Source organism: Schistocerca cancellata, chromosome 7, assembly GCF_023864275.1.
Source record: "Schistocerca cancellata isolate TAMUIC-IGC-003103 chromosome 7, iqSchCanc2.1, whole genome shotgun sequence".
In the NCBI taxonomy this organism is placed as follows: Eukaryota; Metazoa; Arthropoda; class Insecta; order Orthoptera; family Acrididae; genus Schistocerca; species Schistocerca cancellata.
Window position 1 is genome coordinate 404,790,148 of NC_064632.1, and position 1,153,433 is coordinate 405,943,580.

A 1,153,433-nucleotide genomic window follows, 5' to 3' on the forward strand; every position below is an offset into this window, starting at 1 on the left:
TTAGCAAATTTTTATTTTCTGTTGTTCCTGTAATTGAATTATTCCTTCAGCCAATTATTCACAATAGATTCTCAGTAGCGTCCTGCTACTGTGTCACTTAATTTGGAACGCTTTCTGCCATTTAGGTCGACATTTAGAAAAATCTTCTTCCATTTTTTTCCTAAGTTTTCTCACATCAAAAATGAAATCGTTGTTCTTAGTAGAGGGATCGAAGGTATATCACAGCGAAAAAGCCCATAGATCATTTTCGATGACATGTTGAAAGTGTGAGGTAAATAATTCGAAATACACAGTACAGTAAACTGCATACAAGGGACATACATTGGAGGTGAGACCAACTTCCAACTTCCCATCACGCAATAAAATACTTTTCCCGTTAAAGAGCGCGATACTACAGCGTCCTGTTAAAATAACTAGCGGTTATTCCAGAGAGCTCTCGATACGACATCGCTTAAAGTCAATTGACTACCGCACGATGCCAACGGCGTCTTTAATGCGGAGCGCTCTAGCCTTCCAACTCTTGATCGGTAATTGACGTCCCCGTTAAGCCTCGCCAAGTTACGCGCACTGTGCATCCGCTGCCAGCGCCACTGGCGGCAACTCGCAGTAGCTCTGCTGTGTAGCCTCGCGCGGCGGAATCCTAGGCGGCAGTTGTTTCTTGAACGCACGCCGTTTACGTTGTTGCCGCACGGCTACCAGCACGGAGCCAGTTTCTGGGACACCATGCGCCCCACTGAAAGTGGACGTAAGTAGATTGTATCAAATAATTTTCACAGTGCTTATTTATCGTGTCTGCTTATATTGTGTTTCGAAGTGCATTGCTGGAGGCACGGGTCTTCCGTTCCAGAAATTTCTTAGCGCCGGCCGGAAGTCTCTTGTCGTAGCTTCCTGCAACAAACTCGTGCTAAATGCATTAAACTCTCACGTGTTGTTGGGTAGCTTACCCTAACTGTTGTCAGTTAGTCGATATATCGCCTGTCGTGCAATAATTGTCCAGAACTGCAGCTGTATACTACGGATTTTCGGAAAAGTAATTCGTGCGTTATGTGATATGAAGTGGTCATGCATTTACGATCTCGTTAACAGATTGGCAGATGAAAAGCCAGGCTTATGTGAATCAATCATGAATTTGATGCATTGCTATTTTGGCACTAATGAGCTATAAACACTTACTTCCTGCATACGCCGGATCCGCGCCACTTTGCAACCGGTTGCAGCTGGAAATTGCTTCTCTTCGAAAGTACAATTACGCGTGACCTGCTCCAAAATGTGATAACAGGTGCCTTTGCCGGCACCATATTTTTCTTGCACTACATATTGATATATTTTTCAAACCACATGGACGTGTTTAACATTTACGTTTTTATTAATACCGCAAAGTACTTTTGTATATAAATAAAAGGAGCGTTCAGCTTCATGTGGAAGATGCACATCGTTTATATTCATACATATTGTAGTAAGTTTTAGTACGAGTTTTTAATGTGAAAGGCTGATGGAAACTCGTAATAAGTCAGCTTTCACCCATGACAGCAGATGCTGTAAATAAACATCGCACAGGCTGAACAACATACCTGTTTTACGAAATAAACGAAACTGGAAACATAAGTATACATGCTACAAATACTATCTGTGGAATTTTGTTAATCGCTGAAGCAATATTTCTTCAGAGAATTGGCTCCGTTATACTGACACTGAAAAGATTCCAGAGCATCTGGGTGGGGGAGCCCTGCGTACAAGCGTAACATGTACTGCTTTTCTTTTGTTTTTAAAATTTTTATTGCTGCTGCTACTACTACTACTTGTCCGTGTTGGAAGTAGAAGAAAGAAATTAAACAAAATGTCGTACACAGCAATACATTTTGAATTTTTTAGACTTAATGTAGTGAAATGGCACACCGCCTTTCTTTCCCTTTTTAGGGGAAACAGTGTTTACGGAACAGAGAATGTCGACGCTCTACACAAGATATAGGTAAGCCGTTAGAAAAATAATGGCGAACCGTGGAGAAAATGTATATTAGCGACTGTGTTTTGTCGGCTGAGTTACCACACGACGAATTAGTAACTTCTACAAGTTTTTACAAACGCAAAAAGGTTTACGTAACTGCTTAAGTCGTAATATACTACTCGCTTATAACTCGGTGCATTGCCTAACGTCGTATCGATAACCTCGAAACCTGTTCTATTACCTTGTCTAGAGCGAACGTGAACGATGTGGCGCTTTTGAGACAAGACTTCGTATTCGGTATTTGTGCGTCTGCTCACTTATACTATTCCATGGTTTTGCTAAAATCTATCATTAATACATCAAATTCAGGGATGGACAGATTGCTTCGTCTTATGTTCTACTTCATGCTGTATTTCAGGTGGCCTCTTATGCCAATACGGCTTTACATTTCGCCCTGCCGTTTTTAAATAATTGTGTGCTTGCCTTAAGTTCAGATAGGCTTCCGCCCACTATGATCCCACAGTTTGATGGATACAAGAATGTGCCCTTGCACCTTGTCGGTTCATGATTTCATGTATGTTCTGCGTCCTTCAGTCGACGAATTCTATGATTCGCAGCTCCATCCACATGCTTTTCAATTATATATAACCGCTCTGACCACAACGCCCCTGTCAGTGGAGCGTGAAACGGAGGAAGACCAACTTTTCTCTATAGAAACATGTCTCCGATGCTGGATAAACAGTGATCTGTGATAGTTTTATTTGAGAAAGTCTTCACTGTGTGGGATACACTTAACGGGAAATAGCTTTAGATCAATTTACGTATCGCGCTTATGGTAAGGCGCAGTCGCTCCCATTGAAGGAGCCAAGAACCTCTATAGTTGCCTAAAGTTTTGAGTGGGACGAGAGTTAAAGAGCAGTGTGTTTCTTCAGTTAAATATAGAACTCATTAGACCACGAGACTGTCATTAAAAACTTAACCCAAAAGGATTTATCCTATTCTAGTGATACTATTCCTAAGGTGTAAAGCACCATTTCGTATGGCCTGGACACTGGGAAGAAAATGCGTAACTCTAGTAATGTGAAGACCTTGGAACTGACCATGTAAAACCAGAGGTCACATGCGTACATAGTACATATGTCAGGCCGGACTTGACTAAACGCGGTAACGGCTATATGACACCAGCGGCCGACCTAGACTGCACGTGGTCTCCACGCTCACGCCGCAATGCGGATCTCTCTGTAGTTACCACGCTGCAGGAATTACCACTCACGGGACATGGCTGGGTGCCAGATAGTTCCTGTGGTAAAAGGTGCCAGGCTGCCACCAGATAGAAGACGAGTCTCCGAAAGTGCAGTTTGTCGGCTGCTACATAGCGTGTTTATATTGGCGCGCAAGCGAAGCACGGCAGTTTTATATTCGTACATGTTGTTGCTGAACTAGAAACTGGCTGTAGTGTACATTTCTGAACGTTTTACGAAGGAACCCCCGAATAATGTCTCTTACAATCATACATAAGTTGTTGTCATCTTAATTGTAACGTTGTCGTCACAGCTAAAGTCAAGTTGTCTGACCGCGGAAGCTATTGATACTAGTTTCTCAGCGACAGATCTGAAAGCGTTAGGCATGCCTGCATTAAAAACCAGTTTCTTCATACTCGTATAGTTAACAACTTTAAACCCGTTGTATTCACTATAGTGGACAGGTGTTCAATTCTCGAAACTGTAGTATAACTGAAGAAGTAACTTTTCTCCAGAAAAAATACTGTTAGCAAAGTATAATGGAATCCAAGAAGACATGTGGTTATACCGTGCGTCCCCTTTCCGAAATAAATATATTATTGGCATCATGAGACGAAAAGCAACGATACAGTTTGACTAAATCATTGGATACAAGTCACTGGAATGAACTCCATTTTTAGCTTTGTTTCCCTTAATGTAAAAGAATTATATTACCTGTTTTCGTTTTTATATTCTGTTACTACTTCAATATCAGCGCTATGCTATAAACAGCTTTATGAATTTATTACAATGGAATTTGAAGATACTGTTCCAGTGTTTGGAATTTTTCTTCCTATATTTGAGGATAGTTTTATATTTCTAAAGAAAATATTCATTGCAATCAGACACCGGAAAGGAGAGCAATATGTGAGCCCTACATTTTCGATAATTATGACAGGGCATCACAGATTTTTATTGGCAAGCACACTTTGTGGTCAAGTCATTAAAGCCACGCTAGGCTTATAACTAATAGCGTGTATGACCACCTTTTTGCTTCTGTTGCAATGTTAGTTCATCGATGGAGACGGTCCACGAGACTGTGAAGCCCTGAATTTTTAATTATCCCTGAAGAAAGATGAATGTTTGTTGCTGGGTATTGCTTTTTGTTTTTTTTTTTTTTTTTTACTTAGAAAACAATCTACTTTTATCGCATTTCTCCTTGCGAAATTCAGTCATCACAATACGCTCAGCTAAGTACCAGTGGTTAGATCCACACTCACCCATAAATATCGCTTAATGTACTGAGGCGAACGACAGCATTGTTTGAACTAATCTAGGCGAAGTGCTTTCATTCTTATAACCACCGGTTTCTTGGCGACAGCACCATCCTCATAAACAAATGATGAGTCTCACGAAGTCTGAACATGAGTTGTGTTGTAAATAAGAATGTTTTGAATATTGTCATTACCATACAATTGAAGAACTTGGCAATCCTTAGCAATTAATTTCTTATGCTTATCCCGACGATGATTGGGTTTATGGTTGGTGCCGTCGGACGTCCCCATTTTATAGTAACGTGACTGACAAGGCATCTAGACACATCTCCCAAAACCGAAACTCACCCTCCACCCTCCCTTCCGAAATATTTCTGTCCAGACTTGTACTCCCAACTAGTATGCCCCGTTCTCTCCCAGGGATTCGTACAAAAGACAATCTAGTGACGCACGGTGTGTGAACTAGGTCCCATTATTTTCTCAGGGCGGCACTTTCGCTGTGGAGCCTCTGGAGCTCTAGAATTTCCTCTCGCTACAGTATAAAAGGTCTCTCAAGATCAGCATATCGAAAGTGTCAACAGGTGATCACGCGATGTAAATACCTTCGGGGCGCCCAAGGAGATTAAACATACTAATCATGAAATTCATCTGCTCATAACCTCTCTAGGAATTGCAAGCATCCATTAACGTGCCCAGTGGTGAACCCTGTCCATTACACCAAGGGGGTGAACCCTGTCCATGACCTCAGGAGACTGAACAACTTTGCCTAAATTGTATACTGAAGGTGATACTTTGGAGTGATATCAAAGCGGGTGGGAATTCGGGGCAACGAACTGAAGAATTCTGACGCCAACAAGACGTGTGTAATATAGACAGTAGCACACTTTTAAGGTCGTGTCACGTTCAGTGACCTGACTGTTACGGCAAGAAATGGGTCTGGCTGTATGAGGTAACAAGCTTTGGTCAGTGGCTCATCCCAGCTATTCAGATTGTTGCCATAGTAACACACCCTCAGATGGGGCACGTTTTCCGAGAGGATACACACCAATGAAAGGTGTTCGAGATGCACGAATGTCAGTACTTCATATATTTAAAGACTGCATCCACTTTGCTGATCATGAGACAGTACTCATGTTTTGTGTGGCTTTTTGTCACGCATTTTGGATGATAACGCTCAGTGTCTCTGAATCGTCTGCTAAACTTTCACTTCTTCTCAATTTCTCCCAAAAGAGATGGCAATGAACAACTTGTAAATATTTAAAGATTGCTGTAGCAACTACGTATTACTCATTTTTAGTATTCTAGTGTATTAGTACGTCTGTGTTTCTTTGAGTCGTTTTTTATCGTGCGAGGTGGCGTAATGGTATAGAAACGCATTCCAGAGGAATGCCATCTAAGTTTCCTGTGGCTTTCAGAAATCGCTTAAGGCAAATGTTGAGATGGTTGCTTTGAAGAAGACACAGTTTCCTTAGCCATCCGTTTTCCAATGCAAGCATGTGCTCCATCCGTTACCGTCGTCGACGAGATGTTTGAGCTTACTCTTAAATTTTTGAAAATTTTCTTAGTGTACGACCGCTAACGACCTCGTTGTGTGCCCTAGAAACGGATAAAAACAAGCAATTCTTCCTGTTGACCCGTTCTGACAGAACTGTTGCTGAACATTTGTGCCTGCCTTTACATCAACCCTGGGTTGTGTAACAGTTAGTCCGTCAACTCACTCAGTGGAGACTTCACTCTATAGTGTATAGACATAGGATGATGCAGGTAAGGTTGCTTTTGTCCCCATCCAGTGCTGACAGGCTGATATTTTTTAAGTAACTACTTCTGGGAAAACCTGCTTTCTGCAATGTGGTCGTGTAACAACGAACTGGAGTTGTAACTGCCTTCCTCGCGTCACGGGGCGTTAATGGGCAGGCCACGGAGTCAATAGCTTTCTTTAAACCGCGCTGCTGGACCACCGCCAGATCTGCGCACGCTACTGGAGCGGAAAGTTCCGACAAAAGCCTTTTGTCCACTACTGCGTCATTTCGTTTTGAGGTGGAACTTTTACATTTTCAGTTTTTGTCTTGTTCATACGCTCCTGACCGAGCGGTTCTAGGCGCTTCAGTCCGGAACTGCACTGCTGCTCCGGTCGCAGGTTCGAATCCTGCCTCGGGCATGGATGTGTATGATGTCCTTAGGTTAGTTAGGTTTAAGTAGTTCTAAGTATAGGGGACTGATGACCTCAGATGTTATGTCCCATAGTGCTTAGAGCCATTTGAGCCATTTCAGCCATTTCATACAGTCCAATGCAAGGTGAATGATGATGGTCAAGACTAACGATTTTTACAGTAAGCGTTTAGTTGGAAGACAGAAAATTCACCAGTGAATTAAACGTATTACGATTATCGGAGCCGATCTCGGGGAAGATCAGTATGGTTTCCGTAGAAATGTAGGAAAACGACTTACCGTAGAGGATAGGTTAAGGAAAGGCATACCTGCGTTTATAGCATTCGTAGACGTCGAGAAAGCTTATGACAATCTTTATTGGAATACTGTTTCAAATTCTGAAGGCGGCAGGGGTAAAATACAGGGAGCGATAGGCTGGTTACTATTTGCCTAGAAACCAGACGATAGTTGTAAGAGTCGAGGGGCATGAAATGGAAGCAGTGGTTGAGAAGGGAGTGAGACAGGGTTGTAGCCTGTCACCGATGTTATTCAATCTGTATATTGAGCAATGAGTAGAGGAAACAAAAGAAAATTTAGAGTAGGAATTAAAATCCAAGGAGAAGAAATAAAATCCTTGAGGTTTTCCGATGACATTGTAATTCCGTTAGACGGCAAAGGACATAGAACAACAGATGAACGAAATAGACAGTACCTTGAAATGATATAAGGTGAACATCAACAAAAACAAAACAGGGATAATGGAATTTAGTCGAATTAAATCAGGCGATGCTGAGGAAATTAAATTAGGAAATAAGAGATTTGAAATAGACGAGTTTTGCTATTTGGGTAGCAAAATGACTGATGGTCGAAGCAGAGAGGATACAAGCAGTAGACTGGCGATGGCAAGAAAAGCGTTTCTTAAAGAGAAATTTAACATGTTTTATAGATTTAAGTGTCAGTCTTTTCTGAATCTATTTCTATGGAGTGTGACCATGTATGGAAGTGGAACATGGACGATAAACAGATTAGTCAAGAAGAGAAATGTGGTGCTACAGAAGAATGCTGAAGATTAGATGGGCAGATCACGTAACTAATGAGGAGGTACTAAATAGAACTGGAGAGAAGAGAAATTTGTACAACCTGACCAAAAGAAGGGATCGGTTGGTAGGACACGTTCTGAGGCATCCAGGGGATCACCAATCTGAAGGGAAAGGGGTGGGGGGTAAAAATCAGAAGTAGACCTAGAGATGAATACAATAAGCAGATTCAGTAAGATGTAGGTTGCAGTAGTTGCTCATAGATAAAGAGGCTTTCACAGGGTAGAGTAGCACGGAGAACTGCATCAGACCAGACTTTGCACTGAAGACCACAAAAGCATGAGTATCAAAGAGGTATCTTCTTTTATGAGAACATAATCTTCCTTCCAGGAGTTAGCAGTACCCTGCACTTAGCTCACTTCAAGCTAGGCGCAGGCTATTGAAAACTCTACCGAGAAAGACAGTGTTGTAATTTTTATGTTTTATTCACCAAATACACTAGGCGTCAAACACGAATGTGACAGGAAGAGAACACCTCCACCAAAGAAAGTAGTTGCTGTTATTGAGGTGGCTTGCTCGTTGGCAGCAACTGAACAGGTTCATCGCAGGGCCAAAGAGGTTTATGCACACTACGGCGGAGTTGAATGCAACAATTTACAGTAATTTATCAGTATAAAGCATAGATTGCGTTACTTGTGTGAAGAGGATGTCTGACAACTTTGTTCTGGCCGCAGCTCGTGGTTAGTGCTGCTGCCTCTAGATTTGAGGCGGTGGGCGAGGGAACGTCTCGAATTCGATTTCTGGCCGGGTGGGAGATTTTATCCGCTCGGGGACTGGACGATGTTTCCGTTGACATCGTTTCATCGTCATCGACTCACAAGTCGCCGAAGTGGCATCAAATAGACTTACACAAGACTGCAGCTTCCCCAGATGCCGTCTCTCCCGGCCAACAGTGCAATACGATTATTTCATTTTAATGTTGTGCAGAGTTAACTTGTGCTGATCTGTATTCGAACGCTGATTTAGTTCTGAATGCCGTTAACGATGACTAGTATAACTAATAGAATATTCAGTTGCGCTCTTCTGAGCGGTGACTAATATAGTTTTGATGCTGTCGTGGAGCACAGTTGCTACCATCGAACTGCTGACACTCTCAAGTCGAGTCGTGAGTGTGCTTATATCCACGTTTGGTGGATGGATGCCTACCTGAAGATCGTTTGTATGATATATGGCGGAAATATAACATTCCTTTATAGTATGTGACCATAACTACATGGCCCAATCACATTAACGTGAGCACCGCCTATGCTAGACGTCAACGTGCAATAACTACTGACAGCAGTGGCATTACTAGCAGTGAAGGTATGTATAGCGCGGAAAACAATGCAGTCCTGGTCGTAATGCAGAAACGGAAAGATTTATCTGACGTCCAATAGGGCATTATCATTGGCTTTCGGAACATTGATGGAAGCTTTTCCGAAATGGCTATGTTTAGACTGTTCGCGTGCTGCTGTGATGGAAGTTTACCGTACATGGCGAACTCATAGTATCCGAAACCGACGCCGAGACAGCTGTGGTAAATAAGTAAATAAATATCGTGTGACTAGGGCCTCCCGTTGGGTAAATCGTTCGCAGGTTGCAGGTCTTTCGATTTGACGCCACTTCGATGACTTGCGCGTCGATAGGGATGAAATGATGATGATTAGGACAACACAACACCCAGTCTCTGAGTGGAGAAAATCTCCGACCCAGCCGGGAATCGAACCCGGGCCCTTAGGATTGACTTGCTGTCACGCTGTTCACTAAATTTAACTCAGTTTATTACAGAGAGCAGCTAACCCTCTGCCCGAACACGCTGAGTTACCGTGCCGGCGTCCACTCAGCTACTGGGAGCGGACACAGCTGTGGTGTGCCACGGGCTGTAGTTGCAGGGAGAATGGCTGCGGTGTTGGGTACGTTCGAATAGAGATGCAACTGTTAAGCAACTTACCGGTCGAGTTAACCAAGGGGCTACCAACATTTTCCCCTCAACGACCGTTCATTGTACGTTGCTACATATGGGCCACTGCAGAAGGCTCATGGTTCATGCACTCAAGCTCACTGCTGTTCATTGACGACGAAGGCTGAAATCTGCCGCAACTGGACGTCCACAGAGTGGCGACAAATGATTTTTTTTCTGATTCGCGTTTTATGCTCCAGCGTGAAAAGTCTGAAAGCAAACACCTTGAAGCAATCGTCGGATGGGCCCAGGGTGGAGTGCATACTCTGGGTGATATAGTCATTCTAGAAGGCACAGTGGATGAACATAAGTATGCGTCTATCCTTGAGGACCGCGTCTAGCCCTAAATGCAATTTTTTTTCCTCAGTACGAAGGCATCTACCAGAAGGACATTGCAACGTGTCACACAGCTTACAATGTGCGTGTGCAGATTGAAGAGCACCAGGAAGAGTTTACCGTACCCAGACTCCCTGTATCTAAACCCAATCGAGAATCTGTGGGACCACGTCGATCGGACTGTTGCTGCCACGGATCCTCAACCTTGAAACCTAGCGCAGTTGGACACATCACTGGTATGGGTATCGCTCCCTCGTCCATGTCATTTCCTTCCAGAAAATCATTGACTCGCTTCCGGCATGCAGCGTTCGCACTGCAGAAGGTATTTATTCAGGGTTTCGATAGGTTGTCACATCAGTGTGACTGGACGGTGTATGTTGCGCCTCTCTGGAGGCTGGACTTGACATGTGGCGCCATCTTTGTATGGCTGTCTCGTATCTCTGGAAGGACACAGCATTCACGAAAGAAGTTGGCTCACTTATCATGAAAAAACAGCTCGAAGATGCTTGTTCTCTTATGGTACTTCAACGTATGCATCCAAGTCTTCCCCGTCGTCAATTTATTATTCACATAAAGAAGTAAAGTTGTCTTCATTCCGAAGGTTGCCTTGACCATCACATTGCTCTATCAGGTATGGTCCTATCGGCGGTGGTATGCCCTGCCTTCCTCGGGTGTGTGAGCTGACTTAGCCAGCAGTCGTAGGGGGACTCACTGTTAAATGATCATTATGCAGCTGGGACTATCCTCATCAACAAATATTGTTATCCGTGAATGAAATTGTGACATAAAAATCTAAGACTGAACGGGGCATCGAACTACAGACCTATGTGTCTGTAGTGTGGCACTTAAAAACTGAGCCACACATGTGAAATTAGAAGATCCATTGCCACGATTCATAGCTGTAGCGATTCATAGGTGCTAAACATACGATGAAGCCACAAAATGTTACCTCGTGATCCAATATAAAGCCATTCTTTTCATATATCAACACCAATGCGACCATTTGGGCTCTCTTCTTTTTATGATATTTTTTACTTGTTCGTTATTTATCCTCATATTTGACTTTATTCTTCATGATTATCTGAAGGTAGGAGCAGAGGAATTAAGTAGATTTCATTTGACTTTGGCCGACAGATTGCTTCTGCAGTTAGTGTTCACTGCTTTTGTTCTACATCTCCATCGTGGGACAAGGTTAACTTTTTATAAAATGTTCAAATGTGTGTGAATTCGTAAGGGACCAAACTGTTGAGGTCATCAGTCCCTATACTTACTCTACTTAAACTAACTTAAGCTAAGAAAACACACACACACACACACACACACACACACACACACACACACACGCACACGCACACACGCACGCCTGAGGGAGGACTCGAACCTCCCGGCGGGAGGGGCCGCGCAGTTCGTGACATGGCGCCTCAAACCGCGCAGCTAACTTTTTTTATAGCGTTTACCTTGAATGTCGTGAAAAGTGCCTTACCATAGAAACAAACAGTGGTAGAATTTGTAAGCTGCCTCTAATCTAATTCAAGTTACGATCCGTAGAAGTAACGCTCTCAGAAAATAATTATCCAGACATGATTTCTTAGTTTCCAGCTTTAAAGTCAGTTTCAGGATTTCTACTTACTACAGAGCCAACCGACTTCTTCCAATTAATCATCCGTTAGAGATGAATTACTTAAGTAGATAGGGTTACAAATTTTATTGGTGTCTGTCATTTTATACAATAATAAATGCATAACTCAGTGTTTTGTTAGCGCCAGCCGTTAAGGGCATCTCGATCACACACTCCCTGAACTAGTTAATTTCTGCTCCTGTTATTTCAATAGGTATAAACGTGCAAAAACACATCGGTTACACGTTATTTATACTCAGAAGAGGTTTCATGCACTCAAAGTAGTAGCCTCAGTACCAAATAAATGTCAATTTAGACCCAGTAGTATACCCCCTTTTGTTTGGTTGCGGTTCACCATTGAACACCCAAACGATCGACTACTGCTTAGTTGCCCGCTCGTATGAATATCTCAAGAGCTTTGGCGCTTGTTATGATATTGTGTACGTGCTTTGCATTTCACTGCGCGAATTTTTTAATTCATTTCCATAAGCCAATTGACAAGATCCTATTTTTTTGTAAAATTATTTGGAATCCAAGTCTTAGTTAAACGTTCAGGCGATACCGAATATACTGTAGTCTCAGATATGCTTAAAGCTGTCTGTCTTACCCATATGACGCATGATGATTCTCCACAATCGTCGCAGTTATTTGGGGGAAAAAACTGAGTTTGGCCGACCTTCACGGAACTCATTGCTGATGAAAGCACGACGACGAAATTCCATGAACTAGCCCTGCCCCCCCCCCCCCCCCACCCCTCATGCAACATCGACCTTGCTGTGGTGGTGTCGTTTGCGAGGCTCAGTGATAGATAAGCCGTACCGTAGGTGCAACTACAACGGAGGGGTATCTGTTGAGAGGTGTGGTTCCTGAAGAGGGGCAGTAACCTATTCAGTAGTGCGGGGGCAACAGTCTGGATGATTGACTGATCTGGCTTCGTAACGCCATCCAACAATGGCTTTGGTGTGCTCTTACTGTAAACAGCTGATACAAACAACCGTTTTCTCACGAGGGCACGCAGCTCTACTGCATGATTAAATGAACGCATCATCTTGGGTAAATTATTCCAGAGGTAAAATAGCGCCCTATTCGAATCTCCGGACGAGGGCTACTCAGAACGCGGTCGTCCTCAGGAAAAGACAAAACTGGCAATCCATTCCGAAATGAAGAGGCTGGCACTGAATCAGACCAGTCTTCGGAGTGAAGACCACAGCAACAACTGTAAACAATCTTTCCTGAGAATTACTGAATACCTGTAACTGAACGAAGCGATTCGAAGCACTGTTTTTGAGTTAGGGCGGTACGAAAATTATACAAAATCGTCCAACAAAAGTATTCACGAGATTTTTTTTGTACGGCACTGTTTCACATAAGTACTAACGTCCCATCTCAGTAGTACAGTACAATGGTCGTGTGCGAAAACCTGAAAAGCCGTCCCCGTATACTTCGTGTGTTGGACATCTTTGCTGTCGGTGAAAGCTTATGGCCCAGGGCTGCCATGCCTGTGTGTGTGTGTGTGTGTGTGTGTGTGTGTGTGTGAGAGAGAGAGAGAGAGAGAGAGAGAGAGAGAGAGAGAGAGAGAGAGAATCAGCGTCTTAGCTTGGGCAGATTTCGCTTCTACGAAGAAAGTAGAAGCTTGGTGCGAGGTTTACACACTGAAAAGTCGTTATCAGATTGCTAAGTGTTGTACGGTATGGTTAGTCTCGGGTCGCCGTCGCTAGACCTTTACTAAAGATAAAGCATAATTTGTTAGAAATGAATACGGTCTGCTGTAATGAGCTGGCCTTAAAACGCGTAATGCAGCAGCTTTTTCACTCCTGCAAACTACTGTGCTACTGCGCAAAAGAGCTAGTAAGGAGCACTAATTAGAGTTCGTACATCGTGGTGGAGGCACTTAACACGGTGCCTGTCACCGACGGCTGAGCAGGTTAGCGCTTTGCCCACCTTTTTAGCCAGTTTTGATTGGCGGTGCACTTCTCCGGTGCGGATCAGCCAATGAGGAGTGAAGCTCTTACCGCTGCAAGGTCATTTTCAGGGGCGTCCTACCGTGGATAGCGTTGGTCTTGCAAGCCTACCAATCAGTGACCAGTTATCTGCATCGTGAATAGCAAGCGTATCAATTCTAGCCATGTAATATTTCGAATGTCATATTCACCAGTTGGTGAATTTTACCAGCGCCATGTCATTGTTACACAAGAAGCTAGGCAAGACACTGGAAGACAATTAGCGGTCTTTCGATATTGCTATATCGCGAATACTTAAGGTTGGGTTCTAATTTGTAACAGACTAGTTCTCTTCGTGCTCCACTTCACTCTTTGACTGAGTGTGCAGGGTAGGCTGTTACAGAACTCTGGCTTCTTTCCAGCCGGTCCCTTGCAAGCTGCAAATGGGTATTTCGAGTGGGGTTATTTGGAACGGTTCTTCTGGTTGTGTTATGGTGGCGTAACACTGGAATTTATGGATAGTGTAGAGGAACACATGATCCCGGAACTCTGGAAGGAGACACTAGTCGCAGCTCTTCCATAACAGGGCAGAGATGGAATTATTCCAGGAAGTTAGGCTCTTGGCCTTCCGTACGTATATTCAGTGTGCAGACTCCAATACAAGGAAGCGCACCTTATATAACAAGATGTGTATTTCCGGCAAAGGAAAAACGCTCGTTGAAGAATGAAGTGGTCGCATGGTGTTATTGGTAGGGTGACCACTCTGGGATGGTTCGATAGTCTAGTGCAAGTCTTTTCATTTGACTCCACTTCAGCGACTCTGGTGACGACGACGACGACGACGACGACGACGACGCTGTGTCGCTCTCAACACCCGGCCGCCCAGCGCATGAAATGTTCCACCCTGACAAGAATCGAACCCGGGAGCCGCTCTCCTTAGCATAGTCAACGAAGGCTTTTAGCCGATCAAATTTTGCATTTGTTCAACAATTAGGCTTAAAAAATCTCGTTATGCGAATTTTTTAATTTTTGTGACTGCAGGAAGTATTTAAGTTTTTTTGCGGAATGCCATTCAACACATCGAAGAAGGATGCTAGAAGTCCCATAATTCAACGGAACATTGCTGCTGCTTTAGTCGTATGTCTAGTCACGATTTGGAATTGATTCATACTGTCATAATCAGTTCGTTTCCTCTGTCACAATATTGAGCTATATCAGTGTGTCCATAAACAATTGTTTACGCTGCAGTCAAATCGGTAATTAGCATCTTGTCGCTCTGTACAAAGGTATTTGAGTCTTCTGCAGCAGTTTTTCTCTCATCATCCCCTTGCGTCTCCGCTGTTGCCAGACGTTTGGGTCTCGGATCACCTTTCCTGTTTTTAACTAACGAATTCATTATACAGAGGCACCCAACACGTGACGACATAGTAGTCTTCTTATACTGTAATCACTCTGAAATGATCGAAGATGGTCCCTAACGAACCAGACTCAACTGCACAACATAGCAACTCCGACCGTAATAGATCATTAGTTACACTGTCGAAGCATGGCCGAGAAATTGCTTTACTCTTTATTTCCATTTTGGATGGCACAGTAACCTAATTTATTAGTTTGTTACACACACACACACACACACACACACACACACACACACACACACACACACACAATACAGTAGCCGTGTAAATAAGTGATGAGTGGAATACATTGAAATTTTGAAGTTACCGAGGATAAAATGCAGGGAGCGAAAGGTTTCCTGCATCTTGTTCAGAAATATGTGGTCGACGGACATGAAAAGGAGGCAGCAGCTAAAAAGGGAGTGAAAAAGTTTGTTGCTTTATCCTCAGTGTTAGTCATTCAGTATACTGAGTAGGCAGTAAGGAAACTAAGGAGAAATATGGAAAGGGGAGTGAAATTCAAGGAGAAGACACAGAAACATGAGGTTTGGTAATGACATAGTGTTTGTCAGAAACTGCAAAGTAATTGGAAGATCAGTTCAGGGGAATTCATAGGGTCGTAAGAGAGCTAATAAGATGAATAGAAATAAAAATAAAACAATGGATTGTAGTCAGATCTACTGATGCTTAGGAAATAAGATTTGAAATGATCCTAAACCTAAGAGTTCAGCTATTCTGTTGGAGGGGGGCGGGGGGGGGGGGAGAGGAGGAGGAGAACAAAGTAATTGACGATGTCACAAATAAGAGGATATAAAATGCAGACTAGCAGTCGCAGGAAGTGCTTTTTGTTATCGAATATAAATTTATGTAATCTTTTCCGAAACCATCAATTTGTAAATTAGCCTTAATTTGTACGGAAGTGGATCACGGAGAATGAACAGTACAGACAAGAAGAAAATAAAGTTTTGAAAACGTGGTGTAACAGAGGTATACTGAAGATTAGATCGGTCGATGTAGAGCTGGTAATATGTATTGAGCAAAAAATAAATTTATGCCACGACTTGAGTAAGAGAAGGGGTAGGCTGATGATAGATTTCCTGAGTTAAAATAGTAAAGAGTGTGTTTGGTACGGGGGCGGGGGTGGGGGGGGGGGTCTAGAGAGAGAGAGAGAGAGAGAGAGAGAGAGAGAGAGGGGGGGGGGGTAGAGAAATCTGAAGGCGAGGTAGACGAGTAAGCAGATTCAAGTGGATGTAGGTTGCAGTACTTATAGAGATTAAGACACGTACAGAATAGACGAGCGTAGAGAGCTGCTTGGGACCAGTTTTCCGCTCGTAGAAGACCATATATTTTGTATCGGCGACAGTAGGAGATGCGTTCGTTGGTTTTTATTTTAGGCGGCAGTCAGCGGTACCGACACCGGGACATTCCAATGATCGACATCGGCCGACGACGGTCGACTTTTCTATATCAGTACGCTAATACAAAATACGTGCGCTGTCTCATTGCAGACAAACTCATCTCCCGAACATACAGACTCCAGACGACAATCGGTGAAATTCAAATCCGGTTTTTTTTTTTTTTCTTCGATCGAATCTGGCGAGGTTCCCACAAGCAAAATATAGGTTGTGAAAAATTCTTTATATGGGTACACGAAAGATGTTTGTGGCATCCTGAGGATGAGGAATATGCTAAATATATGACGGATATGTCTCAGAATCTGCGGTCGTCTGAAATCGCTGTTTTATTGGAAACCATAAATTTCGAACAACTTAAATATATGATAATAATAAACTGAACGTTACCTTCTGTTAAATTATTAATGTTCTGTGGCTGTGTAGGCGTTTAAGCTTCATGTCTATACCTAAAATTCAGCATGTCAAGCAGGCACAAACTGTATCGGACATTTTGTGTTAATATGAGAAAGATGGCTTGTCAATTTTGATGCTTGAAGTTACTTTAGTGATTCTTTTTTGGGCTGTGGAAGGTGGGAATTAGCTCTGCACAAATTGCTGTTACTGCTTACTGATGTTTTTATGCAATTAGGTGGTTTTGCAAATGTGGTTTGCGTGTTTCCACGTTTCAGTGTTATAGGTGATCAGCGTGTGTTATTCGAAAATGTATCTTTCACACATACACTTAATGACGGTCAGCGAAGGTTAGCCGGCCGCTGTGGCCGAGCGGTTCTAGGTGCTTCAGTCTGGAACCGCGCTGCTGCTACGGTCGCAGGTTCGAATCCTGCCTTGGGCATGGATGTGTGTGATGTCATTAGGTTAGTTAGGTGTAAGTAGTTCTAAGTCTAGGGGACTGATGATAACTTCAGATGTTAAGTCCCGTAGTGCTCAGAGCCATTTGAACCATTTTTGACCGAAGGTTAATTAACGTGTGTCTTTGTTGCTGAATTTATCTGATGTTGTGCAGTGTGTTCGTAATCTTGCTTTTCAATGTTACCTTGAATCATCTAGCGGTTGTAATAAAACGTTTCTTTCATTCTCTCATACTGAGAGGGCTGTTCGGGAAGCAAAGACCGATCGGTCGCGAAATGGAAACCACAATGAAAATCGGATGGAGATTTGTACAGATGGGTTGGACAGTGCCTCTTTTATGACCGTAAATAGCGTCACGTCTCATTCTGACATGGGGTGAGCGCACATTGAGCTCGTAGAGAGGCCTAGAAAAAGTCTTCCGTCAAGTATGGCTGCGTGCCGAGAGATTTCGCTTGATATGAAACCCCCACATAATGGAACTGTCATGCAGTACCTTCATCATTATAGTTCTCAGCTACACACTGCAGGGGCAGTATAGACGCTTCTGACGAGTTTTCGAAGTGAAGTGTTCGATCACCCACTATACAGTCCGGACTTGGCTCCCTCTGTTTCGCCTCCGCTCCGATGAACTGCTGGCTATGAAAGCAACATTTCGGCACAGACAACAAGCTGCAGTCCAGCGTAGAAAATTGTCGGAAAGCACGGGAGGCTGCCTTCCACGACGAGAGTATTGGAAGTTGGTGCACAGCTACGACGGGCATCTTGCGTCGGAGCGGCGACTGTATAGAGGAGAAAGCTGGAAGGTACAGCTAACTTTTGCAATTAAAATAGTTTTTATTTTCACTGTGGCTTCCATTTCGCGACCGATCGTTCCCTATTTTCCGAATAGCCCTCGTAATATAAGTAAAACTTGTCTGATTATTCTAACAACTGAGGAAAGTCTGTAGAGCGTGCGCCACGTTAGAATGGATTGTAACCTCATTATACCGCCAAAAACTGACGGAGATACTGTGACAGCTGTCGGTAGATGTTATCGGGCGACCTCTGGCGACAGCGTCTGCCGACCGTTGTCAGTGTCACTCAGAACATGACGTGTAACAAAAATGCCACAGTATTGAAACATTGCTGTAGAACCTCGTTTAGTTATGGTTTTGCAGAATACCGAATCTAATTCAAAGGTGTTAAGGAAACACAAAATTTCGTCTTTTCAGGGCTCATACTCTGGCGGCTGTGGAACATGGGTTTTCTTTGTTGCTGCAAAGGGTGTAGGGTAGCGCTGGAACCGGTCGGTACGGCCGAGGTTGTTTTGTTGTTGCCCTGGCTGGCGGGGAGACACAAGAAATGCAGCGGTGGGGAAGCGCTCTGCGTTAAAACCGGCATCGCTGTCGTCATGCCTGCCAGGCGTGTTGCGGTGGGTCCCCTGCGCCTTGCCTACGATGAGAACACCCTTAGCTCGATAGATGGCGAGGTTGAAAGGAGTGTATTCTCGCCAGGTTCATAGGCTGATGCTGATGGGGTAGCAATGTAGATGGCAATAAGCATAGACTCCCTCGCACAGTGCTGGTAAAATTTCTTTTGTTTTGTGTTTTTTTTTTTTAAGCAGAAGTGTTGCAGACCACATTATCCTTTGGCTGGCATCTCTTGTAGTAGACCCTGGCTAATTATTCCTTTTTAAACCTTATCAGGATTAAAACAGGAGACAGCTTAGTAAATGGGAACGTGATAAACTCACAGTAGCTACTGCATTTCGACCGTTTTGTGTACTCGCTGGATTGAATGTTTAAATAAACCTCAGCGAATCGGGATGACATCAAAGACTTCTTTCCCCGCCATTGCAGTATAATTTTAATTAATATTGTGTTTATACTGGTTGCTGGTGAGGAGGAAAGTTAGTTATTAGTATTTTATTAATGATCTCATTCATAAGCAGCCATATCACAGTCATCCCAGTCGCTGTACTTGTTTAATCATAATCGGACGATGACTCTCCTTATGCGCAGTCTCGATGATTCGAAGCAATCTGCAATCCTGTGTAAATAAAAGTCTTGGTTTTCTTGCGTTGCGTAGTCAGTAGGGAAACCTCAGATCAAGCGGAAAGTTTGCTTTGACAGAGTTTAATTATCAGATGAAATAATGGAGCTCTTGGATCTAATAATTGCAGCTTCGTTTCCAATTCATCGGAAGTTACCTTCTGATTACCAACGAAACGACACCTCGGTGCAAATTTCCAATTAGAGAATACATATATAATGAAATTCCATACACACCTTTGATGTAAATGCTCAGTATATATTTTCTTGAGTAGCATACAATATATTTTCAATCTCTTTCTTCCAGTAATCTCGATAGCAAAATTACTATTATTCAATGCGGCTGTTCTGCACGGAGAAGATCCTAGAAGTCCCTCAACACACCAGAGAGAATATTACAAAGAGTAATTATGTTCTAATGGAATAGTACTGTACTACTTTGCGCATCGATTCTGCGAGTATATAGATGGCCAAGTAGGAAACGTAATTCACTCATAGAATTGTGCAGGGATAATTAGTAGAATATAGAGAGATATTACAGCAGCACCAATGCCAAGTATCATCTTGTCATGAAACAAGCTATACATACAAAATAGAGCGTGTGGCTTCATAAGGCGCTTCGTAATTGGTCTCTGTAGGGCAGCGTCATCAAAGTTACAAAGCAAATACCGAGGGAGTAGCCACGGGTCAGAGGAAAACAGTGTGGACCAACCATCCACATTAGGGTTCAACGTATATAAGGACCTAGTAGTGGCCAGTGAGATTTAATGTTATCACAATAAGAAACTACAGACTAGTTGCAGTGATACCTGAGGAGATGGGAAGGGGGAGGGGGGTGTTCCGAACGGCGGCTTAGTAGTACAGAACACAGAGGGTCTATCGTAAACAACCCTTAATCAATTTTCAGGATGTGTATAGATGTCGTGCTCGTGTGCTTCAGTTTAGAGTTCAAATTCTCTTTGCTTCATGTCATGAAATTTGTCGTTTAAGCAAATTGTATTTTTTTTTTGGGGGGGGGGGGGAATAGGACGGTAAACTGAACTCCTTTCTAAGCCTCTGGCAGCCGTCGTAATATGTAATAGGAATTTTCTTCTAGTGTTGGAGGTGTGGGAATATAATTATTACGATTTATGGGAAATTACATTCGTGAAATATCGAACGCCTTTGAAGAGGTTCCGACAAGATGGACGTAGCGTAACATCACAGTTCTAACCTTTGTTCTTTCAGTACTTTCTTTCTAAGTGGTGGAAAAACTCGGAATTACCTGATTTAATTATAATACACTAGTCACGAGTATTGCAATGTATCTTTTTAAATAAGTGCGGTCCTTTTTTTGTGTCATGGCCGCATCAACTCCATGTCAAGTTGCAGTTTTATTACCTGTATCTCGGTAATGCTGGCGAGGTACAGTATGTGAAAGAAGCCGTCAAGCAATTAGCGTTTGTGCGTCTCACTTCGTTCAGAATATTCGTACATTGTGACCACAGGTAATTGTGCCCTCTAGCGGTAGCAACCTCGAAAGGGTGGAAATGGGGACGGCGAGGTTGCCATATCGCCCACGAAAGTGTAGGCTCCCCACGTACAGGAAACAGAGCGAAGCGAAGCTCTTAAAGAAGTCGCATTCCTGATCTAGAGTGACTACCTGAGGCGCCCTCCAACATTGAAGCTACAGTTATTTGTTATCAGCTGTGGTACATCGCTGCCACAAGCAAATAAAAAAAGGTAACGCAGCGACGAATCGCATATTTCGATAAATGTTGAGTAAATTACACATAAATTGGAATTGGGACCTTTAAAACAAGAACTTTTTTCTGCGGTGGAATCTTCAAAACAATTTTTAGAGTTAAAACGCACACACAGTGCGCATACCTGAAGAAAAAAAATCAAATGCGGACGAATACCCTAGCTTCGAATTCCGTTCATGGGTTCTGGAAGAAGATTTGACCTAATTCTCGAACTGCACAGTAGGTATACTAAGAGTAGTCGCGAAATAAGAGCGGCACCTTTTGTTTGACTTAGCTGAGTTGCTAACACAAAGGGAAAGAACACTAACAGTCAAGTGTAGTGTTACGCTGAACTCAAAGTAGACATCGCCATAGACAATCAAGAGTGTTGTGTAAGTACTTTATGGGAGAGATTATTGTAGACCAGAAGAACGTACGAAAATAAAAGGTATTATCTGTTACACACGTAAATCAATCTCGTGTATGGTTCTGTAAGGAAGTGGAACAACTTCACAGGAGTAATTTTGAAAATAATTACACGCTAGCAAATGTAAACAGACCTCTTTCTTTGTGCTACGATAGATCTGCTGTTCAAATTTGTCAACGAGCTATGTTGCTTGATCCGTCTTACCGAGGAATTGCTATAACCTTCAAACCGATGTACTACAATTTCAGTATCGATGACATGCGGTTACTAATGGCTTGTACGGCACTATATTACTCTCGTTAGAGGCCATTTTCTAGGTAACCATACCTTTGAAGTCATTAGAGGAAAATATTCGTAAGCCAAACGTTTTGGTGGATGGGATTTGTACTTGAAGCAGCGATTTCCGTGATTTTTTCCTCACCTAGGACACTGCTACGGGCAAAACATGTTTCGTTTCTTACTGATTTTTAACGGCTTACAGTTCTTCAGATGATTTCATTGTTTCGTATGATAAAGTGTATGTGTTCATTTCCCCCACTCTTTATGTGCACGCGGTGTGTGTGTGTGTGTGTGTGTGTGTGTGTGTGTGTGTGTGTGCGTGTGCGCGCGCGCGCGCGCCCTCGTACCCGTAAAACAGTTTGTCGAACTTTACTATGTTTGCTAAGTACAGTGGTGTCTTTGCCAAGCGTAGATCGTGTTTGACGTATTCTCGAGAAGTATTGATTGACGGGAAGTCTGACAAAATGGCGGACGTTGTTTGTGTCGATGTTTCGCCACAGGTTTAGTGAAAAATAATTTTATTACAGTTTATCTCACTGTATTGTGAGTTTCCACAACTATGGAAACTACAGTCAAGAATAAAAACAAAAAACACTGGCAATTACCGAAATGGTAGCGGTGTTGCATCTTTCCCAGCCATATACGAGGGTTGGAACTATAAATAGTTGACACTATTTTTCACAACCGATACAAAAGAGTTAAATGTTTGCACCTATTACTGTCCTTCAAAGTAGTCACCAGCGTTGTGCAGAACCCGTTGCCAGCGATGTGGAAGGCGTAGAATACCGTTAGAAGAGCCTGTTCAGTTGATGGTGCGAATGGAGCGGTCTACTGCCTGTCGAAACTCTGGAACAGTTCTGAAGTGAATGCCGCAAATGGTTCCTTCATCTTCGAAATCAAATCAAAGCCCTCCTATTGGAACTGTAGCAAAATAATTTTGTATACGTCGTTTTCTGTAATTTTCTATCAGCATATATAGAATAATAGAAAAAATATTAAGTTCTATCAAAATGGAGACGTGTTGAAGCAAATGTCATTTTCCACCTCCAAGCTGTCTTTCCACCGTTCCACTCTCGAGCGGCGCACGGGGAAAACGAGCACATATTTTTTCTGTGTGAGCCCTGGTTTCTCTTATTTTATCGTGATGATCGTTTCTCCTTATGCAGGTGGGTGCCAACAGAACGTTTTCGCAATCGGAGGAGAAAACTGGTGATCGAAATTTCGTGAGAAGTTCCCGTCGCAATGAAAGACGCCTCTGGTTTAATGATTGCCACTCCAATTCACGTATCACGTCTGTGGCACTATCTCCCCTACTTCGCAATAATACAAAACGAACTGCCCTTCTTTGTATTTTTTCGATGTCATCCGTCAGTCCCATCTGATGCCGACCCACACCGCACAGCAGAATAGGGCGGGCAAGCGTGGTGAAAGCAGCCTCTTTAGCAGACCTGTTGCACCTTCTAAGTGTTCTGCCAATGCATCGCAGTCTTTGGTTGGCTCTACCCATAACATTATCTATGTGATCGTTCCAATTTCGGATATTTGTAATTGTAATCTCTAAGTATTTAGTTGAATTTATAGCCTTCAGATTTGTGTGACTTATCGAAAATGGTTCAAATGGCTCTGAGCACTATGGGACTTCACTTCTGAGGTCATCAGCCCCTTAGAACTTAGAACTACTTAAATCTAACTAACCTAAGGGCATCATACACATCCATGCCCGAGGCTGGATTCGAACCTGCGACCGTAGCAGTCGCGTGGTTCCGGACTGAAGCGCCTAGAACCGCTCGGCCACCGCTGCTGGCCGTGACTTATCGCGTAATCAAAATTTAGCGGATTTATTTTAGTACTCGTGTGAATAACACTTTTCTTTATTCAGGGTCAACTGCCACTTTTCACACCATACAGATATTTTATCTAAATCATTTTACAATTCGTTTTGGTCATCTGATGATTTTACGAGACGGTAAATGATAGCATCATCTGCAAACAATCTAAGACGGCCACTGAGACAGTCTCCTATGTCGTTAATATAGACCAGGAACAGTAGAAGGTGTATAACACTTCTTTGGGGAATGCCGGATATTATTTCTGTTTTACTCGATGCCTTTTTTTTGTGAGGAACGGTGTCGAAAGCCTTCTGGAAATCTAAAAGTATGGCATCAATTTGTCATCCCTTGTCGACAGCACTCATTACTTCATGAGTATAAAGAGCTAGTTGTGTTTCGCAAGAACGATATTTTCTGAATCCGTGCTGACTACGTGTCAATAAATAGTTTTCTTCGAGCTACTTCATAATGTTCAAATACAGTATATGTTCCAAAACCCTACTACAAATCGACGTTAGTGATATGGGCCTGTAATTCAACGGATTACTCCTACTTCCCTTTTTTTTGGGTATTGGTGTGACTTGAGCAATTTTCCCGTCTTTAGGTACGGATCTTTCTGTAAGCGAGCGGTTTTATACTTACAATTGTTAAATATGGAGCTCTTGTATCAGCATACTCTGAGAAGATCCTGAGTGGTATACAATCTGGACCGGAAGTCTGGCTTTTATTAAGTGATTTAAGCTGATTTACGACACACAGGATATCTGTTTGTGTGTTTCTCGTCTTTGCAGTTGTTCTTTATTGGAATTCAGGAATATTTACTCGGTCTTCTTTGGTGAATGAGTTTCGGAAAATCTTGTTGAATAACTCTGATTTAGTGGCACTATTCATAGTATTACACTGTAACAGGAAAATCGGCAAATACAGGCTTAAAGTGCAAGCGGTGTAATTCAGTATGGCGTCTCGGAAGTTCTATTTGAGGCAGATAGCTCGTCCCCACGAAGCAAAAATTGGAAGCATCTGTTGCTGCCCTGTTTGAGAACGCTCTGTACGTGAAATTCCGCGTTGTAGCGTCACAAAACCCGACCAGATCCACTTCCACATCCCGAATAAGGGAATGCGAGAAATTTCCTATTTATTGTCGTTATGTGTAATTTGTATCGTCAACTGGATTAACATGTGTATTGATAACAGAGAGCTCAGTCATTGACAGTTGATATTTTTATTCGGTTACTTCTCCGAAGTAGATCATAAGCAGGAAGGTAACAGCTGTAAAAGATAACGCCCAGAAAGGACTGTAAGTGATGACACCGGCTATACCTCGTAATGTGAACTTCCTTTGGCTTGGTAAAGCTTGTCTGGCTGCGTCCTATCAACGGAGCTCAAAATTATCTTAGTATCCGAACAACGGTTGGTTTCCTACTGTTTTGCCCTTGAAAGCTTCCAGAATGAATAGTTGCTGTAAGCGAGGTGGAACAATGAAAGGCAAATAAACAGTATATTGCTTCGTTATTACCCGTACCACCCAGAATGTGGAAATTAACGTTCCCACATGTATGTATGATTATTAAAAAATAACTAACCTTTTTATAACTTCCTATTGTTTCCCCTTCCATAATTTCACAACAGTAATGGTGACGCCTGTTTTTCTCTTCGGTAGCGAATGAAGCAGCCATAAAACATTGTGGACATTCTGTTCAAAGCATGGTTACAATGCCTCCGACAATGAGTTTCAAAGAAACATCTGATATGGCGGAGGCGAATAGCGTATTCATATTCTGAGCACGAAAACGATATTCAGCAAAATGACCATAAAATGAACGCTAATCAGTCTGCGCACGATCTTTTGAGTCGAATGTAAGTACTGGAAAATTTTTCTCGGAATCTGGTGTCAGGGCTCGTTGTAAAGTATGATGTAATGTGTCTGCTCCTTTCACGACGTGATTACCGGCTTTTGTCAGCGAACTGACGTAGTTCGTCTCATTGGCGAGTGATCTTACCCTAAATTTGCTAAGATGAATCTCTTCCTGTTTTCGCAAGCGTCAGAGGAGCCAAATTTTCAATACCATTAGACCGAGGCTTGTGTAGTGGTTACTAAAAAAAGAAAAGAGAATAAAAGAAAAAGAAAAAAAGGTTGAAAATGTGGGAAGAAATAGTGAATAAAAAGGGGGTTTTAAAATCGTAAATGACCGTGAAAAAAGGAAAGAATGAAATGCAAATCGGACTTCGTATTACAGAAAAGCTATAGTTGGGGTGGTCCTTGTGGCGTTTTTGAGTAAAAGTTAAACCAATTTCTACTACAAAACTTACTGAAAAGAAACAGAGAATGACAGAATGTAACTGACAGGGGGAAGTGGCGTAGATGAGAGATCATCCTTTACCGGGTTAACTTCTTTCGGGCGGCGTCCAGGTCTTCAAAAATCTCCTTCATTTCTGCGTGAAAAGTCTGCTCCGAAATCTTGCAGTAGTCCAGGAATCACTAATTTATACCAATTAAAATCATCTTGATACTGTATGCAATTTAATTTACTTTGCTACTTCCATCCTCCGAATTTCTTAACAACTTCCACAACGTGTCTACACATTAAAATTAGATCAAGACTAGCTAATAAGTTTTTTTAACGTCTTCATCAGATCACGTCTGCCTTAAGCTTCGGCTATCAAGAGACAATTAAGAAACGAATAGAAAACAAAAAAAGTTACAATTTTAGTAGTTTCTCTGCCGTCGAGCGCTCATACCGCTGCGACGGGATATTTTTTATCTGAGGGAACGAGTATAGCGCGGCGAAATTCAAAGTCCCGCTACACTTGTCACTGCTAAGCATATGTCTGAACAGTTGAATCCCAAATTTTTCAAAAAAGCAAACAAACCATCGTCTAGGTGACAGCTGGATACAACACATCGCATATTATCGGAGAAAGAGTGTTCCAGCGCTTCTTCCCTTGTACAAAAATCCACAGCGATCTTACAGAAGTTCGCTTGTCGTATAATTCTCCCTGTAGAGAAAATCCTGCCCCTCACCAATATCCTTCACCGATGAGCCACGGAGTAGTTACGCAACATATGGCTTTGGGATTTCCTGCTCTTGAGAGTTGCTAGCAGGCAAACTGCAGGCATGGAAGACTAAAGATTCCGTTAGCTCTTTCCTGGCCGTCTTACTCTTCCTTACTGTATGTGTGAGGAAGTTTTACCTCTTTCGCTGGCTCTTAGCGTAATACTTTTTTTCAGTTTTTGTTAATGGTGCCAGTCACCTGTTTCGCTTTTTATGGATTTGCAAGGGAAGTACTATATCTCGAAACGCAAAAGTCGAGTAAAACTGAACCTTAAACACAGTTAAGAATCTATTCAAACACCGTCAAGGCTGTTCATTTATAAAACTCTGCATTTGTGTACAATCGATGTTGGAAGGCTGCAGCACGAGTCGCTGAAGTAACATAGCCGCGTAACAATAGTAGTAAGCGAACCATTAGTTGGGTAAAAACTTAACATTTACTAGAAGCAGTGTATTAACACGTGCAGTACTATCACATTTCCCAAACCAGAAGTTCCAGTGTTGTACAATCTTCCTTTATTCGCCATAGAGGTGCAAATGTGTAGCCTCAGTGAAGTGATTAAAAGACAACGGAATGGAACAGCGCATTGTAAAGATCTGGAAAATTTAACACTCTGGCTTTTCATATTAAATTATTGCAGGGTGAATACACCGAAAAAAGCATGTGCCTGATATTCAAATTCGCTGCGTTTTAATCACTTCATTGGAACTCCATATTTACACTTACATGACGAAAAAGAAATTAAAACATCGTAACTATTATTCAGGAGAAAAAACTTAAAAGTGCTGTTTGCGTTGACGTATGCTGTTTCAAGTGAGTGTTTAACGTTTTGGCAAGCTAATATATAGTTTAATATGCTGTTAAGATTTTCTCTTCAATGGTATAGTTCCTCCAGCGCCTTTTTTTCTGTATATAGTATCTTCAAAAATCGATTGTACACGAATTTGTAGGTTTATAGATAATTGACCTTGATGACTGATGAAACAGGCATATTTCCGTAGTTTAAAATTAATGTGGTTCGATTTTTAACCATTAGAGACGGAGGTACTTAGCTCGTTAGAGCTTGTTAGGTCAAACAAAACACGAAAATACAGCTCAAAAAAATACGTTTCGTCAATGACCACCAGCCAAGTGCAACTGAAGTTGTCCCATTTACTTTGACACCGTAAATAACTTCTTGTCCATAAGCAAACAATGTTTAGTGGGCAGCAACCTGCATGACTGCCTTTCATGTAACTGTCCGTTACGAAGACAGCGTTCTATTGGGCAAGAGTCACTAGCGGTGTGGGGATAAGTTGAGAATTTGCGCTTGACGGGAGGCGTGCAGTTACGACGACCACTACGTTTGGATAGCTCAGTGATCAGAGCATTTGACCACTTAACAGGAGATCCGGGGTCGAATCCCGGCCTGGCACAAGTTTTCAACTTTCGCCATTAATGTAAACCAATGCCAAACTCGCAGCCAATGTCTGTAATTCCTTTGTGACTTAAATTATATGCGATATTGACAAAAGTTTCTTTCAGAAACCCTTTCTTTGCTATTGTCAGTGTGCATTTTACGAGTGGCGTTTAATAAGTAATGCAACACGTTTTTCTCTCGGCTAATTTCGGTTTAAAATGCGGAATTTTTTGTGGAACATCCTGAAATATTCGAGCCTCAGCCCCTATAGTCTCACGAAATTCAGATAGGTGGCAGCGCTGTACGTAGCCTTCAAAATGGCGTCTGTATTGGAGGCCGTTCCAAGGAGAGAGCTGTCATTGAGTATCTTTTGAAAGAACCAGAGCCGATATTCATAGGCGCTTGCAGAATATCTATTGAGACAAGGCGGTGAACAAAAGAACGGTGAGTCGTTGGGCGAGGCGCAAACCTGTCGGATCTCCCGGGTGGCAGCCGGCTGCACACAGCTGTGATGCTCGCAATGTTGGAACGTGTCAACACACTTTCGAGGTGATCGACGCCTGTCTCACTCACTCACTCTCACTCACTCACTCACCCTCGCCACACAACTGGGCTTCTCTGTTGGTAGTACCGACACACCCGTCCACCAGTTGGTGTACAAAAAGGTGTGTCTCCACTGGGTTCTTCACCGCCTAACAGAAGATCATAAAGAGCAATAGAGGACCATTTTTGCGAAATTGACTGCGTGACAATGATGGGGGCGGCTTTTGATTCAGCAAGACGTTGGCTCCGACGTCGACCAATAAAGTGATGCCGTGCAGACACACTGGCCCTCGTAGCAAGGTGGCGAAAGGCCGTCGCATTGAACGGTAGCCAAAAGACTGGGGAATAATAGGGTGTATTGGAATCCTGAATAAAATCAAGGTGCCTTAAAGTGTTGCATTACTTATTGGGGGCCTCTCGTGTATCCTCTATAGTTCGGCCCATCGTCAGCTATTTTGCTGCTGAAGTAGCAAAATTCATCTTCTACCTGCAGTGTCCCACTTCTTACTGTAATTAGATAACTTTATTTAATTAGACTAAGTGTCATTTTCCTTGTTTCACTTTTGTTAATGTACATCTTATTGCCTCTGTTCAAGATACTATTCATTCTATGGTCGTAGGTTCGAATCCTGTCTCGGGCATGGATGTGTGTGATGTCCTTAGGTTAGTTAGGTTTAAGTAGTTCTCAGTTCTAGGGGACTGATGACCTCAGATGTTAAGTCCCATAGTGCTCAGCCATTTGAACCATCATCTGGTCTTCCAAGTATTTTGCCGTTCCTGATACAACTAAGATGTCATCGGCCGACCTCAAACTTTTCATTTATCCTCCATGAACTTCCATTTCCTTTACAAAATTACCTCCTCGGTTTCCTTTACTGGGTACTCAGCGTCGGACAGTATAATATTGGGGAAAGACTGCAAGCCTGTCGCACACTCACTACTGGTTGCCTTTCGTGCTCTCTCAGACTTAGAACTGGAGTCTGGCTTCTGTAGAAGTTGTGGATAACATTTCGCCCCCTGTATTTTACCCCTATTACCTTCCGAATCTCAGAGTGTATTACAGTCAGCATTGTCAATTTTATTTGTGCTACAATTACAAATGCTATTATGGGAACGGGATGTGGTCTAGTCTTCAAATGACAGCCTGCCACTTCCCATAATATGGATGTATCGGCTGGATATACCCAATACCGACTACCTAACCACGGTATTACTGCACTTGGCCTTCCGTAGCCTTTATCGGAAACAAGCGGTGACGGTACAGTAAAAAAATACAGTAGTTACTAAGGAAAACGCGTCGCACTGTCAATGCTTTTCAGTTGTGCGTATACGGTGAAGTAGTTCTGCGTGTCCTCGTGAAATATCATCGGTAATAGAGTGCGGTGCTACCTATAATCATGAAAATTCCACAGAGTAGAAGTCGGGGGAAGATGTCCCGAAAGTACACATTTTCGGTTGAAAAAGAGCTTGTATTCAAAGAAGTAAAATCTTGCCAGGAAGACAAAAAAGCAGAATCAGGTAATGAGACGTATGTAGAAAGCAATCTTGCGGCCTGCAAGAAATGGTAGAAAGTCAGAACAGTGAAATGAAAGCAGGGAAAAAGTTAACCCTTAAAAAAAGAAAGGCTGTGTAGAAAAGATGTTTCTCTAGAGGAATTAGATAAAGCACTTACTGGAAAAAAATTTTTGGAGTACCATGAACAGGAGAGGGAATTCCAACGTTGGAAAAGCTGCTTATGTTTTCAAAAACTGAGATAAATTATCAGGGGGAAGGGAAACATTTCGGAGAATTTTGAAAGAAATGGGATTTAGTTTTTAAAAAAGGTAAAAATAAGAAAAAGATCCTAACAGAATGTTCAAACACTGTTGCAGAGCATGTGAAATAGTTGGCAGTCAGGTATTCACCGACTAAACGTGGGTGAATACACGTTATAGCATCAAAAAGTGCTGGCAGTATGAAGTTCTGGGTGTAATGAATGATAACAGTGCAGCGAAAGAGCCATTGTTCTCACTCGAGGAGCAGCGAGTTTCATAGGGAAAGCAAAGTTCTTTATGAATCGGAATCTAAGGTTATCAGCATGGTATTAATAATTCCTAGGATCCCAACTGTTGTTGATAACTCGCCGTATTATACCGTTCAGACGAATGAATCCCCTACTACTGCAACCCGCAAGAAGAAAACAATTTAATGCCTCATTCAGAACAAAAGCGGTTGCGAATCTAACTTAGCCAGAAGTAAACTTTAAAAATTGTGTGTTTTAATATGCCAAAACCTGAACTAGCTGTTCTCACCCTTCAGATGATGTCTGTGTTGGCGCACGTAGGAACATTGTCGCTCTGGTATTAACACTGGTGTTCTCTATATGGGAACAAACTCCGGGAAATTAAAACACCTTCCAACGGCTTGGACGACTTCCTCTCGTGTCTCTTGTTGCAAAGAGATAGTTTTAGCTAGGCCGCATATTGGATACTGTCGTTTCATACACCATCATTTAAGTGGAGATACCGCACCATTGTGCTTACTGCAGCCAACCATTGACAGTGCGGCATTTTCTGACCGAATGCCGATTTTACAACCACTTACTGAATTAACAGAGCTGTAGATGGCATTTTACTTTTTATTCGTCATAGTAATATGGCAAAGTAAATCTTTCAACCGTTTGAGCAACCTCCTCAAAGAGGAAGTGATCGTTTTTCAGCTATCCCTCTACTCCAGTCGATTAGACTCTTAGTAGCATCGACTTCAAAATCATTTGGTAATTGACCATTTTAAGTTGACACGAGCGCGTATGACTTCAGCTGTTTTGCGCGCTAAAACAACAAAGAAAAGATTCTGAAGCTCCCAATGCGAATTGAACCCTATAGGGCTAAACTGGAATAAAATGGATCAAAAAAATTCACAGAAAAGTTACTTGTATTAATTTAACTACCGTAAAACATGTAGCCATAGAATCTTTAAGATTACCCAACATTATTAGTTAAAAACTTCGGACATGTAAAAAAAGTTGAAAATGAATGTTGGTCCAGAGGTGATTTAATGGGAGAAGCAGCAAAAAATGGCTCTGAGCACTATGGAACTCAACATCTGAGGTCATCAGTCCCCTAGAACTTAGAACTACTTAAACCTAACTAACCTAAGGACATCACACACATCTATGCCCGAGGCAGGATTCGAACCGGCGACCGTAGCGGTCACGCGGTTCCAAACTGAAGCGCATAATACCGCACGGCCACACCGGCCGGCAGAAGCAGCAGAGAATAAGAATGAAAATCAGTAATCAGCTCATGACGACGATGATAAAGGAACTGACATAGCCGGCTCCAGTGAAACAGATAAGACTGCTACGGTCGCAGGTTCGAATCCTGCCTCGGGCATGGGTGTGTGTGATGTCCTTAGGTTAGTTAGGTTTAAGTAGTTCTAAGTTCTAGGGGACTTATGACCTAAGATGTTGAGTCCCATAGTGCTCAGAGCCATTTGAACCATTTTTTGAAACAGATACATCATATGAATGTGGCGTCTACCCCTTTTGTGATGGACCATTCACTTCATAACTTTAATGACCAGTTGATGAAATTTGTTCGTAGTTGCGGAATATTTCTGACATTAGCTGCGTTAGGCATGTTACCTTCTGTAAACCCTCGTCTCCAGTTCTGTAAAGGCCTTGTCGCTACGGTTGGGGAGGACGAGTTGCCACTGTTGTTAGGTAGGCCGAGTTTGAGAGTTCGTGAAACGGGTTCTGTTGCAGTTCACCACTAAGACAATTTCAGCCTGCCACTATTACATAGCTACGCCCAAGGGTCAGGTAACAGGATAGGAGAACTAAGGTTCTACAACACTCCAACAAATGTCATACAAATCAGTTAAATGTTAATGCCGTGTGACTAGGGCCTCCCGTCGGGTAGACCATTCGCCGGGTGCAAAGTCTTACGATTTGACGCCACTTCGGCGACTTGCGCGTCGATGGGGATGAAATGATGATGATTAGGACAACACAACACCCAGTCCCTGAGCGGAGAAAATCTCCGACCCAGCCGGGAATCGAAACCGGGCCTTTAGCATTGACGTTCTGTCGCGCGGACATACAAATCATTTTAAATGGCTTACTTCGTGACTTGTCGAATAATTAAGTCTGCAACACTGCTTGTAATATAACAAAAAGGCCCTCAATGGCTAAGGGAAAAGAATCGTACGTAAACTTCACAGTACATAACAAAGGCAATTTACAACTGTCTGTTCACTTCTAAGAGGTCATTGAACGACGTGCCCTGCCTAAGTCAGCCTGAACAATGATCTATAACCAAGTGGGCGAGATCTGCTCTCTGTCTTACGAGTAGGCTTCTGTCCATTGTCGTCGGTGGTCATTGGCGGATTGGCCGAGGCGAAGTCGATACCTTCATCCTCAGAGCCGCCCGTGGCGCTGGTGGAACTCGGCAAGTGGGCAAGTCTCTGTGGCATTGGCACCAGCTCGCATCTTTGCGCCTGTGGTGCTTTTGCCCTGGGTTTTTCTTGTTCCATAACTGTGTCATTGTCAGGCATATTCCGCAATTATGAATAAATTTATGAAATTTAGTACAGCTGCAAGAGCGTCACAGATGTCTGTTTCTTCAGACATTGTTAAAAATATCTAAACACCAAACTAAGTGCAGTTTGCATTGCATCCCTTCCTTCCTTCCTTCACCAGCCCCGATTAGGCCCTGACTCACAAGCCAGCCGAAGCGCCCTCACTGGCGATGCAATAATATTGTGACGTACTAAAAGAAAATGTTATGGCTAAGCCTAACCAAAGACTGCGTTTTATTGGCAGGACACTTAGAAAATGTAACAGACCTACTAAGGAGACTGCCCACACTACGCTTGTCCGTCCTCATTTAGAATACTGCTGAGCGGTGTGGGATCCATACCTGATAGGACTAACGGAGTACATCGAAAAGTTCAAAGAAAGGCAGCACGTTAGCTATTATCGCGAAATATGGGAGAGAGTGTGTCACAGAAATGATATAGGATTTGGGTTGGAAATCATTAAAAGAAAGGCGTTTTTCGTTGCGACGGAATCTTCTCACGAAATTCCCATCACAAACTTTCTCCTCCGAATGCGAAAATACTCTACTGGCCATCAAAATTGCTAACCACAAAGATGACGTGCTACAGACGCGAAATTTAACCGACAGGAAGAAGATGCTGTGATAAGCAAATGATTAGATTTTCAGAGCATTCACACGAGGTTGGCGCCGGTGGCGGCACCTACAACGTGCTGACACGAGGAAAGTTTCCAACCGATTTCTCATACACAAACAGCAGTTGACCGGCGTTGCCTGGTGAAACGTTGTTATGATGGCTCGTGTATGGAGGAGAAATGCGTACAGTCACGTTTCCGACTTTGATAAAGGTCGGATTGTAGCCTATCGCGATTGCGGTTTATCTAACCGCGGCATTGTTGTTCGCGTTGGTCGAGATCCAATGACTGTTAGCAGAATATGGAATCGGTGGGTTCAGGAGAGCAATACGGAACGCCTTGCTGGATCCCAACGGCCTCGTATCACTAGCAGTCGAGATGAAAGGCATCTTATCCGCATGGCTGTAACGGATCGTGCAGCCACGTCTCGATCCCTGAGTCAACAGATGTGGACGTTTTCAAGACAACAACCATCTGGACGAACAGTTCGATGACGTTTGCAGCAGCATGGACTATCAGCTCGGAGACCATGGCTACGGTTACCCTTGACGCTGCATCACAGGCAGGAGCGCCTGCGATGATGTACTCAACCACGAACCTGGGTGCACGAATGGCAAAACGTCATTTTTTCGGATGAATCCAGGTTCTGTTTACAGCATCATGATGGTCGCATCCTTGTTTGGCGACATCGCGGTGGACGCACATTGGAAGCATATATTCGTCATTGCCATACTGGCCTATCACCCGGTGTGATGGTATGGGGTGCCATTGGTTACACGTCTCGGTCACCTCTTGTTCGCATTGTCGGTGTACGTTAAATTTCAGATGTGTTACGACGCTTGGCTCTACCCTTCATTCGATCCCTGCGAAACCCTACATTTCAGCAGGATAATGCACGACCGCATGTTGCAGGTCCTGTACGGGCCTTTCGGGATACAGAAAATGTTAGACTGCTGCCGTAGTTAGCACATTCTCCAGATCTCTTACCAATTGAAAACGTCTGGTCAATGGTGGCCGAGCAACTGGCTCGTCACAATACGCCAGTCACTATTCTTGATGAACTGTGGTATCGTGTTGAAGCTGCATGGGCAGCTGTACCTGTACACGCCATCCAAGCTCTGTTTGACTCAATGCGCAGGCGTATCAAGGCCATTATTACGGTCAGAGGTGGTTGTTCGTATTGATTTCTCAGGAGCTATGCACCCAAATTGCGTTTTAATGTAATCACATGTCAGTTGTAGTATAATATATTTGTCCAATGAATGCCCGTTTATGATCTGCATTTCTTCTTGGTGTAGCAATTTTAATGGCCAGTAGTGTATTTCGTTGCCACCGACCTGCATAAGGAGGAGCGATCACCACGGCGAAGTGAGGGAAATCAGGGCTCGTACGGAAAGATATAGGTGTTCATTCTTTCCCGCGCTATACGAGACTGGAATAATAGAGAATTGTGAAGGTGGTTCGATGAACCCTTTGCCAGGCACTTGAATGTGATTTGCAGAGTATCCATGTAGATGTAACAGTAACAACCGACACGAAGACAACAAAAACAACGTTGGTTATAACGTAGTCACCAGATCTATGGCAACATCGTGGCGTACGTTAGCAGGAGAAACACGCGATGTGTGTAGGCGGGGCAAGCACCTGCGGTTTATGCGGCTATCAGTGACGCAAGCGTTGGTCACACGGCGGGCGTCTCGAGCGGCGGTCGTCCTTGCCGGCCGCCCTTGGCTGCGGGCGCGCCGGTCTAGGCTTCCCCTGCTCTCCGCCACTCCAGTACGAAGGTGGCGCGCTGATCGAGAAGACCGTGGCGCACGGGGCTTCCGCCGCGACTCGCCGGCGGATTAAAGTTGTTTCGTAACCGCTGTTACGCCGCTGTCGCATCTCGTAGGTGAGCCACTGAACCTGCTGCGTCTCTGCAGTTACGGCTTACTTTTGGATTAGCTAAACGTACTCCGTGGCATATTTTTCTCCCCTATTTTCGTACTCTTTCTCGATTCTGTCACTGGTGTGCTATTCTGGGACTGTCAATGCCAATTAGCCTGTGCCTATTTAATTTAATTTAATTTAATTTCATTCCTTTCGTCAGCGTTGAACATTTGTGAACTTCCTGTTATGTCAGTATAGTTTTCAGTGTGGTCAGATCTGTTCAGAAACATTACGATAATGCTGATGTGATACAGCATCAGTACTAATATGTCGATAGATATGGCATTTCAGCAATCCGTACGAGTAATTTTCCCTTCTCACTGCCTCGAAAAAGTGATGGCAGGTCGATTTTATACTAGAGTTGGCGCCTGAAAACATGGCATAAAGGGCCAGAGTGGCCGAGCGGTTCTAGGCGCTGCGGTCTGGAGCCGCGCGACCGCTGCGGTCGCGAGTTCGAGTCCTGCCTCGGGCGTGGATGTGTGTGATGTCTTTGGGTTGGTTGGGTTTATTTAGTTCGGAGTTCTGGGTGACTGATGACCTCAGCAGTTAAGTAAGTCCCATAGTGCTCAGAGCCATGGCATAAAGTCCTTACTTCAACCTGTATTCCGAATAAATCCCTTTGCATGCTAGAAAAACTTAAAAACTCGTAATCTATCAATACTTTTAGGCAGTCAGTATTAGATAAATTTGTTCAGATACTGTCGAGACACTGACACAGGTTAAGGCATTGTTACCGATATCAAATATCGCAACTGCTACTGCTGTGGCACAAGAACTTGTTTAGTAGCTTTCGTTATTTGCCCTTTGCAAAACAGAACAGTTCTCATTTTGGTACCAGGATAGCCGACGAAACGAAGGTGGCGTCATCCTATGCGCCACTTTGTTTTTAAGAGTACGATAAACTTACCATGTAAAGGTGAGCCCAAAGGAGATACAGCTTAGATGACGAAACATGTCTAAGAAACCAAAATAGAGAAATATTTTATACTCTTCAAATTCGGAATTGTAAAAACCAAATGAACAAGATTTGCTAGTAAGACCTGAAAATGATTCACTATGTGCGTCAGTAATCATTCTTGCGCTTTTGGTACATACACAGAAAAAGTTTAATATTCATCCCTAATTCGCAGTTAATTTAGTCGTGAAAAAGCTCTGTGAATATTAATAGGACTTATCAGACTGACATTGGCCTTCGCTACATTTCTGCGCCCAAAAATCAAAACATTGGTGAATATTTCTTTTGCGCTCGTCGTCTGCCTGCCTATTTGTCTTAACTATTTGATTACTATTTTTCGGGTAAGGTAGCTTTTTCGATTACATAGAAATTTTATACATATTTGAAAGTTTTCTTTGGTGCTGCTAATCAGAGTACAGTGATATATCGAAAAACTTGTTCAGTTCAATCTGCTGCTATCCATTCGTCCCGTGTCTATTGGGGATTGCTTGTCGTTTTCTGTTTTACCGTGGACCACTTTGCCCTGTCCTTAATTATGATGATCACTCTCGTAGTTAAACGCTAAAATTCCGCATTTTTGCGTTATTTTTTCTGCATTTCCTCGAAAAGTTCTTTTGGCATTCTGGAGTAGGATTTCGACTGTATAAAAAGTGATGGTTTACAAAGTGTTGTTTAGAACGTTCTTTCATAAGCGAAAGTAGGTAGATGTGTGATAGACTATTTAAGTTTTTTGTTTTGGTTCACGTAATACTGAGCAAGATTTCGGAGTTATTCTGCAGTTTCGCGTGAACAAATTAGGAGAGAGACAGGCTCAGTCGTCGCATACGCACCGGCTCGTTCTGGGATTCAGTCAGGTGGCGTATAGAGGAACTAAACTTGTCAATAACGATTTTGGAAGGAAGATCTAGAAAATCGGTAAGCCGTCTTGCAAAATAACGGTAGTGGATGGACTGGCCAGTAGTTACTGTTCATCCTGAAACGCACTTATTATTTATTGGCTGCATTTCATGGGGTTGGTGAACTTGCAGAACATACGCTTTGCACTTCTGTAAAAGATCATTTGTATCTGAGAGCGTCAATCATGTGACAAATGTGGTGTGTGTCCCAGATTAATAGTAATTATTGAACAGCTCTTTTTGCATCGAACCGTAGCTTTTGATAGCTATGTGAAGTTCTGCTACATTACTTCAGAGAATTAACGAAAAGACTTTCTGTTATTCCATCCAGGACAGTGAAAGAGCTCACATCATATTACCAAAGATAAGTCTTATCATGAGGAACACCAATCTGAAGTGCGAACTGGAGCGACAATTTTATCGCTTATTGCCCAAAACAACTCCTTGTTCGTCCAATTGGGCTAAAACCGATTCGCCCACTTGCGAATGGACGGGAAACGCACGGGAGTGTATGTGACGATCGGAGCCTGGTTGCACCGTATAGGTTAGCGCGCAGTGCCTGACACTGCACTTTCGCAGTACATAAAACACTCTGTATATCTGTCTACATACCCCGCAAGCAACTGTATGGTGGCGTACAGAGGTTACCTTGCGCCACTACCAGTAATTCCCTTTCCCACTCCATTGATTAATAGAGGAAGGTATAAACGACTGTGTGCTTTTGTACTAGCCATAATTTCTCTTTCGTGGCCCTGACTCGAAATCTACGTTAGTGACAGTAGAATCTCTCTGCAGTCAGCTTAAAATGAGTTTCTCAAAATTTTCTCAAGTGTTTCGAGAAAAGAACGTATTCAGCCCTAGGGATTCCGATTTGTTCATAGATCATATTTGTAATGCTCGCTTGTTGATCGGACCCATCCATACCAAATCAGCAGCCCACGTTTGGATTGCTTCGATGCCTTCCTTTAATCAGACCTGTTGGGGTGCTGAAAACTCAAGTAGTACTCAGGAATGGTTCGTACGGCTGTACTACGCGCGATCTTCTTTATGGATGAGCTACACTTGCCTAAAACTTTCCTGATACACTGAAGTCGACCATTCGCCTCCTAGTACCGATCTTATGTGCTCTTTCCATTTCATACTGCTTTACAACGTTATGAGTAGATATTTAATCGATGTGATTGTGTCAAGTAGGACACAACTAATGTTGTATTCGAACGTTACGGGATTGTTCAACCTACTCATCCGTGTTAACTTAAGTTTTCCCACGTTGAAAGCTAGCTGCCATTCATCACACCAACTAGAAATTTTGTCTAAGTCATCTTGTATCTTCCTACAGTCATTCAACGACGCACAGCGTTATCAGCAAACAACCACAGGTTGCTGCTCAGCCTGTCAGATCATTTGTGTATATAGAGAATAAGGGTGGTCCTGTCACTCTTTCCTGGGTCAACCCTGACGATGCCCTAGTCTCTGAACATTCGCCGTCGCATACAACATACATCTTACTAAAGAAGTCATCGAGCCATTCACACATCTGGGAACCTAATCCATATGCTCATACATTAACAGCCTGCAACAGGACACCGTGTCCAACGCTTTCAGGAAATGCACAAATATGGAAGCAGCCTGTTGCTCTTCATCCATGGTTCGCAGGATATCATGTGAGAAAAGGCCAAGCTGAGTATTGCCGAGCGAATGAGCCCCAGAGCCAAAGATTTGCAATTTGTGTGATTGTGTATCTGGTGCGTAAGTGTGTATAACGAGAGCAATATTCTAGCTAGGACTACTTGCAAGCTTTTAACAGCCCTTGACATGAGATCCAGTTAACAAAGGCTGCACGTGTGTTTTTGATCTAATGTAAATATAAAGAGAACAGGTGATATAATTTGGGTGATTATTTTCGACCTATAATTCCATAAACATGAGTTGTAGAATCATTGTTTAAACGCCGTACACTAATATCAATAAACTTTTAAAATTGTTTTGTCGCCTTGTTTTTAGTCGTATCTTCTGAATGTACAACTAAGTCAGATGTCTTCTGCGAAACAAAACGTGGCTCAAGCCTTTATAAAATTTATAAATATATTTTGTTAAAATTTATAAACCTATGTAGTTACGCTGATAATTGTGTGTGTGTGTGTGTGTGTGTGTGTGTGTGTGTGTGTGTGTGTGTGTGTGTGTGTGTGTGTTTTCCCACTTGACAACATTGGCTGGTATGCTGTGGAATGTTGAGACGTTAGGCATGCAGGGCGTAACTTTAAACGGTCATGTTAATGACTTTGTGGGCAGAAATTGTGAGCTTAAGGTGAATTGCTAATTTAAAATGCCGAATTGCGGTGTAACTTGTTCTTCCAAGGACTGATGTGAACTGATTTGCATGAGAACATATCGTTCGACACAGGTGGTTATAAATTATTAACCTAGTCAGATGTAACTTAAGTACAAGACCGATTTTCCAATTCATTGTAGAATTGAAGACTGAATTTTTCGTAGCGTCGATGAAAATAACTACTGGGACGTGTAACGCTTATAGTGTAAGACTCCTATCGCAAGGAATTGCGCCTTGAGATATTTTTTCTGCCAGTCAGAAGTGGGAGTTTATTCAAGTAATGGTTCATGTCTCTTTCTCTGGAGCGCCCTGTTTGTACTGATACGGAGGAGGAGGAGGAGGAGGAGATTAGTGTTTAACGTCCCGTCGACAACGAGGTCATTAGAGACGGAGCGCAAGCTCGGGTGAGGGATGGATGGGGAAGGAAATCGGCCGTGCCCTTTCAAAGGAACCATCCCGGCATTTGCCTGAAGCGATTTAGGGAAATCGCGGAAAACCTAAATCAGGATGGCCGGAGACGGGATTGAACCGTCGTCCTCCCGAATGCGAGTCCAGTGTGCTAACCACTGCGCCACCTCGCTCGGTGTGTACTGATACAGTACACGCAAGAGCGCTCATACGATAGCTTGCGGGGGGGGGGGGGGGTCAAACTGGGGGTAAAATATACTTTCTCCCTTTCACTGAGAGCTGGCCCTCTGGAGTCCACATGAAGTTTATAGGTACATTGGTTCAAATGATGTCACCGGATCTTCCACATACTACAGACGTCTGAGAAGTCAGTGACATGTTAGATCTCGTTCGGATATTGTGCCTTCATATCTATCAGGTCGAGTTTCGTTTGTGAATGTAGTCGCTCATTACAGCTTTGAGTTTTACGGAAAGTAGAGAAAGTTTCCCTTTGCTGAAATTTCTTGTGTTGAAGATTTAGAATTTCCGGAACTAGCTTTGCCTGCAAAATAATCTGTCGCCCTCTTCCACAAAACATCCAACGAAAAGTTCACAATAGACAAAATGTTTAAAACTACCAGCAGGTCATACGTGGTGGTACATCCTTCCTCAGTTCTGTTGACTTTTTTTGTTATGGTTTTAGGGCGCAAAACTGCTACGGTCATCAGCGCCCGGTCTGTGACTTAGGAAAAGGTAAAAAAACGAAACTGGGAACGAAACTCAAAAAATTGGAGAAACTAAAAACAGAAGGAAAGCTTAAAAAACCAATATAGAAGGTGGTTGGTTGTCCCCAAAAAGAGCTTCAAATGACTGACGTCATCTCACTGGCACTAATAAACTCGAGAACGCGATCGGCTGAGCGCGTGTCATCTGCTAAAATGGAAGATATCAGGCGACAGCTGTAGACGGGCGCGTAACGGAGTAAAATAGGGGCACTGAAGTGAAAGGTGTCTTACCGTCCACAGCTGAGAGCAGTGGGGACAGAGTGGGGGAGGATCGCCACTTGAAAGATGTCGATGGCTAAAAACACAGTGCCCTATCCGGAGTCTAGTTAAAATTACCTCCTCCCGACGACGCGTTCGGGAGGAAGAGGTCCAAGCACAGGGAAGTTCTGTTGATGTACGGAAGCCTTATCCGACAATAGATTTCGTCAACATAGCCTGGAACGCCATGCGCTCATTCCTCCCCCCCCCCCCCCCCTCCTCCTCCTCCTCCGTCAGTGTTCATATCCAGCTTCCCTCTTCTACACGCATCCTCTGTCAGCTGATTACATTAACTTTTTCCCTTAATTTTACCAAACTTCTTTGAAGCTCCATTTTCTTAGCCCAGTCAGTTACCCATCCTGTCAGCTAAAGTCTTAGACTCCATATTTTCTTAAATCAAGGTTCCAATGCACTGCCCATTTACAGCTCATGCTTATCGACCACACTTTTTCATATCCCAAACCCTGAAGACAGAGCCTTCTGTATTGCCCCTCAGCGCTCTGCCCTCAAAGCATCTCTCGTTTCAGCTGTGACTGAGCCTAAGAGCACTAATATGGTTGGAACCAGCCCAACCTCCCACCTCGATGAACGAAGTGAATAACAAAAATAAAATTCAGTAAAATGGCAACACTTCATTCAAACAGTGTGTTCCGCTAGGTCCGAGTGTTTTTGTTGTTCAGACAATATTGCTCAGATCCTACATACTCACAAGAGATCAAGAGAACGGGGGCAAAGCAAAAAAAAAGTATATGCCGGATGATAAACGTGCTGTGTTTGAGGGTGGCGACTGTAGGCTGCGATTGCGCAGGGAGAGCAGAGAGATGCACGTGCGGCCGCTGCGAGAAATGCTCTGGAGAGCCGAGACGCCTTATCTGCAGAAGGTCTCAGATAACGGCTTCCGCACACGTGGGAAGAGCTGGCGTCGTTGCTGTTGTTGAGGGGCCCTGTGGGTGGCCCCATCTTCACAACGAAGATCACCCGTAATCCTGAAATGTTCATCCACACCGGATAAGGTGCATATCAGCCTGGATCATAATTCGGCATGACACACATCGACGAAGCAGACCTCTGTTGCAACGTATATTGTACGTATTGTTAATATTTGCAGTCATTCTTCATTTGCTACTGCAATAAGACGAGAATAAATACCCGTTTAACGAATGTTAATTTTGTGTTCAACCAAAAATTTTTCACCTATTCGCATTAGGCGTTCTCAGTGGCCTGTAAAACAAGACTTTATATATCATGCATATGAGCTGTGATCAAAAAGTAACGAATTGTTTTCTTAAAGAATCTTTTTGCTCACAAACAGAAACTTTGCCCCCTTCAAAGTAATCCCTCTCACATACACTGAATAGCCAACGAAACTGGTACACCGGCCAAGTATCTTGTAGGGTCCCCGCGAGTACGCAACTCAAGTAATGTCTGAAGTAGTGCTGGAGGGAATTGGTACTATCAGTCCTGCACGGCTGTCTATAAAGCCGTTAGTTCAAGGGGTTAGAGTTCTCTTCGGAACAGTATTATGTTGCAAGATATCCCAGATATGCTCAATAATATTCATTTCTGGGGAGTTTCGTGGCCATCGGAAGTGTTTAAACTCAGATCAGTGCTCCTGGAGCCACTCTGTACCAATTCTGGACGTGTGGGGTGTCGCAGTTACTGCAGGAATTGCCCAAGTCCGTCGGAATGCACAAGGGACATGAATGAATGCACGTGATCACAGTATGCTTACGTACGTGTCACCTGTCAGAGTCGCATCTGGACGTATCAAGGGCGCCACATCACTCTAACTGCAGACACTCCACATCATTACAGAGCCTTACCAGCTTGAACACTCACTGCTGACATGCAGGGTCCATGGATTCATGAGGTTGTCTCCATACACGTACTCGTCCATCCGCTCGATAAAACTTGAAACGAAACTCGTTCGACTAGGCAACATGTTTCCAGTCATAAACAGTCCAGTGTTGGTGTTGACGGGCCAAGGCGAGGCGTAAAGCTTTGTGTCGTGTAGTCATGAAGGGTACACGACCGGCCCTTTGGCTCCGAAAGCCCGTGTCGACGATGTTTCGTTGAATGGTTTGTACACTGATACTTGTTGATGGCTCAGCATTGAAATCTGCTGCAATTTGCAGAATGGTTGCACTTCTGTAACATTGAAAGATTCTCTTCAGTCATCGTTGGGCCCGTTCTCGCAGGATCTTTCGCCTGCCACAGCGATGTCGGAGATTTGATATTTTACCGGATTCCTGATATTCACGGGACACTCGTGAAATGGTCGTACGGGAAAATCCCTACTTCATCGCTACCTCGCAGATGCTGTGTCCCACCGCTTGTGCGCCGACTGTAACACCACGTTCAAACTTACTTAAATCTTGATAACCTGCCATTGTAGCAGCAGTAGCCAGACGCTTGTAAGGCGATGCCGAGCGCAGCGCCGTATTCTGCCTGTTTACATGACTCTGTATTTGAATACGCATGCCTGTATCAGTTTCTTTGGCGCTTCCATGTATAATACACTTGGGTAACGCCTTTACCAATCTTGGAAGCACTTCTGGAACTCACTCTTAGATATGGTGTTAAGCTCCTTCAGCGATACTATTTTAATCTCGTCAGTGGTGGCAGAGCGACGTCCTTTAATGGTTCTCTTCAGCCCCAGGAATAAAAAGTTGCAGGGGACCATGTCCGACCAGTACGGTGCTGAGGCGACGTAACTGTTTAGTTTCTTGTCAAAATCACGATCAAGCGTTGAGATTGTAAACGGGAGCATTATAGTAATGCAATTTCCACCACTGGTTTTGCCACAATTCTGGCCATTTTCATGGGATTACTTCAAGCAAACGGCGAATAACTTGCAGCTAGTATTTCTTATTGATTCTACGACTATAAGGCAGGAACTCGTGATGCACTATCCCGTTGTAATCGAAGAAAATGGTGAGAAAACCTTCATGTGTGATCGAACTTGTCGAATCTCTCTTGGTTTTGGCTCTTCAGGCAGTTTGCATTGGGACGGATGGGCCTTGGTTTAGACTTGCTAACCGTACACCCATGTCTCCTCATCTGTTATAACCTTCTTTAGAAGCCCTGGATCGCTGTCATCATTGAGCAACTCCGGAGCGATTTCCACGCGACGTCGTTTTTTTTAGTCCAAGTCTAATTATTTCGGAACAGACTTTGCTGCTACATATTTCATGCCAAAAGCACCTGGAAAAAATTGCTTGGCATGACCCAAAGGATACCTCGATATCATCAGCAACTTCTCTGACGGTGATACGGCGATTTTCGGAACCATTTTCGTTACTTCTCCCAGACTGTCAGTAATTGGTGTGCTATTCGTAAACTCTTATACATAGTAGATTCGCCAAAAGCCATAGTCAACATTTCGAATGCGGTGCTGTACTTCCTTCCACTTTCCAAGCAAAATGTAACATAACAAAAATCTCGTTTAAATAGTTAGAGGATAGCGTCGATATTTAATCTATAAATACCTCTCTTTCAACAAAACGAGAAATCTTATTCATTGGTTCCACCATCCAGCGCTAAACAAAACTTCGATGCGACGTTGCTAGGAACAGGTCGTAGCACTATCAAAGAAAAGCCAGCACACGTGTGCAGTTACAGGGCAGGGGAGTATTATATAAATCCTTCCTGATCGCACAGACCGGTTATCTCGCCTGATGTGCTTTCAATTCTCCCCCCCCCCCCCCCCCCCCTCCAAGAGTGAATCCATTGGGGACTCGACGACCTTGAACACTTGTAAGAGAAACTTTGAGTTGCTCTTTTATTAGATGTATTATTTCTAATTGTAGCTTGAATGTAATAAATGCTATAAAGCCTTAAAACGTTGATTCATTTTTAAACTCCCAGTATTCTTCGTTGCTTTTTCGGCCACAAATATTTTCTTTATTAGTTGCCTAATTACTACTATGCGCAAAAACTTAGAACTGTCGATGATATGTGTATCACTAACTCATCAGCATGCTGTAGTGAGTTTCAGTTCTTGTAATAGCAAACCTGCCGGAGCATTCAGCAGATACGTATACTTTGAAAATGCGACCACTTTTTTACGTGGTCGAAAGAAAGCATTAATCTATAATTCTAAACTCATTGTGTTTGGATGTAAACAGTTTTCTACGTTTTGGTTTCAAACTTGTCAGCATTCGTTACTGTCAAGCTGCTTGCAACGTTTTGGTTAATCTATTTTTAGTATACTTATTTGCGTAGTTTGTGCATGTGAAACGCCATTTTGCCGCTGCCTGATTTGAACAACGAACACGTTTTCAGTTTCCGCGCGAAGTTATGGCCCTTGTGTTTATGTGCGTGAGCAGAGCGGGGGACTACGCATCTCTCTGCCTTGAAGGGGGTGCGGGGCATACTATGGGAGAAATTCGGTCGAAAGAAAGGCCTCTCACACACTCAATATTATTGTTAATACGTCAATATATTGACTGTCTGAGGGTGAAAGTTGTTGTATTTTCAATACATGGGAAATATCAACGAACATCGATGCCGACCAAAATATTCTCATTATTAACCGTATGTATTGTGTGTGTGAGCGCGACTATTATTGGTTTGACAAGTCACCTTCCTGTTGTTCGCATCTTTCCAGTTTTTTATAGTACAGCCGATATATGCTAGTTTGCAGTGATGAAGACTTTTATACTTTTTCAAATGGACAAAGAAATTAATTTAGTGTCACGGAGACAACCCATGCGCATGCCTATGCCGCTCTTCAGAAGTATTTTTGGACAAGCATTTAAAAATGCTCCTTTGAAATTTAGTGTGTTATTATCAACAAAAACTCAAGTGGCCTTCCTGTGGCCGATAATGACAAAGTTACTTAAAATTGCTTGTCGGCTGGTCCTGCCTATCCCATTGTCTTTTTTCTATTCTCTCTACTGTTAATATAAGTAAATAATCTTGTCCGTTGTGGGCATGTTACATCATTGCAATTGTTAGAATTAAAGCTAATTTATATTGAATTAACAACAATCAGTTGCTTTTATAGTCAGTTTTCCGCGAAGACATTTCAAGATGCCTAGATCCCGTCTTCAGATATTTACATTTACCGACGTGTCGCCAACGTTATTTCTTTACTAACGGCGTTACAAAACTTTGCAACGGAAGTTTTATTTAAGGCAGCCTTTGTATAAGGTCGTAAGTAAGGAATCTCTGTTCACGACTCCTAAACATCTGAAGTTAGGATGAACGCAAAATGAATGTTTTCTGAAAAATTGAGGGGTAATTTATTCGCGTGGCGTGTCCGGAAAGGGCGCCACTCGTATCGGCGGGATACCCTACAAATGTTAACGTCACGAACGCTATAGTTTTGACTTCGTGATCTAGGAGCGCTGCTGTCGCGTCGCACGACGGGGCCGCCCTCGCGTGTGAGTAATGTGAATCAGGTCCGCGGGTCATCGCAGGTTGCCCACGCCTGCACTAGGTGCTTGGCGCACTCACCGGACCGGTCGTAGAGTGGTAAAAGGACTTGGGACTGCATGCAGCTGTGTTCGCTGGCAGAGTTCCAACGGTGTACGAGACTGGGTGCCGCCAGTGTGGTTCAGCTTCCCGCAGACCTCGCGTCACTGACCGCACAGCTTAAGCCATCTGTAATATAAGGCATGTTGTGAAAGCAAACCTTTCGAGGTTAGGCTTCCCGTGAATGAAAAATAAAAAACCGACACATAAAGGAGTTAATTTATCAATGTTAGAGTCGTCTTTGATCTCGGATCTTCGACGAGATCAGGGACAGTATTGGTGTGGACGATAATACACTCCTGGAAATGGAAAAAAGAACACATTGACACCGGTGTGTCAGACCCACCATACTTGCTCCGGACACTGCGAGAGGGCTGTACAAGCAATGATCACACGCACGGCACAGCGGACACACCAGGAACCGCGGTGTTGGCCGTCGAATGGCGCTAGCTGCGCAGCATTTGTGCACCGCCGCCGTCAGTGTCAGCCAGTTTGCCGTGGCATACGGAGCTCCATCGCAGTCTTTAACACTGGTAGCATGCCGCGACAGCGTGGACGTGAACCGTATGTGCAGTTGACGGACTTTGAGCGAGGGCGTATAGTGGGCATGCGGGAGGCCGGGTGGACGTACCGCCGAATTGCTCAACACGTGGGGCGTGAGGTCTCCACAGTACATCGATGTTGTCGCCAGTGGTCGGCGGAAGGTGCACGTGCCCGTCGACCTGGGACCGGACCGCAGCGACGCACGGATGCACGCCAAGACCGTAGGATCCTACGCAGTGCCGTAGGGGACCGCACCGCCACTTCCCAGCAAATTAGGGACACGGTTACTCCTGGGGTATCGGCGAGGACCATTCGCAACAGTCTCCATGAAGCTGGGCTACGGTCCCGCACACCGTTAGGCCGTCTTCCGCTCACGCCCCAACATCGTGCAGCCCGCCTCCAGTGGTGTCGCGACAGGCGTGGATGGAGGGACGAATGGAGACGTGTCGTCTTCAGCGATGAGAGCCGCTTCTGCCTTGGTGCCAATGATGGTCGTATGCGTATTTGGCGCCGTGCAGGTGAGCGCCACAATCAGGACTGCATACGACCGAGGCACACAGGGCCAACACCCGGCATCATGGTGTGGGGAGCGATCTCCTACACTGGCCGTACACCACTGGTGATCGTCGAGGGGACACTGAATAGTGCACGGTACATCCAAACCGTCATCGAACCCATCGTTCTACCATTCCTAGACCGGCAAGGGAACTTGCTGTTCCAACAGGACAATGCACGTCCGCATGTATCCCGTGCCACCCAACGTGCTCTAGAAGGTGTAAGTCAACTACCCTGGCCAGCAAGATATCCGGATCTGTCCCCCATTGAGCATGTTTGGGACTGGATGAAGCGTCGTCTCACTCGGTCTGCACGTCCAGCACGAACGCTGGTCCAACTGAGGCGCCAGGTGGAAATGGCGTGGCAAGCCGTTCCACAGGACTACGTCCAGCATCTCTACGATCGTCTCCATGGGAGAATAGCAGCCTGCATTGCTGCGAAAGGTGGATATACACTGTACTAGTGCCGACATTGTGCATGCTCTGTTGCCTGTGTCTATGTGCCTGTGGTTCTGTCAGTGTGATCATGTGATGCATCTGACCCCAGGAATGTGTCAATAAAGTTTCCCCTTCCTGGGACAATGAATTCACGGTGTTCTTATTTCAATTTCCAGGAGTGTATTACGGTGTTTTGACGTGAGGCACTAAAACTTTCTAGCTTAGAGAATCACCATGGACACACTGACACTTTAGTCGAGATGTAATGTAAATAACGAAGAATTCGCCTCAGTTCGTGTGTTTGTCAGCTGGCGTCGACACTGCGACTTGAGCTAAAAATACTGGGTGATTATAAGAAAAGTGTAGCTTCTCACAGAGGTCCAGTGTGGGCTGTAATTATCGCATGGCAACGAAACTTGGTAGATATGCTATGTTTTAGTGCAGAACAGATTTGCATGGGAAAAAATTAGTTCCAATTTTGGCCACTGGGTGCAAATCTGGCGCTGTACCGTAGCTCGTCAACGTCTCCGGTGCACATGTTAAACTAATTGTATAAGCTGCGGTTAATAATATAATCGCCCTCACTCGTTTGATCTTTCCTGTCCACGTCCAGTTTCTAATCCATTACATGTGGAAACATTTCTATACGTCTTTGTTGCATTCACAGCGCCAGGTTTGCGCGTGGTGGTCAAAATTGGAACTAATTGTTTTTCCAGCATAAATCCGTATCCGCATTTACACGTTAGAATATCTATAAAAGTACCGCCGCCATACGATAATTACAAATCGCACTTGACCACTGTGGGTAACTGCACTTTTAATTCCAACCACCCAGTATTCAATTCGCTTACAGCAGTGGCAGTGAGAGGGCTGACATTTGCCGCTAGGACTTCCACTATCCGTTTTGCGGTTGCGCACAGGCACTTCTCCGGTTCGGGTCTCTCTCAGCCCACTGATAAAAGGTAACTCAAGGCACAGCCATAATGAATGGAAACAAGAAATACCATGAAACTTCCTGGCAGATTAAAACTGTGTGCCGGACCGAGACTCGAACTCGGGACCTTTGCCTTTCGCGGACAAGTGCTCTACTGACTGAGCGACCCAAGCACGACTCATGCCCCCTCCTCGCAGCTTTACTTCTGCCAGTACCTCGTCTCCTACCTTCCAAACTTTACAGAAGCTCTCCTGCGAACCTTGCAGAACTAGCTCTCCTGAAAGAAAGGATATTGCGGAGACATGGCTTAGCCACAGCCTGGGGGATGTTTCCAGAATGAGATTTTCACTCTGCAGCGGAGTGTGCGCTGATAATGAAACTTCCTGGCAGATTAAAACTGCGAAAGGCAAAGGTCCCGAGTTTGAGTCTCGGTCCGGCACACAGTTTTAATCTGCCAGGAAGTTTCATATCAGCGCACACTCTGCTGCAGAGTGAAAATCTCTTCAAGAAATACCATGTTCACGCTTCTGATTAAAGGCTTAATGAATTTTAAACATAATCAAGAAATTTAACTACATATGGTTTGATTCTGAGGTTTTACACAGATACAGTGTCCCAGGATGAATGATGAATATGTTCAGGGATATGACGGGAGCGATCCTTCGAAGCAAAAAAGTCCATATAGTAAGCGTGGGACTCAAAGATGGAACACATTTTGAGCTGTGAATACTTCTTCGTTAGAAGAAAAGTTTCACAGTAGCTAAGATGAAAAATTGCTCATCGCTCTTAAGGTATACATTATCGAGTCCATTTTTACTAGACTCTGTTGATTCGAATTATCGTTTCTGTTGTATCCCAGAATAAACGATGTACGCTGTGTGTGTGTGTGTGTGTGTGTGTGTGTGTGTGTGTGTGTGTGTGTGTGTGTGTGTGTGTGTGTGCGTGCGCTAGATGGTGGTGGTGAAGTAAAGTTTCGTTCCCGTTCTTTTAAGAGGCTTTGTGTAAAAGTATTTAGAAACTAACAAAAATGCATATTTTTAGTAGTCTCTGCCCATGAGAAAGGGCCCCCTGCTTACCACTGTCTGGTGCGTTTTGATCTAGACATAGGTACTAGGTGGATAAAGGTTCTGCGGCTATTTTACGAACAATCATAACGAAAATGAGAAAAACTTAGACTAGAGAGACGGAAAAATCAAAGTGGGAACGTAGATTATTAAGTTCTCAAATTCCCAAGGCGAAAATCGTGGAAAGCAACAAACGTAGCGGTAACGGTACATCATACAGTATTAGCCTATAACCACTGAAGTCGGTATTTTAGGAATTGGGGGGGGGGGGGGAGGGAGAGAGAGAGAGAGAGAGAGAGAGAGAGATCGGCTGCATCAACCAACCTTGTCCCTAGGGGGTGAACGGCGAACATAAACAAGCATCAGATGCGTAATTCTGTACGTAGTTTCTGCTGGCAGACACGATCTTGCAACCGGAAGCTGTAGTCCGCAAAATTCCCAGTGTTTTTTTTCTCCTTAGTCAGGAGCTGCTGATGTCAAAGTTTTCGCACTCGCAAGTTATGCGATACTCGTAGCATATTACGCACGTCCACAATGTCTGCTGTAGTGCGCGTCACGATGTAAGGCGGCTCAGTTTTGAATCCTAACAGCTAATGAGATTTAGCATGCTTCCGGATGCTTCACCGTCTGACTGCTAGAAACGAATTCCACTAGTATACGATGTGGCCAGAGGCGATGCAATTTTACTCAGTTTTCTGCAGCAACATTTTGAAGGTTTGCCAACATGGAAGACATCTGTCTCCCCTCCCCTCCTGACACCCCGTGTGAGCAAACCACTTACCCTCCTCTCCAATCACCCTTAAGGCTCCCTCTCCTTACGCAGGGGCGCCTTGCCAATGTTCCACTGTAAACAGTCGATTGTGTTCATTCAGAAATCCTATCGTACCTGTAAGACATGGTCTCTAGGTGAATAATGCCATACGATTTTATTTCATTAGAAACGCCGCTTCTGTCACACTTCTCCTGAAAAATGGTTCAAGTGGCTCCGAGCACTATGGGACTTAACATCTGGGGTCTTTAGTCCCATAGAACTTAGAACTACTTAAACCTAACTAACCTAAGGACATTACACACAACCACGCCAGAGGCGGTTCGACTGCGACCGTAGTGGTTGCGCGGTTCCAGACAAGCACCTAGAACCGCTCGGCCTCATCGGCCGGCTGTACTGAAAACAAATGTCAAAAAACCACATTTCTTGTATGTAAATCTGACAGCACAACTTCTCGTAGGCCTAATTCACACAGAAATGGTTGGCGCAGACTGCTGGTGGCGGCGAGTCTGGGCCATAGCGCGGACGCGACGTGAAAAATTCACACTTAAGTGTGAGAGACGCGGGATGGTCGTGCTACGAATGGATCAGACTGTCGTCTTCATCAGACGAAGAAATTGATGAACTTTATCTTTCTTATCTCGTAAATGTTGAGCAGTTAAGATGATGGTGTGTGCGTCCGTTATGGTTGATAAAAAGGGGAGAAATAGGGCACATTCGACGTAATGAAAGAACTGAACATTTATCCCCGTTATAGACCACCATATTGTCATCTGTAGCTGACTAGCAACCACCAGCTGAGATAGCACAGACACATGAAAACTGAGCACATAACAGGTGTGACCAAACTCGAGCTGTGATTCGTTGTTGCTGTGGTAACAATCCAGTCAACAACTAGCTCTCCATAACTTTCCTTGTTCTAAACCAGGTATAATTCAGGCTGTAAATGTTCCGCCGGTGTTTTTCTTAAAGGATGTGCAGTTTTTCACTAGAATTGCTACGGAGTACATAATCGTAAGTTGCTTGTATGACTCTTTATCCGTCGTCTGTATCATTTTATAATTTTGACGTCTATTGCTGGATAGAGATTCCCCCTCCCTCTCTCCCAAATTTTACAGTCTTCACTGATAGGCATCAATATTTTCTGTTATCTACCCTCCTCCAGGAGGTCGTCGTCCGCAACTTTTCATCTCTCTCTCAATCTGGGGAAAAAACGTCCTTTACCTCCTCGTGTCTGGCTATATGTCCCGACCACTTCTATTTCACTTACATTAAGTAATAATTAATCCTTCCGTTCCAATCTGTCCTGTGGGCTATTGTTTGTTTTCTGTCCTTCGTTAAAACCCTCCAACTGTTTGTCTCCGTGATAAATCAAAACTGGTCATGATTGTAAATTTCCCGTTTCAGACAAATCGGAAGCTGTTTCGAATAATTAATTTGGATTTTTCGATTAACGTAACAGTCCACGGCATTTTTACTCTTCTGTCCCGTTTGCATTTTATCTACTCATTGGTCATGGCGGTTCAGTAACGTTAGCTTGTAAAGTAAATGATTGGTTGACTTTGGGTACAAGACTACTGGATGCTGCGAGAAGAGGAAAGTAATCACGTTAAACACTTCGGTCGAACACAATACAAGAAATGCATTCGTATTTGCGAATGTGGAATAACCATCAGCTGTTTAATCAAATGACAATGAAGATTTGTGCTGGACCGGGAATCAAAAAACCTGGATTTCCCGCATATCGCGAGCGGTCGCCTTACCGTTGGGCCATCCGGGCACAACTTACCGCCAGACCCAAACTTCCCTATGTCTTCAACCATGTGTCTACAACTTGTACGCGTACATCAATTACGTATATTCCCACACACGGGAGACATTTTACATGAGTCACCCGCTCGGTTTCGGCGGATAAATAAGATATTGCATGACACTGGCACTGTAATATCGTATAGTATCTGTCCAACATGGTTGCCGATATCTTTAGCACCCACGATACGAAAATATTTCGTCCATTCAGTGAAGTGAGGCTCATCCCTTCTTCCCTCGTGTGCCAAGATTAAACTTCATAATTCTTTGTTGTTCTCGTGGATATGGATTTTAGTTAATTATTCTCTAAACTCTCATAAATAGGAATTGGCTTAGCAGTTAAGAGAAATTGCCTGTACTTAATTCCAAAGCAATTACCGGACGACAGGCAGGCTTATTCTCTCTAACATGGACTGCCTCTCTATTTGCTTCCTACCGTGCAAACCGACTCAAAGGAAGGCCTCGGCGCTTGTTCGTGACGTCACGTCAGATAGGCACGGCGAACGCCAGGTCTGTTGCAAGCAGAAACGCCTAGGCGTGCTTATCACTATAAATCTCTTATTTTTGGACAAAATGTTTGGTATTGTTTTGGATTCTGCAGTTTTATTTAGATGAAAGATTTTCTTACTGTCGTAAAGCTACAAATGAAGATCATAGTTCTGTATATAACTGAATCCTGTCGAAACAAACGTAGATCAATATGAGAAGATGCTTTGCCCCATTGCAAGCTTCGGAAATTTTACATTCAAGTAACTATATTTAATTGATCCATTTTGTTATCGGAACTTAACCCAACCCCCTTACAATGAACTCTGTTCTTTTATTTATTTATTTATTTATTTATTTTCGTTTGACATCGTTACTGGAAATGTGAACTAATTTGCATGTGAAATGTCCAACTGTTACCAGTCATTAGATTACAGTCGTTTTCAACGAAAGAAATTCTAAACAGGAAACAAAATAGCTTCATACATCGAAAATACTGCTGAGCTTAAACTTTTTTAAACATGCACATTAGAAAAGATAAATATTCCCCTCTTGCAACTGAAAGGAGAAACTTTATAAGAGAAAAAAAATCATTTGATAAAACAAGTATCTCCCTTTTGCCTCTTCTTCTGTCCCCCCACCCCTTCCCCCAACGTGTACAATCGCAAGATATTTCATTAACATTCAGTGCTCCTCACCCCATAGTCAACCAAGATACCTAAAGAAGAGCACCAATATGTTCAGTTTCTTGTAAAAGCAACCCAGTACAAACGTAACTTCCTCAGATTTACAAATAAGGTAAGAAGCACGAATTCTGTTGCTGCTGGACCATGAAGTTTTTTTTATGTCAATCCTTAAAACAGGTGGAAATTTAAGTACAGGAGTACACCATCTGTTAAGAAGTGTAATGAATTGCACATTTAATTGATTGCAGAAATCTCTCAGAACAATGCGTGTTGGTAAACGCCAATAGTTTCACATTTTCCTATGTCAGGGAGGGAGATACCACCATTATGAGTATGACTGCAACAAACCTGGCGTTCGCCGTGCCTAGCTGATGTGACGTCACGAACAAGCGCCGAGGCCTTCCTTTGAGTCGGTGTTGGCAATGGCTGTGGCATCTGTCTAAAAGGCATCACATGATCGCGGAATCATTTGACTACAGATGGCTGCCATTGAGGCTAGTTCCACATATCCGTCTTCTCAAGTCAAACAGGCCATTTTACGAGGACGGTGTGCGCTGTTGACAAGAGCAATAGAGAAGGCACACCCGTGTATATGTAGAAATATAACAAAGTAACTACACGTAGACGCATCTACGAACCCAACTCCTGAGAGCTTACAGAATTAATGACGTAAAATTTTTGTAATATTTATCCATCATTAAAGTTCTTTTTATTCAGTTCCTGACGTGTAAAGTATAAAAATACCGAGGTTCTGTCTTTCCAGTAATTTGTTTTATGAAAGGCAATAAAACAAAACTACCTACTAAAGGCAGCGCACAAAATAAGCGAAGCGTTTTGCGTAACGGGGAATTTACAAGCCGAATTAAATTCATAAACTCGCAAAATAGACACCGGAGGATGGAGGAGGAATTTGATCCTACTGTATTACGAAACAGTGGAGCAGGTGCGACCGAGAGTACATAGATGAAAGCTTCACGGGTGAGTCAACGACATATTAACAATGGGGAAACGGAATGGACTCGGCGCGGTCACGTGACAGGACACATGCCCTCTAACACGCACGCGACGTCTTATCGGGAAGATTAACTACGCTGGCTAATGCGTTGGCTTGTGTCGTCGTAGCAACACATTTGTGTTCGCAACGCGAATACGATTAAGAGTGAAATGGTTCCTGTTACCGTCTATCGGGCGCCAACGACGGACAGAAAGTGATCCGGACTCGAGTAAAATCATGGCATAATAGTTAAGAGACAGGTTCAGAAAAAGATAAATTTAAATAACAAAGAAATTAAAAGCGGTAACAAGTGGCCCGGTTTTTGTCCTTAACGCCTATGTTAATATTCACAAACGATATTGGAATATCGATCTTAAAGTTCGCAACATCGATATTGTATGGTTATCGATTATCGACTATCACAATTACACATACAATTAAACCATCCCAACTTGGTTCGGGGACTAACTTTCAATTAATTCTGCCCTTACGCCTGTCATTGTCGACTCTCCTCACAATATCTTGCGAATCAATTATGCATCTTATTAAATCAAACAGCGTCTCATTGGGCTTCACAAGGTTGAGTGGATTGTCACCACCATCAGTCACTAAAGACTCTTTAAAAACAACACTGCGGCGACAGTCTAATAAAAAAAGAAATACAAAACCATATCGCATAAATCAGTTATTTACGCTGTCCATAGGAGGCTTAAAAAAAAATTTAACACGTCCGCAGTGTGCCACTTTGGTGTGTTTGCGAAATTTGTCTCGGGGAATATTCTCATAAACAATCGAGGCCAGAACTCGGCGAAGGATATGCAGTTGCAAGATGAAAATTTTGCCCGTAAACACTGTTAAAATAACTACGAAAATGCAGCCGCGTCACGTCAACAACCGCCGATACCGCCCTGAAAATGACGATGTTCGTTCGCCTGTAGAAATATCGGCGGTTGTCGAGAACTTTAGCAGACTGCATCACGTTAAGTTTGAACTTTCAGAACGACGGGAGAAGTTAATTCACATCCGTTAATACTTGTATCTCGTGGATCCACTCATTTATAAGTCTTAACGGTCATAGCTGTTAAAGATTTATTCACTGCTACTCCGAAACAGTTTTGATGTGTTGTAGAGACGACCAGTATGTGGCCCGGAAGAGTTATTGATTTGTTTTTTGAAGTCCAGACGTTTTATGTCGGGAGCAGTAAGGTTCAAGTTTTATTCAGCCGTCTTTTCTTAACTGATGAATTAAAGAAACTGGTTCCTAAAACTTCAACCAATTCTTGATAAATTTACTTTAGTGATCAATCGAAAACGCACAGTATTGCAGTTCATCCATTGAACGAAATAAAAACACAAACGATACCATTCCGCTGATATTGATATCTATGTTAATGCGTAACGTACCAATATTACAAAAAAATTGTTAATATCAACTCAAAATGTGGCAGTTACAAGTTGCCCTCGTAAAAGCGCAAATTTCTTCTGGATTTTGTTGTGAGCATTTCTATCTTGCAAATACTGCAGATAACACACATTGTTCTCCTGGGAACTTGCATCGTTGTTGCAACTTGTGGGACAAGAGCATTGACCGCCATTTGTAATCGTCAGTAAAACGAGTTTTCGGCAGCAGTGTTGCGTGCTATTGATCCGTGTATTGTAAGGCATTGTACGGCGGGTTTCTCGTGCGCACGCGCTTCCCAACTGTCACAAGGGGCGGCCATGACACGCTTTTCCCATAAGTGCGTCGAAATGCTCTGTTCCATTACGAAGAAAATGACTGAAGGCGGATCGGGAAATTATGACAACAGTAAAATTGGAATTCTATAAAAATAAGTCACTTGTTTCTCAATATCTTTTGTCGTTTTCATTTTTTTTTTTCATTCAATTTGTACATAGCTTGTGGTTCGTGATTGTAGGGCGAAGTTAATGACTAGGAAGATTGTGGGATAATTGCTGTTGGATTAGAAAGTGATGGTTATCGACAGATACGAAACTTTTAATAGCGTTATTTTCGGTTAATCTGTGTTAAGTGTTTCCAAAATATTTAAAGATAGACTGTGAAGTAAACATTGTTACAGTTGTCTTTAAGGAGGCTCGTAGTAACTGTGGGGACACAAGCAACATCTGCGGGGATATTGGAATCATTGTCGAGATTAGACGACAGTAAACTGTGAATAACATTTGGTACTATTTATGGGGAGCCCGAAGTTTTTAACTGCGTACCAGTAATTCACGTTAACAATCGGGAGGGATATCAGAAATTAAGAAGGCCTACACATGGAGGGAAAAAGCAGAGGTATGTGATAATGTGCCATTGAAGTGACCACCGATAACTGTTCTGTATGAACTGGTAGCAATTTTATGTTGCTTTTAACATGTATATTCCTTTCATGCCAAAAATGAAGTTTGTATAGGCTGCATTCACACCTTCCTTTCAGTTTGCTTCTACGGGCACATTTTTGTCATTGCAGAGTTTGTGCTTGGTGAGGGTGAAGACACGATGGTTGAGAATGGAGGGCATCTTACCCAAGTTGTGGACGGACTTACCTTCCAAGATGACAAACACAGCCAGCGCACCCTCCAGGCTTTGCACATGATGCGAAAGAATCGACACTTCTGTGATGTTGTCCTGCATGTAAGTATGATGTCGTGATAGGATTGCATAGATCATCTTTTTCTTTTGTTGGATTAACCACAAACTGTGTAGATCTCACAGATTTACATTGTAACATGAACATGTTGCAGGGAATGTAATGTAATTTGTAAAGGCTTATTCATAAATAGCAATGGCTATAGAAAATTAGTTCTTAAACAGTGACTGTTTAATGTACATAATGAAATTAGTTCTCAGTATAAGATTTATGACTGAAACAAAATTTTTGCTTGAAATTGAACTTGGACTTCTCTGACTTCAGTTTTTCAGTACCAAACTTTTTCTTCCATGAGGTAGTGATGCAGTACAAGTGGCACAAAATTGTAGGAATGTGTATAATTGTTTGTTTCTACATCACTTGTATTGTGTATTGTAATTTGTTTGCTTCTTATACAATGTACACAGCAACCCCCCCCCCCCCCACCCACACACACACACACCATAAGATTCATTTCTATTCCCAGGAACTGTGGTTAATAGAAAACTTTAAATCTGTCAGATGCAGAAGGCTATTTACATTTTTAATTTTTTTCAGATGTGTGTTGAACAGCCCCTTCGTAGCTGGGTTATTATGCTTCTAACATACCCTCTCCCATCAGAGATACCAACCACTTCCTTTACCGACACTGTGCTGTCCCCACCCCTTCAGATCTTGGCACCCTGCTTGTCACTGTTGATACCACCTCCCTATACACAAACATCCCTCAAATGCCCTCGGCCTTGCTACTGTTCAACACTACCTCTCCCAATGTCTTTCAGACTCCAAACCCATTACTCCATTCCTTATAAACCTTACCATCTAAAAAACACTACATTTTTAAGGGAAAGTATGTAAACAAATCTGCTGCACAGCCATGGGGTACTTTCGTGTTCCACTCTTGTGCCAACCTCTTTGTGGTTCATCTAGAGGAAATCTTCCTAGCCTCCCTAAAACCCAAATCTGATGTCTCATTTGGGATCATTAATGACATTGTCAGGATGTGGACTCGGAGCAGAGTCACCCTGTCCTCATTCCTCCACACCTATCAACCTCATCTGCTCCTGCTGAGTCCAGTGTGCAATGTTCCTGGACATTGACCTCAACCTCTGTTGGCTCCATCCACATCTCTGACAATATTAAACCCACTACCTACAAACAGTACCTGCATTGAGATAGCAGTCATCCCTTCCACACACAAAAAAACTGTTCACATACAGTTTTCACCACCTGGAGACAGTGAAGACCTCCCTTGCCCAATATACTGAAGGTGTTAGGAGGGCCTTCACAGAGAAGCACTGTACTCCTACTCCTACCTAGTTCGCAAACTTTCCTGTGCCATATTGTCAAACACCCCTGATCATTCAACCACCTCAAAGAATCAGCTACAAAGGAGTGCCCCCACCCCACCCTGTCACCCTATATGGCTGGACTGGAATAACTGAACCATACCCTTTGCTAGGGCATTGGTTATGTATTATGATGCCCAGAAACGAGGGACATGCTACTAAGATCCTTCACTGTGCTCTTAAAGTGGTCTTCTGTTGGCCACCCAACCTACATGTCATCTTGGCTCATCCTTACGCCAAACTCACTCCTGATCTCTTGCCACAGAGATCATATGCCTGTAGACGACCCAGGTGCGAGATCTTTCCTGTCCACACACTTCTTACCCCAGTCCTGTTACAAGCTAATCCTGCCCTGTCAAAGACAGGCCCACTTTCAAAAGCAGCCATGCCATAGACAAATATATGCCACAACCACAGCACAGGTTTTTATGTCAGTATATTAATCAATCAGCCGTCCACCAAAATCAGTGATCACCACCAAACTAGCCAAGAACAAAGTTGACCTCCCAGTGCCTCAACACACAGCTGAGGACAGTAGCTGATACACAACTCGGATCCTTCACTCCACCACCAGCTTTTCTGAACGATGCGGACGAGAGTTATCCTTACAACACATCCTTGGGTACCATAACCGTCATGGCCTCAATCTCTGCTAACTCTCCGTCCCCACACCCTCCATCCAACAGTTCTCCTGTCACACCATTCCAATCCGCATCACCTTTCGAGCTGCGCACCACTTGCTCCGGCATGTGTGTGTGTCACATGTCTACCCCGTGAAACTGCCACTCACTCCTCCCGCATTCTTGGGCAGCAGACCTGCTGCCTCCCTCAGAGCTGCTAGTTACCCGTTCCCAATTCATCTTCCTCTCCTCCCTCCATCCACCCCACCCCACTCTACAGAACCTCCAGCTGGCCGAAGTGGCCGTGCAGTTCTAGGTGCTGCAGTCTGGAACCGCAAGACCGCTACGGTCGCAGGTTCGAGTCTTGCCTCGGGCATGGATGTGTGTGATGTCCTTAGGTTAGTTAGGTTTAAGTAGTTCTAAGTTCTAGGGGACTAATGACCTCAGAAGTTGAGTCCCATAGTGCTCAGAGCCATTTGAACCATTTTGAACAGAACCTCCACCCTGGCTTATTCCTAAATTAGAAACATAGTTGTACTAAGTGATAAGAGGGCACACAACAATATTTATTGATAAGGATATTAAAGAAAGAGAACTGGGAATATCACCACAGAAAACTGAAACATGACCAGAAATTGCATTCACTGATTTCACTGCCACACATACACTGCACGCCACAGATTCCGTGTCCCAGGGGTGCTCCATCTTGTTGCAAAAGTATCCATGGTTGATACTCTTCTAACTGTGGGGCAATGAACTGTTGCAAAACGTCTAAGTAAATGTTAGCGGTAATGGACTTTTCCGGGAAGAAAAACTGTCCGAAAACCTTGTTATGCATGAGGCCGCACCAAATATTCACTTTTTTGTTGTCTCGCTGTAACTGTACAGTAGCATGCGGAGACTCTGAACCCCATACACGGACATTATGCCTTTTTACCATTCCACTGACATGAAAGGTGGATTCATCAGTAAAGCATATGTGATTTAAGTAATCATTAACTCCATCAATCCTGTTGAGAATCCCAGTTGCAGATTCAGTATGTGTCAGCAAATTGTTAGGTTGCAAGGCCTGCACAATTTGCAGTTCGTAAGCATGCAACCTAAGCCTTTCATAAAGAATCTTCAACACACTTGCATGCAGTATTTGGAGTTCATGTAATGCTTGACGAGTCGATTTAGACGGACTTTGTTGAAATGATTGCCAAACACAATCAACAGTTGCATCTCTCACATGAGGCCTGCCACTTCGAGGACGATCTTCAACACTGCCTGTTTCGTTAAACTTTGCATACCATCGCTTTATTGATCTAATGTCTGGAGGGCTGCATCCATAAGAAGCTTGAAATATGCGCTGAACACTGATGGGCAATTTCATTTCGTGAAAGCAAAGCACACATTGCGCTTTCTCCTGCTTTGATGCTATTTCACCAGCAGCCAATGTGATCTAAGAGACTGTGTCAGTGTCGTGGAGCACTAGTGCCATCTATTGATCACAACTACTAGGTACACTAAACTATGTAATGTCATAAAATGTAACTTATTATGTCAAATGGTTACTCTGTTATAAATTTTTATAATCAGGGTAAGACTTTGTGCTCGCCCTGTATATTCTGCAGTGGCCGCCACTCTGAAGATTCCCATAGAGAAATGGGCACAGTGCATGGGATGCTATCCATGATCTCAAAAAAATCTTTTGTATACCCTGACTGTACTTATTTTGCATAGTAAATTAATGCAGAAAATGTTGGAAATGTGGTAGGAAAGAGAATATTATTATTTTAGAGTTCACCTGTTCTATAGTGGTTGATATGAAGTGTTTTTTTCTGACTGTCTCATATTTGGACATCATTTCTATTTTGATTAATATTAACTCGTTTGTGAGTTTTCAATTTTAGATGCATTAAGTGAAACATGAATTTAATAAATAAAATACAAGGATCGCTTAATTTCGAATTAACAAACATAAAGTTGTGTGAAATGTTGTAATATAAAGTTGATTAATGAGACAACAAAATTTCACATCAGGGATTGATGCTAGTATTAGGTCCACACACCATTAGCATCAATTATCTGCCACATCCAACAAGGCCTGGAGGTGGCAGTCAGCTTCTAGAAGTATGTCACATTGTCCGCGAGACTCTCCCATGTATCTGGTGCTATGTCCCACAGTTGGTTGGGTGTGCACAAGATCAGTGTCGGCGATTGTAAGTGCATATGATGCTTCAGTTTGGTCCATAATTTTCTATGGGATTGAAGTATGGCACTTGATCTGGTTGATGTCAGCCCTTTGTGGAAACCATTGCTGAACGATTTGACTCATGTGAGCTGGTGAGAGTGATCCTGCTGAATCTGGATCACTCCACTGACATCTCATATCTTTACACTCGACATCATAAGAAGTTTCATCATGACTACATACTAATCCATGTCAGGATTATCATTAATTTGATGATATGTCCCTGCCCTATCTGATGACATCCACTCCTAGCATGAGTCTGTGATGGGGCCAACATGCAATGTGGTTTGGCACATCCTCCACATGGCCTGGAGAAAATCACCGGACTCTCATATTGACTCATCTGAAGAGCTGTGGTGCCAGTTATAGGCTACATTAACTTCACCAAAGTCAAGAATGTAAAGTTTCATTCCATACAGGTGTCTACTAAAGTGGTGTTTTGCTGAGGCATCAACATCTTTCCTAAGCCCGACCCTCAAAGCTGGCCAATTACCCCTGACCTGTGACAACACTTTATCCAGTTCGAGCCACGGCGAGGTTGAACACCGCACCTGGCTACGCACTGAAACCATCATACTGGGAGAGTACCAGGGCGCAGTCTGTTGTGGCCTGCGTGCCATGATTTCATGAGTCACACTGGGGTGGTTCCTTTGAAAGGGCATGGCTGATTTTCTTCCCCATCCTTCCCTCAACCGAAGGGTCCGATTACCTCGCTGTTTGGTCCCATTCCCTCTACCTACCTACCTACCTACCTATCTACCTACCTGCATATGCTGAGAGATGCTTGCAGTAAATGTCTTTCCTACTTCATGTAAGCAGAGTGTTATGTTCAGTGTACCTCAGCTGTATTCGTTTTACGCTTGCAACATGTGAACAAACAGTACAATGTAACTATACAGATATGCTCTATTTATTTATTCAAGACAAAAGCATTTCAAACAGATAAAAATAGGTGTTACGAAGAATTTGTGTATGATATAATGTTGTTGTTGCTGTTGTTGGTGTGGTCTTCAGTCCAGACAGGTTTGATTCAGCTCTTCATACTACTATATCCTGTGCAAGCCTCTTCATCTCGGAGTAACTACTGCAACCTACATAGCTCTGAATTTGCTTACTGTGTTCATCTCTTGGTCTCCTCTAAGACTTTTACCCCCCCCCCCCCCCCCCCCATGCTTCTCTCCACTACATTGGTGATCCCTTCTTATGGGCAGGTTGTACCATAAACTTTTTTTCTGCCCAGTTCTATTCAGTACAGCCTCAGTAGTTATGTGATCCACCCATCTAATTTTCAGCATTCTTCTGTAGCACCACATTTCAAAAACTTGTATACTCTTCGTGTCTAAAACTGTTTATCGTCAGTGTCTCACCTCATACATGGCTACACTCCATACAAATACTATCAGAAAGGACTTGATGATAACAAATTTCTCTTCTTTAGAAATGCTTTTCTTGCCATTGCCAGTCTACATTTTATATCCTCCCCATTTCAACCATCATTAGTTATTTTGCTTCCCAATAGCATAACTCATATACTATTTAAAGTGTCTCATTTCCTAATGTAATTCCCTCGCCATCACCTGACTTAATTCAACTACATTCCATTATTCATGTTTTGCTTTTGATGATGATCATTTTATATCCTCCTCTCAAGGTACCATCCATTCCACTCAATTGCTCTTCAAAATCCTTTGCTGCTTCTGACGGAATTACAGTGTCATCGGCAAACCTCAGAGTTTTTATTTTTTCTCCCATGACTTTAATTCCTAGGATTCGTGTCAGTATTTTGTGTCCCTCCAGAGGCCTTCCGCCGCCGCTTTTATTCCATCCTGGCCACGTATCAGGGCTCTGGAATTGTTTACACCGACGGTTCGATGGTTGCTGGTCGTGTCGGGTATGCGCTAACTCTAGGGGACCATTCCGAACAACGGTCCTTGGCGGCTGGCTGCAGCGTTTACACTGCTGAGCTAGTCGCCATCTTTCGTGCCCTAGAGTATATCCGCTCCTGCTCAGGTGAGTCCTTCGTTATCTGTAGCGATTCCCTGAGCGGTTTACGAGCTCTCGACCAGTGTTTTCCTCGTTCTCGTCTGGTGATGGCTATCCATGAGTCCCTGCATACTCTTGCGCGTTGCGGCCGCTCTGTGGTCTTTGTGTGGACCCCCGGTCATGTCGGTATCCCGGGCAATGAACATGTTGACCGCCTGGCGAAAGAGGCCACAAGTAAACAGTCTCTGGACGTTGGCCTCCCAGAGAATGATTTGCGGGCAGTCCTCCGCCGAAAAGTTTTTGCGCTTTGGGACGCTGAATGGCGCAATCGGATCATGCCCAATAAACTCCGTGCCATCAAGGAGACGACGACTGTGTGGCGGTCATCCCTGCGAGCCAACCGCAGGGACTCTGTCGTCCTTTGTCGGCTCCGCATTGGCCACTCCCACCTGACACACAGTTATTTACTGCGCCGGGAGGACCCTCCTGTATGTCGCTGCGGGGCGGCTTTGACAATGGCCCACATTTTGTTGGCCTGCCCCCTTTTAGCTGTGGTCAGGCAGACATTTGCGCTGCCTGATACGCTCCCTGCCCTCTTATGTGATGACCCTGGTATGGCTGACTTAGTTTTCCGTTTTATTCGGGCAGGGGTTTTTTATTATTTACTCTGAGTGTTTGTTCTGTTCTTTTGTGTTGATTCTGGCCATTGGCCTACGATTTTACGCTGAGTTTTTAATGTGTTCTCGGTGGTTGGCTTTTCCTTTTTATCTCTATGGTCGGCCAACCACTGTCACACTCTGTGTGATTTTAATTTGTTTCGTCTGATCTCTGTAGGAGTATTTCTTGTCCTGTGTCGTCTGACGTCTTTCCTGTTGTTCGTTTTTTTTTTTATTCTCTTTGGGTGGTTTTACTTTTTTTGGAAAAAGGGACCGATGACCGTCGCAGTCTGGTCCCTTTAATCCCCCCCAAACCAACCAACCATAGTATTTTGTGGCTGTGACTTACTAAACTCACAGTTCGGAAATTTTCACACCTGTCAGCACCTGCGTTCTTTGGAATTCGGATTATTATACCCTTCTTGAAGGCTGAGGGTATTCTACCTGTCTCGTACATCTTGCTCACCAGACGGAAGAGTTTTGTCTGGCTGGCTCTCCAAAGCTATCTGTAGCTCTAATGGAATGTTGTCTACTCCCGGGGCCTTGTTCCGACTTAAGTCTTTCAGTGCTTCATCACATTCTTCACACAGTATCATATCTCCCTTCTTATTTTCCTATACATCCTCCAATTCCATAACATTTCCCTCAAGTACATCTCCCTTGTACAGACCCTCTATATACTCCTTCCACCTTTCTGCTTCTCCAAATTCATATTCTTGAGGCAAATAAACCTTGTTGCACAAAGTGCCTAGCATCCAGCACGCACATTGGTCTATTGATTATTCATATGATTTTGAAACGCATCCCTGTTGGTTTTTGAACACATTCTAAACTTATTTCTGAATGAATCATTAGTTGATTTTTGAATGCATGCATAGTGTACATGATGTCTCTGTCAGGGGAATCCCCGTCGCATCTAGAAATAAACTTCCCTGTGAAAAAAAAGCGGTTGGGGCTATACAAGCTGGGTGGAGTAAAGCCCAACGGGTGAATGCCAATTGCTGTCTGATTATGTGGTTGATTCAGGTTGATTCAGTTTGCGAATGATCAGCATTGTTATAATTACTAGCGAAATCCATAGATTCAGACTACCAGAGTGGAAACAAATGACTAACAGGAAGAAAGGGTAAGAAAGATTAGAATTATCTTCTCGGTGTATCCAAGAAAATTTTGTCAGAAAATGTTTGGCCAGTTCGCTACACTAGTAAGGGTCAGTTGTACAGTTCCCGGCTTGCAGCCGCTTATGTTCTATTCTGGAAGTAGCGCGGAAAATGCTTTGTACAAACATGCAGCAGCGCCTAACCGGAGAATAATCGCAACATAACTTAACCGGTGATTGTATTAGGGTTACTGAAGTTAACCGGGGAATGAGGGTTGAGGTTTGACAGTGGCAGGATCAGTTACAGAGTTAGTGATGACAGGATTGTTAGAATGAGGAAGGAGAAGAAATGGGGAAAGCGCACAAATTAGGGAAGAGTATGAAGATTCCAAATTTTTAACAAAATTTCATACTACTACTTTCTGACCTCTTGCTTAAGAAACTGAAGCTTATGAGTGAAATCTGAAACTATTTCCTAACATAAAGCTTTTTGCTTATAGTAGGCTTAATAGGCATTCATTATTGGTACTTTGTGAATTATATTCTGTTGGGTTATACAAATGACGATTTGTGCCAAAACAGTCTCGTTTATTTGGTGTGTGTTCAAATTGCTGCAATAATAGGAAGCCCTTTTTTCTTTTATGTAGCAGACAGAGGCAAAATAGACTTAATCAGATCGAGAAACCACACCAATATTGGATACTATTTGTACTTGTATTAAGAGCTTTTTCAGTATTAGATGACGACAATTCGATTTTCCATGTTGCAAAACGTTTGACGACCTTTGATTTGATATACAGGGTTATTACAAATGATTGAAGCGATTTCACAGCTCTACAATAACTTTATTATTTGAGATATTTTCACAATGCTTTGCACACACATACAAAAACTCAGTTTTTTTAGGCATTCACAAATGTTCGATACGTACCCCTTTAGTGATTCGGCAGACATCAAGCCGATAATCAAGTTCCTCCCACACTCGGCGCAGCATGTCCCCATCAATGCACGAATGCGTGAGGATTCTCTACCGCCCAGATTCTCACATTGTGTCTGTTCACTTCACCATTAAGAAAGAATGTTGCTTCATCACTGAAAACAAGTTTCGCACTGAACGCATCCTCTTCCATGAGCTGTTGCAACCGCGCCGAAAATTCAAAGCGTTTGACTTTGTCATAGAGTGTCAGGGCTTGTAGCAATTGTAAACGGTAAGGCTTTTGCTTTAGCCTTTTCCGTAAGATTTTCCAAACCGTCGGCTGTGGTATGTTTAGCTCCCTGCTTGCTTTATTCGTCGACTTCTGCGGGCTACGCGTGAAACTTGCCCGCACGCGTTAAACCGTTTCTTCGCTCACTGTAGGCCGACCCGTCGATTTCCCCTTACAGAGGCATCCAGAAGCTTTAAACTGCGCATACCATCGCCGAATGGAGTTAGCAGTTGGTGGATCTTTGTTGAACTTCGTCCTGAAGTGTCGTTGCACTGTTATGACTGACTGATGTGAGTGCATTTCAAGCACGACATACGCTTTCTCAGCTCCTGTCGCCATTTTGTCTCACTGCGCTCTCGAACGCTCTGGCGGCAGAAACGTGAAGTGCGGCTTCAGCCGAACAAAACTTTATGAGTTTTTCTACGTATCTGTAGTGTGTCGTGACCATATGTCAATGAATGGAACTACAGTGAATTTATGAAATCGCTTCACTCATTTGTAATAGCCCTGTACTTTAGCAAGATTAGAGAGAGAAAAATGCTAGGAGCTAAGGACTGAATAAATGTGTGCGGTTTTGCTTGTTTCTTGTCTATGCTGGTTTTATGTAACCTCTATTTCATTTTATGTCCCACAAAACAGTACATTATTGGCTAACAGGCAGTAGAGAGTGCAAATTTTGTGAAGATTGCTTGTTCTTCTGATTACAAATAATCCTATCCAGTATTAATTGCGAGGTTTCTTAATAATAATAATAATAATAATAATAATAATAATAATAATAATAATAATAATAATAATAATAATAATAATAATAATAATAATTCATGGTTACTACAGATATTGGAAATATACAAAGTAGATCCTAAATTGATACAGTTTCTAAACATAGTAATGAAAAACTGGAAAACCACACTTAATATCCAAACAAATTCAGATAACATCACAATACAGATTAAGCGTGGAATATACCAAGGAGACTCATTAAGTCCTTTCTGGTTCTGTCTTGCTCTGAACCCACTATCCAACATGCTAAATAATACAAATTATGGATACAATATTACTGGAACATAACCACACAAAATCACACATTTGCTATACATGGATGATCTAAAATTACTGGCAGCAACCAGTCAACAACTCAACCAATTACTAAAGATAACAGAAGTATTCAGCAATGATACAAATATGGCTTTTGGAACAGACAAATGTAAGAAAAATAGCATAGTCAAGGGAAAACACACGAAACAAGAAGATTACATATTGAGTAACCACAGTGACTCCATAGAAGCGATGGAAAAAACAGATGCCTATAAATATCTAGGATACAGACAAAAAATAGGAATAGATAATACAATTATTAAAGAAGAACTAAAAGAAAAATATAGACAAAGACTAACAAAAATACTGAAAACAGAATTGACAGCAAGAAACAAGACAAAAGCTATAAATACTTATGCTATACCAATATTGACCTACTCATTTGGAGTAGTGAAATGGAGTAACACAGACCTAGAAGCACTCAATACACTTACACATTCACAATGCCACAAATATAGAATACATCACATACATTCAGCAACAGAAAGATTCACATTAAGCAGAAAGGAAGGAGGAAGGGGATTCATAGACATAAAAAACCTAAATTATGGACAGGTAGACAATTTAAGAAAATTCTTTCTAGAACGAGCAGAAACTAGCAAAATACACAAAGCAATCATTCATATAAATACATCGGCTACACCACTGCAGTTTCATAACCACTTCTACAACCCTTTAGATCACATAACATCAACAGATACAAAGAAAGTAAATTGGAAAAAGAAAACACTACATGGCAAGCACCCATATCATCTAACACAGCCACACATCGATCAAGACGCATCCAACACATGGCTAAGAAAAAGGCAATATATACAGTGAGACAGAAGGATTCATGATTGCAATACAAGATCAAACAATAAACACCAGATATTACAGCAAGCATATTATTAAAGATCCCAATACCACAACAGATAAATGCAGACTTTGCAAACAACAAATAGAAACGGTAGATCACATCACAAGTGGATGTACAATACTAGCAAATACAGAATACCCCAGAAGACATGACAATGTAGCAAAAATAATATATCAACAGCTTGCCTTACAACATAAACATAAAACAACACATTCCCACATACAAGTATGCACCACAAAATGTACTGGAGAATGATGAATACAAATTATACTGGAACAGAACGATTATAACAGATAAAACAACACCACATAACAAACCTGACATCATACTCACCAATAACTACAGAAATCCGTAATTATTGATACATGTTCAATCACCCGAAAGTTCCTAAATGCAATATAACATATACCGTAAAGTTAAAAGGAAGTCACGCTTGATCAAGGTCCGCGTCACTTTCCGTTTTTGACCAGACATAACGTCTGAGAGAAGAAAGAAAGAAAGAATAATAATAATAATAATAGTAATAGTAATAGTAATAGTGGGGGGGGGGGGGGGGCAGGATGTCGAACCGGCCGACTGAGAGCAGGAAGGCCCACAGGACTTTTAATTTCCACTTAGTTTGATGGAATCCATTACAAAATATACACGTTTCAATTCCACAGAGCGAAATACATTGAGTTATGATAGAAGAATGCTGTGTGGAGAAGCATAGCACTCCACTTTGGCACACTTGAGACCAAATAACATGTCTTACATTTCCTTGAACACAAGGTTTATGTATCAGACATCTGCAGAAAGATGTGCACTACAAAATGAACATAAATTTTAAAAATCAAATTTTCAAAACTTTGACATCCTGTCTCGAACACTTGAGGGAGGGGGAGGGTGCCATGCCATTATCTAGTGATGCCCAGGTTCAGAAATGTCATAGATCCGGGGCTGATGTGCAGAGCAGAAAATATACAGCGTACATGTTGCTGCACATCAAAGATCTATCCAAAACGTGTTTTCTTCTCTGAGTTTAGTCTTCTAAAGTGTGGGGAAATTCTACACGTGTGAATAAAACTGTAACCATTAAAGGATTGATCAGTTTTACAATTCCAAGGGAAAATAGACTGTCACTTAACACAGAAAATTTGTTTTCACCCCGGAGAAAGTGTGTATGTAACTGGGAAATCTGGGAATTTTTTTTCTTTGTCTGCGTATACACCGTGGTTATGGATATAGCTCTAGATGCAGGTGTTTGAAACAGTGTTTATATCCAACAATTGTTAAACTCCAACTATTGTGTATTCAAGCAAAGTTTGCTTAGTGAAGTTACAAGAAAATTCTTCCTCTGAACAAAGCTACTGCTCCTTCAGGTTTAATACCTTCTGCTTACCCTGTTACTAGCTTAATAGCTACATAGCAACTATGATGATTATTGTAGCTGATATATACTGTAGCAGAGCAGTTATTTGTGTGCTGTAAGAACAGTGGGTTGTTTAGTGGCATCGCTGCTTATCTTAAGGGTAAAGGGAAAATTCAGTCCTCGAATCTAGGTATCAGAAAATAGATGGGAGGGGTTTTCAAATGTTATGATGTCAGATCGAAGCTGTGAGCAAATGTGCCTGGGATTGTTTGGTCAACTTGCTTCTGTTTCCGATCCAAAATAAGAAATTATTCTCCTGCTTCCGACCCAAAATCTGAAATGGTGTTCACTCCATGACATCATCAACAGTATGCTCAACTCTAATCTTCCTTCCCTTACAACACTCTATACAAGAAACCAATATCTAAATGGAAATTATTCTTATATTGTGGTTGTGCAAGTAACATTAAAACTAAAAGTGATTGTTATATTACTAGTAAATGTCATTAAGAGCAAATGTTTTAGGCAGTAAACATAAGGATTCAAACACCCTTTGGAAGAAGCATGCTAAGGTATGTGCCAGCTGCAAACTACCCCCAAAACACACACACACACACACACACACACACACACACACACACAAAGGCAAGAATGGTTGTTAGAAAATTACAGCATTTACTCATGTGTGAGATGCTATGGTGCAATAAAGTGCTGCTTTGTTTTTACAGGTTGGGAGTGCAGAGTTCCATGCTCACAGGGCAGTGTTGGGTACAGTTAGCCCCCATTTATTTGAGATGTTCACTGCTGATGATGAGACGAAGGGCAGTCAACGTGAGAATGTAGTCACATACAAGCTTAATGGAGGATTTGAGAAGAATGCTATTGAGAAATTGATAGATTATGCTTATACTTCAAGGTATGTGTTAATAAATGAACAAATAGATATTTATATAAATGAATGTGATTTTGTAAGGAACATTCTTACACTAAAATTTATTATCATCCAGTAGCCATCAATTAGTTGCTCACTTTACTACACCTATATTGAATTTATTGTGATAGCAAAAATTACAAAATTCATTCACCTACACATGTAACAGATGAGAGACTTGCTTTAGTTTTGGTAGCGAAGCAGCTTAAATCACTTACTAAATGCAAGTCTTCTGGTCCAAATTACATACAACTTAAGTTCCTTTCAGAGTTCCATACTTAAGTAAACACATACAGCCACTTACTCAGTGAAAGATCAAAGCCTAAAAACTGTAAGGTTGCACAGGTCACACCGATTCTCAAGAAAGGAAATATAATTAATCTGCTGAATAACAGGTACTTACTGCTGTTGTCGATTTGTTGTAGAATTTTGGAGCATGTACTGTGTTTGGACATTATGAAAAACCTTGAAGAAAATGACCTGTGGACACTCCGTCAGCATTGATTCAGAAATTATCTTTCTTGTGAAGCACAATTAGCTCTTTATTCACACAAAGTAATGAGTGCTATTGGAAACATGTTTCAAAACATGTCGTATTTACATGGGAGCGAAAATCGATTGCATAATTTGAAAGCTGTCAGTTAAGGTGCAGATTTCCAGAATCGATTTTGAAGTGTTTGCATGGCCACCCAGAAGCAGTGTTGTGAAATCGGTTTATGAAATTGGTTTTGGGAGCTCCATGTAAACAGGTTGATAGAAACTTGACAATGCATTGTATTCTTTTCAAAACTATTAGAGTTAACATTTTAGATAAATTACAATGAAAGATGATTAATACAAATTTTCACATGTGACCTCAAGGCCAAGAAGAAATATAAACATGTTTTGAAATAATAGTTTTGTAAGTAACAAAGCTTTTCTATGTTAAGTTTTGTAAAATGAATTCCTTTAACAATTTAATATTACAGTAAGCAATTTCTCTTTACAAATAAATTAGTACTTCAACTCTGCACAGTACCTAGTGCTAACTCTTTTAACACTAACATCTTTATCATTGTATACTAAGAACACTGTTCCAGTACATATTGAAGACCAGTAAATTGAAAATTATTTTATGAACATTTAATTATATCATTGTACAGGATTTTGTTAAGTTACTTTCTTTCGTGGACTGCTTATTTCTCCTGGTGCTGGTGCTCTTATATAATGATTAGTGTAAGATGAAAATTAAAATATGACCATACATATATGCTTAGGTAACAAAATTACGGTGTTGTATCACCATCTTTAATATGTATGAGTGCATGGTGGTTGTTCTTTTAGTCATGTTGGAAAGAACATTCACTAAGAGGAACCTACAGCTGTGATGCATAATATGTAAATTAATTAGTTTTGATACAGCTGATATCAATAGTTCGTCCCTTTCTTTCCTTTCTCCCCCCTCCACCCTTAATTTACATAACAACTCTCTTTAGTAATCATACTTACTGTTTAATAAAGTTGGTTAATCTTGATCTGTTACAGTACAGTAGTCAGATCTCTTTTGTGGGTGTCACTGCCATTTTAAGTGCTTCAGTTATGATCGTGATGTTTAGATTCTGGAATCCATCACTAAATTCTGAATGTGTGATGAACTGATCTTTGTCTTTCAGACTGGAAGTGAGCAACCACCAGGTGAAAGCTGTTTATCTTGCTGCATCGTACCTGAAAATGGATCGTGTGGTGCGTGAATGTGCACGACACCTCATCAAGAACTTGTCTGTTGACAACTGCATTGAAACAAGATCACTTCCTGGCATAGCCAAGAATAAGAGTCTCCTTGAGCAAGTGGACAACTTCATAAACAGAGAAGTAAGGAACTTAAAAATTAATTTTTCAATTTTCCTTCCTGATTATTGACTGTTCTTTCATTGCTTGGTAAATGTGGTTTTTAGCGGATTCTCCAAGTCGTGTAGCGAAATTGGAATTAATAAGATAGTAATTTAGTACAGTGACAAATAATTTAGTATACTGTATCTACTAAACAAGAAAACAGGAAATGGGCAAGTGCGTGCTCAATTTTTCATTAAAAATTATAGGTAAAGTGTACACTCTTTTGAAGTGTGCAGTGCAACAAACTAGAAAGCAAGAACAAATTAATTGACAAAAGATATATTGCTCAGAGAACTTACAGTTTTAGACCTCAAAATGTTACTGTTATTCCCTATTGGGACTGTTAGAAACTTGAAACTCTACCTGTGGGATGGGTGGGTGGCTGAATGAATCTAGCTTGCTGGAGACAAATGTCACTTTCTCACTACTGGGTTCAGCTCCAGAATACTGACAATGCTTTTCATACTGTGGAAGTCCTTAATGACAAGTGTTACCAGTCTAGTGGGGGTGGGGAAATGTTAGAGAAAAATGACAAACTATTCAATGGCTCTATTGAATCAGTGGTGTTCAGATATTTCTGTCATGCACCACTGGATATTGTTTTGGGTTGAGGGAAGTTCCTTGATTGTTTGCTATCCATCTTATCAGACTGAGCAAATTAATTTGATTTGTAAACTAGTCAGAGAAGTAATTTTGTTCGAATGAACTTTTATTACTAGGTCACATGCCTCTCCACTAAATTAGACCTTGGAGACCAACTGCTCATGATTTGACGACATGGGCAGAGAAATTTTCCATCGTTATTTTAATGGAACTACAGTGGCATTCGTCTTAAGGGCTTGCTCACGTTAGTATGACAAATTTAGTGAAGAGATGATAGTCTTCTTGATAACTATTAAACCATTGAACATTTGCATTGTTTTTTGTGCTACTTAGAAAAACAAAGAAACACAATAGTCAAGACATTTAATAGTCCTAACATATTGTATTTTGATTGCGTAGTAGTAGTAGTAGTAGTAGTAGTAGTAGTTGTTCCATTCTCAAATAATTTGATCTAAAAACCTGTTTCATTATGAAGTGTGTTTCCAGTGTTTCTAACAACTTTTAAAAATTGTTTCCTTGCAGTTCACTCAAGTTTCACAGTCAAACATTTTGCTGTCATTGCCATGTGTGAGAGTAGAAGTTCTGAACCAGACAAGACAAGAAATGTCTCTTGTTGCTTGTGAGTCAGCTTGCAAATTAGCATTGGAGTGGGTCCGACGACAGATTGAAGGCGATGCTATTCTAATTGAGCAACTTACAGAGAAAGTAAGTCCTTAAGAACTTAGTCAGACTTACGACAAATTCAAATTTTTAGCATTCTCATTGTATAAAAACTAGTTACCCACATTGAAATTGAAAATGGCAGGGTATTTTAACTACTGTAAACATAGTTCATAGTTGGAGACTTCCTGATGACAACAACAGATTTCCTTGAAAAGTGATGCACAAAATAAGATGGAATAATAGATTACAGTATTTACTCGAATCTAAGCCGCACCTGGAAAATGAGGCACGAAATAAAGGAAAAACAAATTCCCGAATCTAAGCCGCACCTGTAATTTTAGACTCTAAATTCAAGGGGAGAGAAAAGTTTTAGGCCGCACCTCCAAATCGAGACAAAGTTGGTCCATTGTAATATGAGACACAATTTAGGTCGAATGAATGACAATACAGCTGCAATAGTTTGGTTAGAGTCGTAAGCATAGCAGTTAAGCTTTACCAGGTAGCCATTGCTATGCGGCAGGCACTCCGTCCGTATTAATTCGGGTACCCTTCCTTTTTCACGTGCTTCGTCTGGTTTGAATCGATTGCTTAGTTTGCTTTGATCTGATAATTGCCGTTTTCTTTGTTATGCGTGTTTACGTCACTCTTAAGCTGAAAATGCATTACTGTACTGTGTCATGCATTGTTTGTCGCATTCTGATAGTGCGTGTTTACGGCCTGTCGCGGCTTGCGGCATGGCTTGCTTTTGTGCGCGCTACCGCCGATTACAAAAAAAAAGAGAGAGGAATCGTCTCATTCGCGAAACTGCTAGCGAGACTGCTATTTGTTTTTACTTACACTGCTGCTTTCTTTGATAATGATAAACAAGAACCAAATAATAGACTGCGTATGATAGAACATGTTCTGAACGAGAGTGAGGTGAAAATTTTTCTCCGTTTGAAAATCTTTGCGGCCGCTTCTTTAGTAAATCAAATTCTGCACAGAAATTAGTCATCTTAGGTTTAGAAATCTAGTCAGTTGCCGTGCTTCATTTCTGACTGTATCACTATTAGGCATAAGAATAATACGAATATAAACATGACATGATGTGTATATTCTTCCGCGTTTGCTGTTGTCTCACTCTAGTTTCGTAGTTTATTAGGCAAACAGGATTTAAATGAGATAGCAGCAAATATGAAAAATACGTGGCAAAATGTTAATATTCTTACGGTGAAGAGAATACTGCATGTGATTCACATTTCATCAGGTTCCTATTAGCAACCATCTCTTCTCACAGGTAGGAAAAAATTGAGAACACAGAGTTGGCCATATTGACAAACATCCCAAACAGTCTTGCCAGTCGGATTTTCGTAGTACATTGAAATTCTTCTACATTCGAAGATGAACAATACGGAATTTGTATTTACTTCGTTGGATAATGTATGAAAATGCAGTGGTCGAAACTCGGGGCGGAGAAAAAAAGCTCGTGTTTACTGGCGCAGAGGTTTTGGCGCCAGTGTTTATCTTTGTGCCTACAAAGCTTGCCTGTGTAGCGCTACATATATTCGACGGCAGAAGTTAGTTGTGCCGGCAGCTACCAACATTTTTCAGAACTTCCGCTTGCTTTGCACTCGATTCTAAGCCGCAGCCGGTTGTTTGGATTACAAAAACCGAAAAAAAGTGCGGCTTAGATTCGAGTAAATACGGTAATACTAATTGTTGTGATGGATGCCACAGTTTGTTGTCTTTCTTTCTTCCTTCACATTGTCTGATGCCTTCATGGGAATCAAATTTTCTTTGGTCTTCTGTCTCAGGAAAGATATGCCACTAATCAGTAATTTACGGGAGTTGTCCAAACTATAGTAATTCATAGGTTTTAAACTTCTTGATTATGTACCTGTTGGATGTATATGTTACTGTATGTATAGAAAGTTGCCCCATATATTTAAACTTAGTAATAATATGGTGGACATGCCTTGTGGTCCTGCTTGGCTTAGTATTTTACTTTCTTAATTCTGATGTAAGCTGTGTTGTTAGATTAGGTTTTCCACAGTTTTCCTAAACTGCTTGATGTGGTTGCTGGTCACTGTGATGGTGCCTTAGGAAAGAATGAACTCAGAAAGTTTTGCTTACTGTTGTTTCTTCAATCTGAACTTATGCTCAATCTAATGATCTTGTCATTGACAAGATATTAAATACTAATCTGTCTTCCTCCCTCCGGTGTTAATTTTAATAAAACTTCGTTTATAGCCCTCTGCGCGATTACATTGTTAGTCATGTCTGCAATTTGTAGTTTTCTTGGCTTATATAAAATGTTGGTGGTATATGACAAACTTACTTTCTAAAAATGCTTCTTTTGCATGCATTATCCAGTTTCATAATGTATGCCTCAAACTTTCTCTTCTGTTGACATTGTCTTAGTATTCCGTATTTTGCAATAGTTGTGATAATCAACTTTCCTTAAATAGTTGCTTCGCTTTCATAAAAGCACTGAACTGTCAAGGGTTGTCCAGAAAATAATAAGATTATTAACAGCAGGAAGCTTTCTTTTGGAGTAAACACCACTCCCTTACCTTTCATCAGCATGACGTGTCCCAAGTCATCAAATATAAACTATTCATGTTACTCTGTTATGTTGTGGTATGTTTTGTTTATGAAGTAGTCTTAGTCTTCAATAAAATGCTGAGGGATACAAAACCACACCTCCTCCCATCTTCTCTCACCAACGTAAAATCTGTGGTCTGTCATAAAAACATGGTGCTGAGCTTTGGTTTGGGGCAGTAGCTTTCATTTTGAACCTGGAATGTTGAGATTCCTTAGTTCAAAACAGGTGTATATAGGGCGGGGTGTCCGCCATAGCAATCTAATTAGTTCGTGAATATTGAAGACAAAATTTCCTTTCTCTTTGATAATGTATTCATTAAGGAATATTTTAGATATGTTGGTTTGTACAGTTAAGAGTTAATTTGTTAGTCAATTGTTTTGATAAACTCTTCATAGTAGTTTTTGTAGTTGTGGCTTGCATAATGAGATTCAGACAGAATATTTTAATTTCACATACATTTCTTCTTATTTTTTTCTTTTTAATCACCACCTGCTCCCTCCAGCACGCTTTTTTATTTTGTAAATTGTATTATTATTGGTAAACTCAAACAGTGGAAAGTCCAGGATAGAATAACAGCAATATGGAAAGCGTAGATTGCTACGCAGCACATTGCGTGAGGTGACATTGGGTAACAGGCAGGCACAATGAATAAACACTGAATATTTTCAGCTTTCGGATAAAGTGCTTCAGAAATAAAAACTTCCATGCATTCACAAAACTCGTGCAGAGATTATTGGTAAGAAAGTGTTGTTGCAATGTGGCCAAAATTTATTGGAAACAATAATAATTCTTATTTTAAAAAAAAGTTCTTTTGCAGTTACCATTAACTAAAGTGTTCCCTGAACAGAATTGGAGTAAACTACGTATGTGTATATGTGAATGTTTCTGTCTTACCCTGTTGCATAACTAATTGATGTGTTTTGTTTTAGACACATCTCCTGTACCTGGCATTGGACAATTCCTTACAGGATTGCTCTGAGTTGCCGACTGGTGATGTGGGTGACACTGAAATAGTACAAGACTATAAGAAAATGTCTAAGAAGAGTCAGGCAAATCCCAAGGTAATAATGTAATCAGTATTAACTTCCTGAGACATGTGAAGTAATAATGAAAACTCTCATGACTGCTTGATTGCACCATCATTGTTTAGGTGTATTGTTTCAAACTCCTCATTTTCATTCATTCTTGATTGCAGTTCGTTTTAATATATTTGGAAAATTAACCCTTGAGTGGGCACACTGTTGTAAAAAGTAAAAGTACAACAGCAGCAGTTTTTATGCCTAATCGATGCCTTAACCTTCAGCTATTGCACCATTGCTGCCATGTATTCCGTTGTTGATGTTTTCTCGACAATGTTAAAGTGGCTCAGTTCATTTGGTTAGCTTCCTCAGATTATCTGAATTGTAAGCAGCAACGCGTTGAATGTTGTAAAAAGTAAAATGCGCGCCTGCTGTGACAGTTGCAAGCTTTTTTGCAGCAGTAAAAAAAAAAAAAGAGAGAGAGAAGAAAGAAACATTCCACATGGGAAATGTTACTTTGGTTACACTGACATCTGAATGTACTTATTCATTCCATTTATTTGATGTTTCGTTCCAATTCAAAGGGTGTATTAGACAAATTAATTCACAAACTGCTTAAAGAAGGTGGTGATAAAGTCTATCCAGACTTTTCAGATGTGGAGGAAAGCGAAGTAGATTTGAGTGATGAAAACGCTGAGTAGGACCTTGGCAATGAATCTGAACTTGATGGTGAGGATGGCGATGATCCTGAAGAGACAGCAGATGTACAAGAGTTCTTTGTTGAAATGACAAGTTTTCACATCGGTATAAAGGGGAGTGTGCTAAAACATCAAAAACCAACAGAAAAAAAAAAACATTGTGCAAATTCCACCAGATCCGAAGTGAGAGGTGATGAGTGGAACTGATGAAGTTAGTGCTTTTTGAAAGTAATTGACCTTGACTTTATTGATGAAATTGTAAACTATAGAAATACCTATATAAATAAACAGTGAGATGCACATCAGTTCTTGCAGGGACAACATAATGGCTGTGTTAGAGATTTTTGAAGAATAAGAATAAGAAGAAGAAGAAGAAAAAAATACCATAATACTAATGTACTGGAACTCTGGGCAGCAGATGGAACACAAATGCTACTGTTAGGACTGCAATGAGCTACAATAGGTTTCTATTTTTTTTTCTAAGCTATTTGAGGTTTGTTGATGTGTACATGAGGAATGACAGGAGGAAAAACTGATAAGTTGGTTGGAATTCGTACAGTATTGGATCCTTTTGCTGCTAACTGTCAATGTTCTTACAGCCTGGTGAATTCACCGTGACAGATGAAATGCTTCACCCCTACGGAGACCGCTGTAGACGGATGCAGTACATACCCAGCAAACCAGCTAAATATGGGACAAAAATGTTTTCTCTGTGTGATGCAAAAACATTTTATTGCAGTGCAGTGCATGCGACCAAAGGACAGTTTTGGGTATCTAATGCTCCTGAGGATATACCGTATTTACTCAAATCTAAGCCGCACTCGAATCTAAGCCGCACCTGAAAAATGAGACTCGAAATCAAGGAAAAAAAAATTTCCCGGATCTAAACCGCACCTGAAATTTGAGACTCGAAATTCAAGGAGAGAGAAAAGTTTTAGGCCACACCTCCAAATCGAAACAAAGTTGGTCCATTGTAATATGAGACACAATTTAGGTCGAATGAATGACAATACAGCTACAGTAGTTTGGTTCGAGTCGTAAGCTTAGCAGTTAAGCTTTACCACGTAGCCATTGCTATGCGTCAGGCGCTCCGTCCGTATTGATACGGGTACCCTTCCTTTTTCACGTGCTTCGTCTGGTTTGAATCGATTGCCTATTTTGCTTTGATCTGATAAGTGCCGTTTTCTTTGTTATAGGTGTTTGCGTCACTCTTAAGCTGAAAATGCATTACTGCACTGTGTCATGCATTGTTTGTCGCATTCTGATAGTGCGTGTTTACAGCCTGTCGCGGCTCGCGGCATGGCTTGCTTTTGTGCGTGCTACCGCCGCGTACAATTCAAACAAAAAAGAGAGGAATCGTCTCACTAGCGAAACAATGGCAAGAGACTGCTATTTGTTGTTACTTACACTGCTGCTTTCTTTGATAATTATCAACAAGAATGAAATAATAGACTGCGTATGATAGAACATGTTCTGAACGAGAGTTAGGCGAAAATTTTTCTCAGTTTGAAAATCTTTGCGGCCGCTTCTTTATTACATCAAATTCTGCACAGAATTTAGAGTCATCTTAGATTTAAAAATCTAGTCAGTTGCCGTGCTTCATTTCAGACTGTATCATTATTAGGCATAAGAATAATACGAATATAAACATGACACGATACGTATATCCTTCCGCGTTTGCTGTTGTCTCACTCTAGTTTCGTACTTTATTAGGCAGACAGGATTTAAATGAGATAGCAGCAAACACGAAAGAATACATGGCAAAATGTTTATATTCGTATTATTCTTATGGTGAAGAGAATACTGTATGTGATTCAAATTTCATCAGGTTCCTATTAGCAACCATCTCTTCTCACAGATAGGAAAAAATTCAGAACGTGGAGTTGGCCATATTGACAAACATCCCAAACAGTCTTGCCAGTCGGATTTTCGTAGTACATTGAAATTCTTCTACATTCGAAGATGAACAATACGGAATTTGTATTTACTTCGTTGGATAATGTATGAAAATGCAGTGGCCGAAACTCGCGGCGGAGAAAAAAAACTCGTCTTCCACCCTTCTCCTTTTTTTTTTTTTTTTTTTTTACTGACGCAGAGGTTTTGGCGCCAGTATTTATCTTTGTGCCTACAAAGCATGCCCGTGTCCCGCTACATATATTTGGCGGCAGAAGTTAGTTGTGGCGGCACGTACCAACATTTTTCATAACTTCCGCTTGCTTTGCACTCGATTCTAAGCCGCAGGCGGTTTTTTGGATTACGAAAACCGGAAAAAAAGTGCGGCTTAGATTCGAGTAAATACGGTAGTGAAAAGATATGTGGTGCCTATAGAAAATTCTAACAGGAACCTTACAACTGACAATTGGTACATAAGCTACCTTCTTTCTGAATATTTGCTGCAGAAGACTATCATTTGCATTGGTACAATGACAAAGAGCAGGTGTGAAATTCTTCCAGAATTTCTCCCAAACAAAACAAAAGAAATTGAAAGTGCAATGTTTGGATTTCAGTAGGATAAGACCTTAGTTTCGTGTGTTCCTTGTAAAAGATGTACTATCATACTTTTGTCTGCTGTGCATGACATGCCAACTGCGGATGAAAAACACGAACTCATAATTTAATACAACATGACAAAAGGTGGAGTTGATGCAGCTAAAATGTGTGCCTGATACACCAAAAATTACAAGAAGATGGCAACTGGCTACTTTTACATTTTTCTGGACATAGCTGGAAAATTAATTTGCATACAAATTGTCTGTGGAGTGTTATGAAAGTAAACATGTCAGAAAAACTGGATAAATTGTTATTTAAATAACTAAAAGAGCAAAACCTTTTGTTATAAATGATGAAGATAGTGAATATGAACTTGTTTCTTCAATAAATATAACAGTTTGTTTAAGACAAGTTCGTTTTTACTGACAAATGACCATGTTGTAAATTTTACAATGCGCGCCTGCTCGTGTGACAACAGTAAGCGAGCCTGCCAGAGGGGTTACAGTTATTGCAGGGAATGAAAAATATAAATAGTGAACTAGAAGGTTGGTTTGGAACTGAAGCTGTGTGTTCCAGGTATGATCATGTTGTATGTTTAAAAACTGCTTCCAAATTGAGAACAAACTAGCATATGCAAAAGAATTGCACTATAAACTCAGTTAAGTTTTAATGGTAAACATTGGCAAAAATATTAAAACAGGTGAATTCCAGATTAAAAGATAGACTGGGGAAAAATGGGATCTGTGCTTTATACTTTTTACACTTAAACTCTGTTAACTTATCGTACACATCTGTTGTGCAAAATGAGAGAAAAGACATTTTCCATTGCAGACAAATTATTTTGCAGTTGCTTTAAAAGTAAAACTTTCTGCCCCCAATCTTCTAAGTAACATGTATTCATACTAAATGCTACAGTGCAGATGCACTGCTTTGAAAGATCATGAAGTTTTTGTAAAGCAGGTGATTGCACTTCCCCAGTATTCTACCAATAAACTGAAGGCTATCAGTCTGGAAAGTAGATTGCCTACAAATCACTTGTGTGACTGGTTCTGGAATATTGCTCAAGAGTGTGGGACACATACCAGATGGGAATAACAGGGGCTATTGGACATATACAGAGAAGGCAGCACTAATGTCACAGGTTTTTTACTTGGTCGTGTGTCACAGAGATACTGGAGGAACTGACCTGGAAGACTCTTGAAGATGGATGTAAACTATCCCAAGAAAGTCTATTAAAGTTTTAAGAACTAGTGTCAGTGGTGATTGTAGGAATATACTACAATCCTATATGTGTCGCTCATGTAGGGATCGTGAGGATAAGATTTGAATAATCACTGCATGCAGATAAGTGTTCAGTAATTCTTCCTGCACTCCATACACGAATGGAGCAGGAAGTAACCGTAATAACTGCTACAATGGTACATACACTCTGCCATGCATCTCATGGTTGTTTGCAGAGTATATATGTAGATGTAGATGCACGTGTAGAATTGATGTAAAAGGGAAATGATGTATTACAATAACTTTTAAATGTAATCTGAAAGAAACAGCTCTTAAAACTTACTGTCTTGAATATGTTTTTTTATGTTCATCATTTGGGCTAACATTTCATTGAGCTTTCATTATAATGTTTATTTTTGTGATAAGTTCATGTAATGATAAAGGAAATTGGAAGGAGATACAATGGGATATTCTCAATCTAAAAAAATAGGTGCAAATAACAAAATGTTTTCAATGATAGCTGAAAACTGTTTGTATGGATGAGTTTCTTCATGAGCTTTAGTAAAACAGTAAGGAATGATTCAATATGGTAAATATTAACTGTAGACAATGCAGTTGTTAATAAGAGGTGTGGATGTGTATCATTAGATGTCAGAAGATATAGACATTATTAACCTTTATATCACTCAGATTTGGAAAAAAATGATGAAAATTATAGTAACTTGTTTCAGAGTTAATAACATGTTACATCTTAGACAATTAATATTTTCAGACCTTTATGCTTCCTCGTGAGTTTCAGAAATGAGGGCAAGCTGGCAATCTAGACACTAACAGTTCAAAATTTCTTCTCTGTTACTGAAGGAAAAAAAAGTGACCAACTTGTACTGTGTTTAGTGGTTTTGTCTAGTATTAGAAAATTGTCTATGATGCAGTAAGATACTACCGTATGATGAACAAAAATTGCATTATTGCACTTCCAGAAAACATTTTGTTTCATAATTCAGTGCAGCTACCATTGTCAGTTGGAAGTTGAGTACCCTTTCACAGTTGAATGGCAATGATTGTTTACCATTGTTGATTTGTTATTGTTAATTCTTAGGGTCGACGAAAGGCTCAGCTGCAGCCAGCCAAACCACGTGTTCTCCTGTATTCTCGTGACATAGGTGAGAGAATTGAACAACAAACTGAAGAAGACTGGAGCCTTATTGCTTCTACCAAAGTTGCAGGTATGTAAGATAGAGAAGGGACAAAGAGCACTTAATGTTTGCTCCAATATATAATTTTGAAAATGTTATCGCTGTGTGTTGCAGTAACATATTTTGTTAAATTTTGGGGATATTAAATAGTTGCTCACATGCTACTGTAATCTTCGCAGCTTGCTAAACACAATCCTAGTAATGTAGGAGCTTCCTGAGGGTAAGAGCTTCCTTGTGCCACTTGCCATATGTCTTTGGATAAGTATGTTGGAAAAGAGAGCTTCTCTAACCTGCTAGATTTCATTGAGGAAGAAAACTGCCTCAAATAGTGATGATGATTTTCTGCTGTAAAATGAGATCCATTGAACTTGCTTACTAGGTACTCTCTCACAGATATTTCTCTTTTGACAGCCTCCAAGGGCCAGTTTCTTATCGTTTCTACATGTTTCAGCTTGATTTCATCTCACACAATTCTACACCCGGTCCTGCCTAGTTTCATGCCATTTTTATATAATGAGGCAGTAGAATATACTGCCACTTAGTGTCATTCATTTGGATAGAATACCGACATCCAAGAAATACGTGAATCTAGGCATGCAACAGTCATCTCTAAACAGTTTTTCCATTATATTGCACAATTTTTGAAACGGCCTTGAATGAAGGAGACATAGTTCTCACATTTAAAAAGTTTGGTTATGTTCTTATGTAAATATGGCTGTATAAAACTGAAATCTGAAGTTTAAAAGAGTGGGCCAAATTTTATATACGAGGGATTAAAATGTGAGAACAATGACAGCTGTTGCTGTCATTCCTGCTGTGTAGTGATGCCATCCATGCTGCACTAATAAGTACATGATTAATGGAGTTCTCTTTACCAACTGCTATTTTAAGTGTTTGCAGTGATAGTCTTTTCAGAAAACTCTAAAAACATTCATTATCAGGGTGTATACGACCCGGGACAACTGGGAGATCCGGGAAAAACCCGGGAATTTTTCCATCCGGGAGAAAATCGGGGAAAACCCCGGGAATTGTTTAGAATTCCGGGAATTTTACATTTTTTTAGTTGTCAGTTAAATTTTCGTGATTTTGACTGGTAAGAACCAATACTCTAACAAAGGATATTATTATATCCCGCTACTGCAGAATGATACTGCAGCAACAAAACGTGAACGGGAGAAAGAAAGAAAATAAAACTTAAGTTGCAAAGGAAATGCGCCGTATACAACAACAAAACAGTGCTCATACAAGCGTCTGCCAACAGTAAAGTGTGTCAAAGACTTTAGGAACACTATGCAATGCTTTATAACAACAAATTGCATCTGATGAGTGTGACGACAACTCTTTAAATTAGATTCGTTTGAGCAGTTGCGGGCGCGCTCTTGCGCATGCGCAGTTGAGTCGCGTATGAGTAGTACCTTCTCCCGCTTCTGGTTACGGAAGTGTGGCTGGGCACCACTACTGAATATTGCCCCGGTTCGGAAATATCGTAGATCCGGGGCTGATACACACAGCAGTCAAGAGTTGAGGTGGGTAGTCTCCACGTGGCCTGTGTTTACATTCAGTGATTTTGTTGTTTCTTCTTTGTTTATTGCTCTCACATTAAATGATAACAAAACGGATTTTTGTGGCCGGGAACTATCAAATTAATTAAAATACGTTCGCATAATTACGGCAGGCTAAAATATGTTAATAGTTTCAGATTTTATTTCCACCGTTGATAGTCAAGCATTAATCGCCTTACAGAACAATGAAGTTATTTTTGCTGGTTTGCTAAAGAGATTTGGCTTTTATTAATCCTTTCTATTGAGGCAGTCAATTTATTTGAAACGAAGTGTTTAATTTCACACTATTGGCTAGTTTCAACTGTTCGCTGCATTTCAAGTGCACGTATGGCATTATGCTATAATAAAGAACCAAACATGAGTACTGGTACATACGGATGTGCATTTTAAGCCAAATTATGCACTTCAGTACGGTTCGCGAAATCCCGACTCTCTTAAAGTATCCTTTAATGTCTTGTTTTTTTTTTATGACATAATGTAAGATCTTTTAATGTTTTACACGTACGAACATATGGACTTCCTGCGTCATCGTAGCTGCGCAAGCACTGTGACGCCAGTTATCTGGCGCTTTCTTGCAACTGCTGAAACAAACCTATTTCTACCAGGTCGTGGGAAATAATGCGAACGGTGGTTTGAAAAGCGTTACATTCAAAGCAGATTTCCTTTTATGCAAGATGAATAATGTAAGAGAATGTACAATGAATTTCTTAAATCTCAAAGTGTTGAAAAATCAACTCTTTGAGGATGACCATTTAGAAATGTTTAGAGCCCAGAAGATGAGACATTTGCGTCATTATTGTCCGCAGCTCGTGGTCGTGCGGTAGCATTCTCGCTTCCCACGCCCGGGTTCCCAGGTTCGATTCCCGGCGGGGTCAGGGATTTTCTCTGCCTTGTGATGACTGGGTGTTGTGTACTGTCCTTAGGTTGGTTAGGTTTAAGTAGTTCTAAGTTCTAGGGGACTGATGACCATAGCTGTTGAGTCCCATAGTGCTCAGAGCCATTTGAGACATTTGCGTCATTATTAAAAATTTTACTGGCACATTTGTGTGTGTGTATCTTAAAGTGCAACATGCGCAAAATAAACAATACACATTATATGTGGAAGCTTAGCTTCTCTTACAAATTGTTAATCTTCGCGACCAATATTATATGTAAATGCTATGTATATTAGGCAGTGGGTACACTGGTTCCCGTGAGATCAGCGAAGTTAAGCGCTGTCTGGTGTGGCCGGCACTTGGATGGGTGACCATCCAGCCGCCATGCAGTGTTGCCATTTTTCGGGGTGCACTCAGCCTCGTGATGCCAATTGAAGAGCTACTCGACCGAATGGTAGCAGCTCCGGTCAAAGAAAACCATTGTAATGACCGGGAGAGTGGTGTGCTGACCACACGCCCCTCCTATCCGCATCCTCAACTAAGGATGACACGGCGGTCGGATGGTCCCGATGGGCCACTTGTGGCCTGTAGACGGAGTGCTTTATGTATATTAATTTAAGCCATTAACTTTTCTTATTTGTGTATTCGCGCTACTTAAGAGTGATCTTGCTATTGGCTGATTACTTCACGTGTCCTATTGCTGTCATCAGTTGGGGAGATCACGTGAATGAGCTATGACGCTTACAAAAGCGCATCACAATCTCAATTTCAATGCTTCGGAGAGTGACGTGTGTTATTTGGTGGAACATCCAAAGGATTGATGTATTTTACAGTGCCGAGGAAGAGTATACTTTCACTTAACACTGAAAAAGTGTATTTTCTTCCGGGAGAAAGTGTATTTTTAATCGAGAAGTCTGGGAATTTTTTTTTCCTTGTCCACGTATACACCCTGATTATGCTACTATTCTATAAATCGGAAATTCCTAATATCCAAATCCACAAGTACTTCTGCTATGAAGACGAAACTTTTACAGCCCAGTAAAAGTGAGCTTTCACTTCGTAGCCTACTTGTTTTATGAGCACAGTTACCTTGGTAGCAGTGCCTTAGTCAGAACTCGCTGAAAAGTTAGTGGTGTGAATAATCTACTGCCAATAGTGTAGTCCACACCAAAATTACATTTCACATGCTGTAATTGCATTTTGATACTTTCGATAGTGTATAACTACTGTTTATGACCAGATTGTCTCATATACTTTAATTATGCATAGATATAGAAATAACTACAGATTGCACTTCGTTGTGATCCTGCAATATTGTTAATGTAGTAACCTGACCTTGATCTAATTAAGCACAATTACTTTTGTGTAGCAAGTAAACATAATAGCCACTAAATGAAAACAAATAAGACACTGTCCTTCAGATCCAACAGTGACATCAGTACAAACTTGATGAGGACAGTATTGTCCTTTGGAAAATGCACTGATCATGATGTAGCTCCATTGTTAAAGTTGGTGATAATCATTATTGAAGTTTAACACAGTCCATGAGAATAATTACACATTCAGCACCCAATTAATCATTTAAAACTGCCATTTAAATTACTGAATCGACTCTTGGATTTGGAATTTAGATAAATCAGTTCTTTCCCAATTTGTAATCTGTGCTGAATTGACTGTGGTACACTATTCTGTATTAACGGACATAGATCTTAATCATTTCATAACTCTGCCTAGAACGACCCAAAACTAACCTAACATGGCTTCCATCTTACTCCTTACATAAGTTTACAGTAATTTAAACTGAATTCATCTATTGTTTGCCAAATTTTTCACAAATTACAATTAACCCTATCAGATCTTATGTTTTTATGGAAGAAGGAAGCTTTTCCTTTGTCATAACGCTTTGGTGATTTTGTGATGATTTTAGATGAAAGATTTATACAAAAATATACACCCATTTTAAAACATACATTGTAAACTGGGCTTAATTTTATGGACTAAAATTATTACAAAATATTACTTAGTGTTATAAAAAGAGAAGCGATCATTCAGTAATTATCATGCACAATAACAAGAATATTAAGTCATAAAGTGAAATATAGCGAACCAACCACATCGGTGTATTTTGGTGGTCATGAGCTGCTGTGGACTGCCGCACTGACTTGCTGATATTTCCATAGTGATGCCCAACAGTTGGCAGCATTTGCACATGATGAACAGGTTGAACATTCACAAATGTGTACCTCAAGTTTCCATTAGGAAAAAATACTTTTGTTGCAGCCAAGGTACAGTAAAAGTTAATGTACACAATTGTAGCCTGAGGGTTTGAAATAATTAAAGATTTACATTTCTGAATAATTAAAGAAACCATGGAGATTTGTTTGAACATGATTTTGCAGAAACAGTAATAATTTATATTGAATTGTGCTGGTTAGTTTGCTTAAATGTGCAATTCTATTTCAGTAACAATGTTTAATCTAAGGAAATGAATGTAGATCTTGCTAAAATATTTTTGTTGTTAGTTGCATGAGTAATTTATATATTTTTACAGCTTTTTTTGGAAGTATGTAATCGTGTGTGTGTGTGTGTGTGTGTGTGTGTGTGTGTGTGCGTGCTCGCGCGGATACAAAACTTTAGATCACTGGTGTTTTGTAATTAGCGCTGTTTTTAGTCATAATAACTATTCTAATGGTTTTAGAATAATCAAAAGAATGTAGCATATAGAAAGATAAGCTGAACTTGCCCTGGGTCAATATTATTATTTTTTAGGTACTGTGTGCATTTTATACAAACGGCAATATGACAAATGATATAATTAAAAATATGCTAGTGATGATTATAGTTATTTGTCGGAAGCAAAGCATGTGAGATGGAAATAATTTACCTGCTTTGTCATAGCTGCTGACCTAGATGATAAAACAATTTTGTGTGCTGTAGCAGTCCAATAATAATGTTTTGTGCTATCTGCTTCTTTTTACTAATGTTATCTGTAAGACAAAATAGGTAGGGGACCAAGTTTTATTACTCCATTTTAACATGCACTATTAGCAGCTGAGAAAAAATGAAAGTGTAGTAGTACATAAATTACTCGGGGAGGTTTGAGGGTGTAGATCATCATTGCTGGTCTAACCAAAGATGTGACGAGCTGTACCCCATTCTAAGTATGAACGTTACAAATGTCACAGGTGATACAGAGCATCAAAGAAATATATCATAATGTAACATGATTGTAATCTTTTTTAAATATACATAAATAAGGGAAAGGGAACCATTTGCTTTCAGTGGACTGATATGTGAAGCATATAAACACTAGTTTTAAAGCTCTTTCTCTAGTAAAAGTATACACACACACACACACACACACACACACACACACACACACACACACACACACGGGCACATTCCTAGGCTACTTTGAAACTTATTATTGAAAGCATTTACCTGGGCTGAAGGTTGTAGGGAGGTGACACGGGAGAATGCAAGGAGTAAGCAGCGGGAAAGAGTCGTGTTCTTAAACAGATGACTCGGCATCCGATAAAAAGGATGAAATGAATGCACTGCCTTAGGGCCCACCCAACTGCTTTCAATGATCCATAATATGTAATAAATCTCACCATGGGCACAGGAATGTGCATTTGTGTGCATTTGTGTGCATTTGTGTGTGTGTGTGTGTGTGTGTGTGTGTGTGTGTGTGTGTGTGTGTGAAAGTATATGTAATTTCACTAGAAAAAAGAAAGTAAGAGCTCGAAAGCTAGTCTGATCATGTTTCTTGTGACGTGTTTCTATATGCCAGACATCAGTCCACTTTCTTAGATTAATTGGAGTCCTTTGAAAGGAAATGGGGGAGGGATGTAAGAAGCCATTCTAGGTAGTAACTCCAATTGCGACCGCCCCTCTCTTCCCACCCCTCTGGTACCTGGAATTCTCAGTTCGCGGTCTCGGGTTGTGTAGCAATTTTTAATATTAATAGGAATATCTTCATTTCCATCCCATGTCAGGTGATTAAATAACTGCGCATTATGTATTAAAATATGTGTATGGTGGGAAGTACACCAATAATCTGGATGAACAAGTGAAGTTTGAAGGTTAACAACACACATTATTTTGCAGATGGCCTCATATTTATAGTGTTCATGGCTTCTGTGTAATTGTATTTTCAGAACACTCATTCCTGGCACTTGTGACACTGAATGGACAGCTGGCGACAATGTCTATTGCACTACGTCTTAATCAACCCTCCAGCCCATCTCCCGTGAACACTCCAGTGCCAAGTAGACCCTCCAGTGAGGAGAAACCTGATTTGTATTGTGTAATGGCCAATATGAGTTCAGTGAAGTGTGCTGTTGGCTGTGCAAATCTTGACAACAAGCTACTTGTTTGTGGTAAGTAACATGTGTACAGCACACTTATATGAAAGCTGCATTTTAAGTTTTTGCAAACGAATACTTAATGGTGCTATTAAAAAGTGACATAATTACCATTTAAAAATTTGTTACTTTAATTCTTAAAACAATGGAGTAACCAACCAGTTATTTGCTGGAATAACTGCATGTATGTTTCATGATACTTCTTGTGTTCCTTGTTCATAAATCTAAATTTTTTATTATTTTGTAGGTGGATATGATCGTGCAGAGTGTTTGAAATGTGTTGAGTCCTATGATCCAAGCACCAATCTGTGGATTACCTTGGCTCCTATGAAGGAAGCAAGAGGTCGCTTTGGTATTGCTGTTGTTAATGGCAAAGCCTTTGCTGTTGGTGGAAGCAATGGTTCAACTGAACTTGCAACAGTTGAGGTGTACAATGCAGAACACCACAAGTGGTCCCAAGTTACTTCACTCCCACTAGCACGCTGCAATACAGGCATGTGTCCGTTTGTATATTTTTATTTATATTAACAGTGCTTAGATATCTGTCTCTTGTTCTGTCAGTGATATAATTTTCTGGCTGTTTCTGTGTGTTTTAGTATGTAATAATGACTTTCTGTTCTATTATGTAGCAAATTTGGTAGACCATATGATCATACTGTGCTCACACAGTTCAAGGAAATTTTCCTTGTCAGAGTAAAAATTTATTTCCTCTGCTTTGAAAACTTCCCATAAGTGTAAACTGTGTCTCGGAGAGTGAGGATATTTTTCTGTTGATGCAAAACCATACTTTCAGAGTGGGTATTAATGCCATATAGGGAAACATCTTTTTAGTCAAAAGATAACAAAGGAATACTTGCATGGCTGTTACTTGTTGTGTAAGCCGTGGTTGAATTTTACAGCCACTCATTACGAGATTCGAGCTGTCATCTGGCTTCAGGCATCAGGCAGAAAACAGGTAGCCAAAAGTACATTCATTCATGTCACAGTAGTAAATTTGAAGCTGTTGATGTTGAAAAGACCAGGAAACTAACTGCCAGGAATACAGTTTGGCAGTTAGTGATACCTGAGTTTGTGAGAGAATATTTCGTGTGAATGTTTCAGTATGATTCAGTAGTTCTGTATCAAATAGTCTGTTATCTGCTTAAAATGTTTTGTTACGTGACAGTGTGCATAGAGCGCCTCTCCAGAATTTTCTCTTAATCCATAAACAATATGTGACTAAATGTCTTCTCTTACAAATTATTATTGACAAATGTGACAACTGTAGCACTGATACCAATACAGATTTACGAAGTCCATTTAAAAGTTTAAACTGCAAACAAGTGCAATAAGAGCCATGTTATATACTGAAGGCTGGGGATTTTATGAAAATAATTGCATCAAACACTAGGAAAGGTCAGAGGGTGAAAGGGTAAAGTTCTACAGACCCAATACAAACATAAGCAATCTGAATACTGGAAAAGGTTATATTTGTCTTCATGCTAGGTTGATGCTTACATATTTCAGGAACAAGAACCTTACCAAAAGATAATTTGATCCTTCTTTCAGATGTTCAGGAAAAAAGCAATTTTGCCTTTTATTCTGTTTTTCACTCTTTGTTAAAAATCCTCAGAAAAAATCCTATGTATTCCAGCAGATATCTCATGTTAAATTAGTTTTGACCCTTTATTGGAAAGATAACACTTAATGAAAAGTGAAGATGGTTTCAGTTGGGTAATGTCTTCCTTTGTTGTTGCCAGACATTGCTCTATTGTTCTGCCTCAACCACATAATGCTGAAAATAACACCTTTTCATTAAATACTACTGCCACCTGTAATAAGACCAATGCTGCTATCAGAGACTAAAAAGGTTTGTTCTGAATTTTACCACATGGTTTTGAGCTTTTTGTACAATGCTCCTCTCTCTCTCTCTCTCTCTCTCTCTCTCTCTCTCTCTCTCTTTTTTCCATCAGTCTACTGACTGGTTTGATGTGGCCCGCCACGAATTCCTTTCCTGTGCTAACCTCTTCATCTCAGAGTAGCACTTGCAACCTACGTCCTCAATTATTTGCTTGACATATTCCAATCTCTGTCTTCCTCTACAGTTTTTGCCCTCTACAGCTCCCTCTAGTACCATGGAAGTCATTCCCTCATGTCTTAGCAGATGTCCTATCATCCTGTCCCTTCTCCTTATCACTGTTTTCCACATATTCCTTTCCTCTCCGATTCTGCGTAGAACCTCCTCATTCCTTACCTTATCAGTCCACCTAATTTTCAACATTCGTCTATAGCACCACATCTCAAATGCTTCGATTCTCTTCTGTTCCAGTTTTCCACACAGTCCGTTTCACTACCATACAATGCTGTACTCCAGACGTACATCCTCAGAAATTTCTTCCTCAAATTAAGGCCGGTATTTGATATTAGTAGACTTCTCTTGGCCAGAAATCCTTTTTTTGCCATAGCGAGTCTGCTTTTGATGTCCTCCTTGCTCCGTCCATCATTGGTTATTTTACTGCCTAGGTAGCAGAATTCCTTAACTTCACTGACTTCGTGACCATCAATCCTGATGTTAAGTTTCTCGCTGTTCTCATTTCTACTACAATGCTCCTATGCTTTGAATTGTCTGTTCAGTGCAGTCATTCCACTGATTTGTTCAGACGTACTCTAGTTTCTAGCTTTCTCAGTAGCTTGTTTTGAAAAAAATAATTTTGTTAAACTACTTTATTATAGGTAGTACAGTGATGGACTGTCCCTTTATCTGCTTATGAAGTTGCCATTTTTAGATAATACTCTTACTTGATTAGTCAAATGCAAAGATTTAATTGTTCCAGTTTTTATAAAGAAAAATTAATAAATGATCATGACTCTCACATTATTCAGTAAATTCTCGTCCAGTCCCCTGTCTTCATTTTATTTATACATTTTTTGTTTTCTCTCTTCTGTCAGGTTTGTTTAGGGTTTCAAAACATCAAAGGTGTTCACTCAGCATTGGAATGAATACCATGTGGTAATGGCAAGCAATGTTAGCTAGTTTAGACACAAATGAATATATATATATATATATATATATATATATATATATATATATATATATATATATATATATATATATGTGGGTGGTGGTGGGGGTGACAGGAGGAAACACAATGGCTTTGGGAGTTTCAGTTGGGATTTACTAAGAATGCTACAACAGTATTGCAAAATGCAACTGTATGTACAGAATTTTGCTGGAGTAGCATGTGGGAAATTATATTTCCCTGTACAACAAGAAATTACAAATTGAAACATGAAAGGGACTAAATAACACTGCATATTCTGGACATTTCAAATAAGGGTGAGTATTTTCAGCATACTTAGAACAGCATTTGCTGCTGAAAATTTGAACAAGATTTTTGAGATTCCAAAAAAGAAGATGGGTTACATAGACATAGACTAAGGAAAAACGACCCCCCACCCGTGTCCCAGAGCTTTTATTGCAGTTATTTGCTCATTGCTGTTAGTAATTACATATGAAGAATGATTGTAAACCAGTGGTTGTGAAAAGAGAGACTGTGTGAGTTGTAAATTACTATACCTCTTTGTATGCTGAAAAATGTGTGTTTGCACATGCTGTTGTGGCGGTATGAACTTGAGGGGTGAATATTATTTTAGATTAGACTTTTCTTTGAAGCATTGTTTTAAAATCTGTTAACAATGCTATCAGGAGCATTTTCCAAAGACTTGCATATGAGGTATGAGAACTCTGTTTTCAGATGAGTTAAGAGAGTGCAGCCGTGATTCTGTATTGTAACCCCATTAGGAAGGTAAGAAGTGGCACAGACGCTCAGAAGTGCTGCCAGAGCTCTTCATTGTTTGAAAGGTTAAACACCTATTATGAATCATTCAAAAATGTGTATATTACATATATTCTTTAGGTGGCCATTGGCAGACCAAATTACTGCAGGTAACTACCAGATTATCCGTTAATACTGTAATGGCACATTTAGTGTCTTCGTGGTTTGTGAATGTAAACTTTAGTTTCTAGGCCTGCCTCTTGGTTTGTCAGCGGTCCCTGTTGTCGCTTCAGCGGGCTTGCGAAGGTAGTATAACTTTGTACCTTTGAGCTGTGTGATGGACTCGCTGCTATTAAAACACGTGTTTTCCTATTTACTTTACAGCTTATGTAATGCACCGGCCAGCAGTGCAGTGGGCCGGAGCTTGACGGAGGAATCGTGCAGCACTTAAAAAACCCTGATAAAAGGGATTAAACTTGAAAGAATTAGTGGCATCATAGTCGCACTACACGAGGAGGCTAACATTTTAGAAACTGCCAGGAGAATAGTGACATGGTGTCGGTTGACTTTAATATGTTCACAGTGTCAACTGTAATAGGTTAACTTACTAGTTTCGTTCATGTACATACTGACTCTTCAGCACACCATGTTGCACAGTTTTTGGCTCGGGCATTTCTTTTTTAGTGTTGCTCTCTCGTTGCAGTGCTTCTGTAGCCACGTAAAGAAAAAAAACATGCAAAACTTTTGACAGCAGTACCTCGGTAAGTGGAAAATTTATATGAAACATAACTAGTGTATCTCATTGAGAATGGTTAGTAACTTTCCAGAAATATTTTTTTACATCTTAGAGGGAAATGCTCCTGAATTAAAATCCGTTTGAAGTTATGTTTTTATTTTCAGTTTTTATTTTATTTTGGTTTGAAGACTGGACTATACACATGTATAGTGCGCCATCTGTTTCTGGCTATATAAAGTGCATGGAACTATTGTTGACATCATTCAGCTATCATTTGATTTTCTTCTTTCAGCTGTTAACATGAGTATTATTTGGAAAATAAGAAATATTTGACCCACTAGTCCTCTGCAAGCATCATTTTACTTGAAAAACAAGATATGCTGTAAAACTTTTTATCATGCTAACTTGAATTTTTAACTTTGGAACTGATAATTCTGTTATCTATTCCTTGTGGAGCATATATCTTCCATGTAGATACTGAAAAGTAAAATATGGTTGTTTAAGGACACAAGTAGGTGTTTGCTGCAGTCAGTTGATGGATGGGGTGTAAACTGACAAATCTTTTCAGCTGTCTGCTTGTGGTATGGCAGTGACCAGAGTGCATTGAATTGCTTCAACATTTCATTGTCATTCGCAGTACCACATTAAATTTCTAACTGTTGTTTTTTTTTCCCCTTCTTCAGGCGTTTGCAGCTTAGGTAACAAGATTTATTGCGTGGGTGGTTGGAGTGGACAAGTGGGGATTCGACAGTGTGACGTCTATGACCCAGAGAACAATACTTGGACAAGTATTGCACCTATGCAGACAGGTGTGTAAAAAAAAGAATAGTTGTAAGAACGGTGTAAAATTTTTGCTGAAAGGAAAGTGTCTTAGCAGAGCTTCAATCCAACTAAAATGAAATGACATGAAGTAACTTAGAGTTCCTTTAACACATTTATGTAGGTGATGCACAAAATGATATTGTGTTGAGAGACTAACAGTTGTTCCTTAAATTCATAACAAAGGAATATTAAAATCAACAGTTGAATGGGGATTCAGTATGGAGACAATTATGTAGTAAAAAGAGATATGAATGAATGGAAAGCTTATGATTAGCAATCATAGTGTCATCGTCAGCTGATCGGGAGACAAAAGTACTGGTGAACTGAGACACTGTAACAGAAGATCTGCCAGAAAATTCATGCCAACATCGGTGTCATTGCCGTGGAGCTAGTTACAGATCTGGACACAATATCATTCGTGATGATGCAGGCTATGGAGAAGTGTCACAAATTGGAACCAGCCCAGGTATCCTTTGGTCAGAAGTGTGCACAGCAACCAAATTATATATATATCTAAAAACAAAGATTTTGAGACTTACCAAACAAAAGCGCTGGCAGGTCGATAGGCACACAAACAAACACAAGCATACACACAAAATTCAAGCTTTTGCAACAAACGGTTGCTTCGTCAGGAAAGAGGGAAGGAGAGGGAAAGACGAAAGGATGTGGGTTTAAGGGAGAGGGTAAGGAGTCATTCCAATCCCGGGAGCGGAAATCAATGCTTAAGGAATGACGCTCTCATGAACAAGTAAAAGTTTAAGTAACAAAAATCTACCAATCCATCAAGATGTCAGTCATGGAACCTTAAACGACTCCACTGTAGATGAACATCAATAACAACAGCCAGAGTCACTGTATAAGAATTCAACCGTACTAATGCATGGACTTGAAGATGGGCTGGACAGCAAAATAATAATAATGTGCAGTGTATCACCCCAAAAGCTTCGGGGCTTTTGCTTCACAGGCCAAACGTGGTCAGTGCTGAACGTAATTAGAACCCAGCATGTCAGATATGCATATATCTTTACATAATTAGAGTAAGCAGCTGCCCCACATTTTGAATGTGAATAACCACAGACCTTGACGTCGCGGAAGAATGCCCCATAAGATCATACACTGGTAGACCAGATTTCCCACTGTTGACTCAGTGGAGATGAATTATGTAAATGCTCTGTATTTTTGTTTCTAAGATTTTGGATTGCATATATTATGCTGTACACTTGCTGGGTTCATTCAGAAAGCCATACAATAAATGAATACTGACAGTATTCTTAATGTTTACAGGTCGGAATCAGGCTGGTGTCTGCTCGATGAATGGGCTGGTGTTTGCAGCTGGAGGTTGCGATTCCTGGAATTGCCTCAATACAGTAGAAGTTTATGATCCACAAACAAACAGTTGGCAGTTCACTACAAACATGATTACTGCTCGGCGTGGATGTGGGCTCACTGTTTTCAAAGGTGATTATCCCATAACTTGTTTTACGCAAGAAGACTATTTTCATAACTGTGCAAATAAATGTATGTGTAAAAAGAAACCTAGCAGAATTAATTGGTGGATTTTTACCAGGCAAACTGTATGCTGTCGGTGGGTCAGATGGAACTCATTCACTATCTTCAACAGAAATTTATGACCCTGTAGAAAAGACATGGACCCCAGGACCTAGCATGACAACTCCACGTGCAAATGTTGGAGTTGCTGTCATTGGTGACAGATTGTATGCTGTTGGTGGATTTTCTGGTAAGTGTCACTTGAAAGAAGCAGTTAGAAAATATTTCAATGAACTGGAAAATAAGTGTTTGATCTTTGGTTGGTAATATTAGGTTTATTGCTGATGATGAATAATTGGCATCTTTGTGAACTATGAATTTGCAAAGAAATTGCTTACTGGGAGCAATGCATATGGGTCATCGGCTGAGCATGGTTATCAAACTGTTGTAATGCACAGTAAGTGTCTGTTCCACTGGCAAATGGTGGAAACTCAGTTCTGGAGTGAGAACAATCATCTTTCTTGACAACCAAGCTTTTTGTTTCTTAAATGGATAGACAACAGTTTACAGCATATTTAATATTTGTACAAAATTTATAGTGAATTTCATATCAGTTGTCTTTAATTTAGCTGTGCTCATTAGTAATTACGCAATAGTTGTAGAATGCATTGCAGTTAAAACTGAATAGAATAATAAAATAAACATGCTCAATTAATTCTGGTACTGTATAGGCAACTGGTACAGGACATTATATGAAGATATGCGCGGAAAAATGGGCTAACCCTCAAATGTAAAAACTTGGAGGCCATCTGTTGTTGGGTACAGGAATTATCAAAATTGACATTGGTCTCGCACCCAAGTATCATATTAGGATGTAATCCAACACAGAGAATTTCTTGTGTTTTGCTAGATATGATTTCTGTAATGTCAAAAAAGGGGTAACCTTCTGTTACACTCCGGCTTCTGTCCAGCAGAAAGAAGCTGAATGGCTAAGTAGCAGGGTAGCCGATACTGTCATATGATACACAGACAACAGGTAATTAACTGTAATTTGAAAAGGTTTAGCTGCTGAGGTACATTATATTGGATTTAATAAAAGCGCAAACATGAAATATAATCCTTGTGTAATTTGTCCTATTGATCACTTTATGAACCAAGTTTTGAGTGGTTGAAGTGTTCATTTGGCATATTCATTACAGAATACAAATAGTGAACATGGAGGTTGTAGAAATAGGAACCTGTGAAAAATCAGTGCAATTTATTGAAAGAGGAATCCACAGAATTGGCACAAAGAAGGGGGGGGGGGGGGGGAGGAGGAGGAGGAGCAGCACTAATGTGAATTTGGGGAAGATCTCATGATGGTGTTTCTTGATGCAAGAAACTCATTTGATAGTGCCTGTACAAGAAAAGTCTGGGAAACACTAGGAAAGAAGGAAGTGGAAAGAGAAACAAGTAGAGTGGATGAGATTTACTGTGGAAGCCTGAGTTGGGTGAAGATGGGGAAAGAATGGACAGATTGGTTCCAGAAAAAAAAGTGGTGTGAAACAGGGCTGTGCACTATCGCCTTTCCTTTTGGTTGTGGTTTTGGATGAGATAATGACGAAGGTGGTGGAAAAAGCTGAAGAAGACAAGCAACGGTGTTCGAAAATGAATTGGTGATCTAGGTAAACAGGAAGGAGGGGGTCCGCCGCTCGTGGTCTCGCGGTAGCGTTCTCGCTTCCCGAGCACGGGGTCCCGGGTTCGATTCCCGGCGGGGTCAGGGATTTTCACCTGCCTCGAGATGACTGGGTGTTTGTGTTGTCCTCATCATTTCATCATCATCCAGGAAAGTGGCGAAATTGGACTGAGAAAAGATTGGGAAATTGTACGGGCGCTGATAACCACGCAGTTGAGCGCCCCACAAACCAAACATCATCAGGAAGGAGGGGGTCAGGAACGGCTGGATGTTTGGGGAAAGAACTGACAGTCAGAATATAATGAAATTTAGTATGAACAAACATGAGATCCTCGCTACAACTAGAAAGAAAGATAGACTAACTAGTGGAACAAGGATTAGAGATGAAAGACTGAAGAAGGTGCAAATTGTTAAGTTCATGGGAAGTGTGATAAAAGAAAATGGAAGAGATGAGACGAGATCAGTGAATATGGCACACAGGCAGAAGCATTCCTGTGAAGTGCTGCGAGCCTGGTTTGGAACAGAGACTTCACACAAAAAAGGAAAACATGATCTATTGAAGTTACTACATCACAGTACTGACTTGTGCATATGGAACATTGGTAATGAAGCAAAGGGTTGTAAGCAGATTACAGACATGTGAGATGAACTTCCTCAGAAGTAGGATAGGAGCAACAAGTAGAGATAGGATGAGGAATGGAAGGATAAGGGAAATAGTGAAAGAGGATCCCTTGCAGACCAAGATCGAAACTTCAAGGCTAAGATGGTATGGGCACTTACAGAATGGAAGAAACGAGGATTCCCAAGAAGGTGCACAAAATGTAGATGTGAAGGAAACGACAAAGAGGAAGATCAGGGAATAGGATGGCTTAAAGGTGTGGAGGAATGTGCTGAAAAAGAGGCTAGGATTGAACCCGAGTGAACACCGAAAGATAGTGAGAAAACGAGACTAAGTGGCGGGGCTTATGTTCCAAACAGACCCAGCCTGGGGCTAGAAATGTCCAGGAGGATGAGGATGAAGATGACAGGGTTAATAAGCAAAAAAGGCAGTGAACATAAAAATTGATGTACACCTTTCCTTTCTGTTCATTTTATTTCTCTTTGTATGGTTTTACCAAAATGTAAACATTCAATAAATGGCATAAGTTTAGAATATTGTAATAACTTTTTAGAGTTGCTTTGAAATGGCTAGTAATTTTGATTAGTTAGAATAGTTAAAATTAATTTAATTTTTTCCAAAGGAGCCTCTTAAAAGAAGCCAGCTGAATTGAAAAGTCCTCAATTCATCCTTCTGATAGTTTTCTGTAGGAAATAAATACTAAATCTTTGAACTGCCTCTAATATTTTTGATTGCAATCTAAATGATACAGTAGGCTCCAATAAACTATATTAGAATAGTAATCAGTTGTCATGAATATATATCCACTTGACATGCCAAGCTTTCAGTGTCTTGTTTGTGACTAATTTAGGGAAGATACACATTTGTCACTAGTTTACAACAAAATGCAAACACATTGAGTTTCGGAGTTTATTGTTGAGACATACATTCAAATGTGAATCAGTTCATTCAACGAGCAATGGAAATAAGGTCAATTTTGTTACGAATATGAGAAAAAGAAAACTTTGAGCTCTTATTCTATCTCATAGTTATTTACAGAATGTTTTGTTATGTTTCAGGGAAGACATTCCTAAACAGCATTGAATACCTGGATGCTACAACTGATGAATGGACAACATTTGTGCCGAAGGTACTTCCTGTGGAAGAGACGATCCTCCAGGATCATGAGGAGCATCTGACACAGAATGGAGTAAACTGTGATAAAAGCAATCAGCAGTCTTTGGACAATGACAGTGAAAATGAGAAAGTACAAGACGATTTAAAGAATAAAACTGAAATCATCCAAAATGGTGTTAAAGAAAGCTTGAGCCAAGGGTCAGTTACAGCAGTAGGAAGTTAAGGAAGTTGACTTTCTGAAGCAGCTCTGTACTGAAATGAGTCATAAGTATTAGTCTTATTTAATGACAGTAAATTGTTTTGATTCTTTGAGTGGCAAGTTTTGGCCATGGAATTCAATGTTACAGAGCATGTGCTTCAGAAGTGAAGTTACCTTAAGCTGTGACTGAAATGTGAAGAACAATGGAAAATTTTTGAAGACACTGGCATTTCTTTCTTATGTATGCCTGGTGATATGATCTCTGAGGTTTTATTCCCCTTGCCATTACAAATTAGTTCAGACTGTGATGTGAAATTGCATTTAAAAAGGAAGTTAATTTTTTGATTTGGGACTTTCTGAAATTAATCTGTTGTGTGGTGCCACCTACATTTTCAGACCCAAAATTCTACCTCTGGCACCAGAAATGCAGGAAGTTTCCTACAACTAAAAAGACTACAGTAAAAATCTGTTATTTTATGTTACTTCATATCCTTTGAGATGAAATAGGCTTGAGACAGAACTGATAGACATAAAAAGAGTGTGTGTGTGTGTGTGTGTGTGTGTGTGTGTGTGTGTGTGAGAGAGAGAGAGAGAGAGAGAGAGAGAGAGGGGGGGGGGATTGATTATGTGATGATATAAATCATATGTGGTAGGCAGTATGAGTGGAACTCTGAGGGGGGGGGGGGGGAATAAGATTTGTGACATATTCATATGTTACACAACTGTTGCATTTCATATTACTTACCTTAATTTTAATAGACAACTCTCGTAACAAAAATTCTATTGTGATAGACATGTAGATTCATAAATGTTAATATTGTATCTCATGTTCTTGCCTGCTAGTGCTGTTTTTATATAAAAAGGAAAAAGTGTTTAATCATTACCTAATTTTGAAACAATGTTCAAAAATGCAAAGCCCTGTCCTTAACATACAGAAACATAGTATTACTCAGTTATTTGAAAAGGTCATGTGAAAGATCTTAGTAGTTTAAAATGAGCCTTCAACTTTATTTGTATCTTACGTATGCATATGGATTGCAACTCCAAAAATTTTAATTGTTTCATAATATATTCGTAGGAAATAATGAAAAGCTGTTTCTCACTAATGACACGTAGTACAAACAAAAAATCTGCAAGAAGTGTGAAGCAGAGTAATAACTGAGTGTTGATCAATCATTATTTTTACCTATGAATGTAATTTCTTTTATTTTTAAATATTCTTGTTCCATGGTGGGGTGTGGAATAGACCAGACTAAAACTGTTCAGTTATTCGCATCTGTTACAATTACTTTTGTCAATTGTATGTACGAGATGGAATAACACAAAATCTTGTGCTTTGAGCATCACTGTTACAAACCATAGTGAGAAAAATAAGAATGGTTTTCTAATTGTGTAAAAGATGGGGTTAATTCTTAATGATCTATTTTGTATAAATTTCCGTAAACTGTTCAGATGGAAATTGACCAAGCATCCTGTGTTTTTTGTTGAATGGGTTCTTATGGGGGCAAAAAGTGACTGAAAGAAACTTAATTTTATCATTAAATGATCATGCCAATTTCATAATGAATGAACTTTTATAACAAAAATCTATAATGGTTGAAAGATGTGAAAACCTTTGATATCTGAAAACAATTTATTTTTGTAATTGTTTACATGTTCATTATCACACCTCAATCAGGAATCTCATGCATATGTAACTACATATACACCACAAATTTGGAAGACAATCTTCCTACCAGATATTTATGTATCATGAATACTGAAATAAATCTCCACAGAATCAACTGAAGAGTGTTGGAATTCTTGTTAATTTTTATTTTGCTTTGTGTTTGCTGGACTTTCAGGTGTTTCGCATAAATTCAGAGGACAGCTATGTGCGTAAAAAAAATGTCGATGATGAACCATGTGCCAACAGTGGTGAGTCGGTGTGTGTGGCATGGCAGTGGGATGGAAAAACTTTTCAGATGGGTCTTGAACTGATCAGGGAATTCCAAAGAGAAGCAGTCAGGTTTGAAAATAACAACCTGCCATGGACGAATGACAACTTGAGTCCGTTTGTCGGAACCTGTGCATGAACACTGTAGTCAAGAGCTTGAGCTGCTGTTCAGTTGTGGATTTGCTGCTCATTATTGAGCATAAACGTTGCAATAAAAGAAACGATCGGTGTGCAGATAAACTAAAAATCTGTGTATGTCTGTTATTTTATGGGGGAGGCAACTTCTTTAGAGTGTTGGCTTATTATGTGTAGTTTTAATCCTTGTTATTTTATGAAATTAACTTCAGGAGCAATACAAAATAAAACATTTATGTACATTTTGTAGAGGAATTGAAACATAACCTCTTCCATCTTGGAATAACATGTAAAATACCTTCTGCCACTGACCAGGTCTAAAATAGAATTTGGGCTGGCAACTTAACTGTTCTTGTCTTGGCAACTTACTGTTCTTGTCTTGGCAACTTACTGTTCTTGTCTTGGCAACTTACTGTTCTTGTCTTGGCAACTTACTGTTCTTGTCTTGGCAACAATTGACCCACAAAAAGTGGTGAAATATTTCCCCCAGCCGAAGAACCTTGTGGTGCTGCTGTCATTTGTTACAAACAACATTCTCTGTACATTAAGGGGACAAAAGTCATGGGATACCTCCTAATATTTTGTTGGACCTCCTTTCACTCCGCATAGTGCAGCAAATCGACATGGCATCATCTCAGCAATTTGTTTGGAGTCCTGTGCAGAAGTATTGAGTCGTGCTGCCACTGTAGCTGTCCATAATTGCTGAAGCGTTGCTGGTAGACGATGTTCTGCATGAACTGACTTTTCGATTACTTCCCATAAATGTTCAATACAATTAATGTCAGCTGATCTGGGTGACCAAACCATTCATGTAAATTGTCCAGAATATTCTTAAAGCCAATCGTGAACAACTTCGGACTGGTGACATGACATGACAGCATTGTGTGGGAACATGAAGCCCATGAATAGCTGCAAATGATCTCAAAGTAGCTGAACATAATGATGTCCAGTCAATGGTTGGTTCAGAGAGCCCAGTCCATTCCGGATGTAAACACAGTCCACAGCATTATGGAGACACCACCAGCTTGCTCATTACCTTGTTGACAACTTTGGTCCATGGATCCATGGGGCCTGCACTACACTCGAACTCTACCATCAGCTCTTACCAACTGAAATTGGGACTCTGCTGACCAGCCCAAGTTTTCCAGTTGTCTGGGGTCCAACCGATATGGTCCTGAGCCTAGGAGTGGTGGTGCAGGCAATGTAATACTGTTAGCAAAGGCACTTGCATCAGTAGTCTGCTGCCATAGCCCAATAATGCCAAATTTTGCCACATTGTTCTAATGAATACATTTGTCTTGCATCCCTTTTTCTGTGTTTATTTCATGCAGTCTGTTGGTACTGACAACTCCATGTAAATGCCCTCGGCTTTCAGTTGTCTAGTGAAGGCTGTCAGCCATTGTGTTGTCTATAGTAAGAGGTAATGACTGAAATTTGGTATTCTCGGCACACTCTTGACACTGTGGATCTCTGAATATTGAATTCCTTAACAGTTTATGAAATTGAATGTCCCATGTATCTACCTCCAGCTATCACGTCTGCCTACAGAGAAAGGTCCCCAATTTGTCCGAAAGTCTAGAGCAAGGAGAGCCAATAGTTCGGCTTGTGAACTGTGCTGTGGCCCAAGTGCTGTAGTGCTCAGCCTTGCTGCATGTTTCCCCCACAACTATGGCACACTGTACGAGTGCAAAGAGGGAGAAACTACTGACGTGCCACATTTACCGTATTTACTCGAATCTAAGCCGCACTTTTTTTCTGGTTTTTGTAATCCAAAAAACCGCCTGCGGCTTAGAATCGAGTGTAAAGCAAGCGGAAATTCTGAAAAAAGTTGGTGGGTGCCGCCACAACTTACTTCTGCCGTCGAATATATGTAGTGCTACACGGGCATGCTTTGTTGGCACAAAGATAAATACTGGCGCCAAAACCTCTGCGTCAGTAAATAAATTAAAAAAAAAAAAGGTGGAAGACGAGCTATTTTCTCCGCTCCCGAGTTTCGGCCACTACATTTTCATACATTATCCAACGAAGTAAATATAAATTCCGTATTGTTCATCTTCGAATGTAGCAGCATTTCAGTGTACTACGAAAATCCGACTGGCAAGAATGTTTGTTATGTTTGTCAATATGGCCAACTCTAAGGCCTTGAATTGTTTCCTATCTGTGAGAAGAGATGGTTGCTAAAAGGAATTTTCATAAATTGTAAATCACATACAGTATTCTCGTCACCATAAGAATAATACGCATATAAACATTTTTCTATGTATTGTTTCATGTTTGCTGCTATTTCATTTAAATCCTGTCTGCCTAATAAACTACGAAACTAGAACAGCAAACGCGGATGAATATACGTATCATGTCATGTTTATATTCGTATTATTCTTATGCCTAATAGTGATACAGTCAGAAATGAAGCACGGCAATTGACAAGATTTTTAAATCTAAGATGACTCTAATTTCTGTGTAGAATGTAATGTACTAAAGAGGCGCCTGCAAACGGAGAAAAATTTTCGCTAAACTCTCGTTCAGAATATCTTCTATCTATTATTTGGTTCTTGTTGATCATTATCAAAGAAAGCAGCAGTGTAAGTAACAACAAAAAGCAGTTTCTTGCCATTGTTTCGCTAATGAGACGATTCCTCTCTCTCTTTCTCTCATATATATATATATTATATTTTATTTTTTTTTTTTTAAAGCGGCGGAAGCGCGCACAAAAGCAAGCCATGCCGCAAGCGGAGACAGGCCGTAAACACGCACTATCAGAATGCGACAAACAATACATGACGCAGTACAGTAATGCATTTTCAGCTTAGAGTGACGTAAACACCTATAACAAAGAAAACTGCGCAATCAATTCAAATCAGACGAAGCACGTGGAAAAGGAAGGGTGCCAGTATAAATACGGACGGAACGCCTGACGCATAACAATGGCTACCTGGTAAAGCTTAACTGCAAAGCTTAAGACTCGAACCAAACTACTGTAGCTGTATCGTCATTCATTCGACCCAAATTGTGTCTCATATTACAATGGACCAACTTTGTTTCGATTTGGAGATGCGGCCTATAATTTTTCTCTCCCCTTGAATTTCGGGTCTCAAATTTCAGGTGCGGCTTAGATTCGGGAAATTTTTTTTTTCCTTTATTTTGAGTCTCATTTTTAAGGTGCGGCTTAGATTCGAGTAAATACGGTAAGTGGCTGTGCAGCTGCCCTGCTTACTACTTGGTGGTGTGTTTTTCCCCGTTTCGCAACAACATAGATCACAAGCAAAAGAAATTTTCAGTATTATTTAATTATTTTTGGTATGTTGTTGACACTTTTTATCAGGTATAAACTGCACATGTACAGGGGTGCTTTCAGCCGAAATGGTAAACAGTTTCAAAAACAGACATAACACTGACAGTGTCCTCAATTCGTTTAGGAACATATCTATGTAGTTCTTTTAAGACAACAAGGAATTTTTCAAACAAAGTTTTCTTTAACTCTGCTGTTTTGTTTGGGTCTATATGACCTGAAATGGTTATAAATTTTATTTCTTCTTGGGAAATTTGGTGACTGACTGAAAATGCAAGGGTAGAATGTGATTTAAAAAGTTTTAAAATATTTAGTCATGTGGTCTAAATCTTAGGAGTTACATATGTAATCTTCGGGACAATCTGACCTGACATTAATATGATTACTCTGAAATCAAATACTTACTGGTTGTCTCCATAGTAGAATAATGACTCTCATTGTTCACACTTACTCTCAACATTAAACAACTCAACAAAGATGCTGCACACAACAATAGACTTGTCATTACAACTTGTCAGCTGTTAAAATTATCCAATGTTTTTGCTCAGTTTGTGTTGTCTATCATCTGTGATTAGTCTGAATTGTGACGTCATGGTGATATCATTGACTGACAGAGTTCGAACAATTAGTAAATAGCTCTATAGACAAAGGATTACTTTCAGAGTTCGAAGGTCATGTCAGTAATGCACCTGACAGAGATTATTCTGATGACAGTCCACAGCCTGTTAACAAGTAGTGTGTGGACTTCTATTCATAAAAACGGGAACTTAGAATGGCAGTTGCAATCACCAGCCCAACATGGTCACCTACTTGCTTTGAACATTATCAGGAGTACCCCAAGAGTTACCAGGTATGCAAGCAGCAGAATAAGTTACATAACAAGTATTTTCTACAGCATTTCAGAATGAAATAATAGAGCTGTCAAACATTAATGATTTCTCTTTTTCATGCATGCTTAGGACTCCTATTCCTTGCATGTGTGTATCACTCACGTGGGGAATCTACAAAAAGTTTGTGGGACAAGGATACCGGGTGAAACATATTTTGAGCAACCATCTCCCTAGAAACATTCTGAAAAAATCACACGTCTTGCGATTTGATAAGAAATCCACATGAGAGGAAAGATGACGTACTGATAAACTTGACGCAATTCGCAGTATCTGGGAGAAGTGGTTAAAGTCCTTCCAAAACCGAATAATCCAGGAGAAAATTTGACTGTTGATGAGCAGCTGATAACATTTAGACTTGACTATTCATTCAAGCAGTACATCCCAAGCAAACCGGCAAAACATGGGAACAAGATATGGACTCAGTGTGACAGAAAATCTTCGTTTGTACTGAAAGCCCAAATATATACAGGAAAGGAGAATGGAGCGGCACCAGAAAAAAATCGGGGAATGAGAATACCTTTGATTTGCGAGTTCAGAATGTAATGAGACAATTTTTTGTCAAACAATTTGGGACAGGTGCTCCTGAAAAGGAAACTGACCATGTTTGGAACCATGTGCAGAAATAAGCCTGAGGTTCCACAAAATATGACAAACAAGAATGTTTATACCTCTTCATTTTACTTCACAAATAACACTACGGTGGTCAATTATATTCCTAAGAGAAATAAGAACGTTGCACTAATGAGCACTCTCCACAATGGTGGGGAAATAAGTAACAAGGCCGATAAGAAACCAAAAATGATTTTAGATTATCATTCAACCACAGGGACTTGGGCCACACTTGATCAGCTAACAGATACTTATACGTGCAATCAAAAAACCGGTAGGTGGCCCATGATATTTTTCTACAATACTCATGATGTTGTTGCTTGTAATGCGTATGTCGTGTGGACTTTGATTGACCTAACTGGAATGCAAGAAAATTGATTAGGAGAATAGTTTTGGAGGAACTTCAAAAGTCACTGGTTGCGAAGCACATTGCATCAAGGAAGCATTTTCCAAGAATAGAAGATTCTTTGAGAATGGTCAGGAGTATCAAAGATCCTGAAGTGGCAAGTGTGGTTAAAACAGTAACAAGAAAATATACTAACTGCACAATCTGTGAGTTCTGTCCTTCAACCAATGACAATAAAACGAACACGTCGTGGAAAGTGTAACAAACGTATGCAAAACGCACACCATCCACTTGTGTTGGAAATGGAAATGTCGTGTGGCTAGGGCCTCCTGCGGGTAGACCGTTCGCCTGGTGCAGGTCTTTCGATTTGACGCCACTTCGGCGACCTGCGCGTCGATGGGGATGAAATGATGATGATTAGGACAACACAACACCCAGTCCCTGAGCGGAGAAAATCTCCGACCCAGCCGGGAATCGAACCCGGGCACTTGGGATTGACAGTCTGTCACGCTGACCACTCAGCTACCGGGGCGGACATCCACTTGTTGAAACTGGAACACTCGCCACCCCCCTTGTGTTGAAACTGCAGTGATTAAGAAGGAAAGGAAGTGATGAGCGCAGATGGACAGATGGTTGTTGAGAAAGACTTTTTGGTGGAAATATCTTTGTTACTAATACACCGTGCATGAATATTAAAATAAAGCATTTTCTTTAGTGAAGTTCTGAGTGGTATTATTGTATGGTAAAAGTGAACAGAACAGCAGGGTTAAAGCCAGTTAGTTTAAACAACTGGACTGTATTTGTCAGAATGTGTCCCTTCTATAACACAATTTCAATTTTGAATGCATTCTTGTCAAACAGAGAAGTTGTTTCTCACCTTGCAGTCTTACTGTGGGAAGTGTGCAGTTAAGTACACTTAAAATGCAAGATCTGCACTACTCCTGTAATAAATTCAACAACACAGGTTTAAATCGAAAATTGTTCCAGGGATGCTTGTTCACTTAGCCAACGTACTCTGCTGTAATACGTGATGTTACCATGCTCCTTGTTCAGTTTTCTGGAACACTCATTACTGGCAGTGGAGTAATGCATGCAGCTTCAGAAGTTTTACTTTGTGCGCTGCATGCCTTCAAATTTAGCACAAAGTGCTTCTTGATGTACAGAACAATCAGTCCTGATTGTTAAGTGTTGTAATTTTTTGCTCTTTCATTGTCAACAAAATCTTTAAATTCTTTCTGCATGGTATTGTAATATCGTTTCATAGCAGATTTGGAGTATGTGTCGTTTCTGCAACTGCATGATATATATTGAGAATTCTTACATCTCTTCTGCCTCCCCATTCATTTTTAAGGCTTGTGATAATAGATTGCTAGACTGCCTCTTTTTGTGCAAATGGCCAATGGAATTTTGAACATTTTTATTACCATGAACAAATATCGAAGGGTAAACAGCGCTTACCCCATCATTCTGATGGACTAAAGGGAGTCGTACCAAATGAAAAATGCCACTGTGCAGTATTAAATGAAATGTATTGTGCCGAGTATTTCCGAGAAGCACTGAGCAAAGCGAAGACGGATGTATCATTGGCCCACATGTGGCCTGCACACCCAGCCCATGCTAAAGTGTGGCATGTCATGGCTGGCCTTAATGTAGAGCCTTATAATTTACAAGTTTATTGAGAAGAGTGGCGTGACATAGTGTACAAGAATGGTACACTGAAAGTGCTGGGTTTGAATCCTCCCAGGTGAATTTTAGATTTGTAGTTTTTTTTATCAGGATGACTTTCATCATTATTTTTATACAATCCGAGCAACTCGTACTGGCGGAATGTTGGAAAAACCACTAAACAAGCATTTGCTAAGATACCACTACAAGGACTCAGGTCTAATTTCAAGTAGTTGCTGAAAAAGTCTCAGCACTTTTATATAACTGGGAGATAACCCACAGGTTTTTGGCTACTAGCACCTCTTATTGAAGTCTGTATGTTTTTCAAGTGCAATTTTCCTCTATATACCTCTTACTATCAGAAACCGAAAAAGCATTGCCGTAAGGCTTAAAGCAATTCATTAAGGTTAGAGTATTTAAATCTTAAAAAATTAAATGAATCGTGAATTTGAAAAACAACTTAAAGTCCCTAGAGGTACATTTTCAGAGACAACAAAAAAGCTGTCTTATCTTACTGAAGCAAATATTGCATTGAAACTACGTAAGACTGTCATTACAAAAGCACGCTCTTGTACTTCCTTCATGTTCAAATTTTGGTTTAAGAAAGGACTGAAGATTTTTTTTCAAATTAACTTCAGTTTTGCTTCTTACGTAATACAATTCTCTCATATAAACACACAATAATGTATTTCCTTTATTGAAAAACATATTCAGAATACATAGAACAGTAAATCATCAAGAGAAATAAACATACAGGACAAAATTTCCAAAATGAAATTGCAATATTACTCATTTGTTTTTGTTTCCCAAACTGCAATTTTCTCATAAAATGCTTTGGATTCATTACAGTTGGAAATGTACTTGAGCATTTTGTGTATATCTTTAATTTTATTTTCATTGATTGGACACACACAATTTGGATAAGCATGTCTGTGTGTTAGTTTGGTATGTGCGGATATGTTGGCCCAAGGATGAAAGACTGTTGAATTATTCCTCCTAGGAATGGTTTTACCACAACTATTCCTATCTATTCTGCAGTTAGTAGAATTCCATAAAAGTTGAAACAGTGAAAGATAGCTTTTTATCTCTAGGAACGTGGAACGTACTTAACAGACGTCTCTTATGGAATTGGCATTCTTTTGTAATAATGTGGCCACCAGTTGTAATCATAAACATCCTCACTTTCAACAATTGTAACTGTAGTCCCTATCACTTGGCAGAAAGGAGTGTCCTCTGATAGGGAAAAGACGCCTGATGTTCAAAAAATACCTCTGAGCACTTATAGCCATTAAAAACCAGAAGAGTGTGTTAAACAACCCACGAGATGAGACACAGGTATTGAAATAATGGAGGAGAAAACTGCATACCTCATTTGGACTTTCCTTAGCTTGCCCCTCATGGTAGATGTAGAAGGATACTGAATTAATTTTCATGTTATGCACAGAGTAAACTGGAATTGTCAGTTGATAATCATACGTGTCCTGAACTGGTATCTTAGGCAAGCATACGTTTTGCATGTAGACAAATGTTAAAGCAAGAAAATCCTCTCTCTCAGTGCATAACTTGGTTGCATCTTCTAGTGTTTTGTAGAACTTTTTGCTGTGATGTTTGTGAACTAGGCGTTCTGCTGCAGCACAATCACTAAGTGCACCGCTTTTCTTGTTAACATTCAGTTCTTCACACTGGGCCTACCAAATCTCAAACGGAAATGGTTATTGAAATATCTGTGAAGATAGTGATAAGACACATTACTATCAGGATATTTGACAAGAAACATTTCATGCATAATTTTCACAGTTAGTTCACTGTTTAAGTAGAAAACATCTGTGTTTCCACAGTGGGTTTGTTTAGTTGGAAATGACGCAATATAGGCATGAATAGAAGCAAGTATAAATGAGCCTCTTTTGTGTTCCCTGGTTTGCGTTTTCCACATTGGTCTTTAGGAGACTTCTTATGCAATCTCTTCATTCTGGATTTGGTAACCCAATAAACACTGAGGAAGGCTTTCTTACATACCTCTATCTGCTTGACTGAATCTTTAACATATTACTTGAACATAGCTGCCCTAATACCAGGCTCGTCTTTCCTTTCTCTTTATCTTTCCATGGCAGTACTTTGTTTGTCTTTGTAAGAACACATCTTGTTTGTTCTTAGTGTCACAGTCTTTCATGTAATTAACTGCTTCTAACAATGCATTTTTGGAAATCAAGTTGAGACATTGTTTCCGGCATCTGGAATATATGACAGTGTAGTTTCAGCTCTCTGAGACTGCAGACGTGTGTGCAAGTTGCATTTGCGTGAATGTGTGTGTGTGTGTGTGTGTGTGTGTGTGTGTGTGTGTGTGTGTGTACTGCTGACAAAAGGGCCTTAATGGCCAAAAGCTATAATTGTGTGAACCTTTTTGTTGTGCCTCTAGCGAATATATGACAATTTGTTATAAACAAGAGGCTGCATTACTAGTAATTACCAGTCTCAGTAAGCTACAATGATGCATATAAGAACATCGTGTACAACAATATTGTGAAACAAAATTAAATCCAGATTACTTACCCGCAAGCAGGTCCTGTTTGTCTAACAAACTAATTTCCCTGCGTGATTTACATGCTCCAAACCTTTAACCTTAGCACGCTTCATTGTAATTCTCTTGTATTCTGCAGCCCTTTTCATTCCTTTCCTCCTCTTTTGGTCGTTATTTTCTTCATTTTCTATACCAGTACATGAAGAACTGCTGTTAGGTGCCATTTTCGTTTCCAGTTAACATATCACAGGTCTTCCACACAAACAAAAGTAATACGGACGTTTTACCAACTTAAAGCTATACATGAATCTGTTAACAATTATCATTACCTGACAAGCGAAACAACTTAGGTCCTGCACTAAGGCTGTTTTGCCAGCAAAACACGAATGTTCTGTTAGTGGAAATAATGTACGGAAGTCAGGGACTAAAGTCTCTTGGCTATTAAGTGATGCGTGTTGGGTATTGGAACATTGCTGTGCCCATTACTCAAAACCATGAAAATGTTGACTTAAGCTGTTTTGAAAATTCATGATTCAAATGTTTTTGAAACTATCTTTCATTTCTTTCCTGGAAAGATCAGCTGGTTCAAGCAATAGTAACAGTCCTATTCATATTGTAGTGAAAATACAGACGCTTTCCTCTACAACAAAACTTGCTTCTACAACATTGTTCAGTGCTTTTTATTCATTAGCCATATGTGTATTATTTATTACATTAGGGTACTGGATCATGAGAGCTTTCACTATTGAAGTAAACTATGACTGAGAAGCAAGGATGTGCATGCAAGTCATTGGTAGTAAATTCTGTTTAAATGGGTAGATGAACTGTAAGAAATAGTTGAGTTTGAGCTGCTTTATATCGCACTTTACTTGATTTTTTCAAGTTGAATGTAAAATAAGCAATCTCCGCAGTGAAGTAATTTATAACTCACTACATTTGTTGCCAACACTGGTAAATATGCTTTTGTGCTTCCAAGTGTCTTAATTAATTATGCATTTGATTTTATTAACTACTTGCAGTTTTGTTTGGGGTTGACCCTCCAGTCTTTTCACTTTCCTTTTTGAAAGCATAGGTTCTGTTTGTGTATCAAAGTAAGTGTGTCCTCTTGTGGGGAAACAAACAGAACTTCACACGGATTGAGTCAGAAACAAAAGTATTTGCAGTAACAAATGGCAGGCATAAAATGGTATGTAACAGATGAGACATTACCTGAACTAAGTTGCTTAGTTTTTAAACAATGGTATTTGTAGTGTGTGTTCATATTTTACATTCTGTTTATTTAGACATTTCCCTGGTACCATCATACGCTCAGTGATGGGAAACCATTGAAAAAGACTATCAAAATAATGAAATTTCCCTAACTGTGTCGGTGCTTTTGATGGCAAGGACATAGCTGTATTTTGCCCACTGAAGAGCGGAAGTAAATACTTCAGTTATAAACAGTATTCAGCATTGTACTACTTGCAGTAGTAAATGAAAAAAACTATTGATTACCTTCTCTTTATGTGTGATGTCAAGGGACAACACCAGATAGTGATGTGTCAAGACACACATCGTGTTCTGTAGCTCCCACACAGGACCACCTTCAGGGTTGTGGAACAAGTCAAGGTATAAATTAACTTACAACAGTAGTATCACACTGTGTGTTGTATTAACAATAAACTCATTATATTGCTTAATGCTATTCACATTAACATTAAATCAAGTAATTTATTAAGAAAGCTGCTACTTACCAAAAAATGAAAATAAAAAAACAGTTGCTGGCTGCCTCTCCCATTGTGTTACAAAGCTACTGTTGATCTGCTATTAGCAACTTAATATTTACTCAATTACAGTGATATTTTTTGAAGAAAATATTTTTACATCTTAAATACAGAGTTCCGTTTATAGTAAATTTCTACTAGTACAGTTTTATAACAAACACTGCTACTTTGCATGTAGCTAAGAGAACTTTTCATTCCTGAATCTAGATGGTCAGATAATTTGTAGGAAGATTGGCTGATGGGATATGTTTATAATTTTCTTTTGAAATCGTAGGGGTTCCTACTATCTCACACTGTTAGACCAGAGTACAAAACTTTCTTCTGTACTGTGGACAAGGCGGCAAAGTCTGTGAAAATTGTTTTTGTGTCTCGTATAGTGACTCTGTCACAGAACAACTGTAATGGACCACACAGTAGGCTCATTTGGAGCTGTTGCTCTTCCTAGTGATCAGGATACATACCATATGTATTTCTTGCAATTTATTTCCACTCGCAGAAAATATTGGTAAACCATACTCAGCTGATTATGTATCAAACAATGGGATAACATAACAGTATAAATTAGGATAGATTGCTAAGTGGCAGAAAGGCACATTTAAAAGAAGACTGTTGGATATTACTTAGCTTTTGGACAACATCCTTCTCTCTCTCTCTCTCTCTCTCTCTCTCTCTCTCTCTCTCTGTGTGTGTGTGTCTCCCCCTCCGCCCCCCTCCTTCCCTCCCTGTCTCTCTCCAAACACACACACAGCCAGTGACAACTCCAGGTGCTGTGTTGACAATAGTCATTTCTTCACCTGCTGTAGGACTTTCTCGAAAAATTGAACAAAGTCCAAAAGTCTTCCTTCAAATGTGCCTGTCTGCCACTCAACGGCTCCTCCATGTGGTGAGTAGGAATCTGTCGTAATTTATACTGTTATTGGAGCCCAGAATTTCCTGCATTATCAAATCATAACACATGCATGATTCGTGCAATATCATGGCACTAAACTTGTGCAATGAGGCAGCAAAACAATAAAAATATGCATTATCAAAATTCAGCTCCGTATTTTTCTATTTTCCTGCTAAACAGTTAAAAAGGACAACAAATTTAATTCACGCTTTTGTCTGGCAGGACGTTTTTGTGGACAGTTTATAACAATTCTGTGGCACCAGATGTTATATGCAAATACTTTAGTGAGGAAATTTTATCCAAAGGCAGTCAAATTGAAAGTATTTGTCAACTTTGTGATGAAGCAAGCTGGGATAGTTTTACTTCACCTCTTGTTTTGCCATCTGCCTCCTTAAAATTAATTTTTTTCACTTTTAACTAATTACGATTGACATACATGAATATAATCTGTATTTTCATAACAGAGAAAGGCTGACCCTCAGTTTTAAAGAATATAATACCAGATCTAATTTTGGGCTTAGTTTTATGTATGTAATTGATTTTCTAATTTATTTTTACTATTCATAGTTAGTATCCTTTGATATAGGGTGAAATCAGTAATTGTTTCGTAACTTAAATTCTATTGTTGACATATAAACAAATATAAATTCTGTACTAATTATAAACATTTGGAGGAAATTCTTAAAGGATTTATTTGTCTCTATTTGAAAAAATGTTAGCAAAGCCAGCACTTAATTAATTCCAAAGTAATTAACAGTTTTGTCAAAAGAATTGTTTATGTAACTATATATGTTGATTTCATCATTTAAACAAATAATTGTGCTTAACGCTTGCATTGGAAGAAACTGTTAAAAAGACAGAATTTTTTGATGTATTCAATTAATTTAACAAGTTAAGTTTTAATTGTAATTTCCGTAAATTTAACTTTGAACAATGTGTAGTTTCAGTACCTACTATGGTGAGGATACATAAGGGCCCAGTTTTTTGTCATGAGTCAGTCAGTCCACAGCACAGTTTCAAACGAGGAACCTGTGTTTGTTAGAACGACAACAATACATCAACTTAACATTGAAATATGTGCTACACTAATAGGCCGTGTGTTAAAGCAATGACAGCGTCTGTTCCATACGTACCGGATTATTCTGAAAGAATTGTGAATTATGTGGTTATGTTTTTACTGCTCGTTGATGTTCAACAGTATATGGATGTTCGCCTGCTCGTTGATGTTCAACAGTATATGGATGTTCGCCTGCTAACTATTAATGAGGCTTATGGAAAGTTAAACAATAGTGCACTGGACATATTAAATGTGTATATGGGTGGTTGTGAAAAGTGAAAATGAAAGACAGTGAAACACAACTGAGCATTTGTCGGCTACATCATTTAAATTAGTCTGTGTTTGCCTTCTAAGCCCATTTTTCAGCCAGTACTTCAACACCGAGAACACCAAACGAAGTAAATAAAGCAGGCAGAACTGCTACAATGTCATAAACTCAAAATCAAGATTTGATCCAGTAAATTTATTCAGTTCATCTTTTATTGCAATACTCACTTCTCCATAGAATGACGGCAAAGATTTTTCGTCTTAAATAATTACCAAAGATACCATGAAAGGTAGATTTGATGTGTCTAACTTTATTATTGCTGCAGGCAAATGCCCAAAATTTGTTATGATATAAATCAGGTGTTGGTTCATATTTGTTTTCTTGAATTTCCTTTGCACATCATTAATGCAAGGTACCTTACTGGCTTCAAAAGCGCCTGACATAAGAGAAAGGAAGAAAAATCAAGTAGGGCCAGTAATTTGTGGTGTTTCAATAGAATGAAGCAAATATATGTTAATTTAAATTTGTGAGATTTTACCATCTCTTACTGACTTGACTTCATCAAAATTGTCACAGTACAAGATGGCAGCATTTATCCAGGTACCCCATCCGGTTAAAAGAAGCTGATGTGGAAAAGCTAAATCCCGCAGTATCTCTCCAAATGTGGTGACATGGCAAGTGCTTTCAGTATTATCTTTAATAACAAAAAAGCTAGAGTATGACTCTATTAATGCTATCAGAATCACGAAACCTTTGTGTTTTGTGTGTTTCTTCTTTGTGGAAGACATCAGCATATGCACATTGTCACATTTTAGACATACCGTGTCAGTTACATGACACAGTGCATGGGCTAAACATGTAACATGCTTTAGGCTAGGATAAAATATGTTGATTGCCTTCCTGGGCTTCATTGTAACTTAACAAAAATGGGGCCGTTTTTATGTACATTTATTGGCCACAACCTTACTAGAAAACTTCAGATTTGTGCTACATTTTAAAACATAACACAGTCTGTAAATATTTTAGCAAACCGAGCTTCCTTGGTTTGTGGACAGACGGGAAGAGCACATAGGATTTTAAAAAGCTGAGGAGAATCAGTTTGTCACGTCATGTAGTGCTGACAGCATACACTTTGTGCCAGGTATCAGCAGTTGTAGAAATGTCACACCCAACTCTGAAGTTACAAAGTAATATAAAAGCGCATAATAAAGGAGTTTGTGCTCAGAATTGTACTTTTTTGAAGTAGTGAATATAAAATTAAATTAAACCTTTGGGATCACTTACAAATACAGTTAGATAACAAAGTAGCCATATTCTACCAATCAAAACTGTGGCACGTGGGCTTATGATAATGTTTTTCTGTTTACAGTTACTCATGCAATCCTTCATCAAAGAAATTTGCTGTTGTAGAGTGATTGCTTTTTGCAAAGCTTTGCAGTTCACTAGATGAGGTTGTCCCAGTACATCTTCATTTAATTTTCCAGCTGTCAACTTTGCAATATATAGATCCATACAGTCAGTGGTTTAGAGGCGCTTATGTTACACGTTCCCAAGTTGTTTCAAAGTTCACCTAAAACTGAACTGACAAAATCACAATTTATGTGAAGACTGAGATGAGTTCAAGTCTACTAAATTAATTTTTACTTTTCTGGAAGATTGTTCAAATCACAGATATTCTTCCAAGAATTTTAAAAGATAAAATCATTGCAACTCTGTGGCACAATATCAAAAATAAATAATTTTTACATTTTTTAAATGGGTGCATGTGGAAACAGATAATAATATTAAATATTTTTGTATATCTGTGCATCTGACACCAAAAGGTTATTTTCGTGTAAGGTGGTCAGATACAGGATATCGTGTTTTAAAAATGATTTTAATGTGTTAATAGAATTAAAAATGATTTGAATATACCGGGTGATCAAAAAGTCAGTATAAATTTGAGAACTGAATAAATCACGGAATAATGTAAATAGAGAGGTACAAATTGACACACGTGCTTGGAATGACATGGGGTTTTATTAGAACCAAAAAAATACAAAAGTTCAAAAAATGTCTGACAGATGGTGCTTCATCTGATCAGAATAGCAATAATTAGCATAACAAAGTAAGACAAAGCAAAGATGATGTTCTTTACAGGAAATGCTCAATATGTCCACCATCATTCCTCAACAATTGCTGTAGTCGAGGAATAATGTTGTGGACAGCACTGTAAAGCATGTCCAGAGTTATGGTGAGGCATTGGCGTTGGATGTTATCTTTCAGCATCCCTAGAGATGGTCGATCACGATACACTTGCAACTTCAGGTAACACCAAAGCCAATAATCACACGGACTGAAGTCTGGGGACCTGGGAGGTCAAGCATGACGAAACTGGTGGATGAGCACACGATCGTCACCAAACGACACTCACAGAGATCTTTCACGCATCTAGCAATATGGGGTGGAGCACCATCCTGCATAAACATCGTACATTCCAGCAGGTGTTTATCAGCCAGGCTGGGGATGATGCGATTCTGCAACGTATCGGCGTACCTCTCACCCGTCACGGTAGCAGTTACAAAACCAGAATCACGCATTTCCTCAAAGAAAAAAGGCCTGATGACGGTAGATGTGGTAAATCCAGCCCATACCATGACTTTCTCGTCGTGAAATGGAGTTTCCACGACAGTTCTAGGATCTCCGGTAACCCAAATTCTGCAGTTGTGGGCGTTGACAGACCCTCGGAGTGTGAAATGAGCTTCGTCGGTCCACAACACGTTACTCAACCAATCGTCATCTTCCACCATCTTTTGAAACGCCCTCACCAGATGTGCCCTCCGCTTCACTAAATCGCCAGGTAACAGTTCGTGATGCCGATGGATTTTGTACGGATAGCATCGGAGGGTACACCTAAGTGCCAACCAAACAGTAGTGTATGGAATGCCGGTGTGACATGCGACTGCACCAGCACTGACTTCCCCATGCATAGACAAACCCGCTACAGTCTCCATTTCTTCCTGAACTGTCTCAGCAGCATTACGCCTTGTGCTCGGTCGGCCACTACGGGGGTCTATCGTCTGAACAACCCGTGGCTTCGAACTTCGAAATCATTTTTGCCGCAGCCCCATTTGTCAAGGACCTTTACCCATTCGAATCCCCTTCCTATGGCAATAGGATCGTAATGCTGAACTAGCACATTCCCCATTCTGATAATACAGCTTCACTAAAAGCACCTTTTCAGGTAACGTCTACATGCTGCGACTGCTGGCACATCTGATTCTCTCTCTCATTACAGCTCCATTTATACATGATTGTCATTCGCACTCACTGATGTTTTGCTGTCCAGCGCCATCTGTCGGACATTTTGTGAACTTTGGTTTTTTTTTTTTTTTGGTTCTAATAAAACCTCATGTCATTTCAAGCATGTGTGTGAATGTTTACCTCTCTATCTACTTTATTCCATGGTTTATTAAGTTTTCAAATTTATACTGGTTTTTTGATCACCCGGTATTTAATGACAGTGTGAATGACAGTATTCACTAAGAACTGATAATCGTGGTGGTGGTGGTGGTGGTGGTGATGCAGCTGCGGCTGCTGACAATGATGATAACAGATCAAAATGTATTTATCAAAATGTTCAAAAGCGATATCTTCAGAGAGAGCGAATTATGGGGGAGAGAAATTCTGGTACACTGCACCAACTGAGAGATTTGAGAAGTCAGGATGATCTAGCTGAAAAGGAGGGTACATAATTGTAATGGCATGATGAGTGCATATGGGAACAAAATTAGACATTATTGTTGCTTTAATGGATATATCATTAACTAACTTGAAGCTGAAACTGTTATTTAGTTATCTTATACAAAGAGGGACGTCATTCCAGAGCTGGCTTTGTGCTACCGAAGTGGTCTTTGAAACAGCGGATGAGTGATGGGTTCGAGTGGAAAGAATTTTGCTCTGATGGCAAGGAGCTTGTCTGCTGTTTTGTCCACAAAAAGAGTGTAACATTAGGAGAGAGATGAGGTATTGTCTACATTGATAAGTTGGTAGAGGAAACAGTGTGTGTGGAAATCTCTGAGCTTGTCTGCATGCTGCCAGTACAGCTGTGTGTAAAGTGGTGAAATGTGAAAGTCAAACATAAAATATATATAATCTATATCCACATCTACATGCATACTCTGCAAGCCACCACATTGTGTGTGACTGAGGGCACCTTGTACAATCAGTAGTCATTTTATCTTATTCTACTTGTAAATAGAGTGAGAAAAAAAAAAAAAAAAAACCAACTGCCTACATGCATCTGTAAGAGCCATAATTTCTCATATTTTCAAGGTCCTTATGTGAAATGTACATTGGCAACAGCAGTATCATTTTACATTCAGCTTCAGATCCTAGTTCTCTAAATTTTCTCAATAACTGGTGAATGATGCAACCAGCAAAATTTGTGGCTATTTGAATCATTCACCAACTATCATTAATGGCCGCATTCACAAGATCCAACAAGGGTAAAACAACATTTTCTCAATAGTGTTTCATGGAAAGAATGTCATCTTCCCACCAGGGAGTCTCCATAATACTTGCATGTTGATCGAACCTAGTGGTAATAAATCTAGCAACCCATTTCTGAACTGTTTCAGTGTCTGCCTTTATCCAGCCTGGTGGGGATCCCAAACACTCAAAATACTCAAGAACAGGTTGCACTAGTGTTCTATATGCAGTATCCTTCATAGACGAACTACAATTTCCTAAAATTCTCCCAGTGAGTCAAAGTTGACCATTAGCCTTCCACATTACCATCTTTACATGCTTGTTCCATTTCATATCACTTTGCAGTGTTATGGCGAGATATTTAATCAGTGTAATTGTGTCAAGCAGCACGCTACTAATACTGTATTTGAACATTATGGGATTGTTTTTCCTACTCACCTGCATTAACTTATACTTTTTTACATTTATAGCAAACTGCCACTCTTCACGCCAACTAAAAATTTTGTCTAAGTCATCTTGTATCCTCCTACAGTCACTCAATGATGAAACCACAGCATCACCAGCAGACAGCTGCAGACTGCTGCTTATCCTGTCTGTCACATCATTTATGTATATAAAGAATAAAGTGGTCTTATCACACTGCCCTGGGCCATACCTGATGATACTCTTATCTCTAATGAACACTCACCATTGAGGACAACTTACTGTGTTCTATTACTTAAAAAGTCTTTGAGCCACTCCATATCTGAGAACCTATTATGTATGTTTGTACTTTCATTAACAGTATACGTTGGAGCACCTTGTTAAATGCTTTCCAGAGATCAAGACATATGAATCCTATATGTTGTCCTTCATCAATGATTTGCAGGATATCATGTGAGAAAAGGACAAGCTGAGTTCCACATAAACAATGCTTTCTAAATCCATGCTGATTTGTGGACAGGACCTTCTCTGTCTCTAGGAGATATATTATAATTGAACTCAGTATATTTGTCTGTAATTTTGCAGACTGTTCTTTTACCCTTCTTATACACAGGCATCACCTGTGTTTTTCTCTGTTTACTTGGAACTTTGCTCTAGGCAAGAGATTCACTATAATTGCAAGCTAAGTAAGAGTATAGTGGTAGAGTACCCTCCAGAAAAGCAAATTAGGATTCCATCTCCACCAGGTGACTTATTTATTTTCAGTTCTTTCAGTTGTTTCTCTTTTTGAACCAAGAGTACAACAGTCTCTCATTCCTAAGCATTTTCCAGATTGTTATTAAACTATGGCAGGTCTTTTCCATTCTTAATCCACTTACTCAGTACATACTTCTCCAGAGCATAATTTACAGTTGGTTTAAACTTTGCCCATAATTCCTCTATGTAACTCATACGAAAACTAAATGATATCCACTCATTGTTTAACAGAGATACTAACAACTGCTGATCTGCTCTTTCTAGCAGAAGCTCTCTCCTAGTATTCTTGTTTCACTTATTAACTGTAGTAACCATTAATGCTATGATGACATGATCACTAAACCCTTTCTATGTACTGACACTGTCAATAAGGTCAGGTCTCTTTGTGTATAGGTCTAAAACATTTTCATTGCATAGGCTGTCAAATTAGCTGTGTAAGATAGTTTTCACAAATTGTGTTCAAAACTACTTCATAAGACTGCCTGTTCATATGACCTACAATGAATCCATACATACCCAAGTCTATAATCAGTAGACTGAAGTTACTTCCAACTAATATTGCATGCTCTGGGTATCTCCATGCTACTTTCTATGAATAATCCTAAAACTGTCATGCTGGAATTGTATGGCTAGTAAAAACATCTAACAATTAAAAGTAAGTTCACCTAGACCTGTTACTTGCACCCAGATAGCTTCACAGCTACACTCAGTTTTGAGCCCAATAGACACAATACTTTTGTCAACTGCAATGAACACTTCCCTGCCAGTGATGTTCAGTCTTGTCTTTTCGATATATGTCCCATACCTTGCTAAATATTTTGGAGCTCTCTGTTTTGGGTTTCAGCCTGCTATCAGTTCTGAGTATAATTTGATAGTGACATATCTCCTGATGAGGAGTAAATTGAAGAACTTTGTTACGAATACTTCAACAGTTTATTGTTAAAATTTTGACCATTGAAATGTCTATTTTGTACGCTGTCTGACTTCACTTTCTGTGTACTGACTGGCAAACATTCATCAGAAGACCTGAAACTACCACACAGCCAAACAATTTTCAAGTGGGCTCCACAAGTACTGTGCTACCTGAGTAACTGCTTCCTTTGTGTAATGAACCCCTGACCTATCAAGGGGAGTCCTACAATTCTCCACCCCACAATGCAGTTCCAGAAATGTGAAGCCAAGACCATTACAGAATCAATGATGCCTTTGGTTGAGACCTTCCACTCAGTTCCAAACCAAAGAACCCCAATCACCTTTTTTTTTTTTTTTCTTTTTCTTTTTTGAGTCATCAGTCTTCCGACTGGTTTGATGCGGCACACTGTGAATTCCTCTTCTGTGCCAATCTCTTCATCTCAGAGTAACACTTACAACCTACATCCTCCAGCTGTATTCCAATCTCAGTCTTTCTCTACAGTTTTTGCCCTCTACAGCTCCCTCTAGCACAATGGAAGTCATTATCTGATATCTTAATAGATGTCCTATCATCCTATCCCTCCTCCTTGTCAGTGTTTTCAACATATTCCTTTCCTCTCTGATTCTGCACAGAACCTCCTCATTCCTTACCTTATTAGTCCACCTAATTTTCAACATCTGTCTGCAGCGCCACATCTCAAATAATTTGATTCTTTTCTGTTCCGGTTTGGACGAGCCCCCCCCCCCCCCCGCCCCCCCCCCCCCCCCCAGCAGACAAACCAAGTGCCCAACAGAGTTCTTTCCAGCCCCAAACACCATTTCCCTAGGTCACTCCATAAAACGTCTAATGTTGAAGCTCCAATTAACTAGCAGTCCCCTGTCCATGTGCCTGCTCAGACTCTGGCTGAAGCAGCAGCCACCTGTCCATTCAGTCTGGTACAGACCAATGTGCCTCAGCAGCAGAGCCTATGGGTGACACAAGTGACACCTGAGGTGTCCCACCTGACACACCAGTTTCTCCTCCACTGCTACACCTCAAGGCAGTGGCCTGAAAACAGCTGACCACAGCCAAAAGTATCTTCAGCTGTTTGTGTACTGTGGTCAGAATCTCCTGCTTCTGCACACAGCATGTACACATCCTATTCACCCTAGTGCAACTGATTTAAGAATTAACTATTATTTTCTCATTATACTTCATTTTATTGTGTTGTCCAAGTGTCACAATGCGAAATTTTTTTAATGAGATTTTTTACTTTTAATATAATTTAGAAGCAAGGGTAGGTAGACAAGTTGCATTTGTACCTCATTAGGATATGGGATAGAAAAAACTTGAGCATTTTCCTCATGGCCAGTTTAAGGCCCAAGTGGCACAAGCAGTTGCTTGGCACCTGAAGGCAGAACTGCCCAAATGAAAATATTTGTTCTAAGAACCAAAGGAAATGCAGGTGACTTCTTACCTTTGATAAATCTCTTAGATTGAGAACACATACTACTCCACAGCTGTAAACATGGGTGGGGAGAGGGAGAGAGAGAGAGAGAGAGAGAGAGAGAGATAGAGAGACTATGTGTTTGTGTGTTTTCACTCAAATTCCCAGAGTTTTGCAGACTTTTTTCAGACTGAAATTTAAAATGTCCTTGGATATGTTTGCAAATAAAATTTTTTGGGGTGCTATATCACTTATTAGCTTTTGTCTAATACTAAAATGAAAACAAGATATAAATAAAGTTGAAGATTTATTAAAGAACAAAATGCCCTACTGTTTGAGATGAAAAATACTACAGGCTATTTCCAAAATTAAATCTTTGTTATGGTACAAATGATATACCAACATTTTGAACTTGTCTTTGGAAGCATGCAACAAGAAGCACAAATAATAATGTGAGAGAAATATGTCCCACTTTCTTTTCTTGTGACTGCTAAAGTTATATACATTAAAGAGAAAAAACAAAAAAATCAACAGCTAATGTTTTCTGATTACAGTTGTGGAGAATTTTCTGATTATGTATCATTAGCTAGACACAAACCAGTGAACACAAACACTAATCTATTTACATTTTCATCATTTTTATATGTTATAAGTCCTTGTCTCTCCCACCACCTTTGGAAGCACATCACTTGTTGACTATTACTGCTCAGAACTATGCAGTGCCACTGTGCAAAATATGTAACCTAGACTGCCAACAGGCACAGGGTCAGGAGGTTGTAGGGAAAACAGATGGATAAGGGAAAAGAGTAGGAAAAGAGGGGAGCGTATGTTGGCAGTTGATGGCAAACAGAGAGAGTGAGAGATGAGAATGGGGATGAACTGATAGGACAGGACAGAGGGGTTGGAATGGTTAGGTGGAGGGTTTGGAGACAGCATGTTACCGTAGATTGAGGCCGGCATAATTACGGGAGGGAGAATGCGTTGTAAGGAAAACTCTCATCTATGCAGTTCTGTGAAGCTGGTGGTGGAGTGGAGAATCCAGATGGCAAAGGTAGTGAAGCAGCCATTGAAATCAAGCCTCTTATGTTCAGCAACATATTGTACCACAGGGTGGTCTATTTTGCTCTTGGCCACAGTCTGTCGATGACCGTCCATCCTGGTGGACAGCTTATCCCATTCCACCAGGCACCAGGCCACTTGTGAAAGCAGCAATTTCATATACCAGCTCTGCTGCAATCACTGCACAGCTCTTTGTATTGGTATGACTATCAACCAGCTGTCCACCAGGATGAACGGCCAAGAGCAAAGTAGACCACCCTGTGGCACAACATGTTGCTGAACATAAGAGCCTTGATTTCAATGGTTGCTTCACTACCCAAGCCATTTGGATCCTTCCCTCCACCAATAGCTTTTCTGAATGGCCTCAACCTATGGTAATGTACTGTTCCCACATCCTCCACCCAACAGTTTTCTACCCTCTGTTTCCCGTCACCTTCTCCCCATACTCATCTTCCACTCTCTTTGTGTGCTGCCCTCTCCCAACACACTCACCCATCTTTTCCCTGCCCTCTCTTCTTTTTCGCTTTTTTCCCCCTCACATCCATGGCCCACAACTTCCCAGCAGTGCTCCTGTTGGCAGTCTGGTCCCTGTATACTCTGCCAGACAATGCTCCTCTCTCCCCCCACCCATACACTGCTACCCCTTCCCCGCCCCCTCTGGATTCCTGCTTCTATTCCACTTGAAAGTTGACCGAGCTGCCGGTTTTTGTTGTTGTTGTTGTTGTTGGTGTGTGTGTGTGTGTGTGTGTGTGTGTGTGTGTGTAAGTAGCACTGCTTTCCCTACATTGCTGATATTCCAACCTGGAGTTTCCATTATTTGATTTTACTCTAGCTTTCGTTTGTAATAAAATCGAAACCTGACAACCCTGGAATCCATGGGCAATAACAAAGCCACTGCAGGAGGCTGTGACCAGGTAACAAACATTCTGATATTTTCATGTATTTCTCACATTTATTAAGCAGTAATTCACATGAAGTTGTGAGGCACAGACTAACTCCTGACAATTCCAGGTTTTCCAGACAAATTACTACAGTTCCTCTTTCTTTCCTACGTTGAATAAGGAGTTTTCTATTCGTTAGAATATAAAGAGGCATTTTCTAGCTCCAAAAATGCATGTTCTCTTGAATCCTGCTGAAGTAACCAATTCTGTCAGGACACACACCATTGCATGTTACATTAAACTGGTAAATCACATTGTGATATATGGTACACAACTGAGATAACTTACAAATAACTTGTGCCACTCATTCTGTGTGTGGAACCCGTAACAAGTAGGTCTAATATGGGATAATGAATGTAAACAAAGAAGGGCAGCATGAATAGTCATGGGTTTGTTTGACCTGTGGTTGAGCGTAACAGAGATGTTGAAGAAACTCAACTGGCAGACTCTTGAAGATAGAAATAAACTATCCAAAGAAAGCCCATGTACAATGTTTTAAAAGCTGGCTTTAATTGCTGACTTTAGGAATACACAACAACCCCCTCTGTATCACTTGCATAGGGATTGTGAGGACAAGATTAGGGTAACTGCGGCACACATAGAGGCATTTAAACAATCTTTCTGCCCGCACTTCATACACAAATGGAATGGGGAGAAACTCAAATAATTGGTGCTATGGGATGTACCCTCTGCCATGCACTTCACAGTGGTTTGCAGAGTATGGATGAATATGTAGAGCTGCATGTTTCAGGGAGAATGGGGAGAGGGTAGGTGGAAGTAGTAGTAGTTGTTTTTGGAACATTTTAGTGAGGTTGTTACATTTGCATATTTCGCTGGTCAGGGAGGAAGGGGGGGGGGGGGCAACCAAACAGCAAGGTCATTGGGCCCATCGGATTAGGGAAGGATGGGGAAGGATGTCGTTAGGGAAAACCTAAATCAGGATGGCCGGATGTGGGATTGAATCTGCATCCTCCCAAACGCGAGTCCAGTTGCTAACCACTGTGCCACCTCACTCAGTTTTCCATATTTAATTAGATATTAAAATTGAAACCTTCTGTTTATCCTTTACAGAACAATAACATACCTGTAAGTAATGATATATTATAAGTTCGATCCCACAAAAATTACAATACAAAGTGAATTATTCATTACCGAGTTACGTGATTTAAATGTTGTTAAATGTTCAAATGTAGTTTATGTACAAAACATGGGACATCATTCTTTGAATGCTTTTTCTCTGTGATAAAAAATAACTATACGAAATTAAATCAAAACAAATGAGAGCTCTGCATTGGGGTGAATGCCCTTTAATAATTGGAACCATTTATTGTGTTTTTATGGGTTTTAACAGTTATTTTGAACTATTGTCTTGGTGTGAATCATGACTTAGCAGACAAAATGGAGTAGCATAGTTGATTTATTTGTTGCTTTGTATGATGACCAACAAGATAAAATAAAATAACTGCTCTCTTCTCATACTCCCTTTTAAAACTGACAGCATTCTTGTTATGTACACTCATAAGTGGGAACTGTGAGTTAAAGGTTCTTTGCAATTTTTTTCTCAATAGTTTCCAGATTTGTTGACCACATCATAATTTTCATTTTGGATAATATTTGTCACTTGTATTTAGGAAATTGTAATTAAGGTGCCACACCTAGGTGAACGAAAGACGTGCAGTGTTTAATGTCTTATTAAATACAACATAGTGTGCAACAGTTTTGTACAATAAAACACAGCAGTGTGGAAATAAAAATTTTATTCGAGGTAAGACTGAAGTGTATAATTATAGTATAACTATATTGGCAGTGAACAGTAAATAGAACTTAAATAATGAAATGTTAAACAATATTTACAGTTATGTTATAAAAAAGTACATTCACTCACATTGTGCACCTACTGTACATAAACGGTATCACATTACATTTGCATCAAGAATACGAAATATTCACACTACTCTGCAAATTTCTGGAATTCATGAATTATTTCTGATATCCACTACTACACTACCCATATTCAGACAGAACAATGTAGATACAATTTTCTCTCACTTAATAACACTTCTTTCAATCACATTTCACATATTTAGACCACAACATGGTTATCATTTCTTCCACTTACATATCTAGCAGATTGTCCACCTCATGACTGCGTCATTCAATTACACACATGCACAAAAGTATAGTGGGAGTTAATTTCAAGCAGAAATATCATCTTTCTGTCATGAAATCATTGTGTGAATTGTTTTGGCAGTATCTTATGGGTTAAATCCCTCGAACACTAAATGTATAAGTGTTAGGCACAATGCAAAATTCAATTATAATAAAGCCTGACATTATTTAAAATATTACACTCTTTATCTTACACTAGCATCAATAAATTAATTAATACAATATGGCCTTAGTCAAAAGAACAATTCATTTGTATCTTACAAGTGAAATTTATATTTCACAGAAATATTTTAATTCTTTCAGTAACCAACATTATATTCATTTATTTTTCTATTTGACTTCTCAGAACTTTGGTTTCCATGTAAAAAGCTTCTGCTGCACCTTTCATAAGGAATGCAAAGATTATAGTTTTGTTTAATGCAACAAAGAAGATTCATGGTACATCAACCAACATCTTCCCTGTCACTTGTTGCCATTATTATGTTACTGAATGCCTTTGGACTATTTATATTCAAAAACTTTCATGATTTTTAATATCACGACAGTTTATGATCAAAATTAAACCTAATGATTTTTATAAAGCAGTCCACTTAAAGCAAAGTCAATACTGTAGTGAGTACAGTATCTCTAAGTCACACATGAAACACCACACAATTACTTGACTGATTGCTAATTGCATTATTATTAGAAAGTGCAGTTTGTTGTTTTGGATTTGTTGAACTCTTTACTTAAATATCTGTGTTTTATTAATGCCTAATACAAAGGATAAAACACTTTTTATAGTAGAAACCATACAGTAATTCCTTTAAGCAGGAACAACTGTTAATTTTTTGGAATAATAACAAATTGATGAACAGTGAAAGGATAAGTATTTAGCAGTCCATCCAACATTAACAAACCTCTTCTTCTTTAGTACCATGTACATGAACAAGGCACCATTTCTGTCAAGAAATGTTCAGCAGTATTCTGAATTTCAGCACGGTCATTACTCCAGCATGGTGAAACAATCAAGTTAAAGTGCAAAGAACTGGTGTCACATGTTTCAGGATTTTGTGTACTGAAAAAAGGACAGAAATCCAACAAGAAAGACAATTATATGCAGCTATTGTTTTTTGAATGCCGGATTAAGAATCTACATGTCTCACCACTGAAAAAGAGCCCCACTAACATGAGAAAACAACCTTTGACTGACTGAGTTGCTGAGTTTCTTTCTAGTGGTTGCATTCCTTAGCCTCAGTACACAACATTGCTGAGGCGATTGTCGTGGTTGCTCATCATATTATCCATGACAGGGGTTTGTGTGTCTGCCCACGCTGCTACAACAAAGTTTTCAATTTCACACTCATTTGTTCCTCTGCGAATCCGGAAATATCCATTTTCACCCCATTGGTCACCCCAGGAATTAGCCACAATCTGGAAATGATAAACATTTTCCAAGTTAAAATATTTCACAGTTAATCTTTGTGGAATGTATATAGTATGGCAGATGAATTTACATGTATCTGTAGTTTATTGAAAAGCTTTCAAATACAGTTGTAACTTAACTCTTTATATGAAAAGCCAAATTAATATCAGCTTTTCCATTCAGCACATTAGGATGATAGCTGCAATGTTTGTCATTTCTGTACTTGTTCTTATATTTTAAACTAAACAAGGCTTGTTCAGAAAGTAAGCATACTATGACCATAATAGAGTGTGTTTTTTTTTTTATTTTTGAGGTTTGGCAACACTGAGTGGTAGAGGGGGGGATCCTCTGACCAGAGTGAAAATCACAGGCCCCTGGTAGTATGAAGACTCATGTTTCAGTGTCCAGTTGTGTGAAAGATGCCAGTAAGAAATTCCGTGAAGTACAAGCCACACAATATGGTTATTTTCCTACTTGCAGAAGAATAACACTTTTTTTTGTGAATCAAAATGTTTAATGGCAAAGGTGTTATGAACAGAACAAGTGCGTTTTAAGTGGTGAAAAGAGTTTAGTGGAGGCAGAAAAAATGTTAATGAGGAACAGATGAGAGGGAGACCTTTTATTTTCAGTGATAAGTTTGTGCAAAAAATCAAGGAAACTGTTCATGAAGACCAACAATTGACAGTGGATAAAATTTCTGTGATGTTTCCATAAGTCTCCAGAGTACTCCTGTGTGAGACACTCAGAAATTATGGGATACCAGAATCCCCGTGTAGGATGGGTCCCCAAAACAGCTGACAGATGAGCAGAGGGAAATCAGCTGAGTAGTGTCCATGAGTTTTTTGAGCAACTTGAATTGGAAGGTGAGGATTTTCTGAGCTCTATTGTGACTGGAGATGAAATGTGGATGGCTTATTAAACATCTGAGACAAAAAAGACAGTCATCACATTGGTGTAATTCCAATTCCCCATCTGCCAAAAAATTCAAAACCACAATTTTGGGTAAACATCATCAAGTGGGGGAAGGAGCTGGTGGGAGAGTTATTTGAGGAGAGCACAAAATGTTTGTGCCATGGCTCACCATGTGCACTGAACAGCATAGTGATTATGTTGAACAAGTATGTCAATGATATCCTGTAGTTATATTCTAGCAAATATAAGAATCTAGAACACTTATTTTCTGAACATGTCTTGTAGATGCAATTATACTAATTCAGGAAAATAAACAAAAAATACAAAAAGGCTGTTCCCATCTTCAATTTCAGTATTCAGATTCAGATGCAATATGAAACTTAGCATTTTCACTCCATTGTCATACTAATTTATTTAAAACTCCGAAAAATTTTATTTTAAGATTTTTTTATCAGATTGGACTCTTCCACAGCATGGCCTTAGTCAGATATCCCCAATTTCATAAATTAATTGAACCCTGGTAGCTGCTATAAAAAAGCTGGTTACACATACACCTAAAACATTCTTTAGAGGGTAGCAGTAATTAATCAATGAAGAGAAAAGTGATAATGATTAACAGTGTATTATATCTTGGAAAAAAAAAAAAAAAAAAAAAAAAAGAGGAAGTTCTTGAGCTTGCATCCAGGTGGCAGTGTTAAAACACCATGACATTTCAAAGAGTGCCATATTTGTCATAAACTCAAGCACTTCTTTCACTATGTTGACAATATTTTTGTAGTGTATGCGCATGGCAGGCAGCCACTGGACTGAGTTGCTCAACCACCTTAACAACATTCATCAAAACATCATTTTCACTACAGAAATAGAGGAGAGTGGTTATCCCTTTTCTGAGACATACTGATAAAGAAGAAGGCAGATGGCACACTGGGCTAAGTGGCATATGGGTAGAATACCCAGAGAGACTTGTGCCTGTGAGCAATGAGCTGCCACCATTCAGCACAGTGGCAGTAGTGCTAACCACTCTGGTACATAGGACATACATCATCTACGATGAAGAATATCTCCCAGGTGAAATAAGAAATACAACACCTGAAGGAGGCATTCCACACAAATGGATACATTGATACACAGATTAGCAGGGCATTCAAGAAGAGAAAAGATGTAGCAAACCAGGAAGTGGAGGAAGAAGACAAGAGATTCACTTTCCTTCTGTATGTGGAACTGCTTTCAGCCAAAATTGTGAAGCTACATGAAAAATCTTCTGACCATGTCCAGGAACAAAAGAGTACCTTGACACTGTGAAAGACCCATTAAAACTCAATGTACCTGGGATATACAGCATTGCCTGTAAATGTGGCCAACAACACATGCGGCAAACATGTTGTGGTGTTTTGAAATGCTGCAAGAAGCATATCAGAGATGTAAGACTGGGACACACAGAGAGATCAGCATAGTATCAAGGAAGACCCATACCTTTGGCTTTCAGAACACCTAGATGCTATGCCAAGGAACTGGCTATTGGGACAGCATTACAAAGTAATGCATAGGGAGTATTAATGAGAACTTGGTCAGTAGAGACAAGAGATTCCAACTGAGTGCAGCACAGAACCCAGTGTTAGGGGCAATATGAATAGTGTGCGCTCAGCACCATCCAGTACAAAACACACATCTGGAATGCATAGACAAATATGCGAGCACCGCCTCCATGCACACCAGCTATCCCCACTACCACAGCTTCACCACCTCCCCGCCTGTTGCTCAGACAGACCCAGCCACACACAGCCCAGTAGAAGAGGGCATTAGAATAAGTATTACAGCATCCACAATATCTTGACACTTTGTGGGGAGATGGTGAGTGTGACACTCTTCAAAACTTCACTGTATTTTAATACTACTAGCCAGTGGAAACCCGAGAACTTTTGGTCAGTAGTACACGTCCGGAAAATCTGTATTCACAGTATGGTAATTCCTTTACAATATACAAGCTTAAGATTATTCTAAACTGGAATGATCACTGACATGCATAAAACAGAGCAAATTAGTGATATAATGATGGTGTACAGTGATAACCTGTGCAAAAGAAAGAGAACACTGAAATAACAATTGATGTAGTTTTTATTTTACAAATGGAGAACAAAATATGAAAGGATTAATTAATATACTTTAATCTGAAAATGAAAAATATATGTGTGAAATTATGCTGTCCTGTGTCTACGGAAAATTCAACTGAAAAAACTAATAAATTATCAGACAAAAATTGCTGGCTATTGCTTTTCTTTGGGAAGTAAAATCTGTAGTACTGCCAAGAGACACATATAAAAGGAAAAGTAACAGACTTTGTAGCTTTCAGATGTAATACTTCCTTCTTCGGGAGGGGAGGGGGAGGGGGAGGGGGAAGATGGGTTGGGGAGGCTTAGGAAGGAAGGGCAGGTTACTTGGATGCCAAAATGAGAGAGCCCCACTTGTATTGAGGATTAGGTTAACAGAGATCAGTACTTAATTCTGTTAACAGAATCTATCAATATGAAAAGGAAGAGCTATCTTTACTGTAGGAACTAGTCTTTATGTGGCCAAAAATACAGAACCCACACCTAATGAGCTTGTAAAGGCAACAGTGATGAAATCTAAATGGAATTTTTATATTTTATGAAATTGCCAAGACCGTTAATAGTTATAGTTCATTACTGATAACATGATGTAAATCTTTAAAATTTTATTTTTTTGTTTATTCTTTGGTAGCAAAGATGTGATGATTCTGGGATAGCAGCTAAGAAAAGTCAATAAAGAAGTGTTAAGCAGGCCAAGTGGTGTGTGTTCTTGGTGATTTAAAATTAGACTAAATATCATCAAGCAACATCTTTTGGGAACTGCCGCAAATATTACATTACAGCAGTTATATTTGGTGTCCATCAGGGAAAACATTGTGGTGTGACACATCCACTGCAAATATCAAACCTTATATTCCTCAACCTTTTCGTTATCAAATATTTCTTCATTTTCATGGTTTAGCTCATCCTGGCATAAAGACAACAGTGAAACTGTTGAGTAGCAGAGCCATTTGATCAAACATCAAAAGTGATGTGTGACAGTGGACTAAATCCTGTGTCAGTTGAGTAGCAGAGCCATTTGGTCAAACATCAAAAGTGATGTGTGACAGTGGACTAAATCCTGTGTCAGTTGTCAGAAAACCAAGGTCACCAAAATACCTAACCGCTGTAACATAACATTTACGGCAGTTCCCAAAAGATGTTGCTTGATGATATTTAGTCTAATTTTAAATCACAAAGAACACATGCCACTTGGCCTGCTTAAGACTTCTTTATTGACTTTTCTTAGCAGCTATCCCAGAATAATCACATCTTTGCTACCAAAGAATAAACAAATAAAAAATTTAAAGATATTACATCATGTTATCAGTAATGAACTATAACTATTAACGGTCTTGGCAACTTCATAAAATATAAAAATTCCATTTAGATTTCATCATTGGTGCCTTTACAAGCTCTATGTGGCACAAAACTACACATTCAAGGGATATTAAGGAAGTACCGAGTGTTTCCTATCAGAATAAGACAACAGAAAGATTGAGATCAAAAATAACATTTAAAGAGTCCACAGGTTCAGCCGTCCAATCACTTCTTTTGCAGCAGTTATTTGTGTCCAGGTGCACTGATAATGATGTTACTGAGAACTGCAAACACAGCAAATTCTCTCAGTCTATGCAATGGTCTTATAGCCATAATTAACTAATTGATCACATTTGGTCAACTCTCTAATATACTACACAAAGAAGTTGTCAGATATCCTTGATGACTATTGTATAAAATTGATTAAGGGATACTAGGTCTCAATGTTACTGTCCAGAAGTTGCTCATCATCACAAACAAAGTGCAGTTTTCTTAGAGGTGTACACCATTGCTGTTATCAGTAGTCTGTGGGGGTAGTATAAGAAAGTTTTATGAACTGATGAATTATGGAACATGATATGGCACACTGACAGATTGGTGGTCCCGATAGGGGCCTGGCAAATGGTGTTTACTGGTGGTGCTGTGATAACAGCGAAATGAGATAAAAGGTGGTGTAATGGTCTGAGACAGTTTTTCCTGGTATGAGTTTAGACTTTTCGTTTTGGCCATTGGCAGAAATTTCAATACAGCAGTTTGGAAGTAGTGCTTTCCCATACCAGCTTTATAATTATTCTGTTTGCAAAACAAAGACTGTATCATAGTGGTTTAAGGATGAACACGTTGGTTTACTTCAGTGGTCTGCTCAAAGCCATGACTTGAACCTGAGTTGATAAATCTCATTTGGATGACCCACAATGTTGGCCACATTATATAGAGGGAAGGAAAGAGAAATAGATGGATATGATGGTCACCTCTTAAGTTTTTACAAGTGATCTGTATACATTTGTGCTGAGGTGTGATATCACTACTGTATTAAAATTTATCAATTATTTTTGTTAGAAAAATGACAGCTCCGAGACTGGCCTTGTAGTTTTTTTTTATTGTGAGCATTTAAAGCAACAATATTTTTTAAAAATGGAACCTTCATGTAAAGGTTTTTCTTATGTTTTTGGTAAAGATGTAACTCAACAACAATGCCTTGAATCACTCCAATCAATTTTTGGTAATGAATCATCTTCAGAAAAGAATTTTACAATTGGTTTGTGGAATTTTGTCATGACTTCCACCAGCAATGAATTTTTTGAAATTCATTCAAAATCAGTTGTTTTGAAATAAACATTGATGCTGTGTGAAACATGATTGAAGATTGTATGTGTCTCAATGTGAGACAGACATTCTTAGAAAACTGGAGATTTTACAAGAACATTTAGCTGTTGAAGATATCTTTTTTGCAGTGGATTTCACATAGTTTGACTGAAACTCTGAAGCAAATTCACCTCACTTTATAAGGAAATACTTGAACAAATTGACCAAAGAAATGGAAAATAACAAGAGACAAAACATGGATATGTTGATACGAGCTTGAAACTAAACAGTAATCAACCATTTGAATGTCCAAGACAAACCAAAATAAAAAAAAAGGTATGTTCGACTAACAGTTCCAAGTAAAGCATGGCTTGTTTAATTGGTTGCACTGGGAAGGTCATAATGATTGCTTTAGAGAATTAAAGAACAGTTAATGATGAACGGCACACAACAATTTTTCAGTAGTAAGATGAGGAAAAGAACTGAAAACATCACATCATTCTTCGTCATGACAATGCCACCTACCAAAGCACATGAAACAATTGCTTATTTGATGCTGGAGAAAAATGTCTAATTAATGTTCCATTGCCCAGCAAAAGACTTCTTTTTATTCTCCTATGTCAAACAAAATACGGTTGAACAGCAAATTTAGTCATTTCAGGAAGCAACTGAATCATTACAGATGCATATTTTTGAGGCACAAACATCATGATGGGGAAAAAAATATTTCTAGGGAGAAAATCAAGAGCTGAAGTTTTGGAGCATACTTACCCAGTACTTGGTTCCTTGAGCTTCTCCCCAGCCAACAATACGCACAGAGTGATAACCAGTTCTCTGAGTTGTGTCAAGCATTGAGTGTCGGTAGATTCCACCACGGTACATGAAGAAGTCATGGTACACCTTCATAGTGGCTATTGAAAGAAAGAAAAATTATTGTTCTTATGCTCATTGTTCATATGGTGGTGTGAGTCATCAAAAATGTAGCACATCTGTTTCGTTACAGGTGCTTTTATAGTGTAGAACATTAGTTAAAGAAATAATACCACCTTCATTTATTATTGTTTAAGATTGTTTCTTGCTGGTCACTGTTATTTCTATAGTTCATGGGAATCAACACAATATTATCGTGAATTCAGGAAGCTACAAAAATTAGGAAGCAAGAAATATTCTTTTTATTGAGTGACAGCCTTTGATTATTGAATTTGTTTTTTACATTTTATCTCAAATAGATATTCAATTAAAAATTTCACTTGGCAGAAATGTTAGTTTTTTTAACATACTACAGTTATTTATTTTGTTGTCTGCAGTTCTGTCAGAAAAATTAGTGCTGTCTACATTTAATGATGTAGTTTTACTGTTAAGTAATACCAAGTAGGATGATTCACACCCACCACCACCACCACCACCACCACCACCACCCACCCACCCACCCACCCACCCGTCAATTTTCTTCCCTATCTTTCCCCAAACCTATCTGGCACTTCATGTTTAATGATCTCAAGACCCTAATGTTTCCTCTTCACTAGTTTGTAATAAGATATGAGCATCACATAATTGCTTGAAGGAATGAATAAAGGTGTAATAAAGTGTTTTAGGTAAGTGGCATTTCCTAAACCGGTACTGATTTTTAGGTAAAAACACCTTTATGAGGAATCCTACATCTCAAAATCCACTTCATGGATAGCCTAAAATAACAGCAGTGAAAGCTCACCCTGTACAGGTCCAGACTCCATAATCTCGTGCATGATGTCCTCCTCAGAGCCAAGCCGGTAGGCTGGTCCGGTGCGGTACAGCTCAGTCCTGGGTGGTCCGTACAGAGTCCTTGGTGGTGTGCAGCGAGCAGTCAGCAAGTTTGCACGGCGACCCAGACGGCACTTACCAGGGGTGCCACTCTGTGCTGTGTATGGGTAACATGGCTCGTCCACCACACTGTAAAATACAGTCCATGCTTTTCATTTATTCTCTACTTATTCTTCTGACTCCACATGTTCGGGGTTTCTATTAGCAGCTGAGCAGAATAATTCCTCTTCAGCAATTTTCTTCAACAAAAGAACTCTACAAAAATATTGATATGTGAATTCTAAAAATGGAAAGCCTGGAATGAAATAATATGAATTAGAATAGTTTCTCACCACACAGAAGAGACACTGAGCAGCAGATATGCACATTTAAAAGTAGACTGTTGGAAAATATCAGTGCCACAGAGCCTGAAGATGACAGAGACCATGTGTGTTTGAGTTGTGTGTGAATATGTGTTTGCTTATCTCTCATCTGATGAGGGACTTTGTCCAAAAGCTGGTATTTTCCAACAGTCTACTTTTAAATGTGCCTTCCTCCTGATCAACACATTCTCTGTGTGGTGAGTAGCAACATGGAACTTAAAAAAAATTTCTGAACACATGGAGAACTGGAGAAGGCAAAATGGAAGTATTTGGAATGTAACAGTAGAGAAGGGTGTAACCCTGAAAACATGACCTCACTCTAGGTAGGCAAGGCCCCCCCCCCCCCAACCAAAAAAAAAAAAAAAAAAAAAAAAACTTAGGTCCATACATGTATATTTTCTGTAGTTTTTATTCTCGTACTTATTCTGCTAGATTTACTAAACATCTTCTAAAGCCATCCCATTGATTTTATACACCAGTAACCCATAGAAGGATCATTATTTCTTTTGTCACATATTGTGCCAAGGCAATATGAGTTTTAGCCTTCAACTTGTGTAGATTACAATGTTTCAGCTGCTTTCTCTTTGAATGCTTCAAAGTCAACTGGCATTTCATTAGCACTCAGTTATGATCAGCATCAGTTTTGGCAGCTTAATAACTCTTACACTGCTTAACTTGATTCCTGAATTTTTATTTATCCAAAAAATTACCAATATGATCTCCTCTTTGATCCTCTGAAGTCTTCCATGAGTTCTTACTTCTCAAGTAAGCCCTAGTTTTTGAAACAAAGCCCTAGTTTTTGAAACAATGTTATGAAAAGGATAGTTGTTACTTACCTTATAGCAGAGATGCTGAGTCAGAGATAGGCACAACAAAAAGACTGTCAGAAAGTGAGCTTTCAGCCAACAAGCCCTTCATCAAAAACAGGTAACATACACACACACAGTCACGCAAATGCAACTCTCACACACATGACAACAGTCTCTATCTGTTGAAGCCAGACTGCAAACAGCAGTGCATTATGGGTGAAGCAACTGGGTGATGGTGGTAAGGAGGAGGCTGAGGTGGGGAACAATAGCCACATAAGGATGGGGGATGGTAAAGTGCTGCTTGTGGGAGCATACAGGGATGAGGTGGAGAGAGGGTAGAGCAGCATGTGGAGAGAGGGTAGAGCAGCTAGGTGCAGTCGGGAGGTTAGACCGGAGGGGGGGGGGGGGGGGCAGGAAGTTTCATATCAGCGCACACTCCACTGCAGAGTGAAAAATCTCATTCAGGAAGGAGGATGTAGTGCTGCAGTGGGAACAGGGAAGGGGCTAGATGGTTTAGGATAATGTTCTCAGCAATGGTCTGGTCCAGCTGTTTCTCGGCCACAATTTATTGGTGGCCATTGATGCAGACAGACGACTTGTTGATAGTCGTGCCCACAAACAAGGCAGCACAGTTGTTGCAGCTTAGCTTGTAGATTACAGGACTGGTTTCACAGGTAGCCCTGCCTTTGATGTGACCAAAGTGGAGTAGGTGGTGGTAGGAGGGTGTATGGGAAGGTCTTGCATCTAGGTCTATTACAGCCAGAGACCGTGGTCATGTATATGTGAGCTGTATTTGTGTGTCTGTGTATGTGTATGTTGTCTATTTTCAATGAAGGCCTTGTTGGCTGAAAGCTCACTTTACAATGGTCTTTTCGTTGTGCCTATCTGTGATTCGGCATCTCAGCTATTTGATGAGTAACAACTATCCTTTTTGTAATATTGTTATATTCCATCCTAGTTCTTGAAAGGCACATTCATGATGACTAAATTTTTTTCCAGCATGGAGCTCTCTTTCTCTCCGGATTTCCAAGTTTGCAACTGAATGGCTGCCACCATGATCCGGGCCCCCTGCCCTCGTTATTTTTATAGTTTCCCAAGCTGTCTTCATTAGAGCTATCAAGTCTAAACAAATCAACAATACAGTGCCTAAAAAGTGGACTTGCAACTGAATACTATTGTCATGAATGGAGACAACAGATATGTAAAGGTAATGTTCAACACATGGGAAGAATGTGTTATTTTACACTCTGTCAAAGAAAGCAATTAAATGATAACAGGAAGGCTGAAGAATATGGTGAATAGGTTATTACAGATATAACACATATAGTAAGACAACAACCAGAAACAGATTTTGAGCTAGTTAGCCCACTAATCAATGTACTCAATCATAGGATGGCTGGGTAAAAGTAAAATCCCACAGCTTGACAACACCAAAACCTTGCAATTACAATTCCTACTCCTAGCTGCCATTTCTCTCACCAGTCCAGTCTCTCATGCATATTTTATGCTATGCCACTTTCCTTCTCCCTGAAGGCACTACTTAGTTTTCTGGACTTGTTATAACCACTCAGTTATGCAGTCTTTTGAGGAACAGAAACTAAACCACATAAATGTCAAAGCATAATGTTCAGTTCCAGGAGATCAGACAATAACAGGGCCATTCCCTCCCACCATTTGCTTACACAAAAACACAGTAAATCCCTCAAAACATGTGAAACAGTCACTTCTGGCCTACAGATTGAAAACCAGAAGATAGAGATAAATCACCTCTGGGCCCTTAAAAATGCTCTAGAATATTAGTCCAACCACTATGAGCTAATCTCATACACCAACCAATACAAGCAACAGTAAAAAACCTAACTAAACAAAACTTAATGGCCCAGTGGATGACCAGTCACAGTTTATACATATTTTGTAGCTAAGCTAGCTTCGCTTTTAACTACGATGAATCATGGATATTGTGAACACAAAACTATGCCCAGCAGGTGAAAATAAGCACAGGTCATAGGAAGGGTAGCAACAGTGATCCTTGGAACTATGGCCTGATGTCTTTGACATGTATCTGCTGCCAATTTTTAGAACATATTCTGAGCTCAAACATAATGAGACATCTTGAACAGCATGGATTCCAAAAACATCATGCATATTCAGCCCAGCTCACACTTTTTACACATGGCATCCTGAAAATTATGGATCAAAGCAGTCCGGAGATGTGGTGTGTATTGACTTCTGCAAAACATTTAACTTGGCACCACTTCAATGATTTTTAATGCAAATACAGACATATGGAGTGTCAAACAAAATTTGTGAAGTGATAGAGGATTTCTTGATGAGGTGGATGTAGCATGTTGTCTCGGTTAGGATGTCACCAGCAGACTTTCCCAGGGAAGTGTTTTGGAACAATTGTTGTTATGTTGTATATTAATTACTTGGCAGACAATGTTATGCTAACTTCAGACTTGTAACAGACAGTGCAGTTATCTACAATGAAGTATAATCTAAGAAAGTGGCACAACCATTTATTAAGATCTTGATAAGATTTCAGGGTCAGGTAAAGATTAGTAACTTACTTTATACATTCAAGAATGTGAAACTGTGCACTTCACAAAACATAAGTATGTAGTATCTGATGAGTACAATACCAATAAGTTGCAGTTGGAATTAGTCAACTCATAAAAATACTGCTCGTAGGGATACGAAATGAAGCGATTACATAGGCTCGGTCAGAGACGAAACAGGTGGTGGGCTTTGGTACATTGGTAGGATACTTGGAAAATTTAATCACTCTACAAAAGAGACTGCCCATCAGACACTTGAGGGACACACTAAATATTGCTCAAGTACACAGGACCCATACCAAATAAGACTAAAGGGGGATGCTGAATATAAACAAAGAAGAGCAGCACAAATGGTCTTAGATTTGTTTGAACCATGAGAGAAAAGCAAGAAGATGCTGAAAAAACTGAACTCACAGATACATGAAGATAGACTCAAACTATATGGCTAAAGCCTACTGTCAAAATTTCAAGAATCAGTATTAAATGAGGAAACTAGGAATATTCTACAGTCTTCTATGTATCGCTCCTGTTAGGATAATGTAAAAAAAGATTGGACTAATAAAACTGCATAAATATATACTTAAACTATCATTATTACTGTGCTGAATAGTGAAATGGGAAATAATCTCTATCAAGAGTTTCAAGGTGACTTGCAGTGTATAAATCTACATGGTGTCTGAGAAGTCCTCATACTGCTCTGAACTTTGTGCAAGTGGAGAAATAAACCATCATTTTATCAGTATCCCTGTTTTGAAGCTGACTGCATTGTTCTGCTTTTGTTTCAGACAGTGTCAAAGATTGGGCACATATTAATATAGGAAAACAGGACAGGAAACATGTGCTGCCATAGCTCAATCAGATTGGAAGTCTCAAATCTTCTTGGATAAAATCTGCTGAGCTTGAAGTAACAGGTCATCAATGTATTATCATATTAAAAAAGATTTGAACATGAAAGGACTTAATTGATTTTCATGAATGAATTATCTGATGATGAGATGTAACAGAAAGTTACAGCCTGTTGTGGTTTGTCGGCACAATTTTCAAATTGGGAACAAATTAAAGCACCATTGACAATTTTATTTTCTAACTGCACACAACTGTTTTCAGGTACTAAGGCCATTCTCAAGTGATTACGAGTCTAATGTAGTGTACCGGAGGCATGCAGATGCTAGTCTGCATCCATGCTGCAATTTGTTTCCAAGTAATTATTACAGTTGTGAATACCCTGAACCATCATGTTCAACATGATGTAAAAAATTGAAATACTGTGTCTATATCAAAATTTTATCTTTTGATGAATGTGTTATATATCGCAGTTCACACAGCAGGAATGTAGTTATCAGCTCTAACGAAAATCTCCACTATGTGCAACAATTGAAAAGGAACCCAATGTTACAATTTGGGCTGGAATGTCATCACAAAAGCTGAGTGGGCCACATTCTTTTAGACAGGTATATGAATGGAAATTTTTATTTGGATGTCACAAATGTGATTAATAGCTCAAAGAGATGGGATCATGGATCATTGTTACAGGAGAACAGACTCCCTGTACACTTTGCTATTTAGGTGTGGCCACTGGATTGGGTGTGGTTCAGAAACATCTCCAGCCCAATTGAAATGACCATCACGAATCCTGTAACTTACTACTCCAGACAACTCACTGGAGAATAACGTGGGTCAATGTTGATGCAGCACTAATAAGGAATTGTGCCGAAGTCTCAAAAGCACAACTCATGAGATGCTCTGCAACATGTCAAGGAGATGATGTAAATACTCTTTGTATGATGTATGGTAGTGCACATTCTGGTGCACTGGATGGATAGTTTTATATTTAAGTGCTTAATACACAATATAGGGTGTTTAAGAAGAAATAGCAAATATTTTAGGAGGTGGTAGTATAAGCTAATTCAAATGAAACTTTCCATATAGTATGTGTATAGAGTTAAGTTTTCATTTCACATTGCTGTATCCCAGTTGTTATGGGTTTACTGACTGCAGTTTTTATTTTGAGGTTCGAGTTGGGAGTTTCAGTTTACATAAAAGTGATTTGTAAACAATGTCTTTTACGAATCCCTACAAGAAAAATTGAGAGGCATCAAGTCTGGTGAACGAGCTGGCCACGACACATCTCTTCTGCGTCCAGTCCAATGATATGGGAATTGTCTCTGCAACTCATTTCTAGCCATCAGTGAAAAATGTGCCAGATACCCATCGTGTTGATACCACATTCTGTTTCTTGTTCCTAAAGGTATTTCTTCCAATAATAGACCTAATGTTTCTTGCAGGAAGGTGCTGTACTTCCTACAATTAAGATTTCCTTCGATGAAAAATTGGGGCCTATAATTCTGTCCCACACCATACATTCAAAGACCAAGGTTTTTGGTGTGCAACTTCCGGCAGGCAACATGTATTTTCAGTTGCCCAGTATTGGATGTTATGCAAATTAACATTCCCATGGTTTGTGAATGTAGCCTCATCAGTAAATAAAATCAAATTAATAAATGTGTCATCCCTCTGAGTCTGAAGTTGAGCCCATTGGCAGAATTCAATGTCACGCATACAATCCATACCAGTTAATTCTTGGTGGGGACTGATATGGTAAGGATGATATTTATGTTGATGCAGAACACGAACAACACTACTCTGGCTCTTGCCAGATTCCCTTACGACTTGACCCGAACTAACACAAGGATCTTGAACCGCAATGGCAAGAGTACCAATTTCAGTTCCCTCCTTAATAACTTTCCTTTGTCAGATATGTTTCCGATGCATTAAAGATCCAGTTGTTCTCAATTTATCATACACATATTTAAATGTTCGACGTGTAGAGTGAGTATGTTGAGGATATCTTTCAGGTGATAAGTCTCTAGCTCTCTCTGAATTTCGTTGGCATTCTCCATAAATGAGAAGCATATCGACTTGTTCTTCGAAGGAATATATCATTCCCATTCGCTTTATTTGGTGATACTAGTCTTACCATTCCTATTAGTGTTGTATTACAAAACCATCGAATGGTGTTTACATGTCAATAGCACGTTAGATGGATACTCCGTATTCGGCGAATATTTACTATTTGCATGATATACAAGAGAGAATTGTCAGAGCACATGCTTCAATAAGTGCCGAAGTGATAACCAATACCACTCAATCCGTGATAAGAAGATTGCAGCACTGCATTCATACCAATGGTCTTCACTTCAAACACCTTCTGTGAATGGTCGTTCATACCACCCTTGTGGCCTTTGTTGACCTTCAAGAACCTTACTGTTGCATGTCATTGGATTCGTCTCGAGAGCCGCTATCAGAAAATAAGTATCAAAATACAGCACCCCATTTAAAAAAAAAACAAAGGTGACCTTCATATCCCTGATGCGACCCCACCTAGCAACAAAAAGCCAACGTCATATTATGGACCCCGATTTCCATCCGGATGATTACTTGGGCGTTGTGTAAAAGTGGATGATTACTTGGGCATTGTGTAAAAGTTTGAAGTAAATCGGTCAAGACCTTTCCGAGGGTTTTGGTGACAACGTTAAACAACGTCTTGTCTTTATGTAGTTGTATAGACTTCGTGTGGCTCAGTGGCCGGGTGCTGGACTTTCAATTGGATGCCACTTGGACTGCTAGCATATCCCTAATCTACTCCAGTTATCCAACCGGAGAAGGGGACCTTCAGTCTAGCGAGGAATCTGAATCAAATGTTGTTTCTGGCGACTCCTCACATCGTTGAAAGGTGAACTCCAGGTTACAGGCGCACTTAAGATTTCTGCGATCCTACCGGGTTTACAGGCACAAAGTTCACCACAAAACCTAGGTCCGACAACAGTGCATCGAAACGGAGGTCGAATTTGTTACTTTGAATTCAATCATTTGCCTTTCCTTAAAACATTCTGTGAGTATTTGTTTAGGTTATATTCTAACACCTGTAGCTCTGTGTCCAATAAAAACTGGACGCATTTTATAAGGAATGTTTTATTTGGATTTCTTAATTTTATCACCCCCTCGCTGAGTAACTGGCACTGACCAGATATGTATTTATTCCAGTCCTCTGTTAGTCCATGTCCTCCTTACCCCTCTGTCCATCTCCCCCTCCCCCTCACTGTGTATCACCTCCTACCCCCTGCCATCTGCTTCTCCCCTCTCTCTATCACCTCCTTTCTGCCTGTAAGTCCATCTCCCCTTCCCTCCACTAAGTTCACCTCCTCACACTTTCTAAGTCAATGCACAGCTCTTCCCTCTGTCTGTCCATGTCATCCTCCCACTGTCTGTAACACCCCCCCCCCCCCCCCTCTGTCCATCTCCTCATCCCTACTCACTGTGACCATCTCCTCCTCTGCACTGTCTGTGTCCCTCCTCCCCCACTCTTCATCCATCTCAACCTCTTCCCTTTTCAATCTATGTTGGTCCGTCATGGTCAGGGTACATGAGCTGGTAAGTACCTTTCAATGTCCATAACGTCACCAACAGTCCTATACTTTAAGGTATTTTATTTTATTCTGAAAGTAACCAGTTTTGGCAACTCATTTTGCCATCTTCAGGCCACATACGCTTTTATCCAAATAAACGAACTTATTGTATAGTGCCATAAAACAACTCTGTCGCTGTCACTGCTTCGTATGAAGCATTTGTATAACAATTGGAATTCACGGTATCCAGTATTTTATGGCGCTATACATAAGTTTGCCAACGGCCTTGCCGCAGTGGTAAACCGGTTCCTGTCAGATCACCCAAGTTAAGCGCTGTCGGGCTCGGCTAGCACTCGGATGGGTGACATCCGGTCTGCCGAGCGCTGTTGGCAAGTGGCGTGCACTCAGCCCTTATGAGGCAAACTGAGGAGCTACTTGATTGAGAAGTCTCGGAAACTGACATACGGCTGGGAGAGCAGTATGCTGACCACATGCCCCTCCATATCTGCATCCAGTGACGCCTGTGGGCTGAGGATGACACGACGGCCGGTCGGTGCCGTTGGGCCTTCATGGCCTGTTCGGGAGGAGTTTAGTTTAGTTTTAGTTTTTTATACGATAAGTTCGTTTATTTGGATGAAAGTGTTTGGGGCAGAAGATGGCAAAATGAATTGCCACAATTGGTTGGTTTCAGAATAAAATAAAATATCTTTAAGTATACGGCTGTTGGTGAAGTTTATTGACACTGAAAAGTCTTCCCTTTTCTGTCCATTTCCTCCTTCCCTTCTCTGTCTATATCCGCAGCCACCTTCCCTCTCCATGTCATCAACCCCCCCCCCCCCTCACCCCCTGTCTATCCTCCACCCTGATACCAATCTGGTGGTTCTTAACCCCACACTGTTTGTTTCCAGGTAGCAAGTAATATGTGTACCAACTGTGGCTGAAATCGATCCATGGCTTTAGGAGGAGATTTTTACCTTCGGAATTGCAAGACTGCGCACTTGTCACATATATGTAACATATTTGAGACATATTTGTGTAGATATTTCACCCGTACCTGTAGCAAATTTCGCCCTGCAGTTTTGTTTCCACGCACCTCAATATTTGTAACGTCGTATCCCCCGAACAATATCTCCTACAATGATATAATTTTCATGTTTCTTATGTATAATTCTGTACATATATTCAGCAGCGTATGTGGATGCTGTCTCCGAAATCTGTGGCGTATCGAGTTAGTAGCAAAGAAATAATAAATTTACACATCATGCATGATGCGGCAGTTTCTCACGCATCTCAGTGTTTATGATGTCACATCTCCTGAACTACGTCTCGTACAATGATGTAGTTTTGGAGGTACATTCAGTGATATATATGAATATTTCGTCTTCTTCTTCTTTCGCTTTACGCCATAGCCCCACAGCGATCACAGGGTCGGCGTGGTTACAACGGATTTGGCAATGGTTTAGGGACGGCCGGATGCCCCTTCCTGCCGCCACCCCGTACCCCCCCCCCCCCCAACCCCCAGGACGGGATCAGTGTACCCCAACTGTGTCTAGTGTAAACCATGAAATAGTGTGGACGTGTTCCAAATGTCTGTGACGCGTGTAACTGAGGAGGAATATGGGGACCAGCCCATTATTCACCTAGTGGGATGTGGAAAAAAGCCTAAAAACCACATCCAGGCTGTCCGGCACACTCGTCGTTAATCCGCCGGGCGATTTCGATCTGGGGCCGGCGCGCCTACCCGAGTCCAGGAAGCTCGGCTACCCTGGCGGATAGCGATATATATGAATACTGTCTGCAAAATGTGTCGCGAGCACAGTAGCCTAGTAAAGAAGTAATAAGTTAAAAGATCTGGACTGATGCGGCAGCTTTACTGCACGGATAGCGAAAATGTAAGCGATAAACTTTTTCCCTTTCATCACTTTACGGGGTGTCGTCAGCGAGAAAAAAAGGTTTCTTAATGGTTTGAAATCGTACAGTACGTAAAGTTTGTCGCAAGTCGCTAAGTTCTCTCATTCTCAAATACTGGATAAATTGGTTCTTGAGCGTATCTTTGATCTGTCGTTGCAACTACAAAAATGCGTGATTTTTTTCACCAGACGCGTTTCGCTTTATTGAGGTAAAGTATCTGTGTTATGCACAGAAAAACAACGATGAGCTAGGAGACGGCATTTCCCGATGTAAGCGAGAAATCAACCGAAAAATCACCGTAAGTACAAATCAACCTATTCTTAACGAACTGTTTTTCAATCTAAAAAGCAAATCAAAATGCAAATAACTTAATTACAGACCACTGATAATGCTTTACCTCAATAAAGCGAAACGCGTCTGGTGGAAAAATCACGCATTTTTGTAGTTGCAACGACGGATCAAAACTACCCTCATGAATTATAAAGCAACTACGGACACTATGGCCGCACAAATGAAGAATTTGATTGGATAAATTAAGTCTGGATATTCATAAGTCGTGGGCTACACTTATTCTTCACCCCAACGCCTTTGATAGATAGTTGGTTCTTACACCTACAGTGGCTCTTTCCAGACAGTGGTATGTGTGCCAGGTTTGGTCGAAAGGAGTCGAGTAGGTCAGGAGGACATGTGGATCATACGTGCATACATGTGTGCTTCAGTTTTTGTATTATGTATGACGTCCTCGGGAAAAATGCGGGCCGCGCGGTTTGAGGCGCCATGTCACGGATTGCGCGCCCCTCCCGCCGGAGGTCCGAGTCCTCCGTTGGGCATGGGTGTGTGTGTGTTGTTCTTAGCATAAGTTAGTTTAAGTTAGTTTGAGTAGTGTGTAAGTCTAGGGACCGATGATGGCTCTGAGCACTATGGGACTTAACATCTGAGGTCATCAGTGCCCTAGAACTTAGAACTACTTAAACCTAACTAACCTAACGACATCACACACATCCATGCCCGAGGCAGGATTCGAACATGCGACCGTAGCGGTCGCGCAGTTCCAGACTGTAGCGCCTAGCGACCGATGAAAAATGGCTCTAAGCACTATGGGACTTACCATCTGAGGTAATCAGTCCCGCCGCCTGGTGTGGACGAGCGGTTATAGCCAAAGCCCACAACCGCCTCCGACTCCTCAAACTCCTCTCTGGCCGGACATGGGGGTTGCACCCCTCTACCATCCTCCACACCTACAAATCCTTAATCCGTCCCATCCTATGTTATGGCAGTCCTGCCTGGATATCTGCCCCCCCCAAATTCTATAAGTCCCTCCAGATCCTTGAGCGTCATGCACTCTGCCTCGCCTTCCATATACGCCTCCCGTCCCCCACGCGGATTCTCTATGATCTCATTCCTTTCCCCCATCTGCTCCTATTCCTCGAACATATCTGCATCCTCTACACCTCCCGCCGTCTTGAACCCCCTCACCACCTGGTTGCTCCTCTCCTCTCCGATCCCCGCCCCCTGCCACGTCTTCACCATTGTGTCCTCCCTAACCTCCATCTCTACACCCTACATCTCCTTTCCCAAGGTGGCTTCCATCAACTCCCCCTCCCAGATGATGCCCTCTCTCCCTCCATTTATCCCTCCTATCAACTCTGATCCTCACTCCCCCTCCTTTCCTCTGTCCTTTTCCCGGGCTCCCTCTCCCCCCCTTCCATCTCCTTTCTTCCCCACCTCCCCTCTCTTTGCCCCCTTCTCTCCCCCGAGTCCTTTTACATTTCCCTCCTCTGCCTCCTCTCATTCCCTCTCGCGTCTGCCCTTCTCCCCCTTTATTAATCCTCTCCCTCCTTGGTTCCCCCCCTTTTCGTTTTTTCCTCTCCTCCCTCCTTGTTTTTCCCCCTCCTCCATTCCCCCCCCCCCATCTGCCTTTGGATCGGGAGTGCCATATTTGTGCCGCCATTTTCGTGCAGTGTTTTACGGTGTGTTTTTCCAGTGAGTGTTCCGTGTTGTGTCTTTTGGGAAGTGTAGCGAACAGCCATCATACTGTCGCTGGGTGTGATTTTTTTTATCTCTTGCGAACAGAACCCAGACTGTCGCCATGTTTTTTAATTGTGTGTCTACTATGCTACTTGTCTGATTCCTGTATATTTTATCAAAATTGCCAACCCCTTTTGCTTTCTGTTTTAACTTTCCGCATTTTTACTCCATCTTACACATTAAATCACCATTTTAGCGCCTGGTTTTCCTTGTTTCTTTCTTCTTCCTTTTTTTTTTAAAAAAAGTCTGTAGGCTGTAGAGCAGCGTAGTAAGCTGCTGCCAGCCCGCCCCCTTCGGGGGGAATTGAAAATCAATAAAGAAAAAAAAAAAGCGGTTATAGGCGCTTCAGTCTGGAACCGCGCGACCGATACGGTCGCAGGTTGGGATCCTACCTCGGGCATGGATGTGTGTGATGGTCTTAAGTTAGTTAGTTTTAAGTAGTTCTAAGTTCTAGGGCACTGATGACCTCAGATGTTAAGTCCCATAGTGCTCAGAGCCATTTGAGCCATCATCAGTCCCCTAGACTTAGAACCACTTAAACCTAACTAACCTGAGGACACACACATCCATGCCCGAGGCAGGATTCGAACGTGCGACCGTAGCAGCAGCGCGGTTCCGGACTGAAGCGCCTAGAACCGCTCGGTCACAGCGGCCGGCTAGGGACCAATGACCTCAGCAGTTTAGTCCTTCAGGAATTGACACTTTTTTTTTTACCTAGGGATCCTAGATACTGCGTAGACGGTGGTGCGTGCGCGCGCTCGTGTGTGTGTGTGTGTGTGTGCGTGCGTGTCGGTACTGACCCGAACTTGCGCATGAAGAGCCAGGCGCGGTCGAGGTTGCCGCCTTGGCAGCCGCGCTGGCCGCGGCTGTTGCACTCGAGCAGGTGGCCGGCGGACAGCGTGACGGGCTCGGTGCCCTTGGACATGATGTGGAAGCGGTCCGAGGCGACGTCCGCCGTCGAGATGGCCCAGGACGCGCCGCACCAGCCCTGGTCTCGCACGCTGCTCAGCATGCCCGGCCACTTGGAGCGCGCGTCGAAGCTGCGAGGCAGCCGCGACGGGTCCAGCACGCGCTTCACCGGCCGCATGCGCATCACCTGCAACACGCCCAGCCGCTCGCCACACTGGTTCCACTGTCTGCGAAAAGCTCGCAACGTAACATAGTAAAACACACAGCTCTCGTCCAGCGACTAAATACACAGAAGAGCCAATGAAAGTGGTACACCTGTATCTTCTGATGAATGTGTTATACAGGCTTATTACAAATGATTGAAGCGATTTCACAGCTCTACAATAACTTTATTATTTGAGATATTTTCACAATGCTTTGCACACACATACAAAAACTCAAAAAGTTTTTTTAGGCATTCACAAATGTTCGATATGTGCCCCTTTAGTGATTCGGCAGACATCAAGCCGATAATCAAGTTCCTCCCACACTCGGCGCAGCATGTCCCCATCAATGAGTTCGAAAGCATCGTTGATTCGAGCTCGCAGTTCTGGCACGTTTCCTGGTAGAGGAGGTTTAAACACGGAATCTTTCACATAACCCCACAGAAAGAAATCGCATGGGGTTAAGTCGGGAGAGCGTGGAGGCCATGACATGAAGTGTTGATCATGATCTCCACCACGACCGATCCATCGGTTTTCCAATCTCCTGTTTAAGAAATGCTTCTGCTTTAGCCTTTTCCGTAAGATTTTCCAAACCGTCGGCTGTGGTACGTTTAGCTCCCTGCTTGCTTTATTCGTCGACTTCCGCGGGCTACGCGTGAAACTTGCCCTCATGCGTTCAACCGTTTCTTCGCTCACTGCAGGCCGACCCGTTGATTTCCCCTTACAGAGGCATCCAGAAGCTTTAAACTGCGCATACCATCGCCGAATGGAGTTAGCAGTTGGTGGATCTCTGTTGAACTTCGTCCTGAAGTGCCGTTGCACTGTTATGATTGACTGATGTGAGTGCATTTCAAGCACGACATACGCTTTCTCGGCTCCTGTCGCCATTTTGTCTCACTGCGCTCTCGAGCGCTCTGGCTGCAGAAGCCTGAAGTGCGGCTTCAGCCGAACGAAACTTTATGAGTTTTTCTACGTATCTGTAGTGTGTCGTGACCATATGTCAATGAATGGAGCTACAGTGAATTTATGAAATCGCTTCAATCATTAGTAATAGCCCTGTATATCACAGTACACACTGCAGGAATGTAGTTATCTCGTCTAAGGAAAATCCGCACTATATGCAGCAATTGGAAAGGAAGCCAATGTTACGATTTGGGCTGGAAAGTTATCACAAAAGCTGAGCAGGCCATATTTTTTTAGACAGGTATGTGAATGGAAATTTTTATTTGGATGTGTCACAAATGTGATTAATAGCTCAAAGAGAAGGGATCATGATCATGTGTTACAGGAGAACAGATTCCTGCACACTTTGCTATTTAGGTGTGGCCACTGAATTGGGTGTGGTTCAGAAACATCTCCAGCCCAATTGAAATGACCACCACGAATGCTGTATCTTACTACTCCAGACAACTCACTGGAGAATAACCAAGTCCTTGGTGCAGCAATAATAAGGAATTGTCCCGGGCTCCTGTGTAGGGCTCCTGCGAGTACTCACAAGTGCTGCAACACGTTGACCGGACTCGACTAATGTCTGAAATAGTGCTGGAGGGAACTGACAACAGCCGGCACGGTAGCTCAGCATGTTCGGTCAGAGAGCTGGTTCGCCTCTGTAATAAAAAAAAAAAAACTGAGTGAAAGGATCAACAACGAACTTGAACGGATGTTACGTGACGTTCGCAACGACCACACACAACGATCAACAATGAACAAAATGGAAAAAAAAGCACCATGGATCCTGCAAGGCTGTCCATAAATCCGTAAGAGTTCGAAGGGGTGGAGATCATTGCCGAAGTCCAGCGGAATGCACAGTGGAGATGAATGGATGCAGGTGATCAGACAGGATGCTTAAATACGTGTCACCTGCCAGAGCCGTATCTAGATGTATCAGCGGTCTCATATTATACTAACTGCACACGCCCGACACCATTACAGATCCTCTACCAGCTCGAACAGTCCCCTGCAGACATACAGATTCCATGGATTCATGTGGTTGGCTCCATACCCGTACACGTTCATCTACTCGATACAATTTGAGACGTGACTCGTCCAACCAGGCAACATGTTTCCAGCCATCAACAGTCCAATGTCGGAGTTGACAGCCCCAGGCGGGCGTGTCATGCAGTCATGAAGGGTACACTACCGAGTCTTCGCCTCCGAAAGCACATATCGATGAGTTTTGTTGAAATGGTTTGCGCGCTGACACTTGTTGATGACCGAGCATTGAAATCTGTAGCAACTTCTGGAAAGGTTGCACTTCTGTCATGTTGAAGGATTCTCTTCAGTCGTCGTGGGTCCCATTCTTACAGGATCTTTTTCCAACCGCAGCGATGTCGTACATTTGATGTTTTACCGGATTCCTGATACTCACGGTTCAGTCGTGAAATGGTCGTACGGGAAAATTCCCACTTCAGCTCTACCTCGGAGATACTCTGTCCCATCGCTCGTGCACCGACTAAAACACCACTTTTTTTTTCTTTATTGAGTTTCGATTCCCCCCAAAGGGGTCACGCTGGCAGCAGCTTAGTACGCCACTCTTCAGCCAACAGAATTTGTTTTAAAAAGATGAAGATAATAAATAATAAAACCAGGCGACAAAAACCGGTGACTTAAATGGTAAAATGGCGGAAAATCGTGGAACTTAAAACATAGAACAAAGGGTTGATGATGCTAATAAAATACATATGAAGCAGACAGGTAAAAGAATAGACAAACAATTAAAAAAACGCGGCGACAGTCTGGTTTCTGTTCGCAAGAGATATAAAATTTACACCCGGCGACAGCATGGTTTCTGTTCGCTACACTTTGGAAAGGTGAACAACACTGAACATTCACTTGAACACTGCAGTAAAAAATTGGCAAAATATGGTATACCACAGCCGAGGGCAGATGGGGGGAACTGGACAGATGACGGGGAAGGAAAAGGGGGAAGGAGAGGAAAAAACGAAGTGGAGGGAGGGGGGAAAGGAGGCGATGGAGGACGAGGACCCATAAGATGGGGGTGGGTGTTGGGCAGACACGACAGGGAGTGGGGAAAGGCAGAGAAGGGGTATACAAAAGAAAGGACTCGGGGGGGAGGGGGGAGAGGGGATGCAGAGACAAGGTAGGTGGGGAGAAAACAGGATGGAAGGGGGGGGGAATATAACACCACTTTTTTTTTTCTTTATTGTGATTTTAAACACCTTATACAAAGGCGGGCTGTCAGCAGCACAATACGTCGCTCTTCAGCTGTGAGTTTGACAACAAGTAGTACATAAAGGTGGCATGGAGAAGACAGTCAAAACGGTGGGCAAAAAATGTAGACACTAAAAATCGAAAAAAACATGGAGCCGTTCACGCTGGACGAGAAACATCACTAACACTAGGTGACACGGTGCACATAACATGGATGATGGCGACGGCACGTGAACGGTAGTGGCGTGACGGCGAACAACACTACACACAAACGAAGGCACACACACGAAACACTAATGGCGATGATCTCCGGCGCGCGAATGTTCACTGAGCGTGCGCGAGTCCGGGGACCTGCCAAGAGAGGAGGAGGAGGAAGGGGAATGGGAGAGGGAGAGGGGAGAGCAGAGATGCCATGGGCAGAGGAGAGAGGGGGAGGGAGGAAGGGGGAGAGGAAGCCCAGAGGAAGAGGGGAGGAGGGAGGGGACGGGGGGGAAAGGAAAGAGAAGGGAAGGGAAGAGAAGGGAGGGAGGGTGCCTAAAGGAAAGGACACAGGAAGTGGGGGGAGGATCAAAGTTGATAGGAGGGGTAGATGGAGGGGAGGAGGACATCATCAGGGAGGGGGAGCTGGCGGAAGCCACCTTGGGAGAGGGTAAGGAGGGTGGAGAGTTGGAGAGTTGGAGACCGGGTGGGACGTGGGAATACAGGCACGGCAGCGGGCGGGGGTGGGAGAGGATTGGTGAGACAAGCGGCTGAGGAGGATTGAGTTTGCGGGAGGTGTACAGGATCCGTATCCTTTCAAGGAAGAGGAGGAGGTGGGGGAAGGGGATGAGATCATACAGGATCCGCGTGGGAGAGGGGAGACGGATGGGATAGGCGAGGCGTTGCACTCTTAATGTTACCACCATTGCTTTTAATGTCACCAAAGGTTGTTTTGACTTTCCTGTATGCTGAGTCTGTCCTTCCGACAATCATATCTTGTTCGATGTCTTCACATTTTTCCTGCAGCCATTTCATCTTAGCTTCCCTGCACTTCCTATTTATTTCATTCCTCAGCGACTTGTATTTCTGTATTCCTGATTTTCCTAGAACATGTTTGTACTTCCTCCTTTCTTCAATCAACTGAAGTATTTCTTCTGTTACCCATGGTTTCTTCGCAGCTACCTTCTTTGTACCTATGTTTTCCTTCGCAACTTCTGTGATGTATGGCTATTGAGATCAAAATGCCCAACGGGCCAACTGCTCGGTATCCTGGACGACATCATCCAAGTGTCCTGACCGTTCGCCGGATAGTTACGCTATTTAAGGAAACAGGAGGTCTTCAGCCATATGTGAAACGTCAACAACAACCTGCTACAAATGATGATGCCCAAATAGGTGTTTTAGCTGCTGTTGCGGCTAATCCGCACATCAGTAGCAGACAAATTGCGCGAGAATCGGGAATCTAAAAAACGTCGGTGTTGAGAATGCTACATCAACATCGATTTCACCCGTACAATATTTCTATGCACCAGGAATTGCATGGCGACGACTTTGGACGTCATGTACAGTTCTGCCACTGGTCACAAGAGAAATTACGGGACAATGACCTTTGGGCAACGGAAAATCCACGATGGCTGCGACAAGTGGAACATCAGCGACCTTGGCGGGTTAATGTATGGTGCGGCATTATGGGAGGAAGGATAATTGGCTCCCGTTTTATCGATGGCAATCTAAATCGTGCAATGTATACTGATTTCCTACGTAATGTTCTACCCATGTTACTACAAGATGTTTCACTGCATGACAGATTGGCGAAGTACTTCCAACATGATGGATGTCCGGCACATAGCTCGCATGCGGTTGAAGCGGTATTGAGTAGCATATTTCATGAGAGGTGGCTTGGTCGTCGAAGCACCATATCATGGCCTGCATGTTCACCGGATCTGACGTCCCCGGATTTCTTTCTGTGGGGAAAGTTGAAGTATATTTGCCGTGTCCGAACATTACGGAAGGCGAACTACTCGCTGTTGAGAGGATTGTCGTTACATGTATCGCCAAATGCATTGAGGTTGACGGACATCATTTTGAGCATTTATTGCATTAATGTGGTATTTACAGGTGATCACACTGTAAAAGCATGCTTTCTCAGAAATGATAAGTTCACAAAGGTACATGTATCATATTGGAACAACCGAATTAAAATATTCAAACGTACCTAAGTTCTGTATTTTAATTTAAAAAACCTACCTGTTACCAACTGTTCGTCTAAAATTGTGAGCCATATGTTTGTGACTATTACAGCGCCATCTATCACATAGCGAAAAAAGTGGTCCAAGTAAATCATTCATATTTCTTTACGTACTACACGAATATTTAATAAAAAATGGGGGTTCCTATTTAAAAAAACGCAGTTGATATCCGTTTGACCTATTGCAGCGTCATATAGCAAGCCACCCATAGCGCCATCTGGTTTCCCCCTTCAAGCTAGACAAGTTTCGTTCTTTCTAGTTTTTTTTTGGTTTGACGCTAATTTCGTGAGATATTTGGCCCGGTCACGATCAATGGACCATCCTGTATATTTCGCATCTGGCAGTCACAAACCACAGCTTCACAATGAGCTGGTTTTCTTTTCGTTATTGCTCGTAGTTATTGTGATACTTCAAAGTAAAGTACCACTCACATTTTGAAAAGTTTGCAGTGAAAAATGTAGTTGCTGGCCCGTTTACGATGTGATGCAGTTTACGGCATACGAGGTGTGTGGGAAAAGTATTGAGACTGAGAGCACAGTGAGTGATCTGGCAGCGCTGAGTTGTTGCACTTTTGTAGACCGGTGGGTTCATCACTTCCAGGTGCTCAGTCCGAGTTTCAGTTTCGTAAAACCGTCGCGTGATTGTTTGAGAGCGCCATCATTGAAGTTGTGTTTTTGTTGTGTGTTACGGAAATGGTAGAGCGGAATTTAAAGCAACGTTATTCTATCAACTTGGGGGATCGCGAGTGTGACCTTTGAAAAATTGAAATGGGCCTACGCGGAACATTCTTTATCAAGAACATAAGTTTTTCGCCGTCACAGATCATTTTTGGAAGCTTGAGCACACGTTGAAGATGAAACTCGCTCAGGAGATCTTCAACTTCCAAAACTGACGAAAACGTCGAATGTGTCCATGCTCTTGTGAAATTATTCCTCCCCAAGAAACTCTCAACCAAGTGTTTTACAAAGATTTCCTTGAAAGGCTTTGCAAAAGGGTGACTCTAGTGAGACTGGACGTATGCAGACAAGAGGAGGCTGTGTCACAACAATACCCCGTATCACGCGACCACTTCCATCACGGAATTTTTGACCTAAGAAAGGCATTTCTGTTGTTCCATAGCCCCACTATTCAACTGAACTGAGTCCTTGTGACATTTTCTTATCGCGAGATTGAAAAAAATGTCTTACAAGGACATCATTTTGGAACTCTGGAAACATTAAAAAGATTGTGACCACCATGTTGAGGGCCCTACAAATTGAAGTCTTTCAGCGCTGCTGCCAGGACTGTGCACAACGACTCCTCTGGTGTATAGCTGCCGAAGGGAACCACATTCAAGCGGACAATATTGTTATTGAAAAAAAAAAAAGCTTTGGGAGATAAAAAATATCACTCTCGTTGCTTTTCTCACATATATCGTACGAGGGGCGTTTGAAAAGTCCGCGCAAAAACAAAAACTACTGATGTTTTTGAGGTAAACATTTTTTATTTTTCGACACAGTCTCCTTTTAGACTTATACACTTCGTCCAACGCTGTTCTAATTTTTTGATCCCTTCGGAATAATAGGAATTGTTCAAGTCTGCAGAATAGCTATTAGTTGCTGCAATCATCTCCTCGTTTGAACAAAATCTTTGTCCCACCAGCCATTAACTTAGGGAACAAATAGTAGTCCCAGGGAGCCCAGCCTGGAGAATAGGGGGGATGTGAAACGAGTTGGAATCGTGTTTCCATTAATTTTGCGACCTCAACTTCTGAGGTGTGTGCTGGTGCATTGTCATAATGGAAAATGACTTTTTTGCGGTCTAATCGTCGGCGTTTTTCTTGCAGCTCGGTTTTCAAACGGTCCAATAACGATGAATAATACGCACTTGTAATAGATTTACCCTTTTCCAGATACTCGATGAGGATTATCCCTTGCGAATCCCAAAAGTCAGTCGCCATAACCTTTCTGACCAAAGTAATGGTCTTCGCCCTTTTTGGTGCAGATTCTCCCTTGGTAACCCATTGTTTGGATTGCTGTTTGGTCTCAGGAGTATAGTAATGTATCCATGTTTCATACACAGTGACGAAACGACGCTTAAATTCCTGCAGATTCTTCCTGAACAGCTGCAAACCATCCTTGCAACACTTCACACGATTCCGTTTTTTTAGTCAAGCGTGAGCAATCGCGGGACCCATCTTGCGGATAGCTTTCTCATGTCCAAATGTTTATGCAATATATTATGTACCCTTTCATTCGAGATGCCCACAGCACTAGCGATGTCATGCACCTTAACTCTTCTTTCATGCATCACCATACCACGGATTTTATCAATGATTTCTGGAGTGGTAACCTACACAGGGCGTCCATAACGTTGTGCATCACTTCTGCCAGTATGGCCACTCCGAAACTTTTCAAACCACTTACAAACTATTCTAATCGAAGGTGCCGAGTCACCGTAATGTTTATCAAGCTTCTCTTTAGTCTCCTGAGGCGTTTTGCCTTTCATAAGGTAATGTTTAATCACCAAGCGAAGTTCTTTTTCGTCCATTTTTTTGACAATCACTCGACTTCCTTGATTCACACGAATGCCAGACTCAAAGAAATAGACCAATATGACTGAAACTTGGTGTGCGTTCTTTCCAAAGATGCTACTAACTAAACATGACCTCGATACGCGCCGGTGGGGCCATCTCTCGGACTTTGCGCGGACTTTTCAATCGCCCCTCGTATATTGTTGCGTAAGCAATGTTGCTAACATGCCTAAATCGTTTTTAACGCTGGACCTCTTTCCAGTCTCCAGCAAATACGTGATACATTTTGACGTTCGAGCTACGACGCGCCACATAAGCGTTTCAGCAGGTGTACTCACCGCCCTCTGCGGCTGCAGCGTGCCGAGTCGCAGCGAGATGCCCTCTGTGAGGCGGTGTCCCCAGAAGGGCGTGTGGTTGCTGGCGCGCCAGCCCAGCCGGTAGGTGTCGGCGTTGACGCCCTGGATGATCTCGGGGTCCACGAGACACTGCGACTGCTCGCACAGCAGCTCCAGACGGCCGCCCATCGACTGGCACTTACTGCAAGCAGGACACATCCTCTCTCACTGGTCGCCACATCACGGCACCGACACAACAAGCTACGCTTCTCTACAGGCTGTCCCTACAGGAGAGCCTCAGTGGTCGCGGAGATAACGAAACCGATCATTCGAAGCGAAGACTGGAATTATTATATGTGTGATGTCTGTTCTTTCCGAGATGTGCTAAAGAAGGCACACCACACAAATACAAGCATCTGACGACCAGTAACGATGTACATGAAACGTATTCGCCGTTGCGAATACGAACAACCATCAGCTGTGTAGGGGGATGAAGAGAGTGAAAATTTGTGCCAGACTGTGACTCGAACCCATATTTCCCGTTTTCTGCGAGCGGTCGATTTAACCGCTTTGGCTATCCGTACAGGACTCACGGCCAGGCCCGAACTTCCATACGTCACGATCTGTACTCGTACACACATTATGTAATTCTCCTACAGGGGAGGACATCCGAAAACAAAGGAAGTAGGTTACAGTACGCTTGTTCGCCCACTGCTTGAATACTGCTCAGCAGTGTGGGATCCGTACCAGATAGGGTTGATAGAAGATATAGAGAAGATCCAACGGAGAGCAGCGCGCTTCGTTACAGGATCATTTAGTAATCGCGAAAGCGTTACGGAGATGATAGATAAACTCCAGTGGAAGACTTTGCAGGAGAGACGCTCAGTAGCTCGGTACGGGCTTTTGTTAAAGTTTCGAGAACATACCTTCACCGAAGAGTCAAGCAGTATATTGCTCCCGCCTACGTATATCTCGCGAAGAGACCATGAGGATAAAATCAGAGAGATTAGAGCCCACACAGACGCATACCGACAATCCTTCTTTCCACGAACAATACGAGACTGGAATAGAAGGGAGAACCGATAGAGTTGCTCAACGTACCCTCCGCCACACACTGTCAGGTGGCTTACGGAGTATGGATGTAGATGTAGATGTAGAAATGTTTTAATTGAAAGTCACTGCCTGGTATCAGCGGAAAAATACAGTACTACAGTGCTTGTATTGTTAAGAAGAACGATACAATGTTCCTTCGGGCATGCGTGTATATCCGAAGGAGTAGGCTGAGCTGTGGCTGGCTCGAGTCAGACTTGTCTTGGGTTAAACCTTGATTACAGTCCTGTGGTTTTATTTCTCCTGCGGCTATCGCGATAATGTTTCTGCCCTCTCCATGAGTGGCAGCAGCAACGTGTATCGATACTAGTACTGCCGTACTATCTTTGGTGTGGCGGCTATAGTTTCCAGTCGGTCGGGGGGCGTGGAGCAGCAAGGAAGTCTCTGTCGCGCATACTCTGACCGAGGTCACTGGAGGCGTGCTCGCGCGGTTGGAGTGTGAGGTGCTGCGTGTGCTACGAAGTTCGTCGCCCACCGATCTTCGACATGAAAGTTGAGTCCTCACTTTACCTACTATCGAGCCTCAACAGTTTACATTTCTTCGTTTGATCCTAGTTGTCGCTTTTGGGACATTCCCACGAGCAACAACGTGTGTGTATTCAAGTCGGCCAAGATTCCAAACGTCTTCCTGTGGAGTTTAATTTCATTTATTCCCTGTTATTGAAGTTGACCAGTGGTATCCTCTGCCTTGTGGCCATTGATGTTCCGGTTACCTGCCCTGGTCGTTGACGTAATTTTCGGCAGCGTATTTTCCTCGTCGTGTTGTTGCTGACCAGCGCGGCGTGTAGTTCGACAGCTGAGGTGTTGTTGGTCGTTCTGGGCGCCAATATTCTGTGTGTCGTTGTATTGAAATCTTGTGGTCGTTTTGCTGGTTGCGTGGAGCGGAACTGATTTTGTTGATTGGTCAGTCGGCTGTCTGTCGGTTGGGTTGCCTTCAGATTAAGAAGTCGTTGAACAGACTGCCTGTCTCACCTAAACGGGCGTTAGTGTTACAATCCCAGTCCGACCCGTGCAAACTTCTGAGCGCCGTTCCTTGTGTGTTACAGTAATTTCCCTGTTTGGGTTTTAGTTATTTGGCTACAGCCGAGTATCAATATCTCTTAAATTAATATTCATGTCTTGCCCTTAAGACATGATATTGTTATTCTTTATAGGGACCTTCAGCCGAATTTTATAAAATATGTTTTAAGATACGGCCTTCTGCCTTTTAAAATTGAAACTCTTCTTTCTAGGGCTTAAGCCGTTAAATTATTTATTGATGTACGGCCTTCAGCCGAGTCTTAATATCTCTTAAATTAATGTTCTTGTTTCGCCCTTAAGGCATAAGATTGTTATGCTTTTGTATGGGGCCTTCAGCGCAATTTTGCATGAAATGTTTTAAAATAAGGCCTTCTACCTTTTGACTGAAACTCTTCTTATTGCTTAATATGCGGCCCCCAGCCAAGTTCTATTAAGTGTAAATTGCTAAGGCCTTCAGCCTGTTTAGATTGAAGAGTTAGAAAATATTCTTGGGTGAAACCTCCAGAAGAACCTTGTATTTGAATTTCTTGCTTAGGCCTTGTGTCTTGGGGATTTGAGTGTGGCCTTCACCCGATATAAAGTTAATCAAAGGAGGTCGGTTAAAGTTTTGAGTGTTTTTCATCCTTGTTGTAATACCGTGTGTTGATGAATAAAGTTTGAATGTTGAGTGCAACTGACAGCAACTTATTTTGGCCCCTATCCACAACCCAATCCACTCTGTCCTGCTAGCCCAGGCATTTCACAGGCACTGCGGAGACTTCAGCCGTTATGAAATACATGAAATGTATTTGCAGTTGCGAATACGAACAACCTTGAGCTGTGTAAGGGAACGACGAGAAATACACTCCTGGAAATTGAAATAAGAACACCGTGAATTCATTGTCCCAGGAAGGGGAAACTTTATTGACACATTCCTGGGGTCAGATACATCACATGATCACACTGACAGAACCACAGGCACATAGACACAGGCAACAGAGCATGCACAATGTCGGCACTAGTACAGTGTATATCCACCTTTCGCAGCAATGCAGGCTGTTATTCTCCCATGGAGACGATCGTAGAGATGCTGGATGTAGTCCTGTGGAAAGGCTTGCCATGCCATTTCCACCTGGCGCCTCAGTTGGACCAGCGTTCGTGCTGGACGTGCAGATCGCGTGAGACGACGCTTCATCCAGTCCCAAACATGCTCAATGGGGGACAGATCCGGAGATCTTGCTGGCCAGGGTAGTTGACTTACACCTTCTAGAGCACGTTGGGTGGCACGGGATACGTGCGAACGTGCATTGTCCTGTTGGAACAGCAAGTTCCCTTGCCGGTCTAGGAATGGTAGAACGATGGGTTCGATGACGGTTTGGATGTACCGTGCACTATTCAGTGTCCCCTCGACGATCACTAGTGGTGTACGGCCAGTGTAGGAGATCGCTCCCCACACCATGAGGCCGGGTGTTGGCCCTGTGTGCCTCGGTCGTATGCAGTCCTGATTGTGGCCCTCACCTGCACGGCGCCAAACACGCATACGACCGTCATTGGCACCAAGGCAGAAGCGACTCTCATCGCTGAAGACGACACGTCTCCATTCGTCCCTCCATTCACGCCTGTCGCGACACCACTGGAGGCGGGCTGCACGATGTTGGGGCGTGAGCGGAAGACGGCCTAACGGTGTGCGGGACCGTAGCCCAGCTTCATGGAGACGGTTGCGAATGGTCCTCGCCGATACCCCAGGAGCAACAGTGTCCCTAATTTGCTGGGAAGTGGCGATGCGGTCCCCTACGGCACTGCGTAGGATCCTACGGTCTTGGCGTGCATCCGTGCGTCGCTGCGGTCCGGTCCCAGGTCGACGGGCACGTGCACCTTCCGCCGACCACTGGCGACAACATCGATGTACTGTGGAGACCTCACGCCCCACGTGTTGAGCAATTCGGCGGTACGTCGACCCGGCCTCCCGTATGCCCACTATACGCCCTCGCTCAAAGTCCGTCAACTGCACATACGGTTCACGTCCACGCTGTCGCGGCATGCTACCAGTGTTAAAGACTGCGATGGAGCTCCGTATGCCACGGCAAACTGGCTGACACAGACGGCGGCGGTGCACAACTGCCGCGCAGCTAGCGCCATTCGACGGCCAACACCGCGGTTCCTGGTGTGTCCGCTGTGCCGTGCGTGTGATCATTGCTTGTACAGCCCTCTCGCAGTGTCCGGAGCAAGTATGGTGGGTCTGACACACCGGTGTCAATGTGTTCTTTTTTCCATTTCCAGGAGTGTATTAGTGACAAAAGCGAAAAAGAGAATGGGTTCAATTTCGGCACTGGAAATTCATTGCCTCTTTTCTCACACCTGATTGGTTACCTTAAAGTCTCATCCTACTGGCTACATGAAACTGACGCGTTGTTAACCTACACTGAGCTGAAAAGTCATGGGATACCTCCTAATATCGAAACGGACCTCCTTTTGCCCGTCGTACTGCAGCAACTCGGCGCGGCATGGGCTCAACAAGTCGTTGGAACCTCCTGCAGAAATATTGAGCCATGCTGTCTCTATAGCCACCTACTACTGCGAAAATGTTGGCGGCGCACGATTTGTGCACGAGCTGACCTATTGACTACGTCCAATAAAAGTTTGATGGGATTCATGTCGGGCGATTTGGGTGGCCAGATCATTCGCTCGATTGTCCAGGACGTTCTTCAACCGAATCACAAACAGTTATGGCCTGGTAACATCACATCGTTGTTTGGGAGCGTCAAGTCCATGAGTGGCTGCGAATGGTCTCCAAGTAGCGGAACATAGCCATTTCCTGTCATGATCGGTTCAGTTGGACCAGCGGACCCAGTCTGTCCCATGTAAACACAGCCGACACAGTTATGGAGCCACCACCAGGTTGCACAGTGGCTTGTTGACAACTTGGGTCCATGATTTCGTGTGGTCTGCACCACTCTCGAACCCTGCCATCAGCTCTTACCAACTGAAATCTGAACTCATCTGACCAGCACACGGTTTTCCAGTTGTCTAAGGTCAAACCGAAATGGTCATGAGCCCAGGAGCGGCGGTGCAGGCAATGTTGTGCTGCTAGCAAAGGTACTTGGGTCAGTAGTCTGCTGTCATAGCCCACTAAAGCTTCATTTCGCCGGACTGTCCTAACAGATATATTTGTCGTACGGCCAACATTGATTTCTGCAGTTACTTCACGGATTGTTGCTGACAGCTCAACGCAAACGCCGCTGCTCTTGGTTGTTAAGTGAGTGCCGTTGGCCACAGCGTTGTTCATTATGAGAGATAAAGCCTGAAATTTGACTTTCTCGGCTAACTCTTCATACTGTGGTTCTCGGAATACTGAATTCCCTTACGATTTCCGAAACGGAATGTCCCATGCGTCTAGCTTCAACTACCAGTCCGCGTTTGGAGCCTGTTAATTCCCGTCGTGCGGCCACAATCGCGTCGGAAACTTTTTCACATGAATCACCTGAGTACAAATGACAGCTCTGCTAATGCACTGCCCTTTTATACCTCGGGTACACGACACTACTGCCATCTGTATGTGTGCATATCTTCATCACATGACTTCCGTCACCACAGCGTATGGACAGTAAGAAACACCACTGTGACTAGCGCTGGCCTTGATCTAAACTTTAGCCCTAAGTGTGTTTCTCAATCACTGAAAGTGTGCATTGGAATATATTAGGAACTCTTGCAATTTTATTCCTGATAAATAAACAATAATTTACATAAAATGCTTAACAAAATAAAACAGCTTAATGACGACGATAACTACAAAGAAGGGAACCTCCCCATTGCACCCCCCTCAGATTTAGTTATAAGTTGGCACAGTGGATAGGCCTTGAAAAACTGAACACAGATCAATCGAGAAAACAGGAAGAAGTTGTGTGGAACTATGAAAAAAGTAAGGGAAATATACAAAATGAGTAGTCCATGAGCAACATAGGCAACGTAAGGAGAATCTGAGCTCAGGAGCGCCGTGGTCCCGTGGTTAGCGTGAGTAGCTACAGAACGAGAGGTCCTTGGTTGAAGTCTTCCCTCGACTGAAAATTTTACTTTCTTTATTTTCGCAAAGTTATGATCTGTCCGTTCGTTCATTGACGTCTCTGTTCACTGCAATAAGTTTAATGTCTGTGTTTTGCGACCGCACCGCAAAACCGTGCGTTTAGTAGACGAAATGACGTGCCTCACCAATGGGAACCGAAAACATTTGATCGCAAGGTCATAGGTCAACCGATTCCTCCACGGGAAAACACGTCTGATGTATTCTATACGACACTGGTGACGGCATGTGCGTCACATGACAGGAATATGTTGTCGACCCACCTAACTTCTGCACTTGACGAATGGGTGAAAAGATTCTTCTACTTTGCCCGATTTAGGTTTTCTTGTGGATGTGATAATCACTCCCAAAAAAGTGAAGAAAACATAAGAGTTTGTCACATAAACTGAAAATAAAAAATTAAATTTTTCACTCGAGGGAGACTTGAACCTAGGACTTCTCGTTCCGTAGCTGCTCTTGCTAACCACGGGACCACGGCGCTCCTTGCCTGACAGTGTCCTTGATGTTGCATGTCTTCGCATGGACTACTCAGTTTGTATATTTTACTAATTTTTTACATAGTTCCACACAACTTCTTCCTGTTTTCTCGATTGATCTGTGTTCAGTTTTTCAAGGGCTATCCACTGTGCCAACTTATAATTAAATCTGAGAGGGGTGCGATTGGGAGGTTCCCTTGTTAGAAGTGTTTCTCTTGGGACCCGATTGAAATGGAGCATACGTATGCGAGAACGTTTTTGCTTCAAATGATCGTTTACGTATAGCTACAGAATAACAGAAATGAAAGTTAATGCCATCGAAACGAGTTATTCAAACCAGACCAATGTGAACTGCTCTGAAACTCTGAGCTTCCTTCTACAGCTGTTCTTGTTCTGACGTCAAGCAACTATTTCGCCATTAGTTAGTACTTTTGTTTATTGTAACTGAAATCGTAGATGGCAGACATATATTCAACGAAATACCATTTATAAGATACAAACGTACTTGACAACTTGGACTTACCATTCATTGCAGTTTATCTTCACTGTTTCCCCGTACACATAATACCGGCCGTTATGGTAACATTCTGAAAAAGAAAGGAAAGAAAATGTCGATAATCATTGTTACAACCATGGCGTGAAACATTAGCTTCTTCCTATGTATGAAATATTCAAAAACTTAAAGGGATTTAGCTGGGTATTTATTTCGATAACTGCCGAAGGCTGCTTGTCGCTATGTAATAACTCGTATTATGCTATCCCTCGTAGTTTATATGGCCTTCAGAAGTGATAAATAATTCCTCTTACGACTATTGTCAGTAATAAAGACGATGCGATACACCTTATAGCAAAATACCTTGCTATTCTGTTGAGCTACCGAGTAGGAATTCGACAGATTTCATATGTCTTTTGCGTTTGACTGACTCTGATATTTGATCTCTCTCGTCACTGTCGTTCCTGTGTCGGTTTAGTTTTGATAGACTGGGATTAGGTTTGGTGCTGAAATAATTAACCTGTTACGACAGTATTAATTTCCATTTCCGTTTTATTCAGTGGCCTGTTCTATGAGCAGGCAGACGGAGTTACTTTGGAGTGCCCTGCGTCACCTATTGTCAATATTTTCATGGAAAATTTCGCGGAATTTGTCCTGGAATAGGTAGCATTGAAACCTGCATGCTTTTTTTTAGACATGTAGACGATACTTTTCAGATTTGGTTTCACAATAGTGACAATTTGCAGCTACTTAGATCTCACTTAAACCCATGGGAATATTCGCTATCGAGCTGGGAAAGGATGGCTCCTTGGTCAAGAGGAATTTTTATAGGAAGCCAGCCCACATGTTTGTATCTTCAGAGTGACAGTTGTCACCATCGAGCTCAGCCTGAAGGGGCACTTCGTAACTTGGTTCATAAGACCCATATCATCTCAGACCATGAAAGTTTGTCAGATGAGTTAACGCATTTCGGCAGAATGGCTATAATAAAAACGGATCAGACGCCCGTTGCTCTATCGACCAACCGTGCATCGGCTGACTGATGAGAATAGTATTGTGTCGCATAAGTCTACGGCATTTCTGTGTTACGCAGGTACTGTTTTCAACAGGATAGATCATGTTCTGATGAAATGAAATGATCGTATGGCATTATTGACCAAGAGACCACATCTGGCGTCGTTCAGCCACCTGCTGCAAGTCTCTTTACTTGACGCGACTTGCGCGCCGTTGATGATGAAACGATGATGAAAACAACACAATACTCAGTTCCCGAACTGATAATATCTCCGAAGCCAAGATATTTCAAGTTTTCTTAAGATGGTTTTCTGTTTTACTGTGTAAATGCTTGTCTTTAAAGGTTGCCTTTTATTATGTTGATAAATTATTGGGCTTTTAGGCGAGGAATTAATGAAAATTTTCCTTAATATGGATTTTAGCCGAGATTTGTAAATGCTTGCCTTTTAAAGAATTTCCTTTGCTGATCTGAAATATTATTTGGGCTTTTTAGTCGAGAAGATATTTTAATTTTACTTAAGTAAGGCCTTCAGCTGTTTGTCTAAATTCTGGTGCCTTAAAGGGAATTATTTAAGGATATTTTGTTTTTGCTTAAGTAAGGCCTTCAGCCGTTTCTCTAAATCCTTGCGTTTTAAAGGAAATTATTTAAACTTTATTATTGAGAAGTTACTTGGGCCCTCAGCCGTGAATTGATCCTTGTTGTTTTAAAGAGAAAACTTAGCAGTGGTTTTCGAGGAAAAACGTTGTGTGTTCTTGTGTAAGTAACAGTAACTGATCTTGGCCCCTTTCCACAACCCTTCTGTCACGTCAGCAGACAAGTACTCCCCATCACAGAGGCCGTCAATTACTCTGGTTTAGTGGTTCATAGCCGATTCACGGACATTAAACTTTGAAAGGACCCACTATAAGCAGTTCAGAACTTCCAAGAGATTTCCTTCTGGTGTGTGTATAAAATATGATACGGAAATAGGAGAAGCTGAGAGTGTAAAATTCTTGGGATTACAACTTGATAATAAATTCAGTTGGGAGCAACATACTAACGAACTGCTAAAGCGCCTAAACAAGTCTGTCTTTGCAATGCGAATGATGTCAGACATAGGAGATATAAATGTAAAAAAACTGGCATATTTTACTTATTTTCACTCCAGTATGTCATATGGTATATTTTGGGGTAACTCCACAAACAGAGAAAAATATTTTTAGAGTACAGAAGCGTATAATAAGAGTAATGAGTAGTGTAAATCCAAGAACATCATGTCGAAACCTGTTCAAAGAATTTGGCATATTAACCACAGCTTCTCTGTATATTTATTCCTTAATGAAGTTTGTTGTAAATAATACCTCTCTTTTTCCAACTAACTGTATCAATACTAGGTCAATACTAGGAATAAGAACAATATACATGAAGATTTAAAATCACTTACTCTTGCCCAGAAAGGAGTCCAGTATTCAGCAACGCATATTTTCAATAAGCTACCAGCAACCATTAAGAGTTTAGTTTCAGACAAGGCACAATTTAAACATAATGTAAAAGAATTTTTGGTCGCCAACTCCTTCTATTCCATCCACGAGTTTCTCAACAAGTGCAGTAGACCATTTTAATGACAATTTATTGTTGTTGTGGTCTTCAGTCCTGAGACTGGTTTGATGCAGCTCTCCATGCTACTCTATCCTGTGCAAGCTTCTTCATCTCCCAGTACCTACTGCAACATACATTCTTCTGAATCTGCTTAGTGTATTCATCTCTTGGTCTCCCTCTACGATTTTTACCCTCCACGCTGCCATCCAATACTAAATTGGTGATCCCTTGATGCCTCAGAACAGGTCCTACCAACGGATCCCTTCTTCTAGTCAAGTTGTGCCACAAACTCCTCTTCTCCCCAATTCTGTTCAATACCTCCTCATTAGTTATGTGATCTACCCATCTAATCTTCAGCATACTTCTGTAGCACCACATTTCGAAAGCTTGTATTCTCTTCTTGTGCAAACTATTTATCGTCCATGTTTCACTTCCATACGTGGCTTCCATACATGGCTACACTCCATACTTCATACTTTCAGAAACGACTTGCTGACACTTAAATCTATACTCGATGTTAACAAATTTTTCTTCTTCAGAAACGCTTTTCTTGCCATTGCCAGTCTACATTTTATATCCTCTCTACTTCGACCATCATCAGTAATTTTGCTTCCCAAATAGCAAAACTCCTTTACTACTTTAAGTGTCTCATTTCCTAATCTAATTCCCTCAGCATCACCCGAGTTAACTCGACTACATTCCATTATCCTCGTTTTGCTTTTGTTGATGTTCATCTTATATCCTCCTTTCAAGACACTGTCCAATTTATTATACTTTAATTTTTGACAATACTTGCTTATAACAGCCAAGTAACTACCTACTGTGTGAATGATGGATGTATGGGAAGCAGATGTAAGTCTTAAGTCTGTAAATAGTGGAAGTTTAATTTTAAATCCTGTACATAATCTGACTGTTCTTAACTGAGGATCACTGAAATGAATAATTTACTTTAATTTTTGACAATACTTGGTTGTAATAGCCAAGAAACTAGCAAATGTCTGAACGATGGATTTAATGAAAGCAGATGTAAATATTAAACCTGTAAATATTAGAAGTTTAAATTTAATTCATGTACGTAATTTTACTGTTAATTGACTGAGGATCATTAAAATTAATGCAGCTCAAGTTTTTGTAATTACATTTTTGTAATGTGTTTATCTGACATGTTCCATACCCAGGAGAATTCCCTCTTTTATGGGTCTATGGAATGAATAATTAATCTAATCTAATCTCTAGTCTAATTCACCTATCCGCTCTCTCCTCTGCATTTAACAATGACATTCCCATTGCGCTCTCAATGTTACCACCTTCGCATTTAATTTCACCGAAGGTTTTTTGACTTTCCTGTATGCTGAGTCCGTCCTTCCCTTGTCAGAACAGCAGGGGCCCTGCAGCAGACTCACTTGTTACGAGTAGTGGGTCGAGACGAAGAGGTGTTTACTCACCGCGGACGGGCTCCGGCGGCGGGATGATGCCCTTGCAGAAGGACCAGTAGTCGGGGCAGCAGTCCTCCGAGTTGGTGCGGTTGCAGAAGTCGTCGCAGTAGCAGAGCGTGCCCAGGATGGGCACGGAGCAGTCGTCCTGGCGGTTGGGGCAGCACGTGCCCCGCGTGCCGCGCGTCGCGCAGTAGGGCCCGCGCAGGTCCGAGTAGTCGGCGCCGCCCACCGCCACCAGCAGGCTCGCCCCCAGCGCCGCCAGCGACAGCCACAGCAAGCTCCTGCAAAAAGTGGTTCACATGGCTCTGAGCACGACGGGACTTAACTTCTGAGGTCATCAGTCCCCTAGAACTAAACCTAACTAACCTAAGGACATCACACACATCCATGCCCGAGGCAGGATTCGAACCTGCGACCGTAGCGGTCGCTCGGCTCCAGACTGTAGCGCCTAGAACCGCACGGCCACTCCGGCCGGCCAGAAACTCACATGCTAGGCTGATTTAAATTAGTACTTGCAGCACTACAGCCCAGTCAGCAACCGTGGTAATCTAATATATAAGAAACATTCAGCTTGGATTGCGGTAATGAAGCCAACCTTTAGCGAGCTCTCAGCCCAAGTAATTGAGCCTTCTCCAGAAGATATATCTGATTCTATAATATGTCTACGAGGGCATGGTCTAGAAATAAAACTAAAACTGCCTGAATAGGCGTAGTCACATTTTAAAAATGCGGTACATAGATGCTAAGTCACCACCAAGACTTGACTTAAGTTCCGGCGAGTGCCTCGTCTTTTTTAATTCTTCCCTGTGAAGAACATGCCGTTTCCCATGTCAAGGATACATAAAAATTTTCCTATGTGTCTTTTTGGGTCAAGCATGTTTTATCATCTCTTATCTAATTAACAATAGCCTTTAATACACTACTGGCCATTAAAATTGCTACACCACGAAGATGAAGTGCTACAGACGCGAAATTTAACCGACAGGAAGAAGATGCTGTGATATGCAAATGATTAGCTTTTCAGAGCATTCACACAAGGTTGGCGCCGGTGGCGACACCTACAACGTGCTGACATGACGAAAGTTTCCAATCAATTTCTCAAACACAAACAGACGATGCAAGCATTCGATCACAAAAGGCAGGCTTTCACTATCGGTATTAACAATTTCAGAGATTTTGCATTTAATTGGTATTAGACCGTGCTCTGAGACACATCTTTCTGCTCTTAACTTTTCGTTTTCTCCATTGGGCAGACATTCTCAGAGTATATAAAGATGTAACTCGTCAGGCTAATTTTCAAAGTTTGTAATGCTGAAGTCCAAGCATAAAATACAGGGAGGTAATCGTTATTCGCAACTTCTTCAAAAACCAGGTCGCCATTACGAGAGGCGAAGGACATAAAAGAGAATGGGATGAGATAAGATGGTAGCCTACGATCTGTACACTGAAGAAGCAGCAAAGGAAACGTAAGAGAAATTTGGAAAAGGAACTAAATTTCAGATAGAAGAAAAGAAAGCTTTAAGGTTTAGAATGACCCTGTATTTCTGTCAGAAACGGCAAGGGATGGGCAAGGTAAGTCGCCTAGAATTGCTACCGTCATGAAATCCATACATACTAGTACTATAAAAATCGATGTATGGGTGTACACGACATATCTGCTCCTAAACCATAGTACCAGCTTCAACCAAACTTGATGCACGTATCACTTACCGTCAGAGAAGAATTTCCGTGGGGAAAGAATCACATACCTATAAAGGTACGGAGGTGATGAGAAAGAAGTGTAGACCACGACGTGCGTGTGTCCAGAAGCTAAGAATGAGAGGACTTTGCGACTTGCAACAAACTCTACACATAATTTCAAACCTTTATGAAATTTTTCTCGCTGACATTATCCATAAAATGAAGAAAGAAAATAAAGTTTGTCGTCTACTACATTTTCACTGTTCATGGTGTGAAACTGACGCACTAGCCATGACATTTTGATTTATCACTTCTTTACTACCAACTCTATTCGCAACACATTTCAGAAACGGTATTCACATAAGGCCTGATTGTACCTACAAAATGATATCATTGTACAATGCAGAGTTCAGGAGATATGATGTCATAATAATTGAAACTTTAGGGCGAAATTCACTGGACATAAAAGAGAAATATGTGTACAAATATCTTTGAAGCTCTTAAATATATCTAAAATATATGTGACATCTGCGTATGCGGGCAAAGCTGCCTATAAAAAAAAATCCTCGTAAACCTCTGAATCGATTTCAACCAGACTAGGTACACATATTACTTATTATCTCCAAAGTATTACTGTGGAGTAAGAACCAGCAACCTCCTATAGTTGTGGGGGTAACTGACATACAGTCTTGAGGCGCCCTAGTAGGCACGATGTATGATCATAAGGATGCAGTGCCAACACATCATTTGTGTCATATGTTTGCATCTGGAGATTTAATGCAAAGATTTTGTGTGCATCTGGCACAAGATTTTTATAATAACCTAAACGAAGATCTGATGATATTAATATAGTTTATTAAACCAGTTATCCACAATATAGTGTTTTATTACGATCTTGGTTAAGAAGTTTTTCTTCTCCTAAGAAAGTAAAAACAGATCGCCCCTTCATACTCAGTATGGGTAAACTAAGGGGTAAAAATTGTACAGGTTCGCCAAAGGTTTGCCAAACCAGTCTTCTAACTGATGACAACAACGACAACGTAAACTATAAAAAACAGCTAGAGAAGCAGGGCGTAATGTTAGTTGTTGCACCGTGTAGAATTAGGTAGCTTACATATGATAGCATTTTAAGTGATATGATTTTGATTCATCTTTTAGCAATGACATAAGCTGCTGCTTTGCCAGTAGGTGGATTTTATTCCGTATGTTGTTCAGCTGTCGAAGCCTCGTGGCAGCCAAGCGAACTACTGATAGTTATTACATAATCATACAGGCTCTCCGCTACACGTTTTCTACATAGGTATCCTATGCAGAACATATCTTGGCACTTTTATGGCTGCGAAGGTATCGGTGAAGGCCGGATCACTTCAGGTCGGATGGATTTTTTCTGGCCGATGCAACCTGAGGTAGGGAACAATACAGCACATTGTAGCAATATTCGTGGCGGGCCGTATCAAACCAGTCAGGAGACTGATGACTAAAAAAAAAAGTAGCAATATAGCATTGTAGTAGGAATTGTGAACGCAATGTTGATTCCAGTGTCCTGCCTGCCTTGCAAGGAGGCAAGGAGGAGGAGGGGCATTACCTCCCACATATCTGTCCTCATGCAGCAGCAGCTCATGTGTTTGGCGAAGATATAGTGTTTACGCTCCCAGCATGCCCTAGAAAAAGCGCCAAGTTATATTGTGCGTATAGTAATGGTCTGTCTACCCTAGAGTGAATGGCGGCGCATCAAAACACAAGTTTTTAAAGAATTCACGATATGAAAGCTCCAGTCAATTCATAAAGTATTCTGGAAAGATTGAGTTTCTCCTAAAAATAATTACAAATAAGTAAAACTAGTCACCGAACGTTATATTTTTCTTGTTATTTTCCTGGTTCGGTGCTATTCTTGTTCATTCGAACATACTGACAGTATTTGTATGATCTAATTGACTCGATGTGAGAACACCTACGGCATCCACTCTTTCAATTCACTTGTCATTCAAAAAATACGTTATGTAGATCAGAAGTAAATCAAGCTTTATGTAGCTCACAATGCAAAAGAAAACTGTAAGAGTCGTTCAGTCTTTAATTTACTATTCAATCCATTAACAGTTTGATTATTATCTTTATTGTCAAACATTACTCTATGGAAGTGGTCGCGTAGCTCAGTCCACTGCCGTATAGGCAGCCCGCACAACTGATGGACAGTGTGTGTTGCATAACGGTCAGGTAGAAGTCGTAGTGCTAACGGACACTCCTGAGCTGAGAGGTATGTCAGTGATAAATTCATGGCTTACAGCTGTGAAAGTACATTCGAAGCAACAGAGGAAATTGTCTTTGCTGAAGCCCGAGCAGCTGTATATTGGGCACGAGTAAGTGATGCACATAAATAGGTGTAGAACGAAGTGGATGGTCTCCGTTTGTCTATGTACCAAGAGCAGCAGTACCTGCGTAAGCCTGGTTCTGAACCTATAAATGAGTATTTTTCACTCGAGACAGACACTCCCAGATACCAAAGACGTATTTTTTTCTATAATTGTAGTCCACGCCTATATGAAGTTCTCTTTTCACACCCTCACAACATTTTATATTGTTTATAGGACACAATAAGATGAATACGATGGAATAAACGTCTGATTCCAGGAGCTTAATTTCAAATTTGTTGGGTATACACTGACGTTTTCTTTCTGTCCACGGTATACAATGCCTGCGTATATATACAGCGGCAGTAGTCTTTCTCTTTAGTTTCGCAGGAGATTATGTTATTTCATGGTAATATTTTTCGTACGGGATGCTACGTTGAGTAGTTGTGTCGCTCCTGTCTTTCGCTTTTTGGATGCTATAATGAAGAACGCATTATATATATTTTGAAGCGCTACTAAGCCCTATTCGGAGCTGTAATTTTACCTCTGCATAAATAGATGCCGCATTTCATAATGTTTATTTGTAGTAATGAAATAACTAATATTTCTTTATTGTAGGAAAACCTTACAGATGAATTTCTAGCATCTTCTTCATGACACTCTGAGCACTCAGCTACGGAGGGAGATATGTATCGGTAAAAGCAGAAACATGTGAAATTTAAAGCTTTCCCGGCGTATAGAATGTCCATGACATTTCGGCTGAAGCTCCGAACGTTTGTAACTTTCTGCCACGATATTTCGACACAGAATTCTTTAGTCGTCTTGCGTTCGGTATTCACATTAAGATAGCCACAGTACTCTGGTTCGAAATATTGTGGCAGCATATTACAAATATCTGGTAGTTCGCCCGGAGTTTGTGCAACAATCGGAGACATTATAATAAGGATTTTTGACTGATTTTGTTTCGCTGATACACGACCGTTCTATGCAAATCGGTGGCTGTTTATAATAAAAGATAAATTAAGACAGTCATTAGCCTCATTCAAATTTTTATTAACACCCACGAAGCGTTTCGAGTGGTTTTGACTCTAAACGTGACGCATATATAGTGGTCTAGAGGCTCGGCGTAGCCACCGACTGATTATCCGTCGATTGCTGTGGACAAGCTTACCAACGTACAGGCGTCTGGTGCCATTTTTCGCTGTTTTGTCATACATTTACGGTTTTTCTTTGACTTACCCTCGTATAAATGCCTATTCGTTTTCGTAATACTAGGTAGCTAGACGTTTTAAACCTGTAGAACCAAGAAAATGCACATATGCTTTAAAAATGACATGTAAATCCTTAAGCTGCTATTAAAAGTATTCTTTAATAAGTGGCCGGTGCCGATCAAAGACTACTTTGAAGTACGGCTTGGGTTAACAACAAGAGCTATTGGAATGCAATGATTTAAAAAAAGGAGAACAATGGCAAAAAATCAACAGGAAGCTGTGTAAGAGTAAACATGCTCATGTGACATAGAATACGTAAACGTTAATCGAGCTTGCTCACCACCTCTCAGGCTCCATCACCGGACTGGTTTGGTCTACCAATTTGCATGTTAGATGACAGAAGCTCACAGTTCTGAAATTGTAGGGCAACACACCCACTTGTTGTTTCTCATGCCACTTTCCTTTTGCCTTTGCCCAATGGTGAGAAATCCGTTCTAAGTGAATGTGGACTGTTACTAACGCTTCGCAGATATTTCTCATGGGAATTTCAGAACCTATTTTGGTAGAGTTAATGAAACAATTGTAATGTGCGTGAATTAAGAACTAGAATGCGTTCCTTTGTTAGTTATCTGCATTTGAATAGCAGTAAGTCTTCTAAAACCTACAGTCTCTGACACAACGTTTGAGTCCAACCCAGACAGAGAACTAGTTCCACAGACAAACGTACTGAAGCTGTCTTTGATTTTTCAGGGATTATTGTGAGAATGGCAGTTTTACAGAAATCAAAATGGTATGAAAAGACAACGTAAAAAGCTGTATATGGCGTATTATCAGAAAAATGCAGCGTCAGGGGAATAGAAGGACACATTTCGGTCTCTAAGAGCTGATTAGGAAGAAGTATTGCTCCCATTAAAAAGAGGAGAATGTGCAACAGTGCTACCTTCTTGGCGAAGTCACTTTCACTGGTGAACTGGAAAATAAGCTACTCAAACATCTTAAGCATTTAGACAACTGTTTCTTACCTTTAAACTAAACAAAAATCAGTTTATGGCTAACCGGAACGTTTCAATTCAACAGGAACAAGAAAACTGCAGACAATTATATTTTCTAGGTTTCGTCAAGCGGAATTCCGAATTTCCCTTACCGTGTGCCAACTGTACTAGCCTTCCAGGAGGAGAACGTTTCAAAAATGAACAATGAACTGTTATTTTGAAGGCTTATAACAACCTTAATATTACTGTTACATTTTAATTTTTTTGTGTTAACGTTTGCAATGTTTCGGTTCTCGTACCGTGCGTCCAGCGTCGGAATCAGTGTTGAAGACTATCTTTATAAACATTTTAAAAAATACATAATTAATAGTATTAAAATGACTTATTTTTGTGAGTTTTTGGTATTAATGTCGTACATTTCACCACGAAACAGTTTTATTGTAATCTGCTCATAGGGATCTTGTAAAAGTCTCTGCCACTTGGGCAGCTTCCCCTAACGTATTCTACATCATGGGCATGTTTGCTCCATATATAATTTGCTGCTGACGTTTTGATTTTGTGCTGATTTTTGAGGTCACTGTATTGCATTGTAACCGAAGCCGTGCTGGAAAATGGTCTTTGATCAAAATCGGTCGCTTATTAAAGAATTAACGCCAGCTAAACCTGTCACATGACGTCATTTTGAAAGTTAATCAAAGCTCTGAAGCAGAACCTGCAGAAAATGTACACACGTCTATTGGCACACTACTATAGGATTTCCAGGTGGGCGGTGTAACATTTCACTTGCCAGCAGTAAGCAGGTCACAAAGGCTGCCCTGAGGCATTAATACGATCCGACATCTCGCGCAGCGCCCTATACTCCCTCGCGAGCGACCTTTTCTGCAGCGCGAGGAATAAATGTCACGGGGATTTATCTCGCAACCTGGAGCCCGCCAGAAAGCATTGCTCGTATTGGAGTTCACCTCTGAGCGAAGCGAGGGAACTGTTAGGGCACAATAGAGTATTCTGAGGGCGGAGAGGGGGTGGGGGTGGACAGCATGGCAGTTCCTCATTCTGCCCTTCCTGCTTGTTACGTTTTAATGGCGACAGTTTCGCCTGTAGTGATGAAGCCATATATATCGATCAGAGAATAGGAATGGCTGGAATTGGTCTCGGGATTATTGAAGGATCGGCTCTAAATTTGTTGGGAATGATTTATGGGAATGTCTCATATTTCGAATGAAGCAAAACTTCCCGAGAGAAATGCCGGATCATTGTGTAACGCCTATGGTCGATATTGATCGTATTTGCTCCATGTTTTCCTGTGTATAATGCAATATCTATATTACTATGTTCTTTGATTGATGACATATGTAAGTAACTGTTCTTATTTTCTGTAAAGTTATTTAACAATAATGTTCTTTTATAATGTGAATATGTTAAAACGTTGTGTAAGAAATTTGTTCATGCTTAGGTTACGTTGGTTATGTAGATGTAAAACTCGGAGGGAAGTGCCTCCGTAACGACCTATGAAGGCGGGAAAGGGGAAGGTGGCTTGGCGCGAAGTACTGAAAGTAGTCCAGAATGAGAATTCACTCTGCACCGGAGTGTGCGCTGATATGAAACTTCCTGGCAGATTAAAACTGTGTGCCGGACCGAGACTCGAACTCGGGACCTTTGCCTTTCGCGGGCAAGTGCTCTACCAAATGGGCTACCCAAGCACGACTCTCATTCTGGAAACATCCCCTAGGCTGTGGCTCAGCCATGTCTCCGCAATATCCTTTCTTTCAGGAGTGCTAGTTCTGGAAGGTTCGCAGGAGAGCTTCTGTACAGTTTGCAAGGTAGGAGACGAGGTACTGGCAGAAGTAAAGCTGTGAGGAGGGGCGTGAGTCGTGCTTGGGTTGCTCAGCTGGTAGAGCACTTGCCCGCGAAAGGCAAAGGTCCCGAGTTCGAGTCTCGGTCCGGCACACAGTTTTAATCTGCCAGGAAGTTTCATACTGTAAGTAGTCTTTGTGAGAGAGATAGTCGGTGCTTGGCTAGCAAACGGTGAACATCTTCAGTGCTAAAGGAGGCAAGGGTAGCGGCAAGATTGAGGTAATTATGCCTGATGTGGATGTATATTGGCTATTAGGTCAGTGGTTTGCTCTGAATCATAAAATTCCGGCGCCAAGACGACAATTTGTAGAGCAATTTCACATCATCAAGAGCCAGGATAACGTATGATGACGTCATACTTGTGTTACCACCACCACCTTCACTAGAAGTAAAGTTTATTATTGTATTTATGTGCCTGGACTAATAAGTTGCTTAAATTGCAAATAATAAGTAACTCAATTTCAATTTTGTGTCAAGAACACTGATTTATTCCTAGGTTTTTCACTTGGACAAGTTCCTATTCCTAGTGTTATAACTATTTCGAGTATCCGATTTCTAATGAACTAAAAAAAGTAAACTCCGTCTGAACCAACCTCGAAAGGCCCAACGGTACCGACCGACCGCCGTGTCATCCCCTTCCGATAGGCATCACGGGAAGCGGATGTGGAGGGGCACGTGGTCAGCACACCGCTCTCACGGCCATTGTCAGTTTCCGTGACCGGAACCGCTACTTCTCAAGCAAGTAGCTCCTCTGTTGGCCTCAAAAGGGTTGAGCGCACCCCCGCTTGACAGCAGCGCTCGGCGGCCACGGATGGTCACCTTTACAAGTGCTAGTCAGGACCGAAAGCGCTTAACTTCGGCAACCCGACGGGAACCGGTGTTACCATTGCTGCAAGGCCGTTGGGCCGTTTCTATGGAACTACAGAATCGTTACAGTTTAGTGGAGCAATAATTTTCTCAAGTAATTAATCTTTATATGAAAAGCTCCACATGTTCAGTGTAAGTACTGCAAAAGAATAATTGCTAAGAAAAAGGCCTAATTACGTCATTCAACCTTCATCCTAATCAAAAGCTTTGTTCAGTACTGTTGTAATAGAATGGAGTTATGATTATTAGAAATATTTATATGTTATTACAGTTTAAACGCTAACACAAATATTCTGTACTTTGCACGTTTGCAATACCGCGTTTATACTAATATTTCCATTTGTGTATGCATCTTCACTATGCCTGGTCAGAAGTGTTTGTACTATGTCTAGTTAACATACAGTGCAGTCTCTGAGCCCCTACTTAATGTTCAACAAGTATTTCAGCAATTGTTACAGGATAGTTTTTATGAAGTGATGTAATCACTCTAGAGACATCTGTGTTATGATAAACATAACTGGCTATAAACTAGTGGGATCGTGACAAACTCAGGCTCCCTATGCTTCACTTATATTCTAAATAGTTCAAACGCTTGTGTGTTCTCCTCGAAAACAAATAGTAATGATATTAGTGAGAATAACAATTTGATAAATATTTATATTTTACTGTCTTTCCACAGCAAAGTTTTAAAGCCTCCTCATGTCGAAATTAACTGTGCTCCTCCCTTATTAAGTGGTACTGTGTAATGAAAATTATCTTTCTTGCTCTGAAACAGAAAATATGCGTTAGTGAGCCATAGTCTGTTTCCAGAATATTTTAAGCTTTTATCTGTGTTGCTCGCGAATAGTTACTTTACAAATACTAGCTAGACTGGGCTGTTGTCATGTATCAGAATTACGAAACAGGCTGCAATTTAAAGTTGTCATATACAGTAGTCGGTTTTCTTGATTAAGAGTACACTTACCTGGAAACATTTTGCCTAGTTAGGCTGATGATCCTTTGATTTACAAAACTGCAGTTTCACTTTGCAACTCGAATAACACTGGTTCGATCCCCGTTGACTTAAATACTGTCTCCTGTCAAAACATAATCTTTCAGATAATGAAACATAGTACGATTCCTTCGAAAGCGTGAGCTCACGGTCAAACTTTTAATTCCTTTCGGAGGACTAACATTGTCGGGATTTACTGTAATAACCTGTATTATTGCAGCAAACATGCACAGTATTTCGACTACAGATGTCGTTGTTATCATCAGGTGAACTGATAAATGATGCCAAGAGCTTGGAGCGGTCAACCTTAATACCTTTGCCACAAGTCATGTAAGAGCATTGCTCGCGGTTGGCGGGGTCGGTTAATTAATTCATCGTACCCCATCAAGAAAGGAACTATACAAAACATGAAATAGCCGAGCATTAACAAAAAGCAAGCAAAGTACAGCAGCGTAATTTATACACTGCCACGCCAATAACTTATTATCATACTGCTTGCTAACATTTGTGCCGACAGGGGTTGCACGAAAATATGGGACCACTGCGAGAATTGCATGCATCAACATAAATGCAGGTGCTAGCCAAGCGTGCAGGTTTCGCTGTTGTATTTAATAACAAACGGCAGCTGTACAATGACCGTAATACGTTTCAAGTGTCAGTCCTGATCAGAACAATGGTCCGTGTAGTTGTGAGTGCATTATAGCGAAGGTACAAAATTTCGAACAGTGTCAAACTGTTGGTTCTCATATAGTGGCTGCTTACATAACCAAGGTAGTCAAACTGTTCGGCGTTCCAAAAGGTACCGTATCGAAGATTTATACCGCATATAGGAAAATCAGAAAAAAAATCAACCGTTAAGTCGTAACGAGGACGAAAGGGTGTGTTGAGTGATCGTGAGAGACAATCATTGAAGAGGACTGAGACGAAAAATAAGAGGAAAATAGCTGCAAAAGTCACTGCAAAACTCGGCAACCCTGTCAGCACCAAACAACATCAACGGAGCTCCATGAACTGTGAATTGCAAGGCGAAGAATTCCAAAACCACTTATCAGTGGTACAAATGCTCGCAACAGGAAAACGTGGTGCCGAAGCCATAAAACCCGGACTATGGAGCAATGCGACAATGCTATTAGGTCACACTATATCCAACGTCTGTCCGAGTTTACGTCCCAAGAGTGAAACATGGCAAGGGTTCGGTGATTATTTGGGAAGCCAGATCGCGGACTTCCATGGGCTCCCTGGTTACTCTGCAAGGCTGCACTACTGCAAGGGGCTATTTGGCAATTTTGTTGTTGAGCCGTGGTAAAAATTGCTGTTTTGAAGAGCGCGCCGCAGCGCGTAGTGTGAAGCAGTCGCCCTCCGTTTCTAGCGGTGGCGCCGCTATGGCAATCGCAGCTTTGGTGCCTCCCTCTGGTGGGAAAGGGGAAAGGTTGCCTGTTCATGTGCATTTAAGGGGCGCTATGAGCTCGCCAGAGAGTCAGTCTGGGTCTGTCTCTCGTCCGCATTTGTTAGGCGGTTAGTGTCTGTCTGTCGTTCGGATCAGCCTTTAAAGCCGGCAAATGAATCTGTTTCCACTCGGCCAGTAAGAGAACTCAGCGAGTGGTCGCCCGGTCGGGGCTTAGTTCCTGCATCTGAGTCTGCGCGTTAGGCCGCCAGTCTGCTCGAGCTTGCTCAGGCAATGGTCTTTGGCGGTTGGATCGATCGGTTGGTCGGTAGCGCACTGAGACACAAGATGACTTGTCCGTCTTGAGCGTCGGCGCATGTGAGGTCGGCACGTGTGTCCAGTGGGCCACGGCGTATAGCGAGGGGTAGTGGCTTCGCGGTCGACACGAGAGCAACAGGAGTCAACCCATGACATCAGTCTGGCCGGTATGAGCTGCGAGGCCGTGAGACGGGAGATCGGCACGCCTTCCTGCGGCTGGCAGCGGACGGTTCGGGAGAGCGATTTGGGGGTGCTGCACCAGGTCTTCTCGAGAAAGCGCAATTTATTAAAAGTTAAGTGATTGGTGACATGTTGTTTGATTTACTCTTGTTAAATCTACTTGTTTTCTTGGCGAGGTCACCAGCCGTTTTGCTTTAGGGTCGTCCCACCATTCTTCTCCGTTTGCCCACCCGGGGGAAGGTGGTTGTTTATAAATTGGGTGGTCCGTTTTTCTCTTGTGGAATAGGGGCGGGTTAGAGCAACCTGCGGTTCGGGTTGTTCGGTAATCTCCCTATCAACCTACCGTACGTTAGTAGCTGCCTCTGTCATGTTTGTCGGATTTGATGTGTTAATGAATTTATCGCTTGGAGTGTAACGGCCTAATACCTGAAATATGTTTTGATCTTTGGAAACTTTGATATTATTGCCTATGATCTTGAGAGGCGGTATCTGTGTACTGTAGAGCATCTTAACTATTGTTTGACCAACCTTGTAGAATTTTATAGAAGATTGCATTTCATGGACTTTTATTTAAATGATCATTTTAGTATATAAAGTTGCCACCCTTTCAACGTAAGACTTTTCTTAGAAGTTAAAATTAAGTTGCACCTTTGGTGGCAAGGTTAAAATTTTAATTGTTAGTGTTTTGTACCATTTCCATCCCACCTACGGGGGGTGCGTAGTTTGTGTGCTTGTGTAAATTGTCAAAACTCTTAGTTTAAAGTAATCTGGTGTGTTGCAGATTTGCACCAGTGTAGTCTTTCAGAGGCTGTTGTGAGCGGTCGTAATTACGGCCGTGTCAAAAGGGAGTGACAAGGTTCTCTGCCCGAAAGCTCATATAGTCAAAACTTGTTTCTTTCTGCCTCTGAATAAATTGTAACTTTGATATTTAGAAGGTGCTTTCTGATTATAATTTTAAATCTGTTTCTTTTAAAAAATGCTTTTAGGCACTATTAAAGTGAATAAAATTCCCATTTGTTAAAAGGAATTTGGTTATGATTTCATCAGTTACTCACTGGCAACTACTTCCATGCTTACATAGTGTGATTAAATGTGTTAATGTTCTTGGTGAATCGCCAGTAAATAAAATAAATTCTTAAGAACATTCTTTGAAAATGAATCACGGTTCACACACTATATCCAACGTGTGGCCGAGTTTACGTCCCACGAGTGAAACATGGCAAGGGTTCGGTAATTATTTGGGCAGCCAGATCGTGGACTTCCTTGGGCTCCATGATTACTTTGCAAGGCTGCACTACAGCAAGGGGGCTATATGGCATTTTTGGTTGATCAGGTCCATCCCATGGTACAATGTTTGTTCCACTATGTGATGCTGTGTTCCAAGACGACAACGCACCTGTTGACAGAATTCACACCGTCCAGGATGAGGTTTTGTAAGCACTAGGGTGAACTGTCGCGTCTCTCTCGTCCGCCGCCGTCACCGGATCTCAATGGTATTGAGACCTTGTGGTCTATTTTCGAGGGAAGGGTGTGTGATCGCTATCCACCATCTCCCTGAACTGCACTTGCCACTATTTTGCAGGAAGAATGACACAGTATTCACCTGTAAACCACACAGGACCTGAATTTATCCATTCTGAGTCGACTGAAAACTGTTCTGAATTCCAGGCATAGTAATGTTTTTCATGTTTTCATACTTTTGTCCACCCCTGCACGCTGATGAGCGAAAACTTCAAAACCACTGGCTACTGCGAGACAATACATCTACATTTATACTCTAAGCCAACCAACGGTGTGTGGCGGAGGGCACTTTACGTGCGACTGTCATTACCTCCCTTTCCTGTTCCACTCGTGTATGGTTCGCGGGAAGAACGACTACCGGAAAGTCTCCGTGCGCGCTCGAATCTCTCTAATTTTACATTCGTGATCTCCTCGGGAGGTATAAGTAGGGGGAAGCAATATATTCGATACCTCATCTAGAAACTCACCCTCTCGATACCTGGACAGCAAGCTACACCGCCATGCAGAGCGCTTCTCTTGAAGAGTCTGCCACTTGAGTTTGCTATACATCTCCGTAATGCAATCACGGTTACCAAATAACCCCGTGATGAAACGCGCCGCTCTTCTTTGGATCTTCTCTATCTCCTCTGTCAATCCGACCTGGTACGGATCCCACACTGATGAGCAATACTCAAGTATAGGTCGAACGAGTGTTTTGTAAGCCACCTCCTTTGTTGATGGACTACATTTTCTAAGGACTCTCCCAATGAATCTCAACCTGGCACCCGCCTTACCAACAATTAATTTTATATGATCATTCCACTTCAAATCGTTCCGCACGCATACTCCCAGATATTTTACAGAAGTAACTGCTACCAGTGTTTGTTCTGCTAGTATATAATCATACAATAAAGGATCCTTCTTTCTATGTATTCGCAATACATTACATTTGTCTATGTTAAGGGTCAGTTGCCACTCCCTGCACCAAGTGCCTATCCCCTGCAGATCTTCCTGCATTTCGCTGCAATTTTCTAATGCTGCAACTTCTCTGTATACTACAGCATCATCCGCGAAAAGCCGCATGGAACTTCCGACACTACCTACTAGGTCATTTATATATATTGTGAAAAACAATGGTCCCAAACACTCCCCTGTGGTACGCCAGAGGTTACTTTAACGTCTGTAGACGTCTCTCCATTGAGAACAACATGCTGTGTTCTGTTTGCTAAAAACTCTTCAATCCAGCCACGCAGCTGGTCTGATATTCCGTAGGCTCTTACTTTGTTTATCAGGCGACAGTGTGGAACTGTATCGAACGCCTTCCGGAAGTCAAGGAAAATGGCATCTACCTGGGAGCCTGTATCTAATATTTTCTGGGTCTCATGAACAAATAAAGCGAGTTGGGTCTCACACGATCGCTGTTTCCGGAATCCATGTTGATTCTTTCAGAGTAGACTCTGGGTTTTTCAGAAATGACATGATACGCGAGCAAAAAACATGTTCTAAAATTCTACAACAGATCGAAGTCAGAGATATAGGCCTATGGTTTTGCTTTGTTTTGCGAGGACATGACGCGGGAATGAAAGTATATAAGCAAAGCAGAGATGAAAGATGATAAACGGGCCTCAAATTGTGAAATGTGCTGACATAATATGCGAATTTAACAATGGGCATATTTATTCCCAAAAGTGGCACACTACATACCTAGTGTCCCCTGTCCGTTGTCCTCACTACTGGCTACCTCATCTGGTTCCCACAAGAGGTCGAATGAAGAGTGCAGGAGAAGTACAGTCACCCCACACTCAAATGTATGCTCCTTGTCTGCAAATAATGATACCTTCAGTGCGGATGTATTCTTCGTTTGACCTCTTCAGGAAATCAGGTGAGGTTGTGAGCAAATAAGGGTAATGGATAGGGTACACCGTGTAGTGTGCCATATACCGGAATTTGGGTGACACAGGAAGCGTGCTCGGATAGCCGAAGTTGTTAAGGTTACCTCTCATCATAAGCGAAAAATCCGTGTTTGAGTCCTGGTCCGCCACAAATTTTCACTTTGCGCAAATGATGGTAATGGACAGGAGACGCTATGTAGTGTGTCACATACCGAAATTTGGGAGGGACGGGAAGGGTGCTCGGATAGCCGTAGTTGTTAAGGTTACCTATCGCCATGAGCGAAAAATCCGTGTTCGAGTCCTGGTCGGGCACAAATTTTCACTTGGCGTCATTGGATTTATTTTAGTGCCGGAATGCAGCTGATGTCGAAATTTCTCTTTCTTCAAGGGGCAGGTTGTTATAGCTTGGCTCCTACGATCGAAAGTCTCCGAAACGGTGAGGCTGATAGGCTGTAGGTGTTCTGCTGTCGTGTGCATCTATGGAAAGAGGTTGAAGGACGGTGGGACCACGAGTTGGCGACAAGGTGTTGGGCGTTCACTTCTCGTAATAGAACGTGAAGGTCGGAGGTTTGGCCACTCCGTAAAGCAGGACAGGCTGGAATCTGTAGCTGATCTGGCGACAGAGTTTAATGCTGGTGGAAGCTAAAGTGTTGCGGCGTGTGCAGTTCAGCGCAAATTGTTGAGCATGGTTCTGCGCAGCAGACGAGTCCTACTTGTCCTCATGCTCGCCCAAAGAAATCATTAACTACGACTGAAGTGTGCACGTAATTACCAAGAATGGAGGATGTATAAATGGAAACGTGTTGTCTCTCTGAGTGAATCATGTTTCTTGTTACAGAAAGTCGATGACAGTGTGTGGATACTCTGTCATCTCACAGAACGGCCGCTCGAAACACTAACCGTGTCACGGACGCTATGGGTGACATTGCCACGGGCTTCTGAGGGCCAATGCTGGTAACCGAAGGCACAGTGACTGCTATGGAATACGTGAACACCATGGCGGGTTACCTCCATCCCTTCATGCATGGTGTCTTGCCCAACATCGACGGCATCTTCGAGCAGGATAACTATCTGTGTCACATGACCAGAATTGCACTAAAGTGATTTGAGAAGCATGGTTATGAACTCACCTTAATGTCTTGGCAACCTAATTCGCCTGATCTGAAGCTGATGGAAAACATCCGGGACGCTGTCAAGCGACAACTCTGCACTGTGGCTTAGGTAACTTTTGTAGGTCTATTTGAGGTTGTTTCCTGGCATGACAGACCGCAGGACTACTGTATCAGATATTCCATTTCGGCACCAGTGTGGTACGTTGTAAAAATTTATCGTATATACGCTGTATAAACGGTTTCTCTAAGTCGTGTTACAAATGACATGTAGAGGACGCTAGATAGACATGGCCGAAAGCGATCAGTCACCTGGTCAAAGTATTGCGTAACAGAAGTTTTGTAACTGCGAATGGCCAGAAATTTACATCAGTTTCTGTTTCGAGTTCCAAGACTAACGCGCCTTGACCCAGTTACAGCCGGATGACACAGCATAGCATCGTTCAGCCTCGTTAGGTTTCCACAGTGTTACGGCAGGGAGCGTAAACAAACTACGTCTCACGCCTGTTGATCGACGCCAGCTGGTGGGTATTCGCACAGCTGCTAACAGTACAAGAGTTTCTGTAGAGCTTGCGTACATAGCTGCTTCCTAGGAGTGCGGTCTTCCAAAAGTACGGTTCGATAGTTTTGGTACAGTACATAAATGACGTGTTAAATGGTAGGATTACCTACAGAATGGTAGCATTGACAGGGAAAGAAACATAAATAAACAAACATGAATGAATCTGTGAGAGACAAACTCGGAGTCAACGACTCCTCTTTGTTTTTAGTTTGTTTGTTTTTCACATAACTAGAACAGCACGTACTTCAGTGTTAGCCTATTGTGTACTTTATATCCTCACAAAACATAAACAATTACTTGATCGCGTAACTTCTGCACCTTTATGTAACCAAAGTAGTTACTTCTGATGCAAGTACACTTCACATGCACAAACATAAGATCTACGTCATTATTGCTGTATTTTGTACTCAGTAGAACGTTCTTAATCATGATCAAAGAGTTTGCCTGTTATTATTTACAAGTATGAAGTAGTTATGACTAACGGAAACATGTTTTATATAAATCGGCAAAGTATTGATGCGATATTTGCTCTGCTTTTGTTTTGCGCTTTTTAAAAATTTTGATTTTTTTAAGGAAATTATGTTTCCTAGAGCTGTAATATAAATGTCTTTTGCTTTTTATTTTTACTACAACATCCCTGTTTCACATTACAAATCAACAATTTTCGAATAAAACCTTAATTAAAATTGATAATTTCAATTTTGCTATAAATACTGTTTATTTGTAAGTAACAAACAGGAGGATAACTATGTAGAACAAAAAAGTTCCTTAGGTTACACAGTCCTTTATATATTCTCACTTATTTTCTAGACAGTTCACTGTTTCCTGTTTATAGAGGAATCTACTAAGACACTGATTGCATCCTAAAACAAAGACATTGAAATGAGATAATGCCTGATAGGTATGCAACACACGTAACATACAGGTAACTCAGTTATGATCGTAAGTGTCCAGGGCTACTAGGAAAACTACAGTCTTTCACGCTTATTTGTGATAGTATACAGTAGCCTGCGGTAGTTTTACAACTCTACTGATAATATAGTTACCCGAATAAGGAAAGGAAGATTGAATGTAATTTCCCGTCGACACTGATGTCATTAGAGACGGAGCACAAGCTCGGATTGTGTCAAGCATGGGGAAGGAGAAAGGCCGTGCCCTTTCAAAGGAGCATCCCGGCATTTTCCCGGAGCGGTTTAGGGAAATAACGGAAAACCTTAATCTGGATGGCCGAATGTCCTCCCGAATGCGAGTCCAGTGTGCTAACCATTGCGCCACCCTGCTCGATATCACCCGGATAGTGACGCAGGAAAACTCTAGAGGCTGCCTGATGCCTTTGCATTACATATGACAGAGGACCCTAAATTGATTTCTATGATATAGTAAACTAATAACCTGAAATTAATATTTAGTTTTCTATTGGTATAACAATAACTTCAGACCAACTGACGACTGTCAGTTTCAGAGGCTCATTGCAACAAAATCAATTGACAGACTGGGTTCAAAAACATTTACCCTATTGCTTGCGTACATTTTTTTTCTGTGACAGAAATGTCATTGATTCTGGATTCATTGGTGTGCATTTTACGAGCAAGTTTATGTGCTCCAGCACTATCTCATCAACATCTATTCTGCGATCATTGTTTTTGACGGTGTGATAGTGTGTTATTCCTAGGCATGCTAGCTGTATCGGGGCGGAATGCCGGGTGGGCTAATTTATAATTATTACACTAACTAAATTTTCGTCGGTTTTTGTCTCCATGTTAGGATGTGTTTCCTACTTAATAATATTCACAACACATCACTGGCTAGATTTCTGTTGGTTTGTTGGGAAAATAAACTATACTGGGTGTACATAAAGTCCGGGAACCCTTTCAATTATTTATTGCACAAGAACTAAACACTGTGCAGATGTCGTACATATTAAATTTTGAAGGGAAACTCTGAAAGTTTTTTTTTTTTTTTTTTACAAACATTCGGTATGCGAACCATGAGCGACCCGGCAGACATCAATACGGTAATGGAATTCTTGCCATACCCATCCTAGCATGGCATCATCGACTATGGCAGTCGCTTCCCGTATTCTCTCCCGGAGCTCTGCTACATCACGTGGTAGAGGCGGTACATACACCAGATCTTTAAGGTGTTCCCACAGAAAAAAGCCACACGGAATGAGATCTGGTGATCGGGGAGGCCATGTCATGAACTCCAACACACAGAAAGCACGCTCCGCACCTGACATTATGTTACAGAAACTACAATTCTATGGCATAAATGAAATAGCATATGAGTGGTTTAAGTCATACTACAGAACAGGAAGCAAAAAGTTTCCTTATATGCGTCAAGTGATTTATATAAGTTTGCCACTTAATCTAACTGGGGTGAAATTACATTAGGTGTTCCAGAGGGTTCAATCATGGGTCCCCTTCTGTTCTTGATGTATGTGAACGACCTCCCTTCCTATCTGAAACAGGAAGCTGAACTGACACTATTCACTGATGATACAAGCATCACAATTAATCCAGTAGAAGAAAGTCAAATTGAAAATGATACAAATAAGTTCTTTGGAAAAGTCGTTAATTGGTTTTCTGCAAATTGGCTTGCTCTAAAGTTTGAAAAAACACAGTACATCATATTTTCTGCTGCAAAAAGTACAATTCCTTCAATAAATATAACACATCAACAGAAGTCAGTAGACAAGGTAGAGCATACTAAGGTTTTGGGTGTACATATAGATGGGAATCTTAATCGGAAATTCATATTTTGGATCTCCTAAAGGGACTAGGTTCAGCAACTTTTGCTATCGGAATAATTGCCAATTTTGAGGATATAGAAATTAGTAAACTAACATACTTCGCATACTTTCACTCTCTGATATCATACGGAATAATGTTTTGGGGTAACTCAACATTTAGACAAAAAAGTATTCATTGCTCAAAAGAAAGTGGTTAGAATAATGTGTGGGGTTCATAGCCGCACATCTTGTAGGCAGCTTTTTAAAAGATTGAGATTTATTAGAACAGCCTCACAGTACACTTACTCACTAATGAAATTTGTTCTCAACAACATGGACCAGTTTTAAAACAACAGAGACATTCATGATTATAATACCAGAAAAAAGAAAGACTTACACTATCCTTTTGCTCAACCTATCTTTGGCACAGTAAAGGGTAAAATATGCTGCTATAAAAATTTTCCAAAAATTACTAGATGAAATAAGGTGTCTGACAGACAGCAGTGATAGCTTCAAAAACAAATTGAAATCATATGTCCTTGACAACTCCTTCTATACCATAGATGAATTCTTGAATGGGAATAAATAAATCTATAAATATAGAATATGCATTTTGTGCCATTTAAGAGAATGGGGTAAATAATAGAAATATTAATCTTTAACTCTGTATTATAATATATATATATATATATATATATATATATATATATATATATATATATATATATTAAAAAAATTTGTTTCATATGTGCATTTCTTGTGCACTTGACACGTTCCACATCATAACGGCTACTGTACCATGCGATTGATCAATGGAACACGCAACCAACTAACTAACTCGCCATGTTTGCGACTAGCGCTGACTATCGGCAAATTACCAAACTACGTTGTGGCGGTATACATTGGTGGCTTTCAAAAGAAATAAAAGATGTGATGGTGGTGACCCTCAACTACGTACCCTCTGACTCAGAGTCGAAATATTAAAAGTTTTTGGTGGTTTCGTTGTCTAGCGGCGGGGATACCTAGTTGCCGCATTACAAGCCAAATACTGCTGAGTCTACAGTATACAATATGAATAGACACATCGAATGGTCGAGTTGTTTACAAAATATGACAGTATTCATGTGATGTGTTACGACTGTGAAAGGAACCTGTGACCACTGGAGGTACTTTATTTTACTTATTTTATGTTTACCGTTAGATACACGTTAAACTTTTTGTCAAAAGAAACCCAAAACGATGTTCTGAATTAGTGTTGTGTTTCTCCACTAGACAGTGCCACAAGTTTCTCCAAAAAATCGTAAGACAACACACACACAAATGTCACTTTAACAACTGTAAATCCAACTGAGGATGGGGGTTTAAACCTTTGAAACGCGTCGTGGAGATAAATAAACGGTGACTGGTAACAGTAAACTTCTTGTTTCATTTGATGACGGCACTGCTGGGATAAAAACGCCCTAACCCTTCTGGTGTACTAATGTCAAAAGATCGACCTTTCACGGCCGATTTCGGTACTGTTGACGGTGCCACTGTGACCACAGCCTAGCGCCTTGCCAATCTCGGCAGGTGTGTCAGCCGCAGTGTGTGCCGTTGCGCCCTAGCGGCGGCGGTGCAGTTGCCGCCGGCGCTAGAGAGGCGGCCGCTATTGCGGTCTCAGCGAGAGCCCGCGGGGCTCCGTCGAGTGGAGTGGCGCGGCGTGGGCGGAAGTCGTAAACTGGAGCTGCGAGAGGCGGGAGGCCGGCGCCGCGGTTGGGTTGTTGACCGCGGCTGCGGAGGCGCGAGTTCACATCTCGACGCGGCGCTCTCCATAAAGCTCTGCCTGCCTCGTTCTCAGACTCCACGCCTCGAGATACGACTGAATAATACGCGACAGTACGCTTTTTGATTAAAAGTATCCGGACACCTAATAGTGCGAATTAAAATAGGATCTGCTCATTCTCCAACTTAATGCCGGGTTGGTATCTGCTGGGGACGCATTAGTGAGGCGTCTGAATGTCTGTGGCGGAATGGCAGCACACCCTTTCTCAAGAGCCTAAAATGGAGAAGGTAATGATGTTAGACGCTGGAATTTGGAGCAAACGTTCTAACTTGTCCCGAGGTGCTCTATTGGGTTCAGGTCGTGACTCTGGACAGGCCAGTTCATTTCAGTAATGTTACTGTCCACAGTCCATTCCCTCACAGATGCTGCTTTATGAGAAGGTTCAGCGTCATGCTGAAACGAACTATCATCGCTGGCCGCGGTGGCGGAGCGGTTCTGGGCCCTTCAGTCCGGAACCGCGCTGCTGCTATGGTCGCAGGTTCGAATCCTGCCTCGGACATGGATCTGTGTAGAATTGGAAGGAAAATCAGCATTGGCCGTAACTTTTTTTTACGGCCAATTGCCAATGCTGATTTTCCTTCCAATTCTATCCACTAATTGGTCGTGGTGCACACAACACGCCATAGAGTCGTCAATCAATGGATGTGTGTGATGTTCAAAAATGGTTCAAATGGCTCAGAGCTCTATGGGACTTAACATGTGAGGTCATCAGACCATTAAAACTTAAAACTACTTAAACCTAACTAACCTAAGGACATCACACACATCCATGCCCGAGGCAGGATTCGGACCTGCGACCGTAGCGACTGAAGCGCCTAGAACCGCTCGGCCACACCGGCTGGCTGTGTGGTATGTCCTTAGGTTAGTTACGTTTAAGTAGTTCTAAGTCTAGGTGACTGATAACCTCAGATGTTAAGTGCCTTAGTGCTCAGAGCCATTTGAACCAAACTGTCATCGTCTCCGAACTGTTCCACTTCTCTATGCAGAACACAGTGCAGTAAATGTGACCATATCCTTCCACACAGTTTTCTTAAGCGCAATAAGGGAACCACACCCAAACCACGAAAACCACACGCATACCGTAACAACACCTCCTCCGCAGTTTGCTGTCGGCGCTGCACTTGACGACAGGTAACATTTTCCGGGCATTCGCCAAACCCAATCGCACAGGTAACAGCGTGATTCCTACTCCAGACCACTTGTTTCCTCACATCCGCTGTCCAATGGCATCGCCCTTTACGCCACCTCAAGCATCTCTGAGCACTAACTACAGAAATGTGTATGTTATGAGGATGTGCACGACCATTCCACCCTATATTTTTTAAATCCCTACTATAGCAAATGATTGTATTCGTAATGTCAGCGATTCGGTCATTCTGAGTTTATGTGTTAGCAAATGTATCTATGATTAATTTACGCTCATCTTAAGTTTTGAAACAACATAAGGAGTTAAATCTCCTTCTTATAACCCTTTTTTCTCGCGACTGTCTTCGTGTAAGGATTTATTTCCTTGTTCTCTGACATTTTTGCTATAATAATAATGTTATATAAGTTAATTTATGTTTTTATTTGCAAGCAGGTGGTCCACATTCCTTTAACCCTTTCACTACGGTTAACTTCTGCAGAAGTCGGGAGCGAATGTGCCGCTCAGCCGGTGGACTGCAGCAGTAGTCGACTGCGGTCTGTGTAGCCCAGCCGGTGGAGTTGTGTGGAAGTTTGACCTATGCACCATTATTCGTACACCAATATTTTCTAAACTGCTACCTACAGACCGATTTCAACATATCTTGCGGTTTTTACATTTCGCTAATAATGGACAGCCTCACGACAATGACTATTTGTACAAGCTATCAAAAACATGTGTGATTTGCATAAATATTTTCCCGTAGAAATACGAGGATGAATGAAATGAAAACCATAAATTTAAAAAAAATATAATTTATTGTGCAGAAGTGGTACAAATCTGTATCACTTTTCAACATAATCTCCCCCACGCTCAATGCAAGTCATCCAGCGTTTACAAAGTGCATAAATTCCTTTAGAAAAAAATCCTTTTGGCACTGCGTGGCGTACCTCTCCATTAGAACGGAACTTATTTCCTCCCATTGCGCCTTCGAGTGGTCCAAACATATGGAAATCACTTCGAGCGATGTCTGGTGAGTATAGTGGATGAGAAAGACACAGCCGGCCGCGGTGGTCTAGCGGTTCTAGGCGCGCAGTCCGGAACCGCGCGACTGCTACGGTTGCAGGTTCGACTCCTGCCTCGGGCATAGATGTGTGTGATGTCCTTAGGTTAGTTAGGTTTAAGTAGTTTTAAGTTCTAGGGGACTGATGATCACAGATATTAAGTCCCATAGTGCTCAGAGCCATCTGAAAGACACTCAAAATGCAGGTCTGTGATTGTTGCAACTTTTGTACGGGCAGTATAGGGCCTTGCATTGTCATGTTGCAAAAGGACACCTGCTGATAGCGATCACATCGCTTTGATTTGATTGCAGGCCGCAGATGATTTTTTAGGAGATCTGTGTATGATGCACTGGTGGCAGTGGTCCCTCTAGGCATGTATTGCTCCAAAATGACGCCTTTTTCGTCCCAAAAGAGAGTCAGCATAACCTTCCCTGCTGATGGTTCTGTTCGAAACTTCTTTGGGTTTGGTGATTAGGAATGGCGCCATTCCTTGCTCGCTCTCTTCGTTTCCGGTTGGTGGAAGTGAACCCAGGATTCGTCCCCAGTAACAATTCTTGCGAGGAAGCCATCATCTTCTCGTTCAAAGCGCCAAAGACGTTCTTCACAAGCATCAACACGTCGTTCTCTCGTTTCAGGAGTCAGCTGCCGTGGCACCCATCTTGCAGGCACTTTGCGAAACCGGAGCACATCATGCACAATGTGGTGTGTTGACCCATGACTAATCTGTAAACATGCTGCAATGTCATCCAGTGTCACTCTGCGGTTTTCCTTCACTTTGGCTTCAACTGCTGCAATGTTCTGTGGAGACACAACCCGTTGTGCCTGACCTGGACGAGGAGCATCTTCCACTGAAGTCACACCATTTGCAAACCTCCTACTCCATTCGTAGACTTGCTGCTGTGACAAACATGTATCACCGTACTGAACCTTCATTCGTCGATGAAATTCAATAGGTTTCACACCTTCACTACGCAAAAATCGAATAACAGAACGCTGTTCTTCCCTGGTGCAAGTCGCAAGTGGGGCGGCCATCTTTATACTGATACTGCGACGGTATGTGTGCATCTGCAGTATGCTGTCACCTACAGGCCATTCTGCACGCTGTTTGTAGCACGCTTACCAACTTACAGGATAACGGCGCGAAATTTCGATTTGTTATTACAAAATTAAGGTTTTCAATTGACTCACCCTCGTACAGGGCTATTACAAATGATTGAAGCGATTTCATAAATTCACTGTAGCTTCATTCATTGACATATGGTCACGACACACTACAGATACGTAGAAAAACTCATAAAGTTTTGTTCGGCTGAAGCCGCACTTCAGGTTTCTGCCGCCAGAGCGCTCGAGAGCGCAGTGAGACAAAATGGCGACAGGAGCCGAGAAAGCATATGTCGTGCTTGAAATGCACTCACATCAGTCAGTCATAACAGTGCAACGACACTTCAGGACGAAGTTCAACAAAGATCCACCAACTGCTAACTCCATTAGGCGATGGTATGCGCAGTTTAAAGCTTCTGCATGCCTCTGTAAGGGGAAATCAACGGGTCGGCCTGCAGTGAGCGAAGAAACGGTTGAACGCATGCGGGCAAGTTTCACGCGTAGCCCGTAGAAGTCGACGAATAAAGCAAGCAGGGAGCTAAACGTACCACAGCCGACGGTTTGGAAAACCTTACGGAAAAGGCTAAAGCAGAAGCCTTACCGTTTCGAACTCATTGATGGGGACATGCTGCGCCGAGTGTGGGAGGAACTTGATTATCGGCTTGATGTCTGCCGAATCACTAAAGGGGCACATATCGAACATTTGTGAATGCCTAAAAAAACTTTTTGAGTTTTTGTATGTGTGTGCAAAGCATTGTGAAAATATCTCAAATAATTAAGTTATTGTAGAGCTGTGAAATCGCTTCAATCATTTGTAATAACCCTGTATATAGTATAAAGTCCAATAATCGCGATAACACTACGAGTGTGAAAGCAAGACAGAGCAGCGCCGCGGTCAGCCCGAAAAATTCGTCGTACAGATGGCACCGCCGGGCGGGACTGGCGCTCAGCCACAGCGCACGACGCAACAATCACAGCGCCGGCGTGTAAGGGTTAATAATGACGCACGCAGAGTTTTTTTGTCTTTAAGCTATTTAACTACGTTGGAAGGCGATTGGTTTCGAGATCGCGCGCCTTCAGCACGATATCACATTCGCACTGCCATTACAATACAAGCCTTGCAATCTAAATTTCTTATTAAGAAGTCTGATTACTGTTTCTGTGTAGCGCAAATCATTTGTTGCACTGTACCTCATATTATCGCAGTCCACCGACACCAACTTTTTCGGCTACCCAGTGACGTCTCTGCATCTGACTTTTTTTAAAAGGAGAAAGAAAAAATCTCAAAGAAATCCAAATACAACAGGTAATGGGGCCGTCTTTGGTGAAATAGGAGTTTCAATATTATTTAACATTAGAATTCTAATTTATATTTATTTATGTGCTGCTGCTGTGTTCACTGTGATGTGCCCCACCTCCAAAAAATTAGTTTTCAGAGGATTAAAGTTCAATTTCAATCTTTTTACACAACTGGCCATTAAAATTGCTACACCACGAAGATGACGTGCTACAGACGCGAAATTTAACCGACAGGAAGAAGATGCTGCGATATGCAAATGATTAGCTTTTCAGACCATTCACACAAGGTTGGCGACGGTGAAGACACATACAACGTGCTGACATGAGGAAAGTTTCCAACCAATTTCTCATACACAAACAGCAGTTGACCGGCGTTGCCTGGTGAAACGTTGTCGTGATGCCTCGTGTAAGGAGGAGAAATGCGTACCATCACGTTTCCGACTTTGATAAAGGTCGGATTGTAGCCTATCGCGATTGCGGTTTATCGTACCGCGACATTGCTGCTCGCGTTAGTCGAGATCCAATGACTGTTAGCAGAATATGGAATCGGTGGGTTCAGGAGGGTAATAAGGAACGCCGTGCTGGATCCCAACGGCCACGTATCACTAGCAGTCGAGATGACAAGCATCTTATCCGCATGGCTGTAACGGATCGTGCAGCCACGTCTCGATCCCTGAGTCAACAGCTGGGGACGTTTGCAAGACAACAACCATCTGCACGAACAGTTAGACGACGTTTGCAGCAGCATGGACTATCAGCCCGGAGACCATGGCTGCGGCTACGCTTGACGCAGCATCACAGAAAGGAGCGCCTGCGATGGTGTACTCAACGACGAACCTGGGTGCACGAATGGCAAAACGTCATTTTTTCGGATGCATCCAGGTTCTGTTTACAGCATCATGATGGTCGCATCAGTGTTTGGCGACATCGCGGTGAACGCACTTTGCAATCGTGTACTCGTCATCGCCATACTGGCGTATCACCCGGCGTGATGGTATGGGGTGCCATTGGTTACTCGTCTCGGTCACCTCTTGTTCGCATTGACGCACTTTGAACAGTGGGCGTTACATTTCAGATGTGTTACCACCCGTGGCTCTACCCTTCATTCGATCCCTGCAAAAAACCCTACATTTCAGCAGGATAATGCACGACCGCATGTTGCAGGTCCTGTACGGACCATTCTGGATACAGAATATGTTCGACTGGTGCCCTGGCCAGCACTTTCTCCAGATATCTCACCAATTGAAAACTCCATCCGGTCAATGGTGGCCTTGGAACCGGCTCGTCACAATACGCCAGTCACTACTGTTGATGAACTGTGGTATCGTGTTGAAGCTGCATGGGCAGCTGTACATGTACACGCAATCCTAGCTCTGTTTGACTCAATGCCCTGGCGTATCCAGGCCGTTATTACGGCCAGAGGTGGTTGCTCTGGGTACTGATTTCTCAGGACCTGTGCACCCAAATTGCGTGAAAATGTAATCACATGTCAGTTCTGGTATAATATATTTGTTCAATGAATACCCGTTTATCGTCTGCATTTCTTCTTGGTGTAGCAGTTTTAATGGCCAGTAGTGTATTACACAATCATCTTTTGGGAGATACATTACACTATGCGCAGTTACTGTGCTAGCTGGACTGCTGGTAGCATTTTGGAGCTCACGAGTGATTCCTTCCTCTGATTTCATGTGATTTTTTACAATCACTCTCAGCAACGCTCGACGGTTGCTGTCCGCCACTAGATGTGGTCTGCCTGGTCTTGTTTTAGTTCGTTGTTCCTTAGCATTTCCGTTCTAGAGTCGACTTGGACCGTTTGTGAGAGTCGAAATATCCCTGATTTTTCTTTCTTTCTTTTTTTTTTTTTACTCAGGAGGCGTCCAGTGACTGGTCAAAGCTCGAAATCACTGAGTTATCCTGATCGATCCAGTCTGCTGATACTGCTTCTCGCTAGTGACATACATTTCCCCCGCCTGCTTTGATATTGGCGAGTCCACCTCCCGTATTACTTAGGGGCGTCTGGATACTTTTAAGCCGGCCTCTGTGACCTAGCGGTTCGAGGCGTTTCAGACCGGAACCGCGCTGCTGCTACGGTCCGGGGTTCGAATCCTGCCTCGGACATAGATGTGTTTGATGTCCTTAGGTTAGTTAGGTTTAGGTGCTTCTAAGTCTATGGGACTGATGACCTCAGATGTTATGTCCCATAGTGCTTAGAGCCATTTGAACCATTTTATACTTTTAATCAGATAGTGTAATACAGCGGGGCAACTTCGTTTCACCATAAGATTACCTTGAGCTTTCCAGATTTTCTCCAAGGTGAAATTCCTGAATTACATGAACTAAATTTTGTAGCATGTGAGTGCATGTGTAACATTACTGGTTCTCACGGCGATAAATGAAAAGTTTTGACATTCCACGTTACTTACTAGTGATGACACCAAAATCAGTTGTGATTTACAGTTTTATCTACAATTCTGTAAGATACAAGGTCAAGCTGCTCCTAGAAACTCCTACATTACCGTGATGCGTCACAGTTCTGAGCCGTAGTATGTTATTGTTCGATAACCAGAGGCATGTGATGCAAAACAGTCTATACCTCAACTTGCACGCAACATGTTTCATGTAGATCACATAAATAACAATGTGCTAATGAATGCGAGAGGAGCAACAGCTGCTGTGTTAAAACGCGCCTATGGCTAGGATCAGTGGAATAGTTCATAATATCACATCATTCCGTTGAAAGCTGAAATGACGCCAGTATTTTGAATCGGACGCCACTTAGTTTATTGCGAAACCCATTCAGTGTTCCAGTTTCACGGGAGTACACGACGAATTGTAGTTCGTATTATGTTTTCAAATGAACAGCTATTACTTCTTTTTAGACACACTTAAATACGTGACGATATACATGAACCGAGTGACAACTTTGGCTGCTCTCTTCTTTCCCTCAGAGCCTTCTCATCAGCTATTCGCCGCAAAGTTCGCACAGTTTACTCATTTGTTGCAAAGGTGGACGGGCACTTCAAGTCATCCACTGTATGAACCCAGGAGACACGTCCAGGTCAAACTCGGCCCGCTTATCCACCAGCAACGGATGAGGAAAGAAGAATTTTGTAGGGTATCAGAGCCTACGGGAAGAAAAGAAGGAAGATTAGTGTGTGACGTGCCGTCGACGACGAAGTCACGAGAGCCGGGACACAAGCTCGAGTTGAGGAAAGAAGTCGCTCATGTCTCTTCAAAGGAACCATCCCGTAATCGGCTTAAGCGAGCTATGAACATCTTGGAAAACCCAATTAAATACGGATGGTCTGACGGGGATTTGATCCGTCATCCTCCCCAAAAGGACTTCGGTGTCTTCCCATCGCGGCAACTCGCTCGGTAAGGCACATGGGAACTAGAGGGAACGAATCTGTGAATGTCTCAAGAACTGAGGAAATCGAATCTGCAGGTGCAACAGCCAAGGAAGCATAAACGTACTCTAGCGTTATTTGCTTCTCTCCCTCAAGCATCCACCTTGTAATCGAAGGTTGGCTCTGAGCACTATGAGACTTAACTTCTGAGGTCATCAGTCGCCTAGAACTTAGAACTAATTAAACCTAACTAACCTAAGGACATCATACACATCCAAGCCCGAGGCAGGATTCGAACTTGCGACCGAAGCGGTCACTCGGCTCCAGACTGTAGCGCCTAGAACCGCACGGCCACTCCGGCTGGCTTGTAATCGAAGGTATTACGAAATATGTCAACGGGAGGATGAGGATGGAAATTATGGATGGCAAGCTGCTGTCGCGGTGAAGTTAATGACTTCACGTGATAGCAGACATAAACCTCGTCAAGGATAAAATATAACTATCGATCATAGTACGTCAAAGATAAAAACTTCTCATCGATTCTGTATCGCCACTGTCCCCCACCGTCTGCAAGAGGTGTATACAAGATTCCGTGTACATGTGGTAGTGTCTACATTGAAACTATAAAGAGAAGTGTGAATACACAGTTGAAGGAACATAAAAGCCATTGGCGACTAGGGAAAACAGACAAGTCAGCTGTGGCGGAACAAGCTCTTCAATCGGGTGATCACGTAGTGAAATTTTCGGATACTGAAGTTTTATGTACTACGGCGAACTATTATCCACGGCTGTATAGAGAAGCCATCGAAATATATAAACATGTAGATAATTTTAAGAGAAAAGAAGAAGCTATGAAACTCAGCGGTATATGGACAGTGGCGCCACAGAATCGATGAGAAGTTTTTATCTTTGACGTATTATGATCGATAGTTATATTTTATCCTTGACAAGGTTTATCTCTGCTATCACGTGAAATTCAGACCATGCCCACTTTCCACGGTATTTAGGCCGTTCTTCGACGTCCGACTCGTCAGTGGGCAAGACTCAGCACAACCAGGAGCACCTCCGAAGATGTCCAACGTAGCTTAGGACGAATCGTCAGGGATAGAAGAGTTCCTTGTACCACCGCCATACAACCCAGAAGAATTCTCGGCAGCTGAATCATTTGTTTGTCTGTACAAGTACATCGCATCTATAGATTTCCGTCCCATTCGGATATTTCCTTCGTGGTGCGCCGTGTATTTGCCTTAGAGTATATAACGTACTGTCATGTTTATAAGTTGGCAGTCGGCAACTGAATACGTGCGCCAGAGTGTCAGATCGGCTCCACCCTGCATCTCGAGAAAGCGACGGAAAAAAAGATTCAAGACATTATTTCGGCTCAATTATGTAAAGATTCGTACCCATCTTGACCGCAGATCCGTACGGAAACCGCAGATGCACCAAGGATTTGGCAGAATTTCTCGTGGTCGGAGTGGCAACTAAGAAGACTCAATGTACTGATTGCTAAAGCTGCAGTATTTATTGTCGAGGTGGACAATGTTAAATCTCCAGTTCAGCGAGTCGCTGACAATGACTGCTTGAAAATCGAGAAAATTCTTTAATGAGTGTAGAAGCTGTACGTGGATTTTAGGAGGGGGCAAGCGCCCCTTCTTGTTTCCTCCCCCCCCCCCCCCCGATATATGGACCGGGTTTTATTACGTAGAATGTTAGGTTATAGTTTAAGAAGCAGTTTTTATCTGAAGCAGTCTATGTGCAATTCATTGAGTGGTCTACATATAGCTCGGATTTACGAAAATAGCGGCGAGTTTGTAAAACTATGCCACAGAGTGGTTAGCGTCTGTACTAAACTGAAGCCTGAAAACCATTTTCATCAAGATTTTGCATTATACACAACGATAAGAAGATCACAAGTATGTTCGTAGCGCGTTATTTATAGTCGGGTAGCGTCACGGACCAGAGAAACGAAGGTTTCGTCATCTCCACCTAGTAAGTGTCTCGTTAGAGCGCGTTCGCGAGTCGCGAACTTAGACCAGGGCTCAAGTAGCTGTCGGGCAAGATGATCAGCAGCCAGCTGTGTGAGCTCAAAATTCTGCACGGGATTCGCGTTTCACAAGAACAGCGCAGGCTGCAGTGAGTGACGGGCAGGGAAACACGCACTTGTGCAAAATGATAGATGGATGGCCCGGGTGCCAAGCTAAATTCCTTGGCCGACAGCCATCGAATGAGACGCCAGTCTATTTAGTTCACGTCTGCTGTTTCATAGCCCCTCTAGAAAGGACATGGACACTCGTTACTTTCACACTGTGCTTTCTGATAGAGACAGCGCAACGTACGGGGCGTGTACGATGAGGCCTTTCACCATAAACAAATACATTCGTTACAAAAAGGTTTTATTGGTGGTTTCAGTATAATACGAACCTACTGTAAATGCGGTGTAACGTTACCGTTTACCTGGTGAATGTTAGTTCCTTGCAGACTTGTGGTCAGCGTCTCTGAGTCTCTATCACAGGGCCGCGGATTCCATTCCCCGCTGGATCGGGAATTTTTCTCCACTGGGGACTGCGTGTGTGTGTGTGTGTGTGTGTGTGTGTGTTTTGTTCTCATCATCATTTCCTGATCATCGACACACAAGTCGCCGAAGTGAAGTCAAAGACTTGCACCTGGCGGTCCAACTCTGCATAAGGGGACTCATCGCCAACTATGCCACATGCACATTTGACTTTTTTATGCCGGGAACGCTGCGAGCCGTGGAACAGGAAGAATCTGTTAATATGTGATACTACATCAGTTAGGGAATCCATATGTATTAAAAAAATCAACGTATGTATACTGATGAGCCAGAACATTATGACGAATGACCTAGTATCGATATAAACCCGTCCAGGTGATAGCAGCATCGCCTGGCGAGGAACGACTGCTAGTCAGGACACACACACTGTGCATGTAGTGTCAGTGAGCTGCTATCCGTGCGTAGATGGTTCAAATGGCTCTAAGCACTATGGGACTTAACATCTGAGGTCATCAGTCCCCTCGACTTAGAACTATTTAAACCTAACTAAACTAAGGACATCACACGCATCCATGCTCGAGGCAGGATTCGAACCTGCGACCGTAGCAGCCGCGTGGTTCCGGACTGAAGCGCCGAGAACCGCTCGGCCACAGCGGCCGGCCCGTGCGTGAGTGGGAAGACGCGCGATCTATCTGACCGAGGGCAGATTGTGACGACCCTGGTGCTCAGCGCGAGCATTCCGAAACCTGCACTTGTCGGATGTTCGAAGAGTGTTATGGTGCGTGTCTTCAGCACGTGGCGAAACCCAGGTGAAACCACGTTCAGCCGTCGTGAGGTTGGGCGGCCACCCCTCATTACAGATGTCTAACGTCCTAGGCTGGGAAAATTGGTAAGACAGGACATGCGGCGAACTGTGGGGCCAGACTGACATCAGAATTTGTTGATGGTCAGACTACAAGTGTATCTGAATACAGAGTGCACCGAACACTCCTAAAAATGGGTCTCCTCAGTCGACGACCCATTCGCGTGCCAGTGTTTAACACCACGACATCAGCAACTACGACTGACCACCGGCACTGGACGTTGGCGCAGTGGCACTGCTTTTCATGGTATAATGAATTCCAACACCTTCTTCACTATGCCGATGGGAGGATGCAAAGCCGGCCGGTGTGGCCGAGCGGTTCTAGGCGCTTCAGTCTGGAACCGCGCGACCGCTACGGTCGCAGGTTCGAATCCTGCCTCGGGCATGGATGTGTGTGATGTCCTTAGGTTAGTTACGTTTAAGTAGTTCTAAGTTCTAGGGGACTGATGACCTCAGATGTTAAGTCCCATAGTGCTCAGAGCCATTTGAACCATTTTTTGAGGGCGAAAATCTGTCGTCTACCAGCGGAACAGCTTCTTGACACCTGTATTGTTCGACAGAGGCACCTGGGAGCGGCTCCGCTATGCCCCGAGGAACATTCATGTGGGAATCCACGGGTCCAGCGAAGCTAATAGAAGGTACCACAAGGAGCCCGCGTACCCCTTTCGTGATGATCATGTTTCCCTACGGCAGTGGCATTTTCCATCAAGATAATGCGCCATGCCACACGGCCAGGAGAGTGGTGGAGTGATTCGAGGAACGAAGTGGTGAATGCCAATTGACGTTCTGGCCAGCCAACTCGCCAGATCTGAGCTCAATCGAACACTTCTGGGATGTGATCGAATCTGGCATCAGAGCTCATCGCCCCCCTCCTCGGAAATTATGGGAATTCGGTGATTTCTGTGTGCAGCGACGCACCGAGGTCTCACTGCTTCCATGCCACGACGCGTCGCCGCTGTTATCCGTGCCAAAGGTGGACAAACAAACGATGATGATGATGAAATGATGAGGGCAACACAAACACCCAATCCCCGGGCAGAGAAAATCCCCAACCCGGCAGGAAACCGAACCCAGGACCCCGTCATCCAGAGGCAGCAACGGTCGCCACTAGTCCACGAGCTGCGGACCCGTCTTGTGTTGTTTTGCTTCTAAGGTAGCAGAATTCCTTCTTCATAATTTGGTCAGTACGGTCTGAAATTAATCGCCTGTGAAAGTTTTGTAATCAATAACCGGAATAAACAATCAGTATTATTGATTCCTTGCCCACTGTGCCCCATCTGCTAAGAGGACGCAAGTGGTCTGTTTTAATTGTACGACGCTGATGATAGACACTGCTTAGATCGGAGAGTACCGGACATTAGTTCAAAATAGCTCTGAGCACTATGGGACCTAACTGCTGAGATCATCAGTCCCCTAGTACTTAGAACAACTTAAACCTAACTAACCTAAGGCCATCATACACATCCATACCCGAGGCAGGATTCGAACCTGCGACCGTAGCGGTCGCTCGGCTCCAGACTGTAGCGCCTAGAACCGCTCGGCCACTCCGGCCGGCCCGAACATTAGTGCTCCCAAGAGTTTAAAAGTATAAATATTGAGATTATTACGAGCAGTTGTAAGCTGTGTTTAAAGGGAAGTAATTGTCGCTAGCCAGGCCTTCTCGAAGGCATCGGGAAAAGAACACGAGCTACAAAAACTCTGCCCTTGGCGGTGCAGCTGCAGTGGTTTCGTAGTGTTTCAAGTACGACGGTAAGTTACGAAGTAAATTTTGCCGGTTTATTGCTCAGAAGGGAAGGAAGGAATTACACTGCAAGTTGTATTCCTGCTGAGTTCTATGCGCGCTGGTAGACACCAAACAGATGCATAGAAACGAGGAAACTTGGCAAAGCGACAGCGATATAAAGACACGGAACTAGTGGTGGCAGGAGACGTACGTATATTGCCATAGCTGATGAGACGGGAGGCTGTCCCTTTACATGCAGAGCCAAGAATAGGAAACAACGTAACTTGACGGCTCTTGACGTCACTAAGGGGCTGAAGCGGATGCAAACACACGGAAGAGAGTAGCAGTTATCTTTCACGAAGCTCGTGGAGGTTCTCTTGTTAAGTTTGGAGAGCGTCCTAATTTGTAAACGCAGCAGCAAATGGAAGACAAATCGTCTTAAGGAAATCACTAAAGGCTGACGTCATGTTTGTCCCGTGGTTTAATGAGTAGAGAATCTGTTACTGTCACGATAGAGCGTGAAAATTCACAACGAAATGATGCGTGTCAGACGGTACCGGTATGCAAGCAGTCAGTGGATGCTAGTGCTGAATGAAATGTTTATAAATGTACAGTGCGTAAACAGTTTCCGGATTAACTCGAGGTTATGTTGTAAATCTCTTTTTTAACGAGCACATTTATTAATTCGCTTGTTTACCCTGAACAGATTAGCAGTCCACAGACCTTCTCTTAGATCGGCCACTTCACAGTTCACGTTGTAGATATACTTGTTTATGTGTGATTAGCGAACCCAGCAATGGTTCGCAATTGTTAAATATATGTGGGTATTAGATACACCTCCTAATCTGGGATATATCTAGGAATTGTGGCAGAGCGCAAATTTCGTCTCCTCGTTCCAACTTCGCCGACTTCGAAGATATGGATTTGTAATTTATAATAAATCATAAGGAACCTAAATGAAAGACTCCTAAGAATCCTTTGTTTTGGTTTATATTGTTTATAAGTTTTTTATATTTTTGTACACAATAAAATAGTATGAACTGGAGACAGGTCTGTGTAACACACATCAAAGTGTAACCATGATACTCATGGATCTTGTACTGGGATACATGAAGGAAAGGTGAAGTTAATGTCCCTTGTGCCAGCCAGACGCACAGAGCTATGGTTCAAATGACCCTGAGCACTATGGGACTTAACATCTGAGGTCATCAGTCCCCTAGGACTAAGAACTACTTAAAGCTAACTAACCTAAGGACATCGTACACATCCATGCCCGAGGCAGGATTCGAACCTGCGACCGTAGCAGTCGTGCGGTTCAGGACTGTAGCGCCTAGAACCGGTCGGTCATAGCGGCCGGCACAGAGCTATGAATCCTGCAATGTTAGATCATGCGGACACTTTCATTCGAGGTGATCGACGGATCACAATGAAACATCTCGCTGTTCAACCAAATGTGTCTGCTGGTAGACCTGACGCACGCGTCCACCAATTGGCGTACTCGAAGGTGGGTGTCTTCTGAGTTCCTCACTGCCTAACAGAAGACTATAAAGAGCAACGAAGGACCATTTGTGCCGAATTGCTTCAGTTTTACGACGCTAACCGTTACAATTTTTTTGTCGAACATCATTACAGGTGATGAAACATAGGTTCATCAATTCGAGCCAGAAAACAAAACAGCAATCCTTAGAGTGTCGCCAAACCATCTCTATTCCGAAGAAAACGTTCTAAGCGGCACCACAGCCGATAAACTTATGGCGACGGTCTTCTGGGACTCTGAAGAGGTTATTGTGTTTGATGTCCTCCATCATGGAGCAACGATCAAATGTGACGTGTATTGTGCTACCCTCAGGAAATTGAAGAAACGACTACAACGTGTTCATTGCTACAAAAACGAAAACGAACTACTTCTTCTCCATGACAAAGAAAGGCATGAAACAAGTCTGCGCACCCAAGAGCGCCTCAGGAAACTTCATTGGACTGTTCTTCCTCATCCACCCTACAGTCCCGATCTCGCAACTTCCAATTTCCGCCTGTCTGGCCCAATGAGGGATGCACTCCGTGGGAAGCAGTACGTGCATGATGGGGAGGTTATCGATGCACCAAGACTTGGCTCAGAGGTCGACTAGCGAAGTGAATCATGTGGGCGTACAGTCACTCGCAGTAATGTGGCTAAGGCCGTCACATTGAGCGGAGATTATGGTGATAAATAGGGTCTTGTACCCAAAAGAGTGGGGAATAAAATGGTGTATTGGAATCCTGAATAAACTAAACTAAACTCCTCCCTCTCAGGCCATGAAGGCCCAAAGGCACCGACTGGCCGCCGTGTCACCCTCAGCCCAGAGGCGTCACTGGATGCGGATAAGGAGGGGCATGTGGTCAGCACACCGCTTTCCCGGCCGTATGTCATTTTCCGAGACCGGAGCCGCCACTTCTCAATCAAGTAGCTCCTCAGTTTGCCTCACAAGGGCTAAGTGCACCCCGATTGCCAACAGCGCTAGGCAGACCGGATGGTCACCCATCCAAGTGCTAGCCCATCCCGACAGCGCTTAACTTGGTTGATCAAGGCCGTTGGCGAATCCTGAATAAAACCAACCTGTTTTGATAAAAAAAAAGTTGCATTCGTTGTTGAACGCCTCTTCCATTAAGTACAGATTTCCTTTACGTGCTTAAAGACACTATTGAGATCTGTAGCATATGTGAGTTTGGAACTTTACACTATTTTTGTAGAAGACTGAGAAGGTAAATTTTATATGTGTTAAAAAGTTAAATGTCGGTAAAAAACACGTCTTTTTGGGAAGCTTAAACAATGTGGTTCGAAAATTTGGAAATCTCCATATGCCGAGCAACGTGTTTTGGTAATCAACGAAACACGTGCTTCGGTGAATTCAATACGCGTGATAAATTTGAAGTTGTTTCCCCCAGGGAGAAAATTTCATCTGTTTAATAACTACAGCCGTAATTAAAACTAAGAACATATTTTTCTCGTGCTTGGGGAAACTATGCGGTTTACGCCGTAGGTGAGTTTAAGATTTTATTAGCGATTTTTGTAGGAAATAGAGATTTTAAGACGATTTTCAATCTTCGCAGAGAGCGGAACGCAACCATGGCTGCTCTTACACACTTCTTGTCGCGACAACATAGCTACGTCGAAGCCGAGACGTCGGACGCCAGCTACTTTAAATTAGAGTATAACGTTTGTGGTTTTACAAAAAATGGGTGCTATTAGATCGAAGTTTCTAGCGACTGCATCCTTGTATGAACACTCTCGGTGTACTCGTTGTGTCAAATTTGGGTAAAAGCTCGTGCTTTCGACGGAGTTCTCCATTAAATCCGTTAGAACAGCTGACTGTCGTAGCTGCTGTTGTGGTAACAATTTATAGCCCCCAGATGGCTTGTGAGTGATAGGCATGCATTATTGCTTCCTGCACAGTGTCCATTCGCCAAGAACAGCTGACTGTCGTGGCTGCTATTGTGGTAATAATTTATAGTCTAGAGGTGGCTTGTGACCGGGTTGCATCATTGTTCCATGTTATTAGGCATAGTATACATGTCTCTACTGGCGTTGCCCGCACGGTCGTGGGAGCGAGGACAATTCAGTGTATTTCTCCGGGTGTTCTTGGCGTCGAGAACTCGTTTTCACACACTACAGCCAAGTTATCCTAAATGACATTATGACTTTGTACCAGCATTAAAACTGAAATTTTACTGTAATGGGGCATAGTTGGTACACATTTTCACTTTTGTAAGCACTCAGTAACTATACATATAAAATGTTACAATATCTGTCGTGATGTGTAATTTATTTCGTGTCCAGTATTTTCAAAAAACGGTAAATAGTGGTATAAAGCTACCCCGATTGACTTTACTACGATTATAACTGCTTTCCAAGTTGAAGTTCTCGCAAATTCCAGTTTCTACTGATTATGTAATACTGGTAACCAGTGGACATCTGCGATCACGTGATAATATGCTACAGTACACTGTAAATATCGCACTAAAATTATACTATTTCTGTTCGAACAGAAAGCCGAAAATCACACTAAAATTACACCATTTCTCTTCGAACGCGAGCCGGAAATCGCGCTGAAATTACTTCATTTCTCTCAGAATGCATGCTGCCACGCAAAAAAAAAAAACAAAAGTATGTTTTGTAGCGCTCTTTCCGAGACAACTAGAAACCAGTGTTGAGTGCTGAAATGATGGTCGGCAGTGCTACGATCAACTCAGAAAATGGGCGCAGTATGCCGGTCGTAGTGGCCGAGCGGTTCTAGGCGCTACAGTCTGGAACCGCGCGACCGCTACGGTCGCAGGTTCGAATCCTGCCTCGGGCATGGATGTGTGTGGTGTCTTTAGGTTAGTTAGGTTTAAGTAGTTCTAAGTTCTAGGGGTCTGTTTTCGACTGCGTGTGCTCTGATGCGATGACACCTCTTCTCTCAATACGAGAACTACGCTGGTCACTGCACCAGGTCGGTATTTTCCTTTGAAACTGCGCGTAAATTTTTACACAGCCGTAGCGTATCAAGGCTGTTTGAGGAACGGCTACTGTAAAGGTCCCGTGGGCGAGCGACGAGCGGTGAGCCCAATGAGTGGCTATTCGTAAACTCTGGTTCCATACCTGCTGCTACCAATATTTTTTAAATTTCATTTTATTCTTCAAAAAGTTAAACAATTAATAATAAATTTAAATATATTTAAACAGTTCAGTTTATACACTCCTGGAAATGGAAAAAAGAACACATTGACACCGGTGTGTCAGACCCACCATACTTGCTCCGGACACTGCGAGAGGGCTGTACAAGCAATGATCACACGCACGGCACAGCGGACACACCAGGAACCGCGGTGTTGGCCGTCGAATGGCGCTAGCTGCGCAGCATTTGTGCACCGCCGCCGTCAGTGTCAGCCAGTTTGCCGTGGCATACGGAGCTCCATCGCAGTCTTTAACACTGGTAGCATGCCGCGACAGCGTGGACGTGAACCGTATGTGCAGTTGACGGACTTTGAGCGAGGGCGTATAGTGGGCATGCGGGAGGCCGGGTGGACGTACCGCCGAATTGCTCAACACGTGGGGCGTGAGGTCTCCACAGTACATCGATGTTGTCGCCAGTGGTCGGCGGAAGGTGCACGTTCCCGTCGACCTGGGACCGGACCGCAGCGACGCACGGATGCACGCCAAGACCGTAGGATCCTACGCAGTGCCGTAGGGGACCGCACCGCCACTTCCCAGCAAATTAGGGACACTGTTGCTCCTGGGGTATCGGCGAGGACCATTCGCAACCGTCTCCATGAAGCTGGGCTACGGTCCCGCACACCGTTAGGCCGTCTTCCGCTCACGCCCCAACATCGTGCAGCCCGCCTCCAGTGGTGTCGCGACAGGCGTGAATGGAGGGACGAATGGAGACGTGTCGTCTTCAGCGATGAGAGTCGCTTCTGCCTTGGTGCCAATGATGGTCGTATGCGTGTTTGGCGCCGTGCAGGTGAGCGCCACAATCAGGACTGCATACGACCGAGGCACACAGGGCCAACACCCGGCATCATGGTGTGGGGAGCGATCTCCTACACTGGCCGTACACCACTGGTGATCGTCGAGGGGACACTGAATAGTGCACGGTACATCCAAACCGTCATCGAACCCATCGTTCTACCATTCCTAGACCGGCAAGGGAACTTGCTGTTCCAACAGGACAATGCACGTCCACATGTATCCCGTGCCACCCAACGTGCTCTAGAAGGTGTAAGTCAACTACCCTGGCCAGCAAGATCTCTGGATCTGTCCCCCATTGAGCATGTTTGGGACTGGATGAAGCGTCGTCTCACGCGGTCTGCACGTCCAGCACGAACGCTGGTCCATCTGAGGCGCCTGGTGGAAATGGCATGGCAAGCCGTTCCACAGGACTACGTCCAGCATCTCTACGATCGTCTCCATGGGAGAATAGCAGCCTGCATTGCTGCGAAAGGTGGATATAAACTGTACTAGTGCCGACATTGTGCATGCTCTTTTGCCTGTGTCTATGTGCCTGTGGTTCTGTCAGTGTGATCATGTGATGTATCTGACGCCAGGAATGTGTCAATAAAGTTTCCCCTTCCTGGGACAATGAATTCACGGTGTTCTTATTTCAATTTCCAGGAGTGTATAAGTAAAATTAATATATTCAGTTTAATTACGATTACTATCCTTGTAATTCAAGACGCTATAGGCCACCACGTTGTAGTAGATTGGTAAAATTTTGCACGAGCTGTCATTGCAGGTAACACAGTCCCAGCATGTAGAAGTTTGAGTCAGGGTTTTAGTATCGTCAAACATTATTCCGTGTTTATTTGTGAGATTGTGCTCAGAAACTGCTGATTTCTCAAGTTATTAGCTTTCAATGTGCCTCTGGTATTCCGCGTAGCAATGGGTAACCGAACAGATGGAAATAACCAACATCGTTGCTTCCGCACTCGCAAGGACTTTTACAAATTTCAGAGACCTTGAGACCGAGGCTACCCTTAACGAGACACACCATCTCCTCTGTCGGTCGGAAAATAGGTCTTACATCTCTTCTTCACAGCAGCCTATTTATTTTATTAGATGTAGTATCACAGAAAGAAAGAAGCGCAGTAGATACATCGTTACATGATGGTTCAACATTTTCGCAGTTATTTCTTTGAGATCCCTAAGTTAATATCTCTGTCCCTACCGTTACAGACCGCTGTGCGGAACACACTAAAAATGGAGAAACTGAGAAATCAGCAGTGGCTGAATACATTTTGACAAATAAACACAGAATAATGTCTGATGCGGTTAAATCTCGTCCCACGCTTCTGCAATTGGGATTCAGTTATTAAATAAGAAGTGTAGAAATTGGAATGTGCGAGAATAACTTCATCTGGAGCAACTGTTATAATCGTAATAGTGCATGACAAGCGAGCTTTCGTCGCTGACAACTAAACCGTGTGAATTTCCGCTCACTGATTTGTTTCACATCGATAGGGTTTGGAGGCCTTCAACATATGTAAACAGGAAGAAACAGCCCTTAACCGTTTTCGAGAAAATCGAATTTGAAAATTTTAGGCGTGATTATGAAATTTCTAGGCGCGGTAACCTCAAGGAAGCGCTTAGTTTAGCGCGATGTCTCTGGGTAGAATATTGATGCCGGTACACTTCTTCCCTGAGCTATATTCGGTGATACGGTTTTATATGCGTAGTACGTCGCGAAAACGTTTGACGACCGAGGACCGTTTACGAAAGAAACCCAAATTTGTTTCCCAATATACACACTGAAGAAACCATGCAGTGGAGAAAATTCGGCGTTCTGTAGGTGTGCGGTGTGTCTTAATAATGATTGTTTTCCATGTTTTTATGATTACCATCATTCTTATTCGTGCAGTGCTTGATAGGTCACATATTATACTTGTCACAAATCTGGATACAATAATATGAAGAAAATTACTATAATGGTTCAATTGAAATTTCTCGTGTACGCTTTTCTATTTCCAGCCTCCTCAACTATAAACATTTTTCTCCTCTTTTCGGGATAAAGATTAGGAAAAGAATAAATGAATTATTAAATATTAATATTTGCACAGTCATAATAAATCTGTTGCTGGAATTACGATCCAAGTATTTATGCTTATAAAATTCGGTGGCTACTTGCTTGGTTGCGGACTTCTTCAAAATTAAATAGGCTAGAAAATTTGTACAAACGCCTAAAATTTTCAAACTCGAATTTCTCGAAAACGGTTGAGAGTTCTGTCTTCTTATTTATGTCGCCGGCCGGAGTGGCCTTGCAGTTCTAGGCGCTACAGTCTGGAACTGAGTGACCGATACGGTCGCAGGTTCGAATCCTGCCTCGGGCATGGTTGTGTGTGATGTCCTTAGGTTAGTTAGGTTTAATTAGTTCTAAGTTCTAGGCGACTGATGACATCAGAAGTTAAGTCGCATAGTGCTCAGAGCCATTTGACCAGTTTTTTGTTTATGTATGTTGAAGTCCTAGCCGTGTCCTATATACCCTGTCAATAAGAATCAAGTCGTTGAGGGTAAGTTCGTACGGTCTCCTTGGGAGAAGCGCCATAGAAAATGTTTACGCTCCTACGAGAATGTTCGTAACACCAGTGGGGACATGGACACAGTCTCAGGTGCCATGACGTAATGATGACGTACGCTGATCAATCACGTCTATGGGCTATAAATGATTACAACAGCAGACTTGACAGTCCGTTGTTCTCGAGGATGTTGATGAAGGATTCCGTGGAAAGCTCTAGATTTCACCCAGATTTGACGCGACATGTAACCCAAGAATGTTTTATACGAAAACAGGTACTGTTATCGCACCGTCAGATAAAGCGCAGTCTCCCGTGGGAAATTTTCGTGCGCGGCAAGACAGTCACTCGGTGAACACGTGCAGGCCGGGAGTCACTAGACGCGTGTTGTGAAGTTGTCAACACGACGTGGGTGTCAAACGTGACGTAACGGAACGGCTAACCGAAACCTGCCTCCCATTGCTGGAGAAACGCGAGCGTTATGCTAATGCGTCATTACGGGGCCAATTTGGGGCTGTAACTTAACAATTTGGTGCCCGCCCCGCCGGCTGACAAATAAGTCCGCTCGTAAAATATGACGTTGCTGAAAATGGCCCTGCAGTGTGCCCGCATCGGACTCAGCCCGTTAGCGGCTACTCACAGCGTGGGCGGGTTGTATCGTACAAAGAGGCGCGCGTAACTGCCTTTCGGCGAGCAAATGATGGAGTCCTACCTCCGGCGACGAGCGTCTGCCCATTTGCGTCAAAAATACGTCCGAGTCCGTGCATAACTGCACTCACGAGCGCGTCCGCTCCCACGCAGATAGGGCAAGAAGTCGGCCACGGATCCAGTCTCTGAATGTAGGTTTATGCCAAGTGGCCACACATGTACTGTGTTATTTTCTCTTCCTCTTAGCTCTCGCGTTTTCCCACTTACTGCACTTCTTTTTGTACGAGAAGCCCCGAGCGCGTGGCGAATGTAGGCCGTTTGTGTTACAAAACCGCTGTTTAATCTGGTGAATCGGCACGAATGCGACAGCATGTTCTACCTAATACGTTCCAGCAGGCAGCGAATAAAAACAGGATTTTTCCAGGGCTCATACTTCGCGTTCTATTGGTGGTAGAAAGATGAGGTCAGGTGTCTTGAATAGCCCTTGGGCTAGGAAACAGAAGGATCGTTTTAGTGTAAGTATCCTACAGTACAAGATGAAAGTTGGAATGTTAAACACTTCCTCTAGCTTTGGCATATGGAGCCAATCGGTCGGATCTTTTTCTATTCGATGTGGGCAGGTTGCGCCTTAAGGAGCTCATAGAGGCACCATTTACTTCACGAACGGTTCCTGAGAATATCCGAAAAACGTGGTTTTTGGGTACCAAACCGAGTCGCCGATTCGGTTGCAGCAAATGGCTGAACTTTTTACAACATGTTCCTAAGAACCCGATCTCGAACAACCTTGAAAATTCTCTTGATGCCTTTATCCGTTTACGAGACACAGAGGTAGAAAGTTACCGTGTATGTGCATTTAAAAACGCGTACGTAAAATCAGATGTGATGCGAAAAAGTAGCTTATAAAGTGATATAGAACGAAGAAACGTGTTGTAAAGTGTCTCCGTTATCGTCAGCAGGGTTCTGGGAACCTCATGTCGTTGTAATACTGAAGAACATGCGAAACTTTTGTGCACCTAAAATCCGATCTGAGGTGTAAAGTTATATAGTTTTGCGTTATTTTAATTTCACGCGAGTAAACTATCTGAAGTTTACTGGGCGATAAAGTTCTTTTTACACGAGTGACACTCCATGGCTTAGCAAGGAAAGGAAAGGAAACAGCGGAAGGATGCTCCTATTGAAGCTCAGGCGAATACGCTCCCGTTTATTAAAAGACTGGCCGAAAAGTGGCTTCCTCAATCTACTTTCCTCAGCACCTGCAAAAATTTTCCCAAAATAATTGGCATGAGAACATGTTGGTCCCCTTGTGTACTGAAAGCGCAGGAGACAAGGCATTAATTACTCTCAATATTCAACGGTAACGCTATCTGACTGCTACCAAATTAACTCGAAAGAATGGCCCTGGCTAAAAAGAAATCCTGACAATAACCTATACATTTCATTAAGCACTTAGCTCACAAAAATCTTCATTATGCGAACTACTGTAATACAGCGAGCGTCAATACTGCCAGCTAAATAAAAGATTCTAACTACTAAAGCCACTAACTGCTAATAGACATGTGGTTAGCAAAGGAAAGATTTTGTTGCAAACCAAATTGTATTTTTTTTTACCTTAATAATGTGACATCCAGTTCAGACAAGAATAAAAATCGTCATTGACATCAAGTACAAAGGTTTATAATCATGAATAACATTCATTCTCCAAGTCTAATATGTACAGATCGTTAGCCTACGCTAACACCTTCAGACCTCTACCCTCCATCAATGCTCAACTTCTCACATCTAACATCCATCACTGCTGGCGACTAACTTCCAACTACCCAACAGTACTTCCATCACTGCTGGCAACAAACTTCAAACTGCCTAACACTACTGGCGATTAACTTCCAACAACGAGTCCAACCAGCCACAGAGTCTCTTACAAAGAAAGCGCAGTCAGAGATCCAATGCAAAACGCTACACAGCGCTGCCAACACAGAAACAACCCACTTACAAAATATCCAAAATATCTTAGTCACGTTATGTAAGTGACGATCAAAAAAATTTCCTATCGAAGGCCGTACAGTCCAGAATAGGTTTGACAATCAAGCAAAATCACCGTGAGCACTGAGGCAATCATCCGATCGAATCACCAGGTTGAAGCACCACTTCGGTGGAACACGGTTTCCCGCTGCGTGAAGAAATCCGTAATTGCCTGCCTCGTCCCACAGGAATTGTCGACCCTTCAAGACATTTTTTAAGGGACCGAAGGCGTGACAGTAGCACGCGGTGAGATCATGAGTATAGGTCGGTTGTCCGAGTATCTCCCACTTTAGTTGGTTTAACTTCTGCGTTGCGACATTTGCGATGTGGGGACGTGCGTTATCACGAAGCACTATCCCCCATCGCCGCATTTTCCCCCTACGTTCCGCCTTAATTGCATACACATTATACACTGTTCCATGGATGTCTACCGCAGGTGTTTGTTCTTCGGTAGGCACGAAAAGAAAAACAAGACGTTGGTCCTGTTTGGATACATTTTGTAATAACGTCGCATTTACCGCTCGCACGTATGAAATACACGAATGCAGCACTTATAAAAAATGGTTCAAATGGCGTTAAGCACTATGGGACCTAACATCTGAGGTCATCAGTCCCCTAGACTTAGATCTACTTAAACCTAACTAACCTAAAGCATCACACACAGCCATGCCCGAGGCAGGATTCTAACCTGCGACCGTAGCAGCAGCGCGGTTCCGGTCTGGAGCGCCTAGAACCGCTCGGTCACAGGAATCGGACCCGCACTTATCACTTGCCTACATGTCGGTGCTTGAACATCCACCTCGGAGTCGCGTTATGTTGCCTATATGAAGGTGCTTAGATACCCACCTCGGAGTCGCGGTACGTTGCATATACGCCCACAAACGAAAAGTTCTTGATCGCCACTTATAGCAACAGGTCGTGATATCAGCGTATTGACTATACACTAGGAGACACATGTTGCTCTAAGTTCCTGATCCAAAAATTACCTTCACGAGCTAATCAGGAAGTCCGCCTACTTAGCTAACTGGTCAGCGCGTCTGATTGCTATATGGAGGACACGGGTTCGACTCCCGGTACTGCCAAGGATATGATCTTGGTGGCAGGACTGGAATGGTGTGCACTTAGCCTTATGGTGGCAGCTGATGAGTTACCTGAGCAAAGGAACCGACTCTTCTGGTCACCAACAGGTCCAAACTTTTCGAATTACTCAGCGTAGAAGAGGTAATCACTCATCATCAGGCCGTTACAACACCACTGAATGGGGCTATAAATAGAAAAGTAAAGAAAGATATGAAAATTTGTCTGCTTGGCAAGAGCGACAAAAAGCAGATCTCAGACTGCTTGAGCGGTCAACATGAAGAACTCATCGTGAGGACTGAAAATATTGAGCATCAATGGACAAAGTTCACGAGTATTATACAGTGCGCTTTAGCCAGATATATTCCGAGCAAAATTAAGGGGAACGGGAAAGACCCGCTGTTGTTCGACAGCCATTTTAGAAAGTTTCTACGAAAGCAAAGAGAGCTTCAATGGAAATTTAAACGTAGCCAAAACCTCACATACAAACTAAAACTGAACGAACCCAAAATTAGTCGAGGGAGAGCAACGCGTAAAGCGTTCAGCGAATTCGAAAGTAAAATTCTGTTACAGAACTGAAGGTTTGATGTTAAGTTAAATCAGCAAAAGTACCGAAGCCGTCTGTTCAGACACAATGCGACCATAACGGCTAGCGTGGTAGCCCTGCACTATGCTCTCTCGCTCGAAACAAGGCCGTGAGAGGTGCACACGAAACTTCAGTAAGGATTTTCCCGGAAAACGAGCGGCGGTCGCATGAAAAGCAGCTAGCCAAATACTCATTACGGCTCCCTCTACTACATGCCGAAAGCTCATCAAAATCCAAAAAATCAGTGTTCTGTGCGCTATGTACAAAGTACACTACTGGCCGTTAAAATTGCTACACCACGAAGATGACGTGCTACAGACGCGAAATTTAACCGGCAGGAAGAAGATATACAAATGATGAGCTTTCAAGAGCATTCACACAAGGCTGGCGCCGGTGGTGACACCTACAACGTGCTGACATGAGGAAAGTTTCCAACCGATTTCTCATACTCACACAGCAGTTGACCGGCGTTGCCTGGTGAAACGTTGTTCTGATGCCTCGTGTAAGGAAGAGAAATGCGTACCATCACGTTTCCGACCTTGATAAAGGTCGGATTGTAGCCTATCGCCATTGCGGTTTATCGTATCGCGACACTGCTGCTCGCGTTGGTCGAGAGCCAATGACTGTTACCAGAATATCGAATCGGTGGGTTCAGGAGGGTAATACGGAACTCCGTGCTGGATCCCAACGGCCTCGTATCACTAGCAGTCGAGATGGCAGGCATCTTATCCGCATGGCTGTAACGGATCGTGCAGCCATGTCTCAATCCCAGAGTCAACAGATGGGGACGTTTGCAAGACAACAACCATCTGCACGAACAGTTCGACGACATTTGCAGCAGCATGTACTATCAGCTCGGAGAACATGGCTGCGGTTACCCTTGACGCTGCATCACAGACAGGAGCGCCTGCGATGGTGTACTCAACGACGAACCTGGGTGCACGAATGGCAAAACGTCATTTTTTCGGATGAATCGAGGTTCTGTTTACAGCATCGTGACGGTCGCATCCGTGTTTGGCGACATCGCGGTGAACGCACATTGGAAGCGTGTATTCGTCATCGCCATACTGGGGCATCACCCGGCGTGATGATATGGGGTGCCATTGGTTACACGTCTCAGTCACCTCTTGTTCGCATTGACGGCACTTTGAACAGTGGACGCTACATTTCAGATGTGTTACGACCCGTGGCTCTACCCTTCATTCGATCCCTGCGAAACCCTACATTTCAGCACGACCGCATGTTGCAGGTCCTGTACGGGCCTTTCTGGATACAGAAAACTTTCGACTGCTGCCCTGGCCAGCACATTCCCCAGATCTCTCACCAATTGAAAACGTGTGGTCAATGGTGGCCGAGCAACTGGCTCGTCACAATACGGCAGTCACTACTCTTGATGAACTGTGGTATCGTGTTGAAGCTGCGTGGGCACCTGTATCTGTACACGCTATCCAAGCTCTGTTTGAGTCAATGCCCAGGCGTGTGAAGGCCGGTATTACTGCCAGAGGTGGTAGTTGTGGGTACTGATTTCTCAGGATCTACGCACCCAAATTGCGTGAAAATGTTATCACGTGTTAGTTCTAGTATAATATATTTGTCCAATGAATACTCTTTTATCATCTGCATTTCTTCTTGGTGTAGCAATTTTAATGGTCAGTAGTGTGACTCCAACTGAATCTTGTCGCGTGTTCTCTTTATTTTGTATTTATTTGTGCGAGCTATTGCCTAAAGCCATAAAAAAACAGTTTTACTGGTGGTGTCTGAAGAGCTGGTAAAAAAACAAGCAGACTTTGTGGGACCTAGCGGCGTCGGCGTGGTGGCAAACCTCAAAGGCGGCGGGACCTCTCGTTGGCGCCTGCGAAATAAGTCAACTGGCTCCCTCAGCGCCTGTCTCTATAAACAGGCGGTGACAACACGGCGACCCAGAAAATACTCGCGCAGTTTCCACTTGAATCCCTGAATTAGCTAGCGCGTATCTACTTTGAGCTCCGCTGACGAATTGCCTCGGCGAGTCGCTACTCGCTTGCGAAGAAGACGCATCACTATTTCGTCACTAAAGAGGTCGCCTTATATTCGTTATGTTGACAGTGGAACATAATTAGTGTCAGATGAATGCTGTAAATATTTCGGGAGTATGGGAGACTGCGAATAGAAAGTTTGTCGACCGGCACGACCATTAGCAAGTGTGGTTCTTCTAGCGAATTTGTACCAGCTTTCAAAGGGATACAAGTTTCCTACGTTCCACGTTCAGTGATTTGGCTGGAAGTGTAACGAACAAAACTGCACGTTATTGGGTAGATATATGACAAAACACTGTACCATTTACTAGCCACCTCTTAAAGGAAAACGACGTTCTTCTGTAAATACCTGTACGTGACTAGAGAACTGTGAATAAATTATCCTGTAATGTCCAGTTTCATATCTTCCAGGATCCTTAGAAAGATAAATAAATTCAAATATGGCGAAATTTTTTAGTTATTGCCGAATTTTACTTCACTCTGGGCTGTTTTAAGGCCCAAGTAACACAAATCGCTGCTTGGGGCGCAAAGATGAGAGGGAGGCGTAAGTGCAAGATTTGTATTCAGTGAGTGTCACAATCAGTAGCCAAAACCGACACGGGTGAAGAGCCCGAGGGAAAAGACAGGAGGGGGAGGGGCACCAAACGATAAGTCGCTTGTGTGAAAAAATGTTCTCGAACCGGCCTTGATTGCTCTACAACGCTTTTGTATGAACTGCGATACAAACCAATATAAATGGTACTATTCACACTCATCCGATGTAGCTTACTGTTCGTTTGGAGCATTGCTGCCGCATTGCATAGCAATAATGGCAGGAGTATCGTTTCTGTATTTGTTAGACTGTTATGAGATATAATTTACATACTCATAATCGAAGTTAAGTCGATTTCGACATCTAGCAACAGACTCTCGACCCTAATTGATATCCCGTAAATTCTATTTTTGTTTATAAGACATGTTTGTAACTACAGCACAATATTGCTTGCTTATTCCGTGGGTACTGTACAATCCTTTTGAAATTGTATTTTAGAATTCCTGTAACAAATCCTTATTTCGAATGGTGAAACCAGTTGAATTCATCATTCCTTCTTTTGTGGTCATGAACTGAGGATCTGTAACAATTAAAGATCGTAACAGGATAATGGGTCTTATGGGGGAACTGCACTTTAGGCTAATTCCGAAATTGTATCATGTAATGATAAAGGGATCTTTGATGAAATACTGAAATTCAACTAAACTACCGTTTTTACAAGTAACATTCATTCGTCAAATGTCACAGGCAAATGATCACGTTTTACACGCAAAACACTAAGTCAAACGCATCAGGTGAATTAATATTAATAAAATATTAATCGTAATATTAAAATCTCCGTCAGTTCAGAAGTACTGCAGACTCAACGTCTAAGACCGGTTTCGAAATCCTGCATAAAAATCCCTTTATGATGAAACATTTTACACATAATTTCACAGCTGTTTTAGATTTCGTCAATATGACACACTTTCAATTTTGCTAAGTTGGCAGAACGAGTTGCGGAACGAATAGTAGAAGCAAGTATGGTTGCTGCCACATTAATATACATTCCAACTGATTTAATATACAGAGGAAAGGGAAGAGGTAAAAGCAATAAAATTCGCCAGCCATCATAAAACAACATTTTACTGTGAAGTACATATTTACACTTCGTTTTAGTGATCTCGCATCGTTCAGACTGGTGGGGAGAGCCACGTATATAAACTTTTTGGCGACGACCAAAGGCAGTTTGAACTGAGCAGCTGTAGAGATATGTCGTTAGACATCCAATGTTTAAGTTTTGTGCTGGAGACCGTGCGAAAACATGGCCGATGCTTGTTGATTGTCAACTCTGCAGACTGAGTTTACTAATAAACACCGCACTATGAATAAATGTTTCATCTTATTACATGGTACCTCAAAATACTATGTCTTTAGCACAAGTAAACCTTGAGACCAAACTCCCGTAATGGGCTGCAACCAGTTTAATTAATTCACCATGTTATTGTACAAATCTGACAGTTCGGTTTGAGGCGTTGTTTATTGACCTCGAGTTTAGAAAACGCCACAAGCGCAACTTTCCAACGTCCCTGTGAAACTACGGTCGTATGACATGCAAGTGTCCCATAAGACAGTTAAGGAGTATTACTTTGTAATTCTGTAACAGGCAGCTTATTTACGTCATCTGCATGCGCTATCGTCGTTTTATTTATTACGCCTGCTGGGTTCTTCAGCTGTGTACGTATTCTGTTGCACTGTGCTTCACTGGTGGTTGCATCGACTGCGTGAAGAGAGAAACCGCACAACACTGTGGCAGCGCTACGTAGCATACACTTTGCAGAGTTTTATTGCCGCACAGCTGGCAATGCCGCAACAGCCAATAAAGCAATTGCGGCCATCGATTTGATCGTTAAACAGCCCTTTATCGCGTAACCGCTACCGCAAACCTCTGGCGTGTCTTGTTGCCCCATTCCAGCAGTGCTACCAAGTGAATTCTGAAACAGCTCATGTCTGACACGAGCGCGAATCACGGTTCGCCAGCATCGTATGGAATGCCAAGTAACATACTTACACTGTCCTTCATCACCTCTTATCTTGCTGATCTTGTCACAGGCTTATCCTTAGAACATAATGTTCTCAGTTCCATTTCCCTACCTCTGTCTGAACCTGCAATTTTTCCACTCATTCCTACTAAGTTAAACACCCGTGAACGGAGTAGCACACCTTACAACAACCTTCCTCTTGTTCTGGAAAAAGTATTACTGTGATCCCAGAATGAGATTTTCACTCTGCAGCGGAGTGTGCGCTGCTATGAAACATCCTGGCAGATTAAAACTGTGTGCCGGACCGAGGTTCGAACTTGGGGCCTTTGCCTTTCGCGGGCAAGTGCTCTACCAACTGAGCTACCCAAGCACGACTCACGCCCCGTCCTCACAACTTTACTTCTGCCAGTACCTCGTCTCCTACCTTCCAAACCTTACAGAAGCTCTCCTGCGTACCCTGCAGAACTAGCACTCATGAAAGAAAGGATATTGCGGAGACATGGCTTAGCCATAGCCTGGGAGATGTTTCCAGAATGAGATTTTCACTCTGCAGTGGAGTGTGCGCTGATATGAAACTTCCTCGCAGATTAAAACTGTGTGCCGGACCGAGACTTGCCCGCGAAAGGCAAAGGTCCCGAGTTCGAGTCTCGGTCCGGCACACACTTTTAATCTGCCAGGAAGTTTCATATCAGCGCACACTCCGCTGCAGAGTGAAAATCGCATTCTGGAAACATCCTCCAGGCTGTGGCCTTTCTTTCAGGAGTGATTATTCTGCAAGGTACGCAGGAGAGCTTCTGTAAAGTGTGGAAGGTAGGAGACGAGGTACTGGCAGAAGTAAAGCTGTGAGGACGGGGCGTGAGTATTGCTTGGGTAGCTCAGTTGGTGTATTCGAACTGCCTTTCGAGGTGAATGAAGATGAAGTCATCGCGGCGCTCAGCCCGTTCGGGAAAGTCCAGAGCCACGTAGCCGAGACATGGGCACAGTTTACGACGCATCCGGTGCTTAATGGTGTGAGACAAGTCCGAATCGATCTCAAACGGCACGTTCCATCGTACATTTCTATCGGCGGCTGCCGTGCGTTGGTCATTTACGACGGACAACCTCGAACATGTTCCGGTTGTGGCAAAGAAGGCCACGTTCGTAATGAATGCCTGCAACGCCGCATCACACAACTAAGGCACGACGACACGAACACCGACAGAACCACAACCACCCTTCCAGTCACCTATGCGGCGACACTGCACGTCCAGCCCTCTCTGGTCCGATACACCCGGAGACGTCCCAGCACGTTGACAACGGCGATGCAGCCCGTGAACATGTCCAACAGCCGGACACGCCCACGCTAGAAGATCACAAGGATACCAACGAGACTGTCCTGGAGAATGACGACCGCTCCATAACACCCGCGGCTTTTGTACCGGAACGACGTGAATCTCTTCCTTCCTCAGACACCGAAACTCATTGTCGAAAGCAGAAGTCGCCCACACGACGAAAAAAACGCCGCAAGACATCAGAATCGACCATTGAGCCCCCTCCGCAGGACGAAGAGATGGCACATCACTCTGACGGAGAACTCGATAACACTTTCTCCTCTGCCACGGAGACGCGTCATTCACAAGACGGTGAACCGTCCAACAGAGATCGTGCGCAAGTCCCGCGCCCAGAAGCCATGGAACACAGCACGCCTGTTGTCACCGACGCAATTGAGCCGACTCGGCCAGCGCTGCCACCTCTCGCCGATGTCAAACCTGTCGGACATTTTTCATGGGCGGATGACACGGATTTCCCACCTCCATCTGATGCGGAAATGAGATCTTTTCCTCCGTTAGACCAACACTAAAATGGGGGAAGTTTCTACGGCGACTCCTGCGACTTCTATGGACTTCACGCATCCACGACGACAATCTTCACCAGCTACGAACCTATCGGCAGCACGAATCTCCCATCAGGCGTACCGAATAGCTACTATCAATACTAATAATATCGGCTCCCACGTTAAACTTCAACTGCTCCGTGACACGCTAAGAGCAGCGGACATCGACATCGCCCTGTTACAAGAACTGAGGACAGCAACTTGGACTGAGTGTTATGGATATGAGACGTACGTCGCCCCTGCAGCTATGGAACACACAGGAGCAGCCATCCTCCTACGAGAAGGGATTGCAGTTTCCGATGTCGCATATCTCCCAACGGTACGAGGGGTGGCCATAACAGTTGAAGGACTCAAAATCATAAATCTCTACGCCCCATCGGGCACTGATAAACGGAAGGATCGCTCCAAGTTCTACGCAGAAGATATCACGCCTTTATTCCTCGGCCGATTCGATCATCTCATCGTAGGCGGAGATTTCAACTGTGTTCTCGAGCGCACAGACCAATACCCCCATTTCACCACATGTCCGGAACTTCGCTTCCTCGTCCGCCGCCTTCGTCTCCTCGATACTTGGCGAGTGGTACACGGCGACCGCCCGGGGTATACACACATCACGAGCCACTCCGCCAGCCGACTTATAGCATATATACATCTCTGACGCTCTGAAATCAGTTCTCCTCGACGCGGAACGTTGGCCGTCTGCCTTTTCGGATCATGACATCTACATCTGTACCATGAACCTACGTCGACAATCTACATATGGCGCATTGCAGGACCTTGGAAACTCAATGTCGCGCTACTGCGGGACCCTGAATGTCGACAACAGGTCACCGACACGTGGCACACCTGTGTTCAACGCATTATGCGTTACGAGAACACACTGCAGTGGTGGTTGCTGTGCGCCAAACCGGCCATCCGACGCACATTGACACAATATGGCAGAGCCAAAGCCAGGTGGAATCACTACACAACTGATTTCTACTATAGCGCTCTTCGTGAACTCATGGATCATCCTCCATCCCCGGATCGTCTAAAAGAAGCTCAACGCATCAAGGCAAAGATTTTAACCTTGAGCAGATGCCGTCTAGAGGGAGCCATTGTACGAGCACGCAGCCAAGATAGGATTAACGGTGAAGAACCCTCTATGCACCATATTGTTCAAAATGTTCGTCGACGCAGACAGGCTTTAATGTCAACTTTAGAACTACCTGATGGACGACGGATGACATCGCAAGCTACCATTGTGGATGCATTCACAAAGCACTATAGACTTTTCTATCAAGAAGTACCTGCCGGTGCAGAGGCCATTGCTGAGGTTGCCCAGAAGACACTTGGTACTCTAAACGCAGCGGCTGCAGTCCTCCTGACTTCTGAAGTGACCACCGACGACGTCCAAGGCGCTGTGGCCAAAGGATCTCTGAATCGATCTCCCGGCCCGGATGGTTTACCTCTCGAATTTTACACAACCTTCCAAGATTTGATGTTGCCACGATGGAGGGTCATGTACTGGGAACTGTTGTCCGGCGCGGCGAACCCGCCACCAATGTTCATGGAAGGCTTACTTGTACCAGTCCCGAAACCCGCAGGAGGAACACGACTCGACAGTTATCGGCCAATCACGTTACTCAATTCCGATTTCAAGATTTTCACACGCCTTATAGCAGTGCGACTCAAACATGTCTTACGAGACATTGTTTCCCACGAACAAACATCCTTAGGCGGCGATCGTAATATACAGACAGCCCTCAGTGAATATCGAGATGTGATCGCTGTGGCAACACACTCGCGGCTGCCAGGCGCTTTAATCTCCATCGACTTCAAACAAGCGTTTGACCGCGTCAATCATGCATTCCTCAATGCAGTGATGAACCGAATGGCAATTCCCCCGACGTTCACGCAAGTGATTATGCGGCTCCTTCGTGGAGCAACGTCCAGACTTCTCGTCAACGGCAGACTTACAGAACCTATACGGATTGAACGCTCAGTACGGCAGGTTTGCCCTTTGTCGACGGTGCTTTATGCCATTGCGCTGGAACCACTCATTTGCGGATTACGGCGACGTTTGACAGGTATTCCACTCCGGGGTCATATGTTCCGCTGCCGACCTTCTGCGGACGACTTGGCCCTCGTCGTACGTTCAGCGGCCGACGTACAAGCTGCGATGCAGTGGATTACCCGTTACAGTGCAGGGGCAGGGAGCGCTATGAACGTGGCAAAATCATGGATCATGAAGATCGGCCGCGGCCTTCCCGCAGACAGCGTAGTCCCATTTCAACTGGTGGACACTCTTCGTTGTCTCGGATTGGTGTACACTCGAGACATTCGCCGCACCTCGGCGATCAATTTTCGGGCGCTACTGCAACGCATCCGGGCCAACATACAAAATCACATACTACGCTCGCTGAATATGTGCCAGAGAGTCACCTTCGTCAGTACCCATCTGGCAGCCCGGATACCCCATATAGCGGAGATTCTGCCCATCACTGCGACAATGGCGGCCAGATTACAGGCGGCTTTCGGCTATTTCATTTGTTCTGGACACATCTTCAAAGTCCAGTATGAAGCTCTCACCTTACCGAAGCGGGACGGTGGCCTCGATTTGGTTAATGTGAGAGCCAGGACTACGGCACTTTACACCAATACTATGCTCCGGTTATGGAAAAGCCAAAATGCTACTTTTACTGGAATTTGACCACTGAGCTCGCACCTATTTCGAGACGCCCACCGACGTCTCTGGCACACATCCCACCTCCTATGTCACATATCGGCCGTTTCTTTTTGGAGTATAGCTACATATGCACCGAGCTCCCCAGGACCAGGCAGACGACCACCCGCGACATCTATTGCCTTCTCCGAAAGTCTCCACCCCGCAACCCCGTCGAAACACGTCAACCCCAGGTTTCATGGCCTACAGTTTGGAAAGCGATCCACCAACAATATCACACCACTGACACCACCTCTATGTGGTACTTTCTCGTTAACGGCAAGTATATTACAAGACAGAAACTGCATCGCATCGCACTGGTGGACTCACCCCTGTGCCTCAAGTCCAATGTCGAAGATACAGATTTCCATCGTTTTGAGTGTGGGCCAGCAGCAGCTGTCTGGACCCTCGCACAGAAGATTGTGGCTTTCTACCTGCGAGTACCACCACATCACGTTTCTCCTACCATGATGATATATCCCGACTCGACCTACTTTCCATCGGCTAAGTGGCACGCCATCACATGGATCACTGGCATGGCTGTCAACTACCTCTTCCGGGACGACATCGTCGATCCGGCGGACTTTTGGACACGCCTCCAAGTACATCACCACACCCTTCGCCGACATCGACACTATCGGGCCACTTTCGCGAACTATTTACAGAGTATTTTCACCAACCCGCCTCAAAGCTGGAATCTCAACGAACTGTGCCAGCCAAGACTGGACGATCCCACGTTCCCCTTTAATGGTCAATGATAGAATGCATTTTGTTCTGATGGCGCGCCAAAGTGGGGCATTGCGCGGAAAGTATTCCTATTTTATTTCACATCTCTTTTCTCCTCCTCTTCTAAGTTTTTTTCCCTTACACATGTAACAAAAAAATGAATAAATAAATAAAAAAATTAAAAAAAGAAGGACGTTGCGGAAATATAGCTATCTTTTATGTTTTACGTTTTCAAGGATATTGTGTTATTTTATGCAGAATGTCGTCTTTATTTTCATACACAAGAGGTTTTTATTTGTTTTCTCCTTACCTGCAACTTAAATAAAAAAATAAAAAAGCGGTCTAGAAAAAAAGCGTCAAGAAATAAAAAAAAGAAAAAAGTTGGTAAAGCACTTGCCCGCGAAAGGCAAACGTCCCGAGTTCGAGTCTCGATCCGACCCACAGTTTTAATCTGCCAGGAAGTTTCTTATTACTGTGATGTTTGTTACCTCTTCATTCACCCCTGTGCCTCAAGTGCAATGTCGAAGATACAGATTTCCATCGTTTTGAGTGTGGGCCAGCAGCAGCTGTCTGGACCCTCGCACAGAAGATTGTGGCTTTCTACCTGCGAGTACCACCACATCACGTTTCTCCTACCTCCTGGCCACTTGATTTTAACGTAATTCTATAATATCACATTTAAATTTCCTATTTTCTGTACTTCAGTTTCCAAGGCCCACATTTCAGTGCCATACAATGATGTGCTAAATAAGTGCAGTTTCATAAGTTTCGTTGGCAATTCGATATCTTTATTGCGCCATTGAAGTTGTTCCACTGAAGAATGTTTTCTTCGTTTGCTTCCGCTGTCTCAATAGCATAGGCCATCTTAAGTGAATTCGTTTCATCAAATTTTTCCGCCCTTACAAGGCGCTTGTTTCTTTAATTCCAGTCTGTAATGCCAAAATCTGTCCTCAGCCTATCGACTTCAATCAGTGGTGACTATCTTCAGATCTGTAGAAAGAGAGGGAAACGCATTCAACTAATGGGCAGACTGCATCTCGTAAACAATAAATTGTGACATAATGAAAAGTATTACTTTAATACATATGCGAGGGCGTGATAAAAGGTAATGCTTTCGATTTTGTTACGTGAAAACTCTTAAAACTTTTTAAATAAAACGAACATTTTTACCGTTCCATATCTTTATTCTTCTTGACTAGTAGTTTTCTAGTCATAAACTGATAAGCTATATATACACTACTGGCCATTACGATTGCTACACCACGAAGATGTGCTACAGACGCGAAGTTTAACCGACAGGAAGAAGATGCTGCGATATGCAAATCATTAGCTTTTCAGACCATTCACACAAGGTTGGCGCCGGTGGCGACATCTACAACGTGCTGACATGAGGAACGTTTCCAACCGATTTCTCATACACAAACAGCAGTTGACCGGCGTTGCCTGGTGAAACGTTGTTGTGATACCTCGTTTAAGGAGAAGAAATGCGTACCGTCACGTTTCCTACTTTCACAAAGGTAGGATTGTAGCCTTTGGCGATTGCGGTTTATCGTATCGCGACACTGCTGCTCGCGTTGGTCGAGATCCAATGACTGTTAGCAGAATATGGAATCGGTGGGTTCAGGTGGGTAATACGGAACGCCGTGCTGGATCCCAACGGCCTCGTATCACTAACAATATGGGGACGTTTGCAAGACAACAACCATCTGCACGAACAGTTCGACGACGTTTGCAGCAGCATGGACTATCAGCTCGGAGACCATGGCTGCGGTTACCCTTGACGCTGCATCACAGACAGGAGCGCCTGCGATGGTGTACTCAACGACGAACCTGGGTGCACGAATGGCAAAACGTCATTTTTTTCGGATGAATCGAGGTTCTGTTTACATCATCATGATGGTCGCATCCGTGTTTGGCGACGTCGCGGTGAACGCACATTGGAAGCGTATATTCGTCATCGCCATACTGGCGTATCACCCGGCGTGATGGTATGGGTTGCCATTGGTTACACGTCTCGGTCATCTCTTGTTCGCACCGACGGCACTTTGAACAGTGGACGTTACATTTCAGATGTGTTACCACCCGTGGCTCTACCCTTCACTCGATCCCTGCGAAACCCTACATTTCATGGTGGATGGCAGAAACTGGCATTAATGGTAAGACCTGTAAAATTAAGTCTTCTAAAAATCGTAAATTAATGTCTGTTATTAAATATCAAATTCTAGGTAATGGATTTTTCCTTCTTCTAACTCTATAGGAAAATTTAGTTTCGGGTTCCTGTTGTTTAAGCAAATGTGTTAACCGCAATAAGTGTCACCTATCAGTAAGGAAATATGGTCAACATAACCGCCACCACCACGTATACTGATTGTGGAAACTGGGAAAAAATTTAAATTCTAAATCGTTAACAAAAATGTCTGCTAAGGTATCAGACTATCACCCATCGCAAGACCATCTTTTTGATAATATGTATTGTCACTGAAGAAAAAAAAGTGTGGGCTAAAACAAACTTTAAAAATTCAATTGGGTTGGTAGATTCTACGGTACTATTGTTTTTATGGCTTAGCATGTTAAATCTAATAACTTCAATCGATCTTTTATTGGGACGTTATTGTCGATATTTTTTAGATTGAGGGATGCTAAAGTAACGTTATTTGTGTAGGCATATCCTTGACTGCATGTGAAAGCTCAGAACTCTTTTGAACTCCAAAACAGGTGCTGAACGTGTAAACGGATTTAAATTTGCTGTTAAAAAACTTACTTAGCCTATAGCTTAGAGATGACAAGTTGTTCATCATCAGTCAAAAAGGATTAACCATTTTGTGTATTTTAATTTGAGATCTAAGTTGGAGAGGTTTAGCATTCATAACTTTAAGCGACTACTTATCAGATTCGTGAAGAAGAAATTGGTAGCTGTCTATCTTTTTATGCAGGTCAGTTTGACTCTTCAGAGTTGGGTCTTTTGAACTTCTTTGCAGAAAACGAAATGACAGAACTTTTTATGCCTTCCTTGTATAGAATTAGATGTAAGCAGTACACCAGTGATGGGCAACTGCTGTTGCGTCTGATTTCTGCTACCTCTGTTGGACATTTGAAGAGGTCAGAATGATTTAAGCCTAAGCCTCACTGCCTCGAGAAATGATATTTCATTATATATCGACTGAGTATAGCTAGGCACATCTACTGGTGAAGTAGTTCGTCGACTTTTCAACAGATGGCACAGTAGTGGAATCATATTTTAAATTAAACTTATTAACGTGATTTATAGATTTTTCTAAATCTTTATTTTGGTCTCCAGTAAAATTTAAATAAGTTATACAGAACTGCAACCAGTCACTTTTTTGAATAATTATGTTTTATTCCATGAACTGGTTTTCAAACCTTTTCAGGTTCATCTACTGATGGTTTCAGGAAGTTACATCGTTACTGGTAGCATAATGTTGGGTGCTGGCTTGCGACAGTATAGGCGGCTTTTTTCGGTTAGTGTACATCTGTCTGCCTCCATTTGATGTCCAGTAGCTATATAAGTACACACACTTGCACAAAACTATATTAATTTACACTTTGACAGCGAGACTTTTCAAGCATCCAGCATGCGCTTTACAACTGTATCCGTAATGGATAAGCATAATCCAGTAAAATTATCTTGCGGCTTACGTCTGAGTCATTCTGACTTCTTCATTTACTAAAGAGCACATGCCAGCTGCAAATGGACCACTTGCTGATGTGATGTGGCCACTTTCCATAGAAATGAGACAAAAAAAGACTAGGCAAATAAGAATGCGGCTATTGCAATTTTTGTCTGGTTGGCTGTTTTGTGGGAAAAGGAATGATTCCTTTGGGACCGCTAGTCACTTTTCCAATTTAATGTATTTTTCCACACACTCAGTGGCACTGATAGTTATCAGCAGCCATTCGCTGAAATTGGGAAGACGGCAAGTGGCCACGTTCTGAAATATTACGTCCTGCACTGACAAAAACCAGAAGAGACTGTTAAGCAAATACCGAGCGAGGTGGCGCAGTGGTTAGACACTGGGCTCGCATTCGGGAGGACGACGGTACAATCCCGCGTCCGGCCATCCCGATTTAGGTTTCCCGTGATTTCCCTGAATCGCTCCAGGCAAATGCCGGGTTGGTTTCTTTGAAAGGATACGGCCGACTTCCATCCCCATCCTTCCCTAATCCGATGAGACCGATGACCTCGCTGTCTAGTCTCGTTTCCCGAACAGCTCAGCCCAACTGTTAAGCAAATACTGATGACACAAATACAGTAGGGCAGTGAATCAGCGAAGATGATGGCAGTGAAATCGCTGCAGGTTAATAATAAGAAGAAAAAAATTAGCACGATCAAACTGCAATCGCATACACAATAAATGATGCTCTGTACTGTCGTTGGAAGATGTTTCTGGACACAGCTTCCTATTCTCAATTTGTTCCTCACGAAACCCTCTACAATCACTCAAAATTTGTTGGTGTCATTTTGTAACACCCGTGTGTATGTGCGTGTGTGTGTGTGTGTGTGTGTGTGTGTGTGTGTGAGGGAGAGAGTGAGAGAGAGAGAGAGAGAGAGAGAGAGAGAGAGAAAATGTTCAAATGTGTGTGAAATCCTATGGGACTTAACTGCTAAGGTCATCAGTCCCTAAGCTTACACACTACGTAACCTAAATTATCCTAAGGACAAAGACACACACCCACGCCCGAGGGGGGACTCGAACCTCCGCAGAGAGAGAGAGAGAGAGGAGAGAGAGAGAGAGAGAGAGAGAGAGACTAGGTAATGAGATGTGATTTAGAACATAAAATTTTCATTATTTGTGTAGAACATGAAGACAAGAATCCAGTTTATAAAGTGACAAAAGAAGGAATAAGGATTGTTACTTAAAACAGTGAATGGTGACACCTGAGTCGAGTTAGAATACCGATTGGGGGGGGGGGGGGTTCCTGGTTCTACTTACCAAGGTAGTCAGGTTTAGGTACTGGTCCAACAAGAAGGAATTTTTTAATACCTTGCTACGAGTGTCAAAAGCAGCAAACACTTCTCCATAAATAAAAAAAAAAAAAGATTTAGCCCGACATTAACTGCGCTGAAAAAGAATCAAGTGCCATGAAACTGGCAACGACAGCCGACGTTTGTTTTTCTTGGACAGACGGCAGGTCAGGAAATGCGAGCCAGCGAGAGATTTAAAGCCTTGAGCGCGAGTCCGCCGAGAGAGCGAGAGCGCTGGCTTCTCCCGTTACAGCAGGCTGGTCCTAATTGCTGAGCGTTCATGCACGCCGCGGCTCACCAATTAGCGCTCTGGTCGCATGGCGCTGTGGTTTTTTGGTTCCCTTTTGAGACTTCGGTTTTGCGTGCGTGCGCGCGCACGTGTGTGTATATGTTTCCTATATTATTTGTAGCGCAGGAAAGAGGACTTTCCTTTGCATGACCTACACTGATGAGACAAATACATTACCAGCAGAAAAATGCTGCTATCGGACTACAAAACAGGCGAATTTGCTCCTGTTGAAAAGACTGACTGAAAAGTGTGTACCAGCTCAGTGCTTTTGAAAATGTTCTCAAAAATTTTGACATGAGAACGTAATCGCTCTCTTTTTAACATGCAACTCGCCTCACATTCCCAAAAGTTGCACTAACTGTAACTCGCTCATAGCAACTAGTCCACTCCCACCTCCTCATTCTCACACACTGATTCATCTCAATTCATTGTCATTACCTCTTTGTGTCTCCTGTCTCACAGCCACCGTCTCATACGTTCCGTCCTGCTATCACTCTCTCCTCTGTTTGTAACTGTCTTCCTCTTGCCGTCTGTTACTGGTGCTGTCTCTTTCATTCCTTCCCACTGCTGTTGTCTCTTCTCACTGTAACTATCTCTCTCTTCCTCGTTGTCTTTGTCCCTCATTATCACTGGCTCCCTCTCGCTTCCATTTTCTCCTTCTCTTCATTCCTCTTCCAAAGGCACTGTCTCCTTCACTCTTTTCCTAGCACTGGTCTGACACTGTCAGCCATGTTTCACTGCCACTGTGTCCCTCTCTTTCTCTCATACTGCCATTCTCTCCTTCTTCGCCTTTTCTATACCGCAACCACTGTCTGCTATCTTCTACTGTTTATTAATTTTCTGTTTCTTTCCCACTGCTACTGTCTGCTTCTCTCTTAGCACAAAAAGGTGATGAGGAAGACGAAATGAGACAGGAGGTACCACACTTTCCAGTCAGTGTTTAAATAAAGAGCAGCGTACTAGTCTTTTTTGTGTTCCGATAGGAGCATTTTTCCGCTGGTTCTTTTCCCTGCCACAGCAGATCATGTCACTCATTTGAAAAGAACTTTAAGGGTCAATAAAAATTTGATAGTTTACTTATGTGAATATAAAGTAACGCAGAAGTAATTTTATGCCTCAGATCGGATTTTACGTAGGAAGAAATCTTGTATGTCCGTTAGTACCACAACATGAAAATCCCAGAACCCTTCTGAAGATAACGGAGACACTTTACAGCTTATTTCTCCGTGCAACTTCACTTTGTAAACTAGGTTTTCGCCTACATCGGATTTCACGTGCCGGATTTTATGTGCCTACTTCAAAAGAAGGTTGTTTGAATTACTGTATATCAGAAACGGATGAAGCCCATTAACGTGTTGCCGGTGTAGGATTTTGTGCACGAACAGACCTCAGGATTACGTTCCATAAATTATCCTAACGGGTAAGTTCGTCGTACGTCCCACATACATTTCTGCGGTTATTTCACGCAGTGTTGTTTGTCGGTTAGTACAAAAAAAATGGTTCAAATGGCTCTGAGCACTATGGGACTTAACTTCTAAGGTCATCAGTCCCCTAGAACTTAGAACTACTTAAACCTAACTAACCTAAGGACATCACACACATCCATGCCCGAGGCAGGATTCGAACCTGCGACAGTAGCGGTCGCGTTGTCGGTTAACAGTGAAAACTATACGCAAATTGCACTCTCAGTCTTAAGTGGAGGCCGTCGGACGCTGCATTGCCCTTGATGAGAGGTAATGCCTGAAATGTTGTGTTGTCGGCACTCTCTTGACACTGTGTATTGCGGAATATGGAATTCTCTAACCATTTCCGAAATGGAATGTCCCATGCCTTAGCGGTAACTATCATTTCGCGTTCAGAGTCTGTTAATTCCCGTCTTGCGGCCATAACCACGCAGATAACCTTTCCACATGAATAGCATGTGTGCAAAGAGAGCTGCGCTAATGGACCGCAGTTTTCAGTACAACATTCCTCTCAATGGAACACCTGGAAGTACACACCACCACGAGCCACTTGGTGGAGAGGCTCGTGGGAACGTATGATTAGCTCCTTCAGACATTGCTTAAGGAACGTGCTTGGTCGCTGTCAGGTGAGTGAACAGAGCCTGATTTCCACTTTGAAGCCGCAGTAAACTCCACACCCGTCACCCAAGGATAGAGCGATAAGGGATTGACACTAGCTCATTTTCTGAATGGAGGCACACTAGTAACCATACCACGTTGCCCATTACCAGCAACTAGGTGGCATTTTACCAAGGAGTTTAGACTAAGACAAAAGGTCAATGAGGTGATTTGGCGTAGTTGGAGAAATTAAATACCTCCTGCTGGTAAGAAGCTCCCACGAGGTGAAGGGATATCTCTCAAGAAGAAAACCATGGGTTGAACAGGTCGTTCTGGTGGACATCACACCACATCACAACACGGCACTTGTGGGAGGAAGCAGACGTGGAAGGTGCAACAGCACGGCCGAGATGATAAAATAAGATGCGGCATTCTCCGGTAGACCCTTAGTACGAAGATATCTCGACCGGTGCAGCTGGTCATCCTACTCGAGATAGGCCAGTTTGGGGAGAACGTTGGGGAGTAAGAGAATCGTACGCCATTTGTTGGTGTTAAGCACATAATTGCAGAATTGTAGACGGCGCTACCCTCTGCACCATATGTATAGAATGATCACTGAAATCGTAATGGACGCTGTGAATAAATGTGTGAGCTGAAGTTACAGTGTTGAATTTCTTTAAATACTTGTGAGAGGCAACACTGTAGAATTGAAAACCTTACTGCAGTTAGCTACTGTTCTGAAAATGTAAACAAAATTTTATGGCGATTGATATACAGTAAACGATTTTTTTAATTTGCGAGTTAGCGTGTGACTGATAAGATTCGCAAAGGCTACATGCACGCATCTACCCTGTAGCTAGCGATCGTGGAGAGGCCAGAAATGGCAGGTTCCCAGTGTGAGGAAGCGTTCTATAAGATATCGGGCCACTGATAGCAAGAAGAAGAGTCTGTAATATTTCCTGACCGACACTAAGTGTGTGCGGATAATCAGTAAACCGGATAGTCAGTAGATTGCTGTATATGTAGCAGCTACACCTGATAACGAGGCTAGAAGCCTCGAATTCGGTCACGATATCGTAAAATCAAGACCATTTAACTATAGATTAATGCTACTTCGTTTTTCGGTACGCATGCGACAGCATGCATTATCTAATACGCTCCAAAATGTAGCGCATAAAAACGGGATTTTCCCGGTGCACATACCTCGCTTTCTGTTGGTTACAGAAAGGTAGAGTCAAGTATTTTGGATAGGCCTTGGGCTAAGGGCCGTTTGTATAGCCAAGGATCGTCTTAGTGCATCTGTTCTACAGTACAGAGTCAAAGTTTCAATATTACGCACTTCCTCCATCTTGGGAAGATAGAACAAGTAGCTTGGTTCTTTTTTCATTAGATGTGGCCTTATGAGTCGTTACGGAGGTTATGGAGGCGCCATTTAGTTCGTGGGCAGTTCATGAGAAAATCCGAAAATCATGGCTTCTGGACACCACAGGTTCGAATCCTGCCTCTGGCATGGATGTGTGTGGTGTCCTTAGGTTAGTTTCCTAGAACTTAGAACTACTTAAACCTAAATAACCTAAGGACATCACACACAACCATGCCCGAGGTAGGATTCGAACCTGCGACCATAGCGGTCGCTCGGCTCCAGACTGAAGCGCCTAGAACCGCTATATTATTTCAATTTAACATAAGTAAACTATAAATATTTCACTGATCCATAAAGTCCTTTCTACATGAGTAACATGCCCTGCCGTAGCAGGAAGAAGAAAAAAAAATGTGTGTGTGAAATCTTATGGGACTTAATGCTAAGGTCATCAGTCCCTAAGCTTACACAGTACGTAACCTAAATTATCCTGAGGACAAACACACACACACACACACACCCATGCCCGAGGGAGGACTCGAACCTCCGCCGGGGCCAGCTGCACAGGGAAAAAGAAAGAAACCAGCGAGAAATTGCTCCCTTCGGAACACAGGAAAGGGTATTACGCTTTTGTTTATCAAAAGACTGAAAAGTGGGGTACAAGCTGCCTCATTCGACCTTCCTTAGCACGTTTAAAAATTTTCCCAAAAATGTTAGTATGCGAACATATTGTCGTCTTTTTATCCTGGGAGAGAAAGTGTCAGTCGGAAATAGATGGCAGAGTAATAAATGCTGGTAGACAGTTCCGAGTGGTTGTAATACAGAAAGGGCGAAGGAGGCAATAGCTTTGTAAGAGAGAGAGAGGGACAGGGTTTGCCATACGAACATATTCGTACTTTTTTTCTAGAGAGAGAAGGAGACAATGGCAGTGGGAAAGAGACTGAACAGTAATAGATAGTGGAAGATAGTAGACGGTGGTTGTGGCATAGAAAGAGTGAAGGAGAGAATGGCAGTGTGAGAAGAAAAAACAAAATATCGTGTGACAAGGGCCTCCCGTTGGGTAGACCGTTCGCCTGGTGCAAGTCTTTTGATTTGACGCCACTTCGTCGACTTGCGCGTCGATGGGGATGAAATGATGATGCTTAGGACAAAACAACACCCAGTCCCTGAGCGGAGAAAATCTCCGAGACAGCCGGGAATCGAACCCGGGCCCTTAGGATTGACAGCCTGTCGCGCTGACCACTTCTTATTTTTTTTCTTTTTAATCTCATTTTGTTCACTTTCGTTCGTTGCATCTGCTCGGGGCGGACGTCGTAAGACATCCGTTCAAGTTCGTTGTTGATCGATTAACTCAGTTTTTTTTTATTACAGAGGGCAGCTAATCCTCTGACCGAACACGCTTAGCTACCGTGCCGGCATAACAAACGCTTTTTCACAGGTCAGCACGTTACAACAGAGCTAATGAAGAGGGATGACCACTCAGCTACCGGGGGCGGACAGTGTGAGAAGAGAAAGAGAGGGGACACAGTGGCGATGGAACGTAGTTGCTAGTGACAGAATAGTGCTAAGAAGAGAGTTAAGGAGCCAGTGCCAGTGGGAGAGAAATAAAGAGAAGGAGAATGTGTAAGTGGGTGAGATCTAGTGATAAGGAGAGAGGGTCTATGAGAATGACAACGAGGACGAGAGAGATAGTAAGAAAGGACGACAGCAGTGGGAAGAAATGAATGAGACAGTAGCGGTAAGAGGGAGCGAGAGGGAGCCAGTGACACAGAGAGGAGACGGTATTAGTAAAACAGAACGAAGGAGACTGTTTCTGTCAAACAGGAGACGGTGACGGACACAAAGAGATAATGACAGTGAGTAAGCTGAATAAATGAGTGAGAATGTGCAAGTGGAGGTGGATGGGTATGAGCGACTCACAGTGATGGAGTTGTGGGTGAGTTACAATTAGGGGAGTTGGTGGGGGTGGGAGGTGATTGCATGTGAAAAAGAATACGAATGTGTTCGCATGCCGAAAGTTTTGGAAAATTTTTGAAGTTATTGAGAAAGCTACATTGAGGCATCTAGCATCCTACTTTTCAGTCGGTCTTTTAATGAACAGGTGCGTATTCGCTTTTTGCGTTCCAGTGGGAGTTTCTTCAGCTGTTATCGAAATACACATATTCACCTGTATCTGCTATTTGCAAAATATTATCTCGGCACCACAACCGACTGCCCCGGTGTGTATGCCAAGATGTAGACACCTCTCCGATTGCGGAGCGTGCTGTTTGCAGATGGCGGGCGGCGGTCGCTGGCGCCAGCGCGCTGGCGCGCTTATCTGGGCGCCGGACTACGCACGTACGCATTATGCGTGCCTGCGCCGGCGCGTGAGAGCGGGCCGTGCGGAGCCGTGAGGGCAGATGTAATCGCCGGCAGTAACTCTGCGCGGAATTGGGTCGGCGCCACGCAGACACTTGTTGAGGCCAGCTGCAGCCCTCGCACAGTGGACGCAGCCCCGGGGCGCGTGGCAATAAACCCATTCGTTCTGCCGCCGGCCCCCGGCTGCACTGCTATGGCCACTTCCTCTTCTATATATAACCGACAGCCCCGCTCGTAAATATGAACAGGTTCGCGGCTCAAGCCGTTTCTTTTGCCGGGTCGCGTCACCCGGCGAGGACAACGAATCGCGCAAGCAGAAGAACACTGTTTACTGCTGCCTAGGCTGCAGCCGGCTAGCTCGAGGTGTGTTAGGGTCGATTTTTCCCATGCTTGGAGCGTCTCTTAAGCTATTATACCTGCTCTGTGCTAGAGTAGGGCTTTGCGAAAACTAAAACCTTCCCAATTCCAAACTGATCTCAAAGTTCCCGACAGCTGATCTCGAGTAAACGGTAACAACATGTAATATTCATGGCTCTTGGAGCTATAAACTTTACAAACGCGGTTCACAAGAAACATCGGAATCAGTTGCCTTTAATGGTACGTTTCTTTATACGAGGGGCGTTGAATAAGTAACGAAAATCATTTTTTTCAGACAGTTTCGGTTGAAAAAATGCGGAATTTGTTGTGGGACACCGTGGAATATTCCCACGTCTACTCCTACGATTTCAAGAAGTTTCGACAGCTGGCGGCGGTATATGTAGTCTCCAAACTGGCGTTTATAACGGAGATGCGTACCAAGCAGAGAGCTGTCACTGAGTTTTTTCTGGTGAAAAACCAGAGAATCGCTGATACTCGTAGGCGCTCTCAAAATACACTAATGGCCATTACAATTGCTACACCACGAAGATGACGTGCTACAGACGCGAAATTTAACCGACAGGAAGAAGATGCTGTGATATGCAAATGATTAGCTTTTCAGAGCATTCAAACAAGGTTACCGCCGGTGGCGACACCTACAACGTGCTGACAAGAGGAAACTTTCCAAACTATTTCTCATACACAAACAGCAGTTGACCGGCATCGCCTGGTGAAACGTTGTTGTGATGCCTCGTGTAAGGAGGAGAAATGCGTAGCATCACGTGTCCGACTTTGATAAAGGTCGGATTGTAGCCTGTCGCGATTGCGGCTTATCGTATCGCGATATTGCTGCTCGCGTTGGTCGAGATCCAATGAGTGTTAGCAGAATATGGAATCTGTGGGTTCAGGAGGGTAATACGGAACGCCGTGCTGGATCCCAACGGCCTCGAATCACTAGCAGTCGAGATGACAGGCATCTTATCTGCATGGCTGTAACGGATCGTGCAGCCACGTCTAGATCCCTGAGTCAACAGATGGAGACGTTTGTAAGACAAGAACCATCTGCACGAATAGTTTGACGACGGTCGCAGCAGCATGGACTATCAGCTCGGAGACCATGGCTGCGGTTACCCTTGACGCTGCATCACAGACAGGAGCGCCTGCGGTGGTGTAATCAAGGACGAACTTGGGTGCACGAATGGCAAAACGTCATTTTTTCAGATGAATCCAGATTCTGTTTACAACATCATAATGGTCGCATTCGTGTTTGGCGACATCGCGGTGAACGCACATTGGAAGCGTGTATTCGTCATCGCCATACTGGCGTATCACCCAGCGTGATGGTATCGGGTGCTATTGGTTACACGTCTCGGTCATCTCTTGTTCGCACTGACGGCACTTTGAACAGTGGACGTTGCATTTCAGATGTGTTACGTCCCGTGGCTCTACCCTTCATTCGATCCCTGCGAAACCCTACATTTCAGCAGGATAATGCACGACCGCATGTTACAGGTCATGTAAGGGCCTTTCTGGATACGGAAACTGTTCGACTGCTGCTCTGGCCAACACATTCTCCAGATCTCTCACCAATTGAAAACGTCTGGTCAATGGTGGCCGAGCAACTGGTTCGTCACAATACGCCAGTCACAACTCTTGAACTGTGGTATCGTGTTGAAACTGCATGGGCAGCTGTACCTCTACACGCCATCCAAGCTCTGTTTTACTCGATGCCCAGGCGTATCAAGGCCGTTATTACGGCCAGAGTTGGTTGCTCTGGGTACTGATTTCTCACGATCTATGCACCCAAATAGCGTGAAAATGTAATCACATGCCAGTTCTAGTATGATATATTTGTCCATACAATTTATCATTTGCATTTCTTCTTGGTGTAGCAATTTTAATGGCCAGTGGTGTATCTATACAGGCATGGCACTGAACTAAAGCACGGTGAATCTTTCTGCGAGGAGCCTAGCGTGCCAGCTGACAGCACACAGCTGTAACTCCTGCAATGCTGGAACGTGTGGACACTCTCATTCGAAATGATCGACGGGTCACGAACAAACACCTCGCAGCTGAACTGGACATCTCTGTTAGTAATGCTGACACACTCGTCCACCAGTTGGAAAACTCAAAGGTGTTTGCCTGCTGGGTTCCTCGCCACGTAACAGAAGACCGTACAGAGCAACGAAGGACCACACGTGCGGAATTGCTTTCCCGTTACGAGGCTGACCGTGACAGTTTCTTGTCTAACATCGTCACAGTCGAAGAAACATGTGTTAATCACTTCTAACCGAAAACAAAAAGGCAATCGATGGCGGACGCACAGCACACCTAATGTTACGAAGACGTTCAAAGCTGCATTCTGAGCCAGTAAAGTCATGCCCAAGCTCGTCTGGTGTTTTGAAGGGGTTGTTCTGTTAAATGTTCTCCCTCATGGTGCAATGATCATCTCTGAAGCGTACTGTGCCAACATTAGGAAACTGAAAGAAAACCTACTTCACCGTGGTCGTTGCCACAAAAATGAAAACGAATTTCTTCTTCTCGATGACTCCGTTCCTCACTAGCGAATATTAATCAAATTGCGTGCATATGGAGTATCGTCTTAGTTGTGTGACTGGATTAGTGATTTTCTTTCAGAGAGGTCACACCTCGTAGTGACAGACGGTAAATCATCGAGTAGAACAGAAGTGATATCTGACGTTCCGCAAGGTAGTGTCATAGGCCCTCTGCTGTTCCCGATTTACATAAACGATCTAGGTGATAATCTGAGCAGCCCCCTTAGGTTGTTTGCAGATGGTGCTGTAATTTACGGTCTAGCAAAAACATCAGACGATCAATCCCAGTTACAACATGATCTCGAGAGAATTTCTGTATGGTGCGAAAAGTGGTTCAAATGGTTCAAATGGCTCTGAGCACTATGGGACATAACTTCTGAGGTCATCAGTCCCCTAGAACTTAGAACTACTTAAACCTAACTAACCTAAAGACATCACACACATCCATGCCTAAGGCAGGATTCGAACCCGCGACCGTAGCGGTCGCGCGGTTCCAGACTGAAGCGCCTAGAGCCGCCCAGTCACTTCGGCCGGCGCGAAAAGTGGCAATTGGCACTAAACAAACAAAAGTGCGAGGTCATTCACATGGGTACTAAAAGAAATCAGATAAATTTTGGGTATACGATAAATCGCACAAATCTAAGTGCTGTCAATTCGACTAAATACCTACTATTACGATGACGAAGAAATTATTCAGCTAGTGAAAGGAGACGAAAATTTATGTCATGGGTGACTGGAATTCGATAATAGGAAAAGGAAGAGAAGGAAACGTAGTGGGTGAATATGGATTGGGGGGGAAGAAATGAAAGAGGAAGCCGCCTGGTAGAATTTTGCACAGAGTACAACTTAATCATAGCTAACACTTGGTTCAAGAATCATAAAAGGAGGTTGTATACATGGAAGAAGCCTGCAGATACTGACAGGTTCCAGATAGATTATATAATGGTAAGACAGAGATTTAAGAACCAGGTTTTAAATTGTAAGACATTTCCAGGGGCAGATCTGGACTCTGACCACAATCTATTGGTTATGAGCTATAGATTAAAACTGAAGACACTGCAAAAACGTGGGAATTTAAGGAGATGGGACCTGGATAAACTGACTAAACCAGAGGTTGTACAGAGTTTCAGGAAGAGCATAAGAGAACAATTGACAAGATTGGGGGAATGAAATACAGTAGAAGAAGAATGGGTAACTTTGAGGGATGAAGTAGTGAAGGCAGCAGAGGACCAAGTAGATAAAAAGACGAGGCCTAGTAGAAATCCTTGGGTGACAGAAGAAAAACTGAATTTAATTGATGCAAGGAGAAAATATAAAAATGCAGTAAATGAAGCAGGCAAAAAGGAATAAAAACGTCTCAAAAATGAGATCGACAGGAAGTACAAAATGGCTAAGCAGGGATGGCTAGAGGACAAATGTAAGGATGTAGAGGCTTATCTCACTAGGGGTAAGATAGATACTGCCTACAGGAAAATTAAAGAGACCTTTGGAGAAAAGAGAACCAGTTGTATGAATATCAAGAGCTCAGATGGAAACACAGTTCTAAGCAAAGAAGGGAAAGCAGAAAGGTGGAAAGAGTATACAGAGGGACTATACAAGGGTGATGTACTTGAGGGCAATGTTATAGAAAGGGAAGAGGATGTAGATGAAGATGAAATGGGAGATATGATACTACGCGAAGAATTTGATAGAGCACTGAAAGACCTAAGTCGCAACAAGGCCCCAGGAGTAGACAACATTCCATTGGAACTACTGACAGCCTTGGGAGGACCAGTCCTGACCAAACTCTACCATCTGGTGAGCAAAATGTATGAGACAGACGAAATACCCTCAGACTTCAAGAAGAATATAATAATTCCAATCCCAAAGAAATCAGGCGTTGACAGATGTGAAAATTACCGAACTATCAGTGGAATAAGTCACGGCTGTAAAATACTACCGCGAATTCTTTACAGACGAATGGAAAAACTAGTAGAAGCGGACCTCGCGGAAGATCAGTTTGGATTCCGTAGAAATATGGGAACACGTGAGGCAATACTGACCCTACGACTTATCTTAGAAGCTAGATTAAAAAAAGGCAAACCTACGTTTCTAGCATTTGTAGACTTGGAGATAGCTTTTGACAATGTTGACTGGAATAGTCTCTTTCAAATTCTGAAGGTGGCAGGGGTAAACTACAGGGAGCGAAAGGCTAATTTGTACAGAAACCAGATGGCAGTTATAAGAGTCGAGGGACATGAAAGGGAAGCCGTGGTTGGGAAGGAAGTGAGACGGGGTTGTAGCCTCTCCCCGATGCTATTCAATCTGTATATTGAGCAAGCAGTAAAGGAAACAAAAGAAAAATTCGGAGTAGGTATTAAAATCCATGGAGAAGAAATAAAAGCTTTAAGGATAGCCAATGACATTGTAATTCTGTCAGAGACAGCAAAGGACTTGGAAGAGCAGTTGAACGAAATGGATAGTGTCTTGAAGGAAGGATATAAGATGAACATCAACAAAAGCAAAACGAGGATAATGGAATGTAGTCGGATTAAGTCGGGTGATGCTGAGGGAATTAGATTAGGAAATGAGACAGTTAAAGTAGTAAAGGAGATTTGATATTTGGGGAGCAAAATAACTGATGATGGTCGAAGTAGAGAGGATATAAAATGTAGACTGGCAATGGCAACGAAAGCGTTTCTGAAGAAGAGAAATTTGTTAACATCGAGTATAGATTTAAGTGTCAGGAAGTCGTTTCTGAAAGTATTTGTATGGAGTGTAGCCATGAATGGAAGTGAGACGTGGACGATAAGTATTTTGGGCAAGAAGAGAATAGAAGCTTTTGAAATGTGGTGCTACAGAAGAATGCTGGAGATTAAATGTGTAGATCACATAACTAATGGGGAGGTATTGAATAGGATTGGGGAGAAGAGGAGTTTGTGGCACAACTTGACAAGAAGAAGGGATCGGTTGGTAGGACATGTTCTGAGGCATCAAGGGATCACCAATTTAGTATTGGAGGGCAGCGTGGAGGGTAAAAATCGTAGAGACCAAGAGGTGAATACACTAAGCAGATTCAGAAGGATGTAGGCTGATATGATAAATTGGAATCCTGAATAAAACCAACCTGGTTTTAGAAAAAAAAGTGTTTCATTGCTTATTGAACGTCCCTCGTGACATTTCTGGCTCTAACGTGGGGATCAGACCCTTTTTAATGGTACGAATGTTTACAATACCTGTTGCCAAGTAGAATGTGTTGGGCACGCGGAGAGAAGTTTTAATGTTAGAGTTATAGAATACTCCCACCATAAGAACTCGAAAACGGCATTCAGTGCACATTTACGTGCTGAGGGACACTCCATTACTATCATTTCCAAAAATATAACAATTTAACATAACGCAAACTAAGAGCAATCTGTTTAGCACTTTAGATGAGGTGGTAATAATGAGGTGCTTTAAAACTATGCCTTAATTGGCAGACAGAATTGTGTCATCATTCTCCTTCTGGCCAATTTTGATTGGTTACACAAAACACACACGACTGACGAGGGAGGGTGGGGCGAGGTAGGACACATAACAAGTACGTTACACACTTCCTCTGACTTGAAAATGACAGAGCGTATCTGTAAAATATCGCCGGTTGTCGAAGACGTCACACAGCTGCGTTCTAGTAAGCTGTTTGAGCTGGATATAGTATGCGTAGGAGGCTAAGTTTGAGAGATGGCGACTCTTCTACTTATCAAAAGATAGAATAAGGTAGTCAGCGAAAAAGTAATATATAGCTTGGCTATAAAGTAAAAGGACTGATGCGTTCACGCGAGTAAGTACGCATGCGCCAAAAGTGAACGGGCAATAGCCGTGAAGCGCGAGCCTTCTCAATCGAATGCGACATGTCTTATGTCTGTAGACAAATCGGTGTGGGGGTGGCCTTCGTTTGTGTTAGAGCTGTTAGTTTGTTTTGCCAGAAAAGTGATAAATGTAATAATAGAGCAACGAATAGTCGATAAGTTTCACACAAAACTTGTAAAAACTTACTAAATCTATCTTTTACTGAAAGAAGTGGTTCAAGCGTTTCCAAGATAATCGAGAAGGCATTGAAGACGACTCTTGCCCGGGACCCTCTTCAGCATAAAAAACGGATGAAAATATCGAAAAGGTAGGTAATCTGATTCGCGGTGACCGTCGATTGAGTATTCAGTTGCAAGAACTGTAGCAATTGGAAAAGAATGCGTAAGGCAAATTTTGCATAACCAGTTTAACATGACAAAAGCATGTGTGAAACTGGTGACGAAAATTCTCACTATCGAACAAATAGAAGCTCATGACAATGTTTGTACTCAAACTTCGAACATCACTGAAAATGACCATAATTTTTTGGAAAGAGTGCTGACATGTGATGAAACTTGATTTTTCACTAATGATCCAGTCCATGCACTGGAAGAGGCCAACTTCACCGAGATAGAAAAAAAGCTGGAATGAGCAAATCAAGACTGAAAGCGATGATGACTGTTTTATTTCAATTTTCATGGAATTGCGTATCTTCGCTAAGTTCCTAATCAGTATTACTACCTTGAGGTTACAGCTCAGCTCCGTGAGAGAATAAGAATAAAACAACTCGAACTGTGGAAGAACAGGTCATGGGTTGTGCATCAAGACAACGCACCGGCTCCTACCGCATATTCTTTTAAGAGGTGTCTAGTGAAGTACAGCTTCTCAGTTAGACACCACCCACACTATTCGCCTCATCTAGGATTATGTGACTCATCTAGTCCTCAAGGTCAAATCTGCATTAAAAGAATCGAGATTTCAGTCCGTTAAAGCAGTACGCGTCATCAATGATCTCACAGAGGAAGACGTCCAGCACTGCTTCTGTCAACAGAAAATTTGCATCGAACGTTGTAGGGATAGAGGAGGGGTGTATACTGAGGGAGAAAATACACTCCTGGAAATGGAAAAAAGAACACATTGACACCGGTGTGTCAGACCCACCATACTTGCTCCGGACACTGCGAGAGGGCTGTACAAGCAATGATCACACGCACGGCACAGCGGACACACCAGGAACCGCGGTGTTGGCCGTCGAATGGCGCTAGCTGCGCAGCATTTGTGCACCGCCGCCGTCGGTGTCAGCCAGTTTGCCGTGGCATACGGAGCTCCATCGCAGTCTTTAACACTGGTAGCATGCCGCGACAGCGTGGACGTGAACCGTATGTGCAGTTGACGGACTTTGAGCGAGGGCGTATAGTGGGCATGCGGGAGGCCGGGTGGACGTACCGTCGAATTGCTCAACACGTGGGGCGTGAGGTCTCCACAGTACATCGATGTTGTCGCCAGTGGTCGGCGGAAGGTGCACGTGCCCGTCGACCTGGGACCGGACCGCAGCGACGCACGGATGCACGCCAAGACCGTAGGATCCTACGCAGTGCCGTAGGGGACCGCACCGCCACTTCCCAGCAAATTAGGGACACTGTTGCTCCTGGGGTATCGGCGAGGACCATTCGCAAGCGTCTCCATGAAGCTGGGCTACGGTCCCGCACACCGTTAGGCCGTCTTCCGCTCACGCCCCAACATCGTGCAGCCCGCCTCCAGTGGTGTCGCGACAGGCGTGAATGGAGGGACGAATGGAGACGTGTCGTCTTCAGCGATGAGAGTCGCTTCTGCCTTGGTGCCAATGATGGTCGTATGCGTGTTTGGCGCCGTGCAGGTGAGCGCCACAATCAGGACTGCATACGACCGAGGCACACAGGGCCAACACCCGGCGTCATGGTGTGGGGAGCGATCTCCTACACTGGCCGTACACCACTGGTGATCGTCGAGGGGACACTGAATAGTGCACGGTACATCAAAACCGTCATCGAACCCATCGTTCTACCATTCCTAGACCGGCAAGGGAACTTGCTGTTCCAACAGGACAATGCACGTCCGCATGTATCCCGTGCCACCCAACGTGCTCTAGAAGGTGTAAGTCAACTACCCTGGCCAGCAAGATCTCCGGATCTGTCCCCCATTGAGCATGTTTGGGACTGGATGAAGCGTCGTCTCACGCCGTCTGCACGTCCAGCACGAACGCTGGTCCAACTGAGGCGCCAGGCGGAAATGGGATGGCAAGCCGTTCCACAGGACTACATCCAGCATCTCTACGATCGTCTCCATGGGAGAATAGCAGCCTGCATTGCTGCGAAAGGTGGATATACACTGTACTAGTGCCGACATTGTGCATGCTCTGTTGCCTGTGTCTATGTGCCTGTGGTTCTGTCAGTGTGATCATGTGATGTATCTGACCCCAGGAATGTGTCAATAAAGTTTCCCCTTCCTGGGACAATGAATTCACGGTGTTCTTATTTCAATTTCCAGGAGTGTAACTAAATATCTACGTTTTTGAAATAAAATATTTGCAGCAATAGTCCCGTTATTTTATAGCAACACCTCGTATAGGTGCCTCTCTACCTCCCAAACCTGTAAATAGCTATATAAATATATCGCTCTACCAAGAAGCGGAAATTTAGTTATTGCAATTTTATTGCTAGTGCAGTAACTAGAGCCTTACCAGATAACAATGTAGGGTTGTTAAGACACAGACGAGGTACATCAAGTGGTTTCCCAGATATTAGCCATCCCACCTATCCACAGTAGGAATGGGCACTTTCCATCACGCGTGCTAAGAGGCGGAAATTAATAATAATGTAGGAACACACATAAAAAGTAGCACAATAAACAACTACATAAGAAATGCATCGCCACATTCTAAAAGGGTATTAGTCATTTCAATCTAGCTTCGAGAACATTAATACAAACGTATTTGGACTTAAACCAACCTTTCTTTTATCCTGAAAAAATTACAGGTAATGCATAATACTGGTGACAGTATCATGGTTCGTTTGACATTGAGAAAAAATAAAAAGCGGTACACATAAAAAAGATTAAACTTTTATGACTGAGGTCCTTTTAGAACATTTCTGGATTTCCTATATTAGATGCTGTTTTTTCTCTTAAAAGCGTTCAACAGTGGCTTTAATAATAACCAATAATTACAAAATTATGTCAGAAAAATTTTTTTGCCTTTGGTGGAGTTTATTAGAGCTTTGTTAGTTCGTAAAGAATCTGTCTATACGAACTAACAAAGCTCATTAATAAAAATGAATTTCGTTTGTTCGTATAGACGACAGGTTCTATACGAACTAACAAAGCTCATCTTTATTAATGAGCTTTGTTAGTTCGTATACAACCTGTCGTCTTTTCTATGATCTCTTTTGATTATGCTGAAATCCCTGTCTCAAGGGAGAAAGGAACATCACCGGACAGGGAAATAGTTTCAATTTTCTCGAACGGATTAGAGTCAGCCAATGCTAACAACAATCTTGATACAACATGAGTTTTGTTCTGTCCTCCACAGTTCCCGGAAAATAAATCTAATTCAGTGACTGATGGAGGAATGGTCAGCAGAAACTTGTAGAGGTAAGTGCAGACTTCGTTGGGCTCTTGTTTTTCGTTGCCTTCATGATATGTACATTATTTTTTTAATGTCTTGAATACGAAATGCATCAGCTGCAAGCCGTCGCAGATAAAATGTACGTTGGACATATGTTGGAATTGCGGCATTTTGTATATCGTCAAAACCAATAGCAAGTACATGGAGTTCGTCTTATTATAAGATTTTTACTCACTTCTCTTGTGAACCATCAGCTCTCTAGTGGCACTTCACTTTGCAACATCGTGAATATGAGAGCTTGACATTTTTACCTTCAGCTCTTCACATGTGCAGTAGCAGTCTAATTGATGGCGTCCGAAGTGCTGATTGAAATTTTGCTTGAAAAATGGCGCATAATGTGACCTTTATTTGGGGATGTTTCTCCTTAAACAGCTTATACATCACTAGGATGTTAAGACTGGCATCTTAAGATTTCGTTTCATTGTCAGCATAATGACTTCCTTTTAGTCGAAAACTTTCAATGTTGCAATTTGTTGCCCTGTAGCTTTTCATGGTTCAAATGGCTCTAAGCACTAAGGGACTTAACATCTAAGGTCATCAGTCGCCTAGACTTAGAACTACTTAAACCTAACATCACACACATCCGTGCCCGAGGCAGGATTCGAACCTGCGACCGCAGCAGCAGCGCGGTTCCGGACTGAAGCGCCTAGAACCGCTCGCTCACAGCGGCCGGCAGCTTTTCATGTTTCTACTGGAAGGGCTCCCTTGACATGCTAGAAGAGCTACAGTCTCTGACTCGAGTCCTTATAGCAACTGACATGATTTCTGTAGCATCTTTCCTACCATAACCAAGCGCCTGACAGAGTGCCTTCTAGCGATAACAGATGAAGCTATCTTTCAGCAAAACGTCAATGTGCTTAACTCCGTTTTGGATATTTTATGACTGAGAACCTTTTCAAATGTCAAACAGTAGTACTGTTGAGATATTCATTACGAACCCTTGTAGTTTTTTTCAGAGAGATGAGGGAAGGGTCGACAGTATAACAATAAATGAGAAAAAAATATACAACTGATTTGAACTTCAAACGCTGCAGGTTGGAGTGGTGGCGCAAGTAACTTTACCGAAGCTTAAAATCAAAATGTTGGAAGAATAAGGTCAGAAAAAACAGGCGGGGGAGGAAGTAAGACGCCGAGCTTGAAATGGAGTCAAGGGGGTGAGGCAAATGTGTGGCCATAAATGGGCGAGGAGTGTGGAGTGACGACTGTGCGAAGTTTGCGTGGCGGCTGCATTCCCCATCGCTCACTGCCGCAGCGCCGCTTTGAGAGACATTTATGGCTGGCAGCCACGGGAAGTTTAACGCGGGGCCGCCCCCATTCGGCGCTTCTGGAAGCGGCGCAGTAAACTAACCGGCCACCTCTGACGTCCGCTACTGTAGGGGCTCCTCTGCTGCCGTGTTTGTGTTTGTGTTTATGCCCGGCGATTTCCTTGTAAGGCAGCGCCCCGAGGCATGCGGTTACTCTGGGGTCAAACATCGCCGTGACCCAGTTGCTCGGCAATACTCCGCCCATTAAGATAGCCGCCTTCATTGAGCGCAGGGGCCCCTTCTTTATGTGTTTACTCGAGCCCGTCGGCGCGATTGGCACCGCTTTGATGCTCCGACCGGTTTCGAAGTATTAGAGCCAAGTTTTGAAGCCACGCGTACCTTGACACAGTTTGAAGGCCTGTGCGCTTATTGTAACCAACAAGGGAAACTCCCCATAGCATCCTGATTTAGTGTTAAGATAGCCCAGTCGATATCCTCTGAAAACTGATAACAGATCAAGCATGAAATCAGGAAGAAGATGTACTGAATGAAGAAAAAAAGAAGCAAAATATATACAGTGAACTGTCCAAGCTCGACATGAGCTACATCGACGAAATATTACTAGCCATGGGGTCGTGGTTATTTGTTTAAGGTGTTGGATTGCGGAGTGGGAGATCCGTTTTATATCCTCACGCCTCCTTCCTTTCGTAAAATTGTGAAATGTCCGTCCGGCCACTAACGTGTCTGTTCGCTGTATTGAAATTCGTGTCCTTGGCGTGGTGTAACGTCCGTTTCCAACAGCGGTGAGTAAAGAAGGGACGTACTTACCCTCTATTTGTTCTACCCGACTACAACATGTTATGACTCTTGCATCCCGTTTCGGAAATTTTGGCCCTTGAATTCCTTTGTTGAACACAGTTCACACCAGTTTATTTGTTGTTTTCATTTCTGTGAGAGATCTATGCGGCATCTTGCCTGCTCTACTTCTTCACATTTACGTACGACAGTAATATATTCTTACCACATGACTCCTGTTCTATAACCAATGTATGGCATGCCAAACTGCCAAGACTGCAGAAGGAGAACAGACACGTCAATGACAGGACAGACAGTTCATAAATATGAAGGAAAAAAAGGCAAGAGGGAGATTTGAACTTGGATCTCTCGCGTGGCACTCCAACACCGTGATCACACAACGACGACACCTTATCTCTTGCAGCTACCCCGAAGTTGCTAATTTTAAGCTGGGACCGTTCACTGTTTCGATTTTTCATTCTTTTTTCACAGTTTAGTACGCCTTCTTCCTGTTTTCATGCTTGATCTGTGTTCAGTTTTTGACGGGCTGTCCGCTGGTCGATCTTACCACTAAATCTGAGGGGGGGGGGGGTACGATGGGAAGTTTTCCTCGTAAGACCTATATCTATAGCTATACAAATATCGTGTAGAACTGTGGAGAGTTACCAGGGTCTGCTGAAATCATTTCCCGTGATGCAGAAAGTTGCTCTAGGCTGTTTGATTAACACGAAGGACGCAACAGCGTCTACATGCAGAGAAATTACGGTTAGTGTCTCTCAGGCTTTTATTATTGGCCCACTACTGTTTTTGTTTTATGTTAACAATCTGCCACTTTATTTTGAATCTGGAGGCAGAGTTAGTCTCGTTTGCAGATGACACGATAGTTGTTTTCATGCTGAGCGAAGAAGCATCAAGTAGTATTATTGGGTGGGGTCGTCAGGAGTATGGAGAGCCGGCCGCTACGTACTTCCAAAATCTTTACAGTAATGCTCACGCTGTAGGGGCAACAGGTACATCCTCCACTGTTCAACGCATAATTATAATATTTCTTTCTCGTGAAGGAGTTCAGGAGACGAAAATTTTCCACAGACTGAGTGCACAGTTCGAAGATCAAACATTGTTGAGGACACATGTGTTTGCCTCACATAATGAGTTCAAGGAAGAACAAGAACGTGTGGAAAATCAGCAACACGTTCGCCGTTCTCGGACCAGCATTACGGACGAAAACATTTTAGTGGTTCAAGACATTCATGAAGGCGACCGACGGACGAGAGAATCATAAACTGCAGAACAGGTTGGAATAACTTATCACAAATGACCTGCTGTTCTGTGAAGTGCATTCCCAGTGGGTCCCTGGTCTTTTGACCGAAAATCAGAAGTTGGGAACGTTTGGAGGTCTGTCAGAGTCCTACAGCAAGATTTGATAAAGAAGGTGATACGTTTTGGAGTCGGATCATCACCTGCGACGACATGTGAGTCCACCACTACACTCCCAAATCGCAACAAGCCAGTATGTTGTGGCGCAGGAAAGGGGAGGGAGGCCCAGTGAAGTTTGTAAGGTACCCCCTATTTGCAGATAAGAGCGCATTTTACGTGGTATCCAGTATTACTACTTCACGTGCGTGAAGTAATTGTGCTGCAGTACGTACGGAGTAAGGAGCGAGCGGTAGGTTCGCACGCTGGCTAGCAGAGGCGGTTGGCCGTCTGGCGCTTTCAGAGCGATGAGATGTGCCGATACAGAAATACCTCGCAAAGTCAGTAAAGAGATAAGTAGGGCAAGTACATTTATTCTAGCGCGAATTAAGTAATTGTTTTAATAAATATTTGCTAACAAAAGTTGCCTTTTACCAGTGATTGGAGAAGTGTACAGGCCATAAATACTATCTTTCAGAAATTTTACATTGCCAGGAAACACTGATATTAATAAATAAATGAATGGAATAACCGAAGATGTGGGATCTTACACGACTTATACCAGTTGTACGCTCAAGTTACAGACTGTGCGCCATAATTGGCAGTCGTCGATAGGATGCCATTCGATCTAGTCATGTTACTAGTTGGCTTATAATCAGTGTGAACAAGCTCATTTTACAGCTTTTCTAAAATAAAGGTATCATAATGGCATCCCAAGCAAAAATTATTTGCCCAAAAAGCTTCTTCTCGTTTCGTTATGTAAAACATAGACAGTAGTATTGCACTTTCGGATCCCGACGGCGCTGCTACGGCTCTGCAAGGGGATATAAAACTATGAGAGCATTTCCACATAACAGGTAGGAAGACTTTCTACGCGATGGCTCACTAACAGTTCGAGAACGGACTGGCTTAGTTACCGCAAAAGTCGGGCGGGAAAGCGTGGCCACTTATACTGTACGTCCCTTATATCACCATCTTCGGACTCACTGGCTAAGCTGAGACATTTCTGTCGGTTTAGTACGAGTGAGGGCTTCTTGCGAACTGGCAAAGATTTTAGAACCTCTTTTTTTCTTTCTTTTCACCGACAAGGCATTTTGCTCATTGATTGTTCGCGCACAATCAATGCTGCTTACAACTGCGAGCTGTTGAAGGTGAGTATGCAAATCGCCGCAAAAGACGACGCCAGCCGATTCGACAAGCCATCCTCCACCAGACTACAGGAAATGCACTGCAACAACTTGATCATCCTCCTTACAGCTCTGACCTATCGCCCCGCGATTTACATTTATTTAGACCGCTTAAATAAGCTCTAGCAGGGCGCCGATTTATACACTCCTGGAAATTGAAATAAGAACACCGTGAATTCATTGTCCCAGGAAGGGGAAACTTTATTGACACATTCCTGGGGTCAGATACATCACATGATCACACTGACAGAACCACAGGCACATAGACACAGGCAACAGAGCATGCACAATGTCGGCACTAGTACAGTGTATATCCACCTTTCGCAGCAATGCAGGCTGCTATTCTCCCATGGAAACGATCGTAGAGATGCTGGATGTAGTCCTGTGGAACGGCTTGCCATGCCATTTCCACCTGGCGCCTCAGTTGGACCAGCGTTCGTGCTGGACGTGCAGACCGCGTGAGACGACGCTTCATCCAGTCCCAAACATGCTCAATGGGGGACAGATCCGGAGATCTTGTTGGCCAGGGTAGTTGACTTACACCTTCTAGAGCACGTTGGGTGGCACGGGATACATGCGGACGTGCAGTGTCCTGTTGGAACAGCAAGTTCCCTTGCCGGTCTAGGAATGGTAGAACGATGGGTTCGATGACGGTTTGGATGTACCGTGCACTATTCAGTGTCCCCTCGACGATCACCAGTGGTGTACGGCCAGTGTAGGAGATCGCACCCCACACCATGATGCCGGGTGTTGGCCCTGTGTGCCTCGGTCGTATGCAGTCCTGATTGTGGCGCTCACCTGCACGGCGCCAAACACGCATACGACCATCAGTGGCACCAAGGCAGAAGCGACTCTCATCGCTGAAGACGACAAGTCTCCATTCGTCCCTCCATTCACGCCTGTCGCGACACCACTTGAGGCGGGCTGCACGATGTTGGGGCGTGAGCGGAAGACGGCCTAACGGTGTGCGGGACCGTAGCCCAGCTTCATGGAGACGGTTGCGAATGGTCCTCGCCGATACCCCAGGACAACAGTGTCCCTAATTTGCTGGGAAGTGGCGGTGCGGTCCCCTACGGCACTGCGTAGGATCCTACGGTCTTGGCGTGCATCCGTGCGTCGCTGCGGTCCGGTCCCAGGTCGACGGGCACGTGCACCTTCCGCCGACCACTGGCGACAACATCGATGTACTGTGGAGACCTCACGCCCCACGTGTTGAGCAATTCGGCGGTACGTCCACCCGGCCTCCCGCATGCCCACTATACGCCCTCGCTCAAAGTCCGTCAACTGCACATACGGTTCACGTCCACGCTGTCGCGGCATGCTACCAGTGTTAAAGACTGCGATGGAGCTCCGTATGCCACGGCAAACTGGCTGACACTGACGGCGGCGGTGCACAAATGCTGCGCAGCTAGCGCCATTCGACGGCCAACACCGCGGTTCCTGGTGTGTCCGCTGTGCCGTGCGTGTGATCATTGCTTGTACAGCCCTCTCGCAGTGTCCGGAGCAAGTATGGTGGGTCTGACACACCGGTGTCAATGTGTTCTTTTTTCCATTTCCAGGAGTGTAGATGAGGAAGGCGTGGAAGAAATCGTGCGCGCAATTCGCTCGTGACGCAACCATCTTCATTCTACGATACTGCGATAAAAACCCTTCTTTCTCGCTGAGAAAATATATTTCTAAGGCGAGAAAATATGTGGAAAAATATATTTTGTAACTGTCTTTGGCTTTACAATAAATAATTTTTTAAGAAAAAAGGTCCAGTATATACGAGGGTAATCCCAAAAGTAAGGTCTCCTATTTTTTTATAAATACATAGACCTGTTTATTTCTACAATGGTTTACATCAGTTTACAGCTTGAGCATTTAGCTATTTTTCGACATAATTACAATTTCTGTCGATGCATTTTTGTAGACGCAGTGGCAGTTTTTGTATGCCCATGTCATACCAGCTCGCCGCCATGCTGTTCAGAAAGTTATGAACCTCTTCTTTCACCTCGTCGTCGGAGCTGAATCGCTTTCCGCCCAAATTTTCTTTTAACCTAGGGAACATGCGATAGTCACTGCGCCCCAGGTCAGGACATTAGGGTGAGTGGGTTATTATGTTCCACTAAAACTGTTGCAGGAGAGCTACGGGTACCGAGCGATGTGTGGGCGAGCGTTGTCATGGAGAATGTGTACGCCCTTGCTCAACATTCCTCTTCTCCGGTTCTGAATTGCCCGTTTGAGTTTTTTCAGAGTCTCATAGTACCTGTCAGCGATAATTGTGGTCCCAGCGATTCAGCTCCGACGACGAGGTGAAAGAAGAGGTTCATAACTTTCTGAACAGCATGGCGGCGAGCTGGTATGACGTGGGCATACAAAAACTGCCACACCGTCTACAAATATGCATCGACAGAAATGGTAATTATGTCGAAAAATAGCTAAATGTTCAAGATGTAAACTGATGTAAACCATTGTAGAAATAAACAGGTCTATGTACTTATAAAAATATAGTAGACCTTACCTTTGGGATTACCCTCGTGTATGATTCACCCTCGTGAGAGATTCGAAGTTGAGATGGAAAAGGAGAAGAATCTACATCTACATCTACATCTACATCTACATGACTACTCTGCAATTCACATTTAAGTGCTTGGCAGAGGGTTCATCGAACCACAATCATACTATCTCTCTACCATTCCACTCCCGAACAGCGCGCGGGAAAAACGAACAAATAAACCTTTCTGTTCGAGCTCTGATTTCTCTTATTTTATTTTGATGACCATTCCTACCTATGTAGGTTGGGCTCAACAAAATATTTTCTCATTCGGAAGAGAAAGTTGGTGACTGAAATTTCGTAAATAGATCTCGCCGCGACGAAAAACGTCTTTGCTTTAATGACTTCCATCCCAACTCGCGTATCATATGTGCCACACTCTCTCCCCTATTACGTGATAATACAAAACGAGCTGCCCTTTTTTGCACCCTTTCGATGTCCTCCGTCAATCCCACGTGGTAAGGATCCCACACCGCGCAGCAATATTCTAACAGAGGACGAACGAGTGTAGTGTAAGCTGTCTCTTTAGTGAACTTGTTGTATCTTCTAAGTGTCCTGCCAATGAAACGCAACCTTTGGCTCGCCTTCCCCACAATATTATCTATGTGGTCTTTCCAACTGAAGTTGTTCGTAATTTTTACACCCAGGTACTTAGTTGAATTGACAGCCTTGAGAATTGTACTATTTATCGAGTAATCGAATTCCAACGGATTTCTTTTGGAACTCATGTGGATGACCTCACACTTTTCGTTATTTAGCGTCAACTGCCACCTGCCACACCATACAGCAATCTTTTCTAAATCGCTTTGGAACTGATACTGGTCCTCGGACGACGTTATTAGACGGTAAATTACAGCATCATCTGCGAACAACCTAAGAGAACTGCTCAGATTGTCACCCAGGTCATTTATATAGATCAGGAATAGCAGAGGTCCCAGGACGCTTCCCTGGGGAACACCTGTAACGCTGATCGAGCGTGAAGTGCCTGGAGCAGACTGGCAGGAGGAAGCGAGGTACCTGGCGGCTGCGAGGTTTCTGCAGAGGGCGCTGCGACGCGGCCGGCCACGCCCTCCCGATTGCGTGCGGCCACTGGTTCAGAACAATGGCCTCATTCAGCCGGGCGGCGCGTGGGTCTGCGGCGCGAGTGGTGCCTAACGACGCCGCCGGTGGTTTATGCCTCGGTCGTAACGAGCCTATTACGGAAGAGGACCCGCTCGTCGCTCACCGCAAGCACTTTTGCTTTTACTGGCTGCGTTGATTGTGAGTCATTAAGCGCGGGGAGAGTCTACCCCTATACCACACGAATCACCTTATGGTTTGTGGCGAGGATACTTCGTGTACTACTGTCATCCCCCCCCCTCCCTTCCACCTCCTCATCCCGCCCTGTAACATTTCTAACTCTTGGAGTCACTGCTTTAGAACCACATACACTGACGGAAAAAAATCCTATCTCCAAGAGGAAAGTGTGTGAGATAAACGAAAGTTGGTAAGCGTGTTTCCACATCTGAAAGATGACGTCTGCTCACATTTCGCGCCAGTCACAGAAGAGTGGCTCTAGTAGCGCACTACGAGGATGCAAATCAGTTTTTTTTTTTTTTAATACACGCTCTAACGGTGTAAGGTGCCAAGACATGGGCACTTACACGTTAGCCTACCAACATTAGTATTATTAATAAAGGGACTGGCCAGGGCATCAGATCATGATTCTATTGAATTATGATAAATATGAGGCACTCTAGAGCAGTACTCCCTGCATGTCTGCAGGATTGAGCCACTAACTTAAAGCGTTGGTGAAAAGCGTCGGAAGTTGAGAATAGTGGAATGTAAAGCCGGGTTCACACACGCAACGAAAGTATCGTCATAAGTCAAGTCATTCTGAAGTGGCGCTGAGAGCTACCGTTCACACAGGACGCCACAAATTCTTCGTAATTGCGCAGTTTGCAAAATGGCTTCACCTGTATCAGCTGATTAAACGGCTGTACATATTACTAAATAAGATATTTTGGCAACATAATAAATGTAAAATATTACTTACCAAAGTGTTTCTCGTCTCTCTTGTCTCGACTACATGTTTTAAGAACCGGTCTGCAGCTTCAAACCAAGCAAGGCTGGGTTCATAAATACCGTCTGTAGACGCACCACTCTTAAGTGATTTCAGTACTTTTTTATGTTCATTCATGTAAGCATTTCGAATGCTTCGAATTTTTAATTTTGTTGTAGCTACATCAATTCCAGGTACATATTCACGCATCCTGTTTACTATTTCAATTAATGCAGCATCTCCCAAATTTCTGTCTTTGTATGATTCACTTTTGTGGTTCCAAAGGCATTCTCGTTCTCGATACACCTCCAAGAATCTCATAATTGTCGCTGTTGACCACTTTTTCGACATATTAACAGCAAACGCGCAAACAAAAGCACTATATCCGAACGAATACGCACTAGAAAGGTTTGAATCCAGCCGCGAGGTAGCAATCGAATGACGTTATTTTGATTGTGGAGAAGGCAAAATGGCGCAACAAAGTAGAACCAAGTTCAACTTTTTGTGGCGTGCGCTTCTTAAATGGCGCCACCGTAAACTAGGAGTTCACACATGCAACTACAAAGCAACTGCAGTTCGCCATTAGCAGTGGCGATACTTTTGTTGCCTGTGTGAACCCGGCTTAAGTCTGCAGATGGCCGTAGCTCGACGGGCCGCAGTGGGCGGCAGGTAGCGGTCATCGGAAACGCGGGACAATACGGCGCTTTTGGGGGTAGCCCGGCATCCGGAGCCACCTGTGCTGGGCAACACGTGGCGAAGACGGGAATTTCGTTTGCCTGGAGGCGTTATGACCTACTCGGTCATTGGGTAGATCTCAGTGGAGGGATTTCGGCGATGATAGAGCGTTCGACATTGGCCGAAACTGAGTATTCTTCCGCCGCGTTTTCGTACGCGTGGGAGACGAGAGAATTGTGAAAGGACTTCGCCTTTAGCCATCGAGCGGTACGGATTTGGAGACGGCGTCTTGGCCATCCTCTTCGAAGGGCGATATGCGGTCTGTATCGCAGCATTGCACCAACGCGTGTTCCGTGCAGAGCTCTGCGGTTAGAGCTCTCTGTGTACTCAGAAGCGAGATTTTCATGAACGTCTAACCACTTCCAACAACTTACCTAATATTCTCGATCTAGAAGTTATCCTAGCGAGGTGCCGAGTATTTATCAACGCAGCTGCCGGTAATAGAGGCGCGTAATCGCAAATTGTTAATGTGCCATTCTCAGGAATGTGTGGCTGGACAAAGAGATTCACATTTTTTTGTAAATTTTGTCAGTTGTGTGGAATATCAAATTAAAATTCCAATATTACGATCGAATTATCGACTTCATTGTAGCTAGCAATTACCCCGTCCCAGTAAGCTTTACATGTACTCTAGTCACCGCACAGCTTGCCCAGACGGGAAGGAAAGAAGGTTTGCGATCTTCTATGTCAGCGACGGACTGATAAGCTTACAACGGTTGTGAGCGTTAGATATCTTTGAAATTGGGCATAGTGAATTGATGTACGTCAAGAATGCCTTTAAGACGACGAAGATGCCAAAATCAACGCCTCACTGATTTTGAACGACATCGTGTAATAGGGCTACGAGATGATGGATGTTCTTTCTGCGATATTCCAGCAAGTCTTGGCTGTAAGCGATTGCTAGCAGCGGTGGTCACGAGAATGTATGGTCGCAAGAAGACCGGACTCCGGACGGCCATGTGACACTACCGAGAAGGAAGACGGTCGTGTTTGGCGTATGGATATAACGCATGGTACTGCGTCTGCAGCAGCAATTCGAGCAGCAGCTGGCTCCACAGTGACACAACGAACTGTTACAAATAATTTGGGGTTTGGCGCAAGAAGGAGGCTGCTCCACTTTTTGGCTTGAGTTAAACATTCTGTCACATACAAAAAAAAGCCCCTTCGTTTGTTGCAAGAAAGAGGCAGCTCCACCCACTAGTTTCAGAGAAATCCAACAGCTGCAGCCGCCTGTACTCCGAGTTTGCATGAAAACAGAGGCAGTTCCGTGAGCTGCATCGTTCTTTCCCCAAACAATAGCAGGAAGGAGGTTGTGTTACGTATTGTCCAGCAGACAGGTGTAAACATCGCGCGTTTCAGGTCACTGAAGTGGACCCGAGATTTATTTTCCACTTCGTTGACACGTGAAGAAATTTTTTGTAAAGAACTCTTACATATCACTATCGAACAAGAAAAGAGGAAAATATTTCATCACTAAGTACAAAATATTCCTCTATGAACAGCCATACATCGGTAAAGGGATTATTCAATGCAGTGCGACCGTAGGGATGACTGTCTTCGATAATGCGCAAATTTGCAACGAAGGACCTGCGAGTCTCGTAACAATGGACCACCTTCATCAAGCTTATGTCTCCTCCCACTTAAAGGCCAAAAGTTTAAAGATGTCAAAGAGCTGGCCAGAAAGGGAAAGACGAAATGTGGTTTTACGACCAGTTGACGTCAGATACTTCAAACGATCCTGAGGTGACTGAAGGGGAGCTAGAAGCTGAAGAAGAACTGTAGAATTAATGTATTATGCCAATAATGTTGTACTTTCTTTATTAATAAATGTTTTTTTAAACTGATATATGGTTACTTATGGAGAAAAGAGTTTTTCATTCACTTTGGAGCAAAACGGAGGCAGCTACAAAATTCAAAACTCTATTGCATGTACCTGAGTGCATGCATTTGTGTGTATTCTCGTCAGTAGAAATAGATACCCCATAGCCTAAAACAAGGCTGACAACTTTTTTGTTTTGGTGGAAACTGAATTTTTAAAACTGGAAAAAGTGGAGCTGCCTCCTTCTTGCACCAACCTTCATATTTATTACTACAGGGACAGCTCCGAGCCAGACACCATGTGCGTGCATTCCACTGAGCCGAAACCACCCCCATTTGTGATGTCAGTGGTGTCAAGCGAGAGCTCATTGGAGGTCAGAGTGGACGTCTGCTGTATTTTCTGATGACAGTTGGTTTGCATCACAGTGACACAACGAACTGTTACAAATTGGTTACTTCAGGGACAGCTCCGAGTCAGACACCATGTAACGTGCATTCCACAGACCCCAAACTACCCGCATTTGCGATGTCATTGGTGTCAAGCGACGGTTTGTTGGAGGTTCAGGTGGAGGTCCGCTGTGTTTTTGATGAAAACTGGTTCTGCCTCGGTGCCAGTAGTGTGGATGTGTTGGTTAGAAGGAGGCCGGTTGAGGACCTACAACTAACCCGCCTGCGGTCTCGGCACACTGGACCTTCACCTGGAGTTATGGTGTGGGGCACGGTTTCGTATGGCAGCAGGACCACTCTCGTGGCTAAAGCGCCCTGACTTCACTTGATACGTCAGTCTCACGATTCGACCTGTTGTGCTGCCATTCATGAACAGCATTCCAGGGGATGTTCTCCAACAGGATAACGCTCATCCACAAACCGCTGTTGTAGCTCAACATGCTCTACAGAGCGTCGACATGTCACCTTGGCCAGCTTGATCACCAGGTCTATCTCCAGTCGAGCATACATGCGACACCATAGGACGACAACTCCATCGTCATCCAGTATTAACCATTCCTGTACTGGCCAACCAAGTGCAACAGGCATGGACCTAAATTCCACAAATTGACATCCTGCACATCTACGACACGATCCATGCACATTTGCTTGTTTGTATTCAATATTCTGGCGGTTACACCGGTTATTGATGTAACAGTATTTCACATTTGCAATAGCTTTTCTTGCGTTCACATTAGCCCATGATCTTGCAACGTTAATCACTTAAATATGCTACCGTGACAAATGTATTCCCGGAATTTCGTTACTGTACATTAATTAGCTCTTGAGTTTTTTCCCGTCAGTTACGTCTGATTTAGGGCGAGGCTGTAGTAGCAGACATATGACGTCACAAGGTGGGATGAGGGAAACACGGCTGATGCAGCACACGATGCAGCACTCAAGAGAAACTGCACCAACAAAAACAGTTTTCGTTCTGACTGGCAGCTGAAATGAAAGCTAGGGGGGGGGGGGGATTATCTTCTTGTCTGAGCACACGGGACTCGCATTCGGGAGGGCGACGGTTCAATCCCGTCTCCAGCCATCCTGATTTAGGTTTTCCGTGATTTCCTTAAATCGTTTCAGGCAAATGCTGGGATGGTTCCTTTCAAAGGGCACGGCCGATTTCCTTCCCCATCCTTCCCTAACCCGAGCTAGCGCTCCAATGACCTCGTTGTCGACGGGACGTTAAACAACACTAACCTAACCTTCATGTCTGAGCGCCAAACCTCTTATTTTCATGTACTTATAACTAAATTAATATTCAGATGTAGTCCAAAACAGCATGAGGACTCTCTCAGTATTGTGTTGGCAAAAGAGCCAACACCGTGTTGCTAGAGGAGGCCGAAATGCACACGTTAAAGCAGACTGGCGTGAGGTCTGGAACAGTTAAGGGAATGTATAGTAGCAAATAAAGTACGTAGTTGATGTAATACTTAACTTTAATCCATAATTGGAGAACATCGGTCTGACGGTACAGGCATCAAGATAAATAACAATCTCAATATAAACTGGTAATGGCGCCTTGCTAGGTCGTAGCAAATGACGTAGCTTAAGGCTATGCTAACTATCGTCTCGGCAAATGAGAGCGTATTTGTCAGTGTAGCTTCGCTAGCAAAGTCGGCTGTACAACTGGGGCGAGTGCTAGGACGTCTCTCTAGACCTGCCGTGTGGTGGCGCTCGGTCTGCAATCACTGACAGTGGCGACACGCGGGTCCGTCGTATACTAGCGGACCGCGGCCGATTTAAAGGCTACCACCTAGCAAGTGTGGTATCTGGCGGTGACACCACACTCAGCACTATAATGATGTAATAAGAACACTTTGTAGTCAGCTTTAAATAAACGATTCACTTTTCTGGCAGACGCGAATCTATTCGTACGTCATCGACAACCCTATGAATGGCGATCGAAGTGGTTCGTGACAGCTTCTCGGTGGTAACTGCAAAGGCATGTCGGGAAGAGCGCAGTTGGTAGTCGACGGTTGGAGACACAACATCGTTGTTACAGGTAGTCTGCAAAAGCCAGTTCAGATGTTGGCCACTGATGCATCGTGTATACGATTGGAGTTAACCCCTCAGCGTCAGTTAAAGCCTGAAGATGTTGTACTGTAGCACATAAACCTGTAACCGCATAACAAATAACATCGTAAGGTCGGCTGTAGGTGTTCCATCTCATTATATAAGTGAATGGCCTAAATCCCGCACACCTCCAGTCAGAAGGGTGGACATACAAAGTATTTGAGATTAGTCCCTGCTTCCGCCCCTTACCCCCCCCCCCCTTTCCCCCATTTCCTTTTCCAGATGCGAAAAATACGCGGGAAGGACGCCTGCAGGTAAATCACCGTCTGAGGTCGAAGATCTCTAATTGTAGCTTCATGTTTTTTATAACCAGATATGTGTAACAGAAGGAACTATGTCGGTTGACTCTTGGTATGTCCATCCTCGTTATAGATGGTTATGAGGACTCCGCCTGTTCAATATGAAATAAAAATTAAAACACCTGCAACCGTCGCTTTTGCATTTTATTTATTTACGCAGTTAGTTTTGGTCTCCCATTACACCAACTTTACGTCCTAGACCAGCGGAAAGTGCGAAGAATCCAATCTCCTGCATTTGCTTATCTGCCGGAATATGGCCGCCATAAACTTAGCAGTACAGTGCTGTTGGAATTTAGCGAATCATTCATTTACTCATCGAGCTCCTTGGATCTTTCCAAGGAAGAGAGACTTTAGGGATATGCAACAGATCAAGGAATACATTAACGAGAGACGAGCAACTCGTTGAAAGTTATTATATGCAGCCAATATTAAATAATATAAATCTTTAGTTTACGCGACACTGTCCCTTCGTTTGGAACGACGCACAGAAAAACGACACATGTCAGTGGGTAGAGTATCTCCGCAAGTCTCGATTCGTAATACTTTGACAAAGGCGCACCACCAGGGGCAGGAGTGTCATTACATTTATCATCGTATCAATATTGTCCCACCAATTTATCTCGCTCCTGCATATAGGCAACCGAATAAACAGATTACCAAAACGGGCTGCTACCCTTGCGCCGTCCCCGACTTCACAGGATTGCACAATCGAGCTCTTATGCCGATATTGACTTCTGCCCCGTCCCAGACGCTACCCATAAGGCGAATCTGTAATGTGAGTTAAAAAGTTGGAGAGATGCTTTGTCAACTCCTAACATGTCCAGATAGCTGGCGCGCTAAAATGCTGCTTAAGAGATACGGGAAGGCGAGCCTAGCCGGGATCGAATGCGCCTTGCAAATCAACGACGAGGGCTGATGAGGTGGCCAACCTATAAGTTGTTTATAGGCGGTTCTCCACATTCACCTGTATAAATACCGGGCTGTACCCACGACCTTACGTAAACATTTAGTTCTCACACTTAAACAAGAGATTTGCTCTAGAGGTAGACAGATGGGAGTACACAGATTTCGTCCCGGAACGATGGAGAAGCCGGGAGGGGGGGGGGGGGATGGTGGCGTGAGGTAGGGCATTCGGCAACAGCCTGCCACTAACATTGCCTCAACCCCGTAGAAGAAACGGGAAAAGGAAAAAACAAGGACAACAGCAAGAAGAAAATATGCTCTGTCCAGTTGTATTCATTTTTAGGCTTCCGTATTTCAATAGGTAAAAGCGGAACCATTATGGGGTCACTTCGTTGTCTGTTTCTCTGTCTGTCTGTCCGACTGCTGAAGCCATTATTCTCAGGACGGGTAGACGTATCGAGCCGAAATTTATGTCACATACAAAGGTCTACAATCCCTTGCGGTGTAAAAAATTGAAACTTGTAACTCAATGTGTCAAAAGATACGGCTATTTATGTCACATATTTTTTTTGTCGTGCGGAGTGGCCGCGCGGTTGGAGGCGTCATGTCACCGATTGCGCGGCCCCTCCCGCCGGAGGTTCGAATCCTCCCTCGGACATGGGTGTGTGTGTTGTTCTTAGCATAAGGTGGTATAAGTATAAGTAGTGTGTAAGTCTAGGGACCGATGACCTCAGCTGTCTGGTCCCATAGGAATTCACACACGTTTGAACATTTTGGTACTCACAAACTCACACACCAAGATCTATAGGGTTCTTTCCGTTGACCTATGATCATGAGATTTAGCAAGAGGCAAGGTTTCGCAGTACAAGTAAAGTAAAAAAATCAGAAGGGTGTTAATTTGTAATTATAACACACGAAAGTAACTGTTCTTGTCATTTGCTATCCGAATCCAAACTTGAAATTAAAACATTCTCAAAAGTCTTGGAATTACCGTGACCGATATCTATCCACTACCTAAGTCGATAAAAGGTCTAAATAGTCGAGATTATCGATTCCCAGAGTGGATGAACTGTCTATACACATAATTAAGTTTGTACGAAACCCTCAGAGCGCAAAGACTTCATCGCACCCGGCCAGTTTTTCTGTATGTCTTTTATTTTTCGCACAGGCGTCTTCTCAAACTCCGGATATCCTTCTGAATAACCAAACAGAGCCGGGTTAAGCACAAGCAGTATCAAGCGGTCTAGTGAAAGTTTGCTGTAAATACTGTGCATATAATAACTTTCTACGAGTTGCTCGTCTCTCGTTAATGTATTCCTTGATCTGTTGCATATCCCTAAAGTCTCTCTTCCTTAGAAAGATCCAAGGAGCTCGATGAGTAAATGAATGATTCGCTAAATTCCAACAGCACTGTACTGCTTAGTTTATGGCGGCCATATCCCGGCAGATAAGCAAACGAAATTCACCAGCATTTTTTTCCTCCTTCGTGGACTGCGCTACGTCTGTTAGTAGTTGTTATAATTCCGATAGTAATATCACTGGCATTGTATTTAGCAGCGAAGGGTAAAGAGAGAAAGGAAGAGCACTTTGATAATAGCAGAAAGGTCTTTAAGCTATTATCTTCTTTCTATTTTAGCGAGATGTACAGGGACGGCGTTTGCTTAATATTGACAAAAGCATTTAACAATGCCGCAAATTATTTGTTGGTGAATTTTGTATAGAAGATATACTGTAGCTTGTAAGTATTGAAAGAAGGACACGTCATCTGAGAAACTGCTTTTCTCAAATGCACATGGTGAGACAGAAGGAGCTCACACAGAATAAATTCAGATCAGCAACACAGCAGCCGTCTAAAAGAGCTGCAAGATGCATTGCGCTTGGTGGTCGACTTTCTGAACATCTTTTGTGAGGAAATGTACACAATCAAACAAAACACTAGATTGCAATGTTTCATTTGCCATCATCTGCAATTGTCCTGTTCCCCATTGTTTTCATTAGTTTTCTCGGAAACTATTAAGAATGGGACACGTGTTCATTTGTTCAGAATCACTAATGCTAACACCCCTCAAAGCATATACCTTTCCTTCTACATCTACATATATATTCCGCTAGTCACCAAGCGGTGCGTGGCGGAGGGCTCAATTCGCGCCAAAGTCATATTTCCCCCCGTCTGTTCCATTCACGGATCGCGCGAGGGAAAAAGGACTGTCTGAACGCCTCACTACGAGCTCTAATTTCCTTTATCTTTTAACGGTGATCGTTGCGCGATTTTAAAGTTGGTGGTAATAATATATGCTCTACATCTTCGGCGAAGATCGGATTTCGAAATTTAGTGAGCAGCCCCTTCCGCTTAGCGCGCCGTCTATCTGCAAGTGTGTCCCACTTCATACTTTCTATGAGATTTGTAATGCTCTCGCGATGGCTAAATGCACCAGTCACGAATCTTACCGTTCTTCTTTGGACCTTCTCAATCTCTTGAACCAGACCCAACTGGTAAGGGTCCCATACAGACGAATAATACTCCAAGACTGGACGAACTAACGTATTGTGAGCTATTTCCTTTGTCGAAGCACTGCATTGCTTCAGGATTCTACCAATAAACCACAATCTAGAGTTCGCCTTGCCCGTAACTTGTGTAATCTTATCATTCCATTTGAGATCATTTCGAATAGTCACACCCAGATATTTGACGGATGTTACCGCTTCCAAAGACTGGGCATTTATTTTGTACTCGTACTTTAATGGGGATTTTCGCCTTGTTATACGCAGTAGGTTACACTTACTAATATTGAGAGATAACTGCCAGTCATTACACCACGCATTTATTTTTTGCAAATCATCATTGATTTGTTCACAACTTTCGCGTGGTACTACTTTCCTGTAGACTATAGCATCATCGGCAAACAGTCTAATGCCTGTGTCAAAACCATCAACCATATCGTTGATATAAATCTTAAAAAGCAGCGGACCCATTACACTGCCCTCAGGCACACCTGAAGTTAAGCCTGTTTCTGTTGAAGTCACCCCGTTCAGGACGACATAGTTCCCTGTCTGTTAGAAAACTATCTATCCAACCGCATATGTCATCGGATAGGCCACAAGCCCGCACTTTTTGGAGCAAACGACAGTGCGCAACTAAGTCGAACGCCTTTCGAAAGTCGAGAAATATGGCATCAACCTGGGAGCCGGTATCTAGAGCCTGTTGTATTTCATGCACAAAGAGGGCCAGATGTGTATCGCATGACCGCTGTTTCCTTAAACCGTGACTGTTTCTGCAGACGAGCTTCTCGGAGTCTAGAAAGGTCGTTATGTCTGAACACAAAATATGTTCCATGATTCTACAACAAAATTGGCCGATAATTATGTGCATCCGATTTTCTCCCCTTTTTATAGATTGCTATGACCTGGGCCTTCTTCCAGTCCCGTGGAACTTTCCGCCCTTCCAATGATCTCTGATAGTTGACGGATAAGAATGGTGCTATATTTGTAGCATAGTCAATATAAAATCTTACGGGGATACCGTCTGGGCCAGATGCCTTCCTGACGTCTAAGGATCTTAACTGTTTTACTATCCCAGATACACTAAGCACTATGTCAGCCATCCTTGAGTTTGTTTGGTAAATGAGAGGGACAATGGTGATGCAGTTCTCTACCGTAAAAGAGTTTTTGAAAGCTAGGTTTAGAATTTCGGCCTTCTGTTTATCATCATCAGTTAAAAAAAAAAAATGGTTCGAATGGCTCTGAGCACTATGGGACTTAACTTCTGAGGTCATCAGTTCCCTAGAACTTAGGAGTACTTAAACCTAACTAACCTAAGGACATCACACACATCCATGCCCGAGGCAGGATTCGAACCTGTGACCGTGGTGGTCGCGCGGTTCCAGACTGTAGCGCCTAGAACCGGTCGGCCACCCCAGCCGGCCCGTACTGTCAACAAGAGAAGGTATTGAGTTATTTGTAGCATTCATAGATTTTACGTACGACTAAAATTTTTTGTTGTTAGTTTTAGAATCTGCAAATTAAATATTGTTTTCCTTCTGACTCACCCTATATATTCTTGCTACTGTGACTAGATGCTAGATTGCTTAATCTTACGGCGACTTTATAGAACAAATGAAATAATCCAATTGGACAGTCACTTGATATCTCATACAAATCGGCAAAAAGTGCATGTATCAATTTTACTTAAAAAGGGATATAGCTTTGAAACTGCTAGACAGCCCTCAAACAAACGGTCTATGCAGGGGCAATTCTGCGTGCTTCATTATTACCTCATACTAATGGAGTAATGTCACACCGTACGCCTAGCCTGAAACCATCCATTCACTAGAGTGCACTCCGTTTTTCTTTCCGTCTAAATTCCCTTCCTTCCTCGCCTCGAGTCAATAAAGCTAAACGTGCTAACGAGGAATTCCTTTCCACGAGAAGGAGAAATTCTGAAAGGCTCACAAAGAGCTCTTTTCGGCCGTTAACGTACAGGGTAAACACTGTTGCAACCATTTATTCATAAGGCGCTCAAACAGTCGGCGACAGGCCGGGAAACTGTTTATGAAGTGGGGTCGTAACGCCGGCGGTTTATTTCTTCCGCGTGCTTCGTAAATGCCGTAGTGCTGCTGAGGAGGCATCGCCTGCGCCTGGTGGTTGTTTTTGCCAAAATGGAGCACGTGGCTGCTGCCAGCACGGCGCCCCTGGTTATATTCTCGCCCCGAGGAGGCTGTTATCTCTTACACACTCTCCAGAGCAGCTCGTTTCAGCCGCCTCGAAATAGCGCCGGCAATCTCCTCTCCGTCTCTACACTAGTTCAACACGCCTGCTACTACTCCATCTGATTTTTCAGTGCAGATAATTGCACCAGGCCTGGAAACGAGGGCCTCTCCTTACTTCTCGACGTGTTTTATTCTCGCTTATTGTCTGTTGGAGCTTTGCAGCGGAATAGTACTAAATGATTGAGTCATACACATATGAGGGTCGTTCTAAAAGTGTACAAAATTTGTTTCTTCTCTCATTTTTATCCACGACTGCCACCCTTCCCGGCTACGCATGGATAGCGATATGTCTCTATGGCCGGACGAATTGTCTGGAGTCGCAGTAATAAATTATGTTTTACTAGCGACCCCAGCAATGATTCGCAATTGCTAAATCTGTCCATCACTTCCTCCCGCACACTCTCCTTTCTCTCTCTCTTGCCCCTCCCCCCCCCCCCCCGCCCCCACTGCCAAATCTTCTCCGCCGCCTCTCCTCTGTCCATCTCCCTCTTCCCCTGTCTATGATCTTCAGCCTTGTTTATTGCTACGGCAAATTCAGATTCCCTAGTAATTTTCTAATCATAAACTGATAAGACATAAATACGCTACTGGCCATTAAAATTGCTACACCACGAAGATGACGTGCTACAGACGCGAAATTTAACCGACAGGAAGAAGATGCTGTGATATGCAAATGATTAGCTTTTCAGACCATTCACACAAGGTTGACGACGGTGGTGACACCTACAACGTGCTGACATGAGAAATGTTTCCAACCGATTTCTCATACACAAACGGCAGTTGACCGGCGTGGCTAATGAAAGGTTGTTCTGGTGCCTCGTGTAAGGAGTAGGAATGCGTACCATCACGTTTCCGACTTTGATAAAGGTCGGATTGTAGCCTATCGCGATTGCAGTTTATCCTATAGCGACATTTCTGCTCGCGTTGGTCGAGATCCAATGACTGTTAGCAGAATATGGAATCGGTGGGTTCAGGAGGGTAATACGGAACGCCGTGCTGGATCCCAACGGCCTCGTATCACTAGCAGTCGAGATGACAGGCATCTTATCCGCGTGGTTGTAACGGATCGTGCAGCCACGTTTTGATCCCTAAGTCAACAGATGGGGACGTTTGCAAGACAACAACCATCTGCACGAACAGTTCGACGACGTTTGCAGCAGCATGGACTATCAGCTCCGAGACCATAGCTGCGGTTATCCTAGACGCTGCATCACAGACTGGAGCGCTTGCGATGGTGTACTCAACGACGAACCTGGCTGCACGAATGGCAAAACGTCATTTTTTCGGATGAATCCAAGATCTGTTTACGGCATCATGATGGTAGCATCCGTGTTTGGCGACATCGCGGTGAACGCACATCGGAAGCGTGTATTCGTCATCGCCATACTGGCGTATCACCCGGCGTGATGGTATGGGGTGCCATTGGTTACACGTCTCGGGCACCTCTTGTTCGGATTGACGGCACTTTGAACAGTGGACGTTACATTTCAGATGTGTTACGACCAGTGGATCTACCCATCATTCGATCCCTGAGAAATCCTACATTTCAGCAGGATAATGCACGAACGCATGTTGCAGGTCCTGTACGGGCCTTTCTGGATACAGAAAATGTTCGTCTGCTGCCTTGGCCTGCACATTCTCCAGATCTCTCACCAATTGAAAACGTCTGGTCAGTGGTGGCCGAGCAACTGGCTCGTCACAATACGCCAGTCACTACTCTTGATGAACTGTGGTATCGTGTTGAAGCTGCATGGGCAGCTGTACCTGAACACGCCACCCAAGCTCTGTTTACTCAATGCCCAGGTGTATCAAGGCCGTTATTACGGCCAGAGGTGGTTGTTCTGGGTACTGATTTTTCAGGATCTATGCACCCAAATTGCGTGAAAATGTAATCACATGTCAGTTCTAGCATAAAATATTTGTCCAATGAATACCCGTTTATCATCTGCATTTCTTCTTGGTGTAGCAATTTTAATGGCCAGTAGTGTATAATTTTGCGGTTTTCTGTGAAAGACAACTGCAAGAAAGAAAACAAAACAGCACATTGTTGTATTCTCAGGGTGGTCAGAAACAGTCTGAAAAGCTTGTAAAGATGTTGCAGGGTAGGTTATACTGAGAAATAATTAATAAGAAAAATTTTCGATACGTTGCGCCGTTTCCGAGTTAATTAGCACTGAATCTAGCCAGTCAGGCCGTTGCGCGCGGAAACCTGTCAGACACGAGTGTCAGCTGTTCTCAACAGCGTAGATGATAGTGCACGAGACTGCTCAGCCATCGACTCGGGTTCGATCCTTGCTACCTTCCCACGTCCAGTTTTCGTTTCGCTCTCTTGTTCGGTTTTAGGAAACGAAACGAAGACTACGTTTACCGACACCGTCTGTGGCGCGCTGCTTTAGTTTGCTCGCAACGGCCTGATTCGCTAACTTCATCGCTAATTAACTCGGAAACGGTGTAATGCATCGAAACGGCGTGACAATTATTTCTCTGTACAACTTGCCCTGCAGCATCCTTTCGAGCTTTTCAGTCTGTTTCTGTACAATGAGAAAGAATATATAAAGCGGATACTTTTCCTAGTGATTTAAATGCCCTACTATCGAAGTTAAAACTGATTCCGGGAGAGAAAACAAAACCGCACATTCTCACAGCAAAGCAAAGCGCAGCATTCCCTTCTTCGGTTTTAACAGAAAACTTGTACATCGTTGTTTAAAACAATGTACGAGATGCGACAATCAAGTAATGAGACTGATGGGAAAAAAATGTTGCTTACCGTTTTGGTCAAGTTTAGTGTTGTCTTCTTCAATGTAGTTCCCTTCTTATTGCACACACTTTTTCCAGCGCTTCTGCCATCGATGGTAACATTTCTGGAACTCATCTTCTGTAATATCCTCCAAGACCCTTGTCACAGCTTTCTGGACATCTTGTGTTGTTTGAAAATGATGTCCCTTGACCGCTGTTTTGACTCTTGCAAATCGCACGGAGCGATATCTGGTGAATAAGGTTTCTGTGGTAGTACTGAAATTTGTTTTGAGGTTACAAACTGCTGTACTGACAGAGCAAATGGGATGGCGCATTATCGTGATGCAGAATCCAATTATTAGCAATGTTGGCACGGACACGAAGAACTCTTTTACGAAGTCTTTCTAAAATTTCTTTGTAGTAATATTGGTTAACTGTTTGTCCAGGAGGCACCCACTCGTTATGAACAATTCCCCTGGAATCAAAGATGCACACAAGCATGCATTTCACTTTTGACTTTGACATGCGAGCTTTTCTTTTCTGGGTGATTCCTTTGAGCCCCATTGCGAACTTTGGCGTTTTGTCTCAGGATCGTACTGAAAAAAACCAGCTTTCATCATCAGTGATAACATGGCTCAACAATTCTGGGTTGATTTCCGTTTTCTCTAACAGATCGGCTGCCACATTTTCCGTGTTTCTCGCTGTTGTGGTGTGAGATTTTTGTGGACCATTTTTGCACAAATCTTTCTCATACCAAGATCTTCAGTTATCATTAGATGAACCGTTTCTCGATTGATGTTCAGTTCTTCTGCAAGCATTTTCACGGATAATCTTCGATCAGATCGCACGAGTTCACGCACCCTGGCCAAGTTGACATCCGTCCGTGAGGCTGATGGTCGTCCACTGCGATCTTCATCTTCAACATTCGTTCTGCCTTCACTGAACATTTTATGTCAACGAAAAACTTGAGCTCTTGACATAACCTCCTCTCCAAAAGCCTTCTGAAGCTTACCGTTAGTTGTCGTCGCGTTTTCACCCAATTTAACGCAAAAAGAAATGGCATACCGTTGCGCAATATTATGCGGTTCCATTTCCGTAACGGGCCGGCCGCGATGGCCGTGCGGTTCTAGGCGCTGCAGTCCGGAACCGCGGGACTGCTACGGTCGCAGGTTCGAATCCTGCCTCGGGCATGGATGTGTGTGATGTCCTTAAGTTAGTTAGGTTTAAGTGGTTGTAAGTTCTAGGGGACTGATGACCTAAGATGTTAAGTCCCATAGTGCTCAGAGCCATTTGAACCATTTCTGTAACGAGAGACACAAACACGTGTTAACTCATTGTAGCACAACTTACGACTGACAAGGGAACCTCCCCATCGCACCCCCGTCAGATTTAGTTATAAGTTGGCACAGTGGATAGGCCTTGAAAAACTGAACACAGATTATTCGAGAAAACAGGAAGAAGTTGTGTGGAACTATGAAAAAAATAAGCAAAATATACAAACTGAGTAATCCATGTGCAAGATAGGCAACATAAAGGATACACGAGCTTAAGAGCGCCGTGGTCCCGTGGTTAGCGTGAGCAACTGCCGAGCGATGGGTCCTTGGTTGAAGTCCTCCCTCGTGTGAAAAGTTTTCTTCCTTTATTCATTGACGTCTCTGTTCACTGTAATAAGTTTAGTGTCTATGTTTTGCGACCGCACCGCAACTTACAGTTCGGAAAATATTCATTGACCTTGTTATTGAAGTCGCGAGCTATATTTGCTGGAATCATATTGCCCACGGAATACATCTCACGTATTTAATGCACTCCCGTCCAAAGTAGCGAATAGTCAACTGCCAGCCAGGGAGCCTCGTTAGCAGGAATACTCTCTCTTCCGTGCGCTGTAGTCGACTGACGTCGTGTGTTTCGGTGTTTGTTTAGGTGTAGCATCCTCATGCTACGGCGCAGTTACCTCACATCGGACGGACGGACGGACAGATAATAATTGTCTGAAAATAAAAAAAAATTAAACTCTTCACTCGAGAGAAGATTTGAACCAAGGACCTCTTGTTCCGCAGCTGCTCACGCTAACCACGGGACCACGACGCTCCTGAGCTCACGTTATCCTTGATGTTGCCTATCTTACACATGGACTACTCAGTTTGTATATTTTGCTATTTTTTCATAGTTCCACACAACTTCATCCTGTTTTCGCGATTGATCTGTGTTCAGTGTTTCAAGGCCTATCCACTGTGCCAACTTATAACTAAATCTGAGGGGGGTGCGATGGGGAGGTTCCCTTGTGAGCATTTGCATCGATGTGCCGCTTGGACTAGAAGCCGCTTATAGACCAAGGTCAAAGATATTGTGCCTATTCAAGCCTGCAGGGTTGCCACATCTCTCAAAGAAAATCAGTGTCATTACTTTATTGTCACACCTCGTATACTCTGTGTCCATATGAATGACTGAGTGTCCTGTAAAAATTTAAAATAAATTTGTCAAGAACTTTGAGATTTTTGTAAACAACCTTTACTAATGGCTACATATCTGTGTGAAAACACTTAAAGCTTTTTAGTTAAAACAAACGTTAGTAACATTCCGTATCATTATCCTTTCTTCATGTCTAGACATTTATTTCTCAACGTACTCACGCTGGTGACGATCGCATTTCTCCTAACGAGAGACCAGTTTGTTGATAGCGTCACTAATATGTTTCACCTTGGCGACGGAGCCACAACCTCATCTCTGCTAGCACCACTTCATTACTATGAAAATGAAGTCCTCGAATGTGTTCTCCAAGTTTTATAAACAGGAAAATCACATGGGACCACGTCGGGACTATATGGAGGATGACCGATGACAGCGAGTAGCGCTTCGATAGCTCAGTCTGTAGAGCGCTTGCCGACGAAAGGCAGTCGTCCCAATTTCGAGTCCGGCCCCGGCACACGGTTTTAGTCTCTCAGGAAGTTTCAAATGAGCGCACACTCCGCAATAGTTTGTATGACTATTGGGCTTCAGTCATTGACTTTGGAATAGCGAGAAGTTTTGTCATGTACGTGAACCAAAGTAACGAGGCTGACAGCCCTTACCTAGACTGATTTAAAAGCGCATTAGCGCACAGGAACTGTATGCGCCAATAAACCATTAGTCTCCCCTACCACAATCGTCACATGCTCGTTCCACTGCACATCGCTTTGCAATGTTACGCTCAGATATGTAAACGACATAACTGTGTCGACCAGGACACTACTAATGCCGCATCCGAAAATTAATAGGTTTGTTTTTCCTACTCCTCCGCATTAACTTACATTTATCTGCATTTAGAGTTATCTGTCATTCATCACACCAACTCGAAATTATGTCTAAGTCATCTTGTTCTTATTCTCCTACAGTCAATCAAATTGGACACCTTCCCGAACACCACAGCATCATTAGTAAACAATAGCGGCTTGCTGCCCACCTTTTCCGCCAAATCATTAACTTATACACTTCCCTGGGGCGCTCCTGCCGATAACCCTAACTTTGATGAACACTGGCTGTAGAGGACAACATACTGAGTTCTTTAACTTAAGAAGTCTTCGAGCCAATGACATATCTGTTAAACTATTCCATATGGTCATACCTTCTTTAACAGCCTGCAATGGGGCTCCGTGTCAAACCCTTTCCGGAAATCTAGAAATATGGAATCTGCCTGTTCCCCTTCATCCATATTTCACAGTATATCATGTGAGAAAAGGGTTCAAATGGTTCAAATGGCTCTGAGCACTATAGGATCTACCATCTGAGGTCATCAGTCCCCTAGAACTTAGAACTACTTAAACCTAACTAACCTAAGGACATCACACACATCAATGCCCGAGGCAGGATTCGAACCTGCGACCGTAGCGGTCGCGCGGTTCCAAACTGAAGCGCCTAGAACCGATCGATCACTGCGGCCGGCTGAGAAAAGGGCAAGCTGAGTTTCGCATGAGGAATGTTTTCTAAAACCATACTGATTCTGGACATAAGATTGTCGGTCTGAAGAATATTTATTGTATTCGAACTGAGAATGTGTTCAAGTTTTCTGCAGCAGACCGATGTTAGGGATGCCGGTCTGTAATTTTGCGCGTCCTTCTTATACACAGGAGTCGCCTGCGCTATTTTTCCAGTCGCTTGGGACTCCTCGCTGGGCGAGAGATTCGCGATCAATGCAAGCTAGGTAAGGGGCGAATACTGTAGAGTACTCTTTGATAAACCGAACTGGGATTCCATCCGGACCTGGTGACTTATTTTTTTTTCAACTCTTTCCCTTGTTTTCCTGCACCACGAATGCTGTCCAAAGACAGTATGTTTCTACGATTCTACCGCATGAACGATTTCTTGTACGTGAAATTTAAAACTTCGGATTTCGTTTTAGTTACAACCTCTTAAAGATTTTACATAGGACAAGAATTTTCTCGGTTTCTCTAAAAACTGGTTCAAATGGCTCTGAGCACTATGGGACTTAACTTCTGAGGTCATCAGTCCCCTAGAACTTAGAACTACTTAAACCTAACTAACCTAAGGACATCACACACATCCATGCCCGAGGCAGGATTCGAACCTGCGACCGTAGCGGTCGCGCGGTTCCAGACTGTAGCGCCTAGAACCGCTCGGCCACTCCGGCCGGCTTCGATTTCTCTGCCAGATCTTTTGCTAAGGTACGATGGTGGTTATCTACTGAAGATAACAGCTCGCTTCTGGTTCGAATGCTGCAGTAATGGAACTGCTGCGGAAAGCTTTTATTGTGCTTCGCCAGAGAGCGCCACAGCCGTGTCGTGGAAAGAGTTTCCGCAGAACGGTGTGTAGTCGAGAGATGCGCCCCTCCCCCTGTTTGTTTACGGCCCTGTTTCCCAGAGAGAGGAGTCGCAGGTTAAACAGTGTCGAGATCCTGCTAGGTGCGCGTGCTTGTGGACCGCGATAAGGTCTACAAGCACTTGGGCGGGGAGCTGTGTCCGCAGATATGCGCGCCAGATATGCATACACCGGGGCCTCCTCTGACGGCAGGCAGCACGGGGTGGGTGGGGCTGCTGGCAACGAGAGGAACTCGTCCACCGGCTTTGGCAGCGAAACCGGCAGGAACGAGACTACTGCACGAGAGGCCTGCGTAATTAGGGACAGGTTGTCCCCGACCTTGCGCGCTGCAACACATGCCGAGATAATTCTGCGTGCTTCCAGAGCGTCGAGAAATGGTGCCCTGTACTGGTGAACGTGGCTCGGCTCGATAGCCATCTCACGCAGAACGTAAGGAGGCTGGAGTTTAGCGGCCCATTGATATAGAGATCATTAGAGATGTAGCATCAGCTGGGATTACACAGGGATGGAGGAAAGAAAAGGTCGTACATAAAAAAAAAGTTGAACCTGATGTTTACCTCCAGTAATTTAACAGCGTATAAGCTGTGTAAGAGAATCTGTATCTTGCGATTTAGTAGGGTACTATTTGCAGATGTAAAATGTTAGTGAATGTTCACGCTGCTCTTTTTGCTGCTTGCTGTCGAAAAAGTAAATGACTGACGGTCAAGTTAACCACTGTTGCTTCTATCAGAGATCGGCTCGTGAGCCCCCACGCGCATCAGCACGAATAAAAGTTAAACAAAGCAAGAAAAACACTGTTCACAGTGCGTCCTGATGCTCGGTTACAGTTCAAAATATGGGCTACGTCACTGTCCAGGGACCAACCAACGGATTTGACGCATTAATCCAAAATGGAATCAGTGAGAAGTTTAATGAATGTGGAGGCAGGAATTTGCGGTAAAATAATGTTCACGTCTCACAACGACTTAATCTCTTACAAACTGAGTTTATTGCACATAAACAAATGAAACATCAACTAAAGAAACACTGTTTTTTGCCTTCCTTCACAAATTTTACTGTTAATGTTACTGCACGACCTAGGTTTCGGGTTGTAAAAGCATTTTCAAGTATGCTACTGATTCCCAAAGATGGTAATGCACAGATAAGTATGATGATAAGGCAAAGATAGTCGTCTCAACTTCTTAAGGTGCTTAATGTAAAATTACTTCAATGACCATTTTTTAACAAATTACATATGGAATTACAAAATTCAGCAATTACACTAACATGACGAAACTAAGGTTATGCATCGTCCAAGAACTTTTTGTCTACTGATGGACTGAGGTCCAAAGTTTTGCTTCTATCCTGGAGTTGTGATCTCATCTAAAAGAGGTGAATAATTGAATTGGGTTTGCTCGTTTAATAATAGGTGTTTGGATGCACACATCCGTCTTTTAATTACTAAAATTTCTAATTGGTTGAATTTCGCCCCCTTTTCCTCTGTCTGTAAGACTTGTACATCTATTATGTATTTTTGGTTATTGTTGAGGCAATGTTCCGCAGAAGCTGGAGACTGATGTAGCCTGATTCAGCCATAAACACTGAGAAGCTTGAAAAAATAACTTCTCTCTGAAATGGAGTATAAATTACCAATGCTATAGTGATTCAGCATTCGATAATGAGAACGCTTAGCGACTTCCCACAAATTAAACATAATTTCAAACCTTCTCTAAACTTTTTCTCGCTTACCTGCTTAGAAGTCAAATATGTAACACACTAACTGATTTGTAAAGTTGAAAAAAGTACTTTAAAGTAATAGAGAAAAAAATTTAGGCTGAAGACGGCATTAATTGCATCTGAATTACGCGGTTAAGTTCACTACTCACCTTGCGTCGATCATGGTGGCTGGTAGAAGGTTAGTGCAGTGCTTTGGTAGCTATCACTCCTGCAACAAAAAAAAGGCAATATCGATAATGATTAAAACAAGAAACGGGCTAGTGACGTATTGTATCGTCTAAAGTGACGATAACGCAGCAGAAATACAAAGTGCGTCCAAACAATTTCTTAAGCGCAGCAACTTATAAAAGGTAACATAAATTAAAATTACACAAATGTGCATTGCGAAAGATGTTGAGAAGCACAACACAGGGTCGTATGTAATAATAAGGCGCATATTTACGGTCATATTTACAGGCTGAGCCCATTCGAGCGTTGTGAATGACTTTTGTCGCAGTGCAGTTGAGTGTCCCACCTATGGTCTGTACTCCGTAGTGGAGGGCATGGGCGTGTGAAGAAATTAATTGTATATACGAGGGTTGACTGAGAAGTAATGCTTCCACCTTTGTAACTCTTCAACAGTTGGCAGCATTGGGATGCGACAGGTACTGGCTTGTTTCGTAGCCTCTTCTCTGCAGCTCCAGTTGGCGGGAAGCCTTAGCACTGTACGGTTGTGTTGTTACAGTGTAAAGTATGAAACCCTGCGCAGACGGTCGGTCAACGCGAATTAAGCAACGTGCAGTCATTGAATTCTTGACAGCAGACGGTGTCACCCCAAAGGAGATTCATCATAGAATGAAAGCAGTTTATGGTGATTGTGTTAATGTGAGTACTGTGCGTCGTTGGGCGAGTAGGTTTAAAGATACTGAGGCGGAAACATCTGACCTGCGTGACAGACAGAGACTTAGACGTCCTGTGAAAGCAACCACTGAGTTTCAGAAGTAAAATGTTGACAATTTGATTCAGGACGATCGACGTATCACTCACAAGAACGTGTGGGTCACATTATTGTTATCGGAAGATTTGTGCACGATTGGTACCCGGGATGCTGACTCCTGAAATGAAAGCGCACAGACTTGAAATTTGCCAGGAACTCCTCTCGCGTTAGGAGAACGAAGGTGACGCCTTTCTCCTCCCAATTGTGACAGAAGACGGAACGTGGGTGCATCATTGCGACCCGGAGACGAAACTTCAGTCTGTGGAATATCGACACGAAGACTCGCCCCAGAAAAAGAAATTCAAGATGCAGCCCTCAGCTGGAAAAATCATGGCCACAGTGTTCTGGAACGCAGATGATGTTATCCTTGATCGTGGAACAACATTAAAATCAGAGCGTTACATCACAACACTGCGAACGACGGCTAGCAAGGGTCCGACAGGAAAAGGGAAATGTTTTCCTGCAGCGTAACAATGTCAAGCCACACACTCCACGTGCCACCACAGCAGAACTTCAGAGACTGAATCTCACCACCGTACGGCATCCTCCATACAGTCCAGATTTAGAACCGTCTTCCATCTGTTACGATAATGAAAAACGATCTACGGGGACATCTTTATGCTTCTGATGAAGACGTTGAGAGAACTGTGAGACTGTGGTTGCGGAAACAGAGTGTCGACTTCTTCCGTGACGGGTTCAGAAAACTTGTTCATCGTTGGCAGAAATGAATCCAATGGGCTGGTTATTATGTGGAAAAGTGAATACTGGTAATTAAAGATCACATTCTAAGGATTATTTCTGGATTTGGTTTATTAAAATATTCCCATCCAAAACCAATTAAAGAAGGCGGAGGCATTACTCTTCATTCAACCCTCGTATATTATTAATATTTATAAGCAGTTGCTAAAACCATGGCATTATCTCAATAATTGTTTTATCACCTTCGTGACACTTTTTTGTTTTCTCAGTAATACATAACTTACCACAGTCTTTACTGTAAACGACTTGTATAAGTGACATCAGGTAGGTGCTCGATTTTCACAGAAAAGAAGCAAGTTACTTAGCCTGTGGAATCTGGAGTGAAAAAATAAGGACGTACCGAAAGGTTTCGGGGTTCCGCCATAAACACTTCGACAGTCCTGAATAAGATGGCTCTGAGCACTATGGGACTCAACTGCTGTGGTCATAAGTCCCCTAGAACTTAGAACTACTTAAACCTAACTAACCTAAGGACATCACACACATCCATGCCCGAGGCAGGATTCGAACCTGCGACCGTAGCGGTCGTGCGGTTCCAGACTGTAGCGCCTTTAACCGCTCGGCTACCCCGGCCGGCTAGCCCTGAATAAGAAAAATGAGATTGTTAAAAAGTGTCGTAAGGAAGATCGTGAGTTTCTGCCTCATGAAGATTGATTATTAACGGGTTTAGTCAATGTAGACGACAAAACATACGTGTTGGAGATTACATTCTTTGGAAGAAAGCCTAACGCATTCGCTGTTAGTCTGGGAACTGAAGGGCTCGCGTGAGCGATAAGTGGCTCACAAACTTAATAAAGAAGAAACTTCGTCTTTAAGAAGATTTCTGGAGAAAATACGAACGTTGATGACACAGTTTCTTGAGCACAGAAACAACGGTGTAGGAAAATCATTGGCATTAAAAACAACTTCCAGTCTTCTCGGAATCGATAGATACACTATATGGTTTGAAGGGAATCTTATATCATTCTTCCTGCAAAGTAGTGGCGAGTTCAGATAATGATGATGTTGGTGGATGGCGTTCACGTACCCTTGTCTCCAAATCAGAATGTGGTGGCCAGGGAAGATGCAACAATTCATCCTCGTGCTCACAAAAATAGTTCTGGACAATGTGAGCTGCGTAAACAGGGCCATTGTCATATTGGAATACAGCACCACCACTGGAGAAGTTACATTGTACCATGGGACGGACTTGATCAGCCAGAAGGGTGACATAGTCGTTCGCAGTAATGAGATTGGCAGTAATGCAATCTTGCAGAGTAACCGTGGAGCCCATAGAATACCACCACACGGCAGCCTAAATCATAACCGAACCCCCGCCATGTTTCACTCTTGTGATGTAAACTCGGCCAGAAGTTGGAAACAGTGTGAAACAAGACTCATCCGACCAAATGACGCTGTTTCGTTGCTCCATGGTCCATGTGTTAGGGCTTCAGCACCACATTTTTCCTGTTACTCATCACTGATGAACCCAGATCGCACTGCAGTTTCCTGCTTATTGAATCCCCTTCGTGTTGTTTTGTCACTGACAAGGTTCATGAATGCGACATCCAGATCTGCAGTGATTTTATTTTTCGTCACAAGCGTCTCAAAACACACTATCGTTCGCGTTCTGAGATGGTGGCTTATGTATTTCCACTTTCCCGTGTGGGGTATAAATCTTTGAAACAGTGCCTCCTGAAACATCAAATACTTCCGCCACCTAGGTTAGACAGCGTCCATCATACGATCACCAACAGTCTCCCACGTACGCTTTTACTTACATCCGACATAATGCACTGACTACTACGCAGAACGCTGTTCTGACCACGTATGACACTTGCAACCCGCAGAGAACTTTACACGTGTATCATTCTTAGTCAAATACAACGGCACAACCTTCAGACTAGGCAAGCATCTGGATTTTTGTCCAACCATCCATTTTGCGCTATGTTTCCATATTTTTGTTCAACCCCTGTACATCAGAGGTACTGGGAAATTTGCAAACACATTGTCAACGTCATCATTAACAACCTGGCTAAGATGAATATCTCTTCCCAGTTTTTTGTGTCAGGCCTGTTGGCTGACTAGGAGAAGACTACTCATGTCCTAAATTAATAATTTCTGAAAACCGTCATCATACGGATGAGACAATGTCGCCAGTTCGGACGGAATAAGTTAGCCAGCTATCACCATTAGCTTACAAATGTCTTCATCACAACTTGACGGACGCCTAAAACAGTTTGACGTGGATGATTCAGTCAGTTCCGAAAGATTCCGCCGCTCAAATTACTATCCCACTCCAGATGGAATGCCAATTAAAAAAGGTTAATTTTCAGTGCATGGCTTTTTCAAAGCCACTTTTTCAAAGTAGTTGATGCAAATGGCGGGATATTCGAAGGTTGGAACTATTTATTTACAGCTCAACAAAATAGATACGTGTTTCAAAGTTTTACTAACCTTCAAAGTAGTCACCAGCATTGTGCATAACCCAGCGATGTGGAAGTCGTAGATTACTCTTAGCAGTGCCAGTTGTGTTGACAGTTCGAGCGGCGCGCTCTATTGCCCAACGAATTTGTAGCAGTTCTGAAGCGAATACCATGAAGTGTTTCCTTCAGTTTAGAAATCGAGTTGAACTCACGAGGGCTTAAGTCAGGGGACTGCAGTAGGTGGTATAGCACTTAGCAGCCCCATCAGTCAAACAATTCAGTAACAGCTTGCACTGTACATGCTTGAGCATTGTCCTGCAAAATAATGTCCAGGTCCCGCAGAAAGTGTCATCACTTCTGTTTCTGAGCTGGTCGTAGGTTGTGTTCCAAAAATGAACAGCATAGAGACAGAAGTGATGACACATTCTATAGGACCTAACCATCATTTTGCAAGACAATGCTCAAGCACGTACAGTGCAAGCTGTTACTGATTTGTGTGACTGAAGGGGCTGCTGTACCACCTACTGCACTCCCATGACTTAAGCCCTCGTAAGTTCAAGTCGATTTCTAAACTGAAGGAAACACTTCACGGCATTCGTTTCAGAACTGCTACAAATTCGTCGGGCAATAGACTGCGCCTCTCGAACTGTCAACACAACTGGCACTGCTAAGAGCATCCTACATCGCTGGCAACGGGTTGTACACAATGTTGGTGACTACTCTGAAGATCAGTAAAACTTTGAAACACGTATCTATATTGTAAGAGCTGTAAATAAATAGTTGCCACTATTAAAGTTCCAACCCTCGTATATTTCAAGATGGCCACATCTAGCATTTCCGAATGCCCAAGGCTTGCAGCGTCTATAGTTGTGCCACAGACAGGATGTTACGCTTCAAACTCTTTTTTCTTCGCTTTTAACATATACGTAGAACCAACACATCTATTTCAGATAGTTCTGTTTTTTTCAAAGATAAATAACAACTGCTGCGACTCTTGCTTAATGCTTTTACGGCTTACAATACATTATGGAAGAGTTTTCTTCTCTGTGCTTCAGCTCGCTCTTGCCTTAACGAGCCGGAATTCAACTCTTTTCTTACAGCTGTTTACTGAGAAGGAATTACATTTTTTAAAAAGAAACGAGGGACAGAGAGCATAAGAAGCGTTAGATGGTTTATTACTGTTAACTGCCCTGATTGCACCGAACTGTTCATATAGGCTGCTCACGTCGCGAGCTTCTTACTATAAGTGCCATTAATTACTGCCTCCTTGCCTCGTTCCCTTGTTGCCTCTTAGCGGAGGTCACCTCCTCAATTTCTAGACGTTTTAATGCAGAAGAGGCTTCAGCGCTTGTGATAAAGTGTTTCTTTCGTTTAAAGCGATAGTTCTTGGCGGTGAAGAATGTGGCAATAATATGCAGGAACAGTGCGTAGTGATAAATTTTGTGTGTAAAGAGAGGGTGAAAGGATCTTGAATTTAAAATCCATCGAGGTAAGTTAAACAACCTTGAGACAGAATAACCAATCTGCAGCCGTTAACGTGTGTACACGGTGTCTGATAATCAACAGTTGCAATTTTCTACATCTGCAGGCATACTTCACAAACCACTGTGAAACGTATCTCAAAGGTTACTTCCCTTTGTTTAGCAAACGAGGTTGATAAAAATGAAAAATTTAAAAATAGAGATAAAATTCCTCCTTGTGCGAGACACTGTTTGATTAGTTTTGATTTACTCACACACGTGTCAGCACTTTCGATGAACTATCGTCAGTGGGTTTTTGTATATTTTCTTTCTCACATAACGATATCAGTCACGTATGTTGGTAGTTTTGTATCTACCGTGCCTTCTAAAGCTTGGCACGCTTTTATTTATGCTGTGGTCTTTCTTCTCTTGTTTATAACGCGTAGAAAACACTCATTTTCTGCTGTTATAAGAATACCTGAAACGGCGGCAGAAACCCACTGCTTTACTGATAAATATTTCAAATAGTCTTATAACAGTGTACCAGTTAAAAGCGACAGTCTGACCGATCTAATGCTGCCCGCTTCGAATTCTGCTTCTGTGTTAACCGAAATCCGGTGTATATTTTGGATGCAGTTCTTTTTTAAAGCGGAATGGCTGCATGGAAAATGTGAAGAATCGAAAAAAAAAAGATTACCGGAAGGACTGATTCAGTATCTAGAACGATCAAGTAAGGCAGAAGGGATACATAACATTTCATCAGAATTTCTAAGATCTTTGAGGGAAGTGGCAACAAAACGATTATTCACGTTGGTGTGTAGAATGTATGAGTCTGGCGACATACCATCTGACTTTCGGAAAAATGTCATCCACACGATTCCGAAGCTTGCAAGAGGTGACAGGTGCGAGAATCGCACAATCAGCTTGACAGCTCATGCATAGAAGTTGCTGACAGGAATAATATATAGAAGAAAGTAAAAGAAAATTCAGGATGTCCTAGATGACGATCAGCTTGGCTGTAGGAAAGGGAAAGGCAATTGTGACGTCGCGATTAATAATGGAAGCAAGGCTAAAGAAAAATGAAGACACGTTCATAGGATTTGTCGACCTGGAAAAAGCGTTCGACAATGTAAAAAGGTTCAAGATGTTCGAAATTCTGAGAAAAATAGGGTAAACTATAGGGAGAGACGGGTAATATACAGTATGTACAAGAGACACGAGGGATTAATAAAAGTGGACGACGAAGAACGAAGTGCTCAGATTAAAAAGGATGTAAGACAGGTATGTAGTCTTTTCCCCGTACTGTTCAGTCTGTTCATCCAAGAAGCAATGATTGAAATAAAAGAATGACTCAGGAGTGGAATTAAAATTCAAAGTGAAAGGATATCAATGATACGATTCGCTGATGACATTGCTATTCTGAGTGACACTGAAAAAGACTTACATGATCTACTGAATGGACTGAACAGGCTAATGAGAACAAAATATGGATTGAGAGTAGATCGAAGAAAGACAAAAGTAGTGAGAAGTAGGAGAAATGAGAACAGCGAGAAACTTGACATCAGGACTGATGGTCACGCAATAGATGAAATTAAGGAATTCTACTACCTAGGCAGCAAAATAACCAATGACGCACGGAGCAAGAAGGACATCAAAAGCAGACTATCACTGGCAAACAGGGTACTCCTGGATACTAGTATCAAACACAGGCCTTAAATTGAGGAAGAAATTTCTGAGAATGTATGTCTGGAGCAGAGCATTGTATGGTAGTGAAACATGGACCGTGAGAAAACCAGAAGAGGATCGAAGTATTTCAGACGAATGTTGAAAATTTGAAACGTCCCCTTAAAACAATTTTACATGTGAAACGTCCACTTAGAACAATTATACAAGCCTGTGCTTAACCTGACACACAATATTATTTAGCGCAACGCAATCTGACTTTCAATAACCCCTACAAAACAATGGCCCTGACTAACTTTAACCTATACCTTTTACAAATCACTTACCTCACAAAAATCTTCGCTACTCAAGCTACTGCAAAACAGCGAGCGCCACTACTGCCAGCTAAATAAAAGATTCAAACTACTGAAGGTACTAACTACTGATAGGGATAGTTAGCAAATGAAAGATATTAATAGAGAACAAACAATGTATTTACCTTAATATTCATAATTGACATTCAGTCTTACAGATTATCAAAACTCCGCCATCACGTCCACCACTGCTGGCGGCTCACCTCCAACTGCGCAACGCTACGCGCTGTTCACATCCAGCTGTAGCAGTTCATGACAACAATGGCAGACAACAATGCAAACTAGCCACATACTGCACACAGCACAGCCAGTGATTTTCATACAGAGTGCTATGTAACGTTGCCAATAAAAAACATAAACAGCAAACTTACATAAAGAAAGCCTAAACAGCCTACTTACAAATTAGGTGGACTGATAAGGTAAGGAATGCGGATGTTCTGCGCTGAATCGGAGAGGAAAGAAATGCGTGGAAAACACTGACAAGGAGAAGGTACAGGATGCAAGGACATATGTTATGACATCAGGCAATGAGTTCCATTGTATTCAGAGGGAGCTGCAGAGCGCAAAAACTGCAGAGGTAGAATGCCTGAATACGTACAGAAAATAATTGAGGACATTGGTTGCAAGTGCAACTCTGAGATAAAGAGGTTGGCGCAGGAGAGGAATTCGTGGCGGGCCGCATCAGACCAGTCAGAAGAGTGATGACTCCCCCCCCCCCCCAAAAAAAAGTAAGCACGAAAGAGTCACGGAGATGCTCCCTCATTTCCAGTGACAGACACTGCAAGAGAAGCGTTCTGCATCGCGGTTTGCTTCCGAGAGCGGATAATCCTATAAGAGTCAACAAACATTTTGTTTCCTACAAAAAGAAAGTGAAAAAATGAGGTCATTTGGCTGCTTGATAGACCCAAGTGTCCTGTATCAAATTGCCCGTTTCGATATCCCTTACACTAATGCGGTACGTTGCAAACGGTTAACTTTTACACCCCATATGGATTTGATGCTCAGGAGAAACAAAATGTCTGTCGAACACCGTAATTTTCTTGCTGCTACGAGGAATTATAGAAGACGTAATCAATTTTACATTTTTTTTGTAACGAATTGATTTCTGAAGTAAACTGAAACAAAGGCTTACAGATTTAACCCGCAGGGAAGTTTGAAAATAAATCGATTTACACAGGGCTTTGGAAAGAAAGGTACAGCAGCGAAAGGGCTCGCTCTCCGTATTAGCGACAGGCGGAATAGCGCCACTTCACACGTTGCGGTCGCCATTCACTTGCAGGTTTCACTGGCTGCCATTTCACTGGCGTGGTACTCGAGGACGGCACAGACACCGACTCGCAGAATGACGAAGCTAGCAATGCGTCGCAGTCGCGATCCGACTTAACCCCGTTGAGTAATAGACTCTGTCTCACACGGAAGAACTGGCCCAATCTCTCAAGTGATGGATCTCCTTACAGGCGGGCGACTGCTGCTTGATTGGGGACCATATTGCGCTGTATAGGCATCATATACACTGTCCAGTCCCATTAATGTCACCACCGTCTATGTTCGACGTCAGCGTGCAGTAACCGCTTACAGACCGCAAGTAGTAGCTCCAACAGTGCAGGGTATACAGGGTGTTACAAAAAGGTACGGCCAAACTTTCAGGAAACATTCCTCACACACAAATAAAGAAAATATGTTATGTGGACATGTGTCCGGAAACGCTTAATTTCCATGTTAGAGCTCATTTTAGTTTCGTCAGTATGTACTGTACTTCCTCGATTCACCGCTAGTTGGCCCAATTGAAGGAAGGTAATGTTGACTTCGGTGCTTGTGTTGACATGCGACTCATTGCTCTACAGTACTAGCATCAAGCACATCAGTACGTAGCATCAACAGGTTAGTGTTCATTACGAACGTGGTTTTGCAGTCAGTGCAATGTTTACAAATGCGGAGCTGGCAGATGCCCATTTGATGTATGGATTAGCACGGGGCAATAGCCGTGGCACGGTACGTTTGTATCGAGACAGATTTCCAGAACGAAGGTGTCCCGAGAGGACGACGTTCGAAGCAATTGGTCGGCGTCTTAGGGAGCACGGAACATTCCAGCCTATGACTCGCGACTGGGGAAGACCTAGAACGTCGAGGACCCTGCAATGGACGAGGCAATTCTTCGTGCAGTTGCCGATAACCCTATTGTCAGCGCCAGAGAAGTTGCTGCTGTACAAGGTAACGTTGAGCACGTCACTATATGGAGAGTGCTACGGGAGAACCAGTTGTTTCCGTACCATGTACAGCGTGTGCAGGCACTATCAGCAGCTGATTGGCCTCCAGGGGTACACTTCTGCGAATGGTTCATCCAACAATGTGTCAATCCTCATTTCAGTGCAAATGTTCTCTTTACGGATGAGGCTTCATTACAACGTGATCAAATTGTAAATTTTCACCATCAACATGTGTGGGCTGACGAGAATCCGCACGCAATTGTGCAATCACGTCATCAACACAGATTTTCCGCGAACGTTTGGGCGGGCATTGTTGGTGATGTCTTGATTGGGCCCCATGTTCTTCCACCTGTTCCATGGAGCACGTTATCATGATTTCATACGGGATACTCTACCTGTGCTGCTAGACCATGTGTCTTTACAAGTACAACACAACATGTGGTTCATGCACGATGGAGCTCTTGCACATTTCAGTCGAAGTGTTCGTACGCTTCTCAACAACAGATTCGGTGACCGATGGATTGGTAGAGGCGGACAAATTCCATGGCCTCCACGCTCTCCTGACCTCATCCCTCTTGACTTTCATTTACGGGGGCATTTGAAAGCTCTTGTCTACGCAACCCCGGTACCAAATGTAGAGACTCTTCGTGCTCGTGCTGGACGGCTGTGATACAATACACCATTCTCCAGGGCTGAATCAGCGCATCAGGGATTCCATGCGACGGAGGGTGGATGCATGTATCCTCGCTAACGGAGGACATTTTGAACATTTCCTGTAACAAAGTGTTTGAAGTCACGCTGGTACGTTCTGTTGCTGTGTGTTTCCATTCCATGGTTAATGTGATTTGAAGAGAAGTAATAAAATGAGCTCTAACCTGGAAAGTATCCGGACACATGTCCACGTAACATATTTTCTTTCTTTGTGTGTGAGGAATGTTTCCTGAAAGTTTGGCCGTACCTTATTGTAACATCTTGTATAAAGCATGTCGGGGGACGCGGAAAATAGGGCAGTCGAAGTCGTAAAGCGGAAATGGAGCCATTTATTTGATGTTCAACGTGGCATGATCATTGGCTTTCGAGTCAAGAGTGAAATCATTTTCGAAACAAGTTTTTAAATGAAGCTATCTACAACCGGCGCCGAGGCAACTGTGGTGCGGCACGGGCTATAGGTAACAGCAGTGAACGACAGCTGCGGAGGTATGTACGGACGAATAGATGTGTTACTGAGCAGCTGACCGCTCAAGGGCCTACCAATAGCCTATCCAACGACCGTTAAGCGAACATTGCTGCGTAGGCACCTGATGCATACAGCCATTCCGACTGCTCTTCATCGGCGAATAAGACTGGAATTTTCATGCCAATATCGCAACTGGACGTCCACTGAGTAGTGATAGGTGGTCTTGTCACATTAATCACATTGTATCCCCCTTCAAATGGAAAGCAAACAACCTACAATAATCGCTGGACCCCCTCGGGTGATCTCGGTAATTTGGAAAGCGCAATGGATCAACACAAGTACGCATCTGCACCTGGGGACCATGTACAGTCCTGGATGCAGTTTGTTCTTCCTCGGAACGATGGTATCTACCAGCAGGACAATGCAACGTGTCATACAGCTCGCAGTGTAAGGGCATGATTCGAACACCAGGATGCGTTTGTCGTACTCCTCATATCCCTCCGGATTTAAACCCAGTCGATAACCTATGGGACCATCTCGATCGGATTTTTCGTGCCACGGATCCTCAAGCGAGAAACTTAGCAGTTGGCCACGGCACTGGAGTAGACGTGGTTGTCAGTACATCCCTGTCGGTACATTGCAGAACGTCAATGACTCCCTTCCAGCACGCTTCACAGGGGTCCATGCTGCAAAGTTGGTTATTCAAGCATTTTACAGGTGGTACATTAACATGACCGGACAGTGTATCAACTCCGGGTGTATCCATTCACTACTGTTCATAAAAAAAGCGAACTCTCTGAACGAAGACTGGGTGTCATCTAAAATATTTTACTGTGTGAGACGTAAGCGATAGGCATCACAGTGATAACGAACGTCCGAGTTAAGTAGCATTTTCCGAATGATTAAGTTGGGGGCCTATAGCCTGAAAGTTACGAAAAACGCAGCAACACTTGGGATAATTGTAGCAATGGATGTTGGCCCACCTTCGGATCGTAATACTGCAACGATTTTGTTTTCCAGCAGTATCCGGCAACAATTGTCTAGGCACAGGTCCCATAATTCCCGTAACTTACTGGCCCCTGGATTGTGGGCACTGAACTGGATTCAAAATGGTTCAAATGGCTCTGAGCTCTATGAGAATTAACATCTGAGGTCATCAGTCCCCTAAAACTTAGAACTACTTAGACCTAACTAACCTAAGGACATGACAAACACCCATGCTCGAGGCAGGATTCGAACCTGCGACCGTAGCGGTCGCGCGGTTCCAGACTGAAGCGCCTAGAACCGCTCGGCCACACCGGCCGGCAGCGAACTGGGGTTCGACAACGTTACAGATGTGTTCCATCGTGTTCAGATCAGGCGAATTTGGTGGCCAAGGGATGAAGGTGTGTTCACAATCACGTTCCTCAAACAACTTCAGCACGACTCTGGTCTTTGACACGCACAGTTACCGTGTTGGAGGATGCCCTGGCCGTCGATGAAGACATCAAGCGTGAAGGTGCCCAGGTGGTCTGCAATGATGTTTATTACATCGTAGCTGTCATTGTACTTTCGATTTCTACCACAAGTTACCCAGAAATTCCCCCCTAAGCATAATACAGTACTGTTCTCAAGGTACTCGCCCGTGGCGCGGTGCATGTTTTGAGAAGCCGATCTTCTGGATGACGACGTATCCGGGCACGACCATCGTCCTGATGTAATACGGAACGTGATTCATCCGACCGGGCGACAGGTTTCCATTGATTCACGGTACAATTTTTGGGTAGATCCTCTTATGCCTAATCACGCAGCATTGGAAAAGGTCACGAGTTACGCAGTGTAAACATCACGGTAGCAGCCCGTCGAGCGTGAGCGTTGCAGCTAAGCCTTTGGCGCCCGCCGCGAAAGCATCCCAAGGACGCGCCCGTCTCGCAACACGAGAGCAGCGGCTGCGGAAGCAGCGACAGTGTTTTGTTCGCAGGCCTGGCTGAGTGTACGCATTCCGGTGGCGCCGGCGGCAGGCACCGTGCGTACGTGGCGCCAGTCTGCACGTGCGCGGCGGGAGGACGGATGCCCCCCTGCCCCATACCTCCACCCACTGGCTGCCCGACCACACAGAAGTTGTTTATATGGGCCGTGGCGGCAAACGGCAGGTCGGCCCGTGATGTAAGCGCCTGCTATTTCAGAGGAGGTGCCGTAACGCAGGGGCCACGGTTTCGTACGCTGCGTCCCGTGCGTGGCGAAACCGCGGCGACGTGCGGATGTAACACACCGCTGGACCAGATACTTCTAGTGGAGAAAGAGTCTGTCACGTAGCAGTCTCGCATGCAGTAATTCGCGCTGACGTTTATTAGTGCACGGTCCCGTAGTTACACTACTGGCCATTAAAATTGCTATACCACGAAGATGACGTGCTACAGAAGCGAAATTTAACCGACAGGAACAAGATGCTCTGATATGCAAATGATTAGCTTTTCAGAGCATTCACACAAGGTTGGCGTCGGTGGCGACACCTACAGCGCGCTGACATGACGAAAGTTTCCAACCGATTTCTCGTACACAAACAGCAGCTGACCGGCGTTGCCTGGTGAAACGTTGTTGTGATGCCTCGTGTAAGGAGGAGAAATGCGTACCATCACGTTTCCGACCTGGATAAAGGCCGTATTGTAGCCTATCATGATTGCGGTTTATCGTATCGCGACGTTGCTGCTCGCCTTGGTCGAGATCCAATGACTGTTAGCAGAATATGGAAGCGGTGGGTTCAGGAGGGTAATACGGAACGCCCTGCTGGATCCCAACGGCCTCGTATCACTAACAGTCGAGATGACAGGCATCTTATCCGCATGGCTGTAACGGATCGTGCAGCCACGTCTCGATCCCTGAGTCAACAGATGGGGATGTTTGCAAGACAACAACCATCTGCACGAACAGCTCGACGACGTTTGCAGCAGCATGGACTATCAGCTCGGAGACCATGGCTGCGGTTACCCTTGACGGTGCATCACAGACAGGAGCGCCTCCGATGGTATACTCAACGACGAACCTGGGTGCACGAATCGCAAAATGTCATTTTTTCGGATGAATCCAGGTTCTGTTTACAGCATCGTGATAGTCGCATCCGTGTTTGGCGACATCGCGACGAACGGACATTGGAAGCGTGTTCGTCATCGCCACACTGGCGTATCACCAGGCGTGATGAAATGGGGTGCCATTTGTTACACGTCTCGGTCACCTCTTGTTCGCATTGACGGCACTTTGAACAGTGGACGTTACATTTCAGATGTGTTACGACCCGTGGCTCTACCCTTCATTCGATCCCTGCGAACCCTACATTTCAGCAGGATAACGCACGACCGCATGTTGCAGGTCCTTTCTGGATACAGAAAATGTTCGACAGCTGCCCTGGCAAGCACATTCTCCAGATCTCTCACCAATTGAAAACGTGTGGTCAATGGTGGCCGAGCAACTGGCTCGTCCCAATACGCCACTCACTACTCTTGATGAACTGTGGTATCGTGTTGAAGCTGCATGGGCAGCTGTATCTGTACACGCCATCCAAGCTCTGTTTGACTCAATGCCCAGGCGTATCAAGGCCGTTATTACGGTCAGAGGTGGTTGTTCTGGGTACTGATTTCTCAGGATCTATGCACCCAAATTGCTTGAAAATGTAATCACATGTCAGTTCTAGTATAATATATTTGTCCAATGAATACCCGTTTGTCATCTGGATTTCTTCTTGGTGTAGCAATTTTAATGGCCAGTAGTGTAGAACTCTTCCAACACTTATCTGTTGTTGTTGTTGTCCACCTCTCCATACAGCTTCACCTCTGCGTAACTACTACAAGCCATTGAGGAGATCAGAAGCAAAAGTGACATTTCCCAGAAAAATGATATAAGTGTATGTAGAGCATGGTAAAGCATGTATAATCTTTGTGGCAAAGTGATACAAGTAAAATCCCACTCTGTACTGTTTCTTGGTGAATAAAACATAGCTAGTTACAAGATGTCACGAATCAGTTAACAAGAAGATAATTCATGTGCACTTGTATATGAGTTTCTCACATATAATCTAACACAACCTGGCAGAAGAGGCAAAACTCCCACGAACGTCGTCTTGCCAGCTCTGGACGTTTTGCCATTTATCCTGACTATCTGTCATGGATGCTTCAAATCGCTTCAGCGTGAAGGACAACCGGGAAGAACAATTAGGGATGACTCGCCTGAGGCACTTAAACGAGATAATGAAAAAGACTTTTTGGAATCAAATTATGAATAGCGCTATTTTGTAGCACTATTTTAAATGCTGTATTATCATAATGCACATGTCCATGTGGGGTCAGATTGATTTTTTTATGTTGTGCATTATCTACATAAATTCGTATGATACACGAGAAGGAGGAATGGGGTTATACTATTTTCTATGTTGTTCATTATCTACATAAACTTTTTATGATACGCAATAAGAGGGAAGTGACCAAGATGGGGTAATGCGTTAAACAGTATTCTCTCTTATTTTATTTCACTGTTGTACTCCACAAAAGGCATGGTGTTCAGTACTATTACGTAAATATTTTCTCATAGCTCTAAATAGCAATTTTATGATCGCTGAAATGATAACAAGCAATAAAAAAAAACATTACAGAGAAAACATGACTCGCATTATTCTTAATTCATAATATTCTGGAAGCAAAATGATACAAGTGCATACAGACATTTACAAATTATAATATAAAACTGATCTTTTATATTAACAAGCAAACGGAAAATTCTATGAAGTATTTTTATGTTTAATGTAAACAAAAATTTTAAATTCTCTTTTGCAGTCCCAAAACAATTCTGAAACCTTGTGAACTTTAACTTCAGTTTTCTCAAAATTACAAGAGGTCTACTTACACCCCTTTGCTTCTGACACCCTTATATCCATTTGGTCTTATTTACTGTAGTCACTTTTTGGGCTCCCTTTGCAATTTCGAATCCCCTACTGAACACTGACGATCTCTTAATGCCTGAGCATTGCTTCATTCAATAGTGTTGTGTGATAAATTTCTTTAGTCCCTAGTTATATTTAATACTTCTTCATTAGTCACCTGCTCCACCCATCTGATCTTCAGCATTCTTCTGTAGTGTCGCATTTTAAAACCATCTATTCTCTTATTTGGACTGTTTATGGTACAGGTTTCACTTCTGTACAAGGCTACACTGCAGATAAATACCTTCAGAAAGATTTCGTAACATATTTTTGTTCGAAGTTAGGAAATTTATTTTTTTCAGAAATTTTTTCTCGCTCTTGGCAATCTGCATTTTATACCTCCCCCCTCCCCTCCTCTCCATCAACCATCGTCAATTATTTTGCTGCCTAAATAGCAAGACTACTCTACTAATTTTACTGCCTCATTTTGTGACCTAATTCCTTCAGCATCGCCTGATTTAATTCGACTGCATTCCAGTACCATTATTTTACTTTTGTTGATATTCATCTTGTAATCGCTTTTCAAGACAATATCCATTCCCTTTGACATTTCTTACAAGTCCTTTACCGTCTCTGACAGAATTACAATGCCATCGGTAAACCTCAAAGTTTTTATTTCTTCTCTCTGAATTTTAATCCCCTTTCCAAATTTCTCCTTGCTTTCCTTTACTGCTTGTTCAACAAAAAATTCTGTAGTTTCCAAAAAATAATTTCTGAGCCTTGCGTTTTGTTAGCAGTGAATCATCTGATGTAATTTCTCAGAGAACGAAATGACGTGTATTAAGCTTCCTCGACTCACTGCCACGGCGTAAGTTCATACCTCGAAGCAGCAACTACGAACAATTATGATTTTTTAAAAATTAGGCTAATCAAATCATCACCGTTTCAGATTTCTTACAAATCTATTTTCAGATGGCTCTTACAGACTCCGATCTTGTTTTGTAGTCGTTATTGGTTTTGTGCAGTAAAATATACAAAAGTGTTTCATTCAAAATTCGGTAAACTAACAAGATTTTATTTGTACTTAGCCGAACCGTACACGAAATTATCTTAATATTAATAAAAAGTGAAATGTGGCGGAATTTATATGGTGTATATTTGTAAGTGACGCATTCGTCGTGTATTTCTGTTACACAATTTAAAATTTCCTTCGTTTCGCATGCGTACAATGTGAGTGCTGTTAAATTCTAGTTTAAATAGTCGCCATCCTACGTTTTATGCCAGCACTCGTAGGTAACATTTACAAAACGTGGCCCAAAAACATTAGTTTCAAATATGCTGTAATAGTATTTTAAGGTATGGACGCTGTATAATGTACACGACCACAGTAAAATTTGTTTATGTTAAAGTGATGAAATGAATTTAAAGCTTTAAAGGAAAAAGCCATTGTTCCTATAATGTATTTTAGGCAAGAAAGCATATGGATGTAATCTGCTGGCACTGACACTGTGGCAGATGATCGCAAAAGATGCGTCCTGCACGCTAGCAGGCAGTATTATTTTCTTTGATAGAAGCTGGAACAAGACTGCATTTCCTAAAGCTGAGAGGGAACTGGCTTTTGGGCAGTTTCCCAGAGCACGCTAAATTGTTTCGCGGAAGTTCATTCGCCGTATTCTGCAAAGTCTGTCAAAAAGGAGGGTATGCAGAGACATAGAACGATTCGAGATATGCACAACCGGGGAAAAAAAATATATGTGGGGCACCCAGAGGACATGGTGGACCTCAATTTAACTTTGCAGACGCACACACCATCGACGGGTAGGTAAATTGTTTAGCTTTACAATACTCTGTAGTTCTATACGTAGGCTGCCGTTAACACGACACAGACGGTTGTGTCTGTTGTGGCGCCATGACCTTACAGCATGGACTGCTGATGAAGGCAATGGATTGTGTTCAGTGGAGAAACGTGGATGTGCCCTACCCCGGATGACCATCGTCGGACATTATGGCAACGACCGGGAGAGAGGTCCCATTCTTCCGACGTTTTGGACGGGCACAAAGGTATTAGTGCTGGCGTCATGGTGTGAGGAGCCATCGGGTAACACTTTATATTACGGCTGGTACTGATTGAGGGTACTCTTATGGCGTAACGGTAGGTCACAAGCATTCTGCTCCCTCACCTCTTAGTTCTCATGTGACAGTGGCGCCATTTTTCAGCAGGACAGTGCTGTTCCACACATGGCACCTGTTTCCCTCATGGCCAGCGAGGTCACCCGATATGTTCCAGACAGAACATGCGTGGGACCAGTTCGGACGTAACCTCTGTAAATTTGTGGTAAGATCTTATGGGACCAAACTGCATAGGTCATCGGTCCCTGAGCTTACACACTACTTAATCTAACTTAAACTAACTTGCGCTAAGGACAACATGCACACCCATGCCCGAGGGAAGACTCGAACCTCCGACGGAGGCAGCCGGTGGGCCGGGACAAGGCGCCCTAGACCGTTCGGCAACAATGTGCGGCTCACCTCTGTCCGAGTACCAGTATCCAGGATATCAACGAACACTTACAGTAGTTGTGGGTTGTCCGCCCCCAGTAGTTGAATGGTCAGCGTGACGGATTGTCAGTCCTCAGGGCCCGGGTTCGATTCCCGGCTGGGTCGGGGAATTTTCTCCGCCCAGGGACAGGGTGTTGTGCTGTCATCATCATCGTCCTATCATCCTCATCGACTGCAGGTCGCCGATGTGGTGTCAAATTGAAAGACCGGCACCCGGCGAACGGTCTGCCCGACGGGGGACCCTAGCCATACGATTAAAAAAATAAGCAGTTGTGGGGCACTTTTTCCAACCAAATCAGTGCGTACATCCAGGACAGATGGGATGCAAAGTCACACAGATAAGTTCTTTGTAAACTGACTCGATTTTGTAATCACCGAAATAACATCAGATACCCTGTTAACAAGAGATGTTTGATTTTGTATTTCCTCCCCTTCTGGGTGCTTCATTTTTTTTTCAGGTAGCGTACTTTAACAAACAAGAAGTCACTCTTATAAACTTAATTCGAACACTCTGTTAAGAATAAAATATCCAAATACTCCTAAGTACCATCGTCCTTCCACCAACTAAGTACCATCCTCCTTAATTAGTGAAAACAAACTGCTGTTTCCTCAGTTATATTAAATACCTCCTGTTGGTATCGTACTAGTAGCATAATATTAAAGTGAGTAAGATGGTGTGTTTCATGGAAAATACCTGTTGTTGTTGTTGTGGTCTTCAGTCCTGAGACTGGTTTGATACAGCTCTCCATGCTACTCTATCCTGTGCAAGCTTCTTCATCTCTCAGTACATCCTTCTGAATCTGCTTAGTGTATTCATCTCTTGGTCTCCCTCTACGATTTTTGCCCTCCACGCTGCCCTCCAATACTTAATTAGTGAACCCTTGATGCCTCAGAACATGTCCTACCAACCGATCCTTTCTTCTAGTCAAGTTGTGCCACAAACTCCTCTTCTCCCCAATTTATTCAATACCTCCTCATTAGTTATGTGATCTACCCATCTAATCTTCAGCATTCTTCTGTAGCACCATATTTCGAAAGCTTCTATTCTCTTCTTGTCCAAACTATTTATTGTCCATGTTTCACTTCCATACATGGCTACACTCCATACAAATACTTTTAGAAACGACTTCCTGACACTTAAATCTATACTCGATGTTAACAAATTTCTCTTCTTCAGAAACTCTTTCCTTGCCATTGCCAGTCTACATTTTATATCCTCTCTACTTCGACCATCATCAGTTATTTTTCTCCCCAAATAGCAAAACTCCTTTACTACTTTAAATGTCTCATTTCCTAATCTAATTCCCTCAGCATCACCCGACTTAATTCGACTATATTCCATTATCCTCGTTTTGCTTTTGTTGATGTTCATCTTATATCCTCCTTTCAAGGCACCGTCCATTCCGTTCAACTGCTCTTCCAAGTCCTTTGCTGTCTTTGACAGAATTACAATGTCGTCGGCGAACCTCAAAGTTTTTATTTCTTCTTCATGGATTTTAATACCTACTCGGAACTTTTCTTTTGTTTCCTTTACTGCTTGCTCAATATACAGATTGAATAACATCGGGGAGAGGCTACAACCCTGTCGCACTCCCTTCCCAACCGCTGCTTGCCTTTCGTGCCCCTCGATTCTTATAACTGCCACCTGGTTTCTGTAAAAATTGTAAATAGCCTTCCGCTCCCTGTATTTTACCCCTGCCACCTTTAGAATTTGGAAGATACCTACCTACATGTTTAATAGCGAACGGTTGTTTACAATATGCTACTACTTACGAATCTGATTTGTAATTAACATTTCCACTTGCCATACCACTAACACGAATTTTCACTGATTTATGGAGAATTAAGTAGGTTTCTTTTTCTTTTGAGTTGTTATGGATTCGTTATTACTACCTTACACGAATTCTTTACAGACGAATGGAAAAACTGGTAGAAGCCGACCTCGGCACGATCAGTTTGGATTCCGTAGAAATGTTGAAACATGTGAGGCAATACGTATGTTAGAAGATAGATTAAGTAAAGGCAAACCTACTTTTCTAGCATTTGTAGATTTAGAGAAAGCTTTTGACGAGGTTGACTGGAATACTCTCTTTCAAAATCTGAGAGTGGAAGGGGTAAAATACAGGGCCGAAAGGCTATTTAAAATTTGTACAACAACCAGATGGCAGTTGTAAGAGTCGACGGGCATGAAAGGGTGGTTGAGAAGGGAGTAGACAGGGTTGTAGCCTATCCCCGATGTTATTCAATCTGTATATTGAGCAAGCAGTAAAGGAAACAAAAGAAAAATTCGGAGTACGAATTAAAAATCCACGGAGAATAAATAGAAACTTTGAGATTTGTCGATGGCATTGTAATTCTGTCTGAGACACCAAAGGACCTGGAAGAGCAGCTGAACGGAATGGAATGGACAGTGTCTTGAAGGGGGTGATAAGATGAACATCAACAGAAGCAAAATGAGGATAATGGAATCGAGTGATGCTGCGAGAATTAGATTAGGAAATGAGACACTTAAAGTACATGAGTTTTGCTATTTGGGGAGAAAAATAACTGATGATGGTCGAAGTAGAGACAATATAAAATGTAGACTGGCAATTGCAAGGAAAGTGTTTGTGAAGAAGAGAAATTTGTTAACATCGAGTATAGATTTGTCAGGAAGTCTTTTCTGAAAGTATTTGTATGGAGTGTAGCCATGTATGGAAGTGAAATATGGAGGATAAATAGATCAGACAAGAAGAGAATGGAAGCTTTCGAAATGTGGTTCTACAGAAGGATGCTGAAGATTAGATTGGTAAATCACGTAACTAATGAGGAAGTACTGAATAGAATTCGAGAGAAGTGGAATTTGTGGCACAACTTGACTAGAACAAAGGATCGGCTGGTAGGATATGTTTTGAGGCATCAAGGGATCACCAATTTAGTATTGGAGGGCAGCGTGGAGGATAAAAGTCGTAGAGGGAGACCAAGAGATAAATACACTAAGCAGATTCAGAAAGATGTAGGTTGCACTAGGTACTTGGAGGTGAAGAGGCTTGCGCAGGATAGAATAGCATGGAGAGCTGCATTAAACCAGTCACTGGACTGAAGATAACAACAACAACAACAACAACAACATCCTTTATTCCTGGCTTTTACTTCTGCTGAATAGATACTTTAAATACCTCGGTTTTATTTCTCTGGGAGATGAATTCAGGGAGAGAAAAATGTAGAAACTATGACACTACCAGGAAGCCTTTACTGCTTACGTACTATCCAGCTCGCTTGTTGTCAGATACCACCCAATAAAATATGCCGATCAAAGAAAAAAAAACAATAAATGCTCTACGAGCTTTAGTATAGTACGTTACGTACTTGCGTATTTCGAAGCAGGGGTGATTTATTGTATATTTCGTTTGTAGTTTTGTTTCACGTATGTGTGCTAGATCCAGTAGCATTTCTTAGGATTTTTCTCTTTTTTTTTTTCTTTGGTTTAGGGTAACCATCGGGACAGTCGATGCACATTCATGAAACTTGTGTAATGAAGGGCCGGCCGCGGTGGTCTAGCGGTTCTAGGCGCGCAGTCCGAAACCGCGCGACTGCTACGGTCGCAGGTTCGAATCCTGCCTCGGGCATGGATGTGTGTGATGTCCTTAGGTTAGTTAGGCTTAAGTAGTTCTACGTTCTAGGGGACTGATGACCACAGTAGTTAAGTCCCATAGTGCTCAGAGCCATTTGAACCATTTTTTGTAATGAAGGTCTTGTGTTTTCGAACTAATATTCCGCCGAAATGAAGTTAAATCGTTATTTAATTAGTTTTAAAAGTCCCAGTCGTTGTCGTATTTTTAAAGTGATGTTGTCGATGTGAGGTGTACATGATGACGCATACGGTCAAGTTACATTAACGTGACCAGCGCTGTGTTCGACGTCGATGTGGAATAACCAGTCACAGGGGGCAGTGTAGTGGGACGCAAAATTGAAGCGTCACCCATCCACCAGCGTCAGCCCAGTTTGCAGGTGAATAGAAGTTTAATTTAGTTTTGTTTATGTATTTCTGTAATATTTTTTGTAATAGCTGTGAATTATCTAAAGTTTTTCGTATTTTTTGTGTGTTTCATGTACGGAGAGGGCGGCGCAACGAACGGAGACAGCATCTTCGTTGCCGCGACCAGAGAGGAAATTGCTGGCCGCTATACGTCGCGGGTCGACAGCCGAGGAGCAACAGAAGATCCTGGAACCGAGTTGTTGCGTCGTGCTTCTAAAAATTAAAAATGAATTTGTATACTCTTTTTGTACAACAATGACGTTATATAGAGCTTAATCTTGTTGAAAAGTCAGTCCTATTCTGTTAAGCCTCAGGTTCAGAACGTCTGTATGTAGGAAGTTAATAAAATAGTGGATACTACTAAAGTTGAAACACGTGTTCTGAGGATTTATTTATGAAGAATTATGTGAATTGATTAATAGTATATTTGACAAGATTATTGAATTTTGACAGTGGTCATCGCAACTTTGAATCTAAAAAGTTTAGTCAATGTGTGATTCAAATTTCGATTAAATCAAGATAACGTGTATCAATATAAGTTCTGAGGAGAAACAAACGACGTCTAAAGTTGCAAGAGTTCACGCAAACCAATTGTCCCAAGTGACGAAATTCTTTGCTTACGACTCAACTGATGTTTTATAGTTTCGTTCAAGAACCATTCTGTGACAATTTAAAAAGAATATAAATCATTTTGAAGTGGGTTGTAACTGACGTAGGTGACGAAGTCTGCACATGGTCATATGATAAACGAAAGTCATTCCTAAACAAAACCTATACGTCGTTACACTACAGCAGGCGGCAGCACTTAGCAGTGGAGAGCACATAAAGCGTATCGCAACGACGCGGAAAACAATGCAGTCGTTGGTGTAATGCTGAAAAGGAGCGATTTATTTGACATTCAAAAGAGCACGGTCATTGACTTTCGGGCCAAAGGCGGAAGAGCTTCCGAAACTGCTGAGTTCGTACACTGTTCGCTTACCGGCGTTGTTACAGTATACTGTGCGTGGCGAAAGGGTGCTGTCGAAAACCGGCACTGAAGCAGCTGTGGTGCAACAAGGGTCATAGAGGACAGGGGTGAACGACGACTGCAGGAATGGGTACAGGCGATTATACCTGCAATTGTTGAGCAACTGACCGCCCTGAAGAACCAAGGGGCTACCAACGACGTTTCCTCAATGACCATTCAGCGAAGTTTCTGTGTATGGGGTCGCCATAGCAGGAGCCTGGTTTATGCACCTATGCTGACTGCTGCTCATCGGGACGAATGCTGAAATTTGCACCCCAGTTCTACAACTGGACGTCCACTCAGTGGAAACAAGTCGCCTTTTCATTTGAATCAGGTTTCATGCTCCATCGGCGTGAAACGCCTGAATGCAAACACCCTGCCACAACCATCAGAAGGGTACAGGCCGGAGGACTGAGCAGCATAATGGTCTGGGGACATGGCATTCCGTGGGTGATCTCGTTATTCTGGAAAGCACAACGGATCAACGCAAGTATGCCTCTGTCATGGCTACCATGTCCACTGCTACATACAGTGAGGTTTTCCTCGGCATGATGGTATACTTAGGCCGACCTTTTGTGGCCGAGCGGTTCTAGGCGCTTCAGTCCGGAACCGCGCTGCTGCTAAGGTCGCAGGTTCGAATCCTGCCTCGGGCATGGATGTGTGTGGTGTCCTTAGGTTAGTTAGCTTTAAGTAGTTCTAAGTCTGATGACCTCAGATGTTAAGTCCCATAGTGCTCAGAGACATTTTTGAGCATCCAGCAGGACAATGCAACGTGTCACATAGCTCGTAGTGTAAGCGCATGGTTCTAAGTGCACCAGGATGATTTCACTGTAGTCCCCTGGCCACCAAACTCTCCGTATTTAAACCCAATCGAGAATCCGCGGGACCATCTCGATCGAGCTGTTCGTGCCATGGATCCTTAACTGAAGTCAGCATGGTTCCACTACCATATCGATATCTTCCAAAACCTCAATGACTCTGTTCCTGAACGTCTCGCAGCGGTGCGTACTGCAAACGGAGATCGTTCTTGATTTTACAAAATTTTGGTTCTTGATTTTGACGAGCCATCACATTAATGCAACTGGGCAGTGTAGTACCTACACACTATTAATGATTTTTAGCTTTTGTTTTTGGTGTTATTTCTTGTCGCCATGATTTTATTTGTACTTGTCTGGTGTCTGTTTTTAATTCTTGCACAATTTTGTTACGTATGGCCGCTCGGGATTAGCCGAGCGGTCTGGGGGCTGCAGTCATGGACTGTGCGGCTGGTCCTGGCGGATGTTCGAGTCCTCCCGTGGGCATGTGTGTGTGTGTGTGCGTGTGTGTGTGTGTGTGTTTGTCCTTAGGACAATTTAGGTTAAGTAATGTGTAAGCTTAGGGACTGATGACCTTAGCAGTTAAGTCCCGTAAGATTTCACACACATTTGAACATTTTTTGTTACGTATCAAGATAACAAGTTGACATATCTGGGCGTTAATTTTTATCAGCCACAAGCTGAGGCAGTTTAATAGTTTGCTGACGTATAGCATGTTGATTAGTTTTGTGCTTTCTGTTTAAAGAATGTCATCTTCGCATAACGCTAAATCTTTGTTCTAATGAGTTGGGTGAGGTATATCGGCAATGTCTACAGGGTGTCTAAGAAATGTTACGAGAAACCTACGGGGGCTGTAGAACGTGTCTTGAGCAACACATCGAGGATAGGAACCTGTGTTCAGAAAGGTCATCCAACGACACTACAGAGCGTCGAAGGTATAGGCGTCGACGCCTGTCACGAGGCCACCCTTTCGGAAGCAAACGTGGCTTTGTATTCTGACAGAACGTAGGTGGAACGTCTCGCAGTCTTCTCTGTTATTCAGTGATCGCAATTGAATGCCACGATCGCCAGTGGTGAAATGGAGATTGACGCAGCGTAGACAGGCCTTGTCTGCTAAGAATGCGGTACTCTGTTGCCTTGGTGAATGGCGGTTTCGGACGCAGGTTCCCATCTGAATTTTATTTTTCTGCTGAAACACATTGGAGATTTTAGAGGGTATGGGCAGGAATGCCGAATTTGTATTTTTATTGACAATACAGCATTTTCCCCGTTTTAATTACCAGGGGTTGATAGCCGCCGCAGGAAAGAGAACTCGCAGATCGAAAGCTGCAATTAGTAAGCGTAAAAGCAATCTCGAACACTTTAAGAGTACAGGATGCTGCGAGGACTTTGAAAGTTTCTTATCCGTGCTGCGAGGGGAATTGAATTTACAAGTGCACTTGCAAAAGCTCGTTAAGGTGCTCGTCTCCAAGCATTTGCGCCAACGCTATTGCTTCCCAGCAACCTGCGAGCAATAAGTCTCGGTGTACTATTACTAGCCGTATCTCTGGACTTTATGAGGCCCGCGTCTCGTCTGTATTAACAGGAATGGCTGTCGTAACATGACCAACATGCCAGAAATTAATTACGTTACTTCTCTCAAGGGTCTTCGCTGTCACCAGCCGTTTTGTGGTCGTATTCCCTGGACAGCTTCGACGATCCAAAAATACTCCAGACGACTCGCGTGACATATCTCAACGTTCTGGCCGCACATGCTGTGAAGCCGCTAAGCCAGAAAACTGCAACCACGCACTCAAACCTGTTAGTCCGTATATCATATACAAACAGACTGCTGCTCCGGCGCTTGTCCGCGACAAGAATTTACGCAGGGCTGCGCACTGAAAATATTTCAGTCGAGTTACTTGCATGGGTGTGGCAGAACGGATAATATGCTTGTTGTCACTCTCAAAGGCCGATATTATGTTTACTTAAAGATATGGCATCACCGCGGAAGATGCTGGGTGCATCATCTGTTTCAAAACCAAATTAAAATTGGTGTGTTCAGCACAGTGAAATAGATCGGCACAAATTGAAAATCTATTGCCAGTTTTCTGTGCTGATAAACACCAATATGCAGAATTGTATTTCCCCTCTTGCAGAGATAGCAGTGACACGTTTACTTGCTAGAACATATTACTCTACTGTACGGCGAATTAACATTATTTAAAAGAGCTCTCCTTGAGTGGAAATACACAATTACGTTACAAGTTAAATAAAGTCAGTTATCATTCGATAGACCCTAACGCGAATGAAAATATTCAGTGTTGGTACTAATTACTACGTCAAGACTGGAAAGTTGCACAGCTCACATCAACATTCGAGAAAGGAAGTAGGAATAATCGTGTGTGTGTGTGTGTGTGTGTGTGTGTGTGTGTGTGTGTGTGTGTGTTTGTGAAATCTTATGGGACTTAACTGCTAAGGTCATCAGTCCCTAAGCTTACGCACTACCTAACCTAAATTATCCTAAGGACAAACACACACACACCCATGCCCGAGGGAGGACTCGAACCTCCGCCGGGACCAGCCGCACAGTCCATGACTGCAACGCCCCAGACCGCTCGGCTAATCCCGCGCGGCTAGGAATAATCCGATGAATTACTGGCCCATATCACTGTCGTCGATTTGCAGTAGGATTTTGGAACAAATAGTGCGTTTGGACATAATGAATTAGCTCGAGGAAAACGATCTGATACACAGTCAGCACGGATACAAAAAATATCGTTCTTCTGAAACACAAATAGCTCTTTATTCTGAGTAATGAGTGCTATCGACAGGTCCTCTCAAACTGATTCCATAGTTCTACTTCCTCAAAAGACTTTTGATAGCGTTCCTTACAGACGGGTTCTAATGAGATTCCATGGTTGTGGAGTACCTTCACAATTGTGCGACTGGATTCGTGATTTGTCAGAAGGATCACAGTTCGTAATAATGATGGAAAGTCGTCAAGTGAAGCAGAAATGATATATGGCGTTCCCCAAGGAAGTTTTATAGATTTTCTGTTGTTCATAATATGTATACACGATTTAGCGGACATTAGGCAAGATATCTGTACTGTGCGAAAAGTGGCAGTTGACCCTAAATAATGAAAAGTGAGAGTCATCCACGTGCGTACTGAAAGGAATCCATTATATTTCTGTTACACGATAAATCACACAAATCTAAAGGGTGTCAATTCAACTAAACATCTAGGAGTTACAATTACGAACGACTTAAATTGGAACGATCACGTAGATAATGTGAGGATAGCAAACCAAAGACGGCGTTTTATTAGAAGATGCAACAGGTCTACTAGAGAGACTGCCTACACCTACGCTTATACGTCCTCTGCTAGAGTGCTGAGGTGATATATGGGATCGTTACCAGATACTACTTGCGGAGCATATCTAATAAGTTCAAATAAGGGCAGTTCGTATTGTATTATCGCGAAATAGAGGATAGAGCGTTATGGATATGATACAGGAGTTGGGGTGGCAATCACTTTAAAAAAATCGTGTTCTACGTTACGGCAGGATCTTCTCATGTTATTTCAGTCACCAACTTCCTCCTCAGAGTGTGAAAATATTTTGTTGGCGGTCATCTACATAGGGAGGAATGAACATTGGAATACAATAAGAGAAATCAGAGCTGACACGGAAAGATTCTCGTACAGTGTGAGAGAGTGGAATGGTAGAGAAGTAGCTTGAGGGTTGTTCGGTAAACCATCTGCCAGGCACTTAATTATGAATTGCGTGTAGTCATGTAGACGTAAATGTAGGTGCAGACCATCAAGGCCAACTGGTTGTTGGCTTGACCAGCATGTTCTGCAAATCTTTCGCCCACTGGAAACATCTGCTCATGGGTCGGCCAGAGACTGGCAGGCCATTATTCATCGGTCACTTCGACTGACGAACTCTGGCGTGGTACTACGGAGGGACGTGTAATACCGTACCCGTAAAGGTCATACGAGCGATATCTGATTCAATGGCCTAGCGGTTAACAGTCAAGTTTCAGAGACGTTCAGTTGGTTCCAATGGTTCCAATGGCTCTGAGCACTATGGAACTTAACATCTGAGGTCATCAGTCCCCTAGAACTTTGAACTTAGAACTACTTAAATATAAGGACATCACACACATCCATGCCCGATGTAGGATTCGAACCTGCGACCGTAGCGGTCGCGCAGTTCCAGACTGTAGCGCCTAGAACCGCTGGGCCACTCTGGCCGGCCGTTCAGTAGGCGAACACAGGTATGATATAAGATTCCGTGGCTGTCTGTTGATTAGGTGTAGCACTTGAAGGTAGTCAGTGTTCAACAGTGGAATACATTTAACAGTCGTGATATGAGGTACTCACATGATGGATGATTTTTTATTTCAGTAAACTTGACAGAACTGTTGACACACTCCATTGTTTAGATGTTTTGACATAACTCTATTCATAAGCTTCGCGACTTCCTGATGCAAGTCTAAGATATCTTCGTTGTTAAATTTTGCTTAGAGTTGGTGCAACTACCGTAAAAATCACTTTTTGGATTTGTTCAATTGAAGCGTCAATAACAGTCGTAATTTTCCTGTCCAGTTTATGCCAAAGGGCCGATCGTTCCTTCACCAACAAAAGTAATGCTTCACAATCGGTACTGAGTTCAGCACTCACAACTGCTCAGACCCAAATGACAATTGTAGCTGTGCTCACCGACTTGTGGACGCACAAGAACGTGAGCTGCCTTTGAGTATTGTCAGAATCAATGAAAGAAAAACATTTCTTGGCACAAAGTCTCAAAAGATTCGTCTTTAAATGTGATACACTTTAGCATTAGTTCGAATAAATATTGGAATCATTTTTCTTCTACTACCTCAAAAGCATGGCGCGTGAGGTGTAAACAGCTGCATGAGGAGATGAAAATCGCTGTCCACTCATGTTTTCTTTGACACTGAGAGACAAAAAGAAGTAGTCAGGCGATAAATCATTTGAATAAGAGCAATGAGTCATTAATTCGATCCTTTCCTCATCAGTCGTGTGACTTGCTGTGCGACAGCTCACATTGCCATGATGAAGAATGATGCGAAGAAATTGTTAATTCTTCGATTAGAGAGTTTTTAGGAGAGAAAAATTATGTAAATTTTTAAAACTAGTTACATAACGAGCGGGCGGTTGAGCCATACTTCATCAGTCGTGCACCATCTTGTACCTTGAAACGGATGACGGCCTTCTTCTACGAAACGCGTGATATTTGCAAATGAACAGAGTTTTTTTTTGATGTCCTAACAATTTTTCCTGTCTTGAAGCAGGAAATATGTATTAGCTGCTAATAGCTTCTGTTTAAAAATGTATTTAACTTGTAACTGCTTTTTGATACTACTTATTTTTAATTTGATTTAACTTAATGATTTCTGATCTTTACTTTTTGGATATAATACGCCCACCTAGGAAGCGAACTTGACTACTACGTGGCAAAGGTAAGGAGCTGTCTATATTTTAAGTTTGCGCTCTATTCTACGCGTTTGTTATCATAGATAAAATACTTTGTAAATGTTTATTTTAAGTATTCGGTGTGGTGTTTTGATTATAGGATCATTCTCTTTCAAATTCTGAAGGTGGCAGGGGAAAACTACAGGGAGCGAACGAAATTTACAATTTGTACAATAACCAATTGGCAGTTATAAGAGTAGAGGGGGCACAAAAGGGAAACAGTGGTTCAGAAGGGAGCGGGACAGGATTGTAGCCTATCCCCGATGTTATTCAATCTGTGTATTGAGCAAGCAGTAAAGGAAACAAAAGATGAACATCAACAAAAGCAAAATGAGGATAATGGAAAGTACTCGAATTGAATTAGGTGATGAGACATTTAAAGTAGTATATGAGTTTTGCTATCTGGGCAGCAAAATAACTGAAGATGGTCGAAGCAGAGGGGATATAAAATGTAGACTGGCAGTGGCAAGGAAAGCGTTTCTGAAGAAGAGAAATTTGTTAACATCGAGTATAGATTTAAGTGTCAGGAAGTTCTTTCTGAAAGTATTTGTATGGAGTGTAGCGATGTATGGAAGTGAAACATGGACGATAAATTGTTTAGACAAGAGGAGAATAGAAGCTTTCGAAACGTGGTGCTACAGAAGCACAAGAATGGAAAAACCGGTAGAAGCCGATCACGGGGAAGATAAATTTGAATTCCAGAGGCCGGCCGCGGTGGCCGTGTGGTTCTAGGCGCTGCAGTCCGGAACCGCGGGACTGCTACGGTCGCAGGTTCGAATCCTGCCTCGGGCATGGATGTGTGTGATGTCCTTAGGTTAGTTAGGTTTACGTAGTTCTAAGTTCTAGGGGACTGATGACCTAAGATGTTAAGTCCCATAGTGCTCAGAGCCATTTGAACCATTTTTGAATTCCAGAGAAATGTAGGAACACGCGAGGCCAAACTGAGCTTACTACTTCTCTTAGAAGATAGTTTGAGCAAAGGCAAACCTACGTTTATAGCACTTGTAGACTTAGAGAAAGCTTTTGCCAGTGTTGACTGGAATACTCTCTTTGAAATTCTGAAGGTAGCGGGGGTAAAGTACAGGGAGCGAGAGGCTGTTTACAGTTTGTGCAGAAACCAGACGTAGTTATAATAGTCGAGGGGCGTGGCAATGGTGGAAATTGGAGTCACATTGGGCTGCAGCCTTTCCCCGATGTTATTTAATACGCACATTGAACAAGGAGTTAAGTAAATCAAAGAGAAATTTGCAGTAGGAATGAAAGTTCCGAGAGAAGAAGTAAAAAGTTTGAGATTTGCGGATGACACTGTGATTCTGTCAGAGATAGCAAAGGACTTGGAAGAACAGCTGAACGGAATGGACAGTATCTTAAAAGGAGGATATAAGATGAATATCAACAAAAGCAAGACAAGGATAATGGAATGTAGTCTAATTAAATCAGATGATGCTGAGGAAACTAGAGTAGGAAACGAAACACTTAAAGTAGTAGGTGAATTTTGCTATTTTGGCAGCAAAATAACTAATGATGGCCGAAGCAGAGAGAATTTAAAATGTAGACGCGCAACGGGAAGACAAGCGTTTCTGAAGAAGAGAAATTTGTTGACATCAAATATAGACTTAAGTATAGGTAGTATTTTCTGAAGATATTTGTCTGGAGTATAGTCATGTATGGAAGTGAAACTGGAAAGATCACGAAACTAATGAGGAAATACTGGATAGAATTGGGGAGAAAAAAAAAATTGTGGCATAACGTGACTAGGTGAAGGGGTAGGTTGATAGGACACAGTCTGAAATATCAAGGACTAACCAATTTAGTACTGGAGAGATGTGTTTGTGTGGGGGGGGGGGGGTTACAAATCGTAGAGAGAGACCAAAAGATGAATACAAATCGTAGAGAGAGACCAAGAGATGAGTACAATAAGCTGATTCAGAGGGATGTAGGTTACAGTAGTTATTCGGAGATGAAATGTTTTGCACGGGATAGAGTATTACAGAGAGCTGCATCAAACCAGTCTCCGGATTGAAGATAACAACGAACAAACACGTGAGAGGAAGTAATATATTGTGCTATTCCTCACGGAAAGCGCTTACTCGAAATTTTAACACTAACTCTCTCCGTAATCCGCAACGTTTCTCTTACAACGTTTGCTACTGAATCTGTAACGCTCGCGACGACTAAGCGAACCCGTGACGGTCGGCAACGTCTGTATAAGACAACAAGTCTTGTCAGTTTAATTGCAGATAACAAATTTGTGGAGCAAACCACATTATCATTAAATATAGAAAGATCAACAAAAAACTATATAAAAGTAAAATGTTAAGACCAAGCTACCTGTAATAAATAATAAGCAAGTGGTCCTGAAAAATGACGCACACCAACTGAACTAAATATCCACATAATTTTGTAATCATTTGCAAAAATGTTCACATTACAGATTAAATAAAACAGAAACCCACTGATGATGGCACACTGGTGCTGAAACATGTTTGGGAACGTGAAAAAAACGGTGGTTTGCATAACTGGCGGACCTTACATCCTACGAGTTTTGTAAGCTACCTCCTCTGATGACGGACTACATTTACAGAGGATTCTTGCAGCGAATCTCATTCCGGCATCCGCTTCCAGAGATAGTTCTCAGTCGTGTAATCATAAACTTTATTATAGCGTAAATGTTGCTTTCGGTAGTAAAGTCCTAGCAACAGCGAGCTGAGAGTTACTGCGCCGGCTGCTTGTGCCGAAGCGTACGCCCTTACCTTGCCCTGTGCTGCGCTGCCTGCAGCTAGGCAAGCTGTGTGCCTACGCTGCGTTTCGACGCGGAGTACACCCAGTCGCGTGCACGTATTTGGCTTGCCGCAGTGGTAACACCGGTTCCCGTTGAGCGTTCTTGGGCTTGGCTGGCACTTGGATAAGTGACCGTCAGCGTTTACCGAGCGCTGCTAGCACGTGGGGTGCACTCAGCTCTTGTGAGACCAACTGAATTAAAAAAGTTGCGGAACTACTCGACTGACAAGTAGCGCTTCCAGTCATGAGAACTGACAACGGCCGGGAGAGCGGTGTGTTGACCACATGCCCCTCCATATCGGCATCTAGTGACGCCGTCGGCTGCGGATGACACGGCGGTCGGTCGGTACCACTGAGCCTTTCGAGGCCTGTTCTGACAGAGTTTTTAATTTTTAGTGCGTGGACTTTGGCCGGAAAGCTATTGTGGTCGTTACGAAAATAGTCAGATCAAGATCATCTAATCGTCTTGCTGCAGTGCCCGTCATAGTGATAATTACAAATGTTAGTAAAAATTCTGTAGAAAAATCATACATCTCTATTTTCTATCTAAAACATGAAGCAGTACTTTGACAAAAAAATTGTTGCCAGACTTCACGGAAAGAATAAAAACTAATATAACAAGAAATTTTGGAGACAATTTTTTTTTTAATTCAGTTGTGGAAATAACCAGAAAGACTAACATAGTTGGACAGAAAAAATGTATGAACATTCTCAAAGTTTATAGATGCTTGCCATACATATTTTATTGTGAAAATATAAACCTATTCTGAGATAAAATACAAACAAATGGTTAATTTCATCTGCGCAACGAAAAACGTCGTCTCTGAAGAATTTGCTTTCTGTTGGACTTCGCAGAAACTTCCACCGAGAAAGTTATTAAGAAAATTATGAAATTAGTTTTGGTAACATCTGAGACATCATTACTATGTCGAGTTTCCTTTGAGCTACATTTACTTACGAGATACTCCGTGAGCGGTAGCGCCCGAGAACTTGGGTTTCCCTGCTGGTGCCATTCAAAAAAATGGCTTCAAGCACTATGGGACAACATCTGAGGTCATCAGTCCCCTATACTTAGAACTACTTAAACCTAACTAACGTAAGAACGTCACACACATTCATGACCGAGGCAGGATTCGAACCTGCGACCGTAGCAGCCGCGCGGTTCCGGACTGCAGCGCCTAGAACCACACGGCCACCGCGGCCGGCCTCTGGAATTCAAATTTATCTTCCCCGTGATCGGCTTCTACCGGTTTTTCCATTCTTGTGCTTCTGTAGCACCACGTTTCGAAAGCTTCTATTCTCCTCTTGTCTAAACAATTTATCGTCCATGTTTCACTTCCATACATCGCTACACTCCATACAAATACTTTCAGAAAGAACTTCCTGACACTTAAATCTATACTCGATGTAGCTCCTAGAGCCGCTCGGCCACAGCGGCCGGCTGGTACCATTCTTCTGACCGAGAATATTCCCCAAAGCCCCATCATTTGCACCTATTACAGACTCTTCACCACTACACTCATCACCAAAAATGTCATCTATACGTAGTGAGTTAATTTTTGCTGACTGTACCTTTCTTGCAAACGCACCACGAAGGAGTTAACCGAATGGGACGGCAATTTTGACGTTCCAACGCGCCAGTTGAACAAAATATGGCACGATATCCCTCAGGAGAACATCCAACAATTCTGTTAACAAGAAATGGTTCAAATGGCTCTGAGCACTATGGGACTCAACATCTGAGGTCATCAGTCCCCTAGAACTTAGAACTACTTAAACCTAACTAACCTAAGGACATCACACACATCCATGCCCGAGGCAGGATTCGAACCTGCGACCGTAGCGGCCGCGCGGTTCCAGACTGTAGCGCCTAGAACCGCTCGGCCACATCGGCCGGCTTCTGTTAACAAATGCCAAGTCGAATAACTGCTTGCTTAAGGGCCATATACCGTCGTTTTAGGAGAAATTTGCGTCTCTAGCTTGTACTTCAAGACAGGTGTATTTAGATAGAGAAGAACATACGTTTCCGCTCCACCGTACTCGATTATTGTGTATTGTAGCAAGTAGTACCACTCATAACTATATGTCAGGAAGAACGAGTACACGGAAAGAAGCGAAACCAAACACACGGAAATAGGCATTGTGACGACTGACTAGGTGGTACCTGACACGGCAACAGGGCAGGGCCAAGGGAGGCGCGGGGTGATACATAAGCGATGGCCTTGGCACTCTCCTTTTGCCAGACCCTACGGAAACTCCGGGACGATAGACGAGAAAGAACGATTATACACTGAAGAACCAAAGAAACTTATACACGTGCCAAATATCGTGCAAGGCCCGCGAGCAATACGACGTGGCATCGGCTCGACTAATGTCTGAAGTAGTTCCGGAAGGAATAGACACCATGAACCCTGCAGGGCTGTCCATAAATCCGTAAGGGTAGGAGGGAGTGGAGATCTCTTCTGATCAGTACGTTGCAAGGCATCCCAGATATACTCATAATGTTCATGTCTAGGGAGTTTGGTCCCAGCGGCAGTGTTTAAACTCAGAAGAGTGTTCCTAGATCCATTGGACGTGTGCGGAGCCACGTTTTCCTGCTGGAATGCTGCGGAATGCACAATGGACATGAACGGATACAGGTGTCAGACAGGATGTTTATGTACGTGTCACCTGTTAGAGTCGTAACTAGGCGTATCAGGGGTCCCATATCATTCCAACTGCACACGCCCCACACCATTACAGAGCATCCACCAGCTTGAACAGTCCCCTACTGACATGCAGGGTCCATCGAGTCATGAAGTTGGCTCCACACCCGCCGGCTCCTGTTGCCGAGCAGTCGTAAGGTTTTCAGTCCGGAACCGCGCTGCTGCTATCGTCGCAGGTTCGAATCCTGCCTCAGGCATGGATGTGTGTGATGTCCTTAGGTTAGTTAGGTTTAAGTAGTTGTAAGTCTAGGATCCTGGTGACCTCAGATGTCGAGTCCCATAGTGCTCAGAGCCATTTGAACCATCTGAACAGTCTGTATACCCGTACAGGTCCATCCGCCCTATACAATTTGAAATGAGACTCCCCCGAACATAAAACACTTTTCCAGTCATCAACAGTCCAATGTCGGTGTTGACGGGCCCAGGCGAGGGGTAAAACTTTGTGTCGTGCAGTCATCAAGGATACACGAGTGGGATTTCGGCTCCGAAAGCCGATATCGATGACCTTTCGCTGAACGGTTCTCACGCTGACACTTGTTGACGGCCCAGCAATTTGCGCAAGGGTTGCACTTCTGTCACGTTGAACGACTCTCTTCAGTCGTCTTTGGTCCCGTCCTTGCAGGATCTTTTTCCAACCGCAGCGATGTCGGAGATTTGATGCTTTACCGCAGTCCTGATATTCACGGTGCGCGGGTACCTCGGAGATGATGTGTCCCATCACTCGTGCGCCGACTACGACGCCATGTTGAAACTCACTTAAATCTTGATAACCTGCTATTGTCGCAGCAGCAACCGATCTGACAACTGCGGCAGATTTGTTGTCTTATATAGACGTTGTCGACCGCAGCGCCGTATTTTGCCTGTTTACAGATCTCTGTACACGCATTCCCATACGTTTCTTTGGTGCTTCAGTGTATCTTGCGTAATGACTATGACCGCGAAATTAAAGAAATTCGGCCTAATATTGAATGAGAGCTACAGGAATTTCTCTTTGTACCACCCGTGACTTGCATTGGAGGGGGATAAAACGATGCTGCCATTCTTAAGCCCAGACACACGCCGTACGGTGCTGTGAGGAAGCTGGTAGGCGGAGGAACAGATCTTCCGCGGCTCTCGCCGGGAGGCGGGAAGTTTGCGGACCCCCGGGCAGACGATGGTGCCAATTACCAGCTGCCGGCACTTACGTAAGCGCCGTAATCGACCGCTGCCGTCTGCGCCTGGTTCTGCGTGTCTGACTCAGCACCGGAGCGGAGGACGGGCCAAGTTCGCGGGCGCCGATCGCTGACCTCGGGGGGCAGCGAGGGCCAGCTACGCCGTGCGTCCTCTTGCTGCCTACCGATTCGCGTACAAACTGCTACCGGGAACAAATTTCTGTCGCAAGCATGTTCCCTGCGCTTCTTCATCCATAGCGGGGTAGACAGCGGCGCTCAGTTTGATGTGTTCCTTGACTTCAGAAAGGCTTTCGATACTGTCTCCCACAGCTATGTAGTGGAAAAAAAAGAAAAAGAAAATGAGCTTACCGAGTATTTGAGGAAATTTGCGACTAGATCAAGACTTCAAGAACTTAACACGTCGCTGTTGACGGAAGCTATATATATCTTGATATGCGTGTGAAATCTTAAGGGACTTAACTGCTAAGGTCATCAGTCCCTAAGATTACACACTACTTAACCTAAACAATCCTAAGGAGAAACACACACACCCATGCCCGAGGGAGGACTCGAACCTCCGCCGGGATCAGCCGCACAGTCCATGACTGCAGCGCTTGAGACCGCTCGGCTAATCCCGCGCGGCAACTTGACGGAAGAAAATCGACGATTGTATACGTAATATCCGGAGTACCCGAAGGAAGTGTGATATGACCGTTACTGTTTATTCTGTATACACACTGAATAACCAAAGAAATTGGTACACCTACCTAATATCGTGTAGGACCCCCGCGAGCACGCTGAAGTGCCGCAACATGACGTGGCACTGAAGTAGTGCTGGAGGGAACTGACACCATGAATCCTGCAGCGCTGTCCATAAATCCGTGAGAGTACGAGGGGGTAGAGATCTCTTCTGAACAGCACGTTGCGAGGCATCCCAATATACTTAGTGATGTTCATGTCTGGGGAGTTTGGTGGCCAGCGGCAGTGTTTAAACTCGGAAGTGTGTTCTTGGATACCCTAGACGTGTGGGGTGTCGCACTGTCCTGCTGGAATTGCCTAAGTCTCTCGGAATACACAATGAACGTAAGGTGATCAGACAGGATGCTTACGTACGTGGCACCTGTCAGAGTCGGATATAGGCGTATCAGGGATCCCATATCATTTCAACTGCACGCGGCCCACACCATTACAGAGCAACCCCCAGTTTGAACAGTCCTCTGCTGACATGCAGGGTCTACGGATTCGTGAGGTTGTCTCTATACCCGTACAAGTCCATCCGCTCGATACAATTTGAATCGAGACTCGTCGGACCAAGCATCATGTTTCGAGTCATCAACAGTCCAATGTCGATCTTGACGGGCCCAGGCAAGGCGTAAATGGCTCTGGTTCAAATGGCTCTGAGCACTATGGGACTTAACATCTATGGTCTTCAGTCCCCTAGAACTTAGAACTACTTAAACCTAACTAACCTAAGGACAGCACGCAACACCCAGTCATCACGAGGCAGAGAAAATCCCTGACCCCCAAGACGTAAAGCTTTGTGTCGTGCAGTCATGAAGAGTACACGAGTGGGCTTTCGATGATGTTTCGCGGGCTGACAATTGTTGATGGCCCAGCATTGAAATCTGCAGCAGTTTGTGAAAGAGTTGCACTTCTGTCACGTTGAACGATTCTCTTCAGTCGTTGTTGGTCCCGTAATTTCAGGATATTTTTCTGGCCGCAGCGATGTTTGAAATGGCTCTGAGCACTATGCGACTTAACTTCTGAAGTCATCAGTCGCCTAGAACTTAGAACTAATTAAACCTAACTAACCTAAGAACATCACATACATCCATACACGAGGCAGGATTCGAACCTGCGACCGTGCGGTCACGCGGTTCCAGACTGAAGCGCCTTTAACCGCACGGCCACACCGGCCGGCAGCGATGTTTGAGATTGATGCTTTACCGGATTCCTGATATTCACGCCACACTCGTGAAATGACATACAGGAAAATCCCCACTTCATCGCTACCTCGGAGGTGCTGTATCCCATCGTTCGTGCGCCGAGTATAACATCACGTTCAAACTCACTAAAATCTTGATAAGCTGCCATTGTAGCAGCAGTAACCGACCTAACAACTGCGCCAGACACTTTTTATCTTATATAGACGTTGTCGACCGCAGCGCCGTATTCGACCTGTTTACATATTTCTGTATTTTTATACGCATACTTACACCAGTTTCTTTGGCGCTCAGTGTATATGAATGAACACTGAGCGCCAACTCTCAAGAATGTAATTAGATTTTCACAAATATGTATCTTGACAATCAAAAGTATTTTGGACCGCAGCTATAAATATTTTCAAATCAAGAAATATAGAAGTAAACTTCAACAACCAAAATTACTAACTACAACTTTATTTTTGAGACTAAGTTACCATTATCGGATCTGTAACGCATATAGATCGAAATATAATCACAATAAGATCAGATATACTAGGACGTAGTACATATTTACATAATATGGTTACAAAAAACGTATCATTTGCAAATACACCTCAATTAATCTCCACCGTGTCACTTCACAACAAATTATTCCATGAACATGAAGTGCATGATGCATCGGCAAGTCAGGTATAAAACAGGGTGTACATAAAATGTCATGCATGTCGTACCTACTGTACAAGCTCATGTTCATACAATGGTACAACGGATGAACGAAGACTGAGATTCAGAGATCAATAGCTGTCGCCAGGTGGCACTGTAGTAGTGAGTACACGTCGAGCACCTTGTTACGTCGCATCAAGATTTCGTGCTGTACTGTTGGTGGCCTACAATAGTCTAATTTGAATATAGTAGTTGAAGAGTGCAAGAGCTAATTGCTCTCTTTTATTGCCTATATACAGGTGTTTCGCAATTAATGTTACACACTTCTAGAGGTTTTAGAGGAGACTCAATAGATTAACATAGGAACCCATGTCCGGAAACTTCATCCGATGACGCTACGGAGTGTCAAAGTTACAGGCGTTGGCACCTGTAAATGTTTGTGTATACAGTGTGATCCCGTGATGTTAGAGATTATCAAGGATGATCATCAGTCCCCTAGACTTAGAACTTACTTAAACCTAACTAACCTAAGGACAGCACACACATCCATGCCCGAGACTTGATTCGAACCTGCGACCGTAGCAGCAGCACGGTTCCGGACTGAAGTGCCTAGAACCGCATGGCCACAACGGCCGGCGGATGATGGAGAAGGATAACATTTGTTCATCTTCGGTAGAACGAAACAGATATCAATTGGACAAGTGCTCGTAGCTCGTAAGTTACGAATTTTAGAGTCCATTTTTAGTGGACATTTTTTCTTGTCTTGCTCCAAACTACCACCCCTAAAAGTTACATATCCTACATTATTAGCAACAATAGCACCGGTACATGTATTCCACTGACAGAGGTATCAGAATTATTTTCGCTTGCAACTTTCGACTCGTTCGCTTCCGAACCACGGACCCTTGCCTTAAATCGATACATTTATCCTTCTCTATCATCCTTGATAATCTGTGACATCTTGGGATCAATCAGTATATATATACACTGACAGGCGCGGGTACCTATAACTTTGACGGTCTATAGCGTCATTGGATGATCCGGAAATGGTATCCTATGTAAAACTTGATCTATTGGATTTTCTCTAAAACCTCCAAAAGTGTGTAACATGAATTGTGAAACACCCTGTATGTGTTCAACAGAACGGGGCAGTTAGCTTTTGCATTCTTAAACTACCATGTACAAATCATTTTCTTATAGGACACCAACAGTACACCAAGAAGTTTTAGTGCCACGTAACATGGTACTCGACGTCTGTTCACTTCTACAGTGCCACGTGGTGGCAATTGTTGACTTCTGATCTCAGTCTTCAGTCACCTGTTGTATGAACATGAGCTCGTGTAGTCGGTACAACGTGCATGGCATTTTATGAAAAAATTGTTTCATACTTGTCATGCCGATGTATCATGCTATTCATGTTCAGGTAATGACTTATTATGAAGTGATATACTGTAGAGACGATGGAGGTTCATTGAGGTGTATTTGCATATGGTATGTTGTACACATCCATATCATGTAAATACACTCCTGGAAATGGAAAAAAGAACACATTGACACCGGTGTGTCAGACCCACCATACTTGCTCCGGACACTGCGAGAGGGCTGTACAAGCAATGATCACACGCACGGCACAGCGGACACACCAGGAACCGCGGTGTTGGCCGTCGAATGGCGCTAGCTGCGCAGCATTTGTGCACCGCCGCCGTCAGTGTCAGCCAGTTTGCCGTGGCATACGGAGCTCCATCGCAGTCTTTAACACTGGTAGCATGCCGCGACAGCGTGGACGTGAACCGTATGTGCAGTTGACGGACTTTGAGCGAGGGCGTATAGTGGGCATGCGGGAGGCCGGGTGGACGTACCGCCGAATTGCTCAACACGTGGGGCGTGAGGTCTCCACAGTACATCGATGTTGTCGCCAGTGGTCGGCGGAAGGTGCACGTGCCCGTCGACCTGGGACCGGACCGCAGCGACGCACTGATGCACGCCAAGACCGTAGGATCCTACGCAGTGCCGTAGGGGACCGCACCGCCACTTCCCAGCAAATTAGGGACACTGTTGCTCCTGGGGTATCGGCGAGGACCATTCGCAACCGTCTCCAGGAAGCTGGGCTACGGTCCCGCACACCGTTAGGCCGTCTTCCGCTCACGCCCCAACATCGTGCAGCCCGCCTCCAGTGGTGTCGCGACAGGCGTGAATGGAGGGACGAATGGAGACGTGTCGTCTTCAGCGATGAGAGTCGCTTCTGCCTTGGTGCCAATGATGGTCGTATGCGTGTTTGGCGCCGTGCAGGTGAGCGCCACAATCAGGACTACATACGACCGAGGCACACAGGGCCAACACCCGGCATCATGGTGTGGGGAGCGATCTCCTACACTGGTCGTACACCACTGGTGATCGTCGAGGGGACACTGAATAGTGCACGGTACATCCAAACCGTCATCGAACCCATCGTTCTACCATTCCTAGACCGGCAAGAGAACTTGCTGTTCCAACAGGACAATGCACGTCCGCATGTATCCCGTGCCACCCAACGTGCTCTAGAAGGTGTAAGTCAACTACCCTGGCCAGCAAGATCTCCGGATCTGTCCCCCATTGAGCATGTTTGCGACTGGATGAAGCGTCGTCTCACGCGGTCTGCACGTCCAGCACGAACGCTGGTCCAACTGAGGCGCCAGGTGGAAGTGGCATGGCAAGCCGTTCCACAGGACTACATCCAGCATCTCTACGATCGTCTCCATGGGAGAATAGCAGCCTGCATTGCTGCGAAAGGTGGATATACACTGTACTAGTGCCGACATTGTGCATGCTCTGTTGCCTGTGTCTATGTGCCTGTGGTTCTGTCAGTGTGATCATGAGATGTATCTGACCCCAGGAATGTGTCAATAAAGTTTCCCCTTCCTGGGACAATGAATTCACGGTGTTCTTATTTCAATTTCCAGGAGTGTACATACCAGACCCTAGTATATTCGACATCAGTGTGATTGTAATTTCGATGTATATGATTTACAGATCCGAGATGCAACTAAGATTGCTGAAACCGGTCAACACGTTTATCTTCTCTATTTCATATTATTCCAGATCGCCCCCTTTCTGAAGTAATGTCGAGCGTATAGTATGTACAAATCACTGTTACTAACGGAATAAATTAATACTATGGCCACTATTAATTAAACTCTCAGGGTCGGTACTTGGGTTTTAAACGTGGTTGCTAAGAGACAGGCTGAACTAGCGGATGGACTCTGCCGGGAGTGCTGTGGTGCACTGCAAGCCATTTACCGCCCGACTGTCGGGATACTGGCGGCGCGGCTGAATGGATGGCGGCTGGGGCTGGCAGCATCTCCGAGTAACTGCGTGGGCGTGACTGGCGGTGAGTGTCGTACGTCTGCAGACAGAGCTGCATGCCGGGCGTTAGCGGCAGTGGCGCTCAGAAGCCAAGTCTTATCACGGGCATTATCGGTGTCCCTGCTCCTGCTCTACTGTCGAATTTCCCTGTCAAGTCTCCACTGTCTCGGAGTCAAGACGCACACTAGGACATTCTCTCTCGCGGTATTCTGCAAAATAACCAGGTTGTTGTAATTAAAGTGCAGCTACTCACAGGGGTCAAGTATGGGCTGCAATTATTGTACGGCTGCGGAACTTGTTACATATGCTAATGCCTTAATGCAGAATAGATTTATGCTGAAAAAATAAAATTAGTTCCTATTTCGGCGACCTGGAAGAGGGAGGCGTCCTATCTCGGTGGAAGCTATTGACGAGGTTGCTGTTGATGTAACTGACCATGCAGAACGTGCGCCAGGTAGTACTAGTGTTCGTTCAGTCTCAGGAGAATTGTCGTCCGCCGGCCGGGGTGGCCGAGCGGTTCTAGGCGCTTCAGTCCGGAACCGCGCGACCGCTACGGTCGCAAGTTCGAATCCTGCCTCGGGCATGGATGTGTGTGATGTCCTTATGTTAGTTAGGTTTAAGTAGTTCCAAGTCTTGGGGACTGATGACCTCAGATGTTAATAAGTCCCATAGTGCTCAGAGCCATTTGAGCCAATTGTCCGTCCCATCATCAACAGTATGGAAAGTTTTGCGGTCTATATTACATTGGTATGTGCAAGATCCATACGGTGTAGCAAATGGAACTTCACGATTCGCAGCAACGTTCTGGACTTCCTCGTCTGTTTCTGGTATGTGTCGAAGTTGATGACATGGGACCAGGCAATATTCTATGGAATGACGTGGCACACGTTACACTATAGGCTGCAGTGCTATTAAACTACGAGTTGTACACGAAGAGCCATTGCACTCGCCGTATGTGAGAGTGTAGCGTGGATTCGCAAGCACCTATATTCTCGGTCCGTTCTTCTTTCAAGGGGATACACCAGAGCGCCGGTCAGGTGTACCGTGACGCATGCGCGTTATCGAGAAGTCCTTGTGCAGCAAATAATTCCGCCTTTGGAAGAGCGTAACATTGCGGAAATAACTGTTTTCATGCAAGGTGGGACAACAATTCATGTCGCTCGCCCAGTGAAAGATCTGCTTGATGCAACCTTCCACAAACGTTTTATCTCCAGAGGTCTCCCAGTTGCATGGCCTGGAAGATCACCTGATCTGAATCCATGTGACCTTTTAATCTGGTGATACCCAAAAGAACACTTTTATCAGGGATACATTCAGTCTCCACCTGATCTGAAGGCCAATTCAGATTCCACCCGAACTGCTATGAACTATTGTTGATCACGTCATTTTACGGATGCAGCATCTCGTCGACGTCTCTGGTGTCTTTATTGAACAAATTGTGTAAGCAGCGATTAACAATACATGGTGTCCCACTCAAACCTCCCTGATTTCGAGGAGCCGGGAGAGAAAACCACAGTAGATACGACAGTGAAAAATGCACCACATTGTAGAGAAACTCAAAGAATTTATATTCCCGCGTCATAAGTGCAAAGTATCGTCGCCAGAGCGCAGCATGGACGCATGAAGTGAAAATGGCGACTCAACAGCAGCACACGGAGGATGCTAAGTTCACCCAACCTGGATATGATGAGACGTCATTATGACGCATATACACTTTAATCGATTAACACACCTATCGACTTTTACGAACGTTCGAGATTCTTAACTGTCGTCAGCTAGTGGTTTGTTTTGACATGTGCGATTCTGATAACAGCTCAGTGTGGCAGCGTATATGTATTTCGCCAAAATAAAATTAAAAGAGCTGGATATTAATAGAAATATTCCTGACCGTGGCCTTGAAAACACCACGGACAACACGTTTCGTAAAAAAGTGAAGTCTTCTTATGTCCCGACCAGATTGGATTGTGTGATTGTTGTATTGAACGCTTACGCCGAAAATAATATTTATTATCAATATTTTAGTATGGTTTCATACAATTGGTCTTGTCAGTACATATTAGATTGTAGCAGCATACTCTTGCTGACTTTCTTTTCTCAATTTATATAGCTGAAAGAGAACTCGTGCAAGTTTGTTAGCTAAGTAATTTATATGTCCATCCCAAGATCGTCTTTTATCAACCATAATTCCAAGTAATTTTACACTCGGACCGCAGAGACAGGCACCTTAGGGTCCAGTAATGACTGGTGTGTAGAATGATTGAATTTCGAACTTAAAAAGAAAAATATGAGGCAGTGTTGAAGAAAAATCGTCGACACGAGGGGAAGTGGATTTCTCAATGTAATCTTAACCAAAGGTTAGTGTCTTGACGCATCTAAAGATTTTGGCTGCTGAGTGCTTCTTCTCACCGAGTACGAATACCGACGCACTTCAGCTGGGTCAGAAGTACATCAATTTCTACTTGAGATTCACAATAACCACGCAATTGCCCGTCGTCATCGATGCTGAACTCTTTCAGCTTTTCTCTCATTAGTCTCTCGAATGCTGAACACATAATTAGAGACGAGCAAACGAAAAACAACGCACAGGACACAAACACAGTACAAAAACGATTTAAACGCAAGGAACGCAAAACACATCTAAACGAATGGCGCAGAGCACAGCGCTACCCTGTCACAACCTCTCGTAAGTTCACAAAAGTCGAATAGTCGATATACGGTTTCTATCGTTTTCGATGTAGCGTGTATACGTCATAATGACGTCACATCGTATCCAAGTCCGGTGAACTTAGCATCCTCCGCAGCAGACTCATGCAGTAGTGTGGTTTGCAGAAACAAAATCGCCGATTACTGTGCAAAGAAATTATAGTAGAGTGTGTGAATGTCATCCACCTGACGTGAAAACAATTAAGGAATGGTATAGGAAGTTTCTGGCAACAGGAAGTGTTCTGAAACATTCTGGCGGTGCACGTTACAGAGTTTCAGAAGATACAGTGGAAGACACAAGACAAACGTTTCTCAGAAGCCCACGTATGTCAATTCGTCGAGCATCTAGGCCATTATATGTACCTCGATCAACATTGCATCGTGTAGATCACCAGCGTCTTCGTATGTGTGCTTACAAAGTGCAAATTCTGCAACATTTGACGCTGAACGATAAACCATGCCGACAACAATTTGCTGGGGATATGCTGCAGCATATTGATATGGATGCCAGCTTTCTGGAAAGACGTTTATTCTCAAATGAGGCAACCTTTCATCCATCAGGCAGGGTTAATAGGCATAATGTTCAGATTTGGGGTTCGCAAAAGCCGCATGTTGCCATTTAACATGTTCGTGATAGCCCTAAACTAAATGTCTGGTGCAGGCTAATACATGACAGGATTGTTGATCAGTTCCTCTCTGTGGAACAAACAGTGAATGGGTCAGTGTATCTGGACATGTTGGGGCAGTTTGTGTACCCTCAGACAAGACTTGCAACCCAACATAATATTTCAACAAGATGGAGCTCCGCCGCATTGGTCAACGGCTGTTCGCAAGTTCCTGGGTAGGAAATTTCCCAATCGTTGGATCGCACGTGGAGGACCGATTGCTTGGCCACCATGTTCATCCGACATTACGCCGCTTGATTTCTTCGTGTGGGGATTCGCGAAGGACCGCCTGTACGCGACCAAAGTGGCCGATATTCCTACGTTGCGACATCGGATCACTAACGCTGTTGCAACAATAACAGAGGAAATGTCACAAAGTTTTGGCAATAAATTGAATATAGACTCGATGTTCTTCGTGCTACAAATGGTTCACATGTAGAAGTGTGTTGATGATAAATAAATAAGTTCTTTAAGATGCTCTACAATGTGGTGCATTTTTCATTGTCGTATCTACTGTGGTTTTTTTTCCCTGGGTCTTTGACGTCAGGGAGGTTTGAGTGGGACATCCTGTAAAATCAACACTATGCTTTTCTCATAATTGTGACCCTTTCTGCCCCCGTCTCGTCCCTAATTCATTACATAGGAAACATTCCTATACGTCTTTCTTTCAGTTAAAGTGCCAGGTGCCACACGAAGCTCACCAATGTTTTCGAATTTCGTTATCTTCATTTAATCATCTAATGACATCGAGCCTTTCCTCAAATCTTTTGAGCCAGCTATACTCTCTCAATCCAACGCCGTAACTGCTGCCATTCACATAAAACAGTTTCACTAACAGCGCATGGTCTCTTTTCTCGACAGCCATACTGTTCACTCACGTTATGGCATGTCAAATGACAGGGTGGATGCTATACCGTCATACAAACAGTGTACAGCGCAGGATTTGCACATCGTGGCCACAACTGGAACTGTTGTTGTTGTTGTGGTCTTCAGTCCTGAGACTGGTTTGATGCAGCTCTCCATGCTACTCTATCCTGTGCAAGCTTCTTCACCTCCCAGTACCTACTGCAACCTACATCCTTCTGAATCTGCTTAGTGTATTCATCTCTTGGTCTCCCTCTACGATTTTTACCCTCTACGCTGCCCTCTAATACTAAATTGGTGATCCCTTGATGCCTCAGAGCATGTCCTACCAACCGATCCCTTCTTCTAGTCAGGTTGTGCCACAAACTTCTCTTCTCCCCAATCCTATTCAATACTTCCTCATTAGTTATGTGATCTACCCATCTAATCTTCAGCATTCTTCTGTAGCACCACATTTCGAAAGCTTCTATTCTCTTCTTGTCCAAACTACTTACCGTCCATGTTTCACTTCCATACATGGCTACACTCCATACAAATACTTTCAGAAATGACTTCTTGACACTTAAATCTATACTCGATGTTAACAAATTTCTCTTCTTCAGAAACGCTTTCCTTCCCATTGCCAGTCTACATTTTATATCCTCCCTACTTCGACCGTCATCAGTTATTTTGCTCCCCAAATAGCAAAACTCATCTAGTACTTTAAGTGTCTCATTTCCTAATCTAATTCCCTCAGCATCACCTGACTTAATTCGACTAAATTCCATTATTCTCGTTTTGCTTTTGTTGGTGTTCATCTTATACCCTCCTTTCAAGACACTGTCCATTTCGTTCAACTGCTCTTCCATGTCCTTTGCTGTGTCTGACAGAATTACAATGTCATAGGCGAACCTCAAAGTTTTTATTTCTTCTCCATGCATTTTAATACCTACTCCGAATTTTTCTTTTGTTTCCTTTACTGCTTGCTCAGTGTACAGATTGAATAACATCGGGGACAGGCTACAACTCTGTCTCACTTCCTTCTCCACCGCTACTTCCCCTTTCATGCCCCTCGACTCTTATAAATGCCATCTGCTTTCTGTACAAATTGTAAATAGCCTTTCGCTCCCTGTATTTTACCCCTGCCACCTACAGAATTTGAAAGAGAGTATTCCAATCAACATTGTCAAAAGCTTTCTCTAAGTCTACAAATACTAGAAACGTAGGTTTGCTTTTCCTTAATCCTGCTTCTAAGATAAGTCGTAGGGTCAGTATTGCCTCACGTGTTCCAACATTTCTACGGAATCCAAACTGATCTTCCCCGAGGTCGGCTTCTACTAGTTTTTCCATTCGTGTGTAAAGAATTCGTGTTAGTATTTTGCAGCTGTGGCTTATTAAACTGATTGTTCGGTAATTTTCACATCTGTCAACACCTGCTTTCTTTGGGATTGGAATTATTATATTCTTCTTGAAGTCTGAGGGTATTTCGCCTGTTTCATACATCTTGCTCACCAGATGGTAGAGTTTTGACAGGACTGGCTCTCCCAAGGCCGTCAGTAGTTCGAATGGAATGTTGTCTACTCCGGGGGCCTTGTTCCGACTCAGGTCTTTCAGTGCTCTAATTTATTTTCCAGCGTAAATCGGTCCCGCATTAACGCATTAGCACATTTACTGGACCTCTGTGAGTAGCTTTACTTTAATTATAACCACCCGGTATCTTTCTGGGTGTAGCATGCACCCAAATGGTCAGCTCATGTTCTTCTTACGGTCAATCAAAGTATTTAGGAACATCTTTCTTAACTATTGCGTGCCTTCACAATATCGACTGCAGAAGGACCACTCGAGGCCTCCAAGAAGGTTATTACTAGAAAACATTTCCTCGCTTGGCAAAGTGTGTCTCGTCCATTAAGTGCTGACGTCCCATATCCTGTGAACGTGTCTTTTCTTCATCGCTAACTTCGAAAAGCGGCCTTAAATCTTCAGACGTCTGCTTTAATCCCAGCGTGGCAATAGTGGGAGGGTCGATGACCGGCTCATTACGTGTTCGGCCATACAATAGGGGCTAAGGGAGCGGCCTGTGATTTTCGTCGACTCCAAACTGCCCAGGTGATTGCCAGCTTTGGAGCCGTGCTGCTATTGTACCTGGGCGGCAGTTTAAGCGTCTCGTCTGGCCAAAATAATACGGACTCATCAGGATATGGAACAGGCAGATTTCTAGCGAGATATAATTCAATCGCCCAATTAGTCTGCAATGATTTACAGCGATCGGTTTTGGCAAGTGGTAAAAGAGGGCGTTTTGCAACAGCAGTGGCACTTACGAGAGGAGTCAAATGAAATCTTAAAAGTATAGTTAAAAATTGGCATTTCGCGCCATTGTTCCGTCAGTTGTTAGTACTGTTACCAGTGATGTGAGGAATGTCCTACAGACGGCAGCATACTACAGACAAGCGAAGCGCGAACACAACGCCAGTTCAAAATGACTGCCGTGCTTGTCACAAGCATCATTGAAGTAAAGCATTATGTCAAGCGTAGTGTAGGTACGATACCTATCGAAATCCATCGTCAAACGAAAGTCTAGTATGGTGAAGCATGTCTTTCACTACATCAAGCGTGTGAGTGGAGTACAATGTTCGGAAATGGCGTGACATCTGTGACAGACGCTCAGCGCCTAGATCAGGCACACCGCAGTGTGACACCAGAGTCTACTGCAGCAGTTGAAGCCATTGTGACGGAAAATCGTCTTGTGACGGTGAATGGAACAGCCGCAAATTTGAGCATCATTCATGAATTGCGTAAAATTCATAAAGCGTCTACAAAATGGGTGCAATGGTAGTTCACTCCAGAACTCAAAGTGCGACACGTTGACGTCTGTGAAGAACTTTTGCGGCCCTTTGAAACAGAAGTTGTACGCTTCTTCGCAAGGATCGTTACACAAGACGAAACCTGAATACACTAACACAATCGGAAACCAAGACAGCAGGCAAGGAACGGCGCCACTCCCCGTCACCAAAACTCAAGCAGTTAAGGACGCAGCCATCTGCAGCGGAGGTTTTGCTGACTCTCTTTTGGGATGAACTAGGGGTTGTCTTGAAACACTACAAGACTTGGGGAAACATCACCAGTGCGTAACATTCCAACACGTTAAAAAATCAGCTTCGCTGACCACAGGTGTTGTTTCGCAACATGACAATGCTTAGCCTCATACTGCCCATGAAACATTTGAAACCATTGACGTCCTGCACTTTGATACTCACCCAAATCCGCCTTACTCTCCAGAATCGCACCGAGTGATTACCACATGTTTGGGCCACTAAAAGGTGCGATGGGAGGAAAGAAACTTTGTTTCGATGAATAGTTGCTGCAGGCAGTGCATTAGTGGCTGCGTACACAATCAAATTAATTTTTTTCAGAGAAATCTGTGCACATCCTACACACTGACGGAAATGTGTTGAACGAAAAAAAAAAAAAAGCGGTTCAAATGGCTCTGAGCACTATGGGACTTAACATCTGAGGTCATCAGTCCCCTAGATCTCAGAACTACTTAAACCTAACTAACCTAAGGACATCACACACATCCAAGCCCCAGGCAGGATTAGAACTTGCGACCGTAGCGGTCGCGTGATTCCGGACCGAAGTGAGTAGAACCGCTCGGCCACACCGGCTGTCTGTTGAACGACAGGGAGACTATGTCGAAAAATCATACACTTTTAATTTTTTTATTGGTTTTCTTGTGACTTACCCCCACTCCCGCGTCCCCCCCCCCCTACTCCATCTCCACTCCCGTATTGCACTTGTTTTCAGGAAGACTACTCTTCAACTATCTACCTGTTGTTCGCATTTAGGTTTTCCATTGTTTCCCTAAATCATCAAATGCCACGAAGGTTTCTTTGAAAGGACGTGGCCATTTTGGTACTCATCCTTCACTTATCGAAGCCTGTGCTTCGTCTCAAATGATCTCATCGTTAATGGAAAAGAAAACTCGTAAGTTCCATTCTTTCTTCCAACTTGGACTCGTTGTGAGCCTTAAATGAGACACTTGCAGCGTCTGCTGGGAGGTCGCTCTAGACTTCGCACCCTTCTGAGCATATCTATAGACCGTCAGTGAAAGACACTGCCGTCAGATACCTGGCCGAATTCAATCCAGAACAGCTAGTCAGCTACCACTGATAAAAGCCTCTTTTCTAACTTGGGCAGTCTGGACGCCATGTAATGGCAGACTCCGCCTGGTAGTGATACGCACTACGCAACTCACATCAAACTCCACTTACCAGTGTTCAATTTCAAAGCAATAACGACACTCAGGACAACAAATACGAATTTATCGTTAATACAGTGGGTATAATATTAACTGCTTTTTAAATTTTATTGCCGGATGAAAACGTCAAATTAGGCAAAGAAAATATCCATTCTCCGACCATACGAAAGTGCAGCTTTCACGAAGAAACGAACAATAACGGCTTCAGGACGGTACATTTACCGCTACAGAGTATATAATTGTCAGCTCAACAACATTCCCACATATGAAAATTCGTCCAAGAACATGGCGCTCACCGGATGGATATAGCGTCAATCAGGCAGACCATGTAATGACAGACGTGCATCACAGAAAAAGAGTTACAGGTGTCGTAGGCCGACGACGAGTGGAGTGTGGGACTGACCATTTCTTGGCATAACCAAAACTAGATCTACAGAAGTTCAGGTTTGTATTGTGTATTAAACAGGGGACCTACAAACGACGGAGAGGCTTATGTGCCACCGTAGCCCTCAGTGGTTCACAACCTCACAACAGACCACAGCAGTCCACCCACCCCACGGTCACCCCATACCGAACCCAGCCTTATTGTTCGGTTCGGCCCTCAGTGGACTCTCCCCCAGGAACGTCTCAAACCAGACGAGTGTAACCCCAAATGTTTGCGTGGTAATAATGATGTACACGTACGTGGAGACAGTGTTTGCGCAGCAATCGCCGACGTAGCGTCACTGAAGCGGAATAAGGGGACCAAGCCCGCATTCGCCGAGGCAGATGGAAAACCGCCTTAAAAACCATCCACAGGCTGGCTGGGGCACCGGACTTCGACACTAATCCGCTGGGCGGTTTCGTGTGCTGGGGACCGGCACGCCTTCGCCCGCTCGGGAAGCAGCACGTTAGACCGCGCGGCTAGCCGTGCGGGCTAAAGTTCAAGTTTGATAAGAAAACAAATCGTGGAAACCCAGAATCGAACGTGGCAAAACTAAAAAGCGAGGAAAAATGAAAAGAATTTGAGTTAGAGATAAATAACAATTTCGATGGTCTAAAAAACCGCAGATGATGAAGAAGACCGGAGAAAGTGCGGCACACAGCGAGAACAATTGTGAAAGATGCTATGAATAAAGTTTTGCACAGAAAGAAAAAAAAAACGGGGGAAAGAAGATGGTTTAATGAGGAGCGGAGATAAAGTTAAGAAAAGGAAGAAAGCACGTATAAGTAATGGCTACAGGACACTGATAATGAAACACTTAAGGAAACGTAGCTAGAAGCGCACAGAGAGACGTCAAGGCTACTGAGAACTGAAACACCTAAAATAAATAGAAAATGTGGAACTGAATACCTGAAAGCCGGACTGTAGAAAATTAATCTGTGAAAACAGCAAGAAAACTGTTCAACGCAAGGAGTCAATACAACAATGACAAAAATGGAAACATGATTATGGCTTCTGAATCAGTCTTTCAGCGATGGAAAGAATATTTTTACGAACTGCTGAACTGTCCTCACCGAGTTACGTCTCAGTGAAAACGAAGGAGAAATAATTGAGATCACGGTTGAAAACACAGTGAAAGCTTTACAGAAGATGAAAAGCAATAAAGTGCAGGAGAGGATACGGTCTATGAAACGTTGAATCATGGAGGAAGCAGACTACAGACCGAGCTGTGCAAACTCTTTCAGCTCATTTGGAAGACGGAGGCTTCGCCAGAGAGCTGCAAGACAGCAAGTCATTTGTCCAAAGGAAGCAAGATGGATTGCTCAAAATACCTAACACTCAGTTTACTGAACGTGACGCACAAAAGCCTTTCTACGATTATTTAAAAAAGAAATCTAAAACCATTTTCAGAGAATATTGTGGGAGAATATCAGACTGGATCCGTGCAAGCCGTTCAGCTCTTGGCAATGTGTTTGCTAGTAGGCAAATTCTTGAGAAATATTAGGAAACAGAAAAGTCCAGGTATTGTTCATAGACTTTCAAAGAGCTTATGACAGTATTCATCGAGATAACCTCTCTAGAATCCTGAAGGTGATCCGAATCCCAAACCACTGAAATGATTAGCTTATGTGTGAGTGAATCGAGAACTGGAGGAGTGTATTCACAACTTTTTCCTATAAGAACTGGTTTAAGACAGGGAGATACACTATCGTGGCTACTGCTTAATCTCACCATTAAGAAAGTCGTAAGGAAGAGCGACGTTGAAGAATGTAATGAGCTACGAATGGAAGATGACAGATTTCAGATATTTGCTTACGCAGACGACATAGTGTTAGTGAACGAGAGCGACAAGAAGTTCAAATGGCCCTGAGCACTATGGGACTTAACATCTGAGGTCATCAGTCCCCTAGACTTAGAACTACATAATGTGGTGTCACCGCCAGACACCACACTTGCTAGGTGGTAGCCTTTAAATCGGCCGCGGTCCGCTAGTATACGTCGGACCCGCGTGTCGCCACTATCAGTGATTGCAGACAGAGAGCCGCCACACGGCAGGTCTCTCGACTTCCTAGCACTCGCCCCAGTTGTACAGCCGACTTTGCTAGCGATGGTTCACTGACAAATTACGCTCTCATTTGCCGAGACGATAGTTAGCATAGCCTTCAGCTACGTCATTTGCTACGACCTAGCAAGGCGCCATTATCATTTGCTATTTATCTTGTGATGCATGTACCGTCAGACCGATGTTCACCAATTATGGATTAAAGTTAAGTATTCCAGAAGCTTCGTACTTTTTTTACTAGACTCAATTCCTTTAACTGTTCCAGACCTCACGCCAGCCTGCGTGAGCTTAAACGCGTGCCTTTCGGCTTCCTCTCATAGTGGCTTGGCTGTCTTGCCAAGTCACAACACTTAAACCTAACTAACATAAGAACATCACACACATCCATACCCGAGGCAGGATTCGAACCTGCGACGGAAGCAGCAGCGCGGTTCCGGACTGAAGCGCCTAGAACCACTCAGTCATAGCGGCCGGCTGAATGTAGTCAACTGGGAGGAAACGTCAACAGAGAGAATCCAGTGGAGACTGTTGACGCTGCGCATGGTCTGCAGGTCATGTGACCGCTGGTTTAGTAGCAAAGTAGTCGAATAGAAAGTCGTTAAATACTTCAAAATAGGCTCCTTAAAAGGCAGCTATCACAAAATTATCAGTGGTCTGATAGAGATTTATTTTGTGGAAATAAAATCAATGTAATGCCTTTTCTGTACATTCCTGCAGTTGACGCCCTTATGTCGTTCCTTTCTGCTGGTTGCAAACGCTTCAACTAAGAAAATTATTCGTATAGTAATTTTCCGTTACATCGTAGCAAGCAGTTAGAGCAACCGCTTTAAAAGTGTTTCAGAACACAAACAGTCTCTTTTGCCAAATTATTTAATGTCTACGACGCGTTTCACCCTTTTTGGGCATCATCGGATTGTTTACGATAACAAGAAGCAACCAATGGAAGAAAAGGGCATGGTCCTACCTCGTACTGAACTAAAAGAAATAAAAAGTTATGTAAAAGTGACCCGTCAGAGATAAAACCACATATAATGTAAAGTAGACACCGAGGTAACCGGCTGTACAGGGGGGTCCAAAAAAATGTATCCACTGTTTGAAAGTCCATAACTTACAAACTAATTGACAGAGTTGTCTCATTTTTGGTGAAAGTGTAGCTTAAAGTCCAACTTAAAGATATCACTGTAGGTGTTCGAAATGGTCACCATTAACATCCACACACAAACGATGCCGTCTAACTGCACCACGAACTACTGACTGCAACGTGTTCAGTTGGATATTTGCACATGAATGTACGATGGATTCTCGAAGTTCATCCAATGTTCGTGGCTTTTGTCGATAAACGACGTCCTTTAGTGTTCCCCACAGCTAAAAGTCCCGAGGACTTAGGTCTGGGGAACGTGGTGGATACTCCACATCACCTCTATGGCCTATACATCTTCCTGGTAGATTTTGGTCGAGATACACCCTAACACGATTTTGGTAGTGGGCTGGGGCACCATCTAGTTGAAAGTAAACTCTTCCGACTCCATACAAGTCTCGGATGGCAGGTAAAATGGATGTCTGAAGCTTCTGAAAGTACACCTCACCGGTAACTGTGCCGTCAAAGAAGAATGGCCCAATAAAGTCCCTGTAAGACAACCCACACCACACATTTACTCCTGGCAAACTCACGGCTTTGTCTACAAGGACGTTCGGATTTTCGGCGGACCAATAGATGCAACTGTGGCGATTTATTGTACCATTGCGTTTGAACTGTGCCTCATCAGACCACACAATCATCTCTGCAAACTCTTCATCGTTGCGCACCATGTTAGTAAACCAGCCGCAGTACTCCATTCTACGATCTGGGTCGTCCTCGTTCGTTGCGCGTAGCAATCGTGGGGTGTAGTACTTCCACTTTGCTGCCTTCAAAATTCGCCGAACACTTGAGCGACTCACTCCAGTTTCACGGGCACGCTGTCTCACAGACTTCTGTGGTGAGCGAGTGAATTGTTGTAACACACGACGGGAGTTAATTGGACTTGTTACTGTTACAGGTCGTCCAGATCGTTGTTTGTGTGCATCTTTAACACAGCCTTCGGCTTCAAATTTGTCTCGAATGTGTCGAATCGTTAAACGTGTCAGTGGCTCTGTTTGATACTCATTTCACCATTGCCGTTGAACATCATTAATGTTTTCGTACTTAAAATACCACTTCAAAACTGACTTCCTTTCATCGAATGTAAGCGTTGCGCCTGCCATGTTTACTCGGGTAACTAGGTGCAACTAAGAACAAAACACTGACTGTCTGGCGACTGTCATCTGACAAAACAAAACAACGCAATACAACACTTGTGTGGCGATTGCCGGAACTACAAACTCTTACACTACCAAAGATGAGACAACTCCGTGAATTAGTTTGCCAGTTATGGACTTTTAAACAGTGGATACATTTTTTTAGACCCCTCTGTGTAATCCATCCGTCACGAAACATATAAAACATGAAGTGGACCGAGTAAAGAAGATTAACAGCCAGAATAATACCGCAAAAGTGCGAATACACTCCTGGAAATTGAAATAAGAACACCGTGAATTCATTGTCCCAATAAGGGGAAACTTTATTGACACATTCCTGGGGTCAGATACATCACATGATCACACTGACAGAACCACAGGCACATAGACACAGGCAACAGAGCATGCACAATGTCGGCACTAGTACAGTGTATATCCACCTTTCGCAGCAATGCAGGCTGCTATTCTCCCATGGAGACGATCGTAGAGATGCTGGATGTAGTCCTGTGGAACGGCTTGCCATGCCATTTCCACCTGGCGCCTCAGTTGGACCAGCGTTCGTGCTGGACGTGCAGACCGCGTGAGACGACGCTTCATCCAGTCCCAAACATGCTCAATGGGGGACAGATCCGGAGATCTTGCTGGCCAGGGTAGTTGACTTACACCTTCTAGAGCACGTTGGGTGGCACGGGATACATGCGGACGTGCATTGTCCTGTTGGAACAGCAAGTTCCCTTGCCGGTCTAGGAATGGTAGAACGATGGGTTTGATGACGGTTTGGATGTACCGTGCACTATTCAGTGTCCCCTCGACGATCACCAGTGGTGTACGGCCAGTGTAGGAGATCGCTCCCCACACCATGATGCCGGGTGTTGGCCCTGTGTGCCTCGGTCGTATGCAGTCCTGATTGTGGCGCTCACCTGCACGGCGCCAAACACGCATACGACCATCATTGGCACCAAGGCAGAAGCGACTCTCATCGCTGAAGACGACACGTCTCCATTCGTCCCTCCATTCACGCCTGTCGCGACACCACTGGAGGCGGGCTGCACGATGTTGGGGCGTGAGCGGAAGACGGCCTAACGGTGTGCGGGACCGTAGCCCAGCTTCATGGAGACGGTTGCGAATGGTCCTCGCCGATACCCCAGGAGCAACAGTGTCCCTAATTTGCTGGGAAGTGGCGGTGCGGTCCCCTACGGCACTGCGTAGGATCCTACGGTCTTGGCGAGCATCCGTGCGTTGCTGCGGTCCGGTCCCAGGTCGACGGGCACGTGCACCTTCCGCCGACCACTGGCGACAACATCAATGTACTGTGGAGACCTCACGCCCCACGTGTTGACCACTCGGCGGTACGTCCACCCGGCCTCCCGCATGCCCACTATACGCCCTGGCTCAAAGTCCGTCAACTGCACATACGGTTCACGTCCACGCTGTCGCGGCATGCTACCAGTGTTAAAGACTGCGATGGAGCTCCGTATGCCACGGCAAACTGGCTGACACTGACGGCGGCGGTGCACAAATGCTGCGCAACTAGCGCCATTCGACGGCCAACACCGCGGTTCCTGGTGTGTCCGCTGTGCCGTGCGTGTGATCATTGCTTGTACAGCCCTCTCGCAGTGTCCGGAGCAAGTATGGTGGGTCTGACACACCGGTGTCAATGTGTTCTTTTTTCCATTTCCAGGAGTGTATGTGACGGAAAAATTTTCCACGGTTATCCCATGTTACCTTGAGCACACCGACCGGTTCCTCTGTGGCAATCAAGATAGGCCCACGCTTACAAAATTGCTCTAGGAGCCGCACACTGCACAATGTCTGTATTGGCGCCCACACAAACGTGACATACTGAGCTACAGGAGCCGCCCCTTGGTGTCTGTTTTATATTATATGTGATATAGATGGATTATATATGGTTTGAATGGGTCTCGTATCCAGCTACTTTTACGTAACTTTTTATTACTTCTAGCTCACGTCGTCCGCATAGCCGTGCAAGACAGGGCCAAGCCTATTCCCTAAATTTGTATCTATTTGATTGGGGTCTTGTTCTCGTAGACATCCGATGATGCCCCAAAAGGGTGAAGCGGGTCATTGATATAAAATAATTTCGCAGCCGCGACTGTTTTTGTTGCGAGACAGAATTGTTCATAATTAATAAATGTTAATCAACCTACATTAATTTTCCAAGCTTGGCCGTCATCACCTAAATTCGCTTGCCGAAGCAAAGGTGCCGCTACAGCGTACTCCTCAAAGAACCGGTACTGTGACGAGTGGGTGGCCAGACCGCAGTCTTATGCACGCCTATGCAGGAAGTCGTCGGCGAGACCGAGCGTTGAGTGAGTGACTCAGGGAGCCGTGAAGCGGGGCGCCTCGCCTCTATTCTCGCCTCGGCGTGGAAGCGAGCCAGGAAAAACGGCATCCGGCACCCCTCATGCAGCGAGAAAGCTCGTTACACTTAACAGCTGGCGCGAAAATTCGAATCTCGTGACGTGGCGTCTGCATTTAGAAGCGGGCTCGCCTTAGCACCGCCCCAATACGCCGGCCATTCAGTCGGAAATACTCAGATGGTCGTCGAAATTGCAACACCAGGTAACAGAGGATGACACGCATAAAGCTGAAATACTAAATACCTTATTCCAAATCTGTTTCACAGAGGAAGACCGAACTGCAGTTCCTTCTCTAAATCCTCGCACGAGCGAAAAAATTACTGACATCGAAATAAGTGTCCAAGGAAAAGAAAGGCAACTGAAATCACTCAACAGAGGAAAGTCCACTGGACCTGACAGGATACCAATTCGATTCTACACAGAGTACGCGAAAGAACTTGCCCCCTTCTAACAGCCGTGTACCGCAAGTCTCTAGAGGAACGGAAGGTTCCAAATGATTGGAAAAGAGCACAGGTAGTTCCAGTTTTCAAGAAGGGTCGTCGAGCAGATGCGCAAAACTGTAGGCCTATATCTCTGACATCGGTCTGTTGTAGAATTTTAGAACATGTTTTTTGCTCGCGTATCATGTCATTTCTGGAAACCCAGAATATACTCTGTAGAAATCAACATGGATTCCGGAAACAGCGATCGTGTGAGACCTAGCTCTCTTTATTTGTTCGTGAGACGCAGAAAATATTAGATACAGGCTCCCAGGTAGATGCCATTTTCCTTGACTTCCGGAAGGCGTTCGATACAGTTCCGCACTGTCGCCTGATAAACAAAGTAAGAGCCTACGGAATATCAGACCAGCTGTGTGGCTGGATTGAAGAGTTTTTAGCAAACAGAACACTGCATGTTGTTCTCAATGGAGAGACGTCTACAGACGTTAAAGTAACGTCTGGCGTGCCACAGGGGAATGTTATGGGACCATTGCTTTTCACAATATATATATAAATGACCTAGTAGATAGTGTCGGAAGTTCCATGCGGATTTTCGCGGATGATGCTGTAGTATAAAGAGAAGTTGCAGCATAAGAAAATTGCAGAGAAATGCAGGAAGATCTACAGCGGATAGGCACTTGGTGCAGGGAGTGGCAACTGACCCTTAACATAGACAAATGTAATGCATTGCGAATACATAGAAAGAAGAATCCTTTATTGTATGATTATATGATAGCAGAACAAACACTGGTAGCAGTTACTTCTGTAAAATATCTGAGAGTATGCGTACGGAACGATTTGAAGTGGAATGATCATATAAAATTAATTGTTGGTAAGGTTGTGATTCATTGGGAGAGTTCTTAGAAATTGTAGTCTATCAATAAAGGAGGTTGCTTACAAAACACTCGTTCGACCTATACTTGAGTATTGCTCATCAGTGTGGGATCCGTACCAGGTCCGGTCGACGGAGGAGATAGAGAAAATCCAAAGAAGAGCGGTGCGTTTCGTCGCAGGATTGTTTGGTAAGCGTGATAGCGTTACGGAGATGTTTAGCAAACTCAAGTGGTAGACTCTGCAAGAGAGGCGCTCTGCGTCGCGGTTCTAGGCGCTTCACTCTGGAACCGCGCGACCGCTACGGACGCAGGTTCGAATCCTGCCTCGGGCATGGATGTGTGTGATGTCCTTAGGTTGGTTAGGTTTAAGTAGTTCTAAGTTCTAGGGGACTGATGACCTCAGATGTTAAGTCCCATGGTGCTCACAGCCATTTGAACCATTTGAACCTGGCACGTTAAAAGTGTGTACCAGATCGAGACGCAAATTCGGAGTCTCTTGCTTTTCCCGGGCAAGTGCTGTACCGACTGAGCTTCCGAAGCACGACTTGCGTTCTCTCTTCACACTTTTACTTCCTCGAGTACTTGATATCCTGTCTTCCAGACTTCACAGACGTTCTCCTGCAAAACTTGTCGCACTAGCACGCCTGGAAGAAAGGATACTACTGAGTCACTGCCCGCGGAATGTTTCGAGAATAAAACTTTCGCTCTGCAGCTGAATATGCTCTGATACGAAACTTCCTGGCAGATTAGAACTGTCTGCCGCGCTGAGACTCGAACTCGGGACCTATGCCTGTCGTGGCAAATGTTCTACCGACTGTGCTACCCAAGCACAACTGATGACCTGTCCTTATAGATCGCCGGCCGCTGTGGCCGAGCGGTTCTAGTCACTTCAGTACGGAACTGCGCTCCTGCTACGGTCGCAGGTTCGAATCCTACCTCGGGCATGGATGTGTGTGATGTCCTTAGGTTAGTTAGGTTTAAGTAGTTCTAGGTCTAGGGGGCTGATGACCTCAGATGCTATGTCCCATAGTGCTTAGAGCCGTTTGAAAGTTACAGAGCTATTCTGGAATCACGCTTCATTATGTCAGACTATAAGATGAGGAAGAATCAGTTGGCTGGCTCTGAGCACTATGGGACTTAACATCTGTGGTCATCAGTCCCCTAGAACTTAGAACTACTTAAACCTACCTAACCTAAGGACACCACACACATCCATGCCCGAGGCAGGATTCGAACCTGCGACCGTAGCAGTCGCGCGGTTCCGGACTGAGCGCCTAGAACCGCTAGATCACCGCGGCCGAAAGAATCAGTTTTCTTACCGAATAGTTTCCTCAAAATTTAATGAGAAAGACTACATAGCGAAATCCCGAAACAGTAAATGTTTTACTGACAAACTAATTGCAGAGTTGGATCATCTTAATAAAAACAAGTTTATTAAAGTACATCAAATGGTTCAAATGGCTCTGAGCACTATGGGACTTAACATTTGTGGTCATCAGTCCCCTAGAACTTAGAACTACTTAAACCTAACTAACCTAAGGACATCACACACATCCATGCCTGAGGCAGGATTCGAACCTGCGACCGTAGCGGTCGCGCGGTTCCGGACTGAGCGCCTAGAACCGCTAGACCATCGCGGCCGGCGAAGTACATCAGATGACCTGAATTTTCCTCCTCATGTATCTTATGACAACTTGTGTGGCGCAACCTCTGTGTTGCACAGGGCGATACGACAGAGGTACGGTACATTGTATCGCTGTCACCCCAGTGATGAAAAGTTAAATCCTTATGTTTTTGTGCATTTGACTCATGGGAGTTGCTTCCGCATCATGTTGTGAGTCACTTAGTGTGTAGTATTGCATTGGCTCAGTGAGAACGATGCCTTTACACATCTTCAGAATGGACGTATCCTTGTGTGAAGGCTCTGAGGAGAATGAATATCACCAAGCTACATTCGTCATCGTTATACAGGCCTAGCAACATGATACTGTGGACCTAAGCCGTTGCATTTCTGACTTGTTAAGACCAGATGCCTCCCCATGAACCATGGACCTTGCTGTTGGTGGGGAGGCTTGCGTGCCTCAACGATACAGATAGCCATACCGTAGGTGCAACCACAACGGAGGGGTATCTGTTGAGAGACCAGACAAACGTGTGATTCCTGAAGAGGGGCAGTAGCCTTTTCAGTAGTTGCAGGGGCAACAGTCTGGATGATTGGCTGATCTGGCCCTGTAACACTAACCAGAACGGCCTTGCTGTTTTGGTACTGCGAACGGCTAAAAGCAAGGGGAAACTAAAGCCGTAACTTTTCTCGAGGGCATGCAGCTTTACTGGAGAGCTGCATCAAACCAGTCTCAGGACTGAAGACCACAACAACAACAAGGCCAGATGCTCTACCCTTCCTTTGTGGTCTCTGTAGCAAGGTAACACAAGACTGCATGTTGTCTGTGCTGTCTTGACCAACCTCGATACAGAGAGTGTTCGACTATTGCCCTAACCGGGACTATCTCTCTCCCGTTAAAAAGTCTGGTCATGTGCCGCTGAGAGACTGGAAGCCTATCAGTTGCCAGCCACAATGACTGATGAACTGGCGCAATCCACAGAAACACAACTTTCCGCATTTTGTTCACAATAGTGTCTTCCAGACCTTGGTAAAAGCTGCACTTCTCCTGCTTCCACCTTTGAGTCGTAAAATCAGTTGCTGCTGGAGGCCCTACGCCATGGAAAATTGTATCTGTGTTATCTGTGGGATGCCTGGCATCCTGTTGCGGCGCCTAACGGAAAGTTTGGTCAAATGAGTGGCACTGACCTGCTCTCTTGCCAGCTCGTCATTCTGAGAATACCCCTGAGAGTGGTTCACTCGTTCACCTGTGTGGCCTCACTGCTCGTCAGAAAACGTGCTGGCAACTCATCCGCTTCCAAATGGCTTCATACTTATATAAAACATGTAGTTCTCAGTAAAAACGTAAGTTTTCAATAAGTACTAGTGGTTCTTACCCCTACATTATTTCTTTCCATGTCGTAACTAATGTGTGTACCAAATTTGACTAATGAACTTTCTCCTCCTTTCCCGTCCCATGTCTCTGTCCTTCTGCTACACCCTCTCTGTCCATCTCCTTCTCATCACTTCCCTCTTCACGTCATCACCCGGACCCCAGTACATGTTAGTGGTTCTTATCCATACAGTATTTACTTCGGATCACAACTAATCTGTGTACCAAGTTTGACTGATGAACCTTCTCCTCCTTTCCCGTCCCATGTCTCTGTCCTTCTGCTACACCCTCTCTGTCCATCTCCTTCTCATCACTTCCCTCTTCACGTCATCACCCGGACCCCAGTAGATGTTAGTGGTTCTTATTCATACAGTATTTACTTCGCATCATAACTAATCTGTGTACCAAGTTTGACTGATGAACCTTCTCCTCATTTCCCGTCCCATGTCTCTGTGCTTCTGCTACACCCTCTCTGTCCATCTCCTTCTCATCACTTCCCTCTTCACGTCATCACCCGGACCCCAGTAGATGTTAGTGGTTCTTATCCATACAGTATTTACTTCGCATCATAACTAATATGTGTACCAAGTTTGACTCATGAACCTTTTCCTCATTTCCTGTCCCATGTCTCTGTCCTTCTGCTACACCCTCTCCGTCCATCTCCGTCTCATCACTTCCCTCTTCACGTCATCACCCGGACCCCAGTAGATGTTAGTGGTTCTTATCCATACAGTATTTACTTCGGATCATAACTAACCTGTGTACTAAGTTTGACTGATGAACCTTCTCTTCCTTTCCCGTCCCATGTCTCTGTCCTTCTGCTACACCCTCTCTGTCCATCTCCTTCTCATCACTTCCCTCTTCGCCGGCCGCGGTGGTCTCGCGGTTCTAGGCGCGCAGTCCGGAACCGCGCGACTGCTACGGTCGCAGGTTCGAATCCTGCCTCGGTCATGGATGTGTGTGATGTCCTTAGGGTAGTTAGGTTTAAGTAGTTCTAAGTTCTAGGGGACTGATGACCACAGCTGTTGAGTCCCATAGTGCTCAGAGCCATTTGAACCATTTTGAACTTCCCTCTTCACGTCATCACCCGGACCCCAGTAGATGTTAGTGGTTCTTATCCATACAGTATTTACTTCGGATCACAACTAATCTGTGTACCAAGTTTGACTGATGAACCTTCTCCTCCTTTCCCGTCCCATGTCTCTGTCCTTCTGCTACACCCTCTCTGTCCATCTCCTTCTCATCACTTCCCTCTTCACGTCATCACCCGGACCCCAGTAGATGTTAGTGGTTCTTATTCATACAGTATTTACTTCGCATCATAACTAATCTGTGTACCAAGTTTGACTGATGAACCTTCTCCTCATTTCCCGTCCCATGTCTCTGTGCTTCTGCTACACCCTCTCTGTCCATCTCCTTCTCATCACTTCCCTCTTCACGTCATCACCCGGACCCCAGTAGATGTTAGTGGTTCTTATCCATACAGTATTTACTTCGCATCATAACTAATATGTGTACCAAGTTTGACTCATGAACCTTTTCCTCATTTCCTGTCCCATGTCTCTGTCCTTCTGCTACACCCTCTCCGTCCATCTCCGTCTCATCACTTCCCTCTTCACGTCATCACCCGGACCCCAGTAGATGTTAGTGGTTCTTATCCATACAGTATTTACTTCGGATCATAACTAACCTGTGTACTAAGTTTGACTGATGAACCTTCTCTTCCTTTCCCGTCCCATGTCTCTGTCCTTCTGCTACACCCTCTCTGTCCATCTCCTTCTCATCACTTCCCTCTTCGCCGGCCGCGGTGGTCTCGCGGTTCTAGGCGCGCAGTCCGGAACCGCGCGACTGCTACGGTCGCAGGTTCGAATCCTGCCTCGGTCATGGATGTGTGTGATGTCCTTAGGGTAGTTAGGTTTAAGTAGTTCTAAGTTCTAGGGGACTGATGACCACAGCTGTTGAGTCCCATAGTGCTCAGAGCCATTTGAACCATTTTGAACTTCCCTCTTCACGTCATCACCCGGACCCCAGTAGATGTTAGTGGTTCTTATCCGTACAGTATTTATTTCGGATCATAACTAATCTGTGTACCAAGTTTGACTGATGAACCTTCTCCTCGTTTCCCGTCCCATGTCTCTGTCCTTCTGCTACACCCTCTCTGTCCATCTCCTTCTCATCACTTCCCTCTTCACGTCATCACCCGGACCCCAGTAGATGTTAGTGGTTCTTATCCATACAGTATTTACTTCGCATCATAACTAATCTGTGTACCAAGTTTGACTGATGAACCTTCTCCTCCTTTCCCGTCCCATGTCTCTGTCCTTCTGCTACACCCTCTCTGTCCATCTCCTTCTCATCACTTTCCTCTTCACGTCATCACCCGGACCCCAGTAGATGTTAGTGGTTCTTATCCATACAGTATTTACTTCGGATCATAACTAATCTGTGTACCAAGTTTGACTGATGAACCTCCTCCTCCTTTCCCGTCCCACGTCTCTATCCTTCTGCTACACGTTCTCTGTCCATCTCCTTCTCATTGCTTACCTCTCCAAGTGATTACCCGGACCCCAGTAGGTGCTAGTTGTTCTTACCTGCACAGTATTTCTTTCCAGATCGTAACTAATGTCTGTACCAAATTTGACTGATGAATCTGTTACCCTTACAGAAATTTTTAGTTTAAAGATAGCAATTCCCTTGTTTACAAAAAATGTATTTCTGGTTTGGGCTGGCGACTGCCCTATTGCCTCGCAACGACTATTAACAACTGTTTTGTGTGACCTAACTAAAACGTTTCAAAATCCGAGTTTTTCTGTATGTTGGTTATGGTGTGTTTCAGAGATGAGAAAATACCTTTTAGTCCGATTACGTAAGCTAACAGTTAGTAACACGATCACAGCCGAAGTTTAGTAAAATAGTAGAACGAGACAGAATGTGTTTAGACATCAGGGAATAACTTCCATGCTACCAGAAGATGGAATAAAGGGTAAAACTCATTAGGATAAGGCAAATATTGAGATATATTCAACAAATAATCGAGTGCATGAGATTTTGCTGCTACTAGCTGGGTACCTGGCGCTGACTGGGTATGTATTTATTTCAGCCTACAAATAGTCCATCTCTTCCTTATGATTCTAACTCCTCTTTCCCCAGCCTCTGTCCTTCCCTCCCCTCTGTTTGACCACCTACACTACCCCTACTCTCAGTCCATCGCTTCCTGCCCCTCTCTTTGTCCATCTGCTCCTACCCATCTCACTATCCATCTGCTCTTTCACCCTCTCTGTCCATCTGCTCCTTCCCTCTCTGTCCATCTCTTCCTCCCCTCTAATTGCATCTCTTTCTCCTCTACCTTTCACCATCTCCCACTCCCCTCCCTCTCCCCATTTTCTCTGCCCCCTCTCCCAGTCAATTTGCTCCTGCCCCCTCTCCTTGTTCATCTCCTTCTCTCTGCATGTCTCCTCCTTTTTACTTTCTCTGCCAATCTCCTCCTGTTCCGCTTCTCTGTCCATTTCCTCCTACCTCTCTTTCTGTCCATTTCCTTCTTCCTGTTCTCTCTGCACATCTCTTACTCCCTCCTGTCTCTGTCCACCTCCTCCTCCTTTCTCTCTCTTTCCATCTCCTGCTCCCCTCCCTCTACTCATTTCCTCTGCCCCCTCTCCCAGTCCATCTCCTGCCTCTCCTTGTTTATCTCCACCTCTTCCTCCTTTCTCTCTCTCTGTCCATCTCCTCTTCCTCCTTTCCTTTTCCCCATCTCTGGCCTTCTGCTACATCCTCTCTGTCCATCTCCTCCACTTTGTTTCGCTCTCTACGTTACCACTCCCCACTCCAATAGATGCTAGTGGCTCTTACCCCCACAGAATATCTTTCCTGGTCGGAACTAAAGTGTACACCAAATTTGAGTGAAATCGTTCTAGGGGTTTAGGATGAGCTTTTTACCCATGGCCTTTCTCGCGCTTGCAAATGTCAAATATATTTCAAATATATGTAATGTATTTTACACGTACTTGTACACGTATTTAACCTTCATCTCTAGAGAATATAGGCTGCATTTCCATTTTCATGGGGCTCAATGTTTACGACGGCGTATCTCCCGATTATGTGTCGAATAATGATATAATTTTGCTGGTACATTTAATGGCGTATGTGAATACCGTCTGCAAATACAATTAATAGTAATGAAATAATAAGTTAAAACGTGGTGCTTCTTGTGGGAATTTCACTTCATGAACAGCGAAAATGTAGGATGTGATAAAATTTCTTTCTTTCATCATTTTGTGGGAGTAGACAGCGAGAAAACGATTCGTAAAGGTTTGAAACTACGCGTAAGTTTTGTTGCAAGTCACTACGTGCTCTTATTCTCAAGTATTCGATGAATGAAGTATGGGTATTCGCACATCGTTGGCTGCACTGCTTTTTCGTCCCTTCGCATCAATTAATCGATGAGTAGCTGGTTCTTACCCACACAGCGATTCTTTCCAAACAGTAAATGATATGTGTATCAAGTTCTGTTGGAATCGGTCCGATGGCTTCAGAGGAGACGTAGGACACACATACATACTGTCATACATTCGTACATCTGTTTATACAATATTTGTGGATTCTAAACTGAAGAGGTTGGTATAGAAATCGAGGTGTGCCACATCAAACCAGCCATAAGAGAGCAGACCTTAAAAAAATTACACCGTAAACACAGGTCATCGTAGAGTTCAGGACATCTACTGCAGGTCACAAACAGCAGCAATCCTTGACACGAAACCCTTCACTCGCTTTTGGCGTTCACTGGTAGCGCAAGATGTATGTAGCTCCAGCCGATCCTGCAGGCAGATTGCGCTCTGATGAAGTTGTTTCTACGATTGTCCCGGGCACCATAAATTAATCAGCGGCTGGCAGATGAATTCAGGCCGGGGCTATTGTGAGTGGCAGTCGGCACGAAAAGAGAGAGAAAGGAGCGCCGGCTTGCGTCCGTACGGCGGACGGCCTTCGGCGTTTTCGCGTCCACTGCAGCTGCGGTGCACACAGTCCAGCGTCCTGCCGGCTGCCTCGCGTGAACTCAGCAGATCAATCACTTGGAGCGGCGGCGCGGCGACACCGCCTGTTAGGAGCTGGCGGGCGTCACATTAAACCACGAATGCGGCTCCTTCCCAAGACACTAAACATCAGTGAGTGGGCTAAGGGAATCAGAACTTTTGTTACTAAAGTCTTGTAGATTCTGTTGTAGAATTTTAGAACATATTTTTTGCTCGCGTATCATGTCATTCCTGGAAACCCAGAATCTACTCTCTAGGAATCAACATGGATTCCGGAAACAGCGATCGTGTGAGACCCAACTCGCTTTATTTGTTCATGAGACCCAGAAAATATTAGATACAGGCTCCCAGGTAGATGCCATTTTCCTTGACTTCCGGAAGGTCGCCTGATAAACGAAGTAAGAGCCTACGGAATATCAGACCAGCTGTGTGGCTGGATTGAAGAGTTTTTAGCAAACAGAACACATCATGTTGTTCTCAATGGAGAGACGTCTACAGACGTTAAAGTAACCTCTGGAGTACCACAGGGGAGTGTTATGGGACCATTGCTTTTTCACAATATATATAAATGACCTAGTAGATAGTGTCGGAAGTTCCATGCGGCTTTTCGCGGATGACGCTGTAGTATAGAGAGAATTGCAGCATTAGAAAACTGCAGCGAAATGCAGGAAGATCTGCAGCCGATAGGCACTTGGTGCAAAGAGTGGCAACTGACCCTTAACATAGACAAATGTAATGCATTGCGAATACATAGAAAGAAGGATCCTTTATTGTATGACTATATGATAGCGGCACAAACACTGGTAGCAGTTACTTCTGTAAAATATCTGGGAGTATGCGTACGGAACGATTTGAAGTGGAATGATCATATAAAATTAATTGTTGGTAAGGCGAGTGCCAGGTGGAGATTCATTGGGAGAGTCCTTAGAAAATGCAGTCCATCAGCAAAGGAGGTGGCTTACAAAACACTCGTTCCACTTACACTTGAGTATTGCTCATCAGTGTGAGATCCGTACCAGGTCGGGTTGACGGAGGAGATAGAGAAGATCCAAAGAAGAGCGGCGCGTTTCGTCACAGAATTATTTGGTAAGCGTGATAGCGTTAAGAAGATGTTTAGCAAACTCGTGGCAGACTGTTCAAGAGAGGCGCTCGGTATCGCGGTGTAACTTGCTGTCCAGGTTTCGAGAGGGTGCGTTTCTGGATGAGGTATCGAATATATTGCTTCCCCCTACTTGTACCTCCCGAGGGGATCACAAATGTAAAATTAGAGAGATTCGAGCGCGCACGGAGGCTTTCCGGCAGTCGTTCTTCCCGAACCGTAAGCATGTGGAACAGAAATGGGAGGTAATGACAATGGCACGTGAAGTGTCCTCCGCCACACAACGTTTGGTGGATTGCGGAGTATGAATGTAGATGTAGATGTAAACCTTTTCAAGACATTATTCAGTCCGTTCTAATATTCTTGCCGTCTGTGACAGAATTATACACGGTCCAGTCACAATAATGTGACCACCGCTTATGTTCGACGCCAACGTGCAACAGTGCCCACAGACGGTAGCACTAGCAGTGGAGAGTATACAAACCGTATCGGAGGACGGGGAAAACAGTGCAATCGTTGTATTACGGAAACGGACCGATTTATCTGATGGCCGAATGTGCCTGATCATTGTCTTTGGGGCCAAGGGTGGAAGCATTTCCGAAACGGCTGATTCTGTAAACTGTTTGCCTGCCGCCGTGGTTAAAGTATACTGTTCATGGAAAAATGGCGCTATGCGCAACCAGCGCCGAAGCAACTGTGCAATAGATGACAGCGGTAACGACGGCTGTGTACAGGCGAATAGATATGCGGCTGTTGAGTAGCTGACAGTCCAGAGAAACCAGCACTCCGTCTTTAGGCCACGAGTGGCCTACCGGGACCATCCGACCGCCGTGTCATCCTCAGTGGAGGATGCGGATAGGAGGGGCGTGGGTTTAGCACACCACTCTCCTGGCCGTTATGATGGTATTCTTGACCGAAGCCGCTACTATTCGGTCGAGTAGCTCCTCAATTGACATTACGAGGCTGAGCGCACCCTGAAATATGGCAACATCGCATGGCGGCCTGGATGGTCACCCATTCAAGTGCCGACCACGCCCGACAGCGCTTAACTTCGGTGATCTCACGGGAACCGGTGTACCCACTGCGGCAAGGCCGTTGCCATCCCAGAGAAACCAAGGGGCTACAAACTGTGTTTCCTCAACGATCGTTCAGCGAATTTTGCTGTCTATGAGCCTTCATAGCATGCACCTGGCTCATACATTCGTACTGACTGCCGTTCATCGGCGACGAAGGCTGGATTTTGCACGCCAATACCTCAACTGTACATCTGCTGAGTGGGTTTTATAATCACCTTTTATAGTCCATCAGACAGAAAGCAAACAACTTGCAACAATCCTTGGCAGGACATAGGCCGAACGGGGGATGGTTTTTATCTCGGCAATGTTTTCGTCGCGTTCCCCAGGTGATCTCGTGATTGTGGAAGGCACAATGGATGAACAAAAGTATGGATGTATTCTTGGTCCGCAATCCAATCCTACATGGAATTTGATTTTTCACTACCAGCGGGACAATGCACCGTGTCACACAGCTCGCAGCGTACGCGCGTTGTTCGAAAAATATTAGCATGAGTTTGCTGTACTCCCCTGGCTACCCAACTCTCCTTATTCAAATCCAACAGAGAACATGTGGGACCAACTCGATCTGGTTGTTAGCGCCCTCCACGTTCCTGCCAGTAACTTTCAGAATCTCACTCTCTTCCTGCGCGCGTCGCAGCGGATCGCGCTGCAAAAGGTAGCTTTTCAGGCTCCTGACAGGTTTTCACATTAGGGTGACTGAACAATGTAATACCGTAATAACCGTAATAACCTCATTTTTTTTATTAATTTTTCCTCAGCTTTCCTCCTTGGTTTTCTTCGAAACTTGCTTGAATAACACTGGTGACAGGCTACGGTCCTACCTCACTCCTTCTGAATTCTTGATTCCCTTTCTTGTCATTTGATCCTTACAACTGAAGTCTGGTTTCTGTACAAGTTGTAAGTAAATTTCGCTCCCAGTATTTTTATCACTGCCACCACTGCAAGAGTATATTTCAGTCATTATTGTCAAAAGATTTATCTAAATCTACAAATGTTGTAACTGGAAGTTTGCGTTTCTTTAACCCATTTTCTAACATAAATCGTAGATGCAGTGTTGCCTCCGGTATTCCAACATATCTCCGGAATCCAAACTCAGTCCAGTATGATCTTCCTTGAAGTCGGTTTCCATTAATTTTCCCATACTTCTGAAAACAATTCGCGGTATTTTGCAACCATGACTGATTAAAGCAAATGTTTTGGTTATATAGTCACCTGTCAGCTTGTACTTGCTTTGGAAAAGGAATTTTTACACTCTTGTAGAAATCTCAATGTGGAAAATTTAGTCCCTACCATGACAAAACTGTCAAAAATCTCAATAATTTTGAGAGACTGTCGTTTATCTTGGTGCCTTGTTTCAGCTTATGACTTTCAGTGATATGTCAACTTTCCTCTTTCTTTCCTACAATATTGCCTTCAAGTTTGCTTCCATTACATCTTATTTCAGCTTACTCTTCTTTTATTACTAAGTTTTTCCCATCTGAGTACTTGATATTCATACAGCTTTTCTTTAGTGCCTCTTTACTTTCACTAATCACGCATTTTCTACAGCCTTCATTTGTCATCTAGCCATTGCTGCTTAGCCTTTTCGAATTTTCTGTTAAATTTATGTTTTCACAACTGTATTTCCTTTTCTCTGCTTCATTTGCTGCGTTTTTATATTTTCTCCTTCTATCAGCTAAATTCAACATTTCGCTATTTATCAAATGGTTCAAATGGCTCTGAGCACTGTGGGACTTAACATCTATGGTCATCAGTCCCCTAGAACTTAGAACTACTTAAACCTAACTCACCTAAGGACATCACACAACACCCAGTCATCACGAGGCAGAGAAATCGCTATTTATCCAATTTTCTATTACACCATGTGATTTTCTCAATTTTGTCCTCTACTGCTTTTATTTTTTAAACTCTCAAAGCTAACCATTCGTCTTCTACAGTATTCCTCTCGCCTGTTTTAGTCAGTCGCTGCCTATACTGCCTCTGAAAGTCAACGATCTTTGGTTTCTTCAATTTTTTCAGATCCCATTTCCTTAATTTCCTATCTGTCCGCAATTTATTCGGTTTTAATCTGCAGCTCACAGCCAATATATTATGGCCAGAGCCCACATCTGCTCCTGCAAATATTTCGCACTTTACAGTCTGCTTTCTAAATATCTGTCCTTCCATTATGACATCTACATGAAAACTTCCGGTGTATCCACTTCCTTTCCAAGTACACAGACTTCTTTCATGAGTCTTAAACAAAATTTGAGCAATGATTAAATATTACATTCCGTGCGAAATTCTACCAGGGTACTTCCTGTTTCATTTATTTCCCCAGTCCACGTTCTCTTACTGCTTTTCTACCTTTTCCTTTCCCTGCTACCGCATCCCAGTCCCAATTAAAACAAAATTATCTTCGTTCTTCATATAGCGAATCATTTCTTTTTTTCGTCCTACATTCATAAAAATTTGTACTACTGGGGTGTGTGTTGCATTGCTTCCATTTCCCCGGCATTCAACCGACCACAAGTCCTGTTCTACTCGCCACTGCGCATCCCAATTCTCATTAAATCTGACTTTGTTCAGTTCATTTATCTTTTTAATTCTCTAACCTACCTATCCGACTAAGTGATCTAATATCCCACGCTCCGACCCGTAGAACGTCAGTTTTATTTCTCGTGATGGCAACGTCCTCCTGAATAGTCCACGCCTGTAGGTCCCACACTGAGGATTTCCAGATATGTGAATGGCTCGAACACTTCTAGAGTAACAGAACCCAATACGTTGTCCTCGACGGCAAGTGATGAGTTAGGCAAAATTTCTAGTTGGTGTGATGAACGGCAGCTAAGTCTAAATGGCAGAGAAGGTAAGCTAGGGCAGATGAGTAGGGAAAAAACCCGTAATGTTCGAATACAGCATTATAGTGCGCTGCTTGCCACAATCACGTCTATCAAATACGTAGCAGTAACCTTGCAAAGCGTTATAAAATGGAACGAACACGTAAGATTGTAGTAGGGAAGGCGAATGGTTGACTTCGGATTACTGGGAGAATTTTAGGAAAGTGTGGTTTATCTGTAAAGGAGACCGCATATTGGACACTAGTAAGACCCATTTCTGAGTACTGCTGGAGTGTTTGGGATCCCCACCGGGTCGGAGTAAAGGAAGACATCGAAGCAATTCAGAATGGGCTGGTAGATTTGTTACCCGTGGGTTCGAGTAACAAGTAAGTACTACTGAGAGCTTCGAGAACTGGAAACAGAATCCCTGGAAGGATGGTGACAATCTTTTCAGGGAACACTATTGCGAAAAGTTAGAGAACCGTTAGTTGAAATTGTGTGCTGAAAGATGTTATTGCCACCAATTATGGCCCACTAAGATAATAAAGAGAAATTAGAGCTCGTATGTAGACATGTAGATAATCGTGTTGCCCTCGCTCTGTTTGCGAATGGGACAGGAAAATAAATGACTAGTAGTAGAATAGAGTACCCTCCGCTACGCGCCATACGGTGGTTTGCCGGCCGGGGTGGCCATGCGGTTAAAGGCGCTACAGTCTGGAACCGCGTGACCGCTACAATCGCAGGTTCGAATCCTGCCTCGGGCATGGATGTTTGTGATGTCCTTAGGTTAGTTAGGTTTAAGTAGTTCTAAGTTCTAGGGGAGTGATGACCTTGAAGTTAAGTCCCATAGTGCTCAGAGCCATTTGAACCATACGGTGGTTTGCTAAATTTAAATGTGGATGTTGATGTAGATTCACGATGTAGAAAGCACGAATTCCAAGGGTTCGTCCACATATGGAGCATCCTTTTCTTCAGTACGGGAATACCAGACCACATACGAGCGCTGCGACGTCTGCCACAGTCCGACGCCTCGGTCTGACTGTCATCGGTCATCCTCCGTGGAGTCCCGAGTTTGGCCCCATCCGATATCCCTCTGTTTCCAGTACTTAAGGAACACCTTCGATACCTCACTTTGACAGCGGTGAAGCAGCCCAAGCAGAGGTGAGATTGTGGCTTCGTCAACAAAGATAACGATACCAACAATCTGGTCTCTCGTTGAGAGAAAAGTGTTCGTCGCCAGAGTGACTACGTTGAGAAATAAATGAATAGACACGAAGAATAAAGATGTAGAATCGTAATTAACTTTGTTGTATTTAAAAATCTTTTAGAGTTTTTACACAAAATTCGGAGGCATTACTTTTCAGCAGTCCTCGCATAATGGTTGTAATTTGGTTTCATCCGTTCGCAGTTACCAATGCAACAAGGCCATACTGGCTAATTTTGTGAGGCAAGATCAGTCAACTGTCGAGTCTATTGTCCTTGAAAGTACTGTAATGACTGCTGCTCCCCTTCAGGGACCACAAGTCAGTCCATTCCACAGAGGTGGTCACACTCATCGTACAGCTTGCTGGCTCCTTGAGGCAAGCAAGTAACTCCCCTGTCGCAGTGCCCATGATTTATGAGGCGAGTCCATACAATGTTGATCCTTCTACAAGTAAAACGACTAACTTATGAAACGAAACAATTGGAAAAAAGTTTGAATGACCACTTTCTGTTTGATACGGCCTGTAATTAGCTGCTACAATAGCTACTACATCATAGGTGAGGCCAAATCCTATTTTTCTTCTAGTACTAAGGTCCTGTTAGAATTGCACGTTACATTTTGTAAATGTCGAGTGACTAGGGACTCCCGTCGGATAGACCGTTAGCCGGGTGCAAGTCTTTCGATGTGGCCTCAATTCGGCGACCTGCGCGTCGATGGGGATGAAATGATTATGATTAGGACAACACAACACTCAGTCCCTGAGCGAAGAAAATCTCCGACCCAGCCGGGAATCGAACCCGGGCCCTTAGGATCGACATTCTGTCGCGCTGACCACTTTTTTTTCCTGTATTATATACTTTTATTAATTTATTATTGCCCTAAATCAGTTACAAAAATGTACAAAAAAATCCAAAAATTTACCATGTACATTTTGTGCAAAATAGTACACTAAAGGGTTCAATATATAATAATGCATAGAGTTTTACTAGTAATCCAATAGTTTTATACACACACAACAACGAATAACCTACAGACAAATAATAAGTAACTTCCTGGCAGATTAAAACTGTGTGCCTGACCGAGACTCGAACTCGGGACCTTTGCCTTTCGCGGGCAAGTTCTCTACCATCTTTTTTTTATTTTTTTATTTTTTTGTGTTATTTTTTTAATTTTTTTTCCTCGGCCAACCTTTTTTTTTATATAGATGGAAAAAGGCGTCTTTCAGTTACGACAAACAAAATTAGAATGCACGTCCGTAGCAACAACAGAACAAGAGTTCCTTCTAAACTATGAAATAGACTTTGAAACCAATAGTGTGATGATAGATAATAAAGAGAAAAAAAATGTAACGAAATCCCGCACGCCATTCCATGTGCATGGCCCATCTGCGTACAGATTCCGTGTTCCAAATTGGTACAACATTTCGCAGCGTGTGGAGGGAGCCCCATGAAGGCGGTCATCCTCTGCCCGGTACTCCCCAACTGGGAGGGGGGTTATCGAAGACACTGCGCAAATAGTTCGCAAATAGTTGTCGGTATCGGGGTGTACACTCAAGTGTGCTGTGACTGTCCTGGAGGAATTGCCAGTAATCAAGCACCATCTTCTCATCATCTCGAAAGAGGTACTATAAGGACATGCCTTTAAACCATGTGAGAGCGTGAGTCTTCGCAGGTGGGAAACAAGTATCCTCTGGACAAAGGAGGAGCCGTGGCTCAATTGTGCGAGGCGCGAGACGTAGGTAGCAGGCGAGGATCTTCTGCACTAGCAGCCATACCTCTGACGCCGATCCACATGTTAAACGGTGTTCGTCAGTAACCACGAGGTGGCAATGTGGGCAAAGGGGGGAATCCGCCATCCCAATAGCGTGCAGCCTTTGTCGTGTTACAACCTTCCCGTTCACCACCTGGTACCACGCGACTCGTACCCGCGTGGGGAGGAACGGCTTCTGGACCGCTCTCCACACTGCAGGCCATAGGGTCGTAGGGCTCTTCCTCTCAATCACATTGCGAGGGATGGACCTTAGCAGTAGTCTGTAAAAGTCTCTCGCCTTGGGAGTGCGAGTGTTGGGAAGGTCGGGGTGCACGTAACTATACTCATGAATAAATGCCGAGAGGTGCGAGAGTGAGGGTGTAATGTGCGCAACCGTGACAGGTGGCAGAAGAGACGCCGGAAGCAATTCCTCTGACAGACGACCCGTAAGGGAAGCATCTTTGTGGGTCCACAATTTCATCATTGTGCACAAGTATAACGTTGTAGCCCTCGCTCGTACATTTATAAGTCCCAGTTCGCCATCAAGCGGAGGCAGGGTGAGTGTTTCGTAGCGGACTTTAAAGAGGTGTCCGGCGGTAAGGTAATATCCAAACGCTGCTTGCAGTCTGTGTGCCATCGCTGTAGATATCGGTAGGACCTGGGCCATCTGGATCATCTTAGTTGCCACGTGAAAGTTGAGGTATTCTACACGCTGTAGGGGGTCCATCCGTCGAAGTAAGTTCCGGCGAACTTCTGTGCGTATTGCCTGTAGTAATCGTGCATAGTTCATGGCAGCCGTGCGGCGCACATCCTGTGTAAATGTTATGCCCAAGAACCGGATCTTGTTAACTAGTGGGTGTGGGGCTAAAGCGTCCTCCTGTAGACCTCTCCACCACTCAGCTACCGTGGACGGACATTGAGGACAGTGAAAATGCAGTATTTACTTTTTCAACTTTGCGTTATGTCAGCTAGAAACCATTACTGTAACTAGTTCCCGAAGGAATGAATTAGCTTACCTAAGGAGTTGGTGTGTGCGACTCAGCCGGGCCGCTTGCAAAGTGAAGCGTGAAAGCAGAAGTCTTGGTTATCTGAAACATCAAAAGTATTTGTTATAGTTAGGTATCTGGCACTCAATGATGTTATGTGACATACAATTACACACATAGATTTAGTAAACTGCTACGCGCTACGCAACGGAATCCTACGCCTCATACAAATATTATCCAGCCCCACGTCATATAGCTTGCTTTTGTGGGTTTTGAAAGAGCATTAGATAGTGTGAACAGAGAAATGCTATGGTATATCATGACTGAACGAGGTTATCCATTTCACCTCATAAATGTTATTAAGAGTCTGTACACAGACACCGAAGTTGTTATAGGTATGGGAAATGTAACAACAAAGCTAATTAACACAAAGGGATACGAGAAGGATCCAGTATTCCTCCGACATTCTTCAGTATATGTGAAGTTATGAGCAAGTGAAAAATGTTGAACGTAAAAGGAATTTTTTAGATTGTGACACTAGAGTGAATGTAATTTTATATGCAGATTGTCTAACTTTGATTACAGAGAATGAAGATGAACTTCAGGTGACAGTCTATAAGCTGTAGCAGATAGCCTCAGATTACAACACAACATTGTCGGTAGATAAAACGAAAGTGTTGGCGTTTCAGGGCAGACAACCAGTAAGGTCTACAATATTCTTAAATAATAAACTCTTCGAACAAGCAGAACATTTGAAATATCTAGGATGCGACATATGCGGAACTATCGTAGCAAGTTTGCAAAGTAAAGCTAGGAAAGAAACCGAGCTGAAGTTTTATCTAACAGCAGCAGCACCAAACCTTACTTATGGAGGTGAAGCATGAGCAACAACAAGACACAAAGAAAATAGAGTATTGGTTTAATATATGAGATTTCAAAGAAGAGTAGCAGAAAGCACAAGGAAGATCGAAAATGAAATGACAGTATAAGGAAAGAGTTAGGAATGTATAAGCTAAACGAAAAAATGAAAATGGAGGAACAAGTACATCGTATGGCTGGAGAAAGATTCCCACTAATAGCTTTCAGTTATAAATGAAGTGGCTATGGTTCAAATGGCTCTGAGCACTATGGGACTTAACATCTGTGGTCATCAGTCCCCTAGAACTTAGAACTACTTAAACCTAACTAACCTAAGGACATCACACACATCCATGCCCGAGGCAGGATTCGAACCTGCGACCGTAGCAGTCGCGCGGTTCCGGACTGAGGGCCTAGAACCGCTAGACCACCGCGGCCGGCTATAAATGAAGTGAAAGGAGATATGTAGGGAGACTATATAAGAGATGAGGCACCGTAACAGGCAGCACTATTCGAACGTTCATAAAAAGAGAAAAGTTCAAATTTTTATGCATTCAATGTCAGCAGAATGTGTTACACGACAAATATCAAAACGGTGGCTCATTTGCCGCCACACACGAAGTTATCGAATTCAAAGCTTCAACAAAGCGATGTCGCAGACTTTCAACAGTGCCCAATCCAACGTCCTGGAATGATGTAATTTAGGTAACGTCTTACGTGGTTACAGAAAGGATTGGAAGAGGAAGAGCAGAAGATGAACTTCATCACAGGTGGCCTCCAAGGTCTCCAGACCTCATTTCTTGTGATTTTCATCTATGGCGTTACGTAAAAGACTGCAGTTTTATCTCCTCTATGCCTGACGCTCTTGAAAGACCGCGACATAGTATTGTTGAAGCTGTGAATTCGATAACGAGAGACCAGCTGCTTCCTGTGTGGCAGGATATGAGTTACCGGCATGAAAAATAGTTTGCCAAAGAGTACTTCATAAGAGTTGTTGACCGATAGTGTTTATGATACCTCCTGTAGCATCAAAATTATCATGTAAGATCTTGGGTTACAACAGATGTAACTACTGACGGAGAGATTATTCTGTGTCGGGCGTGCAGTATGCAGACCAAGTGATCTATTAAGTGCCAACTTCAACAGAATGTGCGTAATGATGTGCACATAAAGAAAAACGCAGAGGAATCGTCCAAGAAGCAAATTCAAGAAAGCGGACGCAAAATGACTCCAAACTCCACAAATGAATTTTTCCGTGGTATGTACTCTGCTATGGCTGCTGCGAACATTCCATGGTGCACTCTTCAAGTACCCGGTTATCCCCTGTTTCTACAAAAGTACCGTGGGAAACAGACTCCTATAGGAGCTCAATTTAAGTCCCTCTAAAATCGTAGGGAGGTATCTCATTTACGTGTAAGACTGCTTGGGAAAACGCACAAGCTTTCCTAACGCGTGAAATTCGCAAGGAATCTAGTCCAAGACCGAGAAACAATACATTGAATCAGGCAACACCAGTTGCGTAGCAAATCCCGCAGACCGTGTTGAGCTGCTCAGAACATGGACAGAGCTAATGTGAAGTGTGACACTTAACCCAAAACTTGGCAAACGTGCGCGCCAATCGGCGTCAGGGCCAGAAGTTTTGTCTCTCCGCAGCAGGACGGCAAGTCTCTCTCGCTCCATAGCAGGACCGTAAGTGACCAAAATTATGCTACTCTAAACGGAATTGCTCATATTTTGAAAAACTTAACATGGTGGGGAGGACTCCCAGTCATTTCCACAGTGAATACGTGGGAACCCTGGAGATATTTCCCATAATTGTTTTACATAACTCATCTTAACATGCCAGAGGTTGTTGTCGGCTGCTAGCCATGTTCCACTTGTTGCTTCTCACCGAAGAACGGTGGCGAGCAAGACTCATATGATTGGTTAACAAAATGTGGGGGTGGGGGCTGCGATTCTAACGGTGTCCGAGGAGCCGCGGCAGCCAGTTCTCAGATTCGCGTACAGGGAGGTGAATTTCTCATGCACAGTTATATTCTAAGGACTTGCAGTGGCTTAGTGGGAGATTGCCTTCAAAGGAGAAAACCACATTTGCGTCAAAGCGTGAAGCAGGGGCTTGCCGCAAAATACTTCCGCAAACTGCAGTGCTCTGCTGACTCATTTACTTTCTATAGACACTACTATGGTGAAGTCAGACCACAAATCGAGCACTTTTACAAGCTCATTTCTCAACAAGATTATTTGAAGCCTTCCTCCTGAGTTACTAAGCCTTGTACTCTCCTCAAAAATAGCCAAGGAATGCCCAGAAAGCCGGCCGGAGTGGCCATGCGGCTCTAGGCGCTACAGTCTGGAACCGCGCGACCGCTAGGGTCGCAGGTTCGAATCCTGCCTCGGGCATGGATGTGTGTGATGTTCTTAGGTTTAAGTAGTTCTACGTTCTAGGGGACTGATGACCACAGTAGTTAAGTCCCATAGTGCTCAGAGCCATTTGAACCATTTTTTGAATGCCCAGAAAAATAATCAAACATCTCTCAGCAACATGTGACTATCACGTCACAAGGAAAAACAGTACCCAGCCACTGTCAAAAAGCTATTTATTAGGGAGAAATAACGCTGTTACCGGTTTCAATCCGAAAGGTTCATCCTCAATTATCTGTTTACCTTTAAAATTACATTCTGCTGTGTGTGATGTTCGTTGACTGTGATGAAAGTTCTTTGGGATTCTGATGCTCTACAGCAAAAAAGCATGTAAGAGAAAATAACTATTTTATTGTAAACTTAGCTAACAATGGATTATGATGACGTAAGCAATTTCCTAAGAACTAAATTAGTATTGTGTAATGTATCTCTCGCAAAAAAAAGAAAACGTTCAAATGGCTCTGAGCACTATGGGACTTAACATCTGAGGTCATCAGTCCCCTAGAACTTAGAACTACTTAAACCTAACTAACCTAAGGACATCATACACATCCATGCCCGAGGCAGGATTCGAACCTGCGACCGTAGCGGTCGCGCGGTTGCAGACTGAAGCACCTAGAACCGTTCGGCCACACTGGCCGGCCTATCTCTCGCAATGCTGATTTATTTCTACGTCACCATCTATGCAGATATTCCCAGTGATAAACACATACTACAAGTGCACTAACACTTTCCGGGAGGTGGTTAATAGGTGTTGCTGAATCGATATACGCTGATGGACTAAAATATTATGATCACTATCCACCATAAGACTGGATGTCAGTTGGTGGTGATGTGGACACGTGAAGTGGCAAGGAAAATGTATAAGAGGAGTCGAATGGGAAATCATTCAATGAACATGTAAGTCGCAAATGGGAAAACGGGGAAAGGTATCGCCTTTAACGAACGGCAGATTTCTGTGATTCGAGGTGTGGGCACTACCTGTAGCATATCGGAAACGGCTAAACTGGTCTGCAGGTAGCGTGATACTGTCTGAAACATGTGTGGAAAGTGCTTGAATAACGACGAAACTATGACTAGGCGCAAATTGTTCGACGTCTACGCCATATCAGAGAAGTTGGAGACTGGAGGCTCGCCCACTCTGCAAAGGTCGCAATCTGAGGCAGATCAGATGACAGAATATAATGCTGACGCAGGCGCAAATGTTTCAGAACACACCGCACAGCGTACATTCTTGAACGTGGAATCCTCAGCAGACGACCCCCACATATTCCCATGTTGATGCAACGACATCATCAGTTGCGTTTACAGTGGAGACAGCATAATCGAGATCGGATTGTGACTGGAAACAAGTTACATGCAATCGTTGGTCGCTGTTCGGAACATGCGACGCGCCATAGACGCAGGCTATTAGGGGCACTACTATGCTACGGGTGTATTCACTTCGACTTCCATGGGACTTATGGTTGTAACCGAATGCACCATAACAGCTGTGAACTACTTGAATATCATTGTGTGCCACTGCATCCATTCATGCTTGTTGTCTTCCCCGGCTGTGATGGAGATTTTTCGCGAGAATCATACTAAAGTGCCGGCCGGGGTCGCCCAGCGGTTCTAGGCGCTGCAGTCTAGAACCACGCGACCGCTACGGTCGCAGGTTCGAATCCTGCCTCTGACATGGATGTGTGTGATGTCCTTAGGTTAGTTAGGTTTAATTAGTTCTAATTTCTAGGGGTCTGATGACCTTAGGAGTTAAGTCCCATAGTGCTCAGAGCCATTTTTGAGCCATGCTAGAGTGGTTTGAGCAACTTGACAGAGAACTCACTCGGTCGCGATATTTATCTTATGTAAACCCAAAGAAACACCTCTGGGAAGGTACTGGGAGCACTTTATAAACTTTCCCAAAAATTTTGGCATGCGAACATATTCGAGCTCTTTTCAACAACTCACCTGTCACTCCCACAAGTTCCCCTAACCGTACCTCGCATGCAACCACTATTTCAACTTCCGTATTCATCCCAACTGATTGTCATTATCTCTTTGTGTCTCTGTAACTTTCCCTGTCCCCTGTTTCGCAGCCACAATCTCCTTCGTTCTGCCCTACTAATACTGTATCCTCTCACTGTCACAATCTCCCTCTTGCTCTCTCTTACTGCAACTATCTCATTCATTCCTTCCCACTGCTGCTGTCTATTCTCAATGCTTCTCTCTCTTTCTCTCTCTCGTTGTCGTTGTCATACATTCTGTCTCTCATCATCACTGGCTCTCACCTATTTCTACTTTCTCCTTTTCTTTATTCTTCTCCCACTGGCACCGTCTCCTTCATTTTTTTCCTAGCACTGTTATGTCACCGTCAGTTATGTTCGACTGCCACTGTTTCTCTCACATTGCAAATGTCTGCTTCGCTATTTCTAAACCACAACCACTATCTACTGTCTTACTTTTCCGCTGGAACTATCTCCTCTCTCTCAGCATAAAGAAGCGCGAACATATTCGAATGCCAACATATTCGGGAAACTTTTTAAACGTACTGAGAAGGTAGAATGAGCCAGCTTGTACCCCACTTTTCAGTCAATTTTTAATAAACAGGGGCATTTTTCGCTGGGTCTCTTCTTTTCCCCATTGTAACAGGGCATATCACTCAATTGAAAAGAACTTTATGGGGCCACTAAAATTTTGGTAGTTTGCCCACGAGAAATTGAAATAACGCAAAACTATATAATCTGACACATCAGACCAATTTATAAGTGCACAAAAAATTTGAATATGTTTCACCACTACAACGCGCGGTTCTGACAGTAACGGAGACACTTCACAGCATATTTCTCCATGCTATGTCACTTCACAGCTACGTTTTCTCCTCACACCAGGTATTACATGCGTATTTTACGAGAACGAGTTGGGTAACTTCGATCCTCCGTATCTCGGAAACGGATAAATATAACAAGAAAATTTTTCAAGGTTGCTGCAGATCGGAATCTGAGGAATATATCGCAAAAACGGCTGTCATTTGCAGTGGATAGCTATCTTGGAATCCGCGGCCCGTTTTTGTACCAAAAACCATGGTTTTCGGTTTTCTCAGAAACCGTCCATAAACTAAATGGTGATTTCATAAGCTCCTTAAGATGGCCCGCAGACTATATCTAATGCAAAAAGAACCGACCGATTTGCTTCATTTTCCTAAGCTGGAGAAACTGTGTAATATTCAAACTTTTATCGTGTAGTGTAGGACAGCTACAGTGAGACGATCCTTGTGGTTGGTATACGGGCTATCCAAAATACTTGACTCTACCTGTCTGTCACCAATAGAACCTAAAATAAAGAGTCCTGGAAAAATCCCATTTTTATGGGCGGCGTTTGATACTGATGATACGCTCGCATATAGATGTAACTTTAATCGACTTATCCGACAGGCTTGGAGAATCTAATGCATCATTTTGGTTGTGGTAAGTCGGGCCGTCGTTGGTGTAACCCTTTCCATTTCTGCCAACATAGGTTTCTATCGTTTCATGTACTTCCACCAACCGCCACTCCTAGAGTCTTCTTAGAGCGCTCGTATTGTGGAAGCTGGGAGATAAACGCACTGGTACAGCCAAGTGCACCTCAGCTGCGCCCCGCATCGCACAGTAGGCTGTGCGTGTACGTGAACCCGACGCTCTGGCCGAGACGTGGTTTATCGTTTCGGAGGCGCGACGTTTATCTGAAGACGTCTGCGCTCTGTCGGCTGCCGTGGTATACTGCGCGTGCACCATGCTTCTCGTAGTCTTTCATGCTCCGTATCGAGAAAATTACAAACCGCGTAGATAGCTATCCATTTCATTTTCGCTGATAACGTAACATGGACCACAGTGCTTAAAGGGCATCCCTTATTTCCCCCATATCGCTTCTTTTTATATATGAGGACACAGTATGCAGTACCTACTGTCGCGTTCAAATGTGAAACGTCTACATTTGGCAACGTACATCTGGAGGAATGACCACGCAGCATTTTAGAATAGAACAGGGAGGTATAAATGAGAGGCTAAGGTGCGGAAAGTAGCTCAACTCCTTGTGCTTCCGCCTTTTCAAAATAAATGGTTCAAATGGCTCTGAGCACTATGGGACTTAACATCTGTGGTCATCAGTCCCCTAGAACTTAGAACTACTTAAACCTAACTAACCTAACGACATCACACACATCCATGCCTGAGGCAGGATTCGAACCTGCGACCGTAGCAGTCCCGCTGTTCCCGCCTTTTCAGTGTCCTACTAACTGCCAAGCGCATCATTCACATTCCGTGCTCGAACTTGATTTTTCTTTAAAATCTTGCACATGAATGTAATATTTTGTAGACACAACAGACGTGTCACAGATGTGTGGCGAGTTGTTTGATATTTTAGTGTTATATATTAGTGATGTATATGATATTTAGTAAAACTTGTCAGTGGCTTTTAACTGCAATAACTCATTTCAAGTTTCGGTAGTTCAGCCCTATTCGCCAAGCGGTGTAGGTGCCAAGTTTCAGATACTGTTAGGTTGCCTAATTTAGATCATACGAAAATTAGGACCCTTTAAAGATTTCGCTTTTTATCTCTTTTCAGGAGATACCCGGGAAGAAGAAAAGAAAGTGTTGGCCAGAGGAAAAGATGAAGAAGGAAACTCTGTGACTCAGGAACTTTGCTTGAAGACCTACAAGATGGAAAACTGCAAAAGTTAGCCTCAGTATAGTTGCAAGGCTATCATTATCACAATCAAGTTGGGATGGTATCAACATTAGTTTTTTCTAATTGTATGATATTCCTATAAGCATGCAGTCTTGAATTTTCCTTATGAGCCGGCTTGTGTGGCCGAGCGGTTCTAGGCGCTTCCGCGCGACCGGTACGGTCGCAGGTTCGAATCCTGCCTCGGGCATGGATATGTGTGATGTCCTTACGTTAGTTAGGTTTAAGTAGTTCTAAGTTCTAGGGGACTGATGACCTCAGATGTTAAGTCTCATAATGCTCAGAGCCATTTGAACCATTTTTTTCCTTATGAAATAACCCTCTCCGAAATTAGGAACAATACTACCTGAAATTGCGCGCCTTTTTAGTACGCTCTTCAAAGCTCAAGTTTCTTTGACATAAATTATGGAATATAGTCTGTTTACTTTCGCTATAAATTGTTATACAGGGTACAACGGGTATAAGTGCAATAATTTCTATTGGTGACTCAAGGCGGTGTATTGAACAACATTAGATCAGTATTTACGTCATTTGCATACTAAAAATTATAGCTATTACAAGTTGTATGTTTTTAGGTTGGTCTATAGTGACAGGCGTAGTCCACTTAGTGGTGCGGTACTACCGTGCAGAAAACATCAGTTCGTATACTTTGTGACTTGTCAGACGACGGTTCGACACAGAGGAAAACACAATCAAAACACTGATCTATGAGAATAGTAAGTATCACATTTAAAAACACACTGAAGAGCCACAGAAACTGGTACACCTGCCTAATATCGTGTAGGGCCCCCGTAAGCACTCGAAAGTGTCACAACACGACTTAGCACGGACTCGACTAATGTCTCAAGTAGTGCTGGAGGGAATTGACGCCATGAACCCTTCAGGGCTGTCCATAAATCTGTGAGAGTGTGAGATCTCTTCTGAACAGCGCGTTGCAAGGCGTCCCAGATATGCTCAATACTGTTCATCCCTGGGGAGTTGGATGGCCAGCGGGAGTGTTTAAACTTAGACGAGTGTTCCTGGAGCCACTCTGTAGCAATTCTGGACGTGGGGATGTCGCATTGTTCTGATGGAATTGGCCAAGTCCATCGGAATGCACAATGGACATGAATGGGTGCAGGTAATCAGACAGGATGCTTACGTACGTGTAACCTGTCAGAGTCGTATCCAGACGTATCAGGAGTGCCATATCACTCCAACTGCACACGCCCCCCACCATTACAGAGCGTCCACCAGCTTGAACAGTCCCCTGCTGACATGCAGGGTCCATGGATTCGTGAGGTTGTCTCCATACCCGTACATATTCATCTGATCTGTACAATTTGAAACGGGACTCGTCCGACCAGGCAATATGTTACCGGTCATCAACGGTCCAATGTCGGTGTTGACGGGCCCAGGCGAGACGTAAACCTTTGTGTCGTGTAGTCATCAAGGGTACACTAGTGGGCTTTCGGGTCCGAAAGCCCATATCGGTGATATTTCGTTGAGTGGTTCGCACGCAGACAATTGTTGATGGCCCAGCATTGAAATCTGCAGATATTTGCGGAAGGGTTGCACTTCTGTCAAACTGAACTATTCCCTTTAGTCGTCATTAGTCCCGTTCTTGCGGGATATTTTTCCGGCCGCAGCGATGTCGGAGATCTGATGTTTTACCGGTTTCCTGATATTCACGGGGCACTCGTGAAATGATCGTACCTGAAAATCCCCACTTCATCGCTGTCTCGGAGATGCTGTGTCCCATCGATCGTGCGCCGACTATAACACCACGTTCAAACTCGTTTACATCTTGATAACTTACCTTAGTAGCAGCAGTAACCAATCTAACAAACGCGCCAGACGCCGCGCGCGTTAGCCGAGCGGTCTAGGGCGCTGCAGTCATGGACTGTGCGTCTGATCCCGGCGGAGGTTCGAGTCCTCCCTCAGGCATGGGTGTGTATGTTTGTCCTTAGGATAATTTAGATTAAGTAGTGTGTAAGCTTAGGGACTGATGACCTTAGCAGTTAAGTCCCATAAGATTTCACACACTTTTTTTTTCTTTTTTTCTTTTGAACTGCGCCGGACACTTGTTATCGTACATAGACGTTGTCGACCGCAGCTCCGTATTCTGCCTGTATACATATCTCTGTATTTGAATACGCATGCCTATACCAGTCTTTGCATTTATATCTATTACATCTTCTACATAACGAAAATCAGCTGATTTCTAACCATCCGTATCATTAGATTTCCTTAACTATCCGAAAATAGTGCACCTGACCATACTGGTAACAGAAAAAAATCACCGCCGCACACTGTAAGATAGCGTGTAGAGTATAGATGTAAACATAGACACAGAATCAGAAACTGACACAAGTGATCACGGTCCAAGTAGCCTCGTAGAAGATGTCTCCAGATGAGCCATCGCAACAGTAAATCTCGCAACAGCGCCTTTCACAGGAAAAATACAACAACAGCATTGAATGTGCCTAATAGTCTCATCGTTAAAGAAGTGCAAGGAAAATGACAATGAAATGGGCTTCAGCATGTATACAACTTTTGAGAGCAAAATGCAGGGTTCTACGAGAATTCAGACAAGTATCTGCGATCGACAGGATGAGATGGCTGCGACTCGACGGAATGTAGAGTCCGCGCAAGACGTTTATCAGAGCACTTTGTCCCGTGATCGGAATGCTAAGTGCTGAGAGAACAGAGGAACGCCACTGACTGCTGTGATATTTCAGAGTAATTTGCGAGCAGCAGATGTGGGCATTAGTGCTGTAGTTACTTGAGGCTCCTTGTTCTTGCGGTACGAAGAGACGTGACTTTTTCCGAAAGTCACTGGGCCCCTCTGTGCTGGCAGCAGCTGTCACTGCCGTGTATCATCGTCACGTTTGCCTCCTGTCACAGGTTGTGCCAATCTGGCATACTTCTACGAGCGCCTCGTGGACTGTCATCCGTTCCGCCTTCAACTGCAGTGGATTTGAGGACCAGTTTTATGAGAACCAAGAATGTCCTTATGCTACTTAATCGCCTGTTAAGTGTCAGGATTGTGTGTGCAACGTGCTTAAGTTTTTCAGGATATTGTCAACATTTGGTTATGTTGTATTCCACGGTTTGACGTGATTTAGTGTAGGAATGTGTTTTCTATGATAAATATGAATTTTTAAACCAACAGATGTTATAATTCATGAGGGTATTTTTGATCCGTCGTTGCAACTACAAAAAAATGGCTCTGAGCACTATGGGACTTAACTTCTGAGGTCATCAGTCGCCTAGAACTTAAAACTACTTAAACCTAACTAACCTAAGGACAGCACAAACATCCATGCCCTAGGCAGGATTCAAACCTGCGACCGTAGCGGTTTCACCAGACGCGTTTCGCTTTATTGAGGTAAAGCATCACCAGTTGTCTGTAATTAAGTTTATTTACGTTTTGATTTAATTTTTAGATCGAAAAGCAGTTCATTAAGAATAGGCTGGTTTGTGCTTACGGTGATTTTTTGGCTGATTTCTCGCTTACATCGCGAAATGCCGTTTGCTAGCGCATCGTTGTTTTTCTGTGTTAGACACTGATAATTTTCGTCTACTTTTTAGATGTTCCGCAGTACTATGCGTTTCTCACAACACAATTTTATGCATACCACTGTTTTCTGTTTGTTTTTGTACTTCAAGTATGTGTTGCTCTTTGTGTTTTGTAGTGTTGCTAACATAACCTTTCCACTACTTTGTCTTTGACCTACAAATATTGTCTTTTAATAGTGAAATAAAACTGTGAGCGGGGGGGGGGGGGGGGGGGGGGAGAGTGGAAGGCGCTGAGTAAAGGATATTTATCTGGTCTTTGAGCAACTGTTTATTTTGTGTTAATTCTTTTTGTATGCGGAAATTTTCTTGGAAAGGAAGGAGGTGTCTGTCTTTGCTCATTTTTATGATAATCATATCGTTTTCAGTATTGCTTGGTCTATGGTGTTCTTCTTTTAGAATCAAACTGGATGCGAATGTGGCTTGTGTTTTATATTGGGCACACTAGCAGAACGGTCGAGGAGAGATGCAGGAAACATCAGCGACACACCTGACTTAAACAACCACGCAAATCAGCTGTCGCCGAGTACTGTCTGAAATATAATCATGAAATGGAATACAAAGGGCCAGTATCGTTCTTAAAGCATCAAGTTGATGCGACAGCATGTCGTAGTCTATCGAAATAAAAATGTCAGGAAATCTTATAAACAGGGATGCCGGTTCCAGTTTAAATAAGGCTTGGGGTTCGGCATCTTAATTAATTAAAATCTCGTCGGCCGTCTCATCCACCAGAGTTAGAAACGCTGAGAGAATTTGCGTTTCACGGAGTATCAGTGCGAGCTCTGAAAGATGAAGTACGATCAAAGGGCGTAGTGGGCGTCGGGAATCGAAATCGGCTATAAGCAGTTGCGTATGACCAACAATAGTTCACGGTCTGGTTGGAGCCAGGCAGGAAGTATCTGTTGAAGACGGTTGGATCGTTACCGAACTATTGTATGTAAATTAAATGTGCGTACGGCATATTTGGTCGGGAGTCCCCTTTCGGAGAGCTCGGTCTCCTGGTGTAAGTCATTTTTACTTGACGCCACTTCGGCGATTTACGTGTCGATGATGATCAAATCACAACACCCATGCTCCCAACGAAGAAAAAGTACGTTCTGACCTGGAATCTAACCAGGGACCCACGCATGGCATTCATCTGTGCTGAATCCTCACGAGGAGAACATGTCACCTGCCATAACCTGATTTCCCAAAATGTTCAATCAGTCGAAGAGTGATCAGACTAAGAGAACACGTGTCTAGGATTATCCGTAGATATTCGACCGTTTCTGAAAAAACGACGGTCAAAGTTTTCGAGGTATTTTCCAGGTACTTTTTGTGCCTTTTACCGCGCTATATCCTTAGACGAAATGATGGCACTGTGGTAGCATAGCGGCTTTTTAATTTTGTGTTCTGTGTTCGAAACACGATTATTACTTTTATATTTGCTGTTCATTTTTGTGCCCATCTCTGTAGAAGATTATTACAACAGAATTGTTTTCCAGCGGATGTTGATATAATGTTGTCCTTATTCGTCTTCTAACTGTATGTCAAATGAATGAATTTAAAAAAAAAGGAGAATGAGAAAATTATTTGAAATTGTTTTCGGTGGAATTCCTGTAGTGTATCTTGATTCATAATCAACTGCAAACGTCAGTTTTGTGAATGGTGATCCGTTATGCACGGTTTGCCGCGAAATTTCTACCAACGCGCAAAATCTTCACCAGTGTTAAGGCGTTTCTTTCCCGAGTGAAATTCGTACGAAGAAACGTTACTGTGGTAAACATGCCTTCGCGTGATGTTCGTGGTGTTTGGAATATCTGTGTTGTGAGTGTTTCTACGATCCGTATCATCCAAGGAAAAGCATAAAAATCTTCCTGAACCATAAACATATGTATAAAGTATAAGAGTTATATAAGAATTGATATGAGAATGAAAAACAGAATACGAGAATTTAAAACGATTGTAACCCCACAACTTATTATACACACATATATTTTATAACAAATGTGTGACACTTATTGTGAAGCCCTGTTGTAATCTGGCAAGTAATATAACTTCCTTGTATCCCTTAATTCGAAATGAAACATTCGCGTAGTAACCTTCTCCCGACATAGGTAGATAAATGAGAACAACAGAACTGAAATAAAGTAAATAAAAACAATAATTGGGTTTCGAACACGGGGCTGAAAATTAAAAAGCCCCCACGCTAACAACTGAGCGTCCATTCCATCTGACGACATCTCCCCTAAAAAGGCACGTATAGTTCCCCGAAAATACTTCGAAAACCTTGACCGTCGATTTTTCAGTAATTGTCGAGTATTTACGGGTAAGCCGATAGACGTGTTCGCTTACTTTGACTCCCTCTTCCACTGAGCAAAGTTCCTGGGAAATCGTGTGATGGCAATTGCCACGTGCTCCTCGTAATAGTGCGTAAAACGGAAACAACAACTCTGCAGAACACCGGAAAGCAAACTACATGCTGGTTAGTTATATTAAGAAACTACACTCGCAAACGTAAACATCTGCCAGTCCTCCGTTTTAAGGCCTCATTGGTATTTTTAAGGAACGCAAAGCATGCAGTTCTTTATTATGTGTGTGTTTCTTCATATTTAACCATTTTAAGCCCTGCTTCTTATTTAAATAGGGATTTTTGCAGAGGAATTGTGAGTCATAGATGTCAGGGAGAGTAATGAGAAACGTAAGTTTTTTTTTTTTAATATAGCAATATTTGTTCACACCGCAAATGCGCAAGGTTGCATATAACAACGAATTTACAAATAACAGTGGTAAACCGCATGGGTTTCACAATTGTTACCGTTTCTCGATCTATTATGAAACCAAAAATTTGAAAAAGACACGAATTCCACGAACTACGTACTGCGTAGGTACGACAATGTCTGCTACAAGGAAAGCTTTTTACTGTATCTAACGGCGCTGAGATACACAGGGTGTTTGTTATCCTACGAGAGGGGATAGTAGAAGACAATGATGTAATAAAATGATCCTAATAAACATAGCTCTGGAAAGCAATGATTTCCCCGATACAACTTTTTACCACTTGGTACATGAGCACCTGGTAACAGAGTTCCCGAGGATCCAAACTGGAGATTTTCACTTGAGGACAAACGCTTTATAACAAGTGCATGAAATGTATTCCCAGTTGCGAATGTAGACAACCAGCAGATGTATAATGGAATGACGACTGTGAAAATTTATGCTGGACCGGGAATAGAACCAGGATTTCCCGCTTATTGCGAACGCTCGCCTTACCATTAGGCTATCCGAGCACGACTCACTCCCACACCCAAACTTCCATTTGTCATCAACCATGTGTCTACAACCTGTACTCGTACATCCGTTGTGTATGTTCCCGTACAGACGAGACATTTTGCTTGAAAGTTGCTTGTCCGCTGTCGGCAGATAAAGCCGGTAGGACAGTGCCTGTATTATTTCGAATTACGATGCGATGTTCTTTCGGACGTCCGAAAACGTTGTATCGAGGAAACAATTAGCTTCCGAACCTTTATTTATTAGGATAATTTGCTCTTATCATTGTCCTCTGCTCGCTCCTTTCTATTGTAACTACACTATTTGATCAAAAGTATCTGGACACCTGGCTGAAAATGACTTACACGTTCGTGGCGCCCTCCATCGGTAATTCTGGAATTCAGTATGGTGTTGGCCCGCCCTTAGCCTTGATGACAGCTTCCACTCTCGCAAGCATACGTTCAATCAGGTGCTGGAAGATTTCTTGGAGAATGGCAGCCCATTCTTCACGGAGTGCTGCACTGAAGATAGGTATCGATGTCGGCCGGTGGGGCCTGGCACGAAGTCGCCGTCCCAGAACATCCCAAATGTATTCTATAGGATTCAGGTCAGGAATCTGTGCAGGCCAGTCCAATACAGGGATGTTATTATCGTGTAAACACTCTGCCAGAGGCCGTGCATTATGAACAGGTGCTCGATCGTGTTGAAAGATGCAATCGCCATCCCTGAATTGCTTTTCAACAGTGGGAAGAAAGAAGGTTCTTAAAACATCAATGCAGATCTATGATGTGATAGTACTACGCTAACCAACAAGGGGCGCAAGCCCCCTGCATGTAAAACACGAGCCGGCCGAAGTGGCCGTGCGGTTAAAGGCGCTGCAGTCTGGAACCGCAAGACCGCTACGGTCGCAGGTTCGAATCCTGCCTCGGGCATGGATGTTTGTGATGTCCTTAGGTTAGTTAGGTTTAACTAGTTCTAAGTTCTAGGGGACTAATGACCTCAGCAGTTGAGTCCCATAGTGCTCAGAGCCATTTGAACCATTTTTTGTAAAACACGACCACACCATAACACCACCGCCTCCGAATTTTAGTGTTGGCACTACACAAGCTGGCAGGTGACGTTCACCGGGCATTCGCCATACCCACACCCTGCCATCGGATTGCCACATTGTGTACCGTGATTCGTCACTCCACACAACATTTTTCCATTGTTCAATTGTCCAATGTTTACGCTCCTTACAACAAGCGAGGCGTCGTTTGGTATTCACCGGCGTGATGTGTGGCTTATGAGCAGCTGCTCGACCATGAAACCCAAGCTTTGTCACCTCCCGCCTAACTGTCATAGTACTTGCAGTGGATCCTGATGCAGTTTGGAATTTCTGTGTGATGGTCTGGATAGATGTCTGTCTATTACACATTACGACGCTCTTCAACTGTAGGCAGTCTCTATCAGTCAACAGACGAGGTCGGCCTGTACGCTTTTGTGCTGTAAGTGTCCCTTCACGTTTCCACTTCACTATCACATTGGAAACAGCAGACCTAGGCATGTTTAAGAGTGAGGAAATCTCGCGTACAGACGTATGACACAAGTGACACCCAGTCACCTGACCACGTTCGAAGTCCGAGAGTTCCGCGGAGCACCCCATTCTGTTCTCTCACGATGTCTAATGACTACTGAGGTCGTTGATATGGAGTACCTGGCAGTAGGTGGCAGCACAGTGCACCTAATATGAAAAACGTATGTTTCTTGGGGATGTACGGACACTTTTGGTCACATAGTGTATAATAGTCAACACCCTGTGTATAGTTACAGCGCTGCACAGTACAAAGCTTTCCTTATAGCAAACCACACACACACACACACACACACACACACACACACACACACATATATATATATATATATATATATAGAGAGAGAGAGAGAGAGAGAGAGAGAGGGAGAATGTGTGTGGGTGTGTGTGCATGCTTTATAAAATTCAAATGGCTCTCAGCACAATGGGACTTAACATCTGAGGTCATCAGTCCCCTAGACTTAGAACTACTTAAACCTAACTAACCTAAGGACATCACACACATCCATGCCCGAGGCAGGATTCGAACCTGCGACAGTAGCGGCTGCGCGGTTCCGGACTGCAGCGCCTAGGACCTCTCGGCCACAGTGGCCGGCCATGCTTTATAAATACGCCAATTTGGCGGACTGAAAGGTTCAAGGGAATTTAATGACTTGATAGCAACATCTCAAACTAGAAAGAACCTGCAAGGATCACATGTATTTTGCCTGCAGATGTGGTTGTTGAGTGTACCTACTTTGTTAATATCATAAAGAAATACTCATCCCAAGACTAGAAATTCTACAAGTTGGATGTGGCTATAGTACTTACAAGTCTGTGCACTCAGAACATCAGTAAGGCTCTGCGTAAACCTCGTACTTTCTTCTCCACTGACACTATAATTTGAAACACTCTCTTCGATATCAAACCTGAGAAACAGAAAGATGTTCCAATAAAAGGAGAGACCTCTTTTCGCTTCCTGGAAATAGGCTACCACTGTTTAAGAATTTTTCGTCGGTTTCTCAGATGAACAAATCGTCCGTGAAATAGCTTCGGTCGTATCGTCAGGTATGTCACCTGTACTTGTACACCCCGCAGCGGCTGTTTTGTTAGACACGTCTGACTGCGCCGGGTGGAACTACGGACAAGAAACGGGAGGCAGCTGTCGGTCACGGAAGCGCGCGAGTTCGTGCCGGCATCCGGCGCGAAATCAGACCTGCAAGAAGTGTCGGAGCGCGCGGCTGCGCCACGGAGGTGTGTCTGTGTTGCGTTGTGGGTCGGGCAGAGCCGGCCGCAGAGAGGTGGCTAAAGCCCTCGGATGCTGGGGGAGCTCGCTGCGCCCGTCGTGCTTCACTGACTGCTAACGGGACTCACAAAATGACAACGAGCGAGCCGGTGGTCACGGCACTCCGGGCTAAAAATAGCGCAGGGCTCCCGGCGTATACAGAAGAAGATGATGAAGCAGTTACCTGTAACAAAGTACTGCGTGAATAGAGACCCACAAATGTCAGATCGCGATAAGATATCAGAGTGGTGCTAAGACAGGTAACATGCGATGCACTGCGTTTTTTGTTCTCAGCCGAAAACTACGAATGCGAAACGTTACGTATATACACTCCTGGAAATGGAAAAAAGAACACATTGACACCGGTGTGTCAGACCCACCATACTTGCTCCGGACACTGCGAGAGGGCTGTACAAGCAATGATCACACGCACGGCACAGCGGACACACCAGAACCGCGGTGTTGACCGTCGAATGGCGCTAGCTGCGCAGCATTTGTGCACCGCCGCCGTCAGTGTCAGCCAGTTTGCCGTGGCATACGGAGCTCCATCGCAGTCTTTAACACTGGTAGCATGCCGCGACAGCGTGGACGTGAACCGTATGTGCAGTTGACGGACTTTGAGCGAGGGCGTATAGCGGGCATGCGGGAGGCCGGGTGGACGTACCGCCGAATTGCTCAACACGTGGGGCGTGAGGTCTCCACAGTACATCGATGTTGTCGCCAGTGGTCGGCGGAAGGTGCACGTGCCCGTCGACCTGGGACCGGACCGCAGCGACGCACGGATGCACGCCAAGACCGTAGGATCCTACGCAGTGCCGTAGGGGACCGCACCGCCACTTCCCAGCAAATTAGGGACACTGTTGCTCCTGGGGTATCGGCGAGGACCATTCGCAACCGTCTCCATGAAGCTGGGCTACGGTCCCGCACACCGTTAGGACGTCTTCCGCTCACGCCCCTACATCGTGCAGCCCGCCTCCAGTGGTGTCGCGACAGGCGTGAATGGAGGGACGAATGGAGACGTGTCGTCTTCAGCGATGAGAGTCGCTTCTGCCTTGGTGCCAATGATGGTCGTATGCGTGTTTGGCGCCGTGCAGGTGAGCGCCACAATCAGGACTGCATACGACCGAGGCACACAGGGCCAACACCCGGCATCATGGTGTGGGGAGCGATCTCCTACACTGGCCGTACACCACTGGTGATCGTCGAGGGGACACTGAATAGTGCACGGTACATCCAAACCGTCATCGAACCCATCGTTCTACCATTCCTAGACCGGCAAGGGAACTTGCTGTTCCAACAGGACAATGCACGTCCGCATGTATCCCGTGCCACCCAACGTGCTCTAGAAGGTGTAAGTCAACTACCCTGGCCAGCAAGATCTCCGGATCTGTCCCCCATTGAGCATGTTTGGGACTGGATGAAGCGTCGTCTCACGCGGTCTGCACGTCCAGCACGAACGCTGGTCCAACTGAGGCGCCAGGTGGAAATGGCATGGCAAGCCGTTCCACAGGACTACATCCAGCATCTCTACGATCGTCTCCATGGGAGAATAGCAGCCTGCATTGCTGCGAAAGGTGGATATACACTGTACTAGTGCCGACATTGTGCATGCTCTGTTGCCTGTGTCTATGTGCCTGTGGTTCTGTCAGTGTGATCATGTGATGTATCTGACCCCAGGAATGTGTCAATAAAGTTTCCCCTTCCTGGGACAATGAATTCATGGTGTTCTTATTTCAATTTCCAGGAGTGTATTATTTGAAGTACCCTGAGTGAGCGCGCCAAGTTTCCGTCACTTCCGACAGATAGTGTAGCTGCAGGACAGTTTCAAAATGGCGTCTGTAGGCATTGCACGAGGGTGAGTCAAATGAAAACCTTAAAATTGTAATAAAAAATTGAAATTTCGCGCTGTTATCCTGTAAGTTGGTAAGCGTGCTACAACCAGCTTGCAGAATGGCCTGTAGGTGGCAGCATAGTGCAGATACGAAGATACCGTCACAGTATCAGTACAAAGATGGCCGCCCCACTTGCGACTTGCACCTGGGAAGAACAGCGTTCTGTTATTCGGTTTTTGCGTAGTGAAGGTCTGAAACCTATTGAAATTCATCGACGAATGAAGGTTCAGTACGGTGGTGCATGTTTTTCGCAGCAGCAAGACTACGAATGGAGTAGGAAGTTCGCAAATGGTGTGACTTCAGTGGAAGATGCTCCTCGTCCAGGTAAGGCACAACGAGTTGTGACTCCACAGAACATTGCAGTAGTTGAAGCCATAGTGAAGGAAAATCACCGACTGACACTGAATGACATTGCAACATGTTTACAGATTAGTCATGGGTCAGCACACCACAATGTGCACGATGTGCTCCAGTTTCACAAAGTGTCTGCAAGGTGGGTGCCACGGCAGCTGACTTCTGAAATGAGAGAATGACATGTTGATGCTTGTGAAGAACTACTTCGGCGCTTTGAACGAGAAGGTGATGGCTTGCTTGCAATAATCGTTACGGGGGACGAAACCTGGGTTCACTTCCACGAACCGGAAACGAAGAGAGCGAACAAGGAATTGTGCCATTCCTCATCACCAAAACCAAAAAAATTTCGAACAGGACCATCAGCAGGAAAGGTTAGGCTGACACTCTTTTGGGACGAAAAAGGCCTCATTTTAGAGCATTACATGCCTAGAGGGACCGCTGTCACCACTGTATCATACACAAATATCCTAAAAAAATCATCTGCGGCCTGAAATCAAATCAAAGCGACGTGAATTGCTGTCAGCAGGGGTCCTTTTGCAACATGAGAATGCAAGGCCCCACACTGCCCGTACAACAGTTGCAACAATCACAGACCTGCATTTTGAGTGTCTTCCTCATCCAGCATACTCACCAGACCTTGCCCCAAGCGATTTCCATGTGTCTGGACCGCTCAAAGACGCAATGGGAGGGAAGAAGTTCCGTTCTGATGAAGAGGTACGCCACGCGGTGCTTGAGTGGTTGCGCGGACTACCAAAAGAATTTTTTCTAAAGGAATTTATGCACTTTGTAAGCGCTAGAGGACTTGCATTGAGCGTGGGGGAGATTATGTTGAAACGTGATACAGCTTTGTACCACTTCTGCACAATAAATAATATTTAAAACTATTTAAGGTTTTCATTTGACTCACTCTCGTACGTTAGAAGCAACGTGCCGTCATTGAATTTCGCACTGCAGAGAAAGAAATTGTGGGGAATATTCCCAAACGCTTGTGCAAAGTCTATGGAGCGTCTGCTGTCGACTGAAGTACAGTTAGTCGCTGGGCACGGAGGGTGAGGCGATCAGAAGGCGGTTCGGCGGAGCTCCACGATTTGCAGCGGTCGGGGAGACCATCCACGGCTGTCACACCTGACGCACCTGACCTAGCCCCCTCGGACTTCCACTTGTTTGGGCCATTAAAGGACGACATTCGTGGAAGAAATTTTGAGGACGCTGAGGAGGCGATTCACACAACGAAGCACTGGATCCGCCACCGGACAAGGATTGGTACCGAATGGGCATACACTAGCTTGTTTCGCGCCGGAGGAAGCCATAGAACGGGACGGAGATTATGTGGAAAAATAGGGTATGTAGATGAAACAATATTCTTTCGTGTGTGTAATTCTCATTACGTTAAATAAAGAACTGTTGAATAAAAAAATGCGGTGCGTTACTTGCTGGGCAACCGTCGTATTTTAATTGTTCAGAAATGTAATACCGTATACGTCACAAAACGCAAAAAATAAAAATAAAAAAAAACAGGTGGTAACAGTTTGTGGGGATACGAAATGGAATGATAGAAGCTCAGTCGTAGGTAAGACGGTGTGTAAAGGATTCTTAAAAGCGCTCGATATTTCAAACGGACGATTTACCATGGCAACGGATGGAGCTAGTGAAACTGGTGTGTCTTCATGGGATAGAAGAGAGTGCAAAGGCAGATCATCAACGTCAAAACCTCTTCTACAGTCAACTAAGAAACATAGTAGCGCACTTCTCCGATACACTAGTCATTATTCAAGACTACAAAAACCCAAGAAACAGTACCTCTCACCACATTTGACGATAACAAAAACCTTATACTAGAAGAAGGCAGTAGGCATAATGGAACACCTGTAAAGGAATGGAAGGAACGGAAATATCGCCACATTTTTAACAAACAATTTAATCTCAGCTTTCACCGTCCACATCCAGATATGCCTACATGTAATAAGTGTGATTATTTCGTCGCGGCCATAAAATTAGCAACAAATATGTGCCAAATCGAAGAATTGTAAGCACAACAGGAATGGCGTCATCGTTTGAGCAAAAACGCCGTGAAATCTAAGAAGAATGATCAGTCAATAGACAAAGAGAGCAAAATGGATGAAGTATCGGCAACTGCATTTGATCTTTAAAAAATCATTAACAACGCCCGTTCTAACCACAAACAAAGAGTAGTATATGCGACAACTATGCACTTACAACTTTTGCGTTAATAATTTAGGAACAGGCAAAGCAACTATACTTTTGTGAAACGAAACTGTTGCATCGCGTGATTTGCACGAGATTACCTCCTGTTTGAATATGTTGAAAGATAACCAACTGAATGCAATGCCTGTTGTGGAGGACAGAATAGAAACAAGAATACGCCAAAGTTTTGGATGTGTGTCGTTAAGAAAAGTATTCTTGATGCTGTTGACCACAACTTCTTCGAGCCATGTCATACCCACATCGAGTGTGATAAGAGATTTTGGTATAATATAATGTGTTTGTTCCCGACGACTGGGCTAACGCAGTTCTTAAAGTAAGCAAGAGCTTCAAGGTCATAAAAATTCAATAAAGTGACTTTGTTGCGGATGACGCAATGCATTGCGTTGTTGATATGAAGCTTTCTACCATCAAGAATGAATCGAAACGCCCCTAGACGTGGCCCTCAATGGGTTTTGAGAAAACAGGCCATTTTTAATGGTGGTGAAGGCTACTTTTAATCCCTATTTGGAATTTCTAAATATAAACTTCCAAGGGAAACAGAAAGGAAGGCAACCAACCATTCAACTCGGTAGTCTGTACATTGAGCATCTTAAAATCATGGAACCAAAATGGAAAAATCTTCACGAACTACTACCTCTCTTTCCTCCCAGTTTTCACGAAATTTATGTCACTTAAATGTGATGGGAGATCAACAAATGTGAGAAGGGTTAGTAGAGGTACAGGACATATATCCGGGAGTGGGCGATGTGCAGCAGCAACACGGCTGTCACAGATCTCCGAGTGCGATTCGTGCAGTAGTACAATGGACATGGATGGTGAGTAAAGTACTGAAAATGGCTCCACAATCTAAGCTGTTATCCTAAGGTTTCATCATTTGAGTTTTCGACAAAGTAATGGCCTACTGAATCTATAAAACAGTATGTGGTGCACTTATACCACTTTTTATATCACTAATCAAGCTTATTTTACTTATACGGGTGATTCAAAAAGAATACCACAACATTAGGAATTTAAAACTCTGCAACGACAAAAGGCAGAGCTAAGCACTATCTGTCAGCGAATTAAGGGAGCTATAAAGTTTCATTTAGTTGTACATTTGTTCGCTTGAGGCGCTGTTGACTAGGCGTCAGCGTCAGTTGATGCTAAGATGGCGACCGCTCAACAGAAAGCTTTTTGTGTTATTGAGTACGGCAGAAGTGAATCGACGACAGTTGTTCAGCGTGCATTTCGAACGAAGTATGGTGTTAAACCTCCTGATAGGTAGTGTATTAAACGTTGGTATAAACAGTTTACAGAGAATGGGTGTTTGTGCAAAGGGAAAAGTTCTGGACGGCCGAGAACGAGTGATGAAAATGTAGCACGCATCCAGCAAGCATTTGTTCGCAGCCCAGGAAAATCGACTCGCAGAGCTAGCAGAGAGCTGCAAATTCCACAATCAACTGTATGGAGAGTCCTACGAAAAAGGTTTGTTATGAAACCTTATCGTCTGAAATTGGTTCAAGCACTGTCTGCAGCTGATAAGATCAAAAGAATCGATTTCTGTGATTTTATCCTTGCTCAAATGGAAACAGATGAATCTTTCGTTTCAAAGATTGTGTTTAGTGATGAAGCAACTTTCCACACTAATGGGAAAGTCAACCGTCACAATGTCTGTGTATGGGGCACTGAGAATCCGCGCGAAACAACTCAGTATGAACGTGACTCGCCTAAGGTGAACGTTTTCTGTGCCATTTCAGCCAATAAAGTTTTTGGTCCCTTTTTCTTCGAAGGTGCTACTGTAACTGGACTACAGTATCTGGAGATGTTAGAGAATTGGCTGTTCCCTCAGCTCGAACAAGAAGCACAACAATTCATATTTCAGCAGGATGGAGCGCCACCACATTGGCACTTATCTGTCTGTAACTACCTGAATGTCAACTACCCGAGGCGATGGATCGGCCGCCAGGCAGCCCGTGACAGAGCACTTCATCACTGGCCTCCAAGAAGCCCTGATCTTACCCCCTGCGATTTTTTCTTATGGGGGTATGTTAAGGATATGGTGTTTCGACCACCTCTCCCAGCCACCATTGATGGTTTGAAACGAGATATAACACCAGCTATCCAAACTGTTACGCCTGATATGCTACAGAGAGTGTAGAACGAGTTGGAGTATCGGGTTGATATTGCTCGAGTGTCTGGAGGGGGCCATATTGAACATCTCTGAACTTGTTTTTGAGTGAAAAAAAAACCTTTTTAAATACTCTTTGTAATGATGTATAACAGAAGGTTATATTATGTTCCTTTCATTAAATACACATTGTTAAAGTTGTGGTATTTTTTTTAATCACCCTGTATTACTAATTTTTCTTATAATATTCTTGCATATGTCATTTTTCTTCTTGATTTTTTGACACAACACCGAAGAAGGCAACCTTGGCATTGATAATAAATGTTTATTCTCCAAAACTGGACTGTGAATTTTTTATTGCATGTCAAAGTAGCTATGAATGATGTTAATGTTGCTTGTAGCAGCTTTCTTTTGAGACCTACGTTTGTTTCTTCGTTCATTGTATCGATGTCAGGTTTAAAAAAGGTGCTGAGGCGCATCCACATTTGAAACGCGACACGCCCTTTGGCTGCGGACGTGCGATTGTGCGCGAGGCGCGTCGCTAGCGCCATCGAAAGCTCCCTTATGCTGTTGACTATGTTGACTTCAAGTTTGATTTTTGCTTGGTAATAGGCATGTACGGACCGTGGCATACATTCTGCAAACATTTATAAATTTTATGTTGCCACTTTGCTGTTTATTACTAAGATCAGACACTGCCAGTGCAGGTATGTTTGTATTCAAATAATTAGTTACATTTGAATTTTTTACTCAAAATGTTCAAATGGGACTTAACTGCTAAGGTCATCAGTCCCTAAGCTTACAAACTATTTAACCTAAATTATCCTAAGGACAAACACACATACCCATGCCCGAGGGAGGACTCGAACCTCCGCCGGGACCAGCCGCACAGTCCATGACTGCAGCGCCTTAGAACGCTCGGCTAATCCCGTGCGGCAATTTTTTACTGTAATTCCACTTTTGTGTTCACTATTCACTGACAAGACTGAAAAGTATGTAGCCTCAGTGAGCCAGATTTGAAAGTGAACCTGTATCGTTCGAAACTATTCGCCTAATACTGCAACTGTTGACAGAATCATTAATAAAGGTCTTTTGGTTCTAATGCACTAACTTGGCAGTTTGGAACACAGTAGGCCGGCCGGGGTGGCCGAGCGGTTCTAGGCGCTACAGTCTGGAACCGCGCGACCGCTACGGTCGCAGGTTCGAATCCTGCCTAGGGCATGGATGTGTGTGATGTCCTTAGGTTAGTTAGGTTTAGGTAGTTCTAAGTTCTAGGGGACTGATGATCTTAGAAGTTAAGTCCCATAGTGCTCAGAGCCATTTGAACCATTTTTTGAACACAGTACCGAAGTCTTTGTGCAGATACGAGGGGCCTTCAACAAGAAATGGACCTGTTTTTCTCAAAGGAGATTGATTTTATTCGGGATTCCAATATACCTGATATTCCCCACTTTTTTGGCTACAAAATCTTATATTTCAGTGTAATCGCCGTTCAATGCGACGGCCTTACGGCACCTTACTGGAAGGGCCTCTATGCCCGCCTGGTATCACACTACTGGTCGACGTCAGAGTCGCCTCAATAACCTCCTCATTGAAACACGTATGTATGTAAGATATACAGTACAGCGATGTCGAGCCATGAGAGAATCTCTGACCAGAGAGTTATTTTTCGTTGCTAGTCAGTGCTAGTACCGCGCAAGAGTGCAGTTGCATGTAGGGAGTCGGTAGTTACAGTTGCGAGTTAGCTTGTGTGACGAGTCGGCGGGCGTCGACATGGCATTCTGGTCGAGATTCAGGACAAGGTATATTTTTAAATAAGGTAATGAAGCAGCTTTGCGCACACCTGATAATGTAATGTAAATTAACTGTAACTAATTTGTTCAAGAATCGCCCCAATAATAATTTTGTTTTTAAACCAACCATTTTAACAAAACAAACATTTTATTGAAGGAAAATTTCCTTTGTTTTTCCTCCAAGAATCAATTTATCACGCTGGTTATTGCACAGGGCCTAAGGTTAGCGCAGCTGGCCTTATAAAATTTATTAGGTTTAGCATAATGTTAATTTTGTGGGGACTTAACATTTTTGCACATTTTTATTATCATTGGCTTTTTTTACTGTGGGAAGCTAACATATGGGATTATTTGTATTTTTTATTGAATTCATATCATTTAAAAATAATTACGGGGAGGTTACACTTGGCTCTATGTCCATTGACATTTAAAATATTTTCATTTTTACATTTTTGTGGGGAGGTTACATCATCGACCACGTACTGCTGTCCGCAGAGTGCATCTTTCATTGGGCCAAACAGAAAGAAGTCATGTAAGTGTGAGATTCGGGCTGAAGAGTGGATGAGGAAGAACGGTCCAGTAAAGTTTTGTGAACTCCTCTCGGGTGCGCAGACTGTGTGAACCCTTGCGTTTTCACGGAGAAGAAGTTCGTTTGCGTTTTTGTGGCGACGAACACGCTGAAATAGTTTCTTCAATTTCCTGCTGAGGCTTTGTGCGGCCGGCTGGGACGCGGGGTTCAGATAGGTTTGCGCGACCTTGTTGAGATGATGACAGATGCCTCGCACGCCGACTCACCTTGGTTTTGTTAGCTAACAGGTCTCTGTAGAAATTATGCGTGCGCCTATGTATTCGACAATGCTCCGCTTTCTGCTTGGAACGCAGCTCGTTCACAGAAGCGATTTTGAAAGATACGTATAGCGTCGCCACCTATTGGAACTTCATGAAACTTTAGGGGCTAAAGCGGGAATATTCCACGACGACGCACAGCAAATTCAGCTTTTTTCAACGGAAATTGGTCGAGAAAAGATATGAAACTTCCTGACAGATTAAAACTGTATGCCGGACCGAGACTCGAACTCGGGACCTTCGGCTTTCGCGGGCAATTGCTCTACCATCTGAGCTACCCAAGCTCGACTCACGACCGGTCCTCACAGCTTCAATTCTGCCAGTACCTCGTCTCCTACCTTTCAAACTTCACAGGAGCTCTTCTGCGAACCTCGCAGAACTAGCACTCCTGGAAGAAAGGGTATTGCGGAGACATGGCTTAGCCACAGCCTAGGGGATGTTTCCAGAATGAGATTTTCACTCTGCAGCGGAGTGTGCGCTGATATGTAACTTCCTGACAGATTAAAACTGTGTGCCGGTCCGAGACTCGAACTCGGGACCTTCGCCTTTCGCGGGCAAGTGCTCTACCATCCGAGCTACCCAAGCACGACTCACGACCCGTCCTCACAGCTTCAATTCTACCAGTGAGTCGTGCTTGGGTAGCTCGGATGGTAGAGCACTTGCCCGCGAAAGGCGAAGGTCCCGAGTTCGAGTCTCGGACCGGCATACAGTTTTAATCTGCGAGGAAGTTTCATATCAGGGCACACTCCACTGCAGAGTGAAAACCTCATTCTGAGAAAAAATATGTTCCATTAATTATCGAGCGCCCCTCCTATACTTCTTTAGATATATGGATTAGTTTCCGTATATTTCACAGCAAGTATACAAAGATTTTTGCTGAGCCAGTATCTGGACGTCGAGCAAAAGCCAGTTAATATACCTATGTTTGCTGCATCTGAACTTGTACCAAATACGTCTGAGTAATCTTTTCACTCTATTTTTTGAGATTTAGATGGAGGGATGGCAAGTTCCAATACCTTACGCGGAGCCATTCCTCAGAAAATATTGCCAGTTCTCCATCTGTCTCACGGTCCTTATCCGGGTGTAACAACTGGTAGCGACGAATGGAAAATGTGTCGCGAGCACTCATCCAGGGCTGACGTAGTCGCGTGACGGCTGCAGTTACCAGGAGGAACAAACGCCGTTCGCCAGTTACGGCGGCCTGTTATCGTTGTATGAACGGGAGGTGGCCCGGTTTGTGGCTTTGTTTCAGCGGCAGGCCGTTCTAGACGGGAAGATAAGAGTGGTCATACTGAAAGGGCAGGGGGCGTCATCACCGAACGCTGACCTCAAGACCGTCTGGTTACATCACAGCCTCACTGAAACTGGGTGTGGGTGGATGTCACCTTATCTCTGTTCCTGTGGTCGGTGTGTCCCACAGGTGCAACAACCCTCCAAGATCATCCCAAAATTAATCAGATTTGGTAACAACATTCACGGATGTACTACCATCGTGAAAAAGTTGGAAAAGGCGGCACGAAGGAAAAATCTACTTTGTTTCCCAGTCAGCGGATGACCTTCAGTACAATGACGGAAAAATCGCAACACCAAAAAATGATTAATGTAGAGTAGTGAGATTTCTGGAGTACATTGGCCTAGGTAACATACTTGAGTGATTAATATTGCAAGATCACACGTTAAAGTAAGCACGAGATAAGCCATTGCAAATGTGAAATGCTGGTTTGCCGGTCGTAGTGGCCGTGCGGTTCTAGGCGCTACAGTCTGGAACCGAGCGACCGCTACGGTCGCAGATTCGAATCCTGCCTCGGGCATGGATGTGTCTGATGTCCTTAGGTTAGTTAGATTTAATTAGTTCTAAGTTCTAGGTGACTGATAACCTCAGAAGTTAAGTCGCATAGTGCTCAGAGCCATTTGAAATGCTGTTTCATTAATAACCGGTGTAACCACTAGAATGTTGGATAAAAGCATGCAAATGTGCTTGTATTGTATTGTACAGGTGGCGGATGTCTGTTTGTAGCGTGGTGTTCTGCTCCTGTTGCATGTGGTCGGTCAATACATGGACGGCTAATGCTGTTTGTGGATGACGCTGGAATTTTAGTCCGATGCGATGGCATATGTTCTCGATTGGAGACAGATCTGTTGATGGAACAGGCCAAAGTAACATGTCGACGCTCTGTAGAGCATGTTGGGTTACAACAGGGGTATGTGGGCGGGCGAGCTTTATCTTGTTGGACAATACCTCTGGAATGCTGTTCATGAATAGCAGCACTACGGGTAGAATCATCGAACAAATGTACGAATTCTAGCGCGCATACAGTTGGTTTCAGACACTCAGCTAGCCTCCTCCTAACCAACACACGGCCATCACTGGCATCCAGGCAGAACCAACTTCAATCAGAAAACACAGCACACCTTCGCCCAGATCGCCAATGAGCTCTCGCTTGACACCACTTAAGTCGGAAATGCCCGTGGTTCGGGGTCACTGGAATGTATGCTACAGGGTGTCTGGCTCTGAGGCTGTCCTCGAAGTAACCAATTTCTAGCAGTTCGTTGTGTCACTGTGGTGTCAACCTCCCCATCGATAGTGCCACGTACCCGTCAGAAGCCCGACCTATTTGCGATTTATGTAAGCCTGCAGGCTTATGTAAGTCTGCAGGCTTTCGTGGCCGTTGTCAGTGAAGTTAAAATCTTGTGAGTTATTAGGCCGCTTCATATTTAAAATAATCGTCGTTTAGACCCCTCTGCTCGGATCTTCTTCAGGATCTTCCGGTGTCCACTACTGCTAAAGCTGTTCTAGCACTAGTGGGCACCTGGAAATCGTGAAGAAGTTATTAGGCCGCTTCATATTTAAAATAATCGTCGTTTAGACCCCTCTGCTCGGATCTTCTTCAGGATCTTCCGGTGTCCACTACTGCTAAAGCTGTTCTAGCACTAGTGGGCACCTGGAAATCGTGAAGAAGATCCCAACAGAGGGGTCAAAACGTCGATTATTTTAGAGCAAATATGAAGCCGCCTAATGACCCAGAATATTTTAACTTTTCGCGACGGTCCATTTTCATGACCACCGCTGCCAGCAATAATGTACAGGGGCTACATTCCTGCCAAGTCTTCCTGCACTATCGCAAAAAGAACACCCAGCTTCTCATAACCCTATTACACGACCTCCTTCAAAGGCACTGACTTTTTGATAATGGCATCTTTGCCACCTTAAAAGCAATGTTGACTAACATCGATTCACCATATCCGTTCTCAAAAGTAACTAACGCTCACGACTGTTACAACGTGTATCGTCATAGTGTCGCTACTAACGCCACCTTTAAGCGACTGGCAAGAAATGTGAATAGACGTCATCTTTTAGATGGAGAAACACGCCTGCCAAAAAAAAAAAAAAAAAAAAAAAATGGTTCAAATGGCTCTGAGCACTATGGGACTTAACATCTATGGTCATCAGTCCCTTAGAGCTTAGAACTACTTAAACCTAACTAACCTAAGGACATCACACAACACCCAGTCATCACGAGGGAGAGAAAATCCCTGACCCCTCCGGGAATCGAACCCGGGAACCCGGGCGTGGGAAGCGAGAACGCTACCGCACGACCACGAGCTGCGGACACACGCCTGCCAACTTTCACTTGTGTCGCATAACTCCTTATTCGTTTCGCGATTTTTTTGCGTCAGTATATAAATAAATACGTTTGTGTGGGGTACTTGAAACGAGGAACAACATGTGTGAAGCAAAATGTGTGAACGGCTCAACGATATACTGCACTGCTCAATCGTGTTAGTAAAAGTGAGGTATTTAAGACACGTTATTGGATTCCTGCGTACTTTCTTTATAGTTCTGTACCTTAATCGGTAGAAACAGAACCCTTTTAGAGTCACGTTGTTGTCCGTCTGTCTGTATGATTGTTAAGACTCATTTTTTCTCAGGAACGGGTCTATGTATCAAGTTGAAATTTACGCCACATCCTAATGTCTACGATCCCTTGGCGGTGTAAAAAACGTAAACTTATCAATGCAGTCAGAAGATATGGCCATTTCTGTAATATATTTTGATACTCTCAAACTTACTCGTCGAAACATATAGGGTACTTCCCGTTGACGTAGAAGCATGGAGTTTGGCACCTGACGATGGCGACATGTTTGATCGCCGAAATATTGTGCCCGTTGGACACTATGGACCGGCAGTACACCCGTGGACTGTTCGAGCAAGAAATACGCCGGGAGAAGTTGAGGAATCACAATTTTAGATATCTTTTATTCTCCGAATTTCTGGCACAATTATTTTTTGGAAAAAGGAAGCTGCATATCGTTCGCGGAAGTTAATGCTGCAGCGAAACTTCTTGTAGTCTTAAATGACCTAACATTATAGGCAAGAGAGTGATTAATAGCACTCAAGTAACTCGAGACGTGGGCAGCGTATACGAAGAGGCTGACGCAACCAGAACGGCTAACTGCTGTAAGCTATGCAGCATTCCTTTCGTCATCGATGCTGTATTATTCTTGAAATATGTTGCTCCCGACCAGTATCGCCTAAGAAAGTATAAATGCTGAACGTGTTGAAACAATCAAGGTGGAGGGAAAGGTACATTCTTTCTAAATGTGTTGTATACACCAGATGACAATTACTTTACCTTGAAATGAATGAGTGTTTAAAAATGTGTCCACTGGCTCGCGATGTATACACTACTGGCCATTAAAATTGCTACACCACGAAGTTGACGTGCTACAGACGCGAAATTTAACCGACAGGAAGAAGATGCTGTGGTATGCAAATGATTAGCTTTTCAGAGCATTCACACAAGGTTGCAGCCGGTGACGACACCTACAACGTGCTGACATGAGGAAAGTTTTCAACTGATTTCTCATACACAAACAGCAGTTCACCGGCGTTGCCTGGTGAAACATTGTTGTGATGCCTCGTGTAAGGAGGAGAAATGCGTACCATCACGTTTCCGACTTTGATAAAGGTCGGATTGTAGCCTATCGCGATTGCGGTTTATCGTATCGCGACATTGCTGCTCGCGTTGGTCGAGATCCAATGACTTTTAGCAGAATATGGAATCGGTGGGTTCAGGAGGGTAATACGGAACGCCGTGCTGGATCCCAACGACCTCGTATCACTAGCAGTCGAGATAACAGGCATCTTATCCGCATGGCTGTAACGGATCGTGCAGCCACGTCTCGATCCCTGAGTCAACAGATGGGGACGTTTGCAAGACGACAACCATCTGCACGAACAGTTCGAAGACGTTTGCAGCAGCAAGGCTGCGGTTACCTTTGACGCTGCATCACAGACAGGAAAGCCTGCGATGGTGTACTCAACGACGAACCTGGGTGCACGAATGGCAAGAAATCGTTTCTTCTGATGAATCTAGGTTCTGTTCACGGCATCATGATGGTCGCATCCGTGTTTGGCGACATCTCGGTGAACGCACATTCTAAGCATGTATTCGTCATCGCCATATTGGCGTATCACCCGGAGTGCGGCGTGATGGTATGGGGTGCCATTGGTTACACGTGTCGGTCACCTCTTGTTCGCATTGACGGCACTTTGAACAGTGGACGTTACATTTCATATGTGTTACGACCCGTGGCTCTACCCTTCATTGGATCCCTGCGAAACCCTACATTTCTGCAGAATAATGCACGACCGCACGTTGCAGGTCTTGTACGGGCCTTTCTGGATACAGAAAATGTTCGACTGCTGCCCTGACCAGCACATTCTCCAGATCTCTCACTAATAGAAAACGTCTGGTCAATGGTGGCCGAACAACTGGCTCGTCACAATATGCGAGTCACACCTCTTGATGAACTGTGGTATCGTGTTGAAGGTGAATGGGCAGCTGTACCTGTACACGCCATCCAAGCTCTGTTTGACTCAATGCCCAGGTGTATCAAGGCCGTTATTATTGCCAGAGGTGGTTGTTCTGGGTACTGATTTCTCAGGATCTATGCACCCAAATTGCGTGAAAATGTAATCACATGTCAGTTCTAGTATAATATATTTGTCCAATGAATACATGTTTATCATCTGCATTTCTTCATGGTGTAGCAATTTTAATGGCGAGTAGTGTATTATTGTGTAAGGGAATTAAGAACAAGGGATGTAAACTAAAATATGGTAAATGTTTGTACAAGGGATATTCGGAAATTAAGGTCAGATTTGGCGTGGAATGGAAACCACTGTGAAAATATGATGAATGGGAAGTGTCTCTAGTATGCCCATGGATGGCGTGATGTCGCTCTTTTCGCTTCTGAGCGCACAGTGAGCACGTAGAGATGCCTACAACAACGTTGTCTCCCGCCAAGTATGTGGAAATGGTGAGAGATTTCGCCTGAAGCTATGCAGCCCACATAACACAAATGTCATGCTTTCTTTCTTCAAAGCAATTCTACAGGTGCAATGAAGATTCTCTTGCAGCGTTTTCGATGGGAAGTCTATGATCCCTCACAATACAGCCCTTAAATGCCTCCCTCTGAGTTCAGTGCCATTGCTCACATGAACCGCTGGCTACAAAGACAACATTTTGGCACAGACAACGAGCTGTAGGCTAGTATTGATAATTGGCGGATAGCACAGGCTGCTGCGTTCTGTGACGAGGGTACTGGATAGTTTGCACAGCGCTACGAAAAATGTCTAAGTCGTAGAGGTGGCTATTTAGAGAGGTAGCTGGAAGGTGTAGGTAACTGTTACGAATAAAAAAATTGTGATTTTCACTGTGATTTCCATTTCGCGACCGATTGGACCTTACTTCCCGAACAGCCCTCGTAATTTACTTTTATACAACTTTTTTACTGTTAACAATGTAAACTTAGTCGCTTAATGCACAGAAACGAGAAATTGTGAAATGTAACAGGAGTATAAAAGTACTGTGTCGTAAAAATCGTTACGCATGAATAAGTAAAACTGCTTAAAGAGTTAAGCGCTTATCAGCTGCCACAGATGAGTACTACATTATCATTTCGTAATGGAGCAGTTCTGTGATTAAGAGTAAATGCGATATCGAGAGAAAAGTAATTGCTACAGTTGCACTCTTTCAATGGGTTGACTGTTCTAGTTGACCTCTGTTTATATTACATAATTATGTTTCGTAATTATTCAGAACCACATCGTAGCGAGCTTTCCAGCAATGAGAGGAACAGAGCAAAATATCGCGCTACTGAATTCCTGATCACGTTGTACTGTTTTTGCATTTCAGAGAGAGAGAGTTCCCAGCTCGTCAGGAACGAGTCCTGTTATGTTGGATTGTAAGTGCTTTTGTGCGAAACTAGGCGAGTTCGTAAGTCAGATGTTTTCCCAGCTTTTCTCTGTGTAGCTGTAAAACGTTAACGGAGAGATGTTCACGACACTTTTACAATTACTGGCCACATGTCCTGTGGATATTTGTTACGTGTCTTTGATGAAATAGCTCCCATTGCTTTCTGCATCCTCATGCCGTTGACCATTGCTGACTCTCCCGCTTTTAGGGGCAGTTTCCCACCCCAAGGGAAAGAGGCTGCTCTGAAACTCTGCTTCTCCCCCTCTTTGACAAGGCCTTTGGCAGAACTTATCTGACTCCATGTATATTTGGCCGCCAGTGCCGGTTATTTTTATTCAGAATTTACGCGTTAGGTGGCACTGAAAGAAGGATATACAATGTGTTGATAACAAGTCAAAGACGCTACTCCAATATCATATACATGACCTCAGACGACAAAAAATGGTTCAAATGGCTCTGAGTACTATGCGACTTAACTTCCGAGGCCATCAGTCCCCTAGAACTTAGAACTACTTAAACCTAACTAACCAGTAGTTAGTCACTGGACTCGCATTCGGGAGTACGACGGTTCAATCCCGCGTCCGACCATCTTGATTTAGGTTTTCCTCGATTTCCCTAAATTGCTCCAGGTAAATGCCGGGATGGTTCCTTTGAAAGGGCACGGCCGACTTCCTTCCCCATGCTTGCCTAATCCGATGTGACCGATGACCTCGCTGTCTGGTCTCCTTCCGAAAACAACTCAACCCCAACCCTAACTAACCTAAGGACATCACACACATCCATGCCCGAGGCAGGATTCGAACCTGCGACCGTAGCGGTCACGCGGGTCCCGACTGTAGCGCTTAGAACCGCTCGGCCACCCCGGCCAGCGCTCAGACGACAACTGGGTGAAATGTAGCGAGTGCTGCAGTGCGGGCTATGCACATCGCCGGATGCCAAAACATTGCAGGTACGCTTATTAATCGGTGCGCTAGCGGAGTATGTTGATTAAAATAATAGTCCTACTTGCTGCCATCAGGTGAAAATCTGGCAATGTAAGCAGTCATAACGTGTTGATGGTGCAGGTAAACGGGAAGAATGATCAAACATATGATAACGATAGCTCTGGCATGTTTGTTAGAATACTGTCGCAAGTTAAAATAAGTGTTTAGTATGATCTCCCGACACAGCAACATGCTGCGTCCGTAACACGACACGTTCGAGGACCTCTCGCATCATATCCAGTATCCAGTGCAATCAGAGCGATATGTCATCGTACGTTACCCTTTAGACCGGTAACAGTCCGGATACTATCCCGGTAGACACGATCTTTCACATACACTACTGGCCATTAAAATTGCTGCATCACGAAGATGACGAGCTACAGACGCGAAATTTAACCGACAGGAAGCAGATGCTGTGATATGCAAATGATTAGCTTTTCACAGCATTCACACAAGGTTGGCGCCGGTGGCGACACCTACAACGTGCTGACATGAGGAAAGTTTCCAACCGATTTCTCATACACAAACAGCAATTGACCGGCGTTGACTGGTGAAACGTTGTTCTGATGCCTACTGTAGGGAGGAGAAATGCGTACCATCCCCTTTTCCGACTTTGATAAAGGTCGGATTGTAGCCTATCGCGATTCCGGTTTATCGTATCGCGACATTACAACTCCAGTTGGTCGAAATCCAATGACTGTTAGCAGAATATGGAATCGGTGGGTTCAGGAGGGCAATACGGAACGCCGTGCTGGATCCCAACGGCTTCGTATCACTAGCAGTCGAGATGACAGGCACCTTATCCGCATGGCTGTAACGGATCGTGCAGCCACGTATCGATCCCAGAGTCAACAGATGGGGACGTTTGCAAGACAACAACCATCTGCACGAACAGTTCGACGACGTTTGCAGCAGCATGGACTATCAGCTCGGAGACCATGGCTGCGGTTACCCTTGACGCTGCATCACAGACAGGAGCGCCTGCGATGGTGTACTCAACGACGAACCTGGGTGCACCAATGGCAAAATGTCATAATGATGGTCGCATCCGTGTTTGGCGACATCGCGGTGAACGCACATTGGAAGCGTGTATTCGTCATCGCCATACTGGCGTATCACCCGGCGTGATGATACGAGGTGCTATTGGTTACACGTCTCGGTCACCTGTTGTTCGCACTGACGACACTTTGAACAGTGGACGTTACATTTCAGATGTGTTACGACCCGTGGCTCTACCCTTCATTCGATTCCTGCGAAACCCTACATTTCAGCAGGATAATGCACGACCGCATGTTGCAGGTCCTGTACGGGCCTTTCTGGACACAGAAAATGTTCGATTGCTGCCCTGGCCAGTACATTCTCCAGATCTCTCACTAATTGAAAACGTCTGGTCAATGGTGACCGAGCAACTGGCTCGTCACAATACGCCAGTCACTACTCTTGATGGGCTGTGGCATCGTGCTGAAGCTGCATGGGCAGCTGTACCTGTACACGTCATCCGAGCTCTGTTTGACTCAATGCCCAGGTGTATCAAGGCCGTTATTACGGCCAGAGGTGGTTGTTCTGGGTACTGATTTCTCAGTATCTATGCACCCAAATTGCGTGAAAAAGTAATCACATGTCAGTTCTAGTATAATACATTTCTTCTTGGTGTAGCAATTTTAATGACCAGTAGTGTATCTCCAAAACCGTAAGTCATGTGGATTTAGGTCGAGGGTTTTGGAAAGCTACAAATCTTGAAATCGTCTAGAGAGGATGTGGTCATTACCGAAGGTTTTCGAATCATGTGTGCACAAGTGCAGATGTTACTGTACACTTAACTGGTCGGTGATGCAGTACATTTCGGTGTGAAGAACATTTCCTTAATATTCTCCCTATGAATAGTAGTCTGGCGTCTAATTTTTCTGCTATTTGTTTTATGTGGTCTCTTAAGGTCGCTCTGGATAGTTGCTTCTAGATATTTTGCGTTATATGTTGTTTCCAGCAATTTTGATGGCGCTGCAGGCTCTGTGATGCTGTTCGTGGTCGTTGCTCTTTTCTATAGGAAGGTTTCAACGCGAAAAGATTGTACCTAATTGGAGTAAAACCTGCAGACGAACAAACAAAGGAAGTTTGGTGTCGCAAGTTCTCTGTTTGCGGAAACCATATTGATTTTTGCAGATGAGAGTTTTGCTTTCCAAAAACATCATAATGCATGAGTACAAAATATATTCCGCAGTTCTGCTGCAGACTGGCGTCAGCGATGTAAGCGTATAATTACACTATCTAACACAATTAGAAGATCACTTTTTCGAACCCCGTAATTGCCTTCCACTGCGACACAGAAGTTTTAAAATTCGCTTAAAGGAGCCTACAAACGTCCTCTGTAATGGTACAACAGCGTGGCGCCCTGAGATGTCTCGAAGTCGCTTCGAACAGCAAAGTATTGAGATACACGAAAAAAGGCAGAGCTGAGAAGCTCATTTGACATGTAAGGTGAGTTAATGAGGTCACATTGTCGCCTAGTTTCACTAAAATTCTGTCAAACACGAAGTGGACGTGTCACACGACGGAAAGATTGTCAAACCTGCTCTTACACGTATTTCACCCCTTGTATTGTATTGTATTAAACTGGGAGCCTAGAAACGACGGAGAGGCTTCGTCTAGCCGTAGCCCTCAGTGGTACACAACCCCACAACAGGCCATAGCAGTCTATCCACCCCACCGCCGCCCCACGCAGAACCCAGTGTTATTGTGCAGTCCGCCCCCAGTGGATCCCCCCCCCCTCAACCCACCCTCCGGAAACGTCTCATACCAGACGAGTGTAACCCCAATGTTTGAGTGGTAGAGTAATTACGGTGTACGCGTACGTGGAGACAGTGTTTGCGCAGCAATCGCGGACACCGTGTAACTGAGGCGGAGTAAGGGGAACCAGCCCGCATTCGCCGAGATTGATGGAAAACCGCCTAAAAACCGTCCACAGGCTGCCCGGCACACCGGATCTCGATACTAATCCGCTTGACGGATTCGTGCCAGGGGAGGCAGCGCGGTAGACCGCGCGGCTAGCCAGGCGGGTTTTCACCCCTTAGTTTCACTCCTCTGCGATGGAGATCAGAACCGCGACATTTAGAGTTGTACAAACGCCGTTTTCTTGTGGATGGCGAGGAAAACATTTCAGACACGCCGCCGCGCGGAAGTGACACGAAAAGGTCTCACAGAGTAGCATAAAGGGTGTCAATGAAACCACCGCTTTTCTTGTGGTGCTGATTCACACCCATTTCGCGGTCTAAAACGGCAGGTCGCGGTATGTTGAGCAGGAGGACAACGTTCTTGACAGCTTCTGACAATGCTGACAACACTGGACGTTTGAACCGTTTTCTAAGGTCGTCGTAGGTCTGCATCTCCACTGGACGAACCACCAGTGCAACGCGATCGCAAGTTTTGCGTTGGTGTACAGGGTGGAACCCCTAGGGACCGTTCAAAACCAGTCGACGAAATCTGAACGTAATCTGAGCCAGCAAACGATGCTTATGCATTTTCGGCACCCCTGTTTCACGACCGCCTATGACGTGATTACCGAGGCTTGGGTTTGCGACAGTAACGCGTCCGTAAATAAAACGGCAAAGGGTCCCTCTAACATCCCCTGTTCGACAACACTGTCGGTGACAACTTCGCATCATTTTTGCAAATATTAAATATGTGTATGTACTGAGACAACGCATGAACTAATCTTAGGCGCCTGCTAGCAGGCATCGGTTGAAGCAGTGTTATCGAGGGATTGTTCTGGTGGATAACTTTGTGTTGCTCTTGTCTATACGAAGGTTTCAGCACCAAATAATTGTAGCGAAATGAAGTAAAATCTGAAGAGGAACGGTCAAAATAAACTCAGTTCGTCAAGGTCACTGCGGAACGCATACTGATTTTTGTAAAGGAGATTTTCGCTTCCATTAACATCATAAAACATGAGTATAAACACGTTCCACAATTCTGCTAGAAATTGGCGCCAGCGGGTCTATAATTACACTACTGGCCATTAAAATTGCTACACCAAGAAGAAATGCAGATGATAAACGGGTATTCATTAAACAAATATATTATACTAGAACTGACATGTGATTGCATTTTCACGCAATTTGGGTGCATAGATCCTGAGAAATCAGTACCCAGAACAACCACCTCTGGCCGTAATAGCGGCCTTGATAGACCTGGGCATTGACTCAAACAGAGCTTGGATGGCGTGTACAGGTACAGCTGCCCATGCAACTTCAACACGATACCACAGCTCTTCAAGAGTAGTGAGTGGCGTATTGTGACGAGCCAGTTGCTCGGCGAGCGTTGACCAGACGTTTTCAGTTGGTGAGAGATCTGGAGAATGTGATGGCCAAGGCAGCAGTCGAACATTTTCTGTATCCAGAAAGGCCCGTACAGGACCTGCAACATGCGGTCGTGCATATCCTGCTGAAATGTAGGGTTTCACAGGGATCGAATGAAGGGTAGAGCCACAGGTAGTAACACATCTGAAATGTAACGTCCACTGTTCAACGTGCAGTCAATGCGAACAAGAGGTGACCGAGACGTGTAACCAATGGCACCCCATACCATCACACCTGGTGACATGCCAGTATGGCGATGACGAATACACGCTTCCAATGTGCGTTCACCGCGATGTCGCCAAACACGGATGCGACTATCATGATGGTGTAAACAGACCCTGGATTCATCCGAAAAAATGACGTTTTGCCATTCGTGCACCCAGGTTCGTCGTTGGGTACACCATCGCAGGCGCTCCTGTCTGTGATGCAGCGTCAAGGTTAACCGCAGTCATAGTCTCCGAGCTGATAGTCCATGCTGCTTCAAACGTCGTCGAACTGTTCGTGCAGATGGTTGTTGTCTTGCAAACGTCCTCATCTGTTGACTCAGGGATCGCGACGTGGCTGCACGATCCGTTACAGCCATGCGGATAAGATACCTGTCATCTCGACTGCTAGTGATACGAGGCCGTTGGGATCCAGCACGGCGTTCCGTATTAGCCTCCTGAACCCACCGACTCCATATTCTGCTAACATTCATTGGATCTCCACCAACGCGAACAGCAATGTCGCGATACGATAAACAACAATCGCGATAGGCTACAATCCGACCTTTATCAAAGTCGTAAACGTGATGGTACGCATTTCTCCTCCTTACACGAGGCCTCACAACAACGTTTCACCAGGCAACGCCGGTCAACTGCTGTTTGTGTTTGAGAAATGGGTTGGAAATTTTCCTCATGTCAGCACGTTGTAGGTGTCGCCACCGGCGCCAACCTTGTGTGAATGCTCTGAAAAGCTAATCATTTGCATATCACAGCATCTTCTTTCTGTCGGTTAAATTCCGCGTTTGTAGCACGTCATCTTCGTGGTGTAGCAATTTTAATGGCCAGTGGTGCATATACATCTGTACGAGGATGAGAATGACCTGCGATTTCGTCCCAATCACTAGTTACCCTTCGTTGCTCCAGCAACCCATTGCTACTCTGAGATGAAGAGAAAGGCACAGGAATGGAAGTGGCCGAGGGCTGCACCACAACAGTCCGAAGTCCGGTGATACCAAATAAGTTGGAGTCACCTCACTGACATGCGACACATCACTTCTGTATGGCGTGTTGGCTTGCCCGATATAGGCGTTACGGCAACAGAGAAAAGTGCTGACGCCCTTCTTGACACTGAAGCAAATAATCCTTGAGGAGAGTTGTGAGGGTGGCGTTGTTAGCACGTGGCCGGAGTTGCATCAGGACGGCGGTTGTCGCGCAAGAGTTCCCGCCGGCGGAAAGGGCGCCCACTGCTGCCGGTCCCACGTGGGCCTGCCGCAAGGTCTCTCGTGGGAGACCGAGCCACCTCCAACAGCTGGGCCGTAGGCGCGAGGGGCACACCTGCAGGAGCGCCGAGCGTCTGGCCGCCTCGCCAGCAGGTAGGGCTGTAAAAGTAACGACTGACTGCTGTAACGTCGAGACACGTAATCGATGCAAAGTATTCGTTACTCGATGCTTTCGTTACAAATAAAGCTCGATGCACAAGAGCGAGTAACAGCTGCGCGTGATCGCAGCGAGATCGAGCAGCACCCCCTATAGAGGAAAGCCTGCGCTTCCGCTTAGTGACGTCACGCACAGAGTCTGGTGCCGGTGCTCGCAGTCCGTTTGGCCACAGCAGTAGACTGTAATGGGATCCTGACGACGAAAATCCGCAAAGAAAATCTGATATAACTCTCGCATGAATTTCAAGATTTCCTCTCTTAAATGACCCTGTTCTTTTGTCTGTAACTTATTTCTGCATACCTTTTAGCCCCGACGTAAAAAGTGGCTAAAATAACTTTCACTATCTGAGGCATCAAAACTCCCAAATGAATGGACACATTTCATTGTAGTTTATATTTTTTTAAAGTTGCTTTAATGAGGATTGGCCCGACTTATTTGATGACAGTCTGGTTAGCCGTTCAAAGATGGTCAGCTACACAAAGTGTTTGCCGCCAGTGTGCTTTTTTCTAGCACCATTCCTAAACTGTAGGTGCTGTAGTAGAAATTGTAAATCTCGAAAAGGCCTACCTAAACGTCTGGAACAGTATATATTTATCTTTTATGGCTGACTTTTAATGACAAAAATTTTGATTGAAAGTCACCCGCGAAAGATTCTCGTATGCTCTTGCGGACTTTCGATTAGGGTTTTTTTTTTTTTTAGTTAAATACTGCATCATTTTGAAGCAGGTCTAATAGTGTGGACGGCATTTTGCAAAGTAGCACACTGGCGGCTAACATTTTACGGACATTTTTCACTGTTATTGCCTCTTTTAAGAAATAAACAAAACAAATACTCACTCTTGAACTTGAAGAAGACGTAAAGTTATCCCTGCGAATACTTGACAACTATTTCTTCTTCGTTGCTTCATCCTCCGGAAATTTAAACGCAGTTACTTTTGGTCCACCGTCGTAATTTCCTGTACAATTCGGAACAGAGCGACGAAACGGCATTTTGCAGGCGACGAAATTTTCACAGGCAAGAAAAACAGATCACCAGTTTAGTACACAGAAACTAAACAACTAAATCACGCACACTAACGCAGGAACACCATTCACTATAATAGTAAACTGACACGAAACTCGCCGCACGACTGTTCACAAGCACTGTTCCATGAAACTGTTGAAGAAGAGACTAGATGTGTAGCCATCTTGTGACGTCACGCACTACGCTTTCTTTTACAGGGGGTGATGGATCGAGGCGTCAGAAATCGTTTCAACGCACACACGTGGCAGCACCTAGCAATGTGGACATAGGCAGAAGAAAGCAGACAGTATCTGTTTATTTCCTTTATGAATACATTAAGGAAGGCAATAGCAGGTTTTCGACTCATTCGCCGGTTAGCTCACGGCTGCCGAAAGGAGCGTCTGTGACACTGTTTATAGAGAAGATAAAATAAATAAATCTCGTGTGACTAGGGCCTCCCGTCGGGTAGACATTTCGCCGGGTGCAAGTCTTTCGATTTGACGCAACTTCGGCGACTTGCGCGTCGATGGGGTGAAATGATGATGATTAGGACAACACAGTATCCAGTCCCTAAGCATCCCGACCGGCCGGGAATCGAACCCGGACCCTTAGGCTTGACATCCTGTCACTCTGACCACTCTGCTACCGGGGGCGGAATTATAGAGCAGATGAAAGTAAATTGTTTTCGAATGTGTGCACAGAAGTTCCATTAGTTAACAGTGAAGCTGCGATCATCCACTAAAAGGAAAGACTTTGGGATAAGGATTTCAATAAAATCTAATCTAATGCAATCTAATCTAGTTTTGTCGTGAGACTGTATATCAGAACTTTTCTCTCCTGCAAGAAACGGATCCTTAACTAGTGTATTAGTCGTGCTCGGAGATATGTGGAGTGCATGTTTAGAATTCTAACGAATAAATGGAGACCTGTCAATATTAAGCTGAACTTTACTATTAGCATTATCAGGTGTTGCCGTGTCCTTCACAACTACGGCCGTCCAAGAGACGGCTCATTCAAGAGCTAAGTAATCTGGGCAATGAAATCCCATCAACCCAAGCAAGAAGGTCATTTAACTGTAGAAGTAACATTTTCGCTCTTCACTTGTAGACAAAGCTGGCAAAGTGCAATGGTACGGGAAATGCATCTAAATTTGGTCGGTAACAATCGTAGTGAACAACGCATGTTTATTGTGAAAGACTATTTACTTTCTATCAGTATTCAAATATGTGTAATTATGATTTCTGTGGCTGCACAGTAAAGCATTGGGTACGTTGAAGTTTTGAACAGATCTTACTTTAAACTGTTTTTTTTATTAACTGAAGATTATTCGTTCAGCTGAAAGCGCTCTCTACAGGGAGAAAGGTATTTGCTATTTAGCGCTTTTTCGAGTTTTGAATGGCCACATTCCAGCAGAAACGCAATGAGTAGAATATAAACGCAAAATAATTTACCTAGATAACTTTTCTCCTGATCCGGTTTCGCAGCAAAACCCTCTCAAAACTTTTCATTCACACACCTAAAACCATGCCGCTCTGTTCTTAATCTATTCATTTCAGAGTAATTCTTCACCTCTTCTATGAACAATTTTATGTTCAAACGGTTGCATCCATGGTGGCTGAAGGAGAACATGTAAAAATTCGCTATAGATGACGGAATGGGAACTGCAATTAGTTATAGGACAAATCATTATTCTGAGATATCAGATGTTGCTGGTAAAGTCTTTTTTATGCCAGATTTGACATCGCACTTCTGAATGTAAAATGCTGTTTGGACTGGCTTCTGTATTAAAGTTTGACTACGACGAAAAAGATGCTGTTTCTAGCCGTTGGTACACTGAGAAGCTGTTAAAGTTGTCACGTTTTAGTACGATTTATTAACATGAAGTAGTGGAAACTGGCATGTCCTCATAAACTGAGCATCGGGCAAACCAGTACTCAGCAAGAACCACAGGTGGCGTAGTACGAGGTGCATTCAAGTTCTAAGGCCTCCGATTTTTTTTCTCCGGACTGGAAAGAGATAGAAACATGCGCATTGTTTTAAAATGAGGCCGCGTTCATTGTCAATACGTCCCAGAGAAGGCAGCACCGTACAGCACATGGAATTTTACCGCCAGCGGCGAGAATGAGAACTGTTTTAAATACTTAAAATGGCGACGTTTTCCTTACTTGAACAGCGTGCAATCATTCGTTTTCTGAATTTGCGTGGTGTGAAATCGATTGAAATTCATCGACAGTTGAAGGAGACATGTGGTGATGGAGTTATGGATGTGTCGAAAGTGCGTTCGTGGGTGCGACAGTTTAATGAAGGCAGAACATCGTGTGACAACAAACCGAAACAACCTCGGGCTCGCACAAGCCGGTCTGACTACATGATGGAGAAAGTGGAGAGAATTGTTTTGGGGGATCGCCGAATGACTGTTGAACAGATCGCCTCCATAGTTGGCACTTCTGTGGGTTCTGTGCACACAATCCTGCATGACGACCTGAAAATGCGAAAAGTGGCATCCAGCTGGGTGCCACGAATGCTGACGGACGACCACATGGCTGCCCGTGTGGCATGTTACCAAGCAATGTTGACGTGCAACGACAGCATGAATGGGACTTTCTTTTCGACGGTTGTGACAATGGATGAGACGTGGATGCCATTTTTCAATCCAGAAACAAAGCGCCAGTCAGCTCAATGGAAGCACACAGATTCACCGCCACCAAAAAAATTTCGGGTAACCGCCAGTGCTGAAAAACTGATGGTGTCCATGTTTTGGGATAGCGAGGGTGTAATCCTTACCCATTGCGTTCCAAAGGGCACTACGGTAACAGGTGCATCCTACGAAAATGTTTTGAAGAACAAATTCCTTCCTGCACTGCAACAAAAACATCCGGGAAGGGCTGCGCGTGTGCTGTTTCACCAAGACAACGAACCTGCAATCGAGCTAACGTTAAGCAACAGTTTCTTCGTGATAACAACTTTGAAGTGATTCCTCATGCTCCCTACTCATCTGACCTGGCTCCTAGTGACTTTTGGCTTTTTCCAACAATGAAAGACACTCTCCGTGGCCGCACATTCACCAGCTGTGCTGCTATTGTCTCAGCGATTTTCCAGTGGTCAAAACAGACTCTTAAAGAAGCCTTCGCCGCTGCCATGGATTCATGGCGTCAGCGTTGTGAAAAATGTGTACGTCTTCAGGGCGATTACGTCGAGAAGTAACGCCAGTTTCATCGATTTCGGGTGAGTAGTTAATTAGAAGAAAAATCGGAGGCCTTAGAACTTGAATGCACCTCGTAGTTCAATAAAACCTGAAAATGGGGACGATTTTTGACAATAACTTCTAGTATCCATCTTTTTCCGTACTATATTCACAGATGCTTTTACAAAGCCTGAGAGGTTTGTCTGCCTGGACTTTTTTATACAGCAGATCCAGATTACACAACACACCGGCTGGCATGACTTCCATGAGCGCTTCAACACTCTTGACTCGAAGACCAGGTACATTGTAGTGTCCAAACCTTTGGTTGAAGTTGCAGCTGTGATGCTCAAAAATGGTTGAAATGGCTCTAAGCATTATGGCAGTTAACATCTGAGGTCAACAGTCCCCTAGACATAGTACTACTTAAACCTAACTAACCTAAGGACATCACACATATCCATGCCCGAGGCAGGATTCGAACCTGCGACCGCAGCAGCAGCGCGGTTCCGGACCGAAGCGCCTAGAACCGCTCGACCATAGCGGCCGGCTAGCTGTGATGCAAATAAACTGTCATAGGCAGATCGATATTTCATTAGCATAGTTTTTAGTATTTGTTGTGAATCCTCCTCTGATTCCTGACACGTTTCTGAAAAAGAAAGCCACAGGTTACTTACGTTCCGGTTCATGACGATTATACTCCACAGTGAGCAAATGTGCTATATTACCATTAATATGAACTCGTACAAGTATTATAACGCGTCGTTGTAAAATGGAACTAATCTCTGACCTTACGTCAGACAACAGTTTACACTGATCACTGATCACCCAAAACATTATGACCATTGGTGCCGGCCACGGTGACTGAGCGGTTCTAGGCGCTTCAGTCAGGAACCGCGCTGCTGCTACGGTCGCAGGTTCGAATCCTGCCTGCCGGCAGCCGTGGCCGTGCGGTTCTGACGCTGCAGTCCGGAACCGCGGGACTGCTAGTGTCGCAGGTTCGAATCCTGCTTCGGGCATGGGTGTGTGTGATGTCCTTAGGGTAGTTAGGTTTAAGTAGTTCTAGGGGACTTATGACTAAAGATGTTGAGTCCCATAGTGCTCAGAGCCATTTGAACCATTTTTTTGAATCCTGCCTCGGGCATGGATATGTGTGATGTCCTTAGGTTAGTTCGGTTTAAGTAGTTCTAAGTTCTAGGGGACTGATGACCTCAGATGTTAAGTCTCATAGTGCTCAGAGCCATTTGAACCATTTGAACCATGACCATTGGTGACCGCGACGTTGTATGTCGCCAAGTGGCGTTGCGGCCACGTGGCGCGGTAACGGAAGTATGTAAGCGGAGTAGACACGAACAGAGGATCACACTAGGGTGGATATGGGCTGCAAATGGCGAAATCCATTGAGATAAGCGAGTTTGACAAAGGGTAGATTATTATATGCACAGGCTGTGAACGAGTAACTCGAAAACGGCGATGCTGGTCGAATGTGCACGCGCTACTGTCGTGAGCATCTGCGAAAACAGAATGACAATGAAACTACCATTAGGCGCTAAATGGTTGGACATCCGCGACTCTTAACAGAACGTGGGATTCGGAGGCTTGTCTGTTCTGTAAAGTAGGATAGATGGTGATCTGTGGCATCTCTGCCGAAAGGGCACAATGCTGGTGAATGCACAAGTGTTCCGGAGCACGTTGTTGAACATGGAGCTCCGCAACGGACCACCCCTACGCGTTCACATGTTAACTCAACGATGTCGTCAGTTACGATTGCCATAGGCCTTCCATAGAAGGAAACGTGTCGGCTCTTCGGGTGAAGCACATTTTTGCCACTCTAGGTCGATGCGAGACGTTTTCCTGCGCTAAACATGGAACTTGCGGTGGTAATCGAAGACCCACGCTGACAGCTGCGAACCAGTTGCATCCCTTCATGCTCGATGTTTTCTCCGACGGCAATGTCATCTTTCAGCAGTATAACTGTCTGTGTCTCGGAGTCAGTACCGTGCTACAGTGGTTTGAGAAGTGGTTCGTTATTTACGCGAATTACATGACCTGTTCATAGACATGCCATATTAATGCAACATACCTCCACAACCCTATCAACAAACTGCCTGATCTCTGATTCGCAGGATCAGTGATGTATTTCGGTCCAAAGACGGACAAACGAGTTATTAAGCAGGTGATCGTAATGTTGTGACACATCAGTGTAATTTTATAATCCAACTGAAAACTTTGTAAACCATTTAGGTAAGTCGATCTAAGCGGTGTTGCCGACATAGTTCCCGAACAGCTCACTCACGTCGTCAATTGCACGCGCGCAGTTTATCTGCCATGGATTATAGGATTCCGAACTCAGTCGACCCTTCGCGAGTCGAACACAAATGGCACGCGGGAAAGAGTACATAGCTACTGGCTTATCGTATTATGTGTTTTCTGTAACTAGCGGCTTCATCGCTGAGGATAAGATATTCGAAGAATACCAAAATTACTGACTCAGTTCGAGTCGGGCACGAACCGCGTGCGGGGAAGAACTTTGCGAATAACGAAACATTTAGGGCAGTACCAAAATGGTACTTAGTCTCGTGAAATATTCGTTAGCATTAGATACGATATGCAACATACCGCCTGCCGCTGTGGTCGAGAGGTTCAAGGAGCTACAGTCCGGAACCGCGCTGCTGCTACGGTCGCAGGTTCGAATCCTACCTCGGGTGTGGATGCGTGTGATGTCCTTAGCATAGTTAGGTTTAAGTAGTTTTAAGTCTAGGGGACTGATGACCCCAAATGTTAAGTCCCATAGTGCTCAGAGACATTTGAAGCTTCTTTTTTTTTTTTTTGGCGCAGAAATCATCAGTTAATGAGTTGAAAGTTCCGAGCTAAGGAGATTGCAGTTTAACGTCCCGACGATGTCGAGCTTAGTATTGACAGAGCATGTAATGTAACGAAACACATATTTAAGAAGACAGAAAATTCAGTGTCAGATGCTACGGTTCCTCTCAAAATGGTGTGAACGCTGCTTGAGAAGTGGGAAGTGTCGGCTAGACACGTCCACGCAATTAAACATGTGCTGAACCGGAATACCTCTTTGTACATGGCCGCAGGGAATACTGTGTTGCCCAGCGTGAACTGCCAGACAAAACCTTTGAACGCTCTGCGGTGGGAGCGGACAACACAACGGACCTTCCGCAGATAAATAACCGGAATCACGACCTTGTTTGTGTGGTATTTATTAAAAACACGAATGCTAACTTAGTTCAAGGCAAGTGACAAAGCGTGAGTCTGCCGAGTTCTCTGGGAAGATTAAATGGTTTTTTTCAACAATGGATAATGAGGAGGAAGATACTGGCCCCTGATTGGGTGGCACAAACATTCGTCAAGTGAACTGTCCGGGGAAGAGACCACATACATGAGAGATGTTCATGAGGATTCGCAGCCTGTGGACGCAAAATAGGTTTGACTAATGCTGCACATCCTTGGCGAGGTGTTGTGTACCGTTTACCTAGCTCTAATTCAAATGGCTCTAAGCACTATGGGACTTAACATCTAAGGTCATCAGTCCCCTAGACTTCATCATCATCATCATCATCATCATCATCATCAGCCAATTCAATCATTAGATGATGTGGCCTCTTCGAGTCGTGGATTCAGGTAGGCTTTCAGAAGTCTTCTCCAAGTGGGACGGTCTTGGGCAGTTCTCTGCCAGGTGTTACCAGCTATCTTCTTGATGTCTTTGTCCCATCTGTCTGGTGGTCTTCCTCTAGGCCTCCGGTGCTCTCTCGGACTCCACTCCAGTACTAGCTTCGTCCATCTGTTGTCTTTTCTTCTTGCAACGTGGCCAGCCCACTGCCATTTCAAGGAACCTACTCTGTCTAAGATGTCATTAACCTTCGTCACAGACCGGATGTCACCTGCCCTTTTCCTGTCCTTTCCTGTATAGCCCAGCATTGATCTCTCCATGGCTCTCTGTGCTGTCCTAAGTTTACCTTTTGTGAATGAGTTCAGTGTCCATGTCTCGCAGCCATAAGTCATCGCAGGAAGAATGCATTGATCAAATACTGCTTTCTTCAGATATACTGGCATTTTTGATCTGAATACTTTTGAATTCTTCCCAAATGCTTGCCAGCCAAGCTCGATGCGTCGATAGATTTCTGGCCTTATGTCTCCCTTCATATTTATAATCTGGCCAAGGTAGACATATTCACTGACCTCTTCTAGTAGACTGTCCTTGACTTTCACATCCCCTACACTTAGAACTACTTAAACCTAACTAACCTAAGGATAACACACACATCCATGCCCGAGGCAGGATTCGAACCTGCGACCGTAGCAGCAGCGTGGTTCCGGACTGAAGCGCCTAGAACCACTCGGCCACAACGGCCGTCTAGCTGTAATTGCTTGGGTTTTGCCCATTACTAAACAGTTGGTGGCATAAACGTTTTAGTGCCAGAGACATTCAATAAGTAATGCAACACTTTTTTCTCTCACCCATTGTCGGTTGAAAAATTCGGGATTTGTTGTGAGACAGTCTGGAATATTCCCGATTCAGTCCTACAGTTTCATGAAGTTCCATTAGGTGGCGGCGCTTTAATGGAGGTGCGACCCAAGCAGAGAGCTGTCGCTGAGTTTCTTTTGGTGAAAAACCAGAGCATCGCAGACATTCATAGCTGATTTTAGAATATCTACACAGACTTGTCAGTGAAAAAAAGCACGTTAGGTGGTTGGGCGAGGCGTCCTTTATCATTGCAACAAGTTCGCGCAAACCCATCCGATCTCCCGTGTGCCGATCGGCCGCACACAGTTGTGACCCCTGCAATGTTGGAACTTGCGGACCTCCTCACTGGAGGTGATCGACGGAATCACAATCAAAGACCAACTGGACGTCTCTGTTGGTAGTGCTGCCACACTCTTCCACCAGTTGGGGTACTCAGAGATGAGTGCCCAATGGGTTTCTCGCCGCCTAACAGAGGACAATAAAGAGCAATGAAAGTCCATCTGTGCGGAATGCTTGTGCGATACGAGGCTGATCGCGAGAGTTTTTTGTCGAAAATCGTCATAGGCGATTAAACATGCGTTAATCATCTAGAACCGGAAAATAAAACGGAGGAGTGGTGCCACACCACCTCTCCTGCGAAGAAAACGTTCAAAGCCGGTGAAGTCATGGCAACGGTCTTCTGGGACTGAAGGGGTCATTCTGTTTGATGTCCTCCCTCACGGTGCAATGATAAGCTTTGAAGCGCATTGTGAAAACATTAGGAAATTAAAAAAAAAAAAGACTTCAGTTTGTTCGTCGCCATAACAATTCAAACAACTTCTACTTCTCCCTAACATTGCAAGGCCCAGCACAAGTCCGCGCACCCGAGAGCTCACAAAACCTTACTGTGCTGTTCTTCCTCATCCACCCTACCGCCCGCATCTCGCACCGTCCGACGGTCATCTGTTTGGCCCAATGGAGGGCTCACTCCGCGTGAAGCAGTACGCGGATGACGGGAAGGTCACTGATGCAGCGAGACGTTGGTTCCGACACTGACCAGAGGAATGGTACCATGTGGACAGAAAGGCCCTCTCAGTAAGGCGGTGTAAGGCCGTTACATTGGACGAGATAGGTTGAAAAATAGTGTTTTGTAGGCAAAAGAGTGGGGGATAACAAGGTTTACTGTAATCCTGAATAAAATCAAACTACTTTCACAAAAATGTGCAACATTATTTAATAAACTCCCCTCGTATGCACAGGGTGTTTCCGGAGGAACAGAAAATATTTGAGGGGGAGTACTAACTCGAATAAAACATTACGTATAACATTTTCATTGACTATAAAGATAAAGCTGTTAGAATGTAACCCATAAAATGCTCACAGAAGGTGAGAATTTTTAACATTGTGCAGCCCTGTCAGCAACTATGATAATTGAACATGTAACACGTCAGCCTCAGTTGCAAATAGAAACCAATCTTTACCCAAGTTTCAGCCAAAATAATTTGGTCTTCATCAGAAGCCACTGACACTAAACTATTGCATGCCAGTGTTTGGCCACGTCAAGCAGTTTTATGCTTGAACGCCAAACTCTGGTATGCAATAGTTTAGTGTCACTGACTTCTGAAAAAAGGCGAAATTGTTTTTGGTGAAACCTGGGTAAAGATTGGTTTCTATTTGCAACTGAGGCTGACTTGTTACATGCTCGCGGAAGGTGTTAATCATCGGCAGATCATTAAGTTCAAAACTGATTTTCAAAAATTCCACGTCCGCTTACAATTTAACTTCGAATTTTCATGAGACCACCACGTGTAGTCCTTCTGAAGTAGGCGTCCTTTTATGAGAGCGGCACTGTTCATAATCCAAATTATCAATTCGTCTCTTGTATTTTCTTTCTGGACTTCACTTTTCAGCCATTTCCATGGTCATAAAATCTAAAGGGATAAGATACAAGATCCGGGGGCATTGATGAACAAGAAACGGCGTCATTTCTGCCGCTCCATCTTCCAGGGAATGTTATGTTTATATGATATGTCAACTGACGGCTACAATGTGCAGGGGTGCCATCATGGTTGAAGAACGTACCCATCCTTGTAGCCAAAAGACAGTTTTCCAGTAACGCTGGAAGCTCCTTTTCAGGAAAATCTAGCTGACTAGGCTCTGTGATAACAGAACTGTCCCGCTCTAAGATCGTCTGTCATAAGATACCAAGGATTTACAGAGAATCGTTCTGGTAAAAGTGCCTCCAGAAAGGTAGATGGATTTTCATGAGATCACCGATGTGAGTTACGAGTTTCTTAAAATGTTTGATAATGATCCTGTCAACAGATGCAGTATTTATATTTAGGCGACTGGTTTCGAACCTTACAGGTTCGTTTTCAACTCTGGCCTACTGAGGCTTCGCTGACCGTGCCTGATCTTTATAATAAAAATCAAACTGGCAAGGCACGCTTATAAATGTTTGCAGAATGAATGCCACAATCCACACATGCCTCTTACCAAGTCAGAATCACGAGTGTTGCTGATACCGCTACGAGTGAGAATCATTGTGTCAGTAAGTATTAATGGGATTACTTGGTGATTTGCAATTAGCCAACGACAAAACCCCAATCGTTTACCGTCATCCCCTTCTCGAGCTGTCGAATCCGCTATAAATGACACAAACAGAGGCCGTGTCGTTGTTGTGGTCTTCAGCCTGGTTACTGATCTGATGCAGCTCTCCACGCTGCTCTATCCTCCTTTCAAGACACTGTTCGTTCCAACCACCTGCTCTTCTAAGTCATTTGCTGCCACTGACAGCATTACAATATCATCGCCAGACCACAAAGTTTTTACTGTTCTCCCTGAACTTCAATTCACTCTTGGCTGTTTACTCAAGTTACTGACTGAATAAAATGAGGGATGGGCTACAGCTCTGTCTCACTCTCTTCTCCACCACAGTTTCTCGAACCTTATAGCTGTCGTTTGGTTTCTGTACATGTTGTACATAACCTTTCGCTCCCTGTATTTTACCGCCGCTACTTCATACTTTAACAAGAGAGTAATGCAGTCAACATTGTTAAAAGCTTTCTCTAAGTCTTCAAATACTATAAACGTAATGTTGCCTTCCCGTAACCCTTGTTCTAAGACAAGTCGTTATGTCAGTACTGCCTCACATTTTCCTAAACTTGTCCAGAGACCCAACTGATCTTCCCTGAGGTCAGTTTCTAACCGTTTTTCAAGTCTTCTGTAAAGAGTTCATGTTAGTATTTGTCAGTCATGACTTATTAAACTGGTAGTTCTGTAATATTGACACCTATCAGCACCTGCTTTCTTTGGAATTGGAAATATTATACATTCTTCTGAAGTCCGCAGGTATATCGCCTGTCTCATAAATCTTGCACACCAGGCGGAATAGCTCTGTTATGGGAGGCTCTCCCAAAGATATCTGTAGTTGGAATGTATTCTACTCCGGAGGCCTTGTTTCTTCAGTGCACTTTCAAATTCTGTTTTATGTATCATATATTTCATTTCATCTTCATCTACGTTCTCTTCCCTTTGTATAACATCGCATTCAAGTTCACTTCCCTTGTGTAGCCCCTCTATACACTCCTTCAACATTTCAGCTTTTCCTTCTTTGCTTAGTACTGGTTTTCCATCTGAGCTCTTGATAATCATACAGGTCCTTTTCTTTTCTCTTACCTAGGACTTAGTTGCTTAATACCATGCACTTCAGTTTTCATCCTCACAACATTTGAAAATGTGGCATAACATGGGTTCAACAAGAGTTAGTCTGGTCTCAGCAGCGCACAGATGTGGACAATTGAAATCCTTGGTCCAAAGCCGCTGTATGGATTCTTATGCAACATCGCCTCTGCCTAGTTCACCAGATCGGCAGTAGGCCGCTTGTAACTGGTGGCTAAATAGCTAAATGTGCTCCTCTTTCGAGAGCGCGATCCATTTATACTAGCTGAAGGTACTGGCCAAACGGTAGCGACCAGGAGCCGTTTAGTCCTCTGCCAGTGGCGTCATCCGGATGCGATGTGGAGGGGCACTGGAGTCAACACTTGCTACCGTCAGCTTTCCAGACACTGGAGCCGCTACGTCTCGCTGAGGCAGCTTCTCAGTTGACACCCCATTCCATTCACTGCCGCGCGGAGTGGCTGCGCCGTTAGAGGAGCCATGTTACGGCTTGCGCGGCCCCTCCCGTCGGAGGTTCGATTCTCCCTCGGGCATGGATGTGTGTTTTCGTAGCATAAATTAGTTAAGTTAGTTCAAGTAGTGTGTAAGTCTAGGGACCGATGACCTCAGCAGTTTGGTCCCTTAGGAACTCACACACACCCATTCCATTCAGTCAACGTTTGGGATCCCAGCCAGGTCGGATTAAAGGAAGACACCGAAGCAATTCAGAGGCGGGACTGCTAAATTTGTTACCGGTGGAACTTCCTGGCAGATTAAAACTGTGTGCCGGACCGGCATTCGAACTCGGGACCTTTGCCTTTCGCGGCCAAGTGCTCTACCATCTGAGCTACCCATGCACGACTCACGCCCCGTCCTCACAGCTTCACTTCTGCCAGTACCTCGCCTCCTACCATCCAAACTTCACAGAAGCTCGCAGGAGAGACGAGGCGAGGTACTGGCAGAAGTGAAGTTCTGAGGACGGGGCGTGAGTCGTGCATGGTTAGCTCAGAGCCGGCATGGTTAGCTCAGCGTGTTCGGTCAGAGAGCTGGTTGGCCTCTGTACTAAAAAAAACTGAGTGGAAGTATCAAAAAACGAACTTGAACGGATGCCATGTGACGTCCGCAATTTCCAAACACAACGATCAACAACGAACAAAATGAAAAAGAAAAAGAAAAAGATAGATGGTAGAGCACTTGTCCGCGAAAGGCAAAGGTCCCGAGTTCGAATCTCGGTCTGGCACACAGTTTTAATCTGCCAGGAAGTTTCATATCAGCGCACACTCCGCTGCAGAGTGAAAAGCTCATTTTGGTTGTTACCGGTGGGTCCGAACAACACCCAAGTATTACGGAGATGCTTCGGAACTCACATGGGAATCCATGGAAGGAAGTCGACGTTCTTTTCGAGGAAGGCTATTGACAAAATTTAGAGAACCGGCATTTGAACTGATCGCAGAAGGAGTCTACTGCCGCCAACGCAGATTTAGCGTAAGGAGCATGAAGATAAGCTACGAGACATTATGGCTGTACGGAGGCACAGATACAGTCACTTCTCCCTCGCTCTGTTTGCAAGTGGAACAGGAAAGTAAATGGTTAGTAGTGGTACAGGGTACCCTCAGGCACCTACAGTACGGTGACTTGCGTAGTAAGTACATAGATGTAGATGTACATGTTTATATAGATGTGATACCTATCCAGGAAAAACACCTAGCAGTGCCGGGAATTGCGGCCGATTCCTCCACGTAGTGGTCAGATACGCTGAATAATTTATTCGTGCTACTTTTTGAGGCGACAATAAGCACGATTAGTGGTAACACCGATGTGGCAGCCATCGACATATGATTCACTGTCAACAGGCATGGCACAGTCAACAGATACTAAATCAGGTACTGTGTCATAGTACGTGGCTCTCACTCCATCTCCTCCCCCCCCCCCCTCTCCACCCCCACCCACAACAATCGTCGTTGCTTTTTGACGCTGAGGTTTCAGGTTACATTATTTCCGGTGACCAACACTAATTCCTGCGATGTGAGAAAATCTGCAGTTTTATGAGATGTTGCTTGAGTGATCTGCTACCCGAGCCGCTGAAGTGGCCTCGAATCAAAACACTCGCTCCGTGCTGGAAGCCGTGCGACATTTACTTACAGATAATCGACTCGCCAGTGATGGTAAACATTCCGGATACCTAACTATGACCTCTCTGCGCGGATTATGTCCAGACTTTCACGCTAGTATCATGGTAATTCATCAGTAAACAAGTATGTGATCGTCGTTTGCCGTTCAATGGAATGCCAACCATGGCCTTGGTTTGCCTTTGGTAGATTTTATTGACCAGTAATTGCTTCGTGTAGCAGTTGGGATGATTGGCTAACCACTGAAGCTATGTCACACATTATTTATTACCTATTGCGCGTAAAACAGCCTCAGCAGCACCATTCCTTCGTACGGAACGCTTCCGTCATTAGCTCCAAAGCCTCGCAGTCACTGAAAAGGTGTAGTTAACATGCGAACTCGTGAATTCTGCACGTCGGAACGCAGTGGGAAAATACTGAGAAAAATTTAACGTACGTAGTGGTACTGCGGACACACACACACACACACACACCTATGTGATAAGGCACACCACGAGATTGAATGGGGTTGTGAGCACTTGGCTTGGTAAAAAGATATGTAGGGTGCCCCAGAAATGTTGCGACAAACTTCGATTGGTTTTACAGGGTGCCTCGACGAAGTAATCGAGGATAGGAATCCTTGACCGGAAACGTCATCCACCGAGACAACAGAGCATTACGTTCATAGGAGACAGGGCCTTTCTACGCAGCAGCTAGCACTATGTTCTCCAGTGGAGGTCGTGGCAATCAGCTGCGATCACTGATCAACAAACTGTATTACGGGAGTTTGTGCTCTACGGTCCGTCAGCGTGCATAGTGACGTTTGCTGCCGAAGGGGTTGCCTAGTTGCAGGCACCTGCGCGTCCAACTTCGAAACCCTCTAGCGTCATTGGATGACTTTTCAGGACACTGGTTCCTATCCTTAATTTGTCCCTCAAGATACCAATCCCTGTCGCAACGTTTGCGGGACACCCAGTACAAACGGAGCAGAGGCGAATGCCACGTGAGACTAATGGGCTGGTTTCGTGTTACTGTCGTGGGAGGTGGTTGAAGTATGTCGAAACCACGAGTAAGCCTCACTACAGAAAGTGGCTGAAACCTTGCCTGCTCACTAAAACAGGACAGGCGGCGATCTGTGACAGATATGACGACATAATACATTGCTGGTACAGCCATAAAAGCTTCGGAGCACACTGATCAGCTGTTTTGTTGAATATAAGGCAACGCTGTGGACTCGTCCTATCCGTTTTCGTATTGACCCAAAGACGTCGTAAAATAAGACTGCGCTGGGCACGGGGTGATCCACAATGACGTTTCGTGTTAAACGTGGCTGATAGTGTTTCGGGATCATCCAGAACAGCTGCCCTGAAGAATCACCACGTCACAGCCGCAGGTCTGTGATGGCAGTATTATGCTGTGAGGGACATTCACTTGGGCTTACACGGGACCTATGACAGCAATCGAAGGCAACATGACAGCTGTGTACTCGAGAACATTATTGCGTTCCTTCATGCCTGCGTTCCTTCATGCTCGATGTCTTCCCTGTCGGCGATGACAACTTCCAGCACGATAACTGGTGTGGAAAGGCCAGGATCGTGCTACAGTAGTTTGAGGAGAACGACAGTGAACCCATGTTGATGCCTTGGACACCACATTCGTGTGATATGATGTGGATGGGACACATATGGGACGTTATCGTGTGCCAGCTATCTGTGACCATATTAGCATCGCGACTCCGAATTCTTTCAACATATTCAGCGGGAGTGGCCCTCAGCCACTGAAGCACCAATCCAAACTGGTCGTTCTGAAGTATTTGCGCAGAGAGACACTGCACTTTCTCAGGACTTTTACAAATAAATCAAAGCCTTCCATTCCTCTACTTCGTCAGGGAATTCCCGTCCACATTCCACTTTCTATCACTTCGTAACAGTACCCCGATTTATTTAAGCGATATTTCAGGTTCTAGAAGTGAGCCGTGCGTGGTTCAAATGGCTCTGAGCACTATGGGACTTAACAACTATGGTCATCAGTCCCCTAGAACTTAGAACTACTTAAACCTAACTAACCTAAGGACATCACACTACACCCAGTCATCACGAGGCAGAGAAAATCCCTGATCCCGCCGGCAATCGAACCCGGGAACCCGGGTGCGGGAAGCGGGAACGCTACCGCACGACCACGAGCTACGGACGAGCAGTGCGTGGCTCGTGTTCCCGTCATCATGTATTTTACACCTTGTTTTTAACGTACTCCAATCTCACTAAGTTAATTTAAATTACTACTGCCACTGAGTTGCTGCTTTGCCTGACCGTGAGTGGCGTTAGCAGTGCGCATCGATATATCCCCTCTCGTAGTATCTTTGCTCGACTGCTATTATTTTCCGGTCGTTGTCTGTCGTAACCAGTTCCGGTCGTGAGTTCGGGTCTGCCAGTCAGTTGGAACGCGTCCGGAGCGCAGTCCGGACCTGCCAGTCGGGGACTTGCAATGCGGCACTAGGGCAGTCGGGTTGGAGCTGTGAGGTCTGCGTCGACACGTTTCGCCCGGCCATTGCCGCCGCGCATCACTTGAGCTGGGCCACGGTCTTGGGCGTTTTGGCTCGCCGATTGTTCATGAGTCGGTTATGTGTGTGTGCATCGACTCCTGATTTGTTTTCGTGCGTGCTTAGTTACTGCTCGGTATCGTTGAGGTCTTCCTGCAAGTGTTTGTCAGGTTGCGCGTGTAGTTGGTGTTATTTTCGCTGACGACTACTTTAGATGTTGTCGGCATTCTGAGAGGAGTCGGTCGGTTGCTGCGGACCGGGGAAGTTATCTCCGCGCGGTGCAGTCGGCTGCGTCCGCTGGCGATCCCTGCGCAGTGTCGGAGCGTGTGTGGAGCACTCCGATCGCTACGAGCTTCGTGGTTCACCGACCCAGGACGTCAAAGTTGAGTAGTGGTTTCAACTACCCAAGCCACGTACATACATCTTGTGTGGTTCGTTTCGATGGTTCGCTATTGGGGAGGTTTTCCTGTGAGCAACACCGAGTGTTTCTATTGCTGAAATTTAGCCGCCATGCAGTGCAATTCGAGTGCACCAGCGGAATTTTCTGCCTTGTGCCCGTTAGTGTTCTGGTTACCTGCCCTGGCCACTGACAAAAATTCGGGCAGTGTTTTTTTGGGAGAAGTTAACTATATTACCGTATTTCAAATTCAAGTGTACCAGTGGAATTTTCTGCCTTGTGGCCGTTAGTGTCCCGGTTACCTGCCCTGGCCACTAACGTAATTTCCTCACCTGTTGTCGCTGTCCAACATGGTGTGTATTGTTGACAGCTAATACATACAACATTGTGGATTATCACGTTCGTAACCTTTTGTGTTTGATTCCTCATGTACTGGTTGATGGCAAGCAAGTCGTTGTGTCGGTCGGCCAATGGCTGTCCACTGGTTGGGTTCCGACGGATCAAGTGTAGATGGGCTCACCACCTGTCTCACCTAAGTGAACGAGGGCAGACCGACCTCCCTGGAGGCGTCAGAGTGCCGTTGTCTTTATTGTCTTTCCCACCGGTGTTTAATTATCTGTTTTCAGCTACTTAAAATTTAAGACTCATGGTTATATTTAAAAAAATGGTAAATTAATTGTCAGCTTTCAGCCTTTCAACTTATTTTTAAAATTATTTTTCAAGCTTAAACATTGCGACCTTCTGCCTTTAAAAGATTATGGTAATATATTTTAAAATTTTGAAACTTAATTGTGGCCTTCAGCCATTTGTATTGCACCTTGCATATGTTCCTTCTATCTACTTTGCCTTGAGGCTTTCCACCTAGCTGTGATTTTTTTTTTCAATTATTTTATTTGCTATTTTAATTGCATTTTTATCTTGTTGATTTTTAAGATTTCTTGTTTGGAGGCCTTCAGCCGTGAAAGAGTTGCATTTGGTAAAGGTTCTGCCATGTGCCGCTTTGGTTGTAAATGTGTTATTAAATTACAATAAATAACAATTAGAAGGTGAAACTGACCCCAACCTTATTTCTCCCTTTCCAAAATCCTAATTATCTGTTCTACTCAGCGGGTTTAGTGGGCGTCTCAAGAAATTTAGTAATAATCTGTATTATTATACATGGGAAACAATGTAGCAGTCCTATACGAGAACTGCATGTTATTATTATGTACGCTGGACATTCGTCGTGCATTATAATGTACTGCGTGTTCTGTCAGAGAACAAATTTTCAGCCAGTCCAATGTCTGAGTGTACACACACACACCAACAAAAGCGTCGAATCACCCCGATATGTCGTGCAGGGGTGTCGTTGCTGTGAATGTCCCTGGAAGTTCGCCCCTGTCGTTGTTTGTAAACATACACACAATTACCATGAGCGTTACCTCGCGATAGAACGCTGCTCTCGAGTTAACTGTAGTTTCTCAGTTCGAAGTAAAGCACCAGTAGACACTCAGATGTCTGTGTAACAGTATACTGAACAACGTCATGGCACGAAGGTCAGTCGTGACCAACCATCGGGTCCGCATCATCAAGTTACGCGCAGGTGGTTTGTCAACCAAGGAAGTTGCTCGATATGTGCAAAGTTCGCAATCAAAGTGTGCTGGTGCGGACATCGAATTGATTCCAATTGAAGGATAGTGTTGTGGAATTACACCGTACAGGCCGTCCACTATAGGCAGGTACACGAGATGATATTTACGACTTTTGAGTCAAAGAGATCATGGTCAGAACTGAATTTGGAGATCGAAGAGACTACAGCACGTCATGTATCGCACCAAACTATTAAGAGACGATCGTGTGATGCGAATCTCCGTCCCCGACGACCGTGAGGAGCACCACGTCGTACGGGGCGACATGACTGAGTCCGTTACAGACGGGAAAGAAATCAGTGCAGAATGGACTCGCAAGGATTGCCGTCGACTCGAACTGTTAGTACGCTGATAATCACAGACAACGTATGTGGATACAACCCAGTGTTTTTGAACGTCTCTAACAATGTGTCCCATACGAGCAATAAGGTGGAGGTGGAGTGATGTTCAGGGGCGGCATTACGTGGGGCCGTCGTGCATCTCGTGATTTTTGACGGGAGTCTCATTCATTTACGGTACAGGGATAAGATTCTGCAACGAATAGTGGGGCCGTAAGGCCAACATTTTGGTGACAGTTTCATCTTGATGGATTATAACCCACGTGCTCATTGTATTGTTCTCGCGAACACATTCTTCAGCACGCTAAGACCGCCAGAACCGAGTGGCCTGGCTGTTCCCCGGACGTAAAACCAATCGAAAGTGTTTGGGATCGATTTAAACGAGCTGTTTTTGGACGACGACAACGACCGCATGCTCTACGTGACTTACGTACAATCAGCACTGAAGAGTGGGACAATTTGGGCTAGGGTGAATGCCACGACGGATTCAAGCCTGTAACCGAGCGAGGCGTACGGTTAACCACGTACGTTGTTCAGGGCTGCTGTGAAAAGGACCCCCCCCTCCCCCAAGGAAAACAGCCGAATTTGTCGTTAAAGAAATTTTTATTTGGTAATCTGGACATAATGCAAATAAATATATATACGCACGCCTCAGAGTCAATTTTCCTTTTCTGTCACATAAATTTCGGAAAAAAAGGGTGATGCAAATCTTTTGTTAATATGTGCAGTATGTTACTGAACAGTGGACAGTGTAGCACTGGGTCGAACACCTTTCTGAAATCTACGAAAACAAAGTCTTGCTGCATTATAGTATATCTATTATTACAATCCCATACGAGGGATGGAACTTAAATAGTGGCAACTATTTATTGACAACCGATACAAACAGTAAGTTACGACTCGTACAGAAGTGCGCCGAACCATTACGTACAAGACCACAAGCTGTGCACAGAAATTTCATCCTCAAACGAGAGTTGGAACGTAAATAGCGGCAACTATTTATTCACAACCGATACAAAAGAGTTACACGTTTGCACCTGCTTCAAAGTAGTCACCAGCGTTGTGTAGAACCCGTTGCCAGCGATGTGGAAGACGTAGTATACCGTTAGCAGTGCCTGTTCTGTTGATGGTGCGTATGGAGCGGTTTACTGCCTGTAGAATCTCTGGAAGAGTTCTGAAGCGAATGCCACGAAGTGGTTCCTTCATCTTCGGAATCAAATCAAAGTCACAAGGACTTAAGTCAGGGGAATATAGTGGATGGTACAGTACTTTCCAGTCCCATCGACGGAACAGAGCAGCCACAGCTTGCGCTGTATGCGCCCGCGCATTGTCGTGCAAAACGATGGGTGGGTTACGCAGAAAGTCTCGCCGCTTCTTTCGCACAGATGGTCGCAGGTGATGCTCCAAAAACGAACAGTAATACTGTGCGTTGACGGTCTGCCGTGGAGGAACGTAATGCGTTAGGGTAACACCATCACAGTCGTACACGAGAATCACCATAACTTTCGACAGCTCCATTCGCACCATCAACGAAACAGGTATACTACCCCTTCCACATCGCTGGCAACGGGTTCTACACAATGCTGGTGACTACTTTGAAGGACAGTAACAGTTGCAAACGTGTAACTCTTGTATCGATTGTGAATAAATAGTTGCCGCTATTTATGTTCCAACTCTCGTATGAGGATGCAATTTCTGCGCACAGCTCGTGTTCTTGTACGTAATGGTTAGGCGCAATTCTGTACGAGTCGTAACTTACTCGTGCTTAGCCTGTAGTAACATAATGCAGAAAAGACAACACAAGAACACAATGGAAAGGCTGGGAGTCTTGCTGCTAAACAATACATCCGCCTAGACTTCAAATACGTGTGTTTTTCACTTTCTAAGGACTTTTTCGTACCTTCAGTAATTTAGCAGTCTGAAACGCTAACAGTACAATGTCTAACCTTTCTGTAGCTAGTTCATTATCCAGGATAAGAACCAATACAAGCGAAATCATGCTTGAGTAGATCGGCGACTTTGCGGTGTTAAACTCGCGGGAGAACTTACCATTTTGTGGCAACAACCAGATCAACCGGCAGCTGGCGGCAAGCGGGTAGAAGTTTTTCCTGACTCACCTGAAACGTAGAAACAAGTACCTTGTAAGTTTTCATTTCTGTCACAGTCATTGCTGCTCTAAAGGTATTTGTATCTTTTACAAAAATGTTCTCATAAAGTGGACGCTAAGGTCTGACTAATGTAATCGAAATTCGCACGAAGAACAGTCGCCAGGGTTATGTCCTTCCCTCAGCACCCTGCTGAAGCAGTTTACCTTCTAGATTAACCCAAAACACAACCAACGCTGCCTCAGAAGTTCAGTTCTTGTTTTTCTGGCTTTACAATTTTTTTCATTTTTTTATATTTAATTTCTATAATTACGTGTGAATTTGGCAGTTTTCTTGTCAGAATTGGTTCATCTACCGTACATCACACGTAGAACATGCTACGGACCATATGGTGTTAGAGGTTCCGCTATTGCACTGCCAAGTTTTCAGGGGAAAAATCGACGATAACAGTTTTTGTATTGAAAAGACTGATTATTTTAGGATTATGTACAGCATTGCAAACAAATATGTCTTTGACATAAAATTTGTTTGCATTTTCGAACGTTTGAAGAATACTGTCGACGTAACTCCAGTTGAGAAGCCAGAGAAAGACCATCCCTCAAAATTACCGACCCATAACTCTGCTGTGCTCTCTCAGCAAGAGTGTTGAGAAGGTAATACTAAAACGCAGCACTAGGCATTGCATCGCCAACACCCTAAGACCGGAGCAATTCGGCTTTAGGAATCACCACTCAACAAAACTACTCGTCCGCGTAGTCGAACATACACTCCTGGAAATTGAAATAAGAACACCGTGAATTCATTGTCCCAGGAAGGGGAAACTTTATTGACACATTCCTGGGGTCAGATACATCACATGATCACACTGACAGAACCACAGGCACATAGACACAGGCAACAGAGCATGCACAATGTCGGCACTAGTACAGTGTATATCCACCTTTCGCAGCAATGCAGGCTGCTATTCTCCCATGGAGACGATCGTAGAGATGCTGGATGTAGTCCTGTGGAACGGCTTGCCATGCCATTTCCACCTGGCGCCTCAGTTGGACCAGCGTTCGTGCTGGACGTGCAGACCGCGTGAGACGACGCTTCATCCAGTCCCAAACATGCTCAATGGGGGACAGATCCGGAGATCTTGCTGGCCAGGGTAGTTGACTTACACCTTCTAGAGCACGTTGGGTGGCACGGGATACATGCGGACGTGCATTGTCCTGTTGGAACAGCAAGTTCCCTTGCCGGTCTAGGAATGGTAGAACGATGGGTTCGATGACGGTTTGGATGTACCGTGCACTATTCAGTGTCCCCTCGACGATCACCAGTGGTGTACGGCCAGTGTAGGAGATCGCTCCCCACACCATGATGCCGGGTGTTGGCCCTGTGTGCCTCGGTCGTATGCAGTCCTGATTGTGGCGCTCACCTGCACGGCGCCAAACACGCATACGACCATCATTGGCACCAAGGCAGAAGCGACTCTCATCGCTGAAGACGACACGTCTCCATTCGTCCCTCCATTCACGCCTGTCGCGACACCACTGGAGGCGGGCTGCACGATGTTGGGGCGTGAGCGGAAGACGGCCTAACGGTGTGCGGGACCGTAGCCCAGCTTCATGGAGACGGTTGCGAATGGTCCTCGCCGATACCCCAGGAGCAACAGTGTCCCTAATTTGCTGGGAAGTGGCGGTGCGGTCCCCTACAGCACTGCGTAGGATCCTACGGTCTTGGCGTGCATCCGTGCGTCGCTGCGGTTCGGTCCCAGGTCGACGGGCACGTGCACCTTCCGCCGACCACTGGCGACAACATCGATGTACTGTGGAGACCTCACGCCCCACGTGTTGAGCAATTCGGCGGTACGTCCACCCGGCCTCCCGCATGCCCACTATATGCCCTCGCTCGAAGTCCGTCAACTGCACATACGGTTCACGTCCACGCTGTCGCGGCATGCTACTAGTGTTAAAGACTGCGATGGAGCTCCGTATGCCACGGCAAACTGGCTGACACTGACGGCGGCGGTGCACAAATGCTGCGCAGCTAGCGCCATTCGACGGCCAACACCGCGGTTCCTGGTGTGTCCGCTGTGCCGTGCGTGTGATCTTTGCTTGTACAGCCCTCTCGCAGTGTCCGGAGCAAGTATGGTGGGCCTGACACACCGGTGTCAATGTGTTCTATTTTCCATTTCCAGGAGTGTATGACACACGGCTACAACACGAACAAAGCCACAGGGGCCGTGATACTGGACATAGAAAAAGCTTTCTACCGTCTCTGGCACAATGGCCCTATGCCCATACTAAGCAAAGGTGGTTTCCCCGACGAACTCGTACACCAATCAGAAGCAGGTTCAGTGCAATTGGCGAACTCTCCCACGGGACTGGTACATACTGTACCATCTGTCGCTTGTACCTTACCCCACATTTGTACCACATGCTACGTCACGTGTATCAAGATGTATTGAGGCTAGCTTCTAGCAGAATAAAATACTGGCGACCGCAGCCAGGAATATCACAATCTGTATATGTGCGTATTGCCATCCCTTGTCTCAGTGTACGAGGTGTGGCTAGAAAAAAACCGGACTAGTACTGGTGGAACAATAAAACGAATGCAATAAGGCTGAAAGTCGCGTGGCCTGTCAAGTGACTCTCGCTCCGCCTACTGCTCGAGTTTCATCTGCCTCCTGCACTCAGTCTGCCCGTGGCGTCTGTTTCAAGTAGTTGACGTTTTGTCTGTGCGTCGGAAAATGTTGAGTGTACAGAAAGAACAGCGTGTTAACATCAAATTTTGTTTCAAACTAGGAAAATCTGCAAGTGAAACGTTTGTAATGTTACAACAAGTGTACGGCGATGATTGTTTATCGCGAACACAAGTGTTTGAGTGGTTTAAACGATTTAAAGATGGCCGCGAAGACACCAGTGATGACACTCGCACACTTTGTTCATGTTGAAACTTTCATGAAGAATCTGCCTAACACTTTCCTTGTCAACTCCTGTTAACTGAGACACTGCTCTGATTGTTAAACGGCGATCTTGTCGAACAAGTTTACCGATTTTTTCAATGTTTGCATCAGTTTTTGCTGACAATGGTCTGCCAGTGCGAGTGTCATCACTGGTGTCTTCGCGGCCATCTTTAAATCGTTTAAACCACTCAAACACTTGTGTTCGCGATAAACAATCATCGCCGTACACTTGTTGTAACATTACAAACGTTTCACTTGCAGATTTTCCTAGTTTGAAACAAAATTTGATGTTAACACGCTGTTCTTTTTGTACACTCAACATTTTCCGACGCACAGCCAAAACGTCAACTACTTGAAACAGACGCCACGGGCAGACTGAGTGCAGGAGGCAGATGAAACTCGAGCAGTAGGCGGAGCGAGAGTCACTTGACAGGCCACGCGACTTTCAGCCTTATTGCATTCGTTTTATTGTTCCACCAGTACTAGTCCGGTTTTTTTCTAGCCACACCTCGTATTACACTGCCTCAGTGTCCCAGGACTTGCGTGTTGCCGCCAGACCGTGTGGCTTAGGGAGATTGGCTCAGCTGTAGTGGGACGTCGGGTGACAGTGAGTCAGGTTGCGCTGCAGCGGGCGTGGCTATTCATAGCGACAGCCGCAACTGCGGCCGCGGAGCGACCGCAGGGTGACAGCCGCGGCCACACATCTGGGACACGCAGCCTGTCCTCTGCGGTGCCTACCTGTCGCCTCGGCGACGCGACGCGCTGACAGCGGGTGCTTTGGCAACGCCCAGAGCTGCCTCCACTAGTGCTCCACTGCTTTCTCTTTTAAAGCGTTTATCTCATAAAGAGGGGTCGGCTGTTTTATGTTTTGTCAACTTCATTATACTTTTAACTTCGTGGCCGGGTGCCCTTCCTGTCTCCGCTATCGCCGACAGTTAATCTTTAATCGCCCGATAATATTGTACCACACTAGGTGATAGAATAAGTAAACCACCAACAAGAAGAGTAGAAAACGAAACTTCGTGGGTTGAGAGAGTAAAGTTGTCGGCACAGGGGACGAGGTAGCTAACGCTGACGTGCACGGGGACGGGATATGCTACGTCACAAGACACCGCGCCATCGGCACAAGGCTCGAGCTAGTTGACTTGATTTTGCCCTCTCCAGCGGTGGTTGTCGGATTTATTTGGTTCACAAACCATATACTTTGTTCACAAAAATTGACGCTCCTATATAGCTAAATACACAAATTCTTTATCCACCAACATCACAGGTACGTACAAGAGCTTATGTGAAGTTTGGAAGGCAAAGGTCCCGAGTTCGAGTCTCGGTCCGACACACAGTTTTAATCTGCCAGGAAGTTTAATAGCAGCGCACACTCCGTGCTCCCTGCCGCCGTTGGATAAGCAGCTGCAGCAGTGTCGTCGTAACTGCCGTCTGCTTCACGTCTGCTGTGCAGCGAGCTACCATAATTTAAGTATTAACTGTATTTTTCTTACTTGTCACTTCTTCTTCCGTGTGTATTTGCTTTTAGGAAGCTTTAATTGTCGGGTGCTATTAATAGTGTTCCATAGATGTCGTGTTTGTTTTGAATACAGTCAGAGAGAGTCCCTTTAGTCAGCCATAGTGCCAGTAGAGTCAGTGTCGTCGTAACTGCCGTCTGCTTCACGTCTGCTGTGCAGCGAGCTACCTTAATTTAAGTATTAACTGTATTTTTCTTACTTGTCACTTCTTCTTCCGTGTGTATTTGCTTTTAGGAAGCTTTAATTGTCGGGTGCTATTAATAGTGTTCCATTGATTTCGTGTTTGTTTTGAATACAGTCAGAGTCCCTTTAGTCAACCATAGTGCCAGTAGTGCTAGTGTTTGTTTTCAATACAGTCCAGAGACAGATAGTGCTATTTTCATTGTTTTCTACAAGAAGTGGCTAGCAACCACAGTTTAGTGAATAAACAGCCGCCTTTAGTGAATTAGCAGTCTAGTTAAAGGTTGATTAACTCTCTTCAGTAAATTGATTCCTTAGGATGGATAGGATGTGTGACTGCTGTGTACGGACGCAGGAGGAGCTGGCCACTGTTCGCGAACAGCTGAGCGTGTTGATGGCCGCGGTCAGCCGTCTTCAGGCTGCTGCCTCGGAGTGTAGCGGCAGTGTGGAGTCTGGTGCGTCGCAAGGTACACCCCAGGTGTTACATGCTTCACCCACTCTCCCTGCTGTCGAGACATCTTCGCGGGTACCGGGCGCGGTTGGGCCACCCTCTCCCCAAGGGGAGTGGCGGGTTCAGCGGCGTTCGCGGCGCACGAGGCGGAGGGTCAATGTGGAGGGTGGCCGTGTGGCATCAAAATGGCTCTGAGCACTATGGGACTCAACATCTATGGTCATCAGTCCTCTAGAACTTAGAACTACTTAAACCTAACTAACCTAAGGACAGCACACAACACCCAGCCATCACGAGGCAGAGAAAACCTCTGACCCCGCCGGGAATCGAACCCGGGAACCCGGGCGTGGGAAGCGAGAACGCTACCGCACGACACGAGATGCGGGCGGCCGTGTGGCATCGCCCGCTCTGCTTGTGAGTGGACATGCGGCTGCTCCTTCAGCAAGGTCCGAGCAGGCACACGGGGGGAGGGGTTTATTAGTTATTGGGAGCTCCAACGTTAGGCGGGTGATGGAGCCCCTTAGGGAAATAGCGGGAAGGTCGGGGAAAAAGGCCAGTGTTCACTCTGTCTGCTTGCCGGGGGGTCTCATCCGAGATGTGGAGGAGGCCCTACCGGCGGCGATAGAGAGCACTGGGTGCACCCGACTGCAAACTGTTGCTCATGTCGGCACCAATGACTCCTGCCGTCTGGGTTCAGAGGTCATCCTCAGTTCGTACAGGCGGTTGGCGGAATTGGTGAAAGCGGAAAGCCTCGCTCGCGGGGTAGAATCAGAGCTAACTATTTGTAGTATCGTTCCCAGAACCGATCGCGGTCCTCTGGTTTGGAGCCGAGTGGAAGGCTTAAACCAGAGGCTCAGACGATTCTGCGATCTGGGGTGCAAATTTCTCGACCTCCGCTATCGGGTGGAGAAATGTAGGGTCCCCCTGAATAGGTCAGGCGTGCACTACACGCCGGAAGCGGCTACAAGGGTAGCGGAATACGTGTGGAGTGCACATGGGGTTTTTTTAGGTTAGAGAATTCCCTCCCTAGGCCCGACAAGACGCCTCCTGAGACGCGGCAAGGTAGGAGTAGGCAAAATGCAACAGGGAATAACAATATTAATGCGCTAATAGTAAACTGCAGGAGCGTCTATAGAAAGGTCCCAGAACTGCTCTCATTAATAAACGGTCACAATGCCCATATAGTACTAGGGACAGAAAGTTGGCTGAAACCAGACGTAAACAGTAATGAAATCCTAAACTCAGATTGGAATGTATACCGTAGAGACAGGCTGAACAGTGAAGGGGGAGGCGTGTTTATAGCAATAAGAAGTGCAATAGTATCGAAGGAAATTGACGGAGATCCGAAATGTGAAATGATTTGGGTGAAGGTCACGGTTAAAGCAGGCTCAGACATGGTAATTGGATGTCTCTATAGGCCCCCTGGCTCAGCAGCTGTTGTGGCTGAGCACCTGAAGGATAATTTGGAAAATATTTCGAGTAGATTTCCCCACCATGTTATAGTTCTGGGTGGAGATTTTAATTTGCCGGATATAGACTGGGAGACTCAAACGTTCATAACGGGTGGCAGGGACAAAGAATCCTGTGAAATTTTTCTAAGTGCTTTATCTGAAAACTACCTTGAGCAGTTAAACAGAGAACCGACTCGTGGCGATAACATATTAGACGTTCTGGTGGCAAACAGACCCGAACTATTTGAAAAAGTTAACGCAGAACAGGGAATCAGCGATCATAAAGCGGTTACGGCATCGATGATTTCAGCCGTAAATAGGAATATTAAAAAGGGTAGGAAGATTTTTCTGTTTAGAAAAAGTGACAAAAAGCAGATTTCAGAGTACCTGTTGGCTCAACACAAAAGTTTTGTCTCAAGTACAGATAGTGTTGAGGATCAGTGGACAAAGTTCAAAACCGTCGTACATTATGCGTTAGATGAGTATGTGCCAAGCAAGATCGTAAGAGATGGAAAAGAGCCACCGTGGTACAACAACCGAGTTAGAAAACTGCTGCGGAAGCAAAGGGAACTTCACAGCAAACATAAACATAGCCAAAGCCTTGCAGACAAACAAAAATTACGCGAAGCGAAATGTAGTGTGAGGAGGGCTATGCGAGAGGCGTTCAATGAATTCGAAAGTAAAGTTCTATGTAGTGACTTGGCAGAAAATCCTAAGAAATTTTTGGTCTTATGTCAAAGCGGTAGGTGGATCAAAACAAAATGTCCAGACACTCTGTGACCAAAATGGTACTGAAACAGAGGATGACAGACTAAAGGCCGAAATACTAAATGTCTTCTTCCAAAGTTGTTTCACAGAGGAAGATTGCACTGTAGTTCCTTCTCTAGATTGTCGCACAGATGACAAAATGGTAGATATCGATATAGACGACAGAGGGATAGAGAAACAATTAAAATCGCTCAGGAGAGGCAAGGCCTCTGGACCTGATGGGATACCAGTTCGATTTTACACAGAGTACGTGAAGGAACTCGCACCCATTCTTGCAGCGGTGTACCGTAGGTCTGTAGAAGAGCGTAGCGTTCCAAAGGATTGGAAAAGGGCACAGGTCATCCCCGTTTTCAAGAAGGGACGACGAACAGATGTGCAGAACTATAGACCTATATCTCTAACGTCGATCAGTTGTAGAATTTTGGAACACGTATTGTGTTCGAGTATAATGACTTTTCTGGAGACTAGAAATCTACTCTGTAGGAATCAGCATGGCTTTCGAAAAAAACGGTCATGTGAAACCCAGCTCGCGCTATTCGTCCATGAGACTCAGAGGGCCATAGACACGGGTTCACAGGTAGATGCCGTGTTTCTTGACTTCCGCAAGGCGTTCGATACAGTTCCCCACAGTCGTTTAATGAACAAAGTAAGAGCATATGGACTATCAGACCAATTTTGTGATTGGATTGAGGAGTTCCTAGATAACAGGACGCAGCATGTCATTCTCAATGGAGAGAAGTCTTCCGAAGTAAGAGTGATTTCAGGTGTACCGCAGGGGAGTGTCATAGGACCGTTGCTATTCACAATATACATAAATGACCTGGTGGATGACATCAGAAGTTCACTGAGGCTTTTTTCAGATGATGCTGTGGTGTATCGAGAGGTTGTAACAATGGAAAATTGTACTGAAATGCAGGAGGATCTGCAGCGAATTGACGCATGGTGCAGGGAATGGCAATTGAATCTCAATGTAGACAAGTGTAACGTGCTGCGAATACACAGAAAGATAGATCCTTTATCATTTAGCTACAAAATAGCAGGTCAGCAACTGGAAGCAGTTAATACCATAAATTATCTGGGAGTACGCATTAGGAGTGATTTAAAATGGAATGATCATATAATGTTGATCGTCGGTAAAGCAGATGCCAGACTGAGATTCATTGGAAGAATCCTAAGGAAATGCAATCCGAAAACAAAGGAAGTAGGTTACAGTACGCTTGTTCGCCCACTGCTTGAATACTGCTCAGCAATGTGGGATCCGTACCAGATAGGGTTGATAGAAGATATAGAGAAGATCCAACGGAGAGCAGCGCGCTTCGTTACAGGATCATTTAGTAATCGCGAAAGCGTCACGGAGATGATAGATAAACTCCAGTGGAAGACTCTGCAGGAGAGACGCTCAGTAGCTCGGTACGGGCTTTTGTCAAAGTTTCGAGAGCATACCTTCACCGAAGAGTCAAGCAGTATATTGCTCCCTCCTACGTATATCTCGCGAAGAGACCATGAGGATAAAATCAGAGAGATTAGAGCCCACACAGAGGCATACCGACAATCCTTCTTTCCACGAACAATACGAGACTGGAATAGAAGGGAGAACCGATAGAGGTACTCAAGGTACCCTCCGCCACACACCGTCAGGTGGCTTGCGGAGTATGGATGTAGATGTAGAGTGAAAATCTCGTTCTGGAAACATCCCCCAGGCTGTGACTAAGCCACGTCTCCGCAATATCCTTTCTTCCAGAAGTGCTAGTTCTCCAAGGTTCGCAGAATAGATTTTGTGAAGTTTGGAAGGTAGGAGACGAGGTACTGGCAGAATTGAATCTGTGGGGACGGGTTGTGAGTCGTGCTCGGGTAGCTCAGTTGGTAGAGCACTTGCCCGCGGTAGGTAAAGGTCCCGAGTTCGAGTCTCGGCGCGACACACAGTTTTAATCTGCCAGGAAGTTTCATATCAGTGCACACTCCGCTGCAGAGTGAAAACATCATTCTGGCACCAATATGACGTTTCCCATCATTTTATTACAACAAATATATGCTGAGAATACCAAAACGAAGCTTTCCTTTCTTGCACCATACCCTTGTCATATTCATCTGTCTATGGTAAACATAAATAAAAACTTCAATATCCGTAAACGTGTAATAAGACAAAAATGAAAGATGCCTACTCACTCAGGGAAGACATCAGCTTATAAAAATTCACAAAGACAAACGAACTTACTCTTGACAGAGAGCGCACTTACATTTACATAACATCAAACATTACAGAAATTATTTCTATTAATTTCATATGAAACTCCCACAACCTTCCAGAAGCACACTCTCTTTTCACCATGCCTTAGCCAGCTACACCACTACGACACTCACTTGCTAGTAGCTGCGTTTTCTGTACTGTAAGGTCCAATATGTTGCTCACATTTTACTGTATAACAAATCCCGATAAGAACGACACGTTTTCATGAATCTTAAATGAGTCGTTGCACGCGAGTCATATCGCGTAAGTTACTAAATACACAAATTCTTTAATAACCAATATGACGTTTCCCATCATTTTATTGAACAAGTATATGCTTGAAACAGCATATATTCATAGGGTGTAACGTACTGAACACGACAAGTACATTACCGCGTCTCGCATTCTGCTTGTGACGTAGGGAGCGTTCTTGCTTGTTACTGGCTCTACTTTACGTGGCACGTTGCCGAAATATCGCAGGACTTATTTTGTGTTTCACGTGACAAAATGGCTTCTCAACGACAAATAGCAGTAAGTGACGTCACAAAACTCGTAGGGCGCCACGTCAACGTTAGCTAACTCGTCCCATGTGCCGACGGCTTAAGGCAGAGTCGTGCAATAACTTTAGTGTGTAATTGTGGTCGTTAGTCGGAGTATTTATATACTATTCTATTCTCTTACCGCAAAATATGTTCTACGAACAGCACAGTGTAATGATTTTTTTTTGCTACATATAGTACTTCATTACCTAGAAAGTAAAAGGGCTACAATAACAAGGTTTGTAGAAACTGTCTTGCAATATCGGCCGTTATCTTTCTTGCGATATTATCGGTTATTACTGATACACTGCTCTGATACTTACTGAGTAACAATGGAGCACATAAGCTTGAGAACTTATTGTTACTATTTCAGTTCAGTTTATCATCGCTTAGCTCAATGTTTTACAGAGATTGCAAATAAAATACAAAATATTCTCCAGATGCACACATTCAACACGTGCCCAGTCTCTATACTCCATACACAGCACCTACACTTCTTCAAATGAGTCCAGACGCATGATGCGCTTTTCAATCTCTTCTGTTGACCAATTATTTCCAATAAATTCCAGTTTTCTTCGTCCCTTTGTAATTGGTTTTCCATTGCTACCCTTTGCGTCTTTATTTTATTTTGATAAACCCGACTTCAGTTTTCTTCAACTTTCTTTCAGACCTTTTTTCTGCTTTCATTCATCTTTTTGCTCTTATTTCTCTTATTCTGGCGATCTTTTTCTTTAATAATTGTTGAAAGCGCTCTAGCTGTCTCTCTCGTGCTTGTTAGAACTAACTTTGCTCACAGCCAAGTTCATGCACTCTTGAACGGAATGGATAGTGTCGCGAAAAAAAGCTTGTGAGATGAAAATAAATAAAAGAGGGGTAAGAGAATGTGGTCGTATAAAGTTAGGTGATGCTAGTACAGCTTCAGCTTCGTCTTAAGTAATTCATCTCAGTGGCAAGCAGTTTATTCTTATTTTTTCCTAACGTCCCAAGCTTCAGCTTCAGCTCTGGATTATATTCTTATAAATTTTCTTCCGCGGAACAGAGTTCATTTCCGTTGTTATAACTCGACCTTTATTAATCCTACTAGTGACTTCATCATTGCATCATTAAAAAATACCCCAAGGTATTTTGCCTTTTCCAAACCTACGATTAATTTTCCATCTACCTCCGAATTATTTACTTTTTTCGTTCCAACAACCAAGTCCTCACACTTCTTTATATTCATCTTCAGACCAGCCTTATTGTATTCCTCTTTAAGCTTTCTTATTACACTCCTGGAAATTGAAATAAGAACACCGTGAATTCATTGTCCCAGGAAGGGGAAACTTTATTGACACATTCCTGGGGTCAGATACATCACATGATCACACTGACAGAACCACAGGCACATAGACACAGGCAACAGAGCATGCACAATGTCGGCACTAGTGCAGTGTATATCCACCTTTCGCAGCAATGCAGGCTGCTATTCGCCCATGGAGACGATCGTAGAGATGCTGGATGTAGTCCTGTGGAACGGCTTGCCATGCCATTTCCACCTGGCGCCTCAGTTGGACCAGCGTTCGTGCTGGACGTGCAGACCGCGTGAGACGACGCTTCATCCAGTCCCAAACATGCTCAATGGGGGACAGATCCGGAGATCTTGCTGGCCAGGGTAGTTGACTTACACCTTCTAGAGCACGTTGGGTGGCACGGGATACATGCGGACGTGCATTGTCCTGTTGGAACAGCAAGTTCCCTTGCCGGTCTAGGAATGGTAGAACGATGGGTTCGATGACGGTTTGGATGTACCGTGCACTATTCAGTGTCCCCTCGACGATCACCAGTGGTGTACGGCCAGTGTAGGAGATCGCTCCCCACTCCGTGATGCCGGGTGTTGGCCCTGTGTGTCTCGGTCGTATGCAGTCCTGATTGTGGCGCTCACCTGCACGGCGCCAAACACGCATACGACCATCATTGGCACCAAGGCAGAAGAGACTCTCATCGCTGAAGACGACACGTCTCCATTCGTCCCTCCATTCACGCCTGTCGCGACACCACTGGAGGCGGGCTGCACGATGTTGGGGCGTGAGCGGAAGACGGCCTAACGATGTGCGGGACCGTAGCCCAGCTTCATGGAGACGGTTGCGAATGGTCCTCGCCGATACCCCAGGAGCAACAGTGTCCCTAATTTGCTGGGAAGTGGCGGTGCGGTCCCCTACGGCACTGCGTAGGATCCTACGGTCTTGGCGTGCATCCGTGCGTCGCTGCGGTCCGGTCCCAGGTCGACGGGCACGTGCACATTCCGCCGACCACTGGCGACAACATCGATGTACTGTGGAGACCTCACGCCCCACGTGTTGAGCAATTCGGCGGTACGTCCACCCGGCCTCCCGCATGCCCACTATACGCCCTCGCTCAAAGTCCGTCAACTGCACATACGGTTCACGTCCACGCTGTCGCGGCATGCTACCAGTGTTAAAGACTGCGATGGAGCTCCGTATGCCACGGCAAACTGGCTGACACTGACGGCGGCGGTGCACAAATGCTGCGCAGCTAGCGCCATTCGACGGCCAACACCGCGGTTCCTGGTGTGTCCGCTGTGCCGTGCGTGTGATCTTTGCTTGTACAGCCCTCTCGCAGTGTCCGGAGCAAGTATGGCGGGTCTGACACACCGGTGTCAATGTGTTCTTTTTTCCATTTCCAGGAGTGTATATAGCTCAGATCATCTTCATCTTCTGGTCGTATAATCTGGTCATCTGCAAGATACAGGCTTAATATCTGCTGTTCTCTACCGTGACCAGGTATTTTCTATGCCAAGTCTGCGGGATTGGTCCTAGATACAAATTAAATTGCGTCGGTGACAACCCAGATTCCTATCGGATGATACAGTCAGTAATTTAAGAAGCCATGCAAATGAAGTTCGCTGACAACACCTTTAATAGACACAGTGTCCTGCAGCTCAGCCCGGCATGGGATCCTTTTTTAAGGAGGACATTGAAGGCAAATGGCTATGATAGCTATTCAATCGACAGGGCTTTTAGGAGGAATATTAATAACGCTAATAAGAATGACGAGGAACTGCCTTCTCACTCCGTTAGGTTACCGTTGGTTTCTAGGGTCAGTGACCGCATAGGCAGAATTCTAAAGAAAACTGGTATTCAGACATCATTCTTAAGTCAAAAGAGATAAAAGATTTTTTCAGACGGAAAACGGATGCACCTGATTGCCTCCACGATGCAGGCGTCTATCAAGTGACATTTGGATTGGATTGTATTGTATGGGGGAGGAGACCAGACAGCGAGGTCATCGGTCTCATCGGATTAGGGAAGGACAGGGAAGGAAGCCGGCCGTGCCCTTTCAAAGGAACCATCCCGGCATTTGCCTGGAGCGATTTAGGGAAATCACGGAAAACCTAAATCAGGATGGCCGGATGTGGGATTGAACCGTCGGCCTCCCGAATGCGAATCCAGTGTGCTAGGTACTACGCCACCGCGCTCGGTCAAGTGACATTTGGTTGAGGCAAAGTGTATATAGGCAAAACGGGAAGAACATTAAAGATCGCATTAAGGAACACGAACGGCACATGCGGCTAAGACAAATTGCAAAATCGTCAGTAACGGAACATCATGAGAACGGTGCGAGAAGCGATTGAAATTTCCAAGAATGCATCTAATTTCAGTCGAAAGGATGGCCATAATCTTCCGGCATCGTGGCTCCCTCCCATCAAGGAAGTGAATATGCGGCCGCTGCGCGATGTGCAATCGACATAAACAACGCGCTGCAAGTCAACTCGGCTGACAATAATATTATGGGTAAACATTCAGCCGGCCGTGGTGGCCAAGCGGTTAAAGGCGCTACAGTCTGGAACCGCGCGGCCGCTACGGTCGCAGGTTCGAATCCTGCCTCGGGCATGGATGTGTGTGATGTCCTTAGGTTAGTTAGGTTTAAGTAGTTCTAAGTTCTAGGGGACTGATGACCTTAGAAGTTAAGTCCCATAGTGCTCAGAGCCATTTTTGGGTAAACATTCACCCTCTCTTGCTCTGTCCGTTTCGAATCTAGCCAATGATGACAGCCATCCAATAACAGTAGGAGCAATTTCAAGCGTAAGTGTGGAATAGCGCATTTCTATCCAATGGCGGTGGCCACCAATACTATCCACAGGAGTTTAGCCAACAACGCCCCTTTTTCTGCACCAGTGCGAGAATATTAGCGTATGACTATGGCCCACCAATGGTAGCCATAAGAATTTAAACCAATACTACCACTTCTCCAACACGAAAGCGGGAAAACTCCCCTTTGTAGAAGGACGCGACACTCGTCTCTGACAGTGTTCTAGTAGTAGTGGACACCGGAAGATCCTGAGGAAGATCCGAGCAGAGGGGTCGAAACGTCGATCATCTTAGAGGAAATGTGACGTGGCCTAATAACCCAGAAGATTTTACCTTCAGTGACAACGGCCACGAAAGCCTGCAGACTTACATACCAGGGAATAGGTAATGTAGTAGTTGAAGGGAACTGGGAATAAAAGGATAAATTGTAAACAAAACAAAAAAAGAAACAAATCGAAGGTTTGAGTACAGGTAGCAGATTCAAATTGATGTAGGGTGTAGTGGTTATGCACAGATGGAGTGGCTTGCACAGGATATACTAGGCGCATCAAACCTGTTTTCGTACTGATGACTGCAACAAAAGAATTCGCAAAATTGTTATCTCAAGATTAAATTATTTCTGTAGAGTCTTGTACCAAGCCAGCAAGGGAGAGGATGTTATTATGGGTGGCCGATATCCTCTTTCTACAACACAAATGCACACGGTTGTCTATTTACACGAACAGATAACTGCTACTTAACGTTATTGGTCTATGTGTTGTGGTACAAGCTCTTCCTTAATAGTCTTCTTGCTGACAATATCTGTGATCTTGTATAATCTGACGCAATGTAATGTCATAGACTAAGTCCACTCTGCGAATGAATGACAGATGCTAAACTAGAATGCGAGTTAGTGGCTGTGACTGAGCTAGTGAGTGACTGAGCACTCCGGTCAGCGGCGACGGGTTAAATACTTGCTGTCGAGAGGGCGTTGGCGGCATGTTGCTTGCGAATCTGACTTTGGCCTCTCTCCTGATAGGAGCGCTTGATCCAGCGCCTAGTATCGATCTTCTCGCTATATCTTTGCCGACCGGTGGCGGCAACTTACGCCAGCACAGTTTCCTACATACACGTGAATGTGAAACGACAGCGTTCTTTTAAAGTGCAAATCGTATCTGTGTGTACCTGACCTCATAGTATATTAACATTCGCTGTTCGTAATGTGTTCAAATTGCCTTCGCTTGCAACGAAGTCACAGATGAGACTCCAGTCAGCTTGTAGTACAGCGAGGAGATTCAGGATATCGCACGCACCTCCCAGACGAAACGGCATCTGCCCCGAGTGCTGTTGCACAACAGGAAGGCGGTGGCGGTGGCGGTGGGAGAGATTGGACCACACGGCGGGCTGATGGTATCGCACCCGGAACCACCAATTACACGGCCGGAATGGCCTGCCAAAGCTGCAGTGTAACGGCGCCAAATTGTTCTGAGCGGCCTCGGGCTAAGAGCGGACCAGTGCATCACTGCTCGATGCGGCGATGATATTCATATTTAACATAAGGCTCATACACTGCTCTGAGGCGTAATTAGATTTAGTCGCGAATGCCGTAAGGCAATGCCTTTAGCAGGTCGCTTCATGAGTGCAAGTGGCAAAACAAGTAATAATTATTTACGTAAAAAGCTTTTTAATGTAAGAAGTTTTTAAAACGGATTAAAAACTGCAAAATAATTTCTCCCAGCTGCATACAGATTCCTAATCCCATGCAGTCACAATAAAAGCCTTCAGGACTGGGTGTCATAACTGCTGACGAGTCTTCCGGGCTGCGTGGTCGTTGTCGAAGAAACTTACCGGTTTCTGACGTTCTGTCCAGAGCTGCGCTGGAAATCTTGTGCGATATATAAAGATCGTATCTGTTCTTTCGGACATGTGCCTCGACCGGAACTCGAACCGGAGATCTCCTGCTTACATGGCAGACGCTCTATCCATATGAGCTACCGAGGGCACAGAGAATAGTGCGACTGCAGGGGTTTATCCCTTGCACGCTCCCCGCGAGACCCACATTCCCAACTTAATGTCCACACACTACATTCGTAGAGCCCCTGCCCATTACACTCATTACTCATGGCAGACAATCTTACCGAGTCCCGTAAGAGTTCGTGCAATACGCGCGCATCCGCAGAGAAGAAGAAGGTCAATGGCCAGTTAGACTTAACTACAGGGCTATTACAAATAATTGAAGCGATTTCATAAATTCACTGTAGCTCCATTCATTGACATATGGTCACGGCACACTACAGATACGTAGAAAAACTCATACAGTTTTGTTCGGCTGAAGCCGCACTTCAGGTTTCTGCCGCCAGAGCGCTCGAGAGCGCAGTGAGACAAAATGGCGACAGGAGCCGACAAAGCGTATGTCGTACTTGAAATGCACTCACATCAGTCAGTCATAACAGTGCAACGACACTTCAGGACGAAGTTTGACAAAGATCCACCAACTGCTAACTCCATTCGGCGATGGTATGCGCAGTTTAAAGCTTCTGGATGCCTCTGTAAGGGGAAATCAACGGATCGGCCTGCAGTGAGCGAAGAAACGGTTGAACGCGTGCGGGCAAGTTTCACGCGTAGCCCGCGGAAGTTGACGAATAAAGCAAGCAGGGAGCTAAACGTACCACAGCCGACGGTTTGGAAAATCTTACGGAAAAGGCTAAAGCAGAAGCCTTGCCGTTTACAATTGCTACAAGCCCTGACACCCGATGACAAAGTCAAACGCTTTGAATTTTCGGCGCGGTTGCAACAGCTCATGGAAGAGGATGCGTTCAGCGCGAAACTTGTTTTCAGTGATGAAGCAACATTTTTTCTTAATGGTGAAGTGAACAGACACAATGTGCGAATCTGGGCGGTAGAGAATCCTCACGCATTCGTGCAGCAAATTCGCAATTCACCAAAAGTTAACGTGTTTTGTGCAATCTCACGGTTTAAAGTTTACGGCCCCTTTTTCCTCTGCAAAAAAAAAAAAAAAAAAAAAAAAAAAAACGTTACAGGACACGTGTATCTGGACATGCTGGAAAATTGGCTCATGCCTCAACTGGAGACCGACAGCGCCGACTTCATCTTTCAACAGGATGGTGCTCCACCGCACTTCCATCATGATGTTCGGCATTTCTTAAACAGGAGATTGGAAAACCGATGGATCGGTCGTGGTGGAGATCATGATCAGCAATTCATGTCATGGCCTCCACGCTCTCCCGACTTAACCCCATGCGATTTCTTTCTGTGGGGTTATGTGAAAGATTCAGTGTTTAAACCTCCTCTACCAAGAAACGTGCCAGAACTGCGAGCTCGCATCAACGATGCTTTCGAACTCATTGATGGGGACATGCTGCGCCGAGTGTGGGAGGAACTTGATTATCGGCTTGATGTCTGCCGAATCACTAAAGAGGCACATATCGAACATTTGTGAATGCCTAAAAAACTTTTTGAGTTATTGTATGTATGTGCAAAACATTGTGAAAATATCTCAAATAATAAAGTTATTGTAGAGCTGTGAAATCGCTTCAATCATTTGTAATAACCCTGTATATGAAGATGGTATCTGTTCTTTCGGACATGTCGGTGGCCATGCAGCGCTCTAGAATGAAATGATAATTAATTTAAGGCATTTTCAAATATCCGCGATGATGTATATCAACGCCTCTCGACAGCGTAGGATACTGATTTAATTATGATTTCATCTTCAGAGATGGTCCGAGCGACGCTTAGTCGTGCCGACTGACGAGTTCAACGTCAGAGAGAGACGTAAGTACTGTGTAATGTTGGTTTACACGTGATCAGCAAAGATTAACTGTCGATTGTCGCCTGTCAAGGATAAACATTTGTCTCTCTATTGATTCTGCAGAGCCTCCGTCCACATATAAACCAGTTTAATGGCTTCTTCATTTCTGTTAAAAGCCGGGAAAGCTTGAAGAGTCATATGTCATTAAGTGCCATATGAATCTGGAGATGTTATCCAATTCTCTAATATAATGCAGGAGATTACGCCAGTGTCGGATTCCCGTTACTGAGAACTTCGAGAAATCGGCTAAACGATGGAACGGAACAGCAAGGATTTTGTTCTTATGGCAACAGGTATTTCTGCCATGTTAAGTTCGAGGAGAGATACGTGTGACTGCGTACGCTGATAACACAATAGTGAAGAATGAGGGTATGGTAATCTATGCGCTTGCATGCAAGCATCCATGATAGCTGTGCATATTATGGTGAAATCTGATCGTGAGGTTGAATATAACAAAAATAACACTGGCATTCATAGACAGTTCATGGCGCTGTGAGCTTCACTGAGAATGGTAAAATTTTGGAAATTTGTGGTAAGGTCTTATGGGACCAAACTGCAGAGGTCTTCGGTCCTTAAGCTTACACACTACTTAATCTAACAAACTGACTTACGCTAAGGACGACACACACACCTATGCCCGAGGGAGGACTCGAACCTCCGACGGGGAAAGCCGCGTGGACCGTGACAAGACGTCCCAGACCTCTCGGCTACCCCGCGTGGCATCTGAGAATGGCCTTGCAGGATAACATCGCTGTAATCAATAACTGGATGTATAAATGTTTTTACAACATTCAGTTTCAGGTCAAGAGGGAGTAGCTTTTTATATTTTTATAGGTCATGCAGAGAGGCTGATGTCTACCTGCACACTGCAGTTTCGTCCACAGTTACATTAAGATTTTCATCTGTTATTACACCTAGACTCTTCGCTGAAGCAGAGAAGTTGATATTTGTCCCATTTAGGGTTGAAGCTGGTAAGGATTCCCCATAATTCGGGCGAATGACTCTAGAATAGCCAATTAGTACCGCTTGGGTTTTGGATGGGGCCGGCCGGTGTGGCCGTGCGGTTCTAAGCGCTTCAGTCTGGAACCGCGTGACCGCTACGGTCGCAGGTTCGAATCCTGCCTCGGGCATCGATGTGTGTGATGTCCTTAGGTTAATTAGGTTTCAGTAGTTCTAAGTTCACGGCTGTCTACCCCTTCTCAGAGGAGGAGGTAGCAGCCAATATAAGATCACTGCAAAGAGGGAAAGCACCTGGGCCAGACGGCATTGTGGCGGAGGTAGTGCAGTTCCTGGCGCCTCAGCTGACTGCGCCACTTGCGCATCCATGCAATGAATGCCTTAGACAAAGAAAGTTCCCAAAGAAATGGAAAACAGCAAACGTAGTCATTATAAAGAAAGGACCAGACAAGGACCCTGTGGAAGTGAAATCATACAGGCCGATTTGCTTGCTGGATCTATTCGGTAAAATACTGGAGAAATTGCTAGCTGACAGATTGGCAGCACACCGAGTGTTATGCGGGATGAGCAACAGGCAGTTCGGGTTCAGGCCGGGGCGGCCGGCATCTGATGCAATCGCCCTGGCAGCTGAGGTCTGCGGCTCGACCCCTCACAAATACGTGGTTGGTATCATGGTTGACATCAGTGGCACCTTCGACAACCTGTGGTGGCCTTCACTCTTCTCCTGCTAGCGGGAGAAAGAGTGTCCAGGGCCGTTATACGGTTGCCTGAGGAGCTATTGCAAGGATCAGGATGTCTGGCTATCATCCCCTAGCGAAAGAGTTGGAAAAACAATTGCCAAAGGATGTCCCCAAGGTTCCGTTTTAGGACCCCTCTTCTGGGACATCCATATGGAGCCTCTATTAGACAGATTACAACAAAGTGATGAGGTGCTAGAGGTGATAGCCTACGCGGATGACCTCGTCCTGTTGGTTGGCGGCCGTAGCCGCGAAGACATTGAACCAAAAATAGACAGCTATAGACAAACTCCAACAGTGGTGCCATACGACTAAAATGACGATATCGCCCAGCAAATCCACTTACCTGTTGCTAAAAGGACATCTCATCAGAAATTCGACTGTCAGAATTGAGGAATTGACGACGTGAGACACGCTATCTAGGAGTTATCATTGATGAGAGGTGGAGCTTCGGGAAACACATTGATACCGTTACCCAGAGAGCTCTCCAGATATTAAATAACCTCATTTCAATAGGCCATAAAAGATTCCATCTCCCTCCACACCTAATTAGACTCTACCTCAATAGCATCCTAACCTCAGTTGTGGGTTATGGCTCGGGAGTCTGGGCGCACAGGCTCACGAGGGTTGTGCCCGCCATGGCAGTGAGAAGGATCCAGAGAAGCATGGTATTAAGAGCTGTGGGAGCCTACAGAACATCTCCAGGGGGGGGGCTATTAGTCATAATGGGGCTCTTCCCTCTGGACATAAAGATAAGAGAACAGGCGGCTTGGTATTAGGCCAAATTCTCGATAGCTGTCTTCAGATTCATAGTTTTTTCCCCCGTTTGTTCACTTTAAAGAGTCTTATCTGTGGGATCCAGCCCACACGTATCTTATAGGGTGCCTAGGAAGCTGTTTTCTTGGATAGCTAGACAACATACAAGCAAATCATATTAATGGAGTTTATTACAGTAATTGAACTGACAATACTTGTGTAAGCACAAGGTGGGTCGCAATCAATTGGCGACATGCAAATAACCAATGTCCTTCGATACATACAATTTCGATGCAACCTAACCACACAAGTTAAGTTCATAAGTGCGGCTCTTCTAGTGTCCGTCTTCTAGTGCAGCCGAGGCTATTTTCTTTCTTTATTGTTATTTTCACACATGATACAGGTAGCCCAGCGGCGGCATACTACGCCGCTCTTCGGCCACAGATATGACTAATGATAGAAAAGGACACAATTGCAGAACAGAAATGGTGGATAAACAAACGTAAACATACAAAATTAAAATACACGGAGCCGTTCATGGGCGCAGTGTCCAAATTAAAAACGTTCAGAAACATGGACACGCACAGAGTAGACAGAGATGACACAGGCGAACTATGGAGCACAAACGATAGCACTGGAACACTGGAACACGAACGCCGGCAGTAGTGGCTGAGCGATTCTAGGCGCTATTCTAAGCGCTAGAGTCTGGAACCGCGCAACCGCTACGGTCGCAGGTTCGAATCCTGCCTCAGGCATGGATGTGTGTGATGTCCTTAGGTTGGTTAGTTTTAACTAGTTCTAAGTTCTAGGGGACTGATGACCTTAGAAGTTAAGTCCCATAGTGCTTAGAGCCATTTGAATTTTGGAACACGAACACGACACCACACACAAACACTAGGCAATGATCTCCAGCGCGCGAAAGTTCACTCTACGTGTACGAGCCCGGGGACCTGCCAAAAAAGGGGAAAAGGTGGGGGAGGAGGGAGAGGGGAGGGTGTATATGCCAGTGGCAGAGGAGATGGGAGGGGGATGAAAGAAGGTAGGGGGTAGGGGAGGCCCAGGGGAGAGGAGGGAGTCAGTGTGGTGTGCGTACTGTAAGACCTTCGGTACACACACCATCAGATTATTTTACTTGTCGTTCTAATGAAGTAGGCGAGTCTCAGCAATATGTCTCGTGGTCTTATTGTGGCGTGTTTATCTTCTGCCATTAGGACAGACGATAGAAATGCCACTTGCACGCTTAGAGTGGAAGATTGACGGTGGCCAACTTTAAACAGAACTTGATTAATTTTCACATTCATTTATTAAAATAATAAAAAACATAGACATTACGTAACTTGATTCTGGATGCTGTTTACAATTGACAATCTGAAGTTCCTTTGGTCTTGGTACGTTAATCTTATTCTCACATATCTATTCACATGTCTATTCATTTATTTCACGGCTAAGTACAGGAATATGGTAATCTTATTAGGCGCAGACTGAAACTTGACTATAAACTGGTACAGACTAATGCAGACTGGTACAGACTAGTGCAGACTAATGCAGACTGACTAATTGGAGGTCTGTACACTCGTTATAATACCTCACGCATTCAGGTATCACTGCGCGAGTGTGATTCGCGAGGAGAAAAGGTTCTACATTAGTAGCAATCTCATTGGCTACGTTACATATTAATACGCGGATCGGCGGAAGCAGAATTTGGTCCATCTCTTAGGCAGAGCCATCTCGTAGTGCGGAGACGGACGAGCGCTGCGCGTGCGCTGATGTGCTTAGCGGGGAGCGCTCTAGTGGGAAAGTTGTGTACGCGCTGACTACGTGGAACTATGTACACAACATTGAGGAAGGGAGGAGGGAGAGAAGGGGGAGATGGTGCCCTTGGGAAAACAACACAGGAAGTGGGAGGGGAGGATCAAAGTTGGTAGGAGGGGTAGATGGAGGGGAGGAGGGCATCATCAGGGAGGGGGCGCTGGTGGCAGCCACCTTGGGCGAGGGTATGGAGAGTGGAGAGATGGAGAGCAGGTGGGACGTGGGAATACAGGCGCGGCAGTGGATGGGGGTGGGAGAGGATGGGAGAGACAAGCGGGTGAGGGGGATCAAGTTTGCGGGAGATGTAGAGGATCCGTATCCGTTCGAGGAAAAGGAATAGGTGCGGGAAGAGGTCATATAGGATCCGTGTGGGGGAGGGGAGGCAGATGCGATAGGCGAGGCAGAGCGCATGGATTTCTAGTATTAGCCGAGGCTGGGCGGCGAGTCGCTTCTATTCTCTTCCTGAATAGGCCGCTCCTGTCGTGGTGACGTCCTAGTCAGCGTGCTATTGGCTAACGTCGTCTCACAGCCCTCTCTGCAGTATCGTTCTTCAGTGGCATTTATGCTGATTATTTTTGTTAATAATTAATAAGAATTTCACATGTTTTCTGGTATCGAAAAAGGCAATATCAGATTCTTGTCCCTTCTTGCACAAATTTCTGCCGACGCCCGTGATTTCGTATTCTTTCTGCAAAATTTATGAACCTATTCATGTAACGGTACTACATATTCTAAAGCCTGCACTGTTAAATGGGATGCGGATTATACATAGAGAAGTTGACGAGAGGTTTACGGTTAAACAGAAGCGCGCCATCAATCTTCGTTAGCATCGACGCGCGCGACACTTAACGATGAAAACGCATCTGTCCGCCAGTCAATTACAGGATTCTGATTATGAATTCCGTGAGCGTTTTCGCGGTCCATTTACCCCTCCGGGAGCGAGTTGGCGACTTAATTAAAAAGCCAGCTCTGCAGGATGCACGACTTGGCCTCTCGGTTGACAGCAGGTGTGGGCTATTAGGCGCGTCCGCGGCGTGATTAGCACACAGATAGAGCGGGGCAGATCTAGTGCGGCGTGCACCGAGGCCGCAACAGGCTCCGTAAATAACGAGCAGCTTGTTAGGCGTCAGAAGGCGTGACAGGAGGGAGTTCCAGCCCGGGGTGCGCGCAGGCGCGGCGCAAAAACTGCCGGGATTTACATCCTCGCCGCCCCGAGCATTCCTGTTAGCTCTGCCTCGTATCGAACGGCCTGCGGTATTAACACATCTCCAATGAACGTGGCGCTTTTGCATCTTCCTCGAACAGATCCGCAGCAGTGATAATTAACGACTGCGTGCGCTTTGCAGGGTTCGCTGACCTCACGGGTCAGACGAAGGAAGTTCACCATCAGAATGAAGCCTTCACTCTGCAGCGAAATGTGCAGCGTTTTACATCTTGCTGGTAGATTATGGTTCAAATGGCGCTGAGCACTATGGGACTTAACTGCTGAGGTCATCAGTCCCATAGAACTTAGAACTAATTAAACCTAACTAACCTAAGGACGTGACACACATCCATGCCCGAGGAAGGATTCGAACCTGCGACTGTAGCGGTCGTGGGGTTCCAGACTGTAGCGCCTAGAACCGTTCGCCACTGCGGCCGGTGCTGGTGGATGAAATTTGTCTGACGGACTCGGACATCAATGCCAGATGCATTTAATAGGTTCCACAACGAAACATTGTCTCGAAATTTGGTAGAAAATCCGAAGAACTTCTGGTCGTATGTAAGGTACACAAGCGACAAGACGCAGTCAATACCTTCGCTGTGCAGTGCCGATGGTACTGTCACCGACGACTGTGCCGCTAAAGCGGAGTTATTGAACGCAATTTTCCGAAATTCCTTCACCAGGGAAGACGAATGGAATATTCCAGAATTTGAAACACGAACAGCTGCTAGCATGAGTATCTTAGAAGTAGACACCTTACGGATTGCTAAGCAACTCAAATCGCTTGATACGGGCAAGTCTTCAGGTCCAGATTGTATACCGATTAGGTTCCTTTCAGTTTACGCTGATACAATAGCTCCCTACTTAGCGATCATATACAACCGCTCGCTCACCGATAGATCTGTACCTACAGATTGGAAAATTGCGCAGGTCGCACCAGTGTTTAAGAAGGGTAGATGGAGTAATCCATCGAACTACAGACCTATATCATTGACGTCGGTTTGCAGTAGGGTTTTGGAGTATATACTGTATTCAAACATTATGAATCACCTCGAAGGGAACGATCTATTGATACGTAAACAGCATGGTTTCAGAAAACATCGTTCTTGTGCAACGCAACTAGCTCTTTATTCGCACGAAGTAATGGCCGCTATCGACAGGGGATCTCAAGTTGATTCCGTATTTCTAGATTTCCAGAAAGCTTTTGACACCGTTCCTCACAAGCGACTTCTAATCAAGCTGCGGGCCTATGGGGTATCGTCTCAGTTGTGCGACTGGATTCGTGATTTCCTGTCAGAAAGGTCGCAGTTCGTGGTAATAGACGGCAAATCATCGATTAAAACTGAAGTGATATCAGTTGTTCCCCAGGGAAGCGTCCTGGGACCTCTGCTGTTCCTGATCTATATAAATGACCTGGGTGACAATCTGAGCAGTTCTCTTAGGTTGTTCGCAGATGATCCTGTAATTTACCGTCTAGTAGGGTCATCCGAAGACCAGTATCAGGTGCACAGCGATTTAGAAAAGATCGCTGTATGGTGTGGCAGGTGGCAGTTGACGCTAAATAACGAAAAGTTCCAAAAGACATCCATTGGAATTCGATTACTCGATAAATAGTACAATTCTCAAGGCTGTCAATTCAACTAAGTACTTGGGTGTTAAAATTACGATCAATTTCAGTTGGAAAGGCCACATAGATAATATTTTGGGGAAGGCGCTCCAAAGGTTGCGTTTCATTGGCAGGACACTTAGAAGATGCTACAAGTCCACTAAAGAGACAGCTTACACTACACTCGTTCGTCCTCTGTTAGAATATTGCTGCACGGTGTGGGATCCTTACCAGGTGGGATTGACGGAGAACATCGAAAGGGTGCAAAAAAGGGCAGCTCGTTTTGTATTATCACGTAATAGGGGAGATAGTGTGGCAGTTGGGATGGAAGTCATTAAAGCAAAGACGTTTTTCGTCGCGGCGAGATCTATTTACGAAATTTCAGTCACCAAGTTTCTGTTCCGAACGCTAAAATATTTTATTGAGCCCAACCTACATAGGTAGGAATGATCATCAAAATAAAATAAGAGAAATCAGAGCTCGAACAGAAAGGTTTAGGTGTTCGTTTTTCCCGCGCGCTGTTCGGGAGTGGAATGGTAGAGAGATAGTATGATTGTGGTTCGATGAACCCTCTGCCAAGCACTTAAATATGAATTGCAGAGTAATCATGTAGATGTAGATGAACCCAGAACGTTTCTTGTCTTGGGCAATGTTCTTACTGACTGAGCTATTCAGGCACGATTCGCGACCCGCTGTAGCATTACTGACGATGATTACTTTCTTGTCGTCCAAGCATCTCAAGTGCTGTAGAACTCAACTAACGTCACAAAAAATATCGATCTGTGTTTGCTACCAAGGAAAGCTGCCATGTGTCACCTTGTACACGGCACTATAGTTTATATAGTTTATTGAGATCCTGCTTTTAAATGATACGGAACTAGCGGAACATGATACGTCCTGTTTTACATCTGGGATATGGCTTGCGTGCCAAAATCTATAACTTCAATATTGCCTTTTTAATGAAACAAGACATGAATTACGAACTTGCATAAGAGTAAAATGGATCTCGTTAGTGTACACATTAAGACATATTTATTAAAATACCCGGACTATAGCTTTGTATAATCATTTGGAGAGTGGAATACAATGTTCTCAGGTGGCAAATGGTTCAAATGGCTCTGAGCACAATGGGACTTAACATCTGAAGTCACCAGTCCCCTAGAACTTAGAACCACTTAAACCTAACTAATCTAAGGACAACACACACATCCATGCCCGAGGCACGATTCGAACCTGCGACCGTAGCAGCAGCGCGGTTCCGGACTGAAGCGCCTAGAACCGGTCGGCTACAGCTGCCGGCGAAAGTGACGTGGTCGAGCTGATTAGGCACACTCTTATGTCATATTTTTTTTTTTTTTTTTTGTACAACAGCCATTGTTATAGTCAGACGTTCGGCGTCGCAATGGGAAATCCTTATTTCTAGCTGTTGCAAACCTCATTGTGGAGAATTTCGAGGATATTGCCTAGGCTTTTTTTCCGAAATGTTGACGACACGATCGTCATTTGGCCCCAAGTCCGTGAAAAACTTGAGTTCTTGGAATATCTCAACAGCATTAACAGTAACTCCAGGTCACCATGAGAACAAAGAAAGGCTATGAAAATGCTCTTCGCCGACATCCTTGCCCGCTGCCATCGAAATGGATGCCTTGGCCGTAGCGTCTGCAGAAAACCTACTCGTATCGATCTGTACATCAGCCATCATCTCCCGGCAGAGAAGCACACTGTGTTACAAAACATTGGTATGTCGTACTAGAACGATATCAGACGTTGATCACACGCCGTCTACGCAAAGTCTCTGGGAAGAACAGCTACAACGATCATCAAATAAATGAAATGATCTCAACCAAGAAACCGTAATGATAGCACCGACGAGGAGCAGAAAAAGAAAGTTGCTTTTTTGCCATTCTGTGGCTCCATGTCGTAGAAGATAGGCCGCCTGCTTTGAAGACACAAAAGCAAATCTATCTTTAGGACTCCATCAAAAACACGGCAATTGCTGAGAACATTTAAAGATGCGGCAGATCTCAGAGCAGCTGGACTCTGTTTGTATCGCGTAACTTTGGCCACACTCACAAGGTACCTTGCAGTCTAGAAGAACGCAGGAAGGAGCATAAAGAGTTTTATAGCCTGCACTACACAGCATTAGGCGAGAAAGCGCAGGAAACCGGTCACCTGATCAAATTTGGCGAGACCTGTCTCGTGGCTCGCGCTAGCGGCTGCTGGGACAGTGTAATTAAAGACTCTGTGGAAATAAAAATTACTGGCAGCACCTTTAACAGAGACGGTGTCCTGCAGCTCAACACGGCGTGGGATCGAGCGATCGGGAGGTGGAAGAGGGCGCATCGAGAGCAGAGTGAACCTGTTACCATATATGACCATGCCCGTGAGAACCAGTGACGTCACAGTCGTCATCTAGAGTATATAAGGGTGTACAACCAGCGCATCTAGAGTGATGCCATTTGGAAATGGCCAAAGAGTGTGTGGTCGAAAGCTCGTGGCATTTTAAACATTTGACGCGGCTAGAAGCCTGACAACATTGTATTAAATGTACCGGCGCGAGACTGCATTCTTACACTTCGGGCATTGTCAGCTTGACACGAACGATGCCCCAAGAACGGATCCGAGTTAGTTACGCCTTAGACACCTTGCCAAAAACAAAGAAAGTCTGCGAGCAACGCAGACGATTTACAAATTAGCAAAGTTACTTATTGCACATTGCGCACGAAAAGTAATTTTTGACGTAAGTGGATTATGTTGCCTGTGGGTTGTAGCTTGATGATCGTTCTCAGCAAACACCTTGGTGATCGTGATTTAATTATTTTGACCAATCCCAGCGTCATAACTGCCGTCCCTTGTGAAACTTCGACCATGTCACTTAATAATCTGCTAAATCCTGCATATCCGAGTCATGTATAACAGAAGATCAATTCAGTCTGTAGTACCTGGTCAATAGCCGACACTTCGCCCATCAATTGAAGCGAGACGCCAGATTAGTACAATTTACAGATTTTTGGGATCTTCACCGACGCTTTAAGATCCACCTTCGACTCTCGGGTGCACCGCACTCTCAGTACGAAGCAGGCCAATACTTTGGACACAATGGTAAAATTTGTGGGTTGAGGATTTCTTATAAGTTACTGTTGGACTAGCCTCACAGCTTTACTTCCGCCAGTGCCTCTTTAATACACTGCTGGCCATCGTAAATGCAACACCAAGAAAGACAAGAGGTAGCACAACAAAATTTATTTTGTAGATAACATGTTGACCAAGTATCAAATGATTACGTTTACAGATGTCTGTGTCATGTGGTTCCTGCCAGAATCAGTGGCCAGAGTAGCCGACATTGTTGGAGATCACCGCTGCCACACGTCTCGGCATTGAGTCAAAGAGACGTTGGATGTGTTCCTGGGGTACAGCAGCCCAAGCAGCTTCCACACGTTGCCAAAGATCATCTGGTGTGGCAGCTGGGGATGTAATCTGGGTCACTCGTTGAGCAACCATGGACCACATGTTTTCTATCGGCGAAAGATCCGGAGAGCTAGCCGGCCAGGGAAGCAATTCAATCTGGTTATTGACGAAGAACCTTTGGACAATGCGTGCCACGTGTGGTCGCGCATTATCCTGTTGAAATATGGCTGTGGCCGACACCTGAAGGTAAGGAAGGACAACTGGCTCCAGCACCTCGGATATGTAGCGCCGGCAATGCGTACTAGAGGCGTGCGAGAGTAATATCCAATACCGCCCCGTACCATAATACCCGGTGCAAGACCAGTGTGGCGGTGCATAATGCAGCTGTCCAGCATCCTCTCTACACGGTGTCTCCACACTCGAATCCGACCATCGTGGTGCTGCAGACAGAAGCGTGCCTCGTCAGTAAAGACAACGTCATTCCATTCTGCCGTCCACATCCGTCTGTCATCACACCATTGGCGACGGAGACGTCTGTGGTTCTGCGTCAATGTTAGACGAAGCAATGGACGTCTTGCGGACAGACCACTCTGCTGTAAACGGCGTCGAATGGTACGCGCAGACACTGGATGATGCGTTACAGACGCAATGTGCTGTGCTATGGTTCGGGACGTCACTGAGCGATCCGTCACTGCCATGCGCACAATTTGCCTATCAGCACGTGCAGTGGTGCACCGAGGTGAATGCGATCGACCACGTCGGTCCGTCGTACCCTCCTGCATCCAACGGTCACATATCCGCATTACAGTTGTTTGGTTTCGTCCAACACGACTAGCGATTTCTCTGTATGATAATCCACAATCTCGGTAAGCCACTATCCTTCCTCTGTCGAACTCGGATACTTGATCAAAAGATGTTCGCTGTTGTCTACGAGGCATAACTGATCGTCTTGTGAAACAACCACGAGGTAAACACACGTGCCGAACGTACACTCGTCGAAATCGCCAAGCCTTAAATGGCGCTATGAGGTGGCGCCACAGGCGCATGTGATGAGCGTCTGCGCTGAAATTCTAATCAGTTGCATATCTCATCGCTGCAAACCCGGGGTGTAAATTTCACTTGATTCGGATGCTTCCTTCAGGGTGTTGCATTTACGGTGGCCAGCAGTGTACCTTCCAAATTTCACGTAAGTTCTCCGGCACACGTTGCTATGCTAGCACATCTATAAGAAACGATACTACAGAGAAAGGGATGCTGTGTGAAACTTCCATTGTGGAAACAATTCTTTACCTTCAAGCCATTTCTCCACAAAATCCTTCCTTTAGTAGCGGTAATCCAATAAGGTAACCCGCAGAGGCTATATGAAGCTTTGAAGGTAGAATAGAGTTACTGACGGAAATGAAGATGTGAGGACGGGTCGCAAGTCGCGCCTGACTAGCTCAGATGGTAAAAGTATTGTCCACGAAAGTTCTGAGTTCGAGCCGTGCTGGATAGCCGCACGGTCTTAGGCGCCTTGCACGGTTCACGCGGCTTTCCCCGTTGGAGGTTCGAGTCCTCCTCCTGGCATGGGTGTGTGCTTGTTGTCCTTAGCGTAAGTTAGTTTAAGTTAGATTAAGTACTGTGAAAGCCTAGGAACCAATGACCTCAGCAGTTTGGTCTCATAGGAACTTACCACCACCACCACAACCATCTGAGTGCGAGTCCTGGTCCAGCAGGTAGTTTTAGCAATCTTCTAGGAAGTTTCAAGGTTTTCCTCCATTTCTGTTGGCTTTTTCTGATCGTTTGAGAAATGTGTTAGGATCTCTTTTATGGCGTGATCTTTGGTGAAAACAAACTGCCTATTGGCTTCTGTCTCGGGTTCTTCGGCCGACGTTCATCTAATGATTTTTCTGACGTTTCGCCAGCACGAGTGGCTGGCATTGTCAAAGCTTCACCCTCCATTGCCGGTGGTGAACTGGAGGCGAGCTCGCGGCCGCAGACTATACGTACCTGGCGCGCCAACGTCCGAGGGCTTCTCCGCGGTCATTTCCAGTGCGGTTCTCCTTTTGCTACCTGCGACGGTCGTCCGCTGCAGTACGGGAAGCCAGGATCCGTTTACCTTAAGGCTTTCCTCTTTCTTGTTTGAACTGTTCGCGTGTTTTTGGATTTCTACCGCTTCTCTGAACAAGCGCGTGTGATAGTGCTTCTCTACAGCCAGAACTTCCGTGTCGGCGAATTTTATTACGTGGTCGGTCTCATTCAGTTCCTGCTCTGCCACGGCCGATTTCTCCACCTGCCCCAACCTGCAATGTCGCTTATGCTCTTTGATCCTGGTGTTAATGGATCGTCCAGTCATTCCGACATAAACTTTTCCGCATGTGCAAGGTATACGGTATATTCCCGACATTGCAAGTGGGTCTCTTTTCTCCTTCGCCGATCTAAGACACTGATCTTCCTTGTCGGTTTGACCTATTAGATCCGACGACGTACCGAAAACTAAGCACAGATCCGACGCAGCGTATCACTCGGAATACGAATCGATTAATCAAGGCGTCCTCTCTGCCGGCGGACATACAGAGAAACCTGCGCAACACAGAAGCCCTACCACCTCGGCTGTATGGATTACCCAAGATCCATAAGAACAACGTTCTACTGAGACCGATCGTTAGCGCTCCTGGCTCACCAACGTATAAACTGGCGAAACACTTGGCCTCTCTGCTCCAGCCACACGTGGGAAAGACCGACACATACATTAAGGACTCAGGACATTTCATTGAGAAGCTGAAGAAACTGAAACTTGCGCCAAACGACATCCTGGTCAGTTTTGATGTTGTTTCGTTATTTACGAAAGTGCCACTCAGCGACGCTCTGGAGCACATCGGTTCCATGTTCCCGCAAGACATCAAAAAGCTCTTCCATGCATGTCTCACCACGAGCTATTTCACGTGGAATGGCGATTTCTACGAACAGCTGGAAAGCGTTGCCATGAGTAGTCCTCTCAGTCCAGTGGTGGCCAACATCTTCATGGAACAATTCGAAGCACAGGCACTGGACTCGGCGACTTGCAAACCTAAGGTGTGGTACAGGTACGTCGATGATACTTTCGTGGTGTGGAGCCATGGTGAAGAACAGCTCGGTGAATTCCTGAGACACTTGAACAGCCTCCATGCCAACATAACATTTACCATGGAAGTAGAAAAGGACAAGAAACTGCCATTTCTAGATGTGCTGGTCACAAGGGACGGCGAAAACCTGGGACACAGCGTGTATCGAAAACCGACACACACGGACCGATACCTGCACAAACTGTCCAACCACCACCCGAGTCAGAAAAGAGGCATGATTAGTACGCTCGTAACGAGAGCAGGACGAATATGTGAGCCTCAACACCTCAAACGAGAAATGCAACACCTGGAAACTGTTCTGAGGAGCAATGGGTACTCCACAAATTACAGTAGAAGTGTAACAGAGCCAAACACTCGGCGAAGTAAGGAACCAGAGAAAGAAATGTCGGGTACGGCCTTTCTGCCATACATTCCCAGAGTGACGGACAGAATCGGCCGTATATTGCGCAAACACGGCGTAAGACGGTTTTCAAACCGACAAGGAAGATCAAAGAGTGTCTTAGATCGGCGAAGGAGAAAAGAGACCCACTTGCAATGTCGGGAATATACCGTATACCTTGCACATGCGGAAAAGTTTATGTCGGAATGACTGGACGATCCATTAACACCAGGATCAAAGAGCATAAGCGACATTGCAGGTTGGGGCAGGTGGAGAAATCGGCCGTGGCAGAGCAGGAACTGAATGAGACCGACCACGTAATAAAATTCGCCGACACGGAAGTTCTGGCTGTAGAGAAGCACTATCACACGTGCTTGTTCAGAGAAGCGGTAGAAATCCAAAAACACGCGAACAGTTCAAACAAGAAAGAGGAAAGCCTTAAGGTAAACGGATCCTGGCTTCCCGTACTGCAGCGGACGACCGTCGCAGGTAGCAAGAGGAGAACCGCACTGGAAATGACCGTGGAGAAACCCTCGGACGTTGGCGCGCCAGGTACGTATAGTCTGCGGCCGCGAGCTCGCCTCCAGTTCACCACCGGCAATGGAGGGTGAAGCTTTGACAATGCCAGCCACTCGTGCTGGCGAAACGTCAGAAAAATCATTAGATGAACGTCGGCCGAAGAACCCGAGACAGAAGCCAATAAGCAGTTTGTCAACAAGTGGCCACGAAAGCCTTAACAATTTTGTATTTGGTGAAAACGTTATTAACTTGAAGGCTGGTTTGAACATTACCATGCTATACTATGCAGGGCCTTACTGGAGATAGGGTGCTCTTGCCTTCGTCTGACTTATCTGTCCGTTTGAAGGTGAAATATCCTCAGACTTAAAAAGCATAATGTAATAATTCCAAAAACAAACAAAGCTGGTGCCAACGGGTGTGAATATTACTGAAACATCAATTTAATAAGTCATCGCAGCAAAATAATTATTTACAGAAGACTATAAGCAGTAGGAACAGGAAATAGAGAAAATCTTTTTGGATTCTGGAGAAATAATAGAAATGGCGCAGCTATACCTACCCTACGATTTCACAAGCTGCGACATGGCCGCGAGTGAAAGAGCGACGAGAATATAGAAGATGGTCATTATAGACCGAAACCGGTAGTCTGGTGACAAAACATTTGTGACATAGACATAAAGTAAAGGATATTTACCCTAAGATTTTGTCGTGGAAGAAGGATGAAAGGCAAACATAAATTTGCAGTAATAATACACTGTCTAGAACAATGTAACATCGCTCAAGGACTGTGTTCAGTGGCACCAGGGTGTAATAAGTGCATACCGAGGGGTTGTAATGATTCATTTGTCACGATCACCGGCGAGCAGATAGCGCTCAGGAGACCTGTGCACCCTCTGTGTCGACTCTGCAGGTACTAACTGTGCTGGGTTTACAGGCGCCGCAGGCCGGGGTGGCCGAGCGGTTCTAGGCGTTTCTGTGAGGAACCATGAGACCGCTACGGTCGCAGGTTCGAATCCTGCTTCGGGAATGGATGTGTGTGATGTCCTTAGGTTAGTTACGTTTAAGTAGTTCTAGGTTTTAGGGGACTGATGACCTCAGCAGTTAAGTCCCATAGTGCCCAGAGCCATTTACAGGTGTCTGCAGCATTCAGTCTAGGCGGTTCTAGGCGCTGCAGTCCGGAACCGCGGGGCTGCTACGGTCGCAGGTTCGAATCCTGCCTCGGGCATGGATGTGTGTGATGTCCTTAGGTTAGTTAGGTTTAAGTAGTTCTAAGTTCTAGGGGACTGATGACCTAAGATGTTAAGTCCCATAGTGCTCAGAGCCATTTGAACCATTTTTCAGTCTAGGCTACAACCACACCCCACCGACGAATACGTAGTCCTGTTGAACTGCTTCAGTCATTTGAAAGCGGCAGGACTGCTGCACATGTCGGGCTCAATGTATTCGTAGGGTGTCGCTGCTTTCGACAGTGGTCTGTGGAACACTCCCACGCGCATAGACCAGGACCGCGTAGTGTAGGCGCACCTCAGAATCGACGCACTATGCGAGCAGCGGTGGCCGACAGAACATCACGCAGCGATGAAATATGGGCACATGTTGCACTTACTATATCACCATGTAACTCCGAAAATGTAGGATGCATGGCACCTGCTACCGATAAATAACATTTTTTTGAATTGTATTTAAATATATGTAATTTAAATGCTTTCTTTTTATAAGCAAGGACATTGCTTCACTGTATGTGTACATTTAAGTAGAAGTATGTTGACGTTTTGTTGTATTTATCTGTGTTTTACTGTGAAAATTACAAGCTCTTGGGAAAAGCCAAAAGAATTGTTATTTGCATCGACTAGCAACGATAATAGCAGTGCTTGTGCGTTGTAAAATCTTTGGGTAGGGAGTTGTTGCGCAGAGCGCGCGGAGAAAGAGAGACGGGTTCCAGCGTTTGAAGTGTGCGGAAGTGTGATGTTAACACTCTCGCAGTAGAGAGTACCATTTTCGGCGGTATCATGTACGCGCGCCGGCCAGATGTCTAGAGCGAGAGTACGGACAGTGGACGGGCGGAAGAGGCTGTATTAATTATGATTGCCCGTTCCTATAATTACCCGTGTCTCCACAATATGCTACCGTCTTCAACAACAGCAGCAGTTCCAGCAACACAGTTTCATCGTCGGCTCTGAGTTTCGTCGCATGCACAGCGCTGAAGTAAGACTGTTCGTTGGTAGAAAGTATTAACGGCTAATCCAGCAGCACAACTGAATGTGATTTGACTGATAATATTTATTTAAATAACGATCAGTTAAACTCATTGTGTCCTCATTGCCCCCAGATATTATTACCAAGCAGGATCCTTGTTCCTTTTTTTCCGAATATGCTAACTGAGTGTCATAAGAAGCAAATTGAGTAGTTACAGCCAGTTTATTAATGAGTAATTTCTCTTTTAAGAATTTTAGCCTCAGTCTACTTTCAATTAACTGTTGTACAACCGAGGCTTCAGTACATAACTAAAGTAAAAGCAATTTCATGTTTCAAGTTTGAGAATCAATCACTGGAAAAAATCCAAATCTAAAGAAATTGACAAATTAAGAGTGCAAAAGTTTTATTTATTTTTCATATAGCTTGGAGCACATGGCTGTTTGGTTTCGTACGTATTCCAGTGTTTAATTCTGTTCAAGTTAGTAAAAAAAGCTCAGTTGTTCAGACAATAATATGAAATCCAATTTGCAAAATAAGTAACGGCGAAGTAAGTAAAAAGTGCTTGCTTTTTTTCTAAATTTCTTTGATGACGTTATGCTGAGGTCACTGGAAGCCATTGTTCACGTACCGAAGTCCAGTAGTACTAACATACAGTTTAATTGCATATTTTCAAATCATTACTCGATTGTCTTTTTCAAAATTTAATGCCAAACATAATGTAAGAGTGACTTCTCAGTTTTCTTTATCATTACATACTCACTTAAAATTAGGGTAAAAAAAACAACAACGTGGCAACCTTTAGCTGTCACGTCAGTGTTTAATACTACATGTTTTTCTTTCCCATCATTTTGTACAGGATTTTGGCTGGAAATTGCGCTAGTGGGCTGGTGACCGTTAATTACTTCCTTTTCGTTCATTAGTGTAACTTTTGGATTCATGATCAGTGGTACCCCTTTCTGTCCAGTGTTGTTCGTGAGTGAGTGCACAAAATAATTTTTATTTTTCCAAATTGTAGCCCTGTTCGGTTTAATTACTTTTTATTTTTAGTAGACTTTCTATCAGAAAGATCGGTTGTACACTTTCCTCCTACTTATCGGTATTACTTCTTCGGGAAAGATAGCCTTATCCAATTACAAAAAATCCATTAGGCATACACGCGATCCACGGTCATATTTTATATATAGAGCAGGATAGGCCGATTAGTAAGAGGGAGGTTACAACCAGACACTATTAGGAATCGTCCGCTCGCAGCACGGCTAAGATCACGCATGACTTTGGCCAGGCTAGCTCTGAATCAACGACACCGCCAACCATGGCTACTCTTGTGTTGTGAAGAGTTGACTGAAGAGTGAATGGCTCTCTGTTGTCTTCCGTGATGAGAGTAGGTCCTGCCTATATGTGAGTGATGGATGTTCACGTGTATGGTGTTAACTTGGTGAGCTCACATTGCAAGGAGTATTACCCCATCGCAGGCTTCTTGGTAGGGAGCCATCAGTTACAAATCGCGGTCACATTTCACGTTTTGAGGGAGAATGTAACTAGTACCCGCTACACTGCACAGGCAGTAACCCCCGTGCTACTGCCATTTCTTTTACAGGAAAGTCACGTGCGTTGTCAGCAGGGCTATGCATCTCCACATACGACTAATGCGACGCAACGTGCGCTTCGTAGTGTGCTACCCTGCCTATCAAGACCACCAGGTCTCTCGTTAGTTGAACACGCAAAGTACGAGGGTCACTCCAAAAGAAATGCACACTACTTTTGTAAAAATACAGTTTTCATTCTGCATGTGTGAAAGTTTTACAGTGTGTAGATACATCCTTCCCGCTTGTTTTCAAACTTAGTTCAACCTGTCCCCGTGAGTGGCGCGGTCACAGCATGTCTTCAAGATGGCTGCTACACTTTCCTGTGCTGTGAAAACGAGACAGTGGGAAACATCCACAAGAGGTTGAAAAAGGTGTATGGAGATGCTACTGTCGATCGCAATACAGTTAGTAGGTGGGCAAGCAGGTTACGTGATGGAAGCGGGCACGACACTATTGAGGATTGTCCTCGCAGCGGCAGGCCTCGTACTGCACACAGTCCAGACAATGTACAGAGAGTTAACGAAGTGGTGACTGCTGACAGACGCATCACAGTGAACGAATTGTCACGCTACGTTGGGATAGGGGTTTGCAGAATATTGAAGGTGTTGGCCTTAAAAAAGGTTTGTGCCAGGTAGGTTCCCAGGATGTTGACAGTGGCTCACAAAGAAACAAGAAAAATGGTATGCACCGAACTTTTGGAACAGTACGAGACTGGTGGAGATGAATTTCTTGGAAGAATTGTGACAGGTGATGAAACATGGCTCCATCATTTTTCACCAGAGACGAAGAGGCAATCAATGGAGTGGCATCATGCAAATTCACTCAAAACCACACCTTCTGCTGGAAAAGTTATGGCTATGGTGTTTTTCGATTGTGAAGGACTCTTGCTTGTGGACAAGGTGCCAAGTGGAACCACCATAAATTCTGATGTATATATGACGACACTGAAGAAAATTGAAGCTCGACTGAGTCGTGTTCGACCACATCGGCAAAAGCAGGATGTTTTGCTGTTGCACGACAATTCACGGCCACATGTCAGTCAAAAAACCATGGAAGCGATCACAAAACTCGGATGGACAACACTGAAATACCCGCCTTACAGTCCTGACCTGGCTCCATGTGACTATCATCTCTTTGAGAAACTGCAAGTCTCTCTTCGTGGAACAAGGTTTGAAGATGATGACTCCCTTGTGCACCCTGCCAAACAGTGGCTCCAACAGGTTGGTCCAGCATTTTACCGTGCGGGTATACAGGCGTTGGTTACAAGATGGCGTAAAGCAGTTGAGAGGGATGGAAATTATGTGGAGAAATGAAAAAATTGTTCCTAAAGGATGTATCTACACACTGTAAAACGTTCAAACATGTAGGATAAAAGATAGACTTAAAAAAATAGTATGCATTTCTTTTGGAGTGACCCTCATACACGATGAAGCCGGAACTTAATCATTGTCCAGGACCTGGAGAACCAATGCCGAATTCCAGCAAAAGGTGCAAGATGCTTATGACAATCTACCACATGATGCAGTTCGGCACGTTTACGACCGTTTACGTGCGAGAATACTCACCTGCATTGCGACTAGAAGGAAGTACACTGTGTATTTATCCGACTGTTTTGGCACCCACTACTATGTCACGTGTGTTTAATTTGGTCTGAATTTGTTAACATATACTTCTGAAATAATGAACTACCTCTCACCTCATTTGTCACTAAAATGATCTCGTCACTGAGAGTGCTGGATTTTTTTTTCCAGCAGTGTAGATTTAAAGAAAGCTTTTACAATGTTAAATGTATCACACTCTTTGAAACTACAGTGGTAGCAGGGATAAAATTTAGGGAGCGAAAGGTTATCCTTAGATTGAAGGAAAACACGACTGCAGTTAAGTGCCGAATTACATGGATGGTAGCAGTAGAGGTAGTTATATAGGTTATCCCTGATGTTATTAAATCTGTGCGTAAGGCAAGCGGTGAAGGAAAACAACGAGATATTTGGAAGACGAATTAATGTTCAGAAATAACATATAAAAACTTTCAGGTTTTCCAGCGACTTTCTAATACTATCACAGACGGCAAATGACTTGGAAGATCAGCTGAGAGGAGGAGAGAGTGTCTTACATGTTATAAACTGAATATCAACAAAAGTAAAATTAGGCTAATGGAGCACAGTTGAATAAAAACAGTCGAAGAAGAGGGATATAAGGAACAGTCTGGCAATACAGGCAAAGATTCAGAAAATGAGACATTTGTTGATGTTGGATATATATTTAAGTTTGGCCCGCTGCATCGTATGATATATAAGAACATTATTGTTTTATGTTACGAGACGAAAGTCGCTTCTGCATTTGATTATAGCCTATGGTTTATCACTGCAGGTCTATTTCGGTATGATTGCCATCTTCAGGCCCTATCCGTGTGACATCCATGTCTCAGCTGGTGTCAAACTATTGTAGAGCTTTGCTTTTTGGTGCTGTTGGAGCTATACACTGACGTGATAAAAGTCATGTGACAGCGATATCCCCATGCACAGAGTACATACGTAGTATCACGTAAACAAGGTATAAAAAGGCAGAACGTTTATGGAACTGTCATTTGTACTCAGGTCATTCACGTGAAAAGGTTTCCAACGAGATTATGGGCGTACGACGGGAATTAACAAATGCGGAATGTTAGTTGGAGCTAGAAACATGAGACATTCCATTTCGAGATCCACAGTGTCAAGAGTGTGCTGAGAATACCAAATTTCAGTCACTACCTCTCACCACGGATAACGCTGCGGCCGATGGCCTTCACTTAACAACAGAGAGCAGCGGTGTTTGAGTAGAGTTGTCAGTGGTAACAGACAAACCACAGTGCGTGAAATAACTGTAGACATTAACGTGGGGCCGGCCGGGGTGGCCGGTGGTTCTAGGCGCTACAGTCTGGAACCGCGCGACCGCTACGGACGCAGGTCCGAATCCTGCCTCGGGCATGGATGTGTGTGATGTCCTTAGGTTAGTTAGGTGTAAGTAGTTCTTTCTAGGGCACTGATGACGTCAGAAATTAAGTCGCATAGTGCTCAGAGCTATTTCAACCATTTTGAACCATTAACATGGGACGTATCTACATCTACATCTACATTTATACTCCGCAAGCCACCCAACGGTGTGTGGCGGAGGGCACTTTACGTGCCACTGTCATTACCTCCCTTTCCTGTTCCAGTCGCGCATGGTTCGCGGGAAGAACGACTGTCTGAAAACCTCCGTGCGCGCTCGAATCTCTCTAATTTTACATTCGTGATCTCCTCGGGAGGTATAAGTAGGGGGAAGCAATATATTCGATACCTCACCCAGAAACGCACCCTCTCGAAACCTGGCGAGCAAGCTACACCGCGATGCAGAGCGCCTCTCTTGCAGAGTCTGCCACTTGAGTTTGTTAAACATCTCCGTAACGCTATCACGGTTACCAAATAACCCTGTGACGAAACGCGCCGCTCTTCTTTGGATCTTCTCTATCTCCTCCGTCAACCCGATCTGGTACGGATCCCACACTGATGAGCAATACTCAAGTATAGGTCGACCGAGTGTTTTGTAAGCCACCTCCTTTGTTGATGGACTACATTTTCTAAGGACTCTCCCAATGAATCTCAACCTGGTACCCGGCTTACCAACAATTAATTTTATATGATCATTCCACTTCAAATCGTTCCGCACGCATACTCCCAGATGTTTTACAGAAGTAACTGCTACCAGTGTTTGTTCCGCTATCATATAATCATACAGTAAAGGATCCTTCTTTCTATGTATTCGCAATACATTACATTCGTCTATGTTAAGGGTCAGTTGCCACTCTCTGCACCAAGTGCCTATCCGCTGCAGATCTTCCTGCATTTCGCTACAATTTTCTAATGCTGCAACTTCTCTGTATACTACAGCATCATCCGCGAAAAGCCGCATGGAACTTCCGACACTATCTACTAGGTCATTTATATATATTGTGAAAAGCAATGGTCCCATAACACTCCCCTGTGGCACGCCAGAGGTTACTTTAATGTCTGTAGACGTCTCTCCATTGATAACAACATGCTGTGTTCTGTTTCCTAAAAACTCTTCTATCCAGCCAAACAGCTGGTCTGATATTCCGTAGGCTCTTACTGTGTTTATCAGGCGACAGTGCGGAACTGTATCGAACGCCTTCCGGAAGTCAAGAAAAATAGCATCTACCTATCCGTTAGGACATTGCGGCGAAATTTAGCGTTATTGGGATATGGCAACAGGCGGTGCTTTTGCTAACAGCATAACATCGCCTGTGCCTCTCCTGGGCTCGTGACCATATCGGTTGGACACTAGACGACTGGACAAACGTAGCTTGGTCGTATGAGCCCCGATTTCAGTTGGTAAGAGCTGATAGTAGGGGTCCACTTTGGCGTAGACCCCACGAAGCCGTGGACCTGAAACCTGAGCCGACAACGCACTGTGCAAGTTGGTGGTGGCTGCCTAATGGTGTGGGATGTGTTTACATGGAATGGACTGGGTTCTCTGGTCCAGCTGAACCAATCATTGATCGAAAACGGTTGTGTTTGGTTCCTTTGAGAGCATTTGCAGCCATTGATGGACTCCATGTTCCCAAACAAAGATGGAATTTTTATGGATGACAATGCACCATTTCACCGAGCTACCGGCGACTGGTTTGAGGAACATTCTGGCCAATTCCAGCGAATGATTTGGCCACACAGACCAATCCTGCACCGGCAACACTTTCGCAATTATGGACGGCTATAGAGGCTGTATGGCTCAATATTTCTGCAGGGGATTTCCACCGAATTGTTGAGTCCATGCCATGTAGAGCTGCTGCATCAAGCTGGGGAAAGTGATGTTGCGAGATATTCCATGACCTTTCATAACTTTTGTCGCCTTAGTGTAGTAGATGTTAGACTTTTTGTTGGAGCGTCTAGTTGTGTAGTTGTAGAATTGTGGAAGTTTGTTTCATTATGACATCTCGTGACAGGTGTATTGAACGTTGAGTAAGCTATCACCAAAACGTCATTATGAAATAAACTGTCGTAATTCGACAATTACACAAACAGCTGCTCCAACAGCACCAAAGGAGCAGTCTTATACTACAGTGTGACAACAACTGAGGCATTGATGTCATACGTATATCCGCATCTCCTGATATAGCCTGAAGACGGCAATCTCGCCGAAATAGGCGTACCGCAATAAACGATATAACAAACAGAGCAGCATCCTTGGTGTCATACAAATTTAAGTGTTATGAAGCTGTTGCTGAAGGTATTTGCCTAGAGAATAGTCGAATAAGGAACTGAAACGTATATGAAAAACAGTACAGGCAAAAATAGAGCAGAAGTTTTTGAAATGTGGTGCTGCAGAAGAAAGCTGACGCTTACATGGGTAGACTGGCTAACCAAGGAGGGGGTGCTGGATCAAATCGGACGGAAAAGAACTTAATGGCACAACTCGACTAAAAATGGATTGGTTGACAGGACATATCCTGAGGGGGGGGGATTTATTGTCGAGGGGACCAATTATTGACTACAATAAGCAAATTCAAGTGGATGGAGATTGCAGTAATTATACAGACATGAAGAAGGTTGCATAGGATATACTTGCGTGGACAGCTGCATCAAGCCAGGCTTCGGATGGAAGAAGACGACGACGACAATAACAACAACAAAGCACACTCCAATATAGGCAGAAGCGGCAACAGACACTCTTCTAAAAGTTGATTTTAAATGTTTTTGACTGAAAGAGATAAATATCAAATGGGGATGAGAAAAGGAATGAGACGGTATAAAAACAGATAGCTATCTGGCCCTTTGCGGCCAGTTATAGAGCAGACAAGAATCGTCGGAAATGAGATAACAGGAATCTTCTTTGATGACTTCGTGTTTTATAGTCGTTGGCGATATGAGTGAAAGAGTTCTAAGAGAGTGGTCAATAAATGGAGGCCTGGAATTCCCAGTTATCGCATTCTGATGTTAACGTTCCGTCTAATGACTTTTTCTTTAGTCGCATTTCAGAGAGACGCAAATTGCCCTCATAAATAACTGATATGTGGAAGATGAAATGCCTGACGTGCACATCAGCATATTTATAGATCGCGGTTACAGTCTTTGCTCTCTCCCAGTGACCTTCGATTAAATCCCTGATCTTCTAGTGAAACCGGATAACACATTTTTTTCAAATTTCATTTCGATTTGCAGCGATTAAGTAACAATGCGGTCTTGTTGTCTGAATAAGATGCTGTTTGTTGGTAATATCTGCGATTATCTCGCACCCTGGTTCGAAAGGTTTCCGATGGCCTTCATACTAAATATAACGCAGCGACTTTGCAATTTAGCTGTGTTTTATAGAGTGTGTTTTTTCTATGACATTTTGAAACGTAGATAAATAAAGATTTGGGCCAACTCATTGCTAATTAATGCCGTTTGAAATAAATAGTGTTTTTTTAACGGAACACACACTCAGCAGTGTTGCACTATTGTATTCAGTATTTCTAATTATGACTAAGGCAATTCGAACTTCAGCATTTCTATCTGAAATGAGTATTCAGCCGCATAAGTTCCTCGTTATATGGCTGTGTATTATCAGTGCTGGGATGTACAACGAGTTCCCAGTTATATGGCAGATTATCAGTGCATAATAAGGCGGCTTAAAAATAAATAAAGAACGAAGTGTGAGGTATTATATTATTATTATTATTATTATTGTTATACACATTTGGGCCCTATTGTATTGCGAAGTGCATAGCAAAGAGTAGTTTCAAGATGTTGTTTTACCTTTTGTTTGTGCCCATATTATTTTCATTCCCATCCTGATGAATTTTCGTTCCAGGCCAAATGTCAATTCGTGAAACATCTTGTCTTAAATTTTTTCTGTTTCTTGTATGTAAATTTGTTATACCGACTTCTTTCAGGTCTCATTTCACTGCACTTATCTGTTTTATTTTTCCTATTTTAGCTTTACTGTGTGTGTCATAGAATTTCACTAACTGTCTGCATAATCTGTTTGGTTCCATTCTTTCAATATTCCCATAGAATTTTTGTCTGCGTCTTTTCACATCAAAGTATATTTGTAAATACTTTTAAATTTCTTTATTTGCTCTTTGTGCAAATACGTTCCTTTTCCAGTATAAACTGGACCCAAAAATTTCCTGATTATTCTTCGTTCTCTCTTTCGGGCTTCTTCAGCGTCTCTCTTTCTGTCTGAAATGAGTGTTCAGCCACGTAAAGACACTGTGCCTCGATGACTGTCTCATAATCTCTCAAGGCTTGTGTGTTTTGAGAAGCATTTTTTGTTATAAACAACTTTTGTAAGGCTGAATGGTGTATGACAACGATTTTTGTAACCATTCTTTTCTAGACCAGTCTCCTGAACTGTTTCACCTAAATATTTGAAATGAGAAAATCGATTTCCACATATTTAGTCTTCAGAATTTTGTCGGCCACATTATTGCTAGGTACTCATATCACGCTAGCTTTTAAAAATATTCTATTCGTTTTTGTGCAGTTTGAATGGCTTGATGTAGACTCGAGTGGTTATCTACAAAATCTAAGCAGTGAATCGTAACATTGCTTCTTCCTAATTTGTATGGTTCATCAGTTTTAAGCTCCGATTTCGTCACTCTTGGGTTGTGTTTTGTAAGACATAGTTGAAAAGTAATAGAGAAAATCCATCACCTTGTCTCACTTCTATTTTAGTTTCGAAATGTTCCGAATTCTCTCCCCTGAATTTTACCTTAGATTTTGTACCATTTAATTTTTTCATTAATAATTGTAAACGTTTTCAGCTCCTGACCTTCCTTTTTCACAATTTAGTGGAGAGCCTTGTGGTCCACAGAGTCATACTCTTTTTTATATCTGCAGAGGTACAAACTATTTTCATATTATAATTTTTTGATGACTGATAAGTAGTAACAGAACTAAGATTTCTTCTGGGCAAGATCTATTTGGTATTCCGTTACAATTATAACGAATATTTTCGTTTAGGATACAAATTTCTTGTTTCGAAAGCGCAGTTGATTAAATAGAAGTGCCTATGAACCGGTATTTGATCAGTTAAGTGATACCGACATAGTGAACAAAATAAGTCCGGTAAGAGGGCGAAGACAGGGCCCTCGAGGGGGCCGCTGTCTCACACAGCGAGACAAATTATTAGCTGTTATTAGAGGACGCAGGATCTAGTTTGTTTGACTAAGCTGATGTTTTGACTCTCAAGAAAATGAGAAACATCGGAAGGACAAAATGCGAGTGAAAAAAAAAGCGGACGATTGCTTTTTGAAAATGAGATGAAAACAAGTGATACGAAACATAATGTATTTATATGTAATTTTATAAATAAGCTAAAACTGAATAAACTAACACTGAAATGCAGTGGGCTCTAGTAAGTATCTAGTAGAATGTTATGTATTTGTGAATACAATAAATAGCAGCTTCTTGTAGAAGCTCGTGTATTATGAATTACCTCTGTTTGTAAGGCTATCCGTACTGTCTCGATTCCGCCTTAACACAGACAACTGGAAAATTGTTGCATTAATAAATTCCGGTCAGAACTAAGAGAGGGTCTTAAGTCATAAAATCGGTCTTGTTAAGTAAGCAATGAATAACTGTCCTGGTGAACACCACACTGTTCATTCGATGTGCAGTCGAACACTGCATGACGTAAAGACTTTCTGTTCCATCCCATTCACATTTATAAACGGCCCATTACGAAACACGACTAAATCAGACGTGTCAATAAACCCGTTAACGCCCCAATTTGCCTCTTTTGGACGGGTTTTATTGATGCAATAAACACTGAGCAGTTAATTACTAGCGCCAGTTACTTCTGCCGGCTCATTTCGAAATCGACCTCGTCTGGAAAAAGAGAATGCTAGCTGCTCACAGTAGGTAGGTCACAGCGACGGTGTTACGCATTTACATAAATGGTTCGATCTGCTGGTGGTGGTGGTGGTTAGTGTTTAACGTCCCGTCGACAACGAGGTCATTAGAGACGGGGTTCGATCTGGTGGAGACTAGAGTTCTCATTGCAACAATGTTCGTCTACGTCGCGACCGAACGGTGTTTCGTTGTGTCGAAGAAAGGGACATACGGCAAATACTGACAAGAAGAAGGGACAGGATGTTACCACATGTGTAAAGTCACGAGGAAATAATTTGCACGGTCCTAGACGTTCCCGTAGATGCTGTAGGAGACAGAGACTAGGAATTTTCGTATCCAGTGAACGCTTTTTAACTATAAAGTTTATTTCAGTCACTGCTAATATAAAGTGTTGATGGTTATGCCGGTTTTAACTGGATAGTCGTTATCAATAGCCGTAAGGAAAATAAGAAACACTAAATTAGGCCCAGAACGAGATACAACAATAAATTAAATAAATACCTAACTATCCCACACACAATTTTAAAGTTATGGCATAAACACTTTGTCTGCGAAAGCTTCGTCGAAGTATCTAGAAAATATAGTGGAAATCACAAACGATCAAGGTAGAGCTCCTCTGATTCACCTGCTCTCCACAAATGTGAACGTTCCTCAAGGCATCGACTTAACAGTGATTTGCAGCCACCAACTTTCAGAAGTAGCGTATTACGAATCCGTAGGGTCTGAAGAAGTTGAAAGGTGGCTACACTGAGCCACAGCGCCAGAGATCGCGCCAGAGAGTTTTGTTCCGCCGCCTCCACTGGCAGTGATTATTGAGAAGTAGCGGCAGGCAGTTCTTGCCGAGTGTTTGTTCCATGTTTCATGCAGTTGTTTGATGGGAGAGAGAGCAGATTTTGTTCTAATGGAGAGATTGTAATGATCAGAGTGCATTTCGTCAATATATATGAAGGTAACAAAACACTATTTTCTTTTTATTATTTCTGTGTTTCAAATAACGCATCATTACAGGTTCAGTCAACAAAGCATCTGGCTTGTGTTCTTGTATTAGAGTGTAATTCTGGTTTTCTTGCGCAATTATAGTATTTCTAATTTTTTTTATTACTTCAATATAAATTGTACTTAAAAATTCTTGTCTTGTTGAAGAAGAACCGTGCCAGATGTGCGTTGAGTCATACTTCCACATACAGAACAGTTATACTTGTGCTTTGGTTTTGTAGGTTTCATAGTTGCTGGGGACTTAATTAATTAATTGTGTTAACGAAAATTTTCATTTCATTCTTTGTTGTTGTTCTATGCAGTCAGATAGCGTAACAATTACTAGTCAGGGCCAACCGTTTACGAGACTAGCGTAATCGGACAGACAGCTACTAAAAATATTTGCATTCTTATTTAATTAAGCCCCCATGCAAAGTTCTCCAAAAATCTCATCAGTTTCACCCAAACAAAAACATTCAAGTATTCGACTTCTGTCATATACAAAACTTCTATACGTTAGAGGAGTAAATCACAATTCTTTCAACGGAGACAGGCAGCTGCAGAAGTATACAAGTCAAAATTGTCACGGAAGTCTTCAACACCCTTGAGGTCAACAAGTAGCGGTAGATTGCAGACACGAAACAAAAAATCACCGGATAATTTAATAAAACAGAAGGGCCCAAGATCAGCCTTTAGCACGAAGAGTAAAGAACAAAGACATCGGATTAGGAGTGTATTGCCAATAAAGAATCATCACAATACCAAATCTCCCATCAGAACAAAATTAAAAGTGTAGGGTCATGCCCAGTTGTCTCTTATAGGGTGCCTAAAGGATGCTGCATTCACGGACAGCTATACAATTCAAACAAATCACATTAATGGTTTTTATTACAATAAATTAGATTGACAATACTTAACTTTGGTTTACAATGGTATCGCAAGCGACATGCAGGTAATCAATGTCTTTCGCTATATAGAATGTCCATGTAAGTAATCGATATGGATCACTAATAACAGCTGCCGGAGATTCATTGCAAGAATCTTCAGGAAGTAGAGTCCACCCACAAATAAGGTACCTTACACAACTCTCGAACGATCAATAGCTGAACTGTTGTAACCTATTTCAATAAATACAGTCGTGATCGCATTTAAATTGTTAAAGCGTTGTCCACGCCTACATAGATGGAGCTACTCCACGCCAGCTGTTCCTACTGTCATTGAAGAATGTAATATCTGAAGATGATCTCTTAGAAGTTCGAAACCAGCAATCTAAAAATGAAATTAAGCAATTTAAATGCGATCAAAACTGAGTTACAACATTACAAAGATCGCTGTTGTTACTCGAGCGTGTTCCAAAAAATTTTAACTCAGTTTTGCTCGTCAATCTGGAATCCATACCAGATAGTATTAATAGAGCAAATAGACAAAAATCAAGGTATAGCACCGCTTGTCGTTACAGGTACATTTAGTAAGCCCGAAAGCGTCACGGAAATGGTCAGGCAAATACAGTGGCAGACGCTGCAGCAGAGGCTTTCTGTATCTCGGTGCAGTTCACTGTTAGTTCCAAGAGCGTACGTATACCTCTAGAATAGACTATGAGGGTAAAACTAAAGATTCGAACTCACACGAAGGTTTACCAACAATCGTTCTTGCCGCGGCCTACTAGCCGGTCACGGTGGCCGAGCGGTTCTAGGCGCTTCAATCCGGAACCGCGCGACTGCTACGGTCGCAGGATCGAATCCTGCCTCGGGCATGGATGTGTGTGATGTCCTTAGGTTAGTTAGGTTTAAGTCGTTCTAGGTTCTAGGGGTCTGATGACCTCAGATGTTAAGTCCCATAGTGCTCAGAACCATTTGAACCGCGAGCTATTCGTGACATGAACGAGGAAGGAAGATTGCGTTTAACCTCCCGTCGACATCGTGATCAGTAGAGACGGAAAACGAGCTCGGATGCGTCAAGGATGAAGAAGGAAACCGACCGTGCCCTTTCGAAAGAACCATCCCGGCATTTGCCTGGAGCGATTTAGGGAAATCACGGAAAACCTAAATCTGAATGGCCGGAGGTGGAGTTGAACCGTCGCCCTCCCGAATGCGAGTCTAGTGTCCTAAACACTGCGCCACCTCGCTCGGTGTGACAGGAAAAGGCATGGGGGAAGTGAAAGGCGTACACAAGCACGTTCTGCCACACACCTAAGATGGCTTGCAAAGGTGAGGTAAATAAAAGCGGCCCGGAGAACAGAGTTCTAGGGTACAAAAAACACAGTATAGGAGAAGAAATATGGTACTAACCTTACTACAGTAGATGTTGAAAGTAACCATAATTCAGATGGAACTTTTCGGCCCTGGTCAGTAAGCTGCTGAAGGCGTATCAAAAACGGACTCTTGGAATTGCTGCAGTCTCTTTCGAAATGTTCTTCTGCAGTTCTTAAAAATAATGGGGGTTGTTGCGATACACCTTAGACTTGAGGGCTCTCCACGCAAGGTAACCGCACACTAACAGTTTAGGCAACGTGGGTGGCCAGCTAGGGCCGCAACCAGACTGACCTCTGCTAACAAATCTGTTAGGCGGGAAGATTGTGTAAATGTGCTCTAAAGTTCGGCCGACTGTATCGGCAGTTGCTCTGTCCTGTTGGATAGAACTGTAGGTCTTTTCCTCCTCCGTTAATGCGTCCAATCGTATCCACTCGTCCCTGACACTTTTATTTGCCTCACCCTGTGATGTACACTCCTGGAAATTGAAATAAGAACACCGTGAATTCATTGTCCCAGGAAGGGGAAACTTTATTGACACATTCCTGGGGTCAGATACATCATATGATCACACTGACAGAACCACAGGCACATAGACACAGGCAACAGAGCATGCACAGTGTCGGCACTAGTACAGTGTATATCCACCTTTCGCAGCAATGCAGGCTGCTATTCCCCCATGGAGACGATCGTAGAGATGCTGGATGTAGTCCTGTGGAGCGGCTTGCCATGCCATTTCCACCTGGCGCCTCAGTTGGACCAGCGTTCGTGCTGGACGTGCAGACCGCGTGAGACGACGCTTCATCCAGTCCCAAACATGCTCAATGGGGGACAGATCCGGAGATCTTGCTGGCCAGGGTAGTTGACTTACACCTTCTAGAGCACGTTGGGTGGCACGGGATACATGCGGACGTGCATTGTCCTGTTGGAACAGCAAGTTCCCTTGCCGGTCTAGGAATGGTAGAACGATGGGTTCGATGACGGTTTGGATGTACCGTGCACTATTCAGTGTCCCCTCGACGATCACCAGTGGTGTACGGCCAGTGTAGGAGATCGCTCCCCACACCATGATGCCGGGTGTTGGCCCTGTGTGCCTCGGTCGTATGCAGTCCTGATTGTGGCGCTCACCTGCACGGCGCCAAACACGCATACGACCATCATTGGCACCAAGGCAGAAGCGACTCTCATCGCTGAAGACGACACGTCTCCAGTCGTCCCTCCATTCACGCCTGTCGCGACACCACTGGAGGCGGGCTGCACGATGTTGGGGCGTGAGCGGAAGACGGCCTAACGGTGTGCGGGACCGTAGCCCAGCTTCATGGAGACGGTTGCGAATGGTCCTCGCCGATACCCCAGGAGCAACAGTGTCCCTAATTTGCTGGGAAGTGGCGGTGCGGTCCCCTACGGCACTGCGTAGGATCCTACGGTCTTGGCGTGCATCCGTGCGTCGCTGCGGTCCGGTCCCAGGTCGACGGGCACGTGCACCTTCCGCCGACCACTGGCGACAACATCGATGTACTGTGGAGACCTCACGCCCCACGTGTTGAGCAATTCGGCGGTACGTCCACCCGGCCTCCCGCATGCCCACTATACGCCCTCGCTCAAAGTCCGTCAACTGCACATACGGTTCACGTCCACGCTGTCGCGGCATGCTACCAGTGTTAAAGACTGCGATGGAGCTCCGTATGCCACGGCAAACTGGCTGACACTGACGGCGGCGGTGCACAAATGCTGCGCAGCTAGCGCCATTCGACGGCCAACACCGCGGTTCCTGGTGTGTCCGCTGTGCCGTGCGTGTGATCATTGCTTGTACAGCTCTCTCGCAGTGTCCGGAGCAAGTATGGTGGGTCTGACACACCGGTGTCAATGTGTTCTTTTTTCCATTTCCAGGAGTGTACATGTAGAAGTATGCTACGAGTCAACATTTCCGCGAGGCTACTACCTGAGTTCTCTAATAGGAAGTTCATGTGAGGAAGACAGCATGACGAGCTCGACATTTCCGTTGGCACTGCAGCAGGTATCGTGCACAACACATTGGACTACCGGAAGAGGTGTTCTCGCTGCGTACCGCTGCAACTTTCGAACGAGATCAAAATCTGTCAGAAGGGAATTGCCCGTACAGAATTTAATGCGGTATCAGGTGGATACCTATGGTCATATGGAAAGAAACGTAGGTGTCTGATGTGACACCTGGAACTAAGAAAACTTCAGTGTCATGGAAACAAGCCGGCCTGAGAAAGTTCAAAACAACGGTATCCGAGAAGAAAATTAAGCCTACAGTATTTTGGAAAGCCCAGGGTGTGCTACTGGTTGATTTCCTCCCATGTGGAGAGACTGTGAATGCTGCCAGTTCGTGGAACTGTTTGAGATGGCGGTTCGCAAGAAACGACTGGATTTGCTTTCGAAAGGTGTCGCGTTGTTGCACAACACCCGACCGTGTAGGTGCTCTGTTACGCGTGATTAGGTCAGCTGTTTCCTATAAACGGACTGGAACAACCTGCGTATATGTTAGATCTCGCACTAGCCGATCTCTTCGGACCGTTAAAGAAGCACCTGACCGGTCGCTGCTTCAGATCCAATAGAGACGTTGAGGAGGCTGACCCCTAGACCTGGACTCCAATTTCTTTTGCGCCACTTTCAACGAAAAAAAATGCTTAGACACTCATGATGACTATGAGGAAAAATAATATGCATCAGTGGCTAGTTAATTTTATTCGCCTCTTTAATCTCCTGAATAACCCTTTCCTCGGAAACTATTTGTTACGTTACCACTCTCGTAGTATCTACGTAGACAACTAAGATAGTACGAGGATTCGAGAGTTGAATGATAACTAATGCCTCCACAGACAGTGCGAGTGATGGGTGTTATATTTCTACAATCATATATAACATGACGCAGATATTATCTGTCTCATTAAATAAACTTGGTGCAACAAAAGCGCGCTCACTCTCCCTCTTTCTTGTGAATAGCACAGCAAAGAAATTTTCTCACTTAAGTTCAGTTAGTTAACACTTAAGCCATGTTGCCTCCATTGAAGTTGAGTCTGAATACCTTTGCTTTATGTGAGTGTGGTTTCCAGCGAATGAGTCCGCATCTGTGCCACTGCGACGCTCTGCGTGGAGGATCAATCGACTGTTGATTAGTTGTACTTATGAAATGAAATTACGTACTCAAATGATTTGTTCGAAAGACAAAGACTGTGATGTTGGCTCCTTTACATATCTCCAGAACTTGTATAGAAATAAATCTTTAAACATGAGAACTGAGGTTCAGGAAATTGGGAGAAAAACGCTGGACGCGTATCTGAAACTAAAATATTCCTAAAACCAGTCCTAACTTTCCCTAACATAAGAGAAGGCTGTAGTTACGTGGCCCGTAGACCTAGATTCCAATTTATTTTATGCCATTTTCTACAGATTGAACTATCTATGGAAGAAAATGCTTAGACACCTTTGGAAACTATGTGAGAAAGTTATATGTACCAATGACTTGTTAACTTTCTACGTCTCTTTAATTTTCTAGCCCTAAACGTAATTCTGACAATTCACAGTGAAACCTTCAACTGTCATTTATTTTGCATAATTCTCCACTAGTTTCGGGCAAGCTTAGATGGCACATCAAGCTTAGCTGGCATAATGGTCATTGACCGAAACTAGTAACGAATTGTGCAAAATAAATGACAGCTGAAGGTTTCACCATGAATTTTAACAATTACTTGGCGGCTGAATATCCCCACCCCCAAGTATACATAAAAGTAATTCTGACAATTACTGATCGATCATGATATCCTCCAGTAATAGGACAGCATTCAATATTATTCCCAGTTCATTACAATTCTCTCCCTGTTAATATGAAAAATTGCAAGGAATAAACCTTCCGCATTTTCCAGAGACGATAAAGCGCTATTGCAGTAGTATATAGTATATTATCGTTGGTTGCTCGCGTTCTCATATTTTCAACAGAATTCACAGTTTCTTTTAACTCAGAATAAAACACGAAATTAAATTTTTTGGCAAAACAGGTCTCAGAAAAAGGGATAGCAAACATGGTGTGAATATTTTAGTAAATGAAACGCACAAAGTTCCCTTATAACTCCGCCTGAAATTATATACTTCCACTTCTCGACATAAAAATCGGATAAATGAATACATTTTTGCTGAAGATAAGCAAGTTTCACGCCGCTGTCATGGAATAACTCCAGCTTCTATTTCCACAATCAGGTCCCGATTGCTGCCTGAATTTATTCAGTCGTGCCACTGTGATGTATGCGAATGTCTCTTTTCATTTCAGGTAACAGCTGAAAAGCACAAAGCGCTAAATCTGGATATTGTGGCGGATGCGGTACATACTGTCGCGAGTTTCAGCCTCCTAATCTCTTGCATGGTGGTATCTGAAATGTGAGTCTTAGGGTTGTCTTGCAGAACAAAACTTTCTCCCGTGAGATTCTCCTGGCTGTTCCTTTGCAGCTCGGAGACAGTCTATGTAATGAATTGGAGCAATGCTTGTGATTGGTTCCAGAAGATCGATATGGATAACTTCAAAGCACAAAAGAAGTGAAATAAGAAAGTACTGAATGAAACGGATATAAGTGCAGATGTTTTTTACATATTGTACCTTAATATGTATACAGTGTGTTGGTTGTTTTCACAAAAGCACGTCACAAACTTTACGCTCTGATGTTTTCTGCACGGTCATAACTGCACCACTAACATATTAAACCTACCCAAGTCGTACACTTCGATTTTGATCGGCTCCGAATACGTTGTGACGCAGAGCAAAATAAGACTCGTATTTTTTATACGTGTCCATGCGGCCGTTAAGAGGGTGAAACACACTCTTGAAAAAAAAAATTGAGTTTTAGTTTTCGGATTTCATGTTGACATCTGGCTAACAGCAAAACGTATAGCACCGTTAGAACCAAATTCAATCATGTATGATTCAGAGATATTCGAAATGCGCATTTGTCAGAAATATCTATATCGTTGTACTCATGTATGCACGTATTCATTTAAAAATACTAAACTCAATTATTTTGTTTCTTATTTTGCTCTACGCTATAACATATTCATAGCCGATCGGAAACTAAGTTTATTGCTTGGGTAGGATTACTTATTAGTGGACTACGCCTGTCGTGATAGACTGACCGTTTTGCCTTCAAGCGTCCACATTGTAACACTTGAGCTACTGCCCAGGCGAAGATAAGAAAATGTTTATGGCTTGCCCTTGCCACGGGCACTTGGAGGAACTATCAAACCTGAAAATATACGACTTTTAGTCTGCAAATGATGTAAATACTGGTATAATGTTGTTCAGTACATCGTCTTCAGTCACCAACAGAAACGTCTGCACTTGAACCCGTTACACGATGTGTATTAAACTTCTGTTACCCGTCTGGTTGGACTCGAAAGTCTGAAACATGTTCCAAAGTACAAAACTCTTCCCTATAAACTTGGGTCGGCAATTGTGAACCCGAAAGAAAATAGTTATTAGAAAGTCTATGACAGCATTTTGCCTCACAGCGTTCCCTTTAGCCGACAGTAACTATGTAACTCATCACAGCAATATCTAGTGACTAAGTGAGGTTGTAACATAGATTCCACTCAACGCGCTGAAACGAGTTACGTCACAGTGCTGGCACAGCATAGAGAGGACTCAGTTACCACTCAAACCAGAGGCCTGAAAGCAGTGATAAACCACCTCCACTAACGATCTTACCAAGCTACAGAAGTGGGTTCAGAATTGCTCTCGAGGCTCATTAGTGAGTATGGGACTTTCCATCCTGATGTTCTCTATTTCGAAACGGGTTCTGCTCGACGTGAGTGCCGGCCGGCCCGCAGAAGGCAGTAATTAATTAGCAGCTGACACCCGTCGAAATCAGACGGGCAAGGCAACTGATCGTTGTTTGCCGTGGAGGACGTGGACGGAATGACCAGCCCCCCCTGTGAGACGTTGTCGACAGGCGGCGCCAGCATCAGCTGACGGGCAGGTGGTAAGTGGCGTGCGTGAGGCGGCGCTTAAGATAAATTTAACCGTACACGCGGCACAGATATGACGGCGAAGACAAATGAGAAGCCACTGAGTGCGTGCTTATGAAACTGGGCCACCTGCCCGATTTACGCAACGTCCCGTGCAACGGTGGAGCGTGGTGAGGCAGGCTGAGGTCGGGACCCCGGTACACGGGAGACGTGCGTGCTCGGTGCGAGTGGGGGAGGGGAGACGGCATTTGCTCACCTTCTGCCAGCTAGCTAATTACCTCTCAGGAGCGGCATATGGAGGGCGGTGACATGGTAATAAAATCCCGACAGTCGACTTTATGTCACACTTAAAACAAAACCACAAAGAGATATTATGTTAGCTTCACGTAGTGTAAAGTGGAGAAACCTGCGACAACTTCCATTACTGTCTACTGTCGCACTTTTTCATTTGTAACCAACATCTACGTACGTACTCCGCAAGCTAACATATGGTGCGTGACACAGGGTACCTTGTACCACTACCAGTCATTCCCTTTCCGATACTGTTCGCAAATGCAGCAACTGTAAATATTCTTCTTTACGAGCCCTTATTTCTCTTCTCTTCGACGTCCGAAATGTCGACTGGTGACACTAGGATCGTTATGCAGTCTGTGGCAAATGTCGGTTCTCTAAACTCTTTGAGTATTGTTTCACGAAAAGAACGTTTTCTTCTCTCCAGAAATTCCCATTTGGATTCACGGAACATTTCCACAACAGAATATGCGGCGCTATGAAACTTCCTGGCTGATTAAAACTTTGTGCGGACCGAAACTCCAACGCGGAGTTTTTTTTTTTTTTTTACTCAACTCCATCCCGGATTAGGATCGTTTGGTAGTGGGTCAAGGGCGAGGGGGGAGGGGGGGGGGGGCAGAGTGGGCAGGGATCGACAGTAGACGCCTGGTCACGGCGTCATCTTCGCATCAAAGTGAAGAAGGGATGAAGAGGAGTTCGGGAGGAAAGAACGAACTGAACGCTATCCAGAAGCAAAAATTTTGTTTTATTTTATATTAATTTTTTTCTTGATTTATTTTTACTTTTTATTTTTTTTTGTGGAAAAGAAAATGGACGTCAGCAGTCCGATTGAAAGAAAATAAACATTCACTCTACTAGCAATTGCATCTAGGGTCCTGGTGTAGGATGATCACCCTATCGTGTCTTCTCATATTTTTTGTTAGGTCACCGTTGTTCGTTCTAAAGTCGTGTGCATTACACCATGTTCATCGACTCTCGCCATGGAAATCCAGCTGCTTGGCGGTTTGTGTAGAGCACTTCAGAGGTAGTTCGAAAAGTATTGTCTATATTTAGCGTTGTTAACTGCCGCAAAATGGTGTTACTGCATATAATTGCAGAAATCAAGTAAATCATTTGGGCTGTCACTGAATAATAAGACCACATGGCCTCGGACCCACGTGATGACGTTGGTCCTAGTCCTTCCATGGTACGTTTTGTCCAGATGAAGTAAAATTTGAGCGGTGACGCGTGTCGGTGTTAGCCGCATTAGGAAAGCCAATATTTGTTTGACGAAGTACCGGACGGCTCAAATGGTTCAAATGGCTCTGAGTACTATGGGACTTAACTTCTGAGGTCATCAGTCCCCTAGAACTGAGAACTACTTAAACCTAACTAACCTAAGGACATCACACACATCCATGCCCGAGGCAGGATTCGAACCTACGACCGTAGCGGTCGCGTGGTTTCAGACTGTAGCGCCTAGAACCGCTCGGCCACCCCTGCCGGCGACAGGACGGCCGCGGCCTCTCCGTAGCTAAGGCGATGTTCGCTCGTATCAGTCGCATCACATTCCACGTAGCTAGGGGGTTCCGCTATGTTAATTTTACGTAGACGTTCCTGTGTGATCTGTTTCCTATTGACTATCACATACCACATGGACTGGACGTCAGACCCGAGTATGAATGCGTGGACTGCCCGCCACACGACACGCCAGCGCATGCTGGGCTATTTCGTTTCCACCACACTCTGTTGTCGTCTCCACTTCAGGGCGCAGTAGATCTCCTTCGCCAACGCAAGGCTGCAGCCAGGAAAGCGTCGTTTGTGTAACTGAGTTCCAAATAAAAACGCCAAAGGTAGAAGAAGGGTGCTGTGATGTTTCGTAACAACACTGAGGGAGCTAGGCGCTAAAGCTTCCAGCAGCAAGCTCGTGAGGCTGGTGGGACAGAGATGCCATAATCGTAAACGTGAACTAACGAACAAGGTCACTGCTCCATCGTAAACGTTTACTAGTCTTCCCCTGTGCTTAGGGAGGATGAGGGATCCATATCCAATTTTGAACAACAGTTCTGTGCTAATAAAGTAGCCTAGAGTCGCTATAATACTGTGGGCCATTGGGCTCGTAATTGGAAGTGCCTGTACAACGTGCGGAATGCGCTGGGTACACATCTGGAGGAATTTCAAAGTCTGCAGCCGGTGATCTGGTATCACTCCTCTAATTTGGTGTAGTAGGCGCCTTCAATTACGGGAGTGCCAGCTTCGCTTGGTGTCGTAGCCAGCAGGTCGAGAGGAGATAAGAGGACCGCTTCTGGAGTGTGGACGGTGTCAGGTCGCAGGCCCTCGCTGCGGGCTCACCCTTCGCGACGCCGTCACCTTCCTGTTCCGTAGTGCGAAAGAGGCAATCGTCGGAAGGTGCACGCCGTCGCTTTTTGTGTTTGGAGGTGATATTTGCTTAAGGACATTGGAGTACTGGAGTTACGATGTTGATCGGTCGGGGTCGCTACCTCAGCAAGGAAGGCCGAAGTCGTCAGATCCTGTTGTCGATGTCCATCTTTTCTTGAAGTTCGCCCGTTGACGGTGGGTGTGAGTGTGGGAGTGTTGTGGTTGCTTGTGGTGGGTCATGTCCTCGCTGAAGCGGCAGGACGTCAGCACCTGCAGATGATCGGTGGATTCTTCGTACATTGGGATGTCTTCGCCGATTTGAAGTAGTTGAGGTAGAGGATCGCCGTCTGCACCGGTAGCGCCGATTCTCCGATCGGAGTTTGCGTCAGCCGGCGTTGAATACACTCTGCCCTGAAATGGCGTTCCTCGCTGGCCATCGTACATTAATATTGGATGGGACGTGTTTTGTCAGTTCGATTTTTATTTGGTGGACACCACTGTACGTCTTACAAGTCTCAAACGTCTGCCGTTTATCGGCCACGTGACCACGTCGGCTTACAGTCGGGAAGCCGCAGTTACGACGTCGGCCGGTAGCTCAAAGGGGAATTCAAAAAATAAGTGTGCACAAGCCAGGTCTGCATGGCCCACTGTAACCACCCGACGTGACCATCGGAGTATTTGAACTTTAGTGAGTTCACGAAATTGTTCAAGATAGTTATGCACACCTCGACATTTATCATTTTGAGGTAAACGACGCGACCGTAAATGAGAAGCGGATGCTCATGATGTCCAGGGGATCCTGATGTAGATCGTCCCTTAGGAATCGTCCAACCTCTATGCGTGTAGTCCGGCGTGATCCTGCTGAAAAGTGATTTGGATTGTTGCCTCTCTACAGGAGTGCGACATCTTTAGAACGTGTGTCTAACGACTCGTAACAGATAGGAAGTGAACAACTGCCTGTGCGCAGCGCCGCTGGCGGGACGCAAACAAGACGTCTGCACCACACCGCTGCTAAGCGCAAACTGCCTCCGACTGTGCTACCCGAGCACGATTCACAATCCGTCGTCACAACTTTACTTCCTTCAGTACCTCATAGTGAAGAAAACATTCCTAAGGCTGTGTCTAAGCCATGTCTCTGCTATATCGTTTCTTCCAGGTGTACTAGTCTCACAAGTTTCGCAGGAAAACTCCTGTGTAATTTGGAAGGCTGGAGATGAGATACTGGTGGAAGTACAGCTGTGAGGATGGGTCGTGAGTCATTCCTAGGTAGATCAGTTGGCAGAGCACTTGCCTGCTTAAGGCAAAGGACCCAAGTTGTAGGAGATGTGGTACTGGTGGAAGCAAAGCTGTGAGGATGGGTCGTCTGTTGTGCTTGGGTATCTCACCTGGAGGAGCACTTTCCCGGGAAAGGGCCACAGTTTTAATCTGTCACAGAGGTTTCATATAAGCGCACACTCCACTGAAACGTGAAAATTTCATACTGGGAACATCCCCCAGATTGTGGCTAAGCCATGTTTCCGCCATATTCTTTCTTCCAGGGATGCTAGTCTTGCAAGTTTCCTTGGAGAGCTTCAATGAAGTTTGGAAGCTGGGAGACGAGGCACTGCCACAAATAAAGCTGTGAGGAAGGATTGAGAGTCGTGCCTGGTAGATCACTGGTCCACGAAAGGCAAAGGTCCTGAGTTCGAGTCTTGGTGTGGATACAGTTTTAATCTCCCAGGAAATTTCATTTCGATAACAAAACGCGAGTTGATCGAACCTACCGGTAATAAAACTACTCTCATGCTCATAAATTAGGGATTATTTCAGAATGTGGTGCCACACAACGTGGCACTACACAAAACTGTCGCTAATTGCATAGGCACATAGGGAACACACACGACACAGATCTGTAAGTCCTCAGTATTGGTGATAAGTTGAGAAAACCGTCCCGAAACATATGTGCTACAAAACGCCACTGTTTCCTGCGCTTGTACCCCGACATCAATATGGGATATGATCACCATGCACACGTACACAGGCCGCACAACGGGTTGGCATACTCTGGATCAGGTTGATGAGCAGCTCCTGAGGTATAGCCTCCCATTCTTGCACCAGTGCCTTTCGGAGCTCTTGAAGTGTACTAGGGGTTTGAAGACGTGCAGCGATACGTCTGCCGATAGCATCCCAGACGTGCTCGATGGGTTTTAGGTCTGGAGAACAGGCAGGCCACTTCATTCGCCTGATATCTTCTGTTTCAAGGTACTCCTCCATGATGGCAGCTCGGTGGGGCCGTGCGTTATCATACATCAGGAGGAAGGTGGGAGCCACTGCACCCCTGAAAAGGCGGACATAGTGGTGCAAAATGACATCCCAATACACCTGACCTATTACAGTTCCTCTGTTAAGACATGCAGGGGTGTACGTGCACCAATCCTAATCCCACCCCACACCATCAAACCATGGCTTCCATACAGGTCCCTTTCAAGGACATTAAGGGGTTGGTATTTGGTTCTTGGTTCACGCCAGATGAAAACCCGGCGAGAATCACTGTTCGGACTATACCTGGACTGTCTGTGAATATAACCTGGGACCACTGTTCCACTGACCATTTACAGTGTTTCTGACATCAGGGTTTATGGGCTCTCCTGTGACCAGGGGTCAGTGGAATGGACCTTGCAGGTCTCCAGGTGAATAAACCATGTTTGTTCAGTCGTCTGTAGACTGTATGTCTGGAGACAACTGTTCCAGTGGCTGCAGTAAGGTCCCAAGCAAGGCTACCTGCAGTACTCCGTGGCCTCCTGCGGGCACTGTTCGTGAGATATAGGTCTTCTTGTGGTGTTGTATACTGTGGACGTCCCGTACCGTAGCGCCTGGACACGTTTTCTGTCTGCTGGAATCGTTGCCATAATCTTGAGATCACACTTTGCGACACACGGAGGGCCCGTGCTACGACCTGCTGTGTTTGACCAGCCTCCAGTCGTCCTAGTATTCTACCCCTCACAACTTCATCAATACGTGTTCTTTGAGCCATTTGCAACACACAGTCACGATCAGCACATCTGAAAACGTTTGCACACTTACTCGCTGCACCGTACTCTGACATGCACCAACACACCTCTGCGTATGTGGACTGCTGCCAGCGCCACTGTGCGACGACTGCAAGTCAAATGCACCGCATGGTCGTACCCCGAGGTGATTTAAACCCGCAAACCGCCCACCAGAGCGTCGTTTCACAATGTATAATCATTATGCTTAATTTATGAGCATGAGAGTAGAATGTTCCTAAATCTGCATGCATCCAAATCAGAGGGGATGCAGCATCATAGTGATAAGTGGCCTCACTCTGCCAAGTTTCTTATAAATTTGGCTCGGTTCCTTAATCACTGAATTAACAGCACACACTCTCTCAACCTGTGAATTTTCGTTTCGTTCTGGATTATTCACTTTCTTTCTCAGGCACTCTACAGGGTTATTACAAATGATTGAAGCGATTTCACTGCTCTACAATAACTTTATTATTTGAGATATTTTCACAATGCTTTGCACACACATACAAAAACTCAAAAAGTTTTTTTAGGCATTCACAAACGTTCGATATGTGCCCCTTTAGTGATTCGGCAGACATCAAGCCGATAATCAAGTTCCTCCCACACTCGGCGCAGCATGTCCCCATCAATGAGTTCGAAAGCATTGTTGATGCGAGCTCGCAGTCCCGGCACGTTTCTTAGTAGAGGAGGTTTAAACACTGAATCTTTCACATAACCCCACAGAAAGAAATCTCATGGGGTTAAGTCGGGAGAGCGTGGAGACCATGACATGAATTGCTGATCATGATCTCCAACACGACCGATCCATCGGTTTTCCAATCTCCTGTTTAATAAATGCCGAACATCATGATGGAAGTGCCGTGGGGCACCATCCTGTTGAAAGATGAAGTCGGCGCTGTCGGTCTCCAGTTGTGGCATGAGCCAATTTTCCGCGGGCTACGCGTGAAACTTGCCCGCACGCGTTCAACCGTTTCTTCGCTCACTGCAGGCCGACCCGTTGATTTCCCCTTACAGAGGCATCCAGAAGCTTTAAACTGCGCATACCATCGCCGAATGGAGGTTGCAGTTGGTGGATCTTTGTCGAACTTTGTCCTGAAGTGTCGTTGCACTGTTATGACTGACTGATATGAGTGTATTTCATCACGACATACGCTTTTCGGCTCCTGTCGCTATTTTCTCTCACTGCGCTCTCGAGCGCTCTGACGGCAGAAACCTGAATTGCGGTTTCAGCCGAACAAAACTTCATGAGTTTTTCTACGTATCTGTAGTGTGTCGTGACCATATGTCAATGAATGGAGCTACAGTGAATTTATGAAATCGCTTCAATCATTTGTAATAGTCCTGTATTTCGGAAACATTCGGATACCACCACGTAAATATAATCTTAAAATCTTCACATTGTCTCGATGCGGGCAACCTTAATGCTTCGCATGACTCTGAAGAGGGTGCGATGGTTATTTGTTGTGGTTGTGCTAAGTCTTTTCCAGCTTTCGCAGTCCGAAACGCGTCGCGAAGCGAGATGTTATACAACGGTTGCGGCACAGGAGGTCTACTCGGCAAGCTATTCGGAGCTGGCGGCCCAATTGCGGCGAGATAAAGCGGTCTTCTATTTGTGTGCGCGGCCGCGGCATGTGACACGCCGGATGTCCTCGTTATTGCCGACGGGCCGCGAGATTCGGCCGCGTGTACCGCGGCGGGGGCGCCGCTTTGATGGACAGAGGCGGCGAGCGTTCCGGGGCGCGGCACTGTCCCCGCGGCGCGTGCGACGAATTAATCTCGCCGGCAGTGAAGGCTCGTGTGTCGCGAGTGGGCTGGTTGGCTGGTGGTGCGCGATACGGCCGCCGCGGCCGCCACAACATCTCTGCAGATGCGACTTGCTACGGGGGTCCCAGCCAGATCTCTCCTGAGACTTTTCTGCATGGTGTCACACACGAGTGGAGAGTTCCTCGTGACTGTTTCGTGCAGCCTTCACAAAGAAAACGTGCCTAATAGCTCAATAAAGATTTTTCTGACGTTTCGCCAGCACGAGTGGCTGGCATTGTCAAAGCTTCACCCTCCACTGCCGGTGGTGAACTGGAGCCGGAGGCGAGCTCGCGCCCGCAGGCTATATGTACCTGGCGCGCCAACGTCCGAGGGCTTCTCCGCGGTCATTTCCGGTGCGGTTCTCCTCTTGCTACCTGCGACGGTCGTTCGCTGCAGTACGGGAAGCCAGGATCCGTTTACCTTAAGGCTTTCCTCTTTGTTGTTGAAACTGTTCGCGTGTTTTTGGATTTCTACAGCTTCTCTGAACAAGCGCGTGTGATAGTGCTTCTCTACAGCCAGAACTTCCGTGCCGGCGAATTTTATTACGTGGTCGGTCTCATTCAGTGCGTGCTCTGCCACGGCCGATTTCTCCACCTCCCCCAACCTGCAATGGCGCTTATGCTCTTTGATCCTGGTGTTAATGGATCGTCCAGTCATTCCGACATAAACTTTTCCGCATGAGCAAGGTATACGGTATATTCCCGACATTGCAAGTGGGTCTCTTTTCTCCTTCGCCGATCTAAGACACTCTTTGATCTTCCTTGTCGGTTTGAAAATCGTCTTTACGCCGTGTTTGCGCAATATACGGCCGATTCTGTCCGTCACTCTGGGAATGTATGGCAGAAAGGCCGTACCCGACATCTCTTTTTCTGGTTCCCTACTTCGCCGAGTGTTTGGCTCTGTTACACTTCTAATGTAATTTGTGGAGTACCCATTGCTCCTCAGAACAGTTTCCAGGTGTTGCATTTTTCTTTTGAGGTGTTGAGGCTCTCATACACGTCCTGCTCTCGTTACGAGCGTACTAATCATGCCTCTTTTCTGGCTCTGGTGGTGGTTTGACAGTTTGTGCAGGTATCGGTCCGTGTGTGTCGGTTTTCGATACACGCTGTGTCCCAGGTTTTTGCCGTCCCTTGTGACCAGCACATCTAGAAATGGCAGTTTCTTGTCCTTTTCTACTTCCATGGTAAATGTTATGTTGGCATGGAGTCTGTTCAAGTGTCTCAGGAATTCACCGAGCTGTTCTTCACCATGGCTCCACACCACGAAAGTATCACCGACGTACCTGTACCACACCTTAGGTTTGCAAGTCGCCGAGTCCAGTGCCTGTGCTTCGAATTGTTCCATGAAGAAGTTGGCCACCACTGGACTGAGAGGACTACCGATGGCGACGCCTTCCAGCTGTTCGTAGAAATCGCCATTCCACGTGAAATAGCTCGTGGTGAGACATGCATGGAAGAGCTTTTTGATGTCTTGCGGGAACATGGAACAGAAGCCAATAGGCAGTTTGTCAACAAGTGGCCACGAAAGCCTTAACAATTTTGTAGCTCAATAAATATTAATTCCATTCACGCATTCAAGCAGGAGGGAAAATTACGAACCTGATGACCACATTCACGGGTCGATAGCGTGCATACACTCTAAGATAAGAAAAAAATGACGCAACACGAAGGAATTATCCGAATGGGACTGGAATCAATAGATGTGATGCACATGTACATCCAAACAAATGATTACATTTCTAGAAAAACTGAGTGATTCATTCAAGAGAAAGAGCTTCACAAACTGAGTAAATCAATAACTCATTGATCCACCTCTGGTGCTTATACAGGGCTATTACAAAAGATTGAAACGATTTCATAAATTCACTGTAGCTCCATTCATTGACTTATGGTCACGACACACTACAGATACGTAGAAAAACTCATAAAGTTTTGTTCGGCTGAAGCCGCACTTCAGGTTTCTGCCGCCAGAGCGCTCGAGAGCGCAGTGAGACAAAATGGCGACAGGAGCCGAGAAAGCGTATGTCGTGCTTGAAATGCACTCACATCAGTCAGTCATAACAGTGCAACGACACTTCAGGACGAAGTTCAACAAAGATCCACCAACTGCTAACTCCATTCGGCGATGGTATGCGCAGTTTAAAGCTTCTGGATGCCTCTGTAAGGGGAAATCAACGGGTCGGCCTGCAGTGAGCGAAGAAATGGTTGAACGTGTGCGGGCAAGTTTCACGCGTAGCCCGCGGAAGTCGACGAATAAAGCAAGCAGGGAGCTAAACGTACCACAGCCGACGGTTTGGAAAATCTTACGGAAAAGGTTAAAGCAGAAGCCTTACCGCACTTCCATCATGATGTTCGGCATTTCTTAAACAGGAGATTGGAAAACCGATGGATCGGTCGTGGTGGAGATCATGATCAGCAATTCATGTCATGGCCTCCACGCTCTCCCAACTTAACCCCATGCGATTTCTTTCTTTGGGGTTATGTGAAAGATTCGGTGTTTAAACCTCCTCTACCAAGAAACGTGCCAGAACTGCGAGCTCGCATCAATGATGTTTTCGAACTCATTGATGGGGACATGCTGCACCGAGTGTGGGAGGAACTTGATTATCGGCTTGATGTCTGCCGAATCACTAAAGGGGCACATATCGAACATTTGTGAATGCCTAAAAAAACTTTTTGAGTTTTTGTATGTGTGTGCAAAGCATTGTGAAAATATCTAAAATAATAAAGTTATTGTAGAGCTGTGAAATCGCTTCAATCATTTGTAATAACCCTGTACAAACAGTTATTCGTTTGACATTAATTGACAGAGATGTTCGATGTCCTCCTGAGGGATGTAGTGCCAAATTCTATCCAATTGGCGTGTTAGAGCGTCAAAATCCCAAGATGGTTGGAAGGCCCTGCCCGTAATGCTCCAGACCTTCTCATTTGGGAGGAGATGCAGCGACTTTGCTGGTCGAGGTAGGGTGTGGCAAGCACGAAGACAAGCAGTAGAAATACTTGCCGCGATGTAGAGTATCGTCACCGCACCACAGTGCTGTAAGGGAACAGCGGATGACAACCAAAGGGATCCTGCTATGAAAAGACACTCCAGACACCAGTAATGGTTGGTTCAAATGGCTCTGAGCACTATCGGAATTAACATCTGAGGTCATCAGTCCCCTAGAACTTAGTACTACTTAAACATAACTAACCTAAGGACATCGCACACATCCATGCCCAAGGCAGGATTCGAACCTGCGACCATAGCAGCAGCGCGGTTCCTGACTATAGCGCCTAGAACCGCTTCATTTCACATTTAGATCTTTGGTTTTTGTGGTCCTCTGTTAGGAGTTTTGGGACCCACCGGGAGCACAGTTTCCTAAACTTTAGGTGTTCAGAAACAATGTTGTAAAGCACTGATCTCGACACATCTGTAAATTCGTTTGAGAGACATGTTATTGTGAAGCGCCTATTCTCACGAATCCTCGCTTCAACTGAAGTCACCAAATTGCCTGTAATCAAAGAAGGGCAACCGGAGCGTTCGTGATCATGGACGTTTCCGCTGCCATCTTTGAATTCTCTTACCCACTTACGCATTTTGCTTTCACTCATAACAGTATCACTGTACACTTCGCAAATATGTTGATCAATTTCTGCAGCAGACAGGTTCCTTTCTGACAAAAACCGTATCACTTTGCGGACCTCACACGCGACCGGTGAGTTGATAGTCTTAAATATTTTGAAAGCACAGAACAGAACCGTACAGGTTAGCTACAGAGCTGAAACTGAGCACAGTTGTTCCCGAGGCATGCCGGTACACGACGCACGCGCTCGTTGCGGTATGCGCGCGAACTACTAGTGTCTACAACAAGTCGGACCTTCCTTAAAAAGCACGTCTCGTATCACGGTACCACACGTAGTTCAAAATATATGAAGTCATAGATAGTGAGATGGGCAAAAAAATGCCACTTCACGCATGAAGTATTAATACATTTATTCTTTACTACTAAGACACCCCTACAATCTAGTCAACTTAAGGAAATCGCTGACACCTGGCAGCACTTTTGACAGTTTTCTACTGCGAACAGCTGTATGTCGTCTCTAGAACTATGAAAACGCGTTACAATAGAGACGTTTACAAATTCGCATTGTACCACAGAAACTGTCCTGGACCGCCTCACAACGAGTCTACTACAAGAGTATATATGAAGTTTCGTTTCTAATAGAAGATTGACAAAATGAATGCCTGGGCAACGCCAGATTTGTCAACTAGTTTCTAATAAAATATCAATTTCTCTCGGTAATCACGATCCACCTACAAGGGCTATATAAAAATAGGGAAATGTCGCAAGAAATGCATACTTCAACATAAATGCAGGTACTGGTGAGGCCTGCATGTTGCGCTGTTGTGTTTCACCACGAAGAGCACCTGTGCAATGTCCTCAAAGCGTGTTATTGTTGTTGTTGTGATCTTCAGTCCAGAGACTGGTTTGATGCAGCTCTCCATGCTACTCTATCCTGTGCAAGCTTCATCATCTCCCAGCACCGACTGCAACCTACATCCTTCTGAATCTGCCTAGCGTATTCATCTCTTGGTCTCCATCTACGATTTTTACCCTCCACGCTGCCCTCCATTACTAAATTGGTGATCCCTTGATGCCTCAGAACATGTCCTACCAACCGATCCCTTCTTCTACTCAAGTTGTGTCACAAACTCCTCTTCTTCCCAATTCTGTTCAATACCTCGTCAAGAGTTATGTGATCTACCCATCTAATCTTCAGCATTCTTCTGTAGCAAAACATTTCGAAAGCTTCTATTCTCTTCTTGTCCAAACTATTTATCGTCCATGTTTCAGTTCCATACATGGCTACACTCCATACAAATACTTTCAGAAACGACTTCCTGACACTTAAATCTATACTCGATGTTAACAAATTTCTCTTCTTCAGAAACGCTTTCCTTGCCATTGCCAGTCTACATTTTATATCCTCTCTACTTCGACCATCATCAGTTATTTTGCTCCCCAAACAGCGAAACTCCTTTACTACTTTAAGTGTCTCATTTCCTAATCTAATTCCCTCAGCATCACCTGTCATAATTCGACTACATTCCATTATCCGCGTTTTGCTTTTTGATGTTCATCTTATATCGTCCTTTCAAGACACTGTCCATTCCGTTCAACTACACTTCTAAGTCATTTGCTGTCTCCGACAGAATTATAATGTCATCGGCGAACCTCAGAGCTTTTATTTCTTCTCCACGGATTTTAATTTCTACTCCGAATTTTTCTTTTGTTTCCTCTATGCTTGCTCACTAAACATATTGAATAACATCGGGGAGAGGTTACAACCCTGTCTCACTCCCTCCCCAACAACTGCTTCCCTTTCATGCCCCTCGACTCTTATAACTGCCATCTGTTTTCTGTACAAATTGTGAATAGCCTTTCGCTCCCTGCCACCTTCAGAATTTGAAAGAGAGTATTCCAATCAAGATTGTCAAAATCTTTTTCTATGTCTACAAATGGTAGAAACGTAGGTTTGGCCTTCCTTAATCTATCTTCTAAGATAAGTCGTAGGGTCAGTATTGCCTTACACTACGGAATGCGAACTGATCTTCCCAGAGGTTGGCTTCTACCAGTTTTTACATTCGTCTGTAAAGAATTCGTGTTAGTATTTTGCAGCTGTGGCTTATTAAACTGATAGTTCGGTAATTTTCACATCTGCCAACACCTGCTTTCTTTGGGATTGGAATTATTATATTGTTCTTGAAGTATGAGGATATTTCGCCTGTCTCATACATCTTGCTCAACAGATAGTTTTGTCAGGGCTGGCTCTCCCAAGCGTGATTATGAGTGCATTATGTCGGAGCAAAGTGAATTCGAAAGTGCGCAAATTGTTGGTGCTTGTATGGTGGGATACGAAGTCTTTGGTGTCTGGCTGGAGCAGTTGTTAATGCGATTGTCTAGTAATCAGGATATCCCTGTTTCGGATTCTAGTCCAGCCCATATATTCTCTCGTCGCACAAAGTCCGAGTTCAGCTGACATCATTAGTTCTTTGTCATTCCTTTCCTTTCTCCCAACTCCGCATTCAGGTACACAATATGCATCACAGCTACGGATTCCAAGCGGTGTCTGTTCTTTCGGATATGTCCAGAGGACAGACACCAGGCATTCATATAAGTAAATTACGTAATATGTTTGAGGGAAGACTATTAGATACACTAACACACTAAAGTGGAGATATATTAAGGTACCAACTACCTCAGTATTTGTACCTAATCCCCTAAAATCCAGTGTTACAAGAAAATTTCGAACCGTCTCATTCCCATGGGAGTTCATGTTCTACGCAGTTGTACCCTATTTCTGTAATGCTGATTTTACTTTGGCCTGATAGACTGCGATATTTTAAGGCAATTGGGATACTGTCAAGCAGTTTTTTGTGTTTCTTTTTTTATTCATACATGTGCAAGTGACGTTACACAATCATCAGAGGATTAACGTGTATTTTACTTAACAGGAGAATTTGTTGTTCATGTAGTTCTCATTTTTCTGCAGTTCAGCTGATACTTTAACACAATTTGTCTTTCGGAATTTTGTAATTGGTGGTTGTGGTTCCCACGTTGCCAAAACTCTACGACCTTTGCTACACTGTTAACGGTCAAACAGTGCGTGTTGCTCTACCATCACTAAGAAAACTGAACATGAGACACTGTTGATATATCAACTGTGTTGCAGAAGGCTAACAGAGACATAAACAACAAAATGTGCTGTTATAAGCCAAGTAAGGGGAAACCTATCGATGACGCTGTAAAACACACACACACACACACAAACACACACACACACACACACACACACACACACACACACTTTAGACAAAGACGGAGGCAAATATCGAGCTATCCTAGAGAAAAAGCACCTCAATTGTCAAACATCATGAAACAAACACGCTCCCCTTAAAAGAACAGTTGGTACACTCATTCCAAATGAATAGTCTCAGAAGAATGAGTTAATTAAGGGGACGGTTGTCTTCCAATCAGTCGAAACTATCTGGTTCAGTTTTCATGCGCTCAGTCGGCGACATTTAGTTGCTACTTAAGACGTGTCGATGAGAAGATTGCACTGTATCTACTCTAGCTGTGTTATTGAAGTTCAGAGTTATTAAGAGACAAACTATCTCTCATTTGGACACGACTGCCTGCCCAATCCAGCATCTACTTGTAGGGACGTTTTCACGTGAAATGTGGCAGAAATTAACCTGTAATATTAGTCAACTCCTTATGTGTTGATTAAACCAAGATATTGCATAGTATTCTCAATAGCTTAGTCCTTAGTATATAAAATATCGTAACAGAAAACTATAAGCAGACTTAGCTTCGAGAAAGATCAAAGATTTCGTGCAGAGAGCCCATAGGAGGAACTAACTTCAACCGAACAAACGGGCTGAAGACAGAAATCAATGGAAGACAAAAATTGTTGCCTTCAGTCTCTGAACTCAGAAATTGAAATAAATAAATGAAGCGAAACTCGTTTACCTTAAATACCTAAGCAGCCATGACAGGAAGAATTGCCATTCCACGACTAGCACAAGTCGCAGAAGCAGGTGTAATCCAAGCAGATCGAACTCATCACTGACCTACCTGAAACACAGAAAAAAGGACATTGTAAGATTTCACTTCTGTTAATACCAACTTGTTTTCGCTACTGTCCCAAAAATGTTAATTTTTTCAGTAAATGTTTTAAGTGCTACACATTGTGGCTTTCGCAAAACTAGTTTATATCGCTTTAAATTTTAACGTGTTAATAAAACCTCATTTGAGACACAAATTATGTGTATTATGCTCACTGTGGGCCTGAGTACCCACGTGGAGATCCAGTTGCTTAACTAGTAGAACGGTAACATTAAATAGTTTATTACGTAATTTATTCACAATTTCGAATTCTTTTGACATTGGCTGTATTTGATATGGAAATAATACCTACTGCTGACACATAAAAATTTGTGCCGCGCAGGGAATCTAATCCTAATTTCCCGCTTATTGAAATTCATTTTTTTAATTTAAATTTTTTTATTAAGGGGCACAGTCAGTGACAGTCTGGGGAGGCCTTGCCGCGATGTCTCCCCCGCCTGCCACCTCCGATGTGCACCGTCACCATCTCGGCTACCAGTGCACGCTTCTCGGAGTGATCCAGACCTCCATATTCCAAATTGTCTACGCGGCCCTTGCTCGCCAAATTACTTGGATTCCCGCAACATGGTTAATGAGACAAACGTATTTGACGTATAGTATTATCGTTGTTTTGCCCGTATAGGCTTATAGTACTTATTTTACAATGCCTGTTCTAACGGTCATCCATGCACATCTAAAGGAACAGACATGTGTGACAATCAACAGCTGTTTAATACGAGGTGCATTCAAGTTCTAAGGCCTCCGATTTTTTTTCTCCAGACTGAAAAGAGATAGAAACATGCGCATTGTTTTAAAATGACCCCGCGTTCATTGTTAATACATGGCAGCACCGTACGGCAGATGGAATTTTACCGCCAGCGGCGAGAATGAGAACTGTTTTAAATACTTAAAATGGCAACGTTTTCCTTACTTGAACAGCGGGAAATCATTCGTTTTCTGAATTTGCGTGGTGTGAAACCAATTGAAATTCATCGACAGTTGAAGGAGACATGTGGTGATGGATGTGTCGGAAGTGCGTTCGTGGGTGCGACAGTTTAATGAAGGCAGAACATCGTGTGACAACAAACCGAAACAACCTCGGGCTCGCACAAGCCGGTCTGACGACACGGTCGAGAAAGTGGAGAGAATTGTTTTGGGGGATCGCCGAATGACTGTCGAACAGATCGCCTCCAGAGTTGGCATTTCTGTGGGTTCTGTGCACACAATCCTGCATGACGACCTGAAAATGCGAAAAGTGTCATCCAGGTGGGTGCCACGAATGCTGACGGACGACCACATGGCTGCCCGTGTGGCATGTTGCCAAGCAATGTTGACGCGCAACGACAGCATGAATGGGACTTTCTTTTCGTCGGTTGTGACAATGGATGAGACGTGGATGCCATTTTTCAATCCAGAAACAAAGCGCCAGTCAGCTCAATGGAAGCACACAGATTTACCGCCACCAAAAAAATTTCGGGTAACCGCTAGTGCTGAAAAAATGATGGTGTCCATGTTCTGGGACAGCAGGGCGTAATCCTTACCCATTGCGTTCCAAAGGGCACTACGGTAACAGGTGCATCCTACAAAAATGTTTTGAAGAACAAATTCCTTCCTGCACTGCAACAAAAACGTCCGGGATGGGCTGCGCGTGTGCTGTTTCACCAAGACAACGCACCCGTACATGGAGCTAACGTTACGCAACAATTTCTTCGTGATAACAACTTTGAAGTGATTCCTCATGCTCCCTACTCACCTGACCTGGCTCCTAGTGACTTTTGGCTTTTTCCAACAATGAAAGACACTCCCCGTGGCCGCACATTCACCAGCCGTGCTGCTATTGCCTCAGCGATTTTCCAGTGGTCGAAACAGACTCCTAAAGAAGCCTTCGCCGCTGCCATGGAATCATGGCGTCAGCGTTGTGAAAAATGTGTACGTCTGCAGGGCGATTACGTCGAGAAGTAACGCCAGTTTCATCGATTTCGGGTGAGTAGTTAATTAGGAAAAAAATCGGAGGCCTTAGAATTTGAATGCACCTCGTATTACGAAATTCATTCGCATTTGTGAATTATTTTCACAGCAGTTTATTGCTGCTCTACTCGAGGTGAGAAAATAGGCACTTTACACTGGAAGAAGGGGTCTTCAAAGAATTACAAAAAAGTATGCTTCGTTAGCACAAAGTGAAAGTCCTGATAGGTCCGCCCACGTATTGTCGAGGTAGTTCCGACTTCGCTGCAGCCGTTTCACTGGGAGCCCGAACAAACCCCACATACAGTCCCAAGCTGGCCGTTGTGGCCGAGCGGTTCTAGGCGCTTCAGTCCGGAACCGCGCTGCTGCTACGGTCGGAGGTTCGAATCCTGCCTCGGCAGAGCCATTTGAGCCAAACAGTCCCGATTTCTCCCCATGCGATTTCCACATTGCTAGAGCCATAGAGGAAGACATTCAGTGCCACCAATTTGGTTCGTTCGAAGAGGTGCACACCTAGATAAAATCATGCTTCCATAGGCATGCGCAAACGTTTTTCCATAAGGACATTGACCGTCCTATCTCACAGTGGGATACACGTATTAACAGTTATGGCAATTACATTTGGCTTCCCCTTATACATTTAAGTATTAGGAAGACTTTTCTTTAGGTATCTGTATAGAGTTTAGCCTTGTACAGAAATGTTATGAAGACTTTTCTGTAGGCACTTGAGTAGAGTGTAGCCTTGTATGGAAGTGAAATGTGGACTATAAACAGGACAGACATGAAAAGAATGATAGGTGGTGCTACAGAAGAAAGTTTAAGATTACATATGGAATAATTAATGATGAAGATACTGCGTGAAATTGGGGAAAAAGTAAATGTGTGGCAAAGCTTAACTAAAAGAATGAATCGGTTGATAGGACATATCTTGAGGTATCAAGGATTCATCAGTTCGGTAATAGAAAGAAGTGGCTGATGTGGAGGTAGACAGCAGTAGTTATGCAGAGGCAAAGAGACTTACACTTGATAGATTAACATAGAGAGTTGCTTCGAATTATTTTCGGACTGAAGATGATAACAACAACAACAATGCACTGTTTTCGGTTCTCACGCAAAAAATAATAATAATTAACAATGAAAAGTTACCACGCTGTTTGTATTAACAATTTGCGCTAGATGACGTATATATATATAATGGCGTTCGTGCTCTCTGTTCTGAGATGAATGGCCATTAGTTCTGTGAAAATAGTACTAATTATACAGGGAATTCCGATTACACAGTTACAGGTGTTGTAGAGAGGACTCATGACAGCTATATTTTTCAATAAATCCATATACGAAAACCGTCGTTTGGAAGATAAACGACTTTGAACGACGGAAGGCAATACACGATGACATACGAGGTGCGACAATAAAGTAATGAGACTGATTTTCTTTGCAAGACGTGGCAACCCTGCAGGCTTGTGTAGGCACAATATCTTTGACCTTGGTCTATAAGCTGCTTCTAGTCCAAGCAGCACATCGATGCAACTGCTCAGTCGTGAGTTGTGCTGTAATAAGTTAACACGTTTGTGTCTTTCGTCACGGAAATGGAACCGCATAATACTGCCCAATGATATGCCATTTCTTTTTGCGTTAAATTGGGTGAAAACGCGACGACAACTTACGGTAAGCCTCTGCAGGCTTTTGGAGAGGGGGTTATGCCAAGAGCTCAAGTTTTCGTTGGCTTAAAATGTTTAGTGAAGGCAGAACGAATATCGAAGATGAAGACCGCAGCGGACGACCATTAACCTCACTGACGGATGTCACCTTGGCCAGGGTGCGTGAACTCGTGCGATCTGATCGAAGATTATCGGTGAAAATGATTGCAGAATAACTGAATATCAATCGAGAAACGGTTCCTCTACTAATAACTGAAGATCTTGGTATGAGAAAGATTTGATAATTGGATTCTGCATCACGATAATTTGTCATCCCATACTGCTCTGACAGTACAGCAATTTTTAACCTCAAAACATATTTCAGTACTACCACAGCCACCTTATTCACCAGATATCACTCCGTGCGACTTTTTTCTATTTCCAAGAGTCAATACGGCGGTCAAGGGAGACCATTATCAAACAACACAAGATGTCCAAAAAGCTGTGACGAGGGTGTTGGAGGATATTACAGAAGATGAGTTCCAGAAATGTTGCCATCAATGGCAGAAGCACTGGAAAATGTGTGAGAAATCAGAAGGGAACTACTTTGAAGGAGACAACACTAAACTTGACTAAAACGGTAAGCAACATTTTTTTTTCACATCAGTCTCATTACTTTATTGTCGCACCTCGTTGGTCAGTGTTGCGTGGCTTATGTGACGCCTCGTCACATGTCATCAGAGAACAACCCTGTGAAGTCGAAGTCATGTAAAACAGTTGCCACTGAGTGATCGGGAAGATAGTGCTTTTTTTTTTCTTGCAGAGTACACATTTTCCTAGTTCACCGACATATTGTTCATCTACCGTGTAAATGGACGAAATAGTCGAACCGCAAAACCCCTGTATCACGAACGATTTCCGGGCCTTGCTCGTCCATTACCTGCCGTTTTTGCGTGGTCAGTGCAACGGCTAATAGTGACGACTGTGGTCGTGGCCGGATACGCCGCACTGTTGACGTGGAAGAGGGAGTTCTTCAACTGGTCGACCAGAACTTGTCGACAAGTATCCACAACATAGCAGCTTCCGTCGATGTATCCCGCAGCAGCGTCTGTCGGATTCTCCATGAACAGCAAATTCACTCTTACCACCTCCAGATATTCCACCTGATTCTGCTTCACGTGCCGTTTACTGCTCATGGTTCCTAAATATCTACATCAACTTCTACGTGATTACTCTGCTATTCACAATAAAGTGCCTGGCAGAGGGTTCAATGACCCACCTTCAAGCTGTCTCTCTGCCTTTCCATTCTCGAACGGCACGCGGGAAAAATGAGCACTTAATTTTTTCTGTGCGAGCCATGATTTCTCTTATTTTATCACGAAGACTATTTCTCCCTACGTAGGTGGGTGCCAACAGAATGTTTTCGCAATCGGAGAAGAAAACTGGTGATTGAAATTTCATGAGAAGATTCCGTCGCAACGAAAAACGCCTTTGTTTTAATGATTGCCACTCCAATTCACGTATCATGTCTGTGACGCTATCTCCCCTATTTCGCGGTAATACACAAGCTGCCCTTCTTTGCACTTTTTCGATGTCATCCGTCAGTCCTACCTGATGCGGATCCCACACCGCACAGCAATACTCCAGAATAGGGCGGACAAGCTTGGTGTAAGCAGTCTTTTTAGTAGACCTGTTGCACCTTCTAAGTCTTCTGCAAATGAATCGCAGTCTTTGGTTTGCTCTGACCACAATATTATCTATGTGTTCGTTCCAATTTAAGTTATTTGTAATTGTAATCCCTAAGTATTTAGTTGAATTTACAGCCTTCAGATTTTTGTGACTTATAGCGTAATCGAAATTTAATTGATTTCTTTTAGTACTCATGTGAATAACTTCACACTTTTCCTTATTCGGGGTTAATTGCCACTTTTCAGACCATACAGATATCTTATCTAAATACAACGTTGTATTGACGTTCCAGAGTTTCATCTGATCATTCTTTTCACAGATGAACCGCATTTCACGAACCAAGATCTGCTCAACCGTCGTAACAGCAACATATGGGACCAGGACAATCCTCAGGCCACGTATCTCCACGTATTGCAACATCGTTTCTGTACTAATGTGTGGGCTAGTATTGTCCATGGTCATCTGACTAGTCTGACTATTCTACCTCCTCGTCGAATGACGCAATGGTGCAGCATTTGCAGGACAGCTATTTCATTTATGGCGGACGATGTGGTTCCAGCGCGACGGCACCCCAGTCCACTTTTCACGCGAGGGCCGTCAGCACCTACAACAAACATTCGGGAACAGGTGGATAGATCACATTGGACCGATTCGTTAGCCACTACTTTCGCCCGATTTAGCATCTCTGGACTTTTTCCTGCGGGGCTACAGGACAGAGTATTCTTAAGAAACTCGTGTAGAATCACCAGAAGATCTACACTCATATTCATAAATTAAGGATAACGCTGATACATGGTGAAACAACGCTCTGGTGGGCGGTTTGCTGGTTTAAATCACCTCGGGGTATGACCATGTGGTGCATTTGACCTGCGGTCGTCGCACGGTGGCGCTGGCAGCAGTCCACATACGTAGAGGTGTGTTGGTGTATGGCAGAGTATGGTGCAGCGAGTAAGTGTGCACACGTTTTCAGACGTGCTAATGGTGACTGTGTGTTGAAAATAGCTCAAAAACAGATATTGATGACGTTATGAGGGGTAGAATACTAGGGCGACTGCAGGCTGGTCAAACACAGTAGGTCGTTGCACGGGCCCTCCGTGTGACCTCAAAATTATGGCAACGATTCCAGCAGACAGGAAACGTGTCTAGGCGCTACAGTATGGGACGTCCACAGTGTATAACACCATAAGAAGACCGACATCTCACCATCAGTGCCCGCGGACGGCCACAGAGTACTGTAGGTAGCCTTGCTTGGGACCTTACCGCAGCCACTGGAACAGCTGTCTCCAGATACAAAGTCTACAGACCAATGAAGAGACATGGTTTATTCCCCCGGGGACCTGCAAGGTGCATTCCACTGACCCCTGGTCACAGAGAACCCGTAAAGCCTGGTGATAAGAACACTGTACATGGTCACTGGAACAGTGGTCCCAGGTTATGTTCACGAACGTTCTGAACAGTGATTCTCGCCGGGTTTTCACCTGGCGTGAACCAGGAACCAGATACCAACCCCTTAATGTACTTGAAAGGGACCTGTATGGAGGTCGTGGTCTGATGGTGTGGGGTGGCATTATGATTGGTGCAAGTACACCCCCGCATGTCTTTCACAGAGGAACTGTAACAGATCAGGTGTATCGGGACGTCATTGTACACCAGTATGTCCCCCTTTTCAGGGGTGCAGTGGGTCCCACCTTCCTCCTGATAGATGATAACACACTGCCCCACCGAGCTGCTATGGTGGAGGAGTACCTTGAAACACAAGATATCAGGCGAATGGAGTGACCTGCCTGTTCTCCAGACCTAAACCCCATCTAGCACGTCTGGGATGCTCTCGGTCGACGTATCGCTGCACGACTTTAAACCCCTAGGACACTTCAGGAGCTCCGACAGGCACTGGTGCAAGAATGGGAGGCTATACCCCAGCAGCTGCTCGACCACCTGATCCAGAGTATGCCAACCTGTTGTGCGGCCTGTGTATGTGTGCATGGTGATCATATCCCATATCGATTTCGGGGTTCATGCGCAGGAAACAGCGGCGTTTTGTAGTACATGTGTTTCTGGACCGGTTTTCTCAACTTATCACCAATACTGTGGACTTACAGATCCACTTTCTGTAATTATCCTTAATTTATGAGCTTGAGTGTACTTCCCTGTGTAACGGCTGCAGCGAAGACCAGTCGGGACACCCCAGGACTTTTAGACTGTGTCTATGTCAACACTGTTCGAAGGTACACTTTGTGCAACGAAACTCGTGGTCGCCACTTCGAGAGTATGTTGCAGTTCACGCAGGTACGAGTTGGTTGATGCACATACAGCGTACCTTTTGACGTTTTTTCGAAGTCATTTATCTTCCAAATGGCACGTTTCCGAACGTGGATTTGCTACCAAATATTGCGTCCCAAGTCCCCTTTACAGCACCTATAACTGTATAATAGGAGTTCTGAATTTCCCTGAATACAGCTTTCGCAAGGTTGTTATAAGTACTTCACAATCTTCTGAACGTTATTCTGTAGTATAGACAACCTGCTCTGAGTTGTTCGGACTGAGCGAGGTGACACCAGCTTTGTATTTCAAAAGGATAGGATTCGTAACCTCCTTCAACTATCCATTTCAGTATTTTCGTTCGTATCCGTTAATAGGAGTGTCGAGATAGTGGCTTCAAGGACGAATGCTTGCCCAGTCCTTCTTCAGCTGTGTTAACGCTACGTCCCTAATGAACCAGATGGCGCCGCCACTTTGACCTCCCTTGTCCCAAGTCGTTAGTATCACGGACCCAATAACCAGCTGCAGACGCCTCTTCACCGACTTCTTTTTTAGTTTTCCTTCGCGGCTGCTATTTCCTTGCCATCCTCTCAGCTCTGTGACACGTGACAAGTGCTAGTGTTAGCAGCAGAACTCGGGCAATTCACTACATCACTCAGGGGACACTGGGCCTGCATGTGGGGCCATTAATCCTCATCCAGGAGCGCCGTTGCGTTTAGCGTTTTGTGGGAAAGCGACGAGTCTCTTCGCCACGTAACACACGCTGGACAAGTCTGAACTGTGTCATCTGGTTGGCACCAGGGCGAGCCGAGGTTCACATACCGCGGGCACCACACGTTCGGTTGGCATTTCTGCGCTGTTGACAAGAATTCATGAAATGTTGACAGCTGTGCATATTAAGTATCCTTTATAGTACATTATTAAAGTTGTTGTGACCTACAGTTCCATCGTTTTAATAGCACGTTGAGATCTTGTTTTGTAGTGTTCTCAGCAGGCAGTTATAATGTCAACACTTTATTTTGATTTTATTACTATTATTACTGTTGTCATAATTGTTACTTTTTGAGTCATTAGTCTTCTGACTCTTTTGATGCGGCCAGCCACGAATTCCCGTTCTGTACCAATCTTGGAATTACCTCGTGAAACGCTCCATGTTTATTAAACAATTCAGCGCTTGCGCTTGCTATTGGCGAGAGGGTGACCATTAGCTCTCAGTTTTTACATTATTCCGTAGATTATCATATACGGCCTGTGTTTCGACGCCATTTCGACTAACAGGTCTCCACTATCTCACGAAATACTGTTACTTATCGTACCACGGGAGCTTTCTATGTTAGTTTATTTTTAGTTTTGGTGTCCGCTACCCAGCGAAAATTTTCTGATTATGAACGCTGGTTCATCCTATTCTCTTTTTTTGATCTGAACGTGACTTGACTTTATTGCTCCTGATGACGTAACTAAAATACTGCGAAAACGGTCGTGCGCATAAATAAAAGACTTACAGTTGGATTGTTTTGAAAAGCAGCCTTATGCAAACACAATTTGTTTATTTTTGTGTTTAACCAGACATGTTTCGACACCTACGTGTCATCTTCTGTGGATCAAATTTTTATGTCTTAAAATTACATCGCTCAACGAACTGCAATATTATACACAGGTTTTTGTACTCTTTTTTTACCGTTTTTTTGACAGCATGTCATCTGCATAATTGTTTCGTCCTGTTGCTTATCTGGTTTACGTCTCGATCAATAGCTATTCAGTATAATGTTTCCACATAGTTTTTCACACACAATTTTTTTTCTCACTAGTTGACTTCGCATGCACTTACACAAAATGTGGCGAAATGTGATCTGTGCAGACACTACTGACTGGCTACATTTTATGTGAGTGCATGTGAAGTGAACTAATGAGAATAATAAAAAAAAAATTGTGTGAAAAACTGAATAGCCGTTGATCGAGACACCAACCAGACACGCAACAGGACGAAAACATTTTGTAGATGAGATGCTGTAAAAAAAAAAAACGACAAAAATAGCACAAAACCGGTGTATAATAATGCATTTCATTTAGCGATGCAATTTTTAAGAAATAAAAATTTGACCCACAGAAGATGACACATAGGTGTCGAAACATTTCTGGGTAAATATAAAAATTAACAAAATGTTAATGGCTGCTTTTCATAGCAACCCAATTTGAAATCGCATACTCGGAAGAACATCAAGAGGAGCTTCAAACCTTAGCAAAATGAGTACTTCAAAGCCAAGGAATGGACTTACAGCTAAAGCGTTGTTATCTTTTCAAAATGATATATCGAAGATCTGGCTCCCCTGACTTCAAAATCTTTGCGTATTTGTCCGGTATATTTCAATCTGTGTCCACCAATCTATCGCTCCCACGAGTACCACGGAAGTTATTCTCTGATGTCTTAACATAAGTCCTGTCTTACTGTCCCTTCTCCTAGTCAATGTTTTCCAAATGTTTCTCCTCTAGTCGATTTTGCGGAGAACCCTCTCTTTCCTTATCTTATCAGTCAATCTAATTTCCAACAATGTTTTGTTGCACCACATCACGAACAGACTGACTTCTGTTATGGTCTTCCCACAGCCCATGTTTCACTATTATACAATGCTGTGATCGAAACGCACATTTTAAGAATTTTTTTCACAAACTAAGGTCAATTTTTGATCCTAAATGACTTCTTTTCACCGGGAGTGCCCGCTCTACTTTTTATGTCATCGTTGCTTCGTCCGTCATATGTTATTTTGATTTCAAAGTAGCAGAATTCTTCTCTTCGTTTACTTAACGGTCCGCAATCTGGTTGTTACGTTCATCGCTGATCTTATTTCTGCTGCTCCTCATTACTTTCATCTTTCTTCGGTTTATTCTCAGTCCATAGTTTGTGATCGTTACCCCGTTCATTCTAATCAACAGATCATGAGATTCTTCATGACTGTACCGGGGATAGCAACGTCATCAGCGAACCTCACCATTAATCCAGAATTTTAGTCCCGCTCCTGAACTATTATTTCCATAGGTGCTCCTTTGACGTACAGATTGAACAAAACTGTGGAAAGACTATTTCCCTATCTTCCCTATACTACTAACGTTTCTTGATTGGATTCCAGAGTCAAGCGCAACGTTAGTACTCTCTGGTACCTTTACCTTTCCTAAAACTAACGTGTCAGGAACGGAATGCAGAAACGTTCTTCTTCCAAACGTGGTACATTACTTAGACAACGCTGGTACTAGTTACAAGGAGTATACAATGTGACGCACGTATGATGCAAAGAGTCTGCGAAGGTCACACAGCCAGACCATACCAATCACACATAAAAGAATGTATAGAGTGTTTCAGACGAAGCAGCCTAAGTAAATGTGCAGTAGAGTATCATAGACAAGCACCAACCGCTCTGTGTAAAAGGAGGGCTTAAACTCTTTCCAAACAAAAACACGAGGGGAAATGGCTATACTTGGAAAATAATAACTGTGACCTTAACTAGATCTCATTAAGGAAACGTAAGTGCAGCAGGTCTTTGGAATATTACATCCTCATTAAAAAAAATTCAATAAGTGCAATGAATCGATGAGCTACAGCAGCTTGTAACACACAAATTTTATATTGGAGAATTTTCAGTTATAACTTTAAAACGTGGCTTTAGTAAGATCATCAGACAGTGATAATTATCACTTCCCACTCGAAAATGATCATTTGTAAAGCGTCACACAACAAAATGCGTATTGTCAGTAAAATTTAGGTATTCATAACCTAGTGGCAAATGTTGAATGTTCCAGGGAGCCATAACATGAGCATGTAGACAGCGGGTAAAGTGACATTTTAATGTGAAACTGCAATGTCTCTTCAGCAAAAACAAATCGTTGGCCATATTTGTTTGTGTGTACAAGTCGCGTGCTGGCTATGGGTGTTTGTTTCCCTAGTACTGCCTGTATCATAGTATCGATGGAAAAACTTAACAGACAGGCTGGAGTGTTGCTGCATAAGAAGAGATGTGACATGTGTGTGAGTCGTTCTCAACAGAACATTACACGGGAAAGTGCAAACCAACGTTAAAGGTCATTATTGAATGACCTCCCGCCCACAACCTTCACTATCAGTTATTTGATTCGAGGTGCCAGGATGCAAATGCAAGACACACATCAGACAACTCCGCAGAATTATAAATTTCTTTTTTATTTATTTCCTTTCACATTTAGCCTAGAGTGAGAAACCACTTACAAAAGCTTAACTGCTACACAAGTTCGAGAGCTTTATAAAATGAGGTCTAGCAAGAAGGAGAAAGCCTTTCGTCACAACAGTCTAAATATCACGTGCAACATTTTTGTTTTCTGTGGTTTCTACTTTTTCAGAAGCTATGAGAAATTTTACGAACAGTTCAGTTTGGAGCAGATTATTACACAGTCTGACTTCGGAATAGCACGTATGGTGCCGTGTGGCTCAAATTACAGCCTGTTCGTTTGTTTTGGCTGGAAGGAATCGAAATGAGAAAAATAAATAAGTTCTGCCTGTCGTCGTCTTCCCTAGCATCAGATTAGAAGGCCCTCACCATATGATATGCTGCTCTCCTGACCGTGATGGCGTCCGAATCTTCTTCTCGTACTGCAGGAATCTCTGTTGCTGATTGAAACTAATTAGTTAATGAAAACAGGGGGAGACTACAGACCAGTAACAGACAGCCAACACAAAAGTAGATATATTATCGTAAGGAGATTGAAGTAAGAGGCAGTATCGATATAAATATATGGTAAATAGCCAGTCTACAATTCCGGGCTACACAGGCGATGGGATTTGAATCACAAGTTATGCTAAAGAGCCATGAGTGGAAACACGTAGCGAGTACACGAACTGAGGCAGCGCGACAAAGACTACAGATTTAACATTGATAAAACTGTGAGGCTGATCTCTTGCGGTGCAAACCGAATATTTTCATCTTAATAAAGGTCGGCTTCGCTATGACCGTAATGCCACGAATGACCTATAAAAACTGAATGTAACTGTGCCTGGTTTCTTTCATCATGTTGGAAACGAACACAAGAAGCGCAAAATGGCGGATGCTACCACGCGAATGTTGGTGACAAAATAAGGACTACAGTGTAGTGCCAGGAACTGACCCCATCAAGCACTGCAACGAACTCACACCGAGGGGGCGACTTACAGTAGTTTTGTGAACTCGGGTCCTCGCACACTCTATGCTCCTCCCGGGAGGAAAATTCCCGGCTGACAACATGAGCGGGGAAGGGAATGGCGACGGTAGTTTAAGCTTTCAGCCGAGAGGCGGTTCAGCCCGCCCACTCAATGGTTGTCGTTACTAGGGTGGCGCCAGGCGTCTGGTTGTCGGGGAGGTTCAAATGGCTCTGAGCACTATGGGACTCAACTGCTGAGGTCATTAGCCGCTAGAACTTAAAACTAGGTAAACCTAACTAACCTAAGGACATCACAAAATGCCCGAGGCAGGATTCGAACCTGCGACCGTAGCGGTCTTGCGGTTCCAGACTTCAGCGCCTTTAACCGCACGGCCACTGCGGCCGGCGTTGTCGGGGAGGCCGGTGTCCCTCCCCGCAACCTTCGCCTTGGCTTGAATGTTTAAAACCAACGATTACTGGATCTTCTACAGTTCTACGCCGGTTTGAGAAACTTATGAATTAATTACAGGTGAACGCAGACATTGCTCCGTTCTCACCATTTGATAGTCCTGTGCTCAGGCACGCTTTCTGTGGTCACTGATGAGGGAATTACTTTTAACGCATAACGAAGCGAATTCAGTTCATCGTCTTTTTAACAAAGAAGTGTGCAGCCCCGTGCCTGCTACTACTGAACTCTTAACTGCATCAGTAACCAGAAACTGTGATTATAACAGAACTTTCAATTTTATTTTACTCCCTCTCTTTGTATAGGTACTTGGCTGGACCGCTACAGAGACTTCGACACGTGGTCTAAACGTCTATTGAAATTATCCGTGTTACAAAGTCGTAATTGTGAAGTGCAACTACATTCTACGTCTTTATGGATCATTACATACTGAAGCCAAAAAAATGGCTCTGAGCACTATGGGACTCAACATCTTAGGTCATAAGTCCCCTAGAACTTAGAACTACTTAAACCTAACTAACCTAAGGACATCACACACACCCATGCCCGAGGCAAGATTCGAACCTGCGACCGTAGCAGTCCCGCGGTTCCGGACTGCGGCGCCAGAACCGCTAGACCACCGCGGCCGGCTACTGAAGCCAAGGCGGGCAGTATTAATGACCACATCCGTTGCTATTTTGAGTGTGTATCGTTTCTGTAACTGGGGTTGATAACCTGTTTTCCAAATACATCCTTTCGGATCGACCGAGACGACGCACTGGTAGGGCGCTGGTTTTGAATTCTGGAGGACGACGTCTAATTACCCCTCTAATGATATGATCGTCGACAGGATGGTAAGTCCTAATATTCCTTCGTCCTATTGTGTTAGCGTCTCTTAGGCATTACACATTAAACTTGTTTCAAATTGTACCGCGCGCGCGCGTGTTTGTGTGTGTGTGTGTTGGGGCTTACGGACGCTCAACGTCGAGGTCATCGGCGCCCTGACACACATTAAAAGAAACGAATGTGGACAAATTTAGTAAGATGGAAGCATACTCGCAAAGAAAGAGGGAAAAGGTGAGAAATGCTGTATAAGAAAATGAAAGGTAAGGAAAACGAGAAAGGAGCGTCATGGCTGGCCACTTACGGGGAGCCAGTCACCCTGTGACACAGCCGGCCCTAATGGCCGTGCGGTTCTGGGCGCTACAGTCTGGAACCGAGCGACCGCTACGGTCGCAGGTTCGTATCCTGCGTCTGTGTGATGTCCTTAGATTAGTTAGGTTTACTTAGTTCTAAGTTCTAGGCGATTGATGACCTCAGAAGTTAAGTTGCATAGTGCTCAGAGCCATTTGAACCATTTGAACCACTCTGTGAACAAATTAAGGCCCTCTGCCTGAAATCTTGGTAGAAACATTGGACAAGTCACGGAACTTTAAAATTTTAACTACATTCGTTTCAGTATTTCCGAAAAGAGATTGCAGATCCGCCGGCAAGTCAGCCACACGTGATGGATAAGAGCTTATTTATCGTCACATGACCGCCCCAATCTGTACCTGCAATGAGTTCACACGTTCACACGAGCACGAACAGAGAGGTCCTGGCGACAAGAAAACGACTCTCTGACCTGAAATACTCCAGTTAAGCATAATCTAGAATCTCCTGCAAGGGATTTGTAATACATTACAGAAGCAATAAAAATATTAATACGAAATATTTAACATAGGGTAGAATCTAAAACATTAAGTTAAAATTTCACCCTTTGGTTAGGTGTACGTCATACACTACCAGCTGATTTGGCTCACAGTGGCAATATTAAAGTGGTCAGTACGATTATACTCGAGTCGTTCTAAAAGATACATGTAACTTCATTAATTCTACGATAAGAAGTTCTTGAAAATAATTCGGCTGGACCGTTCAAAACGACGTGGAATGGGTATGTAATTCAAGCAGGGATGAGGCATGTAGCATTCGAAGTAGTTTTGAAAGGAATGCTTGTGGCGTTAAAGCAGCTAATTGCCATGTTTGCTGTCACTTACACAAGTGAACTACGATGTCCAGTCACATTAATGTGACCACCTTCAAAAGCCTGAATAACCACCTCTTGTAGAGCGGATCGCTGCGAGACACGCAGGGAGAGAGCCAGTTTTATTTATTTATTCATTTAGCTTATAGCATTTAAGAACATTTCAGTATTGGATCACGTTATTCTACATTACATAAAATTACATATATTCACAGACAAACATCTAGTCCTTGTATACAGGGTGAGTCACCTAACGTTACCGCTGGATGTATTCCGTAAACCACATCAAATTCTGACGAATCGATTCCACAGACCGAACGTGATGAGAGGGGCTAGTGTAATTGCTTAATACAAACCATAAAAAAATGCACGGAAGTATGTTTTTTAACACAAACCTACGTTTTTTTAAAATGGAACCTCGTTAGTTTTGTTAGCACATCTGAACATATAAACAAACACGTAATCAGTTCCGTTTTTTGCAGTGTAAAATGTTAATTACATCCGGAGATATTGTAACCTAAAGTTGACGCTTGAGTACCACTCCTCCGCTGTTCGATCGTGTGTATCGGAGAGCATCGAATTACGTAGGGATCCAAAGGGAACGGTGATGGACCTTAGGTACAGAAGAGACTGGAACAGCACATTACGTCCACATGCTAACACCTTTTTATTGGTCTTTTTCACTGACGCACATGTACATTACCATGAGGGGTGAGGTACACGTACACACGTGATTTCCGTTTTCAATTACGGAGTGGAATAGAGTGTGTACCGACATGTCAGGCCAATTGATGTTCAATGTGGTGGCCATCAATTGCAATCTCTGGCGTAATGAATGTCGTACACGCCGCAGTACATTTGGTGTAATGTCGCCGCAGGCTGCCACAATACGTTGTTTCATATCCTCTGGGGTTGTAGGCACATCACGGTACACATTCTCCTTTAACGCACCCCACAGAAAGAAGTCCAGAGGTGTAAGATAAGGAGAACGGGCTGGCCAATTTATGCGTCCTCCACGTCCTATGAAACGCCCGTCGAACGTGTACCTCATCCCTCATGGTAATGTACATGTGCGTCAGTGAAAAAGACCAATAAAAAGGTGTTAGCATGTGGACGTAATGTGCTGTTCCAGTCTCTTCTGTACCTAAGGTCCATCACCGTTCCCTTTGGATCCCTATGTAATTCGGTGCTCTCCGATACACACGATCGAACAGCGGAGGAGTGGTACTCAGGCATCAATTTTAGGTTACAATATCTCCGGATGTAATTAACATTTTACATTGCAAAAAACGGCACTGATTACGTATTTGTTTATATGTTCAGATGTGCTAACAAAACTAACGGGGTTCCATTTAAAAAAATCGTAGGTTTGTGTTAAAAAACATACTTCCGTGCATTTTTTTATGGTTTGTATTAACCAATTACACTAGCCCCTCTCCTCACGTTCGGTCTGTGGAATCGATTGGTCAGTATTTGATGTGGTTTACGATGTATATCCAGGTAATGTTAGGTGACTCACCCTGTATGTTCGATGGATTTTTGGGAGGCCATGAGGAACTCCCCAATGACCGCTCTAGCACTTCATTCTTCTCTGATGTGTTGGATGGTCTGTTTAGGCGCGCGGCAGTCACATGTTGGCGAAGACAGCAGTCCCCATTTGAAGAGCGAGTCAGCACATCTTCCATGCCCAGTTCTTAATCGGTTCAGAGTTGACCAGATCTTGCGGGGCTGATCAAACGCAGGAACTGCCTCGGTAATAAAAGACGTTAGGTGGCAAGTTGTTGGGGCATTCTGGAGCCCTGCTCTTCTCCAAGAGTTGATGTCAGAGAGCTGTCGAGAGCAAGAGGAGGATGCCTTGAACGAAGCCTCTTGGTCGATATTGCTTCACGTCCGTGGGTGTAAACCTGGAATTTGCCCCACACGCGACGCCTGGGTAGTGCTAAGAAGGCAACAAAACTGGCAGCTAGACAGTCTTTCTAGATCTCCTGGCTATACGAGAATAACCGACAGAGAGTCAATGAATGTCTGGAAGGTACCAAAAGGGATGTGGAGCCACGCCGACTCCATTGCCGTGGCCAGCTGCACTACGTTTCTCGGTTAAGGATCCGTAGAACATACAATCCGATCAAGGTGGTTTTAAATATGAGTAGTCTGGTGGCCACGTAAACTCATCCTCGTGCTTTTCGAACCACGAACATATTCTACAAAATGTGTGACACGTTGCACTGCCCTGCGGCTAGATACCATTGTACCGAGGAAAAACAAACTGCATGGTCCCCAAGGATAGATGCACACTTATGCTGGTCCACTGTGCCTTCCAGAATGACGAGATAACCCAGGGAATGCAACAAAAACATTCGACAGACCATAACGCTCCCTCCTCCGGCCTGGCCCTTTCTGATGATTGTTGCAGTGTGTTTGCTCTCAGGCGTTTCACGCCGTACACACTAAAGGCTGAACGTCCGATGGCGCATAAAATGTGATTCATCAGAAAGGCCGCCTGTAGCTACTCACTGGATTTCATTTACGGTACTGGCGTGAGAACTCCAGCCTTCGTCGTCGATGAACACCTGTCAGCATGGTTGCATGAACCAGGCGGGTGCTATGGAGACCATTCGCAGCAAACGTTCGCTGAACGGTTGGTGTGGAGACGCTGTTGGTAGTCCCCTGGTTCACCCGGGCGGTCAGTCGCTCAAAAGTTGTACGTCTTTTTCCCTGTACACATCTTCGCAGCCTTCGTTCAGCCCTACTATCTATGGCCCGTTGTGCATCACAGTTACTCTCAGCATCATTTTTGGATAGAGCCATTTTGCCATTCACAGTATACTGTAGCCACGCCAGTACGTGATTAGTTTAAGATCTTAGGCTTTTCGGAAATGCTTCCACTCTTTGCCCAAAGGCCAATGATCAAACCGTTTGGACGTCAGATAAATCGCTCCGTTTCCGCATTACGACGACGACTGCACTGTTTTCTGCGTCCCCCCAACACGATTAATATGCCCTCCATTGCTAGTGCTGCTACCGGCCGTCCGTGAGTGGTTATTGCAGGTTGTCGTCGAATGGTGGCGGTGGCCACATCATTGATACTGGACCATGTAAAATAAAGAAAGAAATTGAAAATATTGATCTAGACTTTGTATGTCTTCCAGCTGTAACAAATCAATCATCTCAAGATTAAATTTATTAATATTGTTTACACACGGCACACAAAAGCTCAAGAGGGGCGCCAGGTTGGCTACTACGCAGCCAATACAGTGACGTCCAGCCGTCTGCCTCAGCCACCCATACCGCGGCCAGCTGGCACCTGCTGAATTCAATTGTCTGTACTGACTCACTGCCCTCGTCCGATTGCGTATGCTGTATTTATACCGTGACCAATAAACAGATCAGCGAAACAGCTTTAAAAACAACGTATAATGATACAATATACTGAAACCTAATCGACGCTATTATGAAAATGATGACAAAACTTCCATAAATTTTATATTGTAATAAGCTGACGATAATATATATATATATATATATATATATATATATATATATATATATAATAGGGTAGTCCATCTGAAGTTTCGGATGAGATTATCTCGAAAACTATACATCGGGTAAAAATAGCGGGTAAGACAAGTTCGTAAGCTCAAAGGGGGACATCATATGATACTACACGTGAGTTACAGCCCCCTAGGGTGGGGCGGGGGGCAACTTTTAAGTCTTAAATGGAAACACTCATTTCTTATTCCAGATTCGGATTCTCTAAAAAAAAAAAAGTAATCAAGTTTTGTCTGAAACATTTTTTTTAACCATTGACAGATGGCGCTGAAATCGAGAAAAAGGTAAAAATGGGGAATGAACTCTGATTTATCTAGAATTATCCGAGAAAGACGCATCAAATCGATAAAAAATGTTCACCAATTCTATCGTTAAGCCAAATAAAGCTATTTTTGTACAAAATGTACTGTATCCTACTTTTAGCGTTACCCAGAAACAACGACATGGACGTAGTAGAATGATGTTCCCACGGGGTGCTTCATTAATGTGAGTCCCCTTCCGTCTCGCAATTTGGGGTGCTTAATTAAGAAATTACACACGAAGAAATTGCTCAAAATTGTCCCCATTTGCTTCAATGCACAAAGTCAATCGTCTGCGAAAGTTGTCCAGAGTTCTGAGCAGCACATCCCGTGGTATGGCTGCACACGCTCTTCGAATGCGTTGCTCCATATCGTTTGGGGTTGTGGGCTGTCTTTCATAAACAATATTTTTTAAATAACCCCACAAGAAAAAATCAGGAGATATTAGGTCTGGTGAACGTGGATGCCACTGAACTGGTCCACCGCGTCCTATCCACTGACCAGGGTACACCGTCCGAAAATTGCTGCGAGGACTGTGAAATCCTATGTTGTCCATCTTTTCATAGATAGTTGCAGCAGCTCCACTGTTCAGTATAAAATGACAAAACAGGCACCTTTCAGCCGTCTAAATTTCCAAATTGTTATTTTATTGAGTTACTGGTTTTGGCGGTATATTATGCCATCTGCAGCCCCCTGACCGATGTGTAGGAAGATTACAACCTCGGGGTCAAAATAGGGGACAGCATTCAAACACTGGTATCTGCAAATGTCTACTTGAGACAGCGATCACTTCAAACATCACCTGCCAACTGTCCAAGTTGTGAAATTGTATCCGTACAGCTTTTTTTACATTGTAGTTTTATGTCTGCACTCACTGGGATGATGGAAGCCAATTATTCCACATGATATTTGGTGCACACAAGCCCCATTAATTATGTATAACCACTACGAGAATGAGTTATAAGTGGCTGCCAGCGCATCCGTGACCAGCCTGGAGTTTTTGAAGAGTGCGTGGTTCTCGAAAGAGACGACGGGCATAAACATGCCTTGCTATGAATGGGCACCATACTGAGCACCTTCGTTAATGATGACTCGCAAGTGGAGGTAGAATTTTTTGCTTTGTTTACTTATTCTCAACATGCTTCATTACAATATCCGTAATACTTCTTACGTATGTATTTTGTGTGTGTGTGTGTGTGTGTGTGTGTGTGTGTGTGTGTGTGTATGTGTGTGTGAGGTGTAGTGTAATCCTTGTGTTGTATCATGATGAGAGGAGGAAGAGGGTGAAATTCGGTGCCTACTCCTCGCGAATAGCACGAAGGGGCCATGAAGCTTAACGTCCCCATCCGACGATCAGATCATCAACAACAGTGTCAGGTGCTTTCACTTGGTGAGACGCTGCAGACAGATTTGGTATTTAAACCATGACATTGGCGCAAAATCTGGTGATCAGGAATTTTACGCCACTACCTCTCCTCCCCTTGTCGGCCACATTTTTTCCACCGCCAGGATTCAAACCGGCTTACCCCCGGGTCGACCGCCTCCACGTGCGTTAGCGACCTCGGCCACGGAAGCGGGATGCAGATCGTATGTAATATCAAGCAGATTACATTAGAAGCTCTGCTGTTTCACAGAAAAAGAATAATGTGCTCTCTTTTGTTTACTCATTTGTTTACTGTATTCTGTAGGTTGCTCGTAATAGCAAAGCAGTAGGAAAGATCTGTTCTACAGCAGCGAAGTTGAACAAGTGCTCACAATCATTTAGGTAAGCATTTGAAACTCCATGTTCACTGGATACATTTTTTATTGTTTTGGTCCCAACTATCACCTTTCAAAACGTGGAACACTTTTTTTAACTCTCTTTATTTCATGGGTATATTTTGCTATTACTCACCTGCATCCTCATGTGTTGTAGGATGGACACGGAAGATCGTTAAATGCTATAGGTAAACCACATGTGCATGTTACAGTTTGGAACTTCACAGAACATCATATTTATGTTAAAGCTCTGTGTTTGATCCTTGATGATGTACGTTTGTTTTTATGCTTGTTCTGGTGCTTCATTTGACATCTGCTGGCGCTCTCTCTCTCTCTCTCTCTCTCTCTTTCAAGCTGCGTGTGTGTATTTTCACTTTTTGAAAGCTGTTCGCGTGTTTTTTTTGTATAGTCTCTGTAATGGTACGAATTGTGTGCTGTTGTGTGTAGTTACTTACAGTCTGTTTTCCTACTACTTCTGTGTGTGGAACATTTCTTCTACGGTGAGTTGTTGCTGCAGGCTGAGGTTGTATTTTAGTATTTTTAAATCTGGGTCTCCCTGTTGGTTGTGGGCTACTAAGTGGTCAGCAAAAGAGCTGTGTGAGCTGTTACCCATTAGGGCTCTGAAGCGTTCCGACTATTTTGTCTCAAAATTTCTGCATGTATGTCCTATGTATACTGACTGACATGAACTACATGTAAGTTGGTATATGCCTGATTTGTTGAAATTGCCTGTTGGTGTGTCCCATGTTCAGAGCTTTTTTTATTTGCAAGCCGGTCTCGAATTCGCATGATGTAATTCGCATCAAGGCTGCTTTTAGATTTTCAAAACCAGATGATGGAGACCAACGAGAATCTTGCGATGGACCTGCACCAAAAGTGAAGGAACTTCTTAACTTACTAAAAGTATATGAAAGTTTAAATTACCATGGTTCTCACAAAAATTATGGTTTCTGTTAAGAAAGGAGTTGGGCACAATATTAGGAATAACATGGAAGTATCCCGTCAAAGAGAGAGTTCTACAACTGCTGCGCGGAAGAAAAGACTAATATTCAGTTGTCATTTAGAACGGACAGTCAAGGCTCAGCTCAAGACACTTCATCAGCGTTTCCAGAAGGAAGGCAATCAATAAAATTTGTCGGAAAATGGAACGCGTGAATTTAGATCCTTGTGACGCTTACATTAGGGTTAGGTGCAGAGCTTTGAACAGAAGATACGACACTCTTCTGCCACCAACAGCTGTTAGTTGGAGCAGAGATACTAGGGACGCAAGATCGAAAAGGTATTATAGAGCTGGAGACTGGGCTAATAATAAAGAACGCTACGGCTCAACGCGTCTTTGTGTGGTGTAGGTCCAGAGGAACAAGTGGGTGGGTTGTCCCTGTTGACCGCAAGCGCTGCTCACGACGCACGCCCCCTGTCTGCGGTGGGGCAGGCTGGTAGCGTCTACGGTTTCACGAGGGGGTAATGAGCGGGCATGCGGGCTGTCTGTCAGTGGGTGCGGCCACGTGCTGGACCTCCGAGGTGAGTCAGCCCACCGTGACTAAAAGGTACTGGCGTCAAGAACGCGTTCAGTGGCTCTCAACTTAGATTTGTGATGAGGTGCTGCTTTACAGCCTGCAAATAAGTGTGGAACTTCGCTGTAGATGATCGTCAGCTGTTCGTTTTTATGCTTAACGCTATCGGATTTGATCAGTAGACCATTATCAACCCGAAGCAAAAGTTAACCAGCTTGTCACTACCAGCCTGTTACGCTTTGCTTCGATTTGATGATGGTCTCGTGATCGATACCGGTAGCACTGATCGTAAAAGTATACAGCTGATGGTCATCAACAATGAAATTTCTCAGGCTCTCAGCTTGATGCCATGTCTTCCATATTGATTTATCCTTTCTTTTCTTTCCATCATTCATTTGACTCATTGTTAGACTTGCAGATCTGTAGTAGCGAGAGGTTATAATTAAACTGACGGTATTCCAAGTCGGCAGTGCTGGCAGTATACACGCAGGAGGCTCAAACATTGTAGATATGTTAATTAATTGGCGCCCTCGCGGAGTAGACGGAAAAAATAATAGTTCAATTTTCCGCCACCAGTTGAAAATATGGCGCTGTAAGCAGTCAGAATTTGATGTGGGTGCAGGAAAAGGGGAGAAACGGTCAAATACATGATGACGACCGTTCTCGCACATTTAGGTCACAAGTTACAACGTGTGTTCAGGTGGTCTACCGACTCAGCAACGTGCTACATCCGCTACACTGCATGGTTGACAATTGCTCGTAGCATATACGGTGTAATCAGAACGATATGTCATCGCAAGCTATCCTCAAGATCAGGAAGAGTCCGGATACAACCGAGTTAGACAAGATCTTTGACATATCTCCGAAACCAGAAGTCACATGGATTTAGGTCGAGGGATCTGGAAGGCTGCACATCTTGAAATTGCCTAGAGATGATCCGGTCGTTACTGAAGGTTTCTCGAAAGAAATCTTTCACATGGAAAGCGAAATGTGGTGTCGCCCTATCTTGCACGAAAACAGTAGTGTGCACACACTTGCATTCTTGTGAAGCTGGAATCACGTGTTGGACAAGGAGGTCCTTGTAACGTGCACATGTCTCTGTTTACCTAACAACCCCAAGAGGGCTGGAAGAAAGACAGACCGAGAGTGAAGGAACTTGTGAAACCACACCATACAGTCATACGAGCTGAGTGCAGTGGATGTTCCTGCACGACATGTGACGGAGTAGAAGCTCACATTATGCCAGAGTTCTGAGCTTTCAGGGCACATTGCCGAGTGAAACGTGCTTTGTCTGCCCAAAGAATATTAGCTTGTCACATGTCATCCATATCCATGGCTGCCAAAAGAAAAAGAAGGGTGAAATCGTGGCGTTGAAGCCTGTCATGGGTCATCATTTAGTGCACATTCTGAATCCTGTAGGAATACTATTGTAAAAATCTTTTAAACTGTTGACCAGGGGGGAGGGAATTCTCGTGACACAGCTCGAGCACTGGCTCCAGAATTTTAGGACATGCTGCATAGTCGGCTATAGCTGTAGCATCTTCATCAACAACAGCCTTGGGATTGGGCCGCCGTCTTCTCCCAGATGCACCACCTAATTCACTTGATTCTTCACATTTCTTGATCGCATTCCTTTGCCCATTTAATGACATAGGACCTCTTTTCACCTGTTTCTGTCGGCGGTGTTCCCGCAATGCAACGATACGATTGCTGCCGTTCTGATAAACCACTTTACCAGGAGTACACGGTCTTTCTTCTCAGTAGCCATTGCGTTTGGTACGAAAAATGTCAACCTTTTTAAGCCTGTACACTAACAGTCACTTCACAAAAGAAATCAACACGCACCGCCAAGTGACAAACAGCATACTGACGTCAAAACAGGATTTTTTTTTCACATTCTGACTGTTTACAGTTCCATACTTCGGCTGCCGGAAGAAAGTGGAACTATTATTTTTTCAGCATTCTCTGCCAGCGTATCGATTAAGAAACATACCTATGTTTCAGCGTCATTTGATATACGTAGCCCGCTCGCGCAGCACTCGGAAGACCGTTTGTGCCATTTCTCTGGCGCGTTGCGTATCCGGCACTATCGATAGCGACTTGTACTTCTGTTTCCGTCTGGTTCGGCCTGCGCAGGCGCTGAGGCGGCTGCTGCCCTCTGGAGCGTTTTTCGCGGGAGGCCGCGCGCGCTCGGCTCGGCAGTTGGATTCGCACCGAGCTGGTGGTATTTTGCCTTCCGTCCCGTCACTGAGGTGTGGTCTCGTTGTTGGCGGGCCTCGTTGATTTGGCCGTTGGGCGGTGTGGCGTGTTGGTGACGTGCTGCAGTGGACAACTGATGGATCCCCGCACGCGATCGGTCGAGGTTCTCCGCCTCTGAAAAGGGTGCCACGATTTCGCTTGGGTTTCCGCACCCAGGAGTTGTAAGGACTGCAGGGCAGGCTTTCTGTGTGTTTGCTCTGTCCGGTCTGCGTGGCGGGGTTCGTTTCACCTTACTTCAGCTGTTGTTTATATTTTCTGCGTGATTCCGTTTTGGCCGGAGTCTAGGTGTCGAGTTTTCTGCTGGTGTGTACCCGGTCGTCGCTCCCGTTTTCCCGCTCTAGGGGCAGCCATATCGGTTGGTGGGAATTATATGGCAGTGGGTGTTTTGCGTGGACCCGGTGTGCTCACGCGCCCTGATTCTGGGTTGAAATTACTGTGGTCAGGCTGGCTCGGTTGCTGGAGTGTGTGATGTTGGTTTTCTGGCTTGCTGGGGACTGCGCGCGCGCCTGTTCCGTTTTGTGATGTGGCAGCAGTCTGATATTTTTATGTGTGCTTGTTAAGTTGGTAGCAATTGCTTTCAGCCTTGTGCTTACTTATTTTTATTTAAATTGCTGGGCATTGTCATTTGCCTGTTCTTTTACCTTTATTTATTTGTGGTGTCAATTAAGCCTAAGACGATGTCCAAGGTGCTAGCAATTGATTTTAGCCTCTTGTGTACTTAGTCCTATTTAAATTCTTGGGCATTGCCATTTGCTTGCTCTTTTACTCTTATTTATTTGTTGTGCCAGTTAGCCCTAGATGATGTCAGACCTTGGTATCTGTCAACCTTATTTTGGCTACTAGCGCTCAGGTGCAATATTGCCGGGCGTATCCCAGATTTTGTCATTAATTGAGATCCTTTTATACTGTATTTTTAGTAGTAGGTTTGGCAAGTGCACGTGCGTATGGTATTTATTATGTTTCTCCCCCCCCCTCTTCCTCCTTCGTGTAAAATGATTTTGGTAAGATTGCTAGGTAGCCTGTGTTCTTTTATTACCTATGTAAGTTTGCCCGCTGCCGCAGTCGTAACATGTTTTGACCGGCAGGCGGCCCATGTTGGCTAGCGTTTGAATGTGGTCTGCGCTGTTGAAATCAGCAAACTTTCTGTAAGGAAGCAAATGTTGGGCTTTGCCGTACATATGTTTATTATTTGAGCTAGTCATGTACGTGTTATTGTGTTAAGGGTTTTAGGGCATTTTTAATTGAGATACCTTTTGGAAATTTTATCACTCTTGTAAAGAAGGTATAGGAAGGAGTAACTTCGACTGAAAATTTAATTTTAAATTATACATTTGTGCTTCACATTATAAAATTCAACTGTATTAGGTGAAAGTACGTAGTTTAATGCACAATGATTATTTGTTAATGTATCAAATTGTAAACAGTTTTGTTTGGTAGTGATTCAAACGACACAAATAAGTTTCTCTGTTCACGTGTGGCATATAACATTTTTATTACCTCGTATTGTAAGCAGCTTGATTTGTTTGTGTCACTGTAATTTGTAAGCCACAGTGTAATTTATTACAATTAATTAACTGTTTTGGGGAAATAAACCTTGAATTGTATGTCCCCTTTTCATTAACCGATTCCCATCCAAATCGTCCGCTCACCGTTAATTTAATTAACTGACTGTACGTGGCTGGACTAGAAGTGTAGTCCCTGCGCAGTACCGCTCATTTTCCCAGTTGCTGTCATTACGTGACCGAACAACATGAAGCGTGATTATCAAGGACAGCGCTCGACGATTTCGTATCTGTAGAACGAGGGTGTCGACACTGTGGTTATTCACGGGCGACTGGTGACAGTTTGTGGAGAGTACACTTTGTTAAGAAAAGTGTTCTTGCAACATAACAACGCTCGTCCCCATGAGTCGGAAAAGATGGGTGCCATCGCTGAAATGGGATTTCAGGTACTGCCCCAGCCACCATATTCTCTTGACTTCGCGCCTTTAATTTCTGTAGGCCCTTCTCGGACCACTTTTCTAGAGTCCGCCACAGGACAGCCTCTTGCTGATCTTGGAAGTCTGTGGAACTGTGCCCGCCCAAATGTTTGTAGCCCCAATTAGGGAGTATTCAGAAGGCGACAATTCAGGAGAATACGGTGGATGCGGCAGTACCTGAAACCCCGTTTCATGGATGGCTGGCTTGATTTTCCGACTCTGGGGACTAGTGTTGTCGTGTTACAAGAGTACTTTTCGTGATGGTGCACTCTCTCCTCTCAGTGCCTCCAACTGCCTTTGGAAACCCCATATTTTACAGCCTCCTTTCACGGAAGCCACGTCGTCCAGCACCGTTCCTCATGATCACACTCCATGTTCTCCGCTCAGGTAACGATAGTAGTTGGGAAAACAGGCTGTTCGATGGAGGGATTACAGTTCTACCGACTGTCCTGCTAACTACGGTTAGACCAGACTACTACTACATACCTGCTGCGGTAATGATGAGTGAACTGGACCATCATGAATGATGGAAAACATGAAATGTACACTCCTGGAAATGGAAAAAAGAACACATTGACACCGGTGTGTCAGACCCACCATACTTGCTCCGGACACTGCGAGAGGGCTGTACAAGCAATGATCACACGCACGGCACAGCGGACACACCAGGAACCGCGGTGTTGGCCGTCGAATGGCGCTAGCTGCGCAGCATGTGTGCACCGCCGCCGTCAGTGTCAGCCAGTTTGCCGTGGCATACGGAGCTCCATCGCAGTCTTTAACACTGGTAGCATGTCGCGACAGCGTGGACGTGAACCGTATGTGCAGTTGACGAGGGCGTATAGTGGGCATGCGGGAGGCCGGGTGGACGTACCGCCGAATTGCTCAACACGTGGGGCGTGAGGTCTCCACAGTACATCGATGTTGTCGCCAGTGGTCGGCGGAAGGTGCACGTGCCCGTCGACCTGGGACCGGACCGCAGCGACGCACGGATGCACGCCAAGACCATAGGATCCTACGCAGTGCCGTAGGGGACCGCACCGCCACTTCCCAGCAAATTAGGGACACTGTTGCTCCTGGGGTATCGGCGAGGACCATTCGCAACCGTCTCCATGAAGCTGGGCTACGGTCCCGCACACCGTTAGGCCGTCTTCCGCTCACGCCCCAACATCGTGCAGCCCGCCTCCAGTGGTGTCGCGACAGGCGTGAATGGAGGGACGAATGGAGACGTGTCGTCTTCAGCGATGAGAGTCGCTTCTGCCTTGGTGCCAATGATGGTCGTATGCGTGTTTGGCGCCGTGCAGGTGAGCGCCACAATCAGGACTGCATACGACCGAGGCACACAGGGCCAACACCCGGCATCATGGTGTGGGGAACGATCTCCTACACTGGCCGTACACCACTGGTGATCGTCGAGAGGACACTGAATAGTGCACGGTACATCCAAACCGTCATCGAACCCATCGTTCTACCATTCCTAGAACGGCAAGGGAACTTGCTGTTCCAACAGGACAATGCACGTCCGCATGTATCCCGTGCCACCCAACGTGCTCTAGAAGGTGTAAGTCAACTACCCTGGCCAGCAAGATCTCCGGATCTGTCCCCCATTGAGCATGTTTGGGACTGGATGAAGCGTCGTCTCACGCGGTCTGCACGTCCAGCACGAACGCTGGTCCAACTGAGGCGCCAGGTGGAAATGGCATGGCAAGCCGTTCCACAGGACTACATCCAGCATCTCTACGATCGTCTCCATGGGAGAATAGCAGCCTGCATTGCTGCGAAAGGTGGATATACACTGTACTAGTGCCGACATTGTGCATGCTCTGTTGCCTGTGTCTATGTGCCTGTGGTTCTGTCAGTGTGATGATGTGATGTATCTGACCCCAGGAATGTGTCAATAAAGTTTCCCCTTCCTGGGACAATGAATTCACGGTGTTCTTATTTCAATTTCCAGGAGTGTATATCAGTATCGAACGCCCCACGTATAAAACTCTAACGGGTGTCTGGCATGCGTTGTAATGTCACTCAAATGAAGAAAGTGTTTGGACACACAATATTTTTTTGCTTTTCCTCCTGATCCGTACACGAATATATCAGGTGTGAGTACGCCACATGCAACTGTTCATATGAGGAGCACAGATTTGCCAGATTTAGTCCACAGGATTGTATCGATTGTCTCCGAGCTTTGTTGATTGTCACTGCAAAAGCGAATCGCACTGGAAGCCGCAGACGTTTGAATTCGAACAGTATATTTGTCGGAATTATTGGGATGCTTGGCAACAATACTCTTCTCCTGTAAATTTTCCATTTAAGGTTTTACCTGTTCAATTTTTCACTGCACCGTTGCAAAGTCTGGTGGATTTATGTTTTGGAGAAGAATGTTCATTTTTCCAATAATTTTCAGTGTCAGAACGTGAGGCGACACGCCGGATAAATCAAGTGAATTCAATAATTAAGTTGAATAATTGACAACTTCGTCTGGATTCATTACAGTAACGACGAACTATTTCGTTTTGTATGCCGAATTTAATGGCAATGACATCGTATCGTTGTTTTTGGTCACTAATATAGCACGTACGCTAAGTCACCGATGATTTTTGGAAATGTTTGCGATATTTCGGAAGAATTTGCGAATAAATTTGTGTGTGGTTACAGTGATTTTACAGAAGGTTTATGTCAATGTGATAGGCTCTGTACTGTGTGAATTCATCAATTAACTCTCCAATTCCTTGTATCCAACAATTATTTTACAAAACGTTCGGTGGATACATAATGCTGTAGTTTTAACGCATACTGATCTTCGTAGTCAACTTCTATATGTATTGCAATAAAAATGATAATTTGAGACCTGCAGGTAGAGTTTGTCGAAAATCGCCGGGAAATAAAATGAGTGCACCACCGAAGAAGTGGTCATTTCCTCTCAAATCTTCGAGTGTGTGATGAAGTGCTTACAGTGCATTCTTATGCTCCACAGCACATTTGTTCCATATATCGAGGTGAGATGATTGGATTAATTTCCTCATTCCAAAATTTTTGTTTACACTGCCTGTTGGTGTCTTAGTGGTTTGCGTATTCATTGGAACTTGACCAGTGGGGGTGGAAGACTACATCCCTGTCTTGTGCCCTTTCTACATTCGATAAGGGCGTGCAACTCAGTCGTGTGACTAGACACACTAGCGTGGAGAGATGTATCTAACCAGTTTGCGGATTAAGACGGCAGTGACAACAAATGATTATCGTACTTTGTTGTCTCCTCCAGATATCTAGTCTTAGCTGCATATCGTACATTTGGAACGGTAGCAAAATATCTTAGGATAGGCACACCTTGCATTAGTCAGTGCGCAAAAAGCGGCCACTACTGAGTTATAGCAACAATGATTGATTTGGAGTTATTGTAACGTATGCTCACCGTGACGCTCTGGATTCACAAAAGCATGGGCACTTTTGCTTCGGGATGTGTATATGATGTGTTATAAAGATACGCGAGTATACTGCAGCGACGTGATGCCGTTTATAATGCGAGGTGGCTGTGAGCTAACTCTGATGTTAACTTAAGGTAAGTCTTCGGACAGAGCAACAAGGGGACCTAAGGACTTCAGATAGACAACCAGCATTATAAGAAGAGCGCACTCGAATTCGATAGGGATCGCATTTGGAGTCGGCTAATGTCCAGATAAAGATGGGCGGACGTGATCTACCACGACAGTCCCAGACCCCGCCTCTCTCCTTACCCCTCTCTCCTGCGATCACAATCCATCTGTCACGAGGCAATGCGGAACATTGTGTGCACAGATGCCAAGCTAAGGTCAGCATCTCCAGCCAGTGGTAGCTTACGGCCACATTAACGGTCAGAGTCGACATCTTAGTTGTCTGCTTAAAAGCCTTCTCCTGTAGTTCCAGAGCACTCTGTATACAAAACGCACAGGTCAATGAACCTTCTGGAATTTGTTGCCACCTTAGAGTGGACGGGTTCTTGGTCCTTGCCTCTAAAGTGTAAATCACCAGCTGTGATTTTGGTCAGGAGAGCTTTTTGCAAAAGTACTACATTATATATGGATATTAGTGTAGGAAAGTCTAATAGACAGGGCTGGAGCTAATGCAGAGCTTAACAGATTTAAACTCTCGATAGCCGTGATTATAAGTGAATCACATGATCCGTCGTTCGATTATGGAGGCCAAGCTATGGACGTCACTTTGTTGTTCTGGGCAGGACACTGTTGGAGGTCTCCGATTTGTGAAGTTGTTACAAATTCTGTGGATGACAGTCAGTTCCGGCAGAGTATGGTTTCGTTTGTTACGACGGGGTCTGGAATGCCCCTATTAGGGCCAGATGGTGAACCCTAGTGTCGACAAATAGTATACTCCTTTGGAATAACACAAAGGGGCCGCCGATTTCCATGTGACAAACGGATCACCATCCACAGTATTACACGTCTTAAACCCATGCATCAATGCGGAGAAGTTCAGAATGTAACTCCATAGATGGATAAACACTTTCGTGATCTCGGGTTTTATGGTATTACCTCCTACCCCACAATCAGGCAAAGCCTGGTGTGGGATATTTCTTTCATCGCCAGGTTTTGATTTGGCTACCCCAAGCATATCTCGTATAAGTAGGCAAATTCTGGACAGTATTCTGATTACTAATTTATTACTGAAATACCCGTTTCCAGACGTACATGAGTTTTCAGACGCGCCTACACGCAAGTAACCTGGGTTTATCCGTAACGGATGTAATATAGAGGTTGGTGATGCAGTGATTTAGTCACTGAAACCGCATTCGAAAATAATTAGGAATTCAAATCAGAGTTCACACATACGGATTTATTTTTTTTCCTTACTTTCGTTAAACCGAGCTACGCGAATGTAAGGAAGTAGCCAACTGATTTCCTTCTCAAACCCCTACAGTGCCAGCTTCTGCTCCATCACTAAATGTCTTTCCTTCGATAGGGACGAAAGACCCGAATCTTATTTCCGTAGTCGGCACAGAATTAAGACAAGTCAGACATTATACAACACATTTACACTTCTTCTGTATGACTTTAAGAATTCTTCCTTAATAATAAATAAATTTAAAGTGTGTGCATCATGATCTTTTAAAGTGCAAATGCTGCAAGGATGTTGTTAGCCAAGAAAGTAATAAAATATGATACTGAATGAGTATACATTTAAAATACTAAACTGTAGATCTTGCCGAGAACATGAGAAAATTCTGGTACTATGTAAAATCGGTAATCTGGTCTAAGGCTTCTAACAGTCGTTAATTGATCAGCCTGGTGTGGCATTAGAAGACAGCAAAATGAAAGCCGAAGTTTAAAATTTCTTGTTTAAGAAATGTTCACACAAGATAATTGTAGAAATATACTGTCTGTTGACAGTCGCATAGACGCATAAACTCGGCTAATAAAACTACAAAACACGGTTGCCATAACCTTGCATGTTCAGATTGTCTGCCTGGCCTTCATTTTGACTGGTGACGTCGTGTGACGCCATCCGATTGACTGACCCTTACACTCTGGGGTCATGTGAGAAACGAGCTATATTTACTAAAGCCTTGCTGAATTGTGGATGAAAGATTTTCTGTTCCCAGGGAATTCGTTATATGGTCAATATTTCTGCGGAAAATATAAGGGTGACTATAATTAAACTTTCGCATCTCGACAGGGCCCCCACGACAGACGAGTGATCTTAGAAAAATGAAACTTTGTGGAAACATCTGTAAGCAAAATCTGAAGAGAAATGACGAATAAACCGCTGAAAGAAACAGATTTTAATTTCCACATGAGAGAATAACATTTGTCAGTTGCGTACGATGCTTACGTTCCAGGTTACAAACGTTGCTCATTGTGACGACCACCTGCAACCACGACAGCCTGGAACTTCCGAAACATGGTTTTCTATCCCGGTGCGGAAAGAGAATCTCTGCGCCGATGTCCACTAAGAGCAGCAGCACTGCTGCTCTTGGTTTGAGAAAACAGCTTTATGCGCAAAAGTCCTGCTCACCTTGTACAGACCTATGTTGACTGGTTGCAGCTGTAATGCACACAGACGCTAGGGTCTCAACCATAGGTTGCCGCAATTGAACGGGCGCCTAAGAACAATCTTGAAACTAGCAGTACTAACAACGCAAATCCAGCAGTGCCCAGTCTCAACATCGTTTCTGTAATAAGATGCGATACGATATGCAACGTATTGCATTAGCTGTGTTACTGCGAATTACGATGCGATGTTCGTTGAACATGCACGCATGTGTAAAGCAACATTGCATCGTAATTCGGGGTAACACAGGCACTACAATATCGTGTTTATCCGCCGACACCGGGCAAGTGGCTTTCAAGTAAAATATCTCATCTCTACACAATGGATGTACGAGTACAGGTTGTAGACACATGGTTGACGACATATGGTAGTTTGGCTCTGGCCGTGAGTTGTGTTCGGATAGCCTAATGGTAAGGCGACCGCTCGCGCTAAGCGGCATATCTGGGCCCGATTCCCGGTTCGGGAAAAATTTTCATTGTGAAATGAAAATGTGTGCCCCGACCGGGACTCGCACCCGGGATCTACTGCTTACATGGCAGACGCTCTATCCACCTGAGCCACCGAGGGCACAGAGGATAGTGTGACTGCAGGGATTTATCCCTTGCACGCTCCCCGTGAGATCCACATTCACAACTTAATGTCCACACACTACATTCGTAGTGCCCCTGCCCATTACAGTCATTACTCGCAGCAGACAATCTTACCGAGTCCCATAAGACTTCGGGCGATGCGTGTGCATCCAGCACTGAAGAAGAAGACCAATGGCCGGTCAGCCTTAACTATATGAAGATGGTATCTGTTCTTTCAGACATGTCCGAAAGAACAGATTCTATCTTCATATAATTTTCATTGTTGTCATTCCATTATACAGCTGATGGTTGTCCTTATTGGCAGCTGCGAATGCATTTCATGTATATCATTCCTATAAAATTGGGTACACTTCTTAGTAATTGATGGAAAGTCATCGAGTAAAACAGAAGTGACTTTTGGCGTTCCGAAGGGATTGCTATAGACCCTTTGCTGTTCCTTATCTACATAAACGATTTAGGAGACAATCTGAGCAGCCATCTTAGCTTGTTTGCAGATGATGCTGTCGTTTATCGACTGGTAAAGTCATCAGAAGATGAAAACAAATTGCAAACCGGTTTAGAGAAGATATCTGTATGGTGAGAAAATTGGTAATTGACCCTAAATAACGAAAAGTGTGAGGTCATTCACATGAGTGCTAAAAGGAATCCGTTAAACTTGGTTACACGATAAATCAGTCAAATCAAAAGGCCAAACTCAGCTAAATACCCAGGTTCAAAAAATGGCTCTGAGCGCTATGGGACTTAACATCTGAGGTCATCAGTCCCCTACCACTTAGAACTACTTAAACCTAACTAACCTAAGGACATCACACACATCCATGCCCACGACAGGATTCGAAACTGCGACTGTAGCGGTCGCGCGGTTCCAGACTGAAGCGCCTAGAACCGCTCGGCCACACCGGCCGGCAAATATCTAGGAATTATAGTTACGAAAAACTAAAATTGGAAGGAACACATAGAAAATGTTGTGGGGGAAGGCTAACTAAAGACTGCGTTTTATTGGCAGGACTATTCGAAAATGTAACAGATATACGAAGGACATTGCTTGCACTACGCTTGTTCGTTCTCTTTTAGAATAATGCTCCGCGATGTGGGATCCTTACCAGATAGGGGGAGCACGATTTGTATTATCGTGAAATAAGTGAGAGAAAGTCACTGAAATGATACAGGATTTGGGGTGGACATCATTGAAACAAAGGTGTTGTCCGTTGCGCCGGAATTTTGTTGACGCCGATATACACAGGGAGAAACTATCACCATAATAAAATGAGGGAATTCAGAGCTCAACGTAGAGATACAGGTGTTCGTTTTTTCCGCGTGCTGTACGAGACTGGATTAACAGAGAACTATTGTGAAGGTGGTTCGATAAACCCTCTGCCAGGCACTTAAATGTGATTTGCAGAGTATACATGTACATGTTTACAGAATACGTTTCTGTCTACAGTAGCTTAAGTCAGAAAGTTTAACTGTAATCACCCTGTACGTTAAGGAAACTGGTTTGTAAATTTCCGTATCAGTTGTTTTGCCGTTCTTACACACTGGAGTTACCTTTGCTGCTGTAAGGCCGCTTGAGACTAACCGCTGAGGGACAATTCTTCGATAAATTCAAGCTAATGGGGCCAACGCCGATGATTACTCTCTGTGAGATCGAATTGGGATTGTGTCTGGATCTGGTGACAAACTTGTTTTCAACTTTCGCAGATGATTATGAACGTCGGGGATATCTATTTCCATGTCCTCCACATGGAAGTTTCTGCGGCGGTCAAACGATGTTGCGTCTACACGAAATTTAAAACTTCAGTGATTGACTGAGCGTGTGTGTGTGTGTGTGTGTGTGTGTGTGTGTGTGTGTGTGTGCCTGCTGTCTCCGGAGTGAAACGACAGGCGAGATGCTGGCGTGATGGTTTTGAGCACAGGGCGTGCCGTGCCGCGATGCATGTTGCATAGCTAGCGACGGGCCGCTCCCAGCTACACGGCCTGACCCGTCGCCACTTTGCGTCACCCAGAGGGGGAGTCGCGCCAGCGAACTCACTGGCGCCAGTGCCGCACCCTCCGCGAAATACCGACCTACTACCAGCTGCGCGTGCGACGCTGCACGGGACTGCCATCTTCAGAAAGTTCCTGTTAGCGTGACTCGGTTCAACGATAACAGCCATAAAGAATCTCCCCAGTTAGCTGCGCGCGTTAGCACGCTCCTTCCGGGATTAAGGAGACAAGACGGCCCCCGATCGAATTCTCTCGGCAGACTGACGACTAGGGTCAATGTGCTGCCCAGCCTGGATGTGGCTTTTAGGCGGTTTCACACATCCCACTAAGAGAATACCGGGCTGTCACCCACGTCCCGCCTATGTTACACGATTCGCAAACATTTCCAAAACGTTCTTACACTTTCACATAGGCATCACTAGACGCAGACAGATAAAGTACAGAAATTCCCTCTAGGGGGTAGCGGGGGGTCTCTTGCCGAAACAGTAAGCCATAAAGAGACAGTGTAGATCTGATATGACGAACTTAGCTGATTCTCCGGAGGACGCAGGCTCTGTTCAAATCCGTCGTCATGCACTAAATACACTAACGGTACGTAAAATTGCAGTACCCGTAAGGAATGACCCAAATGTATCCAAACAGGGTGGTCGTAGTGCAGTTACGCGGAAGTGGAGTGGGAGGGAACGTTAATTGGAAGTAATAGGTTACACCATACTTGACAGAATGGGTACAACAATGTCACACAATGTACTCCATAATTTAAAGTCTCTGTAGAAGCCATATCTTTAGAGACTGAACACGAGCCTAATTTTGTTGTCCTGTCACCATCAATTGTGTTTGATATCGTCATGAAAATTTTCAAGTTTGTTCCCTTCTGTGTGAAACTGAGTGAAGTCAATTTTATAACGCCATACGCATTTTGCCTTTATTTTTTGAAAGGGATCGTCAGTGGCCTCACATATATACATATTTACGCACAAACTATTTTGTTTTACACACTAGACACTGTACTTTCAGGTTAGAAACGGTTCTTGCACTTTGACCTTCTGTAGTGTGATAGTTCTCCAAATTTTAACTCACAAAGTTTGTAGATACTGCTCTGCATGTGCGCTTGCTTTGCAGGTTTAAAGCTGTTCTTCTGGTTTTGCCGTTCGAATTTCACTTGCACAGAACTGCGAAGATGAAAAAACGTTTTCTTCATTTTCTGTTTCGAAAGTTGATGCCAACTACTGAAGTGTGTGTTATCTGTGGTTTTGTATGCGAATTGGTATATGTTTCTGTATAATTAGGTGTATTTATACCTATATTTTCTTTTTACTGTTTTGTTTCTTTTATCAGATTTAGCAGAATTTGGTATTTATATACATCTCGTTATTTATGACCTGTTGTTGTCTTCTGTAGCTGTCTCTATACCGTAGATTTCCTGCATAGAGTTAAGATATTTTTTTGGCTATTTATCCTGATGATCTCCATATCTTGTTTTGAACTGCTTGGAGGATGTTTACGGTGAAAATTATAAACATAATCTGACCTCAAGCGTAGTTTAGAAAGGAAACGGCCTTGTATTTGAGGAACAATTTCAGTAAGCATTCTAAAAGTAGGAGAACCAATGAAAACCTAAATCAGGACTCCTGAAAGATATTTTTCAAAGTGACTGCGGAATACGTGACTAGGGAAAATCTGGAAGTTTGTGGTAAGGTCTTACGGGACCAAACTGCTGAGGCCATCGGCCCCTAAGCTTACACACTACTTAATTTAAATTAAACTAACTTACGCTAAGGACAACACACACACCCGTGCCCGACGGAGGATTCGAACCACCGACGGTGGGGGGGGGGGGGGGGAGGGGTGAAGCAGTGTGACCAGCGCGTGTGGCCGAACGGTTCTAGGCGCTACAGTCTGGAACCGCGTGACCGCTACGGTCGCAGGTTCGAATCCTGCCTCGGGCATGGATGTGTGTGATGTCCTTAGGTTAGTTAGATTTAAGTAATTCTAAGTTATAGGGGACTGATGACCTCAGAACTTAAGTCCCATATGTCACAGAGTGATGTACTTCAGGCAAGTGAGAGACTGTTTGTTTACTCTTAGGACAGTGTATCTTTGACATGTTGTATTGTATGTTCTGTGACTGAATAACGTTTAATGGACCTGCAAGGCAGGCACCAGCTTCGTGTGTTCCTGGACACCCGGACGTCAGCGACACCTTTTGCAATAGTGAAAGAACCGTAGGGCCTGAACCAACGACGAGCAGTGTCGCTAGCTCTTCTCGGGAGAAAAATTCAGTCCAAGGAGTGGTTCTGGACCTATTCTCATAAAGTTTCAAGGTGTTAATGACCTCCAAATCTTTCAACACGGTACATTCACCGGTAGACGTTACTGTGCTGCTGCACTCCGTCTGTTCAGGGGTGCATCCGACCATGACTTCGCTTTTATGCATCACAATGAGCGACCGCTTCGAACAGCGCAGCTGGAGGAGCTCTGGGAACGAGAATTTAACCGACGAATGGACTGTCCTGCCCCTACCCCAGACTGAATCCCATAGGCACGTGAGTGATGAGCGAATCGGCGACGTATTGCAGCAAATCCACACGCACCTATCACTAACTAGTAGTTGTCAATCCCACTGGTGGAGGAATAAAACGCCCTACCACAAGAACTCCTTACCAACACTGTGGCCAGCATCGGGGCTCGTTGTAGAGTAGGAACTGCCGTCCCCGGTGGCCGCACACCCTGTAAAGAACCACTCTCACTGACTACAGTGTGGCCGGCCGCGGTGGTCTAGCGGTTCTGGCGCTGCAGTCTGGAACCGCGGGACTGCTGCGGTCGCAGGTTCGAATCCTGCCTCGGGCATGGGTGTGTGTGGTGTCCTTAGGTTAGTTAGGTTTAAGTAGTTCTAATTTCTAGGGGACTTATGACCTAAGATGTTGAGTCTCATAGTGCTCAGAGCCATTTGAACCATTTTTTTGACTACAGTGTACGGTAGTTATTGTCTTTGAATGAAATATTATTTCTTGTATTCTCACTGCGTATTTCTTTTAGTTACCTTCTGTACTATACTGTAGCACTTCTTCCTACACTATGTGATCACAAGTATCCGGACACCAGGTTGAAATTGGCTTACAAGTTCGTGGCTTTCTCTATCGGTGATGCTGCACTTCAATATGGTGTTGGCCCACACTTAGCCTTGATGACGCTTCCACTCTCGCAGGCATACGTTCAGTCAGATGCTGTAAGGTTTCTTGGGGAATGGCAGCCCATTCTTCATGGAGTGCTGCACTGAGGAGATGTATCGATGTTGGTCGGTGGGGCCTGGCACCAAGTCGGCGTTCCAAAATATCCCAAAGGCGTTCTGTAGGATTCAGGCTAGGACTCTGTGCAGGCCAGTCCATTACAGGGATGTTACTGTCCTGTAACCACTCCACCACAGGCCGTGCATTATGAACATGTGCTCGATCGTGTTGAAAGATGCAGTCGCCATCTCCGATTTGCTCTTCAACAGTGGGTAGCGAGAAGGTGTTTGAAACATCAATGTAGTTCTGTACTGTGATAGTGCCACGCAAAACAATACGAATAACACGACCACACCATAATAGCACCGCCTCCGAATTTTACTGTTGGCACTACACACGCTGGCAATGATCACCGGGCATTCGCCATACGCACAGCCTACCATCGGATCGCCACTTTGTGTACCGTGATTCGTCACTCCACTCAACGTTTTTGCACTGTTCAATCGTCCAGTGTTTACGCTTCTTACACCAAGCGAGACGTCGTTTGGCATTTACCGGCGTGATGTGTCGCTTATGAGCAGCCGCTCGACCATGAAATCCAAGTTTTCTCAACTCCCGCCTAACTGTCATAGGACTTGTAGTGGATGCTGATGCAGTTTGGAATTTCTGTGTGATGGTCTGGATAGATGTCTGCCTATTACACATTACGACCCTCTTCAACTGTCGACGGTGTCTGTCTGACAACAGACGAGGTTTGCCTGTACGCTTTTATGCTGTACGTGTCCCTTCACGTTTCCACTTCACTATCACATCGGAAACAGTGGACCTAGGGATGTTCAGGAGTGTGGAAATCTCGCGTACGGTCGTATGACACAAGTGACACCCAATCACCTGTCCACGTTCGAAGTCCGTGAGTTCCGCAGAGCGCCCCATTCTGCTCTCTCACGATGTCTAATGACTACTGAGGTCATTTTTATGGAGCACCTGGTAGTAGGTGGCAGCACAATGCTCCTAATATGAAAAACCTATGTTTTTGAGGGTGGCCGGATACTTTCGATCACATAGTGTTTGTGTGATCCAATTTACACCAAGATGAGTTACTTACCAGAAATGTACAGTGTGAAAACTACTTTCGTCCTTAAGCACTGCACACAAGTGTACTTTCCATACTGCGGGAAGTGCCCGCAGCGCATTCATTCTCGCGGTGGTCTGTGCTCATAGTGATTGCTCATTAGATCTCTGATTGCTCATTATCTCTACGACATAATTTTACTGATTATATTTAAACGGAGGCTGTGGCTCGTACTGTCACAGATTTTCGCCAGGTGATTGGATTCTGTGTACAGAAGAGCGGAACTTTCTTGACGAAGTATTTCCATAATTGTCTGCGGTTCGTGGAGCAAGTTGTGATATACAATAACTACGAATGAGTTTCTTATAAATTATAGAGTGCAGGAATCAGTCGTACTTTTTTAGAGTTTATTACGCAAATCCAGATTTCAGGTAGTAGCTAACCATTCTCCATGTTAAAAATACAAGAACTACATAGTCAGATGATATAATAAAAAGTTACAAATAACGGCATAACTTATATGGGTTGTATATTACAAGCCACTATTTTCTTACATGCATTGACAATAGAAAATAATGGTATGTAATATACAAGCCATATAAGTTCTGCAATTAGTTGTAACTTTTTATTATATCATCTGACTATGTACTTTTGTATTTTTAACATCGAGAATGGCTAGCTACTGCCTGAAATCTGGATGTGGCTAATAAAATCTAAAAAAGGATGGCTGTTTGCTGCACTCTGTTAAGTCACATAACAGTTGATGAGTGTACCCACTTTCCGCATGGAAGGTAACCTGATGAATGAGTTTCTTCCGTACAGAAAGTGGTTTTCTCATTTTCAGAACGCACGTCCTACATCGCTGCGGTAGCCATCTAGTGCGCTTCCCAGAAGTCGCACACTTTCAAATCTGTCTAGCGTGTGAGTGTGTGCTTGCGGTGATTACAGAGTCAGTACTCGCGCACGCTTAAGGGAATGTTGGTGTCAAAGCATTCGTGTGGCTAGAGGATAGTTGTTCAAAATGTAGTCCATTACCCCATACAAAAGAAAATTATGTTCCGTACGAGCCTTTCATTAGACGATAAAACCGCCAACGCGGCTGTCAGCAGGAAATAAGCGAGCAATCCGAAGCTGTTGATGGCGCCCCTTTGCAGCCATCTGTGCAGTAAATGCATGACTGATGTAAGAAAGCGACTATTCCTGGCAGCAACGCAATAAACGCTAGCACATTTATCCCTGAATGAGAAACGTTAGTGCAGCGATGTTGTCCCGCGGGCAGGTCGATGCCCTCAGTGGCCGCGGCTGAGTTTGCGGCAGACCGTCAGCCAAGTCATTGCCCCCCCGAGTCGGCCCGCGTCCCCCGTATTAATTCGCGGCGCGCTCTATTGTTCCGGCGCTTCTGATGCACAGTCCACCTCCACCGCAGTGCACAAAGGCCACCGCTGTGTCTCACTAATGGCGGTATGCGACGCGGGTCCGTCATTTGGACGGTTTCTCTGCACACAGCAGGGGCGGCACCTCTCGGGACAGGGAAGTGTAATAGAAACAGCTACTGTCCTCCAGCTACTTTTGTGATGCCCAAATCTCCTATCGCCACATCAGAATTACGAGGGTTGTTTTTTAAGTAAGGGCCGTTCGCGCGTATAGACCCGTAGTTCGCGCGGACGCCGCAACTAGCCACCGCGCCACTTGCCGGCATCCCGTTCACACTGATGCAAGTTGCAGCTCTGTAGCTGGCGTGTACGCATCGCTGTGCTACTTTATAATGTTTACGATTATTGAGTCGCCCGCCGCGTGTTAGATACGGCCAGTGATACGTTTTTTGACCGCGAGAAGCCTATCAACTGCAGAAATTCATCGTCAGTTAACAGAAGTTTATGGCTTGAATGCAATGAGTGAAGGTAAAGTGTGTCATTGGGTTAGAAAGTTTAAAAATGGCCGTCAAAACGCCCATGACGAAGAACGCTCAGGCCGGCCCTCTGTGATCACTGATGATTTGGTGGCTGCAGTCGAAACAAAGCTTCGTGGGGACAGAAGATTCACAATTTCCACTCTTTCTTTGGAATTTCCACAAGTTTCAAGATCGGTTTTGTAAAAAATTGTGTCTGAAAACCTAAACTTTAAGAAACTGTGTTCTCGGTTGGTACCCAGACTCCTCACAGAGGACAACAAAGGGAAGAGATTTGCCATACCACTTCATTGGACTTTTTGATTCGTTACGAGGAAGAAGGGGATGATATGTTGAGTCAAAATGTCACTGGAGATGAAACATGGGTATCCAATATCACTCCCGAAAGCAAGCGACAATCGATGGAATGGCGACACACAACCTCACCCGTCAAGGTCAAAGCCAAACAGACGCTGTCAAAGCGCAAGATTATGGCAACTGTGTTCTGGGACCGGCGCGGTGTTTTGCTAGTGGACTTTATGCCACGAAGAACGACAATCAACTCTGGTGCCTACCGTGCAACTCTAAAGAAGCTCCGCAGAGCAATTCAAAACGAAAGGCGCGGCATGCAGACAAAAGGAGTTTTGCTCCTGCACGATAACGCTAGGCCTCACACCTCTCAAAAGACTCGAGATTTGATTGATTATTTTGGCTGGGACGTTTTGGACCACGCACCATACAGCCCCGACCTTGCTCCTAGCGATTTTCACCTTTCCCGGTACCTGAAACACCATCTTGGCGGGCAGCGCTTCAATGACGACGATGAAGTGAAAGCGGCCGTGAACTCTTGGCTGTCGGAGCAGGCGGCCGAATTCTTTGAAGAGGGAATTAAAAACTTAGTTGTACGGTATGACAAGTGCTTAAATAAACAAGGCAACTATGTAGAAAAATAGGTAAAAGTGTGTAGAATCAGAAAATAAAAGCTTTTTTACAAAAGTATTTGTATCTTTTTTAAAAAACAACCCTCGTAGGTTAACTGAAGTCTGACAAGTGTTTGAGGCTAGTGATTATACATTGCTTTGCAACAGTTAATGACGGGCTACATAAAGTAACACGCCAGGCGCTGAAGAGTCAAAGAAACTGGTACACCTACCTAATATTCCGTAGGGCCGCCGCTAGTACTCAGCCGCGACAAGATGTGGCTTGGACTCGACTAATGTCTGAAGTAGTCCTGGAGGGAACTGACACTATGAATCCTGCAGGGCTGTCTATAAATCCGTAAGAGTACGAGGGGGTGAAGATCTCTTCTGAACAGCACGTTGCAACCCTTCCCAGATATGCTCAATAATGTTCGCATCTGGGGAGTCTGTGGGCACTGGAAGTGCTTAAACTCAGAAGAGTGTTCCTGGAGCCTCTCTCTAGAAATTCTGGACGTGAGGGGTGTCGCATTGTTCTCCTGGAATTGCCCAAGTCCTCCGGAATGCACAGTGGACATGATCAGACAGAACGCTTACGTACGTGTCACCAGTCAGAGTCGTATCTAGACATATCAAACGTCCCATATCACTCCAACTGCACAAACCCCACACCATTACAGAGCCTCCAGCAGCTTGAAAAGTCCCTTGATGACACGCAGGATCCATGGATTCATGAGGTTGTCTCCATCCGCTCGATACAATCTGAAATGAGACTCGTTCGACCAGGCAATTTGATTCCAGTCCTCAACTGTCCAATGTCGCTGTTGACGGGCCGAGGCGAGGCGTAAACCTTCGCATCGTGCAATCATCAAGGATACCAAGTGGACCTTCGGCTCCGAAAGTCTACATCGATGATGATTCGTTGAACGGTACGCACGCTGACACTTGTTAATGGGCCAGCACTGAAACCTGCAGCAATTTGCGGAAGGGTTGCACTTCTGTCAGCGCTACTGCAGGGTCTGTGAACATGCTCATTGGCGCCAAACTTGGGTGCCGGATCTCACTTTTCACGTCTACGAAGTTTCTCCTTTGTACCTCCCTTCCCTCTGGGTGCGCTATATTCAATGTTACTGAGTGTGTACGGGCGGAAACAGATGGAGATCAAAGCTTGAGCACAATAAGCAGGTTCAAATGGAGGCAGGCAGCAGCAGCTGAATTACACAGAATAAACTAGCGTGGAGAAGTGGGTCAAACCAGTCTACGGACTGCCGAGCGGTTCTAGGCGCTTCAGTCCGGAACCGCGCTGCTGTTACGATCCCAGGTTCGAATCCTGCCTCGGGCATGAGTGTGTGTGATGTCCTTAGGCTAGTTAGGTTTAAGTAGTTCTAAGTCTAGCGGACTGATGACCTCAGATGTTAAGTCCCATAGTGCTCAGAGCCATTTGAACCATCTGAACCAGTCTTCGGACTGATGATTAGAACAACAATAGCCCAAGGCAAATATCAATATACCATAGGCAGCTGAAGATAAGACGACAGCTCATCGTAGGAAAATCAACGCTCCATTGCCTTAAATCTTCAGAATTGCAAAGAATTCACCACAGACGTGTCTTTCACAGCACTAGACAAATTTACGGTTAATGGCTACAAATCCTCGCTGCTGCCATCGGGCACCGTTATTCGCTCCACTAACACGCTGTACGGCACAGATAATGGAATGCCGGCACAAAAACGGGAGAACTATTCTATTTATCGTTTCTGCCTCGGATACTACCATTGAAACAACCGTTTTATCGCCGGCGATAAGGAAAGGAGTTCCTTTTACGCATCTAGTGAATCACGTTTTATGCCGCAGCGAACTCTGCGAGCCATTCTTCGTCTTCCGGCGAATGCATAAATTACACTTTACGGCGTGAGATTCGTCGCGGGCAGGAATGGCGGGGCCAGCGCTGAAGCCTGCGCCGTGTCGCATGCGGATGAGTTCTCAGCTGTCCTCAGCCCACGCACGGATCCTCTCTCGGCTTACCTAAAAGCATAACGTACATTACATAATTTTTTGGTTGTTATGTTGTTGAGAGTAATCGGTGTGTAGTAGCTAAAAAAACGTTTTATATTCTTCCTCTTATTCAGACTAGGTGAACTAGTAGGGGGGAGGCTAATTGTAAATGAAGCGTGAAAGATATCGCTTATAAAACAGTTGTTCGGCCAGTTCTCGAGTGATGTTCGCCAGTCTGGATATCTCATGAAGTTGGATACAGAATCGGCAGAAGATATTGAAAGAGGAGTTATAATATTCGTCGCGGCTTTGTCTAATCAGCGAGAAGCCACGACTAACTTCTGTGGGAGAAGTTACAAGAAAAAGAACCCAGCTGCCAAATATCCGAGATCCTGCATTACAAAATGAGTCACGAATCGTACTGCTTCCTCCAACGTAGGGGAGTGTCATAGGACCGTTGCTATTCACAATATACATAAATGACCTGGTGGATGACATCGGAAGTTCACTGAGGCTTTTTGCAGATGATGCTGTGGTGTAACGAGAGGTTGTAACAATGGAAAATTGTACTGAAATGCAGGAGGATCTGCAGCGAATTGACGCATGGTGCAGGGAATGCCAATTGAATCTCAATGTAGACAAGTGTAATGTGCTGCGAATACATAGAAATAAAGATCCTTTATCATTTAGCTACAAAATAGCAGGTCAGCAACTGGAAGCAGTTAATACCATAAATTATCTGGGAGTACGCATTAGGAGTGATTTAAAATGGAATGATCATATAATGTTGATCGGCGGTAAAGCAGATGCCAGACTGAGATTCATTGGAAGAATCCTAAGGAAATGCAATCCGAAAACAAAGGAAGTAGGGTACAGTACGCTTGTTCGCCCACTGCTTGAATACTGCTCAGCAGTGTGGGATCCGTACCAGATACGGTTGATACAAGACATAGAGAAGATCCAACGGAGAGCAGCGCGCTTCGTTACAGGATCATTTAGTAATCGTGAAAGCGTTACGGAGATGATAGAGAAAATCTCCAGTGGAAGACTCTGCAGGAGAGACGCTCAGTAGCTCGGTACGGGCTTTTGTCAAAGTTTCGAGAACATACCTTCACCGAAGAGTCAAGCAGTATATTGCTCCCTCCTACATATATCTCGCGAAGAGACCATGAGGATAAAATCAAAGAGATTAGAGCCCACACAGAGGCATACCGACAATCCTTCTTTCCACGAACAATACGAGACTGAAATAGAAGGGAGAACCGATAGAGGTACTGAAGGTACCCTCCGCCACACACCGTCAGGTGGCTTGCGGAGTATGGATGTAGATGTAGATGTAGAACGTACTCTGGTGAGTCAACACATTGTAAACACAGCCCACCGCGAAATTCAGTGCTGCCTGGGAAATGCATTGACATAAATGCATTGAAAAGCGCAAATTTTTATGGCGCAGAGCTGGCAAGCGGTTATCTCGGAACCGGCGAAGCTTCTCGGCTGCTCGCGTGCCACTGTCACCAAACACCTAAGGGAAGTGGGTGAAAGACGGCGAAATATGCGCCTCGACGGCCCATCACAGGATGTGGAGGTTGCTACCCAATACCTTCCAAAACGCCGCGCATGAAAATGGGAGTCTTCCGGTGCTCATGCCTCGGGTTTTATTGGTGATTGGTAGTTTTGGATAGCCCATGGGATACGGACCATTTGCATACCCAACAGAAGGACCCTCTTCCTGTACTACAGAACAAGGTCAAAGGTGGAATATTACACACTTCATTCAGCTTAGACAAATGAAGAGAATCCGTTGGTTATTTTTACATTAGATGCGGTCCACGGTGCGCTTTAGGAGAATCACTGAGGCACCATTACGTCATGAGCGGTTCCAGAGAAAACCCGAAAAAACATACTTTTTGACTGCCAAAACCGAGGCGCAAATTCAAACTCGGCTATGCACAGCAAATAGGTGAAATTTTTATGATATAATCCCAAGTTCCTGATCACGAACAACCTTAAATATTTTCTTGATGTCTTTCCCAAGACACAAAAGTTCAAAGTTACCCTGTTTGTACGCGTAAAATACGCACCTCAAATTCGGTGTGAGGCGAAAACGTAGTTTATAAAGTGACAAAACTCGGAGAAATATCCTGTAAACTGTCTCCGCTATCATCAGAAGGATTCTGGGAACTATATGCAGTTGTAGTAGTGAGGCACGTGCAATATTTTTGCGCACATAAAATCCGGTCGGCATTATTTCAATTATACTTAAGTAACCAAATTTTACTGGCTCATAAAGCTCTTTTCATACCTGGGACATGGCCTGCTACAGCAGGGGAAAGAAGAGAACCAGAGGAAAAATGCTCTTATCTGAGCACAAGAAGGGCGAATATGCTCCTGTTTATTAAAAAAAAAATACTGAAAAGCGGGTTACCAGCGGCTTCATTTTACCTTCCCCACACCTTTAACAATTTTCCCTTACATTTTGGTATGCGAACATATTCGCACTCCTTTATGCTGAGACAGACGGGGACAGTGGCAGTGGGAAAGAGACGCTAAGGTAATAAATACTGGAAGATAGTAGACGATGGTTGTGGTATAGAAAGAGCAAAGAAGACAGATAGTATGAAAGAAAGATGAGAGAAAGAGAGGGACACAGCAGCAGTGGACTACAGTTGACAGTGAGAGAACAGTGGCAGGAAAAAGTAAAAGAATTCCAGTGGGAGAGAAACAAAGAGAAGGAGTAACTGGAAGTGTGTGAGAGCTAGTAATAACGAGAGTCCATGACAATGACAACGAGGAAAAGAGAGAGAGAGAGAGAGAGAGAGAAGAGACAGCAGCAGTGGGGAGGAATGAATGAGGTAGTAGCAGTAAGAGAGCAAGGGGGAGACTGTGACAGTGAGAAGAGACAGTAGAAGGAGAATGTGGCTGTGAGACAGAGGAGAGTGACAGAGAGCCACGAAGAGATCATGACAATGAGTTGGGCTGAATGACTGACTGAGAATGGGGAAGTGGGAGTAGATGAGTATGAGCAACATCCAGCGACAGACTAGTAGGTGTGAGCGAGTTACAGTTAAGGGACCTTATTGGAGTGAGAGGTGAGTTGCATGTTAAGAAGGAGTGCGAATTTGTTAGCATTCCCAGAGTTTTGGAAAAAGTTTTGAAGGTGGTGAGAAAGGTAGAAAGAGGCAGCTGGCACCACACGTTTCACTTAGAATCGTTTAATGAGCAGAAGAGATGTAGGAAGAATAGAAAAGAAAATGGAGGATGTGTTATATGATGATCAGTTTGGCTTTAGGAAGGGTAAAGGCACCAGAGAGGTAATTCTGTCGTTGCGGTTGATACTGGAAGCAAGAGTAAAGAAAAATCAAGACACGTTCATAGGGTTTGTCGATATGGAAGAAGCTTTTGACAATTTAAAATTGTGCAAGGTGTTCCAAATTCTGAGACAAATACGGGTAAGCTATAGGGAGAGACGGGTAATATACAAGAGCAAAGAAGGAATAATAAGAGTGGACGATCAAGAACGAAGTGCTTGGATTAAAAAGGGTGTAAGATAGGGATGTAGTCTTTCGCCCCTACAGTTCAATCTGTACATTGAAGAAGCAATGATAGAAATAAAACAAAGATTAGGAGTGGGATTAAAATTCAAGGTGAAAGTTTACCAATGATACGATTCGCTATTGACATTGCTATTCTGAGTGAAAGTGAAGAAGAATTATGTGATCTGCTGAATGGAGTGAACAGTCTAATAAGTACAGAATATGGATTGAGACTAAGTCAAAGAAGACGAAAGTAATGTGAAGTAGCAGAAATGAGAACAGTGAGAAACTTAGCATCAGAATTGATGGTCACGAAGTAGATGAAGTTACGGAATTCTGCTATCTGGGTAGCAAAATAACCAATGACGGACGGAGCGAGGAGGACATCAAAAGCAGACTACCACTGGTAAAAAGGGCATTCCTCTCCAATAAAAGTCTAGTAGTACCAACAAAGGGCTTGATTTGAGGAAGAAATTTCTGAGAATGTATGTTTGGAGCACGGTATTGTATGGATGTGAAACACGGACTATGGGAAAACCAGAATCGAAGAGACTCGAAGCATTAGAGATATGGTGGTACAGACGAACGTTGAAAATTAGGTGGGCCGAGAAAGTAAGAATTTGGGGGGGGGGGGGGTAATGCGAAAGTCTGAGAGGAAAGGAATAAGTGGAAAACACTGACAAGGAGAAGGGACAGGATGATAATACATCTGTTAAGACATCACGGAATGACTTCCATGGTACTAGAGGGAGCTGTAGAGGCCAAAAACTGTAGAGGAAAACGGGCACTGAAATACACTCAGCAAATAATTCAGGACGTAGGTTGCAAGTGCTACCACGAGATGAAGAAGTTGGCACAGGAGAGGAATTCGTGGCGGGCCGCATCAAACCGGTCAGGAGACAGATGACTCAAAGGAAAAAAACTCGCCTTTTCTGTGCTCCGATATTAGCATTTTCCGCTGATAACATGCGAATGAAATCTCATGTACACTACTGGCCATTAAAATTCCTACACCAAGAAGAAATGCAGATGATAAACGGGTATTCATTGGACAAATATATTATACTACAACTGACATGTGATTACATTTTCACGCAATTTGGATGCATAAATCCTGAGAAATCAGTACCCAGAACAACCGCCTCTGGCCGTAATAACGGCCTTCAAACGCCTGGGCATTGAGTCAAACAGAGCTTGTATGGCGTGTACAGGTACAGCTGCCCATGCAGCTTCAACACGATATCACAGTTCATCAAGAGTAGTGACTGGCGTATTGAGAGGAGGCAGTTGCTCGGCCACCATTGACCAGACGTTTTCAATTGGTGAGAGATCTGGAGAATGTGCTGGTCAGGACAGCAGTCGAACATTCTGCGTATCCAGAAAGGCCCGTACAGGACCTGCAACATGCGGTCGTGCATTATCCTGCTGAAATATAGGGTTCCGCAGGGATCGAATGAAGGGTAGAGCCACGGATCGGAACAAATCTGAAATGTAGCGTCCACCGTTCAATGTGCCGTCAATGCGAACAAGAGGTGACCAAGACGTGTAACCAATGGCACCCCATACATCACGCCGGGTGATACGCCAGTGTGGCGATGACGAACACACACTTCCAGTGTGCGTTTACCGCGATGTCGGCAAACACGGATGTGGCCATCACGATGCTGTAAACAGAACCTGGATTCATCCGAAAAAATGACGTTTTGCCATTCGTGCACCCAGGTTCGTCGTTGAGTACACCATTGAAGGCGCTCCTGTCTGTGATGCAGTGTCAAGGGTAACCGCAGCCATGGTGTCCGAGCTGATAGTCCATGCTGCTGCAAACGCCGTCGAAATGTTCGTGCAGATGGTTGTTGTCTTGCAAACGTCCCTATCTGTTGACTCAGGGATCGAGACGTGGCTGCACGATCCGTTACAGCCATGCGGATAAGATGCCTGTCATCTCGACTGCTAGTGATACGAGGCCGTTGGGATCCACCACGGCGTTCCGTATTACCCTCCTGAATCCACCGATTCTATATTCTGCTAACAGTCATTGGATCTCGACCAACGCAAGCAGCAATGTCGCGATACGATAAACGCAATCACGATAGGCTACAATCCAACCTTTATCAAAGTCGGAAACGTGATGGTACGCATTTCTCCTCCTTACACGAGGCATCACAACAACGTTTCACCAGGCAACGCCGGTCAACTGCTATTTGTGTATGAGAAATCGGTTGGAAACTTTCCTCATGTCAGCACGTTGTAGGTATCGCCACCAGCGCCAACCTTGTGTGAATGCTCTGAAAAGCTAATCGTTTGCGTATCACAGCACCTTCTTCCTGTCAGTTAAATTTCGCGTCTGTAGCATGTCATCTTCGTGGTGTAGCAATTTTAATGGCCAATAGTGTATGTACGACCATTAAAATGTGCACTAGCGTATTTTACAAATTGAGTGGCCCGCTACTACGGTAGCGGTGCCGGTATTCTTTAGGAGAAGAGGGTAATTCACTGCGGTGGCTGGCAAGTGTTTCCGCGGCGGCCGCACCGCCGGGAGCCGGTTTAATGCTGAGCCGGCAGCCGGTGCTGTATCTGGAGGCAGAGATAAGAGCGCGCACGGCGTGACAAATCCAGGCCGGCCGGGCAGTAACTCGCGGCGAGGCCCTCGGTGGCCTCCTTACGGTCTCACCCCGTCTGCCGCTTGCCTTTTGCTACCGCCCTTCACTCCCACGCGACTGGCTCTGTGTGGTGTTGCGCCGGCGACCGACAGAGCTGGCGCACTCGCTAGCCGACTCCCTCCGTATTTTTGAGACTGGGCTATAGACCCTAGTGATCCACCCTTATTCATTCGTATCCTATGATGGTTTCTTCCGCAAAATGACAGCCGACTTATACTGTAATTCCATTCCAGTCTACTCTAGTTTACTTTCCCTGTTAAAATTTTACTTTGTATTATTGCAGTCGCTTCGTTTACCTATTACGCCTCACTTGTCATATTGTACTAGCTCGTAGTATTGGACTTTTTAAGGATAAGATTACCTTGTTGACTAATCCTCCTTGGAACATGTCACCAAGTTTTACTGTATATTGTTCAGCTTATTTTTCATCTAGTTACAACTGTTCTAATTCGATATGTAGCTCATTATTCATTGTGTCGCAGACATTTTTTATTTCACATATTTACCGAAGCAATCCTTCCCGTTTCTTTCCGATGTCAAGCATGAACACTTGCCATTTTAGGAAACCATCTGAGATACTCAGTAGTTGCACTATTTTTAAAAGTTTTCATCCCACAAAAATTTCATAGCCACACAATTTGTACCTGAAGATGGGCTAAAAGCCGAAAACTGGTATGCAGAGTAATAAATATTGTAGAATATTACACCAGTGTCGTGTGTTTTTCCATTGTTAAGTCTTTGAAGTCATTTTGACAGCCCGCATCTCGTGGTCGTGCGGTAGCGTTCTCGCTTCCCACGCCCGGGTTCCCGGGTTCGATTCCCGGCGGGGGTCAGGGATTTTCTCTGCCTCGTGATGGCTGGGTGTTGTGTGCTGTCCTTAGGTTAGTTAGGTTTAAGTAGTTCTAAGTTCTAGGGGACTTATGACCACAGCAGTTGAGTCCCATAGTGCTCAGAGCCATTTTCATTTTGACAATTTTTTCTACCGTGACTGTCTCAAGAAATATGTAAAGATTTTTTAATCACCGCTACCAGTCACAAAATTTGTTGACTAGGTATTATTTATTTATTGTGCGACATGTTTCGAGGGAGTGCCTCATCATCAGGCTATAAGGCAATACAAAAAAATTTCACAATAAGATCATACAAATGATAACCAGTCTTTTCATAAATTCTGTGGTTATCCTGTGGTACATCCACAGAAAAACCACAGAATTTATGAAAAGACTATTTATCATCTGTATGATCTTACTGTGTAACTGTTTTTGCGTTGCCATATAGCCTGATGATGAGGTATTCCCTCGAAACATGTCGCGCAATAAATAAATAATTAATACATAGTCAACAAATTTTGGACTGGTAGTGGTAATTAAAAAATCTTTACATGAAATATTTAGGGGCCGATGACCTCAGCAGTTTGGTCCCTTAGGAATTCACCCAGTTTTGAACATTTTTAAAATATTCTATCAAGAACCGACTAAGCAGTCCAATAATGTACACAATTTAACTACATTAAATTTCCCACAAAAAAGGTCCTGTTCGTTTTTTCTGTGCAGCTCATAGTGGGTGGGTAGCGTGCGAGGGAATATGAAAATCTTGCGCGTGGTTTTTCAGTGCCAGATATAACATTACCGGTTGCATAAAACGACAGCGGTAGGGGCGACTGAACCATCCTGCGTGTGTGTGCGCGTGCGTGCTTGTGTGTGTGTGTGTGTGTGTGTGTGTTTTGGTGCGTGTGTTGCCCACAGCTAGGTGCAACCTGTAATATCAACACAATTCTGGTAGTCGTATTTCAACTACATTCTCACCGGTAGAGGCATCAATAAACCCCTGTTATTTGTTATTCTCTGTTGTGGTTGGCAGGAGAGCCAACACCTTGTTACTAGAGGAAGCCGAAAGGCACGCGTTTTAGCTCACGCAGGCTGGCGTGAGGTCTGGAACAGGACAAGGAAATTAGAATTTAGAAAAAACGGACGTAGCTGGTGGAATACTTGACTTTAATCCATTAATAGTGAACTTGAACCATCGCTAGCAAAGTCGGTTGTACAACTGGGCGAGTGCTAGGAAGTCTCTCTAGACCTGCCGTGTGGCGGCGCTCGGTCTGCAATCACTGATAGTGGCGACACGCGGGTGCGACGTATACTAACGGACCGCGGCCGATTTAAAGGCTACCACCTAGCAAGTGTGGTGTCTGGCGGTGACACCACATTCTCACACAAAAGACACCTATTCTGCTGATTCACTACGGAAGGAAGGAGATAACCTATTCCTTGCAAGTCGCGGTAATTAGTAAATGTAGCCATCAGAAGTGTAGGATACGAATCCCTCCTGTTACTAGCCAAGACGTCCGAATAGCTTGTGTGAGGACAAACGATATTAATTGCCGTATTGTGTGGATTAACTTCACGGTCGAGCAACACCTCGCAGAGGACTATTACTCCAACAGGTTCCATCGCTTCTTTCTCTTCTACGAACTGCCGTAACTTGCAATTATAACCATGATATTTTGTTCATTATATCCTCTGTTAGTTCCCAATGATGGGCTGGTTTTTGAAATGAAAATTGCGGAGCGTCTTGAATCAAAAAAGGTCAGACATAAATGAGTTGGCGGAAGTGCACTTGCAATGTCCACGGCTGCGCGCTGCACGGTGCTGTTGGCGGCAAGCCGCGTGGTGAGGGATGGCAACTGCATACAACGAATCGTGAATCAGATGTCGGTAGCCAATCAGAATGCCTGTTTGTATTTTACTTAGGCTCGTTGATAAAATTTACCGCTATTTTTATTCTATTAGGTTACAAATTAAACATACTCGAACTTTCGGAAAATCGGGGAGAAGACATACGAGTAGTTTACTGCAATGTCCTACGTATATCTTGGGCTACGCTTCACGTCGATTATGTTAACTGAATTTTTATGTTCACATTCGTTGGAATTACTAACTCACATCTGAAATGTTACATAGCAAGCTAACCTAGTACTGAACTATGTTGCAGGTATGTCAGCACATTTAGTTTTATACCAGTCACATTTGTTGGCTTCCCCAACTCGCAAACAAACAAACCTGATTAGGCCTCGGTCTACGCTACAGGTCAATCGGCCGGCCCATCTATGTTTCATTCCATTAGATTTATAGGCTTCGCCAACTCACAACCAAACTGTCACATTCCAACCCAACCTAGGCATCAGGCTACGCTGCAGGCCAGTCTATCAGCAGATCTTTCTTCTGTTTATACAAAGACAAATACTTATTTCGTCATTGATGGTTACAGTGTACCCTCACATTGCAATGTCCTCCAGACATTCATTATGCCTAGGGGAACACAGTAAGCCGTCCACTGTGGCCGAGCGGTTCTAAGCGCTTCAGTCAGGAACCGCGCAACCGCTACGGTCGCAGGTTCGAATCCTGCCTCGGGCATGGATATGTGTGATGTCCTTAGGTTAGTTAGGTTTAAATAGTTCTAAGTTCTAGGGGACTGATGACCTCAGATGTGAAGTCCCTCAGTGCTCAGAGCCATTTGCACCATTTTTTGAACATAGTAATGTGAAGATATAGACACTATATGAAGACAGACACTGTAACCAACAATGATGTATCCATAGTTCGAGGGGTTAGAATGACGATGAAATATTTGTCCCTCCCCGCGCGGGAATCACGAAATGTGCTATGGTAAAGGTTGAGGACTCCGTGACGTATGGAGGGTAGGTCCCGGAGATGTGCTCGTATAACCAAAGTGGCTCACGATATTGGGAAATCCGGGTTCGAGTGATGGTCTGCCACAAATATTCATTTGTCACAGACAGCTGATACCATTCCAGATTAGAAAAATGCAAATTTATTTGGTATAGTCAATTCATTTCTTCCGCCGAGGTAAATCATTAGATTCAGCGATTCTCATTGGTTACCATGTACTACCACTAGGTTGGTTACGACCAAAGTCAACGAACTGCCAAAGTCAGCATGCCACGCAAGAGCCGCATACACCGTAAATGCACTTTAGCTACACGCACTTTAGTCCAAGAGTGCTCTCTCGCTTTTCTCCAACGGAAAGCGGGGCCGGTTTCCTAGCAGGCTTGTCATTGATCGAGACATAGTGCTCAATCTGCAATGATGTCAACGTTTGCTCGACATGAAAAGATGGCAGGGAAACAGCCAGAGGGGAACGTGAGCCAACTCGCACGGAGCAGCTACGCACCTGCGTACGATGCGGAATGGAGCTCTCGGCGGCCGACACAGGGCCAACTGCCGCAGAGCGCTCCCCGCCCGTCTGTCTACTGTGCGGCCCGCAGCGCGCAGCACGCGGGACTGGACTGGTTTCCCACGGCATCAGCTGACCCACACGCCAAACGACCACCGGTGAGGCCGGTCCAGGCCGCCGCCCACGCCGCCGCCACGCATGCCACGGACACCGCAGTCCATCTGCATGTGCTGCCGTATTTACACACGGCGCCCCCCCTCCCCCTCCCGCCCCCTTAAGTACACCACGACCTCTTCTCCACCTCCCATTTGTCTCCGACGCTCGACGCTTATAGTTTTCACACACCTTTATTGCCGCCCTACAAAACTAGGACTCCGTATTACAAAAAGTGTATATGGTAGAAAACCCAAAGAGATTCTGGTCGTATGTAAAGTACACCAGTGGCAAAAAAAAAAAAAAACAGTCAATATCGTCACTGCGCGATGGCGATGGGAATGTTACCGATTGTTGTGCCACTAAAGCGGAGTTACTAAATACAGAGTTCCGTAATTCCTTCACGAAAGAAGACGAAGTAAATATTCCAGAATTCGAAACCAGAACAGCTGTTAGCATGAGTGACATAAAAGTAGATATTTTCGGTGTTGCGAAACAACTCAAATCACTTAAGAAAGGTCTTTTGCTAAAGACTGGAAAGTAGCACAGGTCACACCAATATTCAAGAAAGGAAATAGCAGTAACCCATTGAATTACAGACCCGTATCACTGACCTCAATTTGCAGTAGGACTTTGGAGCATATACTGTGCTCGAACAGTATGAATGACCTAGAAGAAAATGACTTATTGATACATAACCAATACGGATTCAGAATATATCGTTCTTGTGCAAAGCAGCTAGGCTCTTTATTCCCATGAAGTAATGAGTGATGTAGACAAGGGATCTCAGATCGATTCCATATTCCTAGATTTCCAGAAGGCTTTTGATACCGTTCCTCACAAGCGACTTTTAATCAAATTGCGTGCGTATGGAGTATCGTCTCAGCTGTGTGACTGGATTCGTGATTTCCTCTCAGAGAGGTCACAGTTCATAGCGATAGACGGTAAATCATCGACTAGAACAAAAGTGATATCTGGCGTTCCGCAAACTAGTGTCGGGGGCCCTCTGCTGTTCCTGATTTACATAAATGCTCTAGGTGATAATCTGAGCAGCCCCCTTAGATTGTTTGCAGATGACGCTGTAATTTACTGTCTAGTAAAATCATCAGACGATCAATTCCAATTACAAAATAATCTAGAGAGAATTTCTGTATGGTGCGAAAAGTGGCAGTTAGTAGTAAATAAACAAAAGCGAGACGTCATCCACATGGGTACTAAAAGAAATCCGATAAATTTTGGGTATACGATAAATCGCACAAATCTAAGGGCTGTCGATTCGACTAAATATCTAGGAATTACAACCAACTTAAATTGGAAAGACCACACAGATAATATTGTGGGGAAGGCGAAACAAAGACTGCGCTTTGTTGGCAGAACACTTAGAAGATGCGACAAACCCGCTAAAGAGACTGACTACATTACACTTGTCCGTCCTCTGCTGGAATATTGCTGCGCGGTGTGGGATCCTTACTAGGTAGGATTGACGGAGGAAATTGAAAACGTGCAAAGAAGGGCGGCTCGTTTCGTGTTATCACGCAATAGGGGTGAGAGTATCTCTGATATGATACACGAGTTCGGGTGGCAGTCACTGAAACAAAGGCGGTTGTCTTTGCGGCGAGGACTATTTACGAAATTTCAATCACCAACTTTCTCTTCCGAATGCGAAAATATTTTGTTGACACCCACCTACGTAAGGAGAAATGATCATCATAATAAAATAAGAGAAATCAGAGCTCGAACGGAAATATTTAGGTGTTCCTTTTTCCCACGCGCCATTCGTGAGTGGAATGGTAGAGAAATAGTAATGGTTCGATGAACCCTGTGCCAGGCACTTAAGTGTGAATTGCAGAGTAACCATGTAGACAGTGTAATCCATTAAGCTGGTGCAGAAGTTTGTAGGATTTTTATTTGACGTGTTGGTATTCCGGTTGCTACGGTTTATTTATAGATTTAAATTTTTTATTTGTAGTTAACTTGCTATTTGAGCTTACACATAGTCATTTTGTGATTTGTGGGCGGAAGCTAGAAAACGGAGTGCCAAGTGGAGAAATGGAAACATTTCGAGATATTCTTCCGTTCGAGTTCAGTAGAGGATGACAGCAGCGGAAACAGCCAGAAACTTTTGCGCCGTGTATGGGGATCGTACCACGGGATAGAGGACGGCAGAGAAACGGTTTACTCGTTTTGAGGAGGATCGTTTTGACATAAGTAACTCACGACGTTTCGGAAGACCTTCAGGGTTTGATGGAGGTGACGCATTAATGCACATTGATCAACGTCTGTCTGCTCGAGAATTGGCAAATTAGATGAACTGTAGTCATTCCACCATCATGCGACATTTGCATGCAATGGGGAAAGTTCAAACCTCGGGTGTATGGGTACCGCATACTCTAGGCCAAAATCACAAGAATGAGCTTGCTCGTCATCAACTGGCTAGTGAACAACAATGGCCTTTCCTATTCTCTATCATTACTAGTGACAAGAAATGCTATACGGTAACGTAAGGAAAAGAAAAGAATGGTTGAGTCCAAACAAAGCAGCAATCCCTGTACAAAGACCTGGGCGCATCCACAAGAGATAATGTTATGCATCTGGCGGAACAGCGACGGTGTGATGCGCTACGAATTACTTCTCCGAGGTGTAACCGCCAATGGTGACGTTTATTGTCAACAACTGAGGCCTCTCGTGGACGCGTCCGAGAACGACGACCAGGAAGACTGCGTGACGTGATGCTTATCCACCATAACACCTGCCCGCACTCAGCTAGATAGACAAAAAAGGAGACGGGCTGGGAAGTCATTTTGTACTCACCTTATTCATCTGACCTTGCGCTCTCAGATTATCACCTTTTCAGCTCTCTATCGAACAGCCTTCCAGGAACTTCCTTTTTGGATGAAAATGCGGTGCGAACGTGGGTCGACAAATCACGTGTTTCCTACAGTCGCGAAATCGAAACGTTTCTCCAGACTGTTGTAAATAGTGACGGAGAATATATTGTTGATGTCCAAAGTTTATATTATCTGTATCTGTTGTGTTTATTAAACTTACGGTAAAACGCTGCCAACTTTGGCACCAACCCAATAAAATGGAATTACGATCCAAAAAGGTTCAAATGGCTCTGAGCACTATGGGACTTAACATCTGTGGTCATCAGTCCCCTAGAACTTAGAACTACATAAACCTAACGAACCTAAGGACATCACATACATACATGCCCAAGGCGGGTTTCGCACCTGCGACTGTAGCGGTCGCGCGGTTCCAGACTGAAGCGCCTAGAACAGCTCGGCCACAGTGGCCGGCCGAGGTCTTAACTTTGACAGTGATGAAGCGGTGCAAACAGAGGTGATGTTGTCCCTCCGTCAACAAAGTCAACAATCTACAGTGACAGTATCAACAAATTGGTGTCCCGTTGGGAGAAACATGTTCATCACCAGGCTGACTATGTTGAGAAAAGATAGGTAGACTTGAAGAATAAAGATATACGACCTTAATAAGGTTTGTATCATTTAAAAGGCTTAAGAGTTTCTTTATAAAAAAATCGGAAGCATTACTCTTCACCATGCCATTGTACAACAACTTTAATTTTAAATGAAATCGTGAAACTTAATTTAAAAATAATTCAACACTTTCTGAAGTCAGTCCCCATAGAAATTGTCGACTGATTTTTTTAACCGATCTTTTTCAAAGTTGGGTGTAGTATGGCAGCTCTCCATATTCAATTTCACCACTTCTACACTCCTGGAAATTGAAATAGGAACACCGTGAATTCATTGTCCCAGGAAGGGGAAACTTTATTGACACATTCCTGGGGTCAGATACATCACATGATCACATTGACAGAACCACAGGCACATAGACACAGGCAACAGAGCATGCACAATGTCGGCACTAGTACAGTGTATATCCACCTTTCGCAGCAATGCAGGCTGCTATTCTCCCATGGAGACGATGTAGAGATGCTGGATGTAGTCCTGTGGAACGGCTTGCCATGCCATTTCCACCTGGCGCCTCAGTTGGACCAGCGTTCGTGCTGGACGTGCAGACCGCGTGAGACGACGCTTCATCCAGTCCCAAACATGCTCAATGGGGGACAGATCCGGAGATCTTGCTGGCCAGGGTAGTTGACTTACACCTTCTAGAGCACGTTGGGTGGCACGGGATACATGCGGACGTGCATTGTCCTGTTGGAACAGCAAGTTCCCTTGCCGGTCTAGGAATGGTAGAACGATGGGTTCGATGACGGTTTGGATGTACCGTGCACTATTCAGTGTCCCCTCGACGATCACCAGTGGTATACAGCCAGTGTAGGAGATCGCTCCCCACACCATGATGCCGGGTGTTGGCCCTGTGTGCCTCGGTCGTATGCAGTCCTGATTGTGGCGCTCACCTGCACGGCGCCAAACACGCATACGACCATCATTGGCACCAAGGCAGAAGCGACTCTCATCGCTGAAGACGACACGTCTCCATTCGTTCCTCCATTCACGCCTGTCGCGACACCACTGGAGGCGGGCTGCACGATGTTGGGGTGTGAGCGGAAAACGGCCTAACGGTGTGCGGGACCGTAGCCCAGCTTCATGGAGACGGTTGCGAATGGTCCTCGCCGATACCCCAGGAGCAACAGTGTCCCTAATTTGCTGGGAAGTGGCAGTGCGGTCCCCTACGGCACTGCGTAGGATCCTACGGTCTTGGCGTGCATCCGTGCGTCGCTGCGGTCCGGTCCCAGGTCGACGGGCACGTGCACCTTCCGCCGACCACTGGCGACAACATCGATGTACGGTGGAGACCTCACGCCCCACGTGTTGAGCAATTCGGCGGTACGTCCACCCGGCCTCCCGCATGCCCACTATACGCCCTCGCTCAAAGTCCGTCAACTGCACATACGGTTCACGTCCACGCTGTCGCGGCATGCTACCAGTGTTAAAGACTGCGATGGAGCTCCGTATGCCACGGCAAACTGGCTGACACTGACGGCGGCGGTGCACAAATGCTGCGCAGCTAGCGCCATTCGACGGCCAACACCGCGGTTCCTGGTGTGTCCGCTGTGCCGTGCGTGTGATCATTGCTTGTACAGCCCTCTCGCAGTGTCCGGAGCAAGTACGGTGGGTCTGACACACCGGTGTCAATGTGTTCTTTTTTCCATTTCCAGGAGTGTATATTTCGAGCACCATTTATCTCAGGATTACTGCAAAGATGATTCGTCACCCAGTATTGACAACAAACACTTGGTATGTTTGCAAATTTCTCTGTGAAGTTTACGGAAAACATGGTTTGCAGTTTCGGATGAAGGGGCCAGTTGAAAGCCCTGCCAGCTCACTAATAAAGCTGGTACTTGCTTTTGAATACTTACTCCCTTATTTTCTGTGGTGAAGAGAGGACGTGTTTCGATATCGAATACAGCCTGTCGCTGAACTGCTGTATGATGAGATGGTTTAATGTAACTGGGTTGTGTGTAGCCAATAATAATACTTAAACTCCATTTTGGGAGTGACAGATTGTAAGGGGTCCGTAGGCCCTTACTATAAGTTTGCACTCGGCACAGGTCGATAGGGCAAACAATCGATAGTGTCGTGTTGCGAGAGCGAGTGTGAAGTTGAGTCAGTCCCACGTTGCGGGCCGAGCAGTGTGGAGGCCAGTTCTTGTTGCAATGCAAGGCTTTACCGACAAAGGGAGTGGCCATCGCCGCGGTTTAACCCCTTTGTGCTAGAATAGTACCGGGAAAGTGAGGAAGTATAATTACGAGAGTGATCAGTGATATTTCCAGTGCCGATATTTTGGTTTCGCCTCTACCGCGCCGGCATAATTTTGGATTGCAGTGTTGGATTGCAGTGTAGGATTGCAGTGATTGGATTAGCGTGTGATGATAATGAATAACAAAGAAGCCTGTGCTGAGATTAGCCGTAATTAGATATGTATGACGAAGGCAGTGGCTGTCTCCTTCTTTTTGTGTTTTTGAGACGAATATAGGTTCTTGATTAGTGAAACTGTGTTGGTGTTCTTCTTGTTACCAGACATTTCATTATTACAGCATTTGAGAAGGACGAACTGGAAAGTAACAACTTCCGTAGCAGTCAATTCTGATTGCCAGCCCCATTAGGTATACGGTCACATTAATAATAATTATTGGGCTGCTATTCGATCAGACCAGGTCGGGTCGAAATATAAATCGGAGGTGTTACAAGATTCAAAAGGCGCAACATCCTTCTACGGTCCACTTTCTCGTGAGCCTCAGCTGAACTCTTCACACAAACGCCTACCTCGCAAAATTTCTAAGCTACAACTTGCGAGTCTGTAAACGGTCATGTTAGCAGGTCAAGCCAACACGACCTGTAATTCGACTAGTCAGGAGTTTTCTATTAAAGACAGAATGGGCACCAGACCACGCTGATATTACGACAGAGGCAGCAATTTATTTTTGCACACCTCTTTTCTTTCTCTCGTCGCCATGTTAAAATTAGCTTCTTTTTTAAAAACACGGCAGGCTTTACACATCACCTCATTAACGTGATAAAGCTGTTGCAGCTGTGGCAGAATCATGAGACAGTCTACTATTAATCAATCAGTTGAGGACAAGTAAGGTCAATAGCTTATGAAAGGCGCATTCTCGTTCTGTTGTTACGTACCCATACTCATTCTCATTTCACCAGCCACTGACGGGCCTTAAAATAATTGCATTATTGCGCCGAAAAAGTCTGCAGGCTCATGTATATCGCAGTAGATAAGAGTAAACATGACCATTTTCAAGCCGCGAAATATAGTTATGTTTCTTTTTATACATAACATTTTACATTTGACACGCCGATGTATGGTGATTTTCGTGGTAGTGGGAAGTGTACAAGAAGTGTCAGAGCATAACTCTATTGAAACATGTCATCCAATAAATTTTTTTTTTAACGGTCTTGGCTGGTAAAGTGTTCTTCAGTTCTCACACATTGCAGTTGGCCCCCCGACTGACGATGTCGGGAATGTGTATCATCAGAAAGCAGTTATTCCCATGTTTGATAAATATCCCTAACACGATTTTTTCATGAAGGTGGCAGTTTCGCCAATATGTAGTTTTTCTATTGAGTCAAAAGTCTGGCAAATGCTATTGCAACAATTTCAGCTTCTTTCGGTGCTTAAAAGAGGCACAGGTGTGAAGAACCACGCGTGTCGCTGAAGAGGGTCAAGAACAAGCAGAGCATTGCCTCTATTTCATGTTGCACGAGTAGAAAACAGCTCTGTCCTTAATGGAAATAGGTGCACGACGTGATCACTCAGTAGCCATTGCCCTTTGTAGCTCTCAAGCAGGCGCAAATAAGGCGTGCCGTGTCCAGATTAAGAGCATTTTCATGTTGCCTGCAACACCAAACAAGGATTCTGCATCTAGTACGAGATTTTCAGTGCAAAGCCTGCCGATGCAGGGTTCTATCGCGCTCGTAATACCACTCAAGTACTCCTTGCTGCCTGGAGTGTCTTTGTATCGTTGTCACTAGCATTACCTGAGACATAATAAGGGATTCGTTCAAGCATCTACTTTCTTTAATTTACTTCTTGGATGCTAAGATGATTTTCTCTGCCTATGTTGATGATGCATTAACAAATTTGACAACAAAAATGGTTCAAATGGCTCTGAGCGCTACGGGACTTAACTTCTGAGGTCATCAGTCCCCTACAGCTTAGAACTACTTAAACCTAACTAACCTAAGGACATCACACACATCCATGCCCGAGGCCGGATTCGAACCTGCGACCGTAGCGGTCGCGCGGTTCCAGACTGTAGTGCCTAGAACCGCTCGGCCACTCCGGCCAGTAAATTTGACAACAGATCCTCTCTTTGTTGATATGCTACAGTTTACCGTTGAAGTTGACAAAGGATGTTTCATTTGTTTTTGACTTCAGACAAGCACGTACACGTAGTAATACACGACATATTAGCGTACAAGCAACAAATGGTGTAAGTAGGCTGTTTAGGTTTTTATGTTGGTAACGCCACGTGGCGCTCTGTATGAAAATCACTGACTATGCTGTGCGGAGTCTGTGGCTGATTTGCATTGTTGGAATATTTGCTATTGTAGTTTTGGGCAGTTGGATGTGAACAGCGCGTAGCGTTGTGCAGTTGGAGGTGAGCCGCTAGCAGTGCTGGATGTGGGGAGAGAGATGGCAAAGTTTTGAGGGTGGACGATCTGCACGTGTGTCCGTCAGAAAAACGAAATTTGTAAGACTGGATGTCATGAACTGATATATATATATATATATATATATATATATATATACTATTAAGGTAAATACATTGTTTGTTCTCTATCAAAATCTTTCGTTTGCTAACTATGCCTATCAGTAGTTAGTGCCTTCAGTAGTTAGAATCTTTTATTTAGCTGGCAATATTGGCGCTCGCTGTATTGCAGTAGTTCGAGGAACGAAAATTTTTGTGAGGTAAGTGATTCATGAAAGGTATAGATCATTGTTAGTCAGGGCAATTCTTTTGTGGGGATTATTGAAAGTCAAGATTGCGTTGCACTAAAAATATTGTGTGTCGGTTTAGTGTTGATCAGAATAAGTAAAGAGAGAAATGTCTGCGTACGTTCAGTTTTGCTCAGCTGTTTGAAAATCAAATAACGTAAGAGGTTTACCAGCAAAGTAATTCATAAATTTTTCTAAGGGGATGTTTCAATGGTACATAAAGTTCGAGTACGTAATCAGCATATAAAAATAGTTCTATACACGTCACAGACCATGTAGAAAGAGTCATGGATGGGAAGAGTGACTAAATTGGCACTAGTACCCTTTGAATTAATTGAGTAAAGGAATTATGCCCAAGTCTCATAATTTACTACCATCACAGAGAAGCAAAGACCTTAAATGATGGCTCTGAGCACTATGGGACTTAACTTCTAAGGTCATCAGTCCCATAGAACTTATAACTACTTAAACCTAAGTAACCTAAGGACATCACACACATCCATGTACGAGGCAGGACTCGAAGCTGCGGTCGCGCGGTTCCAGACTGTAGCGCCTAGAACCACTCTGCCACCTCGGCTGGCTACCTTAAATGACACGTGGAATGCAAGTCGTACTCACTCTAGTCATAGCAACTCCGTAAAGTGAATCAATGAAAAGTTAATGATGAAATGCAAGTATGTCATGAATGATTAACGAAACCGTATTGCAGATATGATGCTGCCAAACATGTCATAGCAGCTTGCTCAGCCTCATCTTTCACGCTCACAGCCCGTTCTTATGGTAGCGATCAGCAGGTCTCGGCTGTGACCGAAGCTCCAGCAGGTAGTGTGCGATACGACGAGCCGGGTGTCGCCTGCATGCTGGATGAGGTGTTCCATTCCAGCAGATGCCGTACTCTTGGAGGCTGCGACACGAGCAGGAAGGCGGTGGGCGGGCAGACTGCATAACGGACCAGCGCCTGGAGCTACCTGTCGTGTGGGCGGCAACTCTGCCGGCCTCTGATTAGTAGAGGCTCTGGCGCCATCTCCCGTTGCAACAGTGTCGCCATTTCGCGTTTGACCACAGCAAGTGAGCACCCCTTTCTGTTCCCACCACACAGTGCATTTGTAGAAGAAAAAAAGACTTCCCAACAAATTACACAAACTGAGATTCCTACTTGGACCCAAATGATTTCTCTATGCAAGCATCAGATACGATTCGAGGTTTCACCTCACAAATACAGAGCGGTGTACGAAATGTGTCACTATTTGTTTCGTGCATAGCTTACAAGTCGCACTAGATATTTCGTTGAGCATCTCAACAGCAGTAGCAGTAGAGCTTGGGGAAACAAACAAGTTACTAAAAAAACACGTAATTCACGATATGTCACTAGGAGGCTAGTGCTTACGAGGGCTCTTGAAAAGTCCGTGCAAAGTCCAAGAGATGGCACCACCAGCGCATATCGAAGTCATGTTTATTTAGCAGCATCTTTGGAAAGAACGCACACCAAGTTTCAGCCATATTGGTCTATTTATTTATGTCCTCGGAGTCTTTCGCGACGGCATACATGAATAAAACGTTCTCGGTTTTCCAGTTGCGTCAATTCGAATAAAAAGCTCGAGCTTTCAATGGCCATCTCCGCCATCGTCGTTAGGAGTTCACTGACTGCCGGGGCAGTTTTTTTTTTTTTTTTTTTACTTTATTGTTGTTTTAATACCTGTACAAATTAGGTAGGCTGTCAGCGGCACACTGCGCCGCTCTTCAGCCATAGTGTTGACAATAGTACAAGAATGGAGAATTATAATGAACATAGTGACGGGCAAAAGATAGAGGTCACAGAGACACAAAAAACACGGAGCCGTTCACACGCGACGATAACAACACTGAAAACACGTTGACACGGCGCACATAACACTGATGAATCCGACGGCACAAGTGAACGTAGTAACGGGACGGCGGACACTAAAAACACAAAACGACGTCACACACACGAGACACAGATGGCGATGATCTCCGGCGCGCGAATGTTCACTATGCGTGTGCGAGTCCGGGGACCTGCCAAGAAAGGAGGAGGAGGAAGGGGAGTGGGAGAGCGAGAGGGGAGAGCAGAGATGCCATGGGCAGGGGAGATAGGGGGAGGGAGGAAGGGGGAGGGGAAGCCCGGGGGAAGAGGGGTGGAGGAAGGGGACGGGAGAAAAGGAAAAAGAAGGGAAGAGAAGAGAAGGGAGGGAGGGTGCCGAAAGGAAAGGACACCGGAAGTGGGGGGTGGGGCAGGGTCAAAGTTGATAGGAGGGGTAGATGGAGGGGACGAGGACATCATCAGGGAGGGGGAGCTGGCGGAAGCCACCTTGGGAGAGGGTAAGGAGGGTGGAGAGATGGAGACCGGGTGGGACGTGGGAATACAGGCGCGGCAGCAGGCGGGGGTGGGAGAGGATCGGGGACACGAGCGGGTGAGGAGGATCAAGTGTACGGGAGGTGTACAGGATGCGGGGCTGTTACGGTCTCTCGGTTATATAGGCATGATGACATCATCAGCAGCCAATCAGATCGATCCAATGTGGCGCGCGCGCGCGTGTTAAGTCGACCCAGGCAGCTCGTGGCAGCACCGGTGTCGTCAAGAGGCGCCAGGGGGAGGCGCCACGTTTGAAACTGCCGCTCTCGCGTCGCGCATCTGTCTCTGCTTTCTTTCGATGTCCAACACCCGTCCCCATGCCCTGCTGAGTGTGTATCCCTGGTCTCTGTTGAAATTGTTGTTGTTTAAGCAAATCTCGGCCACTTCCTTTATAACGGAGTTCCAGTATGTAGAAGCATGAGCCAACACTTTTGTATTTTCGAACTGTATCTTATGTTTGTTTTTGTTTGGCATTCGTGTAAATCAAGAAAGTCGAGTGATTGTCAAAAAATGGACGAAAAAGAATTTCGTGTGGTGATTAAACATTACTTTTTGAAAGACAAAACGCCTCAGGAGACTAAAGAGAAGCTTAATACATATTACAGTGATTCTGCACCTTCGATTACGTTTATAAGTGGTTTCAAAATTTTCGGAGTGGCCATGTGGGCACAAGTGATGCTGAACGTTCTGGAGGCCCTGTGGAGGTTTTGACTCCAGAAATCATTGATAAAATCCATGATATGGTGATGGATGACAGAAGAGTTAAGGTGCGTGAGATTGCTAGTGCTGTGGGCATCTCGAATGAACGGGTACATAATATTTTGCATAAACATTTGGACATGAGAAAGCTATCCGCAAGATGGGTTCCGCGATTGCTCACGCTTGACCGAAAACGGAATCGTGTGAAGTGTTACAAGGATGGTTTGTAGCTGTTCAGGAAGAATCAGCAGTATTTTAAGGGTCGTTTCGTCACTGTGGATGAAACATGGATACATTACTATACTCCTGAGGCCAAACAACAATCTAAACAATGGGTTACCAAGGGAGAATCTGCACCAAAAAAGGCGAAGACCATTCCTTCGGGAAAATACCCATCGAATATCTAGAAAAGGGTAAAACTATTAGCGACGAATATTACTTATCGTTATTGGACCGTTTGAAACCGATCTGCAAGAAAAACGGCAGCGATTGGACGGCAAAAAACTCCTTTTCCATCACGACAAAGCACCAGCACACACCTCAGCAGTTGTGGTCGCAAAATTAATGGAAATAGGATTCCAACTCGTTTCACGCCCCCCCCCCCCCCCACCTATTCTCCAGGCTTGGCTCCTTCGGACTACTGTTTGTTCCCCAATTTGAAGAAATGGCTCGTGGGACAAACATCTTATTCAGACGAGAGGTGATTCAGCAACTAATAGCTATTTTGCAGACTTGGACAATTCCTATTATTCGGAAGGGATCAACAAATTAGAACGGCGTTGGACGCAGTGCATAAGTCTAAAAGGAGACTATGTAGAAAAATAAAAAAGGTTTACCCAAAAGCCGTAAGTAGTTTTTATTTTTGCACAGACTTTTTAAACGCCCCTCGTACTGCACGGCCGACAATGGACAACTAGCAACGCAGCAGCGTTCGGCAGTTGTGTTACTTTTTCATGAAATGGAAGTTCCTGTTGCGATTCAGAGGCGGTTTCGACAACAGTTTAACACACGGCGAGTCGTGTTTGATCAGTTTCCACGGTACGGATGAATACTTCGACCTCGGCCAAACATTCTTTGTTCGCCACAGAATATTGAAGCTGTACGAGTTGTCCCACAGAGAAGCCACGGCAAATCCTGCAGAAAGGCAGCATTGCAACTGGGCGTACCCAAACGCTCCGTTCAGCGGATCCTTAAGAGTGACCTCTGGATGTACCCATACAACATGACTTCCGCTCACCAAGCTCACTGCAGAACACAAGCGACAGAAACTACTGTTTTTTCGCTGGGCGGAGGACAGAGGACAATGTCTCAACAACGTTTTATTTGCAGACGATGCGCAACTTCGTTTGGACGGCAAGGTTAACAAACAAATCGTACGCTTTTGACGCGCGCAACATCATGCTCCGAAGATTACAAGCTGAGCTGCAGTTTCCAGTCACAGACTTATTGGATTTATTTTCTTTGAACAAACTGTGAACAGTGTGTGCAGTTAGAGCATGCTCCGCAATAACTCAGTTCCACGGATTTTTGCTACTGTGTTGGCCTTCAACATGCAGTGGTGCATGCAAGATGGAGCAAAGCACATAATGCAGACACTGTGTTGGATTTCTTACACGAGCGTTTCGACATGCGGGTCATTCCACACACAGCTCCAGGGCGTGACTTCTTTCTTTGGGAGTACCTAAAGATAATAGTTTTCTCGAAACGTCCACATGATTTAACGGAGCTCAGATGCCTTATTGTTCAAATTTGCGATGAAATCACAGAAGACGTCTGCCGTAGGGTTATCGCTAACATCAGTGTTCGTGTGAAAGAAGTTACGAATCAAAAAGATTGACATAATGAGCATGCGATGAGTTAGAACAGTTCTCCACAGTGGTTTACATGGTACTGTAACGTTCCTTTGAGTTTGTCTTGGCAATAAAACGTTTATTCGAAAACAAAATGGTGATACATATCGTGCGCCACGCTGTACTTCTGTTCTAATCTCGCAAACCCCAAATAATAATAATAATAATAATAATAATAATAAGTTCTTGTTTAACTTGCCGCGAAAAACTCAGATAACATCCCAAGCTTTCACCTTAAAAAGAAGATTTTGAAAAATCAGAGGCGGCGGAACACAGTCTAAAAAAAAAAAAAAAAAAATATGTTGGAAAAACGGGAATTCAGGCTCATGCTTCGAAGTTTGGGACTCGGTGATTAGGGAAGGAATGGATATTGTACTATGTGATGGCAACTTCCATTTCGTTGACGGAATACAATCGAATACATGATTTACAGCAGATTGGGGAAGGGATGAAAGTTGACTTTGGAAGTGTTTTCGAACAGAAAGCAGATGGACGACACGGCAATTCTGTGTATCGAAAACCGAGTCATACGGGCTTGTGCCTCAACGTGCGTGGCTTTGATCATACAGTTCAGAAGAGAGCTATGCTGAACAGCCTGATACACACAGCCAGGCCTATTTCCCACAAGAGTCATTTCGCCTACAGGACGGTGTTAAGAGTGAACGGGTATTCGGTACGTGTCAGCTCTACCGAGGGAACCAAGACGCAATGCCGCTGAACCAAGCCAGGAGAGCAACACACAGCGGGGCCTCCATTCCGCGGTGCAACAACTTCAGAGCGCAACAAACGTAAAGGATCACGTTTTTGAAACCCCATAATTGCCTTCCACTTCGACGAATAAGTTTTAAATTTGGCACATAGGAGGCATCCTGCGACTTTACCCTCGGGTTCAGCTACGCTCAAACAGAAAAGTGTCGACACCTACGGAAAACAGGCCAGTACGAGTGAGCTTCGAGGTGGGTTGATGATGTCACATTGGCACCAAATTTCATGACAATTCTGTCCAACGCCACCATGCAGATGTCACACGATGGGAAGGTCGTCAAATTGGTCCAAATGGCTCTGAGCACTATGGGACTTAACTGCTGAGGTCATCAGTCCCCTAGAACTTAGAACTACTTAAACCTAACTAAGGACGTCACACACATCCATGCCCGAGGCAGGATTCGAACCTGCGACCGTAGCGGTCTCGCGGTTCCAGACTGTAGTGCGTAGAACCGCACGGCCACCCCGGTCGGCGGGAAGGTCGTCACATCTCCTCTTTACCACATTTCATCCCTTCTCTTGCCGCCTCTGTGATGGAGGTCATAACCGCGACACTCAGTGTTGAAATCAAGCTGTTTCCTAATGGGTCGGAGAGGGAAACATTTCAGACACACAGTCGCTCAGAGTTGACACTGAAAGGCCTGAGGGGGTTGCATAAAGAGCGTCAATGAGACCACTCCTCCCCATGGGACATTGATTCCCACACATTTCGCGGTCGAAATCGACAATTTACTATGTGATCAGCAATTGCACGACGTTCTTGACAACGTTCGACATTGCTTTCCCTCTTCGGACGTTTCAGTCAAAAATGGTTCAAATGGCTCTGAGCACTATGGGACTCAACATCTTAGGTCATAAGTCCCCTAGAACTTAGAACTACTTAAACCTAACTAACCTAAGGACATCACACACACCCATTCCCGAGGCAGGATTCGAACCTGCGACCGTAGCAGTCCCGCGGTTCCGGACTGCAGCGCCAGAACCGCTAGACCACCGCGGCCGGCCGTTTCAGTCATACTCTAAGATCATCGTGAGGGTAAAATGCCATTGAACGTGATTAAACCCCTTCGGTCTGCAGTACGAGCGCAGTTTTTGCTCTGGTATACAGGGTGTAACGACTTGGGACTGTTACCAACCATTCCACGAAATCTGAACTTGATCCGAAGCAAGAAAGATGTTTTATACTTTTTAATTGCTTCTGTTTCGCGCCCTCCTGTGGCCTGATCACAAGGAATTGGAGTGCTACATTATCGTGTGCGTGAATGAAACGGAAAGTGTCCCACTAAAGGCCGCGCGGGGTTAGCCGAGCGGTCTGGAGCGCTGCAGTCATGGACAGTGCGGCTGGTCCCGGCGGAGGTTCGAGTCCTCCCTCGGCCACGGGTGTGTGTGTTTGTCCTTAGGATAATTTAGGTTAAGTAGTGCGTAAGCTTGGGGACTGATGACCTCAGCAGTTAAGTCCCGTAAGATTTCACTCACGTCTGAACATTTGTTCCCTCTAATACCCCATTCCCCCCACCCACCCCCACAACCACGCCCAGTTTGGCAACGGCATCGACGCAAGATAGGCAAACGGCATTAGAGCACCCTCCAGACTAAATTGACGTCGAACTTTCGACAGGAAGATTTTTTAAGTGCGCAGCGGAGATGCGTGAGTGGCACCTAGGATGTTGCTGATCTGAAGAGTCTTATAGGGACTCTTTTTCATTTTATTTATGCACATAATGATATAATGATGTAGAGCACCCCGCCCCCACCCCCTCTCCCACCCCACCCGTGATCACGCCACAGGAAGGGGGAAAACAGAATCCCTCAAAAAGCATAAAACCTCCTTGCTGTATCGGATCACGTTCAAATTTCGTGAATGGTCTTGAACGGTCTCTAGCGCTTCCACCCTGTATACCAGAGCAAAAATTGCGGCCGTACTAAACCCCAGAGGGATTGGATGATGATGATTAGTGTTTTAGGGCCAGAGGGATTTAATCGCGTTCAATGGCGTTGCAGCCGCACCATGACCTTAGAGTTGGGTTGAAACACCCAGAGGGTGGAAGCAGTGCCGAACGCTGTCAAGAACGTCGTTCTGTTACTCGTCACACTGCAAACTGTCGTTTTCAATGGCGAAATGTGTGGGAATCAAAATCCCATGGGAAGGCGTGGTTTCATTGACGCCCTTTCTGCGACGCTCTCAGGTCTTTTCGTGTCGATTCTGAAGAATGTGAAGTGTTTCCCTCGGCCATCCATAAGGAGTGCGCGTGATTTCAACGCTGGTTGTCACGATTATGACCTCCATCACGTAAGTGCAAAGTAAGGGATGAAATGTGGGTAAGAGCAAGTGTGACAACATTCCCATCGTGTGACAAATGTATGGTGGCGTTGGACAGAACTATGGTGACATTGGTACCAGCGGTTCTTTAACCCACCTTAAAGGTCTCTTGAACTTCTGAGATTCGTCCTTTTTATTTTATGTCTCGACACCTTGCTGTTCGCACCTTCGCTGAACGTGAGAGCGACGTCGCAGGGTGTCACGCTTTTGTATTATTACAGAGGAAGGTTGTAGACATCTTTGAGCTAAATTTCAAAGTTACGCTTCGGATTGGAAGCCAATTATAGACTTTCGAAAAAGTGGTTCTTTCATTTTGTTGCTGAGTGTAGCAAGGTGGAATCCTAAACAGGCAAAAAATCTGACGGCTTCCAGTCACCTAGGCAAATTGAAGAAATGTTCCCACTTGTTAAAGATAATCGAGGCCTGAGAGTACCAGATATTTATAACCTGCCCTGTGAGTGTGGCAGCAGTTGCAAGGGACAGTCTACAAGTGCTGTTACCTATCGTGTGTTGTACGTCGTAACCTCAAGTACAGGAATTTTGAGAAATCAGTGGTGGCCGGGACAGTGTAATAAATGAAAGCCAGAACATGTTAGAACATACGGTAATTCTGGCTCACACTTCGGACTATTAAGGCTCTATGATTATGAAAGGCGTGTAAATTATATGATGACAGCTTCAATAGATACACCGTCCATGCACTTAGCAACGCTTGGAAGCGTGCATTCTATAAGGAGCACAGATGAAGAATTTGCATAGTTAACCACATCTGAACATATAAACAAATACGTAATCAGTGCCGTTTGTTGCATTGTAAAATGTTAATTAAATCCGTAGACATTGTAACCTAAAGTTGACGCTTGAAACCTCCGACGTTCAATTGCGTGTTGTAACAAACACGGGCCACGGTCGGCAAGCAGCATCTGCAGGGCCAGCCCGTTCTCCTGATCTTACACCTCTGGACTTCTTTCTGTGGGGTACGTTAAAGGAGAATGTGTACCGTGATGTGCCTACAACCCCAGAGGATATGAAACAACGTGTTGTGGCAGCCTGCGGCGACATTACACCAGATGTACTGCGGCGTGTACGACATTCATTACGCCAGAGATTGCAATTGTGTGCAGCAAATGATGGCCACCACATTGAACATCTATTTGCCTGACATGTCGGGACACACTCTATTCCATTCCGTAATTGAGAATGGAAACCACGTGTGTACGTGTACCTCACCCCTCATGGTAATGTACATGTGCGTCAGTGAAAAAGACCAATAAAAAGGTGTTAGTATGTGGACGTAATGTGTTGTTCCAGTCTCTTCTGTATCTAAGGTCCATCACCGTTCCCTTTGGATCCCTATGTAATTCGGTGCTCTCCGATACACACGATCGAACAACGGAGGAGTGGTAGTCAAGCGTCAACTTTAGGTTACAATATCTCTGGATATAATTAACATTTTACAATGCAACAAACGGCACTGATTACGTATTTGTTTATATGATCAGATGTGCTAACAAAACTAACGGGGTTCCATTTAAAAAAACGTAGGTTTGTGTTAAAAAAACATACTTCGGTGCATTTTTTTATGGTTTGTATTAACCGATTACACTAGCCCCTCTCCTCACGTTCGGTCTGTGGAATCGATTCGTCAGTATTTGATGTGGTTTACGAAATATATCCAGCGGTAATGTTAGGTGACTCACCCTGTATATGAACTGAAGGCTCCTTTTCAGCATGTTTCATCTCCGTGATGTCATCATAAAGTCATATAGCCAATCAGATGTCGTCCTCTAGGCTTAAAGGTTTCAGGACGCCTTACGATGTTGATGGCAGTCATCGAAGGGTTGGGGTTTTATCTCAATTCTAAGGGAAACTTTTTATGCAATTAGTAATGCTGTTTTCTTTACTGACTGATTGCCAAAAGGTCCCATCACACACAGGCCAGGCGGCCCGTACCATCGAAGATTACTGTCGCAAACACGAACTCGATTACTGCAGTCCAACAAGTCGGCACCTGTAGAGAACAGCCCTATCGGAATTACACGGAATGGACTGCGACTGTCAAAGCTTCTGGCACAAACTTCTGGGACTGTATAACTAAATAATGCACCGAGACTCGAGTATGCAACCAGCCGAAACGTCTTGTAACTATGAGGGTCTGGAGTCGGACGCAGGCAAAGCAGTAGTGGACGAGACTCTGGGGCGCATATCTGGGCGTGAACCGAGGACGGAACAATGAGTCCCAGCTATTGGGCCGGGGTGGGTGGTGGGGGCTGTAAATACCGCCTTCCCGCATCACCCTCTGCCCTCGTAAGGCGACCACTCCATCAGCGCACCTGACGAAGGCTACGTGATCCTAGACGAAGTATTGTGCCCGATGGTCACCGAGATCTAGTGACACATCCATAAATTATTTTAATACCGTCTTATGGGACTGTAATAGGTCTTACAAAGACTAAACGCGTTTCGCTTTATTTTGTAGCATCTGAAGTGGTCGTTCTACCAATATTGCTTTTTATAATTTTGTTTGCTAGGGTCATGAAAAGTTCTCATGCTTTCACTTACTAATATAAACAGTATTAAATTACTATCGTTAAGATTTCTTTGTATCTTATTTCATTCCTCATGTTCTTCAACAAATATGTGGTAGGTTTTAGCATACAGCACTTTCACCAATACTAAATATATTCATGTATTTTTTCTTGTGAAAGTTCAATGCCACCCCGACATTTCGTGTACTTGGTTTCAATATCTCAGGACGCTTTCATCTTTTGTCCGGTTTTGGTGGTAGCAGGAGCGTCTGGTACGGTTTTGTGTGTGTGTGTGTGTGTGTGTGTGTAAGGAGAGTTAATATGTCCTAAGATCTGTGTGTGTAAAGTACAGTCGCCAAAGGCTGTACTAACGTATATTACTGCGACTGCGGGAGAAAGAGCCCGTAAAACAGAAGACAACGTGTATTTTATGTCAGTTATTAAGTTTCATTATAATGTATCTATTGATACGATTATTTTTTTCTTCGTATATTCATAATTGAAACTGAGGACTTGGGACGTCAGCTAGTATAATATATGTTACAAAATGACGAAATTCCTCCAGCTGTATTAAGGTGTTGGTTTTAGTGGCAACTAGTTTCGATGTTGTTACAACATCATCTTCAGGCCCATACTTGTTGACAGCAATCGTATGTGTCTAACACTGGTAGTCAGTGGTGAGATAGGCGTGTTCCATACGGAAGGCAGGTAGTAACTGATATGAAGTTTTGTCTGAAGATGATGTAACAACGTCGAAACTAGTTGCCAATAAAACCAACACCTTAATACAGCTGGAGGAATTTCGTCATTTTTTAACATAGGTTATTTTATTCGCCACCACTAAGATGGTCGTGTGATACTGAAGGAACGTTAGCTACTTATAGACGTTTTTCAAAACCGCCAATGACGTGACCGAGCAAGATGACAGAACAATAGCACGGCGCATATTAGTGACTCATGGCTCATGGTCGTGCGTTGGGAAGGGGGAGGGGGGCGGAATATTGTGAAGGTGTTTCAAAAATAATCTCTGGGAACATGTCCTTACATCAAGAAAAGAGAAAAAAGTCCAGTGAAATCTTGCGTTTTCATTGTAATGACTTAAGAATAGAGAATGTTTGCGAGGTGGATTCCTGGAAAGCAAGCGAAACCTACAGAAAACCTTGGCAAGAATCGTGGGTTGGAATTATTTTCATTTGTTATCGCGAGGATTTTATCCCATGTATATGGGTAGGTGGGTCGCATACCCTTGCAATCCTTAGCGTTTTCTGCAAATTTATTGCTAACTTCGTTCGCATAGTCAGACTTTCGATTCACCGGGCTGTCGAGTATTAGAAGTAGAACGTTCCATTAAACACATATTTTCCATTACTGTTAAGAGCAGTGCACCACATTTTTTGTTTGTTTGTTTACAGGAAACAGGTATTTGTTCTGTTGTTGCGCAACATCTCACGTAGGATCACGAAAGAGGTGAAAAGTCGCAGCACGTGCATACGCAGGTGGACGTGCGTGGGGCGGAAACGCTTCTTCTCAGTCGGAGAACACAGGATGCCGCTCTGGCTTGCACAATGCCGAAACAGGCGGGCAGATGAAAGATAGCTGCAGGTGAAATGTGGCCAGGGGAAAGCTACCTGGAAGGTCGCTAGATGCAGCCGCTGGACCAGGGCTACTGTGGCACTCCAGTCGCCGACACCCGCGGCTCCCACGTGATGAGATTAATTCGGCTTCCAGCTGTTCAGGCTTGCAAATTCTTTGGCTCTGTCAAAAAGTCTTTTACTGACACCCCTCTTTTTTGTGGATGATGGATGGAGTTTTGTTGCTGTGTGTTTGCGTAACTATCCGAGAAACCTGATGTTTCAAATGGCTCTGAGCACTATGGGACTTAACAGCTGTGGTCATCAGTCCCCTAGAACTTAGAACTACTTAAACCTAACTAACCTAAGGACATCACACACATCCATGCCCGAGGCAGGATTCGAACCTGCGACCGTAGCGGTCACGCGGTTCCAGACTGTAGCGCCTAGAAACGCACGGCCACTCCGGCCGGCCTGATGTTTCAAACTTCCATCAGCCAGTCTCATAACGAAAACATCCGAGAAGGATATTGTATTGTCGATTTTAACTTCCATTCGGATTTATATCATTTAAATAACAAAAGAATTTTTCTTTAGGTTTTTCGTCACCTGACCAAAACACGATTGTATCTTCCAGAAATCGATTCCATCGATGTGGTTTCCTATTCACTTTTTGTGGAACTGACTGTTCCAGTTTTTGCATGTAAAAAGGATTGTTTGCAGGGCCCGATGGGTTAGCCATTACGACACCATCAATATGGTCATAAAAATAATTGTACCAGTGGAACTGACTAGATGTAAGACAGAGTCTGAAAAGAGCCGTGAAATTCCGTAGGAAAAGATCCGTTATACAAATCAAAACTTAGTGAACTGGAATCATAACAAATAAAGACACTGTCGAAGCTTAAAAAAATATCTTCAGGAGCCAAAGTTAATCCCTCAAGTTTCTCGATAAAATGACGCGAGTCTTTAAAATGTAAGAGCCGCTTTTACCGTTACATGGCTGTAAATGAGTTACGAGATATCTTGCTATTTGATATGTTTGGGAATGCGTTCATTGTATGCGTGCAGTCAGTTTAGTGTTGGAGTATATTACTGACATACACCACCTTAATTACGATTCGATCTCTGCTCGAAAAGCCATAGCAAGTGATATTAGACACAAAGTGCTTAGTGCAGCAGCGCCATTAATATCGGCACTCATATTTGATGTGCAAGAAGGGCTACATGTCTTCTTTAAGAATCTGAATTTTTATAATTCTTCCGTCTTGGTCACTATGCGTTACATAAATTTGTAAGGCATAAATCTATATTTCTTGACTCCTACGGAAAAAAATCTTTAATAGCAGTCCGATTCGTTATGCACAATCCATTTGTTTTTGCGTCTTCCATCGTAATAATATATCACACAGCATTAAAATGCAGTAAGTATCAATGAACCGCACTTCCAAACTTAAATTTTCAGATATTTAGCATTTCAACACAGCTGTACAAAGTAGCTAACAGTAACGCCATCTGAATGAGATAAATATTGAAAGATTACGCAGCGGGTTTGTCACTCAGAAATTGCATTTGAATGTTGTTTGTTTGTGAGAAGATCGTTTTATATCTCGTGTAAGAAGGAGAAAAGTCTAGCAGCACGTCTCGTAATTCCACAGCGTCAGAATCGTAGCCTATCGATACTGCGGAGTCCGCCGCTCGTGGTCTCGCGGTAGCGTTCTCGCTTCCCGAGCACGGGGTCCCGGGTTCGATTCCCGGCGGGGTCAGGGACTTTCACCTGCCTCGAGATGACTGGGTGTTTGTGTTGTCCTCATCATTTCATCATCATCCAGGAAAGTGGCGCAATTGGACTGAGCAAAGATTGGGTAATTGTACGGGCGCTGATAACCACGCTGTTGAGCGCCCCACAAACCAAACATCATCATCATCATCATCGATACTGCGGCTTATCGTTTCACGGCATTGCTGTTTCACATCGAGTCATTGGTTCACGAGTGCCACACTCAGCATCATGCAGAATTTCAGTTGCCCCATGCGTCCAGCGCCCGAGAGGACCGACACATTTTTCACTCGGCTCTCGAGAATCGTACAGCCACGTCACGCAACATTTGCCAGGAAACCTGGTTGTTTGCTGTAAGACATGACGTCTGGAGCTCCACAGACAGTCAGCAAGGCGACCGTTTCACTTGATCCTGAGACAGACAGAGAGGCGCTGAGACAGTTATGTGGCCAATGGAGTGGCACGACTTCTGTGTACGGCGTTGCTATGGACATGTCCATGGATGGATGCTCCGGGGAGAACGAGTGTCATCAGACTGCATTTTCAAAAAATGGTACAAATGGCTCTGAGCACTATGGGACTTAACATCTGAGGTCATCAGTCCCTTAGAACTTAGAACTACTTAAACCTAACTAACCTAAGGACATCACACACATCCATGCCCGAGGCAGGATTCGAACCTGCGACCGTAGCGGTCGCGCGGTTCCAGACTGTAGCGCCTAGAAACGCTCGGTCACCTCGGCCGGCGACTGCATTTTCCATCGTCAAACGTGTCTAACATAAGTATGGCGGTTATAGCTGAACCAAGTGGTTTTCGGTTATATTGTTTTTTTTCAACGCAAGTTCAACCAGTTAAAACTGCTCAAAATAACCTGTTTCTGTAATAACCATTTCCGGTTTTTTATTCCTATTAGGGGAAGATCGAGTAAAGTCGCCAGGGCGGGACGCTGCTTTTTTTTTTTTGTCCTGAATAGTGCTACTACCCGCCGGGAAGTGGTCACACTAGTACTAATGTGAATCATAGTAGTTTCCAGCGAGTTTGACGGAGAAAGACTGTTCCGTTATTTTTTTAGTACGTGTTTACCCGATTTTCAGTCGCCTGAGCATGTCATTTATATTAAATTTGTTACGTACCTCACTTGTACCAATATTGAAACAAAGTCTTTTGGCCTCCAAAAGTAGTTCCCTGTTGATGCTCTTGTATTGATAGTTTCTTCTGGGAACTTCTAAAGCCGACGTGGTGTCCGATTAGGGAAAGTGTCCACACTACTCTTCGGGAAAAAGTGATCAAAATGTTTACTCAATAAAAATTAGTCACTTTCATACATCACGCATAATACTGGAGATCTTTGATGCACAAAGGCCTCATCCGCCATTCTATCCTTTTGTAACGATTCTGAATTAATTATGTTATTTAAAACCGTATCTTTTCGGTTAAACTTGACGTCATATAAAAAAGTCTGAAAACAGTCTGTTCCAGCCGCTCTTCGAGATACCTAAAAAAATATCCTAAAATGAGAACAACAAACATGGATGTTGTTACGATGGTACTGGCCACTTTTCCCCCGTAGGTAGGGAAAATGGACACTATGTAAGCCTACTGAAAAATGCACATAGCTATTAAAATTATTTTCTTTTTAAAATAAAAATGTTTGGTGTGGTACCTTTCACATAGATTAGTGTATGCGGTGAAGGTTCTATCAGTAACCATGATTTGGTGAAAATACAATTTTCCTTAGTGTGGTCGCTTTACCCCACCTTCCCCTATTTCCTTTAACAAACACAGGAATCGAACAAATACTGAAAAAATTTGCCTCCCTCAGTTCCAAGACACACACAATCAAAATATTACATTAAATAGGTAAATTAAAGGAAAACTCAGTCTCTCCACCGTTCTCCGGTTTTCTCAAAAAGGGATAAGTGGTTGAAGTCCACAAAAAAAAAGACCACCAGTATTCTGCTACTGATCATACGTTTTTGAAACTCTGCTCAAAAATCATGTTGTAACCGAGGTTCACACAACTATTTGGGCATTGCGAACAGACAGCGGTAAAGGGTGAAAACTGAGATTGAATAATTCTATTTTCCGCGTTAATCTGCTCGGTTTCGAGGGCTCCAAGCAGCTAAGGTGTATTATGTAGGCACACGCAGCAGTTCAACTACTATCTACTTTTTTTTAATTATTATGTTTTAAATTTTATCCTTATATGATGGCCGAAGTTTGTTGTGACTCCTCCCATTTTAAATCTTTAAAAGCAAATGGAGAATTCTGTTTCATTGTAACTGTGCTTCATAAAATATTTCCAGACTAGGGATGCCATTATATAATACAGCGAGAAACCACCATTTAGTCGAGAGGGCCAAGTCTTGCACACTCTATGTACGTGTATACCATGTAATAGTCCACGCCTCCTGAAACGGGTGCATTATTTCTCAGCAATGCTGTACCAGTTCTTATGGCGTTTGTTTGTTGCTCATTTCTGTCGGCAATGCTATTAAAGTAGCACTGGTCGTTTTTCCCATTTTATATAACAATGCAATATTTCAAAGCACTGTAAAATTTACGATAAAAAATTACTGATTTTTTTTAAAAAAAGAGGTTTATTTAAAGATCAAAAATTTTAGAACTGATGCTATGCCAAATTGATATTTATTTATTTATTTTTTTTACTGGGTTACTGGTGAAATATAATAAACACCTGTTAAAACCGGAACCAAAAAAACAACGAAAAATAGCTGTTATTGAGAACTAAAACACCGATATCGATTTTAACCGGTCGATTTTTCTCATTTCTATCCTAGAAACTGGCATATTGTTGTGGGTTGCAACTGGCTACACGTAGTTTTCACCTCTACTTCGCATAGCTACTAATTTAGACAGCAGGCATTATATTTACTATGTATTACGGCGTTGGTTGTACCTTACTTTCGAGGTGTCCGAAACGTCTTTCAACAAGAAAACGCAAGACCGAAAATGGCCCAGGCTGTTCTGACCGACCCGATACAGAAAATCTTCTGTGTTGTCCTGGTCGTGTTTAATGGTATGTTCTATTTTTGATGCCCAACAGTCTGTTTTATCGAAAGTTGTATTCACGTGCGGCTGTACGAATGAAGGTGCCAATAAATCTGCTGAATACACTAGAGACTGCAAGTGTTTGTAAACTCCCCAACCGCACTCCCCCCCCCCCCCCTCCTACTGTCACCACTCACCCTCACTCACAAACACGTATGTATTTTTGCCTGGAAAAAATGTCACATCCTCGCGAGAATTAACTGAAAAGAATTTCAATCCCGGTTCCGACAGATCTTTTCTGTATCTTTCAGGCGAATTTGCCTCCCAAATATTCCCCGTTGGGAACCATCTTGCCCCTAATATCAGCTTGTTGGGATTTGTTGAAAATAAGTTTCTTAGCGGCGTTCACTGTTCTCATTAGCAGAACATGAAAGATAAAGAAAGGGACATCGGGTGAACCATTCGTGTACTAGGCGTTTAATGACATGTGTGTGGAATAGCAGTGGCGGCGCTAATTAGGAGACACAAGATAGTTCTCTAGAACTACACGCAATACGGTGACTGTTATGATGTATCGGATAATGGAGCACTGTAAGAGACCATGACTAACGTTAGGGAATGAAATTACTGATCTCTATGTACTAAATAACATTTACTTCGCCGGCCGGAGTGACCAGCCGTTTCTAGGCGCTACAGTCTCGAACCGCGCGGCCGCTACAGTCGCAGGTTCGAATCCTGCTTCGGGCATGGATGTGTGTGTGATGTCCTTAGGTTAGTTAGGTTTAAGTCGTTCTAAGTTCTAGGGGACTGATGACCGAGAAGTTAAGTTCCATAGTGCTCAGAGCCATTTGACCCATTTGAACATTTAGTTCATAAGCAGTTTTTCAGCAGTGCTTCAGTGAGCAGCCAACAGAGCACGTAACTCAAGTTGTGTGCTACGAGATAATTCTTGATACTATGTCGAGTAACGTAAATGTGGCCATTTCTTAAAAGTCTGGATAAATACCTTTTGCAGCTAGGACTGCTCCGTGACGTGGAGGAAGAGAGCCACTGAGATTCTGGAAGGCACAGACAGGAATGTTGAACCACGCCAACTCTAGTGCGATGACTAGCTGCACTAGGTGTCTTGGCTGAGGTCCCATACGTGATCAGCCCGAAAAAAAAAATGGTCTCACAGATTGTCGATTGGGTTTTAACTCGGGGAGTTTGGTGGCCATGGAAATAGGATATCTCTTCGAACCATGGAAAACTGCGTGTAGGGGTGGACCTGGTCAACAACGTTAGATGCATACCTAGTCCTTGGGCTTTGCAGAATGACGAGATCAAGCAGGGAACGCAACGAAAACATTCTCTACACCATAAAGCTCTGATGACTGTTGCAGGGTGTTTCCTTTCAGAGGTTTTATATCAATGGCCATCTGTCTGCAGGAGCATAAAAGATGTGTAAGACGTGTATATTTCTATTGTTTATTGTCAAATCACAATTTATGAAAGATGTTTATATTTTATTAATAGGATTAAGTAGGAATAATTAATATTTGTCATTTTGGAAATAATTGTGGTAGCAGGGAATGTCTGCACCAAAGTATTGTTGACAAGAGATACCGCAAATTGATATATTTTAAAAAGGGCGGGAGAGACCGCGTATGGATACATTTTAAGAAAAGAGCGGGAAATACCGCGCATTGATACATTTTGTAATGGTAGCAGGGATTGTCTGCACCAGAAAGCATTGTTGGCAGGAGAGACCGCACTTTAGCGTTAGTAGGAAGTCTGTAGTAAGCGAGAAGTGAAGCGAGTCGGTAGCAGGTCTGAAGCGAGAGGTTGAGAGGAGCGGTGTGCCTGCCAGCCACTAGCTATGATTTACAAGAGACTATAAACGGATGTACAGAGACATCAGCTAACTATTATAATAAGAGGAACTAATATTATTGAATTAATTTTTTGAGAAACTCAAGACTACTGAAGGTATGTTTGCGCATTGATAGTTGTAAGATTATTGTAAAAAGTAAGTCCCATTTGAACGTTTGTAAAATCATTCCATCCAGAATATAATTAACTTTTGCCAGCAATATTGCATTTCTAATTATAATCCATCCCAAAAACCATCAACGTAAAACTTTGCAACATTTTATTGTTGTCAAGAAAAAGTTTAACTATGAATTACGTAACTTCAGTCAAATTAATTAAAGAATAACGTCAGCTTTACTGCTGAAGAATAACGTCAGCTTTGGTAATAAATACAGCCACTTATTATGAAAGCCCACCAGCAGCTAATAGAGTATAGTAAAACAGAGTAAGTATATTCATGTCGCAGTTCGATGTAGCAGTCAGATGGCGAACCGGTAACAGTAAAAAAGTTTTGGGTTATTGCAGGTAACGACTGAGGGCCACGACGATGACACATTCTTTGTTTCGTCGAAATAATCAGAAAATCACTTTTAATAAGCAGCAATTAAATTTATATGCTAAGATAGAGAAAGAGAATAAATTTCAAAGGGAAGATTTCATTTGTTATTATTAAGCAAGAGGTAGAAATTCTAAGGAAAGGTTTCATAGTTTATTGTAAAAGGGAAGGTTATCAATAACAAAAGAGGTATAGAGGAGGCGGGAAGGTTTCACATGATTGATCTGAAAAGTCCACCTGTCGCCTCTCAGTGGGCGTCCAGTTGCGGTATTAGAGTGCGAATTCCAGCCTTCGCTGAGAATGTATGGGTGGATGAACTAGGCGCTTGCTGCGGAGGCCCATTCGCAGGAACGTTCACAGAATGGTCGTTGAGGAAACAGTGTTGGTAGCCCCTTGGTTCATCTGGGCGGTCAGTTGCTCAACAGTTGCACGTCTGTTCGCTCGTATACATCTCCGCAGCCGTCTTTCATCCCTGTCATATATGATCCATGGTGCAGTGCAGTTGACTCGGTGCTGGTTTGGAATAGTGTCATTTTGCTATGCACGGTATGCTTTAACAACGGCGGCAAGCGAACAGTTTAGAAACTTTGCCGTTTCGGAGATGCTTCCACCCTTGGTCCGAAAGCCAATGATCATGCCCTTGTGGACGTCGGGTAAGTCACTCAGTTTCCACATCGCTACAACGACTGCAGTGCTACAGCTGCCACCTCAACAACTCTTAGGGGGTCGTTGAACATATAACACATGGCTTCAACATAAACAAAGCTACAGCGGCGGTGTTCCTGGACATCGAAAAGGCTTTCGACCGTCTATGTCACAACGGCCTCATTCGCAAACTCAGTGACGCGGGATTCCCCGAAGGGCTGGTGCGTCTAATACACTCATACCTCACAGACAGGAGTTTCAACACTGACGTGCAGGGAAAACAATCAACACGACACGGTATACACGCAGGAGTACCCCAGGGAAGCATCCTAGGGCCCCTACTGTTTAACCTCTACAAAAACGATCTCCCAACCACATACAACACAAAGATGGCAATCTACGCGGATAACATAGCCATCCTCGCGCAAGATTGGAAACCATCAAACATTACGTCACACTTACAGACTGCACTCAGAGTGGCTGAGCCTTGGTTGGAGAAATGGCGTGTTAGAGTAAACGTCGACAAGTGCGAAGCCGTTCTGTTCACTAGAAGACCGAAGCAACTGCGCAAAAACACCGATACTGCAGACCAATAACTCTACATGCACGCCCAATACGTTTCCGTGAGAAAGTCAAATACCTCGGTGTCTGGCTGGACCGGAAATTACTCTGGGGAGACCACATACAACACATGACCAACCGAGCTAGCGCGAGGCTCAAACAGCTCTACCCTACGCTCAACAGGCGTAGCACACTGAACAGAAGGGTGTCGAGGTCCATGTACATGACTTATCCGACCCCTGATGACGTACGCAGCTCCTGTCTGGGGATACGCTGCGCCTACACGCCTGCGCCTCCTGCAGCTCATACAAAACAAAGTACTCAAAATCATAAGCAATGTCTGGAACCGCGCGACTGCTACGGTCGCAGGTTCGAATCCTGCCTCGGGCATGGGTGTGTGTGATGTCCTTACGTTAGTTAGGTTTCAGTAGTTCTAAGTTCTAGGGGACTTATGACCTAAGATGTTGAGTCCCATAGTGCTCAGAGCCATTTTTTTTCATAAGCAATGCTCCACGATACACACGCATCGCGGACCTTCACCGGGAATACCGACTTGAGACTCTTACGGACGTAATCCACAAACTCACCATAAGACTATACAGAAACTCCAGACATTCGCAGAACCCGTTTACTCTGAATCTGGGGAACTACGACCACAACCATAGATGGAAACATAAAAGACCAAAAGACATACTTGTAAGGACCTAACATCTATGGCCAAGCACACGCAACCACAACGGTACAGGTGAGCCCCTGTTCATCAGACGCCATTACTGGATATCCAGCTGGAATACACTGCCGAATAACTGGTACCACGCAGGGAAGCCGCACCGTACACTGCATGCAGACAAGCTCCACACATCCCCCACACAGTGAGATGATCTATGGCCGATCTCTCACTACTGTATAACGATCTTGATTGCTCCAGGAATGTAGCGGCTGCAGCAACTGGGATACATCGCTATCGCTTGCCACGGTAATGATGCATGATACCCGTACTAACAAATCCAACCTTGCGTGAACTATCGCAGCTTGTAAGCCACTACTGCTCTTACTACCCATCCCACTGTCGCAGTGGTTTTTTTCCCACGGCACGAGCCCTGGCACATTTCCCTCTGCTCTTCAAATCGCTACCCTCATTCGCGTTTCGTCCACTATCTATCACCTGATTAATGCGTAGTCTTACCCAGACGCACGGATAACATCACAGCCCAGCATTCTGTGATCCACTTACTAGATAACTAACATGTTAACGGAGGCGACAGTAGAACTTTTGGTTTGGTCACCACGTTGGTGCGGGCGTGGAGGGGCCCCATCTCTTTTACCTGCTCTCTGTGAGCGCTAATTACACTTTGATGTCAAACATGGACGGTGGTTCTATTAATGAGGCTGGATAAATTTAATCCAGAATTAATCTTTTACTCCACGATGTAGTAGTAGCCCTTTGTCGGTCTTCGCCTGAGACCAGTTAATAGTCCTTTCTTAAACTCGCCGAAACATTTTGGTCACATGTTGCCGAGAGACTGGCATACCATCCCTTCCAGAGCCACTACCACTCATAAAATCTGACATAGCATTGAAGCAGCATAGAAATAGTTATGCGTATCTGTCAAGCAAGCTCAGACCCACTCGATATCCAGCCAGGTGGAGCCAAAGGTGGCATCTCTGTATACTTAATCTCACATTCTGTATACTCTTAAATCAGCTAAATACTAGGGACATGGTTAAGAAGTGACGTCCCGAGAATTCGGTCATCAATGCAGGAAACAGGTGAAATTTCGACGGGCAAGACCAGGGCTGTAGACCGGGTGATCCAGTCTCTCACATCAAAAGTGTGACGCATCTGATCCAGTAGCCTTGCTGTGTGTGATTTCGCGTTAGCGTCCAAGGGCACAACACCTTCAGTCGATAGCGCTGGACTCATTCATCGAATGACAGACCTGGGTTTGATAAACTGTCAATATCAAGGAAATTCACCAACAGCTGTGTAACTGAGATGTTATTGTATTTCATTTTGAAGGGTACCAGTTTTGGCATTGCACTATGCCATCTTCAGGCCCCATATGCATCTCTCCAAACAAACGACAACTTGCTATGAAATCTTCCAATGATCCACTAGTGAAACGGTTGAATTCAAGACATCCAGTGACATATGGCACTATGACATTTTCGATTTCTTGGAGAGAGATGCATATGGCGCCTGAAGATAGTATAGTGGAATGCTGAAACTGGTAGCCTTCAAAATAAAATAAAATAAGATCTGTGTTACACGGCTATTGGAGAACTTCATTGATGTTGACAATTACTGAACCAGCTGATGTCCCCTATCAAATGGTTCAAATGGCTCTGAGCACTATGGGACGTAACATCTATGGTCATCAGTCCCCTAGAACTTAGAACTACTTAAACCTAACTAACCTAAGGACATCACACAACACCCAGTCATTACGAAACAGAGAAAATCCCTGACCCCGCCGGGAATCGAATCCGGGAACCCAGGTGTGGGAAGCGAGAACGCTACCGCACGACCACGAGCTGCGGACTGTCCCCTATCCATGATGGATCAACAGAGATTGAGTTTGCTGAGATTGTTCGCATAGCGTGAGGCATTGATGGTCCCTTGCTGCCGGAATTCAGGGAGAATCACACCTTTCGCGTCTCAGAACGTTTCCTGAGGAGGATAACATTTTGTTTTCATTCGTGGATGTGGCGGTACGCCCACTTCGACCTTCATCCTCCACACCTCCACACTCTGCCTTCCTTCTACATCTACATCTACATTTATACTCCACAAGCCACCCAACGGTGTGTGGCGGAGGGCACTTTACGTGCCACTGTCGTTACCTACCTTTCCTGTTCCAGTCACGTATGGTTCGCGGAAATAACGACGGCCGGAATGCCTCCGTGCGCGCTCGAATTTCTCTAATTTTACATTCGTGATCTCCTCGGGAGGTATAAGTAGGGGGAAGCAATATATTCGATACCTCATCCAGAATACGCAGCCTCTCGAAACCTGGACAGCAAGCTACACCGCGATGCAGAGCGCCTGTCTTGCAGAGTCTGTCACTTGAGTGCGCCAAACATCTCCGTAACGCTATCACACTTACCAAATAACCCTGTGACGAAACGCGCCGCTCTTCTTTGGATCTTCTATATCTCCTCTGTCAACCCGATCTGGTACGGATCCCACACTGATGAGCAATACTCAAGTATAGGTCGAACGAGTGTCTTGTAAACCACCTCCTTTGTTGATGGACTACATTTTCTAATGACTCTCCCAATGAATCTCAACCTGGCATCCGCCTTACAAACAACTAATTTTATATGATCATTCCACTTAAAATCGTTCCGTACGCAAACTCCCAGATATTTTACCGAAATAACTGCTACCAGTGTTTGTTCCACTATCATATAATCATACAATAAAGGATCCTTGTTTCCATGTATTCGCAATACATTACATTTGTCTATGTTAAGGGTCAGTTTCCACTCCCTCCGCCAAGTGCCTATCCGCTGCAGATCTTCCTGCATTTCGCTGCAATTTTCTAATGCTGCAACTTTTCTGTATACTACAGCATCATCCGCGGAAAGCTGAACGTGCAACACCAGCGGCCAACCAATTGACAAGACTTGACTTCTTCACCATACATAGTCTCCACGCGTTCGTAGATGAGGGACACACTAGTCGCACGTGCGTATTCATACCAGATAACAACATGCACTGCCATTGACGACATTTTCAGTACACGTCCGTCTGCCATCGTGACGTGTCACGTGTGAGTAACCTTATGCACGTCTGTCTGCTGCTGCTGTCTCTTATTCGGCGGTGTGCGCATATCTCATTCCTGCTCCGCTGACGCCTTTTCCGTCGTTGAACCAACAACGGATGTGGATTCATAAGGGACTTGTTTGTGTCGCCTGGAGTACCGTCTTCTCTTTCAAAAACAATGACGCAACTTACCTTTGAAGCGTCGATTGTATGTAATCATACACTACTGGCCATTAAAATTGCTACACCAAGAAGAAATGCAGATGATCAAGGGGTATTCATTGGACAAGTATATTATACTAGAACTGACATGTGATTACATTTTCACACAATTTGGGTTCATAGATCCTGAGAAATCAGTACCCAGAACAACGACCTCTGACCGTAATAACGGCCTTGATACGCCTGGGCATTGAGTCAAACAGAGCTTGGATGGCGTGTACAGGTATTGCTTACCATGCAGCTTCAACACGATACCACAGTTCATCAAGAGCAGTGACTGGCGTATTGTGACGAGCCAGCTGCTCTGCCACCATTGACCAGACGTTTTCAATTGGTGAGAGGTCTGGAGAATGTGCTGGCCAGGGCAGCAATCTAACACTTTCTGTATGCAGGGAGGCCCCCACAGGACCTGCAACTTGCGGTCGTCCATTATCCTGCTGAAATGTAGGATTTCGCAGGAATCAAAAGAAGGGTAGAGCTACGGGTCGTAACACATCTGAAATGTAACGTCCACTTTCAAAGTGCCGTCAATGCGAACAAGACGTGTAACCAATGGCACCCCATACCATCCCCCTGGGTGATACGCCAGTATGGCGATGACGAATACACGCTTCCAATGTGCGTTCACCGCGATGTCGCCAAACACGGATGCGACCATCATGATGCTGTAAACAGAACCTCGATTCATCCGAAAAAAATAGCGTTTTGCCATTCGTGCACACAGGTTCAAAATGGTTCAAATGGCTCTGACCACTATGGAACTTCACATCTGAGGTCATCAGTCCCCTAGAACTTAGAACTACTTAAACCTAACTAACCTAAGGACATCACACACATCCATGCCCGAGGAAGGATTCGATCCTGCGACCGTAGCGGTCGCGCGGTTCCATACTGCGTGCACCCAGGTTCGTCGTTGAGTACACCATCACAGGCGTTCCTGTCTGTGGTATATCATCAAGGGTAACCGCAGCAATGGTCTCCGAGTTGATAGTCCATGCTGCTGCAAACGTTGTCCAACTGTTCGTGCAGATGGTTGTTGTCTTGCAAATGTCCCCATCTGTTGACTCAGGGATCGAGACGTGGCTGCACGAACCGTTAGAGCAATGCGGATAAGATGCCTGTCATCTCGACTGCTAGTGGAGCGGTCTAAGGCGCTGCAGTAATGGATTGTGCGGCTGGTCCCGGCGGAGGTTCGAGTCCTCCGTCGGGCATGGGTGTGTGTGTTCGTCCTTAGGATAATTTAGGTTAAGTAGTGTGCAAGCTTAGGTACTGATGACCTTAGCAGTTAAGTCCCAGAAGATTTCACGCACATTTGAACATTTTTTTTCGACTGCTAGTGATACGAGGCCGCTGCGATCCAGCACGGCGTTCCGTATTACTCTCGTGAACCCACCGGTTCCATATTCTGCTAACAGTCATTGGATCTCGACCAACGCGAGCAGCAATGTCGCGATACGATAAACCGCAATCGCGATAGGCTACAACCCGACCTTTATGAAAGTCGGAAATGTGATGGTGCGCATTTCTGCTCCTTACACGAGGCATCACAACAACGTTTCACCAGGCAACGCCGGTCAACTACTGTTTGTGTATGAGAAATCGGTTGGAAACTTTTCTCACGTCAGCACGTTGTAGGTGTCGACACTGGTGCCAACATGGTGTGAATGCTCTGAAAAGCTAATCAGTTGCATATCACAGCATCTTCTTCTTGTCGGGTAAATTTCGCGTGTGTAGCAGGTCATCTTAGTCCTGTAGTAATTTTAATGGTCAGTAGTGTATATTCTTCCTGCTGTACTGTATCAGCACAGTAAGTAAAATTTCGTTATTTAATGTCTTTCCTGGTTTTGCGGCTTTAATGGCCAGCAGTGTAGCGTACTGCGTTCTCTCAGCGGAAAGATGCTTTAACGGAAGTGCGAGCTGTCGGAACTCTGGAGGGCGGGTGGGCGGTCCTCGTGGGAGACGAGTCGGCATTGATCGGAACGCGCAAGGTCGCGCGAGTCCTGTCCAGGGAGGCCAGCGGAGGAGGCGAGGTCGAGGAGCGCCAAGGCCGGCGCGCCCGCCGGTCGCTGAACCGCGCTGCCCTGCTCTGCTCTCGCCGCGCAGCCGCTGCGCTCTTCGGAGCTCGAACCCACGACCGCCGCCTCTAGACTAGCGCCGGTCATAACCGTAACTCATCCGCCCGTCTCGCCGTCTGGGAACGCCGCCGGCCTGGGCGCGCCTCCCAGCCTTTGTTGCCGATCCTAGCTAAGTGGGGCCGCCTCAGGGTTTCGTTCTGGGTCCACTGCTTTTGTTCACATCAGGCCCGACTCTACCGCGTAGGATAACCAGACAGCGCCTCCTTATGTGAGTGCCGTTACCTTACAGGGACATTGTACCAAGCGAGACTTGTCTCATTTCCCGCTCCATTCGTCAATAGCATTCAAAAATGGTTCAAATGGCTCTGAGCACTATGGGACTTAACTTCAGAGATCATCAGTCCCCTAAGACTTAGAACTACTTAAACCTAACTAACCTAAGGACATCACACACATCCATGCCCGAGGCAGTATTCGAACCTGCGACCGTAGCAGTCGCGCGTTCCAGACTGTAGCGCGTAGAACCGCTCGGCCACCCCGGCCGGCAATAGCATTCAGGAAGAACGACTGTCGGAATATATACTCCTGATTTATCCCTGTCGTAGTCATTTGTAATACATATTTTGGAGGAAGTAGTATGTTGTATACATTCTTCGAATGTATATTCTCATAATTACAAGATTGTACCTGTTTATGCTGCTCAACACCTCTATCTTTTGCACCCGCCACTGCAATTTGATGAGGATGTCTGCATCGCACTCGCGCTTACTGAACAATTCTGTGACGAAACTTGTTTGGCTTCCTCTCTCCTCTGTACTAACCTCACGTGGCGAAGGTCCCAAGTTGCCTAGCAATATTTAAAAATCGGTCGAGTATATTTTTAGCCATTTTCACTTGGGTGAACTACATTTCAATATGACTTTTCAAAAACTGTTTTGAACAGTAGTGCTGCTGACAACACAACTCATGCATATGCTGTTATTTATATACATTTGATGATGCTGGTGCTGATTTTGCATTTAACATTTGACGATGCCACTATGGCTGTAGTACATTAGGACATTGTTTTTATAAAACAGATCTGAAGATGGTCATTATAGACCGAAATCGGTAATCTGTTGACGGAAAGTTTGTGAGCATAGAGGTAAACTAAAGGAAATTTAAGCTGCAGTAATTGTAATATGACTGTAAATTTAGGACCCACTAATGTAGTTAGGTAGTGGGTTGTAGTTACCTTTTGAATAAAGAATTTTTTTAGAAAAACAAAAAAAAATTTCCTTACTTTTTTCCTCTGTCTTGTTTTTCTTCTACTGCAACTTATACACTGAATTCAAATGAAATACTTTTCCAAATAACAAGGCTTAAAACGAATATTTTAGTTATGGTTATAGGATAATTAGTTTTCATGTCCACTTCATACTTATGAAGCTACTTATAACACTTTTATAACTTAGCTTCCTTAAAATAACACTTTTAGTATACTACACGAAGGCAAAATGTTGAGTCTGCATACAGGTTTGAAGCCTGTTTTTAATCGTCAGTTTTGCAAATGACCTTTTTGTCACTGCTATTTCTGACCATAACTGTCATGTACGTATTTCGAGCGTCTTCGATATTAGGAAAACAACATTCTCCGCTTTATGTTTCCTGGGTTGGAGAATCAAACTGATATCAGACTACCAAATTTCAGATAAGCAGTCTTTGAGAAGTATTGGATACGCCATGTGAAGTACGACGCATATGACCGCGTGCCACTAAGAATTTTTCTGGAGAGAGTTCTGTTTTGAGAGGTGACTGACGACTTACTTCATATCACCTGCCCACTGAAAAATTCATCAAATAAACTCATAGAAAATACTTATGTCTATGTCTTTTACAGTTACAAGTATTTAAAAAAGGGTATTTTTCTACTTATCAATCTTGTGATGAGCAATCTTTGCGATGCGAGCGCATAGGTTGCAGTGTAGATAATCTGTGCGAAAATACGGCAGGTCGTGTTATCGAAGTCTACGCGCAGATAGAAACGAGTTTCACCTTCCAAAGCAGAAAGAGAATGTATAAACATGGAAGCCTTAATTGCGAAGTTGTAGTCCCAGTAATCTAGGAGAATCGGGTTGAAAATCACTTACACCCATCCCTACGCCACTCATTATTTTGGGAAGGCGCCTATTACTGATTTTTATTCTGTATAAATACGCACTCGTTAACAGTAGAATCTGTCACGTTAAAAAGGTCCTATGTGGTGACTCAACTTAAACAAGCAACAACGAAATACTCTTTCGACGACACACACTTCCTAACATAAATCTTGAAACGTCAGTAGCACTTAACACTGTCTGTGCTGCTCTCGTGTGGAAACCGTTTTTAGACTTTTCATACGCCTTTATCTTTCGAAGACACTATTGCTCAGTATGTGTACTGCATTCTGAAATGTTAATGGAACAGCATCTCACTGCTAACCATCTTATACACTCCTGGAAATTGAAATAAAAACACCGTGAATTCATTGTCCCAGGAAGGGGAAACTTTATTGACACATTCCTGGGGTCAGATACATCACATGATCACACTGACAGAACCACAGGCACATAGACACAGGCAACAGAGCATGCACAATGTCGGCACTAGTACAGTGTATATCCACCTTTCGCAGCAATGCAGGCTGCTATTCTCCCATGGAGACGATCGTAGAGATGCTGGATGTAGTCCTGTGGAACGGCTTGCCATGCCATTTCCACCTGGCGCCTCAGTTGGACCAGCGTTCGTGCTGGACGTGCAGACCGCGTGAGACGACGCTTCATCCAGTCCCAAACATGCTCAATGGGGGACAGATCCGGAGATCTTGCTGGCCATGGTAGTTGACTTACACCTTCTAGAGCACGTTGGGTGGCACGGAATACATGCGGACGTGCATTGTCCTGTTGGAACAGCAAGTTCCCTTGCCGGTCTAGGAATGGTAGAACGATGGGTTCGATGACGGTTTGGATGTACCGTGCACTATTCAGTGTCCCCTCGACGATCACCAGTGGTGTACGGCCAGTGTAGGAGATCGCTCCCCACACCATGATGCCGGGTGTTGGCCCTGTGTGCCTCGGTCGTATGCAGTCCTGATTGTGGCGCTCCCTGCACGGCGCCAAACACGCATACGACCATCATTGGCACCAAGGCAGAAGCGACTCTCATCGCTGAAGACGACACGTCTCCATTCGTCCCTCCATTCACGCCTGTCGCGACACCACTGGAGGCGGGCTGCACGATGTTGGGGCGTGAGCGGAAGACGGCCTAACGGTGTGCGGGACCGTAGCCCAGCTTCATGGAGACGGTTGCGAATGGTCCTCGCCGATACCCCAGGAGCAACAGTGTCCCTAATTTGCTGGGAAGTGGCGGTGCGGTCCCCTACGGCACTGCGTAGGATCCTACGGTCTTGGCGTGCATCCGTGCGTCGCTGCGGTCCGGTCCCAGGTCGACGGGCACGTGCACCTTCCGCCGACCACTGGCGACAACATCGATGTACTGTGGAGACCTCACGCCCCACGTGTTGAGCAATTCGGCGGTACGTCCACCCGGCCTCCCGCATGCCCACTATACGCCCTCGCTCAAAGTCCGTCAACTGCACATACGGTTCACGTCCACGCTGTCGCGGCATGCTACCAGTGTTAAAGACTGCGATGGAGCTCCGTATGCCACGGCAAACTGGCTGACACTGACGGCGGCGGTGCACAAATGCTGCGCAGCTAGCGCCATTCGACGGCCAACACCGCGGTTCCTGGTGTGTCCGCTGTGCCGTGCGTGTGATCATTGCTTGTACAGCCCTCTCGCAGTGTCCGGAGCAAGTATGGTGGGTCTGACACACCGGTGTCAATGTGTTCTTTTTTCCATTTCCAGGAGTGTATATCTTCCTTTCTCGCGCAGTGTGTCCGCTACATCGTAAAGTGGATGTGCAAACAAAACCTAAACATCCAGCGAAAGTATAAATAATCGTATCACCTCGTTAGGAAGGTGTCCCTCAGCTTCACTTTACGACGTGGACACTCTCCGTATGAAAAAGAGCTAAAGGATGTACGCTGTGTGAAACGGATGACATTGACGTTGAGAAACACGGAAGTTTTATATACAAACGTGGGCTTCCGCAGCCGTTGCCACAGTCAATACAATTCTTCTGGGTTTGCGACCGTATTGTCAGTATGTAAAACTACCGACGTTTCGATCACTGTTGCAAGTGACCTTCTTCAGGATGTTTTTGCTTACTAACAAAAAACACTCTTAAGAACGTCACTTGCAACAGTGACCGAAACGGCGGTGGTTTTACATACTGACAATACGGTCGCAAACCCAGAACAATTTTATTGAGAACGAAACTTTTAGTACAGGCAAGATAAAGTTGCTGCTGAACAGAATATAATTGTTTGTCCGTAATTTCGTCTAGTAGCAGAGCACGACCAGTACGCTCGTACATTGGCTTCAGGGATCGAGCATCTAAACTTCGACAGGCTAGACGAGCCGATTAATTTATTAGCGTCGATATTTCGTTGGTTATTACCACAAATTGCTATCCAATTTACAAGGAGGTGATACGGTCGACGGGAATAGCTGCGTAATTTTTGATTACAGTGTCCGTGATGTAATGATCAGCGCGTGCATAGTGGTTCTCTCCGTTCACGCTGTTGGGAACCGGTTGGTGCAGCACGATCTGTTCACTGAATGGGAGGCCGATCGGCACACATATCTGTATCAGGTGCGTTTACCGTTGCTGAGCAAAACGGAGAAAATCGTCGCTCGGAATTAGTTCTGCGTGATTAGGCATCAGTAATATCCCAGTATACGCACGTACAGTGTTGCAACTGAGGTTGCTAACGATATAGGTTACTAGCGTATCTAATATCGTTTTACACTTCAACAAGACCTGTTACGCAGAGTGTTAGTGGAACATCCCGCACAGTGGTTTCAACAGAATAGCGAGTTACAGTCTTTGAGATACGCATTCCATTCCTGCTACCATCCTGGTTCCTTTTTTATTGCTCGAGGAGGTCTGGACCTGCGAGTACGTTCTATTACTAAAGCCAGTGTGAACCAGCGCGAACAGAAAAACACCGACAAGAGTTGTACACTAAACGTATTAAGGACTCAGTCTGGAACCGCGTGGCTGCTACGGTCGCAGGTTCGAATCCTGCCTCGGGCATGGATGTGTGTGACGTCCTTAGGTTAGTTAGGTTTACGTAGTTCTAAGTTCTAGGGGACCGATGACCTCAGAAGTTAAGTCCCATAGTGCTCAGAGACATTTGAATCATTTTGTATTTAGAAACAGGGTGTTAAGGACAGCAACGGTCTAACATTTGCTTCCAGCAGCAAGTTGTGTATTTTACCACGAAACTTTCAGTGAACTCTAGAGTTTTTCTTTAGTAATTATGTCTGCTATTGAATGTTTTTATTTACATTCATTCAGGGACATGAAGATCGTCCTGTAGACCAAACGGGTAGTGAAAAATTTGTGTAATTTAACTACTTGAAAAAGTCTTAGTCAGAATGTAACTTCTGTAGCATATCACAGACAGCGAACTGTTAATAACTGTTTATCTGTCTTTCCACGGAATGAAGTAAAATGTTAGAGGCAAATGCGATGATTCATGTTAATTTTTTACAGCAACCACCCAGTGTTAGCAACGCTATTTACTAGAAATAAATACCGCCGTTGCGGTCTCGAACAGACAGGTTCCACCTCAGACGCCTGCTCACATTAAACATTAGATTATGCTGCGCATATGATGTTTGTTGATTGTGCCGGTAGTTCCTTGGGGTGGTGGTGTCGTACGGCAAGACACGACGTAATAAAAAGGACTATTTTATCAGCTTAGGTGGTTGTATTTGCATGTTAACTGGGGACCTAGAAACGACGGAGAGACTCCTTCCCCGCCGCAACCGCAGTGGTCCACAACCCCACGACTATTGCCGCAGTCCACTTCACCCCACAGCCGCCCCACACCGAACGCAGGCTTATTGTGCGGTTCGGCTCCAGGTGGACCCCCCCCCCCCCAGGGACTGTCTCACACCAGACGAGTGTAGTCCCTATGTTTGCTTGGTAGAGTAATAGTGGTGTACGCGTACATGGAGAACTTGTTTGCGCAGCAATCGCCGACATAGTGTAGCTGAGGCGGAATAAGGGGAACCAGCCCGCATTCGCCGAGGCAGATGGAAAACTGCCTAAAAGCCATCCACAGACTGGCCGGCACACCGGACCTCGACACAAGTCCGCCGGGCGGATTCGTGCCGGGGACCAGGCGCTCCTTCCCGCACCGGAAAGCCGTGCGTTCGACCACTCGGCAGCTTAGGTAGTTAGTTGAGCGGGTTTCGCTGATGTCATGATGTGAAGGACATACAAATGAAGTACAAGAAAAATGGAATGGAAAGGAATGATAAACTAAACTACATTATGTCCGAACAGGCCTCGAAAGGCCTAACGGTACCGACCACCGTGTCATTCTCAGCCGATAGGTGTCAATGGATGTGGTTAGGGAGAGGAGTGTGATCACTGCCGGCCACATTCAGCTTTCGTAACCGTAGTAGGTGTTGTGGATTGGCAAGAGAGCGAACCCGGTTTTGAGAGGAAGCCGAAAGGCACGCGTTTTAGCTCACGCAGGCTGGCGTGAAGTCTGGAACAGGACAAGGAAAGTAGACTAGCAAAAAAGGACGTATCTGTGGAATACTTAACTTTAGTCCATAAATGGTGAACATCGCTCTTGACGGTACATGTTTTTACAACATCAATAGTAACTGGTAATGGCGCCTTGCTAGGTCGTAGCAAATGACGTAGCTGAAGGCTATGCTAACTATCGTCACGGCAAATGAGAGCGTATTTTGTCAGTGAACCATCGCTAGCAAAGTCGGCTGTACAACTGGGGCGAGTGCTAGGAAGTCTCTCTAGACCTGCCGTGTGGCGGCGCTCGGTCTGCAATCACTGATAGTGGCGACACGCGGGTCCGACGTATACTAACGGACCGCGGCCGATTTAAAGACTACCATCTAGCAAATGTGGTGTCTGGCGGTGACACCACAGTAGATCCTCAATTGGCCTCACAAGGGTTGAGTGCACCCCGCTTGCCAACAGCGCTCGGGCAGACCTGGTTGGTCACCCAGCTGAGTGCTAGCCAAGCCCGACAACGATTAACTTCGATGATGTAGTGGGAACCGGTGTTACCAGTGTGGCAAGGCCGTTGGCTGTAAGGAATAATGATATTATAACTTAAGGAATAACCACTTTGAGGAGTTGGTTTCAAAAGTCAGTGAATCAAAGACTGTAGCAACGAAAGTAGGCAGACAACGAGGACAGCCTGAGGTACAGCCGAGTGAAAGACCCCTGGAAAATGTGTAACGTTTCCCGTAATTGGGCAGTGTGACAGATCGTAAGAAGTTGACCCGAAGCGATATTTAAACTATACAGATAAACGTAAGTCTGGAGGCTTTCGTGGCCGTTGTCACTAAAGTTAAAATCTTCAAGGTTGTTAGGCAGCATCATACACTCCCGGAAATGGAAAAAAGAACACATTGACACCGGTGTGTCAGACCCACCATACTTGCTCCGGACACTGTGAGAGGGCTGTACAAGCAATGATCACACGCACGGCACAGCGGACACACCAGAAACCGCGGTGTTGGCCGTCGAATGGCGCTAGCTGCACAGCATTTGTGCACCGCCGCCGTCAGTGTCAGCCAGTTTGCCGTGGCATACGGAGCTCCATCGCAGTCTTTAACACTGGTAGCATGCCGCGACAGCGTGGACGTGAACCGTATGTGCAGTTGACGGACTTTGAGCGAGGGCATATAGTGGGCATGCGGGAGGCCGGGTGGACGTACCGCCGAATTGCTCAACACGTGGGGCGTGAGGTCTCCACAGTACATCGATGTTGTCGCCAGTGGTCGGCGGAAGGTGCACGTGCCCGTCGACCTGGGACCGGACCGCAGCGACGCACGGATGCACGCCAAGACCGTAGGATCCTACGCAGTGCCGTAGGGGACCGCACCGCCACTTCCCAGCAAATTAGGGACACTGTTGCTCCTGGGGTATCGGCGAGGACCATTCGCAACCGTCTCCATGAAGCTGGGCTATGGTCCCGCACACCGTTAGGCCGTCTTCCGCTCACGCCCCAACATCGTGCAGCCCGCCTCCAGTGGTGTCGCGACAGGCGTGAATGGAGGGACGAATGGAGACGTGTCGTCTTCAGCGATGAGAGTCGCTTCTGCCTCGGTGCCAATGATGGTCGTATGCGTGTTTGGCGCCGTGCAGGTGAGCGCCACAATCAGGACTGCATACGACCGAGGCACACAGGGCCAACACTCGGCATCGTGGTGTGGGGAGTGATCTCCTACACTGGCCGTACACCACTGGTGATCGTCGAGGGGACACTGAATAGTGCACGGTACATCCAAACCGTCATCGAACCCATCGTTCTACCATTCCTAGACCGGCAAGGGAACTTGCTGTTCCAACAGGACAATGCACGGCCGCATGTATCCCGTGCCACCCAACGTGCTCTAGAAGGTGTAAGTCAACTACCCTGGCCAGCAAGATCTCCGGATCTGTCCCCCATTGAGCATGTTTGGGACTGGATGAAGCGTCGTCTCACGCGGTCTGCACGTCCAGCACGAACGCTGGTCCAACTGAGGCGCCAGGTGGAAATGGCATGGCAAGCCGTTCCACAGGACTACATCCAGCATCTCTACGATCGTCTCCATGGGAGAATAGCAGCCTGCATTGCTGCGAAAGGTGGATATACACTGTACTAGTGCCGACATTGTGCATGCTCTGTTGCCTGTATCTATGTGCCTGTGGTTCTGTCAGTGTGATCATGTGATGTATCTGACCCCAGGAATGTGTCAATAAAGTTTCCCCTTCCTGGGACAATGAATTCAGGGTGTTCTTATTTCAATTTCCAGGAGTGTATTTACTTCTAAAAGAATCGACGTATCGACCCCTCTGATGGGATCTTCTTCACGATGCTTCGACGTCCACTATTGCTAGAACACTGTCAATCCTGAAAAGATCCCAGCAGAGGGGTCAAAACGTCGATTATTTTAGAAGGTAACATCACGTGGCCTAACAACCCAGAAGATTTTAACTTTAGGGTATACATAAAGCTGTCCATGTTTACGACCAAGTAAGGTCCCTTCTTTGCGAAAACGAGATTCACATAAACAAAAACTAAACATCTTCAGCAAGTGCTATATTCCAATTTTGACCCCGGCCGCTGTGGTCGAGCGGTTCTAGGCGCTTCAGTCCGGAACCGCGCTGCTGCTACGGTCGCAGGTTCGAATCCTACCTCGGGCATGGATGTGTGTGATGCCCTTAGGTTAGTTATGTTTAAGTAGTTCTACGTCTAGGGGTCAGGTGACCTCAGATGCTAAGTCCCATAGTGCTTAGAGCCATTTGAACCAGTTTTAACTACTTAATAGGAACTGTGCTCTGGCAGATCAAGCCAAGCTGCTGAAATGAAGGTCGTTAGATCTTTACTGAGGTGAACGAAAAAGGATAATGAATCAAAGGAACGCAACGGATGCGGGCGTAAAACTAAACGTAATGGAAAAGCTTCGCCAATCTACATGAAGGTGGTATGTAAAAAAAACATGGTGCAAACCAGGATATCCTAGAATTACTCAAAATGACTGTAAATGGGGAAAAAACAGGTTTACTGGCCAAGGACAAAAAGAAGGTGGTCTCCTTTGGGACGGGAAGAGGAAGAGTCCTAAAAGGATAGAAAAAGTTGGAAAAGCATGTCACCAATAATCAGGAAACTGGAGCTGCGACCTGATGCTGGGGAGTAAGTTGCTGCGTTAATGTTTAAATGTGTGTGAAATCTTATGGGACTTAACTGCTAAGGTCATCAGTCCCTAAGCTTGCACACTATTTAACCTAAATTATCCTAAGGACAAACACACACACCCATGCCGGAGGGAGGACTCGAACCTCCGCAGGGACCAGTTGCACAGTCCATGACTGCAGCGCCCAAGACCGCTCGGCTAATCCCGCGTGGCTTCTCGCGTTATTGCAGTTCACTGTTAGGCCCATTTGCAATAAAATAGTCCCTTTCCTGACACCGGTTTTTGGTGTAGGGCTCCACCAGTCCAAGGAACTTTCCCCACAACCAGCGAACATTACATGTACAGCACAATGTGATTAGATGATCCTGTCGGTTCTAAACCAATAACTCTGCTATTTGTTTATAATAAGGGAGCGGCCTTGCCGCAGTGGATACACCGGTTCCCGTGAGATCAGCGAAGTTAACCGCTGTCGGGCGTGGTCGGCACTTGGATGGGTGACCATCCAGGCCGCCATGCGCTGTTGCCATTTTTCGGGGTGCACTCAGCCTCGTGATGCCAACTGAGGAGCTACTTGACCGAATAGTAGCGGTTTCGGTCAAGAATACCATCATAACAACCGGGAGAGCGGTGTGCTGACCCCATGCCCCTCCTATCCGCATCCTCCCCTGAGGATGACACGGCGGTCGGATGGTCCCGGTAGGCTACTCGTGGCCTCACAACGGAGTGCTAAAATTTGTTTATAATAAGCAGTTTTACTTTATTGTAAGAACATACAGTCATCGTCTCACTATGTCAGTTTTCAGCAAAATAGCATGTCAGATTACTGTCACGCTTCGCTACGATATTCCTTCATTTTTGCCACTGTTTCCTGGTGCATTTTATTTAGCGTTTACCGAACACATCTGCTAGGAGGAAAGCTTTACTTTGTTCTCACTGGGAAGATGATCTTCCGGTGTGGTGTTGGGGTCCTCTTTGTCGGCAGGAGCCGGCCACTTACAAGGAAGGACGAAGGTCCGCTGGGAGCTGGGCCGTTTTCACGGAAGCAGGCTGCGGCCTGCTTTGTGCTTCTGCCGGCAGAGCTGGCGCCTCTCCAGGCCCTCAGTGGAAGGCGCCGCGCCACCGCTGCCATCCCCAGAAAATAACTGAGCACGGCATTTTTGCCTTTCTGCTCAGACATCAAAGGAGGAAACACCGAAAAGCGATCCGACCAGTGCGGGAGCGTCTTTTGCTTTAGCCCCACCACTGTGCTTGGTGCGAAGAAGCTGAATGATCGATTGGACACTGCTCCATCCCGGCACCAACTTCCCATTTGTTAAGGTGCGTTTTGTCTATCAAGAGCGGGAAAGTTCAGCAGCATTCCCCTGTTTTCTCACGAAATAAGCGATATTCTCCTTTGTCACATTGGCAACAACATTGAGTTTTTCCCTCTAGAATTTTTTTTTGGAGGTACAGTGTTGTAGGGAGATCTATGTTTCATGATTATTCAGTCACTGCCTACCACGAGTGGCAGTTGTCCACAGTACGCCGTTTGGTGCTGATGGGTGTACTATGCTGATTTTGGGGGAATTTAAGAGTGTTATTACGGCAACGTGATTCATATTCTGAGCAGTTCGTTATTTGCTTACTTTGCCACGAAAATTGCGTTGCTTGGTTTGGTTATAATTTGTTGCGCCTAGTTGTACCGTATGTGAGGCGTTGGATGAGCTGTTTAGCGTACCCTCAGGTATAAGTCTGATCCCAGGTGAATTACAGAGAAGAGAAGCTCCCCGTAAGACGACGAAAATTTTAATGAGACACTAAATCTTGCGCAATGGACAAGTCTTAGTGAATGATAACTAGTAGAGTGGGCCAACCAAGCATGAAAATACAGGTATCACACGACAAATGGATATATTAATAAAGGGGCTTATCTGTCTACAACAAAACAAGTAGAAATATGGCGCACACTTCAATGCGAGATGCTTTTAATAATTTCCATAACGAAATTCTGTCTTGAAATCTGCCTGAAAACCCAAAGAGATTCTGGTCATACATAAAGCACACCAGTGGCAAGACGCAATCAATACCTGTACTGCGCGATAACAACGGTGAAGTCACAGATGACAGTGCCACTAAAGCAGAGTTATTAAACACGGTTTTCTGAAATTCCTTCACCCAAGAAGACGAAGTAAATATTCCTGAATTCCAATCAAGAACAACTGCCAAGATGAGAAACATAGAAGTAGATATCCTCGGAGTAACGAAGCAGCTTAAATCACTTAATAAAGGCAAGGGCTCCAGTCCAGATTGTATACCAGTCAGGTTCCTCTCAGAGTATGCTGATATAATAGCTCCATATTTAGCAGTTATATACAACCACTCGCTCACAGAAAGATCTGTACCTAAACACTGGAAAATTGCTCAAGTCACACCAACACCCAAAAATGGAAGTGGGGGTAATCCGCTGAATTACAGGCCTATATCACTAACGTCGATTTGCAGTAGGATTCTGGAACATATACTGTATTCGAAGATTATGAAGTACCTCGAAGAAGACGATTTATTGACACACAGTCAGCACGGTTTCAGAAAATATCGTTCTTGTGAAACACAACCAGCTCTTTATACTCATGAAGTAATAAGTGCTATCGACACGGGATGTCAAATTGATTTCATATTTTTAGATTTCCAGAAGGCTTTCGACACCGTTCCTCACAAGCGTCTTCTAACCAAACTGCGTACCTACGGAATATCGCCTCAGTTGTGCGACTGGATTCGAGATTTCCTTTCAGAAAGGTCACAGTTCGTAGTATTAGACGGAAAGTCATCAAGTAAAACAGAAGTAATATCCGGCGTTCCGCAAGGGAGTGTTATAGGGCCTCTATTGTTCCTCATCTATATTAACGACATAGGGGACAATCTGAGTAGCCGTCTTAGATTGTTTGCAGATGATGCTGTCATTTACCGTGTTGTAAAATCATCAGTTGATCAAAACGACTTGCAAAATGATGTAGATAAGATATTTGTATGGTGCGAAAAGTGGCAATTGACCCTAAATAACCTAAACTGGAACGATCACATAGATAATATTGTGGGTAAAGCAAACCAAAGACTGCGATTCATTGGCAGAACACTTAGAAGGTGCAACAGGTCTACTAAAGAGACTGCTTACACCACCCTTGTCCGCGTCCGCAGCTCGTGGTCGTGCGGTAGCGTTCTCGCTTCCCGCGCCCGGGTTCCCGGGTTCGATTCCCGGCGGGGTCAGGGGTTTTCTCTGCCTCGTGATGACTGGGTGTTGTGTGATGTCCTTAGGTTAGTTAGGTGTAAGTAGTTCTAAGTTCTAGGGAGATGTTAAGTCTCATAGTGCTCAGAGCCATTTGAACCATCTGATCCCTTGTCCGCCCTATTCTGGAGTACTGCTGTGCGGTGTGGGTTCCGCATCAGGTGGGACTGACGGATGACATCGAAAAAGTACAAAGAAGGGCAGCTCGTTTTGTATTCTCGCGAAATATGGAAGATAGTGTCTCAGACATGATACGTGAATTGGAGTGGCAATCATTAAAAACAAAGGCGTTTTTCGTTGCGACGGGATCTTCTCACGGAATTTCTATCACCAGTTTTCTCTTCCGATTGCGAAAACATTCTGTTGGCACCCATATACGTAGGGAGAAATGATCATCACGATAAAACAAGAGAAAGTAGGGCTCGCACAGAAAAAATTAATTTCTCGTTTTTCCCGCATGCCGTTCGAGAGTGGAACGATAGAGAGACAGCTTGAAGGTGGTTCATTGAACCCTCTGGCAGTCACTTTATTGTGAATAGCAGAGTAATCACGGAGATGTAGATGTAGATGTAGTAGTCAGTGTAACAGCTTGATTTATCACAGCAAAGCATTAACCTATCGTTACCCACTGAGCCAACCACTTGAACATTTAACGAACGGACAAGGGATTATGACTGTGAAATCTAACCTTGCGGAAGTGGCAAGAACAATAAAAGTATAACCATGAGCATAAATCGCGGATTTTGCCATGACCGCAATACTAGTTAGTGTTTTACAGAAAGTGCTCAGAAAAGTAAGTACGAACATCAGTAGAACCGGCAAAGTGCGTAATGGAAGCAACTAGCTGGCTGCCAATGTTAAAACTGTGCAATTAGGCCTCTGATGAAAGTTAACTAGCATTGCGTCCCCGTCGACGCGGTAACTGCATCACCACCAGCTCATTCTTACCACTCTTACACAGTGTGAAGGCGGAAGACGGAAACAGTAATGGCTGCCAATTCTGAGTCCAGTTCGCCGTCTTCACTGACTATTAAAGTGGAGACATCCTTCTGTATGTCAGCAAGTCTCGGTTCATCGGTCGTATGGCAGCAAGCAAGTCTTTATTCTTCCATCTCCAGACAGCTAATGTCCCCTATCTGAACGTACTGAAGTTGCCAGTGTAGGAACATCACCGGCCAATTGCAGCAGACCATGTGAGTTCTGACCAGAAATAATTTTGTAAATAACTTAAACAAGCTCCTACTCCTGCGGATTTTGTTATGATTAATCAGTTGTGTCGTCGTGTGGGGAAGGCAGAAACTTACTCCCACTCCATGACAGCATTCTGAATCTGATAAATCAAAGGGTTTGCATGTAGACAAACGTGTAGACAAAGTTCTCTGCAAATGGGCTCGCATTAAACTTTGACAAAACACAGTATATACAGTTCCACATAGTAAATGGAATGACCCCATTAATAAATATAGACTTCGATCAGAAATCGGTAGGTAAGGTAGAATATTCAAAATTTCTAGGAGTATGCATTGATGAGGGGTTGAACTGGAAAAAACACACTGAGGATCTGCTGAAACGTTTGAGTTCAGCTACTTATGCTATTACGGTCATTGCAAATTTTGGCGATATACATCTGAGTAAATTAGCTTACCACGCCTATTTTCATTCTCTGCTTTCGTCCGCCGCTCGTGGTCTCGCGGTAGCGTTCTCGCTTCCCGAGCACGGGGTCCCGGGTTCGATTCCCGGCGGGGTCAGGGATTTTCACCTGCCTCGAGATGACTGGGTGTTTGTGTTGTCCTCATCATTTCAGCATCATCCAGGAAAGTGGCGAAATTGGACTGAGCAAGGATTGGATAATTGTACGGGCGCTGTTAACCACGCAGTTGAGCGCCCCACAAACCAAACATCATCATCATCATTCTCTGCTTTCGTGTGGCATCATATTCTGGGGTAACTCATCATTGAGTAAAAGAGTGTTCATTGCACAAAAGCGTGTAATCAGAATAATTGCTGGAGCTCATCCAAGATCATCCTGCAGACACTTATTTAAAGAGCTAGAAATCTTCACTGTAGCCTGACAATATATATATTCACTTATGAAATTTGTTATTAACAATCCGAACTAATTCAAAAGTAATAGCAGTGTATATGGCTACAACACTAGGAGAAAGGATGATATTCACTACTCAACGTTTAACCTAACTTTGGCTCAGAAGGGGGCAAATTATGCTGCCACAAAAGTCTTTGGTCACTTACCTAATAGCATCAAAAGTCCGACAGATAGCCATATAGCATTAAAAGGAAATTCAAAGAATTTCTTAATGGCAACTCCTTCTACTCATTAGATGAATTTTTGGATATAGTAAGTGGGTAATTTCCCAACTCCACAAAAAAAAGTAGAAAAATAAAAAAAATTAAAAATATTGACTGTCATGTAATATTTTGTCTAATTTAATATCTTGTATAGACACCTGACACGTTCCACATCATTACGAAGTGTTGTATTCATGATCTATGGAACAAGTACTAATCTAATCTAATCTGAGAAAGCGCATGTTCTGCAGAAAAAAATATTATGAGCCAATCAGAAAGCCCTTCCAGGGATTTTCAACGAACATATTATTCTTTTAGAGGTTATGCACCTGCATCTACTATTCCACATGTGAATAAAATCATCCACACTAGATGTTAAAATAATTTAATTAGAGACATCACTTTGCCCCGCCATGACTCTTAAACTATCGCCTGAAGAAGCATCTCTGTTTATGCGAAACCGGTAGTGACGTTTTAATAAAAGTATTTTAATAGCCAGTGCGGAAGGTTTTATTCGCCATTCTAATCGAACTTTCTTCCGCGGCGTATCTGCCGAGAAAAACAGCAGGTCTCATGCTCTACCGCTTCTAAAGGCTATGAAACGTCCCCTTAGAAAAATTATACATCACTGTGCTTAAACTGACACACAATATTTTTAGCGCAATGCAATCTGACTTTCAAAAATCCCTACAAAAGAATGGCCCTGACTAACATTAACCTATACCTTTCACAAATTACTTACCTCACAAAAATCTTCATTACTCGAGCTACTGCAATACAGCGAGCGCCACTACTGCCAGCTAAATAAAAGATTCAAATACGGAAGGCACAAACTACTGATAGGGATAGTTAGTAAATGAAAGATTTTAATAGAGAACAAACAATGTATTTACCTTAATAGTCATAATACACTCCTGGAAATGGAAAAAAGAACACATTGACACCGGTGTGTCAGACCCACCATACTTGCTCCGGACACTGCGAGAGGGCTGTACAAGCAATGATCACACGCACGGCACAGCGGACACACCAGGAACCGCGGTGTTGGCCGTCGAATGGCGCTAGCTGCGCAGCATTTGTGCACCGCCGCCGTCAGTGTCAACCAGTTTGCCGTGGCATACGGAGCTCCATCACAGTCTTTCACACTGGTAGCATGCCGCGACAGTGTGGACGTGAACCGTATGTGCAGTTGACGGACTTTGAGCGAGGGCGTATAATGGGCATGCGGGAGGCCGGGTGGACGTACCGCCGAATTGCTCAACACGTGGGGCGTGAGGTCTCCACAGTACATCGATGTTGTCGCCAGTGGTCGGCGGAAGGTGCACGTGCCCATCGACCTGGGACCGGACCGCAGCGACGCACGGATGCACGCCATGACCGTAGGATCCTACGCAGTGCCGTAGGGGACCGCACCGCCACTTCCCAGCAAATTAGGGACACTGTTGCTCCTGGGGTATCGGCGAGGACCATTCGCAACCGTCTCCATGAAGCTGGGCTACGGTCCCGCACACCGTTAGGCCGTCTTCCGCTCACGCCCCAACATCGTGCAGCCCGCCTCCAGTGGTGTCGCGACAGGCGTGAATGGAGGGACGAATGGAGACGTGTCGTCTTCAGCGATGAGAGTCACTTCTGCCTTGGTGCCAATGATGGTCGTATGCGTGTTTGGCGCCGTGCACGTGAGCGCCACAATCAGGACTGCATACGACCGAGGCACACAGGGCCAACACCCGGCATCATGGTGTGGGGAGCGATCTCCTACACTGGCCGTACACCACTGGTGATCGTCGAGGGGACACTGAATAGTGCACGGTACATCCAAACCGTCATCGAACCCATCGTTCTACCATTCCTAGACCGGCAAAGGAACTTGCTGTTCCAACAGGACAATGCACGTCCGCATGTATCCCGTGCCACCCAACGTGCTCTGGAAGGTGTAAGTCACCTACCCTGGCCAGCAAGATCTCCAGATCTGTCCCCCATTGAGCATGTTTGGGACTGGATGAAGCGTCGTCTCACGCGGTCTGCACGTCCAGCACGAACGCTGGTCCAACTGAGGCGCCAGGTGGAAATGGCATGGCAAGCCGTTCCACACGACTACATCCAGCATCTCTACAATCGTCTCCATGGGAGAATAGCAGCCTGCATTGCTGCGAAAGGTGGATATACACTGTACTAGTGCCGACATTGTGCATGCTCTGTTGCCTGTGTCTATGTGCCTGTGGTTCTGTCAGTGTGATCATGTGATGTATCTGACCCCAGGAATGTGTCAATAAAGTTTCCCCTTCCTGGGACAATGAATTCACGGTGTTCTTATTTCAATTTCCAGGAGTGTATATATAGTAGTTCATGACATCTAGTCTTACAAATTTCAAAACTTCGCCATCTCTCTCCCCACATCCACTACTGCTGGCGGCTCACCTCCAACTGCGCAACGCTACGCGCTGTTAACATCCAGCTGCCCAATGCTACAATGGCGAGTATTACAACAATGCCAACCAGCCACAGACTGCACACAGCACAGCCAGTGATTTTCATACAGAGCGTTAAGAAAACCTAAACAGCCTACTTACAGCTACACCTAACTCAGACATTGTCTTTCCTAAAAGGATGCATACTAATGTATTGAATAATACTGTTTTGTGACAGACAGCCCTTTGGGCCTCCCGGCGTGTGGAGGTGGATCGAAGATAATTCTGCTTCGTCTACTTAGTACCAAGGACAGTTTTCAGCTTGTGATTCTCCCTGGTCTTTTTATGTAAATTCCTACATTGCGAGCCAGCTAGAAATAGCTCTCCAAGGCTGCACAAAATGACAGACCACTCACTGAGCCGGCCGGTGTGGCCGAGCGGTTCTAGGCGCTTCATTCTGGAACCGCGCGAACGCTACGGTCGCAGGTTCGAATCCTGCCTCGGGCATGGATGTTTGTGATGTCCTTAGGTTAGTTAGTTCTAGGGCACTGATGGCCTTAGATGTTAAGTCCCATAGTGCTCTGAGCCATTTGAACCATTTGAACCACTCACTGTAATAAAAAGAAGGGAAGAAAAGAAGTAAATCAGCTGGGCAGTCACTGGTAGTACCAAATATTTTATGTGGTTATATACAGCGTTAAACGATCGACTACATTGACCATTGAGATGTACATATAACCGTATGAAACACGTCGCTTGACATTTTGGGTAAGAGCTGTCACATAACACGTTAACTTTAACTTAGCTAGTTGCCCATGTGAACAGATGTCGTTGCGTTTTTTCCATACAGTCTTCCACTCTTTTTGGCTGCCCCTGGTGTTAAGATCATTCTGGAATTTAATTTGGTTTTAAGAGGAATTTGTTCTGTGTTCATTTTTGTTGTGTTTTTTGTGTTTGTAGAGCAAATAAATTTCCGTTGGTCTCAGCCTTGACTTTGATTCCAAGGTCCTATGCATTGTCCTATAACTCATCCATGATCGGACGGCCCACTAATAACACAACCTGGTGCACACCTAAGTTTGTTGTTTTCATGGCGTTATCGTTGTGCACAGTGGCCAAACTCAGCGATCGGTTGTATTAGGTTGGTGCATAAGTACGTAGCATTTTTGTTTTGCATGTTGGTAATCCGGTTGCTATAGAGTTATTTATTGATTCTCTTTTTTTATTTGTAATTCACTCTTGCTATCTGAATTAACAAATTGTCATTTTGTAATTTGGGCATAGTGAGGGGAGCTGTAGACGCTAGAAAATGGAGTGCCGAGTGGAAAAAAAACGTTTCCGACATATTCTTCAAAAATGGTTCAAATGGCTCTAAGCACTATGGGACTCAACTGCTGTGGTCATAAGTCCCCTAGAACTTAGAACTGCTTAAACCTAACTAACCTAAGGACAGCACACAACACCCAGCCATCACGAGGCAGAGAAAATCCCTGACCCCGCCGGGAATCGAACCCGGGCGTGGGAAGCGAGAACGCTACCGCACGACCACGAGATGCGGGCGACATATTCTTCTGTTTGAGTACAGTAGAGGCATGACAGCAGAAGAGGCAGACAGGAACATTTGTGACATGTATGGGGATAATGGCATGGGACAGAGCACGGCAAGGAAATGGTTTTCTCTTGAAAGTCTCTTCGGGTTTGGTGCCGGATCCTAAAATCAACTTGTTTCGATATCTCGGCGATCCAACTGGTTCTCAGCGAGACTCATCAGCAGAAGCAGCGTTTTCCTGAAGATGCGACCAGTTGGATCGCCGAAATATCAAGTTGATTTTAGTATCCGGCAGCCAACCCGAAGAGACTTTCAAGACGTATTACGCCGGGAAAGCCTACGTAATCACAAATGATTTTCTCGTTTTAAGGAGGACATTTTTGACGTTAGTCATCCTAAAAATTCAGGTAGACCTTCAAGGCTTGATGAAGATGATTTAAACGCATTAATCCACAGCGATCACCATGAGCGTACTCCAGAACTGGCAGATGTGATGAACTGTGATCATTCAATTATCGTGCGACATATATAAGCAATGGGAAACGCCAAAAAATCGGGTGTACTGGTACCGGATGCTCTGAGCCAAAATCACAAAAATTAGCGTGTGAGCCATACGTGTATGTCTGCTTGCTCGTCATCAATTGGCTCGTGAACAACGCAGACGATTCTTATCCTGTATCGTCACTGGTGACGAGAAATGTCTTTCTGGTAACGTAAGAAAAAGTAAATAATGGTTAAGCCCAAACCATGCAACAACTCCTCGTGTAAAGACGTAGATGAACAGCGCCTGCGTGATGCACCACGAATTTCCGGCCGCTGTGGCCGAGCGGTTCTAGGCGCTTCAGTCCGGAACCGCGCTGCTGCTACGGTCGCAGGTTCGAATCCTGCCTAGGGCATGGATGTGTGTGATGTCCTTAGGTTAGTTAGGTTTAAGCAGTCCTAAGTCTAGGGGACTGATGACCTCAGAAGTTAAGTCCCATAGTGCTCAGAGCCATTTGAACCATTTGCACTACCAATTGCTTCCCCGGGGTGTAACCGTCACTGTTGACACTGACTGCCGGCAACGGAGACGTCTTGCAGACGCAATCCAAGAACGCCGATCAGGAAGACTGGGTGAAGTGAGGGTACTTCACGATAACGCCCTCTAGAATTCTGCTGTACTGCTGTACGGGAGTTGGGTTAGGAAGTCATTCCTGACCCACCTTATTCACTTGATCTTGCGTTCTCAGATTTTCACCTTTTCCCGTCTCTATTGAATAATCTTCAAGGAACTTCCTATCCTGACGAAAATACACTTCGAATATGACCCGATGAGTTCTCCGTCTCAAAACCACGTTATTTCTACTGTCGCTGAATAGAAAACTGTGGCAGACAACAGTGAAGGAGAATATATTACTGATGACTAAAATCTCTGTTATCAGTTGTGCTTATTAAACGCGTGGAATGTTAAAAATTGACGGGAAACAACGAACATTGCACTCGACTGTCTTATATGATAAAAGATTTGTTTTATAAGGGGCATTGCACTTAACGCTCCTAGACTCTGACGAAGAACATCGACCCAAGTTTCAAACCTAAATGCAACGTCCGTTACGGGCTGTAGCTGCAGACTCCGTGGAGCCACAGTGCTATTGAGAGATGTTGCGGCGTGTTTCTCTGGTCCACTGGTCGTTGTACACTACTGGCCATTAAAATTGCTACACCAAGAAGAAATGCAGATGATAAACGGGTATTCATTGGACAAATATGTTATACTAGAACTGACATGTGATTACATTTTTACGTAATTTGGTTGCATAGATTCTGAGAAATCACCACCCAGAACAACCACCTCTGGCCGTAATAACGGCCTTGGTATGCCTGGGCATTGAGTCAAACAGAGCTTGAGAGGCGCGTACAGGTACAGCCGCCCATGCAGCTTCAACACGATATCACAGTTCATCAAGAGTAGTGACTGGCGTATTGTGACGAGCCAGTTGCTCGGCCACCATTGACTAGACGTTTTCAGTTGGTGAGAGATCTGAAGAATGTGCTGGCCAGGGCAGCAGTCGAACATTTTCTGTATCCATAAAGGCCCGTACACGACCTGCAACACGCGGTCGTGCATTATCCTGCTGAAATGTAGGGTTTCGCAGGGATCGAATGAAGGGTAGAGCCATGGGTCATAACACATCTGAAGTGTAACGTCCACTGTTCAAAGTGCCGTCAATGCCAACAAGAGGTGACCGAGGCGTGTAACCAATGGCACCCCATACCATCACGCCGGGTGATACACCAGTATGACGATGACGAATACACGCTTACAATGTGCGTTCACAGCGATGTCGCCAAACACGGATGTGACCATCATGATGCTGTAAACAGAACCTGGATTCATCCGAGAAAATGACGTTTTGCCATTGGTGCACCCAGGTTCGTCCTTGAGTACACCATCGCAAATGCTACTGTCTGTGATGCAGCGTCAAGGGTAACCGCAGCCATGGTCTCCGAGCTGATAGTCCATGCTGCTGCCAACGTCGTGGAACTGTTAGAGCAGAACGTCCCCATCTGTTGACTCAGGGATCGAGACGTGGCTGCACGATCCGTTACAGCCTTGCGGATAAGATGCCTGTCATCTCGACTGGTAGTGATACGAGGCCGTTGGGATCCAGCACGGCGTTGCTTATTACCCTCCTGAACCCACCGATTCCATATTCTGCTAACAGTCATTGGATCTCGACCAACGCGAACAGCAATGTCGCGATACGATAAACCGCTATAGCGGTAGACTACAATCCGACCTTTATCAAAGTCGGAAACGTGATGATACGCATTTCTCCTCCTTACACTTGGCATCACAACAACGTTTCATCAGCAAACGGCGGTCAGCTGCTGTTTGTGTATGAGAATTCGGTTGGAAACTTTCCTCATGTCAGCACGTTGTAGGTGTCACCACCGGCGCCAACCTTGTGTGAATGCTCTGAAAAGCTAATCATTCATCATATCACGGCATCTTCTCCCTGTCTTTCGCGTCTGTAGCACGTCATCTTCGTGGTGTAGCAACTTGAATGGCCAGTAGTGTAGTTGGGGCCGCTGGTACAGAGGAGGGGCGTGGAGTGGGGAAAGAGCGGGGGGTGGAGGAAGGAAGTTCTCCAATTCGGCGGCCACTCGCTCTGTGGGTGAGCTAACGCCGGGCCCCGCCAATTCGCGGCCGTTGGAGAGCTTTATGCGTCCTGTCGGCGCTGGCAGCGCTTCGCCGACTGCCCCACTCTGGCAGCCGGGCATCGGACAGCTCTGTACAGACGCGCCTGCCGCGGCTGTCACACGCGGCTGGCTGCTGGAACGAAAAAAAAGTCTCCTGCCGGAACGACACCGTGAAATTACGCCTCACGCCCCCGCGTATTGTATAAACGTCCGTGCGGTAACATGTCGATCCACTAGTCACTTGTTGTTGTGGCAGACTTCGCGTCTTAATATCAAGCGATACAGCAACGCCGCGACAGTCTGATGTCTTTGCAGTGTCCACACTGTCACACCCTTTTCAGTTTACGACGATGTTAAGCGCTTTGCAACAACTACTCTGTCACCGAGCGAGGTGGCGCAGTGGTTAGCACACTGGACTCGCATTAGGGAGGACGACGGTTCAATCCCTTCTCCAGCCATCCTGATTTAGGTTTTCCATGATTTCCCTAAATCGTTTCAGGCAAATGCCGGGATGGTTCCTTTGAAAGGGCACGGCAAATTTCCTTCCCCATCCTTCCCTAACCCGAGCTTGCGCTCCATCTCTAATGACCTCGTTGTCGACGGGACGTTAAAACAACACTAACCTAACTAACCTAACTACTCTGTCCGATCCAAAGCATTTGGATACCTATTAGCGGACGTCAATATGGGATGGGGCCACCCTTTGCTTTATGATGGCTTGATCTCTGTTAGGGGCACATTCAATTAGGTGTCTGGAGAATTCGCAGCTAATGCAAAGATGTTAACTGCTGGAATCTCAAAGTTATTCCCTTGAGTTCAGGTTGGGACTCTGAGCAGACCAGTATATTTATGGAATGTTGTTGTCCACACTAGGACTGTTGATCTACATCTACATCCACACTCCGGAAGCCACCTGATGATGTTTGGGGGAGGGTACTTTGAGTACCTCTATCGGTTCTCCCTACTCTTCCAGTCTCGTATTGTTCGGGGAAAGAAAGAGTGTCGGTATGCCTCTGTGCGGGCTCTAATCTCTCTGACTTTATCCTCGTGGTCTCTTCGCGAGATATACGTAGGAGGGACCAATATACTGCTTGACTCCTCGGTGAAGGTACGTTCTCGAAACTTCAACATAAGCCCGTACCGGGCTACTGAGCGTCTCTCTTGCAGAGTCTTCCACTGAAGTTTATCTATCATCTCCGTAACGCTTTCGTGATTACTAAATGATCCTGCAACGAAGCGCGCTGCTCTCCGTCGGATCTTCTCTATCTCTTCTATCAACCCTATCTGGTACAGTTCCCACACCGGTGAGCAGTATTCAAGCAGTGCGCGAACAAGTGTGCTGTAACCTACTTCCTTTGTTACCGGACTGCATTTCCTTAGGATTCTTCCAAAGAATCTCAGTCTGGCATCTGCTTTACCGACGATCAACTTTATATGGTCATTCCATTTTAAATCACTCCTAATGCCTACACCCAGATAATTTATGGGATTAAATGCTTCCAGTTGCTGACCTGCTATATTGTAGCTAAATGATAAAGGATCTTTCTCTCCATGTATTCGCAGCACAATACACTTGTCTACATTGAGATTCAATTGCCATTCCCTGCACCATGCGTCAATTCGTTGCAGATCCCCCTGCGTTTCAGTACAATTTTCCATTGTTACAACTTCTCGATATACTACAGCATCATCCGCAAAAAGCCTCAGTGAACTTTCGATGTTATCCACAAGGTCATTTATGTGTATTCTGAATAGCAACGATCCTACGACACTCCCCTGCGGCACACCTGAAATCACTCTTACTTGGAAGACTTCTCTCAATTGCGAATGACGTGCTGCGTTCTGTTATCTAGGAACTCCTCAATCCAATCACACAATTTGTCTGATGGTCCATATGCTCTTACTTGCTTGCCAATATCGGAGAGCCCTGGCAGTAGTGACAATATGTAAGGGAAAAATGAATTGAAGTTTGTGTTGGGGAGGTCACTCATCTTAGGTAGCTCGTGCAGCAATGTGTTTTAAATGTTTATTAAGTGGACGACTCGCGCATTTTCTAGACAGACTTAACGACTCCCACATTGGATACAGATAATATGCGAACCTACGTCCAATACCTTCTCAAGAAGACAGTTTTCAAACTGTTAAAACCACTGTCAAGGTTTAATAAAGCTGTGATTTGCAACTGGTTGGCTGTTGTTCCCAATCCGTGGAAGATATGACGAACTGTAGACGTGATCAGCTTTAGAAGCACTGAACTGTCGCTGATGTGTTTGTTACTCGGCTGACATCCAGTGGCTTCTCGACATTCAATGTCTCTGAGCTCTCCTGACCGACCAACTTTGCTGTTACTACTAACGAACCAGTCCATTTCAGGAATGTTTTTGTCCACGAACGATTGGCTCATAGAAGAAACTGTATAACAGGGTGCGTTGTCATGCTGACACAATCATCGACTCTAGACGGTTCCTCTATTGCACGCAGTACACAGTACTGGCTGCAACATAATACTCCCCGCCTCCTTTTACACAGTGGGAACGCCACTTGTGACATCTAGTTGTCAGTCACATGGGTGTGTCCAGATACTTTTGATTATATTGTATATACACGGGCTGTATAACACATGTGCGATGCTCAATACGCATTTTAAGAATATTATGCAGTATGGTACAGTAACTTTTTTACAATATGTGTGTTGTGGTCGAATTCAAGAACATATACGAGGGCCGTTCAGAAAGTAACCTCCGGTTGATTTAAAAAAATACACCAAGTTAAATAAAAATATTTTAATATATACATCTTACAACTACATCTTTGCACTAGCGATTGAGGCACTTACCGTATCTCTTCACAAGCTTTGAAATTCCTTCTGCATAAAAATCACCCGCTTGTGCCTGGAGCCAGCCTGTGACCGCATCTTTGAGCTCTTCGTCGTCATCAAACCGCTGTGACCCGAGCCATTTCTTCAAATGCATGAAGAGGTGATAATCACTTGGCGCCAGGTCTGGGCTGTAAGGTGGATGGTTGATAACGTCCCACTTGAAGGACTCAAGAAGGGCCGTTGTTCTGCGAGCAGAGTGAGGACGGGCGTTATCGTGCAAAAAAACGATACCGGAAGTCAGCATACCACGGCGTTTGTTCTGTATAGCCCGTCGTAACTTTTTTATTGTTTCACAGTACACGTCTTGATTAATGGTCGTACCACGTTCCATGAATTCAACCAACAACACCCCTTTGGCATCCCAAAACACCGTTGCCATCAGTTTTCTGGCAGAAAAATCTTGCGAGGCTTTTCTTGGTTTGGTAGGAGAATTTGAATGTGCCCACATCTTTGATTGTTCTTTTGTCTCAGGGTTCACGTACTTAATCCAGGTTTCGTCACCGGTCACGATTCTGTTTAACAATGGTTCTCCTTCGTCCTCATAACGTGACAGAAAGTCTAATGCAGAGGCCATTCTTTGAGTTTTGTGGTGGTCGGTAAGAATTTTGGGCACCCATCGTGCACAGAACTTACGGTAACCCAATCTTGCTGTCACTATCTCGTACAAGAGAGTCTTAGAAATCTGTGGAAAACCAGTAGACAACTCCGACATTGAGAAACGTCGATTTTCACGAACTTTTGCATCAACTGTCTGAACGAGTTCGTCAGTCACCAATGATGGTCTACCACTCCTCTCTTCATCATGAACGTTTTCTCGTCCACTTTTAAATAAACGTACCCATTCACGGACAACTCCTTCACTCATAACTCTTGGTCCGCACACGGCACAAAGCTCACGATGAATAGCTGCTGCAGAATATCCTTTGGCTGTAAAAAACCTTATGACAGCACGCACTTCACATTTGGCGGGGTTTTCTATTGCAGCACACATTTCAAACTGCCACAAAAACTAAACTAGCGCAGGTACGACGTTCACTCGACCACGGCTTGATGCCGACTGACCTGTTGAGTGCGTGAACACACAGATGGCGTCCCCCCACAACCCGCACTGTGACCGATCGGAGGTTACTTTCTGAACCGCTCTCGTACATAGAGCTAGAAAACCACATGGACCACAACAAAACGAACCACCATCTAATGGAACGTACTGTGGAGCCGACGAAATACTGTTGACCACCGCATGGTCGGCAATATTTTCTCCAAGTCCCGCAGGCACCTCTCTACATGATAGCACTAGCCTATCTACCGAAAAATATTAGCTATCTGAAGATGGGCTTGGTAGCCCGAAACCGGTTATGGTAGTAAAGTAAAACATTCACAAAGTATTTTTGGCTGGTTGCGTCATTCACCAACTATCAATTAACGACCGCGGGGTTCACAAGCTCCACCATGGATAAAAGAACATTTATTCTCCTGAATTTTTCGACATGACAATGCTCTCACGTTCCACACACCAATGCTTTCTACATTCTATGAAGTTTTATGGGGCATATAAGTACCGTTATGTACTAATTGTGCACAAACCAGCAGAATTACTGAAGTGCGTAGTAATCTTCCAAAACAAAGTCTATGATGTATACGAAAACACAGTCAGTTACTTCAGACATTCTTGGAGCTGAGAAGATGGTGATTTGGTCTGATTTTCGTGAAACGGACACAGTAAAAACACACTCCGCCCCATTTAATCGCTTACAGCCACCGCATGGTCGGCAGTATTTTCTCCAAGTCCCGCAGGCACCTCGCTACATGATAGCACTAGATAGATATGAAATATGGACGTTCCAACTATCAAAGCTGCGTATTACCTTAGTGGGATGTATGTATCCCATAAACAACGAAGGGGTTAACAGAGATACCACTCTTGGATCGGGTGCGATTGCATCACCAACCTATTAACCAAGTGTAAAGACATATTTACGCCTAAAGGGGAAGGGGCGATGGTCCAGTTCATATACAGTAGATAAAGTTAATTGTACTAAAACATAACAGGTCATCAGGAATAACTTTGTCCTTACCTAACAAAATATCGTTGTAGTTGAGTTGAAAATCATAATCATCATGATCATCATCAAAAGTAAAATAGCACAGCAGGAAAATATCAGCAAGGATAGAAGTGAGATCGACCAAGGGTTCAGTCCATAAAGTCGATTACAGAGAAACTTCTTTACATCGAAGTGATCAGACAGGCATAAGATAGAGATAGAAGGAGGACGAAAATCGCTACCTTCAGTCTACGAACTGAGAAACTGACAATTAAATAAATGCAAAAATAAAAAAGAAGGTAAGCGCGTATGTCTTAAATACCTGAGCAGCCACGGCATCAGAAATTGTCACTACGCGGCTAATAGCACACGCAGAGGTTGGCGAGAGCAGATAGAACTCTTCACACACTCACCTGAAACATAGAAATAGGCATCCTGTAATATTTCGCTTCTCTTACTGTCAGTTTGTTTGCTAACAGTTTACGCTGTTGATTCTTTAATTGAATGTTTTAAGAGCTACACTAATGCAAAAGTATTGATCATTTGAAATTCTTTGTTTTAGATAGTCACATCTCATAAAAAGACGAGTGTAAGCACATAACAAATTTTTGAAGAAATTTTGTACCAAATACAAATAAAGCATTTATTCCCACCCTTTTCGGTGCCACAAAAAGACGTAGTTTGGCTTAAAGGTGGTGATGGAGGGGATATTGAAAGAACTGCAGCAAAAAAATAAATTTCATTAAACATGATGCGAAACTCTCAATAGTTACGAAATACGTACCAACTAGAATTACATCGGATGAGCTTTTATTTTCTAGAGTTCTCCCTTTTGTTATTTTCGAATTACTTTACAGTTTCTGCACAACTTACATTTGAGAATACTATAATCCTCACCAGTTAAGGTTCTGATCCTACGCATTATATTAGAAGATAACATGACGAAAGGTAAACGTAACGATTACAGCACTTGTGGATTTACAGGAAGCTTTTCACAATTTTGACGGCGATGCTCCAGGTAGCAAGAATAAAATACAGGAAACGAAAGGTTATAAATAACTTGTACAAAAACCAGACTACAGTTAGAAGAGTCAAAGGGCATGAAATGGAAGCGGTAGTTGACTGTGAGTGTGACTGTGTGTAATGAATATAATTTTCTTACTAATCCGCTCTCCGACACGTTCGCGTCTACGAATGTTTCTGCGATACTGTACATAGGCCGAGATAATGACTATTCAGTGTACGCATCTGATTGCTACCTTACGGAACTCGTCTAACACGCAGTTTGAGGCTCTGGCAACTGCCTTGGACTCTATCAAACCTGTGTGATTACGGCACAGAGGAGCATAGTAACTCTGTCGTCATCAGTTTTCCTCTTCCATCACAAGAAACAACCTGATGTTTACTACACTGTCTACTGAAGTGTGGACAACAGTTAGCCACTGGTGTGTAGACATATCTTAATAGAAAAATATATCTTGTGAATAATAGATTTCAGCTATCAGTCAGCCTTTTTAAGTTTTATTGGCAGATCTAGATTTCAGCTAGAAATGCATGCATGTAATGCCTGTTGGTCGGGGCCCGGATCTCGTGGTCGTGCGGTAGCCTTCTCGCTTCCGACGCCCGGGTTCCCGGGTTCGATTCCCGGCGGGGCCGGGGATTTTCTCTGCCTCGTGATGGCTGGGTGTTGTGTGCTGTCCTTAGGTTAGTTAGGTTTAAGTAGTTCTAAGTTCTAGGGGACTGATGACCATAGATGTTAAGTCCCATAGTGCTCAGAGCCATTTGAACCATTTTGAACCTGCTGGTCGGGCTTCATCCACAGTTCATTGAATATTCATTGATCAAAAATGATAGTGCATTGAGAACGGCTAGCTTCTAGCTAAAATCTAGATCTGTCAATAAAACTTAAAAAGGACGACTCATAGCTGAAATCTATTATTTACTAGTCAATATAACAGTCGCTGCGTGCAATAGCCTTCTGAATGGAAGGTAACCTTATGAAGAAATATATGTCCAACTTTTGGTCACTGGGACTGTGTTTAAAGTTTTCTATGGTCAATTTAAGATCATAATATATACATACGTATATAAAATGTTTGTGTTTGTGTGTGTGTGTGTGTGTGTGTGTGTGTGTGTATGTGTGTGTGTGTGTGTGAATAACTGGTAAGGTGTGTATAATTCTTTTAATACCTGAAGTCAGCTTTCTTAGAGATTGCTAATTAAACATAGTTTATACAGTAATCACCTTCACTGTACTGATGACGGTGAATATTCCTGGAATTGAGCGTCCAGTTCTTAATGTGAGGTAGTGTAGCCAACAGACACAAGTTGACTCGACTGACAGACGTGTTTAGTTTCCCGCACGTACATAAACAGTGTTTCAGTCTCACTAAACAAGTAGTAACTACGGCCAGGAGGCACTAACATGGAAACATGACGCATGCGTGAAAGAGCAATGTAAACACCACAAAGAAGCTTCTGTAGTAGGAGAGAGGAACACGACTGTTGACGTGTGCCAAGTGTGGTAGCGTTCACAGGTTGGTAACGAGGTGGGCCAGTCTCGCGTGTTGTGCCTCTCTCTTTGTTGATCGCACTCCGCCTGACTCATGACGGACAAATCAGTGCATATGTAGGTGGTGGTTCAGCTGTATATAGACGCATGACACAGCTGCTGTGTAAGTGGCAAACATAGGAGCACGTGTTGAAAGTGTGGTCAATAATTACCATTTACTGAGGAAGTGAGCGGTCAGTGGAAAATATTGTAAGGTGTCCTTGACGACTTGCCACTATTTCTGCTTTGTGTAGTATTTGGGTCATCTTTCATCGGCTGGCCACAGAAGCACAGTGGCGTAGAGGAGAGTGTTGAGTGTGATCAATGGCGCCAAAGATCCGGGTATATACACTGATTAGCCAGAACATTACGACCACTGGCCTGCTCTCGATATAAAGCCGTCCAGACAATAGCAGCGTCACCTGGCGAGGAATCACAGGCGTACATGCACGGTGCGTGTAGTATCAGTGAATGTGCTCTCCGTGTGTAGCATCGGGAAGGCGCGAGACAAGTCTGAACTTGATCGAGGGTAGATTGTTGTGGCCCGGAGGGTCGGAACGAGCATGTCGGAAACTGTAGGATTTGTCAGGTGTTCGAGGAGTGTTGCGCTGAGTGTCCTCAACACGTGGCGAAACCAAGGTGAAACCAAGTCGAGACGTCGCTGGGGCTGGGCTGCCACCCTTTTTTACAGAGGACGGACGTCGTAGGCTGGGCAGGCTAGTGAAACAGGGCAGGCGCCGAACTGTGGCGGAAATAACATCAGAGTTTAATGCTGGGCGATCAGGCACACAAGTGTGTCTGAACATAACACCACCGAACACTCCTAACGATGGGCTTCCACAGCTGACGACATAAGCGTGTGCCACATGGGCAACTACGGCTGAAATTGGCACGTGACCATCGGAGTGGACGTTGGTGCAGTGGTAGAGCGTGTAACGGAACTGAAATGATGGTGGGCTGACAGTAATTTGGAGCCCGCGCGTCTGAAACGGGCGCGCTTGTGTGAGACTGCCAGGGAGTGCACCCTGATGCCATCTATTGGCGAAACTGGGAATTAGCGCTGTCAGACAATGCACTAAGCTCTCAGAGTCAAATGTATTCTTTTTCTTGGTAATTATAAGTTATTACTGTATAATTTAATGTTGTAAAGCGCTAGTAGTAAATTATTATGACTGGTATGAACTCCAGGGTAGTAAATATAAATATTCTTAAATACTAAATGATTTCGGTAAAAAGGTGGTAGGGGAACGCCCCCACTCTTGGTGATACGAGCGTAGCTAGGGGTAGCTGGAGACACAGGGACTGAACAATGAAATGGCCTGGGGAGTGTTGACGTGATCGGACGTGCGTAACTGTGCTCACGCAAAAGTGATTGTGCAACAGCGAAGAGGCGAATATCGTCGCCTTTTTGGAGTAAAACGCGACGAATGGTTGTTGCAGCCGCCTCTATGCCACTGGGGCTGATTGTAAGAGTTCCTGCGCCCAGATTTTATGGCGGACGTGCAGTAGCTTATACGAGTGCTACAGCTCATAGTTCCAGCCACCATTAAGGGCATGAGGCGTGAAGAGCAGCGTTAGCCACATGCATCTCACCACCAGCACCGACACGTCTACCCAAGGCAAGACTGCTTGCAATTGTTAAGTCGAACTTTGTATACATGTAAAAGGAGAATACCAGTTTTCTTTTATGCAAGTGCAGAGGACAGAATATAGTAATGAGTAAAATTACGACACATGTTGTTCATTGTAAAGTGTAGTAACCTCAAACATAGTATAGTGAAATCAGACTGAGGCCACCATCGCCTCTTTCATTTACAATTCTTTTGGTTGTAGAATACTTTAGCGTATAAGAATGTTGAAAAGAGCAATGGTCACACCAGAATGAGTCGCCTATTTACAGTTACTTAAATTTTTCTGAGCAACCTTTCAAGTAAAGTCACTTAACTGATTCTGTATCAATGGTCCAAAGAGTAATATCCAAAATCATTAAATAAGTTGAAGGATAGAATTTTGTTAACCGAAGTTGCATAACCTGTCTTGGTAGTAATTACCAAGCCACCTCACAGAAATTGAGAGAGTATTTGCTTTGTAGAATCATCTAGAATGATCAGAAATAGTAATATTCAGAATTAAGTTTAAATTCAACTCAAGCCATTTCACTTTGAAACGAGCCCAAAAATTGATTTATTCTTTTGCTCCTTCAGAGCTGGCGACCGTAGTTATAAGTATTTTCAGGAGGATTCGACGGTAAGTCTGCTGCTCTCGTCGTGCTGATAGGATTATCCACTGCTGCTAGCAGTGGTGATTGGATACATAAGCTCACTACCAAGTTAAGTGGGTCAGGTAGGCAGTGTTACCGTGTGAACTGTAGGGCACTGTAGGCCGTGGATCGAACCCGTTCAATCATCACAGCTCTTAGGGAAATAGTCCGGTTAGGAGTGTACTATTCATTAGGTAAATACTGGCGAGTAACGGTCAAAAATGTATACGCAAGTGAATTTAGCAAGGTCCACGTAGCACCTAGTTAATGTGGTGCAATGGCGAGGGTAGGAGTGGAGTAAAAGTGAGCTGAGCTTGTGGCAGCTGCGCTGGATTCAAATATTAACTACATGAATTCACTACTGCCTCTTACCATTGGGACTGAGCTATTTACAGTTAAAATACGTAGCAGTAAGCGCAAAGGCGTGACAGCTACAAGTCCGTATTGGTTTTATACATACGGAATTGGGAAGTGGGTCATTCCGTCAGTGGAGGGGGTTAAAACAACCGAGTCAGTGGAGAACATACCCCATTTACTGATGGAAAGATACAGCGGTTCGGTCGCAAGCGTTGCGTGGTCTGATGAATACCGATACTTCATCAAGCCGCTATGACGGCGTGAATCTGTCGTCTTCCAGAGGAACAGCTCCTTGACACCTGTGCTGCGGAACGGAGGCGAGCTGGCGGTGGGTCCACTTGCTCGGCTGGGCATCCATGTGTCCAGTGGAATTCGTCGGTTGGGGTGGGTTGTTTGGGTGAGGGGACCAAACAGCGAGGTCATCGGTCTCGTCGGATTAGGGAAGGATGGGGAAGGAAGACGGCCGTGCCATTTCGAAGGAACCATCCAAGCGTTTTCCTGGAGCGATTTAGGGAAATCACGGAAAACCTAAATCAGGATGGCCGGACGCGGGATTGAACCGTCGTCCTCCCGAATGCGAGTCCAGTGTGCTAACCACTGCGCCACCTCGCTCGGTCAGTGGGATTCTTGCAAAGCATCATGACAGACAAGGACTATCGTACACTGGTTGCAGACCCCCTTCATGACCATCATGTTTCCCAACGGCAGTGTCATTTTTCAACAAGATAAAGCGCCAGGAGTGTGATGGAGTGGTTCGAAGAACTGATGCGCTGGCTCCTTCAGCTCGCCAGATCTGAACCCGATCGAACACATCGCGGATGTGAGCGAACGTGGCGTCAGATCTCATCGACCCTCTCTCCAAGGTGGTGCCCAAGTCCCTCCAGAGACCTATCAGGGCCTCATTACTACCATACCATTACGTGTCACTGCTGTTTTCCGTACCGAAGGTGGACATACCGGCTGTTATGTAGGTGGTCATAATGTTCTGGCTGATCTTTGCTCTGTGGTGCGGAATGTCTTTGGACAGTGCAAGAATCCAAAAAAGCAGGTGGGTCAGTAACTTTTTGATTGGACCAGACGCACTGAAACTAGCCACAGTGGAGCTGAAGCTAACGACTGTTCCACGATTTTCTTTCATTCCTCGAGGGTCATATCTCTTGTTTAAAAGCGTTACTGGCCTACGGCTACTGAAATGTAATGTAAGCCTGTTCAGTAATTCCTCATTTATTGGTTAAAAAATACTGAGTGTTTCAAACGAAGTATTCGCTCAAATCATGTATTGTGCATACTGTTTAATAAATACTTTTCATACATAAGTTAATGCTTAAGTTTGTGATGTTTCTTAAGATTCTCGCCCCCCCCCCCCCCAACCCCCTCGATACGTGACACCCCCGGCTTGTGTATATTTCCATATGTATAATCAAGGTGATATTAGTATCAGTCAGATATGAGGTAAATGTATTTAAGATTACTATTCAATCAGATAGCGTTTGCGGGTACGAAAGGAGTAGGCAGCTTCCGTTACAGTCGTTTTCAAAACTTTTTTAGCCGTGTAGCGTTTCTGCACTTGGACAGATCAGAGTGAACTAGTTCACTCACCAGCTCCTTCCAGTTTTAAGATTCTAAGGAGGTACGGACGTGTTTGAATGTGAGCCACGTTTAGGTATATAAGAGTGCAATTTCAGTAAGTTTTCGTGATAATATACGTGGTACACAATGGCGACTAAAGAAGAAGAGCGCATTTTCTACACCTATATACGAACTCCGCCAGACTTTGTACAATTCTTTGCAGAGCATGTTCATATAAACGCTATTCCCTTTCCTATTCTACTCACAAATCGAACGAGGGAAAATGATTGCCTGGACACCTCTGTATGATTGTCAGTCTCTTTTTTTTGTCCTTGTGGTGGTTCTGCGAGATAATCGTTGGGAACAGTAGGATTGTTCTCCAGTCTGTCACAAAACTCAATTCAAAAAACCGATACCGGTATTTTAGTTCTGAATAACCACTATTTTTCGGTGTTTGTTTGTGCTCGGTTGTGGAAAGTGTTTTTTAAATTTTATTTTTATATATGAAGATGGTACGTGTTCTTTCGGACATGTCCGAAAGATCAAATACTATCGTCATATATATATATATATATATATATATATATATATATGTAAATGGTCTGAAGAGAGAAAAGCCGCCTTCAGCGCAAGAATGAAAGAAGTGTGGACTGAGAGAAAGAAGACTTCCCAGAAGCGCAAGAAATAACTGTTTTCACGGTCTTTAACGGCCAAATTTGTATAATAATATATATATATATATATATATATATATATATATATATATATATAGTTCAGGCTCACCGGCCCTTTGACCATCTTCTTGTGTGCGGATGCACAAACAATGCCCGAACTTTTGCGGGAATCGGTAGTAAATCCGCGAGTAGTAAGTATAATGGGCAGGGTCACTATGAATATAGTGCAGGACAGTAAGTTGCGAATGTGGGTCTCACGGGAGGCGTGCCAGAGATAACTCCCCGCAGTCGCACTATCATTTGTGTCCTCGAATGCTCAAATGGACGCCGGCACGGTAGCTCAGCGTGTTCGGTCAGAGAGCTGGTTGTCCTCTGTAATAAAAAACTGAGTTAAAGGATCAACAACGAAGTTCAACGAATGTCATGCGACGTCCGCAACGACCAAATACAACGGTCAGCCACGAAAAAAAAAAAGATGGATAGAGCGTCTGCCATTTAAGCAGGAGATCCAGGGTTCAAGTCCCGGTCGGGGCACACATTTTCAACTGTCTCCGTTGGCTTATGTCAACACCTGTTTGCAGCTAAGGGTATTCAATTCATTGCAATTTTTTATTTTTTACTAATAACGGAGTAATAAAACCGAAATATCAACTAGGGACACCAGCGGTGGCAAAATATTTTGGTTACAGTAAACCGTTTTTTAAGCAAAGGAGTAATTTTTATTAGTAAGATTTACTTTAGTTTGAAGTATTGCGATCTGTGCTTTTTTAATAAAAATACCGACAGAAATGAGCTACAAACATATGGCATAATAGTTAGTGCAGCATTGCTGAGACAATACGGTCCCTGTGACCGCGTGTCTTGACTTAAGGTACGCATGTACAGTACGCGCAGTGTGCAAGACTTTTGCCCCCATCTGGTCTACACGCAGTTTTTCGCTGTCGTCGCCGGACATCGGTTTTATTGCAGAATGGTACCAACTCTAATCTGGAAATATTTTTACGAACTGACGTAGCGATAAAGAACAATGCTTCATTAGCTTTAAAAGATTAGAGATTTGTCTGCCATCTTGTAAGTGGGCTGTTTATGTTTTTATGTTGGTAACGCCACGTAGCGCTCTGTATGAAAATCACTGACTGTGATGTGTGCAGTCTGTGGCTGGTTGGAATTGTTGGAATATTCGCTATTGTAGTGTTGGGAATTTGAATGTGAACAGCGCGTAGGTAACGTTGTGCAGTTGGAGGTGAGCCGTCAGCAGTGGTGGATGTGGAGGGAGAGATGCCAGAGTTTTGAGAGCGGACGATCTGGACGTGTGTCCATCAGAAAGAGTAAATTTGTAATATTGGATATCATGAACTGATATATATATATATATATATATATATATATATATATATATATATATATATATATATATGATGATTTTTGAACATTATTAAGGTAAATACATTGTTTGTTCTCTAACAAATCTTTCATTTGCTAACTATGCCTATCAGTAGTTAGTGCCTTCAGAAGTTAGAATCTTTTATTTAGCTGGGAGTATTGGCGCTCGCAGTAGTTCGAGTAAACGAAGATTTGTGTGAGGTAAGAGATTCATGAAAGGTATAGGTTATTGTTAGTCAGGGCCACCCTTTTGTGGGGATTATTGAAAGTCAGATTGCGTCAAGCTAAAAATATTGTGTGTCAGTTTAGTGATGATCAAAATAAGTAAAGAGAGAAATGTCTGAGTATGTTCAGTTTTATTCAGCTGTTTCTGTATCAAATAACGTAAGAGGTTTTCCAGCACTGTCATTTGTAATTTTTTTTCTAAGTGGACGTTTCAATCTCTATAAAGTAATAAAAGAGAAAGGAAACTATAATAACAGTAGTAAATTAAAGACTTAGCAATTCGTTGACAGTATACAATAAAAATAGGAGGCAGTTGACCTGCTGCCTGTGTTTACATAATATAGTTCAAATGGCTCTGAGCACTATGGGACTTAACTTCTGGGGTCATCAGTCCCCTAGAACTTAGAACTACTTAAACCTAACTAACCTAAGGACATCACATACATCCATGCCCGAGTCAGGCTTCGAACCTGCGACCGTAGCGGTCGCGCGGTTCCAGACTGTAGCGCCTAGAACCGCTCGGCCACTACGGCTGGCTTACATAATATGTCTTTACCTGCTCGTAACCCTCGAAAACGGACAAATTAACACGAAAAACAGAGTTCTTCACCTCAGGTTTCACCCTTTAGGGAACAGAAGTATGATCCCCGATTACAACACGATTTTTGAGTAGAGTTTCAAATATTAGGGTCAACAGGAGAATACTGGTGACCTTTTGTAGTATTGAACCATTTATCACTTTTCGACAAAAAAAGCAGCGTATGGTGGACGGACTAAGCTTTCTTTTATTTGATTATTTAATTTAAAATCTTGATTCTGTGTATCTTGAAACTGAGTCAAACTGTTTCATCTTTGTTCGATTTCCACATTTATTACAGGATATAATAGGAATAAAACACCGAAAATCGATTATTTCAGAAACTGGTCTTATCTTTCAGGTTCAACTGGCGACGGAAAAAACTTTATAACTGAAAACCGGTTGATTCAACGATAACTGCCATCCCCGTCCAAGTGTTCCCGTCTGCACTTACGGAGCACATCGCAAATATTCTCATACTGTCGCTTCTTCCAAAGCTGTTTCACAAGGGAAGACCGCACTGCAGTTCCTTCTCTAAATACTCGCACAAACGAAGAAATGGCTGACATCGAAATAAGTGTCCAAGGAATAGAAAAGCAACTGAAGTCACTCAACAGAGGAAAGTCCACTGGACCTGATGGGATACCAATTCGATTCTACACAGAGTACGCGAAAGAACTTGCCCCCCTTCTAACAGCCGTGTGCCCCAAGTCTCTAGAGGAACGGAAGGTTCCAAATGATTAGAAAAGAGCACAGGTAGTCCCAGTCTTCAAGACGGGTCGTCGAGCAGATGCGCAAAACTGTAGACCTATATCTTTGACGTCGATCTGTTGTAGAATTTTAGAACATGTTTTTTGCTCGCGTATCATGTCGTTTCTGGAAACCCAGAATCTACTCTGTAGGAATCAACATGGATTCCGGAAACAGCGATCGTGTGAGAGCCAACACGCTTTATTTGTTCATGAGACCCAGAAAATATTAGATACAGACTCTCAGGTAGATGCCATTTTCCGTTACTTCCGGAAGGCGTTCGATACAGTTCCGCACTGTCGCCTGATAAACAAAGTAAGAGCCTACGGAATATCAGACCAGCTGTGTGGCTGGATTGAAGAGTTTTTAGCAAACAGAACACAGCATGTTGTTATCAATGGAGAGACGTCTACAGACGTTAAAGTAACCTCTGGCGTGCCACAGGGGAGTGTTATGGGACCATTGCTTTTCACAATATACATAAATGACCTAGTAGATATTGTCGGAAGTTCCATGCGGCTTTTCGCGGATACAGAGAAGTTGCAGCATTAGAAAATTGCAGCGAAATGCAGGAATATCTGCAGCGGATAGGCACTTGGTGCAGGGAGTAGCAACTGACCCTTAACATAGACAAATGTAATGTATTGCGAATACATAGAAAGAAGGATCCTTTATTATATGATTATATGATAGCTGAACAAACACTGGTAGCAGTTACTTCTGTACAATATCTGGGAGTGTGCATGAGGAACGATTTGAAGTGGAATGATCACATAAAAATAACTGTTGGTAAGGCAGGTACCAGGTTGAGATTCATTGGGAGAGTCCTTAGGAAATGTAGTCCATCAACAAAGGAGGTGGCTTACAAAATACTCGTTCGACCTATGCTTGAGTATTGTTCATCAGTGTGGGATCCGTACCAGGTCGGGTTGACAGAGGGGATAGAGAAGATCCAAAGAAGAGCGGCGCGTTTCGTCACAGGGTTATTTGGTAAGCGTGATAGCGATACGGAGATGTTTAGCAAACTCAAGTGGCAGACTCTGCAAGAGAGGCGCTCTTCATCGCGGTGTGGCTTGCCGCCCAGGTTTCGAGAGGGTGCGTTTCTGGATGAGGTATCGAATATATTGCTTCCCCCTGCTTATACTTCCCGAGGAGATCACGAACGTAAAATTAGAGATTCGAGCGCGCACGGAGGCTTCCCGGCAGTCGTTCTTCCCGCGAAGCATACGCGACTGGAACAGGAAAGGGAGGTAATGACAGTGGCACGTAAAGTGCCCTCCGCCACCCACCGTTGGCTTGCGGAGTATAAATGTACATGTAAATGTAGAAAGTGAAACTGCATCAGCGATGTCCTCATCGCCAGACACATACTTCACTTGACCGAATTTTGCACGTGCAAATGTGCCGACAAGAGACGTAGCGTCTTTGCGGTGCGTTTATAACCGAGTGTAAACAAGATTTTTCCGCGTACCAGAAGTTGGTCCAGTAGCGTAGAACGCTATGAAGGGCAGCGCGCATTCCTCCCCGAGTGGTTTCTGAGAACTGTACTTCCCGTCTCTGGTGTGAATGCTGTCGGCTAACAGTGACACAGAGAGCTGTGAGTGAGCTGCTGTGTAGTAGAAGTCAGGAAGGGAGCACACGGAGAGAAATGGGCGCCCGTACGGAGAATCCCTTTCCTGGAAGCACAGGCCGCTGCTGGGCTGTTCTGCGTCTGACCGCGGTGTTGGACGCCATCAGCGCGTGACACGCTTCAGCGCTGGCGCCAGTGGATGCAGCTGCTCCTGGTTCACGCACGCCAAGGACAGGCCTCTAGACCGTCCCCTGTCCATCCGTAGTACGCAGAGCAGTTCCCACAGTGGACGTAATTATCCACCTGTGAGGTGTGGGCGGGGGAAAGGTAATAACGTGAAATATTTGTAACGGGGAAAAGGAGAAGTTGTTCGAGTATGGCTATGACGAAAGGAGAAAATACAAAAATGTAGTAAATGAAGCAGGCAAAAAGGAATACAAACGTCTCAAAAATGAGATCGACAGGAAGTGCAAAATAGCTAAGGAGGGATGGCTAGAGGACAAATATAAGGATGTAGAGGCTTATCTCACTAGGGGTAAGATAGATACTGCCTACAGGAAAATTAAAGAGACCTTTGGAGAAAGGAGAACCACTTGCATGAATATCAAGAGCTTTGATGGAAACCCAGTTCTAAGCAAAGAAGAGAAAGCAGAAAGGTGGAAGGAGTATATAGGGGCCTATACAAGGGCGATGCACTTGCTATTATAGCAATGGAAGAAGATGTAGATGAAGATGATACTGCGTGAAGAGTTTGACAGAGCACTGAAAGACCTGAGTCGAAACAAGGCCCCCGGAGTAGACAACATCCATTAGAACTACTGACAGCCTTGGGAGAGCCAGTCCTGACAAAACTACCATCTGGTGAGCAAGATGTATGAGACAGGCGAAATATCCTCAGACTTCAAGAAGAATATAATAATTCCAATCCCAAAGAAAGCAGGTGTTGACAGATTTGAAAATTACCGAACAATCAGTTTAATAAGTCACGGCTGCAAAATACTAACGCGAATTCTTTACAGACGAATGGAAAAACTGGTAGAAGCCGACCACGGGGAAGATCAGTTTGGATTCCGTAGAAATGTTGGAACACGTGAGGCAATACTGACCCTACGACTTATTTTAGAAGAAAGATTAAGGAAAGGCAAACCTACGTTTCTAGCATTTGTAGACTTAGAGAAAGCTTTTGACAATGTTGACTGGAACACTCTCTTTGAAATTCCAAAGGTGGCAGGGGTAAAATACAGGGAGCGAAAGGCTATTTACAATTTGTACTGAAAGCAGAGTCGAGGGGTATGAAATGAAAGCAATGGTTGGGAAGGGAGTGACACAGGGCTGTAGCCTATCCCCGATGTTATTCAATCTGTATATTGAGCAAGCAATAAAGGAAACAAAAGAAAAGTTCGGAGTAGGTATTAAAATCCGCGGAGAAGAAATTAAAAACCTTGAGGTTCGCCGATGACATTGTAAGTCTGTCAGAGACAGCAAAGGACTTGGAAGAGCAGTTGAACGGAATGGACAGTGTCTTGAAATGAGAGTATAAGATGAACATCAACAAAAGCAAAACGAGGATAATGGAATGTAGTCTAATTACGTCGGGTGATGCTGAGGGAATTAGATTAGAAATGAGACACTTAAAGTAGTAAAGGAGTATTGCTATTTGGGGAGCAAAATAACTGATGATGGTCGAAGTAGAGAGGATATAAAATGTAGACTGGCAATGGCAAGAAAAGCGTTTCTGAAGAAGAGGAATTTGTTAACATCGAGTATAGATTTAAATGTCAGGAAGTCGTTTCTGAAAGTATTTGTATGGAGTGTAGCCATGTATGGAAGTGAAACGTGGACGATAAATAGTTTAGCCAAGAAGAGAATAGAAGCTTTCGAAATGTGGTGCTACAGAAGAATGCTGAAGATTAGATGGGTACATCACATAACTAATGAGGAGGTATTGAATAGAAATGGAGAGAAGAGAAATTTGTGGCACAACTTGACTAGAAAAAGGGATTGGTTGGTAGGACATGTTCTGAGACATCGAGATATCACCAATTTAGTATTGGAGGGCAGCGTGGAGGGTAAAAATCGTAGAGGGAGACCAAGAGATGAATACACTAAGCAGATTCAGAAGGATGTAGGCTGCAGTAGGTACTGGGAGATGAAGAAGCTGACACGGGATAGAGTGGCATGGAGAGCTGCATCAAACCAGTCTCAGGACTGAAGACCACAACAACAACAATGGATAACTCACGAACCTAATCTCTTTTATTTCATAAGCAGGTTTTAAAAACGCTTTGTCCTATTTTAAGAGGGAACACTGTTCGAAACGAAAAAGTATCGGACAAGTGCGGAAAGAACCGTACAAGTGTGAGGGTTGCGTACAAATGTATATACGTGTATCCCGGAAATCGAGACCCTCTACGATTTTTCCTCGTATCTCTTTTCTTTTTTTTTTTCTTCGTTGCTATTTCGTTCACACTGTCCCATATGTGCGGTAGGTGGGCTGTTAGCGGTACAATATTCCGCTCTTTAGCCAGTGAGAGTAAGAAACAAACATCAGTTCTGTTTTTTATTTTGAATTAAAAATCAAAGATGGGTAGCTAGAAAACGAAAAATATACATTTTAAGAACATCGCAGAATGGAGAAATTCTTCTTTTTTTTTAAAAAAAAGTACTGAAATACTACGCATGGAACCTGAAGGGCCTCTACTGGTTAAGAAGTATTGTGGGAGGAGAGCATGATCCATAGGATTGAGGGATGTGGGTAGAAAGATAGAGATCTGTTAGGTAGGAAAACTATGGAGATGATTAGCAGGAGCTGAGGAGGATGATGTGAATATAAACGATAGGACAGACAAAAATGGTTCAAATGGCTCTGAGCACTATGGGACTTAACATCTGAGGTCATAAGTCCCCTAAGGACATCACACACATCCATGCCCGAGGGAGGATTCGAACCTGCGACCGTAGCGGTCGCGCGGTTCCAGACTGAAGCGCCTAGAACCGCTCGGCCACACCGGCCGGCATGAGACAGACAGACGGTGAGGAGTAGTGAGATGTATGAGATGGTGGGGGATTCATATGGGGAAAAGTAAACGGATGCGGAAAGTGAGACGGAGTGCACTGTCATCGACATCGATATTGCAAAGACTTTAGTCTCGGGGTTTCCAAATATTCGAGAATATTTTAATATTAAGTTCTGAATTTAAATTTCTGTGTAATTTCGCATTCGCTACATGATACACCAATTGACTATTGTAAATGCATTGACTTCGTCTGCTCTTGTCCCAGTTGCTATTACAATAAGATTTGTTGGAAGTCTGCAAAGAAGATAACGGTACAGCCATCTATAGGGTTATTGTTGTTACGAAAATGTCGAATTGTTCTGTGGAATACTTCAATAGATATTTTATGGGATATTGGAACCTCATCCCAAAAATGGAAGTGAAATCCGACATCAGTAACCAGTATCACTTTGCTCTGAAACATTGCAGATGCTGTACACGTTGTAGGCATAGAATGCAGGGGAACGTTTGTGAGTAGAATGAGCAATTCGTAACATACCTGCGATGCTAGTGTCGGGCAGGGCGGTGGTTGGACAGGGTGAGGCCTATCACCACTAGATGGCAAAGACATCATTTTCACAGTAACATGGGACTTCATTGTGGATCAGCCAATTAACACGAAATATTTGTAAATTATACAAACAAACATCACTGTACCTGGTACTGGAAACCAGATCAAAATCTCTACAACAGTTCCTGAGATTTTTGACGGACTACAAATGCAATGTAAGTTTGTAACGATAAAATTTAAATGTCGTGTGACTAGGGTCTCCCATCGGGTAGACCGTTCACCAGGTGCAAGTCTTTCGAATTGAGTGTTGTGCGCCCTAAAATACTAATAATCATCTTTTCGATTTGACGTCACTTCGGCTACTGGCGCGTCGATGGGAATGAAATGATGATGAGCAGGACAACACAACACCCAGTCCCTGAGCAGAGAAAATCTCCGACCGAGCCGGGAATCGAAGCCGGGCCCTTAGGATAGACATTCTGTCACGCTGACCGCTCAGCTACCGGGGGCGGACGTTTGTAACGGTGAAAAATATTTTCTTATGTGATATAATTACAAATTAACTACTTCCCAATTTTTTCCCTTTTATTGTGAAACCTTGCTTCTTCTAAAAGTTCACGATTTCAAGGGACCCTACACCTCAGTACGTGACGTAAATTTCGATTTTATACTTCTACGCTTTCATGAAAAGGAGACGTCTTAACAGTCGGATAGACAGACAGACGAACAACAAATTTATCCTATAAGGGTTCCGTTTTTACCAACTGAGGTAAGGACGCTTAAAAATGTCTTATAAATATAAAACTGGATAAAATAGCTTGCTCCATTAAAAGAGGACATTGATCGCTTTGGAGTGCTAAACTAATTCTCACAGCATCGTCTGATTTTATTCTACATTCCGATATCCTTTTATGTACTTTTGCTGATGCTCATCTTACAACCCCTTTTCAAGACACTGTCCATTCCGTTAAACTGTTATTCCAGTCCTTTGCTGACTGACAGAATTACAACGTCGTCGGCGAAGCTCAAAGTTCTTCTCCCTGAATTTCAATTCCCGCTCCAGATTTCTCTTTGGCTTTCTTTACTGCTTGCTTAGTGTACAGACCGAATAACATCGGGGATAAGCTACAATCCTGTCTGACGCCCTTGACAACTATTTCTCCCCTTTCATTTCGTTGGATACTATAACTGCAGTCTGGTGTCTGTACAAGCTATATATAACCTCTCACTCCCTGCATTTTATTCTTGTTACGCTGCTTTCTAGTCAGCATCGTCAAAAGTCTTGTGTAAGTCTACAAATGCTATAAACGTACCTTTGCATTTCCTTACTCTGTCTTCTAAGACAACTCGTAGGGTCAGCTTTGCCGCACATGTTCGTATGTTTCTCCAGAACCCTAACTGATATTGCCCCCCCCCCCCCCCCGTCCCTGTCGACTTATACCAGTTCTTCCATTCTTTTGTAAATAGTTATCATTACTATTTTGCAAACTTCACTTGTTAAACTCATAGTTTCGGTAATATTCACACGTGTGAGCACCCGTTTTTCTTGGAATTAGAATTATTGTGTTGTTCTTGTATCTCGCATGTGTTATGTATCTTGTACACATTGCATTTTTGTCTTGGCGGGGATCTCAATAGTTCTGAGGGAATATAGTCTACTACACTGGCGGTTTTTCAACTTAGATCTTTTACTGCTCTGTCAGATTATTCTCGCAGGCTCATGTCTCCCGTCTCGTCTTCACCTTCCTACTCTTCCCTTGCAGAGGCCATCTATGTATTCCTTCCAACTTTCAGCTTTCCCTCCTTCAGTTACTATTGGCTTGCTGTCTGAGGTCCTGATGTTCAGTACTTCTCTTTTCGCCTAAGGTCTCCTTAATCTACCTGTAGGAGGTATCTATCCCTCCCCTAGTTGTATATGATTCTACAGCTTCGCATTTGTTCTTATGCCACTCCTGTTTGGCTTCTTTGGACTTTCCAGAAAATATCAATTTTTTGGACGTCCCATTTTCCCCAAAAATTTGATAAATAATTACTAGGATCATTCAACAAGACACCTACTATCAAGTAATGATATGAGTGAAGATCTCAACTGGAAACCATCGAATAAAAATGAATCGTTATCGATATGAAAATAGCCGATACAAAAAAGTATAGACATATTGTTCATGTCCCTAGACACGGTAAGCCACGGTCCTCCACCGACTTCGTCTCCCCAGTGCACGCTCTCAGGGGGAGAGTTTCTGGTTGTAGTGCTCGGAAATAGCTGGGGAAGCGTCCGTGACAATGAAAGTTCGAGTCAGGCTTGGGAGTGTGCTCAGATAGCCAATCGCCAAGGCGTCCGCTTGCGTTAGTCAGGAACCCCGGTTCGACTCGCGGTCCGGCAGAAACTTTAAATTGTCACTGTTGCCTTATCGCAAACTGAACTGTGGAGCGCGCCCCGGCTGACAATCGCGGGCGCTGACGACAGCTGGCAGCCGACACCAGGGACGCCGACCGCGTGCCAAATATTCCGTCCGGTCAGCTGGTCCCAGCGCGGCCAACTGCACCACCCCAACAGCTGACCAATACGACCTGCTATTTCGCAGATAACGTGGACCAGCGTAACGTCTGTGCACAGCGGGTATCACTTACTACAGAGTAGGGCCAGTTTAGACGTCGTCCAAAACGCATTCATTCGTTGTAAATACATATTACAATATTTTCTCACTGAAATAAACTAGTTTTCGGGTCTTTTCAGGCTCATCTTCAGTGGAGCACTTGAAAGTTCTATCATTATTCCTGTAACGTCGTTATGGGTACTGACTCTGTGACGAGGTAGATAGAAATACTTTGTTGTCTGTTTGTTTTTGAGGCGTCTCTTCCTCAGTCGCAGCCCTACAAGTGATATGGGAGTTATTCCACCTCATACGACCGTATAAGATTTTATTAGGACGAGATGCGTTTCACTGCACTTAAATCAACTTCAACGCTCAGTTTATTGGCTCCACACACACACACACACACACACACACACACACACAGACAACAGCTAAAGTAATATTAAACTACATACAGACAGCAAACACAAACAAAAGACGGACACATACCGCCAGCTGGCAACACTAGGTTCAAAATGGCTCTGAGCACTATGGGACTTAACACCTCAGGTCATCAGTCCCCTAGAACTTAGAACTACTTAAACTAACTAACCTAAGGACATCACACACATCCATGCCCTAGGCAGGATTCGAACCTGTGACCGTAGCAGTCGCGCGGTTCCGGACTACAGCGCCTAGAACCGCATGGCCACCGCAGCCGGCGCAACACTAGGTAAAAGGAACATCGGTGTGGCCGTGCGGTTCTAGGCGCTTCAGTCTGGAACCGCGTGACCGCTACGGTCGAATCCTGCCTCGGGCATGGATGTGTGTGATGTCCTTAGGCTAGTTAGGCTTAAGTAGTTCTAAGTTCTAGGGGACTGATGACCACAGATTTTAAGTCCCATAGTGCTCAGAGCTATTTGTACCATTAAAATGAACACACCAAAACAAAACACAGTGAACAGCGAAAGGGGGGTGTTCGGTTGAAATGAGCCCGAAAGTCGGAAGTCCTGGTGTACACAAAGGAACTAAGTACAACTCGAGGACGAAACCTATGGACTGATAAGTTCACAAGTCATAAGCAGAATCAAATAGATTTTCATTACGGAGCTTGTATTCCAAAACGTTGTTTTTCACCTAACCGCAAACAAATAACTACAATGTAGTAACATAACTGTATTTGTGGTACAACACATTTATTATATATATATATATATATATATATATATATATAAAAGTAACATGTATTACAGGCCATTGAATGTGCTTCACACATAAAAAGAAGCAAAACGCGCATGGCACAATACAGCCTTTCATTTAGTTACATTATACCAACGATATCTCCAACAAAAAGAGAATGTATTGTCTGTCAGTGGAGTGCTTGTGTACAGAAGAAAACCTGAAAATTGCCCACTGAAAAGGCTTTAAATAAAGCGAAATGTGTGTGGTCCAAATAAGATCTCATTCAGTCGTGAAAGACGTAATATCTCCCATATTCATTGTGTATCTCCATGAGTGACTGTTATATGGCGAAATGTGTCGAAAAATGATTTCGTTTACTTACTACGACAGTATGAGTGGCGTTGTATTTGGTAAACACGTCTAAGCTTCCAGTTTAGTTGCATATCAACCATAGATTAACCACTTTACACTATAGATATAAATATTGTCACCATAGAAAGAGAAATATTTCAAAAAGCGACTCGTTGCAGTTTTCTATTTTTATATGCACTACACAGTCAAGCTGTTCATCCATAATGGATAAGCTTAATTCCACTTTCTCTCTTAGTGGAACTGTGCGGATGAACGCGATTGACATTGAAAGAGATTGAATGAAATTTTAATTAACAGTGTTAACAGTGTATTTTATGTTCAAATGGTTCAAATGGCTCTGAGCACTATGGGACTCAACTGCTGTGGTCATCAGTCCCCTAGAACTTAGAACTACTTAAACCTAACTAACGTAAGGACACCACACACACCCATGCCCGAGGCAGGATTTGAACCTGCGACCGTAGCAGCAGCGCGGCTCCGGACTGGAGCGCCTTTAACCGCACGGCCACCGCGGCCGGCGTATTTTATGTCTTTCTGGTATTTGATACATTTTAACAATATTCGTTTCTACATGTTTTAGCAAGGGACGTGATACCGTCGTCGTTGAAAGCCAAAGAACCAACACCCCCCCCCCCCCCCCACACACACACACATAATACACACCCAACGCTGATGGATGTACTCGTATAAGGTGAAAGGCGTCTGCTTTTCGTCTCGACTCGTTTGTTTGATACATCTGACGCTATTTCGTCTCAGCCGAAGAGGCAAACGCATCATTGGTGCACTGTATTGCATACCTTTGTGATCTCGCAGGTGGCCGGACGTGTCATATGTTCCATGTTAAACTCTTTCGTTTGTGACGGGTAATGGGATGCCAGCTCCGTGAATTTCTTTTGACTGTGGCATTGAGTGAGCCCATTTAATTTTGTTATTAATAGACTTGGCAAGGTCAAGTACGCGCAGTACGCGATCTTAATTTTCAGGATAAAATTTATTTACCTTGATCGCACATTTGTAAAATGATGACCGGTTTTGATGCTCGTGCAATCATCTGCAGAGGTTGTCTTGTGACAGCCAGAGCGAGAGCACCAGCAGCAGCGAGTACTGTTTGTATAAAGCGTTTATTTTGCATTTTGTTTACGACATTCCACTAAGGAAGGGATTCTATTTGTGTTTATCTGCTCTGCATAGTAACTAACAGTTCTTGATAAAACTTTACGTAGTTTTCGTGTTAGATTTCTTAGTGTTTTCTTGATCGTTTAGAACAGAAAGCGCCCTAAAACCGTCTTTTGTTTGTTTCGCGGCCGTTAGCCACTAGTCACTTGCATCAGCAGTTGTCTTGTGACAGCCAGAGCGAGAGCACCAGCAGCAGCGAGTACTGTTTGTATAAAGCGTTTTTGTACTTATTTGCTGCGCTTAGCTTTTAAATAGTTTTTCTGGGAAAACCTAGCGTAGTTTTCGCGTCTCGTATTTCAGTGAGTGTTTCTTGATTATCAGAGTAGCTCATCAGAAGATTATCTTGGGAATTTGTCACCGTATAGGGTAGGGTAAACATAGTCATGTGTAGGGACTGTGGTTGTTGTGAGCGGACGCAAGGAGAATTGGCCACTCTTCGGGGGCAGGTGGAGGCTTTGTCTGTTAGGCTCATCGAGCTCGAGGCGCAGGCGTCGGCTCGTAGTGGCGTTGGGGCAACTGTGGTGAGACCTATGCCTACTTCGGTGGCCTTGGAATCACATGGAACCCCTGATGTCGCTGCGTCTTCCGGCAGTGAGCATCTTACCGGTCAGCCATCACTCCAGGGTGAATGGCGGACAGTGGTGGGCTCGCGCGTGCCTGGCCGAAAGGCGAAGGTGGGATCTGGCCGCGTGGCGGCTGCCTTACCCCTTTCCAACAGGTACGGGGTGCTTCCTAGTGGTGATGACATCGTTTCCGAGCCACCACAGGATGCCTCGCCTGTTGGGCCAGTGGCCGATTCTCCGGCAAGGTCCCGACAGTCACAGAGGGCGGGCCTATTAGTTATAGGGAGCTCCAACGTTAGGCGGGTTATGGAGCCCCTCAGGAAAATAGCGGGTAGGTCGGGGAAGAATGCCAGTGTGCACTCGGTGTGCTTGCCGGGGGGTCTCGTCCGTAATGTGGAGGAGGCCCTTCCGGCAGCTATTGAACGCACTGGGTGTGACCGGCTGCAGATAATAGCACATGTCGGAACGAATGACGCCTGCCGCTTGGGTTCTGAGGCCATCCTTGGTTCCTTCCGGCGGCTGGCTGATTTGGTGAAGACAACCAGCATCGCACGCGGAGTGCAAGCTGAGCTTAATATCTGCAGCATAGTGCCCAGAGTCGATCGCGGTTCTCTGGTTTGGAGCCGTGTGGAGGATCTAAACCAGAGGCTCAGACGACTCTGCGACTATAATGGTTGCAAATTCATCGACCTCCGTTATTGGGTGGAGAACTGTAGGGCCCCCCTAGACAGGTCAGGCGTGCACTACACACCGGAAGCAGCTACTAGGGTAGCAGAGTACGTGTGGCGTGCACACGGGGGTTTTTTAGGTTAGAGGGACCCCCCCTTGGGCGAAACGATAAAATACCTGACGGCTTACCAGAGAGGACATTATCATCGTTGATAAAGAACGTCCGTCCTCAGAGACCAAAAACAGGAAAAGTTAACGTAATATTGGTAAACTGCAGGAGTATCCAGGGCAAGGTTCCTGAATTAGTATCTCTTATTGAAGGAAATAGTGCGCATATAGTATTAGGAACGGAAAGTTGGTTAAAACCGGAAGTGAACAGTAACGAAATCCTAGACACAGAATGGAATATATACCGCAAGGATAGGATAAACGCCAATGGTGGAGGAGTATTTATAGCAGTAAAGAATTCAATAATATCCAGTGAAGTTATTAGCGAATGCGAATGTGAAATAATCTGGGTTAAGCTAAGTATCAAAGGTGGGTCAGATATGATAGTCGGATGCTTCTATAGACCACCTGCATCAGCAACCGTAGTAGTTGAGCGCCTCAGAGAGAACCTGCAGAACGTCGTGAAGAAGTTTCGTGATCATACTATTGTAATAGGGGGAGACTTCAATCTACCAGGTATAGAATGGGATAGTCACACAATCAGAACTGGAGCCAGGGACAGAGACTCTTGTGACATTATCCTGACTGCCTTGTCCGAGAATTACTTCGAGCAGATAGTTAGAGAACCAACTCGTGAAGCTAACGTTTTAGACCTCATAGCAACAAATAGACCGGAACTTTTCGACTCCGTGAATGTAGAAGAGGGTATCAGTGATCATAAGTCAGTGGTTGCATCAATGACTACAAGTGTAATAAGAAATGCCAAGAAAGGAAGGAAAATATATTTGCTTAACAAGAGTGATAGGGCACAAATCGCAGAATATCTGAGTGACCACCATCAAACGTTCATTTCTGAGGAAGAGGATGTGGAACAAAAATGGAAAAAATTCAGAAACATCGTCCAGTACGCCTTAGATAAGTTCGTACCGACTAAGGTCCAAAGCGAGGGGAAAGATCCACCGTGGTATAACAATCATGTACGAAAGGTACTACGGAAACAAAGAAAGCTTCATCATAGGTTTAAGAGTAGTCGAATCATAGCTGATAAGGAAAAGCTGAACGAAGCGAAAAAGAGCGTAAAGAGAGCAATGAGAGAAGGATTCAACGAATTCGAACATAAAACATTGGCAAACAATCTAAACAAGAACCCTAAAAAGTTTTGGTCATATGTAAAATCGGTAAGCGGATCTAAATCCCCTATTCAGTCACTCGTTGACCACGATGGCACCGAAACAGAGGACGACCGAAGAAAGGCAGAAATACTGAATTCAGTGTTCCGAAACTGTTTCACTGCGGAAAATCGTAACACGGTCCCTGACTTCAGCCGTCGCACGGACGCCAAAATGGAAAATATTGAAATAAATGATATCGGAATTGAAAAACAACTGCTATCACTTAGTAGCGGAAAAGTATCCGGACCAGACGAGATACCCTTAAGATTCTACAGTGATTATGCTAAAGAACTTGCCCCCTTTCTAACAGCAATTTATCGTAGATCGCTGGAAGAACGTAAAGTACCTAGCGACTGGAAGAAAGCGCAGGTCGTTCCCATTTTCAAGAAGGGTCATAAATCAGATGCGAATAATTATAGGCCTATTTCGCTTACGTCAATCTGTTGTAGAATAATGGAACATGTTTTGTGTTCTCGTATTATGACGTTCTTAGATAATACAAATCTCCTTCATCATAACCAACATGGATTCCGCAAACAGAGATCATGTGAAACTCAGCTCGCCCTATTTGCCCAAGAAATTCACAGTGCCGTAGACACTGGCGAGCAGATTGATGCCGTATTCCTGGACTTCAGGAAGGCATTTGATACGGTTCCGCACTTACGTTTAGTGAAAAAAATACGAGCTTACGGAATATCGGACCAGGTTTGTGATTGGATTCAGGATTTCCTAGAAGAAAGAACACAACATGTCATTCTTAACGGTTCAAAATCTGCAGATGTAGAGGTAATTTCGGGAGTACCGCAAGGAAGCGTGATAGGACCTTTATTGTTTACAATATACATAAATGACTTAGTTGACAACATCGGTAGCTCCGTGAGGCTATTTGCAGATGACACGGTTGTCTACAAGAAAGTAGCAACATCAGAAGACTCGTACGTACTCCAGGAAGACCTGCAGAGGATTAATGCATGGTGCGACAGCTGGCAGCTTTCCCTAAACGTAGATAAATGTAATATAATGCGCATACATAGGGGCAGAAATCCATTCCAGTACGATTATGCCATAGGTGGTAAATCATTGGAAGCGGTAACGACCGTAAAATACTTAGGAGTTACTATCCGGAGCGATCTGAAGTGGAATGATCACATAAAACAATTAGTGGGAAAAGCAGGCGCCAGGTTGAGATTCATAGGAAGAATTCTAAGAAAATGTGACTCATCGACGAAAGAAGTAGCTTACAAAACGCTTGTTTGTCCGATTCTTGAGTATTGCTCATCAGTATGGGACCCTTACCAGGTTGGATTAATAGAAGAGATAGACATGATCCAGCGAAAAGCAGCGCGATTCGTCATGGGGACATTTAGTCAGCGCGAGAGCGTTACGGAGATGCTGAACAAGCTCCAGTGGCGGACACTTCAAGAAAGGCGTTACGCAATACGGAGAGGTTTATTATCGAAATTACGAGAGAGCACATTCCGGGAAGAGATGGGCAACATATTACTACCGCCCACATATATCTCGAGTAATGATCACAACGAAAAGATCCGAGAAATTAGAGCAAATACGGAGACTTACAAGCAGTCGTTCTTCCCACGCACAATTCGTGAATGGAACAGGGAAGGGGGGATCAGATAGTGGTACAATAAGTACCCTCCGCCACACACCGTAAGGTGGCTCGCGGAGTATAGATGTAGATGTAGATGTAGGTTCGAGTCCTCCCTCGTGTATGGGTGTGTATTGTCCTTAGAGTAAGTTATTTTAAGTTAGATTAAGTAGTGCGTAAGCCTAGTGACCGATGACCTCAGCAGTTTGCTCCCATAGTCCTTACCACAAATTTCCAATTTCCGTTCCTGGCGAGGTGTAAAGGTCGTTTGTCACTACATAACACTGCAGATTGTATATGATTTTACATTAAAGAATGAATCAGATTTACTTAAACAGTATTTCTAAGTAACCTTGTAAGCTTCTTGCGAGAATGATCTTATTTTCTTGTCACAGATGTCTAAGCTTAATCGAAATTGACGTAGTACATTTTTGCGTCAGTCTGTAATGTGGAATACGGAGACAATACGGACCCTTTTATTTTCACGAATGTAGGCTACATAGAGGCCAGTAGATGACACAATTACTCTGCCGGAGAACTGAAGTGGGTCAGTGGAATAAAAACCGCTGTTCCCTCAGCCCAAGGCGCCATTAACCCACGGGTCAGTGGAAGTCTGTTGATCGGGTCAGGGGCCATCGTGGCCCCTTTCACGAGAGGCGCTGGACCGACAGACGTATCAGTCGCATTATTGGTAATTAACTTCTAACTCAATGGTCCCCTTCACGCGACCGCGCCGATGATAAATTGAGTCGTCTATTGTGGCTTATGGAGTCCCGTTTGTTTTCCTTTTCTTTATTTTGGGATCGATCACGCCTCCTTTCATTAGATCGCTGGTGGTTTCTGGGAAGCGCAGGCGCTGGTTTTAAATCGTAAAGAGGACCCATCAAAAGAGCTTCTACGTCTCCAGCAGGATCCTCACACGAGGCTTACGTACATTTACGATATACCTCAAATCGTTAGACGTGCTAACAAAAGAACGCTAATCCAAAAACAAAACGTGAAAAATAATACTTTTGTGTACAGTGAGTCAAAAAATACTTTTAAAAAGTATTCTATTTAGTTGTGGAAACGAATTTATAGTGGAAATTTGGCGCTAAAAACTGCTAGTTTTTTTTCTTTACGGATTTGAAAGTTAAAGTAGTAAAAGACAATTATTATAATTTAGTCATTTTTTCTGTTACTAATACACGATAACAGCAGTAAGTTCCGTCTACAAAATTCAAATAAGGTAGTTGAGATGGGTCTATCCGAAACATTCTAACATTCCTAGCTTTTGTCAGACTGTTTTGAAAGCGTCCAATATATATGTGGTGTCACCGCCAGACACCACACTTGCTAGGTGGTAGCATTTAAATCGGCCGCGGTCCGTTAATATACGTCGGACCCGCGTGTCGCCACTATCAGTGATTGCAGACCGAGCGCCGCCACACGGCAGGTCTAGAGAGACTTCCCAGCACTCGCCCCAGTTGTACAACCGACTTTGCTAGCGATGGTTCACTGACAAAATACGCTCTCATTTGCCGAGACGATAGTTAGCTTCGCCTTCAGCTACGTCATTTGCTACGACCTAGCAAGGCGCCATTACCAGTTACTATTGATACTGTAAATCATGTACCGTCCAGTGCGACGTTCACCATTAATGGATTAAAGTTAAGTATTCCACCAGCTACGTCCGTTTTTTCTAAAGTCTAATTTCCTTGTTCTGTTCCATACCTCACGCCAGCCTGCGTGAGCTAAAACGAGTGCCTTTCGGCTTCCTCTAGTAACACGGTGTTGGCTCTCCTGCCAACCACAACAATATACATCTTCATTTGACGTAATTTGTTGACATGGTTTATGGCCTCTGCATGTTTGTTTAATTCATCTTTTCTTCGTCATGTATATACACTCATTCTCATAAATTAAAGATAATGCGGATACGTGGTGAAACAACGCTTTGGTGGGCGCTTTGTGGGTTTAAATCACCTCGGGGTATGACCATGCGGTGCATTTGACCTGCGGTCGTCGCACGGTGGCGCTGGCAGCGGTCCACATACGCAGAGGTGTGTTGGTGCATGTCAGAGTACGGCGCAGCGAGTAAGTGTGCAGATGTTTTCAGACGTGCTAATGGTGACCGTGTGTTGAAAATGGCTCAAAGAACTCATATTGATGACGTTATGAGGGGTAGAATACTAGGGCGACTGGAGGCTGGTCAAACACAGTAGGTAGTAGCACGAGCCCTTCGTGTGCCACAAAGTGTTATCTCAAGATTATGGCAACGATTCCAGCAGATAGGAAACGTGTCCAGGCGCTACAGTACAGGACGTCCACAGTGTACAACACCACAAGAAGACCGATATCTCAGCATCAGTGCCCGCAGACGGCCACGGAGTACTGCAGTTAGCCCAGGACCTTACCGCAGCCATTGGAATAGTTGTCTCCAGACACACAGTCTACAGACGACTGAACATCCATGGTTTATTCGCCCGGAAACCTGCAAGGTGCATTCCACTGACCCCTTGTCACAAGAGAGCCCTTAAAGCCTGGTGCCAAGAAAAAAGTACATGGTCATTGGAACAGTGGTCCCAGGTTATGTTCACGGTTGAGTCCAGGTATATTCTGAACAGTGCTTCTCGCCGGGTTTTCATCTGGCGTGAACCAGGATACCAACCCCTTAATGTCCTTGAAAGAGACGTGTATGGAGGTCGTTGTTTGATGGTGTGGGGTGCACGTACACTCCTGCATGTCTTTGACATGTCATGTGTAATTTTGCACCATTATGTCCCCCTTTTCAGGGATGCAGTGGGTCCCACCTTCCTCCTGATGGATGATAATGCACGGCCCCACCGAGCTGTCATCGTGGAGGAGTACCTTGAAACGTAAGATATCAGGCAAATGGAGTGGCCTGCCTGTTCTCCAGACCTAAGCCCCATCGGGCACGACTGGGATGCTCTGGGTCGACGTATCACCGCATGTTCAAAATGGCTCTGAGCACTATGGGACTTAACTTCTAAGGTCATCAGTCCCCTAGAACTTAGAACTACTTAAACCTAACCTAAGGACATCACACACATCCATGCCCGAGGTAGGATTTGAACGTTCGACCGTAGCGGTCGCGCAGTTCCAGACTGTAGCGCCTAGAACCTCTCGGCCACTCCGGCCGGCTGGCCAAATGTCTTCAAAGCCCTAGGATACTTCAGGAGCTCCGACAGGCACTGGTACAAGAATGGGAGGCTATACCCCAGCAGCTGCTGGACCACCTGATCCAGAGTACGACAACTCATTGTGCGGCCTGTGTTCGTGTGCATGGTGATCATATCCCATATTGATTTCGGTGTACATACGCAGGAAACAGTGGCGTTTTGTAGCACATGTGTTTCGGGACGGTTTTCTCAACTTATCACCAATACCGTGGACTTACAGATCTGTGTCGTGTGTGTTCCCTATGTGTCTTTGCTATTACCGCCAGTTTTGTGTAGTGCCACGTTGTGTGGCACCACACTCTGCGATTATACTTAACCTATGAGCATGAGTATAAATGAGCAACACAGTGCAAAGACAGCCTGTGAACTACTACTACTGGGAACTTTTACAGAAAATCCAAGGAGAGTAAAACGAGAAGGCGTTTGAGCTTAAGTGCGAAACACTCCAGTCTGTCACTCAGTTTTAGTGAAATTCTACCGAAAATAGAACCTGCAGAACAGCGCATGGTGACATCTTCCAGCAGGACAACGCAACGTGTCAGATAGCTCACTGTGCACGTGTGTGGTTCGAAGAGCACCAGGATGAGTATACCTATACTGCCCTGGCTACCAAACTCTCCAGATTTAAAGCCAATTGAGAATCAGGCTGTCTGCGTTATGGATCCTCATCTGAGACACCTAACACAGATGGCCACGGCACCATAGTCGCCATGGCTCCACATCCTTGTCACTACCTTCCTGAACCTAATTAACTCTCATCCTGCACGTCTCGCAGCAGTCCCCGCTACGAAAGGTTGTTATTCAGGAATTTGACAGCTGGTCACATTAAAGTGATTGGACAGTGTGTAAGAGGAACTTCATTATTAAAGGAGCGATGTCGAAAAAGAGAAATAACAAAAATCAGCCTGTTGACTGTCGTCACAGGCATTTTATTCGTCAACTGGTAATATTATTGTTAAATACTGGAGCCGCTATTATTTTCTTTCATTTCACGCGGAACAAAATACAGCCATTCGAGTTTTTAGTGCGTATTCTACGCTGACTTTATTAAGAGAAGGAGCAAGGACAGAGAAATGAGAAGTACGGAGGTGAAGGGATGTACAGTAGTATTTTTGACGCCGTTTTGGTGCAGAGCGCTAGCCCACGAAGGGTCGCGGAGATATATGCGTTGGCGCGAAAACGCCCTTCGGCCTTGAGCGGTGCCGCCGTCCCCGTAATGGCGAGCATTATGTGGGTCCCCCTCCCGAAGCGGCGGCTGCCTCTGGAGCAGAAAGACCGCCGCGTCTCCTCGGCCAGGGTCCCACATTCCGGCTGGTGTCGGCCGCTGGTTATGGAGCCCGGCGTGGGACGGGTTCAATCTTGATCTGCAACGGTTGTCACCAAACGCGGGAAGCCGCCTCCACAGGTACCGAACGGCGCAGCCGATGCAAGACCTCTCTCATTTATTCTTGTGTGCGAGCGAAAACGCGCACACATTAATATGTACACTACTGGCCATTAAAATTGCTACACCAAGAAGAAATGCAGATGGTAAACGGGTATCCATCGGACAAATATATTATACTAGAACTGACATGTGATAACATTTTCACACAATTTGGGTGCATAGATCCTGAGATATCAGTATCCAGAACAACCACTTCTGACCGTAATAACGCCCGAATTCGCCTGGGCATTCAGTCAAACAGGGCTTGAATTGCTTGTACAGGTACAGCTGCCCATGCAGCTTCAACACGATACCACAGTTCATCATGAGTAGTGGCTGGCGTATTGTGACGAGCCAGTTGCTCGGCCACCATTGACCAGACGTTTTCAATTGGTGAGAGATCTGGAGAATGTGCTGGCCAGGGCCGCAGTCGAACATTTCCTGTATCCAGAAAGGCCCGTACAGGACCTGCAACATGCGGTCGTACATTATCCTGCTGAAATGTAGGGTTTCACAGGGATCGAATGAAGGGTAGAGCCACGGGTCGTAACACATCTGAAATGTAACGTCCACCGTTCAATGTGCCGTCAATGCGAACAAGAGGTGACCGAGACGTGTAACCAATGACACGCCATACCATCACGCCGGGTGATACGCCAATATGGCGATGACGAATACACGCTTCCAATGTGCGTTCACCGCGATGTCGCCAAACACGGATGCGACCATCAAGATGCTGTAAACAGAACCTGGATTCATCCGAAAAAATGACGTTTTGCCATTCGTGCACCCAGGTTGAGTACACCATCGCAGGCGCTCCTGCCTGTGATGCAGCGTCAAGGGTAACCGCAGCCACGGTCTCCGAACTGATAGTCCATGCTGCTGCAAACGTCGTCGAACTGTTCGTGCAGATGGTTGTTGTCTTTCAAACGTCCCCATCTGTTGACTCAGAAATCAAGATGTGGCTGCACGATCCGTTACAGCCATGCGGATAAGATGCCTGTCATGTCGACTGCTAGTGATACAAGGCCGTTGGGTTTCGCATTACCCTCCTGAACCCACCGATTCCATATTCTGCTAACAGTCATTGGATCTCGACCAACGCGAGCAGCAATGTCGCGATAAGAGAAACCGCAATCGCGATAGGCTACAACCCGACCTTTATCAAAGTCGGAAATGTGATGGTACGCATTTCTCCTCCTTACACGACGCAGCACGACAATGTTTCACCAGGAAACGCCGATCACCTGCTGTTTGTGTATGAGAAATCGGTTGGAAACTTTCCTCATGTCAGCACGTTGTAGGTGTCGCCACCGGCGCCAACCTTGTGTGAATGCTCTGAAAAGCTAATCATTTGCATATCTCAGCATCTTCTACCTGTCGGTTAAATTTCGCGTCTATAGCACGTCATCTTCCTGGTGTAGCAAAATTAGTGGCCAGTAGTGTATGTACATACAGTTTCATTATATGTATAGATTCACAGAAAATGTCTGCGCGCATCGGCTAAGGGAGGAGTTACGGTGGTAGTTTATTCAGCTGCAGTGAGAGCCAAGGCTGTTTTGCCATCCGCCTGTTGGCAGCTGCTGATCAACACGGGCGTTGCAATTGTCGGCAGCTGCTCGAGGCGATTGGCGCATGCGCAGTACGGGGGTCGTGGTTCAGGCGAGTCCGTGCCAGCGCTGAGAACGCGACCGCTGTTAACATAGCAACAGGCTGCTTCTGTCCTCTTTAATAGAGAGCTAAGGGCCGCGTGCGGGCCCGACACGTCGCCATACTGTATGTGTAGATGTGTGTGGTGTGTGTGTGTGTGTGTGTGTGTGCGTGGCGGAACTCACTGTCGCGAGGCGCTTGTCACAAGCAGAACAGTCTGGCGGTGCCTTTCATCTGCACACGCTGGCGTTACAGTCGACAAGCACTACCAGCTGCGCCCGAGCAACGCAGAAGATTGCTCTGACGACATGCTGAGTCATCTTCAGTGGTCGAACTTTAAAATTTTTTTTTTTAACTGAGAAACGAAACAGTAGGGAACAGAATCCACCGCAAATACTTGTCATATAAGTTCCTAGGTTTTAAATATCTTAAACTTCTGATACAACTGCATAATAGATTACTGAAACAAAGTCAATCGTGTCGTCGACCCACAAACTCTCTCAACCTAACTAAAACTTTATATCACCCAAATTCCAATTTCTTCTTATGTGTAAGACATGCTAGCGGAAAAATGCTCTTGTCGGAGCCAAAGTGGCGAATTTGCTCCTCTTTAAAAGACTCTGGAAAGTGTAGTTCCAATTGTCTCATTCTGCCTTCCTCAGCACCTTCAAAAATTTTCCCGAAAGTTTTGGCACGCGAACGTATTCACGCTCTTTTGCAACATGCAATTGTCATCTCATTTCCAGAAGCTGCTCTAACTGTAACTTTCTCATACCTCAGTCTGTCGTTGTAAGTCCCTCTTTGTCCGCAGATCGTGGTCGTGCGGTAGCGTTCCCGCTTCCCGCGCCCGGGTTCCCGGGTTCGATTCCCGGCGGGATCAGGGATTTTCTCTGCCTCGTGATGACTGGGTGTTGTGTGATGTCCTTAGGTTAGTTAGGTTTAAGTAGTTCTAAGTTCTAGGGGACTGATGACCATAGATGTTAAGTCCCATAGTGCTCAGAGCCATTTGAATCATTTTTGTAAGTCCCTAATATTCATGCACTCCCGCTTGCTCATTCTCACTCAGTCATTCAGCCCAACTCGTTGCCATTACCTCTCTGTGTCTCTCTGACTGAGCAGTCCGCTTTCTCACAGGCACAGTCTGTCCTGTTCGTTCTGTCCTACTGTTATGTTTCAAAAAATGGTTCAAATGACTCTAAGCACTATGGGACAACGTCTGAGGTCATCAGTCCCCTAGACCTAGAAATACTTAAACCTAACTAACCTGAGGACATCACACACATCCATGCTCGACGTAGGATTCGAACCTGCAACTACAGCAGCAACGCGGTTCCGGACCGAAGCGCCTAGAACCGCTCGGCCACAACGGCCGGCCTCTTACTGTTTCCTTTCACTGTCACTGTTCCATCTTGCTCTCTCTTACTGCTGCTATCTCATTCATTTCTTCCCACTGCTGTTGTCTCTTCTAAATGTCACTATCTCTCCCTTCTTCGTTGTTATTATCACAGATTCTGTTTCTCATTATCACTGGCTCTCACTCACTTCCATTTTCTGCTTCTCTTTATTCCTCTCCCACTGGAACTGTCTCCGTCACTCTTTTTTTTTAGCATTTTTCTGTCACTGTCAGCTATGTTCCACTGACACTCTCTCTATCTCTCACACATTCGTTGTTTCTTTCGCTCTTTATATACATCAGCCATTGTCTACGATCTTCCAGTATTTATTAATATCTCGTCTCTTTCCCACTGCCACTTTCTCCTTCTCTATCAGCGCGGATATGTTCGCACGCCTAAATTGTTGGGAAAATTTATAAATGTGGTGACGTAGGTAGAATGAGGCAGCTTGTACCCCACTCTTTCAGAGTCTTTTCAACAGGAACAAGTTTGTTAGGATCGTTTTTCGGTGGTTCCTTTCTCTGCTACAGTAGGGGATGCCACTTGTATGAAAAGAACTTTATGGATCAGTAAAATTTCTATAGTTAACTTACGTGAAATTGAAATGACGGAAACTAGTTTCACACGTAAGACAGGATTTTACGTACACACAAATTTTGCATGTGCATCAATACTACAACAACACGGGGTTCCCAGAAGCATAGCCCGCATCTCGTGGTCGTGCGGTAGCGTTCTCGCTTCCCACGCCCGGGTTCCCGGGTTCGATTCCCTGCGGGGTCGGGGATTTTCTCTGCCTCGTGATGGCTGGGTGTTGTGTGGTGTCCTTAGGTTAGTTAGGTTTAAGTAGTTCTAAGTTCTAGGGGACTGATGACCGTAGCAGTTAAGTCCCATAGTGCTCAGAGCCATTTTGAACCAGAAGCATTCAGATGATAACGAAGACACCTTACAGCATATTTATTCCTTCTACTGTATAAATTGCCGTTTCGCCTCACACCCGATATTAAATGAGTATTTTACGTGTACTTGGGTAACAATGAACCTCTGTATCTCGGATACGGGTAACAACATCAAGAACATTTTCAAGGCTGTTCGAGATTTGGATCTTAGGAATATATCGTAAAAATATCAGCCATCTGCTGTGGATAGCCGTCTAGAAATCCGCGGCTTCATAATGGTACCCAGAAACCAAGTATTTCGGATTCCCTCAAGAACAGCCCATGAACTAAATGGTGACTCCATAAGACCCTTAAGGCGCACCGTAGTCCACAGCTAACGCAAAAAGCAAAAAGAACCAACCGATTTGCTCCATTTACCTAAGCCGGGGGAAATGCGTATTTTTCAAAAATTGACTCTGTACTGTAGGATACTTACAGTAAGTCGATCCCTAGCCCATGGATTATCCGGATTACTTGATCCTAACTTTCTATCGCCAATAGAGCCCGAGGTATGAACCCTGAAAAAAAATGCCGTTTTTATGGGCGGCGTTTTACAACATATTGGTAGCGGGTCAGTCTCTTTCTGCGAAGACAACTTCTGAGCCATATCCTAAACTTCAATTTTTGTCTAAACATGCGCGTTTGTGTGTTCCATGCAATGTCAGATTTGTAGTGATCCGGTTTGTGGTGCAAGTAAATAAGCCTCGCGCGTTTCCTAGCCTAGCCCACCCTAGTGACGTCACTTCTGCCACATTCTCTCGTTTATACCGCTTATTTATTCAAGGAGCTCCTCATTGAACCTCAACATTTACCGTTAATCGAAGCCAGAACCGCGTCAATAACCACCTCCACTCACTGCCTGACCACACAGGTCCACGTTCTTCTGACTCAGGGTAAGTTCGTCGAATGCAGAGTAGAAGAATCTTGAGCGGTAGCGGTGCAGAGTCTTTAGTGCCTCTTAAGCTAAAGCATTCTTTTACCCATTCAGTAAGTCGCGCTAATCTGAAGGAGAAACAGGTCTGGAAAGACCGAGAGAAATGAAGTAAAGTTTTATATACGTCTGCGGGATTTCGTGGCCGTTGTCATCAAAATGAGGTTAAATTTGCCAGTCTTTGTTGGTATGTTTGACCCGTGTATAGGAAACAGCGAATGTGACAAACATGTTTGATTATTGTTACCTGGCTGAATTCCTGGAAGTTATTTGAAAGTTGTATACGCCAGGAGAAACTCAGGTCTCACTATGTTTCATTATTACTGGCATTAAGAAAGCGGTTCGCCGGGAGAGGCAACATTCCAGAGAACGATAGTAGCATTTTCTTTCTGCTTCAACAACTGAGCTTGATATTTTCATGGAGTGGGACAAGGGAGCCACTACTTTAAATAGGAAGCACGAGAGAATTACTTGTCTGCAGTGAATTAAGCAAAGCCACGGAAATCGAATCGTGATGTTTGGAGATGCTTGTGACTGGAATGGATGCAAGAAGAGAGGCGTTGGAGGATACAGAAAAAAACTTATCAACATGTGCAAAAGGACGAAGATGATGGGAGGGGAAAGACACTAAAAATTATGAGACGCCGCGGCAAACGGATAGAGGAAGATATTTATTAAGATTATGCAAATGGAGATTTAACGGACTGCAGCAAGAGATAAACAAAGAAAAATATTTAGGCGTGGGATACAAACCATTGTGAAAGCAGGTAGCGAAGGGACAGAGGCATCCATAAGGGAGAGGACGAGCGCGAGGACCAGGAAACAGGAAATGCCGTAAAACAGCGGATATCGCGCCGTCACGATCGTTCCCTCTGAAATTTTTTTACTGCCACCCTCGGAAATTATTGTTGTCAGCGAAACTTAAATGGTTTATGTAAGACCGGCCTACGCTTGCTCAAGCTGTAAAAGCGATACAAACGGAAAGCGAAGAATGTAAAAAAAAAAAGATAAAAAAGTGTTGGACCTGGAGGCAGCTTTTGGCGGAAATATTCATGGCGATCTTGGCGACAAAGCCGTCACGTTCCACTCACAGATCGTCGTGAATACTAATCAGGGGAAACTCGGTTTCTCAAGGCGCTGCCACGCTATAGTTATCGATACTCTCGAGTATCGACGCGTGAGCTGTGGTGCCGCAATCGCTGCGGTCACAGCGCAAAGTGATAGCCCAGCATCTCGAGGAAAAAGAGGGTCAGGGAGTCTGTATGTAGCTTGACAAACCCGTGCGAATGAGGAACACCCACATTTGTGTTCTCAAACAACAAAAGGTATGCTTTTATCTTTCTGGAGCAGGAGGGGTCGAGCTCGTATTCTGAGGCCACAAGTGAGTCATGCATTTACATCACGGCCTATGATATGTTTACTGTATTCAAAAAATGGTTCGTATGGCTCTGAGCACTATGGGACTCAACATCTGAGGTCATCAGTCCCCTAGAACTTAGAACTACTTAAACCTAACTAACCTAAGGACATCACACACATCCATGCCCGAGGCAGGATTCGAACCTGCGACCGTAGCAGTCACGCGGTTCCGGACTAAAGTGCCTAGAACCGAACGGCCACGACGGCCGGCTACTGTATTCATAAGCTGGAATCTTCAACGTTGTGAAAGTACGTTTAGCCAGACTAGAAACACAACTAAGAAAAAAGTGGCATGAAAGAGAACTAAAAAACGACAAGATATAATTGTGATTAAACAAAAAAATAGCATCGAAAATGAGGCGTTCTCTGTAAGATAGATAGTCCTTTTATTGTAACAATTTTATCGTCATCATTAGACACTAAACGCAACTGTTTCTTGACGTAGGCTTCCGTCTCTGTCCTTCTGCATTTTTACTATTTGATTGTAATTGATGTAGTCCATTTTATTCAACTGATAACACTTTGTTACTCTGATGTACTCGCTCTGCCTCTCGATTTTTCCGCAGGTGCTTACCTTCTAAGTTGTTTTCTTTATTAAGTTGTTACGTCGAATTAGGCGTACAATTAATTTTATACTCTGTATCATGTTAATCAGTCCTTTTCTCTTTAATCTTTTTAGTGATTGTTCATTAACTTTTCTTTCAGTGCAGTATGTTTTTGTGGCTCTTCTCCGTATCCACATCTTTCTTGCTTCTAATTTTTCTTTCTTTTTTTGTTTCCTCAGAGTCCACTTTCCACAGTTCCGAATAAATGTCTGGATTAATTTCGTTCTTTTTTCTACACTGAGATAGCTCTTTGTGATTAAAATACTTTTATTTCTGTAGACGTGTTTAGTCACTGTAATTCTTCTTTTAATATCAATTATACCTGTGTTGTCACCCGTTACAGGACTTCCCAAGTAGCATAATTTGTTTTCTTGCATTAGTATTTTATTTCGTATCCTAATATTTGTCTTGTCTGTTCGGTTTATCCATCATCAATATTTTAGCCTTATTTGTGTTTAATTTCAGTTTGTGATTGTTCAAGAAAAAATTCTCAACAAACAATTCATATCCTTTTCAGAATCTACTAAAATTACCATACCGTCATCAACATTTTACTCTATCGAAACAATGTTAAACGCTAACGACAGGGCATGGGTGAGTGTTTGGGCTATGCGGTTAATTCTGATGAGTCGTTTATTTACTACAGCAGTGCATCAATAAATTCTGTATGTAAATTGAAGATGGAGGGGGGAGTAAGAAAAGGAAAGGCAAGGAACTACTGATGTTAGCTGCATGGGGACGTCAGCGGAATCAGCGACGACGAGTGAATATGTGTGCTGGACCGGGGTTCGAAGCCAGGATCTCCCGCTTGCTAGGCAGTTGCCTTAACCTCTGCGCCACGCGGACACAGCGTTTAGCGCAACTGCGCGGACTGTCTCGGCAAGCATCTCAGCCGACCCACACTCCAACCTAACGCCGCCTGTCCACAGTCGCCGTTCATAACCTCCATGCTCGCTACTTCGAGATTCCCGCAGAAGGTCGAACATAATCGTGCATCCGAACTGAAGGTGATAGATTCATTGCTCGTCGAGGCAAAGAACAGACTGTACGCGTTCATACACAATTCTCTAGTGGAACGATGTATCCCTTAAATGGCATTCGACAGCTAGGAAAAAGAGAAATTGAGCATGAAGCCAGTAAACCCGCGAATCTTAAAAGAATCAAACTTCCATACATTAAACAGCTTCGTACTTAACGATTGCAAGTCCCTCCAGATCCTCGAGCACCATGCACTCCGCCTCACCTTCCGTATACGCCTCCCGCCCCCCACGCGAATCCTGTACGACCTGATTCCTTTCCCCCATCTGCTCTTATTCCTCGAACATATCCGCATACTCTGCACCTCCTGCCGCCGCTTTGATCCCCCTCATCCCCTGGTTGCTCCTCTCCTCTCCAACCCCCGCCCTCTGCCGCGCCTTCACTGTTGTCCCCCCTACCCTCCATCTCTACACCCTTCATCTCCTTTCCCAAGATGGCTTCCGTCAAATCCCTCTCCCAGATGATGCCCTCTCTCCTTCCATTTATCCCTCCTATCAACTCTGATCCTCATCTCCCCCTCCCTTCCTCCGTCCTTTTCCTGGGCTCCCTTCCCCCCCTTCCATACTGCTTTTTCCCCACCTACCATCTCTGTGCCTCCCTTCTCTCCCCCCCTTCGAAGTCCTTTTGCATTCACCTCCTCTGCCTTTCCCCACTCCCTCTCGCGTCTGCCGAGCCCCCCCCCCCCTCTTATGAGTCCTCGTCCTCCATCGGCTCCTTCCAGCCCTCCCCCCCCCCATTTTTCCTTTCCTTCCCCTTTACCTTTCCCATCAATTGTCCAGGTTCCCCCCATCTGCCCTCGGCTGAGGTGTATCATTTTTGTGCCAACTTCTTAGTGCAGTGTTTTAAGTTAGTGTTCAGTGTTGTGCGTCTTTTCCAATGTGTTATGAACAGAAACCATGCTGTCACTTGGTGTTATTTTTATATCTCATGCGAACAGAAACCAGACTGTCGCCATGTTTTTTAATTGTCTGTCTATTATTTTACCTGTCTGCTTCCTGTGTATTTTATTAGCATCGCCAACCATTTCTTTTATGTTTAAGTTCCACAATTTTCCGCCATTTTACCATTTAAGTCACCGATTTTATCACCTGCTTTTATTATTTAAAAAAAATATCTGTAGGCTGAAGAGCGGCGTACTAAGTTGCTGCCAGCCCGCCCCCTTTGGGGGGAATCGACTCTCAATAAAGGAAAAAAACGGGGGTAATGATTGCTTTACAAATAAGGTAATGTCTTAAACATCTGATGTTAAGCATGTGAGCGAGAAACAGATTAGACAAGGTTTGAGATTATATTTAAACTGTATTGGAAGTCACTAAGAGCTCTCACTGCCAAACACTGGGTGAGTGTAATCTGGATAATTTGTGCTCTGTTTTAAGAAGAAGCAAGTATTTTACTCAGTCCAGTATTCACGGCGTCATACCTCCTGAGGTATGTGTCGTAGAGTGACATAATTTTGCGTATACATTCAGTGATATAAGTGGACACCGCCTGCATAATGTGCTGTGAATAGAGTTCGTAGTAAAGAAGTAATAAATTAAAACGTCATCCCTAATGCGACAGTTGTACTGAATGAACAGCGCGAGTCCTGCTGTGCTGACTTTGAGTTCTAATTAAAAAAAAAAGAAAAAAAAAAAAAAAAAAAAAGGAGAGAGAGAGAGAAAGAGAGAAGGATAATAGAAAGGCTGGAAAATGCTGAAACAGTAGCAAAGGAAAGAAAAAAAAGGAAAAAGCAAGCAGCCGTCCAGCGCATCCCGTTAGGAAGGCTGTTTGCGAGGGAGACGGGGGCAGCTGGTAGCCCGGAGGCAGCCATGAAACGCGGGGTTAACGCTTGCCTCGGTAGCGTGTCGGATGTTTATGGCTGAGCATCGCACCGGCGCGCCGGCAGCTATGCTAAGTGGATCCGCCAGCGGAGGTGTTGCATCAGCGCCAGCTGCTGATAGCTGACCTCCCTCCAGAGTCCCTGACCGTGCGACTAGTACTGAGGTTCAAATGGTTCAAATGGCTCTGAGCACTATGGGACTCAACATCTTAGGTCATAAGTCCCCTAGAACTTAGAACTACTTAAACCTAACTAACCTAAGGACACCACACACACCCATGCCCGAGGCAGGATTCGAACCTGCGACCGTAGCAGTCCCGCGGACTAGTACTGAGGCTATCCATTGAAATGAATCTGTCACCTGATTAGTAAAATCTGACGATACATCTCTGTTTAATGAACTGTTCTAAAAAATCAGTCCAAACAGGCCTTAAAGGCCCAACGATACCGACAAACCATCGGGTCATCCTCAGATCAAAGGCATCACAGATGCGGATATGGAGAGGCATGTGAACAGCACACCGCACTGCCGGATGCGGTCAGTTTTCGTGACCGAAGCCGCTAATTCCCAATCAAGTAGGTCGTCCATTCGCCTCACAAAGGCTGAATGCACCGCACTTGCCAATAGCGCTCAGCAGACATAGACGGTAACCTACCCAAGTGCTGGCCAAGCGTGACAGTTCTTAATTTCGGTGCCGGACCGAGTGGCCGAGCGGTTCTAGGCGCTTCAGTCTGGAACCGCGTGACCGCTACGGTCGCAGGCTCGAATCGTGCATCGGACATCGATGTGTGTGATGTCCTTAGGTTACTTAGGTTTAAGTAGTTCTACGTTCTAGGGGACTGATGACCTCAGAAAAGTCCCATAGTGCTCAGAGCCATTTGAACCATTTTTAATTTCGGTGATATGACGGGAACTGATGTTCCCACTGCGGCAAGACCATTAGCTAATGAACCGTTCAATACCATTAACATTTAGACGATGTCTCTTTGAAAATTGCATATCTTATTGTCGTTGTGGGAGTTTTCGGGATCCTCTGTATTGTTATGCGACTCATATTTGAAATCCCATTCAACCTTTTATATTTTTTCTTGTGTATTTTGAAAATCTGTTTCTTTAATTCCTGTGCCTCTTTGGAAAACGTTAATTATGCTATGAATCTGAATTTGTTTCTTTTGTCAGTTATTAGAAGATAATTGTGTATTTAACACTATCTAAATCACGAAATAACATCGCCAAAAATTACGCTTAGCGATATTCAACTTTTCTTTCTCCACAAAACATGTTTGTATTCTATTATTACCTTCTTTATAAGCGTCATCGGAGAATTGCTCTAATGTTACCTTCAAACTCTTCCAAGCTCTTCTGGCTCAACGAGGTGTGCTATCTTTGTTTTCTATAGTATAATGTTTTAGGCAGTCACTGTTTTGGGTGACTTGAAGGTGGTCGGACGTGGGAAGCCGAGTCAGTGACTTGCCTCCAGTTTAAATAATGTGAAGTTTTGTAAATTTGTGGTAAGATCTTAGTGGACCAAACTGCTTAGGTCATCGCTCACTAAGCTTACACACTACTTAATTTAACTTAAAATAGCTTACGCTGACCGTGACAAGACGCCCTAGATAGCGCGGCTACCCCTCGCGGCGGAGTTTTGTATTGTGAAATGTGTACGGAAATGTCAAACTGTATCAAGAATATTAATCATTGTATTACATCAGTGAGAGCAGAAAATGTAAAACCAGTGAACCTTGAAAACAGTGATTAATTGGAATGTCATCATTTTAAAATAAGTCCGCAGCTCGTGGTCGTGCGGTAGCGTTCTCGCTTCCCACGCCCGGGTTCTCGGGTTCGATTCCCGGCGGGGTCAGGGATTTTCTCTGCCTCGTGATGACTGGGTGTTGTGTGATGTCCTTAGGTTAGTTAGGTTTAAGTAGTTCTAAGTTCTAGGGGCCTGATGACCTCAGATGTTAAGTCCCATAGTGCTCTGAGCTAATTGACCCATTTTTGAACTGGAACAATATTCCAGAACTGGTCACACCTTATATGGTACTAGAGGTAAACTGTATGGGAAGATAGAGATTTGAAGACATCTAACAAATAGCTTAGGACGTAGGGTGCAAGTGCTACTCGGAGATGAACATGTTAGCGCAAGAGAGCAATTCGTGGCGGGTCGCATCAAATCAGTCAGAAGAATAAAACAATTCCGAGTAAGTAAGTCTGCTGCGAAATCGAGCGTTCGGCGAACGTTATGGCGTAAGGGAGGGAAAAATTAACCTTCATCGCGGTTGGCAGTATACATAAAATAACGCATTAGTACACGCCGCAATATTCCATTACAGCGCCAGGAAAATTATTGCCTACAGCTCTCCCGTGCTTATAAGAAAATAATGGTTAATTTAATCCTCGGGGTATACAAGAGATCAATCTAGAAAAATATGTTTAAATCTACAAAAATATGTTTAAATCTATAAAAATATGTTTACTTCACTTTTTCTAAAACCGGGAAATAGAATAATTTAATTTATAAAACATATCCTGAGAACATTTTAAAACCATACGTCGCTGATAGCAAGTTTTGTCTCATACTGGATTCCTGGAGTGGACAAACTATCACCGTCATGTATGATAGCATGTTTGACTTATACTACGGTCGAAATAATACCACCAAACTGAACACCTGTGTGCCAGCCATATGATTCTGATTTCAATCGCCAAACTAAAAAACTGTATTTCGAGGCTTCAAAATTAGAACCTACTTCTAGAAACCGAGTGCGAATTGCACAAGAAAGTTGCTGCAGTAACGATTCACAGCATAATTCATGATTAACTTCCAGCACCGATCTTTCAGTGTTACTGTACGCGTGGTTTGCGCCAAAATTAACTATCGAAAATGAAATATTTTAAAATGTAAACCAAGTTTGGTTTCCTCGGGATCTTCGTAAAGAACGATGTAGTTGCGCAAAGACTGAATTCGTTAGAAGTTGTCGGGGCCACATGTATGTTTGCTTCCAATGTTTGCATGCCAAGTACCACTTACCTAATTGTTCGAAGGAAATTGAAGGCACGTAAAAGAGTTGAGTGAAAGAGCCACTGCAAAGCGAATAGAATTAATTTTTATTTCTTTACTAAACCGATTCATTTGAGAAATTTATTTTCCTGTATCTTTTTTACTTCCTATCGCTGTACTTACGTTGTCAACCCTGATATGGCTACCGATTTCTACAGGAAAAAATGCAAATAAATAACACTTTTAGAATGCAACTGGGAATCGAACACACATCACCGAGCGAGGTGTCGCAGTGGTTAGCACACTGGACTGGGGAGGGCAACGGTTCAAAGCAGTGTCTGATCATCCTGATTTAGGTTTACCGTGATTTTCCTGTACCGAGATGGTTCCTTGAAAGGCCACTGCCGATTTCCTTCCTCGTCCTCCCCTAATCTAAACTTGTGCTCCGTCTCTGATGACCTCGATGTCGACGAGACGTTAAACACGAATCTCGTCCTCTTCCTCGAACACACATTCTCCACTCCTCAGCCGGAGGCCTTGTTCGCCACACCATCAGCGCTTTCATTTAACGTAGCTGGCCTGTGAACGACTGGAAAAATACTAACAATTTTCATTAACTTCACGTGGCTCTAACTAAAATTGTGAACTCATAGTGCAAGGAAAATTGCAGGAAAATGGAAGTGCTTCTTGCTAAACATTTTGATATACGATCAAACACATTAGTTCTCAGACTGATTTCATTACAATTTTGTTTATGAAAATCAGTAAATTACATATTCCACTTTTCGGTGAATATTTGGAATCTATGCACTATCTCTCTTACTTGCTCATTAAAGCACAACAATGTGAAAAGTAGATTACCCTTACGTCATTCAATCATAATTTTTTGTTCTAGAAATATTTACAACTGATAATCAAAATTAACGTTAGTTTTCTATAACTAACCAGTACGTATTTTTCTTTCTGTCACTATTATGTTTGCGTCCACCTCACTCCAATTAATATCCTGACACATTCCAAAAAAATTAAAATCTGTACCTCAGACAGATTTTTTGTGAATAAAATAAACATGCCATAAAATTTAAGTCTCAGAATATTCAATTCAAAGTTGTGTTTTATCTCTGGAACTACTCTGTTTTTCCTAATACATCCCAGTTGCATAATCTTCTTGGTTTACATGTTCCTCATCTTCTCTTTTCCTTTCCTTGTTTCTCCTTGTTATTCCGGCCTAATCCGTTCCCTCAAGGACCTACTTTTCAGCTTTTCCCACTCTCATGGAATCAACTTTCCCCAGTGATTGCTTCATACTGAACCCACAGTATATTCAAAGCAACACTAGATTTTCGCACCAATACCAAAACAGTTTTTTGGAGGCATAATAACTTTCGAGAATGACAAAATAGCAAAAGCTCAAGCTACAAAAGTGTCTATAAGTAAAATAACGCTCGAAAAATCAAATATATACAAGGGAAAACGTGAGATCATCGGAAAATGTATCTTCTAATAGGGCTGACAACTCGAGGAACAGTTGTTCAAAAATGGCTCTGAGCACTATGGGACTTAACATCTATGGTCATCAGTCCCCTAGAACTTAGAACTACTTAAACCTAACTAACCTAAGGACATCACACAACACCCAGTCATCACGAGGCAGAGAAAATCCCTGACCCCGCCGGGAATCGAACCCGGGAACCCGGGCGTGGGAAGCGAGAACGCTACCGCACGACCACTAGCTGCGGACGGAACAGTTGTTTCTTACAACTTTTTCGAATGGCCGTCTAATGACGTTTGACCTATGAGAGCAGTGGAAACCTTACTGTGGCCGCATTCTGAGAGATATTTTGATGAGTACCGGTCGTTCAGCCCGCCCGCTTGGCCGTGCGGTCTAACGCACGGCTTTCCGGGCGGTCAGGAGCGCCGGTCCCCGGCACGAATCCGCCCGGCGGACTTGTGTCGAGGTCCGATGAACCGGGCAGTCTGTGGCCTCGGCAAATGCGGGCTGGTTCCCCTTATTCCGACTCAGCTACACTATGTCGGCGATTGCTGCGCGAACAAGTTCTCCACGTACGCGTACACCAACATTACCACGCAAACATAGGGGTTACACTCGTCTGGGGCGAGACGTTCCCTGGGGGGTCCACCGGGGGCCGAACCGCACAATAACCCTGGGTTCGGTGTGAGGCGGCGGAGGGGTGAAGTGGACTGCGGTAGTCGTCGTGGGGTTGCGGACCACTGCGGCTGCGGAGGGGAAGGAGCCTCTCCGTCGTTTCTAGGTAACCGGTTAACATAACATAACGGATCGTTTTGATAGAATGGGTCGCTCACGTCGTATTAAGTTTAAGTGCTCAGAGGTGGATGGAGAAACTGTAACAGTGCAAACAAATTAGTGACGCAAAAAAGTATACACTTTATTGCGCTGCTGTACTTGACTAAAGTTGTACAGCAACTCGCTGGATGTGCTAGCGTGCAGGTACAACTAAGCAGTGACCTGTGAAGGCGTGCGTTACTGAATACAATGCCAACAAGACGATGTCTGTCCTGGGCGCCACACTGTCAATCATTGTGGTAAATACTTGTCCCTATGTGAAGGCTATAGGCGACTCCACTTGTAGACTAAGTCTGACAGGCCGATCTCCACTACGAACAGTAGCTACAAATTGCAAGCCTGAAACTCAGCACTAGAAATGTCATACGCCAACGTCGAGCATGAACCGTACGTTGCTGCCTGTGGCCACAGCTTATCACAATGCGGAAGTCCATTTCATTAGCTCTGGTGTGAACGTTGCTGATTGGGCCGCAGTGGTTGGCGCCGAACTACAAAGCGTCGCCCGTGGCGCCAGTCGGAAACTGTCTCAGCGCGCCAGTTCTGGTTACTTCCACTGGCGAGGACACAACAGTTTTTAGATAACTAACCATTGTCGATGCAATTCTTTTAACTACCATTTGCCGGCCGCGGTGGTCTAGCGGTTCTAGGCGCTCAGTCCGGAACCGCGGGACTGCTACGGTCGCAGGTTCGAATCCTGCCTCGGGCATGGATGTGTGTGATGTCCTTAGGTAGTTCTAAGTTCTAGGGGACTGATGACCACAGATGTTAAGTCCCATAGTGCTCAGAGCCATTTGAACCATTAACTACCATTTTGTTCAAAAAACTCTAAGCATCGTTTTAAGACGAAAAACAAATAATCGATTTTCTGAATCGGATTCACAAGCAGTTGATGGTAAGAGCGCATACCTTGTAGGTACACATGCGACAGTCAAAAAAGATTCTTTCCTCGATTTCTAGCAAAATATGCATTTGCTGACCCCAAATATTCATCATCATCATCATCATCATCATCATTTAAGACTGATTATGCCTTTCAGCGTTCAGTCTGGAGCATAGCCCCCCTTATACAGTTCCTCCATGATCCCCTATTCAGTGCTAACATGGGTGCCTCTTCTGATGTTAAACCTATTACTTCAAAATGATTCTTAACCGAATCCAGGTACCTTCTCCTCGGTCTGCCCCGACTCCTCCTACCCTCTACTGCTGAATCCATGAGTCTCTTGGGTAACCTTGCTTCTCCCATGCGTGTAACATGACCCCACCATCTAAGCCTGTTCGCCCTGACTGCTACATCTATAGAGTTCATTCCCAGTTTTTCTTTGATTTCCTCATTGTGGACACCCTCCTGCCATTGTTCCCATCTACTAGTACCTGCAATCATCCTAGCTACTTTCATATCCGTAACCTCAACGTTGTTGATAAGGTAACCTGAATCCACCCAGCTTTCGCTCCCATACAACAAAGTTGGTCGAAAGATTGAACGGTGCACAGATAACTTAGTCTTGGTACTGACTTCCTTCTTGCAGAAGAGAGTAGATCGTAGCTGAGCGCTCACTGCATTAGCTTTGCTACACCTCGCTTCCATATTTTGATAAACAAATGTTTAGTTTTAAATTATCTATCGATCCCGTCAATTCTGATTGCAAGTCCTGAACTATAGGGGCGAATTTCTCAAAAACGGGAGCCGGTGGGGGGGTTTGGGCCAAAATGTCTTTCAGGTTGTCTACCAGCGATCTAGCAAACGTGAGCCGGATAGGCCGGCGGTTTCTGAGCCTTTCCCCTCGTTAAGTCTCGAACTGCAAAGAGTTCCGGCAGAGTGCGGTACCCGCAAACTGGGTGCAGTCTTAAGTTGCGGAACCCGCCGCCTGACGTCATCGCTGTCGCCGACTGCTAGGCGGATTCCGGCGGGCGGCGTCCGCCGACTCTGGCGCCGTGACCTTGGGTGCGCATGCGCGGCCGGCGGGCCGGCTCGCCGAGTTCCTCGTGCTCGGCGTGGCGTGTCAGTGCGCGGCGTGGCGGCCCAACCAGATGGCACGCGCGCCAGCTGGGGCGACCGCTGCGGCGGCCGAACTCGCGCCCCGCTCCTTTCCGTTAGCTCTCGCGTGGGGACGATCCGACGCCCAGTGTACTTTATATGACCTGCAGCTACAACAAATCTTTAACTACAGACTAACAAAAGCGGTAGAGAGGTCATTTGGTATCTTAGCAAACAAATGGCCATCTTCCGTAGGCCACAGTCCGTGACACTGCACCTCAAACCGCGCGGCCATTGTCATGCCAAAGGCCCGTCCACACGCAACGATCTGTCTGCGCAAATGTCTGCGCACATCACATCTGCGCAGACAGATCGTTGCGTGTGGACAGAAGATTTGCACCAACCTGAGGTGTGTGCAAACCTGGAAGTTGGAGTTGGAGGTTTGAGCGAAACCTCTCAAATCTGTGGGTTCAAACCGCATCTGCGCAGACGAGTTGGAGCGTGTGGACAGGAGATCGCCGCAAATCTGGCCCGAAACAGCTGTTTGCTCAGTCTAGTGTTTGTATTTGTGCGCACAGGGCATTAAAATGGCTGATACTCGTCAGTGTTCTCGAGAGTTTGTCAGTGAATTCATTGAAATATATAGAAACCACCCATGTTTGTGGAAGATTAAAAGTAAAGAGTATAGTGGCAGAGACAAAAAGACAGCACCATACAATGCTCTAATTTAAAAATTGCGAGCAGTTGACGCCTCGGCAAAAAGAATTAAAAAAAAAATTCTTTGCGAACTGTTTACCGAAAAGAGTTATCCAAAGTTCAGAAATCTAGAAGAAGTAGGAGTAGATCAAGTACACCAGCCAACGTTATGATATTTTGATCTACTTGACTTTCTTAAGGTTCGCCCTTCAAATCTCTCAGTAAATTTACGTGAGAAAACTGCTTTCGCTTTAGCAGTCACTGTCTACACCTTTTTGACCGCTTTCTCTGTTTCCTGCGGTTGGTCTGAATGTTTTTTGCAACACAAGTTGCGAACACAGACCACAACAGAACTTACTCCATTTCTATATTTCAAAATAACTGAATTAAATTTTTGACGTTTACGGGGAGCGCAGTCGCTTGCCACTGATATTTCTTGTCTACACCGACAGATGGCGGGCGAGTAGTAGATTGGGGTTTGTGTCGTGTGAACACACCACATTTGCAGCGATCTTTTGCATGTACAGACATCTGCGCCGATGTCTGCGCAGACAGATCGTTGCGTGTGGACCGGGCTTAACACAAACAATCGTTGTCTCCGAAATGTTGCTCTATTGCACACAGTACTCACTGCTGTTATATGAGTTCCGTAACCTTCCGCATTTAGCGTTTATAAGCGCAATGAGGGGGACCTCGCTCTAAACACGAGAAACACCCACACACAGTAACAACATCTCCTCCGAACATCATTGTTGCCACTACCCATGATGCCAAACCCAAATCCTTCCATCGGACTGCCATAGGGTACAGCGTCATTAATCGCTGCACATCATCAACTGTCCAGTAGGATCGCTCTTTCCATTGGTTGGCTATGCCATCAATTCCACAGAACCCTCAGTTTATCTAGGAAAATATTGTGATTCACATAACCAAATGCTTCAGGAAGGTGGCAGAAAATAGGAACCAGTACTACTTTGTTATTTAATGCTGCTTCTCTGGGCTGCACCCCATGTATTCTCCTGACATGGCATCCACTGACTTCTTTTTCATTCCTCGTACGAAGACACTGGTGTGTAGCACATATTTCCAAAATCTCCGCGAAGTGGTTTTCGAGGTGCAATGTTTTGTGAATAGATAAAATGCAGACTTGTACAATTAAGGTCAACAACAAATTATCTATCATTGGCAAAAATGTGTCGCATTGAAGCGTATGTAGGGTGATTCAGAACTAGAGCTTATATTTTTAGGGCATATTCGCCATGTATAATAAATATAATAAAAAATTACTACAACAAGTGTTCTGAAACGCTCGATTTCCCAGTTATGGCTTCAAAATACTTAAATTTCTGCGTCTTTATCGCCTCGCAAGTGGTTGTCTTTTGCAGAAGATGTACTTGTTAGTACGTAGAGATACACAAGTAAGTAGAGATACAACGACTGAAATTATAGTTTAAGGATTGTTTTGACATTGTATACGGTGGTGGGGGTTTGAAACGTTTTCGTAAACGAACTAAAATATTTCTAATATGGCTATGGAGCGCAACGGCCCAGTTAAATAGCGGGACATCGGCCCATATGACAAACAAACCTTCTCCGCTGTCTTTCTGTACGCAAGTAGTCTTATTAACTTTAATAGGTCTATCGTAGGCATAGTCTAGATCGTATCCAAAGCAATTGTAACATAAGCAAACTGTGTCCAGCACCGATTTTAAACTTCGATTTCTTTTTCTTTTTTTCTTCCAAAACCCGCAACTTGTGTTTAAGTATGTCAATAAAAGGAATGTAATATAAATTTGAAATTATTATTTACGTGTAATTATAGGACATATGTTTTCAACTACCTAATCAACGTATATCTTCGAATTTTTTGCTCATCGTCATTCTGCCGTTTTGGTTTGGGATGGCTCGAAATTATAAAAAAATAGAACTAAAAGAGGCAATGTTTCTGGAGCCACTACGAAATTATCAGTGACAGAACGCGAACAACAAACCTCCCAGGACAAAAAAGAAGATATTTTAAAGGGAAATATGGATACTTTGCGTAGAAACTTATTTTCTAAAAAAAAGTGGCCATGATCAAGTTCAACCACCTGATAAAACAGCTCAAATAAAGTGCACAAAGGAAGTCGGCGTTCCTAAGAAGGTTCTTCAAGATGAAGAAGATGAGGATGCCCTGTGAGTTAGGTGCCTTTACACCAACTGAAGCCCCTTTTACCAGTGACTGCAGAAATATTGCAGCGTGAGACTGTGCTGACGATCAACAGGCGACTTCCACAGAACCGTGTGGCTTTTGAGGAGCTGCCGAACCATTCTACTCCTTCCTTGTAACTACGCACAGTCATTGCGCTAGCTGTACTGCAGGTAGCACTTTGGAACTCACGAATGATTCGTTCCGCTGGTATCGAGGGACTTTTCATAGACACCCTTCGTCCTTGCCCGGCAATACGTGACGTTTGCCTAGCCCTCGTTTAGCTGTGGTTAGCCGTTCCCATTTGCTCTTCACAATCACTTCTAGTCTGCCAGTTCAGGTTTTTTGTTCCGAGTCATTCATGTTGTCCCCCTTACTGTACTTTCAATATCGCCCATGAGTGGTATTCGGTAACGGTTCCATACATTTCAGTGATATTCGAGAATAGGTCACACGGGTGATTTCATATAGTATCCTCTCAAAGACTGGCGCCGTTTGCCAGTGTCCTATCAGTGAATTCGTGTGCCTTCTGTCTTACCTGTAACTGACACTATGTGATCGTTCCATTTCATAACACCACAGCCGGCCGCGGTGGTCTAGCGGTTCTGGCGCTGCAGTCCGGAACCGCCGGACTGCTACAGTCGCAGGTTCGAATCCTGCCTCGGGCATGGGTGTGTGTGATGTCCTTAGGTTGGTTAGGTTTAAGTAGTTCTAAGTTCTAGGGGACTTATGACCTAAGATGTTGAGTCCCATAGTGCTCAGAGCCATTTGAACCATTTGAACACCACAAAATGTTACTCTCAGGTATTTGCATGAGTTGACTGACTCCAGCTGAGACTCACTGATACTGTGGCCATAGGATTGCAGTTTTCGCGCTTTGTGAAGGACTCAATTTTACATTTTGGAACGTTTAAAGCAAGCTGTCAGTCTTTGCACCACTTTGAAATATCATGATCTGGCTACATTCGTTCAGCTATATTTTTTTCTATTAATACTGTGTGTCAGATCACAAATATACAACATGAACAGCAAGTAACCAGCACACTTCTCCTTGATACTCCTTAAGATACTCTTACATCTATCGATTACTCTTCGTCCGAGCTAATATGCCCTCTCAATTCGTAAGGAGGCTGTAATTTCGCACCTTACAAGAACTCATCCACATACTTCGTCGTGATCTACAAACACAATTACGTATCATGTGATAGCTTATACATTGTATATATAAATATATAAAGGAGACTGACATTGTCACATACACCTTAAAAATAATTGTTAACGCTTATTGTATGAAAGGTGACGGAGTGTCTCGGAACCGCGGGACTGCTACGGTCGCAGGTTCGAATCCTGCCTCGGGCATGGATGTGTGTGATGTCCTTTGGTTAGTTAGGTTTAAGTAGTTCTAAGTTCTAGGGGACTGATGACCTCGGATGTTAAGTCCCATAGTGCTCAGAGCCATTTTTTTGACGGAGTGTCTTTATTATCAGGACAGCGTAATGAATGATTGCCTATACAGGGCTATTACAAATGATTGAAGCGATTTCATAAATTCACTGTAGCTCCATTCATTGACATATGGTCACGACACACTACAGATACGTAGAAAAACACATAAAGTTTTGTTCGGCTAAAGCCGCACTTCAGGTTTCTGCCGCCAGAGCGCTCGAGAGCGCAGTGAGACAAAATGGCGACAGGAGCCGAGAAAGCGTATGTCGTGCTTGAAATGCACTCACATCAGTCAGTGATAACAGTGCAACGACACTTCAGGACGAAGTTCAACAAAGATCCACCAACTGCTAACTCCATTCGGCGATGGTATGAGCAGTTTAAAGCTTCTGGATGCCTCTGTAATGTGAAATCAACGGGTCGACGTGCAGTGAGAGCGAAGAAACGGTTGAACGCGTGCGGGCAAGTTTCACGCGTAGCCCGCAGAAGTCGACGAATAAAGCAAGCAGGGAGCTAAACGTACCACAGCCGACGGTTTGGAAAATCTTACGGAAAAGGCTAAAGGAGAAGCCTTACCGTTTACAATTGCTACAAGCCCTGACACCCGATGACAAAGTCAAACGCTTTGAATTTTCGGCGCGGTTGCAACAGCTCATGGAAGAGGATGCGTTCAGTGCGAAACTTGTTTTCAGTGATGAAGCAACATTTTTTCTTAATGGTGAAGTGAACAGGCACAATGTGCGAATCTGGGCGGTAGAGAATCCTCACGCATTCGTGCAGCAAATTCGCAATTCACCAAAAGTTAACGTGCTTTGTGCAATCTCACAGTTTAAAGTTTACGGCCGCTTTTTCTTCTGTGAAAAAAACGTTACAGGACACGTGTATCTGGACATGCTGGAAAATTGGCTCATGCCACAACTGGAGACCGACAGCGCCGACTTCATCTGTCAACAGGATGGTGTTCCACCGCACTTCCATCATGATGTTCGGCATTTCTTAAACAGGAGATTGGAAAACCGATGGATCGGTCATGGTAAAGATCATGATCAGCAATTCATGTCATGGCCTCCACGCTCTCCCGACTTAACCCCATGCGATTTCTTTCTGTGGGGTTATGTGAAAGATTCAGTGTTTAAACCTCCTCTACCAAGAAACGTGCCAGAACTGCGAGCTCACATCAACGATGCTTTCGAACTCATTGATGGGGACATGCTGCGCCGAGTGTGGGAGGAACTTGATTATCGGCTTGATGTCTGCCGAATCACTAAAGGGGCACATATCGAACATTTGTGAATGCCTAAAAAAACTTTGAGTTTTTGTATGTGTTTGCAAAGCATTGTGAAAATATCTCAAATAATAAAGTTATTGTAGAGCTGTGAAATCGCTTCAATCATTTGTAATAACCCTGTACTAGTAGAGGTTGGAACGCCAGTGGAAATGAAACGGCAGACGGAACTCAAGCCCTTGTTGGAAGGCCCACACAGGTGTGGTGGTCCCCCTTAAACACAGGAAGTAGCAAGACGGACATTGGGACACCTCAGAGCTGGGCACAATAGAGTCGCGACCGGCCGCTATTGCAGTAGGGCTGGAAGGAAACTGGATAATACTTCCGAACTTTGCAAATCTTGGACGCATGTGAAAGGAACGAACAAGCAGCACCTGGGAAACCACGCAGGCTGGGATATTTCCAAGGATTTTTACTCAGAAGCATACCATTGTACGAGTATAGGTTTTTCCTCGCAAACTTTCAAATGGTTCAAATGGCTCTGAGCACTATGGGACTTAACAGCTATGGTCATCAGTCCCCTAGAACTTAGAACTACTTAAACCTAACTAACCTAAGGACACCACACAACACCCAGTCATCACGAGGCAGAGAAAATCCCTGACCCCGCTGGGAATCGAACCCGGGAACCCGGACGCGCGAAGCGAGAACGCTACCACACGACCACGAGCTGCGGACTCGCAAACTTTCCGCGCTGGACGACAAAAGACTAAAATACGGTTGGTCGGCGTTCGGAAGAATCTGTAGAGAGGGGGAATATTCCGTCATTTCGGGAATATGATTCGTTTTCGGAACTACGATGGTGGGAAGCCGAGCCTTGCTGGGAGGCGAGCGGTGGAGACACGAGGTCTTCCGTTGCGAGCACCCGTGTGTGACGGTCGCTCGATATCAGCGTTTTTGGTACGGACGGACTTGCTGTCTTTGCTTTTAGGAGAGTTTATAGTTAGAACAGCTAGGCAATGTACTGTTGCCAACCTGTACTGTTGGCCTTCACCTCCGGGTTGGAAGTCGTCGTTGAGTACGCAGCGTTCAGTAATTGACAGCACTTCCTCTGCCTATACCTACATTGAGATGTTATCTGAACTCCGTCCTTGTGGCTGGGAATTCGCGTTGCTCGTCTGTAGAAAACAGAGAGGAGGAGATAGTATTAGAGTATATTAGTCAGAGGACCGCCTTCTGCCGTCCTAGTTTCTGAAAGAGTTTATTTGTGGCAGACGAGTACGAGAATCATCACTTCGTCGCACCGGACGCAGTACATACGGTGATATCGCAAATTGCTTCGGCTTATTAGGGCTATAAAAGCTAAACAGGTGAGATAACGTTAGTTTATTTCCACTGAGGTTCCACACCACCGCAGATCATCTTTGAAAGTAGTGTCTTCTAGAGTTTGGTATGTAGATGATGTCAGTCATTTCGTGTTATTGATATTAAACCACGCAGTCATAATAGGGGGCAGAGTTCGGCAATTGATTAGTAATTTTACTTAGAAAATGTAAACTTTGTAATCTAAAAGGTTTCTTTAATCTACATAAATATATAAGCAGGAACAACGTTTATCATTTAGTAGGATTAGTTGCCTTCATCACTCGTTTATGTTTAGATTGTAATTTATAGAATTAAGACATCCTAATATCTGCTTTAGGGGTACTCATTTTAGCGTTTATTATTTTCCGTTGCGCAGATTCATTTTACACCCGCCTGGAGCAGCATCTTGGAAATTCAGTCACTAAGGTTATTTCTCTCGTTAATAAGCCCTGATGTGGTATTGACTCAAAAGCTTTTCTGAAGTCAGCAAATACTGCATCTATCTGATTGGCTTGATGCCTGGCTTTCAGTTGTGGCTCGAGAAAAACGCTAGATGGATTTAGAACGACTTACATTTTCGGAATCCGTACTGGTTGGCATTAACGTTTGAGCTGAGAACATATTTCAAGATTCTGCAGCAGCTGGATGTTTACGAAACTGGTTAGTGCTCCAGCAAGCTTGTAAGTGATTTCTACAGCGGTTTACACACTGTGTTAGACAAATATTGATCCGCATCTTCATCACATAACACGTAGACAGCTGTGGTTTTAGAGCTGCCTCACTGCTCTAAGATGTGCAGGCTGCAAGATTTAGAAGCGCTTCCACAGTTCTGACTGCCAACGTGGCGAAACGCTCGCTACGAGAAATACTCTTGACGCCTCAGAAAGATGTTTTTCAAAGGTCTCAATACCTTTTTGTCATAACGACAATCGTTACCCAAGCAATTTTTTTTTACTTGTTAGTTGTGTGTTAAATCAGGTGAAAACAGGCAGCGAGACATTAATTCGATATTTTTATCCATCGAAAAATCAACTGTTTGACTTGCTATGACAATTCTGGCAATGTTATGAAGATGATTCATACGAAGTTTCGGTTGTGTTTCCGATCTCATCGACAACTTGTGGCAAAGACAACGTTGTATACCATTCAGCATTAACTGTCTTTCGATCCGTTTTTCAACGGTCAGTACATGCCAAGTATAACAAAAGGATAATTTTCTTGCAAGTGCTTCGCGAACGGACGACTTCCCTTTGTTTCACTTCTTCTCTGAATACCCAAATGGTTGACTGCTGCTTATTTTCCGGATCGTAAGACTGTATCCAAGTTTCAACTATTCTTAATATTTTGTGTGCACATTTTGCATTTCCTCGGTATAGTTTTTTGAGGGTTTCCTTACAACAACTGAAAAGAGCTTCCTTCAAAACGTGTGCATTCCACTAGGAACAGATATTTCCGCCATCTAAACGTTCAAGCTAATGCGCTAATGTGTTTGCAGTTTTCGGTACGCCTTAGGAGCCCATCACGATAGTTCACATTTCGAACCTACTCAGTCACGTTGTGTGCTAAATCGATACTTTTTACAACAAGAGAGTCTGGTCTACTTTCACGAAATTCATCCCTTACGGAACCAAGACCACAACAAAATTCTGCAAACCAGTTATGAAACACTCTTCTTCTGAAGGTGACTTATTACCAATCGTTGTAGCCATTGAGACATTTTCGTTTTGTGTCAAGTCTTTATGAAAATCATAAACATTATCCAGCGAAAACACGAAATTTCGATTTTTTCACAAGACTGTTTTTTTAAAACAATTTTAGAGCTGATTTTGATTTCTTCTTCTTTTCCTCCTTCTCCTCCTTTTTCTGGTCCTTATACTGTACCTTCAAGGGGTCGACATATTAATCTGGATTTAGCGATGTTAGAGGATCTGTTTGAGTCTTCATGTGAAAGAGTGAGAACGTTTTTGAAATCTTCGGGAATCGTGTAACCGAAACATGGGTACCGGCCCAGTATTCACCTAATCGGATATGGGAAACCGCCTAAAACCCACATCCAGGCTGACCGGCACACCGTTCTTCGTTAAGTGGAGGCCAATATGTCTTCACGAATCCTGGCGGCTTCGTGCTAACGCGCGCGGCTATCTGCGTGGGTCAGAGCTGTCATTGTTTTAACAATGACGTATGAGAAATAGTAATTGTCAGAGCTCAACAGCGTTATCTAGTGGCCGTTTCTAAAAACTTAAGAGGCGACGCCCGAGCCTCAGACGCAAACCTCTAAAAATAAAAGTTCTTTACTTTGCCACTTTGCACAGCTCTGTATTACGGTCAAGGTTTTTCCCATATACCTACTTACGCTTCATCCGCAAAGATAAAAACTGGTTTGTTCTGCCGCACTGTTAGCAGGGCAGCGTTACGGAATGCGACCTCACGAGTTTCGAGATTTCTGTCCCTTACGTAAAAGATGGTTGCTTCTCCGAGCACTTCCGCCTACGTCGGTCCAGATTTACTGCATACGAGTACGTAGTGCCGTCAGATGTCGGTGGTTAAGAGAGCGACCGCTGGAGGTACAAGTTCGTGTGTTCTGACAGCCGGCCTTTTGACAGCCAAGCTACTGAAGGTTGCCATCAAATTGCTACGAAGATTCTTCGTGTTACAAGGGTTTAGAAATGAATGTGTTGATATAAGGTTTATATTAACAGTTACCAACCACAAGTATGGTTTTAGACTGTCTACTTTTTAACAAGACAGCGGATGTACTGAGATGGAGAAAAGTGACCTTGGTTGTTGGGCGAATGAGAATTATACACAAATTTTGAGATTTCTACTTGGTTAAAGCTCCGCTCCTTTTCGTGAAACATTTGGAGGTGGCGCATTGGTAAGACGCTGGATTCTTGTTCGGAGAACCACGCTGGGAATCCCCATGAGGCCATTCAGGCATATAGAGGTAAACTCCGTCCGAACAGGCCTTGGAAGGCCCAACCGGACCGACCGGCCGCCATGTCATCCTCAACCTCAGGCGTCACACGGAGGGGCATGTAGTCAGCACACCGCTCTCCCGCTCTCCGGGCCGTATGTCAGTTTACGAGACCGTGCAGGTGTACAGTGTGGCTATAATTAAAGTGCAACTACTCACGGACGTCCAGTGTGAGTTGTGAATATCATATGGCAGTGAAACTTCGTAGATGTACTAATGCGTTAATGTGGAATCAATTTACGCTGGAAAAGAATTAGTTCAAGTTTTGGACACCAGGTGCAAATCTGGTGCTGTACAGCATCTCGTCGACGTCCTCGGTACTCATACTGAACAAACTGTGTGTGCGGTGGTTATTAATAAAATCAAAATTATGCCTTTCTCGCTAGTCTGACTTTTCTGCCCATCTTCCGTTCCTAACCCATTACATAGGGAAACATTTCTATAGGTCATTCCTACATTCACAGCGCCAGATTAGCACCTGGCGGCCAAACTGGAACTAATTCTCTCCAGCGTAAATCGGTTTCGCATCAGCACATTAGAATAGCTACCACGTTTTGCTGCCTTATGTAATTATAGCCCACACTGGACCTCTGCGAGTAGCTACACTTTAATTATAACCAACCTGTACATTTCCAGCGATTTTTCTAAATCGCTCTGGGAAATTGCCGGTTCCTTTGAAAGGGCACTGCCGATTTGCTTCCACAGCTTTCTCCAATCCAAATTTGTACTGCGGCTCTAATGTAGTAGAGAGGACGTTGAACTATAATCTTCCTGCTTTGACTAACAACCCTAAAACGTTTGCGCGACAGGAGGAGAAATATTCATAAAATTTAAAGTTTCGCTAAAGCAACGTATACCAAACTCACCAGGATACAGGGTGTTTATGGTGACTTGTTGTAACCATAGGACACATTAGTGACCGCGAAACAGTGGCCGAACAAAAGGGTCGTTGAGTAAAATATCAGGATTTCTTTAAAGAGAATCACAAAGCTGCTTCCTACTGCACCTCTGTGTGGAATTCATGTAGATTAAACCGTTCTAGGTCATCTACTGTTCATTACGGCTTCTTTACAGGAGCGTTCTCTTCGACGTATCGTTTAAAAGGTAATTTGGTAGGTATGCTCAGTCTGAGAATTAGTTGTTGGACCTTGTTTTCATGCTACGTTATGCAGATGATATTGGTATAGTCACGGAGACAAGAGAAAATCAAGAGGAAGTCCTCAGAACAATGGAAAAAATTCTATGCTATCAGTATGGAATGAGAATAAACAAGAAAAAGACTAAAGTGATGGTAAGCAGTACTGGAGCAGAATATGAACCTCTGAGAATGAGAATTGGAAGAGAGAAGCTGGAAGTGATAGAGGAATTTACTTACCTGGGAAGCAAAATCACAAGAGATGGTAGAAGCCGGAAAGAAATTGTGACCAGAATATAAAAGGCCAAAATTGCATTTAATCGGAGAAGGAACTTACTCACCAGCAACAACATCAGTCTGAAAATAAGGAAACGTATCATGTTGGAGTGTGTGGCCCTATACGGATGTGAAACTTGGACAATTGGAAGAGAGGAGAGAAGACGGCTAGAGGCCCTGGAGATGTGGTGCTATAGAAGGATGATGAATTTCAGCTGGAGAGACAAAGTAACAAATGAAGAGGTGCCTAGAAGAGTACAGGATACCTGTGGAGGCACATCCAAACAAGAAGAGACAAACTTGTAGGGAACATCCTTCTACACAACAACATCACTGGAACAATAGCAGAAGGAGCTATTGAGGGAAGGAACCGGCGGGGGCGACCGAGGATATCATACAAGCAACAGATCATAATGACGTTGGATGTAACACACACGTGGAAATGAAGAGGAAGGCAGACAGAAGAGAGGAATGGCGCTCTGCTGCAAACCAATCTCAGGGTTGAACACTAAAAGAAGACCTTGTTTTCATAACTGAACTGGCCTTGTGGTAGGCGGAGTAGAGAGTGCATAAAATAATTAATTTTAATAATGAGGCCTGGAAGAGCATCATACATGATTCTGGCCTCAGACGAGCCAATCGGGCCCGACCAATTACCGAGCCATCCTATGCCAGTGCCGTCATTGATCGTATATGAAAAGGTCTGTAGTCAACACATTGCTCTCCCGATCGTTGTCGAGTTTGTATACCTTCCATCAATTGGCCACACGAGCACCACTCCAGTCCCACCTACAGAGCTAGGTAGCGCAGTGGTTAGCACACTGGACTCGCATTCGTGAAGATGACGGTTCAATCCCGCGTCCGGCCATCGTCAATTAGGTTTTCCGTGATTTCCGTAGATCACTTCAGGCAAAATCCCGGACCGTTCCTCTGAAAGGGCACAGCAGATTTCCTTCTCCATCGTTCCCTAATCCGAACTTGTGCTCTGTCTCTAATGACTTCGTTGTCGACGGGACGTTAAACACTAATTTCCTCCTCCTCCTCCTCCAGTCCCACCAACGAAAAATCCGTGACATTACTGGGAATCGGACCTGGGTCCCCAGCATGGCAGTCAGCCGAGCTTGACCACTCAGGCACAATACATGACTATAGATTTAGTGTAAATAAATCATTGAGGTTAGAGACAACAAGTGCAAACTACGAGGTCAGAACTTCATAGCTGAGTAGCTGAAAAAAAAAAATGTACACACATCTGACGTCCCACTGGTTGTTCTATAAGGCCAGACTAATGAAGCGTTGATAAATCTTTGGCTGCCTTCACAGTCCTCAACTGAATCCCATTCATGACAAATCCAAGGTGTTTCTTTCATAACTGTTGTTACGGACATCTAGGGATTGTATGGGGAACTTAGTATATAACGTTTTCTTAAGGAAACAATGTCGGGAATGTACCATTTGGATATAAAACAGATTTTAAGATCGGATCAATTTCAAATATCCCGCTTCCTTGTACTGTACGTAATAGTACCGATGCACAACCCATGTGTCGAGGACTTTTCTGGATCGTCGCAGTCCATTACATACGAATATCGTCCGAGTACAATAACGGCTGCTAGAAACTGGTACGTTCGCAGCTGTTAGTCGATCACAACACTATTGCACCTGGTAGTGAGGGCAGTTCGGTCGGTTTATCGTGATATGTCATGAGGACACACTGAACCATTGTCCTGGAGGCATTCACAGTGCGATGTGATTTCCTTAGTCACCGCTGTGTTTGTTGACTTTAACGTCACCGCATATTTCGACAACGGACACGAGAGGCGAAGAGCAATAATGTAGTGCTTGGGTAATAAGAGAGAAGACAGTGGTCTTCCCCTGACGGGCGAAAGACTTTGCGGACAGTTAAATTACATTACATTAATAATTGTTCCATAGCTCACGAATATGACGTTTCGTAATTATGTGGAACGTGTCAGTTAGTTTAACATAAGTTTTGTTTTCATAATACAACCTTTCTTTTATTTTTTTCTGCTTTTGCAATTATTACTTCTTCATGTCTATAATTTTATCTATTGAGTGAAAGGAGTTGTCATTCAGAAATTATTTTAGTTTGTTTTTAAATGCTGGTTGGCTGTATGTCAAACTTTTAATGCTATTTGGTAAATGATCAAGGATTTTTGTGGCTGCATAATTCACCCCTTTCTGTGCCAAAGTCAGATTCAACACAGATTAGTGAAGATCATCCATTCTTCTAGAGTTGTAGCTATGCACTTTGCTATTATTTTTGAACTGGGATGGGTTATTAATAATAAATTTCATAAGTGAATACATGTGTTGCAGAGGTACTGTGAATATCCTGCGTTCCTTAAATAAATGTCTGCAGGGTGATCTTCGGTTGTCTCCAGCTATTATTCTGATTACGAGCTTTTGTACTATGAATACTTTTTCTCTTAATGATGAATTACCCCAAAATATGATGCCTTATGAGAGCAGTGAATGAAAATAGGCATAGCAGGCTAATTTATTGATATTTTTATTACCACAGCTTGCAATAACCCTAATAGAGTAAGTAAGCAGCGGAACCTAAACGTTTCATTAGATCATCAATGTATTTCTTTCAGCTCAATTCCTCATCAATGCACACACCCAGAAATTTGGAATATTCTGCCTTGGCAACAGGCTTCTGTTTAAAGTTTATATTCCTCAATGGTGTTATGTCATTTACTGAGCAGAACTGTACATACTGTTTTCTCAAAAAAATGTGAGAGTCCATTTGCAGAGAAGTACTCAATAATTGTATGAAAGACATTATTTACAATTTCCTCGGCTAATTCTTGTTTGTTGGGTGTGATTACTATGCTTGTATCATCAGCAAAACCAACTAGCTGTGCTTCTTCATGAATACAGAGTTGTAGGTCATTAATATATATTAACAACAATAAGTGACCCAAGACTGAACTCTATGGAACACCATTCTTAATACCTCCACAGTTAGAGGACCCTGCCGATTTTTGTAGACTATCTGCACTGTTAATTTCAACCTTCCGCATTCTTCCAGTTAAATATGAATTAACCCATTCGTGAACCGTCTCACTCATACCACAATACTTAGCTTATTTAGAAAGATTTCACGATTCACCCTGTCAAGAGCCTTTTACAGATCACAAGAAGACCCAATGGGGGATGTCTGGTGATCCAGAGAATTTAATATTTGGTCAGTGAAACCAAATATAGCATTTCATGTTGAAAAGCCTTTCTGAAAACCAAACTGTCATTTTTTTAGTACTTTATTTTTCCAAATACATGAAGCTACTGTTGAATACATTACTTTTCCAAGAATTTTAGATACAGCTGTCAGAAGCGAGATTTGGCGGCAGTTGTTAGCATCAGACCTATTCCCTTTTTTGTGCAATGGTTTAACAATAACATATTTCAGTTTATCCGGAAAAATGTTCTGTTTCAATGAGCTACAACATATGTGGCTGAGAATCCTACTTATTTATTGGGAACAAGCTTTTAGTACTTGTTGGAAATGCCATCAATTCCATGGGAACTTTGACTGTTGAGTGAATTTATTATTTTTCTGATTTCAGTAGGAACGGTGGGTTGATTTCCAATTTTATCAAATCGCGTAGGTATTGTCCCTTCCACATACAGCCTATGTACAAAGGGATGCGTCGCAGATCCACTTTGTATAACGAACAGCAGGGTTGCCACATGGCGCAGCTTCTGTAGAGAACGTAGGTCCGAAATAATTGTGTCCGATGTGTGCGTACCGCGAAGCGGGAGCATTGAAAATTATCCAATATCCAAGTCAGTTTTATGTGGAAATGATATATTTCAAGAGTTGGGTTCCTCATCAGAACTTCATTTACTAAGTTCACTGTATAAACCATAGAAGTATGTAACAGAAACTTTGAAACATCCAATATAAACCTTGTGCACTGCATGTCTCACAGGTCGCTGACCTAGCTTTACGAAGCTGGAGGAGCGAAAAAAAAAAAGAAACTTTGCAAGAGAAATAGCTTTCCTGCGGCAGGAAGTTGTAGCAGACAGACGTTTGTATAGCCAGGTTTACAGTGATCTTTGGTAATGGCGATGTGCGAGATGTTGCTATGTTTCCGTGAAAACAACTTTTCAAGCAAAAATTCATTTGCACACATCAATATATTTAACCCTCCCTGGACACTTTGACGGTGTGGTGTAGTACACCCCATGTCTACATTTTTGGTTAATTTTAAGTGTGGAAAACTGAGAACTTCGGGTCCATGGCGCCGTTTGTTATGAATTCAATAATACCACGGCAGCAGTCTACAGTCAACTGGGGTTGCCAACGCCCCAGTGTGTCGAGTACGATCGAGTGTGTGAAATTTAAGTGCATTTTATTTCAAGGATATTTTGGCACGAGACTGAAAAGTAAAGTTAGTATCCTACGTTTTATGATGTCAACGTTTAGTTACAACGGGCACAGCTACATTATCAGCGACAGGTTTGTTGGAATACTTTCATTTCGTTAATGCGAACATTCAAAATTCTGTGACTATCATGTCTGAATAATAAAAACTGTCCGCCCCAGTAGCTGAGTGGTCAGCGTGACGGATTGCCGTCCTCCGGGCCCGGGTTCGATTCCCGGCTGGGTCGGAGATTTTCTCCGCTCAGGGACTGGGTGTTGTGTTGTCTTCATCATCATTTCATCCCCATCCGGCGTGCAGGTCGCCCAATGTGGCGCCGAATGTAATAAGACCTGCGCCAAGGCGGCCGGACCTGCCCCGCGAGGGGCCTCCCGGCCAATGACGCCAAACGCTCATTTCATTTCAATAATAAAAACTTAGCTAATTTAGATAATAGCAGAACTTCGCACTTTTATAAGATTCCTCCCTTTTGTTTTCCAAAAAAATATCTTCATCATATTATTCAGTAATATACTGTTTTTTTTCTTCTTTTAGTATTGTACCTTGAACAAACTAAGTTACATTTTTAGCCATAAATATAAAAACGTAAAAGTTATTATGTAAAAAATGTAATGTTTTCAATTTTACTATATTTCAATTTTTTAATCTTATTTCTTAGCTACGTGACCCATATTACTTAAAAAAGTAAGCTTTTGAGAAGTTATAAAAATCAGTTTAAAATATTCAACAGATTATTTATTATACCAGTTGTTATCACTAGTGTGCGATCCACCCCAGTGTGTCAAGCTCGTCACTTCACAGAAGTGTGTGAAGTAAGGGTTGAACAAAGAGTAACGCGTGCGACAACTGATGGTGTTCTCGCCAAACAGCAACGGGTATATCCCCCCCCCCCTCCACCACCAAATATTTAACGTGTGTGGAACACATGCCAAATTACAGTAAGAGAGGATACTGAGCGCATACAAAGAAGGGCAGCACGAAGGTCAAAGATGTTTGACTTACGAGAGAGCGCCATCTACATATCACTGTCGTAGATACCGCGAAGACAAAAATTAGACTAACTGAACTGAACACAGAGGCATTTAAGCAATCATTCTTCTAACGCTCAGCACGCGAATGGAACGGGAAGATAGTTCAAAACAAGTAAAACAGTTTTCTACGCCAGTCACTCATTTATTTTGTCACTATCCGTTTCGATGTTTCACATCATCATCTTCAGGTGGAGAATTGTTTATTTACGTTGTTGGCGTTAGTGTATGTACAGGCGCCTTTCCACAGCAGCACACCAATGGAAATGTATGTTATGTTGTGTCTTCTGTTAATGACTAAAATTGTTTTATTTATTTATTTTTAGAAAAGGCACTGACAGTGTATTGTACTTACAAGGGTGGTAGAGTCGTAAAAAAGTCTGCGTAACGCTGCTTGTTGTATGTTATTGTAATATTTCTTGCTTTACTGCCATCACATTCAGGTACAAGGAGCTCTTCTTACAGCAGCTGAGAAGACAGCAGTGGGAAGATGTAATGTAGTGTGATGTACAGATGACAGATGGTTTGTAGGTACGGGTATCGTGAGAAAAACCGCCTCAATTCTGCTCCTTATCCTCGTTTGGCTGCTGCGTTCGGTAGTTCCGCACCAAAACGACAATCTTATGTTATTAATATTAGACAAACTACCAGCGTATTTACTTGCAGTTCAAATCAAAGCATATCTCAATAGCGTGCTATCACTCCATTATTTCAAGGATTAATAACCAGCAGAATAATGAACAACTGCTAAGCGAAATGGCAGTCGAAACACTTCGGTGATCTTCGGATCGCGCCTTACTTGGATGGCGGGCGAAGTGGTTCGGCTGTAAGATCAGAGCTGGTTCGGCAGTCACGGAGGACGGTCACGTTGGCCGCAGCGGTATCAGTTACGGTTTAACTTGCAATGTCTAATTTGTAAATGTGATAGCTGTAATTACGGAAATACGCACCTCATTGATTTGTTGAAGAATAGAAATTGTTGGCAGACGAAACACTTCGGTGATCTTCGGATCGCGCCTTACTTGGATGGCGGGCGAAGTGGTTCGGCTGTAAGATCAGAGCTGGTTCGGCAGCCACGGAGGACGGTCACGTTGTCCGCCGCGGTATCAGTTACGGTTTAACTTGCAATGTCTAATTTGTAAATGTGATAGCTGTAATTACGGAAATACGCAGCTCATTGATTTGTTGAAGAATAGAAATTATTGGCAGACGAAACACTTCGGTGATCTTCGGATCGCGCCTTACTTGGATGGCGGGCGAAGTGGTTCGGCTGTAAGATCAGAGCTGGTTCGGCAGCCACGGAGGACGGTCACGTTGGCCGCAGCGGTATCAGTTACGATTTCACTTGCAATGTCTAATTTGTAAATGTGATAGCTGTAATTACGGAAATACGCACCTCATTGATTTGTTGAAGAATAGAAATTGTTGGCAGACGAAACACTTCGGTGATCTTCGGATCGCGCCTTACTTGGATGGCGGGCGAAGTGGTTCGGCTGTAAGATCAGAGCTGGTTCGGCAGCCACGGAGGACGGTCACGTTGTCCGCCGCGGTATCAGTTACGGTTTAACTTGCAATGTCTAATTTGTAAATGTGATAGCTGTAATTACGGAAATACGCAGCTCATTGATTTGTTGAAGAATAGAAATTATTGGCAGACGAAACACTTCGGTGATCTTCGGATCGCGCCTTACTTGGATGGCGGGCGAAGTGGTTCGGCTGTAAGATCAGAGCTGGTTCGGCAGCCACGGAGGACGGTCACGTTGGCCGCAGCGGTATCAGTTACGATTTCACTTGCAATGTCTAATTTGTAAATGTGATAGCTGTAATTACGGAAATACGCACCTCATTGATTTGTTGAAGAATAGAAATTGTTGGCAGACGAAACACTTCGGTGATCTTCGGATCGCGCCTTACTTGGATGGCGGGCGAAGTGGTTCGGCTGTAAGATCAGAGCTGGTTCGGCAGCCACGGAGGACGGTCACGTTGTCCGCCGCGGTATCAGTTACGATTTAACTTGCAATGTCTAATTTGTAAATGTGATAGCTGTAATTACGGAAATACGCACCTCATTGATTTGTTGAAGAATAGAAATTGTTGGCAGACGAAACACTTCGGTGATCTTCGGATCGCGCCTTACTTGGATGGCGGGCGAAGTGGTTCGGCTGTAAGATCAGAGCTGGTTCGGCAGCCACGGAGGACGGTCACGTTGTCCGCCGCGGTATCAGTTACGGTTTAACTTGCAATGTCTAATTTGTAAATGTGATAGCTGTAATTACGGAAATACGCAGCTCATTGATTTGTTGAAGAATAGAAATTATTGGCAGACGAAACACTTCGGTGATCTTCGGATCGCGCCTTACTTGGATGGCGGGCGAAGTGGTTCGGCTGTAAGATCAGAGCTGGTTCGGCAGCCACGGAGGACGGTCACGTTGGCCGCAGCGGTATCAGTTACGATTTCACTTGCAATGTCTAATTTGTAAATGTGATAGCTGTAATTACGGAAATACGCAGCTCATTGATTTGTTGAAGAATAGAAATTATTGGCAGACGAAACACTTCGGTGATCTTCGGATCGCGCCTTACTTGGATGGCGGGCGAAGTGGTTCGGCTGTAAGATCAGAGCTGGTTCGGCAGCCACGGAGGACGGTCACGTTGGCCGCAGCGGTATCAGTTACGATTTCACTTGCAATGTCTAATTTGTAAATGTGATAGCTGTAATTACGGAAATACGCACCTCATTGATTTGTTGAAGAATAGAAATTGTTGGCAGACGAAACACTTCGGTGATCTTCGGATCGCGCCTTACTTGGATGGCGGGCGAAGTGGTTCGGCTGTAAGATCAGAGCTGGTTCGGCAGCCACGGAGGACGGTCACGTTGGCCGCAGCGGTATCAGTTACGATTTCACTTGCAATGTCTAATTTGTAAATGTGATAGCTGTAATTACGGAAATACGCACCTCATTGATTTGTTGAAGAATAGAAATTGTTGGCAGACGAAACACTTCGGTGATCTTCGGATCGCGCCTTACTTGGATGGCGGGCGAAGTGGTTCGGCTGTAAGATCAGAGCTGGTTCGGCAGTCACGGAGGACGGTCACGTTGGCCGCAGCGGTATCAGTTACGGTTTAACTTGCAATGTCTAATTTGTAAATGTGATAGCTGTAATTACGGAAATACGCACCTCATTGATTTGTTGAAGAATAGAAATTGTTGGCAGACGAAACACTTCGGTGATCTTCGGATCGCGCCTTACTTGGATGGCGGGCGAAGTGGTTCGGCTGTAAGATCAGAGCTGGTTCGGCAGCCACGGAGGACGGTCACGTTGTCCGCCGCGGTATCAGTTACGGTTTAACTTGCAATGTCTAATTTGTAAATGTGATAGCTGTAATTACGGAAATACGCAGCTCATTGATTTGTTGAAGAATAGAAATTATTGGCAGACGAAACACTTCGGTGATCTTCGGATCGCGCCTTACTTGGATGGCGGGCGAAGTGGTTCGGCTGTAAGATCAGAGCTGGTTCGGCAGCCACGGAGGACGGTCACGTTGGCCGCAGCGGTATCAGTTACGATTTCACTTGCAATGTCTAATTTGTAAATGTGATAGCTGTAATTACGGAAATACGCACCTCATTGATTTGTTGAAGAATAGAAATTGTTGGCAGACGAAACACTTCGGTGATCTTCGGATCGCGCCTTACTTGGATGGCGGGCGAAGTGGTTCGGCTGTAAGATCAGAGCTGGTTCGGCAGCCACGGAGGACGGTCACGTTGTCCGCCGCGGTATCAGTTACGGTTTAACTTGCAATGTCTAATTTGTAAATGTGATAGCTGTAATTACGGAAATACGCAGCTCATTGATTTGTTGAAGAATAGAAATTATTGGCAGACGAAACACTTCGGTGATCTTCGGATCGCGCCTTACTTGGATGGCGGGCGAAGTGGTTCGGCTGTAAGATCAGAGCTGGTTCGGCAGCCACGGAGGACGGTCACGTTGGCCGCAGCGGTATCAGTTACGATTTCACTTGCAATGTCTAATTTGTAAATGTGATAGCTGTAATTACGGAAATACGCACCTCATTGATTTGTTGAAGAATAGAAATTGTTGGCAGACGAAACACTTCGGTGATCTTCGGATCGCGCCTTACTTGGATGGCGGGCGAAGTGGTTCGGCTGTAAGATCAGAGCTGGTTCGGCAGCCACGGAGGACGGTCACGTTGGCCGCAGCGGTATCAGTTACGATTTCACTTGCAATGTCTAATTTGTAAATGTGATAGCTGTAATTACGGAAATACGCACCTCATTGATTTGTTGAAGAATAGAAATTGTTGGCAGACGAAACACTTCGGTGATCTTCGGATCGCGCCTTACTTGGATGGCGGGCGAAGTGGTTCGGCTGTAAGATCAGAGCTGGTTCGGCAGCCACGGAGGACGGTCACGTTGGCCGCAGCGGTATCAGTTACGATTTAACTTGCAATGTCTAATTTGTAAATGTGATAGCTGTAATTACGGAAATACGCAGCTCATTGATTTGTTGAAGAATAGAAATTATTTGTGACTCTAAGGTGGAATGTAACTGTGCAGTTTCTCGTCTTCTGCTAATATAAAAAAGCGAGTGGCATCCCGTATAAACAAATTAATCTAAAAATTTAATTATTTGTAAGATAACAATTCCTCGCATAGAGTTTCTTACAGCCTCTAGATAATGGATTCACGACCTACGTGCTGTACTCTGCGCAGGGGACAACAACTCTAGAAGACTGAACTTCGGTGAACATTTATCAGAACTTACGCATTCGACAAGGGGCAGTCGAAGCTAATAGGCACCTCGCATGTGCTGCAGTCTTATTACAAATGAGATGAGTGACACGTCATCTCTGGTAGCACAGAGGAGATATAAAGGTGAGAAATATTTTTGAGGCAAGGGGTTCATACGCACGTATATATCCTCGTCTCCACTGTGCATTACGTTTACACTGTCACTTCAAAAAAGTTGTACATGAAACAGATATGAAACTTCCTGGCAGATTAAAACTGTGTGCCCGACCGAGACTCGAACTCGGGACCTTTGCCTTTCGCGGGCAAGTGCTCTACCAACTGAGCTACCGAAGTACGACTCACGCCCGGTACTCACAGCTTTACTTCTGCCAGTATCTCGTCTCCTACCTTCCAAACTTTACAGAAGCTCTCCTGCGAATCTTGCAGAACTAGCACTCCTGAAAGAAAGGATATAGCGGAGACATGGCTTAGACACAGCCTGGGGGATGTTTCCAGAATGAGATTTTCACTCTGCAGCGGAGTGTGCGCTGATATGAAACTTCTTTCAGGAGTGCTAGTTCTGCAAGATTCGCAGGAGAGTTTCTGTAAAGTTTGGAAGGTAGGAGACGAGATACTGGCAGAAGTAAAGCTGTGAGTACCGGGCGTGAGTCGTGCTTCGGTAGCTCAGTTGGTAGAGCACTTGCCCGCGAAAGGCAAAGGTCCCGAGTTCGAGTCTCGGTCGGACACACAGTTTTAATCTTCCAGGAAGTTTCATATCAGCGCACACTCCGCTGCAGAGTGAAAATCTCATTCTGCGAAACAGATATGCTTGCTTACATTGGATACAGAGATAAAAGAATAAATCGTTATATACATAAATATGTGTATCGGAATGCGCTGATGTGTTTTTGAAGCTAGTGTGGACGCGAGGTAACCGCGCGGTCTGGGGCGCCTTATCACGGTCCGTCCGGCAGAGATTTAAGACTCTATCGTTCCTGTAAGTACAGCTCACTGCCAGAAATTCGTGTATTTTAACAATAAAAGCGCCTTTTCTAAACACATTTTCTTTCTTTAATAAATGACACAACATAACTTACGTTGACATTGGTCTGCTGTTGTGGAAAGGCGTCTGTACTCTTCCGCAACACTAGCTGTAAGCTATGAAAATAAACAGCTCTGCAACTGAACATAATGGTGTCAACCATCGAAACCAGTAGTGGCAAAATAAGTAAGTGACTTAAACAGAAAACTATTTTATTTGTATTTATCAACAATCATAGCTCACATAGTGCCATCCTTTATGGACGAAATATTCAAGAAAGCTTAATGCAAGGTATGACGGAAAGCACGCCCTGCTATGCAGTTCATAGTTTTATGTGGAATGTAAATATAGCTGTAGATGTAGGTAACAATAAATGAAGAAGACAAATAAGTGCACATAATGTTTGGACTGATAAATAACGAACTAGCACGCTATTGGTACTCCGTTGAACAGATATTTTGAGATGCAAATTCTTCACATCTGAGCATTTAAAGTTTTCTTGGGATCCATGAGTAAGCCAGACCCACAGTAGCAGCAAGTAGTGAGACAGAAGCATGTAATTGCAGGGTGATTCAGACACGAAGCCTTCTCATTCGGTGTGACCTAATAACGCTGCGCTGGCACAGTGCGACAGACTTCTATCTGCAGGCGGCGAGGAAGCAGTAACTGGCTGCTGTCCAATGACGTGGGCCCACACACGCTGCGGCCCACATGCCACTGGCGATAACACGGCGCATAGTTTTCGGAACGGCAGTATCGTGCAGCAGGGGACAACTTTCCGGGACCGGTGCTTCGGATATCTGCGATCACTGCGCGCTACCGAGACGGTGACGCAACTGCTCGGGCTGGCAGTGGGCGAACAGGTGTCTGCAACGCGGCGCGCGCCGCTCCAGAGCTCACGAGTTATCGCACAGCCTGCAACAAACGCTAATCTGCTAGGCGTCAGCCCAGCTCCACTGTTCCGTCATGACTCACAGTCTGTCACGATTCCTTCCTACCCAGGGGCGCCAACACTCCACCGCCCTGCACACAGCCGAAGAGGTGCTAACAGAACACAGCATGTTGTTATCAACGGAGAGACGTCTACAGACGTTAAAGTAACCTCTGGCGTGCCTCAGGGGAATGTTATGGGACCATTGCTTTTCACAATATATATAAATGACCTAGTAGATAGTGACGGAAGTTCCATGCGGCTTTTCGCGGATGATGCTGTAGTATACAGAGAAGTTGCAGCATTAGAAAATTGTAGCGAAATGCAGGAAGATCTGCAGCGGATAGGCACTTGGTGCAGGGAGTGGCAACTGACCCTTAACATAGACAAATGTAATGTATTGAGAATACATAGAAAGAAGGATCCTTTATTGTATGATTATATGATAGCGGAACAAACACTGGTAGCAGTTACTTCTGTAAAATATCTGGGAGTATGCGTGCGGAACGATTTGAAGTGGAATGATCATATAAAATTAATTGTTGGTAAGGCGGGTACCAGGTTGAGATTCATTGGGAGAGTCCTTAGAAAATGTAGTCCATCAACAAAGGAGGTGGCTTACAAAACACTCGTTCGACCTATACTTGAGTATTGCTCATCAGTGTGGGATCCGCACCAGATCGGGTTGACGGAGGAGATAGAGAAGATCCAAAGAAGAGCGGCGCGTTTCGTCACAGGGTTATTTGGTAAGCGTGATAGCGTTACGGAGATGTTTAACAAACTCAAGTGGCAGACTCTGCAAGAGAGGCGCTCTGCATCGCGGTGTAGCTTGCTCACCAGGTTTAGAGAGGGTGCGTTTCTGGATGAGGTATCGAATATATTGCTTCCCCCTACTTATACCTCCCGAGGAGATCACGAATGTAAAATCAGAGAGATTCGAGCGCGCACAGAGGCTTTCAGTCAGTCGTTCTTCCCGCGAACCATACGCGACTGGAACAGGAAAGGGAGGTAATGACAGTGGCACGTAAAGTGCCCTCCGCCACACACCGTTGGGTGGCTTGCGGAGTATAAATGTAGATGTAGATGTAGATATGGAACCGACGGGAGACAACATGGAGGATTCAGCTGGTATCGAGGAGTTCCCAGCCAGGAAGCTCCGGAGAGATACAAATTTCATCTTCCACACCCTTTCGTTATTTCATTCACCTATCATGTACCATATATCCTGTCGATAAGGAGAACCTACAGTGACACATTGACGTGAAACGATTGAAGGTATAGACACCGCCGGTTATTCCTGCAAACCAAATTAACCATAAATAATAACTACTGCTTGTCTATTCACAATGGCAATGGTGCGAGTTGGTTGTGGAGCAGTTTTATACAACATAATTCCGTGATAATGTTACAGACTGTCCGGGATAATACAGAAGAATAAGTACACTACTCGCCATTAAAATTGCTGCACCAAGAAGAAATGCAGATGATAAACAGGTATTCATTGGACAAATATATTATACCAGAACTGACATGTGATTACATTTTCACGTAATTGGGTGCATAGATCCGGGTGAAATCAGTACCCAGAACAACCACCTCTGGCCGTAATAACGGCCTTGATACGCCTGGGCACTGAGTCAAACAGCTTGGATGGCGTGTACAGGTACAGCTGCCCATGTAGCTTCAACACGATTCCACAGTTCATCATGAGTAGTGACTGGCGTATTGTGACGAGCCAGTTGTTCGGCCACCATTGACCAGACGTTTTCAATTGGTGAGAGATCTGGAGAATGTGCTGGCCAGGGCAGCAGTCGAACATTTTCTGTATCCAGAAAGGCCCGTACAGGCCCAGCTAAAATGTAGGGTTTCGCAGGGATCGAATGAAGGGTAGAGCCACGGGTCGTAACACATCTGAAATGTAACGTTCACTGTTCAAAGTGAAGTCAATGCGAACAAGACGTGACCGAGACGTGTAACCAATGGCACCCCATACCATCACGCCGGCTGATACGCCAGTATGGCGATGAAGAATACACGCCTCCAATGTGAGTTCACCGCGATGTCGCCAAACACGGATGACCATCATGATGCTGTAAACAGAACCTGGATTCATCCGAAAAAATAACGTTTTGCCATTTGTGCACCCAGGTTCGTCGTTGAGTACACCATCGCAGGCGCTCCTACCTGTGATGCAGAGTCAAGGGTAACCGCAGCCATGGCCTCCGAGCTGATAGTCCATGCTGCTGCAAACGTCGTCGAACTGTTCGTGCAGATGTTTGTTGTCTTGCAAACGTCCCCATCTGTTGACTCATGGATCGAGACGTGGCTGCACGATCCGTTACAGCCATGCGGATAAGATGCCTGTCATCTCGACTGCTAGTGATACGAGGCCGTTGGGATCCAGCACGGCGTTCTGCATGAACCTTCTGAACCCACCGATTCCATATCCTGCTAACAGTCATTGGATCTCGACCAACGCAAGCGGCAATGTCGCGATACGATAAACCGTAATCGCGATAGGCTTCAATGCGATCTTTATCAACGTCGGAAACTTGATGGTACGCATTTCGCCTCCTTTCACGAGGCAGAACAACAAAGTTTCACCAGGCAACGCGGGCAACTGCTGTTTGTGTATGAGAAATCAGTTGGAAACTTTCCTCATGTCAGCACGTTGAAGGAGTCGCCAACCTTGTGTGAATGTTCTGAAAAGCGAATCATTTGCATATCACAGCATCTTCTTCCTGTCGGTTAAATTTCGCGTCTGTAGCACGCCATCTTCGTGGTGTAGCAATTGTAATGGCCAGTAGTGTACTGTGTCCTTCCTAATAAGAAATTCTCTATTTAGTGACAAATTTCACTTGACGCTCCATACGATCAAATTGTAGGTGTAGGAGCAGATGTCGTGTTGAGTCAAATGCCTTTCAAAAGTCAAGAAGCCTCTATGATTGCTTGATCCGTGGCTTCCAGGATGTCATGTGAGAAAAGTGCGAGTTGGGTTTCACATGAATTCGTCCTGGTTGGCACTGAGGAGGTCACACCTTTCAAAATCCCTAAGATTCCGCATCTACATGTACATCAACATCTATGTCCCGAAAAACGACATTGGGCACTTTCCTGTTGGTGTAGCGAATTGTCCGTGTGAAGAACAATGTGTGGGTTCAAATGGTTCAAATGGCAACATCTAGGGTCATCAGTCCCCTAGAACTTAGAACTACTTAAACCTAACTAACCTAAGGACATCACACAAGACCCAGTCATCACGAGGCATCACAACAACGTTTCATCAGGCAACGCCGGTCAACTGCTGTTTGTGTATGAGAAATCGTTTGGAAACTTTCGTCATGTCAGCACGTTGTAGGTGTCGCCTCCGGCGCCAACCTTGTGTGAATGCTCTGAAAAGCTAATCATTTGTATATTACAGCATCTTCTTCCTGTCGATTAAATTTCGCGTCTGTAGCACGTCATCTTCGTGGTGTAGCAATTTTATGGCCAGTACTGTATATCAATTTGAGGTTAGGAGGTCCTGGTCGGGAAACTACCGACTGAAAAGTTTCACTGTCGGAAACAAATGTCAACACCAAAAAGCTGTTGTGCGACACAATGAAAGTTGGTTGGCGTTTTTCTACATCTGAATGATGATGTCTATTGCGATTTCGTGCCAGCCGCGAAAGGGTGGCGCTAACAGTGCCACTATGAGGATGCAAATCAGGTTGCTTTACACTGTATGGTCATGAGAGTTAATTGCCTTTCAGACTGGACGCGCTGAGTTGATGTTAGTCAAGAATCCCATTAAGACTGTGAACTCGCCGTTATCAGCACCTCACTGAGTTCGAACGAGGTCGTGTTATTGGGCTACGGGAAGCTGGATGTTGCTTCTGCGATACTGCAGAAAGACTCTGAAGGAATGTAGCGACTGTACATGATTGCTGGCAGCGGTGATGACGAGAATGTACGGTCGCAAGAAGACAGGGCTCTGGACGGTAACGCGTCACCACCGAGAGGGAAGACCATCATGTTCGGGGTAAGGCTCTGTCGCATTGTACTGCATCTGCAGCAGCAATTTCAGCAGAGTTGGCACGTTACCACACAGCAAGTTACTACAATCTGGTCACTTAAAGGACAGCTCCGAGCCAGACGCTCTGTAGCGTATATTCCACTAACCCCAAATCACCACCATTTGCGACTTCAACCGTGTTAAGCGAGAGCCCATCAGAAGGCAGAGTGGAGGTCTGTTGACTTTTCCGATGAGAGCTGGTTCTACCTCGGTGCCAGTGATGGTCATGTGTTGGTTTGAATGGGTCCAGCTGAGGACCTGCATCCATCCTGTCTGAGCGCTAGACACACTGACTTACACTTCGAGTTATGGTTCAGGGTGCGATTTCGTATTACAGCAGGGGCACTCTCGTGGTTGTCACACACACCCTGACTGCAGAACTACACGTCAGTCTGGTGATTCCACCTGTTCTGCTGCTATTCGTGAAGAGCATTCTATGGGTATATTCCGGCAGGATAACGCTCGTCCACATACCGCTGTTGTGAGCCATCATGCTCTACAGAGTTCGACATGTTGCCTTGGACTGCTCGATCACCAGACCTGTGTCCAACCGAGCACATTTGGGAAATCTCCAATGCCATTCACAAACAGCATTAACCGTCGCTGTACTGACTGACCAAGTGCGACGTACATGGAACTCCATCCCACAAACTGACATTCAAGAAATTTGTTACTCTACATTAATTATCTTTTAGTGTTTCGATTCTTACCGTCACTGTATAAGCGGAAATGGGTCTGATATCTATGACAGTGGACCTCTTCTACAGCAAGCTCTTTGCTTCCCATATTTCGGAAGGTGGTAGTATGGACCAATACAAGAAGAAATTGTCTAGAAACATGGGCTCTAAAGTTCATACCTTAAGAGCTTTCAGCACTAGTTCAGAACAACAGAAATATTTCGCGGTAGCAAAGATGAACAAGTGCTAGCAACTAATAAGGAATGCACCCTAGGACCCGCGTATAGCGGACTTTTTTTTGTATATATCCATACTATCACCTGTCAAAACAAAGAGAGTAAACAGCATGCAGCGGTAAAGGTCGACTGCCACAGGTATCAGAGCGATTTTCGCTTATAACTTTCGAGTCATTCGTTCCTGGACCAGGGTCCGTCAAGTCAAATTGATATATTTATCCCCTCCATTATTCCTGGAAGTTTGTAATATTATCACGGAATCACACACACACACACACACACACACACACACACACACACACACACGCAGGGCCTCATCCAGTGTGAACTCATTGATATCTACTTCTGGTATGCGCAAGTCGTGTATATTTATTTGTAAATAAATAATATGAGTCATTGTAAGATTAAGAGTTAAGCTGTCTGCTGGGTACTTGTTATAGTCCGTTCTGTTATTCTCTTGGGTGTATTTGACCCTTTATAATCCGCCCCCGGTAGCTGAGTGGTCAGCGCGACACACTGTCTATCCTAAGGGCCCGAGTTCGATTCCCGGCTGGGTCGGAGATTTTCTCCTCTCAGGGACTGGGTGTTGTGTTGTCCTAATCATCATTATTTCATCCCCATCGATGCGCAAGTCGCCGAAGTAGCGTCAAATCGAAAGACTTGCACCAGGCGAGCGGTCTACCCGACGGGAGGCCCTCGTCCCACGCCATTATTATTATTATTATTTGACCCTTTATTAGTTCAGTTGTACCATCAGCATACATAGCAGTTTTTGAAGCATCCTCAAATGTCTCCCAAGTAAATAATTTACGTTGGGCAAGATTAGGAGGGGATCAAGCATTGAACCTCACGGTACACCATTTTTAATATTTAGTTTTATTCCAGTGGTATTATTTACAGGTTGATAAATACTGAACTATAAGAAAAAACGTAAATTAGTTACAACTGCGGCGTGCACACACTTTATTCAACATGTAAACGTCACTACAGATATTCAGAGTTAGGTTATGACATCTTAAATAAGCCTGCCAACATTAGCGATGATGTGGCGCAGACGAACAGCGAAATTCTGCATTTCCCGCTGAAATGTCGAAACATCGATGCTGTCTCGATGACCTCCTGAATGGCTGTTTTCAGCTCAGCAGTGGCTTTGGGATTACTGTTGTACACCTTTTCATTAATACAGCCCTACAAAAAGGAGTTGCATGTGTTCGTATCCGGAGAATATAGCGGCCAATCGAGGCCCTTGCCAGTGGCCCCTGGGTACCCCAGAGCCGCAATGCGGTCCCTAAGTGCTTCTCCAGGACATTTTTCTACATTTAGAGCTAGTTGCCATTCATTACACCAACTAGAAATTTTGTCTACTCATCCTGTCTGATCCTAAGGTTACTCAACTTCGACACCCTCCCGTACTGCACAGGATCATCAGCAAACAACCGCAGACTGCTGCCCGCCCCGTGCCAGATCATTTATGTCCACGCGGTATTCAGAAAGTCGGAAACGGTCGGTCGCGAAATGTAAACCACAGTGAAACCCCGATGGAGCTTTGCACAGATGTGGTGGGCACAGTCTCTAATATTCCCACGGATAGGTCGCGTTGATCTTCTCAGTTCTGAGCGCCCAGTGAGCACGTAAGGATGCCTGTGAAACAGTGGCTTCCGCCAAGTATGGGGCATGTCAGGAGGTCAGGCAGAGTTCACGCAACCACACTTAAAGTAACTGTCACGCATTTCCGTCTTCGTGACAATTCTTGCCGCACACTGCAGTGGCAACGAAGACGCTTCTGCAGCGTTTTGTGTCTGACCACCCACTATATTGCCCAGACGTGGTCCCTCTGATTTTCAACTCTGTTCAAATGAATGCTGGCTATGAAGACAACATTTTGGCACAGACAACGCGCTGCAGACCAGTGTAGAAAATCGTCGGAAAGCGCCGGCAGCTGCCTTATATGACGCTGCAACAGATGTTGTAGTTGGAGCGGCGACTACGTAGAGAAGTAGCTAGAAGGTGTAGCTGTTGCAAATAAAACAGTTGTATGAAAGGGGTAGCTAACTGTTGCAAATAAAACAGTTTTGATTTTAACTGTGATTTCCATTTCGCGACCGATCGTTTCTTACTTTCCGAATAGCCCTCGTATATAGAAAATACAGGGTTATTACAAATGATTGAAGCGATTTCACAGCTCTACAATAACTTTATTATTTGAGATATTTTCACAATGCTTTGCACACACATACAAAATCTCAAAAAGTTTTTTTAGGCATTCACAAATGTTCGATATGTGCCCCTTTAGTGATTCGGCAGACATCAAGCCGATAATCAAGTTCCTCCCACACTCGGCGCAGCATGTCCCCATCAATGAGTTCGAAAGCATCGTTGATGCGAGCTCGCAGTTCTGGCACGCTTCTTGGTAGAGGAGGTTTAAACACTGAATCTTTCACATGACCCCACAGAAAGAAATCGCATGGGGTTAAGTCGGGAGAGCGTGGAGGCCATGACATGAATTGCTGATCATGATCTCCACCACGACCGATCCATCGGTTTTCCAGTCTCCTGTTTAAGAAATGCCGAACATCATGATGGAAGTGCGGTGGAGCACCATCCTGTTGAAATATGAAGTCGGCGCTGTCGGCTCCAGTTCTGGCATGAGCCAATTTTCCGCGGGCTACGCGTGAAACTTTGCCGCACGCGTTCAACCGTTTCTTCGCTCACTGCAGGCCGACCCGTTGATTTCCCCTTACAGACGCATCCAGAAGCTTTAAACTGCGCATACCATCGCCGAATGGAGTTAGCAGTTGGTGGATCTTTGTTGAACTTCGTCCTGAAGTGTCGTTGCACTGTTATGACTGACTGATGTGAGTGCATTTCAAGCACGACATATGCTTTCTCAGCTCCTGTCGTCATTTTGTCTCACTGCGCTCTCGAGCGCTCTGGTGGCAGAAACCTGAAGTGCGGCTTCAGCCGAACAAAACTTTATGAGTTTTTCTACGTATCTGTAGTGTGTCGTGACCATATGTCAATGAATGGAGCTACAGTGAATTTATGAAATCGCTTCAATCATTTGTAATAGCCCTGTAGTAGCGGTGCTACCACATTTCCCTGGTGCAGTCCTAACGATAATCTTGTCACTGACGAACACTCGCTGTCACGCGTAGCATGCTGCATCCTATTACTTAAGAAATCATTGAGCCACTCATATAACGTATCTGGCATATACTTGTATCTTCGTTGGCAGTCTGCAATGTGGCACCGTGTCAAATGCTTTTCGGAAATGTAGAAATATGGAATCTGCCTCTTGTCCTTCATCCATCGTTCGCAATATAACATGTGAGAAGGGCAGTCGGAGCAACACTGGAGTAAGATCTCTTGTGCTGGTTTTTAAACCTGAAATCGACTTTCATCTATGAAACCTACTTCCTACAGCTTCTCCCATGATTAGACAACTCATTTAACAAACATGATCAGGAATATACTAGATATTGTTTCAATGTGATGGTGTTTACGTTGTGCACAGTGGCCATATTATTAATGGACTTGCATAACGTGGAAAGCCACTTATTGTGCTGGCGTGAGGAAGCGTTCGTAGGTTTTTATTCCGGAGCCCAAATCGATACTGATGCAGGTTAGTTTCACTATGCTTCCCACAGACCACTTCTATAAAGTGTCTAGATGCTTCCCTGTAAAAGCTACGACCTGTTCCTTCCAACATTCTGGTATCAGCTGAAATAACTGTCATCTCTGTCGAACTCATCTCCCAATCTTCATCCATAGCTCTCACAAGTGCAACAGACCGACTGACCTCCATCAGGAAACGGGTGAGATGAGAGTCTGGTTCACCGCCGTGTGACACGGGCTGGTCTGTTATGCGTTACTCTTAGCGAGGAGGTGATTTGCCTAACTACAAGCAAAGCGATGCAAACGGCGGAACGGTTCTGTCGTAACGACCCCGCACATGCTTCGCATTATCCTCAACAGCGTCTGTAATTAGCTGCTTACAGTCGAAAAGTGGGCCAGGGAAGAATATTTCTGCTGCTCTTCGGAGACGGTCACTACATCTACATTCACTCTCCGAAAAGGTGTGAAGTGCGTAGGAAGAGGTACTTCTCATTGTAACACGACTAGTGTTCCTTCCCGTTCCATTCACGTACTGAATGCTGGCAGACTGACTCCCTAAACCTCTCCTTTTCGTCGTCTCTTACGGAGAGAGACACAGAATGCTGTAGTGTATTTCTAAATTCCTCAATGATGCGTCTTCAAGATTTGTAAGCAGCCTTTCACAGGATAGTTTGCGTCCATCTTCGTGCGTCTGGTGATCCGTTCTTTCAGCATCTCTGGGATACCCTTCCACGTCACACTAACGTGTGACCATTCGAGCTGCCGCTCTATGTACACGTTCAATATCTCCTGCTAGCCTTATATGGTACAGGTTCAAAAATGGTTCAAATGGCTCTGAGCACTGTGGGACTTAACATCTGTGGTCATCAGTCCCCTAGAACTTAGAACTACTTAAACCTAACTAACCTAAGGACATCACACACATCCATGCCCGAGGCAGGATTCGAACCTGGGACCGTAGCAGTCGCGCGGCTCCGGACTGAGCGCCTAGAACCGCGAGACCACCGCGGCCGGCTATAGTACAGGTGACACATACTCAAGCAATATTCTATGTTGGGCTGCGCGAGTGTTTCATAACAAGTAGTCTCTTTTGCGGACTGATTGCATTTCCCTAAGACCTTACCAACTGCCGATATTGCCACCTGCTTTACCCACGATTGTGCCTATGTTCATTTCATATCCCAGAAAACTGTTAGACACAGGTATTTGTATGAATTGACCGATTGAACTTGTGACTCTCTCATATTGTAGTTTTAGGATACAACGAACAATTTTACATCCTGATTTAAAGCAAATTGAGGATCTTTGCACCACACTGAAATCCTATGAAGATCCCACTGAATATTTGGGCAGCTTTTTTCCTGACAACACTTTATTATAGGTAACCCAATCAGCTGCGAAATATTTGAAGTTACTATTAACATTGCCTTCAAGCTAATGAATATACGGAATGAACAAGGACTGTGCCGATACACTTCACCGAGGCGCATCTGAAGTTAGTTATACATTTGTCGGTTATTTTCCGCCCCAAACTAACAAAAAATTCTCCATCTAGTGACAAATTTCACTTGACGCTCCATACGATCAAATTGTAGGTGTAGGAGTAGGTGTCGTGCTAGGTCAAATGCCTTTCAAAAGTCAAGAAGCCTATCTGATTGCCTTGATCCGTGGCTTCCAGGATGTCATGTGAGAAAAGTGCGAGTTTGGTTTCACATGAATTCGCCCTGGTTGGTACTGAGGAGGTCACACCTTTCGAAATCCCTAAGATTCCGCATCTTCATTTACATCAACATCTATGTCCCGAAAAACGACATTGGGCACTGTCACTTCCTCCCTTTCCTGTTGGAGTAGCGAATTGTCCGTGAGAAGAACAATGTGTGTGTTCGAATCTCTCCGATTTTACCTTTATTGTCTTTTCGCGAGATCTATGCACGAGGATGAAATGTGTTGGCTGACCGCTCTAAGAATTTAAGCTCTCGGAAGTTTAACAGTAAACCACATCGTGATGCAGAACGCTTCCATTACAGCGTCTTCCAAGAGGGCTGGTTGAGCATCTTCGTGATGCTTTCACGCTTACCGAATGAACCTCTACTTTGGCTCTTTTCTACTTCCTATCTCAATCCGATCTTGTAAAGATCCCAGACTGACGAGCAATGTGCTAGTATCTTTTTAGATGGCGTTTATTGTAAGCTGCCTCCTTCGTGGGTGGGCAAAACTTGGAGGCAACTGCCTTACCTGCTATTATTTTTGTGCGATCGTCCCGTTTTAAATCGATCTGTACATCTACTCACAGATAATTAATGGATATAAATTGCGTCCACTGAATGTTCTGTATTATTGTAGTTACAAAAAAAGTATCTTTAGGCATATTAACGGCCGGTACGTTACACTTGTTTAGCTTGATGGTCAACTGCCAATCCATGCACCTAGGGTTGATCCTTTGCAAGTCTTCCTGCATTTCGCCACAATTTTCTTGCAATCCCCCTTCTCTGAATACAACATCATCCGTGGAAGCTTCCTCGAACTTTCAACGTTTTCCACTAGGTTATTTACATACAGGATGAACCTCCCAAAAGTCGTCAGGCGTATTCTGTCAAATGTTTTGTGAGATATTTGCAATTACGTTCTTGCAATGTTTAATTGTAATCAGCCCAAATAAATACGGCCCACGGTGTCTTTCGTGCGACGTCCATTGTCGACGGAAGGCGTCGGTTTGCTTCCCATTACAAACAAATTGGATTTTAAAACAGGATTTTACGTGCTCCTTGATAGAGTTGGTTAGTACTATATTCGATTTGTCGATATCTATTAACAGGGACTGTAAAAGACGAAGAACAGCCGCTATTGCAGCAGCGACAACGCCACCCTAGCCCACACAGCGCTGTTCACTTCGCCGCTGGCGTACTCGCTGTTCTTAGTGTTTTACTGTCCCTGTCAGTTCGTAACGACAAAACGAATATCGCACTAGACTAATTGGGACCGTTCTATAGAATAGGTACCTGAAATGCCGCTTTAAAAACGATACTGTTTGTAACGGGAAACAAACCGACACTTTACTTCTGGCCTGGGCGTTGCATGGAAAGACAAGATGAGCAGCATTTGCTTGGGCTGACCCAGATACACATTCCAAAAACGAAACTGCAAATATCTGCCGAAACATCAGAGAAAATGTGCCTGACGATTGTTAAAGAGGCCCCTGTTATATTGTAAGGAGATGTTAGAAATTCCGAGAAAAATGGGTGTTAGTTCTAAGGAAAGATAGCTAATACACACTATGTACAAGAAACAAGAGGGAAAAATAAGACTGGAAGACTGAGAACGAAGCACTCGAATTAAAAAAGGTGTAAGACAGGGATGTAGTCTTTCACCTCCACTGTTCCATCTATACATCGAAGAAACAATATTAAAGGAAATTTGAAGAATGGGATTAAAATTCAAGGTGAAAGGATATCAGTGATAAGATTTGATGATGGTATTGCTATCCTCAGCGATAGCGAAGAAGCATTACAGGATCTGTTGAAAGGAATGAGGAGTCTAATGAGTACGGAATATGGACTGAGTATCTGTAGGAATCAATATGGGTTTCGAAAAAGACGATCGTGTGAAAACCCAGCTCGCGCTATTCGTCCACGAGACACGGGTTCCCAGGTAGATACCGTGTCTCTTGACTTCCGCAAGGCATTTGATACAGTTCCTCACAGTCGTTTAATGAACAAAGTAAGAGCATATGGACTATCAGACCAATTGTGTGATTTGATTGAAGAGTTCCTACATAACAGAACGCAGCATGTCATTCTCAATGGAGATAAATTTTCCGAAGTAAGGTGTGCCGCATGGGAGTGTCGAAGGAGCGTTGCTATTCACAATATATATAAATGACCTTGTGGATGACATCGGAAGTTCACTGAGGCTTTTTGCGGATGATGCTGTGGTATATCGAGAGGTTGTAACAATAGAAAATTGTACTGAAATGCAGGAGGATGTGCAACAAATTGACGCATGGTGCAGGGAATGGCAATTGAATCTCAATACAGACAAGTGTAACGTGCTGCGAATTCATAGAAAGAAAGATCCTTTATCATTTAGTTACAATATAGCTGGTCAGCAACTGGAAACAGTTAATTTCATAAATTATCTGGGAGTAGGCATTAGGAATGATTTAAAAGGGAATGACCTTATAAAACTAATCGTCGGTAAAGAAGATGCCAGACTGAGATTCATTAGAAGAATCCTAAGGAAATGCAGTCCGAAAACAAAGGAAGTAGGTTACAGTACGCTTGTTCGACCACTGCTTGAATACTGCTCACCGGCGTGGGATCCGTACCAGATAGGGTTGATAGAAGAGATAGAGAAGATCCGACGGAGAGCAGCGCGCTTCGTTACAGGATCATTTAGTAATCGCGAAAGCGTTACGGAGATGGTAGATAAACTCCAGATGAAGACTCTGCAAGAGAGACGTTCAGTAGCTCGGTACGGGAATTTGTTTAAGTTTCGAGAACATGCCTTCGCCGAGGAGTCAAGTAATATATTGCTCCCCCTACGTACATCTCGCAAAGAGACCATGAGGATAAAATGAGAGAGATTAGAGCCCACACAGAGGCATACCGACAATCTTTCTTTCCACGAACAATACGAGACTGGAAAAGAAGGGAGAACCGATAGAAGCACTCAAAGTAACCTCCGCCACACACCGTCAGGTGGCTTGTGGAGTATGGATGTAGATGTAGATGTTGAATAAATCGAAGAAAGACAAAAGTAATGAGGGGCAGCAGGGGGATCACGACGTAGAGGTAGTGAAGTAATTCTGCTATCTAGGGAGCAAAGTAATCCATGACAGACAGAGCAAGAAGGACACAAAAACAACTCTAGCACTGGCAAAAAGGGCATTTATGGCCAAGAGATGTCTGTTAGCATCAAACATAGGCCTTATTTTGAGACAGAAATGTCTAAGAATGTATACTTATAGCACAGCATTGTATGTAAGTGACACATGGACTGCGGGAAAAACGGAACAGATGAGAATCGAAGCATTTTGGATGTGGTACTACAGACCAATGTTGAAAATTAGGTCGGCTGATAAGGTAACAAATGAGGAGGTTTTGCACAGAATTGGTGAGGAAAAGAATATATGGGAAACACTGACAAGAAGGGACAGGATGATTGGACATCTGTTAAGATATCAGCGGACCACTTCCATGGTACTAGAGGGAGCTGTAGAGGGTGACAGCTATAGAGGAAGACAGAGGTTGGAATACATCCAGCAAATAATTGAGGACGTATGTTGCAAGTGGTGCTCTGAGATAAAGTTTATAACAGGAGAGGAATTTGTGATGAGTCACATCAGTCCACGCAGAAGTTACTTTTACTTACGAAAATTTTACAGGAGATTGATGTTGAAGGGTTGAGCTGTGTTTTCTTCAGCCGGCCGCGGTGACCGAGCGGTTCTAGGCGCTTCAGTCCGGAACCACGTGACTGCTACGGTCGCAGGTTCGAATCCTGCCTCGGTCATGGATGTGTATGATGTCCTTAGGTTAGTTATGTTTAAGTAGTTCTAAGGTTTAGGGCACTGATGACCTCAGATGTTAAGTCCCATGGCGCTCAGAGCCATTTGAACCATTTGTGCTTTCTTCCAGTTATACTATTAAATATGTAAAAGAGGTAGGCCGTCCAAGAACGTACTGTAGAGAGGGCATCTATAACACTGCGTGTTTCCCAGTATCATAGTAAACGAGCGATAGACCGTAGGGAAAGGGCGGCGTGAGCCATGACAGGAGTGATCTGCTCACAGTCTGAGTGTTTACAGATATGTTTCGGCCGCCACAGAGAAGCCGGCAGAGAGCTGTAGACCTCTCCGTGTAGCGGCGAGTGTCGCCGGCAAAGCCAGCCTGTACGCGCCGTAGCCTGCTGACTGCTCGTTTTCCTGGCCACATGCTCGCCAGGAGGATGTTTGTTCTCCGATAACGCGCGCAAACCACTTTGGCTTGCTGTACGGGAAGCGGGCCACGCACAAACTGGGACGCACACAAATGTGCTTACATATATATACACACACACACACACGCAAGCGCCTCTTAAGTGGCTCTGGGGCTCCAGTATCGGGGATGCCAGGCCACATCTGAGAACTCTAATGCATTGGATTCGCTATGCGATTCCGCTGTGTGTTTCTTTTAACATTTCGGCTTTGGTTCTTGGGGGTTGAATTAACTGAGTCAACGTCTTGGAACTCAGATATATGTGAAGCAGATGCTGGTGTGACCGATCGTGTGTCTTTAGAATCCTTTATTTATTCAGAAACAGTTAGTCGATAATGGGTGCTGCAGCAGTAATATGTATGTGGAGACTTCGAATAGCACTACGAAAGTTTATTAAATTTCATTTCTAAAAAAATTTCTTTTTTTATCGTTTGTAAGTTGCGCATTGTTTTCCGGCGTGACTAGTTTCGATAAAAGTTGACCGTTTTCAGATCTGAAAACAAAGGTATCTCCACGACGCGTTTCGAAAGTTTAAACCTACATTATCAGGTGGATTTACATTTCTTAGTATGACATATGTGCGTCTTGTGTCACGGTTTCGGGGGACTTGTGGCACTGTCTACTGCAGGAACAAAACACCATTTTAGAATATGATATTTTTAAACTAAAAACTAAATGGATATCTAAAAGTGAATATAAAACAAGTAAAACAGAATACCTCTAGTGGTCGTAGGTTCCTTTCACTGCCGCAGCACATCACATGTAAACTCTCATAGTTTGTAAACAAATATGGCGTCTGCAAACTATTAGGCGCTGCAGTCGTGGACTGTGCGGCTGGTCCCGGCGGGGCTTCGAGTCCTCCTCGACCACGGATGTGTGTGTGTCCTTAGGATAATTTAGGTTAAGTAGTGAGTAAGCTTAGGGACTGATGACCTTAGCAGTTAAGTCCCATAAGATTTCACATACATTTTTGAAACTATTAGGTGCACAGAACAAAGAATATACATCATAACAAGATTATTATTTCGGAATAAGTTTCCATTGTTTTACGATAAGTAGAAAAGTATTGTACTTAACTATTAAATTTACGAATGCAGTTTTTAATTAATTTATTTTTTACCGTACTCGGATACGAAATTACATATGCTTAAGACTTGCTAGGCGCAGTCAGATAGATGACTTTTTCGTGTCAATAATGACGTTACGAAGATAAGGGAAACACAACAACCCACTACCCTGGCGGAGAAAATCTCCGATCCCTCCGAGAATCGAATCCGGTCTCCTTCAGTTACGTATGTAGTTGCGAAAGCAACCCATTCTGTTATTACAGGAATTGCACATCAGAATACTGTGGTATGCAACTGTGCTTAAATAGGTGACTGGTGGGTTGTGCGGAGGGAGGGGGGATTGAAATGGGGAAGAGGGGAGGAGAGAGAAAGTGGGGCGAAGGGTATTGAGAGAGGGAAGAGAAGGCAGGGAGGGAGAGTGAAAGGGATGACACGAGCATGGCTTTACTCTAACTAAACTTGGGTAAAAGGTGTAGGTCTCCGCTAAAAGCTGTGAATTATAAATTTTATTTCATGTTAAGCCATGACTGGCTTCAGGCAGGAGTCCATTGTCAAATGGCAGGCATACTTTATCTAGTGTACACACCCTCGATGGTGAAAGTAGTCTTTCCAGTTAGTTTCACGCATGTAGCCATGTTGCCCTGTCGTTCCTCTCAAGAATGCTTCCTTTGTGTGTGTGTGCCGCTGCTTTCCGCGTATTCTTTACCTGTCACTTCCCAGAGGAACAAGGAAACAAACGGTGAATGTGTCTTGTGTTAGCTCTCACGAGACAGGCCGACATATTTCCAAAATATTCTTCTCAATCTTTCAAAGTTGACTCTCGGCGCGGTGGCCGATGAGAGTAGCTATGTCGACAAGAGCTGGAAGACAGTGCGTGACTTTGGACCGATGTTCTCTTTTCTGTACATCCATCTTCCGATAGTTCATGCTACGTAACCTCTTCAAAAATGGTTCAAATGGCTCTAAGCACTGTGGGACTTAACATCTGAGGTCATCAGTCCGCTAGACTTAGAACTACTTAAACCTAACTAACCTTAGGACATCACACACATCCATGCCCGAAGCAGGATTCGAACCTGCGACCGTAGCGGTCGCTGGGCTCCAGACTGTAGCGCCTAGAACCGCTCGGCCACAGCGGCCGGCGAAGGCGGTGAAAGAAAATGTTTTAAAACATAGTTCTAAAAGAATTCTGATTATGAAACCTTGAGATGTTACTCTTAAGGTACCAATCTAATAAATGAAGCAATAAAAAAATTCGAATTTTTTCCTTATTTTGCCCTGAATCTGCCCTTAACGTCGGTTATATGATGAGAAAAGGTGTATTCTTAGCAGCACATACGTTGAACGGTGGATATTACAACATGTTAGAAGCGTAGAAACAGTTCGTTTTGTGATAGTAATTCAAACCATCAATACAATGGCAGTGATACAATGGTTTGCCACACATCTCACCGGCCAAGTTCTTTCCTGTTGCCAGCTGTGCTACTACCGGAGCATTACATTAAAATTCCATACAAAAACAACTTCACATGCATGAAATATTTTAACTGATGAGCAGTTTCGTATCGAAGACGTCTATTTTACGAGGCATCGATGTGACCGCCTATTATTGTTCGCATGTTCAATGGAACCATGTGATACAAAGCTACTCGGTCATGGAACAAGTCCCAACCTAATTCACAGAATATTCCTAACCAATAGAACAATATAAATAAATGTAGATAACTGTAGAATTTCAGTCAATGGTTTGTCACTAGAGTACTGAAGAAGAAAATAAAGGCTACAAGATCGACCACATGCTGCTAGAAGGAAATCATTCAGGAGGACGTTGGTTCAGTCACGCGTCCGGCCATCCTGATTTAGGTTTTCCGTGATTTCCCTAAATCACTCCAGGCAAATGCGGGAATGGTTCCTTTCAAAGGGCACGGCCGACTTCCTTCCCCGTCCTTCCCTAATCCGATGAGACCGATGACCTCGCTGTCTGGTCTCCTTCCGCAAAAACAACCCCCAGTAAGCAGAAGGAAATCTTGTAAAACAAATAAGGCTAAAGTATGTATAACAAAGAGGGAAAAAAGTATGTAAAACACAGAAGGGCAAAGTATGTAGCGTAACAGACAGTGCCACTTAATACCGACAAAGTAAAATAAAGACATGTGTCACTTGGAATTTATGTGCCAGCACTCTCATAAGCAGTCAACGGAGGCGGCCACCCCTTTGGACAAGATGGACGCTCCCATTGCTCACAACGAGGTTGTGTTTCTGCACCGGTACCACGTTATTTTGGCGCGTTATGCCTTACCACACTGCCAGTTTTTCCAAAAGTTATTTTGACTGCCCGAGCTGCATAAAATTTTAGTTTTCAGTGCTCTCTCGGCGTAAGTACGTCTTATAATACAGATCAAATGTATGTGAAATCTTATGGGACTTAACTGCTAAGGTCATTAGTCCCTAAGCTTACACACTACTTAACCTAAATTATCCTAAGGACAAACACACACACCCATGCCCGAGGGAGGACTCGAACCTCCGCCGGGACCAGCCGCACATCCCATGACTGCAGCGCCTGAGACCGCTCGACTTTGTAAGACAGTTCTTTTTCTTCTTTTTTACGTCACATGTAATAACCCATAAACAATGATAGAGCCCGCCGGAGAGATCTTGTGTGTACTGGTTTGCCACACAGTAATTGTTTCGCCTATGACGTCAGCGTACCATGTACGTGAATGTTACGAATTAGCTTTGCGTAAAACTATAAACTGATGTAGCGTGGACACATTGTGAAGAGCTCACACAAGGTGTGACAATACAAAAATATGCCTGGATATAAGTGAAAGTCGGTATATTACATTGAAGATTACAAAAAAAATGAATGATATTGTCTCATATGACTTAAATAGGCTCAGACTTACAGAAAAGCTCGCTTAGAAAGGACTCCAGAGAGCCTAAGAAATCCAGTGCCGAGCGAATGTCAGAGTTACGATTGCGTCGTAAAGGAAATGGAAAAATGGCCCAAACGATTTTATAGCTGAGCCGGGTTTTATAGCTGAGCCGTCCGGCATAGAATGGTCAGCGATAGTCCAAACTTGCGATTTATCTATTCTGTAACCATTATATCTCCCTGTGGAATCACTGTATTAAAGATTAAAGAAAGTATACACTTCTGACATCGTCGGCTTTGGAGTGATTTGTAATATTACGAACACTGAATCAGTTTTCAAATCTGGCGACCACTCATTGAAACGCAGAAGAGTTGAGTTGTCGATAGGCACACATACAAAAAAAAAAAAAAGTTGTAGTTTTCGAATTCTGAAAGTTACTAAGTTTTTTTTTCTTTTGTGTGTGCCTATCGGCAACTCGGCTCTTTATGGTGAGTGGTTTCCTTTTATCCAAAAGATTTTGTGCAGTACACGAACTTTCCTTCGTTTCCTACAACACTTTGTATTGAAAAGATTGATAGTGAAATTACATGTTAAAAGACACACACACACACACACACACACACAATTTCGATGAACTTGTCAGTTTTCGCCATTCAGAAAGCTATGCTGGCGCTAGTCGTACGCCAGCCGACTTGGTAGGCGACCAAAATGCTTGCACAGAGCAAGCTGACTCACCGGTTGCCACTACAGACAGGGCAAAGTCCGCGCTTCCATCCACAGGCTACTAGGTTTGATTTCCAAGCTTAACATGCAGTTTTTATGATGACACTAGTGAACAACTGGAGAGACCTCCCACTTACGTTAGAAATCTAATACGGAGATAGTTTTCCATATTCGGCAACTGTCCACGCTAATTCTACATCTATACTCCGTGGCAGAGCGAACTTACCATAGCATCGGTTACTGGGGCTTCTCCCTGCTACATACACTTGTGCAATGCAAGAGGATTGATTGCTTACGCATCTCTGTAAGCACACTAATTAGTACAATCTTAATTTTGCGATACTTACGGCTATGGTACATACAGGGTTGCAGTATATTCCTAGATTCCTCATTAAAAGCTCGTTCTTGAAGCTTTATAAGAAGGCTTTCACGGGATGGTTGTCCGCCCCTGCTAGCTGAGTGGTCAGCGCTGGGTCGAACATTTTGTCCGTTCAGGGACTGGGTGATGTGTCGTCCTTATCATCATCATTTGCTCCCCCTCGACATGCAAGTCGCCGAAGTGGCGTCAGCTCGAAAGACTTGCACCAGGGGAACGGCCTACCCGACGGAAGGCCCTAGCCACACGGCATTTCCGTTTTTACGGGATGGTTGGCATTTATCTTCAAGTATCTGCCACTACTGTTTCTTTAGCATCTCCCTGACGCTCTCTCTTGGATCAAACAAGCCTGTGACGATTCGTGCTGCTCTTCTCTGTATACGTTCAGTATCCCCTTTTAGTCCTGCTTGATGGAGGTCTCAAACGCTAGAGTAACATTCTGCGATGCTTTGCACGAATGTCTTACAAGCAACCTCCTGTGTAGACTGACTGCATTTTACTGCTATCCTCCTCCAGTCTGCCAACTGTTTTACCTACACCTTAGGCTATATGATCGTTCAATCTTGTTCCTTTGCTATTGCTACAAGCAAGTATTTGTTTGAGTTGACTGATTCTAAATGTAAATCACTGATGTTTTTGTCAGAGGATAATCGCTTTTTTTGTTTTTTTGCACAATTTTGCTTTCCTGAATATTTAAAGCAACTGAAAGTCTTTGCACTACTTTGAAATCTTATAATATTTTTGCAGCTTTTTACTGGTAGTGATTGTAGATACCTCAATCACCTGCAAATAGCACAGGGTCAGCATTAAGATTATCTGCAACGTCATTAAAATACGTATTGTAACGAGGGCAAATACATATACTTTTTCGTGTGGTGCCATAATATGTACACACATCACTGTGTTGGTTGTTTTTCTCTGTGTCTGTCAGTGTTCCCATAATCAGGCAACAAACTTTACGGTCTGATGTTTGCTGCGTGGCCGTATCTGGGTCGTGAAGCGAACGATGCCTGACAGTATAGATTATCCTGGCCGAGTGGTTCTAGGCGCTTCAGTCCGGAACCGCGCTGCTGCTATGGTCGTAGGTTCGAATCCTGCCTCGGGAATGGATGTGTGTGATGTCCTTAGGTTAGTTAGGTTTAAGTAGTTCTGAGTCTAGGGAACTGATGACCTCAGATGTTACGTCACATAGAGCTTAGAGTCATTTAAACCTTAGATTATCCGTTTTGCGTCCACCCATTCATGTGTCCATGCCTATCACCTCACCTGCTGCCTAAGAAAAAATGAACATTAATGGCTTTTGTCTTGCACATGTTGTTGCAGGTACTGAACGACCTAAAAAGATACGACCTATAATAGCTGTAATTATTAGTCTGCAATGACATAAATGATGTAATGTTGTTCATTACACCATGCTCTGTGTGCGCCGGCCGGTGTGGCCAAGCGGTTAAAGGCGCTACAGTCTGGAACCGCGTGCCGCTACGGTCGCAGGTTCGAATCCTGCCTCGGGCATGGATGTGTGTGATGTCCTTAGGTTAGTTAGGTTTAAGTAGTTCTAAGTTGTAGGGGACTGATGACCTTAGAAGTTAAGTCCCATAGTGCTCAGAGCCATTTGAACCATGCTCTGTCACCAATACATATAACTGCGCTTTTACCCGTTATATCCTGTATAACATGAACAACAAGGGTCCCAGCACACTTCTCTGGACCACACGTCGAGGTACTTCTACATGTGTCAGTGACTCTGTATCCGAGACGACAAGCTGCGTCCTCCCTGCCAAGCGATCATGTCAAATTTCGCTTGATACCCTATTCGATCGTACTTTCTATACAACGCGTAATGAATGTAAGAGAGAGCTTCGATTTCGCGTTTGACATTCATATGCAAAGCGAAACGGTATCGTGTCGTCCAAGACGTTTGCTGCAGCTGTGTACACGATACGTGAGAACACATTAAACGTATCCTCAGCTGCTAATGTGGACAACCATCAGCTGTATAACGAAATGACGACAATGAAAATTTGTGCTGGACCGGAAATCGAATTCCAAATTACGATGGTAAGTTTCTTCGGACATGGATGCCTGCTCTGTATAGTAATTAGGAGTAACACGGGCACTGCAGTGTCGTATACGTGAGAACTGCCAGATGTAGGTCAAGGTCTACAGGCAGGGCTGACCATGAACGTTTGAGCCGCATGTCACACAGATGCACTGTGACGTAAGGCCATCGAGTGCAGAGTATCACCTCTGCCAGCCAGCGATGCCAATTCTACAATATTTATATTCTCCGAGGGCGCTTCACCCAGTGGTACCACCAAAGAGAAAAACAATCACTGCACTTAAAAACGATCCTTTGACATCCTTTGCGTTAAACTGCACCTTTTCAAAACATATAAGTCCGTGTAACAGCGTAGCATATCAGCTTTAGCCAGTGAAATATCACTTACTACAGAAAGAACCAAGAAATTTGCCACATTGCACACTGGAATGCATCGGTATACAATATTTTATCATTGACACGCTGTCTTCCTTAACTGTAGGGAATGGGGACGCGAGGTGGTGCAGCGGCAAGCCTACCAACGATCTGTGGCTACACACAACATGTATTCTCAAAACAACTCTAGACGTAGAAGCTACACGCTACAAAAACTCGTCAGTCCTTGTCTTACACTATTCACTTATGATGGTTGAAACGATTCCTACTGACAGTGTAATTGTTGTAGAGCTTACATCGAATACCCGTTCCATAAGTTATCGAACAAGGCCTCGTTCAAAGTATCACCTTTCAAGTCGCCTGAACGTCTCTGCTACCGCTTCGTATGTGCTGTACCGACCTCATACGAACGTACAAGCCTGTCTCTGAATGCCTGATAAAAAACTATGGAGTAGTAATGCAGAATGTGCTCTCTTTAACAGATTCACTGAACTTTCCACGCCTCCTACTTCCTTTCGCAGTAGTGATTTCTCGCGCAGAAATCGATTCTAAATGTAGGTCGCGGTACCTAGTCCAAGACCAGTACTATTTCTCGGCCCGATACATTCACGAAAACTAGATTAGGTTCCCGTATTTTCTTGACTATGCTACACATCTCGTAAACTCAAAAAGGAAACAGAAAAAAGGGGAAAACGTTTCTGGGAAGTCCCACTCTGCTATTACATTACATTATATGAGCATACATGCGCATGATACGGAGCTTTGATACAAACTTTGCCTGCTATTATGATATTGACACAAAGAATGTGTGAATGTTAATGTGGCAGTTTGCCGTCTAGTTCAAAAATGGTTCAAATGGCTCCGAGTACTATGTGACTTAACACCTTAGGTCATCAGTCCCCTAGAACGTAGAACTACTTAAACCTAACTAACCTAAGGACATTACACACATCCATGCCCGAGGCAGGATTCGAACCTGCGACCGCAGCAGTCGCGCGGCTCCGGACTGAGCGCCTAGAGCCGCTAGACCACCGCGGCCTTGCCGTCTAGTACTCTCATATAGCTATTGTAGCGTTATCTCAAAAATTGTCGTGGTTACTATGCAAGTATTCGCTCTGCTGGTTTTGTGATGACATTTCCGAAACTATCCTGTAAGATGAAACGTGAAAGACGCAAAAGGAAGTGTTATGCAACGTCGAAATTCAGTGCACAGCAATCGATGAATGCCAACGAGTCTTCTTCGCGGGAACTAGATTTGAGTAGCAACTATAAAAGAGTACTCATCTTTGAGATTGATGTTAAATCGGAATGATTTATTCATGATTGCATAATAATTTCTCGGAAACGTCGATGTTCACTGGGTAGCTGCTATAAATCAAAGAGCTGCAAAACGCTTAGAAACAGACTGTCGCATCCGAACCGTTTAGCACCACAATAACGAACTTTGCATCATTTTCAAAACGAACGAATAATTGATCATCATCACTGTAGACATGACACAGTGCCTGTTCCTTCGGATATTCGGAATAACACAGGCACAACAGTATCGTAATTTCATTACTTTTTCTGCGCAAGCACTTAGTAGTGTTTCATACTCTCAGTTTAGCCACGTATAGTACAGAAAGCATTGTACACCATCTCGTCAGGTCACCTTCCCAATAAATTTCAGACAAGCTGACAGTTTCTCTATACACTTTGCTTGTACCCCTTATGAGTTCATATTATAGCAATAGATTTTTTTTTTCAGACAAATCAATTTTGGTACAGTAGTCAGTTTATCAATGAGAATGTGCAAGAGGGACAGTTCTATCAACAAAATTTTGCACACTCACAATATTTTTGCTATTAACAAAGTTCAGAAACATGAAAGTTTTTATTACGTAGGTTGGTAACTAAAAATATGACTCAACCCTTAATCTGTGTCTAATGGATATCTATTTTTCAGTTAGGGGCGCTGTACGGGTCCATCAGTTTTATCGGCGAGTTTTCAAATGACACATTCGCGGGACTTAAAGGAGAATCCACAACGTTCACTAATAAACGGATAGTGGTATATAAGTAGTATTGATGTCGTAACAACTTTTCACTTTCCGTTGCTAAAGTGAGTGACACTCTAGTGGTGGCACAATGCAAAATGCTGTGCCATCCTATAAATAACAATCCTTGTCTAATTTGAAGGAGTCCAGTACCGAAATTTCTAGTTTTTACACACTTCAAAAGGGAACGTATCTGACAGACAACGATTTCATTTCGTCTTCTCTTTGCGATATAGTGAGTAGCCAATGACGTAGGAAAACTCTAATAAAAAATAAGAAAATACTCACTCGTTGTCTGCGGCATGCGAAGCTAAAGCTGAATGGTACAGTTTGGAAACAACGAATAATCCCAGCGCGCAATGCAATACCAGTCGTTACATTTTTGTCGTGTGGAAGACCAACATTTATGGGGAAAAATTATGTAGTGGATACCCCATTACATTTTTCACAGCTTACATGTGATATTCATACATAATATGGACCAAAATACTCGTTGCAGACTTTTCCAGTGTATAATGCGGGTTTCGTGAATTGGATTTGCAGTTTTAGTTTTAGTTTTTGGTATTAATAAATGTGGCTCAAAGTGGGTTAAATACAGCGCTTTACACTGTATATCATTCACATACATAGTTTCGCGACATTTTCACCTTCAAACCTATCCTAGACGCAATGTTGCTTTGCAGATGTCTGGCACCACAAACAATATTTGTTGAAGGTGGTTCAACTATTATACTCTATGGGCGAGGAAATGTGTAATTTTTTGCACATTAGTAACGTACTCGCGAGTTCTCACTAAGCGACTAAACAGTTGGGCTCATCGTATATAACAGAGCAGTTTCGGTTAACACATTCACGACTATGATCAGTCAGTACCCCTTAATATCAGACAGACGTTGATAAATAAGCTTCTGTGTGAATATGTGCTGTTTCAGACGTTGTAATAGTTCTACACCTTGATTGTCACAAATGGACTCTACCGGGTGCGATTTCGGCTGCTACTTTGAAAATCATGCTGTCTCCTCTGATATTCTGCGGTCGATTTGCGATTGTACGAAGCAAAATTCCGCTCGACATTCACGAAGTGAATCCCACTGGACACGGCACACAGGTTCCGTCGGTGACAGTTGACACAGTCCACAATTTTTGCACACTTCCCTCGGCGGCACTTTCCGAGCCGTACGACAGCGGCTGTGCTCGCGGAGCTACGACGCCGGGGCGAGAGGTGCAGCCGGCGACTCACCTGTTGCGGCGTGCGGTCGCAGAGGCAGGTCCGGCGCGGCGCGGCGCAGCGAAGCACAGTGAGCGGGGCAGAGCAGAGCAGAGCAGGGGCAGTCAGTCGCGCAGCCGCGCTCGCTCGGGTCCAGACCGCACAGTGGCGGCGCGCGCGCCGCGTCCCGCGTTATATAGCCGGCCGCGCAGCCACCCGCCCACGGCTCCGCGCCAGCCGCGGACGCTGCGAGCCCTCGCCCCGCTGCTCCCCGTCACCCGCTCGCTATCGCGAACACTGCACGCTCGTATCCAGCGCTGGCGACGTCCCGAGTCCTGGTTCGCTACAGTATCTTGCATTTCTTGAAACTCTGGAACTCTATCGTGCAGTTCACTGCTTTCCCGCAAACTAGGGTGATGGTTGTTTGGTTGGTTTGTAACCTCCCCCTCACTTATCGACCTTAATGACAGTGAAAAATTAAACCGCGTGTACCTAATGGAAATTTGGGAAAAGCAATCGTCACCGAAGTTAATCTGTCGCTAAAGAGGGAGGAAAGGGTTACATCTAAATGAAAGGAAAAGTGCTAATGAAACTGGTGGAAATTAATTTTGAAAAGGGGTAAAGTGAATAAAGAAAGTAAATGTGCGGCCGTTAGGTTATCAATTGACTAGCGGTAATTAGGTATTTGAGATTTGGGGGAAATTACGGCCGCCAGTCCTAAGGACAATTACTATAGTAACTGAAAAAGAAAGGTTATTACACACACACTCCTGGAAATTGAAATAAGAACACCGTGAATTCATTGTCCCAGGAAGGGGAAACTTTATTGACACATTCCTGGGGTCAGATACATCACATGATCACACTGACAGAACCACAGGCACATAGACACAGGCAACAGAGCATGCACAATGTCGGCACTAGTACAGTGTATATCCACCTTTCGCAGCAATGCAGGCTGCTATTCTCCCATGGAGACGATCGTAGAGATGCCGGATGTAGTCCTGTGGAACGGCTTGCCATGCCATTTCCACCTGGCGCCTCAGTTGGACCAGCGTTCGTGCTGGACGTGCAGACCGCGTGAGACGACGCTTCATCCAGTCCCAAACATGCTCAATGGGGGACAGATCCGGAGATCTTGCTGGCCAGGGTAGTTGACTTACACCTTCTAGAGCACGTTGGGTGGCACGGGATACATGCGGACGTGCATTGTCCTGTTGGAACAGCAAGTTCTCTTGCCGGCCTAGGAATGGTAGAACGATGGGTTCGATGACGGTTTGGATGTACCGTGCACTATTCAGTGTCCCCTCAACGATCACCAGTGGTGTACGGCCAGTGTAGGAGATCGCTCCCCACACCATGATGCCGGGTGTTGGCCCTGTGTGCCTCGGTCGTATGCAGTCCTGATTGTGGCGCTCACCTGCACGGCGCCAAACACGCATACGACCATCATTGGCACCAAGGCAGAAGCGACTCTCATCGCTGAAGACGACACGTCTCCATTCGTCCCTCCATTCACGCCTGTCGCGACACCACTGGAGGCGGGCTGCACGATGTTGGGGCGTGAGCGGAAGACGGCCTAACGGTGTGCGGGACCGTAGCCCAGCTTCATGGAGACGGTTGCGAATGGTCCTCGCCGATACCCCAGGAGCAACAGTGTCCCTAATTTGCTGGGAAGTGGCGGTGCGGTCCCCTACGGCACTGCGTAGGATCCTACGGTCTTGGCGTGCATCCGTGCGTCGCTGCGGTCCGGTCCCAGGTCGACGGGCACGTGCACCTTCCGCCGACCACTGGCGACAACATCGATGTACTGTGGAAGCCTCACGCCCCACGTGTTGAGCAATTCGGCGGTACGTCCACCCGGCCTCCCGCATGCCCACTATACGCCCTCGCTCAAAGTCCGTCAACTGCACATACGGTTCACGTCCACGCTGTCGCGGCATGCTACCAGTGTTAAAGACTGCGATGGAGCTCCGTATTCCACGGCAAACTGGCTGACACTGACGGCGGCGGTGCACAAATGCTGCGCAGCTAGCGCCATTCGACGGCCAACACCGCGGTTCCTGGTGTGTCCGCTGTGCCGTGCGTGTGATCATTGCTTGTACAGCCCTCTCGCAGTGTCCGGAGCAAGTATGGTGGGTCTGACACACCGGTGTCAATGTGTTCTTTTTTCCATTTCCAGGAGTGTATAATTAGCACTAGAAGCGTGGCAACTGAAGGTTGACACGTGTAGTGTGAAAACTGAAAGTTTGTCAGAAGTAATAAATTTCGCTACGCCCTGACTTAATTTAGCAAAAGAATTAATAAAACCGGAAAAATCGAAAGTTAATTTAGTGACTGAAGTTAATAGTGAGCTTTCTTTCTGAAGCACATCGAAATTCAGTAAAATACGGTTAGTCTTGGACTACCTCAACAATCGTTTCAAAAGCTACTTGAATCTACGCAATTCAGAAATAAGAGATTTAACTTTGAACTTGAATTAAATGATTCTCAACAATTAACAATAGTAAAATTTAGTACGTACCAAGCTGAGCTGCAGTCACAGGTAAGCTAAAACACGATAACAAAACTCGCACTCTTAATTTGTGCTTGTGTAATCTGAATATTGTAGCCACCTATGAATACCTTAACTGAACTTTGAAATTAAAGCAATGAGATTGAATGATGCTGGCGTTTGAATTTCAACGACACTCGGGTTCATTCCGGAAAAGGAAGGGACCCTATTCGGTAATGCAATTGGGACAATGAGCAACAAAGGTTCATGCTACGTTGCTGTAATTTAGTGAGAAAAATTTAACAGTTTGAAAAGCTGAGGTCTGCCATACAGTTCTAAAACTTTACGTGCTTCCAGTCTTCCTTGTTGGTTGATTGAAGGTTTGAAGTCGTCGATCGAGGAGGTGGCGACAGTCACTCATTGTCGGCCGTCGCTATTGCAGAAGCTGGATGTTGGCGCGCCTTCTTCTCGACACGGTCACCAGACGAAACGGGCTCTTGATGTGGCCAGCTAATGCTTCCCGTCCGCGACACCATGTCAGAAACTATCATCGCAAGTCGAGCGCAATTACATGCTGCCAAACCCCGAAAGCGCGGCAACTCGCGGGAGCTTCAGACGACACACCTGCTCCACTCGCTACTCCAGCCAGACTCCCTCTGCCCGCGCTCCACACGACAGAGTTAACACTACCAAAGATCCTACACACTTTGATTCTTCACACGACCTATCGATGTAATCGTTCGATAGCAGTTTTCCCTAGGCAAGACCCAGCGTAAAAATACAAATAATATTTACGAAACAAACCAATTATACATCGACATAAATGCATGAATATATATATACAAATTGTAAAACAATTACAATATGTAAAGACACAGAAATGTCATATATTAAGGTAACAAAAATAAGGAAAACAAATTTATAGTACAATAGATGGAAATAGGAGGATATGCATTTCCGGCGTTACAGGTTGTTTGGGGGAAGAGACCAAACAGCGACGTTACCGGTCTTATAGGATTAGGGAAGGATGGGGAAGGAAGGTGGCCGTACTCTTTCAAAGGAACCATCCCGGCATTTGCCTGGAGCGATTTAGGGAAATCACGGAAAACCTAAACTGGGGTGACTTTGGCCCAGTTTTAGCTTATATTTTTATGTGCGGCAAGAAAACAAAGGATTGTATCAGACCAAAAATATCAAACACTTTTCCTCAATACTGTCAAAGACTTGCGCCATGTGGACGGCCCACATTCCTGCGATGTGGAGGCGTTCATTCACAGATGACCTCACCTACTGCCAACACGGTTCATGTGTCCGCGGGTAGAACCGGCAAACCACCGAAAGGTGGGTAAGGGAAGGCATAAAGGGAAATACCCTTCACCAAGAAGAACATAACGTTCCCGAATGTACGTGGAAATGACTGAAACATACAGAAACAATGTACTACGGGGTGCTAGGGGGGTACCCAGAACAAACCGGAATTATTTTTTAAAAGCTATATATTTTCAAAATCATTACAAAACAACCTATCCCCTTTAAAATACTCACCACTACAATTAATACATTTGTCCCACCCGTGCTTCCATTGTTCGAAACATTTTTTTGTAGTCATCTTTAGAAATAGCTGATAAACCGTCCTTTTTTTCTTGACTTCTTCAGTGTTGTTAAATCGGTACGCCTAAAAAAAGTGGTTCAAGTGGCTCTAAGCACTATCGGACTTAACATCTGTGGTCATCAGTCCCCTAGACTTAGAACTACTTAAACCTAACTAACCCAAGGACATCACACACATCCATGCCCGAGGCAGGATTCGAACCTGCGACCGTAGCAGCAGCGCCTTTCCGGGCTGAAGCGTCTGGAACCGCTCGGCCACAGTGATAAGGAGTACTAGTCAATCCATGACAAGAAATTGTAGCATTGCATTGATACCAATGGTCATCACTTCGAACACTTTCTGTAAATGGACGTTCATGCCACCTTTTTGACCTTCGTCGACCTTCAAAGACCTTTTCTGTATACATCAATGAATTTGTCTCGATAGCCGCTATCAGAAAACAAGTACCAAACTATAGCATCTCATTAAAAAAAAGTTGACTTTTATACCTCGGCCCCAACTAGCAACAAAAAACCATCGTCATATTATGGCCCCCGTTGTCCCATGCAAACTTTGTCCTACAAACCTCTTAGCTACTATCATACTTTCGGAGTTATTCTTCGTGGTAATAGTTAGTGACTCACCATATATAATCAAAAGCCTTGGAGAATTATCCACACTGTATGTCTCCTCTAGCCCATGTCACATAGGCTACAGAAAACAAAATCATCAGCTTCCAGTAGCCAAAGAAGTCTACTAACTAACACACCAGGCCATAGAACATCTCGTGGAAACTCTGTGTCTACATACTTACTCCGCAACACCATACCGTGTATGGCAGAGGGTATCTTGTACCACCGGCAGTCATCCTTTTTCGTATTCCATTCGCATGTGAAGCGAAGTAAAACGCCTGCCTATGTGCTTCTGTGCGACTCCTGATTTCTCTCACCTTGTCTTCGCAGTTCTTACATGAGATGCGCGCTGGTGGCTGTGGAGCCGTTCTGCAGTTTGTTGAAAACTTTCTAATGTTTCACGATAAGAACGTCTTGTTTCCTCCAGGTATTCCCATTGGAGTTCGCAGAGCATTAGGGTGATACCAGCGTCTTGATTAAAGCTACCGGTAAGAAATCTGCAGCACATCTCTGAATTGCTTTGATGTCTTCCCTGTGTCGACCTGGAGAGGATGGTTCAAATGGTTCTGAGCACTATACGGCTTAACTTCTGAGGTCATCAGTCGCCTAGAACTTAAAACTAATTAAACCTAACTAACCGAAGGACATCACACACATCCATGCCCGAGGCAGGATTCGAACCTGCGACCGGAGCGGTCGCTCGGTTCCAGTCTGTAGCGCCTAGAGCCGCACGGCCACTCCGGCCGGCCCTGGAGAGGATCCCAGACACTCTATCAGTACTTAAGAATGGGTCACACATTTTTTGTACTAGTTTTCCTTTAAAGATGAGCTACACTTTCTCTGAATTCTCCCAATAAACAGAAGTGGACCATTAGTCTTTCCTACAACAGGCCTTACGAGCTTGTTCCAAAATGGCTCAAATGGCTCTATGGGACTTAACATCTGAGATCATCAGTCCCCTAGACTCAGAACTACTTAGACCTAACTAACCTAAGTACAGGTCCGTCCGGTTGGCCGTGCGGTCTTACGCACTGCTTTCCGGGCGGGAAGGAGCGCCAGTCCCCGGCACGAATCCGTCCGGCGGATTTATGTCGTGGTCAGGTGAGCCGGCAGTCTGTGGATGGTTTTTGGGCGGGCTGGTTCCCCTTATTCCGACTCAGCTAGACTATGTCTGCGATTGCTCGGCAAACAAGTTCTCAAATGTTCAAATGTGTGTTATATCCCATGGGACTTAACTGCTAAGGTCATCAGTCCCTAAGCTTACACACTACTTAACCTAAATTATCCTAAGGACAAACACACACACCCGTGCCCGAGGGAGGACTCGAACCTCCGCCGGGACCAGCCGCAGTCCATGACTGCAGCGCCTAAGACCGCTCGGCTTATCCCGCGCAGCAAACAAGTTCTCCACGTACGCGTACACCACCACTACTCTACCACGCAAACGTAGGGGTTACACTCGTCTGGTGTGAGACGTTCCCTGGGGGGATCCACCGGGGGCCGAACCGCACAATAACCCTGGGTTCGGTGTGGGGCGGCGGGGGGATGAAGTGGACTGCGGTCGTCGCCGTGCGGTTGTGGACCACTGCGGTTGTGGCGGCGACGGAGCCTCTCCGTCGTTTCTAGATCCCCGGTTAACATAACATAACATAACCTAAGGACATCACACACATCCATGCCTGAGTAGGATTCGGAACTGTGACTGTAGCAGCAGCGCGGTTCCGGACTGAAGCGCCTAGAACCGCTCGGCCACAGCTGCCGGCCCGTCGTTAGAGGGCACGCGTGCACGTCACGTGACTATACAGAGCTAACAGCAGCATGCATCAACGGTCCAACGCTGCCAGTAGCATGGTTATGCTAACGTTCTTCTTTGACGAAGATGGTCGTCTTCTGATTCACTTCCTGCAGCACGAGACAACAGTGAATGCCCAGAGTTACTCGCAGACCTTGACCACCCTTCGCCAAGCGATCAAATCAAAACGACCAGGTAATCTCATCCGTTGGTCATTCTCCTCCACGACAATGCAAAGCCTCATACACTCAACACAGTTGCGGCACTCATGCAGAAATTCAAATGGGAGTTTCTCGGCCCCCCTCCATACAGTCCGGACATCTCTCCCTGTGATTACTACATTTTTGGCCCCCTTGAAAAGGCTCTGGGGGACAAACGATTCACCTTGGACGAAAACGTCCAGCTGTACGTGCGGAACTGGTTAACACCACAGCTCCGGGAATTTTATGAGACTGCCATTCACCACCTTCTGTCACAGTGGGACAAGTGTCTCAACAGCCAGGATCAATACACTGGTTTCTGTAATTATGCCTCTGGATCGTTTATTTTTGAACGCCCCTTATATTTAGGATTATAAGACAGAGTACGTGTTCTGATTTCTACACATGTTGCAGTGTTCTCATGGTGAATGTTTATGTATCGCGATACTGTTGTTGTAGACAGTGATTGCAATAGATTTAATTTGGGTGCAAAGAGTAATTGTATTCCTGTTTTGAAATTTTTCTGATGTCTTAAGGATTGGCTCACTCTGGATACTGCCCAGTTGCTGTGTGATTTTATGTTGACGTTTCAGTGGTATAATCAGCGGTGCGCGTCGTCCGTTGTAGCTGGTCGTTTAACTGGGGGACGACGCTTTGGCGGTGGCCAGTTTGAATTGTAACGGATAGCGCGGTCGCTGTGTTTGTCAGTAGACTCCAGTTCAAAAATGGCTCTGAGCACTATGGGACTCAACTGCTGAGGTCATTAGTCCCCTAGAACTTAGAACTAGTTAAACCTAACTAACCTAAGGACATCACAAACATCCATGCCCGAGGCAGGATTCGAACCTGCGACCGTAGTGGTCTTGCGGTTCCAGACTGTAGCGCCTTTAACCGCACGGCCACTTCGGCCGGCGTAGACTCCAGTTCTTCGGCGTATTTGAGTATTTTATTATTTGTTCCTAGTGACGTCCAAGCCGTCCGTCTTTCCTTCTTCACCGTTCTTTTCAGCCTGCATTCAGGCTCGATCTGCGTTGTAGTTTCCGCGCACTTCTTCTGTGCCATTATTTGCTACTGAAATTTTGTAATACCTGAAAGATTCCTTTTATTATACTGTGTTTTTAATGTCTTATTCAGAAAGATAAACTGTGTGTTGTTTCTGCTGGTATATCTTAAAAGGTGTCCTGCTTCTGTGGAAGTTTTTCTCAGTAAACCATTTATTGTTTGTATCGTTCCTAAGATTTATGTACAGAGGGTTTTAAAATTATTTATGGTTTGGGGTGGGCTTTGACGCCCGTAAACATTTTATATGTTTAGTAGTGTTTCAGATTCTAGGCCAATTATGTATGTTTTTCTGGGGTAACAGCAGTTTGTTAGTTGTTAAATAAAACCTGCTGGAAATTACAAGCCAGAGTTTGTCTTTGATTGGTAATTATTGGCTTGTCTGAATATCGTGGTGAAGAACAATAAATGAGAGTTATATTTCCAGAATGAGATTTTCACTCTGCAGCGGAGTGTAAAGTTTGGAAGGTATGTATTCTCGAGTGCAGCCTCTCACTGTACGTTAACAATGATAGAACAATATTAATCTTCCTACAATCAGAGTATCCGACGATTAAAGCACATATATCATCGGGAAGTAATGATCCGTTATTTTTCTTCTTCTTCCAATTTCCAGTATCATTGCACTACCAGTCGGTTACTGCAAGATTCTGGTGACGGGGATATTCTGTCCATAAAGTCACGATAATGACTAGATGTTGCTATTTTAGTTTCTATTGCTTAAATGTTAAATTTTGGTGGTTGAAATTATATTTATTATTATGATTTTATTTCTAGCTCTTTTGAAATAAAAGTGTACAAATTGTTTAGTTATTTTAGACTGACACTCTAATGTAATATACACTCCTGGAAATGGAAAAAAGAACACATTGACACCGGTGTGTCAGACCCACCATACTTGCACCGGACACTGCGAGAGGGCTGTACAAGCAATGATCACACGCACGGCACAGCGGACACACCAGGAACCGCGGTGTTGGCCGTCGAATGGCGCTAGCTGCGCAGCATTTGTGCACCACCGCCGTCAGTGTCAGCCAGTATGCCGTGGCATACGGAGCTCCATCGCAGTCTTTAACACTGGTAGCATGCCGCGACAGCGTGGACGTGAACCGTATGTGCAGTTGACGGACTTTGAGCGAGGGCATATAGTGGGCATGCGGGAGGCCGGGTGGACGTACCGCCGAATTGCTCAACACGTGGGGCGTGAGGTCTCCACAGTACATCGATGTTGTCGCCAGTGGTCGGCGGAAGGTGCACGTGCCCGTCGACCTGGGACCGGACCGCAGCGACGCACGGATGCACGCCAAGACCGTAGGATCCTATGCAGTGCCGTAGGGGACCGCACCGCCACTTCCCAGCAAATTAGGGACACTGTTGCTCCTGGGGTATCGGCGAGGACCATTCGCAACCGTCTCTATGAAGCTGGGCTACGGTCCCGCACACCGTTAGGCCGTCTTCCGCTCACGCCCCAACATCGTGCAGCCCGCCTCCAGTGGTGTCGCGACAGGCGTGAATGGAGGGACGAATGGAGACGTGTCGTCTTCAGCGATGAGAGTCGCTTCTGCCTTGGCGCCAATGGTGGTCGTATGCGTGTTTGGCGCCGTGCAGGTGAGCGCCACAATCAGGACTGCATACGACTGAGGCACACAGGGCCAACACCCGGCATCATGGTGTGGGGAGCGATCTCGTACACTGGCCGTACACCACTGGTGATCGTCGAGGGGACACTGAATAGTGCACGGTACATCCAAACCGTCATCGAACCCATCGTTCTACCATTCCTAGACCGGCAAGGGAACTTGCTGTTCCAACAGGACAATGCACGTCCGCATGTATCCCGTGCCACCCAACGTGCTCTAGAAGGTGTAAGTCAACTACCCTGGCCAGCAAGATCTCCGGATCTGTCCCCCATTGAGCATGTTTGGGAGTGGATGATGCGTCGTCTCACGCGATCTGCACGTCCAGCACGAACGCTGGTCCAACTGAGGCGCCAGGTGGAAATGGCATGGCAAGCCGTTCCACAGGACTACATCCAGCATCTCTACGATCGTCTCCATGGGAGAATAGCAGCCTGCATTGCTGCGAAAGGTGGATATACACTGTACTAGTGCCGATATTGTGCATGCTCTGTTGCCTGTGTCTATGTGCCTGTGGTTCTGTCAGTGTGATCATGTGATGTATCTGACACCAGGAATGTGTCAATTAAGTTTCCCCTTCCTGGGACAATGAATTCACGGTGTTCTTATTTCAATTTCCAGGAGTGTATTTTAACTAACTCAGATCACATGAGCATAGAGGGTATTTTATAGAAAACACATGTAGCCCTTAAACTTGCTTATTTACAGAGAATTGCTTATAGCTGAGTGTATGAACAGATTTAAGTAAGATCGCAGTTATGTGTCTATATCTGGCGTACTCATACATTTCTATGTCTACAGATATACGGCATTAATCACTGCGTTAAGCGATGGATCCTCCCACTGGACGAAAAAAATGGCTCTGAGGAAATGGTTCTGAGCACTATGGTACTTAACTGCTGTGGTCATCAGTCCCCTAGAACTTAGAACTACTTAAACCTAACTAACCTAAGGACATCACACACATCCATGCCCGAGGCAGGATTCGAACCTGCGACCGTAGCGGTCTCACGGTTCCAGACTGTAGCGCCTAGAACCGCTCGATCACTCCGGCCGGCCTGGACGAAAAGATTGGCAAGCTAACTCCAACACATTACCCAACAATGTCACCTAGAATAGGTGAAAGTGCGACTGTCACTTTAGTTCACTATTTACAGCATACCATATTCATAACAGTCAAACATTAAATTCTTAAACGATTACTCTTGTAGACGTGAGCACATTCCATCATTATATATTTTAGTTATTCTAGGAAAGTCTTCTGCTGTGACCATATTACAGATGGAGCGCTTCAAGTGGAAACAAGTGGAACAAAGCAGAAATCTGTGATGATGTATCACATATTTAAAACCACTCATTCGTGGATAATATCACTTTGCAATCACTTACTTGAGGATTTTCGAATACAACTGCCGGATCGAGATCCCAGTTTGATATCACGTCCACACTGATGCGTTCACAGTCTGTGTTATTTAAACTGTAGCTAAAGTTAAACAACATAATTAACATATTATAAATCTGTGATGACTTCACATCACCTGCTATACGCCTCAACATGCTCATCCTTTGCCGGTTCAGTCACAACTGGGTGCACTATTTATGGATTGCTGTCAATAAATATTATTTCCAGCTGTATGCAACGTTTAAAAAAATATTAGCTTTGGTTTTTATGTAAAGGACGCTTACGCTGGGCTGCAATGACAGGTCATCGTCAGAATGTACAAGACTATGAATCTGTATGGAGTAATACTGCTCGTTGTTAATCTGTGTAAGTAGAGTGAGTGTATAGTGTAAATTAAGACTATTGATGTATATTTCAGTATAGCCAATACCACGTTCATAAAGGAGGAAAGTGACTGCGCGATTTAGGTGTATTTAAGAAACTGGTTTAACCCAGACGTTCTAGATATTCCTGAATATGTTACGATGCTTCGGCTGGAAGACTATGGTCTGCAAGAAGACGACGATGATCATGTTACTGCTTACTACCAAGAAAGATTCGTCAAGCGCTTTTGGGAATTTATAGGCAACCTAGTGAAGGCGTCACATTTGAATTCTGCAGACTATTATTTGTTTACCACACAGCTTATACCTTAGCTCCGTGATATTCCACACAGATTTACATTGCAGCCTCAAATATTTAAAAATGATGTGCTTCTTTCTAAGTATGAATCGATCTATAAACATTATTATGTGAATAATATCAATAGGAGCACTGAAATGAGATTGACGTCCGAGCTGGTGCCATACATGTCCTATTGGGGACATACCTGTGGATCTTGTTGGCCCCGATTACAGGCTTATACATTAAGCGAAATTGCAGAAAACCGCAGTTTGTTTGATACGTTGTCACCTGGCGCATCTTTGAATGTTAATACAATGAAATGGAATTTTGCCACTTTAAACATCTTTGCGTGCTGAACACATGAGAGATACACAACTCTGGTTTCCAGATGTTGCGTTATTTAGTAAAGAGGGGGAAAGCAAAACGATAACCGCGGTGTCGAATCACAGCCATGGGCAGTTGTGGTTGTTGAGTCATGGAGACAGGGCGTTGCATCATGGCAGAATGAGCAGTTTGGACAGCAGATGTGCCGCACAGAGATTCTTATATGAGATGTTCCATGATGTGTAACCTGAGGATGAAGGATGATTTTTAAGATGACTGTATAAAGAGACAGCAGTTCAGAAAAACCTAATTTGTTTCGAGTTTGTTAACTACAAGTCCGACTTCAGTAATTATAGCTGTGCAAAAATTTTATTGTGCCTAATAATACCTAAATGTTGGTAATCAGGGAAAATAATCAGTAACGTGTTCATAATTCTAATTACCCTTCCCCTTATTTAGAATAATTAAATAGTATTGTATTAGGAATACAGGAAAAAATTGTAATAAAAAATATTTTATAGAAGCAGAAATTATGATGTACTATAATGCGGGGAAAAGCAAAATTGATAGTTGATATTAGTTTAAGTTTACTTTTGGTCTTTTGTCTCGTTGAAAGGACTGAAATAATATCAAATTACTTCCTTTTGTCATTTAAAATTTTTCACAAAGCATATCTCCATTGTTAAAACAAATGAAGTCTTATAAAATTTGCATTGTCACGCCTTGAACTTTTGCATGAGCAGTAGTTAATAATTGTGAAATGAGAATTAAAACTAATTTGGTAAAACAGCAATTTCAAACAAATTAGAATAAGAAGGCAAACGATTGCACAGTGATTTATTTCAGTTGATTGTTCTTGCAGTGCAGCCACAGCATAGTCAAGTCATCAGTTGCAAGGTAAGAATTTGTTGTAGAGCCTAGGTGAACATTTTGGCAGAATATTAGGAACAGTTTTCAATCAGTGAAATTTCATGTAAATTAAACAGATGCGTTTTTGTAATAGGGCACATTTAAATTACGCAACAGTTAGTCATTCTGAGTTTGTTGTGAATCATTCCTTGTATGCAGCCTGATTTGCAGACAGTCAGATGCGTCTCAAGTGAAATAAAATCATATTTCTAAAAGGTAATTTCTATAAATAAGTTCATATTGAAAAGTAGGGTAGCTACCCAGATTATAGATCTGAATCTGCCTTCGGAATTTGCCTTGCGTTGTTGTCAGTTGCGTTTCAGATTGGTAGCGAGAAATTCAGTTACACAGAGTTTCAGCATACAACTTCCAGCGTACTTATAACTGTCAACGGGAGTATCTTAACATCACTCAGACAGTTCATAGAGACACATGCCATTTGAGGAGAAGCGTTATCCTGTTGATAAATGGCGCCACACTACTGTTGCACGAGAGGTAACATATGAGGGCGCAGGATTTCCGTGACACTCCGGTGTGTCGCCGGATCTCTTTCAGTCGCTACCAGTCTTGACCTGGAACTCGTACCCAATGGCTCACTACATGATGAAGCCTGCGATAACACCACTGTGTCTCTCCAAAACATTGAAACAATGGGACCTCTCCCAGGTCGCCGCCATGCTTGCCGACAATGGTCATTTGGGGTAGTGCGGAGGTATTGCTTGCCAACCTTTTCTCTGAGAATGACTGTCTCAGTTTATGTTGGCTATATTCCAGTTTCTTCTCACATCCCCAAAAGTTTTTATGCTGCTTAGCTCTCTCTAGCTTCATGGACATTCCCTCACGCCTTAACACAAGTCCTGTCTTCTTATCCTTTCTTGACCATGTTCCCAAATATTTCTTTCCTCTACGATTCTGCAGAGAACCTTATTTCTTCTCTGACCGGTCCGCCAAATTTTCAACACCCTTCTATAGCATCGCGGGCAACGTCCTTCCCGCATTGGATATAACGGTTCCCGTCAGATCATTGTAGTTCAGCGCTGTCGGGCGTGGTCGGCACTTGGATGGGTGACCATCCGGGCCGACATGCGCTGTTGTCATTTTTCGCGGTGCACTCAGCCTCGTGATGCCAACTGAGGAGCTACTTGACCGAATAGTAGCGGCTCCGGTCACAGAAAACCATCATAACGACTGGGAGAGCGGTGTGCTGACTACACGCCCCTCCTATTCGTATCCTCACTGATGAAGACACGGCGGTCGGATGGTCCCGATTGGCGCTTTTTTTTCTGTAGCATCACATAGCTTCGATTCCCTTCTTTCTCCGGTTTTCTCATAGTCCATGATTCATTACCATATAGTGCAGTGCTCGAAATGTACATTGTCAGAAATTTATGTCTCTAATTAAGGCTTGTGTTTTAAAATAATACTTTGACGAGGTATGTCCCCTTTGACTGCACTACTGTGATTCTTATATCTTCCTTGGCTCGTCTGTCATGCTTGATTTTGCCTCCAATTTAGCAGAATGTGTCAACTTCTTCTTCTTCGCAGTCCCCAATTTCTATGTTAATTCTATCGCTAATTCCTTTTCTGCCACTCCTCATTAGTTTCTTCGTTCTCTGATTTCTCTAAATTCTTATTTTGTGCTCATTAAACTGTTCGTTAGATTCATGAGCTCATGTAATTTTCACTTTGACTGAGGAGAGCAAGTCTTATCATTGATATCTCTTCACCCTGAATTTTAATGATATCGGGAACTGGAAAAGTGGGTTAACTCAACTGAATCTATTTTTGAGACAATGAAATAAAACTGTTTATATTAATATGTACTAACGATTTTAACATGGAATGATTTTTAACGAATAGTAGACTATTGAATGCATGCCTGTGAAACTGAAAATTAGTGTTTCTAGGCAAAGAGTTACATATTTCCTGCAACTTGTTTGGTGGGGTTATCCCCTTCTTCAATGAGAAAGACACAATAAAGATTTATTACACTACTGATGAACTACAAAACTTTAGATATAATTTAACGATAATTGCATTTTATGTAATTACATTTTTATGCATATAGCATACACATGGTGGTAGTATTGGGTACACAAGGTATAAAGGGCAGTGCATTGGCAGACCTGTCGTTTATTCTCACGTGATTCATGTGAAAAGGTTTCCGACGTAATTTTGGGCGTACGACGGGAATTAACAGACTTTGGACGCGGAAGGTGGTTGGAGCTACTCGCATGTGACGTTCCATTTCGGAAATCGTTAAGGAATTCAAAATTCTGAGATTCACAGTTTCAAGAGTGTGCCGAGAATACCAAATTTCGAGTATTACCTCTCACCACTGACAACGCAGTGGCCGATAGCCTTCACTTAACGACCGAGGGCAGCGACATTTGCGTTGAGTCGCTAACAGAAAAGTAACACTGCGTGGTATCAACGTGGGACGTACGACGAATGTAACCATTAGGACAGTGCGACGAAATTCGGTGTTAATGGATTATGGCAGCAGACGACCGACGCTAGTGCCTTTGCTAACAGCACATCGCCTGGGCTTGTGACCATATCCGTTGGATCCTAGACGACTGGATTGATTAGTTTTGGTTTGGTTTGTGGGGCGCTCAACTGCGTGGTTATCAGCGAAGACGACTGGAACACTGTGACCTGGTCAGATGAGTTCCGATTTCAGTTGGTAAGAGCTGATGGTAGGGTTCGAGTGTGGCACAGACCCCACGAAGCCATGGACCTAAGTTTTTAATACAGCACTGTGCAAGCTGGTGGTTGGCTCCATAATGGAGTGGTCTGTGTTTACATGTAATGGACTGGGTCCTTTGGACCAACTGAACCGATCATTGAATGGAAATGGTTCTCTTCGCCTACTTGAAGACCATTTGCCGCCGTTCATTGACTTCATGTTCCCAAAAAACAATGGAACTTTCATGGATAACAATGCGCTTTGTCACTGGGGTACAATTATTCGCGACTGGTTTGAAAAACATTCTGGACAACTGGAGCAAATGCTTTTGGTCACCATCCAACATTAATAGGACATAAGCGAGAGGTCAGTTACTGCACAAAATCCTACACTAGCAACACTTTAGCCATTATGATCGGCTGCAGAAGCAGCATGGCGTAATACACTCCTGGAAATGGAAAAAAAGAACACATTGACACCGGTGTGTCAGACCCACCATACTTGCTCCGGACACTGCGAGAGGGCTGTACAAGCAATGATCACACGCACGGCACAGCGGACACACCAGGAACCGCGGTGTTGGCCGTCGAATGGCGCTAGCTGCGCAGCATTTGTGCACCGCCGCCGTCAGTGTCAGCCAGTTTGCCGTGGCATACGGAGCTCCATCGCAGTCTTTAACACTGGTAGCATGCCGCGACAGCGTGGACGTGAACCGTATGTGCAGTTGACGGACCTTGAGCGAGGGCGTATAGTGGGCATGCGGGAGGCCGGGTGGACGTACCGCCGAATTGCTCAACACGTGGGGCGTGAGGTCTCCACAGTACATCGATGTTGTCGCCAGTGGTCGGCGGAAGGTGCACGTGCCCGTCGACCTGGGACCGGACCACAGCGACGCACGGATGCACGCCAAGACCGTAGGATCCTACGCAGTGCCGTAGGGGACCACACCGCCACTTCCCAGCAAATTAGGGACACTGTTGCTCCTGGGGTATCGGCGAGGACCATTCGCAACCGTCTCCATGAAGCTGGGCTACGGTCCCGCACACCGTTAGGCCGTCTTCCGCTCACGCGCCAACATCGTGCAGCCCGCCTCCAGTGGTGTCGCGACAGGCGTGAATGGAGGGACGAATGGAGACGTGTCGTCTTCAGCGATGAGAGTCGCTTCTGCCTTGGTGCCAATGATGGTCGTATGCGTGTTTGGCGCCGTGCAGGTGAGCGCCACAATCAGGACTGCATACGACCGAGGCACACAGGGCCAACACCCGGCATCATGGTGTGGGGAGCGATCTCCTACACTGGCCGTACACCACTGGTGATCGTCGAGGGGACACTGAATAGTGCACGGTACATCCAAACCGTCATCGAACCCATCGTTCTACCATTCCTAGACCGGCAAGGGAACTTGATGTTCCAACAGGACAATGCACGTCCGCATGTATCCCGTGCCACCCAACGTGCTCTAGAAGGTGTGAGTCAACTACCCTGGCCAGCAAGATCTCCGGATCTGTCCCCCATTGAGCATGTTTGGGACTGGATGAAGCGTCGTCTCACGCGGTCTGCACGTCCAGCACGAACGCTGGTCCAACTGAGGCGCCAGGTGGAAATGGCATGGCAAGCCGTTCCACAGGACTACATCCAGCATCTCTACGATCGTCTCCATGGGAGAATAGCAGCCTGCATTGCTGCGAAAGGTGGATATACACTGTACTAGTGCCGACATTGTGCATGCTCTGTTGCCTGTGTCTATGTGCCTGTGGTTCTGTCAGTGTGATCATGTGATGTATCTGACCCCAGGAATGTGTCAATAAAGTTTCCCCTTCCTGGGACAATGAATTCACGGTGTTCTTATTTCAATTTCCAGGAGTGTATTTCTGTGGGGAATTTCCAAATACTTGTTGGGTCTATGACACATCGCGTTACTGCACTTTGCCGGGCAAAACGAGATTCGACACGATATTAAATGGTACCCAATGAGTTTTGTCACCTCAGTGTAATGTATTACAGTATTTGTGTACGAAACTACACTTTAGACATTTTTAATCATAGCTTTATATGGTACAGTATATTTGAATAACATAGTTACAATACACACTACACTGTTTTACTCACTGTCCTACGAGGCTCTTGGATAGTCCGAAATAACAACATACAAATCAGACGCTTCGTGTGAAGTGAACTTCATTACTTCCCTAATATATTCAAACTCCTTTTATTAATCGATACACATTTTTGTGAATGCGATAGTGGCATAGATAGTCCTGGACTGTTTCAAGTCAAATGAAAACATGTTTACACAGTCAGTGAATGTATTCTTTTGTTATGAATGCTCCTGGGTTCGCTGAGTTGTTCTCAAGGTAAAAAATGAGGCAATATTGAAGGGGACTTTTCTTGTCCTTAGGTACACTTCTAGAAACACTTTCTAAACACAATGTCCTTTTATAGTAGTAAGGCCACCGGGCTTTGAAATCAGAAACGTCACTTGGCTCCAACATAGTCACAGTATACTTTCCTTGAGTATGTGATGAAAGAATCATTCTACGTATTCTTTTGGAAGGTAAACTGTCAGTTTTCCCTGTTACTCTCTTTATCAATCCAAATTGGCTGCTAGATGGAAGGCAGGTGTGACTGCTTAAAGGCTCAGCCTTTCAGATTTGCGATATTAATAATCTGTCGCTTATAATACTCAGGTTTTCTTATACCTCGTCATTTATTGGCCTTCGGACACTATCTCAACTATAGCAGCCATTTTGTGACAGTTACTCCAGCGTTAAACAGACAAAGGCGGCTGTAGTATGGCTGAAAAACAACAGAAAGTCAATCTGCGAAATTGTGCCTCAAGTATATTGCTTAAAAAGGCAGCACTTCTGCACTCTGTGAAGGAATGGTAAACTTTTTCAAAAGTTATCAGAATTACGAAGGACAAATAAGTACGGGATCTGCCTCCTTTTCATACAGAATGATGTATCTTGTGTTGCAGAGTGCCGTACTACCACTAACTCGATTTGAGAAAAACTGGGCTTAACCCCCGTTTCCAATGCTTAATTCAATTCCAGTTCTGGACGTTTCCTTTATTTTCGTCATTGCTTCTTTGATAGGTTGAAGAGCAGGAGAGAAAGACTGCATTCCTGTTTAAACACTTGTTGACTCGTTTTTAGTCTTTAGCCAAGTCTTCCTTCATAAAAGCTGAAACATACCCTTAGAAAAATTAATGAACTGACTGTGCTGGAAAACCTCTACGTTATTTGATTTTCAAACAGCTGAGCAAAACTGAACGTACTCAGATATTTACTAAACTGACACACAATATTTTTTTAGCGCAACGCAATTTGACATTCAATAATCCCTACAAATGAATGGCCCTAAAAATAACCTATATCTTTCATGAATCACTTACCTCACAAAAATCTTCGTTACTCGAACTACTGCAACACAGCGTGCGCCAATACTGCCAGCTGAATAAAAGATTCTAACTACTGAAGGCACTAACTACTGATAGGCTTAGTCAGCAAATGAAAGATTTTGATAGAGAACAAACAATGTATTTACCTTAATAATGTTCAAAAGTCATCATATATATATCAGTTCATAGTATCCAATTTTGCAAATTTACTCTTTCTGGTGGACACAAGTCCAGATCGTCCGCTCTCAAAACTCCGCCGTCTCTCTCCCCACGTCCGCCACTGCTGGCGGCTCACCTCCAATTGCGCAACTGTACGCGCTGTTCACATCCAACTGCCCAACACTACAATAGCAAATATTCCGACAATGCAGACCAGCCACAGACTGCACACAGCACAGCCAGTGATTTTCATACAGAGCGCTACGTGGCGTTACCAACACAAAAAGTTAAACAGCCTACTTACAAAACGCCTGAATCAGAACGTGGACCATCACACACAAGGGACACGACGGTAAGGCGTGAAGGGCGTACGCAGCCTCAGGGGACGACACTCAGACTCAAAGCGCTGACTGCATTGCGGAAGTTTCCATTTTTATTTTCCCTGTGGCCTGTTTTCCTAGTTACTAGACACTGATGTCACTATGAATAATGAACTGTCCTCCGGCTGCATTATTTCTGACTGCTTCGCAGTTGCATCAAGAACTTCGCTGCCTTGGTAACGTGGGAGCTTATAGCTACGTAAACGCTGATTTCATTAGTTAATGACAGCACAACTCACCACCACTAGTCCTCTTAGCTGCTGGTGATTCATCTAGGTTTTATGGTCGGCCCATGAAACTTTTTTGTTCTGGAAGTTTCGTCCATCCACAGGAGCCCTCCGGGGTCTGCTGAGTCCTGCTGACTGACAGGTGGGAACTCGGAGGAGTAGCACTTACGGGGTGTTCAAAAAGTCTCTCCGCAGTGTCGTATGATTGTTAGTCGCGCGTGCCGTATGATGGTGCGCCTGCCTGGGTTACTTCCCATCAAGTGGACTCTCCCAACATTCCACTGTTTACCGAGTGAGATGGGGCAGTGGTAGCACACTGGACTCGCATTCGGGAGGACGACGGTTCAATCCTGCGTCGGCCATCCTGATTTAGGTTTTCCGTGATTTCCCTAAATCGCTCCAGGCAAATGCTGGGATGGTTCCTTTGAAAGGGCACGGCCGACTTCCTTCCCCATCCTTCCCTAATCCGTTGAGACCGATGACCTCGCTGTTTGGTCTCTTCCCCCAAACAATCCAATCCATTCCACTGTTTCGTTTATCTCAGTCAGCGTCAGCAGTATTGTTGGTTTGTGTTGTCATGTGTTGACGTGAACGTTTAAGTTTTGTTCGTTTGTTTCGTTTTTGTCACTGTTAAAATGCTAACCATTGAAGAACGTGTGTTTTTACTCGAACAAGTGTTCAAAGCTGGCGGTGAATACACAGTTTCAGATCGTCAAACATTTAATTCAGTTTCCCCGGAGACAACACTCCCACATCGCGGTACTGTGCGAGGTTTGATAAACAAATTTTGAAGTACGGGTTCAGTGACAGATGCACCAAGAAGCGGTCGTCCTAGCTTTCTGTCTGAGGATAAGCTACTCGGTATTTCCGATAAAATGTCCATGAGTCTGAACAAGTCAGTAAGAAAACTCGCCCAGGAAATCGATGAAAGTGTCGTCGTGACGAGGCGTGGTTTCATTTATCCGGGTATATAAACTCGCAAAAATGGTTCAAATGGCTCTGAGCACTATGGAACTCAACTGCTGTGGTCATAAGTCCCCTAGAACTTAGAACTACTTAAACCTAATTAACCTAAGGACATCACACACATCCATGCCCGAGGCAGGATTCGAACCTGCGACCGTAGCGGTCGTGCGGTTCCAGACTGTAGCGCCTTTAACCGCTCGGCCACTCCGGCCGGCAAAACTCGCAAAATTCTCGTGTGTGGAGTACTGCAAATCCATTGTGTATTCACGAGGAACTACTTCGTTCTTTGAAAATAGGAGTTTGGATTGCAGTTCCTAGAGGTCGGATCGTGGGTCTCATTTTTTTCAACGAAACAGTAAATGCACAACGATAATGCAGTGATACTCTGTACCAATTCATAGGATAACTTGTGTTAAGTGAAATACCGAACGGTTATTTTCAGCAATATGGTGCAACCGCGCATACAACTCGCGTTTCAACATCAATGCTTGCTGATGTTTTTGGTGATTGCATGATTTCACAGGGACTTTGGCCTCCATATCGCCTGAGCTAACACCACATGACTTTTTCTTCTGGGATGCAGCGAAAGCAACTGTCTATAAAAACCGTCCAAAATCCATCGAAGAATTGAAAACTGCAATATCCACTTTCACTGCTTATGTTACAGAAGCAATGTTACAGCTTTTGTTTGGAAACATGATTAGATGAATTGAATTGTGTGTTCAACAACAGGGGGGACACTTTCAACATTTAATCTGAAAATTTGTAATTAGAAATGAATATTCAAGAAATTAATAACTTGTATTTGACTGAGTGTCATTTCGGGATATTCACTGCGACATACGGCACGCGCGGCTAACAATCATACGGCACTGTGGAGATACTTTTTGAACACTCCGTATTTGTTGTAAATGGGGTGGTATAAGTTTGTGCGTGATCTACACTGATTATTCTTGTCAAAGATAAATGTTAACTACCGAAATGTCCTTGTCAAAGATGTACGATTCAATGTATAATTACGAGGGCTGGAACTTAAATAGCGGCAAAAATTTATTCACAACCGATGCAAAAGAGTTACATGTTTGCACCTGTTACTGTCCTTGAAAGTAGTCACCAGCGTTGTGTAGAACCAGTTGCCAGCGATGTGGAAGGCGTAGTATACCGTTATCAGAGCCAATTCTGTTGATGGTGCGAATGGAGCGGTCTAAAGTTATGGTGATTCTCGTGTACGACTGTGATGGTGTTATCCTAACGCATTACGTTCCTCCACGGCAGACCGTCAGTTCACAGTATTACTGCTCGTTTGTGGAGCGTCACCTGCGACCAGCTTTGCGAAAGAAGCGGCGACACTTTCTGCGCAATCCACCCATTATTTTGCACGACAATGCGCGGGCGTAACAGCGCAAAATGTGGCTGCTGTGTTCGATCGATGGGACTGGGAAGTACTGTACCATTCACCATCCTCACCGGATTTAAGTCCTTGTGACTTTGATTTGATTCCGAAGATGAAGGAACCACTTCCTGGAATTTGCTTCAGAACTGTTCAGAGATTCGACAGCCAGTAGATCGCTCCATTCGCACCATAAACAGAACAGGCTCTGCTAACGGTATACTACGCCTTATAAATCGCTGGCAACGGGTTCTACACAACGTTGGTGATACTTTCAAGGACAGTAACAGGTGCAAACATGTAACTCTTGTAAGTAGGCTGTTTAGGTTTTTATATTGGTAACACCACGTAGCGCTCTATATGAAAATCATTGACTGTGCTGTGTGAAGGCTGTGGTTGGTTTGCATTGTTGGAGTATATGCTATTGTAGTGTTGGGCAGTTGGCTGTTAACAGCGCGTAGCGTTGCGCGGTTGGAGGTGAGCCACCAACGGTGGTGGATGTGGGGAGAGAAATGGCGGAGTTTTGAGAGCGGATGATCTGGACGTGTGTCCATTAGAGACAGTAAATTTGTAAGACTGGATGTCATGAGCTGCTATATATGTTATGACTTTTGAACACTATTAAGGTAAATACATTGTTTGTTCTCTGATTTTGTTCCATCGTGTCTAACTTTTGAAGATTTTGTCCCATTTGTTGTATTAATTGTAATAACAATGCACTGGTGTCTGAAACATGTTCCTCAGTGCTTTTCGGCAGTGCATTTGCACCGGCAACATTCACTTTTTGACAAGCAGAAAATCTGTCTTGACTTATTTGAGAAAACTGTGAGGACCCAAAACCTGAATTTACAGTATTTGCGAGATTGTGTCCTGTCATTTCGGATTCCTGAGGCGAGCTGTTGCCGACCGATCGATCGATAATGCTTCCCTGTTCACTAATTGTTTAACTGTCTACACCATTATTTGCAGCCCGCTCCATTTCCCTGTGCACAGTTACCAAATTACTACTTTGAACATTAGTTAATTCATTACACGGTGGCGCTAACACACTGCTTTCGTCTTCACTGTAATTTCTTAGTTTACTTTGGAGCCTAGTATTACGTTTTTCACACGCCATGATTGTCACAATATTTCACACGATAACACAGAAAAGCACAATTTGAAGAGCACAATAAGAAAACAAATTAACATAGCATTGAAAATAATATCTGCAAGCGCAGCTGCGAAATACTTGGTGCAAATCTACATGCATGCCACAACTGTTTTACTGTACAACAATGAAAAACTGGAACTACAAAGGAAATCCTCTTTATAATTACGCGCTAGCAATATTTTTAGCGCAACGCACTGACAACAATCCCTACAAAAGAATGGCCCTGATTAACATTAACCTATACCTTTCATGAATCGCTTACCTCACAAAAATCTTCGTTACTCGAACTACTGCAATACAGCGAGCGCCACTACTGCCAGCTAAATAAAAGATTCAAACTACTGAAGGCACTAACTACTGATAGGCATAGTTAGCAAATGAAAGATTTTGATAGAGAACAAACAATGTATTTACCTTGATAGTGTTCAAAAGTCATAATATGTATAGCAGTTCATGACATCCAGTCTTACAAATTTACTGTCTCTGATGGACACACGTCCAGATCATCCGCTCTCAAAACTCTGCCATTTCTCTCCCCACATCCACCACTGCTGGCGGCTCACCTCCAACTGCGCAACGCTACGAGGTGTTAACAGCCAACTGCCCAACACTACAATAGCATATACTCCAACAATGCAAACCAACCACAGCCTTCACACAGCACAGTCAATGATTTTCATATAGAGGGCTACCAACATAAAAACCTAAACAGCCTGCCTGCACTCTTTTGTACCGGTTGTGAATAAATAGTTGCCACTACTTAAGTTCAAACCCTCGTATTTTACATATCGCGTTTCGAAAAATGTTTCGATGCATTTTGTACTTTTTTTTGTTTACATCAAAATAAGTCAAGCTACGAGATTTTCTCTTCAGCCTGCATTAGTAGAATGGTATACAGACTGCCTCTTTGGACATTATCAGGCGCTGCACTTGACTCTTAATTATTCAATATGCGTTATTTAATGCTGGTCCGAACTCTAGGTGGCAGTAAGCGTATAATTTGTTTACATGATCAAAACGTCTCTCCACAACTTTCTTTGGAATGCATACATACTGCGCAAGTCACCGAAGGAAGGTATCTCATGCTAGGCACATACAGGAGCGAGGGGTCACCGTTTGAGATGTGCTGCTGGAGACGAATGTCGAAAATTAGGTGGACTGGTAAGGTAAGGAATGCGGAATTTCTATTCTACACGTTGTGATCGGTGATCGCGGGTAGAGGAAAGGAATTTCTTGACCATTATCGATACAGACACAGAGTGTGTGGAAGCTCTGATAACGTAGGAAGATTTTTCGGAGTTACTTGGAGCCAATGACCGCTCGTTGTATGCACGGAGCTAGTCCCATGGCTGTTGTTGTTGTGGTCTTCAGTCCTGAGACTGGTTTGATGCAGCTCTCCATGCTACTCTATCCTGTGCAAGGTTCTTCATCTCCCAGTACCAACTGCAATCTACATCCTTCTGAATCTGCTTAGTGTATTCATCTCTTGGTCTCCCTCTACGATTTTTACCCTCCATGCTGTCCTCCAATACTAAACAGGTGATCCCTTGATGCCTTAGAGTATGTCCTACCAACCGATCCCTTCTTCTAGTCAAGTTGTGCCACAAATTTCTCTTCTCCCCAGTTCTGTTCACAACCTCCTCATTAGTTATGTGATCTACCCAACTAATCTACAGCATTCTTCTGTAGCACCACATTTCGAAAGCTTCTATTCTCTTCTTGTCGAAAACTATTTATCGTCCATGTTTCACTTCCATACATGGCTACACTCCATACAAATACTTTCAGAAACGACTTCGTGAAATCTATACTCGATGTTAACAAATTTCTCTTCTTCAGAAACGCTTTCCTTGCCATTGCCAGTCTACATTTTATATCCTCTCTCCTTCGACCATCATCAGTTATTTTACCCCCCAAATAGCAAAACTCATGTATTACGCCGGCCGGGGTGGCCGAGCCTTTCTAGGCGCTACAGTCTGGAACCGCGCTACTGCTACGGTCGCAGGTTCGAATCCTGCCTCGGACATGGATGTGTGTAATGTCCTTAGGTTAGTTAGGTTTAAGTAGTTCTAAGTTCTAGGGGACTGATGACCTCAGAAGTTAAGTCCCATAGTGCTCAGAGCCATTTTTTTTTCGTGTACTACTTTAAGCGTCTCATTTCCTAATCTAATACCCGCAGCATCACCCGATTTAATTCGACTACATTCCATTATCCTCGTTCTGCTTTTGTTGATGTTCATCTTATATCCTCCTTTCAAGACACTGTCCATTCCGATCAGCTGCTCTTCCAGGTCCTTTGCTGTCTCTGACAGAATTACAATGTCATTGACGAACCTCAAAGTTTTTATTTCTTCTCCATGGATTTTAATTCCTGCTCCGAATTTTTCTTTTGATTCCTTGCTAGCGGCTGCAAATAACCGAGTAAGGAGAAATAGTGGACTGTTGCGGGCCCGGCCAGTATTCGCATGTTTGGCTGTAGGCTCGCAGCGCCAAAGGCGGTGGGTGCCGACGTCGAGGCACCGGAGGCGGCGTCAGGCTGGGGGCGGGAGGCAGTGGAGGTGGACGCCGGTGGTGGCAGCATTGGGGGGGGGGGGGGGGGGGCAGAGGTGGCTTCGAAGGCGGGAGGAGTCGGCGATGCCGGCTTAACCCCTGCAGAGACGTACAGCTCCTTGTCTGCAACTGTGCAGTTCCATATTTTCTTATGTACACGTCTTTGGAATGTTGTTGAATGACACGATGAAATTTCTACTGGTCAGACTGCGCGTGAATGCTGCAGCTCTCTGCAGCTGGATTTTATCGTATAGTGCCAGAATGGTTGCGACTGCCGTGAGTCGATGACTTGGTTCAGCGGAAATATAAATGTATTAAATTTCAGCCTCCAGTTGCACAAGCAAAGAAACTTTGCCTAGATTTCGGCTGTAATAATGTAACCTTCTTCAGAAATGTCACAATATAAAATTAAAATTAAAACAAGCCAGATATTGCCAGATTAATTTTAATTTTATTTTGTGACATGTCTGAAGAACGCTACATTATTATAGCCGAAATCTAGGCAAAGTTTCTTTGCTTGTGCAACTGGAGGCTGAAATTTAATATAATTACATTTTATAGTTGACTCTGCTGCCCTATACTAAAAATATTTAGTGGAAATATTTTATTTCTGCTGCACTGTGAAAACTGCTCAGTCTCATTGGGGTGTCGGGGACATTTATATATATCTATTTACGAGTCTTAGAGCAATGTCGAACTCCAATATTACAAGAGTTTATTTGGAGTTACATGTAAAGTATTTTTACTCCGCCTGGGAGCTCTGGCAGTCTCTTCAACCGTCAGCGTGCTTGCAGGATTGTATTTGTCGCTTAATTCTTCCTGATATGCCCAGTGTGATTCACATGTAGGGGGGAATAAGGCAGTTTCGTCATACTGCGCAATTCGCGTCTACGTTTGAAGGAAACTCCAGACTAAACTCCAGGCTACCTTTACCAAGGATTGCTATCGCTACTACTCAGATTTTTTTCCATAGGAATTGATGTCGCTGCTACTCAGATTTTTTTTCGTAGTTATTTGCGTGTCTTCTACCAATGACAATCATTCACTAATAGTTTATCGTGTTGTGGTACATTACACGACTTTGTGTTCTGCCTGGAAGGTCTGGCTGAGCAAAACTGACTTCAGCCAAGCATAAGCGCTAGTTTCTGGGGGAGCTTGATCTCAGAGAGAATGGAAGGAAAGGATTACGCTTATCTGCAGTGCAGCCCATATATTCCCGCCGACGTGTTGGGACCTGTTTTTTGTTATTACCATGGATGGGAGGTCGCCCTATGAATTCTTCATATAACAGCAGTCTATTTTGTATCAGCAACCAGCTCGATTGAGTCGGATATAATTATACCTAAAATAATGGAAAATGTTCTGGGTCATTGTTGGATTGGCGCATTGTGTTCGTGGCCATACTGCAAGCATCGGAATTCGAAGTGTGTGTCGTCATTATTTCCAAGATCGCGCTCAACACTACAGGATTTTCCATGATGTTACTAATTTTGCGGAATATGTCGTGACATCATTGCCTCTACTGACAGGAGAATGTGTTCGTTTCTGACACACTTTCACGCCACACACTCACACGCACACACACACACACACACACACACACACACACACACACACGTGATGTTTTCTTGTCGTGGCTTAGCAATGATAAATAATTCACTTACTTTTGGGCACATGCTGCTGCATTCTGATTGGCTGAGAGCATCATGATGTCAATGTGACACGCCGTGACTTTGACGCAATGTTAACGTGATGTGACACAATGGGACTGACGTGATACTGAAAGAGTGGGATGAAAGTCACGTTATTGGATAAAATAAGTAATATTATTGAATAATGAGAAAAACAGTGAAACATGTGAAAAAAAATACGTAAATTTGTGGAAAGTGTGGAAAAATATTGGAAAAAAAACGAAAAGAAGTAAAATGTGGAGCCCGCATCTCGTGGTCGTGCGGTAGCGTTCTCGCTTCCCACTCCCGGGTTCCCGGGTTCGATTCCCGGCGGGGTCAGGGATTTTCTCTGCCTCGTGATGGCTGGGTGTTGTGTGCTGTCCTTAGGTTCGTTAGGTTTAAGTAGTTCTAAGTTCTAGGGGACTGATGACCATAGATGTTAAGTCCCATAGTGCTCAGAGCCATTTGAACAATTTTTTGTAAAATGTGGAAAAACACGTAAAATTCTGGGAAATATTGAAAAATACGAAAAATGAGAGTACTTACATATCTGCCTTGGGTGGTCTCTGCTGGTGCCTTGGATGGTGAAAACTGCGTAATATTAAAGTTGTTACTAACAAATACCGACGCCCTAGACCTCAAGTGTTGTCACGTAACGTAATTACAGTAACATCAATTTAGCCATACCCTGATCGCCTCACTATAGTGCATAGCTCGAGAGTAACGGATAGTTTGATTGCTTTGTGCAATGTGGAGGCGGTTTTGTTTGGCTAATTCAGCTTCCATACTGAGGCTTGGTGGAAAGTGGTGACGATCCTCCGAGGTCTTCGTTTTCTGGTCCTCCCCTGGTGGAAAAGCTCAGCTCGTTCCCCAGTGGGTGAGACTTGACGTCTGTGGTAGACTGATAGCCTGTGGCAGTTTCTAACTGTACCGACAGTGGAACTGCATGTCATCTCGGACGTTTCGTGCTCGTATGTGGTGAGGGTGAACTTATTCATTCTGAGTCGGCCAACTGACATTTGATAATCCCAGCACGCACCGCCGCATCTGTGAGCCAAAACCAGCGAACGGATGCACCTCGCACAAAAATCTGCCAGGATTTCAGGTCTGATAGGAAAGGCCCCAGCATTCTGATAAGACGTAGTTCGCATATTTTTTGTGGATGTGTCAGAACATTACAGCTGCCGCAGAGACCGCTCCCCGACCACAGCACGCCGTTTTCTGCTGCCGCCTGAATCAATGTGAAATGTTAAAGTACTGCTGCACCGGCGCAGGGATGTTAAATAATATTCACAGCTCCCTGTTCTCAGGTGAACCATAGTTTCTGGTATGCTTTGCCTTTCAAACTCCATTCATTATCAGATTTATATTTGTCATTCTTGTGTAAGATTTATCTGCTAGCTGTAGTAACTAAAGGTCATTTCTTTGGAAACTTTAAGACGCCACCGTTCTAATTCATACTCCCTATACTATTCACTGCTTTTATTTTATTGTGGAGTTACATCAGCAGCTTCAATCGAATGTATATTTATGATTAAAGCGAGTGATGGCTTGCAACAGGAATGTTTCGGATTGATTATAGAATGGTAAGACAAATATTTCTGAACCACATTTTAAATTGTAAGACATTGCCATGGGCAGATGTAGACCATGACCGCAATTTCTTGGTTGTGAACTGTAGATTAAAACTGAAGAAATTGCTGGAATTTTTTCATTTTGGGAGCACTAAATGAACGATTTGTTTTACTTGCTAAAAACATTCAACAGCCTAGAGTGCATAAAATATTCGTTTATCTAAGACATGCCGGCTGTCTTAAAGAAATATTTTATGCGATCTAGGCTGTTGAATGTTTTTTAGCAAATGAAGAAATTGCAAAAAGGTAGGAAATTAAGGAGGTGGGGGACCTGGGTAATTTGAAACACCTAGACATTGTTGAGAATTTCAGAATGAATATTAGCCAATGTTTGACAAGAACAGGGGAAAAAAATACAGTAGAAGATGAATGGGTAGATTTGAGAGATGAGATGAAATTGTAAAGGCAGCAGAGCATCAAATAGGTGGAAAGTCAAGGGCAAGTAAAAATCCTTGGATAACACAGGAGATACTGAATTGATGAAAGGAGGCAATATAAAAATGTAGAGAATGAAGCAGGCGAAAAGGTACACAAACTTTTAAAAATTCTGATTGACAAAAAGTGCGAAACGGCTATAGAAAAAGTTAATGAGTTAGAAGCATATATTCTATAGGGGAAAGGTAAATAGCACCTACAGGAAAATTAAAGAGGCCTGTGGAGAAAAGAGAAGCAGTAGCATGAACATGAAGAGCTTTTATGGAAAACCAGTCCAGACCAAAGAAGGGGAAGCCGAAAGTGAGATAAACATGAAGGCAATATTATAAAAACAGATGAGGACGTAGATGAGAAGAGAGAGGTGATACCGCTAGAGGAATGTGACAGAGCACTGAAAGGCCTAAGACAAAATAAGGCCCCAGGAGTAGACGATGTTCCGCCAGAAATACTGATAGCCTTGGGAGAGCCAGTCATCAGGATTATATTTCACAATACTTCAAGCATATGAGTATTGAGAAGCACCTTTTACTATCGCAGCCGCAGTATATGGATTAACAATCTTTGTTGCAACAGGAACTCTTCCATCTGGTGTGCAAGATGTATGAGACGGGCGAAATACCCTCAGACTTCAAGAAGGCTATAATAATTCCAATTCCAAAGGAAGCAAGTGGTGAAAATTGTGAGTGTTACCGAACATCAGTTTAATAAGTCATGGCTGCAAAATATTGACAACAATTATTTGCAGAAGAATGAAAAAACATGTGGAAGCCGAACTAGGGGAAGGTCAGTTTGGATTACGGAGAAATGTAGGAACACGCGAGGCAGTACTGACCCTACAACTTATCTTAGAAGACCGATTAAGGAATGGCAGACTTACTTTATAGCGTTTGTAGACTTAGAGAAAATTTCTAACAATGTTGACTGGAATTTTGAAGGCAGTTATATGAGTCGAGGGTCATGAAAGGGATGCAGTGATTGAAAAGGGATTGAGACAGGGTTTTAGCATACCTCCTATGTTATTCAGTCCGTATACTGAGCAAACAGTAAAGAAAAATTTGGAATATGAATTAAAGTCCAGAGAGAATAAATAAAAACTCTGAGGTTTGCCGATGACATTGTAACTCTCTCAGAGACAGCAAAGGAACTTTTTAAGGAAATGGACAGTGTCTTCAGAAGAAGGTATAAGATGAAGACCAACAAAAGAAAAGCAAGGATAATGGAATGTAGTTTAATTAAATCAGGTGATGCCGAGGGAGTTGGATTAGGAAACGAGGCACTTAAAACAGTAGATTACGTTTGCTATTTCGACAACAAAAAACTAATTTTGGACGAAGTAGAGAGGATATAAAATGTAGACTGGAAACGGCACGAAAAATATTTCTGAAAAAGAGAAATTTTTTAACATCGAATATAGATTTCAGTGTCAGGAAGTCTTTTTCTGAAAATATTTATGTGGAGTGTAGCCACATATGGAGGTGAATCACGGACGACAAACAAAAAGAGAAATTTTTTTTGAAATGTGGTGATACAGAAGAATGCTGAAGATTAGATGGGTAATCATGTAACTAATGAGGAGTTACTGAATAGAATTGGGAAGAAAACATATTTGTGGAACAACCTGGTTAAGAGAAGGACAGGTCGATTGGACACAATCTGAGACACCAGTGGATCATCAGTTTAGTACTGGAGGGAAGTGTGTGGGGTAGACGGAGACCAAGAGATGAATAAAGTAAGCAGACCCAGAAGGACGTAGGTTTTCGTTGTTATTCGGTGATGAAGAGGCTTGCACAGGACAGAGTAGCACGGAGAGCTGCATCAAACCAGTCTTAGGACTGAGCATCACAACAAACACAAATCGGTCAGAGGATTATTTAAGTGAGTTCAAATACATTACAATGTGAATAAATGTTGGCAAATTGACAATGAGTGAGGAGTACTGTAAATAAGAAGTACTGGTCACCGATTAATATATTTGCAAACATGTGGTGGCGTGGGTTCCATTCCAGGTTCACTACTCTCATTTATGCCAAAAAAAGGAAACCCAGCTCATTCTCGTGTACGGCCTGGGAGTAAGGTCTTCTTAGATAATGTTCCATACCACATTGTTGTGGTATATCGGAGATGCGATGGCCCCAACCAGGTGATTTCCGGTCTGGAGACTACAGAGTCGTTCACACCGGAACTGACCAAGATAGACCAGGAATGTGACGAGTTGGAATAATTTTTAAGGAAAAATTAGATCATGTGTCAAGGGACATGTGCAATATAGCTCTCGAATAATACTAGTCAAACTTGAAACTAAGGACACTGTGATAATACAAATATACATGCCAACATCCAGAAAAGAAGACGCAGTCATTGACGAAATATACGAAGAAACAAGTAATGCGATGAGAAATGTTAAGGGAGATGAAAACCTGATTGCGATGCGATTGTGGATGAGGAACCGGAGGAACAAATTGTTGGCAAATATGGACTTGGAAGAAGAAATGAAAGAGGAGATCGACTTATCGAGTTCTGCTCGAGGCACCAATTAGTTGTTGCAAACACACTTTTCCAACATCACAAACGAAGAAGATACACATGGAAGGCCCCTGGAGACCTGAAGAGACAACAGATTAGTTACATTCTAGTGAAAGCATGTTTTAGGAACCATATAAAAGATTGCAGGAGCTATCCATTTGCAGATATAGGCAATGATCATAACCTGGTCCTGATGAAAAGTTCACTGAGATTCAAACGTTTGAAGTAGAAGTGGGTAAAACTTAAATGGGAATTAGAAAAACTGAGGACTGGCAAAGCGCTATGCTCAGGAAACAAACAACCTAGCTAAAAATTTTCAACATGGTAGAGTAACTTAAGACTGGGATCAAATTAAATCTGCTATATACAAAGCAGCAGAAAAGATAGTTGGAAGAACTGAACCCAAAAACAAGGGGAAGTGGATTACAGCAGATATTATTGAGCTTATAGAAAACAGGAGATAATACAAAAATGCAAGTGATGATCAAGGAAAAGCTGAATACAGAAGACTAAGGAATTTAGTTAATAGAGAAACTAGGAAAGTAAGAAAATTTTCTTGAAGAAATGTGCAGGGAAGTGGAAGAAAATAAGCAAAACGGAAGAACTGATTTAGCCTAAAGAACAGCAGATCAATTTTTTTAACAAACGTAAAACAACACTCTCAGGAACAACAGAAAATAAAGAGGGGAAAATGCTGTTTGGTAAAGACATGGTGAAGAGATGGAAAGAAGACATAGAGGAGTTGTATGCCGGAACACCTCTTTCGGAGGAAGTAGACGAAGATGACAAGGGAGATGACATTCTGCAAGAAGAATTTGACAGAGTTCTAAAAGAACTACGGGACAACAAAGCAACGGGTATTGACGACATCCTTTTAGAACAAATAAACAATGCTGGTGACAGCATGAAAATGATGCTGTTTATACTTCTTAGGTCCATCTATAACACAGGAGAGATACCGACAGACTTCCAAATATGTATCATTGTTCCTATACCAAAGAAGGCAGCAGCTACAAAACGTGAACAGTACCGAACTCTAAGCCTAATATCACATTCTCATAAAAATAGTTCTCAAGAGAATTGAAGAGAAGGTGGAGGATATGCTGAGTGAAGATCATTTTGGTTTCAGAAGGGGACTGGGAACAAGAGAGGCGATTCTGGCACTGAGACTCGTTATCAAAAAGCAATTACAGAAAAATAAACCAACCTAGATTGCCTTTGTAGCAATGGGAAATGCATTTGACAACGTTACCTGCCAAGATATGTTCAGAGTGCTGAGGAAAAGTGGAATAAAGTACAAAGACATCCGTGTGATACTCAGTTTCTATAAGAATGAGGTTGCAGTGATTAGGAACTGCCACTAGGAACAAGAAGCAAATATTAGAAAAGGGATAAGACAAGGATGTGCTCTCTCTCCTCTTATATTCAATGCTTACAACCAGGAAGCTATAGACCAAGTTCGAGAAACTACTGAGGTGGGGACCAAACTTATTGGGCAGAAGATAGACATGCTACGTAATGTAGATGATATCGCTATAGTCTCGGAGACAAAAGAACTAGAGGAAGTCCTCAGAACAATGGAAAAAATCCTATGCGATCAGTATGGAATGAGAATAAACAAGAAAAAGACTAAAGTGATGGTATGCAGTATAGGAGCAGAATATGAACCTCTGAGAATGAGAAATGGAAGAGAGGAGCTGGAAGTGATAGCGGAATTTACTTACCTGGGAAGCAAAATCACAAGGGTTGGTAGAAGCCGGACAGAAATTGTCAGCAGAATACAAAAGGTCAAAATTGCATTTAATCGGAGAAGGAACTTACTCACCAGCAACAACATCAGTCTGAAAATAAGGAAACGTGTAATGAAAGGTTTCGTTTGGAGTGTGGCCCTATACGGATGTAAAACTTGGACAATTGGAAGAGAAGAGAGAAGACGGCTAGAGGCCCTGGAGATGTGGTGCTGTAGAAGGATGATGAAGATCAGCTGGAGAGACAAAGTAATAAATGAAGAGGTGCTTAGAAGGGTACAGGAAACCAGATCTCTGTGGAGGTGCATCCAAACAAGAAGAGACAAACTTCTAAGGCACATCCTACGAGACAACAACATCTTTGGAACAATAACGGATGGAGCTATGGAGGGAAGGAATCGGCGGGGCTACCAAGGATATCATACATGCTACAGATCATGAATGACGTTGGATGTAACACATACGTGGAAATGAAGAGGAAGGCAGACAAGAGAGGAATGGTGCTCTGCTGCAAACTAAAAGAAGAAAAGATATCAGTCAGTGAGCACTGAGCCCTTGTTACTAACGTCTGCATCTGAAACAGGAGTCGATGAGTGCACAGACATAGCTAAGGACAGATAGTGACTTCACCGTTAGAGGAATTTCTACGTACACTGAGGTGACAAAAGTCGTGGCATACCTCCTAATATCGTGTCGAGCCTCCTTTTTCCCTGCGTACTGCAGCAAATCGACTTGGCAGGGACTCAACAAGTCGTTGGAAGCCTCCTGCAAAAATAATGAGCCATGCCGCTTCTATAGTCGTCCATAATTGTGAAAGTGTTCGCAGTGCATGATTTTGTGCACGAACTGACCTTTACATAACTTTTCGATGGGATTCATGACGGGCGATCATTCGCTAGACTTGTCCAGAATGTTCTTCAAACCAACAACTGTGGCCGGGTTATATGGCGATCATGGTTCGGGAACAGGAAGTGCACGAATGGCTGCTAATGGTCTCCATGTTGCCGGACAGAACCATTTCCAGTCAATGATCCGTTCAGTTGGACCAGTGGAATCAGACCATACCATCTAAACGCATCCCACTCAATTGTGGAGCCACCACCAGCCACCACCATTGGCGCTCGATAGTGCCCTTCAGCTGTCGATATACACTCCTGGAAATGGAAAAAAGAACACATTGACATCGATGTGTCAGACCCACCATACTTGCTCCGGACACTGCGAGAGGGCTGTACAAACAATGATCACACGCACGGCACAGCGGACACACCAGGAACCGCGGTGTTGGCCGTCGAATGGGGCTAGCTGCGCAGCATTTGTGCACCGCCGCCGTCAGTGTCAGCCAGTTTGCCGTGGCATACGGAGCTCCATCGCAGTCTTTAACACTGGTAGCATGCCGCGACAGCGTGGACGTGAACCGTCGGCGGAAGGTGCACGTGCCCGTCGACCTGGGACCGGACCGCAGCGACGCACGGATGCACGCCAAGACCGTAGGATCCTACGCAGTGCCGTAGGGGACCGCACCGCCACTTCCCAGCAAATTAGGGACACTGTTGCTCCTGGGGTATCGGCGAGGACCATTCGCAACCGTCTCCATGAAGCTGGGCTACGGTCCCGCACACCGTTAGGCCGTCTTCCGCTCACGCCCCAACATCGTGCAGCCCGCCTCCAGTGGTGACGCGACAGGCGTGAATGGAGGGACGAATGGGGACGTGTCGTCTTCAGCGATGAGAGTCGCTTCTGCCTTGGTGCTAATGATGGTCGTATGCGTGTTTGGCGCCGTGCAGGTGAGCGCCACAATCAGGACTGCATACGACCGAGGCACACAGGGCCAACACCCGGCATCATGGTGTGGGGAGCGATCTCCTACACTGGCCGTACACCACTGGTGATCGTCGAGGGGACACTGAATAGTGCACGGTACATCCAAACCGTCATCGAACCCATCGTTCTACCATTCCTAGACCGGCAAGGGAACTTGCTGTTCCAACAGGACAATGCACGTCTGCATGTATCCCGTGCCACCCAACGTGCTCTAGAAGGTGTAAGTCAACTACCCTGGCCAGCAAGATCTCCGGATCTGTCCCCCATTGAGCATGTTTGGGACTGGATGAAGCGTCGTCTCACGCGGTCTGCACGTCCAGCACGAACGCTGGTCCAAGTGAGGCGCCAGGTGGAAATGGCATGGCAAGCCGTTCCACAGGACTACATCCAGCATCTCTACGATCGTCTCCATGGGAGAATAGCAGCCTGCATTGCTGCGAAAGGTGGATATACACTGTACTAGTGCCGACATTGTGCATGCTCTGTTGCCTGTGTCTATGTGCCTGTGGTTCTGTCAGTGTGATCATGTGATGTATCTGACCCCAGGAATGTGTCAATAAAGTTTCCCCTTCCTGGGACAATGAATTCACGGTGTTCTTATTTCAATTTCCAGGAGTGTATCAATATATAGTGGATTATAATGTGCCAGCGTACATCAAAATTTTTGGAAAGAACAGCGATATATCGATATTTCATCAAGCGTCCTAAAATGTTTATGAAATTCAGTTTTTTTTAAATATTGTTCTCGTAATTCTGGCACAAATTAGTACTAGGTATTTATATTGTAGTGCAGATCTTTTCCTCTTGGCCAGTATAAAAAGCTGCCGAGAGAACAGCACTAGAGTAGAGACAGTACTTGGTCGCGCTATTAATAACCACGTCGTAGTGGCCCAAGGCGTCAGGGACGGAGGCACCTCTTCAGCGTTGCGCTGTTGCTACGCGGTTTGCGGGCATCGCAGGAGAAACACCTACTCTTGGCAGCCACAGCGTTCCAGGTCGTCAGGCTGCAGCGTAAGGCTAAGTGTACTGCGCTGTGTGACTGACCGAATGAGCCGATTAAAGATTCTAAACAATTCGTATGTGTGCGCGCTGAGGACTGCAATGTCGAGCGGCTTAAATCACGATCGTGTGATATTCGTGATTGTGAGCGTAATGATACTCATGGTGTGTTCCTCTGTAAGCCGTATAAATCTTCGATACGATGCCAAACACTTCGGCTTTGCCTCCCTTGACCATATTCACATTTCGAATACAATAAACTTTCTTGAGACTGAGAAGCTTATGTTCACGAATCAGCGTGGTGTTAGAAACTCTTGCGAAACTCAGCTTGCAGTTTTCTCACATGATTTACTGAGAACTACGGATGAAGGGCAACGTTCTGACTCCATATTTCTTGATTTCCGGAAAGCATTTGACACGTTGTCCCACTGCAGGCTGTTAACGAAGGTGCGAGCATATGGAATAAGTTCTCAAATATGTGAGAGGATCGAAGACTTCTTAAATAATAGAACCCAGAAAATATAACTCGACGGCGAGTGTTCATCAGCGACAAGGGTATCATCAGCAGTGACAGGACCACTGTTGTTCTCTACATACATAAATAATTTGGCGAACAGGGTGGGCAGCAATCTGCGCAAGTTTGCTGATGATCTCGTGGTGTACGGTAAGGTGTCGAAGTTGAGTGACTGTAGGAAGATAGAAAACGACTTATACGAGATTTTCAGTTGGTGAGAACAATGGCAGCAAGCCCTAAATGAGGAAGAATGTAAGTTAATGCGGATGAGTAGGGAGAGTAAACCTGTAATGTTCGGATACAGTATTACTAGTGTCCTGTTTGACACAGTCAAATCATTTGATTATCTAGGCGTAACGTTGTAAAACAGTATGAGCTGGAACAAGTGTGTGATAACTGTGGTAGGGAAGGCGAATGGTCGACTTCGGTTTATTTGGAGAATTCTAGGAAAGAGTGGCTCAGCTGCAAAGGAGTCCGCTTATAGGAAGCTGGTCCGACATATTCCTGAATACTGTTTGAGTGGTTGGGATCTCTACCAGGTCGGATGGGAGGAGGACATCAAAGCAGTTCAGAGTTGGGTTGATAGATCTGTTACCGATAGGTTCGAACAACACGTAGGTGTTCCGGGGATGCTTCGGCAACTCAAATGAGAATCCTTGGAGGGTAGGCGACGTTCTTTTCGAGAAAAACTGTTGAGAAAATTTAGAGAACCGGCATTTGAAGCTGACTGCTGAACGATTCTAGTGCCGCCAACATACCTTGCGCGTAAGGAACACGAAGATAAGACACGAGAAATTAGGGCTCATACAAAGGAATATACACTTCTGGCCATTAAAATTGCTACACCACGAAGATGACGTACTACAGACGCGAAATTTAACCGACAGGAAGAAGATGCTGTGATATGCAAATGATTAGCTCTTCAGAGCATTCACACAAGGTTGGCGCCGGTGGCGACACCTACAACGTGCTGACATGAGGAAGTTTCCAACCGATTTCTCATACACAAACAGCAGTTGACCGGCGTTGCCTGGTGAAACGTTGTTGTGATGCCTCGTGTAAGGAGCAGAAATGCGTACCATCACGTGTCCGACTTTGATAAAGGTCGGATTGTAGCCTATCGCGAATGCGGTTTATCGTATCACGACATTGCAATTTGAACAGTGGACGTTACTTTTCAGATGTGTTACGACCCGTGGCTCTACCCTTCATTCGATCACCGCGAAACCCTACATTTCAGCAGGATAATGCACGACCGCATGTTGCTGGTCCTGTACGGTCCTTTATGGACACAGAAAATGTTCGACTGCTGCCCCGGCCAGCACATTCTCCATATCTCTCACCAACTGAAAACGTCTGGTCAGGGGTGGCCGAGCAACTGGCTCGTCGCAATACTCCAGACACTACTGTTGATGAACTGTGGTATCGCGTTGAGGCTGCGTGGGCAGCTGTACCTGTACACACCATCCAAGCCCTGTTTGACTCAATGCCCATGCGTATCGAGGCCGTTATTACGGCCGAAGGTGGTTGTTCTGGGTCCTATGCACCCAAATTGCGTGAAAATGTAATCACATGTCAGTTGTAGTATAATATATTTGTCCAATGAATACCCGTTTATCATCTGCATTTCTTCTTGGTGTAGCAGTTTTAATGCCCAGTAGTGTACATAGTGGATTTCCCTCGCTCTATTTTCGAGATGAACAGGAAAGGAAATGACAAGGCACCCTCCTCCACGCTCCTTACGGTACGTTGAGGAGTTTTTATGTGAATGTAGATGTACTTTGATTACGGAAGCCTCCACCGTACGGGCACCAACAATTTGCACATTTTTGACTTCGCTTATCTCCAACATAAAGCACTCGCAACTACACAGAACACCGTTCTGACCACTACCGTAAATTACATCGTATTGATGGAATTGCACCAGTGCCCTGCGTGGTCATATTCAACAGTACGATCTGCAGGTTTGGCTTGCATCTGTGTTTATGTTTATGAACCCATTTCTAGCGATGTTTTCACATTTTTGTCCACCCCTTCATCTCTTACATGTATGCACGTACTTTTTACTATTAGATTTAGGATACTTTACCTGTCAGAAATGCTAAATGTTCCCTCCTCTGGACGCACAACAAACAGAGAGTATAATCAGACTCGTCACCTACATTTGCCAGCATGTGCGTAGTCATTGCATTAACCGCTCTTGGATTCACCAAATGCTGACGGAACAGAAGACACGTAGACGGAGTCTTCTACAAACTCTCACATACAAAAAGATCACATCGTGAGTTTAGGCTACCGATGGAGGGCAAGTGGCAATAAATGGTTCAAATGGCTCTGAGCACTATGGGACTTAACAGCTGTGGTCATCACTCCCCTAGAACTTAGAACTACTTAAACCTAACTAACCTAAGGACATCACACACATCCATGCCCGAGGCAGGATTCGAACCTGCGACCGTAGCAGTCGGGCAAGTGGCAATACCAGATCCTTACGCCCATTACTAGGCAGAAAGTAAAGTGGCACGCACTCGACGAAAATCATGCCGCGCAGTTATACCTGAACTTCCCCTGTTGAAACAGAGAATGCAAAACATAGTTTCTGTCTGTGTTGCGGCCTTCTCTACTACTAATGGACGAGCGAGCAAGCGAGATGCACCGCGAGTAGCCCGGTCGCCATCGACATGAATGGACAACTTTTAAGTGGCGAGGAAGTAAACATTTCGTTTCGTTCATTTAGAACATATAAAATCGAATGAATATCTTTGAAACATCCTGTACTTCACACGGCCTATGAAAAACAGTTATCGTAATTCGTTAGTGAGTGTCACATAAATTACGTTTCAAAAGCCAGTAGAATGTTGGAAAGACATAACCTGAAATACAGCCAGTTTGCAGCGTCATTTACTTTGCGAAAGATTTCTGGCTTGCAAGACAGTCAAGGTTCAGCTGTTGTCAACCCAGAAATCTGGTTTAAACACTTACGTGTTTTACTAGACAAAGGTCCTTACCTTGCCCCGATCTCTGACCGCACTTACACGGCCAGTTACATGGGGACATGCAATTTAAAATGGATTCCGAATTATGCCGAAACGTACCATTTTTCACACAGACGATGCACTGTCAGAGGTGAAAGAAGCGACGGAGGATATAGAAAAGACCAACTGGGGATCAAACCTAACACCTTTGGAATTCCAATCTGACACATGCCATGTATGCCAGCGCACCACACACCAGTTTCAAATAATAACTGTCTCATAAAAAGTGCTGAAATAATTGTAAAAAACTGTGAAAAGGATGATATATATGATGAACGTGACATAAAAACAGAGTAAACATCATATCTTACAGTAGAAGTCATATCTCCTGAACTACGTATCGTACAATGGTATAATTTTGCAGATACATTCTGTGGTGTCTGTGAGTAGGGTCCACAAAATGCGCCGGGAATATAGTTAGTAGTAAAGAAGTAATAAATTAAAACATAATGCCTGATGTAACTGTTTTAAAGCATCAACATCAAAACAGCGAAAATGTTGTAAGCGATCATTTTCTTCCTTTTCATCGTTTTATAGGGATTGTCTGCGAGAAAATGTTTGGTAAACGTTTGAAATTGTGTGTCAAGTTCGTTGCAAATCTCTACGTGCTTTCATTCTCAAATACTGGATGAATTAAGTCTGGGTGTTTACACATCAGGGTCCACACTCCTTTTTCACACCCCGCACATCTTTGGTAGGCAGGCGGTTCTTATCCCCACAGCAATTATTTCCAGATAGTGAGAGATACGTGTACGAAGTTTGGTTGAAAATGATGCTGTGTGAGAGATACGTGTACGAAGTTTGGTTGAAAATGGTGCTATGGCTTAGGAGGAGATGTGGAACATACACACATACAGGCATGCATACATTTTTATAATAATTATGGATTCTTGTTTCTAGGACTATGTCCTTCTCTGAAGGATGCATACTTCGTGATGCCAGGTTTCTGCTGGAAGATAGGAGACGTAGCTTACGAAGTTTTAGGGACATTATGTGTTAAACGGCCATATATATTATTGTGTGTCTGTCAGAATTTTATCAATTCGATGTTTTGTTTTAAGATAATTCTGATTCGGTTATTGTACCTTCTTTGGGTCAGCAGTTTCTTACCTGAAACTATATATAATGTCACGAAACTAGTCATGATTAATAATCATTCTGACGCAGCTGTTGCGGGTTTCATCTATCGAAATGACCATGTATTTTTGCCGTTCTGAATATATAGTCTCTTAAGTAGGAGCATGGTCAGCATTACACTCACACGGTGAAAGATGTCACATTTGTTCTTTCACAGCTCAATAGAATAAACCTTTGTCCTTCGTGCAATGCTCATAAAACATTAATTTACTAGAATTCTTGACTGAGATAGACAATAAATGACATGAGTACTGCTCACAAGTTGCGTTTTGAGGCTGCAGTTCTCTGCAGCCATCCCGAACGACCGAAAGTGAGGCATGACGCGGAGTATAAATAAATGGAGAAATCGAAGCCATTTTTAGAAAAATGCGTAACACGCTATAAATTGATTCAAAATGTGTAAGACTTTGAAGAATATGACTGAATAGGTAAAGTGACTCCAAAATTGAAAAAAAATTATTAATCTTTTTTCGGGAAACCAATTCTTAACATTGCGTCAAGAACAAGCGAAATACACTGTGAAACAGCTGTCAACGCAAATTCGACGCATTTGGAGGTCTCTTACAAGTGAATACGCGGAAAACTTAGTTTCAACTTAGAAGCAGATATCCTCGTTACTGCAAAGCAGCTTAAAACACTTAAAAAAGGGAAGGCTTCTGGTCCACATTGAATACCAGTTAGGTTCCTCTCAGAGTGTGCTGACAGAATAGCTCCGTGCTGAGCGATCATCTACAACCTCTTGCTTGTAGAAAGATCCGTACCTAAAGTCTGGAAAGTTGCACAAGTCACACCAACACGCAAGGGAAGAACGTAGGAATCATCCACTGAATTACAGACCCATATCACCAATGTTCATTTGCAGTAGGGGTTTTGGAAGATGTACTGTGCTCGAACATTATGAATCACCTCGAAGGAACAAGTTATTTTCAAATAGCCACCAGCTCTGATTCAGAAAATATTGTTCTTGAGAAACACAAATAGCTCTTTATTCGCACGCAGTAATGAGTGCTAACGACAGGGGACGTCAAATTGATTCTATATTTTTAGATTTCCAGAAGCATTTTGACACCGTCGCTCACAAGCGGCTTCTAATTAAATTGCCGGCCTACGGAGTATCGTCTCAGTTGTGTGGCTAGATTTGTGATTTCCTGTCAGAAATGTCACAATTCGCAATAACTGGTGGAAAGTCATCGAGTAAAACAGAAGAAATGTCTAGCGTTCCCCAGCGAAGGCTCTCTGTTTTTCCTGACATACACAAACGATTTAGGAGACAATCCGAGCAGCCCTGTTAGAGCTTTTGCATATGGCGCTGTCAATTTACCGTCTAGCAAAGTCATTAGATGATCAAAACAAACTGCGAAATGATTTAAACAAGATATCTATGTGATGTGAAAAGTGTCAATTGACTCTAAATCATGAAAAGTGTGATGTCATTCACATGAACACTAAAAATAATCCGCTGAATCAGTTACTCTATAAATCACACGAATCTAAAGACTGTAAAGTCAACTAAATGCGCAGGGATTACAATTACGAGTAATTTAAATTTGAGCAATCACAAAGGTAATGTTGTAGGGAAAGCAAACCATAGAACGGTTAGAACGTGCAATAGGTCTACTAAAGAGACTGCCTACATTACGCTTGTCCGCCTTCTTCCGGAGTAGTGCTGTGCGGTTTGGGATCCGCGTAAGATAAAGTTCAAAGAAGGGCAGCTAGTTTTTATTATTGCGAAATAAGGGAGAGACTGCCACGGATATGTTACACGAATTGCGGTGGCAGTCATTAAAACAAAGGCGTTTCTCACCGCGGCGGTACCTTGTAATGAAATTTCAGGACCTTTTCACGAAATTTCAATAGCCAACTTTCTCCTCAGAGTGTGAAAATATTTTTTTGTGGCCCACTTACGTAGGGATAAATGGCTATCATAACAAAACACGAAAATCAGAGCTCGCACCGAAAGATATAGGTGTTCGTTTTCCCCGCGCACTGTTCCTGAGTGGAACGGTAGGGAAGTTTCTTAAAGGTGGTTCGACGAACCATTTGCCAGGTGCCTAATTGAGAATTACAGAATAATCATATAGATGTAGATGTGACGTAGATACCTCGGAGATGTCAAGCAATTACCGACGCTGCGGGTTGTTGTTCATGTATGATATATGTGCATGTTTTACTTTGTTGTTAAATACACTTTTCTATCGATTAACCCGAATACGATCTTATAAGGGGGGGGGGGGGAGGGGTCACGACGTTGGAATCACAGATTTACTTCAAACTTTGTACACATTTAGTAGGCCATTAAAACAAGGTAATGTTTAAGTAGTAAGGTCTCTGGCAATTCCGAGAAAATCGCAAGAGAAGTTTTATACGTCTATTAGGTAACTGATGTATATGTACCTAGGTGCCGGACTTTACAGTTCATGGTGGTCAAGTGGCCAGGGTTCGAGCTAAGTAAGTTTAACGCGTATGAGGCGATGGTTCGACTCACGCTCTGACATAATTTTTCATCAACATATTTTTCATCGCTGGCAATATTACTTCATTTGTATGACATTTGAGATGTAATATAACTAAAAAACACGTGTATTTGCATGAGGTTTTAGTGAATTTCATGTTATTTCACTGCCTGCTATTTTTCATTAAATTTAATTATTAGAACAAACAATGTTGTGAGTATCGGCAAGTAAATGAAGAAACGTATAATTTTCCTGAAAATGTATGCCTATCGTACCGTACCCAAAGATTGGAAAGTTGCACATGTCACACCAATATTCAAGAAAGGTAGTAGGAATAATCCACTAGATTACAGGCCCATATCGTTAACGACGATATGCAGCAGGATTTTGGAACATATATTGTGTTCGAACATTATGAATTACCTGAAAGTAAACGATCTATTGACACACAGCCAACATGGGTTTAGAAAACATCGTTCCTGTGAAACAGAACTAGCTCTTTATTTACATGAAGTGTCGAGTGCTATTGACAAGGGACTTCAAATCGATACCATATTTCTGGATATCCGGAAGGCTTTTGACACTGTACCACACAAGCGGCTCGTAGTGAAATTGAGTGCCTATGGAATATCGTCTCAGTTATGTGACTGGATTTGTGATTTCCTGTCAGAGAGGTCACAGTTCGCAGTAACTGACGGAAAGTCATCGAGTGAAACAGAAGTGATTTCTGGCGTTCCCCAAGGTAGTGTTATAGGCCCTTTGCTGTTCTTTATCTATATAAACGATTTGGGAGACAATCTGAGCAGCCGTCTTCGGTTGTTTGCAGATGACGTTGTCGTTTGTCGATTAATAAAGTCATCAGAAGATCAAAACAAACTGCAAAACGATTTAGAAAAAATATCTGAATATCTGAACGCTGCTAAAAGTGGGAGTTGACCCTAAATAACGAAAAGTGTGAGGTCATCCACATGAGTGCTGAAAGGTTAAACTTCGGTTACACGTTAAATGAGTCTAATCTAAAAGCCATAAATTCAACTAAATACCTAGGTATTATAGTTGCGAACAACTTAAATTGGAAGGAACACATAGAAAATGTTGTGGGGAAGGCTAACCAAAGACTGCGTTTTATTGTCAGGACACTTAGAAAAAGTAACAGACCTACTAAGGAGACTGCCTACACTACGCCTGTCCGCCCTTTCTTAGAATATTGCTCCGCGCTGTGGGATCCTTACCAGATAGGACTGACGGAGTACATCGAAAAAGTTTAAAGAAAGGCAGCACGTTTTGTATTATCGCGAAATATGGGAGAGAGTGTCACATATATGATACAGGATTTGGGCTGGACATCATTAAAAGAATGGCGTTTCTCGTTGCGACGGAATATTCTCACGAAATTCCAATCACTAACTTTCTGCTCCGAATGCGAAAATATTTTGTTGACAAAAAAATGGTTCAAATGGATCTGAGCACTATGCGACTTAACTTCTGGGTCATGTGTCGCCTAGAACTTAGAACTAATTAAAACTAACTAACCTAAGGACATCACACACATCCATGCCCGAGGCAGGATTCAAACCTGCGACCGTAGCGGTCGCTCGGCTCCACACTGTAGCGCCCAGAACCGCACGGCCACTCCGGCCGGCTTTTGTTGACACTGACCTACATAGGGAGGAACGATCACCACAATAAAATAAGGGAAATCAGAGCTAGTACGGAAAGATATAGGTGTTCATTCTTTCAGCGCGCTATAGGAGATTGGAATAATAGGGAATTGTGAAGGTGGTTCGATGAAGCCTCTGCCAGGCACTTAAATATGATTTGCAGAGTATCCATGTAGATGTAGATTTGCGAAATCCCTTATAATATACAGTGTGGTAAGGTACCAGGAACTATTTTGCACCTCGACGCTTCGAGCCACAGAAACAGAGGCAGGTCTCATTTAGCAGTTAGCCTGCGTAGCGGTGAGACGTTCTTAATGTCGCAAGAACGAGTAGTGTGGGTGCAAATTTTTTGAATATCGCAGAATTTACACTTGTACTACAGAAATTAAGTTTTGAGTGGAAGGCGAACAGTCGCCTAATACATGTTCGTCTTGCGACCGCAATGAACTCTAACAACCGGCACCTATGCAAAGACATATTAGTTATGTAAATAGACGCGTAGAACTTCTCTTGCGATTTCCTCGGAACTGTCAGAGTAGTGCATCTTGTTACTGGCACATTGTGTTGTTTTAATGGCCTACTAAAGGTGTACAAAGTTTGAGGTAAATCCGTGATCCCCTTGTTCGTTAGTAGACGATATGCGCGTTTACTGAGTTTATAACAGACAAAGACGCCCGTGGTGTCAGAAGCCTGTGTGCTAATTCTGTATCTTTCCACCATTGTGCCGATCGTTTCGGTACTCAAGAGCACCGAACGGTCTAGGTCTCGAATTAGAGTCCCTGCAATATTCAGTATGCATTTCGGTAGCGATACCGTTCGCACGAACACAAAGCGGCTAGCAGACGACACAGGCGCGCCATTCTTCCAAGTAACGAAAATTGCGTTTACGTTGCCGCATTCCATCGAGCTGACGTGCCCGCCTTCATCGCCCTTGCCTCCTCCTTAACAGTCTCAGGCGCATTATATCCATTTCCATCATTCTCAGCTGAAGTGCATAAATTTTTTTACAGTTTCTCTGACAGCATGTTTCCATGCATGCATAATAACGATAGCGTATTTGACTGTATTCTGCAGATTGTCGTAAATGCCGCATTATGTCATCTTATTCTCATTCACACTGACATCGTGTTTGGGATGGTTGGTTGGTTGTTTTGGGGAAGGAGACCAGACAGCGAGGTCATCGGTCTCATCGGATTAGGGAAGGACGGGGAAGGAAGTCGGCCGTGCCCTTTGAAAGGAACCATCCCGGCATTTGCCTGGAGCGATTTAGGGAAATCACGGAAAACCTAAATCAGGATAGCCGGACGCGGGATTGAACCGTCGTCCTCCCGAATGCGAGTCCAGTGTCTAACCACTGCGCCACCTCGCTCGGTCGTGTTTTGGATTTTACGTTTCGGAAAATGAGTTAGGAATAGTATGTAGTACCACATTGCACTAATACATCTATAAAAACAACCGAAAGATTGTTTCTGAGCGTTTCAAAGAATAAGAAGGTAAACAGAATGTGGTTATAACTTGCTCCTAGAGGTCCAAATAATTAAGTCGCCCACTTCCCTGTATGATACGTCAACGATTTGGATCTTAAAAACAAAATTAAAAAAAAAAACCGCATTTTCGAGAGCTCCTACAGTTCGTCGAAGTTTATAACATGCATCTTGTGAATGAAAATGTTTCGTACGTGGTGGGTGCTACAGTCTAGAAATATTACGGCAGACATCTTTCACCTCTGTCTACTGTGGTTGAGGATTCGATCGCAGATAAATACTTGTGACAATCAAGATTATGAAGATGACTTCTGCTACTTGCATTCCCAGTAATTTAAGTTGTGCTCTTAGATTCCTGTCTAACCGCATACTCGGAAATCGCTACAAAAAATGGTTAAAATGGCTCTGAGGACTATGGGACTTAACATCTGTGGTCATCAGTCCCCAAGAACTTAGAACTACTTAAACCTAACTAACCTAAGGACATCACACACATCCATGCCCGAGGCAGGATTCGAACCTGCGACCGTAGCGGTCACGGGGTTCCAGATTGAAGCGCCTAGAACCGCACGGCCACACGGGCCGGCAAATCGCTACAAATTCGGAAAAAAATGGTGAATTATTTCTGACAAGAAAAAAATATAAGGGTCACTGTCGGTTGTTTCACTCACAGCAATTTCATCTCCAGCAATTTCATATTTCGTTTTTCAAACACACGGAAATCACGAAATCATTACTGAGGAAGTGCGCTCTTACATGTAAGTAATAACGAATAGTGCAGAAAAATCTTAACTTACACGAATAACAATGTCTCAGAACGTGTTGCATATATGGAGAGGGGAAAAAATCTTTGCATCCATCCATGCGCGAACCCGTGTCCTTTTGAATGGCATTCCCGCGCGCTAACCACTTTTTTGTGTGACATGAATAAAGTAAATGACAAGCCAGTCACGGACGGGAGTGAATATGAAGTTATCATCTACATCACAATCCCTGCAGCACGCGGTGTCGCATCATAAATCTGGCAGAAAGGCATATAATCTTGACCATTTCTGCCATTGTGGGCGGCATATATTTCTCCTGCGTCGACCATTCGAAGGAGCATTATCTAACGCGGTTTCGGTGTTTACCATCGTTGCCCCTTTTTTTCTTTTCACGTTAACGTAATCCAGTCATAACTGGCGCCAACAGGTAGGGGCCAGTTTTCTTTTCAGTGTACTATATGCCAATATAATTGAACCGCGCAGTACTGTCACTAGTCGGTCTGCTGCAGGAATCTTCTCATTTCTGCGACACCACAGCTTTCGGGCGGGTTGTGAAAAACACTTCCTAAAAAATTGGAAAAATAATTCCTGTATTTCGTATGACTCCGGATGAGCTCGTGTTGTTCTTGCAAATACAGCCAATAATCCATCATGGACTTAAGATCGTACGAATAGAAATATTTCGTCGCATGTCCAGCGATCCAATTGACCGCATACGTCTTTTGTTTAGGAAAAAAGGTCTTGTCCGGTAGAAAAGAGTACATCCGATGTGATTTCTGTGTAGTTAGTGCGCCGAAGGAAGGCGCGTCAGCATCCAGACGTCCCTCGCTGCGCCACACACTAAACCATGTTCTTCCGTTGCTAACAGTCCACAGTTTGTGCAAAGAGGAGAATCGACCATATGAATTGTATGTAATCGACTCCTGGTGACAAGTTTACGGTTTATAAGAATATACCACATCGATCTCGCTGCTGGTGACAGTAATTGAGTATGCACTGCACACCAAATGTGGTTCCACGTTCTCGACGGGATTTGAATTCCATTATGTTGCGGCCACGGTGATCCATCAAGCACCTATAGATCTCCCGAGTCGTGGGTATTCCCGTCGAAGGTACTTTCAGACGAACATAACTATAATCAACAAGAAATGAGGCAATGTGTGCAAGAGAAGGCGAAATGTTGTCCACCGCTATCGGAGGTTCGTACGAAGGCCACTTGGCCACACCAAGCAACAAGTACGAGCTGCTCAGTTCTTTTAGTATTGTGTAAAAGAACGTAGGCTGACTTCGTTGCCAAACGGTGATGCGTAAGTCATAAATACGTGATAGTTTGGAAGGTTACCAATATCAGGCTTCACATAATTGCTTTCCATTGTTACTTGAAAGTTGTACGCACGTTTCGATAATTACTACCTATACCATTTGTGGAAAAAAGTACACAAAGGCACTAGTAACGTCAGTTCACACTCATGTAATATACGTAAGCAGAGCCGACGTCTTGATATTTAATTATCTTTAAATTCTTATTTGCATAAAAATAACAAGTATTTTGAGAGAATATTGACCGAAAACTTTTTTTTATGTTATTGTGGCGTGCGTACTGTAAGACCTTCAGTACACACACCATCAGATTATTTGACTTGTCGCTCTAACGAAGTAGGTGAGTGTCAGCAATATGTCTCGTGGTCTTATTGTGGCGTCTTTATCTTCTGCCGTTAGGTCAGACGATAGAAATGCCACTTGCACGCTTAGAGTAGCAGATTGACGGTGACCAACTTTAAACAGAAGTTGATTAATTTTCACACACATTTATTAAAATAATAACAAGCATAAAAATTACTTAACTTGCTTCTGGATGCTATTTACAATTGACAATCTGAAGTTCCTTTGGTATTGGTACGTTAATCTTATTCTCACATGTATCTCTGATACTTGACAAAAATGTCTATACATTTATCTTCATGGCTATGTACAGAAATATGGTAATCTTATTACGCGCAGACTGAAACTTGACTATAGACTGGTACAGACAAATGTAGACTGGTGCAGACTGGTGCAGACAAATGCAGAATGGTACAGACTGGTGCAGGCAAATGCAGACTGACTAATCGGAGGGCTGTACACTCATTATAATACCTCGCACGTTCATGTATAACTGCGCGAATGTGATCCACTAGGAGAAAAGGTTCTACGTTAGCAGCAATCTCATTGGCTGCGTTACATATTAATACGCCGATCGGCGGAAGCAGAATTTGGTTCGTCTCTATGGCAGCGCCATCTCGTAGTGCGGAGACGGACGAGCGCTGCGCCAGCGCTGTTGTGCTTAGCGGGGCGCGCTCTTGTGGGAAAGTTGTGTACGCGCTGACTATGCGGAACTATGTACACAACAGTTATCATTCACACTAACAACCTAACCATATTTCTAACAACGGAAAATAGTCTATTATGAACTCCCTTTCCAACCGGATGTGTCCTCTGGTGATTCTTTAATAACACAATCACTATATCCAAACCTAAAACCGCTAAATATATTTAAAATAACAAATTACAGGTGTACATAAACCACAGCTCACCGATCAACAGGGACATACCGAAATCCAAAACCTCTCGGTACAATTGTCGTAAAAACGGTGGGAGGACCGTTCGGTGACAAGTCTCAGAAGCTTACCGAATAGGATATTTCGATAAAGAACCGAAAATGACGTCACTACCGAGACTAACCTACTACACCGATCGGTATGAACGTCACTACCGGGACTAACCTACTACACCGATCGGTACGAACGATACAGAATAGGGCCCCTGAATGCCACACCGGCCTCGGCGTAGCTGAGCTAGAGCGGAGCTGAGGCCCCCCGGACCGGACAGGTAGCGGTGGCAGTGTCGGCTATTCTGGTCGGCTGATCGCGGCCTCTGCGCGGGCATTCCTGCGCGCGCGTGACGGCCCCGGAAAACAGCCGGCGGTCGGCCGACTAGCGTCGCCTGCCGTCGCACTGCCCCCGCCCCGCCGTGGGTGGGCGCCGCGTCCTCGGCTCGTGCCCGCCGCGGGCGCCACGCCGCTAGAATAACCGGCCAGAAGCTGCTAGCAGCGACCCAGAGCGACCACACCACGGCTCCCGCTCCTCGGTCTGGCGACTGCTGCGTGCCCACAGGACACGGCGAGGAGGCAATGCAGCAGATCTGCAATTAGGAGTGCAGAAATCACTACAGTGACACTACGGACCAGAGGCTGCGACTGACATTTGCTTCCGACTTGACCAGTAGCTGGTGTGTGCACGGTCACACAGCCGGCCAGCTCTGCGCCGTGTGTTGTGCAAGAAGTGGAAGATAACGGGTGTCCGGGAAGCAAGAACGAATTTGAGTTTTAAGTTTCCTTTAATTTACATCTATGGTCACAAACTTTTTGTTAACAGATTACCGGTTTCGGTCTTTAATGATCATCATCAGATCTGTTTCATAAAAAACAAAGTCCTAATGTTTTTATGAAACAGATCTGATGATGGTCATTAAAGACCGAAAGTGGTAATCTGTTAACAAAAAGTTTGTGACCATAGACGTAAATTAAAGGAAACTTATTACATATACGGGTCACTGTTTCCTCGCGACGATGTCGCAGCTTGTGAATTTGAATTTTGCTGCATTTTGTCATATGACAGTTCGCAGCCGTGGGTTTGTCATGACCCTTTCCATTAGTAGCCTGATAGCTTTTGTGTAGGTATAGGTTGTTGTTAGTCAGGGCCATTCTTTTGTGGGGATTATTGAAAGTCAGATTGCGTTGCGCTAAAAGTATTGTATGTCAGTTTACTGTTGATCAGTATAAGTAAAGAGAGAAATGTCTGAGCACGTTCAGTTTTGCTCAGCTGTTTGAAAATCATATAACGTAAGAGGTTTACCAGCACTGTCACTCTTAATTTTTCTAAGGGGATGTTTCAGAACTTACGGAGGCACCATTACTTCAAGGACTTTTCCTCGAAAAATCGCAGAGAAAGGCTTTTCTTACTAAATTTTCCCCTTACCAGCGGTCAAAGTATTCCAAGCCGAGGATTCGAAGACGGCTATACACAGCAAATGTCTGAAATGTTAGCGATATATTCCTAAGATCCCAATCTCGAACAACCTTGAAAGTTTTCTTGATATTTTATCCGCTTCCAAGATACCCTGCTCTTACAAGTAAAATCCGCGCGTAAAATAATATAAAATGACGTAGCACGGAGAAATATGCTGCAAAATGTCTCCGTTATCATCTGGAAACCCCGTGTTATACACTCCTGGAAATGGAAAAAAGAACACATTGACACCGGTGTGTCAGACCCACCATACTTGCTCCGGACACTGCGAGAGGGCTGTACAAGCAATGATCACACGCACGGCACAGCGGACACACCAGGAACCGCGGTGTTGGCCGTCGAATGGCGCTAGCTGCGCAGCATTTGTACACCGCCGCCGTCAGTGTCAGCCAGTTTGCCGTGGCATACGGAGCTCCATCGCAGTCTTTAACACTGGTAGCATGCCGCGACAGCGTGGACGTGAACCGTATGTGCAGTTGACGGACTTTGAGCGAGGGCGTATAGTGGGCATGCGGGAGGCCGGGTGGACGTACCGCCGAATTGCTCAACACGTGGGGCGTGAGGTCTCCACAGTACATCGATGTTGTCGCCAGTGGTCGGCGGAAGGTGCACGTGCCCGTCGACCTGGGACCGGACCGCAGCGACGCACGGATGCACGCCAAGACCGTAGGATCCTACGCAGTGCCGTAGGGGACCGCACCGCCACTTCCCAGCAAATTAGGGACACTGTTGCTCCTGGGGTATCGGCGAGGACCATTCGCAACCGTCTCCATGAAGCTGGGCTACGGTCCCGCACACCGTTAGGCCGTCTTCCGCTCACGCCCCAACATCGTGCAGCACGCCTCCAGTGGTGTCGCGACAGGCGTGAATGGAGGGACGAATGGAGACGTGTCGTCTTCAGCGATGAGAGTCGCTTCTGCCTTGGTGCCAATGATGGTCGTATGCGTGTTTGGCGCCGTGCAGGTGAGCGCCATAATCAGGACTGCATACGACCGAGGCACACAGGGCCAACACCCGGCATCATGGTGTGGGGAGCGATCTCCTACACTGGCCGTACACCACTGGTGATCGTCGAGGGGACACTGAATAGTGCACGGTACATCCAAACTGTCATCGAACCCATCGTTCTACCATTCCTAGACCGGCAAGGGAACTTGCTGTTCCAACAGGACAATGCACGTCCGCATGTATCCCGTGCCACCCAACGTGCTCTAGAAGGTGTAAGTCAACTACCCTGGCCAGCAAGATCTCCGGATCTGTCCCCCATTGAGCATGTTTGGGACTGGATGAAGCGTCGTCTCACGCGGTCTGCACGTCCAGCACGAACGCTGGTCCAAGTGAGGCGCCAGGTGGAAATGGCATGGCAAGCCGTTCCACAGGACTACATCCAGCATCTCTACGATCGTCTCCATGGGAGAATAGCAGCCTGCATTGCTGCGAAAGGTGGATATACACTGTAATAGTGCCGACATTGTGCATGCTCTGTTGCCTGTGTCTACGTGCCTGTGGTTCTGTCAGTGTGATCATGTGATGTATCTGACCCCAGGAATGTGTCAATAAAGTTTCCCCTTCCTGGGACAATGAATTCACGGTGTTCTTATTTCAATTTCCAGGAGTGTAGTATTGAAGCACATGCAGTATCATTTTACACATGAAATTCGGTCTAAGTTGTAAAATTAATTTTGCATTATTTTCATTTTACATAAGTAAACTAGGCAGTGGTTGTGTTAAAGGGAGGAGGAGACAGCGACAGCATAAGAGAAAGACAGCGACACAGTGGCAGTGCAACATAGTTCACAGTGACAAGACACTGCTAGGAAAAAGAGCGAAGGAGACGGTGCCACTGGGAGAGAAGTAGAGAGAGGTGCTAATGGGAGACAGAGTCTATAATATTGACAACGAGGAAGAGAGAGGTAGTGACAGTGAGAAGAGAGAGAAGTAGTAGGAAGGAAGAAATGAGACAGTAGCAGAAAGAGAGAGCAAGAGGGAGACGGTGACAGTGAGAGGAGGCTGTACTAGCTGTACAGAACGAAGGGGACTGTGGCTGTGACACAGGAAACAATAACAGAGAGACACAAACAGATGATGACAATCAGTTGTGCTGAATGAATGAGCGAAAATGGTAAAGTGGGACTCGGTGGTTGCGAGCGACACACAGCGATGGACTAGTGGCTGTGAGCGAGTTACATTACGGGAACTTGTGGGAGTTTGTGGTCAGTTGCGTGCTAAAAAAAGCGTAAATATGTTCGAATGCTAACATTTTTGGGAGAATTTTTAAAGGTACAGAGGAAGGTAGAGTGAGGCAGCTAGCGCTCCACTTCTCAGTCAGTCTTTTAAATAAACAGGAACATATTCACATTTTTTGCCTTCCTATGGGAGCGCTTTTACGCTGGTCACTAAATGGCTAAAACGTTGGACGTTGCATGGTAGCTGTACCAATTGCGTGCAGCCTTTCAAATGGCTTCCAGTGGCAACAATAATGGGATTTTCATTATTTCATACTAGTGAAGCCGGTAATGCTTCACAATTCGTCTCTTTGGAAGGACAAGGTTCCAACTGACGAAATCGAAGAAAATGGGTTACTAGTGTGACAAGATCCTACCTGACTTCCGAGCAAGTAGAACGCACTCGTGCTGCAATCTGAAGAAATATCCGAGCTACAACAACGCCGAAGTTGCAACTGATATCAGTTTGTCCGATTCGTTGTGATGACATGTTCTATTTGACAGATGTAACTAAACTTTTTTGTTTTTCAATTATTTTCCTTGTAAGTAATGACAAAGTTGAACATTTATATAATTATTAGTACGCGTCAGAAACAACCACAATTGGAGCATCAGGCATCATAGACACAGAAAAAATAGAACGCAAAATTCTCAGAAAAATATTTGGACCAATTCACAGAGATGGCATATGGATGAAGCGACCTACCAAAGAGCTGTACCAGCACACTGACAGACTAACAGACGCGATCAGAAAACGCAGATTAACTTTCTATGGGCACATACAGAGAATGGACAACAACCGACTTACAAAGAAAATTTTTGATGTAGTAAACAGCTCAAGCAAGAAAACAAATTGGTATCATGAAATAGACGAAGACTTAAGGCAGATAGGGATCAACAGGCAAATGATAGGAGACAGGAAATACTTCAGAAACAAAGTTAGGAGTGCAAAATTTATTGTAAAGGAGAGAAAGAAGACAGGAACATTATGGACAGAGCAAAGGAAACAGGAGCACAGCCAAAGGATGAAGAGATTTTGGGAAGAGAAGAGGAAGAAAGGAAAGAAGTGAAAATTGTGTCATCATGTGATTTTCGAGTTCAAACACTGTCCATAAGGGCAACAATGAAATGAATGAATGAAAATGAATGAATTAGTACGCCTTTATCAGATCTTATCATGCTAACAAACATTACAATTTAAACGGGTTAATTGTTCATTTAAGGGAGAAAGAAAGAAGAAAAAGGAAATTTGCTCTTGTAAATCGACTGAAGAAACACGCGTAGAGGTAAGTGAGATGTGAAAATTCATGAGATGCTTGAGTTACATGATCAGATCCCAATTTCTTGTAGTTTTCAGAGGTTGTTTGCAACAGCAGTTCTACAAAGACTGAAGTAGAGGAAGGTTAACAGTTATGTTGCACTTTTATGACACTGCTTTTGCAAAAGTTCTTTACAGTTCATTGTGACGAGTGTGATATCAAAAAGTTACTGGTGCAAGTGGAAAGACAACTGAATAATGAGTTAATGAAACTTTGACATCAATTTACACGAATCGAATGAAATATTACTTGACATCTTGTCATTCCTAAGTGTTATACTGCTGAATATTTATTGGAATTGAATGTAAATCCTAATTTCCTTCTCTCTCCTTCTCTCTGGGACTCTCCTCCTGCCCTTTTTCTCTCTCTATCTCCTTCTCCCTCCTCCCTACATAACTATTTAGTTCTTCCTCCTCTTTATGTACATTTCCTCTCCTCCTTTCCATCCATCATCTGCACTTTCTCCCTCTCACTGAACTTGAGTCTTGTTTATTCTTATCGCAAAAAAACCTTGATTGCGACTAGAAGTCCATTAAAGTCAGAGGGGAAATTGTTTAGGACCACTGGTATGTACAGTACGGTAATTGAGAGAGAACTCTCCATCTGTGAACGGGTAGGATTAGAAGATTTCGGAGGATTCAAATTGTGTAGTAATATTCTAATCAAAAGTCTATTAACCATAAGTACAACTTTACTGTTCTCTGTTAAAGGAAAGCTACGTTCAGCAGCACATGTGGATACTGTCTGTGATAAATATTGGGAATAGAGAAAGTAGCAAAGAAATGGTAAATTTGAACGCCATACATGATACGACTATTTTTCACGCAACTCAGTGTTTATGACGTCATTTCTCCTGAACTATCCGCCGTACTTATTGTTCAGTTGTCTCTCCATCTACAGCAGCAAAATTAAAGCAACAAAGTGAATTTTTGCAAGAGTGCGTTTATTTTACGACAAAACAGCATAAACAGGTAATAGTAAAGTAGAAACAATGCAAAGAACACAGAGCGTGGACAACTGCAACACGCATAACGGTAGACAAAAATGTTCTTCGTTTTTTCCAACTTAACAGATTTCCCCACACATTCCAACAACTGGTTAAAGGGCTCACTACAGGGTGTTACCATCTCCGGCAGAAATACAGGCCTGAAAACGCCGGGGCATGCTGTGAATGATGTCATCATTCTCATGCTGAGTCAAGAACTCCCATTCGTTCTACAGAGCTGTTCACAAGTGTTGGAGAGTGGTTGGTGGATGTTGATGATGCAATCTGTCTCCCTAGTACATCCTAAAAATGCTCTTTGGGATCCAAATCGCGAGACCGAGCAGGCCACGCCATACGTGCAATATCTTCGTTTCCAAGAAAAATCGACCACCTGTGCTTCTTTGAGGTTGAGCATTGCCGCCGATCAGTACGAAATCTGTGCCCACAGCACTTCTCAAGAACCGCATATAAGGTCCCAACATGTCATCACGATACCTTACAGTAGTTAAACCTTGCCAACACACACGTTCGACATCATGAAGAGGTGTTCGAGTCGTCAACACAATCCCTGCCCACTCCCTAAGGGGTCCTCCTCAATGTCGGTCACTTTTCACAATGTTTGGGTCCCGAAATCGTGTTCCACGTGTCGCGAACACTGTTAGTAGTATACAAATAATAAGTTAAAATGTCGTGCTTCATACGGTAGGCCGGCCAGTGTGGCCGAACGGTTCTAGGCGCTTCAGTCTGGAACCGCGCGACCGCTACGGTCGCAGGTTCGAATCCTGCCTCGGGCATGGATGTGTGTGATGTCCTTAGGTTAGTTAGGTTTAAGTAGTTCTAAGGCTAGGGGACTGATGACCTCAGATGTTAAGTTCCATAGTGCTCAGAGCCATTTGAATAATGCTGTAGTTTTACTGCACGAACAGCGAAAATGTAGTAAATGATAAACTTTTTACCTTTCATCATATTGCGGTAGTCATCAGCGAGAGAAAGTTTCGTATAGGTTTGGAATTATGTGAAAAGTTTGTTGCAAGTCACTAAATGCTATCATCAATAAAGTCTATTCACACGTCATGAGCTACACTTCTTTTTCATCCTAACGCTTTTGACAGGTAAGTTGTTCTTACCCACAAAGTGACTTTTGCCTGACACTAAGGGATGCGTGTACCAAGTCTGAATGAAATCGGCCCATGGGATAGGAGATGTGGAAAAACCACCAAACCACCCACCCACATACAAACACCCACCCACCCACCCACACACACACCCACCCACCCACACACACACACACACACACACACACACACACACACACACAAGCCATTTAAGTTAATTTGCAGTGTAAAATTGAAAACAAGAAAAGCTCCGCATAGAGATTCAGCCCCACGACGCTCGGATTACTGTTCCGTACTCTTTCCGCTGCCTCAACCGCAACCGCCGGCCGCGGTGGTCTAGCGGTTCTGGCGCTGCAGTCGGGAACCGCGGGACTGCTACGGTCGCAGGTTCGAATCCTGCCTCGGGCTTGGGTGTGTGTGATGTCCTTAGGTTAGTTAGGTTTAAGTAGTTCTAAGTTCTAGGGGCTTATGACCTAAGATGTTGAGTCCCATAGTGCTCAGAGCCATTTGAACCAATCAACCGCAACCTGGAAACTAAGCTAACGTGAATGGGACAAAAAGGAATTACAGATATTGGCTTTGAGTGGGCAGTGATTTAAATCAGTGGGAAGGTTGAAAAGTTGTGCTTCACGGGGATTCGAACTCGTCTCCTGCTTACTAAGGTAGCTGCACTGATCACCGTGCCATCCGGACACTGTGGTCATCGCGACTGCGTGGACTACAGTAGCACCCTTCCCTTCAGACCCAAATTCTCAACCTATCCCGTAAACTATTTTATGATCCGAGCGACTGCAGCTGTTGAAAGGCATGATGTTAGGAAGAACTCCACTTACAGCTGGTAAAATTGTTGCTTATTAAAACACAAGCGATTTCGCGCCTTAAAACCTCAACGTCAGTTTCAACAGCGTTAAAAGATCATAGATGTATCCGTAGCTCCAAGTCAAAATTTACTAATCGGAGAATATCGTCAATACTACGTCGAGTGAAAGATAAAGACGTGCTCCATTCTTTAAAATTTTCCTGCATCAGAGTGAACAGCAGGGCAGCTAGGTGCAGGGAAGAGTAAAAGCGGCCCGCAAAACGACTAAACTTCGAGCCTGCTGTGCATGCGCACTGAAGAGGTCATAGGGCGTCTGCACCTTACTTATATATATATATATATATATATATATATATATATATATATATATATATATATATATATATATATATATATGTGATGTCTCTTCTTTCAGACACGTGCTAAAGAACAGACACCACGTGTGTATATCATGACTGGTCTATCCCACGCCTGATCCGCGCCACAAATGCTACGACCATCTGGAGCTTCATCTTCGACTTCTTTCATTTCCGGCTCAACCCTGCATATACGAGGCGTGTTTTTTAAGTAAGTACCGTTTTGAAATTAAAGAAAGACATGCTAAGATATCTCAATAATATTATTTTTACATGAAAGCCTGTACCTTAATCTACGCATTGACGCCATTACAGTCTGATTCTTCCTTGTTTACGTTGTGTACTGAGTATTTAAGATGCCTCCGATAATCGTGAGTCCCGCCGACTGTGAAGTACGGATTGTTATAAGATTTCTTAGTGCTAAAGGCCTAAAAAAGATCGATATTCATCGTGAGATCTGTGCAGTTTACGAAGAAAACGTTATGAGTGATGGAATGAGTAGAAAGTGGGTGAGAGTATTTAAAGATGGCCGCACAAATGTGCATGTTGAACAACGGAGTGGGCGTCCTTTCGTCGTTAATGAAAGTATGGTGCAGGAAGTGGACAATAAGGTGAGAGAAAACAGACACTTTACGATTTCCTTCTTGCGGGATGACTTTCCTAATGTTTCTCGTAGTGTTTTGTATGGCATTGTGACCGAGCACTTGAATTACCGAAAATAGTGCACACGTTGAGTACCGAAAATGTTGACGGATGTGCACAAAACCAAACGTTTAGACAGTGCATTGACTTTCCTTGAGCGATACCACAACGACGGTGATGATTTATTAAGCCGTATTGTTACGGGTAATGAAACATGGGTGGCCTACGTCACACCAGAATCAAAGCAACAGTCCATGGGAGTTGAGGAAAGGCATCGTTTTGCTGAAAGACAGTGCCCGTCCGCATGTGGCGAATCAGACCAAAGATCTCATCACAGCTTTTCGATGGGAAACTCTAGATCATCCTCCGTACAGCCTCGATCTTGCGCCCAGTGACTACGATCTGTTCCTGCACTTGAAGAAACACCTGGGCGGTCAGCGTCTTCAAGACGATGACGAAGTCAAAACAGTGGTGATGCAGTGGTTAACAAGTCAGGCGGCAGACTTCTATGAGGAGGGTATTCAAAAACTAGTAGAACGTTATGACAAGTGGCTCAATATTGACGGAAATTATGTAGAAAAGTAGATTAAGGTACAGGCTTTCGTGTAAAAATAAGATTATTGTGATATCTTAGGACTTCTTTTTTAAATTTCAAAACGGTACTTACTTAAAAAAAACACGCCTCGTACAATAACCTTGGACGGAATTGGTAAGCTGGATCCCTTCGTCAGTGACAGAGGTACAGTATTTCAGCTGACTTTGCACTACGCTACCGGCCGTTCATACGTTCCGCCGCAGTCTGGATGAAACATGACCACCGTGGCAGTGCTGGCTCCACTCTCCCGCCAGGCGAGAGGAGCATTCGGGAGGACAACGCTTCAAAGAAGCATCCGGCCAGTCTGATTTAGGTTTTCCGTAATTTCCCTAAATCGACTCACCCAACTGCTGGAATGTTTCCTTTGAAAGGGCACGGCCGACTTCTTTCCCCTTCCTTCCCAAATCCGATGGGACCGATGTAAGACGTTGTGGTCTCCTGACCTTCATTGTTTACATATTCCGCCCTCACAATCATATTCCGCACATCAAGACGCTTCATTCGAACCCAAACTCAATAAGATAAAGTCAATGTTGTATGAATTCATGTAAACGATATGCAAATAACAAGTGCGCACCAGGGTTTAAATACTCAAGGCTGGCGTACACACATACATTCCAGACACGACGGTCACAGGAGCTTTCAGTTCGAGAGAGGCAGACCACACACCGGAAGGCTGGTCCCTTCAGAGGACGAGTCAGCCTCGGCCGCCCGTGGAGCAGACAGTGTGTGCCCGAGTGAAAGGGGGAATGATCCCGTGTTTGGCTTAAAAGCAAATTCCGCTACATTGTGTGGGAGCGTCCAACCTACACATTCTTTACACATAGCACGCAGTTTCAGAGATTTTCACAGGGAGACAGCAAACGCCAAACGCCAATACTACAGATTTCCGGATTGGTTGCCTTAAACGAAACGTCATTCTCCCGTTTTAGAAGAGCAATGCTGATTGGCAGCGATATTTCTGACGCCTTGAGCTGAAGGAGTAATGGAAGACACCGAAAGATATACCCATTCACGTCTTGTGTAGAGAGGCGCCGTTCCGTTGTCGCTCTTGGAGCGAGGAACAAGTCTCTTCTCAGTACTTCAGTGGGAAAGCACCTCTGTAGAGAGCGAATCGAAGTGCGACTCTATATTGAGTCCTTGCGATTAAGCGTTGTTCACTGTGTTGGCCGAGACACTTATTGTGCGGTGTGAATGGACAGAGTTTTAGTTAAACGCCTGCGAGCGAATTTTTGAGTGGCATCGCGGTGGACTGGTTATCTGACCGAGACTTGTTCCTCGCTCCAAGAGCGACAACGAAACTGCGCCTCTCTACACGAGACGTGAATGGGTATATCTTTCTGTGTCTTCCATTACTCCTTCAGCTCAAGGCGTCAGAAATATCGCTGCCAATCAGCATTGCTCTTCTAAAACGGGAGAATGACGTTTCGTTTAAGGCGACAAATCCGGAAATCTGTAGCATTGGCGTTTGGCGTTTGCTGTCTCCCTGTGAAAATCTCTAGGGGCGAATAGGAATCCTTGACTTCATCAAGGTGTAGGGAGAGTTTTATTGGCGAAGGTCAATCCAGATAGAACGAGAGTTATCTTATTTGTCAGCAGCGAGCGGCGCAGACAGCAGTCATCGCAGCTTACGGTATTGTGCGCTACAGCTATTGCGAGCCCCATATTTCCTCCACAACAGTACACTTCACTGCATTTCACACGGGACAGCCTCGACCGTACCTAGCAACATTCTAAAGGATAATTATTCAAGTTGAGTAGGCGCGGCTCTCAGCCATTCTGCCAAGTCAACAACCATCTTAAACTTTGTATAGAAATTTCATTAGCGAATCCTATCCTTGAGAGGTAACTTCACATTCCGAAAAGAACCAGGATATAACTTGTTCAATTCATAACTAAAAGTGCCGTTGTGATTTCTCAGAATTTTTGCAAAATAAATAATAATTTTCGTTAGTTTCATGTTTTTCTTACATTAACTAGCAGTACTCCAGTACCCAAGTATCCCACTAGTTACGTAAGAAATTTTGTGAATTTTTGTGTCATTTCCTTACAGCGGACGACTCCAGAAGATATTTATCGCTGAAAGTTTTTCAGGCATTTCTCTTTAGATCGTTAGGAGCGTCTGTCTGACTTCTGTAATAGTGTGGGGGTGGAAATTGCATCTTGCAGGAGCCACAGGGTATAGGGTACATCTCAGATTAATCCGTTACGCAGAATAACAGAATAGCGCATCAACCCCACGCTCACCCCGATGACCTCGCTGCTGAGTCCCCTATCCCAAATCAATGAACTAACCCTCTCCTCTCCCCCCCTCCCTCCCTCTCTCTCTCTCTCTCTCTCTCTCTCTCTCTCTCTCCCTCTGTGTGTGTGTGTGTGTGTGTGTGTGTACACATGCTCTCTAGCTCCGGAAGGTGAGCCGCGGCATCAGCAGGCTGTTGTGAAACCATCAGTCACCAGGACCGGCGCCTCGCCAGAGGAAGCGCGGCCGCCTTCCTGGCGGCTTCCAGGAAGCGCAGAGAGCTCTACCGCCCGCTGGCTGTCTCTGGGTTAAACGTTACGCAACGGTGCAGATCTCGTACCGTGAGTAACCGCGCCCTCTGGCTCATGACGAGTGGACCGCCGGGGTTCGGATTCCGGAGCGCACTATTTTGAGCGGTCTGGGTGTTCCGCGAAGGCTGAATGGCCGATGACGCTGCACTGACAGCTTGGCGCTCCGGTACAAACATCGGCGGCAGAGTGATTCATCCGTGTGCTCTTGCAGGGAACTAGGAACTCATGAACATCTCACTTAACACTGAGACAGACTCACACACATACGACCCCGAACAGTGTATGGCAACACGGGACAAATTCTACGGAAGTCGGATTCGGGCAAACTATATGATACAACCGATAATGCGTCACATACATCTACATCTACATCTAAATCCATACTCCGCAAGCCACCTGACGGTGTGTGGCGGAGGGTACCTTGGTACCTTCTATTCCAGTCTCGTATTGTTCGTGGAAAGAAGGATTGTCGGTATGCTTCTGTGTGGCCTCTAATCTCTCTGTTTTTATCCTCATGGTCTCTTCGCGAGATATACGTAGGAGGGAGCAATATACTGCTTGACTCCTCGGTGAAGTTATGTTCTCTAAACTTCAGCAAAAGCCCGTACTGAGCTACTGAGAGTCTCTCCTGCAGAGTCATCCACTGGAGTTTATCTATCATCTCCGTAACGCTTTCGCGATTACTAAATGATCCTGTAACGAAGCGCGCTGTTCTCCGTTGGATCTTCTCTATCTCTTCTATCAACCCTACCTGGTACGGATCCCACACTGGTGAGCAGTATTCAAGCAGTGGGCGAACAAGTGTACTGTAATCTACTTCCTTTGTTTTCGGATTGCATTTCCTTAGGATTCTTCCAATGAATCTCAGTCTGGCATCTGCTTTACCAACGATCAACTTTATATGATCATTCCATTTACAATCACTCCTAATGCGTACTCCAAGATAATTTATGGAATTAACTACTTCCAGTTGCTGACCTGCTATTCTGTAGCTAAATGATAAGGGATCTATCTTTCTATGTATTCGCGGCACATTACACTTGCCTACATTGAGATTCAATTGCCATTTCCTGCACCATGCGTCAATTCGTTGCAGATCCTCCTGCATTTCAGTACAATTTTCCATCGTTACAACCTCTCGATATACTACAGCATCATCCGTAAAAAGCCTCAGTCAACTTCCGATGTTATCCACAACGTCATTTATGTATATTGTGAATAGCAGCGGTCCTATGACACTCCCCTGCGGCACACCTGAAATCACTCTTACTTCGGAAGACTTCTCTCCATTGAGAATGACATGCTGCGTTCTGTTATCTAGGAACTCTTCAATCCAATCACACAATTGGTCTGATAGTCCATATGCTCTTACTTTGTTCATTAAACGACTGTGGGGAACTGTGTCGAACGCCTTGCGGAAGTCAAGAAACACGGCATCTACCTGTGAACCCGTGTCGATGGCCCTGTGAGTCTCGTGGACGAATAGTGCGAGCTGGGTTTCACATGACCATCTTTTTCGAAACCCATGCTCATTCCTTACACGAATATACAAACAAGGACAATCACATTCACAAATAAGAACAAAAACACGAACACAGGAACAGGGTGCATGGAATTACAAAAACACAAACACAGAAAGAGACTCAGATGCTGAAACAGAGACACAGTGAGATAAATATATAAGCCTAGATGTAAGATGAGTCTAAATTAAGAAACACATAAATGAATCAGCTGTCATAAAATATTAAAATATATGTAGAAACGTCTTGAGTAATCCGTGTAATTTGAATAATATAACTGTTAATTAAGATTATATATGGCTGCAGTACATTAGGACTTTGTTTTTAAAAAACAGATCTGATGATGATCATATAGACCGAAACCGGCAATCTGTTAACAAAAAGTTTGTGACCATAGACGTAAATTAAAGGAAACTTATTGTATATACGGGTCACTGTTTCATTAGCAACAATGTCGCAGCTTGTTTAAGTAATACCTGTAATTTCGGAATAAAAACAGTCTTGTTGGTAAAATTTTATAATATCAATGAAGCGTTTTGTCCTTTTCGAACATCATCAGATTGTGTAAAACTAGCCATCCGTCATAAAGCAATAAGAAATGAAAAACTGGCGCAATACTGTTGTGTCCACTTCACAAAATGGTTCAAATGGCTCTAAGTACTATGGAATTTAACATCTGGTGTCATCAGACTTAGAACTACTTAAATCTAACTAACGTAAGTACATCACACACAGCCATGCCCGAGGCAGGATTCGAACCTGTGACCGTAGCAGCAGCGCGGTTCCGGACTGAAGCTCCTAGAACCGCTCGGTCACAGCGGCCGGCTCCACTTTACATCTTATGTGGTTTTATGACGAGTAGTTACATATCCAGCTACTTTCACACAATCTGATGATTGCCCTAGAATAATTTCGTAACAAAAACTGTCTTTATTCTGAAATAATTGGGAATTGGTTGCTGTATCACACTGCCACAAGGGAATGGAATAATTTTTAATAACTGTGATGAAAAAATGCTTATTAAGCTTAGATAAGCTTTTACCTTACAGACAACACAAACCCCGAGCACTCAACATGTAGAAATAATGAAGTCAATGATGTGCAAACAATGTACCGATTACGCCCTGTGTAAAGCACATACGACCTGCAACAAACGTAAAATGCAAGTATACGTCTGTATCAAATGAATATTAAAAATACATTTTGTACGCTACCTCGAACGTGACAGGTTGGATGATTTGCCGAGCCTCCACACTCGACGTAGCTGGTGGGATCTCTAATCCAGATCTAAGTGCTTTGCTAATATCTTTTATTTCTCCTTCTTAAATGCGATAATCTCGTCATTTCAGAAAGTTTTTCCGAATTTATAGTGCTACAAAGCGATAATACGTCGTAAACCTCTTTTTTATCGTCCTAAATTCCTAACTTCTATTCACAAATTATTAAGTTTAAGATTTTCATTTCTTAATTACTTTTAAGTCTGTAAATATTTAAAGTTTCAGTATTGGTAATCATTACTATAAATAAAAATATCAAATAAATTTTAAATTGTGTTCGTATACGATGATGATGATGATTGGTGTTTTAGGGCGCACAACAGCGAGGTTATCAGCGCCCGATGTTCGTATACAATTTCATATTGTGAAAATACGATCTGACTTAGTAAGTAGGAGGCAGATCATTTGTTAATGGCAACAAGTAAACATGTAAGTGCATGCTATAACTACCGACCTTCGGCAACACTCTTGCTTCATAGAGCGCAGTCTTTTAACTGTTTACAAACCACCACTAGAAGGCGCCGTTGAGATGCCAAAACTCTGATATGCTATTCCTGCTTCGTATTCACAGGATGGTTATAAACCAGCTTCCTCTCTCCGAGAGGGCTCCTACGAAAAACGAGTGGTCGTAAGACTCTGCAACTTTATGGAAACATTTGTCAGGACATGTAGAAGATGAATAACGAATAAACCATTGGAATTAACACATTTAATTTATACATGAGAGGGTACAAATCTAATGGTCTTGGAAAGATCGGCCAAAGATTCGGTTTCCTCCTGCGAGAGGCCGACGGCCATTTGCTTCACAAATTGTTGAAGATTTTACAGTTGCCATGGCTGAGAATGCCGGTCGCAATATGCCATCTCCAAGCAGTGCACGAGCTGCGTCACCACAGCTGAACATTACACGACCCACATTTCGAAAACTTACGTCGTCAGTCTTCTGCTGGTTTTATGCTGTTTGCCACGAGTTCCTGTCCTATGCCAACCTCTTCATTTAGGAGTAGCAGTTGCAAAATACGTCTCCAATTATTTGCTGGATGTATTACAGTGTCTGTCTTCCTTTACAATTTGCACCCTCTACAGCTCCTTCCAGTATTCTGGAAGTAATTCCCTGATGTTTTAATTGATTTCCTAAAATTCTGTCTCTTCTTCTTGTCAGTGTTTTCCATTTCCTCACAGATTCTGTGGAGAATCTCATTTCTTACATTATAGTCCACCTAATTTCCAACATTCTTCCGTGGCATCGCATCTCAAATGCTTAGAGTCTTGTCTTTTCCGGTTTTCCCACAGGCAGTGTTTCACTAACATACAGTGCTGTGTTCGAAAAGTACATTCTCAGAAATTTGTCCTTCAAATTAAGGTCTTTGTCTGATACTAGTAGACTTCTCTTGGCCAGAAATACTCTGTTTTTCAGTGATAATCTGGTTTTTTATGTCCTTGCTCCGTCTGTCATGGGTTATTTTGTTGCCTAGGTTGCAGAATTCCTTAACTTCAACATCTTGATCACCGATTCTGATGTTTAGTTTCTCACTGTTTTCATTTCTGTTGCTTACCGCCGGCCACGGTGGTCTAGCAGTTCTAGGCGCTCAGTCCGGAACCGCGCGACTGCTACTGTCGCAGGTTCGAATCCTGCCCCGGGTATGGATGTGTGTGATGTCCTTAGGTTAGTTAGGTTTAAGTAGTTCTAAGTTCTAGGGGACTGATGACCACAGATGTTAAGTCCCATAGTGCTCAGAGCCATTTGAACCATTTTTTTGTTACTTACCATTACTTTCGTCTTTCTTCGATGCGCTCTCAGTCCATATTTCGTACTCATTACGCTGTTCATTCCATTCACTAGATCCTGTAATTCTTCTTCACTTTCACCCAGGATAGCAATGTCATTACCGAATCTTATCATTTATATCCTTTCACCTTGAATTTTAATTCCTTTGTTTAACCTTATTTTATTTTCGTCATTGCCACTTCGATATATAGATTGAACAGAAGGGGGGGGGGGGTTGGGGAGACTACACCCCTCTCTTATACCCGAGCACTTCGTACTTTGTCTTCCTCTCCTATTATTCCCTCTCGGTTCTTGTACATATTGTACATTACTCGTATTTCCCTTAGCTTTATTTTTCTCAGAATTGCTCCTTTGACATTGTTGAACGCGGTTTCAAGGTCGACAAGTCCAATGAACATGCCTTGATTTTTCTTTAGTTTCGTTTCCATTATCATCTGCAACGTTGGAATTGCATTTCTGGTGCCTTTACCTTTGCTAAAACAAAACTTATCGTCATCTCACACATCCTCATGTATCTTTTTCATTCTTCTGTATATTATTCCTGACAGTAACTGGGATGCTTAAGCTGTTACGCTGACTGTGCGATAATTCTCGCACTTGTCGGCACTTGCAGTCTTCGGAATTGTGTTGATGATGTTTTTTCGAAAGTCAGATGGTATATCGCCAGACTCATACGTTCTACACACCAACCTGAATAGTCGTTTTGTACCCACTTCCCGCAACGTTTTAGAAATTTTGATGGTATGTTATTTATCACTTCTGTCTGATTTACTTTTAAGCCTTCCATAGCTCTTTTAAATCCTGATTCTAATACTGGATCCGCGACTATATCAACTCCTGTTTCTTCTTCTATCACATCACACAAGTCCTCCCCCTCACAGAGGCCTTCAGTATTTTCTTTCGACCTATCTGCTCTCTCCTCTGCTTTAACAGTGATATTCCCATTGCACTCTTAATGTTAACGCTCTTGCTTTGAGTTTCAGCAAAGGTTGTTTTAACTTTCCTATATGATGAGTCAGTCCTCCCGACAAACATTTCGTTTTCGATTTCTTCACATTTTTCATGCAGCCATTTCGCCTTAGCTTCCCTGCACTACCTATTTATTTCGTTCCTAAGTGACTGAATTTCCCTGAACATTTTTGTACGTCCTTCTTTCATAGACCGATTGAAGTAATTCTTCTCTTACCCGCGGTTACCTTCTTTGTACAGACCGTTTCCTTCCCAACTTCTGCGATTGTCCTTTTCAGAGATGGCCATTCCTTTTTAACTGAACTATCTATTGAGCTGTCTACTGAACTGCCTACTGAGCTTTTCCATATCGCAGGGTCTACATCCTCAGAGAACTTCAAGCGTTACTTCTTCATTTCTTAGTATTTCCATGGCGCACTGATTCTTGTTGACTGGCCTCTTAAACTTCAGCTTACTCCTCTCCACTACTAAATTGTGATCTGAATCTATATCTGCTGCTGGGTGCGCCTTACAATTCAGTATTTGATTTCTGAATGTCTACCTGACCATGAAGTAATCTAACTGAAATCATCCACTATCTACCGGTCTTTTTCAAGTATACCTCCTCCTCTTGTGATTCTTGAACAGTGTGTTACTTATTACTAGTTGAAATTTGTTGCAGAACCCAGTTAAACTTTCTCCTCTTTCATTCCTAGTACCAAGCCCATAATCTTCGGTAACCCTTTCATCTCGCCCTTCCCCTACAATCGCATTCCAGTTTTCCAAGGCTGTTAGTTTTTCATCTCCCTTCATGTACTGAATTACCCTTTCAGTATCCTCATACATTTTCTCTATAACATTTTCGGCTTACGACGTTGGCATCTATACCTGGACTTTCGTTGTCGGTTTTCTGTCGATTCTGATGGTAACAATCCTATCACTGAACTTTTCACAGTAGCTCACTCTCTGCCCTGGTTTCCTATTCGTAACGAATCCCACACTCGTTTTACGATTTTCTGCCGCTGTTGATATCAACCTGTACCTATCTGACCAGAAATCCTTGTCTTCTTTCAGTTTCACCTCACTGGCCGCCACTATAGCTAGATTGAGCCTTACCATTTCCCTTTTCAGATTTTCTACCTTGGCTTCCTCTTTCAAAGTTCTGACATCCCACTCCCCGACTCGTAGAACGTTATCCTTTCGTTGGTTATTCAATCTTTTTCTCATTATCACCTCCCCCTTGACAGTACCGTCCGGGAGATCCGAATGAGGGACTATTCGGTGATCTGTTGCCAATGGAGAGATCATCATAACTTTCTTTGAAGTAAAGGGCTACATATCCTGTGGATACACATTATGTGTCTTTAACGCAGTTGCTTCCATTCCCTTCTGCATCCTCATGCTGTTGATCATTGCTCATTCTTCGATTTGTAGGGACAGTTTCCCACCGCAAGGACAAGAGACTGTGTAGAATCTCTGTCCAGTCCTCCGCCCTCTTTGATAAGGCCGTTGGCTGAACGAGGAGTGACTTCTTGTGCTACAAGTCTTCGGCCGCTACTGCTGATGATTTTTATTCAAAATCTAAATGGTGATGGGTTACGAACCACGGACCGATGACGTATTGATTGCTAATCAAAGACGCTAACCCTAAACCATGGTTAGCTTGTGTAGCTTCGCTGCACATTTCATTGTATCCGTACAAGCTTCATATGACTCACTAACATTTTCCACGTGACGCACACATTCGAGTAGATTTTGCTCTTACGGTTCTTGCAAGGGTTAGAGTTGACCGACGATTGGCCTTGAATCGTTTTGTAGAGTAATTAAACACACTTTACGCTTACTGGGGCAGTGAAAACGCACAATAGTCGCATTTACGATTCGTCACTGCCAACGAACGGTCATGAACTTCACATGCAAAATGTACGCGTCATTTTGTTGTGTGGCTTCACAGCACACTCTAGTATTGGTTCATTTTTCTTTAAAGAACCCTGACCGAAAGAACCAAGAACATGCAGCGTGAACGCCACACGTTACTGTAATCTATTTCGTCAACGTGTGATTCGTGCTCTACACGATAGAGGTGCTTTTGGCTCGACAGTTTTGATGTACAATGGAGCTTCATCTCATGCTGCTCGTGAGGTCATTCTGTTAATTCATAACACATGTCGAGGAACCCGAATCACTGGCCGACCGTTCCAAACTGCGTAGCGACCAATATCACCAGATTTGAAGCCGGCCGGAGTGGCCGAGTGGTTCTAGGCGCTACATTCTGGAACCGCGCGACCGCTACGGTCGCAGGTTCGAATCCTGCCACGGGCATGGATGTGTGTGATGTCCTTAGGTTAGTTAGGTTTAAGTAGTTCTAAGTTCTAGGGGACTGATGACCATAGCTGTTAAGTCCCATAGTGCTCAGAGCCATTTGAACCATTTTTTTGGAGAGACACTGTGTAACTGAAGGGTAGACAAACACCACCACAGTGGCGACGGTCTTAGGCGCACTAGAAACATGCTGTGCACACGAAAAAGGTGGGGGCCTGCCAGAGGGAAGGGGTGAGGGGAGGAGATGCCAATGGGAGAGAAGAAGGGAGGGGGAGGGGTTGTGTGGAAGCCCAGGGAGAGGAAGTTAGGAGGGAGAGAAGGGAAAGAGGGTGAACTGGTGGAAAACAACAGGAGGAGGAAGAGGAGAATAAAAGCTGGTAGTAAGGGGAGATGGAGAGGATGAGGGCATCATCAGGAAGGGGAAGTTGATGAAGCTGCCTTGGGCAAGGGTATGAAGTGTGGCAAGATGGGGAGCGGGTGGGATGCGGCTGTACAAGTGTGGCAGCAGAAAGGGGTCGGAAAGGATGGGAGAGACAAGTGGGTGAGGGGGGTCAAGTTTACAGGAGGTGTAAAGGATCCATATCCATGCAAGGAAGAGGAGGAGGTGTGGGAAAGGAATTAATTCATACAGGATCTGTGTGGGGGAAGGGAGGCAGATGCGATAGGCGAGGTGAAACGCATGGCGTTCCAGGGTTTAAAGGGACTTGTAGAAGGTTGGATGGGCATAACAGAGGATGGGGTGGATGAGGGATTTATAGGTGTGGAGGATCGTGGAGGGGTCCAAACCCCATGTGCGGTCAGAAAGGAGCTTGAGGAGGAGGAGTCGGGAGCGTGCCTTGGCTTGGATCGTCCGGAGATGGGGGTCCAGGAGAAGTGACGGTCAAGGGTGACGCCAAGGTATTTGAGGGCGGGGGTAAGGTGAATAGGACGGCCACAGATGGTGACATAAAAATCAATGAGGCAGAAGGAAGGGGTGATTTGCCTACAATGATCGCCTGGGTTAAGGATAAACCTTGAGCAGCCACTGGTTACACCAAGTTGTGAACCAGTCAAGATGGGATTGGAGAAGATCCTGGGAGCGATGCAGGGTGGGGGCGAGGGCAAGGAAGGCGGTGTCATCGGCCTATTGGAGAAGGTGTAACGGGGGTGAAGGCGGTGGCATGTCCACCGTGTAAAGAAGGTAGAGAAGAGGGGAGAGGACGGAACCTTGGGGCACACCGGCGGATGCGTGAAAGGTATGGGACTCCGTGTTATGGATGGTAACATAGGAAGGACGGTGAGAAAGGAAGGTGGCGATCAGACAGACAGTTAATAGGAAGGGTGAAAGTTTGGAGGTTGGAGATCGGAATGCCATACACGGTCGTAGGACCGGCAGTATCTTCCACATACCATTTGCTTCCCTTCCTGTTTCCTGAGTCTTAGTTGAAAGCATGGCAGTGTGCGAGAGAAGCTAGAGAAGTTTCTTTTGTCTTAAAGTTAGTTGTACGTTGTACCAACCTTCTAATTCATGCCTTTTTCCCTAAGTTTCAGCTCCAAAGACGCTTGGTAATTATACATGATCTAATCGCTTTAATGTGGCCACCGCCTATATTCGACATCAATGTGAAATAACCATTCACAAATCGACAGGTGGCAGCTCTAGCAGTGGAGGGTATATAAACTGTGATGGAGGGACGCGGAAAATAGAATAGTCTTTGTCGTAATGAGGAAACAGAGTGATGTACCTGACGTCCAAAAGAGGATTAGCATTGTCTTTCAAGCCAAGGTTGGAATCAATTCCTAAACTGCTAAGTTTCTTAACTGTTCATTTGCTGCCATGGCAAAACCGTGCATGCACAACTGGAGCCAAGTCAACTATGGTGCACCACGGGTTATAGACTGCAGGTGTTTCGGCTGCAGAGATGTGTACTGATGAATGTTTAGCAACTGATCGCCTAGATAAACAGTGACTCCTCAACGACTGTTGAGCGAAAGTTGGTGCTTATGGGCCTCCGTAGCTATTGCCTGGTTCATGCACCCATACTGACTGCTGTTCATCGGCAACGAAGGCTGGAATATGCACGTCAGTGCCGTAACTGGACGTCCATTCAGTGACGACCGGTGGTCTTTTCAAATGAATCTCGTTTTGTGCTTCTTCGGACAGATGGTCGTTGGCGTGCACGGCCCAGCAGCAATCGTCGGAAGAGTTCAGGCCGGAGGAGGGAGGATTGTGATCTAGGGAATATTTTCGTGGCGGTCCCTGCGCGGTCATTCTGGAAGGCACAATGGATCAACACAAGTTTGCATCTATCTTTGGGGACCATGCCCACACATGAATGCCGTTTATTTTGTCCTCGGCACAATGGCATGTACCAATACAAACAGCTCTAGGTGTACATGTGTGGTTCTGAGACCACCAGAATGAGTTTACCATTGTCTCCTGGCCACAAAACTCCTCGGATTTAAACCTAATCGAAAATCTGTGGGACCATCTCGATCGGACTGCTCGCGCAGTTTATCCTCAAACAAGAAACTTAGCGCAGCTGGCCACGGTACTGAGGTCGGCATGGCTCTATATCCCTGTCGGTATCTTTCAGAACTTCACTGACTATCCCTGCACGTCTGCGCTGCAAAAGGCAGTTATTCTGGCTTTTGACTAGTGATTACATTAATGTGAGCCTGTAGTGGTTCAGTCTGCCTGTCCAGAAAGGAAACTGATTCTTTTTCGAGTTTTCTACACCATGTGGAGTGTTCGCACCCAAGTTCCATCTCCGTCTATCCTGCCAGTCGTCTTCTTGCATACCCCTGTTCTGCATCGCATGCCTCTCTCTATCGTTCCAACGTAGATGAAGCCTTCCTCTATTTGTGTGTCGTAGGGGCTCCAGCGCCATATTTTAGAAGGCCCTCTTTCCTTTGGAATTCTTCTAAGCCGTTTATTTTCATTTGTGTCTGCAATATCTTTTGTAACTCCCATCTGTTCTCGTAGGACTTCATTTCATATTTTGTCTATTCTTGTTACTTTACAACTTCGACTCCAAAACCCCATTTACACGGTGTTTAATTTCTTCTCATTGACCCTCAGACTTCCCACAGTTCAGGACCATACAGAACAATACTTTCAACTATAGTTCCATATATCCTCCTTTTCAGGTTTTTTGATGTCGTTTTATTCCAAATGATGGAGTGTAACTGCTTAGTTGCCACCTTTCCCTTTCCTATTCTGTGCTTTATTTCCTCGATGCTTGCACCGTTATCCGAGGTGATTGTCCCTAAGTGTTTATATGAACGACTACGCTTCACTATACAGGGTGAAAAGCATTTAAACGGACAAACTCTGGGAGGTTTTAGGGGACATCAAAACAAATATTTTTCCCTAAAGTCATTTTTTCCTATGAGGATTATTTAAACCGGTGGAGGCCGCATTACGCTCTTCAGTTGTTAGAGGCCGTATTACGGTCTTCAGTTGTAGGCTACTGCTGTCCACCAGTGCAGTAGTGAATTGTCTCTGTTTACTAATGGATCGATACACCTGGAGTGAGTACACTGATATGGTTGGTGAGTACTACGTAGCACACCACAACGGACGAGCTATACAGCGAGTTTATCAACAACAATATCCTAATCGCCGTAACCCGCGTCATACGACCTTTGCTGCTGTGTACCAACGTCTGCGGACCGGGTCATTTAGCACATTACCTCGATAGGGACGCCGTAGCACAGCAAGAACGCTGCAATTTGAGGAAGTTGCTGGAAGACGTCCCGCTCCCTACAAGACAACGAATGTGCTTCAAACATGACGGGGCGCCGGCACATGTCAGTCGTCGTGTGAGTCGATTCCTGGACCGACGGTTCCCAGAAACGTGGATTGGCAGATGTGGTCCTGTATCATGGCCTGCTCGATCCCCAGATATGTCCCCTCTGGACGCTTTTGTGTGGGGAGAGATGCGCAACCTTGTTTAGGCAACTCCTGCTGCATCAGAAGAGAATCTGGTTGCCCGGATAGTAGCAGCAGCAGGAATAATTCAGGGTACTCCTGGGGTTTTTGCCCGTGTCAGACACAACATGATCCGACGGTTTAACCTTTGTTTACGTGTCAATGGAGGCATTTTTGAAAATCTATTGTAATTGAAATTGGGTTGTCTTAATGTGTTGTCTTTTGATTATAAAAAAATGGAAAACTGTTTGTTGGTTTAATTAATTTGCCGCCAGATAAATCTTCCTCTACCTGTTTAAATACTCTTCATAGGAAAAAATGACATTACGGAAAAATATTTGTTTTGATGTCCCCTACAACCTCCCAGAGTTTGTCGGTTTAAATACTTTTCACCATGTAGATATATCATTCATAACAAGGGCCCCTCCTACACCTCCGAGAACCAAGTATTCAGTGTTGGTAAAGTTAATTTTCATTCCCCCCTTTGGTCATATTATTTTTTAAGTTTCCTTAAATTGTAATTCTTCCTCGGTGAAGATGACCTGATCGTCGGCGACATGTAGGCAGAACACGATGTCCTCACCTGCTCTAATTCCCATGTTCTTATGTTGCCTTTTCCTGTTTCGCAGTACTTTGTTCAAAAATATTTTGAAGGGGGTAGGCTCTAAACAGAATCCTTGTCTCAATCCTTTGATAACCTTAGATTTCTGTGACAGTAACTTCCCTACTTTAAAACAAGTATTATCTGAAATAGATTTCTAACAATTTTTACGTAACATACGTGAATGTTCTGGTGTTTATTGTTCCCACACCCTAGAGAATGGTACATTGTCTTAGGCCTTTTGCAGGTCTATAAAAACCATGTATTTCTCCAAGTTATGTAACAGTCTTTTGTCAGTCATCTGTCTAATGCTGCATATATTGTCGACAAAAGGCCTGCAGGTCTATAAAAACCATGTATTTCTCCAAGTTATGTAACAGTCTTTTGTCAGTCATCTGTCTAATGCTGCATATATTGTCGACAAAAGGCCTGCCCGAAAGCCACCCTGTTTCTCTAATTCTTAAATTTCTCTCTCAATTCTCATTTGAGGCCTCTTTCCATATTGCCTCAAAACAGAACTGAGAACTTTGACGCCTCGATAATTTTTGCGGTCATTCTTGCTTAGCTTTTTAAATATGTTTGTGATGAACCCACCTACGGGATACCAATTCGATTCTACACAGAGTATGCGAAAGAACTTACCCCCCTTCTAACAGCTGTGTACCGCAAGTCTCTAGAGGAACGGAAAGTTCCAAATGATTGGAAAAAAGCACAGGTAGTCCCAGTTTTCAAGAAGGGTCGTCCAGCAGACGTGCAAAACTATAGGCCTATATCTCTGACATCGATCTGTTGTAGAACTGAACATGTTTTTTGCTAGTGTATAATGTCATTTATGGAAACCCAGAATCTAGTCTGTAGGAATCAACATAGATTCCGGAAACAGCGATCGTGTGAGACCCAACCCGCTTTACTTGTTCATGAGACCCATAAAATATTAGATACAGGCTCCCAGGTAGATGACATTTTCCTTGACTTCCGGAAGGCGTTCGATACAGTTCCGCACTGTCGCCTGATAAACGAAGTAAGAGCCTACGGAATATCAGACCAGCTGTGTGGCTGGATTGAAGAGTTTTTAGCAAACAGAACACAGCATGTTGTTATCAACGGAGAGACGTCTACAGACGTTAAAGTAACCTCTGGCGTGCCACAGGGGAGTGTTATGGGACCATTGCTTTTCACAATATATATAAATGACCTAGTAGATAATGTCGGAAGTTCCATGCGGTTTTCGCGGATGATGCTGTAGTATACAGAGAAGTTGCAGCATTAGAAAATTGCAGCGAAATGCAGGAAGATCTGCAGCGGTAGGCACTTGGTGCAGGGAGTGGCAACTGACGCTTAACATAGACAAATGTAATGTATTGCGAATACATAGAAAGAAGGATCCTTTATTGTATGATTATATGATAGCGGAAGAAACACTGGTAGCAGTTACTTCTGTAAAATATCTGGGAGTATGCGTAAGGAACGATTTGAAGTGGAATGATCATATAAAATTAATTGTTGGTAAGGCGGGGGCTAGGTTGAGATTCATTGGGAGAGTCCTTAGAAAATGTAGTCCATCAACAAAGGAGGTGGCTTACATAACACTCGTTCGACCTATACTTGAGTATTGCTCATCAGTGTGCGATCCGGACCAGGTCGGGTTGACAGAGGAGATAGAGAAGATCCAAAGAAGCGCGGCGCGTTTCGTCACAGGGTTATTTGGTAAGCGTGATAGCGTTACGAAGATGTTTAGCAAACTCAAGTGGCAGTCTCTGCAAGAGAGGCGCTCTGCATCGCGGTGTAGCTTGCTGTCCAGGTTTCGAGAAGGTGCGTTTCTGGATGAGGTATCGAATATATTGCTTCCCCCTACTTATACCTCCCGAGGAGATCACGAATGTAAAATTAGAGGGATTCGAGCTCACACGGACGCTTTCCGGCAGTCGCTCTCCCCGCGAACCATACGCGACTGGAACAGGAAAGGGAGGCAATGACAGTGGCACGTAAAGTGCCCTCCGCCACACAACGTTGGGTGGCTTGCGGAGTATAAATGTAGATGTAGATGTAGATGCAAACTCGACAGCAATTTCCTCTCCACTAAGACAGCTGTTAAATAGCACTGCGAGATGTTCAAATGTCACGTTTGGCCCGGCCTTCAGCAACTCCATGTACGGGTGAAACATTAATAAAACCGACAGACTGCTGGGACGGATTTATGTCATTCGTCAGCGCCGTCTACTGTGGCAACGGTGCATTTCCGGACACATGTTCATAGGACCTTTTTTCCTCCATTTCCAGTCAGGAATTCGTTCCTGCCTTTTGTCGGTTTTACTTATGTTGACCCCGTATATAGATCAAGGTTTGCCTTTTTTCAGTTGCTTAACTGTATCCTGTACTTCTGCTGTTGTTATCTCCTGGATTTCCATGCCATGTTCGTTGCCTACAAAGCAGCATACATCCGGAAATCGGATCAATCTTCTTTAAACAGTTCTTCATAATATGTCTTTCATCTGCCTACGCTTATTAGCTATAAGTTTATACTACTTCTGCCATTTGTTCTTAGCTGTTTTATCATCTTCCACACTTCTTTGGACTTTGAAGTCTCTGTGCAGCTATTAATTTATTCACATTTAAAAGTCACACATAGTATTTTTTTGCTCTAACTGCTGCTTTGTTTGCTTCTCCCCTCAGTTTTAAATATCTACTTCTATCATCAGTGTTATCGTTCATAAGCCATCTGTTATAGGCCTCCTTCTCCTTCATCTTTGCGGCAGTATCATCATCCCTCCAATCACGTTCATATTTGCCTGACGTGTTCTCAACTATCGTGAGAGTTTCAATGCCAGCTTCATGAATAGCTCTCACAATTGTCTTATACGCTAATTTTACTGTTTATCATCACTTTGCTGTTGCTTCCCACTCAGTCTAAGCTTGTATAAGAAGGCAACTGAAGGCTCTCGCAGTGAAACTTAACTTATACTGTGAATGGTCCAGTTTCTATCCATTCTCATTACAGTTGTTTTCGCACCTCCCCGACTCTGCAGTCCTCCACATCTGTGCGATTACTTTCTTTACCTACACAATAATCAATTATAAACTGTATCTTTCTTATAGGCTGTGTCCAGGTAGTTTTATGGATCTCTGTGTTGAAGAAAGCCTTTCCATATCTCAAGATTGTACTGCGCACTCGTTTCTACCAGCCTCTCTCGATTGTCATTGACAATATTCTCCTCACGTTTGCCTACAACCTTGCTATCATCCTGCATACCCACTCGTCCATTAAAATGTTCTAAAAGAAACAGCTCCTTCCTGTTGCCAATGCGACGTAGGAGGTTTGTCAGATCATTAAAGAAATTATTCTTTTGAGCGTCAGTAACATTATTTGTGGGTGCATATACTGCAATGATCGCAACGTCAAATCCTATTAAATTCATATCCATACGCTTCAAATAGCCGTTCACACAGTCTCATTTCTTAATGCAACGGATATCCCTTTCTTTGCCCAACACTCTTTGTTCACTCCACTGTAAATATGATTATCTATTTCCTCTACCTTTCTTTTTTGTCTCTGCTACGTCTACATTACTCAGATGGATTCTTTGGCCACTTCTGTTTTCTTAGCTGCGGTGGCCTGGACGTTGCAATGAATAGCACGATTACGTTTTTCTTTTCCTCTCTATTGGCTGGTCGAAGCCGCCCCCTGTTCCGGTAAAAAGTAAGGCGGTACTCCTAAAGGCAAGGGAGAGGCGAGATTTACTCAGGGAATCGTGCAGCGGAGCTTGAAGGATGAGTGCGCTTGTTCATTGGGAACAAAAATTTAGGATGCGTCTAATGAGTTAGAGTTGTTGTAAACATTGAAGTACTTCATGACTTATTGTTAGCTTTGATTATATTGGCGTTTGAGGATTAGTTTACTTGTGAGCGGTGTTAAACCTAGTGTTCAGGCTTTGTCCGTAAATGATGACAATTGTGTAACGATATCGGGCTTTGAAATAACTTTTATGCACCATGTTTTTATTCAGTCTTCCTATTACATTCCATTTAGAAGAGGGTAATGTGGACGTAATTTTAATTGGAAATTAGACATAATAGCGGAGTAAACACATGAGAAATAACGGCTCCCAGATACACGTGTGTCTTTCTAAACTCGATTTCGTTCGTTTATGCTTTAGCTGTCGCCTAATCTTTTCTCGGCTGTTCTAACTTCTATGGTCTCGTTATCTCTGCAAGAGCGATGGAAGTTGTAAGGTGCCTCTTACGCGAGGAAGACATTTTTACCAGTTTTAATAAATTATTATCTCTTATTGATGTATTCACTATAGTTAGGAAGTGCTGTAGTCCGTAGCCGGCCATGAGTCGGAAAGCATTTCCCACGCTGGCTGGCTAGGTGACGAAGCGACCATACGCGTAGTGGGGTGGGGCTCGACGCTGGACCGTAGCAACAAGCGTCAGCCTGGGAAATATACATGACGGGAAGGACCGCCATCTTGGCGCCAAAGTCACCAATTTTCTTTATTTATATTTAATAATTAAAGTCATTTATGACTACATGAATACTAGGAGGAGCCTCTGGATGTTTGAAGCTATTTATCATAATTTTGCCTCGTTAAAATTCACACCCGTTCATTAACAAGTGCATATCTTAGTAAGTACGAACTTGATCGGAATCTACGAACTATGACGAAACTAGTAAGAGATACGGACTGCGCGCCAAAGTCGGCAGTCGGCGTTACGAGCTCTTCCTGTCTTGTTCGATGGTAGCCATGCCCTCAGTTACGAGTAGTTTGTGACATCTGTGTTTCATTATTGATCTAACAGGAATAAAAGTGATATTACGGCATTCTGAATGTTAATTTCGAGTAAATAGATACCCCAAAGTTGATCGATACCAATTTCAGATAATTAGCTTCCACCGACAGAGACATCCAATGCGCCAATGAAGAATCTGCACGGGACGACTTACGAGAGCTGCACCGCGCGCAGGTAGGAGGAAATCCGACGACACAACTCACCAAGGCGGATCAAGGAAGGTCCGACTTACACTCGCAAATTCCGGGTGGAAATGCTGACTAGTTAAACTGTACGTCACATTTACCACCCAATACGAACTCGCGGCTAAGCTGAGTAATAACAGTATCAGTTTAGAAGCGAGGGGATCTTGCAAAGTATAAATTGCTCTTAGTAGTTCTGCACGATTTGCGTTTTCTTTTCTTCTGGAGTGTGTGTCTCTTCGCCACGTCACATTTAAAGGCACTATTGCTGGTTCAACATTCACGCATAGATTCGTCATCCATTTATCTGTAGAATCGTCAGATTATTGACATTAACGCTGAAATCTTAATTTGTATAATGAGCTGTGTCTTTCTGCACTAAATCTCCGTTAATACGAGAATAGGCATAACATTTAAATCTACTACCCCCTAAAAGATAAATAATAGGACAAAACTGTGTAAAAGTACCTGGACGCAGATCAGTCTTGAAATGATAGAGATATTACTAACACGGCCCCACTTAGCGCCAAGGTCATCAACATAGCTGCAGGTTGAAAACACAAATTGGATTCCCGAATCTCTTATTTGCTTTGTCAAAAGTATTATATATTTCTAGTTAACCTATGAGAACTACAGTCGTTATAAAAACCTTTTGTCATTAAGCTTTCCATTTCTTTTTCCAGTATCTTTTACTTCATTTACTTTTAACAGGTTGTCAAAGACATTTAACATAGTTATAAAACATCGATATATTTAACGTAGTGAGAAAAATCGATACATTCAACGTAGTTTGAAAACATCGACACTTTTATGTATCGATTTTTAGGTTTACAGCTTATTCGAAATATTTTAATATTTTTTTTTGGTGAAACGTTATGTTATGTCACAACTGCCAAACTGAAATAAGAACAATCAAGGACAAGTACCGGCAACAAAAAGCCAAGGAACTGTTAGATGCCAAAGATTTGCGGAGTTTCTACGTTGAAATAAAAGAGATACATGGAGTGAGAGTAAATCGAAGAAAGACAAAGTAATGAGAAGTAGCAGAAATGAGAACAGTGAGAAACTTAGGATCAGGATTGACGATCACGAAGTAAATGAAGTTGAGGAATTCTGCAACTTAGACAGCAAAGTAACCAATAACACACAGAGCAAGAAGGACATCAAAACCAGACTAGCGCTGGCAAAAAAGAGCATATGGCCAAGAGAAAGCTACTAGTATCAAACATAGGCCTTAATTTGGGGAAGAAATTTCTGAGAACGTACGTTTGGAGCACAGAATTGTATGGTAGTGAAACATGGACTGTGGGAAAACCGGAACAGAAAAGAATCGAAGCATTTGAGATGTGGTGCTACAGACGAATGTTGAAGATTAGGTGGGATGATAACGTAAGGAATGAGGAGGTTCTGATCAGTCGGAGACGAAAGGAATATCTAGACAAGAACCAGGGACAGGATGATAGGACATCTACTAAGACATCAGCGAATAAGTTCCATTGTACAAAAGGGAGCTGTAGAGGGCAAACACTGTGGAGGAAGACAGAGATCGTAATACATTCAGCACCTAATTAAGGACGTAGGTTGCAAGTGCGGCTGTGAGATGAAGAGGTTGGCACAGGAGAGGAATTGGTGGCGTTCCGCATCAAACCATTCAGAAGACTGATGGCTCAAAAAAAGGACTTGTTCGTTCCTCATTGGAAACTGTGAAAGCCGGCATTCCTCACTGACTGCCAGTGCATTTTGAGTCACAAAAATCAGCATTTTAGTTCACTCGTAAACTGCAGTTCTATTGTGGTTGACGAGTTTCTTAAACATATTCCAGAACAAGCAGTACGGCCTTGGATTGCATACCCACAGATATTTCATAAATTTACCAAGCCTCTAGATAGCGTGGAACCGAGAAAGGAGGCCGGATCTGACAATGTCCCGCTGGCTCTCTAGAAACCAGACCCTCCTCCATGTTCTTCAAATGTGGGTAAGCTGTAAGGTACCAGCTGATATGAAGAACTAGACAGTTTTCACTAACTGTGAAAAAGGAGGCTGAAGGATAGCATGGAGATGTGACAGTTCTGACACAATCTGCAATGTTGTCAGACCTCTCCCAACTGTCACTGTTATCAACAATTTATGGGCCCCTCTCCCCACTCCCCCATATCCCATCTTCTCCTCCCTCTCACCTGAATTGCAGTTATCCAATTCGTGACTAAGGCTGGGGCGCAGTACATGTTTCATGTATTTTATGCCATACACGGGTGCGTGCAGTATGTGGAAAACACGAAGGATCAGTTCGTGTTTGCGAGCTTTCGTGCCATCAATCTGGGAGCTATGAGACAGTGGACCAACTGACAAAAGTCCCGCGATGCACAGTGTGCGTGCCATTGCGACATTCTGCTAGTCACCTTGTTTTGTTCTGGTGCACTTACAGATAAAGAAGATTTTTGTTACGCCTCAGGATAATAGCACTGGCAGACACTAAAATTTTGTCCATGTTCTACCTTGGCAACTCCTGGAAGCCGAACAGCCTACGTGAATGGCTAGCAGGCAGCTAGCCAGGGGGGAATGCTGAAGGAGTTGCAACAAACACGGAAGCTACTGTAGCACCGGGGAACACCCGAACGCCGAGGTCTGAAAGAAAAGCATAATATCATCGTGGTAGCCGAGAGACATCGTCACACAAGTGGGAAAGCAGGGTGCCGCTGGGAAGGCCTAAGCACAACGCAACAATAAGTATTCAGGTGCCAAACCAACTGAAGAGTCTGTGAAAGATGCAGCGAAAGTCTGCAGCCACTATGAGAGCTGACAACGAGGAGAAACCAGGACACAGAATGGGACTGCCATCCGCACTACCCTGCTGAGCGCCAACATAAATACCCAATAGTCTCCTTGCTGAGTGCTAATTAATGAATGTCCAATGGTAGCCTGAGCCCTCGTCTCAGTTATATGTATGCAGTGGGAAGTAGAGATGGGCAGAACTGTTCTTTTCAGAGATCGGATCAGAACTGTTCACTCCCTGAAATGAACTAGCTCTTTTTCATGACTCACCACTCATTCACAATAGAAAATAAATGGAAGGCACATTGCCCTTTAAACTTGGTTTATTCCAGTACTATACCTGTATTTTGATCTTATTTGATCTTATTTTGAAGTAACACAGATAATGAGTAAGAATTTTGTATTGTTTATTGAAATTTCCACGATATGACAAAGTTTTTGATTATTGATTTATTTTGCACTATTGTGGTTTTGGCTTTGTAGCCATTACCATGGTCAAGGATGAAATAGTCATAAAATAACTGACATGTCTGAATGATTGTAACATTGTGACAATCATTCAGACATGTCATATACGTAATAAATATTTCACCTTTGCACGTGATAATGGCTACAAAGCTAAAATAGTATGCTGATAACGACACTTTAGAGTGCCCCACAAAACAAACCTCCACGTCTAAATAGTGATAGTGTGAAATGAAGTAATAATGAAACTTAATCAAATAGTAGCATTTTCATTCATAAAGAATAGTATGACTACAGTCCACAATGAAGGAAAAATCACTGATAGGTTTATATTAGAAACGAACTCCGATGCAGAGGCGCTGACTCAAGCAGGTCGAGCCACGAGCTGTATTACTGCGTGAGCTAAGACTGCAGAGACCAGAGTGACACCCGAGTTGCTTTGCTCAGCGCTCTGGCTAGAGTCGAGAGCGTTGAGCATGCGAGTTCCGAGGGAGGGGGGAGCAGTGAACGGCCACCAGTCACCCGCTCCGAGACAAATCGTCCGTTCTCTTGCGAGCAGGTTGTTGCATGCAGTTCTTATGTTCTCCGCTAGGAGGCTCTCTGTCCTGTTGCTCGCATCAACTGCCCAGAGGGCAGGACATGCGACTGAAACTATCGCCGACGGAGTGCGATGCTAAGTTAAGGTGTGCCAGACACTGCACGCGGCAGAGGAAGCACAGAAACGGCACGGCATATGTGAAACACAAAATCCAATGGGGCACTGCACAATGCAGGCAGCCAAGGCAGAAGCAGGGCAGAGGCCGGCGCTGGCTGTGTTGTGTGGCGTGCATTTTGCTCTGACCAGCAGAGGCCCCGTCGAATCACTGATTGTTCACTCCTTTGAAAGATTCAACTCTATGAATCCCCCAACTCTAGTGGGAAGGGAGGGTATGGGAGTCGACCCTCGGGAGCCTAGCCATCTTTGATCGCCAATGGAGTCACAAGCATGCTGGATGGAGTCATGCTGGAAGGACCCTGCCTGTACCTTCTGCAGTGCCAAACTCCCAAGGCAACGCTGATGGAGCGCGGAGACTGCTATCACCCTGGAATCGTACTGGAGGCTTGACCTTCGTGACTAGGACAATGTCTATCACTTGCCTTGCATGGTCACTGCTGCTGCCCATACCATTCCTGTGGCAACCATCAGTGCTGTCGGTTCCTGTCCCCTAAACGTAGGCTGAGGGCTGACCCCCACGTGACAGCGAGTACACTAGATGGACCTGGGGGCATGTCTCCTGAGTGCAAATCTTTCCTGTCCAGCGGTACGTAGAGCTGGAGGCCACCGACGACCACGGGTCGAGGGCCAGCTGGTGACGTAACGGTTGGCACCTGAGGCTTCGCTGCGCCGGCGAAACTGCAAGTCGAGTGTGTGCTGGCCTCACTTGCGATGAGACCGTTACTCTGTCAGCCCAACTGTGGCGTTTCGCCTTGGGAGACAATCCTGTATTATTGCTCAATAAATGTTATTGGCAATAATGTTTTTTCGGCGCTGTCGAGTGTAGCTAGGTCCTAACCACCGTATCCTGCTCGGATCTCTCCTAACGACTCAGTGCGGTCTACAGTAGTTGCCATACAAGAATCTCGCGATATTAGTGATAATATACGAGGTGCATTCAAGTTCTAAGGCCTCCGATTTTTTTTTTCTCCGGACTGGAAAGAGATAGAAACATGCACATTGTTTTAAAATGAGGCCGCGTTCATTGTCAATACGTCCCAGAGATGGCAGCACCGTACGGCAGATGGAATTTTACCGCCAGCGGCGAGAATGAGAACTGTTTTAAATACTTAAAATGGTGACGTTTTCCTTACTTGAACAGCGTGCAATCATTCGTTTTCTGAATTTGCGTGGTGTGAACAATTGAAATTCATCGACAGTTGAAGGAGACATGTGGTGATGGAGTTATGGATGTGTCGAAAGTGCGTTCGTGGGTGCGACAGTTTAATGAAGGCAGAACATCGTGTGACAACAAACCGAAACAACCTCGGGCTCACACAAACCGGTCTGACGACATGATCGAGAAAGTGGAGAGAATTGTTTTGGGGGATCGCCGAATGACTGTCGAACAGATCGCCTCCAGAGTTGGCATTCCTGTGGGTTCTGTGCACACAATCCTGCATGACGACCTGAAAATGCGAAAAGTGTCATCCAGGTGGGTGCCACGAATGCTGACGGACGACCACATGGCTGCCCGTGTGGCATGTTGCCAAGCAACGTTGACGCGCAACAACAGCATGAATGGGACTTTCTTTTCGTCGGTTGTGACAATGGATGAGACGTGGATGCCATTTTTCAATCCAGAAACAAAGCGCCAGTCAGCTCCATAGAAGCACACAGATTCACCGCCACCAAAAAAATTTCGGGTAACCGCCAGTGCTGAAAAAATGATGGTGTCCATGTTCTGGGACAGCGAGGGCGTAATCCTTACCCATTGCATTCCAAAGGGCACTACGGTAACAGGTGCATCCTACGAAAATGTTTTGAAGAACAAATTCCTTCCTGCACTGCAACAAAAACGTCCGGGAAGGGCTGTGCGTGTGCTGTTTCACCAAGACAACGCACCCGCATATCGAGCTAACGTTACGCAACAGTTTCTTCGTGATAACAACTTTGAAGTGATTCCTCATGCTCCCTACTCACCTGACCTTGCTCCTAGTGACTTTTGGCTTTTTCCAACAATGAAAGACACTCTCCGTGGCCGCACATTCACCAGCTGTGCTGCTATTGTCTCAGCGATTTTCCAGTGGTCAAAACAGACTCCTAAAGAAGCCTTCGCCGCTGCCATGGAATCATGGCGTCAGCGTTGTGAAAAATGTGTACGTCTGCAGGGCGATTACGTCGAGAAGTAACGCCAGTTTCATCGATTTCGGGTGAGTAGTTAATTAGAAAAAAAAAATCGGAGGCCTTAGAACTTGAATGCACCTAGTACAGTACAATCACCACTTATTTTTACATTTAATTTTAATCTGTAAATGATCACTTTTATCAGATTTTATTTTACCTTCATTACAAGTATACAAGCTAAAAGCAGACGGAGATAGATAACTGGGCTTTTCAAAATCCTTATTAGACAGTTCCCCAACATGATAAGTTCGATAAGCAGTACCATCACGTTTAGAAAAACTCTCTTGAGCAGGAACATTAACAACATCACGATGTCCCCTAACAATTGCTACTGTGAACCAAACATTACCATGCAAAGAAACATTAACATCTAAAATTCAATTTACATTGTACGAAAACAGATGAACCATTAAGTATAGCATTAGCAGCCGCAGATTTAAAAGGTATTTTATTCTTCTTACCACCAGTTTAAGTTAGTAATAATTATGCATGGCTTAGTATTGCATTTGCAGGAGAGCATTATTTCATACATCTTCCCATGAGGTGGTGCCACAGTTCAAAGCTACTCAGGGCATGGAAAGATTTAGGTGCTTAATACACAGGCTGTTAATTTTTCCCCGTATTCTGTTGAAGAGTGGGATAGTTGATACAGCTAACTTTGATACCAGTTGTAGCCAAACGAAGATGAAGTTGTGACAAATAATACAGAGAATTTAGACGTAGAAATAGCATTGTCTACTTCAGAACAGATATCAAACTACTCTCTTCAACAACTACACTTTAAACTATAAGATCAGCCACCACGCAGATAGGAAGTATACAACTCAATTACCATCACAATTCCACAGTATCATTCCATTAGGCAGAAAGCTATATTAGTCTCAACCTGTCACTGGCTGTACAGACAGCTTTCACAACAAGAAAAAAAACAAAATGAACTCAACGGTAAATTCAGCAACACGCAAAATTTCCTATCACAGATCCACAAACGTGTACATTTTAATGTTATTAACATGTACGCAGGCAGGCAACTGGTTAACAATTAAAAAACGAATGCCAATACTTCGAGAATAATGGATAACCTAACAAAACCAGGTCTAATTACGATGTGTTGTAAAACATAATTATACAATTGCTCAAAAATACGCGGAACAAAAGGATGGCGTATATGACATAGATGTAATTGGCACCCCTATAACAATAACCACTCAGCTGCACGAGAAATCCTGAAAATATACTTTGCAGCAATTAGGAACTAAAGAAAAGCGCATAGTGCACGTGCATAGTGTTCCACTTCACTCATATGTGTTTGTCCCATACAGGAAACATTCATTTGCATGGCGAAGTGTCCCCAGGTAGCTCAGTCGTTGGGAAACGCATGATGTGTGCAATTATGGGTTACATATTCGTGTTCTGGACTATGTTGCGCATTTGAAACATGTACTGCAGCATGTCTTTCCCACAGTGATTACAAGTATCGAGGTAAGGCGTTATCAATTTGTTATTTATGGAGCATTGTCACCATGCCACTGATTCCATTGCTTCTAAAAGGAGTAATGACTCAATTTTTAAGGAAAGTGGGTGATATTAACCATCCTTTTTTAATCTTGAATTTACATATATACAGCAATGCTTCTCTAATTTGCAAAGGCTATAGTATTCCAATACAAAAGCCCAAGGTGTTCGAACAAAGTTTTTACTACCAAAACGTATGAGAATTATGGAATTATCAAACAAGTGATGTGAAGTCTCAGTGGGGATACTTCGACACAGTATCACCACATGTCGGTGTTTAACGTACGTAGACAGTCTTTCACATAGTTAAGGAAACATCATCCATCTGCATTTTTATTCCCTGCAGTCTAATACTGTTAAGACATTTAGGCCAGCACTACACTGTTCATTATTATCCGTAAGCAAGTCCCTTGAGATGGGAGATACTACAAACACATACGAGTCACAGCTCAATTGTACTGAGAAAGAATACTACAGCATTCAGAATTTAATTGAAGCATATCAGAAAGAGCCAAGTTGTACACTACAAATAACAGTCCACTAACCTAACATCAACAGTAAAACGACTCCAGGGAAGAGGACTTCCTTTGACGTACACCATGGAAAACATACGATTCTGTTGCCATACTGCCTACGTACAAACCTTGCATAACGTATCAATTATAATTCGTTTGCTCTGGAAGACTAACAGTGCAACTGTGGAAATTCGTTCTGCCTACACACATACGTCAGAACCCTTTACAGTTGTCACTTTTAATAACATTGTACTGATTAATGCATACAATTGGTACACTCAAAAAACTGTGTACAGAGGAAATAACTGGAATTACAATAGAAGCTATGGTACCTTAAAGCAAACCATATATCGGATGTTAATAAATGATAGCGACAAACTTCAAGGGGTCGTAGAGAGCGTCTTGAGGAACAAAATGAGGATAGGAACCAGTGTACAGAAACGCCGTCCAACGGCGCTACAAAATGTCGCTGTTACAGGCGCTGGCCCCTGTCTCTAGCCCACAACTTCGGCAGCAAACGTGACTTTGAATTTGCACGCTGACGGACCGTAGGTGGAACCTCTGGCAGTGTTGTTTGTCATTCAGTGATCGCGACTGATGCATAGACGTGTTGTCTCCTATGAGTGTGATGTTCTGTTGCTTCGGTAGAAGATGGTTTCAGGCACGTGTTTCCATCTGTAGTTTATTTATCTCCTAGAACCGTATAAAAACCCCAATGTTTTCGATATACAGGAGGAATATAAACTGCAGATGGAAGGGTTATCCACCAAGGCAACAGAGCATCGCTTTCGTAGGAGACGAAGCCTGTCTCGCAGCAGTCAGCTTCATGGTCTCCACTGACGATCATTGAAATCAGTCACGACCGCTCGATGACGAACAACACTGCCAGACGTTCCGCCTGCTGTTCGCCAGTGTACAAAGTCAGGTGTTCTGCCGAAGTTGTGGCTTAGCGACAGGCGCCGGCGCCTCTAGCTTCGACGATCTGCAGCGTCGTTGGATGACGTTTCCGGACACGGTTTCCTATCCTTAATTTGTACCTCCAGACACCCTCTACAACCGCTTGAAGATTGCCGGTGTCGTTTTGTAACATCCTGTATGTCAAGATACAATGCAAGAGGGAGATAACACCTCAAACCTGTACTTTCAAAGGGAAAAGACGAAACATTCCATCAACAAACAAACAATTTCGCAGACTTTTTTTCTTTTTTTTCTTTATTGTTATTTTCAAACCTGGGTACAGGCAGGCCAGCAGCAGCATGCTACGCCGCTCTTTGGCCTCAGAGATACACACAAGATATAAAGGAAGACATCGAGAGAAAAAACATGGTGGACATAGAAACGGAGACAATCACTATTTAAAATACATGGAGCTGTTCACGGGCGTGGAGTCCAAGATAAAATTTGTTCAGACACTTGGACAGAGACGAATATTGTCATACGTGAAAAGAGGTGCACAAAACGAATAATACAGAACCACTTAAGCACAAAACGACGATACACACAGAACACGAGGCGAGGCGTAGATCTCCGGCGCGCGAATGTTCACTAACCGTGTACGAGTCCGGGGACATGCCAAGAAAGGAGGAGGGGGGTTGGGAGAGGGAGAGGGAGAGGGGAGAGCAGATGCCAAGGGCAGGGGAGACGGGGGGAAGGGAGGAAGGGGGAGGGGAAGCCCGGGGGAAGAGGGGAGGAGGGAGGAGAAAGGGGAAAAGGAAAGAGAAGGGAAGGGAAGAGAAGGGAGAGAGGTGTGCCGAAAGGAAAGGACACAGGAAGTGAGGAGGAGGATCAAAGTTGGTAGGAGGGGTAGATGGAGGGGAGGAGGACATCATCAGGGAGGGGGAGCTGGTGGAAGCCACCTAGGGAGAGGGTGAGGAGGGTGGAGAGATGGAGGCCGGGTGGGACGTGGGAATACAGGCACGGCAGTGAGCGGGGGTGGGAGAGGATGGGTGAGACAAGCGGATGAGGAGGATCAAGTTTGCGAGAGGTGTACAGGATTCGCATCCTTTCAAGGAAAAGGAGGAGGTGGGGGAAGGGGATGAGATCATACAGGATCCACGTGGGGGAGGGGAGACAGATGCGATAGGTGAGGTGGAGAGCATGGCGTTCAAGGATTTGGAGGGATTTATAAAAGGTAGGGGGGAGGCGGAGATCCAGGCTGGATGGGCGTAACAAAGGATAGGGCGGATAAGGGATTTATAGGTGTGGAGGATTGTGGAGGGGTCGAGACCCCATGTACGGCCGGAAAGGAGCTTGAGGAGACGGAGTCTGGAGCGTGCCTTGGCTTGGATTGTACGGAGATGGGGAGTCCAGGAAAGGCGACGGTCGAGGGTGACGCCAAGGTACTTAAGGGTGGGAGTGAGGGTGATAGGACGGCCATAGATGGTGAGATAGAAATCAAGGAGGTGGAAGGAAGGGGTGGTTTTGCCTACAATGATCGCCTGGGTTTTGGAGGAATTGACCTTAAGCACCACTGGTTGCACCAAGCGGTGAACCGGTCAAGATGGGATTGGAGAAGGTGTTGGGAGCGCTGCAGGGTGGGGGCAAGGGCAAGGAAGGCGGTGTCATCGGCAATTTCGCAGACGGGATGAGCAGCACTTATAAGATTGTTCAGCGGCGATGCTGCTGAGTAGAGAAAAGTATCATCATTGCACAAACGTAAGGACTTGCGTAAAACTGTGGAAAAAATTTCCTCTGGGCATACTAAAAGAAGCTATTTTAAAATATGTTGTAAAATAGAGGAAGGACCTGATAGTTTCTAATTACAAAATTAGCGGCGAACTTCATTCATGAATTTAGGGGCAATTCATTCAAGTAGAATGGTCACGTAAAATAAGTATTTGGAAATGGGGAATGGAAGCCTTGTGAGAAAATGCAATACATCTATAAAAAGGGGCGCAGGTAGCTAATTCTGATTTTTTCAAATGTTTGGAGCCATTATCAAGAAGTCATGACAACGGACGTAGAATTCGGGGTGGCGCTGCTAGAATATTTACAGGTTGATGCAGCTCAGAAGTTCATGCGAGGTGTAAGGTAGGTTACTGATGTCACACTGGCACATTTTTCACCACAATTCTGCCCAATGTCTCAAAAGGTGGGAAGGCTGTCACACCCTTCTTACCTTTTCTTTTGACGCCTCTGCGATGGAGATAGAGTTGTGACGCCCAGCTTTGAAATCATTTGCTTTATTATGGGTGGGCGAGGAAAATAGCCGCTCACTATCGACACGGAAGGACCTCACGAGGTGGCATATAGGTCGTCTATGTATCCACCCCTTCCGTTGGGCCGTTGATTACCACACATTTCTCTATTAGAAAGGACAATGGATGAGGAACAGGAGGGCATATAGACAGACAGCCTTTGACACTTCTAGCACCCTCTCTCACTCCACCCTCCCCTCCCCCCCCTCTCCGACACTCAGTGGCGGTTAAACCCGTGTGACGTGTTGGACCTGCAACGTCACGGAACGTGATCGTAGCCCTTTGGAGTGTAGTGCGACAGCTATTTTTGGTCTACAGGCTGGAACCACTGGGGACTGTTAAATTCATTCGACGAAATTTGAACACGGTCCAAAACAGAAAAGAGTGTGTCTTTTCCAGTTTTTTTACGCTCACTCCAGTGACGTGATCATAGGGGGTGGGGGGGGGGGTGGACAATGCGTTAATAAAACGGCAAAGGATTCCTCTAAAACAGTACAGTTCGGCAACACCCTTGGTGCCACCCTTAGATTTTTGTTGGGCACTTTACGAATGCTCCTGTACAGAGACAGCCAGTAGTTATTTCCTAGGTGCCGACGTGACAGGCATCGACATCTCTCAGATTTCGCAAGTGACCAAGAGACGATAGTTCAACAACGAAGTGCTGCTCAGCTCGGAGGGGTCAAAATTGTTGCCTGTCACATTGGCACCTAGGAATAAATGACTGGCTGTCTCTGTACAGGTACATTTTTAAGTGCTCAACAGAGGTGCGTGGTTAGCACCGAGTGTGTTTCGAGCGGTTCCAGGCGTTTCAGTCCAGAACCGGGCTGCTGCTACGGTCACAGGTTCGAATCCTACCTCGGGCATGGATGTGTGTGATGTCCTTAGGTTAGTTACGTTTAAGTAGTCCTAAGTCTAGGGGACTGATGACTTTCGATGTTAACTCCCGTAGTGTTTAGAGCTATTTGAACCATTTGGACCGAGTGTGAACTGCTGGGTGTCAGAGGAACCCTTTGCCGTTTCACTCGCGCATGTGTCAATATCGCGTCCCCCATTTGATAGGCCAAAGTGGCGTCCTCCATTGTCAGTACAGAAAATCACTATTGCACACAATTCTAATATCCCCTGTATATCCTCTTGAATCTCGAGTGGCGTCTCGTACACAAGACTTTTCGTATGGCCCAACAAGATGAAATCAAGTGGAGTAAGTTCAGGTGAAGGTGCTGCCTATGCAATTTTCACAGTGTGACTGATCTAGGTGTTCACAAAGCCTTCAGTCCAAAGTGGAGTGGGGCTCCATCATGTTGGAACTACATCCATTGACAAATAACAAGTGGCTGTCCCAGAAACACTGGTATTATATCTGTCATAAAGACTTTGTACCGTGGTGCATTTAAGTGGGGAGGAAAAGGAACTGTCATGTATTCATTGACTATTCCTGTCCAAAAGTTGACGTAATCTGTGTTGATGGCTTTTCATAATTGTAGCGTGAGAAATCTCATCGTAGCCTATACGACTATTGAAAAAATGTTCAAATATGTGTGAAATCTTATGGGACTTAACTGCTAAGGTCATCAGTCCCTAAGCTTGCACACTACTTAACCTAAATCATCCTAAGGACAAACACACACACCCATGCCCGAAGGAGGACTCGAACCTCCGGTTGGACCAGCCGCACAGTCCATGCATGACTGCAGCGCCTGAGACCGCTCGGCTAATCCCGCGCGGCACGACTATTGAGATTGCTCAGGATTCCGCCTGTGGTGAAACGGGATTCATCCATGTAGAGTACTTACGCGGGAAAGTGAGAATTGACTGTAAGTCGCTGTCATTAACTGAACACAACATGAGGTCCGAAATCAGCAGGAGACATAGCATGAACTTTCTGTGGATGGCAGCGGTCTAGCCGCATTTCCCTTAGTACTCGCCAAACAGTACTCTGCGAAATATTCATTTCAGTGCAACGAACCGAGTACTGACTACAGGAACATCATCTACACGAGCAAACAGCGCATCTTCTAAGTCGTGAGTCCATGTAGGTCGTCGTCCTCCTCGGTCGTTATACTGTGGTACCAGCTGCCCTGTTTCACTTAATCGTTGGAACAGTCTTGGAGTGAGCCGGACGTCTTCTACAGGGATATTTGATCCTGTAGAACCTTTCCGCTTCTCTGCTACGTGTATTTACTTGCTCATGCTGGAGAATCACGGTTGAAAGTTCCGTCTTCGGGTACAACTCCATTTGGTTAGGGCTGATCGACATGAGTACTTCAAACACTGAATGCAGCCTACTACAATAGAGACACTGTAAACCAGGACGGCTCATGTGAGTAGACAGAATGACATTTGCTTTGGATTACTAGAGCTGCTGTCTCAACTTCTACACTCCTGGAAATTGAAATAAGAACACCGTGAATTCATTGTCCCAGGAAGGGGAAACTTTATTGACACATTCCTGGGGTCAGATACATCACATGATCACACTGACAGAACCACAGGCACATAGACACAGGCAACAGAGCATGCACAATGTCGGCACTAGTACAGTGTATATCCACCTTTCGCAGCAATGCAGGCTGATATTCTCCCATGGAGACGATCGTAGAGATGCTGGATGTAGTCCTGTGGAACGGCTTGCCATGCCATTTCCACCTGGCGCCTCAGTTGGACCAGCGTTCGTGCTGGACGTGCAGACCGCGTGAGACGACGCTTCATCCAGTCCCAAACATGCTCAATGGGGGACAGATCCGGAGATCTTGCTGGCCAGGGTAGTTGACTTACACCTTCTAGAGCACGTTGGGTGGCACGGGATACATGCGGACGTGCATTGTCCTGTTGGAACAGCAAGTTCCCTTGCCGGTCTAGGAATGGTAGAACGATGGGTTCGATGACGGTTTGGATGTACCGTGCACTATTCAGTGTCCCCTCGACGATCACCAGTGGTGTACGGCCAGTGTAGGAGATCGCTCCCCATACCATGATGCCGGGTGTTGGCCCTGTGTGCCTCGGTCGTATGCAGTCCTGATTGTGGCGCTCAGCTGCACGGCGCCAAACACGCATACGACCATCATTGGCACCAAGGCAGAAGCGACTCTCATCGCTGAAGACGACACGTCTCCATTCGTCCCTCCATTCACGCCTGTCGCGACACCACTGGAGGCGGGCTGCACGATGTTGGGGCGTGAGCGGAAGACGGCCTAACGGTGTGCGGGACCGTAGCCCAGCTTCATGGAGACGGTTGCGAATGGTCCTCGCCGATACCCCAGGAGCAACAGTGTCCCTAATTTGCTGGGAGGTGGCGGTGCGGTCCCCTACGGCACTGCGTAGGATCCTACGGTCTTGGCGTGCATCCGTGCGTCGCTGCGGTCCGGTCCCAGGTCGACGGGCACGTGCACCTTCCGCCGACCACTGGCGACAACATCGATGTACTGTGGAGACCTCACGCCCCACGTGTTGAGCAATTCGGCGGTACGTCCACCCGGCCTCCCGCATGCCCACTATACGCCCTCGCTCAAAGTCCGTCAAGTGCACATACGGTTCACGTCCACGCTGTCGCGGCATGCTACCAGTGTTAAAGACTGCGATGGAGCTCCGTATGCCACGGCAAACTGGCTGACACTGACGGCGGCGGTGCACAAATGCTGCGCAGCTAGCGCCATTCGACGGCCAACACCGCGGTTCCTGGTGAGTCCGCTGTGCCGTGCGTGTGATGATTGCTTGTACAGCCCTCTCGCAGTGTCCGGAGCAAGTATGGTGGGTCTGACACACCGGTGTCAATGTGTTCTTTTTTCCGTTTCCAGGAGTGTATATGGCCTAGTCTACATTCTTAGCAAAAACAGTGTCCGGTGCATGTATTCCACAGTCAGAGATATGAGGACGAGTTTCACTTATAACTTCCGTCTCGGTCGCTTCCAGACCAGGGTCACTTACGCTACGTTGATACATGCACCTCTAGCATCCCTGTAAGTTTGTAGCGTCACCGCTGCAATCATTCTTTATGTGTAATAATTGGAAACAAATTGCTAAACAATTCGTATTTGTTGATCAAAATAGTTCTGGGTGCTGTACTACATCACTGTATAAATCAGTTCAACTATAAACTGTAAAACCAAATTTCTACCGTATTACAACGGTCTTCCTCAAGGCGAGACTAGTTTTGATAGATGAAAAATGGTTCAAATGGCTCTGAGCACTATGGGACTTAACATCTGAGGTTATCAGTCCCCTAGAACTTAGAACTACTTAAACCTAACTACCCTAAGGGCAGCACACACATCCATGCCCGAGGCAGGATTCGAACCTGCGACCGTAGCGGTCGCACAGTTCCAGACTGTAGCGCCTAGAACAGCTTTTTTTTCCCCTCCACTTTGTTCGTTGTTGATCGTTGTGTTTGTTCGTTGCGGACGGGACATGACATCCGGTCAAGTTCGTTTGTTGATCCTTCCACTCAGTTTTTTTATTACAGAGGCCAAGCCGCTCCTTGACCGAACACGCTGAGCTACCGTGCCGGCTGGCCCACCCTGGCCGGCTGATAGATGAATGGCGACACTATGTATTGCAGACAGTCGGTGTCAATGTCCAAAACTTTCAAAAATATGTCGTATTCACACCTATCGCCTGCAGTAACTACAGCCATCTTTCCTCCGCCAAAACCAGTCTTGTTTTGAACGAGGCCGTTGTAATATGGTCGAAACGTTGGTTTTACAGTTTATAATTAAATTATTTTATACAATGAGGCGGTGCAATACCCAGAAGATTTTTAATCACCATAACACCGGCCGCAGAAGGCTACGTAGTTACAGTGATGCCAAAAATATTCGTCTAGCCGTAATTTTTTAAAAAAATAACTAAGTACATGTCACGTGAAAGGAAGGGAACATCAAATGTGAACATCCAGTCATGTGCAACGAACCTTGCTAAGTCATTTTTATTGATAGACAAGGGAATAAATACATCCATAGCTATAACAAATTTGACAAAATGGAGAATTTATTCAGGGGCTACTTCAAAAAGTATTCGTCCTCTCATTTTTTTTAATTTACAATCTCAAAATATGATTTCAATTACAAAAATTAATATTTAGTGGGGTTTCCATTTGCAGCTATTGCTGCTTGTAGTCGTCTGGGCATCGACCAGGTTTGCCGTCAGAGAGGCTGGAATTTTGTCCCATTCGTCTTTTAGTGCTTCTTTTAAGAAATGTCTCTTCTCCTGTTGCTATCTTGAGTACTTTCCGAAGGATTAATGTCTGGGTTCTGAAGAGGGGTGTTAAGTTTTTTTGGGGTATTGTACAGGAGTCACAGCCTTGTATTTAGAGCCGTATGCTTTGGGTCGGTATCTTGTTGAGAAATGTAATTTACTTGCAGATCTTAATTTTTCGGCGCTAGGATTCAGGTTGTCCTTTAAAATGTTGATATACATTTGGTGATCAATTGTTCCTTCTATGAAATGCAATTTTCCAACACCTGCAGCACTCATACAGCCCCACACCATCAGGGAGCAACCACTGTGTTTAACAGTTGGCACTAGATTGCGTGGCAATATTTCCGCATTCTTCTTACGCCACACCATTCGCCTGCCACCCGAACCGTATACGTTATATTTACTCTCATCAGAAAATATTACTCTATTCCAGAAGTCTTCCGTTTTGAATCTATGTCCCATCGCAAAATGAAGACGTGTCTTTCGATTCTGTTCACTGATCCAAAATTTGTTGCTCGCTACACGGCCGTGATACCCATACGTTTTGAAGGTATTTCTGATTGTGTTGGGACATACCTTCTTTCCCCTAGACTCTAAATCCCCAGCCAACTTAGGGGCGCTGATTTTAGGTTTCTTCTTCATTTCCCTCATGATAAATCTCACGTCTGCATCAGTCAAAGTGTGAGAGCTTCCGGTACGTGGTTGGTTTCTTAATGATTTTGTTGCGCAAAATCGATCTATTGTCATTGAACAGTCGATCTCGGTCTCCCGACTACCGTAGCAAATTCGTAAGAAGATTTACACTCATTATGTAAGCGCATGATAAGTTTCCTTTCTTTCAGCGTCGTCTCACTACCCTTACGGCCCATGGCGCTAATTGCACTGTATCGGCGCCGTTCAGAACCACAACAGGCGATAGGATGGGGCCGCGTAAAGTTGACTCTATTGTGTGCCGTTTGTCAGCGTTATAGTGTAATCACTGCTCGCAAAAAATAATGTTCAAAAGTGTGTGAAATCTTATGGGACTTAACTGCTAAGGTCATCAGTCGCTAAGCTTACACACTATCTAAATTATCCTAAGGAGAAACATACACAGCCATGCCCGAGGGAGGACTCGAACCTCCACCGGTACCAGCCGCACAGTCCATGACTGCAGCGCCTAAGACCGCTCGGCAGTGTGCGCAGAATTTCGGCATTTTCAGATGGTGGACGAATACTTTATGAACTAGCTCTTGGATGACATTTTCTATTTTGTTAACCTTGCTGTCGATTTGGATGTGTTTCTTCTCTTGTTTTTCAACAAAAAAGGCTTACCGAGGTACTTCTTACATGACTTCTTACATAACTGGCTCTTTATATTTTGTATACATTTCTTTTCATGTTACACAGACTTTGTTTTCTAGAAGATATGCAGGTAGACGAATACTTTTTGGACTCACTGCATGGTGCTTGACATTCAGATACGGAGGCGATCTATAATAAAATGAAATACAGAAGTAAAAACTTCAGTCAAGGTCACCAACTACAGCTTTATTATCGCGAAATAGGGAAGATAGTGTCACAGACATGATACGTGAATTGGAGTTTCAATCATTAAACGAAAGGCGTTTTTCGTTGCGACGGGATCTTCTCATGAAATTTCAATCACCAGTTTTCTTCTCCGATTCTGTTGACACCCACCTACACACGGAGAAATAATCATCACAGTAAAATAAGAGTAATCAGGGCTCGCACGGAAAAATTTAAGTGTTCGTTTTTCCTGCGTGCCGTTCGAGAGTGGAGCGGTAGAGAGACAGCATGAAGGTGGTTCATTGAACCCTCTGCCAGGCACTTTATTGTGTAAAAGCATATTTAGATGTAGGTTTTAATGATCGGTCTCGGCCATCATTGGACCGTATGCATGTAACCTTAGTGCGTCTGCATAACATCCAGTAATGGCAACTTAGATTGCTGAAACAGTCATCAAAATAAAGTTGTAAAATGGCTCTGAGCACTATGGGACTTAACATCTATGGTCATCAGTCCCCTAGAACTTAGAACTACTTAAACCTAACTAACCTAAGAACATCACACAACACCCAGTCATCACGAGGCAGAGAAAAACCCTGACCCCGCCGGGAATCGAACCCGGGAACCCGGGCGTGGGAAGCGAGAACGCTACCGCACGGCCACGAGCTGCGGACAATAAAGTTGTATTTAGCCACCTTATGTTGGAAGTTTTTACTTCTACTTTTGATGGATAAACCATTACTTTGTCGTTAGGAGTCCGAAGAGGCACAGCTGCCTGTCTCGCTAAGCAGAATATAGTTAGCGTCTCCGTTATTGGAACCATCCCAGGTTTGGATGAGAGGGAATGAGGTAGCGTCCCAAGATACTTGGCCTATGAGTCAACAGCAGCCTTCGGCAGTTGCATCACAAGGACTGACGAAAACTGACCGGTGAGCCGACGCGCCGTCCGTGCGGAAGCGTACGCGACTCGCGTCTGTGGGAGGCTGTCGAGGCTCGCTATTCGTGGCCGCCCGTGGCTAGCTTCTGTTAGCGACAAATCAGTAGCGCCGGGCCGTGTTGACTCTGCGCGGCAGAAATATAGCGTGCGGCCCGCGACCGAGCCCAAACAAACGGCCGGCGTGCAGCGCCGCGCGTCAGCTGAGCGTCAGCTGCAAGTGACGACGCGTGGGCGGCCCTGCCTGTCTGTGTACACACGCGGCCGGCCGTCAGCTTCGCTAAGCACGGTGGTGAACCAGGAGCCGCCCAGTCGCTCTCTGGCCTCACGTCGCAACGGTAGCGGTAACACTACGAGAGCCTACGGCCAAAATTTTTGACTCATAGCACTACGGCCAAAACCAATCGACACATTCGATTACCATAAACCAAAAAATAAGATGTTGCAAGTAGGCTGTTTAGGTTTTTATGTTGGTAACGCCACGTAGCGCTCTATATGAAAATCAACGACTGTGATGCGTGCAGTCTGTGGTAGGTTAGCATTGTTGGAGTATATGCTATTGTAGTGTTGGGCAGTTGGCTGTTAACAGCGCGTAGCGTTGCGCAGTTGGAGATGAGCCGCCAGCAGTGGTGGATGTGGGGAGAGAAATGGCGGAGTTTTGAGAGCGGATGATCTGGATGTGTGTCCATCACAGACAGTAAATTTGTAAGTCTGGATGCCATGAACTGCTATATATATTATGACTTTTGAACACTGTTATTGTAATTATGAAAAATTTTAAGAAATATATATTGGCCACTGCCCAAAACAATTTGTAAATTTTTTTGTGGGGAACATGGTGGCTATGTAAGTACGCTGTTTAGGTTTTTATGTTGGTAACGCCATGTAGCGCTCTATATGAAAAACACTGGCTGTGCTGTGTGAAGGCTGTGGTTGGTTTGCATTGTTGGAGTATATGCTATTGTAGTGTTGGGCAGTTGGCTGTTAACAGCGCGTAGCGTTGCGCAGTTGGAGGTGAGCCGCCAGCAGTGGTGGATGTGGGGAGAGAAATGGCGGAGGTTTGAGAGCGGATGATCTGGATGTGTGTCCATCAGAGACAGTAAATTTGTAAGACTGAATGCCATGAACTGCTATATATATTACGACTTTTGAACACCATTAAGGTAAATACATTGTTTGTTCTCTATCAAAATCTTTCATTTGCTAACTATGCCTATCAGTAGTTAGTGCCTTCAGTAGTTTGAATCTTTTATTTAGCTGGCAGTAGTGGCGCTCGCTGTATTGCAGCAGTTCGAGTAACGAAGATTTTTGTGAGGTAAGTGATTTGTGAAAGGTATAGGTTAATGTTAGTCAGGGCCATTCTTTTGTAGGGATTACTGAAAGTCAGATTGCGTTGCGCTAAAAATATTGTGTGTCAGTTTAGTGTTGATCAGAACAAGTAAAGAGCGCATGTCTGAGTACGTTCAGTTCTGCTCAGCTGTTTGAAAATCAAATAACGTAAGAGGTTTATCAGCACAGTAATTCATTAATTTTTCTAAGGGGACGTTTCAATGTGCATTTTTTATTTCTCGCGATTACCTTTGAGGATGGCAGCCGCGCAAATGTTACTTCTTCCACAGATATTTTGGACGCGTACCGTCCGGCCATCCTCAGAGTGAGTCGCGATTGTCTTTGGTGGTGGTCGAACAGTACGCGGCCGAAATATCAGCGGAAGAAGTAATATTTGCGCGGCTGCATGCCCGAAATTTAAGGGTGTGATGTCATCAGTCATACGACCACACCGCCACCTGAGAGATCGATCCGCCGGATGCGGTTCTCTCGATAAACGGAACAGAAGAACGGCTGTGTTAGCCAGGGTACACAGCCAGTCGCAGTACTTACGCTCGCCGTGAGCCTCCGCTAGGCCACTTCATGTGCAGCAGGAGAGTAGTGCAGTTGCGCCAGTCTACAGTTCGTAGCCGCGCTCAGTGGTCAGCCAGCGCCGATGATAGTCACCGTCCGCAGCTCAGTCATTGCTGCCATCAAGTCTTTGTAGCTCCGTCCCAAATTAGTCTTCAAATTCACCGGATTCGACATTCAAGATTACGAGAGATTAATTCGTCACTGCAAGATTTGCGACCTGTAAATTATGTCATTCGACAGACGCTTAGTCTAGTCGCGTCTTCTATAATTGTGAACCAACTGATCATGGACTACAGCAAAGTTAAGGAATAAATACAGCCCGCCCGATTGGCCGTGCGGTCTAACGCAGCCGGCACGGTAGCTCAGCGTGTTCGGTCAGAGGGATAGCTGTCCTCTGGAAAAAAAAAAACTGAGTTAATAGATCATCAACGACCTTAAAAGGGTGTCTTGCGACGTCCACCCTGATCACATGCAAGGAACGAAAACGATCAAAATGAAATTTTAAAAATAAAAAAAATAACGCACGGCTTTCTGGGCGGGAAGGAGCGCCGGTCCCCGGCACGAATACGCCCGGCGGTTTTTTTTGTCGAGGTCCGGTGAGCCGGCCAGTCTGTGAATGGTTTTTAGGCGGTTTTCCATCTGCCTCGGCAAATGCGGGCTGGTTCCCCTTATTCCGCCCCAGCTACACAATGTCGGCGATTGCTGCGGAAACAATTTCTCCACGTACGCGTACACCACCATTACTCTACCACGCAAACGTAGAGGTTACACTCGTCTGGTGCGAGACGTTCCCTGGGGGGTCCACCGGGGGCCGAACCGCACAATAACCCTGGGTTCGGTGTGGGGCGACGGAGGGGTGAAGTGGACTGCGGTAGTCGTCGTGGGGTTGCGGACCACTGCGGCTGCGGAGGGGAAGGAGCCTCTCCGTCGTTTCTAGGTCCCCGGTTAACATAATATAACATAAGTAATAAATACTTTTTAATTTGTACTCCCGCTAATTAATTGCCTTCTCCTATTGTAGCTACCAAGCAGTCTTGGCATAGAAGAACCCACGTTTCCACCTCCTTGGCTACCTCATATTTTCCATCCCATGTTGATGGACTCGATTACGGTGGAAGATCGAGAGTCATCAAATGGCTTACAAAAAATTATAGTTTGAGTAATTTTTCGCATCAGATCTGATATGACGAAGTTTTCGAAAATGTCAAAAAATGTTATCAAACTGTAATATAGCAATATAATTTTTGGAAAATTTTAGAATGCTACATTTAAGACACCAAAACACGTTTTTCACACGCCTATGGCTTAGCACAAACCTAGGGATGCATTTGGAAAAATAAAAAATCCATCAAAAATAAGAGTGGACTCGATCCCACTCGAGCCTTTTCTCCCCTGGAGCACCTCATCCCCGCTGTGATGTAGGCGGCAGGCATTTAAGCCAGCCGGCCGATGTGGCCGTGCGGTTCTAGGCGCGTCAGTATGGAACCGCGTTACCGCTACGGTCGCAGGTTCGAATCCTGCCTCGGGAATGGATGTGTGTGATGTCTTTAGGTTAGTTAGGTTTAAGTAGGTTTAGGTTCTAGGGGACTGATGACCACAGATGTTAAGTCCCATAGTGCTCAGAGCCATTTGAACCATTTTGAACCATTGAAGCCAGTACTGCCCGCCTGGTCGTCGTCTTCCGTCCCACTCTCAGAGAGTCCAGCACCTGGTACTGCACTGCTGCTGGTAGTTGATCAGCTCTCCCATCAGTAGTGGTTGGTGTGACACAGCATGAAGTTCATCAGTGGAGTTCAGCTCTACGACACTCCACGGCTGGCTTGCCGGCCAGTGTGGCCGACCGGTTCTAGGCGCTTCAGCCTGGAACAGTGCGACCGCTACAGTCGCAGGTTCGAATCCTGCCTCGGGCGTGGATGTGTGTGATGTCCTTAGGTTAGTTAGGTTTAAGTAGTTCTAAGTTCTAGGGGACTGATGACCTCAGATGTTAAGTCCCATAGTGTTCAGAGCCATTTGAACCATTTCCACGGCTGGTTGATCTGAGGCAAGACTTACTAAAACAACGTGGTCATGGAACGGGATGTCATCGACACGAACTCCATCGCTCTCACTGACCTGAACCGTTCTCCTTTATGTGGAACTGGGGTTCCGGTATTTAAAGAGCTCTCCGCAGTTCTATGAAGTGCGCTTTACAAGCGATGATCGCGTGTGGCCTCGTTATTCTTCTACCCTTGCTTTAATTCTCTCTTAGCAGCTAGTTAAATCGGTCTATGAATGTTTTCCCTAGCCGTCGCTATTACTTCTTGCGGCATCCCGCCGCCAGAACGAGCTTGCGTTTTACACTCCTGGAAATGGAAAAAAGAACACATTGACACCGGTGTGTCAGACCCACCATACTTGCTCCGGACACTGCGAGAGGGCTGTACAAGCAATGATCACACGCACGGCACAGCGGACACACCAGGAACCGCGGTGTTGGCCGTCGAATGGCGCTAGCTGCGCAGCATTTGTGCACCCCCGCCGTCAGTGTCAGCCAGTTTGCCGTGGCATACGGAGCTCCATCGCAGTCTTTAACACTGGTAGCATGCCGCGACAGCGTGGACGTGAACCGTATGTGCAGTTGACGGACTTTGAGCGAGGGCGTATAGTGGGCATGCGGGAGGCCGGGTGGACGTACCGCCGAATTGCTCAACACGTGGGGCGTGAGGTCTCCACAGTACATCGATGTTGTCGCCAGTGGTCGGCGGAAGGTGCACGTGCCCGTCGACCTGGGACCGGACCGCAGCGACGCACGGATGCACGCCAAGACCGTAGGATCCTACGCAGTGCCGTAGGGGACCGCACCGCCACTTCCCAGCAAATTAGGGACACTGTTGCTCCTGGGGTATCGGCGAGGACCATTCGCAACCGTCTCCATGAAGCTGGGCTACGGTCCCGCACACCGTTAGGCCGTCTTCCGCTCACGCCCCAACATCGTGCAGCCCGCCTCCAGTGGTGTCGCGACAGGCGTGAATGGAGGGACGAATGGAGACGTGTCGTCTTCGGCGATGAGAGTCGCTTCTGCCTTGGTGCCAATGATGGTCGTATGCGTGTTTGGCGCCGTGCAGGTGAGCGCCACAATCAGGACTGCATACGACCGAGGCACACAGGCCCAACACCCGGCATCATGGTGTGGGGAGCGATCTCCTACACTGGCCGTACACCACTGGTGATCGTCGAGGGGACACTGAATAGTGCACGGTACATCCAAACCGTCATCGAACCCATCGTTCTACCATTCCTAGACCGGCAAGGGAACTTGCTGTTCCTACAGGACAATGCACGTCCGCATGTATCCCGTGCCACCCAACGTGCTCTAGAAGGTGTAAGTCAACTACCCTGGCCAGCAAGATCTCCGGATCTGTCCCCCATTGAGCATGTTTGGGACTGGATGAAGTCTCGTCTCACGCGGTCTGCACGTCCAGCACGAACGCTGGTCCAACTGAGGCGCCAGGTGGAAATGGCATGGCAAGCCGTTCCACAGGACTACATCCAGCATCTCTACGATCGTCTCCATGGGAGAATAGCAGCCTGCATTGCTGCGAAAGGTGGATATATACTGTACTAGTGCCGACATTGTGCATGCTCTGTTGCCTGTGTCTATGTGCCTGTGGTTCTGTCAGTGTGATCATGTGATGTATCTGACCCCAGGAATGTGTCAATAAAGTTTCCCCTTCCTGGGACAATGAATTCACGGTGTTCTTATTTCAATTTCCAGGAGTGTATTTCGTTTAGTCGCTGTCCTTGTTCTCGCGCTGCGTGTGCTCTCCCTCACTCAGCTACTGCAGAGTTGCAGACTGTGCTGCCCGTCTGTCTTGCATCACCGTGCTTCCTGGTCCGCCGCTAATCGTGGCGTAACCAGCCTATCTTTACGTCAAGGTGGTTGAACTCCGTTAAAAATTTTATAACTTGGAACCCGTATTACTCTGTGACGTAACATAGCAAATCAGCGCACCCTCCGCTGTCCAGTAAAAATTACATTTTGGATAAAAAAAAAAATTGAAATGAGCGTATAACACACGGCTACAACATGAACAAAGCCACAGGGGCCGTGTTCCTAGACATCGAAAAGGCTTTCGATCGTCTCTGGCACAACGGACTCATACGCAAACTAAGCGAAGCTGGTTTCCCGGACGGACTCGTACGTCTCATACACTCATATCTCACGAACAGAAGTTTCAACACTAACGTGCAGGATAAACAATCAACACAACACGGTATCCAAGCTGGAGTACCCCAAGGAAGCATCCTGGGGCCCATCTTGTTTAACCTGTACATTAATGACTACCCAGCGACACGAAACACGACGTTAGCCGTCTACGCGGATGACACCGCCATCCTCGCGCAAGACTGGAAACCGTCGAACATCAACTCACGAATACAGACAGCACTCAGAACAGCTGAGCCTTGGCTGGAGCGATGGCGTATTAAAGTAAACGTCGACAAGTGCGAAGCAGTTCTGTTCACACGCAGACCGAAACTACTGCGCAAACACCAACACTGTAGACCGATAACACTACATACACGCCCAATACGTTTCCGAGAGAAAGTCAGATACCTTGGTGTCTGGCTGGACCGGAAACTTACATGGGGGGACCACATCGAATACGTTGCCAACCGAGCGCACGCGAGGCTCAAACAGCTCTACCCAATGCTCAACAGGGAAAGCACACTGAATAGGAGGGTGTCGAGGTCCTTATACACGACACTGATTAGACCTCTGATGACGTACGCAGCTCCCGTCTGGGGATATGCAGCTCCCACACGACTGCGCCGCCTGCAGATCATACAGAACAAAGTGCTACGAATCATTAGCAATGCTCCACGCTACACACGCACCGTGGATCTTCACCATGAATACCGCCTTGATACCATCAAGGAAGTATTCAAGAAACACGCCACACGACTATACAGGAACTCGAGACACTCGAACAATCCTTTCATCCTCACTCTGGGAAACTACGATCACAACCACAGGTGGAAACACAAGCGTCCAAAGACACTGCTAGCTAGGGCATAACCACCTATGGTAAACTAACATACGCAAACAGAGACAAACGTCAGTAAGCCCCTGCATTTCAGCAATACTGACTGGCAACTACCAGCTGCTATTAGAGCCGACCAACAGGCCACAGCAGGGACACCGACGAGCTCGCCCACAGACGCACGAACAATCTCCCAACACTCCCTCACACTGTGCCTCCGGTATATGACCTATCGGACACAAGACCGATAACAAACATAACTGTTGCAGGTTGCAGGACGCTGAACGAGGACTCTGTACCAGCACCCAGCGCCAGCCGCCGAGCAGCACAAGCGCACAACGTCAAGGTATCGACATGCATGATACCCACTACTAACAAAGCCTATCCTTGCACAACCTATCGCAGGCAGCAAGATAACCGCTACTGCTCTTGCCGCCCGACCTAACTTTCGCAGAGGTTTTTTTCCCTTGGCTCTTGCCTTGGCACTTTTTTTCCTCTGCCCTTCAAACCGCTACCCTTCGTCAGATTTCGACCAATCTATCTCCAGATGAGCGCGTATTAATGGTTAATCCTAACCAGACGTACGCAAACATCGCAGTACCCACATCCTGCGACACCTCACTTTAGTGAATACTAACCCTTATGCAGAGATGGCAGTAGACCTTTTGTGTTGGCCATCATGCCGGTGTGGGCGTGGAGGGGCTCCACCTCTTAAAAAAAAAAAAAGTGGCCGGGAGTTCCCAGGCGGGAAGTTCGGCCGCCAAGTGCAAGTCTTATAGACTGAGACGCCACATTAGGCGACTTGCGCGTCGACATTGGGGATGAAATGATGGTAACAGCACAACACCCAGTCGGGAATCGAACCCGGGCCCCCGTGCGTGGCATTCCAACACGTTTACAGTTTAGCTAGTGGGGCGGACATTTTGGATGATAAAATAAGTTGCCCAGATGCAGGAAAAACTGTTATCGAACAAATTTAGTGCAGAACCTTACCAATCAAATAACTTTCCGATGCTAAAAAATCATTACCAGGTCGTACTGAGGCGTTTGAAAGTCAATGCTGCCAGCAGATGAATAAAATGAAACAAATTCTGATATGATTAATAAAACTATCGAAATGGAGGATTTTATAAATAAACCAGAATTACAGCAAATGGTCTGAAAATCTGTTTTACTGGTAGATTTGGGTCAATAGGTGCCAAAAAATCATTTTTCAGCAGAAAATATGAGCATCTACCATTCTGAGACCGTTATGAATATGTTATATACTTTTATCGATATGTAACAAACGCCAAGGTCCCGAGTTCGAGTCTCGGTCCCACACACAAATTTAAGGAAGTTTCAGGATGTTACCCAGAAACTGGAATAAATTTCGAGAACTACAGTTTACATAAAAAGAAAAAATGTGTAAAATTCAAATAAATGAGCCCTCGGTCACAATTATTTGTAGTATTATTCACCAGGTTTCAACACTTCTAAGAGTGCCTTCATCAGAATTAAAACAATTAAAATGGCCTAGAACATAGTTACTAATTTATAGGAAAAGACATTTTTATATAAAAAGTGTAAGTACTGACTAACAATAAAAGACGGAGGCAGTACTAACATGTCACATATAAAATAATTAACAAGCCAGAAGGGCTTTAGTCACAAAATATATAAAAAGGAATGCGTGAAAGCGAGGCACTATGGGCTGCTCGTACCTGTACAGCCATAGGTTGCAACCTCACTGTAACTTCACCCGTGAAAAGTAAGTGTTTTGGCGACCCTGCGTGAACGCACCACAAAACGTAAAACAGGAATGGTACTGCGAGTTGTGTGAGGGAAATCAAATGAAAAAAAAAGAACAGATGTATGAAACGCAGAATGTAAATTTGTGGAAAGTTTACAGATGTGGGGAAAGAAGTGAAAAGTTGTAAGTGCCGGCAGATACTGATGTAAGAACTGAAATATGAAACATTTCCTTGAACTTAGGCTAATACAAATCTTCAAGCTCAGGAGGATAGCTTATAAGGGTGGTACAACTTACGCACAAACTCGTACAAATTGGGAAACCAGATTACTAATTTCTACCATTTGCAGATGTTCAGAAAATTAACTATAATATGTGTAATTTTCTCAGAATTTTTATTCTTTAAATCAGATGCCAAGAACAATATCTTGCAGTTAGGTATGGTATTCTTTAAATGATTTTGTAACTTACTGTTTAGGCTAAAATAAATAAAATCTCAAACTTGGTACAATTTGACAGGTCTCTCCTACCTTTATGTAATGCACATGCGACCGTTGTAGAAAAGGTAAGACGGCAAGAAATACTGTCTTGTAACTGTGCTCGTGATCCCGAAGTCATACTTCATCGTACTGGGCCACTGACAGGCAATGAAAATGCAGAGACGCCACGCCAGTGGCTTACGGGGCAAGCTTAAAGTTCCAGTTCTAGGTATCTAAAGCATCGAAATCTAACATAAAGCTAAAAGTAATCCAGGCTCTGCTGAGTTTCCTGTGCAACTACATTAAACTGAGATTTCTTTCTCTGGAAAACAAAACTCTCGATGCTTCATGTTTACAGTCATTAATCCAAATACACCGGTGAGCCAAAACATTATGATCACCCACCTCGAGGCTGAATGGCTCCCGATGGTGTTGCGTGCACCTGATGTAGTAAGGAAAAAATGTAAGCGGAAGAGAGACGAATTGGCAGTCATTATAGCGAAGATAAGGACCACAAATGCGGAAATCGACTGATATAAGCGGCTTTGACAAAGGGCACATTGTTGTGGAATTGCTGGTGGAAACGAGAATCTCTGAAATGGCGAAGCTGGTCGCCTTTCGGCGTACTACTGTCGTGAGCACATATGGAAAGTGGCTGAAGGATAGTGAAACAAGGAGTAGGCCGTATGGTATTGGACGACCACGTCTCATTACAGAACGTAGAGGTCGGAAGACCCGCCCATGTGTAAGCCAGGATAGGCACTGATCTGTAGCAAATATGACGACAAAGAACAATGCTGGTGCATGCACAAGTTTTTCGGAGCACACTGTTTGGAGGCTATCGTTGAACGTGGAGCTCTACATCATACGACCCCTTTCGTGTTCCACCGAGCGAGGTGGCGCAGTGGTAGCACACTGGACTCGCATTCGGGAGGACGACGGTTGAATCCCGCGTCCGGCCATCCTGATTTAGGTTTTCCGTGATTTCCCTACATCGCTCCAGGCAAATGCTGGGATGGTTCCTTTGAAAGGTCACGGCCGACTTCCTTCCCTAATCTGATGAGACCGATGACCTCGCTGTTTGGTCTCTTCCCCCCAAACAATCCAATTCAATCCTTCGTGTTCCTGTGTTGACCCAACGGACATCGTCAGTTATGATTGCAGTGGGCACAGCATCACTGAGTTTTCACCGAGGATCAATAAGAACTTGTCGTCTGTCGAATGAATTGAATTTCCTGTTATACCAGGTTGACAGTTGGGTCCTTACACGCCGCCATCCAGGTGAATGGCTGCACGAAACACCCATCGCGCCACAGATACAGGTCGGTGAGGCAGTATTATGCTATGAGATACATTGAGTTGGATTCAATGGGATCTGTGGTGGTAATCGAAGGCATTATAGCAGCTGTGAACTAAGTGAACGTTATTACGAACCACCTGTATTGCTTCACGCTTGAAGTCTTCCCCTACGGTGATGACTTCTTCCAGCAGGGAAACTGCACGTCAGGTCAGAATCGTACTACAGTGGTTTGAGGTGCATTTTAGTGAACATATATTGATATTTTGGCCAGCATATGTGCCTGATTTGTACCTACTTGAACACATATTGGGCGCCACCTGTATGCCCGTAAACCACAATTGCGTAATTTGTGGAATGCATGTTAAGCAGAATCACTGGTGTACTGTGTTTGAAAAGTGCAGCAACATGCTATTAAGCAGGTAGCAATAATGTTTTGGCTCATCGGTGTATATGGGAATGTGTGTTTATTTCTGAACATGCAGAACTCTAGAACGATATGGAAAAGAGTTAAAGGCGTCATGTCACGCATTGCGTGGCCCCTTCCTTCCTCTCTTGGGCATGGGTGTGTGTGTCGTTCTTAGCATAAGTTAGTTTAAGTAGTGTGTATGCCTAGGGACCGATGACCTCAGCAGTTTGGTCCCTTAGGAATTCACACACATTTGAAAATTGGAGGGTGTGTGAGTGGAAGGGTGGGTGGTTGTATGTCTTCGGATAGGGAGAGGATCTTACTTTGTCAAAAGCATGTAATTAGAGTTTTTAATTACTCTTTTGTGTACGTTCAGCCTGCAGACGGTAGAGAAGACTGGTTGGACGTTGCATGATATTTTAAAGTGAGCTGACATATCCCCCCCCCCCCCCCCTATTTTGGGGCTTTGGACAGCAGACAGTAGGTACTCCAGTACTGAAACAGCTGCGTTAGCAGCTACTTAAACTTTAAGCACGATTACAGTGTTGGTTAATTGCTCTCGTCAGTGCAAAATCTCTATGAACCAAATCAGCATATCAAGGGCCCCTATGTATCCGCCGGTTGTAGGGACGAAAGCTTTTTATTTTGTTCAGGTTTGCCTTGGTTGTCTGCAGGCTTTTCGTATTCGTAAAGTACTGTAGAAAGTCATTTCGTTTCGCTCTGCAATCCGTGGAACAAACGACCCAGAAACAATGATACGCACCATAATCCTCTTCAAATTCCAAATGTTTCACGTTAAACCATTCAGCTGTTCTACTGCAAAGGCAAATTTGAATGCGTTCGAAAAAGTGAATTAGCAGCGAGCCATAGTAAAACAATTCACCAAACCAAGATAGCCCCGGTCAGGTGCACCACTGTTGCACGTGTCTCTAAGTGTGGGAGGGGAGACCAGTACACGCAAATCAAACGCTTGCGTGACTTTGCACCGTTACATGTTCCCCTTTGCGTCCTCGTGGAACGGTTGCATGCAACTAGAGCGAACGGAAAGCTGCACAGGTGCGGGCCAGACACCCAGGTTAAATGCGCCGTTAAGAGCCTCTATGAGCGTGATCGAACCTCGACTTCCTCAAATGTTAGCTTACAGTTTGTCTTTTATTGGCTGAAGTGCATACCGCACTGTTTTCACAAGGTGGAGTTAACTACAGTAAACTTCACGGATTTCACATAAAATAAATCAGAACTGCCATTAGATGCATTTCATGTGGCCTGTATTAACATTATGACACCGTGTGCTTCAGCTTCAACATAAAATTTCAGATTGTCAGACAAATTATTACGTTTTAGTAGTCTATCCAATTAGGCAATTCAACGTATCGAGGATAAGGTGCTGACGGACAGCCCTGCAACAGCAGTAAAGGTCAATCACGAAAATCTACAGATTCTTTTTTGAATACGATTAGTTAGCAAATGGGCCACCTTTTAAGTTACAAAAAACTGAAAAACAAAATGTTTTATCCTACAAATCGTTTTACTGTTTCTCAAACTTTTTGTCTTTTTAAATTTATACAGTTTTGAATGCTTTCGAACCAAATGTGAAGACTTTGCTTTTCATACTGATGTTTTTATCTCGAAAGCACGCTGAAGATGAAAACAGCTGTAGACATGATTTATCTTTGACATAAAGACCAAAAGAAGTAACTAGGTGATATATCAGGGAAACACGGTTAATGAGACATTAATTCGGTGCTTTTCACCTTCAAATAATCCAAAATGGTGTTTTGTAAGGCTTCACAGAGAATGATTGTTTTTTTGCATTTCTTCGATGACTTGTAACAAACAGAATTGTGTACCGTACCTGACACTCTAAAGCAACACAAGTGAAATGGTAGGAGCAGAGAGGAAGTCGTAAGGTACGTACCTAAAATAATTTATTACACAGAAATTCGAACTTCAGTTTTAAAACCCAGAAGCCTGTTTTTAACTTTCACAGAACATGCTCTATACTTCATATTACATTTTCCGATGACATCATGCTACAAGAAATAACAGTGTAACAGGCTGATGGTGATCCAAGTGAACCCCAAGATGTTACCGCAAATTTTCCACACTGACCAGAGCTCAACAAAAGAGGAAGTGTCAAGTTTTAAATGAGTTTCGAAGACTTTAAATAACAACTATAAAATGACAGATCCACTTGATATACAAGTTAAACCCTGAGCTGAGCAACATAATTGTGCTTACAAAAATTTGACATTATCGAGTTATAATATTGTCACCTGATCAACCTAATATGAACTCGCAGTTATAATACAAATCATTAAATCCTGTAAGTGGTGTTGTGCCAATATTCAATGCAGTAATTACGCAATTACGTAACTCCAATTAGTGAACAAGTCTTAAAATTTAAAGCCTGAGAACACAAATAGAAAATAATATTAATCGCAGGAGCTCAGCCTATTCAAAATTATCTACCTATAGGAGCCGATTTACTGCATTTAAGGCTTACATAGCACTCGGTTCAGTCGGTAATGATAGCTTGGAAGTAAACAGCGATATTTCTACAACTAATCTTCCCCAAATTACATAGAACTTGAACGGCGAAGTAATAATTAAAACTGACTACAAGCCCCAGCGGCAAACGGCTGCTCTTTTTTAAAACCTCTGTCATCATTGTGGCCTTTACAATACATTCAGCAGAGCAGAACGTTTGGTAGAAATATCTGAGACAAATCTACTACCCCAGGAAACCCACATACATAAAATATAAACGAAGGAACTTATATGCTAATCAAGGACCGAATTAGTGCTATATGTTACACACAATAGCTACTGATTTAAAACCTAACAAATCACGGCCAGCTTGAGATCACGACACTGTTCAAACTTTAAGGGACGCTTAACACATTACTCGGATATCAGATGTAACTAGGGAGCGAGGACTGCACAATAAGCGCAATAACTCCCACCAGTTTCTTTGATTAAGTCCAACTAGAAATAACATCGTGGCCAGAGGCTACCAGAGTGAAAAAGTAGTGACTAGACTCTCGTAATAATCAGCCACAAATCCATCAACTCACAGGGGGCTCCGCGCCGCAAAATTCCAGAATACCACGCAGCACCTTGACTTCTTGTTCAGCATGCTGACAGAGCCCTTAGAGACAGACGTACATCTAGCAATCTAAATGTGGTCCACGTTATTACCAAGTCACTTGCAGCACCTCACATGGAGCCGCCACAGAACCCACGCGCTGCAATTTGAGTGTCTCGAACACCTCTAACGGAAAGTTTCCAGAGGACAACCGAACCGATTGAGAAGGTAGAAGGCGCAGCAAAAACACCGCAAAAATTATCCAGTATTCTATAACATTATATGGTACATATTTAGTTTTACTTTGTTTCAGATTTGAAGATGATCCCCAGTGATCGAAACACAATTAAAAATATGCAACTGAGATGGAAAAATAAATGAGAATCATCTTAATTATCTAAGCAGGTACTGAATCTCTGAAGACGGTTATGTCAACTATACTGGAAATACAAGAGAGTATGGCCTTTGTCAAATATGATAAACGAGTGCACCCATTAAAATTAAACTCTAGAACTGATCCAGTATAGTGTTAAGAGTGACGAAGTCGCTTAGAGCTCTTAAATGTCGCGAAATAGGCTTCGGAAAACTGAACATTGCCGCCAGCTATTCACGTTGAGACAAATTATGATATTCTTAGAGAGGTTGGTTTAATAGGAACTGATCAGCTATGAACAGTACGTTACAAAATAGTCCAGTAACATCTCTGCAGAGATGTTACTGGAAAAGTAGAAGAGAAAACACCCAACATCTCCAGGAACTGGGTCCTTTCTCAGCCATCTGGTATTCAGTAAACACAGGCGTGACGGATTGTGGGATTACATTCGAGCGGGCGGATACGAAACACATATTTTTAGCACACAATTAGCACAGAAATGTGGTGCAGAGAAAAGTAATGGAGTATTTAGCAATCCTGCAGCACGGTGTGTGTTCCCGTAGAATAGGGTCGGGTCGACGATGGGCAAATAATGTTTACAGCCTCTCTAAATTTAGCGGTGATGCTGCAAGGGAGGAGTCTCAAAACTTCACAAGCCACAGCACCTGTTTCACAGGAAATATAGAGAAGCAAACTCTTACAGACAAGCGAAAAATAAAAAAAAATAATGAAAATAAAAAAATCTGGCGAATCAGACTCTGCGCAATGACAAGTGTGCAATTGCATATTTGACGCAAAAGAAGTGCCTTGGTGCAAGACAGACGACACCTACTATTTGAGCTTGTCAGATTATGTTTATTATCGTGCAGACTTAAGGAATTTATGTTCCATACCGATCGTCCTCGATTTCTCAAATAGATAATTATTGCTTTTGTAAGAGGCGTTACTCATTTGGCAGTGTTTCGCATGAAATCTTTTTCATCGCATTTCCTACTCGGATTACTTGGTGCCAAATCATGTGATACTCGGATTTGCACTCTGCAACTACATACATTAAAAATAAGATCCTATACTCTGAAATAAATCATCGATGCATCACGAAGAGCCGCTATGATGGTTGGAAGGTGGGAGAGAGGTAAACGAAGCTGGGGGACAGATGAGAAGACGAGCGTGGATAGTTCTAGATGTATGAACATTTTACATGAAGAGAAACACAGATACAAGTTCGATTCTTGAACCTGAACTCGAATTCAGTCTCTGACGAACTTTCGTAGCAGCATACACTCCGATGGGGAGCGAAAGATTTGTTCTACATTTGACATTTGTGACGAAAAGATACACTACTGGCCATTAAAATTGCTACACCAAGAAGAAATGCAGATGATAAATGGGTATTCATTGGACAAATATATTATACTAGACCTGACATGTGATACATTTTAACGAAATTTGGGTGCATAGATCCTGAGAAATCAGTACCCAGAACAACCACCTCTGGCTGTAATAACGGCCTTGATACGCCTGGGCATTGAGTCAAACAGAGCGTGGATGGCGTGTACAGGTACAGCTGCCCATGCAGCTTCAACACGATACCACAGTTCTTCAAGACTGGCGTATTGTGACGAGCCAGTTGCTCGGCCACCATTGACCAGACGTTTTCAGTTGGTGAGAGATCTGGAGAATGTGCTGGCCAGGGCAGCAGTCGAACATTTTCTGTATCCAGAAATGCCCGTACAGGACCTGCAACATGCGGTCGTGCATTATCCTGCTGAAATGCAGGGTTTCGCAGGGATCGAATGAAGGGTAGAGCCACGTGTCGTAACACATCTGAAATGTAACGTCCATTGTTCAAAGTGCCGTCAAGGCGAACAAGAGGTGACCGAGACGTGTAACCAATGGCACGCCATACCATCACGCCGGGTGATACGCCAGTATGGCGATGACGAATACGCGCTTCCAATGTACGTTCACCGCGATGTCGCCAAACACGGATGCGACCATCATGATGCTGTAAACAGAACCTGGATTCATCCTAAAAAATGACGTTTTGCCATTCGTACACCCAGGTTCGTCGTTGAGTAGAGCATCGCAGGCGCTCCTGTCTGTGATGCAGCGTCAAGGGTAACCGCAGCCATGGCTTCCGAGCTGATAGTCCATGTTGTCGTCGAACTGTTCGTGCAGATGGTTGTCGTCTTGCAAACGTCCCCATCTGTTGACTCAGGGATCGAGATTCGTTACAGCCATGCGGATAAGATTCCTGTCATCTCGACTGCTAGTGATACGATGTCGTTGGGATCCAGCATGGCGTTCCGTATTACCCTCCTGAACCTACCGATTCTATATTCTGCCAACAGTCATTGGATCTCGACCAACGTGAGCAGCAATGTCGCGATACGATAAACCGAAATCGCAATAGGCTACAATACGATCTTTATCAAAGTCGGAAACGTGATGGTACGCATTTCTCCTCCTTACACGATGCTTCACAACAACGTTTCACCAGGCAACGCTGGTCAGCTGCTGTTTGTGTATGAGAAGTCGGATGGAAACTTATGTTAGCACGTTGTAGGTGTCTCCACCTGCGCCAACCTTGTGTGAATGCTCTGAAAAGCTAATCATTTGCATATCACAGCATCTTCTTCCTTTCGGTTAAATTTCAATTCTGTAGCACGTCATCTTCGTGGTGTAGCAATTTTAATAGCCGGTAGTGTAATTGCGTAGAACGGCCACGAGGTAAATAATCACCGTGGTTCATCGCCTCAGTGAGCAATTGCGTTTCATAACTCACCAGTATCGAACTCTCAGTGAAATCACTGTAATCGAAAGGTCTGGAGCAGAATCTGGTATTCTAATCGACCGTATGAAATATTTTAGGTGTTACCGTTGAGACAGTACGGAAAAGTTGATTGTTTTATGGTTCAGAGCTGGACAACATTACACAGTGTATATGGAGGTGTTCAAATGTGTGTGAATTTCTAAGGGACGAAACTGCTTAAGTTTTGGTCCGTAGAGTTACATACTACTTAAACTAACTTATGCTAAGAACAACACACACACACACACACACACACACACACACACACATACACACACACACACATGCCATAGGGAGGCCTCTAACTTGCGGCGGGAGGGACCGCTCAGCCCGTAACATGACGCCTTAAATCACGCGGCGTATATGAAGATGCCGGAACACGTTATTGTGCGACGAATGAAACTTTGCGTCGCGTTTCTGTAACAAATATTGTGTACATTGTTAACAAGTGTGGAATAATTATTGTATACTGGTCCAAGAGCGCCCTAGGATTTATACCTCGTAGATATTCACTACACGGTTCTCAGCAGCTTTCTACTGTACACAACTAAGTTTAATGCTTTCCGATTAAAGGAGAATGTGACGACTTGTGGTTTCAGGAAGAGGTTTAAATTGTCTGAGCTGTCTGATAGTTTACATACGTATACACAGAATACAAGTGGTTCTGTCACACTTCCCAGGGACCCTTCCGACGACCCCCTTGTCTCTAATGAACACTCGCCGTCCGTAACAACGAACTAGATTCTGTTGCCTAGTATATATACGTATTACTTAATACCGATCTGGGAACCTAAAGCGTATTCTCGGACCTTTGTCAACAGTACGCAGTGGGACACCATGTCAAATGATTTCCAGAAATCTAGAAATATAAAAAGCGCCTGTTGCCCTCCATTCGTGATTTGTAGGAAATCATGTGAGAAAAGGGCAAGCTGAGTTGGCGACGATTCGTCGTTTCACGTACTTCAGGCACTTTTCACTAGCCAAGATAGTAGTACGCGAATAGTCGACTAGCATCGCGATTTCCGAGATGGACATTCCCAGGCGCCGGATCATAACAATCTGCCCTCTGTCCAAGTCGCTTGTGTCAGTGGATTTTTCGCATTTTCAACCCCTATCGTCTCTAGAATAATTCCTCGCACGTTCCCAATTCGTCTCTGTTCCGCTTATATACTTTTATCACCTTATTATGTCCCGTTAACGCCACCAGATGGCATTCAGTGTCTCGCTGTGCAGTGCTCATAATGTCCCATAAAGTCGTCAGAGTGTGTCTCATTGCGCTAAACTTTCATCATCCAACCCAGAAGAGGGAAGGATGCTGATACACAGAGCTAAAAGAGTTTTTGATAAGACCAGATATCTGGGAAAAGTTTTGCGCATGAATGACTATTTTGAATGAAGTATTAAGTTAGCCTTCTGTAAGAAACGAAAACACGGAGATAGTCATCACAACATAATTAGCATACAGCACAGCATCCTTTATGAGGAGCTAACGAAAGAAGGCAGAGTCATGGGCAGACAAGGATTTCAAGATATTTTTCGACCTTGTAAGAAGATTAAAAGATGCTGCACCCAGTAATAGACGCTCATAGTATCACTGTTCTTGGAATAGCGATTTCGACACATCTGCTTTACCGGATACAGCCTCATGAAAAACCATGGAATTATGTTTCATGAAGCGAAAATCTTATTGCATGCATCTACTTAATGCGTTTCTGCCATCTAAAGAGATGTAAAGGTCAGAACGTGGAACAAAAACTTCATCAGGACACGGGCTGTACCCTTACCGGTGCGTGGCAATTGACCCTTGACACCGACAGTGATAAATAAGCAGCGTTGTCTATCTTCTAACGAAATCTACGACGCTACTAATGTTTCGCCACCACAGAGGTCGACAAAACAGACAAGTAATCTTAGAAGACAATACTAATGTTGCACTGCTTTACACAGAGTGCGGGCTTACAAAATATATATGAAATGAAATGGTGTGATGGTGGCCCTTAACTACGTACCCTGAGACTCAGAGTTGAAACATTAAAAGTTTTGGCTGGTTTCATTGTCTAGGGGCTGGGATACGTAGTTGCCGCATTACAGGCCAAATACTGCTGCGTCAACAGCATACACTATGAATATACACATGAACTGAAGGTTCCTATCACTCGGCAATGTAACACAGAAATGTATAAATGAAAGTGTGGTGTCACCGCCAGACACCACACTTGCTAGGTGGTAGCCTTTAAATCGGTCACGGTCCGTTAGTATACGTCGGACCCGCGTGTCGCCACTATCAGTGATTGCAGACCGAGCGCCGCCACACGGCAGGTCTAGAGAGACTTCCTAGCACTCGCCCCAGTTGTACAACCGACTTTGCTAGTGATGGTTCACTGACAAAATACCCTCTCATTTGCCGAGACGACAGTTAGCATAGCCTCCAGCTACGACCTAGCAAGGCGCCTTTACCAGTTACTATTGATACTGTAATCATGTACCGTCAAGAGCTCTTCCACCAGTTACGTCCATTTTTCTAAAGTCTAATTTCCTTGTCCTGTTCCAGACCTTACGCCAGCCTGCGTGAGCTAAAACGCGTGCCTTTCGGCTTCCTCTCATACCCGGTGTTGGCTCTCCTGCCAACCCACAACAGAAAGATTGCAATTAAATAAAATCTGCAGGTAGTATCTTAAAGACTTTAAATGATAAGTAGGATAGTACAAGTACTTTTGAGAATGCGGTACATTTCTGCAAAATACTTATTGGTGTCGATCGTCCAGCAATTAAATAAAATATGAGTTGAATAACTGGGAAACAATAGATTCCTACTTCATGTAATTAGTTATGAACAACAACATAGCTCGCGAGATACTCACTTCCAAACACGTACTACGTCATCACTGCAGAAGCAACGGAAATCTCACAAGTAAACAAGTAGGCACTCCGAAGTATTTCTGTCTCTCGCGATCACGCGCAAACTGCTGCACTCCACGTCTTTCCCTCGATTAGGAATCCGTCGCGCCGTCACATCCAGCACTCCCCGTGTCCTGTGCCATGCTGTTCTGAACTCCTCGTGTCCTGTGCGACTGCCCCTAGCGACGCAGTGTTCCAGATTGCCTCGTCTCCTCTCCGGAAACGATGCCCCTCCCCAACCTCCATTCGTCTTTCTTAGTAAAGAGTGCTGTGATTGTCTAGAGCGCTCCCTCCATGTGTCCAAGCCAGTGTATCCACACAAACATAATGAAACACATTCGAAATACTAGATTTACATTTAAATAACTTGAAATTAAATAAATATTCCTATGGCTGGACCATAAAAATGCTCTAACACACATTATTAAATACATAAACAAATTAAATAAACATATATCAAGGGAATAGCAACAAAAGGTAGGCCAGTAGCGTAATGTCTCTGTGCTTTCTAATCACAGTAAATATTTAACCAATTTCTTCATGAATAGTACACATCTGACATAAACAAAGACGTAGATGAATAAATATATTTATAAGCATGCTGCTACCATTTTTTCGTGTAACTGTGGGCGCCTGACGCGATCGATAGTAATCGGTCACTTTGACCTCCAAGAGCTCATGTACTATTCAAGTTACATGCCTGTAATTTGTACCAATTTAGGTTTACACTAATAGCTTTCTAAAGCTACGTCGATCGACGAAATCGGATGAAGCGTTTAAATTTTGGAAATTCGTTGTTGGGTGTCGTATAATTTACCATCAGATACTAAACTTTAAACTAATAAAAATATTGAAAATCTGACTACACCATCAGAATTGTCGTGCAGGTAATGGTAATGTACCGGGTGATCAAAAAGTTAGTATAAATTTGAAAACTGAATAAATTACGGAATAATGTAGATAGAGAGGAACAAATTGACACATATGCTTGGAATGACATGGGGTTTTATTAGAACCAAAAAAAAAAAAAAAAAAACGAAATTTAAAAAAATGTCCGACAGATGGCGCTTCATTTGATCAGAATAGCAATAATTAGCATAACAAAATAAGACAAAGCAAAGATGATGTTCTTTACAGGAAATGCTCAATATGCCCACCATCATTCCTCAACAACAGCTGTAGTCGAGGAATAATGTTGTGAACAGCACTGTGAAGCATGTCTTGAGTTACGGTGAGGCATTGGCGTTGGATGTCTTTCAGCATCCCTAGAGACGTCGGTCGATCACGATACACTTGCGACTTCAGGTAACCCCAAAGCCAATAATCGCACGGACTGAGGTCTGGGGACCTGGGAGGCCAAGCATGACGAAAGTGGTGGCTGAGCACACGATCATCACCAAACGACGCGCGCAAGAGATCTTTCACGTGTCTAGCAATATGGGGTTGATCGTACGTTCGAGCAGGTGTGTATCAGTCAGGCTGGGGATGATGCGATTCTGTAACATATCGGCGTACCTCTCTCCTGTCACAGTAGCAGTTACAAAACCAGAAACAGGCATTTCCTCTATGAAAAAAGACCCAATAACGGTAGATGTGGTAAATCCAACCCATACCGTGACTTTCCCGTCATGCAATGGAGTTTCCACGACAGTTCTAGGATTTTCGGTAGCCCAAATTCTGCAGTTGTGGGCGTTGACAGACCCTCGGAGCGTGAAATGAGCTTCGTCGGTGCACAACACGTTACTCAACCAATCATCATCTTCCGCCATATTTTGAAACGCCCACACCGCAAATGCCCTCCGTTTCACTAAATCGACAGGTAAGAGTTCATGATGCCGATGGATTTTGTATGGATAGCATCGGAGGGTACGCCCAAGTGCCAACCAAACAGTAATGTATGGAATGCCGGTGCGACGTGCGACTGCACGAGCGCTACTTCCCCGTGCATAGACGAACCCGCTACAGTCTCCATTTCTTCCTGAACTGTCTCACCAGCATTACGCCTTGTGCTCAGTCGGCCACTACGGGGTCTATCTTCTAAACAACCCGTGGCTTCGAATTCGAAATCATTCTAGCCACAGCTGCATTTGTCAACGGACCTTTACCCGTTCGAATCCCCTTCCTATGGCGATAGGATCGTAGTGGTGAACTAGCACATTCCCCATTCTGATAATACAGCTTCACTAAAAGCGAATTTTCAGGTAACATCAACATGCTGCGACTGCTGGCGCATCTGATTCTCTCTCTCATTACAGCTCATTTTATACACGATTGTCATGCACAGTCACTGACGTTTTGCTGTCCAGCGCCATCTGTCGGACACTTTGTGAACTTTTTTTTTTGTTGCAATAGAACCCCATGTCATTCCAAGCATGTGTGTCAATTTTTACCTCTCTATCTACATTATTTCGTGGTTTATTAAATTTTCAAATTTATACTGACTTTTTGACCACCCGGTACATGTTTCTTTTTGAGGTATCATGATTCATCTGGCTCCTATTAATTTCTATACAAACTGTGAAATGTCTGCAATTAAGGTTTCACAAAGTCCGCCATCTTTGGCGCTCCTGGCGTGTCTCCTTCATCAACACAGTGTCACCATGGATCTCCCAGCCACGCGACTGGCCCGGCCATTGTGCGGCATCACGCAGTTGCTAAGCTAACGTTCGGCACCACATAGTTGCTGCTGGGACGCGACCCGTGGAGAGGCCCCAGTTCAGCTACGCCAAATCCAAACTTAGAATATTTTCAGGGCGCCACGACTCGGCTGTGACCTCACAAGATACAGCGATTAAGTATTTAAAGCGATATGAAATGGAACGACCACGTACAGTCTGTAGCAGGGAAGGCGAGTAATCCAGCTTATTGGGAGAATCCTAGGAAAACGTAGCTCATCTATCTCGAAGACCACGTTTTAGTGGTTCATCTTTTGTATTATCTCCATCAAACACAGATAATACACAGAAGACCATGTATAAAGAGAAGAATATATACAAACAAGCTATTGTGTGGCAAGGACTTGGAACTATAAGACTACCTTCAAAAAATCTACTTATGCATTTCATTTTTTTAAAAAATAATTTTTCTTTTCTTTCCTTTGTTTCATTCATTATTATTCTGCCTTCTTCTTCCTGGACCTCGACAATTCATATGTAAGTGTCGTGTAATTAACTTTTTGTTTATAATGGCAGTATTTTAGTTCAAATGTGTTTAAAAATCATTTAAAACCTCATTTCCTGTTACGGTGTAAAGCTAAGTGCCGACACACCAGACGGGAACGTCAGAGCATAGAGGACTGTGAGACGACGTCAGCCAACTCCAAGCTCTGCAGGACGACCCCTTTCCAGGACGACAACGCGACAGCAGTGGCTCAATGCAAAGAGAACATAAGCACCGCACAAAACTGGCCGCGGTCCCAGTTCTACATGAGAGTGAAGACCAAAGACCTGGATGGAAGTACCAACCGTATTACTTCACTTGTATTAGGAATTGTTGGTCATCAGTCCCCTAGAACTTAGAACTACTTAAACCTAACTAACCTAAGGACAGCACACAACACCCAGCCATCACGAGGCAGAGAAAATTCCTGACCCCGCCGGGAATCGAACACGGGAACCCGGGCGTGGGAAGTGAGAACGCTACCGCACGACCACGAGATGCGGGCTAAGAGATTTCTTATTTTGCCTGTCGCCCTTTGCTTGTAACACGTTTGTTTAACACAAAGTTAAGGATTGTTTTTTTCCCTTTTGTAACAAAACTCAGCAATTCGAATTGTTTGAATATTTTATAGCGATCCGCGAAAGCTAGTTTTCTAGACACCCAACATTTGACCACTAGGTAGGTAGGTTAGTTGGTTGGTTTGGGGAAGGAGACCAGACAGCGTGGTCATCGGTCTCATCGGATTAGGGAAGGACGGGGAAGGAAGTCGGCCGTGCCCTTTCAGAGGAACCATCCCGGCATTTGCCTGGAGTGATTTAGGGAAATCACGGAAAACCTAAATCAGGATGGCCGGAGACTAGGCAGGATTAAACATTTCCCTCATCACATTAAAGATATCTGTTCAAAGTATGTGAAATTATGGGCCTTTTAAAAAGCTGGGACCAGGTTGTTTAATAGTCGAAACTATCATACGCCAGTCGTGCACGATCGTTAAACATTTTTTTATGCTTCAAAAAGGACCTGCCTCCATATTACACGAAGTCCGAGTCCGATTATATTTCAGTTAACATCTCACTGCATGAGAATTTCAATAACCTACGCTGAAAATACCACTGAACAACGAGGGAACGAACATGCACATTGGGCTTATTCAAATAACAGCTTGCGATGGAACCTTTTTTAAGGAAGTCATTTTAAAGTGGCTTTTATACATTGGCATTAATTTTCATTTCTACCGCTTTTGAAGTGCGCCTACGCGATGCGACGGCTTTTAAGTATGACAACTTTAGTTAAATTTTTTATTCTTTACAGTGGAGTACTTCAGAGATCATTCTTAGATCACTATAAAATACAGGCTTGAAGGTATAGAACACTGGAGGGACATATTTTTGAGTACTGTAAATGTCTCGGGTCCCCCACGAGGTCGGATTGAAGGAAGCAGTGCCGAGGCGTTTTAGTGGGTTTGTTACTGGCAGATTCGATCAGCGCGCTGTCTATTACAAAGATACCCTGTGAACTCTGCATGGGGGCTTAAGTATAATAAGATTATATATGAATGCAATGCAAATACTTTTTAATTTTCTGTCGCTGTATGTCCGATTACGCTGTTTCGTAAACGGCTGGCCCTGACAACTAATTGTTACGCTATCTGACTGCATAGAATGACAACAAAGAATGTAAGAAAATTTCTGTTAACACAATTAACTAATTAAGCCCCCAGCAACTATAAAATCTACGAAGCCAACAAAGCACAAGTGTAGCTGTTCTGTATGTGGTAGTATGACTCAACGCACATCTGGCACGGTTCTTCTTCAACAAGACAAGAATTTTTAAATATCATTTATACTGACGTGATAAAAGAAAATTAGAAATACTATAATTGTGCAAGAAACCCAGAATTACACTCTAATACAAGAACACACGCCAGATGCTTTGTTGACTGAACCTGTAATGAAGAATTATTCAGGACACACAAATAATAAGAAAATAAAGAACAGTAGTTAGTTACCTTAATTTATATTGACGAAAAGCACTCAGATCATTACAATATCTCCATTGGAATAACATCTGCTATCTCTCCCATCAAACCACTGCATAAAACATGGAATAACACTCTCCACTACCGCATCTCACTCTGACTTCAGCTACAAGAAGTGTCCACCACAACTTCTCGGCAAGAACTGCCTGTCGCTGCGTCTCAATAATCACTGCCAGTGGAGGCGGCGGAACAATACTCTCTGGCGCGATTTCTGGCGCTGTGGCTCAGTGTAGCCACCTTTCATATGCCCTTCCTCCACGGGCTAGAATTTGATGGTATTTTTGCCAGCATTGGTGGTGAAAATACCACCAAATTCGTCAAAAAAAAAATACAGACAAAAATAAAAGATAATATTAATATGTAAATATCATATAACTAGATAAAATTTTGGCTTTGCACTGACCTTACAATAGCCTAATATATAAAATACACTAAGCAATACAAATTCTTTCATACATGTGACTTTACATAATAGTTTACACAAATATCATGTGGTTAAACAATTCAATCGATAGCGTCAGCAATGACGAATATGAGCAGGTAAGAGTCTTATAACTTTTCACAAACAGTAATACACAAAAAAATCAGTTTATACAAATTTTCACAACAAGTAGTTGACAGTTCCAGCAGTAGCACCCAGCACTGTTGAATAGGTGCTACAGCAACAAGTGACATCATCTCAGTAGAAGCAGTCCATTAGTGGCACCCAGCAATGTTGAGTAGGTGCAGACTCCAACAGGTGACATCATTTCAGTAGAAGCAGTCCATCAATGGCACCCAGCAATGTTGAGTAGGTGCAGACTCCAACAGGTGACATCATTTCAGTAGAAGCAGTCCATCAGTGGCACCCAGCATTGTGGAACAGGTGCAGACTCCAACAGGTGACATCATTTCAGTAGAAGCAGTCCATCAGTGGCACCCAGCAATGTGGAGTAGGTTCAGACTCCAACAGGTGACATCATTTTAGTAGAAGCAGTCCATCAATGGCACCCAGCAATGTTGAGTAGGTGCAGACACCATCAGGTGACATCATTTCAGTAGAAGCAGTCCATCAGTGGCACCCAGCATTGTGGAACAGGTGCAGACTCCAACAGGTGACATCATTTCAGTAGAAGCAGTCCATCAGTGGCACCCAGCAATGTTGAGTAGGTGCAGACTCCAACAGGTGATATCATTTCAGTAGAAGCAGTTCATCAGTGGCACCCAGCAATGTTGAGTAGGTGCAGACAGCAAGAAGTAACATCATTTCAGTAGAAGCAGTTCCATCTGTGGTACCCAGCAATGTTGAAGAGGTACAGACAGCAAGAAGTAACATCATTTCAGTAGAAGCAGTTCCATTTGTGGTACCCAGCAATGTTGAAGAGGTACACACAGCAACAAGTCAGATTTCTCAGTAGAAGCAGTTCATCAATGGCACCCAGCAATGTTGAGTAGGTGCAAACAGCAACAGGTGACATCAACTCAGTAGAATCAGTCCATCAGTGGCACCCAGCAATGTTGAGTAGGTGCAGACAGCAAGAAGTAACATCATTTCAGTAGAAGCAGTTCCATCTGTGGTACCCAGCAATGTTGAAGAGGTACACACAGCAACAAGTCACATTTCTCAGTAGAAGCAGTTCATCAGTGGCACCCAGCATTGTTGAGTAGGTGCAGACACCGACAAATGACATCATTTCCATAGAAGTAGCTAAGCAGTCCATCAGTGGCACCCAGCAATGTTGAGTAGGTGCAGAGAGCAGTCCATCATATTCACTATCACTGATCACACTGTTCCTCAGCAGAAATTAAACATGTCCTAGTGGCACCAATCATGTAGAAAAAGTACAAGTAACAGTCCATAATATTTACTATCACTGATCAGACAGTTCAAGCATGAACAATAGTTTGAATACACATACAAATGCTTTTACACTAAACATACAAATCATAACAAACACACAAATGATGTCAGATAATTGTCATATTAACTATTACAAATACACAAACATCAGTAAACCTATAATATTTATGGGTGTCAGTGCAAGCCACTACAAACAAATAAAATAATATTTAGGAGATAGGTGGGTAGGATTAGGAAAGGAAAACACACAAAACACACTCACTCATCTTTCATCCACATTAAGTACTACTGTGTAATTGGATATTGTTAACTGTGTGAATCCACTTCTGTCAAAATTTCATGTTCATCATGTGTATCAAGTAGTAGTGACAGCAATGTATAACAGTCAATAATAGTTAAGTCAACGTCATAGTCATCATGTCAAGACCAATGTTTGCCAAGCCAGATCAAAATGTACGGTTGCTGAACAACTGTCAGTGTGCCAAGATATGCAACTTCCTCTCTCCAAAAAAAAAGTACATACTGCTTAGTGATTTAACAAAGTGTGTGTAGACAATCTTCCTTCCATTTTAGTGTTCTAGTCTGCTATCTTCATCCTCCTTGTTCCATATAGACCAACAAAAACAAAAAAAAAATGCACCTCACTTATTTTACCTCTTATACACCATAACTCCAATCAACTTCATATAATCTCAATACCTCCATAATACCTCTTCAATACGTCGATACTTATAAACCTTATTGCCAGTATCATTTCACTTCCACAACAACTCTTTCCTCTAGTCAGTCTCCTCGATCGAGTACAGATAAAATCCTAATGCAAACCTCCTCATCCCATACAATCCGAAGACACACTGTCAACACACAACCTCTGTGTAATCCATCTGACCAAAATCTTCTACTCATTATGAATTATAAACAAAGAATGCATACATGACCTCTAACAGACTTAGTTCGAATAACTCTCAGTAATTAAGTACGATTACGGAGTGTGAATGATCCTAATATTTCACAGTGTGTACACCACTTCAAGAATTATGGCAAATAGAAGCAAACATGTGGAGTATTTCTTGTGTCAAGTGTCACTTCCTATTTCAATTGCTCACGAAAAATGCAGTGTAATAACTGTGTTGGTATGTCATGTCGTTAGCTTCCTTCCTATTGGCATACATTTATACAGCTTTCATAAAACCTCCAGCTCATGTGACTTCTATGATGTTTCTTGTACTAAAGTCGCCCGTCGAATTACTGCAGTTCATTTTCTTATCTTAAAAATATAAGGCACTGAGCGTAAGCAAGGCAAGCAATAGCGAGTAAATATACCAGTAGTGAACAGAATGTCAACAAGTGGATGCAGCACAATTCTTACAACGAGGCTCTGCCAAGCGAACAATCTGTAACTAGTACCATAGTGTAACCTAAACTCTATGTTTGTACACTGTACATCAGCATTGCTATATACCAAATTAAAGTATAGTTATGACAACAAGCAGAAATGTGTAAATGTGCAATCCATACGCATAGCAGTAAACATATATCTTACGTACTAAACAGGTTATTAGCATCGTATCTTAATAAGTAAACATGAAGGCGCAAGCAGATAAATCACAAGGTATAACTTACATACGTAAACACATCAGCACAATTAATCAGGTGACAATTATAATTTAAATAAATAGGCACAGCAGGCACATAATTAAAAAATATGACATCAGTGAAAAAGCAGTGCAGCCAAGCGATGCATAATATACACAAGTTACAACTCAGTTCATTAATAATCATTGTCAAAATCAGTTAACGTACGCAAGCACGTCGCTTCACAAGTAATTTCATTGAACATGTAATTAGCACAAAGTATGAATCACGTAATCGCGAGCAGCAAATTACGTCTAAAGTACGTACCTAAGTGGAAATATGTTACCTGAAAAATAAACTCAATTAATAATTACCTTTTTAGTTTATTACTTTCTTCTTCGAAATGACATTTTTCCTGAAATTTTCTCGATAGCAAGTCGTCTTAACGTCGGACACGCACAGAATTTACCTGAAGTTCTTAAATATTTTAGAGAACCGTATCCTGAAAAATACTGAATGTTAATAACAGAATTCATCAAGTCACTATAGCTTTATACTGAATTTAGTCGGAGAAATTAGACTGTGTATTTATTTACGGCTGTCAGTGCATTCGCACTGAGCGCTCGATCAGCTGTAGGCGCGTGACGTAGGAAGTGATTGTTTGCGGTCAACGACTGCCTTTAGCGGCGCGCAGACTTGACTGTTGCTTTGAGTATGTGCCGCCGCCAAAACACAGCGCGGTATCCTTGTACTCTCCGTGTGTTTACATACAACTGTTAGTTTCTCAAAAGTATGTCATTCTACAAAAATTTTTCAAAAGTATATCATTCTACAAAAATTTTAACGTTGGATATATGATGTATTCCCTTAGAGCGTCGTGATTTAAGAGTTTCTACTTCGACAGTGTTATCATGAATAATTTTGCGAATTCTATATGGGCCGTTATAAAGCAGAAAAAATTTCCGACACAAGCCTTTTCCTTTGTGAGACAAACGATGAGACTTAATTAACACTTTCTGACCAACTGACAAGATTTTTAAACGACCAGGACGCTTAGCTGATTTCTCTCTTCTAGCAGCCGCAGATGCAATATTTAGTAGAGCCCGATTCACAACTTCAGAATGCCGCAGTTTCCGTGAAGGCGGAAAAGGAACGATTTCAGAAATGCGATTTGTCGGTGCTTTGTTTTTTTATATCAGTATAGGCGGTAAAGAAGTTGAATCATTAGGAAGTTCATTCAGAATGTTTTGAAAAATATGAAGATACTGATCCCAAGTTCTGTGATTCTGATGACAATAAAGAAGACACAATTTATTGATTTCCTTCATCCATCTCTCTGAAGCGTTAGATTGAGGGTGAAAAAGTGAAATGAAGATTGGTTTAATTTTACGACGCCGTAGAGTACGAAGCCAAATTTTAGAACGAAACTGTGATCCATTATCTGATATAACATAATCAACGTGACCCACTTCTTTAAGAAAATGTTTGATGAAAGCATTAGATACTGAACGAGCTGTTGCTTTGCGTAACGGTGTAAAACACACATATTTTGATGTCAACTCCACTGCTACGAAAATGTACGCAAAACCATTAGTAGATCGAACCACTGGACCGAACAAATCAACTGCAGCCATGTCCTTTAATTTTGCTGGAATGATAGGAAACAACGGTGCTCTGTGAGAAACTGTCGGCGGCTTAGCCTTTTGACATAATTTGCATTTGGCAAGAACAAATCGAATACGTTTTTCCATATTATTGAAGTAGCAATTTTCTCGTAATTTATGAAAGCATTTTCTGGGACCAAAGTGTGCATAACTGAAATGCGTATACCAAATCAGCTTATTAACCCACTCATCAGGAATACAAACTAACCAAACAGAGTTGTCGACCGATTTTCGTTTAAAAAGAACTTTCCAGATAGATCGCAAAAACGAGGTGTGGCCAAATCGTCCAATCTAACAAAGCGTCTAAGAAAATTACAGACACCAAGGAAACTACGAACATCACGTTTTGTGGTAGGAACAGCATAATTACGAATAGCGTCAAGTTTTTCTGGATCAGGAAGAATACCTTCTGTAGAAATAATGTGACCGAGAAATTTCACCTGAGAACGACCAAATTCAGATTTTTCTAAGTTCACCGTAATGCCAACTCTTGCAAAAATACGTAATAATGAATCCAAAATTTTGTTATGCTCACTCGAAGAACGTTTAGCAATAAGAATATCGTCAACATATGACGTAATATTGTCACGAAGATAAACAGGTAAAATTTCGTTTAAACTACGAATGAATGCTGCTGAAGATGATGATGATGTTTGGTTTGTGGGGCGCTCAACTGCGTGGTTATCAGCGCCCGTACAATTTCCCAACCTTTGCTCAGTCCAATTTCGCCACTTTCCTGGATGATGATGAAATGATGAGGACAACACAAACACCCAGTCATCTCGAGGCAGGTGAAAATCCCTGACCCCGCCGGGAATCGAACCCGGGACCCCGTACTCGGGAAGCGAGAACGCTACCGCGAGACCACGAGCGGCGGACAATGCTGCTGAAGATACAGTAAGTCCAAACGGTAATTTCCGAAATCACACTTAGGTAAAATAGTCATATCCGGTTATTTTTTACACGCTCTCTAGATGGATTGATAGTCGAAGAGTTGTTTCGATAGATGCAAAGAATAGTGAAAGAGTAGGCAGCGGTACAGAAAACTAAAAGAGAAATAGCACCACTACAGCTCGGGGCCCTATGCTCGCTACGGCACATATTCACTTAAGAGTAGTGAATCCCCTGAGGACTTTAATAGCTGCACATAAATTTCAGTTTGTGACTTAGTGGCAAATTTAGAGGAAGTGCGTACGTAAATTGATCTAACCATGAACATGGATGTATGTCATTCTTAGATTTGCGGAAGATCTTAAATTTCCGAACAGTCAAAAAGTGTTTATAGTCAAAGTTTTCGCCTCGTGGCGACAAAGACCTACCGCGTCTGTCCCAGTCCGAATGTCGATTATTGTTAAATTCACGCGCCTGGCGCTCTCTTGTTGCATCCCGTACACGAAACAAATTACTTTCTTCAAACCCCTCTGCAACCTGTGATTCTAAATTTCTTTTGCTGTGTTTTCCTACAATTTCGCCTTCGATTTGTTTGACTTGCTTTCGTAATGCCTCAACTTCCCTTTTAACGCGTTCATTAAATTCTCCCTGATTTTCAACATGCTTATTTATGTTCTGGTACTCTTCGGTTTCTGAAAATGGCAATGGAGTTGTATCATCTGAATCTGTGTCCCCATTTAAACTAAGATTTGACAATTTATCTGAAATCTCCTCCACTCTTTCCGATAAGTTTACGTCTTCCGTAAGTGTCGCGACTCGGGTTTCGGTATTGTCACATTTAGTAGTTAACTGTTCACACTGTTGCGTTAAGTTATTTATTCTGTCATTTGGTACGGATTCCTCGATTCTCTCAAATATTTCTTCCTTATCGTGTGCACATTGTAAATTTAACTCTGAAAATTTCTGTACTATCACGCGATCTTTTTCTTCCTGTTCCCTGCCCTGTTCCTCTTGTCTGATTTCTGTTGAAATTAATCTATTATTGTGAGTCTTCAAAATCGGTTGTACATCTTCTCTAATTTCTTTATTTGATTCGTCTTTCATGTATCTGAAACATGTCCCTGTTCGTGAGCCTAACTGTATTTGCAGTGTTCCCATATCAGTTTCTAATTCAGATCGTAACTGTGACCCCACTGCTTTCATCTCGGTTTTAATTGATCCTGTTTGTGAGCATAACTGTGTTGTCATTGCTTTCATTTCTGTTTTAATTTCAGATCGTAACTGCTCCATTGTTCCCCTATATGTTTTTAATTCAGATCCCAAATTTAGTATAGCATCCATCAACTGCTCCATTTCTTCTGTCGTTAACCACGCAATCTGAGAATTTTTCGATTGTGAAAAATTTTGAACTGTTTCCGGACTATTTTCCCTGCTTATTAAATTGTTTTCAACACCATTATTCATCATACTGTTGTTCTGTGTTGGCGAGTTCGCCATGTCAACAATTTCGTTATTCTTACTATTCATCATTTTCGCCTGTTTCATTGACCGCATAATCATTTACAAAACATAAAAAATTCGTCACTGTACGAAAATTACACACAATGACTCTTTATCTCCAACAATACCATTTACACGAAATGTTTCCTTCAAACACGATTAACGAACAATTGAAATAATTGCACTAAATTGTCAAACGCGTATACAAGACAATAAAATTAAATTCTGAAATACCATTAGAAGAATAACAATTACCAAATCTACACATGCAAAATAGACTACAATTACTAAACTACAAATTACTACAACAATACTACTGTCTACTATTTTTACAATCAGAAGAATTCCAAGGGACGATCCGAAGCAGCGGTCGCCACGTGCATGGGGGCTTAATTAAAAATAAAGATATAAGAATGCAATGCAAATACTTTTTAATTTTCTGTCGCTGTATGTCCGATTACGCTGTTTCGTAAACGGCTGGCCCTGACTAGTTTTTGTACGCAATCTGACTGCATATAACAACCACAAAGAATGAAATGAAAATTTCAGTTAATACAATTAATTAATTAAGTCCCCAGCAACTATAAAACCTACGAAACCAACAAAGCACAAGTGTAGCTGTTCTGTATGTGGTAGTATGACTCAACGCACATCTGGCACGGTTCTTCTTCAACAAGACAAGAATTTTTAAATACCAATTATACTGACGTGATAAAAGAAAATTACAAATACTATAATTGTGCAAGAAAACCAAAATTACACTCTAATACAAGAACACACGCCAGATGCTTTGTTGACTGCACCTGTAATGACACATTATTCAGGTCACTGAAAGAATAAAAGAATAAAAGAAAATACCTCCATATATATTGACGAAATGCACTCTGACCATTACAATATCTCCATTAGAACATCATCATCTCTCCCATCAAACCACTGCATAAAACATGGAACAACACTCTCCACTACCGCATCTCACTCTGACTTCAGCTACAAGCAGTGTCCACCACAACTTCTCGGCAAGAACTGCCTGTCGCTGCGTCTCAATAATCACTGCCAGTGGAGGCGGCGCAACAATACTCTCTGGCGCGATTTCTGGCGCTGTGGCTCAGTGTAGCCACCTTTCAACTCATACAGGGGTTCCTAGACAGAAGACGTTTTTTTTGCGATGAACTATTGTGAGAGTCTAGAGAACCGGCATTTGCTGCTGACTGCAGAACGATTCTACTATGTCACCGTGCATTTCACATAAGGAGCGCAGCCAAGATAAGAGAAATTAGGGCTAGTGAGGAGTCAGATACACTGATTTTCACTCGCTCCGTTTGGGAGTGGAATGGGAAACGGAACGACTAGATGTAGAACATGCCCTCCGCCGTGCACAGTGTGTAGATTTATTTATGTTTTATTTATTATTTATGTATTTAAGCTGATCTGGTTACGGCAATAAGGCCCTCTCTTAGATCGGACGAGGGTTTCACACACACAGACACACACACAGACACACACACATACACACAGTACCTTTTTTACATCATAATTACCTAAGATATAACAATTTTTTAATATGACAAACGGTATTAAAATGAATGTAAGTGTCTGTAGAGACAATGTGAGTAAATTATACGGGCTATGAACCAGTGAAGTTAATACTGGCTGTATTTATACTACTGCTACTCCCACTAATAGTGATGATGGTAATAATAATAATAATAATAATAATAATAATAATAATAATACATGAAGTCACCCGAGCAATTAATTCTACACACAATTGGAAAGCCCCTGGAAATGATAAAATAGCAAATTACTGGCTGAAGAAGTTCACCTGTACACATTCACATCTAACTAAATTATTTAACAGTTACATTGCAGACTCATACACATTCCCTGATACACTTGCACATGGAATAACCTATCTGAAACCTAAAGATCAAGCAGACACAGCAAACCCAGCTAAATATCGCCCCATAACATGCCTACCAACAATATACAAAATATTAACTTCAGTCATCACACAGAAATTAATGACACATACAACACAGAACAAAATTATAAATGAAGAACAAAAAGGCTGCTGCAAAGGAGCACGAGGATGTAAAGAGCAACTGATAATAGATACAGAGGTGACATATCAAGCTAAAACTAAACAAAGGTCCCTACACTACGCATACAGTGATTACCAAAAAGCCTTTGATAGTGTACCCCACTCATGGTTACTACAGATATTGGAAATATACAAAGTAGATCCTAAATTGATACAGTTTCTAAACACAGTAATGAAAAATTGGAAAACCACACTTAATATCCAAACAAATTCAGATAACATCACATCACAGCCAATACAGATTAAGCGTGGAATATACCAAGGAGACTCATTAAGTCCTTTCTGGTTCTGTCTTGCTCTGAACCCACTATCCAACATGCTAAATAATACAAATTATGGATACAATATTACTGGAACATACCCACACAAAATCACACATTTGCTATACATGGATGATCTAAAACTACTGGCAGCAACAAATCAACAACTCAACCAATTACTAAAGATAACAGAAGTATTCAGCAATGATATAAATATGGCTTTTGGAACAGACAAATGTAAGAAAAATAGCATAGTCAAGGGAAAACACACTAAACAAGAAGATTACATATTGGATAACCACAGCGACTGCATAGAAGCGATGGAAAAAACAGATGCCTATAAATACCTAGGATACAGACAAAAAATAGGAATAGATAATACAAATATTAAAGAAGAACTAAAAGAAAAATATAAACAAAGACTAACAAAAATACTGAAAACAGAATTGACAGCAAGAAACAAGACAAAAGCTATAAATACTTATGCTATACCAGTATTGACCTACTCATTTGGAGTAGTGAAATGGAGTGACACAGACCTAGAAGCACTCAATACACTTACACGATCACAATGCCACAAATATAGAATACATCACATACATTCAGCAACAGAAAGATTCACATTAAGCAGAAAGGAAGGTGGAAGGGGATTTATAGATATAAAAAACCTACATTATGGACAGGTAGACAATTTAAGAAAATTCTTTCTAGAACGAGCAGAAACTAGCAAAATACACAAAGCAATCACTCATATAAATACATCAGCTACACCATTGCAATTTCATAACCACTTCTACAACCCTTTAGATCACATAACATCAACAGATACAAAGAAAGTAAATTGGAAAAAGAAAACACTACACGGCAAGCACCCGTATCATCTAACACAGCCACACATAGATCAAGACGCATCCAACACATGGCTAAGAAACGGCAATATATACAGTGAGATGGAAGGATTCATGATCGCAATACAGGATCAAACAATAAACACCAGATATTACAGCAAGCATATTATTAAAGATCCCAATACCACAACAGATAAATGCAGACTTTGCAAACAACAAATAGAAACAGTAGATCACATCACAAGCGGATGTACAATACTAGCAAATACAGAATACCCCAGAAGACATGACAATGTAGCAAAAATAATACATCAACAACTTGCCATAAAACATAAACTAATAAAACAACACGTTCCCACATACAAGTACACACCACAAAATGTACTGGAGAATGATGAATACAAATTATACTGGAACAGAACGATTATAACAGATAAAACAACACCACATAACAAACCTGACATCATACTCACCAATAAAAAGAAGAAATTAACACAACTAATTGAAATATCCATACCCAACACAACAAATATACAGAAGAAAACAGGAGAAAAAATTGAAAAATACATCCAACTGGCTGAGGAAGTCAAGGACATGTGGCATCAGGATAAAGTCGACATTATCCCAATTATACTATCAACTACAGGAGTCATACCTCACAATATCCACCAGTACATCAATGCAATACAGCTACATCCAAACATATATATATACAACTACAAAAATCTGTAATTATTGATACATGTTCAATTACCCGAAAGTTCCTAAATGCAATATAACATATACCATACAGTTACAAGGAAGTCACGCTTGACCGAGGTCCGCGTCACGTTCCATTTTTAACCAGACTTAAGTCTGAGAAAAAAAAAGTCAATAATAATACTAATAATAATGACTTTAATGATGGTGGCATATACAAAGAGAATTTATAGGTGTACAAAATAGATGTTTTCTGAAAATTGCAAAATTTGTGGTAAGGTCTTATGGGACCAAACTGTTGAGGTCATCGGTCCCATAGCTTGCGCACTACTTAATCTAACTTAAACTAACTTACGCTAGGGACAACAACCATACCCATTCCCGAGGGAGGACTCGAACCTCCGATGGGGGAAGCCGCGCAGACCTTGTCAAGGCGCCTGAGACCGCGCGGCTACTCCACCCTGCAATGTTTTCTGATATGGCGAGTTTGGGGGAAAGGAAATTTAGGAAGACTGCACCAGCTAAGAGTACTGGAAAATGAGGAAGATCTGGCTGTAAAGAAAGATGTACAAGGGTGGTGGGTGCCTTCAGGGACAATGTTAAACAGTATTGTTGCTACAGGAGATATGTCATGAACTGTGTTCTAGCGCTAGAGATGTTGTTCAGTTCCCTAATATAACGCGGGAGATTATTCCAGCGTAGGGTTCCTACTACCGAGAAGGACTTCCAGAACGTGGCTGAACGATAGAGTGGGAGAGACACAATTTTGCCCTGATGGGAGCGAGTAATTCTGTCATTTGTTCAGACAAGAGCGTTAAGATCGAGGACAGTGTCCGATGATAAGACAGTAGAGAAGACAGAGGGTATAGACATCTCTAACCTTGTCTGCACGCAGCCATGGTAGCCTGAGCGTATCATGGTGAAATATGATCAAAGAGTAGATCATCACAGACATGACGAACACATGAAACCAGAACCAGTACTAGGTACAGCTGAGAAAGACCGTGCAAGATAACATAGCTGTAATAAATAACTGGAAGTGTATTTCTTTTTCACGTCAATAGGGAAGGACTTTTTATATTTTTATAGGTCATGGGGAGATAGTGATGCCTACTCGCACAATGTAGTTGAGCGCTCAGTCCAATTAACATTTTCGTCTATTAGTACCTGTAAACTTTTTCTGACCGACAAAAGTTGATATTTGTCCCATTTAGGATTGAAGATGGTAAGTATTCTCGGTATGTCGAGATAATGATCCTAAAGTGACGAACCAGTACCGCTTGAGTTTTGGATGGGTTGAGCTTTAACCCCATTTACTGCACCACTTTTAATAATGCACAAAGGTCGGTACCGAGATTCTAGATAGCTGGTATCAGGTGAATTGGTTTTGAACTTAGATGCAGTTGGAGGTCATCAGTCTACATGTAGTATTCGCAGGAGGACAAAACTGATGACACGTCATTAACATACGATGAAAACACTGTGGGGCCTAATACCAAACCCTGGGGGACCTCTGATACTACCTGTCTCCATTGTGACTTTATGGTTCCGGACAGGATGCATTGCTGGCGAGAAGGTAGGTATGAGGGACACCGTTGCACTGCACCTGGCGAGAAATTTAGCCTGCCATGTTTAGCACGTAAAATGTAAAAGTCGACAGACAGTGTCGGAGGCTTTGCTGAAGTGTAAGAAGTAAATGCTAGTCGCCTCTTGTGCATCCACGGCAATCTTTATGGCATTTGTCACCTTTATTGAGGCTGCGGCGTTTACATAAACCTGATTGGTATTGGTCACAAACCGTCGACCGCTATCGACTGGTCGATCACCAGGTTTTTTTGAGTCAGTCTTCCAAAACCTATCCTGAAACCTGAGCTGTGTTTATAAAATACCTGATTGTTGACAATGAGTGTTTATCACGGTATTTATAGGCGGTAAATCCTCTATCGTCTCCATCCACATTTCACCGCCTTTAACTCTCGCGCCAAACAGTAGTATTGACCCGTGCGTGACGAGACTCGCGAACGGTAACTTGCTGCTTGCGAGCGCCGGTTGCTGCGAGAGGGTACGGCGCTCAGGGTTTGCTGCGTCACGAGGTGCGGTGTGCGGAGCGGAGGAGGTAGGGACGGACTAGGAAGAAGCTCCGCCTCCAGTAGGCAACACGAAGCTCAATTATGGATCTTCAAATAGTTCAAATGGCTATGCGAACTATGGATCTTAACACCTGAGGTCATCAGTCTCCTAGTACTTAGAACTACTTAAACCTAAGGACATCACGCACATTCATGCCCGAGGCAGGATTCGAACCTGCGACCGTAGCGGTCTCGCGGTTCCAGACTGAAGCGCCTAGAACCGCTCGGCCACATCGGCCGGCTTTCGATCTTCCACGATACAACAATGAGCTCCACGAAGGAAATAACTCGATTACAAAATGACATTTCCTTACAGTGCTAATACAATGAAGACAACTTCTAGAAATCAGTAAGTGTAATAAACCTACCCTAACGTTGTAAAAATGGCATCGTATGTTTTATCGTTCTTTGGGTCAACTTTTCCATGTGAAGCAGCGTTTTCAACGATGAACATACTGAAATGTAAGTGTAGAAATGAACTGACTGATCCTCATTTTTCAGCCCGTGTAAGGTTGACTGACAAAAATGTCCACCAGATTAAAATAAACTTGCCCGTGATATACAAGGGTAATCCCAAAAGTAAGGTCTCCTATGTTTTGTAAGTACATAGACCTGTTTATTTCTACAATGGTTTACATCAGTTTACAGCTTGAACATTTAGCTATTTTTCGACATAATCACCATTTCTGTCGATGCATTTTTGTAGAGGCTGTGGCAGTTGTTGTATGTCCATGTCATACCAGCTCGCCGCCGTGCTGTTCAGAAAGTTATGAACCTCTTCTTTCACCTCGTCGTCGGAACTGAATCGCTGGGACCACAATTAACGCTGAAAGGTACTGTGAGACTTTGAAAAAACTCAAACGGCCAATTCAGAACGGGAGAAGAGGAATGTTGAGCAAGGGCGTACACATTCTCCATGACAACGCTCGCCCACATATCGCTCGGCAAACCGCTGCTCTCCTGCAACAGTTCCAGTGGAACATAATCACCCACTCACCCTATAGCCCTGATTTGGCACTCAGTGACTACCACCTGTTCCCTAGGTAAAAAGAACATTTGGCCGGAAAGCGATTCAGCTCCGACGACGAGGTGAAAGAAGAGGTTCATAACTTTCTGAACAGCATGGCGGCGAGCTGGTATGACATCATACAAAAACTGCCACAGCGTCTACAAAAATGCATCGACAGAAATGGTGATTACGTCGAAAAATAACTAAATGTTCAAGCTGTAAATTAACTCGCCAGGATAGCCGAGAGCGTAAAATCCCCACTACCCGTGAGATATATCGATATTTGCGGCGTCATCATGGCAGCAATGTTGTCGAATTTAAATACCCAACACGAAACTGGCGACAGATTTGGCGAGCTGTCCATACACCTCTCCTCACCACAGCAGCGCGATCGTCATGGTATACATTAATCAACCGCAAGACAGTCAACCGCCAACGATTGTACGACATTCGCATGGTAGATTCCTCGCTCTGCCTTATATGTGGCATGCAGGACACCGACGAACATTCTCTGCAGTGCGGTGAGTCAAAGGATGTTTGGCGGCTGACGCAACGCATCATGGCCCTCCTCCGACGCACCGACGAATCCACGATCACGACGGACGCTTTATTTTTCCCTGACGCTGTCTTTTTCCCCTTACAAAAAACATCGGCAATCCGATGGATTGGAGGACACGCATCGCACTACGTGCTCTCGCGGACCTTGATAACGGGCATGGACTATTGGCATTATCTACTAGAACAACACGAAACCATCCGACGCCACTCTAAATATAAAACGCATTTTGCGAACTTTCTAGGCAGCATGTTTCATAACCCCCCGAAGCGGTGGGGAGTCCCAGGTTTATGTTGTTTCGAGGGATAGGATGTACTCCCAGTGAAGTGACGAGGATGTCACTTCGGCCCTATATTTCTTTCCTATCTTTTTATATGATTTTTCTTTTGGGATATTAAAATTAAATGAATAAATAAAATATTATTGTTACTAACAAAAAAAATTACAGTGTACACAGTGTACAACGTTCCTTCCTGCTGCCTCTCCCTTATCCTGTCAGGAGAAGGGGACACAGTGGCCAGGCCTCCAAATACGACCCCTGCCCACTCTGCCCTCTGACTCAAAAAGAAAAAAAAAAACAAAAAAACGCTAACGCGCTGCTTCCTGGATTCGGGTAGGCGCGCCACCCGCGGATCGAATCCGCCCGGCGGATTAACGACGACGGCCGGTGTGCCGGTCAGCGTGGATGTGGTTTTTAGACGGTTTTCCACATCCTGATAGGTAAATACTGGGCTGGTCCCCACATCCCGCCTCAGTTACACGACTCACAGACATTTGAAACGCATTCACACTATTTTTCACGATTTACACTAGACAGAGGCAGCTGGGGTACACTAATTCCGTCCCGGGGGGTAGGGGGTGGCGGCAGGAAGGGCATCCGGCCACCCCTTAAAATTCACCATGCCAAATCCGTACTTAACGCTGCCGACCCTGCGCACAATGCGGGATAAAGGCAGTAGCAAAAGAAAGAAAATTCAAGCTGTAAACCGATGTAAACCATTGTAGAAATAAACAGGTCTATCTAATTATAAAAAAAACAGGAGACCTTACTTTTGAGATTGCCCTCGAATAAAGCCAGGTATCTCACTAATTTTCTTCATACAGTTACGATAGTGTATATTTCAATTATTTCATACGTGTAATATCTTGAAAACTGAATAGTCGGTCTACAACTATTGATGGAGAGAAAATTACCTTTTATGTATCCAGAGTGAGATTTTCACTCTGCATCGGAGTGTGCGCTGATATGAAACTTCCGGGCAGATTAAAACTGTGTGCCGGGCCGAGACTCGAACTCGGGACCTTTGCCTTTCTCGGCCAAGTGCTCTACCAACTGTGCTACCCAAGGACGGCTCACGCCCCGTCCTCACAGCTTTACTTCTGCCAGTACCTCGTCTCCTACCTTCCAAACTTAACAGAAGCTCTCCTGCGAACCCTTGCAGAACTAGCACTCCTGAAAGAAAGGATATTGCGGAGACATGGCTTAGCCACAGCCTGGGGGATGTTTCCAGAATAAGATTTTCACTCTGCAGCGGAGCGTGCGCTGATATGAAACTTCCTGGCAGATTAAAACTGTGTGCCGGACCGAGACTCGAACTCGGGACCTTTGCCTTTCGCGGGCAAGTGGGAGGCGAGGTACTGGCAAAAGTAAAGCTGTGAGGACGGGGCGTGAGTCGTTCTTGGGTAGCTCAGTTGGTAGAGCACTTGCCCGCGGAAGGCAAAAGTCCCGAGTTCGAGTCTCGGTCCAGCACACAGTTTTAATCTCCCAGGAAAGTTTCATATCAGCGGACACTCCACTGTAGAGTGAAAACCTCATTCTGGAAAAAATCCCCCAGGCTGTGGCTAAGCCATGGCTCCGCAATATCCTTTCTTTCAGGAGTGCTAGTTTTGCAAGGTTCGCAGGAGAGCTTCTGTAAAGTTTGGAAGGTAGGAGACGAGATACTGGCAAAAGTAAAGCTGTGAGGACGGCGCGTGAGTCGTGCTTCGGTAGCTCAGTTGGTAGAGCACTTGCTCGCGAAAGGCAAAGGTCCCGAGTTCGAGTCTCGGTCCGGCACACAGTTTTAATCTGCCAGGAAGTTTCACCTTTTATGTATTTTGTGTAACTGATGTGGTTAGTTGCGGCTACAGTGTTGTCTTTTGCTTATACCTTTATTAATTTTCAAGTCATTAAGTCTCTAAATGACTTGTACATGTAGTGGATCTCAAGCCAAAAATGTTAATCACCCCTGGTCTAGTACGTTATTTGTTGTTAGATTTAGACGTCCCTAGTTGCATATAACAGTTCCGTGCCTTCCGCGGATGAGTCACGGCCGCGCACGCCCACGCCGGCGCGCCACGCGCCGATTCACGAGTTTAGCGCAGCGCCTGCCCGGCTGGCGCGCGCTTCGCATTCCTGCGGTCTGCTCTTACGTAACGCAACAAAGTGGCCACTGTGCTCGGCCCGACGCCGTGCAAATGGTCCTGACACCGCCCCTCGCCAGCACACTGCCTCGGCTGTGGGCGGCGGCTCGCTGCGGGACCCGCACAGGCACAGCTGTTTGGCTATTTTTAGGAGCGGGCGCACCAGCGTGCAGTTACACCCACTCTTAGTCCATCTGTGTAGGCGAGGTCGCCGGCAAGCCCTTGTGTCGTCCTGGGGGGAAAAAAATTCATTCATCCACGCATGAAGTGTCTTACATAGCCCTCGTCTGTCCGTTTCTTGACTATTGCACGTTAGTCTGGGACACTTACGAATTAGGATTAACATACAAAGGATGCTAATCCATTTCAAATAGTAAACGCTGCAAGAGTAGTTTATCGTCATTTACTTATTTTTCAGTGGGAGTCTGGCGACGTATACTGAGATGAAAAATGTCACGGGATACATCTTAGTCGCGAGTGGCCTCATTTTTTATCCTGTGTAGTGCATCGACTTGGCATGAACTCAACAAGTCGTTCGACGTCCCCTGCAGAAATACTGGGAGATGCAGCCTCTATAGCTGTCCACGATTTTGAAAATATTCTCAGTGCACGTTTTTCTCCACGAACTGACCTCTCGACTATGTCCCTTAAATGTTCAACGCAATTCAAGCCGATGTGGATTGCCAAATCGAACTGACCAGAATGTTCTTCAAACCAGTCGTGAACAACTGTGGCCCAGTGACATGGCGCATTGTCATCCATAAAAATTGCATCGTTGTTTGTGAACATGAAGTCCACGAATGGCTGCAAATGGTCTCCAAGTTGCCGAAGATAAACATTTCCAGTCAGTGATCGGTTCAATTGGACCAAAGGACGCAGTCCACTATATGTAAACATAGCCCTCACAATTATGAAGCCACTGCCAGCTTGCACAGTGCATTGTTGGCAAATTGGGTTCGTACCTTTCTGGCGTCTGTGCCACTCTTGAAATCTACCATCAGCACTTACCAACTGAAATCGGGACTCATCTGACCAGGCCGCGATTTTCCAATCGTCTAGGGTACAACAGATGAGTTCACAAGCCCAGGAGAGGCGCTGAAGGTGATGTCGTTCCCGCGGTTTTCCAATCGTCTAGGGTTCAACCAATGAGTTCACGAGCCCAGGAGGGCCACTGTAGGTGATGTCACTCCCGCGGTTTTCCAGTCATGTGGTGTCCAACCGATGAGTTCATGAGCCCAGAAGGGCTGCTGTAGATGACGTCGTTCCCATGGTTTTCCAATCATCTAGGGTACAACCGATAAGTTCACGAGTCCAGGAGAGGAGGCACTGTAGGTGATGTCGTTCCCGCGGTTTTCCAATCATCTAGGGTCCAACCGATTACTTCACGAGCCCAGGAGGGCCTCTGTAGGTGACATCGTTCCCGCGGTTTTCCAATCGTCTAGGGTCCAACCGATGAGTTCACGAGCCCATGTGAGGCGCTGTAGGTGATGTCGTTCCCGCGGTTTTCCAATCGTCTAGGGTTCAACTGATGAGTTGACGAGCCCAGGAGGGCCGCTGTAGGTGATGTCGTTCAAGTGGTTTTCCAGTCATCTAGGGTGAAACCAATGAGTTCACGAGCACAGGAGAGCCGCTGTAGATGATGTCATTCCTGCGGTTTTCCAATCGTGTAGTGTCCAACCGATGAATTTATGAACCCAGGAGGGCCGCTGTAGGTGATGTCGTTCCCACAGTTTTCCAGTCTTCTAGGATCAAACTGATGAGTTCACGAGTCCAGGAGAGGCACTGTAGGTGATGTTCCTGTGGTTTTTCCAATCGTCTAGGATTCAACCGTTGAGTTCACGAGCCCAGGGGAGGCGCTGTAGGTGATGTCATTCCCGCGGCTTTCCAATAATCTAGGGTCCAACTGATAAGATCACAAGCCCAGGAGAGGCACTGTAGATGATGTCGTTCCCGTGGTTTTCCAATCGTCTTGGATCCAACCGATGAGTTCACGAGCCCTGGTGAGGCACTGTAGGCGATGTCGTTCCCGTGGTTTTCCAATCGTCTAGGGTCCAACCGATGAGTTCACGAGTCCAGGAGAGGCGCTGTAGGTGATGTCGTTCCCGTGATTTTCCAGTTGTCTAGGATGAAACCAATGAGTTCACGAGCCCAGGAGGGCTGCTGTAGGTGACGTTGTTCCCACGGTTTTCCAATCGTCTAGGGTCCAACCGATGAGTTCACGAGTCCAGGAGAGGCACTGTAGATGATGTCGTACTGCTAGCAACGAGACTAGCGTCGGTCTTCTGCTGCCGTAACTCGTTAGCGACAAATTTTACGGCACCGTGCTAACGAGTACGTCCGTCGTACGCCACACACTGATTTCTACAAGGCACTGCGTTGTCCGTGGTGAGAGATAATGCCTAAAATGTGGTATTCTCGGCACGCTATTCACACTATCGATCTCGGAATATTAATTACATAATGATTTCCGCTATGTAATGTCCTACGTGTCTGTCTTCAACTACCATTCGGCGTTCGAAGACTGTTAATCACAGCGGAAATCTTTCTGCATAAATCATATGAGTACAAATGACAGCTCCGCCAATCCACTGCTCTATTATACATCGTGTACGCGATACCACCGCGTTCTGTTTATGTTTACATCACTGTACCATGACTTCCGTCACCTCATTGCTTACTCTCTTGTAAATATCGAGAAATAATCGATGTGGAAAAACAGAAACAGAGGTTGCTGACAGCTATTTTTTACCATGCACTATCTGCGAATCTTGCGGGAAAGAAGATATGCAGATTATGATCTAACATTGAGTCAAAACATTCTAACATTCAGAGAATAGAGATGGAGCGCAAGCGCGAATTGGGGAAGGATGGAAAAAGAAATTTGTCAAGCGCTTTCAAAGGAACCATTTTGGCTTTCACTTCAAGCGATATAAGGAAATCATGGAAACCTAAATCTAGATGACCACGCTGGAATTTGAAGTATCGTCCTCTCGAATAGGACTTCCGTATCTTAACCAAGTCACTCTATTCCCCGCTAACGAGTCTGGAAGCAAGTGCTCAATGTGATACTAGATGTGGTTGTAATATCTCGTCGTGGCTAATGGGAAAGTAATGATCTTATTACAGTGGCCAAAACAAATGTTGCATATTCCCGAAACCGTATGCATTATGAGAGCAACGCATAGGTTTGTTTGTAATGCATTACTAGCGGAAACAGTCCATGTTTCTGCCTTGAGGGGGCAGTATGTACAGTCTGTGGCAACCGTGTCACCTATAAAGACTGCAGTACGTATACTGTGTGTGTCAGTACAAGCGTTTCATTCATTCAGGGTGGTTCGGACAACAATAACGTACGATCAGAGGCTCCCTATATTTGCTCTAATTAAACTAAACTAAACTCCGCCCGAACAGGCCATGAAATTTGGAAATTTGTGGTACGGTCTTATGGGGCCAGACTGCTGAGGTCGTCGGTCCCTAAGCCTACACACCACTTAATCTAACTTAAGCTTACTTACGCTGTGGACAACACACACACCCGTGCCCGAGGGAGGACTCGAACCTCCGACGGGGGTAGCCGCACGGACCGTGACAAGGCGCACTAGACCGCGCGGCAACAGGCCATGAAGGCCCAACGGTTTGGAACGGCTGCCGTGTCATCCTCAGCCCACAGGCGTCACTGAATGCGCAAATGGCGTGGCATGTGGTCAGCACACCGCTCTCCCGGCCGTATGTAAGTTTACGGGACCAGAGCCGCTACCTCTCACTCAAGCAGCTCCTCAGTTTGCCTCATAAGGGCTGAGTGCACGCCGTTTGGCACCAGCGCTCGGCAGACCGGATGGTCACTCATCCAAGCTCTAACCCAGCCCGACAGCGCTTAACTTCGGTGATCTGACGGGAACCGGTGTTACCATTGCGGCAAACCCGTTGGTTTGTACTTACTCTAATGGAGCAGTGAATGAGTTAGGTGGACGTCGCAGCGAATGTCGTTGCGAGATCAAGTGATGTCTATAGAATGTGGAGCAAGTTTCTAGCGTCACGATCGGTTGAGGTTGGTCACAGAAGTGGCCGCGGAAGAAAAACAACAGTTGTGGAGGACCGATATCCGTGTACAACGACAATCAGAAACCCTCAACACATTGCTACATTTCTGTGGTGGCAGTTCCAAACAGCAACAGGAGTGCAAGTGTCAACACAAACGATACGAAACAGGCTCCATGAGCGGCGATTGTGTCCTGGAATCCCTCTTAAGTTTCCTCCTAGAAATCGGTTTCGGGGAGGAGCTCATGTCACATGGGCACGAAACCATTCTTTGGTGATACAACGCTTTTTATGTCGAGACGTATCAGTTTTTTTTATATCTTATGATCATTAGTCTCTAAGCTTACACACTGCTTAACCTAAATTATCCTAAGTACAAACACATACACCCATGCCCGAGGGAGGACTCGAACCTCCGCCGGGACGTATCAGTTCCCACCCTGACGATACTGATATTCCTGTGTGGAGTTATGAAGACAACGTTTAGCCCTAACGGTATCGTAGACCGCCTCACATACAATGGCAGTTCAGTCATATTTTGGGGTCTAACAATAGAGTATAACAATGTGTGGTCTCAGGACACCTTTATGCCAATACATGGGAGGATGACTGGTGTGAAGCACAGGGACGAAATCCTTGCACGTGCTGAGGCTCCATTTGGTGAACATGTTGGAGAGGTATTCACGCTGATTGACGACAACGCAAGGCTCCGTCGTCACGATTTTGTGAACTTCCTAGTGGAGGTTACAATCAGTCAGATGTGATGGCCTCCATATTCTCCGCATTTCAGCTGACTACATGAATCATTCCAAAACGAGGCGTTTGCAATCGCTCTGTCAAACGAGAGACCTTTCAACGTCTCATAGACGCCGCTATGGAGGAATGGACCAATATCCCACTGGTTTATCCGGGAAATTTGGTTAGGAGTGTGACTATCAGCATTTAAAAGTGTTTCCAGGTACAAGGAGGGCCAATTGGTTCATAAACAATGTTTTACGCTAGATGTCGGGCAAAAGAAACTAGTGTTTGCAGCGGCATCCTTTGTAGGATTTTGTTGTTGCGTTTTTGTTTGTGCCAATGAATTGGAAATGTGTATATTCTTTACTTTTGTTTTCTTGTGACTGTAACTGCCAAAACAAAACCAATTTCGTTTCCGTTACGTCCAGTATTGACAATAAAGCAATATCTAACTTTTATTTCGACCACTGTACAAAGTGTGGTCAGGATGAACACAGGTTCATTGAGACAGGATCGTGGGTCAGTGGAAACGTGTCGCCCGTCCTCGGATGAACCACGTTTCTCGTTACCAGGTCGACGGTCGTGTCAGGATACGCCGCCATACAGGTGAACGGCTGCTCGGAAAGTTCGGACGCAGGCCTGTGGCGGCAGTGTTACTTTGTTGGAGACACTCACCAGGGCCCCCACGGGACCCCTGTAGTAATCGAAGGCAATCTGAACGTTATTGCGGACTGTCTGCGTCCTTTCATGCTTGATATCCATCTAGAAGGTAGTAGCATCTTTGCTGCAGTATAACTGTCTACGGCGCAAGGACGGATCGTGCTACTGTGGTTTTAGGGCATGATGGTGAAGTTACGGTGAAGTCTTGGCCACCAGACTCGCCTGATGTGAATATTATGGGACGCTATCTGGCGCCATCTCTGTATCTGTAAACAACTGGCCCGCGTGTCCTGTTCCCAGACAGTGACATACCTCTGGAAACCTTCTAAGGACTTGACGGAACTTTGCTACGTGGAATCGCTGCTGTATTGCGTTGAAAAGGTGGACCGACACGCTGTTAAGCCGATAGTCACAGTGTTTCTGTTATGTATGAGGCGGAACTTTGGGCCTTATGGAAAAAGGGTGACCCGGCTGAGTCACGCAATTTGACTCTTAGTCTGATCACGAGGTGTGGCCATTAATTGCACGCGTTGATCACGTAGGCTGAATGAGGATCAATGAACTATACTTGACGGGATTGAACCGTTATTAATTTTCAAAGAATATTCTTAAGAATTTATTTTATTTACTAGCGATTCATCAAGAACATTAACACATTTAATCACACTATGTAAGCATGGAAGTAGTTGCCAGGAAGTAACTGATGAAATCATAACCAAATTCCTTTTAACCAATGGGAATTTTATTCACTTTATTAGTGCCTAAAAGCATTTTTTGAAAGAAACAGATTTAAAATTATAATCAGAAAGTACCCTCTAAATAGCAAAGTTACAATTTATTCAGAGGCAGAAAGAAACAAGTTCTGACTACGAGCTTTCGGGCAGAGAACCTTGCCGCTCGCTTTTGACACGGCTGTAGTTACGACCGCTCACAACAGCCCCTGAAAGACTACACTGCAGATAGTCTGCCTCTGAAAGACTACACTGGTGCAAAACTGCTGCACACCAGATTACTTTAAACTACGAGTTTTAACAATTTACACAAGCACACAAACTATGCACCCCCTGCAGTCGGGATGGAAATGGTACAAAACACTAACAATCAAAATATTAACCTTGCCACCGAAGGTGCAACTTAATTTTAACTTCTAAGAAAAGTCTTACGGTGAAAGGGTGGCAACTTTATATACTAAAATGATCATTTAAATAAAAGCCCATGAAATGCAATCTTATATAAAATTCTACAAGGTTGGCCAAACAATAGTTAAGATGCTCTACAGTACACAGATACCGCCTCTCAAGATCATAGGCAATAATATCAAAGTTTCCAAAGATCAAAACATATTTCAGGTATTAGACCGTTACACTCCAAGCAATAAATTCGTTAACACACCAAATCCGACAAACATGACAGAGGCAGCTACTAACGTACGGTAGATTGATAGGGAATTACCGAACAACTCGGATCGCAGGTTGCTCTAACACGCCCCTACTCCACAAGGAAAAAACGGACCACCCAATTTATAAACAACAACCTTCCCGCGGGTGGGCAAACGGAGAGGAATGTTGGGACGACCCCAAAGCGAAACGGGTGGTGACCTCACCAAGAAAACAAGTAGAATTTAACAAGAGTAAATCAAACAACATATCACCAATCACTTAACTTCTAATAAACTGCGATTTCTCGAGAAGACCTGGCGCAGCATCCCCAAATCTCTCCCGAACCGCCCGCTGCCAGCTGCTTCAACGGACGCAGGAAGGCGCGCCGATCTCCCGTCTCACGGCGTCGCAGCTCGCACCGGCCAGACTGATGTCGTGGGTTGACTCCTGTTGCTCTCGTGTCGACCGCGAAGTCACTACCCCTCGCTATTCGCCGCGGCCCACTGGACTCACGTGGTGACCTCACATGCGCCGACGCTCAAGACGGACAAGTCATCTTGTGTCACAGTTGAAACGTCCCCTTAGAACAATTATACACGACTGTGCTTAAACTGACACACAATTGTTTTAGCGCAACGCAATCTGACTTTCAAAAATCCCTACAAAAGAATGGCCCTGACTAACATTAACCTATACCTTTCACAAATTACTTACCTCACAATAATCTTCATTACTCGAACTACTGCAATACAGCGAGCGCCACTACTGCCAGCTAAATAAAAGATTCAAACTACAGAATGCACTAACTACTGATAGGGATAGTTACCAAATTAAAGATTTTAATAGAGAACAAACAATGTAATTACCTTAATAGTCATAATATATATAGCAGTTCATGACATCCAGTCTTACAAATTTCAAAACTCCGCCATTCTCTCCCCACATTCACCACTGCTGGCGGCTCACCTCCAACTGCGCAACGCTACGCGCTGTTCACATCCAGCTGCCGCTGCCCAACACTACAATGGCAGACAACAATGCAAACTAGCTACAGACTGCACACAGCACAGCCAGTGATTTTCATACTGAGCGCTACGTAACGTTGCCGATAAGAAAACATAAACAGCCTACTTACATAGCCCCCATGCTACCCACAAAAAATTTTACAAATTGTTTTGGGCAGTGGCCAATAATGATTTGATAAAATTTTTCATAATTACAATAACAAAGAAATCAAATGCATACACTTATTGGTACAATGTTTTGGTCAAAAGCTAAAATTTTTTCACAGTCCATAAAGACAGTCCTGATCATCCATCACAGTAAAATTTCACGGTTTTTTTTGTTTTTCAAAGTCTGAGCAGTAAAAGAAAATGCACACGGAAGTAGTGGATTTCCATGCAGTCTTGAAGAAGTAGTGTTGTCCTTTCAACGGAAAGACAGTGCTTCATGACATCCAGTCTTACAAATTTCAAAACTCCGCCATCTCTCTCCCCACATTCACCACTGCTGGCGGCTCACCTCCAACTGCGCAACGCTACGCGCTGCTCACATCCAGCTGCCGCTGCCCAACACTACAATGGCAGACAACAATGCAAACTAGCTACAGACTGCACACAGCACAGCCAGTGATTTTCATACCGAGCGCTACGTAACGTTGCCGATAAGAAAACATAAACAACCTACTTACACAGTGCGCTACCGACCAATCGATCGATCCAACCGCCAATGACCATTGCCTGAGCAAACTCGAGCAGACTGGCGGCCTAACGCGCTGACTCAGATGCAGGAACTAAGCCCCCACCGGGCGACCACTCGCTGAGTTCTCTTACTGGCGGAGTGGAAAGAGACTCATTTTGCCGGCTTTAAAGGTTGATCCGAACGACAGACATACTAGCACTCCGAACGACAGACAGACACTAACTGCCTAACCAATGCGGACGAGAGACCGACTAGCAAGTTGGGGACGAGAGACTGACCCAGACTGACCGACTGGCGAGCTTATAGCGCCCCTTAAATGCACGTGGACAGGCAACCTTCCCCCTTTCCCTCCAGAGGGAGACACCGAAGCTGCGATTGCCACAGCGGCGCCACCGTCAGAAACGGAGGGCGACTGCTTCACACTACGCGCTGCGGCGCGCTCTTCAAAACAGCAATTTTTACCACGGCTCAGGGATGTATCTGGAACATCTTAGGTGATTAGAAAGTTAGTAGACAGGAATATAATTAGATAGTTAACTTTAATTCAGCATCAGTGGTGAAAGTCGATCTTTTGTACGATAATATATACAAGTGCAGTTATAGAATGAACTGCGAATATAGTGTGTTAACTGTAAGACGGCAGAGTTGTGAGGTGAGTGCGGGGAGAGGAGGGGAAGCAAGCATTGGTTGGCGAGGGGTGAGGAGCAGTTGGGGGTGGGGGTGGGGGGGGGGGGAGGGCGAAAGGCACGCCTACGAGTTGCAGTGCTCGCACTACAAATTGCGCGTCATACTTACACGAAAGCAGACGAAAGGCTTGGAAGTGAAACTCATTTTAAATGTTGTTCGTAAACGAAACTGAAATCGTCATATATATATATATATATATATATATATATATATATATATATATAGAGGGTTATTACAAATGATTGAAGCGATTTCACAGCTCTACAATAACTTTATTATTTGAGATATTTTCACAATGCTTTTGCACACACATACAAAAACTCAAAAAGTTTTTTTAGGCATTCACAAATGTTCGATATGTGCCCCTTTAGTGATTCGGCAGACATCAAGCCGATAATCAAGTTCCTCCCACACTCGGCGCAGCATGTCCCCATCAATGAGATCGAGAGCATCGTTGATGCGAGCTCGCAGTTCTGGCACGTTTCTTGGTAGAGGAGGTTTAAACACTGAATCTTTCACATAACCCCACAGAAAGAAATCGCATGGAGTTAAGTCGGGAGAGCGTGGAGGCCATGACATGAATTGCTGATCATGATCTCCACCAAGACCGATACATCGGTTTTCCAATCTCCTGTTTAAGAAATGCCTTTTTCGTAAGATTTTTCCAAACCGTCGGCTGTGGTACGTTTAGCTCCCTGCTTGCTTTATTCGTCGACTTCCGCGGGCTACGCGTGAAACTTGCCCGCACGCGTTCAACCGTTTCTTCGCTCACTGCAGGCCGACCCGTTGATTTCCCCTTACAGAGGCATCCAGAAGCTTTAAACTGCGCATACCATCGCCGAATGGAGTTAGCAGTTGGTGGATCTTTGTTGAACTTCGTCCTGAAGTGTCGTTGCACTGTTATGACTGACTGATGTGAGTGCATTTCAAGCACGCCATACGCTTTCTCGGCTCCTGTCGCCATTTTGTGTCACTGCGCTCTCGAGCGCTCTGGCGGCAGAAACCTGAAGTGCGGCTTCAGCGGAACAAAACTTTATGAGTTTTTCTACGTATCTGTAGTGTGTCGTGACCATATGTCAATGAATGGAGCTACAGTGAATTTATGAAATCGCTTCAATCATTTGTAATAGCCTCACAAACCAGTCATCCGATTGCAATGAAACTTTGGTGAGTTGTTCTCCGAACGCCCGAAAAGAGTAATGGAAGCAATTTTTTCTGCTCACTTTCCCTTTCGCAGCATTCAATCACACGCAATATAATTTTGCGAGCATCGCTACGTAATACTGGTTTCCTTCTAACCGTAGGCCTACCAATAGGGGTTGTTGGCGACTCCCGAGATGGGCCAGCAACTGCCTCTTCACTCATTTTGACAATGCTTAGCACAACTGCACGATAAAAACACGCAGAACAGTTCAGCGCAAAACAATAACGAAGCAGACGACAATGGCTACCTTGTACAACACAGTCAGCTACGTTATGTTGGTAGCAGTCGCAACTGTGTGCCCACCGAAGCCTCCCGACGTTTACCGACTTCTACCGATTCAGGACTATGGAGAGGTCTGCCATCTAAAAGTTTACACACTGTACTTCTCTACAATCCTGATTGCTTCACGCATATAGACCAAATTGTCAATGCATAAACTGTATGTGGCGCCTGGCTAGGTCGTGGCTACTGACTTAGCTGAAGGCTGTGCTAACTAGCGTCTCTACAAATGAGATCTCTGAAGCTATAACAAGCGAACCATTCCTATTAAAGTCGGCTGTAGAACTGGCCAGTGCGCTAGCTTGTCTCGTAAGTGGCGGCGCTCGGTCTGCTAGCGTTGACAGTGGCGACTCGCGGGTCCGATGTGTACTGACGGACCGCGGCCGATTTGAAGCCTACAACCTAGCCTGTGGGGTGCCTTGCGGTGACACCACAGTTTCCGCTCACCAGTGTACAGTGGCACGACAACGTAATGGCACAGACACCTTTTCGCATCTACTACAAAATGTCTAAATACTGGGAGCAATAAATGTTTACTTCTAACTCTGACTAAATAAATGAAATAATTTATATGTTAAAATATTTTGCAAACACAACAGAAACACCTGTAATTAATTAAACGAGAATTGTCTCCAGCTAAAAAAAAAAAAAAGTACTGGCGTGCTGTACGACGTTTGTTGTTGTGCTTGACAGACAGTGCCGCGGGTTCCAGATTTGTGCAGTCAGAGTTGACAAACAGTTCAGTCGCTTGGCTGACGGCCGCTGACTGGGAATTCACTTGTCACGTTGAATCCGAGGGGGGAAGAAGCGTTCCTTGCCGTTCCGCAACAAGGTGGTTTAATTGCATTCGCGGGGTAAAAGGCAGTGTGAGACTGGTAAAAGACTTTTTCTATAGTCGACATAATCGTCTTGAGAGATTCAGTAACTGTCTAGATATTTAAGATAATTCTCGTTTATTGTTCCGTTTCAGTTGCACATTTTTCAGACATGTTTCAGTCACTCTGGATCATCTTCAGATCTAAGTAGTTGCGTCAGCAACCCATCTTGTTTACTCTGAGTACTCTGATATGTTGTTCTTAGAGGACAACACGTGTTTCTGTCTCAACTACTTAGATCTGAAGATGATTCAGAGCGATCGAAACAGGTAGTTTAATTCAGAAATATGTAATTGAGGCGAAACAGTAATTGAGAATTATCTTAAAGAACTTTCTGTTGATTATACAACAGTGCGGGCAGTTGTCAGCAAATGTCACGAGGCTCGCACAACAGACAAAAAACGCAGATTCGGAAATTCAAGTGTTCTTACGTGTAGAGAGCGTCGAAGGATAGTTCGTCTTGCACAAAAAAGTACTGTTCAGGGTTGTTTGTATTGAACATCCAGTCAACGTCCAACAAAAGGATTAGTACATAAACAATTAGGAAAGTTCTGAAGGCAGCTGATATTCATGACAGATCTCCCACAAACCATACATTTCTCTCGGAAGTTAAAAGAAGAAATCGGTTGCAATTCGCCAAATATTACGTCAATAAATTGACTGAATATTTGACTACTGTGCTATTTTCTGTTGAATCTAAGTTTAACTTGTCTGGATCTAACGGAAAGGGGAAAGTGTGATGTAAACTAGATTTGAGCTCCAATCACAACATGACATACCCACAGTAAAACATGGGGAGGAAGCATAATGATTTGGGATTACATGGCAGCTTCTGATAATTGCGACTTGCCGTCAGACGATTACTGGAAGACGAAATGGCGCGCCGTGTTCTTCAGCGATGAACGCAGATTCTACCTGCGAGTGAAGATCATCTTCGCATACGACGTAAACCTGGTGAGCGCTGTCTTGCAGAGTGCATTCGTCCAAGAGACACTGGCCCCATGGCCCCACCAAAGGCCTCATGGCCTGCCCTGGGGTGTGATAAGCTTTGCTGTTTCTTGAAGGGACGTCAGCCACCACTCGGTACGTGCAGAATGTTACTAGACCTGTTCTTTTAACGTTCTTACGACAGGAAAGTGAAGCGCTGTTGCAACAGGTTAATTCTTGTACACAAACTGCCCGTGAAACAAATTACTCTGCAAGGCGTACAGCGACTTCCCTGGGCAGCAAAATCTCCAGACTTGTCAACAATCGAGCACGTGTGGGATGTGATTGTACAAGACGTCACTCGTCCGACTCGTCAAAAAACAACAAGAACACGTAGAGTAGGAGTGGCATAACAAGTCCCGGAGCAGTATTCACCACCTGTACGATCGAATGGATGCCAGAGTCAGCGGATGGACTGCCGCCCGTGAGGGCTACACCACGTATTAATATGGGTGTTTCAGCATGGATCGACACCTGGTACCTAAGAAACGCTTGTATTATTGCTTTTTAAATGTAACCATTTCATGTGCTTCATCTACACTGTTGCAACAATAGATCTTGGGTGAACTGGGAACCTTTAAAAGGGTACACTAATTTATTTTTTGTTGTGTATACATCACTGGCTATTAAAATTGCAACACCACGAAGATGACGCTCTACAGACGCGAAATTTAACCGACAGGAAGAAGATGCTGTGATATGCAAATGATTAGCATTACAGAGCATTCACACAAGGTTGGCGCCGGTGGCGACACCTACAACGTGCTGACATGAGGAAAGTTTCCAACCGATTTCTCATACACAAACAGCAATTGACCGGCGTTGCCTGGTGAAACGTTGTTGTGATGCCTCGTTTAAGGAGGAGAAATGGGTAACATCACGTTTCCGACGTTGATAAGGTCGGATTGTAGCCTATCGCGAATGTGGTTTATCGTATCGCGACATTGCTGCTCGCGTTGGTAAAGATCCAATGACTGTTAGCAGAATAGGGAATCGGTGGGTTCAGGAGGCTAATACGGAACGCCGTGCTGGATCCCAACGGCCTCGTATCACAAGCAGTCGGGATGACAGGCATCTGCATGGCTGTAACGGATCGTGCAGCCACGTCTCGATCCCTGAGTCAGGAGATGGGGACGTTTGCAAGACAACAACCATCTGCACGAACAGTTCGACGAAGTTTGCTGCAGTATGGACTAATAGCTCGGAGACCATGGCTGTGGTTACTCTTGACGCTGCATCACAGACAGGAGCGCCTGCGATGGTGTACTCAACGACGAACCTGGGTGCACGAATGGCAAAACGTCATCTTTTCGGATGAATCGAGGTTCTGTTTACAGCATCATTATGGTCGCATCCGTGTTTGGCGACATCGCAGTGAACGCACATTGGAAGCGTGTATTCGTCATCGCCATACGGGGGCATCACCCGGCGTGATGGTATGGGGTGCCATTGGTTACACGTCTCGGTCACCTCTTGTTCGCATTGACGGCACATTGAACGGTGGACGTTACATTTCAGATGTGTTACGACCCGTGGCTCTACCCTTCATTCCATCCCTGCGAAATCGTACATTTCAGGAGGATAATGCACGACCGCATGTTGCAGGTCCTGTACGGGCCTTTCTGGATACAGAAAATTTTCGACTGCTGCCCTGGCCAGCACATTCTCCAAATCTCTCACCAATTGAAAACGTCTTGTCGATGTTGGCCGAGCAACTGGCTCGTCACAATACGCCAGTCACTACTGTTGATGAACTGTGGTATCGTGTTGAAGCTGCATGGGCAGGTGTAACTGTACACGCCATCCAAGCTCTGTTTGACTCAATGCCCAAGCGTAGCAAGGCCGTTACTACGGCCAGAGGTGGTTGTTCTGGGCACTGATTTCTCAGGATCTATGCACCCAAATTGCGTGAAAATGTAATCAAATGTCAGTTCTAGTATAATATATTTGTCCAATGAATACCCGTTTATCATCTGCATTTCTTCTTGGTGTAGCAATTTCAGTGGCCAGTAGTGTACTGCGCGGTGCCACTACAGCTGACCGCTAGCGATTCTCGGTGTCTGGGATCAGCTGCGCGAGCAGCGAGCCGCAGCCACTGGGCGAGGTCGTGGCCGGCACCGGCTCCGGGTGGTCTCACCGCCTGGCCCGTGCTGTGTTGTCTCGCAGCTGGCCGACCGCCCGGCGCTACGGCCAGCCTCATCCACTTCCAGGAACGGCCCATTCTGACGCGCGAGCCAGCGGGCAGCGCGTGTGTCGCCTCTCTCGTCTCCTCGTCGCCTTGCCCTGCCTCGGCCGCATCCCGCCACGCCTGGCGCTCATCCCGCTAGGCTGCGGGCCCGCTGACGCAAGCGACAGAACAGAACGGACCGCGCGAAACCCTGCTGCTGCGTGCCGTGATGGATGGCTGCGTCCCCTGCCGCGTGTGACCGCGGTGACGCGACGCGCAACCTGATCCGACGCGCTACCACCCTTGGCGCAGGAGGTTCTTGTCCAGCGAGCTGAATCTGGTGCTGGCGGTATGCCGTATCTTGTGATGGCATATGTTCCACGACGCCGCGCATAACAACAGGATTTTACGGTGCTCATGGTTCAAATGGATCTGAGCACTATGGGACTTAACATCTGTAGTCATCAGTCCCCTAGAACTTAGAACTACTTAAACCTAACTAACATAAGGACATCACACACATCCATGCCCGAGGCAGGATTCGAACCTGCGACCGTAGCAGTCGCGCGGTTTTACGGTGCTCATACCTTGCCTTCAGTCTCTACAGGGTGTTACAAAAAGGTACGGCCAAACTTTCAGGAAACATTCCTCACACACAAATAAAGAAAAGATATTATGTGGACATGTGTCCGGTAACGCTTAATTTCCATGTTAGAGCTCATCTTAGTTTCGTCATTCCAACGTGATCAAATTGTAAAATTTTCACAGTCAACATGTGCAGGCTGACGAGAATCCGCACGCAATTGTGCAATCACGTCATCAACACAGATTTTCTGTGAACGTTTGGACAGGCATTGTTGGTGATGTCTTGATTGGGCCCCATGTTCTCCCACCTACGCTCAATGGAGCACGTTATCATGATTTCATACGAGATACTCTACCTGTGCTGCTAGAACATGTGCCTTTACAAGTACGACACAACATGTGGTTCATGCACGATGGAGCTCCTGCACATTTCAGTCCAAGTGTTCGTACGCTTCTCAACAACAGATTCGGTGACCGATGGATTGGTAGAGGCGGACCAATTCCATGGCCTCCACGCTCTCCTGACCTCAACCCTCTTGACTTTCATTTATGTGGGCATTTGAAAGCTCTTGTCTACGCAACCCCGGTACCAGATGTAGAGACTCTTCGTGCTCGTATTGTGGACGGCTGTGATACAATACGCCATTTTACAGGGCTGCATCAGCGCATCAGGGATTCCATCCGACGGAGGGTGGATGCATGTATCCTCGCTAACGGAGGACATTTTGAACATTTCCTGTAACAAAGTGTTTGAAGTCACTCTGGTACTTTCTGTTGCTGTCTGTTTCCATTCCATGATTAATGTGATTTGGAGAGAAGTAATAAAATGAGCTCTAACATGGAAAGTAAGCGTTTCCGGACACTTGTCCACATAACATATTTTCTTTCTTTGTGTGTGAGGAATGTTTCCCGAAAGTTTGGCCGTACCTTTTTGTATCACCCTGTATACACACTGAAGCACCGAAGAGACTGGTATAGGGCCGGCCGCGACGGCCGAGCGGTTCTAGGCGCTTCAGTCCGGAACAGCGCGACCGCTACGAATCCTGCCTCGGGCATGGATGTGTGTGATGTCCTTAGGTTAGTTAGGTTTAAGTAGTTCTAAGTTATAGGGGACTGATGACCTCAGAAGTTAAGTCCAATAGTGCTCAGAGCCATCTCTTCAAATCGCGGTTTTTACCAAATTTTTCGAAATTACTTTGTTAAATACATTTGTTATGGTGAAAATAGGAAAAGTGAACAAAACGGCTTTACGTGTTAACGACGATGTTGAAATGAACGCTGATCAAAGTGAATTTGACACTATGAATGTAGAAATTACTCGAGTTTCCGAGCTCGAACCAGAACCAAGTTCTGAAACGAAAGTTCACATTTTACTTGAAAATCTTCTGTTTGAAGACGATATTCAGACACTCAATTGCTAATGCAGACTTTGAAATTGATGATGTTTCATGTAAAGCAAATGTCCCAATGGACAAAGCAACCCGTGAATCTTATTTTCAAACTAAAAATCAGCCTATTGATCCGAATACGCTAGTGCTGCAAAAACTTAATGAACTAATCGTAAGACGAAAGTTACATACAGATTGTAAGACTGAACAACAACAGTTACGTAAAGATTTTAAGACTTTCCAGGAGAACAGAGAAAACAATTCAAAGAATTAGCGACATATACTGTTAATTTTAGTAACTTGTCTGTACAATACAACTTATTGCTGTTTACGGTTAAATTGTCACTAAATAACTTTTCACCTTTATGTTATCCGAAGGATCAGTTAATTCCACAAATACTCTTTAAATCTCCATTAAATGTGTAAGTAGGCTATTTAGGTTTTTATATTGGTAACGCCACGTAGCGCTCTGTATGAAAATCACTGGCTCTGCTGTGTGCAGTCTGTGGCTGGTTGGCATTGTTGGAATATTCGCTATTGTAGTGTTGGGCAGTTGAATGTGAACAGCGCGTAGCGTTGCGCAGTTGGAAATGAGCCCCCAGCAGTGATGGATGTGGGGAGTGAGATGGCGGAGTTTTGAGAGCTGATGATCTGGACGTGAGTAAATTTGTAAGACTGGATGCCATGAACTGATTTATATATATATATATATATATATATATATATATATATATATATAATCAGAGATCGAATCGGACTTCATGAAGAACAATACAAGAAACTTCTTCAGAACGTTCAGAGAAAATATGACTGGATATCAACCACCCAACTTGTGCTTCAGAAGACCGGATGGAACCCTAGAAACCAATACCAAAAACAATTGTGACATTCTGGCAAAGTACTTTGAAAAACTGCTCAACACGGACCCCCCCATGGAAGAAATGATGACAGAAACGAGCACATACAATCCAGATAGTGAACCTCCAACTCTAGAAGAAGTTAAAGAAATAATAAAGTCACTCAAGAATCGTAGAGCACCAGGAGAAGATGGCATCATCGCGGAAATCTGGAAGTTACAAGACCCAGAACTCACCAAAGACATCCACAGGATCTTGGAAGACATCTGGAAAACCATGAAAATTCCTGACGACTGGAAAACTGCCCTGATACACCCACTACACAAAAAAGGTGACAAGACTAACCCGAACAACTACAGAGGAATATCCCTACTACCGGTCACATACAAGATCCTCTCTAAAGCTTTACTGAACAGACTAGAATGCCAAACCGACCACTTGATTGGGGAATACCAAGCAGGCTTCCGTAAAGGGCGGTCTTGTGCGGAACAAATTTGGAACCTGAAAATGATTTTACAACACAAACAGAACCTGATCATTACCTTTGTTGACTTCAAAAAGGCGTACGACTCTATCGACCGGAAAACTCTCTTCAAAATTCTAGCAGAATACAAAGTAGACAACAAAACACGAGCTATCATAGAGCAAACTTTAACCAACACGACCTCCAAAGTAAAGTTCTGTGGGGAACTATCAGAGCCCTTCGAAATTCGCACAGGTGTCCGACAAGGCGATGGCCTCTCACCTCTCCTTTTCAATCTGGTGTTAGATAAGGTCATAAAAGAATGGGAAACATCACAACAGGGGATAACCTTAGGAAACCTACAGATTAAATGCCTGGCTTTTGCAGATGATTTGGCGATTGTCACGAAAGGTATAAAGGAAACAAAAGACGCTATTGAAAAACTGCACGAAATCGCTTCCAAAACTGGACTACAGATCTCTTACGAAAAGACACAGTTTATGAGCACAAAGAAACACTCATCTCTGAACACAAAGTATGGCACGATTTACAAAACAGCAAACTTCAAATACCTCGGTGAAACACTACAAATGAGTGGACATAACAGAGACTCAAATGAAGAAAGAAAGACTAAACTGGACAAGGCATACAAAGTAGTGTGGAATCATTACAACAAGAAGTCTATCTCACAAAAAGCCAAATTACGCCATTACGACACGGTGGTGCTTCCCGAGGCACTATATGCAGCAGAGACCACGCTAATCCGAGGGCATACACGTATCAGACAATTAGAAAAAGTAGAACGGAAAATACTTAGGAAAATATTTGGCGCAACTAACAACAATGGAATATGGATCAAGAAACCTACAGAGGAACTGTACAAACATACGGAGACAATCACAGAAAAGATTAGAAAACGCAGACTACAATTCTATGGACACCTATACAGAATGCCATCACACAGGGTGACCAAACAGATCTTTGACTGGGTAACCACTAGAAACAACAAATGGGTGGCAGAGGTAGAAAACGACCTGAACCAGCTCAACATAACAGCAGACACAATATACGACAGAATAAAGTTCAGAAACATCATTAAGAAAAGTAAACTACATGAGATACAATGCGACAAACGAACAGGCATAAAATGGACCGAAGAACGAAAGCAAGATCACAGCCAGAAGATGAAAGAAATATGGGCAACCAAAAAGGCAATCAAGATGAAGCCGAAGACACGAAGCCGACAAGAAGCATGGACAGAGGACCGGAAACAGAAACACAGCGAGCGAATGAGGGAAGTTTGGGCAGCAAGGAAGGCAGGAAAAGGAACTGGCCATGTAGTTTAGTCCAAATGCGCTCTTTAAGGGCAAAACACCAATAATAATAATATATATATATATATATATATATATATATATATATATATATATAATGAACACTATTCAGGTAAATACATTGTTTGTTCTCTATCGAAATCTTTCATTTGCTAATTATGCCTATCAGTAGTTAGTGCCTTCAGCAGTTAGAATCTTTTATTTAGCTGGCAGTATTGGCGCTCGCTGTATTTCAGTGGTTCGAGTAACGAAGATTTTTGTGAGGTAAGTGATTAATGAAAGGTATAGGTTATTGTTAGTCAAGGCCATTCTTTTGTAGGGATTATTGAACGTCAGATTGCGTTGCGCTAAAAACATTGTGTGTCAGTTTTGTGATGATCAGAATAAGTAAAGAGAGAAATGTCTGAGTACGTTCAGTTTTGCTCAGCTGTTTGAAAATCAAATAACGTAAGGGGTTTACCAGCACAGTAATTCATTAATTTTTCTAAGGAGACGTTTCAAATGATGTACGTGACACAAAGTATTAAAGTTGAATTCAAGTTTATTGTTCTTCGTCAATATTTGTCCCTACACTGTGCACACACACACCGATTTTTCATTCAGGGAATTGCGTCTGTTAGCATCAGCAATTCTGACTTTGACGATAGCTTCTGACAGCACGGTGCAATTGTAAGTTCTTCGTGATTGCATTTATCTGTTGCCTACTCATGTCTAATAATTGTGTTTATGTCGGCGATCAGTCGCTTTCTGTGTCCTTTGATGTTCGTGACTATTAAGTATCACGAAGGCTAAATCCCACCACAAATCAGCAATCACATGAGTTATTTTTCTGTCACATATATCAACTATCCAGTTATCTGTCTAAACAGTAAAGATGAATTATTTCAGTCCCACTTCTGACTAATACTTCCAACCGTAAAACTTTTAAACTTCAGATCAGTTTTAAAACAATCTAGTAGCGCTTAACATGCGTACTACTATTGCAAGAGTACAAGAGGGAACTGAAGTTAACATTTCCATTGCCGAGTTACACTGTAGTCACAGCGAACTTACAGCTCGATGCGGCTACAACTCTCTTCTAGGATAAATGTTATCTTTGGTCAGTTTATGGTCTGGGCTTTAACCTTTGTAAATAATAATTTTTTGAATTCTTTCCTTAAAGTTTCTGTTTCGTATCACATGGTATTCTTTTATTCAGTCCTTTCTTTATGATAAGCATTAATATTTACATAACATTCTTGTTAATCAAACAGTCAAGAGTAAATTTTGTTGTCAGCAGCTGTTATCACTGTCAGGATGACTGATTTTTCTATTTCTTTTTGCAACAAAAGGGTGTTCATTATGGGTTCTATAATTGGGATGTTGCAGCCTACATAAGACAACAAGGGTCTGGCGCAGTTGTTAGATCGGTTACTGCTGCTACAATGGCAGGTTATCAAGATTTCAGTGAGTTTGAACGTGATGTTATAGTCGTCGCACGAGCGATGGGACACAGCATCTCCGCTGTAGCGATGAAGTGGGGATTTTCCAGTAGACAATTTCACGAGTAGACCGTAAATATGGAATCCGGTAAGACATCAACTCTCCGTCATCGCTGCAGCCGGTAAAGATCCTGCAAGAACGGGACCAACGGCGACTGAAGAGAATCATTAAACAACGGCGACTAAAGAGAATCGTTCAAGGTGACAGAAGTGCAATCCTTCCGCAAATTACTGCATATTTCAGTGCTGTTCCACCAACAAATGTCATTCTGAGAATAATTCAACGAAACATCATCAATATGGGCTTCCTGAGCTGAAAGCCCTCTTGTGTAACCTTCATGACTGCACGACACAAAGCTTTACGCCTTGCCTGTGCCCGTCAACACCGATATTGGACTGTTGATACTGGAAACATGTCGCCTGGTCGGACGAGTCTCGTTTCAAATTGTATCGAGCGGATGGACGTTAAAGGGTATGGAGACAACCGCATGAAGTCATAAACCCATGGACCCTGCATGTCAGCAGAGGACTACTCAACCTGGTGGAGGCTCTGTAATGGTGTGGGGTGTGCGCAGTTGGACCGATATGGGACTCCTAATACATCTAGATACGACTGTGACATGTGACACGTACGTAAGCATCCTGCCCGATCACCTACATCCATTCATGTGCTTTGTGAATTCCGACGGACTTGGCAGTTCCAGCAGGACAATGCGACACCCCACATGTTCAGAATGGGTACAGAGTGGCTCCAGAAACACTCTTCTAAGTTTAAATACTTCCACTGGCCACCAAACTCACATGACATGATCCTTATTGAGCATATCTGGGCTAATCCTCACCCCCTCGTACTATTACGGATTTATGGACAGCTCTGCAGGATTCATGGTGTCAATTCCCTCCAGCACTACTTCAGACATTAGTCGAGGCCATGTTGCTGCACTTCTGCGTGTTCGCTGGGGCCCTACACGATATTAGGCAGGTGAACCAGTGTCTTTGGCTCCTTAGTGTATAAAAGGCAATGTCCTGACAGGTTGGATCACTTACTGACTCATCAGCGCCCAGCCCAAATCGCCAAGGACAGAAACCTGAAATCTGAGGAGGGTACAGTTCTGCAGTAGGCGTCGTTTAAGAAGGGATTTTTCGAAATTTCACACCTAAGACGTGAAACAAGGGATGACAGGTTTTTTCAAACCGTGTCGCCATTCAGGCGGTTTGGAAGCTAGCCTTAATAAAATCGATATTTGGTTTCTCTGTCTGAGAAAGATGTACGTGTTTCAGCATTTTTTGAACTTTTTTCGACAGTAAATCATTATTACTGAACTGCTAAACTATTTTAAACCTAGATCTATGAAAAACTGGTATTTGACTTCTCGGTTACAGTTTTTTTTAAACACGTTTCAGTGCATTTGGAAATTCCAACCGTAAGGGGGCGTTTCATGAAATATTTCATTATGGAAGCATTCTTGAGACTAAATATACGAAAATTTGTATTTGGCTTTTTGGTTAGAAATAACAATATACATGTTTCAGTGTTTTTGCAAATTTAACCCTTAAGATGGTGGAATAGCACCAGAGTGATTCCCCACCATCGCCCAGCCCAAACTGCTAACAATAGAAACTTGAAATTCGCAGAGAGTGTGAATCTTATAGTACAGGCATCGTTTAATAAGGGACTGTTCAATATTATGCTCCTAAAGAGATGAAATAGGCGATAAAAGGCTTTTTGAAAATACACTCCTGGAAATGGAAAAAAGAACACATTGACACCGGTGTGTCAGACCCACCATACTTGCTCCGGACACTGCGAGAGGGCTGTACAAGCAATGATCACACGCACGGCACAGCGGACACACCAGGAACCGCGGTGTTGGCCGTCGAATGGCGCTAGCTGCGCAGCATTTGTGCACCGCCGCCGTCAGTGTCAGCCAGTTTGCCGTGGCATACGGAGCTCCATCGCAGTCTTTAACACTGGTAGCATGCCGCGACAGCGTGGACGTGAACCGTATGTGCAGTTGACGGACTTTGAGCGAGGGCGTATAGTGGGCATGCGGGAGGCCGGGTGGACGTACCGCCGAATTGCTCAACACGTGGAGCGTGAGGTCTCCACAGTACATCGATGTTGTCGCCAGTGGTCGGCGGAAGGTGCACGTGCCCGTCGACCTGGGACCGGACCGCAGCGACGCACGGATGCACGCCAAGACCGTAGGATCCTATGCAGTGCCGTAGGGGACCGCACCGCCACTTCCCAGCAAATTAAGGACACTGTTGCTCCTGGGGTATCGGCGAGGACCATTCGCAACAGTCTCCATGAAGCTGGGCTACGGTCCCGCAGACCGTTAGGCCGTCTTCCGCTCACGCCCCAACATCGTGCAGCCCGCCTCCAGTGGTGTCGCGACAGGCGTGAATGGAGGGACGAATGGAGACGTGTCGTCTTCAGCGATGAGAGTCGCTTCTGCCTTGGTGCCAATGATGGTCGTATGCGTGTTTGGCGCCGTGCAGGTGAGCGCCACAATCAGGACTGCATACGACCGAGGCACACAGGGCCAACACCCGGCATCATGGTGTGGGGAGCGATCTCCTACACTGGCCGTACACCACTGGTGAACGTCGAGGGGACACTGAATAGTGCACGGTACATCCAAACCGTCATCGAACCCATCGTTCTACCATTCCTAGACCGGCAAGGGAACTTGCTGTTCCAACAGGACAATGCACGTCCGCATGTATCCCGTGCCACCCAATGTGCTCTAGAAGGTGTAAGTCAACTACCCTGGCCAGCAAGATCTCCGGATCTGTCCCCCATTGAGCATGTTTGGGACTGGATGAAGCGTCGTCTCACGCGGTCTGCACGTCCAGCACGAACGCTGGTCCAACTGAGGCGCCAGGTGGAAATGGCATGGCAAGCCGTTCCACAGGACTACATCCAGCATCTCTACGATCGTCTCCATGGGAGAATAGCAGCCTGCATTGCTGCGAAAGGTGGATATACACTGTACTAGTGCCGACATTGTGCATGCTCTGTTGCCTGTGTCTATGTGCCTGTGGTTCTGTCAGTGTGATCATGTGATGTATCTGACCCCAGGAATGTGTCAATAAAGTTTCCCCTTCCTGGGACAATGAATTCACGGTGTTCTTATTTCAATTTCCAGGAGTGTATGTAGCTGTTAAGACAATTTTCAAGCTAGAACTACGAAAACTGGTATTTGGTTTCTCAACCACAAATTAAAAAGAAATATGTATTCCAAAATTTTTGGAAATTCAACCACTAAGAGGATAAAGTCGAGGATGAAAATTTTTAAGAAAATATTTATTTACATTAAAATAATTTTTGAAAATAAATCTATAAAAACTGCTATTTCAACTATTTCAGTTTTCGGTTAAATATAAAGACATATGTGTTAGGGGATGTCGTTTCTATGGAAATGTTATCACAAGAACACAAATGGCATGGTTAACAAAAGCCGTGGACTCCATGTTCCAGAATCGCTTTTTGGGCAGAAGAATATTCGGTAAAGACCATGTTCCTATGATCTTACGTAGCGTGAAAAGTTAAGAAGGTATTGTAAATTCGATTAAAAAAAAATATACAGACCATACAGTCCACGCAAGCGGAGGAGCCGGCCCTAGGCTAGCTCGTTATAAAGGTACTTTGCATAGCCCTTGGGCTATGGACCATTTGTGTACACAACAGAAGGATAGTCTTAGTGTCACTATCCTACAATATGCAATCAAAGTTGAATGTTACACACTTCCTCCTACTCAGGCAAATGGAGAAAATCGGTTGGTTCCTTCTTCATTCGATGTGGTGTTCGATGGGATTGATGGGGTTTATGGAGGCACCATTAGTTCATGGGCAGTTCCTCGAAAAACCTCCAAAAAAGGGTGTTTTACCGTATTTTCGCCGTCACTAGCGGGCCAAAACTCAGCCAAGGATTCCAGGACGCCTATGCTCACCAAATGGCTGATATTTTTACGATGTATTCCTAATATCCTAATCTCCAACCTTGAAAATTTTCTTGATATGTTTATTAGTTTCCAAGATACAGATATTCAAAGTTACTTGCTTCTACACGTAAAATACGATATCAGACGAAATGTAAATAATTAATAACTGCAGCAAATTGCTCAAATTTTAACGATATATTCTCTAGTTATTTATCAAGAAGAGCAATGGCCCATTTTCAAAAATCCCTAACTTTTATAGAGAAACGCCCCCAAAACTGGTTTTTGGGCACCAAAACCCAGCAGCGGATTCCGAGACGGCTATGCTCAGCAAGGGGCTGATATTTTTACGATATATTCCTAAGATCCCGATCTCGAACGGCCTTTAAAATTTCCTTGGCATCTCTATCCGTTTTCCACATTCAGAGGTTCATAGTTGCCGTAACCGGACACTTAAAACCCGGAGGTAAAATCCGGTGTGCAGCGAAACACACTCTATAAAGTGACATAGGACGGAGAAATACACTGTAAGTGTCCTCATTATCATCAGAAGTGTTCTGGGACTCCCATGTTTTAGTACTGAAGCACATGTAAAATTTATTTGCACATAAATACAAGTCTAAGGTGTAAAATTAGTCCTGCGTTATTTCAGTTTCACGTAAGTAAACTATTTAAATTTTTCTGACCAATACGTTTCTATTCACATGAGTCACATGCCCTACTGCAGCAGGCAAAAGAAGGGAATGAGCGGAAAAATACTCCTATCGGAGCAGAAAAAATGCGAATATGTTCCTGTTTATTTAAAAGACTGACTGAAAAGTGGGGTACCAGCTGCTTCCTTCTACCTTCCTTAGCGCCTTTAAAATTTTTCCCAAAAATTTTGGTAAGCGAACATATTCGGGTTTTTTAGTGCTGTGATAGAAGGAGAGATAGAGAACAGCGAGAAACTTAACATCAGGATTGATGGTCACCAAGTCAATGAAGTTAAGGAATTCTGCTACCTAGGCAGTAAAATAACCAATGACGGTCGGAGCAAGGAGGACATCAAAAGCAGACTCGCTATGGCAAAAAAGGCATTTCCGACCAAGAGAAGTCTACTAATATCAAATACCGGCCTTAATTTGAGGAAGAAATTTCTGAGGATGTACGTCTTGAGTACATGGACTGTAGGAAAACCGGAACAGAAGAGAATCGAAGCATTTGAGATGTGGTGCTATAGACGAATGTTGAAAATTAGGTGGACTGATAAGGTAAGGAATGAGGAGGTTCTACGCAGAATCGGAGAGGAAAGGAATATGTGGAAAACACTGATAAGGAGAAGGGACAGGTTGATAGGACATCTGCTAAGACATGAGGGAATGACTTCTATGGTACTAGAGGGAGCTGTAGAGGGCAAAATCTGTAGAGGAAGACAGAGATTGGAATACGTCAAGCAAATAATTGAGGACGTAGGTTGCAAGTGCTACTGTGAGATGAAGAGGTTAGCACAGGAAAGGAATTCGTGGCGGGCCGCATCAAACCAGTCAGTAGACTGATGACAAAAAAAAAAGAAGAAGACAGTGGCAGTAGGAAAGAGACAGAAAAGCAATAAATACTGGAAGAGAGGAGCCAGCGGTTATGTTATAGAAAGAGCAAAGAAGACAATGACATTGAGGGACAAAGAGAGGGATACAGTGGCAGTGGAACATAGATGACAGTGACAGAACAGTGCTAGGTAAAGAGTGAAGGAGACAGAGCCATTGGGAGGGGAATAAAGAGGAGAAACAGGAAATGGGTGAGAACTAGTGAAAATAGAGACATAGTGTATGACAATGGCAACGACGAAGAGAATGCTAGTGACAGTGAGAAGAGAGAGCAGCAGTAGGATCGAAGAAATAAGAAATGTTATACAAGCAGTAAGAGAGAGCACGAGGGAGGCAGTGACAGTGAGAGGGGACTGTAGTATTAGGAAGGTGACAGTGTCTGTAACATAGGAGAGAATGACAGACACAAAGACGAAATGACAGTGTGTTGGGCTGAGTGAGTTAGTGAGAAAGGGCAGCTGGGAGTTGATAGGTATGAGCGACCAATAAGGGTGACTGACTCACAGTTAGAGGAACTTGTGGGAGTTTGGCGTCACTTGCATGTTAAAAAAAGAGGGAATATATTCCCAAGCCAAAATTTTTGGGGAAAATGCTTAAAGCTACCCAGGAAGGTAGAATGAGGCACCTAGTGCCCCACTTTTCATTCAGAATGTTTTACATAAACAGAAACGTATTCTATGAATGCTTGGTGTCTGTTCTTTCAGACATGTCCGGAAGAACAGACATCACGCATTCATAAACTGTTTCGCCTAGATCCACCTTCTGTAGTGGGTATGCACAAGCACGTTCGGCCTCTTGGGGGAATCTGGAGTGGCGAGCGTAGAGGAAATGGATCGGGACTGCGGACAGCTGGCACCTGGTGGGAATGTGACTTGGCCCTGATGTGGCGTGTCCAGAGAAAGTCAGCATAGTTGTGATAACAATGTGTTCCGGGTGGCTCAGTGTTGCCGGCACGGTAGCTCAAGGTGTTCGGTCAGACGGTTAGTTGTACTCTGTAATTTGAAAAAAAAAAAAAAAAGAGTGAATGGGTCAACAATGAACTGTAACAGCTGTCATGGGACGTCCGCCCCAACCAAGTGCAACGAATAATACTAGTAATTTTAATAATAATAATAAATAAAAGGTGGTTAACGCACCTGCATAGTAAGCAGGAGATCTTGGGTTCGAATCCCGGTCCGGTACACTTTTTCACTCGCTGCCGCCGATTCTGCGCAATGTCTTGATGTAGCTGAAATCTGTAATTCCTTTCCTTTTCCCCATCCTCCACCTTCAGTTTACACAGAAATATATTCGAATTTTTTTGTGCTCCGATAGGAGCACTTTTCCGCTGGTTTTCATTTGCTGAAAGATGTTTCGGGCTTGCAGCTGGTAGTTGTTTACTACACAACACGGTATTTCGACTGGACACCTGCCACTCATCCTCAGGTCGTCTATCGAACACTGACGTCCAGCAAAGCATACCCGCCGCCAGATGTGGCCGAGCGGTTTTAGGCGCTTCAGTCTGGAACCGCGCGACCGCTACGGTCGCAGGTTCGAATCTTGCCTCGGGCATGGATGTGTGTGGTGTCCTTAGGTTAGTTAGGTTTAAGTAGTTCTAAGTTCTAGGGGACTGATGACCACAGATGTTAAGTCCCATAGTGCTCAGAGCCATTTGAACCAAAGCATTTCCGCACATGCATTATTATTTATTTATGTATTTACTTATTTGGCCTTTGATAGCTATGGCCGTTTAGCAGGTGGAGGTGGAGAAGTATAGCTCACGACACTCGAATACCCAGTATTTGAGAATGAGAGCACTCCGTCACTTGCAACCAACTTCAAACACAATTTCAAATCCTTAAGATTAAGCGCCACAAAATAAAATGTTTATCTCTTACTATTGTTCACTGTCCCTGCAGTAAAATTGCCGCTTGTTATTTTTCACTGTTCATGCAGTAAAACTGCCGCATTAGGCATGACTTGAAGTGTATTGCTTCTTCGGTACTAACTCTATCACAAGAAATTTCGCAGACTGTATCCACGTACACCGTTGAATGTACCTAAAAAATTATATCATTGTAGGACACTTGGTTCACATAGTTCAAGAGATGTGACGTTAGAAATATTGAATGATATTGAGCTGCATGAAAACGAAGCTGCAGAGTGAAACTCGCTAGAGATACAGGTGAACTATCTGCAGAAATATATGTGTGAAATATATGTCAATATACAGGGCTATTACAAATGATTGAAGCGATTTGATAAATTCACTGTAGCTCCATTCATTGACATATGGTCACGACACACTGCAGATACGTAGAAAAACTCATAAAGTTTTGTTCGGCTGAAGCCGCACTTCAGGTTTCTGCCGCCAGAGCGCTCGAGAGCGCAGTGAGACAAAATGGCGACAGAAGCCGAGAAAGCGTATGTCGTGCTTGAAATGCACTCCCATCAGTCAGTCATAACAGTGCAACGACACTTCAGGACGAAGTTCAACAAAGATCCACCAACTACTAACTCCATTCGGCGATTGTATGCGCAGTTTAAAGCTTCTGGATGCCCCTGTATGGGGAAATCAACGGGTCGGCCTGCAGTGAGTGAAGAAACGGTTGAACGCGTGTATCTGGACATGCTGGAAAATTGGCTCATGCCACAACTGGAGACCGACAGCGCCGACTTCATCTTTCAACAGGATGGTGCTCCACCGCTCTTCCATCATGATGTTCCACATTTCTTAAACAGGAGATTGGAAAACCGATGGATCGGTCGTGGTGGAGATCATGATCAGCAATTCATGTCATGGCCTCCACGCTCTCCCGACTTAACCCCATGCGATTTCTTTCTGTGGGGTTATGTGAAAGATTCAGTGTTTAAACCTCCTCTACCAAGAAACGTGCCAGAACTGCGAGCTCGCATCAACGATGCTTTCGAACTCATTGATGGGGACATGCTGCACTGAGTGTGGGAGGAACTTGATTATCGGCTTGACGTCTGCCGAATCATTAAAGGGGCACATATCGAACATTTGTGAATACCTAAAAAAACTTTTTGAGTTTTTGTATGTGTGTGCAAAGCATTGTGAAAATATCTCAAATAATAAAGTTATTGTAGAGCTGTGAAATCGCTTCAATCATTTGTAATAACCCTGTATATGACGTGCGTATGTGCGGAAAGCCACTGGTTAAAACTTCCTCTTATACCCTCAGGTCGATTTCAGCCAAACGTTATACACGCAGTAATTACTGGCTGGGAAAGAAATGGTGTCCCGGCCAGATCCAGCAACCTCCTGTTGGAGTAGAGGTAATAACGTGGAGAGACAACGGAGTAGGAGGAGATGGACAGACGTTGATGGGGAAGGAAGAGACGGACACAAACTGGGAGGGGGGGGGGGGGAGGAGTAGGAGATGGCCAGCGAGAGGGTGGAGGTGGAGATGGCTGGCGAGAGAGAGGGGAGGAGGAGATGCACTTTGATAGGGTGACGAGAGGGGAACTACGAGATTGACTAAGTGTGGAAGGAGCATATGCATGGAGGGGAAAAGAGCAGATGGATAGAATACAGAGGACCAGATGGATAAAGGGGGAGGAGCAGATGGATAAATGTGGAGGAGCAGACGTACTACTAGAAGACTGGAATATATGCATATCTGTGCGACTCCAAGTACTCAGCTAGTTAATGAAATCAAACGTAAAGAATAGGAACATGAGAGGTACATTTGTTAAGCACTTCCGTAGAAATAACTATACACATAACTGAGACACGTTCCAGTTCTCTTACCATCATCATTCTTTGTGATCAGACTATCCAATTCAGAAGGGGAACGTTTGTGGTCGATTGAAGTTCCGAATTTTGTGGTTTCATTAGCAACTATATCGAGCTCTTCATTATGAACGATTCCGCAGTGAGACTTCATCCACACACACTGGATGCACTGCTAAATTACGGTCAAGGCAAGGTTGCTGGTTTTGGAATTCCACTTCTTATGCCATAGAAGCTTAGAGATTGGAAGCCTGGCATAGAATCGGAAACCTGAAGGGAGGTGACATATTTTAAGGGTTCTAGTATAAGATGCAGCTTCTACAACGAGAACACGAAGTTGAATTGGCAATTGAAACATTTTTGGGACTTGTATTATTGGACAGAGAATGCCACATTCCATATATTCTTCCTCATTTAATTTGCAGTCATCAGTATACACGTGCAAGAAGTTCGATCATAAGTGGTATATTGGCACATTATAGAGCCATAGCTGAGTGGATTTTCCGTGTAGATGTACACGTCTGCGTGAGTTCTGCAGTACCGCTTTACCCACTGAATGCTACATGATATCTGCAGATGCGATATAAAATCGTAAAACTGGAATACAATGGAATAAAACGTGGCATGAACAGAAGGGGTATCTTACAAGTTGAGGTGATTTCAAAAGACCAATTCTTCTGCTACATTACGAAAGTATCTTCTACATACCTCCAAATTTCTGTTGTTTTAAGGGCCGCTGATTTCAGCTGTCCTGCCTCATACTCCTCCGTAAAAACGTTGACCCCAGAAGGAGACAGGCAGATACCCATGGCAACACCCCCCCCCCCCGCCCCAAATTCATGTCTTTTCATCGTCCGGTAATATTGTCACAACTGGTGATAGAGGAAAACAAATACAGGCTATACATACTAAATTTTCTGCAGTTCTGAAAAAGATTGAAGTTAATATTAAAAAATGCTAAATTATTATAGTATGGAAATCAAAAATGAAGAGGACACCTCAGGCCTATTTTGAAAACCATAAAATAGAAAAAGCTGATAAATTTTGTGATTTAGAGACATTAATTAAAACAGACAACAACAGCAGCATGGAAATCAGAAAAACCGTTACAACTAAACGAGTTTTTAGTGACAACTGTTAGTGAAGAAGGTCTTTAGTGCAGAAAAGAATAAACTATATACCTGGAGTGTGCTCTTGCACGGCCGTGAAAGTCGTACATGGTTAAAAGCACAAGACGCGTAGAAGCTACGGATTAGATTAGATTAGATTAATACTAGTTCCATGGATCATGAATACGATATTTCGTAATGATGTGGAACGAGTCAAATTTTCCAATACATGACATAATTAAGTTAATTTAAAAACATACTTAAGTTAATATAACAACTTTTTCATTTTTTTGTGTTTTTTATTATTTTTTTATTTTTTATTTTTTTGTTTTCTTTTTGTTTTTAATTTATATCTAAAATTCCTCTATGGAGTAGAAGGAGTTGTCATTCAGAAATTCTTTTAATTTCTTCTTAAATACCTGTTGGTTATCTGTCAGACTTTTGATACTATTTGGTAAGTGACCAAAGACTTTAGTGCCAGTATAAGTCTCCCCTTTCTGTGCCAAAGTTAGATTTAGTCTTGAATAGTGAAGATCATCCTTTCTCCTAGTAATGTAGTTATGCACACTGCTATTACTTTTGAATTGGGTTTGGATGTTAATAACAAATTTCATAAGAGAGTATATATACTGAGAAGCTACTGTGAATATCCCTAGATCCTTAAATAAATGTCTGCAGGATGATCTTGGGTGGACTCCAGCTATTATTCTGATTACACGCTTTTGTGCAATAAATACTTTATTCCTCAGTGATGAATTACCCCAAAATATGATGCCATATGAAAGCAACGAGTGAAAATAGGCGTAGTAAGCTAATTTACTAAGATGTTTATCACCAAAATTTGCAATGACCCTTATTGCATAAGTAGCTGAACTCAAACGTTTCAGCAGATCATCAATGTGTTTCTTCCAATTTAATCTCTCATCAATGGACACACCTAAAAATGTGGAATATTCTACCTTACCTATATGCTTCTGATTAAGGTCTATATTTATTAATGGCGTCATACCATTCACTGTACGGAACTGTATGTACTGTGTCTTATCAAAATTCAGTGAGAGTCCGTTTACAAGGAACCACTTAGTAATTTTCTGAAAGACAGTATTGACAATTTCATCAGTTAATTCTTGTTTGTCAGGTGTGATTACTATACTTGTATCATCAGCAAAGAGAACTAACTTTGCCTCTTCATGAATATAGAATGGCAAATCATTAGTATATATTAAGAACAACAAAGGACCCAAGACTGATCCTTGTGGAACCCCATTCTTGATAGTTCCCCAGTTTGAGGAATGTGCTGATCTTTGCATATTATGAGAACTACTTATTTCAACTTTCTGCACTCTTCCAGTTAGGTACGAATTAAACCATTTGTGCACTGTCCCACTCATGCCACAATACTTGAGCTTATCTAGCAGAATTTCATGATTTACACAATCAAAAGCCTTTGAGAGATCACAAAAAATCCCAATGGGTGGTGTTCAGTTATTCAGATCATTCAAAATTTGATTGGTGAAAGGATATATGGCATTTTCTGTTGAAAAACCTTTCTGGAAACCAAACTGACATTTTGTTAGTACTTCATTGTTACAGATATGTGAAGCTACTCTTGAACACATTACTTTCTCAAAAATTTTGGATAAAGCTGATAGAAGGGAGATTGGACGGTAATTGTTGACATCAGATGTATCCCCCTTTTTATGCAAAGGTATAACAATAGCATATTTCAGTCTATCAGGGAAAATGCCCTGTTCCAGAGAGCTATTACACAGGTGGCTGAGAATCTTACTTATCTGTTGAGAACAAGCTTTTAGTATTTTACTGGAAATGCCATCAATTCCATGTGAGTTTTTGCTTTTAAGCAAGTTTATTATTTTCCTAATTTCGGAGGGAGAAGTGGGTGAGATTTCAATTGTATCAAATTGCATAGGGATGGCCTCTTCCATTAACAGCCTAGCATCTTCTAATGAGCACCTGGATCCTACTATATCCACAACATTTAGAAAATGATTATTAAAAATATTTTCAACTTCTGACTTTTTGTTCGTAAAGTTTTAATTCGATTTGATGGTAATACTGTCTTCCTGTGCTCTTGGTTGACCTGTTTCTCTTTTAATAATATTCCAAATTGTTTTAATTTTATTATCAGAGTTGCTGATTTCAGACATGATACACATACTTCTGGATTTTTTAATAATGTTTGCAACGCTATCGACGACTAGCTGCACAGAAATAACATCTAATGAAAGTGTTCTGAAGTAGGATAATGAGCAGAGAATTCTCGCAGCAACTATCGAGAAACGGGAAATGGAACTTTTATAACATTTATTGAGAAACTCCTCCCGTCGGAGGTTCGAGTCCTCCCTCGGGAGTGGGTGTGTGTGTTGTTCTTAGCATAGGTTAGTTTACGTTAGTTTAAGTAGTGTGTTAGCCTGGGGACCGATGACCTCTGCAGTTTTGTCCCTTAAGAACTGACACACATTACTGAGAAATGGTAAGGGGTAACAGAATGGAAAGCAAGGGGAGGCCAACAAAAGAAAAGTTGAAGATCTATTACTAGTAACAAAGTGTTAAAACTGTTAAGAAATGGGGGAGAGTGGCTGCAGTGAGAGGGCCTAGCGTTTAGGGAGTGATGAGTCTTTCGACTGTTTAGATGCTGTCCTTCATCTATCCCCATCTTCTGCAAGCTTTCAGTATTGACCCAGAAATCCTTCTATTTTTCGTTTTGAACTAAACTGAGTACATAACTGGTATAACTTCAGTAACAATGTCCTGAAAACACGCAAAATATGCAAGATTTTGATCCAAGAATGAATATTAATGTGATCTGATTTCGTTCTGTTTGTTATATTCACGAGCAGGGAGAACTTTCGTAGCGCAGAGAAGAATAAAAGCGGGACTTGAAAGTTTTTTTTAAATGAATGCAATACGATAATCATTCCTAATTTTCTGGCAGTACTTATGTGTCTGTGTCCTTCCTTATAGGAAGATATGTGTTATGAGGATGTAAGACGTCACTTTGTGAACCTTAGTGCATGCTCACTAATGAATCTGAAATACAGTAGTCAATTTCAAACTTATTCAAGATCAGCATAAAGTCTCGGCAAAACTGACTTACCTTGTACTGGCTGTAAGATGCATGAAAATAAATGAGAAATGTTGAGGCTGAAGGAAGCTCGCTTGCGTAACGTTTCTGCTGAAGGCGAAATGCGTGAAACTGTTTGTGATTACATCAACCGAAGATTTAAGTAAGAATGTAAGAGCATGTGGGAACAACTCATAAAAGCGCTATAAATTTTATAAATGGAATGAAAATGAATGAAGGGAACGTCTGAACCACTTTGCGTTATTATTCAATAACACAGTAAGAAATTGTAACGTCAGGATTACAGACCACTTAGGACACAGTTTTACAATGTATGACCCATACAAACGGTACTTCCCGTAATGACGTTAAATAAGTGGGAGGTTAACGTGCACTTTGGCCTACACTCTCGGATGACTAAATCAAATACCTACTGTGTGTGTGTACTGAACTGGGGACCTAGAAACGTCGGGGAGGCTTCGTTCCGCCATAGCCCTCAGTGGTTCACAGCCCCACAAAAGGCCACTAAAATGTTTGCGTGGTAGAGTAATGATGGTGTACGCGTACGAGGAGAGAGTGTGTGGGCAGCAATCGCCGACATAGTGTAACAGCGGCAGAATAAGGCAAACAGCCCGCATTCGCCGAGACAGATGGAAAACCGGACCTCGACACTAATCCGCCGGGCGGATTCTTGCCGGGAACCGGCCCGCTTTCCCGCTCGGGAAGCATCATGTTAGACCACGTGGCTAGTCCGGCGTGCTACCGATAGCGATCATCTTTGAAGACGAATCTCAGCCTTGTATGCAAAAGAAGAAACACGGTGATTCAGCTGCCCGTACAACCTATTCAAACACCACGTGAGAGATTTTCATATTCCCTCGATCGCTAGGTACAAACTACTACTTATGCAGAAAAAATGAACAGGACCATTTTGTAGGAAAATAAATGTAGTTAAATTCTGTACTGGGATGCGTTTTAACTAGAGACCATAGTTTTCAAATTATTCAGAAAAATATACAAAAGTGACCTTAAACACGTCTCTCTTGAGTAAGTCCAAAATCGTGCCCTCCAGTGCATTCCAGTACAGAATTCAATTGCATTAAATTTACTACAAAAAGATTCTGTTCATTTTTTCCTGCAGGACTAATAGTTTGCACTTACAAAGCGACAGAATGCGAGAATCACACTCGTCGTTTTTAAGGTGTTGCATAAAACCCATAGATAGGGTCAGGTGATATGCTGAAATCTCTGCGACGAATTATTATAGTAAACTGCACTTGTTAGTAGCGGTCTCACCATAAATTCCATTACGTTACGGTATGAAAATTGACATTGAAATGGAACATCACAAGCAGCCAAAATCCACTGCACGAGTGTATCTGCACGTCGTCAGCGACATGTAACCCACGTAAAAAATAATTAAGTTTGATGACGTTGTTTAATGCAAGGCTTTGAACGCAGTAACTACACCCTACGTCTTGTATTAGGTTGATGCACAAGTTCGTAGCATTTTTGTTCTGCTGTTGGTATTTCGGTTGCTATGGGATTATTTATCGATTCCCATTTTTTATTTGTTTCACTGTTGCTATTTGAGTTTCAAAAAAATGGCTCTGAGCACTATGGGACTCAACACCTTAGGTCATAAGTCCCCTAGAACTTAGAACTACTTAAACCTAACTAACCTAAGGACATCACACACACCCATGCCCGAGGCAGGATTCGAACCTGCGACCGTAGCAGTCCCGCGGTTCCGGACTGCAGCGCCAGAACCGCACGGCCACCGCGGCCGGCTATTTGAGTTTGTATATCGTCATTTGAGTTTGTATATTGTCATTTGGAAATGGTGAGTGCCGCTATGGATGCTAGAAAATGGAGTTCCAAATGGAGAAATCGGGAAATTTGCGACATATTCTTCTGGTTGATTTCAGTACAGGGGCAACAACAGCGCAGGCAGCCAGAAACATATGCGCTGTGTATGGGGTAACGTCATTGGACAGAGCACGGTAATAAAATGTTTTTTTGGTTTAGGCAGGATTGTTTTCACGTTCAGGACGACCTTCGGGGTTTAATGAAGATCGGTTAATCCCATTAAACTACAATCAACCACGTAAGTGCACTCGAGAACTGTCAAATGTGATTAACTGTGATCACACCACCATTATGCAACATTTGGATGCAATGGGGAAGTTTCAAAAATCGGGTATATCAGTAGCGCATAGCTGTAAGCCAGAATCACAAAAATGCAAGCACATAAGCAATTCTGCAGTATTGGGATAAAGCCCAATCTGGGCAGTTTTGTTTGTATGGGTTGTATACTTTAAGCAGTAAGCATACATTCAGGGGCAAATTATCCCCCTTCCCCTAAACTATTTTGCTGCTAATTGATTTTTGACTCTTGAGGGTTGATTCATGACCCCCTGCAGATATTCCATCCTTATGAGAAACTGCCACTGTGCCACCCCTCTCCCACCTATCAGGGAAATACCCAATCGTCCTTTCTTCCCCTTGCCAACACAAGCATTCTATTGATATCAAATTAATTGACTAATTAATTGAATTGATCAATTAATTACGCCCTTACCATCCTGGGAAACCCCACAGCTCCCCTCTCCCCTCCCACATCTGCAACTTGGCGGGAAGAAGACTTAGTATGTGCTGGAGAGAAAGGATCACACGATACAAAATTCAAAAAAATGTTAATAATATACTGTTCAATTCAATTAGCATATTCTTTACTTAATCAGTCTGTGGGAGACAGGGATCCTCCCCTCTGTCTCCCACTTCTGAAACGTTGGGAAAAAGACTTAGTCTGTGCTGAGCTGCAGAACTGGGAGGATGCCACGACACGAAAAGGGGGTAAATTCGAGCTATATATTGTTTATTACTTCAAGCATTAATTGAATACTGGAGGAAAATACTGGGCTGTGCTTCTGTTTATATGGGAGGGAGAATATCCGAATTTTATGACATCAGAACTGCAATATCAAAAATAGCAGGAAATAGTCAATTTGCACTACCCTATCAAATTCATTGTTTAAAAATTTAGAGCAGTCAAATAGATCGCTTAGAACACTCACACCTCCTTATGATGATACTTAATCATAATAAAACATATTTTCAACACATGAGAATCACACAGAAATATACTGCAAATCGAGTGATTAAATTTCTTCAACAGATAGATTGTAGTGCTAAATATAACAGGTCTTCTATGCACCGATGTTTGAGAGCACGGGCACTCTCCTCTACGCATGCCATGCAACATATATGTTTACAAAAGCAGTCAAAGGCAATTATAAATAATACAGCTGGTCAGAGGGCGCTGCAATAGCCACCGGTGCATCCAGGCGGCCTGCCCGCTTCTTGATCCCCTCACGGAATGTGTGATACTGGATGCCAACTTCCTCTGATCTCACAGCCTCAAACATTGCATCAGTGGTGGTACCCCTTTGATATATGATTCCTGAGTAATTCATATTTGTGTGTGGCCTTTGAACACATACACTATCTCAAGTGGTTATGTCCTGACAGACAAAGCACAGGGTGGTGGCATCCTTTGATACTTGATGACTGGGAAATTCCCACCAAACCATCTCCATTCTCTCAAGTGGCTGCCTCCTGTAAAGGCATGCATGAACCACCACGTCCATACACAGACGGAGGATTTCATCGATCTCAGAATACTGTATTTCTATTGGATAATGCCCCAAACATTGCATCAGTGGTGGTACCTCTTTGATATATGATTCCTGGGGAATTCATATTTGTGTGTGGCCTTGGAACACATACACTATCTCAAGTGGTTATGCCCTGACAGACAAAGCACAGAATGGTGGCATCCTTTGATACTTGATTACTGGGAAATTCCCACCAACCATCTCCATTCTCTCAAGTGGCTGCCTCCTGTAAAGACATGCATGAACCATCACGTCCATACACAGACGGAGGTTTTCATCCATCTCGGAATACTGTATTTCTAGTGGATAAAGCTGAACCAGCGAAGGTATATAAAGTCAACCCCCATCTCCAGTGCCAGCCTGAGTGGCCGAGTGGTTCTAGGCACTACAGTCTAGACCCGTGCCACCGCTTCGGTCCCAGGTTCGAATCCTGCCTCGGTCATGGATGTTTGTGATGTCCTTAGGTTAGTTAGGTTTAAGTAGTTCTAAGTTCTAGGGGACTGATGACCTCAGAAGTTAAGTCCCATAGTGCTCAGAGCCATTTTTGAACCCATCTCCAGTCGTCATCATTGTGCTCTAGTCTCTGTGTTCAGTTCTCCTTGTTAGTGTGTCAAGATTTCGATAGTGCATCGATCATGAAGTAGTCAGCATCAATGAACAGCAGCAGCACCAGTGGAAAACGCCTTAGGCAATCAGCGGAATGGGAGTTGTTGGGTAAGTACATATTCAAATCGATGACTGCAACTTTTCTCTTTTTTTGCACTTCACTGACAAAGAATTTCGTAGTATTGAATACATGTCGTCGTTTTATTGTTTCAGCATATATCCACCAAATCGTGGATTAGCTGAAAGATGAGAGGCAGCAGACACAACTGCATCATCATCATCACCATCATATGTATAGATATATTTTTCTCGTAATAGCACTGTGTGTACATGTGTTATATTGCCGACACATATTCTTTAACAAAATTTCGTTCTAAAATTCCGTTGTAGCACTGTGTGTATGCATAATATGTTGTTGTATGGACATATTCTTTGTTGTTGTAGATGATTTCAAGGAGGAGGAGCAGGGAGAGGTAGATGTTGCAACACCTTCCTCAACACAGCTATCATGTATGTGGATGATACAAAAAAATATTTTCTTGGTTTTGTGTGTGTATACATTTTTATTTTATTAAAATGTATGCTGTAGGCGACTTCAGTGAGCTGGATCGATGGATCCACGGTGGTTTGTGCGATAATGATGAGATGACAAGTTTGGTGGAGAAGATGGAGAGGGAGCTGTGTCAGTGTGGGGAGATTCTGGAGGTGATTCCTGATGACCCTAGGGATATGTCATGGAGCCAGAGCAATATACGTAATGTATACACACTCTTACACTGCGTACACATAATCTGTGGTTATAACAATGTACTTGCAGCAGCAGCAGCAAGCAATGTCTAGAACGATGTACTTAATTCTCATTATTCTTCTTATTTCAGCAGGTGCCTCACCATAATACTCTGTGACGCAGAAACAGGAGGTAGCGAAGAAACAACCATCCAGACGAGGTCCTGTGCAGCATTCTCTGCTGTGTGAGACGCCACTCATCACTGCACAGAAAGCTGTAGCATCCACAGTGGCCCCACACTGCTGCGCCCACACTAGCTCCTCTCTGGCGTCCATGGGCAGCCTTCCACTTGGCAAGTGGTTCAGGGCTGCGGCAACAACCATCTCTGCTGCCACAGCCACAACTAGGTGCTCACACTGGGGCAATGCACATCTCCTCCTCCCCACTTTATCGCCCGAACTTCAAGGTACATGCACCTCCCTGCTACTTGTCACCGCCAGCAGCAGCATCGCTGTCATCTATTTATAGCCTGTGGCTCGCTGCAGTTCCCTTCGACGTCCTTTTAGTGAAGGGCATCAGATTAGTAACGTCCTACCACAGTTAGAATACTCAGTGATTGCAAACGCCATTGATGAGTAAATAGGTAGTTTAGGCTACTTTTTAAGGTCACCCAACTACTCTCTCCCCCATCAAAAATATTTGCATGTAGATCATCGTAAATATGGTGGAGGAAACAGTTGGGTGACCTTGGGAAGTAGCTGAAACTAGGTACCCCAAAGCATAGTGACTCCTTTTTCTTGCCTTTATCAAGTAATTTAGAACCAGCAAAGTGAGGTTTTGCAAATTCATAGTGAAAGGCATACATGAGGATTTTGGATAGCTCTAGTATGCTAATCCCCACATTAATTTGATAGGGTCTTGCAAATGGACTGTTTCCTGCTGTTTTTGATATAACAATTATGACATTATGAGAGTGGGCTACTTTTCACGCCCAAATGAAAAGAAGCTCGGCCCAGCATTTCTCACCAGTTTAATTGACTAATTTAATTAATGTTTAAATAAATAAACAATATTTTGCTCGAATATACAGTCCATTTTGTATCTTGAGATCCTCCCAATCTGGTTGCTCAGCATAGACTAAGCCTTTTCCCATCAATTCACAAATGGATGGCTGGGGTGGAGAGGAGGGCGGAGGAGCACTGTCTTCCACAAAATGATTGGATATAGAATATGCAAATTGAACTGAACAACATACTATTGACATTTGCTTGAATTTCATATCGGTATATCCTTCCTCCCTAGCACGTAATTATTCTTTTTCCTGCCAATTTCTAGATGAGGTCAGGGAGGGGATGGCTGGGAGATTTTCCAGGAGAGGGAGATTTAGGAGAGAGAAATACAAAAATTGTGCTGAAATTGGCGAGGTGGACAGGGCCTTGGGAATTTCCAAGAGGGGCAGGGGAGGGGGATTTGTTGGGGTTTCTCAGAAGGATGGATTATCCCAGAGGGCCATAAGTCAACCCTCAGGGAGTTATAAATCAATTAGCACAACAGGAGGGTAAGGGAAGGTATAACTTGCTGCTGGATTTATGCTTGCTCCTGAATGTATACAACCCATACAAACGAAATGGCCCAGACCAGGTTGTGTCCCAATACTACTTGAGTATTATTACCCATTTAAAATTTGGTCTGGTGGTGCATTTTTTCATGCCCCCAGGCCAATCCCATTCAGATCTAATCAAAATCTCTCACTGTTCCCTCAAATTGTCCATTTTTTTGGCGAAAACTGAATTAGTAATTTTAAAATATGTTCTCAAAGTCACAGAAACCCTCAGTGTCGTATTCAAACCAATATACACCTTCAACAGGTGGGGTTGCTTGAAGAAGATGGCTCGTGTGATTCTAGCCAGCCTCATTCCCAATCTGAGGCACTACTGGAAATTACTATCATGAATAATGTATCTCTGCTTATTACCCAGCGTTTTCATGAACTTGGAGATGGAGCCTTGTCGCAGAACTAGTTGCTGCGGACATAGCGGCAAATCGGTGTATGCATCATACAAACTAGTAGGGCACATGAGTTATGCCTCCACCACATTAGAATCAGCTGCCATACCATCGATCTTTCCAACTAATCCCTTGCATTCTTCTTTGGGCACCCATCGAAGCTCTCCAGTTAGCATCCAAGTAAATGTAACTGAAATGAAGGGATGCATTGACCCTCTCACCCATATGCAGGTTACTTGCCTTGGTGTACCTATGGACGCATTGACAACATCCCCCTCAGATTCCTAACTCAAAGAAAAGAAGCATGTTAGCATTGGTCAATAATCTGATGCTGCACTTCGTTTTCTTGAGCATTGAGACCCAAGGCAACCCAGGTGCTGTGTAATGTAAAGCGGATTCCAGAGAATATATAGTTATGGATAGACTACGGAATTTCTCGAAAACATATGTGAGCAAGTACACATCTGTGTACATATAAAGCTATGCATATTGTCATAAAGTGGAGATGTTGAATTCCTGCTGGATATTCACAGCATGCTCAAACTCTGCATCAGATATGGCGTAGCTGGGGAATGCAGTAATGCCAGGAAACCAGGTTCTGTTGAGATTTTACATACTATCCTGATAACTGTATAGAAGAATTCCCTTGCTAGTCACTAGTTGAAATTTTTCCTAATCTGGAAATGCAGCTCGAGTGATATGCATATCTTTCCGAGGCAGAGTTTCAACAAATTTCTGGAGTGATCCTGTATAAAACGTAGCGAGTCAAGGAAGTGGAGCATAATTCTTGGCGTCATTCGTTTGAAGAATTAAATACAATTCTCTACACTCTCAGGCAGGACACTGAACTGAACCTTCTCATTACCGAAATTAGCGAGTTCTCAACAACAAAGTGGGCGTCATACCCTCTTAAATTATGAAGAAACGGGTATGAGTCGCCGATTTGATACTTCATGTTGCGTGTGTTATGGGCGGCCCCTCAGAACTCCCTGTAAGATGACAGTGGTCCCAATGAGGAGTTACCGCTTTTCTATCACCAGAGCACAAATATGGTAGTCAACCGCGTTATTGTACAAAACTTCATTGTCTTTCTATTTAGTCGTGAAAATTTTGTCACTGTCAAGCTTATCAACCTCCCACAAAAGTTTTTCTATCTCAGTGAGAAGCCAAACTGCAGGATTATCCCTGGGTACAAGGTTTTCTGTGAGGCTGTGGGCTTCACAGCAGGTCACAATAGCGAGAAGGCATTCTGTATCGGCATACACCACAGATGGGCGTCACCTGTGACGGTGGGCATTGAGCATTAATTAGGTATAATAACATGTACTGAGGGTGCAGCCTATTATATGCTTTGCTAATAACTTGTCTGAGGAAAAGGCATTGAGGCGCCTTAGACAAATATGCTATTTATGCATGTGTTTACTAATTTGGGAGAAAATGAATAAGACATGTCCTTGATGCAAACATAATGATGTTCGTCTTCATCAGAGTACAGCATGTTCACATGAGTGTTACGATCACCCACAAATTTTGATAAAGGTCCAACGACGATATATTTATCCTGCTTTTGTTGCTCACCTGACTTGCATTTCTCCAGGCCATAAACACGAACCGATATTCCAGTATTCTCCGCCTCAAATTTAAGTATAACCTAGATCTTAATGGGGAACTAGATACCATCAAAGTTACAATGCCAACACATCTACCATATCGAGATACGCACTGTTTTTTTTGTGTCATTTCTTTCACAAGCCTGGATCGACTGTGATAAACAAGTCCGATCGGTTTTATTTTTGACATTAATACCTGCCTTCTTATCAGCTATATCATTAGTAAGCTTAATATAGCTGGACCCTCCATTTACTGGACCTTAGGCATGCATATGGATGTCAGGGTGTAGTATTTGGCTGAGTACTTTAGCCGACTCTTTTTCTATCTCAGAAAGCCGGTTCGTTATAGCACAGAAGGTGGCCTCATCTAACCACTCCATGATTGATGTGGTCCGCGAGACACGCCATTTCCCTCCAAAGATAGCTAAGGCTTGTGTTTACAATGCCAGAGGACTGTTGGGCGTGTATGACAGTTTGAGCCACATTACAGTGCTACATTAATGGTGATATACTGTGGATCATTAACAACCGAGAGGAGCTCCGTTTTCAGAACAGAAAGGCATGCTTTCAGAAACCCTACCGGGTCACGGTACCCTCTTGCTGGGTTCTCAATGCTAGTGAATGAGATTCACTCCTCAAAGGCGTCTGCAGTTACCACTTAATGTGGTAAAGCGTTACTAATATGAAGTCCTTCATTGAAAGGACAGGGGAGGGAATTGCCGCTAGTCACAGGATTATTACTGTTGATATAACTACAACTACTTGATGCTGATGCTGCTGCTGGTTGTGACGAGGAGCAGGGAGGAGTACGTAGCTTGCGGTTTGGGGCGAGAAAGTGGGGGAGGAGGACATGGTGTATTGCCTCAGTGTGAGCAGCCTGGCTGCAGCTGCAGCCGCAGAGACGATTGTTGCCACAACCCTGAATCAGTGACCCGGATCGAGGATGACCCATGGAAGCCAGAGTCTGGATAGTGCAGGGGCAACGGCTGTATGGGCAACTGTGGCTGCTGCAGCTCCTGAGGAGCAATGAGTGGCGTCTTGCAGCGCGGAGCGTGCCACGCAAGACTATGTTTGGATGGTTGTTTCTTCAGCATCCCATGTAACTAATATAACATGTATTGTGATGAATCACCAGCTGAGAGAAGAAGAATAACGAGAAATAAGTACACCAGTCTAGGTACTACTTGCTGTTGCTGCAAGTTCATCGTTGTAAACTCATTATATGTAAGCAGAGTCAATGTGTAAATTACCTATTTATTTTATTTGACTTACACGTGAAGATCCGTAGGACGAAATTGAGGAGCAAATCTCCAAGGTCATGGAACGTGTCAGTACATGATATTACAAAAAAAAAATGGCTCTGAACACTATAGGACTTAACTTCTGAGGTCATAAGTCCCCTAGAACTTAGAAGTACTTAAACCGAACTAACCTAAGGATATCACATATATCCATGCCCGAGGCAGGATTCGAACCTGCGACCGTAGCGGTCGTGCAATTCCAGACTGTAGTGCCTAGAACCGCTCGGTCATGTAATTACAACATAAAAGTAATAAGAGACAAAAATAATGTGTTTGAGAACCCGAAAAAAGTCAAGCCATAAGTTTAAGTAAACGCAATCAACAATACAACAAGAATGAGGTTAATTTTTCAAGGAAATGCTCGACAGAATAGAAGGAGTGTCCCTTGAGGAAACTCTTCAGTTTCGATTTGAAAGCGCTTGGATTACTGCTAAGGTTTCTGAATTCTAGTGGTAGCTTACTGAAAATGGATGCAGCTGTATACTGTACACCTTTCTGCACAAGAGTTAAGGGAGTCCGATCAAAATGGAGGTTTGATTTCTGCCGAGTATTAACTGAGTACAAAATGCTTATTCTTGGGCATAAGCTAATATTGTTAACAAGAAATGACTGTAAGGAATATATATATTGAGAGGGCAATGTCAAAATACCCAGCCTAGTGAACTTGCACCAGTTATTGTCCGAACTGGGCGTTCCTGAGCCAAAAATATCCTTCTAGAATGGGAAGAGTTACCCCAAAATATAATACCATACTCCATAAACGAATGAAAATAAGCAAAGTAGACTAATTTTCGTGTCGAACGATCACTCACTTCAGGTACCGTTCGAATAGTAAAAATGGCAGCCTTAAGACTTTGAATAAGATACTGAACGTGGGCTTTCCACGACGGTTTTCTATCTATCTGAACACCTAGACATCTGAACTGTTCAGTTTCAATAATTCTATGCCCATTCTGTGAAATTAAAACGTCAGGTTTTGTTGAATTGTGTGTTAGAAACTCTAAAAATTGAGTCGTACTGTGATTTAGCGTTAGTTTATTTTCTACAAGCCATGAACTTATGTCATGAATTGCACTATTTGAAACCAAGCCAATGTTGCATACAACATCCTTTACTACCAGGCTAGTGTCATCAGCAAACAGAAATATGTTAGAATTATCCGTAATACTAGAGAACATATCATTTATATAAATAAGGAACAGGAGTGGCCACAAAACTGATCCATGAGGCACCCCCAATTTGACTGTACCCCACTCAGACCCCACATCACAGCCATTCTCAACACTGTGAATAATGTCCTTTTGCCGTCTGGTGTTGAAGTAAGAGGTGAACCAATTGTGAGCTATTCCCTGTATTCCGTAACGATCCAACTTCTGGAGTAATATTTTGTGACCAACACAATCAAACGCAGTAGTTAATTAAAAAAAATATATGCCCAGCGTTCGAAACATTTTGTTTAATCCATCCAGTACCTCACAGAGAAAAGGGAGTATAGCATTTTGAGTTGTTAAACGACTTCTAAAGTACAACTGTATATTTGAGAGCAAATCGTGTGATACGAAATGATCAATTATCCTTAGATACACAGCCTTTCCAATAACTTTAGCAAACACTGATGGCATAGAAATAGATCTAAAATTGTCTACATTATCCCTTTCTCCCTTTTTATAAAGCGGCTTTACTACTACTTTAATCGATCAGGAAACTGATCATTCCTAAAGGAAAAATTACAGATATAGCTAAATACAGGGCTAACATGCGCAGCACAGTACTTTAATATTCTGCTAGGCACTCCATCATATCCATGAGAGTCCTTCGCCTTCAGTGATTTAATTATTGACTCAATCTCACCCTTGTCTGTATCACAGAGGAGTATTTAAGACATGATTCTCGGAAAGTTTCAAAATGGTTCAAATGGCTCTGAGCACTATGGGACTTAACTGCTGAGGTCATCAGTCCCATAGAACTTAGAACTACTTAAACCTAACTAACCTAAAGACATCACACACATCCATGCCCGAGGCAGGATTCGAACCTGCGACTGTAGCGGTCACGCGGTTCCAGACTGTAGCGCCTAGAACCGCTCGGCCACTCCGGCCGGCCGTGTAAATGCACAAGTTAAGTATTGTAATTATCGTATTGCATTAAAACTCACTAATAAGATTTATTTGTATGCTGGTCTAGCAAACCGAGTATGCAGGCTTTCTAGACACCACAACATTTGAAGATGACCTGTGCTGTCTGTTCCGCATGACTCAGCCCCAGACAGGGACATCTGATGCACCGTGAAAGTTGCCGCCGCTCCCGTCCTACCGGAGGGAGGTATTGAGAGAGGAAGACTCACGCCGTGGCGTCATGGCACGCTGCGGGCATCGGATTCCACTGTGACGTCACGGGCTCATCGCGTGCGGGCGCTTGCCGAATGAGCGTCATCCGTTCATTAAGCGTATGGAAAGTTTTTGCGCCGTCCGAAGAGCCGAACATTGCCACTTATTCCCAACGCGCATAGTGCTTACGGAACAGTCACGTTTCGTGGAACACGCGTGGTTGTGTCATTTGTCAACGAATGTTTATCTCTGCCCCGCGGGAAAGAATTTCGTTTTTTCAATTCTCCCAAAAGAAGATGACATGAATGACGTGCATTAGTAACGTACTTGTTCTCGGAGAAGCCACTACGCATTATGAACTGGAAGCAATTGATTCAGAGTGAAACATTTGAGAATGTGCATGCACAAAAAAAAGTATGTCGTCACAGATGAAATTAGGGCCCGGCGACCCCGAAAACAAGTCGATCTCGCGCTAGTGACTGGTGGCACCAGCTCATATACCTAATGCTCGCGTGTTAAGTGAATGAAGTGGAAGTGGTTGCTTTCGGGTTTTTACGTCAAGTAAACTGATTTAAGTAAAAGCATCCTTCTAGATCTGCACAAGTCACCTAATGGAGTGTGGCGGACAGTACTTCTGCTACCGCTAACTCGTCCCCCATACCTTGTTCCATTCGCGAATGGCGCGTGGGTAGAATCGTCGTCGGTAAGCATCGGTATTGGCTCTAACTTCTCGATTCTTCTCTGAATGGTCATTACGCAAGATGTATGTAGGAGAAAGTAATATATTCTTCCATTCTTCCTGGAAAGTGCTGTCTCGAAATTTCAGTATTGTTTGTGAAATCTTGTGGGACTTTACTACTAAGGTCACCAGTCCCTAAGCTTACACACTACTTAACCTAAATTATCCTAAGGACAAACGCACACACCCATGCCCGAAGGAGGACTCTAACCTCCGCCGGGACCAGCCTTAGACCGCTCGGCTAATCCCGCGCGGCTGAAATTTCAGTATTAAACCTCTCCGTGATGCACAATGCTTGTCCAGTAATTTCTGATAATGGAGTTTGTTGAGCATTTCGTTAACACTCTTACGCCGGCTAAACAATCCTATCACTTCTATCGATCCTACCCAATAAGGACTACATAGCGATGAACAGTACTCCAGAAACGGTCGAAAAAACGCCTTAGTGGATGACTTACATTCCCTTAGGATCCTTCTCGTGAATCTATCTGGCATCTGATTTTACTACTGTTTGTTTTATGCGGTGTCTGGTTCGATAGCTGAGCAGTCAGCGCGGTGGTCTGTCGCGCCAAGGGGCCCGGGTTCGATTCCCGGCTGGGTCGAAGGTTTTCTCCGCTCAGGGACTGGGTGGTGTGTTGTCCTCATTATCATTTCATCATCATCTGCGGAAGGCGACGGAAAACCACCACTGGAATCACTTCCCCTAGATGCTCATACGGTGGACCTCTCTGACGGGGCTTCCCCCATGACAAGACCTGCCGTAAGGCAGAACACAAAGTTAAAAAAGTTTTATGTGGTCATTCCACTTAAGGTCGTTCTGGGTGTGGCTGCGCGGGGTAGCCGCGTGGTCTCGAGCGCCTTGTCACATTTTGGGCGGCTCCCCCCCGTCGGAGGTTCAAGTCCTCCCTCGGGCATGGGTGTGTGTGTGTGTTGACCTTAGCGTAAGTTAGTTGAAGTTAGATTAAGTAGTGCATAAGCCTAGGGACCGATGGCCTCAGTAGTTTAATCCCATAGGAACTTACCACAAATTTCCAGAAAAGTTGGAAAGTTGTGATAAGATCTTATCGGACCAAACTGCTGAGGTCATCGGTCCCGAAGCTTCATCATCATCATCATCATCAGTTATCTGCTATATTAGCAGGTCCTTTGCCTCTCCATTTTCTGCGATCCATTGCTTCCTTCTTAAGGCTGCTGTATGTTGTACCGTCCATCATGTCATCCAGTATCTGGAATCTCTTCCTTCCTCGCTTCCTTTTCCCTTCTACATAACCTTCTAAAACTGTTTTTATCAGTCCGTCATTCTTTCTTAATATATGCCCAATCCAATTTCTTTTTCTTCTCTTTATTACATCTAGTAACTGTCTTTTCTCACCCACTCTTCTCAGTACCTCTTCATTTTTTACTCTGTCCATCCAACTTATTCTTTCCATCTTCCGACATGTCCAGAACTCAAAAGCCTCCAGCCTTTCTCTGTCTTTTTTCCTCATAGTCCATGTTTCAGCGCCATATAGGAGAACACTCCATACAAGACATTTTATGAGTCTCTTTCTGAGTTCTCTGTTCAGACCGCTGCAGAAGATTCTCCTTTTCTTATAAAACGCCTCTTTTGCCATTGCTATCCTTGTTTTAATTTCTGTGGTGCACTTCCAGTCGGTGTCTATCCTGCTTCCAAGATACTTAAAATTTTGCACCTGTTCTAGTGTTTCTCCATTCAGCACAATTTTTATTTCCTTATTTCCTCCTATTGCCAATACTTTTGTTTTATTTGTGTTAATTTTCATTCCTAATTTTTTTCCGTTAGTTGCAATGGTGTCCACCAAATCCTGTAATTCTTTTTCCCCTGTGGCTAGAAGGACAATGTCATCAGCAAATCTCGAGCACCCTACTCTCCTTCCTCCAATTTCTACTCCTTTGTCATCTAATGAGCATTGGTCAATCATATTTTCCAAGTACAGGTTGAAAAGAGTAGGTGATTACGCACCACTTAATCTATTTAACTACGCTAAGGACAACACACACACCCATACCTGAGGGAGGATTTGAACCTTCGACGGGGGGAGCCTCGCGAACCGTGACAGGACGCTAAGACCGCGTGGCTACCCCGCGCGGTGAAATTTCCAGACAGTGTCGTTGTACAGTAGTGCATTTCTTTTCCTATGTACGCGCAGTATGTTAATTTTATTTACGTTCAGGGTCAACTGTGAAGAGCCTGCAACATTCATCAATCCTCTGGAGATCATTCTGCAAATCGATACTGTCTTCTGGCGTTGCTACAGGCTTTCTGCTAGATCATTTATATAAATCGTAAACAGTAACGGCCCTATCACCCTTTCTCGGGGAAATTAACCTTTACGTCTGCCGATCTTGTTCCGTTAAGAGCGACGTGTTTAGGTCTCTCTACAAGGAAGCCTTAAATCGGAAATCTGGTCCGAAATTAAATAAGTTCGTAATTTTTCACTAAACTGCAGTGCGGGGTGGTGTCAAGGAAGCGGCATCAACCGTAGCGCCGTTGTCTACAGTGCTATAGATTTCAAGGGCAAAGTGAGCGAGCTGTGTTTCGTAGGATTTCTGTTTGCGAAAACCTGGAAAATTTTTCTAGAGATTTTTGTTTCCCAAAAACGTCATAATTCGTGAAAATAAAACAAGTTCCTTAATTCTACAACAGATTAACATCAACGATATAGATCTGTAATTTTGTGCACCTATCCTGCAGCCCTCCTTGAAAACGGGAATGAACTGCGTTTTTTTTTTTACCAGTTGCTGGGTACCATTCGCAGCTCCAGCGATCTACGATTAACTACTGCGAGAAGTAGAACAAATTCTTTCGCATAATCTTTGTAGAATCTTATAAGTATCTTCTGGTCCTGATGTCTTTTCTCTATTAAGCGATAGTTTATCTCAGGATCTGCCATTTGGAAGTTCGTAAGATGATTGAAAGGAGGGACTGTGCTGCGACCTTCCCCGGTGAAATAATTTTGGAAGATCGAATTCAGTATCCTGGAAATGTTCAAATGTGTGTGAAGTCTTATGGGACTTAACTGATAAGGTCATCAGTCCCTAAGCCTACACACTACTTAACCTAAATTATCCTAAGGACAAACACATACACCCATGCCCGAAGGAGGACTTAAACCTCCGCCGGGATCAGCCGGACAGTCCACGACTGCAGCCCCTTAGACCGCTCGGCTAAGCCGGCCGGAGTGGCCGTGCGGTTCTAGGCGCTACAGTCTGGAGCCGAGCGACCGCTCCGGTCGCAGGTCCGAATCCTGCCTGGGGCATGGATGTGTGTGATGTCCTTAGGTTAGTTAGGTTTAATTAGTTCTAAGTTCTAGGCGACTGATGACCTCAGAAGTTAAGTCGCGTAGTGCTCAGAGCCATTTGAGCCAGCGCTCGGCTAAACCCGCGCGGCTCAGTATCCTGGACTTCTCTCTGTTGTCTTTCGTTTCGGTAGCATTAGGTGTTTTGGTATATCTCAATATACTTCGATTAAAATGACTGTGATTGACATCTGCCACTGCAGTCTGTGAATGAAAGAGTTATTCTATTCGAGCTACACTCCTGGAAATTGAAATAAGAACACCGTGAATTCATTGTCCCAGGAAGGGGAAACTTCATTGACACATTCCTGGGGTCAGATACATCACATGATCACACTGACAGAACCACAGGCACATAGACACAGGCAACAGAGCATGCACAATTTCGGCACTAGTACAGTGTATATCCACCTTTCGCAGCAATGCAGGCTGCTATTCTCCCATGGAGACGATCGTAGAGATGCTGGATGTAGTCCTGTGGAACGGCTTGCCATGCCATTTCCACCTGGCGCCTCAGTTGGACCAGCGTTCGTGCTGGACGTGCAGACCGCGTGAGACGACGCTTCATCCAGTCCCAAACATGCTCAATGGGGGACAGATCCGGAGATCTTGCTGGCCAGGGTAGTTGACTTACACCTTCTAGAGCACGTTGTGTGGCACGGGATACATGCGGACGTGCATTGTCCTGTTGGAACAGCAAGTTCCCTTGCCGGTCTAGGAATGGTAGAACGATGGGTTCGATGACCGTTTGGATGTACCGTGCACTATTCAGTGTCCCCTCGACGATCACCAGTGGTGTACGGCCAGTGTAGGAGATCGCTACCCGCACCATGATGCCGGGTGTTGGCCCTGTGTGCCTCGGTCGTATGCAGTCCTGATTGTGGCGCTCACCTGCACGGCGCCAAACACGCATACGACCATCATTGGCACCAAGGCAGAAGCGACTCTCATCGCTGAAGACGACACGTCTCCATTCGTCCCTCCATTCACGCCTGTCGCGACACCACTGGAGGCGGGCTGCACGATGTTGGGGCGTGAGCGGAAGACGGCCTAACGGTGTGCGGGACCGTAGCCCAGCTACATGGAGACGGTTGCGAATGGTCCTCGCCGATACCCCAGGAGCAACAGTGTCCCTAATTTGCTGGGAAGTGGCGGTGCGGTCCCCTACGGCACTGCGTAGGATCCTACGGTCTTGGCGTGCATCCGTGCGTCGCTGCGGTCCGGTCCCAGGTCGACGGGCACGTGCACCTTCCGCCGACCACTGGCGACAACATCGATGTACTGTGGAGACCTCACGCCCCACGTGTTGAGCAATTCGGTGGTACGTCCACCCGGCCTCCCGCATGCCCACTATACGCCCTCGCTCAAAGCCCGTCAACTGCACATACGGTTCACGTCCACGCTGTCGCGGCATGCTACCAGTGATAAAGACTGCGATGCAGCGCCGTATGACACGGCAAACTGGCTGACACTGACGGCGGCGGTGCACAAATGCTGCGCAGCTAGCGCCATTCGACGGCCAACACCGCGGTTCCTGGTGTGTCCGCTGTGCCGTGCGTGTGATCATTGCTTGTACAGCCCTCTCGCAGTGTCCGGAGCAAGTATGGTGGGTCTGACACACCGGTGTCAATGTGTTCTTTTTTCCATTTCCAGGAGTGTATAACAAATTTCGTGCTCATAAATGAGCTGAAAGGATTGTAAACTGTAGGGGGGTAGAAGTGGTGGAGGTAAAGTGAATGATCCACTGCGTTTATTTCCATTTACTCTACATGGACACTCAACAAATCACACTTGAGTGCCTGGCAGAGGGTTCATCGAATCACCTTCCAATCTCGAACAGGGTGAAAGAAAACGAACAACTATATCTTTCAGTGCGAGCACTGATTTCCCTTATTTTATTATGATGATTGTTTCACCTATGTATGTCGGCATAAACAAAATATTTTCGCATTCGGTCTAGAAAGTTAGTGATAGAAATTTCGTGAGAATATTCCGCCTCAACGAAAAACGCCTTTGTTTTAATGACGTCCACCCCAGATCCTGTATTATTTCAGTGATATTCTCTCCACTACTTCGTGATTATACAAAATTTGTTGCTTTTGCTTCAACTTACTCGACGTACTCCATTAATCCTGGCTGGTGAGGATCCCAGACCGTGCAGCGGTACTGCAGAAGAGGAAGCTTACGGCAGGAAGTCTCTTTAGTGGACCTGTTACATTTTCTAAGTGTTCCTCCAATAAAAGGCAGTCACCCGTTTCCCTTCCCCACAACATTTTATATGTGTTCTTTCCAATTTAAGATGTTCATAACTGTAACTGCTAGGTACTTCGTTGAATTTATGGCCCTTAGATTTGACTGATTTATCGTGGTACCGAAGATTAACGCATTCCTTTTAGCAACCATGTGGATGATCTCGCACTTTTCATTATTTAGTATCAACTGCCAATTTTCGCACCATACAGGTAACTTTACAGTTTCTTTTGATCTCCTGACGACTTAACTAGACGATAAACGACAGCATCATCTGCAAACAACCTAAGGCGGCTGTTCAAATTGTCTCCTAAACCGTTTATTTAGGTAACGAACAGAAGAGGGCCTATAAAACTACCTTGGGGAACGCCAGAAATCACTTCTGTTTTACTCGACGACACTGCGTCATTTACTACGAATTATGAGCTCTCTGACAGGAAATAACGAATCCAGTCGCATAACTGAGACGGTATTCCATAAGCACGCAATTTTACTACAAGCCGCTCGTGTGGTACGGTGTCACAAGCCTTCTGGAAATGTAGAAATACGGAATCAATTTGAAATTCCTTTTCAGTATCACTCAACACTTCGTGCGTGTAAGTAGCTAGTTGCGTTTTACAAGTGTGATGTTTTCTAAATCCGTGCTGTCTGTGTGAAAATAGGCGGTTCTCTTCGATGTAATTCAGAATATTCGATCAGAATATATGCTCCAAAATAGTGCTGCATATTGACGTTGATGATATGGGCCTGTAATTTGGTGGATTACTCCTACTGAGAATTACCAACGCAGCCATAGGAAAAAGTGAACGGAATAAAAACATCTCGTCGGCGGTTGTACTATTCAAAATACTGGGAGAAATTATTACTTAACAAAACATTTCCATTCAGCAATATTAAATCTACTGTTAGAGATATGTTTTGCTTTGTATTTTCCCAGTCTGGAGGTTGCCTATCTTCACAGAAAGATGATTTCTTCGTCTGTTATAGTATTACTGTATTCCATTCAGCCGTACTGTGGCCACTTAGTAATTATGGCGAGCTTTCCTATTAGTCAAGTACTACCTCATTGTGATGGTAGTGTCGTTTTTCCGTTCCTGAGCCTATATCGATCCACTTTCCGGACGCAATATCACTTCTGTTGGTCACTGTAGAGAGTCTAATGACTATTCTGTATTGATCCTTGTCGTGGATATACTTGTGGTCAGTTTCCAGTTACCGAAGGTCTTTCCTAACTAGCCTTGTCCATTTGGCATAATTCGGTTTCACTATAGAGACATCGTGCGGCCCCTCACGCCGGAGGTTCGAGTCCTCCGTCGGGTTAGGTTAGGTTAGGTTAGTGTTTAACGTCCCGTCGACAACGAGGTCATTAGAGACGGAGCGCAAGCTCGGGTTAGGGAAGGATTGGGAAGGAAATCGGCCGTGCCCTTTCAAAGTACCATCCCGGCATTTGCCTGAAACGATTTAGGGAAATCACGGAAAACCTAAATCAGGATGGCTGGAGACGGGATTGAACCGTCGTCCTCCCGAATGCGAGTCCAGTGTGCTACTACTGCGCCACCTCGCTCGGTCCTCCCTCGGGCATGGGTGTGGGTGTTGTCTTTAGCGTTAAGTTAGTTTAAGTAGTGTGTAAGTCTAGGGGCCGATGAGCTCAGCAGTTTGGTCCCTTAGGAATTCACACACATTTGAACTATAGAGACACTAAAGAGGCAAGAAAGTCCTCGATGGTAGTCTTCAATTATCCTAACTGACTCTATGACTATAGAAGATTAGCATCGTCTTTCTCATCCCTGGTGTAAGGCACTCTAGAGTGTAGAGTCCCTTTTGTGTTTGAGCCTGTATACGCCATCCTTTTCTTTTCTATAGAACTATCGATTTTTCTCGGATTATTTCTGTCTTTTAACTATTTTGTACTGCTTGTGTTATTCCAACGATCTTTTCATCGTACTTCGGACATGTCTGAAAGGCACTGCAAAGTACATTAGAACAACACAACCACTGCAATATAGTATTTTATGCCTAGTAATTGGGCTTCGACTTCTGTCGTATGTCTCATCCTCTACGGGACTCACAGTGTCTATGCGAGGATAGGATGTAGACGAAAGCGGTGACGTATCAAAGTATGAGTTAGACTGGGGAACGTGCTTGGCTGACCTAGGCAGTCAAGGCGACCATTCGCTTTACGCGAAGTTCCGCATTCGAGTCCAGACCAGTGCACAAATTTCCATTGTCACGAGTGCAAAGTTCAGCCAAAGTTTGGTAATATTCACAGAAGCGAATGTAATTCTCACATCACTAATCTGTCCCTTTCTGACCACATCAAGGTATTCCGAGGCATGCGGTGCTGAAGGTCTCACTACGGTTCTGCGCCGTCGGATGTTTAGGCTGAGGGAAAGAGGTATACATGTGTAAATCTTCTTACAGAAATGATAAGCTTATACCAGTGTGGCGCATCAATAATTTGCTAGGCAAGCCCCCTCCCCCCTCCCTTCTCACAGTAGAGAAATTAATCAGGACACTTTGGGTCTGTGTTCTCAAATTAGTATCCGAATTACTGTAGTCTGGATCAGTGAACGACGCCCACGGGAAGGTGTGGCTCTACAGCTGTATGGGTGAGTAAAAAAAGTTAGATAAAATGAGTAAATTAATCGAACCAAAATACTACTTAATGTACGCAACACAGTGATGAAGTTGAGCCGTGCGGGATTAGCCGAGCGGTCTTAGGCGCTGCATTCATGGACTATGCGGCTGATCCCGGCGGAGGTTCGAGTCCTCCCTCGGGCATGGGTGTGTGTGTTTCTCCTTAGCATAATTTAGGTTACGTAGTGTGTAAGCTTAGGGACTGATGACCTTAGCAGTTAAGTCCCCTAAGATTTCACTCACATCTGAACATTTTCTGATGAAGTTAAATACTGAATATTGTATTTTCAATAAAAACACAAGGAAAAATAACACGTTTCCTGTAGTGGCCATTTTAGCAGCAGCTGCATATAAGCTGCAGTTGTTTCAAAGAAAATGCCTTTTTGCATGCTGCACATCGAAACTTTTATTTTTATTTATGCACCCAGATGCGTTTCGCCCATTTATAAGGCATCTTCAGTGGGTGTGAGGTAACTTCTAATTCATTACATCTGAGCAAACTGCTTTACCTGACACCCACTGAAGGTGCCTTGTAAAAAAAGGCTAAACGCTTCTGGGTGCATAAATAAAAATAAAAATTTCGATGTGCAGCATGCAAAAAAGGCATTTTCTTTGAAAGAACTGCAATTTACAAAGAAAAATGATGGCCTTAGGCTATTCAAAATTATTAAATTCCTGTCGGTTTTCACCTTAAGTAAAAGAATTAAAATCGTAGGTAAGTGCAGTTAAGATTGCTTGAATAGCTAATAGTATTTGGCAGATTCGAACTCGATAGAAGAGCCTAAATCCAAATCCCGTCTATGTGTTACCATAGACGTTTGTAGGTGATACTGTTTCACAGGCCGGTGAAATTCATCACAAGCTAAACATACGTGCCATGTTAAAGTTCCTCCAGTTGGTACAGCGAACATACGAAAACAGAGTGAAATCGTCTTCGTCAATAAGCGCTGCACAACTCTCATCACCTGAAAAATTGTTGGAATTACGCGGCTTGAATGCGGCACAGAAAACAACGTGCAGCTCTCAGCTGGACTCTATCCAGACACGCAACTAGCTTTGCACCATAACGCCTGCCGAAATAGACCACGAGGCACAGCAGCGTCCCATATTTAATATCTCAGAAAGCAGACCATACTAATCATGCCCATGACTTGGTGCAAAAATATCATTAAAATGAGCATCAATGAGTTTCTTACAACTGAACATTTTGAATTAGCGCCTTCCAGCGCTGGTCATTTAAAGACATTACAAAACTTTCTGGCAGATATATATCAATCAGTATTAATGACAACATAATACTGCACCGTCAAGTGCAACTTAAAAAAAAAATACAAGTATGGTATATCAACACAGTGTGCAAATTTGTGCGGTTGTGGAGTCGAGCTCGCGGCCCCAGGTTGTATGTTCCTGGTACACCTAAGTCCGAGTGCTTCCTGTGGCCATTACCGCTGTAAATCTCTTCTTGCTACCTGCAACGGTCGTTCGCTGCAGTACAAAATAGTTAAAAGACAGAAATAATCCGAGAAAAATCGAGAGGTCTATAGAAAAGAAAAGGATGGCGTATACAGGTTCAAACACAAAAGGGACTTTACACCAGCGATGAGAAAGACGATGATAATCTTCTGATGAAGATGTTGGTCCAGGATCCGTTCAGCTTAAGGTTTTCCTCTTTACTGTTAAAGCTACTGTGGATTTCTGTAGCTTCCATGAACAAACAGATGTGGTAGCTCTTCTCTACAGCAAGACACACACGTAAAAGCCTCAAGTCACTTCACTGAGGAACTGACGAAACTAAAACTTGGACCAAACGACATTATCAGCTTTGATGTTATTTCTTTGCTTACCAACGTACCAATCCGTGATTCTCTGGAGTATATCTGCTCCATTCTTCCGTAAGACTTTACCAAGCTCTTTCACGCATATTTCTCCATAAGATATTTCATGTGGAAGGCGTCGCCATTGGTAGTCCACTTAGTCCAGTGGCGACCAACATCTTCATGGAACATTTCGAAACCCAGGTGCTGGACTTCGCACCTCGCAAACGTAGGATGTGGTACAGATACGTCGACGAGACCATCGTTGTGAGCAGCCGTGCTCACAACCACTCGAGTGACTTCCTGAGACATCTGAAAAGTCTCCGTGTCAACATGAAATTTATTGTTTAGTTAGGAAAGGATCAACAGCTACCCTTTCTAGATGTGCTGGTAACGAGAAATGATGAAAACTTGGGCCAAAGCGCGTATCGGAAACCGAAACACACTGCTCAAACTGTCACAGCACCATCCAAGCAGAAAAGAGGGATGATTAATACGCTCGTAACACGCGCAAGACGAATGCGTGAGCCGCAGTGCCTCAGAAGCGATATGCAGCATATGCAAAGCGTTCTGAGGAATAATCGTTATTCAAGCAGTTACTCAAGAAGTGTCACGGAATCACACACGCGGCGAACTGACACATTTGAAAAAGAGATATCTGGTGCGGGCTTGCTGCCATAAATTCATAGCCGTGCGGGGTAGCCGCGTGGTTCAAGGTGCCTTGTCACGGTTCGCGCGGCTCCCCTCGCCGGAAGTTCGAGTCCTCCCTCGGGAATGGGTGTGTGTGTGTGTGTGTGTGTGTGTGTGTGTGTGTGTGTGTGTGTGTGTGTGTGTTGTCTTTAGCGTAAGTTAGATTAGAAGATCAAAGAGTGTGTCATACTGGCAAAGAACAAAAGGGAACCCCTGGTGCCGGCCGAGGTGACCGAGCGGTTCTAGGCGCTTCAGTCCGGAACCGCGCGACTGCTACGTCGCAGTTTCGAATCCTGCCTCGGGCATGGATATATGTGATGTCCTTATGTTAGTTAGGTTTAAGTAGTTCTAAGTTCTAGGGTCCTGATGACCTCAGATATTAAGTCCCAAAGTGCTCAGCGCCATTTGAACCATTTGATCCTCTAGTAAGATCGAGAACATATCATATACTACGTAGATGTGAAAAGTCTACGTTGGAACGACTGGATCATGAGTCATCTCCAGTATCGCCGAAATTAGCGGCATTGCATGTCGGGACAGCTGGAGAAATCGGCCGTGGCGCAGCACGCGCTGTGTGAGACCGACCACAGAAAATTCGCCGACACGGAAGTGTAGATGAGTTACCACATCCGCTTGTTCAGGGAAGCTACAGAAATCCACAAATACGACAATAGCTTCAACAAGAAAGAGGAAAACCTCACGGTGAAAGGATCCTAGACTCCCACGCTGCAGCGAACGACCGTCGCAGAACCACAGCAGTAATGACTACAGAAAAGCTGTCGAACGTTGACACGCCAAGTACATATCAGCTCCGCTTGAGAGTTCGACTGCAGTCCACCATTAGCAGTGAAGGGTGAAGCTTTCACAATACCAGACACTCGTGTTGGCGAAACGTCAGGAAAATCGTCAAACAAACGTCGACGGCAAAACTTGACACAGAAGTCAACAGGAAACTTCATTAGTTACTCGATATACTCATGTAATCTACAGCACTTTCCTCTAACAGCAATTTCAGAAGTTTCTCCCGTTGTCTTATTTTTACAGCTTGCTGTCCTCGTGTCACATCGTTGTAAGGCTGTAGTCGAAACAAATTCTTTCAGAAAAGAGTTTGTAAATCTTAAATTTAATTCGTTGTTAACATATATCTATTTTTAATAAAAGCCTGTCTTGTTGTAGTTAGTCTTCATCTTTCATGTCCTTTACTTTTGCCCCTGTTTCTTATCTTGATGACCAAATGGGAAAAATCGTTTATTTCTTAAACCTCTAATTTCCCAATCTAATTTCTCCAGAGTCATCTCATTTAATTCAACTACACTTTCTTAGCTTCATTTAAATTTCATTTATGTTCAACTTACAAATGTTTCCATGATGCTGTCCATCCTGTTCAACTTATCTCCCAAGTCCTTTGCTGTCTCTGACGAAATTACATCCCTGAATAATACTTTTTATCGAAAATCTCTGGTTTCCCTTATTACTTCCTCGGTGTACAGATTGAATGACGTGACACTAGAATGAACTTTCACTCTGCAGCGGGGTATGTACTGACATAAGACTCCTGGTACAGTACTGGCCATTACAATTGCTACAACGAGAAGAAATGCAGATGATAAACGGGTATTCATTGGACAAATATATTATACTAGAACTGACATGTGATTACATTTTCACGCAATTTGGGTGCATAGATCCTGAGAAACCAGTACCCAGAACAACCACCTCTGGCCGTAATAATGGCCTTCATACGCCTGGGCATTGAGTCAAACAGAGCTTGGATGGCGTGTACAGGTACAGCTGCCCATGCAGCTTCAACACGATACCGCAGTTCACCAAGAATAGTGTTGTGACGAGCCAGTTGCTCGGTAGCCACTGACCAGACGTTTTCAATTGGTGAGAGATATGGAGATTTTGCTGGCCAGGGCAGCAGTCGAACATTTTCTGTATCCAGAAAGGCCCGTACAGGACCTGCAACATGCGGTCGGGCATTATCCTGCTGAAATGCAGGGTTTCGCAGGGGTCGAATGAAGGGTAGAGCCACGGGTCGTAACTCACCTAAAATGTAACGTCCACTGTTCAAAGTGCCGTCAATGCGAACAAGAGGTGACCGAGACGTGTAACCAATGGCACCCGATACTATCACGCCGGGTGATACGCCAGTATGGCGATGACGAATACATGCTTCCAACGTGCGTTCACCGCGATGACGCCAAACACGAATGCGACCATCATGATGCTGTAAATGGAACCTGGATTCATCCGAAAAAATGACGTTTTGCCATTCTTGCACCCAGGTGCGTCGTTGAGAGGCGCTCCTGTCTGTGATGCATCGTCAAGAGTAACCGCAGCCATGGTCTCCGAGCTGATAGTCCATGCTGCCGCAAACGTCGTCGAACTGTTCGTGCAGATGGTTGTTGTCTTGCAAACGTCCCCATCTGTTGACTCAGGGATCGAGACGTGGCTGTACGATGCGTTACAGCCATGCGGATAAGATGCCTGTCATCCCAACTGCTAGTGATACGAGTCCGTTGGGATCCAGCACGGCGTTCCGTATTACCCTCCTGAACCCACCGATTCGATATTCTACTAACAGCCAGTGGATCTCGACCAACGCGAGCAGCAATGTCGCGATACGATAAACCGCAATCGGGTTTGGCTACAATCCGACCTTTATCAAAGTCGGAAACGTGATGGTACCCATTTCTCGTCCTTACACGAGGCATCACAACAACGTTTCACCAGGGAACTCCGGTCAACTGCTGTTTGTGTATGAGAAATAGGTTTGGAAACTTCCCTGATGTCAGCACGTTGTAGGTGTCGCCACCGGCGCCAACGATGTGTGAATGGTCTGAAAAGCAAATCATTTGCATATCTCAGCATCTTCTTCCTGTCGGTTAAATTTGGCGTCTGTAGCACGTCATCTTCGTGGTGTAGCAATTTTACTGGCCATTGGTGTAGATTAAAACCGTGTACTGACCTAGACTCGAATTCTGGCACACAGTTTTAATCTTCCAGGAAGTTCCATTTTTTCTCTCACTTTTCTGTATTATTGTGTCTCTTTCATTTGTTTCTAAGCACTAAATATCGGTACTCTTGTACCACGACTTCGTCAGGTGCGTTAAACTGTGCCTGTGGCGCTCAACGAAATGGTGTCATACAGAGGGAACCGATCGTCAGCCTGAACACCGTTTCACATCGTCACCAATGGCGACACCCTTCCGCTACAGCCAGTTGTCCCTTCCACGGTGGGTGTGCTTTTGTTGAAAAACTGGCTAGCGGGCTCTCATAAATACTCTCCTCACTCCCAAGTCTCAGACATTCTCAGATGCTCACTGACGATTTCTGTATACAATCGTATCGGGGTGTGTACATGATGCTGAAAACAACTGTCTGCATCAGCGGTTATTTTTGCGGCGAAGATACTGCAGAGCTAGATGAAGCACCGAGTCACCTTCCAAGCAAATCGTCTCCAGTAGCTGCAGGCTCCGCAGAACGATGAAGAGGAGAGTATCATCCTCCAAGAGAGCTAGATGTCCACCTGATATGTCGAAGAGAGTATGGCTGGAAAATCCGCAAATATTTGTCTACTTCAGTTGAAGGGAGGTAAGAAGGAAATGACAAATATTTTGGACAAGCAGGAAAACTGCTGGTGAATCCTGTGGATGCCTTGGGAAGATGGAGGGAATATTTTGAAGAGTTGCTCAATGTAGGTGAAAATGCGATCAGTAATGTTTCAGATCTCGAGGTAGAATGGGATAGGAATGATGATGGAAATAGGATCACATTTGAGGAAGTGGAAAAAATGGTCAATAGATTGCAGTGCAATAAAGCGGCTGGGGTGGATGAAATTAAGTCGGAACTCATCAAATACAGTGGAATGTCAGGTCTTAAATGGCTACACAGGATAACTGAAATGGCCTGGGAGTCGGGACAGGTTCCATCAGACTGGACAAAAGCAGTAATCACACCAATCTTTAAACATGGAAACAGAAAAGATTGTAACAACTACAGAGGTATCTCTTTAATCAGCGTTGTGGGTAAAATCTCAGGTATTGTTGAAAGGAAAGTGCGAGTATTAGTTGAGGACCAATTGGATGAAAATAAGTGTGGGTTTAGGCCTCTTAGAGGTTGTCAGGACCAGATCTTTAGCTTACGGCAAATAATGGAGAAGTGTTATGAGTGGAACAGGGAATTGTATCTATGCTTTATAGATCTAGAAAAGGCATATGACCGGGTTCCTAGGAGGAAGTTATTGTCTGTTCTACAAGATTATGGAATAGAGGCAAACTTTTGCAAGCAATTAAATGTATTTACATGGATAGTCAGGCAGCAGTTAAAGTTGACGGTAAATTGAGTTCATGGTTCAGAGCAGTTTCAGGGGTAAGACAAGGCTGCAACCTGTCTCCACTGTTGTTAATATTATTTATGGATCATATGTTGAAAACAATAGACTGGCTGGGTGAGATTAAGATATGTGAACACAAAATAAGCAGTCTTGCATATGCGAATGACTTAGTTGTGATGGCAGATTCGATTGAAAGTTTGCAAAGTCATATTTCAGAGCTAGATCAGAAATGTAAGGACTATGGTATGAAGATTAGCATCTCCAAAACGAAAGTAATGTCAGTGGGAAAGAAATATAAACGGATTGAGTGCCAAATAGGAGGAACAAAGTTAGAACAGGTGGACGGTTTCAAGTACTTAGGATGCATATTCTCACAGGATGGCAACATAGTGAAAGAACTGGAAGCGAGGTGTAGCAAAGCTAATGTAGTGAGCGCTCAGCTACGATCTACTCTCTTCTGCAAGAAGGAAGTCAGTACCAAGACTAAGTTATCTGTGCACCGTTCGATCTTTCGACCAACTTTGTTGTATGGGAGCGAAAGCTGGGTGGATTCAGGTTACCTTAACAACAATGTTGAGGTTACGGATATGAAAGTAGCTAGGATGATTGCAGGTACTAGTAGATGGGAACAATGGCAGGAGGGTGTCCACAATGAGGAAATCAAAGAAAAACTGGGAATGAACTCTTTAGATGTAGCAGTCAGGGCGAACAGGCTTAGATGGTGGGGTCATGTTACACGCATGGGAGAAGCAAGGTTACCCAAGAGACTCATGGATTCAGCAGTAGAGGGTAGGAGGAGTCGGGGCAGACCGAGGAGAAGGTACGTGGATTCGGTTAAGAATGATTTTGAAGTAATAGGTTTAACATCAGAAGAGGCACCAATGTTAGCACTGAATAGGGGATCATGGAGGAACTGTATAGCGGGGGCTATGCTCCAGACTGAAGGCTGAAAGGCATAATCAGTCTTAAAAGATGATGATGATGATGATGATGATGATGATGATGAGTTGAAGTTGCAATATAGCTAGAGGTGGTGAGTGTATGGAGTGCAGTATAAGTAAAATATTTTTCCTTGGAGGTAAAATGTTATAACTGTAGAAGGATCACATTCGGAAGCAATGCCACCAACCACTGTATAATGAGTGTAGAGGGTTTAGATTGTAGCAATAAGAAAGGGGGTGGTACATGGGAATTCTGCATCCACCGAATTCCCAGTAAAACTGATTGCTACAAAGACGTATGCAAAGATAGGGTATTGCTTAGTTGGTAAGGCAAATGGTACGGAACGTAAGTTTCTAGTGGACACAGAGGCTCATGTGTCGGTAGTGTCTGGACCTCTGGGATATGAAACGATATAACTGGCCATGTTGTAGATTATGGAGAGTAGGGACCGTGGAGTGGCATCACGCTGTTGGAGTGGGAAATTTTCGGTAGCATATGGAAACGTTGTTTCATATTGATAAGGGGTATTATGCAATCCTGAGGTTGAATTTCTCGAATCACGCAAAAACTGATCTTTTGTAGTACACTGTTGAACTCGCCGAAAGATTTTTGCAGGTGAGAGAGACCGCTGGAAATGATATGCTGTCGCAAGGTTCTCCTATAAACTAATATATGTTGCAGGACAAAGTGGTGATAGGTACAGGAAAATTACGCTGAGTAAGGGTAGCTAATGATGTGCCGAGCGATATCTTGTGTCTAATAAATACATCGGAACACAATGAGAACTTGGACAAGTCACACTGTTTTGTATACATGGAGGTCCATTGATCGTGACCGGGCCAAATATCTCACGAAATAAGCGACAAACGAAAAAACTACAAAGAACGAAACTTGTCTAGCTTGAAGGGGGAAACCAGATGGCGATATGGCTGGCCCGCTAGATGGCGCTGCCATAGGTTCAAATGTTCAAATATGTGTGAAATCTTATGGGACTTAACTGCTAAGGTCATCAGTCCCTAAGCTTACACACTACTTAACCTAAAATAACCTAAGGACAAACACACACACCCATGCCCGAGGGAGGACTCTAACCTCCGCCGGGACCAGCCGCACAGTCCGTGACTGCAGCGCCCTAAGACCGCTCGGCTAATCCCGCGCGGCTGCCATAGGTCAAACGGATATCAACTGCGTTTTTTTAAAGAGGAACCACAATTTTTTTATTACATATTCGTGTAGTACGTAAAGAAATATGAATGAAGTAGTTGGACCACTTTTTCCGCTTTGTGACAGATGGGGCTGTAATAGTCACAAACATATGGCTTACAATTTTAAACGAACAGTTGGTAACAGGTAGGTTTTTTAAATTAACATACAGAACGTAGGTACGCTTGAACATTTTATTTCGGTTGATTCAATGTGATACAAGTACCTTTCTGAGAACGTATGCTGTTACAGCGTTATTACCTGTAAATACCACATTAATGCAATAAATGCTCAAAATGATGTGCGTAAACCTCAATGCATTTGGCAATACGTGTAACGACACTCCTCTCAACAGCGGGTAGTTCGCCTTCCGTAATGTTCGCACATGCGTTGACAGTGCGCTGACTCATGTTGTCAGGCGTTGTCGGTGGATCACGATAACAAATAATCTTTAACTTTCCCTACAGAAAGAAATCCCTGTACGTCAGATCTGGTGAACGTGCGGGCCATGGTATGGTGCTTCGATGACCAATCCACCTGTCATGAAATATGATATTCAAAACCATTTCAACCGTAAGCGAGCTATGTGCCGGACATTCATCATGTTGGAAGTACATCGCCATTCTGTCATGCAGTGAAACATCTTGTAGTAACATCGGTAGAACATTACGCAGGAAATCAGCGTACATTGCACCATTTAGATATTATGAAACGTCCCCTTTGAACATTTATACACGACTGTGCTTAAACTGACACACAATATTTTTAGCGCAACGCAATCTGACTTTCAATAATCCCTACAAAACAATGGCCCTGACTAACATTAACCTATACCTTTCACAAATCACTTACCTCACAAAAATCTTCGTTACTCGAACTACTGCAATAAAGCGAGCGCCACTACTGCCAGCTAAATAAAAGATTCAAACTACAGAAGGCACTAACTACTGATAGGCATAGTTAGCAAATGAAAGATTTTAATAGAGAACAAACAATGTATTTACCATAATAATCGTAATTGACATCCAGTCTTACAAATTTCAAAACTCCGCCATCTCTCTCCCCACATCCACCTCTGCTGGCGGCTCACCTCCAACTGCGCAACGCTACGCGCTGTTCACATCCAGCTGCCGCTGCCCAACACTACAATGGCAGACAACAATGCAAACTAGCCACATACTGCACACAGCACAGCCAGTGATTTTCATACAGAGAGCGCTACGTGGCGGCGGCGTTACCAATATAAGAACCTAAACAGCCTACTTACAATATCCATCGATAAAATGGGGGCCAACTATCCTTCCTCCGACAATTCCGCACCATACATTAACCCGCCAAGGTCACTGATGTTTCACTTGTCACAGCCATCGTGGATTTTCCGTTGCCCAATAGTGCATATTATGCCGGTTTACGTTAGCGCTGTTGGTGAAAGACGCTTCGTCGCTAAATAGAACGCGTGCAAAAAATCTGTCATCGTCCCGTAATTTCTCTTGTGCCCAGTGGCAGAACTGTACACGACGTTCAATGTCGTCGCCATGCAATTACTAGTGTATAGAAATATGGTATATGCAATCGATATTGATGTAGCATTCTCAACACGAAAGTTTTTGATATTCCCGATTCTCACGCAATTTGTCTGCTACTGATGTTCGGATTAGCGGCGACAGCAGCTAAAACACCTACTTGGGCATCATCATTTGTTGCAGGTCGTGGTTGACGTTTCACATGTGGCTGAATACTTCATGTGTCCTTAAATAACGTAACGGTCCGGACACTTGGATGATGTCGTCCAGGATACCGAGCAGCATACATAGCACACGCCCGTTGGGCATTTTAATCTGAATAGCCATACGTTAACACGGTATCGACCTTTTACGCAATTGGTAAACGGTCCATTTTTTTTCTTTATTGTTATTTTTAAACTTGTTTACAGGCAGGCCAGCAGCAGCACACTACGCCGCTCTTTGGCCTCAGAGAAACACAAAAGATACAAATGAAGACAATTAGAGAAAAAAATATGGTGGATATATAAACGGAGACAAACACTTTTTAAAATAGATGGAGCCGTTCACGGGCGTAGAGTCCAAGATAAAATTTGTTCAGACAGTTGGACACATACATAGACGAAAATTGTCACACGTGAACGTAGGTGCACAAAACGAATAACATTGAACCACTTAAGCACAAAACGACGGCACACACAGAAACACGAGGCGTTGATCTCCGGCGCGCGAATGTTCACTAACCGTGTACGATTCCGGGGACCTGCCAAGAGAGGAGGAGGGCGGGTGGGAGAGGGAGAGGGAGAGGGGAGAGCAGATGCCATGGGCAGGGGTGATAGGGGGAAGGGAGAAAGGGGGAGGGGAAGCACGGTCCATTTTATCACGGGTAATGTATCACGAAGCAAATACCATCCTCACTGGCGGAATGTTACGTGATACCAAGTACTTACACGTTTGGGACTATTACAGCGCCATCTGTCACAAAGCGAAAAAAATGGTCCAACTAAAACAGTCATTTCTTTATGTACAACGCGAAAATGTAATAAAAATGGGGATTCCTATTTAAAAAATGCAGTTGATATCCGTTTGACCTATAGCAGCGCCATCTAGAGGGCCAACCATAGCGCCATCTGGTAGTAGTAGTTTTTGTAGTTTTTTTGTAGTTTTTTCGTTTGATGTTTTTTTCGTGAGATATTTGGCCCGGTCACTATCAATGGACCACCCTCAATAGGAGCACGGCACCTGTATAGGAAGTTAATAGTGAACTCATGGTTCCAATTAGTGTGGATGATTTTACTGCTAACGAAATGGTTTTGTTGAAGGTATTATTAATTCCCCATTTGGACGTCCTCAAAGAGGAAAATTTAGACAGGTCATTTGCGGGCCTTTGCCGTACGCAAACCGACAAGGTATCTGCATTATGTGAGAAAGTTCAGCACTTGAACAAGAAAGATAGGTCTGACACAGAAACGCAATTGATACACTTCATGAGTTATTCAGTCCTAGTGGTCCATTCCCAGTGTCATTTGCGGCACAACACCGAATCCTGACAGGGAATAATTCTTCGTAAGAAACCACACAGAAAACCTCGTTACCTGCAGCCAATACTGTAGGAGTGTATCAGTTGAATCATGGCATTATTGAAGAGGGCGATAGCCCCCGAGGAGCACCTGTTCAAAATGGTCCAAATGGCTCTGAGCACTAAGGTTCAAATCAAATGGTTCTGAGCACTATGGGACTTAACATCTTAGGTCATCAGTCCCCTAGAACTTAGAGCTACTGAAACTTAACTAACCTAAGGACATCACACACATCCACGCCCGAAGCAGGATTCGAACCTGCGACCGTAGCGGTCGCGCGGTTCCAGACTGAAGCGCCTAGAACCGCTCGGTCACTCCAGCCGGCGAGCACCTGTTATCATGGCCGAAACGTCACTGGATGGAACGAGGAAATACAGGTTCCGTTATGACTACCAATACTTAACGGTAGAAATGTTATGAATTCGTATCCTACATTGAATATCATGGAAACACTGGCCAACCTGGGTCAATTCAAATATTTTTCAACATTGGAAGTGAGAAGAGGTTGTCAATACTTGAAGAAAGCGCCAATGACCACATTTGCTGGTGCATGGGGGCATTAATAATTTCCTCTGATGCTTTCTGGATTTAAGAATGCGTTGGCCACATTTTAGCGATTACTGGATGGTTTCTTGAGGAGTTTAAAACCTTGCCAGCCTACGGTCTACTCAGACGATATTATTGCTTCTCTAGTGGTCTGAATAAGAACACATGGTGGCTACAAGAAATGTCTAAGAGATTGTTTTCAGTGCACTTAACATTAAGAATTGCAAAGTATCACTTCCTTAGCAGAAGTGAGCAACGATGGGATAAAGACTGACCCAATACTGACACATGCAATCTATGATTTATTACTGTCACAAGTTGTGAAATAGTTGCAGTCATTTTTAAGGTTATGTAATATTGGAGAAAATTTTTCAAATGGTTTGCTGATGTTGCTAGAACATTAATACATTTTTGAAGGAAGGTGTGAAATTTCAGTGGGTGGCTGACCGTCAATCCACATCTGCGGGATTGAAAAAGGCACTAACAACTAGCCCTGTGTTAGTATTTTCTAATTACGAAAAAAGAGTTTATTCTGTCTTGTGACATGAGTCACCAGGTTTTGGTATACGTACGTTATAGGCCAGGAAGCAGATGGCAATGAGGATCCAGCAACATATGCATGAAGGCAGTTAAGTAAATCAGGAAAGGAAAGTTGACCTTAATCTACATTATCGTTTACTTTCGTTTTTATCTGTAGGGCAAAAAATTCAATGCTGTTACAGACCATGTGGTCTGGCAGGAAGCATGGCAACGCTAATGGACTGAGCAGGAAAACTGGGGTCTTACTAGTACTTTGCTGCAGAGTGGCAGAAGGTGCAGACAACTGACTAGGTCTGCCATCTATTCAAAATGGAGTAACAAGTCGTTATGCATGATGGAATACTATGTAGGATGATAAAGCTTGGGCCACACGTCGTGGAACATGTAACATTACAGAAAGAAACATTTCAGGAAGCTCGCAATTATGTGCTTTTCTGAGGTGATATGATATAAGTGATGCGACTCGCAGTGTGATGGAGAAGCATCAAAAGGCTCATTTCCTCCAGGTGGCGCTATCACTGGGAGAATTATGGAGACTTTGACGTACCTGTCGTTGTATTAGACGTGATGCCAACTCACAACATGCTTAAATCATCATCATCATCATCATTATCATTTAAGACTGATTATGCCTTTCAGCGTTCAGTCTGGAGCATAGCCCCCCTTATACAGTTCCTCCATGATCCCCTATTCAGTGCTAACATTGGTGCCTCTTCTGATGTTAAACCTATTACTTCAAAATCATTCTTAACCGAATCCACGTACCTTCTCCTCGGTCTGCCCCGACTCCTCCTACCCTCTACTGCTGAATCCATGAGTCTCTTGGGTAACCTTGCTTCTCCCATGCGTGTAACATGACCCCACCATCTAAGCGTGTTCGCCCTGACTGCTACATCTATAGAGTTCATTCCCAGTTTTTCTTTGATTTCCTCATTGTGGACACCCTGCTGCCATTGTTCCCATCTACTAGTACCTGCAATCATCCTAGCTACTTTCATATCCATAACCTCAACCTTGGTGATAAGGTAACCTGAATCCAACCAGCTTTCGCTCCCATACAACAAAGTTGGTCGAAAGATTGAACGGTGCACAGATAACTTAGTCTTGGTACTGACTTCCTTCTTGCAGAAGAGAGTAGATCGTAGCTGAGCGCTCACTGCAATAGCTTTGCTACACCTCGCTTCCAGTTCTTTCACTATGTTGCCATCCTGTGAGAATATGCATCCTAAGTACTTGAAACCGTCCACCTATTCTAACTTTGTTCCTCCTATTTGGCACTCAATCCGTTTATATTTCTTTCCCACTGACATTACTTTCGTTTTGGAGATGCTAATCTTCATACCATAGTCCTTACATTTCTGATCTAGCTCTGAAATATTACTTTGCAAACTTTCAATCGAATCTGCCATCACAACTAAGTCATTCGCATATGCAAGACTGCTTATTTTGTGTTCACATATCTTAATCTCACCCAGCCAGTCTATTGTTTTAAACATATGATCCATAAATAATATTAACAACAGTGGAGACAGGTTGCAGCCTTGTCTTACCCCTGAAACTACTCTGAACCATGAACTCAATTTACCGTCAACTCTAACTGCTGCCTGACTATCCATGTAAAGACATTTAATTGCTTGCAAAAGTTTGCCTCGTATTCCATAATCTTGTAGAACAGACAATAATTTCCTCCTAGGAACCCGGTCATATGCCTTTTCTAGATCTATAAAGCATAGATACAATTCCCTGTTCCACTCATAACACTTCTCCATTATTTGCCGTAAGCTAAAGATCTGGTCCTGACAACCTCTAAGAGGCCTAAACCCACACTGATTTTCATCCAATTGGTTCTCAACTAATACTCGCACTTTCCTTTCAACAATACCTGAGAAGATTTTACCCACAACGCTGATTAAAGAGATACCTCTGTAGTTGTTACAATCTTTTCTGTTTCCATATTTAAAGATTGGTGTGATTACTGCTTTTGTCCAGTCTGATGGAACCTGTCCCGACTCCCAGGCCATTTCAATTATCCTGTGTAGCCATTTAAGACCTGACATTCCACTGTATTTGATGAGTTCGACTTAATTTCATCCACCCCAGCCGCTTTATTGCACTGCAATCTATTGACCATTTTTTCCACTTTATCAAATGTGATCCTATTTCCATCATCATTCCTATCCCATTCTACCTCGAGATCTGAAACATTACTGATCGCATTTTCACCTACATTGAGCAACTCTTCAAAATATTCCCTCCATCTTCCCAAGGCATCCACAGGATTCACCAGCAGTTTTCCTGACCTGTCCAAAATACTTGTCATTTCCTTCTTACCTCCCTTTCGAAGACTGCTAATTACACTCCAGAATGGTTTTCCGGCAGCTTGACCCATAGTCTCCAACCTGTTTCCAAAGTCTTCCCACGATTTCTTCTTGGATGCTGCAATTATCTGTTTGGCTTTGTTTCTTTCTTCAACATAACTTTCTCTGTCTACCTGGGTTCTGGTATGTAGCCATTTTTGATACGCCTTCTTTTTCCTTTTACAGGCTGCCTTGACTGTATCATTCCACCAAGCTGTTTGCTTCATTCTACTTTTACACACTACTGTTCCAAGACATTCTTTAGCCACTTCTAGTACTGTGTCCCTGTACCTTGTCCATTCCTTTTCCAATGACTGTAATTGACTACATTCAACTAACTGGTACCTTTCTGAGATCGCTGTTATGTGCCTGATTTCCTTAGCCTGAAGTTTCTCCACTCTTATCCTCCTACATATGGACATGACCTCCTGCACTTTCAGCCTCACAATCCCAATTTCACTGCAGATTAAATAATGATCAGTGTCATCAAAGAATCCCCTGAATACACGTGTGTCCCTCACAGCCTTCCTGAATTCCTGCTTAAATAACACCTTAAAACCAGACATCTCCATTCATTGGAAAGTCGCACAGGAAGGTTGTATTAACGCCGAGAGAATGTTCCAACAAGTGGAGTAGCACCACAGTATGCAGTACATTAGGATTATGTCCTTGAGTGTTTCGGTTTCTGGTATCATCGTGGTTCTGGTCCTGCTTTGTGTAATGCATGTCTACTTCAAGCAAAAATCGTCCCAGCTATCGAGCATCGAGTGCACCAGCTCGCAAAAAACGGGAAAACCATAAAAAATAATCTTTAGGTTTGATGCTCCTCAGCTCCGCATACCATCCTCCAAGGAAGCCTTGGGTCTGAAGATGGTTATATAAATATAACCGAAACCGGTCACCCATGTTATTGAGACATAAGTGTTGTGATCAAGACTGAACTTTAGTTAAAATATAATAATTTATTGATCACTGTATCCAAAATGTATACCAAAATCTTAGCTACTTGTCCACGTTCTCTGTACACGTTTATGTGATGCTGATCACCGCCATATTCATCATATAACCTCGAGGCGAACGCCACTGCAGTACCAGATGAAGCACCCAGTCACCTTCCAAGGACAACTTGGCGCCTCTGCACCACTGGATCACCTGCAGGTGACTATTTTCTGCTGACGACCATTTCCGTGGTGGGTCACATGTTCGAGTCTGGGGTCGGGGCTGCCCGGCCTTCTGTTGCTGTTCATGGGTACCTGCAGGCCCTCGTAATTGCTCATAGTACAAAGGATTAACACGTCCTTCCCAATGGGGTACACTGCAACCACGTGGCATGTAGGCTGCCGGTATCTGCGCCTATAATCAGGCCTGCTAGAGAACATTTTTCATAACGAGCGACTTATTATTTGGCGCCCCTCCCATTCTCTTATCTTCACCCTCCTCCCCTCCTCTCCTTGCCAACTGCGATACTCATTGTATACAGATCTAGTATTTGGACGCCCCTTTGAGGTTGTGTTTTAATCCCGTCCTGCCTGTGGTAAATTGACGTTGGCATGCGGTAGTATCACGCTTCGGCGGGTTCTCTGACGCCAGAGGCTAGAGCTGGTAACGCTTGCTGCCTCTCGTCGGGACGGCAGTTGCTGACATCGGCACGAGTCACATGTGAAGCCTACCATACCATCAATGGGCAGTAGCCTCCCGTAATTCCGCCTCTGTATCAAAATGAATAAAGGAATATTGCGAACGGTTCGTCGTGCGATATGTCATCACAACCACCGCAACCGACGTCCAGGCAAGGATACGGCACCTTTTCATGACCTAAGAACGATCGACTTCCGTACCATTGTCGGTGTCGGCAATCAGCCCCAAAAATACTGATGTGAATCAAAGTTAATCTACTATCTAAAAGGTAAAAAAGGAAACTAAAGCTGAAAACTAACAATAAAAATTGGTTCGTAATTAAGAGATGTATTTAACATACTCTTTCGAAAACGTATTATACACGAGAATCACCTTTCTACCAAAGCAAATTAATGGGAACATGGCTACCTGAAGTTACGAAATAGTACTTTGTTCAGTTGTAGACCCAAACATTACAGAAAGCTACTACAAAAGGAACTGAAATGCAACTAATGAACAAAATTATGTTTAAACAGATGTGATACAAAGGGCGTTCAAGAAGTTTTGCACAGTCGTCTCTAATTTTTTATTGTTTGGAGGAGGAAAATGAAATTTTTTGTGAACGTACTTGGAACATTTATCTATATGTTGGCATATGAAAGAATTTTCTTTTATTTACAGGTGAGCCATAATGGACAGTGAAGTAGATGTCAGGTTGCGGGAACGGTCATTAATTGAGTTCCTCTTCAAGACCGGCGACGACTCTGCCACATCGACTCGCAGGAAGTTGCTCCCTGTTTATGGGGAGGACACAGTGGATCGCAGCAGTATCCAGCGGCGGTTGCAGAGGTTTAAAGAAGGTGATTTCTCTCTACTGGACAATCTACGATGCGGTAGACCATCGACGGCAGTGATGATGTGAATAAGGAGACCAATGATCAAATCATCCAAAATGACAGATGTGTGACGACACGACAGCTTGCTGAAATGACTCGGTTGTCATTGGGCATTGTGGTATCACTAGTACAGTCATTAGGGTACAGAAAAATCTGTGTCCGTTCGATACCTAGATTATTTACAAGAGAAATGTGAACGATGAGGCAGAATGTGTGCGAGGGTCTCATGAAAACCTTTACTGAAGAGTGGAAACAGTGTTTCGACGGCGTCATTACCCAGGATGAAACATGGTTGTTTTTGTCTGAACCTGAGAGCAAAACCCAGTCCATGGAGTGACGTCATCTGGGTTCCTCTCGGAAGAAGAAACCGAGACTTTCACGAACAGCAGCTCGAAACGTGATGGCCTCCTTCTTCTGGGATCAGTGTGGTGTCATTTTCATTGGCTTTTTCGAACCTGGCTCCACAACCAACCGGGACCGTTGGTGTTTGTCATTGGAAAAGCTGCGACGTGCCATCAAGAACCGCAGACCACAGCTTCAGAGTCAGCTCATCAGACTACACCATGGCAATGCCAAACCCCGTACGGCCCTTATGACCCAGGAGAAAATCAGGAAAATGCGTTGGACAATTGTTCCTTATCCCCTCTACAGTCCGGACTTCACTCCGTCTGATTTTTACCTCTTTGGTCTTCTGAAGGCCCAACTGCGCGGTAAAACATTTGAAGGTGAGAAAGAAAGACCTTCTTTCCCGTGTCAAGCGATAGTGTAAAAGTCAGTCCCTAGAACATTACCAAAGCGCATTTACATCGTGGAAAGAACGTTGGGCCAGATGCGTCAGAGCTGATGGAGGCTACATTGAGTAGGCTCAATGTATGGCTAAATGTTCGAAGTATGTTCACAAAAAATTTCATTCTTCTCCTGCAAAAGATTAAAAAAAAAAATTAGAGACGACTGTGCAAAACTTTTTGAACGCCCTTTGTACCTTATTTTAAACTGCGCACAAGTACGAAATGGTTTCTGTGTATTCTACGCTTTGTGCAGAGATACTGTGATAGTTTTGTTAGCTTCTGTTCAGCCATAAGTGGATGTTTTTCTACTGTAATTTCCACAAAGAACTCCGTTAATTGCATTTCTGTTTCCCCGAAGTTGTTCTCATACTGACAGAACTGCCTTTCTCACAGTATTGGACGAAATATTTTTTTAGATAGAAGGTTTTAGTAAAATTTTGCCGTATAGATTCTCTCCTGCAGCAGCCTTTGTATGCAACATTAATTTCAGTTAAGACTCGACCAGTTTCGGTCCTTTGTCCTAGAGTGTCTTCCACGTAGCTGCAGTTACAAGTCTCCTCGATATCTAACTTCTCCGTGAGTACACTACAGATGCCGCGGTGCTGACAGATGCTTCTTTCTGGCACCGTGACTCTGCTCTCATAAGCTGTTGCGAAATTTTGGCAGCCAGTATGCCCATCTGTCCAGCAGCAGAGTGATAAATGGTCGAGCGCAACGGGCTGGCTGCTACCAGTTAACACTCCGATGCAAATGTGTAGTGGGTGAGATGGTTTTGCACAGGCGGATCTTTCTTCATGTATTCATTTGCGACTGCATATCCGACAGCAAGACGTTAGAGAATAGCTGTCAGGAAGGCGAACTATGATAAGCAAGCAACGATTTTATTTTTCAAGAGGAGGAAGACATGCATAGTTGCTGGTGAAAGTGGACAAACGGCCTACCACAAGACATCAGGGTGTTTTAGCTTGTTTCGTCTTCAGTATGACGGTTGGCCTTTCCACCTCTTTTAGTTTTGTTTGTGTGACTTGCAGTTTATAGATATGCCTCAAACATCGGCCCTACTTCACAGAAGAAAATGCTACAACTTGATGAGTGGATTTGCGCTCCAGAAGAGTTCAGGAATCGACAGCATCACTGTAATTTAAATATTACGACCTTTAAAACGGCCACAAAAGCGAATACGAAGGCAAAAACTGCTGCTCTTGCGGCTGTGACAACAACGAACCAAGATAAATTCAACAAAAAAAAATATAAATATGCAACAATTTCGTAAACATTAGACGGTCCAGACGAAACGCGAATGTCGGAAGATTCAGTCCAGCAAAGTGCCTCGTTGGATGCTTCACGTAGGCTCTCGATCCCAACAACAGCGGAAACGTGGAAACGTTTAAAGTGTAGCTCATTCGTAAACCCCCGTGGTGTTTGTAACATATAGTGTGTTGTGTGTGTGTGTGGGGGGGGGGGGGGGGGGGAGGTGCCTAATGTTGTGTCCACAACGAAATTCTCACTGCTACAAATGCTTCAGATGACCCTGCCATTGACAACCCACACCTAAGAATATCTACAAAAAGGAGTATCGTGTTGGGGTTTTACTTCAGTTTAGCATTTCAAATCAACCGTTCCTATCGGGGTGCTACTAGAATGAATGAAATCGGTTAACGTAAATAATTTATTTTCAAACAAACATTTAGAGTGAAAAAATTTGTATAAATAAGAAGTACAAAATGTCAGATTCTACTCTAGCTGTAATATCGAGATTGGCAGAATATGTGCGACATTCTTTAGGTCGTCACCCCTGCCCCCCCTACCCCATTATTAGACATACACAAATTGGCTGATACTAAGCAGCGGTAAGAAACCCTGACCTGTACATTCAGAAAAAAATGCAACAGAATTCAACAAATTTACTATGAGTATTTCCCCATCCGCTCAACCGGACTGCACATATCACCTATTGAAATACAGACAGCAGTTATACTGTTTAGGAGATTTGCTCGCTGGGGCTATGACCGCTGAGCAGATTACGTACATGATGTATCTACAAATCTCTGCCCACACAGTGGACGCAATATGACGATCGTAACCTCCTAGACATCCGTGGTCCAGGGGTAGCGTCTGTGATTACTCCTGGGTTAGAAACCCGCCACTGCTTAAATTTTGATTAATAATCAGCATTGGCGGCCGTAGATTTCCGGCATAAGAAGTCATCCTCATTCTGAAAAGGGCCTTGTCAAAGAGGAAGGAAGAGCGTTCAGGGCATTCTCTTGTCCTTGGGGTGGAAACTACCCCTAAAGACGGAAGAATCAATGCATGAGGATGCATAAGGCAACGGAAACCACTGCATTAAAGACAATAACGTTTATCCACAGGACGTGTCGCCTATAACTGAAAAAGTGTCATGATGATCTCTCCATTTGCAAAAGATTGCCGAAAATTCCTCCGTTCGCAACTCCGGGAGGAGCTGTCAAGGGGGATAATGACCACGAGAAAAAGGTTGGATAACCAACGAAAGGGTCACGATCTACGAGTCGCGGCATGGAATGTCACAAGCTTGAACGTGCTAGGGAAGATAGAAAATCTTAAAAGGGAAATGCAAAGGCTCAATATAGTAAAGTGAAATCGAAAGAAGACAAGGATTTATGGTCAGGTGAGTATAGGGTAATATCAACAGCGGCAGAAAATGGTGTACCGGGAGTAGGATTTGTCATGAATAGGAAGGTAGGGCAGTGAGTGTGTTCTTGTGAACAGTTCAGTGATGGGCTTGTTTCCACCAGAATCGACGGTAAACCAACAACGTCAGCCATAGGCCAGGTATACATGCCGACGTCGCAGGCTGAAGATAAAGAGGTAGGGAAAGTATATGAAGATATTACAATGGGTAATACAGTACTTAAAGGGAGAAGAAAATCTAATAGTCTTGGGGGACTGAAATGCAGTTGTAGGGGAAGAAGCATAAGCAATGGTTACTGGAAAATATGGGTTTGGAACAGGGAGTGAGAGAGGAGGAAGACTAATTGAGTTCAGTAACAAATATCAACTAGTTATAGCGAATACTCCGTTCAACAACCTCAAGACAATGGAAAAGGTCGAGTGATACGGGAAGATTTCAGTTAGATTACATCATGGTCAGAGAGACATCCCTAAATCAGATACTGATTGTAAAGAGCAGACAAAGAGTAAGATCGCAATGTAGTAGTGATGAAGAGTCGGCTGAAGTTCAAGCGATTAGTCAGGAAGAATCACTACGCCAAGAGCTGAGATACAGACTTGCTAAGGAATGACGAGATACGCTTGATATTCTCTAAGGCTAAGGGTACAGAAATAACGACTAGCTCAGTAGGCAGTACAATTGGAGAGGAATGGACAACTCTGTAAAGGGCAATCACACAAGTTGGAAAGGAAAACATAGGTACAAAGAAGATTACTGTGAAGAAACCACGGGTAACAGAAGCAATACTTCAGTTGATCGATTAAAGGAGGAAGTACAAAAATGTCCAGGGAAATTCAGGATGCAGGAATGCAAGTCAGTGAGTAATGAAACAGACAGGAAGTGCAGGGAAGCTAAGGCGAAATGACTACATGAAACATTTGAAGAAATCGAAAAAGAAATGATTGTATGGGGGGTGACTCAGCATATAGGAAAGTCAAAAAAGCCTTCGGTGACATAAAAAGCGAGGCTGGTAACATTAGGAGTGCAACGGGAATTCCACGGTTAAATGCAGAGGAGAGGTCTTAGAGACATACAACAAAATTTTGTTGTAAGTCTTAGCGACTTACAACAAAATTTAAACATAGTTTTCTGAACTGTTTTTTGCTTAACTCATTTATAAACCGATCACATATTTGAAGCTGGTTTACACATAGGAGTCTGATTTTTAAAAAATTGTTTTAGATTACTGGAGGAACAGTCGCGGTGTACGATTTCCACCGCGCGCGCGCGCGCGTGTGTGCGTGTGTGTGTGTGTGTGTGTGTGTGTGTGTGTGTGTATAAATTCCAGAAGTTTCGTGAAACTTAATTGTTAATATTCAGTAGTCTCCAACTCATTCACATAATACCTCGTGATAATGACTGTAACTGTAGGCCTATTGATTGAATGTACACCGCCATTTTCAGAAGGGAATACGACAAAAAGAATCTGAGATCTATCAATAATGAAACAGGCCGGGTGCCGAAAGTTGATTAAACTTTGAAATCAGTTTACTAGCAGAAAGCTTACAAGATCATTTCGTAAGGTATACAAGGTGATTCAAAAAGATTCATGGAAGTTCACAAGAATAAATCTTCTAACTGAATGAAGATTGAAGATTTGGGGTCAATTTTAAGTTGTGCATAGGACTCCAGTTTTATTTTCAAAAGATCCATCCGATTTTACAAGGATATGTATTTGGCATGCATGCACATAAAGCATTCTGGTTGTTTAGATCAAAGTTATCATGTACCATTCAGAAATGTTCTGCGTATGTAGCCTGCGTTGGACCCACGACACACATCCAGACGACAGCCAAACTCGTACTACACTGTAGCGACATGTGTCGAGTTACTGTATTCCCTGTTGTTGTTGGGTAGCGACGAAACAGAAAAAAGTGTCATATGCCATGAGATAGGCGAACTTAGAGGACAATTGCGCTATGCTAGAGGTATCAAAGACTACTTGAGTGTGTAGTCTGAGTAATTTTCATTCCGTTTTAAGCACAAGCTAGTTTTTTACGAATATCAATGTTTATTAATTCATATCTCCAGTTCACTGTCCGCCCCTGGTAGCTGAGTGGGCAGCGCGACGGAATGTCATACCTAACGGTCCGGGCTCGATTCCCGGATGGGCCAGAGATTTTCTCCGCTCAGGGACTGGGTGTTGTGTTGTCCTTATCACCTTCATTTCTTCCCCATCGACACAGAAGTCGCCGAAGTGGCGTTAACTCTAAAGACTTGCACCCGGCTAACGGTCTACCCGACGGGAGGTCCTAGCCACCCGGCATTTTCATTTATTTCCAGTGCAATGAGTCATACGATGATGTATTTTGCAGAGATATTTATTGATATATATGGATACTGTCTGCGAAATGTGTTGCAAACCGATTTAGTAATAAGGAATTTATAAATTAACGCGTCATACCTGGTGATTAAGTTTTACTGCATGAACAGTCCATGATACAGGATAAGTAACGGGTGTATTTCTCTGAAGCCGGAATTGCTGATATCCTTTTCCAAACTGTATTTTAAATCCTTGGTTAGTTCTTATTCTGATCACTTCTTGTTGTAATATGACATTCTTTTCTGTACTATCACTGTGTGGACTGACAATAATCCTTAAGCTAAAACATCAAAGCCAGACTCAAAATCTGTGTAAAGGGCGTTTAAGTGTTGGACGTTGGTTGAAATTTCATCACGCTGGCAGTTTGTGATAAACTGGGAAAATTTGCAAGGTCCAGTGTTTTGCTACAGCAGTTAGATTCTAACAAGAAACGTTCAGATTTAGTATCACCTTTTAACTCCCAGTAAACCTCATTAAATTTGGTAAACAAATGTTTCTAATTAGCAATGTCTTGTTTCCACTTGATTAAATTTTCCTTTGAAATTGGGTCTTTAGCATCTAGAAATTTTAAAAGAGTCTAAAAAAGTGAGAGAGACTTGTCAAACATAAGCTTTTTGACAGGCAGGGTACTTCATTGTGAAGGAGTAACCGAGCAAAGTTCTCGTCATCTCCCTGCCAAACTGCGTAAATAACCCAGAATTCAACTCTTTGCTTCGAATTTTGTTCACTGCGTTAATGGCAAATTGAAGAGACTGATGCTACTTACCATTCACATTTTTAGCAACAAAATATTGTCGATATATGACGCAATCTACTGCAAATACCCAAGGTACATTTTGTTTCTAGTGGTTTATAAATCCTCGATAGCGCCCAAACAGGGCGGGTGCTCCGTCTTCCGCTGCTGACATTGTTTTTGATGAAGGGATGACTTTTTGCATCAAGTAATCTTTCAAAATGTTAAGTGCTGATTCATCTTTAGTGTCTCTTCTCGAAGTTCACGCGAAGCGTAATTCTTCGTCGATATCTTGGTCCATAACAAAACGAAAGTACGCCAATAATAATGGTTCACTGCCAGGTAAAGCTGACTCGTCCAGTTGTATGGAGAAATGCGTCGTTTGCGGATAATAGTACAAGATGTTTTCAACATCATAACTCATTTCATCAGTACACTTTTGAACTATGTTGCTATTCAAAGTAATTCTTTTGAGTATATCATAAGCAGGTTCATGTAGGACAGTTTTTAAAACTTGTTCAATGGCTGACAAAATTAACTGTTCCCTGATAACGTGTAGTCATCCAGATTTTGTTGCAACTAGTGAGATACTGTAAGACGCTTACTTAGCATCATTTCTTCGTGACGTTGAAGCGAACACACGGTCCGCCGTGCGTATGTTTTCAAGTTTTTGTGTAAATACTTTAAAGTATTTTGTTCTCACGTTTTTAGCAGTTTTATCAGGGTGACGCCTCCGATGATTGCAAGCTTGGATTGTTTCATAGCGTAATTGCTTGAAAATATGTTTCGACGTGCATATATAAGATCCAGTCTCGTGGTCTCCCATTTACATCTAATGCGCCACCAATTTTGTTTTTCGTTGACGTGGACCTCTTGCTCCATTCGCAGGGCTAATGTAAATCAACTTAGGAATCACGGGTATACACTGATGTGACAAAAGTCATGGGACAGCGACATGCACATGCGCACATTATGGTAGAATTACGTACATAGCGTATGAAACTACTGTGCGGAGTTGTGATTTGTACTCACATGATTAATGTGAAAGGGTTTCCGACGTAATTATGGCCGCATGATAGGAAATAACAGACTTTGAACGCGGAATGGTAGTTGGAGCTAGAGATTTGGGACATTCTATCTCCAAATCATTATAAAATTCAATATCCCGAGAGCCAGTGTCAAGAGTATGCCGAAAATACCACATTTCACCCAGTACCTCTCACACGGACAACGCCGTTTCCGACGGCCTTCATTTAATAATAGAGAGCAGCTGCGCATGCGTAGAATGCTAACAGACAAGCAACACTGCGTGAAATAACCGCAGAAATCAATGTGGGACCTACGTCGAACGTATACGTTACGACATTGCGGCGAAATTTGGCGTTAATGGGTTATAACAGCAGACGCCCGAAGCGAGTGCCTTTGCTAACAGTAAAGGCCTATAGCCCCTCTGCTGTGCTGGTGACCGTATCGGTTGGGCCCCAGAAGAGTTGGTAAGAGCTGATGGTAGGGCTCGAGTGTGATGCGTACCCTCTGAAGCCATGGACCCAACTTGTCGGCAAGGCACTGTGCAAGCTGATGATTGCTCCATCACGGTGTAGGCTGTGTTTCCATAGAATGGACTGGGTCCTCTGGTTCCAGCTGAACCGGCCATTGTAACATTATTTTCGGCTACTTGAAGATCATTTGTAGCCATTTATGGACGTCATGTTTCCAAACAACGATGGAATTTAATGGATGACAATGCGCCATTTTACCAGGCCACAGTTGCCGTGACTGATTTGAAGAATATTCTGGTCAACTGCATCGCCCGACATGAATTCCTATAACATTTGTGGGGAATAATGGAGAGCTCGCCATCTAGTGAGCAAGATGTATGAAACAGGCGAAATACCCTCAGACTTCAAGAATAATATAATAATCCCAATCCCAAAGAAATCAGGTGTTGTCAGATGTGAAAATTACCGAACAATCAGTTTAATAAGCCACAGCTGCAAAATACTAACACGAATTCTTTACAGACGAATGGAAAAACTAGTAGAAGCCGACCTCGGGGAAGATCAGTTTGGATTCCGTAGAAATACTGGAACACGTGAGGCAATACTGACCTTACGACTTATCTTAGAAGAAAGATTAAGGAAAGGCAAACCTACGTTTCTAGCATTTGTAGACTTAGAGAAAGCATTTGACAATGTTGACTGGAATACTCTCTTTCAAATTCTAAAGGTGGCAGGGGTAAAATATAGCGAGCGTAAGGCTATTTACAATTTGTACGGAAAGCAGATCGCAGTTATAAGAGTTGAGGGACATGAAAGGGAAGCAGTGGTTGGGAAGGGAGTGAGACAGGGTTGTAGCCTCTCCCCCATGTTATTCAATCTCTATATTGAGCAAGCAGTGAAGGAAACAAAGAAAAATTCGGAGTAGGTATTAAAATCCATGGAGAAGAAATAAAAACTTTGAGGTTCGCCGATGACATTGTAATTCTGTCAGAGACAGCAAAGGACTTGGAAGAGCAGTTGAACGGAATGGATGGTGTCTTGAAGGGAGGATATAAGATGAACATCAACAAAAGCAAAACGAGGATAATGGAATGTAGTCGAATTAAGTCGGGTGATGCTGACGGAATTAGATTAGGAAATGAGACACTTAAAGTAGTAAAGGAGTTTTGCTATTTGGGGAGCAAAATAACTGATGATGGTCGAAGTAGAGAGGATATAAAATGTAGACTGGCAATGGCAAGGAAAGCGTTTCTGAAGAAGAGAAATTTGTTAACATCGAGTATAGATTTAAGTGTCAGGAAGTCATTTCTGAAAGTATTTGTATGGAGTGTAGCCATGTATGGAAGTGAAACATGGACGGTAAATAGTTTGGACAAGAAGAGAATAGAAGCTTTCGAAATGTGGTGCTACAGAAAAATGCTGAAGATTAGATGGGTAGATCACATAACTAATGAGGAAGTATTGAATAGGATTGGGGAGAAGAGAAGTTTGTGGCACAACTTGACCAGAAGAAGGGATCGGTTGGTAGGACGTGTTCTGAGGCATCAAGGGATCACCAATTTAGTATTGGAGGGCAGCGTGGAGGGTAAAAATCGTAGGGGGAGACCAAGAGATGAATATACTAAGCAGATTCAGAAGGATGTAGGTTGCAGTAGGTACTGGGAGATGAAGAAGCTTGCACAGGATAGAGTAGCATGGAGAGCTGCATCCAACCAGTCTCAGGACTGAAGACCACAACAACAACAACAACAACAACAATGGAGAGGTCGTGCACAAATCGCTGCACCGGCAACACTTTGGCAATTATGGACGGCTATAGAGGCAGCATGGCCCAATATTTCTGCAGGGGACTTCCAGTGACTTGCTTGGTCCATGTCACATGTGGTTGCCGCACTGCGCCTGGCAAAAGGAAATAGTAGGAGGTATCCCACGAATTTTTTCACCTCAGTGTAGTGTGTGGCGATTGGTGTTGTGCCTACTGTTTCGAAATATTTTAGGATGGAATTATCTCTTTTGAAACGGACTGCCGGAAGAGAACCGCAGTACGGTATTTTCCTCCCGCGGCGCATAGCAGCACGGCTCACCGACAGGTAATTCTGCGCTGTCCGCGCTGGTAACTGCCTGGGCTCCCCGTTAGCAGAAGAGCCCTGGCCGGCCATATTAGGCGCCACAGGCCGGAACAGCTGCCGCTGCGTCTGCTGCTGGGTACCGCCCACGCACTGTGCAGGGAAGACGGGAACTGCCGCAGCCTGGATACCGACGCCGAGGTCACACCGTAGCGGGTGGCCAGCTGCGTAACTTGGGGACCGCAAGCCATCTCTGTTTTGAACATCGGCTTACACTATCTGATCAAAAGTACCGGGACACCCCAAGTAATGCGGAGCTAACTCTGGATGCCACTAGACTCGGACCCGTCAATCTAGAAGGAGGTAGCAAAGTGACCGTGCGTAGTGAGCTGAAAAGAATGGGGTACAGTGGTCGGGCAGCTTCTCATAAGCCACACATTCCCATAGTCAGTGGTAAACGACGTCTGAAGTGGTGTAAATAATGATGCCACAGGGCAACGATTGACTTGGACTGACCAATCACGCTGTATCCTGTGACTGTCCGATGGAAGAGTGAGTTTAGCGAATGCCTTTATAACGCGATCTGTCTTACACGTGGTGTTCAGGTGTGGGGGCATTGCTGCTGGTTAGAGTGTGATCCCTTTCTTTACTAAATAAAATGCTGAATGCCCCTGAATATGAACACATTTAACTTAACATTATGCCGTCCGGCGACACCACAGTGGTGTCGTGCGCGAAATAGCGGTCAACGGCCGGCGACACCACAGTGGTGTCGTCTGCATAGTATCGCGCAGTGGCCGGCCACAACACCTTAGTATCTTTTGCATTCTGTTGTTGTTTTTTTAGGTAACAATAAATTCCACATGACAACAAGTTTTTTGTTTTTATAAGTAACTGTGCCCTTTCATCATGGCGGACGAAAGAGGCAATAGGATTATATACGATGAATGCCCGGACGTCTTGTCTGACGTTGCGGACGACTTGGCTGATTGGGAAGAAGACATTGGATACCAAAAAATGAAAGTGAAGCAGAATCATAGGAAGATAGTGAAATACGAGCAAGAAGAATTCGGCGAACGCTACGGTTGCCAACTGATTCGGCTGAATCAGACGAAGAAGGCAGTGCACAGTGGTCAGACTTTGATTTACCGAGGAACAATAATAAATTTGAAGAATCCCTGGGTCCAAATATATTTCCCAAAGATACACAGAGCATCGAGGATATCGTAGAATTATGTATTGGGAACAATCTAATTAAATATATTAGCTACGAAACCAACAAGTACTACAGTCAAGCCGGCCGGAGTGGCCCAGCGGTTCTAGGCGTTACAGTTTGGATCCGCGCGACCGCTACGGTCGCAGGTTTGAATCCTGCCCTGGGCATGGATGTATGTGATGTCCTTAGGTTAGTTAGGTTTAAGTAGTTCTAAGTTCTAGGGGACTGATGACCTCAGAAGTTAAGTCCCAAAATGCTCAGAGCCATTTGAACTACAGTCAAAATTGCAATAGAAAGAAACTGGATTTTAAAAAATCCCAAATTTGTCGACGTTACGGGACCCGAACTTAGGAAATGGTTTGGGCTTGCTATCCTTATGGGAATTGTAAAAAAAAAGCATGGATCGATGATGTTGGTCAACGAATCCCTTGATAGACACACCGAAATTTCGCAAAACGATGTCCCGCAACCGATTCAGACAAATATTATCGTCTTTACATTTTTCCGAATGGTTCAAATGGCTCTGAGCACTATGGGACTTAACTGCTACGGTCATCAGTCCCCTAGAACTTAGAACTACTTAAACCTAACTAACCTAAGGACAGCACACAACACCCAGCCATCACGAGGCAGAGAAAATCCCTGACCCCGCCGGGAATCGAACCCGGGAACCCGGGCGTGGGAAGCGAGAACGCTACCGCACGACCACGAGATGCGGGCTACATTTTTCCGACAGCAACAATAAACCGGTGAATGGCGACCGGCTTGTCAAAGTGCAATTCGTAATTGATTACTTTTCCAAAAAAGTTTAAAGAAACGTTTAATCTAAGTCAAAACATCTCAAATTGAGGGAATGATACCGTGGCGTGGACGGTTAAATTTTAAAGTTTACAATCCGTCGAAAATTACGAAATACGGCATACTCATTCGGATACTGTGTGATTCGAGTACGGGATACATTTCGTCATTCAAGACGTATTCTGGCGCTGGACAGACTTTAGCAAAAACAGTGGGGGAACTATTGACACCTTGGCGAAGAGTTCTCGCGCTTCCAGCCGGGTGGCGGTGTCTTCAAGCTGCAGTCTGAAGACACCGCCACCCGGCTGGAAGCCCGAGAACTCTTCGCCAGCTTGTAATGGAAAGTGGCATCACCTCTGCGTGGATGATTATTTTAACAGAGTAGAACTTGCAGAGAAGTTACTTGAAAAGAAAATTCGTGTTTGTGGAACAATACGGCAAAATAAATGATTTCATAAAAAATAATGTGCGCAAAAGTCAATGTGTTTGAAGCTTGTCATCAACGGAAAGGTGACAAGCGGCCGGCGACAAGCCAAGTAATCCCAACTACCGCTGCCGGCACCAAGCCAATAAATTTATACGAGACGTGCGGACGGCAGAGTGTTAAGATATGTTCCTGAAAGTGACCCACGGGACCATGTTTTCATTTTCAGAATATGTTGAGCTGTGGACTCCCACAAAAATAAAATTTAAGTACGTTTTAGAGCATTGTATACTGCGCACAGTTGACGAACAGTTCGGAGGCGATGACTGTAGCAGGGTTGAGAAAATCTCAGATATTTTTTAAAAAATCAACACAGTGGGTTAAATTTTTTTGGGACCTTTTTCGTATTGACATTTAAATAGCTCAGTTTCAATTCTTACGATTAATTTATTCAAAAATTAACCAGTTCTTAACAACTACTTTATTCGTGGAAAATAAAAGAGCACAAATATTGCACAAGCTGTCGAAGTATGGATCGATCTTTTAGAAAGTCTTGATGTCGAACCCTATTAACATAAAAAAAGACCACAAGAGCCTTTCACTATCTGGCTAGTATGTGAGAGCGAAGATTCAGAGGGAGAAGACTAAATGCAGAGAACTGGCTCATAGAGATGCATCTAGAATGGATTGAAACTTTTACATCTTTCAGGACTGATGATTACGACTTTTTCACACGTATTTCTTCTTTTCTCTGCTGCTTTTGGAATTGGTAATATTCTCTCTGGACTGGAAAAATGGAAGTTACAGTCTGGAGATACCGCGCTACTCCACAAGGGGGCAAGTTAAGACAACTTGGAGTAAGAGTAGACACTTATGACTGAGTTTTCAGTTCTGCTGTGTTAGACGAGTCTGGTGGTCCTGCTAAAGTTTTCTTCGGAGTTTGGAACTCAGTATCAATGGTTGCTGACGGTACTAAATCTTTTACCTCTTTACCTCTTTAGTCGTTCAATCTGTTTCTGTGAACCTCTGATTCTACACAAGCTGGGAGACCTGAATACCCTGCCTCGTCCGTTTTCTTGGGAAAATTGACAATGGAGGAACGTAAACGCTAGATGCGGAAAAGTAGATCTCCACTGCCACAGTATCACGTATTTCAGGAGAGATGAGATTTCCCAGTTGCCTACGCCTTTTCAGACCAAGTTTTCCTGAGTGGTCTTTAAGGTTTACTGACGTTACCGTCTCATTACAATATTCTATGCCCATTAAGCTTGAATTTATTGACAACACTACCAGTCAAGCCAAGGTACAGTATTTGTCGACTGCTGGTTTATTAAAGCCCATAGCTCGAACCGCTGAAGAGCTTCTGGTTTCCATAACTGTTTGATGCCGTCTTAAAAATCCTGTTATCCACTCTACGCCTGCTGTTCTGTTGTTGCGAAATGGATGTGGCAAATTTTTACGATTAGCAAATTCATAGGTTAATTCTCGGAGTTCATTAGATGTTAATCTAAATAGTTGAGTTTCCATTTTATTCAAATATCCGATTAGTTCGGCTTCTTGTTGCAAAGTAACCGCAAAACGACCCGTTGCTCTTTTTAACACAATAATTTTGTTCTTACGTTTTCCCTTCTTGAGGCTCTAATGCAGAGCGGCCAGAAATCCTGCACGCGTGCGGTGCTCGTGCACACGTGCAACTTCCGGGTCACAGCGTGCACGCCGCAGCCGTCAGCGTTCATGTAGTGCATGTGTCTACGCACAGATGTCGCTTTATCCACTTGCGGGGATACTCTGTACCGGCGCATTCTAGTGCTCTTTCCACAGCTTGCAAGCCAACCAAGGGAAGATATTTCGCGTATTAAACATTGAAAATACTGTCACAGTGTACTCATTGCGACATCTACTTTTATGTTAACAGTTAAACCCAGTAAGACAAGTAATACAGTTAACAACCCTGGGTTTTTATTAAGGCAGCTTGACTGACGGCACGTAAATACGCGTAATGTTTTTGAGCTAGTATTTAAGAAAGAGAGCACTTAGTAACTTCCAACGAACCTTAGTCATGATTTCAAATAACATTAAACTAATGCAAGGTTTCTTATAACTAATTCTCGGTGCCCTCTGTAACACCCACATAATTTCTGTCTCACTCACCTCTGAACAGAATGATAACCGCAGATCTCTCGATGATCACCTGTTATTTCAATACCATTATTACTATCTCTTTCATCAGTTACGTCTGAAATCTGCATAATAACCGACAGTTAGATGAATGTTATGTTTTATCGACTTCAGCTGAGCGTAGCCCTTCTCACATTTAAAAAAAGCCCTAAATATAAGTATACATTTAAACAATCTGTTTAATGACCAATTTTCCTCTTGCTTCTACCACATAAACAGGGAAGTGGAGACGCCGCCGTTTATTTAGGACACATGTCTAATAACAGATGTCGCTGTCGCTGTCGCTCCCTGTCGCGTACGTGCGCACATGTGCAGCACTTCCGCACGTCTGCACACTGTGCAGTGTTTGACTGGCCCTGCTCTAACGTGTTTTGAGGGATGCTTAACTGAATTACTGTTTCCTTATCGCCCACTCCTCCAGTTATTAGAGCTTCTACAGCCTCTTGTATGAATGTATAGATCACATTTATCTGTTAGTGTTTCTTTCGTTGACTCGAACCATCTGTACAAAAAAAAAAAAAAAAAAAAAAAAAAACTTGTGTACAAAGTCTGAACGCATAAATAATAAACACGGGGCAGAACGGGGCCGTACCCTGTTCCGCCCTACCCCATTCTCCCACGGGATCACAGTTTCAGTTTACGAAACATTCAGTGTTAAACAAGAAATATAATTAATATTTAAAAACTTAAAATGGAGCTGGAGATTCAATGGTAACGACCTAGTTTAACTGTGAAAACACGTATAATTTACTTAGTTATAAACTATAAATACTGCAGAAACTTGTAGGAAAAACACATCTACACAGAACAAGCATGAATACAGGACATAATGCCGTGGATGCGTTGTTAAATACTTGGCCCTAGACCTCTCGCCTTAGTTTCTAGAGCATCCGGAGAGATGACAGCACATACAAGGCAAAAACATGTTACCCAGTTATGCCTCACGATCCAGTTCTGCACTACGTTCCCCTACCTAGAGCAGGACAGAACTGCCGCCGCAGCCGCCGACAGAACTGACTGGCCTCTACGTCTAGATCCACATCCGTACTCTGCAAACCACTGAAGACCATATGCCACGTATTAATACTTCTTTCCGTATCGAGTGCAAGAAGACTATTTGAACGCCAGTGATTTTGTCTCCGTAATCCGACGGGAGCGACCCGTAGACGACAGTAGTATACAGAGTGAGTCACCTAATGATACCGTTGGACGTATTTCGTAAACCACATCAAATACTGACGAACCGATTCCACAGACCAAACGTGAGGAGAGGGGCTAGTGTAATTGTTTAATACAAACCATTCAAAAATGCACGTAAGTATGTTTTTTAACACAAACCTACGTCTTTTTAAATGGAACCACGTTAGTTTTGTTAGCACATCTGAACATATAAACAAATACGTAATCAATGCCGTTTGTTGCATTGTAAAATGTTAATTACATCCGGAGATATTGTAACCTAAAGTTGACGCTTGAAACCTCCGACGTTCAGTTGCGTGTTGTAACAAACACGGGCCAGGGTCGGCGAGCAGCATCTGCAGGGACATGTTTACGATGACGACCGTGTTTACGAGTGTGGCTGTAGTGCACTGTTGTGGTTTGGTCTAGCTGTCGCAGTGTCCGCATGTAGCGCTTGCTGCTATTGTTATTCTGCATTCGTCTCCGCACGCAGACCAACTGTCGTACACCGTGTTACCAGACGTCCGTGATAGTGTAGTGTTGTAGGAACTGTGACCATGGTGTATTCGAACTCTGAAAAGGCGGAGATGATACTCATCTATGGCGAGTGTAGACGAAATGCAGCTGAAGCCTGCTGGGTGTATGCAGAACGATACCCGGACAGAGAGCATCCAACGTGCCGCACATTGCAAAACATCTACCGCCAACTGTATGCAACAGGTATGGTCGTAGCACGCAAACGTGTCCGTAACAGGCCCATCACAGGAGAAGTGGGTAAAGTTGGTGTGTTAGCTGCTGTTGCCATGAACCCACACACGAGTACACGGGACATTGCGAGAGCCGGTGGACTGAGTGAAAGTAGTGTCATGCGCATACTGCATCGTCACCGCTTTCATGTGTCGCTACATCAGCAATTACATGGTGATGACTTTAATCATCGAGTGGAATTCTGTCAATGGGCATTAACAGAGAATGCGTTGCAGTTCTACGTGTTTACCGATGAACCGGGTTTCACAAACCACGGGGCAGTGAATCTACGGAACATGCATTACTGGTCCGTGGACAAACCTCGCTGGCTCAGACAGGTAGAGCGACAGCGACCGTGGACTGTAAACGTATGGTGCGGAATCATTGGTGACCACCTCATTGGTCGTCACTTCATTGCAGGGGCTCAAACATGCATCGCGTTTCTACAGAATGATCTTCCAACGTTGCTCGAAAATGTCCCACTGGAAACGCGTCGACGTATGTAGCATCAGCATGATGGTGCACCTGCAAATTCCGCAATTAACACTAGGCTGACCCTTGACAGGATGTTCGACGGGCGTTTCATAGGACGAGGAGGACGCGTAAATTGGCCAGCCCGTTCCCCTGATCTTACACCTCTGGACTTCTTTCTGTGGGGTACGTTAAAGAAGAATGTGTACCGTGATGTGCCTACAACGCCAGAGTATATGAAACAACGTATTGTGGCAGCCTGCGGCGACATTACACCAGATATACTGCGGCATGTACGACATTCATTACGCCAGAGATTGCAATTGTGTGCAGCAAATGATGGCCACCACATTGAACATCTACTGGCCTGACATGTCGGGACACACTCTATTCCACTTCGTAATTGAAAACGGAAACCACGTGTGTACGTGTACCTCACCCCTCACGGTAATGTACATGTGCGTCAGTGAAAAAGACCAATAAAAAGGTGTTAGCATGTGGACGTAATGTGCTGTTCCAGTCTCTTCTGTACCTAAGATCCATCACCGTTCCCTTTGGATCCCTACGTAATTCGGTGCTCTCCGATACACACGATCGAACAGCGGAGGAGTGGTACTCAAGCGTCAACTTTAGGTTACAATATCTCCGGATGTAACTAACATTTTACAATGCAACAAACGGCACTGATTACATATTTGTTTACATGTTCAGATGTGCTAACAAAACTAACGGGGTTCCATTTAAAAAACGTAGGTTTGTGTTAAAAAACATACTTCCGTGCATTTTTTTATGGTTTGTATTAACCAATTACACTAGCCCCTCTCCTCACGTTCGGTCTGTGAATCGATTCGTCAGTATTTGATGTGGTTTACGAAATATATCCAGCGGTAATGTTAGGTGATTCACCCTGTATATTAATGTGTATATTGAATCGGGACCTAGAAGCGACGGAGAGGCTTCGTCCCGCCGTTGCCCTCAGTGGTTTGCAACCGTGCAACAGGCCACAGCAGTCCACCCGCCCCACCGCCGCCCTACACTGAACCCAGGTTTATTATGCGGTTCGGTCCCTAGTGGACCCCCGGGAACGTCTGATACCAGAGGAGTGTAACCCGAAATGTTTGCGTGGTAGAGTACTTTTGGTGTATGCGTACGTGGAGACAGTGTTTGCGCAGCAATGGCCGACATACTTAACTGAGGCGGAATAAGGGGAATCTGCCCGCATTCGCCGAGGCAGGTGGAAAACCGCCTTAAAAACCATTCACAGGCTGGCCGGCACACCGGACCTCGACACTAATCCACAGGGTGGATTCGTGCCGAGGACCGGCACGCCTTTCCGGTCGGGAAGCGGCGCGTTAGATAGCGCGGCTAGACGGGCGGATATAGACAGCGAGGTTGTGAAAGGTAGCGGCAGGGATGTGGAGCCATGCCAATTCAATGGTCAGCTGCGTCAGGTTTCTGGGCTGAGAATCCATGGCGCGAACACTCCAATCGAGGTGCTGCCACAGATTCTCTATTGAGTTTAAACCCGCGGAGTTTGGTGGCCAGTGGAGAACGGTAAACTCATCCTGGTGTTATCAGAGTCACGCACGTACACTGCGAGCTATAGGATGCGCTGCATTCCCTCTCAATTAGATGCCATCGTACTGAGGAAAAGCAAACTGCATGTAGGAGTGGACGTGATACCCAAGGATAAAGGAAAACTTGTGTTGATCAACTGTGCCTTCCAGACTAATGAGATACACACATACGTAAATACGTGTTCTATAGATCATGAATACGTTTGTTAATGATTTGGAACGTGTGACTTTAACGCAAGTTTCTTTTATTTTTTTGCAGTTACTACTACATACCTAAAAGTTCATTACCGAGTAGAAGGACCTGTCATTCAGAAAATTTTTCAATTTGTTTTTAAATGTTTGTTGGCTATCTGTCAGTCTTTTAAATTTATTTGGCAAATGACCAAAGACTTTTGCGGCAGCATAATTCACTCCTTTTTGTGCCAAAGTCAGATTTAAGCCAAATTTAAGACCATCCTTTCTTCTAGTGTTGTAGCTATGCATTTCACTGTTATTTTTGAACTGGTTTGGGATATTAATGACAAATTTCATAAGTGAATACATGTATAGCGAAGGTACCGTGAATATCCCGAGTTCCTTAAATAAAGGTCTGCAAGGTGATCTTGCGTGGGTTCCAGCTATTATTCTGATTACACGCTTTTGTGCAATGAATACTCTTTCTCTTGATGATGAATTACCCCGAAATGTGATGCCATATGAAAGCAATGAATGAAAATAGGCATAATCGGATAATTTATTGATATGTTTATCACCAAAATTTGCAATATCTATAATAGCGTAAGTAGCTGAATGTAACCGTTTCAGCAGATCATCTAGGTGTTTCTTCCAATTCAATTTCTCATCAATGCACCCACCCACAAATTTTCAATATTCTGCCTTAGCAACAGACTTTCTGTTCATAGTCCACATTTATCAATGGTGTTATGCCATTTAGTGTACAGAATTTTATGTTCCGTGCATTCTTCCGGTTACATATGAATTAAACCATTTATGCTCTGTCCCACTCATACCAAAATACTTAAGCTCATCTAGAAGAATTTCATGATTCATACAATAAAAAGCCTTGGAGAGATCACAAAATATCGCAATGAGTGATGTTCGGATATTCAGTGCATTTAATATTTGACCAATGAAAGTATAAATAGCATTTTCTGTTGAAAGGCTTTTTTGAAAACCAAACTGACATTTTGTTAGTACTTCATTTTTTCAAATATGTGACGGTACTCTTGAACAGATTACTTTTTCAAGAATTTTGGATAAAGCTGTGAGAAGTGAGATTGGGCGATAGTTGTTATCATCAGACCTATCACCTTTGTTATTCACTGTTTAACAATAGCGTTTTTCAATCTATCTGGAAAAATGCCCTGCTTCAGTGAGCTACTACGTATGTGGCTGAGAATCCTACTTATCTGCTGGGAACAAGCTTTTAGTATTCTGTTGGAAATGCCATCAGTTCCATGTGAGCTTTTCCTAATTTCAAATTTTCCGAATTTATCAAATTGCATTGGTATTGCCTCTTCCATATACTGCCATGCATTTTCTAATGAGTAGTTGGATGCTTTTTCCTCTACAACACTTAAAAATGATTATTAAAAGTGTTTTGTACATACGACTTCTTCTTAATAAACTTTTCATTGAGTCTGATTGAAATACAGCCTTCCTGCGCTCTGTGTTGCCCTGTTCCCTTTTAAGTATATTCCGAATTGTTTTAATTTTATTATCAGATATGCTAACCTCATACATGATGCACATAATTCTGGACTTTTTAATAACTTCTCTTAATACAGTGTAGTAGTTTTTATAATGTTTCACTGTTTCTGGATCATTACTTCTAGCTATAAGATACATTTCCCTTTTCTGTTTACAAGGTATTTTGTGCCCTTTTTTTAGATGGTTTCTTACAGTCATATTTCACTGTTTTCTTAGGGAAACAGTTTTCAAATGTACTTATAAAGGTTTCATGAACAGTTCAAATTTTAAATTAGCATAAGGTTCCCTGTACACCTCGTACCAGTCTAACTGTTGCAACCTTCCCCTAAAATTTTCAATTGTTAAATCGTTAATTGAACACACTATTTTGGAGGACTGTTTTGCAATACTGTATGGAGCTATGTCATAAACTGTAACTAGCTGTGCGTCACCCAAGTATTGTCACAAAAATATCCCCTCCGACCTGAACCCTTCAGATGATTGTTGGAGGAGTGTTGGCTTTCAGACGTTGACGCCGTAGACGCCGACGAGCATCTCTCTTCTGAAAAAGCCAGCTGCCGCCACTGAGCAGACCTCTAGTTGCGGTATTGGCATCCAAATTGCAACCTTCGTCGCCGATGAATGGCGCTCAGCATCGAAGTTTTCTCCGCAGTCACCGTCCTTGTATCTGTGGCTCCCCTTTTTACATATGTCCATACCTTTTCAACGAAACTGCATACTGTGGTTTCATTATTGCAGTATTTATGGCATCACAGAACTTCAGACGCATATAATTTTGTCAGGCTTCATTATTCCATTTCTCTGCACATTGATTCTTCTGGATGAATCTTAATACTTTAGCCAACAATTCGTAATTACTAAGTTGTAATCCGGATCTAACTCTGCTCTTGGGTGCACCTTGCGTCTGATGACTTATTTCCGGATTTCTGTCGGACCCTGATGTAGTCCATTTGGTATCTTCCACTATCTCGTCTTTTGCAAGTATAACACCTCCCCTTGTGAATTTTGAACAGTCTGTTATTGCAGAATTCAGTCTTTTCTTTCTCCCACTCCAGCTGCTATGTCCATATTCTTACGTAACTCTGTTTTTTTCTTCTGTTCTTTCGACTGCAACGTCATCACAATTCCCCATGGTTATTGTATTACCAGCACCTCTATCACTTCTTATATACTAAATTACAAGTTCAATAACCTCATTTTTTCTATATTTTCATCTTCTGCTTGTCATTTCGGCATATATACCTGAACTGTTGTTGTTGGCTTAGGTTGGTTGTCGATTCCGATGAGAACAATGCTGTCACTGAACTGTTCGCAGCAACTCCTTCTCTTCTCTGTTTTCCTATTCGCGATGTATCGTAGTCCTGTAATAGTATTTTTGAGCCATGTTGCGGGTCGCATTGGTAGGTTGACATCTTGTAATAAGGATGGTGGCGTCTCGTTTTCTTCTCGTGTTTACTGGCGCCACTACATTTACTAGCGTTGTCTTTCCGCGAGTGGCAGCAGCAGCAGTTATCGATATCTAGTACCCTAGTACTATCTTTGGAGGGGCGTCAAGTGCTTTCTGGGTCGCAGTGTGTTGGGTAGTTCGGTTGGTACAGAGCAGCAGTGAGGTCCGGCAGCGCGAGGACGTGCCAGGACCGCTGGCAGTACGTGAGCACTGCCAGATCGAGGGGCTGTAGTTGCGTGGGAGACAGCCTCGTTCTCCACCGGACCCAGGACGTTTGAGCTGAGTGAACATTAACCGAGTAGTGAAACCTCCACTATTTTGAGATCACGCCATTTGTTCATGCAATGCTGCTCGCAGGATCGCCGAGATGAAGAGCAACGAGTGGAGTGCTGGAGTTGGCGAAATTAATTAGCCATCCTCCACGTTTTATTATTAATCATTGAATTCCTTGTGTTTATTGATGAAGTTCAACCAGCGGTATTTTTTGCCTAGTGGCCGCTAACGTCCCAGTTACCTGCCCTGGAGGTTAGCGTATTTTCACAGCAGTGTATGTTTCCTCACCTTGCCGCTGCTGTCCGGTAAGGCATCTAGTTCGACATTCTCCTTGATTGTGGTTCAGATATTTGTTTCTTTTGGACTACTTTGGTCATAGTGGGTCCTTCTGCTTCTTTTTGTTCTAAACACCAGATTCTGAAGACGCACTGGTGTCCGCCAGTTCCGCCTTGCCTGGGTTATTCCATCGTTGTGTTGGTTATCAGACTTTAGGTAGATGTTGCAAGATTGTTGGCCTGCGTTTAAACTGTCACTAGTTTGAGTTGCCATCCGGTTAAGTGAATACAACTCTTGGCTGCCTGTCACATCCTTTACGAAGTTGAGCGACTTTCCCTGGTGGATCCTTGGAGCACTGTCTGAGGCCCACTACTCTATTGATTTCGTCAGATTGTGATAATTATCAATAAGGCCTTCAGAAATTTGTCTTAAGAATTGTTAATTAGATATTGTTTCTTAAGAGTGAAAATTTGATCATTGCCCTTTTGTAATATTTTAAAATTTCTTGTAGAAGTTAACTTGTTCTTAAGAATTTGCTATCTAGGCCTTCATCCGTCAAATTGTTTTTGAGTTATTACTATTGGGGCCTTCAGCCTACAAATAATTTGAATTTTTTGTCAATAAGACCTTCAGCCATGAATGCAATTTGTCTTAAGAATTTTTAATTAGATATTGTCTCTTAATAGTGAAAATTTGATGGTTGTCCGTTTTTTAGAATATTTTAGTATCTCTTGGAGAAGTTTAACTCGTTCTTAAGGATCTGCTATCTAGAACTTCAGCGGTGAAGTTTTTTTTGAGATATTACTGTTGGGGCCTTTAGCTGACAAGTTTAATTTTTGGTCAAGAAGGCCTTCAGCCGTGAGTGCAACTTGCTTAAGAGATTTTTTATTAGACATTATGTCTTAATAGTCAAATTTGATAATTGTTCCTTGGTGTCAGCCTTACTTGCAATTGTTTTCAGATAAAGTGTACGTGATTTTTTTTTTAAAAAAAGCTGAGCAACCAACGGTAACAGTACGGCCCCGCCCACACTGAATCCTGCCTTTCCTTAAGTACCACGTCTCATTTTCTTCTGCTGTTGACATAAGGTTCCATTCGTCTGACTAGAAACCATTTAATAGAAACCTAGGCTAAGCCCTAACATTTCCCTTTTCAGACTTTCTAGCTTCTGTACCACTTTTAAACTTCTAAGAGAGCTTGCTCCAACTCGCATATGTTACCAATTCATTGGTTTGCGAGACCTCCTCTCGAATTGTAATTCTCTTATCCGATCGTCTCAGCCTAATTCCGGTAGCAGGTCTCTCCTCAGCGTCCAGTGCTAATTATTTCTGATAACGCGACCTGGTATAAGGGGCCCTAAATGCTGTGTCCAGAGTGGCATGGGATTTACTAGCTATGAAAGCAACGTCATAAAATAAGATATTCAGAATTTATTTCAGAAACAACATTGAAGTCTGCAAGGATTTCACTATCATTTCCGACAATACACGACTGATCATATTAACGCTCGTCACTACAGGCTGGCAAGTCTCGGATATGAGTAAGTATACCAATCGGGCTACGATGCTCCTCTGTCATACATATAGAAGTGTGAAGTCGCAAGGTAGTTACGCGGTGATTTAACGACAAGGAATTGACAGTAAAAGAAGATAACTAACTTACTGGGGCAGAGCGACTGTTACGGAGGACGCCGTTTCCATCCAAACGAACAAATTGCTGTGCCTATTCATTAATAACATGCCGATGCAGCAATGAGCTGTGCTGGTTGGCTTCGAACCATGGTAACTCGAAACTGCCCTCCGTCACAGCTGGTCGTATGTGCACTTCACTGCTGTCATCCGACGCAGAATCTCAACTCTTTTTGATTTCCCCATCTGATTCTGCAATGTGACTTCCCTAAATCACCGTCCGATTTCCAAGCTATCTTGCTTACTCGCCCGTCCTACAAGTCTGATTTCCCGACCAAGGGGTGCCTTGCCACCAACATTGGCCAATAGCATAATTAATTAAGTCTGTCCTACTACCTCTACTGACTCCGTAAAAACTTCGCCCAGTCGACTTCTCTGCTGCCTATCTCTGCTCAGAAAGTGGAGCTCAGGACAGACATCACAGCCCAACTATTAGTGCAGCGTGTTCTTGTCACATGCGCAATTTCGCCACCGTGGGATACAACAGGAGAAAATAGGTTCTGCTCTCTCGGTGTCGGCTGGGAGACTAACCAGCTTTACCATAACGCCACAGACGGTTGTTATCTGCGTCCGTAGTCTATACTTCTGCATGTCGAGAGTTGTGTTTTTCTCTGAATTTCCTCAAGTCAGCCAAGTTTTTTTCGTTTAGCTGCGGACGCACTATGCTGTCCGCAGGCTGGGATGGAGGAAGCAGTAGGCGGTTGCATATTTACCACTGTAACTGCGTCGTACGTCATTATCCTAGGCTGGGAGGGGCCACGGTCCGGCGCCTGGCAATTCGCTTGCACAAAGCTTGTTCTGCCACATTCTCCCACTCGTGACTTCGCTGCCCAGTTGAAAAGACACTGCTGCCTGCGTCCCAAAGGAGCGACCCCTGCGTGGAACCTCAGTGCCTCTTTCTTCTCTTCTCAGGACAGCCTAGTGTCCACTTTTCGCATCTCCAGATAGAGAAGCCTAGTAGAGAACAAGCATAGATACGAGGGTTGTTTGACAACTCTGGTAAAAGAAACTTTGTTTTTCGTAAACAACTCGCCTTGTTTCGGGAGGAAAATACGCTTTGTCCAGTGATCCTCCAGTTTTTTTCATCCCATCGGAAAAATGGGCTCTTTCAAACTCAGTAAAATACTCGTTGACTGCAAGTACGACTTCCCCATTTGATGAAAATTTCTCCCCAGCAAGCCAAAGTTTCAAGTTAGGGAACAGGAAGAAGCACTTGGGCGTAAGTCTTGTGAAGAGTGTGGATGAGGAACCAATTCAAAACCCAATTCATGCACTTTCGCCATTGTGAAGCTAATGTATGGAATGATGCATTATTCTGCTGAAAGAGCACTTTTCTAGTGACAACCTTGGTCTTTTGTCAGGTATCGCAAGTTTCAAATGATCGAATAGTGAAGCATAACAGGGTCCAGTTTGGGTTCTGCCTTTTCCCCAGTAATCTACGAGAATTGTTCCGTGGGAACACCCCCCCCCCCAAAAAAAAAAACAGTTGCATCACATCAACAGCTGACGAAACGAACTTTGACTTCTTCGGTGTACTTTCACCAACTTTTGTCCATTGTTTTGACTGCCATTTTGACCCTGTTGCGTAATGGCGCACCCAGACTTCATCAACAGTCAAAACTCGGCACAAAAAGTCTTCTGAATTGCGATAAAACATCGCCAGACATTGTGTTGATATGTTGTCCCGGATGCACAGTTGGTCGGTTGTGAGCAATCGTGGCAGCTTCTTCATAACCAATTCTCTATGCAGTGTATTATGCATTCACTCAACTGAGATGCCTTCAGTCTCAGCAGTCTCACGAACTGCATTACCATATTCTAGGTTATGGTTTCCTTTGTGGTGACTTCAACTGGACAGCTGGAGTACACTTCGCCCTCCATACTTTTCTCACTGCATTTAAATTCATTAATTCAAAAGTATGGTCGTTATTGATGATGCAGAGTCACTGTGAACGTCATCCCGGTCGGTTTTGATTTGTGCGGTGGTCCGAACCTTGAAGTGAAAATGTCTAAAAACAGTGAGAAACTCGATTTTATTTATTTTCAATCGCAGTCGACGCACTGACAGATTCAGACGGCTCTCAACAACGAACTTAGGCTGTAAATTGTTGAATTCTATACAGGGTGTTACAAAAAGGTACGGCCAAACTTTCAGGAAACATTCCTCACACACAAATAAAGAAAAGATGTTATGTGGACATGTGTCCAGAAACGCTTAATTTCCATATTACAGCTCATTTTAGTTTCGTCAGTATGTGATCAAATTGTAAATTTTCACAATCAACATGTGTGTGCTGACGAGAATCCGCACGCAATTGTGCAGTCACGTCATCAGCACAGATTTTATGTGAACGTTTGAGCAGGCATTGCTGGTGATGTCTTGACTGGGCCCCATGTTCTTCCACCTATGCTCAATGGAGCACGTTATCATGATTTCATACGGGGTACTCTACCTGTGCTGCTAGAACATATGCCTTTACAAGAACGACACAACATCTGGTTCATGCACAATGGAGCTCCTGCACATTTCAGTCGAAGTGTTCGTACGCTTCTAAACAACAGATTCGGTGACCGATGAATTGGTAGAGGCGGACCAATTCCATGGCCTCCACGCTCTCCTGACCTCAACCCTCTTGACTTTCATTTATGGGGGCATTTGAAAGCTCTTGTCTACGCAACCCCAGTACCAAATGTAGAGACTCTTCGTGCTCGTATTGTGGACGGCTGTGATACAATACGCCATTCTCCAGGGCTGCATCAGCGCATCAGGGATTCCATCCGACGGAGGGTGGATGCATGTATCCTCGCTAACGGAGGACATTTTGAACGTTTCCTGTAACATAGTGTTTGAAGTCACGCTGGTACTTTCTGTTGCTGTGTGTTTACATTCCGTGATTAATGTGATTTGAAGTAATAAAATGAGCTCTAACATGGAAAGTAAGCGTTTCCGGACACATGTACACATAACATATCTCTTTCTTTGTGTGTGATGAATGTTTCCTGAAAGTTTGGCCGTACCTTTTTGTAACGCCCTGTATATGATTCTTGGAATCTTCAAACTGACCAACCAGGAACGCACAAAGAATATATCCTGAAACGGCACATCGAGGCGTGCTGTCTTAACTGGGCAAAACAGCCCAGGGAAAGGCTGGGTAACGGTTGAGTTAGACATTGTACAAAACTTCATTAACTCTAAAGCAGAATACAAACAAAGATTACAGTGACAGATCCCAAAGATGAATTGAACAAGTGAGGGCTCTTAATTAATGCCCGATATTAAGAATAAAGAAAACGACGTAGAGTATCTGCAATGTTACTCTCATTTTTTGGCCTATGATAGCTTCTACAGCTTACAAGAATCGGCTTAAGGTCGTTCAATAATACACAGCCGGTAATTCGGGACTCAAAGCAATAGGCCCCAGGACTGTTTTAAATACTGACCTTTCCGACCGCATAGGCCTTTGAAAAGTTAAATAAAATAACAGAAAAAAACAAAATCTTTGACCAAAGCCAGCCTCTTAGTAATAAGACTTGGAAAAGTACGGCAGAGTGCCCAATAAATTACAGTCAAACGAGAAATTGAGATTTAAGCTTAAATTCGATTTGGTGGCCGATTGAGTAGAAAAATGCAAAAATCGTTTAAAGGGTGACAGCAATGTACAAGTACAAACTTATAAGAAAGATGAGGCACCACAGGCCACCAAATATTCCCCCCCCCCTCCCAAAAAAAAAAAAGATTTAGATTTGAAACTGAACTTGCCCTAACGGGTAGAACTCGATGTAATTTCAAATGGTTCGAATGGCTTTAAGCACTATGGGACATAACATCTGAGGGCATCTGTCCCCTAGACTTAGAACTACTTAAACCTAATTAACCTGCAGATTCCTCGACTTGCACCATGGGGTGGTGGGGTTTCGGGTTCCGCTGGATAGGTCAGGAGTCCACTACACACAGCAGACGGCTACACGGGTAGCAGGGGTTGTGTGCCGTGGACTGGGCGGTTTTTTAGGTTAGATGGCCTCGGACAAGTACAGAAAGGGCAACAGCCTCAAAGGGTGCGGTGCAAAGTCAGGACATGCGGGGACCAAGCAGCAATCGGTATTGTAATTGTAAACTGTCGAAGCTGCGTTGGTAAAGTACCGGAACTTCAAGCGCTGATGGAAAGCACCGAAGCTGAAATCGTTATAGGTACGGAAAGCTGGCTGAAGCCAGAGATAAATTCCGCCGAAATTTTTACAAAGGCACAGACGGTGTTTAGGAAGTGTAGATTGCATACAACCGGTGGTGGCGTGTTTGTCGCTGTTGGTAGTAGTTAATCCTGTAGTGAAATAGAAGTGGATAGTTCCTGTGAATTATTATGGGTGGAGGCTATACTCAACAACCGAGCTAAGTTAGTAATTGGCTCGTTTTACCGACCTCCCGACTCAGCAGCATTAGTGGCAGAACAACTGAGAGAAAATCTGGAATACATTTCACATACAATTCCTCAGCATCTTATAGTCTTAGGTGGAGATTTCAATTTACCAGATACAGACTGGGACGCTCTGATGTTTAGGACGGGTGGTAGGGACAGAGCATCGAGTGCACTATCCGAAAATTACCTGGAGCAATGAAACAGAGAACCGGCTCGTGGAGATAACATCTTGGACCTACTGATAACAAACAGACCCGAACTTTTCGACTCTGTAAGCGCAGAACGGGGAATCAGTGATCATAAGGCCGTTGCAGCATCCCTGAATATGGAAGTAAATAGGAATATAAAAAAAGGGAGGAAGGTTTATCTGTTTAGCAAGAGTAATAGGAGGCAGATTTCAGACTACCTAACAGATCAAAACGAAAATTTCTGTTCCGAAACTGACTATGTTGAGTGTTTATGAAAAAGTTCACGGCAATTGTAAAATGCGTTTTTGACAGGTACGTGCCGAGTAAAACTGTGAGGGACGTGAAAAACCCACCGTGGTTCAACAACAAAGTTAGGAAACTACTGCGATAGCAAAGATAACTTCACTGCAAATTTAAATGCAGCCAAAACCTCGCAGACAAACAGAAGCGAAACGATGTCAAAGTTAGCGTAAGGAGGGCTATGCGTGAAGCGTTCAGTGAATTCGAAAGTAAAATTCTATGTACCGACTTGACAGAAAATCCTAGGAAGTTTTGGTCTTACGTTAAATCAGTAAGTGGATCGAAACTGCATATCCAGTCACTCTGGGATGATAGTGGCATTGAAACAGAGGATGACACTCGTAGAGTTGAAATACTAAACACCTTTTTCCAAAGCTGCTTCACAGAGGAAGACCGCACTGCAGTTCCTTCTCTAAATCCTCGCACAAACAATAAAATGGCTGACGTCGAAACAAGTGTCCAAGGAATAGAGAAGCAACTGAAATCACTCAACAGAGGAAAGTCCACTGGACCTGACGGGATACCAACTCCATTCTACACAAAGTACGCGGAAGAACTTGCCCCCCTTCTAACAGCCGTGTACCGCAAGTCTCTAGAGGAACGGAAGGTTCCAAATGATTGGAAAAGAGCACAGTTAGTCCCAGTCTTCAAGAAGGGTCGTCGAGCAGATGTGCAAAACTATAGGCCTACATCTCTGACATCGATCTGTTGTAGAATTTTAGAACATGTTTTTTGCTCGCGTATCATGTCATTTCTGGAAACCCAGAATCTACTCTGTCTTGTGACAGCGAGAGCACCAGCAGCAGCACAGTACTGTTTGTATAAAGCGTTTATTTTGCATTTTGTTTACGACCTTCCACTAAGGAAGGGATTCTATTTGTGTTTATCTGCTCTGCATAGTAACTAACAGTTCTTGATAAAACTTTACGTAGTTTTCGTGTTAGATTTCTTAGTGTTTTCTTGATCGTTTAGAACAGAAAGCGCCCTAAAACCGTCTTTGTTTGTTTCGCGGCCGTTAGCCACTAGTCACTTGAATCAGCAGTTGTCTTGGGACAGCCAGAGCGAGAGCACCAGCAGCAGCGAGTACTGTTTGTATAAAGCGTTTTTGTACTTATTTGCTGCGCTTAGCTTTTAAATAGTTTTTCTGGGAAAACCTAGCGTAGTTTTCGCGTCTCGTATTTCAGTGAGTGTTTCTTGATTATCAGAGTAGCTCATCAGAAGATTATCTTGGGAATTTGTCACCGTATAGGGTAGGGTAAACATAGTCATGTGTAGGGACTGTGGTTGTTGTGAGCGGACGCAAGGAGAATTGGCCACTCTTCGGGGGCAGGTGGAGGCTTTGTCTGTTAGGCTCATCGAGCTCGAGGCGCAGGCGTCGGCTCGTAGTGGCGTTGGGGCAACTGTGGTGAGACCTATGCCTACTTCGGTGGCTTTGGAATCACATGGAACCCCTGATGTCGCTGCGTCTTCCGGCAGTGAGCATCTTACCGGTCAGCCATCACTCCAGGGTGAATGGCGGACAGTGGTGGGCTCTCGCGTGCCTGGCCGAAAGGCGAAGGTGGGATCTGGCCGCGTGGCAGCTGCCTTACCCCTTTCCAACAGGTACGGGGTGCTTCCTAGTGGTGATGACATCGTTTCCGAGCCACCACAGGATGCCTCGCCTGTTGGGCCAGTGGCCGATTCTCCGGCAAGGTCCCGACAGTCACAGAGGGCGGGCCTATTAGTTATAGGGAGCTCCAACGTTAGGCGGGTTATGGAGCCCCTCAGGAAAATAGCGGGTAGGTCGGGGAAGAATGCCAGTGTGCACTCGGTGTGCTTGCCGGGGGGTCTCGTCCGTAATGTGGAGGAGGCCCTTCCGGCAGCTATTGAACGCACTGGGTGTGAACGGCTGCAGATAGTAGCACATGTTGGAACGAATGACGCCTGCCGCTTGGGTTCTGAGGCCATCCTTGGTTCCTTCTGGCGGCTGGCTGATTTGGTGAAGACAACCAGCATCGCACGCGGAGTGCAAGCTGAGCTTAATATCTGCAGCATAGTGCCCAGAGTCGATCGCGGTCCTCTGGTTTGGAGCCGTGTGGAGGGTCTAAACCAGAGGCTCAGACGACTCTGCGACTATAATGGTTGCAAATTCATCGACCTCCGTTATTGGGTGGAGAACTGTAGGGCCCCCCTAGACAGGTCAGGCGTGCACTACACACCGGAAGCAGCTACTAGGGTAGCAGAGTACGTGTGGCGGGCACACGGGGGTTTTTTAGGTTAGAGGGACCCCCCCTTGGGCGAAACGATAAAATACCTGACGGCTTACCAGAGAGGACATTATCATCGTTGATAAAGAACGTCCGTCCTCAGAGACCAAAAACAGGAAAAGTTAACGTAATATTGGTAAACTGCAGGAGTATCCAGGGCAAGGTTCCTGAATTAGTATCTCTTATTGAAGGAAATAGTGCGCATATAGTATTAGGAACGGAAAGTTGGTTAAAACCGGAAGTGAACAGTAACGAAATCCTAGACACAGAATGGAATATATACCGCAAGGATAGGATAAACGCCAATGGTGGAGGAGTATTTATAGCAGTAAAGAATTCAATAATATCCAGTGAAGTTATTAGCGAATGCGAATGTGAAATAATCTGGGTTAAGCTAAGTATCAAAGGTGGGTCAGATATGATAGTCGGATGCTTCTATAGACCACCTGCATCAGCAACCGTAGTAGTTGAGCGCCTCAGAGAGAACCTGCAGAACGTCGTGAAGAAGTTTCGTGATCATACTATTGTAATAGGGGGAGACTTCAATCTACCAGGTATAGAATGGGATAGTCACACAATCAGAACTGGAGCCAGGGACAGAGACTCTTGTGACATTATCCTGACTGCCTTGTCCGAGAATTACTTCGAGCAGATAGTTAGAGAACCAACTCGTGAAGCTAACGTTTTAGACCTCATAGCAACAAATAGACCGGAACTTTTCGACTCCGTGAATGTAGAAGAGGGTATCAGTGATCATAAGTCAGTGGTTGCATCAATGACTACAAGTGTAATAAGAAATGCCAAGAAAGGAAGGAAAATATATTTGCTTAACAAGAGTGATAGGGCACAAATCGCAGAATATCTGAGTGACCACCATCAAACGTTCATTTCTGAGGAAGAGGATGTGGAACAAAAATGGAAAAAATTCAGAAACATAGTCCAGTACGCCTTAGATAAGTTCGTACCGACTAAGGTCCAAAGCGAGGGGAAAGATCCACCGTGGTATAACAATCATGTACGAAAGGTACTACGGAAACAAAGAAAGCTTCATCATAGGTTTAAGAGTAGTCGAATCATAGCTGATAAGGAAAAGCTGAACGAAGCGAAAAAGAGCGTAAAGAGAGCAATGAGAGAAGCATTCAACGAATTCGAACATAAAACATTGGCAAACAATCTAAACAAGAACCCTAAAAAGTTTTGGTCATATGTAAAATCGGTAAGCGGATCTAAATCCCCTATTCAGTCACTCGTTGACCACGATGGCACCGAAACAGAGGACGACCGAAGAAAGGCAGAAATACTGAATTCAGTGTTCCGAAACGGTTTCACTGCGGAAAATCGTAACACGGTCCCTGACTTCAGCCGTCGCACGGACGCCAAAATGGAAAATATTGAAATAAACGATATCGGAATTGAAAAACAACTGCTATCACTTAGTAGCGGAAAAGCATCCGGACCAGACGAGATACCCTTAAGATTCTACAGTGATTATGCTAAAGAACTTGCCCCCTTTCTATCAGCAATTTATCGTAGATCGCTGGAAGAACGTAAAGTACCTAGCGACTGGAAGAAAGCGCAGGTCGTTCCCATTTTCAAGAAGGGTCATAAATCAGATGCGAATAATTATAGGCCTATTTCGCTTACGTCAATCTGTTGTAGAATAATGGAACATGTTTTGTGTTCTCGTATTATGACGTTCTTAGATAATACAAATCTCCTTCATCATAACCAACATGGATTCCGCAAACAGAGATCATGTGAAACTCAGCTCGCCCTATTTGCCCAAGAAATTCACAGTGCCGTAGACACTGGCGAGCAGATTGATGCCGTATTCCTGGACTTCAGGAAGGCATTTGATACGGTTCCGCACTTACGTTTAATGAAAAAAATACGAGCTTACGGAATATCGGACCAGGTTTGTGATTGGATTCAGGATTTCCTAGAAGAAAGAACACAACATGTCATTCTTAACGGTTCAAAATCTGCAGATGTAGAGGTAATTTCGGGAGTACCGCAAGGAAGCGTGATAGGACCTTTATTGTTTACAATATACATAAATGACTTAGTTGACAACATCGGTAGCTCCGTGAGGCTATTTGCAGATGACACGGTTGTCTACAAGAAAGTAGCAACATCAGAAGACTCGTACGTACTCCAGGAAGACCTGCAGAGGATTAATGCATGGTGCGACAGCTGGCAGCTTTCCCTAAACGTAGATAAATGTAATATAATGCGCATACATAGGGGCAGAAATCCATTCCAGTACGATTATGCCATAGGTGGTAAATCATTGGAAGCGGTAACGACCGTAAAATACTTAGGAGTTACTATCCGGAGCGATCTGAAGTGGAATGATCACATAAAACAAATAGTGGGAAAAGCAGGCGCCAGGTTGAGATTCATAGGAAGAATTCTAAGAAAATGTGACTCATCGACGAAAGAAGTAGCTTACAAAACGCTTGTTCGTCCGATTCTTGAGTATTGCTCATCAGTATGGGACCCTTACCAGGTTGGATTAATAGAAGAGATAGACATGATCCAGCGAAAAGCAGCGCGATTCGTCATGGGGACATTTAGTCAGCGCGAGAGCGTTACGGAGATGCTGAACAAGCTCCAGTGGCGGACACTTCAAGAAAGGCGTTAAGCAATACGGAGAGGTTTATTATCGAAATTACGAGAGAGCATATTCCGGGAAGAGATGGGCAACATATTACTACCGCCCACATATATCTCGCGTAATGATCACAACGAAAAGATCCGAGAAATTAGAGCAAATACGGAGACTTACAAGCAGTCGTTCTTCCCACGCACAATTCGTGAATGGAACAGGGAAGGGGGGATCAGATAGTGGTACAATAAGTACCCTCCGCCACACACCGTAAGGTGGCTCGCGGAGTATAGATGTAGATGTAGATGTAGATGTAGAAATCAACATGGATTCCGGAAACAGCGATCGTGTGAGACCAACTCGCTTTATTTGTTCATGAGACCGAGAAAATATTAGATACAGGCTCCCAGGTAGATGCCATTTTCCTTGACTTCAGGAAGGCGTTCGATACAGTTCCGCACTGTCGCATGATAAAGTAAGAGCCTACGGAATATCAGAACAACTGTGTGGCTGGATTGAAGAGTTTTTAGCAAACAGAACACAGCATGTTGTTCTCAATGGAGAGACGTCTACAGACGTTAAAGTAACCTCTGGCGTGCGACAGGGGAGTGTTATGGGACCATCGCTTTTCACAATATATATATATATATATATATATATATATATATATATATATATATATATATATATATATGACCTAGTAGATGGTATCGGAAGTTCCATGCGGCTTTTCGAGGATGATGCTGTAGTACACAGAGAAGTTGCAGTATTGGAAAATTGTAGCGAAATGCAGGAAGATCTGCAGCGGATAGGTACTTGGTGTAGGGAGTGGCAACTGACCCTTAACATGGACAAATGTAATGTATTGCGAATACATAGAAAGAAGGATCCTTTATTGTATGATTATATGATAGCGGAACAAACACTGCTAGCAGTTACTTCTGTAAAATATCTGGGAGTATGCGTGCGGAACGATTTGAAGTGGAATGATCATACAAAATTAATTGTTGGTAAGGCGGGTGCCAGGTTGAGATTCATTGGGAGAGTCCTTAGAAAATGTACTCCATCAACAAAGGAGGTGGCTTACAAAATACTCGTTCGACATATACTTGAGTATTGCTCATCAGTGTGGGATCCGTACCAGGTCGGGTTGACAGAGGAGATAGAGAAGATCCAAAGAAGAGCGGCGCGTTTCGTCACAGGGTTAGTTGGTAAGCGTGATATAGCGTTACGGATATGTTTAGCAAACTCAAGTGGCAGACTGTGCAAGAGAGGCGCTCAGCATAGCGTTGTAGCTTGCTGTCCAGGTTTCGAGAGGGTGCGTTTCTGGATGAGGTATCGAATATATTGCTTCCACCTACTTATACCTCCCGAGGAGATCACGAATGTAAAATTAGAGAGATTCGAGCGCGCACGGAGGCTTTCCGGCAGTCGTTCTTCCCGTGAACCTTACGCGACTGGAACAGGAAAGGGAGGTAATGACAGTGGCACGTAAAGTGCCGTCCGCCACACACCGTTGGGTGGCTTGCGGAGTATAAATGTAGATGTAGAACCTAAGGGCATCTCACATATCGATGCCCGAGGCAGGATTCGAAACTGCGACCGTAGCAACCGCGTGGTTCCGGAATGAAGCGCCTAGAATCGCTCGTCCACCAGGCCGGCTTAGAGACTTATACGCTCAAAGATATCCTCAACGTAGTCAACCTATACGTCGCACATTCAAATTAGTGTAAGATAAATTGAGAACAACTGGATCTTTATCTCATCGGAAACATTTCCGGCAAAGGAAAGTTACTTAAGAGGAAACAGAAATTGCTACTCTTGCCAATGTGGTTCGAGATCCTTGTGTTAATTTCAAACCGCAAGGGAATATGGCAAGAGCCAGAGTAGTGTTGTTCGTAGCGTTGCCATAACTGTCATACTTACCATATCAGTCTCCGCCAAGAATTAACTGGTTCGGATTGTATGCGTCGCATTGAATTCTACCGATGGGCTCAACTTCAGATTCAGAGGGATGACACATTTATTAATTTGATTTTATTTACTGACGAGGCTACATTCACGAACCATGGAAACGTTAAATTTGCATAACATGCATTATTGGGCAACTGAAAATACATGTTGGCTGCGGCAAGTTGCACACCAAAAACCGTGGTTGGTGAATGTATGGTGTGGGATTCTGGAGGTCAGAATCATAGGCCCCTGTTTCATCGAAGGAAATCTTAATGGTAGGAAGTACGGAATATTCCTGCAAGAAACATTAGGCCTGTTATTGGAAGAAATACCTTTAGGAACAAGGAACAGAATGTGGTATTAACACGATGTGTGTCCGGCACATTTTTTGCTGATGGCTAGTAATGAGTTGCAAAGACAATTGCCAAATCGTTGGATTGGCGCCGAGGAGAAGTGTCGTGGCCGGCTCGTTCGCCACTTGACGCCTCCAGATTTTTTCTTGCGGGGATTCGTAAAAGACATTATTTATAAAGACGTTCCAACTAAACCTGAAGATATACGAGAGGGAACTGTCAGAGCATGTGCTTCGATAAATGTCGATGTGATAAGGAATACTAGTCAATCCATGATAAGAAGATTGCAGCATTGCATTGATACCAATGATCATCACTTCGAACACCTTCTGTAAATGGACATTCATGCCACCATTTTGACCTTCGTTGGCCTTCAAAGACCTTACTGTTACACCTCGTTCAATTCGTCTCGATAGCCGCTATCAGAAAATAAGTACCAAACTATAACATCCCATTTAAAGAAACAAAGTTGACCTTCATATTTCTGAAGCTACTCGACCTAGCAACAAAAAACCGTCATATTATGGCCCCCATTGTCTGATGCAACTTTTGCCTTATACTTTCGGAGTCACTCGTGGTGGCAAAAGTTTGTGACTCACCCTGTGTTTTACACAGAGTGGTAGCACAAGTTGCAAAGTAAATTCGATCCAGGTGTCTACTAAGTGAAACCAGATCAGAAACAAGTAAAACCTTCTAAAGGCTCAGGACATGCCACACTTAGATAATAATTAGAGCAACAGTTTTAAGCAAGTACCTTAGAATTTAGTCAAGGTGCACTTGAGTTTTTAAGTTTAGCGCGTATCTGTACTCGAATAACAATCTACAAGCAGGTACAGATTATACTTTAAAAATACATAAATTTCGGAGCCTTTATCTGAGCTCGGGAGGGACCCTGCATCGGGGTCTCTTTAAAAACTTGCTAGGTCAGCTGTTGGATTCAGTAAGACCAAAACAAGCAGGTTATCCGCCACACTTGTGACACTGAAACACAATAAAAGTGCGTCTAAGTTTGAGGCTACCAGTTGCCGGTTCCACACGCACGCAGTCACTTATCCCATAGACGCAAAGCGCAATATAATTTATAACAATCAAAGGAAACGCCAGAGAAAACACAGGCTCATTAGAAGTACATGAACGCTGCTGAACAATGACGAAAGGAGCGGAGCAGTTAACTAACGTCTTCATCCAAGATCGACAAAACACGGACTTCGGAGGACACGAACCGTGGGAATGCGATAACGCCACAATTTTACAGACCGAATAAATGTTTAAATGTGTGTGAGTTCCTAAGGGACCAAACTGCTGAGGTCATAGGTCCCTAGACTTACACACTGCTGAAACTACCTTATACTAAGAACAACACACACACATGCCCAAGGGAGGGGCCGCACAGTTCATGACATTGCCGGCCACTCCGTGTGGCTCAGACCCAATAAGGCGGTTTCAGCTACTAGGAGAAATCCACGGACGCTTCCACGAACCCACTAGTTCTGAATAAACAATCTGAATCGGTCGGACGCTACTAAGATCTCACATTCGCATGCTTTCACGTTTGTTACCTAGCCATAAAAAATCGCCAGGCAAAACCAATAACTCAATCGCCAAGAGAAAATCATAAGTTCAAAGCGTACAAACACCAACTGGCGCGCGCAGTGCCAGTGGAGAATTCACTCCGAGACGCATCGAGATCAGATCTCCACTTCCCGCCCGGATCTGAGACGGCGTCCGCCCAAAACACAGGCGTTCTTCGCACTCCACGCCGCTTCCGCTGTCTCAGACCGCTTCGGAGTCGGTGCACCCCTACCCCGGCAGCGCCCTCTACGGGACTCAACGTGAAACCGACAACTCGTTTGACGAGGCGGACAATTCGAACATGGACGAACCGTCACGGTTCATTTCCGTTCTTTCTTGGAAATTTACCAGATTTGTTAAACAAATCTCGCAATTTGTACTGACCATGCAATCACTGACATATCCGATCTTATGATTCTATGTCCAATTGTCACATTCTACCTACATATTACTCTACATGATAGATGGGTGAGATGTGGCTAGCAGGAGAGGTTATCCATCTCTCAGGTTATTCAGTCCTTTCCTTATAATCACATACCGCTTGACAGTGCCCTCTCAAGATCCAAATGGGAGACTAATCCGGACTCTTTTGCTGATTGAGAGATCATAATTGTGTGTTACAACTACCACGTGTTCTGTGAATTCAGTAGCTTCCATTGATTTCTGCATCCTCATGTCGTTGATCATAGCTTATTCTTCTGCCTTTTAGGGAGAGTTGCCTGAAACTTCTTTTCTCTGCCCTGTTTGACAAGACCGTTGTCAGAATGAGAGTGATTCCTTATACCTTGGTCCTCTGCTTTTAATGACTTGTATTCAAAATCTAAGCAGTAGTCGAGCCCGAATTCAGGAGCCTGGACATTTTAATTGTAAGTAAAAAACGCTAGCACTACACCAAGTGTCTAGCTGTGATATCAAACGTATTTCCGTTACACTTAAGTTGTCGCTCTAGTTGCTCAATACAGTTTTCGGAGAAAGTGTTCAGAAATTCTTCGCTACTCTGTCTGTTCGTACCACCTACAACTAATCCACAGACGTCACAGTTAAAGTCGCCTTAAAGTAATACTGCCTGATCACGGTACTTCAGCGCTACGGAATGAAGGCTTTCTTTGAATGATTTTGCAACTGTGAGCGGTTCCGACTACAGTTTGAGTGCGGAAGTTTGTAAAGAAGGTGAAAATTTGTTACGAATGCTTCCGCAGTTTTCCATTAAAGTCTTCACATTCAAAGCTTACCTTGTATGCCAACTGAAGCACCGATGGCTGTAGTTTATCAGTATTAAGTGATATCATTCAACCATTTCAATCGTTCTTAACCAGAATTCAACGACGCGTTTTGAGAGACAATGCTTGTAACATCAGGTTGACAAGACTCAACATACATCATTACAACACTGAAAATTCTAAAAGTACATTTGCAGCACTAACAAAATAAAATAAGAAAACAGTTTATTACATTTTATTACTGCCGAAAATGTGTTGTTAGCGTTTAAATAGTTCTAGCATGTGCTCAGTGTAGAAACCCTGATGATGAGAGCATAGTTTCTCGAAGCGAGACGTATAATTGAAATGACACGTTTCTTGTAGTGGCCATTTTCGCAGCAGCTGTATATAAATTGCAGTTTTTTCAAAGAAAATGCCTTTTGCATGCTGCACATAAAATTCGTATTTTAATTTATTCACCCAGACGCGTTTCGCCTTTTTTACAAGGCATCTTCAGTGGGTGTCCTGAAATATTACATGATTTGTCCTTTTCACTCATAGGTTATGGTTTCACATCTAGGTTATAGATTTAAAAACAGTTCCTTAACTTTTTTTACGAAATGTAAAGGTACTTACAGGTAACTTTCAGTTCACTGCATCTAAGCAAACTGCTTGCTTTTTCTCATCTGGCAACCAGGTAGACATCTTACAGTTCACTTTCAGTTCACTGTTTTCATTACACATCACTGTAACTGCAATCTTTTTAATACAGAGATTCATTTGTTTTTCTGTGTTACCAACTGTTTTGTGTGTGTGTGTGTGTGTGTGTGTGTGTGTGTGTGTATTAGAGAGGGAGAGATTTTTTTAAATAATAATAATAATAATAATAATAATAATAATAATAATAATTATTATTATTATTATTACTATTATTATATTTTCCTGTATATGATTACACATCTGATTCCTCTCATAAGTATATACAGGGAAATATAATAATAATAATAATAATAATAATAATAATAATTATTATTATTATTATTTTAAAAAAATTTCTCCCTCTCTAGTACACACACACACACACACATTCACAAAACAGTTGGTAACACTTAGAAAAACAAATGAATCTCTGTATTAAAAAGATGGCACTTACAGTGATGTGTAATGAAAACAGTGAACTGAAAGTGAACTGTAAGATGTCTACCTGGTTGCCAGATGAGAAAAAGCAAGCAGTTTGCTTAGATGCAGTGAACTGAAAGTTACCTGTAAGTACCTTTACATTTCGTAAAAAAAGTTAAGGAACTGTTTTTAAATCTATAACCTAGATGTGAAACCATAACCTATGAGTGAAAAGGACAAATCATGTAATATTTCAGGACACCCACTGAAGATGCCTTGTAAAAAAGGCGAAACGCGTCTGGGTGAATAAATTAAAATACAAATTTTATGTGCAGCATGCAAAAGGCATTTTCTGTGAAAAAACTGCAATGATTTAAATGGTTTAATGCTGCCCATTATTACTAACAATTGAACATCTTTTCCAATTTAAATGAATTTCCTTTAAATACGTAAAGCTCGCGTGAAGCGATCGAATCGCTTTCATTCCAGGGTGCTACATTTATAAATTTACGTAGATTGAGATTCAAAAACATTATTATTCACACACATCGAGTCGAAACACATTAAATTTTATAACGCAGCATACTACGTGAACTGAATATATAACGGCGTGTTAACGGTGTACCTCCTGTGAATGAAGTGTGGAACCCAGAGTGAGATACCAACACAGAATGGTTGTATTGTGGGAGAAGGCAGCGTTTCGCAGGTGGTTCCGTCTTAGCGCAGTCCGGCGGTGACGATTCTCTGTGGGTCCTGGAGTTCTCTACAGCTGAGTTAGCTACTGCGACACGGCTGAGGATTTAAGTGCGGGCTGCGCGGCCTTATGTCTATCCTGGTGATGGTCGTAAACGGCTGGAGCGGCAGGCGGCTACTGAAACCAGGAGTAGCTGTGTGTCCAAACCACACAGCTATAAAGTGTCGTACGTTTCGCTGGACAAACTACAGGCAGCGGCTAAGGACGCCAGCGTGAAATCCGGCTGCCAACTCCCTGTCGTATTTTACGACGGTCGTGTCTGCATTACATAATCCCGTTTGCTCTTCAGCTCGTTATTCTGCACACGTTTCAAGAAACAATCAAGTAAAAGAAGCAATAACTTTGCCCTTTTCTTCTGATTTCGGCTTATCGGGCATCATATTTCGTTTGTACTAGAAGCAGCTATCCACAACGTTTTCTCTGCTACGGTTAGTCCACCAACAATGCGGGTACCAATTTGTATGATGGAATCTCGCCAATTCTGGGTGTAATCGTATTTTGCGTTGGGGCTTCAGAAAGCAAGCTCCACATTTCGTCCCAAGCTAAGACCATTGGGTACAAAGAGTGGCACATTGTTAGAAGTGAGTACGTGTTCCGGAGGTTTTTGCAGAGACATGTAACACGCCTGGGAATACAAATGGGTGGGGGTGGTACCTTAAAGTGGTTGTCGTTTCGACCGTGCGCCCTGTCCACACCACGTACCTGGTGTGTACGCGGCGGTCGTACTGTTCTGCTCCACACTGCTGCTGGCTTGCCTGAAATAATTTATCGAAATATACAGGCGGGCTTAGGGGAGCCACTCAACGTCTAGCACAACACTGTCCAACGTCTGGTATGAACATCTATATTCTGAGACTATAAGGAATCACAGGTTGCACTGTTTACATTCTAAGTCGTAAATGTTTATCCCAATTAACAATCTTGATGATTATCTGTCCACAATATCACTCAAGACGAGCGTACGCGTAACCGACACGACGCGGGTGATTGTTGATGATGCGGAAGCCGAATGACCGAACGAAAGTTCTTACGCTCGTCACACATACAGATATCAGGTAATAGTTCTCCTTGATATTAGTAATGATATAATACTGTTTCTAAAGTTAATTTTTCAGTTTCTTAGTTCTCACTCGTACAAGCGTGCGCGTAACCGTCGCGGCGCAACTGATCGTTGATGATGCAAAACGCAATGATCGAAAGCACGTTCTCACGCTCGCTACAAGACACTGGCACTTAAATGCTCTCTTTTGTAAAAAAAATAGTATTACTGATTCACATCAGTTCATTCTGGGAGACCGAACACGGCGCGGATGATCGGTACAGTACGGTACGACACGCATCGAGAGGATACACAACTACGTTATCAGCAGCACTGCTCATTTTAAAATTACTTATTGACGCACTTTCCTCTGAATCATTTACTTATTTTATCACTTTACTGTAACAACACTTGTAGCAACACTTCAACTTCCATGCTAACAATGCCTATCACATGCAGAGCTACCCACTACACATCATACAGTTCCGTGTCCCGCGCTCGACTCTACAGACTAGACTTGGCCACTGTTTCTATGTTTCGATACAGTGTATCGATACGTGAAACTGTTTCAGTGTTTGGTAACGGATGTGGTTCACTGTTTCGAAACAGTGGTGTTTCATTCCGCCCCTGTCTCGGATAACCGGACCAGATTCAATCTCGAGCCAGACACAGAAACGGTATCGCTGTTTCAAAATAAGGTTGTTTCAGTCCACCTGTGCTTGGGACGAACTAATTGTATCGAAACAGTGATGTTTCATTCCGCTCTGTGTCGGACGAGATTCAGGCTCGTCACAGGTACTGAAACACAATATACCACTTCATGAAACACTTTCTTGAGTGTCGAAGTCTTTTTGACAAGCAATAGCATGAAGCTTAAGATATCCGAAAATAAAGCTTCGTTTCTAGCTGACTGTCCTATTCCGAAATGGCGTAACATCTGCTTTATAAACACTGACCAAACAATAAAACAACGCTACTATTCACATTCAAAATAATAAATATGTGAAAATCATTCAGTTAAATTACACTTTTTTATAACATACGCTTCTCTGTTCACGTTCAGTAATCATATTAAAAAACGCAAGTAAGCCTACAACATTTTGAATAAAAAAAGGCGTAGAGTGACAGTCATTAGATATATACATAAATTTGACGTAGGTATAATTGCAAGCAATCTGTTTAACCTATCACTTACAGTGTAATGGTGAACAGGTACGGCTGGGAAGCATGGTGAATTTATAGTAACGGTTCGAAACACATTGAAAGACAAAATTTTTTTCTGTTATATTTTGTTATTTATTCGAATTATTTGGCGTTATTTGTGTGGTGTCACCGCCAGACACCACACTTGCTAGGTGGTAGCCTTTAAATCGGTCGCGGTCCACTAGTATACGTCGGACCCGCGTGTCGCCACTATCAGTGATTGCAGACCGAGCGCCGCCACACGGCAGGTCTAGAGAGACTTCCTAGCACTCGCCCCAGTTGTACAGCCGACTTTGCTAGAGATGGTTCACTGACATTACGCTCTCATTTGCCGAGACGATAGTTAGCATAGCCTTCAGCTACGTCATTTGCTACGACCTAGCAAGGCGCCATTATCATTTGCTATTTATCTTGTGATGCATGTACCGTCAGACCGATGTTCACCAATTATGGATTAAAGTTAAGTATTCCAGAAGCTACGTACTTTTCATCCTACTATAAACTCCTATAACTGTTCCAGACCTCACGCCAGCCTGCGTGAGCTTAGACGCGTGCCTTTCGGCTACCAATCATAGTGGCTTGGCTGTCTTGCCAAGTCACAACAATTTGTGAGGCTATAGTCTCTGTGCCTATTATCCACAATGATTCCCTTTGTGCGCATGGAAATTATCAGGATGGGTATATTACCCATACTAACGGAATGTGGGAATCCCAGCAGCATATCCGTTGTTTCTGTAGTTTGCTCCCACCTCCAGTTCCGTTCGTGGTGGTTCTTCTGTCTTCAGCTATGGCTGTCCTCAGCCAATTGAAAAGTATGAAAGTCACACGACACGAAAGCAGCGCATTTGCTGCTGGAAATACGAAACTGCCAAGACGTCTAAGTGATAGTTTCATACTTTCTGCGACATGATTAGCGCTCTCGCACCTCATTTGTGTTTATATGGACCTACTTATACAGTAGACATTGCAGATGATAAAATGTGTAGGTTTATTAAATTACAAAACACAAACTGATTCACTGTTTCGAAACAGATACTAGTAGACTGGTCTTGCTGTGCAGGAGCTATTGGGCTAGTGTGGCTCCAACATAAACCACGTGACTGTTGGCAAAACGTGGCGGGATTTCAAATCAGCGGTCTGCCATCCTATGTTAGTATCGAATTCTCCCCACATTTCTTAATTGACTGCCAAACGCTTCCAACAAAAATTACTTTTTAATTTGTGAAAAATTATGCCAGAACTACATTTGACCCGGATTTGCTCGCAGTACCATTTATAAAATCTAACAAATACATCGAACGCCACTCTGGTGGGCAGCGGGACGAAATTACTATAAACTACCAATTAAAGTAACATGTCGTTAAAATTCTTGTAAACAGTAAGAGTGGGCTCGTGTCAAAACTTTAAACATTGGATTCGCCACGTTTTGAGCTCTAGTCACTTATAAAAGAAAATGGGATATGGGAATTATGTCAACTATAGGTGTCAAAATTGTTGACTTTAGGAGCAGGTCCATTTTAGAGTATCAATTTTAGGTGCACTTCAAAGGTTCAGTTCCCACTATTTTTACAAAAGTTTAAACTATCAGATTAAAAAAATGATATTTTAGATGAAAGGTGAGACTTTGAAGTTTCAGAAAATAATTTTGGAGCCTAGGTTTAAAAATGACAGACACTGTAAATACAAATTATAGATATACATTGTAAATAATAACTAATCTATCAAAACACTTCTCCTCGAAGTGCTTCTAGCAAAGGCGCGTATGTGCAAATGGCTTAAAGTTTTTCAGTTTCAGGGCCTGTATCCAAAGCTGCCTTCGGTTTTCATCCTTGGGGAACCTATGAGTAGGAAAGAGAAACGATTATACTTACTTCTGTAACCGAATTATCACAGATACTTTCCAAAATGTAATATGAGTCTGACTTTACAGGCATCACTTTCAACACTTTACTTTGTGATATTCTATTTCAAGTGAAAAAAACATATAAAAGTCACTTCAGCAGATTTCAATAAACGCATCTGCACTATCATAGAAACACTTACACGTGAAATGTAATGCCATTTCCCCCGACAAAACGCTGAGTACAGCCATAAGCGCAACACGAAACAACCATGTTTTGCCAACATTCACGTGACTTCAGCCCAGAGATGTTGGAGCCACGAAAATGACGTCAGGGCCAGTCTATTATATTTATGGTCGAAGGCTTACACACAGTTCTGCTACCGTACGGATAACAGGTGCATCACGGTGTGCGGCTGAAATGACGAGACAACAGGAAACGTACTCCCGTACTCCACAACTGAAGTCGGTGGGACAGTACGATTCTTGTGAGCACAATCTTAAAATTGCGCACACATTCACTTTGCCATTCTCGCCGTGTATGGATTAAATTATGCGCTTCTGCAACCGTACCCCAAAGCTTTTACGCGTTTTATTCAGCTTCTACCCACAGATGGACGAACGTTCTGAAAATCTTTCGAACTTTCAGAGACACGACGGAGCGCTCACCGGAAAGTTGTTAAACCTATGTTTCAGTGCTTTAAAACATTATGGCCGCCACCAAGGAACTGTCTAATTCTTCGGAAACCACAGAAACCGGAGGAGGTGCTGCAACTCTCGTGCCTGCATTACGTGATTTCTCGCTTCCGTCTTTTATATGTTTACGGATTACTGTCGGATAAAAAGTTAGTCATACTCGCAAGTATTTACTGCTTCTTGGAATCAGCATCAGAATGTGTTTTACTACGAGAAGCGAAAGTTCTTTTTGAAAGACATAATAAATTATCTTGCTGAAGTTCAATTGCAAAGGACACATGAGATGGACATTCTTGTGAAAAAAGTAGAAATATCAAGAAAAAGAAAATGATGTCTTTAGAGAAGGTCACAGAAGAGACGATGATTTTTGCATCATCGTCTTCTCTGCAATGTCTGCAATCTTTTGCATCAGAGACTGAGACGACCAATGTTACAATGCATGGACATATTTATACAAGAAATCGTTACACGTTGCAGATACGATGGAACTTATGTCAGATTGTTTTGCCGTTTTACAATTCGTCAGTCTGATTAAAGCCCCAGAAACTGAACCGACTGTGTAAAATGTTAAGTTGACAATTATAATGCGATTTCTAAAGACATCCCAAACTACTAGACGAATTTTCATGGGGTTTCGAATATGACTTCAGTGTAGGTTTGGACACCGTGCAGGCTTTATTTCATCAAAATCGGATAACGGAAAAAAAGATACCGTAGATATTATAAAAGTGTATGTACGTGCAATATCTCCTCCGAAATCACTTGGCCGATTTCAACCAAACTTGGTACACGTATCACTTACTCTCTGGAAAGAATCGCTGTGGGGGTAAGAACCACCTGCCTGTCAAAGGGGGTGGGAATGGGGGTGAGAAGGAAGTGTAGGCCACACTGCGCGAATACCCAGATTGTATTCATCCAATACTTGAGCACATCATGAGCACTTGGTGACTTACAACAAAGATTACATGTAATATCAAACCTTTGCGAAACTTTTTCTCGCTGACACGCCGCCCCTCCCCCCCTCCCCCCCCCCTTAAAAATAAAATGATGAAAGGAAAAACTTTATCGCTTACTACTTTTTCGCTGTTCATTTTCACTTCAGTCACGACGTGTTAATTTTTACCTCTTTCCACTATCTTCGCAACACATTTTCCAGACAGTGTTCTGATATACCACTGAGTGTACCTCCAAAGTTATGTTACTGTAGTAGTTCTGGGTTTTCAGGAGACATGACGTCATAATCACTGAGATGTTTGAGAAAATACCTCGTCATCACGACGTTTGAATTTATTCATACTAACTAGCTGAACCCATTTCGATGAAATTTGGTAACGAGATAGCTTAAACTCCGAGGAAGAACACAGGATACTTCAGAAAGCCTGTCGTACAAGATACTCGCAGTTAGTGATCTGAAGAATGTTACACGAGTTAGGCAAAATATTTACTCTCTGAAAAAGCTATTTAGTATTTGACTCTTTAACTTTACCGTATGTATGCAAATGCTTTTATTGATTGATATGCGCCAAATGATACGATTCAAAATACTGAATACAATGCTTATAAATCCTTCAATGTGTTTAATCCATAATTTCATACTATCTCTTGCATAGCGTACATGTTGCGTAACATATATTTACTATGAACACTATGTGGTATTTGAGAACGAGAGCTCTTACTGACTCGCAACAAAGTTTACACATAATTTAAAACTTATACGAAACTTATCCTCGCTTACAGCCCCCACAAAGTAATGCAAGGAAAAAGGTTTATCACTTACAATATTTTCACTGTTCATGCAGTAAAACTTTAACATCAGGCGTGATGCCACGACGTTTAAATTTATTTCTTCTTTGCTACTAATTCTATATGCAGCACATTTGTCAGAAAATATTACAGATAGCGCTAAAGTACCTACAAGATTGTATCACTGTACATCCTAGAGAGAGAGGGGAAAGAGGAGATGGAAAGAGGAGATGGACAGTGAGAGGGGGAAAGAGGAGATGGACAGTGAGAGGGGTTAAGAGGAGATGGACAGTGAGAGGGGTTAAGAGGAGACGGACAGTGAGAGGGGTTAAGAGGAGACGGACAGTGAGAGGGGTTAAGAGGAGACGGACAGTGAGAGGGGTTAAGAGGAGACGGACAGTGAGAGGGGTTAAGAGGAGACGGACAGTGAGAGGGGTTAAGAGGAGACGGACAGTGAGAGGGGTTAAGAGGAGACGGACAGTGAGAGGGGTTAAGAGGAGATGGACAGTGAGAGGGATTAAGAGGAGTTGGATACAGAAAGGAAAGAGATTGACAGAGAGGGGACAGCAGTACCAGTCATATATTTCCAGTTGCTGTCTCTATCCTTCCTGAGAGAAGGAGACTTACCAGTCGGTCACACAGGGACATAACACAGTGTTCATTTACAATGAGGTGACAAGTCATGAGATACCTCTTAATATTGTGTGGGACCTCCTTTTTTTCGGGCGTAGTGCAGCAATTCGACGTGGCATACACTCGACAAGTATTTGGAAGTCCACTGCAGAAATATTGAGCCATGCCACCTCTACAGTCGTCCATAATTATTGTGAAAGTGACGCCGGTGCAGGATTTACTGTACGAATTGATTTCTCGATTATGTCTCATAAATTTTCGATGAGATTCATGTCGGGCGATCTGGGTGGCCAAACCATTCTCTTGAATTGCACAGGATGTTCTTCAAACCAAACGCGAACAACTGTGCGCCGGTGACATGACGCATTGTCATCCATAAAAATAACAATGTTATTTGGGAACATGATCTGCATGAATGGCTGCAAATGGTCTGCAAGTAGCTGAAGGTTGAGAGGACGCAGAACAGTCCATGTAAATACTAGGCACACCATTACAGGGCCGTCACCAGTTTCCACAGTGTCTCGTTGACAACCTGGATCCATGGCTTCGTGGGATCTCCGCCACGATCGGCTCTTACCAACTGAAATAGGGAATCAGCTGACAAAGTCATGGTTTTCCAGTCGTCTAAGGTTCAACCGATTTGGTCACAAGCCAAGGAGAGAGGCTGCAAGCGATATCGTGTTGTTAGCAAAGGCGCTGGTCGTCTGCTGTCAGAGCCCAGTAACTTCTAATTTTGGCTCATTGTCAAAACGGTTATTACACGCAGCTACGCAAATGCCGCTGCTCTCTGTCGTTAAGTGAAGGTAGTCGGCCACTGCATTGTCCATGGTGAGAGAAAATGCCTAAAATGCGGTATTCTCTGTACCCTCTTGACTCTCGATCACTGAATATTCATTTCCCTAACGATTTCCGAAATGGAAGGTTCCATACGCGTTCAGAGTCTGTTAATTCCAATCGTGCGACCATAATCACATCTGGACCTTTTCACATAAATCATCCGAGTACAAGTGACTGCTCCGCCAACACGCTGCCCTTTTATACCTTGAGTACGCGATACTACAGCCATCTATGTATGGACATATCGCTGTCCCATTACTTTTGTCAACTCAGTGTAATGGTATCGTTTCTACCCACATACGTACGAACCCCTCAAAAGTAAACTCGACGGAATTTCTCAAAATTTACTCTGCCTTAAAGAGGTAGGATGTGTTTCAGTTTTAGTTATCACACTGAAAACATAATACTACATAATTAATTTTTTGTTTATTTGCTGCTGAATATTTGCGCTTTTGGTAGCCACCGAAATCCTTGCGCAGTAGCACCGCAGCACGCCGTTAGAAGGTTAAAGAAAATGCTGCATCCGACAGTTAAGGTTGGGTAGGTGCGTTAATTCGTTTTCTGCTTTTGAAGGGGAACATACAGGCTGAGTTGGTATGCGCTATCATATCACACAGTGCTTAGGTGGCGCAAACGCCTCCATTGTCAACCATTTCCGACTGACGAACAATGTGGCAGACGATATCTCTGAAGAATCTCTAAACCCAATAAAAATGGAGATTCCGGTTCTCGAAGACTTGTTGTTGTGGTCTTCAGTCCTGAGACTGGTTTGATGCAGTTCTCCATGCTACTCTATCCTGTGCAAGCTTCTTCATCTCCCAGTACCTACTGCAGCCTACATCCTTCTGAATCTGCTTAGTGTATTCATCTCTTGGTCCCCCTCTACGATTTTTACCCTCCACGCTGCCCTCCAATACTAAACTGGTGACCACTCGATGTCTCAGAACATGTCCTACCAACCGATCCCTTCTTCTAGTCAAGTTGTGCCACATGCTCCTCTTCTCCCCAATTCTATTCAATACCTCCTCATTAGTTATGTGATCTACCCATATAATCTTCAGCATTCTTCTGTAGCAACACATTTCGAAAGCTTCTATTCTCTTCTTGTCTAAACTATTTATCGTCCACGTTTCACTTCCATACATGGCTACACTCCATACAAATACTTTCAGAAACGACTTCCTGACATTTAAATCTATACTCGATGTTAACAAATTTTTCTTCTTCAGAAACGCTTTCCTTCCCATTGCCAGTCTACATTTTATATCCTCTCTACTTCGACCATCATCAGTTATTTTGCTCCCCAAATAGCAAAACTCCTTTACTACTTTAAGTGTCTCATTTCCTAATCTAATTCCCTCAGCATCACTCGACTTAATTCGATTACATTCCATTATCCTCGTTTTGCTTTTGTTGATGATCATCTTATACCCTCTTTTCAAGACACTGTCCATTCCGTTCAACTGCTCTTCCAAGTCCTTTGCTGTCTCCGAAAGAATTACAATGTCATCGGCGATCCTCAAAGTTTTTATTTCTTCTCCATGGATTTTAATACCTACTCCGAACTTTTCTTTTGTTTCCTTTATTGCTTGCTCAATATACAGATTGAATAACATCGGGGATAGGCTACAACCCTGTCTCACTCCCTTCCCAACAACTGCTTGCCTTTCATACCCCTCGACTCTTATAACTGCCATCTGCTTTCTGTACAAATTGTAAATAGCCTTGCGCTCCCTGTATTTTACCCCTGCCACCTTCAGAATTTGAAAGAGAGTATTCCAATCAACGTTGTCAAAAGCTTTCTCTAAGTCTACAAATACTAGAAACGTAGGTTTGTCTTTCCTTAATCTTTCTTCTAAGATAAGTCGTAAGGTCAGTATTCCCTCACGTGTTCCAACATTTCTACGGAATCCAAATTGATCTTCCCCGAGGTTGGCTTCTATCAGCTTGTCCATTCGTCTGTAAAGAATTCGCGTTAGTATTTTGCTGCTGTGACTCATTAAACTGATAGTTCGGTAATTTTCACATCTGTCAACACCTGCTTTCTTTGGGATTGGAATTATTATATTCTTCTTGAAGTCTGAGGGTATTTCGCCTGTCTCGTACATCTTGCTCACCAGATGGTAGAGTTTTGTCAGGACTGGCTCTCCCAAGGCTGTCAATAGTTCTAATGGAATGTTGTCTACTCCGGGGCCCTTGTTTCGACTCAGGTTTTTCAGTGCTCTGTCAAACTCTTCACGCAGTATCATATCTCCCATTTCATCTTCATCTACACCCTCTTCCATTTCCATAATATTGTCCTCAAGTACATCGCCCTTGTATAGACGCTCTATATACTCCTTCCATCTTTCTGCTTTCCCTTCTTTGCTTAGAACTGGGTTTCCATCAAAGCTCTTGATATTCATGCAAGTGGTTCTCCTTTCTCCAAAGATCTCTTTCATTTTCCTGTAGGCAGTATCTATCTTACCCCTAGTGAGATAAGCCTCTACATCCTTACATTTGTCCTCTAGCCATACCTGTTTAGACATTTTGCACTTCCTGTCGATATCATTTTTGAGACGTTTGTATTCCTTTTTGCCTGCTTCATTTACTGCATTTTTATATTTTCTCCTTTCATCAATTAAATTCAATATTTCTTCTGTTACCCAAGGGTTTCTACCAGCCCTCGTCTTTTTACCTATTTGATCCTCCGCTGCCTTCACTATTTCATCCCTCAATGCTACACATTCCTCTTCTACTGTATTTCTTTCCCCCATTCCTGTCAATTGTTCCATTATGCTCTCCGTGAAACTCTGTACAACCTCTGGTTCTTTCAGTTTATCCAGGTCCCATTTCCTTAAATTCCCACCTTTTTGCAGTTTCTTCAGTTTTAATCTACAGTTCATAACTAATAGATTGTGGTCAGAGTCCACATCTGCCCCTGGAAATGTCTTACAATTTAAAATCTGGTTCCTAAATTCTGTCTTACCATTATATAATCAATCTGATACCTTTTAGTATCTCCAGGATTCTTCCATGTATACAACCTTCTTTCATGATTCTTGAACCAAGTGTTAGCTATTATTAAGTTATGCTCTGCACAAAATTCTACCAGGCGGCTTCCTCTTTCATTTCTGTCCCCCAATCCATATTCACCTACTATGTTTCCTTCACTCCCTTTTCCTACTCTCGAATTCCAGTCACCCATGACTACTAAATTTTCGTCTCCCTTCACTACCTGAATAATTTCTTTTATCTCATCATACATTTCATCAATTTCTTCATCATCTGCAGAGCTAGTTGGCATACAAACTTGTACTACTGTAGTAGGCGTGGGATTCGTGTCTATCTTGGCCACAATAATGCGTTCACTATGCTGTTTGTAGTAGCTCACCCGTACTCCTATTTTTTTGTTCATTATTAAACCTACTCCTGCATTACCCCTATTTGATTTTGTATTTATAACCGTGTATTCACCTGACCATAAGTCTTGTCCCTCCTGCCACCGAACTTCACTAATTCCCACTATATCTGACTCTAACCTATCCATTTCCCTTTTTAAATTTTCTAACCTACCTGCTCGATTAAGGGATCTGACATTCCACGCTCCGAACCGTAGAACACCAGTTTTTTTTCTCCTGATAACGACGTCCTCTTGAGTAGTCACCGCCCGGAGATCCGAATGGGGGACTATTTTATCTCCGGAATATTTTACCCAAGAGGACGCCATCATCATTTAATCATACAGTAAAGCTGCATGCCCTCGGGAAAAATTACGGCTGTAGTTTCCCCTTGCTTTCAGCCGTTCGCAGTACCAGAACAGCAAGGCCATTTTGGTTAGTGTTACAAGGCCAGATCAGTCAATCATCCAGACTGTTGCCCCTGCAACTACTGAAAAGGCTGCTGTCCCTCTTCAGGAACCACGCGTTTGTCTGGCCTCTCAACAGATACCCCTCCGTTGTGGTTGCACCTACGGTACGGCTATCTGTATCGTTGAGGCACGCAAGCCTCCCCACCAACGGGAAGGTCCATGGTTCATGGGGGGGGGGGGGGGCTCGAAGACTTAAGCCTGATTTTTTTGGCGCTGACTCCCAGATATTTAACTCTTGATTCAGATGGCGCAGAGCACATACTGTCCCATTTATCAGACCCAGCGTTTTTATTTCCAAAGGAGTTCAAGGCCCACTTTGACTTCATGATATGAGTACATTGATTTATAACTAAATTTTTAGCGATAATTTTTATCTTGTTCCTAACGACTCCCTGTTTTTCTTTGGTCTCCGCCTTTAAAACTGGGCCACATGTTTTACATTCCGGGAAAACAGGTATTGAATTTGCGTTAACCTGTTTTAACTTCTTTTCGAAGTGATGTTATAATTTACTGCTTCGTACCAAGTGAGTTTAACTTTGGATTATGGATTATGGTTGTTGATACTTTTCCGTTCAATACATGTCCTGGTGTCGTGGGGTATTTGTGTCTATTGTCTTTATTAGTAGGTTTCTTATTTACATTATATACAACTTCGTGGCGGGATGTTTATGTATTTCATACAAATATCTTATTTGCATGTACATCGTATCGTATTAAGTAATGAGTTTCGGAAGTTTTTGATTATACATTGATCAGAGGAATATTTATAGAGGCTTTTCATTTTATGGAGAAAGTATATGACAGTGTGCCAGGGTGTAAGACCTAGAAGTTTCTAGAAAAACTAATGGTTCCAAAATCTGTAACAACAAAGGTCCAAATGTTATACCAAAGCTGTAAAAATGAGTAATGGCAGATTAGAGTGGTTGAGAAATGTGAGGGGAGTTCAACAGGGTAATGCATTTTCCTTTTGCACTTTCCTCATTATTTTTATTGCACTTATATAGTGGCGGAAAAAGTCACATCAAAAAATAATTAATTTAGAGTAATGAAATTTAGGGAAAGGCCAAGGTATCATATTTAGGTGATTAACATTGCGTGATCACAGGTTAATATGAGCGCGAGATAAGCCATTGAAAATCTGAAATGTTGGTACATTAATAATTAGTGTAACCGCCAGAACATTGAATGCAAGCCAGAAAACGTGCATGCATTGCGTTGCCGGATTTCGGTTCGCGGGATTGAGTTCCTTGCCTACTGCACTTGGCCGGTCGATATAGGGACTGTTAACTGTATCAGCTTACCTTCAACTGTGATCTGATTTATAGATTATAGAGCACAGCAATCAGTCGTTCTTTCTGCAGGTTTTATTTGGGAAATCTAGATTTCGGCTAGTGCCTAACCATTATCAATGCACTAGTTTCAACCCATGTCAGGTCCCAGTTGTTCGGGCGTCAGTCACAGTTCCTTGAATACTACTGTATTATAAAGTAGTATTCAAAGAACTGCGACTGACGCCCGAACTGCTGGGAACTGACATGGGTTGAGACTAGCAAATACTGCATTGACAATGGCTAGGCACTAGCCGAAATCTGGATTTGCCAAATAAAACCTGCAGAAAAGGACGACTGACTGCTGGGCTCTATAATTTATAAATTACGTTTAATACTGGTTGTGGATGAAGCTGGGGTTGTCGTTAATGGCTGGCCGGAGTGGCCGTGCGGTTCTAGGTGCTGCAGTCTGGAGCCGAGCAACCGCTACGGTCGCAGGTTCGAATCCTGCCTCAGGCATGGATGTGTGTGATGTCCTTAGGTTAGTTAGGTTTAATTAGTTCTACGTTCTGGGCGACTGATGACCTCAGAAGTTAAGTCGCATAGTGCTCAGAGCCATTTGAACCATTTTTGTCGTTAATGATGTCCCATATATGCTCTATTGGAGACAGATCTGGTGATCGAGAAGGCGAAGAGAACATGTCGACACTCTGTAGAGCATGTTGGGTTATAACAGCGATATGTCGGTGTGGTGTGTATACTGTAAGACCTTCCGTACATACACCATCGGATTACTTGATTTGTCACTCTAACGAAGTAGGCGAGTGTCAGCAATATGTCTCGTGGTCTTATCGTGGCGTGTTTATCTTCTGCCGTTAGGTCAGACGATAGAAATGCCACTTGCACACTTAGAGTAGCAGATTGACGGTGACCAACTTTTAACAGAACTTGATTAATTTTCACACACATTTATTAAAATAATAACAAGCATAAACATTACTTAACTTGATTGTGGATGCTATTTACAATTGACAGTCTGAAGTTCCTTTCGTCTTGGTACGTTAATCTTATTTTCACATTTCTCTGATACTTGACAAAGTGCCTATACATTTATCTTCATGGCTATGTACAGGAATATGATACTCTTATTAGGTGCAGACTTAAACTTGACTATAGACTGATACAGACTAATGCAGACTGGTACAGACTGTTGCAGACAAATGCAGACTGACTAATTGGAGGTCTGTACACTCGTTATAATACCTTGCGCGTTCAGGTATCACTGCGCGAATGTGATCCGCAAGGAGAAAAGGTTCTACGTTAGCAGCAATCTCATTGGCTGCGTTACATATTAATACGCGCATTGGCGGCAGCAGAATTTGGCCCGTCTCTAAGGCAGCGCCATCTCGTAGTGTGGAGACGGACGAGCTTTGCGCCTGCGCTGTTGTGCTTAGTGGGGCGCGCTCTAGTGGGAAAGTTGTGTACGCGCTGACTATGTGGAACTATGTACACAACAGTCGGTGAGTGTTATTGTGTTGGAAAATACCCCCTGAAATGCTGTTCATGAATGGGAGAACAACAGGTCGAATCACCAGACTGATGTACAGAATTGCAGTCAAGGTGCATTCCTGCTCTTATATGAAGTCGCACCTCAGACCATTACTCCAGATGTGGGTCTAGTGTGTCTAGCACGAGACTGGTTGGTAGCAGCACCTCAACCGGCCTCTTTCTAACCAACAAAGGTTTTTTAACAGTTCGCTATGTCACTGTGGTGGCAAGCGCGCTAACATTGTTGCTGCAGATGCAGTATGATGCGTCAGAGCCATACGCCGAACATGATGGTCGTCCTTCTCGGTGTGCCACGTGGTCTCCGGAGCCTGGTCTTCTTGCGACCGTATCCTCTCGTGGCCACCGCTGCCAGCAATCAAGTACAGTGGCTACAGTCTTGTCAAGTATTTCTGCAATATCGCAGAAGGAACATCCAGCTCTCATAGCCCTACTACACTACCTCGTTATAGCTCAGTGATAACGGCGTCTTTGTCACCTTAAAGGCGTTCTTAACTAACATCAGCTCACCACGTCCATTGTCAAAGGGAACTAACACTCACGAGTGTTACAGACTGTATTTAAAGCAAACCTGATTTTTAACCTCATATTGACGCAATTAGCGTCGCTCTTAAGCGACTGACGAGAAAGTTGAATAGACATATTTAAGATGCGGAAACACGCCTACCAACTTACGTTTATGTCGCGCAACTCCTTCTTGGTCTAGCGACTCTTTTTCCGTCAGTGTACATGTGATTGTAATGGAAATGCTTCAGCCTTTGTTGATGATGTAGCTAAATGGGAAGAAACCGAACTGATTTAGTCTTTGCTGATGCTGTAGCTAAATGGGAAGAAACAGAAATAGAAGTACAGGAAAGATCAGACGAATGAAATCCGAATTCAAAGATTGCCAGCTGACAGTGAAAAAGAGCAAGACTAACAATGATTATGAGCAGGACGTCTGCCCAATGCAACCCATGCTGGATGGAGTGAAAACTGAATGTGCAGAAGATTTCAGTTAGCTGGGAGACACAGTATCAGAGAATGGGACAGCCAAACTAAACACACACAGTCACAAAGGGATCTAGATTTTATCATCAAGTGCGGAACCTTCTGTGGGACAAGAGAGTTCCTGTGAGGGCCAAACAGTCGATGTTGAAAATTTATCTCTTGCCGATTACTACATACAGCTTTGAGTGCTGTGAAACTAACGAAGACGATTTGAGGAAGCTACAAGTAGATGAAATGAAGTTTATGCTATCAGCCATGCAGAAGACTAGAAGAGACACAATTAGGAATGAAGACATCGGAGGAGAGATGGAAGTGGATCTGTTACAGAGTGAGTGAGTACTAAACGGCTCTAGTTGTTTGGACGTGGGAATAGCATGAAGGACAACTGGTTGCCTAAACAATACTTGGGTAGAAATACTCCGCGGAAAATACATATGGGACAACCCAGAAAAAGATGGCTGGACCAGGTTACGGAAGATCTGAGAATTAGAGGAGAAAACTGGGAAAGAATATCAGGATAAGAAGTATATCAAGGTAGAGCAAAATGGAGGCAAAAAGTTCATAAGCGTCCTACCCGACTCGCTGGAACGACAGGAAGGTGACGGTTAATTCTATGAAACAATCTCAGTTGCAGTTTTTCACAAAAGGTTACAGATTTCACTTGCTCCATGATTATCTTCAGCGCAGATTAATCTCGAGTTTTGAAAAGTCAAAAATTTTCATGAAAGAGTTCAGTTGCCAGCGTAAAATAAGAGGAATAGCTATGTACCAAACGTTAACAACACTCAATGATATCCGGCATACGTTATAGACTTGATATGCATCCACCGGGATGTATCTGATTAGCTGCCCCCATTCTTCTCATTGTTAACAAAAATGTTCAAATGTATGTGAAATGTTATGGGACTTAACTGCCAAGGTCATCAGTCTTTAAGCTTACACACGACTTAACCTAAATATCCTAAGGACAAACACACACAACCATGCCAGAGGGAGAACTCGAACCTCCGCCGGGACCAGCCGCACAGTCCATGACTACAGCCCCTTAGACCGCTCGGCTAATGCCGCGCGGCCCATTGTTAACAGTAAGACTGATAACTTCCACTTGAAAACCTGTCACCCAATAAAGCACTGAGCTATGCTCAGTGCAAATAATTTTTCTTTCTGCCTGATGTTCTTTTTTATCCACCATACAAGAGTTCACACAGATAAATACATACACACACACACACACACACACACACACACACACGAAAATGTGGTACATCTTCATATATACTTTGTGAATCACTATGAAGTCAACGGCAGTGGGTACCTTCTCTTCTACAGGACGTTAGTTTCTACTCATTCCATTCAGGAAATGAATGCTTGTAGCCTTTATCCGAACTGTTATTTGCCTAATTTTATCTCCACAGGATACAGATCCAGGAGGCTGAAAAATACACTGCCGTCAAATCGGCTTCATGAAGTTTTGTACGCAGTTTCTCTCGTGGTGCCGGCAGCTGTGGCCGAACGGTTCTAGGCGCTTCAGTCCGGAACCGCGTTGCTCTCTTCTGTTGAAGGCCGGTGTGGCCGTGCGGTTCTAGGCGCTTCAGTCTGGAACCGCGTGACCACTGCGGTCGCAGGTTCGAATCCTGCCTCGGGCATGGATGTGTGTGATGTCCTTGGGTTAGTTAAGTTTAAGTAGTCCTAAGTTCTAGGGGACTGATGACCTCAGAAGTTAAGTCCCATAGGGCTCAGAGCCATCTGAACCATCTGTTACAATCTTCGCACAGCCATTCTTTGTATACATTCAACAAGTGTTTCACTATTCGGGTATAAAATAACCGACGATTTCAGAACCAAGCGGAGATTGACAAAAGGAATAATTTTTTTTCCAAACCCGAGAATTACGTTTACAGGAACTTAAATGATAGTAAGTTTGTATCAGAACGTATCTGAAAAGCATGTAGCGTTCTATAGGAGTCAGATAAGGACAACAAACGGCACAGATAAGAAGAGGAGCTTTCTGAAATGCAGCGTACGAAATAATGCTGAAGATAATATAAAGGGTAATGAATAGAATCAAGGAGAAAAGATATCTGTGGTACGATTTGACTAAAGGAAGAAATATGTTCGTAGGACAAATCCCGATGCGTCAAGTATTATTTAATTTGATGATGTAAGAAATGTGAGGGTAAGTGTTGGAAATGGTTCGAATGGCTCTAAGTACTATGGGACTTAAGATCTGAGGTCATCAGTCTCCTAGAGTTAGAACTATTTAAATATAACTACCCTAAGGACATCACACACATCTGTGCCCGAGGCAGGATTCAACCTGCGACCGTAGGAGAAGCCTGGTCCCGGACTGAAGCGCCTGGAAGAGCTCGTCCACAGCGGCCGGCGAGGGTAAGTATTATAGAGACTAATACGTATTACGGTAAATGGGCTCACGTTGCTGCAATTATGCAGAGATAATGGGATCAGTATAAGATATACTAGCATGGAGAGCTGCTTGAAAGCACTATACAGACTGAAGACATCAGCAGCAAAAACGACGTCAACAACACATCCCTTGTCAGTTCGATATCGTAAGATCCCACACAAATGAGCAGTGTTCAAGTACGGATCGTACAAGTTCATTGCCTGCTAACATTGCTGTAGGCAAAATGTAGTTTGGTGCAGCGCTCCTTCGGACATGCATGTACATTATTTAAGTGAATCTAATTAGCCATCGAATGTAATGCGTAATTCAGTTTTAAAAATTAAATTAATAAAAAAATGGAATTTTGGCACATCGCTGGTAGAAAATTTTTGTATTGTTGAAATTTATTTTACAATGTTAACTTCATTATTTTCAGTTGTGGCTTTTCTCCTTCTAAGCTCAAACTGGAAGAAAAGCTAAGAGAATACTGTTCCCAGGCCAAACTTTTATCGTTAACTAATGGTTCCCGAATTTCACAATACAAAAAGACAGTGGAATGAGTCACTAAAAAGTTGATTGGTAACCATCTTCGCCTCTTATAAGGACTCGAACAATTATTTTTTTCTCCAGTCTTTGGTCAAATATATTGGACACCAGAGTTAAATTTATCTGCGCAAAAGGAGTTGTAGCGCGTCGGATGGCATGTTGCGTATATTTGTGTAGTGGATATTATCTATATCTACATCTACATCATCACTCTGTGATTTACAGTTAAGTACCTGTCAGAGGATTCAGCGGAATACCTTTAAGCTACCTTTCTACCGTTCAACTCTTGAACAGCGCGCGGGAAAAACGAACACTTAAATCTTTCCATGCGAGCCTTGATTTCTCTTATTTTATTATGATGATCATTTCTTCCTAAGTAGGTGGGCTCGAACAAAATATTTTCACACTCTGAGGGGAAAGTTGGTGATTGAAATTCCGTGAGAAGTTCCTGCCGCAGCGAAAAACTTCGTTTTAATGACTGCCACCCCAATTCGTGTATCATATCCTTGGAAATCCCTCCCTTATTTCGCTGTAATGCAAAACGAGCTGCCCCGCTCTGAACATTTTCGATGTCTTCCGTCAGTCTCATCTGATGGGGATCCGACACCGCACTGCAACACTGCATAAGAGGGCGCGCAACCTTAGTGTAAGCAGCCTCTTCAGTAGACTTATTCCATTTTCTAGGGGAGCAAGGAAGGTGTCTCCACGTGTGAATTTTACTTACATGCTACATAGAAGAAAGTAAAATGCCGGCGCTCCCCGGAAACGTTGCCCAATCACACAACGGCCAAACGTTCCACCACCGGAAACCAATGCAATCAAAAGCCAAAAACAAAAACAGGTCCTCTTCAGGGCCAACCCTGACGATCGTCAGCCTGAACGCCGAGGGAATCACCAAGAATAAAGAGGATGTAATATCGCAACTATGCCAATCAGAAATGTGGGACGTACTGTGCCTGCAGGAAACGCATAGAGATGAAACAACCAACAGACCCAATATCAAAGGAATGCGCTTGGCAGTAGAAGCACCTCACAGAAGGTATGGGAGCGCAATATTTACCAGACCCGAGATGCTGCTCTCTTCCACGAGTAAGACAACCACCAACAACATTGAAGTGTGAGTGGATCATTTACAATATGCTCCGTACATAAACCCCCCGGCCAGAACTTACACACTTCAACGCCAGAAAGCTTCAACAACCAAAGGACACACTTCGTTGTGGGCGACTTTAACAGCCACAGCACCACCTGGGGCTACGACGAGACAGACGCCAATGGTCAGCTGCTAGAACAAAGGGCTGAGGCAAATAACCTCTCACTTCTCCACGACCCCAAGCTCCCCCGCTCCTTCAACAGCAAAATTTGGAAGCGAGGTTACAATCCCGATATTTGCTTCGTCAGCCGGAACATCTACGACACCTGCTGCAAAAGAGTATATGATGCAATCCCAAAGACACAACATCGACCTATTGGAATCCAAGTCTACTCAACAATCAAAACAACCAAAATACCTTTCCGTAGGAGATTCAACTTTAAAAAGGCTAGGTGGTCAGAATATTCCCAAGCGCTGGATGAGGAATTAGCCAGTCTGACCCCAACACCAAATAATTATCTTATCTTTGTTGAGATTTTGCGAAAGGTATCTAGACGCTATATTCCTAGGGGCTGTAGACAACACTATATCCCAGGGCTCTCAAATGCCTCAAAGGACATCCTGGAGAAGTATCAAATATTGTTCGCGGAAGACCCATTCAGCGACGAAACCATCACCTGCGGCACAGCTTTAATATCACCCCTCAGCGAGGCACGCGAGAAGAAGTGGATAGCAACTCTAGAAAGAATGGATATGTCCCACAGTAGCAAAATAGCCTGGAACCTGATTAAGAAACTGGAAGGTGACCCAAGGCTAAGCAAGGCCCCGGCCAACGTAACTCCAAACCAGGTGGCCGACCAACTCCTTCTAAACGGCAAGTTCAACTCCAGACGTCGGAAAACTAGAATCACACGCCTACTGCCAACGGAAAACACCAACTTCCAGAAACCATTTAGCATGAGAGAGTTGAACAATGGCATAAATACCATGAAGAATGGGAAAGCCGCTGGGTTTGATGATTTTTGCGTGGAACAGATTAAAAACTTCGGCCTTGGCGCCAGGGACTGGATACTTGGACTTTTTAACGTGTGCCGTGAAACCTTTCAAATCCCGAAACTGTGGAGGAAGTCAAAAGTGGTGGCTCTCCTTAAACGCGGGAAGGACCCAGAGTCTCCGAAGAGCCACCTGTTTAAGCTCTATGAACGATTGATCCTCAACAGAATAGAGAAGATCGTTGACTCGAAGCTAATTCCACACAAGCAGGTTTTACACCTGGAAAGTCCTGTACCAGTCAAATTCTGGCATTGACGGAACATATCGAGGATGGGTTTGAGAATAAACTAATCACCGGGCTGACACTAGTCGACCTAAGTTCCGCCTATGATACAGTAGATCATCGGACACCACTGCATAAAATCTACGAGACCCTGGAAGACTACCACTTAGTCAAGATATTCGAATCCCTGCTCCAAAATAGACAGATCTTCGTAATGCTTGAGGGGAAAAAGAGTCGATGGCGGAATCAGAAAAATGGGCTCGCCCAAGGGAGCGTGTTGGCGCCAATCCTATTCAACATATGTACAAATGACCAACCAACTCCAGACAAAACCAAAACTTTTGTATATGCAGACGACCTGGCAATAACAGTTAAAGGCAACAGGTTTGAAGCCATCGAGGAGAAACTAGAAACCGCCCTTTCTATAATGTCAACCTACTACAAAAAGAATTCTCTAAAACCCAATCCCTCCAAAACGCAAGTGAGTGCATTCCATCTGAACTCGAGGCAGGCAAAGTACAGGCTCAGTGTTACCTGGGATGGGACACCACTAGAACACACAGGTACTCCCACCTACCTTGGCGTCGTGCTGGACAGAACATTTACATACAAATATCATTGCGATAAAATACGCAAAAAAGTAGAAGCACGAAATTCCCTAATAAGAAAGCTGTACAACAGCAAATGGGGTGCCAAACCTACCGTGGTCAGAACTTCAGCCCAAGCTTTGTGCTTCTCAACTGCCGAATGTGCCTGCCCAGTATGGTGCAGATCCGCCCACGCAAAAAAGGTAGATATTAGCTTGAATGAAACATGCAGGATATTGACAGGCTGCGTGAAACCAACCCCCATAGAAACTCTTAACAGGGCCGCAGGTTTCACAAACCCTAACTCACGTAGGAAAGCCCACGAACATACCGAGAAGCTAAAACAAATCTTTGATGCCCGTCACTCGATATTTGGCCTAGTGTGGCCCCAGCAGACTCAAATCCAGACGCCGTTTCCTAAGTTGCGCCTTAGATGAGCCCCCCCCATCTACTATCCACTAAGAGAGGACCCACTAAGCGGCGTTTCTGGTGACTGGAAAACCTGGAGAACGCTTAACCGCATCAGAACTGGGATGGCTCCTGTGAAATCTAATCTGATCAAATGGGGTTTGTTGGACGAAAATGACGACAAATGCGACTGCGGCACTCGACGGGACATGGAACATCTCCTACAGTGCCCTGCCTGCCCCCACAGGTGCACCCTCGACGATCTATGGCTGGCTAAAGAAGAAGCATTGGACATTGCCCAATACTGGGCAAACAAATTTTAGTCTCCGGACACGAAAAAGTAAAGTAAGTCCATTTTCTAACTTTTTATCCAATAAATCACAGACTTTGGTTTGCTTTCTCCACAGCATTATCTATGTGATTGTTCCACTTTATATTATTCGTATCTGTAACCCCTAAATATTTCACTGAGTTTGCAGCCTTTAGACTTGTGTGATTTATCGTGTAACTTAAATTTAGCGGATTGTTGCGGATGACTTCACACTTTTCGTTATTTAAAGACAATTGTCGCTTTTTCCGCAGTACAAATATCTTGTCTAAATCATTTTGCAATTCGTTTTGATCGTCAGATGACTTTACGAGACAGAAAATGACTGCATTATCTGCAAACAATCTAAGAAGGCTGCTCAAATTTTCTCCTAAATCGTTTATGTCGATCAGGAACAACACACTTGCTATAACACCTCCTTGGAGCACGCGATAACAACAAAAGAAAGGGAATGCTCTTTCTACAGGAAGAATATTTTATACAGAAGGCCATAAATAAAAATGATAATATACTCAATGACAAACAGAGCAACAACAGAAGACGAATATCCAAAGTAAATCACACTCTACCACGAAAATATGTTTAAAAAACAAAAATAAAAAGGAAACTAATCAAATATAATAAAAATAAATAACAAATGGATTAAAATTTTTTAGACACACACACACACACACACACACACACACACACACACACACACACACTCTGCCATTCTCACTCCAACACTCCACTCCACCCGCCTAGGATCCCTCAGTCAGTTCCCACGAACCGTCGTCGAGCTCTATAGCATGTGACCAAGAGCATTGAAAACATGTGCAGTTATCTACAGTATAGGCTATGTGCGTTATGTGCAGAAAAGCATTTACTGGAAGACACCTATACCATATGCATTTAGCATATACAGAACAACAAATGGCTGGATAAATAGGGCACAAAAAAGAATATAAGTGAAAGACAGAAACATAATTGCAAATAGAAATATGTAAACAAATAGCGAAAGAATCACTACAAACCTCACATCAGAATATGTATAATTAAATAATGTTACATGTATTATAGAGCACAGAAGATGCCTAATATGAATAGGCAAAATCCGTCCGGTACTCAAGAACAAATTTCAGTTGCATAAGATGATTTCTTACTTTCATGATAAAACATAATTGACATTATTAGCAACTTAAGAAAATGACTGCGAATATTAACAATATTAAAGTTAATTTTTTAATAAGTGGCCAAACATTTAAGATTTACTTTTGGGTATGAACCTTGAACTGGGTAGTTTCGTCGTAATCTTATTTGTTCAAACATACAAACAAAGGATTGTTTGTTAAATTATCCGAATTATTTATTTAACGAGCTTTGCTATAATTTTATGACTTTTGTGAATCCACAACAAAATTTATTTTTATTGTTAAGCATAAATACTACATTAACTTCCATGATGGTGAATTAGTAAACTGTTAACAGTGGCCTCCATTTTATGTGTACACCCCAAGCAACCACTCTTCTGCTACGTGCAACTAAAATTCCTTACGTTTCAATAGCTGCGACTCGTTCATACTGAGACCGAACGTGACAACCAAATTGTGCCTTGTGACGTCACCAACCAGTATATCGCTTACATCATCTGCATATCACTGAAATTTTTACTGGATAGATATTCCTCACAGATAACTGCATAATCTGGCGAAAAGTATACCATAATCAGTAGCGATGCTATTATTATTAGCTCATTTCTGTAGATAACCCTACATCTGTGTCTACACTCCTCAAGCTACCTCACGGTGTGTAGCGGTGGATAATTTAATTCTCACTATCTGATCGGACCCTTCCATATTCAATTCACCAATGGCACGTGGGAACAATAATTGGCGCTAAATCACCGATCACGTATAATTTCTCTAATTTTCTCGTCGTGATTATTTCTCGAGACGTATGTGGGGAAGTGGTAATGCCCGACTTTTCCCAGAACATATTCTCTCGGAAATTCAATAGTAAGCATCTCGATGGTGCAAAATGCCTCTCTTGTAGCATCTGCCATTGGAGGTCGTCGTGCATCTCCGTGACGCTCTGGCGCCGTCTATGCAATCACGTGACGAAACGCACCGCTCTTAGTTGGGTCCTCTAGTACTTCACTTGGCAAGCGTCCCACACTGACGAGCAGTACTCAAGAATCGATCAAATAAGTGTTTCGTAAGGCACTTCTTTCGTGAATTAATCACCCCCAGGCTATGACAAAGTCCTGTGACCTGCCTGTTAGAAAAATTACGGTCCATAGGAACGTATTTTCTTTAGGAGATGCCGCTGTGGAACTGAATAAAAAGCTGTTCAGTCTTTCGGAATATTCAAGTCAACTTGGTATTCTCTGTCCCCATGACTGATTCAATCTCATTTGTCACTTATCCTTCTCTCACATTGTTCCTCGGTAAGTTTTTATTTATCTCTAGAAAGCTGCTGGCTTTTTTTGTCACAATTCTTTAAAGACCTGTTTGATCCGTTCTCTTCCATTCTATGGAAATAACCAAAAACTACCAGTACCTTACTGCTTATTTTGCAGCTATATTATCTATATTCAGATGTATTTCAACATTATTTCTCAGTATTCTGGAGTGTGGTACTTAAATGGACCCAATATTTGCCAACAATTCCTTTTTCTGATACATACAGCTTACGTAAGTGATAATCGAATACCATGTACTGTACTATGGAAAAAAATTTGGTTTCACCGCTTCATAATGGTCCTTTATTTGAAGATTGTGAGATCAGAAATTTCTGTTTCAAACAATCATCGTGATGCGTAAGCTATTACCAACTTGTGATACCTTTCTTCTACAGCACATTTTCCTAATCCACTTCTTGAACTGTTTCTCCAAAATTAAAACCTCTAGACTCAGTTATTTTGCTCCTAGAATGTGTTTCAGGCACTTTAACAATCTTACGTCAAGCAAAGTCTTGTGCGATCTTTTTAATTCTTGCTTAAAGCTGCTTCAAGAAGACAAGCAATCGTACTGTTATGTTTGAGCGGAGTAGAAGACAGTTTTCCATGGTACTTTCTGAAAAAATGTTGGGGCAGAATAAGTGGTTGCTTTGATACACGAGAAACTCCCACAGTTTTCTGCCACCTGTTTTAGAATTCATAAAATATAAGTAAAAGTCAAATGTACTGTACCCTGAGGAAGAACAGTGAACAGCCTATAGCTGTAGTAAAGTGGCTCCGAAGGAGGAGGTTTCAAGCAGGAGTTGAGGACGAGAACTGTTCTTAACAAGGTCCACCTCCAAAGGTAAACTCATACGGTAGGTGTCCAAAATGCTACGTGGGAGACTTCAGTAGAAGGCTTGGTAATTGCAGAAATGATATGGAACAGTCTGTTAAAGTGGCTCACACTCAGAAAAACTCTCTGCACTGCACCATCTCTCTTCAGCTTGCGACGTCGGATGTTAATTAAAGGCGTATGACATTTTTAGAATCCATGTTTTACGTTTAGAATGATGTTACGCTAATTGAATAACACAAATATGGAGAGAAGAAGCATGATACATTGTTAATTAACGACTGATTCCTATCTATCGTTCTAGTCGTGGCACAACTACTAGATGCAAAACATTTTCATGGAGAACAAGAAAAAAAAATTGTAATTTTAATATATCTAGTTCAGCCGAAGAGTCCGAAGAAAACCTACACATTGCAAAGGATAGTGTAGATTATTTTATTTTTCAGCTTAATCATAAGGTTGGAAAGATTGGAAAATCGAGTATTGCCAACAGTATTTATGTTGGCTAAACTTTCTGTAGTGAAAAAAAAAAAAACTTTGGAAATTTCACACCTTTTCACTTTTCCTAAAAAAATCGCTGCTACTTGTGCTCCTAGCGTTTTGACGTGAAATTCCGTTTCAAAAGAGAACAAAATCCTCTACAGATTTGATTAGTATTACTTTTTTCTGTATCCATTACCAAAAGCATTACAGCTCGTCAAAGTATACAATTTTTTCAAATGATTTGCAAAATGGGAAAATAATTATTGTTTTGCACTTTTATTTCAGTTTGTGTTTATATAGTAGTAACGCATTACATGTTCAGTCATATGCTGGAGGTGAATAGCTCATCTTACGTCTCGTGCGCGTGGTACAAGCAATTTGCTGTATTGTTTCCAGAGTCGATCGGGGTCCTTTGGTTTGGAGCCGAGTGGAGGGCCTCAACCAAAGGCGTCGTCGACTCTGTGACAGTCTTAGCTGCGGATTGCTAGATCTGCATTATCAGATGGGGATTTGTAGAACTTCCCTTGATAGGTCAGGGGTCTACTATACGAAGGAAGCAACTACTCGGATAGCAGAGTATTTGTGGATTGCACATGAGGTTTTTTTTTAGGCTAGACGGTAGTTTGAGGTACTATGATGAACTGTCGCCAGCCGATATGCAGCAAGGGAAGTCCGACCGCGTTCAGAGTAAAGACTGTCTAAATTTTGTCAGTAAATTGACGAAGTATTCGTAACAAAGTTCCCGAATCTGCTACCCTCCAGAAGAGCTCTCGAGCTCAAATTATTCTTGGGACCGAGAGATGACTGAAATCCGAAGTGGAAAGCTCTGAGATATTTAGTCAGTCGTGGAATGTATATCGGAAATACGTATCAGGTGCCATAGAAGGAAGAGTGTTCATTGCAGTTGACAACAATATTGCATCTATCGAGGCCTAAATGGGGTGCGACAGCGAAGTTAACTCTGTGCGTACAATAGGTGTCGGTAAAACCACGTTAGTTGTTGGATGTTTTTACCGGCCATTCGATTCCGCTGTGACAGTTCTAGATTCTACGGTCAGTAGCGCATAAATATCCACATCTTGTGTAATACTAGCTGGAGGCGACATTAACGTACTACGTATAGACTAAGTGCAGACTGGGATGTCTATGGATTCATTGTGGGAGGTAGAGAGCGACAGTCGTCTGAAATACTTTCGGTCACCTTTTCTGAAAACTGCTTTGAGCGGCTATCTCGGCAGCCCACACGCAGTGGAAACGCCTTAGATCCTGTGGCTACAAACATGCCGGATCTTATCGACAATGTCAGTATAGAAATGAGAATTAGCGATCGTGATGCCATTATAGAAACTGTGGTTACGAAAGTTAATAGATCAGGCAAGAAGGCTACGAGAGTGTTTCTGCTTGATAGAGCAGATAAGCAGTTGTTAGCAACTTACTTAGAAAGTGGATTGACATCACTTAGTTCCAGTAAGACAGACGACAGGGATTATGGGCAAAGTTCAGGCGGATTGTAAATCAAGGTCTGGAGAGCTATGTACCTAGTAAGTGGATAAGGGATGGAAAAGACCCACCATGGTTTAATAGCGTAATTCGGAAGATGCTTAGGAAGCAGAGGCTGTTGGACTCTCGGTTCATAAGAGAACGCACTGATGATGACAAACAGTCAAAGATTAGAAGAGACTCGTGCATCTGTGAAAAGACATAAGCGGGAAGAATACAACAGCTACCACCGCCATACCTTAGCAAAAGATATGGCAGAGAACCACAGAAAATTCTTGTCCTATGTAAAATCGCTAAGCGAGGCTAAGGCTTCCACTCAGTCCATTGTTGGCCAGACTGGCGTTGCAGTTGAAGTTGACCACTTACCTAGCTTGCATTTATCGTGAATCTCCCGCCCAGCACGAAGTCCCACGCGACTGGAAAAAAGAAGGCTAAAAGAGCGGATCACCAAAATTACGGGCCAATATCCCTAACATCGGTTTTCTGCAGAACCCTTTCTACATCTACATCCATACTCCCTAAGCCACCTGATGGTGTGTGGCGGAGGGTACATTGAGTACCTCTATCGGTTCTCCTTTCTGTTCCAGTCTCGTATTTTTCGTGGAAAGAAAGATTGTCGGTATGCCTCTGTGTGGGCTCTAATCTCTCTGATTTTATCCTCATGGTCTCTTCGCGAGATATACGTAGGAGGGAGCAATATACTGCTTGACACCTCAGTGAAGCTATGTTCTCCAAACTTCAACAAAAGCCCGTACCGAGCTACTGAGCGTCTCTCCTGCAGAGTCTTCCACTGGAGTTTATCTATCATCTCTGTAACGCTTTCGCGATTACTAAATGATCATGTAACGAAGCCCGCTGCTCTCCGTTGGATCTTCCCTATCTCTTCTATCAACCCTATCTGGTAAGGGTCCCACACCGGTGGGCAGTGTTCAAGCAGTGGGCGGACAAGCGTACTGTAACCTACTTCCTTTGCTTTCGGTTTGCATTTCCTTAGGATTCTTCCAATGAATCTCATCGTGGCATCTGCTTTACCGACGATCAACATTATATGATCATTCCATTTTAAATCACTCCTAATGCGTACTCCCAGATAATTTATGGTATTAACTGCTTCCAGTTGCTGACCTGCTATTTTGTAGCTAGATGATAAAGGATCTATCTTTCTGTATATTCGCAGCACATTACACTTGTCTACATTGAGATTCAATTGCCATTCCCTGCACCATGCGTCAATTCGCTGCAGATCCTCCTGCATTTCAATACAATTTTCCATTGTTACAACCTCTCTGTACACCACAGCATCATCTGCAAAAAGCCTCAGTGAACTTCCGATGCCATCCACCAGGTCATTTATGTATATTGTGAATAGCAACGGTCCTATGACACTCCCCTGCGGCACACCTGAAATCACTCTTACTTGGTCTGATAGTCCATATGCTCTTACTTTGTTCATTAAACAACTGTGGTGAACTGTATCAAACGCCTTGGGGAAATGAAGAAACACGCCATATACCTGGGAACCCGTGTCTATGGCCCTCTGAGTCTCGTGGACGAATAGAGCGAGCCGGGTTTCACACGATCGTCTTTTTCGAAACCCATGCTAATTCCAACAAAGTAGACTTCTAGTCTCCAGAAAAGTCGTTTCAGTCTAATGTAATGAATTTTTTTGAGACTGAGAAGCTTATTCCTACGAATCAACATGGTTTTAGAAAGCATCGCTAATGCGAAACTCAGCTTTCCCCTTTAACTCATGATACACTGCGATCTATGGATGAAGGACAACAGGCAGATTTCATATTTCTAGATTTCCGGAAGGTATCTGACACGGTGCCTCATTGCAGGCTGTAAGAGAAGGTATGAGCATATGGAATAAGTTCACAGTTAAGTGGCTCGAAGACTTCTTAAGTCATAGAACCCATTATCTTGTCGTCGACGGCCAGTGTCCGTCAGAAATAAGGTATCGTCAGGAGTCCCCACAAGGAAATGTGACAGAACCACTGTTTTTCTCTATGTTCATAAATGATTTGACGGACGGGGTGGGCAGTAACCCGAGATTGTTTGGTGATGATTCTGTGGTGCACGGTAAGGTGTCGAAGCTGAATGACTGTAGGAAGATACAGGATGACTTGGACAAAATTTCTAGTTGGTGTGATGAATCGCAACTAGCTTCAAATGAAGGGCTTATTTCAGTAGCGGTAAAGTCCATTTTTGTTCATCTTGAGATACAGAGCCATGAAGTTGAATGAACGCTGAAAAATCTGCAATTAAGGTACTAGAAATATTCAAGCATATGGCTTCTTGCTAGAGGTGAACCTTTGTTTCTGTTTGTTTGGATCATTAATTTCAGAAGCATTATAGGCAGAAAATTGCAAGTAATGGACTTGTACCACTATTGAAATAAGCCCTTCAAAAGTGGGAAAATGTAAGATAATGAGGATGAATAGGAGAAACAAACCTGTAATTTTCGGATAGAGCATTAGTGGTGTACTGCTTGAAACAGTCACCTCGTTTAAATATCTGGGCGAAACGTTGAAAAGCGAAATGAAATAAAACGAGAATGTGAGGACTATGGTTGGGGAGGAGAATGGTCGACTTAGGTTTGTTGGGAGAACTTTAGGAAAGTGTGAATCGTCTGTAAAAGAGACAGCATATAGGACGCTGGTGCGACCTATTCTTGGATATTACTAGAGTGTTTGGTATCTGTACCAGGTTGGATTGAAGGAGGGCATCGAAGCAATTCAGAGGCGGGCTGCTGGATTTGTTACCAATAGGTTCGAACAACGCGTTAGTGTTACGGAGATGCTTCGGGAACTCAAATGAATATCCCTGGAGGGAAGGCGACATTCTTTTCGAGGAACACTGTTGAGAAAATTTAAAGAACCGGCATTTGAAACTCACTGCCGTATGATCCTACTGCCACGAAAATACATTGCACGTAAGGGCCACGAAGTTAAAATACGAGACACTGTGGCTCATATGGAGGCATATAAACAGTCGTTTACCCGCCCCCCCCCCCCCCGCTCCATTTGCGAGTGGAATAGGACAGGAGACGTATACTAATGGTAAAGGGTATATTGTGTTAGGTTTACGCTGACAGAGAAGTTTTGAATGGAGTGCTCCTACTCAACTAGTGTGAATTTTGACGTAGGAAAATCGACAGGGCACTGTCCCAGACATCGCTACAGTGAATGTGAAATCAGGATTTAAAACTCCAGCGTCAACTAACAGGAGAATGGTATTGTCCAGCAAGCTCGCCAGCAAGTGAAGTGTTTCCAGTTTCAGGAAACATAAACATAAGGATAGTCTCGTCAATAATTAATGGGATGTTATACTGTTTTTTTTTTGAACAGACAACTGCACTTTCTAGTTCAACGTCCAGCTACTCACCTGGGTATTATTAGGTCTCTATCTTCTGTAGCCACCTGAATTTGGCATCAAGTGTCACTGCAACTAAGAAAAACTTAAATATAAATAAAATAAATACCCATAATTCTTACCAATTACTTTATATGTCCTGGTGTATCACTGTCTTCCATGGTGATGGAAACATGTTTAATTACTTCATGTTACCAATTCAACTCAATAAAAGTTATCCAGCTTTCAGATTGTCTGACGCATCTGCTAGGACATTCAGAGTAATCGCTGAGGCTTTGACAGGAAGTGGTAAAGTATACGCATTAGGCATGTTTCGTGATATATTTGTGACTGGTTAGCGTTTGGTAATGTCTGGGTGAAGGAGCGGACGGAGGTTCAAGGCACTCTGTAGCACATGGGCTGGGAATTGCCCTTAAAAGTCGGGAGAGTCAGCAAGGATCAAAGGCATGCGGATGCAGAACGCAATGGAAACCACTGTATTAACGACACATATTGTGTATCTACAAAACATGCGACCTGTAAGAGAAAAAGTGTCATGATGATCTATGCATTTGGCAAAATATTCCGGACTAGGTCCTATTCGGATCTTCGGGGGATGACTGCCAAGGAGGAGGTGACAATGAGGAAAAGACTGAATAACCAACGAAATGGTAATGTTCTAAGAGCCGGAGCGTTGAATGCCAGAAGTATGACTTTGATAGGGAAGCTAGAAAATATAAAAACGGAAATGCTGAGGCTCAATCTAGATATAGCTGGGTTCAGTGGAATGACATGTAAACAAGATAAAGATTTATGGTCAGAAAGATCTAGGGTAATATCGATAGCGGCAGAAAATATAGTAGGACTCGTTATGAATAGGAAGGTAGGGGAGAGAGTGAGTTACTATGAACAGTTCAGTGCTGTGATTGTTCTCATCAGAATCAGCAGCAAAGCTCAGTGACAGTTCAGGTATGTAAGTCGTCACCACAAGTCGAACATGAGGAGAGAGAGACTGTATATGAGGATATTGAACAGGTACTTAAAGGTAGATGAAAATACTGTATAATAGTCATGAGGGACTGGAACTCGGTTGTAGGGGAGGTAGTAGAAGAAAGGGTTACGGGAGAATGTCGCCATGCAACTCCGAATGAGGGAGGAGAAAGCCAAATTGAGTGCTACGTAAACTTCAGTTAGTAATAGTGAGTATTCTGTTCAAGTGTCACAAGAGGAGGTATACTTGGAAAAGGGCGGGAGATGCGGAAGACTTTAGGTAGATTATATCATGATCAGAAATTCCTAAATCACATAATGGATTTTAAGGCGTACACAGGAGTAAATATAGACTCAGATCAAAATTTAGTACTGAGTAGGCTGACGTTCAAGAGACTAGTCAGGAAGATTCAGTGCATAAAGAAGTCGAGGTATTGACGAATGAAGAGATACGCTTGAAGTTCTCTAAGGCTATAGATATTGCGAGAATGAATAGCTCAGTAGGCAGTTCAATGAAGAGGAATGGGCATATCTAAGAAGTGCAATCATGGAAGAAAAACATAGGTAGAAAGAAAGTAACTGCGAAGAAGCCATGGGTAACAGGAAAAATACTTTAGCTGATTGATGAAAGAAGAAAGCACAAAAATGTCAAGAGAAAGATAAGTCACTTAGGAATGAAATAAATCGGAAGTGCAGATAAGTTAAGGCGAAATGGCTGAATGAAAAAATGTGGAGAAGTCGAAGAAGAAATAATTGTCGGAATGACTGACTCAGAGTACATAAAATTCAAAACAACCCTCGGTGAAATTAAAAACAACATTAAGCGTGCAACGAGAATTCCACTGTTAAGTGCATAGGAGAGGGCAGATAGGTGGAAAGGGTACATTGAAGGCCTCTATGAAGGGAACGAATCGTGATGAAGTTACAGAAGAAGAAAAAGGAGTCGATATAGAAGAGATAGGGAATCCTTTATTAGAATCATAATCTGAAAGAGGTCTGGAAGACTTACAATCAAATAAGGCAGTGAGATAGATAACATTCCATCAGAATTTCTAAAATCATTTGGGGAAGAGGCAACAAATCGACTACTCACTTCGGTGTTTAGAATGTATGAGTCTGGTGGTATACCACACAACTTTCGGAAAAACATCATTCAGAGAATTCCCAAGGTTGCAAGAGCGAACAAGTGGGAGAATTATCGTTCAATCATTAAGAGCTCATGCATCCAAATTACTGACGAGAATAATATGTAGAAGGATGGAAAATACAATGAGGATGTGTTAGATGAAGATCAGTATGGTTTTAGGAAACGTAAAGGTACGTATAAGTTAGTTGTGTCGTTGAGGATAATAATGGAAGCAAGACTGAATAAAAATCAGGACACGTTCACTGGATTTGTCGACCAGTAGAAAGCGTTCGACAATGTCAAATGGTGCAAGGTGTTCGAAATTCTGAGAAAAATAGAGGTAAGCTGTAGCGAAAATTGTTAATACATATTATGTCTAAGAACCAAGAGGGATCAATAAGAGTGGAAGACAAAGAAATGAGTGCTGGATTAAAAATTGTGTAAGACTGGGATGTATTCTTTCATCCCTACCGTTCAACCTATGCGTCGAAGAAGCAATGGCGAAAATAAATCAAAGGTTGGGAAAGTGGAACTGAAATTTTAGATGAACGGATATCAATAATAAGACTTGCTGATGACATAGCTCTCATCAGTGAAAATGAAAAAGAATTACAGGCTCTGCTGAATGAATTAACAGTCTGATTAGTACACAACATGATTGAAAGTATATCGAAGAAAAACAAAAGTAATGCGAACGCAGGTTGCAAGTGCTACGCTGAGATGAAGAGTTTGGCAGAGGAGACGAATTAGTTGCGGGCCACATCAAGCTAATCAGAAGACTGACGACTGAAAGAAAAGTCTGAACTAGACCTGTGATTACCCGAGCAGAGAAGGGCTTCGGCGTGCTAGGCGCCATGTGTAGGCGAGATGTGGTAATTGTGCGGGATGCACATTGAAACAGACTCCCTCCTCGGAGCAAGCTGCGGGTGTTACAGCTCACGCGCGTTATGGATAAGCCCGTAGATTTATGGCCGATTGTCCTTGCTCTACTTTCTCTTTCCTCTCAGGCCGGTGGCTAGCAGCTCACCTGTAGCTGTTTCTAGTACGAAGAGAAAAGATTTGCTGCCTTCTGTAATTTATTGGCACCGTTATTCTCCACTTCGACACACAAATGCAATAATTGTCTATGTCGTAAAGGGGAGCTATAAAAATAGATTGCAATTTCCGGCAAGTTTCACTTGCTTCTACGTGATGGCTCTTCATAATACATCTTACCGATACTTTTATTTTATGCTACAGCTCATATGAGCAGATTATTTTCGTACCGAAACTCCGAGTCCTGCACTGGTGCAAGTTACGAGGCTACTATTTTATAGCTGGTTTACTTAACGCAGCTTCAATTTACGATTGATGAATTTTATCTGTAGTTTATTTACACAATTAGTATATAAGGGAGTTAAACCTTAGTTAATTAATTGTGATAGTAGCCTCTCCATCCCATCCTGCAATGTGTAAAGTTATTTTAAAACCGATTTTTTAATGGAGCTAAATACAGTCTCCTCCTTATAATTATTGTATAACATGCTGGCACTATGTTGAGCATACTTAACGATATTGTACATTTGTTTATTAAATAAATAGTTAATGTACAACGCATTAACTGGGCAGTAGCGACACGTATCGTGCTATACTGCAGCCAGGTCATCCTCGCTGCACAGAACTCCATTATAATTGTTCATAGTGTGTGCATGTAGATTTCAACAGTGCACAGGGTACTTTCTATTTTAAATGAGTATGACGAAGCTTATTTGAGTCATTTTAGTTACAATATGAATTTTAAATATATGTACTCGGTATGGTTAACAAACTGTTCACGCTGGTACACTGGTGTACAAAACAGGAGGAAAGTAAGTTTCTGATGATGTGTCACTGCAAGTAACATAGCTCGATGAAACTTGGACCATGCATAGGAAGAACTACTACCCTACAGTACAGAAGGTAATTGAAATAAGTGCGCAATGAGACGAGGAGAAATGATACTATTATTCAAAAACAATAATTACACTGATGTACTGCGATTCATGATGTGGACATATGCAAAGGCACGATGTGGATGTTAATCGCGTGTGTAATCACCATAGACAGCAATGCATGCCTTGAAATGTGATCCGACGCAGGGCAAAAGGCTTGTAAGGAATAATGGAGGTAGGGCGTTCCATTCCTCCTCTAGAACGGTTGACTAATGTTATATGGGCAGGTGGAATGTGCCTCTGAAAAGAGACACATAGGGAAGAGGTACAGTGTCACAATAACATGATCAGAAACTTGGGGTTCAGTGCGCCCTTAGAAAAATTATGCCTCCCCATGCCGTAACACACGGACCAGCCAAACTATTCTTCATTGATCCATTATGGAATGTGGGACGACGGCTGGCATGAACTTCTTCTTGATGCAATAATTTACCAACAGCCGTATGATTTGTAGAAGTTTATTTTATTTTATGAACTTCTATGTGCTGCTACCAGTATCGGCATTAATTTGATGCCATCTTCAGGCCCCATTCGTCATAGTCGTAAAATCACTATACACGGAAGGAGCCATATAACTGGATCCGTGAATCAAATCGTCCTGCAACAGCTCTTGGTGGCCAGGCGACACAGTCTGTGTCGCCTGGTCGATCTTGCCTAGGGTATTGAATGGATAGTGAACGTTCCATCAGATATGGTGGGAGCTGCGAATACAGAATACAGCATAAGCAGTCCCAAACCAAGGCAAAACAAACCAAATCAACTTTGCGTCTGTCTTGTATCAAGTGGGAAAGTGGTCAATTTCAGTGTTGCTGAACACTCTGCATTCACTCAATGAGTCTACTCAACCCAACCCGATTTCAGGTACAATCATCATGGAGCATTTTGATAATCTCAATATTACGCAAGTGATCAATCCACCGTTAATGTTACTGGCGCAGCTGGTCTTTCGGATTCTGGGGCGGCCAGGTTAAAATGCAATGTGATTGAGCAGAGGAAGTCGGACTCCTCTGGCCAACTTAAAACCAAAACAAATTCATCTTTTGCAAAACCTAACGCGCAGACACTTTTGCAACGACGTAAACTTCATAAATTGGGAGATATATTAAAAGAACAGAAGATTCAAATTTCGGCACTTCAAGAAACACGAATGACTGACAATTTCAACACGGATTTGGGCAATTATCATATTTTTAAAAGTAAAACTGATAAAAGAATACTTAATAATACAACACATCTGGGAGTTGCTTTTGCAGTCTCCAAAACTATTTTAAATTCAATAATGGAGGTAAAACTCGTTAATAATAGAGTAATGACAATTCCTCTTAAATGCTTAAATAATGCATGCACTTTAATCAGTGCCCATATGCTAGTCAATGAGGATAATGGTAAAAAACTTGAAGCAGTTAATGAAGCTTGGGAAACGTTAGAAAGCATCATCTCGAAAATTCTCTCAAACGATATTAAAATTTTAATTGGTGACTTTAATGCTCAATTAGGTAAAGAGAAAAAAAAAATAAGAAAACGGTGGGTGGATTTCCTGTGCATAAATGGACAAACCAAAATCTTCAAAGACTTGTTTAAACGTGCAATTTTAACCTTAAAATACATTTAAAAAGAACCGCTCGCAGCTCGTGGTCGTGCGGTAGTGTTCTCGCTTCCCGCGCCCGGGTTCCCGGGTTCGATTCCCGATGGGGTCAGTGATTTTCTCTGCCTCGTGATGGCTGGGTGTTGTGTGATGTCCTTAGATTAGTTAGGTTTAAGTAAGTTAGGGGACTGATGACCATAGATGTTAAGTCCCATAGTGCTCAGATCCATTTGAACCATAAAAAGAACCCTTCTAAACAAAATACTTGGGGGGCACCCACTACATTTATTGGGAAATTTCAAATCGATCATGTAGCAATATAATGCCCTAACTAAAATTTTAAATGTCAAAGTTAGGAAAGGGGCTAATATTGATTCTTGCCATTATTTAATGGCAATAAAAGTAAAACTTCAACCTTAAAAACTCATCAAAACAAAAAAACGTTTTCCCAAAATCTGACACTGCTAAAATAATCCCTCCTCTAACAAGCGAACTTGACAAACAACTATACAACAATTGGTAAAGCCTGAAACAAAAGTTCATCAAAACAGCACAAAATTTAATTCCGTTTCGAAAGAAACAAGAACACCCTCGGTGGAACGCGGATTGTGAAACAGCAGTTAAGTCTACGCATGAGGCGTTAAAAAGTTGGAATAGTAACAAAACTGAAAATACGCCCAGCATCTTTTGAACTACAACAAAAAAAAGATCTAAATTAATTCGACAGACTAAGAGGAACAACGAAAATGGCCAACTCTTAGAAATCGAAAGAGACTTCCAAAAGAACGATAAAAGTAACTTTTATAAAAAATTCAAAACAAAACTAACCAGTTACCAACCTCAAAGTCTTTGCTTCAAAAACGAAAATGTTAGTTTGACTCTTAACAACCAGGAAGATGGGGGCTACTTGCTAATTATTTAAAAAGAACTATTAAATTGTTCAGAAGCAGCGAATAAATTCGAACCACGGCAAACTTATGACACCAGGGCTGCCTCTAAAGCATCCGACGAAATCGAAATAACAAATTAAGAAACTTAAAAACAATAAAGCATCCGGAGACGGTATAATGGTTGAAGAATCAGTGCGCAGAGAAGTCGGATACTGAAGTACTAACAAGGGAACCTCCCTATCGCACCCCCCTCAGATTTAGTTAAAAGTTGGCACAATGGATAGGCCATGAAAAACTGAACACAGATCAATCGAGAAAACAGGAAGAAGTTGTGTGGAACTATGAAAAAAAATAAGCAAAATATACAAACTGAGTAGTCCATGTGCAAGATAGGCAACATCAAGGAGAGCCTGAGCTCAGGAGCGCCGTGGTCCCGTGGTTAGGGTGAGCAGCTGCGGAACGAGAGGTCCTTGCTTCAAGTCTTCCCTTGAGTGAAAAGTTTAATTTTTTTATTTTCAGACAATTATTATCTGTCCGTCCGTCCGTCCGATGCAGAGGTAACTGCGCCGTAGTATGGGGACGCTACACCTAAACAAACATCGAAACACACGACGTCAGTCGACTACAGCGCACGGAAGAGAGCGTATTACTGCTAACGAGGCGATCAAATGTTTTCGGTTCCCATTGGAGAGGCACCTCCTTTCGTCTACTAATCGCACGGTTTTGCGGTGCGGTCGCAAAATACAGACACTAAACTTATTACAGTAAACAGAGACGTCAATGAACGAACGGACAGATCATAACTTTGCGAAAATAGAGAAAATAAACTTTTCACTCGAGGGAAGACTTGAACGAAGGACCTCTCGTTCCGCAGCTGCTCACGCTAACCACGGGACCACGGCGCTCCTGAGCTCACACTATCCTTGATGGTGCATATCTTGCGCATGGACTACACAGTTTGTATATTTTTTTTTTCATTGTTCCACACAACTTCTTCCTATTTTCTCGATTGATCTGTGTTCAGTTTTTCAAGGCCTATTCACTGTGCCAACTTATAACTAAATCTGAGGGGGGTGCGATGGGGAGGGTCCCTTGTAAGTAGTGAAGACATACACTTGAAGTTTTCTTAGGCTATAGATAAAGCGGTAATGAGTAGCTCAGTAGGCAGTTCAGTTGAAGAAGAAAGGACATGTCTAAAAAATGCAATCACGGAAGTTGAAAAGAAAAACATAGTTAGAAAGAAAGTAACTGCGAGGAAACAATGGGTAACTCAAAAAAACTTCAAATGTTCGATGAAAGAAGAAAGTATAAAAATGTCCAGGGAAATACAGAAATACAACTCACTTAGAAATGAAATAAATCGAAAGGGCAGGGACTTAAGGCAAAACAGCTGACCGAAAAATGTGAAGAAATCGAAAAAGAAATGATTATCGGAAGGACTGACTCAGCATTCAGAAAATTCAAAACACCCATCAATGAAATTTAAAAAAAAGGGTGGTAACTTTAAGCTTGCGATGGGAATTCCACTGTTAAATGCATAGGAGAGGGCGGATAGGTGGAAAGAATACAGTGAAGGCCTTTATGAGGGGCAGGCTCATTTGGTGAAGCGATACAAGAAGAAACAGGAGTCGATATAGAAGAGATAGGGAATCATTTATTAGAATCATAATTCGAAAGAGGTTTGGAAGACTTATAATCAAGTAAGGCACCTGGGATAGGTAAAATTCCATCAGAATTTCTAAAATCATTGGGGGAAGGGGCAACAAATGGACTGCTCACGTTGGTGTGTAGTACGTATGAGTCTGGAGAACTACCATCTGACTTTTGGAGAAACATCGTCTACACAGTTCTGAAGACTGCAAGAGCTGACAAGTGCGAGCATTATCGTAAAATCAGCTTAACAGTTCATACATCCATGTTACTGTGAAGAATGATACACAGAAGAATGGAAAAGAGATTTTAGGATGTACTAGATGACGATCAGCTTGGCTTTAGGAAAGGTAAACTCTCCAGAGAGGCGGTTCTGACGTTGCTGTTGACAATAGAAGCAAGGCTAGAGAAAAATCAAGACACGTTCATAGGCTTAGTCGACCTGGAAGAAGTGGAAGATATTCGAAATTATAAGAAAAGTGGGGTAAGCTATAGGGAAGACAGATATTACGCAATATGTACAAGAGCCAAGAGGGAACAGTAACAGTGGAACACGAACAACGAAGTACTCGGATTAAGAAGGATGTAAGACAGGGATGTAGTCTTTCGTCCCTACTGTTCAGTCTATACGTAGAAGAAGCAGTGACACAGATAACAGAAAGGTTCAAGGTGGAAGGGTATCAATTATAAGATTCGCTGATGACATTGCTGTTCTCAGTGAAAGTGAAGAAAAATTACAGGATGTGTTGAATGGAATGAGCAGTCTAATGAGTACAGAATATAGATTGAGAGAAAATCGAAGAAGGACGAAAGGTATGAGAAGTATCAGAAATGATAACAGCGAGAAACTTATCAGGATTTGTGATCACTAAGTAGATGAAGTTATGGAATTCTGCTACCTAGGCAGCAAAAGAAGCAAAGACGATTGAAGCAAGGAGGACGTAAAGAGCAGACTAGCACTGGCAAAAAGGGCATTCCTACCCAAGAGAACTCTACCAGTAGCAAATATAGGCTTCACTTTGAGAATGGAATTTCTGAGAATGTACGTTTGGATCAAAACATTGTGTGGTAGTGAAACATGGACTGTCAGAATACTGGAAGCATTTGAGCTGTGGTGGTACAGAAGAACGTTGAAAATTATGTGGACTGATAAGGTAAGGAATGAGGCGTTTCCACACAGAATCGTCGAGGAACAGAATATATGGGAAACAAGTTGGTAGGACATCTATAAAGATATCATGGTATAACTTCCATGGTACTACAGGGAGCTGCAGAGGGTAAGAATTGTAGAGGAAGGCAGAGATTGGAATACACCCAGCAAATAATTGAGAATGTAGGTTGCAGGTGCTGCTCTGGGTTGCTAGTGCTACTCTGTGATGAAGGGTTTGGCACAGGAGAGGAATTCGTGGGGGGCTGTGCATCAGACCACTCAGAAGACTGTTAACTGCGAGAGCGTTATTGTTGATTTTAAGCGAGACAAGTTCTGTGGTTCTGAGACTTTTCCATGGACGCTCTTGCAGTTAGCTAGCAGTACATTAACATTTTATCTCTGTCATCTGCTCTGACGAATGCTGCTCCCTTTAAATTCTGTAAGCTTATTTGTGCGTCGCTGACATAGAAGATCGCAAACCTTCTTTCCTTCCCGTCTGGGCAAGCTGTGCAGTGACTAGGGTACATTTAAAGCTTGCTGGGACAGGTTAAATGTTAGCTACAATGAAATCGATAATTCTATTGTAATACTGGCATTTAGTTTTGATATTTCCCATAAATGGCAGAAATTACAAAAATGTGAATTTTCTTTGATCACCACACACTCCTGAGAATGGCACATTAACTAATTTGCATTCACGCGCCCCAATTACTGGCAGCTACGTTGATGAATACTCAGCACGTCGCAAGGATAACTGCAAGATCAAGAATACAAGATAAGTTGTTGGAAGTGGCTAAGCGTTGGTGAAAATCTCGCTTCTGAGCACACAAACAGCTCTAAGCGCAGAGCTCTTCAGGGAACGCGTGTTGTTGCAACGCTGCGATACAGACCGTTTATTTCCCGAGCTGCACCTCGTCGTGTAGACCTAAAAATTGCACACTCTTACACCTATGTTGAAGTCAATCACTCAAACCGGCCATATGGTGAAGATACCGATAATTCGGATGGCTCTGCCGTCTCCGAATCACAGCACTCCCAGTCTGAGGTAATCTCAATTGAAAGTTGCTTCTCAAACTTGCACCCCACAGGACAGCACAAATCCTGCAAGTTAGAAATCAGATGCCAACTTTCGTTTGACAAAACCTGTAACTCGAATACAAGAAAAATCCCTCTCTACACTATTCTGTACACAGGTACAATTCGCGTCTTAGATCTCGCGGGATGCATCCTAATTCGCCGACGTCGAAGTCGAAGTCCGCTACCTTCGAAGACGATGGCCAAGACGCCGTCTCCAAGTCCGTACCGCTCGATGGCTGAAGGCGAAGTTCTCTCTCTCCACACTTCTCCCGTCTTCCACGCGAACGAAAACGTGGTGGAAGAATACTCAGTTTCGGCCAGTGTCGAACTCTCTAATATCGTCGAAATCACTCCAACGCCATTTTTGAGATTGTACCCAATGATCGTGTCGATCATTTCGCCCCTAGACAAACGATATTCCCGTCTTCGCTACGTGCTGCCCAGCACAGGTGACTCCGGAGGCCCTGCTTAACCCAAAGGTGCCGTATTGTCCCGCGTTTCCTAACTGCCGCCCACGGCGGCCCGGTTAGCTACGGCCAGCTGCAGACTTAACATTCTACAGTTCTCAATTTCGACAATTTTCACCAACACTTTGAGGTAATGACTTAATCATGCAGACATGCAAGGAATACTACTCGAGAGTGACTCATATTCATCGTAAGTCAATAAAGTCATGACCTAATGCCCTTGCCAGTCCCTTCATTGTTAATACTAATGTTGACAAGCTAACGTGTAAGTGCCCAAATCTTGGCTCCTTACAATACTGGGACACTTCTACACGAGATAGGAATGATGGGAGTTGAAATGGGATATATGGCCTAAAATTCCTTGGAAGAAGAAGAGCAAAGAAAACAAAGTGTTGTGCTGGACAAAATAAGACTCCAGAATGAGAATTTCACTCTGCATCGGAGTGTGCGTTGATATGAAACTTCCTGGCAGATTAAAACTGTTTGGTGGACCGAGACTCGAACTCGGGACCATTGTCTTTCGCGTGGAAGTGATCTACCAATTTTTTTTTTAATTACAGAGAGCAGCAAACCCCCTGACCGAACACGCTGAGCTACCGTGCCGGCACCAACTGAGCTACCCAAGCACGACTCACGGCCCCTCCTCACAGCTTTACTCCGCCAGTACCTCGTCTCCTACCTTCCAAACTTTACAGCACTCCTGCGAACCATGCAGGACTGTTGTTGTTGTCTTCAATCCTGAGACTGGTTTGATGTAGCTCTCCATGCTACTCTATCCTGTGCAAGCTTCTTCATCTCCAGCACTCCTGAAAGAAAGGATGTTGCGGAGACATGGCTTAGCCACAGCCTAGGGGATGTTTCCACAATGAGTCCTGCATGGTTCGCAGGAGAGCTTCTGCAAAGTTTGGAAGGTAGGAGACGAGGTGGAAGTAAAGCTGTGAGGACGGGGCGTGATTCGTGCTTGGGTAGGTCACTTGGTAGCCGGCACGGTAACTCAGCGTGTTCGGTCAGAGGGTTAGCTGCCCTCTGTGATAAAAAAAAAAAAAACTGAGTTAATGGATCAACGACGAACTGAAAGGGGTGTCTTGCGACTTCCGCCCCGAGCAGATACAACGATCAAAAACGAACAAAATGAGATAAAAAAAAGTTGGTAGAGCACTTGCCCGCGAGAGGCAAAGGTCCGGAGTTCGAGTCTCGGTCCGGCGTACAGTTTTAATCTACCAGGAAGTTTCAAAATAAGATTCGTTTGGACAGTTTTGGGTTCTTAGATTATTTCTGAAAGAGGGTGGATCGAGCGGCACTCCGCACTGACGTAAGAAAGCGTGCTACAACGCTGACGCATAGAACTCTTGAGGGTATGTCTACATCGGTTTCACTCATTCGTCGTTACATCTGGCAGCGGTATGCTTACCTGGCTAACTTAAAAAACAAAACTAAATGCATTAACTAAAACAATTAAATTATCTCTATAGTTGTTGAAGTACATGGTGTTTTATGTTTGTGCCATCACAAAACGTCATACGGACGTGGCCCTTTAAAATCCACGCCACCTGTGCGTCATGGATTTCCGAGTAACTAAATGGTGGCGCGGCGCCACGTCCATCACATGCGCCACTGCGAGGGCCTTCTGGAGAAGAGTAAGCTCCAAGCTTTTGTAGAGCGAGCGAGCAAGAATAAGCAGTGGGCAGATACCATTAGAGGAAAAGGGCACTGTATCTGAATGCACGCCGTGCCTGCCATGGTGGGACAGCGGCAACAAGGAAGAGTGTGCTGGTCGGACACTTAGGACGGACACGCTGGGCAGTTTGCTTTAGGGGTACCCGGCTGGTCGTTTCCGAAGCAGGACATGCAGACAGCGAGTTTTCCTGTGTGACTGTATTGTAAGATGGGACTGTTCGCTGCTCTTTGGATGTCTGCAAATGTTATAAGTTGTATGTACTGTGTGTAATTCCGCGTTATCAGCACACAGTACATTTACCAGTATTCGCTGGCTGACTTGGGTTCGCATCTCTTAATTCCTGTATGTATGTTGTCAGATACCTGTCTGGTTGGTCACTTTCAGTTTGTCGTCATTTGAGTTTCATTTGTGTTTCTGTAAAAAACTCGCTCCTTATTTAGTGTGTATTTCCTTTTAAGATTCGGGATAGTATTTACCCCTTTGCATAATGGTTTTAGTGTCTGATAAAAATTACCAATAATTTGTGAGCAAGTTAATGAGCTACTGGATGAAATGAATTAATTCTTTATGGTACACTTGGTCTTAACAGATTTCAGTTACGAAGCAGCATTGACATCTCGTGTACGGTATTTTCCAATGTAAGTGGTTTTTAATCATTTTCTATTCACCTGCTAAGGAGCTGACTCGTTACTTCATATTGTACTAGTTCTTCTTCTAGAAGATGAAATTGTCTTAAAATATGCTTCAAATTGTACTGTATATATGAGCAGATAAATTCTGAGATCTTGTTTGAATAAAATAAGAATAATTTAATCAAGGGGGTAAGAACTACTTGCAGCTCACCCGAGTCCTACCACTTCGTATACCGGTATAAATTTATTTAACTTATGCAGAAGTTCCATGGAACCTCAGAGCCGGAACTACTTGGTCCCAGAAGTGTGTGCATAATTTACTGATTGCTGATTATAAACTTTTTTAGCAGCAGAATTAATAAAATATAAATTACGAAAGAGTATTCGGTTAAAAAACGCACTACTGAGAGAAACCTTCAACTAAAGCGAGGAATTTCTGTAGACGATTGACTGAGTGTGCTGAAAAGAGACTCATCAACTTGTGTTCGAGTATAATGACTTTTCTGGAGACTAGAAATCTACTCTGTAGGAATCAGCATGGGTTTCGAAAAAGACGGTCATGTGAAACCCAGCTCGCGCTCTTCGTCCACGAGACTCAGAGGGCCATAGACACGGGTTCACAGGTAGATCCCGTGTTTCTTGACTTCCGCAAGGCGTTTGATACAGTTCTCCACAGTCGTTTAATGAACAAAGTAAGAGCATATGGACTATCAGACCAATTGTGTGATTGGATTGTGGAGTTCCTAGATAACAGGACGCAGCATGTCATTCTCAATGGAGAGAAGTCTTCCGAATTAAGTGATTTCAGGTGTGCCTCAGGGGAGTGTCATAGGACCGTTGCTATTCACAATATACATAAATGACCTGGTGGATGACATCGGAAGTTCACTGAGGCTTTTTGCAGATGATGCTGTGGTGTATCGAGAGGTTGTAACAATGGAACATTGTACTGAAATGCAGGAGGATCTGCAGCGAATTGACGCATGGTGCAGGGAATGGCAATTGAATCTCAATGTAGACAAGTGTAATGTGCTGCGAATACACAGAAAGATAGATCCTTCATCATTTAGCTACAAAATAGCAGGTCAGCAACTGGAAGCAGTTAATACCATAAATTATCTGGGAGTACGCATTAGGAGTGATTTAAAATGGAATGATCATATAATGTTGATCGTCGGTAAAGCATATGCCAGACTGAGATTCATTGGAAGAATCCTAAGGAAATGCAATCCGAAAACAAAGGAAGTAGGTTACAGTACGCTTGTTCGCCCACTGCTTGAATACTGCTCAGCAGTGTGGGATCCGTACCAGATAGGGTTGATAGCAGAGATAGAGAAGATCCAACGGAGAGCAGCGCGCTTCGTTACAGGATCATTTAGTAATCGCGAAAGCGTTACGGAGATGATAGATAAACTCCAGTGGAAGACTCTGCCAAAGAGACGCTCAGTAGCTCGGTACGGGTTTTTGTTAAAGTTTCGAGAACATACTTTCAACGAAGAGTCAAGCAGTATATTGCTCCCTCCTACGTATATCTCGCGAAGAGACCATGAGGATAAAATCAGAGAGATTGGAGCCCACACAGAGGCATACCGACAATCCTTCTTTCCACGAACAATACGAGACTGGAATAGAAGGGAGACCCGATAGAGGTACTCAAGGTACCCTCTGCCACACACCGTCAGGTGGCTTGCGGAGTATGGATGTAGATGTAGATGTAGAACTTAGTTTTGAATACCAGGGATTTATCGCGCTATTTTTTTAGTTCTACTGGCAGCCTATTGGAAATGCTCTTGTGGCTGTTTCTGCACGAACTCCTGCATCAGGAGGACTTGAATTGCAGTTGCTTTGGGACAGAATCTATTATAGTTATCTACAGACCAGCGGAAAATTACTCCTATCACAGCAGAAAAAGGCGAGTATGTTACTGTTTTGAAAGATTCTGACTGTAAAGTGGGGTACCAACTGCGTCATTCTACCTTCCTCAACACCTTTAAACATTTACCTAAAAAATATAGCATGCGAACATACTCGAGCTCTTTTTGACATGCAGCTCACATCTCACTCCCACAAACTCCCAAAAATGTAACTCTTTCACAACCACTAGTCAAACGCTGTAAGTCGGTCATACCCATTCATTCCCATTTCAACATTCACATTCACATTCACTCTTTCAGTGCAACTGATTATAATGATGTCTTTGTGTGTGCCTCTGTGACTGTTCCCTTTCTCACAGCCACGGTCTCCATCGTTGTATCCTACTAACACTTTCACTGTCGCTATCTGCCTCTTGCTCTCTCTTACTGCTAGTATCTCATCCGTTCCTTCCCACTGCTATTGTCTCCTCTCACTGACATTGTCTCTCTCTTCCTAGCTGTCAGTGTCATAGACTCTGGATCTCGCCCACATCCAATTTCTCCTTTTCTTTATTTGTATCTAATTAGCACTGTCTCCTTCACTCTTTTCCTAGCATTGTTCTGTCACTGTCAACTATATTCCACTGCCATTGTGTCCCTGTCTCACACAAGTCCTTTGTCTCCTTCGCTCTTCCTATACCATAGTGAACAGCCCATGAATTGAATGATGCCTCAACAAGCCCTTAAGGCGCAACATGATCCACATGCAATGATCAACTTTGAACCCGTACAGTGGGACAATTGCAGTAACACGATCTTTCTGTTGGATATAAAAATGGTTCTAGCTAGAGAGCTGTCCAAAACCCTTGACCCTATCTACACTCCTGGAAATGGAAAAAAGAACACATTGACACCGGTGTGTCAGACCCACCATACTTGCTCCGGACACTGCGAGAGGGCTGTACAAGCAATGATCACACGCACGGCACAGCGGACACACCAGGAACCGCGGTGTTGGCCGTCGAATGGCGCTAGCTGCGCAGCATTTGTGCACCGCCGCCGTCAGTGTCAGCCAGTTTGCAGTGGCATACGGAGCTCCATCGCAGTCTTTAACACTGGTAGCATGCCGCGACAGCGTGGACGTGAACCGTATGTGCAGTTGACGGACTTTGAGCGAGGGCGTATAGTGCGCATGCGGGAGGCCGGGTGGACGTACCGCCGAATTGCTCAACACGTGGGGCGTGAGGTCTCCACAGTACATCGATGTTGTCGCCAGTGGTCGGCGGAAGGTGCACGTGGGACCGGACCGCAGCGACGCACGGATTGCACGCCAAGACCGTAGGATCCTACGCAGTGCCGTAGGGGACCGCACCGCCACTTCCCAGCAAATTAGGGACACTGTTGCTCCTGGGGTATCGGCGAGGACCATTCGCAACCGTCTCCATGAAGCTGGGCTACGGTCCCGCACACCGTTAGGCCGTCTTCCGCTCACGCCCCAACATCGTGCAGCCCGCCTCCAGTGGTGTCGCGACAGGCGTGAATGGAGGGACGAATGGAGACGTGTCGTCTTCAGCGATGAGAGTCGCTTCTGCCTTGGTGCCAATGATGGTCGTATGCGTGTTTGGCGCCGTGCAGGTGAGCGCCACAATCAGGACTGCATACGACCGAGGCACACAGGGCCAACACCCGGCATCATGGTGTGGGGAGCGATCTCCTACACTGGCCGTACACCACTGGTGATCGTCGAGGGGACACTGAATAGTGCACGGTACATCCAAACCGTCATCGAACCCATCGTTCTACCATTCCTAGACCGGCAAGGGAACTTGCTGTTCCAACAGGACAATGCACGTCCGCATGTATCCCGTGCCACCCAACGTGCTCTAGAAGGTGTAAGTCAACTACCCTGGCCAGCAAGATCTCCGGATCTGTCCCCCATTGAGCATGTTTGGGACTGGATGAAGCGTCGTCTCACGCGGTCTGCACGTCCAGCACGAACGGTGGTCCAACTGAGGCGCCAGGTGGAAATGGCATCGCAAGTCGTTCCACAGGACTACATCCAGCATCTCTACGATCGTCTCCATGGGAGAATAGCAGCCTGCATTGCTGCGAAAAGTGGATATACACTGTACTAGTGCCGGCATTGTGCATGCTCTGTTGCCTGTGTGTATGTGCCTGTGGTTCTGTCAGTGTGATCATGCGATGTATCTGACCACAGGAATGTGTCAATAAAGTTTCCCCTTCCTGGGACAATGAATTCACGGTGTTCTTATTTCAATTTCCAGGAGTGTATCTACGACCAACAGAACATGAGGTACGATCAGGAAGTTTATTTATGTGTAAATCTACAGAAGCTGTGTTAACGTAACAGAGGTGATGCCGAGAGCCCGGCTGTGACGGAATGCCAGAGGACCAATATTGTTGGCCGTCCTCGGAGGGGTGACCTCGCGTGCCTAGTTGCGCGTCATGGCGGATGTTTACTGACGCACCTCGCGGGCGAAATGAAACGAGGAGGACTTTGGCGTCTCCCACTCGAGCACCGTTAGAATGACATTCTGCGGCCCCTGCTGGCACGCTGCAAAGGAATTCTGTTTGTTTCTCCTCGTCTTTTGGACGGCGGAGTTGCATCGTGACAAATTATTCCACATAACAGACTACATACCGTGCGCGAATATTTCGCCTCGGGTGTGCGTAAAAGAACAGCTGTTACAAGACGATTGAGTTGAACATGAAGCATATCCGGCCCATAGTTGCCTATCATCATCATCATCATCATCATCATCATCATCATCATCTATCATCCACACTTGGATGTTGGCTTCTTCCAGACTTCTACAAATATTACGATCTTCCACTTTTCGTATCCAACTTTGTTCCGTTGTTTATTTTATATCGTCAATCCATCTTCCACTGGTCGTCCTCTACGTCATATCTCAACACGAGGAATCTAACACAGAATGTCCTTAGTCCATCTCTCTAATTTGGTCTCGCTGTGTGGTCCTCCCATTTCCATTTCACTTTCGTAACAATCACTGTCATGTCCTCAATCTTGTCTTTTCGCTTGTTTATTTGTTTGTTTTTCTGGTCAGTTTTCCATCATAAAGGACACGTTTCATTCCGAGCATTTTTACGAAAAGTTGCTGCAATGCAAGTCGCCTTGAGCGCAAGCAAGGGAGTTATTTGAAGTCGAGCATATTACGAGCTGCCGGCCGCGGTGGTCTCGCGGTTCTAGGCGCTCAGTCCGGAGCTGCGCGACTGCTACGGTCGCAGGTTCGAATACTGCCTCGGGCATGGATGTGTGTGATGTCCTTAGGTTAGTTAGGTTTAAGTAGTTCTAAGTTCTAGGGGACTGATGACCACTGATGTTAAGTCCCATAGTGCTCAGACCCATTTGAACCATATTACGAGCTACCGCTGCCAGTGTAGCGGTAGGCAAGAGTGGCTGGGATAACAGCCGGCACGTGTTGAGAGAAGCAAAGGGATGATCGTAACTCTACAGTACCCCTGAACTACTAACGACAGGAATATAATCACATTTACTCGTAAAAGCGTTCATATTTAGAAACTCAAAACTTAGGAACAGTGTAAGTAATTATAAAAGGGCGCCGCAGTGATATTTAAATCAATAATAAATAAAATTTAGCGATCGTATTGTGAAACCGATCAACCGCAAGAGTTTACGAAGATCCACTGTTTCAGAGTTATAATGATATCAGCCCCATAGCAGTGGAGAGGTGGGCTCCATAGGTGTGTGCCATAAGACGCATTTTAGTTGCACTGGCCCCTCCGCAAGTAGTGAAAGTATTCATTAAATTGTACAACGTTAGACATTTTGTCGCATATTTCCGAAGTTTTAGATTAGGAGTACAGGAACTGATGCCGCGTAGTGCCTTTATTAAAATATACTAGGACTCTTCAAAAATGATATATGGTGTTGGTAACTTAGAAGTATATCCGGATAAGAAATTAATAGGGCAGACTTAATTACAAAAACTTGTGAGCATCTTTTAAATGTTACAAATACGTCAATTAGGCCATTCAGAAGAAAAATGTTGTTTTTATAGAAATTAAATCTTTCAGCATTTTATGGAAAGAAGAGGCATATATTCGTTCGTGAGGCAAGCGAATTTTTGTGGAGCAAAACGGTATCCTTTGCGACCCAGAAAAGCGCGCAGTTTCTCAGCCAGAAGTAGACTGCTTAGGATATATTATGGACAAAGGAAGAGCGAGACCAACAGAATCCCACCTACAAGCTATACAGAAACTGCCTGAATCAATGTGAAAGTGGTAAAATAAATTTTTATAGACAAACGAATTCCACAGGCCACGATGATAGCCACTTTACTGAAAAGACTTCGTGAAGCTTGCGTTCATTTAAAATGGACTTACGAGTATGAGCAAGCGTTACTTCGTCTCAGCACTGCCTAAAGCCCCTATACGTAGGTTGGCCTAAAGCCACATTGTTCCTCAAGCAGTAAAGTCTCCGTAATTGTTTTCATTCTTCGATTTATTAGTTTCGCATGGATTTTATAGCTGGCTGTCACAATACTTTTTTTGTTTTGTTTTAGGGCGCAAAACTTCTATGGTCATTAGCGCCCAGCCCGTGACTTAGGAAACAGTAAAAAACCGAAATTTAAAACCAGCAGCAATGGGAACAAAGTCATAAAATAGGAGAAACTAAAAGCAGAAGGAATGCTTAAAAATCCACTACAGAAAGGGGTTGGTTGTCCCAAAAAAAAGCTTCAAATGACTGACGTCATTTCACTGTCACTAATAAACTGGAGAACGCGGTCGGCTGAGCGCGTGTCATCTGCTAAAATCGACGATAGATCAGGCGATATCTGTAGACGGGAGCGTAACGGATTAAAATAGGGGCATTCAATTAAAAGGTGTCTTACCGTCCACAGCTGAGAGCAGTGGGGACAGAGTGGGGGAGGATCGCCGCTTAAAAGATGTCGATGGCTAAAAAGACAGTGCCCTATCCGGAGTCTAGCTAAAATTACCTCCTCCCGACGACGCGTTCGGGAGGAAGAGGTCCAAGCGCAAGGAAGGGCTTTCACTTCCCGCAATTTATTATGGGGAAGTGTTGACCAATGCGCATGCCATAATTGAGCAACTTTGCGACATAAGCCGCTCCGTAGATCGGTGAAGGGAAGCGACTGAATAGCTGGCCGAGGAAGAGAGACTGCAGCCTTGGCCGCTATATCGGCCGCCTCATTCCCACAGATACCAGCGTGTCCCGGGAGCCAGAGGAACGCCACCGAGACGCCCCCCAGGTGGAGCAAGCGCAGACAGTCCTGAATCCGGTGGACCAGAGGGTGCACAGGGTAAAGAGCTTGGAGACTGAGGAGAGAGCTGAGAGAATCTGAGCAGATAACGTACTGTATCCGCTGATGTCGGCGGATGTAGTGGACAGCCCGGAGAACAGCGTAAAGCTCCGCAGTATAGACCGAACACTGGTCGGGAAGCCGAAAGCGATTTGGGGTGTCGCCAACAACATAGGCACTCCCTACACCTAACGATGTTTTCGAGCCATCGGTGTAAATAAATGTGGCTTCCGTCATTTGTGCACATAGAGCAGCAAATGCCCGACGATAAACAACTGAAGGGGTACCATCCTTGGGAAATCGACAAAGGTCACGGAGCAGGCAGATCCGGGGACGGAGCCAAGGCGGTGCTGTACCCCAAGTTGTCAAGAAAGTTTTAGGAAAGCGGAAGGAAAGAGAATGGAGCAGTTGACGGAAGCGGACTCCCGGTGGTACTAGGGAGGAGGGGCGGCCTGCATACCCTACATCAAAGGAGGCGTCGAAAAATATGTCATGGGCTGGATTAGCAGGCATGGAAGACAGATGGCTGGCATAACGGCACAGAAGGACTGCTCGCCGATTGGACAGCGGAGGTTCAGCAGTCTCAGCATAAAGGCTTTCCACAGGGCTGGTATAAAAAGCTCCAGACACTAAACGGAATCCACGGTGGTGGATAGAGTCGAGACGCCGAAGAATAGACGGCCGAGCAGAGGAGTAGACTATGCTTCCATAGTCCAATTTCGAGCGCACTAAGGCGCGATAGAGGAGGAGAAGGACCACTCGGTCCGCTCCCCAGGAGGTACCATTCAGGACACGGAGGGTGTTGAGGGATCGCAGACAGCGAGCCGAAAGATTCGAAACGTGGGAGGACCAGCATAGTTTTCTGTCAAACATAAGACCCAAGAATTTAGCGACGTCTGAAAACGGAAGGTTGACAGGTCCTGGATGTAAGGAGGGTGGAAGAAACTCCTTACGTCGCCAAAAATTAACACAAACGGTCTTACTGGAAGAAAAACGGAAGCCGGTTTCGATGCTCCAAGAGTGGAGGTGATCGAGACATCCTTGAAGACGTCGTTCAAGAAGGCTGGTCCGTTGAGAGCTGTAGTAGATCGCAAAATCGTCCACAAAGAGGGAGCCTGTGATATCAGGAAGGAGACAATCCATAATTGGATTGATGGCAATGGCAAACAGTACAACACTCAGCACGGAGCCCTGGGGTACCCCGTTTTCTTGGGAGAAAGTACGGGAGAGAGTAGTGTTCACCCGCATCCTAAATGTGCGCTCAGCCATAAATTCTCGAAGGAAAAGGGGCAGCCGACCACGAAAGCCCCAAGAGAACAGTGTGCGGAGGATACCTGTCCTCCAACAGGTATCGTATGCTCTCTCTAGATCAAAAAATATTGCTACTGTTTGGCGTTTCCGGAGAAAATTATTCATGATATAAGTGGAGAGAGCAACTAGATGGTCAACTGCAGAACGATGCTTTCGGAATCCGCATTGGGCAGGTGTTAAAAGACTGCGGGATTCCAGCCACCAAGCTAAACGGTAATTCACCATACGCTCCAAAACCTTACAGACACTACTCATGAGAGAAATGGGGTGATAGCTAGAGGGGAGATGTTTGTCCTTTCCAGGTTTCGGAACAGGAACGACGACAGCTTCCCGCCATCGTCGGGGAAAAGTACTGTCGGTCCAAATTCGATTATAAAGGCGAAGGAGGTAACGCAGACTATGGGTTGATAAATGCAGCAACATTTGGACGTGGATACCATCCGGTCCTGGGGCGGAGGAGCGAGAAGAAGAGAGTGCATGTTGGAGTTCCCGCATGGAGAAAACAGTATTGTAGCTTTCGCGATTTGGAGAGGAGAAAGCAAGAAGTCGCGCTTCCGCTGCACGTTTCTTCGGGAGAAACGATGGCGGGTAATTGGAAGAGCTCGAAATCTCAGCAAAGTGCTGGCCCAATGAGTTAGAAATTGCGACGGGGTCCACTAATGTATCATGCGCAACAGTAAGCCCAGAGACCGGGGAGAAACTAGGCGCGCCTGAGAACCGTCGAAGCCGACTCCAAACTTCCGAGGAGGGAGTGAAGGTGTTAAATGAGCTAATAAAGAATTTCCAGCTTGCCTTCTTGCTATCGCGGATGACGCGACGGCATCGCGCACGGAGCTGCTTATAGCGGATACAGTTGGCCAAAGTAGGATGGTGACGGAAAATGCGAAGAGCACGTCGCCGCTCTCGTAGTGCGCCACGGCATGCCTCGTTCCACCAAGGAACTGGGGGGCGCCGGGGCAATTCGGAGGTGCGTGGTACTGAACGTTCCGCAGCTGTAAGAATAACGTCGGTAATATGTGTGACCTCATCGTCGACGCTGGGAAAGCGACGGTCATCGAATGTCGCTACAGATGAAAAAAGTGTCCAATCGGCTTTGGCAAACTTCCAGCGTCGCGGGCGCATATATGGCAGTTGAGGCTGCAGTCTGAGGACACATGGAAAGTGGTCACTCGAGTGTGTATCATCAAGAGCGAACCATTCGAAGCGCCGAGCTAGCGGAACAGTACCGACCGCAAGGTCCAAATGAGATAAAGTTGTCGTGGAGGCAGACAAAAATGTGGGGACCCCAGTGTTGAGGCAGACTAGATCCGCTTGGTGGAAGACGTCTAGCAATATGGAGCCACGTGGACAAGGATGTGGAGATCCCCAAAGCGGGTGGTGGGCATTGAAGTCCCCAACCAGCAAATAGGGGGGTGGAAGCTGACCAAGAAGATGAAGGAGATCAGCTCGTGCCATTGGTGTGGACGATGGAATGTATACAGTACAAAGAGAGAACGTGTATCCGGAAAGGGAAAGACGGACGGCGACAGCTTGGAAGGAAGTGTTTAAGGGGATTGGGTGATAATGGAGAGTATCATGGAGAAGAATCATGAGTCCTCCATGGGCTGGAGAGCCTTCAACAGAGGGGAGATCATATCGGACGGACTGAAAATGAGGGAGCACAAAGCGGTCATGGGGACGCAGCTTTGTTTCCTGAAGACAGAAGATGACCGGCGAGTAGGATCGTAAGAGGATCGACAATTCATCCCTATTGGCTCGAATGCCTCGGATATTCCAGTGGATAATGGACATGGGGTGAACAGAAAATGGAGGAATGTGACCAGAGTTGCTGTCAACTCAAAGACTGCTCGGAGCTAGCGACCGACAGCACGGAATGGCAGTCAGCCGAAGGCAGAAGATCCTGATCCATAGGTTGGTCAGGAGCAGCTCCTGCCACCAGCGATCGGCCGGTTGACCGGCCACCAGCAGTGCGCCTCGGCGACACAGAAGACGGCCGAGGGCGATTTCCGCCAGGTGGTGCTGTAGATGGGACACGCCTTGGCGGAGAAGGAGAGGAACTGGGTTTCTTTGTAGCCTTCTTAGAAGTATGATGTTTAGATGAAGGAGGAACCGATGGTTGTGAAGTTGCGGTACGTAAAAACTCTTCACGAGTATGCTCTTTTTTGGAAGGCTTGGCGTCTGACTTTTGGGCTCGAGATTTAGCAGAACCCGACGAAGGGTGAGCCATAGAGTGGGCAGGCGAAAGTGGTGAGGTTGAACTGGCGATCTTTGCGCTGGCCGATCTGACGACCGTGGCACTAAAGGTGAGGTCGCATGTCTGCGTGGCCGCCTCCTTTGTTGGCCGAGGAGAAGCAAGGACAGTGCTGTATTTTCCTGTCTGAGGCACGGTGGGCTGTCGACTGGCGAATAGTTTTCGAGCAGCAAAGGTCGACACCTTTTCCTTCACTCTTATTTCCTGGATGAGCTTTTCGTCCTTAAAAACGGGGCAATCTCGAGAGGAAGCAGCGTGGTCACCCATACAGTTGATGCAGCGAGGGGATGGAGGTGGACAAGCATCCTCATGGGCATCCTTGCCACACGTAACACATTTGGCCGGATTGGAACAGGACTGGCTGGTGTGATTGAACCGCTGACATCGATAGCAACGCGTAGGGTTTGGGACGTAAGGGCGAACGGAAATTATCTCATAGCCCGCTTTGATTTTCGATGGGAGTTGAACTTTGTCAAACGTCAAGAAGACAGTGCGGGTTGGAATGATGTTTGTGTCAACCCGTTTCATAACTCTATGAACAGCCGTTACGCCCTGGTCAGACAGGTAGTGCTGAATTTCTTCGTCAGACAATCCATCGAGGGATCGTGTATAAACAACTCCACGCGAGGAATTTAAGGTACGGTGCGGTTCCACCCGGACAGGGAAGGTGTGGAGCAGAGAAGTATGCAGCAATTTTTGTGCCTGGAGGGCACTGTGTGTTTCTAACAACAGGGTGCCATTCCGTAATCTGGAACAAGACTTTACAGGATCTGCAATTGCGTCGACACCTTTCTGAATAATGAAAGGGTTGACTGTGGAGAAGTCGTGACCTTCGTCAGACCGAGAAACAACAAGGAACTGTGGCAACGATGGAAGAACCGTCTGTGGCTGAGACTCAGTATACTTACGTTTGTGAGCAGACATAGTGGAAGGTGAGGAAACCATTGCGGAAGAATCCCCATGATTACCGGCGTCTCCGATGGCGCGCTCCTTCCTTGTGGGGGCCCTCACTGAGGGCACTCCCGCCTTAGGTGATTGTTCACACCTCAGGTCACACCTCCCGACAAACGGACGGAGGGACCAATCGGCACTTTCGGAAGGTATCAGCTCGGGTAATCACCCCTCCCTGGGCCTGGCCGTTACCAGGGGGTACGTACGTGTCCTACCTGTCTACCCGGGGCGGGGAATTACGCGTTACCCCGTCACCGGCTACGCACAAAAAGGCGTGGGTCGGCCTTCAGACACGCACAGGGAGGAAGAAAGAGAAAAGGAAAGGAAAGAAGAGAGGTCTCAAACGCCACAGCGGAGAAAAGGGTAAAAAGAAGAGGTAAGGAAAAGAGAAGGACAAAGGAAGGAAGAAGACATAAAAGCAAGGAAGGTGAAGAATGCATTACATTTACGAGCGTCCGTCTCCGGACGTAGGCACAAACCATACTCCCAGATGGGGAGAAAGGGAAGGAAAGAGCCAGAGGTGAGGGGAGGAGGGGGGGGGAAGATAGGGATGGGGAAGGATGCGGAAAGGGAAGGTATGCAGCCCGGAAAGGAAGGAAGGCCACATTAGCTCGGGGTCCCGTGCTCGCTACGCACGTATCCACAAAAGAGTTGTGGACCCCCTGGGGGGTGTCACAATACTGTGTCCTTACTAATTATAACAAGCAGTCTGTCTTCTTTGCAAGTGAAATCACTTTCATTATTGGCCAGTGTTTCGGTATTTGCTGTTGTACTCAATAAAAACTGCGCAAGTGAAGCAGCCTTAATTCAAGGGGTGTTCCACCAGAAATTCTACATTAATCTTATCTATTAATGCAGATTTACTATTTCCCCTGGTTTTCAGAACTTCTTTTTTCTTCTTCCTTGATAGGAAGCCATCTATTGAATTTTCGTGTACAAAATCTCCCTCTTGTTCTATTTCATCATACCATAACACTTTATAGACTTACTCTAGCCTAACTCTTTTATGAGGCTCAATCTCGCAGCAACTCTTCCCGTTTTTCTTATGTATGTCATCATTTTATGCAACCTGCTGATGTACATGTAAATCATTTTCAATATTGCTGATGATAAACGTGTTTTTCTAGTCGTTAACTAATCTTGTTTTTCTCTATGAAGATTTATACTTGCATCACCAGGATTTTCTAGACTCTTACGAAAAGCTTTTTTTAAATTTTTTTAAAATTTTTTTTATTTTTTTACTACCTATTCCATTTCTTATGTCGATATTGCAAGCTCTTCCTTTTTGACTTTTTAATAGCTTCCCGTGGGGTTTGTGACGCTGCCTGATTGAAAGTTTCGAATTCTGTTCCATTCCTCATCTGCATTCTCTACTTTCTCTACTTCTAAGAGATATTGATAGTCTGTTTTGGTAAAACAGTAAATTTGTAGATTGTCCTCTTCTGCTTGGCAGACCGGTTCCTGTCACATCACCGAAGCTAAGCGCTGTCGGGCTGCGCAAGCACTTGGTTGGGTGACCATCCGGTCTGCCGAGCGCTGTTGGCAAGTGAGGTACACTCAGCCCTTCTGAGGCAAAATGAGGAGCTGCTACATTGAGAAGTAACGGCTCCGGTCTCGGAAACTGACATACGGGCAGGAGAGCGGTGCGCTGACCACATGCCCCTCCATATCCGCATCCAGTGACGCCTATGGGCTGAGGAAGACACGGCGACCGGTCGGTATCGTTGGGCCTTCATGGCCTATTCGGTAGGATTTTAGGTTTTTTTTCTTCCGCTTGGGCTTTGTTGCCTCACTCCATTTTCCACACACATAACTTCTTGAAACAAAAATAAAATGGTCTGAGGAAATTTCACATCCATGATACACAAGTGTAGAGCACTTGCCCGCGAAAGGCAAAGGTCCCGAGTTCGAGTCTCGGTCCGGCACACAGTTTTAATTTGCCAGGAAGTTTCATATCAGCGCACACTCCGTTGCAGAGTGAAAATCTCATTCTGGAAAGTGTGTATCTAGTTTGAAATATTATAGCTATAATATCCCTTGGCCCGTTCTGGCGAGTAGGAGTCGAGGATCGATCAGATGATCGGTTCAACGACTTTCCTATTGTTACTGGTTTAAAGCGAATATACAGGGTCAGTCATTAACTATTGCAACCTAGAATAACTCCAGAAGTATGATAGTAGCTGCAAATTTTGTGGAGAAAATGTTGCATCGGACAGCGGGGGCCATAATATGACGTTGGTTTTTTATTGCCAGATGGGGTTGCGTCAGAGATGTGAAGGTCAACTTTGTTTTTTTAAATGGGTTGCTACAGTTTGGTACTTATTTTCTGATAGCGGCTATCGATACGAATCCAACGATGTGTAACAGTAAGGTCTTTGAAGGTCAACGAGGGTCAGAAAGGTGGCATGAACGTCCATTTACAGGAGTTCGAAGTGATGACCATTGGTATCAATGCAGTGCTTCAATCTCCTTATCATGGATTGAATAGTACTCCTTATCATTTCGGTACTTATCTAAGCACATGCTCTGGCAACTCTCTCTCGTATATCGTGCAAATGGTAAATATTCACCGAATGAGGCGTATCCATCTAACGGGTCATTGATATGTAAACACCATTTGACGGTTTCGCAATGCAACACTAATACGAACGCTAAGACTACTATCGTCGAATCAAGCGAATGTGAATGATGTATTCCTTCGAAGAACAAGTCGATATGCTTCTCATTTACGGAGAATACCAACGAAATTCAGTGAGGGCTAGAGACTTATACACTGAAAGATATCCTCAACGTTCTCAACCTACACGTCGTACATTTAAATATGTGTATGATAAATAGAGAACAACTGGATCTTTTCGCATCATAAACACGTCAGGCAATGGAAAGTTACAAACGAGGAAACGGAAATTGGTACTCTTGCCATTGTGGTTCGATATCCTTGTGTTACTTTGCGTCAAATCGCTGCATGGCATGCCCGTATAAGTTATTCAAGTCGAGGTACATTTTATAACTCGAATCGAGGAATTCATTTAACCTGTCACCCATCTCCGGGTTATTTGTCTTCATGCGCCTGTGGACTCATTGGCAAAGTCCCCCCCCTCCCCCCCCCCCAGATCCCTCACCCAAAGAAAAGAAGTATGTCAGCATCGGTCAATAATTAAATGCTGCAGTTCGTTTTCTTGAGCATTGCATACCAAGACAACCCAGGTGCCATGTAATAAAAGACAGCATCCGCAGAATACGTCGTCATGCATAGACTATGGAATTTCTCAAAAACGTTCGCAAGCAAGCGCACGCCTGTGTCCACATAAAACCTTGCATACTCTCCTAAATTGGAAATACTAAATTGCCACCAGACATTCACAGCATGCTCATACTCTGCATCCATTATGGCATCACCTGTTGGGTAGCCTGGTTTCGTGGAGTTTCGCCATACTATCCACGTACTCATAAGGGAAAACCCCCTTCCTTCTGACAAGTTGAAAATTTTCCGCGTCAGGAAATGCAGCTCGAGATATGCCTTTCCCCCTGAGGTTGAGTTTCAACAAGATTCTGGAGTGGCGCCTGAATAAAACGTAGCGTATCAAGGAAGTGGAGCGTAATTCTTGGCTTCATTCGTTTGCAGAATGAAATTTATTTCTCCAGGCTCTCAGGTAGGACACTAATCTGATCTTCCTCCAAACCAAAATCGGCCAATTGCTCAACTAGAAAGTGAGCGTCATACCCACTTAAATTGTGGAAGAAAACGGGTTTGTGTCTTGATAGCTGATACTTCAAATTGCATACATTGTGAGCTGCACCACGGAACTTCGCCGTAAGATGACAGTGGTCCCTACGAGGAGTTTCCGCTTTTCTATCTAACGGCATCCAAAAGTATGACAATCAACTGCATTATTATACAAATCTTCATTTTCCTTCGATTTGGTCGTAGGGATGTTGCTGCTGTTAAGCTTATCAACCTCCCATGAAAATTTTTCGAGCTCAGTAAGCAACCAAACGACAGGATTATCCCCGACAAAAGATTTGTAGCGGTTAAGACTGGAATCATATCACAATGAAATTTGCTATGCTGCCGCATAGGGTGCGTGTTTTTCTATAAAGGTTGTATGTGAGGCTGTAGGGTCATCTTCACAACGGGTCACAGAAGCGAGGAGGCATTAAAAGTCAGCGTACACTACAAGCGGGAATCGCTCCTTGTGGTGAGCATTCTTAAACCTTATGAATTTGTTTTCCTCAGTAAGCATAATAACACGTGCCGGATCCTTGGAAGCACAGTCTACAACATGCGCCACTAATAACTTGTCTTAGGAGAAATAATTGAGGCACCTTAAGCAAATACGCTTTTCAGACCTGTCGGTTTTCACTTGAGAGAATAGGACATGTCTTTGATCGAAACATAACGATAATTATCACCTTGAGAGAAGAGCAGCATGCTTACATGCAGCTCATACTCACTGGCAGATTTTGAGAAATGGACGGGCCGACAGCGATATGATTATCTTACTCATCTGACTTGCTTTTCTTCTCCAGGCCATAGAAATGAACCAATATGCCGGTATTCTGCGCCTCAAATTTAAGTATGTCCTAGATCTTGACAGGGAACTCTATACCATCAAAGTTTTAACAATGATGATTGTCAAAATGGCTCTGAGCACTATGAGACTCAACTGCTGTGGGCATAAGTCCCCTAGAACTTAGAACTACTTTAACCTAACTAACCTAAGGACATCACACACATCCATGCCCGAGGCAGGATTCGAACCTGCGACCGTAGCGGTCGTGCGGTTCCAGACTGTAGCACCTTTAACCGCTCGGCCACTCCGATGAATGTCAAGGTATCTGCCATACTGAGTTGTGCATTGCGGATCTTTTGTGTAATTTCTCTCACAAGCCAGGACTGACCATGCAAAACAAGCCTGTTCCTTTCTATCTTCGACATTAATGCATGCCTGCTTATTAGCTATGTCTTTAGGTAGCTTGATATACCTAGACTCCCCATTTACCAGATTGTAGACATGTGTATGGATGACCAGGTGTAGAATTTTGCTTTGTGCTTCAGCTAAGCCTCTCACTTCCTTCTCAGAAAACCGGTCCAATATAGCACTCAAGGTGGATTTACAAAACCACTCGGCGATTGATGTGCTCCGCATTATCACGCCATTTCCCCCCCAAAGATAATCAACTTTGTAGGGTAAGGGGGGGGGGGGTGAGAGGGATGCGATAATTCAGTGCAAAGCAACGCACTGCATTTAATGGCAGAATACCACAGATCATTGACTAACTTGAGGAACTCCGTTTCCACGACAGGAAGGCACGCCCGTAGAAAACCAACAGGGTCACCGTACCCTCCTGCCGGTTTCTCGATCCTAGTGAACGAGATTCCTCAAAAGCGTCTGCAATCACTGAGTACTCAAATTGCGGTGTAGTATCACTTACCTGATGTCCTTCACTAAAAGGACTGGAGAGGGAACTGTCACTAGCCATAGGATCTTCTCTCCTACTAATACTATAATTATAGTATTAGTAATAGAGATGATCCTGAGTAATAGAAAGCGAGAGAGAGAGAGAGAGAGAGAGAGAGAGAGAGAGAGAGAGAGAGAGAGAGAGAGAGACTGAAGAGTAGTAGTAGGACCCTTTTATCATAGTGTAGGTAATTTTGTGAGTGTGTGTTTGCCTGCATGTGTGTAGTGTAAATATTTTTTGTACTATGTACAAGTGTATATACGTGCATAGAGAGAGAGAATGTGTGGGAAAGAAAGGATAAAAAGAAAAAAGAACAACATTTATATTTATATTTGCACACCATGTGAGTGAAAGAAAGAAAAGAGAATTAACAAAAAAGTTAACAAAACAAAAATAGAAGAGAGATTATATATTGATATATTTGATCATATGCAATATATATGTAGCCTGTAAATAAATACATATATAACTACGCACCATGTGCATGTTGTAAATAGAATAACTTTTAGTGTTTCACCTGCTGCTATCCATCCAAGTCAGAATAGTTTTTTAACTGTATATAGCTCACAGTCCATCAGAATTGTTACTGTAAGAACCTTTGTTATTGTGGACTGTTGAAATTAGATTCTAAGTGTGCACAGTCCATCAGAATTATTGTTAAATCTATGCTACTGGGGCTGTGGAATTTAGTTGTAGTAGTAAAGAAAGTATCTCCGCATTAGTTTTTAGTGTACATTTAAATAAAAAACAATCCTACTAGTGTTGCTGTTGTGTGTAAGTTAAAAGTATTTTTGCACTGTAATAGCAGTGTCAATTTATACCTCAAGAATTATATTGTATTTGTGTGAACTGAATAAACAAAAAAAAAAAAAAAGAAAATGGTACCTCAAGAACTATACTGTATTTGTGTGAACTGAATAAACCAAGAAAAAGTTATTCACCGTACGTCTTTGTTGTTATTTACAAAAAAATCCCTATCCCCCATTGAATTATGCATGTATATGTATATAAAGACTGTGTACCTGTCAAATGACACTAGTTTTGCTGAAGATGAATGCTATTAAGGAGGTGAAGTTTAAGGGATCGTAATATTTAATTGCAGTTACACTGTTAAATATGTTCCTGGCTCCCAATATTCTTGTGAGTTTTGTATGTATTTGATAATCTGTAGGCAACTTTTGCAGGGTTTAACTGTCAGTGCAATTTAGCGACCTGTGCAAAATAATTTTGCACCTGAAAGTCTCGCCTGCAGAAAATAATGGCGGATGGTGCTCCCACACTGGCAGTAGCAGCAGTTTGATGGATAAATTCAGTGATGAATGGGCTGTCCTGTTAGGATCGCTAGAAAAAATTTACCCTTTGCTATTATGAGAAGAACCGGAACAGGTAGCCCAGTCTTCAAGAAGGGTCGTCGAGCAGATGCGCAAAACTATAGACCTATATCTCTGACGTCGATCTGTTGTTGAATTTTAGAACATGTTTTTTGCCCGAGTATCATGTCGTTTTTGGAAACCCAGAATCTACTATGTAGGAATCAACGGATTCCGGAAACAGCGATCGTGAGAGACCCAACTCGCTTTATTTGTTCATGAGACCCAGAAAATATTAGATACAGGCTCCCAGGTAGATGCTATTTTTATTGACTTCCGGAAGGCGTTCGATACAGTTCCGCACTGTCGCCTGATAAACAAAGTAAGGGCCTACGGAATATGAGACTAGCTGTGTGGCTGGATTGAAGAATTTTTAGCAAACAGAACACAGCATGTTGTTATCAATGGAGAGACGTCTACAGACGTTAAAGTAACCTCTGGCGTGCCGCAGGGGAGTGTTATGGGACCATTGCTTTTCACAATATATATAAATGACCTAGTAGATAGTGTCGGAAGTTCCATGCGGCTTTTCGCGGATGATGCTGTAGTATACAGAGAAGTTGCAGCATTAGAAAATTGTAGCGAAATGCAGGAAGATCTGCAGCGGATAGGCACTTGGTGCAGGGAGTGGCAACTGACCCTTAACATAGACAAATGTAATGTATTGCGAATACATAGAAAGAAGGATCCTTTATTGTATGATTATATGATAGCGGAACAAATACTGGTAACAGTTACTTCTGTAAAATATCTGGGAGTATGTGTGCGGAACGATTTGAAGTGGAATGATCATATAAAATTAATTGTTGGTAAGGCGGGTACCAGGTTGAGATTCATTGGGAGAGTCCTTAGAAAATGTAGTCCATCAACAAGGAGGTGGCTTACAAAACACTCGTTCGACCTATACTTGAGTATTGCTCATCAGTGTGGGATCCGTACCAGATCGGGTTGACGGAGGAGATAGAGAAGATCCAAAGAAGAGCGGCGCGTTTCGTCACAGGGTTATTTGGTAACCGTGATAGCGTTACGGAGATGTTTAACAAACTCAAGTGGCAGACTCTGCAAGAGAGGCGCTCTGCATCGCGGTGTAGCTTGCTCGCCAGGTTTCGAGAGGGTGCGTTTCTGGATGAGGTATCGAATATATTGCTTCTCCCTACTTATACCTCCCGAGGAGATCACGAATGTAAAATTAGAGAGATTAGAGCGCGCACGGAGGCTTTCAGACAGTCGTTCTTCCCGCGAACCATACGCGACTGGAACAGGAAAGGGAGGTAATGACAGTGGCACGTAAAGTGCCCTCCGCCACACACCGTTGGGTGGCTTGCGGAGTATAAATGTAGATGTAGATCTCTCTCGGCACTGGACACGCACCGCAGCTATACATCATCGCGCCAGCAACGGTGCCTAGATGAATACGTATTTTGACAGGAATTTCTCAGATGTCAAGTATGAAAGAGATGCCACCACCTCATGCTTGCGGGACCTGAACTGACACCAACGCGTTGCTTGGCATCTAACGACCGCATCGTTACTTCGTGGGGACTGCCGGTGCATCCCGACACCACGAGCACGTGCGGAGTCGGCGGCATCGGCGTCAGGCGTCGAGTTGTGGGATGTGTTTTTTATTAGCGATCTATTGTTTATACTATATTCCATCGATTTCACTGACCAATAGGATGCTGCAAATTAAAAGGAACTACCCCATACTTGTGAGGAATGTCGAATTAATTAATTTGCATAAATTTTTTATGTCAACGTGGTGTTAGTGGTACAATAGTTAATGGGAGGTTGTGGGTGAGTGGGTGACATGGATCAGAACAGCAGGTTAAGTGTAGAATACTAGGTTAATTTGCATAATTTTTCTATAAAACACAGTACAATAGTTTAAGGGGGTGGGTGACAAAGAATAATGCTCCAGAAATGGCGTTCAAAAGCACGTGAAATTCGAAAAGTGTACCAGAAAATGGTGGGAGGACATAACTAATCAATTTGGTAACAAAGGCGGTAGAATAGTTTAAGGAAATGGGGGTGTCATGCAAAACCACTTAACAGAACAATAGGTTAAGTGCCAACAAAGGGCCAAAAATTGGGTTAAGGCACCTAGAGTACAGTGCCAAACATTAGGTTATGAAACATGTTTGCCCCATGTAATTACTTCTTTCAAGATCTACATGTTTCCAAACAGCAGAGAATGATGAGAAATAGAAATGCAACCACAAACGATTTTTTTAATAAATAAACGATATACCCTAGAATTTCCTGTTATGAAATCCTTCCTCTCCGCCACCAGACCGTCATCTTGGATTATATCTTGTGGCAGTACTGTGTACTAGGACAATTGGACTCCGGACCTCAAGGTGAGCACACTTGATGGCAGTACTGCCTCTAATTGTTTAAATAAAGACTGAAAATAAAGACTGGTGTCCAGCACAGACCGAGTCCTTTTCCAGCCAATTCCTAGGAAGAGATGGCAGTCGGATGATTTAGGTTAGTGGAGGTACCCCAAGTCCCCGTTTCTGCCATTTCAAGTTATTGGAGCTAGCCGTGGTATGTTGCATTGTCCTGATGGAATTTGAACTTTCCGCCATTTTCTGGGTGAGGGTAGGGGAGAGGGGATTTACCAGAGGATGAGAGGTTAATTAATTGATCAATTTAATTAAGTAGTCAATCAAATAGGTAAGAGTGATAATGGCTATTTCAATAACTCAGACCTGAAAGTGTGCCTGTAGCAGTGAGGGGGGAGGGGAGTGGGAGGGTGTGAGGGAACAAGAGGTTAAGTGCCTATCCATCAAAAGGCACAATACGTTAAGTACCTGTCAATCAAAGGAGAACAATAGGTTAGCCCCTGAGTGCATACCTGCCCTTGATTAAGCAACCCGCACTAACAAAATGCGCTCTTGTCCTTGTTGCTCGCCTTCTCTCGCTATCAGAAAATAAGTACCAAACCATGGCATCCCATTTTAAAAAACAAAATTGACTATCATATGTCTGAAGTGACCCCACCTAGCAACAAAAAATCTTCCTTGTCCCATGCTCCTTTTGTCTCACAATCGTTTCAGCTCCTATCATACTTTGGAGTTATTCTTGGTGGCAATGGTTAGTGGCTCACTCTGTTTATCTCGAGGTGGCGCGTTTCACCAGCGCGAGCGAAATATTTATTCCTTGGCCTAGCGTCACTCCATGGCCAGCGACTTTGTTGCTAGACAGGATAACTAGAGGACATGTAGGAAGTGCGTGCAACGAAACAGTCGTTGTTAGCCGCCATATGGTATAATTTGTGTTTTTTGAGATTCACAAGCGATATGTAATGTTAATGTGGAGTTTGATAACGACCATAATACATTCAGTTGCATTTCAAAGGTAATTTCACGTATTTAATTTTGATCAAAGGATTCTGTGATGGACTATTATGAACTAAATGCTTGTACAGGATGTCGAACGATTGGTGGTCGACGTTTGCTGATGAACCTGCTTCAATAACACGGTCAAAAGCATGGAGAAAGTTTTCTCTGCTAAAAAGAACTCATTTCACTCGGACATTCATCGAACGACCAAATGCGAATGGCAGCGTTCCAATTCGCGAAGATCCTATAGTAGTTTCTTTTCTCTTACATTTCAAGAATTTTCAGGCAACCTACAGAGTCGGCAGCTGCTTCTCCACAACGAGAGTAACTTTTCTACTTGTACGAAATTACGTACACTTTGGGGGTCGTCGACGCCGCTGGGGACATAAAAACAGAGACACTACACACACTAGTTCAAGAACAACGAGTTTAATATTAACAGCTCAAAATATTAATTTCTTCTTTTGAGCAGTAATATTATATAGCATATTAGCGACTCAGTCCTCCTGCAGTCCTCGTGTGCTTATTGATGTTCTTTTTACTGTAAAAGATGGTCGTTATTATCTTCAGCTGACTGAAATTTGCACAATTGTGAGCTCTCTCCCGTTGTTCTCATAACGCTTCTCAGATGTTTCAACTACGTTTGGTGTTGGTATTACCAACTCTGGCATTTAAATCTCCACTTATAACAAGGTTGTCATTCTTATTCAGCTTATCCAGCTGCTCCTGAATTGCATCATAGGACACTTCTGTTGGTTTGTTTCTTCCTTCCTTCTCCTTCCTCCCCTTCTCCCTTCCTTTAGTGCGTTTACTGCAATGACTGCCAAATGACTTAATTCCAGTTTAGATTTTGCTTGTATTATCCTTTCATTAACATCGTTATAGGACAATAATTTTTCCGTACATTTGCATCTATCAGTACAGCCACACCTGTCTGCGGGCTAGTCTCCATGTCGACTTGGTTGTATACGGTAGTTTCCTGCATCTTTTAGACCCTTTAAGCTACTTTTTAGTTTCTGTTATGGCAGAAATTTTTATTCTTCTTTGTTTTATAGTATTTTTACCAACTCGTTCTCTTTTTGATTGTTAACACGCACAGTCCATGTGCAGGGATTCAATTTGTGTTTAATCATTTTTCCTTATACGATGACCAGTCTGGGGTTTAGTTCTGAGGCTTTTTTTATTGAGGCTTATGAATACTTTCTAGTTTCCTCTAGAATAAGTTACCAACCCAGTTTGCTAGAATAGTTCACTCAGTTACACGCTCCTTCCAGTGGTCCAGCAGAACATTTCGTGTAGACTCTCAAGATACACATGGCGTCGACAGAACAGAAGCAGAATGTGGGGGTGGGGGGGGGCAGCAGTACGTCACTTTTTATGTGACGGCAAGTGGATCCTTCTCTCCTACAACTCACATCAGCATGAGCCCAGAATACATTCAGACAACAACTCGCAGTCTTCGTTAGTCGGTATGGGCTTCAGTGTCGTTTGCTCCTGGGCACTAGCAGTAAGCTCTAGGGTAGAAACCCAGTTGGAGTCGTTCTCCAACACATTAGCCAGATGTGCCGCCGAAGGATTTCCTTCATGGCGACTCAGTGCCGTTGTGAGCACACGCACACAACCACCAGCACCAGCACAACCAGAGCCAGGAGCCAGCCCAACAGCTGGAGCACAACAGAAGTTTTTCAAGTGCCCATACTTAGGAATGTGAGAAGCAACCTCCCCTAGAATCTAAAGCTGTGCTGTCTGAAACCAGCAGTACCTAATAACTACCAGGAGCCGCAGTAACAGCAATACCTGTGGACCAGACAACACACACGCCACATACGAGGAGGGTTCCAGCCATACCTGGCGTCTTTGGGAAAGAGGAATACTCCACAATCGACGGATGGAGTCGCATCAGTGGCACAGACTATGGGCATAAGCAGATTTAGCGGTTCGTTCATAAGCGACGGTAACTACGATACGAGGCCTCCAGCCATGCAGTTTGGCGCATTATTTGGCCACAGAGGAAGAGGAATTTAGTTGTCGGACAGCCATCTCAAGCAGTTATTCTCTGGCTTACGTTACGAACCCATGTTCTCACTGCCACCGCCAACATCGCTCTGCTCCCCTGGATTCGGCTGAACTCGGCGATTTCCCATGCAATTCTGTGGGAAGGCACTTTGCAAAGGTGCTCGACTTCAGGTGATAGGCTTTAAAACAAATTCTCAAGATTATTGTGTTACAGTGTCTTCTTCTTCTTTACGTATCTCTCTTATGACCGGCTTCAGTTGGGCGTTCTCTATCGTTCCCTGTTCAGAGCATCGTCCGTCATCTGTTTTTACGTTCGCCCATTTCTAATGTCGTCTTTGATTCCAATTCCTTTCATGGCTCTTCACCTCAGTCCTTCCAGTTGCTCACTCCTTATTGCAGGCAATTTCCAAAGTAGTATATGTCCCAGCCAAGATTCTTTCCTCTTTATGATCTCTTTGAACGATCTTCCTCCTTCCCCTATTTTCTTCGTTACTTTTTCTGCCTGTCAGTCCACCTTAAGCTTTCTTCTCCATAGCCACATTTCAAAACTTTCTCGCTATCTTCCCTCTTTCTTTTTAACTGACCATGATACACTGTTGTATAACGCTACACCACAGACATAACGTGTAGCAAACCTTTTCCTCATTTCCACTGGGATTGTTCTAGCTGTTAGTAACTGCTTCATCTTTTCAAACGCTCTCTTACTCATAGATATCTTCCTTCTGGTTTATTTCGTATTAAAAAACGCTAAAATCAGTGTCACTGATTATATTCTGTGATAGATATTGAACTTCTGGGACTACAAGTTGAATCTTTTCTACTTCGATTATTTTCTCGGGGACTTCCAGTTATCCCGAAACAAAGATCTTTCCATTTAAGTTGTATTACTATTCGGTGGCCAGTAAATACTGTAAATGCTAAACCGGTTATGAATATATTAAGGCCGATCAAAACGTTTCCGTTCTAAGGCCGTGCAGGCCAGAATCGGTATGCCAGTCAGGCTAAACAGCCATGAGGATTGAGGAAATAATCCCACCGACACACCAAGTTGAAGGTACACTTTTCCTAAAACACCGTGTCCTGCTGCATGAAGAAGTCCGTAACCGCATACCTATGTATCATCGTGAGATTACAATCGTCGACTATTCAAAAACTTTATATATTAGAGACTGAAAGGATGATAACCGGAAGGTGGGAGATCAGAACTATAGGGCGAATGCTGGAGTGTCTCCCTACTTCAGTTTGCGTAACTTATCAGTTAACACGTTTACGGTATGGAGACAGGCGTTATCTTCAAGCAGCGACACCCGGAACTTGGCACACCACAGCACAACAGTGATATTCGTCCTATTTTAACGCAATTGGTAACGCATTTGTTAATAGCATCGCAATAGTTCGCTTTGTCGCATTTACGGCACGCAAGTCGGAAAGACAAGAATGTTACACTGATACCTTTCGTACATTTCGGTGCTTATATACCCGCTTCGGAGTCATGCTACGTTGATATACGCTACAGCAACGCCCCCAAACGGAAATTGTTTGATCGTCCCTTACACACTGAACCGCCAAACAACTGGTACAGGCATGCGTATTCCAATACAGAGATAAGTAAACAGGCGGAATACGGTGCTGAGGTCGGCAACGACTGTATAAGACAACAACTGTCTGGTGCAGTTGTTGGATCGGTTATGAGTCTGAATGCAGTGTTAAAGTCGGCGCACGAGCGATGGGACACAGCATCTCCGAGGTAGCGATGAAGTGGCGATTTTCCGGTACGACCATTTCACGAGTGTATCGTCAAATAAAAGATCCGGTAAAACATCAACTCTCCGACATCATTTCTGTTGGAAAAAAACCTGCAAGAATGGAACCAACGACGACTGGAGAGAATCGTTCAACGTGACAGAAATGCAACCCTTCCGCAGATTGCTGCAAATTTCAGTGCTGGACCATCAAGAAGGGTCAGCGTCCGAATAATTCAACGTCACATAATCGATATGGGCTTTCGGAGCCGTAGGCCCACTCATGTACCCTTGATGACTTCACGACACAAAACTTTACGCCTCGCCTGGGCCCGTTCACAGCGACATTGGACTGTTGATGACTAGAAACATGTTGCCTGGTCGAACGAGTCTCGTTTCATATTGTATCGAGCGGATGGACGAGTACGGGTATGGAGACAAACTCACGAATCCATGGATCTTGCATGTCAGCAGGGGACTGTACAAGCTGGTGGAGGTTCTCTGTGATGGTGTGGAGCGTGTGGAGTTGCAGTGATATTGGGACCCCTGATACAGACGAATCAGGAGTCCCGTATCACTGCAACAGCACACGCCCCACACCGATACAGAGAGCCTCTCTGGCAGGTGACACGTGCGTAAGAATCGTGTCTGATCACCTGCATCCATTCACGTCCATTGTGCATTCCGACGGACTTGGGCAATTCCAACAGGACAACGCGACACACCACACGTCCAGAATTGCTGCAGAGTGGCTCCAGCAGCATTCTTCTGAGTTTAAACACTTCCGCTGGCCACCGAACTCCACAGACATGAACTTTATTGAGCATATCTGGCATGCCTTGAAGCGTGCTGTTCGGAGGAGATTTCCACCCCCAGCTGACTCTTACGAATTTATGGACAGCCCCGCAGGATTCATGGTGTCAGTTCCGTCCAGCACTACTTCAGACATTAGTCGAGTCCATGCCACGTCGTGCTGAGGCAATTCTGCGTGCTCCAGGGGCTTATTAGGCAGGTGTACCAGTTTCTTTGGTCCCTCAGTGTGTATTGGTTATAGGTTACAGCACTAATTAAGCTAATCCATTGTCCATGTTTTTGAACGCAGTTACTAATATTAAGTCAATTGCAGCTATAATAATAAGTTAGCTACTTTGGGTAACTGGTTCTTGGACGTTCTGTAAAAGAACTGGTTTGACATTTCGTTCTAATCGTTGGGAGGGTAATCTCATGCAACATCCTTGTGGCTTACTAGAAAAGTAAGATAAATGGAGCTCCGATGGGAGAGTCCACACCGTATTTGATAAACGTGAAAATGTTAACCGCACTGCTTTGCATAGGCGTTAGTAACGCTGCACGCCTCACCGTTGGAGAGCGGGGAGAATGGCTAAAATGAAGGCGAGTTCCTCTTTACTATGCGCGTGGTTGCACGGATCCGGGCTGACCTCCGCCGCCTCGAACGACAGTGGCGCGACTGTTACAAATTCGTGTGGCGCCGCGGACGCTGTCAGCGCGGAGACCGATCGGACGCCAGATAGTCTCGTCCGGGGCGTGGCGTGGCTTGGCGCGGCGTCGCGACGCCGACGTGGGAAGTTGGAAGCGGCGCCCGGAGCTGCCGGCGGCGTCGTGGGGGGCACGCGATCCCAATCTGCTGCAGCCGTAATAACGAGTTACCAGCCCGTTGCCGCTCCACGGCTGAGCGCGGTGTCAAGGCGGCAACCTGTCCAGCCTCAGGTCGTGATTGTATCTCCGCGGCCCGCTACTTTCTGCTGTCTTCTCGCTCGTCTAACAGTTTCTCCAGCGCTTGCAGGGGATAAGCAGCGGATCATTCAAAGACACTTAAGTTAACAACAACTTCCAAAGATGGGTTCAAATGGTTCTGAGCACTATGGGACTTAACATCTGAGGTCATCAGTCCCCTAGAACTTAGAACTACTTAAACCTAACTAACCTAAGGGCATCTCACATATCCAAGCCCGAGGCAGGATTCGAACCTGCGACCGTAGCAGCAGCTCGGTCCCCGACTGAAGCGCCTAGAACCGCTCGGCCACAACGGCCGGCCCAAAGATGGGATTCCAGTCGACGTTATCCTGCTGTAATCCCGAAGCTTCATGGAATAAACTTCCAGTGATGTTTGATCACCAAACTCTAAAATATGAACTTCTTCAAAGGAATAGACATATTGCACTGTCCACCATAAACATTTTTTTTCACTCCGTCTTCAGGCCACAAGTGGCCCATCGGGACCATCCGACCGCCGTGTCATCCTCAGATGAGGATGCGGATAGGAGGGGCATGTGGTCAGCACACCGCACTCCCGGTCGTTATGATGGTTTTCTTTGACGGGAGCCGCTACTAATCGGTCGAGTAGCCCCTCAGTTGGCATCACGAGGCTGAGTGCACCCCGAAAAATGGCAACAGCGCGTGGCAGCCCGGATGGTGACCCATCCAAGTGCCGGCCACGCCCGACAGCGCTTAACTTCGGTGATCTGACGGGAACCGGTGTAACCACTGCGGCAAGACCGTTGCCATACTATAAACATGACATGTGGACTATTCGGGTCTACTGGCATGACCACAGATGGTGGACGAGCCGGGCGCGGACGTCCGTGGGAGCACCAGGGAGGGGTCCGCATCTTCAGAGTGTCGTCTACTTAGGAAAGGTAGTTTTTACCAAGGAGGCATTTACTACTAACAGCAGATTACAAGAAGGAAAGAAGGTGCTTCACGTTTATTTATATGTCATCATGCAGGCGGTCTCTGTCGTGAGACGGAGCACCAAGGCTCCAGATGAGAGGGTTCGCAGAGTCCGCAGAGGAATGATACAGATGTCTGGCTTGGCGTTGAAAACGAGCTATGACGTATTCCTCTTGGGCTGCCTCGTGGAGATAGTGAGACGAAAACGTGGCAGGAATGTGAAAAATACGCGGAGGGCCTTGTTCTGGAGCTGCTGAAGGCGATGAATGTGCTTGTTGGCTGCGTTTCCCCAGACGGCGCTTGCATAATCCATCACTGGGCGGATAAAGAGGCGGTAGACCAGAAGCCCGTTCCTAACGGAGAGTGCAGAGCGTTCGTTGAGGAGGGGGTATAAGGCCCCCAGACGTTGATGCACTTTAAGGCGAACTGCAGCGGCGTGCTGTTGCCACGTCAGATGACGGTCCATGACGACTCCCAGGTAAGTGGCGGCGTCGCTCCACGCGATGTCCACGCCAAACAGGCGGATCGGCGGGACTTGCGGCGAGTGTCTCCTAGTGAAGATGACGGCCTGGCTCTTGAGGGCATTAAAGGAGACACGCCATCTCGTCGCCCACGTCTCGAGGTCGGAGCAAGCATCCTGCAACCGACGGTGGAGAGCTGCTGGCCAACGGTTACGGGTGTAGAGAAGGGTGTCGTCTGCGTAGAGGGACCAGGGAGGGGTAAAAACCTCAGGAGCAGCACCTGGCGGGCGCGGACCGCGAATGGAACGCCCGACAGGACAGGCCTCAGAGAGCTGCCACAGATGGCGCCCAAGTCGGGCGCGGACGTCTGAGGGAGCACCGGGGAAGAGACAACACGTTACAGGCAGCGCCAGGCGGGCGCGGACGGTAGGGAGAGCACCCAGCACTCTCTGGGCAAAACTACTGGACAAGATACTTCAATACGGCAGTCTCAGGTCGCACCTGAAGAAGGCAACGAGTTACGTGGCCGAAATATTGTGCCAGAGCGACACAAATATCTTGCAGTAGACCCGATTAGTCCACATGTCAAGATCTCGCCGGGAAAGCCTGAAGAATTACACTATAAACATGTTGTTGTTGTTGTGGTCTTCAGTCCAGAGACTGGTTTAATGCAGCTCTCCATGGTACTCTACCCTGTGCAAGCTTCTTCATCTCCCAGTACCTACTGCAACCTACATCCTTCTGAATCTGTTTAGTGTATTCATCTCTTGGTCTCACTCTGCGACTTTTACCCTTCACGCTGCCCTCCAATACTAAATTGGTGATCCCTTGATACCTCAGAACATGTCCTACCAACCGATCCCTTCTTCTAGTCAAGTTGTGCCACTAACTCCTCTTCTCCCCAACTCTATTCAATACCACCTCATTAATTATGTGATCTACCCATCTAATCTTCAGCATTCTTCTGTAGCACCACATTTCGAAAGCTTCTATTCTCTCAGAGTCTAAACTATTTATCGTCCACGTTTCACTTCCATATGTGGCTACACTCCATACAAATACTTTCAGAAACGACTTTGTGACACTTAAATCTATACTCGATGTTAACAAATTTCTCTTCTTCAGAAACGCTTTCCTTGCCATTGCCAGTGTACAGTTTATATCCTCTCTACTTCAACCATCATCAGTTATTTTGCTCCCCAAATAGCAAAACTCATTTGCTACTTTAAGCGTCTCGTTTCCTAATCTAATTTCCGCAGCATCACCAGATTTAATTCTACTACATTCCATTATCCTCGTTTTGCTTTTGTTGATGTTAATCTTATATCCTCCCTTCAAGACACTGTCCATTCCGTTCAGCTGCTCTTCCAGGTCCTTTGCTGTCCCTGACGGAATTACAATGTCATCGGCGAATCAAAGCTTTTATTTCTTCTCCATGGATTTTAATTCCTACTACGAAATTTTCTTTTGTTTCCTTTACTGCTTGCTCAACATACAGATTGAATAACATCGGGGATAGGCTACAACCCACTATAAACATATTGCCACTATAAACGTTGTAACAGAAACAACGGTAAATGTGAGTGAAATGGTCAGGCTACGCACACGACAGTACACAAAAGACAGATAATCCTGAAGTTCTAATTGTCACCTAAAAAAAGTGAAACATATTTCCCAGATAAACTGCTGGTGACCTTGGTTGTAGATACCTGAATCTGGCTGTTCAGTAAACTTGGAAAAATGCAAGATGAACACGGTGCTGTCTTGTAAATTATTTATTCACTGTCGGTTTCGATCATAGACGATCTTCACAGTGCTGTGCACGCGAACGAAACAAAAAGAAAACCATCAAGATCGAAAAAATAAAAAACACAATTTACAAAGGGAAAACTCAGCCGAAAACTTCAGATACTTACGAAAATACACTCCTGGAAATGGAAAAAAGAACACATTGACACCGGTGTGTCAGACCCACCATACTTGCTCCGGACACTGCGAGAGGGCTGTACAAGCAATGATCACACGCACGGCACAGCGGACACACCAGGAACCGCGGTGTTGGCCGTCGAATGGCGCTAGCTGCGCAGCATTTGTGCACCGCCGCCGTCAGTGTCAGCCAGTTTGCCGTGGCATACGGAGCTCCATCGCAGTCTTTAACACTGGTAGCATGCCGCGACAGCGTGGACGTGAACCGTATGTGCAGTTGACGGACTTTGAGCGAGGGCGTATAGTGGGCATGCGGGAGGCCGGGTGGACGTACCGCCGAATTGCTCAACACGTGGGGCGTGAGGTCTCCACAGTACATCGATGTTGTCGCCAGTGGTCGGCGGAAGGTGCACGTGCCCGTCGACCTGGGACCGGACCGCAGCGACGCACGGATGCACGCCAAGACCGTAGGATCCTACGCAGTGCCGTAGGGGACCGCACCGCCACTTCCCAGCAAATTAGGGACACTGTTGCTCCTGGGGTATCGGCAAGGACCATTCGCAACCGTCTCCATGAGGCTGGGCTACGGTCCCACACACCGTTAGGCCGTCTTCCGCTCACGCCCCAACATCGTGCAGCCCGCCTCCAGTGGTGTCGCGACAGGCGTGAATGGAGGGACGAATGGAGACGTGTCGTCTTCAGCGATGAGAGTCGCTTCTGCCTTGGTGCCAATGATGGTCGTATGAGTGTTTGGCGCCGTGCAGGTGAGCGCCACAATCAGGACTGCATACGACCGAGGCACACAGGGCCAACACCCGGCATCATGGTGTGGGGAGCGATCTCCTACACTGGCCGTACACCACTGGTGATCGTCGAGGGGACACTGAATAGTGCACGGTACATCCAAACCGTCATCGAACCCATCGTTCTATCATTCCTAGACCGGCAAGGGAACTTGCTGTTCGAACAGGACAATGCACGTCCGCATGTATCCCGTGCCACCCAACGTGCTCTAGAAGGTGTAAGTCAACTACCCTGGCCAGCAAGATCTCCGGATCTGTCCCCCATTGAGCATGTTTGGGACTGGATGAAGCGTCGTCTCACGCGGTCTGCACGTCCAGCACGAACGCTGGTCCAACTGAGGCGCCAGGTGGAAATGGCATGGCAAGCCGTTCCACAGGACTACATCCAGCATCTCTACGATCGTCTCCATGGGAGAATAGCAGCCTGCATTGCTGCGAAAGATGGATATACACTGTACTAGTGCCGACATTGTGCATGCTCTGTTGCCTGTGTCTATGTGCCTGTGGTTCTGTTAGTGTGATCATGTGATGTATCTGACCCCAGGAATGTGTCAATAAAGTTTCCCCTTCCTGGGATAATGAATTCACGGTGTTCTTATTTCAATTTCCAGGAGTGTACTTAACAGTGGCAACTTCCCATGACATTCATGGCTTTAGATACGAATAAGCAGCACTGACGAGTCAAAAACGTGCAAAACAGACTAGCACTGGCGCAAAGGCCGTTCCTGACAAAGACTAGTCAACTACAGTTAACGGGCGTAAGGAGATCCTCCGACAGTTCCAGTGTGCTGGGCGTGGCAGCTAAGCGCCAACGAGTAACGTAATGCCATTTGGTACACGTCTATATGGCAACGCCTCAGTGTTGTCTCAGCTCTATAGACGGCAATTGTTATCGCCTGCAGCCGTTAGCGTTTCGCGTTTGAAAACTGACAATAGTGTTGCAAGCTGTCAGGGATTCTCTTACGCCGTCTCGACTGTGGTATTAAACAACGGCTTTAATTTGAAAGAGAAACTTCTGAGAATATACATTTCGAGCACAGAATTGTGTGGCGGTGGAACATGGACTGTGGGAAAACGCTAACAGAACAGAATCGAAGCATTTGAGATGTGGTGCTATGGAAGAATGTTGAAAATTAGGTGGACTGACAAGGCAGGACACGTGGAAGCTCTCGGCAGAATAGGCAAGGCAAGGAGTATACGGAGAACGAGATTCACTGATAATAGGACATCTGTTAAGACATCAAGGAATGGCTTACATGGTACTACTGGGAGCTATAGAGCGTAAAGACTATAAGAGAAAGACAGGGACTGGAATACATCTGAAAAGACTAAAGAAAAAATTATTACCCATTAGTCAGGTGCAACGAACAGCTGCGAATAAAATGTTATGCGACCCTTCAAAGAGCGAGGGGAGAGCTTTCTGAACAAATGAGTTCCGACATAATTTGTAATTAATTGATATGAAATTATTTATGTGATCTCTTGTTTTAAAAGAATAGATTTATGCCACCTTCAAAATAAAAAGTCACTTCACTAAAATTATAGCTTAAGGCGTTTGAATACGACCACGGCCCCACAGCGAAAGACAGAAAAGCACTGCCGCCGGGCACAGGAAAGCATAAATACGCGCGGGGCGCCAGAGCGAGAAATTCAATTCAAATAGTTCAAATGGCTCTGAACACTATGCAAATTAACTTCTGTTGTCATCAGACGCCTAGAACTTATAACTAATCAAACCTAACTAACCTAAGGATCCATGCCCGAGGCAGGATTCAAACCTGCGACCGTTGCGGTCGCTCGGCTCCAGACTGAAGCGCCTAGAACCGCACGGCCACTCCGGCCGGCAGAGATTCACTTCTAAGTGCCGGTGTGAACGGGTTAAATGTTTTGTAGAGCGTCAGTTACCTAATGTTTACTGCTCGGAAGAGATTTCTTTTCCTAATGTCTCACAGAACTTTAGTGTTACATTATTGATCATTAGCTAGGCGTTCTGTACATCTGACTAATTAAAACAGTTATTCCATCATTGTCCTGTAGATTCAGATAGCATCTTTTATTATGTGGCAAAGATTACTTGGTTTTTTAAAAGAAATAAAGACAAGTACTTGATAAATGTATCAAGGTTGAAAACGGAAATTTTCAAAAAAATTGCTCTGAGCACTATGGGACTCAACATCTGAGGTCATCAGTCCCCTAGAACTTAGAACTACTTAAACCTAAGTAACCTAAGGACACCACACACATCCATGCTCGAGGCAGGATTCGAACCTGCGACCGTTGCGGTCGCGCGGTTCCAGACTGAAGCGCCTCGAACCGCTCGGCCACAAAGGCCGGCAAAGTAAATTTTGTTTGATTGTGTAATAATAAAGTGAAATATATGTATTTTATTCAAAGTTTGCATTTATATAGTAGTCCTATTATACAAAATAGTGCGACCGTATTTTATTTCTTGCATTCCTCCACTTATACATTACATACTCATCTGTAATTCAGCTACTTTGTGTTTCGGATTTTATTTCAAAATCGATCCTGTGTTATACGATCGCGGTCAAAACTTGTGTTTTCGTGGACAATCTGTTAGTAAATTTATGACTTTCATTAAAGGGCTCAACTCTGACATAAGTGCATAATATTAGATTAGTTCATAAACAAGTCGTAGATCAACAGTATGTCACATTTACAACTACTAATCTTAATTCACGGTCTGGATTGCAGAATATTGGATTCCCTAACGATTTCGGCGTTAAAAGTCTGTTAATTCTCGTTGTGCGGCCATAATCACGTCAGGATCCTTTCCGTATGAATCACCCGAGTACATATGACTGCTCCCCCATTGCACTGCGCTTTTATACCTTGTGTATGCGATACTACCGCCATCTGTATATCTGCAAGTCGCTATCTCATTTGTGTCATCAGCGGACATACACTGTAAACAGTAATGGCTCTATGACGTTGCCTTGGGGTACTGTAGATGTTACATTTAAAACTGTCGAGTTCACCCTGTTTAGAATAATGTGTTCTGTTAATTTAAAGTCCTGAATATAGTCACAAAATCTGGTCCGGTTCTCCGTGAGCACGTATTTTGTTCACTAAATGACGATGCGGAACTGTATAAAATACCGCCTGGAAGTAAAAAAATGCAGCATGAACCTGGATGTCTTCGTCTTTCGCGCTCTGGAATTCGCGGACAAATAGAGCACGGACTCCATGTTTGTATTTATAGATGAGGTTTCCGTTGTGTGGAAACACCGACATGCGCGAGCATGGAACGTGTTCCATAATTCTACAACATACTGATGTCCATGGTATAGGTCTATAATTATGAATATTAGTAGGTTGACCCTTCTTTAAAGTTGGGTGGATCTGTGATTTTTCCTAGTGGCTTGGAACCCGTCGGTGTTCCAGCGATCTATGATAAACTGTTGCTAGAAAGCAAGCAAGGTCCTTCGCCTAATCTCTGCAGAAACTCAGGTTCAGAAGCCTTTCCACTGCTGAGTAATTTTAATTGATTTTCTGTTCCCTGATCACTTGTCTCAGTATCGGCCATTCCGGCATTCATACTGTGATTGAAAAGATGCAGATCCGCCAGGATGAAACAAGTCAGGAATCCTGAATTCAGTATTTCGGCCTTCTCTCTGTCATCTTCCGTTTTGGCGCAACGATATTGACTGAAGGACTGAGTAAATGATTTCGATCGCCTTTGTTACTTTATGTAAGATGCAGGATTTTTAGTCAGATCACTATGTAAAATTTTACTATTATTTTATCATTAAACGCTTCTCGGATTGCTCTCTTAATGCTCATTTTGACTCTTCGCTTTCGTAGTAACTTTCCAACACGGTTGTTGTATTACGACTTGACTGTACCAGTCGTCACAACCTTACTCGGATCACACTAAATCGTATTGTACAATGTTCCTGACCTTCGTCAATTTCTGCTCCACATTTTCTTCCTCAGAACTGAATATTTAATATTGCTTAGATACTTTGGAATGTGTTTCCTATCTCTCGCTCTAATCCAAAATATTTTTCTACCTTTCTGAAGATTCCTTAGAACATCTATAGTCAATGATGCTGTAAGAGCCTCATGATCACCAATATCTTTCTTTACATTAACTGATTCGATAAGCTCGGGTCGTTAATAGGAGGTTTGCTGGAACTATTTTTGAAGTAAAGCATTTAGAACAGTTTGTTGCGTATGCTGTAACACATCCCTCAAAGATAATGTAGTGAAATTTTTGAATGTTAATTGTTCGAAGGGTGGGACACACCACATTGGCGAAGGCAGGAGTATGGTAGGAATGACATGAAGCTGTAGACGTTTTGTATTTATGATTAAAATCAAAAAATTACCTGAAATTCCATTTTCTGATGAAAGCCGCTCGCAGAAGTCGTTGATGAAGAGCCGTGAAGCATGCTGACGCAGGACCGCGAATATATGATTAAAGATTGAATTGTACATCAATTTTTTAGAAAAACTGATACTTTAATTTTTTCAATGAATATCATTTACGCTAGCGATTAACTTTAAGTTACGATGCGTTACAATGCTTCCATAGTATTGTCGAGAAACTGAAGTCTCCCCATATTAGAATGGCTTGATTGGGAGACATACTTGCGATATTCCCCAAGTTTTCTCTGAAGAGCTCTGCTACTATGACAGCTGAAGCCGGTGGTCTTTAAAAGAGCCCGATTACCGTCTCCGACCCATCTTTAATACCTACATTTAGGCAATGTAGGAATTCTGTTGTAACGTCACAAGATCTATTTACGATGGTAAATACGCCACCACCATTGACATTTAGTTTACTCTTGCAACATATATTCCAATCTGAATTTAAAATTTCGTTGTTACTCATTTCTTTGAAGGGAATACTCGTATGTCTTTTAATAAGCGTTACTATTTCTTGCACCTTATCATGGATACTCCTGCAGTTTACTACGCCCCCAGATGACTGTGGTTTAAGGATTGGATACGGTGTACTTAACAATTGCTAGAGTGTGAGCAACGTCAGAATTTATACATATACACATCTGACATTGTCAGCGAGGGGTCTATCTGTAGCATTATGAACACTGAATGAATTTTCAAGTGCTAAGATCGCTAAAATCATTTGTTTATACAGATAACTGGTTTCGGAAATTCTCTGTTGCAATCTTCGTATCTGCAAAATATGGGACCGAAAATGTCAGGATACAGCAACTAACATAACAGCACACAAAATTATTTCCAATTTGCAATACTTGAAATACCAGCCCATCTATGTTTACGAGTACATCCTTAAACAATCTTCTCTTTCAGCACAGTTAGCGGTGCTACACAATGTGTGACCATGGTGACGTGAGCAGTACTAGAAGCCGGTATGTATATTTTAAAATAACATATGTACACACGTATTATTGCGCCGATTACAAGTGCTCACATTCTTCACCATTTTACAACTGACAGATCACAACGTAAACATTCTTAGTGATACATAAGTACACCAAATAGCGCAGCTGTAGTACAAATCGATACTCTCATCCCACGTTAGATTAAGGTAAGGATCTACTACTTCATATAATTACGTATGCCTAAATTGTTATCATAAGATATAAATCAAGCCAATATTCTGCACATTTAAAAAAAGTCTGTAAAATCATGTGCAATATTTATGAAATGTAATTTATACACAAACATTTTATATCATTTCACAATTTTTTTTTAAAGTTGATAAACGTTCTTAATAATTCTTCACCGAATTTTCCTTCATACAAAATCACGACCAATACGAAAACACATAACTAATTCAGAGCTCTCTTTGTACAGCTAATGGTATCATACACTCCTGGATATGGAAAAAAGAACACATTGACACCGGTGTGTCAGACCCACCATACTTGCTCCGGACACTGCGAGAGGGCTGTACAAACAATGATCACACGCACGGCACAGCGGACACACCAGGAACCGCGGTGTTGGCCGTCGAATGGCGCTAGCTGCGCAGCATTTGTGCACCGCCGCCGTCAGTGTCAGCCAGTTTGCCGTGGCATACGGAGCTCCATCGCAGTCTTTAACACTGGTAGCATGCCACGACAGCGTGGACGTGAACCGTATGTGCAGTTGACGGACTTTGAGCGAGGGCGTATAGTGGGCATGCGGGAGGCCGGGTGGACGTACCGCCGAATTGCTCAACACGTGGGGCGTGAGGTCTCCACAGTACATCGATGTTGTCGCCAGTGGTCGGCGGAAGGTGCACGTGCCCGTCGACCTGGGACCGGACCGCAGCGACGCACGGATGCACGCCAAGACCGTAGGATCCTACGCAGTGCCGTAGGGGACCGCACCGCCACTTCCCAGCAAATTAGGGACACTGTTGCTCCTGGGGTATCGGCGAGGACCATTCGCAACCGTCTCCATGAAGCTGGGCTACGGTCCCGCACACCGTTAGGCCGTCTTCTGCTCACGCCCCAACATCGTGCAGCCCGCCTCCAGTGGTGTCGCGACAGGCGTGAATGGAGGGACGAATGGAGACGTGTCGTCTTCAGCGATGAGAGTCGCTTCTGCCTTGGTGCCAATGATGGTCGTATGGGTGTTTGGCGCCGTGCAGGTGAGAGCCACAATCAGGACTGCATACGACCGAGGCACACAGGGCCAACACCCGGCATCATGGTGTGGGGAGCGATCTCCTACACTGGCCGTACACCACTGGTGATCGTCGAGGGGACACTGAATAGTGCACGGTACATCCAAACCGTCATCGAACCCATCGTTCTACCATTCCTAGACCGGCAAGGGAACTTGCTGTTCCAACAGGACAATGCACGTCCGCATGTATCCCGTGCCACCCAACGTGCTCTAGGAGGTGTAAGTCAACTACCCTGGCCAGCAAGATCTCCGGATCTGTCCCCCATTGAGCATGTTTGGGACTGGATGAAGCGTCGTCTCACGCGGTCTGCACGTCCAGCACGAACGCTGGTCCAACTGAGGCGCCAGGTGGAAATGGCATGGCAAGACTACATCCAGCATCTCTACGATCGTCTCCATTGGAGAATAGTAGCCTGCATTGCTGCGAAAGGTGGATATACACTGTACTAGTGCCGACATTGTGCATGCTCTGTTGCCTGTGTCTATGTGCCTGTGGTTCTGTCAGTGTGATCATGTGTTGTATCTGACCCCAGGAATGTGTCAATAAAGTTTCCCCTTCCTGGGACAATGAATTCACGGTGTTCTTATTTCAATTTCCAGGAGTGTATGTATGTCGATTTTAATACATGCAGAAATAGATCGATATCTAGAGGCAAAGATACGATATTTCATCGAGAACAAAGGTGACACAAACAGTGCTATGTGAATCCGCACCCGCAGCTGGTCCAATGACGGAAGGAGCGTCAGCGGTGGAGGAACGACGCAAGCGCAGATCACCGAACAAGGGAGAGTAGCAACTTACCGGCGTGTCCGAGGCTGCTCAGGTACACATTAAAATTGCAGACGGATATGCACTGACAACGTGGTCGCCAATGGAAGTGAGTGCTCTTATCCGGTATAAATTGCCACGGAGTCCCTACAGACGATGTATGGTGAAGAGATCATGTCTCGTCAAATGGTTTTTCACTGGTGTTACACGTTCAGAGAAAGCAGAAAGAGTGTGGAGGATGAAGGTCGAAGTGGGCGTCCATCCACATCCACGAATGAAAACAACACTGGAAGATTACAGGACACTGTGTTACCGGACAGCCACATAACGCTGCAGACACCACATCTACACTGCGTATTGGCTGTGCTTAGGACCATCGCAGGCTCCATGATGTCTTGGGTTACCGAGTGTCGAGAAACCTGCCCCCGGATCGCAAGAGTGAAAGAATATGAATCAGCCTCGATCAGTTGATGTGGTATGTGCAAAGGAAAATAAGTTCCTTTTGACAGGCATTACGGGCGAAGACAGATGGGTGCATCACTTTACCCAATTCAAGACCGCCTTAGTGACAGGGACATTCCAGTTCACCAGTTGGTATAAAATTTAAAGTGTCACCTTGCATCGCAAGGTACCGAGTTTTACCAGAGTGGTTTCTTCAAACTGATTGCACGCTACAATAAATATCTTAGTGGCGGTGGCGAATATGTTGAAAAATAGTGCGATGTATATTGCTCACGATGCCATGGTGTGGTTGTTTCTGGTAATAAAGTTTTCGTGTGAAAAGCAATGATGAAACTTACTTTCGGAACGTCCCTCGTACATGTTCCCGTCACTGCAATTTCAGCAGTTACCTGCTCAGGTTAAGCTTGCGAAACTCCCCAACATATCTGTACGACTCAACATCAGAAGGTAATATAAATCATCAGACCCTCTCGTGGGAGCGTTATAGCGAGCAGAGATTTGCTTTCCGGGAAACATCAAGCAATTTGCAACACCACCTCATCAACACACGCGCATCAGAAAACCACTTACAGAATCATCATACATTTTTTAAGACACACCAAACTATACGTGCAATCTAATGTACGTTATCACAAAGAGATTCTGCGTCATGCTATGGACTGCCAGGTTTAATCATTAATCTGCTTTCGTGTAATCAGACAATCGTGTTCAATTTCTTTTCAGTACTAATTTGCGTAACTTTAACATTCCCTTTCCTTTTCCCCTCAATAATTTGCAATATTAAAAACCACGGACCCTATACAACAAGCTAAAGGCCAAAGTACGTAAATAGTTACCATTCACTTGTTACCATTCACTGTAATGCGTTGTTCTAATGCGTTACCAGATACATATTTTGTATGCCATTACAATTTTCTATAATTATCAAATGCAATATCCGTGCGGTGCAGAACAGGTACAATAAACTCCGAAAAAAGCAGATCTTGTAGCGTTTTACGTGATTTTCCATTCGGTAAGAGAATGTGCCAAAGGGATATTATTGGCTTAATATTCTCTCGTTACTTAGAATGATTTGTATTTCGAAAGGTAATATCCTATCTTTGTCTTTGAATTCTGTTAGTAGTAAGCAGTAAGAGATGCTACTATTTCTTTGATGTGAAATATTGGAAACGTTCTCCACAATATATTGTTTATTTAATGAAAGGAGTAATTTAAGTAGTTATTCCAAATAACCATGTTTACTTGAATGGCCGGCCGGAGTGGCCGTGCGGTTCTAGGCGCTACAGTCTGGACCCGAGTGACCGCTACGGTCGCAGGTTCGAATCCTGCCTCGGGCATGGGTGTGTGATGTCCTTAGGTTAGTTAGGTTTAATTAGTTCTAAGTTCTAGGGGACTGATGACCACAGCAGTTAAGTCCCATAGTGCTCAGAGCCATTTGCACCATTTTTTTTTACTTAAATGCAGGAATAATTTATTTAGTTTGATTCTACACTGAGGTTAGCAGACTGTGGATGTAGCAGAAAATGTCATGTTCTTTCACTATCTGCAACGGTAACGAATATAAGCACAGTCCTATGTATCAAAGGGTATTTGTTGAGAGATATGTTATGTCTTCAGGTGACTTCGTACTGATAGCAGCGTACGTTAATAGGGGGGGAAGACGTAGAAGTGGAGCATATATATATATAAAACAAAAAACAAAATGAAAATGAAAATGGTCATAAGTAAAAGGACTTATGAAGGAAACAGGTTAAAAGGTAGGACTACAAATATCGTGTGAAAATACAGAATAAATAACCAATGAAAGGAACTCCCGAATTTTAAAAAGTAAGAATGACAACATCGGTAAACTAGATAAATTAGATATGTGGGTGAAAACAAACATAAAAAGAAGTAATTAAAATCAGAACTGAAGAAATGAAAAGATCTTACATAAAAGTGTAAAATCTGTACAATAAAAAATTCTCGCCTAAAGATGTTAATTAAGACTATATTATACAGTCGTAAGACAAGACGTAACCTGTGGGTCAGAAACACTATCTGCATCTGTATGCAACATGGCATTAGAAGATTTAGAAAAGATAGAAGTGTCCTGCAAAAAATATTAGGTCAAATCAAGAATAAAGACGCCAACTGGGCTTTGAGACAAAGTAAGGAATTATACTCGTTCTGGCCTAAAATGACAGATGAGACCAGCAAAAAGCGTATGATATCTTGAGAGAGTGAAGGAAGACAAATTAACAAAGAAGAGCGATGCATTTTTCCACCCCAGGTCAACAAAGAAAATCGTTGCGGAGGCACGATAAAAAAGGAATTAAAAGAAATGCAGGCTGAACAGGAGATTTCACTAAACAGAGACAAATTCGGACTGGAAGTCAAAAAATTCGAAGGTTTTCGGAAAGATAAAACGAACAGAAGAACAACAGGAGTCAAGCGATCAAATAAGAGGAAGACAGTTCATTTTGAGCAAATGAAAGAGTTTTGGAAGAAGGCTGGATGGAAACAGAAATAAATACGAGGCGTGTTTTTAAGTTAGTACCGATTTGAAAATAAAAAATAAAATTATTGAGATATCTTAGCACGTCTCTTTAAATTTCAAAACGGTACTTACTTAAAAAACACGCCTCGTAATTACCATGATGTGACCCTTAGTTGAAAATGAAAAAGAAAAACAACAACAAAAGAGAGAGGTACTCTAACTAGATTCATGGAAATTTCCAATATGCGTGAGGGGACACCATATGCAGTAAAATCTACATTGAACGCGGAAGAAACGAAAAAGAGCAACAGTAAAATACGCCTTGATTGACTGAAATTAAGAAGCAATTGTAGTGAACGGTAGTAGCTTCGCGAAATGGGTTTACTGTTTTTTAATAGAACAACAGCATTACTATAAGCAGACAGCCAAAGAAGCAGTAGTTTCGTCCCGAATGACGTCAGCAGTTGGCGGAAGTCGAATAGGAGGTGACAGAATGACCCTTCTCTCGCGAAAGTACTTAAAATTCCTACACGCGCGCATCTTCTGGTGGTCTCGAGAGCTCGTTGCATAAAAGATAGGTTCCCGGACTTGTGACGGCGTGGTCCAACTCACACGCACGTGCGACCCTGAGCGTGCTGCTACAAAGAGGGCGAATCACGTCTCCTGAGGTGGTCCAAATGGCAAGTAACTGCTTCCTGTAACTGCGTTCTGGAGCTTGACGACTTTTCGATGACAGAACATGTATCAGAAAGTTGAGATCCTCTGGGTGTATCGAACGCTCAAATAACTTATGGGAATGCAGCCGAGTAATGTACTATACAAGATTCAGATTACATTTCACCAAAATGAATATGCTGAGACACGGATCAAAAACGCGTTGTTGTATCGACCGACTGAATCGGATGACCGATAAAAATAATGAAATGGCGTCTGTCTACAAATTCTTTGCTTCACGCAGCCAGTATTTACAACAAGATTGACCATATGTTGAGGAAACATAGTGTGAAGTGTGTTTTTCGACCACCGTGTAAAATGAGCGTCCTTTTAGGGTTTGTGTAACGTAGGTGTATTTCATACACCCTGTACCTGTGGCAGGTCATACGCCGTCTGTCCAGAAAGTTATGAGATTGATTTCGTTTCTGGCATGTAAGGCCGGTATTAGACCATCATATTTCTTTGACAAAGCAATGGGATCAAGTATTCAAATTTCTTTGACAAATAGGTGCTACACCAAAGTTAAAGGGGCGGACAACAACTTGTTATTATACGCTGCAATTGCTTGTACTACAATTGCATTTTGTGTGCATTTGGAAGAAAATCGGAGGAAATAAAGGAAACATACTTTGGTGAAGCCATGGGTTTTAGGTCGAGATAGTAAAAGCATTCAGCAAAATTTGTTAAAAGAGCTGCAAGTCTTACATAAATTACTTATGAATGGGTGACAGTGCATTTCAGTACTTGGTCAGTAAAGTGGCTTCCCATATTACAAAACAGAATACTCACTTGAGAAATGCTATATGTCCAGAAGACCAGCTAACCACTACACTGCGATTTACTGAGACAAGAGAGAGCGACTCTAGTTCACAATACAGCACTCGAATAGGACAATGCACAGTAACGATAATAATTCCAGAGTTCAAAAACAGACAATGTAGAATGGAAAGAAAAGAATTTTTTAAATTTCATTTTAGCATGTGACCACTTTCTCTACTTCGGCTTGTTGAAAAGCTGCCTGGATGTTTCCAGATGTAGATGTGGATGGCTATAGCTACGATTGTGGATGCGAAGTCGCCTGCAGCATATTCCACCAGCTCATCATACACACTAATATGTCTCCTGCTCATCCAAAACCTTAGTCGAAGCAAGGTTATAAAAAAAAGTCAATTGAACATACGAACTAAACTTCGAGGCCATGTTTACAAACGTACTACAGAGACATCAAATAGCTGTAGCGATGCCACAGTATAGTGTAGAGAAGACGAACGACTTTTGTTATCAAATCTACAGCGAGGCTCTACATTTGATCATATTTGTTTGGCGAGAGGCTAGATTTGACAAAGTTTCCTATTGCACTATCAAATTTCTTTGAGATAAATATTTGACATATTAACTTTGACAAAGAAATATGGTAGTGTCATACCGGCAGTGGAGTGACTGCGGTGGCAGCCTGAACTAACTGTGCCGGCCAGTGTGGCCGAGCGTTTCTAGGCGCTTCAGTACGGATCCACGCGGCTGCTACGGTCGCAGGTTCGAATCCTGCCTCGGGCACGGATATGTGTGATGTCCTTATGTTAGTTAGGTTTAAGTAGTTCTAAGTTCTAGGGGACTGATGACCTCAGAAGTTAAGTCCCATAGTGCTCAGAGCCATTTGAACCATTTGTTAGTAGAAGTCAACGTGGGATCCATTTTTTGCCTTGCACACGTCGAGACGATATTCCACTTCTCGCCACGTATTCAGCAACATTTCAGGTGTAACTGTCCCAACCGCCATGACGATTCTTTCCCGTAAATGATAGATGTCTCTGATCTTTTCACTGTGCACAGCATTTTTTATGTGGCCCCAAAAGAAAAAGTCTGGTATGGTTAGGTCTGGGCTTCGTGGTCGCCAAGGTATTGGGCCAGCCCTGCCTATTCACCTTCCTGACGGATAGTTTCTGCTGTAGGTGGTTCACCACCATACTGACGTCTGAAATTACGTTGCAATGTTATAATTGACTCAGTTTGCACAAGCCAAATAACACACTGTGCTTTCTGTTGCGGAGTACACATTGTTGCTGAGTTGCTCTGCACTGCACTGCACGCACGTCTGTAAGAACTGAAGGAACAGAGGAAAAAAAAAAAGACAGCACTGGTAGCGTCTGCCAACTGCAGGGAAGCTAAACTTGGAGAGCTGATTAATCAAACACCACGAACTAGAATAGTGTATGACACTTTGTGCAGATTCTAGGACACATTAAAACTACGGAGTTCTTTTACAAACACCCTTTATAATCGTTCTGCGCCTACTCATTTGGGGAAGGGATGGGAAGGGTGGGCGGCAGACTGTGCAGAATACCTGAAGCATTAAAACCACCTTATTAACTTTTCTTTACTCTTTTTTATTAATCCATCCTAAAATCTTTTTGGACTAACGAAGTACAGGGTGATCAAAAAGTTAGTATAAATTTGAAAACTGAATAAATCACGGAATAATGTAGATAGAGATGTACAAATCGACACACATGCTTGGAATGACATGGGGTTTTATTAGAACCAAAAAAATACACAAGGTCAAAAAATGTCCGACAGATGGCGCTTCATCTGATCAGAATAGCAATAAGTAGCATAACAAAGTAAGACAAAGCAAAGATGATGTTCTTTACAGGAAATGCTCAATATGTCCACCATCAATCCTCAACAATAGCTGTAGTCGAGGAATAATGTTTTGAATAGCACTGTAAAGCAATTTTATGGTGAGGCATTGGCATCGGATGTTGTCTTCCAGCATCCCTAGAGATGTCAGTCGATCACGATACACTTGCGACTTCAGGTAACCCCAAAGCCAATAATCGCACGGACTGAGGTCTGGGGGCCTGGGAGGCCAAGCATGACGAAAGTGGCGGCTGAGCACACGATCATCACCAAACGACGCGCGCAAGAGATCTTTCACACGCAATCTGTCAGACATTTTGTGAACTTTATTTTTTTGTGGTTCTAATAAAACCCCATGTCATTCCAGGCATGTGTGTATTTTTAGCTCTCTATCTACATTATTCCGTGGTTTATTAAGTTTTCAAATTTATACTGAGTTTTTGATCACCCTGAACATCGGTCAGATTGTCAGGACTGTTTGAGACAGTGTGTGGAGCATACGAGTATACGCTCACAAGAGCTGGAAAAATCTGAGATTGTACAGATTGGTTTAGTTCCTTAGCTGGAATATAACAACGCAGATTCCGTCGTGTACTGCCAGCTACGGCGTATTCAGTATTGTAGAGGAAGGTGTTGAGATTAAATTAGCAAGTGATCTTATAAATAAGGGTGGAGGTTTTTGCTTAAATTCTGCTTGCAGTCCCGCTCTCTCCCTCGGTTAAACTATAATGGGACGGATTTAACGCTACCAACACATATCGTCAGCGGTAGAAACATACCAACAGGAAATGTCATTGGTTGAAACATGTGAAGTATCTGTCTCCTTAATATCTTTGCATCTGCTAGGAAATAAACAGACAAATATTTATGAAAAGGAAGAATATGAATTTTATTACTTCTTGTTTCACTTGTAACACTTTAAGCCAGTGATTCCCAGCGGGTCGTCCGCGAGCTATGCCAGAGGGGTCCGCAAGATGCTATTAGAATAAAAAATATGTAAAATCCGTCTTCCTAGAGCCAATTGACACTGGCACACTTTAGCGCAAAACTAAAATTAGATAGAGGCAAATAGTTCTGCTGTATGCCGTTCGACTGCGCGCACTGCCTATATGCAGCTGACAACTGACAGTCATTTTACACAGAAACTCGCATTTCAGACGAAAATCGGCCATTGTTAATTTATTGCCAGTGCATTCACAGAAAATGTTTACATATTCAATATTCTGTATTAAAACAGTAGTGTTTGTAAAATAAATACTAAACACCCAGATTTGAAGGCAAAGATTTTGAGCAATAACCGAAAATTTAACAATAACAATGATGGCTAAATTGAAAAAGTTTTAAGCTCAATATTTTTTCAATAACGAATATGTCAATGTTTTTCTAAGTACCAAAAATACAAAACGTATAAAAGACTCTTAATTTGGCTTTTTTTAGGTACTTGATACTGTGATGTGACACGGTACCAATCATGCTCGATTGGGGGAAGGGGGGGGGGGTACTCGCGAAAATTTTGTTGGGAACCCCTGCTTTAAGCGTAATTCTAGGTTCCTGCCTAGGCACACATTTGGAAATCGCCACATATTCGGCAATTAACAACCAAATATTTATGTCATCCTTCGTTTTCTAATCAGATGGAACTGTAAATAATTTCAAATATTGCAGAACATACTTGGTTGTATTCATAAAAATATCCCAGAATGTGTTACCAACGCTAAGATGAAAAATTAAAAGAGTATAGAGGGACACGGAAACAATTCCTTGGACTCTAATCCTTTTCCCTCTCCTCCTCCTCCTCCTCCTCCTCCTCCTCCTCCTCCTCTATCATCATCATCATCATCATCATCGCCGGCCGCGGTGGCCGAGCGGTTCTAGGCTCTTCATCCCGGAACCGTGCGACTGCTACGGTCGCAGGTTCGAATCCTGCCTCGGGCATGGATGTGTGTGATGTCCTTAGGTTAGTTAGGTTTAAGTAGTTCTAAGTTATAGGGGACTGATGACCTCAGATGTTAAGTCCCATAGTGCTCAGAGCCATTTGAACCATTTTGAACCATCATCATTTCTTCTTCTTCTTCTTCTTCTTCATCTTCCTGCATTTCAAGGAGTGTATCTCTGAAACCAAAGGAACTAAACAAAACTGTTGTCTCAATGTGTTAATTGGAAGTCATACCCTGTTTTCCAGTTTGGTTGAAATGTAGTGCTTGCGTTGACAGGTGCTCAGGTGGCAGGCATTTGGTCGTACCATTTGTCTGTTAGTGTCCAATATCCTCTGTTATTGTTTGTTTACGTCTAGTTGATGTCTTATATTTTCAATCCACACTCTGTCTTTAGTTTTAGTCCGTTTCTTAGGTAGTCTCCTTTTCTTAGGAAGCAGTTTTCACTCCCACATACTATAAGAGAAACTTCCTCCTGTTGCTTTAGTTATCGTAGTATCTCTTGAAGGCTAATATTTCTGATGCGTCATTGACTGACATTTAATGATAAGGGAGATGTTTTTGTCATAAATCTTTAACGTGTCATTGTCCTGAAACGGCACACTACAAGTTAAAATACAAAACAGCTAAATAAACCAGAATGGATATGGCGGTTGCCGCATCGAGTCAAAGACAGTAAAAGTACAGTTTAATAGCCTCTGTCTCTAAAAGGAAGTAACTCTGTCGTTACGTACACTGCTACCTCACCCGTTGGTTATTAATATTCACAAACGACTGAAGTCAGTCGTCTTTGGTTGTGCGGTCATGTTAATGCTTACAGTGTTTGCATACGCCATATAATGGTTTCCTGGTTGGTGTACCACATTCATCCAGGGTTTGAATTACCATTCAAAATGATCTGTCACTTCATTTGTGCCTTAAGAATGACGGGATGCCTAAATGTCGGAGTTTGTTGCGGACGTTAACTGGCCGATTTCTCGCAAGTTATTTGAATGGAGAGGTATCTGTTACCAGAATTAAGTTCTCCACGTTTCAGTGAACCACTCCACATGTTTCCTGCGAATAAGCCCGTTAGATTCACTAGCTTAAGGTTGCTCTACATGCTTTTACAATTCATACAGTATTTTGATTGTAATGAGATACAAAACGACGCGTTCCGTTGCTACTAAACGTCATATGAAAGAATCACGAGTTTGCTTTTCAGGCGACACCGCCTGCACATTACAGAAGAAAAATTGAAACTAATTTCAGAAATACCAGAGCACAAGACGAATGTTAACAGGGATACGCAGATTATAGTCACCGAAAAAATGGCTGACATCGAAATAAGTGTCCAAGGAATAGAAAAGCAACTGGAATCACTCAACAGAGGAAAGTCCACTGGACCTGACGGGATACCAATTCGATTCTACACAGAGTACGCGAAAGAACTTGCCCCCCCTTCTAACAGCCGTGTACCGCAAGTCTCTAGAGGAACGGATGGTTCCAAATGATTGGAAAAGAGCACAGGTAGTCCCAGTCTTCAAGAACGGTCGTCGAGCAGATGCACAAAACTATAGACCTATATCTCTGACGTCGATCTGTTGTAGAATTTTAGAACATGTTTTTTGCTCGAGTATCATGTCGTTTTTGGAAACTCAGAATCTACTATGTAGGAATCAACATGGATTCCGGGAACAGTGATCGTGTGAGACCCAACTCGCTCTATTTGTTCATGAGACCCAGAAAATATTAGATACAGGCTCCCAGGTAGATGCTATTTTTCTTGACTTCCGGAAGGCGTTCGATACAGTTCCGCACTGTCGCCTGATAAACAAAGTAAGAGCCTACGGAATATCAGACCAGCTGTGTGGCTGGATTGAAGAGTTTTTAGCAAACAGAACACAGCATGTTGTTATCAACGGAGAGACGTCTACAGACGTTAAAGTAACCTCTGGCGTGCCACAGGGGAGTGTTATGGGACCATTGCTTTTCACAATATATATAAATGACCTAGTAGATAGTTACGGAAGTTCCATGCGGCTTTTCGCGGATGATGCTGTAGTATACAGAGAAGATGCAGCATTAGAAAATTGTAGCGAAATGCAGGAAGATCTGCAGCGGATAGGCACTTGGTGCAGGGAGTGGCAACTGACCCTTAACATAGACAAATGTAATGTATTGAGAATGCATAGAAAGAAGGATCCTTTATTGTATGATTATATGATAGCGGAACAAACACTGGTAGCAGTTACTTCTGTAAAATATCTGGGAGTATGCGTGCGGAACGATTTGAAGTGGAATGATCATATAAAATTAATTGTTGGTAAGGCGGGTACCAGGTTGAGATTCATTGGGAGAGTCCTTAGAAAATGTAGTCCATCAACAAAGGAGGTGGCTTACAAAACACTCGTTCGACCTATACTTGAGTATTGCTCATCAGTGTGGGATCCGCACCAGATCGGGTTGACGGAGGAGATAGAGAAGATCCAAAGAAGAGCGGCGCGTTTCGTCACAGGGTTAGTTGGTAACCGTGATAGCGTTACGGAGATGTTTAATAAACTCAAGTGGCAGACTCTGCAAGAGAGGCGCTCTGCATCGCGGTGTAGCTTGCTCGCCAGGTTTCGAGAGGGTGCGTTTCTGGATGAGGTATCGAATATATTGCTTCCCCCTACTTATACCTCCCGAGGAGATCACGAATGTAAAATTAGAGAGATTAGAGCGCGCACAGAGGCTTTCAGACAGTCGTTCTTCCCGCGAACCATACGCGTCTGGAACAGGAAAGGGAAGTAATGACAGTGGCACGTAAAGTGCCCTCCGCCACACAACGTTGGGTGCCTTGCGGAGTATAAATGTAGATGTAGAATGTAGATGTAGATATCCGAGGACTACAAAACTATTCAATACAACGAAGTTTTCGTTTCATTCATAGGACCGATTATTAGCTATTTTACTTTTGATGGTCGTAGCCAAAGCACAGACTATATTATTACTTCAGAGAGTCAGAAATTGGTTTTAGGGATATAGAACATGTTTATGAGAACTTTTCTACTATTACCAATAAAAGTGGCCGAGCGGTTCTAGGCACTTCAGTCCGGAACCGCACTGCTGCGACGGTCGCAGGTACGAATCCTGCCTCGGGCATGAATGTGTGTGATGTCCTTAGGTTTAAATAGTTTTAAGTCTAGGGGACTGATGACCTCAGATGTTAAGTCCCATAGTGCTTAGAGCCATTTGAACCATTTTTGAACCAATAAAAAAAAAGTTTTTCATTTGAAACTGACTTTCCTCTGCAGGTGAGGACTATTTTCGAGCAAAGTTACTGGCTTCTACCCTTTCCATACAGATGAAGTTTTCGTTTATCTCTGAGCTCAGCCGACTCCCGTGGCAAATTGCCGTCCGAAATCCACAGTCACTTTAATTACTTGTCGGATGAACCTACTGCCTATGACACATCAAACAGTAAATATTCAATTTGTAGAGTGTTTGTCAAGTTTGCTTAACTGTATATCGTTCGTTGCCTTTTGAGTCCTTTCCTGTGTTTTGGACGGTCCGTTCTATTGACTTTGCCGAGTACTTCCTCTGATAGCATGAGTCGGAAAGTTGGTGACTATGTCTTTGTAAACAGGTAATAATTTATTTTTTAACCATTTACTTTTTATTATTGACAGCTGTTCTCTAAAAGTGGTTCAAAAAGTCTAAATCTTTTTTCGCACTATACCACTGTAGAAATGACATTATAGCTCTAAAATTATCATATACGTAACGGCTGAGTCACAGAAAAACATAAATTCATTGTTTAGTGTGTCCATATGTACGGACAGCTAGCAGTTACAGTTTGTATTTTTATTTATTAGGGGGGTAAGCATGGTTCGAAAGAGCATCGATCCAGAGTTTTCCATGAAGAAACAGTAGTAGGTTTATGGCTGTCGGTAATGAAGTTCTTGTTACTGTGGGCACTGCCATTGTTCTAAAGTGATAATGCTCCATGCAGTGTTGTATATTAAAATTTTACCGTCTCACAGAAAGGTTTCCTTCTTAGATTTGAAGGGGGAAAATGCCAATGAGTCTCGTGTTGAGCTAGTTAATACTTGGGGAGACAACAGCTTAAATCCTAGTCCTAAAGTAAAGTAGCACAGGTGACTTTAGTGTCGACAATGAATCTGGAGCTGAGTCAGGAAAGAGCTGTCCATTATTGGCAGATGAACTAGAAATTATCATAAAAGTGGAAGATACCGTGCTTGGAAACCACCGCATTTCTGTCAGACCAACAGTGGGGAACGTTTGTACGTGTCAGAGATTCCCATCTGGTGGGCAACACCTACAACCACATCTATATGGATACAACGCAAATCACATTTAAGTGCCTGCCTTAGGGTTCATCGAACCACCTTCACAATTCTCTATTATTCCAATCTCTTGTAGAGCGCGGAAACAACGAACACCTATATCTTTCCGTACGAGCTCTGATTTTTCCCTATTTTATCTTGATGATCGTTTTTCCCTATGTAGGTCGGTGTCAACAAAATATTTTCGCATTCGGAGGGGAAAGTTGGTGATTGGAATTTCGTGAGAAGATTCCGCCGCAACGAAAGACGCCTTTGTTTTAAAGATGTCCACCTCACATCCTATATCATTTCAGTGACACTCTCTCCCCTATTTAGCGTCAATACAAAACATGCTGCCCTTCTTTGAACTTTCTCGATGTACTCCGTCAAACCTACCTGGTAAGAATCCCACACCGTGCAGCAGTATTCTAAAAGAGGACGGACAAGCGTACTGTAGGCAGTCTCCTTAGTGGATTAATGCTCTTATTCATCACTGAAAAGCAGTGAAAAGAAGGAAAAGGTGCCATAGATTTGCCAGTCCGATGACTAGGCATTACTTGTAGCACTTATCACAATAGCTGGATGTTGGGTGTATTATTGCGATCTCAAAGCAACCATTGAAAACACCCAGTATCGTCACCAGCTTAACTAGTGTAATCGGGAAGGGTAGCTTGGGATTTCCATTATGTGTCGTTGACAGATAACGCTAGTAAAGTCCGGAATATTGCTGGAAAATGTTGACACGGTGGCCTGAGGAGTTGTGGCAGGCGTTTTTCATTGTAGCCAAATCTGTATGTGTTCTATAACTGCCGAAATGGTTGATTGCTGTGCACACAAGACGTGCATGGGGTTAAGTCCTAGTGAAACATGCAGCTGCATTTTGTAACAAATTGTCAAAACTTTAGAATTTTAAGGTAACTGCTTACAGCCGTTAGATATTTGAAGTTAGGCATCTTGAGCCTTCAGCTGTGGATGTGAAACACTATTTTTCAACCGGTTCAAAAATGGTTCAAATGGCTCTGAGCACTATGGGACTTAACATCTATGGTCATCAGTCCCCTAGAACTTAGAACTAATTAAACCTAACTAACCTAAGGACAGCACACAACACCCAGTCATCACTAGTTTTCAACCGGTTTCACTTATTGCAAGCACCATCACTAGATGAAATGAGGTACTGTGAAGAAGCAAAACAAAGTTAACATCAAATAGGGCGTGTGATCGTATGTTCTATACAAATAAATGTCATGCTGAAGTGCATACAGATAATAAAACTGTTTACAGTGCGATACATATAGGTGGTGTCATTATACTTTAGTCGTTCTGGGGAGTTATCAGCAAGAAAAGTTTCGTAAACGTTAGACAATGTGTGTAAATTTTGTTGCAAATCACTAAGTGCTCTCATTCTCGATTAGTTAATGAGTAAAGTCTAAGTATTCTAGCGACTTGAGCTACACTTCTCTGTCACTGCCACCCCAGTCCCTTTCACAAGTCGGTAGTTCTTACCCCCACAGTGGTTCTTTCCAGAGAGTAAGTGATAAGTGTACCAAGTTTGGTTGAAATCAATCCAGTGGTTTAGGAGGGCTTGTTGAACATACATACATACATTTTTATGGAATACTCCAATGAATTTTTTCATTTTAAATTGCAACTAATAACACAGAAATCATATCAAAATTTTGAAAAAGTATCATCAAACTGTCGAAAATAAACGTCTTGATACTAGAAATTTTCTCGGAGCACTCATTCACTTGATGAAAAACAGCTGCGTTAGACGAGCTAAAACCAGTTGTCACAGTGTGTCTGTAAAGTGGTGATAGGCTGCACCACTTTCTTTTATCTCTTCCGTTTGCTACGCTGCTGTGTGTACAAAGAGTGCAGACATGTACTTGGGAAAAAATTAAAACTTAATGACTTCTCCTCATATGTAGAAGTGAAAATATTAGTACAAAAACTAAAACACGGGACAGTATCAATCGTGTCGAAAGACAGAAGATGGAAAATCATCCTCTAAACGCTTCTCTGCTGCATTTCCCAGTTAGTGTGTCTGCGCCAGTTCTGTGAGTTAGTCAGCAGCGTAGTCGTACAATTTGATTCTCAGGAACACTTTGTACGCAGCGGAGAACGGACAGTGAGTTACACTGTAGAATAACGACAAGCTCTAGAAACACATGGCCCTTCAGGAATGTACTGCGGACATGGCTCTTGGACGATTGAGATGCCCGCCCTGCGGCAACAGGAGCATGTGTGTGCTGGAACTCGCACTGGGATTCCCTTTAAATTTGCACGGCTGCTAACATCGAGAATGCCAGCCACACGCTGTTGTTGACGTCTGTGGACTGTAAATCCCGCACTACTAACGAGGCGCGGAGCCCGATGATTCAATGAGATGCGCAGCCCGTGACGTAAGCTCCCCCTATGTGGTGGATTTATGTAGTGTTCGCGTTCGGTCATTTTCCTCTAGTAGTGACCGAACACTAAACAACTCTGAATCTCCCTTGACAGTTTCGTGAAGCTGAAACAATATCTGTCAAATCAGAAGGAAAATAAAACGCTTTTTATGTTTGGGTATCAGTGTTCTGATCGGTTTGACATCGTCTACACGACTTCCTCTCCAGTGCCAATCTATTCATCTCAGAATAACACTTAAAACCAACACCCTCAATTATTTGTTTGATATATTCCAATGTCTTCCACTGCAATATGTGCCCACTGTGGCTCCTTTTAGTACCGTGTAAAATATTCCATGATGCCTCCTCATCCAGTCAGATTTTCCCACACATGCCTCTACGCGACCATTCACCAGGTAAGATTCTCGTTTGTAAACTTAATCCATCTGAAACACAAGTGCTTCGATTCACCTCTTTACCGATGTCTGACAGTCTACAACTCACTTCCATAAATACAGTTACAGACATTTGCTTCCCAGCTTAAAGTCTATGTTTGACATATGAAACGCCTGGTTGAATCCGCAGGACAGAACAGGTAGTTGAAACTGTGGAAAAGGGTCCTAAAATGAGCGGCTGTCAGACTCGAACACATAACTTTATTTAGTTGCCCAAACATTACAGCGCAAATTTCCGAGCTTAACTATCGACTCAATATGACACAATCTTATGTGTTAAGGGAACAACCTCTTTAATTTTTAAAACGCCTGAACGCCCATAATTTAAAACACAACTACAATAAATTTTTAAAAGGCAGAAGGCCCAAGGCTTTATCCAAAAAAAAGTTTTAAATGAGGCTGAAGGCCCAAACAATAGAGGACTTGGCAAGTAAGGAATTTTAATTTTAAAACGGCTGAAGGCCCATGATTTAAAACACAACTACAATAAATTTTTAAAAGGCAGAAGGCCCAAGGCTTTATCAAAAAAAAGTTTTAAATGAGGCTGAAGGTCCAAACAATACAGAACTTGACAAGTAAGGAATTTTAATTTCAAAATGGCTGAAGGCCCATGATTTAAAACACAACTACAATAAATTTTCAAAAGACCGAATGTCCAAGGCTATATAAAAAGAAAAAAAGTTTTAAATGAGGCTGAAAGCCCAAACAATACAAAACTTGATAAGTAAGGATCTTGCAATTTTAAAGCAGCTGAAAGCCCATTGCTTAAAACCCAACTAAAAGCATACAAATTCAAACCAACGGCTATGCGTCGCTAAGATACACAATCAAACAACAATAAGAGAAGGCAGTACAGCTAGTGGCACCTCGAAGTTTCACGGGGTCAGTCTGCACTTGAGATATTAACGTTCGCTTAAGGGAGACAGGTAGTCAGCCTGACTATATCGGATCTGCCGGCAACCCAACCAAGAGACGGTCAACGGACCCACCGACAAGACGACTTGCTCTCCACCCAACCAGTACACAAGAAACTCCAAAGCCAAAACGCAAAAGGCGTAGCCGCCCACAACCAAGTATTCATAAGCTGTCGAAACCACACACTTGTGTTGGACAGCGACAACACGGTGAGGAAAGAGCACTGCCTGAATTTTACGTCAGCGGCCAGGGCAGGTAACCGGAACGCTAACGGCCACATGGCAGAAAATTCCACTGGTGCACTTGGAATTCAAATAACCAAAATACAGTTAAACTCCACCGAATGGTGGCCAAACTTTCGCCAACTCGAACACTCGTTGTTGCTCACGGGATTACCCCAACAGCCAATCATGAAAACCAACGGCACAATGTGAAGAGACTGGCTTCGGTAATTAAATCACCACTCAACTTTGATGTCCTGGGTCGGTGAGCCACGAACCTCGTAGCAATTCGAACAGCTCCCATACACTCGGACACTGCGTAGAGACCGCCACGGGCCCGCCCCACTGCACCACGCGGAGATGTCCTGGCTGATTCACACCAAACGACAGACTGGCGCACACTGGCTAGCCAGAAAGTACAAGGACCAGGCCAAAGATTATGAGACGTCTCCTTAGAAAAATAGTACAGGACTGTGCTTAAACTGACACACAATAATTTTAGCGCAACGCAATCTATCAAAAATCCCTACAAAAGAATGGCCCAGACAAACATTAAACTATACCTTTCAAAAATCACTTACCTCACAAAAATCTTCGTTACTCGAACTACTGCAATACAGCGAGCGCCACTATTGCCAGCTAAACAAAAGTTTCAAACTACAGAAGGCACTAACTACTAGTAGGCATAGTTAGCAAATGAAAGATTTTAATGGAGAACAAACAATGTATTTACCTTAATAGTGTTGAAAAACCATAATATACATAGCAGTTCATAATATCCAGTATTAGAAATTTCAAGACTCCGCCATCTCTCTCCCCACATCCACCACTGCTGGCGGCTCACCTCCAACTGCGCAACGCTACGCGCTGTTCACATCCAGATGCCGCTGCCCAACACTACAATGGCAGACAACAATGCAAACTAGCCACAGACTGCACACAGCACAGCCAGTGATTTTCATACAGAGCGCTACGTAACGTTGCCAATACAAACATTAAACTATACCTTTCACAAATCACTTACCTCACAAAAATCTTCGTTACTCGAACTACTGCAATACAGCGAGCGCCACTATTGCCAGCTAAACAAAAGATTCAAACTACAGAAGGCACTAACTACTAGTAGGCATAGTTAGCAAATGAAAGATTTTAATAGAGAACAAACAATGTATTTAACTTAAGAGTGTTGAAAAACCATAATATACATAGCAGTTCATAATATCCAGTATTAGAAATTTCAAGACTCCGCCATCTCTCTCCCCACATCCACCACTGCTGGCGGCTCACCTCCAACTGCGCAACGCTACGCGCTGTTTACATCCAGCTGCCGCTGCCCAACACTACAATGGCAGACAACAATGCAAACTAGCCACAGACTGCACACAGCACAGCCAGTGATTTTCATACAGAGCGCTACGTAACGTTGCCAATAAGAAAACATAGCCCGCATCTCGTGGTCGTGCGGTAGCGTTCTCGCTTCCCACGCCCGGGTTCCCGGGTTCGATTCCCGGCGGGGTCAGGGATTTTCTCTGCCTCGTGATGGCTGGGTGTTGTGTGCTGTCCTTAGGTTAGTTAGGTTTAAGTAGTTCTAAGTTCTAGGGGACTTATGACCACAGCAGTTGAGTCCCACAGTGCTCAGAGCCATTTGAACCATTTTAAGAAAACATAAACAGCCTACTTACAATAGTACAAGGTGCGAATATCGATACACACTGCTGCTGCGACACATAGAAAGAGGGAGAACGATGACATAACCGCAATAAACGCGGGAAACCAAACGCAGAGTAACAGTTAAAGTTTGAACCAATGCATAAGCCGGGGCCAGCACGGCTCAACGTAGTTCACTTCTTTTAGTGAAGAATGCCCTCTTTCCTCGTGCTACTCTGCTTTTTGCATCCTCTTTGCTTTGCCCATCACGTGTTACTTTGCTTCCAAGGTGGCAGATTTCCACCACTTTGTTTACTACGTGGTCCCTAATTCTGAGATATTACGGTTGCCGCTGATCGCATTTATGCACGTCCTCGTTACTTTTGTCTTCCTTTGGTTTATTCTCGGCCCACACACCTTTTTCACTGGACGCCTTATTTCATTAACCTGCTCTCATAAATCTTCCTCACTTTCAGTGAGGAAGCTGGCACCAGTACATAAACTAGTTGTTTTTGATTTAAAATATCCAGTGGATACAATTAAAGTGCAGCTACTCATGGAGGTACGGTGTGGGTTGTAATGATCGTGTGGCAGCGAAACTTGGTGGATATGAATACGTTAATGCGGGACTGATTTACGCTGGAAAAATATTTGGTGCGATTTAGACCACCAGGGCACATCTGGAGTGACGTGACACATTTTGCACTACAGGGTGCAGGGCATACATAGAACTGCCGAATATCGGTTACCGTTAAATCGCGTGTTGTGCAGGCAGTGGCAATGCAATCGCCATAGTTGATTGTGTGGTGTGGATTCACAAGCACCTTTATGCTCCGTCCATTCTTCTTTGAAGAGAACACACCCAAAGAGCCTGTCGGGTGTACCATGACGTTTGGAAGTTATCGAACAGCGTGTGATTACTGCTTTGGAAGAGCGAACTGTGTGGAAACCAGTATTTCACGCAAGATGGGACAACATCTTGTAACCTCCCCCTCACTTATCGACCTTAATGACAGTGAAAAATTAAACCACGTGTACCTAATGGAAATTTGGGAAAAGCAATCGTCACGGAAGTTAATCTGTCGGTAAAGAGGGAGGAAAGGGTTACATCTTTATGAAAGGAAAAATACAAATGAAACTGGTGGAAATTAATTTTGAAAAGGAGTAAAGTTAATAAAGAAAGTAAATGTGCGGCTGTTACATTAACAATTAACTAGCGGTAATTAGATATTAGAGATTTAGGGGAAATTACGGTCGCCAGTCCTAAGGACAATTACTATAGTAACGGAAAAAGAAAGGTTATTACACATATAATTAGCACTAGAAGCGTGGCAACTGAAGGTTGACACATGTAGTGTGAAAACTGAAAGTTTGTCAGAAGTAATAACTATCACCACTCTCTGACTTAATTTAGCAAAAAAATTAATAAAACTGGAAAATTGAAAGTTAATTTAGTCACTGAAATTAATAGTGAACTTTGTTTCTGAAGCACTACGAAATCCAATAAAATAAGGTTAGTCTTGGGCTACTTCAACAATCATTTCAAAAGCTACTGGAATCTACGCAATTTAGAAATAAGAGATTTAACTTTGAACTTGAATTAAATGATTCTGAACAATTAACAATAGTAAAATTTAGTATGTACCAAGCTGAGCTTCAGTCACAGGTAAGCTAAAATATGGTAACAAAACTCGCACTCTTAAGTTGTGCTTGTGTAATCTAAATATCGTAGCCAGCTATGAATACCTTAACTGAACTTAGAAATTAAAGCAGTGAAATGCTATATTATTACTTTAATGCTGGCGTTTGAATTTCAACGACACTCGGGTTCATTTCGGAAAAGGAAGGGACCCTGCTTGGCAATGCAATTGGGACAATGAGCAACAAAGGTTCATGCTAAGTTGCTGTAATTATAGTTACGAAAATGGTACAGTTTGAAAAGCTGAGGTCTGCCATACAGTTCTAAAACTTTACGTGCTTCCAGTCTTCCTTGTTGGTTGACTGAAGGTTTGAAGCCGTCGATGGAGGAGGTGGCGACAGTCACTCATTGTCGGCCGTCGCTGTTGCAGAAGCTGCATGTTGGCGCGCCTTCTTCTCGACACGGTCACCAGACGAAACGGGCTCTTGATGTGCGCCAGCTAATGCTTCCCGTCCGCGACACCATGTCAGAAACTATCATTGCAAGTCGAGCGCAATTACATGCTGCCAAACCCCGAAAGCCCGGCAACTCGCGGGAGCTTCACACAACACATCTGCTCCACTCGCTACTCCAGCCAGACTCTCTCTCTCCTCAGCCCGCGCTCCACGCGACAGAGTTAACACTACCAAAGATCCTACACACTTTGATTCTTCACACGACCTATCGATGTAATCGTTCGATAGCAGTTTTCCCTAGGCAAGACCCAGCGTAAAAATACTAATAATATTTACAAAACAACCAATTATACATCGACATAAGTGCATAAATATATATATATATATATATATATATATATATATATATATATATATATATATATATATACAAACAGTAAAACAATTACAATGTATAAAGAGACAGAAATGTCATATCTTGAGGTAACAAAACAAGGAAAAAAATAATAGTACAATAGATGGAAAGAGGAGGATATGCATTTCCGGCGTTACAATCTCATGTACCTTGCCTAGTGAAAGAGCTGGTTAATGCATCCTTCTTCGAACGTATTATCTCCAGAGGCGTTCCAGATGCATGGCCTGCAAGATCATCTGATGTGAGACCATATGAATTTTGGCTCTGCAGATATCTGAAAGAACGCATTTACCAGGGACACTTTCGATCTCAGCCTGCTCTCAAGGTCAATGCACATGAACACGTTGCTGAGACTCTGTCTCGACTGCAGCTAGCGACTGTTAATCCCTCTGTAGTACGGATGTAGCATCTCATCCACGTTCTCTTTGCTCATATTGAACAAACTGTAAGCGGTGGTTAATTAACTGAAACGCTAAAGAAACTGATATTAGCATGCGTATTCAAATACAAAGATATGTAAACAGGCAGATTACGGCACTGCGGTCGGCAACGCCTATGCTAGACAAGAAGTATCTGGCGCAGTTGTTAGATCAGTTACTGTTGCTACAATGGCAGGTTATAAAGATTTTAGTGAGTTTGAACGTGGTGTTAAAGTCGGCGCACAAGCGATGGGACACAGCACAGCATCTCCGAGCTAGTGATGAAGTGCGGATTTTCCCGTACGACCATTTCACGAGTGCACCGTGAATATCAGGAATCCCGTTAAACATCAAATCGCCGACATCGCTGCGGCGCGAAAAAGATCCTGCAAGAACGGGACCAACGAGGACTGAAGAGGATCGATCAACGTGACAGAGGTCCAGCCCTTCCGCAAATTACTGCAGCTTTCAGTGCTCGGCCATCAACAAGTGTCAGCGTGCGAGCCATTCAACGAAACATCATCGATATCGGATTTCAGAGCCGAAGGCCCACTCGTATACCTTTGATGACTCCACGATACAGCCGGCCGAAGTGGCCGAGCGGTTAAAGGCGCTACAGTCTGGAACAGCAAGACCGCTACGGTCGCAGGTTCGAATCCTGCCTCGGGCATGGATGTGTGTGATGTCCTTAGGTTAGTTAGGTTTAAGTAGTTCTACGTTCTAGGGGACTTATGACCACAGCAGTTGAGTCCCATAGTGCTCAGAGCCATTTGAGCCATTTTTTGAACTCCACGATACAGGGCTTTACGCCTCGCCTGGGTCCGTCAACACCGACATTGACCTGTTTATGACTGGAAACATGTTTCCTGGTCGAAGAAGCCTCGTTTCAAATTGTATCGAGCGGATGGACGTGTACAGGTTTTGAGACGACGTCATGAATCCTATGAACTTGGATGTCAGCAGGGGACTGTTGAGGCTGACAGAGGCTTTGTAATAGTGTGGAACGTGTGTAGGTGGAGTGACATAGGACTCCTGATAGTTCTAGATATGGCTCTGGCCGGTGAAACGTACGTAAGAATCCTGTCTGATCACCTGCATCCATTTATATCCATTGTGCAGTCCGACGCACTTTGGTAATTCCAGCAGGACAATGCGACACAACACACGCCAAGAATTGCTACAGAGTGGCTCCAGGAACATTCTTCTGTGTCTAAACACTTCCGCTGGCCTCCAAATTCCCCCGAATGAACATAGAGCATGTATGGGATGCCTTACAACGTGCTGTTTAGAAGAGGTCTTCATCTCCTCGTGCTCTTACGGATTTAGGGAAAACCCCAGCAGAGTTCATGGTGTCAGTTCCCTCCAGCACTACTTGAGACATTAGACGAGCCCATGCCACGTCGTATTGTGGCACTTCTGCGTGCTCGCGGGGGCCCTACACTATGTTATGCAAGTGTACCAGTTTGTTTGGCTCTTTAGTGTACTAAAACCAAGATTATGTCTTTCTCACTTTTCTGCCAACGTGCCGTTCCTAATCCATTACAAGTGGAAGCATTTCTATAGTCTTTCTTGCATTCACAGTGACAGACTTGCTCCAGGTGGCGCAAATTGCAATTAATTTTTTCCAGCGTAAACCAATTGCCCATTTACGCATTAGAAAAGTACCAAGTTTCGTTGTTATACGATAATTACAGCCCAGACTTGACGCTTCTGAGGAGTTGCACTTTTTTTATATACACTCATGCTCATAAATTAAGGATAATTGCAGAATGTGCTGACACACAACGTAGCATTACAAAAAACTGGCACAAAAACTGGCACATAGGGAACACACACGACAGTTCTACAAGTCCACCGTACTGGTGATAATTTGAGAAACCGTCCCGAAACACATGTGCTACAAAACGCCACTGTTTCCTGCGCATGTACCCCGACATCAATGTGGGATATGATCACCGTGCGCACGTACACAGGCTGAACAACGGGTTGGCATAGTCTGGATCAGGTGGTCGAGAAGCTGCTGGGATATAGCCTCCCATTCTTGCACCTGTTCCTGTCGGAGCTCCTGAAGTGTCGTAGGGCTTTAAAGACGCAGCGATACGTCGACCGAGAGCATCCCAGGCGTGCTCCATGGGGTTTAGGTCTGGAGAACAGGCAGGCCACTCCATTCGCCTGATCTGTTTCATGGTACTCCACCACGATGGCAGCTCGGTGGGGCCGTGTGTTATCATCCATCAGGAGGAAGTTGGGTCCCACTGCACCCCCGAAAAGGCCGACATACTGGTTCAAAATGACGTCCCGATACACCCGACCTGTTACAGTTCCTCTGTCAAAGAAATGCAGGGGTGTACGTGCATCTATCATAATCACCCCACACCATCAAACCACGACTTCCATACAGGTCCCTTTCAAGGACATTAAGGGGTTGGTATCTAGTTCCTGGCTCACGCCAGATGAAAACCCGGTGAGAATCACTATTGAGACTATACCCGGACTCGTCCGTGAACATATCCTGGGACCACTGTTCCAATGACCATGTACTGTGTACTTGACACCAGGCTTTATGGGCTCTCCTGTGACCAGGGGAGGGGTCAGTGGAATGCACTTTGCAAGTGTTTGGGCGAATAAACCATGTCTGTTCAGTCGTCTGTAGACTGTGTGTCTGGAGACAGCTGTTCCAGTGGCTGTGGTAAGGTCCAGGGAAGGCTACCAGCAGGTACTGATGGTGTGATATCGGACATCTTACGGTGTTATACACTGTGGACGTCCCGTACTGTAGCGCCTGGACACGTTTACTGTCTGCTGGAATCGTTGCCACAATCGTGAAATCAAACTTTGAAGCACACAGAGTGCCCGTGCTATGACCTGCTGTGTTTGACCAGCCTCCAGTCGCCCTAGTATTCTAACCCTCACAAAGTCATCGATATGTGTTCTTTGAGCCATTTTCAACACACAATCACCATTAACACTTCTGAAAACGTCTGCACACTTACTCGCTGCATCGTACTCTGACATGCACCAGCGCACCTCTGCATATGTGGACTGCTGTCAGTGGCACCATGCGACGACCGCAGGTCAAATGCACCGCATGGTTATACCTCGAGGTGATTGAAACCCCCTAAACGCCCACCAGAGCATTGTTTCACCATGTATCAGCATTATCCTTAATTTATGAGCGTGAGTGTATAATCAGGCGGTACGTAAAATGTAATATTGGCGATGCTTCTTGCGTGTGTCTATAGCTCCTGGCCCGCTATGTCGGTTTCTGTGGTCCTGCAGATGCGCTGTTGTGCGGTCTTTCTAGGTTGAGGTCCGCTTATTTTGATTTTGTTGCACTGGTGTTCTGGTCACTTTCTCTGAGAAGACGTACCACGTTCTATGCTGCCGTATCTTATTCAACTATTCTTTTTTTAGAATTACATCTTTCTCCAGTTCCAATGTTTATTTTATTTATGATGGTTGAGTACTACGTGTTGCCGATTTTGCATTGCAAGATAGTGGACGTTTATCATTTATCCTTAGAAGTTATTAAGGACATCATGTACTGAAAGATCCGTATATCTCACATCTAAATCGTAGTTACATCAGTTGGGTAGTTTCTACTTTTTGATAGTTCTGATCTCGATTTTTTGTCTTCTTTAGACCAACAGTCGGTTACCTGAAGATGTGACTATAATGTCATGAAACTAGTCATGATCAATAAATCATTTTAGCTTAGCTGTTGCACTCTTCAGCATTTGATATATAAAATATCCTTTGATATTTCTGATGTTATACACAATATCTTTCATTTGATCACAAAGTGAACAATTGTCAATGGTCGGTGGCCCCGGTAACCAAAAGCCAGTTCATGATTAAGTAGATAGTATTTTACAAAACGTCAGGGACCTGTTTCCTTTGTTTTGATGTTCTGTGAAACTCTGGCAGAAGATTTGTTTAAAATATTCTTTGGTTTTTGGTTATAACTGGTCATCAGTTGTTAGCTAACATTAGAGTGAAGTAATGTTTAAATTCATATTACATTATTCAGTCTTCTTAATGGAGCAAAGTTTGGTGGGAGATACTGCTTTCAGTGCTCCAGAGTAGTAACTGGGCAGGTTGGGTGCATTCAGGGATAATTTACTGAGCAAAACGCAACCCACCATAAAAATAAAATAAAATATAAAAAATTACGTCAGAAAAAATTTATTCAAGGAATGAACTCCAGATTGTGAAATTCGTTATCACTATTTTTAGTTCTCTTCATTCCTTTATACTTTAGTTTAATATTACCATCTTCAAAAAATTGGAAGTCCCAGTTACTTACATTTTATTACACCTCTCTGGCAAAATTATTTTAAATTTATTGTCGAGCTCCATACAAATTTTGTCCCCATATCTAGTTTTTAAACAATCACAATCAGTAATATATGATACAATTAATTTACTTCTAGATCACTATTTTTAAAACAAATTAGAATTGCTTGCAATATTTAGCTTCTTCAGTAGGATATCCACTTATATAGAATAAAAATACAGTAGATAAATTAACACTCTATAGCACTCTGTACATGGAATATCACTGTGTTTGAGAAATTGGAGATAAAGGGCTTTATTTCTTCCTATAGTTGCAGCAGTCAAATTTTTATCTTCTAGAATTCCTTACAGCAGCCACTGAAATTCTATAGCACTCTGGTAATTTTTTCAGGCATCAGATCTTTAACACCTGGAATTCCATCTTTAATTTCCTTAAGAGTGTGTCATTATAGATTGGAATTTCTTTTTCATGAAGTGTGTATTGTACTGCAAACTCATAAATGAAACACAGTAAAAATACTAGTCATAGGAAGAAAATTAAGAGTGTAAATATTTTATCTGTACAACTGTACATATATACCACAGAAACAAGAAAGTGGATTCCTTTATAAGGAATAATTTTAATCAATCAAATAAAAACTTGTGATTCTTCAGTTTCTCCCAGTGTATTTGTTGCTTGAACAGTCCACAGGTATACTGCTGGTTCATAGTGTCCAATGGGCAGTATACCCATGGACTGTTCAAGTAATAAAAACTTGTCCGAATAAATGCAAGTTCTGAAGAAGTGTAAAAAATGTGAAGTGGAGAAGTCAATTGATAACTTTTATTAACATAAATGTACAAAGGATAAACACATATGTGTGAAGAATGATATAAAATGATTAGAAAAAATACATACAATAATAATAAAAAAGAATTTGTTAAATAGCTTATGCCTAATTATAAGAATCCTTTGGAAAAATTGAAGGACATGAAAGATTTTCTTTGTTTTTACAATCAGCAGGAGTTAAATAGAGAACAACAAAGTTAAGCACATTGTAAAAAAATGTATTGGTTAATAGCAATTAAAAAATTTAGTGGCTTTTAGTTAAGTCATACACCTAGGGACAAGCTCACAAGTAGATGCAACGTTTGTCAACTAGAAGATACACAAAAAATGAAAATAGTTTGTATGTGTGGAAATGAAATAGTTAACAGTGGTCTCAATAAACATTTACAGCAAATACACACATCAAAATAACTGAAAATGAAATCACTAAATTTTTGCAAATATAATGTTTTCTGTCCTTAAATAAATGTAGGCCTGTGTGAGAGTGTTTACAGTCGCTCAACTCTGTGATTACTGCAGAAGGAATAATTTATAAGTATACAACAGATGTAGAAAAGACGATTTAATTAATTTAACCATTTCAAATAATTTATCACTGCCCAATTTTCAAAAGTGTAATGAAAATTTTTGCCAATAAAAGACATTAGAATGGAACCCTCACTGAGTTTACAGTCATTCACGTCTGTGATAATTGCAGAAGGAATAATTTATAAGTATACAGCATATTTATAAAAGATAATTTAATTAATGTAATTGTTTCAAATAATTGACCTCCTCCTACAAGAACTCTTGATAATTTGAAAATAAGGGCACTCAAAGCTAGAGCAAAAAATCTTGGTATTAGCTTATACCATAAATTAAAGAAATCAGAGTTAGTTAATGCTGTTGGATTACAGGAGTTTAAATTTCATCCAGAATTATTCCAAAAGACTAGGTGAAGGTCAAACCGAGTATCTGATATAAAATATTTGTATAGATTTGACCATGATGTTATAGAAAACTCTTGACCACCAAGAAAAGAAAAAAATAGTAAGACTAGATCAGATTTATCCATTCAGTAGCAAATTATATGAACAAGAAAAAGAGACTGAACCATCTAAAAAGCATTTATTTGAGATTCAAGAAACTATATCGAGATTTAATAAAAATTTAAAGTATGGTCTGTCGACTACCAAATCGTTTTTTGAATGTCAGTATTTCCAAACTCAGTACATTCAGTGATAAAACAGATTATATAACGAAAGTACTAATTTCTGTGGTTGAAATAGCAAAAAAGAGAACTAATTTCAGGAAAGGAGGTAAGTCGAATATAACAACCAACAACCCAAAAATGTTTTATTCCATTTCCACAGGATATAAAGCATCAGATAATATTCGAAAATCTGTTCAAGTTTTATGCAATAAAATGAGCGATATCTTAATGTCTGATGAGAATATTGTAACAGCAGATACCTCATTTAACATTCAGATGACAGCAGTTCCTAGAGGCCAAGGTGATCGAGGTAAGAAAATAATAAATCTAGCTGAGGACAAAAAGACTGAAAGGTCTATCACAAGAATTAATAACAATGATGATTTGCGTTGTCCTAGACCAGTAATTGTGGCCTTAACATACCATACAAATAAAATTTTGGGCAGTTAACTACAAATGAGAGTAAGAAAATCAGAGTAGAAGATAAATACAAATTACAAAAAGAGCTAACAGACATATGATGTAATCAGTTGTGTGAATAGAATGAAGAACGGTTTATTCTAGATGACATTAAAAATGTTTGACAGTTGTTCGATATCCAAATAAATGTATGCGCAGAGAATTTCAATTCAATTATCTATAGTGGTCCTTAGAAAAAAATAAAGATTTATCTGTATAAAGATCAGAACCATTTTTATGGAATTAACAGTATGACAGCTTTCTTAGGATCATCATATTTTTGTGATAACTGTAATAAGCCATATAACAACAAGGACCAACAGAGATGTAAAATAGAGACAAAGGTTTGCATAGAATGCAAAAGGGCAGAACACAAAAGTGTAGAAAACAAGATGTATTGTGAAAAGTGCAACAGATACTGTTATAATGAAGAATGCTTAAAAAATCATCAAGAAGGTTGTGATGCAGCTTAGAAATGTGAAGAATGCAAAAGATTTGTTTGAGATCTAAAGAACATAAATGTGGCTTTGAACTTTGCAGGAATTCTAAACAAGCAATTAAAATTGGAAATCATAAATGTTACATGCAATACAAAGTGCAAAATGGAGGTATCTGTGAAATAAAATTTGATGAGGATTTTATAGTGCAAGGTTGCCCAAATTGTAATAAAGATGGTTGCTATGTTAATGGAGAACTCAAAGCTTTTATGTTTAGCAGTGCTTTGAAGGCAATAAAATAGTCGCTGGTAAACAGTTTAAATACTGTGAAGATGGGTTCCCTAGAAGAGTGAATTGTACCTATACCAAGAGATACATGTGGGTTGACTATGAAGAAACTCAAGAAAATGCAACACATATTCCAAATCTCATAATAGTTCACAATTTTAATGGAAAAACTGTTACAAATTTAAGAGAAATGATGAATTCTGTTGTTGGATGGTATCTGAAAAAAAAAGAACAGTTATCATGCATTCATACCTCACTATACAAAAGGTTATGATTCCCAATTCATTTTGAAGTACTGTTTTGAAAATACAGTAAGGCCATACACCGTCTACACAGGAACAAAACCGATGTTATTGGAGATCAAACAGTTAGGTCTAAAAATTATGGATAGCAGCAACTTTGTCCAAGGCCCTCTTAGTAGTTTTCCAAAAACATTTTATTTGAAAGTATTGAAGAAGTGATGCTTCCTTCATTTGTTGAATACAAAAGAAAATGAGAATTATATAGCATCTATTCCACATACTCAGTATTGTTGTGTTGGCACTATGAAGCCAAAAGATAGAGAAGCATTTCTCAAATGGCACAGCTCCAGAGTTAAAGAAAAGCTTGTGTTCAATATAAAGAAAGAAATTAACGAGTACAATAATTCTGATGTAGACATTTTGTGAAGAGGTAAGAACTGCAGGTGCAAAAGTAGATGGATTTGATAAGGAAACTAATAATGTTTATCAATATTATGGTTGTTTCTGGCATGGATGTAAAAAATGTTTCAAAAGTGAAATGATTAACAATCAAAATAAAGAAACAATGGATGACCTTTATCAAAAGACATTAACAAAAAGTGCAGAAATACGAAATGCTGGATTCAATTTAGTAGAGATGTGTAAATGTAATTGGCTTAACTCACAAGAATATAAAAAGATTTAAAAGTTGAAACAGTTACCAGAAGTTGTTGAACCTGTTGGTGTTAGCACTAAAATAAGTCATGGTGATGTATGTGACCTTTATTCAACTGTGCAATATTATCATTGTTATCCTGAGTGACATGTAAAGCATTGGTACCTAGAGGATTTTATTACACTGTTTTTCCTATACATATACCAATCGATAAAAATGGAAAACTGTTATTTCCTTTGTATGTAAATGTACAGAAGAACAAAATAAGGCAGTGCAATCACAGTGACGAAGAAAGACATTTGAGAGGAACTTGAGTAACAAATGAAGTGAAGTTGGCTGTGGAAATGGGGTATAAAGTTTTAGATTTCAACAAGTATGGAATTCTAGAGATAAAAGTAATACATTGTTTAATAATTACATGAAAGACATTCTGAAAATAAAACTTGAAACCATTCTACATAATTTTGAAAGTAATGAAGAGTATATCAAAACAGTTAAAGCGAAATTGAATAGAGGAAAGCGAGCCATTACTAAGATATGTCTTAACTCATAATGTGCAAAGACATAATATGAGTTAAATGTAATATATCACAGATTTACAGCAGTTTTATGAGATACTATTGGATGATCGACTAGATACTTTGGATGTAACTTTTATTACTGAGGACATGGTAGAGATGAGGTACAATTTCAAGGATTATTATGTGGAACACAATGCAGCTATAAACATCTTCATAGCTGCATACACTACATCAAATGCGAGACTTGGCTTGTATGATAGGTCAAATAAACTGGGAAGAACTGTTATATATTTTGACACTGGTTCTGTAGTATATATTGATGGTGGCACAGTCAATTTAGAAAAAGGTTGTATGTTGGGTGAATGGACAGACCAAAGAGATATTATTATGAGAAAAACGATTAAAGTTCTGTGTTGAAAGTAATAGGATTCCCATTAAATTACCAGAACAATCAGGAGTTGAAAGAAAGGAAGTGAAAAAAAAGATACAGTTAGAGTACAATCAAATAACTAGAGATGTTGACACTAAAAATCTGGCCAACAAACAGGTTAAGAAAGAATTCTCATTTCAGTACGATAAAAAAAGTTGTTCCAGAGAGATTTGATAGAGTGCCTTGTGGATATTAAAAATTAAATAATTTATCTATATCTTCTGATGTAAAGATAAAATTCATACCACATACCTTATACAATTAGAATAAATTAATTAGTTTCCTTTTGTTGTATTCCCCAATGTCTAACTTTCTGTTATAGAGTGAAAAACTTAAAAATCATGGGTATGATTTAATGTAATTTTGTAATTTTTGGAAATTATTTATAGGTAAATTATGATTTGCTATTACTTCTACAGTCATAAGAAAAGAGAATCTGAATTTTCTATTTCATCCCATATTTCTATATCACTTATTTTTACATCATCATTGTTCCACCTTCTCAGATGTTCTACAGTTAAAGATGGTTTAAAATAACCGTTGCAAATATTACATTCAACTTGTCTCGCCTGCTGTTTATTATTTGTGTCGACAAAAATGTAAAATTTAAATTCATCCCATACGTAAGTCATATATAAAAACTAAAAGCTTAAAAGTTTATTAAAATTTTATTCTTTATAGATGGAGACAATTCTATCGACATCAACAGCTAAGACATCCACTATTGTTGCTGAAACATCTACCAAGAATATATTTGAATTTATTACCTATAAAAATTATCAATTAAATTTAGGTAATTGGCTTAAAGATATTTGGGTTTCATCATTCGAAGAGAAAAAGTGTTGATCACAAACGAAATTTTGTGTTTTATTCAGTATGTCAATACAGGGTCGATGAGTGTCAAGCCGGTCAACATTAAATGAATGAAAGGAAATTTCATGAAATATTTAAATACATACAGTCCTTAGTACGAAGAAATAAAATATGATAATCCACAGGCCTTTGAATATCAATAATTTTGAAAATGAAACTAAACTATTAATACCTAATAACTTACTACCTATTGCTAATCAGATGAAAGACTACTATATTGCTCATGAAGAAATATTTTGTGATTGTGTTTCTATATAAAAGAATATAGCACCCTTCAATCTCAAAAATTATCAAACACCCACTCATAGAAATACAAGCAAAAGAGCAAGAATTAAAAGAAAAGGAAAAAGAATGCTTTCATTTAAAATATGTAATATGTGATGTAGGAGAGATGGAGATATAGCAAATTATTAACATTGCCACATATACACAGTATCCCAAGAAGAACGATTTCAAAGTTGGTGGTGTATTATCTGAAAATCATCTTTCAGGAAAATTATCCAGTTGTAATAGTGGTAGACATAAAGATGACAAAATACTTTGTCAGAAGATACAAATGTACAAATTACAAATTAGTAGAGAGTATGATTAACACTTGTTTTGGTATACTCAGAGTAGATAAAAGAAAAGAAATATACAATATGCACTTCAACAGTCTGTCTTATTTTGTAGATAAAATATGTGACCAATCGAAAGATATTGTTGATGAAATAGATGAGAAGAGAATAAATATCTATGATGAAATTTTGAGTGTCTGCTATAGAATTTTAATTTATCTACAATATTTTTTATTCTATATAAATGGAGTCAAATGTAGACCTGGTTAATAACAAGTTTGCACACAATAGTAAGCAAGCATCTGTGATAATTGATGAAAATAATACTCCATGGTTTAAAGCAAAGGATGATGCTGAAATTTTAGAATGTGGTAATCCACAACAAACTATCAGAATAAATGGTGATGAAGATCATCGTATATCTTTATCAAATTTATTAAATCATGGGGTGCTATTCGATAGTGCACCTTTAAATACTTACCCAAATACAATATTCATTAATGAATCTGGGCTCTATTTTCTTACTTTATCTTATAGCAAAGATGAAGGAAAAAAATTTAAATGTTGGTTACTCATCAGGTTTTACCTTAGAAAATATAGTCAGTGTAAACTACAAAATAATATTACTTATTTAGAAAATAAAGCTGAAAGTATGAGAAATATGTTGAATGTTGCCAGAGATGTAATTCAAGAGAAAAATTAAATTATGGACAATCATGCCACTCCTCCAACTGTGAATCGAGATAAACACAGTGTACTTATTTTAATCAAGAAAAATCATAGAGGGAAATATCCATATTATTCTATAAGAACTCAAAAGTGTTCTGTAAATTCAAGATCGAATGAATTATGAGCAGATTATGCAGAAATGGAAATAACTTTGAGAATCAGATAACCAAACTCAATAGATTTATGTAATTTAATGAAAGAAAGATTACCAATAATTTCTCAAGGAAATTATTGTGATATAAGTTTAAATGATGATATTCCTGTAACAGAAATAATGAATATTAAAATAGAGCATTAAATAATTACTTTATTTTTATCAATCCAACTGCTGTGTGAATTATCAAATCCTGACCATACTTTATCTCCTTTCTGTCTGAAACATTTTCAACTAGAAAAACATCAGGATATCTTGTTTTCTATAGTTCTTGCTCATAAAAATTGCCTTCGATGTCTTACAATTTATACATGATGGGATTGGAATGAATAACTGTTTCCATTTCAAAAATTTCTGTTCACCAGTAGGCTGTGTATTCTATTTCAAAAAATCCTTCAAGTTTACTGATCCTAATAGTATCTCCTTTTTTTAAATTTAGCAGGTGCTAGACATGTCTCCCAGATGGGTCTCAAATTTTTCTCGTTAACTTCTGTTGCTTTCATTTTTATAGTTCAATGTTTTGTGTTATTGTATTCATCAACTAAATTTTTAACCAATTTTAAGTTTTAACTGAGCAAATCTTTTCTACATCTTTTCTTTATGCATTCTGTTAAATCTTTCAACAACAGATGTTTTTAATTCACTGAAAGGTGACTAATGATTAATGTTATATTTCTTCAAAAGTTCTTTCAATTCTTTATTGTAGAATTCTTTGCTGTTATCTGTCTGTAAATTTTTTGGCTTTCCAGTGATCGATATTTTTTCAGAAGCATCAACTATACTCTTACCTGTTTTACCTTTCACTGGGAAAGCCCAAGCAACTTTAGAAAAGACATCGAAAACAGTTGGAAATATTTATATCCTTAATTTATCTTCGAAATTCCTTTCACTTTCTCGGAATCCATTTCGACTAGATCAGCTTACCATTGACCATCAATACTGAAAGAAATTACATTTCTTCATTTAAAATGTTTTCTTATCGGTTTATGTAATTCATTAATGACTACTTTATGAATATTAGGGGTGAGAGATTAGCTGACTCCTTCACTTACAAATTTTTTTAACGAATTTACTCTTTTTGCTTTTGCACACTGACCAAAGACCTTCAATCCTCTGTCATCCATTTTTAGATGTGGTTCTGTGAGGATTATGAGTTTCAGTAAATTTTTTACAGTTCAAACAGTAGATGTGATTACGATTATCCATTTATGTAGAAAAAAATTATTAAAGTTTAAATTAATCTAAAGACCTCATTATTTCTAGATCTTTGTCAACTCTCTTGTCTAAACCTTTATTAATTTGCGAATTTAATAAGTAAAGTCTGCTTTCTAGTGAATCTATTTTATCTAATACATGAAGGAGACTTGTCTTTATTGACATAATTGCTGAATTGTCTAAGAATACTAGTGTATTTGTGTTTTGAAACATTCTTTTTTAAATATTGTTTGGTACCTGCTTCATAACCATTTTATATCTACTACTCTTCTGCCTTTAAAATCAATTTATCGTTTCGAGGCTGCTTTAGAAATAGTTTGTAATTCTCTATGAAATTCTTTGATAAAACTTTATATTATTGGATCAATTTCACTTTTGATTTTTTCTAATTTTCCTTTTTTTTATTTTTCCATTGCTGTCCTTATTGGTCTTATTTCCAAAAATATCCATTTATTAAACTCAAAATTATCATAGAATAGTTTTAAAACAAACAAATATAAATAATCACATATCACTCCATCAAAATTTTGCATTGTCTCAGCATTGTCTTACAGATGTTTTTCCCCAAATAATTAGCTAGTTTAATTGGTATATTAATGCAAAATGAATCAAAAACAAATTTTATATCTTTGTTCTTATAATAACAAATCCAATAAGAACCAACAGGATCAGATGTATCTAAATTAACTATTCCAGATTCATATTCTCTAGGATGACTTCGTAATTCATCAATCATAAAAACGCCATGAAAGTGTTTGGTTTTTAATTTTTTAAGTAATTTTTCTGTTTCGAAATTACTTAATGCATTATGATAGAAATCGATTATTTTTTGAATTTTTTTTGTCTAGATCTTGTGCCTTTCTTTTCCATTGCTTGATTATATATTTTATGTTCTGACAATTCTTCAGCAGCTTTTTTCTTGTTTATTACTAGATGCAGCTAATAGTAATGGAAGAAATCCACATTTGTAGTGTGTTAGTCATGTGCTGTCTTTCGTTTTTGTTACATATTCAATAATGAGTAAATTACCACCAGTTTTCTATACCTTTCTTTTTTCTGCATTAGAAAAAATGATTAAATACTGTTTAATTGATCATTATTCAGTTTAAATTTAATTGATTTTGGATTAGTTTTGTCACTAGGTAGCAAAGTATAATTGATTGAAAGGTTATTCATTTATATAGATTGAAAAATTTATAAGGATTAATATTTATTAGATAGTGGTGTTTTACCACTATTGAAATTTTTACAGTCTCCAAGCATTGTCATCCACACCTAAGCCCATACCTAATTTCTTTTTCCATACAAAATGCCTCTGACTGCAGTGGCTGCAACTTTTACCCCTATTGTTGCATCAATTGCGTGCATTCTTTCTTTCAAGCTAATTGAAGTTCTTTGTCAGCTTCATGTCTTTTTCTAAATCTTTATGATCATGATAGGTAATGTCATGTTGTTTGGAAGCTTCATCAAATGGATTAAATCATTGATCTCCATGTACTGATGTTCCTTCCAGCTTAGTGAAAGGCCCACAATACCTATATCCTAGTAGATGCATTTCTGGCTTTGGTACATCATCTAAAACACAGCTGACTAATTTTCACCATGTTTTTCACTTTTACAAAATGTATGAGTAAGATTATTCAAAATTCTTATCAAATACATAAATCCTTTTGGATTGTTGATGACGAAATCACTAAACTTATTTGTCAAAATTTGCATTATTCCCACTTTTTTTATTATGATAATTTTTATTTCCAGCTAATTTTTCTCCATGAATTACAGCTAATCTATCAATTACTTGATGGACATCATTCATCTAGACACATTCGATTGGTTTTTCTGAATATTGTTTTACTAAGCCTTCACCAACTTTTCTCCTTCACTTTGCAAGGAATCACCTAAACCTTCTTCATTTCAGTGCTGGAAAAAGTTATCAACAATTTCTTTCATCAAATATTTGTATTTATTATCTCTACTCGATTTAATTTTTTTTGGATTATTATCAGAATATAAAGCTCCTGAATTGTATAATATATGTGTATAATGTGATAAATCAGAACCTGTATATAATGTATTCATGTCTTTCATAGTTATGTTACTTAGTTAAATTATTCATTGATCCATCTGTCCTTCATATGTCCTATCACCAATAGTTAATATATCACCATAAAATTTTGCTGGTTATTTACCAACGAATTAAAGAGAACCAAAAGGTCTCAATCCAAAAACTTTATCTTCACTGTGATTAATATATTTTAAAATTCTTTCACTTACATTTATTTTTTAACATTTTTATTCTTTTCTAACTTTCTCTGTTCTCCATACTTCGTTAATAAATCTTGTACTTCTGATTCACTTAAATTATAGTCACGCTGTGGAAATTCTTCTAACTGATAATGCTAATAAGGAACCATTTCTGTTTCACCTTCTCTGTTTTCTTCAGTAGCTTTCAAAAGAGTGTTACCTAGTCCTTTGATAGCTTGTTTAACTTTTTCAATTGCATTGATTACTGGTTGTTCTTTTTTAAATTTTTCATACTCTGTTCTTGGTTGTTTTTTCCATTTTTTTAAACTCTTGTTTTAACTGTTCTCTTACACTTCTATTTCATCTAGCTTTTTTAACAACTTCATCATATTTTGCGAACATTTAATAGAGATGAAAAACATTCATTTTTATATTTTTTAAATTATGTGTTGAACGTTTTATGTTTATGTTTATTGTTTATGTTGTTAAGAAATTTTTTTATTTTATTTCTGAACTTTCCTTTATTCGCTTTTATAGTCATGTCTATAATAATAAATCCAAATTGATCATTCCAAAATTTACTGCACATTTATACAAATCCATTAAACTTTAAATAAGTGAACTCATGGTAAATATGATTTAAATTTGTGTTATCACATTTAAAGATCTTTAAAAAATTAAAATTATCTCTGACTAACTGTTTTGGTATTTTTGAGTAAGTTTGAACCAAATAAAAGCAATCTTGTCTTTTATGCGTTTCTCTAGTAAAATATTCTCTAACTAAAGCCTGATTTTCAATAATCAAGTCATCAAATATTACTACTGAATTTTCTTGAGATTGATCTAATGGAATAATTTCTTCATTATTTTTAATAAAAGAACTAATTTTTTGTTACACTTATTTTCAATTTTTTCACAGCTTTTTATAAATTCTCGATATTTTGGTTGATATAAAGTTTAAGAATAAATGTGCAAATGATTAATTTTATTCCAGTTAACCATGCAGGTGCTAGAATATATTCATCAATCATTAATCTAGATTTTCCACAACCACTTGGTCCTATGATTGCACATCAAATAGAGTTTGCTAAAAGTTTTCCATGTCCTTTTTTGATTCCTTTTTGGGAATTATTTTGGTTCCCAATAAGTATACATTCACTGAAATAATTTTTTAATAGTAAATGAGCAGATTATTTCAATTGAGTAGAAATTTGTCTGTTCTGATAAAAAGATTTTAGTAATGTTACACTGCTTGTTTTTTATTCAACTTTTTTAATACCTAATGTTACACTGAAAATAATAAACTATATTGTGATGGAAAAACCATAGAAATTCCAACTGGTCAGTATAGTTTGAAAATCGTGGAAAAATTAATTCATTCGAGAAAGCCTAATATCCATATTACAGCAGATGAAATTTTAAACAGAGTTGTCATTGAGATTGAGGTTAACTTATGTATATAGAATAAAAGATAGTACTGGAAGGGTGCTTGGTTTTAGTAACCAAATTGTTGAGGCTAATGAAATGACTGTTGCTAACAATGTTCCTAAAATCATTCCATTTGAATTAATAAACATAAATTTTAATTTGTCTGATGGGATGTTTGTAAAGCATATTGTTCATGTTCATTGAGAAACTCATATTATTGCCTCATTCAAGCCTACTGCAAAATTTGGTGGACCAACAATTCAAAGTTGTTTGAGGTTATCAGTATAGAGAAAGGAAACAATATTTTTCTAGAATGGAAAATCCACTCATTTCTTCATCTGTCTTTTTGAGATTAACTTCGACTATAGCTTATGAGTTAACTATGGAAGGTCATGGCCTAATAATAAGGAAAATGAAGTACTTTTTCTACTAAATTTGTTTGGTGGATTTTTCAAAGACTACACAGAAGTGATGTGGGAAGATTTAACAGTAAGTTTTAGTTGGAGATCAAGTGCTGTAGATGCTATTCTTAAATGGGCTGATAAAAACAATGCTGGAATTGAAATAAAAGCTACAATGCCAAAAAAGGTAAAATTGTAGTAGAATCTGTGAGAATTCGTGTTTCTGTAGTAAGTATAAACCAGAATATTGACTAGAGCTAGAAGAAGAAAGATTAAAAAAAATCCAAAAATTCCAATTCCTTTCTTTGAATCACAAACAGTTGAAATAGACAGATTAGAAGGAAAAAGAAATTTTGAACTAGATATTACTAATTCTTATAATTCGTTACAATTTGATATGCCTTACTTATTGTTGTTTTCCAAAATAATCGAAAAAATAATCAAGTAATTCATTCTTCTTTATTTGGTCATGTTAAATTACAAAAAATCTATGTGAGAAATTGAAGAAATGAAGTTATTCCTCAATAATTTAGGAATCTTGTTCAACCAAATAATTGAAAGCATATGGTGCTTTACTTGATTTTAAGAGTCACTCAATTAAATTACCATGTCAATGCACATCCCTTCAGTTTTATTGAGAATTTTCCTATTTTTCTTATAAATATGTCTAAGAGAATGAATGTGTTAGCCACAGAGAACACTACAATGAAATTATTTGCGACTTTTAATGATAAAATTCCGAAAGATACAGTAGCCTACATAGTAATGTATGGTAAGAAAAATTTAATGTATAATGCTCAGCATAGTATTTTGAGTGAAAATTTTTAATACTGTTTTTTTTTATTCCATAGAAATAGATTCACCACTGAAGAAGATAAATAATGCAAGCAATTCTGGTTGGTTTATAAAGATTGGTGAGCTAGCGAAAAATGAATTGTATTAGATTACAGGATGTGAATATTTAAATACTAGATATGGATTGAAAATATGTACAGAGCTTGATAATAAATTTAAAATTATTTTACCAGACATGTTCAATAAAGTAATAAATGAATCAGACTTTGAATGTTTTGAAGATGGTGATACTATACTTAAGTATAATGGATTGAAGAGAGCCAAAAATAATGATTACATATTTCATGAGCTTGAGTTCATTGCTTGATTAATTTTCTATTGATTTAATTTTTTATATCTTATTTTATTTTTGTGGGTGGGTTGGGTTTTGCTGAGTGAATTATCCCCAAGTGCACCCAACCTGCCCAGTTGCTACTCTCCAGGTTTGTTAATGTACAATTTCTAAAGTGGGCCATTAGCTATAATAGCCAGCAAGAGTACATGGATATGATTTTGTTTGATCCATTTATGAGATTCCTGCACGAATCATTTATTTCAGTCAACAAATCTATGGTGTGTTCCAGTGAATGAACCTTTGCAGACACATCAAATATTTTCCTGGGCTATACCACTTGTCCGATCGCCTGATGCAGAGAAGAAATTAAGGAGTCACCTTGCAAATTGACGTCAACGGATGAGCTGCTGTGGATGCACTGGTTTCCATCAGAAGTTAAGCGCTATCAGGGGCGGTTGATGTTTGTATGGGTGAACATTGATACCGCCAAACACTTTTGACATACTGCGGTGCACTCAGCCTTGTTACGTGAATTGAGGAGCTACTTGACGGAGTAGTAGCGGCTCCAGGGCACGAAATATGAGAATGGCAGGGAGAGACGTGTGCTTGTCCCACGTCCCACCATATCTCCCTCCGATGACGTCAGTCGGCGGAGCATGACACGCGGTCTGTCGGTACTGAAGGGCCTTTCGAGGCCTAATCGAAGGAAAAGTTCCCAAATGGACACACAGCTGTCACGCTTCAGCTATGCCTGTGTGGAAATCATTTTCTTTCAATTCGCCAGTCTGTCTAATATCTTTTAGTCCTCATTCTACCCCAATTCTGCGTTAAGATTTTCATGTCACACTCAGAAGTCTAAACGTCTGTGATGCTATCTTGTAAGTCATGAGACTGTTTATGTTCTTTTTACAGCAACACGTTTGAAATGCTTCCAACTCCACCTTCTTTGAATTTACTATAGTTAACTTTCAGTTTCTGTTCGTAGCTGTATCCAAGATGCACTTACGGAAACGTCTTCCTCAGTCCCATATTACAATGGTTAATTTTGTAAGCCTTACGTTGGGAGCCTAAATATGCGGGGAGCCTCAACTTGGGCGCCAATTACGTTGCGCCTATTGCGTCCTGTCAGCCGTTTTAATGATTGTTGAAAATAAACCTAGGAACAATAATCAAATTTATATGGTGAGTAACACGTTACATGACGGTAAAAGCCCTAATATGGAACCACGTACTGAATTGTTAATTTGTAATTTAAACGAAACTAGTAAATTAAAGGATTCCCTATTTCATTGTATTGTGTGGTGCGAGTTTACTGGCAAATGACTATCAGTGCACGAAGAAGTTTACAGACACTGAAGTTCCTATATGTCAGCAGTGAGTAGTTAGATAGATAATTCTGTGTATGGAGCCCTTTTTAACTGTTCCGTGTACCCGCATCTGTACCTTCTGGAACATCACTTTTCCTGCTTTTTATGTTATCGGCCAGACACGATACGATATTTTGCAATGAAATAAACTGTAACTGCTCGTTCAAACTTCTTTCATCCACCCCCCCTTCCAATTTAGCTGCGTTCTTTTCCAGCTCAGAAGTTCATAAGGTTTCACCTGTGTGTCTAAAAATCCTAGACCATTTCCTTTGGTTTCCATGCGGCCCGATTTCAAAGTGCACCTGTCAAGGGTAGTAAACAGGAGACATGTCACTGCTAGGGCATAACACGTTTGTGAATTTCATTTCGTGTACTCTGTTCGAGGAAACTATACCTCGCAGACAGGTGCGTGAATAATATACACAGATGGCAGCATTTGTCAGAGGACATGTAGTTGGGTTTGAAGAAGCCAGGTGGAGTAGTCCGTGAATCGCGCTACATTTAAATAGGACCGTAACCAATACTGAACGATGTTAGCAGGAATGGATGAACCATGGACGAACACAGTGTCAAGAAGGAAGCAGTCGACCTAGAAGACAACAGAACGCGACGGCCGAGCAATCGTCAGGAAGGCACCCAAAATGTAGGATTCACCATTATCATCGATCCGACGTGCAACTGGTGCTTCAATGCCCACAATGAACATTACCAGGTGGCTCATACGAAGAGGGTGGAGCTTCCAGCGCCCCTTGCGACGACCACCATTGACCTGTGTAAACCGAGAAGTCCATTTGCAATCGTTTTGGGCTAATTCGCCTTGAATCTCGTTGAGTGGAGTAGAACTGTCTTCAGTGATGAGTCTCGCTTCGACCTGAGCCCCGATGATCAGTGAAGGCGTATATGGAAACGCCCCAGACAGCAGCCGGATACCAACCTGATTATCGCCCACCAAAAGATCCGACAACCAAATAAATGGTCTGCAGAGGCACTTAGTTTCATAGCAGCACCTCTTTGGTTGTCATCCACAGTGCCCTTACAGCACAGCTGTACGTCAACGATATCCTACGACCAGTTTTGTTGTCCTTCGTGGCAAGCCATTCTGGTCTTACATTTCAGCAAGGCAATGCCCGCCCTCACACGGCGAGACATTCGTTTGCTTGTCTTCGTGCTTGACAAGCCATACTGAGTCGTGCTGCGGCTCGTGTTGGTGCTGTTCGGAGGCCAGGCAGTATCATTTAGTTAGCATGGTTGCGGGCCGGCCGGAGTGGCCGAGCGGTTCTAGGCGCTACAGTCTGGAACCGCGCGACCGCTACGGTCGCAGGTTCGAATCCTGCCTCGGGCATGGATGTGTGTGATGTCCTTAGGTTAGTTAGGTTTAACTAGTTGTAAGTTCTAGGGGACTGATGACCTCAGTAGTCAAGTCCCATAGTGCTCAGAGCCATTTGAACCATTTTTGAGCCATGGTTGCGGTTGTATATCTTCTTCTTGTGTTGACTGGCGCCCCTCGGTTTCGCAAGCGTGTCCTGTCCGCTAGTGGCAGCAGCGGCGATTATCGGTATGTAGTAACTGTTGCCCTATTTTTGTGGCGACGTCGTTATTTTTCTGGGTCGTGTGAGTGTGCGAGTTCGGTTGGGTACTCAGGAGGAGCCAGTCTGCGCTGTGCTAGAAAAGGCCAGGTTCGCTGGCGGCACGCATGGACTGCCGGATGGAAGGGCTGTGGTCACGAGGGTGCACGACCTCGTCGTAAACCGGATCCAGCAAGCTTTAAGGTGAGTGCATTTCACTCCAAGTAGAGAAACCTCCACCATTGTGATATCTCGTGATTCTCAGTGACTTGGGTTCGTGCTGCTGCTCAAGGCGAAGAGCAGCGAGTGGAGTGCTTGCAGAAGCCGGATCTGATTAGCTTTCCCTGACTTCTTATTACTATTTACTGCGTTCGACTTGTTACAATCTGTTAAGTACAAGCAGCGGTAATTTCTCTTGACAGGTGGTCGCTAACGCCCCAGTTACGTGCCCTTGGGGCCGTTTGGTGATTCCTCTGCCCTGGTGGTAGTGATTCCTCTCTCGTTCCGGGCCCTCTAAGCACAGTATTCTGGGGACGTAGTGCAGACCGCCGGTTCTGGCTTTGGCGTATTGCTCCAGCGTTGCATTTGGTTTATGGGACGTCAGGTAGCTTCAGCAAGAATATATATAGGGTGGTCCATTGATCGTGACCGAGCCAAATATCTCACAAAATAAGTGTCAAACGAAAAAACTACAAAGAACGGAACTTGTCTAGCTTGAAGGGCGAAACCAGATGGCGCTAAGGTTGGCCCGCTATATGGCGCTGCCATAGGTCAAACGGATATCAACTGCGTTTTTTAAAATAGGATATTCATTTTTTATTACATATGAAACGTCCCCTTAGAACAATTATACATGACTGTCCTTAAACTGACACACAATATTTTTAGCGCAACGCAATCTGACTTTCAATAATCCCTACAAAAGAATGGCCCTGACTAACATTAACCTTTACCTTTCACAAATCACTTACCTCACAAAAATCTTCGTTACTGGAACTACTGCAATACAGCGAGCGCCACTACTGCCAGCTAAATAAAAGATTCAAACTACGGAAGGCACTAACTACTGATAGGCATAGTTAGCAAATGAAAGATTTTAATAGAGAACAAACAATGTATTTACCTTAATAGTGTTGAAAAATCATAATATACATAGCAGTTCATGACACCCAGTCTTACAAATTTCAAAACTCCGCCATTTCTCTCCCCACATCCACCACTGCTGGCGGCTCACCTCCAACAGCGCAATGCTACGCGCTGTTCACATCCAGCTGCCCAACACTACAATGGCAGACAACAATGCAAACTAGCCACAGACTACACACAGTACAGCCAGTGATTTTCATACAGAGCGCTACGTGACATTGCCAATAAGAGAACATAAACAGCCTATTTACATAGCCCATATGCTCCCCACAAAAAATTTTACAAATTGTATTGGCCAGAGGCCAATGATGATTTGATAAAATTTTTCATAATTACAGTAACAAAGATATCAAATGCACACACTTATTGATACAATGTTGGTCAAAAGCTAAAATTTTCTCACAGTCCATAACGACAGTCCTGATCATTAATCACAGTAAAATTGCAGTGTTTTTATTTCTCAAAGTCTGAGCAGTAAAAGAAAATGCACACTGAAGTAGTGGATTTCCATGCAGTCTTGAAGAAGTAGTGTTGTCCTTCCAACGGAAAGACAGTGCTGACTCTTGACATGCAGGCAGGTAATAGGCCACAACAGAGCAAACCCACAGCAGAGTCATTCGACGTTTTGAAGAATATTGGTAGGTAGGTCATCACAGAGCAGACCCACTATAGTCTTGGTAGAGAGTATGGTATTGGTGGGCCACCAGAGGTGCAGACCCACTGTAGTCCTGGTAGAGATTGTGCTATTGGTGGGCCACCAGAAGTGCAGAGCCACTCCAGTCCTTGTAAAAATAATGGTATTGGTGGGTCATTAAAGATGCAGACCCATTGTAGTCCTTGTAGAGATGGCCAGCAGTCATCTGTTGCAACTGTGCAGGTGCACAATCAATACCAAAGAGTCTTGCAGAGAATATAGCAAGTCCATAAACCACCACTTGTGCACTCACAAAGTTTTTTTTTTATTGTCCTTAGAACCAGCAATGCTGTTATCCAGTCTCTTGCTGAATTATTAACACACGTGCAAACACTATCAGTCCCTACTTGTCACATATTGTCTATATACTATGACCAACGGAAACGTGTGCAGTGAAATGATACTTAATTTGATGAACTGGTGTCAATTCCAATTTTATAACATAAGAATACAATAACAAAGGTACAAAATACGTCATTAAAGAACATAACAGTACAGATAACATTTGTAGTACAAGCTTTACAAAAGAATCGAAATAACATATACATCAGTGTTACAGGAATTATGACATGAGTACATACATAAAAGATCAGAATAACTTTTGAAACATCAACTTCACACATGAGCATTAAAACAGAACAGAATAAATAATGTCTAAACATCTTTACAAAGAAAATAACATATTATCAGAAAAATTCTACAACGTAACTCTTATTAGCTAAACACATTAAGACAGGAACAACACAAATTCACATAGTGTAATAACACAAAAATACAGGGCAGGGTTTGTTTTCAGTGTGACATTTGGTACTGCAGTCCACCCCAAAACTTCATTCCATATATCTTTCCTCTTATTTCAACATTTGTTTCCACCAAAAAAATTCTATCCAAGCATGCTTTCTGTATTTATATGTTCACACATTTCTTACCTCATTATTTATTTACCATTATCTTACCTCATCATTTATTTCCAAGAAAATCCTACCTAAACCTGTTGTCTCCAAACCCTACTTTTTTGGTTCAAATCCTCTTTCAAAATTCTTTTTTTGGCCAAACCATTTTCTTATAGCTTCTCAATGCATTTCTTCCAATTCATCATAGTTAGATTCTTATATAGTCTACCCCCTCTTAAGCTAACTTAAATCTACTGAGCTCAAATATATACCAAGGGACAGAGCAATGCAGCAACAGATAACAAATTAACACAAACAGCATTGACAAAAAAATTCAAATTGGCAAAGCAAGTAGCATTATAGAAATTAGCAAAGCAATTGCAATATTACAACTAATATAAGGCAATGTGCAGCAAACAAGAAAAATAAATCAGTAGTAAAACTGGCTTAACAGAGTAATACAAAGTGAAATTCAGTAGCACTATGCCTGGCAAACAGCAGCAGCAAATGCAATAACTTATACCTAAACATGACATACCTCAAGCAGAAAAATATTACATTAAAGACAACAATGCAGATAAGGCAAATGTCTATTCACATCTTAATGTCTATGTAATTAAAGTGGTGCACCAAAAGAAGTTATTCTACCAAAAAAATTACCAAGTAGTTGAAAAGAAAATTCCTTTGCAATTCTTGTGAAGGGAAATGTCTTTTTATGCTCCTTCGTTTTTTTGAATAGATCATAAAATTATTTACTGGATCTGTAGGCATAAAATATTTATATTAGTAAATCTATTAAATTTTATTTTAACCAATGCTGCAGTGCGGCTAGAAACTAGATATTAAACAAAATGAGTAAATAAATACATAAAGCAAGCCATATGGCATTTCTCTCAACTAGCAAGACAATAGCTGTGAAATGTGTATAATTGTTTCATTAGGCATATTAGTAAATAACATAAATTAAGAGCTCCACAGTATAATCATAAGTTTTCAAGTTTGAGCGTGTTGTATTTGCGATGCTTTCTACAAAGGAATGTCAATAGCAAGGATAATGGCCTCCTTCTTTTTTCCACCCATGCCTCTGAAAGGCACACACTAATGGCTTTTTCCAGGCGACTGTCGCGCAGCTGGGTACCCACGACTCATTACGTAAAGGTGCTCACTTAACTTTCTTACTGCAATATTTATGACACCAGTTTGCATTACAGTGACAGTCTCATATAAAAAATTTCACAGGTCGAGAATTTGCGTTGCAAATGTGTAGAAACAAAATCCTATGAATATAACAGTGTTCAAAAAGTTTTTGTCGGCATTGTGATACATTCGCGTATTTACACACATTCCATAACTCTTAAAGTACGATTCTTGGTTTCCAACATCCTTTTCCACAAATCAGAGTCCCTAACCACTACTCATTATTCATATTCGTATTAGTCGACACTTCTTCAATATTTCATCTTAATAAATACATAGCATAATCAAATTCCTCATATAGCATCAGTTTATTGATCATAAACATATATCAGCAGCATAATACACATCGTCGTCATAATAATAACATCATAACACCTCAGTCAAATCTCAAAATCGTCGTAGCTTTCTGCAATAATTTCAAACCCTAAAAAAAAATTCTCTGCTCATTTCCGTAGTGTCATCTACCTCAAATGTACTTTAAAAATCATGATCTCATACCAAATACATCATTCAAAGCTCTCATAGTATCACAATGGTTCTGAAAAAATATGAACAGTTCACAAAGTACAGACAAAATACAGTTTCATAGGACTGAAGTTACCCAACTGTGTAATTGCATAAACATGTGTCACTGATGTAGTAAAAAAATGTTTATCTCTCAGTTAAATGATCAGATAGCTGTGTAATTTGTGTGTTACGGAAATATGGTACCGATGTGTAAAGTTGTATAAGCAAATACCATATTAGCTAGGGCTCCTTGTGCTTGCCAAACACATGATACACAAAGTAAGCGTGTACCCCCTGAGGATTAATGTACTTATACCCTCAGGTGTACAGGTTACAGCAATGGAATGAAATGTATCAGGGAAAACCTTTGTATCATTGTAATTCAAAAATCTTTAAAACTAAATGTTTTAAGTACAAAAGTAATCACTCAGATACGTGTACTGTAGCGCTAAACTGTGCGTCTTGTTATAAGATAATCTCTGTGAAAGTGTTGTAGTTATCGTCCTCCGAAAGCTAAGTTCTGCAGAAGCCAATGTACTTACCTCATGATAAACAAAAGTGAAAGGCTTTGCGTATAGATATCTTAGTTATTACGCTTATTGCCGTGATGAAGAAAGTACTATGCTGTAACGTATTGTTGTGCTACGGAAAAGGCAGTCTCATTGTAGCTATACCACAAAAGTTACTACTAAAACATGTTTTACTTTCCAGAATAATACAGAAAAACTGTGCAGATATAAAACAGAAACACTGCAAAAGCAACATTGTAAATTGTCACTCATTAGTAGCATCGTGATAAAATCGTGTAGCTGTCAAATAAACTAACCACTGTGTCGTCTGTTCACTATAACAATGCATCACAATTACTTTTCTAAGTTACCTATGTTCTTGACTGGATAGTTCGTTAGCTTTAAAATATAGTTGCATGTTAACAGTTTGTAAGTGTGACAAAGAGTACTAGTAACGTGAAGTGAAAAATTTTATAGCAAAGACTAAATTAAAAAACAGATTATCTCTCAATAAACGGTTTTACAAGTGAAATGTGATGCAATCCTTTACTCTTCCCAGTGTGCAGAGGTTCAACTTGAAAGTAATTATCATGTTGTATACGTCGCTAAGGAATGCTAAAATTTTTTTTAAGGTTAGCATCTATGTTATTTTTCGCTGAGCCAGCCGGCGCACACGGCTGCCTGCGGTGCGAGTCATTGTCTGTTCCTTTGTTGGCGCGCGTCGTTATTGGGATTAGGAGACCTAATTTCTACAAATTTACTTTGTCGAGAGTGCCCTGCTCTGTTTGAATCTCGCCAGTTCTGATGCAATTCAGGTCTGTCGTTAGGATTATCTCGTCTGTCGTCATGTCGGTAGATTTCATAATTTCTTTCTTGTCGGTCACGTGGTGGAGTATTTCTCCCTGAATCGTAACTGCGCACTGGACCGTTGCGTCTAAAGTTATTCTGTCTCCCTTGATAATAATTATTTTGGTTCCCAAATTGTCTGTTTCTCTGATTGTCTCTGTGATAGTCACTACCGCAGAGAGGTGATCTTTCCCTGTAATTATTACTATTCTACCAACGGTTGTCATATGGGTGGTGCCTGTTTTGGTCACGATTTGTGTTGTGAGAATAGCCTTGTCGTGTCCAGTTATTATTTCTTTCATCGCGGAATTGCGACGGATGTGATCTGTAATTGTTGTGTTCCTGTTTTCGCGTTCCGCGATTGTCAGTGTCAATTTCTAATTCTTGTAAGAGTCCCTGAAAAGCCAGAATTCTTAAATGTTTTAAATTTACGTGTAGTAATGAACAACTTATAGTCAAAATCCAGAATTCTTAAATGTTTTAAATTTATGTGTAGTAATGAACAGCTTATAGTCAAAATCATCATGTCGGCGAGTCGCATATCGGTCATTGTTACGTCGTTTCGGCGGTTCCATTTCAAAATTCGGTGCACCTTGCCAATTTCTTTCATAATTTCCGAAATGCGCTGTGTTATTATTTTGTGGCTGTTCCGTATTTCTAAGTTCCTCTTCCAGTGTTGGAGCGCGAGTGTCCTCTGAAATATGTAATTCTTGTATTACTTGTGCCAACTGATCTTGTACTTCCTGGATTTCTCTTTTGTGCTGTGTATTGATTCGATTTTGATTTTGTTTGAATTTTCTAATTTGTTCATACACTTCAGTGTCAGTGAAGGCTACAGGTCTTGTGTCATTCAGATCATCATCTACCTTAGTAGATAAATTATTTAGCTGATCCGAAAGTTCGACTACTTTCTCTGATAATGAACTAATTTCCTCCATGTGTCTTTCTGAACCAATTTTCAGAGTATCTACTGTGTCCTTTAAGTTTTCATGAGTTTTTGCAAGTTGCGTAACCGAATCGGTAGATGCAACTGAGTCAATTTTAGCATGCAAGGTCTCATGATTTTCATGAACAACAGTTTGCAGTTCTTTTATGGCTGCTTCGTGATTCTGTAATGCATTTTCATGCCGCGAAAAAATAGGTTGAAAATACTCACAAATTTGTGTTTTTACGTCATTACAGACTTTTTGACATTTCGATTCAATGTTATGTAACTCAGTAGTTAAATCTTGACGTGTTTGTTCAAGCGTGGTGTCTAACTTCCGAAGATTTTGTTCCATTGTGTCTACCTTTTGAAGCTTTTGCTTTGTTTGTCTCTGATTTTGTTCCATTGTGTCTGACTTTTGAAGCTTTTGTCCCATTTGTTGCATTAATTGTAATAACAATGCACTGGTGTCTGAAACATGTTCCTGAGTGCTTTTCGGCAGTGAATTTGCACCGGCAACATTCACATTTTGACAAGCGGAAAATGTGTCTTGACTCATTTGAGAAAACGGAGAGAACTCAAAACCTGAGTCTACAATATTTGCAATATTGTGTTCTGTCATTCCCGATTCCTGAGGCGAGCTGTTGCCAACCGATCGATCGATAATGCTTCCCTGTTCACACTTAGAATGTCTGTTAATTCATTACACAGTGGTGTTGGTAAGCTACGCTCGTCGTCCCTATTATCTCTCAGTTTACTTTGGAGCCTAGTGTTACGTTTTTAACACGCCTTTATTGTCACAATATTTCACAAGATAACACAGAAAAGCACAATTTGAAGAGCAAAAATAAGAGAACACATTAACATAGCGCTGAAAATAATATCTAGTGAATTGCAAGCGCAGCTGCGAAATACTTGGTGCAAATCTACATGCATGCCACAACTGTTTTACTGTACAACAGTGAAAGACTGAACCTACAAAGGAGATTCTCTCTACAATTACGCGCTAGCAATAAACAAAAGCTACACTAATTACACAAACTACAAGAAAAAAATCAGAAGATTCCAGTGAGGTATCCTCGGCTAAGAGTCGACATATGAAACGTCCACTTAGAACAATTATACATGACTGTCCTTAAACTGACATACAATATTTTTAGCGCAACGCAATCTGACTTTCAATAATCCCTACAAAAGAATGGTCCTGACTAACATTGACCTATACCTTTCACAAATCACTTACCTCATAAAAATCTTCGTTACTCGAACTACTGCAATTACAGCGAGCGCCACTACTGCCAGCTAAATAAAAGATTCAAACTACGGAAGGCACTAACTACTGATAAGCATAGTTAGCAAACGAAAGATTTTAATAGAGAACAAAAAATGTATTTACCTTAATAGTGTTGAAAAATCATAATATACATAGCAGTTCATGACACCCAGTCTTACAAATTTCAAAACTCCGCCATTTCTCTCCCCACATCCACCACTGCTGGCGGCTCACCTCCAACTGCGCAACGCTACGCGCTGTTCACATCCAGCTACCCAACACTACAATGGCAGACAACAATGCAAACTAGCCACAGACTGCACACAACACAGCCAGTGATTTTCATACAGAGCGCTACGTGACGTTGCCAATAAGAGAACATTAACAGCCTACTTACACATATTCGTGTAGTACGTAAAGAAATATGATGTTTTAGTTGGACCACTTTTTTCGCTTTGTGATAGATGGCGCTGTAATAGTCACAAACATATGGCTCACAATTTTAGACAAACAGTTGGTAACAGGTAGTTTTGTTGAATTAAAATACAGAACATAGGTACGTTTGAACATTTTATTTCGATTGTTCCAATGTGATACATGTACCTTTGTGAACTTATCATTTCTGAGAACGCATGCTATTACAGCGTGATTACCTGTAAATACCACATTAATGCAATAAATGCTCAAAATGATGTCCGTCAACCTCAATGCATTTGGCAATGAGTATAACGACATTCCTCTCAACAGCGAGTAGTTTCCCTTCCGTAATGTTCGCACATGCATTGACAATGCGCTGACGTAAGTTGTCAGGCGTTGTCGGTGGATCACGATACCTATATCCTTCAACCTTCCCCACAAAAAGAAATCCGGGGACGTCAGACCCGGTGAACGTGCGGGCCATGGTATGGTGCTTCGACGACCAATCCATGAAATATGCTATTCAATACCGCTTCAACCGCTCGCGAGCTATGTGCCGGACATCCATCATGTTGGAAGTACATCGCCATTCTGTCATGTAGTGAAACAACTTGTAGTAACATCGGTAGAACATTACGTAGGAAATCAGCATACATTGCACCATTTAGATTGCCATCGATAAAATGGGGGGCCGGCCGGAGTGGCCGAACGGCTCTACGCGCTTCAGTCTGGAGCCGCGCGACCGCTACGGTCGCAAGTTCGAATCCTGCCTCGAGCATGGATGTGTGTAATGTCCGTAGGTTAGTTAGGTTTAAGTAGTTCCAAGTTCTAGGGGACTGATGACCTCAGAAGTTAAGTTCCACAGCGCTCAGAGCCATTTTTTTTTTTTTTTTTGATAGAATGGGGACCAATTATCCTTCCTCCCATAATGCCGCACCATACACTAATCCGCCAAGGTCGCTGATGTTCCACTTGTTGCAGCCATCGTGGAGTTTGCGTTGCCATATAGTGCATATTACGCCGGTTCACGTTACCGCTGTTGGTGAATGACGCTTCGTCGCTGAATAGAACGCGTGCAAAAAATCTGTCATCGTCCCGTAATTTCTCTTGTGCCCAGTGGCAGAACTGCACACGACGTTCAAAGTCGTCGCCATGCAATTCCTGGTGCATAGACATGTGGTACGGGTGCAGTCGATGCTGATGTAGCATTCTCAACACCGACGTTTTTGAGATTTCAGATTCTTGGGCAATTTGTCTCCTACTGATGTGCGGATTAGCCACGACAGCAGCTAAAACACCTACTTGCGCATTATCATTTGTTGCAGGTCGTTGTTGACGTTTCACATGTGGCTGAACACTTCCTGTTTCTTTAAATAACGTAACTATCCGGCGAACGGTCCGGACACTTGGATGATGTCGTCCAGGATACCGAGCAGTATACATTGCACACGCCCGTTGGGCATTTTGAATAGCCATACATCAACACGATATCGACCTTTTCCGCAATTGGTAAACGGTCAATTTTAAGACGGGTAATGTATCACGAAGCAAATACCGTCCGCACTGGCGGAATGTTGCGTGATACCACGTACTTATACGTTTGTTACTATTGCAGAGCCATCTATTACAAAGCGAAAAAAGTGGTGCAACTGAAACATTCATATTTCTTTACATACTACGTACTTTACATAGTGCCTATGACAGCGCTATCTAGCGGGCCAACCATAGCGCCATCTGGTTTCCCCCTGCAAGCCAGATGAGTTTCGTTCTTTGTAGTTTTTTCGTTTGATGCTTATTTCGTCAGATATTTGGCCCGGTCACCATCAATGGACCACCCTGTATATTCGCACGGTGTTCACCATTTGCTCAGAGGTAACGGTTCGCTTTCCGTCGTAGCTATTCTTGTAAACTTTGAAGGTATGACGTTTAGGTTGAGGTCATTAGAGACGGATCGTAAATTTTGAATGTGAACACTTGCAGTGAAATGTTTCTTGAAAAATGATGAGGCACTGTATTTTACAAGATAACCGTGTTGTCTACCAGGGTGGTGAGGTAATCCTGTGGTAGGGCACTCCATTCCATTCCTTCACCAGAGCGGTTGACCACTGATGGATCGTCGTTGGTGCATGTGGACGTGCTGGAGTGCGTCTCCCAACGCATCGCCTACGATGGGATCCAAGACGAGCCGGTTCATTCGCCTAACAGGCCTATCCTCTCGTTCTATTAGCTTCTCCGCCTGCGCTGTTAGACGCAGTCGCGCATTGTCATCCATAAAAATGAAGTCAGGGACGAATGAACCCCTGAAAAGTTGTCTGGGGGAAGGAATACACTGTGATAATAACGTTGACTGGTGAGGGTACCGTGTTCAAAGATCTGGAAGTCAGTACGCCCACGTAAGGTTATGGCTCCTTACACCATAGCACCTACACCGTCAAAATGATCATTTTCAACAATGCTGGATGTATCCTCATGCAGGAGGAGGTGTGAACACGCAATGCACACAGGAATATGGTCGAAAGTGTCACTGTGTACTTCTTTCAGTAACATTCTGTACTATGCTGCAGCAGTTTTCGTATTTATGGTCCAAGTTTCATCCAGCTATGTTACTTGGCAGTGAGACATCATGCGAAATTATTTTCGTCCATTAAGTGCATTATTGCCTCATAAGTCAGTGCAATCGTAGATCTTTAAAGTGTTTAGTACTCTAATGCTGCAGGCATTTTTCCGTTTTATTCTGGTGCCGTAGTAGAAGGAATAAACTATTATGAGTAGGTTTATAGATAAAATCTCGATATAGTGTTTAGATATTGTTTACCTGGATGACAATATTTTCTGTAAACATATTCCAAAACATCAAAGGACCAGTTGTTTCTCCTATTTATACAACTATTTAGTGAAATATTTTCTTAAAAACGCATGTTTGTGATCATTTCTACGTTTTTCTTTAGCAGGGAAGACTTCAGAATCATGAAATTTCTCAGCAGCTCACCAAGTTAAATCTCACTGAATCCTCAAGCGTAGCGTATCTCTCCGCTTTCTGAATTTACTGTTTACGTACAAGGTAAGCAAGTTAAACCTATAGCCTTTCTTTTCGACTGCGACGCGGCAGTGATGTGTGCTGTCTGCCTACCACACTTACGAAAGCAGCGTTGAGATACTACGCGAGCGGGGCCAGTGTTAGTTGGATATCAGATTAAAAAAATTAATAATAACAACTGCAAATAAATATGTTTGAAGACTTAACATTGAGATGCTATACATGCGAATGCACTTTTCGTTAAACATAAAACAAATTTATTTCAACCTCTGCTAATAAATATCCATGTTCCGAAATGTGGACATCCGTTTTGCAGCGGGGACACCAACACTGTAAGACAACAACTTAGATGTGCGATATTTATGATTAATGGTTGTCTTACCAGGAACAATTGTAGTACAACTAGATTTACGAATGTAAAGCAAGTATTCTCTTTAACAATATTGATTTATTGACTCATATTTCGACATGGACCACAATGAAAATTATTGAAATGAACATTAATGATCGTAAATCTAACAGCAATGGTTAGTTCACTAGAAGCTGCAATGCATAGTTCTGTACTGCTAATATTTTGGAAGGTAGCTCAAAACTATCTCGAAGAGTGTTTGTGAAATGCGATACGCTTTCCCAGTCTGAGCATCTCCAGTTGCGAAGTAAACGGATTCAAGATCCATGAAACAGTACAATTATTGAGGCAACACAAGTTGCGTTGCAGACCACGCAAGTACTGGGCTACTCAGAAAGCGGACAGCGCAATCACAAAGTCCGAAGCTTACTCGAAAATTCAGCAAGCGTGCCAGGTCGAAGCTGAACCCGCAGCCTCTCTTTCCATGTCCGGACAGAACCCCTCAACCACAACGTATGTGCTCTCAAAACATCAATCCTCTCCAAATAAAAACCACTACGTACACGGGAGGAGTCCCGCCTTTTACTACAGTGATCAGCAAGAGTCTTACTAAATTCACGTAAATGCAGAGGAACGCTGTCGAAATTTCTCTTTCATAGCTTATAGAAGATGAGTTAACATGCAAGATGTTGATGCTGAGTAATATGTAGCAGCGTGATATTCGCAGGTCGTGTCCTTCTGCGCCATCTGGTCGTGCCCTTCACATCACGGTACAGACGGAAAACGACTTCTTTGACTGGATGAAAGCGTGTGGTATGAAACACACCTAATTCTCTCAAGGCGCGCGGCTTAGTTGCATTGGCACGTTCTTCCATCAGCCTAGAGAAAGGTGCCTGTGGTCACGCGCAGTGATTCTCTACGAACCCGCGGTAGCTTAGCACAGGTTATAAAGGCGAATGCCATCTGTGCCGACAAAAGCACACGACTCTCGTGGCCTAGCCCACTCCTCCAAACCGCAATACCTTGGGAAGCTGTTTCCCACACACAGAGAGCCCTGCAACCGGTCACCAAGAACAGAAACGCATAACTGGGTTTGCTCGTCTCCGCCAACACCGTCTAAAGTATTATTCGTGAGCTAACAAGCAGCGTGCCCTTCTCCAGCGTAGTTAGGGAAATAATCGAAATACGACGGTAACATCACACAAATTCTTGGAGTAGAGAACATGAAACAAATTGCGTGGGCATGTGGAATTTTTGTTCGTTTTCTGTTTACACGTCTATATTTCTAACTCGTTTCTTAAATGCAATAATTATCAATTGTTAAGAAAAAATATACACGGTTCTTTGCTAATACAGCAGCTAAAGACAAAGATAGAACTACACCAAAAAAAGTAAATGCAGCTACAACAACTCACAAGTCCAACCCAACTGCTCTCACGGAACACATTAAAAGTAAGTTGGAAGAAACCGTTTTTTTTTCGAAAACAACCGGAGTAGGGATCGGGCTTCTTTAAACTGCACTGAGAATGAACAGTGCATTGAAGGTTATGGAAGTTAGTTTGGTTGTATCGCTCATATATAATATGACAGTAGACGCATAAGCTGTCTTATCAGTGAGAGTCCGTGCAACAAAGCTATCTGTGCCTTTTGGCACCATGTTGTATTACTATGTACGGTCAAGACCAAGGTGTGTGGTTTAGGAATGGGCGAATCAGCCCGAAACCGGGAACCACTGCAAGCAATAAATTGTGTATTAATGATATTGAGACGACAAAGTAAAAAAAATATCAAATTTTTCTCAGTACTGTGCAGTATGGGACCTATCATCTCGAAGCACCCCGCTTCGAATCAGCGTATATGTTAGCTGTAGTTTAGTTTGATATTAGAATACCAATACCGCACCAAAAAACTATAAACTTAAAAACCTAAAACACTGCATGCAACATGTAGAAAACATAGGTGAATTTAATTATTTTTCTTCAGTGGCAACTTTTACCACCAGAAACATGGATATACAATATGAAATTTTCTGGCTGGAGTTATAGCAGATAATTCGTCAATTACATTGAAATAAAGTTCTTCAGAGAAAATCCAGGAATTAACAACAAAATTATGTATCGCAGAATGTACGTAGATGATAGACTTTCGCTTTATAAAGGCACAAGAAATGAAATAGATTCTCTGGCTGATGCTCTGTGTGATAGCCATGCTAAATTATCCTTTACGTAGACCACGGAAATGAGAAAAGAATCAACTTCATTGACCTTCCCATCGCTAACATCGCTAACATCAATTGGCTATTTAGAGGAAATCTAACGCAACAGATACCATCATAAATGCTAAATCATGCCATTTGCGTAAACAAAAACGTGCCGGCTTACTCTCTATGATCCACAGATCACTAAAGTTACCCTTATAATGGATTGAAAGAAATTAGTGTTTGTCGCGTCTCCACACCACGCACTTTTTGATTTTATACGCAGTTAATGTCGCATAACATTTTAATTAACTGTATATTGCTTATTGTTGCAAGCACAAAAGATAACATGCAATTCTCACTATTAGTTTCTATGGTTGAAAAACTTCAACTTTGTGCACCTCGAACTACACTACTGGCCATTAAAATTGCTACACCACGAAGATGACGTGCTACAGACGCGAAATTCAACCGCCAGGAAGAAGATGCTGTGATACGCAAATGATTAGATTTTCAGAGCATTCACACAAAGTTGGCGCCGGTGGCGACACCTACAAAGTGCTGACATGAGGAAAGTTTCCAACCGATTTCTCATACACAAACAGCAGTTGGCTGGAGTTGCCTGGTGAAACGTTGTTGTGATGCCTCGTGTAACGAGGAGAAATGCGTACCATCACGTTTCCGACTTTGATGAAGATCGGATTGTAGCCTATCGCGATTCCGGTTTATCTTATCGCGACATTGCTGCTAGCGTTGGTCGAGATCCAATGACTGTTAGTACAATATCGAATCGGTCGGTCCAGGATGGTAAAACGGAACACCGTGCTGGATCCCAACGGCCTCGTATCACTAGCAGTCGAGATGATAGGCATCTTAACCGCATGGCTGGATCGGATCGTGCAGCCACGTCTCGATCCCTGAGTCAACAGATGGGGATGTTTGCAAGACAACAACCATCTGCCCGAACAGTTCGAAGACGTTTGCAGCAGCATGGACTGTCAGCTCGGAGACCATGGCTGCGGTTACACTTGGCGCTGCATCACAGACTGGAGCGCCTGGGATGGAGTACCCGACGACAAACCTGGGTGCACGAATGGCAAAACTTCATTTTTTCTGATGAATCCAGGTTCTGTTTACAGCATCATGACGGTCGCATCCGTGTTTGGCGACATTGCGGTGAACGCACACTGCAAGCGTATATTCGTCATCGCCACATTGGCGTTATCACCCGGCGTGATGGTATGGGGTGCCATTGGTTACACGTCTCGGTCACCTCTTGTTCACAGTGACAGCACTTTGAACAGTGGACGTTACATTTCAGATGTGTTACGACCCGTGGCTCTACCCGTCATTAGATCCCTGCGAAACTCTACATTTCAGCAGGATAATGCACGAGCGCACTTTGCAGGTCATGTACAGGCTTTTCTGGATACAGAAAATGCTCGACTGGTGCCCTGGCCAGCACATTCTCCAGGTCTCTCACCAATTGCAAACGTCTAGTCAATGGTGACAGAGCAACTGGCTCTTCACAATACGCCAGTCACTACTCTTGATGAACTGTGGTATCGTGTTGAAGCTGCATGGGCAGCTGTACCTGTACACGCCATCCAATCTGCGTTTGACTCAATGCCCAGGCGTATCAAGGCCGTTATTACGGCCAGAGGCTGTTCTTCTGAGTACTGATTTCTCAGGATCTATGCACCCAAACTGCGTGAAAATGTATCACATGTCAGTTCTAGTATAATATATTTGTCCAATGAATACCCGTTTATCACCTGCATTTCTTCTTGATGTTGCAATTTTAATGGCCAGTAGTGTATTATATGGGGATACGCACAACACCAAACGATTTCCTCCTGTGAACGTGTGATCTTTACTTTGCAATCTGTTTTCATATAACCCTGATCTGGCCTGTTAGAAATGGAACACGGTATAATTACTGTAACTAATTATGAAATCGAACATGTCCTTCTCTACTATCATCTCTGAAATGCACTGAAAATTACTCTTATTTACACGTACGGAAATTACAGTATGATATGTTCGCTAAACATAGAAGCTGCAGTGAATTTTTTAACATATGAACACTATTGATTGCCACGACTAACACGAGAGCATCAAACAAAAAATGGAATTTGATTTTAATATTGTTATTGGCCAAAACAGGTTTCAGCACAGCAGTCTTTGATATCACACAAGTAAAGCTTTACCACTCTGATTTACGTAAATTATTTACGTCACTGGGGTTGTAATAGCAGTTGCCCATGTCCACCTTAAAATGACATAATAAAATCCACAAATCTCCGCTGCTGTCTGCGGGAAGCTGAAAGAAATAATTTTAATGTACCATTACCTGCCCGCTTAAATGCGGGAAAACTGCTTTCATTCAATTATAATTTGAATTTGCCTCGGCAGCGGCTCCTGCGTTAGCGGCTCAGCTCTGCTTCATGAAAAATTCTAAATGTGCTGAAAACAGCTTTTTTATTCTTCAGCCTCCAATGACGTCTTTCTCGAACAAAGAACAAAAGAAAGCTAACCAAGCATTCAAGCGAGCGTCACAGGGTCTTACAACTTTAACGGCTACAAGAAGACAGAGTAACATTTATGCCTCCACTATTTATAATCAGTTCAGTTCGCTAATAAATATCTCTGTTATTTTTTCAATTATCTTTGTCTGCTTCGATTTCCACACTCGCTGACCACAGACGTTATTTGCAAAATACAGATATATAAATATTGCACAAACTCAAAAATGAAAAATGATTATTTCCTTTTTTACAGACTCTATATAACAGACAACCGTTATTACAGAAATGAAATAATAACAATAATAATAATAATAATACACATAATAATAATAAATAATAATAATAATAAAAATAATACATCAACAGCTTGCCTTACAACATAAACTTATAAAACAACACGTTCCCACATACAAGTATGCACCACAAAACGTACTGGAGAATGATGAATACAAATTATACTGGAACAGAACCATTATAACAGATAAAACAACACTACATAACAAACCTGACATCATACTCACCAATAAAAAGAAGAAATTAACACAACTAATCGAAATATCCATACCAAATACAACAAATATACAAAAGAAAACAGGAGAAAAAATTGAAAAATACATCCAACTGGCTGAGGAAGTCAAGGACATGTGGCATCAGGATAAAGTTGACATTATACCACTTATACTATCAACTACAGGAGTCATACCACACAATATCCACCAGTACATCAATGCAATACAGCTACATCCAAACTTATATATACAGCTACAGAAATCCGTAATTATTGATACATATTCAATCACCCGAAAGTTCCTAAATGCAATATAACATATACCGTACAGTTAAAAGGAAGTCGCGCTTGATCAAGGTCCGCGTCACTTTCCATTTTTGACCAGACATAACATCTGAGAAAAGAAAGAAAAAAAGAATAATAATAATAATAATACAGATATTTTTCACATATATTACCCTGATTTTGCAAAAGTCTTGCCAGGAGACGTCACATGTTCCTAAGCAGACAGCAAGGGAAAATGATTTTCATACAAATGAGGTGGATATCCTATTCAATCCGATAAAACAAGTATCTTCTGACTATTCGACAGCCGTAATACCAAAATTTGTTAAAATGATCTTCATGGGTAAAGTTTCTGATAATTAAGCAGGCTACTTGAAAACAAGGAGGTAACTAGAGCTATTGCCACTAACGATCACTTTCAAAATATACTTCAACACACAACTGGTAATAAAGGTAGCAATTAACTTAACTCTGTTGTCTATAAAATATTTCGTAATGATTTCAACAAACAATATACAAGGCAGACAGATCGCTGTTTCGTCATTCATTTTAAAGACTATTCAACTGGGACCGGTAACAACAAATCACTTTTGGGACAACACTTAAAAGATAATTAACCTTATGAGAGTTCCTTCCTAAACAATCCAAAAAATGTACATAATGCCCCGAAAGGGCACTTAACAGATACCATCGAGGAAATTGAGATTTGCGCTCGTTGTAAAACCAGCCCCTAAGTCTGCTAAACGAGCAACTTGACTTTAGAGTAAAGCACTGTTGCGACCTGTCTGATGAGTTAGTATAAAACTTTGCTCCTCTCTTGTTGTGTTATTTCTCTGAAAAATAAATAAATAAATTTCGTGATGTTGTTCTGGTATTTGGCATACTGATTTCATTTCCATGATTTTACGGTTTTGATTATTTACTCTTTTATGCCTTGAGCTTGTCGAATTTTACCAGTCTCCTCTATCTTCTTATTGTTTTCCTCTGTCAATAACGTTACTGGCATGGGTCAGTGTTTTAAATTCAATTTTCCCTGCACATCAGTTTTTAAACATGTATACACAATGTCACCAGCTCATAGCAGGCCAAGGATGGGTGAATATCGGGGTCTGCCGAGAGCTGTTGGCAAGCGGGCTGCACTCAGGCGTTGTGGGGCAAATTGCGGAGACACTTGACTCAGAAGTAGCTCCAGTTGTCATGTAAGCTGACAACGGTCGGGAGAGCGGTGTGCTGACCACATGGTCCTCCGTATCCGCACCCAATGACGCCTACCACCTGAGAATGACACGGCTGTCGGTTGTTACCGATTGGTCTTCCGAGGCCTGTTTGGACGGAGTTTTGAATATGTGAGGTTTTTCAATTACCTGCCGAATGTCTGGGGATACCTAATGATAGACTGTTGCACCACAATATAAAATTACGTTCTGAACCCGTGACAGGACTGCGTAGGGTCTCTCTCTGTGTCGCGTATTTTTGAAGAAAATCTCACTGTTGAACAAAAATTTTAACACTGCCCATTGTCAGACTGAATGTCTTGTCTGTCACAGAATGGTTCAAATGACTCTGAGCACTATGGGACTTAACTTCTGAGTTCATCAGTCCCCTAGAACTTAGAACTACTGAAACCTAAATAACCTAAGGATATCACACACATCCATGCCCGAGGCAGGATTCGAACCTGCGACGTAGCGGTCGCGCGGTTCCAGACTGTAGCTCCTAGAACCGCTCGGCGACCCCGGCCGGCTATCACAGAATGTTGCTTTTAATTCTTTTTTCACTTTGGTCTTGCAAGTAAGTATTGAATTTCCTTCTATGAAACATTATGTAAAACAGTAAATGCACGAAGTCGATTTCATATGATAGGAACAGATAATGTTTCAAGAAGAAAGGGGGTAATAAACACGTATGAACCAAACTGTTATGATGTCCGTCCACTGCGAGGCTGAATGCCACCTAATGGCTGTGTCGGCATATGACTCACTAACGAAGGTATCTACATTGTGTTCGTTGTCAATTGCGTTACCGGCATGTGCCAATGAACTTATAAATTTAATTTTCCTTGCACATCAGTTATTGAAGATTTACACACAATGTCACCTGCTTATAATTGGCTATGTGGTATGGTATTTTATTAGAAATTGTAACTTCTAAGAAGAGCGGAGACGGACGAGAAATCATGTTAGGGGCGATATGGGCCAGAAATGGGGAAATCCACTGACATGAACGATTTTGAAGGGGCAGATTGTTATGGGTCGGCATTTGAGAACGAGCACCCAGGAGCTGGCGATGCTGGTGCACTGTTCGAATGCGCCTATGGAAATTGATTGAAGGACGATGAAACAAAGTGGGCAACAAGGTGTTGGACGTCCATGCTCAGTCAAAGAACGTGAAGATTACAGGCGTTCCTACTCCGTTAACCAGTCATCTGTTGTAGATTCGACGAAAGAGTACAAGTTGGTGCAGACACAAATGATTCACAGCACACCACTCAGGATACACTGATGAACTTGAGTTCTGCTGCAGACGACCCCTATGTGTTGACACAACATTGTCAATTGCGACTGGAGTAGGATTGTGGATAAATGGAAACATGTTGCATGGTTAGATGAATCGTATTTCTTGTTACACCAGGTAGACAGTCGCGTATGGATATGCTGTCACTCAGGCGAACAGCTGGTCCAAGCATGCACCGCACCACAGATGCAGTCCAATGGGGGGAGGGGGGGGCTATGCTGGGAGACATTAAACATTCACTTGGGCTTGGCTTGCATGGGACCCATGTAAGTGACTGGAGGCATTGTGGTAACTACAGACTATGTGACCATCTTGCCAACGGCCTTGCCGCAGTGGTTACACCAGTTCCCGTCAGATCAACGAAGTTAAGCGCTGTTGGGTTGGGCTAGCACTTGGATGGGTGACCATTCGGTCTTCCGAGTGCTGTTGGCAAGTGGGGTTCACTCGGCCCATGTGAGGCAACCCGAGGAGCTACTTGATTGAGAAGTAGCGGCTCTGGTCTCGGAAACTGACAACAGTGTGCTGACCACATGCCCCTCCATATCCACATCCAGTGATGCCTGTGGGCTGAGGATGACACGGCGGCTGGCGGTACCGTTGGGTCTTTATGGCCTGTTCGGGAGGAGCTTAGTTGAGTTCAGTTTATATGACCATTTTTGAGGACCATCTGCTTCCCTTTGTGCCCCCTGACGTCATGGAATCTTCCAGCAAGATAACTGGCCGTGTCGCCAGAATTGTGCTACAGTGGTCTGAGGAGCATGCAGTGGCTGTCATATTCACCTAATGTGTACCCGATGGAATACGTCTGGAACAATTCCGAGCGCCAGCTGCACGTCGACAAACCGCGAGCCACAATTTACAGTACTTTTGTAATCTGTTTGAAGACATATAATGATACATACCTGCAATATTGCATTCCAAAGTTGGACTTACATGCTTTTAAGTGGGTAATCATAATGTTTAGCTCATCTGTGTAGTCTGGATATAACAAAGTGTGTGCTCATGGTACATCCAAAAATCCTGTATTATACACTCCTGGAAATGGAAAAAAGAACACATTGACACCGGTGTGTCAGACCCACCATACTTGCTCCGGACACTGCGAGAGGGCTGTACAAGCAATGCTCACACGCACGGCACAGCGGACACACCAGGAACCGCGGTGTTGGCCGTCGAATGGCGCTAGCTGCGCAGCATTTGTGCACCGCCGCCGTCAGTGTCAGCCAGTTTGCCGTGGCATACGGAGCTCCATCGCAGTCTTTAACACTGGTAGCATGCCGCGACAGCGTGGACGTGAACCGTATGTGCAGTTGACGGACTTTGAGCGAGGGCGTATAGTGGGCATGCGGGAGGCCGGGTGGACGTACCGCCGAATTGCTCAACACGTGGGGCGTGAGGTCTCCACAGTACATCGATGTTGTCGCCAGTGGTCGGCGGAAGGTGCACGTGCCCGTCGACCTGGGACCGGACCGCAGCGACGCACGGATGCACGCCAAGACCGTAGGATCCTACGCAGTGCCGTAGGGGACCGCACCGCCACTTCTCAGCAAATTAGGGACACTGTTGCTCCTGGGGTATCGGCGAAGACCATTCGCAACCGTCTCCAAGCAGCTGGGCTACGGTCCCGCACACCGTTAGGCCGTCTTCCGCTCACGCCCCAACATCGTGCAGCCCGCCTCCAGTGGTGTCGCGACAGGCGTGAATGGAGGGACGAATGGAGACGTGTCGTCTTCAGCGATGAGAGTCGCTTCTGCCTTGGTGCCAATGATGGTCGTATGCGTGTTTGGCGCCGTGCAGGTGAGCGCCACAATCAGGACTGCATACGACCGAGGCACACAGGGCCAACACCCGGCATAATGGTGTGGGGAGCGATCTCCTATACTGGCCGTACACCACTGGTGATCGTCGAGGGGACACTGAATAGTGCACGGTACATCCAAACCGTCATCGAACCCATCGTTCTACCATTCCTAGAACGGCAAGGGAACTTGCTGTTCCAACAGGACAATGCACGTCCGCATGTATCCCGTGCCACCCAACGTGCTCTAGAAGGTGTAAGTCAACTACCCTGGCCAGCAAGATCTCCGGATCTGTCCCCCATTGAGCATGATTGGGACTGGATGAAGCGTCGTCTCACGCGGTCTGCACGTCCAGCACGAACGCTGGTCCAACTGAGGCGCCAGGTGGAAATGGCATGGCAAGCCGTTCCACAGGACTACATCCAGCATCTCTACGATCGTCTCCATGGGAGAATAGCAGCCTGCATTGCTGCGAAAGGTGGATATACACTGTACTAGTGCCGACATTGTGCATGCTCTGTTGCCTGTGTCTATGTGCCTGTGGTTCTGTCAGTGTGATCATGTGATGTATCTGACCCCAGGAATGTGTCAATAAAGTTTCCCCTTCCTGGGACAATGAATTCACGGTGTTCTTATTTCAATTTCCAGGAGTGTATATTGAACTAACTGCTCGTTGGCATTCTAGGGTTACAGTCAGCTACGGATAGAGAAAGGCAAACAGGCTTCTCATCTGTGCAGGAACTCTCCCAGTGAATGCTGCTTGGAACTGAGTAAACCGTGATAGCAGAAGGAACGAGTCACTCCGCTCCGTGCGACTGGTGTTGACAGGCGACAGGGGGACCACGTGCAGAGATTCGACCCTCCTTTCCTGGCATGAAAGGCGCCTGCACAATAGAGTCTTCTCACAAAGGAAGGGTGCCACCGCGCGTTGGCGTAATCCTCTGGAAGGGCAGGAAGCGCTTCAGGTGTGCTCAGGTGTGAGAGGGTGGCGACCGCACGGAGGCAGCCAGCGGCTGAGTGCGAATGGTAGACGAAGAGCTAAATGCTCTGTTTCTCTCTCTCTCTCTCTGTCTCGCTCTTTCAAACATACACACACACGCGCGTGCGTATTATATCTACACTATATGATCAAAAGTATCCGGACACCTGGCTGAAAATTATTTACAAGTTCGTGGCGCTCTCCATCGGCGATGATGGAATTCAGTATTGTGTTGGCCCACCCTTAGCCTTGATGACAGCTTCCACTCTCACCGGCATACGTTCAATCAGGTGCTGGAAGGTTTCTTGGGGAATGGCAGCCATTCTTCACAGAGTGCTGCACAGAGGAGAGGTATCGATGTCGGTCAGTTAGGCCTGGCACGAAGTCGGCGTTCCAAAACGTCCCAAGGCAGCCCATTCTTCACGGACTGCTGCACTGAGGTGAGGTATCGATGTCAGTCGGTTAGGCCTGGCACGAAGTCGGCGTTTCGAAACATCCCACAGGTGTTCTATAGGGTTCAGGCGAAGACTCTGTGCAGGCCAGTCCATTACAGGGATATTATTGTCGTGTAACCATTCCGCCACAGGCCGTGCATTATGAACAGGTGCTCGATCGTGTAGAAAGATACAGTCGCCATCCACGGATTGCTCTTCAACAGTGGGAAGCAAGAAGGTGCTTAAAACACCAATATAGGCCTGTGCTGTGATAGTGCCACGCAAAACAACATGGGTTGCAAGCCCCCTCCATGAAAAACACGACCATACCATAACACCATCGCCTCCGAATTTTACTGTTGGCACTACAGACGCTGGCAGATGACGTTCACCGGGCATTCGCCATATTCACACCCCGCCATCGGATCGGCACATTGTGTACCGTGATTCGTTACTCCACACAACGTTTTCCACTGTTCAGTCGTCCAATGCTTACCTCCTTACACCAAGCGAGGGGTCGTTTGGCATTTATCGGCGTGATGTATGGCTTACGTGCAGCCGTTCGACGATGGAATCCCAGTTTTCTCAACTCCCGCCTAACTGTCATAGTACTTGCAGTGGGTACTGATGCATTTTGGAATTCCTGTGTGATGGTCTGGATAGATGTCTGCCTATTACACATTACGACCCTCTTCAACTGTCGGCGGTCTCTGTCAGTCAACAGACGAGGTTGGCCTGTACGCTTTTGTGCTGTACGCGCCCCTTCACGTTTCCACTTCACTAGGACATCGGAAGCAGTGGACCTAGGGATGTTTAGGAGTGTGGAAATCTCGTGTACAGACGTATGACACAAGTGACACCCAATCACCTAACCACGTTCGAAGACCGTGAGTTCCACGGAGCGACCCGTTCTGCTCTCTCACGATGTCTAATGACCACTGAGGTCACAGATATGGAGTACCTGGCAGTAGGTGGCAGTACAGTGCACCTAATATGAAAAACGTATGGCTTTGGGCGTGTCCGGATACTTTTGATCACATAGTGTATCTTTACTTTCCGTGCTTGCAAAGAAAAAGTGGAGAGAAAGTCCCGCATAACCGTCTACGGTCTTAATTTTTCATGATCAGTGAAATTATTTTCTGAGTAAGAAAATTTTGCATATTTCGTCGATTCTTGGTAGAACAGCACTGTAGAACTAAAGCAAACCAGCGCTTTTCGTTTATCACGCTACTAATCAATAAGTGAGATAGTTTCAGGGAAATCGAATTTTAATTTTCTCATAATCGGTATGTGACTTCGAAGTAACACTGGTCCATTATGAGTGACATAGTTTATGCTTGGTCCATCGTCTTCTCAATCACTGCACTCCCTCTTATTTATCGTCAACTTTTACACTACTTTCTGAAGAGCACTGCCGAAACACCCCCTCTCGACACAGAAAAATCTTCTCTGTTCTGAGATACCAAATCCCTTCCAAGCTTCAAAAGACAGCTAATGGCCCACCTTCTATCATAGTAGCCATCTATCCAATACTCAAATCCGCATCTTAGTCTCGCAAATTCCCTCTAATCCACTTCAGGACTGGATAAAGTGTTGCGTCTGGTGGAATAAATGACAACTACGTGAGGCGCTAGCAACTGAAATGTGCTCATATATTTAAAGGTTGATGTTACATTCGACGACAAAAGTCTATCTTCAGAGACGTATAGAAAATAACAACACTGGTATGTGACTTTTAAGTCATATGGTGCTGTAGAGGGTTAAGTTTGACTTTTTCCGCTTTTTGTTTCTTTTTTCGGTTCCATCCATCACTGTTTAAGCGTTCTGCGTATTACCGTCAGTGGGGTTTTATTTATTACGCTGTCACACACTATACTATCAGGTGTTTGTGCTCATAGTTCTTATGTACCATGGAATCAGATGCTGCGGTCTTGTTTCCGGTTGTGCTACTTGTATTCAGGAGTCTGATTTAAGATAAGTCGGCCGGCTGCTGCGGCCGAGCAGTTCTAGCCGCTTCAGTCCGGAACCGCGCGACCGCTACGGTCGCAGGTTCGTCTCCTGCCTCGGCCATGGTTGTGTGTGATATCCATAGGTTAGTTAGGTTTAAGTAGTTCTAAGTTCTAGGGGACTGATGACCTCAGATGTTAAGTCCCATAGTACTCAGAGCCATTTTCACCATTTAAGATAAGTCATTTATGTTACCAAAGTATTCTAATCTCTGTCCTTCTCTTCAATTTTTACCCTCTACAGCTCATTCCGTCATGTCTTATCAAATGTACTATCATCCTGTCCCTTCTCCTTATCAGTGTTTTCCGCACATTCCTTTCCCCTCCGATTCTGCGTAGAACCTCCTCATTCCTTCCTTTATCAGTCTCCCTAATTACCAACATTCGCCTGTAACACCACATCTCAATTACTTCGATTCTCTTCTGTTCCGGTTTTCCCACAGTCTATGCTTCACTACCATACAAATTTCTTCCTCAAATTAAGGCCGATATTTGATATTAGTAGACTTCTCTTGGCCAGGAATGCCTTTTTTGCCATAGCTAGTCTGCTATTGATGTCCTCCCTGTTCCGTCATTGGTTATTTTACTGCCTAGGTAGCAGAATTCCTTAACTTCATCTACTTCTTGACCATCAATCCTGATGTTACGTTTCTCGCTGTTCTCATTTCTACTACTTCTCATTATCTTCGTCTTTCTTCGATTTACTCTCAATCCATGCTGTGTTCTCATTAGACTGTTAATTCCGTTCAGCAAATCATGTAATTCTTCTTCACTTTCACTCAGGATAGCAATATCATTAGCGAATCGTATCATTGACATCCTTTCACCTTGAATTTTAATTCCATTCCTGAAGTTTACTTTTATTTCCATCATAGTTTCCTCATTGTACAGATTGAACAGTAGGAACGAAAGGCTACATACTTGGCTTACACCGTTTTTTAATACTAGCACTTCGTGTTTGTCCGCTCTTATTATTCCCTCTTAGCTGTTGTACATATTGTGTATGACCCGTCTCTCCCTATAGCTTACCCCTACTTTTTTCAGAATTTCTAACACATTGCACCATTTTCATTGTCGAACGCTTTTTCCAGGTCGACAAATCCTATGAACGTGTCTTGGTTTTTCTTTAGTCTTGCTTCCGTTATTAAACGCAACGTCAGAATTGCCTCTCTCGTGCCTTTACTTTTCCTAAAGCCAAACTGATCGTCATCTATCTCATCCTCAATTTTCTTTTTCATTCTTCTGTATATTATTCTTGTGAGCAACTTGGATGGATGAGCTGTTAAGCTCATTGTGCGATGATTCTCGCACTTGTCAGCTCTTGGTGTCTTCGGAATTGTGTAGATGATGCTTTTCCGAAAGTCTGATGGTATGTCGGCAGACTAATACATTCTATACACCAACGTGAATAGTCGTTTTGTTGCTACTTCCCCAATGATTTTAGAAATTCTAATGGAATGTTATTTTTCTCTCCTACCTTATTTGACCGTAAGTCCTCCAAAGATCTTTTAAATTCTGATTCTAATGCTGTATCCCGTATCTCTTCTAAATCGACTCCTGTTTCTTCTTGTTTCACATCAGACAAATTTTCCCCCTCATAGAGCTTTCAATGAATTCTTTCCACCTAACCGTTCTCTCGTCTGTATTTAACAATGGAATTCCCGTTGCACTCTTAATGTTAGCACACTTGCTTTTAATATCACCGAAGGTTGTTTAGACTTTATTGTATGCTGAGTCTGTCCTTCCGACAATCATTTCTTTTTCGATGTCCACATTTTTCCTTCAGCCATTTCGTCTTAGGTTCCCTGAGCTTTCTATTTATTTCGTTCCTCAGAGACCAGTATTTCTGTATTCCTGAGTTTCCCGTATCATTTTTGTACTTCTTTCTTTCATCAATCAACTGAAGTATTTCTTCTGTTACCCATGGTTTCTTCGTAGTTACCTTCTTTGTACCTATGTTTTCCTTCCCAGCTTCTCTGATGGCCCTTTCTAGAGATGACCATTCCTTTTCAACTGTACTGCCTACTGAACTATTCCTTATTGCTGTATCTATAGCCTTAGGGAACTTAAAGCGTATCTCGTCATTCCTTAGTACTTCCGTATCCGACTTCTTTGCGTACTGATTCTTCCTGACTGATATCTTAAACTTCAGCCTCCTCTTCATCACTACCAAATCGTGATCTGAGTCTATATCTGCTCCTGGGTACGCCTTACTATCCAATATCTGATTTCGGAATCTCTGTCTGACCGTGATGTAACCTAACCGAAATGTTCCTGTATCACCTGGACTTTTCCAAGTATACCTCCTCCTCTTGTGATTCTTGAGCAGGTTATTCGCTGTTACTAGCTGAAACTTGTTACAGAACTCAATTAGTCTTGCTCCTCTCGCATTTCTTGTCCCAAGTCCTCATTTTCCTGTAACCTTTCCTTTTACTCCTTCCCCTACAACAGCATTCCAGTTCCCCATGACTATTAGATTTTACATACTGAATGACCCTTTCAGTATCCTCATACACTTACTCTATCTTTTCATCTTCACCTTGTGACATCGGCATGTATACCTGGACCATCGTTGTCGGTGTATTGGTTTGCTGTCGATTCCGATGAGAACGACTCCGTCACTAACTGTTCACAGAAACACACTCTCTACCCTACCTTCCTACTCACAACGAATCCTACTCCTGTTATACCATTTTCTACTTCTGTTGATATTACCCTATACTCATATGACCAGAAATCCTTGTCTTCTTTCCACTTCACTGCACTGCACTGCACCTTTTCAGGTGTTCTAGTTTCCCCACTACGCTCAAGCTTCTGACATTCCACGTCCCGACCAGTAGAACGTTATCCTTCCATTGGTTGTTCAATCTTTTTCTCATGGTAACCTCCCCCTTGGCAGTCCTCACCCGGAGATCCGAATGGGGAACTATTCCGGAATCTTTTGCCAATGGAGAGATCATCATGACACTTCTTCAATTACAGGTCACATGTCATGTGGCTACACGTTACGTGACTTTAATGCAGTGATTTACATTGCCTTCTGCATTCTCACGCCGTTGATAACTGCTGATTCTTCCGCCTTTAGGGGCAATTTCCCACCCCTAGGACAAGTGAGTGCCCTGAACCTCTGTCCGCTCCTCCGACCTCTTTGACAAGACCTTTGGCAGAATGAGGGTGACTTATTATGCCGGAAATCTTCGGCCGCAAATGCTGATTATTAATCACATTTAAGCAGCGGCGGGATACTAACCCGGGACCAAAGACTTTTGGTTATGATTCAAAGACGCTACCTCTAGACCGTTTTGTGGCAAATTTACTAAGGTTGATGGAAGTGACAAAAGATCTGTAGGAACTGGAAGGTAGAGAAAGAGATTTGAAAGATTTGACATAACTGAATAAAATGGTTAAGTGCGTGAGGTTTTAGGACAAACCACCAAGAAAGAAGACAGATGACATCTGTACAAAGGAGAGAAAAGAAGAATGCCACCAGAGGATGCGAAACTACTGGGTGAACGTCAAAACCGCTACAAACGGAATAGATGAATGTTGTGGTCCTTAGTGGCCTATAAGAAACAACAACACGAAGAAAATACGCGGTTTATGTCATTAGTTCACGTGTGTATGTAATTGTTGAAAGGGTGCCAATCAACACGCCATCAGATCCCATGAAAAGCTGTATGATATATGGTCCATATAAAAGTACGAGCGGAAAATAACTAATAGTGTTATGTGATACAGAGATACAAAAAAAACATCACTGTACATGAAACAGAAATTGCTGAAACATGTGTGGGTATATCTAGAATATGCAAACTGTCTTTCTCCAATCGTACAATACCAGTTGGAGGAGATGTACTGAAAGTAAAGCTATGAGCGGGAGTTCGTGGGTCGTGGTTCGATAGCTCAGTCTGTTGTAAATTTGTCCACAGAAGACGAAGGTCCCCGATTAGAGTCTCGGTTCAGCACACAGTTTTATCTGGCAGTAAGTTTGAAATCAACGCACACTACGCTGCAGACTGAAAATTCATTGTGAAAATTACACAGCCAGATTGTGGAGAAGTCATGTTGGTCATTTGCATTGACTACTAACCCTTTTTCTGTGCGTTTTTCACTTTTGCCGATTACGTTTGATTTGCGGATTTTACTCGAAGCACGAATTTCGATTACAGTAAGATACGGTCACTGCAGTAGGAAGACATTGCAGAGTCCGAAGTGCATCCCTTGTGCGAAACGGAAGGACCCATCACATCTGTAGGGAGTGGCATGGTAAAGTCGCAAGGGAGGGAAAAATGGCCATTGAATATTGTTTTGAGCTGAACAATACTGCTGCCTGCTGAGAAGCAGTGAAAGTAGTTCTAATACACACCATAACTGTTATCAATGAGTCTGAGAGAGGAAGCTTTTTCCGGTCTTTGCACTAAAAATTTTCAGGTTTTCAGTCATCCCCTGTACCTTACTTACACGTAGAGTAATACTTTTTTGCGTTATCTATGTCGAAACAATGTCTTTTGGCCTATATGTGTAGTTTCTTGTTGTTTCTTTCGGTCTGAAAATTTCATGTGTGAAAAACTGTTGCGGACATGGTGTCCGATCAGGAACAGTGGCCACTCTTTTCGTCGGAAAAAGTTGCCATCGTGTTTACCACGGTAACATTTAGTTACTTCTTTGTATCACGCATATTACCCTTATTAAAAAGCTCTCATTAGAAATTCTGCCCCTTTGCGATAATTTTGCATTAATTAGTTCCTAATATTCAAAACCGGATGGTCCATTATATTCGGCGTAATACAAAAAATCCTATTGAAAACGGTCTACTTCAGCCGCTTGGTGTTGTTTTAGATACTATGCAATCAATGAGTCCAGAAAAATCATGCCGCAATCAGAACTTGCATGTGATTCTGCTGGGGTGGCACTGGTCACATAATCCTCCTAGATAGGGACAAGTGACCACTAAATAAGCTTTCAGAAAAAGGCGTGTTGTTCACACATATTATAATTAAAACACTCTGATAAGTGGGGTACCAACTACCTGACTCACTTCTGTAGAAGCTTTGAAATTTTTACTAAAAAGTTTGGCTTGCAAACATAGAACCGCTCTTTTAGCATGCAACTCACCTCTCACTTCCACAAGCTTCCCTAACTAACTCGCTCACACACACTAGTCCGTCGCTGTAGGTCGCTCGTACCCATATGTCTTGCAAATTGTCTGTTTTGTGCCTTCTCCTCTCACTGTCAATGTCTTCCTCTTGCTCTCTTTTACTGCTACTGTCTTATTCATATCTTCCCACTGACACTACCTCCCTCTTCCTCGTTGTCATTTGCGTAGACTGTCTCTCACTATCAGTGGCTCTCACCTACTTTCTCATTTCTTTATTCCTCTCCCACCAGTACTGTCTTCTTCACGTTTTTTACTGGGTTGTTCTGTCACTGTCAACTGTGTTCCACTGCCACTGTGTCCCTCTCACTCTCTCTCACTGCTATAGTCTCCTTCTGTCTCGTCACACGAATGCACAAGTATGTGCGCATTCCAAAATTTTTTGGAAAATTTTTAAAGGTGCTGAGGAAGGTAGAACGAGACACCTGGCTCCCTACTATTCAATGTCTTTTAATAAAGAGTAGGATATTCACCTTTTTCGTGCTCGGATAGGAGCATTTTTTCGCTGGTTCCCTTTTCCATACCACAGCAGGGCATGTCGCTGACCTTTTAAGATTCTAAAACTGAACTAACGTAAAACTATGTAATTTTACACCTCATATCAGGTTTTATGTGCATAGGAAATTTTCAAGTGCTTAAATACTACAACCACGTGGGATTGCCAGAACCCTTACGATGACAAAGGGGAAACATTATAGCACGTTTCTCCGTCAGTACATTTTCGCCTCAAACCGAATTTTACGTTCACGTGTTACGTCTACAAGTAGGATAACTTTGAAACTCTGTACCTTTGAAACGGATAAAGTTATCAGGAAAATTTTCAAGGATGTTCTAAGTGGGGATCCTAGGAACGTATCGCGAAATTATCGGCCGTTTGCTGTAGAGAACCGTCTTGGAACCTGTGGCTCCGTTTCGGTAGTTAAAGGTCATGTTCTCCGTGTTTTATCAGGAACTACCCATTAGCTAAATCTCTATTGGTCCATCATGGCCAGGGGACATCGGCTGGTACGTAATTTTCAGTGTCAATAAAACTCACCAACAGCCGTATAATTTAAGGTGTTCCACTTTACTTTATTCTACAAGCAACCAATTCGGCATTTCATTATGCCATCTTCAAGCCCGATATGCTTGTACCTAAATAAACGAACTTGTCGTATAGCGGCATAAATAATGAATTCCAATTGTTATTCAACTGCTTCGTACGAATACGTGACAGCAACTCACGTCTTCGCATGGAGCAGTTGCATAACGATAGGAGTTCACGATATCCAGTGATTTATAAAGCTATACGACAAGTTCGTTTATTTAGATAGAAGCATATCGGGCTTGGCATATCGAAATGCCGAAACTGGTTGCTTTCAGAATATAATAAAACATCTTAAAGTAGAGGACTATTGGTGAATTTTATTTACAATGAAAATCATGAACTAAATGGTGGCTCCATAGTCCACTTAAGGCGCACCGTTGACCACTTCTGAGACAGGAAGTACCAACCGATTTGCTCACTTTGCCTATGATAGAGGAAGTGTGTAATATTCAGTCGGTTACAGCTGCTACAATGGCATGTTATGAAGATTTAAGTGAGTTTGAAGGCGGTGTTACAGTCGGCGCAGGAGCGATGTGACACAGCATCTCCGAGGTAGCGATGAAGTGGGGATTTTCCCGTACGACCTTTTCACGAGTGCACCATGAATATCAAGAATCCGGTAAAACATCAGATCCTCCACTTCGCTGCGGCCGGTAAAAGATCCTGCAGGAATGGGACCAACGACGACTGAAGAGAAACGTTCAACGTGACAGAAGAGCAACCCTACCGCAAATTGCTGATGGGACAAGTGTCAGTATGCGAACTATTCAACGAAACATCGATATGAGCTAACGGAGCCGAAGGCCCAGTCGTGCACCCTTGATAACTGCAAGACACAAAGCTTTGCGCCTCGCGTGGGCCCGTCAGCATCGACATTGGACTGTTGACGACTGGAAACATGTTGACTGGTCGGAAGAATCCCGTTTAAAATTGTATGGATCCTGCATCTCAGCAGGAGACTGTTGAAGCTGGTGGAGGCTTTGTAATGGTGTGGGGCGTGTACAGTTGGAGTGATATGGGACCGCTGATACGTCGAGAAACGACTCTGATAGGTGAAACGTATGTAAGCATCCTGTCTGATCACCTGTATCAATTCAAGTACATAACGCATTCCGACGGACTTGGACATTTCCAACAGGACAATGCGACACTCCACACGCCCAGAATTGCTACAGAGTGGCTACAGGAAAACTCTTCTGAGTTTAAACACCTCCGCTGGCCTCCAAACTCCCCAGTTAGGAACAGTGTTGAGCATATGTGGGATGCCTTGCAATATGCTGTTCAGAAGAGATCTGCTGCCCCTCGTACTCTTACGGATTTATGGACAGCCCTGCAGGATTCGTGGTGTCTTCAGACATTAGTCGAGTCCATGCCACTTCGTATTGCGGCACTTCTGCATGCTCGAGGGGGCCCTACACGATATTATTCAGGCGTACCAGTCAGCTAGTTTAAGGCAACGGCCTTGCCGCAGTGGTTTCACCGGTTCCCGTTAGATCACCGAAGTTAAGCGCTGTCGGGCGTGGTCGGCACTTGGATGGGTGACCATCCAGGCCGCCATGCGCTGTTGCCATTTTTCGGGGTGCACTCAGCCTCGTGATGCCAATTGAGGAGCTACTCGACCGAATAGTAGCGGCTTCGGTCAAGAATACCATCATTATGACCGGGAGAGCGGTGTGCTGACCCCACGCCCCTCCTATCTGCATCCTCCTTTGAGGATGACACGGCGATCGGGTGGTCCCGATGGGCCACTTGTGGCATGTAGACGGAATGGAGTGGTACCAGTTAGTTTGACTCTTCAGTGTAGTAATGTCCTGGATGTCTTCGTTGATTGGTGACTTGGAGGTTCTACATTAGTAGCGATGTTCAAAGCGTCGCTAGCGGAGTAAGAATCATCGAGGAGCCTACTTCGGCAATATCGATTACCTATGTATGTAACGCATTGTACGACACCGCCGTTGGTGACCTGGGACCTGCGGTTGGCGCACAGCCGTTGCCAGGGGAGTGGCAAAGTTGAACGTCCTGCGTCGCCAGGACGGGTTGCGAAATATGCCGCGACCCGTCGCCGTGTCGCGGGTCGTCCTGCCGGAAGAACTGCGAGGCGAGCGCTCTGGGCGGCCATCTGCAAGAGCGACGTCAGTGTGAGGCCGGCTGAGTGGCCGAGCGCGGTATTAGGCAGCGGGTCAAATGTCAGCCGCGGCGCAGGCGAGGGAGGCGAAGCCATCCCATTAACAGGACCGAACCAGAGTGAGCGTGTCGCTGTGAGTGTACGCTCTTAAGACAAGTGTGTGCCGGACAGCAACTGCTGCCTTTCGAGGACTGAGCAATACCTCCACTCGTAATTACTTCCGAAAACACGATGAGAGGGGTTATTTGTAATAGCCAGACATTGCACGCTGACGTTGCAGGTTGCCATGTACAGCTTAGCGAATGTTCTTTCCACTAACCTTGCGCCCTCCACAGAGCGTCAACGATAACGGTTTATTGGCGTTGCCGCGTGGGATTAACCGAGCGGTCTCAGGCGCTGCAGTCACGGACTGTGGTCCCAGAGGAGGTTCGAGTCCTCCCTCGGGCATGGGTGTGTGTGTGTGTGTTCTCAGGATAATTCAGGTTAAGTAGTGTGTAAGCTTAGTGACTGATGACCTTAGCAGTTAAGTCCCATAAGATTTCACACACATATATTGGCGTTATATGAGACAAAGTAGTAAACAAAAAACCCACAGTGGTGTGGGTGAAGTCGAGATGAACCAACTGACGTAGGGCACTTGTGATCTGTCTAGCAGGGAAACAGTCTTAAATTGCCCTACGAAAGACTACAGCACATGCACTCAGCACGTGATCTACATGGACATCTACGGCTGTTCTCCGCAATTCACCTTCCGGTGCGTCGCTGAGGGTACTTTTTGTACCACTGTCACTTCCCACTTTTCCTGTTCCAATCGCTAACACTGTGCGGGAAGAACGATTGCTGGTAAGCCTCCGTGGGGGCTCGAATCTCTCCAATTTGATCTTGATGGGCCTTTCGCCAGATATGCGTTCAAAATTGTTCAAATGGCTCTAAGCACTATGGGACTTAACATCTGTGGTCATCAGTCCCCTACACTTAGAACTACTTACACCTATCTAACCTAAGGACATCACACACAGCCATGCCGGAGGCAGGATTCGAACCTGAGACCGTAGCAGCAGCGCGGTTCCGGACTGAAGCGCCTGGAACCGCTCGGTCACAGTGGCCGGCTCAGATATGCGTAGGAGGATGCAATACATTTGTTGACTCTTCTAGGAACGTCCGCTCTCAGAACTTTAACAATACACCACAACGTCATTCAGAATGTCTCTCTTGTAGCGTCTGCCAATGGAGTTAGTTGATCGCCTCTGTGACGCGTTCTTGTTTACTAAATGAGCCTGTAACGAAACGCGCCGCTCTTTTTTCTTCTTCTCGATTTCCTCCATCAGTCCGATTCGGTATTCATCCCATATTGACGATCAATATTCAAGTATTACTCGAACGAGTGTTTTTCGGGCTACTTTCATTGTTTATCTGACTAGGCTTTTCCGGCGTAAACTGTCGATGAAGGTTTCTCGGGTCTCCAGCCGGGTGGTAGCGTTGATATCTCGCGATGTTTCCGGAAGTGTCATACAACCCATCTTCTGGCGAAGTGTCGAGATTCGTGGAGAGCGGCGAATCTCGACACTTCGCCAGAAGATGGGTAGTATGACACCTCCCGAAACGTCGCGATACATCAACGCTACCACCCGGCTGGAAACCCGAGAAACCTTCATCAATACTTTCATTGTTGACGGAGTACATTTCCCGAAGATTCTTTCAAAGAATCTCAATCTGGCATTTTGAACTCGCTCCGTACCCATATACCTAGGTATTTTATGGAAGTACTGCTTTCAGTCACTGTTCTGCAAGGCGCAATCGTCAATATATATTATAGAAATATGTGTAACGCTCAGAAACCATTTCCAGTACGATAATGGAGTTACATGGTGTGGCAGCCCTCTATCCGTGAAGAAGGGTCCCGTTTTTACCTGAAGGCCGAGTTTTTGAAGATATAGGGGTTGGGAAGTTTCTCCCTCTACAAATTTGTGGAACATTCCAGAGTATTCGAAAACATCCTACAACATTTTACACTATTCTAAAACATTCCAAAACATTTCAGAATGTTCCGGAATGTCCCACAATGATCCAGGATCTTCTGAAATGTTCGAGAGCAGTCTGGGACACTCGGGAAGATTCCAGAATGTTCTGGAACATCCTGGGACATCTTTGTGCAACTTTCCAGAGCACTCTCGAATGTTTTGGGATATTCTGAAACATCGTGGACCATTCGAAGCCTTTTTGATGTGTTCTGGAATTCGGCACTGTTGGAGATACCCATTGCTAGGGTTATATAAAGCAAGGGGTGCGAACGTCAATTTTGTTATCAGTGAGGAAAGGAGGAACCGAAAAAGTAGTGCAGCGGTTGAATAAAAACAAACAGGGAAGTGTGAGCAGTCAAAGTGATACAGTGACTGAACATAAATCGAAAAGAAAGTATGAAAAATGTACCTAGTGTATTTGTTAATAAAGCAGTTAATCTGATTTATATTTTTGGACAATGGCCAAACGTAAAAGAGGAGGAGATCTTGGTAGCTCTGAAGGAACACGATGAAAACAAAACGGACAGCGAAAAAACGAAACAAAGAGAGCGAAAAACGTAACTTTCACAGAACAAAGACGAGCACCTTGAGAAGGAGAGCAACCGAAGAACAACAAAATGAACGGATTGAAGAACCGAGAATTGCAACACATCTTATAATACAAAAAATGGTTGAAATGGCTCTGAGTACTATGGGACTTAACTTCTGAGGTCATCAGTCCCCTAGAACGTAGAACTACTTAAACCTAACTAAGCTACGGACATCACAAACATCCATGCCCGAGGCAGGATTCGAACCTGCGACCGTAGCGGTCGCGCGGTTCCAGACTGAAGCGCCTAGAACTGCTCGGCCACTGCGGCAGGCTTATAATAAAACACTGCGAACACAAGTCAGCCATGAGAATATAATCCTACGAGAGGAGCGTACGAGTAAACAGTACAACCTAACAAATGAAGCATTTCATAACGACTTGACGAAAGAAAACAACAAACTCATACACAAACACGTCGTAAATGGAAAAATGGACAACATCTGCCAATACTGCAACGCGAAAAAATTCAGTAGAGAACACGAGGATTCTGTCGCAGCAATATTTACATTACTTGACCGGGGAAACTCCAGAATCAAGACAATTTTTTTTCAAATTACAAAAGCGTACAACGCCTGCTTCCAAATGACTTTCGCTATCACTTCGATCAAGACAGAGATGAAACCGATTATGTTTTTTCCATCCAACTACAAATCTATGACAATATGGGATCATTAATACCACTACACAACGAAGACCATAAAATGCTGCAAGTATATTTCATCGTGAATGAAGAAACAGAAACTGATCAACGATGCCCAAATATCAATGGACTGACACGAGTAGTCCGATGTGTAAAGAGGATCTTAAATGAATACAATCAACTGATACATATATTCTAAGCAGTACTAGACTGAATGATTTCTGATGTCTATAAAATGGTAATTGGAGCCACCAAAATACCACGTGCAGAATACGAACGACGATTTAATGCACCTCAGATAGACGAAGTCGCCACCGTAATTGGGGACAATGAAAACACAAGCTAGAAACAAACAAAAAAGGCACTTCCATGGAGTTATATGTTACCGTTCAATGATCAGAGGCAGCGAAACATACAATCAAGTTCTCAACACTCGCCGTATATTCCAACAACTCCTGGTAGACATGCAAGGAAAAATAGAAGCGGCATGAAACCTTTTGCAACCAACACACCATGCAGCGTGGTACAGATGGGCCCAACAACATGCCGAATGGACCGCTCAGGATTGGCATCACATTCTCTTCACTGATGAGTGTCGCATGCGCCTTCAACCAGACAATCTTCGGAGACGTGTTTGGAGGCAACCCAGTCAGGCTGAACGCCTCAGACACACTTTCCAGCGAGTGCAGGAAGGTGGAGCTTCCCTGCTGTTTTGGGGTGACATTATGTTGGGGCCGACGTACGCCGATGGTGGTCATGGAAGGCGTCGTAACGCCTGTACGATACGTGAATGCCATCCTTCGACCGATAGTGCAACCGTATCGGCAGCATGTTGGTGAGGCAATCGTCTTCATGGACGACAATTTGCGCTCTCATCGTGCACATCTTGTGAATGACTTCCTTTAGGATAACGACATCGCTCGACTAGAGTGGCCAGCATGTTCTCCAGACATGAACCCTATCGAACATGCCTGGGATAGATTGAAAAGGGCTGTTTATGGACGACGTGTCCGACCAACCCCTCCGAGTGGCCTACGCCGAATCACCGTTGATGAGTGGGACAATCTGAACCAACAGTGCCTTGATGAACTTGTGGATAGTATGTCATGACGAATACAGGCATGCATCAATGCAAGAGGACGTGCTACTGGGTCCTAGAGGTAACGGTGTGTACAGCAATCTGGACCACTACCTCTGAAGATCTCACTGTTTGGAGGTACAACATGAAATGTGCGGTTTTCATGAGCGAAAAAAAAGGGCGGAAATGATGTTTATGTTGATCACTATTCCAATTTGCTGTACAGGTTCTGGAACTCTCGGAACCAAGGTGATGCAAAACTTTTCTTCGCGTGGGAATGTTGAACAAGGGCCAAACGTGAGAGAGGAGAAGCTCTTGCCAGTTCTAAAGGAAAACGATGAAAACAAGAGAACAGGAAGGAACGAAACAGACGGAGAGCATGAAGCACGTGTTCCCACCAACGAGAGTGATCACCATGACATTTCCAAAAGAACAGACACCACACATTCATATAATCTGATAGGACTAGCTGGGAAATTAATCCACCTTCTTCACTGCAGATGCACAAAAACGTCCGACCTCCTGTGGGAATCTCGGAAGAGCGAATATGGCGCTCGACTGGAGTGTGGATCGGCCGTGAGGCGAGCCGAGATAGCCGGCGTAGTTGGGATAACTTTGTGTCCTGGATAGCGCAGTGTTTACCGCACTTGCCTAAAAAGCAGGAGATCCAGAGTTCGATTCCCGGTCCGGTACACATTTCCATTCACCGCCGCCAATTACGCGTAAAGTCCTATTACAGCTGACAATAGTGATTTTTCCCGTTTCTTTTCCTTTCTTACCCTCCCCACTTTCAATTTACATATAATCTGGCAGAATGCCAGAGACTGGACAGAGAGATTACAAAAAACACCGCCAAAAATATTTCAAGCGAACTACCTCAGAACACAACATTAACCGCTTTTTACCAGCTGTGACAGACGGATCCATTCGCAATAATATTACTATAAGTCGACGTCACTACCTATTATACGTAGAACACAACAAGAAAAATTTTTCAACGCTGAAAAGAAGGAGTTCGAGTATAAAATCATGTAAACGCTGAATGTTTCTATCTGCGGGTGTTGCTAAACGAAATACAGGGACCAAGAAGGTTCACAGACCTTAAGAAAGTTGACGGTTACCTGTACCAGACGTACAGAGAAGCAGGCCAATGATTAGTACTAAAAATGGCTCTGAGCACTATGGGACTCAACTGCTGTGGTCATAAGTCCCCTAGAACTTAGAACTACTTAAACCTAACTAACCTAAGGACATCACACACATCCATCCCCGAGGCAGGATTCGAACCTGCGACCGTAGCGGTCGTGCGGTTCCAGACTGTAGCGCCTTTAACCGCTCGGCCACTCCGGCCGGTTGCTTAGTACTACCGGTAGATGAGAACCATTAGGAGTTTACAGTATGAGCAGCCTCACTCACAGCCAGACCTGAACAAATGAGAGACTTCTGCGGCATAATTCTAACAACATATAACCCATCGAATCCAAAACAGCTATTGGGCTCCTTCAACGAGACTGACTGATGATATACTCCACCAAATCAGACGGGCTCACCTGAACTGACCATCGAATTCAATGACGATATCTTTGAGGAAACACTCATTCGCCTAGAAGATAAATGTTTAGCAATTAACAACCAGACATTAGTAAAACCTGGGATAGAAGCACCATAAAAAGATGCTATCAGTGTGGTAAACTTGGAAAAGTAAAATAGCTACATCAACGAACTACTTCAATACATTAGTCACAGCAAAGCACACCTCAATAAAAAGGAAATTTACAACGTTATTATGAACCGGATCGACAACAACACTGGTGGAATTATTTACTTGGACGCAACAAGTGGCGCCGGGAAAACGTTTCTAATAAATCTATTGCTGGCAGAAATATGTACTAAACAACACATCTCACTTGCAGTGGCATTGTAGGACGAAGTGCCCATTCCGCTCTACAACTATCTTTAAATATATCCGAAGAACAATTCCCAGGATGTAAAATCTCAATAGCATCTGGACGGGGTGAACTTCTACAGCAAGCTAAAATTATCTTCTGGGACGAAAGGACAATGGAAGATAAAAAATCACTTGAAGCCATGAACAGAACATTACAAGACGTGCGAGGAAACTCTAAAGTGATTGGGGGATCTCTACTCTTACTCCCAGGAGATTTTCGACAAACTCTTCGAGTTAACCCCAAGTCAACAACAGCAGACGAGACCAATGCATGCTTTAAAAATCGCATATCTGGCCACACATTCAAATACGACAGTTGAACTATCAAAAGACGAAACAACAGCACATTTTGCTCAACAGATTTTACCAGACAACCGGCCTCATTAAACTCAAGAGTGATTTCTGAAACATAGCCACTGCTGAAAACGAACTCATCGACCGAATTTTTCCAAACATTGTTCACAAACATACGAATCCGGACTGACTGTTTAAAAGGGAAATTTTGGCAACAAAAATTATATTGTTGACGACATCAACTTTAATATTCAAAAGAGAATTCCTCCGCTACGGAATTTCTAAACTCTTTGCAAGTACCAGGAATACCATTACACTGCCTTCGAATTAAAACTGGATCTCCGATCATACTACTCAGAAATCTCAGCTCACCAAAATTATCTAATCGGCCAAGTTTGATTTACAAACAGCTATTGAAGCAACTTAGGACTGTAAAGTAAAGGAAACACACTACTTATCCCCAGAATTCCACTGATCACTACTGAAAAGCAATTCAAATTTAAAGGACAGCAGTTTCCAATCAAATTAACTTACAGTTTTAAATTAATAAATCGGAAGGACAAATTTTAAGATATTGTTGCATCGACCTCAAAGATTCCTGCTTCTCTGACGGTCAACTATACATAGCTTCTCTCGAGTAGGAAATTCGAAAAAATTGTACATGCATGCTCGGATAACAAAATGAAAAATGTTGTTTACAAACAAGTCTTATATGCAAGACTTGTATACAAGGTGAGTCACCTAACGTTACCGCTGGATATATTTCGTAAACCACATCAAAAACTGACGAAGCGATTCCACAGACCGAAAGTGAGGAGAGGGGCTAGTGTAATTGTTTAATACAAACCATACAAAAATGCACGGAAGTATGTTTTTTAACACAAACCTACGTTTTTTTAAATGGAACCACGTTAGTTTTGTTAGCACATCTGAACATATAAACAAATACGTAATCAGTGCCGTTTGTTCCATTGTAAAATGTTAATTACATCCGGAGATATTGTAAACAAACACGGGCCACGGTCGGCGAGCAGCATCTGCAGGGACATGTTTTCGATGACGACCGTGTTTACGAGTGTGGCTGTAGTGCACTATTGTGGTTTGGTCTAGCTGTCGCAGTGCCGCATGTAGCGCTTGCTGCTATTGTTATTCTGCATTCGTCTCCGCACGCAGACCAACTGTAGTACACCGTGTTACCAGACGTCTGTGATAGTATAGTGTTGTAGGAACTGTGACCATGGTGTATTCGAACTATGCAAAGACGGAGATGATACTCGTCTATGGCGAGTGTCGACGAAATGCAGCTGAAGCCTGCAGAGTGTATGCAGAACGGTACCCGGACAGAGAGCATCCAACGTGCCGCACATTGCAAAACATCTACCGCCAACTGTATGCACCAGGTATGGTCGTAGCACGCAAACGGGTCCGTAACAGGCCCGTCACAGGAGAAGCGGGTGCAGTTGGTGTGTTAGCTGCTGTTGCCATGAACCCACACATGAGTACACGGGACATTGCGAGAGCCGGTGGACTGAGTCAAAGTAGTGTCATGCGCATACTGCATCGTCACCGCTTTCACCCGTTTCATGTGTCGCTACATCAGCAATTACATGGTGATGACTTTAATCATCGAGTGCAATTCTGTCAATGGGCATTAACAGAGAATGCGTTGCAGTTCTACCTGTTTACCGATGAAGCGGGTTTCACAAACCACGGGGCAGTGAATCTACGGAACATGCATTACTGGTCCGTGGACAATCCTCGCTGGCTCAGACAGGTAGAGCGACAGCGACCGTGGACTGTAAATGTATGGTGCGGAATCATTGGCGACCACCTCATTGGTCCGTACTTCATTGCAGGGGCCCAAACAGCTGCAACATACATCGCGTTTCTACAGAATGATCTGCCAACGTTGCTCGAAAATGTCCCACTGGAAACGCGTCGACGTATGTGGTATCAGCATGATGGTGCACCTGCACATTCCGCAATTAACACTAGGCTGACCCTTGACAGGATGTTCGACGGGCGTTTCATAGGACGTGGAGGACGCATAAATTGGCCAGCCCGTTCTCCTGATCTTACACCTCTGGACTTCTTTCTGTGGAGTACGTTAAAGGAGAATGTGTACCGTGATCTGCCTACAACCCCAGAGGATATGAAACAACGTATTGTGGCAGCCTCCGGCGACATTACACCAGATGTACTGCGGCGTGTACGACATTCATTACGCCAGAGATTGCAATTGTGTGCAGCAAATGATGGCCACCACATTGAACATCTATTGGCCTGACATATCGGGTCACACTCTATTACACTCCGTAATTGAAAACGGAAACCACTTGTGTACGTGTACCTCACCCCTCATGGTAATGTACATATGCGTCAGTGAAAAAGACCAATAAAAAGGTGTTAGCATGTGGACGTAATGTGCTGTTCCAGTCTCTTCTGTTCCTAAGGTCCATCACCGTTCCCTTTGGATCCCTACGTAATTCGGTGCTCTCCGATACACACGATCGAACAGCGGAGGAGTGGTACTCAAGCGTCAACTTTAGGTTACAATATCTCCGGATGTAATTAACATTTTACAATGCAACAAACGGCACTGATTACGTATTTGTTTATATGTTCAGATGTGATAACAAAATTAACGGGGTTCCATTTAAAAAAACGTAGGTTTGTGTTAAAAAACATACTTCCGTGCTTTTTTTTTGTGGTTTGTATTAAACAATTACACTAGCCCCTCGCCTCACGTTCGGTCTGTGGAATCGATTCGTCAGTATTTGATGTGGTTTACGAAATATATCCAGCGGTAATGTTAGGTGACTCACCCTGTATAGTTGGAATATATATCATCAAATTTTTTTACCTCTTTAAAGTTTTCCCTTTATTCCAGTTAACACACAATCTCATTTTTCTGCCTCCAGAAACGTCATAATACGTGAGCATGAAACATGTTCCCAAAGTCTAGAAGAGACTGACGTCGGAGAACATGCCTGTAGTCTTGTGTTCCTGGTCGACGACCCATCTTGAAAACGAGAATGACCTGGGATTTTTTCCAAACATCAGGGACACTTCGCTCCTCCAAAGACCTATGGTACACTGTTACTACTCTATGTCTATGTAGAATCGTATTGGTATCCTGTCAGACCCAGTGAATCTCCCTTTGTTGAGCGATTTCAGTTGCTTTTCTATCCCTGGTCATTTCTTTCGATATCATCCACTACTTCTTTTGCACAACTGTTTTAAAGAGGTACTACAGTGCGACCTTCCTGTGCAAAACAGTTTTAGAATAAGCCGGCTAGTATTAACATCGGAGGACAAGACCGCGTGGTTATACAAGTATTGTAAAGGAAATCTTTTAACGCATTAATTCTGCGTCCTCAAAATGTGATAAATGAATGCCATAATTTGTAAAATAATAGTACAGACATGATTGTCCCACTTGGCAATAGAAAACATTTGTATCAGTGTTGCACAAGATCGCAAATTACCATAACCTGCTGATGAGATCGAGAAAGGCATTTTAATGAAATAATATATATATATATATATATATATATATATATATATATATATATATATATATATATATATATATATATATATGTGTGTGTATATTTATTATGTAAAAAAAATGAATGAAAATTGGGAAGAAATGGCTTTAAATATTTTTGTTATTTACTCTTTCAATACGAACTTTGTTGTAGAACCCCTTATTTACGTGTGGTAATAAAAATTCATTTAGACAGAATTAAGCACAATTAAAATTACGTGAACCTTAGCAACCCTCTCATGCTGATAAATTCATACTAACTGATTAAGAACATTTAGTTGAAAATTGTATAAATTAAATTTTTTACATATTTCGGCCTTGGCACACATTTTCTAAATGCAGTGGTTTTTTTTAATATTTACTGAATTCTTTCCCGGCGTTAGCTATGGAACACAAGACTGTCTCTGTTAGCATAAAATGGTTAAATATTGCCAAGCCGACCTGAACGTTTAATTATCATTGACAAAACATACTTCACTATACGTTTAAGTTATTTGCTTTAGAAATTGAAAGAACCAACAGATTAACAACTTCAACGTTAATTATCCGCCTATGAATGCACAAATGTAAAACCAGTAATAAATTCCGACAGCCTCAGGATCACTGTAAAAGAAAAATATTTCGTAATTCACCGCTAATTTTATCTGCTCCCGATTTACGGGTTTGGTTAATTTTTTTTTAGCGGAACAATTTTTTAAACGTGCCGCCGCTGCAAATCGTTCTGTCGCGGCACAGCCCAGCAACACCAACGATAATCGCTAAAAATGCTGAAAATTCTTTAAAGAAATATTATAGATGACATGGGCAAGCTAATTTACATTAGTAATACACAATTTTGATAAATTATAATGTATTTAGACCACAACAATAATTAAACTTACATTACTTTGTAATTTCTCCTCTAATGGCGGCTAAAGATAGATACAGACAAAAGAGGTCTACTCATTCATAAAATGCTATGTCACAGGTTCCTCTCTCTCTCAGCTCTCGAGGAAGACGACAAAGAATGCACATTATGTATTCCTATTTATACTATGCTGATTGTGAATGTCTCTTTGTAATCTTACAACATTATTTTCCTCTGTAGCTGTATTTTACATTTTTTTTATGGCTGATATTAACATATTTCGTAATTACATTATGAGTATAGAAATATTACAATCATAAATACATCGAGAATATTATTACAGAAAATATTACAATAATAACGAATGTCCTTTGTACAAAATTAAGTAATATTTTTTTGTTAAACAATTACAGTACATACGAATTGCTCCACAGCGGCGTATATAGTGCAATTAAATGTCATTTCATTTTATTAATAGTGTGTGTGCTGCCAGGGAACGTTACAGCATTAAAGGTTGGGGAACGCCCATCGAGATTTAATAGCCTTGTTAGAAAAGTGATACGTAAACAAAGAGAGTTTCGAAGAGATATCAAAACCTAGCTGAAAACAAAATCGGAACAAGGCGAAAATGAGCTAAGGAGAGCAATGAGAGAGGCATTCAGTGACTCTGAAATCAAAATTTTGTCAACAGAGTTCAGTGAAAACCCTAGATAGTTTTGGTCTCACGTGAAAAACCAGTAAGTGGTCTGAAATCCCCTTTCATTCATTCACTGACCTTACCAGTACCGAAGATACGGGAGATAATATGGCGAAGGCCGAAATACTGAATTCGGTCTTCCGCAACTGTTTCACCGTGGAAGATCGTTAAACGGTCCCTGCTTTCAGTCATCGTACGAACGCCGCAATGACAAATAAAACCACACTATTAACGTCAAATTCCTGGTAACAGTACCTACTGTAAAATATCAAGGAGTAACTATCCAGAGCAATCTTAAGTGGAATGACCAGATAAAACAAATAGCAGGAAAAGCAATACCAGACAGAGTCACAGGAAAAATCTTGGGGAAAAGACTATTTCACGAACGAAGTGTCATACAAGGCGCTTGTCTGGTCGATTCTTGAGTACTGTTCATATATCTGGAATTCCTACCATGTAGAACTGGCAGACGAGATAGAGATAACGCTACACGTTTTGTTATGGGATTGTTTAGTCGCCGCGAGAGCGTTACAGAGGTGCTAAATAAACTCCAGCGGCAGACGCTACGAGAGAGGTCTTGTGCATCACGGAGATGTTTACCACTGAAATTTCGAGAGAGCATTTTCCGACAAGAGTCCGATTTCCCTCACTTACATGTCGTGAAATGATCACAAAGAGAACACAGGAGAAATTAGAGTAATACAGAGGCCACGCGCGTTAAACGAAGGGAACAGGGTAGGGGGATTAGTTAGTGGTACCAGAAGTAGCCTCCGCCACACACCCTTGGGTGGACTGCGAAGTGTAATGTAAATGCAGTTATATAAAAATAAAATGAACAAAAATTTCCCGTGGTTTTTAAGGGAAAGAAGGGGAAAAGTGTTGGAGGCTATCGATAACCACAGATGGACTGCTTATAAATGGACACTACAAATGGCGTGTGCTCGTGGGTTCGAATGGGCCGCAAAGGAGTATGAAAGTCCTACAGCAAACTGAAGAAACACGCTGCACGAGGAGCCGTCCTGAATAAACATGATTTGCAAATGTACTTGAAACTCAAGAAATGTAAGTGGAGCTCGAATGAAATGCTTAGGTAACGCCTACAGTGGACAGCAATTTCATACAGTAATATCAAGCAGCAAACTGAAACACCAAAACAGCAACCACCGTTCGCCAGAACGTCGACATGACATCAGTCCCGGATCCAGAAGCAATGCTTTTTTTTCCTTTAGAGCATGGGGGCACAAGTAAATTTTGTTGGGATGCGCTCTCTGTGGCTTCCACAGGTCGAAGTTCCTGAAGCATAAAATTACCAACTAAATCGTTTTGTTTGTATGGCTTCCTTGCTACAAAACTAATGTGCTTGTAAAGAGTAAGTTTAGGTTCAATTGTAAACGTAGTTTTTGCAGGACCTTTGCAACAGTCTTTTGTTTTCAGTATCCTCACGGGAAACTTCAAATTAATAACGTTAACAAAATACCTGACTAAGCTGGTAACGTAAGAGAGCTAGAGGATTTTGAAAATCTCTCGCCGCATGCATACTCTGTAACTTAGGTGGGTTTTATAGCCATCAAAACTGGATGGACCGCAGGTGTCCCATATGAATACGTTCGTTTCGACATCCCCTACATCACTGTGGTACGTAATAAACAGTTATCGTTTACACCCGATATACATGCAGCCTTACACAGAAGATATCTCACGGACCTAGACAGTTGATAACACTCACTACAAATAATTAACAGGCTGCTTGGCAACTGACAAGAGGTATTCATATGTTTTATTTCTCACGAGATCTATTCTTGTGGAACATAGAGAATAATTCAGCAGCACCTACCTATGATTTTAAGCAACCCACAATGGCTTCAAAAAGGACGCACGAGAGATTCATATTCTCTCGCTCGCTATGCACAAACTATTAGTCTTACAGAAAAAAATTAACAGGACCTTTTGTAGGCAACTTTTTTACTGTGATACGTTTTAGATGGAGACCACAGCTCTTGAGATGTTAAAGAAAAACGCGTTTAAAGATCACTTTTTTACGTTTTTCTCGAATAATTCGAAAATCATTGTCTCTAGCGAAAACGTATACCAGTACAAAATTTAACTACATTAAATTTCCTGCAAAATGATACTGTTCAATTTTTTCTGTAGGGCTAAAGGTCTTCACTTAGCGAAAGAGAGAATATGAAAATCGCGGGACGCTTCCTGATCAGGCCGTGTTCTGGACAACCTACGCGTGACAGCAAACGTATTTCTCAGTTTCTCGTTTTCGACCACACACCAGTGCGCGACCACGGCGCAGTTGCTGCCGCCCAGTTCAGTTCATCCCACACTGCACGATATTAATAGATTCCATATATAGCATTGTTTTGCTTGATTGTGCTTTCCCCAATAAGTCATCATTACGTTCCAAGTTTGGCACCTCACAACATCAGTCCAGCTTGCCGAAAATATAACAACAGTGCTGTTAATATTTAGGAAAGAGAGAGGTAGTGGAAGATTGACGCTGTGACGTTGGCAGTTTTATTATTGAAGCGTGATTGTATAAAATGTGACGAAAACCTGCCATTATTCGAAGTCACTGTGTTTATTTATTAAGGAATATTAAATTCGATTTAATTATGACTTTACTAACCCACAATTATGCCATGTAACTGAGAGCTTTTAAGTTGGACCTGCGACAGTGCACCAAGAGATATTCTCTGCAACTGTCTCGCATCATCTGAGCTCGTAATTCGACAAAGGGACATGCGCTGAAATAAAATACATTTACATTACTGCTCTCGGCAAGCAGAGAGTTAATATTTTTAAACCTGTGCAATTAAGACCTTGGGGAATCATGTGAGGTATGAGGAGTAAAGTTAAAGGTTTGGCTTTAAGAAACAACAGTAAGATGTATAAATGACCACAATTTATGCAAAATTATCTTAAGCAATGGTTGTTACAATTACAAATATTATTTGTTCCAATTACAAATTACACTCCTGGAAATGGAAAAAAGAACACATTGACACCGGTGTGTCAGACCCACCATACTTGCTCCGGACACTGCGAGAGGGCTGTACAAGCAATGATCACACGCACGGCACAGCGGACACACCAGGAACCGCGGTGTTGGCCGTCGAATGGCGCTAGCTGCGCAGCATTTGTGCACCGCCGCCGTCAGTGTCAGCCAGTTTGCCGTGGCATACGGAGCTCCATCGCAGTCTTTAACACTGGTAGCATGCCGCGACAGCGTGGACGTGAACCGTATGTGCAGTTGACGGACTTTGAGCGAGGGCGTATAGTGGGCATGCGGGAGGCCGGGTGGACATACCGCCGAATTGCTCAACACGTGGGGCGTGAGGTCTCCACAGTACATCGATGTTGTCGCCAGTGGTCGGCGGAAGGTGCACGTGCCCGTCGACCTGGGACCGGACCGCAGCGACGCACGGATGCACGCCAAGACCGTAGGATCCTACGCAGTGCCGTAGGGGAGCGCACCGCCACTTCCCAGCCAATGATGGTCGTATGCGTGTTTGGCGCCGTGCAGGTGAGCGCCACAATCAGGACTGCATACGACCGAGGCACACAGGGCCAACACCCGGCATCATGGTGTGGGGAGCGATCTCCTACACTGGCCGTACACCACTGGTGATCGTCGAGGGGACACTGAATAGTGCACGGTACATCCAAACCGTCATCGAACCCATCGTTCTACCATTCCTAGACCGGCAAGGGAACTTGCTGTTCCAACAGGACAATGCACGTCCGCATGTATCCCGTGCCACCCAACGTGCTCTAGAAGGTGTAAGTCAACTACCCTGGCCAGCAAGATCTCCGGATCTGTCCCCCATTGAGCATGTTTGGGACTGGATGAAGCGTCGTCTCACGCAGTCTGCACGTCCAGCACGAACGCTGGTCCAACTGAGGCGCCAGGTGGAAATGGCATGGCAAGCCGTTCCACAGGACTACATCCAGCATCTCTACGATCGTCTCCAAGGGAGAATAGCAGCCTGCATTGCTGCGAAAGGTGGATATACACTGTACTAGTGCCGACATTGTGCATGCTCTGTTGCCTGTGTCTATGTGCCTGTGGTTCTGTCAGTGTGATCATGTGATGTATCTGACCCCAGGAATGTGTCAATAACGTTTCCCCTTCCTGGGACAATGAATTCACGGTGTTCTTATTTCAATTTCCAGGAGTGTATTATAAGTATACATTAGCAACAGTCGAAGGTACATAGTGCATGACCACTCGCTACTGAGTTACAAGCTACACAAAAGTTATATACCAGTCATAGTTTAAAAAAAGAGAGAAAGTATAAGACATTTTTGTTCCGGCGTAACTGCAAGCACCGGCAGGAAGGAGAAGACCGCCAGAGCAGAGAAGGCTGTCAGCCGACACACGCCGACTCGGACCGCACCACAACCGGAGCGGCCTCTATCCGAAGAGAATACGAGGTGCATTCAAGTTCTAAGGCCTCCGATTTTTTTTCTAATTAACTACTCACCCGAAATCGATGAAACTGGCGTTACTTCTCGACGTAATCGCCCTGCAGACGTACACATTTTTCACAACGCTGACGCCATGATTCCATGGCAGTGGCGAAGGCTTCTTTAGGAGTCTGTTTTGACCACTGGAAAATCGCTGAGGCAATAGCAGCACGGCTGGTGAATGTGCGGCCACGGAGAGTGTCTTTCATTGTTGGAAAAAGCCAAAAGTCACTAGGAGCCAGGTCAGGTGAGTAGGGAGCATGAGAAATCACTTCAAAGTTGTTATCACGAAGAAACTGTTGCGTAACGTTAGCTCGATGTGCGGGTGCGTTGCCTTGGTAAAACAGCACACACACAGCCCTTCCCGGACGTTTTTGTTGCAGTGCAGGAAGGAATTTGTTCTTCAAAACATTTTCGTAGGATGCACCTGTTACCGTAGTGCCCTTTGGAACGCAATGGGTAAGGATTACGCCCTCGCTGTCCCAGAACATGGACACCATCATTTTTTCAGCACTGGTGGTTACCCGAAATTTTTTTGGTGGCGGTGAATCTGTGTGCTTCCATTGAGCTGACTGGCGCTTTGTTTCTGGATTGAAAAAATGGCATCCACGTCTCATCCACTGTCACAACCGACGAAAAGAAAGTCCCATTCGCGCTGTCGTTGCGCGTCAACATTGCTTGGCAACATGCGACACGGGCAGCCGTGTGGTCGTCCGTCAGCATTCGTGGCACCCACCTGCATGACACTTTTCGCATTTTCAGATCGTCATGCAGGATTGTGTGCACAGAACACACAGAAATGCCAACTATGGAGGCGATCTGTTCAACAGTCATTCGGCGATCCCCCAAAACAATTCTTTCCACTTTCTCGATCATGTCGTCAGACCGGCTTGTGCGAGCCCGAGGTTGTTTCGGTTTGTTGTCACACGATGTTCTGCCTTCATTAAACTGTCGCACCCACGAGCGCACTTTCGACACGTCCATAACTCCATCACCACATGTCTCCTTCAAATGTCGATGAATTTCAATTGGTTTCACACCACGCAAATTCAGAAAACGAATGATTGCACGCTGTTCAAGTAAGGAAAACGTCGCCATTTTAAGTATTTAAAACAGTTCTCATTCTCGCCGCTGGCGGTAAAATTCCATCTGCCATACGGTGCTGCCATCTCTGGGACGTATTGACAATGAACGCGGCCTCATTTTAAAACAATACGCATGTTTCTATCTCTTTCCAGTCCGGAGAAAAAAAAAATCGGAGGCCTTAGAACTTGAATGCACCTCGTACAAACTCCGCTCCTGCCAGCGGCGGCCGGACAGTAATAGACCGACAGTAGCAGATCCGCACTAGAAACCACGCACTAGTAGAGCAGTGATTGGTGATCCATATGAACTTGTGTGAATTACTTATATGGACATTGTATATATCGAAGGACACTGACTATTAGCATGTTGCCATTTGCCTGCAACCCAAAGTTCTGTCAGTCAACTTTATTGTAATAAAAACCATTAATGTGATTTGCTTGAATTGCTGTATAGCTATATGAGAAAGCAGCGTCCTTTAGGCACCTTATAAGAGAGGAGTGGGCAGGACACCACAATTTTAAAGAAATAACTCGAGAAAGACGTATGTCCATTTCGCCTCAACACGTGTTGAATTTCCAACCGGCCGTTAAACAAATTCAAATAAAGAATTCGCGAACGTCAACCAGTTGCAATTCCTCAAGGCGGCCAAATTATGGATTTACTTTTAATCGATTACTAACACAAGGAATAGGGATAGCTACGAAGGACATCACATGACGACGGCGTCATGTACCCGAAAATGTGTTATTGAAGAGAAACCACTGACTGGAAAACTATGTCACCTCACGGAGACCATTTCCTTCAGGTTTTTACAAATATGCTTCAGTACCTGAAGACCACATTATTAAGGCATCAGCTCCCTTAATACCCTCACGATGGCACAACATACTGTCTTTCTTATCGCATCCCTTTAATGAAATCAATATTAATTATTTGTTAGCAGAATGGTTACTTTCAGCTAATACATTTTTTTAGTATTCCCTTGTGCAGATGAATTAATCCTTTTGCTTTCCTGATGCTGTAAAGGGGCTAAAATTTAATAAGAAGTGACAGAGGTATTCGCAGGTATTGTTTCCTCTTTGTATGCTTAACGTGCGTATTAAAGTCGATCTCCACTGTCCTCTAAAAGCAGCGTACTTCGTAACACAGGCTTGCTATGAGAGTTCAAGCCACGTCGTCCATATCAATTAGTTGCACTTACATCACCTGCTAGTCGGCTGAGTCATTTAATTCAAATTTGTGGCTCATGTTTGAGGATGAGCCATTCTGCTTAGCTCACAGATGCTGCTCTCGTTCCTATCTGCTGATCTACAGCGCAGTCGGTCTGACCGACTATTCAGTGGAATACCTTTCCACTGTAATGACTAGGGAGAGCGAGAAAGAGAACTGTACACGTCATCATTTGGTATTTCCTTATGGTCTGTAGCACCAGACTATCTATTGTGTAACATGTCTTAAAATTACTATCATTAGACACCACCAAAAGGAAAACTCCAGCAGTAAACATGCACTATCAGCCATAAGACTTTTTCATGAACTATGCCGGCCGATGTGGCCGAGCGGTTCTAGACACTTCAGTCCGGAACCACGCGACTGCTACGGTCGCAGGTTCGAATCCTGCCTCGGGCATGGATGTGTGTGATGTCCTTAGGTTAGTTAGGTTTAAGTAGTTGTAAGTTCTAGGGGATCTGATGACCTAAGATGTTAAGTCCCATAGTGCTCAGAGCCATTTTTTCCATGAACTATCTCTTGTTGGTCCATACATTCTCACAAGACTCGGTTAGGGACCTACGGAAACTCCCACGATATTCCAAAGATACTTCTAAAACGTCACCTAGGTCGGAATTTGTACATCTACGCAGAAAAACGAACAGGAGCCACTACGACTTCCCACAGATTGGAATAAGTTAGTAGCTACATCTAAACGAGGAAATCACTAAGGTGGGCCCAGAAAAGCTACTTCGAGACTTTCGTCTTTTCAGTCATCACTTCGACGCATTCCTCTCTTCAAGCACAAAAAGATCTCTACTGTCTCTAAATTTGACAGCAATCTACCTTTTTCTTCAAAGAGCAAAGCGTTCATGCTGTATTTGATACTACCCAATTAATACTGCTCATTCTTGAGGCTCTTAGCATATTATTATGCTCTTTAACCCTTATTTTAAAGTTTCTCCCCATCAGCTCCGCTTACTTCACCGCACAATCCTGACACTTTCCCCGTCCAGTTCTCATCTGTGCCAGTCTTATGCTTTAGCCTCAGTTCCAATTTATTGTCCATGATGAATGCAATTTTAACACCTTTATTACTAAATAACCTCATAAATTTGTGTAAATAATTCCCCGGAATGGCACTACTCTATATATCTGTATATTTATTGCATTTCATATCCTACTTCTGCATCAGTTCTATCAATTAAACTCGTGCCAAAATCGTTTTCACTGTTATTTGCCTAAGTGTTTTCATTTCTTCATCCTTGTTCTTAGAACATACCAGGATAGAATTAGCTCTACGCACTGCATTTCTGAGGATGCTGTTTTATGTTTACGTGGGTGGCAAGAGGCCTTATCAATTTTTGCACCTGTGAACATGAATTTCCTATTATTCATATCTGAAGCTGCTTATTTCTATTCTCGATCATTATAACAACATAATTTTAAAATTCTTGTTGCCCATGCTTTACTGTGTACACTATATTCTCATGCATTTTATGAAGATCACTCTCCAATTTATTTATTTCTTTCTTGGGCCCGTGATACACTACAACTATATCGTCAACATATCTGCCGTAAAAGTGCAGTTTATCACTTTATTTAATATTATCCTTTGGAAACGCTATTTCATATGCACTCATGAAAATGTCTGTCATATGTCCTGCTAATGCACAACCCAGTGCCAAACCATTATCTTGTGTGTGAAACTTATCCTCATACATAAAGAAATTGAACAATAAGACAAACTTTAATAGTCTTATAAATTCATCTATTTCAACTTCAAATAACTTGCTTTTGTTCTCTGTAATGTCTTTCGTTTCTTCAGCTGGACAGATGTGTACAAATTAGTTAAATCTGATGAAGCCAACTTTGCACCCTCATTTAATGTGCACTCTTGTATTGACTGTGCCTCCTACTTACTATCATTAACTGAAAAATGTTCATTGTAACTACACCATTTACGAAGTATCTCATCTAACAGATTAATTAATTTTTCTCCAGGTACCCTTTTCACACTGACAACTGGCCTCAGGGATTTGATGACTTTATGGATTTATAGCTGGCCAGGTATGTTTTTAGTAAAAAAAATCTTACTTTCTTTTATATGTATCTCAAGCTCTGCTTCAAACCTAATAGTTGGTTACTGTCAAATTTAGAGGAAGTAGAGATCTTTGTACTTTGAAAGAGGAATGCATCAATATGATGAATGAAAAGACGGAAGTGTCTAAGGGGCATTTCTGGCCATGTTGCAATTCATGCATCCATCGGGAGTAACCAAAAGGAAACACCGGAACTTCCCACTATGTAGAATAAATTGGTAGCTGCCTCTCAATTAGGACATGGCAAAAGTGGGCCGAGAAATGCCTCTTGGACACTTCTGTCTTTTTATCTATAATGTCGATGCATTCCTCTGTTAAAGCACCGAAAAACTTGACTTCCACTAAACTTCAACATGTGGATAGTTGAGACGTACGTTGCCAATCGTGCACCATCTTGCACCTTGAAATGGAAGGATATCTTCTACCACGGAACATGGGATATTTGCAAAGAGACTGAGTTTCTTTAATGTCTTAATAATTACACCTGTCTTGAAAATGGAAATTTGTGATGGTTTCCAACGGCTACTATTTTAAAATTAATTTAACTTGTGACCTGTTTTTTATAATATTTGTACTTAATTTGCTTTTGCATTCTGTTTATTGGTATGTAATAGAGTAATAGTGTAACAGTATTAAATACAGTGTTGATAAGATTACCTCGACCGCAAAACTTTTTAATTTCAATAGAATATTCGTTCCTAGTGTTTAGATGGGGGAGTTTGGCTCAAAATAATTATTCGTGGAGTCGGTTGACTGAGCGTACAATACAGGTCAAATTTATTGATCATCAAATTACACAAAAGTCTCCCAAAGTATATACAGTATAACTAGTACAACGTATTGATTACAAGTTAATATACGAATAAATAATCTCCGAAAGAACAGACACCACGAGGAATCCGCAGTTGTGATGTTTAGTATTAAATTGAAAGTGAAAGGGGGTGAACCGAAAGGAAAGGGAAGGGACTATTGATGCCAGCTGCGTCGGAACTTTATTGGAATCAGCGGCCATGAGTGAAAATGTGTGCTGCACTGAGACCCGAACTCAGGATCCCCTAGTTACTACACAGTTCCGTTAACCGCTGCACCATACGGACACCGTGTATCGCAATTGCACGGACTATCTCAGCAGGCCTAGCGCCTAGCGCCGTCTATCGGCTGTTCTCGTCAATGTCCTCCATGCTCACTGTTTCATGGTTCCCACATGAGGTCGAACGTAGCTGTGCATCCACAGTGAAGGTGGTGGATTCATTGCCCATCGAGACAAATCAACTACATGCAAGCATGTATGGTGTCTGTTCATTGGAAATACCCGAAAGAACAGACACCGATTGATTTGCCTCGATGGGCAATGAATCCAAGGCCTCAGTATAGATGCACAATTACGTCCGACCTCCTGTGGGAATCTAAAATTAGAGAGCGCGGAGGACACAGACGGGAACTACTGGGGAATGTGAGTTGAGTGGAGAGCGTGCCGAGATAGTCCGCGCGTTTATGATTAACACTGTGTCCGGGTGGCGCAGTGGTTAACACTAATGTCTAGTAAGCAGGGGATTCCGGGTTCGAATCTCAGTGCAGCACAAATTTTCACTCGCATGAAGTTCAATGCAGCTGAAATCAATAGTTCCTTTCCTTTCTCCCCCCTCCACCTTCAGTTAAAATAATTTCCGTAGTACAGTCTCCTGCTCAATTCTGTCGGTCCACTAGCCATAACTCGCCCGCCACACTTCCGGGTTGCCACCCAGCCACTCAACAAACTCTCACTTCCCAGTCCACCTCTGTGTTACAGAAACTCCGAAGCTTCACAGATCGAAGAATCGATAAGTGCCGACATGGGACATGACCATGTTGTACCTTGGAACATTTTTTTACGTTTGGGAAAACCTTTCATTTCTGGAGTAATTATTGTAGTTTCTGAAAAAGACTGCAGCCTACAGAAGTGAATGCTATTCATTTATAAATGAAATGAGAAAATGTATAAAACATCTGATACAGAGGTGGCTACAGACGAAAGTCTGAAATGTGCTGAAAGGTGCAACACTCTCCCCTAATATTAAAAGATTGGGCTACCAGCATGAGTTGCGTTGGAATACAATGACGTCAAAAAGAAATAGTCGACTGGAAACTAAAGCGGGAAACGAGAGTTAGCAACTACAAGTTTACACATGCGAGTGTAAGATGTGTGAGGATTGATCATATTATGCGCAGTGAGAATAAACATACGTACGTGCTATAGAATACGTAACTGTTCTTCATGCCACTGCATTACTACTTAACTCTTGCCGTTAACACAGACTCTGCTGGAAAATGGTCTTTGACCGTTATTAAAGAATACTTTCAAGAGCAGCTTACGGTGTTTCATAACGTCGTTTGGAAATAAACCATAATCATGGGACCTCTTTGTTGATGAACTCATTCTTCTCTTCTAAAGTAAAACATCAGGAAATATTTTGTTGTATACTCTTGCCACGTAACATAGCCGTATGAGTCAGAACGGGTCCCTAAATTGGGATGACTAACACTCTGATACCATCATATATGAATGGATTACGCATTATTCAATATGATTCATATTTTGCTAGCACACCCACTCTGGCGAAGTCACTTGAAAACGACCGTTCGAGGCGAACTGGTTTGTTGCGTTTGTCAGGCGTAATGAAGAGGAATTTTAGTGGACGCAGTCGTTTCCTTTAATAGAATTTCTGCAGTACAGCTTAGGAACCTACCAAACTGTTGAAGGTGTAGGTTAGACTTTGAGGCTCTCTCGACGTTGAGGGCGTTAGAAACGGATAACGGTGGGTAATCGTAAAGTTTTAATTATCGCCTCAAGAACAAAGTTATGATATTAATTTTTTGTTTGTTTGTAGATACTTCTTTTTAGTACTCTTACTAGGAGAGATCCCCAGCGGTGGGATCGTCTTTTAGAAATCATCTATACGATAATGTTCCTCGGTGCGATTAATCGAAGACAACAGTTTGAAATCTCACGTAATGCTCGTCAGATTTAAAAAAGGGATGATTAACAAAGTGGTTGTACAGCATAACGGATAAAGTACAGGCCTCAAGCGCAAGGGGCTATAGGTTTCAACCTCGTCAGATGCATCGAAAGTTTTTGTCAAAATTTTTATTCAATTAATTGGGTTAAATGTAATTTTTTTACTTCTATTCATTTGTAACATCATTTTAATCAACATATCAGCTTCTTTATGTTGCTCTCATTTTTCTTCCTATCACTCATTTTCCTCTTTGAATCTTTGTGCAAGTGATTTTAATTACTTTTATGTGTAATTTCGATTTAATTTCTTCCATTTTATCATCCTATATTTTTGTCCTTGATATTTCATTCAGTATTTCCATTACTCATTTTGCTTGAATTTCGTTTTATTTATAATCGCCTCTTTCGTTTAAATCTTCATCTACGTTACTTTGTCCATAATGGAATATAACTAGTGTTTTAAATGATGGTATGACGTTAACCATACAAGAAAATCTACATCTTGTAACGAAAAATAAACGAAAAGGAAATGGAAAGAGCACATTAGTAGGATTTAAGTAATCCTCTCTGACACGTTACGCCAGTGATTCTCGCTGTGGCAGTATTATGATTACGCACGCTTTTGCATGTTTTATTGTTATTTCTTTTCGTGGTGTCTTCAACTAGGTGGCCGTATTACTTCATTGACAGAGAAAAATTTAGTAAAAATTTTGTAGCATCTCTCACTAAGTGAGGTAAATCGGCATACATTCGACCTGGACGATGATAATAGTCGACTAGAAATGGACTGCTTAGCGAGTGCCTGTAACCAAAATTTTGTATTCCACAAGATACAAGAAAATAGCATCTGTTACATGAACCGAACGAGACTCCCACAAAGCAGTGTTCCCTTTCGAGTCCAAAACCACTAAAAACTGATGCATTAGATGAATAAGCTATAGGTTACGTTTATATTTCGTACCAGCCCGGAAATGGGGGAAGAGCGACTTCACAGGTAACTTTGTGAGCCACCCCTTGCGTACACACAGCAAAGAGCATTACCAGCAGAGTACAAGGCGCACAAAAGCAGATCCAATACAAAATCCAAGCATACAATGCAGTCGTTATCAACATTAGACTTGTTTGTCGCATTCCTAACAGCTTTGCATACTTTAGTGATCTGTCTGGCGTTTCCGTTTCTCTTTTTCGCTTTTTTTTCGCTCGTACTTCTTATTCTCTAGAGACAATAGGCTCTGGGTGTAATGACGATTGTGGTGTCAATAGGATCAGGGACTTTACAGCCAAACACCAAGCGAGATGGAAATGAGGCAGATAGAGTCCTGTCTGAGAATAACTGGCAGGAGGGTGGGCAGTTATTTTCATTTCCGGCATTTGCCTTAGAACCAAAGGAAACCTCGGCGAGAAGAGTGGGAATCTTAATTTATTTCTATTTCGGTATGTTTCATACAATAAGTGTGAAAGTATAGTGCATATTGAAGTGTATTTGTTTATGTGTATGACTTGTGATGACCTGCTAAAGATGGGCGATGTACCCTTATTGACGAGCTGAAACATTATGACCACTGATGGTAAAATATGAAAAATGTCGTGATTACCGCCTTTATTTAGACAACCAGTTTCGATCAAGTTACCAACATGAAGCTGCTAAAGGCAGTTGCAGCATCATATTAGGTGAATTTAAAATCATTGACGACAGTTAATAAAAGCATGAATACGTTATTGTTGTCACATCATGCTGTAATTTACATCATCAGTATAAAAACTGTGCTAGGCAGTGCATTGTTTCATGCTACATCAGCAACCGGCGTTAGCGTTGTGAACATGTAGCATGCATCAGTTTATGACCTTAACAGCGATTGCCGAGGTAGGCCCTTTCATGAAACAGAACAATACCTAGCACACTTTTTATATTAGCGATGTAATCTATACTACTATGTGACAACAGTGCCTAATTCATACACTACCGTTTGTGGAGATTGCAACGCCAAGGAGGAAACGCATGAATTCAATTAATTTAATACCACAAGTTAGGCGCATGACAAGTAACAAATGATTACCTTTTCAAATCTGTACATGTCCTTCGAGCCCTGCTATTCAGTATGTCGTGTGGCCACCATGCGCTGCAATCAGAGCTGCTATACGCCGTGGCATTGAATCAGTAAGGTTCTGAATACGTTCCTAAGGGATTTCCCTCCACGGAACTTTCTGTAAGATTGAAACTAAGTGCCGGACCGAGACTGGAACTCAGGACCTTTGCCTTTCGCGGGCAAGTGCTCTAGACGAGGTACAGGCAGAGGTAGGAGACGAGGTGCTGGCAGAAGTAAAGCTGTGAGGACGGGGCGTGAGTCGTACTTGGGTAGCTCAGATGGCAGAGCACTTGACCGCGAAAGGCAAAGGTTCCGAGTTCGAGTCTCGGTCCAGCACACAGTTTTAATCTTCCAGGAAGTTGCATATCAGCGCACACTCCGCTGCAGAGTGAAAATCTCATTCCCTCCACGGAGTTTGTATCCGAGTCCCACAAATCCGTGACACCAGTTACTGGAGGGCCGTGACGCAACAGGTGCCGACCAACCATATGCCAGACATGTTGGATGGGCGACTTGTCTGGCAAACGTGCAGGCCAGGGAAGCAATGGTACCCGTCGCTCTTTGAAAAAGTCCTGTACATTCGTCGCAATATGTGGCAGGGCATTGTCCTGTTGAAATGTGGCCTGTTCAAAATGGTTCAAATGGCTCTGGCACTATGGGACTCAACATCTGAGGTCATCAGCCCCCTGGAACTTAGAACTACTTAAACCTAACTAACCTAAGGACAGCACACACGTCCAAGCCCGAGGCAGGATTCGAACCTGCGACCGTAGCGGTCGCGCGGTTTCAGACTGAAGCGTCTTGAACCGCTCGTCCACTTTGGCCGGCGAAATGTGGCCTGTGGAGATGCCTGAAGAATGTGGCCTGTGGAGATGCCTGAAGCAGGGGGAGTACCTCAGGCTCCACAGCCTCCGTTAGGTACCGGTTGCTGTTCAAAGTACCCGCAATATGTACGAGGCGAGATCGGTTGTTGTAACCAATGACGCACCAAACCATCACACCTGGTGTTTGTCCGCTATGCCGCTCCACAATGCAGCCCTCCAGGTTACGCTCACCACGGTACCGTTGGACACGTATGCGGCCATCACTGTAGGACACGTCGAAGCGGGACTCGTCCGAAAAGATTACATGTTGCCACTCAGCATCCCAGTGACGGTGTTCACGTGCCCATTGCAGTCCGAGGAGCTTGTGGTTTCTGACAATGGAAGCCGACGAAATGGCATGCGTGCAACCAGTCCGAGCTGCAGCAGACGGCGACGAACTGTCGATGCATAGAAGTTCACACCTGTTGCAGTGCTCCACCGACGAGCCAATACTGTGGATAACGCTGTACTGTCCGTAATGGCCATGTGAACAAGATGACGGTCATCCCGTGCTGTGGTCAAGTGCCGTGGTCCAGTTCCCGCTCGTCGCTGCGTACGACCTTCCTCTATCCACTCCTTCCACAAACGCATCACTTTCGTAGCAGCATGCCTAGTGCGAGCCGAAATGTCAAGGTATGACAACTCCGTTTCTCGGAGACCGATCATCCAGCCCCGTTCGAACTCGCTCACATGCCGACATAGCTCCCTTTGACGTCGACGAGGCATACTGGCACTCACTGTGTTGTTTCCACCTTGTGTGACACCTCTGCACCGACTACACTAGGCGCAACACCGACCCTGTCGGACCGACACGACAGGCTCTGCTAGGTCTACGTGTAGCCCATCTCGCTGCAAAACGTATCACGTATTGCGTGCACACCCGTCGCCACTTCCACCAAGTGAGGCGCTATTCGACAATTCCTTCACGGTGTTGAACTTTTCACAAACGGCAGTGTAGTTTTATTCACCTAATACAAAACTGAGCTGTAAATGCTTTTAAGAACCTGATGATGATTAGTCGACCGGAACAAGTCGCTATAAATATTTTATTAGCAGCTCAAGGCGGATATCACGACACTTTTGAAACATCTACAGGCTGTGGGGTACCTCCTCCTAGAAAGATAATAAAATCATCTGAGTCATTAGGCCGCATCACATTGCTCCTCAGACTTCTTCAGTGCTCGACGTTTCAATTTTCTTCAAGATTCCACTGGTGTCCCTGGATGGCAGAACACTGCCCACCGAAAGACTGATTGACGCCTGACGCTTCGTGGCGATATAGGCACGTGATGCGGTGATGACAGTATATATGTTTTGGTATTGCCTACTTCAGTGTTAATGGATTTAGACAGAGTCTCCCTTTCTTGTATGAATATATAGATTGTAGGTCCTTGGATAGAGTGTTGAGTGTTCCTCAAGCGTGGAAGTTTGAGCAGCTAATGGTAGGTCGCTGGAATAAGAGGACGTGGTACTGATGGTAGTGGGAAGTCATCGGTGTGCAAACAGAAGATTATTGGCACAAGAACAGATCCTTGAGATAGCCAGTTCTTTACTGAGAATTATTTGCTTGACCATGAAAGTCCGCAGCTCGTGGTCGTGCGATAGCGTTCTCGCTTCCCACGCCCGGGTTCCCGGGTTCGATTCCGGGCGGGGTCAGGGCTTTTCTCTGCCTCGTGATGACTGGGTGTTGTGTGATGTCCTTAGGTTAATTAGGTTTAAGTAGTTCTAAGTTCTAGGGGACTGATGACCATAGATGTTAAGTCCCATAGTGCTCAGAGCCATTTGAAGCATTTGACCTTGAAAGATCAAGCTGAAATCATGGTATTCATGAGGGTGGTCATTGATACAAGCCTTTAGGTTTTAGTAATATGTGCTAGCTTACTCTGTATCCCAAACCACATATTGAAGTGAAGGGGAACAGAACATCCATGAGCTCTGGAAGTGATGAGTAACTTCCTAACAGAATAGCAGTAGAGGCTTTTTGTTCTCGTCTTTTGTCTGGCTAGATGGGGCCCGTCACGATTACCTAACCTAACCTAACCTCTTCATATCAAAGCAGCATTTGCAGACACGTCGTGAATTATTTGTTGGATATATTCAAATCTCTGGCTTCCCTTAAAGTTATTACCATCTACAACTCCCTCCGGTATCATGGAGGTTATTACCTAACGCTTTAACAAATATCCTATCATCCTGTCCTTTCTTCTTCTGTCATTGTTCCTTACTCGCCAGTTCTGCGGGGAACCTCCTCATTCTTTATCTTTACCAGTCCATCTACTTTTCAACGTTCTTCTATAGCACCACATCTCAGTCGCACAGATTACTTTCTGTGCCACCTTTCGCACTGTCCGTGATTCGCAATTATACAATGTTGTGCTCCAGACTTATAGCGTCAGCATTTGCTTCCTCAAATTAAGGTCTGTTTCACACAATAGACTGCAGTAGGACCGAGCGAGGTGGCGCAGTGATTAGACACTGGACTCGCATTCGGGAGGACGACGGTTCAATCCCGCCTCCGGCCATCCTGATTTACGTTTTCCGTGATTTCCCTAAATCGCTCGAGGCAAATGCCGGGATGGTTCCTTTCAAAGGGCACGGCCGACTTCCTTCCCCGTCCTTCCCTAATCCGATGAGACCGATGACCTCCCTGTCTGGTCTCCTTCCCGGAACCAACCAACCAACTTCTCTACGCCAGGAATTCTCTCTTTGCATGTACTAGTCGGCTTTTTGTGTTCTCCTTGCTTCGTCCGTCAAGAGTTATTTTACTTCCAAGGTAGCAAAATTCCTTCGTCTACTTGGAGATCACCAATTTTGATGTTAAGTTTCTACTACTTCTCGTGACTTCCGCCTTTTCCGGTTAATGGCTCTGAGGACTATGGGACTTATCATCTGAGGACATCAGTCCCTAGAACTTAGAACTACTTAAACCTAATTAACCTAAGGACATCACACACATCCATGCGCGAGGCAGTATTCGAACCTGGGACTGTAGTGGTCGCGCGGTTTCAGACTGAAGCACCTAGAACCGCTCGGCCACCCGCGGCCGGCGCTTTTCCGGTTCAGTATCAATCCATATTCTGCGCTCAATTCATTCATATGAAATGTAATTCTGTTTCACTTTCACTGAGAATAACAATGTCACTAGAGAATATTATCATTGATAAGAGGGAGATGTAGAAACATTTATAAGCTCGCGTTACAACATATATTCAGATATCAAGATACATGGACAAGTGTTAAGGACATTAACAATTTATGTTAAATTCATTCTTGAAGACTGCTTCTTTTATTTTCATGTGTTAATAAAACGGCCTTTCATTGCATAATAGATAGTTGAATAGATTATTATATTAATACATTCAAAATTATTTTTTCAGTTTTATAAGCTAATGAAATATGTCAGTTTTCTCCAGTTTGGGAACGAGATGATGTTCAACATGGGAGAAGATAAAAAAATGCTGATATAAGATGAATACATTTCATTTTAGAAAATGTAAGCCAGTACATTAATAAATTAAATATTGCTGTGTATTTCCTATTGAGTAGCAGTTAGTGACAGGATTGGGGTCTAGAATTTTAAAATAACTCTATACCAGTGTCTTTCATTAACAAGAAGCAGACACAAATTTTCTCTTTTGAAGTTTAAGCAGTTCTAATTCCACAATGTTTGGCTTTTACAACATTCTGTCTAGTCTTCTGGTGAAGGATCAATATAGACCTGGACACTTTCTTTGGAAGTTTCACTTTGTTGTTTTAAAATTTCTTGTTCCACCTTCCGTGGCCCCTAATCAATAAAGATCAGTTTCTTAGGTGAGCTTATTAAAACCCTTGTACTTTGCTTAGTGACTTTTCCGTTTCTCAGGCATTGTCATTCAATAGGCAATTGTTTCAAATCGAAAATATTTCGGCACCGTTTTGGTTTAAAGGAAGCAGAAGTTTTTGAAGGTCATGGTTCTTAATTATGCTCAACCGGATGTTGAGTAGGAGGCTGATTATAAGTTTCTGGGAGTTAACCTTTATGTGCCGAAACCTGGGCAGGAGTATTTTCAGTTTCGGTCTGATTCGCAACTAGAGCACGATCTGTGAATTTCGCTTCAACAAAATTATTCTTACATTCTTGATCCCGTTAACTGCATTACCGACTGCAGCTACTTTAAAATAAGCAGTGCTCAGTAGATGACAAGTCATCAACTTTCCACAGTCAACTTTGCCTAGTCGGCCGTGCTAGAAGTTTTGATTTTTGGAGTAGAATTAACAAGAACAATGCATGAATAAATAATGACTACAAAACTAATATTTTTTTTTTTTAGGTAGTATTGTTCAGCAGCCGCGTGGGATTAGCCGAGCGGTCTAAGGCGCTGCAGTCATGGACTGTGTGGCTGGTCCCGGCGGAGGTTCGAGTCCTCCCTCGGGCATGGGTGTGTGTGTTTGTCCTTACGATAATTTATGTTAAGTAGTGTGTAAGCTTAGGGGCTGATGACCTTAGCAGTTAAGTCCCATAAGATTTCACACACATTTGAACATTTGAACATTGTTCAGCAAAGAATAACAAAATATCTTACCAGCTATTCCCTTAGAGCTTACGTTGAATCTCCTCAAAATTATAGCAAGCCAAGCAGTGTACACGAGAGATATCTATCGCACACTGAACTGAATGCAGCAGTTTCACTGTTCGAATTTTTTGTGTTTCAGTGTGTCAAGCGTTTGTAGTAACCGTATAACGATGCCACCTAGGAGTATGGACTTAAACTAAGTGATTAATTGCCTTATTGCGCTCGTCAGTTTGACCTGATCCCTCTACGAAATACATAGCTGCAAAAAATTACAATCGCTGACGTGTTAATGAACAATTGTGAGCTACATCCATGGAGAAAAGTTGTGCATTCATTGTAGTACTTGGAGAAGGCCAGCACACTTCCCGATGAGGACAGCAACCCAACACTGAAAGTACAGGGAAAAATGGAAATTACCGATAAGGAAATCCTTTCGAAACGCTGGTTACTCGCATCCTCCAAGGACGTGACATACAGAGAAAAAGGAGCGACGAGATATGGTTATCAGGAGGAAACTGTGTGTACTGTGTCCGGCCGAGGGTCCCTAAGGATGTGGAAAGCGGTTTCCTCAACTTAAACGGTGTTGAGGCAGTTGACAGAGTCAGAACATATAAGGCAGTGGCTTCAGATCGTGGATGTGACGTCAGGTCAGGAGTCGCACGGAATAAACTTTTTCTGTAGTTCCAGGAAACAGTAGTTTTGCGTGTTAGTATTTTACTTCCTCTTACAAACAGAACTCTAGTACTGTAGTTGTAAAAAGGTCATCCCTTGATAGCGGAGTTCTAAGCAGGAACAATGACGGGTGGAACGATCACAGAACTGAGAGTCTTTATAAATGACGCACACATATTGTCACCAAGTAACTGGATTGACAAGCAGAAGGAAGGAAGGGGCGTTAGAGGTTGTCGATAGCAAGGTCATTCGAGACTATAAATTCTCTATTGTGTACATTGGCACTCTTAACTCGTTTGGTTATTTAAGTTAGCGTCTGAAAAAGTATTTTGCAGCCATTGGAAAACATTGTCCCAGAATAAATAAAGTAGTGACAAGCCCCCAGTCTGATTAAGGTTTTCGAGAGTTTCCCTCTGTTCATCAGGCAAATGTCGAAACTGGAAATCCACTCGAAACATTTACAACTGGACTTTCCTCTGCCAGACTGACAGCCTGTTGGGATATTTGGCTGAAAAAGATGAAGTCCTACAACAGTACGCCCTGATGTCACTAGCTGAGAAACAAATATGTGGAAAAAAGTTTCACACAACAATGTAACCGCTACACTACTGACTGCATATCCAGTGTGGAGATCCAAGATGACAAAAAACATAAACAAGTGTCTGTGAACTTAACCTTCCTTCCTCAATAATAATGAAATTACTGAAGTGGGCAGATATTTGTTCAGGCTTAGCAAATGGTCGGAACGAATCTGAGGTTTTTCCAGAAGTGAAAGGGGAAGAGGAAGTCGTACTTAACTTCGTGAGAAACTGTAATTCTAGTATTGTAGGTCTTGTCACAACGGCCAACATACGCGCCACTACGATTTGGAGGTCATTTGATACTGAAACTGTGCTGGATAATTCAATTTATATTTTTAAAGGGCGTAATTCATCCTACACAGTTTTATGGGAAATTGAGAAAAAACTGTTTAATTTCTATAGTAATTTTATATGGACTTCTTTATTGGCATTGTTACATTTTATAATGCAAATATGGTTGTCAGGCAAGAAACTGATTTCTAATGTTATATCTTAGTAATGAAGTTAATCTTTAAAAGCTGGAAACCGGCGCCTTTTTTAAAATGCGTGTAAAAGGTAATGAATCTGTACACTCTCTTTTATTCACTTTCAAATTATCTTCACTGCATACGATATAATACGTACACTTCTACATTTCACAATACTAATGGATCATTCTACAACAATAATCAGATTTTGTCGGTCCATTCACTCGTCGTCTTGGCTGTCGTTCCCTATAGGTCCCTACAAAACTTCTTCCTAGAAAGGCAGATGCTCATTAGGCAGATAAAGCTGGAGGTTTCTCATTTCTTTGATTATATGAAACTTAACTGGAACTTTCCTTGATGGATAAGCTAGTATTTGCTGGCGCAATCAACGCATCACGTTGGATACCCGGACGAAATGTGTGACTAATCAGTCCATTGATCGTTGTATGGCTGTAATATTTCTTATCAAAAACAGAATGTGAAAAAGGGCTGATAGAGAATGTCACCTTTCCTTATCTTAAAACATTTAGAGTTTCTTCTGAAATCTGGTCGTCCTGTAGTATGCTTGCCACCATGACTTGAAATCTAGTATATCTGTAGCAGTAACCTCTCTAATGAGAAACTCACCTGGTTTTGAACCCGCCTCTATACGTCATGCACAGTAAACAGTCTCTCCCGCTTGCTTTGTTTCCCATTTCGTAATGCTGAAACCCCTGTCAGAGGCTAAAACAAGTGACATCTCACTGTTGAATTTTGTCGAATTTCCCAGAATTGGTTGGGTACAACAGAAATCTTCTGACAGTCTGATTCTTATTCTGAGCCGAGCAGTTGTCTGAGAATTGTTGGTTGTTGGTATATTCTTGAGGTAAACTCTTGGAAGCACTAACTGTATAACGTACAGTATAATAGGTAAACATTATTGCCGACTTATAATGCAGTGCACGTTCAGCTACGTGGATAACAAAAACAACAATGTACAACAATCAAAACAATTGCAGCGTATTGTTTTATTATAAACAGTACAGGTAATGCTATGCGGAGGTACGAGCGGGAAGTAACAGCATCGTCAGAGCTGCTATCTAAGGTTTATTTTCCTAGAGGAATTTTAACAACTCAAGGAAACGGAACCCTTGAGATTTACCATGTTGGGGGTTGGGTTGTTTGGGGGAAGAGACCAAACAGCACGGTCATCTGTCTCATCGCCGGCCGCGGTAGTCTAGCGGTTCTGGCGCTGCAGTCCGGAACCGCGGGACTGCTACGGTCGCAGGTTCGAATCCTGCCTCGGGCATGGATGTGTGTGCTGTCCTTAGGTTAGTTAGGTTTAAGTAGTTCTAAGTTCTAGGGGACTTATGACCTAAGATGTTGACCCCCATAGTGCTCAAAGCAATTTGAACCATCTGTCTCATCGGATTAGGGAAGGATGGGGAAGGAAGTCGGCCGTGCCCTTTCCAAGGACCCATGCCAGCATTTGCCTGGAGCGATTTAGGGAAATCACAGAAAACCTAAACAAGATGGCCGGACGCGGGATTGAAGCGTCGTCCTCCCGAATGCGAGTCCAGTATGCTACCACTGCGCCACCTCGCTCGGTATTTACCGTGTGCACACTATTTATTGTACTTCTCATTTCACTCTCAGCTGGAGTGCCGTTTGCGCGAACCTCTGTCACAACTTCATAGCATGTCACTTTTTGATGTACTTACTTTAGGGCGCCGTATCCAAATATGCAAGTGATTAAGATTATTACCCATAATCTCGTGCACAAAAAGTTCTAAATCTACGTCTATATTCCGCAAGCCATCGTACAGTGTGTTGCGGAGGGTAGTTTGTGCGCTACTGTTACTGCCCACTTTTTCTGCTCCAGTCACGATTGACTCGTGGGAAGAACGGTTGGTGATAAGCTTCAATGTGAGCTCGAATTTCTCGTTGGGAGCATAGACTGATAAGCAATATCAAACTACTTGTCGAACGAGGATTTTGTAAGCTAGCTTCTCTATGGGGGTACTGCATTTCTTGAGGAGTTTTCTAATGAATCTGTCTGGCATCTGACTTACCTGCGTTTAGTTTTACGTGGTCTTTACATTTTAAATCGTTCTGTTTACACGCTCCTACAAATTTTACCTGTACAACTGCTTTCAATTATCGTTCTGCTGATGTGTAATTATACAATTATAGATCTTCCTGTCTGTTCATGCTCGGTACGTTACATTTGTTATTTTGGGGGTCAATTGCCGATCAGTGCACCAAGGGTCGATCCCCTGAAGCTCTTCCTGTATTTTGTTACAGTCTTCTATCGTTGCGACTTCTCTATTTGCAACAGCAATATTCACCAGTATTCCATGTTTACCAGTGTTTTTGCATTGTTTGTTGTAAACAAACTCATAAATCACTGTTTTTATACTTCACTAAAACGTTAATGTAAAATACTGCACTGCCTCATCAGTAAGTTTCATCTTTCACGGTGTTTTTTGCTTTACTTCTTCATTGATTTCAGTGCTATAATGCAGAGAACGTTTAAGTGAGTGTAGCTCACGAGACTCAAGAGGTCACACGTGTCACTGGTGTTCGGTTCAACGAAACTGACAGGGTGCATACCTCTGAGGCCGGCCGGTGTGGCCGAGCGGTTCTAGGCGCTATAGTCTGGAACCGCGCGACCGCTACGGTCGCAGGTTCGAATCCAGCCTCGGATATGGATGTGTGTGATGTCGTTAGGTTAGTTAGGTTTAAGTAGTTCTAAGTTCTATGGGACTGATGACCTCAGATGTTAAGTCCCATAGTGCTCAGAGCCATTTGAACCATAACTCTGAGGTACATTTTTACGTTATTTGAATCTGAAGTGATACATTAAATCTAAAATCATAAAGATATTGACAATACAGCAGTACTTCCATGTCTAAAACATCTGTCAAAATGTATAGTAATATTGAGATGAGATGTACCAACATCTATATTATAGACTGTTTAATATAATATGAGCTCTAATAAAGCAGCAGTGAATCGGTTTTCGAAGAGGCCTCGCCAAATTCTTTTATGTCTAATTACATCAGCTGCACTCATATCATATGAGAAGGACTGTTCAAGACACGTCTGTCTACTCAAACGGAACAGACAGACTTATGGTGAGGCGCAGCTCAGGTGACATATGCTGAGATGTGGGTTATGACCTCCAGAGACAACTAACTCTACAGTCACTGCTGCAGACAAGCCAGCCGCCTACTGTAATGGAACTGCATGACCCACAGCTTTTAATCATTGGTGCAGCATGTTTTAATAAAGTCAAATTATTTATCAGCATCATCAGCCATACTACTTATGTTATGTACAAGGTGCATTCAAGTTCTAAGGCCTCCGATTTTTTTTCTCCGGACTGGAAAGAGATAGAAACATGCGCATTGTTTTAAACTGAGGCCGCATTCATTGTCAATACGTCCCAGAGATGGCAGCAGCGTACGGCAGATGGAATTTTACCGCCAGCGGCGAGAATGAGAACTGTTTTAAATACTTAAAATGGCGATGTTTTCCTTACTTGAACAGCGTGCAATCATTCGTTTTCTGAATTTGCGTGGTGTGAAACCAATTGAAATTCATCGACAGTTGAAGGAGACATGTGGTGATGGAGTTACAGATGTGTCGAAAGTGCGTTCATGGGTCGGACAGTTTAATGAAGGCAGAACATCATGTGACAACAAACCGAAACAACCTCGGGCTCGCACAAGCCGGTCTGACGACATGATCGAGCAAGTGGAGAGAATTGTTTTGGGGGATCGCCGAATGACTGTTGAACAGATCACCTCCAGAGTTGGCATTTCTGTGGGTTCTGTGCACACAATCCTGCATGACGACCTGAAAATGCGAAAAGTGTCATCCAGGTGGGTGTCACGAATGCTGATGGACGACCACACGGCTGCCCGTGTCGCATGTTGCCAAGCAATGCTGACGCGCAACGACAGCATGAATGGGACTTTCTTTTCATCGGTTGTGACAATGGATGAGACGTGGATGCCATTTTTCAATCCAGAAACAAAGCGCCAGTCAGATCAATGGAATCACACACATTCACCGCCACCAAAAAAATTTCGGGTAACCGCCAGTGCTGAAAAAATGATGGTGTCCATGTTCTGGGACAGCGAGGGCGTAATCCTTACCCATTGCGTTCCAAAGGCCACTACGGTAACAGGTGCATCCTACGAAAATGTTTTGAAGAACAAATTCCTTCCTGCACTGCAACAAAAACGTCCAGGAAGGGCTGCGCGTGTGCTGTTTCACCAAGACAACGCACCCGCATATCGAGCTAACGTTACGCAACAGTTTCTTCGTGATAACAACTTTGAAGTGATTCCTCATGCTCCCTACTCACCTGACCTGGCTCCTAGTGACTTTTGGCTTTTTCCAACAATGAAAGACACTCTCCGTGGCCGCACATTCACCAGCAGTGCTGCTATTGCCCAGCGATTTTCCACTGGGTAAAACAGACTCCTAAAGAAGCCTTCGCCGCTGCCATGGAATCATGGCGTCAGCGTTGTGAAAAATGTGTACGTCTGAAGGGCGATTACGTCGAGAAGTAACGCCAGTTTCATCGATTTCGGGTGAGTAGTTAATTAGAAAAAAAATCGGAGGCCTTAGAACTTGAATGCACCTCGTATGTATGTTAAAGAGATGACTGATGCTTGATGAAATAATGGTTAACGTTTCTATAAACCATTTTGGAAATTTAGTTTCAATGTTTTCGTGCTGGCGTAAGCCGTCGCCAGCACACCATTCAGCAAAGATATAGCCCGAAGATCTATAAATGGCGCTGGATCAAGCGCGCTCATCATCAGGAGAGAGGCCAAAGACACACTGACAAGTAACATACCGCCATGCCTTCTCGACAGTATGTATTTAGACCTCCGCCATGATCAGAGGGCCTCACTGCGTTACTAACTCACTAACTCACGTCTTCCAGTTGACGTCCTTAGTCCACTCGCGGATCGGGACTATAGCGAGACTGAAGTTTGTAATGGCAAGATATTGTCTGCAAGAGGACTATTGCTGATGACCTTGTACCACGAACATGGACTCCATTAGACTCAAGTATCCAGTACATGTAAATAAAGGACCATATTAATCCATTTTGTGCATTTCTGTTATAGAAAGAGGATACAGGCCACCCTTAACAACATCCTCTCTTTGCTTCCTTGGTAAAAGACTACAGTTTTTGTTACTCGGTGGATGCTTCTCGCCAATGAATTAGAGTCTCGGTTCAACGAAACTCGATTCTTTGAATGCATAAGTGCAAATTTTGGTAAGTCGGAACTTGCTGACTAATAGCTTTTGTTTGCGGGAAAAAGTTGCAACTTGTCAGAACGAGTCCTACTTCTCAGTGAAAGGAAACATGAATTTTTTGGAGAAATATGACATGCTTGAAGATTATATCAGTGGACAAGTGCAGATATCGGCAGTTCCTGACACAGCGGGAGAATAGGTAATGAAACAAAGGCAGTCACTGGCAGCAAGTCACTAAATAATATTAACGTCGTGTGACGACGGCCTCCCGTCGGGTAGACCGTTCGCCTGGTGCAAGTCTGTCGATTTGACACCACTTCGGCGACTTGCGCGTCGATGGGGATGAAATGACGATGATTAGGACAACACAACAGCTGAGCGGAGAAAATCTCCAACCCAGTCGGGAATCAAACCCGGGCCCTTAGGATTGACAGTCTGTAGCGCTGACCACTCAGCTACCGGAGGCGGACAGCAAGTCACTGATGCTGACCCATCGCGGTCATTGTTTAGTATTTTCTTTGGATACGTGCACAACTCTACAAAAACGTGAGCCTACTAACAATGCTACTTTTTTTACCTACTGATTACTTGCTCCAACTCAGCGTTGCTTCTCTCATTCATTGTCGCAGAATATGAGCAGCTAAGGAAAATACACCTAATCATGACGAAATTGGTTTTCCTCATTCATTATTGCAGAATATGAGCAGCTAGTGAAAATACACCCAATCAAGACGAAATTGAGAACAGCGTCTGTCTGAAGAGATGCAAAAAATATATCCCACTTGAGATAACTGAGTTTAGAAACATCAGCAGCGGCAATACACGCTTCCTTTCTGGTATGAAACGACTGCTGCACACATGCTAGCATTTCAGCGGAGATGTCCGAGCAGGCTGCAGTAACACATCGTTGCATATCATCGAATGTAGTTGGTATGTCCTTGTGGCCAGCGTTTCTCAGCTTTCCATACAGTAAAAGGATACAGGCGTCAAATGCGAGGAACAGACCGGCAAGGTACAGGTCCTTTGCATCCAGTCTAACGATGTGGAAACAATTCGTGGAGACATGCTGTAGTAGTTTGTGTACTATGGGCTGTACAGCCATCGTATTGGTACCACAAGTTCCTCCTAGTCTGTAGAGGAACATCTTCTAGCATCCATGGAAAATGTTCTGTCAGGAGGTTACAATACCTGTGCATGTTCATTGTTCCGTCTATGAAAGATGGGCCTATGAGCCTAGCCGCCCGGGGTGGCGGAGCGGTTCTAGGCGCTACAGTCTGGAACCGCGCGACCGCTACGGTAGCAGGTTCGAATCCTGCCTCGGGCATGGATGTGTGTGATGTCCTTAGGTCGGTTAGGTTTAGGTAGTTCTAAGTTCTAGGGGACTGATGACCACAGCAGTTAAGTCCCATAGTGCTCAGAGCATATCCCACACACGTTTACACTCTATGGAAGCGGACGTTCCACCTGTGTTTTCGGCTGATAACCTTTCCATGACTGGTAAATGTGGCTTCATCACTAAACAAGATACATGATACGTATATCTTGTCTTAATGCCCATCTACAGAAGTTCACACGACTCTCATAGTCGAGAAGTATGATAGGGGTATGTTAGGAGTAATCTCCTATGTCGGGAATGTGGAGGACACTTGCCTGATGCATTCCAGTTCCTCGTGCGTTTGAGTGGGAACTAACGTGTGGTTCAACAGCAACAGCAGCAAGAACGTGATTTCCTCCCCTTCTGTCATCCCTAGTTTCCTTTTGTTACGTCTTCTAGGTGTTATACTGCTACCTTCCCGTAACTGGTTGGAGATGTTGATAAATAATTGCCGAGATGAGTGACATGTATTGGGATATCTTGCCACATACACCGTACAAGCATGAATTGCATCTTTCCTGCACTGTCCATTCACCATGAGCACGTAGGCTTTTTCTACGTTAGTAAATCCCATCGTCCACTCACTACCTATCGCTTGGACTGGCAACTCGCGACACACTCAGGGAACACACAAGCACACTGCACGCAAACATAACAACATAGTACCTAGCAAACACGCAGGATGAATATCACAAACAAGTGCCGATGTGGAAACTGTGGTGTCACCGCCAGACACCACACTTGCTAGGTGGTAGCTTAAATCGGCCGCGGTCCATTAGTACGTGTCGGACCCGCGTGTCGCCACTGTCAGTACTTGCAGACCTAGCGCCACCACATGGCAGGTCTAGAGAGGCGGACTAGCACTCGCCCCAGTTGTACGACGACTTTGCTACCGACTACACTGACGAAGCATCGCTCATTAGCCGAGCAGATAGTTAGAATAGCCTTCAGCTAAGTCCATGGCTACGACCTAGCAAGGCGTCATTAGCCTTACAGTGATTGTAATTAACCGTATCTGGAGATAGTCTCATTTGTATCGTCAATAGCGATGTACCACAAGGATGCATTAAAGTTGAGTATTAACTTAGATGTACTTTTCTTATTAGCATTCAATTACTTATCCTGTTCCAGAACTCACGCCAGCCGGCGTGTGTGTACGCGTGCCTTTCGGCTACCTCCGAGTGGCGTGGCTGTCTTGCTACGCCACAACAGAAAAATTTTAAAATATGACGTCTTGTAAACCTACACTCGAATCCTGCAACAATCATCAGTGACATTCTAATCCGAAAAAAATATTTCTACTGCGTAAAATGGTTGGCATGTAGCAGCATTACTAAGTCAGTTGGGTAGTGTCTCCTGTGCGGTAGATCGCCTCTGCACATTATCGCCGGCCACCATTCGTTACAGTGCCCTCCTAGGTGGCGAGGCAGTGGCGTGACGAGGATATTATGGTTTCATGTCACCGGCAACGTATCTCTCGCTCTTGCAGCCTCGGCAAGCGGTAGCCAGATGCCTAAGCCTCAGTGACTTATTGTGTTAAACGTTGCAGATTCTGCTAACTAGAATTGTTTCAAGTTTCTTTAAACAATAATTATTCTTTAAAAATCATCATTCGTACTATCGTGATTTCTTTGGCAAGTGGTTATAAAGCTTTACAATTCAATGTAAACAGTATATAGCACAGTCACTAGACTTTACACTACTCGTTGAACTCCCTGTTGTGCTATTAAGCAAACAAAAGAGATTTATAAAAGATGGTTGAAATCGCTCTGAGCACTATGGGACTTAACATCTGAGGTCATCAGTCCCCTAGACCTTAGAACTACTTAAACCTAACTAACCTAAGGACATCACAGACATCCATGCCCGAGGCAGGATTCGAACCTGCGACCAGACTGAAGCGACTAGAACCGCTCGGCCACTGCGGCCGGCGCCATCAGTTAGTTTTGTCAATTTTATTGTAAATGCTTCTAACGTTTCTGCTACAGAATTAGAATGGTTTTAATAC

The 1,153,433-nt window shown here is 43.7% G+C and overlaps 2 protein-coding genes and 3 pseudogenes across 4 annotated transcripts; 3 read left to right on the forward strand and 2 right to left on the reverse strand.

Annotated features, from left to right (window-relative positions):
- The first annotated feature begins 612 nt into the window (after window positions 1-612).
- LOC126092952 (influenza virus NS1A-binding protein homolog) lies at window positions 613-102,299 on the forward strand. 3 transcript variants are annotated; one of them, XM_049908684.1, is made up of 13 exons: window positions 613-745; window positions 57,405-57,568; window positions 70,748-70,935; window positions 72,603-72,801; window positions 73,948-74,130; window positions 77,602-77,733; window positions 83,200-83,326; window positions 89,894-90,115; window positions 90,348-90,593; window positions 95,275-95,400; window positions 96,698-96,871; window positions 96,981-97,151; window positions 100,254-102,299. In XM_049908684.1, the coding sequence occupies exons 1-13, from the start codon at window positions 724-726 to the stop codon at window positions 100,532-100,534; spliced, it is 2,235 nt and encodes a 744-aa protein (XP_049764641.1). In that variant the 5' UTR covers window positions 613-723; the 3' UTR covers window positions 100,535-102,299. The 3 variants fall into 3 exon arrangements, with proteins under 3 accessions (XP_049764641.1, XP_049764644.1, XP_049764642.1); XM_049908687.1 differs by lacking the exon at window positions 613-745 and adding an exon at window positions 35,416-35,527; XM_049908685.1 differs by lacking the exon at window positions 613-745 and adding an exon at window positions 56,736-57,229.
- A 25,304-nt stretch (window positions 102,300-127,603) lies between these two features.
- LOC126092078 (tubulointerstitial nephritis antigen-like) lies at window positions 127,604-698,151 on the reverse strand. The gene is made up of 10 exons (XM_049907500.1): window positions 698,021-698,151; window positions 353,425-353,496; window positions 277,317-277,375; window positions 169,488-169,759; window positions 165,480-165,543; window positions 158,297-158,495; window positions 149,736-150,031; window positions 136,773-136,990; window positions 135,833-135,972; window positions 127,604-129,445 (listed from the first exon to the last, which is right to left on the reverse strand). The coding sequence occupies exons 3-10, from the start codon at window positions 277,328-277,330 to the stop codon at window positions 129,266-129,268; spliced, it is 1,383 nt and encodes a 460-aa protein (XP_049763457.1). The 5' UTR covers window positions 277,331-277,375; window positions 353,425-353,496; window positions 698,021-698,151; the 3' UTR covers window positions 127,604-129,265.
- A 327,498-nt stretch (window positions 698,152-1,025,649) lies between these two features.
- LOC126093011 (5S ribosomal RNA) lies at window positions 1,025,650-1,025,767 on the reverse strand (annotated as a pseudogene).
- A 72,992-nt stretch (window positions 1,025,768-1,098,759) lies between these two features.
- Window positions 1,098,760-1,098,877, forward strand: LOC126093173 (5S ribosomal RNA; annotated as a pseudogene).
- A 12,480-nt stretch (window positions 1,098,878-1,111,357) lies between these two features.
- On the forward strand, window positions 1,111,358-1,111,475 carry LOC126093092 (5S ribosomal RNA; annotated as a pseudogene).
- The last annotated feature ends 41,958 nt before the right edge of the window (window positions 1,111,476-1,153,433 follow it).

What these genes read in the sequence shown, in the direction of transcription:
- LOC126092952 (XM_049908684.1), top strand. Translation starts at nt 724, where the DNA reads ATGCGCCCCACTGAAAGTGGAC. An exon ending in ACTAGCACGCTGCAATACAG is followed by an intron (nt 90,594 to 95,274) that starts GCATGTGTCCGT and finishes CCCCTTCTTCAG; the next exon opens with GCGTTTGCAGCTTAGGTAAC. An exon ending in TGCTGTTGGTGGATTTTCTG is followed by an intron (nt 97,152 to 100,253) that starts GTAAGTGTCACT and finishes GTTATGTTTCAG; the next exon opens with GGAAGACATTCCTAAACAGC.
- LOC126092078 (XM_049907500.1), bottom strand. An exon ending in AAGATAAACTGCAATGAATG is followed by an intron (nt 158,496 to 165,479) that starts GTAAGTCCAAGT and finishes TCCTGCTTGCAG; the next exon opens with TAAGTGCCAGTCGATGGGCG. An exon ending in CGCTGCAGCCGCAGAGGGCG is followed by an intron (nt 150,032 to 158,296) that starts GTGAGTACACCT and finishes GGCGTGTTGCAG; the next exon opens with GTGATGCGCATGCGGCCGGT.